This window comes from Ambystoma mexicanum, chromosome 8, assembly GCF_040938575.1.
Source record: "Ambystoma mexicanum isolate Mex_15411 chromosome 8, UKY_AmexF1_1, whole genome shotgun sequence".
In the NCBI taxonomy this organism is placed as follows: Eukaryota; Metazoa; Chordata; class Amphibia; order Caudata; family Ambystomatidae; genus Ambystoma; species Ambystoma mexicanum.
In genome coordinates this window covers 1077912917-1079066349 of record NC_090929.1, presented here as the reverse complement: position 1 = coordinate 1079066349, position 1153433 = coordinate 1077912917, and the positions used below count along the sequence as shown (strand labels likewise).

The following is a 1153433-nucleotide window of genomic DNA, read 5'->3' as shown; positions in this document are numbered from 1 at the left end:
CGCTGTTGCCTGACCCATCATCTGTGTCATCCTCCGCCTGAGGCCTAACACATAGTCCCCCACTTGCTTGGCGGGACCTGGAGGGGTGGCTTCCAAGCCTTCTCGGATCAAGGCGAGGGGCCCCCTCACGGGATGTCCAAAGAGTAACTCAAAGGGGCTGAACCCAACACCCTCTTGAGGTACTTCTCTGTAAGCAAACAGCAGGCATGGCAGGAGGAGATCCCATTTCCTCCTTAGGGGCTCTTCCAAAGCACCTAGCATGCCCTTGAGAGTTTTATTAAATCTCTCAACCAGACCATTGGTCTGGGGGTGGTAAGAGGTGGAGAACTTGTAGGTTACCCCGCACTCTTTCCACATGGTTTTCATGTAACTAGACATGAAGTTGGATCCTCTGTCAGAGACGACCTCCTTGGGGAATCCAACACGGGTGAAAATGCCCAGGAGAGCCCTGGCAACCACCTTGGCAGTAACAGTCCGAAGGGGTATTGCCTCTGGGTACCTGGTGGCATGATCGACCAAGACCAGGATGAACCGATGTCCACCTGAAGTGGGAGGGTCAAGGGGACCGACGATGTCGATGCCCACCCTCTCAAATGGTGTGCCAACCACTGGTAATGGCTGCAGTGGGGCAATGATCCTGCCTCCAGTCTTGCCAGACAACTGACAAGTGGGGCAGGTCCTGCAGTGGGACTCCACCTCTACTCCCATCCTTGGCCAGTAGAAATGGGCAGAGAGCCTCTGCTTAGTCTTCTTAGTCCCAAGATGACCAGCCAAGGGCACCTCATGCGCCAACTGCAGTAGGAAGGGCCTGTAAACCTGGGGTACCACCAACCTCTTGCGGGCACCAGGTTCGGGCTTAGTGGGCTCACTAACAAGGAGCTCACCCTCCCAATAAATCTTGAATGTCCTAGGCACTTCACCTTGTGCCTGGGACAGGGCCTGTTTCCTCAGGCCCTCGAGAGAGTGGCACTCTCTTTGTCCCTTACAGAAGTCTGCCCGGGAGGGTCCCCCTTCAGCTAACAAGCATTGAAGGTCGGGATGATCCTCCGGGTTGAGAACCTCTCCCACAGGAGAGTCTTCTGTCTCTTCTCCCACAGGAGTTGAGTTTGGGTTTTCCGCTGGACCCAGCCCGTCCGGAGCATGGATCCCATTGGGTGCTGTCGGAACAGCAGGAAGAGAAGGTGTTCCCTCCACAGAGGTGGCCTTCTTGGTCTTCCTTCTTCTTGCCTTAGGCCTCGCCTTTGGCTCGGATACCTGACTCACAGCCAGACCCGGTGTCACCTGTGACCTAGTGACTGCAGCAGCAGTCATGGGAAGACCATCCGAGATCAACCCCAACTCTACTAGATCATTTCCTAACAGAATGTTAGCAGGGACATTGTCCTGAACCAGGACAGGAAGCTTTGCTGTCTTGTCTCCAATCATGAGTGTGACTAGGGCTACAGGCGATAATTTGGGAGGCCCACCAGCTAACCTGGTGGTTTTCAGAGGAGCACCTACATAGTCCTCTGGCTTGAGCAGGGTCCTGTCCACCACTGTCATGCTTGCCCCAGTGTCTCTCAAACCAGTAGAAGGCTGGCCATTCAAGAGGACACTTCTCAAAAATCTACGGGTGTTCTGTGGGATAGTCGCCAGTACTTCTGCGTACTGGTCCCAGGCCCCAAGGGACACTAAGGAAATCTCTACTGGAGCACCAAATGTGATTCCTGTAGAGGAGGGGAGGACAGTGGCCTCCACCTCAGACACGGGGTAAGGGTAGGTCAGGCTGACAGCCTGTACTCCAAGTGCCTTACCTTTACACTTGGGGTCACCCCTTTTGTGATCCAGAGCCCCACAATCCCAACAAGTGCCAGGAGTGCGGGGTACGGTACTGGAACCACTGGGAGCCTGCTTTGCAGCAGGTGGACCACTACTCTTATTCCCACCCACAGAGGACTTATCCCCACTAGATTTTTGGGTCTTAGGAGAGGAAGGTTTTGGTTTACCCGACTGTGACTGCTTTTGGGACTCCTCAGCTTTCTGAGAGGCCCCCTTTTCTTTGTCCTTGTCCTTCCCACTGGAGTCCTTAGGGGACACCCGGTGGGAGACCCACTTGTCAGCCAACCTAGCCAGCTTAAAGGGGTCCAAAATGTTCTGGTCAGCCACATACTGACGCAGCTCTGGTGAACAGGCTTCAGAAAAATGCTCAAAAAACAAGAGGTGGGACAACTCAACAAAAGTTTTCACCTTGTATCCATCAATCCACCCCATCATGTTCATGTGCGCAGTACTCACCCAGTCAACCCAAGACACATTCTCTCTTTTCTTAAATTCCCTGAACCTTTTAAGGTATTGGGCAGGTGTCTTGCCAAACTTGGCAATCAAAGCAGACTTCATACACTCATACTGACCCCTTTCTTCCACACTCAGCTTCAGAATACAGTCATATCCAGTTTGAGGCACTCTGCTTAACAAACACTTAGCCCAATCTCTTTTATCTACATCATGAATTGCACAAGCCATTTCAAACGCTTCAATCCATTGGAGGATATCTGAACCCTCCACAAACACACCAACCAAATCTTTCATAAACTTGGTGGCTGGGGACCTGACACTCTCACTGGATCTAGCTGAAGTCTCCACTCTAGCTTTCTCTAGCTGGATTCTCTGACATTCAGTGTCCTGGCTTTTGAGTTCAAGGTCCTTATTTCTGAGTTCAAGATCCCTATTCTTGAGTTCCACTTGCTGTGCCAGCTCCTCTTTCTTAAGCTCAGCTTCTATTTCCAACTTGCGATATTCAAAGGCTAACTTCATCCTCAATAACTCAAGTTCCATGGAATTGCTGGGGTTTGGAACAGAGGCAGCAGGAATGGTGGCATTCCCAGAAACAGATTCAGCGACAACCCCAGGGGCAGAGTCCTCACTGGTTGCATCCCCCCCTTCCTCAAGAGTTTCACCATCAGTCTGGTAATCCACCAGGGCAGCTATCAGCTCAGCCCTAGACTTATCCACAAAGTCTAACTCCCTGGCTTCACAAGCACTCTGGAGAGCCTCTAAGCTCATCCGAGTCAACTTACCATTTGCAATGGCCTCCATTGCTTGTAATGCAGTTATTTGGTACACACCCAAACCTTAATCTAATAAAGTGCGGATATTTTGTAAGTGGCACGGTTATACACTGAGTCTTAAAACCATAAGCATCCCACCGCTGCCACCAGCTTTGTAAAGAAGACCGGTGGGGGGGTCTGTACTTCTGCTCTCTATATGGTAGAGGGGAGGCACAGAGGACCCCAGCCAAGATTCTCTAATACGGTAGCGATGGGCGAGCAATCAAGGCCTAGCTTCTCAGGAGGTGATGCAGGCTGGTTCTTAAGTACAGTGTATCCCCAAGCCCCCACAAAGGAATGTCCACACACTGTATTACTGAAAACACAGTCTTTATATAATTAATATTCAAGGGTTATGTACACTTATCACAATAACGCACTTTGTGCTCAGGAAAATCAGCAATGGTAAATATCTACAATTCTAAAGTGGTACCACTAATATTAGACCTCATTAAAGTGCATTCACAATACTGTAGAATTGGCACACAGATCAATAAGAAGGAAACCAGCAATAGAGAGAGGAGAGATAGCAGAGGGTTGAAACAATAGGCAGAATACTGGCCCTTGCTACTGGACACAGTTCTGTGTGGAGATCCCCCCACCTGGGCAACCTGCAAAATAAAGAGATATAACACCAGCCCAGTCCAGATATTGTTCAATAGTCTTATTCTCTCCTACAATGTTTTTACCCCCCCAATGTACCTGGTGGAGTCGAGTTCTTCGAAGAGGCGTCGACAGATCCTTCTTGAATGACCCCCTTTTAAGCAGGAGTCACGGATCGTCGAGAGGCGTAGAGAAACGTCGAAGACCTCGGGGTTCGGCGACGGGGAATCGACGGCCCTTCTTGAATGCCTTCCCTTTCAAGCGGGAGGCACGGGGCGTCGAACGTCCGTCGACGAACGAGGTAGAACGATGTCGAAGAGGCGGCAGCTTCGTCCGAGCGGTGCTCGTCGGCGTCGGGGCGTCGGCGTCCTGCACGGCGGAGGTGTGCGGGGCACCTCGATGACAATAGTTCTGGACCGCAAAGATTGTAGAGACGGGAGCCCAGCAAGGGCGTCGAGTCGCTCGAGTCTTTGGGGTCGTCGGGTGGCGGGAAACCCACCGGCAGGTTTCTCCTCGGCGCGTTGGTCGTCCTCGACTTTCTCCGGCAGGATAAGCGGTCGACGATGCGGTCGAGAGAGTCCTTCGATTGAATGTTCTTAGGCAATGGAGCGGACGGCTCCGATCGTCGGCGGCACGGCGTCAAGTGGTTCCCACGGCTGGGCAACACAACTTCGACGGGCCTCCAGCGGTTACACAGACCTGCGAACCCTGGTCGACGGCAATGGACTTCGACAGCGTCGAGGTCCGGGTGCTTCACTTCGATCTCCTCGGCGGTCCCGTCTCGGGTCGGCAGCCTTTCGAGGGTCTGACTTCCAGGGCGCTTCGGCGAAGATTCAGCGGTGCTCGATGGTCCCTCGGAGCACGGGAAGAGGGCGCCTTACCAGGTCCTCTCTCGGGTCAGTCCTCGACGATTTCGACAACCTTCAGTTCCGTCGAAGCAAATGCCACAGCAAGTCTTCTTCTTCCAGCTGGACGTCGAGGATCAGCAAATCCAGTTACTCTTGAGTGGAGACTCAGCTTCTGAATGCTTCTGAACAATTTCCAGTGGTGAGAGGTCCCCAGATATACTATTCTGTCTCTCATCCACACTGCTGGCACACACACAGCAGCCAATCACACAGAAGGGCATTCATGCAGTCAGTCAGCCAATCAGGCACACAGTGCATTCAGGCCACACTCCTCCCTTTCAGACACTCACAACAAGGAATGTGGATTGGGACAAGTACCCAGCCATTCAACACTACACACTGCATTCAGGCCAGTTTCGGGCAGGGCTGTCTCAGTCTTTGTCTCTCATGCCAGAAACCAGACAACCACAACAAGGAGTGTATATTGGTCACACACTCCATTCACCCAGGTCCCACCCACAGGAGGTACCCACAACATACAGTCACTGGGAAGGCTCCAGTCAGTCTAGCTGGGCCTTCACAACAACACCATATATGGAACTTCCACCCAACAGCCAGTCAGGGGGAAGGGACAGAGTCAGGGCATCCCAGGACTTTGGGAAAACAAGACAACAGGCAATAGAAAGCAAGAGGCCACAGGGGCCATCTTGTTTCTATCAGGAATCAACTGATCCCAATGGCAGGGCCTGGGTATCCCAAAATGGAGGACACCCAGAGCACCTGTCCAATTCAGCATGGAGCTGCCACCAGCCCATACCCTGCTCTGTGGGCCACCCACAGGTGCCCAAAAACATACACTAGGGGCACAGGGTTGTACCCCCCACCCATGGGTGCCATAAGGGTATCCCAGGGGTCTGTTCACCAAACCAAAAGAGAGAGCTGCACTGCCAGGAGTCCCAAATGGATTCCTGGGCAGAAAACATAACAGAACACACGATAAAAGGCAGAAAAGGACAAGGGTTCAGAGGCCCTGTCCCTCTGATACATTTCCAGCATCACATGCACCTACCTGGTCGCCAAGGGGAAAGCCGAAAACACAAGTCTGTTTTCACACCGGAAATGTCACACTCTCACATCATACAGATATGGGCCTCGGGTGTCCAAGCCACCAAGGAAAACAGGGAACCCCATGCATTTCCGAAAAGAGGACACCCGTGGGAATCCGCAGAGGTATGATATGCCCAAATCGCCCCAGAATGTATTACCCAGACACCCCTGCAAAATACAAAATGTGGGAAAAAATACACATTTTCCGCACATTTTGCTCTGCTCACTCATCGAAACACGCCCCCAACAACACATGGCCTACCATCCCGTGTTCCCACAGGTGTCCCGATGAAAACGGTACCTCACATGTGTGGGTGCACCTACCTGGCCGCCTAGGGGAAAGCCGAAAACACAAGTAACCCCAAGTCTGTTTTCAGAGCGGAATCTCAGACATTCTGGCAACTGGCACAACATACAGATATGGGCCTCAGGTGTCCAAGCCACCAAGGAAAACAGGGAACCCCATGCATTTCCGAAAAGAGGACACCCGTGGGAATCCGCAGAGGTATGATTTGCGCACATCGCCCCAGAATCTTTTACCCAGACAGCCCCGCAAAGTCTGAAATGTCGGGAAAAAACAATTTTTCTGCACATTTCGCTCGACGCACCCATCAAAACACGCCCCCAACAACACATGGCCTACCGTCACGTGTTTCCACAGGTGTCCCGACAAAAACGGTACCTCACATGTGTGGGTGCACCTACCTGGCCGCCAAGTGGAAAGCCTAAAACACAAGTAACCCCAAGTCTGTTTTCACACCGGAAATTTCACACTCTCACATCATACAGATATGGGCCTCGGGTGTCCAAGCCACAAGGGAAACAGGGAACCCCATGCATTTCCGAAAAGAGGACACCCGTGGGAATCCGCAGAGGTATGATATGCCCAAATCGCCCCAGAATTTATTACCCAGACACCCCCGCAAAGTCCGAAATGTGGGAAAAAATACGCATTTTCCACACATTTCGCTCGGCTCACCCATCGAAACACGCCCCCAACAACACATGGCCTACTGTCTCGCATTCCCACAGGTGTCCTGATGAAAACGGTACCTCACATGTGTGGGTGCACCTACCTGGTCGCCAAGGGGAAAGCCGAAAACACAAGTAACCCCAAGTCTGTTTTCACACCGGAAATGTCACACTCTCACATCATACAGATATGGGCCTCGGGTGTCCAAGCCACCAAGGAAAACAGGGAACCCCATGCATTTCCGAAAAGAGGACACCCGTGGGAATCCGCAGAGGTATGATATGCCCAAATCGCCCCAGAATTTATTACCCAGACACCCCCGCAAAGTCCGAAATGTGGGAAAAAATACGCATTTTCTGCACATTTCGCTCGACTCCCATCGAAACACGCCCCCAACAACACATGGCCTACTGTCCCGCGTTCCCACAGGTGTCCCGATGAAAACGGTACCTCACATGTGTGGGTGCACCTACCTGGTCACCAAGGGGAAAGCCGAAAACACAAGTAACCCCAAGTCTGTTTTCACACCGGAAATGTCACACTCTCACATCATACAGATATGGGCCTCGGGTGTCCAAGCCACCAAGCAAAACAGGGAACCCCATGCATTTCCGAAAAGAGGACACCCGTGGGAATCCACAGAGGTATGATATGCCCAAATCGCCGCAGAATTTATTACCCAGACACCCCCGCAAAGTCCGAAATCTGCGAAAAAATACGCATTTTCCGCACATTTCGCTCGGCTCACCCATCGAAACACGCCCCAAACAACACATGGCCTACTGTCCCGCGTTCCCACAGGTGTCCCGATGAAAACGGTACCTCACATGTGTGGGTGCACCTACCTGGCCGCCAAGGGGAAAGCCGAAAACACAAGTAACCCCAAGTCTGTTTTCAGAGCGGAATCTCAGGCATTCTGCCGACCGGCACAACATACAGATATGGGCCTCGGGTGTCCAAGCAACCAAGGAAAACAGGGAACCCCATGCATTTCCGAAAAGAAGACACCCGTGGGAATCCGCAGAGGTATGATATGCCCAAATCGCCCCAGAATTTATTACCCAGACACCCCTGCAAAGTACGAAATGTGGGAAAAAATACACATTTTCTGCACATTTTGCTCCGCTCACCCATCGAAACACGCCCCCAACAACACATGGCCTACCGTCACGCGTTCCCACAGGTGTCCCGATGAAAACGGTACCTCACATGTGTGGGTGCACCTACCTGGCCGCCAAGGGGAAAGCCTAAAACACAAGTAACCCCAAGTCTGTTTTCACACCGGAAATGTCACACTCTCACATCATACAGATATGGGCCTCGGGTGTCCAAGCCACCAAGGAAAACAGGGAACCCCATGCATTTCCGAAAGGAGGACACCCGTGGGAATCCGCAGAGGTATGATATGCCCAAATCGCCCCAGAATTTATTACCCAGACACCCCCGCAAAGTCCGAAATGTGGGAAAAAATACGCATTTTCCGGACATTTCGCTCGACTCCCATCGAAACACGCCCCCAACAACACATGGCCTACTGTTCCGCGTTCCCTCAGGTGTCCCGATGAAAACGGTACCTCACATGTGTGGGTGCACCTACCTGGCCGCCAAGGGGAAAGCCTAAAACACAAGTAACCCCAAGTCTGTTTTCACACCGGAAATGTCACACTCTCACATCATACAGATATGGGCCTCGGGTGTCCAAGCCACCAAGCAAAACAGGGAACCCCATGCATTTCCGAAAAGAGGACACCCGTGGGAATCCGCAGAGGTATGATATGCCCAAATCGCCCCAGAATTTATTACCCAGACACCCCCGCAAAGTCCGAAATGTGGGAAAAAATACGCATTTTCCGCACATTTCGCTCGGTTCACCCATCGAAACACGCCCCCAACAACACATGGCCTACCGTCCCGCATTCCCACAGGTGTCCTGATGAAAACGGTACCTCACATGCGTGGGTGCACCTACCTGGTCGCCAAGGGGAAAGCCGAAAACACAAGTCTGTTTTCACACCGGAAATGTCACACTCTCACATCATACAGATATGGGCCTCGGGTGTCCAAGCCACCAAGGAAAACAGGGAACCCCATGCATTTCCGAAAAGAGGACACCCGTGGGAATCCGCAGAGGTATGATATGCCCAAATCGCCCCAGAATTTATTACCCAGACACCCCTGCAAAATACGAAATGTGGGAAAAAATACACATTTTCCGCACATTTTGCTCTGCTCACCCATCGAAACACGCCCCCAACAACACATGGCCTACCATCCCGTGTTCCCACAGGTGTCCCGATGAAAACGGTACCTCACATGTGTGGGTGCACCTACCTGGCCGCCTAGGGGAAAGCCGAAAACACAAGTAACCCCAAGTCTGTTTTCAGAGCGGAATCTCAGACATTCTGGCAACTGGCACAACATACAGATATGGGCCTCAGGTGTCCAAGCCACCAAGGAAAACAGGGAACCCCATGCATTTCCGAAAAGAGGACACCCGTGGGAATCCGCAGAGGTATGATTTGCGCACATCGCCCCAGAATCTTTTACCCAGACAGCCCCGCAAAGTCTGAAATGTCGGGAAAAAAACAATTTTTCTGCACATTTCGCTCGACGCACCCATCAAAACACGCCCCCAACAACACATGGCCTACCGTCACGCGTTTCCACAGGTGTCCCGACAAAAATGGTACCTCACATGTGTGGGTGCACCTACCTGGCCGCCAAGGGGAAAGCCTAAAACACAAGTAACCCCAAGTCTGTTTTCACACCGGAAATTTCACACTCTCACATCATACAGATATGGGCCTCGGTTGTCCAAGCCACAAGGGAAACAGGGAACCCCATGCATTTCCGAAAAGAGGACACCCGTGGGAATCCGCAGAGGTATGATATGCCCAAATCGCCCCAGAATTTATTACCCAGACACCCCCGCAAAGTCCGAAATGTGGGAAAAAATACGCATTTTCCACACATTTCGCTCGGCTCACCCATCGAAACACGCCCCCAACAACACATGGCCTACCGTCTCGCATTCCCACAGGTGTCCTGATGAAAACGGTACCTCACATGTGTGGGTGCACCTACCTGGTCGCCAAGGGGAAAGCCGAAAACACAAGTAACCCCAAGTCTGTTTTCACACCGGAAATGTCACACTCTCACATCATACAGATATGGGCCTCGGGTGTCCAAGCCACCAAGGAAAACAGGGAACCCCATGCATTTCCGAAAAGAGGACACCCGTGGGAATCCGCAGAGGTATGATATGCCCAAATCGCCCCAGAATTTATTACCCAGACACCCCCGCAAAGTCCGAAATGTGGGAAAAAATACGCATTTTCTGCACATTTCGCTCGACTCCCATCGAAACACGCCCCCAACAACACATGGCCTACTGTCCCGCGTTCCCACAGGTGTCCCGATGAAAACGGTACCTCACATGTGTGGGTGCACCTACCTGGTCGCCAAGGGGAAAGCCGAAAACACAAGTAACCCCAAGCCTGTTTTCACACCGGAAATGTCACACTCTCACATCATACAGATATGGGCCTCGGGTGTCCAAGCCACCAAGCAAAACAGGGAACCCCATGCATTTCCAAAAAGAGGACACCCGTGGGAATCCACAGAGGTATGATATGCCCAAATCGCCGCAGAATTTATTACCCAGACACCCCCGCAAAGTCCGAAATCTGGGAAAAAATACGCATTTTCCGCACATTTCGCTCGGCTCACCCATCGAAACACGCCCCCAACAACACATGGCCTACCGTCTCGCATTCCCACAGGTATCCTGATGAAAACGGTACCTCACATGTGTGGGTGCACCTACCTGGTCGCCAAGGGGAAAGCCGAAAACACAAGTAACCCCAAGTCTGTTTTCACACCGAAAATGTCACACTCACATCATACAGATATGGGCCTCGGGTGTCCAAGCCACCAAGGAAAACAGGGAACCCCATGCATTTCCGAAAGGAGGACACCCGTGGGAATCCGCAGAGGTATGATATGGCCAAATCGCCCCAGAATTTATTACCCAGACACCCCCGCAAAGTCCGAAATGTGGGAAAAAATACGCATTTTCCGCACATTTCGCTCGACTCCCATCGAAACACGCCCCCAACAACACATGGCCTACTGTCCTGCGTTCCCTCAGGTGTCCCGATGAAAACGGTACCTCACATGTGTGGGTGCACCTACCTGGCCGCCAAGGGGAAAGCCTAAAACACAAGTAACCCCAAGTCTGTTTTCACACCAGAAATGTCACACTCTCACATCATACAGATATGGGCCTCGGGTGTCCAAGCCACCAAGCAAAACAGGGAACCCCATGCATTTCCGAAAAGAGGACACCCGTGGGAATCCACAGAGGTATGATATGCCCAAATCGCCCCAGAATTTATTACCCAGACACCCCCGCAAAGTCCGAAATGTGGGAAAAAATAAGCATTTTCCGCACATTTCGCTCGGTTCACCCATCGAAACACGCCCCCAACAACACATGGCCTACCGTCCCGCATTCCCACAGGTGTCCTGATGAAAACGGTACCTCACATGTGTGGGTGCACCTACCTGGTCGCCAAGGGGAAAGCCGAAAACACAAGTCTGTTTTCACACCGGAAATGTCACACTCTCACATCATACAGATATGGGCCTCGGGTGTCCAAGCCACCAAGGAAAACAGGGAACCCCATGCATTTCCGAAAAGAGGACACCCGTGGGAATCCGCAGAGGTATGATTTGCGCACATCGCCCCAGAATCTTTTACCCAGACAGCCCCGCAAAGTCTGAAATGTCGGGAAAAAAACTATTTTTCTGCACATTTCGCTCGACGCACCCATCAAAACACGCCCCCAACAACACATGGCCTACCGTCACGCGTTTCCACAGGTGTCCCGACAAAAACGGTACCTCACATGTGTGGGTGCACCTACCTGGCCGCCAAGGGGAAAGCCTAAAACACAAGTAACCCCAAGTCTGTTTTCACACCGGAAATGTCACACTCTCACATCATACAGATATGGGCCTCGGGTGTCCAAGCCACAAGGGAAACAGGGAACCCCATGCATTTCCGAAAAGAGGACACCCGTGGGAATCCGCAGAGGTATGATATGCCCAAATCGCCCCAGAATTTATTACCCAGACACCCCGCAAAGTCCGAAATGTGGGAAAAAATACGCATTTTCCACACATTTCGCTCGGCTCACCCATCGAAACACGCCCCCAACAACACATGGCCTACCGTCTCGCATTCCCACAGGTGTCCTGATGAAAACGGTACCTCACATGTGTGGGTGCACCTACCTGGTCGCCAAGGGGAAAGCCGAAAACACAAGTAACCCCAAGTCTGTTTTCACACCGGAAATGTCACACTCTCACATCATACAGATATGGGCCTCGGGTGTCCAAGCCACCAAGGAAAACAGGGAACCCCATGCATTTCCGAAAAGAGGACACCCGTGGGAATCCGCAGAGGTATGATATGCCCAAATCGCCCCAGAATGTATTACCCAGACACCCCCGCAAAGTCCGAAATGTGGGAAAAAATAAGCATTTTCCGCACATTTCGCTCGACTCACCCATCGAAACACGCCCCCAACAACACATGGCCTACCGTCTCGCATTCCCACAGGTATCCTGATGAAAACGGTACCTCACATGTGTGGGTGCACCTACCTGGTCGCCAAGGGGAAAGCCGAAAACACAAGTAACTCCAAGTCTGTTTTCAGAGCGGAATCTCAGACATTCTGGCGACTGGCACAACATACAGATATGGGCCTCGGGTGTCCAAGCCACCAAGGAAAACAGGGAACCCCATGCATTTCCGAAAAGAGGACACCCGTGGGAATCCGCAGAGGTATGATTTGCGCACATCGCCCCAGAATTTTTTACCCAGACAGCCCCGCAAAGTCCGAAATGTCGGGAAAAAAACACTTTTTCTGCACATTTCGCTCGACGCACCCATCAAAACACGCCCCCAACAACACATGGCCTACTGTCACGCGTTCCCACAGGTGTCCCGACGAAAACGGTACCTCACATGTGTGGGTGCACCTACCTGGCCGCCAAGGGGAAAGCCTAAAACACAAGTAACCCCAAGTCTGTTTTCACACCGGAAATGTCACACTCTCACATCATACAGATATGGGCCTCGGGTGTCCAAGCCACCAAGGAAAACAGGGAACCCCATGCATTTCCGAAAAGAGGACACCAGTGGGAATCCGCAGAGGTATGATATGCCCAAATCGCCCCAGAATGTATTACCCAGACACCCCCGAAAAGTCCGAAATGTGGGAAAAAATATGCATTTTCCGCACATTTCGCTCGGCTCACCCATCGAAACACGCCCCCAACAACACATGGCCTACCGTCTCGCATTCCCACAGGTATCCTGATGAAAACGGTACCTCACATGTGTGGGTGCACCTACCTGGTCGCCAAGGGGAAAGCCGAAAACACAAGTAACCCCAAGTCTGTTTTCACACCGGAAATGTCACACTCTCACATCATACAGATATGGGCCTCGGGTGTCCAAGCCACCAAGGAAAACAGGGAACCCCATGCATTTCCGAAAGGAGGACACCCGTGGGAATCCGCAGAGGTATGATATGCCCAAATCGCCCCAGAATTTATTACCCAGACACCCCCGCAAAGTCCGAAATGTGGGAAAAAATACGCATTTTCCGCACATTTCGCTCGACTCCCATCGAAACACGCCCCCAACAACACATGGCCTACTGTCCCGCGTTCCCTCAGGTGTCCCGATGAAAACGGTACCTCACATGTGTGGGTGCACCTACCTGGCCGCCAAGGGGAAAGCCTAAAACACAAGTAACCCCAAGTCTGTTTTCACACCGGAAATGTCACACTCTCACATCATACAGATATGGGCCTCGGGTGTCCAAGCCACCAAGGAAAACAGGGAACCCCATGCATTTCCGAATAGAGGACACCCGTGGGAATCCGCAGAGGTATGATATGGCCAAATCGCCCCAGAATTTATTACCCAGACACCCCCGCAAAGTCCGAAATGTGGGAAAAAATACGCATTTTCTGCACATTTCGCTCGGTTCACCCATCGAAACACGCCCCCAACAACACATGGCCTACCGTCCCGCATTCCCACTGGTGTCCTGATGAAAACGGTACCTCACATGTGTGGGTGCACCTACCTGGTCGCCAAGGGGAAAGCCGAAAACACAAGTCTGTTTTCACACCGGAAATGTCACACTCTCACATCATACAGATATGGGCCTCGGGTGTCCAAGCCACCAAGGAAAACAGGGAACCCCATGCATTTCCGAAAAGAGGACACCCGTGGGAATCCGCAGAGGTATGATATGCCCAAATCGCCCCAGAATTTATTACCCAGACACCCCTGCAAAATACGAAATGTGGGAAAAAATACACATTTTCCGCACATTTTGCTCCGCTTACCCATCGAAACACGCCCCCAACAACACATGGCCTACCATCCCGCGTTCCCACAGGTGTCCCGATGATAACGGTACCTCACATGTGTGGGTGCACCTACCTGGCCGCCTAGGGGAAAGCCGAAAACACAAGTAACCCCAAGTCTGTTTTCAGAGCGGAATCTCAGACATTCTGGCAACTGGCACAACATACAGATATGGGCCTCGGGTGTCCAAGCCACCAAGGAAAACAGGGAACCCCATGCATTTCCGAAAAGAGGACACCCGTGGGAATCCGCAGAGGTATGATTTGCGCACATCGCCCCAGAATCTTTTACCCAGACAGCCCCGCAAAGTCTGAAATGTCGGGAAAAAAACTATTTTTCTGCACATTTCGCTCGACGCACCCATCAAAACACGCACCAAACAACACATGGCCTACCGTCACGCGTTTCCACAGGTGTCCCGACAAAAACGGTACCTCACATGTGTGGGTGCACCTACCTGGTCGCCAAGGGGAAAGCCGAAAACACAAGTAACCCCAAGTCTGTTTTCACACCGGAAATGTCACACTCTCACATCATACAGATATGGGCCTCGGGTGTCCAAGCCACCAAGGACAGCAGGGAACCCCATGCATTTCCGAAAAGAGGACACCAGTGGGAATCCGCAGAGGTATGATATGCCCAAATCGCCCCAGAATTTATTACCCAGACACCCCCGCAAAATCCGAAATGTGGGAAAAAATACGCATTTTCCGCGCTTTTCGCTCGGCTCACCCATCGAAACACGCCCCCAACAACACATGGCCTACCGTCTCGCATTCCCACAGGTATCCTGATGAAAACGGTACCTCACATGTGTGGGTGCACCTACCTGGTCGCCAAGGGGAAAGCCGAAAACACAAGTAACCCCAAGTCTGTTTTCACACCGGAAATGTCACACTCTCACATCATACAGATATGGGCCTCGGGTGTCCAAGCCACCAAGGAAAACAGGGAACCCCATGCATTTCCGAAAAGAGGACACCCGTGGGAATCCGCAGAGGTATGATATGGCCAAATCGCCCCAGAATTTATTACCCAGACACCCCCGCAAAGTCCGAAATGTGGGAAAAAATACGCATTTTCTGCACATTTCGCTCAGTTCACCCATCGAAACACGCCCCCAACAACACATGGCCTACCGTCCCGCATTCCCACTGGTGTCTTGATGAAAACGGTACCTCACATGTGTGGGTGCACCTACCTGGTCGCCAAGGGGAAAGCCGAAAACACAAGTCTGTTTTCACACCGGAAATGTCACACTCTCACATCATACAGATATGGGCCTCGGGTGTCCAAGCCACCAAGGAAAACAGGGAACCCCATGCATTTCCGAAAAGAGGACACCCGTGGGAATCCGCAGAGGTATGATATGCCCAAATCGCCCCAGAATTTATTACCCAGACACCCCTGCAAAATACGAAATGTGGGAAAAAATACACATTTTCCGCACATTTTGCTCCGCTTACCCATCGAAACACGCCCCCAACAACACATGGCCTACCATCCCGCGTTCCCACAGGTGTTCCGATGATAACGGTACCTCACATGTGTGGGTGCACCTACCTGGCCGCCTAGGGGAAAGCCGAAAACACAAGTAACCCCAAGTCTGTTTTCAGAGCGGAATCTCAGACATTCTGGCAACTGGCACAACATACAGATATGGGCCTCGGGTGTCCAAGCCACCAAGGAAAACAGGGAACCCCATGCATTTCCGAAAAGAGGACACCCGTGGGAATCCGCAGAGGTATGATTTGCGCACATCGCCCCAGAATCTTTTACCCAGACAGCCCCGCAAAGTCTGAAATGTCGGGAAAAAAACTATTTTTCTGCACATTTCGCTCGACGCACCCATCAAAACACGCCCCCAACAACACATGGCCTACCGTCACGCGTTTCCACAGGTGTCCCGACAAAAACGGTACCTCACATGTGTGGGTGCACCTACCTGGCCGCCAAGGGGAAAGCCTAAAACACAAGTAACCCCAAGTCTGTTTTCACACCGGAAATGTCACAATCTCACATCATACAGATATGGGCCTCGGGTGTCCAAGCCACCAAGGACAGCAGGGAACCCCATGCATTTCCGAAAAGAGGACACCAGTGGGAATCCGCAGAGGTATGATATGCCCAAATCGCCCCAGAATTTATTACCCAGACACCCCCGCAAAATCCGAAATGTGGGAAAAAATACGCATTTTCCGCACATTTCGCTCGGCTCACCCATCGAAACACGCCCCCAACAACACATGGCCTACCGTCTCGCATTCCCACAGGTATCCTGATGAAAACGGTACCTCACATGTGTGGGTGCACCTACCTGGTCGCCAAGGGGAAAGCCGAAAACACAAGTAACCCCAAGTCTGTTTTCACACCGGAAATGTCACACTCTCACATCATACAGATATGGGCCTCGGGTGTCCAAGCCACCAAGGAAAACAGGGAACCCCATGCATTTCCGAAAGGAGGACACCCGTGGGAATCCGCAGAGGTATGATATGGCCAAATCGCCCCAGAATTTATTACCCAGACACCCCCGCAAAGTCCGAAATGTGGGAAAAAATATGCATTTTCAGCACATTTCGCTCGGTTCACCCATCGAAACACGCCCCCAACAACACATGGCCTACCGTCCCGCATTCCCACAGGTGTCCTGATGAAAACGGTACCTCACATGTGTGGGTGCACCTACCTGGCCGCCTAGGGGAAAGCCGAAAACACAAGTAACCCCAAGTCTGTTTTCAGAGCGGAATCTCAGACATTCTGGCAACTGGCACAACATACAGATATGGGCCTCGGGTGTCCAAGCCACCAAGGAAAACAGGGAACCCCATGCATTTCCGAAAAGAGGACACCCGTGGGAATCCGCAGAGGTATGATATGCCCAAATCGCCCCAGAATTTATTACCCAGACACCCCTGCAAAATACAAAATGTGGGAAAAAATACACATTTTCCGCACATTTTGCTCTGCTCACTCATCGAAACACGCCCCCAACAACACATGGCCTACCATCCCGTGTTCCCACAGGTGTCCCGATGAAAACGGTACCTCACATGTGTGGGTGCACCTACCTGGCCGCCTAGGGGAAAGCCGAAAACACAAGTAACCCCAAGTCTGTTTTCAGAGCGGAATCTCAGACATTCTGGCAACTGGCACAACATACAGATATGGGCCTCAGGTGTCCAAGCCACCAAGGAAAACAGGGAACCCCATGCATTTCCGAAAAGAGGACACCCGTGGGAATCCGCAGAGGTATGATTTGCGCACATCGCCCCAGAATCTTTTACCCAGACAGCCCCGCAAAGTCTGAAATGTCGGGAAAAAACAATTTTTCTGCACATTTCGCTCGACGCACCCATCAAAACACGCCCCCAACAACACATGGCCTACCGTCACGTGTTTCCACAGGTGTCCCGACAAAAACGGTACCTCACATGTGTGGGTGCACCTACCTGGCCGCCAAGTGGAAAGCCTAAAACACAAGTAACCCCAAGTCTGTTTTCACACCGGAAATTTCACACTCTCACATCATACAGATATGGGCCTCTGGTGTCCAAGCCACCAAGGAAAACAGGGAACCCCATGCATTTCCGAAAAGAGGACACCCGTGGGAATCCGCAGAGGTATGATATGCCCAAATCGCCCCAGAATTTATTACCCAGACACCCCTGCAAAATACGAAATGTGGGAAAAAATACACATTTTCCGCACATTTTGCTCCGCTCACCCATCGAAACACGCCCCCAACAACACATGGCCTACCATCACGCGTTCCCACAGGTGTCCCGATGAAAACGGTACCTCACATGTGTGGGTGCACCTACCTGGCCGCCTAGGGGAAAGCCGAAAACACAAGTAACCCCAAGTCTGTTTTCAGAGCGGAATCTCAGACATTCTGGCAACTGGCACAACATACAGATATGGGCCTCGGGTGTCCAAGCCACCAAGGAAAACAGGGAACCCCATGCATTTCCGAAAAGAGGACACCCGTGGGAATCCGCAGAGGTATGATTTGCGCACATCGCCCCAGAATCTTTTACCCAGACAGCCCTGCAAAGTCTGAAATGTCGGGGAAAAAACTATTTTTCTGCACATTTCGCTCGACGCACCCATCAAAACACGCCCCCAACAACACATGGCCTACCGTCACGCGTTTCCACAGGTGTCCCGACAAAAACGGTACCTCACATGTGTGGGTGCACCTACCTGGCCGCCAAGGGGAAAGCCTAAAACACAAGTAACCCCAAGTCTGTTTTCACACCGGAAATGTCACACTCTCACATCATACAGATATGGGCCTCGGGTGTCCAAGCCACAAGGGAAACAGGGAACCCCATGCATTTCCGAAAAGAGGACACCCGTGGGAATCCGCAGAGGTATGATATGCCCAAATCGCCCCAGAATTTATTACCCAGACACCCCCGCAAAGTCCGAAATGTGGGAAAAAATACGCATTTTCCACACATTTCGCTCGGCTCACCCATCGAAACACGCCCCCAACAACACATGGCCTGCCGTCTCGCATTCCCACAGGTGTCCTGATGAAAACGGTACCTCACATGTGTGGGTGCACCTACCTGGTCGCCAAGGGGAAAGCCGAAAACACAAGTAACCCCAAGTCTGTTTTCACACCGGAAATGTCACACTCTCACATCATACAGATATGGGCCTCGGGTGTCCAAGCCACCAAGGAAAAGAGGGAACCCCATGCATTTCCGAAAAGAGGACACCCGTGGGAATCCGCAGAGGTATGATTTGCGCACATCGCCCCAGAATTTTTTACCCAGACAGCCCCGCAAAGTCCGAAATGTCGGGAAAAAAACACTTTTTCTGCACATTTCGCTCGACGCACCCATCAAAACACGCCCCCAACAACACATGGCCTACCGTCACGCGTTTCCACAGGTGTCCCGACAAAAACGGTACCTCACATGTGTGGTTGCACCTACCTGGCCGCCAAGGGGAAAGCCTAAAACACAAGTAACCCCAAGTCTGTTTTCACACCGGAAATGTCACACTCTCACATCATACAGATATGGGCCTCGGGTGTCCAAGCCACCAAGGAAAACAGGAAACCCCATGCATTTCCGAAAAGAGGACACCAGTGGGAATCCGCAGAGGTATGATATGCCCAAATCGCCCCAGAATTTATTACCCAGACACCCCCGCAAAGTCCAAAATGTGGGAAAAAATACGCATTTTCCGCACATTTTGCTCGGCTCACCCATCGAAACACGCCCCCAACAACACATGGCCTACCGTCTCGCATTCCCACAGGTATCCTGATGAAAACGGTACCTCACATGTGTGGGTGCACCTACCTGGCCGCCAAGGGGAAAGCCTAAAACACAAGTAACCCCAAGTCTGTTTTCACACCGGAAATGTCACACTCTCACATCATACAGATATGGGCCTTGGGTGTCCAAGCCACCAAGCAAAACAGGGAACCCCATGCATTTCCGAAAAGAAGACACCCGTGGGAATCCGCAGAGGTATGATATGCCCAAATCGCCCCAGAATTTATTACCCAGACACCCCCGCAAAGTCCGAAATGTGGGAAAAAGTACGCATTTTCCGCACATTTCGCTCGGTTCACCCATCGAAGCACGCCCCCAACAACACATGGCCTACCGTCCCGCATTCCCACAGGTGTCCTGATGAAAACGGTACCTCACATGTGTGGGTGCACCTACCTGGTCGCCAAGGGGAAAGCCGAAAACACAAGTCTGTTTTCACACCGGAAATGTCACACTCTCACATCATACAGATATGGGCCTCTGGTGTCCAAGCCACCAAGGAAAACAGGGAACCCCATGCATTTCCGAAAAGAGGACACCCGTGGGAATCCGCAGAGGTATGATATGCCCAAATCGCCCCAGAATTTATTACCCAGACACCCCTGCAAAATACGAAATGTGGGAAAAAATACACATTTTCCGCACATTTTGCTCCGCTCACCCATCGAAACACGCCCCCAACAACACATGGCCTACCATCACGCGTTCCCACAGGTGTCCCGATGAAAACGGTACCTCACATGTGTGGGTGCACCTACCTGGCCGCCTAGGGGAAAGCCGAAAACACAAGTAACCCCAAGTCTGTTTTCAGAGCGGAATCTCAGACATTCTGGCAACTGGCACAACATACAGATATGGGCCTCGGGTGTCCAAGCCACCAAGGAAAACAGGGAACCCCATGCATTTCCGAAAAGAGGACACCCGTGGGAATCCGCAGAGGTATGATTTGCGCACATCGCCCCAGAATCTTTTACCCAGACAGCCCTGCAAAGTCTGAAATGTCGGGAAAAAAACTATTTTTCTGCACATTTCGCTCGACGCACCCATCAAAACACGCCCCCAACAACACATGGCCTACCGTCACGCGTTTCCACAGGTGTCCCGACAAAAACGGTACCTCACATGTGTGGGTGCACCTACCTGGCCGCCAAGGGGAAAGCCTAAAACACAAGTAACCCCAAGTCTGTTTTCACACCGGAAATGTCACACTCTCACATCATACAGATATGGGCCTCGGGTGTCCAAGCCACAAGGGAAACAGGGAACCCCATGCATTTCCGAAAAGAGGACACCCGTGGGAATCCGCAGAGGTATGATATGCCCAAATCGCCCCAGAATTTATTACCCAGACACCCCCGCAAAGTCCGAAATGTGGGAAAAAATACGCATTTTCCACACATTTCGCTCGGCTCACCCATCGAAACACGCCCCCAACAACACATGGCCTGCCGTCTCGCATTCCCACAGGTGTCCTGATGAAAACGGTACCTCACATGTGTGGGTGCACCTACCTGGTCGCCAAGGGGAAAGCCGAAAACACAAGTAACCCCAAGTCTGTTTTCACACCGGAAATGTCACACTCTCACATCATACAGATATGGGCCTCGGGTGTCCAAGCCACCAAGGAAAAGAGGGAACCCCATGCATTTCCGAAAAGAGGACACCCGTGGGAATCCGCAGAGGTATGATTTGCGCACATCGCCCCAGAATTTTTTACCCAGACAGCCCCGCAAAGTCCGAAATGTCGGGAAAAAAACACTTTTTCTGCACATTTCGCTCGACGCACCCATCAAAACACGCCCCCAACAACACATGGCCTACCGTCACGCGTTTCCACAGGTGTCCCGACAAAAACGGTACCTCACATGTGTGGTTGCACCTACCTGGCCGCCAAGGGGAAAGCCTAAAACACAAGTAACCCCAAGTCTGTTTTCACACCGGAAATGTCACACTCTCACATCATACAGTTATGGGACTCGGGTGTCCAAGCCACCAGGCAAAACAGGGAACCCCATGCATTTCCGAAAAGAGGACACCCGTGGGAATCCGCAGAGGTATGATATGCCCAAATCGCCCCAGAATTTATTACCCAGACACCCCTGCAAAATACGAAATGTGGGAAAAAATACACATTTTCCGCACATTTTGCTCCGCTCACCCATCGAAACACGCCCCCAACAACACATGGCCTACCATCACGCGTTCCCACAGGTGTCCCGATGAAAACGGTACCTCACATGTGTGGGTGCACCTACCTGGCCGCCTAGGGGAAAGCCGAAAACACAAGTAACCCCAAGTCTGTTTTCAGAGCGGAATCTCAGACATTCTGGCAACTGGCACAACATACAGATATGGGCCTTGGGTGTCCAAGCCACCAAGGAAAACAGGGAACCCCATGCATTTCCGAAAAGAGGACACCCGTGGGAATCCGCAGAGGTATGATTTGCGCACATCGCCCCAGAATCTTTTACCCAGACAGCCCCGCAAAGTCTGAAATGTCGGGAAAAAAACTATTTTTCTGCACGTTTCGCTCGACGCACCCATCAAAACACGCCCCCAACAACACATGGCCTACCGTCACGCGTTTCCACAGGTGTCCCGACAAAAACGGTACCTCACATGTGTGGGTGCACCTACCTGGCCGCCAAGGGGAAAGCCTAAAACACAAGTAACCCCAAGTCTGTTTTCACACCGGAAATGTCACACTCTCACATCATACAGATATGGGCCTCGGGTGTCCAAGCCACAAGGAAAACAGGGAACCCCATGCATTTCCGAAAAGAGGACACCCGTGGGAATCCGCAGAGGTATGATATGCCCAAATCGCCCCAGAATTTATTACCCAGACACCCCCGCAAAGTCCGAAATGTGGGAAAAAATACGCATTTTCCACACATTTCGCTCGGCTCACCCATCGAAACACGCCCCCAACAACACATGGCCTGCCGTCTCGCATTCCCACAGGTGTCCTGATGAAAACGGTACCTCACATGTGTGGGTGCACCTACCTGGTCGCCAAGGGGAAAGCCGAAAACACAAGTAACCCCAAGTCTGTTTTCACACCGGAAATGTCACACTCTCACATCATACAGATATGGGCCTCGGGTGTCCAAGCCACCAAGGAAAACAGGGAACCCCATGCATTTCCGAAAAGAGGACACCCGTGGGAATCCGCAGAGGTATGATTTGCGCACATCGCCCCAGAATTTTTTACCCAGACAGCCCCGCAAAGTCCGAAATGTCGGGAAAAAAACACTTTTTCTGCACATTTCGCTCGACGCACCCATCAAAACACGCCCCCAACAACACATGGCCTACAGTCACGCGTTCCCACCGGTGTCCCGACGAAAACGGTACCTCACATGTGTGGGTGCACCTACCTGGCCGCCAAGGGGAAAGCCTAAAACACAAGTAACCCCAAGTCTGTTTTCACACCGGAAATGTCACACTCTCACATCATACAGATATGGGCCTCGGGTGTCCAAGCCACCAAGGAAAACAGGGAACCCCATGCATTTCCGAAAAGAGGACACCAGTGGGAATCCACAGAGGTATGATATGCCCAAATCGCCCCAGAATTTATTACCCAGACACCACCGCAAAGTCCGAAATGTGGGAAAAAATACGCATTTTCTGCACATTTCGCTCGGCTCACCCATCGAAACACGCCCCCAACAACACATGGCCTACCGTCTCGCATTCCCACAGGTATCCTGATGAAAACGGTACCTCACATGTGTGGGTGCACCTACCTGGTCGCCAAGGGGAAAGCCGAAAACACAAGTAACCCCAAGTCTGTTTTCACACCGGAAATGTCACACTCTCACATCATACAGATATGGGCCTCGGGTGTCCAAGCCACCAAGGAAAACAGGGAACCCCATGCATTTCCGAAAGGAGGACACCCGTGGGAATCCGCAGAGGTATGATATGCCCAAATCGCCCCAGAATTTATTACCCAGACACCCCCGCAGAGTCCGAAATGTGGGAAAAAATACGCATTTTCCGGACATTTCGCTCGACTCCCATCGAAACACGCCCCCAACAACACATGGCCTACTGTCCCGCGTTCCCTCAGGTGTCCCGATGAAAACGGTACCTCACATGTGTGGGTGCACCTACCTGGCCGCCAAGGGGAAAGCCTAAAACACAAGTAACCCCAAGTCTGTTTTCACACCGGAAATGTCACACTCTCACATCATACAGATATGGGCCTCGGGTGTCCAAGCCACCAAGCAAAACAGGGAAACCCATGCATTTCCGAAAAGAGGACACCCGTGGGAATCCGCAGAGGTATGATATGCCCAAATCGCCCCAGAATTTATTACCCAGACACCCCCGCAAAGTCCGAAATGTGGGAAAAAATACGCATTTTCCGCACATTTCGCTCGGTTCACCCATCGAAACACGCCCCCAACAACACATGGCCTACCGTCCCGCATTCCCACAGGTGTCCTGATGAAAACGGTACCTCACATGCGTGGGTGCACCTACCTGGTCGCCAAGGGGAAAGCCGAAAACACAAGTCTGTTTTCACACCGGAAATGTCACACTCTCACATCATACAGATATGGGCCTCGGGTGTCCAAGCCACCAAGGAAAACAGGGAACCCCATGCATTTCCGAAAAGAGGACACCCGTGGGAATCCGCAGAGGTATGATATGCCCAAATCGCCCCAGAATTTATTACCCAGACACCCCTGCAAAATACGAAATGTGGGAAAAAATACACATTTTCCGCACATTTTGCTCCGCTCACCCATCGAAACACGCCCCCAACAACACATGGCCTACCATCCCGCGTTCCCACAGGTGTCCCGATGAAAACGGTACCTCACATGTGTGGGTGCACCTACCTGGCCGCCTAGGGGAAAGCCGAAAACACAAGTAACCCCAAGTCTGTTTTCAGAGCGGAATCTCAGACATTCTGGCAACTGGCACAACATACAGATATGGGCCTCGGGTGTCCAAGCCACCAAGGAAAACAGGGAACCCCATGCATTTCCAAAAAGAGGACACCCGTGGGAATCCGCAGAGGTATGATTTGCGCACATCGCCCCAGAATCTTTTACCCAGACAGCCCCGCAAAGTCTGAAAAGTCGGGAAAAAAACTATTTTTCTGCACATTTCGCTCGACGCACCCATCAAAACACGCCCCCAACAACACATGGCCTACCGTCTCGCATTCCCACAGGTGTCCTGATGAAAACGGTACCTCACATGTGTGGGTGCACCTACCTGGTCGCCAAGGGGAAAGCCGAAAACACAAGTAACCCCAAGTCTGTTTTCACACCGGAAATGTCACACTCTCACATCATACAGATATGGGCCTCGGGTGTCCAAGCCACCAAGGAAAACAGGGAACCCCATGCATTTCCGAAAAGAGGACACCCGTGGGAATCCGCAGAGGTATGATTTGCGCACATCGCCCCAGAATTTTTTTCCCAGACAGCCCCGCAAAGTCCGAAATGTCGGGAAAAAAACACTTTTTCTGCACATTTCGCTCGACGCACCCATCAAAACACGCCCCCAACAACACATGGCCTACCGTCTCGCATTCCCACAGGTATCCTGATGAAAACGGTACCTCACATGTGTGGGTGCACCTACCTCGTCGCCAAGGGGAAAGCCGAAAACACAAGTAACCCCAAGTCTGTTTTCACACCGGAAATGTCACACTCTCACATCATACAGATATGGGCCTCGGGTGTCCAAGCCACCAAGGAAAACAGGGAACCCCATGCATTTCCGAAAGGAGGACACCCGTGGGAATCCGCAGAGGTATGATATGCCCAAATCGCCCCAGAATTTATTACCCAGACACCCCCGCAAAGTCCGAAATGTGGGAAAAAATACGCATTTTCCGCACATTTCGCTCGGTTCACCCATCGAAACACGCCCCCAACAACACACGGCCTACCGTCCCGCATTCCCACAGGTGTCCTGATGAAAACGGTACCTCACATGCGTGGGTGCACCTACCTGGTCGCCAAGGGGAAAGCCGAAAACACAAGTAACCCCAAGTCTGTTTTCAGAGCGGAATCTCAGGCATTCTGCCGACCGGCACAACATACAGATATGGGCCTCGGGTGTCCAAGCAACCAAGGAAAACAGGGAACCCCATGCATTTCCGAAAAGAAGACACCCGTGGGAATCCGCAGAGGTATGATATGACCAAATCGCCCTAGAATTTACTACCCGGACACCCCAGCAAAGTCCGAAATGTGGGAAAAAATACGCATTTTCCGCACATTTCGCTCCGCTCACCCATCGAAACACGCCCACAACAACACATGGCCTACCGTCCCGCGTTCCCACAGATGTCCCAATGAAAATGGTACCTCACATGTGTGGGTGCACCTACCTGGCCGCCAAGGGGAAAGCCTAAAACACAAGTAACCCCAAGTTTGTTTTCACACCGGAAATGTCACACTCTCACATCATACAGATATGGGCCTCGGGTGTCCAAGCCACCAAGGAAAACAGGGAACCCCATGCATTTCCGAAAAGAGGACACCGGTGGGAATCCGCAGAGGTATGTTATGCCAAAATCGCCCCAGAATGTATTACCCAGACACCCCCGCAAAGTCCGAAATGTGGGAAAAAATACGCATTTTCCGCACATTTCGCTCGACTCCCATCGAAACACGCCCCCAACAACACATGGCCTACTGTCCCGCGTTCCCTCAGGTGTCCCGATGAAAACGGTACCTCACATGGGTGGGTGCACCTACCTGGCCGCCAAGGGGAAAGCCTAAAACACAAGTAACCCCAAGTCTGTTTTCACACCGGAAATGTCACACTCTCACATCATACAGATATGGGCCTCGGGTGTCCAAGCCACCAAGCAAAACAGGGAACCCCATGCATTTCCGAAAAGAGGACACCCGTGGGAATCCGCAGAGGTATGATATGCCCAAATCGCCCCAGAATTTATTACCCAGACACCCCCGCAAAGTCCGAAATGTGGGAAAAAATACGCATTTTCCGCACATTTCGCTCGGTTCACCCATCGAAACACGCCCCCAACAACACACGGCCTACCGTCCCGCATTCCCACAGGTGTCCTGATGAAAACGGTACCTCACATGCGTGGGTGCACCTACCTGGTCGCCAAGGGGAAAGCTGAAAACACAAGTCTGTTTTCACACCGGAAATGTCACACTCTCACATCATACAGATATGGGCCTCGGGTGTCCAAGCCACCAAGGAAAACAGGGAACCCCATGCATTTCCGAAAAGAGGACACCCGTGGGAATCCGCAGAGGTATGATATGCCCAAATCGCCGCAGAATTTATTACCCAGACACCCCTGCAAAATACGAAATGTGGGAAAAAATACACATTTTCCGCACATTTTGCTCCGCTCACCCATCGAAACAGGCCCCCAACAACACATGGCCTACCATCCCGTGTTCCCACAGGTGTCCCGATGAAAACGGTACCTCACATGTGTGGGTGCACCTACCTGGCCGCCTAGGGGAAAGCCGAAAACACAAGTAACCCCAAGTCTGTTTTCAGAACGGAATCTCAGACATTCTGGCAACTGGCACAACATACAGATATGGGCCTCGGGTGTCCAAGCAACCAAGGAAAACAGGGAACCCCATGCATTTCCGAAAAGAAGACACCCGTGGGAATCCGCAGAGGTATGATATGCCCAAATCGCCCCAGAATTTATTACCCAGACACCCCTGCAAAGTACGAAATGTGGGAAAAAATACACATTTTCCGCACATTTCGCTCCGCTCACCCATCGAAACACGCCCCCAACAACACATGGCCTACCGTCACGCGTTCCCACAGGTGTCCCGATGAAAATGGTACCTCACATGTGTGGGTGCACCTACCTGGCCGCCTAGGGGAAAGCCGAAAACACAAGTAACTCCAAGTCTCTTTTCAGAGCGGAATCTCAGACATTCTGGCGACTGGCACAACATACAGATATGGGCCTCGTGTGTCCAAGCCACCAAGGAAAACAGGGAACCCCATGCATTTCCGAAAAGAGGACACCCGTGGGAATCCGCAGAGGTATGATTTGCGCACATCGCCCCAGAATTTTTTACCCAGACAGCCCCGCAAAGTCCGAAATGTCGGGAAAAAAACACTTTTTCTGCACATTTCGCCCGACGCACCCATCAAAACACGCCCCCAACAACACAGGGCCTACCGTCACGCGTTCCCACAGGTGTCCCGACGAAAACGGTACCTCACATGTGTGGGTGCACCTACCTGGCCGCCAAGGGGAAAGCCTAAAACACAAGTAACCCCAAGTCTGTTTTCACACCGGAAATGTCACACTCTCACATCATACAGATATGGGCCTCGGGTGTCCAAGCCACCAAGGAAAACAGGGAACCCCATGCATTTCCGAAAAGAGGACACCAGTGGGAATCCGCAGAGGTATGATATGCCCAAATCGCCCCATAATTTATTACCCAGACACCCCCGCAAAGTCCAAAATGTGGGAAAAAATACGCATTTTCCGCACATTTCGCTCGGCTCACCCATCGAAACACGCCCCCAACAACACATGGCCTACCGTCTCGCATTCCCACAGGTATCCTGATGAAAACGGTACCTCACATGTGTGGGTGCACCTACCTGGTCGCCAAGACGAAAGCCGAAAACACAAGTAACCCCAAGTCTGTTTTCACACCGGAAATGTCACACTCTCACATCATACAGATATGGGCCTCGGGTGTCCAAGCCACCAAGGAAAACAGGGAACCCCATGCATTTCCGAAAGGAGGACACCCGTGGGAATCCGCAGAGGTATGATATGCCCAAATCGCCCCAGAATTTATTACCCAGACACCCCCGCAAAGTCCGAAATGTGGGAAAAAATACGCATTTTCCGCACATTTCACTCGACTCCCATCGAAACACGCCCCCAACAACACATGGCCTACTGTCCCGCGTTCCCTCAGGTGTCCCGATGAAAATGGTACCTCACATGTGTGGGTGCACCTACCTGGCCGCCAAGGGGAAAGCCTAAAACACAAGTAACCCCAAGTCTGTTTTCACACCGGAAATGTCACACTCTCACATCATACAGATATGGGCCTCGGGTGTCCAAGCCACAAGGGAAACAGGGAACCCCATGCATTTCCGAAAAGAGGACACCCGTGGGAATCCGCAGAGGTATGATATGCCCAAATCGCCCCAGAATGTATTACCCAGACACCCCCGCAAAGTCCGAAATGTGGGAAAAAATACGCATTTTCCGCACATTTCGCTCGACTCCCATCGAAACACGCCCCCAACAACACATGGCCTACTGTCCCGCGTTCCCACAGGTGTCCTGATGAAAACGGTACCTCACATGTGTGGGTGCACCTACCTGGTCGCCAAGGGGAAAGCCGAAAACACAAGTAACCCCAAGCCTGTTTTCACACCGGAAATGTCACACTCTCACATCATACAGATATGGGCCTCGGGTGTCCAAGCCACCAAGCAAAACAGGGAACCCCATGCATTTCCGAAAAGAGGACACGCGTGGGAATCCGCAGAGGTATGATATGCCCAAATCGCCCCAGAATTTATTACCCAGACACCCCCGCAAAGTCCGAAATCTGGGAAAAAATTTGCATTTTCCGCACATTTCGCTCGGCTCACCCATCGAAACACGCCCCCAACAACACATGGCCTACTGTCCCGCGTTCCCACAGGTGTCCCGATGAAAACGGTACCTCACATGTGTGGGTGCACCTACCTGGCCGCCAAGGGGAAAGCCGAAAACACAAGTAACCCCAAGTCTGTTTTCAGAGCGGAATCTCAGGCATTCTGCCGACCAGCACAACATACAGATATGGGCCTCGGGTGTCCAAGCAACCAAGGAAAACAGGGAACCCCATGCATTTCCAAAAAGAAGACACCCGTGGGAATCCGCAGAGGTATGATATGCTCAAATCGCCCCAGAATGTATTACCCAGACACCCCTGCAAAGTACGAAATGTGGGAAAAAATACAAATTTTCCGCACATTTCGCTCCGCTCACCCATCGAAACACGCCCCCAACAACACATGGCCTACCGTCACGCGTTCCCACAGGTGTCCCGATGAAAACGGTACCTCACATGTGTGGGTGCACCTACCTGGCCGCCTAGGGGAAAGCCGAAAACACAAGTAACTCCAAGTCTGTTTTCAGAGCGGAATCTCAGACATTCTGGCGACTGGCACAACATACAGATATGGGCCTCGTGTGTCCAAGCCACCAAGGAAAACAGGGAACCCCATGCATTTCCGAAAAGAGGACACCCGTGGGAATACGCAGAGGTATGATTTGCGCACATCGCCCCAGAATTTTTTACCCAGACAGCCCCGCAAAGTCAGAAATGTCGGGAAAAAAACACTTTTTCTGCACATTTCGCTCGACGCACCCATCAAAACAAGCCCCCAACAACACATGGCCTACCGTCACGCGTTCCCACAGGTGTCCCGACGAAAACGGTACCTCACATGTGTGGGTGCACCTACCTGGTCGCCAAGGGGAAAGCCGAAAACACAAGTAACCCCAAGTCTGTTTTCACACCGGAAATGTCACACTCTCACATCATACAGATATGGGCCTCGGGTGTCCAAGCGACCAAGGAAAACAGGGAACCCCATGCATTTCCGAAAGGAGGACACCCGTGGGAATCCGCAGAGGTATGATATGCCCAAATCGCCCCAGAATTTATTACCCAGACACCCCCGCAAAGTCCGAAATGTGGGAAAAAATACGCATTTTCCGCACATTTCGCTCGACTCCCAATCGAAACACGCCCCCAACAACACATGGCCTACTGTCCCGCGTTCCCGCAGGTGTCCCGATGAAAACGGTACCTCACATGTGTGGGTGCACCTACCTGGCCGCCAAGGGGAAAGCCTAAAACACAAGTAACCCCAAGTCTGTTTTCACACCGGAAATGTCACACTCTCACATCATACAGATATGGGACTCGGGTGTCCAAGCCACCAAGCAAAACAGGGAACCCCATGCATTTCCGAAAAGAGGACACCCGTGGGAATCCGCAGAGGTATGATTTGCGCACATCGCCCCAGAATCTTTTACCCAGACAGCCCCGCAAAGTCTGAAATGTCGGGAAAAAAACTATTTTTCTGCACATTTTGCTCGACGCACCCATCAAAACACGCCCCCAACAACACATGGCCTACCCTCACGCGTTTCCACAGGTGTCCCGACAAAAACGGTACCTCACATGTGTGGGTGCACCTACCTGGCCGCCAAGGGGAAAGCCTAAAACACAAGTAACCCCAAGTCTGTTTTCACACCGGAAATGTCACACTCTCACATCATACAGATATGGGCCTCGGGTGTCCAAGCCACAAGGGAAACAGGGAACCCCATGCATTTCCGAAAAGAGGACACCCGTGGGAATCCGCAGAGGTATGATATGCCCAAATCGCCCCAGAATTTATTACCCAGACACCCCCGCAAAGTCCGAAATGTGGGAAAAAATACGCATTTTCCACACATTTCGCTCGGCTCACCCATCGAAACACGCCCCCAACAACACATGGCCTGCCGTCTCGCATTCCCACAGGTGTCCTGATGAAAACGGTACCTCACATGTGTGGGTGCACCTACCTGGTCGCCAAGGGGAAAGCCGAAAACACAAGTAACCCCAAGTGTGTTTTCACACCGGAAATGTCACACTCTCACATCATACAGATATGGGCCTCGGGTGTCCAAGCCACCAAGGAAAACAGGGAACCCCATGCATTTCCGAAAAGAGGACACCCGTGGGAATCCGCAGAGGTATGATTTGCGCACATCGCCCCAGAATTTTTTACCCAGACAGCCCCGCAAAGTCCGAAATGTCGGGAAAAAAACACTTTTTCTGCACATTTCGCTCGACGCACCCATCAAAACATGCCCCCAACAACACATGGCCTACAGTCACGCGTTCCCACCGGTGTCCCGACGAAAACGGTACCTCACATGTGTGGGTGCACCTACCTGGCCGCCAAGGGGAAAGCCTAAAACACAAGTAACCCCAAGTCTGTTTTCACACCGGAAATGTCACACTCTCACATCATACAGATATGGGCCTCGGGTGTCCAAGCCACCAAGGAAAACAGGGAACCCCATGCATTTCCGAAAAGAGGACACCAGTGGGAATCCGCAGAGGTATGATATGCCCAAATCGCCCCAGAATTTATTACCCAGACACCCCCGCAAAGTCCGAAATGTGGGAAAAAATACGCATTTTCTGCACATTTCGCTCGGCTCACCCATCGAAACACGCCCCCAACAACACATGGCCTACCGTCTCGCATTCCCACAGGTATCCTGATGAAAACGGTACCTCACATGTGTGGGTGCACCTACCTGGTCGCCAAGGGGAAAGCCGAAAACACAAGTAACCCCAAGTCTGTTTTCACACCGGAAATGTCACACTCTCACATCATACAGATATGGGCCTCGGGTGTCCAAGCCACCAAGGAAAACAGGGAACCCCATGCATTTCCGAAAGGAGGACACCCGTGGGAATCCGCAGAGGTATGATATGCCCAAATCGCCCCAGAATTTATTACCCAGACACCCCCGCAAAGTCCGAAATGTGGGAAAAAAATACGCATTTTCCGGACATTTCGCTCGACTCCCATCGAAACACGCCCCCAACAACACATGGCCTACTGTCCCGCGTTCCCTCAGGTGTCCCGATGAAAACGGTACCTCACATGTGTGGGTGCACCTACCTGGCCGCCAAGGGGAAAGCCTAAAACACAAGTAACCCCAAGTCTGTTTTCACACCGGAAATGTCACACTCTCACATCATACAGATATGGGCCTCGGGTGTCCAAGCCACCAAGCAAAACAGGGAACCCCATGCATTTCCGAAAAGAGGACACCCGTGGGAATCCGCAGAGGTATGATATGCCCAAATCGCCCCAGAATTTATTACCCAGACACCCCCGCAAAGTCCGAAATGTGGGAAAAAATACGCATTTTCCGCACATTTCGCTCGGTTCACCCATCGAAACACGCCCCCAACAACACATGGCCTACTGTCCCGCATTCCCACAGGTGTCCTGATGAAAACGGTACCTCACATGCGTGGGTGCACCTACCTGGTCGCCAAGGGGAAAGCCGAAAACACAAGTCTGTTTTCACACCGGAAATGTCACACTCTCACATCATACAGATATGGGCCTCGGGTGTCCAAGCCACCAAGGAAAACAGGGAACCCCATGCATTTCCGAAAAGAGGACACCCGTGGGAATCCGCAGAGGTATGATATGCCCAAATCGCCCCAGAATTTATTACCCAGACACCCCTGCAAAATACGAAATGTGGGAAAAAATACACATTTTCCGCACATTTTGCTCCGCTCACCCGTCGAAACACGCCCCCAACAACACATGGCCTACCATCCCGCGTTTCCACAGGTGTCCCAATGAAAACGGTACCTCACATGTGTGGGTGCACCTACCTGGCCGCCTAGGGGAAAGCCGAAAACACAAGTAACCCCAAGTCTGTTTTCAGAGCGGAATCTCAGACATTCTGGCAACTGGCACAACATACAGATATGGGCCTCGGGTGTCCAAGCCACCAAGGAAAACAGGGAACCCCATGCATTTCCGAAAAGAGGACACCCGTGGGAATCCGCAGAGGTATGATTTGCGCACATCGCCCCAGAATCTTTTACCCAGACAGCCCCGCAAAGTCTGAAATGTCGGGAAAAAAACTATTTTTCTGCACATTTTGCTCGACGCACCCATCAAAACACGCCCCCAACAACACATGGCCTACCCTCACGCGTTTCCACAGGTGTCCCGACAAAAACGGTACCTCACATGTGTGGGTGCACCTACCTGGCCGCCAAGGGGAAAGCCTAAAACACAAGTAACCCCAAGTCTGTTTTCACACCGGAAATGTCACACTCTCACATCATACAGATATGGGCCTCGGGTGTCCAAGCCACAAGGGAAACAGGGAACCCCATGCATTTCCGAAAAGAGGACACCCATGGGAATCCGCAGAGGTATGATATGCCCAAATCGCCCCAGAATTTATTACCCAGACACCCCCGCAAAGTCCAAAATGTGGGAAAAAATACGCATTTTCCACACATTTCGCTCGGCTCACCCATCGAAACACGCCCCCAACAACACATGGCCTACCATCCCGCGTTTCCACAGGTGTCCCGATGAAAACGGTACCTCATATGTGTGGGTGCACCTACCTGGCCGCCTAGGGGAAAGCCGAAAACACAAGTAACCCCAAGTCTGTTTTCAGAGCGGAATCTCAGACATTCTGGCAACTGGCACAACATACAGATATGGGCCTCGGGTGTCCAAGCCACCAAGGAAAACAGGGAACCCCATGCATTTCCGAAAAGAGGACACCCGTGGGAATCCGCAGAGGTATGATTTGCGCACATCGCCCCAGAATCTTTTACCCAGACAGCCCCGCAAAGTCTGAAATGTCGGGAAAAAAACTATTTTTCTGCACATTTTGCTCGACGCACCCATCAAAACACGCCCCCAACAACACATGGCCTACCCTCACGCGTTTCCACAGGTGTCCCGACAAAAACGGTACCTCACATGTGTGGGTGCACCTACCTGGCCGCCAAGGGGAAAGCCTAAAACACAAGTAACCCCAAGTCTGTTTTCACACCGGAAATGTCACACTCTCACATCATACAGATATGGGCCTCGGGTGTCCAAGCCACAAGGGAAACAGGGAACCCCATGCATTTCCGAAAAGAGGACACCCATGGGAATCCGCAGAGGTATGATATGCCCAAATCGCCCCAGAATTTATTACCCAGACACCCCCGCAAAGTCCAAAATGTGGGAAAAAATACGCATTTTCCACACATTTCGCTCGGCTCACCCATCGAAACACGCCCCCAACAACACATGGCCTACCGTCTCGCATTCCCACAGGTGTCCTGATGAAAACGGTACCTCACATGTGTGGGTGCACCTACCTGGTCGCCAAGGGGAAAGCCGAAAACACAAGTAACCCCAAGTCTGTTTTCACACCGGAAATGTCACACTCTCACATCATACAGATATGGGCCTCGGGTGTCCAAGCCACCAAGGAAAACAGGGAACCCCATGCATTTCCGAAAAGAGGACACCCGTGGGAATCCGCAGAGGTATGATTTGCGCACATCGCCCCAGAATTTTTTACCCAGACAGCCCCGCAAAGTCCGAAATGTCGGGAAAAAAACACTTTTTCTGCACATTTCGCTCGACGCACCCATCAAAACACGCCCCCAACAACACATGGCCTACCGTCACGCGTTCCCACAGGTGTCCCGACAAAAACGGTACCTCACATGTGTGGGTGCACCTACCTGGCCGCCAAGGGGAAAGCCTAAAACACAACTAACCCCAAGTCTGTTTTCACACCGGAAATGTCACACTCTCACATCATACAGATATGGACCTCGGGTGTCCAAGCCACCAAGGAAAACAGGGAACCCCATGCATTTCCGAAAAGAGGACACCAGTGGGAATCCGCAGAGGTATGATATGCCCAAATCGCCCCAGAATTTATTACCCAGACACCCCCGCAAAGTCCGAAATGTGGGAAAAAATACGCATTTTCCGCACATTTCGCTCGGTTCACCCATCGAAACACGCCCCCAACAACACATGGCCTACTGTCCCGCATTCCCACAGGTGTCCTGATGAAAACGGTACCTCACATGTGTGGGTGCACCTACCTGGTCGCCAAGGGGAAAGCCGAAAACACAAGTAACCCCAAGTCTGTTTTCACACCGGAAATGTCACACTCTCACATCATACAGATATGGGCCTCGGGTGTCCAAGCCACCAAGGAAAACAGGGAGCCCCATGCATTTCCGAAAGGAGGACACCCGTGGGAATCCGCAGAGGTATGATATGCCCAAATCGCCCCAGAATTTATTACCCAGACACCCCCGCAAAGTCCGAAATGTGGGAAAAAATACGCATTTTCCGCACATTTCGCTCGACTCCCATCGAAACACGCCCCAACAACACATGGCCTACTGTCCCGCATTCCCTCAGGTGTCCCGATGAAAACGGTACCTCACATGCGTGGGTGCACCTACCTGGTCGCCAAGGGGAAAGCCGAAAACACAAGTCTGTTTTCACACCGGAAATGTCACACTCTCACATCATACAGATATGGGCCTCGGGTGTCCAAGCCACCAAGGAAAACAGGGAACCCCATGCATTTCCGAAAAGAAGACACCCGTGGGAATCCGCAGAGGTATGATATGCCCAAATCGCCCCAGAATTTATTACCCAGACACCCCTGCAAAGTACGAAATGTGGGAAAAAATACACATTTTCCGCACATTTCGCTCCGCTCACCCATCGAAACACGCCCCCAACAACACATGGCCTACCGTCACGTGTTCCCACAGGTGTCCCGATGAAAACGGTACCTCACATGTGTGGGTGCACCTACCTGGCCGCCTAGGGGAAAGCCGAAAACACAAGTAACTCCAAGTCTGTTTTCAGAGCGGAATCTCAGACATTCTGGCGACTGGCACAACATACAGATATGGGCCTCGTGTGTCCAAGCCACCAAGGAAAACAGAGAACCCCATGCATTTCCGAAGAGAGGACACCCGTGGGAATCCGCAGAGGTATGATTTGCGCACATCGCCCCAGAATTTTTTACCCAGACAGCCCCGCAAAGTCCGAAATGTCGGGAAAAAAACACTTTTTCTGCACATTTCGCTCGACGCACCCATCAAAACACGCCCCCAACAACACATGGCCTACCCTCACGCGTTTCCACAGGTGTCCCGACAAAAACGGTACCTCACATGTGTGGGTGCACCTACCTGGCCGCCAAGGGGAAAGCCTAAAACACAAGTAACCCCAAGTCTGTTTTCACACCGGAAATGTCACACTCTCACATCATACAGATATGGGCCTCGGGTGTCCAAGCCACAAGGGAAACAGGGAACCCCATGCATTTCCGAAAAGAGGACACCCGTGGGAATCCGCAGAGGTATGATATGCCCAAATCGCCCCAGAATTTATTACCCAGACACCCCCGCAAGGTCCGAAATGTGGGAAAAAATACGCAATTTCCGCACATTTCGCTCGACTCCCATCGAAACACGCCCCCAACAACACATGGCCTACTGTCCCGCGTTCCCTCAGGTGTCCCGATGAAAACGGTACCTCACATGTGTGGGTGCACCTACCTGGCCGCCAAGGGGAAAGCCTAAAACACAAGTAACCCCAAGTCTGTTTTCACACCGGAAATGTCACACTCTCACATCATACAGATATGGGCCTCGGGTGTCCAAGCCACCAAGCAAAACAGGGAACCCCATGCATTTCCGAAAAGAGGACACCCGTGGGAATCCGCAGAGGTATGATATGCCCAAATCGCCCCAGAATTTATTACCCAGACACCCCCGCAGAGTCCGAAATGTGGGAAAAAATACGCATTTTCCGCACATTTCGCTCGGTTCACCCATCGAAACACGCCCCCAACAACACATGGCCTACCGTCCCGCATTCCCACAGGTGTCCTGATGAAAACGGTACCTCACATGCGTGGGTGCACCTACCTGGTCGCCAAGGGGAAAGCCGAAAACACAAGTCTGTTTTCACACCGGAAATGTCACACTCTCACATCATACAGATATGGGCCTCGGGTGTCCAAGCCACCAAGGAAAACAGGGAACCCCATGCATTTCCGAAAAGAGGACACCCGTGGGAATCCGCAGAGGTATGATATGCCCAAATCGCCCCAGAATTTATTACCCAGACACCCCTGCAAAATACGAAATGTGGGAAAAAATACACATTTTCCGCACATTTTGCTCCGCTCACCCATCGAAACACGCCCCCAACAACACATGGCCTACCATCCCGCGTTTCCACAGGTGTCCCGATGAAAACGGTACCTCATATGTGTGGGTGCACCTACCTGGCCGCCTAGGGGAAAGCCGAAAACACAAGTAACCCCAAGTCTGTTTTCAGAGCGGAATCTCAGACATTCTGGCAACTGGCACAACATACAGATATGGGCCTCGGGTGTCCAAGCCACCAAGGAAAACAGGGAACCCCATGCATTTCCGAAAAGAGGACACCCGTGGGAATCCGCAGAGGTATGATTTGCGCACATCGCCCCAGAATCTTTTACCCAGACAGCCCCGCAAAGTCTGAAATGTCGGGAAAAAAACTATTTTTCTGCACATTTTGCTCGACGCACCCATCAAAACACGCCCCCAACAACACATGGCCTACCCTCACGCGTTTCCACAGGTGTCCCGACAAAAACGGTACCTCACATGTGTGGGTGCACCTACCTGGCCGCCAAGGGGAAAGCCTAAAACACAAGTAACCCCAAGTCTGTTTTCACACCGGAAATGTCACACTCTCACATCATACAGATATGGGCCTCGGGTGTCCAAGCCACAAGGGAAACAGGGAACCCCATGCATTTCCGAAAAGAGGACACCCGTGGGAATCCGCAGAGGTATGATATGCCCAAATCGCCCCAGAATTTATTACCCAGACACCCCTGCAAAGTCCAAAATGTGGGAAAAAATACACATTTTCCACACATTTCGCTCGGCTCACCCATCGAAACACGCCCCCAACAACACATGGCCTACCGTCTCGCATTCCCACAGGTGTCCTGATGAAAACGGTACCTCACATGTGTGGGTGCACCTACCTGGTCGCCAAGGGGAAAGCCTAAAACACAAGTAACCCCAAGTCTGTTTTCACACCGGAAATGTCACACTCTCACATCATACAGATATGGGCCTCGGGTGTCCAAGCCACCAAGGAAAACAGGGAACCCCATGCATTTCCGAAAAGAGGACACCCGGGGGAATCCGCAGAGGTATGATTTGCGCACATCGCCCCAGAATTTTTTACCCAGACAGCCCCGCAAAGTCCGAAATGTCGGGAAAAAAACACTTTTTCTGCACATTTCGCTCGACGCACCCATCAAAACACGCCCCCAACAACACATGGCCTACCGTCACGCGTTCCCACAGGTGTCCCGACAAAAACGGTACCTCACATGTGTGGGTGCACCTACCTGGCCGCCAAGGGGAAAGCCTAAAACACAAGTAACCCCAAGTCTGTTTTCACACCGGAAATGTCACACTCTCACATCATACAGATATGGACCTCGGGTGTCCAAGCCACCAAGGAAAACAGGGAACCCCATGCATTTCCGAAAAGAGGACACCAGTGGGAATCCGCAGAGGTATGATATGCCCAAATCATCCCAGAATTTATTACCCAGACACCCCCAAAAAGTCCGAAATGTGGGAAAAAATATGCATTTTCCGCACATTTCGCTCGGCTCACCCATCGAAACACACCCCCAACAACACATGGCCTACTGTCCCGCATTCCCTCAGGTGTCCCGATGAAAACGGTACCTCACATGCGTGGGTGCACCTACCTGGTCGCCAAGGGGAAAGCCGAAAACACAAGTCTGTTTTCACACCGGAAATGTCACACTCTCACATCATACAGATATGGGCCTCGGGTGTCCAAGCCACCAAGGAAAACAGGGAACCCCATGCATTTCCGAAAAGAGGACACCCGTGGGAATCCGCAGAGGTATGATATGCCCAAATCGCCGCAGAATTTATTACCCAGACACCCCTGCAAAATACGAAATGTGGGAAAAAATACACATTTTCCGCACATTTTGCTCCGCTCACCCATCGAAACACGCCCCCAACAACACATGGCCTACCGTCACGCGTTCCCACAGGTGTCCCGATGAAAACGGTACCTCACATGTGTGGGTGCACCTACCTGGCCGCCTAGGGGAAAGCCGAAAACACAAGTAACCCCAAGTCTGTTTTCAGAGCGGAATCTCAGACATTCTGGCGACTGGCACAACATACAGATATGGGCCTCGTGTGTCCAAGCCACCAAGGAAAACAGAGAACCCCATGCATTTCCGAAGAGAGGACACCCGTGGGAATCCGCAGAGGTATGATTTGCGCACATCGCCCCAGAATTTTTTACCCAGACAGCCCCGCAAAGTCCGAAATGTCGGGAAAAAAACACTTTTTCTGCACATTTCGCTCGACGCACCCATCAAAACACGCCCCCAACAACACATGGCCTACCCTCACGCGTTTCCACAGGTGTCCCGACAAAAACGGTACCTCACATGTGTGGGTGCACCTACCTGGCCGCCAAGGGGAAAGCCTAAAACACAAGTAACCCCAAGTCTGTTTTCACACCGGAAATGTCACACTCTCACATCATACAGATATGGGCCTCGGGTGTCCAAGCCACAAGGGAAACAGGGAACCCCATGCATTTCCGAAAAGAGGACACCCGTGGGAATCCGCAGAGGTATGATATGCCCAAATCGCCCCAGAATTTATTACCCAGACACCCCCGCAAAGTCCGAAATGTGGGAAAAAATACGCATTTTCCGCACATTTCGCTCGACTCCCATCGAAACACGCCCCCAACAACACATGGCCTACTGTCCCGCGTTCCCTCAGGTGTCCCGATGAAAACGGTACCTCACATGTGTGGGTGCACCTACCTGGCCGCCAAGGGGAAAGCCTAAAACACAAGTAACCCCAAGTCTGTTTTCACACCGGAAATGTCACACTCTCACATCATACAGATATGGGCCTCGGGTGTCCAAGCCACCAAGCAAAACAGGGAACCCCATGCATTTCCGAAAAGAGGACACCCGTGGGAATCCGCAGAGGTATGATATGCCCAAATCGCCCCAGAATTTATTACCCAGACACCCCCGCAGAATCCGAAATGTGGGAAAAAATACGCATTTTCCGCACATTTCGCTCGGTTCACCCATCGAAACACGCCCCCAACAACACATGGCCTACCGTCCCGCATTCCCACAGGTGTCCTGATGAAAACGGTACCTCACATGCGTGGGTGCACCTACCTGGTCGCCAAGGGGAAAGCCGAAAACACAAGTCTGTTTTCACACCGGAAATGTCACACTCTCACATCATACAGATATGGGCCTCGGGTGTCCAAGCCACCAAGGAAAACAGGGAACCCCATGCATTTCCGAAAAGAGGACACCCGTGGGAATCCGCAGAGGTATGATATGCCCAAATCGCCCCAGAATTTATTACCCAGACACCCCTGCAAAATACGAAATGTGGGAAAAAATACACATTTTCCGCACATTTTGCTCCGCTCACCCATCGAAACACGCCCCCAACAACACATGGCCTACCATCCCGCGTTTCCACAGGTGTCCCGATGAAAACGGTACCTCATATGTGTGGGTGCACCTACCTGGCCGCCTAGGGGAAAGCCGAAAACACAAGTAACCCCAAGTCTGTTTTCAGAGCGGAATCTCAGACATTCTGGCAACTGGCACAACATACAGATATGGGCCTCGGGTGTCCAAGCCACCAAGGAAAACAGGGAACCCCATGCATTTCCGAAAAGACGACACCCGTGGGAATCCGCAGAGGTATGATTTGCGCACATCGCCCCAGAATCTTTTACCCAGACAGCCCCGCAAAGTCTGAAATGTCGGGAAAAAAACTATTTTTCTGCACATTTTGCTCGACGCACCCATCAAAACACGCCCCCAACAACACATGGCCTACCCTCACGCGTTTCCACAGGTGTCCCGACAAAAACGGTACCTCACATGTGTGGGTGCACCTACCTGGCCGCCAAGGGGAAAGCCTAAAACACAAGTAACCCCAAGTCTGTTTTCACACCGGAAATGTCACACTCTCACATCATACAGATATGGGCCTCGGGTGTCCAAGCCACAAGGGAAACAGGGAACCCCATGCATTTCCGAAAAGAGGACACCCGTGGGAATCCGCAGAGGTATGATATGCCCAAATCGCCCCAGAATTTATTACGCAGACACCCCCGCAAAGTCCAAAATGTGGGAAAAAATACGCATTTTCCACACATTTCGCTCGGCTCACCCATCGAAACACGCCCCCAACAACACATGGCCTACCGTCTCGCATTCCCACAGGTGTCCTGATGAAAACGGTACCTCACATGTGTGGGTGCACCTACCTGGTCGCCAAGGGGAAAGCCGAAAACACAAGTAACCCCAAGTCTGTTTTCACACCGGAAATGTCACACTCTCACATCATACAGATATGGGCCTCGGGTGTCCAAGCCACCAAGGAAAACAGGGAACCCCATGCATTTCCGAAAAGAGGACACCCGTGGGAATCCGCAGAGGTATGATTTGCGCACATCGCCCCAGAATTTTTTACCCAGACAGCCCCGCAAAGTCCGAAATGTCGGGAAAAAAACACTTTTTCTGCACATTTCGCTCGACGCACCCATCAAAACACGCCCCCAACAACACATGGCCTACCGTCACGCGTTCCCACAGGTGTCCCGACAAAAACGGTACCTCACATGTGTGGGTGCACCTACCTGGCCGCCAAGGGGAAAGCCTAAAACACAAGTAACCCCAAGTCTGTTTTCACACCGGAAATGTCACACTCTCACATCATACAGATATGGACCTCGGGTGTCCAAGCCACCAAGGAAAACAGGGAACCCCATGCATTTCCGAAAAGAGGACACCAGTGGGAATCCGCAGAGGTATGATATGCCCAAATCATCCCAGAATTTATTACCCAGACACCCCCAAAAAGTCCGAAATGTGGGAAAAAATACGCATTTTCCGCACATTTCGCTCGGCTCACCCATCGAAACACGCCCCCAACAACACATGGCCTACTGTCCCGCATTCCCTCAGGTGTCCCGATGAAAACGGTACCTCACATGCGTGGGTGCACCTACCTGGTCGCCAAGGGGAAAGCCGAAAACACAAGTCTGTTTTCACACCGGAAATGTCACACTCTCACATCATACAGATATGGGCCTCGGGTGTCCAAGCCACCAAGGAAAACAGGGAACCCCATGCATTTCCGAAAAGAGGACACCCGTGGGAATCCGCAGAGGTATGATATGCCCAAATCGCCGCAGAATTTATTACCCAGACACCCCTGCAAAATACGAAATGTGGGAAAAAATACACATTTTCCGCACATTTTGCTCCGCTCACCCATCGAAACACGCCCCCAACAACACATGGCCTACCGTCACGCGTTCCCACAGGTGTCCCGATGAAAACGGTACCTCACATGTGTGGGTGCACCTACCTGGCCGCCTAGGGGAAAGCCGAAAACACAAGTAACCCCAAGTCTGTTTTCAGAACGGAATCTCAGACATTCTGGCAACTGGCACAACATACAGATATGGGCCTCGGGTGTCCAAGCAACCAAGGAAAACAGGGAACCCCATGCATTTCCGAAAAGAAGACACCCGTGGGAATCCGCAGAGGTATGATATGCCCAAATCGCCCCAGAATGTATTACCCAGACACCCCTGCAAAGTACGAAATGTGGGAAAAAATACACATTTTCCGCACATTTCGCTCCGCTCACCCATCGAAACACACCCCCAACAACACATGGCCTACCGTCACGCGTTCCCACAGGTGTCCCGATGAAAACGGTACCTCACATGTGTGGGTGCACCTACCTGGCCGCCTAGGGGAAAGCCGAAAACACAAGTAACTCCAAGTCTGTTTTCAGAGGGGAATCTCAGACATTCTGGCGACTGGCACAACATACAGATATGGGCCTCGTGTGTCCAAGCCACCAAGGAAAACAGAGAACCCCATGCATTTCCGAAAAGAGGACACCCGTGGGAATCCGCAGAGGTATGATTTGCGCACATCGCCCCAGAATTTTTTACCCAGACAGCCCCGCAAAGTCCGAAATGTCGGGAAAAAAACACTTTTTCTGCACATTTCGCTCGACGCACCCATCAAAACACGCCCCCAACAACACATGGCCTACCGTCACACGTTCCCACAGGTGTCCCGACAAAAACGGTACCTCACATGTGTGGGTGCACCTACCTGGCCGCCAAGGGGAAAGCCTAAAACACAAGTAACCCCAAGTCTGTTTTCACACCGGAAATGTCACACTCTCACATCATACAGATATGGGCCTCGGGTGTCCAAGCCACCAAGGAAAACAGGGAACCCCATGCATTTCCGAAAAGAGGACACCAGTGGGAATCCGCAGAGGTATGATATGCCCAAATCGCCCCAGAATTTATTACCCAGACACCCCCGCAAAGTCCAAAATGTGGGAAAAAATACGCATTTTCCGCACATTTCGCTCGGCTCACCCATCGAAACACGCCCCCAACAACACATGGCCTACCGTCTCGCATTCCCACAGGTATCCTGATGAAAACGGTACCTCACATGTGTGGGTGCACCTACCTGGTCGCCAAGGGGAAAGCCGAAAACACAAGTAACCCCAAGTCTGTTTTCACACCGGAAATGTCACACTCTCACATCATACAGATATGGGCCTCGGGTGTCCAAGCCACCAAGGAAAACAGGGAACCCCATGCATTTCCGAAAAGAGGACACCCGTGGGAATCCGCAGAGGTATGATTTGCGCACATCGCCCCAGAATCTTTTACCCAGACAGCCCCGCAAAGTCTGAAATGTCGGGAAAAAAACTATTTTTCTGCACATTTCGCTCGACGCACCCATCAAAACACGCCCCCAACAACACATGGCCTACCCTCACGCGTTTCCACAGGTGTCCCGACAAAAACGGTACCTCACATGTGTGGGTGCACCTACCTGGCCGCCAAGGGGAAAGCCTAAAACACAAGTAACCCCAAGTCTGTTTTCACACCGGAAATGTCACACTCTCACATCATACAGATATGGGCCTCGGGTGTCCAAGCCACAAGGGAAACAGGGAACCCCATGCATTTCCGAAAAGAGGACACCCGTGGGAATCCGCAGAGGTATGATATGCCCAAATCGCCCCAGAATTTATTACCCAGACACCACCGCAAAGTCCAAAATGTGGGGAAAAATACGCATTTTCTGCACATTTCGCTCGGCTCACCCATCGAAACACGCCCCCAACAACACATGGCCTACCGTCTCGCATTCCCACAGGTATCCTTATGAAAACTGTACCTCACATGTGTGGGTGCACCTACCTGGTCGCCAAGGGGAAAGCCGAAAGCACAAGTAACCCCAAGTCTGTTTTCACACCGGAAATGTCACACTCTCACATCATACAGATATGGGCCTCGGGTGTCCAAGCCACCAAGGAAAACAGGGAACCCCATGCATTTCCGAAAGGAGGACACCCGTGGGAATCCGCAGAGGTATGATATGCCCAAATCGCCCCAGAATTTATTACCCAGACACCCCCGCAAAGTCCGAAATGTGGGAAAAAATACGCATTTTCCGCACATTTCGCTCGACTCCCATCGAAACACGCCCCCAACAACACATGGCCTACTGTCCCGCGTTCCCTCAGGTGTCCCGATGAAAACGGTACCTCACATGCGTGGGTGCACCTACCTGGTCGCCAAGGGGAAAGCCGAAAACACAAGTCTGTTTTCACACCGGAAATGTCACACTCTCACATCATACAGATATGGGCCTCGGGTGTCCAAGCCACCAAGGAAAACAGGGAACCCCATGCATTTCCGAAAGGAGGACACCCGTGGGAATCCGCAGAGGTATGATATGCCCAAATCGCCCCAGAATGTATTACCCAGACACCCCCGCAAAGTCCGAAATGTGGAAAAAAATACGCATTTTCCGCACATTTCGCTCGACTCCCATCGAAACACGCCCCCAACAACACATGGCCTACTGTCCCGCGTTCCCTCAGGTGTCCCGATGAAAACGGTACCTCACATGTGTGGGTGCACCTACCTGGCCGCCAAGGGGAAAGCCTAAAACACAAGTAACCCCAAGTCTGTTTTCACACCGGAAATGTCACACTCTCACATCATACAGATATGGGCCTCGGGTGTCTTAGCCACCAAGCAAAACAGGGAACCCCATGCATTTCCGAAAAGAGGACACCCGTGGGAATCTGCAGAGGTATGATATGGCCAAATCGCCCCAGAATTTATTACCCAGACACCCCCGCAAAGTCCGAAATGTGGGAAAAAATACGCATTTTCTGCACATTTCGCTCGGTTCACCCATCGAAACACGCCCCCAACAACACATGGCCTACCGTCCCGCATTCCCACTGGTGTCCTGATGAAAACGGTACCTCACATGTGTGGGTGCACCTACCTGGTCGCCAAGGGGAAAGCCGAAAACACAAGTCTGTTTTCACACCGGAAATGTCACACTCTCACATCATACAGATATGGGCCTCGGGTGTCCAAGCCACCAAGGAAAACAGGGAACCCCATGCATTTCCGAAAAGAGGACACCCGTGGGAATCCGCAGAGGTATGATATGCCCAAATCGCCCCAGAATTTATTACCCAGACACCCCTGCAAAATACGAAATGTGGGAAAAAATACACATTTTCCGCACATTTTGCTCCGCTTACCCATCGAAACACGCCCCCAACAACACATGGCCTACCATCCCGCGTTCCCACAGGTGTCCCGATGATAACGGTACCTCACTTGTGTGGGTGCACCTACCTGGCCGCCTAGGGGAAAGCCTAAAACACAAGTAACCCCAAGTCTGTTTTCACACCAGAAATGTCACACTCTCACATCATACAGATATGGGCCTCGGGTGTCCAAGCCACCAAGCAAAACAGGGAACCCCATGCATTTCCGAAAAGAGGACACCCGTGGGAATCCGCAGAGGTATGATATGCCCAAATCGCCCCAGAATTTATTACCCAGACACCCCCGCAAAGTCCGAAATGTGGGAAAAAATAAGCATTTTCTGCACATTTCGCTCGGTTCACCCATCGAAACACGCCCCCAACAACACATGGCCTACCGTCCCGCATTCCCACAGGTGTCCTGATGAAAACGGTACCTCACATGTGTGGGTGCACCTACCTGGTCGCCAAGGGGAAAGCCGAAAACACAAGTCTGTTTTCACACCGGAAATGTCACACTCTCACATCATACAGATATGGGCCTCGGGTGTCCAAGCCACCAAGGAAAACAGGAAACCCCATGCATTTCCGAAAAGAGGACACCCGTGGGAATCCGCAGAGGTATGATATGCCCAAATCGCCCCAGAATTTATTACCCAGAAACCCCTGCAAAATACGAAAAGTGGGAAAAAATACACATTTTCCGCACATTTCGCTCGGCTCACCCATCGAAACACGCCCCCAACAACACATGGCCTACCGTCTCGCATTCCCACAGGTATCCTGATGAAAACGGTACCTCACATGTGTGGGTGCACCTACCTGGTCGCCAAGGGGAAAGCCGAAAACACAAGTAACCCCAAGTCTGTTTTCACACCGGAAATGTCACACTCTCACATCATACAGATATGGGCCTCGGGTGTCCAAGCCACCAAGGAAAACAGGGAACCCCATGCATTTCCGAAAGGAGGACACCCGTGGGAATCCGCAGAGGTATGATATGGCCAAATCGCCCCAGAATTTATTACCCAGACACCCCCGCAAAGTCCGAAATGTGGGAAAAAATACGCATTTTCCGCACATTTCGCTCGGTTCACCCATCGAAACACGCCCCCAACAACACATGGCCTACCGTCCCGCATTCCCACAGGTGTCCTGATGAAAACGGTACCTCACATGTGTGGGTGCACCTACCTGGCCGCCTAGGGGAAAGCCGAAAACACAAGTAACCCCAAGTCTGTTTTCAGAGCGGAATCTCAGACATTCTGGCAACTGGCACAACATACAGATATGGGCCTCGGGTGTCCAAGCCACCAAGGAAAACAGGGAACCCCATGCATTTCCGAAAAGAGGACACCCGTGGGAATCCGCAGAGGTATGATATGCCCAAATCGCCCCAGAATTTATTACCCAGACACCCCTGCAAAATACGAAATGTGGGAAAAAATACACATTTTCCGCACATTTTGCTCCGCTCACCCATCGAAACACGCCCCCAACAACACATGGCCTACCATCCCGCGTTCCCACAGGTGTCCCGATGAAAATGGTACCTCACATGTGTGGGTGCACCTACCTGGCCGCCTAGGGGAAAGCCGAAAACACAAGTAACCCCAAGTCTGTTTTCAGAGCGGAATCTCAGACATTCTGGCAACTGGCACAACATACAGATATGGGCCTCGGGTGTCCAAGCCATCAAGGAAAACAGGGAACCCCATGCATTTCCGAAAAGAGGACACCCGTGGGAATCCGCAGAGGTATGATTTGCGCACATCGCCCCAGAATCTTTTACCCAGACAGCCCCGCAAAGTCTGAAATGTCGGGGAAAAAACTATTTTTCTGCACATTTCACTCGACGCACCCATCAAAACACGCCCCCAACAACACATGGCCTACCGTCACGCGTTTCCACAGGTGTCCCGACAAAAACGGTACCTCACATGTGTGGGTGCACCTACCTGGCCGCCAAGGGGAAAGCCTAAAACACAAGTAACCCCAAGTCTGTTTTCGCACCGGAAATGTCACACTCTCACATCATACAGATATGGGCCTCGGGTGTCCAAGCCACCAAGGAAAACAGGGAACCCCATGCATTTCCGAAAAGAGGACACCAGTGGGAATCCGCAGAGGTATGATATGCCCAAATCGCCCCAGAATTTATTACCCAGACACCCCCGCAAAATCCGAAATGTGGGAAAAAATACGCATTTTCCGCACATTTCGCTCGGCTCACCCATCGAAACACGCCCCCAACAACACATGGCCTACCGTCTCGCATTCCCACAGGTGTCCCGACAAAAACGGTACCTCACATGTGTGGGTGCACCTACCTGGCCGCCAAGGGGAAAGCCTAAAACACAAGTAACCCCAAGTCTGTTTTCGCACCGGAAATGTCACACTCTCACATCATACAGATATGGGCCTCGGGTGTCCAAGCCACCAAGGAAAACAGGGAACCCCATGCATTTCCGAAAAGAGGACACCAGTGGGAATCCGCAGAGGTATGATATGGCCAAATCGCCCCATAATTTATTACCCAGACACCCCCGCAAAGTCCGAAATGTGGGAAAAAATACGCATTTTCCGCACATTTCGCTCGACTCCCATCGAAACACGCCCCCAACAACACATGGCCTACTGTCCCGCGTTCCCTCAGGTGTCCCGATGAAAACGGTACCTCACATGTGTGGGTGCACCTACCTGGCCGCCAAGGGGAAAGCCTAAAACACAAGTAACCCCAAGTCTGTTTTCACACCAGAAATGTCACACTCTCACATCATACAGATATGGGCCTCGGGTGTCCAAGCCACCAAGCAAAACAGGGAACCCCATGCATTTCCGAAAAGAGGACACCCGTGGGAATCCGCAGAGGTATGATATGCCCAAATCGCCCCAGAATTTATTACCCAGACACCCCCGCAAAGTCCGAAATGTGGGAAAAAATAAGCATTTTCCGCACATTTCGCTCGGTTCACCCATCGAAACACGCCCCCAACAACACATGGCCTACCGTCCCGCATTCCCACAGGTGTCCTGATGAAAATGGTACCTCACATGTGTGGGTGCACCTACCTGGTCGCCAAGGGGAAAGCCGAAAACACAAGTCTGTTTTCACACCGGAAATGTCACACTCTCACATCATACAGATATGGGCCTCGGGTGTCCAAGCCACCAAGGAAAACAGGGAACCCCATGCATTTCCGAAAAGAGGACACCCGTGGGAATCCGCAGAGGTATGATATGCCCAAATCGCCCCAGAATTTATTACCCAGAAACCCCTGCAAAATACGAAAAGTGGGAAAAAATACACATTTTCCGCACATTTTGCTCCGCTCACCCATCGAAACACGCCCCCAACAACACATGGCTTACCATCCCGCGTTCCCACAGGTGTCCCGATGAAAACGGTACCTCACATGTGTGGGTGCACCTACCTGGCCACCTAGGGGAAAGCCGAAAACACAAGTAACCCCAAGTCTGTTTTCAGAGCGGAATCTCAGACATTCTGGCAACTGGCACAACATACAGATATGGGCCTCGGGTGTCCAAGCCACCAAGGAAAACAGGGAACCCCATGCATTTCCGAAAAGAGGACACCCGTGGGAATCCGCAGAGGTATGATTTGCGCACATCGCCCCAGAATCTTTTACCCAGACAGCCCCGCAAAGTCTGAAATGTCGGGAAAAAAACTATTTTTCTGCACATTTCGCTCGACGCACCCATCAAAACACGCCCCCAACAACACATGGCCTACCGTCACGCGTTTCCACAGGTGTCCCGACAAAAACGGTACCTCACATGTGTGGGTGCAACTACCTGGCCGCCAAGGGGAAAGCCTAAAACACAAGTAACCCCAAGTCTGTTTTCACACCGGAAATGTCACACTCTCACATCATACAGATATGGGCCTCGGGTGTCCAAGCCACAAGGGAAACAGGGAACCCCATGCATTTCCGAAAAGAGGACACCCGTGGGAATCCGCAGAGGTATGATATGCCCAAATCGCCCCAGAATGTATTACCCAGACACCCCCGCAAAGTCCGAAATGTGGGAAAAAATAAGCATTTTCCGCACATTTCGCTCGACTCACCCATCGAAACACGCCCCCAACAACACATGGCCTACCGTCTCGCATTCCCACAGGTATCCTGATGAAAACGGTACCTCACATGTGTGGGTGCACCTACCTGGTCGCCAAGGGGAAAGCCGAAAACACAAGTAACTCCAAGTCTGTTTTCAGAGCGGAATCTCAGACATTCTGGCGACTGGCACAACATACAGATATGGGCCTCGGGTGTCCAAGCCACCAAGGAAAACAGGGAACCCCATGCATTTCCGAAAAGAGGACACCCGTGGGAATCCGCAGAGGTATGATTTGCGCACATCGCCCCAGAATTTTTTACCCAGACAGCCCCGCAAAGTCCGAAATGTCGGGAAAAAAACACTTTTTCTGCACATTTCGCTCGACGCACCCATCAAAACACGCCCCCAACAACACATGGCCTACCGTCACGCGTTCCCACAGGTGTCCCGACGAAAACGGTACCTCACATGTGTGGGTGCACCTACCTGGCCGCCAAGGGGAAAGCCTAAAACACAAGTAACCCCAAGTCTGTTTTCACACCGGAAATGTCACACTCTCACATCATACAGATATGGGCCTCGGGTGTCCAAGCCACCAAGGAAAACAGGGAACCCCATGCATTTCCGAAAAGAGGACACCAGTGGGAATCCGCAGAGGTATGATATGCCCAAATCGCCCCAGCATTTATTACCCAGACACCCCCGAAAAGTCCGAAATGTGGGAAAAAATACGCATTTTCCGCACATTTCGCTCGGCTCACCCATCGAAACACGCCCCCAACAACACATGGCCTACCGTCTCGAATTCCCACAGGTATCCTGATGAAAACGGTACCTCACATGTGTGGGTGCACCTACCTGGTCGCCAAGGGGAAAGCCGAAAACACAAGTAACCCCAAGTCTGTTTTCACACCGGAAATGTCACACTCTCACATCATACAGATATGGGCCTCGGGTGTCCAAGCCACCAAGGAAAACAGGGAACCCCATGCATTTCCGAAAGGAGGACACCCGTGGGAATCCGCAGAGGTATGATATGCCCAAATCGCCCCAGAATTTATTACCCAGACACCCCCGCAAAGTCCGAAATGTGGGAAAAAATACGCATTTTCCGCACATTTCGCTCGACTCCCATCGAAACACGCCCCCAACAACACATGGCCTACTGTCCCGCGTTCCCTCAGGTGTCCCGATGAAAACGGTACCTCACATGTGTGGGTGCACCTACCTGGCCGCCAAGGGGAAAGCCTAAAACACAAGTAACCCCAAGTCTGTTTTCACACCGGAAATGTCACACTCTCACATCATACAGATAGGGGCCTCGGGTGTCCAAGCCACCAAGCAAAACAGGGAACCCCATGCATTTCCGAAAAGAGGACACCCGTGGGAATCCGCAGAGGTATGATATGCCCAAATCGCCCCAGAATTTATTACCCAGACACCCCCGCAAGGTCCGAAATGTGGGAAAAAATACACATTTTCCGCACATTTCGCTCGGTTCACCCATCGAAACACGCCCCCAACAACACATGGCCTACCGTCCCGCATTCCCACAGATGTCCTGATGAAAACGGTACCTCACATGCGTGGGTGCACCTACCTGGTCGCCAAGGGGAAAGCCGAAAACACAAGTCTGTTTTCACACCGGAAATGTCACACTCTCACATCATACAGATATGGGCCTCGGGTGTCCAAGCCACCAAGGAAAACAGGGAACCCCATGCATTTCCGAAAAGAGGACACCCGTGGGAATCCGCAGAGGTATGATATGCCCAAATCGCCCCAGAATTTATTACCCAGACACCCCTGCAAAATACAAAATGTGGGAAAAAATACACATTTTCCGCACATTTTGCTCTGCTCACTCATCGAAACACGCCCCCAACAACACATGGCCTACCATCCCGTGTTCCCACAGGTGTCCCGATGAAAACGGTACCTCACATGTGTGGGTGCACCTACCTGGCCGCCTAGGGGAAAGCCGAAAACACAAGTAACCCCAAGTCTGTTTTCAGAGCGGAATCTCAGACATTCTGGCAACTGGCACAACATACAGATATGGGCCTCAGGTGTCCAAGCCACCAAGGAAAACAGGGAACCCCATGCATTTCCGAAAAGAGGACACCCGTGGGAATCCGCAGAGGTATGATTTGCGCACATCGCCCCAGAATCTTTTACCCAGACAGCCCCGCAAAGTCTGAAATGTCGGGAAAAAACAATTTTTCTGCACATTTCGCTCGACGCACCCATCAAAACACGCCCCCAACAACACATGGCCTACCGTCACGTGTTTCCACAGGTGTCCCGACAAAAACGGTACCTCACATGTGTGGGTGCACCTACCTGGCCGCCAAGTGGAAAGCCTAAAACACAAGTAACCCCAAGTCTGTTTTCACACCGGAAATTTCACACTCTCACATCATACAGATATGGGCCTCGGGTGTCCAAGCCACAAGGGAAACAGGGAACCCCATGCATTTCCGAAAAGAGGACACCCGTGGGAATCCGCAGAGGTATGATATGCCCAAATCGCCCCAGAATTTATTACCCAGACACCCCCGCAAAGTCCGAAATGTGGGAAAAAATACGCATTTTCCACACATTTCGCTCGGCTCACCCATCGAAACACGCCCCCAACAACACATGGCCTACTGTCTCGCATTCCCACAGGTGTCCTGATGAAAACGGTACCTCACATGTGTGGGTGCACCTACCTGGTCGCCAAGGGGAAAGCCGAAAACACAAGTAACCCCAAGTCTGTTTTCACACCGGAAATGTCACACTCTCACATCATACAGATATGGGCCTCGGGTGTCCAAGCCACCAAGGAAAACAGGGAACCCCATGCATTTCCGAAAAGAGGACACCCGTGGGAATCCGCAGAGGTATGATATGCCCAAATCGCCCCAGAATTTATTACCCAGACACCCCCGCAAAGTCCGAAATGTGGGAAAAAATACGCATTTTCTGCACATTTCGCTCGACTCCCATCGAAACACGCCCCCAACAACACATGGCCTACTGTCCCGCGTTCCCACAGGTGTCCCGATGAAAACGGTACCTCACATGTGTGGGTGCACCTACCTGGTCACCAAGGGGAAAGCCGAAAACACAAGTAACCCCAAGTCTGTTTTCACACCGGAAATGTCACACTCTCACATCATACAGATATGGGCCTCGGGTGTCCAAGCCACCAAGCAAAACAGGGAACCCCATGCATTTCCGAAAAGAGGACACCCGTGGGAATCCACAGAGGTATGATATGCCCAAATCGCCGCAGAATTTATTACCCAGACACCCCCGCAAAGTCCGAAATCTGCGAAAAAATACGCATTTTCCGCACATTTCGCTCGGCTCACCCATCGAAACACGCCCCAAACAACACATGGCCTACTGTCCCGCGTTCCCACAGGTGTCCCGATGAAAACGGTACCTCACATGTGTGGGTGCACCTACCTGGCCGCCAAGGGGAAAGCCGAAAACACAAGTAACCCCAAGTCTGTTTTCAGAGCGGAATCTCAGGCATTCTGCCGACCGGCACAACATACAGATATGGGCCTCGGGTGTCCAAGCAACCAAGGAAAACAGGGAACCCCATGCATTTCCGAAAAGAAGACACCCGTGGGAATCCGCAGAGGTATGATATGCCCAAATCGCCCCAGAATTTATTACCCAGACACCCCTGCAAAGTACGAAATGTGGGAAAAAATACACATTTTCTGCACATTTTGCTCCGCTCACCCATCGAAACACGCCCCCAACAACACATGGCCTACCGTCACGCGTTCCCACAGGTGTCCCGATGAAAACGGTACCTCACATGTGTGGGTGCACCTACCTGGCCGCCAAGGGGAAAGCCTAAAACACAAGTAACCCCAAGTCTGTTTTCACACCGGAAATGTCACACTCTCACATCATACAGATATGGGCCTCGGGTGTCCAAGCCACCAAGGAAAACAGGGAACCCCATGCATTTCCGAAAGGAGGACACCCGTGGGAATCCGCAGAGGTATGATATGCCCAAATCGCCCCAGAATTTATTACCCAGACACCCCCGCAAAGTCCGAAATGTGGGAAAAAATACGCATTTTCCGGACATTTCGCTCGACTCCCATCGAAACACGCCCCCAACAACACATGGCCTACTGTCCCGCGTTCCCTCAGGTGTCCCGATGAAAACGGTACCTCACATGTGTGGGTGCACCTACCTGGCCGCCAAGGGGAAAGCCTAAAACACAAGTAACCCCAAGTCTGTTTTCACACCGGAAATGTCACACTCTCACATCATACAGATATGGGCCTCGGGTGTCCAAGCCACCAAGCAAAACAGGGAACCCCATGCATTTCCGAAAAGAGGACACCCGTGGGAATCCGCAGAGGTATGATATGCCCAAATCGCCCCAGAATTTATTACCCAGACACCCCCGCAAAGTCCGAAATGTGGGAAAAAATACGCATTTTCCGCACATTTCGCTCGGTTCACCCATCGAAACACGCCCCCAACAACACATGGCCTACCGTCCCGCATTCCCACAGGTGTCCTGATGAAAACGGTACCTCACATGCGTGGGTGCACCTACCTGGTCGCCAAGGGGAAAGCCGAAAACACAAGTCTGTTTTCACACCGGAAATGTCACACTCTCACATCATACAGATATGGGCCTCGGGTGTCCAAGCCACCAAGGAAAACAGGGAACCCCATGCATTTCCGAAAAGAGGACACCCGTGGGAATCCGCAGAGGTATGATATGCCCAAATCGCCCCAGAATTTATTACCCAGACACCCCTGCAAAATACGAAATGTGGGAAAAAATACACATTTTCCGCACATTTTGCTCTGCTCACCCATCGAAACACGCCCCCAACAACACATGGCCTACCATCCCGTGTTCCCACAGGTGTCCCGATGAAAACGGTACCTCACATGTGTGGGTGCACCTACCTGGCCGCCTAGGGGAAAGCCGAAAACACAAGTAACCCCAAGTCTGTTTTCAGAGCGGAATCTCAGACATTCTGGCAACTGGCACAACATACAGATATGGGCCTCAGGTGTCCAAGCCACCAAGGAAAACAGGGAACCCCATGCATTTCCGAAAAGAGGACACCCGTGGGAATCCGCAGAGGTATGATTTGCGCACATCGCCCCAGAATCTTTTACCCAGACAGCCCCGCAAAGTCTGAAATGTCGGGAAAAAAACAATTTTTCTGCACATTTCGCTCGACGCACCCATCAAAACACGCCCCCAACAACACATGGCCTACCGTCACGCGTTTCCACAGGTGTCCCGACAAAAATGGTACCTCACATGTGTGGGTGCACCTACCTGGCCGCCAAGGGGAAAGCCTAAAACACAAGTAACCCCAAGTCTGTTTTCACACCGGAAATTTCACACTCTCACATCATACAGATATGGGCCTCGGTTGTCCAAGCCACAAGGGAAACAGGGAACCCCATGCATTTCCGAAAAGAGGACACCCGTGGGAATCCGCAGAGGTATGATATGCCCAAATCGCCCCAGAATTTATTACCCAGACACCCCCGCAAAGTCCGAAATGTGGGAAAAAATACGCATTTTCCACACATTTCGCTCGGCTCACCCATCGAAACACGCCCCCAACAACACATGGCCTACCGTCTCGCATTCCCACAGGTGTCCTGATGAAAACGGTACCTCACATGTGTGGGTGCACCTACCTGGTCGCCAAGGGGAAAGCCGAAAACACAAGTAACCCCAAGTCTGTTTTCACACCGGAAATGTCACACTCTCACATCATACAGATATGGGCCTCGGGTGTCCAAGCCACCAAGGAAAACAGGGAACCCCATGCATTTCCGAAAAGAGGACACCCGTGGGAATCCGCAGAGGTATGATATGCCCAAATCGCCCCAGAATTTATTACCCAGACACCCCCGCAAAGTCCGAAATGTGGGAAAAAATACGCATTTTCTGCACATTTCGCTCGACTCCCATCGAAACACGCCCCCAACAACACATGGCCTACTGTCCCGCGTTCCCACAGGTGTCCCGATGAAAACGGTACCTCACATGTGTGGGTGCACCTACCTGGTCGCCAAGGGGAAAGCCGAAAACACAAGTAACCCCAAGCCTGTTTTCACACCGGAAATGTCACACTCTCACATCATACAGATATGGGCCTCGGGTGTCCAAGCCACCAAGCAAAACAGGGAACCCCATGCATTTCCAAAAAGAGGACACCCGTGGGAATCCACAGAGGTATGATATGCCCAAATCGCCGCAGAATTTATTACCCAGACACCCCCGCAAAGTCCGAAATCTGGGAAAAAATACGCATTTTCCGCACATTTCGCTCGGCTCACCCATCGAAACACGCCCCCAACAACACATGGCCTACCGTCTCGCATTCCCACAGGTATCCTGATGAAAACGGTACCTCACATGTGTGGGTGCACTGTGATGCCGGAAATGCATCTGAGGGACAGGGCCTCTGAATCCTTGTCCTTTCTCTGTTTTTACCGTGTGTTCTGTCATGTTTTCTGCCCAGGAATCCATTTGGGACTCCTGGCAGTGCAGCTCTCTCTTTTGGTTTGGTGAACAGACCCCTGGGATACCCTTATGGCACCCATGGGTGGGGGGTACAACCCTGTGCCCCTAGTGTATGTTTTTGGGCACCTGTGGGTGGCCCACAGAGCAGGGTATGGGCTGGTGGCAGCTCCATGCTGAATTGGACAGGTGCTCTGGGTGTCCTCCATTTTGGGATACCCAGGCCCTGCCATTGGGATCAGTTGATTCCTGATAGAAACAAGATGGCCCCTGTGGCCTCTTGCTTTCTATTGCCTGTTGTCTTGTTTTCCCAAAGTCCTGGGATGCCCTGACTCTGTCCCTTCCCCCTGACTGGCTGTTGGGTGGAAGTTCCATATATGGTGTTGTTGTGAAGGCCCAGCTAGACTGACTGGAGCCTTCCCTTTGACTGTATGTTGTGGGTACCTCCTGTGGGTGGGACCTGGGTGAATGGAGTGTGTGACCAATATACACTCCTTGTTGTGGTTGTCTGGTTTCTGGCATGAGAGACAAAGACTGAGACAGCCCTGCCCGAAACTGGCCTGAATGCAGTGTGTAGTGTTGAATGGCTGGGTACTTGTCCCAATCCACATCCCTTGTTGTGAGTGTCTGAAAGGGAGGAGTGTGGCCTGAATGCACTGTGTGCCTGATTGGCTGACTGACTGCATGAATGCCCTTCTGTGTGATTGGCTGCTGTGTGTGTGCCAGCAGTGTGGATGAGAGACAGAATAGTATATCTGGGGACCTCTCACCACTGGAAATTGTTCAGAAGCATTCAGAAGCTGAGTCTCCACTCAAGAGTAACTGGATTTGCTGATCCTCGACGTCCAGCTGGAAGAAGAAGACTTGCTGTGGCATTTGCTTCGACGGAACTGAAGGTTGTCGAAATCGTCGAGGACTGACCCGAGAGAGGACCTGGCTAGGCGCCCTCTTCCCGTGCTCCGAGGGACCATCGAGCACCGCTGAATCTTCGCCGAAGCGCCCTGGAAGTCAGACCCTCGAAAGGCTGCCGACCCGAGACGGGACCGCCGAGGAGATCGAAGTGAAGCACCCGGACATCGACGCTGTCGAAGTCCATTGCCGTCGACCAGGGTTCGCAGGTCTGTGTAACCGCTGGAGGCCCGTCGAAGTTGTGTTGCCCAGCCGTGGGAACCACTTGACGCCGTGCCGCCGACGACCGGAGCCGTCCGCTCCTTGCCTAAGAACATTCAATCGAAGGACTCTCTCGACCGCATCGTCGACCGCGTATCCGGCCGGAGAAAGTCGAGGACGACCAACGCGCCGAGGAGAAACCTGCCGGTGGGTTTCCCGCCACCCGACGACCCCAAAGACTCGGACGACTCGACGCCCTTGCTGGGCTCCCGTCTCTACAATCTTTGCGGTCCAGAACTATTGTCATCGAGGTGCCCCGCACACCTCCGCCTTGCAGGACGCCGACGCCCCGACGCCGACGAGCACCGCTCGGACGGAGCTGCCGCCTCTTCGACAACGTTCGGCCTCGTTCGTCGACGGACGTTCGACGCCCCGTGCCTCCCGCCTGAAAAGGAAGGCATTCAAGAAGGGCCGTCGATTCCCCGTCGCCGAACAGCGAGTCCCTCGACGCTTGTCGACGCCTTTTCGAGGAACTCGACTCCACCAGGTACATTGGGGGGGTAAAAACATTATAGGAGAGAAATAGACTATTGAACAATATCTGGACTGGGCTGGTGTTATATCTCTTTATTTTGCAGGTTGCCCAGGTGGGGGGATCTCCACACAGAACTGTGTCCAGTAGCAAGGGCCAGTATTCTGCCTATTGTTTCAACCCTCTGTTATCTCTCCTCTCTCTATTGCTGGTTTCCTTCTTATTGATCTGTGTGCCATTTCTACAGTATTGTGAATGCACTTTAATGAGGTCTAATATTAGTGGTACCACTTTAGAATTGTAGATATTTACCATTGCTGATTTTCCTGAGCACAAAGTGCGTTATTGTGATAAGTGTACATAACCCTTGAATATTAATTATATAAAGACTGTGTTTTCAGTAATACAGTGTGTGGACATTCCTTTGTGGGGGCTTGGGGATACACTGTACTTAAGAACCAGCCTGCATCACCTCCTGAGAAGCTAGGCCTTGATTGCTCGCCCATCGCTACCGTATTAGAGAATCTTGGCTGGGGTCCTCTGTGCCTCCCCTCTACCATATAGAGAGCAGAAGTACAGACCCCCCCACCGGTCTTCTTTACAAAGCTGGTGGCAGCGGTGGGATGCTTATGGTTTTAAGACTCAGTGTATAACCGTGCCACTTACAAAATATCCGCACTTTATTAGATTAAGGTTTGGGTGTGTACCAAATAACTGCATTACAAGCAATGGAGTCCATTGCAAATGGTAAATTGACTCGGATGAGCTTAGAGGCTCTCCAGAGTGCTTGTGAAGCCAGGGAGTTGGACTTTGTGGATAAGTCTAGGGCTGAGCTGATAGCTGCCCTGGTGGACTACCAGACTGATGGTGAAACCCTTGATGAAGGGGGGGATGCAACCAGTGAGGACTCTGCCCCTGGGGTTGTCGCTGAATCTGTTTCTGGGAATGCCACCATTCCTGCTGCCTCTGTTCCAAACCCCAGCAATTCCATGGAACTTGAGTTATTAAGGATGAAATTGGCCTTTGAATATCGCAAGTTGGAAATCGAAGCTGAGCTTAAGAAAGAGGAGCTGGCACAGCAAGTGGAACTCAAGAATAGGGATCTTGCGCTCAAAGACAAGGACACTGAATGTCAGAGAATCCAGCTAGAGAGAGCTAGAGTGGAGACTTCAGCTAGACCAATTGAGAGTGGCAGGTCCCCAGCCACCAAGTTTATGAAAGATTTGGTTGGTGTGTTTGTGGAGGGTTCAGATATCCTCCAATGGATTGAAGCGTTTGAAATGGCTTGTGCAATTCATGATGTAGATAAAAGAGATTGGGCTAAGTGTTTGTTAAGCAGAGTGCCTCAAACTGGATATGACTGTATTCTGAAGCTGAGTGTGGAAGAAAGGGGTCAGTATGAGTGTATGAAGTCTGCTTTGATTGCCAAGTTTGGCAAGACACCTGCCCAATACCTTAAAAGGTTCAGGGATTTTAAGAAAAGAGAGAATGTGTCTTGGGTTGACTGGGTGAGTACTGCGCACATGAACATGATGGGGTGGATTGACGGTTACAAGGTGAAAACTTTTGTTGAGTTGTCCCACCTCTTGTTTTTTGAGCATTTTTCTGAAGCCTGTTCACCAGAGCTGCGTCAGTATGTGGCTGACCAGAACATTTTGGACCCCTTTAAGCTGGCTAGGTTGGCTGACAAGTGGGTCTCCCACCGGGTGTCCCCTAAGGACTCCAGTGGGAAGGACAAGGACAAAGAAAAGGGGGCCTCTCAGAAAGCTGAGGAGTCCCAAAAGCAGTCACAGTCGGGTAAACCAAAACCTTCCTCTCCTAAGACCCAAAAATCTAGTGGGGATAAGTCCTCTGTGGGTGGGAATAAGAGTAGTGGTCCACCTGCTGCAAAGCAGGCTCCCAGTGGTTCCAGTACCGTACCCCGCACTCCTGGCACTTGTTGGGATTGTGGGGCTCTGGATCACAAAAGGGGTGACCCCAAGTGTAAAGGTAAGGCACTTGGAGTACAGGCTGTCAGCCTGACCTACCCTTACCCCGTGGCTGAGGTGGAGGCCACTGTCCTCCCCTCCTCTACAGGAATCACATTTGGTGCTCCGGTAGAGATTTCCTTAGTGTCCCTTGGGGCCTGGGACCAGTACGCAGAAGTACTGGCGACTATCCCGCAGAACACCCGTAGGTTTTTGAGAAGTGTCCTCTTGAATGGCCAGCCTTCTACTGGTTTGAGAGACACTGGGGCAAGCATGACAGTGGTGGACAGGACCCTGCTCAAGCCAGAGGACTATGAAGGTGCTCCTCTGCAAACCACCAGGTTAGCTGGTGGGCCTCCCAAATTATCGCCTGTAGCCCTAGTCACGCTCATGATTGGAGACAAGACAGCAAAGCTTCCTGTCCTGGTTCAGGACAATGTCCCTGCTAACATTCTGTTAGGAAATGATCTAGTAGAGTTGGGGTTGATCTCGGATGGTCTTCCCATGACTGCTGCTGCAGTCACTAGGTCACAGGTGACACCGGGTCTGGCTGTGAGTCAGGTATCCGAGCCAAAGGCGAGGCCTAAGGCAAGAAGAAGGAAGACCAAGAAGGCCACCTCTGTGGAGGGAACACCTTCTCTTCCTGCTGTTCCGACAGCACCCAATGGGATCCATGCTCCGGACGGGCTGGGTCCAGCGGAAAACCCAAACTCAACTCCTGTGGGAGAAGAGACAGAAGACTCTCCTGTGGGAGAGGTTCTCAACCCGGAGGATCATCCCGACCTTCAATGCTTGTTAGCTGAAGGGGGACCCTCCCGGGCAGACTTCTGTAAGGGACAGAGAGAGTGCCACTCTCTCGAGGGCCTGAGGAAACAGGCCCTGTCCCAGGCACAAGGTGAAGTGCCTAGGACATTCAAGATTTATTGGGAGGGTGAGCTCCTTGTTAGTGAGCCCACTAAGCCCGAACCTGGTGCCCACAAGAGGTTGGTGGTACCCCAGGTTTACAGGCCCTTCCTACTGCAGTTGGCGCATGAGGTGCCCTTGGCTGGTCATCTTGGGACCAAGAAGACTAAGCAGAGGCTCTCTGCCCATTTCTACTGGCCACGGATGGGAGTAGAGGTGGAGTCCCACTGCAGGACCTGCCCAACTTGTCAGTTGTCTGGCAAGACTGGAGGCAGGGTCATTGCCCCACTGCAGCCATTACCAGTGGTTGGCACACCATTTGAGAGGGTGGGCATCGACATCGTCGGTCCCCTTGACCCTCCCACTTCAGGTGGACATCGGTTCATCCTGGTCTTGGTAGATCATGCCACCAGGTACCCTGAGGCAATACCCCTTCGGACTGTTACTGCCAAGGTGGTTGCCAGGGCTCTCCTGGGCATTTTCACCCGTGTTGGATTCCCCAAGGAGGTTGTCTCTGACCGAGGATCCAACTTCATGTCTAGTTACATGAAAACCATGTGGAAAGAGTGCGGGGTAACCTACAAGTTCTCCACCTCTTACCACCCCCAGACCAATGGTCTGGTTGAGAGATTTAACAAAACTCTCAAGGGCATGCTAGGTGCTTTGGAAGAGCCCCTAAGGAGGAAATGGGATCTCCTCCTGCCATGCCTGCTGTTTGCTTACAGAGAGGTACCTCAAGAGGGTGTTGGTTTCAGCCCCTTTGAGTTACTCTTTGGACATCCCGTGAGGGGGCCCCTCGCCTTGATCCGAGAAGGCTTGGAAGCCACCCCTCCAGGTCCCGCCAAGCAAGTGGGGGACTATGTGTTAGGCCTCAGGCGGAGGATGACACAAATGATGGGTCAGGCAACAGCAAATCTCAAGGCCAGCCAGGAATTGAATAAGTACTGGCATGACCTGAAAGCTTCGCAAGTGGATTGGACTCCGGGACAGGAAATCCTTGTGATGGAGCCTACCAAGCCTAGAGCTTTGGCAGACAAGTGGACTGGACCCTTCAGGATCATCTCCAAGATGGGCGAAGTCAATTATCTGGTGGACATGGGAGCCTCTGGGGTAGCCCCCCAGGTATTCCATGTCAACAGGCTCAAGCCTTTCCACAGGCGAGCAGAGGTCTCATGTCTCTTGCTAGCTTCAGGGCAAGAAGAGGATGAGAGTGAGCCCCTTCCTGATTTGCTGCATAGCAACCCTCAGGATGGCTCAGTGGAGGGAGTACAACTCTCTCCCGATTTGACAACAGAGCAGCAGAGGGCCTGCCGGGCTTTGCTCCAGCCGTATGCCCCTCTGTTTTCACTGACACCGGGCCTTACACCGTGGTGTAAGCACGAAATTGACACTGGTGACAGTGTGCCTGTCAAAAGCAGGAGCTATCGTATGTCAGATACCGTCAAAAACCACATCCAGGCTGAGGTCGCCAAGATGTTGGATCTGGGTGTTATTGAACCCTCCACCAGTCCCTGGTCCAGTCCAGTGGTCCTTGTCCCCAAGGCAAGTTCCCCGGCGGGTACCAAGGATTGGAGGTTCTGTGTGGACTACCGAGGAGTCAATGCCGTCACCAAAACTGACGCGCACCCATTGCCCAGGGCTGATGAGCTCGTGGACACTATAGGTGCTGCCAAATTTGTGAGCACCTTTGACCTTACCTCAGGCTATTGGCAAATAGCTCTGACGGACCATGCCAAGGAAAAGACGGCATTCTCCACACCTGAGGGACTCTACCAGTTTAGGGTCATGCCCTTTGGGTTGAAGAATGCCCCTGCCACCTTCCAGAGATTGGTCAACCATGCGCTCAGTGGGCTGGAAGCCTTTTGTGTGGCTTACTTAGACGACATTGCCGTCTACAGTTCCACCTGGGAAGAGCATTTGACACATCTGGATAAGGTGTTGCAGGCCTTGAAAAGGGCTAACCTCACTATCAAGGCCACCAAGTGCCAGATAGCTCAGGGGAAAGTTACCTATCTTGGTCATGAGGTAGGAGGGGGTCAAATCCAACCTCTCTCCAGTAAAGTACAGGACGTACAGAACTGGGAGACTCCCACTACTCAAACCCAGGTGAGAGCCTTTTTGGGCCTCACTGGGTACTATCGCAATTTCATGGCAGACTATGGAACCATAGCTGCACCCCTGACAGCTCTAACTTCACCCAAACAGCCTAGGAAGGTTAATTGGACTGAAGACTGTCAGAGGGCCTTTGATGGCTTGAAAGAAAGTCTGTGTAGGGCACCTGTGTTGAGTGCGCCTGACTACAGCCGACCCTTTATCGTCCAGACGGATGCCTGCGACACCGGAATTGGAGCTGTCTTGTCCCAGTTAGATGACAAAGGGAGAGAACATCCTATCATATTCATCAGTAGACAACTCAAGGGTAGAGAACTTAGGTGGGCTACTGTTGAAAAGGAATGTTTTAGTATAGTTTGGAGCCTTAGGCGTTTTAGGCCCTACCTTACGGGGTCCACCTTCAAGGTCCAAACAGATCATAAGCCCCTGAAGTGGCTTATGCAGATGAAGGGTGAGAATCCGAAATTGCTCAGGTGGTCGATTAGCCTACAAGGGCTAGACTTCACCATAGAGCACAGACCAGGGAAGAGTCACGATAATGCAGATGGCCTTTCCAGAAGGTATGTTGACCGTCTGGATGAGGGTGTCTATCCCGTGGGAGATTAGGCACCCTCCACCTCAGTCTGGGGGGGGCGACTGTGATGCCGGAAATGCATCTGAGGGACAGGGCCTCTGAATCCTTGTCCTTTCTCTGTTTTTACCGTGTGTTCTGTCATGTTTTCTGCCCAGGAATCCATTTGGGACTCCTGGCAGTGCAGCTCTCTCTTTTGGTTTGGTGAACAGACCCCTGGGATACCCTTATGGCACCCATGGGTGGGGGGTACAACCCTGTGCCCCTAGTGTATGTTTTTGGGCACCTGTGGGTGGCCCACAGAGCAGGGTATGGGCTGGTGGCAGCTCCATGCTGAATTGGACAGGTGCTCTGGGTGTCCTCCATTTTGGGATACCCAGGCCCTGCCATTGGGATCAGTTGATTCCTGATAGAAACAAGATGGCCCCTGTGGCCTCTTGCTTTCTATTGCCTGTTGTCTTGTTTTCCCAAAGTCCTGGGATGCCCTGACTCTGTCCCTTCCCCCTGACTGGCTGTTGGGTGGAAGTTCCATATATGGTGTTGTTGTGAAGGCCCAGCTAGACTGACTGGAGCCTTCCCTTTGACTGTATGTTGTGGGTACCTCCTGTGGGTGGGACCTGGGTGAATGGAGTGTGTGACCAATATACACTCCTTGTTGTGGTTGTCTGGTTTCTGGCATGAGAGACAAAGACTGAGACAGCCCTGCCCGAAACTGGCCTGAATGCAGTGTGTAGTGTTGAATGGCTGGGTACTTGTCCCAATCCACATCCCTTGTTGTGAGTGTCTGAAAGGGAGGAGTGTGGCCTGAATGCACTGTGTGCCTGATTGGCTGACTGACTGCATGAATGCCCTTCTGTGTGATTGGCTGCTGTGTGTGTGCCAGCAGTGTGGATGAGAGACAGAATAGTATATCTGGGGACCTCTCACCACTGGAAATTGTTCAGAAGCATTCAGAAGCTGAGTCTCCACTCAAGAGTAACTGGATTTGCTGATCCTCGACGTCCAGCTGGAAGAAGAAGACTTGCTGTGGCATTTGCTTCGACGGAACTGAAGGTTGTCGAAATCGTCGAGGACTGACCCGAGAGAGGACCTGGCTAGGCGCCCTCTTCCCGTGCTCCGAGGGACCATCGAGCACCGCTGAATCTTCGCCGAAGCGCCCTGGAAGTCAGACCCTCGAAAGGCTGCCGACCCGAGACGGGACCGCCGAGGAGATCGAAGTGAAGCACCCGGACATCGACGCTGTCGAAGTCCATTGCCGTCGACCAGGGTTCGCAGGTCTGTGTAACCGCTGGAGGCCCGTCGAAGTTGTGTTGCCCAGCCGTGGGAACCACTTGACGCCGTGCCGCCGACGACCGGAGCCGTCCGCTCCTTGCCTAAGAACATTCAATCGAAGGACTCTCTCGACCGCATCGTCGACCGCGTATCCGGCCGGAGAAAGTCGAGGACGACCAACGCGCCGAGGAGAAACCTGCCGGTGGGTTTCCCGCCACCCGACGACCCCAAAGACTCGGACGACTCGACGCCCTTGCTGGGCTCCCGTCTCTACAATCTTTGCGGTCCAGAACTATTGTCATCGAGGTGCCCCGCACACCTCCGCCTTGCAGGACGCCGACGCCCCGACGCCGACGAGCACCGCTCGGACGGAGCTGCCGCCTCTTCGACAACGTTCGGCCTCGTTCGTCGACGGACGTTCGACGCCCCGTGCCTCCCGCCTGAAAAGGAAGGCATTCAAGAAGGGCCGTCGATTCCCCGTCGCCGAACAGCGAGTCCCTCGACGCTTGTCGACGCCTTTTCGAGGAACTCGACTCCACCAGGTACATTGGGGGGGTAAAAACATTATAGGAGAGAAATAGACTATTGAACAATATCTGGACTGGGCTGGTGTTATATCTCTTTATTTTGCAGGTTGCCCAGGTGGGGGGATCTCCACACAGAACTGTGTCCAGTAGCAAGGGCCAGTATTCTGCCTATTGTTTCAACCCTCTGTTATCTCTCCTCTCTCTATTGCTGGTTTCCTTCTTATTGATCTGTGTGCCATTTCTACAGTATTGTGAATGCACTTTAATGAGGTCTAATATTAGTGGTACCACTTTAGAATTGTAGATATTTACCATTGCTGATTTTCCTGAGCACAAAGTGCGTTATTGTGATAAGTGTACATAACCCTTGAATATTAATTATATAAAGACTGTGTTTTCAGTAATACAGTGTGTGGACATTCCTTTGTGGGGGCTTGGGGATACACTGTACTTAAGAACCAGCCTGCATCACCTCCTGAGAAGCTAGGCCTTGATTGCTCGCCCATCGCTACCGTATTAGAGAATCTTGGCTGGGGTCCTCTGTGCCTCCCCTCTACCATATAGAGAGCAGAAGTACAGACCCCCCCACCGGTCTTCTTTACATGCACCTACCTGGTCGCCAAGGGGAAAGCCGAAAACACAAGTAACCCCAAGTCTGTTTTCACACCGAAAATGTCACACTCACATCATACAGATATGGGCCTCGGGTGTCCAAGCCACCAAGGAAAACAGGGAACCCCATGCATTTCCGAAAGGAGGACACCCGTGGGAATCCGCAGAGGTATGATATGGCCAAATCGCCCCAGAATTTATTACCCAGACACCCCCGCAAAGTCCGAAATGTGGGAAAAAATACGCATTTTCCGCACATTTCGCTCGACTCCCATCGAAACACGCCCCCAACAACACATGGCCTACTGTCCCGCGTTCCCTCAGGTGTCCCGATGAAAACGGTACCTCACATGTGTGGGTGCACCTACCTGGCCGCCAAGGGGAAAGCCTAAAACACAAGTAACCCCAAGTCTGTTTTCACACCAGAAATGTCACACTCTCACATCATACAGATATGGGCCTCGGGTGTCCAAGCCACCAAGCAAAACAGGGAACCCCATGCATTTCCGAAAAGAGGACACCCGTGGGAATCCACAGAGGTATGATATGCCCAAATCGCCCCAGAATTTATTACCCAGACACCCCTGCAAAGTCCGAAATGTGGGAAAAAATAAGCATTTTCCGCACATTTCGCTCGGTTCACCCATCGAAACACGCCCCCAACAACACATGGCCTACCGTCCCGCATTCCCACAGGTGTCCTGATGAAAACGGTACCTCACATGTGTGGGTGCACCTACCTGGTCGCCAAGGGGAAAGCCGAAAACACAAGTCTGTTTTCACACCGGAAATGTCACACTCTCACATCATACAGATATGGGCCTCGGGTGTCCAAGCCACCAAGGAAAACAGGGAACCCCATGCATTTCCGAAAAGAGGACACCCGTGGGAATCCGCAGAGGTATGATTTGCGCACATCGCCCCAGAATCTTTTACCCAGACAGCCCCGCAAAGTCTGAAATGTCGGGAAAAAAACTATTTTTCTGCACATTTCGCTCGACGCACCCATCAAAACACGCCCCCAACAACACATGGCCTACCGTCACGCGTTTCCACAGGTGTCCCGACAAAAACGGTACCTCACATGTGTGGGTGCACCTACCTGGCCGCCAAGGGGAAAGCCTAAAACACAAGTAACCCCAAGTCTGTTTTCACACCGGAAATGTCACACTCTCACATCATACAGATATGGGCCTCGGGTGTCCAAGCCACAAGGGAAACAGGGAACCCCATGCATTTCCGAAAAGAGGACACCCGTGGGAATCCGCAGAGGTATGATATGCCCAAATCGCCCCAGAATTTATTACCCAGACACCCCCGCAAAGTCCGAAATGTGGGAAAAAATACGCATTTTCCACACATTTCGCTCGGCTCACCCATCGAAACACGCCCCCAACAACACATGGCCTACCGTCTCGCATTCCCACAGGTGTCCTGATGAAAACGGTACCTCACATGTGTGGGTGCACCTACCTGGTCGCCAAGGGGAAAGCCGAAAACACAAGTAACCCCAAGTCTGTTTTCACACCGGAAATGTCACACTCTCACATCATACAGATATGGGCCTCGGGTGTCCAAGCCACCAAGGAAAACAGGGAACCCCATGCATTTCCGAAAAGAGGACACCCGTGGGAATCCGCAGAGGTATGATATGCCCAAATCGCCCCAGAATGTATTACCCAGACACCCCCGCAAAGTCCGAAATGTGGGAAAAAATAAGCATTTTCCGCACATTTCGCTCGACTCACCCATCGAAACACGCCCCCAACAACACATGGCCTACCGTCTCGCATTCCCACAGGTATCCTGATGAAAACGGTACCTCACATGTGTGGGTGCACCTACCTGGTCGCCAAGGGGAAAGCCGAAAACACAAGTAACTCCAAGTCTGTTTTCAGAGCGGAATCTCAGACATTCTGGCGACTGGCACAACATACAGATATGGGCCTCGGGTGTCCAAGCCACCAAGGAAAACAGGGAACCCCATGCATTTCCGAAAAGAGGACACCCGTGGGAATCCGCAGAGGTATGATTTGCGCACATCGCCCCAGAATTTTTTACCCAGACAGCCCCGCAAAGTCCGAAATGTCGGGAAAAAAACACTTTTTCTGCACATTTCGCTCGACGCACCCATCAAAACACGCCCCCAACAACACATGGCCTACCGTCACGCGTTCCCACAGGTGTCCCGACGAAAACGGTACCTCACATGTGTGGGTGCACCTACCTGGCCGCCAAGGGGAAAGCCTAAAACACAAGTAACCCCAAGTCTGTTTTCACACCGGAAATGTCACACTCTCACATCATACAGATATGGGCCTCGGGTGTCCAAGCCACCAAGGAAAACAGGGAACCCCATGCATTTCCGAAAAGAGGACACCAGTGGGAATCCGCAGAGGTATGATATGCCCAAATCGCCCCAGAATGTATTACCCAGACACCCCCGAAAAGTCCGAAATGTGGGAAAAAATATGCATTTTCCGCACATTTCGCTCGGCTCACCCATCGAAACACGCCCCCAACAACACATGGCCTACCGTCTCGCATTCCCACAGGTATCCTGATGAAAACGGTACCTCACATGTGTGGGTGCACCTACCTGGTCGCCAAGGGGAAAGCCGAAAACACAAGTAACCCCAAGTCTGTTTTCACACCGGAAATGTCACACTCTCACATCATACAGATATGGGCCTCGGGTGTCCAAGCCACCAAGGAAAACAGGGAACCCCATGCATTTCCGAAAGGAGGACACCCGTGGGAATCCGCAGAGGTATGATATGCCCAAATCGCCCCAGAATTTATTACCCAGACACCCCCGCAAAGTCCGAAATGTGGGAAAAAATACGCATTTTCCGCACATTTCGCTCGACTCCCATCGAAACACGCCCCCAACAACACATGGCCTACTGTCCCGCGTTCCCTCAGGTGTCCCGATGAAAACGGTACCTCACATGTGTGGGTGCACCTACCTGGCCGCCAAGGGGAAAGCCTAAAACACAAGTAACCCCAAGTCTGTTTTCACACCGGAAATGTCACACTCTCACATCATACAGATATGGGCCTCGGGTGTCCAAGCCACCAAGGAAAACAGGGAACCCCATGCATTTCCGAATAGAGGACACCCGTGGGAATCCGCAGAGGTATGATATGGCCAAATCGCCCCAGAATTTATTACCCAGACACCCCCGCAAAGTCCGAAATGTGGGAAAAAATACGCATTTTCTGCACATTTCGCTCGGTTCACCCATCGAAACACGCCCCCAACAACACATGGCCTACCGTCCCGCATTCCCACTGGTGTCCTGATGAAAACGGTACCTCACATGTGTGGGTGCACCTACCTGGTCGCCAAGGGGAAAGCCGAAAACACAAGTCTGTTTTCACACCGGAAATGTCACACTCTCACATCATACAGATATGGGCCTCGGGTGTCCAAGCCACCAAGGAAAACAGGGAACCCCATGCATTTCCGAAAAGAGGACACCCGTGGGAATCCGCAGAGGTATGATATGCCCAAATCGCCCCAGAATTTATTACCCAGACACCCCTGCAAAATACGAAATGTGGGAAAAAATACACATTTTCCGCACATTTTGCTCCGCTTACCCATCGAAACACGCCCCCAACAACACATGGCCTACCATCCCGCGTTCCCACAGGTGTCCCGATGATAACGGTACCTCACATGTGTGGGTGCACCTACCTGGCCGCCTAGGGGAAAGCCGAAAACACAAGTAACCCCAAGTCTGTTTTCAGAGCGGAATCTCAGACATTCTGGCAACTGGCACAACATACAGATATGGGCCTCGGGTGTCCAAGCCACCAAGGAAAACAGGGAACCCCATGCATTTCCGAAAAGAGGACACCCGTGGGAATCCGCAGAGGTATGATTTGCGCACATCGCCCCAGAATCTTTTACCCAGACAGCCCCGCAAAGTCTGAAATGTCGGGAAAAAAACTATTTTTCTGCACATTTCGCTCGACGCACCCATCAAAACACGCACCCAACAACACATGGCCTACCGTCACGCGTTTCCACAGGTGTCCCGACAAAAACGGTACCTCACATGTGTGGGTGCACCTACCTGGTCGCCAAGGGGAAAGCCGAAAACACAAGTAACCCCAAGTCTGTTTTCACACCGGAAATGTCACACTCTCACATCATACAGATATGGGCCTCGGGTGTCCAAGCCACCAAGGACAGCAGGGAACCCCATGCATTTCCGAAAAGAGGACACCAGTGGGAATCCGCAGAGGTATGATATGCCCAAATCGCCCCAGAATTTATTACCCAGACACCCCCGCAAAATCCGAAATGTGGGAAAAAATACGCATTTTCCGCACATTTCGCTCGGCTCACCCATCGAAACACGCCCCCAACAACACATGGCCTACCGTCTCGCATTCCCACAGGTATCCTGATGAAAACGGTACCTCACATGTGTGGGTGCACCTACCTGGTCGCCAAGGGGAAAGCCGAAAACACAAGTAACCCCAAGTCTGTTTTCACACCGGAAATGTCACACTCTCACATCATACAGATATGGGCCTCGGGTGTCCAAGCCACCAAGGAAAACAGGGAACCCCATGCATTTCCGAAAAGAGGACACCCGTGGGAATCCGCAGAGGTATGATATGGCCAAATCGCCCCAGAATTTATTACCCAGACACCCCCGCAAAGTCCGAAATGTGGGAAAAAATACGCATTTTCTGCACATTTCGCTCGGTTCACCCATCGAAACACGCCCCCAACAACACATGGCCTACCGTCCCGCATTCCCACTGGTGTCTTGATGAAAACGGTACCTCACATGTGTGGGTGCACCTACCTGGTCGCCAAGGGGAAAGCCGAAAACACAAGTCTGTTTTCACACCGGAAATGTCACACTCTCACATCATACAGATATGGGCCTCGGGTGTCCAAGCCACCAAGGAAAACAGGGAACCCCATGCATTTCCGAAAAGAGGACACCCGTGGGAATCCGCAGAGGTATGATATGCCCAAATCGCCCCAGAATTTATTACCCAGACACCCCTGCAAAATACGAAATGTGGGAAAAAATACACATTTTCCGCACATTTTGCTCCGCTTACCCATCGAAACACGCCCCCAACAACACATGGCCTACCATCCCGCGTTCCCACAGGTGTCCCGATGATAACGGTACCTCACATGTGTGGGTGCACCTACCTGGCCGCCTAGGGGAAAGCCGAAAACACAAGTAACCCCAAGTCTGTTTTCAGAGCGGAATCTCAGACATTCTGGCAACTGGCACAACATACAGATATGGGCCTCGGGTGTCCAAGCCACCAAGGAAAACAGGGAACCCCATGCATTTCCGAAAAGAGGACACCCGTGGGAATCCGCAGAGGTATGATTTGCGCACATCGCCCCAGAATCTTTTACCCAGACAGCCCCGCAAAGTCTGAAATGTCGGGAAAAAAACTATTTTTCTGCACATTTCGCTCGACGCACCCATCAAAACACGCCCCCAACAACACATGGCCTACCGTCACGCGTTTCCACAGGTGTCCCGACAAAAACGGTACCTCACATGTGTGGGTGCACCTACCTGGCCGCCAAGGGGAAAGCCTAAAACACAAGTAACCCCAAGTCTGTTTTCACACCGGAAATGTCACAATCTCACATCATACAGATATGGGCCTCGGGTGTCCAAGCCACCAAGGACAGCAGGGAACCCCATGCATTTCCGAAAAGAGGACACCAGTGGGAATCCGCAGAGGTATGATATGCCCAAATCGCCCCAGAATTTATTACCCAGACACCCCCGCAAAATCCGAAATGTGGGAAAAAATACGCATTTTCCGCACATTTCGCTCGGCTCACCCATCGAAACACGCCCCCAACAACACATGGCCTACCGTCTCGCATTCCCACAGGTATCCTGATGAAAACGGTACCTCACATGTGTGGGTGCACCTACCTGGTCGCCAAGGGGAAAGCCGAAAACACAAGTAACCCCAAGTCTGTTTTCACACCGGAAATGTCACACTCTCACATCATACAGATATGGGCCTCGGGTGTCCAAGCCACCAAGGAAAACAGGGAACCCCATGCATTTCCGAAAGGAGGACACCCGTGGGAATCCGCAGAGGTATGATATGGCCAAATCGCCCCAGAATTTATTACCCAGACACCCCCGCAAAGTCCGAAATGTGGGAAAAAATATGCATTTTCAGCACATTTCGCTCGGTTCACCCATCGAAACACGCCCCCAACAACACATGGCCTACCGTCCCGCATTCCCACAGGTGTCCTGATGAAAACGGTACCTCACATGTGTGGGTGCACCTACCTGGCCGCCTAGGGGAAAGCCGAAAACACAAGTAACCCCAAGTCTGTTTTCAGAGCGGAATCTCAGACATTCTGGCAACTGGCACAACATACAGATATGGGCCTCGGGTGTCCAAGCCACCAAGGAAAACAGGGAACCCCATGCATTTCCGAAAAGAGGACACCCGTGGGAATCCGCAGAGGTATGATATGCCCAAATCGCCCCAGAATTTATTACCCAGACACCCCTGAAAAATACGAAATGTGGGAAAAAATACACATTTTCCGCACATTTTGCTCCGCTCACCCATCGAAACACGCCCCCAACAACACATGGCCTACCATCCCGCGTTCCCACAGGTGTCCCGATGAAAATGGTACCTCACATGTGTGGGTGCACCTACCTGGCCGCCTAGGGGAAAGCCGAAAACACAAGTAACCCCAAGTCTGTTTTCAGAGCGGAATCTCAGACATTCTGGCAACTGGCACAACATACAGATATGGGCCTCGGGTGTCCAAGCCACCAAGGAAAACAGGGAACCCCATGCATTTCCGAAAAGAGGACACCCGTGGGAATCCGCAGAGGTATGATTTGCGCACATCGCCCCAGAATCTTTTACCCAGACAGCCCCGCAAAGTCTGAAATGTCGGGGAAAAAACTATTTTTCTGCACATTTCGCTCGACGCACCCATCAAAACACGCCCCCAACAACACATGGCCTACCGTCACGCGTTTCCACAGGTGTCCCGACAAAAACGGTACCTCACATGTGTGGGTGCACCTACCTGGCCGCCAAGGGGAAAGCCTAAAACACAAGTAACCCCAAGTCTGTTTTCACACCGGAAATGTCACACTCTCACATCATACAGATATGGGCCTCGGGTGTCCAAGCCACCAAGGAAAACAGGGAACCCCATGCATTTCCGAAAAGAGGACACCAGTGGGAATCCGCAGAGGTATGATATGCCCAAATCGCCCCAGAATTTATTACCCAGACACCCCCGCAAAATCCGAAATGTGGGAAAAAATACGCATTTTCCGCACATTTCGCTGGGCTCACCCATCGAAACACGCCCCCAACAACACATGGCCTACCGTCTCGCATTCCCACAGGTATCCTGATGAAAACGGTACCTCACATGTGTGGGTGCACCTACCTGGTCGCCAAGGGGAAAGCCGAAAACACAAGTAACCCCAAGTCTGTTTTCACACCGGAAATGTCACACTCTCACATCATACAGATATGGGCCTCGGGTGTCCAAGCCACCAAGGAAAACAGGGAACCCCATGCATTTCCGAAAGGAGGACACCCGTGGGAATCCGCAGAGGTATGATATGGCCAAATCGCCCCAGAATTTATTACCCAGACACCCCCGCAAAGTCGAAATGTGGGAAAAAATACGCATTTTCCGCACATTTCGCTCGACTCCCATCGAAACACGCCCCCAACAACACATGGCCTACTGTCCCGCATTCCCTCAGGTGTCCCGATGAAAACGGTACCTCACATGTGTGGGTGCACCTACCTGGCCGCCAAGGGGAAAGCCTAAAACACAAGTAACCCCAAGTCTGTTTTCACACCAGAAATGTCACACTCTCACATCATACAGATATGGGCCTCGGGTGTCCAAGCCACCAAGCAAAACAGGGAACCCCATGCATTTCCGAAAAGAGGACACCCGTGGGAATCCGCAGAGGTATGATATGCCCAAATCGCCCCAGAATTTATTACCCAGACACCCCTGCAAAGTCCGAAATGTGGGAAAAAATAAGCATTTTCCGCACATTTTGCTCGGTTCACCCATCGAAACACGCCCCCAACAACACATGGCCTACCGTCCCGCATTCCCACAGGTGTCCTGATGAAAATGGTACCTCACATGTGTGGGTGCACCTACCTGGTCGCCAAGGGGAAAGCCGAAAACACAAGTCTGTTTTCACACCGGAAATGTCACACTCTCACATCATACAGATATGGGCCTCGGGTGTCCAAGCCACCAAGGAAAACAGGGAACCCCATGCATTTCCGAAAAGAGGACACCCGTGGGAATCCGCAGAGGTATGATATGCCCAAATCGCCCCAGAATTTATTACCCAGAAACCCCTGCAAAATACGAAAAGTGGGAAAAAATACACATTTTCCGCACATTTTGCTCCGCTCACCCATCGAAACACGCCCCCAACAACACATGGCTTACCATCCCGCGTTCCCACAGGTGTCCCGATGAAAACGGTACCTCACATGTGTGGGTGCACCTACCTGGCCGCCTAGGGGAAAGCCGAAAACACAAGTAACCCCAAGTCTGTTTTCAGATCGGAATCTCAGACATTCTGGCAACTGGCACAACATACAGATATGGGCCTCGGGTGTCCAAGCCACCAAGGAAAACAGGGAACCCCATGCATTTCCGAAAAGAGGACACCCGTGGGAATCCGCAGAGGTATGATTTGCGCACATCGCCCCAGAATCTTTTACCCAGACAGCCCCGCAAAGTCTGAAATGTCGGGAAAAAAACTATTTTTCTGCACATTTCGCTCGACGCACCCATCAAAACACGCCCCCAACAACACATGGCCTACCGTCACGCGTTTCCACAGGTGTCCCGACAAAAACGGTACCTCACATGTGTGGGTGCACCTACCTGGCCGCCAAGGGGAAAGCCTGAAACACAAGTAACCCCAAGTCTGTTTTCACACCGGAAATGTCACACTCTCACATCATACAGATATGGGCCTCGGGTGTCCAAGCCACAAGGGAAACAGGGAACCCCATGCATTTCCGAAAAGAGGACACCCGTGGGAATCCGCAGAGGTATGATATGCCCAAATCGCCCCAGAATTTATTACCCAGACACCCCCGCAAAGTCCGAAATGTGGGAAAAAATACGCATTTTCCACACATTTCGCTCGGCTCACCCATCGAAACACGCCCCCAACAACACATGGCCTACCGTCTCGCATTCCCACAGGTGTCCTGATGAAAACGGTACCTCACATGTGTGGGTGCACCTACCTGGTCGCCAAGGGGAAAGCCGAAAACACAAGTAACCCCAAGTCTGTTTTCACACCGGAAATGTCACACTCTCACATCATACAGATATGGGCCTCGGGTGTCCAAGCCACCAAGGAAAACAGGGAACCCCATGCATTTCCGAAAAGAGGACACCCGTGGGAATCCGCAGAGGTATGATATGCCCAAATCGCCCCAGAATGTATTACCCAGACACCCCCGCAAAGTCCGAAATGTGGGAAAAAATAAGCATTTTCCGCACATTTCGCTCGACTCACCCATCGAAACAAGCCCCCAACAACACATGGCCTACCGTCTCCCATTCCCACAGGTATCCTGATGAAAATGGTACCTCACATGTGTGGGTGCACCTACCTGGTCGCCAAGGGGAAAGCCGAAAACACAAGTAACTCCAAGTCTGTTTTCAGAGCGGAATCTCAGACATTCTGGCGACTGGCACAACATACAGATATGGGCCTCGGGTGTCCAAGCCACCAAGGAAAACAGGGAACCCCATGCATTTCCGAAAAGAGGACACCCGTGGGAATCCGCAGAGGTATGATTTGCGCACATCGCCCCAGAATTTTTTACCCAGACAGCCCCCGCAAAGTCCGAAATGTCGGGAAAAAAACACTTTTTCTGCACATTTCGCTCGACGCACCCATCAAAACACGCCCCCAACAACACATGGCCTACCGTCACGCGTTCCCACAGGTGTCCCGACGAAAACGGTACCTCACATGTGTGGGTGCACCTACCTGGCCGCCAAGGGGAAAGCCTAAAACACAAGTAACCCCAAGTCTGTTTTCACACCGGAAATGTCACACTCTCACATCATACAGATATGGGCCTCGGGTGTCCAAGCCACCAAGGAAAACAGGGAACCCCATGCATTTCCGAAAAGAGGACACCAGTGGGAATCCGCAGAGGTATGATATGCCCAAATCGCCCCAGAATTTATTACCCAGACACCCCCGAAAAGTCCGAAATGTGGGAAAAAATACGCATTTTCCGCACATTTCGCTCGGCTCACCCATCGAAACACGCCCCCAACAACACATGGCCTACCGTCTCGCATTCCCACAGGTATCCTGATGAAAACGGTACCTCACATGTGTGGGTGCACCTACCTGGTCGCCAAGGGGAAAGCCGAAAACACAAGTAACCCCAAGTCTGTTTTCACACCGGAAATGTCACACTCTCACATCATACAGATATGGGCCTCGGGTGTCCAAGCCACCAAGGAAAACAGGGAACCCCATGCATTTCCGAAAGGAGGACACCCGTGGGAATCCACAGAGGTATGATATGCCCAAATCGTCCCAGAATTTATTACCCAGACACCCCCGCAAAGTCCGAAATGTGGGAAAAAATACGCATTTTCCGCACATTTCGCTCGACTCCCATCGAAACACGCCCCCAACAACACATGGCCTACTGTCACGCGTTCCCTCAGGTGTCCCGATGAAAACGGTACCTCACATGTGTGGGTGCACCTACCTGGCCGCCAAGGGGAAAGCCTAAAACACAAGTAACCCCAAGTCTGTTTTCACACCGGAAATGTCACACTCTCACATCATACAGATATGGGCCTCGGGTGTCCAAGCCACCAAGCAAAACAGGGAACCCCATGCATTTCCGAAAAGAGGACACCCGTGGGAATCCGCAGAGGTATGATATGCCCAAATCGCCCCAGAATTTATTACCCAGACACCCCCGCAAAGTCCGAAATGTGGGAAAAAATACGCATTTTCCGCACATTTTGCTCGGTTCACCCATCGAAACACGCCCCCAACAACACATGGCCTACCGTCCCGCATTCCCACAGATGTCCTGATGAAAACGGTACCTCACATGCGTGGGTGCACCTACCTGGTCGCCAAGGGAAAAGCCGAAAACACAAGTCTGTTTTCACACCGGAAATGTCACACTCTCACATCATACAGATATGGGCCTCGGGTGTCCAAGCCACCAAGGAAAACAGGGAACCCCATGCATTTCCGAAAAGAGGACACCCGTGGGAATCCGCAGAGGTATGATATGCCCAAATCGCCCCAGAATCTATTACCCAGACACCCCTGCAAAATACGAAATGTGGGAAAAAATACACATTTTCCGCACATTTTGCTCTGCTCACTCATCGAAACACGCCCCCAACAACACATGGCCTACCATCCCGTGTTCCCACAGGTGTCCCGATGAAAACGGTACCTCACATGTGTGGGTGCACCTACCTGGCCGCCTAGGGGAAAGCCGAAAACACAAGTAACCCCAAGTCTGTTTTCAGAGCGGAATCTCAGACATTCTGGCAACTGGCACAACATACAGATATGGGCCTCAGGTGTCCAAGCCACCAAGGAAAACAGGGAACCCCATGCATTTCCGAAAAGAGGACACCCGTGGGAATCCGCAGAGGTATGATTTGCGCACATCGCCCCAGAATCTTTTACCCAGACAGCCCCGCAAAGTCTGAAATGTCGGGAAAAAACAATTTTTCTGCACATTTCGCTCGACGCACCCATCAAAACACGCCCCCAACAACACATGGCCTACCGTCACGCGTTTCCACAGGTGTCCCGACAAAAACGGTACCTCACATGTGTGGGTGCACCTACCTGGCCGCCAAGGGGAAAGCCTAAAACACAAGTAACCCCAAGTCTGTTTTCACACCGGAAATTTCACACTCTCACATCATACAGATATGGGCCTCGGGTGTCCAAGCCACAAGGGAAACAGGGAACCCCATGCATTTCCGAAAAGAGGACACCCGTGGGAATCCGCAGAGGTATGATATGCCCAAATCGCCCCAGAATTTATTACCCAGACACCCCCGCAAAGTCCGAAATGTGGGAAAAAATACGCATTTTCCACACATTTCGCTCGGCTCACCCATCGAAACACGCCCCCAACAACACATGGCCTACTGTCTCGCATTCCCACAGGTGTCCTGATGAAAACGGTACCTCACATGTGTGGGTGCACCTACCTGGTCGCCAAGGGGAAAGCCGAAAACACAAGTAACCCCAAGTCTGTTTTCACACCGGAAATGTCACACTCTCACATCATACAGATATGGGCCTCGGGTGTCCAAGCCACCAAGGAAAACAGGGAACCCCATGCATTTCCGAAAAGAGGACACCCGTGGGAATCCGCAGAGGTATGATATGCCCAAATCGCCCCAGAATTTATTACCCAGACACCCCCGCAAAGTCCGAAATGTGGGAAAAAATACGCATTTTCTGCACATTTCGCTCGACTCCCATCGAAACACGCCCCCAACAACACATGGCCTACTGTCCCGCGTTCCCACAGGTGTCCCGATGAAAACGGTACCTCACATGTGTGGGTGCACCTACCTGGTCGCCAAGGGGAAAGCCGAAAACACAAGTAACCCCAAGTCTGTTTTCACACCGGAAATGTCACACTCTCACATCATAAAGATATGGGCCTCGGGTGTCCAAGCCACCAAGCAAAACAGGGAACCCCATGCATTTCCGAAAAGAGGACACCCGTGGGAATCCACAGAGGTATGATATGCCCAAATCGCCGCAGAATTTATTACCCAGACACCCCCGCAAAGTCCGAAATCTGGGAAAAAATACGCATTTTCCGCACATTTCGCTCGGCTCACCCATCGAAACACGCCCCAAACAACACATGGCCTACTGTCCCGCGTTCCCACAGGTGTCCCGATGAAAACGGTACCTCACATGTGTGGGTGCACCTACCTGGCCGCCAAGGGGAAAGCCGAAAACACAAGTAACCCCAAGTCTGTTTTCAGAGCGGAATCTCAGGCATTCTGCCGACCGGCACAACATACAGATATGGGCCTCGGGTGTCCAAGCAACCAAGGAAAACAGGGAACCCCATGCATTTCCGAAAAGAAGACACCCGTGGGAATCCGCAGAGGTATGATATGCCCAAATCGCCCCAGAATTTATTACCCAGATACCCCTGCAAAGTACGAAATGTGGGAAAAAATACACATTTTCCGCACATTTGGCTCCGCTCACCCATCGAAACACACCCCCAACAACACATGGCCTACCGTCACGCGTTCCCACAGGTGTCCCGATGAAAACGGTACCTCACATGTGTGGGTGCACCTACCTGGCCGCCAAGGGGAAAGCCTAAAACACAAGTAACCCCAAGTCTGTTTTCACACCGGAAATGTCACACTCTCACATCATACAGATATGGGCCTCGGGTGTCCAAGCCACCAAGGAAAACAGGGAACCCCATGCATTTCCGAAAGGAGGACACCCGTGGGAATCCGCAGAGGTATGATATGCCCAAATCGCCCCAGAATTTATTACCCAGACACCCCCGCAAAGTCCGAAATGTGGGAAAAAATACGCATTTTCCGGACATTTCGCTCGACTCCCATCGAAACACGCCCCCAACAACACATGGCCTACTGTCCCGCGTTCCCTCAGGTGTCCCGATGAAAACGGTACCTCACATGTGTGGGTGCACCTACCTGGCCGCCAAGGGGAAAGCCTAAAACACAAGTAACCCCAAGTCTGTTTTCACACCGGAAATGTCACACTCTCACATCATACAGATATGGGCCTCGGGTGTCCAAGCCACCAAGCAAAACAGGGAACCCCATGCATTTCCGAAAAGAGGACACCCGTGGGAATCCGCAGAGGTATGATATGCCCAAATCGCCCCAGAATTTATTACCCAGACACCCCCGCAAAGTCCGAAATGTGGGAAAAAATACGCATTTTCCGCACATTTTGCTCGGTTCACCCATCGAAACACGCCCCCAACAACACATGGCCTACCGTCCCGCATTCCCACAGGTGTCCTGATGAAAACGGTACCTCACATGCGTGGGTGCACCTACCTGGTCGCCAAGGGGAAAGCCGAAAACACAAGTCTGTTTTCACACCGGAAATGTCACACTCTCACATCATACAGATATGGGCCTCGGGTGTCCAAGCCACCAAGGAAAACAGGGAACCCCATGCATTTCCGAAAAGAGGACACCCATGGGAATCCGCAGAGGTATGATATGCCCAAATCGCCCCAGAATTTATTACCCAGACACCCCTGCAAAATACGAAATGTGGGAAAAAATACACATTTTCCGCACATTTTGCTCTGCTCACCCATCGAAACACGCCCCCAACAACACATGGCCTACCATCCCGTGTTCCCACAGGTGTCCCGATGAAAACGGTACCTCACATGTGTGGGTGCACCTACCTGGCCGCCTAGGGGAAAGCCGAAAACACATGTAACCCCAAGTCTGTTTTCAGAGCGGAATCTCAGACATTCTGGCAACTGGCACAACATACAGATATGGGCCTCAGGTGTCCAAGCCACCAAGGAAAACAGGGAACCCCATGCATTTCCGAAAAGAGGACACCCGTGGGAATCCGCAGAGGTATGATTTGCGCACATCGCCCCAGAATCTTTTACCCAGACAGCCCCGCAAAGTCTGAAATGTCGGGAAAAAAACAATTTTTCTGCACATTTCGCTCGACGCACCCATCAAAACACGCCCCCAACAACACATGGCCTACCGTCACGCGTTTCCACAGGTGTCCCGATAAAAACGGTACCTCACATGTGTGGGTGCACCTACCTGGCCGCCAAGGGGAAAGCCTAAAACACAAGTAACCCCAAGTCTGTTTTCACACCGGACATTTCACACTCTCACATCATACAGATATGGGCCTCGGTTGTCCAAGCCACAAGGGAAACAGGGAACCCCATGCATTTCCGAAAAGAGGACACCCGTGGGAATCCGCAGAGGTATGATATGCCCAAATCGCCCCAGAATTTATTACCCAGACACCCCCGCAAAGTCCGAAATGTGGGAAAAAATACGCATTTTCCACACATTTCGCTCGGCTCACCCATCGAAACACGCCCCCAACAACACATGGCCTACCGTCTCGCATTCCCACAGGTGTCCTGATGAAAACGGTACCTCACATGTGTGGGTGCACCTACCTGGTCGCCAAGGGGAAAGCCGAAAACACAAGTAACCCCAAGTCTGTTTTCACACCGGAAATGTCACACTCTCACATCATACAGATATGGGCCTCGGGTGTCCAAGCCACCAAGGAAAACAGGGAACCCCATGCATTTCCAAAAAGAGGACACCCGTGGGAATCCGCAGAGGTATGATATGCCCAAATCGCCCCAGAATTTATTACCCAGACACCCCCGCAAAGTCCGAAATGTGGGAAAAAATACGCATTTTCTGCACATTTCGCTCGACTCCCATCGAAACACGCCCCCAACAACACATGGCCTACTGTCCCGCGTTCCCACAGGTGTCCCGATGAAAACGGTACCTCACATGTGTGGGTGCACCTACCTGGTCGCCAAGGGGAAAGCCGAAAACACAAGTAACCCCAAGCCTGTTTTCACACCGGAAATGTCACACTCTCACATCATACAGATATGGGCCTCGGGTGTCCAAGCCATCAAGCAAAACAGGGAACCCCATGCATTTCCGAAAAGAGGACACCCGTGGGAATCCACGGAGGTATGATATGCCCAAATCGCCGCAGAATTTATTACCCAGACACCCCCGCAAAGTCCGAAATCTGGGAAAAAATACGCATTTTCCGCACATTTCGCTCGGCTCACCCATCGAAACACGCCCCCAACAACACATGGCCTACCGTCCCGCATTCCCACAGGTGTCCTGATGAAAACGGTACCTCACATGTGTGGGTGCACCTACCTGGTCGCCAAGGGGAAAGCCGAAAACACAAGTCTGTTTTCACACCGGAAATGTCACACTCTCACATCATACAGATATGGGCCTTGGGTGTCCAAGCCACCAAGGAAAACAGGGAACCCCATGCATTTCCGAAAAGAGGACACCCGTGGGAATCCGCAGAGGTATGATATGCCCAAATCGCCCCAGAATTTATTACCCAGAAACCCCTGCAAAATACGAAAAGTGGGAAAAAATACACATTTTCCGCACATTTTGCTCCGCTCACCCATCGAAACACGCCCCCAACAACACATGGCCTACCATCCCGCGTTCCCACAGGTGTCCCGATGAAAACGGTACCTCACATGTGTGGGTGCACCTACCTGGCCGCCTAGGGGAAAGCCGAAAACACAAGTAACCCCAAGTCTGTTTTCAGAGCGGAATCTCAGACATTCTGGCAACTGGCACAACATACAGATATGGGCCTCGGGTGTCCAAGCCACCAAGGAAAACAGGGAACCCCATGCATTTCCGAAAAGAGGACACCAGTGGGAATCCGCAGAGGTATGATATGCCCAAATCGCCCCAGAATTTATTACCCAGACACCCCCGCAAAGTCCGAAATGTGGGAAAAAATACGCATTTTCCACACATTTCGCTCGGCTCACCCATCGAAACACGCCCCCAACAACACATGGCCTACCGTCTCGCATTCCCACAGGTGTCCTGATGAAAACGGTACCTCACATGTGTGGGTGCACCTACCTGGTCGCCAAGGGGAAAGCCGAAAACACAAGTAACCCCAAGTCTGTTTTCACACCGGAAATGTCACACTCTCACATCATACAGATATGGGCCTCGGGTGTCCAAGCCACCAAGTAAAACAGGGAACCCCATGCATTTCCGAAAAGAGGACACCCGTGGGAATCCGCAGAGGTATGATATGCCCAAATCGCCCCAGAATGTATTACCCAGACACCCCCGCAAAGTCTGAAATGTGGGAAAAAATAAGCATTTTCCGCACATTTCGCTCGACTCACCCATCGAAACACGCCCCCAACAACACATGGCCTACCGTCTCGCATTCCCACAGGTATCCTGATGAAAACGGTACCTCACATGTGTGGGTGCACCTACCTGGTCGCCAAGGGGAAAGCCGAAAACACAAGTAACTCCAAGTCTGTTTTCAGAGCGGAATCTCAGACATTCTGGCGACTGGCACAACATACAGATATGGGCCTCGGGTGTCCAAGCCACCAAGGAAAACAGGGAACCCCATGCATTTCCGAAAAGAGGACACCCGTGGGAATCCGCAGAGGTATGATTTGCGCACATCGCCCCAGAATTTTTTACCCAGACAGCCCCGCAAAGTCCGAAATGTCGGGAAAAAAACACTTTTTCTGCACATTTCGCTCGACGCACCCATCAAAACACGCCCCCAACAACACATGGCCTACCGTCACGCGTTCCCACAGGTGTCCCGACGTAAACGGTACCTCACATGTGTGGGTGCACCTACCTGGCCGCCAAGGGGAAAGCCTAAAACACAAGTAACCCCAAGTCTGTTTTCACACCGGAAATGTCACACTCTCACATCATACAGATATGGGCCTCGGGTGTCCAAGCCACAAGGGAAACAGGGAACCCCATGCATTTCCGAAAAGAGGACACCCGTGGGAATCCGCAGAGGTATGATATGCCCAAATCGCCCCAGAATTTATTACCCAGACACCCCCGCAAAGTCCAAAATGTGGGAAAAAATACGCATTTTCCGCACATTTCGCTCGACGCACCCATCAAAACACGCCCCCAACAACACATGGCCTACCGTCACGCGTTCCCACAGGTGTCCCGACAAAAACGGTACCTCATGTGTGGGTGCACCTACCTGGCCGCCAAGGGGAAAGCCTAAAACACAAGTAACCCCAAGTCTGTTTTCACACCGGAAATGTCACACTCTCACATCATACAGATATGGGCCTCGGGTGTCCAAGCCGCCAAGGAAAATAGGGAACCCCATGCATTTCCGAAAAGAGGACACCCGTGGGAATCCGCAGAGGTATGATATGCCCAAATCGCCCCAGAATTTATTACCCAGACACCCCTGCAAAATATGAAATGTGAGAAAAAATACACATTTTCCGCACATTTTGCTCCGCTCACCCATCGAAACACGCCCCCAACAACACATGGCCTACCATCCCGCGTTCCCACAGGTGTCCCGATGAAAACGGTACCTCACATGTGTGGGTGCACCTACCTGGCCGCCTAGGGGAAAGCCGAAAACACAAGTAACCCCAAGTCTGTTTTCAGAGCGGAATCTCAGACATTCTGGCAACTGGCACAACATACAGATATGGGCCTCGGGTGTCCAAGCCACCAAGGAAAACAGGGAACCCCATGCATTTCCGAAAAGAGGACACCCGTGGGAATCCGCAGAGGTATGATTTGCGCACATCGCCCCAGAATCTTTTACCCAGACAGCCCCGCAAAGTCTGAAATGTCGGGAAAAAAACTATTTTTCTGCACATTTCGCTCGACGCACCCATCAAAACACGCCCCCAACAACACATGGCCTACCCTCACGCGTTTCCACAGGTGTCCCGACAAAAACGGTACCTCACATGTGTGGGTGCACCTACCTGGCCGCCAAGGGGAAAGCCTAAAACACAAGTAACCCCAAGTCTGTTTTCACACCGGAAATGTCACACTCTCACATCATACAGATATGGGCCTCGGGTGTCCAAGCCACAAGGGAAACAGGGAACCCCATGCATTTCCGAAAAGAGGACACCCGTGGGAATCCGCAGAGGTATGATATGCCCAAATCGCCCCAGAATTTATTACCCAGACACCCCCGCAAAGTCCAAAATGTGGGAAAAAATACGCATTTTCCACACATTTCGCTCGGCTCACCCATCGAAACACGCCCCCAACAACACATGGCCTACCGTCTCGCATTCCCACAGGTGTCCTGATGAATCGGTACCTCACATGTGTGGGTGCACCCACCTGGTCGCCAAGGGGAAAGCCGAAAACACAAGTAACCCCAAGTCTGTTTTCACACCAGAAATGTCACACTCTCACATCATACAGATATGGGCCTCGGGTGTCCAAGCCACCAAGGAAAACAGGGAACCCCATGCATTTCCGAAAAGAGGACACCAGTGGGAATCCGCAGAGGTATGATTTGCGCACATCGCCCCAGAATTTTTTACCCAGACACCCCTGCAAAGTCCGAAATGTGGGAAAAAATACGCATTTTCCGCACATTTCGCTCGACTCCCATCGAAACACGCCCCCAACAACACATGGCCTACTGTCCCGCGTTCCCTCAGGTGTCCCGATGAAAACGGTACCTCACATGGGTGGGTGCACCTACCTGGCCGCCAAGGGGAAAGCCTAAAATACAAGTAACCCCAAGTCTGTTTTCACACCGGAAATGTCACACTCTCACATCATACAGATATGGGCCTCGGGTGTCCAAGCCACCAAGCAAAACAGGGAACCCCATGCATTTCCGAAAAGAGGACACCCGTGGGAATCCGCAGAGGTATGATATGCCCAAATCGCCCCAGAATTTATTACCCAGACACCCCCGCAAAGTCCGAAATGTGGGAAAAAATACGCATTTTCCGCACATTTCGCTCGGTTCACCCATCGAAACACGCCCCCAACAACACACGGCCTACCGTCCCGCATTCCCACAGGTGTCCTGATGAAAACGGTACCTCACATGCGTGGGTGCACCTACCTGGTCGCCAAGGGGAAAGCCGAAAACACAAGTCTGTTTTCACACCGGAAATGTCACACTCTCACATCATACAGATATGGGCCTCGGGTGTCCAAGCCACCAAGGAAAACAGGGAACCCCATGCATTTCCGAAAAGAGGACACCCGTGGGAATCCGCAGAGGTATGATATGCCCAAATCGCCGCAGAATTTATTACCCAGACACCCCTGCAAAATACGAAATGTGGGAAAAAATACACATTTTCCGCACATTTTGCTCCGCTCACCCATCGAAACACGCCCCCAACAACACATGGCCTACCATCCCGTGTTCCCACAGGTGTCCCGATGAAAACGGTACCTCACATGTGTGGGTGCACCTACCTGGCCGCCTAGGGGAAAGCCGAAAACACAAGTAACCCCAAGTCTGTTTTCAGAACGGAATCTCAGACATTCTGGCAACTGGCACAACATACAGATATGGGCCTCGGGTGTCCAAGCAACCAAGGAAAACAGGGAACCCCATGCATTTCCGAAAAGAAGACACCCGTGGGAATCCGCAGAGGTATGATATGCCCAAATCGCCCCAGAATTTATTACCCAGACACCCCTGCAAAGTACGAAATGTGGGAAAAAATACACATTTTCCGCACATTTCGCTCCGCTCACCCATCGAAACACGCCCCCAACAACACATGGCCTACCGTCACGCGTTCCCACAGGTGTCCCGATGAAAACGGTACCTCACATGTGTGGGTGCACCTACCTGGCCGCCTAGGGGAAAGCCGAAAACACAAGTAACTCCAAGTCTGTTTTCAGAGCGGAATCTCAGACATTCTGGCGACTGGCACAACATACAGATATGGGCCTCGTGTGTCCAAGCCACCAAGGAAAACAGGGAACCCCATGCATTTCCGAAAAGAGGACACCAGTGGGAATCCGCAGAGGTATGATTTGCGCACATCGCCCCAGAATTTTTTACCCAGACAGCCCCGCAAAGTCCGAAATGTCGGGAAAAAAACACTTTTTCTGCACATTTCGCTCGACGCACCCATCAAAACACGCCCCCAACAACACATGGCCTACCGTCACGCGTTCCCACAGTTGTCCCGACGAAAACGGTACCTCACATGTGTGGGTGCACCTACCTGGCCGCCAAGGGGAAAGCCTAAAACACAAGTAACCCCAAGTCTGTTTTCACACCGGAAATGTCACACTCTCACATCATACAGATATGGGCCTCGGGTGTCCAAGCCACCAAGGAAAACAGGGAACCCCATGCATTTCCGAAAGGAGGACACCCGTGGGAATCCGCAGAGGTATGATATGCCCAAATCGCCCCAGAATTTATTACCCAGACACCCCCGCAAAGTCCGAAATGTGGGAAAAAATACGCATTTTCCGCACATTTCACTCGACTCCCATCGAAACACGCCCCCAACAACACATGGCCTACTGTCCCGCGTTCCCTCAGGTGTCCCGATGAAAACGGTACCTCACATGTGTGGGTGCACCTACCTGGCCGCCAAGGGGAAAGCCTAAAACACAAGTAACCCCAAGTCTGTTTTCACACCGGAAATGTCACACTCTCACATCATACAGATATGGGCCTCGGGTGTCCAAGCCACAAGGGAAACAGGGAACCCGATGCATTTCCGAAAAGAGGACACCCGTGGGAATCCGCAGAGGTATGATATGCCCAAATCGCCCCAGAATTTATTACCCAGACACCCCCGCAAAGTCCGAAATGTGGGAAAAAATACGCATTTCCCGCACATTTCGCTCGACTCCCATCGAAACACGCCCCCAACAACACATGGCCTACTGTCCCGCGTTCCCACAGGTGTCCCAATGAAAACGGTACCTCACATGTGTGGGTGCACCTACCTGGTCGCCAAGGGGAAAGCCGAAAACACAAGTAACCCCAAGCCTGTTTTCACACCGGAAATGTCACACTCTCACATCATACAGATATGGGCCTCGGGTGTCCAAGCCACCAAGGAAAACAGGGAACCCCATGCATTTCCGAAAAGAGGACACCCGTGGGAATCCGCAGAGGTATGATATGCCCAAATCGCCCCCGAATTTATTACCCAGACACCCCTGCAAAATACGAAATGTGGGAAAAAATACACATTTTCCGCACATTTTGCTCCGCTCACCCATCGAAACACGCCCCCAACAACACATGGCCTACCATCCCGCGTTCCCACAGGTGTCCCGATGAAAACGGTACCTCACATGTGTGGGTGCACCTACCTGGCCGCCTAGGGGAAAGCCGAAAACACAAGTAACCCCAAGTCTGTTTTCAGAGCGGAATCTCAGACATTCTGGCAACTGGCACAACATACAGATATGGGCCTCGGGTGTCCAAGCCACCAAGGAAAACAGGGAACCCCATGCATTTCCGAAAAGAGGACACCCGTGGGAATCCGCAGAGGTATGATTTGCGCACATCGCCCCAGAATCTTTTACCCAGACAGCCCCGCAAAGTCCGAAATGTCGGGAAAAAAACACTTTTTCTGCACATTTTGCTCGACGCACCCATCAAAACACGCCCCCAACAACACATGGCCTACCGTCTCGCATTCCCACAGGTGTCCTGATGAAAATGGTACCTCACATGTGTGGGTGCACCTACCTGGTCGCCAAGGGGAAAGCCGAAAACACAAGTAACCCCAAGTCTGTTTTCACACCGGAAATGTCACACTCTCACATCATACAGATATGGGCCTCGGGTGTCCAAGCCACCAAGGAAAACAGGGAACCCCATGCATTTCCGAAAAGAGGACACCCGTGGGAATCCGCAGAGGTATGATTTGCGCACATCGCCCCAGAATTTTTTACCCAGACAGCCCCGCAAAGTCCGAAATGTCGGGAAAAAAACACTTTTTCTGCACATTTTGCTCGACGCACCCATCAAAACACGCCCCCAACAACACATGGCCTACCGTCACGCGTTCCCACAGGTGTCCCGACGAAAATGGTACCTCACATGTGTGGGTGCACCTACCTGGCCGCCAAGGGGAAAGCCTAAAACACAAGTAACCCCAAGTCTGTTTTCACACCGGAAATGTCACACTCTCACATCATACAGATATGGGCCTCGGGTGTCCAAGCCACCAAGGAAAACAGGGAACCCCATGCATTTCCGAAAAGAGGACAACAGTGGAAATCCGCAGAGGTATGATATGCCCAAATCGCCCCAGAATTTATTACCCAGACACCCCCGCAAAGTCCGAAATGTGGGGAAAAATACGCATTTTCTGCACATTTCGCTCGGCTCACCCATCGAAACACGCCCCCAACAACACATGGCCTACCGTCTCGCATTCCCACAGGTATCCTGATGAAAACGGTACCTCACATGTGTGGGTGCACCTACCTGGTCGCCAAGGGGAAAGCCGAAAACACAAGTAACCCCAAGTCTGTTTTCACACCGGAAATGTCACACTCTCACATCATACAGATATGGGCCTCGGGTGTCCAAGCCACCAAGGAAAACAGGGAACCCCATGCATTTCCGAAAGGAGGACACCCGTGGGAATCCGCAGAGGTATGATATGCCCAAATCGCCCCAGAATTTATTACCCAGACACCCCCGCAAAGTCCGAAATGTGGGAAAAAATACGCATTTTCCGCACATTTCGCTCGACTCCCATCGAAACACGCCCCCAACAACACATGGCCTACTGTCCCGCGTTCCCTCAGGTGTCCCGATGAAAACGGTACCTCACATGGGTGGGTGCACCTACCTGGCCGCCAAGGGGAAAGCCTAAAACACAAGTAACCCCAAGTCTGTTTTCACACCGGAAATGTCACACTCTCACATCATACAGATATGGGCCTCGGGTGTCCAAGCCACCAAGCAAAACAGGGAACCCCATGCATTTCCGAAAAGAGGACACCCGTGGGAATCCGCAGAGGTATGATATGCCCAAATCGCCCCAGAATTTATTACCCAGACACCCCCGCAAAGTCCGAAATGTGGGAAAAAATACGCATTTTCCGCACATTTCGCTCGGTTCACCCATCGAAACACGCCCCCAACAACACATGGCCTACCGTCCCGCATTCCCACAGGTGTCCTGATGAAAACGGTACCTCACATGCGTGGGTGCACCTACCTGGTCGCCAAGGGGAAAGCCGAAAACACAAGTCTGTTTTCACACCGGAAATGTCACACTCTCACATCATACAGATATGGGCCTCGGGTGTCCAAGCCACCAAGGAAAACAGGGAACCCCATGCATTTCCGAAAAGAGGACACCCGTGGGAATCCGCAGAGGTATGATATGCCCAAATCGCCCCAGAATTTATTACCCAGACACCCCTGCAAAATACGAAATGTGGGAAAAAATACACATTTTCCGCACATTTTGCTCCGCTCACCCATCGAAACACACCCCCAACAACACATGGCCTACCATCCCGTGTTCCCACAGGTGTCCCGATGAAAACGGTACCTCACATGTGTGGGTGCACCTACCTGGCCGCCTAGGGGAAAGCCGAAAACACAAGTAACCCCAAGTCTGTTTTCAGAGCGGAATCTCAGACATTCTGGCAACTGGCACAACATACAGATATGGGCCTTGGGTGTCCAAGCCATCAAGGAAAACAGGGAACCCCATGCATTTCCGAAAAGAGGACACCCGTGGGAATCCGCAGAGGTATGATTTGCGCACATCGCCCCAGAATCTTTTACCCAGACAGCCCCGCAAAGTCTGAAATGTCGGGAAAAAAACAATTTTTCTGCACATTTCGCTCGACGCACCCATCAAAACACGCCCCCAACAACACATGGCCTACCGTCACGCGTTTCCACAGGTGTCCCGACAAAAACGGTACCTCACATGTGTGGGTGCACCTACCTGGCCGCCAAGGGGAAAGCCTAAAACACAAGAAACCCCAAGTCTGTTTTCACACCGGAAATGTCACACTCTCACATCATACAGATATGGGCCTCGGGTGTCCAAGCCACCAAGGAAAACAGGGAACCCCATGCATTTCCGAAAAGAGGACACCCGTGGGAATCCGCAGAGGTATGATATGCCCAAATCGCCCCAGAATGTATTACCCAGACACCCCCGCAAAGTCCGAAATGTGGGAAAAAATAAGCATTTTCCGCACATTTCGCTCGACTCACCCATCGAAACACGCCCCCAACAACACATGGCCTACTGTCCCGCGTTCCCTCAGGTGTCCCAATGAAAACGGTACCTCACATGTGTGGGTGCACCTACCTGGCCGCCAAGGGGAAAGCCTAAAACACAAGTAACCCCAAGTCTGTTTTCACACCGGAAATGTCACACTCTCACATCATACAGATATGGGCCTCGGGTGTCCAAGCCACCAAGGAAAACAGGGAAGCCCATGCATTTCCGAAAAGAGGACACCCGTGGGAATCCGCAGAGGTATGATATGCCCAAATCGCCCCAGAATTTATTACCCAGACACCCCCGCAAAGTCCGAAATGTGGGAAAAAATACGCATTTTCCGCACATTTCGCTCGGCTCACCCATCAAAACACACCCCCAACAACACATGGCCTACCGTCCCGCGTTCCCACAGGTGTCCCGATGAAAACGGTACCTCACATGTGTGGGTGCACCTACCTGGCCGCCAAGGGGAAAGCCGAAAACACAAGTAACCCCAAGTCTGTTTTCAGAGCGGAATCTCAGGCATTCTGCCGACCGGCACAACATACAGATATGGGCCTCGGGTGTCCAAGCCACCAAGGAAAACAGGGAACCCCATGCATTTCCGAAAAGAGGACACGCGTGGGAATCCGCAGAGGTATGATATGCCCAAATCGCCCCAGAATTTATTACCCAGACACCCCCGCAAAGTCCGAAATGTGGGAAAAAATACGCATTTTCCGCACATTTCGCTCGGTTCACCCATCAAAACACACCCCCAACAACACATGGCCTACCGTCCCGCATTCCCACAGGTGTCCTGATGAAAACGGTACCTCACATGTGTGGGTGCACCTACCTGGTCGCCAAGGGGAAAGCCGAAAACACAAGTCTGTTTTCACAGAGGAAATGTCACACTCTCACATCATACCAATATGGGCCTCGGGTGTCCAAGCCACCAAGGAAAACAGGGAACCCCATGCATTTCCGAAAAGAGGACACCCGTGGGAATCCGCAGAGGTATGATATGCCCAAATCGCCCCAGAATTTATTACCAAGACACCCCCGCAAAGTCCGAAATGTGGGAAAAAATACGCATTTTCCGCACATTTCGCTCGACTCACCCATCGAAACACGCCCCCAACAAAACATGGCCTACTGTCCCGCGTTCCCTCAGGTGTCCCGATGAAAACGGTACCTCACATGTGTGGGTGCACCTACCTGGCCGCCAAGGGGAAAGCCTAAAACACAAGTAACCCCAAGTCTGTTTTCACACCGGAAATGTCACACTCTCACATCATACAGATATGGGCCTCGGGTGTCCAAGCCACCAAGGAAAACAGGGAACCCCATGCATTTCCGAAAAGAGGACACCCGTGGGAATCCGCAGAGGTATGATATGCCCAAATCGCCCCAGAATTTATTACCCAGACACCCCCGCAAAGTCCAAAATGTGGGAAAAAATACGCATTTTCCGCACATTTCGCTCGACTCACCCATCGAAACACGCCCCCAACAAAACATGGCCTACTGTCCCGCGTTCCCTCAGGTGTCCCGATGAAAACGGTACCTCACATGTGTGGGTGCACCTACCTGGCCGCCAAGGGGAAAGCCTAAAACACAAGTAACCCCAAGTCTGTTTTCACACCGGAAATGTCACACTCTCACATCAAACAGATATGGGCCTCGGGTGTCCAAGCCACCAAGGAAAACAGGGAACCCCATGCATTTCCGAAAAGAGGACACCCGTGGGAATCTGCAGAGGTATGATATGCCCAAATCGCCCAGAATTTATTACCCAGACACCCCCGCAAAGTCCGAAATGTGGGAAAAAATACGTATTTTCCGCACATTTCGCTCGGCTCACCCATCGAATCACACCCCCAACAACACATGGCCTACCGTCCCGCGTTCCCACAGGTGTCCCGATGAAAACGGTACCTCACATGTGTGGGTGCACCTACCTGGCCGCCAAGGGGAAAGCCGAAAACACAAGTAACCCCAAGTCTGTTTTCAGAGCGGAATCTCAGGCATTCTGCCGACCGGCACAACATAGAGATATGGGCCTTGGGTGTCCAAGCAACCAAGGAAAACAGGGAACCCCATGCATTTCTGAAAAGAAGACACCCGTGGGAATCCGCAGAGGTATGATATGCCCAAATCGCCCTAGAATTTATTATCCAGACAGCCCCGCAAAGTCCGAAATGTGTGAAAAAAATACGCATTTTCCGCACATTTCGCTCCGCTCACCCATCGAAACACGCCCACAATAACACATGGCCTACTGTCCCGCGTTCCCACAGGTGTCCCGATGAAAATGGTACCTCACATGTGTGGGTGCACCTACCTGGCCGCCAAGGGGAAAGCCTAAAACACAAGTAACCCCAAGTCTGTTTTCACACCGGAAATGTCACACTCTCACATCATACAGATATGGGCCTCGGGTGTCCAAGCCACCAAGGAAAACAGGGAACCCCATGCATTTCCGAAAAGAGGACACCAGTGGGAATCCGCAGAGGTATGATATGCCCAAATCGCCCCAGAATTTATTACCCAGACACCCCCGCAAAGTCTGAAATGTGGGAAAAAATATGCATTTTCCGCACATTTCGCTCGGCTCACCCATCGAAACACACCCCCAACAACACATGGCCTACCGTCTCGCATTCCCACAGGTGTCCTGATGAAAACGGTACCTCACATGTGTGGGTGCACCTACCTGGTCGCCAAGGGGAAAGCCGAAAACACAAGTAACCCCAAGTCTGTTTTCACACCGGAAATGTCACACTCTCACATCATACAGAAATGGGCCTCGGGTGTCCAAGCCACCAAGGAAAACAGGGAACCCCATGCATTTCCGAAAAGAGGACACCCGTGGGAATCCGCAGAGGTATGATATGCCCAAATCGCCCCAGAATTTATTACCCAGACACCCCCGCAAAGTCCGAAATGTGGGAAAAAATACGCATTTTCCGCACATTCCGCTCGACTCACCCATCGAAACACGCCCCCAACAACACATGGCCTACTGTCCCGTGTTCCCTCAGGTGTCCCGATGAAAACGGTACCTCACATGTGTGGGTGCACCTACCTGGCCGCCAAGGGGAAAGCCTAAAACACAAGTAACCCCAAGTCTGTTTTCACACCGGAAATGTCACACTCTCACATCATACAGATATGGGCCTCGGGTGTCCAAGCCACCAAGGAAAACAGGGAACCCCATGCATTTCCGAAAAGAGGACACCCGTGGGAATCCGCAGAGGTATGATATGCCCAAATCGCCCCAGAATTTATTACCCAGACACCCCCGCAAAGTCCGAAATGTGGGAAAAAATACGCATTTTCCGCACATTTCGCTCGACTCACCCATCAAAACACGCCCCCAACAAAACATGGCCTACTGTCCCGCGTTCCCTCAGGTGTCCCGATGAAAACGGTACCTCACATGTGTGGGTGCACCTACCTGGCCGCCAAGGGGAAAGCCTAAAACACAAGTAACCCCAAGTCTGTTTTCACACCGGAAATGTCACACTCTCACATCAAACAGATATGGGCCTCGGGTGTCCAAGCCACCAAGGAAAACAGGGAACCCCATGCATTTCCGAAAAGAGGACACCCGTGGGAATCTGCAGAGGTATGATATGCCCAAATCGCCCCAGAATTTATTACCCAGACACCCCCGCAAAGTCCGAAATGTGGGAAAAAATACGCATTTTCTGCACATTTCGCTCGGCTCACCCATCGAAACACACCCCCAACAACACATGGCCTACCGTCCCGCGTTCCCACAGGTGTCCCGATGAAAACGGTACCTCACATGTGTGGGTGCACCTACCTGGCCGCCAAGGGGAAAGCCGAAAACACAAGTAACCCCAAGTCTGTTTTCAGAGCGGAATCTCAGGCATTCTGCCGACCGGCACAACATACAGATATGGGCCTTGGGTGTCCAAGCAACCAAGGAAAACAGGGAACCCCATGCATTTCCGAAAAGAAGACACCCGTGGGAATCCGCAGAGGAATGATATGTCCAAATCGCCCTAGAATTTATTACCCAGACACCCCCGCAAAGTCCGAAATGTGGGAAAAAATACGCATTTTCCGCACATTTCGCTCCGCTCACCCACCGAAAACCCGCCCACAATAACACATGGCCTACTGTCCCCCGTTCCCACAGGTGTCCCGATGAAAACGGTACCTCACATGTGTGGGTGCACCTACCTGGCCGCCAATGGGAAAGCCTAAAACACAAGTAACCCCAAGTCTGTTTTCACACCGGAAATGTCACACTCTCACATCATACAGATATGGGCCTCGGGTGTCCAAGCCACCAAGGAAAACAGGGAACCCCATGCATTTCCGAAAAGAGGACACCAGTGGGAATCCGCAGAGGTATGATATGCCCAAATCGCCCCAGAATTTATTACCCAGACACCCCCGCAAAGTCCGAAATGTGGGAAAAAATATGCATTTTCCGCACATTTCGCTCGGCTCACCCATCGAAACAACCCCCCAACAACACATGGCCTACCGTCTCGCATTCCCACAGGTGTCCTGATGAAAACGGTACCTCACATGTGTGGGTGCACCTACCTGGTCGCCAAGGGGAAAGGCGAAATAACAAGTAACCCCAAGTCTGTTTTCACACCGGAAATGTCACACTCTCACATCATACAGAAATGGGCCTCGGGTGTCCAAGCCACCAAGGAAAACAGGGAACCCCATGCATTTCCGAAAAGAGGACACCCGTGGGAATCCGCAGAGGTATGATATGCCCAAATCGCCCCAGAATTTATTACCCAGACACCCCCGCAAAGTCCGAAATGTGGGAAAAAATACGCATTTTCCGCACATTTCGCTCGACTCACCCATCGAAACACGCCCCCAACAACACATGGCCTACTGTCCCGTGTTCCCTCAGGTGTCCCGATGAAAACGGTACCTCACATGTGTGGGTGCACCTACCTGGCCGCCAAGGGGAAAGCCTAAAACACAAGTAACCCCAAGTCTGTTTTCACACCGGAAATGTCACACTCTCACATCATACAGATATGGGCCTCGGGTGTCCAAGCCACCAAGGAAAACAGGGAACCCCATGCATTTCCGAAAAGAGGACACCCGTGGGAATCCGCAGAGGTATGATATGCCCAAATCGCCCCAAAATGTATTACCCAGACACCCCCGCAAAGTCCGAAATGTGGGGAAAAATACGCATTTTCCGCACATTTCGCTCGGCTCACCCATCGAAACACGCCCCCAACAACACATGGCCTACCGTCCCGCGTTCCCACAGGTGTCCCAATGAAAACGGTACCTCACATGTGTGGGTGCACCTACCTGGCCGCCAAGGGGAAAGCCGAAAACACAAGTAACCCCAAGTCTGTTTTCAGAGCGGAATCTCAGGCATTCTGCCGACCGGCACAACATACAGATATGGGCCTCGGGTGTCCAAGCAACCAAGGAAAACAGGGAACCCCATGCATTTCCGAAAAGAAGACACCCGTGGGAATCCGCAGAGGTATGATATGCCCAAATCGCCCTAGAATTTATTACCCAGACACCCCCGCAAAGTCCGAAATGTGGGAAAAAATACGCATTTTCCGCACATTTCGCTCCGCTCACCCATCGAAACACGCCCACAACAACACATGGCCTACTGTCCCGCGTTCCCACAGGTGTCCCGATGAAAACGGTACCTCACATGTGTGGGTGCACCTACCGGCCGCCAAGGGGAAAGCCTAAAACACAAGTAACCCCAAGTCTGTTTTCACACCGGAAATGTCACACTCTCACATCATACAGATATGGGCCTCGGGTGTCCAAGCCACCAAGGAAAACAGGGAACCCAATGCATTTCCGAAAAGAGGACACCAGTGGGAATCCGCAGAGGTATGATATGCCCAAATCGCCCCAGAATTTATTACCCAGACACCCCCGCAAAGTCCGAAATGTGGGAAAAAATACGCACTTTCCGCACATTTTGCTCGGTTCACCCATCGAAACACGCCCCCAACAACACATGGCCTACCGTCCCGCATTCCCACAGGTGTCCTGATGAAAACGGTACCTCACATGTGTGGGTGCACCTACCTGGTCGCCAAGGGGAAAGCCGAAAACACAAGTAACCCCAAGTCTGTTTTCACACTGGAAATGTCACACTCTCCCATCATACAGATATGGGCCTCGGGTGTCCAAGCCACCAAGGAAAACCGGGAACCCCATGCATTTCCGAAAAGAGGACACCCGTGGGAATCCGCAGAGGTATGATATGTCCAAATCGCCCCAGAATGTATTACCCAGACACCCCTGCAAAGTCCGAAATGTGGGAAAAAATACGCATTTTCCGCACATTTCGCTAGGCTCACCCATCGAAACACGCCCCCAACAACACATGGCCTACCGTCCCGCGTTCCCACAGGTGTCCCGATGAAAACGGTACCTCACATGTGTGGGTGCACCTACCTGGCCGCCAAGGGGAAAGCCGAAAACACAAGTAACCCCAAGTCTATTTTCAGAGCGGAATCTCAGGCATTCTGCCGACCGGCACAACATGCAGATATGGGCATCGGGTGTCCAAGCAACCAAGGAAAACAGGGAACCCCATGCATTTCCGAAAAGAAGACACCCGTGGGAATCCGCAGAGGTATGATATGCCCAAATCGCCCCAGAATTTATTACCCAGACACCCCCGCAAAGTACGAAATGTGGGAAAGAATACGCATTTTCCGCACATTTCTCTCCGCTCACCCATTGAAACACGCCCCCAACAACACATGGCCTACCGTCCTGCGTTCCCACAGGTGTCCCGATGAAAACGGTACCTCATATGTGTGGGTGCACCTACCTGGCCGCCTAGGGGAAAGCCGAAAACACAAGTAACCCCAAGTCTGTTTTCAGAGCGGAATCTCAGACATTCTGGCGACTGGCACAACATACAGATATGGGCCTCGGGTGTCCAAGCCACCAAGGAAAACAGGGAACCCCATGCATTTCCGAAAAGGGGACACCCGTGGGAATCCGCAGAGGTATGATATGCCCAAATCGCCCCAGAATTTATTACCCAGACACCCCCGCAAAGTCCGAAATGTGGGGAAAAATACGCATTTTCCGCACATTTCGCTCAGCTCACCCATTGAAACACGCCCCCAACAACACATGGCCTACCGTCCCGCGTTCCCACAGGTGTCCCGATGAAAACGGTACCTCACATGTGTGGGTGCACCTACCTGGCCACCAAGGGGAAAGCCAAAAACACAAGTAACCCCAAGTCTGTTTTCACACCTGAAATGTCACACTCTCACATCATACAGATATGGGCCTCGGGTGTCCAAGCCACCAAGGAAAACAGGGAACCCCATGCATTTCCGAAAAGAGAACACCCGTGGGAATCCGCAGAGGTATGATATGCCCAAATCGCCCCAGAATTTATTACCCAGACACCCCCGCAAAGTCCAAAATGTGGGAAAAAATATGCATTTTCCGCACATTTCGCTCGGCTCACCCATCGAAACATGCCCCCAACAACACATGGCCTACGGTCCCGCATTTCCACAGGTGTCCTGATGAAAACAGTACCTCACATGTGTGGGTGCACCTACCTGGTCGCCAAGGGGAAAGCCGAAAACACAAGTAACCCCAAGTCTGTTTTCACACCGGAAATGTCACACTCTCACATCATACAGATATGGGCCTCGGGTGTCCAAGCCACCAAGGAAAACAGGGAACCCCATGCATTTCCGAAAAGAGGACACCCGTGGGAATCTGCAGAGGTATGATATGCCCAAATCGCCCCAGAATGTATTACCCAGACACCCCTGCAAAGTACGAAATGTGGGAAAAAATACACATTTTCCGCACATTTCGCTCCGCTCACCCATCGAAACACGCCCCCAACAACACATGGCCTACCGTCCCGCGTTTCCACAGGTGTCCCGATGAAAACGGTACCTCACATGTGTGGGTGCACCTACCTGGCCGCCTAGGGGAAAGCCGAAAACACAAGTAACCCCAAGTCTGTTTTCAGAGCGGAATCTCAGACATTCTGGCGACTGGCACAACATACAGATATGGGCCTCGGGTGTTCAAGCCACCAAGGAAAACAGGGAACCCCATGCATTTCCGATAAGGGGACACCCGTGGGACTCCGCAGAGGTATGATATGCCCAAATCGCCCCAGAATTTATTACCCAGACACCCCCGCAAAGTCCGAAATGTGGGGAAAAATATGCATTTTCCGCACATTTCGCTCGGCTCACCCATCAAAACACGCCCCCAACAACACATGGCCTACCGTCCCGCGTTCCCACAGGTGTCCCGATGAAAACGGTACCTGACATGTTTGGGTGCACCTACCTGGCCGCCAAGGGGAAAGCCAAAAACACAAGTAACCCCAAGTCTGTTTTCACACCTGAAATGTCACACTCTCACATCATACAGATATGGGCCTTGAGTGTCCAAGCCACCAAGGAAAACAGGGAACCCCATGCATTTCCGAAAAGAGGACAGCCGTGGGAATCAGCAGAGGTATGATATGCCCAAATCGCCCCAGAATTTATTACCTAGACACCCCCGCAAAGTCCGAAATGTGGGAAAAAATACGCATTTTCCGCACATTTCGCTCGGCTCACCCATCGAAACATGCCCCCAACAACACATGGCCTACCGTCCCGCGTTCCCACAGGTGTCCCAATGAAAACGGTACCTCACATGTGTGGGTGCACCTACCTGGCTGGCAAGGGGCAAGCTGAAAACGCAAGCAACCCCCAGTCTGTTTGCAGAGGGGAATCTCAGCCATTCTGCCGACCGGCACATCATACAGATATGGGCCTCGGGTGTCCAAGCCACCAAGGAAAACAGGGAACCCCATGCATTTCCGAAAAGAGGACACCCGTGGGAATCCGCAGAGGTAAGATATGCCCAAATCGCCCCAGAATTTATTACCCAGACACCCCCGCAAAGTCCGAAATGTGGGAAAAAATATGCATTTTCCGCACATTTCACTCGGCTCACCCATTGAAACACACCCCCAACAACACATGGCCTACCGTCCCGCGTTCCCACAGGTGTCCCGATGAAAACGGTACCTCACATGTGTGGGTGCACCTACCTGGCTGGCAAGGGGCAAGCCGAAAACGCAAGCAACCCCAAGTCTGTTTGCAGAGGGGAATCTCAGCCATTCTGCCGACCGGCACAACATAAAGATATGGGCCTCTGGTGTCCAAGCCACCGGGGAAAACAGGGAACCCCATGCATTTCCAAAAAGAGGACACCCGTGGGAATCTGCAGAGGTATGATATGCCCAAATCGCCCCAGAATTTATTACCCAGACACCCCCGCAAAGTCCGAAATGTGGGGAAAAAAATGCATTTTCCGCTCATTTCGCTCGGCTCACCCATTGAAACACGCCCCCAACAACACATGGCCTACCGTCCCGCGTTCCCACAGGTGTCCCGATGAAAATGGTACCTCACATGTGTGGGTGCACCTACCTGGCCGCCAAGGGGAATGCCGAAAACACAAGTAACCGCAAGTCTGTTTTCTGACCGGAATTTGAGACTCTCTGCCGCACAACATACAGATATGGGCCTCGGGTGTCCAAGCCACCGGGGAAAACAGGGAACCCTATGCATTTCGAAAAGAGGACACCTGTGGGAATCCGCAGAGGTATGATATGCCCAAATCGCCCCAGAATTTATTACCCAGACACCCCCGCAAAGTCCGAAATGTGGGGAAAAAAATGCATTTTCCGCACATTTCGCTCGGCTCACCCAATCGAAACACGCCCCCAACAACACATGGCCTACCGTCCCGCGTTCCCACAGGTGTCCCGATGAAAACGGTACCTCACATGTGTGGGTGCACCTACCTGGCTGGCAAGGGGCAAGCCGAAAACGCAAGCAACCCCCAGTCTGTTTGCAGAGGGGAATCTCAGCCATTCTGCCGACCGGCACAACATACAGATATGGGCCTCGGGTGTCCAAGCCACCGAGGAAAACAGGGAACCCCATGCATTTCCGAAAAGAGGACACCCGTGGGAATCTGCAGAGGTATGATTTGCGCACATCGCCCCAGAATTTGTTACCCAGACAGCCCTGCAAAGTCCGAAATGTGGGGAAAAAAACGCGTTTTCCGCACATTTCGCTCGGCTCACCCATCGAAACACGCCCCCAACAACTCATGACCTACCGTCCCGCGTTCCCACAGGTGACCCGATGAAAACGGTACCTCACATGTGTGGGTGCACCTACCTGGCTGGCAAGGGGCAAGCAGAAAACGCAAGCATCCCCCAGTCTGTTTGCAGAGGGGAATCTCAGCCATTCTGCCGACCGGCACAACATACAGATATGGGCCTCGGGTGTCCAAGCCACCGGGGAAAACAGGGAACCCGATGCATTTTCCTAAAAGAGGACACCCGTGGGAATCTGCAGAGGTATGATATGCCCAAATCGCCCCAGAATTTATTACCCAGACACCCCCGCAAAGTCCGAAATGTGGTGAAAAAAACGCATTTTCCGCACATTTCGCTCGGCTCACCCATTGAAACACGCCCCCAACAACACATGGCCTACCGTCCCGCGTTCCCACAGGTGTCCCGATGAAAACGGTACCTCACATGTGTGGGTGCACCTACCTGGCCGCCAAGGGGAATGCCGAAAACACAAGTAACCGCAAGTCTGTTTTCTGACCGGAATTTGAGACTCTCTGCCGCACAACATACAGATATGGGCCTCGGGTGTCCAAGCCACCGGGGAAAACAGGGAACCCCATGCATTTCCGAAAAGAGGACACCTGTGGGAATCCGCAGAGGTATGATATGCCCAAATCGCCCCAGAATTTATTACCCAGACACCCCCGCAAAGTCCGAAATGTGGGGAAAAAAATGCATTTTCCGCACATTTCGCTCGGCTCACCCATCGAAACACGCCCCCAACAACACATGGCCTACTGTCCCGCGTTCCCACAGGTGTCCCGATGAAAACGGTACCTCACATGTGTGGGTGCACCTACCTGGCTGGCAAGGGGCAAGCCGAAAACGCAAGCAACCCCCAGTTTGTTTGCAGAGGGGAATCTCAGCCATTCTGCCGACCGGCACAACATACAGATATGGGCCTCGGGTGTCCAAGCCACTGAGGAAAACAGGGAACCCCATGCATTTCCGAAAAGAGGACACCCGTGGGAATCTGCAGAGGTATGATTTGCGCACATCGCCCCAGAATTGTTTACCCAGACAGCCCTGCAAAGTCCGAAATGTGGGGAAAAAAATGCGTTTTCCGCACATTTCGCTCGGCTCACCCATCGAAACACGCCCCCAACAACTCATGACCTACTGTCCCGCGTTCCCACAGGTGACCCGATGAAAACGGTACCTCACATGTGTGGGTGCACCTACCTGGCTGGCAAGGGGCAAGCAGAAAACGCAAGCATCCCCCAGTCTGTTTGCAGAGGGGAATCTCAGCCATTCTGCCGACCGGCACAACATACAGATATGGGCCTCGGGTGTCCAAGCCACCGGGGAAAACAGGGAACCCCATGCATTTCCGAAAAGAGGACACCCGTGGGAATCCGCAGAGGTATGATATGCCCAAATCGCCCCAGAATTTATTACCCAGGCACCCCCGCAAAGTCCGAAATGTGGGGAAAAAAACGCATTTTCCGCACATTTCGCTCAGCTCACCCATCGAAACACGCCCCCAACAACACATGGCCTACCGTCCCGCGTTCCCACAGGTGTCCCGATGAAAACGGTACCTCACATGTGTGGGTGCACCTACCTGGCTGGCAAGGGGCAAGCCGAAAACGCAAGCAACCGCCAGTCTGTTTGCAGAGGGGAATCTCAGCCATTCTGCCGACCGGCACAACATACAGATATGGGCCTCGGGTGTCCAAGACACCGGGGAAAACAGGGAACCCGATGCATTTTCCTAAAAGAGGACACCCGTGGGAATCTGCAGAGGTATGATATGCCCAAATCGCCCCAGAATTTATTACCCAGACACCCCCGCAAAGTCCGAAATGTGGTGAAAAAAACGCATTTTCCGCACATTTCGCTCGGCTCACCCATTGAAACACGCCCCCAACAACACATGGCCTACCGTCCCGCGTTCCCACAGGTGTCCCGATGAAAACGGTACCTCACATGTGTGGGTGCACTTACCTGGCCGCCAAGGGGAATGCCGAAAACACAAGTAACCGCAAGTCTGTTTTCTGACCGGAATTTGAGACTCTCTGCCGCACAACATACAGATATGGGCCTCGGGTGTCCAAGCCACCGGGGAAAACAGGGAACCCCATGCATTTCCGAAAAGAGGACACCTGTGGGAATCCGCAGAGGTATGATATGCCCAAATCGCCCCAGAATTTATTACCCAGACACCCCCGCAAAGTCCGAAATGTGGGGGAAAAAATGCATTTTCCGCACATTTCGCTCGGCTCACCCATCGAAACACGCCCTCAACAACACATGGCCTACCGTCCCGCGTTCCCACAGGTGTCCCGATGAAAACGGTACCTCACATGTGTAGGTGCACCTACCTGGCTGGCAAGGGGCAAGCCGAAAACGCAAGCAACCCCCAGTCTGTTTGCAGAGGGGAATCTTAGCCATTCTGCCGACCGGCACAACATACAGATATGGGCCTCGGGTGTCCAAGCCACCAAGGAAAACAGGGAACCCCATGCATTTCCGAAAAGAGGACACCCGTGGGAATCTGCAGAGGTATGATTTGCGCACATCGCCCCAGAATTTTTTACCCAGACAGCCCTGCAAAGTCCGAAATGTGGGGAAAAAAACGCGTTTTCCGCACATTTCGCTCGGCTCACCCATCGAAACACGCCCCCAACAACTCATGACCTACCGTCCCGCGTTGCCACAGGTGACCCGATGAAAACGGTACCTCACATGTGTGGGTGCACCTACCTGGCTGGCAAGGGGCAAGCCGAAAACGCAAGCATCCCCCAGTCTGTTTGCAGAGGGGAATCTCAGCCATTCTGCCGACCGGCACAACATACAGATATGGGCCTCGGGTGTCCAAGCCACCGGGGAAAACAGGGAACCCGATGCATTTTCCTAAAAGAGGACACCCGTGGGAATCTGCAGAGGTATGATATGCCCAAATCGCCCCAGAATTTATTACCCAGAAACCCCCGCAAAGTCCGAAATGTGGTGAAAAAAGCGCATTTTCCGCACATTTCGCTCGGCTCAACCATCGAAACACGCCCCCAACAACACATGGCCTACCGTCCCGCGTTCCCACAGGTGTCCCGATGAAAACGGTACCTCACTTGTGTGGGTGCACCTACCTGGCCGCCAAGGGGAATGCCGAAAACACAAGTAACCCCAAGTCTGTTTTCTGACCGGAATTTGAGACTCTCTGCCGCACAACATACAGATATGGGCCTCGGGTGTCCAAGCCACCAGGGAAAACAGGGAACCCCATGCATTTCCGAAAAGAGGACACCCGTGGGAATCCGCAGAGGTATGATATGCCCAAATCGCCCCAGAATTTATTACCCAGACACCCCTGCAAATTCCGAAATGTGGGGAAAAAAATGCATTTTCCGCACATTTCGCTCGGCTCACCCATCGAAACACGCCCCCAACAACTCATGACCTACCGTCCCGCGTTCCCACAGGTGTCCCGATGAAAACGGTACCTCACATGTGTGGGTGCACCTACCTGGCTGGCAAGGGGCAAGCCGAAAACGCAAGCAACCCCCAGTCTTTTTGCAGAGGGGAATCTCAGCCATTCTGCCGACCGGCACAACATACAGATATGGGCCTCGGGTGTCCAAGCCACCGGGGAAAACAGGGAACCCCATGCATTTCCGAAAAGAGGACACCCGTGGGAATCTGCAGAGGTATGATATGCCCAAATCGCCCCAGAATTTATTACCCAGACACCCCCGCAAAGTCCGAAATGTGGGGAAAAAAATGCATTTTCCGCACATTTCGCTCGGCTCACCCATTGAAACACGCCCCCAACAACACATGGCCTACCGTCCCGCGTTCCCACAGGTGTCCCGATGAAAATGGTACCTCACATGTGTGGGTGCACCTACCTGGCCGCCAAGGGGAATGCCGAAAACACAAGTAACCGCAAGTCTGTTTTCTGACCGGAATTTGAGACTCTCTGCCGCACAACATACAGATATGGGCCTCGGGTGTCCAAGCCACCGGGGAAAACAGGGAACCCTATGCATTTCCGAAAAGAGGACACCTGTGGGAATCCGCAGAGGTATGATATGCCCAAATCGCCCCAGAATTTATTACCCAGACACCCCCGCAAAGTCCGAAATGTGGGGAAAAAAATGCATTTTCCGCACATTTCGCTCGGCTCACCCATCGAAACACGCCCCCAACAACACATGGCCTACCGTCCCGCGTTCCCACAGGTGTCCCGATGAAAACGGTACCTCACATGTGTGGGTGCACCTACCTGGCTGGCAAGGGGCAAGCCGAAAACGCAAGCAACCCCCAGTCTGTTTGCAGAGGGGAATCTCAGCCATTCTGCCGACCGGCACAACATACAGATATGGGCCTCGGGTGTCCAAGCCACCGAGGAAAACAGGGAACCCCATGCATTTCCGAAAAGAGGACACCCGTGGGAATCTGCAGAGGTATGATTTGCGCACATCGCCCCAGAATTTGTTACCCAGACAGCCCTGCAAAGTCCGAAATGTGGGGAAAAAAACGCGTTTTCCGCACATTTCGCTCGGCTCACCCATCGAAACACGCCCCCAACAACTCATGACCTACCGTCCCGCGTTCCCACAGGTGACCCGATGAAAACGGTACCTCACATGTGTGGGTGCACCTACCTGGCTGGCAAGGGGCAAGCAGAAAACGCAAGCATCCCCCAGTCTGTTTGCAGAGGGGAATCTCAGCCATTCTGCCGACCGGCACAACATACAGATATGGGCCTCGGGTGTCCAAGCCACCGGGGAAAACAGGGAACCCGATGCATTTTCCTAAAAGAGGACACCCGTGGGAATCTGCAGAGGTATGATATGCCCAAATCGCCCCAGAATTTATTACCCAGACACCCCCGCAAAGTCCGAAATGTGGTGAAAAAAACGCATTTTCCGCACATTTCGCTCGGCTCACCCATTGAAACACGCCCCCAACAACACATGGCCTACCGTCCCGCGTTCCCACAGGTGTCCCGATGAAAACGGTACCTCACATGTGTGGGTGCACCTACCTGGCCGCCAAGGGGAATGCCGAAAACACAAGTAACCGCAAGTCTGTTTTCTGACCGGAATTTGAGACTCTCTGCCGCACAACATACAGATATGGGCCTCGGGTGTCCAAGCCACCGGGGAAAACAGGGAACCCCATGCATTTCCGAAAAGAGGACACCTGTGGGAATCCGCAGAGGTATGATATGCCCAAATCGCCCCAGAATTTATTACCCAGACACCCCCGCAAAGTCCGAAATGTGGGGAAAAAAATGCATTTTCCGCACATTTCGCTCGGCTCACCCATCGAAACACGCCCCCAACAACACATGGCCTACTGTCCCGCGTTCCCACAGGTGTCCCGATGAAAACGGTACCTCACATGTGTGGGTGCACCTACCTGGCTGGCAAGGGGCAAGCCGAAAACGCAAGCAACCCCCAGTCTGTTTGCAGAGGGGAATCTCAGCCATTCTGCCGACCGGCACAACATACAGATATGGGCCTCGGGTGTCCAAGCCACTGAGGAAAACAGGGAACCCCATGCATTTCCGAAAAGAGGACACCCGTGGGAATCTGCAGAGGTATGATTTGCGCACATCGCCCCAGAATTGTTTACCCAGACAGCCCTGCAAAGTCCGAAATGTGGGGAAAAAAATGCGTTTTCCGCACATTTCGCTCGGCTCACCCATCGAAACACGCCCCCAACAACTCATGACCTACCGTCCCGCGTTCCCACAGGTGACCCGATGAAAACGGTACCTCACATGTGTGGGTGCACCTACCTGGCTGGCAAGGGGCAAGCAGAAAACGCAAGCATCCCCCAGTCTGTTTGCAGAGGGGAATCTCAGCCATTCTGCCGACCGGCACAACATACAGATATGGGCCTCGGGTGTCCAAGCCACCGGGGAAAACAGGGAACCCCATGCATTTCCGAAAAGAGGACACCCGTGGGAATCCGCAGAGGTATGATATGCCCAAATCGCCCCAGAATTTATTACCCAGGCACCCCCGCAAAGTCCGAAATGTGGGGAAAAAAACGCATTTTCCGCACATTTCGCTCAGCTCACCCATCGAAACACGCCCCCAACAACACATGGCCTACCGTCCCGCGTTCCCACAGGTGTCCCGATGAAAACGGTACCTCACATGTGTGGGTGCACCTACCTGGCTGGCAAGGGGCAAGCCGAAAACGCAAGCAACCGCCAGTCTGTTTGCAGAGGGGAATCTCAGCCATTCTGCCGACCGGCACAACATACAGATATGGGCCTCGGGTGTCCAAGACACCGGGGAAAACAGGGAACCCGATGCATTTTCCTAAAAGAGGACACCCGTGGGAATCTGCAGAGGTATGATATGCCCAAATCGCCCCAGAATTTATTACCCAGACACCCCCGCAAAGTCCGAAATGTGGTGAAAAAAACGCATTTTCCGCACATTTCGCTCGGCTCACCCATTGAAACACGCCCCCAACAACACATGGCCTACCGTCCCGCGTTCCCACAGGTGTCCCGATGAAAACGGTACCTCACATGTGTGGGTGCACTTACCTGGCCGCCAAGGGGAATGCCGAAAACACAAGTAACCGCAAGTCTGTTTTCTGACCGGAATTTGAGACTCTCTGCCGCACAACATACAGATATGGGCCTCGGGTGTCCAAGCCACCGGGGAAAACAGGGAACCCCATGCATTTCCGAAAAGAGGACACCTGTGGGAATCCGCAGAGGTATGATATGCCCAAATCGCCCCAGAATTTATTACCCAGACACCCCCGCAAAGTCCGAAATGTGGGGGAAAAAATGCATTTTCCGCACATTTCGCTCGGCTCACCCATCGAAACACGCCCTCAACAACACATGGCCTACCGTCCCGCGTTCCCACAGGTGTCCCGATGAAAACGGTACCTCACATGTGTAGGTGCACCTACCTGGCTGGCAAGGGGCAAGCCGAAAACGCAAGCAACCCCCAGTCTGTTTGCAGAGGGGAATCTTAGCCATTCTGCCGACCGGCACAACATACAGATATGGGCCTCGGGTGTCCAAGCCACCAAGGAAAACAGGGAACCCCATGCATTTCCGAAAAGAGGACACCCGTGGGAATCTGCAGAGGTATGATTTGCGCACATCGCCCCAGAATTTTTTACCCAGACAGCCCTGCAAAGTCCGAAATGTGGGGAAAAAAACGCGTTTTCCGCACATTTCGCTCGGCTCACCCATCGAAACACGCCCCCAACAACTCATGACCTACCGTCCCGCGTTCCCACAGGTGACCCGATGAAAATGGTACCTCACATGTGTGGGTGCACCTACCTGGCTGGCAAGGGGCAAGCCGAAAACGCAAGCATCCCCCAGTCTGTTTGCAGAGGGGAATCTCAGCCATTCTGCCGACCGGCACAACATACAGATATGGGCCTCGGGTGTCCAAGCCACCGGGGAAAACAGGGAACCCGATGCATTTTCCTAAAAGAGGACACCCGTGGGAATCTGCAGAGGTATGATATGCCCAAATCGCCCCAGAATTTATTACCCAGAAACCCCCGCAAAGTCCGAAATGTGGTGAAAAAAGCGCATTTTCCGCACATTTCGCTCGGCTCAACCATCGAAACACGCCCCCAACAACACATGGCCTACCGTCCCGCGTTCCCACAGGTGTCCCGATGAAAACGGTACCTCACTTGTGTGGGTGCACCTACCTGGCCGCCAAGGGGAATGCCGAAAACACAAGTAACCCCAAGTCTGTTTTCTGACCGGAATTTGAGACTCTCTGCCGCACAACATACAGATATGGGCCTCGGGTGTCCAAGCCACCAGGGAAAACAGGGAACCCCATGCATTTCCGAAAAGAGGACACCCGTGGGAATCCGCAGAGGTATGATATGCCCAAATCGCCCCAGAATTTATTACCCAGACACCCCTGCAAATTCCGAAATGTGGGGAAAAAAATGCATTTTCCGCACATTTCGCTCGGCTCACCCATCGAAACACGCCCCCAACAACTCATGACCTACCGTCCCGCGTTCCCACAGGTGTCCCGATGAAAACGGTACCTCACATGTGTGGGTGCACCTACCTGGCTGGCAAGGGGCAAGCCGAAAACGCAAGCAACCCCCAGTCTTTTTGCAGAGGGGAATCTCAGCCATTCTGCCGACCGGCACAACATACAGATATGGGCCTCGGGTGTCCAAGCCACCGGGGAAAACAGGGAACCCCATGCATTTCCGAAAAGAGGACACCCGTGGGAATCCGCAGAGGTATGATATGCCCAAATCGCCCCAGAATTTATTACCCAGGCACCCCCGCAAAGTCCGAAATGTGGGGAAAAAAACGCATTTTCCGCACATTTCGCTCGGCTCACCCATCGAAACACGCCCCCAACAACACATGGCCTACCGTCCCGCGTTCCCACAGGTGTCCCGATGAAAACGGTACCTCACATGTGTGGGTGCACCTACCTGGCTGGCAAGGGGCAAGCCGAAAACGCAAGCAACCCCCAGTCTGTTTGCAGAGGGGAATCTCAGCCATTCTGCCGACCGGTACAACATACAGATATGGGCCTTCGGGTGTCCAAGCCACAGAGGAAAACAGGGAACCCCATGCATTTCCGAAAAGAGGACACACGTGGGAATCCGCAGAGGTATGATTTGCGCACATCGCCCCAGAATTTTTTACCCAGACAGCCCTGCAAAGTCCGAAATGTGGGGGAAAAAACGCTTTTTACGCACATTTCGCTCGGCTCACCCATCGAAACACGCCCCCAACAACTCATGACCTACTGTCCCACGTTCCCACAGGTGTCCCGATGAAAACGGTACCTCACATGTGTGGGTGCACCTACCTGGCTGGCAAGGGGCAAGCCGAAAACGCAAGCAACCCCCAGTCTGTTTGCAGAGGGGAATCTCAGCCATTCTGCCGACCGGCACAACATACAGATATGGGCCTCGGGTGTCCAAGCCACAGGGGAAAACAGGGAACCCCATGCATTTCCGAAAAGAGGACACCCGTGGGAATCCGCAGAGGTATGATATGCCCAAATCGCCCCAGAATTTATTACCCAGGCACCCCCGCAAAGTCCGAAATGTGGGGAAAAAAACGCATTTTCCGCACATTTCGCTCGGCTCACCCATCGAAACACGCCCCCAACAACACATGGCCTACTGTCCCGCGTTCCCACAGGTGTCCCGATGAAAACGGTACCTCACATGTGTGGGTGCACCTACCTGGCTGGCAAGGGGCAAGCCGAAAACGCAAGCAACCCCCAGTCTGTTTGCAGAGGGGAATCTCAGCCATTCTGCCGACCGGCACAACATACAGATATGGGCCTCGGGTGTCCAAGCCACCAAGGAAAACAGGGAACCCCATGGATTTCCGAAAAGAGGACACCCGTGGGAATCCGCAGAGGTATGATTTGCGCACATCGCCCCAGAATTTATTACCCAGACACCCCCGCAAAGTCCGAAATGTGCCGTTGGGACAAAAGCTCCCTCACAGGTCCAAGTTGGAAGGGCGGCAAGTGGCATGGTAATGACAATAGAGCGGCTCTGGTCTTAGTTCGTTGTCGCTCACGGTGAGCTGTCCGCGAGAAAGTGTTTGTGTCGGGAGAGGGGGGCGGGGGGTTGAGTTCCTAGGTATCCTACCTGGTAGGCTGGGGAAAAGGGGTTACAGGGAATGGGATACCGCGCCTCACCCTTCGGTGTCCCACTTACACTCCCCGAAGACCCCTCATCCAGGTGATCCTGTATCTCGAATTGTTATATTGCATGCGCCGTCGCCCTGGGAATACGGAGGTAGGTCAGAGGGAGCAGCTCTGAATCGGGGTGGGGGGGAGGGGTGTCAGCAGCTCCATCACTTATAGGTCGATATAGCTGATGCATAAAGGGTTTCGATTAAGATGTAGGAGTAAGATGCTGGAATGTATCACAGATTCACATGCACTGACATTCCACAACAAAATTGCACATAGCGGATATAACTACCAAAACCACCCTACTCCATCGCATGCCTTCCTCCCCCACCTTACCCAACCCCACAAGTAACGTCCCACCACACCCACGTATCCCTCGGGCAAGGCTGCAGCAGCCACAACTTCCCACACCAAAGCCCCTCAACTACAATCACCACAATTGCTTAAAACAGGCTCTACGCTGGCAGTGATTACTTATTAAGATTCAAACATATCTGCAAGTTCGTTTTTGCTGACACATTACATTAGTGCTCAGCATAAATGACAACTGTACAATGCAGTGAACTTACATGTTTTATGATCTAATAGCTAATATGTGTCTGCAAACAAGTAGCAACTTGCAAACATGTTTGGAATTACTGGAAATGTAAATCACAAGCATTTATTGCATTATTGACTGATAAGGTAAAATGCAGTAGACAGTAAGCGCCAAAACGATTGGCTTTGCCAATGCTAGTTTACAACGGATTTTGCCCTCAGATATTTGTGGGGGGTGGGTTTAGGCGAATAACGAATGTAGGGGTGTTAAGGGGGGGAGGGGAGGGTGGGTGCAGGGTTTCCCCCACCCGCATATATTTGTGGCTAAATCGACCAGTAAAAAGAAATTCTATGAAATCTTTTCGATCAGATCACATAGAACCATTTCTATGAGTGTAGGGGTTTTATTCTGTTTCTCTATGCATATATTTGCTTTTTAACCAACATTGAGCACATTTGTATATGATTTTGTGACTGATTGCAAATAATACAAATATGTCAAATAGTAGGTTTATTAATGTGTACATTTGGAACAGAGTTCAGAGATGCCCATACATTGTCATGCCCCTTGTTCTCACAGGAGGCCAGGTAAGTTTAGTTAGGGAATCTTCAGATCATGGTACATTTGGTTCAGTGACATGTTCATATTTTTTCACTAGGGTTAGCATTTATCTCTTTTTCCAGGCGTGTGGCAGTCCATTTAGAAACAATGACCGCGTTGTACAGGGATTCTTTATGAATAAAGGGTAAAAAGAGTTATAATAAGAATGCAATAAATAGGATCTTTAGTGAGCCATTAATAAGAATTAGTGTTCTCTGCCGGTTTTTAGCTCTAGCCATCATCAGGTATGTAATAAAGAGAGACTGAAAGGGCATTCTTGGCACTCTGTACCGGACTTCTCCGAAATGATGTCCTTGGTAGCGACATTGGAGCTAGCACTGATCAAAAGCACCAGTCAAGCTGTATGAGTGGGCCGTTTTTGGGATGTATTTGGAAACCTTTCCCCCCTCCAGTGACCTTTATTGGTATTTATCAATTGGGCAACCCACTAACATATGACAGCAGCTCAGCGCTAACCTGTAGGTAGGAGAGGGGCACCAACTTATCTGAGTTCCCAAACGTGTGCGTGTAAAAACCATGGGGACCTGTGTGTAACGTAACTAAAATGCTTTAGAAAAGAGATACCAGCATTTACATTGAATAAAAAACATATATGGATTGAACCTCTACCTGCCAGAGCTTCACAAGGGGACATGTATCAGGATTTGACTCGCAGATACCACACAGGAACTGATGTGAGCCAGCACTAACCACCTTAGCGTCCAATTACTTGCGTAAGAGATAACAAGTTGCATTGAAAGCTATATGGTTCAGACCGTGTGAACGGCACAGGAAAGCAGTGGGTATCTTGGCTTCAGCAAGCATGAGGCCTAGGCACAGGAAGTGCAGGCCTTAGTTTTGTACCTACGGCCAAGTATGACTCTTTCGACACCTGCATCGAAGCAGCACTACTACTAAGGAAGATCAGACTCAAACAGTACGTTGGGGGCACTGACTGGCCCAACATCCCCTCCAATCCCAGTGACACTACAGGTCTCCACCCGAAAATCTACTTTTTATGCGACTAACATCACACCGGAATCAATCACCTTTGAAAGGGCCCTTACAAAGAGATTAGAAGAAATTGAACTGGAGACCCACCCTGCTTTTGAAAATGTATCCAGACTAGAACAAGCTGCCCTGGATAACCTTAGTAAGAACCCCAAAATAGTTATCAAACCAGCAGATAAGGGTGAGGGTGATTGTACTCATGAATACAGTGTCTTACGAACAAATGGTCACAGCCCTTTTGAACAATGAACTACATTATCTGTGCCTTGCGCAAGATACCAATGAGAACTTGAGAATCTGAATCTCCACCATAGTAGAAGAAACACCCTGTGAGGGTCATATCAGCAAAAAGGAGGCAGAATTGATGTGCCCTGCTTTTCCAAGTATTACAGCATTCTATGCATTCCCTAAGATACATAAGAGAGTCTCTCCTCTCCCAAGCCACCCAATCATAGCAGGTATCAACTTGATTCTTGAACCACTATCCCAATTTGTGTATTTCTTTCTGCAGCCAGAAATACCAAAGATGAGGTCTTACATTAAGGACACTACTGGCGTACTAAACCTCATCAAAGATATAACTTTGAATCCAGAAGAACAATTCTTGGCGACCATTGACATAGAGTCGCTTTACAACTCAATTCAACAGATGGAGACACTGTTGGTGATTGATAAAGTTCAAGAAGAACAAACACTGCCTCTGGACATTCCCCGCCTATTATTGCAACTTGTCGAAATCGAACTTACTAAGAATTTCTATATGTACAAATAAGCTTTCTTTGAGCAAATGTCGAGTACCGCAATGGGAGCCACTTTTGCCCATCTTTAGCCAATTTGTATCTGGCAGATTTCGAAGGTGACACATTTACAATAGCAATCAACATGGAGGGCAAATCGCCCTCTGGCGAAGATGTATAGATGACATATTGTTTATACGGGAGAACAAGCCCAGCTGGAAGCATTTATTGATTGGCTCAACATCAGGAAGAGATACCTGAAGTTTACCTACTCAAGCAGCAAAGAGGCAGTCTATTTTTTGGACTTGAAAATTTCAGCAAGAGACAGAGCTCTCAGCAACAGTGTGTTCAGAAAACCCATAGACAGAAACTCTCTGTTACAGTTTGATAGCTTCCATCCCAAAACAGTGACTTCCAATCTGCCCTTTGGCCAATACCTGCAATTTCGCCGGAACTGTACTGACATTATAGAATATGATGGACAAGTACTAGCCCTGACACCAAGATTTCAAGAGAGAGGCTATCCAAGGAAACTCCTTAAGAACGCCAGGAAACGGGAACATAATATTCCACGAGCAAACACCCTTGAGCATAACAGCAGAGCTAAACAGGAGAACCGTATTATGCAGTATTTAGCTATTTCTCCCAGTTCAACAAGGTCAAGAAAGACATTCTTCTCAAACTGTGGCCAAACCTTAACATAGGTAGTACACCACTGGCACCACTGCAATTTACCATTAAACACAGAAGGAATATTAGAGAATCCATGGGGTGATCCTATTATTCAGGACTGGGACCACTACTGCGACCGACTTTATGGAATTCGACACGTCCGGTCGGGCATGCACCATGTGGTTCATGCTCAGTGTACACTTTTACCTATAGGTCTACCACCTTAGACCTTGGCACACGCACTCCATGGAAGCAACTCTTGTTCACAAATTGCAATACAAGTAACATAGTCTACGTTATCACCTGTCCCTGTAACCTTAAATACATTGGGATGACGGCCAGACCAATCAAGAAAAGAATACAAGAACATCAATCTTGTATACGGAGCAGAAGGCCAAATGCTCCATTGGTCGAACACTTTTCCCAAAAAACACATAAAGGGAATGATCTTATCTGGTCTATCGTCAAGAAGGTAACTATACAACTGAGAGGGTGAAACATACATGCCTTGCTACTAAAAAGAGAACATAGGTGGATTTTTAGACTAAAAACCGATTGCCAAGGCCTGAATGAACCAATCAACTGGCAAAGCCTTACAACCCTGAGCTGATACATCATATTTACCTTTCTTGTTCGTTAAAGCAGTGACTATTTGACAGTCAATCAAGGTTCACTTCCTACTTTTAATACCCATCACTACAACACAGGGTCTATCTAACCCGCTAGATATCCTTAATGCGTACGTCAATGCCACCACCGATGCGCTGTTTTCCTAGCCTAGATCATTCTATCTGCCAGATCAATATGTGAACTAGAACAAATTGGACTTAAGCGGGCAAAGCCTATGAACTGTCAAGTCAGGCTCTAACTAATGGATTTCCTAACTTTTCAACTTACCCATGTGGATCTGGAGCACACACGCACTCTGAGTTCGGAGCCCCCTGTCTCAATGGGGCGCAACACATTACAACTGCATTATCATAACTTGGCCCTAATCATGGATAATACCAGTAATATATCCATCATATTAAAAAATACAGCACGTAAGTGCTTAACTATGCATAAGGTGTATTAAGGAGCAGGCACATTTTGAGTAGTGTCAAGCACCGAAATGCTTAAAGCTATAGCGAACGTACTCCATAAACTGTCCATTCTATTTGCAAAATGGCTTAACATTCAGCTGTATTGCACAACCGTCCCGTAGCTGGAGTTTCTGGCCAATCTACTATACAACATAAGCAGATGGGGCCATTCCAAGATGGCGGGTTGCATAACCCGCTATCCGGAAACCACGTGGGTTCTGAATTTGGTTCCCATGACAACGGGAAGCTTTAACACAAACACAGTCCCACTGCAGCATTGCATACACTGATTCAATCGCAAGCATGGTTGCGAGACAGACACCGGTTTTGCCACTTCACGGGTAAGCCCGTCCTTTGTGCTAGAAGAGACCAGCGACTCAACGCTTATCCTTTATTGACATAAAACAAGAAGGGCGATCACAGGCCTTTTCGCTGTGCCAGCGCTTGCTTCTGGCTAGTTGCCATGCTTCCATGTGTGTATGCCTGCTGTTTTGACTTTCTAGGAACCATGCATCCGCACAGACGATGGCGTAACTCCACGTTTTGTATGAATGACCACATTTAGAATGTACATCTAGCCTCTAGCCTAAGGGGTTAGAATAATGAGGGGAGTGCAAGGCATCTCATTTAGTATTCCAATTATGTCCAACTCTGAAATAGGTCATTACTTATAGCAGCTACTAATTTCTAATTGATAGTTGGATACGTATTGATTTGAAGACATGCAAATTACTCAATAAACAGTGGATTTCATAACTTGAAACACCTTTTTTAACTCTTTACAGGGGACATGTATTGGAATACACCCCTGTTGCATTCCAACACGAAAACCTGCATTTGAGTCAATAGATACGACGTGTGACTACCTTAATTCGTGAGAGTGTATGCTCCACAACATTGCATGAACCCTGTAATAAATACCATACATTAGTTGTATTGAGTAAGGGCTCGGAAGGGATGTTTCGGCTGGACTCTCTGCCGCTTGCTGCTACTGCTACTTCCTACGTATTTTCAAAAGGACTTTCTTGGAAAGCACGAAGATCTGCTCCTCCCCCTTACCCAAAATTCCAATATCAACAAGGGGCGGGCACATCAGCGTGTGCGCATCGAGGAAGGGCTCGGAAGTTTCGGCTGGACTCTTTGCCACTTGCTGCTACTGCTACTTGCTACTTATTTTCAAAAGGACTTTCTTGGGTATGCTACTTCCTTGATGGACTTAAACTACTTATATAGTAGTTAATTGAACATTTCCATTTCAACGTATCTAATACTGGCTGTTTATATTTCTTTCTAGAAAGCACGAAGATCTGCTCCTCCCCCTCACCCATGAATCCTATGTCAACAAGGTGCGCGTGCATCAGCGTGCGCGCATCGAGTAAGGGCTCGGAAGGGGCTGTTTCGGCTGTTTGGTCTGTGCAGTCTGTGCTGTCCTTAACCATAGTGCGTGTGGCCATAGCGTTTGTTGAAATTTACGCCAGATCAGAGGTAAAATCATCAAATACCATTGTATTGCACTTTGATTACTCTAGACATTCTCCTTGATATATATATTATTAGACATTAGCATGTCTTTGGCCTTTTAATTTGACAATCCTTTTGTATTATGTTTTTCTTTGTTTGATGTATAACATGTGAGACTGCTATCATTATGTTTCAGTCAGTACGGAACCAATTTGCCCTCCGTAAAATGGGTACATTGGTCGTTGTACTATCACATTGACAATTAAATGCGCTTTGTTCCATTTACAAATCTAAAATGTTTTGGGATTAATTGCTGACTTTACATTATACATTAAAAGGTTACAAGCGCAGTTCAGGGGGCATTTTCTAAATGTTCCCGTTGTAGGTCCAATTTTAAAAGTTCAATCTTCAGGGCTTCCCCCTGAAGAGCAGTGCTGGAGTTCGGAACAGAGGCAGCAAGAATGGTGGCATTCCCAGAATCAGATTCAAAAACAGGTATGAGGTAGAGTCCTCATTGGTTGCATTCCCCCCTTCAAGAGCTTCACAATCAGTCTGGTAGTCCACCAGGGCAGCTATCAGCTGCTTAGCCCTAGACTTATCTACAAAGTCTAAATACCTGGCTTCACAAGCACTCTGGAGAGCCTGTAAGCTCACCGAGTCAATTTACCATTTGCAATAGATTCCATTGCTTGTAATGTAGTTATCTTGTACACAACTAAACCTCAATTTAACAAAGTGTAGATATTTTGTAAGTGGCAAGGTTACACACTGATTCTTAAAACCATAAGCATCCCACCGCTGCCACCAGTGTAAAGACTGGAGGGGGGTGTCTGTACTCCTGCTCTCTATGTGGCAGAGGAGAGGCACAGAGGACCCCAGCCAAGATTCTCTATTGTTGGTAGCAATGGACGAGCAATCCAGGCCTAGCTTCTCAGGATGTGATGCGGGCTGGTTCTTAAGTATGATATGATATGATATGATATGGCATTTGTAACGCGTCTATACACAAGTGTTTCAAGTCGCCAAGCACCCACAAAGGAATGTCAACACAATGTATTAGTTAAAATACAGTTTTTATATAATTAAGATTCAAGGTTATATACACAATCACAATAACTCACTTTGTGCTCAGTAAATCTACAATGGCAAATATATACACAGTTCTACGTGGTACCACAATTACTTTGATTCCTTAAATGTCACACAAATCAATAAATCCAGTGAACCAACGATAGACTTAGGAGGAAAGCAGTTGGTTAGAACAGTACTTTAGCTACTAAGTCACAGTTCTGTACGAAGATCCCCCCACCTGGGCAACTTGTATATAAAGATATATCGTACAAGCCCAGTCCATATATTGTTCGCAAGAGTCTTATTTCCTTCTAAATAGTTCTATAACCCCAATGTACCTGGAATAGCAGAGTTCGACGTTGTGTCGTCGAAGGATCCTTCTTGAGCGGCACCCTTTAAAGCAGGAGCCACGGATCACTGAGATCCCACGAGGAAAAAGGGTGAACACTGTCGTTGAGGCAGCAGCATCGGTTCTTGCGGTGCTCGTTGACGTTTGGTCGAAAACATCCTGCAAGCTGAGGTGTGTGGTACACCTCGACGACGAGTGTTCGTTGCTGCAAAGAGTAACTGAAGAACTTTGACACAGCAAGGGCGTCGAGTCCTCCGGCGTCTCTGCGGTCTTCGGGTGGCGGGAAACCCACCGGCGGATTCTCCTCGGTCGTCGATGGCCTTGACTTTCTCTGGCAGGACGAAAGCGGTCGACGATGATGAACAAAGGAGTCCTTGGATCAAATGTTCTTAGGCAAAGGGAGCACGGCGGCTCTGGTTGGCGACGGCTATCGTCGACGGTGGACGGCAGTCCGGTGCTTCTCTTCATTCTCCTTGGCGCTCCCCTTCTCTGGTTGGCAGCCTTTCGAAGGTCTGTCTACCAGGGAGCTTTGGCAAAGATCAGCTGGTGCACGATGCTCCTACGTAGCTCAGGGAGAGGTCTCCTAAACAGGTCCTCTCTTGTATCAGTTCCTTGAAGGCACAGCAGCTTTCAGATTAGCGAAGGACAGCAGCAGCAGTTCTTCTTCTTCCAGTGGGCTTCAAAGTTAAGTGCCAGTTTCAACTTCAGCTTCTGAACGATTTCTAGTAGTGAGAGGCCCCAGATATACTGTTGATCTTCCATTCACTCTGCTGTGTCACACTCAGGTAACTAATCACTCAGAAGGGCATTCAGGCAGTTAGGCAGCCAATCAGGCGCACAGTGCATTCAGGCCATTCTTCTCCATCCAGACACTCACAACACACAATGTGGATTCGGACAACAACTCTGTCATTCAGCACTACACACTGCATTCATATCAGTTTCAGGCAGGGCTGTTTCCGTCATTGTGTCAAACACCAGATAATAGGCACCCACAACACAGAATGTGTATTCGTCACACACTCCATTCATCCAGGTCCCACCCCACGTGGGTACCCACAACATACAGTCTTTGGGAAGGCTCTAGGCAGTCTAGCCTGGACTTCGCCACAACACCATACATGGAACTTCCACCCAATAGCCAGTCAGGGGGAAGGGACAGAGTCAGGGTTTCCCATGACTTTAGGAAAAATAAGGTAACAGGCGATAGAGGGCAAGAGGCCACAGAGGCCATCTTGTTTCCTATCAGGAATCCACTGATTCCAATGGCAGGGCCTGGGCATCCCAAAATGGAGGACACTCAGGGCACCTGTCAATTCAGCACAGAGCTGCCACCAGCCCGTACCCTGCTCTGTAGGCCACACACAGGTGCCCAAAAACATACACTAGGAGTATACAGGGTTGCACTCCTATCCATGGGTGCCATACGGGTATCCCAAGGGTATGTTCACATCGACCAAAAAGAAGAAGATCCACACCACATGGAGTCGCACATGAATTCCTGCAAGGAAAACAAGACAGAACATACATGATAAAAAGCAATAAAGTACAAGGATTCAGAGGCGCTGTCCCTCTGATGCTTTTCGAGCATCACACAAATACAGCATGAAATAAATTAACTTTGAAGATATCTTATGATGCAGAAACTAGGATATAAACAGTATAGGATTCGTTTTCATATGAGCGAGTTACTCAGATTGACTAATAGAGAGAAAGGGGGACAATAGGGAGGGTAAAAAATAGAAAGACATTGTTTTTTCCAACAACAATCAGATGAGTAACAGGATAAAGGGAAGTAGCAATATAGTCATAAACTAGACTAACAATATATCAGTCAGGTAAACTAAACATTTGTTTTAAGTAATTAACAAAACAATGCCATCTTTTATCAGGTCTGAGAGAGATTGAGGGTGAATTGGCAATACATTTCTCCATTCTATGAACATCGCATATCTTATTCCACCAAATTTGTATAGAGATTTTGGTAAACATCTTTCCAATTTTATGTAATTAAGCATATTGCTAGAAGTTTGAACAGGTCAAATATGACAAAAGATTACCTAATCTTGCCATCATTGAAGGCCAGACTTCCAAGTAGGACGTTGGTCAAATTCAAGGGGATAGAGATCTTAAAGATTTGTTGAAGGGAAGCCCAAACATGGTTCCAAAACGTGTTCACCAAGGGACTTGCATAAATATGAGAGATGACATGACCAGCATAGATCATTATTTGCCAATTTAGATAGGAAACACTTCCTAGGAGTGATAAATACTCTATGGATAAAAAAGTAGAGGGTTTAGGTTAAACTTGCCGGTGTAGATCTAATTTTAGTCTTGGACCAAATGTTTGATCACAACTCATCACCAAAGTGTATGACCATAAGTTATTAGGAGTTCTTTTAGACATTATATGGGTCATTCCGAGGTTGGAGGTAAGGAATTACCGGCACCGGTAAGGGTGCAGATGCCGGTAATCCCTTACCTCCATATTCCGAGGTCCCTTTGCGGGTCCTTCCTTACCTCCTGCTTTTAGCAGGAGTTAAGTACGGGACCCGCAAAGGTACTTCGGAGATAATTACGGTACTGTAATTTACGCTGCCGTAATTACCTCCTTCCCCATTCCCATTGAGCCCTATGGGGCAGAAATGGGAATGGGGAAGGGTAAAAGGTGAATGGGGAATTACCGGTGCCTCCAACCCTGGAATGGACCAGTGATTACTCCATTCACCATGCCGGATTTGGGACGGTTTCGGAGGCAACCATGGAGCTAATTACTCCATGGTTAGCTCCAAACCCGGAATGAGGCCCTATGACTTTATAGCTGTTGGATGCTTTGATTTCCTCGGGGGAATCTATGATATGCATTCTCAGAGTGTCTACAAGTAATTGCTGGGAGTCATCCCTACTGCTGGTATCCAGGCATACATTAATTAAATTAAGTTATTGACTAAGAGGGAATGCTGGCAAGGAGAATCTATTTTTAAATTCTTCTGCAGAGAGGATATGGCCTTCCACAATTATTTGATCGATTAATTTAATTCCTTTGTTAATCCATACTTTGCGGAAGATAGGCTTCTTGTTTATAGTCATATGCTTTTTACACCAGATAAAAGGAGAGAGGGTACCAGCTGGTTTATTAATCTGATGGAATAGAAAGTCCTTCAAATAAGAACTAGTAAGACATCATGTTTTGGAAAAGCCCAACTTGGACCCGTTGAAAAGATATATTGTATCTTTAACGTCAAATGGTGAAACAAGAAATCTTTCAATAGTTAGCCAAGTAGGTGGGTTAATGTCATCATTAACGGAGAACCAGTTTGTGGCTTGTTTGAGAACAAAAGCTCTATGGTAATTTTTTTAATTAACACGACCATTGACATATGAATATCTCAATTTGCTAGCAGCAATTCCTTTCTTTTTCTTAGAACCCCACAGGAAATCTATAAGTATCTTGTCGATAGACTTGAAAAAAGTGGTTGGCAAAGGAAAGTGAAGCTTTTGTAATATTACAGAATCACAGGTGTAAACATCATTTTGATGGCTTCTAACCTTCCATACCAGGACAGGTATAAAGGGGATCAGGTGGTTACTGATCCAGTTAGTTTTGATTGCAATTTTTGTAAGTTAATTTTAGTCATTTGAGGCAGTGAGGAGGCAATTGAGATACCTATGTAGTCAATAGAAACAGGATTCAAACTAAGACTAAATGGGGAGAGATCTTTTTTACTACAGTAGGCATTAAGGGGAAGCATTTCCGATTTATACTTGTTCAACCTATACCCTGAAAACTGAGAAAAAAGATCAATCCTGTCTAGTGAGTGTGGAAGTGTTGTGGTCGGGTTGTCAAGGGAAATCAATATGTCATCTGCATAGGCAGCCAGTTTAAATTCAGCTCTCCCACATGTAATTCCAACAATGTCTCTATTTGTACGTATCAATTCCAAAAGTGGTTCAAGGACAAGTACAAATAAAATAGGTGACAGGGGGCATCCTTGTCCTGGTCCTCTATGGAAGGGGAATTTAAGAGAAAATTGATTATTAATAAAAATGGAAGTTGTTGTCTCTGGTTATAACAGCTTAACTAATTTAATATAACCATCTTCAATGCCATGCCATTTAAGGGCTTGAAATAAAAAAATCCCATTCAATGCGGTCAAAGGCTTTTTCTGCATCTAGTGCAATTGCAATATAAGGTTTTGTGGAATGTTTTTTTTATGTATATAGTGTAAGAGGTTGTCAAGATTCCATCTTCGGGACGGGCAGTACCTCCTAGGCATTCCACCAGTGCCTCTATTCGGCCCTGCCAGGACACGACTATGCGAGGTGCCAGATACCAGATCCCCAGTCTTTGTAGCCCACAGCCAATGAGCTCTATCACACTGTCCCCTGGTTCAAAATGCCATACACGTTCTCGGGCAAACACGCCCCCTCGCTCCCGCTATACTCCTCAAACAACTTGGAGGTTATCATGGCAACTCTGGCACCCAATATGTTCAAATGTATGCGTTAAGGGGCAGGGCCATTGTTTCCCGGCAACAAGTATTTAGCTTCCGGGTTTCCGAGACCCGGTGCTTCTGATTTTGTGGAAAACAGGCACCTTGCATTTCACGTTGGTACTTTCCTGAAACCTTGCTGTCTTGCCTACCCTTGTTCCTTTGCCTTCTCTCTTGATTCTTGATTCTGCGTTGACTGCCTTCCAAAACGAACTCGGACCACTAACGACTTGCCTCTGCCTGCCGATTCAGTCTACCCTGCTGCCTGCACGAGGACGAATAAGGATTGTTAAACAAGTGTAACTCATTGTCTGGTTACCGAACCACCAACTCCTTGGGACGGATCTGGACTTCGGGAAAACCTCCAATTCCACCTGATCTCACTGCGCACCTGTATTGCCCTAAGTCTAGCGCAAGAACGTTTTGGACTTCCACCCCTGGTGCTTAGGTCTCGTTAGGCGTCCGCGTGCCGTTGGTGTAGGTGACTCCTGGGACTTGAGACTGTTGGCCACTCTCGCTCAAACGTCCTTGTTTCGTCGGGTACTACCTCTTGGGGAAATACACTGCCGGTGTGGTGTAAAAAGGAGAACTCCTCACTTGATGACCGGTAAGTGGTTGTCTTTTTTATTACCGCCTTTCCTTTACTCTCACCAGGGTTGTCTTGTTCCTTAAGTCCTGTCCTCTTGTTTCCATAAGGTGCGAGTCACATCGTGCCAACTGTTCCCAGTCCAATATACCAATTACCGGAAGGGCGCCTTTCATCCTATTCTTGCCCAGGTCAGCCCACTGACTGTTCGCTTGTTTAGTCCTGGTTTCCTATATATATCTTGTATCTAAAACGTTCTTGTTTATGTTACAGACTTCCGGTTCCTCTGCTACCAACCTATTGTAACAGATGATTCCCGATCCCAGCTGGTGCCCATCTCTCCCAATCAATTGATCCCTCTGTGTGTTTATTTCACCAGAGGGTTACATTGGCAGGGAGAATTCCTCGCCTACACGATGTGGGCAAGTACTCTCGTCCATCACCTTCCATACCAGGTATTCTGATAGCTTGCCAGACTTGACAGAGGTTCATGAAAAGTCTGGAATTTGCTGATATAATTCTGCCTTTGACAAATCCTACTTGATCTGAATTAATTAATTTGCACATAAAGGATTCTATTCTATTTGCCAAAACCTTTGCAAAGATCTTACAGTCCAAATTAATTATCAAGAGTTGCCTATAATTCTTGGGCAATTCATTATCTTTATTTTGTTTGGGAAATAGGATCAACAGAGCCTCTGTAAAGGAACCCAGTGACTTATCAACTTTAGAGAAGAAGTTGTAGAGTGATTGAAGCTTAGGAGAGAGTGCACAAGAAAAATATGCAAACAAATTCATACAAAACCTGTTTGGACTCGGGCCTTTACCTTTTTTAAGATTTGTAATAGCACTGTTGATTTCATCAATATGAATGGGACCATCAAGGCTCTACCTGGTTCAATGTTAATAGGATGGTTGTGTTTCAAGCGATTGAAAAATGTATTGAAGTTAAGATTAGTATCAGTATGATCGGAAGAATATAGATTCTCGTAGAATTTTGTATAAACACCCAGGATATCCGCATCAGAGGTTACTGTTTGCCTGAGTCATCCTTGATATCAGAAATCCTGGATCTTTCCTTTTTAATTTCGAGATACGAGGCCAGAGCTTTGCCTGCTTTATTGGATGACTGATGTATTTGGGATTTGAATTTCAAAAGTACACCACATGCCTGCCCAGTATATATTTTGTTAATAGAGAAGCGGAGAGTTAGAATTTGTTTGAGCAAGGCATCATTTTCTGCAGCATTATACCCTGTCTCCAGAGCTCGTAATTCGCTGTATAAAACATCTAAGTCTTTCCTGTCCTCTTTATTTTCTTTTGGCTACCTATGAAATAATATGTCCCCTTAGAGCAGCTTTATAGGCATCCCAATTGTTGGCAGTAGAGGTATCTTCATCTTTATTCATCTGAAAAAGAAGTGGGGAAATTCAAGAAAGGATTTCTGGAAGTTGCCATTCTGAAGAACTGAGTTGTTGAATCTCCATCTACTTATGTGATTATTACCACATCCCAGTTCAATATTAGTAATTACAGGAGAGTGATCTGATATTAGTGAGCATTCAATAGTGGAGTAAATTATTGCACATACTAAGGATTTAGTAACACAAATATAATCAAGACGTGATAACGAGTTATTTGGCGGGGAGTGAAAGGTGAAATCTAGTTCAGTTGGATGAGCAAACCTCCATGGGTCAAGAACACCAATTCCTGATAAGCAATTTGTGAATTCAGTATGTGATTCACTGCGTTTGAATTGGCAAGGGGATTTTCTATCTGAAAAGAGGTCAATAATATTGTTGAAGTCTCCACAAATTATCAGATTCTGAAGATCTGCTTTCAGGATCATCTGTTTCATTTCAATCCAAAACTTGGGATCAGGGTTGGGGGGCCCATAAATATTTAGAATTGAAAAAACGTGAGAATTAATTAATAATTTAGCTAAAGCCCATCTACCACTATTATCTGTGTCTTTATGTAGGATGTGATATTTAGTACCCTTCTTGATTAGGATAGCCACAGCATTATGTTTACCATCTGCCTGACTGGCCAATACCTTGCCTACAAAAAACCTCTTCAACTTCATAGATTCCTGTATTGATAAATGCGTCTCCTGAAAGCAAGCAATAGTTGGTTTGAATCTGTTGATATGAGCAAGTACCCTTTGCCTCTTAATTAGGCTGTTAAGACCTTTAACATTCCATGTCATACATCTCAATGCCATAATTTAAGAAAGAGTAATAGTAGTAATATTAATAAACGATGAACATTTAAAACCTGACCATAGTAAAGTGTTTTCAGCTTATCCAGATACTTACAAATGCCAAAGCAAAGGTAGAGTTCCGAGAGTTGTTAAAGAATGATAAAAATGATTATACAAACAAAAAGAGAAGGAAAAAAACATTGCAACATCTGAGAGTAGGGTATTGTCAAGTAGGAACTTATAGCTTGATGGTAATTGAAATATTCCCAACCAATACATATGAGGGAATGAAAAAGAGCAAATATAAAAAGCTCAAAGTTCAGCGCGGCACTGGCAAGTGCCATAAGGGAGTGTAAGTGCATCCTACAAAGGGCGAAACAGTGAGCAGCAACCAGAGAAAAAACCTGCTCCAGTGCTCCAGAGAGTTTTTAAATTGAAAGTTCCAAGGAGATGATTATTCAAAGGGAATACCTATTGAAGCAAATCGTGGAGCAAAAACCTGTAGGAAAGGGAGAAAAGTCATGGGTGGCTAGTGTTGCCTGTATCCATTGCTTCCATCTTTTGCAGTCTTATGTCTTTTTTTTTTACTCGAATGGGTCCTCAAATGAAGAAGTCTTATCATTAACGATGACCTTGAAAGTGCATGGATGGATCATGCCATATCTAGTATTTAATTGTTTGAGCTCTGGACGATGTGAGAGTAGTTCTTTCCTCCTTTGAGCTGTGATTTTAGAAACATCTTGTGAAATAAAGATTCTGTGGCCATTCCATATTAGATGTTCCATCCCTTTTGCTTTCTGCAAAATCAATCCAAAAAGCAAGAAAATGATTGTTCTTGGTGCATTTTTCTTATGTGACTGTGCCCTTTTAGGACCAATCCTACGTGCCCTTTGAATATTAAGAGCTGTGGACGGTTGTAGATTCAAAATATTTGGAAGGGTTTTTTAAGAAAAAGAGCTACATCATGCCCTTTAACTCCTTCTGGAAAGCCAAAAACGCATAGATTATTTCTACCATTTCTATTTTCCAAGTCTTCATTTTGTTTCTGAACGGTCAGTATGGATTGTTCCATGTGAACAACCTTCATGGCAACATCTTCAGCCACACTAACACTTCTCTCTACGTCCTCAATTCTGTTCTCGACACTTATCCATCTTTCATCTAATTGTTAGAGCTTGATGTTAGTAGTCCCAATAAGGGGCTTGAGTGCTCTTATTTCCATTAGAATAGTCTCCATATTTGATTCCAAGATTGTTTGACTTGGAGGAGGGGAATCACGTTTTGGTCTTTTTAGGGTGGCCACTACTGTTTCTTTATTAGCCGTGCCTTTTGTTTGGCTTTTTTGTGAGGACATCTTGAAAGATGAATTAGGACCACAAAAGGGATCCGAAGAGTGTCAAACGTCCCTTCACCTCCAATTATATCAAAGTTTGAAACGTACTACTTGATGTTCAAGACACTTATTAAAAAATAATATTAATGGGATGTTTCAATTAAATGAGCTTTAATAATGAGAGTAGGTGGTGCCGAGATTTACCATATGTACCATTCAACCAAAAGATTAATTAGCTGCCTCTTTTATAAAAGCTAATGGTAAAATTCTTATTTGTATATTTGTAGCAGGAAAGCTGTTAATAAAAACAGCAAGCAAAATGTATGCTTTCCCGCACTAGAAGGGCCCCACAACCTTTTAATATATGTCAATTGTCAAATAAGGGCTTAAAATAATGATTCCAGTCGATTGCATCACGTGTAGATACTGGCTTTTGTATGTGGGTGCCTGTGTTTTGAGGGAAAACTGTACCTCGATAAAGAAAAGAACTGTGTCGAGCCTCCAACGTGATCCGATGTAGTTGACAGGAAGTGCAGCGGACCTGAAACTCAATGCCACTGCGTCGAGGCCTCTTGGTTACTCAGTGAGGGCTGCAAGCTGGAGCGCGAATGAAAGTCGCGACGTCCCCGAAGATAAGGCAGTCAGGTATGTGTGGGTCAGCGGTACTGGAGAGATATAATTTATGGCCCTCTGGTATTAGCTATTTGTAGTGGAGCGGGAGCTCCAGTTTATGCTGCCATCTCACAGCATGCTTGGCCACACCCCTCCATCAGATTAATTCTTACAGTCTATTTATTAGCCTCTGGTTTCTTTAGTTTTCACAATAAATCTCTTATGCACCTTGGGTTTACCATTATTAACTTCAATATGTCTCTGCTAGATCTTGGTTTTCACAGCAATAATGTTAATGGGTATTACTCCACCCCTCATTCAGGGTCCTTTTTAGGCAGTCAGTATTATGACACTCTTCTGCCATGGGTCAGCCAAGGCGCTTCTTTCTTGTGGTTTCCCACTACTTGGCATAGAACCCTCCACTAGGTCCACCATTCTTCAAACAGCTGGTCCTCTGATCTGTAGTTGTCTAGGTTAGCCCTCTGTTGAGTACCTGCTGTGGTTTGACCAAGATAAATGTTGTCTTCTTCTAAAATAGCAAGGTCCTCGTGTGTCCAGGGGATATTGGATAATACATCTATTGTGTCCACAGGCCTTCCCTTATTACTCCTGTCTTTCCCCCTTTGTTAAGGTACTTCCAGGGAATCTGCACTAACATTAATGGGTTTTACTCCACCCCTCATTCGGGGTCTTTGGATATCAGACCACCTGCTCAGCCCTGCGTTGGTTGCGATTTCTCTCATCCCCTTCTGGGTTTTTTGGATCATCAGCCTGTTGTGAGTTACTTTGTGGCCCCATTGCCCTCCACCCACCACTCGAGTAATGCTGCGTACCTTCTTTCCAACGGCACTGCTCGGTAATGGAGGCAGTCTCTCTGGCCAGGGCAAAGCTGTATTTTCCTCCTGGCTCTGGGCTGCGCAGTCAGTTTCCTCGCGTCGGATCTTCCTTCTAGCATCTTAAAAGCAGCATACCATTATGTCTGTTGCCACTTGGTTTTAGTTCCTCTGTCAGCAGTCCCAGGTTCATCAGGATTGCCACGTATGTCGAAGCGGCAGCGTTCTGGGGGCTGCCTTGGGACTCAAACCTTCACGCTGATTGCCTGGTTCACAAATTTGGCTCCTCCTGTGAGGCAGGGACTCCCTCTTCTACACTGTTGTGCAAGTCAGCATTTGTCACTCTCCGGCTCACCCTCCATCATTCAGTAGATGTCCAGGTGTGTTTAGGTCCCTCCATGGAATAGAGGGGAAGATTCCATTCGTTCTGGGTTTTAGAGGTGGCAACAAATACTTGTCAGATGCTAAGCCTTTCACCTTAAATAGGCCCTGTGCATGATTGCTCTGTTCAGATCCCATATAACCAACAAATACTTGGGACTTTGCAGTAAAGGGAGGTGAACTGGAATTCTTACTTGGGCATTCCTTGTCCCCACAGGTGGGGTCAGCTCCAGTTGGATCCAGCTTACCCTGTCCCTGAGGGGGGTATTGTGTAGCAGGTCTGAAGCAGGTGGCTCCCCCTTGGAGAAGGGATGAATTTCCTGAATATGGGAGTGTGCAGCTTGGTTTAGAGCAGAGTTTCATTGTGATGGCAATATCTAGAACCGATGGTACTAGGTGTAGGTAGATGGTAAATGCATTTGCATTGGGTAATTATGAGAGTTCCTTCACCTGTTCTTCCTTAAATCTATAAATGTGTTCTACTATCTTGGAATTCCTCCACTGCCGCTACCTGCATTCTGCATGAATGGAATGAAGATCCAGGGCTTCTGCTGTTCTCGCCCCATCTGCAGCTACTGCAGTCTTCCAAACTCCTCTGATGATGAGTTTGGAAACCTTTTCACTGTTATTGTTGAGCCTTTGCACTCCCATCTGTTGAAGCTATGCTGATTGAATTGAGAAACACTGCTGTGATGATAAAGGTGGGTCTAACGTGAAAGCAGGTCTACTAAGAGGCTCATGTGTGCCTTTTGCCAGGAAAGCTATTCTAGGCAGAGTTATCTGAGAGTTTTGATCTGGATCTTGGGCAGATGTCCCTCTCATTACGTCTCTGGGGTTAGAAGAAGGGGACTGTAAAACCTTAGTGGGTATCATACCATGAGCGACCATCATCGAACTGCACTTGCTCCCAATGCAAGCATGTATCATCTACAAATCCTGCTGCATATCTATGAGGATGTCGCCCTGAAGTCCCTAAGCTGCCTCATTGAGAAACTCAGGAGGTCCACAATCCACCGGAAGTAAGGACCTGTGCAGACTTGAACCAGATGACAGGCCTTCTCTGTCTATGCCCCGAGACTCTGGAACCTCCTCCCCATCAACACCAGATTCGTACCCTCGATTCTACATATCGGGAAGGAGCTCAAGACCCTCCTATTCAAGGAATGGCTCCTCCCTAACACATAGGTCAATACAGCCTCCACCCCCCTCACCCCCACCGGAGACTGGGTGATTTTCTCCCCCCCAGCTTCTTCCCCTGGTTGCTTGTAGATCCCCTGCTGCCTGTGCTGCCAAATTGCCCTCCCCATTCCCCATTGTTAGCTCATTGCTCCCTTGTATCTCTGCTTCCCTCACTGTGTCCTTCCCCCATGATTTATAAAGCGCTCTGTTGCTCCCTGAAGCTAGGACCGCACTCAATAAATATCACAATCATAATACTAATTGGTGGGGGTGACGTGCCAGCAGGATCCTACTCCTTCTAATGAGTGGGAGACACATCTGGCAGAACCCAAAGCGACCCAGCCCCTAAAAACTCACTCCCCTCACAGAGTTAGACAGGGAGTTTTTACAATTCACCACATTCCCCTTTCTGTGAGGCTCTCCCTAGGATGCTGCATGGGTAATATATTCAGAAAGACCACATTGATCTGATGTTACATGTCGGCAGAAGGGACCGCCCGTTCCTTTATTACGTACGTCAGCCTTGTAGGGAAATAAGAGCTCCTGGACTTCCCTATGGCACAGATACAGGTTGCTATGGAGCTTGTTTAGACAACAGAGACGGCCGTGTCAGCTGATACGTTCCGTGCGTAGAGTACGTGCAAGGAAGCCCCGCCCACCTGCAGTTTAAATCCGGCGTCTCCCGGTTGCCTTTTTGCTGCTAATTGTGGCGTTATTCACGCATCACCTTTTGTTCCAATTCCTCTCCTCCTTCGGATTACCCTCCGCAGAGGTCTGCTGATTTCCTGGTTCCCCGATCCCTTCTTACGCTTACTCAGACTGCCTTTGTGTTTTCCATTGACTTTGATTAGATTGCTACGTTGCCGAACTTGGAACTCTCTTGGACTGCAATTGTATTTTCCATCGTCTGCTGTTTTGATCTCTCGGTGCCCGACTCGGAACGTTTTCTGGATTGCCTCACACACGTGGCGGGTGCATCCTTGCTTCTCAAAGTGCACCGCATCACGCAAACTCCTCTCGGATACTACGGAGTTCCTAAACTTACCTGGAAATGTGAGTACTGTTTACTGCTGGGGTTGTGTTCTCCTTCAATGCAACATTACCTTGACTGCTTCAGTTCTCATTTATACCTGTACTGGGATTCTTGGGTAACTTACCAAATTCTGTAATTCCCGGACCTGCTGGGACATTTCTACTAAGTGCATTATTCCGAATGCTTTCCTGTGTATGCACCAACCCGTACCTAGTGAGTCCCTCGTGCCGCCCGGGTATATTCTTCCCATACTAACTTCCCTGTTTATTATTTTTACCTTCCGTTGTACTCCTTTCAACTGGAACCTTTAGGCCTTTTGGAATCCCTTTCCTCAGGTCAGTCTTGCTGTTTATTGACTATAGTGAGGTCTTACTGGTCTGGGTAACTTACTCACGGTATTGGGGTTTGTTTCCTTGTAGGTTCAGGATCCATACCATATTCAGCGCCATTCAAACCTTATCCTAGGTATTCCAATTAGTGTGTTGTTACTTTGTTTTAATTACATTCCTTAGCGTATCGTTTCTAATAATTTCTGTAATTCCTTTACAGCATTGGTTTGGCGGTGCATGTTTTTCCTGCTCTTTTTTGTGATAGACACCTCTGTCTGTTTGTACCTGAACAGCAGAGAGGTACATTGTAAAGAAGAGTCCCTCTTCCAGAGGAAGCCTGAATCTTAGAATTCAGGGGAGCTGGAGTCCTGGAGGCTGAATACTAATCTCCTCAGTATACCACTCCTTTCGTCGAGGTCGTAGTACCAACACCCCGACCAGTATACGGTGTGGTGAGTAACATCTGATCTTTCACTTTTCAATATTGGCCTCCAAAGTGTACAACTGCAATGCTAGGAACTGGCACATTAACCTAGCATTTGAGTCCTTATTTCTGGCACGCCATACTAGCGGGCATGATCGGTTCACAACGTAAATTGAAGTCTCTCTAGGTCATATTTTAAGTACTCTATGGCCCACTTAATGGCAACGGTCTTGGATTCTGTTGTTGCATAGTTCTGAGCCCTAGGAAATAGCTCTCTACTTTTATATTAATTGGGTGCTCTGTTCCCTCTTCATCCTTGGCAAATATGGCTCCTTGGCCTACTTTGGTGGAATCGGTCTGTAATGGAAAAGGTTTGCTGACATGCGTTGTAATGGGGGACTGCACATACAATCTTTCACCTGGTCAAAAGCAAGTTGTTCTGCTATACCACATATAATCTTGTTTAGACAGTTCTTCAGATTTTTAGTCGAGAGTGCTGCAGTGGTGGAAAATTATATGAAGCAGTGGTTGTGCTCTCTAAAGCCTAAGGAGGATTTCTAATACTTTTGCTACTGGGTACTGGGAGTTTTCCACAGTCTCTGCCCTCTTTTATTGTGGTGGGATAAGCCCATTGCCTAGGAAGAAGCCTGGGTACTTCACACCATTTAGTCTAGGGGACACTTGACTCAGTCTGCTTTCAAGCCGGAGGCTTTAAATGTACATGTGACCATATAAAGATAATGCATGTGCTCGGGCAGCTTGAACTGTGAATAATATGATCTTACTAGTCTCATCAAAGCAACTGGTTAGGGTTAAGAGTGACATCCATTATTCTTTGAAATGTGGCAGGTACTCCATGCAGCCCGAAAGGTAGGACTGTGAACTGATAAAATCCATCGAGTGGAGAACACTGTCTTTTCCTTGTCTTCTTGTTCTAGGGGAAAACCTGAATGTTACTTTTGGAAGGTGTAATGTGTACATATACATGGCTTTCCTTGTTACTTCATCTATCTGGGGCATGGGATATGTGTCAAAAAGTGAAAATGGCATTGACTCTTCAAAATTCGATGCAAAACCACCCGGTATTGGCCTTTTCTTCACCAACACTGCCAGGGATGACCACTGACTTATGGTTCAATGACGATTTTAGCATCTTTTCGACTTCCTCTTGAATTATCCTAATCCTGGCTTCTGGGATCCGGAAAGATTTTAATAGAACCAGTTGTCCCGGATGGGAATGAATTTGGTGGAAAAAATAATTCCACAGATCCAGTTTGCTGAAAAAACGCCAGGAAACTGATCAAGTAGATACTGTTTTTGCTCTTGCAGAAGGTTCTCCAGGATAAAGTCCAAAGTAACCACACTATACAGAATGATATGGATGGATTAGACCTGCATGTTAGGGTCCTTCTATTCTTTCAGCAGATTGACACGATATATTTGCTCCTTCTATTGCCTGTCTAGCTGCCTCACCAAACAGTTGAGATAACTTACTGCATTGATGACCTCATAAGGGCCATGTTAAGCCGCAAGAAGCCTATTCTCAAAGGTAAGCAGGAGAGCCAGCACTTTGCCTCTGATGTTGAATTTCCAAGCTTTTCCTTTGAATTTTACAAAGACTGCTGTTTGTCATGGGCTTTGTGTAGATCCTCTTTCAAAGGTTCCCTGATCAATGTGATCTGGGCCCTAGTGTTGTGTGTGAATTGTGCCAGATCCATTACTTGTTGTTCCTGTCCTTCCCACTGTCCCTTGAGCCTGTCCAATATATCAGAGATCTTATGCCCATCTACTGGCACAATGGGAGAGAAGTGAAGGCACTCTCTGGGGTCTTTCGAACAGCAAAGAGTGCCCAACGGATCAAGGGCTCCCAGGTTTTTTTATCTTAGATTCCATTTTCCAAAGATGTATCGGAGGTTCTTGTTAAAGCGTTTAACTAGACCTTGGGCCTCATTACGAGTATGCAGGTAGCCATGGTGCTATTAGCGCCATGGCTGCCTCCAAACCGGGCTCCATTACCGGGTTCCTGCAATGAGGATTTACCGGGTCATTCCGACATAGGAGGACCCGGTAATTCCTCCTTGCAGGAACCATTCCCCATTCCCATTTGAGCCCCCATAGGGCTCCATGGGAATGGGGAGGGAGGTAACAACGGGCACATAACAACTAACTGGCCTTTTATTACCTCCCTCTTCCCCTTGCGGGACCAGGAAAGGACGCCTGGTTTTACCAGGCGTCCTTACAGAGTCCCGCAAAGGGAACCTCGTAATCAGCGCTCCCGTAATGAAGGGGGCTGGTCCCGTACCGGCCCCCTTCATTACGGGAGCGCAAGGGTCATAATGAGGCCACATCTGTTTAAGGGTAGTAAATAGATCTCCTCAGTGGGCCTCATTCCGCGTATGGAGGTAATCATGGCGCTATTAGGGCCATGACTACCTCCAATACCGGTACCGAGTCTGCCCTGGTTCAATGGGGACTTACCGGTCTATTCCGACCTTTGCGGGACCGGTAAGTCCCCATTGAAAAAGCCATTCCCCATTCCCATTTGAGCCCCCATAGGGCTCAATGGGAAGGCGCTAATAACGGTACAGCAAATTGCGGGACCGTTATTAGCTCTAAAGTCCCTTAACGGATCTCGTCCTTAACGCCTGGCAAAACCAGGCTCTAAGGAAGGGTCCTTAACTCCTGGTACAACTAGGCGTTAAGGAAGGGACCTGCTAAGGGAACTCGGAATAGGGCACAAAGGGATTACCGGCACCGGTGTCCTTACCGGTGTCCGGTATCCCTTTGCGCCCAACTCGTAATGAGGCTCAGTGTATTCATGCTCAGTAGATTCTTTACCACACCCTTAGGTTAGGACATACATTTCCTGTCCCGATCTGTTAGGAGTTTTTCAAGAAAGCCCAAACGGGAGAAATAGGGCAACATATGTTTCAATATTTTATGTGTTGTATTGGCTCTTAAGGAGGCCTCATTACGAGTAGGAGGTAGCCATGGTGCTATTAGCACCATGGCTACCCCCTTACCGCATTCCGGGTCCGGGTTCTCGGAATAGGGACCTACCGGGTCATTCCACCCTTGGAGGACCCGGTAAGTCCCCATTCTGAGAACCATTCCCCATTCCCATTTGAGCCCCAATAGGGCTCAATGGGAATGGGGATGGAGCTAATAATGGGCCCGCTATTAGCGGGCCCGTTCTTAGCTCCCTGGTCCCTTAGCAGCTCCCGCTAAGGGACCTTGGAATACGGAGGTAAGGGGTTACCGGCAATGGCATCCTTTCCGGTGCCGGTAACCCCCTACCTCCAACCTCGTAATGAGGCCCCACATCTCAAAAGGATAGATTGAAATCGAATGCAATCTAGGGAGTATAATGAGCAATTTAATTCTTCAAATGAGGACAAAATAGTAGGTATTGCTATAATCTTTCATTGACACTTCCCTTTTATTGTTAAAGACTTATCTGTATGTACTTATAAAGTGCATTTTTCGCACAAAGGCATCATGGCGCTACAACTGTACAACTGTAGACACTATACAGGGCCTCATTACGAGTATGGAGGTAGCCATGCCTATATTAAGATTTCCTTAATAAGGGCATGGCTGCCTCCATACCGGGTTCCAGTACTGGGTTCTGTGAATGAGGAATTACTGGGTCATTTCAACCTTGGAGGACCCGGTAATTCCTCATGCATAAAACCCATCCCCATTCCCATTTGAGCCCCCATAGGGCTCAATGGGAATGGGGATGGAGCTAATAACGGCCCGTTAATAATGGGCCCGTTATTAGCTCCTTGGTCCCCTTGCGGGACCCGCAAAGGACATCTGGTCTGACCAGACGTTCTGTGCGGGTCCCGCTAGGGGACCTCCTAATAAGGCATCCCGTAATGAACGGTGCCGGTCCTGTACCGACACCTTTCATTACCGGAGCGCCAGCCTCGTAAGGAGGCCCTATAAAACCAACATTGAAGGGAGATTGAGATAGATTGAGAGGGGGATTGAGTCATGAAAAGTTATACACATTTGCATCGATTTATGCGTAGTATGCGGGTCAAGAGGCATGTTAATGACTTTGCAGAGGGTGTATGGACATAGCCGTAATAAGGAACTAAATAAATCAACACATTCAACAACAGGGAGTGGCTAGGCTTAAAAAGGGATTGTTAGAAATCGAATAGACTAAAGCCAGGAGATTTGCTTACCCCCATCCAAATGATTCCAACTATACAGACAGATCCGGTTATGGTAGAACATATATTTGGCATTGGGCTTGGGAAGGGTAGACTAAAGGGCTGGGAGATAGATACATTTGGGCCTCATTACGAGTATGGAAGTAGCCATGGAGCTATTATCTCCATGGCTGCCTCCATACCGGGCTCCATTACCGGGTTCCTGCAATGGGGACTTACCGGGTCATTCCGACATAGGAGGACCCGGTAAATCTTCTTTGCAGGAACCATTCCCCATTCCCATTTGAGCCCCCATAGGGCCCCCTTATAAAGTGGGAAAGCACACGTACTCAATAAGCAATGTCCGGACAAGTGAATTCTCATTCCACAACAGGTGTATTGAACAAATAAATGATAGAATGTACAGAAGCCCTCCTCCCCACACACCCTCTCCCCCATCCCCTCCCCCCACAACTTCCCCACAAACCCTCTCCCTCTTCCCCCTCCCCCCACAACTTCCCAACACACCCTCTCCCCCTCCCCCCACAACTTCCCCACACACCCTCTCCCCGCTCCCCCTCCCCCCAAAACTTCCCCACACACCCTCTCCCCCTCCCCCCACAACTTCCCCAGACACCCTCTCACCCCTCCCCCTCCCCCCACAACTTCCCCACACACCCTCTCCCCCCTCCGACTCCCCCCACAACTTCCCCACACATGGTGTGCACTTGCATGCACCATTAGTGTTCAAGAGTTTGGGATGGCAGGCTGCACCTACACCCCTTTTCCACGGCCAGCATCGGGATGACCCCTGTCTGACTTGCGCAAATTCCGGCCAGACCTACGCAGGGGGCTGGTCTGTCTGGAGCTGGCACTGGAGGAGGTGCTTGGTTGTTATACCACCTGTGTGGGAAGCAGGGCCTCCAAGGCTTCCACCATGCGTCTGAGAACCTTCCTCACAGCCGCCAATTTGCTGGATATGTCTCTAGATGTGGTCTTAATGGCAGCCTTGAGGGACACTGCACATTCCCTTAATTCCTCCCTTGCCTGGCCACTTTCTATGATGTGCTGTATCACCAGCGCAGTCAGCTCCTCCTGGTGCTGTTGGACTACCGTTTTCCCCTCTTGCCTGCCCCGGACATTGGCAGATGTCGAAGGGGCATGGCCCATGGTTGGTGCTTCAGGAATGCTCCTGGTGGGGCTGAAGCTCCCTGGCCATTACTCCGCTGCAGACAGCTCATGGCTGCTGCTATTGTGTATGCTGGTTGGGGAGAGGTGGGGTGACTGCAGGGGGCCTGTAGCGGTAGGTGTTGCAGGTGTGGGAGTATGTTCTTCGTCATCCGACACAGCTGCGGTGGCTGCTGACTCTCCAACAGTACTGCTGGCAGTGGATAATGTGCCCTCTGCCACTAGCTCCAGTGTGGTGGTGGATGGTGTGGGTGCAGTGGTTGTGGAACCTTTGCACAAGGTTGCTGTGGGTCCTTGGGGTGTGTGGGCCTCGTGAATTGGTCCTGCCTTCACTCTTTCCCTTGATGTAGAGGGCCTGTTTGGCCCCTCCATGCCCCTGGGCTTCTTGATTGGTGTTGCAGCCTTCTCCCTGGGGTCCTCTTCATCGCTGTCAGAATGTGTGCCTGTGGGGGGCCAAGAGAGGGAGAGCATTAGTGATGGTTGTACGTGCATCCGACATGCATTGAGGTAGCTACATTTCTATGGAATGGCAGGTATTTGCAGTTGGAGTACTGACATACCGGTTGCTTGGCTTTTGGGTGGGTCATGCAGCCATGCGTCTGGGATGCAACATGTATGGGGTGTATCATGCCTGTGGATGAGATGGTGCTGTGCACTGCCTGTAGGCAGGGTTGCGCACATGTGCCTGGTGGACGCTGCTTTTCATCATCTCACTGTGAGTTCGAGGGGACTTCTTCATTGTTTGCCATACTGTGGTGTATTTTTGACTCCTACCTGCATCAGCTGATGACGGGGCTCCTCGCTCCATGTCCCCCACTCCCTCGATGGACTCCATTCCAATGGTGGCTGCACAGATCTCCTCCCAGCGTTGCATCTTTATGGGCGAGCCGCCTCCACCACCTGTAGCCTTACACGTTGGCGCAGGTCATCCCAGCGCTTTCGGCAATCTTTCACCATGCGTGCGGTGGTTCCTACAGCACTCACTTTCTGCGCTACCTCCACCCAAATTTCTTTTTTGCACAACAGTGCTGGTCTGCGCATGTCAGTGGAAAACACTACTTCACCATTCTCAGCCAAGGTGTCGGCGAACATGTTGAGCTCATCTTCCGAGAAGCGCTCCTTGCGCGCAGCTCCTTTTTTGTGTGCCTTGGTCATTCTTATGTGCTGCTGGATGATATTGGGACAGGTGTGGTGTGGATGTGGATCCTGGGTGCAGAGAATGGCAATGGATTGTGTTTTTAAAGATGGCCGCCGTGCTCTTTCCCGTTCCTGTGCAATGACGCTACTTCCGGTTCCGCTTATTTGCAGTCACCACTATTAGCGGTGACCGCTATTTGCGGTCACCATTGATTGCGGGTACCGGTAATGCCTGTGGCATGGATGGCGGTGTAGCTATCTGCGCTTCTCGCGATGCCAGTAAGGGTGATTTTTGGGTCTTTTGCGAAATGGCGGTAAGGTCCTTACCGGCATGGCGCAATGCTTGCGCCCGCAAAGTCGTAATGACCCTCAAAGAGCATGCTCTTTGCAACACAGACCCGTTATTTGCTCCTTGCCGGTAAGGACGCAGACTTAACTCCTAACTTGCAATGAGGCCCATAGTGTATAGTGCAAATGAGAGAAGGTATTGAGGAGTACTTTAGTTAGAACGTTGCAGGTGGGTAGTATTTTCAAAACTAACTGAGACAACTTTAAAGTTACAATCAGGCACAAGGTGATTTCCTTAGCAGCCTCATTCGAAAAAACTTAGGAAACAGACCGAAGAGTCTCCTTTAAAAGAAATTCTAGTGACGGATAAAGAACATAAGTTTACATCCCATACACAAACGTAAAGAAAATTAACTATATCAAACAGTAGATGAAACGTGTTCAAAGTAAATGCTGCTGATAAAATGCTTTTGAAAACTAAGTCAATGGGCCTCATTCCGAGTATGGTGGTAGTCATAGCGCTATTTGCGCCATGACTACCTCCCATACAGGTTCCGACTCCGGTTTGGTGAAAGGGGGACTTGCCGGTGCAGTCCGACCTTGGCGGGACCGGTAAGTCCCCATTCACCAAACCATTCCCCATTCCCATTTGAGCCCCCATAGGGCTCAATGAGAATGGGGCAGTAGCTAATAACGGTACCGCAAATTGCGATACCGTTATTAGCTCCGAAGTCCCTTAACGGGTCCCGTCCACAACGCCTGGTCAGACCAGGCGTTAAAGGAGGGAGCCGTTAAGGGACCTCGGAATAGAGAGCAAACGGATTACCGGCACCGGTGTCCTTAACGGTGCCGGTAATCCCTTTGCGCCCAGCTCGGAATGAGGCCCAATATTTCCCAAAGATGTCAACAAGTTTCAGAAGATTTTAGCAAACAGACCCTGAGCACTAGAAGGTAAATCTTTTATTAACTCAATTGTGGATGAAGATGGGGTTGAGAGCAGGAAACAATTTCATAAATGCAGGGCATTTCAGACCTTCTACGAAAACATATATACTGTGGATGACACAATTCGCATGAGGCAGGTTGCATATTTGGATGTAATTTTCCTACCTAAGTCGCGGGAAGATCCTCTCTAGGCACCAGTAAAGGCAGCGGCAATTCTTGGAGCCATTAAAAGGTTAAAAGGAAATAAAGGCTTAGGTGCTGATGGTTTTATGCCCAGCTTTTATGAAATGTTTGCCCCTGTACTCAGTGAACACTTGGCGGATCTAATTAATACTTTTTGAGAATGCCTAAATCTACCGGATTTAATGCGAGAGGCAAGTGTATTTATAATTCCCAATTCGGGCCAGGATCGTGAAGCCTGCGCCTCATGTTGACTGATGCCCTTGCTTACTTGGGATGTTAGCTTTTCCGCGCTGAAGCCATGATGACATATCTCATTGACCCAGACCAATCTGGATTCATATAACAAAGCAGTACTTTTGATTAAAATGTGAATAGTACTACATTTAGTGGACACGGCACAAAGAACCCCAGCTCCATCTCCGTTGTTATCACTAAATGCAGATAAAGCATTTGACAGGTCAGACTGTTTATTTTTTAGAGGCCACACTAATTAAATGTGAGATAAATACTTTATTTCGGTTTCACACCATTTACAGAGAGAAGAAATGTCAATACAAGTCCGGCGGTAACCTTTAAAAGTGGCGGTAACAGAATTAGCGCTGACAATACCACTCTGCCGGATCATGAGCTGGCACAAATACTACTGACTGTAAAATCAGCCAGTGCTATTACAGCCGGCGCTATTACAGCTGGCTACAGGAGGCGCAAACACAGCAGCATCACAAGTCCATATCTGGCGCTACTCGCTGAAAACCGGTGGCACACCCCTACCCCAAACACTGTTTACAACACCATGCTGCTACTAGCTACTGTGAGCTGGGACAGGCAGCTGTGCTTGGATGTAGAAAAAAGGATGTACAATCAGGAAAGGGTATAAGGAGTACAGGGGTGTGGGGAGGCAGGAGAAGGAGGAGAGCCCAGGGTTAGGCCCTCACCTTGGACCCTCACTGACAGCCAGTTGGCTACCCTGTACCGCCTCAACAGGGAGACCATAACAGAGCTGCTCACCAAATTGCAGGACAACATAGGGTGCAAGATCAACATCCGGACAGCTGTGCCCCCACTGCTGAAACTAGTGTCCGGATGCACAGCAGGGCACAGCCCACATTATTTGCAGTGCTGGCCCAGGTGCTTGAAGTCCTCCTGCGGCAAGTGCAACGCCACATATCACTGCCTACTACCCCAGCACAGGTCAATGCCATGAAGGAACACTTCTATGCCGATGCCCAAATGCCATATGTGATCGCTGTCCTGGATTATACCCTTGTTTCTCTGGTGGCCCCCCAGGCTTACGAAGCAGTGTACCAAAATTGTAAGCACTACCACTCCCTGAATGTGCATATGACCTGTGACCCCAACCTCATCATCACCCACTGCTGTGCGAGCTACCCTGGTTCAAACCACAATACCATGGTACTAAGGAACAGCACACTTCCAGGACACATGGAGAGGCATGCAGGACAACAGACCTGGATAGTGGATGTGTAGGAAAGCTAGCACACATGTGCTGCAGGTCACATGGCCAAAGAGAGGGGGGTGCGAATGACCACACAAAGGATGGCATGACAAGCAAGTGTGAAATCTGCACTTGACCACCTCCCGCACCAACGTCACAGTACAGACTATGGAGCATGCACATGTCGGACTTGCCTGGATGGAGAAGCAGTGGTACACTTACAATATCAATCAAATATACCAACATGACTACAGGTACCACAATGCAACATGCACCCACCAAAGTAATGCAGTCAAAGGGCCAAATTGACACACAGAACTACATCTCTGCCAGTGCCACGGCCATGCACCCATGTGCGGCCAGCCCACAATGCCTACCCATTACCACCAGACGCCGTGGGAGGGTCCATGGTGAACCCAGCATGCCACATGCACAGTATAAAGACACACCCACATGACAGCCACCATGTCCGCTGGACATGTCACTGACAGACACCTTACGTGACATATGCTGCAAGGGAACAGGGTGCATTCAAAGCACAAACAATGTATGGCATGAGTGACACTGCAGGCACCGACATGGAAAATACACATGCTGTGAAATGAAGGCCCATCTGCATGCACAAGTAGTCCATTGACCTGATTTTTTGTAAGTCCACCCCCACACTTTACACCTTGACTAATGCCTGTGCCTCCACCTATGCAGGTGACTCTGGATACTCACAGCTGCCCTGGCTAATGACCCCTGTGCGTGATCCACAAACACTGCAAGAGAATGCCTACAACCATGTTCACAGCAGGACCCGGGTCTGCATCAAGCGGACCTTTGGCCCATTTCCGCTGCCTCGACGGTACCGGTGGAGCCTTGATGTACGCTCCAGAGAAAGTTGTGAAAATTGTGCTTGTGTGTGCCATGTTGACAATATCTGCCTGAGGAGAAATGTTCTGCTACCCCCCGACGTGGACATGCCAGCCCAAGAGGATGAGGAAGCAGTGCCTGTGGCAGAGGCAAATGCACAAATTGTCAGAGATGACATGAGGGATGGGCGAATGGCACGCCTGGATGTGCTGCAGTGTGATCTTCAGTCATCTCCCTGACTCTTTACCCATAGACAGTCAGGGCGGCAGTACTGGCTGCTGCCTCTTCCAGGTTTCTTCCCATGGCTCTCACAATCCTGCGGGGTGGCCCCTTGCAGGCAATCACGGATTGCATGGAGGTGTTTCGAATGGGTGTGGCCAATGGCCTCCATCTCGCTGTGTCACCTCTCCATCTCATCCAGCCTGTGAAGGATGGTGTTGCTGGGTGGTGTGTGCTGAATGGGAGTCGGGCTGTGCAGTGGCTCTGAGCTGAAGGCTGGTGAGCCATAGGATGGTGTGCCCACATCCAGCTCAGGTGTCTGGGCATGCTGGCAGCAGTGAGTGCTCTCAGGGGTTTGTGCCCCTTCTTCGTGCTGTGACACTGGGCTGATGTTCCCCTCTGTCTCAACAGTGGCCTTGTCGCAATGGGTGGCATCTCTGTGGGACACTGCAGCTGTGGGAGTGGGTTCAGTGGGCCTGGAGGTGTTCCTGGTGGCCTGTGGTGTTGCTGTGGGGACTGCGGTGCTACCTGCGGGCTTGGCTTTACTGGGCGAGGTGTTTCATGGCAGTCCATGCGTGTAGGCGTAGCCAGTGTGCACCGTTGTGCGGTGGTGGTGGTGGCTGCCTCTGAGGGCCCGGATGGGCCTGCCCCCTCATCCTCCTCTGATGCCTCTGGTGATGCGTGAATGCCTGTAGGGGATATAGGAAATTCCATCAGGTGTAGTTCTCCATGTGTGTTGGCATGCAAGACACATTTGCTATGGTACTGCGTGGGACCCCACACTTTTGGGCTGATGGGCATGGTTGGTCAGGGGACATTGCATGTCTGCACAGCATTGTGGGGATGGTTGCGGCAATGTGTTTCTGAGACATGGCCAGGTGGCCTTTTGCATATGTGTGGGGAGAGCAGGGTGTCCAAAATGGAGCAGCTGATGTATTGCATGTATGCCTGTGCTCATTCATGCCCTCTCATCACCTCCTCGGGTGGTACACACCTTGTGGGTGTGATGGCTTCGTCTATGGCTCTATGGAGCAATGCTGCGGAGCCAGGAGAGTTGCGCTGTGGTGTACAGTGATTGGTTAGCTGCGCCCATGCCGGTGAAGGGGGTCATGTACTTCCATGTGGCTTGTCTGCTATACCAATATGGGGCAGGCCAACTGGGCCCAACTGGGCCCCTAATATGTTGGTGTGACTGCTGTACGGTGTCGTGGTTACTCACGCATCACATTCCCTCTGTCACAGGGTGCACCAGATGGGGTGGTGTGCATGGCACTTGGATTGGTCACTTGCCACCCCTTCACGCTGCTGTCACACTCTGGGGTGCCCTTCCCCATGGCTGCTGTGGACGGGTGCTGATGTGGCACCCCGTCACTTCACCCTGATTGGCCTGCCCAGCTGCTGGGTATGCTGACATGTTTCCCTGTCCACTGGGGAGTCTTGTGCTAGGCTGACATTTTTGCATGGACTTGTGCTTGGGGATGGGTGTTTGACTCACCTCCTGCCTCCTCGCTGCTGCCAGCCACCTCCGCACCTCCAACTCCCTCAATGGCCTCCATGTCAAGGACCAGTACCACCTACAGTTGCCAGGGACTCCTGGCAGTGTTGGGACACGAGTCCTTGCACCCTGACCCTGAGATCGTTCCAAAGTTTCCTGTAGTCCTCGTTATAATGGGGAACGCTGGAAACCGCAATCATCTTCTGGCTGATGGTATGCCAGATGGCTGTTCTGTGCTTGGCCGGTGTCCTCCTCTGCCTACTGCCGGCAGTTCATCACAGTGAACCACGACCTCATCACTGAGGGCCACCAATTCTCCCTCACTGAACTTGGGTTTACTGAGACGATTTTCTGCATCATTGCCTCTGGTTTTCTCCTATGCCATTTTTGATGACTTACAGGTCTGGATGGCTGCAGGAAGTGGAGATATTTAATTGGTTGTGTTTTTAAAAATGGCAGCCATAATGCTTCCCGTTCCGGTGATGACGCAATTTCCACCGGCACTAATAGTGCCGGGGACGGTGGCGGTAGCACGATTTATGCCGGTTTTCCAGCGCTAGCCCTTATTCTGCGGCAATTTACACTGGGCGCTGTTAGCATTACCGCCGGAATCAGGGGCGCGTTCACACCAGTTTGTGATGCAGCAGCAATACCACCGCATGACACAACGGTAACGCTATTTCCACTTGGTGGAAATTGTGCTGGATTACCGCCCAACTTTGTGATCAGGCCCAAACTATTGTAGTCGAAACTAATAAAATTACGTTAACATTTTCTTTGCATACACATAAAATAGGCGGTAATATACTTGCATAAATCATTAACAAAGCATACATCAACACAAGACAAGACAAGACAAAATTCATTGCATCAAGAACGGACCTAATATTACCAATAAAATGTCTTCTCAACCATTGCCGTGTCAAATCTGAACGTTTTGTGCAGATCAATAAAAAATGAGTTAAATCCTCTACAGCCCCACCACCACAAGTGCAAATCTTAGTATTACATTGCCACATCATCCAGGCCCTTAATGGTAAAACGTTCAATCATGATACGTCTGTGAAGGGGTCAGCGAATAGTGCTCACTGAGAAATTCTCGTAGTGAGTGTGACGTGCCACCATTGGGTATCCCAGAGAACGTAGATTTTTTTATGCTATCTATAATAAGATAAAATTCTCTTTCTTGCTTTCATTTTCAGCTGTTGTTTGGGCATCAAGCCCCCCTCAGCTCATAGAAATATATCCCCCATTTTCTACACAAAAAGGAGCTTTCCTTGTACCAAGGGTATATGACACAGGTGGCAGCTTTTGCTAGCTCTTCCATTACATTCATGATGTTCGGGTTCTCTGAAGGGCTCAAGTATAATTTGCGAAAAAACTTGAGAAACCTAAGTTCAGTCTGAAGACCAATATTTGAAACCCCAGCTTCAAATGCAAGAGAAAGACCCGGAGTGCTAGAAGTCGCACCCAACAGCTTCCTCAAATGGATATGCAAAACGCGATCCAAGACCATACCCTTCGTACTGCCCCAAATTTCGCTGCCATGCAAAACAGTAGAATAAGCCTTTGCTTCCAACACCTCGGTGCATTTATCAAAGCGAAAGCCACCATATTTATGATAACATCTTTTTAAACCACTGGGCTTGTCCGTAGGTGGTTTTCTAATAGCTCTAAATGAGCAGACCACAAGCACTTACTTGAAAGCAAGATGCCTAAATAGCAATATGATACGACCACGTTTATATATACGTTATTTATAGACCAGTTGTACTTTCTTTTATTAGTGCCAAAAACCACTATCTTTGTTTTCTTTAAATTCAACGTTAAGCCATTAGCTTAAAAATAGCCAGCTGCATAGGTCAAGCTATTGGCTAAACCCTGTGGCATTAAATCCAATAGAATGGCATTATCTGCATATAAAAGGGTAGGGCACATGGCCCCATTAGGGCATGAGGGAATGAAGCCTGACTGGGGTGGGCCTGAATAAAATCTGCTAAAAAGATAACAGCAACAGGGCCAATGGGCAGCCCTGACGCACGCCTTTATTGGTCAGAAACTCCCCAGTAGGCCCATCTTTAGAATGGCCAATGATAGAAGCCCCAGTGTTAGAATATAGGCAAACTATCAGTTGCAGAAGGGAAATTGGGGCACCCATTCTTTGGAGTTTTTTCCACAGAAGTGGGTGTTCAATAGAATCAAAGGCCTTTGCTAAATCCAAAAAGCCTGCATACAGTACACTCCCTCTTAGCCTTGCATATTTGTCTATAATGGTTGAGATCACAAAGACATGGTCAAATGGAGTAAAGCCTTTTCTGAACCCTGCCCGATAGATGGGTAATAGATTATTTTCCACCGCCTATGACTAAAGCCTAGCCAGCACACAATCAGCACAAATGTTTGACATACTGTCCAACAATGATATAGGACAGTAAAAGGAGGGGTCCGAACGTGAGCCCTTTTTAAAGATTGGTTTAATTAGGCTTATTGTCCATTGGAATAGTCAAGAATGCAGCAATTGAGTTAAACACCCTTAACAAAAACCGGCGTCCACCATTCAGGAAACCACTTGTATGTTTCTGGTCTAATGCCATTGGGGCCGGGTGCTTTGTCAAGCTTAGTACCTGTAATAACCATCAACACCTCATGAGAAGATGATACTTATACTATCGCTAGACAGGTTCTGAAATGAAGTGGTAGATGGTACAGCATCTTCAAACAAAATAGACTTGAAGTGCGACACGCACTCCGGGTCCGATACTGGACAAACAGTGTCCTGTGCACTGTCGCGGAATCCACTTGCAACCAAATTCCAAAAACCTTTTACATCCCTGCCTCGTATAGTCTCTTCCAACCTCTCCCAATGCAATTCGATAAACAGTCTCTTCTTCAACTTCAAAAAGTTGTTTTATAGTCGCACTTAAGAGTATAGCTAAACCCAGTTGTATTAAGTTTAGTTCTAGCAGCAGGCCGTTGTCCAAATTTGGCTCTGCAACTATCAGCACCAAACCACGGGGCATCGTTTCACACTTCTGTACAACTACCAGGAAAAGTAAAACTAGGGTACAGACACATTTCAGAAATGAAATCAGTTTGTTTCTTGCATGCCATGAAAATTCTGTTTGGATCTTCTGCGAATCTCTGAACCAGAACGTTTTCTCTTGCAATCTCTGCGTTTGCCAAGATTTCTACCAACGTGGCTTTAAGCAACTTTCTCAAGCGGGATACTATAAGCAATATATCGCAATATACGTAAAATGTTGAGCTAGTGTATAAAAAACCTGTGTTCCAAAACATGATTTAAGGATTATGGTCCCTCTCCGGTCAGGGCAATCAGCCAGACAGTAGTCGATCAAAGAATTTCTGCCAGCTAGACTATAGGTGTGTTTTGGGGGGTCATCGCCCAAACACCTCCCATTCAATTCAACAAGAGAAGTAGCATGCAAAAAGGAATCCAATAAAGCCCTACGTGGATCCCCAATAGGCATGCTTTGATTTCTCATGGGAATACCACACACTGCTTCAAGAAGGAGCCTGTCTAAGGGCGCCTTTTGGCCCGGCGCTTTAGCATTAAAGTCGCACACAATGGCAATGCTCGGCTCACTATTGGTTATTAAAAGGTCTGCTAGCCACCCATTTGGAGATAATGTTTTTTAAATCTTATTTTGGGTGCAAGTAAATATTACCTATAAGGAGCCTCATTCGGTCTTGTTGCACTGAGTAATAGAAGTTAATAGAACTTGGTCCGATGGGAAAGGGATATGGCCTAAGCTCCAATCACAGGTCCTACGGACCAAGGTTGCAAGAACCTTGCATGGCCTACCCCCCCACCCTGGATAGCCGGGCAGGACGTTACCCAATATTCAGGTAAGAGTTTCATCAACGTGGGATCGTCACACAGCCACGTCTCTTGAAAACATATTATATCGCGCTTTTTTATCCAGTTAAATCAATCCGGATCATCCAATTGATTATAGACCCCTGTCACATTCCAGCTGAGCATTTGTGCTACAGATGGACAAGAAATAGATGAATCGTTTGCCTTACCAAATACATTACAATTAAATGTAACTTTGGGAACATGACTAGGCATTTTATTATGATTAAGTATAGATGCCCAGACTCTTGGATATCGAAAAATTGATTATTTACCGATACAATTACTCAGGCCAGGCTGAGCAGTGTGGGGGTCCATTTCAACATGATGTTTGGGGGCCCCCTGTTTACAGCGAAAACAGTCTAAGGCAGAGCTCGCAAAATCTACTAGCCCACTCGCATTGGCGAGGAGATTTTATGAAGGGCCAGTGCCATTTGCATGGTACTCTACCTTGCTGGTGATTATGGGGATGTTTGAAACTTTGATTTGACATTTTTGAGAACTTTGCTATGAATGGCAAATACGTTTTACTAGGCATTGCTGCCTTTGGATGGCAGAAATGCACCAAATATGAAGTGTGCTTATGGTGACATGCACCATTGTACAGAAAGCACTTGTAAATAGTTTGCCGGCCCTTACCATGGAGCGTGTGCATTTTATTTTAGGTCAAGTATGTACACTAAGGAACTTGCCCTGCAGGTCGAGTGGGATTTTTAAGAATTTGCAAGGCCTGGTCTAAGGCACCCCTGGGGTGCATACATTACAATGGCAACAAAGATAAGTTAATAGCCGCGATTATCACGAGACAGCCAGGGAGGTTAAACACTAAATGCCCACCGAAGATCTATAAAACCTTCTTTGTCAGCAAGTGGCTGATCTGGAGGAAGCATTGTTAGAAGGCAATGAGGTGACAGGAATTATGTATATCCAGTGGGAAGTGACCGTATGAAGAGCTCGAGGAAAAGCAGCTTGTAATGCCAGCACTGCAAAACACACATTTTAAGTGCCGTAACAAAAGTAGAGAAAGGAGTATATTGCTGTATTACAAGACTGCTGACTGGCAACATGGGGGCCGTTGCTTCCCCCCACCCCCCGAGGCTCGAAGCTGCTTTCATTTGAAAAGGTTGAAAGGACCCGACACCGTCCCTGGAATTACTGCAGGTAGAGGTATGTGCCAGGGTTGTCCTCACTCTCCTCTTATATGTGCACTATCCCTGAAATTATTTGCAGAAAAAAATAAGTCCAAACCAACAGCTCTAAAATATTCTGTAGCAAAACCCAACATAAACTTGGTCTGTTTGCAAATGATGTCTTACTATCTGCCAACAAACCTGAAACTTCACTGATAGAGCTATGGAAAGAATTAGATGAGTTTAGTGGGATTTCTGGATTTAAAGTCAATGCAACGAAATCGGAAATCTTTAATGTATCTGTACCTGAGAAAGATGTAAATCTATGGTAACCCTTTCGATGGGTAAAAAGCATATTACATGTTTGGAAATTAATACAACATGCTTCAGTCACTACTATATGTTGCCATTTATCCTCCAACTGGAGGGGATCATAGCTGTCGTGGATGTGTGAATATCTAGTATTAAAATGAACCTATAACAAAGGTGCCTCGTTTCAGATCGTCCCTTAAATAGCCTGCACTGCCATCTAGTGGCATCTAGGAGACTAACATTTCAGTGTAAAATTGCACATAAATATGAATTGCTGCCAATTTCCATTTCTGGTTTTATTTTTTGTAATATTGTTTTTAGTATTAGTTGGCAACCACCCTGGAAGAGGGCGCTAGCCAATTAAGAAAATCGGAATGTGGGATGTATACCCTGGCACAAGCCCACATTCCAAGCAGACTGAGTACAGTTCAGCCTGCACCCACCACACCTCCCTCTCCCCCCACCCTTCCTGCTCCCACGAGGTCCTATAGAACCCGCGAAGATTGTACACGGGTGCTAAGGTCTTGCTTGCTTAAAAATAAATCTTATATGGGATCGCTGCAGCCGTGTCTTTCTCCTGAAGTCCCATTTTCCTGTTGATGACGTCATGAACAAGGCAAATGGACTTTAGAAATGTAGCGCAGCGTCGGTAGCACTGAGTAACGTTTCTTTTTTTGAGATTCAGGTGTGCCGTTTACACCCACGTGTGAGCTATGGGGTGCTAATGGCGATATTCTCTGCGGCTAGAAAGGTTTGGTAACAGCACCGCTGCTGCATACGTTAAGGTACTCTCACTTCGTTCTGCCAATTAACTTGGGTAGCGGGCGGTGCCACAATCTGACTAAATCAAGGTGTCCCCCATCCTTCCCTCCTCTTACCACAAAGACATTTCTTATCCAATAGTTAACGTTCTAGTGTTGTAATGCACATTTATCTGTATTATTGCCATTCACGTTTCTAATTATTCGCTTCTCTTGCTACTATAATTAAATTGGCGGCACCCTTCCCCCACCGCCCCCTGCACTCTTGCCCCCAGACACACCCCATTTCCACGCCCCCACAAGGATGCAATTTTAAATTACACCTTTTATCTCAATGTTATTTCCTGGCTATGCATCAAGCCAGCAATATAATTTCGGCTCTGTGCCTGACAACAATCTTTTCTTGACTGGTTTAATCACTGGCCGCTCTAGATTACCATATCATTTTCATCCAGTTCCAATTCTGCATCCCAGCAGGGAAATCGAGGAATGGCAGACCCTCCTTATGGATTTGATTTCGTTAGAGCAAAAGGCCTGAATGAAAAAAAAACAGGTGCAGAGAGGAGGGCTTGGGGTAGAGTCCTTTATAACTATTGCATTGTTTCCCAGATTCAAGTTATTGTAGAATTAAAGCAAAGGCGCTCAGGGAAACATTGGCTCCTCATTGAGCAGTCAATAGTCTATGGAGACAGACATGGCTCCCCAAAGAGGACAGACATCTAATCTGTATATATATCTTATACCAAGAGCAACGTTGTGAAGAGAGGGTCCCTGAAATGCCCCTCCTCACCGCCATGAACATGATGGCCTGAAGAGTCAAAATCGCACGAAGCCGCTCATTATTTTGGACAGCCACCAGGAGGGCCAGTGACATCCACGTATGCGAAAGATATTGGGCCTCATTACACGGACAGCGGTTGTTAGGAAAGATTTCTTAATTATGGGTCATTTTCCTTCCATGTGGCACCTCCTAAACTTTTTGCTGTTGTTTTCACCAGGATCTAGACTTTGCCAGAAAAGTGCAGCCTTCTGCCGCACTCCTCTGGGCTTTCGCTCCATTCTTACGGGGAAACTGACATGCCCTTAAGACAGTCAGTACCGGGAAACGTTGTTTTCCGTAGTTTCTTTATCATGTTGCAGCTTTCGCGCAACATGACACAAGAGGGCACTGTAAGCTAAGTTACTGCTCTCTTGGGTCTCTAGTCTTCTACAGGCCCTAGATACTCTCTTTGGATTGATAATGAACGGTGCAAGTGAATCACGGACGGGACTGGTGGCAGCGATCGTTTCTTTGTGTTTTTGAGCTCCTTTTGGCGTCTAAGCGCATTTCTCGCGCTTAGTCCAAAATGGTGGCCTGGCTCCCAAAATGGCCAGACCACGAGGCTCTTTGTCCTGTCCGCTGACCGTCTTGCCCCCTTCACCTTCCCCCAGGTCGAGCCGACCCGGGGCCTTCCTTATTTGGGCATGTACTTTCCCGCGAAACACAGATGCTTTTGCGGGCTTCTACAGGCCTTGTGTGTGCCTCCAGGATGTGGGCTGGGATGTCTGGTCCCAATACACATCCTGGATGCCAGAGAGTCTAGGGTGGTGTGAATGCCTGGGGCCTCCGTGGTCCGTGATAGGTCAACGTATGGTGTGAGTGTTTTGTGAGCAGATCTCCCATTGGGTCCCCTCCGTTTTGGCGCGAAGGGAACCGTGGATAAGAGGGGGCTGAAAACACCACTACCATGTCGATCTCCTGAGTTCTCACGAACAAAGGAATACAGGAGCCAAGTATCCTGCAACTACGAGGCTGAACCGAGGAATCACTGGTGACCCGCTGAAGGACTGCTCCTCTGCACTGCTGTCGCTTTGTGAAACCCTTTCTACCTCTGATCGAACGAGAAGGCCTGTACTGGTACTTCGACCCCTTGGAATAGTGGGAACAACTATTCTCGGCATCTTCACCATCTCCTGCACGTAAGCCTTCGGAAGTGTCTCTGGGCCATCCAGCAGACTGACCAGCCTACCCAGGAGTCTTGCTCTGTAACCGCCGTCAGGTTGTGTTGTATTACGAGTCCTTGTCACTCTCACACGATTCGTACACTTGGCATTCCCAGGTCTGAAGTGAGTAGTGTACATTGGGCTAAAATACACACGGCCGCTCCGTTGCCCTGCTGTGGTAACAAACTGTGCGGGTTCACTGCGTTTGGGACATCCTCAACTCTAACTTCTGCTGCTGCGGAATCTACATGACGCCGAGACGTCCCCAGCTCGTATCTGAACCTGCCAGCACCGAAACTGACGCGGAGAAGCCTGGGTCTGCCTGCATCGGGGACCAGTGAGTAGCATCGCTAGGAACTGGTTGCCCTCCTGCAGGAGCCCATAGCTTTTCCCTGCTGTGTCTAACAGCACGCCTTTCCGTACTCGCGCACTGCTTCTGCCCACAGTGGAGGCTGCGCTTGAGTCGCGGAGCTCAGTTAATCTTCATTTGTTCATCGAACTAAACTGCCTGATTCCCTCAAAGAGACTCCCCTTTTGCCCGTTGGCACCAGGTGTGCAGGTACTTTTGAGCACAAGGCTCCACTCTTCGTAGGGCTTGGACTTTCTTTTAGTTAGGTGCCTCTGAAGGCAGACTGGGTCTAATTATTATTCGCACTGCCTGTTTTACTCCCCATCTAGGTGGTCTACACATTTTGTGCGTCTAACTCGTTAGACTCGTTTGTATTTGTATATATATTGGATTTGATTGGGATGTGTTGGTTTACTTGAGTTTTATTGTGATTTCTCGCTACGGTCAATGTTACAAAGGCCTTGTAATAAATGTGTCTATATTTTTAATATAAAACCTGCTTGGAGTAATTTGTAAGTGTCCTTGCTTTGTGTGCTCACTGCAGGCTTTCAGTCACCCTCACCCCTCTTGAGACCTAGTCTTGACCGCCGCGATCTCTACCCTGATTGGTCTGGCTTGTCCAGAGGTTACCCTTTTCCAAGAAACTAGGCTGGCCTTCTGAACCTCTGCCCCTCCAAGACAGAGTTCGGAAATCCATCTTAACAGCGGTAACCATGGCGCTATTAGCGCCATGGTTGCCGCCGGTATTTTACAGAGTCCGCCATGGTGAATGGCGGAATTACCGCCCTATTCCAAGGTGTGTGGGGGCGGTAATTCCCCAATTACCTTCAAGGTCCCTTTGCGGGTCCCGTCCTTAACGGCTGGTAAAACCAGCCATTAAGGTAGGGTCCCACAAAGGGACCTCTTAGTAAGGCAGTAAGGGTTTACCGGCACTGGTACCCTTACCGGTACCGGTAAACCCTTACTGCCATCCGTGTAATGGGGCCCATTCTCTTAGACAGCCGTTCAAACCTTATCCAATCAATGGGCCTCATTACGAGTTTGGAGGCAGCCATGGTGCTATCAGCACCATGGCTGCCTCTAAAGTCGTGTCCGGGTAGTCGGAATGGGGACTTACTGGGTCATTCCAACCTTGGAGGACCCGGTAAGTCCCCATTTTGAAAACCATTCCCCATTCCCATTCGAGCCCCCACAGGGCTCAATGGGAATGGGGAAGGAGCTAATAACGGGCTCGCAAATAGCGGGCCCGTTATTAGCTCCCTGGTCCCTTAGCGGCTTCCACTAAGGGCGGCTGGTAAAACCAGCCGGCCTTAGTGGGACCCGCTAAGGGACCTCGGAATGCAGCGGTAGGGGGTTAACAGCACCAGCATCCTTACCGGTGCTGTTAACCCCTTACCGCCAGCCTCGCAATGAGGCCCAATGTCTTTATGGATACAGGTGCTTCAACATTGGTTATGGCCCCAAATGTCTCGATAGATGACATTGACTAACGCAGAGAAACCAATGTGCTGACGTCATTAGTGAGAGTCACGAAGTACACTCTCAGCCATGCATGAAGTTACACAAACACACACGTGATCACACAAAGAACATGCTTACACAGTTCTGTAGCTAGAGGACAGGTACATATACATTCAAAACATACTGGGGGTCATTCCGAGATTGGAGGTAGCCATGGTGCTATTAGCACCATGGCTGCCTCCAATACCGGGTCCGGTCTGGTTGAATGGGGATTTACCGGGACATTCCGACCTGTGCGGACCCGATAAGTCCCCATTCAACCAACCATTCCCCATTCCCATTTGAGCCCCCATAGGGTTCACTGGGAATGGGGAAGGCGCTAATTATGGCCCCGCGAATAGCAGGCCCGTTATTAGAGCCCTGGTCCCTTAGCGGGACCCGTAAAGGACGTGTGGTCAGACCACACGTTCTTTGCGGCTCCCGCTAAGGGACCTCTGAATTGGGCGGTAAGGGTTTAACGGCACCGGTCTCCTTACCAGTGACCGTTAACCCTTACCGCCCAACTCGGAATGACCCCCACTGTCAAAAGCTTTTATTATTTTCCTCATTAGCTAAGTGCAGAAATGCTGAACGCAAGGCAACAAAGAGATGGAGAGCAAGCTTGCAGTTGCTTATGGCAACTAACCCTATGGAAATACAGGATCACATAAGGAGCCTGGAAGGACCAAATACGACTAACCTATGGGAAACATAGTATGGTATAGATATGTAGAAATCATAGTATAAGTATAATGAGGATTACACAGAGGGTACAAGCCGCAGGACGAGAGATGAGGGAAAGCAAAACCAGGCTGTGCAGAACAGCAGGCCAGGGTCTGCAGCCAAATTCAGAGACAATCAACACATTGCAAACCTAAAACGATGAGGGGCTATCTGCAGAAAAACCTGAACAAATCCTCCTAAATTGCAGACCAGAAGAGCAGTATTTTCTTGGTCCTCAACCATGTGATGCAGCTGAGCTAGACAATGGTTATTCACCCGCGGTGGGAAGACGAATGGTTCTCAGCAACACAGAAATGGAGTGAAACATGGACTTGTTAACAACGTTGCAACATTGAGGGCACTCTCACAGGCAAAGGTGGTAAGCCTAACAGATACATTGGGAACCCGTGGTTAGTCTCATTACCTTGAAGAGGTGCACAGAGCGCTGAGAACTGAGCTGGGTCCCAGGCCTGGGGAGAGCAGTTCCAGCCAATTAGGGGACAGAAACCCAGGAATGGATGGCAGAGGGCAAGGGCCAATGGTAATAGTGCAACATGGACCAATGTAATAGATAGTTTCTTGGGGAAGGGGCATGCCAGCCACCTGACATGCTAGGGCCAATCAATTAAGATCTATCAGGGTAATCCATAAGGGATACCACCCCGATGTCCCAACCAAAATGTCTGATATGTTTTTTCGGGGAAGGGCCCAGGTTGTGATGGCAGGGGACAACAAAACAGCCCGACACAGGCTTGGGAGGTGTGATTCTTGGAATGCTCGAATGTCCTGTATGATCCCTGTCAGTTTTTGTAATAAACAACAGTTCTAACTTGCCCTTAGTTGAGTCCTCCATGTGTTACTGGGGGAGGGTTGTTGGGCACTGGGAGCTGAAAGGGTATTCTTGTATCGTAGTAACCCCCAGACCTCTGGCATACCTAAGCCAACACTTGGATACTTGGTATGTTGTAGGGAAACCTCAGGGACGTGCATCCTTTGCCTCACCCTTCATATCATTATTCGGTAATGAAAGGTTTAGTCCAAGTCTCGGAGATGTTGGTTTTAAGAGATGTTCGGAGAGAGGATGCAGTAAGGTGGGGGATATGTTTTCTCAGGGAGAGATCAAATCCTGTGAACAGTGTAATGTTGACTGTTTGCTCCAACCATTTATACAAAGATTAGTGGCTAGGGCCTTAACTCCACTTGCGAAAAAATACTCTAGAAACGGGATCAGTCAAAGGGCTTAGTTGAAAAATGTACAAAGCACTTAGGGTGATGGACCCCAATTGAAATGACATATAGGAGAAAGTGGCAAACAGATTTGGGAAGGGGAGATTCCTGATGAAACTTGCGATATAAAGGATACAATACATAAGAATTCACAATGCACTGATAACATTGAAACACAAATTACATTTTTTTGCAGATGTTATCTCACCCCTGATAAACGTCACTATAGCAGTGGTGGCGCTCTACTTTTTAAAATCATGTTTTACTGTTCCTATGTTCCTATGTTCCTATGTTTTTTTAAAAAAAAGAAACCGTTCCGGAATGAAGAAGTTTAAATTTGCACTTCAGTGCATTTCACTGAACGTTCCCTTTAACAGCAGGCGCAGTTGTTTAGGGGTTTGGATTGCGCATGGGAGGGGGAATGGCAATGGGGTTTGTAGCGAGCAGGGACAGGCCAGCAGGGAACATAGTTCCAATATTGTTATTCGTACACTGCACAAACGTTATTGATACTGAAGATGTTGTGGCATAATATGATAGGTTACTTATAACATGCTTAATACCCAGAGGTTTCTAAGTGTGGACCCTGGGATTGAACCTGTGTTGCTCCACATCATCTTGCTTCTAAGGAGAGCACGTTGCCCCTGCGCTATCCTCCCGAGACAGGTGATCTTTATTACACATTTTGTTGGACTGCCATAAACTGAAGGCGTTTTGGTGTAAAGTGAAGGCGAGGATCAAAGATATATCAGCACCTGAGATTCAAGACGACCCACTGTATTTGATTTTGGGTGCTGCAAATGACAAATACTACCAAGCTCCTGGGGGGAGGATACTTAGCTAGGCATGTGATTCTATTCATTAAGGAGGTCTAATGCTGTACCAACAGGACCTACGTGGCCGACCAGGGTTTTGCATATAATGTCAACGGATACCTTGCCTGCTGCCATCAATGACACTGAAAGGAAGTTTTTGGGGAGATGGTCATCTTTTATTGTCTATATGACTGGGGATTTAAGAAGGCTGTCAAGCCAGCACGGATTGTGAGCACTCCATTTGTTTTACATAAACAGTTGCAACTTTGCTTGCTGCAAAACTGTGAAGTAAATGTTGATGGTTGTACTATCATCCTGTCTTCTTAAGGGAGTTGTAGGATTAAAAGGAGGGTGTTTTTGTGGCATTAATGATTGTTCCTGTTTAATACTACTATTCACTTTTAGATGCCATATGAAAACCAATAAAACGTATGGGAACATATTTGCTGAGTTTTAGGGCAATGGAAATATCTTAGCTACTTATTTACTCTTTTTTTATGTACGTCTATAAACACACAATTCAACATTCCAGTGCATTCCTGTATACCACCTTAGTGTGTATTTACCCACCATTGCCATGGCCTCTCCTTTATGCAATGTTGTGCTCTCACTTCTCCTCTAGATCAAGGATGGTACTACCGTTCTATATGACAACATCATTATTTTACTACACCGATCAAAATGGCTCCCGAGTAGTAATAATTGTAAGCTTCGCTGGCTACAATGGAAAATCAGGGCTTGTTTTCCTTATAGTGACAGCTGCGTAAGTAATATTAAGACACCTGTCCATTCCTTAATCTCCAAGCAGTAGCAAAGTCCCTAAATGTGAGCAGTCTGCCATCATCCACCTTCACAACAATCCCCTCCACCACAGGATCATCGGTAGCCCTATAAAACCCATTACCCCATAAATGTAGACATCGGAGTAAAGTGGACATCATGGGCTTTGCTACTTTCAATAGACCACCTCCTGACATACTTGGTTCAACCAATAGTAGATGTGTCAACAAATCAAGTACCATTAGCTTTCTAATCATTCTCCTAGATCTACTGAGTACCCCCTTGCTGCTGTTAGGGAGCATTCCCAGAAATGTGCTAATTCCCTCCACCTTAGTGACCCCCAGCCACTTTGCTGGATTTTGAGGACTTGATTTTTTTAACCTGGAGCGAGTGAGACCCTTTTCCCACTCTCTCGTGTATTTTAATGTGATTTTGTACTCTGTGTTTATTTTGGTTATGGAGTCTAACAGACTCCATAGGCATCATCTTTTACATTGTGTCACACAGCACCTTCAGTGCAGTGGCACAGGGAAGCCTTTCAGATTTCCCAAAGGTTTAAATACCTTCTCTGGGATAAACTACTGTTTCCCAGAGCAGTAAAGTGAAATTGACTTTACTTACCTTTTGTAACTTTCTAGACTCAGCACACACTATCTTACAATAGAGTGCTGGAGGGGTTACCTAGTATCCCCTTTGTCTAGCTTCTCATGTAACATTTTTTATGTTACCCTTTTCTCACTGAATGGCTGGTGGCAGTGGTTTCGTTTTAACTACCATGGTGTGCTTTTACCACGGGCTGCGTTCACAGCTGCAGTAAAGCACCTGAGGGGAGGATAGCTCAGGAGCAACGTGCACGCCTTGGAAGCAAGACGACGCAGAGCACCACAGGTTCAATCCCTGAGTCCGTGCTTAGAAACCTCTGGGTATTAAACGCATTATAAATAACCTATCATATCAAGAGTGTAATTTTTGTCAAAATGGCCCTGTCTTCCTTTTTCACGATTTCTTTGTGGAAAGGTCCTTCTTGAGATTTACTCTGCGCGCCAAACCAGGTTTCGTCCCATTGTTCGCATTGCCTTTGGCGGGATTCACAAGTGAAGCCTGCCTCTGGCTCAAGGGTGTCTGGGGTAGGCAGGAAGTGAGGGAGGTGCCCGAAACTCCCTGTGCTTATTCTCCTAGGAGGCCCAAATGCACTCTGTGGTGATTGGCCGGCTGACTGTCCGGCAAGGACAGCCACCCTGCAGGGTGATTGAGAGCTAGGCTGGAATGAATGGGAGAGAACTGAATAAAAGGCAAGGCTTTTGGCTCGGAAGACAGGGTCGACCACTGATGAAGGAACCGAAGAAGAACTTTAAGAGGGCACCTGCTTCAATTCCTGGACTGTTGGTTTGCCCGGTGAAGCCCTGCTGCAGTGCCGAAATGCCAAGTTCGCATCGACAGAGAAGCCCCTCCAAAGACGACTTCTCCCCTTGAGTTGGTAGGACCAATGAACTCCAAAGTAAGCCACCTGGACATCCATCTCGGAGCTGGTTGAATTTCCACAGAGTTGCTGATGGAAACAGTAGAGCCAGGGAGAGGAACGCCAGTTTGTGTGCATTGCTTTTAAGTTGGCCAAGAGCTCCAGGAAGATTCTCCGGACTCCCAGGAAGCAGGATGAATGAGCCTGAGCCCCCTCAGCAGAGTGTGGGACCCCAGAAGCAAGGAAAGTCCATCTCGACAGCCAGGAACTGCAGTGTTGCTATTTGCGTTAGACCCCAGAAGCTGAAACACTGAACAGCCACTGAAAGTGAAGTTTGCCGGTTGCAAGTTTTGACCGTCCCAGTGCAGTGCAAGAGTCCCCCAATGTCCTCCCTCTTGTCCCCACGACTGAGACCCAGGAACAGTGAGAGCTGCAGAGCTGCACAGGAACAGGCGTCATCTGCTGCATCTTTTCTTCATAGTCCTACTTCCCGCCCCCTTTCCTCCATACTTATGGGACATCTCTATCAGGCTGAGAGAAATCCTGTGTCCGCGGAAGCTGCTGAACCCCCGACAATCCCCCTGAAATGTAATCCTCAGAACCAGATTATACTCGGCTCTGTTAACTACACCCCAAAGGGAAAGGGGGAAGTGGATAACATAAGAAACACCAGGCTGGCGACGTCTAGAATGGCTGATGCAGAACCTGCAGTGAATACATAAAAAACACACAAAATCCTCAAATTACTTAACTAACCTTTTGATTTAGGAAACTCTATATCCTCAACTAAAATGTAAGAATCATACCTGGTTCTTTTCTTTAAGGATCTTAGAGAAGAGTGGAGTAATTGCTGATAAAATCTTTCTACCTTTATTTTGCTTTGAAGGTCTTGAAGATAACAGAAACTCCTTGAGTTATGTAGCCTTAAGAACCTTGACTCTCGCCTTTAAAAAACTGTATATTGTTCCAGTTATGATGGACTTAAATGAATCCTGTTCTTCTTTCTTTAAAAATGAATTTTAAACCAACACACGCGAAAATAAAGTACATAGTCTCTTTAAGAACTTGCAAACTTGTCCAAAGTTCGTAGAAACCTTTTCGTGCACACGCGCAAAAATGTACACGCGCAGAACTCGCGCTGAAGAAAATACACGCAGGAGAAAACACGTGCTAAAATCACACGTGCTATGAAAACACGCGCTGAAGAAATTACGTAGCAGTCTTTTCTCGCGCTCGCGTACACTCGCTATGAACACCCGCGCTATCTACACACGCGCTGTAGAAATCACAAAGCAGTCTTTTCTCACGCTCGCATACACGCGCTATGAACACCCGCGCTATGAACACACGCGCTGTAGAATTCACGTAGCAGTCTTTTCTCGCACTCGCGTACACGCGCTACGAATACACACGCTATGAACAACTGTGCTGTGAACACACGCGCTGTAGAAATCAAGTAGCAGTCTTTTCTCGTGCTCGCGTACACGCGGTATGAATACACACGCTATGAACACCCGCGCTGTGAACACACGCGCTGTAGAAATCACCTAGCAGTCTTTTCTCACACTCGCGTACACGTGCAATGAATACACACGCTATGAACACACGCGCTGTAGGTCACACGTAACAGTCTTCCGTAGCTCACGCGCATTTAAGAATTAAACGTTGAACTATTAACAGTTTAACATCACAGTTCTACTTATGAATTTACGTTAACTTTCTCCAAATGTCACTAATTAATTTGAGCAACAGATTTACATATCCAAATAAAGTCACTTAACTGAAGAATGTTATTTCCAAAAGAACTTCCGAAAACTCTCCTGTGAACCTGGATACTCTCCTGAAACAACCCCGAATAAGTAGCCACTCGACTGCCTGGATTTGAAAGTTCAAATCCACTAGGCCCAAGACTAAAGCAGGAGCAACTACAAACACGGCCTCTCAGCTGGGATTACGACGTTGAAAGGCAGAGAGTGACAGTTTAGAATGCTCATTGTTGTCCTGCAGATCTCTCTTAGCCAATCAAAGCTTCTATTGTAAAGCTCCATCTTGCCTTGGGACAGAGCCAGGAATCTGTATTGAAAAGTCAAGGCCAAACCAACTATAGTATAAAACATCTAACCCACACAGAAATAAAAAGGGAAATATTAGAGGAAACCTGACAGTACCCCCTCCTAATGCCCAGTCCCTGGGCCAATTTTATGTGGATTTTTTGCATGTAACTTAGCAACTAACCTAGGAGCATGTACATCAGAGGAATCTTCCCAGGTACGTTCCTTGGGTCCATATCCCTCCCAGTCAATCAAATACTGCAGTCTTCCCCTCACTTTTCTGGAATCCAAGATTTTATTAACTACAAACTCCTCCGATGAATCCTCCATAATCACAGGAGGGGGATGAGTTCTAAACCTGGTGCCTGGACTAACTGGTTTCAAAAGACTAACATGGAAAGTGGGGTGTACTTTCAACTGCTTGGGTAACTTCAGTCGTACTGTGTAACGCTCACCTGATTCCCACGGAGGCGCTGGTCCCGGCTGAACTGTTATAGTCTCTTCAATTGAGAAGCGTAGAGCTCGGATGACTCTCTGGACTGGGCTTCCTCTTATTGACCGTCTGGCTTGCAGGGTAAGGTTTCTGCAGGCGGAAGAAAAAAGGGTTAATGAACGTTTGGCTGGACTTCCTCCTCACTAATCGCCAACTCTCCGAAAGTCCAATGTCCTGGTGAGCTCTCAGCTTAGGCGTATAAATGCTGGGCTCTCCATCCTGCGACTTATGCAGGGGTGCGTGGGTTCCAGTTACGTCACTGGAGGTCCTCAAAGTCTTTTGTGGCCTTAGAAGTGGCACAGGTGCTGAGATGCCAAAAGGTGATGCCGCCGTTACTGCACGAGCGGATGCCAGTAGGTATAAAGAGTTTAGTGTCTTGAAGAGATGGGCACCTTTAATGAAGTCTTTGCATTGTCTTTTTCAGGTGCCTGGATGCTGAGGGCGTGGTCACTGAGAGCGCGACACGTGCGGTTGTACGTAGGTATGGGAATTTCAATGACACCTCAATAATGTCCCTTGTTTTCTGTTTTCAGGTCTTGAGATGTTGCGGGCGTTGTTCGTCCGTTGCCGTTGCACGTGCGAAGTACATGAGTATAATGATCTGTGACCTTATTATAGCACCTCTAACAATGTTCTTTTCTTATTTGCAGGTGTCGGGACCTTGCGGGCGTTTTCCCAGTCGCGGATGCACGTGGGGAAACACGTAAGTGTTAGGCTTTCTTGCAGTCTTTAATGGCACTTAAATAATGTCTTTTCTTGTTTTCAGGTGCCGGGCTGCTGCGGTTGAAGAGATCGTAATACGCGCACAAAAGCAGGTAAGAAAAGTAAATGCGGCCGCCTTCACCCGATTCCTACTTAACAATGTTCTTTGTCTTTACAGGTGCCGTTAGGCTGCTGAAGAGAAGGCCGCGAAGAATCCGTGAAAGCACAGATGGATCAGGTAAGCGAGCGCAGCTGCGAACGTGTTGCAACTTGCTAACCTTATGTTTCTTTTGCTTGCAGGTTCTGCCGGTGTCTGGATTCCTGGATGGTAAGTATAGTTCTCGTGTCTTTCTTCCACAGGTTGCTGAGCTGAAGCTGGAGATGTCACTGGAATGCTGGAGCTGACTCGGTGAGCGTCCTGCTGCAGATGCAGAATAACGCGAAGCACGTTTTCCCAATCGGGTGTGGTTTAAATAGTGTTGGAGTGATTGGGTGTCTTCTTCCTCAGCCTCGCCCAGGTAAAAGAGTTCCTGTGTCCCAGAGCTAAGGAGTGGCACCAGCCCCACCCAGGTAAGAAAGTAGTCCCAGTTCAGGGAATAGTTCCTCCCAGCAGAAGGCTGGGGACTTCATCCTGTCAGCATTTGCAAAGGTGAGTATGCAGCATGGTCTGCTACAGGTAGGTCCACCCAAGCACCTTTGCAAGAATAATGAGCCCGGCACCCCTGGCGCCGGGTCTGAGGTTCCTTATGAGCCTGGCGCCAGAGGCGCCAGGACATGGTGTAAAGAAGACCGGTGGGGGGGTCTGTACTTCTGCTCTCTATATGGTAGAGGGGAGGCACAGAGGACCCCAGCCAAGATTCTCTAATACGGTAGCGATGGACGAGCAATCAAGGCCTAGCTTCTCAGGAGGTGATGCAGGCTGGTTCTTAAGTACAGTGTATCCCCAAGCCCCCACAAAGGAATGTCCACACACTGTATTACTGAAAACACAGTCTTTATATAATTAATATTCAAGGGTTATGTACACTTATCACAATAACGCACTTTGTGCTCAGGAAAATCAGCAATGGTAAATATCTACAATTCTAAAGTGGTACCACTAATATTAGACCTCATTAAAGTGCATTCACAATACTGTAGAAATGGCACACAGATCAATAAGAAGGAAACCAGCAATAGAGAGAGGAGAGATAACAGAGGGTTGAAACAATAGGCAGAATACTGGCCCTTGCTACTGGACACAGTTCTGTGTGGAGATCCCCCCACCTGGGCAACCTGCAAAATAAAGAGATATAACCCCAGCCCAGTCCAGATATTGTTCAATAGTCTATTTTTCTCCTATAATGTTTTTACCCCCCCAATGTACCTGGTGGAGTCGAGTTCCTCGAAAAGGCGTCGACAAGCGTCGAGGGACTCGCTGTTCGGCGACGGGGAATCGACGGCCCTTCTTGAATGCCTTCCTTTTCAGGCGGGAGGCACGGGGCGTCGAACGTCCGTCGACGAACGAGGCCGAACGTTGTCGAAGAGGCGGCAGCTCCGTCCGAGCGGTGCTCGTCGGCGTCGGGGCGTCGGCGTCCTGCAAGGCGGAGGTGTGCGGGGCACCTCGATGACAATAGTTCTGGACCGCAAAGATTGTAGAGACGGGAGCCCAGCAAGGGCGTCGAGTCGTCCGAGTCTTTGGGGTCGTCGGGTGGCGGGAAACCCACCGGCAGGTTTCTCCTCGGCGCGTTGGTCGTCCTCGACTTTCTCCGGCAGGATAAGCGGTCGACGATGCGGTCGAGAGAGTCCTTCGATTGAATGTTCTTAGGCAATGGAGCGGACGGCTCCGATCGTCGGCGGCACGGCGTCAAGTGGTTCCCACGGCTGGGCAACACAACTTCGACGGGCCTCCAGCGGTTACACAGACCTGCGAACCCTGGTCGACGGCAATGGACTTCGACAGCGTCGATGTCCGGGTGCTTCACTTCGATCTCCTCGGCGGTCCCGTCTCGGGTCGGCAGCCTTTCGAGGGTCTGACTTCCAGGGCGCTTCGGCGAAGATTCAGCGGTGCTCGATGGTCCCTCGGAGCACGGGAAGAGGGCGCCTTACCAGGTCCTCTCTCGGGTCAGTCCTCGACGATTTCGACAACCTTCAGTTCCGTCGAAGCAAATGCCACAGCAAGTCTTCTTCTTCCAGCTGGACGTCGAGGATCAGCAAATCCAGTTACTCTTGAGTGGAGACTCAGCTTCTGAATGCTTCTGAACAATTTCCAGTGGTGAGAGGTCCCCAGATATACTATTCTGTCTCTCATCCACACTGCTGGCACACACACAGCAGCCAATCACACAGAAGGGCATTCATGCAGTCAGTCAGCCAATCAGGCACACAGTGCATTCAGGCCACACTCCTCCCTTTCAGACACTCACAACAAGGAATGTGGATTGGGACAAGTACCCAGCCATTCAACACTACACACTGCATTCAGGCCAGTTTCGGGCAGGGCTGTCTCAGTCTTTGTCTCTCATGCCAGAAACCAGACAACCACAACAAGGAGTGTATATTGGTCACACACTCCATTCACCCAGGTCCCACCCACAGGAGGTACCCACAACATACAGTCACTGGGAAGGCTCCAGTCAGTCTAGCTGGGCCTTCACAACAACACCATATATGGAACTTCCACCCAACAGCCAGTCAGGGGGAAGGGACAGAGTCAGGGCATCCCAGGACTTTGGGAAAACAAGACAACAGGCAATAGAAAGCAAGAGGCCACAGGGGCCATCTTGTTTCTATCAGGAATCAACTGATCCCAATGGCAGGGCCTGGGTATCCCAAAATGGAGGACACCCAGAGCACCTGTCCAATTCAGCATGGAGCTGCCACCAGCCCATACCCTGCTCTGTGGGCCACCCACAGGTGCCCAAAAACATACACTAGGGGCACAGGGTTGTACCCCCCCACCCATGGGTGCCATAAGGGTATCCCAGGGGTCTGTTCACCAAACCAAAAGAGAGAGCCGCACTGCCAGGAGTCCCAAATGGATTCCTGGGCAGAAAACATAACAGAACACACGATAAAAGGCAGAAGAGGACAAGGATTCAGAGGCCCTGTCCCTCTGATACATTTCCAGCATCACAGTCGCCCCCCCCAGACTGAGGTGGAGGGTGCCTAATCTCCCACGGGATAGACACCCTCATCCAGACGGTCAACATACCTTCTGGAAAGGCCATCTGCATTATCGTGACTCTTCCCTGGTCTGTGCTCTATGGTGAAGTCTAGCCCTTGTAGGCTAATCGACCACCTGAGCAATTTCGGATTCTCACCCTTCATCTGCATAAGCCACTTCAGGGGCTTATGATCTGTTTGGACCTTGAAGGTGGACCCCGTAAGGTAGGGCCTAAAACGCCTAAGGCTCCAAACTATACTAAAACATTCCTTTTCAACAGTAGCCCACCTAAGTTCTCTACCCTTGAGTTGTCTACTGATGAATATGATAGGATGTTCTCTCCCTTTGTCATCTAACTGGGACAAGACAGCTCCAATTCCGGTGTCGCAGGCATCCGTCTGGACGATAAAGGGTCGGCTGTAGTCAGGCGCACTCAACACAGGTGCCCTACACAGACTTTCTTTCAAGCCATCAAAGGCCCTCTGACAGTCTTCAGTCCAATTAACCTTCCTAGGCTGTTTGGGTGAAGTTAGAGCTGTCAGGGGTGCAGCTATGGTTCCATAGTCTGCCATGAAATTGCGATAGTACCCAGTGAGGCCCAAAAAGGCTCTCACCTGGGTTTGAGTAGTGGGAGTCTCCCAGTTCTGTACGTCCTGTACTTTACTGGAGAGAGGTTGGATTTGACCCCCTCCTACCTCATGACCAAGATAGGTAACTTTCCCCTGAGCTATCTGGCACTTGGTGGCCTTGATAGTGAGGTTAGCCCTTTTCAAGGCCTGCAACACCTTATCCAGATGTGTCAAATGCTCTTCCCAGGTGGAACTGTAGACGGCAATGTCGTCTAAGTAAGCCACACAAAAGGCTTCCAGCCCACTGAGCGCATGGTTGACCAATCTCTGGAAGGTGGCAGGGGCATTCTTCAACCCAAAGGGCATGACCCTAAACTGGTAGAGTCCCTCAGGTGTGGAGAATGCCGTCTTTTCCTTGGCATGGTCCGTCAGAGCTATTTGCCAATAGCCTGAGGTAAGGTCAAAGGTGCTCACAAATTTGGCAGCACCTATAGTGTCCACGAGCTCATCAGCCCTGGGCAATGGGTGCGCGTCAGTTTTGGTGACGGCATTGACTCCTCGGTAGTCCACACAGAACCTCCAATCCTTGGTACCCGCCGGGGAACTTGCCTTGGGGACAAGGACCACTGGACTGGACCAGGGACTGGTGGAGGGTTCAATAACACCCAGATCCAACATCTTGGCGACCTCAGCCTGGATGTGGTTTTTGACGGTATCTGACATACGATAGCTCCTGCTTTTGACAGGCACACTGTCACCAGTGTCAATTTCGTGCTTACACCACGGTGTAAGGCCCGGTGTCAGTGAAAACAGAGGGGCATACTGCTGGAGCAAAGCCCGGCAGGCCCTCTGCTGCTCTGTTGTCAAATCGGGAGAGAGTTGTACTCCCTCCACTGAGCCATCCTGAGGGTTGCTATGCAGCAAATCAGGAAGGGGCTCACTCTCATCCTCTTCTTGCCCTGAAGCTAGCAAGAGACATGAGACTTCTGCTCGCCTGTGGAAAGGCTTGAGCCTGTTGACATGGAATACCTGGGGGGCTACCCCAGAGGCTCCCATGTCCACCAGATAATTGACTTCGCCCATCTTGGAGATGATCCTGAAGGGTCCAGTCCACTTGTCTGCCAAAGCTCTAGGCTTGGTAGGCTCCATCACAAGGATTTCCTGTCCCGGAGTCCAATCCACTTGCGAAGCTTTCAGGTCATGCCAGTACTTATTCAATTCCTGGCTGGCCTTGAGATTTGCTGTTGCCTGACCCATCATTTGTGTCATCCTCCGCCTGAGGCCTAACACATAGTCCCCCACTTGCTTGGCGGGACCTGGAGGGGTGGCTTCCAAGCCTTCTCGGATCAAGGCGAGGGGCCCCCTCACGGGATGTCCAAAGAGTAACTCAAAGGGGCTGAAACCAACACCCTCTTGAGGTACCTCTCTGTAAGCAAACAGCAGGCATGGCAGGAGGAGATCCCATTTCCTCCTTAGGGGCTCTTCCAAAGCACCTAGCATGCCCTTGAGAGTTTTGTTAAATCTCTCAACCAGACCATTGGTCTGGGGGTGGTAAGAGGTGGAGAACTTGTAGGTTACCCCGCACTCTTTCCACATGGTTTTCATGTAACTAGACATGAAGTTGGATCCTCGGTCAGAGACAACCTCCTTGGGGAATCCAACACGGGTGAAAATGCCCAGGAGAGCCCTGGCAACCACCTTGGCAGTAACAGTCCGAAGGGGTATTGCCTCAGGGTACCTGGTGGCATGATCTACCAAGACCAGGATGAACCGATGTCCACCTGAAGTGGGAGGGTCAAGGGGACCGACGATGTCGATGCCCACCCTCTCAAATGGGGTGCCAACCACTGGTAATGGCTGCAGTGGGGCAATGACCCTGCCTCCAGTCTTGCCAGACAACTGACAAGTTGGGCAGGTCCTGCAGTGGGACTCCACCTCTACTCCCATCCGTGGCCAGTAGAAATGGGCAGAGAGCCTCTGCTTAGTCTTCTTGGTCCCAAGATGACCAGCCAAGGGCACCTCATGCGCCAACTGCAGTAGGAAGGGCCTGTAAACCTGGGGTACCACCAACCTCTTGCGGGCACCAGGTTCGGGCTTAGTGGGCTCACTAACAAGGAGCTCACCCTCCCAATAAATCTTGAATGTCCTAGGCACTTCACCTTGTGCCTGGGACAGGGCCTGTTTCCTCAGGCCCTCGAGAGAGTGGCACTCTCTCTGTCCCTTACAGAAGTCTGCCCGGGAGGGTCCCCCTTCAGCTAACAAGCATTGAAGGTCGGGATGATCCTCCGGGTTGAGAACCTCTCCCACAGGAGAGTCTTCTGTCTCTTCTCCCACAGGAGTTGAGTTTGGGTTTTCCGCTGGACCCAGCCCGTCCGGAGCATGGATCCCATTGGGTGCTGTCGGAACAGCAGGAAGAGAAGGTGTTCCCTCCACAGAGGTGGCCTTCTTGGTCTTCCTTCTTCTTGCCTTAGGCCTCGCCTTTGGCTCGGATACCTGACTCACAGCCAGACCCGGTGTCACCTGTGACCTAGTGACTGCAGCAGCAGTCATGGGAAGACCATCCGAGATCAACCCCAACTCTACTAGATCGTTTCCTAACAGAATGTTAGCAGGGACATTGTCCTGAACCAGGACAGGAAGCTTTGCTGTCTTGTCTCCAATCATGAGTGTGACTAGGGTTACAGGCGATAATTTGGGAGGCCCACCAGCTAACCTGGTGGTTCTCAGAGGAGCACCTACATAGTCCTCTGGCTTGAGCAGGGTCCTGTCCACCACTGTCATGCTTGCCCCAGTGTCTCTCAAACCAGTAGAAGGCTGGCCATTCAAGAGGACACTTCTCAAAAACCTACGGGTGTTCTGCGGGATAGTCGCCAGTACTTCTGCGTACTGGTCCCAGGCCCCAAGGGACACTAAGGAAATCTCTACTGGAGCACCAAATGTGATTCCTGTAGAGGAGGGGAGGACAGTGGCCTCCACCTCAGACACGGGGTAAGGGTAGGTCAGGCTGACAGCCTGTACTCCAAGTGCCTTACCTTTACACTTGGGGTCACCCCTTTTGTGATCCAGAGCCCCACAATCCCAACAAGTGCCAGGAGTGCGGGGTACGGTACTGGAACCACTGGGAGCCTGCTTTGCAGCAGGTGGACCACTACTCTTATTCCCACCCACAGAGGACTTATCCCCACTAGATTTTTGGGTCTTAGGAGAGGAAGGTTTTGGTTTACCCGACTGTGACTGCTTTTGGGACTCCTCAGCTTTCTGAGAGGCCCCCTTTTCTTTGTCCTTGTCCTTCCCACTGGAGTCCTTAGGGGACACCCGGTGGGAGACCCACTTGTCAGCCAACCTAGCCAGCTTAAAGGGGTCCAAAATGTTCTGGTCAGCCACATACTGACGCAGCTCTGGTGAACAGGCTTCAGAAAAATGCTCAAAAAACAAGAGGTGGGACAACTCAACAAAAGTTTTCACCTTGTATCCATCAATCCACCCCATCATGTTCATGTGCGCAGTACTCACCCAGTCAACCCAAGACACATTCTCTCTTTTCTTAAATTCCCTGAACCTTTTAAGGTATTGGGCAGGTGTCTTGCCAAACTTGGCAATCAAAGCAGACTTCATACACTCATACTGACCCCTTTCTTCCACACTCAGCTTCAGAATACAGTCATATCCAGTTTGAGGCACTCTGCTTAACAAACACTTAGCCCAATCTCTTTTATCTACATCATGAATTGCACAAGCCATTTCAAACGCTTCAACCCATTGGAGGATATCTGAACCCTCCACAAACACACCAACCAAATCTTTCATAAACTTGGTGGCTGGGGACCTGACACTCTCACTGGATCTAGCTGAAGTCTCCACTCTGGCTTTCTCTAGCTGGATTCTCTGACATTCAGTGTCCTGGCTTTTGAGTTCAAGGTCCTTATTTCTGAGTTCAAGATCCCTATTCTTGAGTTCCACTTGCTGTGCCAGCTCCTCTTTCTTAAGCTCAGCTTCTATTTCCAACTTGCGATATTCAAAGGCTAACTTCATCCTCAATAACTCAAGTTCCATGGAATTGCTGGGGTTTGGAACAGAGGCAGCAGGAATGGTGGCATTCCCAGAAACAGATTCAGCGACAACCCCAGGGGCAGAGTCCTCACTGGTTGCATCCCCCCCTTCCTCAAGAGTTTCACCATCAGTCTGGTAATCCACCAGGGCAGCTATCAGCTCAGCCCTAGACTTATCCACAAAGTCTAACTCCCTGGCTTCACAAGCACTCTGGAGAGCCTCTAAGCTCATCCGAGTCAATTTACCATTTGCAATGGCCTCCATTGCTTGTAATGCAGTTATTTGGTACACACCCAAACCTTAATCTAATAAAAGTGCGGATATTTTGTAAGTGGCACGGTTATACACTGAGTCTTAAAACCATAAGCATCCCACCGCTGCCACCAGCTTTGTAAAGAAGACCGGTGGGGGGGTCTGTACTTCTGCTCTCTATATGGTAGAGGGGAGGCACAGAGGACCCCAGCCAAGATTCTCTAATACGGTAGCGATGGACGAGCAATCAAGGCCTAGCTTCTCAGGAGGTGATGCAGGCTGGTTCTTAAGTACAGTGTATCCCCAAGCCCCCACAAAGGAATGTCCACACACTGTATTACTGAAAACACAGTCTTTATATAATTAATATTCAAGGGTTATGTACACTTATCACAATAACGCACTTTGTGCTCAGGAAAATCAGCAATGGTAAATATCTACAATTCTAAAGTGGTACCACTAATATTAGACCTCATTAAAGTGCATTCACAATACTGTAGAAATGGCACACAGATCAATAAGAAGGAAACCAGCAATAGAGAGAGGAGAGATAACAGAGGGTTGAAACAATAGGCAGAATACTGGCCCTTGCTACTGGACACAGTTCTGTGTGGAGATCCCCCCACCTGGGCAACCTGCAAAATAAAGAGATATAACCCCAGCCCAGTCCAGATATTGTTCAATAGTCTATTTTTCTCCTATAATGTTTTTACCCCCCCAATGTACCTGGTGGAGTCGAGTTCCTCGAAAAGGCGTCGACAAGCGTCGAGGGACTCGCTGTTCGGCGACGGGGAATCGACGGCCCTTCTTGAATGCCTTCCTTTTCAGGCGGGAGGCACGGGGCGTCGAACGTCCGTCGACGAACGAGGCCGAACGTTGTCGAAGAGGCGGCAGCTCCGTCCGAGCGGTGCTCGTCGGCGTCGGGGCGTCGGCGTCCTGCAAGGCGGAGGTGTGCGGGGCACCTCGATGACAATAGTTCTGGACCGCAAAGATTGTAGAGACGGGAGCCCAGCAAGGGCGTCGAGTCGTCCGAGTCTTTGGGGTCGTCGGGTGGCGGGAAACCCACCGGCAGGTTTCTCCTCGGCGCGTTGGTCGTCCTCGACTTTCTCCGGCAGGATAAGCGGTCGACGATGCGGTCGAGAGAGTCCTTCGATTGAATGTTCTTAGGCAATGGAGCGGACGGCTCCGATCGTCGGCGGCACGGCGTCAAGTGGTTCCCACGGCTGGGCAACACAACTTCGACGGGCCTCCAGCGGTTACACAGACCTGCGAACCCTGGTCGACGGCAATGGACTTCGACAGCGTCGATGTCCGGGTGCTTCACTTCGATCTCCTCGGCGGTCCCGTCTCGGGTCGGCAGCCTTTCGAGGGTCTGACTTCCAGGGCGCTTCGGCGAAGATTCAGCGGTGCTCGATGGTCCCTCGGAGCACGGGAAGAGGGCGCCTTACCAGGTCCTCTCTCGGGTCAGTCCTCGACGATTTCGACAACCTTCAGTTCCGTCGAAGCAAATGCCACAGCAAGTCTTCTTCTTCCAGCTGGACGTCGAGGATCAGCAAATCCAGTTACTCTTGAGTGGAGACTCAGCTTCTGAATGCTTCTGAACAATTTCCAGTGGTGAGAGGTCCCCAGATATACTATTCTGTCTCTCATCCACACTGCTGGCACACACACAGCAGCCAATCACACAGAAGGGCATTCATGCAGTCAGTCAGCCAATCAGGCACACAGTGCATTCAGGCCACACTCCTCCCTTTCAGACACTCACAACAAGGAATGTGGATTGGGACAAGTACCCAGCCATTCAACACTACACACTGCATTCAGGCCAGTTTCGGGCAGGGCTGTCTCAGTCTTTGTCTCTCATGCCAGAAACCAGACAACCACAACAAGGAGTGTATATTGGTCACACACTCCATTCACCCAGGTCCCACCCACAGGAGGTACCCACAACATACAGTCACTGGGAAGGCTCCAGTCAGTCTAGCTGGGCCTTCACAACAACACCATATATGGAACTTCCACCCAACAGCCAGTCAGGGGGAAGGGACAGAGTCAGGGCATCCCAGGACTTTGGGAAAACAAGACAACAGGCAATAGAAAGCAAGAGGCCACAGGGGCCATCTTGTTTCTATCAGGAATCAACTGATCCCAATGGCAGGGCCTGGGTATCCCAAAATGGAGGACACCCAGAGCACCTGTCCAATTCAGCATGGAGCTGCCACCAGCCCATACCCTGCTCTGTGGGCCACCCACAGGTGCCCAAAAACATACACTAGGGGCACAGGGTTGTACCCCCCCACCCATGGGTGCCATAAGGGTATCCCAGGGGTCTGTTCACCAAACCAAAAGAGAGAGCCGCACTGCCAGGAGTCCCAAATGGATTCCTGGGCAGAAAACATAACAGAACACACGATAAAAGGCAGAAGAGGACAAGGATTCAGAGGCCCTGTCCCTCTGATACATTTCCAGCATCACACATGGTCCAAAGGGCCCCAATAGGGGTTTGCTGGAGCCGGGGACGAGGGTCGTGAGCCTGCTTCCGGGGATGCTGGGCTTGACTTGGCTTCTCGGGAGCAGTGCTCATGACAGCACCCCCCCTCAAGGCCCCTCCCAAACTTGTCTTCCCCGGAGGTTTTGGCCTATTGGGAAAAGTTCAGTGAAATTTTCTGACTAGACGAGGAGCATGGACGTGGTCAGAGGGTTCCCATGATCGTTCTTGAGGTCCGTAACCCTTCCAGTCGATCAGATAGTATAATTTTGACTTGATGATCTTGGAGTCCAGGATGTTTTTAACCTCAAATTCAGGTTCTCCATTTACTTGAATAGGCTCTGGAGGTTTATTCAGTCTGGTTCCAGGTTGCATAGGTTTTAGTAGAGATACGTGAAACACCGGATGTATTTTCATGTGGGATGGCAAACCCAATTTGACAGCCACTGGGTTTATTATGGCTGTAATTGGATATGGTCCCAGATATTTTGGGTTGAAGGTGTGAGGTCCTTTAAGTGATAAATGTTTGGTGGATAACCAAACTTGATCTCCAACCTGGTATTGAGGGGCGTCTCTTCGGTGTTGGTCTGCTCCCCTTTTGTACCGTTCTTTAGCCTGTTGTAGGTGGATTGTCGCTTCTTTGAAAGCTTGAGTGATAGCATTGTGAAGTTGATCCACGGCAGGCGTTCCAAGATCTTGGGGCGGGTCGAGATTGGAGGTTCGAGGATGAATCCCATATAAAATGTAAAAGGGACTTTTTCCGGTTCCTGAATGGATCGAGTTGTTGTAAGCATATTCGGCTATCCAAAGGATATCTTTCCAATTACTTTCCGACTGCTGTAGCATACAACGTAAATATTGTTTCAGAGTTTGGTTTGTCCTCTCAGTTTGTCCGTCGGTCTGGGGATGATGGCTGGTTGAAAGTCTCACATCGATTTGAGCTAAACGACAGCAACTTCGCCAAAAGTGAGAGATAAACTGGCTCCCCCTATCTGAGATCAAAACCGAAGGGAAGCCGTGCAATCTTACAATATTTTCAAGGAATTCCCGTGCTAGAACTGAAGCTGAAGGTAAGCCCTTTAGTGGAACGAAGTGGGCCATTTTAGAAAACAAATCTACAATTACTAGAATAGTGTTGTATCCGGAACAGGAGGGTAAATCGGTGATGAAGTCCATGGAGAGGGTATGCCAGGGATGTGGCGGGATATCTAGCGGATGCAGGAGACCCGCTGGTCTTTCCTTCTGACCTTTGTTTTGGGCACACACACCACAGGACATCACAAACTCCTTTATGTCTTTTCTCCATGACGGCCACCAGAAGTGTCTCTTGACTTTTTCCGAGGTTTTGGCAATGCCTGGGTGGCCCTCCATCAAGGAATCATGGTAGCAAGAGATTACCTGTTTTTGTAAATCGGCATGTGGTAGGAATAGTCGTCCCTGAAAATAAGGCAGGTCTTTTTTTATGATGAAGTCCTTTCCCTTCAGTTGCCAGTTTTGTAAGTCCGAAGGGGTCACAAGTTGTTTAACTTTTGCTTCGATATCTTTGATGGATTGTGAAGAAATCAGGCCCAGGATTCTCTGTTCTGGAATTATTGGCACAGGTTCAGGATTGACAATATTATCTCCCATTCCAATCCGGGAAAGGGCATCCGCTTTGCCATTTTTGTTGCCGGGGCGATAAGTAATTACAAAGTCAAATTCGACAAAGAAAAGTGCCCAGCGAAGCTGTCTGGAGGACTGAGCTTTGGCGGTTTTCAGGTATTGTAGGTTTCGATGATCGGTGATTACCGTGACAGTGTGTTTGGCTCCAAGGAGATAGTGCCGCCAGGCCTTGAAAGCGGACTTAATTGCTAAAAGCTCTTTATCTGTGATGGTGTAGTTAATTTCAGGCGCAGAGAACTTGCGAGACCAGAATGCCACGGGGTGCAATTGGTTAGTTTCCGGATCTCTTTGTGATAGAACCGCCCCCATTGCTAAGCTGGAGGCATCGGTCTCAACGATGTAAGGGAGGTCTGGGCGTGGGTGTTTCAGTATGGGTGCTGAGGTGAACTTGGCTTTTAGCTCTTGAAAGGCCTGTTCTGCTTCTGTTGACCACTCGAAACGTTTGTTTTTTCTTAAGTGGGCGGTGATGGGCTGCACCACTCGTGAAAACTCTGGAATAAACCTGCGGTAAAAGTTGGCGAAACCTAACATGCTTTGGACACCTTTCACGGAAGTAGGTGATGGCCACTTGATGATAGCGTCCACCTTTCTCGAGTCCATGTGGACTCCTTTGGGTGTCAGGATAAAGCCTAGAAATTCGACCTCCGTGACGTGAAAAACACATTTTTCGAGCTTAGCAAAAAGCTTATGTTGGCGGAGTTTTTCAAGGACGGCTCTAACATGTTTCCGATGATCTGCTTCTGAAGATGAGTACACAAGGATGTCATCTATGTAGACGACTACACAAACATCTATGAGTTCTCTGAGGACATCATTCATAAAATACTGAAAAGCGGCTGGTGCATTGCATAGTCCGAAGGGCATCACTTGGTATTCAAATAGTCCATACTTGGTGCGAAATGCCGTCTTCCATTCGTCGCCTTCTTTAATCCGTACCAAGTGGTAGGCTCCCCGGAGATCTAGCTTTGTATAAATGCAGGCGTTCTTAACTTGATCAAGGAGTTCCGGAATCAGAGGTAGGGGGTATCTGTTCTTTACCGTTATCTGGTTCAGGGCACGATAATCAATACAGGTTCTAAGGTCACCTTCTTTTTTAGGTACGAAGAACAGAGCCGAGGATGCAGGAGACTTTGATGGGCGGATAAATCCATAGGCCAGGTACTGGTCCAGATGCTGTCGCAAATGAAGATTTTCAGGCTCGGTAAGGGCGTAAATTCTACTACAAGGGGGAGTGGCTCCGGGTATCAGGTCTATTTGACAGTCGTAAGATCTGTGGGGAGGCAGGGTATTAGCCTGTTCCTTCTGAAAGACATCTTGGAATTCTTGATACTCTGGAGGCAATTGCGGTTCTTCGGATGTTGCTACGGCTAGGCCAATACTGGGTCGAGGATAAAAAGTAGGTGCACACTCTGGGAACTGTATCGTCTTTGCTCGCCAATCAATTTGAGGATTGTGTCCGCAGAATTATTTGGAACTGAGGGGCCTTGATCACATTGAACACGATTACCTCCCAATGTCCATCTTGGCCTAATAACGTCACTTCTGTGGTGGTATGGGTTACCGGTCCGGAGGCTATTTCCGTACCATCCACTGTGGTAATGACGTCTTTAATTACCTTAGGACAAAGGGGTAGGTTCATCCTGGAAGCCATCTCGCGGTCTACATAATTTCCAATCGCTCCGCTATCAATGTATGCTTTAATGGCATGCAAACGATCTGGTCGTTCTGGATTTATGAGGACCATTGACATTATGAAGTGCGAGGTCAAAGAACTGGTTTTTATCCTCGGCAAGCGGACCTCTACACTTGTCGGGCGAGGTCGTTTCCCGGGTCGGGCTTTTCGGAATTCTTATCAGAAGCTCCCACTGTCTTCTTCGGAGGTTTCACCGGGCAATCTCGGAGGAAATGTCCTGAATTTCCACAATAGAGACATAGCTGCAATTGTCGTCTCCTGTCGCGTTCTTTCTGGGTTAGGGGACCCTTTACGACCCCTATTTGCATAAGTTCTACGGCTTCAACTCCTTTGGTGTGAGTTAGTGGCTTAGAGAATACTCGAGTTTCGAACCTAGAGCGGTCTGCCTTTCTGTTTTGTAGTCTGTGATCCAATTGGACCACTAAATCAATGTACTCTGAACAATCTTGAGGGGGATTCACGACCTGGGCTAGGACGTCTTTGAGTTCGCCACGCAAACCCCTGTAGAAAAGCGTGATCCTCTTGTCCTCAGGCCATCTGGTTTCTACGATTAGTCTGTTAAATGACGCAATATAAGCCAGAAGATCCTGATTGCCCTGCCGTAGGGAAAGGAGTTCGTTGTCCAGGGCCTGCCCCTGGGAATGTCTTGCGAAAAGTCTTTCCATATTGGCCTGGAAGGCCTGGAAATTGCGAAGAATCGGGTCATCCTGTGTAACCAGAGGGATCGACCAATCACCGGCGCTGCCGCTAAGATACGAAAGCACAAAGGCTACTTTAGTCTGATCAGTCGGAAAAGCAGCTGGTCTACAAAGAAAGTGCAATCGGCACTGATTTATGAACACCGCAAACCTCTTAGGGTCACCAGAGAAGCGTTCAGGCGGTGCCAAAGGCACATTTCCGGGCAGATTGATTTGAACAGGATTGGCTGAAGCCGCCGGGGTATAGGTCCCTCCTGAATTAGGTAGAGGGGTTTGCCCCGCTTGTGTTTGTAATAACTGTCTGGCGAGGTCATCAGTTCGTTCTTTGGACATAATCAATTCCCTCCTCAGGGCATTCGTTTCCTGGCGGGCAGCATGTACTTCTGCTCTTAATTCCACTAGTAACTGGGCCAGTTGATCAGTGTCGGAAGTTTCCATAGCGCCTGGGTAGGAGGTTATTGGAAGGCTTCGCGTTCTGTAACGCTCACCTGATTCCCACAGAGGCGCTGGTCCCGGCTGAACTGTTATAGTCTCTTCAATTGAGAAGCGTAGAGCTCAGATGACTCTCTGGACTGGGCTTCCTCTTATTGACCGTCTGGCTTGCAGGGTAAGGTTTATGCAGGAGGAAGAAAAAAGGGTTAATGACCGTTTGGCTGGACTTCCTCCTCACTAATCGCCAACTCTCCGAAAGTCCAATGTCCTGGTGAGCTCTCACCTTAGACGTATAAATGCTGGGCTCTCCATCCTGCGACTTATGCAGGGGTGCGTGGGTTCCAGTTACGTCACTGGAGGTCCTCAAAGTCTTTTGTGGCCTTAGAAGTGGCACAGGTGCTGAGATGCCAAAAGGTGATGCCGCCGTTACTGCACGAGTGGATGCCAGTAGGTATAAAGAGTTTATAGTCTTGAAGAGATGGGCACCTTTAATGAAGTCTTTGCATTGTCTTTTTCAGGTGCCTGGATGCTGAGGGCGTGGTCACTGAGAGCGCGACACGTGCGGTTGTACGTAGGTATGGGAATTTCAATGACACCTCAATAATGTCCCTTGTTTTCTGTTTTCAGGTCTTGAGATGTTGCGGGCGTTGTTCGTCCGTTGCCGTTGCACGTGCGAAGTACGTGAGTATAATGATCTGTGACCTTATTATAGCACCTCTAACAATGTTCTTTTCTTATTTGCAGGTGTCGGGACCTTGCGGGCGTTTTCCCAGTCGCGGATGCACGTGGGGAAACACGTAAGTGTTAGGCTTTCTTGCAGTTTTTAATGGCACTTAAATAATGTCTTTTCTTGTTTTCAGGTGCCGGGCTGCTGCGGTTGAAGAGATCGTAATACGCGCACAAAAGCAGGTAAGAAAAGTAAATGCGGCCGCCTTCACCCGATTCCTACTTAACAATGTTCTTTGTCTTTACAGGTGCCGTTAGGCTGCTGAAGAGAAGGCCGCGAAGAATCCGTGAAAGCACAGATGGATCAGGTAAGCGAGCGCGGCTGTGAACGTGTTGCAACTTGCTAACCTTATGTTTCTTTTGCTTGCAGGTTCAGCCGGTGTCTGGATTCCTGGATGGTAAGTATAGTTCTCGTGTCTTTCTTCCACAGGTTGCTGAGCTGAAGCTGGAGATGTCACTGGAATGCTGGAGCTGACTCGGTGAGCGTCCTGCTGCAGATGCAGAATAACGCGAAGCACGTTTTCCCAATCGGGTGTGGTTTAAATAGTGTTGGAGTGATTGGGTGTCTTCTTCCTCAGCCTCGCCCAGGTAAAAGAGTTCCTGTGTTCCAGAGCTAAGGAGTGGCACCAGCCCCACCCAGGTAAGAAAGTAGTCCCAGTTCAGGGAATAGTTCCTCCCAGCAGAAGGCTGGGGACTTCATCCTGCCAGCATTTGCAAAGGTGAGTATGCAGCATGGTCTGCTACAGGTAGGTCCACCCAAGCACCTTTGCAAGAATTATGAGCCCGGCGCCCCTGGCGCCGGGTCTGAGGTTCCTTATGAGCCTGGCGCCAGAGACGCCAGGATATGGTCCAAAGGGCCCCAATAGGGGTTTGCTGGAGCCGGGGACGAGGGTCGTGAGCCTGCTTCCGGGGATGCTGGGTTTGACTTGGCTTCTCGGGAGCAGTGCTCATGACATACTGCCACTGGATTTATGATTTTTTCGACCTCAAATGGACCTACAAATCGAGGACTAAATGTATTCTTCCCCTTAATTCTTAAATGTCGGGTAGAAAGCCACACTAAGTTGCCTACCCCGTACCTAGGACCAGCTTTCCTTCTCACATCCGCATACCTTTTATATTTCAATTTGCCTTCTCCCAGTACCTTTTTTCGCTTTATCCAAATTATTCTTCATCAGCAACAAACGTTCCACCACTCCAGGATTACCTGAATCTTCCAAAACCTCAAAACTCAAAAAACAAGGATGAAATCCACGTCCCAAATAGAAAGGTGACATAGAAGTAGCATCCTTATCACAATTGTTGTAGGAAAACTCAGCCAACCACACCAGATCAACCCATTCTTCACCAGCTTGTAGATAACATCTTAGAAACTTCTCTAACTCCTGATTGACTCTCTCAACTTGTCCATTAGCCTCTGGATGGTACCCTGAAGTTAAACTAACCTCTACCCCAAGTTGTTTACAGAAAGCTCTCCAACATTTTGAGATAAATTGAGATCCCCTGTCTGAGATAACTTTACAAGGAAGACCATGCAACCTAACCACTCCTTGCAAGAAAATATGAGCCAGTTTTTCCACAGTAACCTCTCCCTCCATCGGCAAGAAATGCGCTTCCTTAGTAAAAAGATCCACCACAACTAAAATAGTTGCACAACCTTTATCCAGGGGAAGCTCACAGATGAAATCCATTGAAATCGTGTGCCAAGGTCGACGAGGAAAAGGTAATGGCTCCAATAAACCATGCGGCTTCCCAACTTGACTTTTTGCCTGTGCACAAACTGCACACGTCTTGACGAAGTTCAATGTATCTTGACAAACCTTCTCCCACCAAAAATTCCTACAAACCAATTCCAGTGTCTTCCTGAAACCTGGATGTCCAGACAAAATCGATTCATGGCAATTCTTCAAGACCTTTTCTCTTAACTCAACTGTGGGCAAATAAAGCTTGTTATCGAAAAAAGGAAGACCCTCCTTTAAGCTCCTGGCTGGATCCAATTTCACCCACTCTTCCATCTTCTGTAAGGACATAGATTGGCGAACTTCATTCAACACATCCATACCTTTAAACACTCCAGCTAACAGAAAGCGTTCAGGAGCAATAAGAGGTTCTGGCTCTTGAAGCTCTTTTGCCTCACTTCCAGGAAATTGACGGGATAGGGCATCCGCTTTTCTGTTTAAACTCCCAGGTTTAAGGGTCACAACAAAATCATAGTCTGCAAAAATAAGGACCAATGAAGTTGTCGTGGAGACAAAGTTTTAGCAGACTTCAAAAATAATAGATTTCTATGATCCGTAAGTACAGTTACCGTGTGCCTAGCCCCTTTAAGAAAATGTCTCCATTCTTCAAAAGCAGACTTGATAGCTAGCAGTTCACAATCTGAAATTGTATAATTCACTTCTGCCGCTGACAACTTTCTAGAAAAAAAGCTACTGTGTGTAACTGACCAGTTGTTTCATGTCTCTGTGAAAGCACCGCCCCCATTGCTAGATTAGAAGCGTCCGCCTCCACAAAAAATGGTTTAGAAACAACAGGATGTATCAAAATTGGACTGATAGTAAACCTTTTCTTTAATTCTTGAAAAGCTTTTTCTGCTTCAAGGTCCCATTTGAATTTTACTCCCTTTTTTAGCAGTCTGCTTATAGGAGCAACTAGCTGTGAAAATCCTTCTATAAATCTTCTATAGAAATTTGCAAAGCCTAAGAAACTCTGTATATCTTTAACCTTTGTTGGGGTAGGCCACTCCTGAACTGCTTGTATCTTCTTTGGATTCATTTCCAAACCCTTTGGCGAAACTATAAAACCCAAGAACTCCACAGAATCTGCATGAAATTGGCTTTTTTCCAACTTGGCAAACAATTGATTTTCACGTAGTTTTTGCAAGACCAGACGAACATGCCTCTGATGTTGATCCAAATCTAAAGAAAAAATCAAAATGTCATCTATATAAACAACTACAAAAATATCCAAGAATTCTCTAAAAACTTTGTCAATAAAATATTGGAAAGCCGCTGGAGCGTTGCATAATCCGAATGGCATCACCTGATATTCATATAGTCCAAACCTGGTCTTACACGCTGTTTTCCATTCATCTCCTTCTTGCACAGGCACTAGATGATAAGCTCCCCTCAAATCTAATTTAGAAAAAATGGTGGCTCCCTGAATTTGATTAAGCATTTCTGAGATGAGAGGAAGAGGATACCGATTCTTAACTGTGACCCTATTAACTGCTCGATAATCTATGCACGTTCGGAGGGTTCCATCTGGTTTAGGTACAAAAAATAAAGGTGAGACTGCAGGAGACTGAGAATGACGAATAAAACCTTTTGCCAAATTCTCAGTTAAATATTCTTTTAGATAGTCATTTTCTTTCTCTGTAAGAGCATATACTCTGCTACTAGGCAAAATTGCTCCTGGCTCTAATTCAATTTTGCAATCGAAGGGCCTATGAGGTGGTAATTCTCCTGCCTCTTTTTCATCAAAAACATCCCAAAAATCTTGGTAACATTGTGGAAGTTGTCCAACAACTGCTCCTACATCATGACCTCCAACCCCAAACTCAGCCAAGAAACTAGACACTGAATTTATCTGTTTAACTTCTCCCTCAAAAGGCCTTCCCGAGAAACAATTCTCATGGCAGAAATCAGACTGCATATCAATTGTCCTAGCACTCCAATCAATCAAAGGATTATGCAGAGAAAGCCAAGGCATTCTCAAAATTATTTTTTAACAAAGGGGCATCAATCAACTCAAAAGATATCCTCTCACTGTGACCCCTTGTTAACTCCAAAATCAAAAAACTAGTTCTGTGGGTAAGTGGACCTGAAAAAAGAGAAGTCCCATCAACAGCTCTAACTTGCTCAACAACCTCCTTCTGAAAAATAGGGATTCCCAAATATTTAGCAAGAACCCAATCCATAAAGTTCCCAGTGGCTCCTGAATCTACCATAACTGGACCTTTTCCCTTAAACTCCATCTCCAAAAACAAGGATACATCCATTGTGATATGAGGAACAGCAGTCTACACGGTGTTGGCGATCTGCTGCACCTTGCCCATTGAAGTAGAATTTTTTCTCGGTGTGAAAGGACAATTTCCTAAGAAATGTCCACTTCTTCCACAATATAAACACAGATGATTTTCTCTTCTCCTAGCCCTTTCTTCCTTCGTTAAAGGACCCCGGAAGGTGATTCATTCCCTTTCGTCTTCATATCCACTTTAGGGTTATCCACTTTGGCTATAGACTTAAAGGCACTCTGACTATGACGCCGCTCTGTCTCCTTTCACTCAAGCGAAAGTCTAATTGAATAACTAAATCTATCAGAGCATCACAAGTAGAGGGCCGTTCTACAATTCCTGATAAAGCATCCTTTAACTCATCTTTAAGGCCTCAATAAAACAACGAGGTCTGTTTATCCTCGGGCCATCTGCTTTCTAATACCAGGGACTTAAATTGTGTAATGTAAGCTACTAATTCTTTATTACCTTGTTTCAATTCTAAAAGCTCCCCATCCACCTCCAAAGATATCTGCCTTCTGTCAAACATTTTTCTGAACGTTTCCAAGAAACTAGAATAATTTCTCAAAACTTCACTCCTTTGAGTCACCAACAACCCCGCCCAAGCTGAGGCCTCCCCCGTGAGATAAGACAACATGAAAGTTATCTTGGAGACATCTGTAGGATCTGTGGGACGGGACCAGAGCACTTTGTAAAAAGCATCCAAAATGTTTTTCAAAAATGTGTCCTTCCTCTCTTTCATGCGCGGAGCCCGGCACGCGGCTGTAACCCCGCCCACCTTGGCTCCGCCCCGCGCATCGCCCATCAGTCCTTTTCTCTGCATCGTTCGGTACTGGACGCACTTGCATCCGCGGAAGATTTGCTTCCTTTTTTCCTCTCTGGCTCTCGCTAGCGATCGTGTACTAGTCTGTCTGTGTCGTTCAAACTAGACTTTCGTGAGGGCGGATCACCATCCTCTTTGTTTAGAGTGCTTGGGTCCGGATCACCGTTGGGACTCCTGTTTTTACTGTGATTCCCTTTTGGTCCGGGCTCTTCAGCATCGGTTGGAGGAGGTGTTCCAACAAACTTCTCCTTCGCATTTTCAAGCGTTCATCGATGAAAAGAAGAGACGCCCGGTAAGTTCTTTACTTTTCAGAGCACCCCGGTCGGGAGACACCTTTCCGGTTCCTCCCAGGCCGGGAGGGGCGTTGATCGATCTGTCACTGGGGTTTGCCCTGAGGTGCCCGTTGGGCCTAATAATTGTACCAGAATTTTCTCAGAGGGTCTCCGTAAGGGGCCTGTGGATACCGGAGTACATTCCGAGGCCCCTCCTGTGGGGGCTGCTTGTAGACCCAGTTCTACTGAGTCATGTGGTACCGGAACTTGCTCTGAGGCCCCTCTGTTGGCTTCCCTCAAAAATAATACCGGGGTTCGCCCCGAGGCCTCAGCGGGACTTGGTGTTACCGAACAGATGTTCGAGGCCTGCGCCAGTAAGGCCGTTACCGGACCTGGGTCCGAGGTCCCTCGCACAGAAGCTAAAGTTACCAACATTTCTGAGAGGCCTGGCAAGGCCTTATTGGTGAAGGTTGTTTCTCACCGTTCCCGCTCTTGTGGCGACGCCAGATCTGTTGAGGGGGCAAAGAAGGAAAGTTCTTCTTTTACCGGCAGTGCAGAGGTCCTTCCTGGGAAGGCTAATTTGGCGATTAGTATGTCACAGAACCATTCCAGGCCACATAGTACCGGCTCTGCCGAGGTTCCTTATGTTAAGGCTAAAGTTAAGACCCCTGATCCATGGACAGGGACCCCTGCCTCACTTCCTCACGTGCCGCAGTTCCCCTCAGGTGATGACAAAATGGCGCCCGTTCCCGCCACAACCGCGGCGGCCATTTTGGGGGCTACCCCTACAACTACGGCATCGGCCTCAGGTGTAGGGCTTGGTTCCATGGGTGAACATAGGGTTCCTTGTGCGCATCCTTATTGGCCAGTTTATGATTGGAACGCTCGGATGCCCCTTCAGCACAATGTTTCGTTGCTTAAGGGGTCGGCATCTTTGATTTATGTGGATACGTCGGTGGAGAGACCAGTGTGGCACCCTTCCTCGTTTCGTCAAATTTCAGACGCTCATGCGTACCGACCCCATGAGGGAATATTTCAAAGGGCTTTTTAGAGAGATATGTCCACCTGCGCCTCCGGCCCCACCCGTTCCTCCGGTGGTTCCGCCCGTGCCTCCCTTGCCTATGGTGCCTTCCCTGACTCTTCCGCCTTTGCCCCCATTTTCCCCCGTGGACATGGCAGCGGCTGACGCGGTTCAGCAGGATCCTGACCTGTCGGATGACGCGCAAGGCGATCAGGACAACGAGGACCTGCCCCGCTCTATCAGAGCTTTTCATGACCGGGTACTGGACATGATGTGCTTCTTGGATGTTCCGGTGCCCGAGGCATCCGCTCCGTAGGAGGGTGTGCTTTCTGGGGCATTCACCCTGTCTCCTTTGGAGCGTACCGGCCTGTTTTTGCAGAAGGACGTTCTGGCCGAGGTCCGTAGGGTCTGGGAAAAGCCACACTCTAGACTTTTCGTCAATAAGAAAATTGACGCACGATACAGGCTACATTCTTCAGAAGAGGTGGCCCTGTCATCTTGTCCGCCCCCCTCCTCCACAGTGGTGGCTGCGGCCACTTTGCAGTCCAGGCCTGCAGCATCCTCTTCCACGATGGCTACTCAGGTTCTGGGAAAGGAGGACAAGCTCCTTGACTCCCTTGAGAGGACGTTTTTTCGCCAACTCGGCCTTGCAGCTCAGGCAGGCCAATGCCGAACTGGTGTTAGCGGGGGCTAATATGCGGATGTGGAAAGGTCTGTCCGAGTTCGAGGAGTTCATTCCGGTCGAGAAGCTGGAAGACTTCAAAGCAGGATTATCCAACGCCAGGGTCTTGGCCCAGGATCTCCTGGAGGCTGCGGCTCATCACGTAGACACCTCGGCTCGGGGCCTTATGCTTGGGGTTGATACCTCACGGCAGGCGTGGCTGCATGCTACTAAATTCTCAAAAGAAGTGCAGGACAAGGTGTTAGACCTTCCGTTTGATGGTAAGGAGCTCTTTCATTCTACAACAGATGTAGAGCTGACCAAGACGAAGGATAGCACTCAGACAGCTAAGTCCTTGTCGGTCCTTGTTAAAGCCCCTTTCAAAACCCAGAGACCGTTGTCGCAAAGCCGACCCTCCTCTGGCTTTAGGGGCTTCCTAGACCGGAAATCTCACAGAGTGGATACCCCTTCGGGAAATAACCGCCAAAGGCAACAACGGACTCAGTTTTTCTCCTGCTCCGCAGCCTCCTCCTCAGGTTCAGGTGGCAACACCACCGAGAAACCTACAAAATGAGGGTTCTCCGCGCTCGCACGAGACCCCGGTGGGAGGACACATTGCATCTCATTGGGAGGCATGGCAGACCATCACCAAAGACAGATGAGTCTTGTCAGTCGCTCGGGCGGGCTTCCGCTTACCCCTACCCCACCTTTCAACCCTCCTTTTCAGCTGTCGTGCTCGCCCTCCCTCAAAGCCAAGGTTCAGAAACTTCTGGACCTCAGAGCTGTAGAACCCGTTCCCCTTGGGGAGCGAGGGGAGGGTTTCTACTCCCGGCTGTTTACAGTACCCAAACCCAACCAGGCTGGCCTGCGCACCATCCTAGACCTTTCCCAGTTCAATCTTTTCCTACCCCAAGAGAAATTCAAGATGATCACGCCCGGCCAGATACGGTCCTCCTTGCAGATGGGCGATTGGCTCAGCATGGTGGTTCTTCAGGATGCGTACATGCATATTCTGATTTGGAATCCACACAGGAGATACCTCCGTTTTCTCTTTGGGAGAGGAGCACTTCCAGTTTCGAGTGCTTCCTTTCGGCCTCTGCGCCGCGTGTCTTCACGAAGATGATGTCGGTGATTGCGGCCTATCTTCGTCTGCAGGGTATCCATGTGTATCCGTATTTGGATGACTGGCTCTTACGCAGTCCTTGCCCAATGAAAGCAGTGGGCAATCTTCAGTCTCTCCTTCAGCTCCTCTTCCATCTTGGGCTGTCGGTGAACTGGCGGAAATCTTCCATGACGGTCTCGCAGGACTTGATTTTCCTGGGGTTTCGCTGGAACACGATCGACTGCAGAGTGTACCTGACCGGGGACAGAATGGCAGATCTGTTAGCCACGTGTCAGGTGTTTGCGCAGTCGGAGTGCATGTCGGCCTGGTGGTTCCAGAGGCTTCTGGGCCTCATGGCCTTGTGCGTGTTGGCTCTTCCTCTTGCTCGTCTCAAGATGAGGCGGACTCACATGCCTCTTCGGAGTTCTTGGCGTCAGGCTCTGGACCCTGATTCCAAGCTGATAATGATCCGGCTTCCAGGAGAGTGGACCTTGAATGGTGGTCATCTCTCAGCAACCTGTCGGTGGGTGCGGGGTTTCAGGACCCAGCCCCTACGGTTACGATTACGACAGACTCCTCCCTCCTGGGGTGGGGTGCGACGGTGGAACCTCTTCAGGTCTCGGATCTCTGGTCGCCTCAGGACAAGCTCCTCCACATAAATTATTTAGAGCTTCTGGCGATCTTTCTAGCACTCAGGGTGTTCAGACCGATCATAGCCAACAAGGTGGTCCGCATTTGCACGGACAATGCGGTTTCGATGTATTACATCAACAAGCAAGGGGGAACCAAGTCTCCCCCTCTCGTGGATCTGTCCATCCAGATTTGGGAGTGGGCTGTACTTCATGGGGTTTGGCTGCTTGCAGTGCACATCCCGGGCCAGCTGAATGTCACATCAGATGTCCTCAGCCGTCGGACAGTGGTCAGCTACGAGTGGGAGTTGAAGGCGGAGGTCCTCTCAGGGATTTTCGTGCATTGGGGCACACTGGAGGTGGACCTCTTTGCTACGGCCGTAAACAAGAAGCTTCCTCAGTATGCCTCCAGAGGGGGGCTGGGAGCCTCCTCTCTGGGGGATGCTCTTGAGATTCCATGGCACAACATGAGAGCTTACGCCTTCCCGCCTCTGCCTCTAGTTCATCGAGCAATTTGGAAGCTGAAGAACTCAGTGAACTGTTCTCTTCTACTCATAGCCCTGTGGTGGCCGGCCAGGTTTTGGTTCTCGGAACTTCAACACCTGTCGGTGTATCCACTGATCAGGTTACCAGTGACCCCCGATCTTCTTCATCAGGGGAACAGCAGATGTGGCACCCCTCCCCACAATCGCTTAGCTTGGTGGCATGGTGCCTGAATTCAAGTCTTTAGAACATCTTAACTTGTCTGCGGATAACATGCGTATTATCCAGGCAGCCAGAACACCCTCAACTAGGTCCCAGTACAGAAGCAAATGGCTCGGGTTCTGTCATTGGTGTTTAAACAGGCAGTTGGACCCAAGGGGGGCTACAGTTGACACGGTTTTGTCTTTGTATCCCTCTTAGCTGAGTCGGGTGTCCATGTTCTGTCATGCAGAACTTACCTTTCAGCGGTTTCTGCTTACCTTGCTACGGACCAATGCTCTTACTCCCTGTGTAACCCAGTGGTTAAGAGGCATTTTGCAGGCTTGACACGCCTCTATCCTCCAATTCATAGTCCGCACCCGTCGTGCGATCTAAATGTTGTCCTGACGGCGCTGTGTCATAAGCCTTTCGAGCCAATGGCCACGGTGGACCTCAAGTACCTGTCCTGGAAAGTGTCCTTTTTGGTTGCCGTTACATCAGCAAGGCAGGTGAGTTAGCTCCAGGACTTGTCGGTGGAGCTTCCCTTTTTGGTCTTTCAAAAGGATAAGGTAGTCCTACGGACGAATCCTGCTTTCCTGCCGAAGGTGGTAACTGAATTCCATCTGAATCAGTCGATCTCCCTGCCGGTCTTTTTTCCGAACCCTACCTCAGAGGCAGAAAAGGTTCTGCATGCCTCGATGTCAGAAGGGCTCTTAAGTTCTATCTGGACAGAACTTCAGAGCTTAGGAGTTCTTCTCAAATGTTTGTGACTTTTGGTAACCCTCAGGGTAAGCAGGCGTCTAAGGCGACTATTTCTCAGTGGATCGCCGCCTGCTTTACAGAGTCTTTCACCGTCCAAGGGCTGAAACCTCCTAAGGGTATTCATGCACACCTGGTGCGGGGCAAGGCAGCCGTGGTTGCTTTTCAGAAATATGTCCCCTGGGAGCCCATCGCTAGGGCAGCTACTTGGGCCTCCCCATCTGCTTTTTGTAAGCATTATTGTCTTGACATGAGCTCAAGAGATGATGCTCAGTTTGGTCAGGTTGTGCTGAAGAACCTTTTTCAGTAAGGGGTATTTCCATCCACCCGTAGTTCCTGTTAGGAGTGCTGGGAATCTCCCATAAGTATGGAGGAAAGGGGACGGGACGTAGGAGTATAACCAGGTTACTCACCGTAGTAACCACCTTACTCCTAGTCCATAGTCCCCTTTCCTCCATACGCCTGCCCGCCATCCACTCTAATAAGTTTCCCCTGTTATTGCTAATAGGTCTCTGACCTGGTGATAGAAAAGGACTTATGGGCGATGCGTGGGGCAGAGCCAAGGTGGCCGGGGTTACGGCCGTGTGCCAGGCCCCGCGCAAGAAAGAGAGGAAGGACACATTTTTTAAAACATTTTTAGATGCTTTTTACAAAGTGCTCCGGTCCCATCCCACAGGACAGAGAGATGTCCCATAAGTATGGAGGAAAGGGTACTATGGACTAGGAGTAAGGTGGTCACTATGGTGAGTAACCTGGGTATTCTAGGTACTGTATAAAGTCTGAGAGAACTTACCTCTTACTGAAGAGTTGCTTGCATCTTCTACTACGCGCAAGTCTTATCAGCTTGTGGCCCTACATTTGATTCTTCTTTTCTTCAAAAACTTCTAAAACATTGTGCAAAGACTTTCTACTTACCTACAAAGAAGTGCTTCATCTCCATATACTTTTGCCTATTGACTTTGGCTTAGCCTCTTCCACTGAATGAATCTTATTGGGGGATCTGAAAGTATTTGCCTGCTTAAAAATATTTGTGGTCTCTTGTTTGTTATAAATAATCTTTTCCTTTGACTTATTACTATATGATTCTAAATGCAACAGTGATATATTAATGTCCCCAGCACCCTAGCAATTGAAGTCACCTGAGGGTGTAGGTAGTGTCTGTGGGCCATCACAAAAAAGGGTATCTACTGATTTAGAGATATTAAGAGTGTGTATTTCATGAAGTGTATTTGAGTGTTGCTGTTATATTGCTCCCTTCTGAAGAAGGCTTATTCTAACTGACTGTTACATTAATAAGTGTTTATTCAAGAAACCTTGAGTGTAAGAGTTTATTTGAATACTTGTAACTGTAAATCTCTTTGTAACTCCACTACAGCTCACATTGACCCCTCTTGAGATAAGCCTTGCTGCTCAACACGCTAACAAAACTATGTAGTTCAAGCTTATACCAAAGGTTGGGTTTCCTATACCTGTAGTTGTTTGTAGTGTTCCCAGAGGGTACTGCATACAAATGTTGCCTAACAGCTGCCCCAGTCAAACAATAAGGAAGTTGTCAGTCCATAACATATAGCCACAAAACAATGCTCCCAGAAACCCATTCTCGTAACACAATGTAAGTATTGCCAATGATATTTGGGCACCTTGTCAAAGCAAATAAGTCTAGAAAGCAGTCTATCAATCGTCCTAAATAACTTCACCATAAGAATACCCATGAATTGAAATGTGCATATCAGTCTAGGGAGCATAATAACTATCGCAGCACACCCCATTACACATACAGGAAACCTAGGACACTTCTTAATTGAGTTCATAGACGGCTAAATCATCCTGTAGAAGGGAAGTGGGTTTGTAAGTACTGTTGCCACGTGCAGAGGAAATCACATGGTGTGCGTGTCATTGCTGAAATCGTCTGGTGAACTTACCCTGTGCGTTCAAGCAGATTTGCTTTTTCTTCTTTATTTGAAACGCTAGTTTTATTGACTGTATCATCTCTTATTACTTGCTGCATGCGAGTGGCTGGAAACTCACTTTTAAAGCAGCTACTTTAATAACTGTGATCCAGCAGTAGTCATAGAAGGGATTGTACCTTTTTACTGAATATAATGGTTCGCATGAACCAAAAGTTCTAAAAATGCTACCACCAAAGGTTCGAACACCAAAAGTTCGGTCCTTTGGTGGTAGCATTGTAAAAAAGAAAAGAAACGGGGGCTGCAGGGCTGTCCCCCGCATCGTCCCCCTCACTATACTTTATTGTATAGTGAGCAGGGGTTGTGGGGGGAACCCCTGCAGCCTTCCGTAAAAAAAAAAAGAAATGGACCCTGCGGCGCCGGTTACCAATCACGGAAGTGAAAGGGAACTGGCGCCGCAGGGACCCAGTGTGAAGAAGAAGGTAAGTGTGGTTTATTTATGTTGGGGGTGTGGGTGGGGGTGTCAAGCCCAGTCTTTGCCGGTCATCGTCTGGCCTCTACGGAGCACGGATCACAGGTCCTACAGCTGGAGTAAATCTATGCCAGTGGCTTTGCTGTTATTAACACACAAGAAACTCCCCGGTGTACCTGCTTACATCGCTGACCGCTCAATAGGACTACTGAACTGCTTTTTGCCTTACTGGTCTGGGTCAGCAGTGATTCATTCATGCTCCTTGTCCGGGCAGCGCCCTAATCTAAAGCATGTGTTACCCAACGGGCCCGAGCCTGTTCTTGGCAGCAATAAAAGCAACAAGACTGGCCAGGGTCACAAAATACCTTCTGAATAAAAGGGATGCAACAAGACTGGCCAGGGTCACAAAATACCTTCTGAATAAAAGGGATGCAACAAGACTGGCCACGGTCACAAAATACCTTCTGAATAAAAGGGATGCAACAAGACTGGCCAGGGTCACAAAATACCTTATGGCTAAAAGGGATTTGGCCTCATCCGCCAGAACTAACACTCCATCGGAGACATCCCCTACCATGTACTCCCGACCGTGACTTTTCTCTCAGTCTGCCCAATGGCAAATGACTCCACAACTCATTAGCCCTAGCAACCCAGTGGATTTAGAGGTTAACACTTACTATGCCTCAAACACAGGAGGAATCACAAGTACATACCAGAGTGCAGAGTGCAAACTCTACAGCTACATGTAATAACTAACTACCTACGTACATCGCTAACTCGATTGATGGACATGACATAAAAATTGCACTACTGAATACAAGATCGTTAAGCAAATATGCCTTGGATATTCATGACTATCTTACCCTCCACGACCTCAACATTTTCTTTTTAACTGAAACAGTGGCAAGTGGCCCATCCCTAGACATAAGCCAAAGGGGGGGTGGGCAGTCAGAGGCATTGCTAGGGGGGTGCTGAGAGGGCTATAGCCCCAGGACTTTTGGTCCTAGCCCCGGATAGCAGCTCAGGGGCTACAACCAAAAGGTTAGCTAGCTCTGAGTTCCGACAGTCCTGACATTAGTATAGCCCCAGGTCTTTTCCAGGCCTAACAACATCCCTGGCGGCAGTCATTGCAAAAAAACGATTTCCATTTTTCGAAAGACCCTGTATATGAGATAATTGTGAAATTTTGCAAATAAAACTCACACCCACCCCTTGTAGCAGTTTCAATCTTATTGTGGTGTACTGCACACCGGATGGAATGGTGAACTTTAACAAAGACTTGCTGCAGACCTTAAAAAGGCAGTGTCCCTGGAAGAAGCTCTCCTTGAAATTGATTTTAAAATAGAGAATAGCGAACCTACAGCAACGTCAGGAAACATCCTTGATTGGGTGATCTCAAGAAATCTGAACGTTGTTATAAAAAACACCTCCCCATGTATTTGGTCCAAAGACTGCATAATTGATTTTACCATACATCTACAAGGTGTCCGAAGAAAAGTACCCAACGCACCCATAGTTGTATACAACCGCAACCTTAAAAAAGTGAAACTCCACCATCTTCAGAATTGTCCCACTGACATTATGTCCTCCACCAACGCTTCAGACTCCCCTGAACGGTTGGTGGAAACATACTACTACGCTCTGGCCAGCATGCTGGACGAGGTTGCTCCCATGACCGAGAAACCAGTACGAGAGCGCTCCAACCATAAAAAATGGTTTACGCCTGACCTCACAATCTTAAAGAAACTTAAAAGAAGTGCTGAACAAACTTGGCTAAAACACTCTTCAGCCCTTAATAAAGACAATTGGAAGTCTCTCGAAGCAGCATATACATTTAAAATCACGGCTGCCAAGAAGAATTTCTTCATTGAAGAAATTGCTTGGTTAAAAAACAACTCGAAGAAACTCTTTGAGATTTTGAAACTTCTGGAAAAACCTAAAGCTTTTTTCATCCAACAAACCAAAATTGAGATAACATTCAGTAAGCATTTGCCAATAAAATCACCACAGCTTGCGATAAAATTCAGAAAGACTTGGAAAATGGCACAGTTAATCAAGACCCGCCTGCGCCGATGCACAAGCAACATGAAGACCTACCTCACTTCACTTTAAGACATGTAACCAATTTGGAGATTGATTGTATCTTTTCTTCCATGCACCCCACCTCTTGCCGAGAGAACATCAGCCTGGTAAAATTAATACTGGACAATAAAGGGATTTTCACGCCTTTTCTCTCTAGACTAGTAAACGTGTCCTTCGATTACAGTGAATGTCCAGAAGCCATTAAAGCTGTCTCTGTTAGACCACTGCTGAAGAAGGCAGGCCCGGACTCACAAGATGCAAAATGTGTCAGACAAATTAACAACATCAATTTCCTGCTGAAGGTTCTTGACAAAGTGGCCAATAACCAACTTCAAGCTCATTTTGAATCAGCCTTTATCTTCCACAGCAAACAATCTGGTTTCACAGCGGACCATAGTACGGAGACCGCACTCCTTGACCTACAGACTAATATACTTGAAATGGTGGACAAAGGGAAAACTGGGCTCCTGGTCCTTCTTGACTTGTTTGCGGCTTTCGATCTGCTTGATCATGACCGGTTGATCCAGACCCTCTCAGGCATAGGGAACAAAGCCTCTAGTTGGGTTAAATCATTCCTGGTGGGTAGACAATCATCTGTCTGCTGGGAAAGTGCCTCCTCTAAACCAGACCCCAACTCCTGTAGAGTCCCCCAGGGTGCCTGTATTTTACCCAAACTTTTTAATCTATATATCAGACTACTCTGCCACTTGTTAGAGACCTACGGGGTCTCTTTTACGAATTACACAGATGAAACTCAGCTGATTCTGGAAATTACTGGGGACTATGAAAAGGACACCAAGACTCTGAACGCCATTTATGGATTCATCAAACAGTGGATGACGGTGAATTGGCTCCATCTGAACGGAGCAAAAATTGAATTCCTACTGTTTGGCAGCCAGGGGGCTAGAGCTAAACTGGGGAAAGAATACTCGCACTTGAGCATCAAGGAGTGCCCTATAGCAGAAAAAGTTAAAACTCTGCGAGTATTTTTAAATTCGACCCTGGGGTCTGTGACTCAGACCAGTTACATCTCAAAAAACTGCAACTACATCTAAAACTTCTTAGAAATATCAAGCCCTTTATTTCCGAAGATAATTGTACCTCAATCAGTCAAGCTATCATTCTCTCTTTCGCCTCGACTACTGTAACTCACTGCTAATAGGGGCCATTAAAAAAATGTCTGCACCGGTTACAAATTGTCCAAAATGTTGCAGTTCATATCATCAGGGGCATCCCCAAGCGTGATCACATCTCATCTGGGAGGAAATCACTACACTGGCTCCCATTTTGGCCTGTATTCACCTCAAAGTTGCAATGTTAGTGCACAAGTGTTAATATGGAAAGGGACCAGCTTATCTGAAGACCTGCATCACTCAATACCTACACACTTGCGCTCTCCGTTCTGCCATCTTGGGAACGATTAACAAAGATAGATTCAAAAGGCCTCCCCCAACCAAGCTGCACTGATACGGAACTCTCTCCCTAGCACTCTCAGGTTGGACAGTAATGTGAAAACCTTTAGAGCCTTGTTGAAAACTACTCTCTTCAAATAATCTGCTGGCTCAAAGTCAGATATGACGCAGCCTCTTGATCTATACAGATATTAATACGTCCTGTTCTTTTTTGTTTCGTCCACTGTGTTCATGTGGCGCCCAGATGCCTGTGGGTTTACGGAGCGGTACAAATGAATAAATAAAAAATTAAAATAAATACAAATAAGTACGCCAAATTATCAACTGTCTTCATAATCAATGTGAATCAAATTACTCAAGTAGTTAGAGGATTCGGCTGATACTGGGATAGGCATTGTGGCTCGAGCTATTAATCATAATTAATAATAGTGTAGCTGACAGATTTCCAAGAATTAATATGCAACTCTGATAGGAGCCCAAACTCATCAGTGGTATCTAATATATATTTCTGAGCATATGCCGCCTCATATGCCGCCTCACTGGCATACAACAGCATGTTGTTGGCCGACTAGGGCACCATCTGTCGCTCTCCGCCACCTTTGTATCACTATCACCATGCAATGAGCTTAGTGTGCAGCCAAGAGAGTAAACAGCTAGGGCAGAAATTATAGGTGAAAACGAGAAACCCAGTCTCGTCCCACTTCATATATGGCAACCAGTGGATATTGTCCCACCTGTCCTCACTTTGGCTGAGGAGTTACTTTAGAGCAACCTAACCCATTTTAGGGTAGTTTCCCCAAATCCAAATGTTCTTAGGTTCTGCCAGAAAATTCCTTTTAACAAGATCCAATATTAGGAGGAACATTCGCGAATTTATGGTCACATGATGCCTGATTATGTAGCCAACTTGGTCATCATAAACCAACCCTACTATCATATCCGACAATATCTCTGCCTGTATTATGCGTATCATTTTAACATCTACATTTTTGGGAGACAACTATGGGTATGATCCGCATGCACTGTCTGGCTTCCCAGGCTTCAGCAATACAACCATCTGCCCCTCCCTCATTAACAGTGGCAAAGATCCTGCCTTGAGTGCCGCTGTATATACCTGTAATAAACAGTGAGTCAATATATTCACAAAGTCTGCACAAGCGTCTACTGGTAGCTAGTCCACCCTCATGGTGTCTTAATCCTAGCAAGGTCTGCAAAAACGCAAATCACCTCCTGAAGCTCGGAGTCGAGCACCTTGCATTGTACATCCATGAGTAACTGAGCCTCTTGGAGCCAATCTAGAATGTGTTGCTACTGCGAACCTGCCGGGTATTGTCACAAAGTACACATGAGGTCAAGACAAAAAGGCCAGACACAAAGCTCTGTATCATCAGTTCTTAATTTATGTTTTCTCACAGGGGGATAACTTGAACCAAGCTCTGTGGGGACAGGAATGGGTACACAAAACTAAATCCTTATGTTGTAAAGAAGGTTACAAGACACTGAAGGTAGGTTATCCATTATATTTAGTAAGTTACAATAAGTCCAAGTATGTTACAGAACAGGAACCCACTGGCTCCCACCACCCAGGCTACTCTCTCCAACTGCCAGTGGTGGACCACTTGGGTCACAACATTCTCTCACACATACACATTTTAGCATTAACTCAGTCCCTCTGACCTCACTCATTCCAAACCTTCATTCATCCATCCATTCAGTGATACACATGTGCAACACGTCATCAACATGCTGTCTCTCTAAGAGCGATCAAATCTTCACACGCTTCCTAACCCCTTTGTTTAAGTGAGTTTTAGTGTGGTATGCTTTGTCAGTGTCTCAGGTGAAAAAGTCAAAATATAAGTTGCAAGAATTGTTCTCCAGTTACTTAGTGAGTTTGGGTTTTGCTCCTTACTAGTAGATTGCCATATAAGAACAGATGCAGGAACAAATAGGTGGCCCAGTAGGCTGAAAACAAAGTTTAGGAACTCAAACTAGAAAGTCTCCTGTATTGACCAAGTTGGAGATCTTTCAGGGTCTCTCCCTATCACTGACCGTCTGTGGCCGATGAGGGTCTCTTTGGATTTTCATGATTTCATGATGATGTATTTTGGTGGCTTACGTACTGTGAGGAGACCTTCTCCCAGTCCTTAAAGTCCAGCGGGAAGCTCACTTGTTAAATCTGTGCCAAATTGCTGGGTTGGAGATGGTTTCTTAAAATCTTCCAGAGTGGTAGGTGGGAAAAAGCAGCAGTCCTTGCCAATTAACTGGGTTTCTCTAGGCCTCTCACCACATCCCTTTCCCAGAGTCCTGGCTGTCTGCCCCACCAGTCCAACCCGCTCTCCTCAGGGTTTGCCTCCCTCGCCAGTGCCACCTGGATTCGCGTGGAGGTTAACATGCCCTTCTGCCCTCACATGCTCCACTTTTGTTTACTTCGTGATGTTCTCCTCTCCTCTCTCCTTAGTCTCCGCTTTCTTTTCACCCTCCTGCTCTTTCCAATTCTGTATAGTCTAACTCCCTTCCTTCTATCTCCTTTTAACCCTTCTCCTCCTTCTACTTGTTGATCTTCCTCCTTCCCATCTCTGATCTCCTCTCACCCACTCTTACTCTTTTATCAAATACCTGATATTCTTCCTTTGGTCCTTCATTCATCCTTCCTTCACTTTTATCCCCCACCTGATGTTCCTCCATTCTCCCTCTACTTTCTTCTGACTAACCTCTTCTCCACTCACCCTATACCTCTCCTCTTCCCTCACCCTCCTCCCATCCCCTCTTCTCTCTCCAACCACCTCCAAAACTCTGCTTGCGCCTTCTCCAAACACACACACTCATTGGTGGAATACCCTTACAGAGTTATCTGGGCCTGCCTCGCCAGTCTTCCTTCGGCTAGCAGGTCTCAGATGTGCTTGTTTTTTGTTGTGGGGTGTGATTGAGTAACCTCGCACCACCATTTTAGAGTTTCTATGCAGCCATGCGCCGGAAGAGGCCAAAGGATCAGAGCAACCCACTTGGCAGAGCCACATTATCTTTCCTATTCCCAATGCCCAAAAACTGATTTTTCCACTCCAAACCATGTTCCTGCTATTAGGGGGTTTGGAATGGGTATTACACATGTCTTCTTCACATGGGAACTGCACTTGAGTTCCTCTTTCCGATTGCAGTTAGGCAGTGATAGGCAATTTTGGTAAATTGCACTTAAGAGTGGGGTTAGAAGTCTCTGGGCCCTTCAGTTGACATAGTACAGGCTCGACTCTTTCCAGGTCGGTTGAAGGGACAGGAGAACCCTCTGGCAACAAGTGGCAAGCCCCTGGCCTTTTCACTGGAGCATGGTGGGGTTATCCAAGGAATCCTCACCATAACACCATGGCGCCCAGCATCATGCTACTTGTGGAAGCATCTGGCATTCTTGGCAACCAGACCATTCAACTCCAAGGTTGGGGACATTGTCATAGTATATAATGATTTATAATAATTGAGAAAAGACAAGTTGATCTTAGCTTGAGCTTATGCTAGCCCCTCATCTGCCTTCTGAACCGAGAATATAGGCTTACCCTTTTCCCCCCCTTCAGTAGCTCAGCTAGCATTTTACCCGCCTTATTACCTTTCCCATGGTGCCTAGCGGTGTATGTTCTATACTGAAATGTGCCTCCTCTATCCAAACCTTTGGATAATTTGCCTTTACCCTCTAGCATTTCACCAAAATACTGATTCCCATCCACCAGAAGCTTCATTTTATTTTCAAAACAAGTGACTTTAGTTGAGACAAACTTCCTGGCTCCCCACCTAGTGGATATCCTGATGAATATGTCGATGGCTTCCCACAAAATTCCAAATGTACAAAGTGACTACTCGCTCCTCTCAAAGAAACCCACTTTTTCTTCTCTGAACTTTGTGCGGAAGGTTGGGTCCTGCAGTGACATTGTTGCAATATCCAGGCCTTCCAGGTATGTATAGGTGGCCCCGAATCATTTTACCCGATAGAGCGCATTCTGTTCACTCTCCACTCAGAATATCTATCTAAATAATCTGATACCCTGAGTCCCAACTGTCTCCCTTCCTTACTGTCCGTCTCCTTGGGTACTTATTTCTCAATTACACCTGTTCTCCTTCTCCTCAACGTTCCGATATGTTCTAATTTACCCTCCCCCTACTTCCTTCTCCTGTCTTCTCCTCCTCCTCCTCTCAAGCTATCACTTGTCATTTAAACTCCCCCCTTTTCTCTTCGTCCTTTCTGGGGTTCTTTGATTCTTAATGCTCCTATTCTCTGCCTCATGGCTACTTGTTAATTCTTACTCCCCTTGTGGTCTTCTCATTACCTCTGTTCTCACTTCCTCTTTTCTGCTTCTCTTCACCTCCACTTCTTCTATAACTGTGTTTCTTCGCTCCTCTGCCTCCCTCTTCACTTCTTTCACCTCTGCCCCTCCCTCTACCGCTGATATCTCCTTGTTTCAGCTCCTCACCACTGCTCCTGCTTCTATCACTGATCTTCTACCCTCCTCCTCACTGCCCTGGCAATGTCCTTTACCTCACACCTCCAATTCCTGACTCCCACACCTCTCTCACCCTATTGCCATTACACTTTGGCAGGATTACTTGCAAATAATGTGATCAATTGTGGAACGGCAACAGCACAGAGCTTTGATTAGAGCATTTGCAAAGGAGCTGCAGACGTCTCAGCTGTGTTTGTTTGACGGACAGGTCTGTGAGTTGCTCAGCAATCCAAGAGCACTTCTGCGCATGCCTTCAGCTTGGATTTGTATTCATTGTTGTAGTGGCTGCCTCTGCCCTGCAAATTCTCCAGCTCCTTTGTGTGTGAGGTGGGTAACCGAATGATTCGATCTCTTGCGCTGCCTCTGGCAGTCTGGGTTTGCACACAATCAACATCCGCTGAACAATTCCTTTCCTGAAACCATGTTACAACAGTGTCCTGGTCCCCATATAAACCCACAGTTGCGCCTCATTCGTCAGTCAGGCTTGGTGCATAAACTCTCCTCTATTTAAAAATCATGTCCATGTCTTCCACAAACAGCAAGTCCTCTTCAAAAAGAAAAACTGGCATTTCGAGAGAGAAATTAGAAGATTGTTTCTGACTGCTAAAAGATTTCTTACTGGGGCATTAGCTATTTCCCTCTGTATGATAGAAGTGGCATTTATTTTAGAGAAATAAGCCTGTTCTCTCGGAATGGCAGACGTGGTTCTTTCTCGTCAGGAAATTAGCAAATTCTCGGTAAATGGCAGAAAGCGCATTTCTCAGGCAAGTTTGGAGCTGACGACGGAAAACGTCCTCAAAAATGGAGGAGGAAGCAGGGTAACCCCTGCGGGGTCATGCCGCCAGGAGCTGGGACCCTCACCCGGAAGGGCAAAGGACAAAGGGGCGGAACGGCGCCAAAAGCCGAATGGCCCAAAAGCCCGCGAAGGGGAAACAAAAGGAAAGGGGCGGGGCTTGCAGGATATAAGCAGGCGGGACCAGGGACCAGGCATCTCGCTCTTGCACTGGGACCCGGTCGCCGCCACCTGACAAGTGCAAGGAATTTCGTTTTCCACCCACCCACCCACGAAATACAAGGAGGAGGACACCTGGGCATTGCTGTCGCAGGGCACCCAGGTCAGAGGATGACAAGTTGGCGGTGTTTGGGCAACCAAGCACAAATGATAGACTCCGGACGAGCCAGAAGGAAACGGAATGGGTCTTCGCTCTTCTGGACCAGCGCCTCTTGGGGGCCTAAACGGCAGGGGCGTCTGGTAGGAACAAATAAGGCTCAGCTTCCCCCCCAAAACAAACGGCGCTCTCCCCACCCACGGACCCCTGCACGGGCAGGATAGGAACAGGTACAATGGGTCGGGGGAGTTGGGGGCCTACTATACCAAGTATAGGGGGAAGCAAAGAAAATCCGGCAAGCAAGCGCCACACGTACAGAATGAGGTCACTATTGTGTACAAATACTTCTGTTGTCATGGAAATAAAACTGCGGCCAATTTTGCCAATTGAAATCTTGTGTCATGCCAATTCATGGGGGATAAAAACATTGTGTGCATGCGCAAAGATAATTGGGAGTAAAGGCAAATGGACGGCTGCAGGGGTTATTCTCTGTGCATCTCAGAACATCCATATGCTCTGTGTTGTGCCCCCCCGCCCCCACTCACTTGGTCGCACATACGCTTTGGAATGTGCCCCCTACCCCCTTGGTCGCCTGTATGCTTTTGAATGTGCCCCCCACCCCCTTGGTCGCCTGTATGCATGGAATGTGCCCCCCACCCCCTTGGTCGCCTGTATGCTTTGGAATGTGCCCCCCACCCCCTTGGTCGCCTGTATGCTTTGGAATGTGGCCCCTACCACCTTGGTCGCCCGTATGCTTTGGAATGTGCCCCTAGCTCCTTGGTCGCCCATTTGCTCTGTGTTGTGCCCCCCACGACCTTGGTCGCCCATATGCTCTGTGTGAAGCCCCCACCCCCTTGGTCGCCCGTATGCTCTGTGTTGTGCCCCCACACCCTTGGTCGCCCATATGCTTTGGAATGTGCCCCCCACCTCGCTGGTCGCTCGTATGCTTTGGAATGTGCCCCCCACCCCCTTCGTCGCCCGTATGCTCTGTGTTGTGCCCCCACACCCTTGGTCGCCCATATGCTTTGGAATGTGCCCCCTACCCCCTTGGTCGCCTGTATGCTTTTGAATGTGCCCCCCACCCCCTTGGTCGCCTGTATGCATGGAATGTGCCCCCCACCCCCTTGGTCGCCTGTATGCTTTGGAATGTGCCCCCCACCCCCTTGGTCGCCTGTATGCTTTGGAATGTGGCCCCTACCACCTTGGTCGCCCGTATGCTTTGGAATGTGCCCCTAGCTCCTTGGTCGCCCATTTGCTCTGTGTTGTGCCCCCCACGACCTTGGTCGCCCATATGCTCTGTGTGAAGCCCCCACCCCCTTGGTCGCCCGTATGCTCTGTGTTGTGCCCCCACACCCTTGGTCGCCCATATGCTTTGGAATGTGCCCCCCACCTCGCTGGTCGCTCGTATGCTTTGGAATGTGCCCCCCACCCCCTTCGTCGCCCGTATGCTCTGTGTTGTGCCCCCACCCCCTTCGTCGCCCGTATGCTCTGTGTTGTGCCCCCACCCCCTTGGTCGCCCATATGCTTTGGAATGTGCCCCTCCACCCCCTTGGTCGCCCGTATGCTCCGGAATGTGCCCCCTCTCGTTGGCCGCCCATATGCTCTGTGTTACGCCCTTGCACATCCCCATGGTCACCTCTCGGCTGCATCACTTGCCGCTGCCACCCCTCAAGAGGGGGCTGGCCATCATGTCTATGCCACCGGATTTTACCTTTATGCATTGCATGCTGCCACCACCCTCAACACGTGGTCAGGCTGCCTGTTAGTGCCACCTGCACTGACTCTTGGCATTACTTGCTGCCTCCACCCTTCAAGATAGGCCGGCCTTCTTGCCTTGCCACCAGATCTGACGTTATGCATTGTATGTGCGGCTGCCTTCAATATGGGGCTAGGCTACCTGTCTGTGCCACCTACAGTGACTCTTGGCATTACTTGCTGCCGCCACACTTCAAGATAGGGCCGGCCATCAAACCTATGCCACCGGATTTGACTTTATGCATTGTATGTGCCGCCACCTTCAACGTGGGGCTAGGCTGCCTGTATGTGCCACCTATTCTGTCTCCCGTATTACTTGCTGCTGCCACCCTTCAAGATGGGGCTGGCGATCATGTTTATGCCACTAAATTTGGACTCTATATGTTACTTGCTGACCTGTTAGATGGGGTTAGGCAACATGTATGCATGTCAGTTTCACTAGCACTTATGTAACTAAAGTAAGCCTTCTTAACAGCGCCACAATGCCCAAGGGCAGTTGTGCGCTTTACAAATGCAAATGAATAAATAAATAAATAAATCCTGCTTATTGAGAACAGAAAATGCCCCATATTTATTTATTTAATATTTGTATGTGCCTATACATCAAAAAGTGTTTCCAGGTGCCACAAGACAAGGGTGTGGGGGGCAGAGGAGAAAATAACAGCATTGGTCCTACTAGGCCTTGTGACATTCGGATTGTGCAAGCGCAGTAATAGGAAGTGCAGGCAGGAGGGAGAAGTGCAGAGGGGAGGGTGCTAGGGGGCTGGGCAAGTACTGAGGGGGGCCCAGGAGGTTAAGTGCTCAGGGAAAGAGGGATAGGGGTCAACTAATGCGAGGGATGGGAGTGGACCAGACTCAGTAGGCTAGTCGGGGAAGGGTGCTGATAAAGGGAGACTGGTCGAAGGAGGGCCTGGCCCCAGTAAGGCTCATGAGGGATACAGGCAACCAGACATAGAGGCAGGTGGAGCTAGCAGGGGAGTGGCAGGGGTAAGGATGAGGAGAAAAGGAAGTCTTGAGAAGCTTCCGGAATGTTTGGAGATCCGGCTCAAGGTGGAGAGGGGCAGGAAGGCCATGCCATTCCAGAGGGAGGACCCTCCCAAAGAGATCTAGCCCCCACTCTCTGCTTGGAGAATCATCTGACTTGCAGAGAGTTAGAGCTAGAAGACCGAAGAACTCTAGCAGGGAGGTATTTAGGGAGAGAGAGTTGGATGTAATGAGGTCCCAGGCCCCAGAAAGCCTTGTGGATGATGCAGAGGGTCTTGAATTTGACCCTTGCAGCCACGGGAGCCAGTGGAGAGATGTTAGAGCTGTAGAGATGCAGTCCCCATGCTTGAGGCAAAGGATACATCTTGCAGTCCTATTCTGGATTAGTTGAAGAGGATGGGGGGAGGGAAGAGGGAAATTAAGGAGGAGGCTTTTACAGTAGTCCAGCCTGGAGAGAACCAGAGCTCTGGAGACTTTAAGTTTCTGGAGGAAGGTGAGGATAATGGGAGAATTCCTCTGAGGGGGTGAAGCTGAAAGTAAGATTTCTTGACAAGTTCAGCAATGTGAGGTGAGAAGGAGAGAGAGGCATCAAAGATGACAACTAGGTTTTTTGCCTCACCAGAGGGTGTGGGGAGGGGCCCAAGGAAGGCGGCCAGAGAGTAGGACGGAAAGAGGGGGCAGGAGTTCCAATGAGAAGGATCTCAGTCTTACTGGCATTAAGGCAGAGATCATTAGAAGCACACTATGCCTGCATACCAGTCAGACAGTCTGGAATGAGAGAGGAAGAAGAGGAGGCACCGGAGGAAAGCTTAAAGGAGAGCTGTGGGAAAATGTGGAGAGAAGGTAGAGATCAGGTGGGCGAGAGGTCCAAGGTAAATGTTGAAGAGCCATGGTGAGAGGATGGAGCCGTGAGGGACATGACAGTCGGAGAGTGAGATAGAGAAGAGAAATGGGCCGAGTTCCACTTGAACGGGCCTATTCGAAAGCAAGGAGTAGAGCCAATCTAGGGCCCATTCAGTGAGGCCTAGGGTATCACAGAGCCGATTTATGAGGGTGGAATGATTCACTGTGTCAAAGGCGGAGGACAGATCGAGGAGGATGAGAACAGAAGGACAGTCGGAATCAAGGTTTGAGAGCAGGTCATCACGGGTGTTCAGGAGAGCAGTTTCTGTTCCTCTGGCTGCTCTGAAGTCAGACTGGTGGTCGTGAAGGCAGCCAACAGATTCAGTGTGATGGATTAGTTGGGAGATGACCAACTTCTCCAAGAGTTTGCCCAAGAAAGGGGTAGTGGAGATAGGGCAGTAGTTATCCAGGCAGGAAGGGTCCACAGAAGGCCTTTTTAGGAGGGAGTGCACAAGGGAGTGCTTGAGGGGTGATGGAAAGGAGCCAGTGGCAAAATAATGGTTACAGAGCATGCATGCATAGGGACTTTCCTTACCTGTCGGCAAGGGATTCGCCTGCTTTGCTGGGAGTTTCAACAGGGTCCTGGTCTCTACTTACTGAATAGGGGCCACAAATGATAAATTTTCAGGGATACCGGACCAGGTTAGCAAAGGCTTGTGATGCTACCTTTTGATTCAGTATTGTACCTATCTTTTTTTTTTAAAAAACTTCTTTGTATTGGTTTTTATAACACAGAAAGTAAAAGAACATTTCCAAACTAACCCCCACCCACCCAACCCCCCTTCCAAAGGCAACTCCGTTTTGTCCGTTGGCCGAGAATGCCATACTTCAGATACCCCCGAGTGCCTCGTGTAAACAATCCCAACAATACTCCCCCAATCCCCTTCCCCCATCCCCTGCAACAGGTTCCACTTCATCCATGGTTCGATACTTCCATGAGTCCTTCAAAAGCGCTCAGCCCAAGTCTAACAGACGTAAGCGCTGTGGACGCCATCCGATTCGAAAATCGTCTTTTAGAAAGAGCAGGGTTTCTTCCCAGTCCGCTGCAAAGGACTGTAGCCTGTTGTCTTTTGCGTACGAGGCCCATTCCAGAGACACAATGTTCCAGACTTTCTGAAACCAATCTTGAAAAAGAGGAACCTGCCCACTTCTCCATCCTTGTGCTATTACTGTCATAGCAGCCAGAACAAGAATTACTCTTGCCTTCTCCCGAGATTTAGGCTCCACTACCCCAGCGGCACGACCCACTCCCAGTAAGGTCTCTTCTGGAGTCCTGCTACCTCCTGGCCCATATGCTTGCTCCTGAGCCCTCTGAACCTCCAACCAAAAGGGTCTAATGTGTGGGCATTCACACCAGATATGCTGTGCCGTACCCTCCATCTTGTGTGACTTTGCCCTCCCGAGCCAGTCCCTGACCACCCTTAATTGCGTTGCCTCGTAGTACCATTGGAAATTCGGCATTGCTAGACCCCCCTCCAGCCCGGGAGCCAACAATATTTGCTTACTGAATAGGAGGACTGCGGGAGTGTCCGTTCTGTGTGACTTTTCTACCAGGTGAGCAATCCTTCGTATGTTGTCTGCAGTTTGCTGACCCTTAATGAAGCCCACCTGATCAGGGTGAACCAAGCCTGGGAGGAGATCCTCCAGCCTATTCGCAAACACCTTCGTAAAGATTTTAGCGTCAAAGTTAATCAGCGCGATAGGTCGATAGGATGTCCGCTCCTCAGGGTTCTTATTGGGCTTCAAAACGAAGGTCAGCCTAGCCTCCTCCATAGAAGGAGTTATTCTCCCTGATTCCCCAAAAGTATTAAAAAGGTAGGTCAATTGTGGGGCCAGACTATTAACAAAGGTTTTATAGAAATCCGTGGTTAGCCGTCGGGGCCTGGTGCCTTGTTCAGTGGTGAACCCCCAATCACCCTCCGCACCTCCTCCTCTGTACCTATCTTTTTTTTAAACTTTATTTATAATATTGTACCTTTCTTCCCTCAGTCTGGCCCCTCCAGATTCCAACCCATCCTGGTCAGCCCTTGGTCAATTAATACTCTTTCTTTAGAGCACCGCACTGCAGATAGTGCATGACACTCATATTTCCAGAAATATATCCTAATAGACAATTGAGGTAGCCATAGACCAATACACCCTATTAACAAACATAGAGATTATTCGTAGAGTTCAAAAAGACAGAGTGATGTGGTAGAAGTTGCAGAGTCCTTTGATGAGTCATGCTGCAGCATGTCACACACATCTCAGGGTTGCCAGGCTAGTCACCAAGACCTTCCAGAAGGGCATTGAGACCATCCAGGTGGGACAGGACCAAAGATTGGATAGTAGATCTGAAGTTGCTTTCTGGGATGAAGGTGTTGATTCTCCACAGGAGAGAAAGTTAATGCCAAGCCGTTTGCATCTTCTTTGCTCTGTGCTCCTTGAAGGAAAGGTGTCTGTTGATGTCAAACCCAAGGAACTTGGAGCAGTTGGCTAGCTGGAGTGTGAAGACCTTGAGGTCCATACAGAGAGCCAAGTCTTGATATCAGGGTGTTTGGTGGTGTTGGTCAGCAGTGGGAATTAGGTCTTGCAGGGGTTGAACTTCAGGTAAACACTGGACATCCAGGACTGGTCAATGTGAGGCAGGCCTTGTGCCTGTGAATGTATTTGATTGAGGATATCTTGACGTATAGCTGCATGTCATCTGCATATTGTCTGGCATGGATGTTGAAGATCACAGGGAAGGGGATGGATCCTTGTGGGACTCCAAAGGTGATGGGTAAAGGCGGTGACATGGGAGAATCCATTTGTATGAATTGGTGGTGGATAGCAAGGTAGAATTTGAACCAGCTGAGGATGATCTTGCTCATCGTCATGCGGCGATGTAGAATGTCAGTGAAAGTCTGGTGGTCTACTGTGTTGAATTCTGCTGAGAGGTCAAGGAAAACCAGGGGGCAAGGCTGGCCATCAAGAATGTTAAGGGTATCGTTGATCACCTTGATGGTAGCCATTTCCGTGCTGCATCTGGGTCTGAAGCTAGATTGGTTTGGCTGAAGGAGGTTGTTCTCTTCGATTTGTGTTGGAGAATTTGCGTGGCTAGTGCTTTCTTAAGGATCTTACCTAACATAAGATGGGAAGAAGGGTGATGGGGCAGTCATTGCTGAAGTCGTCAGGGTCCAGTGTTCGTTTCTTGAGAGGCAGGCTATTTTGTCCAGTCTTGAGTGTTAAGGGGACGGTGCCATGAATGAGGGAGCTGTTCATGATTGTCAAGAGAGGGGTGCTTCAGTTAGAAGGCTTTTGAGTACGGAGGCATCGAGGATGTTGTCCACATACAATGTATCCTTGAGGGATGCTACAGTGGAGCTGAGGTTTTGCCATACTGAATGTCTTCAATGTTGTCCAAGCACTGGTGGTTTTGCGAGCAGGCATGTGTAGTGTGCTGTCAGTTGTGGCGTTGGTGTTTATGTTCTGGTGGCTGATGCTGATCTTGTTGATGAAGAAACAGTTGATGGCTTTGGATTTTTCCATGCAGTACTGTACGGATGGGAGGGGCAGGGGGTTACTGCAATGCTTGCTGGCTTTCAAGAGGGGGGTCCCTTTTCATTGTTGGCCTTGGCAGTGGTGATCCGTCATCTACATGTAACATGGACTTCCTTGAACAGGGTGAGGTTAGATGCACTGCAGAATTTTTGCCAAATCTGTTCCTGTTTTCTGATGGTTCTTTTGTTGAAGTTGAGTTCTTGTGTGTACCTGGTGCAGAACGTTTAAGCTTAACGGTGCACTGTTTCACTGGGGTATGGCGGTTGTTGCAGGTTGTGAGGGTGGTGTTGAGTTCTTGGAGAAGCAAGTCGCAGTCCTTGTTTGTCTCAGGTAGGTTGGCCCATGTTAGGTGGAGATTGGTGAGTTCCTATGTGAGATTTTCAACTGGGAAGTTTTTGACTGATATGAAGATTTGTTTTCTGGGTTTATGATGGGTGCGTTTGGCTGGGGATGTGTGAATGTAAAGGGGTTTTCCAGGTGGTCCGACTAGTCAAGCGGAATAGGACTTGACAGAGGGTGGGCAGGACAGTAATGATGGGGTCAAGAATATTACCAGTCCTGTGAGTTGGGTCTTTTGTGTGCTGTGTGGGGTTCAGAGTGTCATGTAGGCAGTGGAGTTCATCCTTAGTTTACTTGGTTGCTGGGTTGCTAGGATGTTAAAGTTCCAGAGGATGATGTGCCTGAGAGACATGGTGGTGACCAAGTCTGTGAAGTGTCAGTAGAAGGAGGTTCTGGGCTTGGGTGGTCTGTGGATGAGGTGGAACGTGACTGTTGGGGAGATCAGGAAGTGTCAGGAAAGTGGTTGCACAAGTGGTCTCTTGTGGCTGGGACTCATATCCGTTGAAGTCTTTCTGCTGCTTCATTTGTTTCCAGAGGAGGAGCCATTTCTCAACTCACCTGCAATACATTAAGACTGCTTTAGAGGCACGGCGCGCGGCACGGTGTGTTAGTGGTTGCACAAGTGGTCTGTTGTGGTCTGTTATGGGACCGTTGGCTGGACCGAGTTACTAGGTGAAGAGTGGCTTCAAGTGGGCAGTCGACCGTCTGTTGAACTGCGGGACTGCACATCACTACGGATACCATCACCGGACCCCAGATACTGTGAGTATGGGAGGTTGAGAGTCTGTCTGCCTGTTCAGAAAATTGCGGGGCTGAGCCAAATACGCTGGATTTTGTCAGTTTAAAACATATTGTGCTGACCCCTGTGCCAGGACCTCACTGGAGACTGCAGGGGTGTACTTTTCAGAGAATAGAAGTTGAGTTGTTAGCCAGCGGAGGGTAATAAGATATATTGCGAACTAAGACACCTTCCTTATTATATTACCCACACCCCTCCGCCTCGCCCTGTTGGCTGGGGTCTCTGGCCTACATACTTAACAATGAAGTTGAAGTCTACGGGAAGAGTGGGCTTGCATAGTGACATTGCAAGGAAGGGGAAGTGCCTATGGAGCCCTACGCATACTTGCAAATCACAGAAAGAAGCCCCGAAAACAAAAAAAGGGAAGAAAGACAGCGGCCTTAACGGTCGCATCCAGCTCACCACACAATCTAGGATCTCGGGATTCTTTACAGGTTTGCGAAGTGTCTCTACACAGCTGGAAAGTAATAGGGACTCGGATCCTGTTTTAAACCCTGGATTACAATTTACACAGAGGGGTTCGAGGGAATGTACGATCACGAAAACTAACTTACACACTAGTATGACAGAGGAAAATTCAGCACTCTTGTCTGGCTCCGCCCACTCCTCTGATAATAACGGATCCCTACTGAACCCTTGCAGGACTTTGCAACATAACTCCTTGGGGCTAAGTACACAAGTGAACTGTGATAACTTGACAAGGCAACCTATCAAACAGCCCCAACATTGAGGCTTTGGCAGATGATTTTGAATTTGGTGTTGAAACTAATTTGGAGCCCGAAAGTATGGCTATACGGTGTGACATAGACCATGTACAGATGATTGGGTCACTTACCCACTATTTAAAGAACATGTTGGGAAAACTTGAAGCACTGTTTTCCCTTTGTTCTGTTCTGGCCAAGGATCAGCGTGAATTGAAACTGTCAATGGCTAAGGTCCTGGAAGCGACTGGTGCCTCCTGTTCGGTGCTAACCCCATATCCCTGTAGACCTGCTGGCAGTGATCATGAGGAGCCTGTTATTATATCACAAGAGACCTTGGTAGAACCAGCTATACGGGTCATCCAGAGTAAGGCCGGAGTAAGGATGGGCTGTCGGATGGACTTGCTCTAGGATTCTTATTTCTACTGACGAGTCTCAGATCTCTTGGAGGTCTCAAGACTCAGTAACAATTGCAGCTGAGAACGAGGGGGACGCACTGGATGCTGAGATCTCTATGAGGGACCATAGGGAGAAGGTATCAAATAAGCCAATATACCACCCCTCTGTAACCTCATCTGGTGGACGAGATAGGATTTTAACAATTACAAGGATTGATGGTGCAGGAGTAACTAATAAATCCAAAATAATTAAGGAAGTCCAAGTCGATGGTTCCAGGTGTACAGTGATTCTGCAAGGGCTCCTCGATAGGTGGGCACCTCCTAAGCCCAGACATCCCCACTTCATATTAACAAAGGCACTGTGCCACGAAAGACAACAATGAATGATAATGTTAAGCCTCTGGCATCGAAGCTGCAGTGCCTAAATACGAATTCCAATATATTTGTAAAACCCCAAGGGCAGGATCGGGACGGAGCCAGTATGTCCTGGATGACGAGTGCCGGATCTACTTGACAAGTCTCTACCGATGGGTTACTAACTCAAAGTCCAGCATGGCTGCCACGCCTAATACCGAGGAATTGGTAGGGGGTGGTGCCAATTATAATCTTGGTCCGGGTAGGGGGAGAAATGGATTAATGAAGCCGGGCAGACTAGTGAAAATTGAAGAGATACATACCTCTGAGTCGAGCCCGTTTCTTAACAGTATAACTCTTCTTCAGCTTTAGGCCACTATTCCTTGGTTAACCTCAATTTCTTCTGCCGATATACTTCACCTTGAATTACCGAAGTGGGAGAGCAATACTAACTGGGTTTTATTAAGATTTGCTTCACCTGCTGCGGTATCTTTGTTGTGTGCTAGTGTTGATGCTCTGTACTCTTTAGGCCTGAAACCTTTAGTATGTGGCTCACCACTAGATAGATCTCTGCCTTTTGCTTCAGATAACCCTGTGTTGTATTTTAGGGGGCAGGCCTGCCAGGCAGGGAACCAGGGGGGCAGCAGCCTAAATACCCCTTACCTAACCCAGTCGGTCTATGCTCATACTTACCCCAGTCATGAAGAAGTGTACTGGGTACCGCCGAAACAGAAAAAGAAGCACCCTAGTTCTTTGTTGGGGAGTAATTGACCCCTAAGGATAGCCAGTTGGAATACTCTGGGACACAGCCATCTTGTGCATCCTGAGTGGTCTATACATACATTGACCAACTACAATGTCTTTTTATTACAGGAGACTTGGCTTGATTGCCCCGTACAGGATGAGGGCTTCCACCTCTACAAAATCATGGCCAATAAAGGCCCTAAGGGTAGGCCTTATGGGGCACTTATCATAGGAATTTGTCAGTATATAATCTCCTGCCAAGTGTTGAAGCCCACAGTTGGGGGTAATATTCAAGGTATGGTCAGGCAAAGAGGTGGCTGACTGAAGGATGCTGGTCGTAAACTTATACATCCCTCCCCGTAATAAATGCATGTAAGAAGTACAAACCTTGTTGGAAGAAATCTTGGCAGCGAGTGAAGTGAGTTATGGGGAGGATTGCCTTATTTTGTTGGGATGGGATTTTAATGCTAGATGTGTCTAAACAGTGTGCAATGCGACAGGGGTAGAGCATTTCCAAGGGAAAACAATTCGTTTTTTTTTGTTGAAGCGGTGGGACCTCATTATGTTGAATGGTAGAACCAGAGGGAACACCCCAGGGCAATATACCTGGGTTGGGAATAACAGCCAGGCTGAACTCGATTATTTCTTTGGGAATAATGCTTGTCTGATGGCTACCCAGGATCTCGGTGTGATTGCTAATGATTACAGTGACCATGACATGTTGTCCCTCACCATTAATTTAAAGTTTGACACACAGTTTAACCAGAGGATTTCCCGTGGTTGTTCTGGCTTACAGTCTAGTAATGCCGGGAACCAAATACGTTGGACCGATAGAAATCTTCAAAAGGTGGGGCACACGGTCAACGAGCTCACTGGTGAGAGGACCTTGAGACCCTGGGTGTACTGGGCCGTAACGAGGTTGAAGTATGGCTTAAACGATTATCCCCCCAAGTAGGTTCTTGCCTTAAGAGGCATCTGCTGGTTAGTAACAAAATCAATAACAAAATCGATAAGGACATCAGGGATGCTAAGCAAAGTATGCGTAGGGAAATTAGAGTTGTGCAAGGTGGTAGAGGGTTGGGGCTGGAGAAGCTCAGATGGGTGAGACATATTAAGAACAATTATAAGGGTTGGCTCAAGGGCTAGAAGTGTTCAATAAAAAACACTAACTGGCAAAGTATGATTTCGATACTTAGGAGAGGCAACATTAAGAACACCTGGGCTTTTCTAACTAAGGCTAAAGGGGATAGTAGAGAAAACATACTAAACCCTATCCAGGAGTCCGAGTGGCTCAACCATATTAAGGGAAATCGTGGCACCCTTGTCAGGGCTTCTCCCCCTCAATTTTTGATTGGGGTTTGGCCACTGATAATTCGAGAGGAAGAAATTGAAAGAATGATTGTGAGCCTTAACAACTCCATGGTCGCTGGGCCAAATGGCCTCGCCTAAGCAGTATTGAAGCAGTACCCTTTGAAGTGGGTACCCATTTTGAAAATCCTGTCGACATAGTGTGTGCTACACAGGTAATCCCAACATCATGGCAGCAATCTGTGTTAGTACCGGTTTATAAAAAAGGTGTCCGGGCGCTGCCAGCAAATTACATGCTGCTGTCTCTACTAGACATTCCAGGGAACATTTTTGCCACATTTGTTCTTAGGGTCTTGCAAGATTGGGTAGACAAGGCCAATTACTACATTTTACACAGGCGGATGTGTTACCTCCCATAACCTTAGGCTCATGGATACATTGTTTAGAGAAGCCACATCGCCCAGGGGGGCGGTACTGTACACCATTTATGTGGACCTCCGGGTGGCTTTTGACAGAGTGTGTCATGTCAAGCTATGGCTCAAGACGGAAAGTTGGGGGGGCCCCTGTGGCTTACGAGTGTACTTAAGGGCCTTGACTTAATACACATATATGGGGGTAAAAACAGGGTTGCACATTGGCCCCCTGTTGTATAACATCTACATGTCAGATCTACCCTCGCAATTCACCCAAGTAATTGGTTGTTGTCCAAGAATTGGTGGTCAGACAATACCTTGTATGCTATACACGGACGACTTGATATTGTTCAACCACACTTACATTGGAGGAAGGCATGTTTGACACACTGGTAAACTATTCTGCTGAAAACAACCTATGTATCAACATGAATAAAACAAAGGTTATGGTTATTGCGCCCAAGAAGGTTAAGTGCCCAGATTTTGTTACCAGTTTGGGAGAGCTTGCCATTGTGGGAAATTATCCCTACCTAGGGTTGGAAATGAGTACCTCTAGAACCAACAGCCATATAAAAGAAGCCAAAAGTATAAAGGCAAGACGTTTGACCCACTTGATTGGAAAGTTCACAAACCAAACCGCAGGTTATTCACTCGCAGGGATAATGATCCTTTATAGCCAGTGTCGGTGTCCCATGGTATTACATGGCCTTGATGCATTAGCCATGTGTGATTTACATTGGCTTGATAAAATCGAGGGTTATTTTTGGAAGAGGATACTAAAATTACAGCCCTCGACCCCTATTGAATATCTTAGACATGGGGTTAGTTTTGTTAAAGGGCCAGGCGATGATCAAGCAGGGGTTGTTACACCTTAAAATTAATACTGCGCCTAAATGTCAATTGCTCTCCCTGTTGGGGCCTGTTTTGGGTTTGTGTAAAAAGTCTAAAGGAGAGAATATTGGTTGGTTCCCTGACTTTAAACGAAGTACCAGACTCGTTACTCTACAACAGTTATTCAATAGCAAATTAAACACATGGGATTGGACTAACAACTACACGCACCTTTCTGCATTGAGTACATATGCATATCTTTCAAATGTCACCCATTGGTATTTGAAAGCTCAAAGATATTTGAGACAGTGCCCTAGCCCTGTTGTTCGGCACTTCACATTGAGATTAAGCATAAACTAACTTCCACTTTTAGTAACCCGTGGTGCCTACCTATAAAATCCTGCTTCAGCATAGGACCTGCCGCATTTGTAATAGCCTGGGTTCGCTTGAAACAGCCAAACACTTATTTACAGAGTGTAACACTTTGGGGCCGGTCATTATGACCACAATGTGTGGTTTTGTGCATAACTATGACTCTATAAAGCAGGATGCATTTTGGAATTTGTGTCTCAATTCTGAGAGTGAAATGGTACAGCTGGCGTTGTATAGACTTTGGTGTATTATTGAGAAACTGTTACCTAATAGAGTTTACCCCTCACTCTTTCATATAATGAATGTTATTGTTTTAGTGCACTGTATTAATAGTTCCTTTTACTTTTTAGTTTGTATAGTCAATGATGATTGGTACATTTTACTATTCATAGTTTTAAAGATTTTAATGACATTACGGAACACGTACAGTGAATTATATTTAACATTTGTAACCTGTTCTGTGATGACCAATACAATGGAGCCACTAACAGTTGTTATACACCTTCGGATAGGATAACCTGGCCGGTGTAGTCCTCAATATATTGCATACATTGAAACTCTCTATGGATGAAACAAATTGTGTACTGTGTATAGTGTATTTTGATCTGTTTGATTTTATGTGATGTTAATAGTATGTTTTAAGTTTGTAAAAGTTTTTGAACTAAATACAAAAAAATACATAAGTGACAAGAAACGTTTTCAGGAGAGCCCATGGTTGCAACATTCAGTTAGTGTCACAACTAGCAGCCCTGTAGCAGCCACACAGACACTTGTCCCCTTTTGGGCACATACGTTGTCAAGACACTTCAGAGGAACAACGTAATCAATTCCGAAGGGGTTAAGAGAGAGGTCAGCTGGACCCAGTCCTGGCGCGCCTGGTGCCAAGTTCATTTCCCATTAGAATATCTAGGAAGCCCAACCACTTCCTGTACCTCCAACATGGAGGAGAATTAGTGTCAAGTAGCCACATTAGGTTGCAGACGTGCTTCTGGGTGTGGCTGGCTATATAGGTCACACCCAGGCATGCAGCCTTTGCTTTGCGTTACTCTGCTCGCACAGCGTAACGCTCACCGGCACCAGCTCCTGCAAGGAAGAAAACAGAGTTATTCAAGTTACAACAGACCCAACCTGTGGCTGCCCCGTGACACTCACCTGGTGATGTGAATCGCAAAAAAATGCAACACCGGGGGTGGGGGGGGTGCTAATCTGGCCCCATGTTGTTGTGACAATTTGTGAAACTGCAAGTCTACCTCAGGGGGGTGGTGCACACTGTGTTACTGCCAAATTGCTATACTAGGGACACACAACAAACGAAACACTAAGAAATGGACACGAAATGACACAAAAATGAAGTAACAATAACATGAAACGAAGAAAACACACACAAATCGATTCAACATTAAAACACTTTATTCATGCATAACACTGCATGCTGAGCTGCAAATAGCAAAGCAAACACATCTCTGCAACCCCTTTTGCATGGGTGCAATCTACAATGGATGCAATCTACAATGGCCAGCCCTTCTGGCTTCTATGCAAGCAACCTAATTACCAATCCTAACAACAAGCATGGCTAATAGCAACATGTGGCAGGCGTCCGCATCTCCCTCTCTCTCTCTCTCTCTCTCTCTCTCTCTCTCTCTCTCTCTCTCTCTCTCTCTCTCTCTCTCTCTCTCTCTCTCTCATCATCACACACAATGGCACTCCCTCAAATGAGACAATCCCTGCCTGATGAATCTCCCCTTCAATCCGTGTGCCAAAACCCATGCCTGTGTGTGTGCTAATTCCCCACGTGTCTTAACAAACAGCTTTCTAATCAGGTAGGCCTCAAACGATACTCCCCTCATTGCATGCAAACAGTCTTCCCAGGCTCCCATCTCAAATGTGTCCCATCTCATCTAGACAGCTAGGTCTGCTCCCAGCATGACTCGAGCCTCTCTCTCTCTCTCTCTGCTCACTCGAATAGGGCCTCTTTCTGCTCCCTCAGAGTACCCACCGATCTGGTCTCCTGCCAACTGCTCTTGGACTGCTCCCAATCTGCTGTTCTCTATCTGCATCTCGATCTCCCAACTACTTCTACTGACTGCAAAACCTCACTCATGGATATAGTATTCTGTGATGTACATGCATTTCTATGGTAACATGTCGAAACTCCTAGCTCTACTTAGCTAAGCATTCTGTAAAGGCAAGCAAGTGCCATGAAGTCTGGTATTTATGTGGATTTCTCTAAGTTCACTGTGACATCTAAGGAAACAAGATGGAACTGGCAAGCGTATTGTGTCTTCTCAATGCAGGAACTGTCTCTTACTGCAAAATCATAATATTTTTCCTCTGTCGAAGCTTAAGGCCTTCTACCGCAGGCTGTGCAAAGCACTCCTCTTCAGATGCCTCCCACCCTCCTTCTGTCTGCACACAAACCCAAGGTCTGATAAGCCAGACCGTCTCATTCGCTTCTACTAGGGCAAAGGCGACCTAATCTGTTTACATTCTTCCACCTACTGTGTACCATAAACAACTGTCCACGGAAAGAACAGCTTTCAGTGTCTCAGAAAGCAGTTTCATTTCTCTAGCGCCTGTTAGGGAGAATTCCCCAAATGTGCTAATTTCCCTCACCTTTTGAGACCCTCAGCAACTTTGCTGGATTTCTGGGATTTAATTTATTTTTACCTGGGAAGAGTGTGAGCCTTTTTCTCCCACTCTTCCATATATTTTGTGTGCGTTTTACTTTTGTGTTCTTTGGTTATGGAGTTTTAAAACAACTCCAGTGGCATCATCTTTTTCTGTGTGTCACACAGCACCTTCAGTGCAGTGGCACAGGGGTGTCTTTCAGACTCCCCAAAGGTGTAAATACCTTCCATGAGAATGACTACTGTCTCTCAGGACATGTAAAGTTAAATTGACTTTACTATTCTCCTTAAATGTACTGACCCAGCACACCCTATCTTACTATAGAGTGCTGGAGGGGTTGCTTAGCTTCCCCTGAGTCAAAACACTTATGTAACAGTAAAATGTTACCTTTTCCTATTTTAAATGGCTGGTGGCAGTGGTTTAGATCAACTACCGTGATTTTTTGCGATCGCTAACAACGGTAGCTCAAAATCAGGGGTAGACATGTTTTTCAATATGGTGCCCCAGACCTATCTGTTTAAACAAACCCCGGTCATCTTTCTTCACCATTTCTTTTAGGAAAAGTCCTTCTTGTGTTTGTCTGTGTGCGCCAAACCAGGTTTGGTCTCTTTGTTCGTGCCCTTTGCCTGAAACTCTGACAACAGAGAAGCCCCTCAAGGTTAACTTCTTCCCTTGAGTTTGGTGGGAATAACCAGCTTGCAAGCCACCTGGACACCGTCCTATTCTGGTTGAATTTTTAGCAGAGTGCTGTTAAAAACCGGATAGCCAGAGGGAAGGAAACCAGGAGGACTTTAATGCACTCAAACCTTAAACCGAAGTCTTGCTTCAGCTTTTGGCCTCTTCCCTGGGCAGTGCAGGAACCTCCCGATGTCCTCCTTCTTGTCCCCCGACTGAAGCACAGGAACAGCATGTAAAGACCGGAGGGGGCGTCTGTACTTCTGCTCTCTATTTGGTAGAGGAGAGACACATAGACCCCTGCCAAGATTCTCTAGTATTGGTAGACGTAGTCAAGACATCAAGGCCTAGCTTCTCAGGAGGTGATGCAAGCTGGTTCTTAAGTACAGTGTAGTCCCCAAGCGCCCACAAAGGAATGTCCACACATGTACACGATCACTATAACTCACTTTGTACTCCGAAAATCAACAATGGTAAATATATACAATTCTAAAGTTGTACCACTAACATTATCAGATCTCATTAAAGTGCATACGGTCAGAATGACACACACAGATCAAAATAAAGAGGAAACCAGCAGTAGAGAGAGGAAGGAAAGCAAGGTGGTTGAGCAATAGGCAGAATACTAGTAACTACCGTTAAACACAGTTCTGTGTGGAGATTCCCCCAGCTGGGCAACCTGTAGAGAAAAGATACAAGCCCAGTCCATATATTGTTCACACTAGACTTTCCAATAGTTCTGCAACCCCAAAGTACCTTGGTGTTGTAGCGTTCCGTGTCGGGGAATCGACGGCCCTTCTTGAGTGTCCTCCCTTTCAGGCAGGAGTCACGGGTCGTCGAACGTCCGATGGAGAACAGGGTGAGCCACGACGGTGAAGTGGCCGCGTCGGTCCTAGCGGTGCTCGTTGACGGGGAAGCGTAAACGTCCTGCAAGGAAGTGGCGTGCTGGGCACCTCGTTCTGGACCGCAAAGAGTTGAAGAACTGTGGCCCAGGAAGGGCGTCGAGTCGTCAGCGTCTCTGTGGTCTTTGGGTGGCGGGAAACCCACCGGTGGATGCTCCCCGGTGCGCCGACGGTCAGGCCTTCTCCAGCAGGATACAGCACCGACGATGCGGACGAGAGCGTACTTGGATCAATGAAGTTCTTAGGCAAAACGGGAGCACGGCGGCTCCAGTCGGCGACACGGTCGGCGACAGTGGTGGACAACAGTCTGAGCGCTTCTCATTTGAGTTCCAGAGCAATCCCCCTATTTGGTCTGCAACCTGTCGAAGATCTGTCTACCATGGAGCTTAGGCAAAGATCAGCTGTGCACGATGGTCCCTCGTAGCTCGGGAAGAGGGCGCCTTACCAGGTCCTCTCTGAGTCAGTCCTTGCAGCACAGCAGCTTTCAGATTGCGAAGGAGAGCAACAGCAATCCTTCTCGTCCAGCAGGGCTCAAGGTTAAGCTTCAGTTACTCCAGTTACTCGTCGTAGTGGACTTCAGCTTCTGAACATGATTCCTAGCCGTGAGAGGTCCCCAGATATACTGTTGATCTCCCATTCATTCCGCCGGGTCACACTCAAGCATCCAATCACGACTACGGGCATTCATGCAGGCAGGTAGGCAATCAGGCACACGGGGCATTCAGGCCATTCACTTCTCTCCAGACACTCACAACAAGTTATGTGTATTGGGACAAGTACCGAGCCATTCAACACTCCAAGCTGCATTCATACCGGTTTCGGGCAGGGCTGTCTCAACTATTGTGTCAAACACCAGATACTATACAGCCACAACATAGAATGCTTGTTCGTCACATACTCCATTCACCCAGGTCCCACCCACAGGCGTACCCACAACATACGGTCGTTGAGAAGGCTCCAGCCAGTCTGGTCAGCACTTCCCGACACTACCATATACGGAACTTCCACCCAACAGCCAGTCAAGGGGAAGGGACAGAGGCAGGGCTTCCCGGGACTTCGGGAAGATCAAGGTAACAGGTGATGGAAGGCAAGAGGCCATGGGGGCCATTTTGTCTCCATCAGGAATCTACCGATTCCAATGACAGGGCCAGGGCATCCCAAAATGGAGGACGCTCAAGGGACCAGTCATTTCAGCACAGAGCTACCACCAGCCCGTACCCTGCTCTGTGGGTCACACACAGGTGCCCTAAAAACATACACTAGGGGCACAGGGTTGTACGCCTACCCATGGGTGCCATAAGGGTATCCCACAGGTCTGTTCACCAAACCAAAAGAGAGAGAGCGGCACCACCAGGAGTCCCACATGAACTCCTGCGCGGAAAACAAGACAGAACACACAATAAAAAGCAGTAAAGGACAAGGATACGGAGGCCCTGTCCCTCCAATGCATTTCCAGCAGCACAGTTGCCCGTCCCAGACTGAGGTTAGGGTGCCTAATCTCCCACGACATAGACACCCTCATCCAGACGGTCAACATACCTTCTGGAAAGGCCATCTGCATTATCGTGACTCTTCCCTGATCTGTGCTCAATGGTAAAGTCTAGCCCTTGTAGACCAATGGACCACCTGAGCAGTTTCGGGTTTTCACCCTTCATCTGCATAAGCCACTTAAGGGGCTTATGATCGGTGTGGACCTTGAAGGTAGACCCGGTAAGGTAGGGCCTAAAACGCCTAAGGCTCCAAACCATACTAAAACACTCCTTTTCAACAATAGCCCACCTAAGTTCCCTACCCTTGAGTTGTCTACTGATGAATATGATTGGATTTTCTCTTCCTTGGTCATCTAACTGGGACAAGACAGCTCCAATTCCGGTGTCGTGGGCGTCGGTTTGAACGATAAAGGGCTTGCTGTAGTCAGGCGCACACAACACGGGTGCCCTACACAAACTTTCTTTCAAGCCATCAAAGGCCCTCTGACAGTCTTCCGTCCAATTAACCTTCCTCGGTTGCTTTGGCGAAGTCAGAGCTGTCAGGGGTACAGCTATGGTTCCATAGTCTGCCATGAAATTGCGATAATACCCAGTGAGGCCCAAAAAGGCTCTCACCTGGGTTTGAGTAGTGGGAGTCTCCCAGTCATGTACGTCCTGTACTTTACTGGGGACAGGTTGGATTTGACCCCCTACTACCTCATGACCAAGATACGTGACTTTCCCCTGAGCTATCTGGCACCTTGTGGCCTTGATAGTGAGGTTAGCCCTTTTTAACGCCTGCAACACTTTATCCAGATGCGTCAAATGCTCTTCCCAAGTGGAACTGTAGACGGCAATGTCGTCTAGTTAAGCCACACAAAAGGCTTCCAGCACACTGAGCGCATGGTTGACTAATCTCTGGAAAGTGCCAGGTGCGTTCTTGTAGAAAAGAGGAGCGGACCCAAACGAGCTTTGAATAAGCTTTAATGAAAGGCCCCCGGAGGTTGGGCTGCCAGGATCAAATGCGTTGAACACTCTGCGTGAGAGCGTTCACCTCTAAACATTCCACACTGACGTAGGGTCAGTGTATACATAACATAACATCTCCCTTACGAGGGAACAGGAAGGGAAAGAAGGCAGGGGTAGGGAAGAGGGAAAGAAGAACAGGGAAAATAACTGTAACAATTTTTATCAAAAGAAAGGTTCCTCTTGACAGGAGGCTGCAGTGCTTCGTGCATCAATAATAGACGCTTCGTGCATCAATAATAGACGTAGTCATCACTGAAGTTTCGGATGATTCTCCAGTTCCTCTTGGAAAGACTGACTGTCGGACCAGAGATTACATCACCGTTATCATCACAGCTTTGCTGATGTGTGTCTTCTGACTGGACAATGTCTTTTGGCAGTATGTCCTTACTTGTGCTGGGTTTTTTGTGGTCTCTCTCTATCTTCACTAGGCCATCGCCAGACCATTTTTTTCCATCGTCCAACAACACAGACTTGCAATAGCATTTCACTACCCTTTGTCGGGGTCTGAAGCGGGATTCCCCTTTGAGGGTCTTCTTGGGATCTTTAATGCATACCCAATCTCCCACTTGGATTGCCATCTCTTTTACTCTGTTTCTTGAGTCATAGTATGTTTTGTATTTGCCTTGTTTCTCCCTCACAAGTTTCTGAATGTGATCCATGTCCAATCTCGCCTCCCCATTGTCCATAAAGATCCAGGCTGGTCTGAGCCGATTGTAGGCGTTTCTGCCTCTCATCATTGTGAATGGTTCGAAACCAGTGGTGGAGTGTGGAGTTGTTCTGTACGCACAGAAGGCCTCCTTGAGTGTCTCCCTCCACGGAAGTGTGTTGGCGACGGCTAGCTGAATCACGCTCTTTACTAGCCTGTTCATTCTCTCTACGAGGCCATTAGAGATTGGATGATATAATGAGGTGGTGATGTGATGGAGGGCTCTGCCTTTGAGGAACTCCTGAAATTCTAGTGACAGAAACTGTGACCCATTGTCTGAGATCATCTCTTTGGGATCACCTTCCCTGTTAAATATGTCCGTCAGAAATTCCGTGATTTTCCTTGTGGTTATATTCGTCTCTGATATGCCCCACTCCGTCCATTTAGACGTGTAGTCTACTAGGACTATGATGTAGATCTTGGCCGCTTCCAAATTCTCGAATGGTCCCATGATGTCTATGGCCAGTTTGGACCATACCTTCCTTGGACTTTCAATTGGCTGTAGTGGTGTTTTCCTTGTGGTTTTGGCACAGGCGGAGCAATTTTTGACCAACTCTTCTGCTTCCCTCCACATGTTCGGCTACCAGTAGTTGCACCTTAAACGGTTCTTGGTTAGACTTCTCCCGAGGTGTCCTTCGTGTGCCAGATCAAGCAACTTTTTCCTGAGCTGTATTGGTGGAATTATTCTGTCACCCCTGTAGATGTGTTCCTTGTCCATGCATATTTCTTGCCCGATAGGCATGAAGTCTGTGAGACTTTGGGATGGTGTCATCCAGTCGTCAGTTATTGCTTTTCTGATCTGTTTTTGCTCAGGATTATCATTTGTTATACTTTTCCACTCAGCAATGGGGATGGCTGAATTTATGGTTGCTATTATGTCTCGGTCTGGCTCTTCAGATTCAGTGTCTTGATTGGTCGATAGCCTGGAGAAACAGTCGGCCACTTGATTTTGTGCTCCGGGAGTATAGCATACGTTGATGTTGTATTGCATAACATCAAGGATCCAACGTCTTATTCTTGGGGATATGAGATGAGGTGTCTTTGACTGTAGAACGTGTACAAGCGGTTTGTGGTCTGTTCTGAGTGTAAAGGGTAAACCCTAGATTAATTTTCGAAAATGTTGCAGGATCCATTTTACCCCCAGCGCCTCCCTCTCTATCGTGGAATAATTCAATTCCGCTCCTTTTAGCACCCTGGATGCGAAGGTGATCGTTACTTTGCCCTTGTCATGTATTTGCTCCAAAACTCCGCCCAGTCCGATCTTACTGGCATCCACTGATATAATTGTCCTTGCTTTGCAGTCAAACATGCTTAAAGCAGGTGCTTGGTTGATGTTACGTTTTATTTCTTCAAATTCTGTTTTGCATTCTTCGGACCAGTCGAATTTGTTAGCCTTTTTCATAATATTCCTCATGTTCTGGGTCTTGTCGGCATAATTACCTACGAATTTGGAATAGTACTCGGTCATTCCGAGAAAACTCCTCAACTGGTCTTTGTTTTCTGGTTCAGCAATTCCTAGGATGGTATCTATTAGTTGTTCTTTGGGACTGATGCCATTGGAGTCTATGGAGTGACCTAGGTAGGATACTTTGTTGCACTTGGTGTTACATTTCTCCAATTTTAAGGTGAGGCCACTTTTTTGGATCACTCGTAATACGCTGGCAAGTATTGCATCGTGTTCTTGCTCTGACATGGCCGAGATTAGGATGTCGACTTGGAAACAGTGTACTCCTTCCAAACCTCCAAACAAATGTGACATTAGCCTCTGGAATACAGCGGCGGCTGATGCGAGGCCGAAAGAGTGATGAACGAGGTGAGGCTTCTGGAGCTTTCTTCCAGACTGATTTGGTGATACGCATAAGAAAGATCTAGGGTACTGAAGTATTTCGCTGGCTTCATGGTCGTTAACGGCTTCGATATGTTCGGGAGGGGGTGCCTGTCGATCCAAATGTTTTTGGTCAGGTCTCTTAGATCGACGCACATTCTTATGGAGTTGTCCGGTTTTTTTATGAGCACAATAGGAGCAAGCCATTCTGAGCTCTCGATAGGTTGTATAATGTCCTGCTCACACAAGCGCATGAGTTCCTTTTTTAGTGCCTCCTTGGTTCCAACGGGGACTCCACGAACTTTGTGAGCTATTGGAATGGCCCCCTTTTTGAGAATGATTTTATGCTGAAACCCCTCTAGGAGTCCAATTTTCCCCGAGAACACCTTGGGGAATTGTCGTGCCAGGGTATCCTTGATGTCCTTGATCTCCTTCTCATTACGCAGAACAGACATTATGGGGTTCTCTTCGCCGGGATGAATCATTAGACGGAGAGCAGCTTGCTCCTCCCAGCCTACTATGGATGAACCTTTGTCTGCTATGAAAAGTTTGCAGTAAGTCGTCCTGTCGCGAAATTTGAGTCGCACCCACGTATAGCCAATGATGTCTATGGGACTCTTCCCGTAACCTGTAGCTCGTACTGTGGTGTTCTTTACATCGCTCATCTTGCCTGACAGTTCAGACAGAAACGTTTCCACACCAACCATCGTGTAGGGGGATCCTGTGTCTACCATTACAGGGAGTGACACCCCGTTGATCTGCATGTCGACCCAAGGGGCCTTGGAGTACTGTAGAGAGGTGACGGTAAGTATTTGTATGGGTGGACTCCTTCGATTGACAGTTAACATCTCATCATGTCCTTGACTGGTTTCAACAGTTCGCACTGTGTCCCTCATTGGCCTGACAAATGGCCTCCTAAAGCCAACCGGCCTGGCCCTTGTGTTCCTGCACACCTTGGCGAAGTGATCAACCTGATTGCATTTATAGCACTCAACGGCCGCTGCAGGGCATTCTCTGTCAACATCGCCGTGTTTCTGCCAACCACATTTTTGGCAACGTTGTGGAGGTTGATTGAAGCGTGCCGAGTTCCTCCCTCTAGTTGGATAGGGCCTCGGGGCACGTGACGATTTTCCCCTCACAAGGGCTATTGAAGGTTAACTCATGTTATCTTCAACGGATTTCACTTTGGAAATTCCAGCCTGATCGAACCTCTCCTTCAAGCAACGGTCACCCAATTCGATACTTCTGGCGATCTCGGTGGCTTCTTCCAAGGATGGATTTTTGGACTGCCATAGCCTCTGTTGGATTCGTGGATCAGCCACATTCAGTACCAACTGGTCTCTAAGGTATTCGTTTCCAACGCCTGTGAAGTTGCACGTTGACATGAGCGTCCTGAGGGATGCGAGGAAGGCATCAATAGATTCGCCCTTCAACTGCTTTCTTGAAAAAAATCTGTACCTCTCCAGGACGACATTCGTCTTGTTGCCGAAATGCTTGGAGAGTTTAGCTAGTGCGTTTTCATATTTGCGGTTGTTATCGTTATTTCCTCCTCCATCATCCTGCTCGGGAAGTGCCCTGAATATTCTGAGGGCCTCTGCTCCTGCCCAGTTTAGTAGAGTCGCCTCCTTGAGGTTGTCGCTAAATTTGTGGCCACCAATGGCTCTCAGGTAAACTTGAAAGCCGTCTATCCATTGCTCCCAGGGACATGTGGGATTGCCGGGACACGGAAGAAACTTTGTTGGTGGGGGAATACCCTGCATGGCGGCCTTTGAGATAGAGAACCGATCGCCTTGTGGGGTGAGTTGGTCGAGAAAAGAGTTAGGCGCACGTGGTGGTGCTAGGGTTCAGTCTTTATTACTTCAGCACGGACTGAAAAGCCTGAAGAGATTGTCTTGAACTTGACTCAAAGAGCGCGTGTGCTGGAGGATTCCCTTGTTGTTAGCCTTTTGATGGACCTATACTGTGATTGCAGAGTCTTTAAGCATTAGTACATGAATGGCCTTCAGCAAGGATTGTGACTTGACAATAGGCTGAAAACGTAAGGTGGCTAGTCCTGGAAAGGCTTTGATGGAATGTTCAATTGTGACCTCACAATAGACTGAAATATAAGGTGATTGGTCCTGGAAAAATGAAGTGTTTAAGCGGGTTGTCAGATTGCATCACAATGGCTATTAACAGAGTCAAAGTTGCTCCTTGCCGTGTACGCGTTGCAGGGCAACAGGTGGCAGCTTTTGAAACTGATACAAAGTTCCAATCAGGGCGGCGGTGTTCGTTTTGATAAGCTGAGAAGAAGGGATCTTTCAATTCCCGAATAAAAACATACGTTTTGCTATGAATAAAATGTGCTACTTTGAAGCGTTCCAGTGATGTGTCCTCCGCCCGTGTCCTCCCCCCTTCTCTGACCTGGCAGATGGACAGCTCCTGCTGCCTGGAGTACCGTTAGGGCTGGAAGGTTGTGGATTGTGTGCCGCTCTAAACTCCCGGCAGGGAGGAGCAGCGCCCTTCACAGCCGGAGCGCTGAAAGATGTGGGGAGAGTTGGCGAGGCCTCTCTCGCGTCTCCGCAGCCGGGTGAGGGAGGCAGGGCAGGAAGCACGGCACAGTGAGGCTCTGTGGTGGGCCTCTGAGAGCGTCTGGCTCAAGGTGGATTACAGCAGGCAAGGGCTGGGAATGGGGCTCGCCCCGGGGGCCTTATAGGGTACTCCTCATCGCCATTTGTAGAAAAGGGGAGAAGACCCAAATGAGCTTTGAATAAGCTTTAATGAAAGGCCCCCAGAGGTTGGGCTGCCAGGATCAAAATGCGTTGAACACTCTGCGTGAGAGCGTTCAACTCTGAACATTCCACACTGACGTAGGGTCAGTGTATACATAACATAACAGTTCTTCAACCCGAAAGGCATGACTCTAAACTGGTAGAGTCCCCCTGGTGTTGAGAACGCCGTCTTTTCCTTGGCATGGTCCGTCAGAGCTATCTGCCAATAGCCTGAGATAAGGTCGAAGGTGCTCACAAATTTGGCAGCACCTATCGTGTCCACAAGCTCATCAGCCCGGGGCAATGGGTGCGCGTCAGTTTTGGTGACGCATTGACTCCTCGGTAGTCCACACAGAACCTCCAATACTTGGTACCTGCCTGGGAACTTGCCTTGGGGACAAGGACCACAGGTCTGGACAGGGACTGGTTGAGGGTTCAATAACACCCAGATCCAACATCTTGGCAACCTCAGCCTGGATGTGGTTCTTAACGGTATCTGACATACGGTAGTACCTGCTTTTGACAGGCACACTGTCACCAGTGTCAATCTCGTGCCTACACCACTCTGTAAGGCCTGGTGTCAGTGAAAACAGAGAGGCGTACTGCCGGAGCAAAGCCTTGCAGGCCCTCTGGTGCTCTGCTGTCATATTGGGAGAGAGATGTACTCCCTCCACGGAGCCATCCTGAGGGTTGCTATGAAGAAAATCAGGAAGGGGCTCACTCTCATCCTCTTCTTGCCCTGAAGCTAGCAAGAGACATGAGACCTCGGCTCACCTCTGGAAAGGCTTGAGCTTGTTGACATGGAATACCTGAGGGGCGACCCCCAAGGCTCCCATGTCAACCAGATAATTGACCTCGCCCATCTTGGAGATTATCCTGAAGGGTCCAGTCCATTTATCTACCAAAGCCCGAGGCTTGGTAGGCTCCATCACGAGGACCTCCTGTCCCGGATTCCAATCCACTTGCGATGCTTTAAGGTCAAGCCAGTACTTATTAAATTCCTGGCTGGCCTTAAGATTCGCTGTTGCCTGACCCAACATCTGTATCATCCTCCATCTGAGGTCTGACACCTAGTCCCCCACTTGCTTGGCGGGACCTGGAGGGGTGGCCTCCCAACCTTGTCGGATCAAGGCAAGGGGCCCCCTCACGGGATGTCCAAAGAGTAACTCAAAGTGGCTGAAACCAACACCCTCTTGAGGTACCTCTCTGTAGGCAAACAGCAGGCATGGCAGGAGAAGATCCCACTTCTTCCTGAGGGGCTCTTCCGAAGTGCCTAACATGCCCTTGAGAGTTTTGTTTGATCTCACAACCAAACCCTTGGTCTGGGGGTGGTAAGAGGTGGAGAACTTGTAAATTACTCCGCATTGTTTCCACATGGTTTTCATGTAACTCGACATGAAGTTGGATCCTCTATTGGAGACAACCTCCTTATGGAATCCAACACGGGTGAAAATGCCCAGGAGAGCCCTGGCAACCACCTTGGCCGTAACTGTCCAAAGGGGTATAGCCTCAGGGTACATGGTGGCATGATCTACCAAGACCAGGATGAACCAGTGTCCACCCGACGTGGGAGGGTAAAGGGGACCGATGATGTCGATGCCCACCATCTCAAATGGTGTGCTAACAACTGGCAATGGTTGCAGTGAGGCAATGACTCTGCCTCCAGTCTTACCAGACAACTGACAAATTGGGCAGGTCCTGTAGTGGGTCTCCACTTCTACTCCCATCCGGGGCCAGTAGAAATGGGCAGAGAGCCTCTGCTTAGTCTTCTTGGTACCAAGATGACCAGCCAAGGGCACCTCAGGAGCCAACTGCAGCAGGAAGGGCCTGTAAACCTGGGGTACCACCAACCTCTTGAGGGCACCAGGTTCAGGCTTAGTGGGCTCACTAACAAGGAGCTCACCCTCCCAATAAATCCGAAACGTCCTAGGCACTTCTCCTTGTGCCTGGGACAGAGCCTGTGTCTTCAGACCCTCGAGAGAGAGCGGCAGTCTCTCTGTCCCTTACAGAAGTCAGCCCGGGAGGGTCCCCCCTTCAACTAACAAGCATTGAAGGTCGGGATGATCCTCCGGATTAAGAGCCTCTCCCACAGGAAAGTCTTCTGGCTCTTCTCCCACAGGAGTTGAGACGGGATTCACCACTGGACCCAGCCCATCCGGAGCATTGATCCCAATGGGTGCTGTTGGAACAGCGGGAAGAGCACGGGCTCCCTCCACAGAGGCGGCCTTCTTATTTTCCTGTTTCATTCGTGCCTTGAGTTTCCCTGTCGGCAAGGGTACCCTGCGTGACCTGCGATCGAGTGACCGCCACCGCAGCCATGGGTAGACCATCCGTGATCATCCCCAACTCGACCAAATCGTTTCCCAACAAAATGTTCGCAGGCACGTTGTCCTGAACCAGGACCGGAATGTGGTCTTGTCTCCAATCGTAATGTTGACTAAGGCTACAGGCGATAATTTGGGAGGCCCACCAGCTCACCTGGTGGTTCTCAGAGGAGCACCTACATAGTCCTCTGGCTTGAGCAGGGTCCTGTCGACCACTGTCATGCTTGCCCCAGTGTCTCTCAAACCAGTAGAAGGCTGGCCATTCAAGAGGACACTTCTCAAAAACCTGTTTTGTGGGATAGTCGGCAGTACTTCTGCGTACTGGTCCCAGTCCCCAAGGGACACTAAGGAAATCTCCACAGGAGCACCGAAGGTGATTCCAGTAGAGGAGGGGAGGACAGTGGCCTCCACCTCAGGTGCGGAGTAGGGGTAGGGCAGGCTGGCAGCCTGGACTCCAAGTGCCTTACCCTTACACTTGGGGTCACCCCTTCGGTGGTCCAGAGCCCAAAATCCCAACAAGTGCCAGGAGTGTGGGGTACAGTACTGGAGCCACTGGGACCCTGCTTTGCAGCAGGCGGACCACTACTCTTACTCCCACCCACAACAGACTTATCCCCACTAGGTTTTTGGGTCTTCGGAGAGGAAGGTTTTGGTTTACCCGACTGTGACTGCTTTTGGGACTCCTCAGCTTTCTGAGAGGCCCCCTTTTCTTTGTCCTTGTCCTTCCCACTGGAGTCCTTAGGGGACACCTGGTGGGAGACCCACTTGTCAGCCAACCTAGCCAGCTTAAAGGGGTCCAAAATGTGCTGATCAGCAACATACTGATGCAGCTCTGGTGAACAGGCTTCCAAAAAATGCTCAAAAAACAAAAGGTGACACAATTCAACAAACGTTTTCACTTTGTAACCATCAATCCACCCCATCATGTTCATGTGCGCAGCACTCACCCAGTCAATCCAAGACACATTCTCTCGTTTCTTAAAATCCCTGAACCGTTTAAGATATTGGGTAGGCGTCTTGCCAAACTTGCCAATTAAAGCAGCCTTCATGCACTCATTCTGACCCCTTTCTTCCACACTCAGTTTCTGAATACAGTCATATCCAGTTTGAGGCACCCTGCTTAAAAAACACTTAGCCCAATCGCTCTTATCAACATCATGATTTGCACAAGCCATCTCAAACACTTCAATCCATTGGAGGATATCAGAACCCTCCGCATACACACCAACCAAATCTTTCATAAATTTAGTTGCTGGGGACCTGACACTCTCAACTAGTTTCGCTGAAGTCTCCACTCGAGCTTTCTCTAGCTTGATTCGCTGACATTCAGTGTCCTTAACTTTGAGTTCAAGATCCCTATTTTTGGATTCCACTTGCTGTGCCAACTCCTCTTTCTTAAGCTCAGCATCTATTTCCAACTTGCAATATTCAAAGGCCAACTTCATCCTTAATAACTCAAGCTCTAAAGAACTGCTGGGGTTTGGAACAGAGGCAGCAGGAATGGCGGCATTCCCAGAATCGGACTCGTCGACAACCCTCGGGGTAGAGTCCTCATTGGTTGCATCCCCCCCCTCAAGAGTTTCACAATCGATCTGGTAGTCCACCAGGGCAGCTATCAGCTCAGCCCTAGACTTATCAACAAAGTCTAATTCCCTGGCTTCACAAGCACTCTGGAGAGCCTCTAAGCTCATCCGAGTCAATTTACCATTCACAATAGATTCAATTGCTTGTAATGCAGTTACCTTGTACAAGACTAAACCTTAATTTAACGAAGTGCAGATATCCTTCGTAAGTGGCACGGTTATACACTGAGTCTTAAAACCATAAGCATCCCACCGCTGCCACCAGCTATAAAGACCAGAGGGGGGGTCTGTACTTCCGCTCTCTATTTGGTAGAGGATAGACACAGAGACCCCTGCCAAGATTCTCTAGTATTGGTAGACCAAGTCGAGCAATCAAGGCCTAGCTTCTCAGGAGGTGATGCGAGCTGGTTCTTAAGTACAGTGTAGTCCCCAAGCACCCACGAAGGAATGTCCACACACCGTATCAGTTAAAACTCAGTCTTTATATAATTAATATTCAGAGTCATGTACACGATCACGATAACTCACTTTGTACTCCGAAAATCAACAATGGTAAATATATACAATTCTAAAGTGGTAGCACTAACGTTATCAGATCTCATTAAAGTGCATACGGTCAGAATGACACACAGATCAAAATAAAGAGGAAACCAGCAGTAGAGAGAGGAAGGAAAGCAAGGTGGTTGAGCAATAGGCAGAATACTGGTAACTACCTTTAAACACAGTTCTGTGTGGAGATCCCCCCACCTGGGCAACCTGTAGGGAAAAGATACAAGCCCAGTCCATATATTGTTCACACTAGACTTTCCAATAGTTCTGCAACCCCAAAGTACCTTGGCGTTGTAGCGTTCCGCGTCGGGGAATCAACAGCCTTTTTTGAGTGTCCTCCCTTTCAGGCAGGAGTCACGGGTTGTCGAACGTCCGATGGAGAACAGGGTGAGCTACGAATGTGAAGTGGCCGCGCCGTTCCTATCGGTGCTCGTTGATGGGGAAGCGTAAACATCCTGCAAGGCAGAGGTGTGCGGGGCACCTCAGTGTCGATAGTTCTGGACCGCAAAGAGTTGAAGAACTGTGGCCCAGCAAGGGCATTGAGTCGTTGGCGTCTCTGTGGTCTTTGGGTTGCGGGAAACCCACCGGTGGATGCTCCTCGGTGCGTCAATGGTCACGCCTTCTCCAGCAGGATACAGCGGCGAATATGCAGACGAGAGCGTCCTTGGATCAATGAAGTTCTTAGGCAAAACGGGAGCACGGCAGCTCCAGTCGGCGATGGCGGTTGGCGACAGTGGTGGACAACATTCGGGGCGCTTCTCCTTGGAGTTCCGTAGCAATCCCCGATCGGCTCGGCAGCCTGTCGAAGGTCTGTCTACCAGGGAGCTTAGGCAAAGATCAGCTGTGCACGATGGTCCCTTGTAGCTCGGGAAGAGGGCGCCTTACCAGGTCCTCTCTGGGTCAGTCCTTGCAGCACAGCAGCTTTCAGATTACAAAGGAGAGCAACATCAATTATTTTCGTCCAGCAGGGCTCAAGGTTAAGCTTCAGTTACTCCAGTTACTCGTCGTAGTGGACTTCAGCTTCCGAACACGATTCCTAGCAGTGAGAGGCCCCCTGATATACTGTTGATTTCCCATTCATTCCGCGGGGTCACACTCAAGCATCCAATCACGACTACGGGCATTCATGCAGACAGGCAGCCAATCAGGCACACGGGGCATTCAGGCCATTCACTTCTCTCCAGACACTCACAACAAGTTATGTGGATTGGGACAAGTACCGAACCATTCAACACTCCAAGCTGCATTCATACCGGTTTCGGGCAGGGCTGTCTCAACCATTGTGTTGAACACCAGATACTAGATAGCCACAACATAGAATGCATATTCGTCACACACTCCATTCACCCAGGTCCCACCCACAGGTGTACCCACAACATCCGGTTGTTGAGAAGGCTCCAGCCAGTCTGGTCGGCACTTCCCCACACTACCATATACAGAACTTCCACCCAACAGCCAGTCAGGGGGAAGGGACAGAGGCAGGGCTTCCCGGGACTTCGGGAAGATCAAGGTAACAGGTGATGGAAGGCAAGAGGCCATGGGGGCCATTTTGTCTCCATCAGGAATCTACTGATTCCAATGACAGGGCCTGGGCATCCCAAAATGGAGGACGCTCAGGGCACCAGTCATTTCAGCACCGAGCTGCCACCACTCCATACCCTGCTCTGTGGGTCACACACAGGTGCCCTAAAAACATACACTAGGGGCACAGGGTTGTACGCCTACCCATGGGTGCCATAAGGGTATCCCACGGGTCTGTTCACCAAACCAAAAGAGAGAGAGCTGCACCGCCAGGAGTCCCACATGAACTCCTGCGTGGAAAACACGACAGAACACACGATAAAAAGCAGTAAAGGACAAGGATACGAAGGCCCTGTCCCTCCGATGCATTTCCAGCATCACACAGCGAGATCTGCTCGAACTGCCAGGAACAACTGCCTCAGCTACAGCTTTCTTCATTTAAAAGGTACTGTGCAAACGCGGTCCAGAAATCTTTTTGGCCATCGAGAAAGTGCGTGAAACTTTCCTCAACTACGAAGGCTCGTCCTTCCCTAAACATTCGTCAAACTTTTCACCAAGCCAAATCCTTTAAAAATCTGTGGCAAAGACTTAACCATTACTTACCAGAACTGTGCTATCCTATACAAAAGACTCTGAACCATTGGCTCAGGCCCAGGCCTATTGAGAAGAATTGCTGGTTGTATTTAACTTGAACCCTTTGCCCTACCTACGATTGTATTTGGATTGCCTATTCTTATAACCTTGTCTTTTCCCTCCATTTGTAAGTATCTAGCTCCCACTTCATTTTGGAGCTAAACTTGTTTAATTACTTACTGGTTGGATTTTTGTGGTGTATTAGTGTGTGATATTGAGCTGCCTGTGCTAGTATCATGTTTTATAACTGACTGAGTAAATACATGTATATTCTTTTACCAGAAACCTTGAGTAAGTGCTCACTTGAATCACTGTATTGGTTGGTCCTTTGTGTAACTTGTTCAACTGCTCACTTAAACTTTTCAGATAATTCTGGCTGCTCAGCCATCGCTACCACTTTACTGTGTAGTACAGGCTTGTACCAAAGGTGAAATTGTGCTTACACTTGCAGTCCTAATTACCTGTAGTGTTCCCAAAGGGTACTGCAGGTGATTCTGCCTAACAGCGTCTAGCAGTATTTCTTCAAGCATAAGCACTACAAATAGATCAGTGCACATTCTAAGTGCATGCACATGCGTGTCTCTAATGCAAACATGGCAACATCATATCTAGGCAAGCCCTTAATATGACAGGGCCTATTTCTCTGGCAAATGCATGGTCAACATAATGTGGCAAAACAATGTGGATAAATGTGGCTGAATCTAATGTGCATGAAGTATATGCATTATAACATAACAGAAAACATAGTATCTTGCTCCCATCTGTATCCTGGTCCCGCGGCGGTCACTCTGAGTTCTTTGGCAGTTCCTTTAACTACCCGCCATCACAGCTCCGGCCGACCCTGCAAAGAAAAGAAACAAGAAAGACACTGAGTGAAAGCAACGCATACAGAAAGGGCATTGCACCCCTGCTAGAGAAGAAGCAACACAGAGAGCTTCTCTTCCATTTAATTAAGGTGAGCGCAGCCCACAGGGGATCCTGGGAAGTCAGGGAGGGTGCCAGGTGGAGGGGAGGGATCTGTCAACACTGCTTCATTATATTCAGACCTGTGTCCTCATTCCAGGAACAGCCTTCCAGCCCCAGCCCTTGAGATCCCAACATCAGAAGGTCCCGGCACAGATTCCAGGAAAGAAGAGGTTTCCAGGCACTTCTGCAGAGCTAAGGTGAGCGTAACAGTTAGGTGGAAGGCCATGATGCCTTGTAAATGATGGCAAGGCGTCCGTCCGTCTTGTGTGGATGCTCTCACTGTAGAATGCTGTAGCCTTTGGGCATGAGGACGTCTAGAAGTGGAGGTGGATGTCATCCAGGTCTCAGTAATGGTGGGGATGTGCTGTTGGGAGAGAGAGGTGAAACACATATTCAAGGGAGCTTATCTGATGTTACAGGAGCTGGGGTCCTGGTCCTGGGTGCTTCCAGTCTGAACAGATCCAAACAGGATTTGCCCTGTACGTCATCCTGCTTTGCATCGGATGCCAGGGTAGAGACATCCTTTGATCAAACAGTTAAGAAAGGAAAGGAAGGGGCATGGCTGAGCAGGTGGGTGTGGGTTAGGTCACATGGCCTAGATCCACATGCACCAGCTCAAAACTGCAAAAGAAAAGAGGCTGGAGGGCTGCTAAGGTAGGGTAGAAGGGTGGCTAAACTAGAAAGCAGCAAAAGATTAGCAGTGATTGACGGGTGGGCGAGGTTTAGGTCACATGACCTAGATCCACTTGCACCAGCTCACCAACAGCCCATGGTAATGGAATTAACCACAACTCCTTGAAGAAACCTCTACTCATCTCAAGAGGGCTTCTAAAGAGCTATTTCAGGCCACTAGCCAGTGAAGGCAAGCTTCCCCAAAAGGCATTACCCTCCCCGTAATGAGAGGTAATAAGAGACACACCCAAAAGGGAATGAGGCTAGGACCAATTGCGGGTAAAAGTAAAAAGGTTCTTTATCTAATCAAATAGGGCATGCAAAGGACTCTGCAAGCTCCGAGAGCACTCTGTCTGACAATAGCAAAGACAGTCTTATTTATTACAAAATTTCATCATAGGAACCTACACACTATAGGGGGCACATATTCTTGGGGATTGGGTGGCGTCGACTAACTATAGGTGCAGTTGTGACGAGCCGCTCCGTGGTTGGTGGACATCAGCGTGGTGCCAACGTGGGGCGGATAGGTCAGCTGGGCTCATCGGGGTGGGGCTGCCAGGCCAGGCGCGGTCAGTGTTGTTGATGAACGGGTGCCCTGATTTTTCTGCCCTTGTGGCCACACACACAACATTCATTTATTTAGATAATCTTGGTTGTCCTGTAAATCCTGCAATAGGTTACTCTAAAGGTTAATAAGACACAGGAGGAATACATATAATGTGAGGCTTTACCAATACATCAAGACACTGTTACTTCTGACCTGTTGGCCGGGTGTCATAAACCTGGGGGTCTGGTCTAAGGGCCTGGGGAAGGCTGCACTGTCATTCTGGTCTTGTTAGATGTAGTAAAGAATTACTTTATGATGTGTTAGTACAGGGTTGGATATCTGTTTCCCAAGGCCCATTAACTTAAGGTGAACCGGAGGGCCACTGGACTAGCAAGGGTGTACCTCTGGCCCCTTGGGGCAGTGGGGTTTTAGGACCGGGTTGTAAATAATTAATTTGGCCTACCATGGCGGTCTGGGACATGGGGGGAGGCGAATACTTGAAGCGGGTCCAGCAGAATGGGGGGAGGTGAGGCGGTGCTGCTCGCACACCTGCTTGTCCTGGTGTGCCTTGGTGGGAGGGGAGGGGAGATGGCCTTGGGTGTGTGTGAGCCATTCTCTGTGCTTAAGCTGTTCACTATGTAAAACAAGGAGATGATTAATGAAGTTGGTATTATAAAAAACGATCACACATTTCTACCGTCTATACATTTGTATATTATTTTATATCTGTCTACGTTGATTTGGCATTGTTACATACATCATTAAACATTGAACGATTATATTTTAGTAATGTCACTCGGTAGTAGCTGAATGACACATGAGGTAGCATTAGGTTTGATGGTGTACTCAGAAGCATGGAAGCAATACATTCAGAGAGGAAAATACATTTTCATTCTGGCTTACACATTTAAACGTATCCCTCTATGCACATACACACACACACACACACACATGCTTGCAGTAATTCTCCGTTTGCCTTCCTTTGTACTTAGCAGCATTCGTTAGTTAACCCTACGCGGTCGGTATCACTTTCTTTCCATTACACATGGTACCGTATATGAGCTAGGACCATGCTTGTTTTACCAAAACGTATGAATTAGTTCTTTCTTAAACAACCATCAGGCATTGGGGTGTGTTTAAACATCGACAAGGGTTCATACAAAGTGGGTATTGACATCATATATTTTTACATGTTACGGGTTAGATGCAGGGTGAAGGCCTGTTCTGTTAGGATGGTTTTCTGTTATTTTCCAGACTTGATCCGCGAGTCAGGTCACTTCGGGGACAGTGATGTACTGCGGAAGGTAAATGATACAGTGTTTGTTCTGATACTTGTACGTGTCTGGTTGCTCGTTAGAACAGGCTCTCAGTGGATCTGCCATGGGCGGAGGCCCCATGGGAAGGGCACGGCTCTCTGTAAGTGGGGGCCAAGCTGCAGCATTCGCAGGCAGACTGTCTCGTTGGGATTCAGGTAGTCAGTGTCTAAAATGGAGTCCTGCTTTCCAAAATGGGGTCCATGGTCTGTTACAGTACAGCATGATCAGTCCTGTGTGTCGATCAATGGCCACCCCGTCACCTGGGCCCTGGTAACAGGGGGGCCCCTGACGAGCCACAAACCTCACATAAGTGGGGCTTGTCTGAGGGGGGTCTTTCAGACCTGTCCTCCCATACATTTCCCCCCTTTTGTTACTTGAGTAACGAATGCTGTAACTCATCCAGCCTTTGACGCTCCTTCTCATCTGCAACAGCTTTGTCCCATGTTGGTGTACCCTTTATTAGCATCCAAGCCCTACACACCCCTCTCAGGCTTCCCCCTCTCCTAGCATATTCATCTGGTGTGCAGGTCATATATATACAATTGTCATGATCTCTGCTTCCAAAAGGTCAGGGTTTTCCCAACTCCCTTGGAAGCAGATCCATAACCCAGGTTCCGAGTGCCAACCAGTCCCAATTGGGACCTTTTGGACCCAGTCCTGGCGCCACTGGCACCAGGCTCATAAATATGCCCAGTCCCAGCACTGGAAGCGCCGGGCTCATAATGCTTGGGTGGACTTACCTTCAGCAGACCATGCTGCTTACTTGCCTGCCAGTTGAGCCTCTGATCCTCTTCTGTTTGGAACTACTTTTCCTGTTGGGTGGGGCTGGAGCCACTCCCTAGATTCAGAACACTGGAACTCTTCTGGAAGGCAGGAACTCTTTTTTTATCAGGAACTCTTTTCTTACTTAGGCGTGGCTGTGGAAGGAGACACCTAAGCACTACAGGAGGCTATTTAAACCACACCCGGTGGATGAATCTTGCTTTGCGTTACTCTGCAACCTCTGCAGCAGAACGCTCATCGTGTCTTCTGCATCCGGTCCTGGGCCTAAGGAAAAAGGCTTACCATCCTGAATCCAGTCTTCAGCAACACCTATAAAGACAAGAAAGAACAGGTTAGCATTCCGGCATCTGAAAGGCAAAGGCTTACCATCCTGAATCCAGTCTTCAGCAACACCTATAAAGACAAGAAAGAACAGGTTAGCATTCCGGCATCTGAAAGGCAAAAGCTTACCTACTCTTCGTGCGCTCCGGAGGTCTTCACACTGCATTCCGGCATCTGAAAGACAAAAGCTTACCAACTCTTTGCACGCTCCGGAGGCCTTCGGCGCTGCATCCCGCATCTGAAAGACAAAACAAGGTGCGTTTAAAGACATTGGGGAACTTTAATACTCACGTGCCATTACTCCTTTCCACATCTAATCCAGTGGGTATTCCGGCACCCTGCAGCCGCTCCGAACTCGTACCTGCAAAATAAAAAGACAGTTAGAGCGCATCGTGAAGCAGGCAACAAGCGCTTACTTACGTGCTTCCAGGCGCTTCTATTCATCACACGGGCTCCATCTTCAACTCACTTCAGCCCGTCATCCGCCATCGCCGGAACCCTGCAAAACAAGAGACATCATTACTAAAGACTTTAAAGACATTTGAATGACTCGAAACTTACCGTTCGTGCAGTAAACGACGGACAGCAGTCCTCTGAAGTCAAGAGGCCTGCGCTACCTATCCAGTGAAGAAACTGGTTACAGCACCCTGCCCCGAGGCAGATGGAGAGCTCGGCATTCACTTACCTAAGGTGAGAGCGTTAACCTTTGGGGGTCTACAGGAGAGGAGAAGAGGAAAGAGATAGGGACACCCCAATAACCCCAGTTCATTAACCCCATATTTTCTATCTGCAGACATCTTATTCTACACGTCAGGCATACAGTGCACAGAGGTCCAGCCCAAAGAGCCAACCGGGTGCTACACATCACCTTTGAAGATACGGTAGTCGCCCAGTCAAGACCGGCGCCTCTGCGAGAATCAGGTGAGCGTTACAGAACGCAAAGCCTACCGCAAAACTCTCGCCCAGGCGCTATGGAAACCTCGGATACTGACCCCCTAGCCCGGTTACTTGGGGAACTAAGGGCAGAAGTGCATGCAGCTCGTCAGGAAACGAATGCTCTAAGAAGGGAACTAATTATTTCCAAGGAGAGAACAGACAATCTTGCTAGACAAGTGCTACAGTCACAAGCCGGACAGACCCCGTTACCCGCATCAGGGGCAAATCTTCCTTCAACATCCTCTATGAATCCAGTGCAGATCAACCTACCTGGGAATGTACCTCTGGCTCCGCCCGAACGATTTTCTGGTGACCCAAAGAGGTTTGCAGTATTTATCAATCAGTGCCGGTTGCACTTCTTATGCCGGCCAGCAGCCTTTCCAACTGATCAAGCAAAAGTAGCTTTTGTACTTTCGTACCTTAGTGGCAATGCGGCAGACTGGTCGATCCCTCTAGTTAATCAAGATGATCCGGTTCTCCATGATTTTCAAGCCTTTCAGCTTAGTATGGAAAAACTGTTCGCAAGACATTCACAGGGGCAGGCCTTGGACAATGAGCTTCTTTCGTTGCGACAGGGTAATCAAGACCTTTTGGCTTATATTGCATCTTTCAATAGACTAATAGTGGAAACTCAATGGCCTGAGGACAAAAGGATTACGCTGTTTTATAGAGGTCTACGTGGAGAGCTCAAAGACGTTTTAGCCCAAGTAGTGAATCCCCCACAAGACTGTTCGGATTATATAGACTTGGTCGTTCAAATAGATCACAGGCTGCAGAACAGGAAGGCCGATCGTTCCAAGTTTGATGCTCGAGTATTTTCCAAACCGCCAACTCCTTCCAAAGGAGTAGACTCCGGGGAACCCATGCAAATAGGGGGTCTGAAAGGTCCTCTAACACAAAGGGAGCGGGAAAGGAGGAAACAGTTGCAATTATGCCTTTATTGCGGAAACTCAGGGCACTTTCTGCGAGACTGTCCGGTGAAACCTGCCAAGAAGGCAGTAGGAGCTGCAGTTACCAAAGTTACAAACTCTGAGCAGGGAAACGACCTCGCCCGACAAGAATAGAGGTCCTCTTGCCGAGCGTGAAAACCAGTTCCGTGACCTCGCATTTCGTGATACCTATGGTCCTCATTAGCCCTGATAATCCGGATCGATTACATGCAATTGAAGCTTACGTCGACAGCGGTGCCATCGGCAATTATGTGGATCATGAAATGGTTTTGAGGATGAATCTAACTCTTTGTCCCAAGGCTGTAAAGGACGTCATTACTACGGTGGATGGTACGGAGATAGCCTCCGGGCCAGTAACGCATACCACTCAAGAGGTGACGCTAGTAAGTCAAGATGGACACCATGAGAAGATCGTGTTCGATGTGATCAAGGCCCCTCAGTTTCAGATTATTCTAGGAATACCTTGGTTAGAGAAACACAATCCTCTGATCGATTGGCGAGCAAGAACGGTCCAGTTTCCAGAATGTGTCTCTACTTGTCACCCTCCACCTGGTGTTGCACTGGCCGCAATTTCTTCAGAGACTCCCCAGTTACCTCCCGAATACCTAGAATACCAAGATGTTTTCCGGAAGGATCAGGCTAACTCTCTACCTCCTCATAGGTCTTATGACTGCCAGATAGACCTGATACCTGGATCTACTCCTCCTTGTAGTAGAATTTATGCCCTCACCGAGCCTGAGAACCTTCACCTTCGACAATACCTAGATCAATACCTGGCAAATGGGTTTATTCGTCCTTCCAAGTCCCCTGCTTCTTCAGCTTTGTTCTTCGTTCCAAAAAAGGAAGGAGACCTTAGAACTTGTATCGATTATCGCTCCCTGAACCAGATCACCGTTAAGAATAGATATCCGTTACCTTTGATCCCTGAACTCCTGGACCAAGTCAGAAAAGCATGCATATATACAAAGCTGGATCTTAGAGGAGCTTACCACTTGGTACGAGTAAAAGAGGGCGATGAATGGAAGACGGCCTTCCGCACCAAGTATGGGCTATTTGAATATCAGGTCATGCCCTTCGGACTTTGCAATGCCCCGGCCGCCTTTCAATATTTTATGAACGATGTCCTCAGAGAGCTCAGAGATGTATGTGTTGTTGTTTACATTGACGACATCCTCGTTTATTCTTCATTGGAATCTGAACATCGGAAACACGTTAAAATGGTCCTTGAAAGATTGCGTCAACACAAACTTTTCGCTAAGTTGGAAAAATGTGTTTTCAACGTGACTGAAGTTGAATTCTTGGGATTCATATTATCACCTGGCGGAGTGCGTATGGATTCAAAGAAGGTCGATGCAGTTCTCAAATGGCCATCACCATCCTCCGTAAAAGGTGTGCAAAGCATGTTAGGCTTCGCTAACTTTTACCGCAGGTTTATCCCCGAATTCTCTCGAATAGTCCAGCCCATCACTGCCTTGTTAAAGAAAAACAAACGTTTTGAATGGTCTACCGAGGCGGAACAAGCTTTCCAGGATGTGAAGACTAAATTTATCTCTGCACCAATCTTAAAACACCCTCGCCCCGAACTCCCCTACATCGTGGAAACTGATGCTTCAAGCCTTGCCATGGGGGCAGTTCTATCACAAAAGGACCCGGTAACCAATCAGTTGCATCCCGTGGCATTTTGGTCCCGCAAATTCTCGCCTCCTGAAATCAATTACACGATTACTGACAAGGAACTTCTGGCTATCAAGTCTGCCTTTAAGGCTTGGCGGCATTATCTGCTGGGGGCCCGACACACCGTTACTGTGATTATGGATCACCGAAACCTGCAATATTTGAAGACCGCAAAAGCCCAATCCTCTAGACAACTTCGTTGGGCATTATTCTTTGCCGAGTTTGACTTCATAATTACCTATCGACCTGGTACAAAGAACGGTAAAGCCGATGCCCTTTCTCGGATGGGAGTGGAAGAACACTTGGTCAACCCTAAACCTGTACCAATCATTCCCGAACAAAGAATTCTGGGTGTAATTGCCACAGAATCCATAGAGGAAGTTAAGGATAAAGCCAGGCAACTTGTAACTCCAGCAGACATACAGAATTGGCATCTGCAGGGAAAGGACTTTGCAGTAAAGGACAACTTATTGTATTTCCAAGAACGATTATACCTACCCAGCACAAATTTACAGAAAAAAGTAATCTCTTGTTATCACGACTCTTTAATGGAAGGTCATCCCGGTATAGCCAAGACCTTAGAAAAGATCAAGCGCTACTTCTGGTGGCCGTCTTGGAAAAAAGATATCAGAGACTTTATAATGTCCTGTGGAGTATGCGCCCAAAACAAGAGTCAAAAGGAAAGACCAGCAGGCCTCTTACGCCCTATTGACATCCCACCTCGCCCTTGGCATACGCTTTCTATGGACTTCATCACCGATCTACCTCCATGCTCCGGATACAATACGATTCTAGTAATCGTGGACTTATTCTCCAAGATGGCGCATTTCATTCCGCTCAAAGGCTTGCCAACAGCAGCAACTCTGGCCCGAGAATTTCTCGAAAACATCGTCCAACTGCACGGTTTTCCTTCGGTTCTAATTTCGGATCGAGGTAGTCAATTTATTTCTCATTTTTGGCGAAGTTGCTGTCGGTCGGCTCAAATTGATGTGAGACTATCGACCAGTCACCACCCTCAGACCGACGGACAAACCGAGAGGACCAATCAAACTCTGGAACAGTATTTACGCTGCATGCTGCAACAAACTGAAAAAACTTGGAAAGATATCCTTTGGATAGCCGAGTATGCCTACAATAACTCTGTCCATTCGGGAACTGGGAAAACCCCGTTTTTTCTTTTGTACGGCAGTCACCCTCGAACCTCGGAGTTGGATCCCCTCCAAGATTTTGAAACACCAGCAGTAGACTACCTGCATTCTACAATCACCCAAGCCTTTAAGGAAGCTGTTTCTCACCTTCAAAGGGCTAAAGAACAATACAAGAAAGGAGCAGATCAACATCGGAAGGAAGCCCCTCACTATCAAGTAGGGGATCAAGTCTGGTTATCCACCAAATATCTATCTCTAAAAGGGCCACGCACATTCAACCCAAGATACCTTGGTCCCTATTCCATCACTACCATAGTAAACCCAGTAGCGGTCAAGTTGGACTTGCCCCCGCACATGAAGATACATCCGGTCTTCCACGTCTCTCTATTAAAACCCGTGCAACCTCAAACCCGACTAACCAAATCTCCAAAACCTATCCTAGTGGATGGAGAACTCGAGTTTGAAGTCAAAAGCATTCTGGACTCCAAGATCTCCAAATCTAAACTATTCTACCTAATTGACTGGAAAGGCTACGGCCCCCAAGAGAGATCCTGGGAACCTGCTGAATATGTCCACGCTCCTCGCCTAATCAAAAGATTTCACCGAACATTTCCTGACAAGCCAAGGCCCCCGGAGAAGCCCGGTTTGGGAGGGGGCTTGAGGGGGGGTACTGTCATGATCTCTGCTTCCAAAAGGTCAGGGTTTTCCCAACTCCCTTGGAAGCAGATCCATAACCCAGGTTCCGAGTGCCAACCAGTCCCAATTGGGACCTTTTGGACCCAGTCCTGGCGCCAGTGGCACCAGGCTCATAAATATGCCCAGTCCCAGCGCTGGAAGCGCCGGGCTCATAATGCTTGGGTGGACTTACCTTCAGCAGACCATGCTGCTTACTTGCCTGCCAGTTGAGCCTCTGATCCTCTTCTGTTTGGAACTACTTTTCCTGTTGGGTGGGGCTGGAGCCACTCCCTAGATTCAGAACACTGGAACTCTTCTGGAAGGCAGGAACTCTTTTCTTACCAGGAACTCTTTTCTTACTTAGGCGTGGCTGTGGAAGGAGACACCTAAGCACTACAGGAGGCTATTTAAACCACACCCGGTGGATGAATCTTGCTTTGCGTTATTCTGCAACCTCTGCAGCAGAACGCTCATCGTGTCTTCTGCATCCGGTCCTGGGCCTAAGGAAAAAGGCTTACCATGCTGAATCCAGTCTTCAGCAACACCTATAAAGACAAGAAAGAACAGGTTAGCATTCCGGCATCTGAAAGGCAAAGGCTTACCATCCTGAATCCAGTCTTCAGCAACACCTATAAAGACAAGAAAGAACAGGTTAGCATTCCGGCATCTGAAAGGCAAAAGCTTACCTACTCTTCGTGCGCTCCGGAGGTCTTCACACTGCATTCCGGCATCTGAAAGACAAAAGCTCACCAACTCTTTGCACGCTCCGGAGGCCTTCGGCGCTGCATCCCGCATCTGAAAGACAAAACAAGGTGCGTTTACAGACATTGGGGAACTTTAATACTCACGTGCCATTACTCCTTTCCACATCTAATCCAGTGGGTATTCCGGCACCCTGCAGCCGCTCCGAACTCGTACCTGCAAAATAAAAAGACAGTTAGAGCGCATCGTGAAGCAGGCAACAAGCGCTTACTTACATGCTTCCAGGCGCTTCTATTCATCACACGGGCTCCATCTTCAACTCACTTCAGCCCGTCATCCGCCATCGCCGGAACCCTGCAAAACAAGAGACATCATTACTAAAGACTTTAAAGACATTTGAATGACTCGAAACTTACCGTTCGTGCAGTAAACGACGGACAGCAGTCCTCTGAAGTCAAGAGGCCTGCGCTACCTATCCAGTGAAGAAACTGGTTACAGCACCCTGCCCCGAGGCAGATGGAGAGCTCGGCATTCACTTACCTAAGGTGAGAGCGTTAACCTTTGGGGGTCTACAGGAGAGGAGAAGAGGAAAGAGATAGGGACACCCCAATAACCCCAGTTCATTAACCCCATATTTTCTATCTGCAGACATCTTACTCTACACGTCAGGCATACAGTGCACAGAGGTCCAGCCCAAAGAGCCAACCGGGTGCTACATATCACCTTTGAAGATACGGTAGTCGCCCAGTCAAGACCGGCGCCTCTGCGAGAATCAGGTGAGCGTTACAACAATCCCCATCTCCTTCCAGGTCCACCCACACCTCTGTATATCAATCTCTTTCTTGTGGTGCCTTTATTGTGGTGTGATGCAATCTATCTACTATGTCCCCATCGTAAGGTAGAGGTACCATTCTGTACTTTGGCCTGGGATCCTCACCTGTTTGTACTTGAGCCTCATGCATGACCTGCGCCACTCCTCTAGTGTTGCCCATTGTCACCATCATCATTGCGCCATTAGGCACTGCATTTGCACAACATCGAAGACCCAGCTGGCACACGCAAACAATCAAGAGTAAAAATACCACAATAGGCATCAGCATTTTGATCGTCAATCCAAGCCATGATGGTACCCAAGAGAAGAGATTGTCAAAACAGGTGCTGGCAGCTGCTCCTCCTTCAGTTTTCATTCTTTCCCCCAGGTTGTGCACTGCTGGGATGACATGTGACAACATACCATTATCAGCGTCTTCAGAAGGTACGAATGTGCAACATGCACTGCCGATTTTTCGGCAAACACCGCCGTCCATCACCGTTAAAAGGTCCAGGACATACCTGTTCTGCATCGTCATTAACCACAGGGCTCTTAGCTCCACCTTGATCACGTTAAACCCTTCTTCAGTGCTGTTAGCTAGCTGGATCAGCTCCCAGCGTATGATCTGGAGCCATTTTTTCATTTGCCCGCACCTGGATGCTTGGAACGAGTGAGGCAAAGAATGTTTCTGCAGAGCTGAACAGTCGATACCTGTCTGGAATCTGCGCCAATAATTCTGAGGAGGCTTTGGATATGTAGTTGGATGATCGTCGCCTCCTTGATAGCACCTCTTGCTCATTGCTGGAAGACAGGACATACATTTGTGGCTCTTCTGTTGACGGGATGTTTCGTTCACGGGGGGCACCTGGCACTCCTTTGCCCCCGACAATATGACTCTCCGGAATCACTATCAGTGCTGAGTGTAGTGTTGCCAGCGAACATGTGCCCCTCCAGGACTGTGGGAGATGCAAGTATGCCTGTTTGCCACAGACCCAGAAAGTGTCCATAAGCGCTGCTGTTCCCTTCTTCATGTCTGGGATAGTGAGTGTCCGGTTACAGTTCTTGTTCACACCCATTGGGTTCTTTCCTTCCCCCTGGAAGCATAGATCATACGATATTTCTTTTTGCAGTTTGAATGGCTTTTCTATGGCGGTCACCCCAGTCAGTTTCGTGATGTGCTCTTTCCAGACTGGTGTGCATGTTCTTTTTCGACCCACTGTAATTTGTCTGCTGTCAGCCCTCGTAGTGCCTCAGCCTTGCACGATATTTCTTCATCTTTCCTTTTATTGTCCAAAAACAATGTCCCTTTGATCACGAAAAAAGGCTCTTTCAAGCATATCACTCATTTCACTCTTGAGTAGCAGGTTTTCTCATTCTGCAGCATTTCAAAGGATACTTTGTGTACCTGAAAGGTGTTCTTAATTCTGCACAAGGTGAGTGAAGGAGACACTGAGCATCTGCAAGAGGTAATTCCTTTGGCAACAGGACTTTAGGTGTGCCTGAGGCGTGGGGGATCAGGGAACAGACATAACAACTTTCGTTGGTTGTATGTTTTGCGGTGGAACTCATGTCCGCATACCATTTGTTTGACTGGTGTGGATGTCTCGGGTCTTCTATTGTGTCTAGACCCAGACTTTGGACTCGTCATATTTTCTCCTCCCCACCTCCCTCTTCCTCCTATTGCTTCTAAGGTAGCCCCTTGCTTCTCGGGCTATGTGTGATTTTGGCCCCCCTTTCCCTGCACCCCCTTTTCCCATTCATCATACAGAGAAAGTAACTTCTCTGTCATTTCTTCATTCTCTTCCTTTTCTCCTATAGGTACTGTAATGTCTGTTGTGGGAGTAGCTTCTAGTGAGGGAGGTGTGGCAGTAGTATCATATAGCCATGACATGACAGAAGGGTTGCGGTCATTTAAATTGTACACATTATATTCCGAGACATTTGGGAGTGAGGTTGGGTTTATACTCGAGCTGCTATGGATATTATTTGGGGGCTGCGCTTTGGGTGGGATTGTACCATAGCCCCATACAAGCTGAAATCCATCCCATATTAAGTAATCACCCTCTTTAACCATTTTGGTTGCATTTTTCGTGTTAGTTTCATTCCCCCCTGCCCCCTCATTCATCTCGACAGAGATAAATGAAATGACCCAGTATGTAATGAGACCAAACATCATTGTAAAGAATAAAATAGCACACACAGACAGGCCACATTCATACGAATATGTACACCACTGGAATACATTATTTACATTTCTAACTGTCCTAATACTATTCGTTGCGGGCTGCCCGTTCGTTGCCATGGTCACTCCTATATGTTAAAACATAAAAGCGTATTAAGCATACTTAAAAAGTTGACATTTTCATTTCTTGAGAAAAGAGAGAGAGAGAGAAAGAAAAAGAGAGAGAGCTTTATATTTACAATTCATCATTTTTTGCAGTTTCATTTTTAGCTTTCACTTATCACCAGAACACTTTTTTGCATTTCTCATTTTTCCATATTTTTAACCTTTTACTCAGTATCCATGTTTTATGTGCATTGATGTGCTTTCCTCTTTATTGGTAATTATCTGCTGTTGTCTGTACCTCCTCTTCTCGTTCTTCTTGGACACTATCATATGCTCTATGTACATCTGTTAAATGTATCCAATATTTCAGGCCCTTTACTTTCACTGCAGTGGGTGTGCAAAATATCACTTCATTAGGGCCATGAAATCTTTGAGCATTCTACCTCCATACAAAACTTCTGACATAAATTAGGTCCCCTGGCATTAACTGCCCTTGTGGGCTTTGCTCGACAAATGTCACTGTCTCGTTCCCTTCTTCCCGAGTAAATGGTGGTGCGAGTTGCCTTGATATCATGCTGACTGCTCTTGTGAGTTTTGTCAGATAATCAGTAAACTCTTCGCCTAATATTGTGGCCCTTCTGTGTGCATCTGAGTGTCTGCGGAGTGGAGAGTGTGCTGTATGCATGCGTCTTCCCGTCACAATCTCGTGCGGTGACAAGTGGTGGTCCTTGCTTGGCTGATTTCTCAGCTAGAACAAGGCCAGAGGCAGGCAATGGACCCAGTTCTTTTTTAGTGAAAAACACAATTTTGACAGCCTGCCTTTTAGGAGGCCATTGATCTTCTCAACCACGCCATTGCTTTGTGGATGATAAATCGAGCACAGCTTGTATTTTATTCCTAACAAGGAAATGAGTGCCGTTTATCTGAGCGAATCTCGTCGCAAATTCCCCAGCGCTGGAAGACTTCCCTTACCAAGAACATTGCAGCGCATTTGGCATCAGGTCGTGCACACGGCCCTGCTTCAACCCATCTGGAGAATGGACAGACAACCACTATCATACACCGGGCCCCATTACACCTTTCCCCCATATCTGCATAGTCAATATGTAGCTCTTTGAAGGGCCCTACTGGTTTGGGTATTGTTCCTCTAAGTGTCCTCAGTGTCATTCCTGAATTGTATATTTGACATGTTGTACATTCCATTGCCAGTTTGGATATATGCTCCTGGAGTCCTGGCACAAACCAGTCTTCTTGTATTTCTGCAGCTATGTGTTGTTTAGCATTGTGGGCAGGGAAGTGTAGTTGCTGAAATGCTATTTCTAGGAGTTTGAGGGGCATTACCACCTTTCCTGTGTTATTCTGGCGCCACAAAAGATCAGTTGCTGATTGACTACAACCCCTCTTTTCCCACAGCCCTTTTTCTTCCTCACTTGCCTCTTCCTGTAACTCCAGTATTTGTGACACAAGCATTGTATTGTATCCTTCCAGAAGCTCTTCTACTGCTTGTTGTTGCACTAAGTACTCACCTGTTATTTCTTTTACTAAATAGGAAGCTTCCTTGGCTGCGGCGTCGGCTGCAGCGTTTCCCAAAGAGATAACATCCATGTTGGACGTATGGGCTTGGCACTTCACTATTGCTACCATAGTGGGTTCTTTCAATGCCTCAATAAGTTCTTTTAGGAGCTCTGCATGTTATACAGGTGACCCATCTGCTCTATGAAACCCTCTCCGTCCCCATCTTGCCAACCCACCGTGTACTGTAGTAGTCATGTATGCTGAATCTGTGTAAATAGTCACCGTACATCCTTTTGCTGCACGTAACGCTTCAATGAGGGCTATAAGCTCCGCTGCTTGGGCTGAGTAATGTGAGGGCAGGCGATGCTGTACTATCACTTCGTACTCACCTTCTTCCAATCTCACAACTGCCACCCCTACATGCTTTTCCCCTGTGTCAGTGTCAATTGATGCTGACCAATCTATGAAGTAAACCTCTCCTTCATTTAGGGCATTTTCACTTACCACCGCGCCTTCCCCCTCCCCCTGTGTAGGTGGCACATTCATCTTCCTGCATGTCTTCTAATGTGCATGGCTCTGTAATGAATGTTGCTGGGTTTACTGTTTTGCATCTGACTATGTGTATGTTTGCACTGGACAGTATTATTTCATGAGCAGTTGCTCTTTGTGTCGTCAGTGTGCTTTTTGATCTTTCTAATATGGCAAATAGGGAGTGTTCCACAAATAGTGTCACAGAGCATCCATTCACTATTGTTGCACTTTTTTCAATGACGAACGCTGGGCCGCGAGAGATTGCTCGCAAGCGAAGTGTCCATGCATCACTGCATTTAAAGTGCCACTATAGTAGGCAAGTGGCTTGTGTCCCAGGGATGTTTTTTGTGTCAGTACTGCTGTCATGAGTATCCCCTTGCAGTGGGAGAACAGGTAAAACTCGCGGTCATAATCTGGGTTCGCGAGTACCGGTGCGCTTGAAATCAATTCCTTGAGTGAGGTAAATGAGTCACTCATTACTGTTGACCACTGGATTTCTCTGTTCTCCCGCTGAGCCTCTTTGAGTGCCTGCAGTAGTGGTCTTGTGTACTCTGCATAATCTAAGATCCATGCTCGACAATAGTTAGACATACCTAGAAATGTTTGCATGTCCTTTACTGTGCCTGGCTTTTTAACTGCTGTAATGGCATCTACTCTGTCTGGTATTTTCTTTTTGCCATCCTTTGATATTAACTGTCCCAAGTACAATACTTCTGGTTGGCAGTACTGTAGCTTCCCTCTGTCGACCTTGTATCCTTTGTGGGCCAACAATGTCAAGAGAGTGACAGAATCTTTTCTGCATTCTTCCTCACTTTGTGCACAGACGAGCAAATCATCTACGTATTGAATGATCGTGCTCTCAGCTGTCATGTTTCCTAAATCTTCATGGAGGATGCGGTTGAATATACTGGGGCTCTCACAGTAGCCCTGGGGTAACCTACAATGTTCATACCTCTTTCCCCCCAGTGTAAAGGCTGTTAGATACCTGCACTCTTCTGCCAATGAGATGGAGAAAAAGGCATTTTTCAAATAAACCACTGTGAAGTGGGAGGCGTTCTTGGGGATGTTGCACAATATTGATGCAGGATTAGGGACCAAAGGGAACTCTTTTTGAATGACGTCATTGAGTGGGCGTAGGTCTTGGATCATCCTCCACGCCCCACCTTTTGCTTTTTTAATCGGATAGATACAAGTATTACATGGTGAATTTGAGGGTACTATTATTCCCTGGGCCAATAATGCATTGATTGTTTCTTTTATCCCTTACTCTGCTTCTCGGGACAGTGGGTATTGCTATACCCTGGCCAAAATGGCACCAGGTTTAAGTTTTATTTTGACTGGGGTAACTCCATGTAGTAATCCCACATCATGGGGGCCTGCAGTCCACAGATTGATGGGCACTAATTTCATGTCATCATCAAAGAAAGAAGGCGGTGCCCCCACCACTGCCATCAGCTGTACTGGCACCTGCCTTTCTTGTATCATGATGTCACAGGGTATTGCTATTTCCATTATTATCTCACTTGCACTTTCAGAGTCTGAGAAAAGATCTTCGTCTGACAGATCCCGCAATGCAATGTTGGCATTGATGCACAACACTGTGCGCCATTCGCAGCCGTGTATGTCCATTGCAATTACGGCTATTCTCTTAGCTGAGATTTGAACTGTGTGTAAATCTAGGGAGATTACTGTTCCTGGTACAATCTCTGGGCGTGCTATTGGTCGGAAGATGAATTCTGCTGGTACTCGCCATTCTAGCTTTTTCAACTCAGGTACTACTCGTGCCAATGTTTTCTGTCCTTGGATGAACATATCTGAATCCACCGGTATGCCACACACTTCTGGTGCTGTTGCTCGTGCATGCACCACCAGCATTGCGCGCAAAGGACAGATCCCTAGGGTGGAGCAAACTATCCCTCTCTCAGTGAAAGAGATGGTCATATTAAGCTTGCTGAGAAGGTCCCTTCCGAGCAAGTTAATCGGGGACTGTTCGTAGTATAGTAGGGGTGCTCTTACTGTCTTACCCCCCACTGTGACGTCTAAATCTTCTGTGTAAGGAACTTCGACAACAGCCCCAGAGAACCCCTGCGTCTCCAATTTATGGTTAGATAGCGGAAACCATCCTTCACGTAAACATGATTTTTCAGTTCCAGAGTCCACCATAAATATGAACTGTTTATTCCCTATCTGCGCCCCTATCAATGGTTCCTTTGATGCATTGTAGGTCGTAGATAGAACAAGACACGCAAGTGCTCTCTGTGAGCTGTCCTATGCTGGGTGTCTCATGTTCCCCCCTTGACTGAAGCCATTCCCTGATACCACCGCCACTCCGCCGTATGGGGCCGGTGCACCGTTAGCAGTAGTGGCGCAGGGGTTACCTGTGTGTATTGCATGTGATTGCGGTTTTGTGGATACTGCTGTACATTGTGAGTGTGTTCTCTTCGCTGTTCTACATACCCCCGCTCTGGCTGCCCTTGTGGTCCTCCCGTGGGTAATCCATAGGGGCTCCCTGGGTGAGGATGACCACATTGTTCGATATCTTGATACATGTTGTTTGGCCTACTTCTGCATTCTCGTGAAAAATGTCCCCACCTCCCACAATTCCAACAGTTCCTTTGTCTCCCCCTTGGACCTTGTCCTCCGTACCCTCCATTTCCCCGTACCCTTGGCTACCCCCTCTGTGGCCCCTGTACCCACCTCGACCTCCGCGGGGGGCCTACTCTTGCCACTGCAGACCTCCATATTGCTCCTGTCCATTCCACTGTGGCTGTCCTTTGCCTGCCCAATTTGCTGCCATCCTCCCTTGTAGTGCTACCAGTCCCTCCTCCTCATCCCCCTCCCTGTCGTGGGGGAGCGCCGCCACAGCTGCAGCGACCTTCACGAGTTTCGTTTGTACTAGCTTGGCCTCATCTGCCAACCTTTTTTGAGCAATCTCCTTCTCCCTTTATTCTTTTGCAGTGGTGTACTATTATGCTTTGTATTTCCGGCCACCCTTTTGCTTCGATTCCTGCTATTTTGTCGAGTGCTTTTTGCACCTCCTTTGGAAGCCCTCTCTTTATTATGAAGTAAAATAAAGATGTTGACTGATACCAAGGTGTGCCCGTTTTGGCTCTCCACATCTCCTGCACCCGGAAAATGTAATCCATAGCATCCTCCCCCCTCATTCATTGTGCCCTGCATTACTGATTGTAAATCTGGTGTGTCTGGAAATGTTTCTCTTAATGCATCCCATACCCTCGCGCGCACTGTGTTAAAAGATGCTCCATCATGACGATCACAATCCAGTGTCACTCCAGGGAAGCCAGCCTTAGCCCACACTCTATCTGCTTGGTCACCCACTGCCGATACTAACAGACTTTTGACATCTACTACTGCTAATGGCACTCCTGCAGTGTGCTTTTCGAATGCATATATCCACTTACTTGCCCCTCCTGATAGCGGGGGCAATGATTTTAGCAAATTAGCTTTATCCTTCTGAGCCTAGAGTATATAATTTGGTCACCCACTTCCCCTGTGTATCAATGGGAGTTGTAGTTTGCCCTTTGTCGTCTTGCCAGTACTCACCTTCAATCCTTTCCTTCCTAACGGTGCCATTCTTCTCATTCTATTCCTTAACCTTCCTGTCCATTCTTCTTCCATCGTTCTTCCCAGAGATGTCCCTTCTCCTCTACCGGACCCTCCTCCCATTGCCCCACTCAATCTCCCACTTTCCTCTTCATTGACCTCAATATTGCATCATAATTCTTCCATGCCCCCGGTAGCCATTCCCTCATCACCTGTATTTTCATCCATTTCCTGTGGCCCCAGTTCTATTATTCGAGTTGGCTCTTCCTGAACAGTATTTCCCCTTTCTTCCATCCCTCTTCAGATGTCTTGTCAAGTGCCTGGGCTCTAGGTGTTTGCTCATGTCTAACAACACTAGTTCCATTCTGCTCACATATATTTCTTATTCTGGATAACTCATCTCTTGCCATGGAGAGCCTGGAATCTAAGTCCTCTGTCAATTTTTCTATATCTACTGCAGGGGTGCTTACCTGTCTGCGCTGTCTGGGGCCCTCGTATGGTGGTGGTGTAGTTGGTCGCGTAGTGGCTGTAGGTGCTGCAGGGGGTACATATGTGGGGTCACTATAACCTTCTGCTGGCACTGGCTTGTTTAGGAGGGGGTACAATTGTGTCACCTCAATCGATCCCTCTACTCCTACCTCTTCCTTTCCAACGTCATGTATGAGCAAGGGACTATCAACTGTGGAGGGCAGGTTAGACACTGACTCTTCCTTCTGAGGGGAGGCACCCCCTCAAATGACCTCCACAAGTTTAGCATTTCTCTTCTATTATGAATTTTTTTCATTTGTACTTCATGAATATGCCTGTGGCCACCATATCTAGGACGCTCTTATCAAACGATCCCCCTTCTGGCCACACTTGGGGCAGTCCTTCTCCCTTTAGTGCTTGACCCACTGATCGTGGTATTTCTTTATACGTTCAGCATAACCAGGCAGGTTTTTACAGATGTGGGCCAGGGGTGTTTCTGCCCCCATATTGTGTTTTCAGTTTTTTTTTGTTTCTTTTTTTTTTTATCCTCTTGTACAATTTGTGTTTAACGCTGTGTGGTATAAGTGTGTGTGTGTGGCTTCTATCTTAATCAATTCTTGGGCATATGTAAAAGGAATACTTGCTCGTACTATTACTACCTTTAGATCACAAACACTTGCTTACAATATTATTACCTTTTTCACCTTACCGGGTCACACTTACGATGACCATACCATAGAGCTATACAATGTCATCAATTTAGCATCATTTCTGTGCAATTCATTAAAACATGATTAACTTAACATATGCAACATGGGATAAACACTTAACAGACTTTTGACATACAACACATAACATTTACCCCTCCTTTTTCCTCCCTGCCTTGTGCTTCTCTCCCTGGTAAGGTCCTCTTTCCCTAGATCATCAATTGTCCCTACACCTTTTAGACCTTTTATTTTTTGCTCAACACCAAAGTACCCTAACTATAGAGGAAAGAAAGAGAGAAAGAAAATAGCAGTTTCTAACGTATTCACTGTGTCTCCCTATTACCAGACACTTTTATTTTATTCTCCACTTTTTTACTTATTCCCAGTACTAGTTGAGATAGCACTACGCGGCGCCGCCTTCTACCCCCTTGCAGAGCTAGGTTCCCGTCTCTTATCTTCTCTTATTTCACCTTTTTATCCTAATGGCGATATGCAGAGAAAGTAAAGTAAATACAAGATAGTATTAATGGTTGAAAGTACCCCCTTTTAAATTACCTTGTGTACCCTGACTCCCTTCCCCTTTTCGTTTTACAGTCACTCGCACTTAATACTCACGTGCCCGTCTTGAATCGAGATTCTCCGGACTGGGTCCGTCCAGGCGGCGCTGCCACACAATCAATGGCCGCCCCCCCCCCGCTCCGGCGAGCGGTACTCAAAGGGGTTTTTTGGAGCGGGATCCCGTACCCTTTGTTTTATTCCGTGCGCACGTCTAAGCGTACCAGTTGCCGTAGGCGGGCAGCTCTCCAGAGGCTGTGCTGCTCGCACACCAGCTTGTCCTGGTGTGTCTTGGTGGGAGGGGAGGGGAGATGGCCTTGGGTGTGTGAGCAATTCTCTGTGCTTAAGCTGTACACTATGTAAAACAAGGAGATGATTAATGAAGTTGGTAATATAAAAAACGATCACACATTTCTACCGTCTATAGATTTGTATATTATTTTATATCTGTCTACGTTGATTTGGCATTGTTACATACATCATTAAACATTGAACGATTATATTCTAGTAATGTCACTCGGTAGTAGCTGAATAACACATGAGGTAGCATTAGGTTTGCTGGTGTACTCAGAAGCATGCAAGCAATACATTCAGAGACGAAAATACATTTTCATCCTGGCTTATACATTTAAACGTATCCCTCTATGCACATACACACACACGCACATGCTTCCAGTAATGCTCCATTTGCCTTCCTTTGTACTTAGCAGCATTCGTTAGTTAACCCTAGGCGGTCGGTATCACTTTCTTTCCATTACACATGGTACCGTATATGAGCTAGGACCATGCTTGTTTTACCAAAACTTATGAATTAGTTCTTTCTTAAACATAAGTGTTTATATTTGATATAGCAACCTTTGTAAACCATCAGGCATTAGAGTGTGTTTAAACATCGACAAGGGTTCATACAAAGTGGGTATTGACATCATATATTTTTACATGTTACGGGTTACATGCAGGGTCGAGTTCTGTTCTGTTAGGATGGTTTTCTGTTATTTTCAAGACTTGATTCGCAAGTCAGGTCACTTCGGGGACAGTGATGTACTGCGGAAGGTAAATGATACAGTGTTTGTTCTGATACTTGTTCGTGTCTGGTTGCTCGTGAGAACGGGCTCTCAGCGGATCTGCCATGGAGAGGAGGCGCCAGGGGAAGGACACGGCTCTCTGTAAGTGCGGGCCAAACTGCAGCATTAGCAGGCAGACTGTCTCGTTGGGATTCAGGTTGTCAGTGTCTAAAATGGAGTCCTACTTTCCAAAATGGGGTCCATGATCTGTTACAGTACAGCATGATCAGTCCTGTGTGTCGATCAGTGGCCACCCCGTCACCTGGGCCCTGATGAGCCACAAACCTCACATAGGGGGGGCTTGTCTGGGAGGGGGGTCTTTCAGACCTGTCCTCCCATACACCAGATCGAAATATCCAGACCAGCAATTCAGATCTATCGCTTTAAAGAAACAGTACTGCAGCATGTTGAGTTCAGTGGCTAGTGTGCACATACATTTGTTTTCTCAGCACCACTGCTGGAGGAAAAATTTATGAGAATGAGTCAGACCAGTACCGACCTCAGGAGTCTTGCAGACTAAAATTTGCACTTCAACGAAGGGAAGAAAATTAAACTGATGAATGAGTGACAGAATTAACAAGCAATGCTCTCCCACTAGACTTGTAAGGATTACAACATTACAATTGTCATGCGATGTACGCTTCACATGTGACACAAGCAGCTTTTCCTTCATTCCAAATGGTGGCTGGCTTTTAATGTATACACTGGTGTAAGGAAGGCATGGCATCAACAGTAAGACAGACACAAGTGACCACAGTTCAAGGTTGTTTATTGAACTTCAAAAAGGGTATGATAAACGCCTATATAAACCTAAATCTACAGATGAGGGCCAGCTACGACCATCAAATAATAATAACACAGTCTTAGTGGTGTCTTGTCAAAATAAATGGTCCTATATACTAAAAAACCTATTGCCAATCCTTACCTCTAAATACAAATAGTGTGGGGAATAATGTTATGAAAAATAAAGAAGCGTTCAAAATGATATGTCAGGTTTTCAGGCCATTCGCCTCCATTACCCAAGTTTTCAGCACGGGATAAGGCGGTTCACTCGAGCGTAGTACAGTCTCTGGTTTCTTCAGCACGAGGTTACAGTTCATTCATCAGCATCAGGGCCTTCGTAGCATAAGTCTCCTAGCTTCTCAAAGTCTCTTAACTCAAAGGGCCTGATGCAAACAAATAATAAGTTCTTTTTGCCTCTAGATTTTCACAAATATTCACATCGGATGAGTCACTATTCACCCCAGATCCCACAAAAAGCCAGGCTCAGATCCGTTTTAGCATAAAGTTCTGCACAGGCTTGCCTCTGCCGGGCTTGAGCCTGTCTTTCACCTTTCACTTTATCGCACAATGTTCGTAGGTTCTTCTTTTTCGGGTGACTCCCGGTTCACCCTGGACCCCCTCTGCCGGGCTCAGATCCCTTCAACACAATTAGTCTCCCTCAGCCGGGCTCGGACCAATATCAATTTTACATCAAGCAACAAAGACTTTTGAATGTGCATGGAGTTTCGCTGGACCCATTGCAGGACAACTTCAATTTCACACTTCTCTTTCTTTTAACATTCGCACCCTTTCGGTTGGATACCTAACAGAGACTTTCAAATGAGCACCCACGTGATGCCGGACCGCTCTGTCTATGGTATCGGTTCTTAGCTTCAAAGTTCATTCACTCATCTGCTGTCTTAAAAATCTTCTTCATACAATCTTGCTGCTTGCAACCTTGGTTTCCACACAGACCGTTCTGGTATCAGTCTCCCCAACTCACTGGCTGTGCTGACTTCACTGGTGCTGCTTTGTTGTATGCTTTGTTGTAGGAGCCAAGGACAGTACCAAAGCGGCAAACGCCTCTCCCCGCCTTGAATATCGACGCAGGAGAACCCTGAGTAACTCTGACACACAATGGAGGGTTCTTCAGCATTAATTCCAGGTCTTACGTTTCCTATTCTCGAAGGCTCATGCACGATGGGGTCTTTCAGTGAAAAGGTCAAGGGTACTTCCCTCCTTGCAATCCTCTTCGGTGTTGCCGTCTTGCGCCTTGTATTAAACTGCCATCTTGAAACTGCTGCTTCCTCCTGTGCTTTGCCTTGCTCAGAGTGTACTTTCACGCTCCACTTTTATCCGTGTGGGGAAGTGTGATGGAAGTCAGGTGTGTGCGTGATGGAAGTCAGGTGTGTGTGTAATGATCAGTAATTGCCTGACTCTGCCTGACCATTGTAGTGGGACATGTCAGGTATACGGCTCTGATGTTAATCCGTTTTCCATCACAGTGAGTTGTCCGTGCGAAAGTGTTTGTGTCAGAAAAGGGGGAGGGGTGAGTCCCTACGCATTTTACCTGGTATAATGGGGTAAAGGTGTTACAGGGAAAGGGATACCGCATCTTGCCGTCCGGTGTCCCACTTCCACTCCCCGAAGACCCTTCATCCAGGTGATCCTCCCGCACTGGTGCACCCCCAGGAACTGGATCCAAAAGAGATGGCTGTGTCCTGGCCTCCTGGATGACAGATCCTCAGGGACTAGTGGGTGAGACACCTTCAGGTTTCTCACACTGGTCTTGTCACTAAGGCACCAAGGCGGTAAAGCACCTCACACATGACTAAGGCACTTGTATAATCCAAGATGTCAAAAGGCCTTAATCTAAGTTCACACCAGCCTCCTTTCAGCTCACATCAGAGAACAGACCTGCCAATAATAAATAGGGGCAACCCATGTCCCTGAGCATTACCCAAGTGGAGGAGATACAACTATAAAAGGCAGCTTGCTCAGTCAGGGGTGGGTGTTTGAAAAGGAACTACAAGAAGGAGTTTGTGGGATATTCATGACAGAGAGGTCCTGGAAGAGGAGAGCTGGGAGGAGACGTTTTTGAGGTTGGGGAAAAAGTTACAGCAGAGGAAGAGAGTCACCATGTGGAGAGAGCTTTATTGTGAACGTTGAAAGGAAGAGATCAGGAGAGAGCTACATTGAGGCGGTTGGAGGGCGATAGCTACCGTCTGGATTGAGCAATATTGAGGGAGTTGAGGGAGGTACCATTTACAGTTATTTTGAGGAGGTTGGATGGTGTATGTTACCATGTGGAGAGGAGGACTGGAGAATCACAGAGGAGAGAAACTAAAAAGTAGAGAGATCAGGCACCACTTCTAGACAGAGAGGTCAGGGAGGTTCCGGCGGACAAGGTCGGTTCAGGGCAGACTACAGAGGTAGGAGGGGGAATGACTGTCAGTGAGGTTACAGCAGGGGTAGGGGAACAACCCTGCCTTCTTCAAATCTGCAACTGTCTTATCCCCTTTAAAGAAACCCTCTGCTGACCCAAACATACCAGCAATCTATCGCCCAGTTTCCCTCCTTCCCCATTATGCAAAGGTCCGTGAGTGGTCCTTGGGCTTCAACTGGATCACTAAGTAACTTTAAGAGAATGGCCTTGGAAATCCACTTCAATCTAGCTTCCATAGTAAACACTCATGCATGTCTCCAACTCTCTCTTTGATGCTAACCACTCCAAACTCTCTTCACTACTTAGCCCCTCGGCTGCTTTTGACACTGTCAATCACTCCTCTATCCTCCTCGGTCTCCAGGAGCTTGGGTTTTGTAAATCTGTTCCCACCTGATTGCCTCCTACCTGGAAGGTCGATCCTTTCAAATGTCCTATAAATTGCAAACCGCTGACTCCACCTCTCCCTGCCCGCGTAATCCAAGGATCAGTCCTCCTTAGACCTTTTCTCTTCAACCCCTAACCCTCTGCCTTATGAAGACTTGGCTCATCCTTTGGCTTTCGCTATCAGCTTTTTGCTGATGACACTCCATATTTTTCTTCTTTTTCACCTACCAGCCATCTCTGAATGTATTACCAACTGTCTCAATGCAATTTGTCACTGGATGGCTTTCTGCTGCCTTATGCTGAATTCTTCAAAAACAGAAGTCATCTTTGTCCAGGCTTCCAGTGCCATCCCTCCCCTCTCCTATCTCATTCCCGCTTGACCTTCTTGCTCCCTCGAGCAAGGCTTGCAACCTTGGGGTCCTCTTTGATAGCAACCTCTAACTGGAACAATTCATCACTACTACTGCCTTTGTTGCTCGTATTAACCTTAACATTCAGAAAATGCTTAATTTTCTTACTAACCACTCTAATCTCCATGCTCGTGCTCAGCAAACTTGACTACTGCTCAAGCATACTTCTTGACCTTCCTCTCTACTCTTTCTTCTCTCAAGACAAAGTCCTCAACTGTTCTACCCCCAAAACACCTACACACTCACCCTCTGCCCCTTCACCATCTTCTGCTCTCCTCTCTTATCACTCTCCACCCCCCATGTGTACCTCATACATCCCAGAATAGAGCTGCATGCTGGCACTTTACAATCCAGAACATCAGCCCTATCTGCCACCCTCCTATCCCTCCTCTCACCACCCTTGCCCACTCACCGCAAACAAACCTACATTCACAACCTCTCCCCCTCCACCCTCCTCTCCCTCCTAACCCTCTCCACCCGGTTCCATGCCTAAAACCTCCCAGAATAGAGCTGCACGCTGGCACTCTAAAATCCAGAACATCTGCCCTATCTGACACCCTCCCATCCCTCTTCTCACCACCCCTGCTCCCTCCCCCTTAACACACTGACACGCCCACCCCTGACCCCTTCCACCCTCCTCTCCTCCCTCTTCATCCTTTCAACCTCCACCCAACCTCCCCCAACTCCGACTTCCCTTTCCTAAGCGCAGCGCGGGCCGCCCTGGCCAACACACTACTTTCAACAGACCCACCCACACTCACACACACTCCTTTGGCCCTCAGACACCCCCCAAAATGCACCGATCTCATCCACCACAGGATTCTGACCCCTCATCCCTCTCATCAGCGCCATCCTAAATCTCCCTCTGCGCACCCCCTATTTCAATCGGCCCTCTCCTCCTACTCCCAACCCTGTTCAAGCTCTTTTCACTTCCCCAAGAGCCTGCTTGAACCACACAGCCTGTTTTGTTATGTGGGCGGTGGCACAGAAGCTGGCGTAAATTCTTACCCCTAAGTAGTCGACCCTGGGGATCACACTGCTCTTACACTGCATGGCCCTGAATTTGACCATGTGCCTTCAAAACTAGATCTGTCGCCAGAAACAAATACAGCATTTTTGACTTTACACTGATGAAAACCCAGACATTCTCTTCATCACAGAGACCTGGTTCTCCGACCACTATGAACCCATCATTCACAAGGATCACCCCCGCCCCACCCCCCCAGCTACTCCCTGAATATGCACAATAGATCCGGTAGAGCTGGAGGGGGTCAGAGTTGTAGGGGTTACCATCCTCCACAAACATCACCTTTCAGTCCTACTGAGAAACTACCCTGCAACACTGAATGCGCATCACTGCTAGTAAAGATACAACTCTCCCCCTCCTTCACCCACAGTTTCTTACTCCTATACAGACCTCCCCGCTACAATAGGAACTTTACATTGTCCCTCAGTGACTCCTTATCAGCAACCCTGATTTGATATCCGTCCCTCATTATATTAAGAGACCTCAACATCTGGTTTGACGTTCCCTCCAACCCTGTGACCTGTTCTATCACTGATAACATAGAAGCCCTTAACTTGAACCAACTGATATCTCTCCCCACTCACATAGCAAGACACACCCTTAACGTTTTATTCAACACAACTGACCTGATCTCTGCCCTGCCTCTCCACCCTCTAATCTGGACCAATCACTCTGCAATCTTCTTCTCCCTGCTGACCCCTTTCCCCCTCCCTGTCTCACCAGCCCCTCCTCTTCAACCACCCCCTCCACTCACCCTCTCTGGGATAAAGTAATTATAAACCCCAATATGGCCAATTCCCTTTTATACTCACTCCCGGCACTCGCACTCCATGAAGGACCCCTCTCCATTGACCTTTTCGAACATTGGCTCTCCTGTGTCCTCATCCATCTCAAACCGACGAGAAGCACCTCTCAGATATCAGGCCCCAATCCCAAGTGGTACACACCCTTCCTCAAATCTCTTAAAACCCTCAAGCATCACTTGGTGCAGACTTGAAGGACCAACCCGAGACTTTAAAACAAAACCTCACATGCAAGATACACCAGGGAAATTAGAACAGCCAAAAACAACTTCTATGGAAACCGAATCTCCAATTCCCGTAACCCTAGCATAGAACTCCACATGATCATAGCAGAATTCAAGGTGGCATGCTGTTCAACTACCCCGTCCGTCATTCCCAACCACTCTCCGATGCACTGTCTGACCACGTTCACAACATTGCTATCGATAGACACTGTTTCATTATTTCAAAACTAGCTTCACCATCCCCCCGTCTTCTCCTTGTCTACCTAGCCCCACCCCTCCTCTGCCCACTCTGCTGGTCCTCTCCTCTTCACTCCTATTTTCTACCCGAGTTCCTGAAACCTCTAGCACAAAGCCACCCCTCTCTGTCCCCTGGAGATCGCCGTCTCCCCTCACTCCTTAAGAACATACTAACTGCCATAATTAAACATTCTCTTTCTTCTGGCTTTTTCCTGGATGCCTTCAAAACCTCCCACATCAAGTACCTTCTTAAAAAAAAAACGTTCCTCGCAACTACCACCCTATCTTAAAACACCTGCTTGATTGCCAAACTCTTAGACCGCACAGATTATAAGCAGCTCTGCCTCTTCACAGAATCCAGCTGTCTTCTTCACCCCACCCAATCTGGATTCAGAAGCCTTTGAGGAAAAGAATCCTCTCTTGTGTGACCGTTTGGGATGATTTAAAAATAATAGCAGATTTGAAAGGCTGCGCTGTACTCATCCTCCTTGACCTATCTGCTGCCTATGACACCATTGACCACGCCATACTCACTGACATTCACCCTCTAGGCATCAGAGACTCCGCTCTAAAATGGATCTCCTCCTTCCTTTCCAACCGCTCACAAATCATGCTCCTTCCCCCTTTCTCCTACCCCTATCGCCCTATTCCCAAAGGGGTCCCACAGGGAGCCTCCCTGTCCCCGCTTTTCTTCAATCTCTACCTTAGTCTCCTCCCGGCACTCATTTACTCATAACTTTATCTGCTATAACTGCACAGATAACACAAAGATCATTTTCAAGATCCCCAAACCACTGGACTCCCCACACCCTGACCTTGCCTCTTGCCTCTCTGAAATCACCCACTGGATGATGGCTAACTACCTCCTCTTCAACCCTGGCAAAACTGAAATCTTACTATGTGGTAAAACATCTCTCCTTCCCCAACTGACCGCTTGGCGACACTCCCTAGGAACCCCACCCGCAGCGTCCACCTATGTAAAGAATCTTGGATGCACACTGGACTTGGACATATTACTCTCTCACCACATCAAAACTGTGTCCAGAACTTGCCACTTCCACCTATGCATCCTCATGCAAATCTTCCCTTACCTCTCCTACCCACACCAAGTATCTACAATCTTTGCCATCATCCACTCCCGCTAAGGCTATGCCAGCTCCCTCTACCAAGGCACCCCAGCACATCAGCTCAGGAAACTCCAACAAATCCAAAACTCTCCAGCCAGACTCCTCCTTGCCCTCTCACCCAAAGAACACATCACGCCAGCCCTTAGAGTACTACACTGGCTTCCTATTAGCCGACGGGCGTTCTTTCAAGCCATGTGCATCACACAATGTGCCATCCATAATACTGGCCCAGAACTCCTGCAGAACAAGCTCACATGCTACCAACGCACCAGAAGCCTTAGATCTGGTTCTGCAACCCTCCCTGTGATCCCCCCATTACAACTCCACCAGAATTGGAGGATCCACCTTCTCCGTCCCAGCCCCCTCCACCTGAAACTCCTTTTCATTACACATTTGCTGCAATGAAGATTAGCTCTCCTTCTGAAAGGCCCTCAAAACATGGTTATTCCCTATCGAAACCTGAGGTTTTTCCCTCCCACCTCTCCCGCCTTTCTCTCTATTGAACATTATGCCTCTGTCACAGTTTCGTTTACAGGCAGAATATTTGCCACTGCAAGGTGAAGTACAAATCTCAGAATAGTCAGGATGACTCGAATGCGCTCAGCAACACCAAAAGTAAAGCGCAAAGCGAGGCATCAAGGTACGTAGTCAAACACCACTAGGTGGACACCAGCCGCAGGCACGGCAACCAATCCACACAAACTCACATCCATACCCCCACCCTAATACACAAAGCACAACAGCCATCAGACTGCAGCTAATACCTATGACAAAATGTGGTCTACGTGGACACATAACCAATCTCCAGCACTAGAATGCAGCTTCGACCTACAACAAATTTCGGTCAAGCTGGTCACATAGTGAATCTCTTGCACTCTCTCTATCTCCTGACCCCCCCCCCCAACACCCATCCATATGCCTGACCATCTTGGGTTGCTTAGTGAAGCATGGCCAGCCCACCTAACGCCACACAACAATCTACATACTTGGACTCCAGTGCCAGAAGCCATTCACCCACAAGGACATTGATGCCATACTAATGGGATAAAGGCGCTATATAAATGACAAACTACTGCTACCCACACTCTACAACCTACCCAGATCTTCCCCACTTCAACCTACCGACAACATGCTGGTTGACTCTCCATGCACAACCTCTCCCTTTTAAAATTCCTTTTACTAATCTCCAATGCTATGCATGGTCCTTACTCCTCAGTACCTGCCTTATTGCATCTCTTTACTCACCATTCAATCCCCCTGATCCTCCTTTGCATTCTCACTGTACCATGCCCCCTGTTCCTTCTCTCACTTCTGCTCTTTCTCCCTACTCACCCCATTCCACTGGAACCCGCTGCCCATCACAATCAAAGCCAGTTCAACTCTGGATCTCTTAAAAGCTTGGCTTGAACTTCACTTACTTGCTAAAGAGGGAGATTCCCCTGCAGAGGCATTGCTGGGGGGACTGACAGGGTTGTAGCCCCAGATAGAAGCTCAGGGGCTACAACCAAAAGGCTAGCCAGCGCGAGTCCTGACAGTCCTGACATTAGCATAGCCCTGGATCTTTTCCAGAGCTAGCAACACCCCTGTTCCCCTGCTCTCGCCCCATCATGTTCTCCTGTGGTGCTTGATAAGGCAATTAATAAGGAAATTTCGTATATTTGTATAGTAGTGCTCTTTAGTTTGAAACATGTGTCCCCTTTAGGTTAAAGTTGCCTTTGTTTGGCACCTGTTTTCTTACATATACTTTTTTTTCTGTTTGTTTTGACCCTGGTATATGTCCCACTTTTTAACACCTTCATAAAGTGGCTCACCACTTGTTGTCATCTTTGTACTATTGTACAGGCACGGGGTGTGTGAATTTACTTATTTATTTATATTTTACATTTATAAAGCGCCTAAGCCCCAATCTGGCCAATTCCCTTTTATACTCACTCCCGGCACTCGCACTCCATGAAGGACCCCTCTCCATTGACCTTTTCGAACATTGGCTCTCCTGTGTCCTCATCCATCTAAAACCGACGAGAAGCACCTCTCAGATATCAGGCCCCAATCCCAAGTGGTACACACCCTTCCTCAAATCTCTTAAAACCCTCAAGTATCACTTGGAGCGGACTAGGAGGACCAACCCGAGACTAAAACCTCACATGCAAGATACACCAGGGAAATTAGAAAAGCCAAAAACAACTTCTATGGAAACCGAATCTCCAACTCCCGTAACCCTAGCATGGAACTCCACATGATCATAGCAGAATTCAAGACGCCACGCTGTTCAACTACCCCTTCCGTCATTCCCAACCACTCTGCGATGGAATGTCTGACCACGTTCACAACATTGCTATCGATAGACACTGTTTCATCATTTCAAAACTAGCTTCACCATCACCCGTCTTCTTCTTGTCTACCTAGCCCCATCCCTCCTCTGCCCACTCTGGTCCTCTCCTCTTTCACTCCTATTTTCTACCCTGAGTTCCTGAAACTTCTAACACAAAGCCACCCCTCTGTGTCCCCTGGAGATCCCTGTCTCCCCTCACTCCTTAAGAACATACTAACTGCCATAATTAACCATTCTCTTTCTTCTGGCTTCTTCCTGGATGCCTTTAAAACCTCCCACATCAAGTACCTTCTTAAAAAAAAAACTTTCCTCGCAACTACCACCCTATCTCAAACACCTGCTTCATTGCCAAACTCTTAGACCGCACAGCTTGTAAGCAGCTCTGCCTCTTCACAGAATCCAGCTGTCTTCTTCACCTCACCCAATCTGGATTCAGAAGCCTTTGAGGAACAGAATCCTCTCTTGTGTCCGTTTGGGATGATTTAAAAATAATAGCAGATTTGAAAGGCTGCGCTGCACTCACCCTCCTTGACCTATCTGCTGCCTCTGACACCATTGACCATGCCATACTCACTGACATTCACCCTCTAGGCATCAGAGACTCCGCTCTAAGATGGATCTCCTCTTTCCTTTCCAACCGCTCACAAATCATGCTCCTTCCCCCTTTCTCCTCCCCCTATTGCCCTATTCCCAAAGGGGTCCCACAGGGAGCCTCCCTGTCCCCGCTCTTCTTCAATCTCTACCTTAGTCTCCTCCCGGCACTCATTTGCTCATAACTTTACCTGCTATAACTGCGCAGATGACACAAAGATAATTTTCAAGATCCCCGAGCCACTGGACTCCCCCCACCCTGTCCTTGCCTCTTGCCTCTCTGAAATCGCCCACTGGATGATGGCTAACCACCTCCTCTTCAACCCTGGCAAAACTGAAATCTTACTATGTGGTAAAACATCTCTCCTTCCCCAACTGACGGCTTGGCCACACTCCCTAGGAACCCCACCCGCAGCGTCAAGCTATGTAAAGAATCTTGGATGCACACTGGACTTGGATGTATTACTCTCTCACCAAATCAACACTGTGTCCAGAACTTGCCACTTCCACCTATGCATCCTCATGCAAATCTTCCCTTACCTCTCCTACCCACACCAAGTATCTACAATCTTTGCCATCATCCACTCCCGCTTAGGCTATGCCAGCTCCCTCTATCAAGGCACCCCAGCATATCAGCTCAGGAAACTCCAACGAATCCAAAACGCTCTAGCCAGACTCCTCCTTACCCTCTCACCCAGAGAACACATCACGCCAGCCCTTTGAGTACTACTCTGGCTTACTATTAGCCGACGGGCATCCTTTCAAGCCATGTGCATCACACAATGTGCCATCCATAATACTGGCCCAGAACTCCTGCAGAACAAGCTCACATGCTACCAACGCACCAGAAGCTTTAGATCTGGTTCTGCAGCCCTCCCTGTGATCCCCCCCTTACAACTCCACCAGAATTGGAGGATCCACCTTCTCCGTCCAAGCCCCCTCCATCTGAAACTCCCTTTCATTACACATCCGCCGCAATGAAGACTAGCTCTCCTTCAGAAAGGCCCTCAAAACATGGTTATTCCCTATTGAAACCTGAGGTTTCTTCCCTCCCACCTCTCCCCCTCTCTCTCTCTCTCTATGGAACATTATGCCTCGGTCACATTTTCGTTTACAGGCAGAATATTTTCCACTGCAAGGTGAAGTACAACTCTCAGAACAGTCGGGATGACTCAAATGCGCTCAGCAACATCAAAAGTAAAGCACAAAGCGAGGCACCAAGGTACGTAGTCAAACACCACTAGGTGGACACCAGCCGTAGAAACGGCACCAACCCACACAAACTCACATCCATACCCCCACCCTAATACACAGAGCACAACAGCCATCAGACTGCAGCTTATACCTATGACAAAATTTGGTCTACGTGGACACATAACCAATCTCCAGCACTAGAATGCAGCTTCGACCTACAACAAATTTCGTTCAAGCTGGTCACATAGTGAATCTCTTGCACTCTCTTTATCTCCTGACCTCCCCCAACAACCATCCATATGCCTGACCATCTTGGGTTGCTTAGTGGAGCATGGCCAGCCCGCCTAACACCACGCAACAATCTACATATTTGGACTCCGGTCCCAGAGGCCATTCACCCACAAGGACATTGATGCCATACTAATGGGATAAAGGCGCTATATAAATGACAAACTACTACTACCCACACTCTCTACAACCTACCCAGATCTTCCCCACTTCAACCTACCAACAACATGCTGGTTGACTCTCCATGCGCAACCTCTCCCCTTTCAAGTTCCTTCTACTAATCTACAATGCTATGCATGGTCCTTACTCCTCAGTACCTGACTTATTGCATCTCTTTACTCACCATTCGATCCCTCTGATCCTCCTTTGCATTCAACCTCACTGTACCATGTCCCCTGTGCCTTCTCTCACTTCTGCTCTTCCTCCCTACTCACCCCATTCCACTGGAACCCGCTGCCCATCACAATCAAAGCCAGTTCAACTCTGGATCTCTTAAAAGCTTGGCTTGAACTTCACTTACTTGCTAAAGAGGGAGATTCCCCTGCAGAGGTGTTGCTGGGGGGGACTGACAGGGTTGTAGCCACAGATAGCAGCTCAGGGGCTACAACCAAAAGGCTAGCCAGCGCGAGTCCCGACAGTCCTGACATTAGCATAGCCCTGGATCTTTTCCAGAGCTAGCAACACACCTGTTCCCCTTCTCTCACCCCATCATGTTCTCCTGTGGTGCTTGATAAGGCAATTAATAAGGCAATTTCGTATATTTGTATAGTAGTCCTCTTTAGTTTGAAACATGTGTCCCCTTTACGTTAAAGTTGCCTTTGTTTGGCACCTGTTTTCTTACATATACTTTTTTTCTGTTTGTTTTGTCCCTGGTATATGTCCCACTTTTTAACACCTTCATAAACTGGCTCACCACTTGTTCTCATCTTTGTACTATTGTACAGGCACCGGGTGCGTGAATTTATTTATTTATTTAGATTTTACATTTATAAAGTGCCTAAGCCCAAGGGCATCAGGGCGCTGTTGCAGACCTGTTACATTCAATGCTTGGCAGTACATACCTAAGAGATATAGGTGGTTAAGGGGGCAAAGTTCAAGTGAACAGCCAGGTTTTCAGGGCTTTGCGGAAGGCTCCATAGGAATCTTGTGCTCAGAGGCCTACGGGGAGGGCGTTCCTGTGGTGGGCAGTGACTGCCGGGAAACTCACTCCGCCCCCCTTGGTTCTCTTCACCCATGGTGTGGTGATTTTAAAAGTGTGAATGCCTCTGCCATCTGTAAATGTGTTATTGTAAGTCACTACTGATCGAAAATGACATCCCTGTTCAAATAAATACAAAATACATTAAATAAAGGTTGCATCAATTTTAACATCACATCCTTCCTGGTGTTTATTTGTTTGTTGAATCCAGTAACTTGGCACGGTGTTCCTCTCTCTCGGCTGGAGTGACCACATATGTCACTGCTTTTGTGGGTTACAGTTCGGCGCTAACAAAGGGGCTATGACTGGGCGTGCCAGGGAATGGGATCTTAGGAAGTCTACTGGAATTTACATCCCTGTGTTTGCCCCGAAAAAGTTTCAATGTGCACTAATCGTCTGATCTCCAAATGTTCAAATGATGCATGTGAGTAAGGGTTACGATCACCCACAATCTCGAGTTTAGGGGTAAAAGTGGAGACACTGCACCTTTAACTTGTCAATCGCTAAGACTTGATCCTCAAACACCCGGAAGGAAAACTCGCCAGCAACAACACAAGAACCACTGCCTCTGCAACTACTCACTACTTGGACTTCCAATGCGAAGCCCTGAGCTTTCTGCGACCAGAGAGAATGCCACTCTGGCGATATCATCTGTGGGGCCCACAAACTTCGCCTTGATTCTTTGTTCCATTATTCCATCACTGGGGTCTTGAGTAGCAGACCTTGCATCTCCATTGGGACACCACAACTTCTGCTGATGCTGATTCTGCGTATCATTTTGCACTCTTCGGATAGTTGCTGCTGTGGTGTGCTCTGTCTTCAGGAAATTATTTTTAGGGTCCTTCAACTTCATCTCCGTTCTTGGTCCTATTCTTCTGGCTCTGTCGTCTTCACTGTGGACCCTGCATCTCTGGCTGCATCTTTCTGGTCCTCTCATCCTCTCCGGGGTGCGCCATCTGCAGGGCATGCATCTTTGTCTATAGTAACATTGGGCCATTGGAATCAACTGAAGAATTCACTGCATCTTGCTCAACTTTATTTAAAGCTTATTCGCATGTATCCTGGTTGATGGTATTTTCCCCATGGGGGCCTGTAAATCCCCCAAAAGTACTGGTCGTATTTTAAGGGACTCTTGAGAATAGCTAGTTTTAAACATTTATGTTAGTGTAGTTTCATCCCCATGCACAACTTCTGTATAACAAATATTTTGATAAATGTATTGTGTCCATTCCCTTGTGTGTCGATTGTGTGTGTGTGTTGATGCCTTCAAAATCATAGGCCCTCATCAGAAGGTTGGCGGAATGGGTTTACTGGCACCGGTAAAGGTGCCGGTGCCGGTAAACCCATTCCGCCCGACCACGAGGTCTCCTCGCGGGACCTGCAATGGGCGCCTGGAAAAAAAACCAGGCGTCCATACCGGGTCCTGCAAGGACACCAGGGAGCCGACAACGGGCCCGTCATTACCGGGCCCGTTGTTAGCTCCATCCCCATTCCCATTGAGCCCTATGGGGGGGCTCGAATGGGAATGGGGATGGACCGGGTCCAGGCTCCTCGGACGGGGAATTACCGGGTCCGCCAAGGTAAGCTAAAAGCGGCATGGCTACCTCCAACCTCCTGATGAGGGCCATACTCTTATGAGTGTGCCTTAACTGCTCATCCATGTTATCACTTGTAGAGTGTGGGCACTCTAAGGAAACACACTGTAAACTAAGGAAACACACTGTAAACTAAGTAGGTTGTTATCAGCACCTTACACATATGACATAAGGATGATATCCCTAACACCTCCTCTTCAAGGCGCACCGTCTTCATTCCCCGTAAAATACACTACCCCACCAAATCCACCCAGCTGGGTATCCATAAACCAACCTACAGCTCATCCCCATCTTTCTCCCAAGCCTCCATTAGCACTGTTCTATGTTTCCCATGTATTGTAATTGATAACTATAAGCTGCTGCCCTAAATGGTTTCCCAGTAACAAATGTTATGTTGTAAGCAATGTTACCCTCGTAGCCATCCAATGTATGCTTGTAACCCCAAGTGAAATACAAACTCCATTGCTTCCTGAAGCTAGATTCATGCTCAATAAATAGCCAAAATAAAACACATGAAATAAAATAATAACTAAGGCCCGCCACCCGCAGGTTGCCTGTTTCCTCTCCAACTACTCTCTGGCCTCCCTCCACAACCAGTCACCCCACATTTGTGGCAACTCACTGCATCTCATTGTTCTTTCCTCCACTCTCCAGTCCTCACGTCCCTGTATTTACCCTTCGCCATCTGCCAACTGTTTCTAGAACTTCAATTTAGCCGTTCCTTCCTCAGCCTGCCCCCACCTGATCATAAAGCAGGAATTCCAACCTGACTCCATGTTACCCTACATGTGTCATATCAGTTCCTCCCACCAGGTGCTCTCTTGTTGATTCCACTCGAAACGCCTTCCAAGACTTTGACCCAGAACTTACTGCTCCCTTCAAGCACAGCTAACTTGCATGCTCGTTTACTCACTCTCGCACTCAACACTGGACGTCCTCTAGCCTCCAACAGATAACAACAAATACCTGCCCCTCCAGCTATGCCACTGGCACAACATCTACTCCACCTCTCTCCTTGTTTCCAACAAGGAATCTCTCCAAACATTCTCCCTTGCCTTCAACTTAACTTATGTCACACAAACCTCATCCCTTCTCTCTTCTCCCATGCCAAACAGTATCCAGGACTCTTCATTATTTGCTTGTCTTCAGCCCCCTCCCCTGGCCACTTTCCATCTTTCCTCACTCTGGCCACGAATGCTACATTCTAAAATATCTCAAATCTGTGACACCCTCACTACACTCCTCTCCCTCCACCCTCACTACAATTCCAGTCCCCAAAATCCCATTCTTTTCATTCTCTGCTCCCCAACTAATCTAGCAGAATTGGCACCCATCCTCAAGCTTGTCAATCCCTCTTCTGCTCCTGCAGACCCCTGCGCAACCCACACCATTAAGGAACCTCCACATCTGTCTCTACCCTCTCTTCAACTGATTCTCTCAGCCCTCTAAAAGGTGGACACTATTTCATCCTGTTACCTATTGACCTGCTTCCCCACTCTCGCTCTATTCCAAAATCCTAGAGCACAGAGTATTCCAACGCATCATCACATAACTGGAAACGCAGACACATTGGGCCTCATTACGAGTACGGCGGTAGGGGGTTAATGGCACCGGTAAGGATGCTGGTGCCGTTAACCACCTACTGCCACATTTCGAGGTCCCTTAGCGGGTCCCACTAAGGCCGGCTGGTTTTACCAGAATGGGGGCTCGAATGGGAATGGGGAATGGTTTTCAGAATGGGGACTTACCGGGTCCTCCAAGGTTGGAATGACCCGGTAAGTCCCCATTCCAACTACCCGGACCCGGACACATGTTTGGAGGCAGCCATGGCGCTAATACCACCATGGCTACCTACAAACTCGTAATGAGGCCCCTTGACTCCCTCCAGGCAAGGTTCCACAGCCATCACTCCACAGAAACAGTGCTTATTCTAACTTCCTCACTACTGCTCATCATTCCCATCATTATCATCATCTTTGATCTATCTGCTGCCTTCAATGCTGTTTACCACAAATATCTCCTCATGACTTCATCTCACCTCGGTTTTAAAGGTACCTTGCCTGGATTGCTCCTGTCTACCTGGTCACTTCTTTTCATTCTCCTGAAATGCTATAACATCCTCGGCCACCCCTCTACCAGTTGGGCCCCTGTCGGAGCTGTCCTTTGTCCTCTCCTATTCACTATCTACACTTTGTCCCCTGTAAAGCTCATCTCCTTCTTTGGGTTCTTGTTTCATGTTTTTGCCAGAGACACACATCTTTTCCTTCTTCCCTTCTTTCACTCTAGAGCTATTTTCTCATATCACAGATTTCCTAGCTGCCACATGGCGCTATATAGAGCTATGTGGCCTGATGTGTAATCCCTCCAATGGACCTCAGTAGTGAAGAAGACTAAGCTACTTACCAACTGTAACGTTCTTTCGACTGGATGTTCCTCCCACGTATTCCTTATCTTTAGATTTAGATTCTCCCCAGCATTTAGAGATGCCCGCGGTGGACCATCTCCACGCTTTTATCACACAAGCCTTTAAAGAGGCGACTGCACATTTACAAAAGGATAAGGATAAATACAAGAAGAATGCTGATCAACACAGGAGTGAAGCACCGCAATACCAAGTAGGGGACCAAGTATGGTTAGCCACCAAGTACTTACCACTCAAGGGAACACGGACCTTTAACCCCAGGTATTTGGGACCTTATTCTATTAAGGCTATAATTAACCCAGTGGCCGTCAAGTTGGACCTGCCTGGTCATATGCGTGTTCATCCTGTTTTTCACGTGTCTCTTTTGAAGCCTGTGCAACCAGGAACTAGGCTAACCACCCCACCTGAACCTATCCTCATAGACGGAGAACCCGAATTCGAAGTCAAGAATATCCTGGACTCTAAAAGGGTGAGATCAAAACTCTTCTATCTCATTGATTGGAAAGGTTATGGTCCACAAGAAAGATCTTGGGAGCCTAGTGACCATGTGCATGCACCTCAATTGGTGAAAAGGTTCCACCAAGAATTTCCAGACAAACCTAGGCCGAGAGGGAGGACAGCCTTAGGAGGGGCCTTGAGGGGGAGTGCTGTCATGATAAATCCACTTCCAGCTTGCTGGCCTCGGAACATTTTTTCACAGTAGAGGGTGCTGCACGTCGACGGCCCTGGAGTCAGTGTCCACCGAAGGCCCCCGTATCGGCGCCGACATCACCATAGGTATAAATAGTCTTGCGCAATGTCCATTGCTCAGTTCCGTTTTGAGGTGCTGTTTTTGCCTTCTATGAGATGGTTAATACCCTTGAAGGAGCGTAGGCTGCAGCTAAAAGGGAAGTTTTACTGCGGGGAAGGATGGGAGGGGTGATAAGGAATATGTGGGAGGAGCATCCAGTCGAACGAACGTTGCAGCTGGTAAGTAACTTGTTCTTTGAATGGATTGTGTCCTCCCACGTATTCCTTATCTTTTTTTTAAATATTTATTTTCAAGAATTTCAGATAACTAAACAACATATTACCCAAAGTTTAACAGAATACATAACACATCACTCTGCATTACATAGGCAAATAAACGAAAAGCAATGCAAAGCTTGAAGAAGCACAACCATATTGTAGATAAGTAAAATAGCTCTTACTTCTTCCTATGCATAAATACCTAATCGGAACTCCTTGTACATAAACTCCAACACAGAACAACACTGAACAACACAAAGGGTCTCATTACGACCCTGGCGGTAACCATGGCGCTAGTGGCGCCATGGTTGCCGCCAGTATTTTACCAACGCCGCCATGGTGAATGGCGGAATTACCGCCCCATTCCAAGGTTGGTGGGGCGGTAATTTCCCATTCACCATTGGCCCTTCCCCATTCCCATTTTTGCCAACATAGGGCACAATGGGAATGGGGAAGGCAGTAATTACGGTACTGCAAATTACGGTACCGTAATTACCTCGAAAGTCCCTTTGCGGGTTCCTTCCTTAACGGCTGGTAAAACCAGCCGTTAAGGTCGGGACCCACAAAGGGACCTCGTAATTAGGCGGTAAGGGTTTAAGGCGCTGACACCTTTTACGGCACCGTTAACCCCTTACCGCCTGGGTCGTAATGAGGCCCAAAGACACAAAGACACTTCACAGATTGAACAAAAGAAAACAACAACAGAAATGGGGAATCCTCAATCAACGCTCATGCACATTACCAGTCCACTGGGCCCTATAAAAGTAACCAATCCCCAGATACTCAACCACCATACAAATCATTAAATGGTGCCCAAAGAGCTAGATATCTATCTTCTTTGCCCTGCCTCACAAACATCACCCGCTCAAAGTCTGATAATATTAATATATCATTAATCGAATTCTCCACTCAAGGCTTTTTCCTCGTCTTCCACACCATCAACACGTGCTTCACCGCAACCACAAGCACTTTATTAATCAACTGCCCATATCTACGAGCAACCGCGCATCGTCCCTTTCCTGATAAAAGCAATACCTGCATAGGCATCCTAGGAATACTCATGGACAAAATCGCATCCAATCTATCCAATATTCCCACCCAAAAGTCCAACACCCTAGAACAATACCACAACATATGAATCAGAGTCCCTTTCTCCTTCCCACATCCCCAACACAAATCATCATCAGCTAGCGCTAATGTACACATTCGGAACGGGGTCCAGTACAGACGTCCCAATATTTTCAAGTGATTCAATCGCAAATTGAGATCTAATTTACTCCTATATCCCACACTCCACATATTTTCCCACTCTTTCTCCGTAATTTCACATCCCAATTCCTGTTTCCACTTCTCCAGCACTTTCTTCCCAGAATCAGCAACCGCAGAACATACTGGCATCAAGTTAGTATAAGAGCTTACCATCCGTGGCAACGACATAAGTAACTTACTACCCGACGACAACTCTTCCAATGGCCTCGCCAACATTGTCAACCTCTCACTCAATAGCGCTTTCAATGTCACAAACCTACTCATTTCCCTCCTGGCTAAATTAAACATCCTTTGCAGCTCCTCTAATGATAATATATGACCATCCCGTATCACATCCCTGATAGACAAAATCCCTTTAAAGATCCAACTTCTCCAGTATAAAGGCTTATTGGCAATTTGCAAGCTTGGATTAATCCAAATAGAGGCTCCATAATGGAGATAGATATTCCCCTGAAAAAAAAATCAACCACCAAATCAAAATTTCCCTAGTTGCAGTAACAGTCGGTAGCTTACTATCTCTCCCATGTATCTTGCCCATGGAAGTAATAGCATTCAAGTGAAAACCATTCATTTGACACCTTTTAATTAGCATCCAAAAGGGTTCCGACCCACTCCCCAATGAAAAATAGTGTGCTGCCTTTTTCAAAAGAAACCCTTTATAGTAATGCTCCAGGTCAGGGTATCCAAAACCTCTGAATTTAGTAATACGCATCAAAATAAACTTCAGAATCCTTGATCTCTTCTTTTCCCCCCACAGAAAGTTTTGAAAAACTCGATCAATACTAGCTAGTATCTTCTTTGAAAATTTCAAAGGCAAAGACTGTATGACATAAAGTACCTTCAGTAAAAGAGTCATCTTAATTGCATTGATTTTTGCCCAGATCCCCATCGGTAAGTGCTCCCATCCCCTGATATCCTTCCTCAAAGTAGCTACTACCTTCTCCACATTAAATTCCACCTTTTTTTAACATCTCTAGTCTGGTAAACACCCAGATACTTTGCATGAGATTCAGTCCATCTACAATTCCAACCAAAAAATAACCCCTTACACAAGTCCTAGCAATCGGAAACACCTCTGTTTTATCCCAATTAATCTTGTTCCCCAACAATTTACCCACTTTATCAAATATATTTTTTAGAACTAACTAACCCGTTCAGGATTCGCAAGAACCACCTCCATATCATCTGCATATGAAAGGACTTTAACCTCAATGCGACCAAACATTAGACCTTTAATACCCCGTTCTCCACAAATATATGCCGATAATGGCTCCAAAGCGAGATTGAAGAAGTAGGGAGATAAAGGGCATCCCTGTCTCGTCCCCCGAGTCAGCACAACGGCCTCAGACAATACATTACTCACCCAAATCCTTGCCTTAGCACCACCCTGAAGACAACTAATTATCCCCGGAAACCTATTCCCAAACCCCATCCTTTCCATTGCAAACTTTAAATACCTCCAATTTACCCTATCAAACACCTTCTCCGCATCCATAAAAACCAATGCTGTATCCAATAATTCCCTCGGCTGCAAACTCATTATGTCAACCAAAGTTCTTATCATACCCAAACCTGTTTTTCATAAACCCCACTTGAGACTCATGAATCAATTTCCCTATACACGTTTCCAACCTATTCGCCATGACCTTCGCAAATATCTTCACATCCACATTCAGCAATGAAATGGGCCTATAATTACTACAATTCTTACGATCCTTCCCCTCTTTCGGTATCAAGGTAATCATCACCTCACACATCGATTGACACAAATCACCTTCACGGACGAACATATTAAACAACCTACACAAAACTGGAGCTAAATAAGTTTTAAATTTCCTATAAAACTCCACAGGAATACCATCCATTCCCGGAGACTTACCTACCCCAAGCTGCTCAATAGCCTGCAAAACCTCATCCACCTCAATTTCCAATTCCTCGCTGTCTTCCAATGTCAACCTAGGAATATCTAAATTCACAAAGAAATCCTCCAACTCCACCTGAGAAGGAAACACATCCTCCAAATACAACTTCTCATAAAATCTCTTAAAACATTCACAAATATCATTATTTTTCACCACCACATCCCTATGTTCATTCACAATACTGTGAACACATGGTTTCTCTATCATTCCATTCAATCTACTAGCAAGTAGTTTTCCACTCCTATCCCCATACTCCTAAAATGTTTGTTTCGTATAGAAAAGGCCTTTCTCAGCTAATAAATCAGTCTTACTCCCCAACAACTTGTAAGCTTGTAACATCTGTAATCTATCCTTAACCCTACCTGACTGTGCACATTTCTGTTGCAAATACGATAGCCTATCCTCCACTGATTTCAATTCACATAAATGTTTCTTTCTCAAGTATGTGGTTTTACTTATACATTCCCCTCTCACTACAGCCTTAAAGCCATCCCACACCACCCTAAAGTCAACAGACCCCTCATTCTCCCCAAAATACCTTTCCATTAATGTCTGAATGCTTTCCTGAACCCCCTCATCATCTAGAACCCCCACTTTAAGACGCCACCTCATAAATGTGGGAACCTCCTTATCCATGACTACATGCAAGTCCACGTGAGCATGATCCGAGATCTCTCTTTCCCTAATATTCACATTAACTGTTTTATCCAACAAACTATCAGTGATTAAAACATAATCTATTCTAGAAAAAGTATCATGCACTGGAGAATAAAATGTATATTCTCTTGAAGACGGATGAAGTAACCCTCCAAATATCCACCAAGCTAAACTTCTGTAAGAAAAAATCAAACTATTTACATACACCAAAATTCGTGTACCTACACTGACTGGTCCAATCAATTTTGTAGTCACGAACACAGTTAAAATCCCCCCCTAAAATAACCGTCTCCCCATGCATTTCACTGAGCAATCGAGATATGCCATCAAAGAATAACCTGCCCGGCGAGCACAGGCCATAAATGCACCCCAAAGTGACTTTCTTGCCACCATATTGGATGTCGACAAAAATCATCCAGCCCTCCCCATCCATTACCACTTTATCAACACTAAATTGTAAACTTTTTCTAAACAAAATGCTGACTCCTCTCGACTTAGACAAATAACAATTAGAAAGTTCTTTACGATATCTTGAATTAAGCAAAAAGTGACTTTCCTCACTAATCAAATGTGTCTCCTACAAAAACACAACATCTGCTTTCGCTCTCCACAATCTTGCCATAACTTTCCTACGCTTACGCAGGCAATTCAGTCCTTTGACATTCCAAGTCAAAGCCGTTAGTGTACCCATCACATTGTAGCAACATATTCAAATGTCCAATTCCCAACAATAACCCAAAACAGTATCCTATAGTGCTGTGCCATCTTCTAAACAAGAAAGCAGTAAAGCCAGGCAATGTTATAAATTGTCAAGAACTGACCATTCCAACCCACCACCATACCATATTGAGGATTCCCAACAGTAAACGAAACACAAGACAAAACAGCAGACCAACAAAAACACAAAAACACAAACAAAACCCCACAAAAATATTAAACCATTGTACAATCTGAAACCAAATTCCAGATTCATCATGAGCATATGACCCCCTGTACATAGTGCATTCCAACCCATCCCCTCCAGAATCCAAGTCCATAAATATGTATTACAAATACATTTCTTCTCCCCATTTCAGTCCAACAACTTCTACTTAAATAATCACTTTTTACCTCCTATGCAATCTCACAACACATTCCCAGCAGTGTGCATTTATATAGAGGTATATGGAGTTCTCTTGATATGCAGTGCTAAACAGTCATAACAGCTACATTTCCCTCAAACATTACAACCTTATTACCCCCTCACACTGAGGCGAATTATGTCAAGTTTAACAACAGTTCAAATAAACATCCCAAAGGTACCGCCAAACAAACCAAACATATCTCTATTCTAAAACACACAGGCCCCCATCACACCTATCTCATCCACAAAAGTCTACAATCCGAGCACTACACAAAGCAATAGATCAATTGTTCACTCAGTCGCAACAAAATACCAGAGATCATGCCCAACTGCACGGTACAGCGTAAGGCGTGCACATGCAACAACTAAACTCGGGCACAATCAGCAAGTACCAACAAATGTATAACTACACATTAGACATAACCTCCGAAACATATTGAGTACTACTCGTTAGAACCACTGATCCATGTCGAACACCAATTACACACCCGAGACCCACAATCCAAGACCACTTCATTGAACCCCTCCTTAGCCCCCTCTTCCCTTTGACCTAGTCCAGTAATTGTAATCAATGACCCTCACAACATTAACCTCTTCACCCAATTGTCATTCCCCATTCACACAATACAGCCCAACAACCAGGCAGTTAATTCACTGCACACAAACATCACTGCAATCAAAGAATCCACAACATTATGCAGTATAAGAGAAATAATGTCACCAATCGCAAGAGCCACACCCCAAATAGTCTATTCACACTACAGTAGTTCCCAAACAGAGACAAGATAGTGTCGTCACTCAATAAGAAAGAGCACATGGTTGCCAGTAAAATAATTTAAAAAACAACAATCAAAATGGGACTCAACAACTTATAAAGGTCCCACGGAAGAATCACTACCATTGCAACACGTAGGTGCACACGGGTCAAATCGGTCTGTTAAGATATAAGTAGTACAAGAGTCAGGGTGTTAAAGATGCGCCAGCATCATATCACCCCAACAAGCTTTAAACAGTGTCAATCTTCATATCACTTGCACAGAAGGTCAGCAATGCTTTTATACTTAAATGCAAATAAACAAAGCACCAAATGTGATCAGACAGACAATCCCCACCGACTTTGATGCGAAACTTTGTGATCTAAGAATACAGTGCCATGAACAAAAGCAGGTATAAATCCACAAGACGACTCCATCGTATGCCACCCACAGTATATTGCCATCAAGCCGCGAAGCAACCAGCACATCAAACGTAATAAAGTCAAACTGCAGCATTGTCTGTGAATACAATCCTGTCTGCGGAGTGGTGCACAGTTGTTTGACAGGCAGGGAGGTGACAAAAGGATGTGAGACAATGCAGCAGTTGTGGAATCCCCGATGCAGCGCTGCTGGGTGGTGAGAGGCCCTGTAGACAAATCAGCGTCACAAATATCCAAGCCTCAGTACAGACACTGACAATGACCACGCAAATCCAGATGTGAGAGGGGAGCATGTGGACTCCCAAAGCAGTGATGTGTTGAGAAGGCGGGAGTTAAACGAAATGTTTCCCTTTAAAGATGCACAGAGTGCAACACAGCTTTTCCAAATCTCGTCTCCTGGCTAGAGGAGGAATCAAGACTGTAGAATTTGATGAAAGTATGTGCGAACGACCATGTGGCAGCCGCACATATGTCTTTAAATGGAACTCCTCTTTGGAGAGCTGAAGAGGCTGCAATACCCCTGGTTGAATGAGCCCTGAGGTGTTGAGGGGGCACTTTTCCTGACAATTTATAGCACTCTATAATAGTTAATATAATACATCTTGAGATGGTCTGTTTGGTAATAGGTAAACCTAACTTATGTCCTGCATACCCCACAAACAATTGGTCTGCTTGCCTAATTGTCATGATCTCTGCTTCCAAAAGGTCAGGGTTTTCCCAACTCCCTTGGAAGCAGATCCATAACCCAGGTTCCGAGTGCCAACCAGTCCCAATTGGGACCTTTTGGACCCAGTCCTGGCGCCAGTGGCACCAGGCTCATAAATATGCCCAGTCCCAGCGCTGGAAGCGCCGGGCTCATAATGCTTGGGTGGACTTACCTGCAGCAGACCATGCTGCTTACTTGCCTGCCAGTTGAGCCTCTGATCCTCTTCTGTTTGGAACTACTTTTCCTGTTGGGTGGGGCTGGAGCCACTCCCTAGATTCAGAACACTGGAACTCTTCTGGAAGGCAGGAACTTTTTTCTTACCAGGAACTCTTTTCTTACTTAGGTGTGGCTGTGGAAGGAGACACCTAAGCACTACAGGAGGCTATTTAAACCACACCCGGTGGATGAATCTTGCTTTGCGTTATTCTGCACCCTCTGCAGCAGTACGCTCATTGTGTCTTCTGCATCCGGTCCTGGGCCTAAGGAAAAAGGCTTACCATCCTGAATCCAGTCTTCAGCAACACCTATAAAGACAAGAAAGAACAGGTTAGCATTCCGGCATCTGAAAGGAAAAGGCTTACCATCCTGAATCCAGTCTTCAGCAACACCTATAAAGACAAGAAAGAACAGGTTAGCATTCCGGCATCTGAAAGGCAAAGGCTTACCTACTCTTCGTGCGCTCCGGAGGTCTTCACACTGCATTCCGGCATCTGAAAGACAAAAGCTTACCAACTCTTCGCACGCTCCGGAGGCCGTCGGCGCTGCATCCCGCATCTGAAAGACAAAACAAGGTGCGTTTAAAGACATTGGGGAACTTTAATACTCACGTGCCATTACTCCTTTCCACATCTAACCCAGTGGGTATCCCGGCACCCTGCAGCCGCTCCGAACTTGTACCTGCAAAATAAAAAGACAGTTAGAGCGCATCGTGAAGCTGGCAACAAGCGCTTACTTACGTGCTTCCAGGCGCTTCTATTCATCACACGGGCTCCATCTTCAACTCACTTCAGCCCGTCATCCGCCATCGCCGGAACCCTGCAAAACAAGAGACATCATTATTCAAGACTTTAAAGACATTTGAGTTACTCGAAACTTACCGTTCGTGCAGTAAACGACGGACAGCAGTCCTCTGAAGTCAAGAGGCCTGCGCTACCTATCCAGTGAAGGAACTGGTTACAGCACCCTGCCCCGAGGCAGATGGAGAGCTCGGCATTCACTTACCTAAGGTGAGAGCGTTAACCTGTGGGGGTCTACAGGAGAGGAGAAGAGGAAAGAGATAGGGACACCCCAATAACCCCAGTTCATTAACCCCGTATTTTCTATCTGCAGACATCTTACTCTGCACGTCAGGCATACAGGGCACAGAGGTCCAGCCCAAAGAGCCAACCGGGTGCTGCACATCACCTTTGAAGATACGGTAGTCGCCCAGTCAAGACCGGCGCCTCTGCGAGAATCAGGTGAGCGTTACAGAACGCAAAGCCTACCGCAAAACTCTCGCCCAGGCGCTATGGAAACCTCGGATACTGACCACCTAGCCCGGTTACTTGGGGAACTAAGGGCAGAAGTGCATGCAGCTCGTCAGGAAACGAACGCTCTAAGAAGGGAACTAATTATTTCCAAGGAGAGAACAGATGATCTTGCTAGACAATTGCTACAGTCACAAGCCGGACAGACCCCGCTACCCGCATCAGGGGCAAATCTTCCTTCAACATCCTCTATGAATCCAGTGCCGATCAACCTACCTGGGAATGTACCTCTGGCTCCGCCCGAGCGATTTTCTGGTGACCCAAAGAGGTTTGCGGTATTTATCAATCAGTGCCGGTTGCACTTCTTATGCCGGCCAGCAGCCTTTCCAACTGATCAAGCTAAAGTAGCTTTTGTACTTTCGTACCTTAGTGGCAATGCGGCAGACTGGTCGATCCCTCTAGTTAATCAAGATGATCCGGTTCTCCATGATTTTCAAGCCTTTCAGCTTAGTATGGAAAAACTGTTCGCAAGACATGCACAGGGGCAGGCCTTGGACAATGAGCGTCTTTCGTTGCAACAGGGTAATCAAGACCTTTTGGCTTATATTGCATCTTTCAATAGACTAATAGTGGAAACTCAATGGCCTGAGGACAAAAGGATTACGCTGTTTTATAGAGATCTACGTGGAGAGCTCAAAGACGTTTTAACCCAAGTAGTGAATCCCCCACAAGACTGTTCGGATTATAAAGACTTGGTCGTTCAAATAGATCACAGACTGCAGAACAGGAAGGCCGATCGTTCCAAGTTTGATGCTCGAGTGTTTTCCAAGCCGCCAACTCCTTCCAAGGGAGTGGACTCCGGGGAACCCATGCAAATAGGGGGTCTGAAAGGTCCTCTAACACAAAGGGAGCGGGAAAGGAGAAAACAGTTGCAATTATGCCTATATTGTGGAAACTCAGGGCACTTTCTTCGAGACTGTCCGGTGAAACCTGCCAAGAAGGCAGTAGGAGCTGCAGTTACCACAGTTACAAACTCTGAGCAGGGAAACGACCTCGCCCGACAAGAATAGAGGTCCTCTTGCCGAGCGTGAAAACCAGTTCCGTGACCTCGCATTTCGTGATACCTATGGTCCTCATTAGCCCTGATAATCCGGATCGATTACATGCAATTGAAGCTTACGTCGACAGCGGTGCCATCGGCATTTATGTGGATCATGAAATGGTTTTGAGGATGAATCTAACTCTTTGTCCCAAGGCTATAAAGGACGTCATTACTACGGTGGATGGTACGGAGATAGCCTCCGGGCCAGTAACGCATACCACTCAAGAGGTGACGCTAGTAAGTCAAGATGGACACCATGAGAAGATCGTGTTCAATGTGATCAAGGCCCCTCAGTTCCAGATTATTCTAGGGATACCTTGGTTAGAGAAACACAATCCTCTGATCGATTGGCGAGCAAGAACGGTCCAGTTTCCAGAATGTGTCTCTACTTGTCACCCTCCACCTGGTGTTGCACTGGCAGCAATTTCTTCAGAGACTCCCCAGTTACCTCCCGAATACCTAGAATACCAAGATGTTTTCCGGAAGGAGCAGGCTAACTCTCTACCTCCTCATAGGTCTTATGACTGCCAGATAGACCTGATACCTGGATCTACTCCTCCTTGTAGTAGAATTTATGCCCTCACCGAGCCTGAGAACCTTCACCTTCGACAATACCTGGATCAATACCTGGCAAATGGGTTTATTCGTCCTTCCAAGTCCCCTGCTTCTTCAGCTTTGTTCTTCGTTCCAAAAAAGGAAGGAGACCTTAGAACTTGTATCGATTATCGCTCCCTGAACCAGATCACCGTTAAGAATAGATATCCGTTACCTTTGACCCCTGAACTCCTGGACCAAGTCAGAAAAGCATGCATATATACAAAGCTGGATCTTAGAGGAGCTTACCACTTGGTACGAGTAAAAGAGGGCGATGAATGGAAGACGGCCTTCCGCACCAAGTATGGGCTATTTGAATATCAGGTCATGCCCTTCGGACTTTGCAATGCCCCGGCCGCCTTTCAATATTTTATGAACGATGTCCTCAGAGAGCTCATAGATGTGTGTGTAGTTGTTTACATCGACGACATTCTCGTTTATTCTTCATCGGAATCTGAACATCGGAAACACGTGAAAATGGTCCTCGAAAGATTGCGTCAACACAAACTTTTCGCTAAGTTGGAAAAATGTGTTTTCAACGTGACTGAAGTTGAATTCTTGGGATTCATATTATCACCTGGCGGAGTGCGTATGGATTCAAAGAAGGTCGATGCAGTTCTCAAATGGCCATCACCATCCTCCGTAAAAGGTGTGCAAAGCATGTTAGGCTTCGCTAACTTTTACCGCAGGTTTATCCCCGAGTTCTCTCGAATAGTCCAGCCCATCACTGCCTTGTTAAAGAAAAACAAACGTTTTGAATGGTCTACCGAGGCGGAACAAGCTTTCCAGGATTTGAAGACTAAATTTATCTCTGCACCAATCTTAAAACACCCTCGCCCCGAACTCCCCTACATCGTGGAAACTGATGCTTCAAGCCTTGCCATGGGGGCAGTTCTATCACAAAAGGACCCGGTAACCAACCAGTTGCATCCCGTGGCATTTTGGTCCCGCAAGTTCTCGCCTCCTGAAGTCAATTACACGATTACTGACAAGGAACTTCTGGCTATCAAGTCTGCCTTTAAGGCTTGGCGGCATTATCTGCTGGGGGCCCGACACACCGTTACTGTGATTACGGATCACCGAAACCTGCAATATTTGAAAACCGCAAAAGCCCAATCCTCTAGATAACTCCGTTGGGCATTATTCTTTGCCGAGTTTGACTTCATAATTACCTATCGACCTGGTACAAAGAACGGTAAAGCCGATGCCCTTTCTCGGATGGGAGTGGAAGAACACTTGATCAACCCTAAACCTGTACCAATCATTCCCGAACAAAGAATTCTGGGTGTAATCGCCACAGAATCCATAGAGGAAGTTAAGGATAAAGCCAGGCAACTTGTAACTCCAGCAGACATACAGAATTGGCATCTGCAGGGAAAGGACTTTGCAGTGAAGGACAACTTATTGTATTTCCAAGAACGATTATACCTACCCAGCACAGATTTACAGAAAAAAGTAATCTCTTGTTATCACGACTCTTTAATAGAAGGTCATCCCGGTATAGCCAAGACCTCAGAAAAGATCAAGCGCTACTTCTGGTGGCCGTCTTGGAAAAAAGATATCAGAGACTTTATAATGTCCTGTGGAGTATGCGCCCAAAACAAGAGTCAAAAGGAAAGACCAGTAGGCCTCTTACGCCCTATTGACATCCCACCTCGCCCTTGGCATACGCTTTCTATGGACTTCATCACCGATCTACCTCCATGCTCCGGATACAATACGATTCTAGTAATCGTGGACTTATTCTCCAAGATGGCGCATTTCATTCCACTCAAAGGCTTGCCAACAGCAGCAACTCTGGCCCAAGAATTTCTCGAAAACATCGTCCGACTGCACGGTTTTCCTTCGGTTCTAATTTCGGATCGAGGTAGTCAATTTATTTCTCATTTTTGGCGAAGTTGCTGTCGGTCGGCTCAAATTGATGTGAGACTATCGACCAGTCACCACCCTCAGACCGACGGACAAACCGAGAGGACCAATCAAACTCTGGAACAGTATTTACGCTGCATGCTGCAACAAACTGAAAAAACTTGGAAAGATATCCTTTGGATAGCCGAGTATGCCTACAATAACTCTGTCCATTCGGGAACTGGGAAAACCCCGTTTTTTCTTTTGTACGGCAGTCACCCTCGAACCTCGGAGTTGGATCCCCTCCAAGATCTTGAAACACCAGCAGTAGACTACCTGCATTCTACAATCACCCAAGCCTTTAAGGAAGCTGTTTCTCACCTTCAAAGGGCTAAAGAACAATACAAGAAAGGAGCAGATCAACATCGGAAGGAAGCCCCTCATTATCAAGTAGGGGATCAAGTCTGGTTATCCACCAAATATCTATCTCTAAAAGGGCCACGCACATTCAACCCAAGATACCTTGGTCCCTATTCCATCACTACCATAGTAAACCCAGTAGCGGTCAAGTTGGACTTGCCCCCGCACATGAAGATACATCCGGTCTTCCACGTCTCCCTATTAAAACCCGTGCAACCTCAAACCCGACTAACCAAATCTCCAAAACCTATCCTAGTTGATGGAGAACTCGAGTTTGAAGTCAAAAGCATTCTGGACTCCAAGATCTCCAAATCTAAACTATTCTACCTAATTGACTGGAAAGGCTACGGCCCCCAAGAGAGATCCTGGGAACCTGCTAAATATGTCCACGCTCCTCGCCTAATCAAAAAATTTCACCGAACATTTCCTGACAAGCCAAAACCCCCGGAGAAGCCCGGTTTGGGAGGGGCCTTGAGGGGGGGTACTGTCATGATCTCTGCTTCCAAAAGGTCAGGGTTTTCCCAACTCCCTTGGAAGCAGATCCATAACCCAGGTTCCGAGTGCCAACCAGTCCCAATTGGGACCTTTTGGACCCAGTCCTGGCGCCAGTGGCACCAGGCTCATAAATATGCCCAGTCCCAGCGCTGGAAGCGCCGGGCTCATAATGCTTGGGTGGACTTACCTGCAGCAGACCATGCTGCTTACTTGCCTGCCAGTTGAGCCTCTGATCCTCTTCTGTTTGGAACTACTTTTCCTGTTGGGTGGGGCTGGAGCCACTCCCTAGATTCAGAACACTGGAACTCTTCTGGAAGGCAGGAACTCTTTTCTTACCAGGAACTCTTTTCTTACTTAGGCGTGGCTGTGGAAGGAGACACCTAAGCACTACAGGAGGCTATTTAAACCACACCCGGTGGATGAATCTTGCTTTGCGTTATTCTGCACCCTCTGCAGCAGTACGCTCATCGTGTCTTCTGCATCCGGTCCTGGGCCTAAGGAAAAAGGCTTACCATCCTGAATCCAGTCTTCAGCAACACCTATAAAGACAAGAAAGAACAGGTTAGCATTCCGGCATCTGAAAGGAAAAGGCTTACCATCCTGAATCCAGTCTTCAGCAACACCTATAAAGACAAGAAAGAACAGGTTAGCATTCCGGCATCTGAAAGGCAAAGGCTTACCTACTCTTCGTGCGCTCCGGAGGTCTTCACACTGCATTCCGGCATCTGAAAGACAAAAGCTTACCAACTCTTCGCACGCTCCGGAGGCCGTCGGCGCTGCATCCCGCATCTGAAAGACAAAACAAGGTGCGTTTAAAGACATTGGGGAACTTTAATACTCACGTGCCATTACTCCTTTCCACATCTAACCCAGTGGGTATCCCGGCACCCTGCAGCCGCTCCGAACTTGTACCTGCAAAATAAAAAGACAGTTAGAGCGCATCGTGAAGCTGGCAACAAGCGCTTACTTACGTGCTTCCAGGCGCTTCTATTCATCACACGGGCTCCATCTTCAACTCACTTCAGCCCATCATCCGCCATCGCCGGAACCCTGCAAAACAAGAGACATCATTATTCAAGACTTTAAAGACATTTGAGTTACTCGAAACTTACCGTTCGTGCAGTAAACGACGGACAGCAGTCCTCTGAAGTCAAGAGGCCTGCGCTACCTATCCAGTGAAGGAACTGGTTACAGCACCCTGCCCCGAGGCAGATGGAGAGCTCGGCATTCACTTACCTAAGGTGAGAGCGTTAACCTGTGGGGGTCTACAGGAGAGGAGAAGAGGAAAGAGATAGGGACACCCCAATAACCCCAGTTCATTAACCCCGTATTTTCTATCTGCAGACATCTTACTCTGCACGTCAGGCATACAGGGCACAGAGGTCCAGCCCAAAGAGCCAACCGGGTGCTGCACATCACCTTTGAAGATACGGTAGTCGCCCAGTCAAGACCGGCGCCTCTGCGAGAATCAGGTGAGCGTTACACTAATCCCTGCAAGTCTGTTAATGTAAAAACTCAGCCTGTGCAATCTCTCTTCCTCTTCCCTGGATTGGGAGGAGGGTAAAATGAGGGTAAGGTTATTTTTTTTTTGTGTGATGTGGAATTCTGAGACCATCTTTGGGAGAAAATTCAGCTTCACTTGAAGAACTACCTTATCTTTGTGAAAGATTGTATGTGGATGTTTGCAAGACAAAGCTTGTAATTCACTCACTCTTCAGGCAGAAGTTAAAGCCACTAGAAGGACTGTTTTAAGAGTGAGAAACCTTAATGAACAGGAATGAAGGGGTTCGAATGGAGTACCCATTAGAAATTTCAAGACTAGGTTTAGGTCCCACAGTGGAATTTGAATCTCCTCAACCTCCAGATCATTTGAGGAATGACGGGGACTGGAGGAAACACATACAGAAGTGGAAACTCCCAGTCCACCACAAACGCGTCCCTTAGAGCTCCTCTCGGGGAAATTCCCTTGAGCAATACTGATCGCACTTCCGGTTGATAGTGGTGGCAAACAGATCCACTTGAGGGGTTCCCCAAAGGGCAAAGATCTCTTGAAGGACTTCCTGAGCTAGTTCCAACTCGTGGGAGACTGTGTTCTGCCTGCTCAGAGCGTCGGCAGTCGAGTTCTTCTCTCCGGCTAGGTGAACTGCCGATAGAGAGATTCCTTCTTGAATTGCCCAGAACCAGAGCTGCATCGCCTCTCTACACAGTGGCAGTAACCCTACGCCTCCTCTTTTTTTGAGGTAATGCATGGCCACTGTGTTGTCATTATCAGGACATTCTTTCCCTGTACTGATGGCAGCAAAGCCTCAGCGCTAGTCTGAGCGCTCTCAGCTCTAACAGGTTGATGTGTAGTCTGAACTCTGATGGAGACCAACGACCGCTGATGGTCAAGTTGTTGGCATGGACTCCCCACCCCGTGAGTGAAGCGTCTGTGACTACTGTTATCTCCGGCCATGGTTGCCAAAACTGTTCTCCTTTCAAGATGTTCTCCCGGCAGGCCCACCACTGAAGGTCTCAAGCCACTCTGTCTGGGATTAATTGTAGATCTGACATCTTTCCTGAGAATTGTGACCACTGGGTCCTTAGCGCCCGCTGGAGAGATCTTATTCTCAGGCAAGCCTCTGGCACTAGAAAAATGCAGGATGCCATGAGGCCGAGCAACCTCAAAAAGTCGAAGGCTGGTAGACGCTGGGCATTTTGAAACTTGGTGACCATCTGTAGAATATCTTGAGCCCTCACTTCAAGGCTTTTCCCAGGGATGTGTCCAGGACTGCTCCAATGAACTGGAGTCTCTGTGATGGTATCATCTATGACTTCTTCAAGTTGAGGGAGAAGCCCAGCTTGTGGAGGAAGTGGCAAACATAATCTAGATGGATCTGAGCTTGTTCCGGGGACGCTGCTCTGATCAACCAGTCGTCCAGGTAGGGGTAGATATGAATCCCTTCCCTCCTTAGACTTGCAGCCACAACCGTCATTAGCTTAGTGAAGACCCTCGGGCGGAGGTCAGCGCAAATGGCAGAACTCAAAATTGATAATGAGAGTTGCCAATGGCAAACCTCTGGTACTTCCTGTGCTTATGATGGATTGGCACATCAAAGTAAGCATCCTGAAGGTCTAGAGATACCAACCAGTCCTGAAAGCTGGAGGGGCTGAAGGATCTGAGAAAGGGTTACAATCTTGAACTTGTCTTTCCTGAGGAATTTGTTTAATTCTCGCAAGTCCAAGATGGGTCTCAATCCTCCGTCCTTCTTCGGTATTAGAAAATAGGGGGAATACCAACCCTTGTTCCTCTCCGCGACAGGTACCGGTTCTATGGCACCTTTCTCTAGCAGATCTGAAATCTCCTGCATAAGGAGCGGGTCTGGAAGCTTCAAAGAGTTGTTCCCTGGTGGATGACTCTGAGGAGTATGTAGGAAATGCAGGCAGTAACCTTGGGCAACTGTTTCCAATGCCCAAGCATCTGACGTAATAGCCTGCCATTCTATCAGATGTTGAGTTAACCTGCCTCCTACTGGTGTTTTGTGTGGGGAGATCTCAGAGGGGTTTAGAAGTGGCTGACGCAGATGCTGAGGGTAAAGCAGCACCTGCTGATACGGGTTTGGTACCTTTGACCCATCCACCATGGGTGAATCGTCTCTGGCCCCTTTGAGCTGGCTGCCCTCTGCCTTTTCCGAATGCGGAGTAAAAACGAAACCACTTCCCCCTCCAGGACAAACCTGTGGGGTGATTTGGAGTTTGACGGATTGCAGCTCCAAGTGATTTTTCTGCCGCCTTTGAGGTTTGCAATTTCTCCAGGCTGTCATCAACTTTTTCATCCAAATAGAGAGGTGCCGTCAAAGGGCATATTCAGAAGCCTGGCTTGTACATCAGGAGCAAAACCAGACTTCCGCTACCACGCAAATCTGCGGATTGTGGTAGTCGCCGCCATGGCTCTGCTGATGCTGTCAGCAGAGTCGATACCGAGACTCACACATCGCAACCTTCCCATCCTTGATGATGTTCAAGAATGCGCCTCGGTTAGGCAGAATCCAGGGCAGTTCCCTTAGGGAGCACTACCCCAGATTAGGACTACAGGTGAGAGCAATAAATCCCCTTTGGTATCAGTCTGTACCACAAAGATTTAGTTGGTAGCTTTGGCTGAGCAGTCAGACTTATCTCAAGAGGAAGATGAGCAGTATTCAGGGTTGACACAATAGGTAGTACGGTAATATGGAGCAAGGAAACACTGACCAAAGTTTTGTATTAAAAAGAGAATATATATTTATTTTATACACTTCTAAGTCAACACATAGATCACAGTTAATAAAGTAAGTTAAGTTTAGTCAAAAGAAAAGCATATACAACTCCCTATTCAATTGTAGACATGTTTGCGGTAGAGTGAAAACTGAGTAAAACGGCACAGTGAAAACCAACTACAAATGGCACTCTAAGAATACCTCTCGGTACCCTCTCGAAAATTAACATAGGGGAAAAACTATTAACCCCTTCCAGTACTTACATATTAAGATGGGGTGTACTGGTGAAGTTCATAAAAAGCGACTAGTAAAGTCAATGGGGACTTTACATTCCCTGGGAGACAGTAGTCAGCCCCAGGGTATGGAGTCTATGTTTGGGGGTCGCTACGACACCCCTGTGCCACTGCACGGAGGGTGCTGTAACACATGTGCATGAAGATGGTTCTTATGGGTGAGAGAAAAGATCCCATAGACATTAAACACAAAAATAGCCTAGAACACACATAGCAAAAATTCCTAAGTGTGGGAAAAAGAGTCTCACTCTTAGCAGGTAAAAAGAAACAAACCCTTCAAATCCAGCAAAGCTGCTGGGGGACTCTATAGGTAAGGGAAAAAATGAGAATTCTCCCGAACAGCCTCATTCCTCCCCTTCTGCTTAAATGCCATACTAGATGCTGAAAAGACCCTTTTAGACATGGCATCAAATCTTTTGTCGTCTCTTTCTTGTGGTATAGTGGGGTATGCTGACTTACTATTTGACGTTGTCGCTGCCTGTACTACTAAATTCTCTGAAGATTGGGTGCTTACTTAAATATTCAGGGTCTGAAGCGGACACCCTGTACTTTGCAGAGAGCTTTTTATTTACTGCAGGGATAACTTCAGGTGTTTCCCAATTTGCAGCTATTTTTCTCTGCAATGCAGCATGAAAAGGGACTATAGGGTCTTCGTGAGACCCTTATTTAAGATGTCTATAAAATCATCTTGCTGGAAAAAGGGTGCAGGTGTTGTGCACCCCATAAATTGCATAAATCGTGCCATAAGGGCTCTGTAAGGCATTTCTGCATGTTCTCCAGGTTCTGGTCTGGCAAATTCTGCCTGTGGAGAGGTAGCTATGCCACTGGCATCTTGTAAAGATTCTTGCAGATGTCTCAATCTATTCTCCTCAGAAATTAGCTCCTCTGTAATGGGACCCCCCAAAGGGTCTCTCATTGTCAGAGTCCTCCCCTTCCTCATATATAGAGGATACAGCTCTGAAATAGTCAGATCTTGGATAAGAGGTAAACCCCATTTCCAGAGAAGAAGGAGCCAAATTGGTGGATACTGCTTGGGAAAAAGTTGTGGTTGTCTATGCAGACGTTATAGGTCTCAACTAACCCTCAAATGGCGTCGAAAAACTCAAAAAGGGCCTTGATGTATTTGAGAGAACCGGAATCCTACTCAGTGTCGTCGATATTGTCGACGCCACTTTCAACGCCTTGGGCGTAACCTTCGACACCTCTGGTGCCGGTGGCGCAGTTGAGGTTTGAGGCTTCGAGGACCTATCCTTCATCGGGGTCGACGACGGCGTAGATGATGGCGTCGATGACACAGACTTGTACATCGAAGGTACCTTCAATGATGGCATCGATGACACAGTTTTATGCGATTAATTTTTGTGTTTACTCAAGGGTTCATGATGCTATCAAGGGTTTTTGTTCACCAGGTTCGACGGCTCGCAGCGTTTTTGTTTTTCTGGTCTTTCATCCGGGGTATAACCTCTAGGCATCTCCGAGGAGGTCAAGGCCACGTTCTCGAAGACCTTAAGCATTTTCTTGTGAAATTCCTCCTACTTAGCTGAGAGCTGTGTTTAGTGGGGCAGTTGACCCTTTCTGGGAAATTTGAGGATGAAGAGGGAGATGTATGACGCCTCTTCTTAGAGTGTCTCGATCTCGAAGAGTGGTGGGAACCGCTTTGAGATCTCGATCGGGAATGTTTCTTTCGATGGTGAGGAGACGAATGTCTCGACTCAGCCGAGGACAATTTTGAAGGGGTAGACGATTTAAGTGCCTCACCTCTTTCTAGCTTCCCCCTACCCTCCTTCAAGGCCTTCGCCGTCATAGACATGCAGTCCTCACATTCCGAACACTGGTGCTCTGATCCCAGGCACCACAAAGAGATCCCGTGAGGATCCGTTAATGACATCTTTTTACCACAATCTCGACATTTTTTGAAGCCGGATCGTGGCGTCGATGTTTTGGACGAAGATGCCATCGTAGGATATGATTTTCGAAGATTTTGTAGATTTTCGATGAGTAGAAGAACCGAGCGTTACGTCTCTGAGGCTTACAAAGTGCAGAAAAACAGAACTGAGCAACAGACGGCGCACATAAATTTGGGCCTAATTACGAGTTTGCCGACCCAGACTTAATGCCACCGGTAAAACCATACCGCCGTTGTTTCCGTGACCGTACAATCACGACCCACGGACCCGGAAAAACCACCACCATAAACCGCTGCCGCGGAGTTAAGGGATCCGTAAAATGCGACGGCGGCAAAACCACCCAGTTACCAGCAACACGAAACACCATGGGCATCACAAGTACCATGGACATGGAAACACTGCCACAAAAATGGCGGAAAAACTGTGGCCACGGAGGCGGTATCGGCGTCACCGCGAACATGACGTTAAACAGTACCAGGTGAGCTGAATCAGGCCACAGGTGCCCCAAATTAGCCCAGCCGGACCCAGCAGGTCACTGCTAGGTTACAAAAGGGCCACACCCACACCCAGGCCAACTCCAAACACAACAATGCAGGCAGCAACTGCAGCAGCATTGGGACTGGGACTATTGAACCTACAGGCAGCAGTGCACATGGCGGCAGTAATGGTGCAGAGGAGGATGAGGCGGAGGCGGAGGAGGCGCAGGCGTCAGTTAGCAAACCCTGCACCCATGCCAAACCCAATTGTGCAGCCGGCACGACCCCACAGGCAGCCTGCAATCCCCCGCATTAGGGCCTCACTCTGGAACATGACCCCAGGACAGATCTACACATTATACCGGCTGGACCGCCCAACAATCATGTACATCACCGCCATGATTGAGGACGACATCAGCAGCCACATTGCCATCTCGACCGCAATCCCCCCCCCCTCCTGAAGGTGGTGTCAGTACTGCATTTCCTAGGCACCGGAACTTATCAGCACACAGTTGGTGAGCTGCACGGGCTCTCACAACCCTGTTTCTCAAAAATATTGGGACAGGTACTGGATGCTCTGCTGCGCCATGTGTCGGAACACATCGCCCTACCCCGTACACTTGCAGAGGTCATTGCAACCAAGTTGGCCTTCCATGCCATTGCAGCCATGCCAAATTGTATAGGTGCAATTAGACTGCACCCACATAGAGCTGACAGTACCACGTGCAATGGAGATGGTGTACCGCAATAGGAAACAGTACCACTCACTGAATGTACAGATGGTATGTGTTGCCGGACTGGTGATTACACATTGCTGTGCACGTTTTCCGGGGTCAACACATGACTCAATGGTCCTGCGGAATTCCACATTGCCACGCTACATGGAACGCTACGCTGGACAAAGCACATGGCTATTGGGTGAGTACAACTGCCAATGCATAGGCCCTGTGGAAGTGTGTTGAGTACCCAGGCCAAAGACCTGTGTAAGTGGGCTGCTACAACTGCACATGCATCACCCCCTTGCCCATGTAATGGACGGTCAGCATAACCCACACATCACATATCTACACATGACAGGTTGCAGTACACATCCTGCCTAAGGAGACATACAACCAATGCTACCAACAGGCCATACAAGTTGATCCACTCAATCCAGCCACCCACACTTAGGACCACTGCCCCCCCAATGCACATGGCGGCTGTAAATGAGACATCCTGCAACAGCCAAATCATCACAGGCCATGGATTGACTCCCCCATGTGTGCTCGTCATTGCAGAGTGCCATACTTACCAACCACTATTGTGTACAAGGTCAACTTCATATGCACAGCAAGTAATAGGGCAATGTCCAAATGCCACCATCTACAACAATTACCCATGGATGGCAATCACCCGCCTTTCCGACCACTGCTAGGCCCATATGGATGAATGAATGATGACACAATATTGCACTGCATCAGATCAAGAGATGATACCACAAACACTGACATGTCCCACACATTTCCATCCCATGTAGGTGATGCTGGATATGCACTCAAGCCATGGCTGATGACACCTGTACGGAGGCCAAGGAACAGGCATGAGGAGGCGTACAACAGGGCACACGTCCGCACACGTGGCATGATTGAGAGGACATTTGGCCTACTGAAGGCCAGGTTCCGCTGCTTGAGCATATCTGGAGGATCACTGCTCTACAACCCAGTGAAGACGGGTAAAATTGTGCTTGTGTGTGCCATGCTGCACAATCTGTGCTTGCGCAGGAACATTCCGCTGCCCCCAGACGCAGAAGATGAAGATGGGAATGGAGATATGGATGGAGATGGGGATGGGGATGGAGATGAAGATGGGGATGGGGATGGGGTGGTTCCACAACCTCCCAGGGCTGCGCAAGATGGCCAACAAGCACGGGATACACTCTTTCGCATTTACTTTTGAGAGACTGCACATTGACAGCAAAGCATGGATATGATGATGCCGGTGAATACATGTATTTTGTCTGCTAATGAAATGACAGATGTCCACTCATTATGGTAGTTTTCAAAGGTGTTGTATTATCAATTAACCAGGAAAGACAGTGCATTGGATAGGGAAGCTGTACACCCGTGCCCACCCACCACCCAAACGTTCCCACCCCCAACCAGGCCCCTAACAACTAACCCCCTAATGAACCTCCCCCACCACCCAAACATTCCCATCCCCCTACACCCATGGTGTCCCCAAATGTCATGTTGACTGGCATCCCCACATGCCACTATTTGCGGGGCACTTATGCGCAGGTGTGTCCTTGCTGGCGGGTCCAGTCAGCCGACTTGAACGCCTCCGTGGGCTGCCAGTGGCAGAGCTGGATGGGGTGGTGCTGGCTGAGGTGACTGTCGGTGTTACTATGGGCAAGCGTCCTTGAAACGTCTGCTGGGCTACCAACATTGACTCGGCAATGCTGGATTGCACACTGTTGCCTTCCCTGAAATGGCGTGCCAGGGTGAGAATTGTGGCCGTAAATCGTCCAATCGACCTGAAGAGCCGACGCACCGACGTAGCATTGATCTCACGCTGCAGCCTGGCCTCCTCCCGCTGATGCATGGCCTCCTCACGCTGCAGCCTGGCCTCCTCCAGCTGTCTTCCACCAGCTGCGTCAGGGAGGCCTGTTGTTGCTCGATGTGCTTCAAGCGTGTACAGAGCTCAGCCATGGAGGGAATTGGGGAGCGCATGGGGCTGTGCAGTTCTTGGGGGCTGAACTGTAGGCCTGGATGTGTGACAGCCCATTCATGTTGTCCCCCTCACCCTGTTGTACTGCTTCGGCCTGTATGGCCGGGGCACACCCATCACTCGATGCAGCCTCCTCAGCTGTACAGAGGGGCTGTGAATCGTCATCTGGGGCCAGGGTGGGTGCCTACATGGGGATGGTGGCGTCTACTGGTGTGCCTGATGCAGCCGGTGTGCCTGATGCAGCCGGTGTGCCTGATGCAGCTGGTGTGCCTGCTGCAGCCGGTGTGCCTGATGATGGAGCAGCTCGCATCATCCTCCTGGACAGGAGTGCTACGTTGTGCGCCTGCAGGTGGCCGCTTCGTTGCCTCTTGGGCGTCGTCGCTGTCACTTGTCACGACTGTGGGGATACAGAGGGCATGCAGTTAGTTGTGGGATGTTAAGAAATGTGTCCATCACATGCATCAAACATCACAATCCATGTCCACTTGCAATTACACACTTTTGACTATTGATGCACTCAGGTGTGTGTCTCTGCTTCCAGTCAGGCATGCACTGTGTGCATTTCGAGGGGTCATGCTTTGGGGATGTGGTACTCGTCATCTGGTTAGTCAGTGGGTCCATTGGGTCACTCCTGCCCTGTTTGCGGGGGCATTGTGAGTGGGTCCATTGGGTCACTCCTGCCCTATTTGGGGGGGGGGCATTTTGAGTGGGTCCATTGGGTCACTCCTGCACTGTTTGGGGGGGCATTTTGAGTGGGTCCATTGCATCACTCCTGCCCTATTTGGGGGGCATTGTGAGTAGGTCCATTGGGTCACTCCTGCTCTGTTTGGGGGGGGCATTGTGAGTGGGTCCATTGGGTCACTTCTAACCTGTTTGGGGGGGGGCATTGTGAGTGGGTCCATTGGGTCACTCCCATTCACACTTATGGCTTTGTACTCTGTGCACTTACCAGCATCTGCAGGTGGGCTCACTCCTGCCTCTGCCTCTCCTATGCCGTGGATGCCTTCGGGGTGCATGACACTGCTGCAGTGCTCCTCCCACGATTGCAACTTGAGAGGGGATGTAGGGCCTCCACCAGTGCCAGTGCTGTGTTGGCGGTGTGCAGCAATGAGGTTGCGCACCCAGAGCTTGAGGTCATCCCACCTCTTATTGCACTCCTTCACAGAGCGTGTGGTCACACCAACTGCTGTGCACTTGCGTGCTGCCTCCGCCCACACCTCCTTGCGGCGCTGCTGAGTAGCCCGCCGCTGATCTGCGCTAAAGAGCATTTCCGCATGCTCAACAATGTGCTCCACCAGAACTGTGAGCTCAGCCTCACTGAAGCGCTGCTTTCTCTTTCTGCGTGCTGGGATCCTGGATGCCATGATGCTGTTAGATGAGTTGTCGGTCTCAGGGAGGTGATCTGACCTGTGGTGTCTGAGGATGGCGGTGGATTGTGCTTTATATAATGGCCGCCTCTCTGTTTCCGGTCTTTTTCCCGCGATCATAGTATTTCCGCTTCCGGTGTTTCCGTGTCGGCAGGGGCGGACACGGGTTTAGCGCCTGTTGGATCCCCACTTCGCAGTGAAGTGGGTTCACGCGGCTGATCCGGCGCACACCGGAATAATACACGAGCCTAGTATGCGGTCAACCTTCTTTAATCAAACAGACGGCGGAACTGCCGTAATTCCCCTTGTCCCTCCCCCTTACCCTTGACGTCACGTCCGGGACGTCAATGTCCTGAGGACCCAAACGGGGCCCTCCCACACAATGATGTGGGCGACCTGACATCTCCCCCTTTTAACACATTAGTTAACTGGTCCCTCTCTTACCCCATCTCCTAGATGAGTCGCATTGGTTTCATGCGACTCCTCTGTGGGCGAAGTGTCTTGGCCGGGGTCAGTTCCTCCCTGGCAGGTGAGGAGCGGGGCACCTCACCTTCGGACTCTTCCCCGTCTCCCTGGTATGCTTCTTCGCGTGATCTGTCTTCTTCGCTGTCTCGGTCCCATGTCCAGGGGTCTGCTGGCATCGGTGTGACTCGTTTGAAGTGCGAGCTGTTCCGGGTTATCTTTGAGTGATCCCTCCTTTGTGCCGTGACCATGGAGCCTTTCTTGTGTGTCACGACTAACGGTGTGGGTGCGAAGGTGGCTTCCTCCTTCCTGTTCTTGGGTTGTCTTATCCACACTTCGTCTCCTGGTTGCATTGTGTTTTCACGAGCCCTCCTTTTCCTGTCCGTGATCTCCTTGGTTTTCGCTTTGTTGGCGGTGTCGTTCATTTGCGCTTCTTGTTCGAGCGGTGTTGGTCTTTGTGGTCTCGGGTCCTCTGGTAATCGCGTGGCGATCGGTCTTCGGAACATTAGGTCTGCCGGGCATACACCCGTTGTACTATGGGGAGTGTGCCTGTATTCTCGTAGGAGTTGATTGAGGGCCTGTTCGAACGGCTTGTTCTGTACATGGGCTATTTGTAGAGTCCTCTTTATGTTGGCCATGAATCTCTCGACCATGCCGTTGGCTTGTGGCCACCGGGGGGTTATGCGTCGATGTTGAAACCCCATGTATTTTGCGAATTTTTGAAACTCATGGCTGATGAATGTGGGGCCGTTATCGGACTTTATGATCTTGGGGATGCCATAAGCAGAGAGCATCCTGTCTATTGCTGGAATGACGCACGTCGTGGCGCTGCTCTCTACTATCTGAGCATCTGGGTATCTTGAGTGCTCGTCCATGAGTACGACCACGTGTGTCCCGTTGTTCAGTGGTCCGAATAGGTCTATTGCCAGTTTTTCCCACACTTTGTTGGGTAGCGGTGAGGGTTGTAGAGGGTTCGGGTGAGGCGGGGGTGCGACTTGAGCACAGACGTGGCAGTTTCCCATTATATTTTCCACCAGGCGATCAAGTTGGGGGAACCAGACTTTCTGGCGCAGGAGGCGCTTTGTGGCGACTATGCCCCTGTGTCCTTCGTGGGCTAGGTGTATGATCCTCTCCCTGAGAGTTCTCGGGACGATGACCTTGCAGCCTTTTAGTATGATGTTATCCTCCACCACGGTCAGTTCGTCGCGGACTTGATCTAGCCACTTGACGTCCTCTTTTGTGGTTTCCGCTTCATTCCTGGCCTGCTGTCTCATGAGGGCCGCCTTGTCCACTTGCAGGCAGTGCCGGGCGATTCGCAATGCCGGGTCTGCTTCAGACTGCGCAGCCAGCTCCACCCAACCTACCGGCAGCGGTTGTAGGTGGTGGATGATGTAGTTAATGTATGCGTCAGCTATGGACGGTTGGGACGTCGTTGTGGGCATGGGATGGCGGGAGAGATAGTCCGCGGGGTTTTCTTCCTTTCCTGGCCGGTGTAGTATGGTGAATTTGTAGTCTTGCAGCCGGAGTCCCCATCTGGCAATCCTTGGTGGCATATTTGCCTTCGGGCTGCCATAGATGGTGAGTAGCACCTGGTGGTCCGTGATGATAGTGAACTCCTTGCCGAACAGGAATAGGTGAAAGTATTCGCAGGCCCATACGACCGCGAGACTCTCTTTTTCCGCCTGAGAGTATGCCTGTTCCGTGTTCGTCAGGCTTCTGCTGGCGTATGCTACCACGTGAGTGGACTGTGGTTCCTTGTGGTCTTTTTGCGTCAGTATGGCGCCCAGGCCCACGGGGCTGGCGTCCACTATTAGCTCGGTGGCACGGTTGGCGTCAAAATATGCCATGTCCTCCGCCTGGGCGATGGCATTCCGTATCGCTTCGAATGCTGCTTGGCATTCCTTTGACCAGGTAAACGGCGTGTCCTTTCTGGTGAGAAGTCGTAGGGGATTGCTGACGGTGGCATAGTCCTTTAGGTATCTGGAGCAGTAGCTGGCCAACCCCAGGAACGATCTGAGGTCTGTGGTGTTGACGGGGGGTGTGGCTGAGTTGAGGGCCTCCACTTTTTCCGGGTCGGGCCTCATGCCTTTATCTGAGAAGATGTGCCCAAAGAACCGCAGCGACCCTTTGGAGAATTCGCACTTGGCTTTATTCAGAGTGAGCCCTGCATCATCTAGCGCCTGGCATACTCTGTGCAGGGCCAGGTCGTGTTCCTCCTGTGATTTGCCGTATACCAAGACATCGTCCGAGTAGTTTAAGCAGTTGGGGATGTGCCTGATTACCTTGTGGATCTCCTCCTGAAAGATTTCGGCGGCCGATGATATGCCAAAACTGAGCCGTTTGTATTGAAACAGGCCGAGATGCGTGACAAACGTGGTGATGTAGCGGGATTCTGGTGCTATTTCTATCTGGTGGTAGCCTTTTGTGAGGTCTAATTTGGAGAATATCCTCGCCCCATGGAGTAAGTGAATCATGTCTGTGATTCTCGGTGCTTGATGACGCTCCGTTTCGATGGCTGTGTTGGCTCTGCGCATGTTGACGCATAGCCGTATGGATCCTTCCGGCGATTTTTTCGGGACGGGGACGATGGGTGACACCCATGGTGTCGGACCTGAAACGGGTTCTATGACGTTCATTTTGATGAGCTTGTCCAGTTCCTCTTCTACTTGTCTTTGGATGTTGAACGGGATGCCTCGGTAGTGTTGGGCTACCGGTTTGACTTGAGGGTTGATGTGGAGGTGCACTTTACGGTTTCGGAGTTTGCCCAAGCCTGTGAAGAGTCTGGGGAATGATTGTTCAATTGAGTCCGGCTTGGCGAAGTACTTGTGGGCCATCAGCTGGTATAGGATGTGTATCAGTCCCATGTCAACTGCTGTCCGGAAACTCAGTATGCATCCACTGTTGGCTTTGGTGTCTAGCACATATAGCTGGAGCTTTGCCACGTGTCCTTTGTGTGTGCATGTGGCCATGATCACGCCTTTGCATGGCAGGGGTGTCGTGGACCCATAGGGGTATATGTCTACTGTGGCTTTTCGGATCTTTGGTGGGGCGGTCAAGGATTGATATGCGCTTTCGCTGATAATGTTAACCGTCGCTCCGGTATCCACGAGGAATTTTAGAGGCGTATGATTCACTTGGAGTGTCAGGATGGGGCTGTGTTGAATGGCCGTCGTGTTATCCTTTAGGGCCCACACGTATCCTTTTCTTCTTTGGTCTTCCTCTGACGAGAGGGTGTCGGTGCTGGTGGGGGATCGAGTCTCCACGTATCTTACGAAGCGCCGCCTGTGTTATCTTCTTGTGTCCTCGGATGATCTTTTGTCTTCGCGTGTATGGTGACTTCTGCGGTCACTGTCGTCTTTTCTGTTTCGCCGCCGTTCCCTGTCCGCTAGTGGCCTGGGCGGACTCTGTGGTGCGGGCCTGCGCCTTTCCTGGTATCGGTGTTTGGGCGTTGAGTGGGTAGGGGCGTTCTTGCACATGGCCCTGTAGTGGTCCATACCCCCGCACGCGGCACACTTCTGCCCTATGGCCGGGCACGTGCCAGAGTGTGGATTTCGTAGCCGCACTTGAAGCACGTGGCATCAAGGTGTTTGGTGGTCTGACTCGGGTGGGTGTATAACTTGTTGATAGTCTCCGCGGTATCGCTGGGTTGATGAATGGACACCTTGCCGAGGTTGTCTAGTTGCGAGTCTACCGCTGCTTCCATGCGGGCCAGTGCCAAGATTTCCTCTAGTGAGCGTTGTTTTTGTAAAAGTTGCTTGCGGAAAGGCTGAGAGAGGCATCCAGCTATCACTTGGGACCTGAGCGCCTCTTCGTTGGAATATCTGTGGAATTCACAATGCTTTAGTTTGATGCGTAGGCGCATCACAAAACTGTCTATGGACTCCCCTTTTTCCTGTCTTGTTGTGTGGAACATGTGGCGCTCGTAATCCACATTCGTGTGCGGTGTGAAGTATTCAGACAGCTTGGTGTGTAGTTGGCTATACGGGACGGTGTCCACATCAAGCAGCTCACCTGCAATGTCTCTAACCGCCGGTCCCACCGCCATGAACAGGGTGTTCTTCAGCCTCGTGTCGTCAGTCAAACCAATGGCCCCAGTGTAGAATTTGAAATCCCGTAACCATATGCTCCATCTGGGACCTAGGTTAGACGTATCTCTGATCTCAAATGGGTTGGGAATATGCATGACTTGAGCGGCACCTTCTTGATGTACCTGCGGGTTGTTGTCCTGTGCCGTGTCAGCGCTTCCAGACGCTTGTCCCGCTCCTCCTGACGAGGACGCCGGGGTAGTAGCGGTGTCCGACATGACTCTGCTGCCTCAGGGTGTAGAGGTGCTGACTTGTGTGCCCTGTGGTCTGTGCGCACCGGCGTCAGCGTTTCTACCTGGTGCGGTATCCGGCCTGTGCTGTTGTGGGGTGCCTCCCCAGGTGCAGGGCACGCGTGTGCTGGGCTGCTGCTGTGGGGTGCCTCCCCTGGTGCAGGGCACTTGTGTGCTGTGGGCTTCACAACGCGGCGTCCGCAGTGTCACGCGGGGCCGGGGGGGGGGTCCGCTCGCCCCTTGCACTCGTGTTATGTGCGCTCGGCTGTTGGGGCGGGGCCACCCGTGACGAGCGTTGTACGGCGCTCGAGCGCCCGTAAGTCGTCTTAATTATTCAAGGTCACGCGGGAGCCGGGGCCCGCGATGTGTGCTCGGCGGCTTATCCGTGCCGATGTCACACGGGAGCCGGGGCCGCGCTCCAAAGGTGCCCCCGTAGCAGCGGGGGAAGACAGACTGGAAGGGGCCTCAGTCACGCGGGAGGCGGGGCCTTGCCTGATGGGCACCCGTGCCCGAGGCGCGCCGACGCGCTAAACTGCTCGGCTGCAGACCTCGGCACGGTGCCTGCGGGGTCCGCGCCCGCTCGTCGCCAGTGTTGGATCCCCACTTCGCAGTGAAGTGGGTTCACGCGGCTGATCCGGCGCACACCGGAATAATACACGGAGCCTAGTATGCGGTCAACCTTCTTTAATCAAACAGACGGCGGAACTGCCGTAATTCCCCTTGTCCCTCCCCCTTACCCTTGACGTCACATCCGGGACGTCAATGTCCTGAGGACCCAAACGGGGCCCTCCCACACAACGATGTGGGCGACCTGACAGCGCCGTTTTCTGTGGCGTTAAGTCCGTGTGCGTGGGTGTTTACATGACGGCAGTGACTGCGCGACCCACGTGCCATAATCAGCCTTTCTTTCCACAACCTTGCGGTCGCGGAAGCGGAGTCACCGTCGTCAAGGAATCACTGCATTCCAGCACGGCGGACTCATAGTGAGGCCCTATTTATACCTTTGGTGACGTCGGTGCCGATACAGAGGCCTTTGAGGGACACTGACTCGAGGGGCGTTGACGCGCAGAGCCCTCTACTGTGAAAAATGTTTCCAAGGCCAGCAAGCAGGAAGTGGATTTATCAAAGATAAGAAATACGTAGGAGGACACAATCCATTTGAATGATACCTTTAATCTTTAATCATCAAACTAGGCTTGACAGGTCTCCACGCCCCTTTTGGACTGGATATCCGGCCCCTATGATGTCACATCTGGCCCGTGACCTCATACAGTGTGCCCCGGAAGTTCCGCCTGGGCAAAAATCCCAACCCGGAAGTGCTGCAGGTGTGTTTAACAGGCACTTGGTCGTTAGCGGGGGTGTCCCACCGGATGTGACATCATAGGGGATAGCAGGAAGGTCCCCCCAAAGCCTGGAGTCCCTAGTAGCCCCAAGGGTTCTTCCCCCAGATGTCAGTCACAAAGACCCGGAAGTGTGGCGCTGAGTTTTGAATGGTGGGGCACATGGAGCTGATGTCTGAGCGGCAGCCATCTTTAGGGGGTGTGGCGTGTAGGGTGTATATATACAGCTGGGGTTTGGGCTGTAGGTACAAGCTGATCCTGAGGGCCAGGGAAAACTCTGATTAAACAGCATCAGCGCGACCGGCAGGGGCGGCAAGGTATACACAAGGCTGAAACTTTGAGCATTGGACATGGGCGATTGTGTTAAAGAGGGTATTTAGTATAGGGTGACTGTGTGTCTACACTTATCATAACACAGGTAAGAATAAAAAATAAAAAATAAAAAATGGGTATATGCAAATATATTAAAAAAGGAAATATGAATATGGATTTTGAATATTCCCAAAACAAATTATTTTGAAATTTTTTTGGGGAAAAAAACATCTAAAAATTAATACTCATAAATTCTGATGTGGTGATAGGTCTGAGCCCCCTCCAGGCTTGTGAAGCAAGGCCCATGGTCTCTGCAAGGGCCAGGCTGTGGGCCTGGGGCAGCAGTGCAGGTCTCCTTCCTTTTTTCAAAGAACTCAGGCTGCAGATTTGGCAGACCCACTAGCCATCCTTGTATATATAGAGCATATATAGAGCTTAATAATCAACAGATGTACCATGCCATGTAGTGCGACAGCTGGAATTCAACAGGAACACGCCCAGAGAGGAAGTAAGTAAACCTGAACTCAGCTGTTGAATTACGTCTCTGAAATTCCAGGGAGGTCGGAAATGGCCTCGTGGTCTGCCTGGAATGTCCCAGCAACCCTCTGCAGGCTGGAGAGGAGAAATGCTGGGGGTTTCAACATCCTAGGGGCAGCTGTGATGCATCAGCTTGAATTTCCAGTCGACAATGCAGGCAGATCCGGTCTCAAAGCCCTAGGGCCTTGTCTTGAGCGGCAAAGGTTGCTGATCTTCCGGGTTAATTTCACAGATGTCTGCAAAGCCGCCAGTTTTGAAACCCTATAAATTCTAGTGGATGTTTAGACAAGCTCTCTTCCGTTTGCAGTGAATTCGCAGTCTCTTTGTGTGAAGCCATCCTGATGGTTACAGTGACCATGCAGAGCCAGTCAGATTCACAAGTAAGGGGGTGTATAATCTATGCCATGCTCCACCAGCTGATTGCCTTAAGTAAAAAGCTAAGCTAATTGTTTTATTAATTCATTAGTTTTTCTGCAGGATCCCTACCCAGCGCTTTCACTCAGGGGCGTACTAAGTTGTATCCCTGTTCCAGGTAATGTTTATACATTTAATTATTGCCATGTGTCTGTGCTTAAAAATATATACATGTTTATAGGTACAAATATGTTTGTTTGTTAGGCTCTGGGGTAAAAGTTATGGGGCTCTATGTCTAAAACAAGGGGTGGTGTGTGGTGCTATAAAGGCCGAGTTACAGATGCCCAGGATTAGCGTTTTAAAAACAATTACAGCCTGACGTGTCTTTTTAAAAGTGAAAAAAAAATAATGTGGCCTCTGTGTTATGTGTTCATGGCCATGGGTCTCCATGGAGGGGTGTCATTAGGAGCCCCGGTTTTGCGGGTGCCTCTACCTCTATTTGGGGCTCTGGTCCCCTTTCTCAAGATTATGCGCCCATTGGAAACCGCAGTGTTCCCTGCTTTATTTTGTTGTTGTAGTAGGGCGTCATTGGCAGGAATGCACAATCTCATGTGAGATGTTTCTTTTTTACAATTCAAGATGCTGGTAGTTTATGATCCATTAATTATAATATGTGTTTCTTTTAGCAGTGAAACTCAAACCCCTTCTCCTCCATACGCTACTAATATCTAGCGCCTGGACATCCCCTTTGATGAGCTATGGCTGCATTTCATAAAAAGCAGGCCTAGCTATTGAGATGGGATGTCCAGACGCTACACATAAGTTGCGTATGGAAGAGAAGGGGTCTAAGTGTTACTGCTCAAACCCCCATTCTCCTCCAAACAGTCCTTATGTGTAGCGCCTGGACACCCCCTTTTAAGAGCTATGTTTGCTTTTATAACCGTTGCCCTGTCCAAGTTTTTCACTTAAAAAAATCCAAACCCTAAACATGCAACCGTAAGCATGCTTTTAAAATACAGGCGGCATGCCCCCTGTATTTTAAAAGCCTACTTATGCCACAGTTGACAGCCCTCATATTCCAGAGTAGGAGGGTTGCATCGGAGGCGGCTGTGGACACAGATTCCTTAAAGCTCGGTGTCCCTGGCACCTCAGATGCAACCCAATCCTTCAGGACTGTGCGGGCTGACATCTGTGCGTGGGGGATCTCATGTTACAGATCCCCTGCCGTTTATCTGCATTAGACGCAGGGTAAACCGGGGCCAACCTAATTGTTAGGCAGAATTATATGCAGTACCCTTTGGGAACACCACACACAATTAAGACTACACGTGACAGTACAATTTCACCTTTGGTACAAGCCTGTACTACACAGTTAAAGTGGTAGGAGTAGCAGAGCAGCCAGACTTATCTCAAGAGTAAGTGAGCAGTATCAAATAGTTACACAAAGGACAGCAATTACTATGATTCAGGCAAACACTGACTCAAGGTTTTCAAGTAAAAGAATATACATTTATTTCACTCTTCAGTTGTATAACATTACACTATTATAAGCAGTTTAAAAATCATTCTCTTAATACACTACACCACTTCCCTTAAATTCCAGACAAGTTAAGCTCACAAAATGAAGTGGGAGCAAAATGGCACTCCAGTAATTTAAAAGGGAGGGAAAAACAAAAGTTAACAGAAATGAACCCACACCAACAGGTAAGCACTCAGGGCAAGTGAACAAGAGAGACTACAATGATAAAATCAGATAGAAAAGGCTTAGGGCCAAAGTCAATGGTTCAAAAGTCTTTTGCTCAAGATAATACAGTTCAGGGTAGTTTGCGGTAAAGATTGTGGCACGGTTTCCGGACGAGGTTGGTTGGTAGAAAAGTTAGTTCAAAGAGAAGAGAAGGACAAGCCCTCGGATTGGAGAAGGATTTCAAACACTTTCACCGCGGCTGAACAAATCGTACAACCGGATTTGCACAGTACCTTAAAACGGAGAGGGAGCTGTAGCTGAGGCAGACGTTCCTGGTTGTTCCTGCAGGCTCACGGTTCCTGAAGCAACTGTCGACTGATCAGAAGTAGGACGACTGGAGGGTCCTGCACTACCCAGGGAAGAAACCAGCTGCAGAGCAAAGCAACAAATAAAGGGTGCGCTCCTTAAAACCCAACCAGGGTCCGACCTTCCTGGCTATCCGGCCCACTGTAGCTCTGTACAGCGAATTCGACCAGAGGAGGGGTCCTGGCTTGCAGTTTGGGTGAACTGGTTGGTCCCACCAGCTCAAGGGAAGAAGTTTCCTGGAGGATCTTCTCTGTTGTAGGATTCTGGAGATTCGGACCTGCAGCAGGGCTTCACCGGGTAGTTCAGTCGTTGTAGGGGTCCTCTTCTTCCAGTCCCTCGTTGGTTCTTTCGGTCCAGTGGCGACTCTGCTCTTCCAGTCCCAGAGACTTGCTTTTTATTCAGTTTTCCCCCATTCATACAGCCTGGCTGTCAATCACACAGCAGGGTGGCTGGCCTGGCAAGGCCAGTCCCCTTGGCCAATCAGACAGGAGAGCGACTTGGTTTACCAAGGGAACCCATGGCAGGGGTCCTAAAACCCCTCCCTCACATCCTGCCTACCCAGACTTTCAGGCGCCTAAAAGAGGGCTTCTGTGTGGAAGCCCGCGAAAAGGCGATGAACAAAGGGACCAAACCTGGTTTGGCACACAGAGTAAAACACGAGAAAGACTTTAACAAAAGGAAATGGCGAATAAACCCAGCCGGAACCGTAATAAAATATATATGGTCAAGCAGGTTTATGTTTGAGGCTAATATAATAGTCTAAAACATTACCACGTTTATATAAGATAATCGCAGTAGAAAAGTGAGGGTAGATACCACTGCCACCAGCCAAGTCTTAATGTAAAGGGAGCGAAATAATGCTCCAAGAGGTAGAGACAAAAAGGGATAAGCATTAACCTTTCCAATACTCCATGGAAGATGGGGTGTACTGGGTCTGTGGTTTAAAGTGACTAAGGTAAAGTTAATGGCAACTTTACCCTTTTCTGGGGGACTGTAGTCAGCCCCAGAAAATGGAGTCGGTGTGAAGGCTAAAAGACAACCCTGTGTCACTGCACTGAAGGTGCTGTGTAACACACATGGAAAATATGGTGCCCTGGAGTAGGTGAGGCTCCAGTGCCCAAGATCACACAAAAAAGTAGAAACACACATAGCAAAACACATGTAAGAGTGGGGAAAAAAGGATTACACTCTTACCAGGTGAAAAAGTAAATCCTAGAAATCCAGCAAAGCTGCTGAGGGACTCAGTAGGTAAGGTAAATCAACCATTTATGAGAATTCTCCCTAACACTCGCCCCCGTCCCCCAGACTAAGGGACAGGAGGATTTAATCCACTCCTGGTTGAATCTCTACCTCAGTTAAAAACATCCTAGAGATACCATCAGCATTTTGGTGGTGACATCCTGCTCTGTGCTCAATGGTAAAATCAAACCCTTGCAGGCAGATTGACCATCTTAGAAGTTTTGGGTTTTCCCCTTTCATTTGCATTAACCATCTCAAGGGCTGGGGGTCAGTTTGAATCACAAAAGTAGATCCATACAAGTATGATCTAAACTTCTTCAAATTCCACACAATGGCAAAGCATTCACGCTCTATGGTTGCCCACCTTGTCTCTGGTTCCTTCAGTTTCCTACTGATGAAGCAAATGGGGTGTTCCCTACCTTTCTCATCCATTTGACTAAGGACTGCACCTATACCTATATTGGAGGCATATGTCCGCACAATGAAGGGTTGGTGGTAATCAGGAGCTCTTGGGACTGGAGCTTGACAAAGGGCTTTCTTCAGGCTTTCAAAGGCTTGAGTGCACTCCTCATTCCATCTAACCTTTTTTGGGAATTTTGGAGAGGAGACTACATTCAAGGTAGAAGCTATGGTCCCATTGTTCTCTATGCAATTCCTGTAGTACCCAGTGAGACCTAGGAAAGCACTCACTTGGTTTTGAGTACTAGGGGTGGCCCAGTTTTGCACAGCTTGTACTTTGCTGGGCAATGGCCTTATCTCACCTCCTTCTACCTCCTAACCAAGGTAGACCACTTTACTCTGACCAATTTGACATTTGCTTGCCTTAATAGTCAGATGGGCCTGCTCAAGAGCCTGCAAAACATATCCTAGGTGGTCAATATGTTCTTTCCATGTAGAGCTGAACACTGCAATGTCATCCAAGTATGCCATGCAGAAGTCCTCCATCCCATTCAGAACTTGATTAACCACCCTTTGAAATGTAGCAGGTGCATTCTTTAGTCGAAAAGGCATAACCTTAAACTGGTAGAGGCCTGCTGGGGTAGAAAATACAGTTTTCTCCTTGGCATGGTCTGTCAGGGCTATTTGCCTATAGCCTGACGTTAGATCAAATGTACTGAGGTACTTGGCTGAACCAAGTCTATCCACCAGTTCATCTGTCCTTAGCAAAGGATGGGCATCAGTCTTAGTGACTGCATTTAGCGCTCTATAGTCCACACAGAATCTCAACTTCTTGGATCCTGCCTTTGGTACTAGAACAACTAGACTAGACCAGGGACTTGTATATGGCTCTATAGCCCCGAGATCAAGCATCTTGTTGACCTCTCCTTTGATGTGGGATCTCACATGCTCTGACATTCTGTAACTGTCATGATGCCTACCTCCAAGGAGCCAGGTCCGACCCAGCAACCCCAGAGGCAGGCATCATTTCCCCCAGGAGAGTGCCAGCGGGCCCAAGCTGGGGCCCTTTGGACGCAGTCCTGGCGCCTTAGGCGCCAGGCTCATGTAGGACCCCTGTCCTGGCGCCTTAGGCGCCAGGCTCATAAAGCTAGGCATGTGTTCAAGTGTTTTAATGTGCACTTACCTGATGCAGACCATGCTGCTACATCCAGGCCCTCTTGAGGCCTGAATGGAACTACTTTACCTGTGGGACTACTTTCCACCTGGGTGTGGTCGGGGAAGGATACATACCTGATTGGTGGAAGGATACACACTGGGAACTTCTTCCAAAGCTATTTAAACCACACCCGATCAGAAACTCATGCTTCGCGTTGTTCTGCTCCTCGCAGCTGGACGCTCACCGTGTCAGCTCCTGCATCTGGACTTCAGCCACGCCAGTCAGCATCCTGGGTCACCTGCAAAGGGAGACAAGAGACCTTACCAGCTAAATCTGCACCACAGAGACATCACAGACGATCCTGAAAGGAAAGACATTATTTTTTAAAAGCATTTCATTACGATCGCTGCAGCGCTGCATTTCACTCACCTTTCCTGGGTTCCTCCATCTTCAGCAGCGATCATCCGGATACACAGCCACTTGCCAGAGCCTAGAGAAAAAGACAAGAATAAGAGGTGAGAGAAGGAAGGGAATAGGAAAAGCTCAGTTTCCTTCTAAGACTTACCTGTTGGGTCATTCCCATTTCATTTCGGGTCTTGCTGCTTCCAAGCAGGACCCCGGCCCCTATGGGGAAAAAAGACAAAGACATTAGATGAGCGAATGCAAAAACATTACCTGAGCGCTCATCTAGGACTTACCAGATCTTTACTGGAACTGCACATTTCACTTCGGGTCGGCGCCATATCTCCGGCATTCCGAACCCCGGCCCTTATGGGGAAAAGACATCAACATCAGCGCTTAATTGCAAGGAGTTTCCAAAGGAATCTTCATTCATCACCTGAAAAAAGGAAATGAACATTATTATTTAAAGCTTGAACTTTCGAACTTGCAACAGAACTTTTACAGTGCCTTACCAGTATAATCAAGCTTACCTGAACTCCCATTCAACCTCAATCCAGTGAAGTAACTGGGTTCAACGCGCCCCTGCGTCAGAAGCAGGATGGAGAGCTCGTCCTTTCAGACCCTAAGGTGAGACTTCACGGGGAATCGTGGAAGGGTATCGTGGAGGGTTGGAAGAGAGTGGGAGGCTTGAGCATAACTCAGTCAGTAGGTAATACTCCCTTTTCACGCACAGGGGAATATTCCTGCGAGCCGGAGAAGCCAGAGTTGAGGGCCCTTCCTGTCCATCTTCAGAGTCCCGAAGCCAGACCTGCGCCTCCGTGGGAATCAGGTGAGCGTTACAGTAACCTCTGCTTTTTACAGGTAAACAGTCACCAGTGAGAATATCATGCTGGCCCCAAGGGGTCAAGCCTGGTGATAGTGAACATAGGGAGGCAAACTGATTCAACAGAACTTTGCACTCCTCCTGTTGTTCAGAAGTCATCTGAGAAGAGAGATTAACTCCTTCTATCTGGCCATCTAAAGATTGGCCTCTTGTGAGGTCAGGTAGAGGTTCACTCTCCTCTTCCTCTTGAGCTGAAGCTAGAAGCAAAGCTCCTACTTCTGGTCTCGAGACATAAGCCTTTAAACGGTTGGTGTGAAAGACTCTGGGAGCCACCTTAGGTCTGCCTAAGTCCATCGGATAGTTCACCTCTCCAAGTTAGCCCACAACCTTGAAGGGTCCTATCCATTTGTCCTGCAAGGCCCTCTGCCTTGTTTGCACCATAACTAATAAAATCTGGTCTTGAGAGAACTCAACCATGCTGGCCTTCTGGTCATACCAATGTTTGACCAGAGCCTGACCTGCTTTTAAGCTATCACTTGCTTCTGCCATCATGTGTGACATTCTCCACCGGAGACCTATCACATAGTCAGTCACTCTGACTGACTTTGGGGATGGAACACTCTCCAAGCCCTCCTTGATCAGGGCCACGGACCTCTGACTGGATGGCCATAGAGAAGTTCAAAGGGATTGTAACCAACTCCCTCCTGAGGGACTTCTCTATATGCAAAGAGAAGGCATGGCAGTAGAAGGTCCCACTTTTTCTTAAGGGGTTCCTCTAAAGAACCTATCATGCTCTTCATAGTACGATTAAAATTCTCTACCAGTCCATTTGTCTGTGGATGGTAGGCTGTAGAGAACATGTAAGTGACACCACAGTTTTTCCACATGGCTTGCATGTAGTGGAACATAAAATTGGATCCCCTGTCGGATATCACTTCCTTAGGAAACCCTACTCTGGTAAAATAATACCAAGTAGAGCCTGCGCCGTAACAGTTCTCATAGGTATGGCTTCTGGGTATCTTGTAGCATGGTCTACTACAACCAGGATAAACCTGTTCCCTGAAGATGTGGGAGGGTCAAGGGGACCAACAATGTCAATGCCCGTCCTCTCAACTCCCACTACTGGGAGAGGCACCAGGGGTGCCACATTCTTGGCTCCACTCTTGCCAGAGGTTTGGAAAGTGTGACAGCTCCTACTGTCATGAACCGTCACCTGCGTCCATTCTGGACTTCGTGCTTCCTGACCCATAGAGGACTGAATGCAGTGATCCTCCCAACATGGCCGCCTGATACGGAACGCAGCTTTCCAGTCTTTGCGCTCCATGCTCGGCGTACTACTAAAGACATGCCCCCACGGCTCTGCGCGTCTCAACGCTACCACTCGCTGTAGTTGGAGGTGTGTTGCCGGAGTTCGTTCAGGGCTTTCTTCTGAATCCTGTTTCCCGGTTCCCTGAATCCTCCTCCTTTCCTTTCCTCAAAACTTACCTTCAAACTTTCCTGGATTTTCGCCTGCGCTCGGATCGCGGCGTTCCGTGCCTCCGAGCTCGGACGTTGTTCCTTCCTGGACATCTGAACGTATCCTGGAGTTGTAATATCATCCTCACGCTGGAATCCGAAGACCAGCACACGGGTTTATACAAATCCCGGACCGTGCGAAAGAAATCACCAAAGAAGGTTGCAATCAAACAGGAAAATCAGGTGAGAAGGGGAGAGACTTGTGACAGATTGAGACGCCAAAAGAATGATATGGATACAGAGATGGAAGCCGCGGTTCAAGACCTCATGCGAGGCATGCAGGAACTTACCACAGAAGTCCAAACTCTTAAGCAGAGAATGCTGCTCTAAAGCAGCTAGTCTTGTCTCGTGATTCTGCTACTAAGGAAAGTGTGTTATTGGGAGGAGCAGTGGACAAATATGATGGTTCTCCAAAGACCCTTTGTGCCTTCCTTGATTCATGTTTGGTACATTACACCTTCAAGCCCTACTACTTTTCCACCCCTAGAGCAAAGGTGGGGTTTATGATCTCACACCTCACTGGTAACGCCTTGACCTGGGCCACCCCACTAGTCAATTTGGGCGACGCCCTCCTGGATGATTATGATGGGTTTGTGGAGGCCCTAAAAGCCATGTTTGATCATCCAGAGCAGGTTTACAGCGCTCGAGAAGCTCTACTTGAATTTCAACAAGGATCCCAGGATATGCTTACCTATGTGACCCGCTTCAAACAACTTGTGAAGGTAGCTGATTGGTCCCAAGAGGGCAGCTTCACCCTCTTTCAAAGAGGCCTGAATGAAGAAATAAAGGACGAGTTAGCCAGGGTAGCTCGCCCAAATTCCTTCCAGGCCCTCTTGGACCTTTCCCTGCACATCGACTTTTGAATCCAAGAAAGAAAGGCGGTGAAAAAGAAGTCTAAGTCATCATTCCAAAAGGCTGCCACAGACCATCCATCCAGACCAGAGCCTGCAGCTTCTCCGACCTCGGATCCAGAACCCATGCAACTGGGGGCCTTCTGTGGACCCATTACCCCACAAGAAAGGATGCGCCGTATTCACACTGGTCTGTGCATGTATTGCGCCTCAGATAAACATCTCGTGAGAGAGTGCCCTATCGCTCCTCCACGGCGTTCGGGAAACACCAGCTCCCAATCCTAGATGGGGCACAGTTCCAGGAGACTGGTGTCTGCACCACATCAATTCCTTCCTTGAACTCACCTGGACAAAATAACCTTGTGATTCTACAGGCATTCCTATCACCTTCCAAGAAAGAATCTTACCCCATCCTGGCATTAGTGGATTGCCGAGCCATGGGCATATTCATAGATCATGATTGGGTCACTACTCACAACATTCCATATGAAACACGAGAGGAAATGCAACCTGTTGAAGCTATCGATGGGAGACCCCTGTCTTCAGGACCCATAACCCTTCAAAGCAAAGAGATTCTTCTTTCCATAAACCACCACCAAGAGAGGATTACATTTGATATTATAAGATCTGCCCACTATCCAATGGTTGTAGGCATGCCCTGGTTACAGAAGCACAACCCCTACATCAATTGGGCAGCAGGCTCTTTGTTTCTTGGTTCGGAACATTGTAAGTTCCACTGTTTGTCCCTAGACACCTTACCAAAGTCCTCTGAAGACTTCCAAGAAACTCAGCAAATACCAGTCACCGTCTCTATCATCATCCAGATTCCCAGGGCCTACCAGGCTTACACAGATGCATTCCCGACAGCCATTGTTCAAGCTCTACCACCCCACAGACCTGAGGATTGTGCCATCAATACTGAACCGTCAGCAGTAATTCCTTTTGGAAGAATGTTTATTTTGTCAGAACCTGAAAAAAGGGCCCTCCGGGAATACCTGGATACCAATTTGGAAAATTGAACTATTTGACCAGCCAAGTCCCCAGCAGGCGCTTCTCTATTTGTTGTTCCCAAGAAGGATTCCAAGGAGCTTGGGCCATGTCTAGATTACCGTGGCCTTCACCAATGCACTCTCAAGGGCCGTTACCCATTGCCTCTCATCTCGGACATCCTGGAAGCAGTCAGAGGTGCAGTCATGTTGACAAAACTAGATCTCAGGGGCCCCTACCATCTTATTCGTATAAAGGAAGCTGACGAATGCAAAATAGCCTTTAGAACACCCTTTGGCCATTTTGAATACCTGGTTATGCAATTTGGACTTGCTAATGCCCCAGCAGTCTTCCAACGTTTTATGAATCGGGTGTTTTCTGACATGCTGTTCCTCTTCGTCATTGTATATCTAGACGACATACTGATCTACTCCAAGGACCATTTGAAACATGAAGAGCACGTAAGGGCAGTCTTACAACGTCTATGTGAACATAAGCTCCTGGCCAAACCCGAGAAGTGTCTTTTCCATGTATCTACTCTTCACTATCTCGGATTCGTTCTTAGCCCAAAGGGGATTGGTATTGGCTCTTCGAAGGTTGATTCCATTCTATCTTGGCCTGTTCCAACCACTGTAAAGCTAATTCAATCCTTCCTGGGGCTTGCTAACTTCTACAGGAAATTCATACCAGCATTTTCTGAGATTGTGCATCCTATTGTTACATTATTAAGGAAAGACACCCCCTTTCAGTGGACCTCAGCCCAAGATTCGGCGTTTCAACGGTTGAAGTTGGAGTTCACACAAGCTCCCATCCTAGCTCAACCCGACATTGATCGACCTTTTCTTGTTGAAACTGATGCCTCCAACTACGCCATTGGGGCAGTCCTGAAACAGGAACTTGGCGACAAGTTAGAACACCCCATCGCCTATCTCTCCCGCACCTTGACTCCCAGTGAAACTCATTATTCCGTCCTGGAGAAGGAGTTGTTAGCCATCCGTCAAGCCTTCACTGATTGCCGTCATCTCCTTCTGGGTGTCAAGAAGTTCCCCCCTTCTCACCTGAGTCCGATCTTTGCTGGATTTCTTGGTCGATGCCTTCTTGCGGACAGATCGGGTCTTGAATAAGGCTGCACCAGTCTCTTCCGACTCCAGCATGCGTTCAAAGTTCCGGCATGCAACGATCCAGGAATCCGGGAAATTAAGAGAGTGCGCTACTCAGCACACGAGTCCAGGATAACAATACCGCGAGCTACGGAGCACACGTCTGGTCGCTACTTCGCAATAGCATTGAGACGCGCGGAGCCGCGGGGGGCGTGGTCTATTAATAGAACACGCTACGTCCAACGTGTAGAGCGAGGAAGGTGTTTCACGCTGGACGGCCATGTTGGGAGTACCAGGGAGTTCAAGCCCCGTTGAGACAAGGCCAAAGGGGCGTGTTCTGTAGGTCATGACACTGGGAGCCAAACACCCGGTACAAGTCCGCACGGACCATCGGAATCTTCAAGTCCTACAATCCCTAGAGAATGTAGAAACAGTCGCCAAGCCTGTTGGGCCTTCTTTTTTGCCCAATACCAATTTCAAATCCATCATTTCCCTGGAACACATAACATTATAGCTGATGCCTTATCCAGACGCTCTGATTATGAACCCCTTGAGGATCGGACCTTTCCTAAAATGTTTCCCAACACAATATTTGTTGTTCAAGCAATTACTCTCCTGGAGGATATTCGAATCCAAACTCAGTCCTCGGAACCTTGGAAGGAGTTTAAGAGAAATAACCGATGGAATCTCAAAACAAAAGGCAGATATCTATTCAAGGATAATTGGTTGGTTATCCCTACTCCTGGACTGAGACAAAAGATCACAAGCCTATGTCATGATACCTTCCTTTCAGGACACCGTGGCATCACCAACACCCTCCATCTAATACAGAGACAGTTTTGGTGGCCAAGGATGAAGGATCATATCAAGATCCATGTCCAGACTTGTGCAGTCTGCAATCAGAACAAACATGACAATAAAAGACCAGCAGGTCTCCTGCTCCAACCAGCAATACCAACAAGACCCTGGGAAATCATTGCCACGGATTTTATCGTGGAACTACCGTCTTCCAGGGGCTACACAACCATAATGGTTACCACTGATCTGTTCACACATATGGCTCATTTTACGCCTTTAAACAAGCTACCATCCTCATCCGAACTTGCTGGTATTTTCCTAGAACACATATTCCGGCATCATGGGCTACCTTCCAAAATCATTTCTGACCGAGGACCCCAGTACATTTCCCAGTTCTGGAAACAGTTATGTCGTATCTATTCTTCTACACCCTACCCCAGTTCCTGCGGTTGATTCCTGGATTGAAACACTAATTAATGTGCACAAAGAAGCAAAGCAACACCTAAAAAAGGCCCGAAGAGATGTTAAACATTATGCTGACTCCAAAAGAAGACCTGGGCCTTCCTATTCAATAGGCAATAAGGTCTGGTTATCCTCGAAACTCCTCCCTCGTCACCTACGACCAAATAAATTGGCTCCCAGGTATTACGGGCCCTTTTCTATAAAAGAAATCATCAATCCAGTGGCCTTTCGACTCTGACCACCAGAATCATGGAAAAGGATCCATCCAGTCTTCCACAATTCTCTGTTAAAACCAAATGTTCAGCCCTCTCAAACTGCTCCAAGATCTACCCCAGTGACTGTCAATGACCAACTCAAATACAAGGTCTCCAGAATTTGTGACTCTAGGTACCGACGTGGTCAACTACAATATTTGGTCGAGTGGAAAATGTATCCTCCCAGTGAGCACACCTGGGAACCCGTGTCAAACATGAATGCCGCCAGGCTGATTCGAAGATACCATCTTATCCATCCAGGCAAACCTGGAGGAGCTGGGATTCAGAGGAGGCATACTGTCATGAACCATTGCCTGCGTCCATTCTGGACTTCGTGGTCCCTGACCCATAGAGGACTGAATGCAGTAATCCTCCCAACATGGCCGCCTGATACGGAACGCAGCATGCAGTCTTTGCGCTCCACGCTCTGCGTACTACTAAACAGACACGCCCTGCACCTCTGCGCGTCATAATGCTACCGCTCGTTGTAGTTGGACGTGTGTTGCCGGAGTTCGCTCAGGGCTTTCTTCTGAATCCTGTTTCCCGGTTCACTGAATCCTCCTCCTTTCCTTTCCTTGCCTCTTCTAAAAATGTACCTTTGAACTTTCCTGGATTTTCACCTGCGCTCGGGTCACAGCGTTCCGTGCCTCCGAGCTCGGACATTGTTCCTTCCTGGTTCCCGTCCTGGACATCTGAACGTATCCTGGAGTTGGAATATCATCATCACGCTGGAATCCGAAGACCAGCACACAGGTTTATACAAATCCCGGACTGTGCGAAAGAAATCACCAAAGAAGTTTGCAAGCAAACAGGAAAAACAGGTGAGAAGGGGAGAGACTTGTGACACCTACAGAATTTGTCAATTTCTGAACCCATCTTAGGCCAGTAGAAGTAAAGAGAGAGCCTTTCCTTGGTGTTCTTGAAACTTTAGTGACCAGCCAAAGGTATCTCGTGGGCTAACTGTAAGAACTGGCGTCTGTTGGAAAGGGGCACTACAAGTCTTTTGCAGTCCCCAGGGGTGACTCAGTTGGTTCACTGTAGAAGAGGCCATCTTCCCAGCTTAACCTGTGCTTCCCAACTTCTTGCCCATCAAGTTGGTTAGCAGCCTGTTGTCGAAGACTTTCAAGAGGAGGACACTCTCTCTGTCCTTTGCTAAAGTTTACCCTGTTGGGTCCACCTTCTGCCAGTAAAGACTGCAGCTCAGGATGGTCAACAGGGTCAACATCCCCAACTAAGACAGTGCGCCTCATTACACGGATGGCGGTGGACCAAGGTGCTACTAGCACCTTGGTCCATGCCGGTAAAATAGCGGCACCGCCTTGGTGGAAAGGGGAATTACCGCCCTATTCCAAGGTTGGCGGGGTGGTAATTCTCCTTTGCCCCATTGCCCTTCCCCATTCCCATTTTTGCCCCATAGGGCTCTATGGGAATGGGGAAGGCGCTAATTACGGTGCCGCAAATTGCGGTACCGTAATTAGCTCCCTGGTCCCTTTGCGGGTTGGTTTTTAACGCCTGCAAAAAGCAGGTGTTAAATTCTCCAACCCGCAAAGGGACCTTGTAGTAAGGCGGTAAGGGTTTACCGGTACCGGTAAAATACCGGTACCGGTAAACCCTTACCGCCTACCGTGTAATGAGGCCCAGTGTCTTCTTCCAGATCTGACTCTTCAGATAGTGGCTCAACCACACAAGGTTGCACCTCACACTCTGCCTTAGCAGGTGGAGGGATCACAGGGGTGATCTTGGACAATCTCGGTGATGTCCTTCTTGGTAGCACAGGGGTGCTGTCTGTGTTTTTCCTGGCGGTCTTGGGTTTCCCCTTTGCCTCATTCTTTATAGAAATAGCAGTAAGCAACTCCTGTGGAGTGGGAGTGACAGTTTCCTCTATCATCTCCTCTGGGGAGGCTCTCAAGGTTCTCTCCCCTGCAGACCTAGTGAGCTCCTGTCTCCTCTTACTGGGAGGCCTGAGGGTGCTTGACACAACTCCAAGAGTTTTCAGATCATTACCCAACAGGACTCTCCCGGGTACTTCACTCTGCACACTAACAGGTATTTTGACAATCATAACATTACACTGGATGAAAGCTGGTAACTGGGGAAGCATTTGCACAGGGCCTCCAGCTAACTTGGTGAGGTGTTTTGGTGTTTTAGCAACATCCTCCACCTTCAAAAATGATTCATCCACCACAGTTATGCTGGCTCCAGTGTCTCTGATGGCAGGAGTCTCCTGACCATTTACACGAACACTATCTTTATAATACTCTTTTGTATTATCTGGGATGGAATTATAGACATCTAAATTCTGTTATTCCCACAAGCGCAGGGACACTAAAGAAACACTAGCTGAGACTCTCATGGGTTCTTCAGCCAGTAGGTGAAAGTTACCACTTGCCATAGGGACTTCTTCCTCTGGGGAGAAGGCTAAGGAGACAGTTTGGACCCCTGAAGGTTTTCCCTTGCATCTGGGATCCCCTTTCACATGGTCAGTTGACCCACAAACATAACATTTCCCAAATGTCTTAATGAATGGGGGTTTGTTCTGACCTCCATCTGGTTTGGGTCCAGATGGTGCACTAGGCTGATTTGGTTTCCCTTGGGGTTTACCCTTATGTTGTTGTTTGTGGCCCTCTTTTGGATTGGAGGTATTAGAATTCTCTTTGTTCTCTTTCTTTGGTTGTTTCCCCTCATCCTTTTTCTGAGTATCTCCAGAATCCTTGTGAGTGGCCCTGCTGGCAACCCACAAGTCAGCAGCCTTAGGTAGCTTCTTTGGATCTATCTCCTTAGAATCAGCCAAGTGTTGTCTGAGCTCAGGAGAGCAGACATCAAAAATAGACTCCCAACAGAACACGATTTCTCATTCCTTCATAAGAGTTTACTCTGTAACCCTTAATCCAACCATCTAAGTTTTTCAAACATTCACATACCCATGTATCCCAAGGGGTATCATCATGCTTTTGAGGGTCCTAAACCTCTTAAGGTACTGGGAAGGGGTCTTCCCAAATCTAGCAATTAAAGCTAGCTTCACACACTCATAATCCATCCTATCCACCTCCCCCAACTCCATCACAACATCAGATGCAACAGTGGGTAGCCTAGAAAAGAGCCAGGGAAGCAATTGATTCCCTGTGAGACCTTGAATACCATGGTTATACTCAAACATTGCCAGCCAATCCAAAATATCAAGCTTAACCTGATACATACCCACAATTTCTTTAGGCATACAGGGTCTCTTAGGACTGGAAGACCTAGAGGGCTCTGGGAGAGAAGCATTTTAGAGAGACAATCTTTTAATTTCTAGTTCATGATTCAACTCCATTTCTCTGAGTTTCAGTTCTTGATGTTTTTGTTCAGTTTGAGCATTTAAATGTTTGAATTCCAGTTCAGCCTCATTTTCTCTAGAGCAATGAATTCAGAACTGAGTGTAGGACCTGTGGGGGTCCCAGTGGACAAGGGTTGAGGTTGCTGAGCACGCAAGGGAGCAGATAGACCTACATTAAGAGACACATCTACTTCTTCCAATTCATCAGTAACAGATACATTATCATCCTCAATACTTTCCACATTTGCTAAGCAGTCAAGCATTTCAGACCCACTCCCTAGACTTGGACTCTTTAACAATTTTTCAATCAATTCAGACTTTTTGCCCTTTGCAGAGAATTTCCTTTCTTTACACATGTTTCTTAAATAATCAGCAGTGTAACTCATGAGGGTCTCCTGAGTGTGGCTTTCCATATCAGACATGATTAATATTACTTTTTAGTGATGTTAGCCTTGTGGGTAGTTGATCAAAGGTAATAGCAGCACTCTAAGTGTAATTACTATACTTTGACCCTCACCGCTGTACACAGTGGTAGGCAGAATTATATGCAGTACCATTTGGGAACACCACACACAATTAAGACTACAAGTGACAGTACAATTTCACCTTTGGTACAAGCCTGTACTACACAGTTAAAGTGGTAGCAGTAGCAGAGCAGCCAGACTTATCTCATCTCAAGAGTAAGTGAGCAGTATTAAATAGTTACACAAAGGACAGCAATTACTATGATTCAGGCAAACACTGACACAAGGTTTTAAGTAAAAGAATATACATTTATTTCACTCTTCAGTTGTATAACATTACACTATTATAAACAGTCTAAAAATCACTCTCTTAATACACCACACCACTTCCTTTAAATTCCAGACAAGATTAGCTCACAAAATGAAGTGGGAGCAAAATGGCACTCCAGTAACTTAAAAGGGAGGGAAAAACAAAAGTTAACAGAAATGAACCCACACCAACAGGTAAGTACTCAGGGCAAGCGAACAAGAGAGACTACAATGATAACATCAGATGGAAAAGGCTTAGGGCCAAAGTCAATGGTTCAAAAGTCTTTTGCTCAAGATAATATAGTTCAGTGCAGTTCGCTGTAATGCTCGTGGCACGGTTTCCGGACGAGGTTCGTTGATAGAAAAGTTAGTTCACAGAGAAGAGAAGGACAAGCCCTCAGATTGGACAAAGATTTCAAACACTTTCACCGCGGCTGAACGAAATGTACAACCGGATTTGCACAGTACCTTAAGACTGAGAGGGAGCTGTAGCTGAGGTAGACGTTCCTGGTAGTTCCTGCAGGCTCACAGTTCCTGAAGCGACTGTCGGACTGATCAGAAGTAGGAAGACTGGAGGGTCCTGCACTACCCAGGGAAGAAACCAGCAGCAGAGCAAAGCAACGAATAAAAGGTGCGCTCCTTATACCCAAGTAGGGTCCGACCTTCCTGGCTATCTGGCCCACTGTAGCTCTGTGCAGGTCCTGGCTTGCAGTTTGGGTGAACTGGTTGTAGGGTTCCTCTTCTTCCAGTTCCTCATTGGTTCTTTCGTTCCAGTGGCGACTCTCCTCTTCCAATCCCAGAGACCTGTTTTTTATGCAGTTTTCCCCCATTCATATAGCCTGGCTGTCAATCATACAGCAGGATCAGACAGGAGTTTGACTTGGATTACCAATGGAACACATGGCAGGGGTCCTAAAACCCCTCACTCACATCCTGCCTACACAGACTCTCAGGCGCCTAAAGGAGGGCTTCTGTCTAGAAGCCTGCAAAAAGGCGATGAAGAAAGGGACCAAACCTGGTTTGGCGCGCAGAGTAAAACACAAGAAAGACTTTAACAAAAAGAAAGGGCGAATAAACCCAGCCAGAACCGTAATAAAATATATATGGTCAAGCGGGTTTATGTTTGAGGCTAATATAATAGCCTAAACCATTACCACGTTTATATAAGATAATTGCGGTAGAAAAGTTAGGGTAGATACCACTGCCACCAGCCAAGTCTTAATTTAAAGGGAGCAAACCAATGCTCCAAGAGGCACAGACAAAAAGGGATAAGAATGAACCCTTTCCAATACTCCATGGATGATGGGGTGTACTGGGTCTGTGGTTTAAAGTGACTAAGGTAAAGTTAATGGCAACTTTACCCTTTTCTGGGGGACTGTAGTCAGCCCCAGAAAATGGAGTCAGTGGAAAGTCTAAAAGACAACCCTATGGGCCTCATTACGACCCAGGCGGTAACCATGGCGCTAGTAGCGCCATGGTTGCCGCCGGTATTTTACCAACTCCGCCATGGTGAATGGCGGAATTACCGCCCAATTCCAAGGTTGGTGGGGTGGTAATTCCCCAATCACCATTGGCCCTTCCCCATTCCCATTTTTGCCCCCATAGGGCTCAATGAGAATGGAGAAGGCGGTAATTACGGGACCGCAAATTGCAGTACCGTAATTACCTTGAAAGTCCCTTTGCGGGTTCCTTCCTTAACGGCTGGTAAAACCAGCCGTTAAGGTCGGGACCCACAAAGGGACCTCGTAATTAGGCGGTAAGGGTTTAACGGCCCGACACCTTTTACGGCACCGATAGCCACTTACCGCCTGGGTCGTATGTCACTGCACTGAAGGTGCTGTGTAACACACATGAAAAATATGGTGCCCTGGCGTAGGTGATGCTCCAGTGCCCAAGATCACACAAAAAAGTAGAAACACACATAGCAAAACACATGTAAGAGTGGGGAAAAAGGCTCACACTCTTACCAGGTGAAAAAAGTAAATCCTAGAAATCTAGCAAAGCTGGTGAGGGACTCAGAAGGTAAGGGAAATCAACCATTTATGAGAATTCTCTCTAACACTAATGCTGACACATGTCTTTTATTTCAAGAAAAATACAGACTTGTATCTGCATTAGACGCGCGGCAAACAGGGGCATCCCGATGCAGATACAAGTCTGTATTTTTCTTTAAATAAAAGACATGTGTCTGTATAAAATACGAACCCGAACTCAGCATCGAAAGGCGTGCGGCTTGCTGCAAGCCTCTTGATGCTGAGTTCGGGTGAACAAAGGCTCAGGTGCCGACGCCAGATACCTAGTCAGTAGCATTTAATTAGCCTTGACTCAATTGTACTGCCTGGGGGTCTGGCATCGGCATGTGCAGCCTTTTGTGCGCTGTAATGGGTGCTGCCAGGTTGAGCAGGTCAAACTGAGCCATCAGTCCGGCAGAACCCATTTAAAAAAAAAAAAAACGTGGGGAAGGCATGGCCATGTGACAAATGAGGTGTCAGCAGCCCCGCAAATAAGGGGCCCCGCAAATAAGGGCCCCCGCAGCACCCTCCTATATTGTTAGATAAACATGTTTTAAACTACAGTAACCCACAGCAGTAATTATTGGATAGTCCCTTCTCTAGTTTAAAACATGTTTATCTAATACCGAAGTGTAACCCTACAAGCCCCAGCATCAGGGTCTGCCTGGGGCCTAGAAATGTCTCAGGCGCCAACGAAAAAAAGAAAGTGACCCTCGTTTGCAAAATGGTCATTCATTTTCTTTGTGCCACTGTTTGATTAGCACCCAAGGAGTTTTTTTTTTTTTTTTTAAATGAAATGCTATTGGTCATAACTATAAGAATCATAGCTAAGTAGCTCAGCAAACTGACCCCCAAGGGACCCCATATGTAAATGTCCATTCATTTTATTTTTGTGACACTGTTTGAATAGTACCCAAAGAAGTTGGTTCTGATAAAAAGGGATGCAAATGGTACATTTTAAATAATATTTAATCAGCAGCCCTGGTCAAAACGAATAGTCTCATAGTGGAGTAACTTATCAAACTGGCCCCCAAGGGTCCCCATTTGTAAATTGGTATTTCATGCCTTTTGTGATACTGTTTGAATAGCACCCATAGGAGAAGGGTTATGATAAAATGTGATAGTTTACATGTTTAAATAATATTTTATTCAGCACCACTGGTCAAAACCACTAGCCCCAGGGCCTTGACAAGCCTGGGGCATGCCTGCGGCATAAAACTGTTTCGGGCACCAATGGAAAATGTGGCCGCCAATGTATCCCAGGAGTTATTTTTGATCAAATGTGATACACCTTGTACATTTTAAAAGAATAGTTATTCAGCAACAATGGTCAAAACTATTAGCCTCATAGACCAGTACCCCAGCGAGGTGACCCCCAAGGGGTCCCAAGATAATAAGGACTCCAAGCATGGTGTGTTGTGTTTCTTGTGCGCATATGTGTCTGGGGGCCCCAGTGTTTGGGTAGTATGGGAGGCCCGAGGTCTATTTATTTATTTTCTTTTTTCTAGCAGATGAATATGCTGCATGGGAGGCAGTCTTGGAGGACGCGTGCATCAATTCCGTAGCACTTATCAACCTCTTGGCATAATATGGAATTGCTACTATAGATACTTTTGGTGTGTTAATAATTCTCTAATAATTAAGAGCTGATACTAATAACTGATATCAATCTCTATAATAATGTAATATTCTGGCATTATCAGGCACTGTGTATCTTTTAATAATGTAATATTGGGTTTTAATATCTTTTTATTATTGAGCATTAACATCAGGTATTGATAATGGCTATTAATATATATATATTTTTATTTTTGCGGTTATACATGACCACCCCTATGATAAGACCGAAAATGCTGACGCTCTACAACAACATGAGACAAGCTCTTCTGAGGCTGGTACTTCGGAGGCTGGGCGAGAGGCAACGGGTATTGTAGCAGGTAATTGTTGCTATTACTTTAGATATGTTCATTAAAGGACGAACCCTGTAAAGCATGTATGTTTTTTATAGGGTCCCGGGTGTTTTCCAAGAATTGTTTTTTTTGTGTAAAATGTGATTATGTATTTGAAGCCTATGTCTGTTATGTGACTCATTGATGTAGAGCCTGGTGGTAAATGTTTTCTTTGAATTTTATTTCAGATACACACATTGAAGGTCCAACACCGTCACTGCCCCCACCAGTTCCCCATGCCTGTGGACCATCAACATCGGAAGTCGCGCCCAGGCCCCACGCCAGAGGCCCAACACCCGCGGCTGAACCTTCATTAAAGAGGAAGCATTCTGCCGGAGATACACATTGTAAGTATGCATAACTCCTAAATGACAACCCCCTTTTTTTTTTCTCCACAGCAGTGACCGTTAATATTTCAGTATGTCTTTGTAAAACCCCATACCGGACCGCTCATGTTACTCTAGAGTATTGCTTGGGCTATTTTTACCAACTAGGTCCTTTAATATTTTAATGGGGGTTCGTAACCCTTTAGGTTTACCTTAGCATTGCATTGTAAAGTATTGATTGTTCTTTAATACAACACTAAAACAGTTTTTTTCTTTTATTTGTAGGGTCGTGTGTTGCTGCTGAGGAAGAAGTTATAGCGCAACCACCCTCTGTGATCCCACCACCGCGCACCCCCCCAACTGCAGGTCAGCCGCCTACACCACCATTGTACAATGCCAATATTCATCACTCTGTGTTAGATGGGGCAGTAAAGTTTCATTTAAATATAAAGAGGCGCTTATCGCTTAACAGGGGGCGGGTGTCTCAAGGGTTTGCAAATGTTCTAGGGCCCTCTAACCCGCAATGTATTATTATGCCCAACAACAATATAGCCCAGACTATTGAACCACACATACCTGTAGCACCTTTGAATGTTAGACCTCCCCTTGCGACACAGATCAGGGGTGTCATTACTCCGGGCCCGGGCCTCACAGCAGTGGGCTACGAAAACCTTTTAGTCAGAGTTGTGGTTAGCTCGCATCCGTGCACCCCCAGCTGTGGTGAGATCACACCTCCCCACGCATACTCACCTACAAGCCCCAACAGCATAGTCTCTGGTAATCCTCTACTGAGATCCCCCGGTTGGGGGGCGATCACACCACCACCCCCCGCATACTCACCTACAAGCCCCAATAGCGTAGTATCCGGTAATCCTCTATTGTTGTCCCCCGGTTGGGGAGCAATTACAGCACCCCAAGCATACTCACCTACAAGTCCCAATAGCATAGGCTCTGGTAATCCTCTACTGTGGTCCCCCAATGGGGGGCCATCACACCACCACCCCCGCATACTCACCTACAGCCCCCAACGCTTAGGTACTATTAGTAATTCTGAAGAAATGGAATGTGTGGGGGGTTCAACCTAGCACCAGTGTCATCCTAGAGGCGGATCCTATTATAATAATTTCAGATTCCCCCTTAAAAATAGAGTCTCAAGACTTTGTATACGCCTCGGTTATTCGTGGATCAGGCTATACCCCAAAGCCCCTTGATCTGTCCTGCAGGGGTCCCAACGGTGTAAACAAACAACGATGTACAAAAGTCATTTATTGTACCGAGTCTAATACACAGCCCTTAAATACCCCAAAGCCTGTGAATCTTAATACAGCCAACAGTTTTGTAAATATTTGTGATTCTAAAAGGGATAGCGTTGTTGAGCAGTTATTTCGGCTCCCAGGTTTAAAAAAATGGAGAAAGGAAAAGCACTTATTAGGATTGCATAACAACTATAGATTATGACACCAGGCCTGTACTTGAGACATTGGTTTGGTAAAAAAGCTCTAGCAGATATGCGTAAGTGCGTTTCCACTAGAGAGTCTAAAAACAGGGTGAACACCCCAGCTAAAAAAATTATGAAAAGTAACAGGCCCCCAACTCTTAAAAACAAACTAGAAAAAAAGAAACATCGGCTACAAACGCATATACCACCCAGGCCTGATTTTGCAGAACCCCTGAGCCTTTAAGATCCAGGGTGGACCCTGGGATGGGTACATCTGAGACCTACTTAAAAGCAGTGCCTAAGACACTGCGGCTAGTGTTTGGAAGATACAAACACCCCCTCAAACCCAGTTAAAAAGCACTGCATACATTTAAAAGATTTACCGGCACGCCATTTAAAATGACTTCAAACCCGCAGGCAGCGGAAAATGTTTCTGAAACTCCTGAGGAAGGCTAAAATAATCATCATGCAGCGTGTACTTAAAGATTTAGAGGCGGCGCCCCAAAACACACCACCACAGCACAAAACTGACACAGTTTTCTTGCAGAGTATGGGCACAACCAGAGAGATCTACCAAAGTTTAGAAACGTTCAACACTATGAAGTGTTCCGCTTTGTAAATTTGGATCAGTTAAGATCAACCAGTCAGGGTCTATTAATGATCACAGAGGCGGTTGAAAGGCTCATCTCCCAGATTCTTGAAACGGTTGGGCCTAACGATTTTGTCCAGATACGCCTAGACAGCATTGTTTTAAACTAGCCTCTTTTCACCAGGTGGTCGTTTCGGCAGACCTTTGATGTTTTGCAGTTTCTCGAAAACATTGGAAAACTGCTCCAAAGTAAGGTGGAACTGGTTGTAACCGAGCCATTGAGACTAGTGTCGGTGGATGTCCGGTGTAGAGAGGGTGGGTATACAGACCCCTGAAGAAAACCCTTTACAGCATGGTGATGTCCAAGAAGAAACGCTGGCTCTTGGATTTTAATTAGGGGGACCTGAACATATGTATGGCTGCAAGCATTATAGGCCTGCTAGAGCCTAGAATGGTTATGGACGGGTACATTCAGACAAAAGCTATGGAGGTTAACAGAGTAATGGGTATACTCCCTGATATCATGGTTGGCTTTAATGAATTGCGTTTATTTGAAGATCACTCTGGCGTACCTATCGAAATCCTGTATAATGAGGACAGGCTTTGGAAATACTTCCCGGCAGGTGACAACATGAATAAGAACACTATATGTATTTTACACCACGATCAGCACTATTCTGGAATCTTAAACCTTCAGAGTTTCCTAGGGGCTCGAAATGTATGCCTACATTGCTGTCACATATACAGCAATAAGGTGGCTTACAGCTGTCACTTACAATGTAACATGTGTCAGAGAGACGGTTGTGTGGTGACCAGTGAATCAGGTTTTAAATGTCCCCGGTGTAAAACATTTGCCCGGTCCAAAGAATGTCTTCAACAACACATTGAAAAAGCATCTCAAGGTACAGCCGTATGTCATCTTAAAACAGACTGCAGTGTGGAAATCGAAATAATATTGTACCTCTAATCGCATTGTTTAAATGTATGTTGGCCTACGCCAAGCTGTCTAAAAGAATATCGTGTTCATAGGTTCCGCGGCAAGGTCTTGACCTTAATGTATTGTGCAAACCGCCATCTTGGATTAAGCCGCCATTTTAGGTACTCTTGCAGTGTAGAAGTCACCCTGAACAACAAAATGGAGGCCGAATGACATTTCGAGCGAGATTCTGGCCGCGGTGACCTCCGCACACGTGAATAAATAATATGTCCGCAGGCCACTTGTTAGGGTCGCGAACTAAGACCTTGTCCTTTCTCTGACCCATGTGTAAATGTATAACTGTATCAGCGGAACTGATCAAATTGCATAAATTATGTGTTTGACCTGGCTACGAACCCTAGCTTCTGTTTCGAGAATGGTTAACTTGTAAGAGGGCTGGCCAATGCTGGACAAAAGTATAAAAACCCAAGTATCCCGATGATCGGTCTCTCCCACTCCCAAAGCGAACTACGTTGATGGTTCGCTTTGCTAGTCTGAGGGCCGAATAGCTATCCGTATGTCAATTGACTTTTGGTAACTTTGTAACTTTGAAATAAAGCGCTTTGTATGTCCTTTGTAACCTGTGTTGGTGTGTTAAGGTCATTCATGATTGTAAGGGACGGATATGCCCCAATGCGATGTAGAAGTGGTCTCCTTGGATGAACACCAGTGTTATATGACACACCCAAAAGAATTAGCCAAGACCGATAAATACATAATCTTTGCCATGGAGTGCATGCAAGAGACAGGCATACACATCCCCAACTATATCTATGCTAAGCATCTCACTCGTGAGGACAGCTGGGAATTTGAGGGAATTTACTTTGTCAACCGATTCCTCACCACATTTCTAGCTAAGAGATTCTGGGGGTATAGCTTTCTGGCTCACAACAGTCAGGGTTATGATGGCTTCTTCATAATACAAGAACTGATTAAAAAGAGAGTTGACTTAAAACTGATAACTCAGGGTGCTAAGCTCCTCTCTGTACCATACCTTAAAATTCGCTTTATAAACAGTTTGAAGTTTCTGCCCATGAAATTAAGTAAACTGCCTAAGGCTTTTGGTTTCCCGAGGTCCAAAGGGTATTTCCCAGATTTCTTAAATATGGTTCAGAATCAGAATTATGTGGTGCCATCCCCCCTATGGAGTGTTATGGGTCAGAATACATGATGCCGGCTGACAAGGAGGCATTTCTTAAATAGTATACAGAGGCCCAAACACAGGTTTTTGATTTTAAGAGAGAGCTAAAAACCTATTGTTGTGAAGATGTCCATATTTTGAGAACAGCCTGCAACAGTTTTCATGACGACATCATAGACCTGACCCAAAAGGTACACACTATGGATGATTTTGAAAACCCTGAGATGAAGATAACATGTGTTACCTATGTAGATCCCTTTACATTTATCACCCTGGCTAGCATGTGTATGCAACACACCTATGCAACATGCCCTGTGGGGAGGGGAGAAAAAGATTGGTCCCTATTTTCTAGACGGCTATGCTTCTTTAAATGGGGTGCAACAGGGTGTTTTTATCACGGGTGCCCACAATGCTATCAGAAAGATGACTATAACACCCTGACGGCGTGTGCTTATGATCATCTTTACAGGAGAACTCTTTTAAAAAAGAATTTTCTCGAGACCCGGGGTCTGCACGTTATTATGCTTTGGGAGCACGAGTGGGCCACAATGTTGAAAAAAGATTCCGATTTAAAGATTTTTCTTAAGCATAAGAATTTACCAGAAGCCCTAGAACCGCGTGATGCTCTTTTTGGAGGTAGGACTAATGCCATCAAGCTCTATCACAAAACAGCCCCTGGTGAAAAGATACACTACTATGACTTTATCAGTCCCTGCCCCTTTGTCAACCATTCAAACCCCTACCCTTTAGGGCATCCGCGTATCATCTATGAACATTAAGGGGTTATTAAGCAGTGTTTTGGTCTGATCAAATGCCAAGTGTACCCCCTAAGAAGCTTTATTTCCCGGTTCTCCCTCAGAGGATTTCTGGTAAGCTCATGTTCCCATTAAATATGGCTTGTGCACAGTCAAAACAGACTACAAAATGCACACACAGCGATGAGGAACGCTTGATCATGGGTATCTGGTGTACCGTCGAGTTAGAAGTGGTCTTGCAGAAAGGGTACCGTCTGGGGAAGATTAATAAAGTATGGCACTTTGAAAACATCACTGTAGAACTCTTACGTGAGTACATTCATATAACCCCTCCAAACGGTAACTAGCTAAACTGTGTTTAAATTCCTTATGGGGTAAGTTTGCTCAGAGAACAAATTTATCAAACACATCTATTATAACAGATCCTGACAAGTTGACAGCCTATCATTTTGACGCTGGTTATGACATTTCAAGCCTGCAGTTTATAGATGAGGAAACGACATGCCTCTGTTGGAAATACGCTGAGTGGCGGAGAGTGGCAGTCTTGGTCTGCCTTCCACACTTCATTTCCAGTCTTTCTACAGTGCCTATCCAGTCTGTCTACAGTGCCTTTAAAAACCTACTACCCCCGCGGAGCGGACGCGGAGTGGCGGAGAGTGGCAGTCTTGGTCTGCCTTCCACACTTCATTTCCAGTCTTTCTACAGTGCCTATCCAGTCTGTCTACAGTGCCTTTAAAAACCTACTACCCCCGCGGAGCGGACGCGGAGTGGCGGAGAGTGGCAGTCTTGGTCTGCCTTCCACACTTCATTTCCAGTCTTTCTACAGTGCCTATCCAGTCTGTCTACAGTGCCTTTAAAAACCTACTACCCCCGCGGAGCGGACGCGGAGTGGCGGAGAGTGGCAGTCTTGGTCTGCCTTCCACACTTCATTTCCAGTCTTTCTACAGTGCCTATCCAGTCTGTCTACAGTGCCTTTAAAAACCTACTACCCCCGCGGAGCGGACGCGGAGTGGCGGAGAGTGGCAGTCTTGCAGTCATGCCAGGCAAGCCGGCAAAGACGCCCACTCTACCGCAGGCATATCCAGATCTGGAAGAAGCCATGAGCAGACGCTTGAGAAGTGCTAGCGTGAGTTCTACTTCCAAAAAAAATACAGCTATAGCCACGCTAAACTCCCCCCTCGACATAAGCTTGTCTCAGGACGATTCCAGTCTAGATTCAATACAGACAAACTCACCAAAGAAGATTTACGCCACAGCCCCGGCATCAACGACCCTAAATTCTCTCCTGGGCCAGGCCATGAGTGCACAGGACTTACCTAGCAGTGCACGGATACCGCCGCCCAGGGGGTTTCCTCCGGAGGTTAGAGAGATGTCGGAGGGGCCTGTGGACGATCCAGCGAATGCTCGACAGCGTACGGAGGCTCCGGCTCCCTCCCCCCATCCGCGTCTCTCCCCGGCCACGACCGGCGCTCCGCCACCTCCCGGAGGGGAGGCGGCGTTGAGATCCCGGAACGGGCTGTCGGAGGATGGCGTGGACGTCGAGGTGGTGGCGAGGCCGTGGACGGGGCCCCCCCTCGGGGCCGAGGAGGAGATGGTGGCTCCAGACGGGGCTCGACGGTCCTCTCCGGCGCTGCTGATGGGGCGCGATCCCGCCCGACTCTTGGCCGAACAGGTGGCTGCCTCGCTGCAAATTCCGCCCTCGTCAGTGTTGACGATTCAGGCCCAGATCCACCAGGGGGCGGGGAATGCAGTCATCGAAGAGGAAGACACGCAGATTTGGCCCAAGGCGGACCTCACATCGGCTCTAGCAACGGAGGTGCAAGAACCGGTGGGGGAAGAAGCTTTTACTCAAGCTAACCAGAAAAAAAGACCACGATTTACGGGTGTCCCCCGGAAAATAAACTATAAAAATACACAGGAAAAAAAAAAGAAATCGAAAAAAAAGATTGCTACTCCTCCAACAAAGCAAGATACAAACGACCAGTTCGAATACATTAACAAGATCTGTAACGTAAACCCTATAAAAAATTCGAAAAAGGGAAGTAAACAACATCAACAACCGCTGAAGCTCCTGACGGACTTCTTTCGCAAACATTCAACGGCCCTCCAAGGTTTAAGACAAGACTTGACCGATGAGGAAATACTGGAGGCGACCTCTGAAAGCTCGCCCCCAAACAAACAACGTAGATTGAATTCCTTACTCACTGTTCCACCATTGAGGCAACCAAAAGCAGTAGACGACCTCAAACCAACTAAAGAAAACGACCACTCCGTAGACCTCTCTCCAACTATGTTGGTCTCTCCAAAACTGACACCTCAATCCACAAACTGTAATACAACGATGGAAGCTGCCACAACAACGTCATTAGCACAGGGGAGGCCAAACGGCTTGGACACTACCGTGGTCGAGCTGGTGCCAACCGAGGTGCCAACCGAGGTCAACAGCGATCCATCGTGCCCCAAAGAGAGAAATTCAACACACCCGGTCACTCCGCAGCAGGAAGGAGCTACCCAGGCGATGCTCCTAAACGACCCCATGGCTAACCAAAATCTATCTATCCTAACCAAATCTCCAACGACCTTCCCTATTCCCACAAAAGAAATTTTAGAAAAACAAGTCCAGACCGGTCGAGTAGAGGAGTTGATACCAGAGAAAGCTTCAGCGAGTATGCCCCTTCCCTTGAGGAGAGACGAATGCCCTAGATCGAACAACTCATCCCCGGAGCTCTCGCCGATGAAAAAGCCTCCTCCAGTGCACAAACCCAACTTAATATCTGAAAGGCCCTTAGACACCTTTTTCTCCAACCTCGATACGTACAACCTCCATAGAAGATACTCACTAGACCACCCCCCCAGAAGGCCAAACTCAGGAATTACACCAATAAATCCATCGATCACACGGTGCAATAGCCCCCCCGCTCAAAGTTCAACAATCTCAAACGATCCTCCTCCAAAAAAACTCGACATGTGTACGTTGATGTCGGCACTGACAATTGCTCTCGCCCCATTTACTAAACTTTATGAGACTATGGGCGATACCCTGAAGGATCAAACATCACTACAGGCGGCCATGTCAACTAAATTGACTTTCCTAGAAGGATATATAATGGCTCGCGAGCCGAAACGGAAACAGGGATATTTTCCGGAATCACAACATCTCTCATCACCAATTTCCAAAGGAAATGACTCTGAAAAAGAAGCGCACGCGCTACCTATCCATATATCACGCGAAACAAAATCCACTCAAACGGTAGCATTTATAGATTTAACAACGTCCTCAAATTCACAATTAATGGCCGAAAAAACTATAAAAGACCCCCTTGAAAGTGCAATAAAACTCACGAGTACTGCAAACCCTGAAGCATTAACCCAAAACCAAGCCTCTCCTAAGGGTAAATTACCACCACTGATAAAATGGTTAGTAACTCAACCAATCCCACAGCCAATATCGAAAGGTAACCAAAGACCACCTCTGGAAGAAAACGACCAACCTAATCCCTCACCGAGAGGGGTCCAAGAGTTCTTAAATCACGAAGAGCTGATGAATATCACACAACATTTAACAGAGAATTTGATATCTCCTCCAACAAAAGAAAAACTCAGATTCGACACAGCCACGCCACTGGCACAACATCAAACTAGATCGAATGCAGAGGACCCAGGACTCGACCCCACACCCTTTGCCCGAAAGAGTAGTAGAAGGACCATCACCAGGAAACAAGACGATGACAGGAAACATCATGCCTTCCATGGTCATCGCGACATAATGAGAATGTCGTCACCCCAAAAGCGTGAAGACCGATCGCGCTCTTATCGTCAGCTGAAACGAAACCACCATCACGACGAAACAAACCGTGCTCTTTTCGAAGCTGGTCAACTACCAGCACATCCGGATAGAACCTACAACAGACACATGACAACGAAGAAGACACCCAGAGCACTATCGCAAAAAGACTCTCATATTAAATGGATTCTGAAGCTCGAGCAAACTCAAGATAACCAAGATAAAGTAATCCTTAATAGAAGATCAATCTTTGACCTTTTCAGCTACATTCCCAAATTACGCGCGCTGAAACCTGCCGACATCCAGATAGTTGATCCGAGTCATAGGCACCATAAGGCAATTTCCCATCTCTATATCTCATCCTCTGCTACGAATAAAACACTAAGAGCAGCAGTCGAAGATCTTCAAACTATGGGGTACGACTTAAGAGATTCTACAAGGGAAATAAAATCCCGTAAAAACGCAATACCTGAACCTACCACGATACGTTCAAAGGGGAAAACCGACACAAAGCATGCTCACAAACAGCTGCATGATAGCATAAAAAATACTAAAAACATCGGAAGATGGAAAGATTCCTCAAACCCAGCTATTTTGAAATCCCCGGTATCGCAAAGAACCATCCAAGAAGAACGGCAACCAACAGATTCAAGGAGAATACAAAGAAAGGTCCAAAACGAGACCTACGCAAATGTGGTAAAACCAACACCAGTCTCTACCCTTGGGACTATGTGGTCATGGTTGCCTAAGGTCTTGAAGTCCCAGCGTCAAAAATAGCCACCAGCGAACCACATCAACGGCGATACGCCCAACGACCACCATATTCGGAAGCACGACCGAACAAAATTATGCTCATGGAATACCAGAGGCTTTCACCATCTCACCACCTCAAGCGCAATCAATTGGCAGGAATATGACATCATCTGCCTCCAAGAGACTTGGTTGCTCCACCCTCCGATCATCGATGGATTCGTGACCCACATAGCCGCAGCGAAAAAAGGATTAACAGGCAGACCAACCGCCGGCCTACTGATCGCAATTCGTAATGGTCGTGGTCTAACGAATATTGAAAAACTGAAAGAGACCCAAGATACGCTGATGATAAAGCTAAACTGGTCATCCGCAACAGAGCAATCGGAGGGCTACTCAAAGTCGATGGTCATCATCACCACATACTGGAACCCGGCCACGACTAACACCTCGAAATTTATTAAAGAAATGGAAAGAAACATCGATGGGATTCATCTAAACCAAAAAATCGACCACATTCTGATATGCGGGGATCTCAACATTAAATGCCACAACCTCGACAATCCACCTCTTGCCAAATCGAAAGATCCACTTACCGACCAAAGGGCATCTAAATGGCTAGAATTAATGGAATCAAGATCTTTCCTAAACCTTGACCACGCTTTTCCTGATTTAAAGAGACCCCCAACGTGGGAAAGAGCCAACTCTAAATCTACAATAGATCACATCTTCGTCTCGCGGCCTCTACTAAACCTGATAACTGCATTCAACGTGAAAAGAACAGAGGAGAGTGATCATAACCTCCTAGAAACTACCTGGACCTCAGTGGCGACAAACAAGATCATGATGCCAAATAACATCGAATTAACATCACAAGGCACCAGATTGAAAATGACGGAAAAAGCAATAAACTCGTTAACAACAACGTACAAAGCTCTCACAGCACAAAATCAGCAGCCACCGACTGACTACACGCCCCTGTTGGTAGCCTTTAGAATCCCACGTGGAAGGAAAAGAGAAAACCACCCGCAGTGGAGGCACACTTTCGACAAACTTATACAGGAGAAAAAGAGAGAATTAAGGAGATCTAAAAGACTCGCCTTGACATCAAACCAACCTGCAGCGGCTTTAATAGCTGAAAAAACCTACAAAAATTGGTTAAGAAGTTATCGACACAACCTGTACCAGCAAGACGCGGAAAATATCCTTAGGGCAATTAATGGCAACCATGCCAGAGACTTCTGGATCCTCATCCACTCGGCGACTCTGGGTGCCCTTCCTGATCAATTAAATGGAATCACGGCTGCAGTATGGGAGGCCCACTTCGCAAATCTATTCAAAGAGTTAACACCTATTGAGAACAAAACATCCGACACCACCTCTCCATGGATCAACATCACCGACAAAGACGAGATCCTGTCACAGATTAGGAAATTAAAACCATCCCGCGCCCCTGGCCCGGACGGGATAACAAATGTCGATCTTAAAACTCACCCTGAAGCGTGGTCACACCTCTTGAGTATAATCTTTTCGCGTTGTGTAACTTCCAGATCAATACCGCCATCGTGGACCCGTGCGAACATAGTCCCGATCTATAAAAAGGGTAATAGAGCCGACCCATCCAACTTCCGTCCAATAGCCCTTTTGGACTCAATAGGGAAATTATTTGGATCCCTCCTCTTGCAACACTTCCTCAGATGGGCAACCAACGCCCCCTGTCAAGACAACTTCCAAACAGGATTCAAGAAGAACCTGGGTACGAACGCGAACATTATGATACTGAACATACTGAAAAACAAGATATTTGAAGGCAAACCAGACTTATACATCACGTTCATTGATCTAACACAGGCCTTCGATAAAGTGAACCGTACCAGACTATGGCAGAAACTAACCAACTGGAAATGCCCACCAGAGATCCTGAATCCAATCAAAGCCTTATACTCAGATACATCAATGAGAGTAAGGCTAAACCAACAAGGGTTCCTGTCGGAGGAGATAAAAACATCGAGAGGCGTAAAACAAGGCTGTCCCCTTGCCCCCGCGCTCTTCTGGACTTACTTGGGGGACTTTCAAACCTCCGAAAAACTAATCCGTTCCTTTCCACCTAAAATGGGAGGTACTTTGATTACCCGCCTACTTTACGCTGACGACTTGATCCTATTGGACCAGACTCCGATAGGCCTCCAACGGCAGTTAAACAACCTGCAAAGGTATATGGAAGAAAACAACTTGGAAATCAACGTGTCCAAAACTAAAACAATGAGACTCCAAAAAATTCCAAAGAAAGCAGAAAAGACCAACTTCTGCCTCGGCTCGACCCGAATTGAAACGGTGTATAGTTTTAAGTATCTGGGAGTCACACTAGACAGCTCTGCGAATGACAAATCAATGCAAGAAACCCTCATCGACAAATTCAAGAACCTATCGATCCAGGGAAAGGCAATCGATCTTAAATTTGGTCGATACTCCATAATCCCAGTAAGGGACTTCTACAAAAAGAAGGTCATCCCCACAGTAACCTACGGTACAGATGCTATGCCTAATCTACCGGCAGAACTGTGGCCTAAATTGGAGGCGCTATTCTGGAGAAAAATCCTGGGTCTCCCGAAATCGACACCGATAGCACCGATCAGGAGAGAACTCGGTTTGCTATCCTTGAGTACCTCGGTGGCGTTGAATAGCGTCCTACTATACAGGAAATGCATCATGCCAGGGACCCCATACGCCTATTGCCTGATAAATCAGGAACTGGAAATGAAATCATGCAACTCACTGTTGAGATGGGAATCAACCATGTTGGCCCTCCTTTACTCAGCCGAAAGTTGTAAGGAAGAGCTGATAACCAACCCAGTTAAAACTTCTAAAAAAATTAAAGAGTGGGACTGGATCCAAACCATAGAATCAGCAAACAAATGCAAACTTACCAGCCATCTTCCGCCGTTCTTCAAAAAACAGGACACACTGCAAACATACCTTAAACTTTTTCCAAGTAGAGCAGCACGGCTCTATTTTCTGAGAATCCGTTTAAACCTCTTGGAGACAAACGAGATCTTGGCAATAAGAGGCAGATCAAACACAAGCCAATGCCGTCACTGCAAATCCCCAACAGAAAAAGAATCGATTCGCCACCTCCTGTTGAATTGCCCTAAGACTCGAGAGATTCGTTGTATCTATTTGAAGAACGGCATCTCCGACTTCACAGCAACCGACGAGGAGAACTGTTGGAATAAGGTGATTGCAGGCGACAAACCGGGCTGGGCTTTGGCTACTGTAAACATTATGCAACACATCATCAACTTAACGTGTTCTGTAGAAGTATAGCCGTTAGTTGCCCGCCTGTAGACCGTGCAAATATAAACCAGTTACAAGCCAGATCTCACTTTATGCAATGTTTTTGCCAGCTTGTCAAAACACCAGACGAGTTATTAACAGCCGTTTGTCTCCTTCCTCTTGGAGACTCGACACCTTCTTGGAACTAGATAACTAAACATTGAAAACATTTGAGGGGAACTTCAGCTACTTATTGTTTTTTTTTGTTTTGTAAAAAATCCGAAGTGATTAAACACAAAAAAAAAAAAAAAAAAAAAAAAAAATACGCGGAGGAGTACCCAACATGTTCCAACAATATAAACATATTTATTGTGTGTTTCACAACTGCTCATGCATGTTTGGAACTTTATAACATCATGGATGCTCTCCAGGAGCGGTGTCTGTACCACGACACCGATTTGGTAATTTTTGTTAGCACCTCCGGTCAGGATAATCCCCAAATGGGTGATTATCTGGGTAATCTAACAAGTAAATTAGCTCCTGGTGAGCACATTATAGAGTTTGCAGGGCCCAAAACATATTCCTATCGGACATCCTCACGGTCGGTCTGTATGAAAGTAAAAGGCATCAGTTTGAACGTCAGCAACAGCATGAAGATCAATTTTGACAGTTTCAAAGAGTTAGTGTGTGAGTACACTTTAAAAAAAACACTACCAAGGCTGTTGTGGTGCAGCAGCCATCCATAGTGTGGGAGAAAAAGCGCTGGGAAATTAGCACCCAGACGCTGCAGAAGACTTTGAGAGTGGTGTTTGATAAACGGGTGCTCACAAATGACTACGACACATTACCCTACGGCTACTGAAAAGAAAGCATCGCGCAAGATGGACACTTGATTTCAACACCCTTTTTAAGCGTACTACCGGGTCCTTCCAGCTGTGGTAAAAGCTATTTTATTAAACAGCTCCTAAAAATGCCCACACCACGATGTCTGCCATCACGGATAATGTCGTCTGGTTTTATTCTTGCTGGCAGCCCTTGTATAAAGAACTGTCCTCTAAAATACCACACCTGAAGTTAGTGGAGGGGTTACCAGATTCTCTGAATGACGACCGGTTGCTACCACCAAACCTTGTTAATAGGATTATCGTAGATGATCTCATGCTGGAGGGTGGTCATAGCTCTGAACTGGAAAAGGCATTCATACAGTATTCATATCACCGTAATCTTAGTATCTGCTACTGTTACGCTCACCTGGTCTCTGTGGAGGCATTGGGGCACGGTTGCAGCCCTCTCTGAACTTGAATCACCCCCTTCATGCCTCTCCCTCAGTAGAAAAGCTGTGAGTGGTGGTACGTGGTGATACTGCTCCTGAGTGGAGATAAGAGTGTGTGAGTGCGCCAATCTGTGATTGTTGTACCTCTCGAACCCTTCACCTCAAAGTATGGTTTCTGTGAGCATACACCTGCCCATAAAGCTCAGATGTGAATTATGGAAGATAAGCTCTTCGTCCTGCTACTTCTGGCAGGGGGCGCGTCAAATGGGATCTAGTTCCTTCACTGATCTCTGATAAGGACTAATCCAGTCCAGCTGCAACTATGCTGCTCCTTATGATTGGTAAGTCTTTCTTGAGCTCTTGTGATGCTGTTTGTTCTGTTTAATGTCTTTATATGTTGCTCCTATTTATGCCTGCAATAATCTCTCTCCTCTGTTTTCTTCCCTTAGATGGAAATGCAGCCTCAATGCAGCTGTGAGACGCGAGACGCAGCCGGATGGTAGATGGATGCTACTGCAAAGTTCGACAGCAGGTAAGTGATGGTTTAAGGAAAGCGCGAAGTATGGTGAAGCGCAACCTTAAACTGACTGTTTTTTCAATGTCTAACCTTGTCTTCTGTTTTTCCTTGCAGGCGCTGCTGTCGACGATGGAGCGTGTTGTGCTGCAGTGCCAAGATGAAGATTTCGGTATTACGGAAAGTGTAAAGATGAATACTTGGTTCGCCGAAGAGATGTACAGGTAAGAACAGCTTCCCCCAGTTGGTAAGTATGCTGGCAGGAAGCAGGATGGTCAGGAGGCAGGATCTTCAAAGGTAAGTCTGACCTCAGGCGATGGTGAGCGTTACACTGCTTGCAAGTGCAGAATAACGCGAAGCATCTGTCTTGAGGACGGGGCAGCTCATATAGCTGAGATCGTGGGCACGCCCAGTAGAGCCGGCTTACCAGCCACACCCTGCCACTCCTAGAGAGTGAGCACGTAGAAAGGCAATTCATTAGCAGCCACACCCAAGAATGCACTTGGGGCTGCTTAATGGGTGGAATGTTCAAGGTTAATACATCCTGCTTTATGGATGGAATGTTCAAGGTTAATGCATCTGAAGTGCTATGTCCATAATAAAAGCTTGTTGGTGTTAAATGGATGTTCTTGTTTACTTTTGTTCATGAGCCTGGTGCCAAACGCGCCAGGACAGTGTCCACCCAGGTCTCCTGTGCATGCGACCCCGGCATGCCTGTGCCCCTGACTTCATGACCATGACAGCTACATTGTACAGAATTTATTCTACAAGAGCAAGGGCAAACGTTCGATAACGCTAAACGCCAGTTATATCATAATGTTTAAGAACCCCAGAGATAAACAACAACTCGCGGTTCTAGCACGACAGATGTATCCGGGTAACAGCCGGTTTTTAATGGAGCCCTTTGAAGACGCTACCCGTAAACCTTATGGCTACTTATTGGTGGATTTAAAGACAAAGGGCCTCATTACACATTAGGCGGTAGGGGTTTACCGGTACCGGTAAGGGCACCGGTACCGGTAAACCCCTACCACCTTACTACGAGTTCCCTTTGTGGGACCTGACTTTAACGGCTGGTTTTACCAGCCGTTAAAGTAGGGTGCCGCAAAGGGACCTCGGAGCTAATTACGGTACCGCAATTTGCGGTACCGTAATTAGCACCTTCCCCATTCCCATTATGCCCTATGGGGGCCAAAATGGGAATGGGGAAGAGCCTTGGTGAATGGGGAATTACCACCCCCGCTCACCTTGGAGTAGGGCAGTAATTCCGCCATCCACCAAGGCGGACACTGTAACATACCGGCAGCAACCATGGCACTATGCATGGTTACCGCCTACCGTGTAATGAGGCCAAAACACCTTAGAGGACTATCGATTGCGCACAGGACTTTTCTATCCTGATTTACTGGCCTTTTACATACAAAAGGCCTCTAGAAAAACCCAATGAGGAGAAAAACATCCTTCATTAGTACCCACAACTTACCATCATGACGGCACATATACGTCAGAAATACGCTCTTCTTAAAATGCTAGTAACGGCACCACCCCAGCAATGCAAGGCCATTCTGTGCTCGGCGTCTGATGATTTATTATCGGCTATAGCCGAGATTGCCTTCAACACCGTCGGGGGAACGTTCCGCTATCCAGCCGCCAGTTAGGTGTCTTAAAAAAGAAGACGCTCATCCTCAAGAAACTGGGTAACAAACGGGCCTCCCTAAAAGTTAAAGGAAAACTTTTCAAACAATCAGGAGGTTTCATAGGAGCGCTCCTAGGCCTTGCATTGCCTCTGATCACCAGGCTTCTTAGGGGGCGGTTAATGGCGCACAGTCAGAAGATGTATCTGGTTGACAAGGGCCAGCTGGATGGCCTGAGCACCCAAAACCGTGAAGAGCCTGATATTCGAAAATCAGCAACCCTGCGGTTCAATTCTGAAATGCAAGGGGTCCTACACCGTCATGATTTATCGGACTACGACAAGGTTACCCTCTATTCATATATTCTCCAAAAATATTTAACATATTTTAGACATGCCAACAATGAGAAGAACAAACTAACATTGTACATGCCCCCTGAAGAGCCCAAAAGTCTCGGCACCACAAGTCCCGGACACCCCGTTTCTGATCCCCTGGTGGCAGAAATCCTGAACACCATTAACCCCCGCTATCGTAAAATTGCTGAACTAATGTTGAACAAGATGACCGGTGACCAGGTGTTGGTACCCTGGAATGCAAAGGGGGAGTTTGTATATAAAGGGACGGCTGTCAAAGGTTCAAACGTCCATGATTTAGTTTGCAGCATTACCAATCCTCAGGCCTTTGGAAGACACAAAAAACCTAGAGGCTGAGATCTGTTCATGCAATCTGCTGCAGACTTAAACATTCCTGCTACTTTAGTGGGAAATATGGGGCATCGCGAGCTGCTCGAGATATTGAAAGACACTGGTATTAAAATACCTTCAGACGACGTGGGCTCCCTAGATATTTCCTTAAAGAAAAGAAAAAAGAAAAAGAAACCCAAATGCGAACCCTGGTTTAGTGTGTAATTGTGTGTTTTTTAATGTTAAGAACCATGTTTAACCATTGTAATGTGTATATGTATATGGGTTTATGTAAATGTTTTTATAAGTATACCCCTCAAGATTGATTAAACAATGGAGTTATTTGTAAGAAATGATGTGTTTATGTAGATGCTTCTATATGTATACCCTTCAAAATGTATAAACAAAGGTTCTGTATGTGATTAAATACACTGATTATGTATACCAACCACACATTTTGCATCTAATTATTTCCAGCATGTAAAACATGGCATTTTTGTTTTTCAAATAGTAATTAAACAGTACACAAATAAGAAGGAGACTAAGTACAAGATGTTTTTTATTTAGACCTGTACACATACCTACTGTTTAGTAACAAGCGTACACTTCTGACAAAAACTATATACATTTACAGGGGGCCGGCAATATTTGCGTTTGTTCACAAAATCCGTAACCCTCCGATCATTCTGTCTGAGATCAAGAGAGTAGGTTTGCATAATGGCCCGCAGCGATTGTTTCTCAGACATTTTAGATACAAAGTAACAAGCGTGTTGTCTGCATGTCACGTCTTCAGAATGCTGCACCTGGGCTCTATTATAATGTAATACGGGGCTATATGTTTAACTTAGTCCAATAGATCACCGTCATATATAGGGTGGCTTGGGAAACACCCCAGATTATCAAAAACAGTTATTGCGTCAGCGTCTATAAACATAGCTATCCAATGTTTGCCTTCTTGATGCTGGGGATCTGTGTTCACCACAAAGCTGATGGGCAGTTCACCATGTATATCTGTCAAGTCTAAGAAGGGATGAAAGGGTTTCAACCCCCTCTCCCGAACCACAGAAGCCGAATAGATCGACCCTCCCACCGTGGTTGGCACGGGCGTCTGAATGTAAAAACACAGATAACCATGTGGCAGCCAATGGGGGGAAGACGGAGTTAGGGAAAGGGGGTTGAATGACAAAGGGAAGGTAGGGAACAGAGAACATGCATATATATAACACAGAATACTAAATACTGAAACCCCTGTATACCTGTCTTCTGCCTGAATGTACTAAAGTAGGAACTTGGGTTCCTAATTACCCTACACCATACCCATGACTCTGACCATGGAGATATCACATATAGCAGACATAAAGCAACACCAACTGTATGGTACACACCAGGGAATACTCCCTACATGAATTCAACATGACACATGGCCCCGTGGGCTGACATTTAACATAAGCAAACAGAAACAAAGCAAATAAATCGTGACATTCCTGTCATAATAGGACTGGCCCACCTTGCCCCTTCCCATTGATAGAGAATCTTCTCTGCACTGAGAGTATTGCCTCATACTCCCAGTGTAACCCGTGTAACTTGCACTGGTTTACATTAACTCATAAGTCTCTCAAACATAGCACACCATATAGTGTTCTCAAGATTCACATGAATACTAGGAGGTACTTATCTTAGCATCCGGGTGCCTCGCAAGAACACCCGGGCATCAGGAACTGTCGCCGTGAAGCGCTGTAGCCTCAGCGTGCTACTGCCGCGCATAGTCTGCAGGCAGCGATAGGAATGAAGTCACTGCCGCGGCCCGCATAGAAAACGAACTTGCAGGAGACTGCTGCGGGACTCACGTGAACACTAGAGTCAGACCGCAAGGGTCCGCGAGTGCGAACCGGCAATGCTCGCTCTCCCTGTCGTGTTGCCTTCCGTTCCGTTCGCCTCCGTGAACGCTTCTTCCCCACTCGCCATCAGCTCGTCCAATGCTCCTCAAACGCTGTCATGACCGCCCACATGCTGTATAACCTTAATTATCGGCACCTGTGGCTGGGCGGGCAATGGCTAAATACTCTCTTAATGGCTCAGCTGTTCAATGTCGCGAAGTGCATAGACTACAACTCGCCCCTTAAGCATGCTGGGAATCGTAGTTTCTTCCTCATTTTCTCATATACTGTCTCCTGGGCTTGCCCCAGACCCTACTCCTGACAGTACCTCCTCTCCCAGGGCTCCTCCCCGGTCCTGCCTTTTCCGGGTGACGTAAGTGAAATTGTCTTACCAATCTTGGAGCATGCACCGAACTGGCCGGTTCCCAGGAACAATCCTCCAGCCCAAAACCAGCCCATTGTATTAAATACCACAAGTTCCTCTGTCTGAGTCTTGAATCCAATATCTTCTTTACTTCATACTTTGTTTGACCTTCTTTGGTGATGGCTGGTGGTCTCTGTAGACGTGTTCCCGGAACTGCAGGTTTAAGGAGAGACACATGAAACACAGGATGTATCTTTAAGGTATCAGAAAACTTTAGTTTCACAGCCATTGGCGAAATGCATGTTACAACTTTGTAAGGCCCAATGAATCTGGGGGCAAATTTACAATATCCTGCCAATGGTAAATTACGTGTAGATAACCATACTTTGTCACCCACTCAATAATGAGGAGCTGCCCGTCTCCCCTTGTCTGCCTGTTTCTTATAATCCTTCTTGGCTTGCTCTAAATTTACTCTAGCCTTTTGTCTCATAGTCAGAAGTAATTATTTTCTCTCCTGCAACACTGGAAAGGTTTCCACTGGGGGTAACTGTTCTGGTAACATATTCTGTCCTTGTCCATACAAACATTCATTAGGTGCCGTTCCTAGTGAAGCATGCTCAGTATTATTGTACGTAAACTCTGCTAACCACAAAGCCTGTACCCAAGAATCCATCCCGTCATGCAAATAACATTGTAAATACTGCTCCAAAGTCTGATTGACACGCTCATTTTGTCCATCAGTCTGTGGATGATAACTTGTAGATAAAGCACACTCAATATCCAGCATTTGACAAAAGGCACGCCAGAATTTAGATGTAAACTGTGGACCCCTATCTGACACAATACTTTGTGGCAACCCATGCAACCTAACGATGTTCTGTAAGAATAATTCTGCCAATTTCCCTGCCCCTGGAATACCTTTACAAGGCACAAAATGAGCTTGTTTGGACAAATAATCCACTACCACCCAAAGGGTGTCATAATGATTATCAGGAGGCAAGTCAGTTATGAAGTCCATAGAAATATGAGTCCAAACATTTTCAGGAGTAGGCAAAGGTTGCAATAGTCCTGCCTTCCGTACATGGTCGGCTTTACACCGTGTGCATGTTTCACATTTTGTAATATAATCAATGCTATCCTGTCTAAAGGTTGGCCACCAGAAATACCTCGTCAACATTTCCTGTGTCTTTTTCTTTCCTCCCCGCATGCCCTGCCAAGGGGGAGTTATGGCACCACTGCAGAGCCTTTGTTTGTAAGTCTTGATTGGGTAAATATAACTTCCCTGCATAGTACGGAAGCCCGTCTTTGACAGCCTCCAAAGGTTTCCTGCCCCATGCCTCATTCTTTTGTTTCTTCATTTCTTTTTTCACCTGTTTCAACAGACTGCTGGTCACTGCTCCTACCATTCTTTCCACAGGAAGAATAGTCTTCACTTCTATCATTACATTTTCTAAGTTTTGCTGTCTAGATAATGCATCAGCCTTCCCGTTTTTCTTCCCTGGCCGAAAAGGCACCAGGAAGTCAAACTCGTTGAAATATTGTGACCACCGCAACTGTCTGGGACTTAACATATGTGCAGTTTTAAAGTACTGTAGATTCTTATGGTCAGTTACTACTAGTACTTGATGTCTCACTCCCAAAAGATACTGCCGCCACTCCAGAAATGCTGCTCGTATGGTCAATAGTTCTTTATCTGTAATAGAGTAATTCTGCTCACAACCAGTGAGTTTCCGCGAGTAGAAAGCCACTGGATGCCACCTCCCTTCTCCATCTTTTTGAGACAGCACAGCACCAACCGCTATATTGGAAGCATCAGTTTCTACTTGAAAAGGTCTTTCTGGATCTGGATGTCTCAATACAGGAGCGGAGGTAAATGCCTCTTTTAGTGTAGTGAATGCTTGATTTGCTTCTGGACTCCAATTAAACTCGGAAGATTTTCGTAACAATTTAGTTATGGGTGCCACAATTTGTGAAAAATTTGAAATGAATCTCCTGTAGAAGTTGGCAAATCCCAAGAAGGATTGAATGTCTTTGATACATTGAGGCACTGGCCAGTCAATGACTGCCTGTACCTTCTTTTTGTCCATGACTATACCTGTAGGAGTGAGTATGAATCCAAGAAATTCCACCTGAGTAGTGTGGAATTCACATTTTTCCAATTTAACACATAATTCATGCTCTTGTAGTCTTTGTAATACTGCTCGTACATGATCTACGTGTTGCTCTTGCGACTCAGAGTAGATCAAGATATCATCAATATATACAATGACGAATATGTCCAAAAATTCCCTCAACACTTCCTGCATGAAATACTGAAATATGGCATGGGCATTGCACAGCCCAAAGGGCATCACCAAGTACTCAAATAATCAAAATTTAGTTCTGAAGGCTGTTTTCCACTCATCCCCGTTCTTTACACGAATCAAGTGATATGCCCCTCTCAAATCCAGCTTAGTTTAGACCACTGCGGATTTCACTTGATCCAAGAGAACTGATATTAAAGGCAGGGGATACCTATTTTTTATGGTCACCTTGTTCAAAGCTCTGTAGTCTAGGCAGGTTCTGAGTGTTCCTTCTTTTTTCGGCACAAAAAACAAAGGGGATGACACTGGTGAAGTGGAATTTCTAATGAACCCTTTTTGCAACATATCATCCAAATACTCCTTTAAATGTTGATTTTCTTTTTCTGTTAAAGCATAAATACAACTGCATGGTAACTTGGCTCCAGGTTCGAGTTTGATTACACAGTTGTAACAGCGATGTGGAGGTAACCTCTTTGCTCCCTTCTTGTCAAACACTCCTGCGAAATCCACATACTGCTTAGGAATGCCAAGGCCCACAGCCCCCACCACCTGTGAATCCCTTACTTAATCTGCCAGAAAAAGGGCCGGTACACCCACTTCCTCCAGATGTTCTTCAAACCCTGCCCCTTTAAATGAAACTTCTCGTTTGACCCAATGAATACTATGGTTATGTAAGGTCAACCAAGGCATTCCCAAAATGAGACCAAATTGAGGAGCTGCTATCAGATCCAACACAATCTCCTCCGTATGCCCTGATCCACATTTCATCTGAATTGGTTGGGTTTGCTGAGAAATGGGACCAGAAATTAAAGGAGAACCATCCACTGATTGTACTCCTTCCACCTGTGCCTTCTCTCTTACTGGTAATCCCAACTTTCGTGCCAAACCGATATCAATGAAATTTCCAGTAGCACCTGAATCTACCATAGCTGACACCATTTGTTTTGTGCATGCAAAAATCAACGTTACCAACAGATACACATGTGAATTTTTGTGATCCATCGTATTAGCTGCCCAGCTTGGGAACCTATTTATACTGGGGCCTGACACCTGAGTTCCTCCTAAGGCCGGCCCACTCCTTTTCCCGCCTCCACCTTGCTTCCCACCTTCCTTGGCGTATTAGGGCATGTTTGTATGTAATGGCCTGGTTGCCCACAATACAAACACAAGTTATTAGCCTTGCACTGCTCCTTCTCCATTGCCAACAAAGGACTTCTTACGCCCCCTATTTGCATGGGATCCCTATCACTGCTTTTTCCTCCCCGCCCCTTGTCCAGTCTTACAAACGGTGCCCACCTCCGGTCTTTTCCTATACCTTTTCTTTCATTCATGCGATGATCTAACCTCAAGGCTAGGTCAATCATAGCAGTACATGAACTGGGTTGTGGTTCCACCTGGGCCATCGCATCCTTCAATTCCTCCCTAAGTCCCTGATAAAACAAGACCGTCTGTTTATTCTCTGGCCAATCTGTCTCTATGACCAACTGATTGAATTGCGTAACATAGGATACTAAATCACGTGTTCCTTGCTTTAAGGCTAACAATTCCTTGTCCTGGGCTAATGAAACTTCCCTTCAATCAAATAGCCGTCCAAATTCTGTCAAAAACATATCCCAATTGTACAACAGCGGATCATCCTTTTGCACCAATGGCATGGCCCAGGCCGCTGCATCCCCTGTCAAATAAGAAATCACAAATGCTGTCCTAGCTTGGATGGTTTCAAATGCAGCGGGTTTACACAAAAAATGCAATCTACATTGCGTTAAAAATGTCATATACTTCTTAGGATCTCCTGCAAATCTTTCTGGTGCTGCTAATGGCACACTGCTGGGTGCTTGTACAATGACTGTAGATGTTCTTCCTGAGGTAGCCCCAGTAGACGGCCCTGCCCCCTCCAAGGGAGTACCCTGAGCCACCAACCCTTGTACCTGAGCCTTAATAGTTTTTGATTCCTCTCTGGCATGCGCTAATTCTGCTTGGATCTCTTGTAATGTCGTTAGCACCTCTGCTAACGAAGGAGGATTCGAAATCCATTTGACTTGGGTGGTTCAAATACCCCTAAATCGGGGGCCGATAATTCTGTCAAGTCTAAGAAGGGATGAAAGGATTTCAACCCCCTCTCCCGAACCACAGAAGCTGAATAGATTGACCCTCCCACCGTGGTTGGCACGGGCGTCTGAATGTAAAAACACAGATAACCATGTGGCAGCCAATGGGGGGAAGACGGAGTTAGGGAAAGGGGGTGGAATGACAAAGGGAAGGTAGGGAATAGAGAACATGCATATATATAACACAGAATACTAAATACTGAAACCCCTGTATACCTGTCTACTGCCTGAATGTACTAAAGTAGGAACTTGGGTTCTTAATTACCCTACACCATACCGCTGATCATACCCATGACTCTGACCATGGAGATATCACATATAGCAGACATAAAGCAACACCAACTGTATGGTACACACCAGGGAATACTCCCTACATGAATTCAACATGCCACATGGCCCTGTGGGCTGACATTTAACATAAGCAAACAGAAGCAAAGCACATAAATTGTGACATTCCTATCATAATAGAACTGGACCACCTTGCCCCTTCCCATTGATAGAGAATCTTCTCTGCACTGAGAGTATTGCCTCATACTCCCAGTGTAACCCGTGTAACTTGCCCTGGTTTACATTAACTCATAAGTCTCTCAAACGTAGCACACCATATAGTGTTCTCAAGATTAACATGAATACTAGGAGGTACTTATCTTAGCATCCGGGTGCCTCGCAAGAACACCCGGACATCAGGAACTGTCGCCGTGAAGCACCGTAGCCTCAGCGTGCTAGTGCGCGCATAGTCTGCAGACAGCGATAGGGATGAAGTCACCGCCGCGGCCCACGTAGAAAATGAACTTGCAGGAGGCTGCTGCGGACTCACGTGAACACTAGAGTCAGACCGCAAGGGTCCGCGAGTGCGAACCGGCAACGCTCGCTCTCCCTGTCGTGTTGCCTTCTGTTCCATTCGCCTCCGTGAACGCTTCTTCCCCGGTCGCCATCAGCTCGTCCAATGCTCCTCAAACGCCGTCATGACCGCCCTTGCTGCATAACCTTCATTATCAGCACCTGTGGCCAGGCGGTCAACAGCTAAATACTCTCTTAATGGCTCAGCTGTTCAATGGCACGAAGTGCATAGACTACAACTCGCCCCTTAAGCATGCAGGGAATCATAGTTTCTTCCTCATTTTCTCATATACTGTCTCCTGGGCTTGCCCAAGACCCTACTCCTGACAATATCCCTTGGAATATTATCACACAAATACACTCCTCAAAATGTTTTCACAGCATGTTTGTCTTTGCGCAGGAAACACATGATCTGGTAGGTATCCATTACATATCGTACAGCACCTGCTGCTGATTGTTGAGTTCTATTACTGAGTAAAATATGGCAATAATAATAAGATTCACAGTGCCTGGTAAATTTGCAGCAAACCGGACCTCGATGTGCAAATTACCATTCCTAATCAGATTATAATGGCCTGATGATGCATTATCGGGTCTCAAATCAAAAGCTAGCAAGGTGTACCCACCGTCGTAGTCATCACGTCGTATCACAAATCCTTTATCACGCATGTGCTTGCCGCTGATGGAGACTAGTCCCAGATAAACCCTAATCGTATTTTTGTGTTGAAAACTAGGGCTGTAGGCTTTGGCAGGTATGACGACCCCATCGTTAAAAAGAGCAGCGTAGTTAATGGTGTAATGTTTAAAATTAAAAGGATTGCTCGCGTAATCCCCCGAAAAAGCGTTGTTATCCACAAAACCAATAACTATTATTTTAGGTAGTTGTCCCAAGAATAAGTTACCTTGACTGGCAACACGACTACCCGTTGGTACACTGAAGATTTTCAAGGAAGTCCTCTCCACAGGGTATTTCAAATTAGATACTTGTAGAATGTCGGCATGAGCAAGTCTGACCATCGGTGACACGTTGACCCGTTTAATGAATAAACTCGCTGATACTATTACCAGTTTGCAGGCTTCTGCATCATCACTGTTAAGACAGAAAGCGTCTTTATTTCGAGAAAGTTTAATGTTCAGATCAATGCCATTCACCATAAGGTTCTCATTGAAAAACAGATCCGTGTGTAGATGCCCTAGTAAATCAAAATTTCGGCTACTTGTCGCATACGATGATCTCTTAATAAAGCCCTTGTTGTTGCAATCTAGAGCATAATCTTCCATATGGTCAACATATGATATGATATGATAGGTTATTTATAGCGTGCTTAATACCCAGAGGTTTCTAAAAAAAAAGCCCAGCCGTGAGCTGTGTGTCCAACGTATCATTGCTGTAGTTCAGAATGCTTTCCAGGTAGGCTCTATAAGTGCACATGTTGTCACTCTGTGTAATCAGCCGGTCACCTAGAGTAATGTCCACCTGATTGAAAAGGGTTGCCACGGGGGTAGGCAATCGTGGCGACCTTAGCTGCAGCTGGAATAGCGGTCCCATCCTCTTTTGTTACTCTAATGGTTAAGTAGAGTAAGGTGTCATTCAGGTCCAAGTACATCTCAGTTGAACCCGATATGTAAAACTTGATGGGCGCTAATGGTGATAGTGCCGCTACGGGTGCAACTTCCATGAGAAAACATTTTGATACTGGTCTGTGTCGGGGGGATGACAAACAGGTCTAGTTTTGATTTCACACATTCCCCGAAGCACAGTGGATAAAGGCCATATTTTAGAAAATATTGAGGCTGGATCGGTTTTAATTTTTTCGCTTGCCCCGTCTGTTCTTTGGCGTGTTTTCTCTTCCGAGCGGTTTTAGTTGTTGATCTTCATCTTTTATGCTGCTTCGGAGGCCCCCGCCTGAACAAAGCGTGACTTTTTCTTTTTGCCAGGCTTTTACCCACGTAAACCAAGCAAGAACCCTCTTGTGCTGGTTGGTTGAAATGATGTGCGATGGATGTTGTTGCAGTAGACACCACATCCTTAGCAATGTTTGTAGCAGCTGTTTTCGTATGCAGTTTGGCTAATTCAAACCCTTTGCGCAAGAAGGGCATGGCTTTCCAGAAAAGACTTCTGAAAATACTTCCTAGACCCTCACCATACATCACCGGCGCTCCTTGGAAGTAGGGCTCATTTCCATAACTGGCCTGTCTACGATAATAATCCCTATAAGTGTGCGGCTCCCCGTGATTCTTCATGATTACCATGTTCTAGTTGTCTTTCTCACGACTAGGGTGCACGTGTAGTTTCATTAGGACCTTCCCGTATTTAAATGAGACCAGCGACCCCTGATCGTCCCTTATCTGTATGGTGATGGTGTCAAAATGACACTTAGAAACAGGCATATAATCAGGTTTCATGTATTGTATATTAATAATCCCGTTATTTTCACCTCTGACCTGGACGGTTCTCATCAGGGGTGCGTATGAGTCGCCAACCCTTTGATTATATCGGTGTAGATCATGAGGCTGTAAAATCCACCATTGATATCAACGCATGTTCTGTCCAAAGTTTTCTTACTTTTCTCATGTTGTACGGTGGTCAACAGCCTAGAGAGTTTCCTGTTACATATAAACTCTGTGGTAAGATCGGATGATCTTAGAAATACTTTCCTCTGCGTATTATCCACAAACAGCTGTATATCAGAATAGGTCTCGATCTTTGCGAGAGACCTGTTGATAGCATCTACCAATGCTTGTATTTTGGGGAAACCCAAGTAACAGTTCAATAGGTCCTTCACGCTTGATGGTAAACTTCACCTCAGTTCTATCCACGGTGTCCCAGGTATAGGGATATTGAACTTCCATCAGACGCGCTTCCAACAGTCCTTCTAAATCAACTGGTTGAGCCAGCTTCACAGAATAATTTGATATTGCATTGGGGACTGTCAACCACCTTTTGTAACTCCTCGGTATAGAAATTAACGCTTACAATTTCACCAGCATAATCAGTCAACCGGTATATGTATACACCCTCTTTCACTGATGCTTTTGCCACTATGAAAATTTCATTGGTAAAGGATTGATGGTTACCTTTTGTAAAGACGCCTTTTAACTTGGATTTTCGGACGTGATCCCCTATGCGGAAAGCTGTTTTCTTGATCTTCTCCGATAACCTTCCAGCATACAAGTTTCGCCACGCTGATAATGAGTTTTCAGAGGTTACAGACCTGGGAGGCATTTTAATAGACCGATGATAGCTGTCATTATACACATCAAAAAATATATCCATGCGTATTATAGCTGTGAAATATCTCCATAGTTTAGATTTCAGGGTTCTATTAAAACATTCAACAAACGCTGCTTTAACCTCGGTGTGGGTTATAAAATTATGCATGCCGTGTTGTTTTAGAAGCTTTTGGAGGGGCCTATTCAGAAATTCCTTACCGGCATCAGTTGAAGATATGCTCGAAGGCCGCGGCCACTCTTGCACCCGTCTTATCCCTTAAGACCTCTGCAAAAGCATATTTTGATAAAACATCTATCACCATCAGGATGTACCGTGCACCGTCGTTCTGCTTTTCAAGGGTACAAACTTCCACAAGGTCAGCTTGCTACTGTGTGTCTTTCACGGCTACAATGCTCATTCTTCTTTTAAAACGTTTTCTTGCATTTTTATGGAGGGTATACATCTCCTGACCAAATAGCCAAGTCTTAACAGCTCCACGTGTGATGGGTTGTTTATCACGCTGTAATTTTCGATAAAGAGCATCAACACCCCCATAACTCTCAACACCGCTTTTATCATAGTAGCATTTATGCAATCTTGACCCCGTGTTATCCATTGAAGCACTACAAAAAATAACCAGACACAGGGTTGGTGTTTGCCATTTTATTTTTGATTTTTATACTGATTAGTATACATGTATGGGTTGACGAACCGTTAACCACCGCTGATATTTTATTGGACGCATTATATAACAAGCTATGCACATCGATGTGGTTGCCCTGCCTGTAATTCTGTAGGCACCAGATACTCGTAGCATTTAACAGTTCACATAGCTCAGAGGCTTGTAAAATACGACCTTTAAGACTAAGTTATCTTGCATATATTTCAGCCACGTGGTGTTGCAACACGGTTCTAGGACCCAGGTATAAAGATCACACATTTTATCGGAATACAGAACCGTATTCATCACACGCCGGCATCTTGATGATGTTACAGATGTCCCTTATACAGATTGCACTTTCACAAGTCCACGCATATCTCGTCTGTCTCAGTGTAAAAAAAAAAACACAACAGGTGTGGGCTGTTTACAGCTATTCTCGCTTGCAGCATAGCGTATAAAAGTTTTTCCATACACATATGTCCAGGCGTCAGGTAGCGCTCCACACGCCCGGCTTGTCCTCCAGAAACGCTACCCTAAAAACAACAGTACACGTATAAGGATCAGGTTTATTGTATTTTTTTTATCTTTTTAAAAAAAAGCTTTCGCGTACCAGACACCCCTGATGGTTGTTCCTAAGACTGTACAAGTTAGAAAAGTCTCTCTGCATTAAACTGGCTATATGGTTTCTAAAAATCACGGGTCCTGCCAGGAGTAAAGATTTCATTTTTTTCTCAGGCTTAGGCTTGCGACACGTGTGTATTTCCAGGATTGTTTTTGTTAGTAGCCCCGCCATACTAGCATGTACATGCATACCCATGGTTTCATAAACACATTTAAGCATCTGATAAACGTTATATGACTTCAACATCTGACATATCCCCTGTATTGCTCCAGATTGATAAGTCGGGAGTAAACAATCATGCGCATCATGCTGAGGATCTCTGCATTTATGCCCTTCTCACCGTCAGTAATAATCACGCTTCAAACAGGTTTTCACAACAGACGCAGCAAAATCTTGAACCGTTACAGTCTCCAAAAAGGTCATATTTTCATCTTCTTCCTCATCAGAACTTTCAAAATGTTTCAAAATGTCACATTTCTTGCACATATCACTGTCTGAGAATGCTGAACTTTCGATCCTTTTTGAACAGCACACGCTATAATAATTGATGGCGTTAAATGCGTTGGTCAGGCCCACCGTGCTGTCACGCTTATCTGGCATTTTTTGCAATTCAAAAAAGAAAGAAGTTTTAACTCTTGAGCATATGTTTTCACAGGTTTTGTACACACACACCCGCACACCCCAGCCTTGCTTTATTACTTACGATAGTACACGTTTCAGACCCAGCATCTTCCAGCACAGAAGGGCTAGTGACGTCCATAAACTTGTCCTCATCGGATGCTGTGTCTAACGCCAGGGTAATTGCGGCCTCTGGAAACAGCTGCTCTAAAACATTCAGATCCTCATACAGCAACTCCTTAAGAGCCTTAAGAGACTAATCCATATCTGCGCAGTCTGCATCGGTGTAGGGGTCATCTACATCAGAGTCAATGATCCCAGGCTGGCTTTCCCACATTTTATCCATAGCCGCTGCATCATCAGGGTCCCCGTCAACGGCTAGCACCGGTGCCAGCGGCCTTTCAGGGCTGTAGTATTTTTAAACGGTTTTCAAATTCTCAGCCTCTGTATTGTCCTTAGAGTAGTAGCTGTAGCGCTTCATAATTCCCGGTCTTGCAGTCTTTGAGCTATCAGGTTTTTCCAGGGGTTCAGGAGCGACCTGTGCATCACCCAAAACCCCTCTGTATATATGCACCCTACACGCTCCACCCCCTAAAGATGGCTGCCGCTCAGACATCAGCTCCATGTGCCCCGCCATTCAAAACCCAACGCCACACTTCTGGGTCTTTGTAGAGGACCCCACCGGTGCATCCCCCGGATGTCACCCACAAAGACCCGGAAGTGTGGCGCTGAGTTTTGAAGGGTGGGGGACATCCAGGGGAAGACCCCCTGGGGCCCCTAGGGACTCCAGGCTCTGGGGGGGGGCCTTCCTGCCATCCCCTATGATGTCACATCCGGTGGGACACCCCCGCTAAGGACCAAGTTCCTGTTAAACACACCTGCAGCACTTCTGGGTTGGGATTTTTGCCCAGGCAGAACTTCCGTGGCACACCCTATGAGGTCACGGGCCAGATGTGATATCATAGGGGATGGATATCTGGTCCAAAAGGAGTGTGGAAACCTGTCAAGCCTAGTTTGATGATTAAAGGTATCATTCTTCACTACTGACCTGCAGGCTTGGAAGGCCTCCTTCTAAATCCCCTCTCTGCTATCATTTCCCCCGGGAGCCCTCTGCCCATCCTCCATGGCTCAGAGCCTGAGATTTCAGTTTGACAAAGATCTGACACTGCAACAGTTCATTACCTCTACTGTTAACGGCTGTGAGGCTCAACCTATTAAACATCGGTAGAATACGCTTTGCATTTTTATTATGTACTGTTTACTTGTTTGCACGTATATCACCTTTCACTCTGCTAATACTCTTTGGAGGTCATTTGACCTTGGAGATAGGGGGTTAACGGGGCTGGTAGAGCTGCCGGCCCCGTTAACCCCCTATCGCCTCATTACGAGTGACCGCTCCCGGGACCCGCTAAGGACACCAGGTTTTACCAGGTGTCCTTAGCGGGTCCCGCGAGCAGTCCAGAATGCTAACAACGGGCCTGTTATTAACGGGCCCGTTGTTAGCATGCTCCCCATTCCCATTGAGCCCTATGGGGGCTCGAATGGGGATGGGTTCCTGGAATGGGGAAATACCAGGCCCTCCAATGTCGGAATGGCCTGGTATTTCCCCATTCCAGGAACCCGGACCCGGTACCCGGAATGGGGGTAGCCATGCCGCCATGCCGCAAATAGCGGCATGGCTACCTCCAAGGTCGTAATGACCCCCTTTATCTTCTTGCTTATCTTCAGCAGGATGCTCATGCCCCCTCATAAAAAACATCCATATAAATATAAAATAAGTACTTAGGAGCAATTGAGTTACTCCACCCTGAACAGGACACACGAGAACGAAGAGGAATACATTATAGCCTCCTCACAATTGGCATTCATGTTGCCAGTTTTCAAGATTTATTCCCCATAATGTCTAGTGTCAAAAACAGGGTGAAAATCTAATGCTTCCAAAATTGCCTGCAGTGGATTTGACATGCCAAGCGTTACCGGGGAAGCATGGCAGTTCCCTTAAGCGTTCTTTGATTTAAAATACTTTTCACAAACCTTCTTGCAAAGCTTGCAACATCTTTTCAGGGTGGTGATGGTTCACACCAAAATAAACAATGGATTTACCTCAACAAGGATTTTGTCCCGTTATTATGTGATGTGATTAAAATGAAATCTTTCACATACATATACAGACAATAAAAACATACAAATATACAAAATTACAGCAAGATTTAGATCAGACTTTAGAAAGGTTCCTAAAAATGTAACCACAGCAATAATTAATTAAATTGTATTCCCTTCTAGAATTATATACCAGAAATGAATAGTGCATAAAACATCTGTGTCATATACACATTTTGAAAAATAGATTCATGTGTTATTTTAATGTATCAACATTGGAGATTCTTTAACTCCAGATCACCAGAAAAATTCTAATAGTTGTCATAAATCGACCAAGATGGGACTGGATTTTCCTTAGTTTCTGAAGATTTCTAGGTAAACACAGAAAGCCATTATCAATCATTTAATGATCCGGTCACTTATTAGTTAATGGAAATAGTGCAGACTAAAACAAGTGGCAGAGCTTTTTTTTTAACCATTTTAGTAATTTGTTACTTGTTAACTATTCAAGGAATTATTGCTTGTTGTTAATTAAGCTGAATGGAATTTAGATAATGATTTGAGATGTCGATGTGATAACCAATCACTGGAAGCAAACAAGAACGTATTTATTTTTTGGGAAATTTTATGAGAAGCTCCTGTATGAGATAGTTGGTACCTCTGTTAAGAACTTCTTTATTTATTTATGTTAATTGGTTGCATCAATAACCTTACATATATTAATACAAAATTTGATTATTTAAAAAGTGAATAAAATAGTATAATTACTTAATACATTACACATACAGAAAGTTAACTTAGTCAAAAGAAAAATTAAAAATGTTCAAATCATAACTATAACATTTGAATCCAACTAAGCTCCCTCAAGAATTTCAAGACAGCCATTATTATAAAAGTTTAATTTCCATTATCATCTTTAGGCTGAAATCTTGAGTTACTAGCCAGTTTTCGTTAAGTGAAAATCTTCCAAAAACATGCACTTGTAAATCATCTAAAGCAGTACATTCCAGTAAAATGTGGTTTAAAGTTTTAATGCAGTTTTCTTTGTTGCATACTGTACAAAATGTTGGCACAAAATCAGTCTGATCCCGAAGATACTGTATTTGGCCTTTAGGAATTACAATTAATCTAACACAGAGAAATTGGCCCCTGTAATATGAATTGGAAAATTGTTCAGATATCATGGTCGATAACCCAAGAGCTTGTCTAAAATTGACAGGCTTGTGTGGATTTTTAACTTTCACATTTGTGTGATTGTTTTTATCCAGTCCTTTTGAAATATGGCTTTTTAAAACTTTTATTGGGTTCTCTCACAACACTTCCTTCAATTGTTTAGTGTTTTCTAAAAATTGTTCAATGTTTTCTAAAATAGTCTTGGCTCGGCCTTGGAAACATTTAAAAGGGCTACTAACAGTTGAGCTCTATATGCCCTTCATTATGTCCACCTACACAGAATTAGGAGTTGGGCACAGAATGTTCTTGTAAAACGACAGCACCTTCCACTCCAGCCACCCCTTCATGGAGGTTCAAACCAGTTCATATCTTAGGGCGATGATGGGGAGTGAAGTAGGATGGTTTAACACTTTTCTTTCCATATTACAGATTCTATTATGTCCCAATCAACTTTTAAGAACTTTTAATTGTGTACATTATAGACCTGCATATTTTTTTCTGATGTTAGCAAATGGCTCTTGGGTATGCTGAAGTTGCCAATGTTTTAAAATAAATGTTTTATTTGTGAATGTTGTTTGATGAATTTGATTTGAAATGAACTTTATATTGTTTGAATAGCACCTCATACACAGCACACACAGTCACGACCGGGGAGTACAGCATACAAATGTATACCCTGCATTCAAAAATGAGACATGTCAATAGGACAGCACATCTTAACACTGCAACTAGCAGTAGGAACCTGCCCAAGATAGAAATCACAATATCACTGCTGCCAGGCTTCATGGTACCAGCAAGTAACATTTTGCCTGGTAAATTTAGTGTTGAAGCCAGGTCCCACTGTGCCCGTTGTTAGGTCCAGGGTATTCCATATGAGTGGTGCACAGGGGTGGGTGTTTTTCTGGATCTGCATGCTTCAGCAGCTCCTTTGGATCATGCCATTGGAGCGGACAGATGTCTAGTAACAGACTGTTGCCCTTATCACTTACTAGTTCTGCTGTGGGAGCTAGCCCCCTAGTGGATCCTTACCACTTGGTCTTTTCACGCAGTAAAGGAATTGGGAAGTGCTAACACCACCAGCCCCTTGTCAATAAAGCTAGTAATTTGTGTCCTGGGGCAGCAGTATTCCCTACATCAGGGATCTGCACCCTTTAGCTCCCCCAGTGTTTTATTTTACAAATCCCATCTGCTCAAGCTAGCAGAGTCAATTGTGGGGAATGATGGGAGTTGTAGTTCAAACCATCTGGAGAGCCACACGTTGCAGACCCCTGCTCTACATTATGCACTTACAAGGAAAGGGCAAGGGAAAAACTGCTGTTTAATTTATACAGTACATCTTGGAACATATTTTCTCATCCGCACTTTCTTATGTCTTCACCACCATCCCACTTGCATATCACAAACTGTCCGAGGCTTTGTTTCAATTGCTTTTTAATTTACTACTAGTAACAGGTGTGCGCGCCAATGCTGAGTCAAGAATTGTGTAGTTTTCTTCTATGAGGACAATTCAGTTCGCTCCCTCCTCCTGTTAATCTGAAAATGCAGCGATTTACTATCGGCCCATGGGATCTTACTACAATGCCATTAGGTGTGTTCTGCAAAAAAAGAAATCCGAAATATATAGTCAACACAAGGAACATGCAATTGCTACACATTAGATTACAGGGCATGACCTTTTTAAATAATATGTAGAAGGAGAAATTACCTACTGTATTGTTCTTTCCATGGATTCTTCTCCCGCAGATTCCTCATCTGATAGATATTCCCTCCAGAAAAATTCCCTCGCAAAAATTTAAACAGGGGGAGTAGTGAGCCTCGACCCGGCCGCCGACCGCCAATCTGTCTTGCTCGGCGTCCGGTCGTGGGCTCCAGGCGTGATGTCAGGAGTCGTATAAATACGTCACTACACCCCAGCCTCAGTTCCCTCCTTTTTTCCCCGAGCACAACACGGTGCATAGGAAAACAGAGAGAACAAACAGGCTAATGTGCCCTTAAAAAGGAGTAACTATAGACCTCCGAAGGAGGAACAATTGAACAAACACTAAAAGTAGCGTTAGAAAAATCTTTGTTTTAAAAACGGTGGCAGGAAGACAGAAAACTGACACAGAGGACAATCACCAAGTCAAACGGAAAGAGAAGATGCGCGCCAACCACTGACTTTCTGAGCAGAGATGGATGGGAAGTGAGATGAGGAATCTGTGGGAGAAGAATCCATAGAAAGAACATTACAGTAAGTATTTTCTCCTTCAATGGATTGCCTTTCTCCCGCAGATTCCTCATCTGTTAGACTCCCAAAGCAGTAAATGAAGGAGGCAGGCAGAAAGTTATACTAAGAAATTTAGCAGAACTGCCCTGTCAAAACGTGCATCAGTAGTACGAGCCACATCTAGACTGTAGTGCTTTGCGAAGGTATGCAGGGGAGGCCATGTCGCAGCGCGACAAATCTCCCAGACACGTACTCCCCTCTGCAATGCTGTTGATGCTGCGACTCCACTTGTTGAATGGGCCATGATGCCTGCTGGTAATTCCTTCCCAGTGGATTGCTAGCATTCATCTATGCAGAAAATTATCCATTGGGATACAGTCTACTTGGTTATGGGCAGGCCCTTACGGGCTAAGGAAAAGGCCACAAAGAGCTGTTCAGCGCTCCTGAAATCAGCTGTCCTGGCAATATAATAACTCATCGCCCTTTTTGGGTCTCAGCGATGTAACCGTTCCTCCTGCTTAGAAGGGTGCGGAGGAGGGTAGAAGACAGGAAGGTCGATGGATTGCGACAGGTCAAATTCCAAGACAACCTTGGGGAAGAAGCCAGGCCTTACCCTAAGTGAAACTCTTCCGTAAAAAAATGCAGGAAGGGTGACTTGCAGCATAAGGCCTGTAGTTCACCTAGCGGATGTAATAGCCACCAACAAGAATGTTTTCAGAGAGAGAAGCCATAAAGGACAATGCATAGGCTCAAAGGGAGTCGCCATCAGAAATGTCAGAACTAGATTAAGGTCCCAATCCTGGAGAACAAAGGGAGTTGTCAGAAACCTATTTACAAGGCCTTTCAGGAATTGTGCCATTACCGGGAACGTAAAAAAAAAGGAACCTTGATCCGGGAATCTTTAAAACACAGACAAGGCTGCCAAATATCCTTTGACTGTAGTGAGCTGAAGGCCTGCAGAGACCTGCAGAGGCCAGTGACAGAAGGAACTCCTTCACTCTAGTGTTGGAGCAAGAGATGGAGTCAATCTCGCGTTAACTGCACCACGCCTCACATCTTGTCCCGCTGTATGTGTACAAAGATCTTGGAGATGGTCTGCGTGCAGCCAGCAACACCTCAAGTACTTCCTCAGAGAGGTCCAGTCAAATCTCATCCTTTCAAGACCCACGTATGTAAGTTGAGGAATTCTGGGGTCGGATGGAGTATCCAACCTTCCGACTGAGTTAGGAGATCCGGACATCGAGGCAACCAGTGAGGTGGACAGATGGACAGATCCAAGAGGTCGGAGTACCATGTTCTCCTCGCCCAGTCCCAGGCGATCCAGATCATGGTCGCTCTAAACCTTTTTAACCTCCGGAGAGCCCATGGAAGGACGGGAATCAGAGGGAATGCGTAAAGGAGAGGGAAGGTCCAATCCACCAGGAACGCGTCCCCAGTGCACTGTTCGTTGGGAATTCCCTCGAGCTAAACTGTTTGCATTTCTTGTTTGACTCTGTTGCAAACGGATCTACTGCTGGGGTACCCCAGAGAGCAAGGACCTCCTCCAGGACTTCCTGTCACACATTCTACTCATGCGAGACCATGCTCTGCTTGCTCAGAGCATCCGCCAAGTTGTTCTCTGTCTCACCAGATGAACTGCTGAGACCGAGATCCTGTTCTCCAGCAACTAGAACCAAAGCATCATCGTCTCCGTGCAGAGGGAGCGGGAGTGCACAGTGACTTGCTTGTTGAGATTGCCACTGTGTTGTCTGTCAGAACGAGGACATGTTTCCCCTGCAGAGAAGGGTGAATCCTTTTAGGACTAGCCTGATAGCTCGCAACTCCAGGCTGTTGATGAGCCACCTGGCTTATGTCGTTGACCAGAGGCAGCTCACCTGCAAATCCTCGCAGTGAGCACCCCTACCCTTCAGACACGCACCCGTGACCCCTCGGGTCTGAGGCCAAGGGGTCCAGAAAGGTTCCCTCCCCAAGAGATTGTTGCAGTCCGCACACCAGGACAGGTCGTTGACCACTGACGCAGAGATCCGTGTGAGAGCCAAAGTACTGAGACCACTGATCCCTCAGTAGCCATTGCAGGGATCTCATGCGCAACCTGGCCTCTGGCACTAGTAAAATGCAGGAGGACATGAGACCTAGGAGGCGGAGGAAGGAAGCCGCTAGTAGAATTGCATGGTTCTGGAACAAGTCGACCATTTGTGTCAAGCTGACTACCCTCTCCTCAGGAGGGAAGGCTTTCCCCACACGGGTGTCTAGGACTGCTCCGAAGAACTGGAGCCGCTGGACTGGTGTGATATGGGACTTCTTTAAGTTTAGGGAGAAGCCGAGCTTGTGCAGAAGCAAGAAGGTGTCCTCTAAATGGGACAAGACCTGCACTGCAGACTTCCTTCTGATCAACCAGTCGTCCAGCTATGGAAATACGTGGATCCCGTATCTCCTGAGGTGAGCTGCAACTACCGCCATGAGCTTGGTGAAGACCCTTGGGTCAGAGGTTAGACCAAAGAGAAGCACCTTGAACTCATAGTGCATATTTCCTATGATGAACCTCAGGAACATCCTGTGCTTTCGATGGATTGGCACATTAAAATAAGTAGGTTTATTGACACCAGCCAGTCCTGTAGTTCGAAAGCGTGGAGAATCTCTCTCAACATCACTATCCTGAATATGTATTTCATCAAGAACTTGTTCAAGGGCTTGAGGTCCAGAATGGGATGGACACCACCAACTCGATCCTCTCTGCTCAGGAGGTACCTCTTCCACAGCACCCTTCAACAACAGGGCTCTCAGTTCTTCCTGAAGCTCCTGTCCCGGTTGGATTGGAGGTGGGGGCGGTCTGTCCGGTGGTTTTCTTAGAAATGGCAGACAATAACCCCATTGAATAAACTGTAGAGCCCAGGCATCAGAAGTAATTCCCTGCCACTGGAGCAAATACTCTGTCAACAGTCCTCCAACCGGTCCACTGTGAGAGAGGAAAATCAAAGTGGCTTTGGAGGCTGGGTTGCCCCCTCTGCTGACTGCTGACCTCTAGAAGCCCCTCTGCCCTTACCGGAGCGTGGAAAACACTTCTTCCTTTGCATGGCCAGTGGGAGCTGCGCTCTCCTGCCGTAAGGAGCATATCTCCTGTAGCCCTGTGCCCTAGAGGCGAAGCTAAATTTAGGTTTGGCCAGCTGCGCAGCTAGACCTAAGGACTTAGCAGCGATTTTGGATTCCTTAAATTTCTCTAAGGAATGGTCGGCTTTCTGGCCGAAAAGAAGATTGCCCTCGAAGGGCATGGCCAGAGGACATTAGACAAAAAACCACAGGTTTTTAAATAGGCCTGCCTTCTTAGTGTTATGGGTGACACCATAGATCAGTCCACACAGTTGGCGATGTCAAGGCTCGTTCACAGCGACTGTCTGGCCACCTCTTTCCCATCCTCCACTAGCGGTAGGAAGCCTTTGCATGTTTCTCCTTCTGGGACATACTGAGCAGCATTTTCAACTGATGTCCATAGACCGAAGGAATACTTGCCAAAACTGCTTCCCACATTTGTAACTTTTCAGGAGGCAGAGTGGACGTAGCAAATGCGGTTCTAGAAGAGACCGTATCAGCCTGCATAACAAGCCCATGTGGGGAAGGACGAGAGGAGAGGTATGAAGGGTCTCCTCTAGCCGGCCTGTATTTCCTGGAAATGGTGGAGCAGATGGGAGGAATTGAACAAGGGTTTGGCCACATAACTGCTAAAGGATCGGCAATGGTAGGGTTTAAAGGCATATTACGTTCTGTGGTGAGGCCTTCATCTAAAATGTCAGTAAGGTCATAACCTTGTACAGACGCCACTGATGAGTGCAATCCCAGGGTGTCAATAACCCTTTCTACCAAAGGCCTGAATTTAGAAGTATTATAAAGATAGGGCTGGGATTGCTGAAATTCGAGGATTGGAGAGGTGTCCAGACCGCTGGCGTCCTGGAGGCCTTGAGCCAGTTGCAAAAGCTGATTCTGGTTGTCAAAATAATCAACCCCTCCTGAACCAAGTAAATCGGGTCGACATCCCCCTTGTCATCAGCGTCATGACCGCTCAAGATAGATGCCATAGTATTGAAAAATTCAGACCAGAGTTGTGGGGTGGATGTTTTCTCACCAACATGGTGGATGTCGGTGTCGATCGCTATCTAGATGCCACAACGTCTACATCCATTTAGATGCACGTTGTTGATCCGGCTTCCATTGGATCTCTTTCGGTGTTGAATGATTTATCGACGCAGACAGTGTTGGTACTGGGCACTAGAGGGGTCCGGTAAACGAGCGCCGCTCTTGGCTCCGAAGCCTTCTGCGTGGGGGTGGGAGGTCAGCCGCGCCAATTGCTGCATGCTTTCTGAACATGTTAAGCTTCGAGGATTTGAAATCCTTCCACTTTTGGCGGGTGGTAGGCCCAACCAACGGCTTCCCTTTATCCATGGACGAATCGGAGTCCCAAAGGTGGAGGCGGTGCCTTTTCTTCTTTCGAGACGAGGAAGAGTGGCTCCTCGAGTGGGACCGTTTCTTCTTCAGCCTATGTTCTTTCTCGGTTGTGTGCCCCTCATTTTTGGCCTTCGAAGACCGAACCGTCGAACGTGCGAGCGATTTTGTAGACGGTCAACCCAGAGCGAAATTTGTAGCTCGATCGTGTAGGTATTGGGTTACATTTTGGCACACGACAGACACCTGTCAGTCCTGTGACTCATGCGGAGGCACCAGAGACACAACTTGTGTGGGTCAGTGATGGACATCTTGGTGCCACAATCGGAACACCGTTTGAAACCCGATACCAGAGGGACCAACATCTTGCGTTGAGAAATTGAATAAAAGTACACGTTTTCTGACGAAAATGTCGAGTGAGTCGAAGTTCTGTGTTCCCAAGCAGCGTGTTAGCATGCGAAAAAAAGGAACTGAGGTTGGTGTGTTGTGACGTGGTATTTATACGATGCCTGACGTCACGTCCGATGCCAATGACCAGACGCAGTGCGAGACGGATCGACGCCCGCATTGAGGTCCACTATGCCCTATGTCAAAACATTTCTGAAGTAGCAAAGCTTGAGGGAATATCGATCAGATGAGGAATGTGTAGTACGTACAACTTCGCAATCTAAAAGTTGAGAGTTAGTTTCTGCAGGTCGTTAGACTTAGTAAGTCCCTGAACAGTAGGAGAAAGGCTAGGCTAGGCTATCACAAGTCTTAGTGAGGAAAGAAATTCAGAGTGGCCACTGCTCCACCAGATCCCTGCCACTCTTCATCATCACAAATCCCTCTGTTTTCTTTCACTCCCTCACCAGCTTGTTGCTCAAAGCTTTCTTTAACAGCGTCCCTGATTTCTAAGATATTTTCAGTAAGAACCCTATGTTTTATTAAGTAGTCGATACAACAGGTTTACCATTTAATAAGCATAGAAGTAACAGTTGTCACGACTACTCTACTCAGTGAAATTAATTGTACTGATGGTGGAATGGATAAAAGTTTGAGTTGGCACTTCTGATATTCAAACATGTACATGCAGGTTGCAAACAGATATCTGCATAGTTCCACGGATCGTAGGAGATTTACACCTATGCCCAGGGACTGATTCATGTAACTTTCCTGTTACAGGAAGAGTTGCACTAAGTGTTAAAAGGGTCCTGCTACAGAGACTCCCAATATGCAGATCCTCTTTTTTTTTTTTTTACAAAGAAGGTCTGGGTGTTTTGAAACGGCCAGACGGTCAGCAGAAGTGCCGTGCTGCGCACTTCTCTCTCCAGATGAAGGTTTCTGAAGCACACTCGAAAACCTACATGCGCAACACCTCGATAAAGGGCTGAGTCCTATTGACATCAACAGGCCCTACAGCCTTCCAATCACTGATTCCCGGCAGTGCAATTCACGTTGGCAGGTCTTAACACTTTATTAGGACATCAATATACATCCGAAATAAATGATCCCGTTTGCCTTGGACGTATATACAGTTCCTAATTTGCATTAGAAAGCATTATCTTCCGGATATTCTGGGCCCCAGGGGGACCGGGGCTCTAAGTAATAAAGGGCGCATCACATGAAATGTTAGGTAATAAATGGAATTGAAATCCGTAGATTAGGGAGTGGGGTGCAAAACTGCACAGAAACGCTCATGCCTTGCATGACATTTCCGTACGGGATACTGTAAGGCATGCAGCGGTCTGAAAATATTCCTGTCTGAATTGTGAATTGCCTTGTTCCATCTGTGATTAGGCACAGGAGTGTTGAGAGTGTGAGAGCCTATATAAATTGCGGATGCTTAAGAAAGCTGCAGGACACACCTCCCTGTCATGTCTGTTCAAATGGATTTTGTATCTGAGAGCAGGCCATGGCTTGGTTGCAAATCTCATGCATTTTCTAACCAATTCGAGTTTGGGGCTGGAAATCACAGGCCCGTACTGAAATGGAATAAGCAAAACGATATGCCACATCAGGCAAGATGCGGTTCAGTAAAAACCTAGGACTTGATACAAGGGAAACAGAGGACATTGTATGGATTAGAACCCACGTATTTGCAGAACCTGGTGCAGAGAACAATTGAAAATGATGGAATGGTCAGCAATTGGATACATCCAAATGTTGCCATAGGCCCCACATCAGATGGAGTCGTTAATCCTCAATGAAGCAGTCTGATACTGGTGGCCTTTCCCATAAACTAAATGCAAGCTCACAAATACCAGCAAGTATACAACAATCATGATTAGATACGCTATTTACACTTTACACAGGGCAACTTGAGATCTCTGTCAACTCTCTTTTTTCGGTTGTACTTTCAGAAATTACAAGCACTCCCAAAAATAGCCTTTGTGATAAAGTGACCTGATTTTACCCATTGTTTGATGCAGGCATGCAGCATATTGTTATGCATGATGTGAATAATGCAGCCCCAACAAAAATAAAAGGTATTGCTTGTCAAAACAAGTTATACAATTCTAAAGATAAGAGATGTAGGTCCTAATTGCCAAAGATGCTCACTAGAGCAAATCGGTAGAAACCATGAGCATCTCATAAGTGCGCTTGCTCTCTCTCAACTGATTGACAAAGTCTGAAGTCGGTGCAAACCTGGAGCTGGCCGTAGCATATGTGAGTGAGTAAATCTTTGTGATTTACGTTTGTGCAAGAGTATCTCAAAGATGCTCCATATGTGCTCGAATCTCAGACATTGTAAATAAGATATAAAGTAGCAGAAGCAAATCTGAAGTGCTCAAGGCATTACCGGTTTCACTCCAGTGCAAATATTAGTGAATCAGGCCAGGAGAGTTTGGTTACTCACTGAAGTAACTCTTGTACTCCTAATGCTCTTCCCCTCAGACACAAACATACCCAGGAGCACATCTGGAGAAAATGCCCCACCACAGAGTTCACAAGTCAACCTTAGCAAAAACCTACACGAACGCAGTCATCACAACCAAATACGATTCATACAACACTTGGATCTCTGAAGCAAGGTCCTAATGCCAGAGAACTCGTCACAATATGCAAAGAACTCGAAACCCCTACCCAGCCCACATCCCACTTCCCCACAGACAAAGCATGGTGCACATCAATTCAATCAGCACTCGACAAAACAAACGTGGGCTCAAAACTATCACCAAAAAAAACACACTGACGCCAAACGCCCCTCTAACGCACTGATACTTTCCAACCAACCATCCCCTTCAGATTCTCATCAGTCACTGCTGATGAGGTCCACACCATAATTAGAATCCTCAAGCCCTCATGCTGAAAAAGCGATATCGGCCCAGCACCCATCATCATATTGTGTGCTGAAACACGTGCTCCAACCATTGCCAACTTCATTAATTTCTCCTCCACCTGCACAATTGCAGCCAATATCAAGGAAGCCTGGGTCACACTGCTACTAAAAAAAAAACTTGCTGGATCCCACCATCCCCACCAACTACCGCCCTGTCACCACTATACCCTTCTTCCTCAAAGTGCTGGACCACACCACATTGCTACAAATTCAATCGCACCTCGAACAGAATAGCCTTCTTGGCTTTCGACAATCAGGATTTAGACCCCACTACAGCAGAGAATCAGCACCACTAGACGTAAAAATCCAAATTGGCCAGATACAAGACAAACACTGACATATTCATCCTAAATCTATCAGTCACATTCGATCTGGTGGACCACATCCTCTGTGAACACCTTACAGCTACCTTTCACTTCTCACCAGAAACCATAACATTGGTTAAAGCCTTCTTAAACAGCTGCATGTCTAGAGTCGCCATTGGCAACAAAGCCGCTGACCCCATTCCTGTTCCATCTGTTGTTCCCCAAGGCTCCTACATCTCCCCCACACTCTATAACCTCCTCACCAAACCCCTTTTTGACCATTTAGACAGCATTGCCATCCCCTATACAAACTTTGCTAATGACACACAAATCTTACTAAACTCACGGGTAACTATGCCCAAGATGGGTAATTATGCCCAAGACACCACCAACATCAACAAAGTCTACCGTATAATATAGAACTGGATGGCTAATTATCACCTCTGCCTAAACAATGAAAAGATTGCGCTACATCATTGGCTCTCCGCATGGTCTCAAAAACCTGGACCCAGACTATGCCACTATCAGACACATAGTGTCCACTGATGGCAACTTTATCCCAGTAGCAACACAAGTAAAAACCCTAGGGGTGTACTTCGATGCTGAGGTTAACATGCAAAAGCACATCAAGACCCACGCCTCCTCTTCTGCCTAAACCACCAAATTGATTAACCACATTAGAAAATTCCTATCGCCAAGCAGCTGCCTTACAATCGCTAGAGCCCTAATTTTTATGTTTTTTTGTTTATTGGTTAAATAAAACATTTTACACATCCACACATTTCGAATATAAGAAAACATATTTTAAAAAGAAATTCACACAAATGTATGCTGATAAAATTTTTCATAAAAAGCAGTTCTAAAAAGCAATCCAACTAAAAAGTCTTAGTTACCTGTAACTGTATTTCTCCAGCATTAGTATCTTTCATAGATTCACATGCTTGAATATTCCCCGTCGTCAGACCGGGAATCCTCGGTGTAAAATAATTCTTAAGATTGTTTTTAATATGAAATGCATGTACATAGTCCTTTATGACCCCAACCAATGAGGTGGCAGGGCTTAAGCTCCGCCCCAGGCAGCCATCTTCAGATTTTGAACCGTAGGAATTACAGTATGATGGAAGCTGAGCGTAGGAGCAGCCTCTCCGGGAAGGCCGGTGGGCGCATGTGAATCTATGAAAGATACCAATGCTGGAGAAATACAGTTAGAGGTAAGTAACTAAGACTTCTCCAGCATTGGATCTTTCATAGATTCAGATGCTTGAATAGAATACCAAGCAGTTAAAAACATGCCACCATCATATACATATATGCATAAATACAGAAAACATATTTCTGATCTAACCTTTACCATGCAGCAACACAACGGTTACATACTCAGGGAAGGTGGGAAAGGGAGGCTGGTCCTACCTTATTCAAAGAGGTGGCGGAGCACTGCCTGTCCAACTGCAGTTTCCTTGTTAGTATCTACAGCCAGGCAGTAGTGTTTAGTGAAAGTGTACAGAGTGCTCCATGTGGCGGCTCTGCATATGTCCTTCAGGGCCACCCTTGCGTGGAACACTGTTCACGCCGCTCTTCCTCTGGTGGAGTGCACTGAGGGTGGTTTGGGAAGGGGGTCGCCTTTTGTTTGATAGCTGTGGGTGATGCAAGAAGAAATCCAGCGCGCCAGACCTTGTTTAGAAATATGCTGGCCCTTTGTGTGGCCAGAGAAAGTGATGAACAGTCTATTTGAAGAACGGAACTCCCTAGTTCTTTGCAAATAAAACTTTAACACTCTTGCTATGTCCATAGAATGCAACGTTCATTCTGCTTCCGAAGAATGATTCTGAAAGAAAGTTGGCAGGACAATGCATTCTGTGAGCGTCATTTCGGATGCTACCTTCGGAAGGAACTTAGGGTGTTGTCTTAAAATGACACAGTCCTTATGGAACAACATGAAGGGAGGTTCAGAATATCAGGCTTTTAACTCACTGATCCTCCTGGCCGAAGTAATGGCTATCAAGAAAGCCGTTTTCCATGACAAGAATGTTTTGTCGCATCTGTGGATGGGCTCGTAAGGAGGCTCCAAGAGGGCCGTTAGCACAGTGTTCAAGCACCAGGTTGGAACAGGGGTGGGCGTAGGTGGGTATGTACGCAAAAGTCCTTTAAGGAAGACCTTGACAGCCGGAAGGAAGAGCAAGGACTGCGTCTCTGGGGCCGTCGTGTATGCCATAATGGCTGATAGGTGAACCTTGATCGAAGACAGTGAAAAACCTGCTTTGGCTAATTCTATGACAAGACTGGAGGCAAGCACTATGCTTCAACTTCTTTAATTCACTACTCTTCAGCAGTTTCAACAAAACTCAAAAAACCATAACAAAACACTGAAAACAGTCTGAACAGACTTTTCTTCCTTTTGAACTACAATCCCTATAGTCTCTGTAGTCCATCACACTCCATGCCCAGTAATAACCACTTCCTGTTCCTGGGCTCCTCCTCTTCTTTTACTGCTCTTCAAGCAGATAAGTACTATTTCTGGTTATCTCCCTAATGTATGTGGAAATGTTATAGTTCCAGCAGGTGTAGGGTTAGATACAGTGTTTGATATACCCTGTTAGATAAGACAGGCACAGAGAGGTTAGTTCAGAGAAGAACATGATACTTTGATCTTCAGATCATTAATTTCCAAGTGCATACGTATTCAGCGCAGCGGCACGCCGTGCAGAGTAATCGAGTGACTTACAGCTCGAGTACTGCGAGCCCGTTCGTTCGGGCGGCCTTCCCTCGATGCACACACCCCGTGCCATATGCCCGGCACATTAGGGGGTCAGCCGCGATCGTGGTGGGCATAAGCGGTCCGCGAGACCGCACAAAGTTGGGCCCCGGTTCCCTCCCTCACAGGCAGCGAGGGATCCGCGTGCTGTGTAGCGGCCCCCTCCCTCGGGCAGGCGGAGTCGGCAGTGCATGAGGAAACAAATCCTCTCGGCCCCCACCTTTGCTAGGGCGGGGCCAGCGAGTGCCTTGCTCCCGTGTTCGCATTAGTTCATGCGACACGGAGCAGAGCATGCGAAAGGAGCCGGGCTCGGCGGTGATACCATATTGTTATTATTATTAAGTTACGAGGCAGCAGCCTCTTTACAAGAAGCATTCCGGTCATAGAACCGCGAGCTAACACGTGCACGACCGAAAGAGGAAAGGATCATGAGGCAGCAATCAGCTGTGAGAAAGCCTCACAAGGCACACAGTGACAAAGCAAAGAGTCACTTTTAACGTTCCTCTTCAGAGAGGACTTGAGGAAGACAGCCCATCCCAGGCTCATAAATAAACTTTCTTCCATCCGGAGCAGCCACCATAAAGATAAAAAGAAAAAATATATATATAAATAAATAAAAATAATATTAAGGATAAAGAAGGGGTGCTTATATAAGACCCCGAAGCACCTATAGCGAAAGGGCGTGCAGTGACACCCTCTTGGGTACAGCAGGCACACAGCACCCACGCAAGATGTCGGAGTTTGAGTGGAGCGAAGAGGAGCAGACATCTGATCTGGCTCCCAGCTTCAAACAGGTGCTGGGAAGTTCGCTTATAGATGCGATGGCTCAAGGGGTGAGGCCCCTGCAAGATAGGCTGGAGTCCCTAGAGGCGATATTACACCAGCCCTTGGATAATACCAGACGGAAAGAAAGCACGCCCGCCGAACCCTCGGAACCAGGGTCAATGGGGAGTACTAAGGCCCGAAAGAGGAAAGCCCCTCTTGACCCCCAGGGCCCTTCGGATGGAGCAAAAGAAAAGGCCCCGGAGGTCGTCGGCGCCTTCGCAAAGCTCTGTGAAGCATTTTTGCAGCGTCAGACTGTGCCAGACCTCACGACCCCCTCTACAGGGGATAAAGAATATGGAGAAGAGGACCCAGGCTCGGAAGAAGAGCTGGAGGAAGGCGAAACTCCCTCTCAAGAGGAAGAGGAGGAGGTAGAGACCAAACCTAGCGGAGGGAAGAGAATCCGCAAAGAAAAGCACCTCAAAGAGGTAGAGGAGGACATGTTCGACCCGGACAGCATCCGGAACCCGAGATCCTCGGACTGGCAGCCCTCGCCAAGAGTGGCTCAGTATATGACCAAGAGGTTGCGAAAAGCGCTGGACAAGGAAGTCCGCCAGGGACTCCGAGAGGAATGCCCGAGACCAGGTCTCCCAGGGAAGGTGGCCGAGACGCCTGAGTTAGATCCTAAAATGCTGACTTTTGTTTCGAAAACTAGCAAAGACCCTCGGAAGGGTATCGATAGGTCTTGGAGGAGTTGCCAGGCGAAAGTGTTAGACCTGGCCGGACCTCTTGCGAAAATAATGGACCTGGCTGAAAGATCCAGGGATACCGGGGAAGAAGTGGACCCCGACACCCTAGCAGGCTGGGCGCAGAGAGCAGTATGCCTCCTAGGGAACGCAAACTGCGCCATCGCATCAGAGCGCCGGAGAGGGCTCTTATTGAAGATAGATTCAGAGCTAAGTGATTTAGCTTCATACGAAGCCGGGGAAGCAGCTCAAGGACTCCTCTTCGGAGAGACCTTCAGCAAAGAAATGGGGCGCTTTGTGGGCTCTGTGCTTTGGAAGGCACAGGCTTCCATTCGGAAGATTTTCCCCAATTGAGTTTTGGAGGGACCAGTCGCCACAGGGGTCGCTCGACTGGTCGGAACCAACATGGAAGAAGACCTCAGAATCCCAGAGGCCAATACTGGGAGAACAGACAACAGGACTCCTTCTTCCCGTCCAGAGGATGCTTCCCAAAAGGTCACAGAGGAAGAGGATCTGGTCGTGGACAAGGGTTCACTCAAGGTGAGAGTAGCATATTACCCTCCGGTGGGGGGGGAGAACAAGCATATTCTTGAGAAACTGGCGCAAGCTTTCCAGCAATGCCTGGGTGTTACAAGCACTTGTGGGCATGCCCCTAGAGTTTGTTCAGCCACCCTTGCAAGAGCGCAGGCCCCACCAGCAGCATTTAGAGCGCGCAGAGCAGAGTCTTCTGGACCAGGAGCTACGTCTGCTAGCAGCGAAGAACGTCATAGAAAGGTGCCCGGGAGTCCCCGCGTTCGTAAGCAACATGTTCCTGGTGCACAGGAAAGAGAAAGTGCGATCAGTTATAAACTTAAAGGAACTGAACGGGTGGATAGTGTACCGCCACTTCAAGATGGAGGGCATCCACCAGCTCCGAGACTCGCTCAGAGAGAATGATTGGTTGACGAGGCTAGACCTGAAGGATGCATACCTGACTATCCCGATAGCAGAAGAGTTCAGAGCGTTCCTAGCTTTTCGCTTTAAAGGGCAACTTTGGCGATTCAAGACATTGCCCTTCGGGCTTGCCTCAGTGCCATGAGCCTTCACCAATGTGATGAAGCCGGTGGCTGCGGCTATAAGGGAGAACGGAATAAGGATGATCATTTATCTGGACGATCTCCTGCTACTAGCCGTAGAGCGAGAAACCCTCAGGTACCAGACAAGCTGGTTCCTGGACCTATTGTCATCCCTAGGATTTCTAGTGAACAAGGAGAAATCAGACACTGTACTGGCGCAGAGGCTGGACTTTCTGGGTTTTATCCTGGATACTAGGAAAGCAACGCTCGAGCTACCAGCTCGAAAAATCTGCGACATCAAGAGAGAACTCAGAGGATGTCTGCGGAGGCAGATAGTATAACTCCGGACACTAGCAAGGATTGTAGGGCTGTTAGCAGCTTCTACTCAAGCCATTTTCCCAGCACCGTTACATTATCGAGCACTGCAGAGGTTAAAGATAAGGCATCTGCAGCAAGGCCTGAAATACCACCAATCGGTGCCGCTAGATCAGGAATCCAAGACAGAGCTAGAATGGTGGTTACAGAATAAGGACGCCTGGAATGGACGTGCCATTTTCGGAGACAGACCGGATCTGGTCATAGAGTCCGACGCCAGCCGGCTGGGCTGGGGCGCAAGGTGCAGAGACATGCAGACAGGAGGGAAATGGAGCGAGGAGGATATCTGGTTACATATAAATTACCTAGAGTTACTAGCAGGATCCTTTTCAATCAAAGCCTTCACAAAGGGGAGGATAAAATCTTGTGTCCTTCTGAAGATGGACAACATATTGGCAGTGCGGTACATAAATCACCTGGGCGGCACCAAATCCAGGATGCTAGCCGAACTAGTGAAGGACTTCTGGCACTTCTGCTTGCAGTCAGAGATGTCCGTCACAGCGGAACACCTTCCAGGGACGCTGAACGTCATAGCAGACTGGAACTCTCGATACCTCACGGATTCCAGCGATTGGAAACTGAATCCAGCAGCGTTTCGGAGGATGACCGAGAGATGGGGACCAGTACACATAGACCTCTTCACATCGCGATTGAATGCACAAACAGCGGAATACTTCAGCTGGAGGCTGGACCGGGGAGCTCTAGGGACAGATGCGTTCCTGCAAGAGTGGATCGGAGGTCCACACTACGTGTTTCCCCCATTTATGATGCTGAGCAGAGTTCTAGCAAAGTGTCGGAGGGAGGTGGCGGAGTTGCTGTTAGTAGCACCGTGCTGGAAGTCGCAAGTGTGGTTTTCGACTCTCATGGAGCTAATGGTGGATTACCCGAGGATGCTCCCAGAAGGGGAGCACTTACTCACGGACCAAGCTGGGTCGTATCACCCTCTGAGAGTGAGGGGGGCTCTCCCACTTGTTGCGTGCAGGATATCAGGAGACGCTGGGCGTTGCCAGGCATTTCGTCTCAAGCTGCACAGCTCATCGCAGAATCCTGGGCTCCGTCCACTAGGAGGAGCTACGACGCGGCTTGGGCCAAGTGGACAAGCTGGTGCAGAGGGCGAAGTGTTCATCCCGTTTCTGCGCCTGTAGTGATGATTTTGAACTTTTTAGCTCATTTGTTGCAAGACGGGAAAGCGTTCCGCACCATAGGAGTATACAGGTCTGCCATATCCGCAGGACACCTCCCTATCGAGGGAGTACCAGCAGGCGAGCACCCAGCAGTGGTTCGGCTTATTCGTTATAAGACCGTCTGGAATGTTCTATCGGTGCGTAAGTTGTTGGCGAGTTAGCCCAGCAACAGATATTTATCTCTGAAACAGTTATCAGGAAAGCTAGCAATGTTGTTGTGCTTAGTGTCTTGTAAACGCGTGTCAGACGTAAGAGCACTGGAGATAGACAGAAGGTCGTTTGGGCCAGAGGGTGTGACGTTCTTTATAGTGGGAAGAACTAAGACAGGGACTTCGTCAGTTCACTATCCATATTTCCCAAGCAGAGCTAAATGGTGCGTAGCAAGCTGCGTAAAAGAATACGAGAGCAGAACGGCAGAATTCAGAGCAGCTAATACTAAGCAATTGCTGATAGCGCGCAGAAAGCCCTTCAAGCGTGTATCGACAGCTACGATAGCCCGATGGGTTAAAGAGGTCATGCTTGCAGCAGGGATAGATGGGGAGAAGTATGGAGCACATTCAGTCTGCGGAGCTATGGCGTCTAAAGCCTTTAAGAGAGGAGTATCCCTTAGAGATATTATGTTAACAGCAGACTGGGCGAATGATCAAACTTTTAAAGAATTTTATTTTAAGCTGACCGAGAAATTAGCGGTTATAGTGTTGGGAAGCTTTGAACAAGCATAATGCTTGCCTCCAGTCTTGTCATAGAATGAAGATTACCTCTGCTATCTGCGCAGGGAGTATTAATTCTATTAAAGACTAGGAGGCGAGCATTAAATTCCCACCCAAATTATGTATTGTACAGGATATTATGAGATTGCATAAAGTAATGATATGATGATATTGTCAATACATGGACGCCACCCTGATTTTTCTGCTTTCTATTATTCCTAGGAGAGGAGCAGAAGAACAATTGATGTTGGAGACTAGCAGAGGTAGTTGCCTGGGATCGAGAAAGTTCGATATTTGGTTGGAGTGTTTCGAGTCGTTGCCAGTTGCAAGGCTTAGTGTGGAATTCGCAATGTGACTTTCAGAGCGAGTAAAAGAGAGGAGGAGCTCAGGAACAGGACGTGGTTATTACTGGGCATGGAGTGTGATGGACTACAGAGACTATGGCGATTGTAGTTCAAAAGGAACAAAAGTCTGTTCAGACTGTTTTCAGTGTTTTGTTATGGTTTTTTGAGTTTTGTTGAAACTGCTGAAGAGTAGTGAATTAAAGAAGTTGAAGCATAATGCTCGCCTCCTAATCTTTAATAGAATTAATACTCCCTGCGCATATAGCAGGGGTAATCTTCATTGTAATAAGTAAGGAAGTACATGCTCCACCGAAGCAATGAGAGGATCAATAGCATACGTCTCGCACCACTTGGAAAAAGAAGTCAATTTCCTAGTGTAGGTGATGCGTGTGGAAGGAGCGCTTGAGGCCCTGATTATATCACAGCATTCCTCAGGCAGATTGAGATTCATCAGCTTACACTGCTCAGGAACCAGGCCTTGAGAGACAGGCTCGCTGGGTTGTGTTGGAGGACCTTGCGTTTCTGTTGCGTCAATAGATACTTACGCACTTTGAGGCGAATCGGGGGCCATCGGGATAGGTGCTGTAGGGTCAAGTACCAGACCTGCCGTGCCCAGTCTGGTGCAATTAGGATCATGGAACACTTCTGCTCTTTCAGTCTGCGTAGTATCCTGAGAATGAGGGGAAAGGGGGGAAAGGCATATAGAAATTTTCCCGACCAATCCACTGAGAAAGCGTCTCCTACTGACCGAGTCTCTGGGTACCTGGAGGCGAACATTCTGCATTATGTGGATGGCCCCATAAAGCGAAGATCCATTGGGCTACCTCTTCGTCCAGCTCCCACTTGTGAGAAGACGTGTAGTCCCTGCTCAGTTTGTCCGCTAGGACATTGTCCGCTCCCGGAAGGTGATCCGCCTTGATTTGGAGTCCGTGATGCAAGGCCCATGCCCATAGTAGTTGAGGTTCTTGAGATAAGATCTCTGACCTCGTGCCTCCTTGCTTTTTTGTGTAGTGCATGGAGGTTGTGTTGTCTGTCTGGACAGTGAGTACCTGCCCCGCTACTACAGTAAGGAAAGCTTTCAGTGCCCACCGTATGGCCCTGAGTTCCAACACGTTGATGTGGAGTTGGGACTCCTGGGCTGACCAAGAGCCCTTGGTTTGTAGGTCCGCAAGATGAGCGGCCCAGCCCAAAAGGGATGCGTCCGTCCTGAAGAGAAGGGTTGACGTTGGTGCCTGAAACGGCATCCCTTGTAACAGGTTCTGCGGAGCGTTCCACCATCGAAGAGCCTTGTGCAGCGTTGTTGGAATCTGGACGATGTCCTCCCAAGAGCCGAGAGCTTGTTTCCATTGGTGGTCCAGAGCCTCCTGGACAGGCCTCGTACGAAGCCTACAATTTGGTATGAGGAATATACATGAGCACTTCATGCCCAGGATGGATTTGTAAGGGCGCACCGATGTAGTCTCCCTCACTAAGAACCACGAGGTCAAGCAGAGAATTGCTGCTGCTCTTTCTGCCCACGGTATCACCCTGGGAATGTTGGTATTGAGTTTCGCTCCCAGGAAAGAAACTGTCATTTTGGGAACTGGGCAGGACTTCGCGTTGTTTATGGCAAAACCTAACCTTCCTAGGAGATTTGTCGTCTTTACAACTGCCAAGCATGCGCTTGAGGCGGAACTTGCTCTTATCAACCAGTCGTCCAGATATGGAAAGACTTCTGTTCCTGTCCTCCTGAGTTTTGCAGCTACTGGTGCCACGCTTTTTGTGAACACTCTCGGTGCTGATCTCAGACCGAACGGGAGCACTCGAAATTGAAAATGAAGATCGTCTACAGTGAACCTGAGGAATTTTCTGTGTGCTGGGTGGATTGGTACATGGAAGCATGCGTCCTCCAAGTCTAGAGAGGCTAATAAATTGTGCATGTTTAGCCAAGGCAGCACTCCTTGCAAAGTTATCATCTTGAATTTATGGCTTATAGAGTCCAGGGGAGGAAGGAAAGGTATCATTTCCAGCTTCCTCTTACTCTTGGGAGTGGGAGAGGAACTCCTTTCCACTGAAGAGGCCCTTCTTTTAGAAGTTTGCCTCTCAGATGATTTGTTGGAGTGAAAAGGGGCTGTCTTCACAGATTCCTCATCAGAAGAAAGTCCTTTGGCTTCCAGATGTAGAAGAAGTCTTCTATGTCTGTCTTGTAGGGTCTTAGTCGAAAATGACTTGCAAATGTGACATTTCTGGATGTCATGAGAATATAGACAGTATATGCAGTGATCATGGGGGTCTTTCATATAAACCACCTTCCTCCTGCACCTCGTGCAATCCCTGAATAGGAAGGCTTCTTGGTAGCCTGAAGTTCAGCCATCTGAAGAGAAAGTTCAGTCGACGAATTCTGGGTCAAACTAAGTTTTTTGAAAACCCTACAAACCAGTTGAGATAGCCCCTAGCCAGGGGAATGTGGTAGAGTGTAACAAAGATATAAACTACTGTGGAAATATAAGAAAAATCGAAAAAGCTCAAAGAGCTTGAGGATTCCCTGTGTCAATTAGACTGCAGTGAAAAATCTGAAGATGGCTACCTGGGGCAGGGCTTAAGCCCTGCAACCTCATTGGTTGGGGTCATAAAGGACCAAAGTGAGGTGGAGGGACTACACAAAGGAATGTCTCATAGGCCATAATGGACTATGTACATGCATTTCTATGTAATAATGCCAATGTATGTATATTTAAAAAAATAATTTAATAATTATTTTATCACTGAGGATTCCCGGTCTGACGATGGGGAATATTCAGGCATCTGAATCAATGAAAGATCCAATGCTGGAGAATCTAAAATTCCTAGTTTCTTAATCTCTTTCCACAAATAATACAGAGTAAAATTCATGATCAGATTTTCTCCCATACATATATAAGACCAGAATTGATCAGTATGGATAGAGTCCAGGGCATGCACCCGAGAGCCGTACGCCTTTTCATATAAGATATTCAGCTTAATACAATTGGTTAAAAAATGTCTACGGGATTCAACTTCCATTCTGCACAATCTACATAAACGATCCTCATATGGTATATTATTCCAAGCACCGATGTTCATTAATGTGGGGAGTTGATTAAACCTTAAGAGCATAATAAAAAGTCTAGCATCCAGATTTTGTAGATTTCTTTTTACATATATGCAAAGAGTGTCTACAGGCAAGGATTGTCTAGAGTATTCTGCATAATTAGATTTTTTAGATAAGTGTAAACATCTTTCGTTTCTATCCCAGATGGCTGCTTTACATTTTATTTCTTTAAATGTACTAGCTAACTTTATCTCATTTCTCCATTCTTTGAGAGCTGCAAACTTTTCAAAAGCACCTTGCTGATTTAAAAAGTGTGCATATAGGGATTTTATGTTATCCTCACTAATCAAAATTTTGATATAAAGGTTACATGTGAGTATCATTTTCCGTGTTGATAATGAAATGATACCCAAAGTTGCTACAGATAGCTTCCACTGAGACAGACCTAGCTCTGTTCACCATATTTTTCCTTACAAAATACTTTCTTTCGAGGTGTATATCTCTAGGCCATAAAAAATAGACAGTACAGCACAAATGTTATACAATTGTATCAACCCTTCAGTTGAGTTCCGACTGGATTTTTGTACAAATGATCTTATAGCTTTAAACTTTGTCATCACTCTATCTGTAATAGATTTAGAAAAAAATCTCTTTACTCATGTTATACGTTACAAGTGATCCGAGATAAACAAAACTTCCTCCATTTTTCCCCCTGTAGAGATCAATTATATATTTTTATATTTTGTCTATTAGACTTATTTATCATAATCTTGGTCTTTGCTAGATTTATGATCCGACCATTTTTTAAGGAGAACTTTTCTATGGCCTTTAGGCTATTTTGTAATCCCAGTGCTGTTTGATCAAAAATAACTATATCATCCACGTACGAAAGCCATGCACAAGGCATTCTAAAATTCGTGGCAGATTGTTGTTACAATTCTGCAATGAGATTGTTAGGTCAGCCAAATAGATACAAAAAAAATCTAGGGGCTAAAGTGCAACCTTGTTTTAACCCCTGGCTGATCTGAAAATCCCCACTTAAGTCACCTTCCTGATTTATTCTTTTCTGTACTTTATTATTCAGATAAAACGCTTTTGCAAAATATAACATTTATTTATGTAAATTTCCTGCTATCATTTTCTCCCATATAATTTGGTGATTAAATGTGTCAAATCAATAAAAAAATATATAAAAAATGTTATTACTATCCAACAAAGTGCTACAAATAAAATACATTAACATGCATACATTTGTGATTGTGCTAAAACCCTTTCTAACCCCCTATTGTTGAATGCTAAAAATCACACGACCCATTCATGAAGGCGCGATAGCATTTCCTTCTGATCTTAGTGATCGATCAAGGGGTTGTTAGGCAGAATTATATGCAGTACCTTTTGGGAACACCACACACAATTAAGACTATAAGTGACAGTACAATTTCACCTTTTGGTACAAGCCTGTACTACACAGTTAAAGTGGTAGCAGTAGCAGAGCAGCCAGACTTATGTCAAGAGTAAGTGAGCAGTATCAAATAGTTACAAAAAGGACAGCAATTACTATGATTCAGGCAAACACTGACTCAAGGTTTTCAAGTAAAATACATTTATTTCACTCTTCAGTTGTATAACATTACACTATTATAAGCAGTCTAAAAATCACTCTCTTAATACACCACACTTCTTCCCTTAAATTCCAGACAAGTTAGGCTCACAGAATGAAGTGGGAGCAAAATGGCACTCCAGCAATTTAAAAGGGAGGGAAAGACAGAAGTTAACAGAAATTAATTCACACCAACAGGTAAGTACTTAGGGCAAGCGAACAAGAGATACTACAATGATAAAATCAGATTGAAAAGGCTCAGGGCCAAAGTCAATGGTTCAAAAGTCTTTTGCTCAAGATAATACAGTTCAGTGTAGTTTGTGGTAAAGTTCATGGCACGGTTTCCGGACGAGGTTGGTTGATAGAAAATTTAGTTCAAAGAGAAGAGAAGGACAAGCCCTCGGATTGGAGAAAGATTTCAAACACTTACTCCACGGCTGAACGAAATGAACAACCGGATTTGCACAGTACCTTAAAACGGAGAGGGAGCTGTACCTGAGGCAGATGTTCCTGGTAGTTCCTGCAGGCTCACTGTTCCTGAAGCGACTGTCGGACTGATCAGAAGTAGGAAGACTGGAGGGTCCTACACTACCGAGGGAAGAAACCAGCAGCAGAGCAAAGCAACAAATAAAAGGTGCACTCCTTAAAACCCAAGCAGGGTCCAACCTTCCTGGCTATCCGGGCCGCTGTAGCTCGGAACAGCAAATTCGACCAGAGGAGGGGTCCTGGCTTGCAGTTTGGGTGAACTGGTTGGTCCCATCAGCTCAAGGGAAGAAGTTTCCTGGAGGATCTTCTCTGTCATCAGATTCTGGAGATTCGGACCTGCAGCAGGGCTTCACTGGGCGGTACAGTCGTTGTAGGGGTCCTCTTCGGCCAGTTCCTCATTGGTTCTTTCGTTCCAGTGGCGACTCTGCTCTTCCAGTCCCAGAGACCTGCTTTTTATGCAGTTTTCCTTCATTCATACAGCCTGGCTGTCAATCACACAGCAGGGTGGCTGTCCTGGCAAGGACAGGCACCCAGCCAATCAAACAGGAGTGCGACTTGGGTTACCAAGGGAACCCATGGCAGGGGTCCTAAAACCCCTCCCTCACATCCTGCCTACCCAGACTCTCAGGTGCCTAAAGGAGGGCTTCTGTGTGGAAGCCCGCGAATAGGCGATGAACAAAGGGACCAAAACTGGTTTGGCGCGCAGAGTAAAACACGAGAAAGACTTTAACAAAAACAAATGGCGAATAAACCCGACCGGAGCCAAAATAAAATGTATTTGGTCAAGCGGGTTTATGTTCGAGGCTAATATAATAGCCTAAAACATTACCAAGTTTATATAAGATAATCGCTGTAGAAAAGATACCACTGCCACCGGCCAAGTCTTAAGTGACTAAATAAAGTTAATGGCAACTTTCTCTTTTCTGGGGGACAGTAGTCAGCCCAAGAAAATGGAGTCGGGGGGAAGTCTAAAAGACAACCCTGTGTCATTGCACTGAAGGTGCTATGTAACACACATGGACGAATATGGTGCCATGGAGTAGGTGAGGCTCCAGTGCCCAAGATCACACAAAAAGTAGAAATGCACATAGCAAAACACATGTAAGAGTGGGAAAAAGGCTCACCACACTCTTACCAGGTGAAAAAAATGAATCATAGAAATCCAGCAAAGCTGCTGAGGGACTCAGTAGGTAAGGGAAATCAATCATTTATAAGAATTCTCGCTAACACTTGCCCCCCCCCCCCAGACTAAGGTACAGGAGCATTTAATCCACTCCTGGATGAATCTCTACCTCTAGTCGGTTAAAAACATCCTAGAAAGACCATCAGCATTTTGGTGGTGATATCCTACTGTGTGCTCAATGGTAAAATCAAACCCTTGCAGGCAGATTGACCATCTTAGAAGTTTTGGGTTTTCCCCTTTCATTTGCATTAACCATCTCAAGGGTTAGTGGTCAGTTTGAATCACAAAAGTCGATCCATACAGGTATGGTCTAAACTTCTTCAAACTCCACACAATGGCAAAGCATTCACGCTCTATGGTTGCCCACCTTGTCTCTGGTTCCTTCCGTTTCCTACTGATGAAGGAAATGGGGTGTTCCCTACCTTTCTCATCCATTTCACTAAGGACTGCTCCTATACTAATATTGGAGGCATCTGTCTGCACAATGAAGTGTTGGTGGTAATCAGGAGCTCTTAGGACTGGAGCTTGACAAAAGGCTTTCTTCAGGGTTTCAAAGGCTTGAGTGCACTCCTCATTCCATCTAACCTTTTTAGGGAATTTTGGAGAGGAGACTACATTCAAGGGAGAAGCTATGGTCCCATAGTTCTCTATGAAATTCCTGTAGTACCCAGTGAGACCTAGAAGCTCTCACCTGGGTTTGAGTAGTAGGGGTGGCCCAGTTTTGCACCGCTTGTACTTTGCTGGGCAATGGCCTTATCTCACCTCCTCTTACCTCATGATCAAGGTAGACCACTTTACTCTGACCAATTTGACATTTGCTTGCCTTTATGGTCAGATGGGCCTGCTCAAGGGCCTACAAAACATATCCTAGGTGGTCAATATGTTCTTTCCATGTAGGGCTGAACACTGCAATGTCATCCAAGTATGCCATGCAGAAGTCATCCATCCCATTCAGAACTTGATTAACCATCCTTTGAAATGTAGCAGGTGCATTCTTTAGTCCAAAAGGCATAACCTTAAACTGGTAGAGGCCTCCTGGGGTAAAAATGCAGTTTTCTCCTTGGCATGGTCTGTCAGTACTATTTGCCAATAGCCTGAGGTTAGGTCAAATGTACCGAGGTACTTGGCTGAACCAAGTCTATCCACCCGTTCATCTGTCCTTGGCAAAGGATGGGCATCAGTCTTAGTGACTGCATTTAGAACTTTATAGTCCACACAGAATCTCAACTCATTGGATCCTGCCTTTGGTACTAGAACACGTGGACTAGACCATGGACTTGTAGATGGCTCTATAGCCCTGAGATCAGGCATCTTGTAGACCTCTCCTTTCATGTGGGATCTCACATGTTCTGACATTCTGTAACCCCTGCTTTTCACAGGTAAACAGTCACCAGTGAGAATACCATGCTGGCCCCAAGGAGTCAAGCCTGGTAATAGTGAAAACAGGGAGGCAAACTGATTCAACAGAACTTTGCACTCCTCCTGTTGTTCAGAAGTCAGCTGAGAAGAGAGATTAACTACTTCTATCTGTGCATCTAAAGGTTGGCCTCTGAGGAGGTCAGGCAGAGGTTCACTCTCCTCTTCTTCTTGAGCCAAAGCTAGAAGCAAAGTTCCTACTTCTGGTCTCGAGACATAAGCCTTTAAACGGTTGGTGTGAAAGCCTCTGGGAGCCTCCTTAGGTCTGCCTAAGTCCACCAGATAGTTAACTTCTCCAGGTTTGCCCACAACCATGAAGGGTCCTATCCATTTGTCCTGCAAGGCCCTCTGCCTTGTTGGCACCATAACTAATACAAGCTGGTCTTGAGAGAACTCAACCATGCTGGCCTTCTGGTCATGCCAATGTTTGACCAGGGCCTGACCTGCTTTTAAGTTATTACTTGCTTCTGCCATCATGTGTGACATTCTCCTCCAGAGACCTATCACATAGTCAGTCACTCTGACTGGCTTGGGGGAAGGAGCACTCTCCAATCCCTCGTTGATCAGGGCCTGGACCTCTGACTGGATGGCCATAGAGAAGTTCAAAGGGACTGTAACCCACTCCCTCCTGAGGTACTTCTCTATATGCAAAGAGAAGGCATGGCAGTAGAAGGTCCCACTTTTTCTTAAGGGCTTCCTCTAAAGCACCTAACATGCTCTTCATAGTACGATTAAACCTCTCTACCAGTCCATTTGTCTGTGGATGGTAGGCTGTAGAGAACTTGTAAGTAACACCACAGTTTTTCCACAAGGCTTGCATGTAGTGGGACATAACATTGGATCCCCTGTCGGATATCACTTCCTTAGGAAACCCTACTCTGGTAAAAATACCAAGTAGAGCCTTAACCACAACCTGAGCCGTAACAGTTCTCATAGGTATGGCTTCTGGGTATCTTGTAGCATGGTCTACTACAACCAGGTTAAACCTGTTCCCTGAAGATGTGGGAGGGTCAAGGGGACCGGCAATGTCAATGCCCACCCTCTCAAAAGGAACTCCCACCACGGGGATAGGCACCAGGGGTGCCACATTCTTGGCTCCACACTTGCCAGAGGTTTGGCAAGTGTGACAACCCCTACAGAATTTGTCAACTTTTGAACCCATCTTAAGCCAGTAGAAGTAGAGAGAGAGCCTTTCCTTGGACTTCTTGAAACTCAAGTGACCAGCCAAAGGAATCTCGTGGGCTAACTGTAGATACTGGAGCCTGTTGGCACGGGGCACTACAAGTCTTTTGTAGTCCCCAGGGGTAGACTCAGTTGGTTCACTGTAGAAGAGGCCATCTTCCCAGTTTAACCTGTGCTTCCCAACTTCTTGCCCATCAAGTTGGTTAGCAGCCTGTTGTTGAAGACCTTCAAGAGTAGGACACTCTCTCTGTCATTTGCAAAAGTCTGCCCTGTTGGGTCCACCTTCTGTCAGTAAAGACTGCAGCTCAGAATAGTCAACAAGGTCAAGATCCCCAACTAAGACAGTGGGCCTCATTACGAGTATGGCGGTAACCGAGGCGGTAAAACCGCCTGGTTACCGCCAGACTCGTGTTACCATTCCGCCTCTGTGACTCCCGGAATTACCAGGGCATTACGACCCTGGTGTCCCGGGAATTCCGGAAGCAGAATTCGGTAAGCCCCCATTCCCATTGAGTCCCATAGGACTCAATGGGAATGGGGAAGTGGAAAAACCGGCACCATCTCGTGATGGTGATGGTTTTTCCACGTCCGCCTGCAGGCGGGAGGTGTTCAACCCGCCAGGTCAGACCTGGCGGGAAGATCACCTCCTGCCTGCAGGACTCGGGATCGGGCGGTCCGGAATTAACAGTGGCGGCGGGTTTACTGCCACTGTTAATTCCGGACCGCCCGACCTGTAATGAGGCCGAGTGTCTTCTTCCAGATCTGATTCTTCAGATACTGGCTCAACCACACAAGGTTGCACCTCATACTCTGCCTCAGCAGGTGGAGGGATCACAGGTGTGATCTTGGACAATCTCGGTGACATCCTTGTTGGTAGCACAGTGGTGCAGTCTGTCTTTTTCCTGGAGGTCTTGGGTTTCCCCTTTGCCTCATTCTTCCTAGAAATAGCAGTGAGCAACTCTTGTGGAGTGGGAGTGATAGTTTCCTCTATTATCTCCGCTGGAGAGCCGCTCAAGGTTCTCTCCCTTGCAGACCTAGTGAGCTCCTGTCTACTCTTACTGGGAGGCCTGGGGGTGCTTTATACAACTCCAAGAGTTTTCAGGTCATTACCCAACAGGACTCTCCCAGGTAATTCACTCTGCACACTAACAGGTATTTTGACAATCATATCATTACACTGGATGAGAGCTGGTAACTGGGGAAGCATTTGCACAGGGCCTCCAGCTACCTTGGTGAGGTGTTTGGGTGCCTTATCAACATCCTCCACCTTGAAAAACGATTAATCCACCACAGTTATGCTGGCTCCAGTGTCTCTGATGGCAGGAGTCTCCTGACCATTTACAAGAACACTATCTTTATAATACTCTTTTTTTTATTTAAACTTAGTTTATTATTAAACTTTTTTGTTTTAGCACATCATCTCACACAAAACAAATCCTTTACAACCTCAAGAAGCCTGCCCCTCCACCCACATAGTCCTTATAATTGAATGGCATCAATAAAGTTTATCACTGAGCATGTTAGGTGAATAGAACTCCCACTCAGTATTCGGTACCACCAGTCCTCCATGTTCTCATTTTTCGGAGCATATTTACTCAGATGTACAGATCTTAAAGATCGGAGATTGGGGCAGGCAACTAACAGGTGTCTCACTGTTTCAATGTCCCCTTGGCAAAATCTACACAGATTGTCTCTGGTCTCTGCGTCCTTTCTTATTAGTAAGATTTCCTTTGTTCTTATCACATTCATTCTCACTTTCAGAAAGCGATCACGGTGATACCTCGAGGGAAACTGTAGAAGGTACCCTGGCATCTTGTTCATTTTATTGGCAGTGGGCCCAAGTTTGGGTGCAGATGTCTGACCTTCCAATCTTGCTATATTACCCACTCATGTCCATTCTTTTAGTTTTCTTTTTGCGACTTGTGGCCACTTTATCAGCATTTCTTCAGATATGTTAGCAGCTGTCATGATGTCATTCGCCTTCTTAGACCATTTTGTATATGCATCTCCGGCAAGTTTCATATCTTTTACCGCTAAGATTTCATACGCAGGTTCTTTATTCGCTATTAGCATCTTTCGCAATAGTGCAAGTGATTTCCATAGCACAGTTGTATATAGGTCATCCAAAGCTAGTTCTTGCTGTTATTGAAAGGCATTTTGGTAACCTTAATACTCGCTTCCAGAAATGGCCCTCCAATTTTGCCCAGATTTTATAATCGAGATTCCATCCAGATTCGGCTCCATAAGTAATTGAAGGAATGACTTTTTGCAAGTAAAACAGACGAATCGGAATCAATGAGAATTTTCCAAAGAGATTATGAATTCGTGAGCCTTGCGCTGCCAGAATCTTTATCCGGAACTCCACATCACGGACCCAACTCCTCTCACATATCGAGGTGTGTCAGATATCCTTAAGCACGGCTCCTTGTTGACCCGTTGTGAAGAAAATATTTCTTCCTATCAATGTGTCTCTCAGGGGTACAAAAGGACAGACTGAGAGACTAATTGATCGGAAGATGATGATGTAGAGTCGTTGGTATCGGGAGAGTTGTGCGGACCTCAGGCTTCACGACAGAAGAGACATCCAGCAACCTTCCACCAACTGCAGAAGACGACAACTGATTAACAACCACATATACCCTCTCTCTGACAAGGACAAAAAATGCTCAACCCCAACAGGTAAATTACCTTCCAACAACTTGCATGAGACGGGCTTGACCCAGAAGTGTTTCACACAAGACTATCCTCTAGACTGTTGGATTCTGGAGACCATAAGAAAGAAAATATGCAATCAGTACCAGATAGCGAGAAACAGAGAATGGTAAGGAAGGTAAGGTATCTTACCCTGGTTCTCTAGAGGTTGTCGTTTCCGATGTATCCCCTTCCAGTCTTCCGCTGCATACGTGTGAAGTTTATCCTCCGCTGGTCCAGACGGCACGAAGGTTTAGAGGCAGTCTTTAATCCATCACCCAGCCTATTCCCGCCGGCACGAGGACGCCTATGGGGTGCTCAGGAAGTCTCTAGTCCAGCACCAAGCCTATTCCCGCCGGCACGAGGACGCCTATGACGCCTAAGACTACCCAGGAAGGGAGGACAGGAAAACAGAGGAAAGGGGAAAGGAAGGAACAATAGGGAAAAAGGCAGGAGGTCTCCCAACCTCCCAGGTCCAAACTCTACTTAATCAAAATCACTAGGCAAGAATATCCATAGAACAATCCGAGGTCAATAATCCGAGACAAGTAAGGGCAATCCGAGAGCGTATCCAAAAGACGTAATCCAAGGTCAAAAAACAAACACCAAAATCCAAGCAAGAGAAAAGCCACTGTCAAGAAACGATCAGAAGCAGCGAGTAACTGGCGCCGGATAGTTAAGTACCCAAACTACCGGCAACAAGACGATCACATGACCCAGTACGTGCGCTATCAGGTGGAAGACTACGCACCCACTGACGTAACCTCCAAGGCATCTTCCACGCAAAGCGTCGGAAACGCAGTTTCCGACGAACACGACTGCACCGAGCAACACGTGGAGAACCCGACTCCGCCCCCTGTCCGTCCTTCGATCGTAAAAGACGCTTCTGTCTACGGGAGGACAGAGTAACTGGGGGGGTACCACAAGACCTGAAGCGTTTTCTGACAGTATCCTCCCCCAAAGGACCCCCATGCCCCCAAGCGGCCAGAAACCGGGAGACCAACAACGGAGCATGCACATTTCTCTCTGGTTCCCATGTCCGATCTTCCGGACCGTATCCTTTCCAGTCCACCAGAAAATATCTGGTACCACGAGAAACTTTAGAATCAAGAATAGCATTGACTTCATATTCTTCCACCCCTTGAACCAAGACTGGGGACGGAGGAGCAACTATCCTGGTACTATCGACACAAGGTTTAATCATGGATACATGAAAAACAGGATGTATCTTCCAAGAAGATGGTAAATCTAACCTGACAACCAATGGACTCAAAACATCCTTGACAATATAAGGACCGACAAAACGTGGTATTAGACACCGACGCCCTGGAATACGTAAATTCTTGGTGGAAAGCCATACCCGCGAACCTGGAACGTAAATGGGTGAAGGACGGCGATTCCGATCAGCATATTTTTTGGCCTGCTCTTGGGCTTGTACTAGATGTTCTGAAACCCTGGCATGGACTAAAGACAGATATTTAATGCAAGATTGCACTGCCGGGCAATCTTCAGGAAGTTTCCAATCAAGAGGGAGAGTGCGTGGATGTTGCCCATATAGGGCAAAAAACGGAGATGTTCCCGTAGACGAATGGCTGGAATTATTATATGCAAATTCCGCTAACGGAAGAACGGCTAACCAGGATTCTTGATATTGAAGGATGAGACACCTGAGGTACTGCTCCATCGTCGCGTTAACCCGCTCAGTTTGACCATCCGTCTGCGGATGGAACGCTGTGGAGCAACGTTCATCAACACCCAATGCGAACATGAGATGCCTCCAAAAACGTGACGTAAACTGGGACCCCCTGTCAGAAACCACGATTTCCGGCAACCCAAAGACCCGAAAGACGTGTCGTAAGAACAATTCAGCCAGCTTGGAAGCGGAAGGCAGACCTTGGCAAGGGATAAATAAAGACATTTTCGAAAAACTGTCCACCACCACCCATACGGTATCAAAACCATCGACCAAAGGTAACTCCACTACAAAATCCATCGTAATCATAGCCCATGGTCTCGCCGGTACTGGCAATGGCTGAAGCAACCCCATGGGTTTCCCAGAATGGGATTTACATTGGGCACAAATGGCGCAAGTCGATATATATTGCGAGACATCCCTTCGCATAGAAGGCCACCAGCACCAACGTTGGAGTAGTTCGAGAGTTTTCTGTGAACCCGGATGAGCGGCAATAGCAGCATCATGACACAAGGCAATAGCTGCACACCGGGTCTCCTGATCAGGCATAAAAACACGACCTTGGACATACGGTAAACCATGCACAACATCCATGTTGTATTCTGCCAATTCCGCAGGACCTTTATCAACCCAGGTTTTGAGCGTCGACTTCAAAGGAGGCTGTAAAACACAACTACAAACCACTTGTGTTGGTAACAACAACGACCCCTCCTGTGGACGTGAAACACAATCCCCAAAACTTCTGGACAGAGCGTCAGCTTTGGAATGTAGAACACCTGGCCGATAAGTCAACGTAAAGTTGTACATAGAAAAGAACTCATGCCAGCGGGCATGTCTCGCAGTAGTGCAAGTCAAGGACTGTAAGGCCAACAAGTTTCTGTGATCAGTATATACCTGGACTGGTACTTTAGTACCAAGTAGATGATGTCGCCAGACCGTAAATGCGTCCCTAACAGCCAACAATTCTCGTTCAGTAACAGTATAATTCCGCTCATAGGGCGTTAACTTACGTGAATGATAAGCGACTGGATGTAATTCCCCAGTATCAGCACAAGACTGAGACAAAATAGCTCCTACCGCAACATCAGAGGCATCTGCTTCGACAAAGAAAGGATATTCGGCATTAGGATGCAACAAGACAGGGGCAGTAGTGAACGCAGCCTTTAAGAAATCAAACGCAGTTTGAGCGCTATCATTCCACAAATATGGTTTCTTGCTGCTGGTCAATTCGGTGAGAGGTGCAGAAATAGTGGAGAACTGTCTAATGAACCGCCGATAGAAGTTGGAAAACCCCAAAAACGACTGCAACTCCTTCCTGGTAGTAGGTATCGGCCAGTTCAAAACGGCTTTCACCTTACTGCTACTCATCTGCACTCCCTTATTAGTGATGTCGTATCCCAAGAACTCGACATGAGTTGTATGGAACACACACTTTTCCAACTTGACAAAGAGATGATGATCACGCAAGCGTTGTAAAACTTCCGAAACATGGCGCACATGGTATTCCATAGATGGGGAGTAGACGAGTATGTCATCCAGGTAAACGATAACGAACCTGTCGATCATGTCTCGGAGAACATCATTGATGAAATTCTGAAAAGTAGCCGGAGCATTACATAGCCCGAACGGCATTACCAAATACTCGAACAAACCATATCTGGTCTTGAAGGCGGTTTTCCATTCATCCCCACGACGAATCCTGACTAAGTTGTAGGCTCCCCTAAGGTCCAATTTAGTAAAGAATTCTGAAGACCCTAACTGATCTAGTAAGACCGAGATTAAGGGAATCGGGTACTGATTTCTGATAGTACCTGCATTTAGCTCTCGGTAGTCAATACAGGGTCTTAATTCACCCTCCTTCTTGGGTACAAAGAATAATGGAGAAGCAAATGGAGAATGGGACGGTCGAATAAAACCCAACTCTAAGGCTTTATCCAGATATTCTTTAAGAACGACGTCTTCTTTTTGGGTAAGGGAATAAATGCGTCCTGATGGTACCTTGGCATTTGGTATGAGATCGATTGGACAATCGTATGGCCGATGTGGTGGCAGATTTTCAGCTTTCCCTTTATCAAAAACATCCGTATAACTTGTGTACTCGACAGGCAATACGACGCTAGCAACCGCTCCAATAGTGACCACAGAATCCAACAAAGCCCGACTAGGAGCTGCAGACATAGACCCCGCTGGATTGCATGACTGAAGACATTGCTGAGAGTTGAAGGTAATAGCCCCGGTCCCCCAGTTAATGACCGGATTGTGGAGCTTAAGCCACGGTAAACCCAGAATCAGTTTGTATTGGGGTGCCATAATGACGTCAAACGTGATGGTTTCTGTATGCTCAATCCCAATAGTTAACTGCAAAGGTATAGTATGCTCTGTAACAAGCCCAGACAGAAGGGTAGAACCATCAACGGCATTCACCACCTCTGGAACATCCTTTGGCAAGAGGGGAATACCCCACTTCTGAACATATTGGGCATCAATGTAGTTACCAGTAGCCCCTGAGTCTAGGACCGCTTCAGCACTCCAGGGCGCGACCTGATCATAACTGAGAGAAATGTCTACATAAAAGGGCATAGACAACAAGGAACCCTGCATGGGAGAGCTCGGAGTAGGGGTTCCTTCTACTGCCGGGCTTTGGCGTTTCCCGACTTGCGGGGTCTTTTTGGACAAGAACTAAGTAGATGATTCGCGGAACCGCAATAAAAGCACAAATTGTTCCGTCTGCGATTTTCTCTTTCCTCAGCAGATAACGGGCCCCTAACTGCCCCGATCTGCATAGGCTCATCTACACCAGAAACAGGAACTGAGGAAACGGCAGGATTAACAGGGTTTACTCTCCTCTCCCCTTTTCTTTCAGCCCGTCGGGCATCAATCTGGAGTACTAAGTCCAAGAAATCGGGAAAGGACGTAGGAACCACCGGAACCGTGGCTACGGTATCCTTCAATGAGTCAGACAAACCTTTATAGAATAAGGCTGCCTTCTTATCTTCCGGCCAACCGGTTTCAGCAACCAACTGGTTAAATTTAGCCAAGTAAGACAATAAAGAAGCATCCCCCTGACGGAGATTTAACAATTCCAGATCAGTGGCCTGAGTTTTATAACGAGTATCAAATACCCTTGTCATAGCACTAATCAATGCATCACAATCAAACAATAATGGACTGCCCTGCTCCAACAAAGGGTTCGCCCAAACAGCGGCCATACCGCCCAGATTCGATAACACAAAGGCCGCTTTTGTAGTTGCATCGGGAAACGAGGTAGGCCGACACAAAAAATGTAACCTACATTGGTTAATAAAGGTCCGAAAAGATTTAGGATCTCCAGTAAACCTTTCCGGGGGAGCAAGCGGGAACTGAGCGGCCATATAAACATGCGTAGAATCTGGTCTGGCTGAAGACCCTGCCTGACCTGGAGCAGAAGCGGAGGCCAACGACGGTGATCCTGTAACCACTTCCCTGATACCAGCCTGCATTTCATCAATGCGCCGATGGGTATCAGCCTGAGCTGCCGACATATCGGCACGTAGGTCGGCCACTAATTGCACCATAACGGCCAACGGGTCATTAGCGACATCCATGATAAGGGCTTCTGATTCTGTCAGATATCCTTAAGCACGGCTCCTTGTTGACCCGTTGTGAAGAAAATATTTCTTCCTATCAATGTGTCTCTCAGGGGTACAAAAGGACAGACTGAGAGACTAATTGATCGGAAGATGATGATGTAGAGTCGTTGGTATCGGGAGAGTTGTGCGGACCTCAGGCTTCACGACAGAAGAGACATCCAGCAACCTTCCACCAACTGCAGAAGACGACAACTGATTAACAACCACATATACCCTCTCTCTGACAAGGACAAAAAATGCTCAACCCCAACAGGTAAATTACCTTCCAACAACTTGCATGAGACGGGCTTGACCCAGAAGTGTTTCACACAAGACTATCCTCTAGACTGTTGGATTCTGGAGACCATAAGAAAGAAAATATGCAATCAGTACCAGATAGCGAGAAACAGAGAATGGTAAGGAAGGTAAGGTATCTTACCCTGGTTCTCTAGAGGTTGTCGTTTCCGATGTATCCCCTTCCAGTCTTCCGCTGCATACGTGTGAAGTTTATCCTCCGCTGGTCCAGACGGCACGAAGGTTTAGAGGCAGTCTTTAATCCATCACCCAGCCTATTCCCGCCGGCACGAGGACGCCTATGGGGTGCTCAGGAAGTCTCTAGTCCAGCACCAAGCCTATTCCCGCCGGCACGAGGACGCCTATGACGCCTAAGACTACCCAGGAAGGGAGGACAGGAAAACAGAGGAAAGGGGAAAGGAAGGAACAATAGGGAAAAAGGCAGGAGGTCTCCCAACCTCCCAGGTCCAAACTCTACTTAATCAAAATCACTAGGCAAGAATATCCATAGAACAATCCGAGGTCAATAATCCGAGACAAGTAAGGGCAATCCGAGAGCGTATCCAAAAGACGTAATCCAAGGTCAAAAAACAAACACCAAAATCCAAGCAAGAGAAAAGCCACTGTCAAGAAACGATCAGAAGCAGCGAGTAACTGGCGCCGGATAGTTAAGTACCCAAACTACCGGCAACAAGACGATCACATGACCCAGTACGTGCGCTATCAGGTGGAAGACTACGCACCCACTGACGTAACCTCCAAGGCATCTTCCACGCAAAGCGTCGGAAACGCAGTTTCCGACGAACACGACTGCACCGAGCAACACGTGGAGAACCCGACTCCGCCCCCTGTCCGTCCTTCGATCGTAAAAGACGCTTCTGTCTACGGGAGGACAGAGTAACTGGGGGGGTACCACAAGACCTGAAGCGTTTTCTGACAAGGTGTTAACCATGATGCCCAGATATCTGATTTCTGTTACTTCTTCAATATAGTTTGTTCCCACTCTCCAGCTAAATGGATGTTTCTTCGCTCCTTTGTAAGATCCGACTTTCATAATCTTTGTTTTTGACGTGTTTATTTTCAAATTATTGGTCGACATATACTGTTGTAGCTTTTGAAGGAGTCGTTGCAATCCGATCTGCGTAGTGTCAGCCAAAACAAGATCGTCTGCATATGTCATGCAATTTATATGGGTCCCGTTTATCTTTGGTGGAAAGCAGCGAACATCGCCTAGGGCGGCGGGAATATCAGCAATAAAAAGCTTGAATAAGCAAGCAGCAATCGGGCAACCCTCCTTGACTCCTCTTTGTGTTTTCATTCTTTCTGATAAGTGACCTGCTTCATTCAGCCTTATTTGGATTGTTGTTGCAGTGTGTAATTTTATAATTGGTAGCAAGATGTCGTGGGGACAATTCCAGTTGTATAATTTCTCCCACAATAATTCTCGGTCAATACAATCGAAGGCCTGATGATGGTCTATGAATGCTAAGAACAACTTTGTGTTTCTTGCCAGTGCATTCAGTTTTAGAATGTTAAGCAGTGTCAAGTTGGTTTCGGTTCCGACACCTTTTGTGAACCCTGTTTGTCTGCAGTCTGTGATTCCAGTTGCATTTGACCACTTTGTTAATTTTTTTGGGAGAACATTTGCAAACACCTTGCCAATTGTGTCCAGAAGGGCGATGGGGCGATAATTAGCTGGATTTGCCCGATCGCCCTTCTTAAAGATTGGGACAATTATTGCTGTTGTCCAATTTGCAGGAATTATTCTCATCAATGCAATCTTGGCAAATAATGTCTCGATGAATTTAGACCATACCAGTTTATTTTGTTTAAGCATCACATTTGTGATGCCATCGGGTACTGCAGCTCGCAAATTTTTCAGCTTCTCAATTGCGGTGACTATGTCGTCGGCGGATTCACAGCAGTCCCACTTTACAGCTGATAGAGCAAGGTGTTTTGGTTCAATTTCAACGTCTCCTAGGAAGACTTTGTTGAAATGTTGGTTCCAATCGGCTTCCGTCATCACATTTGCCATCCTGGTCGCTTGGTTGATTGTACAGTTATTAAGTATTTGCCAGGTGTCTCTGCATTTATGCGATTTCAGCAGGCTCAACATTACTTCTCCACGTTCTTGGTCACGCTGGTACTTAAAGGCTTTTACCCAGTTGCGGTATGCTTGCCGTCGTTTTTGTATCGAATTACTCATGTCCGGTCCGCCATGTAATTTCAACTGGCGTATTTCACTATTTGCCTTCTTTTTTTCGTTGTTTAGCTTTTTGCTCCATTCATGGGTATGCATTTTTACAGAATTTGTCTTCCATAACGCACTATCTTGATGGCAGGGTAAGAGTGACACATAGTCTATGTTACTGCCCGACCAGTTCTTTACTTCATCTAATTCAGTCGTGATGGTAGATATCTGACGGGAAGATATTCGTAGCCTGTTTTTCCCATTATTTACTTCAAGGATAGGTGTTGATTGCTGCCTCGTACACCCAGAGATTATGTTCATATTCATCACCATTATCTTGTGGTCGCTATTTTTGGTTGGTGTTACGTGCATGTCTCTAATTAAGTCCCATGAATGTTTGGACACCCAGATATAATGTAGTGTTTTTGCAAGACACATGTTGTGCCACGTGTTATTTTGTGGTATGTCGCCAATCACTTGTCCATTTACCATGTCACAATCATAGGTCTCCATGATGTTGTCCCATTGAGTTCGTCTAGCTTGATTTTGATGACATTGCGTACTCTTGCGGTTCAACCGGCCACCATTCGAATCAAACCATGACAAATTCATGTCTCTGCATATGATGACCATAAGGTTGCTCGTTTCGTGCAGGTTTTTATCCAAGATTGCCGTTATGGCAGATACAAAGTTCTTAGTTGTAATCATCACCGGGTTCCAGTACACATTTAATATTAGGATGTGCTGCTGTAGCCCTGGGCTGCGATCTTTGTATTGGAGTAGCGTACATTGGATAAATATATTAGGATTTTCACTTTTTAGCACCTCCCAATTGCGACCAATTTTGATCATGGTTATTAGACCTGAAAACGGTCGTCCATATGCATTTTTACCTGCCGGATTTAGCAGGCTCACATAGCCATCTTTCACCGGGGGGGTCCTCAGCCACGTTTCTTGTAGACAAATTATCAAGTTATTTTCCAATTCAATTGGAAATTCTTCAAACAGGTGTCGAAATCCTCTCGTGTTCCATGAGATCAAGGAGGACGCTATTTGATCCTTGACGGCCGGTAGCTAATGATTTGACGCGTCATGCCTATTTTGAGTTCCATGATGATTTGAATGAGATGCTGTTTTCAAGTGTTGTCTTAGCTCAGATTTTCTCTTTTCAAGGGTGAGCACTCTGTTTTCATACCTACTGGAGGACTTTCTCTCGTTTGGGCTGGCAACCCGTTCAGGTTTAAGCTTTGGTTCGCTAACATCAAAACCAAGCTGCAATAAATCGTCTTGTGCTGCCAGGATGACTTTTCGGACCGCATTGGACTTTATGTGCAAGTATACTCGGTCCTCATGGTCTTCCGACATGTATTCGATGATCGCTATGTCGTCAGTGGACACTGTTCTTAGTGCGGGCACCGAATGTAAGAGGCGCATAACATTTCTTCTATTCAGATTTACCTCAGAGTCGTCTTTGAGGATGTTGATAATAGCAATTCTTGCATTTTTCTCCAATCGATACTCTTTGGCCTCTGTACTAACATTTGTGTTTTCCTTTGCTCGCTGTCCAGCTGTTAGTTTTGGATTCAGGCTCCTCATTTTATTTATGCGGCCCTGATGTACCAAACCGGGCCTTTCATCCTTTAAGGATTTGTGGAGGAGCCTGGCATTCCTGTTTCCTGTTTGGTGATCAAGGATGGTGGATTGGTTTTTCTTGTTTGACAGGACCACCTCTTTTAGACCAGATTTTTTCTTTAAAACCCAGGGATTTGTCAGCGGCGAGTCCTCATCAGTTATGGTCACATTTGAATCGGAGCTACCCATAGTGCTATTCAGGACACTTATCTGGGCTGTTTCTGTGTCGTCATCGTTTGAATACGTGGATAGGTCACATAGATCAATTGATGAAGATCCTGCTGCACTTTCCAGGTCCTCGGAGTCGAGTCTTTGTCGTTTTTTAGGATTCGCCTTTACTTCTGCAGCTTCAGGCACTTCCTTATCTATCCTTTTTGTACCTTTAGAGGACTGCAGTAAGGCTCCATTTGTGTTTCTCGAAAAAAAAAGTTCAGTTTAGGTGGAGTCGTCAGGTTGCGTATAAATTTCTTTGAGTTGCTGGTTTGTGGACGAGCCGCACAGTGCTTTCGCTTTTCAGTCTGTTTTTTCGGTTGGTTCGTTGTCAAACGAGTATTTTGTCCATTTGACGGGATTCCTTTGTCCTTGTGTAGATTTAGGGCAGGCCCGTCAAAAATGCCAAAAGTTACTCTTTTGTTGCCACATGCAGGTGGGTCAAGACTTTTTGGTTCATTCTCCAAAGGAGGACGCTCAACCACGACAGAAGACGTTGACGGCTTTTCAGCTGCATTCGCAGATAACCCTCCAATGGGGTCAGCAGCTGTCTCAGCTATAGGCAAGATTGGAGCGGTAGGCAAGGATCGACCTACCCCGTCCTCATTTGCATGAATATCATGTAAGGGGACTGAGGGCCCGATCTTAACCATCTCACTCGCAATCACCACCACTGGTTCCTTCACCACCAGGGGACGGCCGCAGAGGCTGTCGCCATGCTGACACAGCTGTTGCAATGAGGTTGTGGTTTGCTCTAAACATGCCGTGACTGCTACTGTCATCGCTTTTACATCTGACGTGTCCTTGGACGTAATTTCATGTAATTGCCTTTGCATTGACTGCAGGGCATCTTTATCGGTGTCGAGTTTATTTTGTAACTGAGCAATTGTTTGTTCTTGCTTGGCTAGTTTTTCCATAATGTGCAGGAGCATACCTCCATTCGATTGGATGGATTTGTGTATATTTTCGTATAATTTGGTGAAGGGAATAAGGGCAACCGATGTTGCGGCTAGCACATTGTTGTGTATTTGTAGGGCCGCTGCTGCCGATAGGTTTGACTTGAAGGCTGCCGCCGCGTCTTTCATTACCTCCATATCATTTTTTTGGTTTTGATTTTCCATGACCTTAATCAGATTTGCGCCCATCCTCGTAGAATCATCCTTCTTACTTGTCGTGTCAGACGGTGTTACCTGGTGCATGGGAGTTGAGTGTGTTGACAAAGTCCTCAAGTTGTCTTTGAAAAGCTTCGCTGGCAAGGGGGACCTGCCATCAGCCCCTGTCAGTGGGAAGCCACTGAGAGGGAGATTTGCTTTGACGAAGGGCCTTGGCACCACTTTGCTCGTCCCAAGGCCTGGTCTTTGATGTTCCTGTTCCGTACTCATCGTACTCAGATTTATCGAGTCTGAGTTAAAGGAGGACTTGTCGGCCAGGTCAGTATCGGGTCTTGCAAAACTGGCCGACAGACGTTGCTTCATTTGCTCAAAATCAACCCTCAAGCGTTCAGCTAATCTTGCTTCACGCCCAGCTAGGTCCAGCAACTGACCCGATTCGCTAGGCCTCAATTGTTGGCAATTTGGGCTGCTGGGGTCAGGAGCACTGCATCCGGTATTAGTTAGACACGTCTTTAGTACACTCTGGTTCACACGTCGTGATGGAGACTTGTTGCTCCAGATCAGCTTGCTAGCTTCGGCTTTCCACACAGGGAGCGGCCGATGTAGCACTGCATCATTCGGCTGAGAACATGACACCACGTTATCGCCATCATTTGCCGCACTGGGCGGCTCTGCCAAGGTGTGTGAGTCATCTGGTTTGTTGACTGGATACAGAAATCTAAGCCTTCTAGACTCATTTCGTTCCGACGGCACTTCAAGTTCCAGCAATTCAGAGTCAGTAACGTCAAAAGGAGATTGAAACACCGCAGTATTTATTTCAATCACCAGCTGTGAGGCATCGTTTGACGCAGCTGTTTCTAAGCAGGCGGGCTTGACTGTCGAGCTACCTGTCTTATGGCTGCTCGGTACCTCAAGGGAACCTTCCGTGGCGCCCACCTCCTGTACATGGCTGGGATGCAGGCTCGATATTCCTGTGTCCGATGTAGTCAGTGGTCGGCGATTTCCATGGTCCATTGTAGGACCTCGAAGGGGGGAGTTGATCACTTTAGGGCAAGCGAAAGCAGGTAAGTCAAGCGAGCTGCTACTGGGGGCATGTGTCGAATATTGAATGGGAGAATGAGTCACCGGTAGCACATTTTCCACGCATAAAGCATCTGCGGGCATCGTTAGACTCTTTCCGCGCTGCCCACTCTGATTTCCCCAGTCATATCCGGCTAGTGAACCCACATGCGGCGGTGAAATGCTCTAGATGGTGTTTACAGCAGTTACCACAGGGTCCACTGGTTCTACAAGGCCGAGCTCATCTTTGCCACTATGAATATTACTCTCAGCGGCAGCCTCGGAAGCAGAAGCAGAGGCAGCTAAGTGGTCGGACCTCGCTCTAGGGAGGAGCGTTTGCCTGACCATTGCACGCGTCAGGGGGCCGGTTTCGGCCATCCAAGAAGTAGTGAGGAATTAGTGAATTAGTTTCACTTACCTTCTCACGACCGTCAGCCGAGCAGCCGAGCAGCCCGCCTCAACCAGCGTCCGTTCAGCTGCGGACTGCCGCAGACTGAACTCTGCCCGAACTCCGCGCACGCTCCGCGCTCCAGGCAGGTTTTTATAGGAAGTTGGGCTTTTCTTTTTCTTAAAGGGGTAAGTATAGTGGAACACAATCCTACAATCCAGCAAAGTCGCAGTCGCTGCAGCTCCTCTCACCACACTCCACCAGGTACTGCCACAGACTGAACTCTGCCCGAACTACGCGCGCGCTCCGCGGATACTCTTTAGTATTATCTGGGATGGAATTATAGACATCTAAATGTGGTTGTTCCCACAAGTCCAGGGACAGTAAAGAAACACTAGCTGAGACTCTCATGGGTTCTTTAGATAGTAGGTGAAAGTTTCCACTTGCCATAGGGACTTCTTCCTCTGGTGAGAAGGCTAAGGAGACAGTGTGGGCCCCTGAAGGTTTACCCTTGCATCTGTGATCCCCTTTCACATGGTCAGTTGACCCACAAACATAACATTTCCCAAATGTCTTAATGAATGGGGGTTTGTTCTGACCTCCATCTGGTTTGGGTCCTGATGGTGCACTAGCCTGATTTGGTTTCCCTTGTGGTTTACCCTTATGTTGTTGTTTGTGGCCCTCTTTTGGATTGGAGGTATTACAATTCTCTTTTTTGTCTTTCTTTGGTTGTTTCCCCTCATCCTTTTTCTGAGTAGCCCCAGAATCCTTATGAGTAGCCCTGTTGGCAACCCATAAGTCAGCAGCCTTAGCTAGTTTCTTTGGATCTATCTCTTTAGAACCAGCCAAGTGCTGGCTGAGCTAAGGAGAACAGACATCAAAAATAGATTCCAACATTACAAGATTTCTCATTCCTTCATAAGTGTTTACTCTGTAACCATTAATCCAACCATCTAAGTTTTTCAAACACTCACATACCCAGGCAGCCCAAGGGGTACCATTATGCTTTATGAGGGTCCTAAACCTCTTAAGGTACTGGGAAGGGGTCTTCCCAAACCTATCAATTAAAGCTACACACACTCATAATCCATCCTATACACCTCCCCCAACTCCATAACAACATCAGATGCAACAGTGGGTAGCCTAGAGAAGAGCCAGGGAAGCAATTGATTCCCTGTGAAACCTTGAATACCTTGATTATACTCAAACATTGCCAACCAATCCAAAATATCAAGCTTAACCTCATACATACCCACAATTTCTTTAGACATGCAGGGGGGTCTCTTAGGACCCGAAGACCTAGAGGACTCTGGGAGAGAAGCATTTTCAAGAGAAAATCTTTTCATTTGTAGTTCATGATTCAACTCCATTTCTCTGGGTTTCAGTTCTTGATGTTTTCGTTCAGTTTGAGCATTTAAACGTTTGAATTCCAGTTCAAGCCTCATTTTCTCTAGAGCAATGAATTCAGCACTGAGTGCAGGACCTGTGGGGGTCCCAGTGGACAAGGGTTGAGGTTGCTGAGCAGGTAAGGGAGCAGAGAGACCTACATTAGGAGATACATCTACTTCTTCCAATTCATTAGTAACAGATATATTATCATCCTAAATACTTTCCACATTTGCTAAGGAGTCAGGCATTCCAGATCCACTCCCTAGACTTGGACTCTTTAACAATTTTTCAATCAATTCAGACTTTTTGCCTTTGGCAGAGAGTTTCCTTTCTTTACACGTGTTTCTTAAATAATCAGCAGTGTAACTCAGTGTAACTGTGGCTTTCCATATCAGACATGATTAATATTGCGTTTTAGTGATGTTAGCCTTGTGGTTAGTTGATCCAAGGTAATAGCAGCACTCTAAGTGTAATTACTATACTTTGATCCTCACCGCTGTACACCAGTGTTAGGCAGAATTAAATGCAGTACCCTTTGGGAACACCACACACAATTAAGGCTACAAGTGACAGTACAATTTCACCTTTGGTACAAGCCTGTACTACACAGTTAAAGTGGTAGCAGTAGCAGAGCAGCCAGACTTATCTCAAGAGTAGTGAGCAGCATCAAATAGTTACACAAAGGACAGCAATTACTATGATTCAGGCAAATACTGACTCAAGGTTTTCAAGTAAAATACATTTATTTCACTCTTCAATCGTATAACATTACACTATTATAAGCAGTCTAAAAATCACTCTCTTAATACACCCCACCACTTCCTTTAAATTCCAGACAAGTTACGCTCACAGAATGAAGTGGGAGCAAAATGGCACTCCAGCAATTTAAAAGGGATGGAAAGACAGAAGTTAACAGAAATGAATTCACACCAACAGGTAAGTACTCAGGGCAAGCGAACAAGAGAGACTATAATGATAAAATCAGATAGAAAAGGTTTAGGGCCAAAGTCAATGGTTCAGAAGTCTTTTGCTCAAGATAATACATTTCAGTGTAGTCCGCTGTAATGCTCGTGGCACGGTTTCCAGACGAGGTTTGTTGATAGAAAAGTTAGTTCAAAGAGAAGAGAAGGACAAGCCCTCGGATTGGAGAAAGATTTCAAACACTTTCACGCAGCTGAACGAAATGAACAACCGGATTTGCACAGTACCTTAAAATGGAGCGGGAGCTGTAGTTGAGGCATACGTTCCTGGTAGTTCCTGCAGGCTCACGGTTCCTGAAGTGACTGTCGGACTGATCAGAAGTAGGAAGACTGGAGGGTCCTGCACTACCCAGGGAACAAACCAGCATCAGAGTAAAGCAACGAATAAAAGGTGCGCTCCTTAAAACCCAAGCAGGGTCCGACCTTCCTGGCTATCCGGCCCACTGTAGCTCTGTACAGCGAATTCGACCAGAGGAGGGGTCCTGGCTTGCAGTTTGGGTGAACTGGTTGGTCCCACCAGCTCAAGGGAAGAAGCTTCCTGGAGGATCTTCTCTGTCATCGGATTCTGGAGATTCGGACCTGCAGCAGGGCTTCACCGGGCGGTTCAGTCATTGTGGGTGTCCTCTTCTGCCAATTCCGCGTTGGTTCTTTCGTTCCAGTGGCGACTCTGCTCTTCCAGTTCCAGAGACCTACCTTTTATGCAATTTTCCCCCATTCATACAGCCTGGCTGTGAATCACACAGCAGGGTGGTTGTCCTGGCAAGGACAGTCACCCAGCCAATCCAACAGGAGTGCGACTCGGGTTACCAAGGGAACCCATGGCAGGGGTCCTAAAACCCCTCCCTCACATGCTGCCTAACCAGACTCTCAGGCGCCTAAAGGAGGGGTTCTGTGTGGAAGCCTGCAAAAAGGCGATGAACAAAGGGACCAAACCTGGTTTGGCGTGCAGAGTAAAACACGAGAAAGACTTTAACAAAAAGAAATGGCGAATAAACCCGGCCGGAGCCAAAATAAAATGTATTTGGTCAAGCGGGTTTATGTTTGAGGCTAATATAATAGCCTAAAACATTACCATGTTTATATAAGATAATCACGGTAGAAAAGTTAGGGTAGATACCACTGCCACCAGCCAAGTCTTAATGTAAAGGGAGCGAAACAATGCTCCAAGAGGCACAGACAAAAAGGGATATGAATTAACCCTTTCCAATACTCTATGGAAGATGGGGTGTACTGGGTCTGTGGTAAAAGTGACTAAATAAAGTTAATGGCAACTTTATCTTTTCTGGGGGACAGTATTCAGCCCCAGAAAATGGAGTCTCTATCACAAATGGAAGAATATGGTGCCATGGAGTAGGTGAGGCTCCAGTGCCCAAGATCACACAACAAGTAGAAATACACATAGCAAAACACATGTAAGAGTGGGAAAAAGGCTCACACTCTTACCAGGTGAAAAGAAAATCCTAGAAATCCAGCAAAGCTGCTGAGGGACTCAGTAGGTAAGGGAAATCAACCATTTATGAGAATTCTCCCTAACAGGGGTGTAAAGGTTTTATGGTCAGTGGTCTTGGTTTGGATGATACTGTGGCATCCAGGGGCCATGGGATGAAAGCATGGCACGGCTGTATTTCTCATATGGGGATCATTGGGGGCAGGAGGGCCTTGCTATCAGCTTCGTGGGATGGTACCGCCAAGAGGTGCTCTGCTGTCTTCTGTTGACCCTGCAGGTGAATTCTTCCCAGGGCGCGATGGCATGCAACTCCAAACAATGTAGGATTTGTGAATTTCTGAGACATGTCCAGGATGGGGGTGGTGTTCGCGCTTATGCAAGGGGCCTAATACTAATACACAATCGGCCTCATTACGAGCATGGCGGTAGCCGTGCCTGTATGGCAGGCACGGCTACCGCCATGCTCGCTACCGACCCCGCCATGAATGGGGCGGTAATTGTCCATTTGCGGGTGGCGGTATTGCAGGGCAGAATGGGGGTGGGGAGCATGGTTGCACCGGCACCATTTATAACGGTGCCGGTGCAATCGCGAGTTCTGCTTGCAGGTGCCGCACAGCCCGCCAGGTAAAACCTGGCGGGCTGCCAGGAACCCGTGAGGAGATCTCGTAATGCGGCGGGACAATATGAACGGTGCTGGTGCCTTACCGGCACCGTTCATAACGTCACTGCCACAATTATAATGAGGCCCAATGTGCTGCTCGCCGCGCTTGGGCCTAAATTCTAAAATGGCTGCCGCTTGCCAAGTTGGAGTTCACACTCGCACCTACCATATAGCTTATAATTAATGCAGTAAGGTGATTGTGCAGCCCCCTGTGTGTAGACTCTTTGCTCCCTGGCTGTGCTCTATTAGTGTCTAGTTCTTGTTCAGTATCATCAAGGGGGTGGAAAGACCCTCTCTCCCTCCCAACACCTGCCAATCTGCGTGATGCCCCATGCAAGTAACTGCTGCACCCCTGGAAACTGCGCAAGCTTCCCCGTAAGTAACGTCAGCACCCCAGCCCATCTGCACGATGCCCCACGCAAGTAACGTCTGCACCCCTGAGAACCTGCGCGTGCTCCCCCGTACATAATGGCTGCACCCCTGAGAACCTGCAGAAGCTCCCCCGTAAGTACTGGCTGCACCCTTGCTAATCTGCACAACACACCACGTAACGGTTGCACCCCAGCGATCCTGTAAACTCTCTACCCCCACACCTTACGCACCAAAACAGCTACCAAATACCCACACTGTACAGCAGCACCCTCAAGCCTAGACACCACCCACCATCCCCCCTCAACTCCGATACCACCCCCAGGGAGCCCCACAAGTCCTCACACCACCCACCAGACCCCCTCACCTCTGGCACCACCCCCAGACAGCCCCAGAGGTCCACATACCACCCACCAGCCCCCATACCTCCGACACCACCCCCAGGTAGCCCCACTGGTCCCACACCACCCAACAGCCCCCCTCACCTCTGACACCACAACCAGGCAGGCCCACAGGTCCACACACCACCCACCATTTCTCCCCACCTCAGGCATCACCCACAAGCCCTCCTCACCTCTGACACCCCCCCCCAAGCAGCCCCACAGGTCTTTATACCACCCATCAGCCTCTCTCACCTCAGACACCACCATCAGGCAGCCCCACAGGTCCTCACACCACCCACTAGCCCCCTCACCTCTGATGACACCCCAGCCTGGCCATGCCACATAACTCCCCTACTAGTCCAATGTTGAACAACAACGTACCTCAACTCCACTGGCCTGCCACCAAAATGAAGCACACTGGCCACATACCCACCCATAGACATAACAACTGGGGGCACTGATGCAGAATCCATGTGCGTAGCTCATCACAGGACTCCCTGGTACATCACAACCAGTGGCACAGAAAAAGGACGGCAGAATGTGGCACCAGCGACACAGTGAAAGCATCATGTACATGTGACAGAATAAATATATGGAATTCAATGTGATGTATCATTGTGCCCATCTGCCATTGCAATGGCCCAAAGTGCCATAGGTGAATGACTGAGGAGGACACAAGTCCAAGACATCACTGATAAGACAGTCACAGGTAATGTGAGTGGAGAGTAGCAAGCAACAATCAATGAATGAAGGGACTCAAGTATGAAAGCATAGCATTCCAAGGCCCTGCAACTAACACAAGTTGAACGGTAATGCAAAGGAAGTCTGACAGTGTGTGAGCCAAGCACATGGGTTATGTGTACAGCTAGATATAAACAAACTAATTCCAGTGGCAGATGTACAGCATTAAATGAGAGTACCCACTGGCTGGTACCTTATGTGTGTTGGTGGGTGGCCATGCATTGGGAGGCAACCCACCCCAACTCCACAATTGATGAGTGAATGACACACATCCACAGTTAGGCTCCCAACCCATTTGCCAGTCACAGAAAAAATGCATAAGGAAATTAAACCAAACAAAATGCAGCACATGAACAAACAGACAACTGTGTGATGAACAAAGAGAAAACTGTATTAGAAATATGTACACTGAAGGCAAACTACGTGGAAGGGGTAAATGTCCAAGGATAAACATGGAAAAAAAGTCCAAAAATCAAAACAACAAAATGAACTATATACATAGGCAGCGTGGCCAATAGTCTCTCATGACATCCTCCAGGGCAGAGTCACATTCATCATACTCCACTTGGAGGCGGGACTCTGCCTGGCCCTGGACGGCTTGCAGGCTCTCCCTCAACCTCCACATCTCCTCTGTATCCCTGCAAGCCTCCTGCAGTATGGCAACCCACCTCAGTGTCCTTCCCTCCATCACCTCTGCCCTTGCCCTGGCAACATGTGCCATCCTCGCCGGCTGACTCTCCACCATCAGCTGCATCCTGAAGTCCATCCGGACACACACCAGTTCACGAAAGCGCCTGCGCTCCTCCTGCCAGGTGACTGTATGTTGCTGCCCCGCTTGCCTCCTCTATGTTGATGGGCCCTGCGAGGATTGCCCCAGGCCACACTCCTATACTGATGCGGCCTGGCCAAGCATACACTGCGCAAGTACTTCTGCCGTCTGGATGTTGTACCACGGGGTGCACAGTACCAGCGCTGTCCTGATATGCCAGCTGTCCCACTGATGCCTGATCCTGTGCAGGTATCTGGTCAGGCACAGAGACCACCACCTCTGTACTTGCCGGGACTTCCACCTGAGGCAGGGACGTGCTGACCACCAGACTGGGCAGTGTGGGTGGGATTGGAGTAGAGGGGCCGGATTTGAAACTGGCAAGGAAGGCCCCCCGGAGGACGACTGGGACACAGAGGAGGCAGTGGAGGGGGCAACCGAATGTGCCAATGCACAGAGACCACCCAAGAGCAGCCCACATGCCAGCTGGCCCAGGTAGAGGACCATTGATTTGTGATGCTGTGAGTGCTCGGAACGCAAAGCTCTCATATCATCATGAATCAAGGCCATACACCGTACAATACCAGCCATCAGGGACTGCGTCATCTCAGGGGTGATCCCCATGTCCTCAAGGGGGGCACAGTCTGGGTGGAGGCATCCCCGATGGTGGTCATTGCTGCATAAGATGGAGCAGGGACAGCAGGTTGGGCAGCTCCCTCTACAGAGCAGTGCACATCCTCTTGTCCCTGGCCAAGGGGTGCAGCCTGAACACTCTCCTAGATGCCCCCACCCGAACCTGTGCGCTGGCCTTCACCTGCCTCCTCCTCCACCACCCACTCCATCTCCCTGGTTGACTCCAGACAGCCTTCCTCCGTGGATGGCCCCTCCGTTTCCACGCCCTGGCCCACAACCACTGAGGAGTCCCCCACCACAACAACCTCCTGGGACGTACCCCCAGAAGCGCTGCCTGATGGAACCTGCGCTCCTCCAGCCAACTCACCCTCAGATCATGTGGAGTCAAGTCGGTCTGGCCGGGTGTGCGATTAGGTCTGGTGGTTTTGTTCCTGCCCTTATGCTGCACAGCAATGCCTCCAACGTCTTCACGAGCTGCAGCAATTGTTGAAAATTGGGACAAAAAAGCAATGACATCAGTAACCACTGTCAATGGATATGTGCCATACACAAAATAAACATGCTAATCATGCAGCATGTACCAACCATGAACTGACACACACACACACACACACACACACACACGTACATGCCCAGGCATACTGCAATGTAAATGCTGCAAGAGTGTAGTGTGAAGGCCCAATCACAGTCATGACATGTCAACAAACCACATTCTACAGTAGCCAACAACACATCACCAATAACAGGATGACGCCACCATACCAATGAACAACAAACACAAGAATGACATCCAGCCATGTGCATGGGAACATTACCAGGGAACAGGCCCACACAAACACAGTCACCAATGTGCACATGCAACAGCATGACCTGCAAGCAAGCAACATGTACCGGCACACATATCGGTGAATAAATTGTACATGTCAGGTAGCCAAGCCTACAATTATAATATGTACACACATACACTTCTGTTAAAAATGCAGTGGGATGAGAGGTCCCATCCCAGTCCTGGAGACGTCAATGCATCAACTCCACATATGCAGGCATCAATGCACATGTGTCACTATCAGCAGATGTGCCTACATGAATGCACTGTCAGGTTTGCCACACATGGACTCGTACATCATGCACATCACTCATATGCCCACAACATAGCATGTACACATCTGTCATGTCCAAGCACTTGCTCCATGCTCACACACTGCATGTGCCCAAGTACAACAAGCCATTAATGCGTAATCTACCAATACTTACGCAAATGCCAGCATACACTGCCTTACGCCACAAATGGCTTGCATCGGGCATGAGGCAGCAATCAGCTGCATCTCACAACACACACAAGTCACAAACAGGATGTGTCATCTGCAAACATGCATGCCACACATACGCTGTAGAGCGGCATCCAGACTTCTCCAGGCCAAGAACCGGGAGTGGAGATCTGGATAGAACCTCTCAAGTACCCGCAGCTCTATCTGGGTGAGCAGTGGCAGCCAGCATGGTCCAGCATGGCCAGCGTGGCCTCCACGGTGGGGTCTGTGTTGAGGGCTGCCACCACCTTGGAATGGCTATGGGTCTTGAGGTTGTCCCAACGTTTTCCAACCATGTTCCTGGGGTGGAGTGCCACCCCCTCCGCATTGATGGCAGCTGTGATCTCGTCCCAGATTCTCCGTTTTGCGTTGTTGCCGAGCTGCATAGCGGGTTTGAAGAGGGCATCATAGGCACCCAAGACCGGATCCACCAGGATGCCAACTTAGGTGGAGGTGAAGTTGGCAGCCCTCTGCCTAGGCGTGGGGGTGCTGCACTTCTAAACTGACATAGATGGCGCAGACATGGCACACCAGAGGCAGGTATGGACTTCCTGGGTCCTGGGTAGGTGCTGTGGAGCTTTGGTGGTATTGGCAAAAGTGGAAGTCCTGGCAAGTACAGAAGAGCTGGTCGCAGGCCCAACACACGAATCCAAGCAAAGTGGGACAGCTGTCACACCAAAACAGTGCTGCTTGCAGGCAGGCACTCACTCTTGAGCAGGCAACATCAGCTTAGGAGTGAGGGAGACAAATGAGGGCCGGAGGAGGCAAATACAGCATTACATAGGCAGGAGGAACAGTGGTGCGTGTCTTGCATCCACAGCAGTCGAAGAGTAAAAGCCCTTAACTCGTAAATTACGTCCCGTGCGTGGTGACGCAGCACGCCTACATCGATCACAGCAATAATTGTGCATGTGAAGTTTACGATCCTGACGAGTTTCGGAGACATACTTTGGGGTGCTACGCAATCATTCCCTTCTGGTACCACATTTATTTTGGGGATGGGGGGGTTGCCTCAGTGCATATGTGCATGTTTCTGTGAACTTTCTGAGGCCTATGGTGTGTTGCGTATGCAACGTTTGAATCTCTGGGTGCCACTGCGTATCGCAGGCCACCTTTTCAGAAGCTCTACGGGTATCGCGTACGCAATTTTTGGGTCCTTGGGTACCTATGTGTATCGTGTACCGTATTTTCTTCCCTTTTGGGGTAAATTGTAGCCTTGCTGGACCACACATCTACGTCGCACATCACATAGACTGTTCCCTTCCTCATATTGCCCAGTACAATAACTTGGTGTGCCTTCCATTCATCCCTTACACCTGTGACATGCGTGGAAAGGCCCCAAGAGGGAATAACCAGGTTACTCACCGTAGTAACCACCTTACTCCTAGTCCAAAGTCCCCTTTCCTCCATACTTATGGGACATCTCACCGTCCTGTGGGACGGGACCGGAGCACTTTATAAAAAGCATCCACATTTTTTTTCAAAAATGTGTCCTTCCTCTTTTTCTCGCGCAGGGCCCGGCACGTAGCTGCAACCCCGCTCACCTTGGCTCCGCCCCACGCATCGCCCATCAGTCCTTTTCTATCGCCAGGTCAGAGACCTATTAGCAATAACAGAGGAACCTTATTAGAAGGGACGGCGGGCGTATGGAGGAAAGGGGACTATGGACTAGGAGTAACGTGGTCACTACGGTGAGTAACCTGGTTATACTCCTACGTCCCGTCCCCTTTCCTCCATACTTATGGGAGATTCCCAAGCACTCCTAACAGGAACTACGGGTGGATGGAAATACCCCTTACTGAAAAAGGTTCTTCAGCACAGCCTGACCAAACTGAGCATCAGCTCTTGAGCTCATGTCAAGACAATAATGCTTACAAAAAGCAGATGGGGAGGCCCAAGTAGCTGCCCTAGCGATGGACTCCCAGGGGACATATTTCTGAAAAGCAACCGCGGCTGCCTTGCCCAGCACCACGTGTGCATGAATACCCCTAGGAGGCTTCAGCCCTTGAACGGTGAAAGACACCGTAATGCAGGAGGCGATCCACCGGGAAATAGTCGCCTTAGATGCCTGCTTACCCGGAGGGTTACCAAAAGTCACAAATAGTTGAGAAGAACTCCTAAGCTCGGATATTCTGTCCAGATAGAACTTAAGAGCCCTCCTGACATCGAGACAATGCAGAACCCTTTCTGCCTCTGAGGCAGGGTTCAGAAAACAGAATTGGAGGGTAGAGGCGTGTCAAGCCTGCAAAATGCCTCTTAACCACTGGATTACACAGAGAGTAAGAGCATTGGTCCGTAGAAAGGTAAGCGGATACCGCTGAAAGGTAAGTTTCTGCATGACAGAAAATGAACACCCGACTCTGCTAAAAAGGATACGAAGGACAGCTCCGTGTCAATCGTAGCCCCCGTTGGGTCCAACTGTTTTTCCAAATACCAATGACAGAACCTGAGCCATTTACTTCTCTATTGGGACCTAGTCGGGGGTTTCCTGGCTGCCTGGATAATATGCATGTTATCCGCAGACAAGTTAAGATGTTCTAAAGACTTGAACTCAGGCACCATGCCGCCAAACTGAGCGCTTGTGGGGAGGGGTGCCACAGCTACTGTTCCCCCTGGTGAAGAAGATCGGGAGTCACTGGCAACCTGATCGGCGGAAACACTGACAGGTGTTGAAGTTCTGAAAACCAAAACCTGGCCGGCCACCACGGGGCTATGAGTAGAAGGGAACAGTTCACCGAGTTCTTCAGCTTGCAAATTGCTCGGTGAACTAGAGGCAGAGGCGGGAAGGTGTAAGCTCTCATGTTGTGCCATGGGATCCCGAGAGCATCCCCCAGAGAGGAGGCTCCCAGCCCCCCTCTGGAGGCATACTGAGGAAGCTTCTTGTTTACCGCCGTAGCGAAGAGGTCCACCTTCAGTGTGCTTCAACGCAAGAAAATCCATGAGAGGACCTCCGCCTTCAACTCCCACTCGTAGCTGACCACTGTCGCCTGCTGAGGGCATCGCTGTGACATTCAGCTGGCCTGGGATGTGCACTGCAAGCAGCCAAACACCATGAAGCACAGCTCACTCCCAAATCTGGATGGACAGATCCACGAGAGGGGGAGACTTGATTCCCCCTTGTTTGTTGATGTAATACATCAAAACCAAATTGTGCGTATGCGGACCACCTTGTTGGCTATGATAGGTCTGAACGCCCTGAGCGCTAGGAAGATTGCCAGAAGCTCTAAATTATTTATGTAGAGGAGCCTGTCCTGAGACGGCCAGAGATCCGAGACCTGAAGAGGATCTAACGTTGCACCCCACCCCAGGAGGGAGGATTCCATTGTGATCGTCACCGTAAGGGTTGGGTCCTGAAACCCTGCACCCACCGACAGGTTGCTGAGAGATGACCACCATTCCAGGTCTACTCTCATGGAATCCGGAATCATTATCATCTTGGAGTCCGGGTCCACAGCCTGACACCAAGAACTCTGAAGAGCCATCCGAGTCCACCTCATCTCGAGGAGAACAAAAGAAAGAGCCAACACGCACGAGGCCATGAGGCCCAAAAGCCTCTGGAACCACCAGGCCGACATGCTCTCCAACTGCACAAACATCTGACACGTGGCTAACAGATCCGCCATTCTGTCCCCGGTCAGGTACACTCTGCAGTCGATAGTGTTCCAGCGAACACGCAGGAAAATCAAGTCCCGCAAGACCGTCATGGAAGATTTCCGCCAGTTCACCGACAGCCGAAGATGGAACAGGAGCTGAAGGAGAGACTGAAGATTGCTCGCTGCTTTTAACGGACAAAGACTGCGTAAGAGCCAGTCGTCCAAATACAGATATACATGGATACCCTGCAGACGAAGATAGGCCGCAATCACCGACATAATCTTTGTGAAGACACGCGGCGCAGAGCTGAGGCCGAAAGGAAGCACTCGAAACTGGAAGTGCTCCTCTCCCAAAGAAAAACAGAGATATCTCCTGTGTGGATTCCAAATCAGAATATGCATGTACGCATACTGAAGATCCACCACACTGAGCCAATCGCCCCTCTGCAAGGAGGACCGTATCTGGCTGGGCGTGATCATCTTGAATTTCTCTTGGGGTGGGAAAAGATTGAACTGGGATAGGTCTAGGATGGTGCACAGGCCATTCTGGTTGGGTTTGGGCACTTTAAACAGCTGGGAGTAGAAGCCCTCCGCTCGTTCCCCGAGGGGAACGGGTTCCACAGCTCTGAGGTCCAGAAGTTTCTGAACCTCGGCTTTGAAGGAGGGCGAGCCCGACAGCTGAAAATGAGGGTTGAAGGGTGGGTTAGGGGTAAGCGGAAGCCCGTCCGAGCGACTGACAAGACCCATCTGTCTTCGGTGATGGTCTGCCACGCCTCCCAATGAGAGGCAATGCGCCCTCCCACCGGGGTCTCGTGCGAGCGCGGAGAACCCTCATTTTGTAGGTTTTTCATTGGTGTTGTCATCTGAACCTGAGGAGGAGGCTGAGGAGCGGGAGAAAAACCGAGTCTGTTGTTGCCTATGGCGGTTATTCCCCGGAGGGGTATCCACTCTGCGAGATTTCCGGTCTAGGAAGCCCCTAAAGCCAGAGGAGGGTCGGCTTTGCGACAACGGTCTCTGGGTTTTGAAAGGGGTCTTAACAAGGACCGACAAGGACTTAGCTGTCTGTGTGCTATCCTTCGTCTTGGTGAGCTCTACATCTGTTGAAGAATGAAAGAGCTCCTTACCATCGAACGGAAGGTCCAACACCTTGTCCTGCACTTCTTTTGAGAATTTGGTGGCATGCAGCCACACCTGTCGTGAGGGATCAACCCCCAGCATAAGGCCCCGAGCCGAGGTGTCTACGTGATGAGCCGCAGCCTCCAGGAGATCCTGGCCCAAGACCCTGGCGTCGGATAATCCTGCTTTGAAGTCTTCCAGCTTCTCGACTGGGATGAACTCCTCAAACTCCGACAGACCTTTCCACATCCGCATATTAGCCCCCGCTAACACCAGTTCGGCATTGGCCTGCCTGAGCTGCAAGGCAGAGTTGGGGAAAATCTTTCTCCCAAGGGAGTCAAGGAGCTTATCCTCCTTTCCCAGAACCTGAGTAGCCGTCGTGGAAGAGGATGCTGCGGGCCTGGACTACAAAGTGGTCGCAGCCACCACTGTGGAGGAGGGGGGCGGACAAGACGGCAGGGCCACCTCTTCCGAAGAATACAGCCTGTGTCGCGCGTCAATTTTCTTACTGATGAAAAGTCCAGAGTGTGACTTTTCCCAGACAGTGCGGACCTCGGCCAGAACGTCCTTCTGCAAGAACAGGGCGGTACGCTCCAAAGGAGAGAGGGTGAATGTCCCAGAAAGCACGCCTTCCTGCAGAGCGGGTGCCTTGGGCACCGGAACATCCAAGAAGCACATCATGTCCAGTACCCGGTCATCAAAAGCTCTAATAGAGCGGGGCAGGTCCTTGTTGTCCTGATCGCCTTGCGCGTCATCCGACAGATCAGGATCCTGCTGAGCTGTGTCGGGCGCTGCTTTGTCCACAGAGGACAATGGGGGCAAAGGCGGAAGAGTCGGGGAAGGCACCGTAGGCAAGGGAGGCGCTGGCGGAACCACTGGAGCAACGGGTGGAACCGGAGGCACGGGCGGACATATTTCCCTAAAAAGCCCTTTGAAATATTCCCTCATGGGGTCGGTACGCATGAGCGTTTGAAATTTGCCAAAATAGGCATCCTCCGGGGACTGTTTTGGAACCAGAGGAGGCCTCTCATGAGGAGGATAATTCCAGGGACGTATCGGGAAGAGTGCGTGCCACACCGGCCCCTCCACCGACATGTCCACATAAATCAAAGGTGCCGACCCCGCAGGCAACGAAACTGTAATGCTCACCTGGTATCCACAGGGACGTCACTCAGCCTGTTCTCACCTCTTACGACCTCGAACTCTTCCCTGGAGTCTACTCGACTGGAGACTGGGCCTGAAACACAGGATTGGTAGAGTTTAACTCCCTATTGTCTCTGTGTGCTTGAACCCCTTCTTCCCCGGGGTCCAACCCTTCCCTTTGATCCACAGCTCACCTTGTTTTCTTGGAAAGTGTGCTCTCCGTCCTGCTTTCAGCGCAGGGGCGCGTTGATTGATGCAGGCTCGTTGCTGCCTAGTTACTTCCGACAGGTAAGTATAATGAGTCTTTGAACAGTGCTCTAACTTCGTTCCTTTCCTTCCTTAGATGATGGTCGGCGTCCGGGGATGGCGACGTGCTGCTGAGATGAGTAGCGCTGAAGGTGAGTGAGAGCGCGATGCGACCCTTTCGTATTTGTATTGAACTGAGTTCTTTTTCTGTGTCTTTTAGGTGCTGCAACGTTTTCAGCGTGGAATTTTCAAAAATAAGCAAAGATTTGCTGAATGCTTACTAATGCCTGTTTTCTGTTCTTTTCCCTTTTCCTTAGGAAGCAGCGTGCCGGGATGGGAATGACATCGCCGAAGATGCCCGCAGAACAGAAGAAGCGATGAATGATGGGCAGAAGCGCCGCAAGGTAAGGCTGTTCCTAACTGTGTCCTTGTTCTTGCAGGAGCTGAGCGCAGAAGAAAGATGCAGGCTTACTGGAGACCGATCCGAACACAGTGAGTGTCACGCTGCAGGTGCAGAAAACACAAAGCATGCTTCTCAGCCTGGGCGTGGCTTAAATAGTCTCTGGGTATCCCAGGTGTCTCTGGGCTGAACCACACCTAAAAGACTAGACTGCACATGCAGTTCTGGGGACCGAAATATGTGGGGGCATCCATCTTGTCCCCATCAAAGCACTACAAGTCCAATCCCCAATGTTATCCTATGGAAGTGAGTTAGTCTGGTGCCACAAGCGCCAAGCCTGACTCCAAGTGGGTCTTTGGAGGGATGGAGAGGACCTTGAGGGCCATGTAGGTGATCGTGGCCTGGCTCCAGCCTGACATCTTGGAGGGTTGGGGACATAAGGGGCAGGAATCATGACAGAAACATTGTGCCAAAGGGGCATCCGGGCGTTCCAATCATAAACTGGCCGATAAGGATGCGCGCAAGGAACTTTATGTTCACCCACGGAAACAAGCCCTGCACCTGAGGCCGATGGCGTAGTTGTAGGGGTAGCACCCAAAATAGCCACCGCGGTCATGGCGGGAACGGGCGCCATTTTGTCATCGCCTGAGGGGAACTGCGGCACGTGAGGAAGTGAGGCAGGGGTCCCCGTTGATGGATCAGGGGTCTTAACTTTAGTCTTAACATAAGGAACTCAACAGAGCTGGTACTGTGAGGCCTGGAATGTTTCTACGACATACCAACCGCCAAATTAGCCTTCCCAGGAAGGACCTCGGCACTGCCAGTAAAAGAAGAACTTTGCTTCTTTGCCACCTCAACAGATCTGGTGTCGCTGCAAGAGCGGGAACGGTGAGAAACAACATTCACCGATAAGGCCTTGTCAGGCCTCTCAGAAATGTTGGTAGCTTTAGCCTCTATATGAGGGACCTCGGACCCAGGTCTGGTAACAGCCTTATTCGCGCGGGCCTCGAACATCCGTTCGGTGACACCAAGCCCAACCAAGGCTTCGGGGCGCACCCCGGTCTTATTCTTGAGGAAAGCCGATAGAGAGGCCTCAGAGCGAACTCCGGTACCCCACGACTCAGTAGAACTGGGTCTACAAACAGCACCCCCAAGAGGGGCCTCGGAGCATGCTCCGGTATCCACAGGCTCCTTACGGAGACCCTCAGAGAAAACTCTGCCACAATTATTAGGCCCAACGGGCACCTCAGGGAACTCCCCGGTGACAGAGCGATCAACGCCATTCCCGGCGCGGGAGGAACCCGGAAAGGTATCCCCCAGCCGGGGTGCTCTGAAAAGTAAAGAACTTAGCAGGCATTTCTTCTTTTCATCGATGAACACCTGAAAATACGAAGGGGTAGTTCGTCAGAACACCTCCTCCCACCGCTCCAACCGACGTTGAAGTGCCTGCACCGAAAGGGAGTCGCAGTAAAAACAGGAGTCCCAACGGTGATCCGGATCCAAACACTCTAAACAAAGAGGATGGGGATCCGCCCTCGCTAAGCGCCTGTGACACGATGAACAATCTGGAAAGTCTAGTTTGAACGATATAGACAGACTAGTACACGATCGCTAGCGAGAGCCAGAGTGGAAAAAAGGGAAGAAAATCTTCCGCGGATGCAAGTGCGTCCAGTACCGAACGAGCGGAGAAAAGGACTGATGGGCGATGCGCGGGGCGGAGCCAAGGTGGGCGGGGTTATGGCCGCGTGCCGGGCCCCGCGCAAGAAAGAGAGGAAGGACACATTTTTGAAAAAAAGTTTTGGATGCTTTTTACAAAGTGCTTCAGTCCCGTCCCACAGGACGGAGAGATGTCCCATAAGTATGGAGGAAAGGGGACGGGACATAGGAGTAAGGGAGCAGACAGGGTCAGGCATGGTGAGGACACATCTACCCTAGCCCCAGGGAGCCAGGGACATGGTGTGGAGACATATGCCCCAACCCTAGGGGGTCAGGGACGTGGTATGGAGACATCTGTGTCTCTCTCTCTCTCTCTCCCTCTCCACCTGCACACTTCTCCATTCTCTCTTCTAACACCTACTCGAATGCCACGGCGATCCAGTACCTCACCTGGGGGCCAGTCCAGGCGGCCCAGAGGTAGGCAAGGTCCCAGGCCACGTTTGCGGTACGGCCCGGGTGAAGAGTAAGACCGTGCTGGGGAAACCCAGACCACTCAGTGAGGAGGCAGGGCAGGCAGTGAAGAAAAGAAGACCCCTGTGGCACTGGTAAGAGCACCAGCAATGCTGCAGGGGCCTGCCACCAATCCGCTCTCCACGGGGCTAGACGGGGAGAGTAGGAGTATGCAGAACTTACCTGGAGCCCTGGCTGCAAAATCCAGAGCAGCCGGGGCTCATTGCAGAGTGCATCGGCTGAGCGCTATGAGCAGAGTCCAGCAACGACCAATCCGCCTGGATGTTAACTATGCAATCACTGCCCAGAGGAAATATAGACTGGAAATCAATTAAAGGGCTGGCAAAACCCGGGGATTTGTGAGCTCTAACTAAATGACACCAATGCCGTGTAATGGGCCTTTAAAGCCCTGCAACCACAGCATCATCACAGAGGGATGAAGGGCTCCCAAAACCTGCTTTAAGCACAAAGCTCTGAAAGCACTGTGGGGACACTGCTCATACCATCTCATTACTCTGTTGAATGCATTATTAAACGCTGAAGGGGAAAACTGAATAGTCATATAGGGCTGGTATGAAGAAAAAGGATGCTTTTTTGGCTTAAAAATAGTTAACAATGTTTTATATAAAAACCCACAAGGGTAAATAAGCTTCCCCTCTGGTGTACTGTGCCTTATTAACATTAAGGAACTCAGCATTATGGGCCATCTCCTGAACTAACATAAGTTTTATTTGCAGGTTGGTTGGTGCCCCACCCGAGCAGCTGGTCTGGGACACTGGGGTGGTGTCAGTAGGTCTATTCCTGGCTTGGAGTAAGTGCTCACCGAGGCCAGGGAGAAAAGAAAATCAGAGGCTACACATACATATGTCTCTTACACCTGGGAAACACGTGATCTATAGCAATGGGCCTATTTAAATATAAAAATGGATGGTTGGACTGGGGATCTCCAGTATACCAACTTCGGGACCTACCTAATTTAGCAGGTAGGGGTCCCATGACTCCATCGATGTTTCATGTGTTTTAGCTCAAAATGCGCTTGCCAGAGCTCTGACTCCACCCAACAGGTGGTCATAATGATCTCCTGGGCATGTGGGAAATTTGCAGTAGATAATGAAACTATACCTGACACAAGGCTCCAGAGTTGGATCTCTGCTCTGATAACCTGACAGGTTCACTATCGACAACAATATTTTGATATTAGTCTCTCCTAACGAGAATACTTCAACTTTATGGCAGGCCTGCCTTTACTTCCATATGTTGGAAGCCATAAAAAGATGCCTATTTTATCTCAGTACAACCATGCATTTATGGATGTAATAAAACAACACCTGTAATCAATTAATATTTACTCAGCACATATATGAAATCAAGAGATACTCTGTATGCCATTTTTGGTTTCAAGAAAATATAAATAACAATTTAAATTTCTTAGATCTCCAATACGCTGTTAATTTCTTATACCAATGATTCGTGACATCTATGGCCTAGTACACAAATGCGTTTTATTCAAATAGATGATGCATTTCATGCATAATGTAATGTAGTCTTCTGAAATACTTCTAGGTGCTAGTTTATTTATTCAAACTAATGTCTGTTTGCAAAGCTATGGAGGTGAGCCAGAGCAGAAAAAGGAGTGATGGTACATTCACATGTGTTATCACTAATGAAAACGACAAGAAAACAGTTTTTCCTTGCTTTCACAGAGAGAGCAGTGAGAGCAAGCGCGTGTGAGACAGAGCGGGATTGAGACACAGGGAGAGCAAGACAGGCTCATCCTCCCATTCATGGTTGTCTGAAGTTGTAAAGTCAGATTAGTTGATTCATCCCAAATCTTAATGCAGTCTCTGGAGGATAGCACAGGGCAGGCAACGTGCTCGCCTTGAAAGCAAGACAACACGTAGCAACACAGGTTCGATCCGCTCTGGGTATTAAGCGTGTTATAAATAACCTATCATATCATGCATTCAATTATTAATCTGTTTGCTTGCCCCTCTGCTTTGCCCCCTCTGCACAGTTCCTTCCTGCATGCATCCCTCCTGCTTTGTGTACTCGGTTGTGTTTTTATCAGCCTTTTTTTGTCAGTTTGATGGTTATTCTTTTTTTTTTCTTTTAGCTGGTCCAATTGGATCCCTCGCTCATAAGGGCAGAGGATACTTTATTGGCACCTTGACCCAGCTGTATTATGCTACGATCTTATCCATTATTATTTTTTTAAAACATAAAAATAGATTGAAGGCAGACATATAACATGTATAACTGTTTCAATTAACCAGACATGGCACACAAAGTCCAATTTACCTCTCAAATGGCCAGTTCAGTGGTTTCTCCCTTGCCTGCGAGTGTTTTCAAAAATCACCCATCCTACCCCCGTCGCCCCTCTCACCCCGTCCAACCTCTTTACCCCAACTTTTGAATTCCAGAGTTCTGTCATTATTGTGTTCATTCTTGGATGGCTGTGCCGGGTTTGGCCCAGGTTTGGTCCTCAGAAGACATGTGTATTTTTGAGTAGACGTGGCTTAAGGTATTGGGCCTCCCTGTCCCTCACCAGCTCATGCAAGGGGTTCCAGATTGCCAGGAATTTTAAGTGTTTCCCTGTGCGGAGGGCGCATATCTTTTCCATCACCATCAGTCCCCAAATCTTGACCCACCACCACGCTGTTGATGGCCCCGATTTGCATTTCCATCTCTGTGCTAGGGTCATTCTCGCCGCCAACAAAAGGTGAGTGATTAAGACGGCTCTGGGTCCTGACATTGCGTATACTCCCTCCACAGCCGTTCCCAACAGGACTGTCTTCGGAGACATTGTGAGCTCCAAACCCACAATTTCCTTTATGTGACGAAGTACTTCCTTCCAATAAGCCACTGCATTGGGGCATGTCTACCACATTTGGTACAAGTGTCCCCTCTCCCCACAGTTCCTCCAGCATGTGGGAGGGTAACCCTTATTGATGTTGTGTAGGCGGTGGGGGGACATGTACCACCTGAAGCATAACATGTATGCTAATTCTTTGATCGTGGTGCACCTGGATGTGCTGTGCTCCCTCGCCCATATTTCACTCCACTCCTCTTCGGGTATTGGTTCCCCCATGCCTCTTTCCCAGTTTGCTTTGTACAGGAGATTGTCCATTGTTTGCGCATCAGAGAGTATTCTGTAGAGCCTAGCCAGCCCTTTCGCTGTCAGGCTCTCCTGCATAGTTAGCTCGAGACCTGACCGCGTCCTCGTGCCTGCTTTCTTCACCGTTGGGTGGGTAATCCAGTGTCTGATTTGTGTGTATTTATATCGCTCCCTTTCCCCAATTCTGAATTTCTGTTGGCAGTCTGTGAAGAGCAAGGGGGATCCTTCTTTATACATATTCTTTTTGGGTCAGTGCTTCAACGCCCTTCCATCCTTCCCAGAATTTCCACTGGAGTCCCGGTAAGAAATCTGTGTTGTGCGTTAGTGGAGTGTAGGGGCCCATTCCACGGCGTATGCGTTTCCAGCCCAGGGCTTTGTCCAAGCTTTGTAGGGACATCTTGGTCGCTTCCAGAAGGGTCCCCCCCCCTCTCCTGGCCCTCTGTGTTTAACCCCAGTAGTGTTCTTAGGGGGATTGATGTGGCCGCCTGCTCGATCCGACACCACCCTTTGAAGTCCTCTTGTCTCGCCCACCTCAGCATCAGTGCCAGGTGCGCTGCCATTATATATCTGCCCACTTCGGAACCCCTAGACCTCCGATGAGTGGATGGCGCATCAGGATTCGTTTTTTTGTACCGTTGGCCTCTTGCCTTGCCAAATAAAGTTGAATATTGCTTTTTGGAGTTCTTTGGTCTTGGCGGGTGGAATGATCACCGGCAGCAAACTCACCTTTGATGATTATTCTTAAGCGTAACGCTTACCTCTGGTGCCCTGCAGGAGTGTCTGGTCCGGACTACCGAAAGTGTGATTCTTGACTGTGTGATGTTGAACCCAAGCCACTCTCGTCCCACTGTTGCGCTGAAGGCTATCTGCCCAGCGTACAGTACGCTGAGAGGGATTTGGCAGGATTTTGCGAAGGTAAAGTTAATGCTGGACCCTCTTGGTGACCCTTTGGGTGAACCTATGAACAGACAGTAAGGAAAGTTAAGGAAACATGGTCCTACTATTCCCACCCAACCCCCTTATTGCCGCAGGGTATGCTGACTGGCTGTACAAGGATCCTGCTCACCTTGGTACCAAATCTGTGTCCTGGACGTAAGGCATGCTCTGCTTCCAGTTACTTCACTGGGGTGTTGTGGCCCAGTCCAGCTGCGGCACACGTGTTGCCCGTAGGTAAGTGTCTTTGCTTTAAGTTCTGTAACGGTTCTGTGACACGTCTCCTTCTGCGCTGTTAATGTCCTCTTAATAAGTGTATGTCTCTTATACACAGTGCGCTGTTAATAGTGTCCCTTTCACTGTGTCTGTTTATTCTACAGCTGCCAACTGTTAACGTGTCTCGTTCACCTTGTAAGGCGCGTTTAACTTGTGTCTTTCTTTCAGGTGCTGCTGCATTATACGTCCTGCGCTCCGCTTCAATGAGAGCCCACCGATGCGTGAAACGCTAGATCGAGGTCAGCACCCGCCGGATTGCAGGCAGAATTAAGCTGTCTTGATGGGGCTGGGGAGGAGTTGAAGCGTTGTATTCCGTATTAACTTACAGTGGTCTCTTTCTTCCCCCAGGTGCCGTGGAATGCTGTAATGAAGCCAGAGAGCCTGGGAAGACTCTGATCCAGCTGCAGTAAGTATTTGAAGCGTAGGATGGCTGTTGGAACCAGATCAGCTAAGCACTGGGTGTTGCCCAGGGCAGGGTTTATATAGTCCTGGGCTTCACCCAGCACCACTAGACCACCATGGATACTTAATGGATGGATTGCCTGGGGCTGTGTGGCATCCTGCCCCGGGGGCCATCTTGGTAGAGGCTGCAGCTCCTGTTTGCAGTAAACTGCTGTCCCCTCCAGCCAGCAACCCTCAGTGTCCATGCTCTGCCCACAGTATATGGTGGCATCTGCTAGGGATCATGACACTAAGCTATTTAGAAATAAAGCCACATTGGTACAATCACAAATAAGATTGTTTACATTTCAAATGTTCCCAATGCAATGAAGGGATTCTCACTGCAACTCTTTGTCTACTGCCCACTTTTGGTTACTGCCCAGGGCATCTCTTGTACATGGATCTATAAACTATTCATAGGTTGCATAAGGTGGTGTGCTTGTATCATAATTTCTGGGTCCAAGCCAGACCTTTCTACCTGCCATGTCAAATATGTCATTGTCTAGCAATAGTGACATATTAAACATGCATACTTATTCTCATTTCCTTGGGGTCAGTCTAGTTTTGCTTTTGCAAGAGAATGTATCAGCATGTATCATATGGGGGTTAAGTCTTAATCAAGTTCCTTCAGACACAGAGCAGCCAAGCCATCATGGTGGAAGTGATGCTGAAGCATGATTGGCTGATCAGATCATCTGGTGGACTGGCAACATTCTAGACTGCCTTTCATCGTCCGTATTATCAAGAAAGCGCCAGTTTGCTTTGGCTCCAGCAGAAGGGCCAGATTTTCAGGAAAGTAAGGAGATCCAGGAAGACAGGAGTGTTTTGAAAAGAAAAGGCAGCGTGGGACATTGTAGCTGAACTAACGGTGGGAGCATAACAATTCAAATGTCCAAAAAGACATATCATTAAGGTACATGTTGATTTTTCAAATGATTACCGGCATCGTTTTCCGCTAGGTCCGATCATGACCCGTGACCGTTAACTACACCAAGGTCGCGTGCATGCGACCTGCCACGCCGTAAATAGCGGCATGGCGCAAAGCTAAGCGGATCACGACCCAAGCGGACATGCACCTAACGCCATCAAAAAACCCTTTAAGTACCTTACCGCCATGGTGCTAATTACGCCATCGCGAACCAACCGTAAATGGCCATGTAAAGTGAACCCAGCTGCCACAGGTGCACAGAATCAGCACAGGTGGAGGCAATACAGACTCAGGAAGTACAAAAAGAGCACAGCCCACCCCTTCCCACACCCAGGCACACTCCACAATGATACCAATAGGACTAGCAATGTTGGGGCTGGAGGACCTGATAGCAATGCAAGTGCTACAACAACAACAACAACAGGCAGCACAGAGGAGACACAGGAGGAGAAGGAGGGCAAGGCAGGGCCAGCAAGCCCCACCAGCACAGCCAGTGCCACCACGCAGGCAGCCCCCAATCCCACGCATCAGAACCAGTCCATTCTACCTCACTGCTGAGCAGATCCACACCCTGTACCGTTTGGACCGGGACACCATCACCGCCATCGTAGACATGACACACAACGACATCGTCAGCATGATAGAAACACCAACCGCCATCCCGCCCCTACTGAAGGTAGTGTCTGTACTCCACTTCCTGGCCACAGGCACCTACCAGCACACAGTGGGGCACTTGCATGGCATTTCACAACCATTATTTTCACGTACACTGATCCAAGTGCTCGATGCCCTCCTCAAGCACACAGACGACCACATCTCATTACCACGGACTGCCCAGGAGATTGCAAACACCAAAATGGGTTTCCATGCACTAGCCGGCATACCTGGTTGCATTGGTGCCATCGACTGCACCAATGTGGAATTGGTGATTCCACATGCCATGGAGGTACCGTACCGCAACCGTAAACTATTTCACTCAATCAACGTGCAAATGGTCTGTGACTCCAACAGGATCATCACACATTGTTGTGCCCGATTCCCCGGAGCAACCCATGATTCAATGGTCCTGAGGAACTCCACAATACCACGCTACATGGAGCGACATGCAGGCCCAAGATCCTGGCTACTCGGTGAGTCTAATGTCATGACCATGGAAATGTGAAGTGGGTAGGTGAACGATGTACCAATGCATACTCCACCTGGCTGAAAGTGGCGGGGGATGATGCATACTCCACCTGGCTGAAAGAAAGGGGGGGAGGGGATGATGCACACTCCTCTTGGCTGAAAGGGGGGTGGGAATGATGCATACTCCACCTGGCTGAAAGGAGGGGGGAATGATGCACACTCCACCTGGCTATGAGTAGCAGAGACAACAGAGCCAGATCATACCCTAAAGCAAAACAAACTTCACCCAACACCAGTAAACCCAATGCCTGATGTATGCACCCCTACCATGTGAATGGGGTTGTGTCCCAACCATGACACAACCATCTGCAAGTGCATTGTACCAATTCTGACCACATTGACTACAACGAAATGCACCTACATGCACGTCACCAAACATCATCAACCGAAAGGCCTGTCCCCCATAACTGCGCACGAAGGAGGCACATGACGGACAGAAACATCAACACACCATCACACAGACAGCAGGGCCCCCAAAATGTCCCTATAAACATCAGTATTGCTCACTGGGGTCATGATGAGGCCGACAGCAATGTTGCAATGATGTGAGCATTGACATCACAGGACACGTGCCAGGCCACCGAAACAAATGGCATGAACGAACACAGTGGATGGGCACTCACAAGGCACTTGACCCCCCTGCATACATTGGGTGATGGCATGCAAAACAGGCCATGAGAGCCATGAGCATATACCGGTCGCATAGTGTGAATCAATTAGTGCATTTAGAAGTGGTCCAAAGTAACAGTTGGATGCAAGCCACGGTGGCACATCAAGTTTCGAATTAGACGTCATGACTGACACATACATTCTCGCCCACATACAGGTGATGCAGGCTATCCCCTGAAGAGGTGGCTCCTTACACCAGTCCGGAACCCACAGAACCAGCACGAGGAGGTCTTCAACCGTGCACATACACGTACCCGTGTGGTCATTGAGCAGGCATTCGGCCTACTGAAGGCACGGTTTCGCTGCCTCAGCAGGTCTGGTGGGGCACTCCTGTACCGCCATGAGAAGGTGGCAAAGATCGTCATGGCATGTGTCATGCTACACAATATGTGCGTCAGACGAAATGTGCCCCTGCCCCCTGACGCAGAACTGCAACCACCTGACGATGAGGATGAGGAGGGTGCAGATGGGGCCGCACCTCATGGAGGAGGTGATGCACAGGAGGGGCGTGAAATGCGTCAAGATATCATCAACCAATGCTTCTAGCACACACGGCTGGTGTGTATGACATGGAGACGGCACTTGGGGCACTGTGTGTGTCGGGGACATGCACACTGTGGACTGTACACCAATAAAGCACACATACGCAATGAACAATGTCCACACATTTGATTTGTGCAAAAGGAAAATGTGTATTTTAAATGTGAATTGTTGTGACACACCCACCCCCTGAACACCCCAACACACCCACTCCCCCCTCCCCCTCCCCCTAAACACCCCAACACACCCTCTCCCCCCTCCCCCCTGAACACCCCAACACACCCACTCCCCCCTCCCACTCCCCCCTGAACACCCCAACACACCCTGTGACTAAGTGGCTAATGTTGCATGATAACGGTGGGCAGCCGCTATTGCAAGCCCCCTCTCCCGGCCCCCGGGGCACCCCTGCCTGTGCTGCACAGGTTCCTCCCTGATCGGCGGATGGGGCTGCTTTGGGTGGAACTGGCAGCGGAGGAGGTCCCTGCCTGCTCATGTGCACACATGTCCCGAATGGAGTTGGCTAGCTCTGAGAGCACGCGCCGCACAGCGGCAAGTTCCGCACACATGTCCTTTGAGGAGGACTGCATTTGAGCCCTCAGGGTCTCAGTGCTCCGCTCCATTTGAGCCCTCAGGGTCTCAGTGCTCCGCTCCATTTCAGCCCTCAGGGTCTCTGTACATTGTTCCATAGCTGCCCTTGCCTCCCCACATTCTGCAGCATGCTCATTCATAAGCGAGGAGAGTTGTTGCTGGCGCGTGATTATCTCCTCCATGGAATGTTGGCTCTGCTGGCCCATGCCTATTGCAGATGGTGTTACGAAGGGGCTGCTCCCCTCCTGCTGATTTTCGACAGGGCATGGGGTGGATGGCCAGTCCTCATCTTCTGAATGCCCCTGTGTGGGATCCTCATGGGGGCTGCTCTGGGACAGGGGGAATGATGGTGGTCAGTGGGGGGTCCGACATCGGGCTCCTCTGTGTCACTTTCAGAGCATGCTGCAATGGCAGCAGTTTCGCCTATGGTACTGCTTCCTGCAGAACCTGTGTCTTCTCTGGCGAACATTGTGGGGATGTGTGGTGCTGCTGCTGCTGCTGCCATGCTGCCTGCTGGGGTGCCTGTCAGTGGCCCGGCCTGTGTACTGGCAACGGATTTCGGCTGCTGCGGTGTCTTGATCACTACAGCTGAGGTGGAGGGTGTTGGCACAGTGGTCTTGGCCCTCTTGGCTGGTGTTGTGGCAGGGGTGTCCTCATCCTCGGGGTTGGAATTTGAGCCTGTGGTGGAGCAAAGGAGGGAGAATGTTATTGATGGGTCTGCGGACATTGGAATCGCGATGACTGACATCATTTTGGTTACTAGATGCAGCACATTTGAGGCAGGGGCATGCAGGTTGTCTCTTTTTTGTGTGGCTTTAGCATGGAGGTATGTGGGTGCCTGCAGTTAGGGTGTGCATACTACATGTATACAGGGTGGAGGTCGGATGTGGCTGTGGGCAGTCTCCTGCTGATGTGTTGCATTTACACTCTACGGCAACATTGTGCTACACATGAATGGACTTCAGTGACTATTGCATGGCTTGATTTGAGGCACCTACCTGCATCGCCTGATGTCGGTGCTCCTCTCTCCATCCCTCCTACCCCTTCTATGCTCTCCATGCCGATTGTGGAGGCACAGATTTCCTCCCATGGCTGGAGTTTGATTGGGGAATCCGATCCTCCCCCGGTTGCCAGGCCCAGGTTGCGGTTTGCGGAGAGGATGCTCCTGACGCGGAGCCTCAGGTCGTCCCACCGCTTTCGACACTGCTGTGCGTTGCGGGGTACGGTTCCCACCGCACTGACCCGCTGTGCTACCAGGGCCCATATGGCCTTCTTCTTGGCAATTGCCGGCCTGGTCATTTGTGTGGAGAAGACCACCGCCGCATTCTCCTGGAGGGTCTCCGCCAGCATAGTGAGTTCCTCCCGAGTGAAGCGGTCCTGCCGCTGCCGATCGCAGGCTTTTTTGACAGCTTTTGGCATTTTGTAGTGGGAAAATGGGTTGGTAATGGGTTTTGACAGGTCTCAGGGTCAGATGTAGAGTGGTTGGGGAGGATGGCAATGGATTGTGTTTTTAAAGATGGCCGCCGTGCTCTTTCCGGTTCCGCTTATTTACGGTGACCGCTAATTACGGTCGCCGCTGTGATGGATGGCGGTAGTGCACCTTGCGCGGCGTACGATGCTGGTAGGGGCCGTTCTGGGGTCTTTTACGGCATGGCGTAGTTTACATTACCGCCATGGCGTAATGATCGTGCACGATGGGTCGGAATGTGCCAGACTTTACAGCATCGCACCAGGGCGTAAACGTTGATTACGCCATGGTGGTAATGTTGAAAACTTACCGCCTGGGTCGTAATGAGGGCCTTTGTGCAGCGTTAGCGCTCTCTAGGGGCTTAGATTGCATAGGGCGCGCACGCTAGTATCCCTCAATTAAGAGCGCATCATCATCAGGAATACTCAAGGTTTAGTAGCGCTAGGAGGACAGAGAATTCCTTACCTGCATCTGAATAATGCAACCTCTTAAGTACAGCAAGGTATTTATTTCTCCCAAACTCTTGGGAGAGCGTAGGCGCTTCCTACGCAGGAACGGAACTGTTATTCTCCCATCCCGAGAGAATGAAAACCGGCAGCTGCGAGAGACTTGTGGACTGCTCAATTGACTGCCTGCCCGAGAGTAGCGTTCCAAAGAATGCTGTGTCTCAAAGCGCATGTGTGAAGCTGATTCACTCAAAAATGAGTGATGTTCTTTTAAACACTGTAAATAGGAAAACACAAGTTATCGATCTCTGCGAGATTGTGCAGAATAATGCAGAATTTCACAAGCAAGATTCTGCTACAAGAAGCAATCTTTAGTTCAAAAGTTTGAGTTCAGAAAAATAAACTTTTAAAGGCAGTGTATTCCGGAAAGTAGAAGTTAAGTTAGGTAAAATATAATAGTTTTAAGGCTAAGAAGTAAAACTCAGCTGAGAATATAAATAGTTTGTTAGAGATAGACTTTGGTAGACATCCTTAAGCATTTTCAGTCGAAAAAGGTTTCTTGGAGTGGGGCTACGGTTAGGAATTCCTCTGAAGTCAGGAACAATTCACAGAAATGAAAATCCTCTGGACACATTAAGTGCAACTCGGATTTCAGGAGTACAAACAGAAGGGAGTTCTCAAGAACCATTCATTCAGAAAGTAAAGAGATACAATCAATGAGCAATTCCTCCCAGCTATTAAAGGAGTAAATGCAGGTAACAGTTACTTAGTACACATTAGTATTTAGACAGAGCCACATTTTAGAACAAAGAAGTGACTAGTAATCCTGTGTTTTCTCACCCATGCAGATTGCCAGGACTTCAGAAGACTGAGAGCTGCCGTTTGTTATTTTATCCTCTTCCCCTTTCCCTGAGGGGTGTTCGGAGGTCAGTTGTGGAAAATTCAGTTGTTAGCCAAACGCTTGTGTGGGTCTGTGCAGTTTAGCAGCTTCTGCAGATCAAGCAGAAGTCAGGACCGGACAATGACCTAGACCTCTCTGGGCCTGGGAATGGAAAAGCTAAGGTCAACTGGTGCTGTTGCCAGACTTTGTCACAGTCTCCACTAGCAGCGGAGTGGTAAGCACTCTACCAGTCAGTTCCTCCTCATCCAGATTGCCCATGATCCTTTTCCTCTTCTCCCCTGTTTTACTCTCATCTCTTTCCTCCTCGACACCTTGCAAGGATGGAGTCCTCTTCACCTCCCCTATTAGTTTTCTTCTTCCACCACCTGTTTAAAGTGGATAAGTCCTCCTTAAGGCTATCCGCCATTTATGTTTTCCAATGCATGTCTGTGTCACTGCAGGGGCAGTTCAACTGCTCCTGGTGCTCCACCAGTAAAGTTGGGTTATTGATTTTGGTTGCTGACCTCTGTGAGCACCAAGGTTCCAGGCTTGCAGGCATGGGTGTGAGCGTCCTCTGCCACTTGAAAGTTTCACCTGTGGAACCATTGGTGAATGCTGGCTTTTCTGGTTCCATAGGAACCCATGATTGTTGCTCTACAATCGGGTCCTGGATATACAACTGGGTTGTGTCTCCCTTGATACAGTGATCGCTGGATCATGTTAGTTTTAAGGGTTGCTTCTTCATATTCTCTTGCACTGTGGAGACTTCAGCTTTCTAGTTCTGGAAACCAACCAAATGTATCTCAGACCTGGGCAACAGGTTGTCAAGAAGCAGTCGAGATCTAGCGATGCACACACCTATTATTGAATGTTTAGTAGAGACGCTGGAGGCATGTTGTTAATTCTATTGGAAAAGGTTGTGGGTGCGGGGGAGGAACCATAGCTCTGGCACTTAATGCTGCTACTATGAAACAAGAAACAAATAGTGTCCCAATTAGTGGACACTCCCATCCCCTGCCCACCAAAAGGTCTGAGATAACTCAGTCAAGGTTAAAACCTGTTCATATACAATTAGACAATCTATGCCTTTACGATTTACTCTGACAAAAGTCAGACTTTAATGAGCTCTACGTGTTTCAGGATCTTAGTCCCTTCATCAGGAGCAGTACTTCTTAAATAAAGTGACAATTTATCTTCAAACTTCAGGCTTCATAAGTCTACAAAAAAGGTAAATAAGAAATGAATACTTTAAGTTCAAGATCTCTAACAGAGTCAATGATTACAGGTATATATGTTAACTTCATCTATGTTGTTGGATAGGTGCAATATAACGTCACCTTGGTAATTCTTGAGACTCAATCAACTTGTCATTTCCTTCAAGGAAAGGTAAACTTTATGAATTTCAACATAAGGGGACGATTGTAGCTCCACCTATTGTCAAATACATTGAAAGTACAATGTATAAGGTGCTCTTAAACTAGTAGGCTAGAGTTACCTAACTGATTTGAATAGCGCCTACCTTATAATAGAGGTAACCACTGTGATGCTGGAAATGCATCGGAGGGACAGGGCCTCCGTATCCTTGTCCTTTACTGCTTTTTATCGTGTGTTCTGTCGTGTTTTCCGCGCAGGAGTTAATGTGGGACTCCTGGCAGTGAAGCTTTCTCTTTTGGTTTGGTGAACAGACCGATGAGATACCCTTATGGCACCCATGGGTAGGTGTGCAACCCTGTGCCCTTAGTGTATGCTTTTGGGCACCTGTGTGTGACCCACAGAGCAGGGTACGGGCTGGTGGCAGCTCTGTGCTGAAATGACTGGTGCCCTGAGCATCCTCCATTTTGGGATACCCAGGCCCTGTCATTGGAATCGGTAGATTCCTGATGGAGACAAAATGGCCCCCATGGCCTCTTGCCTTCGATCACCTGTTACCTTGATCTTCCGGAAGTCCCAGGAAGCCCTGCCTCTGTCCCTTCCCCCTGACTGGCTGTTGGGTGGAAGTTTGATATATGGTAGTGTGGGGAAGTGCCGACCAGACTGGCTGGAGCCTTCTCAACGACCGTATGTTGTGGGTACGCCTCTGGGTGGGACCTGGGTAAATGGAGTGTGTGACGAATACGCATTCTATGTTATGGGTGTCTAGTATCTGGTGTTTGACACAATGACTGAGAAAGCCCTGCCCGAAACCGGTATGAATGCAGTATGGAGTGTTGAATGGCTCGTACTTGTCCCAATACACATAACTTGTTGTGAGTGTCTGGAGAGAAGTGAATGGCCTGAATGCACTGTATGCCTGATTGGCTCCCTGCCTGCATGAATGCCCTTAGTCGTGATTGGATGCTTGAGTGTGACCCAGCTGAATGAATGGGAGATCAACAGTATATCTAGGGACCTCTCACTGCTAGGAATCGTGTTCAGAAGCTGAAATCCACTACGACGAGTAACTGAAGCTTGACCTTGAAGCCCTGCTGTACTAGAAGAAATGCTGTCGCTCTCCTTCACAATCTGAAAGCTGCTGTGCCTCCAAGGACTGACCCAGAGAGGACCTGGTAAGGCGGCCTCTTCCCGAGCTACGAGGGACCATCGTGCACCAGCTGATCTTTGCCAAAGCTCCCTGGTAAACAGACCTTTGACAGGCTGCTGACCCGAGACGGGGACTGCTATGGAATCTCAAGGAGAAGCGCCCGGACTGTTGTCCGCCACTGTCGCCGACCGCCGTCACCAACCAGAGCCGCTGTGCTCCCATTTGCCTAAGAACTTTCGAATCCATGGATGCTCTCGTCCGCATCGTCGCCGCTGTATCCTGCTGGAGAAGGCCTGACCTTTGGTGCGCCGTGGAGCATCCACCGGTGGGTTTCCTGCCACCCAAAGATCACAGAGACACCGACAACTCAACGCCCTTGCTGGGCCACAGTTCTTCAAACTCTTTGTAGTCCGGAACTAACGATACCGAGGTGCCCCGCACACCTCTTCCTTGCAGGATGTTTACGCTTCCCTGTCAACGAGCACCGCTAGGAACGACGCAGCCACTTCACTGTCGTAGCTCGACCTGTTCTCCGTCGGACGTTCGACGACCCGTGACTCCTGCCTGAAAGGGAGGACACTCAAGAAGGGCCGTCGATTCCCCGATGAGGAACGCTAGAACGCCAGGTACTTTGGGGTTGCAGAACTATTGGAAAGTCTAGTGAGAGCTATACATGGACTGGGCTTGTATCTTTCTTCTACAGGTTGCCCAGGTGGGGGGATCTCCACACAGAACTGTGTTTAACAGTAGTGACCCGTATTCTGCCAATTGTTCAACCATCTTGCTTTCCTTCCTCTCTCTACTGCTAGTTTCCTCTTTATTTGATCTGTGTGTCATTCTGACCGTATGCACTTTAATGAGATCTGATAACGTCAGTGGTACCACTTTAGAACTGTATATATTTACCATTGTTGATTTTCGGAGTACAAAGTGAGTTATCGTGATAGTGTACGTGACCTTGAATATTAATTATATAAAGACTGTGTTTTAACCTCTACAGTGTGTGGACATTCCTTTGTGAGTGCTTGGGGACTACACTGTACATAAGAACCAGCCTGCATCACCTCCCGAGAAGCTAGGCCTTGATTGCTCGACCATAGCTACCGCATAGAGAATCTTGGCAGGGGTCCTCTGTGCCTCCCCTCTACCATATAGAGAGTGGAAGTACAGACCACCCCCCTCCAGTGCGTTTCTTTACAGCCACTTGACAAGTAAGTGGAGGGCAGTGGAGTCCCTCATGGTCATTTTTAAACTGTGGTGATTCTCCATTAGTGTTCCGAAAATATATATGCATATATATGCATACTATAATAAAAATGTTTGACAATATTTAATCATGTTCATAAAAATGTATTATTTCTGTTAGAGCAGTGAGACATGCTCACATGTTGAAGGAATCCAACTCATCAGAGACAATGGGCCTCATTATGAGATTTGCGGTAATGGAAAAATGATGCCGGTAAGGGAATACCAGCACCACATACCGCTCCGGCCTATTACGAGTCGACAACCCAGTATCAGCGCCACCGCTGAGACCGTGCTCCCCTGTACCGGCATGCGCGCGGGCACGCGGCCCTTCGGGCCGGCAATACTGGGATGCCGCTAACAGGAGGACATCACAAGTCACGCAGACATGCATCTACCGGCATCACAAAGGTGGTAATAAGGGATGCCGGAATCACCGGCATCGCGTATCACCCACTAATAGCAATGTGCTGTGTTCCCAACTGCCACAGGTGCACACAATCAGCACAGGTGGAGGCAAGGGACTCTGGCCCAGCACAAAAGGAGCACACCCTCACACCACACCCCTTCCCACACCAAAATGATCCCACTTGCAGTTGCGATATTGGGGCTGGAGGACATGCTTGCATTGCTACACCATGAGCAACAACTACAACAGGCACTACAGAGGAGACGCAGGATGAGAATGAGGGTGAGACAGGCCCAGCAAGTCCCAACAGTGCAGCCAGTGGTACCATGCAGGTAGCCTCCAATCCCTCGCATCAGAGCCAGTCCTTTCAACCTAACCCCTGAGCAGATCCACACCCTGTACCGCCTGGACCGGGACACCATCACCACCATTGTGGACATGATACACAACGACATTGTCAGCCTGATTGAAATCTGCACCGCCATCCCTCCCCCTACTGAAGGTAGTGTCTGTGCTCCACTTCCCGGCCACAGGCACCTACCACCACACAGTGGGGCAGATATATGGCATATCACAACCTTTTTTTTCATGCATGCTGAACCAAGTGTTGGATGCCTTCCTGAAGCACTCAAGTGACTACATATCCCTACCACAGACTGCCTAGGAGATCTTTGACACACAAATTGGCCTCCATGCACTGGCAGGCATGCCAAATTGTATTGGTTCCCTCGATTGTACCCATGTGGAATTGGTGGTCCCACATGCCATGGAGGTGGCGTACCGCAATTGTAAACTATACCACTCTGTCAATGTGCAGATCGTATGTGACTCCAGCAAGTTCATCACACATTGTTGTGCCCGATATCCCGGATCAACTCATGATTCGATGGTCCTGTGGAACTCCACTCTACCACGCTACATGGAGCGACATGCTGGATGGCGTGCCTGGCTGCTTGTTAAGTTGCATGACAGGCACATGGCAGTGTAATGGGGGGGGAGAGATGCACACACCACCCAGGTGAGATTGGGGTGGTGACTGGACAATGCCCATACTGCAAAGCACTGTGCTCCAAAGCATCCCAAACCGAACATGACACCTAAACCTCATAGAAATGATGGAAGCTGCACACCAATGACAATATGCCTGACTTGCAACCAGCCCACATCCCACAACACGTCCACTGCACATCATCAGGCCTTACCCTCTGTAACACAATGCAGCAACGTACTGTGAGTATGCACAATGTAAATGATCGCAGCAAAACACAACACAGGACATGCATCCATGAGTGCGTACAAATCAATCCCACCAGGGGAACACACTGATTGTCTCTGGCCCACCACCACAGTAGCGCTGCATGTCACCATGGGAATATTAAGAGCTGAATGACAAGGCATGATGAGACTTGTGCCAATGCTGCTAGTAAAAAAACATACAAATCACTCCACATCACATAGATGATCGCAAATATAGCAGTAGGCATCCACAGTGCATGAACACCAGCAAGGAAATGGACACCCTGCATGATCTGGACGACGCAACCCACACCTGTAGACCATGGAACAGCACACATTGTGGCAAGGTAAAATGTGTGCATACATCCAGGGACATGTGCATGTGAACAACAAATATCTGCAGGCATGAGAGTGATAAGTACAGGTGTCATGTTAGGAATTGACTCACACATACCTTATTTTGCTACCATGCAGGTGATGCTGGCTATCCTTTGAAGCCGTGGCTCCTCACCCCTGTCTGGAACCCGCAGAACAGGCACGAAGAGGACTACAATCGGGCCCATACCCGTACCCATGTGGTGATCGAGCAGACCTTTGGCCTGTTGAAGGCACTGTTTCGCTGCCTCAGCAGGTCGGGTGGGGCGGTCCTGTACGGGCATGAGAAGGTGGCCAAGATCATCATGGCATGTGCCATGCTGCACAACATGTGCATCCGACGGAACGTGTCTCTGCGCCCTGACATTGAACAGCAACCACCAGGTGAGGATGAAGATGATGAGGAAGAAGGGGTTGCACATCAGCCAGGTGGCGATGCACAGGAGGGACGTGCTGTGCGCCAGTCTGTGATAGGCCAATAGTTCTAAGACACATAGATGTAGAGGGTGCCATGGATGAGGGACTCTGGGCACTGGGTGTGGGGGTACATGGACAATGTGCACTGTAAACCAATAAAGCACACATACACAATGAGCCATGTCCAGTCATATGAATTTTTTGTACACAATGGGTGTATTAAACATGCGATATATACAAAGTGGATTTTCCCTCCAGCTCCCCCACACGCCCCCTCCCCCAACAACTCCCCCACACACCTCCTCCCCCCCAACAACTCCCCCACACATGGTGTGCAATGGTATGCAACATGAGTCTAAATTAGTCTGCACATGCAGGCTGCCCCTGCTACTTGTGTCCTCTGTCAGCCTGCATGGTGCGCGAAGACCTGCGCAGGGGGCTTGTCTGGGTGGAGCTGGCCGATGACCCCATGCCCTCATGCTCCACTGTCGGGGCAGGACGCTGAGCCTCCAAGACATCGACAATCCTGGCCAGGACCTGCCTCACTGCTGACAGCTCCTCACAAATGCGCAAGGTGCTTGACTCAATGGCCCCTTTCATGGCCGCAGTGTTCTCACAGGCCGCCTGCCTTGTCAGGGCACCATCAGTGACATACTGTTTCACGAGCCCTGTGAGCTCTTGCTGGTGCCCCTCCATTTGTGCCATGCCCCACTCTCCTTCCCGGAAGCCTGTTGACGTGGATGAGACATCTGCTGAGGGGCCCAATGCAGGTGTGTCGTCTGTGGGGCTACAGGCCTCCTGTATTGCCTCTCCTCCTGACTGGTCGAGTGGGGTGCTATTGGGGGGTGCTCTGTGGGTTGTGCTGGGGTGTTTGCCCGGGGCTGGGTGTGCCTACCCCATCCATGGACAGGTTGTCCTCCTCAGGGAGACATACATCAGCCTGGCACTGTTCTTCATCACCACTCTGGTGCGCCGTGGCAGCTGCCTCACCTACGGAGCTGTTTGCAGCAGACAGGGTCCCATCTGCCACTGCCTCAGTATCATTGGTTTCCACCAGTTTGGCCTCTGTTGGTTTTGCGGCAGTTTGTTGCCGATCCTGTGACTTTACATCCTGTGTAGACATTGCCTTGGGTGGCTGTTGTCGCTTGCCTGTGCCCTTGGATGTGGATGGTGTGGTGCCATCATCCCTACCCCTGGCCTTCTTGGATGGTGCCCCGGCCTATGCAGCTGTGTCCTCAGCATCGCTGATGGTGTCTGTGCCTGTGGGGGCCCAATAGAGGCACGGCATCAGTGATGGATGTACATGCATCATGCATACACTGATATTAGTGCAGTTGTACGCATGTGATGATTTGCTGTCTTGTAGTTCTGACATACAGGTCGCTTGATATATGGGGGTTAGTCAGGCACACGTCAGGATCACACATGTGTGAGGTGGTGTATGCTGTGTGACATGCCTTTGTGTTGTGGACTGCGTGCAGTGTGACACATGCCGTTTGGCTGTTTGTGGGGTGTGTCTCGGGTATGGCATTGGCATGCTGCATGCATGTTGATGTCACGGTGCTGGGGACAGCATCTAGGAAGGAATGTGTCCATGTGTGTGTGATGGCCCATGCACTGGCTTATGTCACTGTCAGATTTGTGCCCCATCATCATGCTTTGGATTACAGTGGTTAGTGTCGACACTCACCTCCATCTGCCGATGACGGCACTCCACGCTCCATGTCTCCCACTCCCTCTATGGCCCCCATGCCAATCGTGCTGGCACATGTTTCCTCCCATCGGGTGAGTTTTATGGGGGAGTTGGACCCGCTGCCTATAGCCAGACCCTGGCTCTGATTTGCCAATAGGATATTGGGCACACGGAGGCGCAGGTCATCCCACCTTTTTTTTAACATCCTTGACGGTGCGAGGGTTGGTGCCGACCACACTTTTTTTTGGGCCACCTCCTCCCATATTTCCTTTTTTATTTGCTGGGCAGCTCGCCTGAGGTCTGATGCGAACACCACATCTCCATTCTGGGCCAGAGTGTCTGCTAACATATTTAGCTCATCCTCCGAGAAGCGCACCTTTCGCTGGCGGGATGCCCCTTTTTTGATCGCCTTAGGCATTGTGCTGGTGATGTAGCTGGTGGTGTGTGGATCCAGGTCCTGTGTCTCGAGGATTGCAATGGATTGTGTTTTTCAAGATGGTCGCAGTTGCATTTCCTGTTCTGGCGTGATGATTTTACTTCCGGTTCCGGTATTGCCAGGCCCGGTATTGCTGGACCTGTTATTGCCGGTACCCGTTATTGCCGATGCCCGTTATTTAGGGGTGGATGAAGGCGGAGGAGGTGTCAGCGCTTTGCATGATGCGGCTAACAGGGGTTTTAGGGTCATTAACGGCATACCGGTACAGACGTTACCGGCATGCCGTTACGTGCGTGCATGCATTCTCGTAATCGGCTGCTGTTAGCGGTGTCAGTGCTACCCGGACGCAGTATTGCCTCCATGCCGGTATGGTTTGGTTTTTACTGCAAATCTTGTAATGAGGCCCAATATAGCCAAACTGATAACAAAAATGAGATTGAAAGTGTTCTTTGACTCCAATCCCCCATAGAAGACAGATCACAAACATTTGACTATCTTGATCTGAGACCCAAAAGCATATTTAACCCTATAGGATGGAACTCAGCTCTCAATCTATTTGAGACTAAAATGATTGAAGACCTCAAAATCATGAAATACTTTGATATAAGAGAATATAACTTGTGTAAACACCAACTCAAGCTTCTCAAACAGTTATCTGAAGATCGCACAATTGAGATCAAACCAGCAGACAAAGGGGATGAACATTTTTACAGCACTAGTTACATCAATCTACTTAAGACACAGCCATTTACATGACATTGGAACATGATCCCACTGACTCTATTACACCCATGAGTGACAGTGTACTCACTAATGCATTCACAGTCGAATGGATCACAGAAAAGACCAAAGACTACCTGTTAAGACTGATTTCCTATACTCTGGCCTGGTGGACAGATGTATAGAAGGCCAACCTATATTGTGACAGGGGCAACTCTGGGAAGCTGTAGCCAAACCAGTTTAAGGTAGCAGTGACAGGCGGTCTAGGCTAAGACCTTCAGAGGGGTGAGATTGTAAAGGGTCCACAATGAGGTCACACATGGGAGTCACAAATTACCCTTAGACAAGATGTATGAAAGTACAGTTATTTAATTATGGCCAAATACACTATAAGAAACATGAACACAAGCATGTAGACTTATCAACCAATACCATCAAACTAAAACACACATATATACAATCACACGTTCAAGTGCATAATACAAATCAGAATACTCCTGCAAGGGAATGAATAGATGAATATTAAACACAAAAATGTCCACAGAGAATTAACCCCTAACTAATATTGTCCAACCCTAAATTGCCTGGGGCCTTGTGCCCTATTGTTCAGGATTAAAAGATACAGCACTCAGGAGGCAGGAGAAAATGTAGATAGGGTCTCTGGGGTCCAGTGATGGATTCTTAGAGCCAGGGTTCAAGACAGACAGAGTCCAAAATTCCCCCCAACAGTTAGAAGTCTTGCCAAGACAAGCATTGGCAAAGCCAATAGGTTTAAAATAAAGAGTATTGTAAGTCCTTTGACTTACAATGGGAGTGTAGGGGTATGTTAAAATCTCAATAACTTACCCCCCTCACTCCGAATCTTCCCAAGACTTTCCAGAACAAAGGAAGGGTGTCCTGGCTTGCTTTTCCAGCCGAATTCCGTGGTCCACGATTTTCACGGGTTGCAGGTTCGAGTGATTCTCCGGTTAGGATCTTTTGCTGGTGCAAGGAATCTTGATGAAGAAATGCAGAAACAAACAATGCAGCGCCCCTCTGGGGACTGGAGGCGGGTCAGAAAAACAGGTTTCGGACCGTGCACGTCGCGCACAGCGATGCAGCAGGACTCAGTAGCCGCGCTCGGACTTTCCGGTCTTTCTCGGGTCCCCTTGGTGCTACGACGCCAATTTCGCAGAGGGTTTCTTTGCAGTTGCAGCTGAGGGTGTGCCAAGTTTCAGGCGGATACTCAGAACGGAAACGAAGATAACCTGGTAGCCCAAAACCGAAGCTGGTCAGCCACAGGATGATTCCCGGGCACTTCCAAAGGCGGTTTTTTGCACTGGGCACCGAGTAGGCTTCGGGAATGGATGGTCCGTCTGATCCAGGGGTCGTAGCACCTTCGCAGGCCTACTGGAGATCAAGAGACAGACAGGGCTCCACCAGGACTGCAGCAGAAGTTGGTTGCCAGGCCTCCTTCAGACAGGTTACAGGTTTCTTTGCAGGTCTTCTCAGCTGGACGGATCCTTGGCTCCTTCAGGTTCTTCCAGGATCTCTGAGAATTGCATGCAGGTGCCCTCTTCTTATCCTAAAGCCAGGTAGGAGTCGAAACTCCCACTAGCCAATGGCAGAACTAGCCCACACACACACCCCACAGTGGTCCAATCAGCTCCACTGGCGGGAACACTCATGCATACCACTCAGACACACAGAAGCCAGGCTGTGTATTGGGATCAGATTGACCCAGCCCACATCCTGCCTGCAAACACACAAAGCACTCCAGTAGCCCGCCAAAAGCTCCTGCTTTCCCGGGCACTGGAAGTCCTTATAAGGATATTTCTGCCCTCTGAGGCCAGAAAGAAGGCTAAACAACAAGATGCAAAAAGAATGGGCGAAAAACCTCGTTGCACGGCCATGTTTGACCAGTAGCCACAGTAAGTAGCCAAAAGCGGTAAACGCGGTTAAGCTAAAACGAAATTCCCCAAAAAGTGGAGAAAAGTTACTGCTGCCACCAGCCCATCTTTTAAGCACCTCAGACTAACCAAAAAATACTTTGAGTGTTAGTCTAGGGCAAAACAAAAATGAACCCCATTGCACTGCAGTGTAAGTTGCTGTGTGCAATGATAAAAAGTTACCACATGTGATACAAAAGTACCACAAGTAGCAACATAGTCACAAGACTAAGGGAAACACTGTTTCCCAGTACTGATAGCCTTAAGGACATATCAGTTTCCCCATAACATGTGAGCAAAGGCCAGCACAGTGAAGCTTAAGGCTTCACTGCTCTGCAAAAAGTACAGGTCAGATTGATAAATCAAAGCAACAAGTTTGGGGGTTCCATAAAGATGGAAGGAAAGGTGCAGTAAAGAGAATCTTTCCTAACACTACCTGACAAACAAATTCCCTATAATGTGTCAGGGTTGAGCTTTGAAACCAGCTGGTTTCATCTTTGTTGTGGTCTTTGGGAATGATTTTAGGGAGAATAAAGTATTCTTAAATGTCTGGGGGAAAAGATGGGCACAGGATGTTTTGGTCCTTAACTATTCATGTTTCAGAATGGGAGCCTACCAATCCATCAAGGAGGAGATGAGTCAGAGCACTGATTGGTTCTTGTGGGCACTTGATGACACTGTGAGCATTCTAAAATGCCTTTCATTGTCCAACCTAGATAAGGAATGTCCTGCTCTTGTGAGTTTGCAAGATTTTAGGCCTGATTTCCTGTAATCTCCCCCAAAGATTCAAGAGAAGGATTGAAAGAGTTTCCTGTGTGAAACAGGCTAGCTGGTCAGATAGCAGTACAGCACTCGTTTTGACATCATGTTGCAGAGCCTGCTGAAGAAGATTCAAATCCCAGCAGGGCCAAACTCAGCCTTTCATTCTTCCGAGGTCGATAAATGAGCAACATGTTAATGAGCCTGCGGGTTTGTAGCGCTATATAAATGCAAAAATAAATAAATAAAATATCCAGAATCAAGCTGGTGGGAGCGCAGCGATTCTGTTAGAGAAAGCAAGAGATAGACTGTTTTTGAAAATATAATTAGTTTAGGTATTTAGATTTAGGAACGTTTGTGTGCAGTGCTCAGGAGTTACATTCGGCATGTGAAGAAAAAAAGAGCATTTTGTAGCGGAGTCTGCATCAACAAGTTTAAAACCGCATTCTCTGTTTTGTTTTGTGTGTGCTCAGCGTTCGCTTTATTAAGCTGTTGATTTATGGATAAATCGTCTGACTTGTGACAAGTATAAGAAGAGGTGTGGAATTAACTTTTCGTTCGGCTGAGCGGAAAGAGAGTAATCCAAAGTGCATAGTTTCGATAGCATGCATGTGGCTGACAGAGTCGCTTGACTCAAGCCTGCACCTGCAGTGAGGACAAGAATCCGTTTGCGCATGTGCAGTGTCAGAGTCTCGGTTTGGGCTCTTATTTGACGGATTTTGTTGCCGGATCACGCGTGAAGGCCACAGAGTAGAGTTTTCAATCTCGGAACTCACGCGGTAGTTTTGCAGCTAGTGTGCATGCGCATCGAACTGTAAGCTGTTTAAAGTCTGTTTTTATTCCTCAAATAGAGGATTCTTTCCAATCTGAGGAACCTGGCTATTGAAATGAAACAACACTTTCTAAATTTGATCTCTGGATACATTTTTAAAAGAGAAGCGAAATTAAAGACAGTGGAAAGAAAAGGTTGTACAAAAAAGTGAAGTTTCTTCCATTCAGTACCAAACGTTGTTTTAAAGACCTTTTTCTGATTACAACTATTGAAAAACACTACTAAAGATTATTTCAGGAAGTGACTGCTACTTACAGATCTTTACACTAATTTTCTGATGGGATAATTTCAGGGAATAAATAACTCACCAACAAGAGCACTAATCTTATCTGGGAAGTGTTCTTTGAAATAAGGTCTAAGGCAATTCTCAAGTCCTCTCGGCATCTAGCAGAGGATAACAGGTAAAAGTATAATTTCAAGGGAGAAATTGGGTGGTTGTCAAGAGTTAGTAAATAATGTATATCTGTTGTTCTTTATTTCTTACTTCCTGCAGATTGGTGATTCGCTGAAGACCAGTCTCTGTGTTCTTTTGTATTTTCTCCACTTCCCCTTTTCCCTGGAGAAGTAGGGATTACTGTTGTTTTCTAACTCAGCTGTGGGCCACCCTTTTCTGAGGGACTGTGGGGTTCAGCAGCTTCTGCGGACAGGAGACAGCAGGACCGGATAGAATGCCAGTATTTTATGGGTTGTATACTAATTGACCTTTTCACAATTGACCTCAGGAGAATTGACCTCGGGAGAATTGACCTAATTTAGAAGGTCAACTAGGACATACTTGCGGTGGGAAACCCGCCGCACCCTCCCACCCTATCCAAAACCCCCTGCAACCCCCACCCAATACCCTTATATTATCTATAAACCAAAACCAACCCAATACATATATAAAATAACAAAAATAATATAAAGGTCAATTTTAAAAGGTCAATTTGGGTAATACCATTTTATGGCCTCCCCAAAATTCACAAAAAATCATCCAAACCACCCTTTAAACCAATAGTGGCTGCAACTGACAGTATCTTTGACCGTATAGCAAAGTTTCTGGGCAAATTATTACAACCGATATTCCAAAAAACCTTGACATATCTCAGAGACACTACGCGCTTCTTTACGACATTGGAAGACTTACCACTTCTTGAACCGGACTGGATTCTGTTTACGTTAGACATACAGAGTCTGTACACTTCTAGCCCACACAGGGACTTGATGATGCCCTTGAATGGATTCTTCTCCAAGACGAATATTTCCAATCTGATAAGGTCTTTATGTTGGAATTGGCTAAAATTATTCTGTATAACAATTACTTTAGATTCAACAAAAAATACTATCTTCAAATCTCTGGAACATCAAAGGGCTCGGCTGAGGCCCCAGCCTATGCAAACATGTTTATGTTTGCCTTCGAATCACACCATATCCTTGAAATCATACATGGGCCAATAAACTAGCCTTATGGATGGAAGAGAAACATTGACGATATTTTGGGATGTGGAAGGGCCCCAAGGAAGTATTAGAAACGTTTCTGTTGTACCTCAATTAATCTTCTCAACCCCATAGGAACCATCTTTAATCACATGTGTTACACAGCACCCTCCATGCAGTGACACAGGGGTGTCGTAGCGACCCCCAAACATACACTCTATACGCTGGGACTGACTACTGTCTTCCAGGGCATATAAAGTCCCCATTGACTTTACTAGGCAAATCCTACGAACTAAACCAGTACAACCGATCTTACTATGGAGGTACTGGAAGGGGTTAATAGTTTTTCCCCTATGTTCATTTTCGAGAGTGTACCCTACAGTACCTCTCCCAAAAGTTTCTGGCTGGTGGCAGTGGTTACTACCATAAATATTTGACCGCAAATATTTCTATATGGGATTTTCCCATTGTTCGAGGCTACCACATTTTCTGACAGCCTCTAACATACCGCTGGTATATTTGAATATTAACCTTACTCTATTAACCTTACTCAGTAGGTTTTATTTGCCAGAACTTTAATATAACTTCTTTTTCGTGTCTTTCTCTACAATCCTAACCCAGGTCGGGGATCCTTTGTTCGTCCGTATGGCGGGTTTCTGCCGAGAAGCCCTCCTTTCGGGGCCACTGAGTCTGGGGTGGGTCCATTGTGTGAGAGGGGGAGTAGGACCCCTGGACAGGGTTGCCTCAGCAACCCATGTTGCACTCTATCCTGATAGGCTGGAGGGTCTCCCGCCAAGATGCCGACTCCACTGTGTAAGTGACAGCTAGGCTGTATGAATGGGAACCTTTTTGCATAAAAGCAGGGTCCTGAGGACCTGAAGAGCAAGACGTTGCCACTGGAACTAAGAAGCCGAAGAGGAGAGAAGCCAAAGACATCTGCAAAGGCTGAACCACCGGTGAAGCCCTGCTGCAGCATCTCACCACTTTTCTCCACACGACGAGAGAAGATCTTCACCTGGAAGAACCTTCTTCCCTTGGGCTGGTGGGGCCAACCAGTTTGCCAATTGCCTTCCTGGACGTGCCTTGGTCGAATCTCCCGTACCCTGTACTTGGAGGCTGGATAGCCAGGCACCAGTCCACCCGGACCGCGATTTAAAGGAGTGTACCTTTTATTCGTCGGGCAGCACCGCGGCTGGTTTCATCCCTGGGTAGTGCAGTAACTCGAACCTTCCTCCACGACGAGAGCCTCTCTTCCTCTGCTGGATCAGCCGAACTGCAGGAACTAGCAGAAGCAACCGCCACCGCAGGAGCCACTTCTTCATACTAAGGTACATTGTTTCCGCCAGGCCGCCCTTTCTTCGCGGTAGTGCTTAAGGTGTTTTAAATCCTTTACCCACCTGTTGGGTTAGCCGCCCCTCTCTGTTAACATTGTCTTTTCAACCTTTGCAACCAACTTTTCAAATATCGTTAACCAAAGACTTGACTGCAGCTACAAGAACATTTTGCTCCTGGGCCCTTGGCCTGTACCACTAACTCTGGCTCAGGCCTACTGACTCTGGTCACATTTGTTAGATCTGTCTTCTCGAAACTGATTCTCCATTCGAACTGTGTGGTGCACCCCTTTCTTATAACCACTCTTTCTTCCCACTGCATAATCATTGTGAAATGCCATTTTGCTCCGTTTTCATTCTAAGTATTGCTTACACTGATGCACTGTCTTGCTGAACTGGTTCACAACTGATGGGAAGTGTTGTTGGAGTGTATAAGAACCTATTTCTGAATAACTTGTACTTTCTCTCCCTTGTGAGGAATTGTTAGAGTATCCCCTGTGTGTAGTTTTCACTGTGCCGTTTTGCTCAGTTTTCACTCTGGTTCACTTGGTCTACAATTCATATAGGGAGCGTGTATATTTTTCCTTGATTTAATTCAACTTGCTTGATACTTGTGATACATGTGTTTTATTAGAAGTGTATAAAATAAATATATATATACTTTTTAACTACAAAGCTTTGGTCAGTGCTACCTTGTTCCGTAGCCTAATGGGCCTAATGTGTAAACCCTGAATACTGCTCATCTCCCTCTTGAGATAAGTCTGACTGCTTAGCCACAGCTACCAACTAAATCTTTGTGGTACAGACTGATACCAAAGGGGATTTATTGTTCTCACCTGTTGTCCTAATCTGGTGTAGTGCTCCCTAAGGGAACTGCACTGGATTCTGCCTAACACTGGTGTACAGCAGTGAGGATAAAAGTATTGGATTTACATTTTAGAGTTCTGCTAGTGCTTTGGTTCAAATAACCACAAGGCTAACTATCACAACAAGTTTATTTTAAACAAAGTCAAAATTATGGAAAGTTCAGCCAGGAGACCCTCTATACAAATACTGCTGATTATTGAAGGGATCTGTGTAGACAGAAAGGTCTCCCTGTCAAAGGCAAGAAACAAGAAATGATTGATAGACTGTTAGAGAAACAAAGTCTGGATAGTGGTGCTATAGTGCCCACTACTCCAGCAAATGTAGCAAACAGTAATGAGGATAATGTTGAAGATGTTATTGTTGAGACGGATGAGGAAGAGGAGGATAACAATGTCACCGCCTCTGGTCCTCTACCTGCTCAAAGGCCTCAACCTGTGGCTACTGGACCCTTACCAGGTCCCACGTTAAGTCCTGAATTTATCTCACTAGAAAAAATGAGACTTGAACTTGAATTCAAAAGAATTAGTGCCCAAACTGAACAGAAACATCAAGAACTAAGGCTCAAAGAAACGGAGCTCAACCATGAGCTTGAGATGAAGAAATAGTCTTTGGAAAATGCTTCTCTCCCCGAATCCTCTAGATTTTCCAGTCCAAAAAGACCCTGGATGCCTAAAGAGATTGTGGGTATGTATGAACCTAAGTTGGATGTATTAGATTGGCTTGCTATGTTTGAATATAATCATGGGCTCCAGTATATCACAGAGAATCAGATGATCCCCTGGTTATTCTCTAGGCTCCCCCCTGTTGCCTCTGATGTGGTAATGGAGTTGGGGGAGGTGGATAGGATGGATTATGAATGTGTAAAGCTAGCTTTGATAGCTAGATTTGGGAAGACTCCTTCGCAGTACCTTAAGAGGTTTAGGACCCTCAAAAAGCATGATAGTACCCCTTGGGCTACTTGGGTGAATGAGTGTTTGAAGAATTTAGAGGGATGGATTAAGGGTTATAGAGTTAACACTTATGAAGGAATGAGAAATCTTGTTATGATGGAGTCTATCTATGATGCCTGCTCTCCTGAGCTCAGACAGCACTTGGCTGATTCTAAGGAAATGGATCCTAGAAAGTTAGGCAAGGCTGCTGACTTGTGGGTTGCCAACAGGGCTACTCACAAGGGGTCACTCAGAAAAAGGATGAGGAAAAGCAGCCACCAAAAGGGAACCAAGAGAATTCTAATACCTCCCATACCGAAGAAGGCCAAAAACAACAAAATAACCAGGATAAGCCCCAAGGGAAACCAAATAGGGCTAGTGAGTCCTCTGGTACTCAACCAGAGAGAGGTCAGCAGAAGCCCCCATTCCAGAGAGCATTTGGAACATGCTATGTTTGTGGGGAAACTGACCATATGAAAGGATATCCCAGGTGCAAGGGTACACCTGCAGGGATCAGCACAGTCTCCTTAGCCTTCCCTCCTGAGGAGGCGGAAGTATAAATGTCTAGTGCTAACTTTGAATATTTTGCTGAAGAACCCTTGAGTCTTCAAGCAACTGTTTCCTTAGAGTCCATGGGTCTGGTTAGCAAACAGAATAGGGGTGTGTATGACTCCCTTCCAGAAAATTTGAAAGTATATTACTTGGACCGTGTTCTTGTCAATGGCCAGGATACTCCTGCCAGAAGAGACACTGGGGCCAGCAGAACAGTAGTGGACGAAGGCTTTTTCAAGCCTGAGGATTTTGCTAAGGCAACCAAAGGTCCCACTAAATTTTCTGGAGGTCCTGTCCAGATGGTTCCTATTCTACCAGCCCTCATTCAGTGTAATAACATGACAGTGAGGATTCCTGTCAGTGTTCAGACTGAGGTGCCTGGGAAAGTCCTGTTGGGGAATGATCTAAAAACTCTAGTAGTAGTATCTAGTACCCCCAGGCCTCCCAGTATGGAGAAGCAGAACCAAACCAAATTGGCTAGAGAGGACACCTTAAGGGACTACTCTAAGCCTGTGGGAACCTCTATAGAGAACCCCACTACAAGCCCTGGTGTTAGTAAGTTGACCTCTAACCCAGGCAAATTTCAGGCAGTACGTTAGTTAGGGAAATGGGAGCCCCAACCAAGCTCCATCATTGTCCCCCCAGTTTTAAAGTCTCTGACTCCCCCTGCTTCTGAGGAAGAGGTGGATTGTAACGCTCACCTGGTATCCACAGGGACGTCATAAAGCCTGTTCTGACCTCCTGCAACCTCGAACCCTTCCCTTGAGTCTACTCGACTGGAGAGTGGGCCTGAAACGCAGGATTGGTAGAGCTTAACTCTCTATTGTCTCTGTGTGCTTGAAACCCTTCTTCCCGGGGTCCAACCCTTCCCCTTGGTCCACAGGTCACCTTGCTTTCTTGTGTAGTGTGCTCTCCGTCCTGCTTTCAGTGCAGGGGCACGTTGATTGATGCGGGCTTGTTGCTGCCTAGTTACTTCACTGGCGAGAGTCCAACCGGTAAGTATAATGAATCGTATGAACAGTTCTCTACCCTTCGTTCCTTTCCCTCCTTAGATGATGGCCGACGTCCGGGGATGGCGGCGTGCTGCTGAGATGAGTAACACCGAAGGTGAGTAAGAGCGCGATGCGCGATGCGACCTCTTCGTATTTGTATTGAACAGAGTTCGTTTTTCTGTGTCTTTTTAGGAGTAAGCACGATATGCAGCGCCTCTAGATGTTTTCCACGCTGACCTGGTGTGTATTTTCCCACTTGCAGATGGAGGAGAAGTGCCGGAGATGAAGTTCCCCCAGAGCGGCTTGGATTCAGGTAAGCGTTTGAATCTCGTATTGTCTTTTAAGTAAGCAAGATTTGAAGAATGCTTACTAATGTCTTCTTTTCTGTTCTTTTCCCTTTTCCTTAGGAAGCGGCGTGCCGAGATGAGAATGACACCGCCGTAGGTGCCCGCAGAACAGAAGTAGCGATGGGTGATGGGCGGATGCTCCGCAAGGTAAGGCTGTTCTTAATGGTGTTCTTGTTCTTGCAGGAACTGAGCACTGATGAAATATGCATGCCTACTAGAGACTGATCCGAACACGGTGAGTGTCACGCTGCAGGCGCAGAGAAACGCAAAGCGTGTTTCTCGGCCTGGGCGTGGCTTAAATAGTCTCTGGGTATCCCAGATGTCTCTGAGCTGAACCACGCCCAAAAGGCTAGACTGCATATGCAGTTCTAGGAACCGGGATATGTGGGGGCATCCATCTTGTCCCCACCTATACACTACAAGTCCAATGCTCACTGCCATCCTATGGGAGTGAGTGAGTCTGGTGCCACACGCACCAAGTCTGGCTCCAAGTGAGTCTTTGGAGGGATGGGGTGGCCCTTAAGGGCCATGTAGGTGATCGTGGCCTGGCTCCAGCCTGACACCTCGGAGGGCTGGGAACATGAGGGGCAGGAATCATGACAGGATAGACCAACTGGGCCCCTCTCTAGGCCTGAGAGAACTGGTAATTCTCAGTGCTGGTGGAAAACCAGAAAAGAAAAGTCTAAGGCCAAAAGCCTTTAGACTGTTGGACCTTCTACCGAAGACCCCAACTCAAATCCTAGTATTAGGAGGGAAGCTCCTAAAGTAGGTAAGGTTAGGTCTTAGAGGAAGGGGAAGCAGGTACATTGCCTAACCCCAACCCCTCCACCCAAGAGGCCTGAGACCCAACCTGCTCCCAACAGAGAGGTGGCGAGGACCCCTGGAGGCCCCTCTAGATCTAAGGGAATCCTTTATAAGGACCCCTTGAAAAAGCCTAATACAGGTTCAGGAGTTGTACCAACTTCTGAGGGACTGGTCAACCAGATCCCCTATAGATTTTAAAAGAAAGATGTTCCTGAAAGGGTTTGTAGGTCATATAGCTTACAAAGGAAAACCTTTGATTTTACCATTGAGCACAGGTCAGGATGTCACCACCAACATGCTGATGGTCTCTCTAGGATGTTTATAACCGACTAGAGGTAAGAGACTCATCCAGGAGTGGATTAGATCCTCCTGTCCCTTAGTCTGGGAGGGAGGAGCAAGTGTTAGGGAGAATTCTCATTTCATGGCTAATTTCCCTTACCTATAGAGTCCCACAGCAGCTTTGCTGGATTTGAAGGGTTTGTTTCTTTTTACCTGCTAAGAGTGAGACTCTTTTTCCCACTCTTAGGCATTTCTGCTATGTGTGTTCTAGGCTATTTTTGTGTTTAATGCTTATGGGATCTTCTCAACCCCATAGAAACCATCTTTATTCACATGTGTTCCACAGCACCTTCCGTGCAGTGACTTTACTAGACAAATCCTATGAACTAAACCAGTACAACCCATCTTACTATGGAGGTACTGGAAGGGGTTAATAGTTTTTCCCCTATGTTCATTTTCGAGAGTGTACCCTACAGTACCTCTCCCAAAAGTTTCTGGCTGGTGGCAGTGGTTACTACCATAAACATTCGATCGCAAATATTTCTCTGTGGGATTTTGCCATTGTTGGAGGCTACCACATTTTCTGACAGCCTCTAACATACCGCCGGTGTATTTTAATATTAACTTTACTCCGGTAGGTTTTATTTGCCAGAACTTTAATATAACTTCTTTTTCGTGTCTTTCTCTACAATCCTAACCCAGGTCGGGGATCCTTTGTTCGTCCGTTTGGCGGGCTTCTGCCGAGAAGTTCCATGACCTGGTGAAGTCTCCTAAGGTAATCGGATATGCTTCTATGCGGGACATATCCAGTCTGATTGGGATGGATAAGTTTGCTTATAACCTGTCTGAATCTCCCCGCTAACACAGCTGTAAGAATCTTGCTATCCTGGTTCAGCATGGACAGTGGCCTATACGATCTGCGGTCCAACCGCGGCTTATTTGGTTTGAGGATGGGGACAATTATTGCCTCCCGTAGGGATTCTGGCAACCTTCCTATTTCAAGGGCTTTGTTTAGCATAGCCAACAGCGGGGGCAGCACTTCCGTCTTATATGTTTTATAGAACTCACTAGGGAGTCCGTCTGCTCCCGGAGCTTTGCAGGTGGGTAACACCTCAATCACTTATTTTGGTTCTTCCAGTGTGATTGGGGCATCTAAGTTCTCTCTCTCCTCAGCGCTTAGTTTGGGCAGGCCAACATCCCCTAGTGTTTCCACTATCTCAACCCAATTGCTCGCCTCCGTATCTCCATACAATTGTTTATAAAACTCAAGGAACCCTTCATTCATTCCCTCTTGGGTATCGAGGATCTGTCCTTTCTCTCCATGTACTGCTCTAATCGTCGGTCTTGGTGTCTCGCTTTTATATAGCCATGCTAGCAACCTACCTGGTTTGTCCCCGCCAGCATGTCGTCTTTCCACAAATTTTCTGTAGTTTAAATTACATAGCCTATCCCAGTGCTCCTTACATACCTGCCGTAGTTTATTAATGGTGTCACCCCCTTCCAGTGTGTTATCCCCTCTGCGCATAACCGCCTCGAGATCCACCTCTGCCTCCTGCAGCCTTTGCAGCATGCCTCCTTGCAGCCCTTTGGATTTTGCTATCCTGATCCCCTTACCACCACTTTAAACGCCTCCCATAAGGTGCTGGCCGAGTTTATAAACCCAGTGTTAATTTCAAAATATTCTACTATATCTTCTCTCAGGTCCTCTCTAAACACTGTATCTTTTAATGCTTCAGCCGCCACGTTGGAATTTTAGATCTGGGGGCTTGGTGCTGCCATGTTAAGATTAGCAGTCAGTTGTCTGAAAGGACTCTCGCTTTATATTCTGTCTGCACTATTTCCCCTATTACCTCTGGGGAGGAAAACAGATAGTCCAACCGTGTGTACAAATTATGTGGGGCTGAATAATGCGAGTAGTGTCTATCATATGGGTGTTGTAGTCTCCACATGTACTCTAGTTTAAGGTCTCTCAGCAAGGTCTTCAAGATTTTGGCTGCTGGGGTGGGTTTATCTATTTTCCAATGTGACCTATCTATCTTGGATTCCAACGTGCAACTAAAATCGCCTCCCCATATGACCACACCTCCCAGGAATGGGTTTATTTTGCAATATAAGGTCTTAAAGTAGGACACAGTGTCTTGGTTCGGGGCATATGTATTAATGATGCATACTTCTCTGTTTTCTATCAGGCCCCTTATCGTAACTAGTCTCCCATCCAGCTCTGCCGTGGATTGTAATAGCTGAAAGGGGACATGCGGTGCTACCCAGGTAATTACCCCTCTGGCATAAGCCGAGTATGTTGCCCCCACGGTGGTTCCCTTCAATTTCTTCTTTATCACTTCTAGTTTTTCTTTGGTGAGATGGGTTTCCTGTAATAGTGCAATATCCACTTACTGCCTTCTCAGGTACATCATGGTCTTGTTTCTCTTCAGGTAACTATTTAGCCTCCTGACATTCCAGATAGCTATCTTGAGGTCTCCCATCATTCATCCATACCCAGGCCCACCACTGTCCTCCTTTGTCTTCTGTATCTTGCGCCACGGCGCGTGGACATAGGCTCCTTCCCTAACTAAAATCACTGCCCACCCTCTAACGCCCTTCCCACCCCCCATCCCTTCCAGTTCCCAACATGTTGCCCAACTCCATCCTGGATCTCTGGCTATCCTGCATTTAGTCCTTCCTCGGCCGTGCCGATGCTAGGAACACAACAGGAGGTTGCGGCACTACCAGCAACCTAACTAAACTATCTATAGGGCTATAAGAGCGAGTCCATCGCACCTCCCGCCCCTTCACATTATTGCACCATGCTAGTTTATATCTATTTATTCGACACATGGCTTATCTATTCTAGACAGCATTGCCCCATCTTATATTCAAGTCCCAGTGTCACCATTTATACAGCACCTCAGATGCAGCGATCACTGTCTCACTTATCCGTTCCATCCTCCTTCTGGTTGTCCATTCCCAGCGGGCAATTCTGGGCATCCAACCACCCTGTCGCATCTTCAGGGGTGTCGAAGAGCATGGCTCTGTTCTTGTGAAACACTTTCAGTTTCGCTGGGTACATCAGCATTTATTTGTAGCCCACCTCCCGCAATCTTTTCTTCACCGTTACATAATTCAATCGCCTTCTCTGCACCAGCAGTGTGTAGTCTGGATATGCCGTGAGGGTCGCGGATGCCCTTTGTATCGTGCCAACTTTCCGGAAGTGTTCCAGTATTTTCTCCCTGTCTCGGTAGTTCAGGATTTTGGCAATTATTGGTCTTGGAGCGGCTCCCGGCGTTGGCTTCCTTGTCAGGGCTCTGTGTGCCCTCTCCACTGCGAACCTCTGGGTGAGCACCCCTCCCCCTATTTCTTGCAGCAACATCGTCTCAACGTAATCCGTTGGGTTAGGTCCCTGTTCACCTTTCGGAAGCCCAAAGATGCGTATGTTGTTTCTCTGAGCACGTCCTTAAACTTCCTCCGCTCTATTTTCCAGGTTGCTCACGTGTTGCTTCAGTATGTGAATCTACGATGCCTGAGATGCACATGCAGCTGTGTTCGGGGTCACTTCTTTCTCCAGTTCGCCCGTGCCTTCTGCTATTGCTCTTACATCTTGCCTAAGCAGATTCACTTCCTCCTGGACTGCGCCAACTTTGAGTTCCAGTGCTGCCTTGAGTTTAACCATGGCTAACTCCAGTTTGGTTTCCCACGTTAATTTCAGGTCTGCAATCGCCTCCAGGATCTGTTGATCATTGCGTGCTGGGGTAGTGTCCATTTGTGGGTCTTTTTCTTACTTCTGGCTCCCTCCGTCGGCTGCGGTGTCCTAGCGAATTCTTCCAGTGTGGGTTGCTTCCCTTTTGTCTTGACCTGCTTAGACGTCATCTTGGTGTTGTCGTGTGCTTCAGTTCCAGGTGGCGCTAGTCTAGCCTGCAATACTGAAAATCTGTTATATAGTTCGTAATGTTTCATGAGGATTTGTGCTTAGACGATTAACTTGACATTGGAGCCGCACTGGGAGTTTTTAGTTGTGGTTTGTGTTTTCCTGCTCGTGTAGTGCGGGGTGTACGGGCCAATCTAGCAATGCCTGGCACCTTCACCATGCCAATAGTTTATGCCAGCTTGTGTTCTGCTAGGTCGTCCGTTCCACCAGTTTTATGGATTCTATCTCACATCCTCCTGAGGTACCACCTTACAAGATTGCAGGCAATGCGAGGCCAATTTTGGAAGAAGGCATCCCACCCGTAGGCGCGGTATCTTAGTCTTCAGCCCTGGAAGGCCATGCTGCACAAATCCGTTGCCGTGTGCACCTCAGTGCGACAGTGTGCCGTGACCTGGCCCCTCAGTTCGCAGGGTCACTTTGGTTATGCACGTCACCGTGCCTTATGGGTCTTGAGCGCCACGTGAGCACCACTTTTTCCCAGCTATCAGTGACTACACGGTCTTGCTGCTATGTTTAGCCAAGTTATGGGCGTGCTCCCAGTCCAACCTTCAATCGGAGCGGGTGCCGGCACCCAGCCGGTGTACCTCTTCCCAGTGCGGGCACCTGCAGTCAATATCCCATGACTCCCGCACCCACAAATAGTATGCAGGGTCTGGGGGCTCAGCTCCTTTATGCCGCTCCCTTTTGTGAACTTAACAGTTTCCGTTAAGCCTCCGTTCGCGCTCAGCGCCAGCCCATAATATGCTTTTGTGGACCGGTCTGTTTGTTCTGTTGGCTTTATTAGTGTACCTTGGTATACATGTGTATCGCACCCCGTGTCTCGGTGCTCCGATCTTGCCACTGTCTGACATCAATGTTCCTAAGGGAATGAAACTTCGTCTGGGGCGGGTCATCGAAGCAGATTCCGCATCAGTTTGACAATGTAACTGTGGCTTGCTACATTGTATATATGCAGCTGCTGGTGCCGGAGGAGAGTCAGCGCCCTCTCGCTGCGCAGCACTGACCCACAGGGCCAGCTTTTCAAGTGTCATGCAATCCGATGCGAGCGCAGTTCCTGCTGGTGGGCTGCGTCGCAGTTATATATGCCGTAGCCCTTGTCCCACGGCATACACACCAGCGTGTATGGGGTGCAGTATCCCAGCATAAAGTCACTCCATCCGAGGGTGCAGCACTGCAATCAGCTGGGCACAGTCCACGACCCACCGTTTTTCGCAGCGGCTGATCTCTTTGTCCTGGTCGCCGCCATTTTGGGATCACCCAATCCTTTCTTGTGTAATCTTCTTCTGCGGATAACTCCCTGGATCACAGCTCAGAGCCGGTTTCAGTAGCTTCTGCCTGCTGGCTTCACGAGCACATGTGTGCACATTTTGGTGTTCTGTGGCTGCATTTAGTCGCATTATTATCCGCATGAATGTTGGATTTGCAGGAGACACGGCAGACCCGTCTTCCTACATGGCCACCAAGCCACGCCCCCCCTTTCCGCTATGTGTGTAAAGACTGGAGGGGGGGTCTGTACTTCGGCTCTCTATTTGGTAGAGGAGAGACACAGAGACCCCTGCCAAGATTATCTAGTAATCAAGGCCTAGCTTCTCAGGAGGTGATGCAAGCTGGTTCTTAAGTACAGTGTAGTCCCCAAGCACCCACAAAGGAATGTCCATACACTGTATCAGTTAAAACACAGTCTTTATATAATTAATATTCAAGGTCATATACACGATCACGATAACTCACTTTGTACTCCGAAAATCAACAATGGTAAATATGTACAATTCTAAAGTGGTAAAACTAACGTTATTAGATCTCATTAAAGTGCATACGGTCAGAATGACACACAGATCAAAATAAAGAGGAAACCAGCAGTAGAGAGAAGAAGGAAAGCAAGATGGTTGAGCAATTGGCAGAATACTGGTAACTACCGTTAAACACAGTTCTGTGTGGAGCTCCCCCTACCTGGGCAACCTATAGAGAAAAGATACAAGCCCAGTCCATATATTGTTCACACTAGACTTTCCAATAGTTCTGCAACCCCAAAGTACCTTGGCGTTGTAGCGGTCCACGTCAGGGAATCGACGGCCCTTCTTGAGTGTCCTCCCTTTCAAGAAGGAGTCACGGGTCGTCGAACGTCCGACAGAGAACAGGTCGAGCTACGATGGTGAAGTGGCCGCGTCGTTCCTAGCGGTGCTCGTTGACGGGGAAGCGTAAACGTCCTGCCAGGAAGAGGCGTGCGGGGCACCTCTGTGTCGATAGTTCTGGACTGCAAAGAGTTGAAGAACTGTGGCCCAGCAAGGGCGTCGAGTCATCGGCGTCTCTGTGGTCTTTGGGTGGCGGGAAACCCACCGGTGGAGGCTCCTCGGCGCATCGACGGTAAGGCCTTCTCCGGCAGGATACAGCGGCGATGATGCGGACGAGAGCGTACTTGGATCAATTAAGTTCTTAGGCAACGGGAGCACGGCGGCACCAGTCGGCGACGGCGGTCGGCGACAGTGGTGGACAACAGTCTGGGCGCTTCTCCTTGGAGTTCCGCAGCAATCCCCGTATCGAGTCGGCAGCCTGTCGAAGGTCTGTCTACCAGGGAGCTTAGGCAAAGATCAGCTGTGCATGATGGTCCCTCGTAGCTCGGGAAGAGGGCACCTTACCAGGTCCTCTCTGGGTCAGTCCTTGCAGCACAGCAGCTTTCAGAATGCAACAGCAATTCTTCTCGTCCAGCAGGGCTCAAGGTTAAGCTTCAGTTACTCCAATTACTCGTCGTAGTGGACTTCAGCTTCCGAACACGATTCCTAGCAGTGAGAGGTCCCCAGATATACTGTTGATCTCCCATTCATTCCGCTGGGTCACACTCAAGCATCCAATCACGACTACGGGCATTCATGCAGGCAGGCAGCCAATCAGTCACACGGGGCATTCAGGCCATTCACTTCTCTCCAGACACTCACAAGTTATGTCTATTGGGACAAGTACCGAGCCATTCAACACTCCAAGCTGCATTCATACCGGTTTCGGGCAGGGCTGTCTCAACCATTGTGTCAAACACCAGATACTAGACAGCCACAACACAGAATGCATATTCGTCATACACTCCATTCACCCAGGTCCCACCCACAGGTGTACCCACAACATACAGTCGTTGAGAAGGCTCCAGCCAGTCTGGTCGGCACTTCCCCACACTACCACATACAGAACTTCTACCCAACAGCCAGTCAGGGTGAAGGGACAGAGGCAGGGCTTCCCGGGACTTTGGGAAGATCAAGGTAACAGGTGATGGAAGGCAAGAGGCCATGGGGGCCATTTTGTCTCCATCAGGAATCTACCGATTCCAATGACAGGGCCTGGGCATCCCAAAATGGAGGACGCTCAGGGCACCAGTCATTTCAGCACGGAGCTGCCACCAGCCCGTACCTTGCTCTGTGGGTCACTAACAGGTGCCATAAAAACATACACTAAGGGCACAGGGTTGTACCCCCACCCATGGGTGCCATAAGGGTATCCCACAGGTCTGTTCACCAGACCAAAAGAGAGAGTGAGCTGCACCGCCAGGTGTCCCACATGAACTCCTGCGCGGAAAACACGACAGAACACACAATAAAAAGCAGTAAAGGACAAGGATATGGAGACCCTGTCCCTCCGATGCATTTCAAGCATCAAAGCCCCCCCCCCCCAGACTGAGGTTAGGGTGCCTAAACTCCCACGAGATAGACGCCCTCATCCAGGCAGTCAACATACCTTCTGGAAAGGCCATCTGCGTTATCGTGACTCTTTCCTGGTCTGTGCTCAATGGTAAAGTCTAGCCCTTGCAGACTAATGGACCACCTGAGCAGTTTCGGGTTTTCATCCTTCATCTGCAAAAGCCACTTAAGGGGCTTATGATCGGTTTGGACCTTGAAGGTAGACCCGGTAAGGTAGGGCCTAAAACGCCTAAGGCTCCAAACTATACTAAACATTCCTTTTCAACAGTAGCCCACCTAAGTTCCCTACCCTTAAATTGTCTACTGATGAATATGATCAGATGTTCTCTTCCTTTGTCATCTAACTGGGACAAGACAGCTCCAATTCCGGTGTCGCAGGCATCAGTTTGAACGATAAAGGGCTTGCTGTAATCAGGCGCACACAACAGGGGTGCCCTACACAGACTTTTTTTCAAGCCATCAAAGGCCCTCTGACAGTCTCCTGTCCAATTAACCTTCCTCGGTTGTTTGGGCGAAGTCAGAGCTACAGCTATGGTTCCATAGTCTGCCATGAAATTGCGATAATACCCAGTGAGGCCCAAAAAGGCTCTCACCTGGGTTTGAGTAGTGGGAGTCTCCCAGTCATGTACGTCCTGTACTTTACTGGAGAGAGGTTGGATTTGACCCCCTCCTACCTCATGACCAAGACATGTGACTTTCCCCTGAGCTATCTGGCACTTGGTGCCTTGATAGTGAGGTTATCCCTTTTTAACGCCTGCAACACTTTATCCAGATGCATCAAATGCTCTTCCCAAGTGGAACTGGAGACGGCAATGTCGTCTAAGTAAGCCACACAAAAGGCTTCCAGCCCACTGAGCGCATGGTTGACTAATCTCTGGAAAGTGGCAGGGGCATTCTTCAACTCGAAAGGCATGACTCTAAACTGGTAGAGTCCCTCTGGTGTTGAGAACGCCGTCTTTTCCTTGGCATGGTCCGTCAGAGCTATTTGCCAATAGCCTGAGGTAAGGTTGAAGGTGCTCACAAATTTGGCAGCACCTATGGGGTCCACGAGCTCATCAGCCCGGGGCAATGGGTGCGCGTCAGTTTTGGTGACGGCATTGACCCCTCGGTAGTCCACACAGAACCTCCAATCCTTGGTACCTGCCTAGGAACTTGCCTTGGGGACAAGGACCACGGGACTGGACCAGGGACTGGTTGAGGGTTCAATAACACCCAGATCCAACATCTTGGAGGCCTCAGCCGGGATGTGGTTCTTAACATTATCTGACATACGGTAACACATGCTTTGACAGGCACACTGTCACCAGTGTCAATCTCGTGCCTACACCACGGTGTAAGGCCTGGTGTCAGTGAAAACAGAGAGGCGTACTGCTGGAGCAAAGCCCTGCAGGCCCTCTGCTGCTCTGCTGTCAGATCGGGAGAGAGATGTACTCTCTCCACTGAGCCATCCTGAGGGTTGCTATGCAGCAAATCAGGAAGGGGCTCACTCTCATCCTCTTCTTACCCTGAAGCTAGCAAGACACATGAGACCTCGGCTCGCTGGTGGAAAGGCTTGAGCCTATTGACATGGAATACCTGAGGGGGGACCCCCAAGGCTCCCATGTCAACCAGATAATTGACCTCGCCCATCTTGGAGATTATCCTGAAGGGTCCAGTCCATTTATCTGCCAAAGCCCGAGGCTTGGTAGGCTCCACCACGAGGACCTCCTGTCCTGGAGTCCAATCCACTTGCGATGCTTTAAGGTCATGCCAGTACTTAATCAATTCCTGGCTGGCCTTAAGATTCACTGTTGCCTGACCCATCATCTGTGTCATCCTCCATCTGAGGCCTAACACATAGTCCCCCACTTGCTTGGCGGGACCTGGACGGGTGGCATCCCAACCTTCTCGGATCAAGGCCAGGGGCCCCCTCACGGGATGTCCAAAGAGTAACTCAAAGGGCTGAAACCAACACCCACTTGAGGTACCTCTCTGTAGGCAAACAGCAGACATGGCAGGAGAAGGGCCCACTTCTTCCTGAGGCGCTCTTCCAAAGCGCCTAACATGCCCTTGAGAGTTTTGTTAAATCTCTCAACCAAACCATTGGTCTGGGCGTGGTAAGAGGTGGAGAACTTGTAAGTTACTCCGCACTCTTTCCACATGGTTTTCATGTAACTCGACATGAAGTTGGTTCCTCTATCAGAGACAGCCTCCTTAGGGAATCCAACATGAGTGAAAATGCCCAGGAGAGCCCTGGCAACCACCTTGGCCGTAACCGTCCGAAGGGGTATAGCCTCAGGGTACCTGGTGGCATGATCTACCAAGACCAGGATGAACTGATGTCCACCCGACGTGGGAGGATCAAGGGGACCAATGATGTCGATTCCCACCCTCTCAAATGGTGTGTCAACCATTGCAATGGTTGCAGTAGTTCAATGACTCTGTCTCCAGTCTTACCAGACAACGGACAAGTTGGGCAGGTCCTGCAGTGGAACTCCATTTCTACTCCCATCCGGGGCCAGTAGAAATGGGCAGGGAGCCTCTGCTTAGTCTTCTTGGTACCAAGATGACCAGCCAAGATGCGCCAACTGCAGCAGGAAGGGCCTGTAAACCTGGGGTACCACCAACCTCTTGAGGGCACCAGGTTCAGGCTTGGTGGGCTCACTAACAAGAAGCTCACCCTCCCAATAAATCCTGAATGTCCTAGGCACTTCTCCTTGTGCCTGGGACAGGGCCTGTGTCCTCAGACCCTCGAGAGAGTGGCACTCTCTCTGTCCCTTACAGAAGTCTGCAAGAGAGGGACCCCCTTCAGCTAACAAGCATTGAAGGTCGGGATGATCCTCTGGGTTAAGAGCCTCTCCCACAGGAAAGTCTTCTGGCTCTTCTCCCACAGGAGTTGAGACGGGATTCACCACTGGACCCAGCCTGTCCGGAGCATGGATCCCAATGGATGCTGTCAGAACAGCAGGAAGAGCAGTGGCTCCCTCCACAGAGGTGGCCTTCTTACTTTTCCGTTTCCTTCGTGCCTTGGGTTTCCCCATCGGCAAGGGTACCGGGCTCGCAGCAGGACCCTGTGTGACCTACGATTGGGTGACCGCCACAGCAGCCATGGGTAGACCATCAGTGATCATCCCCAACTCGACCAAATCATTTCCCAACAAAATGTTAGCAGGCACGTTGTCCTGAACCAGGACCGGAAGCTTTGCTGTCTTGTCTCCAATCGTAATGTTGACTAAGGCTACAGGCGATAATTTGGGAGGCCCACCAGCTAACCTGGTGGTTCTCAGAGAAGCACCTACATAGTCCTCTAGCTTGAGCAGGGTCCTGTCCACCACTGTCATGCTTGTCCCCGTGTCTCTCAAAGCAGTACAAGGCTGGCCATTCAAGAGTACACTTTTCAAAAACCTACGAGTGTTTTGTGGGATAGTCACCAGTACTTCTGCATACTGGTCCCAGGCCCCAAGGGACACTAAGGAAATCTCTACGGGAGCACCGAAGGTGATTCCAGTAGAGGAGGGGAGGACAGTGGCCTCCACCTCAGGTATGGAGTAGGGGTAGGTCAGGCTGGCAGCCTGGACTCCAAGTGCCTTACACTTGGGGTCACCCCTTCGGTGGTCCAGAGCCCCACAAACCCAACAAGTTCCAGGAGTGTGGGGTACGGTACTGGAGCCACTGGGACCCTACTTTGCAGCAGGCGGACCACTACTCTTACTCCCACCCACAACAGACTTATCCCCACTAGGTTTTTGGGTCTTCGGAGAGGAAGGTTTTGGTTTACCCGACTGTGACTGCTTTTGGGACTCCTCAGCTTTCTGAGAGGCCCCCTTTTCTTTGTCCTTGTCCTTCCCACTGGGAGACCCACTTGTCAGCCAACCTAGCCAGCTTAAAGGGGTCCAAAATGTTCTGGTCAGCAACATACTGACGCAGCTCTGGTGAACAGGCTTCTGAAAAAATGCTCAAAAAACAAGAGGTGGATTCAAGAGGGCCGTCTGCAGGGAATAGACGCACCGGCGGAGCTCCCGTACCCCAGACCTGGGAATATGCCCACCACCCGGTCTATGAGCTGAGATTTGTGGAGGCAAGTGGCTTGAAGGGGTTCTGGTACACGGGCGCACCGGGCGAGACAGCGAGGAGAGCTGTGCCTTACCGTTTGCGGAGGCTGCCGAGTCAGCTCAGAATCTGAGGGCAGGAGGGGCGGTCGCGGCCCGGCGAGTGCGGTCGAGCTCGCCTGCGGCAGAGAAGGAGGCCCCGCAACGGGGGGCGGTTCGGCACCCGACAGCGGGTGAGATACAGCAGTTGCGCGGTCCTGCGTTGGCCTGGGGGCTGCCTGCTCCCAGCTGACCTGGGGACTGCCTTGGCGGAGCGACTCTGCAGTGGCTGCCCTGACGTCTGAGAAAGTGAGGACCTGTAGGCGGGGGAGGCTGCAGCGGCGCGGGCGGGCGGATTTGTGACTCGTCCTTTCCCGGGAAGGAGAAGCAGCGGCGGCGGTCGGCACAGCATCTGGCCGGCTGGAAGTGCCGGGTGGCCGGCTGAGGCGAGGAAAGGCTGTGGTGGGAATGCCCACGCTTGGAAGTGGAGGAGGCAGTGTGGGGCCGCTTGTCTTGGCGGCGGACGGCCGCAGAGGGGGGGCCTGCCTGCTGCCTGGGAGGCACCCGCTGCCGGCGTAGGAGGAGGAGCATTAGGAGCCATTAGGAGCAGCACGGCAGTTTACAGTGCCCGGAACGCGGCTCGGAAGGGGGGAGCCAGCCCCGGTGAAGATTGGAAGTTGGCCCCCCGGGGTCTGCAGGAGGTGGATAGTAGAAGGGCTGAATGGGCAGCGGCTAGCAAAGTGGTAGACACCCCGCGGCTGGAAACCACGGACTGAGAATCTGTGTTGCACTCTGCGTGGAGCACGCTCCACGTGGGGAAAGAGATCGGCGAGCGGCCCGACCGAGGATCGACGGTGAGAGGTCCCCTCGGCCATTGGGGCCCCAGGCGGCACACAGAGGAGAGAGGGGCATTCCTTTCATTACCCGGGAGGTGCAACAGGAGGCGTCCTCGCCCAGGAGGAGCATGGACAAAGTACATGTGATGCCCGGTGGGGCAGTTCGGGGGACCAGGGGACCTTGAGGAGGACGCAACAGTCAGTGGAGTAAGAGCCCAGGGAAAGGCAGTGAAGGAAGTGGTTCGGGGGACCAGGGGACCTTGAGGAGGACGCAGCAGTCAGTGGGGTAAGTGCCCAGGGAAAGGCAGTGAAGGAAGTGGGCCAACAGGAGATAAGGCACTAAATCCTCTGGGGCGACTGCTCTGGGCTTCAAAGAGGGGACCGGCAGCGAGCAGGGGTGAGAACCTTGTGCATAAGACTCACACCGGGATGCCTGCTAAACACAAAGGAAAGAGCGGGAGAGTGCTGCAGACCTCGGGGGATGTCTCAGGCACTCTCCCTACTATTTGGCCATTGCAGGAGAGGAGAGAGATGGCCAAAAGCACGCAGACCTCCACGGAGGATGCAGACACGCCACCTGAAGGGGAGACAGCGGCCGCGTTATCAAGGCAAGACATAAGGGGAGAGATGCTCGCCCTGCAAACCAGCTTGACGAAAACGTTCCAGGAACAATTTCAACTCCTACGATCAGATCTTAATTCGGCCTTGGGGGAGATCAAGCAGGAACTGCGGCAGCAGGGCGACCGAACAGACCTCCTGGAGAGAGGGTTACAGGAGATGGATAAAGAAGTGACGGCTCATAGTGAGGCAATTGAAAGGCTTGATGTGGCCACGCAGAATTTGGAGATTCAGACGGAGGACATGGAAAATAGGTCCCGCAGGGTTAATATACGGATCAAAATGCTACCGGAATCGGTTCAGGACAAGGAACTAAAGGGAGTGGTCCAAGCTATCTTTGCTAGGATTCTGGGATTGGCACCCCCGGATGCAGTCGAGCTAGACCGGGTGCACAGGGTGGGCAGAGGGGGCAGAGGAGCTGAGCAAAGGCCTAGAGATGTTCTAGCGGCTTTCGCCAGATACGCCCAAGAGGAAGCAGTCCTTCAAGAGGCAAGAAAGCAGGAGCCAATAAAGTACAATGAGCACCATATCGCCTTGTTCCAGGATCTGGCGAGCAGCACACTGCTAAAGAGACGTCAAATGGGCCCGGTTCTCAAGGAGCTCAACAGCAAGGGGGTCAAATACAAATGGACCTTCCCTTTCGGACTGGTGTTTGAGTGGGAGGGGACCCAAAAATGAATAACCACGCTGCAGGAAGGAGCTGATGTCCTCCGCCTGGATCTCGATGAGGCTTCTACTAGTGCGGAAAGCCGGCCCACGCGTGTTGGGACAGGGCTAAAGCCCTGGCTGTGGTCAACGGTGGGGGAAAAGAGAATGAGGGCGCAGTTGAGCGGAAAACCACCCAAGGAGAGGAATAAAAACAGCCCGGATGAAGAGGGGAGGAGCGTCCAAGAAGAAACATAAGCCAAAGAGCGTTACTAGTGTGGTGGGCCTCTAAAGGAGTAAGTGCAAAGGGGGAGGAGTGATCATCTATGAATCAGAAAGGGTGGGTCTACCCGAGAAGATGGGGGGAGGGGGCGGGGAGGGCAAGCCCTTCTTGAGGGGAGGGATAGGTGGATGGGTGAGGGGGGTGTGTTAGGGGGAGGGGGGAGGGGAGGGAAGGGCAAGAGGGTGGGGTGGGCTGCAGCGGCTTGGTTTAGGCCCCAGGCCTTGGGAGACGGAGAGTTACATCAATGCAGAAGGGGGCAGGAGGGCTTGTACGGGAACACAAGAAGTTCTATGTCTGGTGGGCATGGCGGTAGGCGGAGAGGGGGGATGGAAGTGGATCTGTGAGCTGGGACAGTATGAGCAGCATTCAAGTGGCTAACGCATAATGTGAGGGGATTAAATACCCCTCTCAAGAGGAAGAAACTGGAGCAGTTTACGAGAATGGAGGGTCCAGATGTTTTGGGCCTTCAGGAAACACATCTCAGACAAAGGGACCAGGGGCGAATAAAACTGAGGGGGTTTGGCCAGATCCTCCATGCATCGGGGAGAAGCAAGTCGGGGAGGGTTGCCTTAGCCATCAAAGACTCAGTGGACTTTAGGGTCACAGAAACTATAAGGGACAAGGAGGGAAGGTACATCATAGTTAAGGGGACTCATCAGGACGACCCATATACGTTAGCAGTGATATATGCTCCAAACTCAGGTCAGGAGCAGTTTTTGAAGCGTTTGTTGGGGGTACTGGAAGACAAGGCCTGGGGGCAAATAATTCTGCTGGGAGACCTCAACATAGCCTGGGAGAGGGGGTGGGACAGATCGGGGGACCCCACGAGAGGAGGGGGGCGGTGATGTCGACAGGCCTCAAAGAGAGAATAAGCGGAGTAGGCCTGAGGGATGTGTGGCGGGAACTGAAGGGGGACGAGGAAGGCTACACTTTTCTTTCTGGGGTTCATGGGTCTCAATCTAGGATTGACTATGTATGGGTCACGTCCAGTTTGGTGGGTAGGATTAGAGAGGTAGTGACGGGTCCTATTGGCATAGCAGACCACAAGGTGGTCTCAATGAGGATGCCTCTAGGACATAGGGAGAAAGGGGTGTGGTCCTGGAAGTACCCAAGATATCTCCTTAGAGACCCTATTATTCGTCAGGAAATGGAAGAAAAGATCAAGACCTTTTTCGAGCTTAATAAAAGGGAGGACACTAGGGAAGAGATGAGATGGAATGCCTTTAAGGCTACGCTGAGGGGGGAGTTCATAGCGGCTGTGGCGCAGAGGAAGAGGCAACTGGCGGCGCTGGAAGCGAAGCTAGAGGGGGAAGTTGAGAAAGCCAGGCAACAGGCGGGAGCTACCCCGACCAGGGTGGCCATGAGGGAATATCGCAGAGCATTGGGGCAGCTGGAACTCCTCCGCACCAAAAAGGCAGAAGGGGCGCTGCTTCGTGTCCGCCAGAAATGTTACGCTAAAGCGAATAAGGCGGATGCACTCCTTGCACGTCTGTTGAGAGGAGCTCACTCCAGAAATGCAATCACAGCCCTCAAAACAGGCTCAGGGGAGCAGGTGACGCAAGTAGGGGAGATGCAGGAAACGTTGGTACAATTCTATGAGTCGCTCTACGCGTCGCAGGAGCCCCAGGCCTGTTCACAGGTAGAGTTTTTGGAGAGAGTGGAGATGGGAAAGATCGGGAAGGAGGTGCTTGACCCACTTAACAGGGAGATTTCAGAGGAGGAAGTGAGAAAGGTGATTTGCAACCTTCCACCGAACAAGGCCCCGGGCCCGGATGGTTATACTGTGGCTTTTATAAAACTTTTGCATCCACACTTGTTCCGCACCTGGCTAGCCTTTTTAACACGTTTAGACAGACGGGGAGAATAACTCCGACTATGGAGGAGGCAAGGCTGACCCTCATTTTGAAACCACATAAAGACCCCGAAGAGAGGACATCCTACAGGTCCATTGCGTTAATTAATATCGACCCCAAGATATTCACAAAAATCTTCGCCAACAGGCTGGAGGGCTTTCTCCCAAGCCTGATCCATCCGGATCAAGCAGGGTTTATAAAGGGCCAACAAACCGCAGAAAACCTCAGGAGGGTGGCCCATCTAGTGGAAAAAGCCAAAAGGACAGACACTCCCGCGGTTCTCCTATCGTTGGACGCAGAAAAAGCGTTTGACCGCGTGGAGTGGTCCTTCTTGTTCAGGACTATGCAAAAAATGGGCATTGATGGCGAGTTCCTACGTATGGTTCGAGCTAATTATCAGGCACCAACCATGAGAATAGCTGTGAATGGGGCCATGTTGAGGTCCTTTAGGCAGAGCAGGGGCACCAATCAGGGCTGCCCCTTCTCCCCGATGCTTTATGCAATTTATCTGGAGCCTCTTCTGCAGACAATTAGGGAGACCCGGGAGATACAGAGCATTCCATTTGAGGGGAGGGAACAGAAAGTCGCAGCATTCGCTGATGATATGTTACTAAAGCTGACGGCCACCCGGGAATCTATCCAAGCAAGCAGGGCTTTGCTGGAGGAGTTTGGGGAAGCATCCGGCTTGAAGATTAATGCTAGTAAATCAGAACTTTTGAAGCTGACTCTAAACCCAGGGGATCGGGAGTCGCTTTGGGCAGCTACCCCATTCCTATGGAGCCCGGGCGGCATTAAATACTTAGGAGTTAAAATTACACCAACCTTAGCTGGCTGGTACCAAGCTAACTACCCGCCTCTGCTGAGGGACATCAAGCGGGATTATCGCAGGTGGAGGGACCTCCACGTGTCGTGGCTGGGTAGGGTGGCAGCGGTTAAAATGGTAACTTTGCTGTGCCTTCTGTACCTCTTCCAGGCAATACCACAATCAGTGCCTATAGGCTTTTTTAAGGAGTTGGGAACTTTGACCAGCGATTTTTTGTGGGCAGGGAGGAAGGCACGGGTTGGCAGGCAGTTGAGGATGGCACCTAGACGGGAGGGGGGACTTGCACTATCGAATTCTCAACAGTATTATGAAGCTGCGCAGCTGCGGTTAATTAGAGATTGGCTTCGGGAAGGGGAGGCCACATAAGTTAAACAGTGGGTGAAAATGGATAGAGCAGTGGCACACCGTAATCTTGCCGAGGTATTGTGGCTCCCAAAGCAGCTTAGGCCTAAGCACCTGTATGAGAGTTCCATAACAAAATTAATGGCAGAGAATTGGGACAAACTGGTAAGAACAAAGGGGATTACAACCTTTGCGTCTCCTTTCACACCCTTGTTTGGTAATGGGGACTTCACGCCAGGGCTGCAAGTGGGCGCGTTTACTCAATGGCAGGAGGGGGGTGTAAGTGGCTGAGCAGTTTGTTCTGTCGGGGGAGAATTCTCTCATTCAAGGAGTGCAAGAGGGAGTACGGGATAAAAGAGGGGGAAAGGCTCAGATACGTGCAACTGCGGCACCGGGCTCTGAACCCGGCAAACAAGCAGGCAGCAACAAGAGAAAAGACAAGCTTTGAGAGATTCCTCTTGTATAATGCCAGGTCCAGGGGGCTGATATCCAATCTATATAAAATCTTGGACGATGCCACAACCAGGGGCCAATGGCGATATATGCGGAAGTGGGAGCAGATCATAGGAAGGGAAATTGAGCGAGAAGAGTGGGGGAGGCTATGGAGGAAAATCCCCAAATTGGTGAAGACATCACAACTTCAGGAGACTTGGTACAAGATTCTGTTTGGGTGGCATTATACTCCAGCACGCCTTCGGGAGATCTATCCTAACACCTCGGGATGTGCTGGAGGGGTTGTGGGTTGGAGGGCACGGCACAACATATTTGGTGGGACTGCCGGGTAATTAGGCCCTTTTGGCAGGAAGTAGGAGAGGCTCAGGAGCAGGCGTTTGGGATAGGGAGCAACAGACCACCAGAGGAATCTCTCCTGGGGCTTGGAGGGGGCATCGTCCCGGGAGAGCCAAGGTCCGGGGAGAAGGCGAGGGTGATCCTTGTAATCGCAGCTATGGCAGTAATAGCGCAACGATGGAGGAACGCGGAAGTTCCCCTCTTGAGGGACTTGCTGCGGAAGCTCTGGGAAATTGTAGCTCTTGAGCGGGCAACATACGCAATGAACGATAACGTTCTTCCCTTCGCAAAGGACTGGGAAGAAATTATGGTGTTTCTTAAGGATGACTTTCGAATTGGGTGGCGCCCTCAGTGCTTGCGGCTCCTGGACCTGCAGTACATTTTTTGCATGCAGCCTTGGTGTAATAGATTAAGGTCAAAACTAGGGAGGAGGAAGGGGGGTGTTGTGGGGTCATGCCCAATGTTGTTTCAACATCACGAACGTCATCGACTGACTCAGGGCGTAATGGCTCAGGGACTAAGTAACGCTGCTTGTGGGTGGGGGGAGTTGGGACTTGTTTACTTTCTTGTTGTTGTTGAAAATAAATAAAAAGAGTTCTAAAAAAAAAAAACAAGAGGTGAGACAATTCAACAAACGTTTTCACTTTATAACCATCAATCCACCCCATCATGTTCATGTGCGCAGCACTCACCCAATCAATCCAAGACACATTCTCTCGTGTCTTAAAATCCCTGAACCGTTCAAAATATTGGGTAGGAGCCTTGCCAAACATAGCAATTAAAGCAGACTTCATGCACTCATACTGACCCCTTTCTTCCACACTCAGTTTCAGAATACAGTCATAACCAGTTTGAGGCACTCTGCTTAACAAACACTTAGCCCAATCTCTCTTATCAACATCATGAATTGCACAAGCCATCTCAAACGCTTCAATCCATTGGAGGATATCAGAACCCTCCGCATACACACCAACCAAATCTTTCATAAATTTAGTTGCTGGGGACCTGACACTCTCAACTGGTTTCGCTGAAGTCTCCACTCAAGCTTTCTCTAGCTGGATTCGCTGACATTCAGTGTCCTTATCTTTGAGTTCAAGATCCCTATTTTTGAGTTCCACTTGCTGTGCCAACTCCTCTTTCTTAAGCTCAGCATCTATTTCCAACTTGCGATATTCAAAGGCCAACTTCATCCTTAATAACTCAAGCTCTAAATAACTTCTGGGGTTTGGAACAGAGGCAGCAGGAATGGTGGCATTCCCAGAATCGGACTCTGTGACAACCCCCGGAGTGGAGTCCTCATTGGTTGCATCCCCCCCTTCAAGAGCTTCACAATCGATCTGGTAGTCCACCAGGGCAGCTTAATAGCCCTGGTGGCTTGTGAAGCCCTAGACTTATACACAAAGTCTAGTTCTCTGGCTTCACAAGCACTCTGGAGAGCCTCTAAGCTCATCCGAGTCAATTTACCATTCGTAATAGATTCCATTGCTTGTAATGCAGTTATCTGGTACACGACTAAACCTTAATTTAACAAAGGCAGATATCCTTCGTAAGTGGCACGGTTATACACTGAGTCTTAAAACCATAAGCTTCCCACTGCTGCCACCAGCTGTAAAGACCGGAGGGGGGGGTCTGTACATCCACTCTCTATTTGGTAGAGGAGAGACACAGAGACCCCTGCCAAGATTCTCTAGTATTGGTAGACGTAGTCGAGCAATCAAGGCCTAGCTTCTCAGGAGGTGATGCAAGCTGGTTCTTAAGTACAGTGTAGTCCCCAAGCACCCACAAAGGAATGTCCACACACTATATCGGTTAAAACACAATCTTTATATAATTAATATTCAAGGTCATATACACGATCACGATAACTCACTTTGTACTTTGAAAATCAACAATGGTAAATATGTACAATTCTAAAGTGGTACCACTAATGTTATTAGATCTCATTAAAGTGCATACGGTCAGAATCACACGCAGATCAAAATAAAGAGGAAACCAGCAGTAGAGAGAGCAAGAAAAGCAAGATGGTTGAGCAATTTGCAGAATACTGGTCACTATCGTGAAAACACAGTTATGTGTGGAGATTCCCCCACCTGGGCAACCTGTAGAGAAAAGATACAAGCCCAGTCCATATATTGTTCACACTAGACGCGTCGTTCCTAGCGGTGCTCGTTGACGGGGAAGCGTAAACGTCCTGCCAGGAAGAGGCATGCGGGGCACCTCGGTGTCGATAGTTCTGGACCGCAAAGAGTTGAAGAACTGTGGCCCAGCAAGGGCGTCGAGTCGTCGCTTTCTCTGTGGTCTTTGGGTGGCGGGAAACTCACCGGTGGAGGATCCTCGGCGCCTAAACGGTCAAGCCTTCTCCGGCAGGATACAGAGGTGACGATGCAGACGCCAGCGTCCTTGGATCAATGAAGTTCTTAGGCAATGGGAGCACGGCGGCTCCAGTCGGCGACGGCGGTCAGCAACAGTGGTGGACAACAGGCGCTTCTCCTTGGAGTTCCGCAGCAATCCCTGTATCGGGTCGGCAGCCTGTCGAAGGTCTGTCTACCAGGGAGCTTAGGCAAATATCAGCTGCGCACGATGGTCTCTCATAGCTCGGGAAGAGGGCACCTTACCAGGTCCTCTCTGGGTCAGTCCTTGCAGCACAGCAGCTTTCAGATTGCGAAGGAGAGCAACAGCAATTCTTCTCGTCCAGCAGGGCTCAAGGTTAAGCTTAAGTTACTCGTCGTAGTGGACTTCAGCTTCGGAACATGATTCCTAGCAGTGAGAGGTCACCAGATATACTGTTAATCTCCCATTCAATCCGCTGGGTCACACTCAAGCATCCAATCATGACTACGGGCATTCATGCAGGCAGGCAGCCAATCAGGCACACGGGGCATTCAGGCCATTCACTTCTCTCCAGACACTCACAACAAGTTATGTGTATTGGGAAAAGTACCGAGCCATTCAACACTCCAAGCTGCATTCATACCAGTTTCGGGCAGTGCTGTCTCTACCATTGTGTCAAACACCAGATTCTAGACAGCCACAACATAGAATGCATATCTGTCATACACTCCATTCATCCAGGTCCCACCCACAGGCGTACCCACAACATACGGTCGTTGAGAAGGCTCCAGCCAGTCTGGTCGGCACTTCCCCACACTACCATATACGGAACTTCCACCCAACAGCCAGTAGGGGGGAAGGGACAGAGGCAGGGCTTCCTGGGACTTCGGGAAGATCAAGGTAACAGGTGATGGAAGGCAAGAGGCCATAGGGGCCATTTTGTCTCCATCAGGAATCTACCAATTCCAATGACAGGGCCTGGGCATCCAAAAATGGAGGACGCTCAGGGCACCAGTGATTTCAGCACAGAACTGCCACCAGCCCGTACCCTGCTCTGTGGGTCACACAAAGGTGCCCTAAAAACATAATTAGGGGCACATGGTTGTATCACTACCCATGGGTGCCATAAGAGTATCCCACGGGTCTGTTCACCAAACCTAAAGAGAGAGAGCTGCACCGCCAGGAGTCCCACATGAAGTCCTGCGTGGAAAACACAACAGAACACACGATAAAAGCAGTAAAGGACAATGATATGGAGGCCCTTTCCCTCCGATGCATTTCCAGCATCACAATGTGTTCCTCCACAGTTGAGCTTTTGATGAGAACATCATCTACATAGGCCAGGTTATCCCTTTCACCCAAGTCCGGCATGGCCTTGTGTAAGAATATGTTAAATTAATTGCCGGAGTTGATGTATCCGAAAGGAGTCCGGGTCAAAGTGTTTTGCTGCCCCCGAAGGTAAAGGCCAGCTTGTATTGGTCCTCCCTACTGACAGGTACGGTCCAGTACCCATTGGTCAGGTCAATGGCAGTGTATGCCTTTGACCCCTGGATCTGGGCCAGCCCCTGGTCAATGTAAGGGAGGGGCCATCGGGACATATGGACCCGTTTGTTTAGCACCCTTAGGTCAGCACAGAGTCTCCACTGGCCATTCGTTTTTTTTAATCCGGATTATTGAAGGTGCTGTGGATTGGACGAATTATCCCACGGGACTCAAGGTTTTTGTTTATTTCTGTGAGGGACTCCATGGATACGAGAAGCAAGCGGTTATGCTTCACAAACACTGTAGTCATACCAGGGTCCATGGGAATTGTTGTATGGATTTCGGTGCGACCACAGTCATATGAGTCCACCGCAAAGAGATCCTGACAATCTAAGAAAACTTGTTTCAACTTTTGCTTTTGCTCCAGAGTCTCACAGGCATCAGCTAGATTGACTCTATCTTCAACCATTTTCAACCATTTGCCTGAAGCCCGGAAAGACTTCTGGTTTGGCTATTTCAGCGGCCTCCTCCAGCTGGGTGGAGAGGTCCCTGATTAAAATGATGACCTGGACAGCGGGTTCCAGGCAGGGAAGGCAGTCATTGTGGACCTGGAAGGTCACCTCATCCCTCCTGAAGTCACAGGTCACCTCTTCCTTACCGTAAGGGCAGGAAGAGTACACCAGGAAATTCCCCCCATGCCGGGTGAAAATCCTGTCCTGTGTTATGTCATTGTCGCTATCACTGTCAAAACAGTCCTTTGGGGATTGGTCCTATCAGCTAATTACCTAAATTTATGGAAAAATGTCAGTCATCAACCGCCATTCCAATAATGGTGCCTGCGCCCAGAGTGATACTGCTAAGGTCGCTGTTATCCATCAATATTGGAATGGTGTTGTGTTCTACATTGACTAATGGTGTTGGCTTCGCAGGATGTAATTCCCCAGTAGACAGGGTGTGGCGTCATGACTATGAACGGGTGTTTCACCTTGTGTGGCCCAATTTTAATTTCCAGATTCGCAGTCCCCTCGACAGGAATTTCATTCCCATCGAAGTTCTGAAGTTGTCCAGAAAGAGGAGTGAGAGGGATTTGATATCTCTCCCCCTTCCTGAATTCAGCTGATTAAAGACTCTCTTTGACAGAAGAGTTGTTTGGGATCCAGCGTCCACCAGTGCTGACACTGTACACTGCCCTTGACCGGGGCATAAAATCTTCCATCCTTCTCCTCAAGGGGGCAGAAATAATGTGCATTTTGGGCGAGTTGGTTGGTCAATTTCCTGATTCTTGACTCCGACACAGGGGTAGTCTGGGCATGATTCTGTGTGGGAGCTTGGGGATCTGCAAGAAAAATGTGGCAGTTGGATATTCTGGGAGTTTTGGGCTCCCCCTTTTTCTGATTATGGGCCATCCCCCACCCCCTTTTGGAGGCAATCACCAGAATAGGTTTGGGCAGTGTGGTTTCCTAGATTATCATTCTGGGGTTCAATGATGGGCGATTCTAGCTCAGTCCTCACATTCACCCAGTCTTCATTAGGATCTCATGGGACCCATTTGTCTTTGGGAGGAGTTCCCCCGTCCCTGAAGGAGAAGATCCTTTTTCCAGAATCCTCCAAGGTCCCCTCTCCTTCAAATTGGAGGACACTAACCTCCTCCACAAAATGGGCCTTTCTGGGTTCTTTATTTCTCCTACTCGTCCTCTGTTCCTTGGGTTGCAGACTTTCAGGGGCAGAAGATTTTGGTTCCGATTCCTGGGTTTCCAGGGGCTTTTCCCAAGTGGGGAAGGAAGCTTCTTCTAAGTCCTTACACCTCCCTTCCACCCGTGCCTCCTCCTCTGGAACCGATGAGGTGTCGGGGTTCTCTCCCCGTCATTGTTCCGGAGTACCAGACCCTTGGTTTGTAGGGGTCTTAGCCGCCATGTTCATCTGAGGGTTCTGCTGAGCCCTCAATATGCGACACAGATCCTGGGACAGGTTCTGGACCTGGCGCTCCAGTTGAGACACCCGTTCCGGCCGGTACGGGGGTCTCTGGTCCATCCAAGGTGAATCTCAGGAAGGGTAACTGTCCCTTCTCCCATAGTACCCTGGGTTTGGATAATTTGGGTAACCCTCCAACATTGGCCTCCCCTCTCCCGGATTGGGCTGTTTGGGCTCTGGAAAGTGGGGAAAGAGAGGAGGGTTGTTCTGTAGGTTGAAGGTACCGGGGAAAGAAACTCAACCCGGCATTTGGGGGATTACTGCCCTCCTGGGGAAAGTTCGGAGGGAAGTTTCCTGAGGTGATACCTACCTGGTTGGATCTCCCCCCCTTGGGCTGGGGGAGTCCACACACACCCCAGGATGGGTTTATTACCCTTGTATCCGGGGCTAATGTAATCAGGGGAGTTGGGGGTCCCATTTGTGGGATTACCTCCCTGACTACCACCTGTCTGGGATTGGCCCGAGGGCCTTCTGTTTCTTTGGCTGGATGCATTTTGTACAGGTATATTTTTAGACCCGCCCTTCTCCATATCTAAAATGGGGGCAACCTTCACCTCCGCCACCTTAGCAGCAGCAGGGTTGTTGGCTGGTTTGGGGTTTTTATTTTGTGTTCTTGTTATCTACAGGTTTTTGTACCTCATAAATATGGGTCGCCTGTTCTATGGCCCAGTGCAGTGATCTCTTCTTGTGAAAGTCCCTCACCAGTTGGGTCATTATATATTTGGGGAGTGCATGGAAGAAGGTGGTGATGAACTCCCGACTATCAGTGCGCACCCTCCTGGTGGTCTGCGCAAAGGCACATTTGAGCTCCTGTACAAATTCTTGTGGGGGCTGATATTCCCCACACTGCAGATTGTAGGCCGCCTTGCGGGCCTCTTGGGGTTTCTATGTGCAGAGAAATGTTTTAAGATGGCCGCCCTGTAGGTGAACCATCTTGAGTGATTCTGATCCTCCAGTCCCGCAAAGAAACTGGAGTATTCAGGAGACAATGTCCATTTCAAATACTGGATGCAATTCTGGCTGTCTTTCAGATGAAAAGTGTCCATCATCTGCTCATATAACTCAAGGTGTTCCCAGATCGCATACTTTGCATTTTTATGATAGGGAGTTATAACACTCCTAATGGCCTTGATCTGCTTCAGGGGATCTTTTTGCACAGCTCTCTTAATTTTGTTTGCCTTTTTGGTTTTAGTCACCCGAGTCCACTCGTCCTCAGACTCAGGCTGGAGGTGGCTTCTTGATCCTCTAAGCACTCTCTGATTCTGCGAGCTTTAGGAGGGCTTGCAGAATGGGGGGGCCTAGTTTCCCTATTCCTGTGGTGCTCAGAAGAGTCTTCTGACTCTCCCCTGCTCTTAGGATTGGCAGAGTACCCCCCGGCCCCCACTGCCCTAACTGGGTAGAGGTCTTCAGGATACTCTTTTTGGGCTTTATTTCCTGGAGTTCCCCACCAAATTTCACAAACTGATTTTTGGTAGGTGGTATTTTTGTGGATCCAGTTCCTTGACTCTCCCCTCATATGAGTCTTCCTGGTCAGAGGTATTAGCCCTAATCTTTGGGGATCTGTACAGGGACGCCCGTCCATCAATTTCTGGGGGCGCTGATCTGTCAGTCCCATCTTCCCAACTCTATTGAATTCTACCATCCCCATGGCCCCTGGTTCATATGAGCCAGTGGACATGAAGCTGGGAGAGTTCATGGTATTGAAGGGGTTAGAATCCCTGAGTACAGGGGTCCTGATGTTAGGATCAGAGGTTGTTCTGTCCCTCTCTACCTTTTCTCTATCAACCCCTATTCCCTAGTGATAAGCAAAAATCAGAGCCTTTTGTTCCTCTATCAAAGCCTTACTGATCTCAATGATTCGCTCTTGCATTGCTACTTGTTGGTGGAGGCCATCAGTCTTTTCACAGAGAGCCTCATTGTCTCTCTGCGCTTCCTGCATGGTCTGGGAATACTGGGCCAATTTCTGCTGCAGGAGACTCACCTCCTGAGTTTTAGCGTCTTTGGTCTGGGTGTTCTCTTCAGGAGCACCTTCTACCTGTCTGGTGTGCTCTAGTAGCTTCCCATACTCTGTCTTTAATTCATTTAGCTCCTGGAGGGCCAGTTTTCTTCCCTCTAACTCGGTTTTTAATTGGCTTACTTCCTGGCCTAAGGCGTCTCTCTCCTGACTTAGGGTGCCTCTCTGTTCAGCCAGGTCGTCCCTTTCTTTTTTGAATGCATTGGATTTCTGGAGCTCCTCATCAAATTCTGTTAGAGAGTTCAAGTCTCTCATAATTAATTTATTATTTTCCTCTTCCAAGGTTTCTATCTGGTTTTGTAGGGTAACCACCTGCTCTGCGCAGGCTCTATTAAACTGTACTTGTTGCGACAGCTTGTGTTGACTCTGTTGCAGAGAGTCAACCCTTTCCTGACACTCGTCTTTCAGTGCCTGTAATTGGGTGTCATGCTCTGCATTCTCTTTCTGTAGGAGAGCCAGATCTTCTTTTAATTTTGTGACATACTGTCTAGATTCTGCCTCTAATTCTTGGCTCTTCAGTAGCCTTTGTTATGCAGAGTCCAAATCATTCTGGATTCTCTCTAGTGATTCAATTTGATTCTGGGCCAGAGCTATGTTTTCAGTGTGCTTTTCCCGTATCACTCTTATGTGGAGGTATAGGTAGGCCACAATTCTGGCAATTTTACTCTGCTCTTCTTTAACCTTTGGGGCCATGTACAATTCACTAAGAGCTTGGTGTAATGGGCCCTTGTCCTGCCATTTATCCAGGTTCATGGCAGTGATCTGTTCTGTGATTTCCTGCAGCCAGACATGTTAATTCTGTCCTGGCCACTCACCCCTGACAAAAATCTTATGCAGGGAGTGCTCCCTAGCAATGCTGATTTGTACAGGAACAGCCATTTTAGAAGTATCAATTTCTTTATTAATTATTTCGGGGTTGATTTATTTTTATTTTTACAGACCGGCCTGGTCTTTGGAGTATTTGTTTTGAGAGGTGCTTGTACAGTGTAGCACAGTACACCAACCAAGCAAGGTGTCTCTACCCTGCAGGTTAGTCTGCTGTGTTAGACTGTCACGGGTGGTAACTCGAACTCAAAATCACGGCACAAGCCCCCAAATCTGTTAAGTATTTCAATCAGGCGATACACCGTAGTCTCAGCCTAGTATGCAGCGGGCAGCTGAAATGCTTATTTTATTATGTCTATAGGTTCAATATTCTGAGTGATATACCACTCATATAACACCCCTTCTCAAAATACCACAGGTCACAATGGACCAGGAATCAGGCTGGTTGGTAAAGGTAATATTTATTTATTTAATTAAAATTCAAATCAAACATATACTTTTGAATAGGGAGCAGCAATCACCAATGTGGTGACAATAACAGATAAAAAGGTATGTAATGCACTTAAAGTCACTCTTAAGCAACACAAAATATATATTAAACACCAGAGAAAAGAACATTTATGGCTTGTTGGGAAAGATAGCACTTAAGTTAGGATTTCCCCCTGCAATATTCCTTGTTAGGCAGAATTATATGCAGTACCCTTTGGGAACACCACACACAATTAAGACTACAAGTGGCAGTACAAATTCACCTTTGGTACAAGCCTGTACTACACAGTTAAAGTGCTAGCGATGGCTGAGCAGCCAGACTTATCTCAAGAGTAAGTGAGCAGTATCAGATAGTTACACAAAGGACAGCAATTACTATGATTCAGACAAACACTGACTCAAGGTTTTCAAGTAAAAGAATATACATTTATTTCACTCTTCAGTTGTATAACATTACACTGTTATAAGGAGTCTAAAAATCAGACTCTTAATACACCACACCACGTCCCTTAAATTCCAGACAAGTTAAGCTCACAAATGAAGTGGGCGCAAAATGGCACTCCAGCAATTTAAAAAGGGAGGGAAAGACAAAGTTATTAGAAATTAAATAAAACCAACAGGTAAGTACTCAGGGCAACTGAACAAGATGAACTACAGTGATAGAATCAGGTAGAAAAGGCTTACAGCCAAAGTCAATGGGTCAAAAGTCTTTTGCTGAAGATCACAAAGTTCAGGTTAGTTTGCGGTAAAGTTCGTGGCACAGTTTCTGGATGAGGTTGGTTGATAGGAAAGTTAGTTCAAAGAGAAGAGAAGGATAAGCCCTCGGATTGGAGAAAGATTTCAGACACTTTCACTGCGGTCGAACGAAACGATCAACCGGATTTGCACAGTACCTTAAAACGGAGAGGAAGCTGTAGCTGAGGCGGACGTTCCTGGTAGTTCCTGCAGGCTCACGGTTCCTGAAGCGACTGTCGGACTGAAAAGAAGTAGGAAGACTGGAGGGTCCTGCACTACCCAGGGAAGAAACCAGCAGCCGAGCCAAGCAACAAATAAAAGGAGCGCTTCTTAAAACCCAAGCAGGGTCCGACCTTCCTGGTTATCCGGCCCACTGTAGCTCTGTACAGCAAATTTGACCAAAGGAGGAGTCCTGGCTTGCAGTTTGGGTGAACTGGTTGGTCCCACCAGCTCAAGGGAAGAAGGTTCCTGGAGGATCTTCTCTGTCGTCGGATTCTGAAGATTCAGACCTGCAGCAGAGCTTCAACGGGCGGTCCAGTCGTTGTAGGGGTCCTCTTCCATCAGCTCCTCGTTGGTTCTTTCGTTCCAGTAATGACTCTGCCTTTCCAGTCCCAGAAACCTGCTTTTTATGCAGTTTTCCCCCATTCATACAGCCTGGCTGTCAATCACACAGCAGGGTGGCTGTCTTGGCAAGGACAGTCCCCTCAGCCAATCAAACAGGCGTGCGACTTGGGTTACCAAGGGAACCCATGGCAGGGGTCCGAAGATCCCTCCCTCACATCCTGCCTACCTAGACTTTCAGGCGCCTTAAGGAGGGCTTCTGTCCAAAGGAATCATCCCCGGTTTGGCACATAGAGAAAAACACGAGAAAGACTTTAACAAAAAGAAATGGCGAATAAACTCAGCGGGAGGCAAAATAAAATGTATTTGGTGAAGCGGGTTTATGTTCGAGGCTAATATAATAGCCTGAAACAATACCATGGTTATATAAGATAACCGCAGTATAGCGGGGGGCGTGGCTTGGGTCCATGGACTAAGGACGTGTCCTTCCCAAGCTCCTGCCTAGATCCTGACATTGATCCTCATAAATACGGCTAACCTCATTCTAGAATAGATATAACTATATGTCTGTCCGGAGCAACGGATCCTACACCTCCGACTGCACCTTGGGGAGAAAAACAAAGCCGGCTTCCCCCGAACGCAGCTTCTGAAACTCAGCCCCTCCGTGTCCAAAGATGGTGGCCGTGCCTGAGCCCTGGAGAGAGGAGGAGCCGTAGGAAGAGCGCTGTACCACCCCGCGACCCAGGGCGGGAGGCCATGGCCGGGTCCGTGTCTTGGCCCCGGAATCCCAGTACCGGCACCTCCTTGCCCGTTTGAGCCACTGCGGGCACTACCTATCCAGAGTTTGCTGCCGGCACCCGGCGAGAGGAAGGAGGGGGGGCCGGAGGCCAGGTCCGGTGTCGGCTCTCGTCACAGCCGAGTGCGCCGAGCGGGGTAACCCATCAGCACCCTTAGGAGTTCTGTATACACTGTCGGGGTCGGGCTCCTCATCCACCCGGAGCGCCCCGGCAGCGTCACCGGCCACCTCCCCTCCCCACACACACTGGACCCACTCGTCGGACGGGCCAACGAGGAGGCCCCCCGCTGCTGAGACCGGGGGCAGTTCACACCAACCCGGTCCCACAAACACACCTTGGGTTGCTGCCTCACTCACCTGCCATTTGGCCCAAGTGCTGTTGTAGCGGCTGCTCGCCCGCCGCTCCGGAGCCATCAGGACTCTCACTGGCTCTACGCTGCTGCCTGCCCATCTACACATCACATACCAACAGAGGAAACCACTGCCTCAAAGCACTCTGCGCACACGCTGCACACTCAACATGCCTCAAGATGGACACCTGGTGAACCCCATCACCACCTGTAAGTCTTAATGGACTCCTCCACCCATGAGCTGCCTCAGCATACCAACAGACTCTACATCACCAAGCGGCGCCAACTGAGATCTGGCGGCTTGCTGCCGTCACTGCCGGCCTCAGCTTGGTGCCCCCGATAGCAGCACATCCGATCCATGGTGCCTTGTCCTTAAGTTGCGCGCACCTGGGACACAGCGGTCCTCTGGCCGCTTCGCCCCCCGCTGCCAAGCCGCTACACCGACTGGCAGGCCCCTACCATCACATAGGGATCACAGCCCAGACCCACAGCGCAGCGCAGTTCGGAGCACTATACTGGCAAGTGGGCTCGGCCCCTGCTAGCGTTCCTCCGCTACACCGGGCGGGAACACACTAAACCCCCTGGGGTCCACTTTTCCCCTTCTTGGGGCACACTCTGCAAAAGGAAGCGCTGAAACGCTGCAACGAGCTCCCCGCACAAGAACCAAAGGCACTACGCCACATGGCGGAAACTAACCTGTGGTCACACCCCCATCCATCAACTGCCTTCCGCCTCAGCCTCCAGAAGAACCTAGTGTCGATACACTACAGCACATGGGAGCACTCTACACAGCAGTCACCTGTGACTCACGATTGGCGACTGGACCCTCGACTGCACCCCTGGGGTCAAAGAGATCACCCCACCCAGCAGACGAGCCGGTGCACCACAAGTAGCTATACCGAACATCAAAGGCAAAACTAAGAATACCATTATGGAGTCCTTCACGGCAGGCAAACCCAAAGACCTGGACCAACAGGCCAAAGACCCCGACTCCGGTCCCACAGCATCCATGGAGAAAGATAAGGACAATCAAATCTTGGAGGCCATCAGTGGGCTACGCTCCTTCATAGACACCAAGATCGGTGAGGTGCAGGCGGAAGTGATGCTGTCGCGACAAGACCTACGCAACCTCCTGGATCGCATGTCCACCACGGAAGCAGCGCAAAAGCAGTTGGCTGAGTCCCTCAAAGACATACTAGGGAGAGTCCAGGAGCTCGAGAAACGCAACAAGTTCTTGGAAGAAAGAGCCGAAGATGCAGAAGGGTGCTCCAGATGCAACAACGTGCACCTTCAGTTACGCTCACCTGGCTCCCACAGAGGCGTTGACCGGAACTGGGCAGCTGCGATCTCCACCAATGTGACGCATAGGGCCAAGATGACGGACTGGACTGGCCCACCTAGCTTCGTTTGCTTGGCCCGTAGGAATATTCTTCTGATGGTTCGAAAAGATGAGCTCTCCATCCTGCATTGAGCGCAGGGGCGCGTTGATAACCAGTTGCTTCACTGGCTCGAAAGAATTGGTGAGTTCCAGAACAATATTGACTCCGAGATTCCCGGCAAGACGCTGTAAGTATAAGTTCGTAAGAGTTCAAATGCCTGTTTTTCACTCTTGTCCGATTCCTTGCAGGTTGCAGCTTGACCCTAATGAAGAGTTCCTCGTGGCAACCGGTAGTATTCTGGTAAGGATTTGTATTTTCCAACACAGTCCGATAAAATAATGTCAATATGTAACCTGTTGCTTTCTCCATTATTCAGGCGCTGAGAGAAAGTATGAAGTCTCAGGGAATAATACCTCCGGCGGTAAAATCAGGTAAGTCTATTGTGGTGAGGAGGGTTCCCCTTGTTAGTCCCTTTGTTTCACCTTGCTGTCCTTTTGTTTCCCCTTAAGGGCCGGGGTTCGGCGAAGATGCAGTGGAAGCTGCGCCGACCCGTGAAGAGGAATAGTACCCCCAGTGGTAAAATCAGGTAAGTATATGGGGGGGTAACTAATATTCCTCTGTGTATTCCCTTGGCTCACCTTGCTGTTCTTGTCTTCTCCTTAGGTGCCGGAGTGTGGCGGGAACATGCAGGAGGATGCGGTGGAATGTGAAGATGCTGCGAAGGCCGGTGAGTTCAGCGCGGCGCTGCAGCAGGCGAGGCAACGCGCATAAAATAACTTCTTTCTTCCAGCTCGAAGGCGCAATGGATCAGGAATTCAGGTATGGATCAAAGGTATTGCTCTTGTTCTAACCTTTTCTCCTTCTTTCTCACTTTTTCTAGGAGCTCCAAACTCGAGGCGGGCGTGGCAGAAGGCTGGATGCAGATTTGCAGGCACGGTGAGCGTTACGCTGCTGGATGCAGAATAACGCGAAGCATGTACTGCTCTTCGGGCGTGGTTTAAATAGCCTCCAAAGTAATCCCAGGTAAGTATTCGTCCCCAGCCCCACCCAAGTAAAAAAATAGTCCCTAAGTAAAGTAGTCCGTTCCAAGACTCTTTTGGCTTGGAGCTCTTGCAACATGGTCTGCATTAGGTAAGTTTGCAGCATGGTCTGAATCAGGTAAGTTTTAATCTATGAGCCTGGCGCCTATGGCGCCAGGACTGACTCTCCATATGAGCCTGGCACCATAGGCGCCAGGACTGGACCCAAATAGCCCCTAGCAGGGGTTGTTTGGCTTGCTTAGTATAACTTGATGCCTGCTTCCGGGGTTGCTGGACTTGGTCTGGGTCCCCGGGGGTAGGCATCATGACAGCACTCCCCCGCAAGACCCCTCCTAAAGTCGTTCTTCCCTGTGGTTTCAGTTTGTCTGGGAAATTTCAGTGGAATTTTTTCACCAATCGGGGTGCATGAACATGGTCACTAGGTTCCCATGACCTTTCCTGTGGTCCGTAACCTTTCCAGTCGATTAAATAAAAGAGTTTTGACTTTATCAGCTTGGAGTCCAGGATGTTCTTAACTTCAAATTCGGGTTGTCCGTCTACAAGGATAGGGTCTGGTGGCTTGGTTAGTCTTGTCCCTGGTTGCACTGGCTTCAAAAGTGACACATGAAAGACGGGGTGAATTTGCATATTAGCAGGTAAGTCCAACTTGACAGCCACCGGGTTGATAATGGCCTTAATAGAGTGAGGTCCTAAATATCTGGGGTTAAAGGTCCGTGTTCCCTTTAGAGGTATATGTTTTGTGGCTAACCATACTAGGTCCCCTATCTGGTATTGTGGAGTATCACTTCTATGCCGATCAGCATCTTTCTTGTATTTTTTTTTCACCTGTTTTAAATGTGTAGTTGCTTCCTTAAAGGCTTGTGTAAGCGTAGCATGCAGATGGTCCAATGCGGGCATTTCTAGGTGTTGTGGTGAGTCAAAGTCTGAGGTTCGAGGATGGTGCCCATATAAGGTATAAAAGGGGCTTTGTCCAGTTCCAGAGTGTACTGAATTATTGTATGCATATTCGGCGATCCAAAGAATGTCTTTCCAATTACTCTCAGTCTGATGTAACATACAACACAGGTATTGTTCGAGAGTCTGGTTGGTCCTCTCCGTTTGACCATCGGTCTGGGGGTGGTGACTGGTCGATAACCTCACATCGATTTGCGCCAATTGACAGCATTTTTTCCAAAAATTTGAAATGAATTGACTGCCCCGGTCAGAGACCAATATGGCTGGAAATCCGTGTATGCGAACAATGTTTTCGAGGAACTCCTTGGCCAGGATTGAAGCTGAAGGTAATCCCTTTAAAGGAATAAAGTGGGCCATCTTGGAAAAAAGATCCACAATAACTAGAATGGTGTTAAATCCATTGCATGGGGGTAGATCAGTAATAAAGTCTAACAATAAGGTGTGCCAAGGTGTAGGCGGTGTAACGCTCACCTGATTCCCACGGAGGCGCGGGTCTTGGCAGGAAGCTGTCTGTGACTCGAAAAGTGATGTGCAGGACTCGCTTGGCTTCTGGGGTCGAACCTCTTCTCACTGTGTGTCGGACTCGAAGAGTGAGGTTTCTGCAGGTGAAAGAATATGGGGGTTAATGGTATGGGTTATTGAATGTCCCTCTTTCTCTCTCTCTCTTTCCAGCCTTTTTCGTAGAGCCCCCAGGTCAACGTGCTCACCTTATATAGGTGAATGCTGGGCTCTCCATCTGCGTCTGGTGCAGGGCGCCGTTGCCAGTTTCATCACTGGTGAAACTTAGGCCTCTTGACTTCAGAGGAAGGTTCCCGTCGTTATCTGCACGAGCGGTGAGTTTCTGGACACCTTTGTCTTTTCTGTCTTTAAATGCGTGACACGTTACTATTGAAGATTCTGTATAATGCTTTTCCCTTATATTTTGCAGGGTTCTTGAGAAGGAAGGTGAAGGAAGCGCCTGGAAGTTTGTAAGTATGGCAAGCGCTCTAACTGGCTCTTTCCTTGCAGCTTAATTCAAGTAAAAGAGACGCCGGAATGTTCGCAGGAGTTTTATAGCTACGAGCGTTATGGCCGTAAGTAAATACCTGCTTAATGTCTTTTCTTGTGTTTTGCAGATGTTGGTTTGCAGCGCCGGAGTCCGCGGAATGCCAGTAAGTTCTTAATTATTCTTTGTCTTCACAGGCGGCGATGCGGAATGAGGAAATCCGGATTTCACAGCGTGCCGGTAAGTATGGCAATGCTTTTGTCTTTGCAGGTGAAGATGCGGCGTGAAGAAACGGCCGCAGCCGATGGATCAGGTAATTAAGCACTGAGTGTAAAGTTTGTCTTGCTAACCTGTTGTTTTCTGTTCTTTGCAGGTGCTGATGTTGTCTGGATACAGAAATGGTAAGTAGAATTCTTGCAGGTTCAGGATCAGAAGAAGAAAGACCGGAGCAGACTCGGTGAGCGTTCTGCTGCAGATGCAGAATAACGCGAAGCACGCTTCATCTATCGGGTGTGGTTTAAATAGCCTTGGAGTGATGAGGCGTCTTCTTCCACGGCCCCGCCTAGGTAAGAAAAGAGTTCCAGTTTCCAGAAGAGTTCCAGTGCTGTATCCAGGGAGTGGAGCAGCCCCACCCAGGTAAGAAAGTAGTTCCTGTTCCCGGAAGGCTTCTAAGTTGCTGGTAAGTAAGCAGCATGGTCTGCTGCAGGTAAATCCACCCAAGCACCCTCACACCTATTATGAGCCCGGCGCTTCCAGTGCCGGGACCGATGGTTTTGATGAGCCTGGTGCCACCGGCGCCAGGACAAGGTCCAAAAGGTCCCAGTGGGGACCGGCTGGTGCCTGGGATTAGGGTTAGGGGCCTGCTTCCAGGGACGTTGGGCTGGTCCTGGCTCCTTGGAAGCAGTGATCATGACAGGCGGAATGTCTAAAGGTTGTAAGAGTCCAGCTGTTTTTTTCTTTTGACTTTTGTTTTGGGCGCAAATGCCCCAAGACATCACAAATGATTTAATATCCTTTCGCCAGGTGGGCCGCCAGAATTGTCTTTTAATTTTAGCTTCAGTTTTTGCAATACCTTGGTGCCCCTCCATTAGGGCATCATGATAACGGGAAATGACTAGCTCTTGTAGTTCCTTGTGTGGCAGAAATAGCTGCCCTTGGTAATAAGGCAGATCATTGGTGACAGAGTAGTCCGGGCCTATTTTTACCCAGTCCTGCAGGGCTGTAGGATCAAAGAGTTGCTGGATCTTTACCTGAATGTCCTCTAGTGTCTGTAGAGTAGTCATGCCAAGAATTCTTTGTTCGGAAATTATAGGTACTGGTTCTGGGTTCACTTCTGCCTCTCCCATCCCTATTCGGGATAAGGCGTCTGCTTTACCATTCTTACAACCTGGTCGATAGGTTATTACGAAATCGAACTCGGCAAAGAACAATGCCCATCGGAGTTGACGTGACGATTGGGCCTTGGCTGTCTTTAAATACTGTAAGTTCCGGTGATCGGTGATCACAGTAATGGTATGCCTGGCACCGAGAAGATAGTACCGCCAAGCCTTGAAGGCAGATTTAATGGCTAATAACTCCTTGTCGGTAACCGCATAGTTTAACTCGGGTGCCGAGAACTTTCTGGACCAAAATGCTACTGGGTGAAGCTGGCCAGTTTCAGGGTCCTTTTGAGACAGGACAGCTCCCATGGCTAGACTGGATGCATCAGTTTCCACTATGTATGGAAGTTCAGGGCGCGGGTGCTTTAACACAGGTGCAGACGTGAATTTTGCTTTCAGCTCTTGGAAGGCATTTTCAGCTTCTTCAGTCCACATAGCGTTTATTTTTTCGCAAGAGTGCTCTGATGGGATGTACAACATGTGAAAAATCCGGGATGAATCTGCGGTAGAAATTGGCAAAGCCGAGCATGCTTTGTACTCCTTTAACTGAACTTGGTGATGGCCACTTAAGGATTGCGTCCACCTTTCGTGAGTCCATTCGGACTCCCTTTGGGGTCAGGATAAACCCAAGGAATTCAACTTCTGTGGCATGAAAAACGCATTTTTCCAGTTTTGCATATAGTTTGTGCTGGCGCAATTTCTCAAGGACTGCTCGAACGTGCTTCACATGGTCAGATTCTGAAGAGGAGTATACTAGAATATCATCGATATATACGACAACACAAATGTCAATGAGTTCACGAAGGACATCGTTCATGAAGAAATGGAAGGCTGCTGGTGCATTGCACAACCAGAAAGGCATCACCTGGTATTCGAATAACCCATACTTAGTGCGGAAAGCAGTCTTCCATTCATCGCCTTCTTTTACACGTACCAGATGGTATGCCCCCTGGAGAACTAATTTAGTGTATATACAAGAGTCCTTCACTTGGTCTAGTAGTTCGGGGATCAGAGGCAATGGGTATCGGTTCTTAACAGTTATCTAGTTCAATCCGCGGTAGTCTATGCACGTTCTGAGGTCACCTTCCTTTTTGGGCACGAAGAACAAAGCTGAAGATGCAGGGGACTTGGATGGGCGAATAAAGCCATTGGCAAGGTACTGGTCTAAGTATTGTTGAAGGTGAAGGTTCTCAGTTTCCGTAAGGGCATAGATCCTGCTACAAGGGGATTGTGCACCGGGTATGAGATCGATTTGACAATCGTACGATCTGTGAGGAGGTAAGGTATTTGCCTGTTCTTTTTGGAAGACATCCTGGAATTCTTGGTATTCTGGAAGTAGTTGCATGACTGCTGTGGTTACTGTGGCCAGGCCTGCGTTCTGACTTTCCTTTGGGTAAAAGGTTTGTGCACAATCCGGGAAGGTTATTCTCTTCTCTCGCCAATCAATACAAGGATTATGTGTTTCCAACCAAGGTATCCCCAGTATTATTTGGAACTGTGGGGCTTTGATTAGATCAAACACAATAGTCTCTTGATGCCCATCCTGACCCAATAGTGTCATCTCTGCGGTGGAATGAATTACAGGCCCAGAGGCAATTTCAGTTCCATCGACTGTGGTGATGACATCTGAGGTGGTTTTTCGGCAGAGAGGTAGATTCTTCCTGGAGGCCAATTCATAGTCCACATAGTTTCTGCGTGCATACGCGATGGCTGCCCTGGATCTACGAGGACCATTGGTATGATGAAATGCGAGGTCTGAGTATCCTTCTTCAAGCTCGGCAAGCGGACCTCTACGCTTGTCGGGCGTGGTCGTTTCCCGAGTCTGACTCCATATGGCTTTTATCAGCAGCTCCTACCACCTTCTTGGGTGGTTTTACAGGGCAATCCCGTAGAAAATGCCCAGAAGTTCCACAATATAGACACAATTGCATTTGCCGTCTCCTTTCTCTTTCCTTCTGGGTTAAGGATCCTTTAACCCCTCCGATTTGCATGGGTTCTGAAGCATCTGCTCCTTTGGGGTTAGCGTGGGTTTTGACCAACAACCGATTCTCAAACTTGGCTCGATCAGCCTTTCTGTTCTGAAGTCTGTGATCTAACTGGACCACTAAGTCTATATATTCAGCGCAGTCTTGAGGTGGTTTCACGACTTGAGCCAAGACATCCTTAAGTTCTCCTCGAAGCCCTCGATGAAATAACGTGATTCGTTTTACCTCAGGCCATCAAGTTTCCACTATCAACCTATTAAAGGTTGCGATGTAGGATAGAAGGTCCTGGTTACCCTGTCGTAGGGACAAAAGTTTGTTATCCACGGCCTGTCCTTGAGAGTGCCGGACAAATAGTCTTTCCATGCTCGTTTGAAAGCCCTGAAAATCCTGAAGAATTGGGTCATCCTGAGTAACTAGTGGAATTGACCAATCAGCTGCACTGCCGCTGAGATATGACAATACAAAGGCTACCTTGGCTTGATCGTATGGGAAGGCTCCGGGTCTGCATAAAAAGTGCAAGCGGCATTGGTTCATAAACACGGCAAACCTTTTGGGATCTCCGGCAAAGCGTTCGGGTGGAGCTAATGGAATATTTCCTGGTAGGTTTATTTGCACAGGGTTACTCGATAACACAGGAGCTGGATTTCTCCCGGAACCAGGTAGGGGTGCTTGTCCAGCTTGGCTTTGCAATAGTTGCCTAGCAAGGTCATCAGTTCGCTCCTTTAACAAAATCAGTTCTCTCCTAAGAGCATTGGTTTCTTGACAGGCGGAATGCACTTCAGCCCCTAATTCCCCTAGTAATTGGGTCAATTGGTCAGTCTCTGAGGTATCCATAACGCCCGGATGGGAATTTGTGGGTAGGCTTCGCGTTCTGTTACGCTCACCTGGCTCCCACAGAGGTGTCGATCTGAACTGGGCAGCTTTGGTGTCCACCAATGTGATACGTAGGGCCGAGATGACGGACTGGACTGGCCCACCTAGCTTCATTTGTTTGGCCCGGAGGAATAGTCTTCTGATGGTTTGAAAAGATGAGCTCTCCATCCTGCATTGAGCGCAGGGGCGCGTTGATAACCAGTTGCTTCACTGGCTCGATGGAATTGGTGAGTTCCAGAACAATATTGACTCCGAGATTCCCGGCAAGATGCCGTAAGTATAAAGTTCGTAAGAGTTCAAATGCCTGACTTCCACTCTTGTCCAATTCCTTGCAGGTTGCAGCTTGACCCTAATGAAGAGTTCCTCGTGGCATCTCGTAGTATTCTGGTAAGGATTTGTATTTTCCAACAGAGTCCGATAAAATAATGTCAATATGTAACCTGTTGCTTTCTCCCTTATTCAGGTGCTGAGAGAAAGTATGAAGTCTCAAGGAATAATACCTCCAGCGGTAAAATCAGGTAAGTCTATTTTGGTGAGGAGGGTTTTCCTTGTTAGTCCCTTTGTTTCACCTTGATGTCCTTTTGTTTCCCCTTAGGGGCCGGGTTTGACGAAGATGCAGTGGAAGCTGCGGCGACCCGTGAAGAGGAATAGTACCCCCGGTGGTAAAATCAGGTAAGTCTATGGGGGGGGTAACTAACATTCCTCTGTGTATTCCCTTGGCTCACCTTGCTTTTCTTGTCTTCTCCTTAGCTGCCGGAGTGGAGTGCGGCGGGAACATGCAGGAGGATGCGGTGGAATGTAAAGATGCTGCGAAGGCCAGTGACTTCAGCGCTGCAGCAGGCGAGGCAACGCGCATAAAATAACTTCTTTCTTCCAGCTCGAAGGCGCGATGGATCGGGAATTCAGGTAAGGATCAAAGGTATTGCTCTTGTTCTAACCTTTTCTCCTTCTTTCTCCCTTTTTCTAGGAGCTCCAAATTCGAGGCGGGCGTGGCAGAAGGCTGGATGCAGACTTGCAGGCACAGTGAGCGTTACGTTGCTGGATGCAGAATAACGCGAAGCGTGTGCTGCTCTTCGGCCGTGGTTTAAATAGCCCCCAAAGTAGTCCCATGTAAGTATTCCTCCCCAGTCCGCCCGAGTAAAAAAATAGGCCCTAAGTAAAGTAGTCCCTTCCAAGCCTCTTTTGGCTTGGAGCTCTTGCAGCATGGTCTGCATCAGGTAAGTTTGCAGCATGGTCTGCATCAGGTAAGTTTTAATATATGAGCCTGGTGCCTATGGCACCAGGACTGACTCTCCATATGAGCCTGGCGCCGTAGGCGCCAGGACTGGACCCAAATAGCCCCTAGCAGGGGTTGTTGGGCTTGCTTAGGATAACTTGATGCCTGCTTCCGGGGTTGCTGGACTTGGTCTGGGTCCCCGGGGGTAGGCATCATGACACCTTCTTGGAATTCACGAGGTAATGGAGGGTCCCAACCCCACCAACTTTATAGAAACCCTCTTGCAGCAGGAAATTGGCACTGCCCACCTCTCACAAGGCTTTGCGGTTGAACGAGCACATCGGACCCTGCAGAAGAAGCCTCCACCGGGTCCTATCCACGCCCCATGATAGCTAAAATTCGGAACTTCCAAGACAGGGAAATCATCCTGCGCTTCTCCCGGGAATGCAGTGAAATCAAAAGAGGCAATGCCAAGATCGCCATATACCCTGACTATACGCCTTTAGTACAACGGGCAAGGAACTCCTTCATCCCAATTAAGACCAGACGGTGCCAGTTAAATATCAAATACATGCTAATGTATCCTTCGAGGCTCAAGATAATACACAAAGGCAGAGCAATCTTCCTGGAAACTCCGGCGGCGGCCACTATGTGGCTAGAGCACAATAACCTGGCAGACGGCGAGGAGAAGACACTGACTCGCTCACCGAGTCTACAGGACAGGTTCACTCAACAACAAATAGACTGTGCAACGTAGCCATGGTTTACATAACATAAGGCAGGAGGGAGTCGGCCCACCAATCCGACCTAAAACACCCCCAATGAATGGACTCGCGACAGCACGTTGCTGGCGCGCTATACCTGCTCAAGATGGCCTGGAAAGGCCCTGGCAGAGCGGGGACACCCGAGCAAAGCAGTAAACTGCAAGACTGCTGGGTGCAATTGGTCCACTTGGACAAGTTTGGTTTGGTTTTTTTATCTCCAAAGGTCAAAGGGTCCGGTAGTCCTCAACACAATTACCTTGCGGAGCCGAGGGGCACCTCACAACGGGCCAGGGGGCCAACTCTACAAATATGGCAGCCGACATCAAGATTTGACATGGATCTTCAGGGGAATGGGATCCTACATGTGCAGAAACAGAATAAAATCCTTTTTGAGACGGAAGCATGTTTCCATCGCAATGCTCCAGGAAACACACCTCACTGCCGAGGTTGATTCTCGTATCTCCGACTGGTGGGGAGGTCAGAGCTTTGGAGCAATGTACTTCAAATACGCCAGGGAGTCCACACATGGATAAGCGGTAAGGTGTCTTTCAAACTCTGGTCAACAGAGGCAGACCCTGAGGGCAGGTACCTCATACTCCGAGGATGTATCGAACAGAAAGAAGTGTGCTTGGTCAACACGTACCTCCCCAATTGTGGAACGGCAGCGTACTTCACCAAACTTCAATCGAAACTAGCCCTCTACAGAGACTGCTTCTTTATATGGGGAGGCGACTTCAACTGCGTCAGTGACCCTGCTCTAGACAGATCTGCTCCTCCGACGCAACCAACCAACCAACTTTTGGGCGTGGAGCTCCAGGCTGAGGACCGGATCCATGTCGGGTTTTCAGGATACCCCCTATTAATATTCATGAGATGAATTTGCATAAAATTATTCTAAATGTATGCACATTTTTCATCATGAATATTAAGGAGGGATATCCTGAAAACCCATCAGGATCCTGGCCCTCGAGGCCTGGAGTTGGGCAACCACTTGGAAAGATTCCCCTTATTAAAATAATCTGCAGAAAACTTTAGTATTAATATTGCAAGTATAATGTAAAGTACTCCAGTTCTGACCATATGCAAACCAGGCTTGGCCCGACCCCAAAAAGGGGCAGTCCAGCCCAAACTGCTAGGTCACATCCCTTCTGCACGAGACGACAAGCATCCCCAAACATGTTTTGTCCTTGTTGGGGCTCATCAGTGAGGAGTAGCTTGGGTCTCTAGGCCCAGCAGGCACGGGACCCACGTCTGGGTATACCCGTCCCACTTGGGGTGACAAAGCAGAAACAAAGAGGTGATGGCTGGAAGGTTTAGAATGAATCTTAACCACTGGCGTTGCTCTGGGCAACCCTCCAGACCACTGTTTTTCGTCTGCCAAGCCATTACAGAAGGGGAAAGACCATATGCAAATCACGCATGGCCCCACCCCAAAAGGGGCAGTCCAGCCCAAACTGCTAGGTCACATCCCTTCTGCACGAGTGTCAGGTTTCCTTCTCTTATTCAAGTTTCCTTTTTATTATTATCCTTTTCAGATTAGCTTTGTGTGGGTGGGAAGTTTTCCATTATAGTTGGTTAGGCCTTAACTTGTTGATTCAGAATCCTGGTTCTGACCCAAGGCAAGATGGAGCCTCACAGTGACAGCTCTGATTGGCTGGAAGACAATGCTGAACAACAATGAACATTCTAAACTGTCACTCTGTGCCTTTCATCATCAAAACCCCATCTGAGAGGACGTGTTCAGTGGCTGCTCCTGCTTTAGTATTAGGCCTGGTGGATTTTATCCTTCAGATCTCAGCAGTTGAGCGGCTACTTTCTTTGGGGTTCAGGAGAAGTCTTCAGCTGGCAGGAATTCGTTTTGAAGATAGGAAAAGCAGGAAATCTTTGTGAATTCGCTCAGGAGATAAGTGACTTTATTTCTACTGTAAATCTGTTCATCTCAATAACAGTCTCCTTGAAAATTCGTTAAAAGTAGTGTTTCTACTAAAACTATTGAACTATCTGAGTGCGCTTGTGTTTCCAGTGCGGTGTTCCTTAGCGCGAGATTTCGACTGTCGCGTGCGTATTCTAGTGAGCGCGTGCTTTCTAGCGTGTGTATTCCGAGCGCGAGTAGAGGTTGGTCTCGTGCCATTTTAAACGCGCGTGTGTTTTATTGCGCGGGTGATCCTTGCGCGAAAAGCTATACGCTGCGTGAGAACTACAAAGCGCGTGTGAAATTCTAAGCGCGTGTGAAATACAAAGCGCGTGTGATTTTTAGCGCGGGTGTACAAACCGCGTGTGAAATACAAAGCGCGTGTGATTTTTAGCACGGGGGTACAAAGCGCGAGAATCTGTTCGTCGCGTGCCATGAGAGTGCGCGTGTGTTTTTTCCATCGCGAGTGATTGTGCGCGTGAGAATCACTTCGTTGCGTTTGAACTCAATAGCGCGGGTGTTCTTATTTCGCGTGTCTCGCAGGAGAACATTATTGCGCGTGTGGACTATTGCGCGTGTGGATTTTTTGCGCGTGTGGATTATTTTGATCGCGCGTCTTCATCCGTTTGCGCGTGTTCTTCAACCAGGAAGATTTCTACGTGAAGTTCATCGATAATTTTAATGGAAATAACCTGCGTGTGCAGTTAGCATGTGTTTCCTCTTTCTTCAAGGATTCAAAGACTCAAGATAATTATAAATAGTTTGAAAAGTTTTGAAATGACAAGAAAGAACATTTTAAAGACAATCTAATTGAACTACCAGTGCATGTTGGAAAAAAGACAAACAAAGAACTAAGACTTCCAGTTTTGCCTAATGTAAGAAGTTGCTGGGAATTTCAAGTATCGCAAGTAAGAGAGATTTTCAGCTTCTTATCTGCTTCTCTAAGAAATTCCAAGAGAAGAACCAGGTAGGATTCTAAATTATTAGTTAAGGATTAATGACTTCCCATTCATAAGGTTAAGTAAGTGAATTAAGGAAGTGTATATGTTATTCTCTATCCTCTGCAGGTTCAGCACTGATTAGCCTCGACGCAGTCTGCCTGGTGTTGTTTTGTTGTCCCATTCCCCCTTTCCCTTTGGGGTGTAGTTTACAGAGCTGTATTGAAAACTAGTTCTGGGAAATACATCTCAGGGGGATTGTCGGGGGTTCAGCAGCTTCCGCGGATACAGGACCTCTCAGCCTGACAGAATGAAAGGCCAATAATTTAATCCGCCCGAGCTGTCATGAACCCCGACGAATCCATGGAGATGTTAGGATCTTTGATTAGGGAGTTACGGGAGGAGTTGAAAATTTCTCGGGAAGAAAATGCCTTACTTAGTCAAAAGGTAGATGACTTAAGTGTTAAAGTTACACAAATTCAACAGAGGGGAGAAAGGAGAGAGGATGAGGTTTCAGGGGGCACAGGTTCTCCACCTGAGTTAGAAAGAGAAGATCAGTTACCACACATACAACGGGAGCCTTCAGTGGCAGAAGGGGTAAGGAGTATAATTATGCCAGTTCCTTTGGCGCCCCCAGAACGTTATCATGGGGATTCCAAGAGATTTAGGGTGTTCTTAACACAATGTGAATTACATTTTATGAGTAGACCAGAGTTATTTCCATTGGATGCTTCTAAGATAACATTTATGTTGTCATATCTTTCTGGGGAGGCATCTGCTTGGGCTGGGTTGTTGGTGAGTCAAAAGAGTGCGGTTTTAGAAAATTATACCAGTTTTTTAGAGATATTCCGAAAAATGTTTGATAGAAGACAGTTATCTCTGGAAGTAGATGGTGAACTTTTAGAATTAAAACAAGGTAATAGAGACTTGATTGCTTATATAACACAATTTAAGTCCCTTGTGTTAGAAAGCAAGTGGCCCGAGGTTAAACAGGCCTCGTTGTTTTATCGGGGCCTTAGAGATGAGTTAAAGGATGCTTTGTCTGGAGTAGTAGAACGCCCTCCTACTTGTGAAGGTCTGATTGATTTGGTTATTCAATTGGACTTCCGTTTGAGTGAAAGGAAGGCAGAGAGACGTCATGGTCAGAGTGATGTAAAGTCTATACTTAGAGTAGATAGACCTAAAATAGAGAGTAAACCCAAAGGGAATAATTCATCTCCAAGAATCAGAGGCCCGTTAACAGTGGAGGAAAAGACTAGGAGGAGAGATAATAATCTGTGTTTATACTGTGGAAGAGGTGGGCACTTTTTAGGAAATTGTCCTTACACTCCCAAGAAGACTTCTTCCTCAGCAGTCAAGGTACAACAGATCGCTAATACGGTGCAGACAGCGGTTCCTCATATAACCATAAATGTATCCTTATTTTTTGATTTGGAGTGTAAGGGAAATGGTCCTGTAATGATTGACTCGGGTGCGACTGGGAATTTCATGGATTGGGGTCTGGCCAAATCGTTGGGAATTCCAATTATTCTGAAGGAGGTTGTAGAGCAGGCTAGGGCTGTTGATGGTACATGTTTATCTTCTGGTCCAATTACTCATAGAACTGGTTCTTTAACTTTGGAGTTATCAGGAGGTCACAAAGAGATAATTTCGTTTGAGTTAATTGATGCCCCTTTGTTGAAGATTATCTTGGGCATGCCTTGGCTTACTCTCCATAATCCCCTAATTGATTGGAGTGCTAGGACAATTGACATGCAATCCGATTTTTGTAAAGAGAATTGCTTTTCAGGAAGTCTCTTAGAGGAAGAGGTAAAACAAAGTAATTCCGTGTCTAGTTTTCTGGCTGAGACTGGAATTGGAGGTCATGATGTGGGAGCTGTAGTGGGTCAACTTCCCCAGTGTTACAAAGATTTCTGGGACGTATTTGATGAGAAAGTGGCAGGAGAATTACCACCCCATAGATCCTTTGATTGTAAAATTGAACTGGAGCCAGGAACAATTTTGCCTAGTAGTAGGGTATATGCTCTTACTGAGAAAGAGAATGATTATTTAAAAGAATATTTGTCAGAAAATTTGGCCAAAGGATTTATTCGTCATTCTAAGTCACCTGCGGCCTCTCCTTTATTTTTTGTACCAAAACCGGATGGCTCGCTTAGAACTTGCATAGATTATCGAGCAGTTAACAAAGTCACTATTAAGAACCGGTATCCTCTTCCTCTCATCTCAGAAATGCTTAATCAAATACAAGGAGCAAATATTTTCTCAAAATTAGATCTGAGAGGAGCTTACCATCTTGTACGTGTGCAGGAAGGGGACGAATGGAAGACAGCGTTTAAGACCAGATTTGGGCTGTTTGAATATCAAGTTATGCCATTCGGTCTATGTAATGCTCCAGCGGCTTTCCAATTTTTCATTGATGAGGTTTTTAGAGAATACTTGGATATTTTTGTTGTCGTTTATATCGATGATATTTTGATTTTCTCTTCTGACCTAGATCAACATCAGAAACATGTGCGCTTGGTGTTACAAAAGTTGCGAGAAAATCATTTGTTTGCCAAATTGGAAAAAAGTCAATTCCATACTGATTCTGTGGAGTTTTTAGGTTTTATAATTTCACCTAAGGGTTTAGAAATGAATCCTAAAAAAGTGCAAGCCGTTCTTGAATGGCCCCCTCCTACTAAGGTTAAGGAAATACAAAGTTTCTTAGGATTTGCCAATTTTTATAGGAGATTTATAGAAGGTTTTTCTCGGCTGGTTGCTCCTATAACGAGGCTTTTGAAAAAAGGAGTGAAATTTGACTGGGACCTTGAAGCAGAAAAGGCTTTTCAAGAGTTAAAACAAAGATTTACTTCTAGTCCAATTCTAATTCATCCAGATCTTTCTAAACCTTTTTTTTTGGAGGCGGACGCTTCAAATTTAGCGTTGGGGGCGGTGCTTTCTCAAAGGAATGAAACTACTGGTCAAATACATCCAGTTGCATTCTTTTCTAGAAAGTTTTCTGCTGCTGAAGTGAACTACACAATTGCTGATCGGGAACTGTTAGCAATAAAGTCCGCTTTTGAAGAATGGAGACATTTTCTTAAAGGAGCAAGACATACAGTAACGGTCCTTACTGATCATCGAAATTTATTGTTTTTAAAATCTGCCAGAACTTTGTCTCCACGCCAACTTCGTTGGTCTTTGTTCTTTGCAGATTATGATTTCATTGTGACTTTTAAACCCGGAAGTCAAAACAAAAAAGCTGATGCGTTATCTCGCCAATTTCCTGGAAGTGAAGACAAAGAGATTATAGAACCAGAACCTATAATTGCTCCAGAACGTTTTTTGTTAGCTGGAGCCATTAAAGAAATTGATTTTTTGAATGAAGTTTGTCAAAATATGTCCTTGCAGAAGATGGAGGAGTGGGTGAGACTGGATCCAGCTAGAAAGTTGAAAGACAATCTTCCTTTTTTTGATAACAAGCTTTATGTACCTACTGATGAGTTGAGAGAAAAGGTTTTGAGAAATTGTCATGAATCCATTTTAGCAGGACATCCTGGGTTCAGAAAAACTCTGGAACTGGTTCGAAGGAATTTTTGGTGGGAAAAAATTCGTCAAGACACCTTGAATTTTGTTAAAACTTGTGTAGTCTGTGCACAAGAGAAAAGTCAAGTTGGGAAGCCGCATGGTTTATTGGAGCCATTACCTGTTCCTCCTCGTCCTTGGCACACAATTTCTATGGATTTCATAGTTGATCTCCCTCAAGATAAGGGTTGTACTACCATTCTTGTTGTGGTCGATCTTCTTACTAAAGAAGCACATTTTTTACCAATAGAGGGAGAGGTTACCGCGGAAAAACTGGCTCATAGTTTTTTGCAAGGTGTAGTTAGACTACATGGACTCCCAAGTCAAGTTATCTCTGACAGGGGATCTCAATTTATTTCAAAATTCTGGAGGGCCTTCTGTAAGAAACTTGGAGTGGAAGTTAGTTTGACTTCTGGGTATCATCCGGAAAGTAATGGACAAGTGGAGAGAGTAAATCAAGAATTGGAGAAGTTTTTAAGGTGTTATTTACAAGCTAGAGAGGAATGGGTGGATTTGGTGTGGTTGGCAGAATTCTCTTACAACAATTGTGGAAAAGATGCTACTTCTATGTCCCCTTTCTTGTTGGGTCGTGGGTTTCATCCTCGTTTTCTGAGTTTTGAGGTGTTGGAGGAAGATTCAGGGAATCCTAGAGTGGAAGATCGTTTGTTGATAATGAAAAATAACTTGGATAGAGCAAAAAAGGTTCTGGGAGAAAATAAGTTGAAATATAAGAGGTATGCCGATTTGAGAAGAAAAACTGGACCTGAATATAAGGTGGGAGACTTAGTTTGGCTTTCTACCCGATACCTGAAAATTAAGGGGAAGAATAAGTTCAGTCCAAGATTTGTGGGCCCTTTTGAGGTAGAGAAAATCATCAACCCTGTGGCAGTACGATTGAAATTACCCAAGCAGTTGAAGGTACATCCTACTTTTCATGTTAGTCTTTTAAAACCAGTTTGTTCAGGAACTAGATTCAGAACACCACCTTCCCCTGTGATTTTGGAGGATTCATCTGAGGAATTTGTGGTTAAACAAATTTTGGATTCTAGGAAAGTGAGGGGAAGGTTGCAGTATTTGATTGATTGGGAGGGATATGGACCGGAGGAACGATCTTGGGAAGATTCAGTTGATGTACATGCCCCCCGTTTAGTGGCTAAGTTTCATGCTAAAAACCCACACAAGATAGGCCCAGAGACTGGGCATTAGGAGGGGGGTACTGTCAGGTTTCCTTCTCTTATTCAAGTTTCCTTTTTATTATTATCCTTTTCAGATTAGCTTTGTGTGGGTGGGAAGTTTTCCATTATAGTTGGTTAGGCCTTAACTTGTTGATTCAGAATCCTGGTTCTGACCCAAGGCAAGATGGAGCCTCACAGTGACAGCTCTGATTGGCTGGAAGACAATGCTGAACAACAATGAACATTCTAAACTGTCACTCTGTGCCTTTCATCATCAAAACCCCATCTGAGAGGACGTGTTCAGTGGCTGCTCCTGCTTTAGTATTAGGCCTGGTGGATTTTATCCTTCAGATCTCAGCAGTTGAGCGGCTACTTTCTTTGGGGTTCAGGAGAAGTCTTCAGCTGGCAGGAATTCGTTTTGAAGATAGGAAAAGCAGGAAATCTTTGTGAATTCGCTCAGGAGATAAGTGACTTTATTTCTACTGTAAATCTGTTCATCTCAATAACAGTCTCCTTGAAAATTCGTTAAAAGTAGTGTTTCTACTAAAACTATTGAACTATCGGAGTGCACTTGTGTTTCCAGTGCGGTGTTCCTTAGCGCGAGATTTTGACTGTCGCGTGCGTATTCTAGTGAGCACGTGCTTTCTAGCGTGTGTATTCCGAGCGCGAGTAGAGGTTGGTCTCGTGCCATTTTAAACGCGCGTGTGTTTTATTGCGCGGGTGATCCTTGCGCGAAAAGCTATACGCTGCGTGAGAACTACAAAGCGCGTGTGAAATTCTAAGCGCGTGTGAAATACAAAGCGCGTGTGATTTTTAGCGCGGGTGTACAAAGCGCGTGTGAAATACAAAGCGCGTGTGATTTTTAGCGCGGGGGTACAAAGCGCGAGAATCTGTTCGTCGCGTGCCATGAGAGTGCGCGTGTGTTTTTTCCATCGCGAGTGATTGTGCGCGTGAGAATCACTTCGTTGCGTTTGAACTCAATAGCGCGGGTGTTCTTATTTCGCGTGTCTCGCAGGAGAACATTATTGCGCGTGTGGACTATTGCGCGTGTGGATTTTTTGCGCGTGTGGATTATTTTGATCGCGTGTCTTCATCCGTTTGCGCGTGTTCTTCAACCAGGAAGATTTCTACGTGAAGTTCATCGATAATTTTAATGGAAATAACCTGCGTGTGCAGTTAGCATGTGTTTCCTCTTTCTTCAAGGATTCAAAGACTCAAGATAATTATAAATAGTTTGAAAAGTTTTGAAATGACAAGAAAGAACATTTTAAAGACAATCTAATTGAACTACCAGTGCATGTTGGAAAAAAGACAAACAAAGAACTAAGACTTCCAGTTTTGCCTAATGTAAGAAGTTGCTGGGAATTTCAAGTATCGCAAGTAAGAGAGATTTTCAGCTTCTTATCCGCTTCTCTAAGAAATTCCAAGAGAAGAACCAGGTAGGATTCTCAATTATTAGTTAAGGATTAATGACTTCCCATTCATAAGGTTAAGTAAGTGAATTAAGGAAGTGTATATGTTATTCTCTATCCTCTGCAGGTTCAGCACTGATTAGCCTCGACGCAGTCTGCCTGGTGTTGTTTTGTTGTCCCATTCCCCCTTTCCCTTTGGGGTGTAGTTTACAGAGCTGTATTGAAAACTAGTTCTGGGAAATACATCTCAGGGGGATTGTCGGGGGTTCAGCAGCTTCCGCGGATACAGGACCTCTCAGCCTGACAACGAGACCACAAGCATCCCCAAACATGTTTCGCCCTTGTTGGGGCTCATCAGTGAGGAGTAGCTTGGGTCTCTAGGCCCAGCAGGCATGGGACCCACGTCTGGGCATACCCGTCCCACTCTTTCCCCTTTTGTAATGGCTTGGCAGGTGAAGAACGATGGTCTGGTGGGTTGCCCAGAGCGATGCCAGAGGTTAAGATTCATTCTAAACCTTCCAGCCATCACCTCTTTTGTTTTGCTGTTATCACCCCGAGTGGGACGGGTATGCCCAGACGTGGGTCCCGTGCCTGCTGGACCTAGAGACCCAAGCTACTCCTCACTGATGACGCCCAACAAGGCTGAAACATGTCTGGGGATGCTTGTGGTCTTGTGCAGATGGGATGCGACCTAGCTGTTCGGGCTGGACCACCCCTTTGGGGTTGGACCAAGCCTGATTTGCATATGGTCTTTCCCCTTTTGTAATGGCTTGGCAGGCGAAGAACGATGGTCTGGAGGGTTGCCCAGAGCGATGCCATAGGTTAAGATTCATTCTAAACCTTCCAGCCATCACCTCTTTTGTTTTGCTCCTACCTAGGCAGAACCATATCCGACCACTCCCCGCTCCTTATGGCTTGGAAACCGAAAGGCCCCAGTCCCCCCATACCGATGTGGTGCATGCCAACGGACGCCCTAACGGACGGAGCGTTCAAGGAGGAGCTTCTCGACACAATAATAGAATACTTGGATAAAAACGTAGGAAGTGTGAACAGATGGAGCACTATCTGGGAAGCCCTGAAAGCTGTAGTAAGGGGAGAAGTCATAGCTAGAGCCGGTGGAATCAGAAGGACGCTCAAAGAAGAACTGGAGGTCGGGGAGGAGAAGATCAAACGGCTGGAAGCCTCACCAGATAAATCCACAGAATTTGAAAGAGAATTGGCACAATAAGGAAAAACTGCCAAGAAGCCTGGGCCAGACTAGCCAAATTTGACTATGCCACAAAGGTCACCAGGACCCACTCGGAAGGAGACAAACCAGGCAGGCTACTCTCGTGGCTGTGCAAAAAAGAGAATCCAAAAACCCCAATCCTTGAAATCTAAGACCAGACAGGCACTACACATACTACACAAACGGGGATTAACCAGGCATTCAAAGGCTTCTACTCACACTTATACAGCCATGACACCATTATTCCCCAAAACGACATCTACGATACACTGGAGGAAATAGGCCTCCCTACCCTGGAGGGTACCCAAAGGGAAACACTGAATCAGGAGCTCACAACTAAAGACATACAGGAGGCAATCAAAGCGTTGTCCGCCGGTAAAACCCCCAGGAGCGACGGATTACCCCTGGAGTTCTACAGAACGTTCGCCGCTGAGCTAACCCCAATTCTATGCAAACTTTACAAGGAAGCCTTCGAACTTGGGGTGTTACCAGATGGTATGAATGAGATCCTAGTGATCCCCATACCCAAACCCGGGAAACCAACCACCGAGTGTGGCTCATATAGACCTATAGCCATCTTTAATTATGACGTAAAAATCCTCACCACCATACTCTCCAACAGATTAGTCAAGGTTATTGGGTTTGGTCCGGGCCATAGCACAGCAGCAAACCAGCGCAGGCTACAACATATCATAGGACACACAGCAGGCTTGCAAGAACCCTACGCAGTGATCTCCCTAGAAGACATTAAAGCGTTTGATTCCATATACTGGGCGTGGCTTTTAGCCACCCTGAAACAATTTGGCTTGGGCGGCTACTTCATCCACTGGGTCGAGATTTTATACAATATGCCAAGGGCGAGGGTAAAAACCAGAGGTACGGTATCTGCACCTTGGGACATACAAAGGGGCACCAGGCAGGGATGTCCCCTCTCCCCAATGTTATACATACTTGGACTGGAGGCACTGGCAATATTTTCTAGGAAGCAATTTTTCGACGCAGGCATAAACATCAAGGCCGATATCACGTGATCTCGGTGTATGCCGATGACGTCCTACTTTACCTGAGGGACCCACAACTCAATATACCCACAATTCTGGAGGTACTGAAACATTTCACCAGGGTATCAGGGATAGCATTCAACCCAGAGAAGTCTTGCATATTCCCAATGGCTGGTTTGGCAGGGATCCACACTTCGGCACTCCCAGAAGTTGGGATATGTTGGGAACGGCATACATTTAGGTACTTGGGCATCAATATTTGGCATACCCCCGAACAGACACATGGGGGCAACACGCTGGTGGCAATACAGAGGCTCAAAAAATCAACAAGGTTCTGGATCAGGCTTCCACTATCAATGAAGGGCCGAATGGCCATCGCAAAAATGATAGTACTACCACGTTTCCTGTACTTTTTCCAAAACATCCACTATTACATACCAGCCATCTTCTTTCGCCAACTGAACACAATACTGAAAAATCTGGTGTGGGGGAGCTCCAGACATATCCAGACATAAGCCCGCCCTTGACACATTAACGCTTCCATACAGGTTGGGTGGAGTTCAACTCCCAGATCTAGAAAGATACTTCCTGGCCTCCCAACTCACCTTTGTGGCTAGGTGGCTTGCAGATGACTCCACTTCAGAGACCAACCTCATGGGCCACCTGATTGCACCAGTGCGACCAAAGGAAATTCTCTGGGTCCGCTGGAAATATATGGTGAAAATGACCCTGCTCATCCAGTTGGGCCACAAAGTATGGGACAGAGTGCTGAAACTGCAGAAGTTAAAGAACCCATACTCCCCGGAGACTCCACTCATTGCCGACATTTGCTCCAATAGAGATGAAATGGCGCTGATAAGACTATGGGAAAGGCATGGCGTCTACACCTGGGGAGACATGCACGAAGGAAACTCCTTTCGAGAATTCGACTCCCTAGTAACTTAAGTGAGACTCCCCAAAGGTCAGCACCTTCGCTACCGGAGAATTAGGGAGATGGCTAAACATAAATGGAGCGAATGGCCACAGGAATCAGAACCGGACCCGACCCTCACCCTAATACACAACCTGGGTGACGGCTGGAAACCAACCTCCAGGATATATGCACAGCTCACCAACAGGCCTAACCCTAAGAGCAAAACACTAAAGATCTTATGGGAAGCAGACCTGGGAACAAGCATTATCAAACAGGAATGGGAAAGAACCCTGCAGTTTCCCAGAGAAGTGTCAAGGAATGCGAGATTTAGACTAAGACTAATTCAGCTGAATGTGCTTCACAGAACCTACATGACCCCTAGCAGAATCGCAAAATTTAGCAAACCCCCAGCTCCACTATGCCCCCGATGCAACCTGGAAGATGTGGGAATGGCACATATGTTCTGGAACTGCACAAAGATAGAACATTTCTGGACCAAAGTTGAACAAGCATGCAGGAAAGCGGGTCTGACCCGATACGAATGGACACCTAGGAATGTCTGCTAGGATCATACCCCTGGTCAAGCAAGGTTAGACACATCATCAAACTTATGGACATGGCCTGCATACTAGCTAAAAGGGCAATTGCCATGACATGGAAATCCCCAACTGGCCCTTGCTACACTAAATGGCTTAACGAACTAGAACACGGGTCCGAAGCAGAAACCAGGGTCTGGGCAGAGGGAATAATCAAAACCGGAGAAGGTCCAGTCATGACATATGAAGCCTGGAAATCGTCGCTATGGGACATGTTCCACCCGTCGTATGACAAACCCCCATGAACAATACCGGACTGGCCAGAAAACTGGACATATAATCGGAACTAAAACCCAGGATGATCAGATCTACCCCACCTAGTAAATGCAGCTCCCCCGAGAGACAGACTATGCACCAACTCCGCTCCGCTCCGCGAGAAGCTTCAGAGGCAACCCCAGACACTTACGACCTCAGTTGTTTGTTTAAAACTTTGTTGTTCATTGGCATCCTTCCCTTTCCTCCTCCCCGGCCCCTCCCCCTTCATCCCTTCCCATTCCGCAATCTCAATGAGCATTTATAATCTGACTCTGTTTGCTGTAAATTTGAAATGCCAATAAAAACATTTTAAAATAAAATAACCGCAGTATAAAAGTTAGGGTAGTTACCACTGCCACCAGCCAAGTCTTAGTGTAAAGGGAGCAAAACAATGCTCCAGGAGACACATAAAAAAAGGGATAAGAGTTAACCATTTCCAATACTCCATGTAAGATGGGTTGTACTGCGTTCTGTGGTTTAAAGTGACTAAAATAAAGTTAATTACAACTTTACCTTTTCTGGGGGACAGTAGTCAGCCCCAGAAAATGGAGTCAGGGGAATTCTCAAAGACAACCCTGTGTCACTGCACTGAAGGTGCTGTGTAACACACATGAAAACCATGAGGCCATGGAGCAGGTGAGGCTCCAGTGCCCAAGATCACACAAAAAGTGAAAACACACACAGCAAAACACATGTAAGGGTGGGAAAAAGGCTCACACTCTTACCAGGTGAAAAAAATAAACCCTAGAAATCCAGCAAAGCTGCTGAGGGGCTCATTAGGTAAGGGAAATCAGCCATTTATGAGAATTCTCCCTAACACTCGCCCCCCGCCAGACTAAGGGACAGGAGGATTTAATCCACTCCTGGATGAATTTCTACCTATAGTCGGTTAAAAACATCCTAGAGAGTCCATCAGCATTTTCGTGTGGATATTCTTTATTTGCAGACTATATGACCTACAAACCTGTTGAGGTACATCACTCTTTTTTAATGTATAGGGGATCTGATCTAACAGTCCCTCAGAAATTGTAACAACCTCTGAACCTACAGTAGGCTTTTTCAAGGGGCCCTTAGAAAGTAATCCCTTAGATCTAGAGGGGCCTCCATGGTTCCTCACCACCTCTCTTACCAGAGCAAGTTGGATCTCAGGTATCTTGGTTGGAGGGGCTGTGGTCAAGCAAGGTACATGCTGCCACTTCCTATGAGATCTGACCTTACCTATTTTAGAAGTTTCTCTCCTACTACTAGGATTTAGATTGGAGCCTTCAGTAGAAGCTCCAATAGTCTTAAGGGGTTTAGCCTTAGACCTATTTTTCCTCGTTTTCCACCAGCTTTGAGAATTACCAGTTCTCATAGGCATAGAGAGGGGTCCAACCTGTCTATCCACCTCTTCCTTAGAAGCAGGGGGAGTCAAAGACTTTACAATTGGATGGGCAATGATGGAGCCTGGTTGGGGCTCCCATTTCCCTACTATACTAGCCTCAGATTTGCCTGGGTTAGCGGTCAACTTACTAATACCAGGGCTTGTAGTGGGGTTCTCATTAGAGGTTCCCACAGGCTCAGAGTGGTCTCTTGGGGTTGCCTCTCTAGCCAATTTGGTTTGGTTATGTGTTCTCTCACTGGGAGGGCTGGGGGTACTGGATTCCACTCCCAGAGTTTTTAGATCATTCCCCAACAGGACTCTCCCAGGCACCTCATTCTGGACACTGACAGTGATCCTCACTGTCATATTATTACACTGAATGAAAGCTGGCAGAATTGGAACCAACTGGACAGGGCCTCCAGAAAATTTAGTGGGACCTTTGAGTGCCTTAGCAACATCCTCAGGCTTATTCTGTTTCTTACCCAGACCCATGGACTCTAAGGATACAGTTGCCTGAAGACCCAAGGGTGCTTCAGCAAATAGTTCAAAGTGGGCACTAGCCATTTGTACTTCTTCCTCTGGGGAGAAGGCTAAGGAGACAGTGCTGATCCCTGCAGGTTTACCCTTGCACCTGGGATCTCCTTTGACATGGTCAGTCGACCCACAAACATAGCATTTACCAAATGCTCTCTGGAATGGGGGCTTCTGCTGACCTCCCTCTGGTTGAGCACCAGAGGATTCACTAGCCCTATTTGGTTTCCCACGTGGCTTACCCTGGTTATGTTTGGGGACCTCTTCTGGATGGGAGGTATTAGAATTCTTCTTGTTATCTTTCTTTGCCTGTTTTACCTCATCCTTTTTCTAAGTAGCCACAGAATCCTTCTGAGTAGCCCTGTTGGCAACCCACAAGTCAGCAGCCTTAGCTAGCTTCTTTGGTTCTATCTCCTTAGAATCAGCCAAGTGCTGTCTGAGCTCAGGAGAGCAGACATCAAAAATAGACTCCATCATAACAAGACTTCTCATTCCTTCATAAGTGTTTACTCTGTAACCCTTAATCCAACCATCTAAGTTTTTCAAACACTCACATACCCAGGTAGCCCAAGGGGTACCATCATGCTTTGTTAGGGTCCTAAACCTCTTAGGGTACTGGGAAGGGGTTGTCTCAAATCTAGCAATTAAAGCCAGCTTCACACACTCATAATCCATTTTATCCACCTCCCCCAACTCCATTACAACATCAGATGCAACAGGGGGTAGCCTAGAGAAGAGCCAGGGAAGCAATTGATTCCCTGTAAGACCTTGAATACCATGGTTATATTCAAACATTGCCAACCAATCCAAAATATCAAACTTAACCTCATACATACCCACAATTTCTTTAGGCATATAGGGTCTCTTAGGACTGGAAGACCTAGAAGACTCTAGGAGAGAAGCATTTTCAAGAGACAATCTTTTCATTTCTAGTTCATGATTCAACTCCATTTCTCTGAGCTTACGTTCTTGGTGTTTGTGTTCAGTTTGAACATTTAAACGTTTGAAATCCAGTTCAAGTCTCATTTTCTCTAGAGCAATGAATTCTGCTCTGAGTGTAGGACCTGTGATGGTCCCAGTGGACAAGGGTTGAGGTTGCTGAGCAGGCAAAGGGGTAGAGAGGCTTACATTTAGAGACACATCTACCTCCTCCAACTCATCATTGACAGACATATTATCTGTTACGCTCACCTGGTATCCACAGGGACGCCACCCAGCCGTGTTACTCGCTGGGATGCTTCTCAGTTTTGCTCTGATGTGGTCTCCTGGGAAGGTTCTGCCTGAAAATACAGGAGGACTGTGTTCAAGACTGACCGACTGGGGTAAGTATCCTCCCTCCACCCCCATATGATTTCAGTCCCTCTGGCGCCCTCTCCTCGCCTTGTGGTAGAATTAGGCGTGCTCTCCGACCTGCCTTCTTTGCAGGGGTGCGTTGTTTTTCTTGGGCGATTGCGGTCCAGTTACTTCACTGACGCCGGCCCGTCTGATATTGTTCAGGTAGGTCTTATTGCTGTTCTTTAGTTTTGTTGCTATCCTGCATGCCTTTCTTTGTTTAAAAATGTCTCTTTTTTCTCCCTTAGGTATGCAGAGCTTCAGCGCGACGAACTGGCTTGGTTGAGCCCTGCTGGTAAATGATGGCGCTTTAAGAGCGCTATGATGCGGTAAGTAAGCGCTATGCGCAGCTCTGCAAAGTCTTGCCTTTGCTAACATGTATTTTCCTTCCATGTAGGTCGCAGTGTTCTTCAGCGTGAGTGGAATGTCCGGAGTGGTGCCAGCCGAGAGGCGACCAGCCAGGTAAGCCTTTTGAGCAGTTCGTAATTTGTAAATGTCTCTACTGCTTTCTTTAATGTTGCCTCTATCTTCCTCTTTCAGGTCGTTCTGTCCGGGATGCGTGCAGATTCGAGGAAGCTCTTCTCAGTAGCTGTGAGTGTTTAAAGATGAAGACTGCTGCTAAGATGCTGCTGCTAATGATGTTCCCTTTGTCTCCTTGCAGGTTCTGCTTCTCTGAGGTTTGAGGGAATAGCTGGACACTGTGAGCGTCACGTTGCGAGCTGCAAAGTAACGCAAAGCATGTTGTCTTGCTCGGGTGTGGTTTAAATAGCCCCAGCAAAATAGTCCAGGTAAACTAGTCCCTAGGATACCACATCCAAAACACTAGACCGCATAGCTTGGTTCTTGTGAACCAAGCTATGGGGATGCCTCCATGTTGGCTGACAATACAATAAAGTAGTTCCCAAGCACATTGTCTTTCATGGTGTATGAGCCTGGCGCCGTAGGCGCCAGGACTGGCCCCATGAGGGCTTTTGAAGAGGATGCAGGCTCTAGAGGCCCGAGTCCTGACTCCACCTGGCCAATGGGTTTGCCAGAGGGGGTTTTGGGGGAGGGTCGTGACAGCACTCCCCCCTAAGGCCCCTCCCATGGTGTTCCTTCTGTCTGGCCCAGGTTTGGTTGGGAAGTTACGATGGAATTTCCTGATTAGACGTGGTGCATGGATATTCTCACTGGGCTCCCAGGATCTATCTTGTGGTCCAAATCCTTTCTAATCGACGAGATAATATAGCTTGGTCCTAGAGTATTTAGAGTCCAAGATATCTTTGACTTCGAATTCTGGTTCTCCGTCAACAAGTATGGGTTTAGGTGGTGTCCCAATCCATGTGCCGGGTTGCATTGGTTTAAGGAGGGACACATGGAATACCGGGTGGATGTGTAGATTAAGTGGTAAATCCAGTTTCACGGCTGCTGGGTTGATAATTGACTTAATGGTATAGGGTCCTAAGAATCTGGGATGAAAGGCCCGGGTTCCCTTGATGGGTACGAATTTAGCGGCTAACCAAACTTTGTCTCCTACTTGATAATCAGGGGCTTGTTTCCGGTGTTGGTCGGCGAATCTCTTTTGTTTTTCTTTGGCATGAATAAGGTGTTCCTTTGCCCTTTTGAAAGCCTGAGTAATGGTTGTATGTAGAGTCTTTACCGCTGGCATTTCCAAGCTGGCTGGAAGGTCTAGTTCTGAGGTATGTGGATGTCTGCCATAAAGCGTATAGAAGGGCGTTTGTCCCGTTCTTCAATGCAAAGAATTGTTAGATGCATATTCGGCTATCCATAGTAGGTCTTTCCAATTCGTTTGTTCGTGGTACAGCATGCACCGTAAATATTGCTCGAGTGTCTGATTGGTTCTCTCGGTTTGGCCCTCCGTTTGGGGATGGTGACTGGTAGATAGCCGAACGTCGATCTGCGCCATTGCACAACAGTTTTTCCAGAAGTTTGAAACAAACTAGCTGCCTCGATCAGAGACCAGAACCGAAGGGAAGCCATGTAGCTTAACCACGCCCTCCAGGAACACTTTTGCTAAAGTGGCTGCGTCTGGGAGGACTTTGAGTGGAATAAAACGGGCCATCTTCGAGAATAAGTCCACAATTACAAGGATGGTGTTGAACCCTTGGCTTGGAGGTAGATCAGTGATGAAGTCAAGGGAAAGAGTGCGCCATGGAACTGGAGGAATGTCCAATGGTTGTAGGAGACCAGATGGTTTTTGTTTCTGTGATTTATTTTGTGCGCAGACACCGCAGGACTGAATATACTGAATGATGTCCTTACGTCAGGTAGGCCACCAAAAGTTCTCTTTCACCTTAGCTAGGTTTTTGGTGATCCCAGGATGCCCTACGATCAATGAATCGTGATAGTTTGAAATAATATGCTGTTGTAATTCCTTCTTGGGTACATATAGGCGATCCCTAAAAAAGGGTAGATGGTCCTTGATGGTATAATGTTCTGCTTGAGTTGGCCATGCGAGGTAGGCATCAGCATTCATTGTCCATTGGATTTCTTAGGTCTGGAGTTGCATATACTATTTCATCTATGCCCATGCGAGATAAGGCATCCGCCTTCCGTTTCTGACTCCTGGTCGAAATGTGATTACATAATCATATTCGGCGAAGAAAAGGGCCCATCGTAATTGGCGTGAGGACTGGCCCTTGGCTGTTTTGAGATATTGCAGGTTTCGGTGGACTGTGATGACTGTAATGGTGTGTCTGGCCCCCAGAAGGTAGTGCCTCCAGGCTTTAAAGGCGGATTTGATAGCCAGGAGTTTGTTGTCCGTGATGGCATAATTAATCTCTGGAGGTGAGAACTTTTTCGACCAGAAGGCCACAGGATGTAGCTGGCCGGTTTCCAGGTCTCTCTGTGAAAGGACAGCCCCCATTGCGAGACTGGACGCATCAGTTTCAACGACATAAGGGAGGTCTGGACGAGGATGTCGCAGGATTGGAGTGGAGGTAAACCTTTGTTTAAGTTCCTGAAAGGCTTCTTCTGCTTCTTCGGTCCAAGCAAACTTTTTATTGTTTTTTCGTAATAGTACTGTGATTGGGTGCACAACCTGAGAGAAGTCTGGGATGAACCGGCGGTAGAGGTTCGCAAAGCCCAGCATGCTTTGTACCCCTTTCAGAGATGTCGGTGAAGGCCATTTCAGAATGGCATTACCTTGTGCACGTCCATTCTGATGCCTCCTGGAGTAAGGATAAAACCAAGAAATTCTACTTCGGTGACGTGAAAAAAGCATTTTTTAAGCTTTGCAACAAGCGATGTTGACGGAGCTTGGTGAGGACTGAACGAATGTGCCTGACATGATCTTGTTCCGAGGCTGAGTATACTAAGATGTCGTCTATGTACACTAAGGCGCACACATCAATTAACTCCCTTAAGACGTCATTCATGAAATACTGGAATGCCGCAGGAGCATTGCATAACCCGAAGAGCATGACTTGATATTCAAACAAGCCGTACTTAGTACGGAAGGCGGTTTTCCATTCATCTCCTTTTCTGACTCGGACCAGGTGGTGTGCTCCTTGAAGGTCCAATTTGGTATAAATCTGGGCATCTTTGGCTTGGTCTAGCATCTCAGGGTTAAGTGGCAAGGGGTAGCGGTTCTTCACGGTGATCTGTTTCAATGCGCGGTAGTCAATACAGGTTCTCAAGTCTCCTTCCTTTTTCGGTACGAAGAACAAAGGACTGGCTGCGGGGGACTTCGAAGGACGGATAAATCCCTTTGCAAGGTACTGGTCTAAATAGGATTTCAAATGAAGGTTTTCTGGTTCTGTGAGAGCATAGATCCTGCCACAAGGGATTTGTGCATCAGGAACAAGGTCGATCTGACAGTCATAGGGCCTGTGCGGCGGCAATGTATTAGCTTGGTCCTTTCGGAAAACATCCTGCAAATCATGGTATTCACTTGGCAAGGTATTAGTTGCCCCCAGGGTTGATACTGTCGCTCCGCGAGTCATGGGGATACAGACGTTGGGTTTCTCCTCTTGGTAATAGCAGGCAGGGGAGCAGTCACCAGGGAAGGTTAATTTTCGTGCCTGCCAGTCTATCAAAGGGTTGTGAGCAACCAATCATGGCATCCCTAGTATTAGCCTGAACTGAGGTGCCTTGATGAGATCGAATGAAATAGACTCCCGATGCCCGTCCTGGCACAGCAAGGTTACCCTGTCTGTGCACTGGGTTACTGGTCCGGAAGCGATTTCTGTCCCATCCACGGTGGTTACCTTGTCCATAGTTGGCTTAGAACACAAAGGAAGCCCCATCTCTGCTGCCAGTTCTTGATCAATATAATTTCCAACTGCTCCGCTATCGATGTATGCTTCAACGGCATGCATTCTTGACGACTGTTGGTGGTTAATTAAGATCATTGGTATTGCAAAAGGTCAGCAACTCTTTCTTCTCACTCGACAAACTGACTTCTACGTTTGTCGAGCTTGGTAGTTTTCTGATTCCTTAGCTTCATCCTTCACTGTTCTTCTTGGGGGTTTTACTGGACAGTCCTTCAGGAAATGTCCTGGTTTCCCACAATACAAACAAAGCTGTTGTTGTCTTCTTTTGTCCCGCTCTTGTTTTGTTAATAGAGGCCGTATCCCTCCAATCTGCATGGGTTCTACAGCATTTTCAGGTACATGGGGTGTGTTTTCTCTTGGTCGAACATACACGGTCCGAGGGTCCATCTTAGACCGGTCTGCCTTTCGGTCCTGCAACAGGTGGTCTAGCTGCACGACCAGATTTATGAATTCTGCACAGTCTCTGGGTGGATCAACCACCTGGGCTAAGACGTCCTTTAATTCGCCTTGTAAGCCTCAATGGAATAACGTGGTTCTTTTGTTTTCTGGCCACCTAGCTTAGGCAACCAGTCTGTTGAAGGTGGCAATGTACATTAACAAGTCCTGATTCCCCTGTCGGAGGAACAAGAGTTCATTGTCTACTGCTTGTTCCTGGGTATGGCGAGCAAAAAGTTTTTCCATTTCTCTCTGGAACCACCCAAAGTCATGTAATAGAGGATCGTCATGGGTTACCAACGGCACCGACCAATCTGCTGCACTACCACTCAGGTATGATTAGACAAAAGCTACCCGAGGTTGGTCATTTGGAAATGCTCCAGGCCTACAAAGAAAATGAAGGCGGCACTGATTGATGAATGCTGCATACTTCCGTGGGTTGCCTGAGAACCTTTCTGGTGGTGCCAGGGGCACTGTTCCAGATAACGTGATCTGTACCGGAGTGGGTGGTATGGCAGGGTTTTGCATCGTTGGATTGCTTCCAGGTAGAGGCGTCTGTCCTGCCTGTGATTGCAAGTATTGCCTGCTAATCTCTTCAGTGCGTTCTTTGGTCACTATTAGGTCTCTTCGGAGGGCATTAGTCTCTTGTCGGGCAGAATGAACCTCAGCACGAAGCTCTCCTAGTAATTGGGCCAATTGGTCCATTTCTGATGTCTCCATGGCGCCCAGGTGGATTTGTTGTGGTAGGCTTGGCATTCTGTTACGCTCACCTGATATCCACAGGGACGCCACCCAGCCGGGTTACTCGCTGGGATGTTTCCCAGTTTTGCCCTGATGTGGTCTGCGGGGAAGGTTCTGCCTGAAAATACAGGAGGACTGTGTTCAAGACTGACCGACTGGGGTAAGTATCCTCCCTCCACCCCTGTATGATTTCAGTCCCTCTGGCGCCCTCTCCTCAACTTGTGGTAGAATTAGGCGTGCTCTCCGTCCTGCCTTCCTTGCAGGGGCGGGTTGTCTTTCTTGGGCGAGTGCGGACCAGTTACTTCACTGACGCCGGCCCGTGTGATATTGTTCAGTAGGTCTTATTGCTGTTCTTTAGTTTTGTTGCTATCCTGCATGCCTTTCTTTGTTTAAAAATGTCTCTTTTTTCTCCCTTAGGTATGCAGAGCTTCAGCGCAGCGAACTGGCTTGGTTGAGCCCCGCTGGTAAATGATGACGCCTTAAGAGCGCTATGATGCGGTAAGTAAGCGCTATGCGCAGCGCTGCAAAGTCTTGCCTTTGCTAACCTGTGTTTTCCTTCCTTGTAGGTCGCGGTGTTCTTCAGCGCGAGTGGAATGTCCGGAGTGGTGCCAGCCGATAGGCGACCAGCCAGGTAAGCCTTTTGAGCAGTTCGTAATTTGTAAATGTCTCTACTGCTTTCTTTAATGCTGACTCTATCTTCCTCTTTCAGGTCGTTCTGTCCGGGAGGCGTGCAGATTCGAGGAAGCTCTTCTCAGTAGCTGCGAATGTTTAAAGATGACGACTGCTGGTAAGATGCTGCTGCTAATGATGTTCCCTTTGTCTCCTTGCAGGTTCTGCTTCTCCAAGGTTCGAGGGAATAGCTGGACACGGTGAGCGTCACATTGCAAGCTGCAAAGTAACGCGAAGCATGTTGTCTTGCTTGAGTGTGGTTTAAATAGCCCCAGCAAAATAGTCCAGGTAAAGTAGTCCCTAGGATACCACATCCAAAACACTAGACCGCATAGCTTGGTTCTTATGAACCAAGCTATGGGGATGCCTCCATGTTGGCTGACAATACAATAAAGTAGTTCCCAAGCACATTGTCTTTCATGGTGTATGAACCTGGCGCCATAGGCGCCAGGACTGGCCCCATGAGGGCTTTTGAAAGGATGCCAGGCTCCAGAGGCCCGAGTCCTGGCTCCACCTGGCCAATGGGTTTGCCAGAGGGGGTTTTGGGCGAGGGTCGTGACATTATCATCCTCAATACTTTCCACATTTGCTAGAGAGTCAGGCATTTCAGACCCACTCCCCAGACTTTGGTTCTTTAACAACTTTTCAACTAATTCTATCTTTGCCTTTGGCGGAGAGTTTCCTTTCTTTACACATGTTTCTTAAATAATCAGCAGTGTAACTCAGGAGGGTCTCCTGACTGTGGCTTTCCATATCAGACATGATTAATATTGCTTTTTAGTGATGTTAGCCTTGCGGTTAGTTGATCCAAGGTAATAGCAGCACTTTACTATACTTTTAGCCTCACCGCTATACACCAGTGTTAGGCAGAATTATATGCAGTACCCTCTGGGAACACCACACACAATTAAGGCTACAAGTGACAGTACAAATTCACCTTTGGTACAAGCCTGTACAACACAGTTAAAGTGGTAGCAATGGCTGAGCAGCCAGACTTATCTCAAGAGTAAGTGAGCAGTATCAGATAGTTGCACAAAGGACAGCAATTACTATGATTCAGGTAAACGCGGACTCAAGGTTTTCAAGTAAAAGAATATACATTTATTTCACTCTTCAGTTCTATAACATTACACTATTATTAGCAGTCTAAAATCACACTCTCAATACACCACACCACGTCCCTTAAATTCCAGACAAGTTAAGCTCACAAATGAAGTGGGAGCAAAATGGCACTCCAGCAATTTAAAAAGGGAGGGAAAGAAAAAGTTATTAGAAATTAAATCAAACCAACAGGTAAGTACTCAGGGCAATCGAACAATAGGAACTACAGTGATAGGATCAGGTAGAAAAGGCTTAAGGCCAAAGTCAATGGGTCAAAAGTCTTGTGCTCAAGATCGCAAAGTTCAGGGTACTTCGCGGCAAAGTTCGTGGCACGGTTTCCGGACGAGGTTGGTTGATAGAAAAGTTAATTCAAAGAGAAGAGAAGGACAAGCCCTCGGATTGGAGAAAGATTTCAAACACTTTCACTGCGGTTGAACTAAACCATAAACCGATTTGCACAGTACCTTAAAACGGAGAGGAAGCTGTAGATGAGGCGGACGTTCCTGGTAGTTCCTGCAGGCTCACGGTTCCTGAAGCGACTGTCGGACTGACAAGAAGTAGGAAGACTGGACGGTCCTGCACAACCCAGGAAAGAAACCAGCAGCAGAGTAAAGCAACAAATAAAAGGTGCACTCCTTAAAACCCAAGCAGGGTCCGACCTTCCTGGCTATCCGGCCCACTGTAGCTCAGTACAGCGAATTCGACCAGAGGAGGGGTACTGGCTTGCAGTTTGGGCAAACTGGTTGGTCCCACCAGCTCAAGGGAAGAAGGTTCCTGGAGGATCTTCTCTGTCATTGGATTCTGAAGATTTGGACCTGCAGCAGGGCTTCACCGGGCGGTTCAGTCATTGTAGGGGTCCTCGTCCATCAGCTCCTTGTTGGTTCTTTCGTTCCAGTGGCAACTCTGCCTTTCCAGTCCCAGAGAACTGCTTTTTATGCAGTTTTCCCCATTCATACAGCTTGGCTGTCAATCACACAGCAGGGTGGCTGTCCTGGCAAGGACAGTCCCCTCAGCCAATCAAACAGGAGTGCGACTTGGGTTACCAAGGGAACCCATGACAGGGATCCGAAGATCCCTCCCTCACATCCTGCCTACCTAGACTTTCAGGCGCCTTAAGGAGGGCTTCTGTGCAGAAGGCCGTGAAAAGACGGCAAACAAAGGAATCATCCCCGGTTTGGTGTGTAGAGAAAAACACAAGAAAGACTTTAACAAAAAGAAATGTCGAATAAACCCAGCGTGAGCCAAAATAAAATGTATTTGGTCAAGCAGGTTTATGTTCGAGGCTAATATAATAGCCTGAAACAATACCATGGTTATATAAGATAACCGCGGTATAAAAGTTAGGGTAGTTACCACTGCCACCAACCAAGTCTTAGTGTAAAGGGAGCAAAACAATGCTCCAAGAGACACAGAAAAAAAGGGATAAGAGTTAATCCTTTCCAATATTCCATGTAAGATGGGGTGTACTGGGTCTGTGGTTTAAAGTGACTAATATAAAGTTAATGGCAACTTTACCTTTTCTGGGGTACAGTAGTCAGCCTCAGAAAATGGAGTCAGGGGGAAGTCTCAAAGACAACCATGTGTCACTGCACTGAAGGTGCTGTGTAACACACATGAATAACTTGAGGCCATAGAGTAGGTGAGGCTCCAGTGTCCAAGATCACACAAAAAGTGAAAACACAACCAGCAAAACACATGGGGTACAGTAGTCAGCCTCAGAAAATGGAGTCAGGGGGAAGTCTCAAAGACAACCCTGTGTCACTGCACTGAAGGTGCTGTGTAACACACATGAATAACTTGAGGCCATAGAGTAGGTGAGGCTCCAGTGTCCAAGATCACACAAAAAGTGAAAACACAACCAGCAAAACACATGTAAGGGTGGGAAAAAGGCTCACATTCTTACCAGGTGAACAAAATATACCCTAGAAATCCAGCAAAGCTGCTGAGGGACTCATTAGGCAAGGGAAATCAGCCATTTATGAAAATTCTCCCTAACGTTCCTCAACCCACAAATAAGCAATTCTAAACCGAGGGAAGGAAGCAGCAGGTATTCAGGGATAAAGAACAGTAGACAGAATTTGAATATAACCTTCCCTCCTCAAACAAGAGAGAAAAACAGATTTAAAATGTTACACTTTAACATGACATTCGAAAATGGCGATGTCAAACAATGAATGTGTGCAAAAGTCCTTAAATCAATACAAATTTCTATGGGAGCAACATTGAAAAGATGCTAACAATCGTAAGCTATAGTTTGAGCAAAAGTAAACACTTTGAATCCAAATGGAAGGGTGAAAATAATTTAGAATGAAATTCACACGTGTAAAACTTTGCAGAAATGCAGATTCCCGCCTAAATTTAACCAAACGGTTTCTAAGAAAAACGGGTGAAATACACTAATTTGGAGTGCGGTTTTTAGGTTGAGGTGTAGCTACAGGTGTTAGGTATAATCCAGAGTTGCAATGAAGTCTCTAGCTATTAAATTGAGTGAGTTATGCAATGTTGAATGAGTGGCGTTTTTGGAAAATACTGGCGCAAAAAAGAAAACAGAAATCAATTTTTACAAGGATAGTTATGCTCTACACTAGGGCATTCAGGCTAGGTTACCAGATTGAAACACAGTAAGCTCTAGAGTTGATCCGCAGAACCAACCCTAGCACCTTCACACCCGCCCTGGTGGACCCAGTCCGATTACCCAAAGGAGGATGAAGGGTTTAGGATTTCACAAGATAAAATTATTTAAAGAAGTTCGCACTAGCGCAAAGAATCAAAGGTAAGGTTTCAAGAATGGTTGTGACAATATTACAAGTTCTTAAGGTAAGGATAGGATGGTTTAGAGATTGGGATAGAACCAAAACAAGGCAAGGTATGCTATGATTTTCTATGCTTCCTATTAATACTTACAGTCCACTTTAATTTAGGATTTTGGACTGTCAAGGGTTCTGGTCATCACACGGATTGAGTCTAACCAAGGACAGCAGGGCACATCTGGCGGGATAGGGTCAGCTGGGCGGTTCTGGTCAACTGGATGGCACTGGACTGGCCCTATGGTTTACTGGAGACTGGAGATCAGTGGGATGGCGAGTTTTCAGCAGGCCCACGTTTAGCAGTAGCAAGCCAGCTGGATCAGAATGCTTCCCTTGGGTTTTTGGGATTGGTTTACAATTTGAGGCCTAGCTGAAAAAGGTTCAGCAATGCATAGGCCTTGGCTTGGTAATGAAATCAAGAATCAGGGTCAAGGATGAAGAAATCAGGAACAAGACGCCACACAGAAAATCAGGAAGAAGTCAGGAATCAGTCCCTGGTTTGCTTTTCCAAAGATACTTTTGATAGAGGTTGTCATTCACGATCTCAGGCGGCTGTGGACCGTACCCAAAACAACAAACATTGAGACCGAACTGTCAGCAATCAGCACCTTGGCTAAACCCCTTTTTCCTATCCCTTCCCTTCCTGCACCTCCTCTCACAAAGAGATACCAGCGACCCTCACCTTGACCCTGCACGCCAGTATTGCTGCCAACGGAGGAGACCGCAGCGTGTGAGCCGCCTCACTGCCACTAGATGTACTGCTGCAGAGCGGCGCAGCCCGCACCACAATCTCGGACAGTTTTTACCCAGCGGCTCTGTACCCCACAGAGGCCGCCCACTGCCTGTACCCCAGGTACCAGCACTCTCTATCATCATGACAGCATTGCTGCCAACGGAGGAGACCACAGCGCGTGAGCCGCCTCACTGCCATTAGACATGTTGCTGCAGCACGGCACAACACGCACCACGGTCTTTACCCAACTTTTACCCAGCAGCTCTGTACCTCACAGAGGCCGCCCACTGGCACTATCCTAGGCACCAGCACTTGCCACCATCACTAACTAGCGGACGTGGGTGGACTGGCGATAGTGCCACCTTCGGAACAGCACACGCCAGCGACTCTGCCCGTCGACACCTTTGCCATGTCAGTGGCGGATCTGAGTCGGACCAAAAACAGCAACGTTCCCCCACCCCTGACTCCTCACAGTACGCGGCAGAAAACGTACCTCCTGCGCTTCTGTCCCCGACGCGAGCCTGAGCCATCAGGAGCCACCCACACCTACAGCAGAGATCTGAAAGCAAAAGCGCCACGCTGAGCCCCAGTGCTCCTCCGTCTGCCTGCAACGTTTGGAACGCACTCGGAGACGGAGCCTCCTCATCCCATTGCAATGACGCAAGCTCCAACACGCCGCACAGAGTCCTAACACACCCCTACCTACCGTGGCATCTTCCACCATTACAAGCCCCATCTCTCACCTACGAGACCAAGAGGGCTTAACTCCTGCACTGCCACTTTAACAGAAGGTCAAATGCTCGTGCTCTACTCCTTGGCGTGAGTCGGCAACAGCTGGATCATTCCATACAGTCTGCAACGAACCGAACGCTAATGCGCCACGTAGTGCACCAGGGCTCCCCTCACATACTGTGGCACCACCTACTACCTTAAGATACATCCTTGCCCAGGAGTCGAACCGGACCCGCGCCCTGACCAACCCACACTTCAGTCCAGCCTTTTTTTGTTTTTTTTGAACTGCTACACTGCAAGTTTTACATCATCTTCAGCAACATCATACCAACGCTGGGAAACTGAAAAGATTCCACCCCTGGACCCCACCCATATTACTTCAAAACTTTGTAATACCCTAGAACGAACTAAAACCTGCAACTCCACAAGCCATTGAGGGATCCAATTAGACAATTGACCAGGAGATCGAAACAGCAAGCACCTTGTAGCCAGTACCTTCTATCTGACCACCCAGATTCTCCACTATCATTAGCGGACTGAAAGGGCCTGGCTCTTGGACCCAACCCAAAATACCAAGAAAATCCAATCACTCAAGAAGACCACTACCCTGGCCCCCCTCGTCAAACCCCAAACAGAGCTACTGTTACATTTCTGCCCAGGAGCCCAAAAGGCTATGTTCTTTGGACCCTGTATCTCATAGAAATAGTAACGCATTGACTCCCGTTGTTAGGAGACCAAAAGGGTTCGTCCCTTGGATCCTAACAGAGCTATCGTCACACTCTCTGCCTAGGAGACCTAAAGGGCGCGTCCCTTGGATCCTGCACTCTATACAACTAACAACGTAGCTCCTATCCTGCTAGGAGACCGAAAGGGTTCGGCCCTTGGATCCTAACACAGACGCAACAACAACTTCACCAGAGTCATCGTCACTTTCTGCTCAGGAGACTGAAAGTGTTCGTCCCTTGGATCCTGCACTCTATAGAACTAACAACACACATTCTATCCTGTTAGAAGACCGAAAGGGCTCGGCCCTTGGATTCTAACACTAACGCAACAACAACTTCATCAGAGTCATCGCCACACTTCTTCTCAGGAGACCGAAAGGGCACGATCCTTGGATCCTGCACCTCATAAAAGCAACAACTCTAACACTGTAAAGAGACTGACAGAAGCCGCCCTTCGGATCCCAACGTAGACACTCCAACGATCAAAGAAGAAATGTCTACAACTCGACCCAAACAACAACCAGCCGCGTGCCCCAAAACAGGATTAAGAGCAAAACTTAACACTGCTGCTATGTCTGCTTTAGACTCTTCACAACTAACCTTGGAACAATTGGCGGCCCCTGACTACCTGCTGTATTATCATGCGGCACACTTTGCGCGCTACTGGGCCTCCACAGCTAAATCGCATGCCCATGTGCGAGCCGAGAAGTTTGCTGTGGCCCCTTCCAATATTCAGGCGCTGCCGTTCACCACGGCCAAAGGGAAGGTTACAGATATAGATCCGGTGGCCTCTACGGTCCGGGTTTGGTCTGCCCTATTCACCAGAGTAAGATGCGAGACCCCTTTTTGGCCATTTCTTTCTTTGTGGCACTATCCCAGGTTAGAACCCACGTTTGATACTGCGATTCAAAAAAGATGGAACCCTGATAAAGAGATGAGGCTGGGAGACCTTTACCCTGATGGAAAGTTTTCTACTTTACAGTTGGTACATGATAGACTGGGCGCTGGTCTTACCATTACTCTACAGTATTACCGGCTAAAAGCAGCATGTAAGAAATTGAGGCCTACATTTCCAGATGCCCCAGAATCACACCAATTCATTATGGCAACCATGTCACAGGATGGGTTTATTGGCACCATATCTAGCCTCTACAGGGCAGCTCAGTTATATACCCCCTCTAAGAATGGTATGAAACTAAAATGGGAGCGAGACCCGGGAATCACCATAGAGAATGCTCAGTGGTCCAAATACTGTCGGCACACTGAAGCTATCTCGATCAATGCCAACTTCCGATTAATACAATTTAAGATCCTTAATCACTTACATATTACACCGCACAGAGCTTCTAAATTTAATCCAGCTTTGCAAGCATATTGCCCCAACTGCAATTCCACCATGGCAAACTCTATTCATATGTATTGGAACTGTCCCCCGGTAAGAGCATTTTGGGAGGAAGTTGCTGAAACAGTTAGTGATATTGTTGGTCTGTCTATACCTGCAACACCGCTTAAGTACTTGTTGGGAGATATAGGCAAGGCAATAGTAAGGGTACGTCGCTTTGTAGCTGTTGCTGGTGCGGTGGCTAAGAAGAACATTTTGCAGGCCTGGAAAGCTAAATCGGTCCCCAGTCATAAGACCTGGCTAAGAGATTTAATATATGTCCAAGAGTCTGAGGAACATTATGTTCGTTCCGTATCAGCGGTGTGCAGACCTAAGGATATTTGGGCCCCACTACGGAACTACCTATCATCCGCTAGAAACAGTGAAGATGAGACAATCTCCTGAGTTCTCCTATGTTCTCCCCGATGAGTCTGCTTGTTAGGCTTTTAGGGAAAGTGTACAGTTCCATGTACTGGGTCTCTGTGATACTTGGTGTTGATGCCTTCGCTGCACGAATATTGTGAACCGGAGTTGCTGTGCTGGTTTTGTCACTTGGTTTGGGGGGGAGGGGGATACGTTTTTGGGGGATTAATACTATATATCGGGAAGTGCACTGGTTTACATTCGTTCATATTTTGGAGGTGTACTTTAAGATCGTTGGGGTGGGGGCAATCTTCACTGAATACTGGTCACTATTAAGCCTGTCCCATACACATATATTATGGTTTATGGTGCTTATTCTTTGTCTTCACCTGTTCCTGTTCCATGCACTTACTGCTTTTTTTGCTTGTTTTTTTTTTTTGGCTTAAAATCTCAATAAAAAGATGTTTAAAAAAAAAAATTTGGAACAATCACTTTTAAGAACCCATGCTGCCAAAACCAATCTGAATCGTCCACAACAGTATCTTGAACCGGACAACAATCATGCCATCACAACAGACGACCCCCTCACAAACCTCAGCACATTCCAGCTATCACCTCAACCAAAGACCATCCGATTGACACCAGATGTCACCCGACACCCCAATGATGAAGAAATCCTATCCAACCAACCTAACATACAAGCACAAATACATAGTGCCGGCAATATGACTGAACATCATGATACACAAACTACTATTATCTACAACCATGCCGAACCAGTAACCTTGCAACTAACAAAGCTCAATAGTCAGACCTCCGAAGATGTTCAATCATCAAAAGTCAACCTGCAAAACTGCATGAAACTGGATGACAACACCGACACCTTGCAACCAACAATTTCCCCGGCAACAAAATAACTCTGGGGCTCTGGAAACCAGAAACAAGGAATTCAACAACAAAGATACCTCGCGCAACATCATTATGCAAACGAACCTTAATAGCAACGCACCAATCTCGCACGAACGAACGCCAACAGCAAGAGGAGACACAACAGCCCCCATTACCGCTCCTGTAATATAAGATGAATCAACTATAGCAACTGTCAAGCCTCCTGCCGCCACACAAGAAGAATACCTGCTCCAACAAATGACTCCTACAAACACAAGACTGTCAAAGATACTATCAACATATCAACAAAGGAGCTAGACACTCACATACCCAAATTCCAGTATGACAATCAAGAAGATCCATGCGCGAGTATGAAAGATCTCAACAATCACGAAGCTGCTAAAGACACTTCCAAACTTCAATCTAACGAACCTAGACCTAACATCACCCTCCAAAAGCCACCAAGTAGTTTAACTCAACAAACAAACAAAGAAAAAGCAAAATTAGCCAAACTTGCGTGGCTACAAACACACAACTCAATTAAACTTGCTCAACCGTTAGAAACTGTCATTAACAAAACCATAACCAAGGCGAGAAGACTTTCAATGGACATTACCGAAATTGAATCAATCATGTTAAGTTTAGACAAACGAAAAGAAATATTTGGCAATATAACAGAAAACCACCAACCGCATTTAACTTCGACCCCATGTATGACACAGGGATCTGGAAAAAGACCCATTAAAAGAGAAACTGAAACAAACTCATCAGGAAACCAAAATATCCCAAGCCGTTTCAACTATGATACAGACTAATTCTATTACAGGCCAGACCTCACAACCAAGAACCAACAGCCCACCCCTCAACCGAGCGCACCAGAAACCAAAAACATTAATACCACTTCAAAAGACCAAGACCACGGGGAACCCACCAACCCTAGGATCCCAACTACCATGCTGGACTTACAAGACATGCTCATCGCAGTGCTGTCTCAGTCGATGATTCCCTTTTTGAAACAACATGAATCTATGAACGATAACATCAGAGATCAGGCAACTCTCCTAGCACTTATACACTCCAAACAGATTTACATAGAGAACTTTATAACCACAATCGAATCCCGCTTGAATTTGGAAGCAGAACAATCTAATCGCTGGCAACAACGCCTATCAGAAATAGCAAGAGGCGATCGCCAAGAAAAACTCATACTAAACACAGAAGTTCTAGCCATGCTGAAAGCACATCATCAACATCAACCAGTGCTTCAAATGAATACATTGATTGATCAAGTGAGACTAGCTCCCTCTGCCATCAATATACCCCAACAACCAAATTGTGAAGTTCCGATCATCGACAAGTGTCCTCCACAACGAAGAACTGACTCTAACACAATTTCACAACCAGCGATCCAAGAATCCATCTAGCCAATTAAGAATACTACAGAGCAATATCTGATTTTCTCTAAGGAAAAACCATCACATGTCAAAAAACCAGCTCAACCAAAAAACATCAAAAAACGACAAACAGGTTCAAGGGCGTCCTTAGAGAACAGTGAAAACGACGGACCAAACTCACCTGTCACCAATCGTCATACCGGAGAACAACAATTCCAAAACCGAGCTACAGCCTGTAGCATCACAGACTCCAGCAGAGCAACAATTTAATCAATTCACTCATGAAGAAGACCTCCTTAATCTTTTAACCCACGGAGATCTGATAACAGATGATACACCACCTCCCAGACAACCTACAGTGCACTCAAGCTTCATAATAATAGACGAGTACACCACTGATCACAAACCTCAATTACCGGACATGTACGAACACATTTCTGAAGACTGTCTACAAGAAATGTCAGATACATCCTTCAAAATTGATACAATGGACACAACGACAGCAGAAACATACGAACAAATCTAAGATGATTCAATCAGATCACGATTATCAGAGCACACCAACTGCACCCTCCCATTATTTGTCAATCCATTACAACAAAAACAAATCTACGAAATCCACATTAAAAATGACATCAACAGAGTCGAATCATTAATTTTGAACAGAACCAACATCCAGCGCCTCTTTGGAGCGATACCACAACTACAAAAAATAACAACAAGAAACATTGACCTAATAACATTTAAAGATGACATGCACTTAGACAAGATCATTGCTGAACTTTCCAATCCCAATGATCAAGAATTTATTCTATCAAAGCGTGCCCAGTTTCTAAAACTTGGCTTTAGATGCTGGGCCTGTACATCAACAAGAAAATACCAACCAAGTACTCAGACGAGTAACGATACTCACGATTGCATAGTAAATGCTGTAAATCGGAGTCACGTACAACATTCAGAAGAACGGACAAGAACAGAACGACCAATCAAAAGAATTTATGACTTTGAAACTTCAGTTACAGAAACCGTATCTTCGAGAATTTCACCTAACTCCCAATCATAACAATCACTCAAACCATGGTCACTCTGCTCATGGAACACCAGAGGCAACTTACATCTGTTTACCCACCCCTCACATGATCTAGAAAAATACCAAATCATATGCCTGCAAGAGACATGGATCAGTGAACGCCAGCGTGCGATGGCTTCCTTACCTTTCTCAACCCCGCAATAGTCAAAAAACAAGGAAGACCAGCATCAGGCCTTCTTACCCTAATCAAAATAAACCCTCAATGGACAGTACTCACCAGCGAAAACATCAATCCTTGGACCCAACTAACAATAATAAGGACGATGGAGAACTACCAGACTCAAAAAACTCACGAAACAACAATTGCAATATTAAACCTCTACTGGAATCCTGCAGCAATAACAACTGAGGCATTTATCGATGGAGTATTCATATCAATCGACAAACTTGCTGGAATTCACTACCAACTAGAAATAATAATCTACGGAGACCTCAAAATTAACTTAGTCACATAAAATGGCACTCCTCAAACACAAGCTCAATTATCACCAAAAGCAACCAGATGGATGAACGAAATTCTCACTCGCGATCTCATCCTTCTAAACCATGCAAGGAACAACCAGGCCTGGACTGGCCCACCGGGACACCGGGACTTTCCCCGGTAGGCCTCGCAGACATAGGGCCTATTTTCTTGGGGGGAAGGATACATAATCAATTCATGACATGATCCATCCATGCAGGCACTGCACTCACCAGCCAGGGTGATGGGGTTGGGGGGGGGTTCGCTCAGCCCTGCAATGGCTGGCAGTCCTCCCCCAGCCCCTGTCCCGGGTACAGGGAGGAGGAAGGAGGGATTCTGGAGCCCTTGAGAGGTGAGGGGGAGAGGCAGTGAGGTTGCGTGAGTGGGTGCAGAAAGGGGCGAGAGGGAATGCAGAGTGGGGTGTGGGTGGGCACAGAGTGAAGGGTCAGTGGGGTGGTGAGAGAGAGGCAAAAAAGTGAGAGAGCACAGGCTGGAGTGAGTGCTCGGGCCCACGGGAAAGGGGCTGAAGGGGGGGAAGTGCAGGGTTCCTCTCTGACATCACAGCGACCCCCAGCACAGCTGCCTGAAGCCCTGTAGCGCTGATGCGGGTCCCCGGAATCCAGTGAGTATGCCGCATTTTACAGGTGTTTCGCGCAATGCCTTACTTTTGAGGGAAGGTGCTTTTAGAACGTTCCCACAGCCCTGTCAGCCGAGATTGTGTGGCTGGGGGACCCGCACAGGGGGCCATCCTTCCTGCTGCACCCCTGGCCAGAATGAGGAGGCCCTGGAAGTGCAGGGCTCTGCTACCTGCACAGCCCTACTCATCTGCGAGAAGGCGCACAGAGGCGGGCATCTGGGAGCTATAACCGAGTGACCTGCGCCTACTTCGCATGTTCGGACCTAGAAAGCCTGCACATTTGATCCCTCCGTGGGCTCGCCATTAATGACCAGGGAGTTTGTGCGTTCTATGAGGAGGCGCTTTTGTGTCGCTTGAATTAAAAATACCACCACAAAACCAGCGCATGTGATACAATATATGTTTGAAGTATTGCACGGTCGGCAAAGCAACTGCAACACAGGTGTGTATTTGTGCACATAGAACTAACATGATCTGGGTTTGTTCCCCATAAATGAACAACAAACATGTTAATAAGGACCTCGAGACGACGCGGCTGTGGGTTGGTGGTGTGGGGGGGACATAGTCCTAAGTGGAGGTGAGTTGGAGAGGGGCACCTGCTAACCACCACCAGAGCCATTAGCAGGGACTTTTCTCGCTTTAGAAATGTGCATGGGAGGGAGGGATTAGAAGTGTGAGGGGGAATAATGCTGCAGGCGTCATGAACTAATGACTGTGACTTTAAAACTCAAGGGGTGAGGGGCGGGGGGGTATTAATCTACATGATGCTATTGTGACTTTGCATGCAGGATGGGGAGGATACAATTAAAGTCATACTCTTATTGCTCAACATATTTCTATGACAATGTAAATAGTGCATAGTTAGTTTACTATGAAAGTCTAGTTTCTTATGTAATGTGCTTCGCTTCCAAGGCTATGCTATAAATAAAGTAGTATTTAAGCACATGTAATGCAAAGCAAAACCTTAATAAGTATCTATATCATCTAAAGCTGGGAAGATGTGCTCAGCTGCTTAAACTGTCCACATCCCGGTTTCACCTTTTAACCAAAGTGTGTGATCCTGGGCAGATCATTTAATCGCACTGCGTCTTATCTGCAGCTCCATAAGTGATTCACTTCATAGTTTATGTTAATATATTATAGTATTACTAAAAAAGCTGAATGACACTAGAGTTGCTGCACATATAATAGTGCAATTTAGGTATTTTGCACCACAACGTTATTTGCCACTTGAATTAGTTTCGGCAGCTTATTCTAAAGTCACTCCCATGGTGACTCCAAATATCAAAGACGGATAATGTAAATTAGGAGGTTTGCATGTATTTTGCCCCCGCGTGCCTGGACAGACCTCTAATAGATGAGTTTCCTGCATCTGCAATGATTTGCAGTTTTATTTTATTTGTTATGTGTTAAAATGCCACCTCCCACTAATGTTACCAAAAAGTTGAATGATACCGTATGGAAACGTGTGCGCTGCATTTTGGGGTTGGGGGCATAACAGGACTTTTTTCGTGGTTTGCCCCCTCCCCCAACTCTTGCAATGCTGGATACTCCCTTGCTGCTGACTGTGCCAAGGGACCTAGAAGAGTGGGTAAGTAGGAGGGAGGGTTGTTTGTGTTCAGCTCAGAAGGGCAGGTACGTAGGAGTGAGGGTTGTTTGTGTTCAGCTCAGAAGGGCAGGTAAGTAGGAGTGAGGGTAGTTTGTGTTCTGCTCAGAAGGGTAGGTAAGTAGGAGTGAGGGTTGTTTATGTTCAGCTCAGAAGGGCAGGTAAGTAGGAGTGAGGGTAGTTTGTGTTCTGCTCAGAAGGGTAGGTAAGTAGGAGTGATGGTTGTTTGTGTTCTGCTCAGAAGGGTAGGTCATTAGGAGTGAGGGTTGTTTGTGTTCTGCTCAGAGGGGCAGGTAAGTAGGAGTGAGGAATGTTTGCATTCTGCTCAGAGGGGCAGGTAAGTAGGAGTGAGGGTTGTTTGCATTCTGCTCAGAGGGGCAGGTAAGTAGGAGTGAGGGTTGTTTGTGTTCAGCTCAGGTTATTTACTGACCTATTGACTGCCCATGCTAATCCCTATGGCCATTTCCATCCACTTTCTGCCCATCTCCATCCAAAACCCGTCCTCCTGAGATCTCTTTGAGCTAGCTTTTTCAAGCCTTCCCATCAAACTTTGTGTTCAAAGTGCCTGCCAGTGTTTTCTCAGATCAATCTTCTGAGAGTTAATTACTTAATTGGAACTATAAAAGTGCTACTGGTGTAATAGAAATGTCAACAAGGTCTGCTTTCAGCCACTCGATTTATAAGCCCTACGCCTGTCCTTCAATGAAGTCATGTTAAAATCAAGTATTGGCAAAGCCAACTGTTTAAACTTGTGTAGCATTTAAAGGCATTGCTATTATATGCCCAGCTACTCTCACCACTTTGCAGCTGCTAGAATCCAGTTAATACCACTATGGCAGTGCCTGGCAAATGCCTTTCCCATACCTACACAAAAGCCAAAACTATTAGCATTGCCAATGCTTGTTTAAGAATGCCTTTTATCTGTGTGTCCTTCCCAGCACAGGAATAGGATGAAATGGATTAGGGATGCATGTTGTCTGGCACCTTTAAACTGGATGAATTCACTTTTGTAATCTGCAAAATGTGTAACATCCCAGGCCCCTCTATCATTGAAGATCTACTTTGAGAGATCATGAACTTATTTAAAACATCACTTTTTAATCCTTGCATGTTTAAAACATGATTTAAAACCACTCATTTAGACTAATTGTATTCAACATTTTCTTCGGGAATACTCCCAATTCCCTCATAGAAGGGTTGGGCTCATGCGCTGTGCTCGCTCGTTCAACGAAATATGGGCCACTTTGGAAACATTTTCCAGGGCCACTTTTGGTGCCCAGTCCGGCCCTGGGAACAACTCTACACCGTACATGCCAACTTGGTCCAGAGGCTCCTCAACTGCAATCATCGACTATTCTTATCACAAACTCTGAACAAATCGGTCAAATCAGACCAAACGATAATCTCTGACAAAAGCGATCACAATCAATTCACAGTACATTCACATTTCACCACTAAACAAGAAGAAAGCCCAACAGCATGCGCACTAGAACTCGATGGAACATCATGAAGACTCTGCATTCCACAAGCGGCGATCACTTGTCTACCAATGAAACTCCACGCTTCTAAACTGACAGACGTTGAAAAACTGAATTACGAATGGATTCTGCTACCATTCCAACAAACAGTGAAAAACCGACCACAAAAAGCCCATCTCCACACATAGAACCAGGAAATAGCTGACAAGAAAAAATGTCTGGCGAAATCAATAGGGAAACTGAAGAAAACAAAAACAGCAGAAAATATTAAACAGATTAAGAAACTGAAAAAAACATACAACAACTGGAAAAAATCCCAAACAAAACATCCTCCTGCAAGCAGATAAAATCACACAACACAAGAGAGCTTTGGAATCTCCTTAATGACAACTCGCAAAAACAGCACAAGCTGATGGCTAACGTACCGCAACAAACGTGGATCACGCACTTTTCAAACATTTATGCAGCTCGATCATCCCAAACCAAAGAAGAACCAAACAACAAGAAACCGAAGTGGCTAGTAAAGGTCGACTATGATAACCTCATTTGCATGATCAAAAACCTAAATAAATCAAGAGCACCTGGCCCTTACGGACTCTCCAATGCCATACTTAAGCAAGATCCACCAGCATGGGCGAACTTCATGTGCCAGATCATAACCATCATAAATACACTCAACCAAATCCCAACTTCTTGGAGATCAGCCACAATTGTCCCCATCCACAAACAAGGACCCTGAGACCAACCACAACATTTCCGTCCAATCGCCCTACTGGACCCGCTGGGAAAACTTTTTGCAACAACACTACTGAGGCAACTAACTGCCTTGGCAACACAAAACGGCCGGATTTCAACAAGGCAAACGGGCTTTACCACCAATGTCGGAACTAATATCAATTTGATACTACTTCACCTGATCAAACATGAAGCCATTAATAACCACACCACCATACATGCAGCATTTATCGATCTGAAGATGGCCTTTGATGCCATATCATGGCAAAAGCTGTGGACAAAACTCAAAACATGGAATTGCCCATCGAACATTCTGGAACCAATTATTCTGCTATACTCAGAAACCTCAATAAAAGTGAGAGTGTCAGTCCAGAAAAACCAAACACCCCTTGATGGTCCGGAAATGAATGATAATTGGTTGGCCGAAGACCAACCGCCTCATTTACAGTGAAAGAATATATATTCACTAGTCATTAGTTATTACGTAGCTATTCGTTTAACTAGAGTGAAGCCATTTTAAGATGACCAGAATCTCCATTTTGTTTTCTCTTTCTGCTCTCTCCAACGTTGCCACTTTGCCTCAGGTAAAACTGCTTTGCTGTAGATATTATTTTGCTTCAATGGTCCAAGGCTAAGAAACATGTTGAAACATTACACTGGAGAGCCAGACAGAAATGCCCGATACCCTCCCTCACATATCCTTGAAGACAGAGAGCAAGGCATTTAATCAGTACACGAATGCCAGCGAGTCTCCTGAAAGAATAGCAATGTACGAAACTAGCATTTAAAGAGTTGAATTATGATCTTCTTTACGGCCTCCCTTTCTGAGCCCAGTGAGGCCCCGGAGAGCGGGCTGACTTCTAGAGCGAGAATCAAAACTTAGAGATAGTGAGGCCTGGTATGTGCCAGTCTCCTACGCGCAGCTGCCCATGAAAAACAGAAACGCTGTGTTCTCGCAAACAAAGAATGGTGTCTGTAAAACTGGAGATTGCAAACTGTTACTAAATATGGTGGTCTAAGGTGTCATATTTGTCACACTGGTCAATCATCGCCTCTAATTCAAAGGGAAATGAATTGGGGGGCAGCATCAAATGTGTCATTACTGATTGTAAAATGCTCCGTTTGTATATATGTAACTGATGTACATCTCGCAATCTCTTGCGTCCCCTGAGGTCTGTTAGACACGCGTCGCGGGGCGTGGGACCACTTGGCCAACTGGGACTATTTTGTATTGCAATAAACCCTAGATTTTGGGAACAGAACCTTGTGTTTGGCGTATCTATTCGTGTGTGGTGACTGTGCCTTGTTTCCACATCCGAGGGTCCCTCAGGGGCCCCTTTAAGATGGCGCCCGAATATGCACCCTCCCCCACTTGTTCCATTGTGTACGTTGCAAAATAAGGAAGGTGGTAAGAACGGTGAGGACGGGAGCGATCGAGCCGGGATCAAGAGGTGTTTGGGGCGCCCCCGCGAAAGCGATGAGAGACTCCTTTGCAGATCTGCACACCGCTGATCCGTGATTGACGTCCCTGGCCAGTGAACAAGGAGACGAGGGTCCCGAAACGAGGCAGAGCCGAGATACGCAGACACAACGTCATTGGTTGCGTCAGTATACGGACGAATTGTGTCTTGAAAAGACAAATTGATTGATCAGGTGAGTCGTGCCCCGATTCGTAAGTATTCCTGATATTGGTTGAGAGTTGATTTTACAAAATCAAACACCCAGATTAAGTTTGATTAGCCAAGGGTAAGGTTAAAACATGCCTGGGGTATTGTCCACTGGGATGTTTCCGCAGCGGTGAACAATCTTTGGAAACTGGCCAGGAAGCACCTCCAGGAGGAACGCCGGTTTATGATATGTTCATAAAGTATGGTATGGGAGCGATAATGTTTTGTGAAACTTGGCATAAGCAAACCAGAAAACAGGAAAATCTTCAGTGGCCGAGGGATGGGAGTTTTGAGATGGAACGTATAGATAACCTGGAAAAGGTGTTGATAAGTAAAAGAGCACGCCCTGGAGCACTTGATATCCTTAGGGACTGGAGGAGGGAAGCAATGCTCCGATTTAGAAGTAGAGAGAAGCATGCGCGCAGGCATAAGTCAAAGATGGAGAAAACTGAGGAGAAGGAGGAGGAGGAGTGAAGTAATAGCTTGAGAAAGACAAGACGGCGCGATGAATTAAACATAGAAAATATATATCCACAAAGAGAGTTACACTCATCAGACAAATTAATAAACAGAATCTTAACTGAAACAAAACCGGGCCCCGAGGAGTGAAACTAAAAAGACTGCGGCAGTAGCTGCCGCTCAACCCCCTCCCGTTGCTCAGCCCCTCCCAACACCAGCACAACCACAGATTGCATCAGACACTGCACTGCCCACTAGCAGGCCAGCCCCGAGTGTTTCACAATTACCACAGCCCCAGCAGACAGATCCCACTCTCACTGCCCCCTCTGCACCTCCTGATCAAGAGGGTGCCACTGTCCCGACTGCCCCTCCCATGAGTGGAATTGAGCAGAATGAATGTACGAGAGTAACTCGCAGCGCGATCAGTAAGGAGAGAAAGCGTGAGCTGCAAGAACAGGCGGAAATGTATATAGACGATAATGATGAGGTTTCCACGCTAGCGTCCCTATATGACTTCAGAAGAAACAACGAAAGACAGGCATTGTTGGAATGCATGGGGGAATATTTGTCAGGACAATGGAAAAAGTTAATTGGGAAGTTACAACCACAACGATTGTTGGATTTAAATGCATTAGCCCGTTGTAGAGGGAGAGATGAAGAAATAGAAGATCATGTGAAGCGACTGTTTGAAATGAAGAATGAATTGGATGAAGAGTATTCTGAAGTACTCGCCACACCGGGGAATAGGAGAAGGAATATTGAGAGGGGCAGGAAGAGAGCGTCAAGACTGTATATGCAGAAATCCTTGCCGCCACCCGGACAGATAAGTGATAGACAAAGATTGCAGGTGTGTGTGCGGGAAACGATGAGATGGATGTCAAGCCCAGGACTTCGGTAGGGGAGATAAATGAGATATGTAATGAGTATCCTTTGCAAATAAGAATAGAAGCTCTGCGGATGATAGTAGGGGTGTTACTCCAGCAGATAGCAGGACACCACAGGGGAAGGGGAAATGCACAGAGTAGGGGAAATTCGAATATGCATGGAGGGCCTTTGGGATTAAATAAATGTGCATACTGCAGAGAGGAAGGACACTGGCGGGCACAATGTCCGCATTTGCAAAATAGAGGCGGATATAGTCAGAGAAGGCCTCACAGAGGGCACATGGGAACAAATGGTCACAACAGAAATCATACGCAGCAGCATCAGAATGATCAAGGGAATGGTGCACAGAATCAAGGCCAGGCTCCGAATCAAACTATTCAGAGTCAAAATCAGCAGGGTGCACAAATCGGAAAAAGAGGGAGAGGGGGGAACATTTTTGATAACCACACAGGTGCATACTATAATAACAGTGGTGACTACACATCGGATGACGTGTTGTTACCCCAATAGGACAGCCCAGGACAGGGGTCGGAACCACTGTCAATTCCCGTGAACCAGAAAGGATCCTACGTAGAGATGAAAATCGGGAATGATGAGCATAGATTCCTTGTAGATACGGGGGCACAAAAGTGCTCGATAGATCATCACTTGGTTCCAGCCATACCTCTGTCAGGGCGACAGAATATCTCAGTAGGGTTCGCACATACCCCAGTAATAAACCCTGAGTCCAAATCAGTGGCAGTGACAATAGGGCCTTTTACTGAACATTGTCCATTTCTTTTAACAGAGCATTGTGGGGAGAATCTTTTAGGATTGAATCTATTGAAAAAACTAAGCGCAGTTATTCATTGTACACCAGAAGGGGTATTTTTGACTAGTATAAAATTTCAACAGTAGGAGAAAAAGGATTGAAAAGTATTGTTTCTGATTTGGTGAAATTGGGAGTGATTGAAGAGATTACAGGTAGTGTATGTAACAGCCCCATTCTTCCTGTGTACAAGAAAGGGGGTAACGAGGTATCGTACCATTTCATAATTGATCTTCGTGCACTGAACAAGGTAGTAGATCCCCAATTCCAATGATCCCTGCTTTGGCAGAATACTTTAGTGTTATTGATTTGAAAAACGCTTTCTTTAGCATTCCATACACAAAGAAAGCAGGTATTTATTTGCCTTTACTTTAGGAGGACGATCATTTACATTCACACGCATTCCACAAGGCTATACTGAAAGTCAGAGCATATATCCAGTAGAGCGTTGAAAGAGCAGTTGGACATGTTAGAATTACCAGCAGACTGTGTATTGTTACAATACATTGACGATTTACTAATCGCTGCTGACACAGAGGAGATATGTAAAAAAGGTACTGTTCTATTATTGACTCATCTAGCCATGCATGGCCATAAAGCAAGCCTAAAGAAATTCCAGTACTGTCAGAAAGAAGTAGCTTATTTGGGTTACCTACTCTCAAAGGAAGGAAGATTAACACCAGAGAGAATAAAGAGTATTTCTGGTATGTCTATTCCAACAACACAGAAAGGTGTGAGAGCGATAATAGGGATGGCTTCTTATTGTCGTCAATGGGTTATGAACTTTGCTTTGATTGTGAAACCAATGGTGGAATTAACAAAAAAGAATGCTGTGATGCCTTTGCAGTGGAATGAAGAATGTCAGAAAGCATTTGATTTGCTAAAAACCATTTTGAGTTCTGCTCCAGCTTTGGGCACACCGAATTATGAAAAGGTTTTTAGGCTATTTGTGCATGAGAACGAAGGATGCGCGTTGTCTGTCTTTACACAGGAACAAGGTGGAAGAAATAGGCTGTGCAGCTATTTTTCTTCTGCGCTGGACCCTGTAGCGCGCGCACTACCACAATGTTTGCGAGCTGTTGCAGCAGCTGCTGCGTCAGTGAAACAAACAGAAGGGATGGTTTTGGGCCACACCTTAATTTTGATGGTGCCACATGCCATAGATGTTCTACTCAATAGAACACAGACGCAACACCTCACCTCTGCTAGATTGACTAGATATGAAATTGTATTGTTCGCGCCCAACATTCAAATTATGAGGTGCAGCGCTTTGAATCCAGCAGAATTAATGCAAATGCCCGGGGAAAACAGTGGTGGGACTGAATTGCCTCCCCATGATTGCCTAATGGTTACTGAGGAAGAAACAAAAGGGAGAATTAATTTGAGTGACACGCCACTAAAAGAACCAGATGGGGAACTGTTTTGTGACGGCTCCTGTTTTAAACTACCTGACGGCACATCAACTGCCGCATATGCTGTTAAGAAATTAAAAAGTGTTGTGGAGAGTAAATGAATTCCTTATAACTCCGCCCAAGCAGCAGAGATAATTGCTTTAACAAGAGCTTGTGAAATTTCAGAGAACTTGAGCGTAAATATCTATACTGATAGCCAGTACGCCTTTGCATAGTTCATAATTTTGGCCGATTATGGGCCGAGAGAGGTTTCTGAACATCCCATGGGTCTAGAATTCAACATGGCCCTCTGATTGTGCGATTACTGTCTGCACTTACGTGTCCAAAGCACCTGGCAATAGTGAAATGCGAGGCGCAAAAAAAAGTAACATGTAAAGTGGGAGAAGGAAACGCATTTGCAGACAAGATTCCGAAACAGACCGCTACTGATTTGAGTACAAAAATGTTGACAGTACAATCGGAGGAAGTGCCCTGCATGATAAAAAAATGGAATTGTGACTGTTAAAGAAATGCAGGCGGAAGCTACCGCTAACGAAATACAGGGATGGGCCAAGGGCTCGGCAGAACTGGATTTGGAGGGTTGCTGGGTGGACAAAAAAATGGGAATTGGATGTTGCCAAATGCGTATGTAAACAGAATGGTTACAATGGCTCACAGTCCCACACACATCTGTGCGAAGAAAATAGTCCAACATTTAGCCAAAGTCTGGGAAAATCCACTCATAAAAAAGAATGCCGAGAGGCTGGTGCAAAACTGCATAACGTGCCTACAGCATAATGTGGGAAAAGGAACAGTGACTCCAACAGGAAGTTTTGGACCTCCCTCTACGCCATTCAAAGTGATTCACTTTGACTTCATAGAGATGGAGAGATGCCAAAATCTGAAATACGTTCTGGTAATCATATGTGCATTTAGCAAATGGGTAGAAGCAAATCCCTTGAAAGATTGCACAGCCATGAGCACGGCAAAGGTAATGCTAAAAGAGTATTTCTCTCGCTTTGGTCTGCCCCGTGTCATATGGTCGGACAATGGTCTGCACTTTGTAGGTGCAGTGATAATGCAGATTTGTGCAGGACTGCAGATCGATAAGCGATTCCATTGTTTAAGACATCTGAGTTCGGCCGGACTTATAGAACGCCATAATGGAATTTTGAAATCCAAAATCAGTAAGATCTGTGCAGGTAGCAAATTAAGCTGGGTAGATGCATTACCAATAGCGTTACTGTGCATGCGAACGTCAGTGCAGGCCAGAACTGGGCTCTCCCCCCATGAGATCATAATGGGGAGACCGGCGAATGTGTGGTGCGCACCTCAGCTTAGAAAAATGTGCGAGGTAGAATACCCTGTACTTAGCATTTATTGTAATTTGATTCATCAGCAGGTGCAAGAGGCATTACCGGTGCGGTATAATGGCCCAAGACATACATTAGAGCCCGGAGCCTGGGTGCTCATCAAAAATTAGGAACGGAAAACATCACTAGCACCCAGGTGGCGTGGGCCCTACCAGGTACTTTTAACCACGCAGACAGCATTACGCGTGGATGGATACAAGGCGTGGATTCATGCCACGCATGCCAAAAAAGTCCCATCGCCATTCGACACGTCAACTGATCAGGACAAAGACCAGAAAGAGATAGCAGCGGTTCCAGAAACGAAAAATGCCATTGCCATTCCCTTGCCACAGAAACTGCCTGATCCTGAAACAAAGCCTAATGAGATTGCCATAAAAGCGGAAGAGCAAAGAGTGCCTCAACGTTGTCCAGCAGATTCTGCATCTCTGCTAGCCGACATCAAGCGCATACCTCTGTGGCGCCCACCATCTTCTGTTGCGCCACAGCCTGTATTGTCGCTTGGGCACCCATCATCATCTGCCATTGTGCCCCAGGCTGACTCCAAGCTCGAGACTGGAAGTGCACCCGCACTATTTGTTGATCACACGGTACCAGGAGCAAACCGGTACAAACTACGGAGCAGAAAGAAGGAGTGATCACATTTTTCATCTCTTGGTGAATTTCTTTCCCCCGTTTCCTATTTTTGGATGAAGTGGGAACCGGAACAGCTCACGAAGCCCAAACGCAACTCCTCGGTGCTAAATCCATGTGTCAGGAACCCGAGTGAACAAGCAGGGCGCACGTGGTACAAAGGAAGCTGCTCTGAAATTCTAGAGCAATGTGCAAAATGCACGGAGGCCTTGCCAGATGAATAGGCAATCCAGGCATACAGAAAACTGGCACAAAAGATTGTAGACATTGATTGAACTTTTTCAACATCCTGGGAAGCACATGAACAAGAGATATTCACAACGAACACAGCAGAAGAAGAAGGACGAGAGAAAAAATGGCGGAACCAGCAAATGCCCCCTCTTGCACCAATGCTGATAGCGAGTTAAAGGCAGTACATAATAAGGTGAAAAAAGGACATTGTCGAAAGAATTGTATGTTGGGTCTAACCATAGTAATGTGCATAATGAGTATATTAGCCCCAGTGTTGATCATAACAATGTTATGGTACCTAGAGGAAATGCACCCTCTTTAAGTACTTTTGCCTGTGATGAACATTTCCACAACGGAAAGCCCAGTCCATGTGATTTCATATACCTTGTCACCAATGGAAGAGAAACATAGGGAAGGATATGGGAACAGCACATTGCTGTTAATAATGAATATGACACACTCAATCCTAAGAAAAAATAATTGTTGGGTTTGTGCCCACCTGCCGCAGCATGGTGGTCAGGGAATAGGATGGTATGTACAGCCCCTGCCCTTAACTTCTGCATGTTATGCTTCTCTGAGTGCCCTATATTATGGGAAATGGAACGAAAGTGAAACTGGTCAACTAGATAAAACAAATATGAATGAATTCGAGCAAGTGATTATGAAACCGGTGGGTTGCTCCGTGTTCCAAAAAAAAGACGATTAATTACACCAGCAATAATGCCTACAAACATTGTCTGTACCTTATAAAACTTCTGTGATCACGTTCCACATGAACCCACATGGGAATAAGGATGCGGAACCCCCTTCATATACAGTGAATTATAACCCTCGTTCTGTCCCATTCTGTTTAAAGAAAAAGGGTTCTTTCCAGGTAGGAACATTTACCAGATGCAGGAATATAGCATTCCTTGATAAAGAAGTGGAACCAATATATGTGAGAGATCCTGTGTATTTCATATGTGGAGAAAAAGCACATCCTTGGTTACCTAGGAACTGGGGAGGTACGTGTTATTTGGGATTTCTGTTTCCTTGGGTGTTTCTTTTAAAAAGATCAGACATAACCAAATTGACCAGGTCACGACCTCGCCGTAATATTGAAGACGGGTTGATTGTAGAAGACATAGCAAAATCATTCATACCATTTTGGGGCCAGGCGATAAACTCTTATAACATAAGACGACTGTCTAGGATATTAGAAGAAACAATAAATGGAACCACTGATATATTATATAATATGACTCTTGAAGAAAAAGGAATTAGATTAATGTCACTACAAAATAGAATGGCCCTTGATATAATCTTAGTTGATCGCGGCAGTGTTCGCAAAATCGTGGGATCAGCAGGCTGCGTATTTGTAAGTGACTCCTCCCCCACGATCTTTGAGGCGATAAGAAAATTGCATGTGTTAAGTTCTGCTCTTCATCCCCCTGAAGGCGGTTGGCAATTGAACATAAGCTCCTGGTTCTGGGAAGTGTTGCGATCTTGGGGATGGAAACTATTTGCAATCCTAGTAGCAATCCTAGGAATATTCGTGACATGTTGTTGTTGCATACATTATCTCCCCATAATATGCACTGAAATTAGCGAAGAGTGTGTACAAATGATGAAATGAAAAAACATTACTAAACCAAGCACTCGCCATAGTAACGAATCTGAAACCATTAAAGAATTCATGACAATTGATATTGATAATAATAACAAGGAGACAACAAGTGTACATAAATCCGAATTTGAATCAGATTCCGAATCTAATCCAAATACTTGGTCGGAGGAGGATGCAATGTATGGATGAGACATTTGGCTTACGGCCAAGAGGAGGGTTTGTCAGTCCAGAAAAACCAAACACCCCTTGAGGGTCCGGAAATGAATGATAATTGGTTGGCCGAAGACCAACCGCCTCATTTACAGTGAAAGAATATATATTCATTAGTCATTAGTTATTACGTAGCTATTAGTTTAACTAGAGTGAAGCCATTTTAAGATGACCAGAATCGCCATTTTGTTTTCTCTCTCTGCTCTCTCTAACGTTGCCACTTTGCCTCATGTAAAACTGCTTTGCTGTAGATATTATTTTGCTTCAATGGTCCAAGGCTAAGAAACATGTTGAAGCATTACACTGGAGAGCCAGACAGAAATGCCCGATTCCCTCCCTCACATATCCTTGAAGACAGGGAGCAAGGCATTTAATCAGTACACAAATGCCAGCGAGTATCCTGTAAGAATAGCAATGTATGAAACTAGCATTTAAAGAGTTGAATTATGATCTTCTTTACGGCCCCCCTTTCTGAGCCCAGTGAGGCCCCGGAGAGGGGGCTGACTTCTAGAGCGAGAATCGAAACTTAGAGATAGTGAGGCCTGGTATGTACCAGTCTCCTATGCGCAGCTGCCCATGAAAAACAGAAACGCTGTGTTCTCGCAAAGAATGCTGTCTGTAAAACTGGAGATTGGAAACTGTTACTAAATATGGTGGTCTAAGGTGTCATATTTGTCACACTGGTCAATCATTGCCTCTAATTCAAAGGGAAATGAATTGGGGGCGGCATCAAATGTGTCATTACTGATTGTAAGATGCTCTGTTTGTATATATGTAACTGATGTACGTCTCGCACTCTCTTGCATCCCCCGAGGTCTGTTAGACACACGTCACTGGGCGTGGGACCACTTGGCCAACTGGGACTATTTTGTATTGCAATAAACCCTAGATTTTGGGAACAGAACCTCGTGTTTGGCGTATCTATTCGTGTGTGGTGACTGTGCCTTGTTTCTACATCCGAGGGTCCCTCAAGGGCCCCTTCAAGAGTAACCAAACAAGGCACAACCACCAAACCGATCTCCACATCAAATGGTTTAAAGCAAGGGTGCCGCTTAGCAGCAACCCTATACAACCTATTCACATCAGACATTGAACAACATCTGATCAGCAATCAAACTAACCCGCCAAAAATAAATTCAGCACCTGTTCCTGTTATGGCATATGCTGACGACATCATCTTGCTTGATAAAACCTCTTCTGGACTACAAGTAGCCTTGACATCGCTGAGCAGCTACATGAACAACAACGAGCTAGCAATCAATATTTCAAAAACCAAGACAATGACTCTAACTAAACCACAAGTAAAAACACCACACCAACCAGTATTCAACATCAGTGGAACTCGACTAGAAAATGTGACAACATTCAAATATCTCTGCATACTTAATAACCAAACTAAGTCAGAAGAGCAATGGCTGGACAAAGTTGAACAAAAGTCACAAACACTGGCACGTCAAGGATGCATACTTCATAGGAAATATGGAAAGTTTTCATTCAGACCAATCATCGGTTATTACAGACTAAAATAGATCACAATAATAACTTATGGAACAGAAGCAATGATGAATGCCGAAAAAATAAACTGGATGAAATTTGAGGCAACCTTTAGGCACAAGATTCTCCACCTCCCGCAGTCGTACCCAATACCGAGAATACGACACAAAATGGCAACTCAGTCAATTGCATCCATCGTACGCTGGAAAAGACTAGACATCTACCAAAAAATTCTCTCCGACGGGAAAACTCCAGCAATCCAAATTTTGAAAACGCAAACAGATACCTTTAACAACACAGTACTACAAAAATGGAAACAATCTATCACGAAATAAATGGAAAATTAAGATATATAGGAAGAACTTCTAACTACGCGCCCACAACACGCCAAAACCAAACTTCTACAGAACGATTGGATAAAAACCATCCAAATGAACAATGTCTACAAACGGACCCTCCGATGTAATACAGACAACAGAAAAATTCACGAACCACCACCTTTTCTTTTACTGTTCCCAGACCAACTCATCAGGACAACATTTCTAAGAATCCGTCTGAATATTTTACCAACAAATTCTCATCTCGCGATAACAAGGCAGACTGTTAGCACAGAAAACTACTGCCGATTTTGTAAAATTGAAACAACACCAGAAACCATATTCCACCTGGTCATGGAATGTCAGGCACTTGCATCCCAACGCAAGCGATTCGGCACCTTTTCCGATCTCTCATCTCAACAAATGAATACAGAAGAAAGATGGGCTGCCATACTCAGTGGAAAAAATAACAAATACATATACACAATCACTCTGTTCCTCACCACGATACTGGAACTCAATAGAAGAAGTGCCTGAATCACACCTCCAAGATCTTTTTTTTTTCTTTCTCTTTTCGCATCGCATCCCAAGGAAACAGATGGAAACGTTTGCAACCAAACTAAAACATAAAAAAAAAAAAAATAGCTAGATTTGGGAAGACTCTGTCCCAGTACCTTAAGAGGTTTAGGACCCTCAAAAAGCATGATGGTACCCCTTGGGCAACCTGGGTGAATGAGTGTTTGAAAAACTTAGAGGGATGGATTAAGGGTTATAGAGTTAACACTTATGAAGGAATGAGGAATCTTGTTATGTTGGAGTCTATTTATAATGCCTGCTCTCCTGAGCTCAGACAGCACTTGGCTGATTCGCAGGAAATGGATCCTAGAAAATTAGGCAAGGATGCTGACTCGTGGGTTGCCAACAGGGCTACTCACAAGGATTCAGGGGTCACTCAGAAAAAGGATGAGGGGAAGCAGCCACCAAATGAGAACCAAGAGAATTCTAATACCTCCCATCCCAAAGAGGGCAGAAAAAAAACAAAATAGTCAGGGTAAGCCACCTGGGAAACCAAATAGGGCTAGTGAACCCTCTGGGGTCCCAGAGGTAGGTCAGCAGAAACCCCCATTCCATCTGTTTGGAGTCTATTTATAATGCCTGCTCTCCTGAGCTCAGACAGCACTTGGCTGATTCGCAGGAAATGGATCCTAGAAAATTAGGCAAGGATGCTGACTCGTGGGTTGCCAACAGGGCTACTCACAAGGATTCAGGGGTCACTCAGAAAAAGGATGAGGGGAAGCAGCCACCAAATGAGAACCAAGAGAATTCTAATACCTCCCATCCCAAAGAGGGCTAGAAACAACAAAATAGTCAGGGTAAGCCACCTGGGAAACCAAATAGGGCTAGTGAACCCTCTGGGGCCCCAGAGGTAGGTCAGCAGAAACCCCCATTCCAGAGAGCATTTGGAAAATGCTATGTTTGTGGATCTACTGACCATATACAGAGTGATCCCTGATGCAAGGGTAAACCTGCAGGGATCAGCACAGTCTCCTTAGCCTTCTTCCCAGAGGAAGACGTACCAATGGCTAGTGCCCATTATGAATTGTTTGCTGAAGAACCCGTGGGTCTTCAAGCAACTGTATCCTTAGAGTCCATGGGTCTGGTTAGCAAACAGAATAGGGGTGTGTGTATGACTCCCTACCAAAAAAACTCTAAAGTATATTACATGCACAGTGTTCTTGTCAATGGTCAGGATACTCCTGCCAGGAGAGACACTGGGGCCAGAATAACAGTAGTGGATGAAAGCTTTTTCAAGACTGAGGATGTTGCTAAGGCACCCAAAGGTCCCACTAAATTTTCTGGAGGTCCTGTCCAGTTGGTTCCTATTCTACCAGCCCTCTTTCAGTGTAATAACATGACAGTGAGGATTCCTGTCAGTGTTCAGACGGAGGTGTCTGGGAGAGTCCTGTTGGGGAATGATCTAAAATTTCTAGGAGTAGTATCCAGTACCCCCAGGCCTCCAAGTATGGAGAAGCAGAACCAAACCAAATTGGCTAGAGAGGCCACCTTAAGGGACCACTCTAAGCCTGTGGGAACCTCTACAGAGAACCCCACTACAAACACTGGTGTTAGTAAGTTGACCCCTAACCCAGGCACATTTCAGGATAGTATGTTAGGGAAATGGGAGCCCCAACCAAGCTGCAGCATTGTTCCCCCAGTTTTAAAGTCTGACTCCCCCTGCTTCTGAGGAAGAGGTGGATAGACCAACTGGGCCCCTCTCTAAGCCTAAGAGAACTGGTAATTCTCAGTGCTGGTGGAAAACCAGAAAAGAAAAGTCTAAGGCGAAAAACCTTCAGACTGCTGGATCTTCTACAGAAGACTCCAACCCAAATCCTACTAGGTAAGGTGAGATCTAAGAGGAAGGGGAAGCATGTACCTTGCGTATCCCCAGCCCCTGCAATCAAGAGGCCTAAGACCCAACCTGCTCCCAACAGAGAGGTGGTGAGGAACCCTGGAGGCACCTCTAGATCTAAGGGAATCCTTTATAAGGTCCCCTTCAAAAAGCCTATCACAGGTTCAGGAGTTGTACCAACTTCTGAGGGACTGGTAAACCAGATCCCTTATAGATTTTAAAAGAAAGATTTTTCTCAAGGAGTTTGGAGGTCATATAGCTTACAAAGGAAAACCTTTGATTTTACCATTGAGCACAGGTCAGGATGTCACCACCAAAATGCTGATGGTCTCTCTAGGATGTTTATAACTGACTAGAGGTAAGAGACTCATCCAGGAGTGAATTAGATCCTCCTGTCCCTTAGCCTGAGGGGGGGGGGGGGGGGGGTGAGTGTTAGGGAGAATTCTCATTCTATGGCTAATTTCCCTTACCTATAGAGTCCCCCAGCAGTGTTGCTGGATTTGAAGGATTTGGTTTTTTTTCTCCTGCTAAGAGTGTGACTCTTTTCCCACTCTTAGGCATATTTTATATGTGTGTTCCAGGCTATTTTGTGCGTTTAATGTCTATGGGGTTTATCTCACCCTCATAGAAACCATCTTTATCCACATGTGTTATACAGCACCCTCCGTGCAGTGACATAGGGGTGTTGTAGCGACCCCCAAACATAGACTCCATACCCTGGGACTGACTACTGTCTCCCAGGGCATGTAAAGTCCCCATTGACTTTACTAGTCAATCTTTATGAACAAAACCAATACAACCCATCTTACTATGGAGGTACTTGCAAGGGTTAATAGTTTTTCCCTTATGTTCATTTTCGAGAGGGTACCGGACAGTCCCTCTCTCAACATTTTCTGGCTGGTGGCAGTGGTTACTACCAAAAATATTGGACCGTAAATATTTCCCTATGGGATTTTCCCATTGTTCGAGGATACCACATTTACTGACAGCCTCTAACATACCGCCGGTTTATTCTTATATTAACTTTACTCCGGTAGGTTTTATTTGCCAGAACTTTTATATAAATTCTTTCTCGTGTCTTTCTCTAAGAACCTAACCCAGGTCGGGGATCTTTTGTTTGTCCTTTTGGCGGGCTTCGACCAAGAAGTTCTCCTTTCGGCGCCACTGAGTCTGGGGTGGAACCACTGTGTGGGAGGGGGAGTAGGACCCCTGGACAGGGTTGCCTCAGCAACCCATGTCGCACTCTGCCCTGATAGGCTGGAGGGTCTCCCGCCAGGATGACCACCCCACTATGTGTGAGTGACAGCTAGGCTGTATGAATGGGGCTCTTTTTGCATAAAAGCAGGGTCCTGAGGGCTGGAAGAGCAAGATGTCGCCACTGGAACTAAGAAGCCAAAGAGGAGAGAAGCCAAAGAAATCTGCACCAACTGAACCACCGGTGAAGCCCTGCTGCAGCGTCTCACCACTTTTCTCCACACGACGAGAGAAGATCTTCATCTGCAAGAGCCTTCTTCCCTTGAGCTGGTGGGGCCAACCAGTTTGCCAATTACCTTCCTGGACCTGCCTTGGTCGAATCGCCAGTGCCAAGCACTAGGAGATCGGATAGCCAGGCACCTGTCCACCCGGGCCGCGATTTAAAGGAGCGTACCTTTTATTCGTTTGGCAGCACCGCAGCTGGTTTCATCCCTGGCCAGTGCAGTAACTCGAACCTTCCTCCACGACGAGAGTCTCTCTTCCTCTGCTGGATCTCCCGAACTGCAGGAACTGCCAGGAACAACCGCCACCGCAGGAGCCTCTTCTACATTTTAAGGTACTTTGTTCCGCCAGGCCTCCCTTTTCGTCTGGGAGCGTTAAAGGTGTTTTAAATCCTTTACCTACCTGCTGGGTTGGCCCCCCTATCATCTAACATTGTTTTTCATCTTCTGCATCCACCTTTTGAATCATTTAACAAAGACTTGACTGCAGCTACAATAACATTTTGCTTCTGGGCTCTTTGCCCTGTGCCACTGACTCTGGCACAGGTCTATTGACTCTGGCTGAATCTGTTATAACTGCCTTCTCTAGATTGCTTCTCAACTAGAACTGTGTGGGTGCACCTAACTCTTATAACCACCTTTTCCTTCCCACTTTAAAAACTTGTGAAGTGCCATTTTTCTTGGTTTTTACCTAAGTATCTTACCTGCTAAAGTACTGCCTTGCCTAACTTGTTCACAAACTTATTGGGAAGTGTTGCTAGGGTGCCTAAGAGTATATTCCTGTATAACTTGTTCTTTCCCTCCCTTGTGAGAGAGTGCCATTTGTGTTTGGTTTTCTCTGTGCCGTTTTGCTCAGTTTTCACTCGTGCTCAAACTTGTGTACAATTTAACCAGAGAGTTGTGTGCACTTTTTTTGACCGATTTTAACTTGCTTTAATAACTGTGATTGATGTGTTGAACTAGAAGTGTGTAAAATTAATACATATATTCTTTTTAATACAAAGCTTTGGTCAGTGTTTCCTTGTACCATAGTGCTATAGTCCTATTGTGTAAACCCTGAATACTGCTCATCTCCCTCTTGAGATAAGTCTGACTGCTTAGCCACAGCTACCAACTAAATCTTTGTGGTACAGAATGATACCAAAGGGCATTTATTAATCATACCTATAGTCTTAATCTTCTGTAGTGCTCCCTAAGGGAACTGCACAGGATTCTGCCTAACAATCGGCAGGGGAAGCGACTCAGGGTCCGGCAAACAGTGGAGATAGACGGTAGAGTGGGGGGCAGTCCACCACCCCACTTGGGAGGTGGGACTCCCCTCGCTGCGATGTGTAGCAAAGCCCCTGCGGGCTGAGGGAGGAGCTGCAAGGGTTACCACGGACCGGGGCTTAGAAGGTTGTGTGCCGGGAGTTGCTGCTTCCCCAAGTCGTGTGCCTCAGCTGTAGTGGGTTATCCTCCGGCGGGGGCCCCCGGCTCGGTGGGTGGGAAGACAGGGTCACCTCAGGCGCTAGATCACGGCCTGTCATGCGTAGGCCTCTCGGCCCTGCCTGTGCCTGCAGCTCTTCCTGGAGGTGGTGCGCGGATGGGAGATGAGATGCAGGTTCTCCGCCCCCACTGTAAATGTACAGATCTTTGCTTGTAGGGCACTCCGGGAGACCGGGATTTCTCCCCTCTGGTACTCAGTCGCCTTAGGGTGCTACTGGGGGGGTCGGGATCTCACTCCTGGGAGATTAGGCAGGGCTCAATCCCTTAATTCAGCCCTCGTGGAGGAGACTGGCTGAGACGCGTCAGCGAACCCTTACCTTTAATTGCTGCAGAATGCTTTATTCTTGCAGGAACACAGGCTGGATGGCGTTCTGGAGGAGGTTCGCAAATGTATATCCTTATTGCAGATGGAAGATTGGGCTCGGCAGGATCCAGCACGTAGTATTAAGGAAGGTTTACCCTGCTTAGATAACAAACTTTATTTACCAACAGTGGATTTGCGAGAGAGAGTCCTGAAGGATTGTCATGACTCTGTTTTGTCCAGGAATCCAGGTTTTCGGAAAACCTTGGAGTTGGTGAGAAGAATTTCTGGTGGGACAAGATTCGGCGGGACACCTTGAATTTTGTGAAGACTTGTGTGGTCTGTGCAAAATCAAAAGACCTGGTGGGGAAGCTGTCAGGGTTGTTGGAACCTCTGCCTGTTCCGCCACATCCCTGGCACACAAACTCCTTGGACTTTTTTCACAGATCTTCCTGAGGATCAAGGCTGTTCATCAATCATGGTGGTGGTCGATCTTCTTTCTAAGGAGGAGCATTTCCTTCCTATAGAGGGCGAGGCTACCGCGGAAAGTCTGGCTCATCATTTCTTGCAAGGAGTAGTCAGGTTGCATGGCTTGCCTAGTCAGGTTATTTCAGATAGAGGCTGTCAGTTTGTTTCTATGTTTTGGAGAGCTTTCTGTGGAAGACTGGGAATGGAGGTTAGTTTGACCCCAGGTTATCATCCAGAGACTAATGGACGAGTGGAAAGAGTTAATCAAGAGCTAGAGAAATATCTCAGATGTTATCTTCAATCAGGGGAAGGCTTGGTGGATTTAATCTGGTTGGCGGAATTTGCTTATAACAATTGCAGTAAGGATGGTTTCCATCCTCGGTTTTTGAGTTTTGAGGTGTCCAGGGAATCTGAGAGTCCTGTGGGGGAGGAACGTTTGCAAAGATGAAAGATAATCTGGAGAGAGCAAAAAGGGCTTTGTTGGGGAGCAAGCAAAAGTATAAGAGGTTTTCTGACCGAAAGAGAAAATCTGGTCCAGAGTAGAAGGTGGGATATTTAGTTTGGCTATGACCTAAACATTTAAGGATCATGGGGAGAAATAAGTTCAGTCCTCGTTTTGTGGGTCCTTTTGAGGTGGAAATATTATTAGTCCTGTTGCAGTTCGTTTGAAATTGCCCAGCAATTTGAAGGTTCATTGAACCTTTCATATTAGTCTTTTGAAGCCTGTTATTTAGGGCACTAGGGTGTTGGCGTCACCTCCTCCTATTGTGATGGAAGATTTGTCTGAGGAATTTGAGGTTGGGAGAATTTTGGATTCTAGAAGGGTTAGAGGAAGGCTTCAGTATCTAGTGGATTGGGAAGGTTTTGGAGCAGAAGAGCGTACATGGGAGGATGCGTCAAATGTTCATGCACCTCGGCTTGTAGCTAAATTTCACAGAACGTATCCTTGTAAATCTGGCCCTGGGTCTGGGTGTTAGAAGGGGGTTACTGTCAGGTTCAGCTTTTCTAGCATTTTGGGGCATTACTTTATGGGTGTTAGTATAGTATTGCTGAAAGTGATCCTTGCAGATCCTAACAGTACGCCCACTCTCAGTCGAGCTCCCCCCTCCCACCCCGTGGTTCCAGAACCTGGCTTATCAGGGATCCTTACATGGAACAGCTTAGTCACCGGGAGCATGCACATCGGCCTCAGAGACCCAGGAGCGGTCTTCCTTCCCATAGCCTTTCCAATGGACCAAATATTGCAATCCCATCCTATACATGCGGGAATTCAAAAGAGATTCTATCTCGTATTCCTCTTGCGGACCACAGCTGGAGCATGGGGGATGGAGTCCTTGGGATAGATCGTAGATCTAAAGACAGACTTCAGCAGTGCTAGGTGAAATACCGGGTGTATCTTGTACGTGTCAGGCAGGCACAACTACATTGCTAAGCAATGAATCACTTGCTTGATCCTAACAGGCCCTATGTATTTAGGTTTGAGTTTTTTACCACACGCAGGTATGCAAATGTGAGTGGTAGAGAGGCACACTTCATCCCCCATTTTATATGCTGGAGAAGGACGTCTCTACATATTAGTGTATTTCTGTGCATATGTCAGGTTCTGTTTATTGGGTGTAGGAGTGTGTGATTGGTGAGCGTTGACACGGTGGTTGGTTTGGCCTATCTATATGTATTCAGGCTGGTGAGATCTTCCCAGGCCAAGATGGAGGATCTCAGCAGGCCTTCTGATTGGTTGCAGAAGAATGAAAAGGCAGACAATGAACATTCTAAACTGCCTTTCATTGTCAGCAGCCCAGCTGCAAGGACCTATGTCAAGAGTTTTTAAACCTTTCTGATCTGAAACTGAGCCTTCAGGTCAACTTTGGAATCTAGGAGGTGGTGGAAGAAGTCTGAAGAAAACACTTTGGGCCTCATTACGAGAATGGAGGTAATGAAAAAAGGAAGGCGGAATGGCAGTGCATTGGGGTAGGGATCTGTTGCGATGCACACCCCACCTGGGTGGGAATGGGGGGATGCATACTCCACTTGGGTGGGAATGGGGGGATGCATACCCCACCTGGGTGGAAATGGGGGGGATGCATACCCCACCTTGGTGGGAATGGATGGTGAGTGGAGAATGCACGCTGAACTAATGACACCTGACCTGAACCCCCCCAACCACAACAGGACACATCATTTGCACACATCTGACCATTAACGCATATCAATGGCCACATGTAAGACACAGAACCTGACCACCATGTGAATGTCAAGCAATGCATTACTAAACAGGATTGCAACTGTGCCAATGTGTCTACTGTGTCCATGCACAGTGTAGTATACACAGCATAAATGGGAGGCTAAACATTTGTCGTACAACCACAGTACATCCCCCTCGGCATGCATCATTTCACCCTGCATAATCTATTGAACACCATCCAGACTACCACACCTCATAGACGTATAGTATGCATCTAGATGACATTCGTGCATACGTACAGAGACATGTGCATGTCCACACCAAATAGCTGCGGCCATGACTGTGATTCCTGAAGGTGGCAGCTCAGAGTGACACACACCTATTTGTATTTGTTTTCAGGTGATAGAGGATATCCCTTGAGGCCGTGGCTACTTACCCCTGTGCGGAACCCACGGAACAGCCATAAATAGGAGTACAATCGGGTACACACCCGTACCCATGTAGTGATTGAGCAGACCTTTGGCCTGTTGAAGGCGCGGTTCTGCTCCCTAAGCAGGTCTGGTGGAGCACTCCTTTATAGGCCTGAGAAGGTGGCAAAGATCACCATGGCCTGTGTCATGCACAACATGTGCGTCGGGAGAAATGTACCACTGCCACCTGACATTGACATGCATGCACCGGGTGAGGATGATGAGGATGGAGACGGAGGGGAAGCAGCACCCCTGCCAGTACGTAATGCACAGGATGGCCATGCAGTACGCCAAACACTGATTCACGAATACTTCTAACCCACAGGGACTTTGACAGACATGTGTCAGTGACACACTGGGTTCATGTGGACATGCACACAGTGAATGTTGGGATTTGGGCACTGAACACCGTCATACAATAAATGGATACACACGAAATGAGCAATGTCCAGGCATTATGTTTTTTCTCACAACGGGTGTATAGGTTCAAATTGCAAAAATGTGACAACCCCCCCAGTGAACTCCCAAACCCCCCCAGTGAACTCTCAAACACCCCCAGTGAACTCCCAAACCCCCCCAATTAACTCCAAACCCCCCCAATAAACTCCCCCAAATGCTCCCATCCACCCCCAACAACATGTGTCCCACTCCCATTGTCCGCCCACACTACTTGCAGGACTTTTTGCTCTCCGGGGGCTGCATTACTCCTTCTGGTAGGATGCACAGGGCTGGTGGGGACTGAGGAAGCAGGTGTGGTGGCTGATGAGGAGTCTATGGGGATTTCAACGGCTGCTGCAAGTCGTGGCCACTGCATGTTCAGCAGGATGGACGTTAGTAGCTGGGTTATGGCCCCCAGACAGTCCCTCATCAGCACTGCTGAGGCATTCACTGCGGCTGTGTTGTCTGTAATGGCCGCTGTGGTCCCCGCTATGGCAGTGGCTATTCCCCGCCTGGTGTCCTCGCCATCCGATATGTACTGCCGCAGGAGCTCCAACATCGAATCCTGTCGGGCCTCCACCCTCGCCAGCCGTGACTTGAGGGTGTTGGTGGGAGCAGGAGTGCTGGGGGTGCTCTCACGGGGCCTGCATTTTCAGTGCTGTCCTCCGGGAAGGGGCTCAGGTCCGAATCATGCAGGCAGGCATCAGCACTGCTGTAGGTGGGTCAGGGCTGAGTATGGGGTGGGGGGTGGACACGGGGCTTGGGGTGGGTGGACATGTCACTTCTGTGACTCCCACCTGGTCCACATTCTCCTCCAAGTCATCTTCAGTGGTGGCCAATGCTACTAGGGACTCCAGGCAAAATGGCTGTAGGTGTGGCCTGCTTGGCTGCCCCGGAGGTGGTGGTGGCGGTAGCCGTTTTCTGTGTGTGGGACGTGGATGCCCTCGCTGTGGTGTCTTGGCTGGCATCTTCTCCATCTGTGCCTGGGGGAGTAGAAGAGATGCAGGGCATCAGTGATGGTGTTACATGCCAGAAGCATACTATGGTTCTGTTCATTATTCATTTAATCATGCTTTCATGTCTTACAGGTGTATCACACAGGTCTGAGGGGGCATTTTGGCATTTGCTGCATGGCAGGTGGCATGCCGTTGATTTGGGGTTTGTGTGATGTATTACATGGGCATGGTCCATGTGTGTTGGCTGTGTGTTGGTTATGGGATTGGCACTCAGCATGCATTTCTGTCTGGCAGGGTTTGGCCCGCCATCTGGACTTGGATGTGTTCATGTGGGTGTTGGGACATGCATTGCCTTGCCTAGACTCGCTTCCACATCACTTGTGCTACGTCATGGTTTCCCCTACAGGGATCCGTAGGGTCACTCACCTCCTTCTGGTGATGATGCTGCACCCGTCTCAATCTCCCCAAATCCCTCGATGGACTCTGGATTAATGAAAGTGCTTGCGGTCTCCTCCCAGGTGGTCATTTTGGCAGGAGAGTGGGGACCCCCGCCTGTGGCCATGGCCTCCCTCCTGTTGCTTGCCATGAGGTTACGGACCCTCAGGCGGAGGTCATCCCACCTCTTCCTGCAGTCCTTGACACTACGTGGGGTGGTTCCTACAGCCGATACCTTGCGGGCTGTCTCCTGCCAGATGTCCTTCTGCTGCTGCACCTCACGCTTCAGGTTCTGGGATTTGATGACATCTTCATGTGCAGCAAGGGTGTCCGCTAGCATATTTAGTTCAGCGTCGGAAAAGCGCTGTTTCCGCAGCCGGGGGGTGGTCTTCCGGGTTGCCTTGGACATTATGGAAGTATTGCCACAGAGCTCTCCAGGAAACAACTGGTGGTTTGGGAGGATTGCAATGGAATGTGTTTTTAAAGATGGCCGCCGGCCCATTTCCCGTTCCGACGCAATGACGTTATTTCCGGGTCCGATATTATGATCCCGGTATTAACATGTTGATATTACCGGGTCGGTATTTAGGGGTTCCTCCTAGGCGGTGGCGGTGGCGGTAGCGGCGGGTCCCGTGATGGCGCTATCGGGGGGTTGGAGGGCCTTTTGCATCATGCCGGTATGGCCATTACCGGCATGGGGGTTCGCGCGTGCTTGCGCACTCGTAATCACCCGCCATTAGCGGCGTCGTACGAGCAAGGACCCGCTCGTTCCGCCATGCCGGTAGTGACCCAGTTTTTATTGCGCTACTCGTAATGAGGCCCTTTGTCCTAAGAATTCATCTCACAAGTTAAGCTAAGTCATTTTACAAATGAATAGTTTTGGGTTAGAAAGGAAGTTTGAAAATACCACAACTTAAGTTTCCTGGGAGATTCTGGTTAAGAAGAAACCAAAGGTTTTATATTTAAGAAGATCTTTTATCCGTATGTTTTTTACTTAAATATCTGCAGATTTAGGAATGAAAAAACAGTAATTGGAATCAGTTTAACAGTTAAACACTCTCCGTTAAAAAGTGACTGCTCTTGGAACTCTCTAGGGGTTGTTGCGCGTGTTTTAACCTTTATTGTGGAAGGCGACCGCCTGTGTAATATATTGAGGAGATCTTTGTAGTTTTAAAAGAAGGTCTCATTCGAAATTCGTGCTCGTGTAGAAGTATCACATCACTGCGCAAATGTTGATGTAATTAGTTTGAGTGCACGCGCAGTACGGGAAGGATTGGAAGGGCTATCAGACTTGCCTGTGTTACGATTGGAGTGCGCGCTGTAGAAATGTAAATGCAATTATGCAGTCTGATTTATATATTGGCCTAAGCACACTCGTATCAGTTTCACATCATGAAACAATGTTGCAACATGTGAACCTGAAACCATTGCTTGAGAAGCCATTTTGTGTAAGGAGGCTATTTTGAGGTTTTGTTCTGCTCTCTGCTCATTACATATATATATATATATATATGTATATATATATATATATATATCAGACGAAGCCCGAGCAGGGTGAAACGCGTTGTTCTCTTTTTTGTTTTAAACTGCTGCTGCCTTCTTTTGTCCATGTACTTTTATTAATAAAGGACGCTTTTGGCTGCACTGAAAAAACATTGATTGGTGTCGGATTTATGAAGAAGAGTGATGTTTTTCCTCATGAGCATAGCCTGAGTGCCATTTCTCCCAGGATTGGATTCCAGTCCCTTTCTTTTTTCAAATATATATATATATATATATATATATATTGCCTGCCACATGATTTGTTTTGTCTTATAATGAAAGAACTTTGAAGCTGAACATAAGCACGAGTAATCTGCAAACCCAGGTGCCGTCTGTCTAGTTAGGCCATTTTAACAGGCAGCTAGAAAGAATTATACTTGGCTGTATGTGCTCCCCCGCAGGAGTTGTTATTAATTTCTGCTTCAGAACTGTCTGACCTTATCACAGAGAGATACCATTGGCTGGTAAGACAAAGAATGCCACCTCATTATAGGGAACATGATATGTTTTCCTCCTTGCAGATGCACCTGGTTCTCAGATAGCAAATTGTCTTGGAACTGGCAGCAAGAGTGTAGAATGTTTTAGTATAAGGAATTATGCAGTAAACCCTTGAACCCTAGCCTGATGATGTCTGGACAAAGGGGGCCGGGCAATGTCTTCTAATGCTGTGAAGTTTGCCATATATGTGCCTGTTATACTTGTGCTATACTTGTGCTCACTCTCTCTCTCCTCACAGTGTCTGTCTTACACATCATGGGGCGCTGAGATCCATTTGATCAAATGCTATTATTGAATAAATATATTTGACTTTGGATCCTCATGACTGGCGTGTCATTAATATATGGTTGGATGCCTTAATTACGGTCTTTGATCCGTCAAGATGGCGCCCGAATAGGGACCCTCCCACTGATGCCCCATCACGGAGACAAGCGAGGACGAGGTGACCGGACCGAGATCGGCGTGTGCCTTAGGGGCGCCCCTATGCAAAGTGAGAAGGGATTTCTCTGCAAATCTGCGCACAGCGCTTCTCTGGCCGGCAGACCGCGTCTTGCAAGCACGGCGGCGAGGGTCCCAGAATCGAGGCAGTTTGGCCAGGACCCGCCAGACACGATGACTGCGTCTTTCAGGACGATTGTTGAAATCAGGTGAGTCATGCCCTGATACCAGATATCCATGATATTTGTTGTTGAGAGTTGCCTTGCAAGAAGCAAACACCCAGGTAAAGTGAGTACGGGTCATAACTATGCCTGGGAAATTGGCATCCAGCTTTGCTAGATTTTTGCATTGTGGAAGTCGATATTTGGAATATGGCCAACCGGCGCCACCTGAAGGGTCGCCAGCATACGAAATGTATGTAAAACATGGATTAGGAGCAATAGTTTTTAATACGATTTGGCATAGACAACCTAGGCATGAACCCGAACTTCAATGGCCGTATTACGGCAGTTTTGAGCTAGCCTGCATAGCACACTTACAAACTGTATTGTTATGCAAAAAGGGTAGGCCCGCTGCATTTGACACTATCAGGGACTAGAGGAAGGAAGCGAAACACCGCTTGTGAAGTAGAGAAAAGCATGCACGCAAACATAAGACTAATGCTGAGAAAGCATTAGAGCATGACCAACAGAGACAAGAAGATAAAATCAGGGGTTTAGACAGGGCATTCCAGTTAGAGATACAGAAGATCTATCCCTCTCAGGATATGCATGCGTAAGACGAATTGATAAATAAGATATTAAATGAGCGAAGGTCTGACCCAATTGATGATTCCACTGCACCGCCTCCCTATGTACCGCCTTCGGCTGCTCCTCTGCTTGCGCCCCCTCCCGTGTTGGCACCTGTTCCAATTGTTGCGATCGCTACTCTCTCTACCATCTATGCCGCCGGCGTCATTTCTTACGCTGCCTAGCGAGGCAGATTTGCATGTTGACTCTCGCCCAAGTGGTTCTGCTTCACTGTTGGATGTTTATAATGATTATAGGGAAACCCGTAGTACAGTTAGCAAAGAAAGGAAGATGGAATTGCACAGGTGGGCTGAAACATATGTTGAAGGGGGCGATGAAGGGGCCACTTCCTCTGCTTTGTCTGATCATGGGGATTTCCCTGACCAAAAGGTATTCATTGAAAGAATGGCTTCATATTTGGTTGAGATATGGGGTGATTTAACGGATGAAGTTGCGCCGCAAGACTTGCGTGACAAGGTGCGCCTTGCCCGGACTTGTAGTAACAGCGCGAAGATGAAAAATTATTTCAGTAGAATATTTGTGTTCAAGAGAGAACTTGATCGTTTACACAAATCACTTGTAGACAAGCATAAGACGCAGACATCGTATCTTCAGAAGCGGTATTTCCCTCCTTCAAAACCGGTTAGTGAAGAGATGCATATTTGTGTGAGAGATGCCCTTAGGTGGATTTCAGTTGCCACTATTCCCCCGATTGAAATTCATGATACATTTTGTCAATACACAGCTGCGATGCAAAGGAAAGTGTTGCAGGTGATGGTCGAGTATTTGCAGGACGATTATATGAAGCGTAATGCATGTTGTCCGGCTCATTTAATGCTGATTTATAAAAGAGCTTTTTTACCAGAAACCCCATTGACTGCATTGTCTCTTGATCTGGCCCTATTGTTGAATAGACGTTTAGACCTTACCATGACTGAACCGTCCACTATGCAGTTACCTATGAGAGAGGTTCTGCCAACATTTGTTCCCAAGGTAGAAATTCCAGCTGTAGATCGAGGTAATGCACGCACGATTGAAGCACATTGTATTTCCCAGTTTGTCCATGTCCCATTCTCTCGCCAAGAAGTGAATACACTTAAACAGTCGATTCCAGATATTAGAAAGAATCCTTCTGCATTCTATAAGGAAATTTAATCTGTTTTAAGTGTCATCTGTGTTGACATTGGGCGATATTGATTTGTTATTTCCTGTTATTTTGCCTGCTGACATATGGAAACACATTAGGTCCATGGATGACGGGCCGGGATTAGGCGACCCATGGGCTAACATGACACAAGCAGACAGGGATAGGAAGGCTGGTGAGCGACCGCCGCAGATTATCTTAATATTGCCTATGAACATTTTCACTAAATTGAAAACGATTGTCCCAGAAAAAAGGATTGTTTGGGACAAACTCATTGCTTGAATGCAAAATAGGTCGGAAGGTGCTACAGAATATTTTAATAGGTTTGAGGAAGTGTTTTCGAATTTTAGTGGACAAGACCTGAGTACGGAACCAGGAAAAAGATTGTTTGTCGACAAGTTTGTGCAAGGTTTGTTGCCTGAAATACAGACACTGATTATGACGTCTGAAAGCGCATGGCAAGCAAAGTCGCAATCTGAGGTTCTACACATGGCTCAGTATTATGAAAATAGAGTGAATGTAGAGAAGGATAAGGTGGAGAAAAAGAAAGGTGAATTGAAAACAAGGATTTTGCTTCAGCAAGTGGCAAGGGGAGCTAGAGGTGGTAACACACAGTTTAGAGGACAGTACGCACTACAGGGCCAGGCCCAATTAGGTCCCCCATCCATTAATGAATGTGTATACTGTAGACAAGAAGGCCATTGGCACGCACAATGCCCAATTCTCCAGCAGAGAACAAATGGTACCGTATCTAGGCGATCGAGGGGACGTCCAGGCCTAGGGGGCCATGGAAGGAATAATTATGCAAATAATCCACAATCACAGCCACAGACACGACCCCAAGAAGGCCAAGAGAACCAACAACAGAATACAGGTGGCAGGAACATATACCATAATCCCTCCAATGCATATTACACTGAAGACTTTACATCTGATGACATACTTTTCCCATAGGACAGCCCAAAACAGGGTCTGGAACCAGTACCTATTCCCATTGACCAAAAAGGCGGGTTCCAGATATACCACTGTCAAGGCAAAGCAATGTTTCCGTAGGCTTCTCAGGTACACCAGTAATCTGCCCGATTTCAAAGCCGGTGCCCATTACATTGGGTCCTTTCACTGAGCAGGGTCCATTCCTACTGACCAAGAATTGTGGCAAGAATTTGTTGGGGTTAAATTTGTTGAAGAAATTGAATGCTGTGATTTACTGTTCTCCGGATGGAGTGTATTTGACGATCTCACTGCAACAAGATCCTGTTTTGCAGTTTGTATCCATACCATTGGCAACTGAATTAAATACAGTCCCAGCATGTCTATGGGCCGTGAATGATAATGATGTCGGTGTCTTGTAAGTAGAGCCAGTCCACATTACCTTGAAACCAGGTGTTTCCTTGCCACGTATCCCGTAGTATAGAATCTCGGTTGAAGGTGAGCAGGCCTTGAAAAGCATTGTCTCTGATTTGGTGCATAGAGGAGTAATTGAAGAAATTTCAGGGAGTGTGTGTAATAGTCCGATCCTTCCGGTGTACAAGAAAGGGGATAATGCAATCCCGTTCCGTTTTATTATTGATTTGCGTGCGATTAACAAGATTGTTGCTCCACAGTTTCCGATTGTCCCAGATGTTACTACAATTCTAACGATGATCCCGGCTACCGCCACTCATTTTAGTGTGATTGATTTGACGAATGCTTTCTTTAGCATTCCAGTGCATGCTGATAGCAGATATTTGTTCGCTTTCATATTAGGTGGGCTCCCCTTCACCTTTACACAAGTACCACAAGGCTATACAGAAAGTCTGAGCATCTACAGCAGGGCCCTGAAAGAACAGTTGGACACATTAGAACTACCCCCCACATGCACATTATTACAATATATTGATGACTTGCTGGTAGCCGCAGATTCAGAGGACTCTTGGAAGGAGGGCACTGTATTGTTATTGACACACTTAGCAGAACACGGCCATAAAGCATCACTTAAGAAATTCCAATATTGTCGCCAGGATGTGACCTGCTGTCGAAAGAGGGCAGACGATTCACGCCAGAATGAATTCGGAGCATATCTGATATGTCTTTCCCAAATACGCAGAAAGAGGTCCGAGCTTTAATTGACATGGCCTCATATTGTATACAGTGGATCCCAAACTTTTCTTTGACTAAGCCTATGTTGGCATTGATAAAGAAGGATATTCCTTCGCCCTTGCCATGGAACTTGGACTGTCAGACAGCATTCGATTCGCTCAAAGCTGCATTGTGTTCAGCTCCAGTTTTGGGCACACCGAATTATGAAAAATGTTTTGGGCCTCATTAGGACCCAGGCGGTAAGGGGTTTACGGCGGCGTAAACAGCGCCGACCCTTACCGCCTGATTCCGAGGTCCCTTAGCGCCATGGAGGTTTTAACACCTGCTTTTAGCAGGTGTTAAAATCCATGACGCTAAGGGACCTTGTTGTTAATTACGCCACCGTAATTTACAGTGGCGTAATTAACGCCTTCCCCACTCCCATTATGCCCTATGGGGCAAAAATGGGAATGGGGAAGGGTAAATGGGTAAATGGGGACTTACCGCCCCACTCACCTCGGAATGGGGCGGTAAGTCCGCCAACCACCATGGCGTAAACATAGTTTACGCCATGGTGGTAAAGGTACGACCCAGGCGGTAACTTACCGCCTGGGTCGTAATGAGGCCCTTTGTCTTGTATGTGCATGAAAGAGATGGATGCGCTTTGGCTGTATTGACACAGGACCATGGGGGGAAGAATAGACCATGCAGTTATTTTTCCTCCACACTGGAACCTGTTGCATGCACTTTGCCGCATTGTCTGAGAGCTGCTGCTGCTGCGTCAATAAAGCAAAGTGAGGGGATGGTTCTGGGTCACTCTTTAACCACCATGGTACCTCACCAGTAGACGTTCTGCAGAATAGAACGCAGACACATCTCACGTCGGCTCGGCTAACAAGGTACAAACTGATTCTCTTTGCTCCGCATATCCAAATTAAGAGATGTTGTGCTTTGAATCTGGCTGAATTGCTACCTTCTCCGCAGGAGACAGAAAAATGTGACATTGTATCATATGACTGCCTTTTTGTAACTGAACAAGATACTGAGGGAAGGGTTGAGCTCACTGACACACCCTTCACTGAACCAGATGGGGAGCTATTTTGTGATGGCTTATGTTTCAAATTACCAGACGGCACATACACTGCTGCCTATGCTATCACCACTTTGACTACTGTTGTAGAAAGTAAACGAATAACACATAACTCGGCCCAAGCCGCAGAAATAATCGCCTTGACTAGAGCCTGTGAAATATCTGAAGGTCTTAGTGTAGACATATTTACCGATAGCCAATACGCATTCGGGGCAGTTCATAACTTTGGACGTCTGTGGGCTGAGAGGGGTTTAATTACATTGCATGGTACAAAGATCCAGCATGGCACTTTTATAGTACAGTTGTTGTCGGCACTGGCACTCCCAACCAAACTAGCAATAATGAAATGCGCCGCACATCAAAAAGTGACGGACGATGTGGGAAAAGGAAATACTTTTGCTGACAGAATTGCTAAGCAAACTGCATATGACGTGTACTCCAAAATTTACATTTTAGATTCAGCAAAATGGGTCACTGAAACTTGCGCAATGGAGGAAGGGATTGGTAGCGTAAAGGAAATTCAGACAGAAGCTACTCCCGAAGAAGTCAAACAATGGTCAGAGGGTCCTGCGGGACTAGACAATGAGGGTTGTTGGGTTGATCATGCCAAACAAAGATGGATGTTACCCAACGCATATGTTACTGCCATAGTCACCATGGCACATGGTCCGACACATATATGCGCGAAAAAGATCTGTCAGCTTTTAGACCCTGTCTGGTATAATGAGAACATCCCAAAGGTTGCTGAACGACTTGTCCAAACGGTATAGTCTGTTTGCAACATAACACTGGAAAGGGAACACTGACACCAAAGGGTAGTTTTGGTCCCCCATCCATGCCATTTGAAGTGATACACTTTTACTTCATTGAGATGGACCGTTGCCAGAACTACAAATATGTCGTGGTGGTAATCTGTGCTTTTAGTAAATGGGTTGAGGCCTACCCACTGAAAGATTGAACAGCTATGTCTACAGCCAAATCCATGTTGAAGGAGTACTTCCCCAGGTTTGGGTTGCCAAGAGTAATTTGGTCCGACAATAGCCCGCATTTTGTTGCAGCAGAAATACTGCAAATATGCGCAGGCCTGCAAATTGACAAATGTTTTCACTCAGCGAGGCACGCTCAAAGTGCCGGACTTGTGGAACGTCACAACGGTATTTTGAAAAATAAACATGCAAAAATATGCGCCCAAAGCAAATTGAAATGGCCAGATGCCTTGCCCTTAGCTTTACTCTCAATGCAGACAACCGCACAATCAAGAACAGGTCTCTCCCCGAATGAGATCATCATGGGGAGGCCAGCGAACGTATGGAATGTACCCAGGCCCAAGAAGATGAGTGACATAGAATACCCACCGTTGGCCGATTACTGTTATCAGTTGACTCAAAACTTGCGTTTCATTCATCAGGAGGTGCGAGAGGTTCTTCCTGCCAAATACAAAGGGCCGGGTCATTGTCTGCAGCCAGGGGACTGGGTCCTAACGAAAACTTTGATCAAAGAAACTACCTTCAACCACGGTGGAAGGGCCCCTTCCAGGTCCTCCTGACCATGCAGACTGCAGTACCTGTCGAAGGCCGAAAGCAGTGGATCCATGCCACACATGTTAAGCGGATCCCGCTTCCTCTCCCAGAATGCATCAGCACCGATCGACATTCAGAATGCCAAGCCTGAGTTGAATCTACTTCCTAAGCCTGATGGGCCTGGGGAGCTTGCAGTGCCTTTGTTGCTGTCTTCCTTATTGTCTGCATCATCCTCCACCAACGCTGTCTCTGGATCTGCACCTGTTCCTGGAGACAACTGCATTTTATTTTCTGATCACTCCCTGCCTGGTGCAATCAGGTACAATCTGTGACCACGTGTCAAGAAGAACACTACAAATTTGCAGTAGACTTTACCTTCGGCCCTGCCACTTGAAGGGCCGGGGAGAGGGGCTAGGGAAAGGGAGCGTATGAGCCAGAAGGAGGCGCTGACACCTGCCTTCCCACTGCTTATTGAAGGTGTACGGTCTTTGGTCCTTGTGGGGACAAGCAAGGTAATTGTTCTGACAACTCTGTGATCTACTTGCGTTCTCTTTGAACCAACGAATTGAAGGATACCTGTTAAGAAGGATTTCTGAACTCTGACCAGGAGGGGCTGAGGTTCAGAAGGCCAACCTAGTTTCTTGGAACAGGGTAACCTCTGGACAAGCCAGACCAATCAGGGTAGCTATGGCAGGCGGTCAAGACTAAGGGCCTCATTACGACCCTGGCGTTGGACCATGGTGCTATTAGCACCATGGTCCATGCCAGATTCCGCCATGGTGGATGGCGGAATTACCACCCCATTACAAGGTTGGTGGGGCGGTAATTCCCCATTCACCATGGCTCTTTCCCCATTCCCATTTTTGGCCCATAGGGCACAATGGGAATGGGGAAGGCACTAATTACGGCACCGTAAATTACGGTGCCGTAATTAGCACCAAGGTCCCTTAGCGGGTTGGGCTTTAACGCCTGCAAAAAGCAGGCGTTAAAGTGTGAATCGGGCGTTAAGGGTTTAACGGCACCGCAGCCTTTTACGGCGCCGTTAACCCCTTAACGCCAGGGTATAATGAGGCCCTAAGTCTCAAGAGGGGTGAGGGTGACTGAAAGACCTCAATAAGCACACAAAGCAAGGACACTTACAAATTACTCCAGACAGGTGTTATATTAAAAATATAGACACATTTATTACAAGGCCTTTGTAAGATAGACCATAGCAAAGAATCACAGTAATACTAAAGTAAACCAATGCATCACAACCCACACAATATATATATACAAAACCATAGGGGTCTAAGGGATTATAAGCACGAAATATGTAGACCACCTAAACGGGGAGGAAAACAGGCAGTGCACGTAATCTTTAGACCCAGTTCGACATCAGGAATACACCTAACTAAGAGGCAGTCCAAGCCCTACGAAGAGAGGAGCCTTATGCTCAATAGTACATGCATGCGCTTGTGCCAATGGACAAAATAGGGGGGGGTCATTCCGAGGTTGGAGGTAAGTATTAGTTCTTACCGGCATGGCGGAAAGAACGAGTCCGATCTGGTACCATGCCACTATTTACAGGCTATTCCGACCTCGCGGGCACGAGCTTTCTGCCATGCCGGTAAATCGCCTAGCGGCATACTGCTAAAGGGCTCGTTAAACCCCTTACCGGCATGAAGCGAGACGTACTTAACAACACTGCAGTCGAAGCTTTGCCGACCGTAATTAGCGGTGACCGTAATTTACGGTATCTGTAAATTACAGTCACCGCTAAATAACGGATACGGAAATTACGTCATCGCACAGGAACGGGAAGGAGCGCGGCGGCCATCTTTAAAAACACAATCCATTGCCATCCTCTCCAGGTAGCACCCTTGGGACGAACCTGAACCTCGGAAAAGGCCCACACAACCGCCAGCTATGCCCAAAGCACCCAAGAAGTCGGCTGACCGCCTCCGCAAGCAGCGCTTCAGCCCAGAGGAGCTGCAGGCCCTGGTGGGCCACCTGGAGGAGCACGCAGATGTCGTGTTCAGCAGCGACATGCGCAGAGAGGCAGAGGCCCGCAAAAAAAACATATGGGCAGAACTTGCCCAAAGGGTGAGCGCGGTAGGCACCACCCCTCGCACCCCCGGGGACTGCCGCAAGAGGTGGGACGACTTGCGGTTGAGGGTGCAGAGCATCCTCTCAGCCAATCGCAGCTAGGCACTGCAAACTGGAGGTGGACCAAGTTCACCAGCGAAACTAGAGCCATGGGAGGAAACATGCACTGCATTGATTGGCACAGAAGCAATCGAGGGCGTTGGCGAAATGGAGTGTGGGGCTCCGTCGTCTGCTGATGGAGGTGAGTGTCCAAAGTCAACACCGCCAATGGCAAATACATGCAGAATACACCTCCATGCCACGTCCAATGCACCTTGTCATACTGCCCTCCACCCATCCTGATAATGGCAAGACAACTGCCACCAAGGGACAAGTGCCACCACAGAATGCCCACCAACCACAGTGCAGTAAGTAGCACATCCCAATAAGCACACTGTGCAGCAGGCTTGGCAGTGTGCGAGTCAGACTGCACATGACCTGGCCAGGATTAGTGACTTCAACACCTGTGTACATATCCAACACATGCGTAGAATCCAGTGATGTAGTAACGGCCAAAATGCCACCAATCCAAAATGACTGAAATGTGAATGCTGCCATTAATTACATTAGCGTCTCACACAACCACTCATGTTGTACCTTTGTTCTACACCCACAGGCAGTGAGCATGAGGGCGATGAGCCTGAGAAAAGCCGTCCCACCACATCGAGTGCCAAAGGCAGGGACCACCGCGTACCGGCCAGGAAGGACCGAACCACCACAGCTCCTCCAAGGCCCATTGAGGTTGCACAACCCCCATCCCTCACTGTATCTGCGCCTGCTAACATCACCACACCAAGGTCAGAGGATTCCAGCATCTCTGGGGAGGTGGCAGCCACGGCCCCTCTGCAAATTGTGGACAGCCCCTTGTCAATTTGTGGTGCGTCTGAGGAGGAGTACTACCCCACTGTACACACACCCGAGCCCTCCAATGTCCCCCAGGTGTCATGCAGTGACTCAGGGGAGGGTGACACACCAGTCCGAAGTGCACGTGGCGATGCACCGGGAGACGCAGATCCCGTGCCCAGTACCCCATTTGAGGCCCTGTCAGGGCATGTTGCCCCAATCCCCTGCAGGGATCATACGCCATCCCAGGATGCACTACGTGCAGGACAGCTCACTGCCCTCATTACTGACTTCAATGAGGAGAACCGCCAGGGCAGGTTGGAGTTACTGGAGGAGCTCAGGCAAATGCGTCAGGTGTTCACGGAAGGCACCAACCGTGTGTGTGAGGCACTTGCACGCATTGCAGACGCCCTTGTGGCAGCACATCCCACCCATGAGACTCAGCAGGAGGACACCCCCTCTACCAGTAGCCCCACCCCGGCAAGCCCGGTGCGCCGCTCGCTGCGTTCTCAGCAGCGCAGGAACATGCCCCCCCCGGGAGCATGGATGAATAGGCAATGCTGGCACATGTGGACTCAATGTGCTACACGGGACTAGTGTTGCGGAGTTGGGGGGAGGGGGAGAGGGTGTGTATGGGAGTTGGGGGGAGGGGGGGTGAGGGTGTATATGGGAGTTGGTTGTGTATGGGAGTTGGGGGGAGGGGGGTGAGTGTGGAAGTTTTGTTGTTCACGTTGGAACCTACAAATACAATACACCGGTTGTGCATAAAAATATCATCGTGGACATTCTTCAATGTGCATGCGTCTTCTAATGACTCACAGTGCATGGTGTACATGTATCCCCACAACCACTGCCCGATGCCCTGTCATCCTGACACCCTCAGCTGACTTGAGTGTCAGAAATATTGTCCAATCAATGATTGCCACACGGCACATCCCTCCTGTGCACCTGCACCGTGATGCTGTCCTGCCATTTCTTCCTCCACCCCCTCATCATCATCTGGTGGTAGCAGTTCCAGGTCAGGGTGCAGTGGCACGTTCCGACGGATGCACGCATTGTGCAGCTTTACACATGCCATGGTGATCCTGGCCACCTTCTTGTGGCTGTTGATGAGTGCTCCACCCGAACGGCTGTGGCAACAAAATAGTGCCTTCAACAGGCCAAATGTCTGCTCTATGGCCACCCGTGTACGGATATGGGCTCGATTGTAGTCCTCCTCATGCCTGTTCTGTGGGTTGCGGATAGGGGTCATGAGCCACGGCTTCCAAGGGTAGCCATCATCACCTGCATGGAAGGGGAATGAAGGTAAGTGTTTGTACATTGATGGTGGGGAACTGTAGCAGTCTTGCATGGCAGCTGGTGATTCCTGGCCATACACACATGTCCCTGGTAGCATCAACCCCATTACTGGCCCGGCTATGTGTCCTGTGCCATGGAATGATGGAGGGGGTAGCTTCTTCAAGGTGGCTTATGGTGTGCACTCACATCTTGTTGCACGTGCACCGTATATGCGTGCAGCAGTGTTGGCCTGAATTCATTGATGTGTTGGGTTCTGTGTGATTTGGTGGCAGGGGGTGTTGACTGTAGTCAGTAGCATACTCGTCTTGCTGCACTGATCAGTACCATGGTGACTTGCACCACTACTATGGGTGTGCGGAACCAGGGACACGCTGCAGTATCCCTGTTGTACTCACTTCTATGCACTCCCAGGGACGTCTGTCTTGTGTGGTGGGATGCAGGAGGCTGCGAGGTAGTGCATATGCAGTGCATGGTGCAGGATGCCCTTACGGTGTGTGTGGTCCGCCGATGAGTGGTGCTTGTGTTGTGTTATTGGGCCAGGTTACCTGTCGGACGAGTAGTGTTGTGTTTTGTACATTCTGGCATTGCTGTGAGGTGAGGCAGTCATGTGCCATGTCGCTTGCCTTGGGGCACTGTGTTCTGAGGGGTGCACATCGTGCACTGGCGTCAACATTCCCACACAGGTGTGGTATGCACCCCCACCCTTTCCCACCAAGTTGGGGTATTCATCCACCCCAATCATGGCACCAATGCGCTGCCATGGCCCAATCAGGTGACTCACCAAGCAGTCAGGCACGTTGTCTAGCATGTAGCTCCATCTAGCATGGTAGCGTGGGTTTTCGCAGGACCAGGGGATCATGTCTTGTTCAGGGGTATTGGGCACCGCAATGTGTGATGTCTTTACTGGCATTTCATACCATCTGGGCGTCAATGGAGCGGTATTGCTTGCAGTTTCAATACGCCACCTCCATTGCATGTGGACAGTTCAATTCCACGTGGGTGCAGTCGAGGGCACCCATGCAATTTGGCATGCCTGCCAGTGCATGGTAGGCAACTCATGTATCCAATATCTCCTGGGGTGTCCGGGGTAGGGATATGTAGTCCCTTGTGTGTTTCAGGAGGGCATCCAGCACTTGTTTCAGTATCTGTGAAGATATGGCCTGTGGTATGCCATGCATGTGCCCCACTGTATGCCGCTACGTGCCTGTGGCAAGGAAATTGAGTACAGACACTACCTTGAGTCGAGGGGGGGTTGCGGGGTGGATTTCTATGTGGCTCACTATGTCGTAATGTGTCAGGTCCACTATGGTGGTAATGGTGTCCCGGTCAAGCCGGTACAGGGTGTGGATCAGCTCTGGTGTGAGGTTGAAGGGGGAGGCTCTGATGCGAGTGATTGGGGGCTGCCGGCGTGGTAATGGTGGCTGCACCGGTAGGGCATGCCGGGCCTGTCGCACCCTCCTTCTCCTCCTGTGTATCCTCTGTGGTGGTGGCTGTGGTGGTTGATGTTGTTGCTGTTGTTGTGGTAGCTGCCTTGCATGCAGGGCCTCCGGCTCCGGTAATGCTGCTACTATTGGTGTCATCTTGGTGTGGGAGGGGGTGTGGTGGGTGGGTGGGCTCCTTTTATGCTGTGTCAGACTGCATTGAGTCCACCTGTGCTGATTGTGTGCACCTGTGGCTCTAGGAACCACTGCTCAGAGTTCTTTACTCCTTCTCTGAGATGCCTGTATGTACTCCATGCCGGTAAGGTACTTTACGGCCTTGGGGATGCCGTAATTTACGTGTGCTACTTACTTGGAATCAGCTCCGGTTTACGCCATGCCGTTAATTACGGCATGGTGGGTCGCGCGCGACCCAAGACCGTAAATTACGGCATAGTAGTTTATGGTGCCGTAATTTACAGTCTGAGGGGTCGGAATAGCGTGAAGCGGAAAACCATGCCGGTAAAGCATTACCGGCATGGTTTGGACCTTACCTCCAACCTCGGAATGACCCTCTGCAAGGGTCTCTAGCAGCTCAGGAAGGTGGATGAAACGATGAAGAAGAAGTTCCCACTATTCAAACAGGACCTCCACTTGAGGGCAGAGACAGTTTGAGAGTGCGGGATGGAGTCGCTATTGCACAATAGCTGGGGAAAGGAAAGGGACCCTCAGGGGCCACTTTGTGCAAAAAATGAGCTCCTGCGATAGGGGCCACGGGTTGGGGTAAGGATTACTCACCGGTCCGATACACAGGCAGACCCAAACTTCGCCAGTACAGTCCACTTCGCTGGCAGGTTCGAATGCGACAATCAGGACGTCTTGACACCATGTAGACTCAGAGATACAGCGAGGATTCCCAAATGCGACAGTGGCGATTTCTCCGCTCCGGGAGGCGGAATCGGCCCAATTCCACTGCAGCAGGCTTCAGAGGCAAGGGGGTCACAAATGCAGCGAACTTGCACAGGTTGTTGCCCCAGCAGGGCAACACAGTAAAAGCATTTACTCTGGTCCGGGCGCACTCGTCTCACTTAAGACCTGGGAATGGCCAGTGTACGAAATTCGGGGTGAGGGTGCTGTGGACACGGGGCAAGTAGTATACCAAGTTTCGAGAGCCTCCTCAAAACGGCAACGGTATCAGAGCAAACGTCCCATGTAAGCTGGTCAGCCCACTGGTTGGCCCAGGGACACTTCCGAAGAGGCTTACTTGCAGGGTTTGTTGAAGGTGCCGAGAATAGTTGATCCCACTATTCCAATGGGTCAAAGCATCTTCGCAGACCTTCTAGGACGATCAGATGCAGAGGGACCCCACGGGATGAAAGCGGGCTAAGGGTGCCAAAGCTTCCAGCGGCTCACCAGCGGTTCCTCGACTCGGCTTCTTGTTGCAGGATACTTGGCTCCTTATCCTTTGTTCGTGTGAACTCAGGAGATCGACATGGTAGTGGTGTTTCCAGCCTCCTCTTATCCAAAGTTCCCTTTGCGCCAAAACGGAGAGGACCCAATGGGAGATCTGATCAAAAACACTCACTCCATACGTGGACCAATCACGGACCATGGTGGTCCCAGGCATTCAGGTCACTCCAGACTCTCTGGCCCTCAGGATGTGTATTGGGAACAGACATCCCAGCCCAAATCCTGGAGGCACACCCATAAAGCATGCAGAAGCTCACAAAAGCATTGGGTTTTGTGGGAAAGTGCATGACCAAATAAGGACTTACCGGGGTCGGCTCGACCTGGGGAAGGTGAAGGGGCAAGATGGCCAAAGGACAGGACAAAGAACCTTGTGGCATGGCCATTTTGGAGCCAGGCCACCTATTCGTGCCAAGCACGGTAAGCGCGGTTAACATGGCAAGAAAGGGTTAAAAATACATGAAAGCGATAGCTGCCACAGTCCTGCCTAGGACACATCTGCACAGTTCATAAACAGTCCAGCGAGAGTTTCTAGGTCCTTTGGAAAGACTAGAGACCCAAGGGTGCTGTAAAGTAAGTTACATTGCACTCTTGTTACATGTTGCACAAAAGCTGCAACATGAGGAAAGGACTAAGGGAAACAAAGTCTCCCAGTAATGACTGTCTTAAGGGCATGTCAGTTCCCCCATAAAAAGTGAGCGAAAGCCCAGAGGAGTGCATCTGAAGGCTGTGCTTCTCTGGCAAAGTCTAGATCAGGGTGTAAAACAGCAGCAAAAAGTTTGGGGGTTGACACATGGAGGCAAAATGACATACAATCATGAAATCTTTCCTAACACTCGCCCTCCCCAGACTAAGGATAGGGTGAACTAATCCACCTCTGGATGAGTTTCTTGTTCAGGTCGGTTAAACATTTTACCAAGTGTAGCCGTGACCTCATGGTATTAACCATCAATACCACCACACAAATCGCTTCAAATATTCAGAAAGACCTTGACCTTGAGGAAACTACCCTCTCTACTAACGCAGCAATCACCAATGCCAAGAACCTACTAACAGACATCAACAAGCAATTTGAGGATTTCAAGACCGCTAGCCTGAAACGAACAATCAAAAAACTTCAGAAAGACACTAAAGAGTTTAACTTGGAAGTAATTTACCCTTACATCTCCGACAATTACCTAAACAACCTAAATTAGGGCACACCACAAGGTAACCGAAGGAATCGCAGAAGAGGGGTAGCTTTCTCGGGCTCCAGCAGTGGATCGTCCTCGGATGACCAATCTCGACAACAACCTCGGTCACAAGGCCCACCACCAACGAACTTTGGATATCCTGCTCCATCCCCATTTTTTCCTTTTTTAGGGGGTGAGGGGTATGGCAACCCCCAATGGGGCCCGCCACAATGGGGGTTCCAACCACGCGGAGGAAGAACAAACCAACGTCCCAGATGCCGCAGACAGAGATACTAGATCCACCCGAAGACCTTGAAAAAATTCCAATTTTCAATCTGGCTAACATTTTGCTGTCAGATGCAGAAACTTCACTGCTCACCATGGACCTATCCTTTGTGCCAACATCACAGACTGACTGGTATGACTCCGAAATGGAGATACAGACTTTCTTAAGAAAAGTCAGACTAAGAACGTTCTTCCATGACCACAATTTGGAACCAGAGGAAACAGATGAAGACACTGGACTACATAATCCATCATCATTCACCCCATCTGATGGCCAAATACCTATCGAACTCTTAACATTTGAAAGATGCGTGCTGGAAGATTTTGATCCCCTATGAAAGAAACCCTACAAAACTAAACATAATATGTCTCTAGCTGAGAAACAGGCACTAACATCGCTACAAATCAACAAAAACATCATTATCAAACCATCGGACAAAGGGGGAGGTCTAGTGATCATGACCATAGACCAATACAAAAACATGGCTCTAGCACTACTTAACGACCGAGAAAGCTACTCATTACTTCGCAAAGACCCTACTCGGGAAATATCACAAGAAATATCGGAATCTGTAAATTTTGCATTACAATGCGAGTGGATCTCGCAAAAAGAAGCGGAATACCTAGTAAAAGCAGCTGGCAGGACCCCGTGCTTCTAATCTTTGCCCAAAAAACACAAAGACTCCACAAACCCACCAGGACGACCGATAGTTTCAGGATGCGGCTCAATCATTGAACCACTATGCAAATTTGTAGACACTTTTCTGCAACCGATCAGCATTCAAACTCCAACCTACCTCCTGGACACCACTCATACAATAACCATCTTTGAAGACCTATAATTTAATCCATTGGAACAACTGCTGGTTACTATGGACATTAAATCACTATATACCAGTATTCCTCAAAAAGACGCAATTGAATGCACCAGGGAATGGCTCACCTTGACACCTCCCGAGACCAGGACCCCAGTGAACTTCATTGTCGAAATCATGACGATTGCACTTCGTCGAAATTTCTTCACTTTTGACAACACCATATACCTGCAAACAAAGGGAACTGCCATGGGTGCAGCCTTCGCGCCCAGCCTAGCTATCCTGTTCATGGCCAAATTTGAGAAAGACTTTGTATTCTCCAACCATAACAACTGGCAAACCAACATCAGCCACTGGCACCGCTACATCGATGACATCATTTTCATCTGGACCGGTAGCCCATTGGAACTTACCAACTTTTGGAACTGGCTAAGTACCTGCAATTCACATATCCAGTTCACGATTGAACAAAGTAACTATGAAATAAAATTTCTGGACCTATCAATCCGCTCCAAAAATGGAAAACTAATGTGTGATTTGTATCGAAAAACAACTGCCCGCAACACTCTACTTCATTACACCAGCAACCACCCGGAACATACCAAAAACAATTTACCATATGGACAATACTTAAGATTACGCCAGAATTGTTCTTCCCCAGATGACTACAAGCACCATGCTCAGAGCTTGACCACACGCCTCAAAGCAAGAGGTTACCCTAGGAAACATCTAGATCAAGCCAACAAGAAAGCTCGTAATTGCAACCGTGAAACTCTTCTCCAACTACAACGAGAAAATGCAGACCTATCGGATAAACAGCTTACATGTGTAGTCACCTTTGGAGCCCACACTTCGAAAATTAAACAGATCATCAACAAGTACTGACATATCGCTCGCCTTAATATGCCTGAGGACCCTGCTCCCAGATTGGCATATAAACGAGGAAAAAACCTGAAAGAACATCTCGTCTATTCACTGTTCCAACCGGTCTCAAACACCACCCGTACCCTTAGACCCCTGCAAGGACACCATCCATTTGGAAACTGTGTTGCCTGCCAATTCACCAAAAAAATGAGCTCCTTCCAATTTGGTACACGTAACTGGACACTCAGAGACCTGACGAACTGCAAAAGCCATAATGTAGAGTGCCCATGTGGCCTTAGATATATTGGCCAAACAACACAAGCCTTCAACACCAGAATATCGGAACACAGGTCAAAAATCCGATGTCAAAACATAACTGCACCCCTGGTTGAACATTTTCTGGCATTTAACCATACTCCTAACAACATCCTGTGGTGGGTGATAGAAATAGTCAAAGGAGGACCTCACATCCACCACAGCCTCATGAAAAAGGAAGCTCGATGGATTCACAGGCTGGACACATACCATCATGGCCTAAATGAGATTTTTCAACCCATTACATAACGACTCTTAATGCTGGCCAAATACTCTCTCAACCCTATATATATGCATCATCGCAACATGTCTTGAGTAACGTGACCGTGCCCCCCCTCCCCCCGGGTCGCACGGCAGTGATAAAATCAGCTCCCTACCTAGACATAATAAACAATTTGCGAGATGCCACATATACGCACTAGTCATCTAAGCATGGAATCAAACAAGCACCGATGCATTGAGCTGTGCTGTGCCTGTTAACTTCCCTGATCTTGACTCAGCCTCTATTCCTATCATCAATCACAATTGCTAATATGCACTGATGCAGTACATTGTCTCGACTTACCGCCACAGTGTTTTAGTAATTGCAAGTGATGACCAGTATTCCCAACGGACTGGAATTCCTGAGTACTACTTCAGTAAATGAGGGGGCATACACACCCATGTAACATTTGTTTTGTCAATAATGACAAAATCTCCAGTGCGCATGCGTTGGCATACCTAGCAACGAACAGCTCGCTCGCCCTGCGCTATGGATGGACCTCTCCTTCTGCATTCTTGGGAACACATGTCTCGCCGACTCACCCGCGGCAGAGACCTCGCTGACTCCAGAAGCGGCGCAGCATGACTCAGCGTCTGAACCACAAGGTGAGCCCGGGGCCGCTGGCTTGCACGCGTTCACGTGTCTGTCTGGCCCCCTGTCTAACGATACGTGTGCGCGCCGAACCAAGGGCAATTTTCCCGCACACCGCACTAATTCCTTAGCCCTGTATTTAACCTCGAATAAACCTGCACTAAACCAGCATGCGGGCACTACTCTTTAGACACTAACATGTCTATCTCTCTAACTAGCACTGGAACACAGGACGCTTTGTTCTTCTCCTTTGCTGCCGCATGATTTTATTTTAACGATTGCGGCTAGTGCTAACAGCACCAATCTTCAAACACCATGTTTAGGCTTCTTCCGAGGGCCACACAGTCTCCATTTGCTCACAATTTGCAAGCTGCACCTAAACACACTGGCATGCTTTGTGGCACCCAGCTTGCAAATAAATAATATCATTTTTAATTTAATTAATTTAAACTTTAGTTTACCGCCTACAGCTAACTTTGATAGCGGTCTCTGTGCTCTATTTACCTAGTGACCTCTGGAGCAGTAACAAAACTACTGGCTCCCTAAATTCAAAACGGTCTAACCGTATGATTTGTCCATTCCACACAGCCTCGAGACTATTCGTGAACCTTCTGCATTTATTAGGAAGCCCGCCAATCCTGACCTGGTACCTGCATTAGTGTTCCCGGCACAAGACGGTCTCCTCTTTTCCAAAAAGCGTGGCCACACCAAGGCGCTAGAGCTAATGCGCACCGGCAAGTAAGTTCACAAACTGGTCGCTATGAGAACAAACTCAGCCCTAACCCTAGTCCCATTGATTGGGATTCCCATGGTATTATACCCACCCACAACATACCTATCTCACCCCTTACAGGGTCCCTGATTCTCAGCCCTGATGAAGGCAGACTGTACATCCACTTACCACCGCCGAAACGTGACAACTACAGGGAACAGAGATATACCTGTATACTGGCCAGTTGGAACCTCTGCCACCAACCAGCTCTTGATCACGTTGGCTAACGATCGGATATCTTGCGTCAAAAGACCCTGCATCATTCATTGACTTTCTAATGAAATTAACTTTCAGCTAAATAACTCTTTTAGCACTAAATACGGGAACGCATGATGCAAAGAATTTACTAGCAAAATTACACATGCATCTATAATTTGTTTCCCAACTTCGTATCAAATCTGAAGCATCATTTCTTTAGAGATATCAGACTTGATCATTTCACAAGATGTTGACTGCACATGTTAATTGTTTTCAACTTGTTTCACAATGTGTAGACTGTCCCTTTTTTTTAATGTAAATAACCATTCACCACACCTTTATATTTTGAATTTTTTGTACTTACATGTTCTAGCTGTTCACTTTATACAGCAGTAAACATATTTTATGTATTGCTTGCATTTTTTCATTTCTCTACAAATTGTCTAAATGCTTTGTTTGAGTTTGCGGTAATATATACCTAGTGGTTGATTCATTTAGTGATTGCTAAAATTAGGCAACACATGTTTCGGTTTTTCTAAACAACTCAAGAGGATAGGCCAAGTAGTTGTATTGACCTATTTCTCTTGAAATTTTGTGGTTACTATAAAACAGTAAAGGTACACACTTCGTTTCATAGTCTTAGTATTTGGCCACGTAGCTTTTCCTTAATGGCCATCCCCTAACTTTCTGTTACCATTTACGGGCAACCGCGTTGCTTAGGGTTTCCTTCTTGTTTCGCCTTTTTTTGATAGGACTCGGATTAAATCCACTTTTACCCATGGTCCATCATTTTTAAATCCACTGTTTAAGTTCTCTCCCAAGTTTACCAATTGCTTGGCGTCCCCACTGCCTTGGAAAACAAACTTGTTTCTTGATATAATCTCTCATTTCTCTCCACTCATTTCACTCCAGAGCCAATCCTCTGGGATGGCGGAAACTGCAACATTAAGCTTTACCGAGCAACACATTTTGGACACTAATAGTGGCCCCTCTTTTTTCACCCCTTCGGGTGATAATTCTTTACCACCTCCAGGAGGAATCAACTCAGGAGATAACATCCTAAGACTAAAGAAAAAGTGTTTCCGCACGGAACTTCATGCTCACTTTTTGAGAGAGTATTTGCGAGCCAGCATTATCCCTAGTGGCCTGGTCGTTCGAAACACTCCATGTCTCTTCTTAGATGACAAGGAATACGTGACAAATTTTAGCTACGTGGCTACCAAGTGTAACCGTGACCTCATGGTATTATCCATCAATACCGCAACACAAATCGCTTCAAATATTCAGAAAGACCCTGACCTTGAAGAAACTACCTTCTCTACTAACGCAGCAATCACCAATGCCAAGAACCTACTAACAGACATCAACAAGCAATTTGAGGATTTCAAGACCGCTACCCTGAACCGAAAAATCAAAAAACTTCAGAAAGACACTAAAGAGTTTAACTTGGAAGTAATTTACCCTTACATCTCCGACAATTACCTAAACAACCTAAATCAGGGCACACCACAAGGTAACCGAAGGAATCGCAGAAGAGGGGTAGCTTTCTCGGGCTCCAGCAGAGGATCGTCCTCGGATGACCAATCTCGACAACAACCTCGGTCACAAGGCCCACCACCAACGAACTTTGGATATCCTGCTCCATCCCCATTTTTTCCTTTTTTAGGGGGTGGGGGTTTTGGCAACCTCCAATGGGGCCCGCCACAATGGGGGTTCCAACCACGCGGAGGAAGAACAAACCAACATCCCAGACGCCGCAGACAGAGATACTAGATCCACCCAAAGACCTTGAAAAAATTCCAATTTTCTATCTGGCTAACATTTTGCTGTCAGATGCAGAAACTTCACTGCTCACCAAGGGCTTATCCTTTGTGCCAACAGCACAGACTGACTGGAATGACTCCGAAATGGAGATACAGACTTTCTTAAGAAAAGTCAGACTAAGAACTTTCTTCCATGACCACAATTTGGAACCAGAGGAAACAGATGAAGACACTGGACTACATAATCCATCGTCATTCACCCCATCTGATGGCCAAATACCTATCGAGCTCTTAACATTTGAAAGATGCGTGCTGGAAGATTTTGATCGCCTACGAAAGAAACCCTACAAAACTAAACATAATATGTCTCTAGCTGAGAAACAGGCACTAACATCGCTACAAACCAACAAAAACATCATTATCAAACCATCGGACAAAGGGGGAGGTTAAGTGATCATGACCTTAGACCAATACAAAAACATGGCTCTAGCACTACTTAACGACCGAGAAAGCTACTCATTACTTCGCAAAGACCCTACTCGGGAAATATCACAAGAAATATCGGAATCTGTAAATTTTGCATTACAACGCGAGTGGATCTCGCAAAAAGAAGTGGAATACCTAGTAAAACCAGCTGGCAGGACCCTGTGCTTCTATTCTTTGCCCAAAATACACAAAGACTCCACAAACCCACCAGGACGACCGATAGTTTCAGGATGCGGCTCAATCATTGAACCACTATGCAAATTTGTAGACACTTTTCTGCAACCGATCAGCATTCAAACTCCAACCTACCTCCGGGACACCACTCATACAATAACCATCTTTGAAGACCTAGAATTTAATCCATTGGAATAACTGCTGGTTACTATGAACATTAAATCACTGTATACCAGTATTCCTCAAGAAGACGCAATTGAATGCATCAGGGAATGGCTCACCTTGAATCCTCCCGAGACCAGGACCCCAGTGAACTTCATTGTCGAAATCATGACGATTGCACTTCGTCGAAATTTCTTCACTTTTGACAACACCATATACCTGCAAACAAAGGGAACTGCCATGGGTGCAGCCTTTGCGCCCAGCCTAGCTATCCTGTTCATGGCCAAATTTGAGAAAGACTTTGTATTCTCCAACCATAACAACTGGAAAACCAACATCAGCCACTGGCACCGCTACATCGATGACGTCATTTTCATCTGGACCGGTAGCCCATTGGAACTTACCAACTTTTGGAACTCGCTAAACACCTGCAATTCACATATCCAGTTCACGATTGAACAAAGTAACTGAAATAAAATTTCTGGACCTGTCAATCCGCTCCAAAAATGGAAAACTAATGTGTGATTTGTATCGAAAAACAACTGCCCGCATCACTCTACTTCATTACACCAGCAACCACCCGGAACATACCAAAAACAATTTACCATATGGACAATACTTAAGAATACGCCGGAATTGTTCTTCCCCAGATGACTACAAGCACCATTGTAACGCTCACCTGATTCTCGCAGAGGCGCCGGTCTTGACTGGGCGACTACCGTAACTTCAAAGGTGATGTGCAGCACCCGGTTGGCTCTTTGGGCTGGACCTCTGTGCCCTGTATGCCTGACGTGCAGAGTAAGATGTCTGCAGATAGAAAATACGGGGTTAATGAACTGGGGTTATTGGGGTGTCCCTATCTGTTTCCCCTTCTCCTCTCCTGTAGACCCCCACAGGTTAACGCTCTCACCTTAGGTAAGTGAATGCCGAGCTCTCCATCTGCCTCGGGGCAGGGTGCTGTAACCAGTTTCTTCACTGGATAGGTAGCGCAGGCCTCTTGACTTCAGAGGACTGCTGTCCGTCGTTTACTGCACGAACGGTAAGTTTCGAGTAACTCAAATGTCTTTAAAGTCTTTAATAATGATGTCTCTTGTTTTGCAGGGTTCCGGCGATGGCGGATGACGGGCTGAAGTGAGTTGAAGATGGAGCCCGTGTGATGGATAGAAGCGCCTGGAAGCACGTAAGTAAGCGCTTGTTGCCAGCTTCACGATGCGCTCTAACTGTCTTTTTATTTTTCAGTTACAAGTTCGGAGCGGCTGCAGGGTGGCGGGATACCCACTGGGTTAGATTTGGAAAGGAGTAATGGCACGTGAGTATTAAAGTTCCCCAATGTCTTTAAACGCACCTTGTTTTGTCTTTCAGATGCGGGATGCAGCGCCGACGGCCTCCGGAGCGTGCGAAGAGTTGGTAAGCTTTTGTCTTTCAGATGCCGGAATGCAGTGTGAAGACCTCCGGAGCGCACGAAGAGTAGGTAAGCCTTTGCCTTTCAGATGCCGGAATGCTAACCTGTTCTTTCTTGTCTTTATAGGTGTTGCTGAAGACTGGATTCAGGATGGCAAGCCTTTTTCCTTAGGCCCAGGACCGGATGCAGAAGACACGATGAGCGTTCTGCTGCAGAGGGTGCAGAATAACGCAAAGCAAGATTCATCCACCGGGTGTGGTTTAAATAGCCTCCTGTAGTGCTTAGTGTGTCTCCTTCCACAGCCACGCCTAAGTAAGAAAAGAGTTCCTGGTAAGAAAAGAGTTCCTGCCTTCCAGAAGAGTTCCAGTGTTCTGAATCTAGGGAGTGGCTCCAGCCCCACCCAACAGGAAAAGTAGTTCCAAACAGAAGAGGATCAGAGGCTCAACTGGCAGGCAAGTAAGCAGCATGGTCTGCTGCAGGTAAGTCCACCCAAGCATTATGAGCCCGGCGCTTCCAGCGCTGGGACTGGGCATATTTATGAGCCTGGTGCCACTGGCGCCAGGACTGGGTCCAAAAGGTCCCAATTGGGACTGGTTGGCACTCGGAACCTGGGTTATGGATCTGCTTCCAAGGGAGTTGGGAAAACCCTGACCTTTTGGAAGCAGAGATCATGACAACCATGCTCATAGCTTGACCACACGCCTGAAAGCAAGAGGTTACCCTAAGAAACATCTAGATCAAGCCAACAAGAGAGCTCATAATTGCAACAGTGAAACTCTTCTCCAACTACAACGAGAAAATGCAGACCTATCGGATAAACAGCTTACATGTGTAGTCACCTTTGGAGCCCACACTTCGAAAATTAAACAGATCATCAACAAGTACTGACATATCGCTCGCCTTAATATGCCTGAGGACCCTGTTCCCAGATTTGCATATAAAAGAGGAAAAAACCTAAAAGAACATCTCGTCCATTCGCTGTTCTAACCGGTCTCAAACACCACCCGTACCCTTCGACCCCTGCAAGGACACCATCCATGTGGAAACTGTGTTGCCTGCAAATTCACCCAAAAAATGAGCTCCTTCCAATTTGGTACACGTAACTGGACACTCAGAGACCTGACAAACTGCAAAAGCCATAATGTAGTCTACTGCATAGAGTGCCCATGTGGCCTTAGATATATTGGCCAAACAACACGAGCCGTCAACACCAGAGTATCGTAACACAGGTCAAAAATCCAATGTAAAAACATAACTGCACCCCTGGTTGAACATTTTCTGGCATTTAACCATACTCCTAACAACATCCTGTGGTGGGTGATTGAAAAAGTCAAAGGAGGACCTCACATCCATCACAGCCTCATGAAAAAGGAAGCTCGATGGATTCACAGGCTGGACACATAACATCATGGCCTAAATGAGATTTTTCAACCCATTACATAACGATTACATAACGACTCTTAATGCTGGCCAAATACTCTCTCAACCCTATATATATGCATCATCACAACATGTCTTGAGTAACGTGACCGTGGCCCCCCCACCCCCCGGGTCGCACGGCAGTGATAAAATCAGCTGCCTAACTAGACATAATAAACAAGTTGCGAGATGCCAAATATACGCACTAGTCATCTAAGCATGGAATCAAACAAGCACCGATGCATTGAGCTGTGCCTGGTAACTTCCCTGATCTTGACTCAGCCTCTATTCCTATCATCAATCACAATTGCTAATATGCACTGATGCAGTACATTGTCTCGACTTACCGTCACAGTGTTTTAGTAATTGCAAGTGATGACCAGTATTCCCAACGGACTGGAATTCCTGAGTACTACTTCAGTAAATGAGGGGGCATGCACACCCGTGTAACATTTGTTTTGTCAATAATGACAAAATCTCCAGTGCGCATGCGTTGGCGTACCTAGCAACAAACAGCTCGTTCGCCCTGCGCTACGGATTGACCTCTCCTTCCGCATTCTTGGGAAGACACGTCTCGCCAACTCACCCGCGGCAGAGACCTCGCTGACTCCAGAAGCGGCGCAGCATGACTCTGCGCCTGAACCACAAGGTGAGCATGGGGCCGCTGGCTTGCACGCGTTCACGTGTCTGTCTGGCCCCCTGGCTAACGATATGTGTGCGCGCCGAACCAAGGGCAATTTTCCCGCACACCGCACTAATTCCTTAGCCCTGTATTTAACCTCGAATAAACCTGCACTAAACCAGCATGCAGGCACTACTCTTTAGACACTAACATGTCTATCTCTCTAACTAGCACTGGAACACAGGACGCTTTGTTCTTCTCCTTTGCTGCCGCATGATTTTAAGTTTAACCATTGCGGCTAGTGCTCACAGCACCAATCTTCAAACACCATGTTTAGGCTTCTTCCGAGGGCCACACAGTCTCCATTTGCTCACAATTTGCAAGCTGCCCCTAAACACACTGGCATGCTTTGTGGCACCCAGCTTGCAAATAAATAATATAATTTTTAATTTAATTAATTTAAACTTTAGTTTACCGCCTACAGCTAACTTTGATAGCGGTCTCTGTGCTCTATTTACCTAGTGACCTCTTGAGCAGTAACAAAACTACTGGCTCCCAAAATTCAAAACGGTCTAACCGTATGATTTGTCCATTCCACACAGCCTCGAGACTATTCGTGAACCTTCTGCATTTATTGGGAAGCCCGCCAATCCTGACCTGGTACCTGCATTAGTGGTCCCGGCACAAGACGGTCTCCTCTTTTCCAAAAAGCGTGGCCACACCAACGCGCTTGAGCTAATGCGCACCGGCAAGTAAGTTCACAAACCGGTCGCTATGAGAACAAACTCAGCCCTAACCCTAGTCCCATTGATTGGGATTCCCATGGTATTGTACCCACACACAACATACCTATGTTACCCCCTACAGGGTCCCTGATTCTCAGCCCTGATGAAGGCGGACTTTACATCCACTAACCACCGCCGAAACGTGACAACTACAGGGAACAGTGATATACCTGTATACTAGCCAGTTGGAACCTCTGCCACCAACCAGCTCTTGATCACGTTGGCTAACGATTGGATATCTTGCGTCAAAAGACCCTGCATCATTCATTGACTTTCGAAGGAAACACCTTTCAGCTAAATAACTCCTTTAGCACTAAATACGGGAACGCATGATGCAAAGAATTTACTAGCAAAACTACACGTGCATCTATAATTTGTTTCCCAACTTCGTATCAAATCTGAAGCATCATTTCTTTAGAGATATCGGACTTGATCATTTCACAAGATTGTTTTCAACTTGTTTCACAATGTGTAGACTGTCCCTTTTTTTAAATGTAAATAACCATTCACAACAGCTTTATATTTTGCATTTTATGTACTTACATGTTCTAGCTGTTCACTTTATACAGCAGTAAACATATTTTATGTATTGCTTGCATTTTTACATTTCTCTACAGATTGTCTAAATGCTTTGTTTGAGTTTGTGGTAATATATACCCAGTGGTTGATTCATTTAGTGATTGCTAAAATTAGGCAACACATGTTTCGCTTTTTCTAAACAACTTAAGAGTATAGGCCAAGTAGTTGTATTGACCTATTTCTCTTGACATTTTATGGTTACTATAAAACAGTAAAGGTACACACTTCGTTTCAGGGTTAAACATTCTGGACAGCCCATCAGCATTTCTATGTTGGACACCTGGCCTGTGCTCAATAGTGAAGCCAAAGCCTTGCAGACTTATGGACCACCTGAGAAACTTTGGATTCTCTCCCTTCATGTTCATTAGCCACTTTAAGGGCTTATGGCCAGTCTGCACAGTGAAGTGGGTCCCTCAGAGGTAGGGCCTCAGCTTCCTTAGGGCCCACACCACAGAGAAACATTCTTTCTCTACTGTGGACCACCTGAGCTCTCTGCCCTTAAGCTGGCGACTAATGAAGCCAATAGGGTGTTCCTTACCCTTCTCATCTACTTGTGATAGTACAGCTCCTATCCCAGTGTCAGAGGCATCTGTCTGCACAATAAACGGTCTTTGGTAATCAGGGGACCTGAGAACAGGGGCCTGGCACAAGGAGTATTTTAAGCCATTGAAGGCCTTCTCACACTCGTCAATCCAAGTTACCTTCTTGGGTTTCTTTGGAGTAGTGAGAGCAGTCAGAGGGGCAGCTATGGTACCATAGTCTGCCATGAAATTTCTGTGGTACCCAGTGAGTCCTAAGAAGGCTCTCACTTGGGTCTGTGTAGTGGGGGTAGGCCAGTATTGTACTGCTTGTACTTTACTGGGTAGAGGCTGTATCCTCCCTCCACCTACCTCATGTCCAAGGTAAACCACTGGCCTTGTCCAATCTGGCACTTACTGGCCTTTATGGTCAAGTGGGCCTTCTGAAGAGCCTGTAACACAATCCCAAGGTGTTTCACATGATCTTCCCAGGTGGCACTGAAAACTGCTATATCATCCAGATATGCAAGACAGAATTCGTCCAACCCATTCATCACATGTTTCACAAGGCTCTGGAAAGTGGCAGGTGCATTTTTCAACCCAAAAGGCATTACCCTGAACTGGTAAAGGCCCTCTGGAGCTGAGAAAGCGGTGTTCTCCTTGGCATGTTCTGCAAGGGCTAGTTGCCAATAGCCTGCAGTGAGGTCAAACGTGCTGAGGTACCTGGAGGCGCCCAAGGTATCCACCAGCTCATCTGTTCTTGGCAAGGGGGTGCATCTATCTTGGTGACAGCATTCAGAGCCCTGTAGCCCACACAGAACCTCAATTCAGAAGTACCTGATTTTGGAACCAAAACCACAGGGCTGGACCAAGGACTACTAGAGGGTTCAATCACCCCAAGATCCAACATGTTGTTGACCTCTGTCTTAATGTAAAACTTTACTTTGTCAGACATCCTGTATCCCCTACCTTTGGTAGGTACACTGTCTCCTGTGTCTATGTTATGTTTGCACCAAGGTGTCAAACCACGGGACTGTGATAACGGGGGGGGGGGGGAATATTGCCTAAGCAAACTTTTCACCTCAGCCTATTGATCAGAAGTCAGGTGAGGGGCCACTCGGACACCCTCAATGGAGCTATCTGAAGGACTGCCTTGGAATAGGTCAGGCAGAGGTTCAGAATCCTCTTCCTTAACATCTGAAGCCAATAGCAGTGCTGCGATTTCAACTCTTTGGATGAAAGCCTTCAGTCTATTTACATGGAACACTTTTGGAGCCTGTCCAGGCCTTCCAATGTCCACTAAATAGTTGACCTCACCCAGTGACTCCACCACTGTGTAAGGGCCGGACCATTTATCCTGTAAAGCTCTAGGCCTTATGGGATTCATGATCAGGACTTTCTGACCAGGTGTAAAGTTGATGAGTGAAGCCTTTTGGTCATACCAATGTTTCACCAGAGCTTGTCCTGCCTTCAACTTGTCACTAGCCAGACCCATCAGGAGTACCATCCTTTTTCTGAGCCCTAGCACATAGTCTACTACGTTAGTAGTGATGTAGGGCGTGGGCATCTCCTTTTCCCTCCTTGACTATGGCTAAGGGTCCCCTTACAGGGTGACCAAACAGAAGTTCAAAGGGTCTGAAGCCAACACCTTCTTGTGGTGCCTCTCTGTAGGCAAACAGTAAGCATGGTAATAAAAGATCCCATTTTCTTCTTTGAGGTTCTTCCAGAGCCCCTATTATACTTGTCAAGGTCCTGTTAAACCTTTCCACCAGACCATTGGTCTGGGGTGGTACGCGGAAGAAAACTTGTAGGTGACCCCACATTCTTTCCACATAGCCTGCATATACTTGGACATAAAGTTGCTGCCTCTATCAGACACAACTTCTTTAGGGAAGCCAATGCTAGTAAAGATGCCAAGTAAAGCTTTTGCAACTGACTTGGCATTTACAGTTTTCAATGGGATGGCCTCAGGATACCTGGTGGCATGGTGGACCAGCATCAGGATAAACCTATTGCCTGAGGATGTCTGGGGGTCAGGGGACCAACAATGTCGATCCCTACCCTCTCAAATGGTACCCCCCCCACAGGGAGTGGTACCAATGGAGCTTGGATTGTTGAGCCACTCTTACCAGATAACTGGCAGGAGGCACAACTCCTGCAGTGACTTTCTACTTGCACCCCCATCTTGGGCCAGTAGAAGTGTATGGATAACCTTTGCTTGGTCCTCTTAATTTCAAGGTGACCAGCAAGGGGCACTTCATGTGCCAGCTGCAGGAGGAAGGGTCTTACAATAAGGGGAACCACCAACCTCCTATGGTCTCCTTCTGTAGACTCTGTGGGTTCACTGTACAGGAGCCTACCTTCCCAATAAATCTGATGCTTCCCATGAGGTTCATCCTCAAGCTGGGAGCAGGCCTGTCTCCTTAGGCATTCCAGAGATGGACACTCATGTTGGCCTTTACTGAATTCTTCCCTGTCAGGACCACCTTCTACTAATAAATCATTTAGTTCAGGATGGTCATGGGGGTCCAATACTTCAGGCATCACCACCTCCTCGTCAGGTCCTGGTGATTGACCAACTACCACCACCTCAGTGGTAGGTGAGTTAGGGGGAATATGTTCTTTCCCTATTTTTGATTTTCTGACTCCTTTAGCCTTGGGTTTCCCCTTTGGCTGGGCATTGATCTTGACCAGTGCTGCCCTTGTTTGAGACCTTGTGCAGGGTCTGTCAGCAGTGTCTCCCACAAGCCCTAAAGCTCTGAGATCATTGCCCAACAAGACCTTTCCTGGGACACTCCTCTGAATGCTCACTGGAATCCTGACTGCTGTACCATTGTTAGTAAGATTTACAGGTATTACTGGGAACATGAGAGGTGGGCCATCAGCCAACTTAGTGGGCATCAGAGTAGCTCTGGCAACTTCCTCTGGGTCTACCAAGGTAGAATCCACTACAGTTCGACTGCACCCACTATCCCTAAGAGCTGGCTGGAGTATCTACTCCATTGATCAGAACACTGTCCTTAAAGTAGTGATTGGTGTTATCTGAAATCCTAGCATAAGCCTCTGAGACTTTAGGCTCCCAGGAACCCAGGGAAACTAAAACTACCTCAGCTTCTATCCCAGTGGGGAAGGAGTCTGAGGAGAAGGATGCCCCTGTAATCTCTTCTTCCTCATAGGAGGAGAAGGCCAGATTAGCAGAGTGGACCCCCCAAGGGTTTAACCTTACATCGGGGATCCCCCTTCACGTGGTCAGTTGATCCACAAGCAAAACAACATCCATTGGGTCTGTTTACATAGGGAGGCTTATTATAACCAGAGTTCAGTTTTGGAGGCTGACCTCCACTACCCTGTGAGTTCGCTTGTGTCTTACCCTTATTTTTCTTCTTGTGGACCTTATGGGAGGAAGTTTTATCAGTTTCCCCATCCTCTTTATCTTTGGACTTTATCCCCTCCTCCTGCTTACCAGGATGAGTCTTATCCTTATGGGACACTCTATGTGACACTCACAAATCTGCTGCAATGGCTAGTTTCTTAGGTTCTATCTGCTTTGAATCTGCCAAGTGCTGCTTAAACTCAGGGGAAGAAGATGCAAAAATATGTTCCAGCATGACAAGACTTATCATACCTTCAAAGGTAGAAACTTTAAAACCTTCAACCCAGCCAGTCAAGTTTTTTAAGGATTCAGTTACATAAGATAGCCAAGTACCACCTTCTTTCTTTTTATACTCTCTGAACCTCTTTAAGTATTGGGCAGGAGTCTTTCCAAACTTTAAGATGAGAGTCTGCTTCAACATTGCAAAATCTGCTCTCTCAGCATTTGACATTTCCATAATGGCACTGCAGCCAGAATGGGGCAGTCTGCTAAGTAACCCGGCAATCTTATCAGCATTGTCAACTTGTTGGACCTCACATGCATACTCAAATGTATTCAGCCAGTTCATAATGTCATTCTTTTCCTCATACACACTGAGCAGATCTTTTGGAAACCTTGGATGAGAGGAGGCCCCAGACCCATGTCCAGGACCCTTGGATCCATTGGCAACTTGAAGCTTGACCAGTTCCAACTGATGATCCCTGTCTTTTTGTTTTTCTGCTTGCTCTACTTTTAGTTTGGCCATATTGAACTCAAGCTCCTTCTGCCTAAACAGCAGCTCTTGCTTCTTGAATTCAAGCATGATCTCCCCATTAGCACTGGCAGAGGAAACATTAGACATTTCATCCTCCATGTCCTCATGGTTGCTGTGGATCAGTGCAGCAGTAGAACCATCAGCTCTACCAGTGAGAGCAGCCCCACCTCCTTCTGTACTGTCCTCAGAAGCTACAGCTCTAAGCTGAGCTTCTTGCCAATCTATGATTCTCTGGATAATTTCTCCTTTGGTGCCTTGAGAGGGGACACCTCTCTCAGCACACATCTTTCTCATTGTTTCGGATTTAGAAGCATTTGAAGTTAACAAGGTACCTGATTCCATACTGTTAGATAGGACTATGGCCTTTTAAAAGTTATACCACAACAATTCACTATGTGTCCTGGTCGAAATAACTTGAAGAGCCTTCACTTGTGTGCAACACTAGACATCTTCAGTCCTATCCCACCACTGTACACCAATTTGTTAAGAAGGATTTATGAACTCTGATCAGGAGGGGCAGAGGTTCAGAAGGCCAACCTAGTTTCTTGGAACAGGGACACCTCTGGACAAGCCAGACCAATCAGGGTAGCTATGGCAGGCGGTCAAGACTAAGTCTCAAGAGGGGTGAGGGTGACTGAAAGACCTCAATGAGCACACAAAGCAAGGACACATACAAATTACTTCAGACAGGTGTTATATTAAAAATATAGACAAATTTATTACAGGGCCTTTGCAACATAGACCATAGCAAAGAATCACAGTAACACTAAAGTAAGCCAATACATCACAACCCACACAATATATATACAAGACCATAGGGGTCTAAGGGATTATAAGCACAAAATATGTAGACCACCGAGATGGGGAGGAAACCAGGCAGTGCAGGTAATCTTTAGACCCAGTTCGACATCAGGAATACACCTAAGAGGCAGTCCAAGCCCTACGAAGAGAGGAGCCTTATGCTCAATAGTACATGCACGCGCTTGTACCAATGGACAAAATAGGGTCTCTTCAAGGGTCTCTAGCATCTCAGGATGGTGGATGAGGCGATGAAGAACAAGTTCCCACTATTCAAGCAGGACCGCCACTTGAGGGCAGAGGCAGTTTGAGAGTGCGGGATGGAGTCGCTATTTCGCAATAGCTGTGGATAGGAAAGGGGCCCTCAGGGGCCACTTTGTGCGTAAAAATGGGCTCCTGCGCTATGAGCCACCAGTTGTGGTAAGGATTACTCACCGGTCCCCGACGCAGGCAGACCCAAACTTCGCCAGTACAGTCCACTTCGCTGGCAGGTTCGAATGTGACAATCAGGACTTCTTGACACTGTGTAGTCTCAGAGATACAGCGAGGATTCCCAAAAGGGTCAGTGGTGATTTCTCCACTCCAGGAGGAGGAATCGGCCCAATTCCACTGCAGCAGGCTTCAGGGGCATGGGGGTCACAAATAAAGCGAACTTGCACAGGTCGTTGCCCCAGCATGGCAACACAGTAACCGCGGTTAATCAGGTCCGGGCGCATTCGTCTCACTTCAGACCTGGGACTGCCAAGTGTACGAAATTCGAGAGCCTCCTCGAAACGGCGGCGGTATCATAGCAAACGTCCCGTGTAAGTTGGTCAGCCCACTGGTTGGCCCAGGGACACTTCCGAAGAGGCCTACTTGTAGGGTTTGTTGAAGGTGCCGAGAATAGTTGATCCCACTATTCCAATGGGTCAAAGCGTCTTCGCAGACCTTTTAGGACGATCAGATGCAGAGGGGTCCCACAGGATGACAGCGGGCTCTGGGTGCCAAACCTTCCAGCGGGTCACCAGCGGTTCCTCGACTCGGCTTCTTGTTGTAGGATACTTGGCTCCTTATCCTTCGTTCGTGTGAACTTATGAGATCGACATGGTAGTGGTGTTTCCAGCCTCCTCTTATCCAAAGTTCCCTTCGTGCCAAAACGGAGAGGACCCAATGGGAGATCTGCTCACAAACACTCACTCCATATGTGGGCCAATCACGGACCACGGTGGTCCCAGGCATTCAGGACACTCCAGACTCTCTGGCACCCAGGATGCGTATAGGGAACAGACATCCCAGCTCACATCCTGGAGGCACACACATAAGGCATGCAGAAGCATGCAAAAGCACTGGGTTTCGCGGGAAAGTGCATGACAAATAAGGGCTTACCCGGTCGGCTCGACCTGGGGAAGGTGAAGGGGCAAGATGGCCAAAGGACAGGACAAATAACCTTGCGGCATGGCCATTTTGGTAACCTTGCGGCATGGCCATTTTGGAGCCAGGCCACCTATTTGTGCCAAGAGCGGTAAGCATGGTTAACATGGCAAGAAAGTGTTAAAAATGCATGAAAATGATAGCTGCTACCAGTCCTGCCTAGGACACATCTGCACAGTTCATAAAAAGTCCAGCGAGAGTTTCTAGTGCCTTTGGAAAGACTAGAGACCCAAGGGTGCTGTAAAGTAAGTTACATTGCACTCTTGTTACATGTTGCACAAAAGCTGCAACATGAGGAAAGGACTAAGGGAAACAAAGTCTCTCAGTACTGATTGTCTTAAGGGCATGTCAGTTTCCCCATAAAAAGTGAGCGAAAGCCCAGAGGAGTGCAGCTGAGGGCTGTGCTTCTCTGGCAAAGTCTAGATCAGGGTGTAAAACAGCAGCAAAATGTTTGGGGGTTGACACATGGAGGGAAAATTACATACAATTATGAAATCTTTCCTAACAATACCTGAATCACACCAGCCCCCTCATCGACCCTCTGCTGGAAGTTCGAAAGAGGGCAGACAAGCTGCCTACAGACAAGACTAACAGTGCTATCAGGTGCGGCCTATGAAGAAACTGTAAGAGCTTGACAGCGAAGCTCTAAAACGGACGCTGAGAACTATGCCTCTGTTTGGGGCCGCCCGTACAGACAATGCTGATGACCAGTTTGATGAAGTTAGACATGTGCAAATGAAACAATGGTCCTTGAAGGCCAAATGTATATTGATCACAGATTTCACATGTGTTGCAATAGCTCTGATATTCCTGTTATGTTATTTGGAGCACTTACATCTGCTTGATACTATGGGCCTCATTACGACCCAGGCGCTAAGTGTTTAACAGCGCCGTAAAAGGCTGCGGCGCCGTTAAACACTTAGCGCCTAATTACGAGGTCCCTTTGCGGGACCCGACCTTAACGGCTGGTTTTACCAGTCGTTAAAGTAGGGTGCCGCAAAGGGACCTTGGTGCTAAGTACGGTGCCGCAATTTGCGGCACCGTACTTAGCGCCTTCCCCATTCCCATTGAGCCCTATGGGGCAAAAATGGGAATGGGGAAGGGCCCATGGTGAATGGGGAATTACCGCCCCGCCGACCTTGGAATGGGGCGGTAATTCCGCCATTCACCATGGCGGACCCCGGCATGGACCATGGTGCTAATAGCACCATGGTTTAGCGCCGGGGTCGTAATGAGGCTCTATATTACCAACTATGAGCACAACCACAATGGTTACCCCCACATGTCCTTTCTCATACTCTCCTTCCTCGGGACGTTAAACATAGAGGGTGTTATGACAACAACAACCTCTTGCTGATAATGAACACCACACCAGCACCGTACTTAGCGCCTTCCCCATTCCCATTGAGCCCTATGGGGCAAAAATGGGAATGGGGAAGGGCCCATGGTGAATGGGGAATTACCGCCCCGCCGACCTTGGAATGGGGCGGTAATTCCGCCATTCACCATGGCGGACCCCGGCATGGACCATGGTGCTAATAGCACCATGGTTTAGCGCCGGGGTCGTAATGAGGCTCTATATTACCAACTATGAGCACAACCACAATGGTTACCCCCACATGTCCTTTCTCATACTCTCCGTCCTCGGGACGTTAAACATAGAGGGTGTTATGACAACAACAACCTCTTGCTGATAATGAACACCACACATGCCATCCTGAACAAAACACACTTCTGGGTTTGCTCATATCTACCACAGCATGGGGAAAGAGGGCTGGGTTGGTACATGCATCCACTCCCTCAGGCTACTGCCTGTTATGCCTCTCTTAGGGCGTTATTTTTTGGAAGATGGAATGATAGTGCTACAGGGAACTTTGATGGTGCTAACATTAATGACTTTGAAAGACTTGTATTGACACTATTGGGTTGTGTGATATTTTCAGACAAAAGCAAACCAAACATTGCATCCACCAGATCTGTTGATAGGCTTTCCAGACCCTATCAATCTATGATCACTTTCAAGATGGCTCCCATGGGCAATAGGGATGCCATACCACCCTCCTACACAATAAACCATAGCCCACACTCTGTTCTGTTTTGTATGTGAAAAAATGGCACTCGCCAAATGGGCATCTTTGATCGGTGCGCAAATACTGCTGTCTTAGGGCATGAAGACAGATCATTGTACATAGAGGGGTTCCATTTATTTCGTATGCAGGGATGAGGCATACCCATGGTTACCCAGAGATTAGGGAGGTACCTGCTACTTGGGGATACTCTTGCCAGGAGTATATCTTGCAACAGACTCTGAAATTTCCAAACTACGCCCCAGGTGACAGACAGATGGTGATACAGCCTAGGAAATTTTTGGGGATGTGGCAAAATCTTTTGTACCCTTCTGGGGACAGGCTATCAACTCATACAACATTAGGAGATTGGCCAGAGTCCTGGAGAAGACAATCAATGAGACAACAGACATAGTCCCTCATTACAAGTCAGGCGGTGGACCATGGTGCTATTAGCACCATGGTCCATGCCGGATTCCGCCATGGTGGATGGCAGAATTACAGCCCCATTCCAAGGTGAGTGGGGCGGTAATTCCCCATTCACCATTTGCCCTTCCCCATTCCCATTTTTGCCCCATAGGGCATAAAGGGGATGGGGAAGGCGCTAATTACGGCACCGTAAATTACGGTGCCGTAATTAGCACCAAGCTCGCTTAGCGCCTTGGACTTTAACGCCTGCAAAAAGCAGGCGTTAAAGTGTGAATCCGGTGTTAAGGGTTAACGGCGCCGACGGCGCCGTTAAACCCTTAACGCCTGACTTGTAATGAGGGCCATAATGTATAATATGACATTAGAGCAAAAGGCAATCAGGCTGGTAGCCCTTCAAAATAGGCTGGTGCTTGACGTAATCCTGGTGGAGCGTGGTGGTGTATGCAAATTAGTGTGGTCCGCGTGCTGTGGTTTCGTACCTGACTCCTCCCCCACAATATTTAAAGTGATAAAAAAGGTTGCATCTACTAAGTAAAGAAATTCATGTCCCCAAGGGTGATTGAAACATTGGTGGCTGGTTCTGGGACATGCTAAGATCGTGGGGTTGGAAGATATTGGGCCTCATTACAACTCAGGCGTTAAGGGTTAACGCCGTCGTTAACCCTTAACCCCTGATTCCAATTTTAACGCCTGCTTTTAGCAGGCGTTAAAATCCATGGCGCTAAACCGCCTTGGTGCTAATTACGGCACCGTAATTTACGGTGCCGTAATTAGCGCCTTCCCCACTCCCATTATGCCCTATGGGGCAAAAATGGGAATGGGGAAGGGTAAATGGGAAATGCGGATTTACCGCCCCACTCGCCTTGGAATGGGGCGGTAAATCCACCATCCACCATGGTGTAAACATAAGTTTACACCATGGTGGTAAAGTCGGTGTACTTATCGCATGGGTCGTAAGGACCGCAATTGTCATTTTTGGCCATAATACTCAGTATGGTACCATTCTGTTGTTGCTGGGTGCAGTGTCTACCCACCATTTCACCATGATATGGGGTAGCTGTGCGCAGTCTGTCACAAAGATCAAGCGGAAACCGAACTGTCCCAAATCACCAACAATGCAATGGTAGCACAAGATGACACAATTAAAGAATTCATGTCCATTGACATTTTCGATGAGAATGATTCAGGTTGTTCCGATGACAACAGCTCAGACACTTCTGATGAAGATGCAGTTTTTGGGTCATTCTTTTGGCTTAGGCCAAAAGGAGGCTTTGTAGAAATGTAAATGCAACTATGTCGTCTGATTATATATATATTGGCCTAAGCGCACTCGGATCACTTTTGCATCATGAAACAATGTCGCAACATGTGAATCTGAAACCATTGCTTGAGAAGCCATTTTGTTTAAGGACGCCATTTTGAGGTTTTGTTCTGCTCTATGCTCATTGCATATATATATATATATATATATATATATATATATATATATATATATATATATATATATATATATATATATTTTATGGTTTTCAGCTCGAGCACAGTAACCGACCGCTGCTTGAACTTGGAGTTGCTTACATAGTTAGGAATGCCAGGCTGCCACATGATTTGTTTTGTCTTATAATGAGAGAACGGAAGTTCTGCCCAGTGGCTTATGGTCCACAGAGTACTCCAATTTCATTGCAGACCCCGAAGCCAGTCACCACCTAGAGACTACGCAATCCGCCCAACATCAATGCATAAACTTGCTTTAGTACCAGATATCTGTCAATGCATTTGTCTACTGTCCAACTCTTTCTAGAAACTACGTGTCACATTTTGAAATTAGCTGCTTATTCCTGCCTTCAGCCAAAGTGATATATTTTGAATTCAGCTGTTCTTGTCTAAATGCCATATCTTGAACCTAGATATTCCTTCTTTTTAGCTCCTGTTTTAGTCAAAGAGCCATACCTTGATTTCAGCTGCTCTGGTTTTTAGTCAAAACGCCATATTTTGGCCTTTAGCCAAAGTGCTATATTTTGAACCTAGCTGTTCCTGCTTTTAGTCAAATTGCTATATTTTGAACCTAGCTGTTCCTGCTTTTAGTCAAAGTGCTATATTTTGAACCCAGTTGTTCCTGCTTTTAGTCAAAATGCTCCTGTTTTAGTCAAAGAGCCGTACCTTGTTCTCAGCTGCTCTGGCTTCTAGACAAAACGCCATATTTTGAACTTAGCTGTTCTTGCTTCTAGTTAAAGTGCCATATTCTGACCTCAGCTGCTCACTCTTGCTTTTAGTCAAAATTTTACACTCTGAATCCACGTATTTTAGCACCACTGCAACATCTCCAATCTAGCTGCCTACACCTGTCTCCAGTACTCCTACTACATCACAGACCTTACCACTCAGTATGTGTCTACTCATTATTAACTTGCTTGCCTACCTCCTGCTCAACTTCTATAGTGCATTACCGTCTAAGATGGCTCTAAACCTGCCCAATACGCAAGCCGCTACCAGACTCAACAACCAAGCACTACTTCTTCATCCAAACGCTCTGCAGCTAGTGCTACCTACCAGTCTCCCTCGCCCCACCTTAGAGAGGAACTTAGGACTCAGAGCCAGACTAGCTAAAATCTAAGAGCCCCTTGCCACTCTGAATTCCAGAACATGGCTGCCCCGACCCAACTCTTCCACACAAACCACCAACTCCCCACAAAACCCTCACCCCACAACACTGCATAACCCCCCCAACCAGGGTACTCCTAAACACACTCAGGACAAGCGACACGCTACCACCCTTAAAAACAAACTACTACATCCATAAATATAGACAGCCCCAAAATCAAGGGAGCCTTGATCAACGCCAGATCGTTAGTGGCACATGCCACAGAAATTGCAGACCTAATCCTTTTAGAAGACCTCGATCCCCTTGCCATTACTGAGACATGGCTACACCCAGCAGCAGGCCTTATGCTCATGCTGGCAGTCCCAGATAACTACACTATCGTAAGACAAGACCGCCTCCTCTCCAGAGGAGGGGGGATCGCCATCATCCACAAGTGCAGTCTTACTATGAGACTTGCCACCACCACTGACGCACCATCATGTGAAACATTAGCAGTTAAAATTCCGCTCACTAATACCCAAACCCTCAATATCTTCCTAATCTACCGCCCACCAGGCCCCATCGGCACCTTCGATGAAGACCTCAACTCCATTCTATCCAGCAACTTCAAAAGCTCCACCCAAGCTCTCACCCTGGGAGACTTTAATCTGGTATACAACGACCCAGAAGATAAACATGCTAGCACTATAGTGAACACCCTTACCGAATTAGGCTTCGCGCAGAGATGCACAATGCCCACACATGTCAAAGGGAGAACACTTGACTGGGTAGCCGACTCCAATTGCCTAGTGAATATCACTAATATCTCACCCCTAGCCTGGACTGACCACCACCTGGTATCATTCACGCTCTCCACTGACAGACCTCCACCCCCACCGACCCTCAAGGCCCCACCCACCCTTACTAGGAATAAAAAAAACATGACAGCAGAAAGACGCATCCCCAACCTTCTCCCCACTCTCAACTCACTCTCTGACAACCTGGATCCTGAGTCCTTGGTCGAAGAATACAACAAGATTCTGGCCTCCTCGCTGGACCGTATCGCCCCTCTTAAACTTAGATCCAGTAAACCTAAAGCGCACCTCAAAAAATGGTATACACCTTTCCTCAAAAATCTAAGACAGCAAAAAAGAAACTGCGAGGCCACATGGAAAAAAAACCTTCAGTCCCAAACAAACTCAAACTTTCCAAACTTGCTGCACTTTACAAAAAAGAAATGTATCTAGCCAAACGAGCCTCCTTCGTCTCCCGCATATCCGAAGCTAAATCTAACACAAAAGAACTCTTCACTATCCTTAAAGAAATAGAAACCCCTATAGTACCCATTGACACCTGCACAAAAGATAAAAACTGGTGTTCTGGAATCCAAAACGCCTTAGCGCATAAGATCGCGACCCTTCAAAGCAAAATCTCCAGCAAACGGGCATCACTGATTGACACCCTCCAAACTAAAATTCCAGACAAGCCCATGCCCACAGATCCGACCCGTTTCCAGTTCTCCAAAGTCAACACACTCGAAGTAGAAAAAATTATCTTGTCCTTGAAACCTTCTAACTGCCAAGGCGATCTGTGCCCCGCACAACTCATTAAAGACGCAGCCCGCGACCTCTCCCCTTTCATCACAAAATTGATTAATGCCTCCTTCACCACTGGTTCCATCCCCATCAACTTAAAACAATCTTGGGTACTTCCACTACTGAAAAAACCCACACTCAACCCAGCCATACCCACCAACTACCGACCCATAACGACTGTTCCCTTCTTACTAAAAATTCTGGATACAGTTGCCTATTTACAAATACAGAAGCACCTAGAAGAACACAATCTCCTAGGATCCAGACAATCTGGGTTCCGTCCCCAACACGGGACCGAAACCGCACTCATTGACCTGAAAGCGCAAATCAACACGATCAGAGATGAGGTTCAGGCTGCCCTACTACTTCTCCTCGACCTATCTGCAGCGTTTGATTTGGTTGATCATTCTGTCCTATGTTCGCACCTCGACACCTCAGCTCACTTCTCCCCTGAGGCCATCACGTGGATCAGATCCTTCCTTAACGGCAGAACCATGAGGGCCTTCTCTCCTGTGGCGGCAGCGGACCCCATACCCATCACCTGCGGTGTACCTCACGGTTCCTGTGTCTCCCCCACACTCTGCAACATATTTACCAAGCCCCTTTTCGATGATCTGGATCATCTCGGTATCACCTACACTAACTACGCAGATGATACCCAGATCCTCCTTCCACTTTCTGGAGATTATGGAAAGGATTTGGCCTTGCTAAATAGGGTGTATATCATCATCCAGGCATGGATGGCCAAGCATGGACTATGCCTGAATGATGATAAAACAGAACTTATCATCCTAGGTACCACTTTCTGCCTAAAGAAACTTGGCCCGCTCTACAATTCCTTCATGATTGACGGGAACAACATCAAAGTCAGTCAGGAGGTCAAAACACTGGGATTCTACCTGGATACTAGCTTCTCCCTTAAAAAACAAGTAAGCTCCCTTGCATCTTCCACGGCATATACGTATAAACTAATCCGCGCCGCCAAACATTTCTTGTCAGACCTTAGCTGCCTGATACTTGCCAGAGCCCTGATATTGTCTCGCCTTGATTATTGTAATGCTCTTTACCCGGGTTCCTCCAAGGCCACCACCACAAAACTGCAAACCCTCCAGAATAACGCTCTCAGAGCGGCTTTGGGTATATCCAGAAGAGAACATATCACTAAACTTAGCCAACAGAACAACTGGCTTTCCACCAGAGATAAAATTCTCTTAAAAACAGCATCACTCATCCACAAGTCTCTCAATAATGCTGCATCAACTTACCTGATCAACAGATTCCACAGACATGCTTCCTTAAGACCTGCCAGAACAGCTTATAAAGACGGTTTAGTTGTTCCCCACTACAAACGAGCCTCAATAGAGGGCAACAGCTTCCAGGTAAAAGCAGCCACATTTTGGAACTCTCTGCCTCCTAACCTCAGAGCTGACCTCCCCTATCAGAAATTCCGCTCCAAGGTAATCACTTGGCTGAAATTGGCGACCCACTAAGACAACGAAGTGCCCAACACCACCCGCACACCTGCCTATAAGTACATTACAGCCTGCTTACTTCACCGTTGCCATGTATATATATTGTACCTACTCTTGTATTGCTTATTCTCCCTATGCACTGTAACTAAGCTTCGAAAATTCTTGTACAAATTGCGCCCGATGCATGTATATAATATGGATGTACCTACTCTTGTATTGTTATTTTCCCTATGTACTGTAACTAAGCTTAGAAAATTCTTGTAAAAGCTGCGCCCCGATGCCCACGGGCACATTCGCGCATTATAAATAAATAAACAAACAAACAAAAAAACCTTGAAGCTAAACATAAGCATGAGTAATCTGCAAACCCAGGTGCCGTTCTGTCTAGTTAGGCCATAATAGCAGGCAGCTAGAAAGAATGATACATGGCTATATGTGCTCCCCCACGGGAGTCGTTATTAATTTCTGCTTCAGAACGGTCTGACCTTAGTACAGGGAGATAACATTGGCTGGTAAGAAAAGGAATGCCACCTCATTATAGGGAACATGATATGTTTTCCTCCATCCAGATGCACCTGGTTCTCAGATAGTAAATTGTCTTGGCACTGGCAGCAAGAGTGTAGAATGTTTTAGTATAATGAATTACGCAGTAACCCCTTGAACCCTAGACTGATGATGTCTGGACAAAGGGGGCCGGACAATGCCTTCTAATGCTGTGAAGTTTGCTATATATGCTCACTCTCTCTCTCCTCACGGTGTCCGCCTTACACATCGTGGGGCGCTAAGATCCATTTGATCAAATGCTATTATTGAATAAATATATTTGACTTTGGATCCTGGTGACTGGCGTGTCATTAGTATATGGTTGGATGCCTTAATTCTGGTCTTTGATACGTCAGCGCGTCATTAACTATAATAGACTTCCGTAGCGTGGAGAGGGCGTGGCCAGCGTGCATGGAGTAAAGACGTGAACCCACAGGGCTCCCGTCCATGATCCAGCAATTGATCCTGTAGCGGCCGATAAAGACTTATCCGAAATCAACCAAAAGCAAATAAGGACAGTTGAACCTCTTTATTACCTCCCGGAGCCCTTCCGAACGGAAAACGGACCAGGGAGGCCGCGGTGATGGCCGTTTTGCGAGGCCCCCCTGCGTCCTCCAAAATGGCACTGAAGGCTCCTCCGAGCACTTGAAACAAGAAAAGACTGGCGGGCCGTTGCCTTCTTCCCTGGCACTCAAGGAACCGACAGTGCCTTTGGACTCAAGCAACTCAGCAAGAGGCGGGCTCCGAAATCTCTGAGCTCGCACCGTATGGAACACGGCTCTACTGCTGCTCCCCCACCCCCACGGACACCACAGACCCATCGGCTGGCCGGCCCGGGGCTGGCTCGCAGAGGGGAAGGTGCCGAGCAGCGTGCCAAGAATTGGAAGGAGACGGAGCCCAGGCGTCTGGGGACAGTGAGCGGGGCCATCCGGGCCATAGATCGAAGGAGCCCTCTGAGCTGCAGACGCGCTCCGAGGCACTGGGCTCCAAGTAAGGAGATTGCGGACCGGCGGGAGGCAAAGGGAGTCAGCGGCGTCCCTGAGGAGACCAGCTGTGCGAACCAAACCCAGACTGCAGGTACCCAGGGACCCTGGCCAGCAGAAGCGGAGAAGGGCACTGAGCCCCAGATTGGCGCCCCCACATGCTGCTATCCCTCCCCCTGGACACATACTGGACCCTGTATACCGCGGCCCTGGGGGACTCGACCTTGCGTCTCACCACACCGCCTCACTGATGCAGGCAAGCAGCTGCCGTCCCTCACCCCCAGCATGGCTACAATCACCCTCAAGATGGCAGGCACGAGACGACACCCCTGGAGAAACTGGGCAGCTCCACCAAGTGCACGCATAGAGGCACCCTGCGAGCCAGTTCCCAGATCCCCAACACACGCTCGGTAGTCCTGGCTAACGGCAAGAGCACAGCGCCCATTGCAGGATAGATGTGAGCCCTCATAAAACAGCAACAGCAACCAAGTGGTGGTGAACTTATTACGCCACCAATCACCTTCCAGAGAGGAAAACCTGCATCTGTAGCTGCAGCCTCCACTACAATAAATGTACAGAAAGCGTGCACGATCAAGGCCACCCCGCCTACCAAACCAGCTGCCACAGTTGACTGGAACCCTGTGGGGGCCCGGACCCCTTGAGGGAGCTTGAACTCAGATAAGATAGAAGCAGCCCTGCATAAAAGCGATACAGACTTGCTCAACCAAACGCAGGTAACCAAGTATTCCCCCACGTGGAGCACTCTCGCTCACACTCCAGAATCCAGAGACCCAGGACCGCCCTCCAGAGTCATTCATCCAAACCAACTGCCCCCCGAGACACCTACTACCGTAACAACAGACCCGGTCACTCTGCTCCCGAACCACCAGGGCGCTGCCCGCCCCTTAGGCACAACGAAGTCAGGAAATAGGGGACCACATCTGTGTACAGAAGAGGCAGCAGGCCTTGCAACCAAGCTCTCACGACAGCACGACAACACTGTATCAAGTGGGAGCCAGTGAAGCGACCTAAGCATGACACTGCAAGATGTCCTCCACAAGGAATAAACCTAAGTCAACGACAATAATGGACTCCTTCAAGGTGGCAAAACCCAAGCAACAACCCCACCATGAGACTAACACACAGACGGAGTCGCCCCCACCTGAAGATGATCCCAAGGACACACAGGTACTGCAGGCCATCGCAGCACTCAAAACATTTATTGATACTAAAATAGATGAAGTAAAGCTGACATGCAGCTCATGCGCCAAGATGCCCGCAACCTCACTGAAAGAGTGACCAAGGTGGAAGCAAACCTACAGGATACCACAGAAACCACCACAGGCTTGAAGACTAAGGTTCACAAACTTGAAAGGTAGGTTGCAAGACTAGAAGCAAGATCAGAGGAGGCGGAGGGGAGGGCCCGACGTAATAATATACGTATACTGGGAATTCTGGAGGACATGGAGGCAACCAACCCGACTGAATACGTGGAATCCATGATACTACAGGAAATCGGGCTCGGCAAACTCTCTCAGGGATTCTCAATCGAGAGAGCCCACAGATCCCTACAAAAAAGCCCCCCACCAGGATCGTACCCATGCCCAATGTTCGCGAAGATCCTAAATTTTTGAGACAGAGAAACAATACTCAAGTTCTCAAGAGAGGGAGGCAAGATCAAACGGAATGACTCCAAGATCGTCATGTATCCTGATTATACCCTCAACGTACAACATGCTAGAAATTAATTCATACCAATCAAAGCTAGATTACGAAAACTCAATCTCAAATACATGCTGCTATACCCATCACGCCTCAAGATACTCTAAAAGGGAAAAACGGTCTTCCTGGAAACCCCGGCTGCAGCCAAAATGTGGCTGGAGCACAATAACTTGGCCGAAGGCGATGAACGCACCTTAAGGACTGAAGGGCTAAACATGAAGCACTGACTGCGCAAATCAGACAACTCCAAGATCCGACACCATGGCATTGAACTTAAAAGACGACCCTCCGCTACGACGATAGATTGCACCACCACAGATGGGAGCTCATGTGACCACACATGAGCACTGCTGCAACCCACTCCATCTAAACCAGTGCCGGCCTGTTGCCAGCACTACATCTGCATCAAACGACCTGGATAGGCACACAAGATGCGGAAGCCCCCGAGCGTTGCCCCCCCCAATGCAACTGCTGGGGGCAGTTCACAGTTGTTTGACTTTGTTAAACCACTCACCAGAGTGGAAGTTGAAACAGTTAAAATGTCTCTGAGATCTAAAGCAGTACCTTCAGCGAGGACACGGGGGAGAGAGGACGGTGAATCGGCACTAGGCAACCTGGAGGGGAGGCATCCGAGCTCCCGGACCACTAAGCAAGGGAAGAGGGGCAACAAGGAACAAACACTTGAATTCTTCCCCAAACTATCATGGCCACACACATCAAGGTTTTAACCTGGAATGTGAGGGGACTGGGTACCTACCTTCGCCGAAATAGGATTAAATCCTACCTGCATAGGAAGAAGATCGGACTGGCCCTATTGCAGGAAACCCATCTAACGGAGGAATCCACCGCAACGCTACAAACTCACTGGGGCGTGCAGGGATTCGGTGCCACATACTCCAAATACGCCAGAGGGCTGTTCACATGGATCGGCCCTCAAATCCCCTTTCAACTGACCAGGACTGAATCAGATCCAGAGGCAAAGCATGTGATATTGTGGGGCCATATTGAGCAAACTGAAACTCATACCTCCCCAACAACAACATACCAGCACACTTAAACCTGATGTACGCCAAGGTCACACAATATAGGCACGGATTCTTCATCTGGGGGGGTGATTTCAATTGTGTTAGCAACCCAGAACTCGACAGTTCCACACCTCTCCCCGGTGGTCCGCCAGCATCCACCATGGCGCTGAATACTATGCTGAATCGCCTAGACCTAGTGGACATCTGGCGAGAGCTACACCCTGACGACCGGGGCTACTCCTTTTACTCATCTCCACACAACCTCCACACTAGGATTGACTACGTTTTCACTGGTAGAGAAAACCTGCCCCAGATCGACACGGCACAATACCTGGGTCGGACCATCTATGACCACTCACTATTAACAGTAGAATGGAAGATCACAGGACCCAGACCCCCAATACCCACATGGAGAATGCCCACGGAAGCGTTAAAAGACCCAGCATTCGGGGACGACCTCAGAGATTCGCTAGAGAACTATATAGCAGAGAACATGGGCAGTGTGGATCACCTAAGCACGTTATGGGATGCCCTGAAAGTAGTTATACAAGGAGAAATCATAACAATGGCTGGAGATATCAGGAAGCATCTGCGAACTGAGCTAGAGCAGTGGGAAAACGAAATTGAACAGCTGGAATCCGACACCCAGGGCACCCAGCAGGAGGAAAACAAACTCAAGCAAATCAGAACCGAATGCAAAAAGGCTTGGAACAGACTAGCCAAGTTTGACTACACTGCCAGAACCAATAGGGTGCACACCGAAGCAGACAAGCCCAGCAGACTACTAGCCTGGCTGTGCAAAAAAGAACACCCCAAGTGTTAGGCAGAAACCTGTGCAATTCCCTTAGCGACCACTGCAAAAAGTTTAAGTCTACAGGAGTAAGCAGTAAACCCAATTGGTAGCAGTCTGCACCACCCAGATTTACCTGGTAGCTGTGGCTGAGCAGTCAGACTTCTCTCAAGAAGAGTTAGGCAGTATATAGAGTATACACAATAGGGCTAAATATACAGTAGCACAAGCAAACACTGACCAGAGCTTTGGTATAAAAGTATATAATTATTTATTTAAAAACACACTTAAACTGGCACTAATATGTCAAGCAAGTTCAAACACAGTCACTATAAGTATATACACCTCCCTAGTTAATTATTCTACAAGTCTAGGTTAAGACACCACTTATTTAGCAAAACAGAGGTGAGCGCGTAACCGTAGATGGCACTCCAATAATTTGTTAAAAAGGGAGAGAAATGGCAGAATAGGAAAAACACACAGTACCAACACTTTTAAGAAACCAGAGCAAGTCATGAAAGGCAGGGTCTACTGTAGAGCAAAAAGTTCATAGGCCAGGCCCACTCTTGGACAGAGCAAGGTGGAATGTGCCCAAGATCACACAGTGGAAATGCACTCAAAGTCTTTGCAGACAAGTCAAAAGAGGTTGGATCAGTTCAGAAAGGTAAAGTTAGCAGGTCCGAGGTCACCCCAGGATAGAGAGTCAAGGATTTACAGGACACCTTGGACAGTCTGTTGCAAGGGAGACCAGGCGGGACACAGTACCTGGAATGGTGAGAAAGCTCCAGCGGGTGCAGTTGTTCCTAGCAGCGGGTGCAAGTCGGGGCTTCGTCCAGAGGAAGAGAGGATCTCGAATTGGAGGAAAACTGGAGGTCGTTGCACTGCCAGGGAAGAAACCAGCCGCGGAGTTTCCCAGTTAAAAGGTACGACCCTTTTATTTGCGGTAGTGGTGAAGCATGGCTGTCCGGCTGCCGGGGTGCTTGGCACAGGCGATTCAACCACGAGACGATCCAGGAAGGCGAAAAAGGCGAACTGGTTGCTCCCACCAGCTCAAAGGGAAGAAGACTCTCCTGGAAGAAGATCTTCTCTGTCGTCGGGAAAGTGGTGAGTTTCGTACAGCAGGGCTCCATCGGTGGTGTCATCGTTGTAGATGACACCACCGATGACATCAGCTTCTCCCCTCTTCGGATTCTTTAGGTCCTGTGGCGCCTTCTGAAGTTCCAGTCCCCAATGCCCTGCTTTTATGCAGAAAAACCCCCATGCATCAGCCTAGCTGTCATTCAAACATGCTAAGTGGCACTGGGCCAATCACACAAGAGTGCGACTTGAGTTGCCAAGGCAACTCAGTCCAGGGTGCCTAATCCCCCTCCCACACATCCTATTGACCCCAGACAGAGTGGCACCATTTGGAGGGCTGCTGTGGAGAAGCCAGCCAAAAAGTGGAACAAAGGGCTCGACTTGGGTTAGAGTTTCAGAGGCGAACACAAACGCCATTTTAAAACCGAGTCCTGGCAAAAAGACCCAACCGGGGAATAAATATTAAATACATAACCCGGCGGTATCTTTAACATTGCACCAAAAAGTGGTGCGTTTAAAATTAATGGGAAAATCCCATAGGAAATATTCTGGTGGAATATTTTGCGTGGTATCCACTGCCACCAGCCAGAAACTCGACAAGGGGGGACTGGACAGTGCCCCCTTGGAAAACAGACCCAGGGGCAAACTAATTACCCCTACCAGTACTTCCACAATATGATGGTTTGTACTGGTTCTGGTCACAATTTGAGACTAGTAAAGCCAACAGTGACTTTACATGCCCTGGGAGACAGTAGTCAGTCCCAGGGTATGGAGTCTATGTTTGGGGGTCACTATGACACCCCTGTGTTACTGCACTGAGGTTGCTGTATAAGACACATACCAAAAACACATGAAGCCCTATGGAATAAAAGACCCCATAGCCCATAAAACACATTACATAGTCAAAGGACATTCTCAAATCATGCCTAAGAGTGAGAGAAAAAGAGTCTCACTCTTAGCAGGAGAAAAAATTAAACCCCAGAAATCCAGCAAAGCTGCTGGGGGACTAACTAGGTTTGGGAAATTAGCCTTAACAGAGAATTCTCCCTAACACTCGCCCCTCCCCCCCCAGACTAAGGGACAGGAGGATTTAATCCACTCCTGGATGAATCTCATACCTCTAGTCAATGACATACATCCTAGAGAGACCATCAGCATTTTGGTGGTGACACCCTGACCTGTGCTCAATGGTGAAATCAAACCCTTGAAGGCAGATTGACCATCTCAATAGTTTTGGGCTTTCCCCCTTCATTTGCATCAACCATCTCAAGGGTTAGTGGTCAGTCTGAATGACAAAAGTAGAACCATACAAGTATGGCCTAAACTTCTTCAGTGCCCACACAATGGCAAAACATTATATTTCAATTGATGCCCACCTTGTCTCAGGATCTTTCAGCTTTCTACTGATGAAGCAAATGGGGGGCTCCCTACCTTTCCCATCCAGTTGGCTAAGGACTGCACCTATACCTACATTAGAAGCATCTGTCTGTACAATGAAAGTTTGGTGGTAGTCAGGAGCTCTCAGTACTGGTGCTTGGCAAAGAGCTTTCTTCAGGTTTTCAAAGGCCTGATTGCACTCCTCATTCCATCTGACCTTCTTAGGGAATTTTGGAGAGGAGATCACATTCAGTGGAGAAGCTATGGTCCCATAGTTCTCAATGAAATTCCTGTAATACCCAGTGAGGCCTAGGAAGGCTCTCACCTGGGTTTGAGTAGAAGGTATTGTCCAATTTTGCACAGCTTCAATCCTACTGAGCAAAGGCTTTATTTCTCCACCTCCTACCTCATGCCCAAGGTAGACCACATACTCTGTCCAATCTGGCATTTGCTTGCCTTTATGGTCAGGTTGGCCTTCCCAAGAGCCTGCAAAACATGTCCTAGGTGGTTAACATGCTCTTCCTAGGAGTTGCTGAACACTACAATGTCATCCCAGTATGCCATGCAGAAGTCCTCCATCCCAGCTAGAACCTGATTTACCATACTTTGGAATGTAGCAGGTGCATTTGTCAGTCCAAAAGGCATAACCTTAAATTGGTATAAGCCAACTGGGGTAGAAAATGCAGTCTTCTCCTTGGCATGGTCTGTCAGGGCTATTTGCCAATAGCCTGATGTTAGATCAAATGTGCTGAGGAACTTGGCTGCATCAAGTCTATCCACCAACTCATCTGTTCTAGGCAAAGGGTGGGCATCAGTCTTGGTGACTGCATTAAGAGCTCTATAATCCACACAGAATCTCAATTCTTTGGATCCTGCCTTTGGTACTAACACAACTGGGCTAGGCCATGGACTAGTAGAGAGCTCTATTACACCGAGGTCAAGCATCTTGCTGAGCTCCCCTTTGATGAGGGATCTTACATTTTCTGACATTCTGTACCCTCTGCTTTTCACTGGCAGACAGTCACCAGTGAGTATATCATGCTGGCCCCAAGGGGTCAAGCCTGGTGAAAGTAAGAACGGGGAGGCAAACTGATTTAACATAGATTTGCACTCCTCTTGTTGCTCAGGTGTCAGATTTGAAGAGAGATTTACTCCTTCAATCTTTTCATCCAAGGGTAAGCCTCTGAGGAGATCAGGGAGAGCTTCACTCTCTTCTTCCTCTTCTGTTGAAGCTAGAAGCAAGGCTCCTACTTCAGGCCTGGAGACATACGCCTTTAGTCTGTTGGTGTGGAAGACTCTGGGAGCCTCCTTGGGATTGCCCAAGTCCACCAGATAGTTCACCTCTCCAAGTTTACCCACAACCTTGAAGGGTCCCATCCATTTATTGTGCAAGGCCCTCTGCCTTGTTGGGATCATAACTAGAACTAGCTGGTCTTGAGTGAACTCAACCATGTTAGCCTTTTGATCATGCCAATGCTTGACCAAAGCTTGTCCAGCTTTCAGGTTATCACTAGCTCCTGCCATCATGTGCGACATTCTCCTCCGGAGACCTATCACATAGTCAGTCACTCTGACTGGATTGGTGGAAGTAGCACTCTCCAACCCCTCCTTAATCAGGGCCAATGGACCTCTGACTGGATGGCCATAAAGAAGTTCAAAGGGAGAATAACTTACTCCCTCCTGAGGGACTTCCATATAAGCAAAGAGAAGGTATGGCAGTAGAAGGTCCCACTTTCTTTTAAGGGGTTCTTCTAAAGCACCTATCATGCTCTTCATGGTTCTGTTGAACCTCTCTACCAACCCATTTGTCTGAGGGTGGTATACGGTTGAGAACTTGTAAGTAACTCCACAGGTTTTCCATATGGCTTTCATGTAGTGGGACATAAAATGTGACCTCCTGTCAGAGATTACTTCCTTAGGAAACCCAAGCCTGGTAAAAATACCAAAGAGGGCCTTAGCCACAGCATGAGCTGTAACAGTCCTCATAGGAATTGCCTCAGGGTATCTTGTAGCATGGTCTACTACAAGGATAAACCTATTGCCTGAGGAGTTTGGAGGATCAAGGGGACCAACAATGTCAATCCCACCGCTGCCACCAGTGTTAGGCAGAAACCTGTGCAGTTCCCTTAGGGACCACTGCAAAAAGTTTAAGTCTAGAGGAGTAAGCAGCACTGTTGCAAGGTAGCAGTCTGCACCACCCAGATTTACCTGGTAGCTGTGGCTGAGCAGTCAGACTTCTCTCAAGAAGAGTTAGGCAGTATATAGAGTATACACAATAGGCCCAAAAATACAGTAGCACAAGCAAACACTGACCAGAGCTTTGGTATAAAAGTATATCATTATTTATTTAAAAACACACTTGTAAAAATACACTGGCACTAATATGTCAAGCAAGTTCAAACACAGTAACTATAAGTATATACACCTCCCTAGTTAATTATTCGACAGGTCTAGGTTAAGACACCACTTATTTAGCAAAACAGAGGTGAGCGCGTAACTGTAGTTGGCACTCCAATAATTTGTTAAAAAGGGAGAGAAAAGGCAGAATAGGAAAAACACACAGTACCAACACTTTTAAGAAACCACAGCAAGCCAAGAAAGGCAGGGTCTACTGTAGAGCAAAAAGTTCATGGGCCAGGCCCACTCTTGGAGAGAGCAAGGCGGAATGTGCCCAAGATCACACAGTGGAAATGCGCTCAAAGTCTTTGCAGAAAAGTCAAAAGAGGTTGGATCAGTTCAGAAAAGTAAAGTTAGCAGGTCCGAGGTCACCCCAGGATAGAGAGTCAAGGATTTATGGGACACCTTGAACAGTCTGTTGCAAGGGAGACCAGGTGGGACACAGTACCTGAAATGGTGAGAAAGCTCCAGCGGGGGCAGTTCTTCCTGGCAGCGGGTGCAAGTCGGGGCTTCGTCCAGAGGAAGAGAGGATCTCGACGTGGAGGAAAGCTGGAGGTCGTTGCACTGCCAGGGAAGAAACTAGCCGTGGAGTTTCCCGGTTAAAAGGTACAACCCTTTTATTCGCGGTAGTGGTGAAGCGTGGCTATCTGGCCGCCGGGGTGCTTGGCACGGGCGATTTGACCACGAGACGATCCACGAAGGCGAAAAAGGCGAACTGGTTGGTCCCACCAGCTCAAAGGGAAGAAGACTCTCCTGGAAGAAGATCTTCTCTGTCGTCGGGAAAGTGGTGAGTTTCGTACAGCAGGGCTCCACCGGTGGTGTCATCATTGTAGATGGCTCAGCTTCTCCCCTCTTCGGATTCTTTAGGTCCTGTGGAGACTTCTGAAGGTCCAGTCCCCAAAGCCCTGCTTTTATGCAGAAAAACCCCCATTCATCAGCCTAGCTGTCATTCAAACATGCTAAGTAGTGAGCCGGGCGGCTCACCACTGGGCCAATCACACAAGAGTGCGACTTGAGTTGCCAAGGCAACTCAGTCCAGGGTGCCTAATCCCCCTCCCACACATCCTATTGACCCCAGAAAGAGTGGTACCATTTGGAGGGCTTCTGGTGTGAAGCCAGCCAAAAAGTGGAACAAAGGGCTCGACTTGGGTTAGAGTTTCAGAGGCGAACACAAACGCCATTTTAAAACCGGGTCCTGGCAAAAAGACCCAACCGTGGAATAAATATTAAATACATAACCCAGCGGTATCTTTAACATTGCACCAAAAAGTGGTGCATTTAAAATTAATGGGAAAATCCCATAGGAAATATTCTGGTGGAATATTTTGCGTGGTATCCACTGCCACCAGCCAGAAACTCGACAAGGGGGGACAGGACAGTGCCCCCTTGGAAAAAAGACCCAGGGGCAAACGAATTACCCCTACCAGTACTTCCACAATATGATGGTTTGTACTGGTTCTGTTCACAATTTGAGACTAGTAAAGCCAATGGTGACTTTACATGCCCTGGGAGACAGTAGTCAGTCCCAGGGTATGGAGTCTCTGTTTGGGGGTCACTATGACACCCCTGTGTTACTGCACTGAGGGTGCGGTGTAACACACATACCAAAAACACATGAAGCCCTATGGAGTAAAAGACCTCATAGCCCATAAAACACATTACATAGTCAAAGGACATTCTCAAATCATGCCTAAGAGTGGGAGAAAAAGAGTCTCACTCTTAGCAGGAGAAAAAATGAAACCCCAAAAATCCAGCAAAGCTGCTGGGGGACTCACTAGGTTTGGGAAATTAGCCTTAACAGAAAATTCTCCCTAACACCAAGCACCTAACCACAGTCCTGAAAAGTACAGATGGCACGCTGCATCATACCCAACAGGGCATCAATAACACTTTTGAACAATTCTACGCCCAGCTGTATTCCCATGACAGCCAGGTACCCCCGGACGAGATCTCGTACACACTAGAGGAGATAGGGCTGCCTAGGCTATGACCCATACACAGTGAAGCCCTGGATGCAGACATTACCACGGAAGACATATCTGAAGCAATTAAGTCCCTGGCCACGTGCAAGGCCCCGGGTAGTGATGGGCTACCCTCCGAATTTTACAAGACTTACGAACCAAATCTAACCCTGCTACTGCACAAGGTCTTTCAGGAGGCATACGAACTGGGGATTTGCCCTGGGAGTATGCGCGAAACGCTGGTGATCCCGATGCTTGTTAGGAAAGATTTCATAATTGTATGTAATCTTTCCCTCCATGTGTCAATCCTCAAACTTTTTGCTGCTGTTTTACACCCTCATCTAGACTTTGCCAGAGAAGCACAGCCCTCAGCTGCACTCCTCTGGGCTTTCGCTCACTTTTTATGGGGAAACTGACATGCCCTTAAGACAGTCAGTGCTGGGAGACTTTGTTTCCCTTAGGCCTTTACTCATGTTGCAGCTTTTGTGCAACATGTAACAAGAGTGCAATGTAACTTACTTTACAGCACCCTTGGGTCTCTAGGCTTCCCTAAGGCCCTAGAAACTCTCGCTGGACTTTTTATGAACTGTGCAGATGTGTCATAAACAGGACTGGTGGCAGCTATCGTTTTCATGTATTTTTAACCCTTTTCTTGCCATGTTAACCACGCTTACCGCGCTTGGCACAAATAGGTGGCCTGGCCCCAAAATGGCCATGCCACGAAGTTCTTTGTCCTGTCCTTTGGCCATCTTGCCCCTTCACCTCCCCCAGGTCGAGCCGACCCGGGGCAGTCCGTATTTGGTCATGCACTTTCCCGCAAAACCCAAAGCTTTCGCGGGCTTCTGCATGCCTTGTGTGCGCCTCCAGGATGTGGGCTGGGATGTCTTGTCAAGGAGACCGGCTGTTCATTCTCTCCCTCTTGAAATTGGTACTTAACAACAATTTTTTTAAGTTTCAGGATAGATACTTTATCCAAATCTCAGGCACAAGCATGGGTGCAGCTATGGCACCGTGCTATGCCAATGCATTCATGTACTATCTGGAATACGAACATGTTCTTACATCACCAAGATGGAAGAGACACCTATCACTGTACGTGAGATACATTGATGACATCTTTGGGATATGGACTGGTCCTCAAGACGAATTGGTTAATTTCTTTGATATGATGAATCGGATGAATCCACGCATTAGGTTTACTACAGAGACAAGTACAACAACCATACATTTCCTGGATGTGGAAATTTACGTGGCTGGAGCTAAACTGCAGACCAGGATTTACACCAAACCAACCGACAGGAATAGTCTATTACTCGCCACAAGTTTCCATCCTAAACGAACCTTGACAGTGTGCCACTGAGTCAATTTCTACGTTATAGGAGGAACATTTCAGAACCCACTGAATATGAACGTCAGGTGATTACACTGGAAAATAAATTCACAGCAAGAGGATACGACTCTGCATTGATCTCAGATGTATCAGGAAAGGTCCGTGAGATAAACAGGGACTCTCTACTAGTACCGAAACCAACAAAATCTCGAGAAACATTGGTATATGTTACCACCTACTCGGTCCAGAGCACAAGAATTAAGAAAGCCATAAAAAAAACTGGCCCATGCTACAATTGGATCCACAATTGCAATATCTTTTCCCTGACCCTCCAACGTTTGCCTATAGAAATAGCAAATCTATACGAAAGACCTTAGTGAAAGCTGAGATCCCAGTTGGGGGTCCGTCTATCCAACACAAAGGTACTATTCCATGCTACAATTGTCAACACTGTGGCAACATCATAAAGGGCAATTACATTACACACACCCATTCTGGCAAACATTTACAATTAAAACACTCCTGCACCTGTGATGCTCAAAATGTGATATATGCACTGAAATGTCCATGTGGACTCTATTATGTAGGAATGACTACTCGGAAAGCGAAAACAAGATGGACTGAGCATAAGTCTAATATTCGCAACAAGAGTCCCAAATCACCTGTTTCATTGCATTTCACAGAGGCACGCCACACTGTGGCGCAGTTAAAATGTGTTATTTAAGAACAAGTGACATCAGGTAGCGGGGGGGAGATGTACAACGGAAATTAGCGCAACGTGAAATCCTATGGATTGATCTTTTAGACTCATTGCACCCCCGGGGGATGAATGTTGAATTTGATTTAATGTGCTTTGTATAAATTAGCCTGAATTGCCATAATGTTCGCCCAGTTACAAGGGTAACTGGCATATGATTGTTTCATGGACTACTATGCTTCACCCCAAGCTGTAAATAGGGTTGTCCCCATGCCATTGTGACTCCGAGCTCATTTTTCCATTTTCTTTATTCTTTATTAGGTTTTCGTTCTCAAATATCTAGAGCCTGTGTCCTTAACATCTAGATTGTGTGATAATACATATTCCCCTCTATGTCCACTCGATTTGTTACCATGGGCTTGTCGATACATTTACTCTATGACTTTGTCAATTGTTGATTAGTAGATCAGGAATGGTGTTTTTCTTTTGAGGGTGTTAAACACATAGCTATATTGACTTGACTCGCCAGTTCAATACCTCCTTTTAGTACAGAGATACGGCCACCTGAGATACCCCCCCATAGAATTGTCATTTATATTGATGCGAGATGGGGGCACCCCGCGAATCCTATTGGTTTCGCGGTGGTGCCCCCACTCGCATCCCGGAGTAAGCAATGTCTGCTTGAGTGCTTTCCTTTATATATGTAATATAGAGACCCCGCTATATGGGTTACATTGATTCTAAGGAGCTCTTACCTATTACTCTATGGAGCTCTTCTCTCCGCGATGAGTGCGGTTTTTCCTAAATGTTTGGTTACTCATACACATAGGCCGTTCCTATAACAACGGGGACATCTCCTGATGCCCACACCAATATGGCGGATTCCCCGGCTGGCCCAGCGCGCATGCGCAGGGTTACCGGGACAACAACAAATGCCTACCGCAGTTGAGCCGCTGCGCTTACAGCGGTCGGCTCACTTGGTGTTCTTCTGCAGCCTTGGTAAGTCTTTAGACTCCTTTGGACGGCGCACCTGCGTCTGTACTTTGTTTGCACCCGCCTCTCTACATTTGGCGTGATGCATTGAACTTCATGTATCCCGTAGCGAGATACCAGGCTTGCGCCCCTATATACATTGAATATCTGCTTCTATCCCCTCGGCGGATAGCTTAGACATAGCTCGTAGAGAAAACTTTTTTATGACCTTCTAGATGACTCATGACTGCTTGGTCTGATCATTACCCTGTTACTATTCCTTATAGGGTGTCCCGGCCGTATTCTGTCACTTCCCGGCCTCCGGCGCATTACAGCTGTTGACTGGGTAAGTGGGTTGTCCTGGCATATTATTGAATTTCTGAGTGGGAGCGACTTGCTCTTGTATGCTAGATATTGACTCAAGTCATATTTATGTTTCCCACATGATAGGTCCGAATTGGAACTTTATCAGCCTCAGATTGAGGTTAGTACCCATTACCTCTCTACTTATTTTGGTTCAAAATTACATTAGTTAACCTCACTGATTAGCTTTAATGGTAATGTTTATTCTTTTGAATTCCCCGCAGGAAAGGCTTTTAGAACGCATTTAGCAATCACCACCCTACTATATACAGGAACAGTGAAGTCCCCACCCTGAAGATGGATCATTTGATCCGAAACGCGTTGGTTACCTATGTCACCCACTAAAAGGGGCTTCCCTGAATGGAGCTACTCCACAATACAAAATCCCAAGAGGGAACTTATTGCTGTTTGTCAAGTTTATATCGTTGGTTTGCAATTGGTTAATGAAATGTATACATGTCCCTTTGAACATTTACAGGATGTAAATAGTCATGCTAGGCTTTGGGCTACTTGCTTACTGCTTTTGTTGCATTTATGTACCTTCACGAACCAGGATATACCCTGTCTGTAAATTGGAATAAGAATTCCTGGATGCTTCACCATTGTCTGTGAATAATTCTTTTGTACATTGTTTTTTTGTTTAGAAAAAACAGACCTGGAGAGGTCTATTAAAAAGCATTAAAAAGTATTAAAAAGTACCAGATCTGTATATTTGGTTACAAAAGTGATCTTACATGCTCGGTTTACCCTTTATTGATGTTATTTATTTTCTATTTTGCAATTTGTTAAAGTCAAGACTCAATTAACCCTCTTTCCACATGAGAGTATTAATTGATCAACTAAGAGTCAACATTTAACTCCCGAACGAAGATTCGGTAGGAGTGCATTTGGGCTTACTGCCTAGCAATAGGTAGTTCAGGTTGTTCTGGGATGTCTTGTCCCAATAAACATCCTGGGTGCTAGAGAGTCTGGAGTGTCCTGAATGCCTGGGACCACCGTGGTCCGTGATTGGTCGACGTATGGTGTGCGTGTTTGTGAGCAGATCTTCCATTGGGTCCTCTCCGTTTTGGCACGAAGGGAACTTTGGATAAGAGGAGGCCGAAAACACCACTACCATGTTGATCTCCTGAGTTCACACGAATAAAGGAGCTAAGTATCCTGCAACAAGAAGCCGAGTCGATGAACCGCTGGTGACCCGCTGAAAGGTTTGGCACCCTGAGCCCGCTGTCGTCCCGTCGGACCCCTCTGCATCTGATCAACCTAGAGGGTCTGCGAAGACGCTTCGATCCATTGGAATAGTGGAATCAACTATTCTCGGCTCCTTCAAACCCTGCAAGTAAGCCTCTTCGGAAGTGTCCCTGGGCCAACCAGTGGGTTGTCCATCTTACAAGGGACGTTTGCTCTGATACCGCCGCCATTTCGAGGAGGCCCTCGAAACTTGCTACTGCTTGCTCTGTGTCCACGGCACCCTCACACCGAATTTCGTACACTTGGCATTACCAGGTCTGAAGTGAGATGAGTGAGCCCAGACCGGAGTACACGCGGTTACCGTGTTGCCCTGCTGCGGCAACAACCTGTGCAAGTTCGCTGCATTTGTGACCCCTTGCCCCTGAAGCCTGCTGCAGTGAAACTGGGCCGATTCCTCCTCCCGGAGCGGAGAAATCGCCACTGTCCCATTTTGGAATCATCGCTGTACCTCTGAGTCTACACGGTGTCGAGACGTCCTGATTGTCGCATTCGAACCTGCCAGCGAAGTGGACTGTACTGGTGAAGTTTGGGTCTGCCTGCGTCGGGGACCAGTGAGTAATCCTTACCCCAACCAGTGGCCCCTAGCGCAGGAGCCCATTTTTACGCACGAAGTGGCCCCCGAGAGCCTCTTTCCTTTCCACAGCTATTGCGAAATAGCGACTTCATCCCGCACTCTTAAACTGCCTCTGCCCTCAAGTGGAGAGCATATTTGAATAGTGGGAACTTGTTCTTCATCGCCTCATCCACCTTCCTGAGCTGCTAGCGACCCTTGAAGAGACCCTATTTTGTCCATTGGCACAAGCGCGTGCATGTACTATTGAGCATAAGGCTCCCCTCTTCGTAGGGCTTGGACTGCCTCTTAGTTAGGTGTATTTCTGATGTCGAACTGGGTCTAAAGATTACCTGCACTGCCTGTTTTCCTCCCCATCTAGGTGGTCTACATATTTCGTGCTTATAATCCCTTAGACCCCTATGGTCTTGTATATATATTGTGTTGGTTGTGATGTATTGGTTTACTTTGATATTACTGTGATTCTTTGCTATGGTCTATGTTACAAAGACCTTGTAATAAATGTGTCTATATTTTTATATAACACCTGTCTGGAGTAATTTGTAAATGTCCTTGCTTGGTGTGCTCATTGAGGTCTTTCAGTCACCCTCACGCCTCCTGAGACTTAGGGCCTCATTACACGTTGTGCGGTAAGGGATTAACGTTACCGGTAAGGGAATACCGGTAACGTTAAATCCCCATGCCAATTACGATCCGGATTACCACTATTAGCGGCACCGCTGACTACGATACCACTAATAGCGGTCAGATCGCGTGCGCGCGACCCTTCATCCCGTAAATAGCGCCATGCCGCTAATAGCACACCATCACAAGCCATGCGGACATGCTAATAGCGTCATGGTAAAGCCCCAAAAACCCCTTACCGGCATGGCGCTAATACCGGCATTGCGACCACCCTTTAAAAGAACAGAGCAGTGTTCCCACCTGCCACAGGTGGACACAATCAGCACAGGTGGAGGCAATGGAAACTGTGGCAGCACAAAAGGAGCACACCACACCCCTTTCCACACCAAGATGGTTCCAATACTAGCAGCATTACATGGGCTGGAGGACATGATTGCAGTGCAGCAGCAACAACAACAGGCAGCACAAAGGAGACGCAGGAGGAGGAGGAGGAGGGCGAGACAGGCGCAGCAAGCACCACCAGGGCACCTAGTCATACCACAGAGGCAGCCACCAATCCCCAGGATCAGAGCCAGTCCATTTAACCTAACCCCTTAGCAGATACACACCCTGTATCGTCTGGACCGGCATACCATCAACAGCATCGTGGACATGATACATGACGACATTGTGAGCCTCAGACATCAGAACTGCCATCTCCCCTCTACTGAAGGTGGTGACTGTGCTCCACTTCCTGGCCACAGGCACCTACCAGCATACAGTGGGGCAGATACATGGCATCTCACAACCAGTATTCTCATGCACTCTGAACCAGGTACTGGATGCCCTCCTGAAGCATGCACGTGAACACATATTCCTGGCCCGGACTGCCCAGGAGATTGCAAACACTAAAGTTGGCTTCTATTCACTGGCAGGCATCCCAAGTTGCATCGAGGCCATCGACTGCACCCATGTGGAATTGGTGGTCCCACATCACAATGAAGTAGTCTACCGAAATAGGAAGCAATTCCACTCCATCAATGTCCAAATGGTATGTGACGCTAACAAGATAATCACACATTGTTGTGCCCGATTTCCCGGATCAACACATGATTCCATGGTCCTGCGGAACTCAACCATACCACGCTACATGGAGCGACAAGCTGGACAACGTTCATGGCTACTCGGTGAGTAGCCGGCCAAGCACATGGCAGTGTGATTGGGGGGAGGGGAGGTGAGAGAGTTACATACTCCAACTGGGTTTGTTTATGGGGGGAGAGATACATACTCCAAATGGGTGTTGACTGTCGATCGTAGGAGAAATGGACATACAGATTTACCCCAATGTCCATCAGTGAAGGCCGGAATGTACCTGACAATAACCCACATGCAATGATAAGCTGCACAACATAGAGAACAATCCAGGTCAACGAATGCTACACATCCATCCACATCCACATTGCACACCATGCCACACCACATAATACACAAATCAGCAACATGGCGGCAAGATGGTAATACAGAATTAGCGCAGCACAACATCAATACAGAAATGTGCCCTTGAATGCATGCAAAGGGATCACCCCTAGCCATAGCATTCAACCACACACCTATAACACCGGTGAAGTGATTCTACACAGCATTGCAACATCGATGTCAGAATGCCACCACACTAGCGGTGTGGTATCAAATTTGCCTGGGCCCAGGGACACCTAAGACCTGGCCTCACACAGGACATGTCAATTGGTGTCGGAGCCATGATTGGGGCATGTCCCCTTGCAGGGTCAAGGTCACCTTTGCACATTGCAGTCACACAGATCGTCTGCATGCATGCTGCTAGTCGTGGATATTAATCACAATGCAAAGTCGATTTGTGTGATATGTACAGGCCACTCCAGAGGTGACCAGTAACAGGTCCCCATTCTTCCCCCCATACAGGCGATGCCGGCTATCCCCTGAAGAGATGGCTCCTTACCCCTGTACGGAACCCACAGAACCGGCACGAAGAGGACTTCAATCGTTCACATAACCGTACCCGCGTCGTGATAGAGCAGACATTTGGCCTTTTGAAGACACGGTTTAGGTGCATTAGCAGGTCTGGTGGCGCTCTCCTGTACGGCCATGAGAAGGTGGCCAAGATCACCATGGCATGTGTAATGCTGCACAACATGTGTATCAGACGGAATGTGCCACTGCCCCCTGACGTTGAAATACAAGTACCTGATGAGGATGATGATGGTGATGAGGTCGGAGATGACGGGGATGCAGGTCATGCAAGAGGCGATGGCCAGGAGGGACGTGATGTGAGACAGCATCTGATCAACCAAATATTCTGAGTAACATGGTTTCACTCTGTAGGATGGATATGGGTAGTAATGCACTGGGTCTGTGTTGAAGCGCACAATGGACCCTGTCACCAATAAAGTATACATACGCAATGAAGAAGTCCAAGCCTGTGTTTTGAGTAATCACCAGTGTATTAAGGAATATTAAGATGAAAAAGTTAATGTCCCCAACTATCCCACCACCCTTCTCCCCTCCCCTCACAACAGTCCCGAAACACCCTTCACCCCTCCTCCCACAACAGTCCCGAAACACCCTTTACCCCCTCCCCCGACAACAACCCCTTATGTGTCTTGCACAATGTTGTTGTCCTGCTGCACACGTGGAAGGTAGACCCTGCAGTCCCTATTCCCCATTGCCACCACCAGCATTAGGAGGTTGGGTTGACGTGCGCCTCGTGGTGCGCGTGGAGCGGCGGAGGGGCCGTGTCTGCCTTGAACTAGCAGATGATGAGGTGGCTGTCTGACCCTGTGGTGGTGGTGGGAACTGGTGGTCCATCGCGTTTGCTATACGCGTGAGGACCTGCCTGAGTTGGCCAATCTCCACACAAAGCCTGTTGGTACAGGCTTCAATCGCCTCCCTCGAGTGCCTGGCAATCTCCTATCTCCCCCCTGAGACGGGCAGCCTCTTCCACATGCTGCCCAACCAGCACAGTAATGTCCTCTTGGCACTGCCTGATGCTGGCCAGGTCAAGGGCACTGTGGCGTACTCGTGGTGTGGCTGCTGCGCCTTCCTCTGCGTCCAGGACATCTGGTGAAGCCACCGGTGGGCTACCTCCCTTCCGTGTTGTCCTCGCCAGACTGGCCATGGACACTGGACCCTGGTGTTTGCTGTGGAGTTGCCTCTGGTGTTCCTGGGGGGGTTGGTGTGTGCATTTCCATGGAGAACTCTATCGAGTCTTCCACATCTGAGAGCGGTGCTGTGGCTGCCGCCTCACCTGTGGAACTTGTGGCAGCGGAGGGTGGGCCCTCCGTGGCTGGAACCTGTGGTGGGGGGTTCACATCTGAAGGTGTGGCAGTTTTTGCTGGTGTGGACTGCGGTACGGTAGCAGTGGCGCTCCGACGATGTTTGGCATTCTGCATGGGAACACTTCTCCCTTTGCCCCTTGATGTAGTGGGGGTGTCCCCTGTCTCGTGTGGCCTGGGTTTTTTCTTGGCAGGGGGTGTCTGAGTCGCAGTGCCAGGTTCTTCACTGTCTGTATGTGAGCCTGTGGGGGACAGAAGGGGGATGGCATTGGTGATGGTTCAATGTACTTCATGCAGAATATGTTAATCATGCTGTTGTGTGCATTGGGACTTCATTGGTAGGGATGCAGGTGAAGGGTCCGTTGAGTGGGTCATCCATGCATCCTTCTGTGTGGCACTTGTCTGTGGTGATGCGTGCATGTGTGTGTGTTTGGGTTTGACACTGACATGGCCAGGTTTGTATGCATGTATGACTGTTGGCGCATCCATGAGGTGAATCTGGGCTCACATTTGAGGGGGACCTCAACATTCACAGTGCATGGTTTCATGTGTACACTCATCTCCATCTGATGTAGTGGAAACACCATGCTCCATGCTCCCGACTCCCTCGATTGATTCAACACCAATCGTGTTGGCGCAGGTCTCCTCCCACTCCTTCAATTTTATTGGCGAGTCGGCACCACCTCCTGTGGCCATGGCCATGTTGCGGTTCGCAGACAGTATGCTGCGGACCCGGATGCAGAGATCGTCCCACTGCTTTCTGCACTCCCGGACAGTGCGGGTGGTGGTGCCCACCGCACTCACTTTCAGGGCAACCTCTGCCCAGATAGCCTTCTTCCAGATTAGGGTCTCCCACCGCATGTCGTTGGCAAATACCACGTCGGCATTTGCTGCAAGGGTCTCAGTGAGCATTGTTAGCTTCTTTTTGGTGAACTTCTCCTTGCACTGGCAGTCGGTTGTTTTTTTTATGGCCTTAGGCATGGCGAGGGAATCCTTGTGGCTTTGGAAGGGCACAGTTCTCGAAACAGGTCCAGGGGGCAGAGGATGGCAATGGATTGTGTTTTTAAAGATGGCCGCCGTGCTCTTTCTCGTTCCTGTGTGATGACGCTATTTCCGGTACCGCTATTTAACGTTGACCGCTAATTGCGGTGACCGCTAATTGCGATGGCCGCTATTAGCGGTGACCGCTGTTTGCATGTTGCGGGAGGTCGGAAGTGCTATCAGCACTTTCATCGGTGCCGCTAAGGGTCTTTTTGGGGTCTTTAGCGGCATGGTGGTAGGGTCATTACCGGCATGGCGCTATGCTCGTGTCCGCGTACTCTTAATGGTACGCTATTAGCGGCCTCTTGCCAAGGCGGACACGTTAATAGCGCCATGCCGGTAAATGTCAATTTTTACCGCACAACGTGTAATGAGGCCCTTAGTCTTGACCGCCTGCCATAGCTACCCTGATTGGTCTGGCTTGTCCAGAGGTTACCCTGTTCCAAGAAACTAGGTTGGCCTTCTGAACCTCGGCCCCTCCTGGTCAGAGTTCAGAAATCCTTCTTAACAAATTGGTGTACAGCGGTGGGATAGGACTGAATGTATCCGGTGTTGCACACGAGTGAAGGCATTTCAAGTTATTTCAACCAGGACATGTAGTGAATTGTTGTGGTATAACTTCTTAAAGGCCAAAGTCCTATCTACCAGTATGGAAACAAGTACCTTGTTAACTTTAAATGCTTCTAAATCCGAAACATTGAGAAAGATGTGTGCTGAGAGAGGTGTTCCCTCTCAAGGCACCAAAGGAGAAATGATCCAGAGAATCATAGATTGGCAAGAAGCTCAGCTTAGAGCTGGAGCTCCTGAGGACAGTGCAGAAGTGTAACGCTCACCTGGTATCCAAGGGGACGTCACTCAGCCTGTTCTGACCTATCACGACCTCGACCCCTTCCCTGGAGGCTATTCAGCTGGGGACTAGGCCTGAAACACAGGATTGGTAGAGTTTAACTCCTTATTGTCTCTGTGTGCTTGAACACCTTCTTCCCCGGGGGTCCAACCCTTCCCTTTGATTCACATCTCACCTTGTTTTCTTGGATGGTGTGCTCTCCGTCCTGCTTTCAGCGTAGGGGCGCGTTGCTTGATGCGGACTCGTTGCTGCCTAGTTACTTCACTGGCAGGAGTCCGACAAGTAATTAAATGAGTCTTTTGAACAGTTCTCTGACTTCGTTCCTTTCCTTCCTCAGATGATGGCCGGCGTCCGGGGATGGCGGCATACTGTTGAGATGAGTAGCGCAGGTGAGTGAGAACGCGATGCGCGATGCACCCCTTTCGTATTTGTATTGAACTGAGTTATTTTTCTGTGTCTTTTAGGTGGCGTGACGTTTTCAGCATGGATGCCGATTATGAAGATCAAATGCGGTGAGTAAGCGCAGTATGCGGCGCCTCTAGATGTTTCCACGCTAACCTGGAGTGTCTTTTCCGTCTTGCAGATGGATGAGAAGTTCCAGAGACAGAGTTTCCCCAAAGTGGCTGGGATTCAGGTAAGTTTTTGAAGTTCGTATAGTACTGAAAATAAGCGAAGATTTGCAGAATGCTTACTAATGCCTTTCTTCTGTTCCTTTCCCTGGAAACGTGCCGGGATGGGAATGACACCGCCGAAGATGCCTGCAGTAAAGAAGGAGCGATGAATGATGGGCAGAAGCGCTGCTAGGTAAGGCTGTTCCAAATGGTTTTCTTGTTCCTGCAGGAGCTGAGCGGAGAAGAAAGATGCAGGCCTGCTAGAGACAGATCCGAACACGGTGAGTGTCACGCTGCAGGTGCAGAAAACGCAAAGCATGTTTCTCAGCCTGGGCGTGGCTTACATAGTCTGTGGGTATCCCAAGTGTCTCTGGGCTGAACCACACCCAAAAGACTAGACTGCACATGCAGTTATGGGAACCGAAATATGTGGGGGCATCCATCTTGTCCCCATCAATGCACTACAAGTCCAATCCCCAATGTTATCCTATGGGAGTGAGTGAGTCTGGTGCCACAAGCGCCAAGTCTGACTCCAAGTGAGTCTTTGGAGGGATGGAGAGGCCCTTGGGGGCCATGTAGGTGATTGTGGCCTGGCTCCAGCCTGACATCTTGGAGGGCTGGGGACATGAAGGGCAGGAATCATGACAGCACTCCCCCCCAAGGCCCCTCTCAAAGTGGTTCTTCTGTCTGGACCTGGTTTGGTTGGATTGTTTTGATGAAATCGTCTAAGCAAGCGAAGGTGCAAGGATGTACTCACAAGGCTCCCATGTCCTGTCTTGTGGGCCATATCCTTTCCAGTCTACTGAGTAGTACAATCTGGATTTGACATACTTTGAATCTAGGATGTCCTTGACTTCGAATTCTGGCTCCCCGGCGACTACTACTGGCTGGAGTGGCGTTGCTACCTGAGCCCCAGGTTGAACAGGTTTGAGGAGAGACACGTGGAACACAGGATGAATCTGCATGTTTGACGGCAAAGCTAGTCTGACCGCCACAGGATTTATCACAGAGGTGACGGTGTTTGGACCCAGGTATCTAGGACGGAAAGTTCGGGTTCCTTTAATGGGCACGTGTTTAGACGCCAGCCAGACTTTGTCTCCCACTTGGTAGTTGGGGAACTTTGCTCAGTGTTGATCAGCAAACTTCTTTTGGCAATTCTTAGCCTGAATTAGGTGTTCAGCTGCCCTTTTAAAGGTTTGAGAAATGGTTGTGTGCAAGGTTTTGACTGCTGGCATTTCCAGGGTTGCAGGAACGTCCAATTCAGAAGTACGTGGGTGCCTGCCATACATGGTGTAAAAGGGTGTCTACCCAGTACTGGTGTGTAGGGAATTATTATAAGCATATTCAGCTATCCATAATAGGTTGAACCAGCTTCCTTCAGCTTGGTTAACATGTAACGCAGATACTGCTCGAGCGTCTGGTTTGTCCTCTCGGTTTGACCATCTTTTTGGGGATGGTGACTGGTGGATAGCCAGATGTCGATCTGGGCCATAGAGCAGCATTTTCTCCAGACGTTAGATACGAACTGAGTACCTCGGTCTGAGACCAAAACTGAAGGAAACAGATGGAGTCGTACGATGCCTTCAAGAAATACCCTTGCCAGAGTGGAAGCATTTGGGAGCCCTTTAAGAGGAATGAAATGTGCCATTTTTGAAAATAGGTCCACGACCACAAGAATGGTGTTAAACTGTTGACTGGGTGGTAAGTCCTTAATAAAATCGAGGGACAACGTGTGCCAGGGTGCTGTGGGATTTCTAATGGTTGTAATAACCCAGCCGGTTTCTGCTTGGATCACTTGTTTTGAGCACACACTCCACAAGATAGGATGAATTGGATAATGTCCTTACGCCACGTGGCACACCAATAATTTCATTTTAACCTTGGCTAGGGTTTTAGCGATCCCGTGGGTGGTCCTCGATCAAGGAATCATGATAACCGGACATGACTTGCTCTCGTAGTTCTTAACTGATCTTTTATCATGTACTGTTCTCCTTGCGCATTCCACGCTTGTAATTGCTCCGGACTCATCAGATTTTGGATTGCTTCATGTAATTCTTTCTGAGTTATGGTTGCTGTAGATCCTGGGAGCTTGTCACTCGGGATGATTGCTATTGGGTCAGAGGTCTGATACCCTTGCTCTTCCACCTCCATACGGGAAAGGGCATCGGCCTTCCCGTTTTTCACCCATGGTCGAAACGTAATCACATAGTCATATTCAGCAAAAAACAGAGCCCAACGTAGTTGTCGTGAGGATTGGGCCTTTGCCCTTTTTAGGTACTGGAGATTCCGGTGGTCAGTTATTACGGTGATTGTGTGCCTGGTGCCCAAGAGGTAGTGCCGCCATGCCTTAAAGGCTGACTTAATGGCTAGGAGCTCTTTGTCTGTAATAGCGTAATTGAGTTCAGGTGGTGTGAATTTACGCGACCAGAAGGCAACAGGGTGTAACTGGCCCGTTTTGAGGTCCTTTTGTGAGAGGACGGCTCCCATAGCCATGCTTGAAGCATCCGTTTCCACCAGGTATGGGAGATCAGGGCGAGGGTGGCGTAAGATTGGGACAGATGTAAATCTTGCTTTGAGTTCCTGGAAAGCCTCCTCGGCTTCTGTTGTCCACTGGAACTTTTTGTTGCTTTTCCTTAATAATGACGTGATGGGATGCACGATTTGCGAAAATCCTGGGATGAACCGGCGGTAGAAGTTTGCAAAACCCAGCATACTTTGAACCCCCTTGACTGAATTTGGGGATGGCCAGTTCAGAATAGCATCTACCTTGTGGATATCCATTCGGGCTGAGAATAAAGCCCCGGAATTCCACCTCGGAGACGTGGAATGAGCACTTTTCGAGCTTGGCGTAGAGCTGGTGTTGACGGAGTTTCTCCAATACGGACCGGACGTGTTTAACTTGGTCCTGCTTTGATGCGGAATATACTAGGATATCGTCGATGTACACTAGAGCACAGATATCAATCAATTCCCGTAGGACATCGTTCATGAAGTATTGAAATGCAGCAGGCGCGTTGCAAAGGCCAAAGGGCATTACTTGATATTCGTACAAGCCGTATTTGGTGCGAAAAGCGGTTTTCCATTCATCCCCCTGTTTTACGCGAACAAGGTGACATGCCCCCCCCAGATCTAGTTTTGTGTAGATTTGGGCATCTTTGACTTGATCAAGCAATTCAGGGATCAGTGACAGGGGGTAGCGGTTTTTTATGGTAATCTGGTTCAGTGCACGATAGTCGATGCACGTTCTCAAGTCCCCCTCCTTTTTCGGTACGAAGAATAGAGGACTAGCTGCTGGAGACTTCGAGGGACAGATGAACCCGTTGGCCAGGTATTGATAAAGATAAGCCTTCAGGTGCTGGTTTTATGGTTCTGTGAGTGCGTAAACTCACCCACAAGGGATTTGTGCGTCGGGTATCAGGTCGATTTGGCAATCGTATGGTCTTTGCGGTGGCAGGGTATTAGCCTGTTCTTTCTGAAAAACATCTTGAAAGTCCTGGTATTCACTTGGTAGGGTGCCGATTGCCACAGTCGCAAGCGTGGAGGTTCTGGTATCTATTGTTTTTTTCTCTTGGCCATAACATGTGTGGGTGCAAGTCTCGGGAAAGGCCAATTCTTTTGCTCGCCAATCGATTCGAGGATTGTGAGCTAGCAACCATGGCATTCCCAAAATCAACTGGAACTGTGGTGCCTTAATGAGGTCGAAAACGATAGTCTTGGTGTCCATCCTGGCACAGAAGGGTTAAAGCTGCAGTGCATTGGGATATGGGACCAGAAGCTATTTCCGTTCCTTCGACAGTGGTAACAGTGTCAGTGGTTGATTTAGGGCGTAACGGGAGCCCCATCTTTGCTGCAAGATCCTGGTCGACGTAATTCCCAACGGCTCCACTGTCTATGTACTCTCTTACTGGGTGCATCCGAGATGGTTGGTGGTGATTGATCAAGACCACAGATATTGCAAAATGGGAGGTCTGTAGTTCACTTTCTTCGCTCGACAAGTGGACCCCTACACTTGCCAGGCTGGGGAGTTTTCCCATTCCTTGATTGTATCTTCCTTTTCCGTGGCCCCTACAGTCCTCCTCGGTGGCTTCACAGGGCACTCTTTAAAGTAATGACCTGACCTTCCACAGTACAGACATAACTGCTAGTGTCTCCTTTTATCCCTTTCCGCTTTAGTCAAGGGGGATCTGATCCCCCCGATTTGTATTGGTTCTCCTGAACCTTCCGTTGTTCGGGCAGCATTGTCCTTTGAACGCACATACATAGGGCGAGGGTCCGTTTGGTTCGATCTGCCCTTCGGTCCTGTAATCTATGATCCAGTTGAACAACAAGGTCGATGAATTCTGAGCAGTCTTTCGGGGGGTTCACTACTTGTGCGAGAACATCCTTGAGCCCCCCCGCAGCCCCCAATGAAATAACGTGGTTCTCTTCTCCACTGGCCATTCTGCTTCAACTACAAGTCTATTGAACGTGGCTATGTATGTTAATAGGTCTTGATTCCCCTGGTGTAGGGACAGAAGTTTGTTGTCTAATGCCTGCCCATGAGTACGACTGGCGAACAGCTTTTCCATCTCCTGCTGAAAGCCCTTAAAGTCATGCAGCAAAGGATCGTCTTGGGCCACAAAGGGTACAGACCAGTCCGCGGCGCTACCACTCAGGTAGGATAGCACAAAAGCGACCCGTGATTGGTCATTCGGAAATGCCCCTGGCCTACAAAGGAAGTGCAGGCGGCACTGGTTCATGCAAGTTGCAAACCTCTTGGGATCCCCGTAAATCGTTCAGGCGGGGCTAAGGGAACTGCCCCAGGAAGAGTTATCTGAAAGGGATTGGCTGATGGCGCTGGCATCGAGGGCACGCTTCCCGGCAGTGGTACATGCCCTGCTTGTGACTGGAGAAGTTGACGCCTTAAATCATCAGTGCATTCTTTGGCTACTGTCAGCTCTCTCCTCAGGGTGTTGGTCTCCTGCCTGGCTGCATGGACCTCGGAACGTAGCTGCCCCAACATGTGGGCTAACTGGTCGGTTTCTGATGTTTCCATGACGCCCAGGTGGATTTTTATGTGAGGCTTTGCGTTCTGTAACGCTCACCTGGTATCCACGGGGACGTCACTCAGCCTGTTCTGACCTCTCACGACCTCGACCCCTTCCCTGGAGGCTATTCGGCTGGGGACTGGGCCTGAAACACAGGATTGGTAGAGTTTAACTCCCTATTGTCTCTGTGTGCTTGAACCCCTTCTTCCCCGGGGGTCCAACCCTTCCCTTTGATTCACAGCTCACCTTGTTTTCTTGGATGGTGTGCTCTCCGTCCTGCTTTCAGCGCAGGGGCGCGTTGATTGATGCGGACTCGTTACTGCCTAGTTACTTCACTGGCAGGAGTCCGACAGGTAAGTAAAATGAGTCTTTTGAACAGTTCTCTGACTTCGTTCCTTTCCTTCCTCAGATTATGGCCGGCGTCCGGGGATGGCGGCTTGCTGCTGAGATGAGTAGCGCAGACAGTGAGTGAGAACGCGATGCACGATGCACCCCTTTCGTATTTGTATTGAACTGAGTTATTTTTCTATGTCTTTGAGGTCCTGCGACGTTTTCAGAGTGGATGCCGATTATGAAGAACAAATGTAGTGAGTAAGCGTGGTATGCGGCGCCTCTAGATGTTTCCACGCTAACCTGGAGTGTCTTTTCCCTCTTGCAGATGGATGAGATGTTCCGAAGACAGAGTTTCCCCAAAGTGGCTGGGATTCAGGTAAGCTTTTGAAGTTCGTATAGTATTGAAAGTAAGCAAAGATTTGCAGAATACTTACTATTGCCTTTCTTCTGTTCCTTTCCCAGGAAACGGCGTGCTGGGATGGGAATGACACCGCCGAAGATGCCTGCAGAAAAGAAGGAGCGATGAATGATGGGCAGATGCGCTGCTAGGTAAGGCTGTAACAAACGGTGTTCTTGTTCTTGCAGGAGCTGAGCGCAGAAGAAAGATGCAGGCCTGCTGGAGACCGATCCGAACACGGTGAGTGTCACGCTGCAGGTGCAGAAAACGCAAAGCATGTTTCTCAGCCTGGGCATGGCTTAAATAGTCTCTGGGTACCCCAGGTGTCTCTGGTCTGAACCACACCCAAAAGACTAGACCGCACATGCAGTTCTTGGAACCGAAATATGTGGGGGCATCCATCTTGTTCCCATCAATGCACTACAAGTCCAATCCCCAATGTTATCCTATGGGAGTGAGTGAGTCTGGTGCCACAAGCGCCAAGTCTGACTCCAAGTGGGTCTTTGGAGGGATGGAGAGGCCCTTGGGGGCCATGTAGGTGATCGTGGCCTGGCTCCAGCCTGACATCTTGGAGGGCTGGGGACATGAGTGGCAGGAATCATGACAAGAAGGAGGTGGGGCTGCTATAACTTGTGGAACTGATGGTTCTACCGCTGCACTGATCCACAGCTACCATGAGGACATGGAGGATGAAATGTCAAGTGTTTCCTCGGCCAGTGTTGATGGGAAGGCCATGCTTGAATTCAAGAAGCAAGAACTGCTGTTTAGGCAGAAAGAGCTTGAGTTCAATATGGTCAAACTGAAAGTAAAGCAGGCAGAAAAACAAAAAGACAGGGATCAACAGTTGGAACTGGCCAAGCTTCAAGTTGCCATTGTATCCAAGGGTCCTGGACATGGATCTGGGGCCTCCTCTCATCCAAGGTTTCCAAAAGATCTGCTCAGTGTGTATGAGGAAAGGAATGACATTATGGACTGGCTGAATACATTTGAGTAGGCATGTGAAGTTCAACACGTTGACAATGCTGATAAGATTGCCTGGCTACTTAGCAGACTGCCCCATTCTGGCTGCAGTGCCATTATGGAAATGTCAAAAGCTGAGAGAGCAGACTTTGCAATGTTGAAGCAGACTCTCATCTTAAAGTTTGGAAAGACTCCTGCCCAATACTTAAAGAAGTTCAGAGAGTATAAAAAGAAAGAAGGTGGTACTTGGCTATCTTATGTAACTGAATCCTTAAAAAACTTGACTGGCTGGGTTGAAGGTTATAAAGTTTCTATCTTTGAAGGCATGGTAAGTCTTGTCATGCTGGAACATATTTTTGCATCTTCTTCCCATGAGCTTAAGCAGCACTTGGCAGATTCAAAGGAGATAGCTCCTAAGAAACTAGCCATTGCAGCAGATTTGTGGGTGTCACATAGAGTGTCCCATAAGGACAAGACTCATCCTGGTAAGCAGGAGGAGGGGAAAAAGTCCAAAGATAAAGAGGGTGGGGAAACTGATAAAACTTCCTCCCATAAGGGCCACAAAAAGAAAAATAAGGGTAAGACACAAACAAACTCACAAAACAGAACTCTGGTTATAATAAGCCTCCCTATGTAAACAGACCCATTGGATCTTGTTTTGATTGTGGAGCAACTGACCACGTGAAGGGGGATCCCAGATGTAAGGTTAAACCCTTGGGGGTCCACTCTGCTAATCTGGCCTTCTCCTCCTATGAGGAAGAAGAGATTACAGGGGCATCCTTCTCTTCAGACTCCTTCCCCAATGGGATAGAAGCTGAGGTAGTTTTAGTTTCCCTGGGTTCCTGGGAGCCTAAAGTCTCAGAGGCTTATGCTAGAATTCCAGATAACACCAAGCACTACTTTAAGGACAGTGTGCTGTTCAATGGAGTAGATATTCCAGCTCTTAGGGATAGTGGGTTCAGTCGAACTGTAGTGGATTCTACCTTGGTAGACCCAGAGGAAGTTGCCAGAGCTACTCTGATGCCCACTAAGTTGGCTGATGGCCCACCTCTCATGTTCCCAGTAATGCCTGTAAATCTTACTATCAATGGTACAGCAGTCAGGATTCCAGTGAGCATTCAGAGAAGTATCCCAGGAAAGGTCTTGTTGGGCAATGATCCCAGAGCTTTAGGGCTTGTGGGAGACACTGCTGTCAGGCCCTGCACAAGGTCTCAAACAAGGGCAGCACTGGCCAAGACCACTGCCCAGCCAAATGGGAAACCCAAGGCTAAGGGGGTCAGAAAATCAAAAAGATGGAAAGAAAATATTCCCCCTAACTCACCTACCACTGAGGTGGAGGTAGTTGGTCAATCACCAGGACCTGACGAGGAGGTGGTGATGCCTAAAGTATTGGACCCCCATGACCATCATGAACAAATGATTTATTAGTAGAAGGTGGAACTGACAGGGAAGAATTCAGTAAAGGTCAACGTGAGTGCCCATCTCTGGAAGGCCTAAGGAGACAGGCCTGCTCCCAGCTTGAGGGTGAACCTCCTGAGAAGCATCGGATTCATTGGGAAGGTGGGCTCCTGTATAGTGAACCCACAGAGTCTACAGAAGGAGACCATAGGAGGTTGGTGGTTCCCCTTGCACTAAGACCCTCCTTCCTCCTGCAGCTGACGCATGAAGTGCCCCTTGCTGGTCACCTTGGAATTAAGAGGACCAAGCAAAGGTTATCCATGCACTACTACTGGCCCAAGATGGGAATGCAAGTAGAAAGTCACTGCAGGAGTTGTGCCTCCTGCCAGTTATCTGGTAAGAATGGCTCAACAATCCAAGCTCCTTTGGTACCACTCCCAGTTGTGGGGGTACCATTTGAGAGGGTAGGGATCGACATTGTTGGTCCCCTTGACCCCCAGACATCCCCAGGCAATAGGTTTATCCTGGTGCTGGTCGACCATGCCACCAGGTATCCTGAGGCCATCGTATTGAAAATTGTAACTGCCAAGTCAGTTGCAAAAGCTTTACTTGGCATCTTTACTAGGGTTGGCTTCCCTAAAGAGGTTATGTTTGACAGAGGCAGCCACTTTATGTCCAAGTATATGCAGGCTATGTGGAAAGAATGTGGGGTCACCTACAAGTTTTCTTCCGCCTACCACCCCAAGACCAATGGTCTGGTGGAAAGGTTTAACAGAACCTTAAAAAGTATGATTGGGGCTCTGGAAGAACCTCAGAGAAGAAAATGGGATCTTTTCTTACCATGCTTACTGTTTGCCTTCAGGGAGGTACCCCAAGAGGCTGTTGGCTTCAGCCCCTTTGAACTTCTGTTTGGTCACCCTGTAAGGGGACCCTTAGCCATAGTCAAGGAGGGAAAAGGAGATGCCCACGCCCTACATCACTACTAACGTAGTAGACTATGTGCTAGGGCTCAGAAAAAGGATGGTACTCCTGATGGGTCTGGCTAGTGACAAGCTGAAGGCAGGACAAGCCCTGGTGAAACATTGGTATGACCAGAAGGCTTCCCTCATCAACTTTACACCAGGTCAGAAAGTCCTGATCATGAATCCCATAAGGCCTAGAGCTTCACAGGATAAATGGTCCGGCCCTTACACAGTGGTGGAGTCACTGAGTGAGGTCAACTATTTAGTGGACCTTGGAAGGCCTGGACAGGCTCCAAAAGTGTTACATGTAAATAGACTGAAGGCTTTCATCCCAAGAGTTGAAATCGCAGCACTGCTATTGGCTTCAGATGTTGAGGAAGAGGAGTCTGAACCTCTTCCTGACCTATTCCAAGACAGCCTTTCAGATAGCTCCATCGAGGGTGTGCAAGTGGCCCCTCACCTGACTTCTGATCAACAGGCTGAGGTGAAAAGTGTGCTTAGGCAATTTCCCCCCCTGTTTTCACAGTCTCCTTGTTTGACACCTTGGTGCAAACATAACATAGACACAGGAGACAGTCTACCTACTAAATGTAGGGGATACAGAATGTCAGACAAAGTAAGGTCTTACATTAAGACAGAGGTCAACAAAATGTTGGATCTTGGGGTAATGGAACCCTCTAGTAGTCCTTGGTCCAGCCCTGTGGTTTTGGTATTGAGGTCCTGTAAGGATTACAGGGCTCTGAATGCTGCCACTAAGGCAGATGCCCACCCCTTGCCAAGAACAGATGAGCTGGTGGATACCCTGGGTGCCTCCAAGTACCTCAGCAAGTTTGACCTCACTGCAGGCTATTGGCAAATAGCCCTTGCAGAACATGCCAAGGAGAAGACAGCTTTCTCAACTCCAGAGGGCCTTTACCAGTTCAGGGTAATGTCTTTTGGGTTGAAGAATGCACCTGCCACTTTGCAGAGGCTTGTGAATCATGTGTTGAATGGGTTGGATGAATTCTGTCTCGCATATCTGGATGATATAGCAGTGTTCAGTGCCACCTGGGAAGACCATGTGAAACACCTTGGGATTGTGTTACAGGCTCTTCAGAAGGGGCACTTGACCATAAAGGCCAGCAAGTGCCAAATTGGACAAGGCTCAGTGGTTTACCTTGGACATGAAGTAGGTGGAGGGAGGATACAGCCTCTACCCAGTAAAGTACAAGCAGTACAAGACTGGCCTACCCCCACTACACAGATCCAAGTGAGAGCCTTCTTAGGACTCAGTGGGTACTACATACATTTCATGGCAGACTATGGTACCATAGCTGCCCCTCTGACTGCTCTCACTACTCCAAAGAAACCCAAGAAGGTAACTTGGACTGAAGAGTGTGAGAAGGCCTTCAATGGGCTAAGACTCCTTGTGCCAGGCCCCTGTTCTCAGTGCCCCTGATTACCAAAGAGCTTTTATTGTGCAGACAGATGCCTCTGACACTGGGATAGGAACTGCACTATCACATGTAGATGAGAAGGGTAAGGAACACCCTATTGGCTTCATTAGTCGCCAGCTTAAGGACAGAGAGTTCAGATGGTCCACAGTAGAGAAGGAATGTGTCTCTGTTGTGTGGGCCCTTAGGAAGCTGAGGCCCTACCTCTATGGGACCCACTCCACTGTGCAAACTGACCATAAGCCCTTAAAGTGGTTAATGAACATGAAGGGAGAGAATCCAAAGTTGCTTAGGTGGTCCACAAGTCTGCAAGGATTTGACTTCACTATTGAGCATAGGCCAGGTGTCCAACATAGCAATGCTGAAGGGTTGTCCAGAATGTTTAACCGACCTGAACAAGAAACTCATCCAGGGGTGGATTAGTTCCCCCTGTCCTTAGTCTAGGAAGGGCGAGTGTTAGGAAAGATTTCATAATTGTATGTAATCTTTCCCTCCTATGTCAACCCCCAAACTTTTTGCTGCTGTTTTACACCCTGACATAGACTTTGCCAGTGAAGCACAGCCCTCAGCTGCACTCCTCTGGGCTTTCGCTCACTTTTTATGGGGAAACTGGCATGCCCTTAAGACAGTCAGTGCTGGGAGACTTTGTTTCCATTAGTCCTTTACTCATGTTGCAGCTTTTGTGCAACATGTAACAAGAGTGCAATGTAACTTACTTTACAGCAACCTTGGGTCTCTAGTCTTTCCTAAGGCCCTAGAAACTCTCGCTGGAATTTGTATGAACTGTGCAGATGTGTCATAGGCAGGACTGGTGGCAGCTATCGTTTTCATGTATTTTTAACCCTTTTCTTGCCATGTTAACCGCGCTTACCGCGCTTGGCACAAATAGGTGGCCTGGCCCCAAAATGCCCATGCCACGATGTTGTTTGTCCTGTCCTTTGGCCATCTTGCCCCTTCACCTCCCCCAGGTCGAGCCGACCCGGGGCAGTCCTTATTTGGTCATGCACTTTCCCGTGAAACCCAAATCTTTCGTGGGCTTCTGCATGCCTTGTGTGCGCCTCCAGGATGTGGGCTGGGATGTCTGGTCCCAATACATATCCTGGGTGCCAGAGAGTCTGGAGTGTCCTGAATGCCTGGGACCACCGTGTTCTGTGATTGGTCCACGTATGGTGTGCGTGTTTGTGAGCAGATCTTCCATTGGGTCCTCTCCGTTTTGGCGTGAAGGGAACTTTGGATAAGAGGAGGCCGAAAACACCACTACCATGTCCATCTCCTGAGTTCACACGAACAAAGGATAAGGAGCCAAGTATACGGCAACAAGAAGCCGAGTCGAGGAACCGCTGGTGACCCGCTGGAAGGTTTGGCACCCTGAGCCCGCTGTCATCCCTTGGGACCCCTCTGCATCTGATCGTCCTAGAGGGTCTGCAAAGACGCTTCGACCCATTGGAATAGTGGGATCAACTATTCTCGGCACCTTCAACAAACCCTCCAAGTAAGCCTCTTCGGAAGTATCCCTGGGCCAACCAGTGGACTGACCAGCTTACACGGGATGTTTGCTCTGATACCGCCGCCGTTTCGAGGAGGCCCTCGAAACTTGGTATACTGCTTGCTCTGTGTCCACGGCACCTTCACACTGAATTTGGTACACTTGGCATTCCCAGGTCTGAAGTGAGACTAGTGCGCCCGACCCGGAGTACACGTGGTTACTGTGTTGCCCTGCTGCGGCAACGACCTGTGCAAGTTCGCTGCATTTGTGATCCCCTTGCCCCTGAAGCCTGCTGCAGTGAAACTGGGCCAATTCCTCCTCCCAGAGCGGAGAAATTGCCACTGTCCCGTTTGGGAATCATCGCTGTATCTCTGAGTCTACATTGTGTCGAGAAGTCTTGAATGTCTCATTTTTTTTGGTCTGCCTGCGTCGGGGACCGGTGAGTAATCCTTACCCCAACCGGTGGCACCTAGCGCAGGAGCCCATTTTTACGCACAAAGTGGCCCCAGAGGGCCCCTTTCCTTTCCACAGCTATTGCGAAATAGCGACTCCAACCCGCACTCTCAAACTGCCTCTGCCCTCAAGTGGAGGTCCTGCTTGAATAGTGGGAACTTGTTCTTCATCACCTCATCCACCTTCCTGAGCTGCTAGAGACCCTTGAAGAGGCCCTATTTTGTCCATTGGCACAAGCGGGAGCATGTACTATTGAGCATAAGGCTCCTCTCTTCGTAGGGCTTGGACTGCCTCTTAGTTAGGTGTATTTCTGATGTCAAACTGGGTCTACAGATTACCTGCACTGCCTGTTTTCCTCCCCATCTAGGTGGTCTACATATCTCGTGCCTATAATCCCTTAGACCCATGTCTTGTATATATATTGTGTTGGTTGTGATGTATTGGTTTACTTTGGTATTACTGTGATTCTTTGCTATGGTCTATGTTACAAAGGCCTTGTAATAAATGTGTCTATATTTTTAATATAACACCTGTCTGGAGTAATCTGTAAGTGTCCTTGCATGGTGTGCTCATTGAGGTCTTTCAGTCACCCTCACCCCTCCTGAGACTTAGTCTTGACCGCCTGCCATAGCTACCCTGATTGGTCTGGCTTGTCCAGAGGTTACCCTGTTCCAAGAAACTAGGTTGGCCTTCTGAACCTCTGCCCCTCCTGGTCAGAGTTCAGAAATCCTTCTTAACAATGCTTAAACCAAACAAACCTGTAGAAGATTGCGACTCCTACCGCCTACCGCCCACTTGCAATGCTCAACTACGACGTCAAAATATTGACCACGATCCTAGCCAAGCGGCTGTCTAGGGTAATAGGAGAAATAGTGCACCCAGATCAAAATGGCTTTGTGCCAGGCCGTAACACCACCGCCAATCTTCGCAGACTCCAGCACGTCATGTTCCAGGCTAATCGATACGGAGGATCCTACACCCTGCTATCCTTGGATGCCATCAAGGCATTCGATTCCATCTACTGGGAATGGCTATTAGCGGTCCTCCGGGAATTCGGCTTTGGGGAGAAATTCATCAGATGGGTCAAAGTACTCTACACCAAACCAAAGGCACGAGTAAAATCTGGACGGCTTGTCTCCGCGGCGTGGGACATACAGAGGGGCACTAGGCAAGGTTGCCCCCTTTCCCCCATGCTTTACATACTTGGGCTTGAACCTATTGCCATCTACTTCAAAAAACAATTCTCTGAAGCAGGTATACGACTGGAGGGGGTAGATCACATAATCTCCCTGTACGCAGATGATGTCCTCCTCTATGTAAGAGACCCGCACCAGAACGTTCCGACTATGCTGGAGGTCCTCAGCAATTTTGCCAGTTTCGGGAATATGATTCAGCAGACACAAATCCTGCCTCTTTCCATTGGCTGGCCTCAAAGACAAACACATTGATGACCTACCTTCATTGGAAGTGCAATGGCAACTGACCTTATTTCGCTACCTCGGAGTCAACATACTACACACACCTGAGCTCATGCACAAAAATAACACTGTGGCAGCGCTGCCTCCTCTACGCAAATCGATAGGGTTCTGGTCACGACTCCCCCTGTCCATGATGGGAAGAGTGTCCATTATCATACGGATTCCAAAATGTGTATTAGTATATCAAAGCCCCCTTCAATCGCTTACCCGAGACGATACTCAAGGACTTCCTATGGGGTAAAGGCAGACACAAGATGGTGCTAACCACATTAACTCTCCCGCACAGACAGGGCGGCATTCAACTTCCTGACCTGGAAAAATATTATCTGGCAGCCCAGCTCAGCATTATAGCCAAATGGTTGGATGATGATGTCACTTCGGAAACAGCACCACTGCAGCACCCAATCGCTCCAATCCGGCTGAAGGAACTAATTTGGGCACACCAACACCTCCCAAGCGAAACACCCTTACTGGCTACCCTGGGAAGGCAGGTGTGGCACAGAACAAAGTCACTTCTCCACCTGAGCATGCATATACTCTGGACATTCCGCTCCTCTCGGACCTGTGCCAGAACAGCATCGATCTAGCAACCATCAGGTACTGGGAGAGGAAGGGAGTGTACATGTGGGGAGACTTATACAACAAGGGCTCCTTCCGTGACTTCTCCTCACTGCAATCCGAGGAAGACATACCCAGCGGCCAGTTCCTGTGGTATCAAAAGATTTGAAAGCTAGCGCGAGCCAATTGGGACACATGGCCTGACGAGCCCGAGCCCAACCCCTTCGTAACACTACTGTATAATTTGGGAGAGGGCTGGAGAACGGTGTCTCAAATATACAGCCACCTAATAGAGAGGGCTAATCCCCGTAGCCCTGATCTAAAACTCAAATGGGACAGGGACCTGGGGCGAGAAATGACTGACGGGGAATGGGAAAGCGCTCTGGCGTTCCCCAAGGAGGTATCCAGGAACTCCAGATTCAGATTGATGTAGCTGAACGTACTATACCGCTCCTATCTAACACCACATAGAATAGCGAACTTCAGCAAGCAACCCCATCACAACTGCCCATGGTGCAACAGGGACAAAGCGGATCTACTACACATGTTCTGGGAATGCACCAACACCCAGCAGCCCTGGGCCGAGGTGGAGCAAACGTGCAGGAGGCCAGGCATGACCAGGTACAAATGGACTCCTAGCGAGTGCCTCCTGGGGACTTACCCCAGATTACCCAGAATCAAACACACTGTAAAGCTCATGGACATGGCATGTATCCTAACCAAGAGGAGCATCGCAATGGCATGAAAGCAGCCGGGCGACCCACGATTCCAAGCATGGCGTAGTGAACTGGAACGCTGGGTCGGGCGGAAACCTCAGCCTGGGATGACAGCGTCGCTAAATCCCCAGAAGATCCAAGTCAGGCATTGGATGCTTGGAAGGCCCTGACATGGGTACTGTTCCACCCTTCCAACGACGAAAGGCCCCCATGAACGATTTTCGCCCACGTTAACTGAACCGACCACCACAAAGTCACCTAAAGAGAAAATCACCAGAAACAGAACTGATCCCTCATCTTCATGCTCCTTCCTCCCCCCCCCGGCCCTCGCCTTCCCCACTCCACCCACTGCTAACTCTCCCAAGCTAAACTATCCATTAACCACAAGGAGACAATCATCGTTACTGTTACACGTTTTATGTTAAAGTTGTTTATTGTTTAATTTAACGGCTGGCTTCATATTGATGTGCCCATACTATGCTGCAGTTGGCAACTACTGTCACACTGCTGTTGTACCTGTAACAAATGCCAATAAAGAAATTGAAAAATAAAAATAAATAGACTTCCGTAGCGTAAATCGTTTTCACAGAGACTCCTGTTCTCTTAGTTTAGACGCATGCAAGTTACCCATCCATTTTGCGTTCCAAGTTCACCTTCACGCATGCTGCGGGCGTCTCATCTGCTTTGTATCATTGTGTACTTGTTTACGCATGCGCACAGCTTCTTTTTTCGGAAAAAGCTGTTTCTTGCAGGCGCGGTGCAATTTTCAGTTGCGCATGCACAAGACAAAGGAGAGTTGAACATTTTAATTCAGAAACTTTATTTTGTCACTTGCATCCTTTGAACTGTTGAAGATATCATAGAAGGAGTGATGCAGAGAGTGTTGAGAGAAGGGAACTAAACAAAAGTTTACAGAAGAAAGAGACTTTTAGTTTCCATTTACTTTTAAAACTGAAGTTTCCTTAATTGACTCAAAACTCATTAGAGAGAACAAAGGAAATAAGTCATTTAGTTGCTTGCAAGAAAAACATTCCTTGTCCTTAAACTCTGCTGGGAGAAAAAGGAAGCAAGTTAATCAGCTACAAGCTGCAAGTAAATACACTCCTCTAGGTTTTAAACAGTGGAGAGCCAGGTATGTTTTTCTAAACATTTCAGTTATGGATATTTAAAGTGTCAATGTTGAAAAAGGTAATTACAAGGAAATGCTATATCTTATTTATCCACTGCAGGATCTGAGGCTCAGAGAGTCCAAGGTGTGAGGCTACCTGGATTTGTTATTTTGTCCCAATTCCCCTTTTCCTTTGAAGGTGTATTCTACTCAGCTGTTAGTTCAGAGACACGGTTGAGGGGATTACATTTTTGAGTGATTGTGGGGGTTCAGCAGCTTCCGCGGACAACCAACACATTGTTCAGAGTCTGACAGCATACTCCTGAGCCTTCGGTAAGCAAGTTTTGGCAGTAGCAAACCCTGAGTGCAGGGCTTTCACGTATTCGCTGGTTGCTGGTATGGGACTTGTGTCAATGTTCCGTAAGGGAATGGACAGAGGATGCTGACCTGATGACAGATGAAATGGCGTGGTCTTAGTGGATGTGTGGAACGAATCGTAATAAGCAAATACTGCTAGCAGTAATTTATCTACCCATCCTTGTTTGCGTTCGGTGAGGTAACAACAGAGATATTGTCCAATTGTCTGGTTAGCCCTCTCGTTTTGTCCATCACTCTGTGGATGGTATGCTGGAGTAAAGTCTTAAAGTATGTCCAACAATCTGCTTTCTTCTTTCCAGAATGAAGATCTGAATTGTGAACCATGATCAGTAATGATGTTGCGAGGTAGTCCATGAAGTCTGTAGATGTTATGTAGAAAGCACAGAGCCAGGATTGGTGAAGTTGGAACTCCTTTCATAGCTATAAAAATGTCCCATCTTAGTGAATGAATCTATGACAGTGAGGATCATGGTATTACCTTTACCCTTGGTGAGGTGTGTGATCATATCCATCGAGCAAGTTTGCCAAGGCTGATTGCGTATTGGGTAAAGGCTGCAAGAGACCCATAGGTCGTTGTTTACCGGTCTTAGCCCGAGCACAAGCAACACAGCTACGTACATGTCTTGGTTCATTATATCCCACCAGGCATAACGATTTACCTTTTGCAAAGTTTTAAGTATATGAAAGTGTCCAGCCCCTGAGGTACCATGACACCATTTCAACATGGTCAACTGGGTTTCCCTTTTGGGTAGCCATAATGCATTCTCGTGCAGGAGTAATGCCTGGATTTCTTGTTGAATTAACGGATCATTAAGGATCATTAAGGAAGGATCTCTTTTGGGAGTCTGTGTATGTTTTCAGTAAGACATCTTCATAAGGCAGGAGAGGGAGGTACAAGGCCGTGATGATCTTCTCAGGGTTGAGGAATGGCACACCTTCAATGTCATCGACATCACCCTCATAGGCTTGGGATAAAGAATCCTCCCTTGTATGAAGGGATTCTGCTCTAAACATAACCACAAAGTCAAAACTGGAGAAAAAGTGTATCCATCGATTCTGTCGACGGTTAACTGATTTCACTGTTTTGAGAAAACCCAGGTTTTTATGAAGATTCATAACCATTATGGGATGTCTGGCTCCTTCCAGTAGGTGCCTCCAGATCACAGAAGCCTCCTTGATAGCCAATAGCTCTTTTTTAAAAATACCATAGTTTCTCTCAGCAGCCTTAAAGGTGCGAGAGTGAAAGGATAGTGGATGGAGCTGATGGGTTATTGGATCTTTCTGTTCCAGAAGTGGTCCCATAGCACAGTTGGAAGCATCAGGTTCCACGATAAACGGAAGAAAAGGGTCTGGTAATTGTAACACCAAATCTGTCGGAAACCTGACCTTCAATTCTGCGAATGCATCTGAAGTATCTTTATTCCATAGATATTTATTTCCATTCTTAAGAAGATGTGCCAACGGAAGTAAGATTCTGGAATAGTTGTAGATAAAAAACCTTTAATAATCACGTGCATTTGCGGAAGTGCTGTTTTTAAAGTGCTATTGCGCTGTACCAGCTGTACCTGCTCCCTCTGCTGTCCGTGCTGACTACTGGATCAATACCTGCAAGGAAACTTGCGTGGCTCCTCCTCTTTACCCAGGAGACCTACATTACCACCTGCATGCGCGCATTTGAACGCGCTCGTTTGCAGAAGTGCTGTTTTGAAATTGCTGTTACACTGCACCAGTTGCACCTGCTCCCTCTGCTGTAGGTGCTGACTACTGGATCAATACTGGGTATGACTATCCAACAGACTCTTAATGAACATTTGACTCTATTAGACAAGAAATCCACTCAGTGATATCATCTTCCCGCTAATCTTTTGTCATTTATTTTCATTTTCAGCAAGGAAACTTGCCTGGCCCCTCCCCTTTACCCAGGAGACCTACATTATCACCTGCAGGTGCGCATTTGCGCAAGTGCTGTTTTGAATGTCCTGTTACGCTGTACCAGCTGTACCTGCTCCCTCTGCTGCTCTTAATGGACATTTTACTCTATTAGACAAGAAACCCACTCAGTGATATCATCTTCCCACTAATATATATATTTTTTTCAACACTTCCTTTTATTGGTTTTTGAAAACATACAGCTTCCAACATGGCGTCTGATATTAGAGTTACTTTTGAAGCTTCATTTCAGTAAACAAACAAAACAACAGAACCAGAACCAAACAGACTCGCAGTGAGCGAGAAGAAAAGGAAAAAGTGGGAGGGGGGAGAGGGGAGACACAGGGGAACATCAGTTTTCACAATAAGCCATTTCGGGAGTCCACTTCCTTCTGCTGCGTATTGGGGCGGGGGCCTTTCATTTGACCTAAGTTCGCCCGGTGGCCCGGGGTTGAAGGTTTGTCCGTCGTTTGGCCCAAACTTGGCTTCGGGAGATCCTGTATCTATTTTGCCTCCATCGAGTGCTATTAGTCAAATTTCTCCATTCATCGTAGGGTTGGGGGTTGTCTTGCCACCCCTGGGAATTGCTGCATGTAGTCCAAAAAGGGGGGCCAGATGTGGTGGAATTTGCTTCTGCTGCCACTATCTCCCAGCATTTGGCCCACCACATTGGGATTGACGGGCCCTCTGGGTTTTTCCATAGCCTGGCAATTGATATTTTTGCTGCGGTTAGGAGGTGTGAACAGAGGTCGGCCAGACGTCCAGTTAGTGGAAATTGGCCTTTGCCTGTCGCCCCCAGCAGGACGATTCCTGGGTCCCATGGGATTGTAAGGCCTGTGATTAGTTTAATTTGATCGAGGACGCTCCTCCAGAACTATGCCGCCTTGGGGCAGGCCCATAGCAGATGGACTAACGTGCCTTTATCTGGATATCCTCTCCAGCAATGCTCCCGGAACATGGGGTTGCATTTGTTGAGAATCTCCAGGGTTTGATACCACCTGTAGCACACCTTGAAGGCTCCTTCCTTGTTGGTTATGCATTTGGAGATTTTGTACACCCGGGACCAGATACAGCTCCATTCCACAGAGTCAATCTCTCTGCCTATGTCCTTTTCCCATTTTGTTATATAGGGCTCTTTCTTGCTTGGGTCCGTTCTGTCGGGCTGCTTGTACAGGGTGGATACTTTCCCTTTAGGGGGAGTGGCGGTGAGTGTTCTCTCGAGGGCTGATAGTGCTCTGCTTCCGTTTTTCCTTACTACATCGCTTGATAGCCAATGCCTGAGCTGTGCGTACCTGAACCTTTCCATTTCTGGGACCTGGAATTTGGCCTTGCAAGCTTCAAAGTTCAATGGCTCACCGTTTTCAAAAAAGTCTGCAATGAATTTCAGACCTCCCCCCTTCCATTTGTCGAAGCTGGTCGGGGTGATGACTGGGGAGAAGTCCGGGTTATCCCAAATAGTGGTGAGCGGGCCAGTCGTGGTTCTGCAGTTCGATTGGTGGGCTGCTTTCTTCCAGCACGCCACCGTGTTTCTTGTCGCCGTCAGGAGTCCCTCAGTGGCGGGGTGGCCAGTGCTTCTCCTGTGTGGTAGGGATTCTATTGGCGACTGGCACCATTTGTCCTCCAGTGTCAACCAGCGGGGTCGGGCGTCGCTTAGTTTCCATGCGAAGGCCTGGAAGAGTTGAGACGCAAGGCACTATCTGCTAACTTCTGGGACCCCTAGGCCGCCCATCGCGGTGCCCCGCATCATAATGCGCCTCAGTATTTACGATCGCTTACCTTCCCAGATGTATTTTAGAATGTCTACCTGCAACTTTTGGATGGCTTTCTTTTGGATTGTTAATGGGAGGGCCAGGCAGTGATAAAGCAGTCTTGGGACTAGGTTCATTTTTACAGCGGGGATCCTTCCGAACCATGAGATTTCTTTCTTTTGCCATCTGGCCAGGTCCTTTCGGAGCTCCCTGAATAAGGGGTGGATATTTTCTTTATAGATTCTTTCCATTTTGTTTGGCATTTGGACCCCTAGGTAGGTGAGGTGCCGCTTTCCCCATGGGATTGGATACTTGGCTTCCAGGGAAGCCTTGTGTTTCCTCTGCACGTTGATGCTCATTGCTGCTGATTTCATGAAGTTTACCTGGAATCCTGCTGCTTCTCTAAAAGCTTCGAATTCCTGCCAGATTGCTGCATGGATTCTTCTGGTTGGGTGGTTGTTAGTAGTACGTTGTCACCGTATAGGGCTACTTTGTAGGACTCTCATTTAACCATGAGGCCGTGAATTGCGGAATTCAGACGTATTCTGCATGCAAATGGTTCCATGGAGAGTGCAACGATGAGGGGGGACAGGGGGCAACCCTGCCTAGTGCCTCTCGTGATGTTGATTCTCTCTGATTTGACCCCATTCACCCTGAGTTGCGTTGAGGGGTGTTGGTAGTTAGATAAAATCCATTTGGCAAAGTTCGGGCCGAATTCGTAATGATTTAGTATTTCCTTGATGTAGCCCCAGTCAAGCATGTCGAACGCTTTATGCGCATCGAGTGACATGACTACTAATTCCGACCCCATTCTGTTAGCTGACTCAATTATGTTGATGGTTCGTCTGATGTTATCTTGTGTGCTGCGGCCCGGGATTGAGCCTGTTTGATCCGGGTGAATCATGCCTGGGAGGATCGGCGCTAATCTCTTTGCCAGGATTTTTTCAAACAGCTTGGCGTCGTTATTTAGCAGAGTGATGGGTCTATATGAGGAGCGTTGGGCTCAGTCTTTTCCTGGCTTTGGGATGAGGACTGTCACTGATTCTTCCATCGATGGGGTTGTGGAGCCCGTCTCGAGGAATGAATTGAATAGGATTGCTAGCTGGGGCGACAGGATGTGGGCGTATTTCTTGTAAAATTGGGCTGTGAAGCCGTCTGGCCCCGGTGCCGTGTTTTTCAGTGTGCTGATTGTTTCTCCTACTTCCTGCGTTGTGATTGGGCGTTCCAGCGTTCTCAGGTGGGAGTGCCGAGGAGCTCTTTGGGCGGATGCCAGGTAACTCAGTTGCGCCGGCTTGGGTGTTGGGGGTTCGGACATGGTTTCTCTGTGGTGTTGCGCCATAAGTTCAAGTATGTCCGTCTTTGTATACTGTAGGCTGCCATTCCGATCCGCCAGGCATGGATGTTATTCCATGAGTGTAACTTCTTCAGCTTGTGCACCAGCAGGCGATTTGCCTTGTTGCTATTCAAGTAGTAAAATTGTTTCGTGTAGGCCAGGGCCTTGGCTGAACGATCCACCAGGTGCATTTCCAGTTCGGATTTTGCTTTCTTGAGTTCCCAACCTGTCGCTTTAGTTTGGTGTTTTTTAAAGGTGTTCTCCAGTTCTGTGATCCTTTTCTCTAGCTTGTCTTGTTGCAGCTGGTTGAGTCTTTGAGCCTTGCCGTGCAGTTAATCGCTACCCCGCGAATCACTGGCTTCATGGCATCCCAGATGATTGCCTTTGAGTTGTCAATGATTGTGTTCTCCGCAAAATAATTTGTAAGAGCTTTGGCTATTTCCGTTCTACAGGCCACGTCCGCCAGGGTTTGGTCTTGCAATTTCCAGGGCCATGTCGGCGCTTCTGGCATACCCAAGGTCCGCAGGCGCATGACGACCGGAGCATGGTCTGATATGGCTCTCTGCCTGATTTGGATGTCCTCCACACAGGGGAAGAGCTTGCTGGAGGTCAGTAGCAGGTCGATTCTCGAGTGTCCTCTGCGGACATGCGAGAAGAATGAGTAATCCCTCTCCTTCTTGTTGAACAGTCTCCAGGTGTTGATGGTCTCGGTCTCCCGCAAGAACTCTGCCATGGCCAAGGCTTTGGTGTAGTCCTCCCTCGTTGGAGAGAGTGTTTTGTCCAGGTCAGGGTCTGGCGTAAGGTTAAAGTCTCCGCCGATTAGTAGGTGCCCCTTGGAGAATGCCGTCACCACCGGCAGAAGATTACGGAGAAATTGTTCTTGGGCGTTGTTCTGGCAGTGAATAGCTGCTAGTGTGATGGGGAGGTCGACTAGGAGGCCTTTCAGTAGTAGGTAACAACCTTCCTGGTCCCTTTTAATTGTGATCTGGGTCAGTGGCAGGTCGCAGCTGAGGAGTATGGCCACCCCTCTCTTTTTTTGGCCTGAGGAGGCGAAGAAGCGTTTGGGTAGCAGAGAAAAGATATTTGTTTTTCATCAGCCGCTAGCAGGTGCATTTCTTGTAGGTAGACGATGCCTGCTGATGATTGAGAGAGCCTTCGCTCCACTGATTTCCTTTTGCCTGGGGCATTTAGGCCTTGCACGTTCCAGGTCAACATGATGAGTTCCCTATCCTGCGTGGCCATTTAGGTTTTTAGTGGTTGCTTTTTAGGGAGTCCTCCCTGATGCTGATTGTGTCTTGTCGCTTGACTTGGTTCCCTGTGGTTCCCGATCCCCATTAAGTAGTTTCCCGACTCCTCGTCTCCGCCCCCCCCACTCAAACAAAAACTTGGTCTTTCGAACCAGCCTTCGACCAACGGGGCCTACGGCTGGGCCAACGCAACCGACTAGGTTGGAGGCGCTCACGCCTCTTGTGTTTCCAGTGTAGCAAGTGGTTCTCCACAGGGTGGTGCTTGTGTTTCTTTCAAGTACCTGCGGTGTATTGAGGGTCTTGTTTCTGCAGTTTACTAGGGTTGACCTTGTGGGAGGAGGCCCATTTGTTGGGTAGCCCGGGGGAGCCATGGTGCCAGGAGTCCCGACCCCGTCAGGGGCCTCTGTCGCAGTGCCTCTTGTCAAGCTCTGGAGAGCGGGTGTTAGGTCACCGCCGGGCTTTGAACTGTTCAGTGGCTCCCCTCATCGGTTGTTAGCCTTCTTGTTTGTGGGGGCCGGTCCACACACTCTGCGGTGGCTCTCAACTCGGGACCATGTGTTCGAGGGATCCCGCCCAGCGCCCTCGGAGTTAGGCTCTGCTCCGCTGGGCTCTTCACCGACGGCCTCTGGGTTCATAAAGTTTTCCGCATCTCTTGGGGAGAAGATCTGCTGGGGTCTTCCCTCCCAGGTGAAGGTCAGGGCTCTGGGGAAGCTCCACCGGTATGTTATCTTCTTTTCGCAGAGCCATTCCGCCATTGGCTTTAGGGCTTTCCGTTTTGCTAATGTCATTGTGGCCAGGTCCTGGTACAGAGATATTGCCGCGTCTCTGAAGTGAATTTGGGCTGAGCTCATGGCTTCCCGCATTATCTGCTCTTTGACTCTGTAGAAGTGCACGCGGGCCAGGAAGGCTGGGGGAGAAGAGGCGTTTTGCTTTGCCTGGGTTCTGTGCACCCGGACGAGTTCCAGGGGGACCTCGTCCGGGAGGGTTATAATGAAGCAGAACATGTCTTTCACGTAGGGTCCCAGATCGTCGTCAGAGATTGATGTAGGGATTCCCCTTGGGCGGATATTATTGCGTCTCAATCTGTTTTCTGCATCCTCCTGTTTGGCTTTGAGGGTGTCACAATTGGCCTCTAGTGCTGCGATCCTGTCCGTCCCTGTCCCAATTTCAAAGTTTTGTTAGTAAAAAGTGGTTTCTATTTCTTCGGTTCTAGCCTCAATTTCCCCCACTCTTTTGTCCAAGGATGAGATTTTACTTTTCACTTCATCCGTCCCCCTTTGGTATTCCTTAGTGATTGCTTTGAGGAGGTCTTGTAGGTCGGCTTTTGTGACTGTTTGCGTCATCGTTTTTGGGGCCGCTTCTGGGCGCTCCCCCTTTTTTTACTTCTCAGCCATCAGTGTTGTTAGTAAGGCTGTAATAGCTGTCTGTTTCGTTGGCTTGAGGTTCCTAGACATTTTGCTGTGCCCCCTCTGGTCCGTCAGATCCCTGAGGCTCATTTCTGCGTTTCAGCTGTGTTTACCCTGTGGGTGCAGGTTACAGGATGGTTTAGCGGCGAAAGTTCAGGGGCCCTCTGTGCACCTCGGAGGGTGCTTGTTGTCTAGTGTGCACCTGAGCCTCTGGCTCCAATAACTCGCTCTTGGAGTGGGTTGTTGGGGCTTATCAGTTGTGGTCTTCGCGGAGCGCTCCGCTTTTGTATGGGAGGGAGCACTTTGCTCAGGTTCCCACTAGGCCTTTTCTCGGGTGGGAGGGCCACTATCCCCTGAGCTGTGTCTTTATGTTCTTGGGATTTTCGGAATACGGCTGCCCCGCTCTCCACCATGTTGCTCACCACTCTTTATAATGAGTAGTGTGAAGGACCTAAGCTAGGTCAAAGTTATGGAGCCTCAGTGGGCTCTTAACTGGGTCCCCCCCCAGGACTTGTGTTGCCTGCTTTTGTTCCCCTGAAGTGGGGATTTCAGCTCAGGTTTCCACAGCAATAGGCTGGTTGCTTCCTCCCCCTCGCGCAGCAGGTGGTGCCTTACCTTCAGCCAAGTTACCGGCTCCGTACTTCAGCTGTTGTGAGGGCGGCTTATTGGTGAATTAATCTCTCCCTCTGTCTCTATGACTGCTGTCCACCGCTTGGTCTATTGGGGTCTCACCGGATCTCCTTCTATGCTGGTTTCAGGCCCGTTAGGTTTTGGGAGGAGTGAGGGTCCCTCCCCCAGAGTTGAGTCGGGCCTCCAACGCTGCAGCTGGCTTCGCTCCAGCAGCCTTGGCCGCTCTAGTGGATGCAGTCAGTGAAGGGCTCGGAGCCGCCGATCTTGGTGTCTCCATTGCTGAGTGCAGTGAGGCGGGAGGGCTCAGGGTCGGGTGGGAAGCTCTCTGTGTGGAGGGAAGTCGCACTGCTCCTGAGCTGTTGCAGTGCACCAGTGCGTGCTCTCACTCCCTGACCGCCCGCACAGCTGGTTCGGAAGGCCTACTCCCGGGGCCGCTTCTGGTGCGGCGTTGGTGGTGCAGCCGCGCTTCCCACCGCACAGTGAGGGGGAGCGGACAGTAGTTCCGATGTAGTCGCTGGCCTCGTTCCAGTGATTCAGGTCCCCAGAGCGGGTGCCAATAGTACGGGGCGGGGGGCCGCCAAGATTCGTACACCTCTGTTACTGATAGTGGGACGGGGAGGCTCTGAGCAGGGCCAACGGGTCGTCGGGTTGAGGGATGTCGCGCAACCCCTTGGTTGGGTACTCTGGAGTGCGTGTTAGGCTGGAGCTGGATCAAGAGAGCCGAACACCATGCCTCTCGCTAAGCTCTGGCCAGGAGGCGCTGTGAAGGTGAGCGGTTCGAAGCTGCTGATGGCCTGCCTCGTCTCACTGAGTGAATCGGGCAAGTACCAGAAGCGCGGCGAGAGGGAGCCCGCACGGGAGGTGCGCTGGGTCCTGCTGCTGATGCTGACTTTCCGGCAGCTTGAGAGCGGGAGTTCACGCCTTTGCGAATTGGGTTGCTGATTGGCGCTCTGGTCTGGTGGATACCTGCATATTGAGCCCCGGAGGTCCCCTAGGCATGCGAGTTCGCTTCTTTACAGGCCAGATCAGGCTCTAGCGTTGGGCCGTCTGCCATTTTGGAAATGAGACCAACTCCGTCACCCGCTTCACGGTGAGCTTCTACAATCCTCAGGTTCCGCGCCACGTCGGACCTTAAAAATTGGTCAAAATGGTGGAATTGCTCTGGAGCCGTGATTGGTTGAGAAGTAAACAAAGGTTTAACTCAAACATTCTAAACTGCCTTTCATTAAGTTTTATCTTATGAGCAAGTCATGTTTTTGTGTTCATCTGAACTTTAGGCCAAAGATTCCAGTAAGAAGTCTATTTAGGCCAAAGATTCCAGTAAGAAGTCTATATTTTGAATATAACCTTTTAAAATCGTCACAACTCTTTTCGAGCAAAGAATTTGTGTTTGTGAGCAGAAGAATAAAACTCAGCAAACTGCAGTTCAATAACCAGAGCTAAGTACCAACCTTCTAACTAAATACATTGGATTTCAAGTTGAAAGTTATTATCCTTATAAAAGTATTCTTTTATGGACTGGTAGAACCCATTAGTTTTAAGGGTTTAATAATCTGTATGCACATATTTTTATACGTGCACGTTTTAAAATAATATATATATCTCTTTATGCGCGTGTTTATTTACGAATTGTCCTCTGTTAAAATCACGTGATTTGTTAATGTTTATATTTTCTCTTCAAAGGTCTATCGTACCTTTGAATCCTTCCGTCTAGTTGATGTGAAGCTGCGTGTTACCGCATCTATGTTACAAAGCAGACATTTGGTGAATCGGATCGCAGGAGTTTGTCGCTGAAGGCTTGTAAGTTATTTCCGAGTTGTTTTTCTAGAAGATAAGGTAAGCAACAACTCGTTTGTTGAATTTTTACATCAAATTGATTTTTATTGCTACGCGTATCGCGCGTGTTATATGCGAACTGTTTTGTTTACTTTCACTTCCTGAAGTAAACGCTTGTGCGCGTGTGTGGTGCAGCAAGAAGGTTTTTGAAAGGATTTTCTTACAAATCTATTGAAGCCAGTAATTACTCATTAGCATCAGATTTATATGACTTTACAATTCTGGAAGCTTAATCTGATTATAAATGAAAGATGGAAAATGTTTAAAGCAGAAAGTTCAGTTCTGACAAAGTACAAACTTTGGAAATAACTACAATACAATTTATTTGAACACAAAGAAATAATATTTTCTTTTGAGAGCAAATATGGAATGACTTTTAAGCTCAGTTCTCAAAAAAGAAAGTGAATACAATTCTTATTTACAAAAGAGACTCATATGTATTTGTGAAATGATCTATGATATGAATGACATTTTAGCTCTCAGCAAAAGAAGAGAAAGAAACCAGTTCAATGTTAAATTTTATTAAGGCATCTCAAGAGTTGTGAAAATAAGACTATCTCATGAACTCTCGTATGCATTATTTGAGTCTCATGAAAAGCCAGTAAATTGAGAGTGCACATTTTAATTCAATATGAATTAAGAACTTTTCTGAACTATTTAAATTCTGAAAGTCATTTCTTGTCAAGTGTTATTTATTCATCAAAACAAGTTATTTTGACAAGGAATAGATCCTCTAGGCAAATAGCAGAGGATATTCAGGTAAACCTTTGGCAAAGTGAGTGAGATAAATTAGCTTAAGAAATATATATATATATTTACATGTATACTTATGTTTGTTCTACTTGTTAATCTCTCATCCATGCAGATACTTACCTCCTGAAAGGATGTCAAGTTCCAGTGTCTGATTTCTTATTTTATCCAAATTCCCCTTTCCCCCTAGAGTGTCACAAACTCAACTGGTCATTTATATTTAGTTGAGGACGCTACGCTTTGGTGGGTCTGTAGAGCTCAGCAGCTCCTGCCTTGAAATTGAAGATAAGTCATGACAGCTTGTCCTTGCGCCATGGCTCCAAGCAAGGCCCCCGCTAATATTTTGTCATTTATTTTCATTTTCAACAAGGAAACTTGCCTATCTCCTGCCCTTTACCCAGGATACCTACATTAGCACCTGCACGCACGCATATGCACGCGCGTTTGCGGAAGTGCTCTTTTGAAAGTGTTGTTACGTGGTTAAGCGGCCAGCGTTAACAGCCTTTCTTTTTGTTTTATTTTATTTTTTTATTTGTATTTGGTTTATTTAAACCTTTACAAAAACAGAGAGAAACATAATAAGATCAGAAAACTTAGATAAAATACAATCCAACATTGACATTAATAATAATAAGAAAAAATACTAAATAGTCAAATAAAGACACACTTTTCTTCAATTGCCAACATAGAAAACAAGTTAAAACATTAAAATATAACCAAAAACATAAATTGCACAGATATATACACAGAACAAGTCTCTCCTAAAATAAAACAAGGAATGAAAATGTATCTAAATCATATATCATAGGCCATATGCAATAGGAACATTAGATAGAAAAAAATAAAAATGACAAATTGCAGTAAATGCAGTAAAAGTAAATGCAGATTACAAGTTAAAACTTTTAATAAAACCTGATAATGCTAGTGCCTGATGGATAGTATGGATATTAAGGCACCGTTTCCATGCCCACTCCTCATGGTACAAAATGGAATTCACCTTCAGGGGCTCAAGACATTTTACTCTCAGTGACTGTAATGGCTGAGCCCACCGGGATTAACGATCTTGCTAAGATTTCCCTGGTGGGTAAGACATTACATTGGGCCCTAAGGATAGTGCCTCTATGAGATCAACTTGGGAATTGAAGAATAACCTTTGTAGGCAAACCTCGGGTTCTATGTTCATGATTCAAGTGGAGTAAAGAGGGATAGGAATGAAAGTCATCGATGGTCTGACACAAATCCAGATCAAATAAGGCATGTTTGACCTTCATAGGATTTGCAATCAAGATCTCAACAGATAATCCAATCTCATCAATCATGCCTTCTGAGCTATCCTTCAAAGAGGTCAACGTCCCGGAAAAATGTATATTTCTACCCATAAAATGGTAAGGGTATTTGGAGGTGAAGTATTAATTTTTGAGTAAAGAGAGAGGCATGCCCATTTTACCCGTGCCCACATAGAGACTGTCCCTAGTTCAAACCGAATTGCAGAAATAGGATCCGCATTTGGGATGCCCAAAATTCTTCTCCAAATGCGGCCCTCTATTCGATTAAGAATAGCACTTACTTTCTCGGATTGTAGTTCCAGGCCATAGATTAGTTTGGGGATTATTTTTCTTTCAAAAAATATCAATGCGGGTTTCAGGGAAACTTTCCCAAACCTTCTGTCGATCTTTACCATCTGAGCCTCCAAATAATAATTTTGCCTTGTGTGTAATGGCCTCAATTATTACCTTGGAGCCCTGATAGGCCGAAAAGTGGAAGCCCAGGTATCGCAGTGACCCAGAAAGCTTCAGGGGAGTCCCACCCAAATTTACAATAAACCCTGAGGTCTTTGCCCTCGCTTTCCTGAAGGATAACATTTTAGTTTTATTAGGTTTAACTAATAGCCCATTGGCTTGAGCATATACTTTAAAGTTTGTCAGAGACCATTGTAACCCCACCTTAGTGAGGTAGAAAATGAATAGGTCATCTGCATATGCAAGCCATACGATTTTATCCTTGCCAATCTTAGGAGCAAAAAGTCCTTCTTTTGTTAGCGAGAGCGCAACATCAGAGAAGTATTGGTTGAAAAGCCAGGGGGCCAGGGTGCAGCCCTGTCTAACCCCCTGGTGAAAGAAAATTCTCTCCGAGAGATCCCCCTTTTGGCTTAAACGTACCTGGATACCACAGTTTTCATAGACTCTGCTAATTAGTCTCAGGAGCCCCATAGGCATGCCCCAATTAGCCAGATTTGTCCACAGTCTACCCTGATGTACACAATCGAAAGCAGCAGTTAAATCAATCGAGGCCATGTACGTACAACCCCCCGATATCATCCACGCTGCCTCTTGCACGCACTTAAGGCCAAGCCCATTGATATTGGTCGAGTGGCCCTTCATGAAGCCAGTCTGCAATTGGTCCAGCGGATGGTAAGTACGTGCCCAATCCTCAAGATGTGAAGGCAGAAATGATGAAAAGATCTTACAATCAGCGTCGATGAGTGAAATTGGACGGTATTAAGATGGATCAGTCCTGCTACCACACTTGAAGATTGGGACAACGTGGGCCATATTCCAAGAAATCAGAGTTACACCTGTGCTAAGAATTTCACTAAACTCCAGGCACAGGAGATGAGCCCAGATAGATTGATTGTCCTTAAAGGTATTATTTGTGAGGCCGTTAGGCCCCGGGTCCAATGATCGCTTACACTTGGAGATCAATTTTTGGATGGTGTCAAGGTCCAGAGGAGGGTTCCACCTTGCATCACTGGTTAGATCTAAAACCAGTGCAGGGTCCACCTTAGGCAACCCAAACATTTCCTCATAGAACTTGACCCATTCCTGTTCAGATATTGAGTTCAACTGGCAGGTTGCATAATTGGGATGCTGCCCGTTAACCAAATACCAAAAGACACTCAAATCTGCAGTAATTAGGATCCCAAGCATCTTTTCTGCATCACATTGGAGCATTTGAGATTTAATTGATTTTGAATAATTTGTATATGATTGCTTAAGTTTCCTAATTGACTCCCTAAGAGTAGCCTCCTCAAGGTTAGTTCGCTGGATCTGTTTGACTGCTGTCCTCAAATTTATTTTTGTTTTTTTCATCAGCAAGTTCGGGATTCTAGCAGTGGATATGTCTGACCTGTCAATTCCTTTCAGCTCTCCTCCCCAGAGCCAACCCACCTATCATTTATCCGACAAATGACTGAAGCTCATTCCCATTAAAATTAAAGATTTTCCACTCACAAGTCGAACGATTAAGTGCCAGTAGAATATTAGTATTCAAATGGCGAATATTCAAGTCAGTCCAACTGACTGCATTACCCGCCACATTAGCCGTCAGCTAAAGCTGTTGCCGACATTTTCTAATACAAAGAGCACAATCGAACAGTGCAGTAAGAATGGAATGATCACTCCAGTCAGTCCTCTGAGTATCAACTGTGCGACAACGATTCATTAAGAAGGGGTCAGCAAAGATATAATCAATCGGGGAAGAACTGTCCCCTCTGTGCGAAGTGTGCCATTCTCCAATGTTACAGGGGTCAACAGTTCTTCCCAGAAGAGGGAATAGTCCCCTACCCCCCAATCCCACACACCACTTCTGTCCTGCAGATTTCTTCCCTGAATTAACATTAGGAATCTCGTCAGGCTCCCACAATTGCTGGAGTTGGTCGCAGTCTGCATTCAGGTCTCCCATGAGTATTACTTTCCAATCAGAATGGGACCCCAGCCACTCATCAACTGCCCGACAAACCCCACCCACAAAAATATCCACAAGTTTGGGATGCTGACCACAGCCAAAGACAAATTTCCGGGTCAAAGGGTGAGACCAGTGGTCACGCCCCGCAGTCCCCAGGAATAAGGTTTACAACGTAATGGGCATTGTGTGCTCCAGCGAGCAGAAATAAGACCACACGGGTCTTTCACAGGTCTTTCAAAGAGAACGTTCTGTGGTACAAGTCAGTAAGAGAGCCAGGCACCTCGGCAGCCCTCAGCCCCAGAAATCAATGCCCAGCCTGGTTCAATTAGGATGCGGTAGTAAGTCAATGCAGGGCAGTAGTAAACAATAGGAGCTAAGAGCTAAGAGTCGGGAGCAGGGTAAATTTCCCACTTACCGCATGCAGCTAATGCAACTAACTGCAAACAACTGCTCCTGACTCTGCTTTGCTCCGCGATTGCCTTGAGATGAAATAGGCTCCTCCTGCACAGGGTAGTAGAGAGTGAAAAAAGCTTCCTCTCAAACTACTGCTCCTGACTCTTCTCCGACTCTGCCTTTCACTTCCGTTGTGTTTACGCTCATATGATCCCTTTTCTGTGTACGAACTCTTGCACCCCCTTTCCTGACCCCTCTGATCCTCATCTCTGTATCAACATCCATCTGGCTCATGGGATGGCATGAGGTGCGTACTCCCTCAAGACTGCAATGCCTTCCATCAATGGTGTGTCTAAATTACTAGTTCCACCCAGACGGACTCTTGTGAAAATGCTGAACACTCTCAACACCGTTAATTCTTTGGCCCTTTCAATTTCCTTTGCTAATCCTACTCTGAGCAGGCCAACAACTTCACTACAAAAGCAATGTCATACATTTCCTTGCTCCTCAGTCCCGTCACATATAGAATTAACATTAACTGCAATGAACAATGCCCTCTTCACTTTGAAGAAGTTCTTCGAGAATCTGGATAATAAATTAAACTCGCAATCAATAATGATTTCATAGTTGTTACAACATGATTCCACGAATCCAAGTACCAGAGAACTCAAACCTTTACCCTTTTCTGCAGCCAGACTCAAGGATGACATTTCTCATGCCGGACCAGATTAGTCTGCTTCCATTGATTGACAAAGTAAACCTTAAACGGCCCATACAAGCCCAATCAGACGTTACAATGATTGTAGCACAATCGATAATGCTGGGTCAAATACAACAAAAAAGAGAAACCAAGTTTGACCATTTTCAAAAAAGCCCAAACAAACCCTTGCACAGGTCATTCCTTATGCCAAAAAATACCAAAACATGCAGAATTCTAAGTCACAAACACACTCTACCTAAAGGCATTTTTTAAAGACTTTATCACTCTCCAAGAACTCAAACCAAATTGCTAAATCTGCAATCACCAAGAAATATGCGACCATGGCCTTAAACAAGAAGCCCATGGCCAAAGAAACCTTACTCCAAGACATGCACTATGAACCTCTGGACTAACTGATACAGGAAGTAGACAAACAAAATGAAGGTCCTTCCGTAGCCAAATTCCAACTTGAAACTACACCCCCTCTTCCATTGTCTGCCTCTGTCTCTCAGATTGCTCCACCTCAGGGAAAAGCGTCATTAAGATTAGAGCAGCGGAGGGGGCGTGGCTTAAGGGCCATGTAATAGGACGTGTGCTCTGTAGCTGCTCCGATCGATCCTGAATGATCCTGTAAATTCAATATGCCTGCAGAGGGTGTCTATAGCTTGCAAGACACTGTCATGAACAAGAAACCCTGGTGCCTGCTGTGACGAGATACGGAAGACTAACGAGGCGTGTACAGGCGGCACCAGCGTTTGTAAGTTTGTATCTGTTATGAGTTACAAGATACAAAATGGCCGGCGCAGCAAACAAAGGCTGCTGCAGCGGCTGACACGGAGAACAGCTGACCGGCGGTGAGTGGGGTGTTAAAGGCAGGTGCCTGGGCACCGAAGACGTAGCAGCCTGTGAGAGCTTGCCTTGCAGATCCAGAGGGGCAAGGAAGCGGATGACAGCCGGGGGCCACAAAGGAAATGCAAGTGCCCGCACGCGGCGTTCGTTAGGTGGGGATATGTTCACACTAGCAGACCCAGACACCTAGAGACGCTCCTGAAGGGGAGCGCAGGACACACAGATGTTGTGGCCCGGGTAACGGAGAGCCGCGGGCGCTCTCCTTGAACAGTACACACTGCAACAGTGTAGCCGGGCACTGAAGGAGGCCCGGCTTCTGAACGAAGTGCGCAGGGAGACTGCAGGACTGCGCTGACTGGGGAGAACAGGCAATATACACAAGCCTATGCAGTTTACAAGCCCAGCACAGGCTTAAATGAAGCTACGTTTGACGGATTATTTCGCCAGTGACACACCCCACTGCTACATTCAGTAGATACAGACGCTCCTGGCTTATGGAGCCTAACCACTGGGGAATGCCACAGGGTTCAGTGCAAGGGCCCAAGAGTACCCTACAGTGCAAGCAATGACCCAGGGTGTATGCAGAGGAGTACAACGGACACGACAAATAATGCACCCATGATGCACGACGCCGATCAGCAGATGTGTCTGTGGGACTGCACACACTAACTCCTGAAGTCAAGTACCTTGAACAGCAGCAGACACCCAGCGTGCACGACTCGGGGGAGTGTGTATAAGGAGAGGGACACATGAAAGACACATGTGATGAGCTGCTGGACCTGCTTGAGCCCGCAGCCAGTGTGACACACGGCGCCTAGTCCGGCTGGCCCACGGTATCGGTGCGTACTGGCAAGATCGGAGTGCAGCTACATTGGTACGTGGGAGGGCACAATCCACTCCGGCAGCTAATAATTGTCTCCCAGACACCCCTTGCACTGCCCGCCCGGGCCCAGGCGCCAACAGCAGTTTCATCCCATTGGGGCTGGAGAGAGGGGAGGCTTACCCACAATTCTTTGGCACGACGCCATGTCCAGCAAGCCACTAAGAACGAAGAGCAAGCAGCCCACGCTGAAAGAGTACACCAGAACACCGCCGGGCCCGGAAGGAGCCAGGAGCAAAGATAAAACCCCCACTGGGCACCATGGGCACAAATCAGGAGATCCTTGCAGTGATCGCAGATCTGAAAGTAGCCTAGGAGACCAAACTGGGTCTGGCTATAACTGAATTGAAAGCAGCACTGGAGCTGAAAGTCAGGGCAGTGCAGGAGGAAGTGAACCTTCTCCGACAAGATGTCAGGTCACTGGCAGAACGCACAGAGAATTTGGAAAAAGAGATGGGCCCGAACACAGCGGACTGTGCAACACATAAAGCAGACCTGCATGCCCTAGTGCAACGCGTGGGTAACCTAGAATGTAGGGCGGAGGGACGTGCCCGAAGGAATAACATCAGCATTGTGGGCTTGCCGGTGTGGGCCGAGGGACCCAACCCTACAGAGTTCATTGAATCTATGCTGCTACAGAGAGATAACCGGAGGAGTTTTGTCCCAGGGGTTCGTGGTGGAAAGGGTGCACAGGGCTCTAATGAGGAGACCGCCACCAGGCACCCCCCCTAGGCCGGTGATCGCCAAGATCCTAAACTATCGGGATCGAGAAAGAATCCTTGAACACTTCCGTAAGGGTGGAACTGTACAAAGAGGAACAGCAAATATAACCGCATACCCAGATTATACCCTGTTGGTACAACGTAGCCGCATGAACTTTGGGACTGTGAAAAGAAGATTGCGTGAAGCAGGCTACAAGTATATGCTGCTCTACCCGGCGAAGCTGAAGGTGTTCCATAAAAACAGAACCTTGTTTTTCGAAACCCAGGAAGAAGCTATGGGGTGGCTCGACATGCAGAGCTGCCCCCAGGAGACGGGCATCCAGATGGGGGAAGGAGAAGGAAGAGATAAGTAATCTATGAAGGGGGCACTAAAGGGTGTCGCAGCCTAAGACTATGGGACTTGACTTTTGCAATAGATGTAGTTTATGGGCTGGCATGATCAGGTTGGAATGGGACATGATACGTGAGCACTGAGACTTTACCTAGCTAGGGACCCTCGCAGAGCTAGTCCTCATACCCCCCATTTAGAGTAGCTTAGTTAGGTTACCGGTAGTCCGGTGACACCCTGCCGGGTTTCTGTCCTCGGCACACTGAGGCAGAACCAGAAGCGGGTCGCCTGAGATCCAGGGATGGAGCTGGGCCTTTGTTGGGGTTGGGTGAGTGGGGGGAGGGAAAGGGCGGTGTGTGGGGGTTTGTTGTTGGGAAAAGGAAGGAGCGGAGTTTGTTGGGGGCGGGTGGGTAACAAGCTAATATGGGAATCTTATCAGGCGGGAGGGAGGGCGGAGAGGGAGGGCATGATATTGTATCTATGGCGTCGGGGTGCCTTAGAGTGGTCACCTGGAACGTTAGGGGCCTCAATAGTTACTTGAAGCGCAATAAAGTTATGATGTACCTGAAAAGGATGAGGGTTGACATAGCCCTATTGCAGGAGACCCACCTCACCAGGGAGAAGCTGGAAGTGGTCAAGAGAAAGTGGAGGGGGAGCACTGCGGGTGCCACATACTCGGCCTACACAAGAGGAGTTATCACTTGGGTAACACCTCACGTTCCATTCCAATTGCTTCAGTCCACAGGGGACCCAGAAGGCAGACTGATTATCGTGAGAGGGGTTCTGGAAAACCGGGAAGTGAGCATCGTAAACTTATATGCCCCCAACCAAGATACAGCGGCCTACTTTCGGACCCTGTATGGCAAAATTAGCCCCCTATGGGGAGGAGACTTTAATTGTGTACTGAATCCGAAGGTGGACAGATCAGACAGTAAACTAGACAAACCCACCCCGGCTGCAAAGGTGTTAAAGGCCCCCCTGAGAGACTTTGATCTAGTGGATGTCTGGAGGCAGTTGCACCCAGCAGATAGGCAATACTCACACTATGCGGCACCACATGTTCTGCACATGAGACTGGACTACGTGTTTGTCGCTGCCGATCTGGTAAGTGGGATGAGAGGCGCGGAATATAAGGCCAGGGTGCTCTCGGACCACTCCCCTTTGGTCCTAGACTGGCAACACCAAACCCTTAGAGAGCGGATTCCGACGTGGAAGCTCAGAGCCAAGGCTCTGCAGGATTCGGGATTCCGGGAGGATTTTAAGGAGGAGATCACAGAGTACTTTGAGATTAATACTGGCAGTGTTTGATCTATGGGAACTGTGTGGGAGGCATTCAAAGTGGTAGTGCGAGGGGCGGCTATGTCGAAATCCAGAGGGCTCCAGGGGGGCATAGAACGAGAGCTGCGGGGAACGGAGGAAGAGCTGGAAGACATTATGCGTAGGGGAGGCACCTCTAGGGAGGATGGGGTCAGGATGAGACAGCTTCAACAAGCTAGTTGTGAACATTGGGACAGGTTATGTAAATTAAGCTATAACAAATATGTGGAGAGACAGCATGCGGGGGGAGAAAAACCCTGGCCTGGCTATATAAGAGCGAGGCACCAAGGCCAGCGATCAGGGAAATTAGAGGGGAGGGAGGTTGGATCCTGGACACCCAGTAAATGATGAGTTCCTGGGATACTACAAAGGGCTCTATGAAGACCCAGGCGGAGCTAGAGACCAAGAAATTCGGGACACGCTAGGAGACATAGGCCTGCCTACCTTAAACGACTGAGAATGGGCAGACCTGGATGCCCCAATCCCAATAGAAGAGCTTGAGTTAGTAATTCCTCACCTGCCCACTTGTAAGGCTCCGGGGTCAGACGGGCTCCCGAACGAATTCTACAAAACCTACAAACAAGAGCTGCTTCCCCGTTGTTGGCTATGTTTAATGAGGCGTATGAGCAAGGCAGGTTGCCAGAGTCCTTAAGAGAGGCGGTGATCATTCCTCTTTTAAAGCCAGGCAAGCCGAGCACAGACTGTGGGTCATACAGACCCCTATCAATGCTCAACCAGGATAGTAAAATCCTTACGGCAGTGCTGGCAAACAGGCTTAAGAGTGTTGTTGGCAAACTGATACATCCTGACCAGACAGGCTACATCCCTGGTAGGAATATAGCTGATAACCACAGGAGACTGCATCACATTATTGATCAGACAGAGGAGGACCCAGGTGAGCTGGCGATTGTCTCGCTTGACGCAGTCAAGTCTTTTGACTCAGTAAGGTGGCCCTGGCTGTTGGCGACTTTAGAAGCCTACGGAATGGGTCCCGGGTATCTTAGGTAGGTTAAAATGGTATACAGCTCCCCAATTGCTAGGGTTAAAACGGGTGCCACGATCTCAGGCAAATGGCAACTTAGCAGGGGCACCAGACAGGGCTGCCCCTGGTCGTCCATGTTGTACATATTAGAGTTGGAGCCATTGTCTGTCTTAGACAACAATACGGGGAAATTGGGATACGCACGGCGGGCAGTCCGCATCTCATTTCACTATATGCTGAGGACATGCTTTTGTATCTGCGCTTCCCAGAAGAGAATACACAATACATCCTGGAGGTGATGGAACGTTATGCTGCCCTCTCCGGCATAGCGGTAAACCCCAAAAAATCTAGCATGTCCCACCAGGGGGTTTGCCGGTATTGCCAATACCCTGGCGAACCAAGTCGTTCCGATATCTCGGAATTGACATATACCATACGACAGTAGAAGAACATACCGGTGAAGGCAGTGGAAGGCATCAAAAATAGCATGGGATTCTGGTCCAGACTGCCCCTGGCCATGATGGAAAGAGCTCTAATCAAGATAGTAGTCCTGCCCAGACTGTTAAATTTTTTCGTAAATATCCTGCATGTGATCGCTAGGCGCTTCTTCGCTGGTCTCCACAGCTTGTGCAGGGGCTTTATATGGCATAACTCCAGGAACAGGGTGGCTCTTTGGAAATTACAGAATTCATGTGATAGGGGGGCAATAAACCTGTCGAATTGTGAGTTATAATATCTAGCGGGACAATTGCAATACGTGACCAGGTGGCTGTCTGAGGAAGAAACAGCTAAAACCAGGCTGTTGTGCATGGAACCGGCTCCCTATTTCCTTAGAGAGGAGGTGTAGCTGTCTAAGCCTAAGGTACTAGAGATGGCGCGGCTATTGGTGCTTGGCTGGGAGTTTTGGCATAGAGCATGGCAGATGGTGGGATACCCGGCTCCGTTTTCTATGCAGGTGCCGTTGGCGGCGCTATGCAGAGAGGACCCCCAATTGATACAAGGGGTCCGTAGATACTGGGAACCGATTGGCCTGGTCACTCTGGGAGACATATGGCAAGAAGGAGAGGCGTTAGAATTCCAGAAATTGATGGAGGACACCGGGGTGCATAAGGGGCAACATATAACCCACTCCAGGATTGTTAAGCGGGTGTGGGAAAAATGGCTGGCGGTGGTGCTCACGGAACAACCGGATGCCACCATGGAGATGATATATGACATCTCGGAGTGTGGGCACGAGATATCCTGCATATACAAGCTACTGGGGTCCAAGGTGGGGAAGGAATTGTCCCTATTGAGACAGCTCTGGGAGGAAGAGGTGGGAGAGCCTATGTCGGATGGGTTATGGGATAGAGCCCAGAGATATCATAAGAAAGTGTCCCGAAACGCGAGGCTCCAATAGATCCAATTATACGTCACACATAGGGCATATTTGTCATGATGCCTGCCCCGGAGCACCAGGACAGGCCCAGCACCCCTGGGAGCAGGCATCATGCCCTCGGGTAAAAGCCCAGCGGCCCCTAATAGGGGCTCTTTGGACTTTGTCCTGGCGCCTTTGGCGCCAGGCTCATGTTGGACATCAGTCCTAGCGCCATAGGCGCCAGGCTCATAAAAGAGGGTGTTTGGTGCACTTACCTGACGCAGACCATGCTGCATGAAGCCTCAAGCCAAATGAGGCTTAGGAGGGACTATTTTATCAAGGGAACTATTTTACTTGGGTGGGGACCATGGAAGAATACTTACCTGGAACTTCTTCCAAGGCTATTTAAACCACGCCCGGACTGCCACACGTGCTTCGCGTTGCTCTGCATCTAGCAGCTGAACGCTCACCGTGCCTGCTCCTGCATCTTGCCTCCAGCCACGCCCGCCTCGATCTTGGGATACCTGAAAGGAAGGAAGGGAAGAGAAAAGGTGAAAACCAAGAACTTAATCTAACTTCCTACCTGTGTCCGGAACCATCACGCCAGCGATCCTGAAGATAGACATTCTTTAAAAGCATTGCGCTACTTGTTGCAGCGCCGCGCATCACTCACCTGCCTCGTGGGCTCTTCACTATCCACCGCGACCTTCTGGGCATTCCACCACATCTCTGCACCTGCAGGGGAGAAGAAGAGACAAAAGGTGAGCAGGAGGAACAAATGAGGAAAGCCTGATTTTCCGTCACAAGACTTACCTGGCCATATTTGACGGAACCACTCCTCATTTCGGGTCGGCGCCACTTCTTGGCCTGGTACCGCACCCCGGCCCCTAAGGGGAAAAAAGAAAGACATTACTAGAGGGATTCAAAGACATTTAAAGGGATAATTTTATCACAAACTCACCTGAGTTTATCTCCGGCAATATCCCTCGAAGCATCACTTCCACTCTGCACCTGAAAATAAGGACAGATCGCAGGTTAAGAAAAGCAAACAAAGAGAAGACTCTACTCTGGAACTTTTTAAACTGCATACTTACGGCATTTCGCCTTCCGAAACCAGTGAAGTAACTGGTCAAATACGCGCCCCTGCACCAGAAGCAGGATGGAGAGCTCATCCATTCAAACATTAAGGTGAGCCTTGATTGGGGATTTCGGAGGTGGTCAGAGAAGAGTAAAGGGGAGGTGGGAAGCAATCACAATACTCTGCAGACAGTTAATCCCCTTTCTCCACCTACAGAAAGATTTTTCTATGGGCCAGACAAGCCAGATTTGGGGGTCCAGTTCAGTCGGTGTTTCGAATCCTGCGCATCACGCTTGAAGAGGTCACAGCAATCCAGACCAGGTCAGCGCCTCCGTGGGAGCCAGGTGAGCGTTACAATATTTGACCCCCAGTAAGATTGCTAAGTTCGGGGGCCAGACGATTCAGAGATGCCCCAGGTGCGGGGAGGAGGAAGCCGGGATGTTACATATTTTCTGGGCTTGTCCGGAGGTGGGCAGATTTTGGTCTGAACTAAAGATACGCCTGGGGGAAAAAGGCATTATGCTGGAGGTGGAGTCGGCCTGGACATGCATGCTAGGAGGTTTCCCTATGCCACGTCATCTGAGACACATTAGCAAGATGAAGGACCTGGCATACATCCTGGCCAAAAGGAGGATTGCAATGTGCTGGAAGACAGCTCACAGGGCCAGGATAGAGTTGTGGTGGGCTGACCTCTTGAAGTGGGCTGAGGCTGAAACGGCTGTTTGGTTCAAAGCGATCAACAGGGGAGGTGAGGAGGAGGTAGGACCCCTAATCGAATTGAGGCAATTGGTGGCCACCATGGTTGGCCCTCCCAAGCCCGATCACAGTGATGATGATACGGATGAGATGAGGACAATAGACCCGCCTGAGGATGTACAGGCTGATGATGTGGACATTATGGCTGAAGTTGAGGGGGGGGGGGGGGGCAGGAGGGAGTGGGACTGAAGAACATAGTTTGTAATGTTACCTTGTTATACCTGAACATGGAAGTCCTAATTATTGTATTGTTTGGTGTGTTGTTATAAAAATCATTTTAAAAAGATTAGAGCAGCGGAGAAATGAGATCACCAAGTCAGTGGCCTTGTATATCCAAACCAGCCAGAAGAACAAGTTACTTCTTACCTGGTAACGTTCTTTCGATGGGATGTTCCTCCGACGTATTCCTTATCTTAGATAATTCGTCTCCAGCATGCTGGCCTCGGAAATGTTTTCTCTGTAGAGGGTGCTGCGCGTCGATGTCCGCCGAGTTGGTGTCCCTCGACAGCCACCGTATCGGCGCCGACGTCACCATTCCCATAAATAGCCACGCGCGGCGTCCGTTGCTCAGTTCCGTTTTGTAGCATAAGATAAGTCTTGCATGAATTGGCTATTGACCTTGAAGGAGCGTGAGCTGCAACCACAAGGGAAGTATTACTGTGGGGATGGATGGGAGGGGCGATAAGGAATACGTCGGAGGAACATCCCATCGAAAGAACGTTACCAGGTAAGAAGTAACTTGTTCTTCGAAGGGATTGTGTCCTCCGACGTATTCCTTATCTTAGATAGACTCCCATAGCAGTGGCATGTAATTGGAGGTGGGAGTAAGAATGTCATGTATCCCTTTTAGGAATGGGCCGAATGTAATACGGCTTTGCCAAATCTGGTCTCTTGACTAGCGGAGGAATCCAGGTTGTAAAATCTTGTGAATGTATGTGCGGACGACCATGTGGCAGCCGCACATATGTCTCGGACCGGTACCCCTCTTTGGAGGGCCGAGGAGGCTGCGATACCCCTGGTTGAATGAGCCCTAGGATTCTGAGGGGGTTCTTTCCCTGCCAGTTTGTAACATTCCAGAATGGCCAAAATAATCCACCTGGAAATGGTCTGTTTTGTTATGGGTAGTTCCAACTTGTGACCTGAGTAGCCTACAAACAGTTGGTCTGCTTGCCTAATCCTAGCCAGTCTGCTGATGTAAAAGCTTAGAGCTCGCCTTGTGTCCAGCCTATGTAGCCTTTCTTCCTCTTTCCCCGGATGGGAAGGAGGGTAGAACGAAGGTAAGGTAATTTTCTGAGTGATGTGAAATTCAGAAACCACCTTTGGGAGGAAATTAGGCTTCACCTGTAGGACAACTTTGTCCTTATGGAAAATAGTATGGGGGGGTTTACAAGATAGAGCTTGTAATTCGCTCACCCTCCTAGCAGATGATAGTGCTACTAATAGGACAGTTTTAAGAGTGAGAAATCTCAGCGAACAAGAGTGGAGTGGTTCGAAGGGAGTACCCATTTGGAAATTTTAGTCTAAATTTAAGTCCCATAAGGGAACTTGGAATGGTCTTGGAGGATAGACATTAGTGAATCCCTTGAGAAATTGTATTACTAAGGGTAGTTTGAAATACAATGGTTCCTCCGCAGTGCGCTTGAAGATTGATAGCGCCGCGAGATAGCCTTTTACAGTGCCAACTTGAAGGACTGAGTTTGCCAAGTATAGTAGAAACGATAACACCGTTGGTGTACCGCATGATATTGGGTTGATATTGTTCTCTCTACACCAGCTGCAAAATTTGTTCCACCGGCAGCGGTATAAAGACTTTGTTGCTGGCCTTCTGGCCGAAAGCAACACCTCCATGACATCATCATTGAGGTCCCAATCCTTGTACCTCAACCTTTCAGAAGCCAAGCGTGAAGGTTGAGGGTTCTTATGTCTGGATGGAGAACCTGACCTCCCTTCTGCGAGAGAAGATTCTCTTTGAGTGGAAGACGGATTGGAGGGCAGATGGACATATCCAGAAGGTCTGGGTACCACGTCTCCTGGCCCAGTCCGGGGCAATTAGGATCATGGTTTTCCAGAATCTTCTCAACCTCCTGATCATTTGAGGAATAACAGGCACTGGTGGAAACGCGTAAAAAGGAGTGGAAACTCCCAGTCCACTACAAACGCGTCCCCTAGAGTTCCTCTCGGGGGAAATTCCCTTGAACAGAACAGATCGCACTTCCTGTTGGTACTGGTGGCGAGCAGATCCACCTGAGGGGTTCTCCAAAGGGCGAAGATCTCTTGAAGGACTTCCTGAGCTATCTCCCACTCGTGAGAGACTGTTCTGCCTGCTCAGAGCGTCCGCTGTCAAGTTCTTCTCTCCGGCTAGGTGAACTGCCGATAGAGATATTCCTTCCTGAATTGCCCAAAACCAGAGCTGCATTGCCGCTCTGCACAGTGGCAGTGACCCTACGCCTCCTCTTTTGTTGAGGTAGTGCATGGCCACCGTGTTGTCCGTCATTATCAGGACATTTCTCCCTTGTACTGATGGCAGGAAAGCTTTCAGCGCTAGTCTGATCGCTCTCAGCTCTAACAGGTTGATGTGTAGTCTGGACTCCGATGGAGACCAACGACCGCTGATGGTCAAGTCGTTGGCATGGGCTGCCCACCCCGTGAGTGAGGCGTCTGTGACTACTGTTATCTCCGGCCATGGTTGCCAAAACAGTTCTCCTTTCAAGATGTTCTCTGGATAGGCCCACCATTGAAGGTAGTGGGCTACCTTGTCCGGAATCCGGAGGAGATCTGTCATTCTTCCTGAGTATTGTGACCACTGGGTTCTTAGTGCCCACTGGAGAGATCTCATTCTCAGGCGAGCCTCTGGCACAAGGAAGATGCAGGATGCCATGAGGCCTAGCAATCTCAAAAAGTCGAAGGCTGGGAGATGTTGGGCATTTTGAAACTTGTTGACCATCTGCAAAATATCTTGAGCCCTCACCTCTGGTGGCGAGGTTTTTCCCAGGGAAGTGTCCGGGACCGCTCCGATGAACTGGAGACTTGTGATGGTATCATCTGCGACTTCTTTAAATTGAGGGAGAAGCCTAGTTTGTGAAGGAAGTGGCAGACATAATCTAGCTGGATCTGAGCTTGTTCCGAAGATACAGCTCTGATCAGCTAATCGTCCAGGTAGGGGTAGACGTGGATCCCTTCCCTCCTTAGACTTGCAGCCACTACCGACATTAGCTTGGTGATGACCCTCAGGGCGGAGGTCAGCCCAAATGCAGAACTCGAAATTGATAATGCGATCTGCCAATTGCGAACCTCAGGCATTTCCTGTGTTTGAGATGGATTGGCACATGGAAATAAGCATCCTGGAGGTCCAGAGATACCAGCCAGTCCTGGATCTGGAGGGCCTGAAGGATCTGAGAGAGAGTTACCATCTTGAACTTGTCCTTCCCGAGGAATTTGTTCAATTCTAGTAAGTCCAAGATAGGTCTCAGTCCTCCGTCCTTCGGTATGAGAACGTAGGGGGAGTACCAGCCCTTGTTCCTCTCCGCTACAGGTACCGGTTCTATGGCACCTTTCTCTAGCAGGTCTACAATTTCCTGCAAGAGGAGCGGATCTGGAACTTTTAGAGAGCTATGCCCCGGTGGATGACTCTGAAGGATGCGTAGAAAGGGTAGGCAATAACCTTGGGCAACTGTCTCCAATGCCCAAGCATCTGACGTAATAGCCTGCCATTCCGTCAGATGGTTAGTTAATCTGCCCCCTACAGGTGTTTTGTGTGGAAAGACCTCAGAGTGGTTTGGGGGCGGCTGATGCAGATGCTGAGGGTAAAGAGGCACCTGCTGCTGCTGCGGCCTTAGTACTTTTAACCCGTCCACCTCAGGTGGATCTCCTTTGGCCTTTTTGAGCCGGCTGTCCTCTGCCTTTCCCGAATGCGGAATAATAGCGAAAGGACTTTCGTCTCCCAGAGGTTCTTGAAGGGCGAAAAGGAGTTTGGCGGATTGCAGCTCCTAAAGATTTTGCTGCTTTTTTAGATGTTTGCAACTTTTCCAGACTGTCATCAGCCTTTTTACCGAATAAAGAAGAGCCTTCAAAGGGCATATTCAAAAGTCTGGCCCGTACATCTGGAGCAAAGCCAGACTTTCGTAACCACGCATGCCTGCGGATTGTTGTACTTGCCGCCATGGCCCTGCTGATACTGTCAGCGGAATCGATGCCAGTTTGAAGAGATTCGCACATGGCATCTTTGCCATCTTTAATGACATTAAGGAAAGCTTCCCTTTCATCTCCTTCCGGTATGCAGTCAGCCGCTGATGAAGCACACTCCCACAGCGTACAAGTGGCGTTGATGGATTTCAACGCCATACTACAAGCAGAAAATATTTTTTTTGCCATACAATCGTACCTTTTGTCATCCCTGTCCTGTGGAACAGTAGGATAAGCGGATCTGCTGCTTGATGAAGTTGCCGCTTGAACCACCAGGCTCTCTGGAGTCGGGTGTTTTGATAAATATTCAGGGTCAGCCGCATATACCCTATACTTGGCTGCCAATTTTTTATTGACTGCAGGGATAAATTCAGGAGTTTCCCAATTTGATGACATTTTCCTTTGTAAAGCTGTATGGAAAGGGCCCACAGGATCCTCCTATGGACCTTTATCTAGTATGTCTGTAAGGTCATCCTGTTGAAAAACAGGTGAAGGCGCAGACCAACCCATGAATTCAATAATTCTTGCCATCAGGGTTCTATAAGGGGTTTCGGCATGTTCCCCTGGGTCTGGTTTGACAAATTCCACTTCTGGGGAATTGTCCAATCCACTTGCCTCATGTAAGGATTCCTGTAGGTCTTTCAACCTTCTTTCCTCAGAGGTAAAATCCTCTGAAACAGGTGGTGTGGTCCTCTGCAGCCCGAAGGGTCTTTCTTGGTCGGAATCCTCCCCTTCTTCATATATTGAAGATAATCTGTGGTACTCTGACCTCGGAAATGGTGTAAAACCCATTTCTAAAGCAGAAGGAGCCAGACTTGTCATTATTGGCCGAGAAAACGTCGATGTCGTCGACGCCGATGTGAAAGGCTTCGAAGGTGCCGAGAAAGGCGTTGAGAAAACTGGAAGAGGCCTCGAGGAACTCGAGAGGATCAGGATCCTACACGAGGATGTCAACGACGTTCTCAGCGTCGTGCTGGAGGCTCTGGGTATAACCGTTGGCTTTGAAGTAGCCGGGTTTTTTTCTTTTATCGGCATCGATGTCGGCGTCGACGATGGCGTCGATTCGATCGACCGATGCGTCGAAGAACCCTTCGATAACAGCGTCAATGGCACCGATCCATGAGTCGAAGGGATCTTCGACGACGGTGTTGAAGATGGTGCCTTCCTACCCGATGGCCTGTGGCGCTCTCGGGTGGACTCTTTCGCCGGGTGCAACGACTTGCAGCGTTTCGATTTTTTGGGTTCTTCATCCAGGGTATCACCCTCAGCTGTCTTCGAGGGGGTCGAGGCCGCTTTCTCGAAGACGCTTAGCATCTTTTTCCTGAACTCCTCCCACTCAGCCTGAGAGCTGTGTTTTGTGGGGCAGGAGACCCTTTCTGGGGAAACAGAAGATGACGAGGAAGGGGATCTTCAACGTCTCTTTTTTGAGTGTCTAGATCTCGAAGAGTGGTGGGAGCTACTTCGAGACCTAGAATGGAAATGCTTTTGACGGCAAGGAGACGAATGCCTCGACTCGGCCGAAGAAACTTTCGAGGAGGTTTTGACTGACTTACCTCTCTCGAGCTTCCCCTTGCGCTCCTTCAAGGCTTTCGCCGTCATGGACATGCAGTCCCCACACTCCGAACAATGGTGCTCGACTCCCAAGCACCACAAACAGATCCTGTGAGGATCCGTTATCGACATTTTCTTTCCGCAGTCTCGACATTTTTTGAAGCTGGACCGTGGAGTCGTCGGTTCGGATGAGGAAGCCATCGAGTACGAGTTGGTTTTATCAAGGAACTATAAGAGGTTTATCTGACTGAACTGAGCAACGATATTCCGAGGCCCCACGAAGCGCGGAAAAACAGAACTGAGCAACGGACGCTGCGCGTGGATATTTATGGGCATGGTGACGTCGGCGCCGATACAGTGGCTGTCGAGGGACACCAACTCGGCGGACGTCGACGCGCAGCACCCTCTACAGAGAAAAAATGCCTGAGGCCAGCAAGCTGGAGACTAATTATCCAAGATAAGGCATACGGCGGAGGACACAATCCCTTCGAATAATAACGACGCCTGGAACAACCTCTCCAGCATCCAGGGTCCTCTGGTTTTAAACCGGTGGCCAACACGATCGTCTGACGATCAGGCAATTAGAAACCCATTGCATCACAAAAAGCTCTTACACGTGTCAAACCAAGTGCAGGTGACTGAGACGGCAACACATCTACATTGTTTGATAATACAATGTAGACCGAACCCTTACCCAACCTACGATCTAAATAGAACCTCCGTTCTCAGTATCTTTAGCAATGTACCAAGTCTCGAGGACCTTACATCCTCTGACAATCAGTGCGTTGAGTTCCTGAATGACTCAGATTTATCTATAGTCAGAATTTGGATTCGATCTGGCATTGTCCTCAATTCAATCTAGCAGGCCAGGTCCTCCTTGTTTGATGTAGGGTTCTTCTTAAGTCAAGATTCTGCTTCCAACACTGCTTTAGAAGCAAAAGTAACTGGGAATCTCTTTTCCTCCCCATCTTTAAAAGTCACTTGTTCTGGGAGGCCGTTGTATGAGGAGCGCAAATTACAGCGCGTTGCAAGCAAACGATCCTCCTTCAACCTGTGACATAAGAATCAAGTATAGCTACTCCAGACCAAACCTGCTCAACTCATCACCTTAGCAAGCTAGAACACTCAGGGGTTTAGACAGCTTACCAACATATCCGCGAGTGACTTGTCCAAACATGACATTGTCGTCCGTCAAGAGACATGGTTGTCTAAACCACCTGTCTGGGTGGTTATAACATACTATTGCTCCCAGCTAAGACCCAACTCAGAGGCCGACCAATGGCAGGCCTATTTATCGGGACACAAATAGCTGCTGGACTTCAAATAGAACGATGAACTGAACCCAACATATTTATTTAACTAGTAAGAATACGATTTTGTCAGGTTTGGTTGGTTTGGGTATTTAATAAGTGTGCTCTGTGAGTTTTCCTAATGTGGTTGGTTTGGCCTTAACCTGCCTGTACAGAGTGGTGAAAGCTTCCCAACTCAAGATGGAGGTTTGCAGCAAGTCCCTTGATTGGTTGAAGGGTTTGAAAAACAGACAATGCATATTCTAAACTGCCTTTCATTGTCCAGGAGTGTTATGCTCACCTGGACCCCATAGGGGTGTTGATCGGACCCGGACAGCTGCAGTCTCCTTCAACGTGATACGTAGTGCAGAGATGACTGTCTGGACTGGCCCGCCTCGTCTTGTCTGCTGGACTCGAAGAAGTATTTTCCTGCAAGTGGAGACAGGGATTAACCACCTGTGGGTTTTAGTGATGGCCTCCCAACTGTTCTCGCTCTCCCCCACTAATCACCTCCGATATTCCCTTAGTAACCTCACCTTATGTTCGTAAAAGATGAGCTCTCCATCCTGCGTGTCTTGCAGGGGCGCGTAGATACCAGTTACTTCACTGGTTTGAAGGCGTTGGAAGAGTTCCGGTAAGTATTGACTCTGAAGTCCCTGTCGGGATTGGTAAGTATCAAGTTCAAAGAGTTCAATGTGCCCGATGTTCACTCTTGTCCCCTTCCTTCCTTAAGTTGCAACTGAGTTTGTGAGAAGAAGGTCTCGGTGCTGCTGCTGGCGTTCAGGTAAGAGTCTGTGTTACCCAACGCTGTCCGGTAACTATTGCATGCGTTAACGTGTTGTTTTTCTCCCTCTTGACAGATGCGGCATATGAAAATGCGGAGAGTTATGTAATATACCGCTGGTGGTAAGTCTATGGTGTTAAGAGGTTGTATTTGTTGATTCCCTTGGCTCACCTCTTTTTTTCTTGTGTCCCCTAGGTGCCGGATTACGGCGAAGAAATGATGGAGACAGTGCCGGATCGAAAGATGCTGTGAGAACTGGTGAGTATGGCGCTTTGCTGGAGCTGCCGAAATGACGCGTGCAGGACTGATGTACTTTCCAGGTCCGGAGATGAAATGGTTCTGGAATTAGGTGAGGAATTTGAAATAAGTTTGTTTTCTAACCTTGTCCTTTTCTTTTTCTTTATTCTAGGAGCTCCGGATTCGAGGCGGGCATGGCAAAAGACTGGATGCTGGCTGCTGGCACGCAGGCGTGGCAGAAGACTGGATGCTGGCTGCAGGCACGGTGAGTGTCACGCTGCTGGATGCAGAATAACGCGAAGCATGTGCTGCTGTTTGGGTGTGGTTTAAATAGCCTCCAAATTAGTTCCAGGTAAGAAGTTCCCTAGAGCCACGACCGAGTAAAAAAGTTACCAGGTTACTCACCGTAGTGACCACCTTACTCCTAGTCCATAGTCCCCTTTCCTCCATACTTATGGGACATCTCTACGTCCTGTGGGACGGGACCTGAGCACTTTGTAAAAAGCATCCAAAAATGTAACCGCGCCCACCTTGGCTCCACCCCGCGCATCGCCCATTAGTCCTTTTCTATCGCAGGGTCCAAGACCCATTAGCAATAACAGAGGAACCGTATTAGAGGGGAAGGCGGGCGGGCGTATGGAGGAAAGGGGACTATGGACTAGGAGTAAGGTGGTCATTACGGTGAGTAACCTGGTAATACTCCTACGTCCCGTCCCCTTTCCTCCATACTTATGGGAGATTCCCAAGCACTCCTTACAGGAACTATGGGTGGATGGAAATACCTCTTACTGAAACAGGTTCTTCAGCACAGCCTGGCTGAACTGAGCGTCGGCCCTAGAGCTCATATCGAGGCAGTAATGCTTACAGAAAGCAGATCTAGCGATGGACTCCCAGGGAACATACTTCTGAAAAGCAACCGCAGCTGCCTTGCCTCGCACCTGATGCGCATGAATACCCTTAGGTGGTTTCAGCTTTTGGACGGTGAAAGATTCCGTGATACAGGCAGCAATCCATCTGGAAATGGATGCCTTAGACGCCGGCCTGCCCTGGGGTTTACCGAAGGTCACAAACAGTTGGGAAAAGCTCTGAAGCTCGGCAGTCCTGTCCAGGTAGAACTTAAGAGCTCTTCGGACATCCAGGCAGTGTAGAACCCTTTCTGCCTCCGAGGCAGGGTTCGGAAAAAAAAACGGAAGGGAAATCGACTGATTCAGATGGAATTCGGTCACTACTTTTGGTAGGAAAGCTGGATTAGTCCGAAGGACTACCTTGTCCTTGTGAAAAACCAAGAAAGGATACTCCACCAACAATGCCTGGAGCTCACTCACTCTCCTCGCTGACGTAACGGCGACCAGAAAGGACACTTTCCAGGACACGTACTTGAGGTCAACCCTAGCCATTGTCTCGAAAGCTTTATGGCACAGCGCTGTCAGGACTACGTTATGTCCCAGGGCGGGTGCAGAGTACGAACCGGAGGATAGATGCGTGTCAAACCAGCAAAATGTCTCTTCACCACAGGGTTAGTTAACAAATAAGAACACCGGTCTGTAGAGAGGTAGGCGGAAATCGCCGAGAGATAAGTCCTGCAGGACAAGACATGAACCCCTGACTCTGCTAAGGAGGAGACAAAGGACAGCACTGTGTCAATTGTCGCCACCCTCGGGTCCAATTCTTTCTTCAAACACCAATGACAGAACCTGAGCCATTTACTCTTGTATTGGGATCTGGTTGAGGGTTTCCTGGCTGCCTGGATAATGCGCATGTTATCCGCAGACAAACCCAAAGGCTCTAGCGCCGTGACTCAGGCACCATGCCGCCAAGTTGAGCAATTGTGGGGAGGGGTGCCACATTTGCTGTTCCCCTTGGTGAAGAAGATCGGGAGTTTCTGGGTACCTGATCGGCGGACATGCCGACAGGTGTTGAAGTTCTGAGAACCAAAACCTGGCCGGCCACCACGGAGCTATCAGTAGAAGAGAACAGTTGACAGAACTTTTCAACTTCCAAATTGCTTGATGAACCAGAGGAAGATGCGGGAAGGCGTAAGCTCTCATGTTGTGCCATGGGATCTCGAGTGCGTCCCCCAGAGAGGAGGCTGCCAGCCCCCCTCTGGAGGCGTACTGAGGAAGCTTCTTGTTCATCGCCGTGGTGAAGAGGTCCACCTCCGGTGTGCCCCAATGTGGGAAAATCCATGATAGGATCTCCACCTTCAACTCCCACTCGTAGCTGACCACTGTCCGCCAGCTGAGGGCATCCGCGGTGACAGTTAGCCGGCCCGGGATGTGCACTGCAAGCAGCCAGACCCCATGAAGCACGGCCCACTCCCAAATCTGAATGGCCAGATCCACGAGAGGGGGAGACTTTGTTCCCCCCTGCTTGTTTATGTAGTACATTGACACCACATTGTCCGTTCTTATGCGGACCACCTTGTTGACAATGAGAGGTCTGAACGCCTTGAGCGCCAGAACAATTGACAGATGCTTCAATTGATTTATGTGCAGCAGCATGTCCTGAGGTGACCAGAGGTCCGAGACCTGAAGAAGATCTAACGTCGCACCCCACCCGAAAAGGGAGGAGTCTGTCGTGATCGTCACAATGGGGCTTGGGTCCTGGAACCCGACGCCCACTGACAGGTTGCTGAGAGGACCACCAGTCCAGGTCCACTCTCATGGAATCCAGAATCATTATCTGTTTGGAATCCGGGTCCACAGCCTGACGCCAGGAACTCCGAACAGCCATCTGGGTCCGCCTCATTTTGAGACGAGCAAGAGGAAGAGCCAGCACACACGAGGCCATGAGGCCCAGAAGCCTCTGGAACCACCAGGCCGACATGCTCTCCGACTGCGTAAACATCTGACACGTGGCCAACAGATCCGCCATTCTGTCCCCGGTCAGATACACACGGGAGTCTATCGTGTTCCAACGAAAACCCGGGAAAGTCAGGTCCTGTGAGACAGTCATGGAGGATTTCCGCCAGTTCACCGACAGCCCAAGATGGAACAGGAGCTGAAGGAGAGACTGGAGGTTGCCCGCTGCTGCCCACGGGCAAGGGCTGCGTAGGAGCCAGTCGTCCAAATAGGGATACACATAGATACCCTGGAGATGAAGATGGGCTGCGATCACCGACATCATCTTAGTGAAGATACACGGCGCCGAACTGAGGCCAAAAGGAAGCACCCGAAACTGGAAGTGCTCCTCTCCCAGAGAGAAACAGAGATATCTCCTGTGTGGGTTCCAAATCAGGATATGCATGTACGCATCCTGAAGATCCACCACGCTGAGCCAATCGCCCGCCTGCAAAATGGAGTGAATTTGGCCGGGCGTGATCATCTTGAATTTCTCTTGGGGTAGGGAAAGATTGAACTGGGAAAGGTCTAGGATGGTGCGCAGGCCAGCCTGGTTGGGTTTGGGCACCGTAAACAGCCGGGAGTAGAAGGCCTCCCCTCGCTCCCCAAGGGGAATGGGTTCCACAGCTCTGAGGAGCAGAAGTTTCTGAACCTCGGCCTTGAGGGAGGGTGAGCCCGACAGCTGAAAAGGAGGGTTGAGGGGTGTGGTAGGGGGTAAAGGTAAGCGGAAGCCCGCTCGAGCGACTGACAAGACCCATCTGTCTTCTGTGATGGTCTGCCACGCCTCCCAATGAGACGCAATGCGTCCTCCCACCGGGGTCTCGTGCGAGCGTTGAAAACCCTCATTTGGCAGGTTTATCGGTGGCGGTGCCACCTGAACCTGATGAGGAGGCTGAGGAGTGGGAGAAATACAGCGTACGCTGTTGTCTACGGCGGTTATTCCCCACAGGAGTATCCACTCTGCGATTTTTGCGGTCGAGGAAGCCCCTAAAACCAGAGGAAGGTTGACCTTGCGACAACGGCCTTTGAGTCTTGAAGGGAGGTTTAACCAGAACAGACAAAGATTTAGCCGCCTGAGTGCTGTCTTTGGTTTTGGTGAGCTCTACATCAGTAGAAGAGTGAAAAAGCTCCTTACCATCAAATGGAAGGTCCAGGACCTTGTCTTGCACCTCCTTCGAGAACTTAGTGGCATGCAGCCATGCTTGCCGCGACGTATCAACCCCTAACATCAGACCCGAGCCGAGGTGTCTACGTGATGAGCCGCAGACTCCAGGAGATCCTGGGCCAAGACCGTGGCATCGGAAAGGCCTCCTCTGAAGTCCTCCAGCTTCTCGACTGGGATATGCTCCTCAAACTCCGACAGACCTCTCCACATCCACATGTTAGCTCCCGCCAAAATCAATTCTGCATTGGCCTGCCCGAATTGGCAAAGATTTTCCGCCCTAAGGAGTCCAGGAGCTTGTCCTCCTTCCCCAAGACCTGAGTCGCCGTCGCGGAGGAGGAAGCTGCAGGTCTGGATTGCAACGTGGCCGCAGCCACCACTGTGGAGGAGGGAGGCGGACAAGACGACAAGGCCACTTCTTCCGAGGAATGTAGCCTGTACCTCGCGTTAATCTTTTTATTGACAAAATGTCCTGAGTGTGGCTTTTCCCAAACTCTTCGGACCTCGGCCAGAACGTCCTTCTGCAAGAACAGGCCGGTACGCTCCAAAGGAGACATGGTGAATGCCCCAGAAAGCACGCACCGGAACATCCAAGAAGCTCATCATGTCCAGCACCCGGTCATGGAAAGCTCTGGTAGAGCGGGGCAGGTCCTCGTTGTCCTGATCGCCTTGAGGGTCATCTGACAGGTCCGGCTCCTGCTGAGCCGAGTCAGGCACTGCCTTGTCCACTGGGGACAATGGCGGCACAGGCGGAAGTGCAGGGGGAGGCACCACGGGCAAGGGAGGTGCCGGCGGAACCACCGATGGACCGGTTGGAGCCGGAGGCGCGGGTAAACATATCTCCTTGAAAAGCCCCTTGAAATATTCCCTCATGTGGTTGGTGCGCATAAACGCTTGAAACTTACCGAAAAAGGCATCCTCAGAAGATTGTTTCGGAACCTGAGGAGGCCTCTCAAGAGGTGGACAAATCCAGGGACGCAACGGGGAAGGGTGCCACACAGGCCCCTCCGCCGACGTATCCACATAAATCAAGGGCGCCGCCCCCGCAAGCAACGAAACATTGTGCGGAAGAGGCATCCGGGCGTTCCAATCATAAACCGGCCGGTAAGGATGTGCACAAGGGACCTTAGGTTCACCCGAAGGACCGAACCCTACACCAGGAGCCGATGGCGTAGTTGTAGTTGTAGGGGTAGTACCTAAAATGGCCACCGGGGTCGTGGCGGGAATGGGCGCCATTTTGTCCTCCTCTGAGGGGAACTGCGGCACGTGAGGAAGTGAGGCAGGGGTCCCCGTAGATGGATCAGGGGTCTTAATTTTAGCCTTAACGTAAGGAACCTCGGCAGAGCCGGTACTATGAGGCCTGGAATGTTTCTGCGACATACCAACCGCCAACTGAGCCTTCGAAGGAAGAGCCTCGGCACTGCTAGTAAAGGAAGAAACTTTCTTCTTTGCCCCCTCAACAGATCTAGTGTCACCACAAGAGTGTCGCTGTCACCGACAGGGCCTTGTCCAGCCCCTCAGAACTGTTGGTAGCCTTAGCCTCTGTATGAGGGACCTCAGACCTAGGCCCGGTAGAAGCCTTATCGGCACGGGCCTCGAACATGCGCTTGGTAACCTCAAGCCCAGCCAAGACCTCGGGGCGGACCCCGGTTTTGTTTTTGAGGGAAGCCGAAAGAACGGCCTCAGAGCTAGCTCCGGTACCCCACGACTCAGTAGAACTGGGTTTACACACAGCCCCCACAGGAGGGGCCTCAGAGTGTACTCCGGTGAACACAGGCCCCTTACGGAGACCCTCGGAGAAAACTCTGGTAGAATTATTAGGCCCGACAGGTACCTCAGGGCGAACCCCAGTAACAGAGCGATCGACGCCCCTCCCGGCTCGAGAGGAACCCGGGAAGGTATCCCCCAGCCGGGGTGCTCTGAAAATCAAAGAACTTACCGGGCGTTTTTTCTTCTCGTCGATGAACGCCTGAAAATGCGAAGGAGGAGTCCGACCGAACACCTCCTCCCATCGCTCCAACCGACGTTGAACAGCCCGAACCGAAAGGGAGTCACAGTAAAAACAGGAGTCCCAACGGATTTCCGGACCCAAACACTCTAAACAAAGAGAATGGGGATCCGCCCACGCAAAGCGACGGTGACACGATGAGCAGTCTGGAAAATCTAGTTTAAAAGACATAGACAGACTAGTAAACGAACGCTAGCGAGAGCCAGAGAGGGAAAAAAAAAACGGAAGAAAATCTTCCGAGGATGCAAGTGCGTCCGGCCCCGATCGTGCAGAGAAAAGGACTGATGGGCGATGCGCGGGGCGGAGCCAAGGTGGTAGGGGTTACGGCCGCGTGCCGGGGCCTGCATAGAAAAGAGAGGAGGGACAAATTTATGACAAAAAATGTGGATGCTTTTTACAAAGTGCTCCGGTCCCGTCCCACAGGACGGAGAGATGTCCCATAAGTATGGAGGAAAGGGGACAGACGTAGGAGTAAGTCCCTGTAACAAAATAGTCCCATCCAGGCCTCATGTAGGCTTGGACTCTTTTGCAGCATGGTCTGCATCAGGTAAGTAAAGTCTATGAGCCTGGCGCCTATGGCGACAGGACTGATTTCTATGATGAGCCTGGCACCTAAGGCGCCAGGACTGAACCCAGACAGCCCCTAGCCGGGGCTGCTGAGGTTTAAACAAATGTCTGGATGCCTGCTCCTGGAGCTGAGGGCCTTGGTCCTGATGCCGGGGGTAGGCATCATGACAAGGAGAGAGGTCCATTTTCCATTGAACTCCTGTATTTTGGACCAAGGGACATTCTACTGGGCCTGTTGATGCAGTAATTGGGGTTTCCAGGAGGTCATCTCCAGGTTTGCGCAGGAGCATCAGAAGTGGAGCTGATTTGGAGTTCATCTAGAAGATCTAATTTAAGTGACATTTATCTTTGCTGCTTCCTCTTTAGACACGTTATAATTAGTTTCCTCAGGAATCTAATGGCTAACTTTTCTAATAAGAGAAAACCAGTTTATTAGTTTGATTAGTTTCTGAAGCGCTGGTATAACTACATTATAAACATTGCTAGAGCATGCGCACGAGTTTGAGGGAAGCGTTACTCTTCCGTTCGTAGTTTCAGGACTGTTCAGGTATATCAGTAAGCCTCAGTAAATCCTAGAGGCTTCACCGTTTCAGGGCGCGGGACGCAGGTGCCTTTTGCATTAACTGTGCAAGTGTTAATGCAAAGACAACCCCCCCCCCCTGCGGTGGCTCCTGGGAAGTCGTTGTGAGTGAGAATCGGGATCGGAAAGGAGAGCGCAGTGTAGCCAAAGCATGGACCATATGTGTACGAACAATTGGTGTGCACATTTTATTTTCTCTTTTCGAGAGCAGCACGTAGCATTTGTTAACTTCGATTCACCAAAGACCGAGTGAACTTCGGGCTGTCTGTTCGTCTCCCGACGGAGTGTAAGTGAACGTGCCCAAGTTCCCTGTGAAAACTAATTTACACACTTTGGGTACATTCAGCGAACTCTACTTCAGAGTGCAAGAAGAATTAGTTACTTACCTGTAACTATATTTCTCTAGCATTGGTATCTTTCATAGATTAACATGCTTGAATATTCCCCGTCGTCAGACTGGGAATCCTCAGTTATAAAAATAATTATTAAAATGTTTTAATATACATCCCTTCTCCCCTAGAGAATGCATGTAAATACTCCATTGTGGCCTATGAGCCATTCTATTGTGTAGTCCCTCCACCTCACTTTGGTCTTTCATGGCCCCAACCAATGAGGTGACAGGTTTTAAGCTTTGCCCCAGTCAGCCATCTTCAGATTTTGAACGGTAGAAACTACAGTATGATGGGTGCTGAGCGTAGGAGCAGTTAAAGCATGCCACCATCATATACATATATACATATATAAGCATAGATGCAGAAAAGTTATTTCTGACAAACCTTTACCATGCAGCAACACAACGGTTAACTACTCGGGGAAAGGAGGCTGGTGCTACCTTATGCAAAGGGGTGGCGGAGCACTGCCTGTCTAACTGCAGATTCCTTGTTGGCATCTTCTGCGAGGCAGTAGTGTTTGGTGAAGGTGTGCAGAGTGCTCCAGGTAGCAGCTCTGCAGATGTCCTTCAAGGGTACCCCTGCGTGAAACGCTACTGATGCCACTCTCCCTCTGGTGGAGTGTGCTGAAAGCGGTCTGTAGAGGGGGTCGCCCTTCAATTGATGACAATGGGTGATGCATAACGAGACCCATCTTGCCAGACTTTGTTTGGAGATATATTGCCCTTTTGTGCGGCCAGCGAAGGCAATGAACAGTCTGTTAGATAAGTGAAACTCCTTAGTTCTCTGCAAGTAGAATTTCAAAACCCTAGTGACATCTGTTAGGCAGAAACCTGTGCAGTTCCCTTTGGGAACACTGCAAAAGATTTAGGACTACAGGTGTTAGCAGTAAACCCACTTGGTAGCAGTCTGTACCACCCAGATTTACCTGGTAGCTGTGGCTGAGCAGTCAGACTTCCCTCAAGAAGAGTTGGGCAGTATGCAAAGTATACACAATAGGCACTCAGATACAATAATACAAGCAAACACTGACCAGAGCTTTGGTATCAAAGTATATAATTATTTATTTAAAAACACATGGTTTGAAACACTCCAGCACTCTTATTGTAAAACACTCTAAACACAGTTACTATTATAATATATACAACCCTTATTCCTTATCAGATAAATCTTAGTTAACTGCACTTATTTCCAGACAGAGGTGAGCGCTTAACTATAGATGGCACTCCAATAAGTTCATGAAGAAGGGAGGGAAAAAGACACAATATGGAAAGATCCACCACTCTAAGATTTAGGAACACTTTTAGCAAGGCAGAAGAGCAAAAGTCACTTGTGAGCCAAAGTCCATAGGCTGGGCCCACTCTTAGAGAGAGCAGAGCACAAATGCGCCCAAGATCACACAGTTACACTAGGCTTTAAAAGTCTTGCAGAGAGTTCAAAAAGAGTTTAGAGAGGCTCAGAAAAGTTTAGCCAGGGTGTGCCAGGCTAACCCAGGTTCGAAAGCCGGGGGCTAAATCTACCCCGTACAGTCGGTGGCAAGGGAAGCCAAGCGGAACACGGTACCTTAAGTGGGAAGGATCCTCCAGCGGTGGCAGTTGTTCCTGGCAGTGGGTGCAAGTCTCGGCGTTGCCCATGGGAAGAGAAGATCTTGACTTGGAGGAAAGCTGAAGGTCGTTGCACTGCCAGGGAAGAAACGAGTCGCAGAGTTTTCCGGTTAAAGGTATTACCCTCTATTTCACGGTCGTGGTAAAACGTGGTATTCCGGTTGCCGGGGTGCTTGGCACAGGCAAGGCGGCCACGAGATGTGTCGGGAAGGTGAAAAGACGGTGAAACTGGTTATCCCCACCAGTCAAAGGAAGAAGACTCTCCGGCGGGAGATCTCCTCTGTCATTGGGAAAAGTGGTGAGACGGTCCAGCAGGGCTCCACCGGTGGTGTCATCGTTGCAGGGCGGCTCAGCTTCTCCCTCGTCAGATTCTTAGGTCCTGTGGCGACTTCTGAATTTCCAGTCCCCAAAGCCCTGCTTTTATGCAGAAAACCCCCATTCACTCAGCCTAGCTGTCACTCAAACATGCTAAGTGGTGAGCCGGCCGGCTCACCACTTGGGCCAATCAGGACGGAGTGCGACTTGAGTTGCCTAGGCAACCGGGTCCAGGGTGCCTAAATTTCCCTCCACCCCTCCTAAGTACCCCAGACAGAGGGGCACCACTTTGGAGGGCTTCTGTGGAGAAGCCCGCCAAAAAGTGGAACAAAGGGCTCGACTTGGGTTGGAGTCACAGAAGAGAACACAAACGCCATTTTAGAACCGAGTTTTGGCAAAAAATACCAACCAGAGAATTAATAATAATTAAATAAACCGGCGGTATGTTCGAGGCTATCGTAATTAAATAAATAAAGATAGTAGCCTCGAACAATGGGAAAATCCCATAGAGAAATATTTGCGGTTGAATATAAAAAGTAGTATCCACTGCCACCAGCCAAAACTCGATCAGGGGGGACGGAGACGCGCCCCCTCGACTAACAGACCCCGGGGCAATCGAATTGCCCCAGCCAGTACGTCCACAATATGATGGTTTGTACTGGTTCTGTTCAGAATTCAAGACTAGTAAAGTCAATGGTGACTTTGCATTCCCTTGGAGACAGTACTCAGTCCCAGGGTATGGAGTCTATACTGGGGGGTTACTATGACACCCCTGTGTTACTGTACTGAGGGTGCTGTGTAACACACATCACAAAAACTCATGAACCCCTATGGAGTAAAAGACCCCATAGCCCATTAAACACATCTAGAATCAAAGGAACACACTCAAATCATGTCCAAGAGTGAGGGTCTCACTCTTGGCAGGAGACAAAAATAAACCCCAAAAATCCAGCAAAGCTGCTGGGGCACTCACTAGGTTAGGAAATTCAGCCTAAACAGAGAATTCTCCCTAACAACATCTAGGGAATGTAAAGCTCTTTCCGCCTCCGAGGTATGGTTCCGGAAGAAAGATGGTAGAACAAAGCGCTCTGTGAGTGTCATTTCCGAGAAGACCTTGGGCAGAAACTTTGGGTGTGTCCTCCAAATGACGTGGTCTTGCTGAAACAAATTAAATGGAGGTTCTGAAGACAAGGCTTGTAATTCACTGATCCTCCTGCCCGAAGTCATGGCTATCAAAAAAGCTGTTTTCCAAGATAAGAATTTTATTTCACATCTCTGAATGGGTTTGAAAGGGGGTTCCATGAGGGCCGTGGGTACAGTGTTTAGACTCCAGGAAGGAACTGATGAGGGCGTAGGAGGGTAAGTACGCATCAACCCCTTCAGGAAGATCTTGATGGCCGGAAGAGAGAGTAATGACTGCGCTTCTGGAGTCGTCGTGTATGCAGATATGGCCAACAGGTGAACTTTAATGGAATATAGGTAGAGACCTGTCTTAGCCAAATGTATGAAATGATAATATGATATATATGATTGGTTATTTATAATGAGCTTAATACCCAGAGGTTTCTAAGCGCCGACCCAGGGATCGAACCTATGTTGCTCTGTGTTGCCTTGCTTCCAAGGCGAGCACATTGCACCTTAGCTATCCTCCCGAGATTGGTATCTGTTCTACCGAAGCTTTAAGTGGGTTATTCGTAGATGTTGCCTTAGAGAAGCGGGTCCATTTCCGCACTTAGGTGATCCTTGTCGAGGGGGCTCTAGAGGCCCGGATTATGTCCCAGCAGTCCGTCGCAAGGTTCAAGTTCATGAGTTTGCGCTGCTCGGGAACCAGGCCTGAGGGAGTGGCTCGATGGGTCGTGGTGGAGGACTTTGCGGTTCTGCTGAGTCAAGAGGTTTTGATGTGCCTGGAGGCGAATTGGAGGCCACCGGGATAGTGCTGCAGAGTCGGGTTTCAGATCTGTCGCGCCCAGTTCGGCGCTATTAGGATCATGGAGCAAACCTGTTCCTTCACTCTGCGCAGAACTATGGCTATGAGTAGAATGGGGGGAAAGGCATAAACGAACTTCCCTGTCCAGTCCACCAAGTATGCATCTCCTGCTGACTGATGTTCTGTGTACCTTGAGGCGAATGCTTGACATTTTCTGTAGACTTTGGTGGCAAAGAGGTCTATCTGTGGATGGCCACATACGGAGAAAATCTGTTGAACTTCCTTTTCGTCTAGCTCCCATTCGTGGGATGACGCATACTCCCTGCTCAGTTTGTCCGCTAAGACATTGTCCACTCCCGGGAGATGTTCCGCCCTGATCTGGACTTTGTGGTGCAAGGCCCATGACCATAGTAGTTGAGCTTCCTGAGATAAGATCTCTGACTTCGTGCCCCCTTGCTTGTTTGTGTAGTGCATGGGGGTTGTATTGTCTGTCTGGATGGTCAAGACTTGACCCGCCACTACTGTAAGGAAAGCTTTTAGAGCCCATCGTATCGCCCTGAGCTCTAGGACATTGATGTGGAGCTGTGATTCCTGGTCTGACCAAGCCCCTTTTGTCTGGAGGTCCGCCAAGTGTGCTCCCCATCCCAAATGGACGCATCTGTCCTTAAGAGAAAAGTAGATGTTGGTGCCTGGAATGGCATCCCTTGGAGCAGGTTCTGTGGAGTATTCCACCATCGAAGTTCCTTGTGCACTGCCATCGGTATCTGGACTACATCTTCCCATGAACCCATGGCTTGTTTCCATTGGTGGTCTAGGGCTTCCTGGATTGGACTCATGCGAAGTCTGCAATTTGGTATGAGAAATATACATGAGGACATCATGCCCAGGAGGGATTTGAAAGAGCGTACCATGGTCGTCTCTTTGTCTAGGAACAATGATGTCGAGCGGAGGATGCCTGTTACTCTGTCCGCCGATGGTCTTGCCCTGGGAATGGTGGTGTCGAACTCGGCCCCCAGAAAGAGAACGGTCTTGCTGGGTACTGGGCAGGATTTTATGTTGTCTATCGAAAAACCTAACCCTTTTTAGGAGTTTTATCGTTTTCGATTCTGCCAATTGAGCTTGACTGTAGGCGCTTGCCCTTATCAACCAGTCATCCAAATATGGAAAGACCTCCGTTCCCAACCTTCTGAGGTTCACTGCTACGGGCGCCAGACATTTGGTAAATACCCTTGGTGCTGATTTTAGCCCGAACGGGAGTACACTGAATTGGAAATGTAGGTCTCCTATAGCGAACCTGAGGAACTGTCTGTAGGCAGGATGAATTGGAATGTGGAAATATGCGTCTTCTAAGACCATAGTGGTTAGGAAGTCGTTTCTGTTCAGCCACGGTAAAACGCCTTGCAGGGATATCATTTTGAATTTGATGCGTTTGATGTATTTGTTGAGTGCCCTTAAGTCCAATATGGGCCTCCACTGACCGTTTTTCTTTTTGATTAGAAAGAAGCGGGAATAGAAACCTTTTCCTTTCTGGGAATAAGAAACTGGCTCTGTAACTGCTTTGTGCAGTAATTTTTTTACTTCTGCCATGACGTCCCGCAGCATGTGAACTTTGCGAGGGGTGCGGGCAAGGGATGGAGGATGGTCTAGGAATTCTATGGTATGACCCCTGCGGACCACCTGTAATACCCACTTGTACGATGTTATCGAATTCCAGCATTGGAAAAAATTGGCTTACCCTTCCCCCCACAGGTGTTCGACATAGAGGGGGAAGAATTGAATGGTCAATTTTGTTTGTTCTGGGCTTTACCTTGGGAAGAGCCGCGCCTTCCTCTCTGGGAATACCTGTTGGCAGATTGATATCTGTTGCCTTGGAATGTGTTACCTTGCGACTTTTGACCATATGAGGAATGCGAATATCCTCTGTCTTTTGACGCTGAACCTCAAAAGGGCCGTAACAAACTGCAGTCTTTATATTTATCTTTCAAGGAACTGATTGCTCGAGCTGTGTCCGTGTCTGTTTTAATTCCTTTTAGGTGGTCATCTACTTTTTTGCCAAATAACTCTTGCCCGTCTAAGGGCATGTCCAAAATTTGTGCCTGCACCTCAGGCCTGAAATTCGTGGTCTTCATCCATGCCTGTCTCCTTAGCACCGTGCCGTGGGCCATTTGTCTGAAACCTGACACAGACACATCGACTCCAGCGTCGATGTTGTGGTCTGAAGTAGCTTCTCCGTCCGCAATGATGGACCTGGCTTCTTCCTGCAAATCTGCTGTTAGATGTTTGGTCAGCTTGGACATGCGTAGCCAAAGTTCGCGGTCAAACCTGGCCTTCATGGTTAATGCATTGCCTGCTCTTATCGTGAGAGATGCTGAGGTAGACACCTTTCTACCCATGGCTTCCATCTTAGGACCTTCCTTGTCTGGTGGTGCTGACAGTGGCTAACTTCTTTCTGGCCGCTACTGTGATGACTGAGTCTGGCTTAGTATGACCACTTAAACAAAGTGGTGCCGAGTCAGGTGACTTGTACTTCTTTTCAGGCCTTGAAACTAACGCAGGTGTGGCCAGAATCTTCAACCCAGACTCCCATATGGTGTCGAGAAGAGGAATAGTGGTAACCGTTCTTCTGCTTTTGTCTCTGTGCTCATAAAGCACCGACTTCTTCTCTTCCGATGAAACTTTTATTTTGAACAAGTCCAGAGCTTTAACAATTATAGTATGAAACGATACCAAATCGTCCAGGGGTGACAAATCACCTGGGGAGTCCTTCTTCCTGGGATTCTCAACTATATAATCATTCCATTCACTGGGATCATCAGACTCCTGCGTAATCTCCCCTTCCTCAGGATCCGAAAAATCCCTGAACAGGTCCTCTTGCCAATTAGATACTGACACAGATGAAGGTACCGTGGTTGGATCTCGAACTGGCGATCGAGGTCGATGCAGTGATGCTGGAGAGGGGACTCGTGTCGGTGAAGCACTGAGTGTTCTGCTCCTGGATCTAACGTGGAGGCTCAGGTGATCGTGCCCTTTTCTGTGGTCTACTCCTAGAAGGGGAGTGTCTGGGCGTGCTATGCCGAGGTGAAGCATCCCTCGGAGGGTGGGGGTTCTTGGCTCCTTCGGCATAGAAGACCTATTCTTTTGGTCTTGGCACCTGTTAAATTCCTTGATGATTCTGTGCATCGATGCCATGAGCACCGGGTCATAAGGATCAGCCATGTCCTCTGAATCCGGTTGCCAAGGAGGGCTGTTTTCCTTAGGAATGAGGAAAGGTTGCTCGCCAAGAATTTCTGTGTCTGAGAACTCCTCCTGAAGAATAACATCCGGGAGTTCTGTCATCTCTTTTAAAGGGGACAGTTGTGCTCCAACTGACTCAGGCGTATCTGAAATTGGAGACGTTGCTCCCAAAGACTTGTAGAGACTGCTCACATTGTATGGTTTATCCGTGACAACAGCAAATGGTGTTGTGGGTTCTACTTCTTCAGAAGACACCACATTTTTCGGAGTCGCCGTGGGTACTTTCGTCGACAGTGGTTTTGCGGACGATGGCTTCGTCGACAGTGGTTTCACTGACGGTGGTTTCGTGGACGAAGACTTTGAAGACTTTGAAGATGGTTGATCCGTGGACGAAAGCTTCGTGGACGAGAGTTTCGTCAACAAGTGATGAGCTTCCTTCGTCGATGACTGCTTCGTGGACGTTGACTTTGACGACGAGGATTTGGTCGTATAGTCCAGAAAGGGGGACCAGATTTGTTCGAATTTGGATGTGCTGCCGAATCTTATGGCTGTGATTTTTTTCTGCCACCACAGTCTCCCAACATTTGGACCACCACATTTGTATGGCTGGGCCTTCAGGATTCTTCCAAAGCCTGGCCAGGGAGATCTTTGCTGCCGTCAAGAGTTGAGTGCATAAGTCTGCTATGTGGCCTGTTAGCGGGAATTGACCCTCGCCCGTGGCTCCCAAGAGGACGATGCCTGGGTGCCAGGGGATTGTAAGCCCCGTTATCCCCTTGATTTGATCCAGGACCTCCCTCCAGAACAGCGCAGCTTTCGGGCAGGTCCAGAGCAGGTGGAGCAGCGTACCCCGGTCGGAGCAGCCCCTCCAGCAGTATGGGGGTATGGCCAGGTTGAATTTGTTCAAGGCCTCTGGGGTCCGGTACCATCTGTAGCAGCATATCTTCTAGGTGCCCTCTGTATTTGTGGTACATTTAGGGCTTGTGTGGGCCCGGGACCAGATCTGATTCCATTCCTCCGGATCGATGGTTCTGCCAATGTCTGTTCGACATGAGAGTTCGCTCCAGGGCCATTAGCTCTCTGCCGCCTAGTTTCTTGGGCGCTCCACTGGATAGCCAGTGCCTGAGCTGGGCGTAACGGAATCTTTCTGACTCGGGAATTGAGAATTTGGCCTTGCATTCCTCGAAGTTTAGCAGGTTCCCGTTCTCGTAGAAGTCTGCCATGGTTCTCAGGCTGCTCTCCTGCCATTTGTTGAAGGAGTTCGGGGAGAAGTCAGGGTTACCCCACATTGGGGTGAGCAGACCAGTCGAGCTTTTGCATTTCCAAAGGTGTGCCCACCTTCATGCGGGGGAGTGCCTCGACCAGGGCGGTGCTCCAGTCCTCCTCCAGCATCAGCCATCTGGCCCAGTTGGTGGTTGTTTTCCAAGCGAAGGCATGGGAGAGCTGGGCCGCTAGGCAGTATCTAGCTATTTCTGGAATGCCTAGGCCACCAATGGCCTGCCCGCAGAGCATGATGTGTCTCGGGATTCGAGGTTTCTTGCCCTCCCACACATACTTCAGAGTGACTCTTTGCAGTTTTTGCAGGTCTTTCGTGGGAACGGTCGCGGGGAGCACCAAGAAGAAGTAGAGCAGTCTAGAGAGCAGGTTCATTTTCAGCGTTGTGATGTGGCCGAACCAGGAGATTTCCTGCTTGCGCCAGCGCCCCAGGTCCTCTTTGAGATCTCTGATTAGTTGCGGAAAATTTGCTCTGTATATGTTTTCCGTTTTAGACGGGATCTGCGCCCCCAGGGAGTTTATCTGTGTTTTAGCCCACTGGATTGGGTAGGAAGCCTGCATTCGCTTCATTAGGTAGTCCGGCACATTGATTCCCATGGCTGTGGATTTAGCGATGTTTATTGTGAACCCTGAGGCTTCTCTGAACTCCTCCAATTCTCTCCATAGGGCCTGCATGGACCCCTTGTTAGGGAGAATTCTCTGTTTAGGCTGAATTTCCTAACCTAGTGAGTCCCCCAGCAGCTTTGCTGGATTTTTGGGGTTTATCTTTTTCTCCTGCCAAGAGTGAGACTCTTTTACCCTCACTCTTGGGCATGATTTGAGTGTGTTTCTTTGAATCTAGATGTGTTTAATGGGCTATGGGGTCTTTTACTCCATAGGGCTTCATGTGTTTTTGTGATGTGTGTTACACAGCACCCTCCGTGCAGTAACACAGGGGTGTCATAGTGACCCCCCAGTATAGACTCCATACCCTGGGACTGACTACTGTCTCCCAGGGCATGTAAAGTCACCATTGACTTTACTAGTCTTAAATTCTGAACAGAACCAGTACAAACCATCATATTGTGGACGTACTGGCTGGGGCAATTCAATTGCCCCAGGGTCTGTTAGTCGAGGGGGCACGTCTCCGTCCCCCCTGATCGAGTTTTGGCTGGTGGCAGTGGATACTACTTTTTATATTCAACCGCGTATATTTTCCTCTGGGATTTCACATTGTTTTAGGCTACTATCTTTATTTAATTATTTACGGTAGCCTCGAACATACCGCTGGTTTATTTAATTAATATTAATTCTCCGGTTGGTATTTTTTGCCAAAACTTGATTCTAAAATGGCGTTTGTGTTCTCTTCTGTGACTCCAACCCAAGTCGAGCCCTTTGTTCCACTTTTTGGCGGGCTTCTCCACAGAAGCCCTCCAAAGTGGTGCCACTCTGTCTGGGGTACTTAGGAGGGGTGGAGGGAAATTTAGGCACCCTGGACTGAGTTGCCTAGGCAACTCAAGTCGCACTTCATCCTGATTGGCCCAAGTGGTGAGCCGGCCGGCTCACCACTTAGCATGTTTGAGTGACAGCTAGGCTAAGTGAATGGGGGTTTGCTGCATAAAAGCAGGGCTTTGGGGACTGGAACTTCAGAAGTCGCCACAGGACCTAAGAATCCGACGAGGGAGAAGCTGAGCCGACCTGCCTCGACACCACCACCGGTGGAGCCCTGCTGGACTGCCTCACCACTTTTCCCAACGACAGAGGAGATCTCCCGCCGGAGAGTCTTCTTCCTTTGACTGGTGGGGATAACCAGTTTCACCGTCTTTTCACTTTCCCGACGTACCTCATGGCCGCCTTGCCCGTGCCAAGCACCCCGGCAACCGGGATACCACGTTTTACCACGACCGCGAAACAAAGGTACCACCTTTAACCGGAAAACTCTGCGGGTGGTTTCTGCCCTGGTAGTGCAAAGACCTTCATCTTTCCTCCAAGTCGAGATCTTCTCTTCCCCTGGACGACGACACAACTTGCACCCACTACCAGGAACAACTGCCACCGCTGGAAGATCCTTCCCACTTAAGGTACCGTGTCCCGCCTGGCTTCCCTACCGACTGTACGGGGTAGATTTAGCCCCCGGCTTTCGAACCTGGGTTAGCCTGGGACACCCTGGCTAAACTTTCCTAAGCCTCTCTAAACTCTTTTTGAACCCTCTGCAAGACTTTCTAAGCCTAGTGTAACTGTGTGATCTTGGGCGCATTTGTGCTCTGCTCTCTCTAAGAGGGGGCCTAGCCTTTGGACTTTGGCTCACCAGTGACTTTTGTTCTTCTGCCTTGCTAATAGTGTTCCTGAATCTTAAAGTGGTGTACCTTTCCATATTCTGCCGTTTTCCCTCCCTTTCTCACAAACTTATTGGAGTGCAATCTAGTTAAGCGCTCACCTCTGTATGAAAATAAGTGGTGTTTTACTGTGACTTATCTGATAAGGAAAAAAGGGGTGTACATATTACAATAGTAACTGTGTTTAGAATATTTTACAACAAGAGTGCTGGAGTGTTTCAAACCGCGTGTTTTTAAATAAATAATTATATACTTTGATACCAAAGCTCTGGTCAGTGTTTGCTTGTATTGTTGTATCTGAGTGCCTATTGTGTATACTTTGCATACTGCCTAACTCTTCTTGAGGGAAGTCTGACTGCTCAGCCACAGCTACCAGGTAAATCTGGGTGGTACAGACTGCTACCAAGTGGGTTTACTGCCAACACCTGTAGTCTTAAATCTTTTGCAGTGGTCCCTAAGGGAACTGCACAGGTTTCTGCCTAACACCCCTCTGCTCGAGTGAGGGTGAGCAAGATGTCGTCCGCATACAAGGCAGTTTTATAAGATTCTTCCTGAAGTTCCAAGCCCTGGATTGACGAGTTGCTCCGGATCCTGCTGGCAAGTGGCTCCACGGTGAGTGCGAAGATGAGCGGGGAGAAGGGGCACCCCTGTCTGGTCCCCCTTGCAATACTGATTTTCCTGGAGCAAGCTCCATTCAGTCTCAGATGGGTGGTCGGATGCTGGTAATTGGCGAGGGCCCATTTTCTGAAGTTCGGGCCGAACCCGTAGTGGCGAAGGGTTTCTTCTATGTAGCCCCAATCCAGCATATCGAATGCTTTGTGTGCGTCCAACGAGAGAACCACCAGCGGGTGCCCATTCTGTTCGCTGACTCTATGACATCCATCGTTCTTCTGATGTTGTCTTGCATGTTGCGGCCCGGGATAAATCCTGTTTGATCCGGGTGGATGATGTCTGGGAAGATGGGGGCTAGCCTGTTGGCCAAGATTTTGGCAAACAGCTTGGCACCGTTGTTCAGCAGTGTGATGGGTCTGTATGATGCGCATGTCTTTGCCTGCTTTCAGGATGAGGAACGTGGAGGACTCTTCCATGGATGGTGTGGTGGTCCCTGATGTTAGGAAGGAATTAAACAGGGCAGCCAGCTGTGGCGCCAGAATGTGGGAGAACTTCTTGTAAAATCTTGCTGTGACCGTCTGGGCCGGGGGACATGTTCTTCAGGTAGCGGATCGTGTCGGAAACTTCCTCCGTCGTGATTGGCTGCTCCAACGCTTCTAGTGCCGGGTGTAGTGGAGGCTTCTGGGTGGCAGCCAGGAAACTGTCTCGGGCTGGGGCGGCGTGGGGGGCCCTGCCATGATTCCTTCATGATGTTGCATCATAAGGTCGAGCTTCTCTGCCTCTAGGTAGCGCAGAGTGCCGGAATGGTCAGTCAGGCACTGGATAAAGTTCCTCGATTGTATTTTCTTCAGCTTGTGCGCTAGGAGGCGGTATGCCTTGTTGCTATTAAGATAGTAAAATTGTTTGATGTACAGCAGGGCTTTGGCCACCCGATCTGCCTGGTGCATCTCCAGTTCTGCCTTTGCTCGCTTGAGGTCTCGGCTGGTGGCTTTCGCCGGTCGTTTTTTAAAGCTGCTTTCCAGCTCTATTACTGTCCTTTCCAGGTTGGTTTGGTGTAGCTGGTTGAGTCGGCGGAGCCTGGCTGTGGCGTTCATGGCTACCCGCCGGATCACTGGCTTCATTGCGTCCCAGGTGGTTGCCCGGGCAACATCTGGAGTGGCGTTCTCCTTGAAGTAGTTCACGAGTGTTTCCGCTAATTCGGCCTTAATGGCTATGTCCGAGAGGATACGATCTTGGAGTTTCCAGGGCCTTTGGGGGGCTTTGGGAGACCCTGGGTTCGGAGGATCAACGACACAGGCGCGTGGTCTGAGATGGTGATGTGTCCTATGTTGATTTCTTCCACGCAGGGAGCCAATGTGCTAGAGGCCAGTATCAGGTCAATCCTTGAGTATCCCTTATATGCATGCGACAGGTGTGTATAGTCTCTTGCACCTGGTTTAAGGAACCTCCATATGTCCAGGGTTTCTGTTTCTCTTAGGAGTTCGACCAAGGCTAGGGCGTTAATGAAGTTCTCTCTCGATGGCGGGAGGGTTTTGTCCACGTTGGGGTCTGGATGTAGGTGTTAGGGAGAATTCTCATTTATGGCTAATTTCCCTCACCTAGTGAGTCCCCCAGCAGCTTTGCTGGACTTCTGGAGTTTGTTTTCTTTCCACTTGCTAAGAGTGTGAGCTTTTCCCCCACTCTTACCTGTGTTTTGCCATGTGTATTTCTCTGTTTTTGCGATTGTGGACTCTGAAGTACACCACTTCAGTAGCCCCCTTCTTTTTGTGTGTCACACAGCACCTTCAGTGCCGTGGCACAGGGTTGTCTTTGAGACTTCCCCCGACTCCATTTCTGAGGCTGACTATAGTCCCCCAGAAAAGGGTAAAGTTGCCATTAACTTTACGTAGTCAATCTACCACAGATCCAGTACACCCCATCTTCCATGGAGTACTGGGAAGGGTTAATTCGTATGCCTTTTTATCTGAACCTCCTAGAGCATTGTTTCGCTCTTTTAACATTTAGACTTGGCTGGTGGCAGTGGTATCTACCCTAACTTTTCTACCTCGATTATATTAGATAAACGTGGTATTGTTCTTGGCTATTATATTAGCCTCGAACATAAACCCGCTTGACCAAATCGCCTTTCTTTTGGATCCGGTTGGGTTTATTCGCCATTTCTTTTTGTTAAAGTCCTTCTTGTGTTTTACTTTGCGTGGCAAACTAGGTTTGCCTTCTTTGTTCACCATCTTTTGGCGGGCTTTCTGCTCAGAAGCCCTCCACCAGGCGCCTGGGTGTCTAGGTGGACTGAATGTGAGGGAGGGGTGTAGTCAACCCCTGCACAGGGTATCCTAGCAAACCCAAGTCGCACTTTCCCATGATTGGCTGAGGTGGTTGTCCAGGCTGGACAACCCCCCTGCTGGGTTATTGACAGCCAGGCTGTGTGAATGAGGGTTTTGTGCATAAAAGGCAGGTCTCTTGGGCTAGAAGTCAGAGAGTCGCCACTGGAACTACAAGGAACCGAAGAGAAGCGGAGAGAACAACGACTGCTGCAACTACCCTGTCCCGGTGAAGCCCTGCTGCAGTCCTAAGCAATCTCCCCTTCAACGACTAAGAGAAGATCCAGTCCGGAGTCTTCTTCCCTTGAGTCTGGTAGGGATAACCAGCTCATCTTCTACAGCCAAAGGATCCTCTTCCTTGGTCGAAATCGCTGCACACTGCTGTCGTGGTCCGGATAACCACCTAAAGAGCCTCTCCTATTTTTAAGGAGCGCACATTTTATTCGTCATCGCTGCTGCCGGCTTCATCCCTGTGTGGTGCATACCCCCTTCAGACGTCCTCCTTCACACGAAGCTCCAGGAACCATGGGTCTGCGGGAAACCAACAGGAACAACTGCCAGGGCACCAGCTGCACCATTGGAATATGGTACTGTGTTCGGCTTGAGGAAACTGGGTGAACCCCTTTTCTTCATCTCCAAGGCTTGCCCTTGTCTTCCCTCCTTATAACTTTTGCTTCTGAACATTGACAATATCGAAGTACTTTTGGCTACGTTGAATATCTGACTATGTGATCTTCGGCAACAGGCCCCCGGTGTCACTTGACCCTGGCTCCGGCCCTTTGACTTTTGAACTCGTGTCTCTGAGTGTTTCTCGATTCTGTCTGCCTAACCAAAATATTGCCTGTGATTTTTGCCTCCAACTCCCTCTGGGTATCTCAGGTGCTAAGTGTGTTTTTGCCCCGGTAGCATTTCATGTCACGGATACGCGTTTATTTAGTAGACCGAACTGTCAAAAAGTGATCTCAATCGTATTCACAGTAACGTGTTTTGTTCGTAACACTGGTTCATTCAAACACAGGGTACTTACCTTGAGACATACTGTACAAAGTGAATTGGTTAGTTGTAGTATATTTAATGTGTGTTTTTTGTTTATGTTTAATAGAAGTGTTGTGGTTATAACGAATGGTTTAAAAATAAATGTACCTATATTTTTCTACCTGAAACCTTGAGTCAGTGTTTGCTTGAGTCACAGTAATTGTGGTCCCTTTGTGTAATCTCTGCTACTGCTCATATACTCTTGAGATAAGCCTGGCTGCTCCGCCACTGCTACCACTCCGACATAATGGTACAGGCTTGTACCAAAGGTAAAACTTGTATTGCCACCTGTAGTCTTAATTGTGTGTAGTGGTCCCTAAGGGCACTGCACAGGATTCTGCCTAACAGTAAGTTGAAGTCCCCCCCGATTAGCAGCTGGCCTCTGGCGAAGGCGGCTATGATCAGCAGGAGTTTACGGAAGAAGGGGACCTGGTCTTTGTTGGGGCTGTAGATGGCGATTAGAGTGATCAGTAGCTCAACCAATAGGCCTCTAAGCAACAGATATCTGCCCTCTGGATCCTTTTTAGTGGTGATCTGGGTCAAGGGAAGATTGCTGCTGATGAGGATCACTACCCCCCTTTTCTTTTGCTTTGCCGAGGCAAAGAAGCGTCTTGGTAGTATCGGAAGTTGAGGCGCTTCTCGTCTGGCTCCAAGAGATGCGTTTCCTGGAGGAAGGCGATGTCCGAGCCAAGCCGTGCTAGCTTTTGCTCCACTAGCTTTCGTTTCCTGGGTGTGTTCAGGCCCCAGACGTTCCAGGTCGTCACGTTAAGAGTCTGCTCCGAGGTCCCCATCTGCAGCTTCTGTGGAAAAGTGATCTGTCTCCCTCCTTGTGATGCTGGAAATGCATTGGAGGGACAGGGCGTCCCTGTCCTTGTCCTGTAGTCCTTTTTCATTGTGTTCTGTATTGTTTTCTGCCCAGGAGTCCATGTGGGACTCCTGGCAGTGCAGCTCTTCCTGGTTTTGGTTTGGTGTACAGACCCATGGGATACCCTTATGGCACCCATGGGTGGGGGTACAACCCTGTGCCCCTAGTGTATGTTTTTGGGCACCTGTGGGTGGCCCACAGAGCAGGGTATGGGCTGGTGGCAGCTCCATGCTGAATTTGACAGGTGCTCTGATTATCCTCCACTTTGGGATACCCAGGCCCTGCCATTGGAATCAGTTGATTCCTGATAGAAAACAAGATGGCTCATGTGGCCTCTTGCTTTCTATTGCCTGTTACCTTGTTTTCCCAAAGTCCTGGGAAGCCCTGACTCTGTCCCTTCCCCCTGACTGGCTGTTGGGTGGAAGTTCCATATATGGTGGTGTTGTGAAGTCCAGGCGAGACTGGCTGGAGCCTTCCCAGTGACTGTATGTTGTGGGTACACCATGTGGGTGGGACCTGGGTGAATGGAGTGTGTGACCAATATGCACTTCTTGTTGTGGCTGTTTGGTTTCTGGTATAAGAGACAAAGACTGAGACAGCCCTGCCCGAAACTGTCCTGAATGCAGTGTGTAGTGTTGAATGGCAGGGTACTTGTCCCAATCCACATTCCTTGTTGTGAGTGTCTGAGAGGGAGGAGGATGGCCTGAATGCACTGTATGCCTGATTGGCTGACTGACTGCATGAATGACATTCTGTATGATTGGCTGCTGAGTGTGACCCAGCAGTGTGGATGAGAGGCAGAATAGTATATCTGGGGACCTCTCACCCCTGGAAATTGTTCAGAAGCTGTGTCTACACTTGAAGAGTAACTGGAACTGCTGATCCTCGACACCCAGCTGGATGAAGAAGACTTGCTGTTGCATTTGCTTCGACCTGATCTGAAAGCTGCCGAATTCGTCGAAGACTGATTCGAGAGAAGACCTGGTAAGGCGCCCTCTTCCCGTGCTCTGAGGGACCATCGAGCACTGCAAACCTTCGTCGAAGCTCCCTGGAAGTCAGACCCTTGAAAGGCTGCCGACTGGAGACGGGGACAGCCGAGGAGAACGAAGTGAAGCACCCGGACATCGCCGCCGTCGAAGTCCATTGCCGTCGCCCAGGGTTCGGAGTATTGCCGTAACCGCTGGAGGCCCGTCGAAGCTGTATTGCCCCAGAAGAGGGGAACGCTTGACGCTGTGCCGCCGACGACCGGAGCTGCCCGCTCCTTTGCCTAAGACTGTTGAATCGAAAGACTCCCTTGTCCGCACCGTCGACCGCTTTTTCCCATCAGAGAAAGTCCAGGACGCTGACGCGCTGAGGAGAATCCGCTGGTGGGTTTCCTGCCACCTGAAGGCCACAAAGACTTCGACGACTCGATGCCCTTGTTGGGCCACCGTTCTTCTGAAACTCTTTGCGGTCCAGAACTATCAAATGCCGAGGTGCCCCGCACACCTCATGCTCGCAGGACGTCGCCGATGAGCACTGCCTGGATCAACGTCGTGGTCTCGGCACCCTCAAACCTCTCATTGACGCCAAGTTCACCTTCTTCGATGCCTCTTGACGATCCGTGACTCCTACTTTTAAGGGATTCACTTAAGAAGGATCCATTGATGCTTCTTCGAAGAACTCTGCTCCACCAGGTACTTTGGACATTATATAACATTATAGGAGAAAATAAGACTATTGATAAATATATGGACTGGGCTTGTGCTATATCTTTATTTTACAGGTTGCCCAGGTGGGGGATCTCCACACAGAACTGTGTCTATTGATAGGGGCCAGTAATCTGCCAATTGCTCAACCATCTTTCTTTCCTTCCTCTCTCTATTGCTGGCTTCCTTGTTATTGATCTGTGTGACATTCTGACAGTTCAGTTGATGCACTTTAATGAGATCTGATAATATTGGTGGTACCACTTTAGAATTGTATATATTTACCATTGTTGATTTCTGAGTACAAAGTGAGTTATTGTGATAGTGTACATACCTTTGAATATTGATTATATAAAGACTGTGTTTTCAGTAATACAGTGTGTGGACATTCCTTTGTGGGGACTTGGGGACTACACTGTACTTAAGAACCAGCCTGCATCACCTCCTGAGAAGCTAGGCCTTGATTGCTCGACCACGTTTACCAATAATAGAGAATCCTGGCTGGGGCCCTCTGAGCCACTCCTCTACCATATAGAGAGCAGAGGTACAGACACCCCCCTCCAAACTTTACACTCCTATGCGAGAAATACCCATTGACCCTTTTGGTTTGCCCTCCTTCTGCAAAGTTCACCCCTTTCCCCCGCACCCATTGAACCAACTTTTGGGTCAGCCTTGAGCCAATGGGGCAGGCGACCGGTCCAACGTGCCAAAACAATTGGAGGCAACAGTGTCTGTAATGCAACCGGTGAAACTGATAAAGGATGCCGCCTGGGTGCCCCAAGTAGTGCCGCTCCGATAGGCGGCTGTACGTCAGCAGGTGGGACAGGGGCCTCTGTGGCGTAAGGAGATATCGTGGAGCCAAGATGTTCATGTCGGAGAAGCCCCCAGGAGGGGACGGGATCGTCCGGATAGTGAGCCGATGAGTTCATGTGCTTGATCTCTGCACAGTGCAGGGGCCAGGGTTGCCGGAGGTCCCAGGCTAGTGGGTTGATAGGTCGCGAAAGGCAGTCCGCTGATTCAGCTTCTGACATTCTACTTTCTTTTGGCGGGAGGGCCGCACGGTTTGTGTCGTCTCTCGACTCTGGTCCAGGATTTCAGGGGCTCCCGAGGGCCCCCTCTGGGATCTGGGCGGGCCCGTCAACCTCACCCGGAGCCTCCTCTGGGTTCATGAAGCTTGCCGCTTCTCTAGGAGTGTGGATTTGGCGAGCTTTGCCTTCCCAAGCAAACGATAGGGAGGTGGGGAATCCCCAGCGGTATGCGATCTTCCTCTCACTGAGCCATTCGGTCAGTGGTTTCAGAGCTTTCCTCTTTACCAGGGTGACTGCGGCTAGATCTTGGTATAGGGAGATTACCGCATCCCGAAAGAGTACTCAGGGAGAACCTCTGGCCTCTCGCATGATCTCTTCTTTGATCTTAAAGAAGTGCACCCTCACTAGGATGTCTGGAGGGGAGAGGTGCTGCCTTGCCTAGCCCTGGTTCTGTGGACTCTGTCGAGCTCCAGGGGGGCCCCGTCTGGGAGGGTTAGAATGAAGCGCAGGAGGTCGTTAACATAGGGCCCGAGCTCTGCATCAGAGATTGTAGGGGGGATTCCCCTCAGGCAGATGTTGTTGCGCCTGGCCTTGTTCTCAGCATCCTCCTGTTTCAGCTCTAGGGCCCTGCATCTAGCCTCCAGCGCCGCAATACGGTCCGTGCTCTCGCCGATTTCAAAGTTCTGCTCAAATAGGGTGGTTTCTATTTCTTCTGTTCTGGACTTGATTCCTTCCACCCACTTATCTGAGGTGGAGATCTTGCCTTTCAGTTCCTCTGAGCCTTTTTGGTATTCTTTAGTGATCTCTGCAATAGGTCCTGGAGATCCCCCCGTGCTGATTGGTCGAGGTCGGCTTCCACTGGGTCCCCGGCTTGGGTTCTTCAGGGCGATCCCCCCTTGGTTTTCTCCGACATGGTTGCCGCAAACAGGGAGGGGATGTCCGCTTGTTTTGGGGGTTTGTCTCCTGGACATTCTATTCTAGGATGCGGGCTGCCCGACCGCCAGGAGAGGCCCCCTGAGCCGAACACCGGCTGAGTGCGCTCTGATCTGACCTCTGCCCGCGTAAGTTGGAGAATCCCCCGGCCCCCGGCATCTGCCTAAGTCCACAAGATAGTTCACCTCTGCACGTTTGCGGTAGGGCTCCTGGTGCCTCAGGCGCACCGAAATCCAACGCCGGAGCGTGGGTGTAGGGTTGGTCCGGGAGGACCAGAGTCTGTGAGCTTGGGAGGGTCCTCTTGGTGCTGATCGGGTCTTGGTGTGACCAAACCCACGTGTTAAGCTGCTGGTGTAGGTTCCCCGAGTCCAGCGGGGCTGTCTGGTATGCGCCTTACCAAGGCCCGAGACCCGGGCCCCGGGGACGTGGCACCGGAGGTTCACGGTTTGTTACATACACTGGGGGAGCCAGCGTGCGGTGAGGGGTAGCCCAAGGGACTGCAAATTGTTGGCGGCGGACGGGGTGCGAGAGGCACACCGCCAGTGGGAGACCTTCAAATATGTAGCCGGGAGCTGAGCGGAGGCAAGCTGTGAGACGATGGCCTCCTCTTTTGTGTGTCCACCAATGGAACTCATTGGTCCTACCTTCACTTAGGCTCGAGGGCTGGGGGAGATCCAAGGCGCCTCCCCTATCGGTCGCTTCTGGGAGCTCTGGGTGCCTCTGTCGCACCACCCCACTGCTCAGAGGGGTTCCCAGGGGGGCGAGGAGCGGAGCGGCGGGCCCCTTGGCTGGTGTTCGCAGCCCGCACTATCCCACCGCCACCCAACGGTCCTGCTGGCTGGATCAGGGGCTGAGCCCAGACGGGCAGATCTGTCACCAAGCAGGGACTGTTGCTGTAGAGATGAGGAGAGTGCAGGTGTCTTCTCAGCTGGATTCACGGCGCCTCAACACTCCAGCCCACTGGCACAGCAAGTACAAGGTCCGGGGGAAGGAGGCCGTGGTGTGGAGCGATGATCCTCCTGGTTGTTGTTCCAGTGCTGCACCGGCCCGCCGCCAATCCCCCGCGCAGCCCGTGTGGGCGGGCTCCTCGGTACGCAGGGCTGCCATCCCCAGAGGGCTGACTGCATACACTGACCAAACCACCGAAGTGGAGGGGAGTGCAGATAGCACGCTGGCAGGTTGTGGCTGGCTGGTAGTGATGATTCCGGGCGCAGTCACAGCTGCCGAATTTCTCTCCTCATTCTCCACGTCGGCATGACTGGCAGGAAGGCAGAGGTCAGAAGTCCAGAGTCTCATGGCAGTCAGGATAGCGGTATGCTGTCGGCAGCTACGGGGCGACGGCTACGATCAGCAGGATGGAGTGACTGCCGAAAGCCGCGGGCACAGTGGGTTCGCCGATCGTGCTGCGCCCGCCATTTTGGAGCAGAGGAGGCTTCCCCGACTCCTCTTAACTCGGCTGGATTCTCGGGGCCCTGGTGGATTTGTGGGCCGAAAGTTGGCCGCTGCATGCAGGAGTTTTCCCGAAGCTGAAGGCACCGAGTATTATTGCTGAAAGGCTGGTTTCACCAGTACATATCCGTGGTAGTGTCTGCACCCGGTCCAGAGCACTTAGAGGGTTAGACCAGCCATCATGGCGCCAAGCCATGCCCCCATCTGCACTTTGTTAAATTAAGGTTTAGTCATGTACAAGATAACTGCATTCCAAGCAATGGAATCTATTGCGAATGGTAAATTGACTCGGATGAGCTTTGAGGCTCTCCAGAGTGCTTGTGAAGCCAGGGAATTAGACTTTGTGGATAAGTCTAGGGCTGAGCTGATAGCTGCCCTGGTGGACTACCAGATCGAATGCGAAACTCTTGAAGGGGGGATGCAACCAGTGAGGACTCTACCCCGGGGGTTGTCGCTGAGTCCGATTCTGGGAATGCCACCATTCCTGCTGCCTCTGTTCCAAACCCCAGCAGTTCCTTGGAACTTGAGTTATTAAGGATGAAGTTGGCCTTTGAATATCGCAGGTTGGAAATAGATGCTGAGCTTAAGAAAGAGGAGTTGGCACAGCAAGTTGAACTCAAAATTAGGGACATTGAACTCAAAGATAAGGACACTGAATGTCAGCGAATCAGCTAGAGAAAGCTCGAATGGAGACTTCAGCTAAACCAGTTGAGAGTGTCAGGTCCCCAGCAACCAAGTTTATGAAGGATTTGGTTGGTATGTATGCGGAGGGTTCTGATTTCCTACAATGGATTGAAGCGCTTGAAATGGCTTGTGCAATTCACGATGTTGACAAGAGAGATTGGGCTAAGTATTTGTTTAGCAGAGTGCCTCAAACTGGATATAACTGTATTCTGAAACTGAGTGTGGAAGAAAGAAGTCAGTATGAGTGCATGAAGTATGCTTTAATTGCCAAGTTTAGCAAAACGCCTACCAAATATCTTAATCGATTCAGGGATTTTATGAAATGAGAGAATGTCTTGGATTGACTGGGTGAGTGCTGCGCACATGAACATGATGGGGTGGATTGATGGATACAAAGTGAAAATGTTTGTTGAATTGTCTCACCTCTTGTTTTTTGAGCATTTTTCGGAAGCCTGTTTGCCACAGCTGCATCAGTATGTTACTGACCAGAACATTTTGGACCCCTTTAAGCTGGCTAGGTTGGCTGACAAGTGGGTCTCCCACCGGGTGTCCCCTAAGGACTCCAGTGGGAAGGACAAGGACAAAGAAAAGGGGGCCTCTCAGAAAGCTGAGGAGTCCCAAAAGCAGTCACAGTCGGGTAAACCAAAACCTTCCTCTCCGAAGACCCAAAAACCTAGTGGGGATAAGTCTGTTGTGAGTGGGAGTAAGAGTAGTGGTCCGCCTGCTGCAAAGCAGGGTCCCAGTGGCTGCAGTACCGTACCCCGCACTCCTGGCACTTGTTGGGATTGTGGGGCTCTGGACCACCGAAGGGGTGACCCCAAGTGTAAGGTAAGGCACTTGGAGTCCAGGCTGCCAGCCTGACCTACCCCTACTCCGTACCTGAGGTGGAGGCCACCGTCCTCCCCTCCTCTCCTGGGATCACCTTCGGTGCTCCCGTAGAGATTTCCTTAGTGTCCCTTGGGGCCTGGGGCCAGTAAGAAGAAGTACTGGCGACTATGCCACAGAACACTCGTAGGTTTTTGAGAAGTGTCCTCTTGAATGGCCAGCCTTCTACTGGTTTGAGAGACACTGGGGCAAGCATGAAAGTGGTGGACAGGACCCTGCTCAAGCCAGAGGACTAAATAGGTGCTCCTCTGAGAACCACCAGGTTAGCTGGTGGGCCTCCCAAATTATCGCCTGTAGCCTTAGTCAACATTACGATTGGAGACAAGACAGCAAAGCTTCCGGTCCTGGTTCAGGAAAACGTGCCTGCGAACATTTTGTTAGGAAACTATTTGGTCGAGTTGGGGATGATCATGGATGGTCTACCCATGGCTGCTTTGGCGGTCACACGATCGCAGGTCACACAGGGTCCGGCTGCGAGCCGGTACCCATGCCGACAGGGAAACTCAAGGCACGAAGGAAACAGAAAAATAAGAAGGCCACCTCTGTGGAGGGTGCCTCTGCTCTTCCCGCTGTTACGACAGCACCCTTTGGGATCCATGCTCCGGACGGGCTGGGTCCAGTGGTAAATCCCGTCTCAACTCCTGTGGGAGACGAGACAGAAGACTTTCCTGTGGGAGAGGCTCTTAACCCGCAGGATCAGCCCGACCTTCAATGCTTGTTAGCTGAAGGGGGACCCTCCCGGGCAGACTTCTGTAAGGGACAGAGAGAGTGCCACTCTCTCGAGGGTCTGAGGACACAGGCCCTGTCCCAGACACAAGGAGAAGTTCCTAGGACATTTTGGATTCATTGGGCGGGTGAGCTCCTTGTTAGTGAGCCCACTAAGCCTGAACCTGGTGCCCTCAAGAGGTTGGTGGTACCCCAGGTTTACAGGCCCTTCCTGTTGCAGTTGCAGCATGAGCTGCCCTTGGCTGGTCATCTTGGTACCAAGAAGACTAAGCAGAGGCTCTCTGCCCATTTCTACTGGCCCCGGATGGGAGTAGAAGTGGAGTCCCACTGCAGGACCTGCCCAACTTGTCAGTTGTCAAGTAAGACAGGAGACAGCGTCATCGCCCCACTGCAACCATTCCCAGGGGTTGGCACACCGTTTGAGAGGGTGGGCATCGACAACGTTGGTCCCCTCGACCCTCCCATGTCGGGTGGACATCGGTTCATCCTTGTCTTGGTAGATCATGCCACCAGGTACCCTAAGGCTAAACCCCTTCGGACGGTTACAGCCAAGGTGGTTGCCAGGGCGATCCTGGGCATTTTCACCCGTGTTGGATTCCCTAAGGAGGCTGTCTAAGATAGAGGATCCAACTTCATGTCGAGTTACATGAAAACCATGTGGAAAGAGTGCGGGGTAACCTACAAGTTCTCCACCTCTTACCATCCACAGACCAACGGTTTGGTTGAGTGATTTAACAAAACTCTCAAGGACATGTTAGGCGCTTTGGAAGAGCCCCTCCGGAAGAAGTTGGATCTTCTCCAGCCATGCCTGCTGTTTGCCTACAGAGAGGTAACTCAAGAGGGTGTTGGTTTTAGGCCCTTTGAGTTACTCTTTGGATATCCCGTGAGGAGGCCCAGGGCCTTGATCCGAGAAGGTTGTGAGGCCACCCCTCTAAGTCGCGCCAAGCAAGTGGGGGACTATGTGTTAGGCCGTAGACGGAGCATGACACAGATGATGGGTCAAGCAACAGCGAATCTTAAGGCCAGCCAGGAATTGAATAAGTACTGGCATGACCTTAAAGCATCGCAAGTGGATTGGACTCCGGGACAGGAGGTCCTCGTGATGAAGCCTACCAAGCCTTGGGCTTTGGCAGATAAATGGGCTGGACCCTTCAGGATAATCTCCAAGATGGGCGAGGTCAATTATCTGGTTGACATGGGAGCCTCGGGGGTTGCCCCTCAGGTATTCCACATCAACATGCTCAAACCTTTCCACAGGCGAGCCAAATTCTCATGTCTCTTGCTAGCTTCAGGGCAAGAAGAGGATGAGAGTGAGCCCCTTCCTGATTTGCTACATCGCAACCCTCAGGATGGCTCCGTGGAGGGAGTACATGTCTCTCCCGATCTGACAGCAGAGCATTAGAGGGCCTGCAGGGCTTTGCTCCGGCAGTACGCCTCTCTGTTTTCACTGACACCAGGCCTTACACCGTGGTGTAGGCACGAGATTGACACTGGTGAAAGTGTGCCTGTCAAAAGCAGGTGCTACCGTATGTCGGATACCGTTAAGAACCACATCCAGGCTGAGGTCGCCAAGATGTTGGATCTGGGTGTTATTGAACCCTCAACCAGTCCCTGATCCAGTCCCGTGGTCTTTGTCCCCAAGGCAAGTTCCCAGGCAGGTACCAAGGATTGGAGGTTCTGTGTGGACTACCGAGGAGTCAATGCCGTCACCAAAACTGACGCGCACCCTTTGCCCCGAGGCTGATGAGCTCATGGACACGATAGGTGCTGCCAAATTTGTGAGCACCTTCGACCTTACCTCAGGCTATTGGCAAATAGCTCTGACGGACCATGCCAAGGAAAAGACGGCGTTTTCAACACCAGAGGGACTCTACCAGTTTAGAGTCGTGCCTTTTGGGTTGAAGAACGCCCCTGCCACTTTCCAGAGATTAGTCAACCATGCGCTTAGTGGGCTGGAAGCCTTTTGTGTGGCGTACTTGGACGACATTGCCGTCTACAGTTCCACTTGGGAAGAGCATTTGACGCATCTGGATAAAGTGTTGCAGGCGTTAAAAAGGGCTAACCTCACTATCAAGGCCACCAAGTGCCAGATAGCTCAGGGGAAAGTCACGTATCTTGGTCATGAGGTAGGAGGGGGTCAAATCCAACCTCTCCCCAGTAAAATACAGGACGTACATGACTGGGAGACTCCCACTACTCAAACCCAAGTGAGAGCCTTTTTGGGCATCACGGGGTATTATCGCAATTTCATGGCAGACTATGGAACCATAGCTGCACCCCTGACAGAGCTGACAGAGCCCACACAACGAGGAAGGTTAATTGGATGGAAGACTGTCAGAGGGCCTTTGATGGCTTGAAAGAAAGTCTGTGTAGGGCACCTGTGTTGTGTGCGTCTGATTACAGCAAGCCCTTTATCGTTCAAACTGACGCCTGCGACACCGGAATTGGAGCTTTCTTGTCCCAGTTAGATGACAAAGAAAGAGAACATCCGATCATACTCATCAGCAGACAACTCAAGGGTAGGGAACTTAGGTGGGCTACTGTTGAAAAGGAATGTTTTAGTATAGTTTGGAGCCTTAGCCGTTTTAGGCCCTACCTTACCGGGTCTACCTCCAAGGTCCAAACCGATCATAAGCCCCTTAAGTGGCTTATGCAGATGAAAGGTGAAAACCCGAAACTGCTCAGGTGGTCCATTAGTCTGCCAGGGCTAGACTTTACCATTGAGCACAGACCAGGGAAGAGTCACGATAATGCAGATGGCCTTTCCAGAAGGGAATAGTTTCTTACCTGTAACTCCATTTCTCCAGCATTGGTATCTTTCATGGATTCACATGCTTTGAATATTCCCCGTCGTCAGGCTGGGAATCCCCGGTACATTATATAGACCCTTTCCCGTAGGAAAACTTTTTCGACGCTTATGCGTCCTATCCACCTCGTTTTGTATCATGCGTGCCCGTGCCGTCAGGACGTCATGATATAAATACAGGCCCCGCCCCCGCGCTCCCTCAGATTTCGGCCCCCAAAGTAGTGGGGGAACCGGTTTGCATGATCAGGGGAGGCAGGTGGGCGCATGTGAATCCATGAAAGATACCAATGCTGGAGAAATGGAGTTACAGGTAAGAAACTATTCCCTTCTCCAGCATTGGATCTTTCATGGATTCACATGCTTTGAATAGATTACATAGCAGTACTACCCCCAAGAGGAGGTGTGCATGCAAACCCCTATACATTCTTCGCAAAAGGCCGTTCCCTAAGATTATGTATACATCAGTAATAGTTTACATAGGGAAAAAACGGACCACATACAGTCATAAATTCCACAGGATGCCACCCCGCAGCCGGGGCTTACCTTACTGGAATAGGTGTCGAAGCACCGCCTGTCCCATCCGGGTGTCTTCGGCATGTTGCTGCGACAGGCAGTAATGGCGGGTAAAGGTGTGTGTAGTCGCCCAGGTAGCCGCCATGCAGATGTCCCCTAGAGGGACTCCGGCCCACAGTGCCGTCGACGATGCCGCTGCTCTAGTTGAATGAGCTCTTGGCCGTCGTAGAAGAGGCTTCCCTGCCTTGGAATGGCAGTACGAGATGGTAGATGACACCCATCTTGAAAGTCCTTGCTTTGAAATGGCTTTTCCTCTAGCACCCAACCCATAGGCCACAAACAGCTGTCTCGTTTCTCTGAACGGTTGCGTACGATGAAGATAAAACTTGAGAGCCCTTTTTACATCCAATGTGTGTAGCATGCGCTCCGCTCCCGAGCATGGCTCCGGAAAAAACGTAGGCAACACGATAGAAGAGTGTTTATGAAACACCGAAGGAGCTTTTGGTATGAACTGTGGGTTAGTGGCTAGGACTACCTTGGTCTTGAAAAATCGTAAGTATGGTGGGTCCACCATTAGAGCCTGAACTTCTGAGATACGTCGGGCTGAAGTGATGGCCACCAGGAAGGCCAATTTCCACGACAGAAACTTCAGAGACGATGATGACATTGGCTCAAACGGAGGTTTCATAAGAGACGTTAAGATCAGATTGAGGCTCCACTCCGGTGGAAATTTCTTCTCTGGAGGGAAACTCCGAAAGAGGCCTTTAAGGAAGTGCTTAATCAGGCGGTCGCTGAACAATGGTGCCGAGTGCCGTCGACGAGTAAACCTGGAAATGGCTGCTAGGTGTACTTTTATTGACGACACCGACAGGCCCATTTGAGCTAATAACAGCAAGTATGGAAGGAGCTGTTCCGGCCTAATCGATTGCGGGGCCAAACCTGGTTGATCCTCACACCATTGACAGAACCTTTTCCATTTGTACGCGTATGAGGCGTTTGTGGAAGGTGCTCTTGCCGCTTGCAGGATACGTCGACAGTCCTCCGGAATCGTTAGCCGACCAAATTCGGCGAAGTCAGGAGCCAGGCCGTCAACTTGAGGCTGTCCGGGTCGTGATGCCAAACGACACCCTCCTGTCGAGACAGAAGGTCGGGGGTCTTCTGGAATCTCATCGGTTCCGCCGCCGCTAAGTGTAGTAGGTCTGAAAACCACACTTGTCTGGCCCAGTATGGGGCCACCAGAATTACCCGACATGGGTACCTGAGGATCCATTGCAACGTCCTCCTGACAAGGGGAAAAGGAGGAAATGCGTACAGGAATTTGTTCGTCCATGGGAATGAGAACGCATCCCCCAGTGAGCCCTGCTGAGGCCATCTGCTTGCGTACTGATGGCATTTCTTGTTGTTCTTCGTTGCAAACAGGTCTATGGAAGGGTGTCCCCATTCCTTGAATACTTGTTGAAGTTGTTGGTCGTTCAGCACCCATTCGTGAACTTCGTTCATTTCTCTGCTGAGGGCATCGGCTTCCACGTTTTTCACTCCTGGTAGGTGAAATGCTAAGATTTGTATGTTGTGTTGAAGGGCCCAATGCCAGATTTTCTGTGCCTCTGTCGATAGGGACCTGGAACGTGTCCCTCCTTGTTTCCTCAAGTAGAACATCGTAGTGGTGTTGTCCGTCATGACACGCACCACCGAGTCCCTCAGTTGCGGAAGAAAAGACTTCAGAGCCCATCGCACTGCTCTCAGTTCTAGCAGGTTGATATGCAGGGAGGACTCCTGCAAAGACCACTGGCCTTGTACCTGTAACATATCCAGATGAGCTCCCCATCCGCTCAGCGATGCATCCGTCACCACCGTCTTTTGGAACTCTGGTTCCAGTAGAGGCATCCCTCTCGTTAGGTGAGTAGACACTTTCCACCAGCCGAGTGCTTGAACTAGTTGTTCGTCGACGACCAGTCTGTCGGACCAGCGACCTCTGCTCTGTGCCCAACGGTCCGCTAGAAATTCCTGGCAAGGCCTCATAAACAGACGGCAGTTGTTTATTAACGGAATGCAGGACGACATGGTCCCTAGCAGGGACATGTACTTGCGCACAGAGACTCTGGTACCGCCGCTCCATTCCGACGCCTTGTTTTGAAGTTTCTGAATTCTTTCGCTGGATGGTTTCACCAGGCTTGTGTGCGTATGAAACTCCGCTCCTAGAAAGACCAAGGTCCTCGAAGGCTCTACTGAGGACTTGTTGAAGTTTATTGCGAAGCCCAGTTCCTGTAAGATGGACATTGTGGCTCGTAGACTGTCTCGTGTTTGTTCCTTGGATGACCCTCTGATTAGCCAGTCGTCTAGATATGGATAGACATGATGACCATCCTTCCTTAAATGGGCCGCTATAGGGGCCAAGCACTTGGTGAACGTCCTGGGGGAGGACTTGAGCCCGAACGGGAGGACCTTGAACTGAAAATGCTTTCTCCCGACGACGAATCTTAAATATCTCCTGTGTCGTGGGCGTATTGGGATGTGAAAATAAGCATCCTGAAGGTCTAGTGAAGAGAGATAGTCCATGGGTTGCACCGATCTGATAACCTCTTGGAGTTTTAGCATTTTGAATTTTTGGCTCTTTAGCCACTTGTTGAGTACCCTCAGGTCGAGAATGGGCCTCCATTTGCCGTTTGGCTTTTTGACAACAAAGAACCTGGAATAAACTCCTTGGCCTTCCTGTGCCACAGGAACTCTCTCTACCGCCCCTTTTCGCAACATAAGCTCCGCCTCTTGTCGTAGGATTTGGAGGTGGGGCTGTGTCGAGAATAAAGGAGGAAGACGCGGAGGCTTGTCTTTGAATTGCAGCGCATGACCCATGCGAATCGTGTCTAGGACCCATCGATCTTTGGTGATGCATTTCCATCGGTCGAAGTGATGAGAGACTCGACCCCCCAGGACGTTCCGAAGGCCGTCATTGGTTGCTGGTTTGCTTGTTCTTCGTTGACGACGGACCTGAGCCTCGCCGCCTGGAGGCTTGATAGTCCCTGCTTCCACGTGCCGACTGGGACGCTCGTCTGAACCCTTGTGAAGAGTACGAGGGCCTGTTAAATCCACGGTCCCTCGAGGCTCCAAAGCGGGAGTTTCCAGAAGCACCTCTGAAAGGGCGAAAAGAGCGAAAATTTCTACCCGTTTGAAGGGCGCCGAGGGACCTAGCAGTATCCGTGTCTTCTTTCATCCCTTTCAGCGCTTCATCAACCTTTTCGCCAAACAGGTGCTCCCCTTCGCATGGCATGTCCAGGACTTTGTACTGTACTTCAGGACGGAAAGTAGTACATTTGAGCCACGCTTGTCGACGAAGCACTACTCCATGGTTGATTTGTTTGAAACCAGACTCTGCTAGGTCCACTGCGATATTAATAGCGTGGTTCGAGGCCTCCTCGCCGTCCCGCACCAGTAACATAGCTGCTTTTCGGTGTTCGTCTGGCAGGTGTTCTAGGATAGGGGCTAATTTGTGCCACATTTCCCTATCATATCGTGACACGATGGCTAAGGAATTGGCTGCTCTTACTGTCGTCGCTCCGACCGAGAGCACCTTCTTTCCAAATGCGTCCTGCCTCCTAGCCTCGCTTTCCGGTGGCGTTGAACATTTTTGCTGGACCCTGGCCTTCCTAGCTGCTGCCGCCGACACCACCGAGTCAGACAAAGGCTGTGATGTTAGACATTTTGGAGTGGACTCCGGAGCTTTAAACTTTTTCTCGATCCGTCCCTTTATGGCTGGTTCCGAGAACGGATGGCGCATCGTTTTGAGACCTTCTTGCCACACGTGGTCAAGGATTGGGATGGCAAATACCGATTTTCTCCTTTGACCCATATGGTCAAAAAGGAAACAGTCTTTCCTCTGCTCCTCAGGAATCAAGCCGAATTCGGAACACGCTTTCCCCATCATTGCATGGAAGGCTCCCACATCATCAGGGGGAGATGGCTGTGTCTGGCTCCTCGTAGACTCCAATTCTACATCCGAATTCCATGTCGGGTCCCTCGACGGTGACAGGGAGATGTCTGACCCAGAGTCATCATGTATAGAGTCGGACTCCGACAACTCACCCTCCTCCTGAGCTCGAGGACGATCTTTTACCGCCTGGGGAGCCGATGGGTGATTCGTCGACGAGCGAGCCGTACAAGTTTGCTCGTCGACGGAAGGTACAGACAGAAGTGACGATGACGTCCCAGGTTGAGGGAACTGGGTATCCAGCCGCTGTAGTAGCTTCTGAAGAGTATTAAGCACATCCAGAGACAAAACTGTCTGGGGGTTCAGCAACGTGGATGATATAGGTACCATACCCCCGCTCGCACTCGTCGCCGTCGTCGTCGACGTGGAAGGCCGTAAGCCTAAATCCAATGGCTGCAGAACCATGTCACCTTCCCCTTCCGCCGAGCAGGCCGTGTCTGGCTGCAGTAAGACCTCAGGGGGGATCGGGTCATAGACCTCAGGCAGCCAAGCCATAGACTGAGTTTCCGTCGACGAAGGAATCCCAACCGCTGCTGCTTGAACGGTAATAGGCATCGTCAATGACACCGAGGTCGACGAGGAAGTCGTCGTCGTCGAGCCTTTAGACTTCGTTGTCGATTTTGATGCCGACTTCCCGGCTGAAGCTTCTCGACTCACGGAAGACCTGGGACGGTCCCCTGAGGAGGATTTAGACAGCGCCAGCCTCTCCGTCTTAGATGATGAGGAGGAGGAGGGCTTTTTATGAGATGAGGAGGATCCAGCATGTTTCCCCTTATGCTTGTCCTCAGGGCGAATTTCTGCTGGCCGCACCTTCTTCGATGGAGGCTCCGACTTGCTCCTGGAGGCCGTGGAGCCAACTTCCGAAGCCGGGTAGGCACCCGCTCCGTCATTAAGCCAGTCGACCAGCCTTCTTTTACGGTCCTTAAGGGTTTTTTGGGAGAAACCCTGGCATATCTCACATGTATCCGCCGTGTGGTGCGGGTGGAGACAGTAGATACAGTCCATGTGGCCGTCTCCTTCATAAACCTTTTTGAGGCCACAGGTTGCACATGGGCGAAATAACGCCTTTCCAGACATAATTCTCCAGATTTGAACTTCGCTTACGCGAAACAGACAAAAAAAAAAACAATCTAGTTATCACTAGTAGTAACACGAAGATCCCACTGCTTTGAAAGACGGTTGAAATCTGAGGGAGCGCGGGGGCGGGGCCTGTATTTATATCATGACGTCCTGACGGCACGGGCACGCATGATACAAAACGAGGTGGATAGGACGCATAAGCGTCGAAAAAGTTTTCCTACGGGAAAGGGTCTATATAATGTACCGGGGATTCCCAGCCTGACGACGGGGAATATTCAAAGCATGTGAATCCATGAAAGATCCAATGCTGGAGAAGGTATGTTGACCGTCTGGATGAGGGTGTCTATCTCGTGGGAGATTAGGCACCCTAACCTCAGTCTGGGGGGGGGGCGACTGTGATGCTGGAAATGCATCGGAGGGACATGGCCTCCATATCCTTGTCCTTTACTGCTTTTTATCGTGTGTTCTGTCGTGTTTTCCGCACAAGAGTTCATGTGGGACTCCTGGCGGTGCAGCTCTCTCTTTTGGTTTGGTGAACAGACCCATGGGATACCGTTCCGGCACCCATTGGTGGGGGTACAACCCTGTGCCCCTAGTGTATGTATTTGGGCACCTGTGTGTGACCCACAGAGCAGGGTATGGGCTGGTGGCAGCTCAGTGCTGAAATGACTGGTGCCCTGCGCGTCCTCCATTTTGGGATGCCCAGACCCTTGTCATTGGAATCAGTAGATTCCCGATGGAGCCAAAATGGCCCCCATGGCCTCTTGCCTTCCATCACCTGTTACCTTGATCTTCCCGAAGTCCCGGGAAGCCCTTCCTCTGTCCCTTCCCCGACTGGCTGTTGGGTGGAAGTTCCGTATATGGTAATGTGGGGAAGTGCCGACCAGACTGGCTGGAGCTTTCTCAACGACCGTATGTTGTGGGTACGCCTGTGGGTGGGACCTGGGAGAATGGAGTGTGCGACGAATACGCATTCCGTGTTGGGACTGTCTGGTATCTGGTGTTTGACACAATGGTTGAGACAGCCCTGCCCGAAACCGGCATGAATGCAGCTTGGAGTGTTGAATGGCTCGGTACTTGTCCCAATACGCATAACTTGTTGTGAGTGTCTGGAGAGAAGTGAATGGCCTGAATGCCCCGTGTGCCTGATTGGCTGCCTGCCTGCATGAATGACCTTAGTCGACATTGGATACTTGAGTGTGACCCAGCGGAATGAATGGGAGATCAACAGTATATCTGGGGACCTCTCACTGCTAAGAATATTGTGTTCAGAAGCTGAAGTCCACTACGACGAGTAACTGGAGTAACTGAAGCTTGATCTTGAAGCCCTGCTGGACGAGAAGAATTGCTGTTGCTCTCCTTCGCAATCTGAAAGCTGCTGTGCCTCAAGGACTGACCCACAGAGGACATGGTAAGGCACCCTCTTCCCGAACTACGAGGGACCATTGTGCACAGCTGATCTTTGCCTAAGCTCCCTGGTAGACAGACCTTCGACAGGCTGCTGACCCAATACGGGGATTGCCGGGGAACTCCAAACAGAAGCGCCCGGACTGTTGTCCGCCACTGTCGCCGACCGCCGTCGCCGACTGGAGCCGCCGTGCTCCCGTTGCCTAAGAACTTCATTGATTCAAGGACGCTCTCGTCTGCATCGTCGCCGACTGGAGCCGCCGTGCTCCCGTTGCCTAAGAACCCGCTGGCGAAGGCCTGACCGTCGACGCACCGAGGAGCATTCGCCGGCGGGTTTCCCGCCACCCAAAGACCACAGAGACGCCGATGACTCGACGCCCTTGCTGGGCCACAGTTTTTCATCTCTTTGCGGTCCAGAACTATTGACATCGAGGTGCCCCGCAAGCCTCTTCCTTGCAGGACGTTTACGCTTCCCCATCAATGAGCACCGCTAGGAACAACGCAGCCACTTCAACGTCATAGCTCGATCTGTTCTCCGTCGGACGTTCGACGACTCGTGACTCCTGCCTGAAAGGGAGGACACTCAAGAAGGGCCGTCGATTCCCCGACGAAGAACGCTACAACGCCAGGTACTTTGGGGTTGTAGAACTATTAGAAAGTCTAGTCCGAACAATATATGGACTGGGCTTGTATCTTTCTTCTACAGATTGCCCAGGTGGGGGGATCTCCACACAGAACTGTGTTTAAAGGTAGTGACCCGTATTCTGCCAATTGTTCAACCATCTTATTTTCCTTCCTCTCTTCCTTCCCGCTTCTGGTTTCCTCTTTATTTGATCTGTGTGTCATTCTGAAAGTATGCACTTTAATGAGATCTGATAACGTTAGTGGTACAACTTTAGAACTGTATATATTTACCATTGTTGATTTTCAGAGTACAAAGTGAGTTATTGTGATAGTGTATGTGACCTTGAATATTAATTATATAAAGACTGTGTTTTAAGCGATACAGTGTGTGGACATTCCTTTGTGAGTGCTTGGGCACTACACTGTACTTAAGTACCAGCCTGCATCCCATCCCGAGAAGCTAGGCCTTGATTCCTCGACCATAGCTACTGCATAGAGAATCTTGGCAGGGGTCCCCTGTGCCTCCCCTCTACCATATAGAGACCGGAAGTACAGACCACTCTCCTCCAGTGCGATTCTTTACACTGGTGTTAGCGGTGGGATGCTTATGGTTTTAAGAATCAGTGTATAACCGTGCCACTTCGTCTACAACACGCTAGCACAACATACTTCGAGCTAAATGAAGGAACGGTGGACTCCCCCATTACTCTGTGGGAAGCCTACAAACCTGTGATTCGTGGAGAGATCATCTCCTGGACCGCGGCACAAAGAAAAGCACACCTGGAATCAATAAGAGAAGCAGAGGCAAATATCAAACTAGCGGAGGAAGCACACCTAATCCACAATACTCCTGACACGAACAGAGCTCTGATCCTAGCTCAAAAAAAGCTACAAAACATTGCACTGGACAATGCTAAACAGGCACACGGGGCGATGAGAGCCAGAGTCTATGAAAAAGGCGACAAAGCTGGAAAGATGCTAGCATGGCTGGAGCGGAGAGATGAGGGACACAACCAAGTAAGAGCGATAACAACACAAAACGCTGAAACAAGATCAACAGATTCAGATATTGCAGAGGAATTTGCAAAATATTATGAACAACCATACAGAGCACCTGAAACCTCTGTATTAGAAAAGATCACCCTTCCCTCTCTTAATGCTGAACAAGCGGCTGGGCTAGAAATGGAAATCACAGAAGACGAGATAGTGGCAGCTATGATGCAACTCCAGTCCGGAAAGACACCTGGTCCGAACGGTTTCCCCATTGAAACCTGGAAGAAGATAGGCGGAACTGAACTGGCCCCACACTTACTCAAATTGTATCAGCAGCCCCGAGACAAGGGCAGCCTACCGGCAGATTTAAGGAAGGCGACGATAGTTGTGATACCTAAAGCAGACAAACCCCCAGACGAATGTGACTCTGATCGACCAATATCTCTAATTAACAGCGAGACGAACATACTGGCGAAACTGTTGGCGATGCGCCTACAACAGGTCATAACATCCCTAATACACCCAGATCAATGTGGTTTTATGCCTGGTAGATCTACGAGAATGAACATACGTAGACTACACCTGGCCATTGAGCGCGCCCAGACCCTGGACATCCCCACGGCAGTACTCGCGGTAGACTTTGAGAAGGCCTTCGACTTGGTCCACTGGGAAGCACTCTGGGCGATTATGCGTAAAATGGGGATTGGCGAGCGATTCCTAACCTGGATCCAACTGCTGTACGAGGCGCCGACGGCCGAAGTGAGGGTGAACTGCTGGACGTCACGATCCTTTGCCCTGGAGAAAGGGACATGACAAGGCTGTCCACTATCAGCCCTTCTCTTCGCGCTGGCCATGGACCACTGGCCCAATGGTTGAGAGACACGCGCACATGGAAAGGCATCCCCGGAGGACCGAAGTGGGAAGACATAGTCTCACTATACGCGGATGACCTACTGATATACTGATATACCTTCAAGAACCTAAAACAACTTGCCCAGTGGTAACACAGCTATTACAAGAATATGGCACCTTTAGTGGTCTGAAAGTGAACCGATCCACACCACACTATTTGCACTGACCCAACTGGGAAACGAGCCCCCTGAGGCCTGCCCATATAAAGTCGCGCATGAACAGTTTCGATATCTGGGCGTCCAGATTACAAGAAATCTCAATGACTATATACCTGACAACCTGCAACCCATTACGGAGAGATTTACAAGAGATGTGCAACATTGGAAATCTCTACCCCTGACCCTCTTAGGGCGAGCTGCATTGTTCAAAATGTTAACACTTCCCCGCTACTTGTATGTGCTACAGAATGCTCCGCTGCACATACCAACCAAGACGTTCCAGGTGATAGAGCGTGTACTTAGGCAACTCCTTTGGGGTGGTGGACACCCGAGAATAGCGTTTCGAACTCTACAAAGGTCAATATGGGAAGGAGGTATCGGTCTACCGAGGCTACAGACATACTACTGGGCCAGTCAGATGGCAGTGATAAACGACACTCTACATGCCGATCCAACACTACCACATATGAGAGCGTCAACCCCCATGGAATTATACGCTGCGACACCTAGGACATCTCCACGTGACATCAACTCGCACACGCCACGTATCCGGGCAGAGTCACACACCTTCAAAGGCTGGGAAGACAAAATCACTCCCCTGCAACCGCTGTGGAACAACAGGAACCTCCCCGAGGTAATCAAACTGCCGAAATGGCCGATCTGGATGAGACACGGTATAGAAAAGGTGAAAGACATTATAGCAGAAGGATCTATTAGACCTTTTGATGAACTAATTTTGACCTTTGACCTCCCGGAAGCAGAGAGATATCATTACACACAGCTCCGACATGCCCTGCAACAGCACCTCCCTGCTCTCTCCGACATGGCAGACTCTACTCCACTGTAACGGAACATAGTGGAAGACCATATTCCAGCCAAAGTCACCACTGTTATGTACAGTGTTATCACCTCCTTTGCCACACCAGAACTGGAACGATTGAAGTCGAGATGGGAGGCTAAAATGGGAGAAATGATGTCGGAAGACTGGGTCCAAATCCTGATGTACCCCCGAGAGGTCACCATATCGGCCAGACTACGCCTAGTACAGCTGAAGATATTGCACACGATCTATTACCCGAGGGTAGCCCTGTACCAATAGGGCAAAATAGCTGAACCCAACGGCCTGCGCTGCCGGGAAGAGGAAGGAACCTTCTTCCATATACTGTGGGATAGCCCGGTAATCAGTCATTACTGGCAGCAATGCTGCGACGTGTTATCAAGAGTCCTGAACCAGACGATCCCCAGAGATCCCAAACTGTTGCTACTGGGAGTGGACAGTGAGATAGATCGCTCAAAATACGAAAAGCTCTGCCTCATGACCACAACAGCAATCATCAAAAGAAACATAGCACGCCTATGGGGGGCAGCGGAACCGCTGCAGGTGAATCAGTGGATCACGGATGTAGAAATCTGCATCGCAATAGAAAGGAGGGTGTACAGAGTCAGAGGTTGCCCTGAAAAAGCAGATAGAGTATGGCAACGCTGGGAAGAGACGATATGAACTACTGAACTTCTAATATCATAACGTCATAGACTAAGGGTTATGGACAATGCTGCCGAATACCTACTTTCGTACCAAACATTATTACGCTATGTACCGAATGTTACATAATAGCATTTAACATGTGTTCCATATGACTGTTTTTCCCATCCAATGTTATTCTTATTTCTATTATTATCATTAATGTTGTTGTTTAAATGTTGGCCCTGGAAGGCCCAATGGTTGTATGTTATAAATCTAATAAAATATATTATAAAAAAAAAAAAAGAAGGGCCGTCGATTCCCCGACAAGGAACGTACAACACCAAGGTACTTTGGGGTTGCAGAACTATTGGAAAGTCTAGTGTGAACAATATATGGACTGTGCTTGTATCTTTCGTCTACAGATTTCCCAGGCGGGGGGGATCTTCCCACAGAACTGTGTGCAGTGGTACAGGGCCAGTATTTTGCCTATTGCTCAACCATCTTTCCTTCCTCTCTATACTGCTGGTTTCCTCTTTATGTTGATCTGTGGGTCATTCTGACCGTATGCACTTTAATGAGATCTGATAACGGTAGTGGTACCACTTTAGAACTGTATATATTTACCATTGTTGATTTGCGGAGCACAAAGTGAGTTATCGTGATAGTGTACGTGACCTTGAATATTAATTATATAAAGACTGTGTTTTAACTTATAGTGTGTAGACATTCCTTTGTTGGTGCTTGGGGACTACACTGTACTTAAGAACCAGCTCGCATCACCTCCTGAGAAGCTAGGCCTTGATTGCTCGACCACGATACCAATCATAGAGAATCTTGGCAGGGGTCCTCTGTGCCTCTCCTCTACCATTTAGAGAGCGGAAGTACAGACCGCCCCTACGGTCTTTACAGACATCATGCCCAGAAGGGATTTGTAAGAGCGTATAGATGTCGTCTCTCTCTCCAGGAAGCACGAGGTTGAGCGTAGAATCGCTGCTACCCTTTCTGCCGATGGTCTCACCCTGGGGATGCTGGTATTGAACTCGGCACCCAGAAAGAGAGCTGTCTTGCTAGGAACGGGGCAGGACTTTGTGTTGTTTATGGAGAAATCTAACTCTTTTAGGAGGTTGATAGTCTTGAAAACTGCTGAGCGAGCCCCTGCGGCGGAACATGCTTTTATCAACCAGTCGTCCAAGTATGGGAAGACTTCCGTTCCTGTCCTCCTGAGTTTTGCAGCTACTGGTACCAAGCATTTTGTGAAAACTCTCGGTGCCGATTTCAGCTTGAACGGGAGCACCTGAAACTGAAAATGAAACTCTACCACCGTGAACCTGAGGAACTGCCTGTGAGCGGGATGGATCGGTACATGGAAGTATGCATCCTCCAAGTCTAAAGTGGTCAAGAAGTCAGCTTGTTTAACCAAGGAAGCACTCCTTGCAATGCTACCATCTTGAATGTTATGCGTTTGATATATTTGTTGAGTGCCCTCAGGTCCAAGATGGGTCTCCATGGACCGTTTTTCTTTTTGATGAGGAAGAAGCGGGAGTAGAAACCCTTTCCCCTCTAGGGGTACGGCACGGGCTCTACCGCTGCTTTCTGGAGCAGTTTTTGAACTTCGGACATGACCTGCCTTAACATATGCACCATGCGTGAAGTTGGAAGCAGGGAAGGAGGTTGGTCTAGAAATTCTAAGGCATGACCCTCTCGGATCACCTGCAACACCCATTTGCTGATATAATTGACTGCCAGCGTTGGAAGAACTGGCTTACCCTTCCCCCCACCGGGGTGTGACTTTGAGGGGAAAGAATCGGATAGTCAGTTTTGTTTGCTTTCCGACTTCCGCTGGGCGCAGTCACGCCTGCCCTATGGGAGTATCTGCTGGAGGATTGATACTTGTTCTCTTGGTACGTGCTACCTTGCGCCTTCTGACCATAAGAGCAGCGGCCATACCCTCTGTACTTAGAAGATGAGCCTCTAAAGGAATGAAAAGACGACGGTCCTTATCCTTTAAAGAACTGATGGCTCGGTCTGTGTCCGTGTCTGATTTAATTCCCTTCAGGTAGTCGTATATTTTCTTTCCGAAAAGCTCTTGTCCATCAAAGGGCATGTCCAATATCTGCGCTTGGACTTCAAGCCTGAAGTTAGTAGCCTTCATCCAGGCCTGTCTTCTGAGTACTGTGCCATGGGCCATCTGTCTGAAGCCTGATTCGGCCACATCAACCGCTGCGTCGATCATATGATCCGAGGTTGCTTCACCATCTGCGATTATGGATCTAGACTCTTCCTGGAGCTCTGGTAATAAGTGCTTAGCCAATTTGGACTTGCAGAGCCAAAGCTCGCGATCAAATCTCGCTGTCATGGCCAACGCATTACCCGCTCTGATGGTAAGCGGCACTGAAGCTGATACCTTCCTACCCATGGCCACTAGATTACATCCGTCCTTGTCCGGTGGTGCTGACAGTGGCGAAGCGGGATTGGCAAGCTTCTTCCTAGCTGCAACTGTGATAACTGAGTCCGGTTTTGTATGCCCTCTCAGACAAAGTGGTGCAGAGTTGGGTGCTTTATATTTCTTCTCTGGTCTGGACACCAGAGCAGGAGTAGACAAGGGCGTAGACAAGATCTTGGATCCAGACTCCCAGATGGTGTCGAGGAGGGGAATGGTGGTCGCTGTCCTCCTGCGTTTGTCCCTGTGCTCATAAAGCACTGATTTCTTTTCCTCTGATGTAACCTGAATTTTGAACAATTCTGCAGCCTTGCCTATTATGGTGTGGAAAGAAACCAGATCATCCGGAGGTGAAGCATCGCCTGGGGAATCTCCCTTCCTGGGCTTCTCGACGATGTACTCATCCCACTCACTGGCTGCGTCAGGCTCCTGTGTAATCTCGCCTTCTTCTGGATCAGAGAATTCTCTAAAAGGATCCTCCTGCCAATCTGAGACTGAAACGGAGGACTGCACCATTGTTGGATTCCTATCCAGGGATCGAGGTCTCTGGATGATGGTGGTGATGGGACCTTTGTCGGTGAAGCACTGTGAGTCCTGCTCCTAGACCTTCGAGCAGGCTCAGATGATCGTGCTCTCTTTTGAGGTCTACTCCCATGAGGTGAACTTCTTGATGTGCCTGGAATTGGAGACGTGTCTCTCCGACGGGTTTCCGGTTCTATGGGATCAGCCGGCCTGCTCTACTCCCTTTGACGCCTGTAGAACTCATCCATGATCCTCTGTATGGACATCATCAGTATCGGAACCTGAGGATAGTCGGCCTCTTCCGTAGAAGCCTACCAAGGGGGACTGTGTTGCTTAGGAGAAGGACAAGGTCGTTCTTCCACCACTTCTGCATCTGAAAATTCCTCCTGGAGAATTACATCAGGAAGCTCTGCCATGACCCCCAAAGCAGAAACATGTGCTACCATTGGTTCAGCAGCTTCAACCGTCTCAAGGAAACTGTCCTCAATGAGAGGTGTCACCCTGGCCTGAACGGAAGGCGCCTCAGGCTCCAATTCCTCCGTAGATGCAGGAACTTGCGGTGTCGCCGACGGTGTTGTGGTCGATGATACCTTCGTCGACGAGCGTCCCGCCGACGGTAGTTCCGTCGACAAATGTGTTTTGGATGGTCGCTCTCCCGTCGACAAGTGTTTCGTCGACAAATGTGGTTTGGATGGTCACTCCCCCGTCGACAAGTGCTCCGTGGACGAGCGTTTCCTCGAGTGCCTTGTGGAGGAATGGTGTGTTTCCTTTGTTGACGACTGTTTCGTGGACGATAAATCTGATGACGAGGATCTTGCCGTAGACGATGTCTTATGAGTAATCGTCGTCGATGAGGGTTTAGTCAATGGTCTGGCCGACAACTGGCCTTTGTACTTCCCATCGCTCATGGACGGTTTCCCTGTCGACGAATGCTACCCCCCCCCCACCCCTAGTTTATTGCAACCTCCTCCTTGCCTTTGGAGGTAGATTTTGCTGACGAATGTGACTTCTTCTGTGGAGGTAGAAAGGGTATTAACTCCAGCTTCCTCTTACTTTTGGCAATGGGAGAGGAACTTCTTTCCACTGAAGAGGACCTTCTCTTCGAAGTTTGCCTCTCAGATGGAATGCTGGAGTGGACAGGAGCTGTTCTGACAGACTCTTCATCCGAAGATGGATCCCTGGCTTCCAGATGTAAAAGAAGTCTTCTGTGCCTATCCTGAAGGGTCTTGTTGGAAAAGGTCTTGCAACAATCATATTTCTGAATGTCATGCGGATACAAGCAGTAATTACAAGGTTAATGTGGGTCCTTCATGTAAACTAACTTCTTCTTGCACCTCGTGCAGTCCCTGAACAGGGAAGACTTCTTGAAAGCCTGAGATGCAGCCATTCTGACGAGAAGGTTTACACGACAATTTTGGGTCAAAAATAAAAGCTATTTGTCCCAAAAATTATCTGAGATGAAAGCCCCTTAGCAGGGAAACAAAGTGGAATATCTTAGAAAAATATATTCCACACAAAAAGTCGAAAAAGAATTGAAGAGCTCAGAGAGCTTGAGGATTCCCTATGTCTGTTAGACTGCGGTGAAAAATCTGAAGATGGCTGCCGGGGACGGAGCTTAAGCCCTGCCACCTCATTAGTTGGAGCCATAATTATTTTTATCACCAAGGATTCCCAGTCTGACGACAGGGAATATTCAAGCATCTGAATCTATGAGAGATCCAATGCTGGAGAAACTTGAGTTTGAAGGTAATTCGGTGGATTTATCGCCAAATAAGGACAAACCTTTAATGATCCCCAATGTGTTTTTATGCAGCTTGCTGCCATGTGCAAGGGTTGATTGTGTGAGTATGAAAGGTAGACTGAGATTAGAATGTGAATCGATTAGTGGTGAGAAGATCAATGGTTAAGAGACACTGAAACATTTGGTTAAAGATTGGTTGGTACCAAGCTGTGGGATTATCGAGTTGTTGTGAAGGAAAACATTGCCTTACAACAGTTTACAGACTTCCTACCCATGTTCCTGGCAAGATCGCAGTTGGCCAGGAAATGATAGGGACCAATAAGCCCCCCTGGCATGAAAACTCCCTCGACCTCCAGCTGTAAACATTTGGAAGATAAGGGCATATTGCCTACCAGTTTGCAGAAGGTTAGCACGAGGACTCAGTGGCGCTAGGAGTTATAAGGCCGTGTAACGACAACTAGACTATCAATCCAAAAGATCCAGAGGAGGTGGAAGACTTACTTGGGATTGCTGGAGAAGAGTTGCCACTACAGCAGGAGTGAAGATATATGTGCAAGGGAATCACTTGTTTAATTATATAATCTAGGTATTCCTCACAAGTCAAGATACGAGGCCCTTCTTGAATCCGTAAGTCAACAGATAGTGGCATGAACTAACTTAATCTTTTCAGACCACTTAATGCCAGAACAAATAGTAAAAACCATATGTGTGCATGAGGTACAGGAGATCTACCCAAAGGCACAGGTCACTTTCCAACTAGGCAACACTACATCTCCAGTGACAGCAGATATTATGCCCCGATTACTGGAACACCTACCACTGGGCTGGTCCAACCTGAGGCTGTTGAAAACAATTCGCCTGACAGCCTGGATCTTTCAACAAAATAATATTGCCTTTGTCAGTGGATTTATTAGTGCTATGGAACAGAGAATAAAAACATTGGGCCAGGCCTCTACACTTTTGCACTGACAAGGAAGGGGCATAGCCCCCGCCTTCCCTCCCAACCTAAGTAAGCTGTCCTCTCTGGGTAGCTCACCAAAGTACACTTCCCTTGGCCCATCCAACAAAAACCTGAAGTACAGAAATAATATGAAGGACATGACACATGAAAAGTCATGCAATATAGAGACTGGTATCCTTGAGGGACCAGAAGAGGCAGACAGACCAATCTCCACTACAGGGAGGAATACACCTACTAGGGTGAACTTCACAGAAAGGAGAAGTGCAAGCTGAAATATCAGGTGCCTGACCCTGTGATAGGGCATGGAGGGGACTGTTTGAACTAGAAGAAACTAGGTCCCAGAGCCATATCCTACAGGCAGGCAGAATAGGGTGGGAATCGCAGAGCTACCCCCTCTTAAAGCATGCCCACTCTCCAACTGCAATAACGTAAGAGTCTCAGGATCTAGACTCTAAAGTATGGTGAGGTCCCCTTTTCCACATTAGCCAAGATGTGTGGTTATCCCTGATGGCATTAGGAAACTCACATATCTTGGCAAAAGGGCTCCTGGTAGTTTTATAACCATTCCCTCAGAGAAGATTTCCTAGCTGCGTCTCACAGGAAAAGGGCTGTAGAGTGGCAAGGAATAAACTGCCAGCTTGGGGTCTGCACCATGATTGGTATTTCAGTTAGGCCTCTGAGTGAATAAAGAAGGAGGTACAAGAGATTGTAGACAACACCCTGCTAGAACCCTTAGGGTTCAACAACCATGGAATCTACAAAAACTTTCTAGGAAGATTTGAGGCCATATTGAATCCACAACTGACAGAATTAGGGCAAGTTGAAATCCTTGGTTGAGGAGAAGTTAAAGGCAGAGATGGAACTTCAAAAGGTGATACATGAGTTAAAAGAAGCAATAGCAACACAAACTGGACACCCCATGTACCCTCAACAGGCTTACAAAAATGCACCAGTGGTGAAGATTTAGGGGCCTTGTTGGTTAACTTTAAAAGGGTGCAAAAACGGCCCAGTGGCAATGTGACTTTTGGGGAAAGTATGTAGCGCCTGTTCTTACTTTAGAGCTACAACAAGAATACATCTGGAATTTACCATGTTAGGAAAGATTTCATAATTGTATGTAATTTTCCCTCCATGTGTAAACCCCCAAACATTTTGCTGCTGTTTTACACCCTTATCTAGACTTTGCCAGAGAAGTACAGCCCTCAGCTGCACTCCTCTGGGCTTTCGCCCACTTTTTATGAGGAAACTGACATGCCCTTAAGACAGTCAGTACTGGGAGACTTTGTTTCCCTTAGTCCTTTCCTCATGTTGCAGCTTTTGTGCAACATGTAACAAGAGTGGAATGTAACTTACTTTATAGCACCCTTGGGTCTCTAGTTTTTCCAAAGGCCCTAGAAACTCTCGCTGGACTTGTTATGAACTGTGCAGATGTGTCATAGGCAGGACTGGTGGCAGCTATCGTTTTCATGTATTTTTAACCCTTTCTTGCCATATTAACTGCGCTTACCGCGCTTGGCACGAATAGGTGGCTTGGCTCCAAAATGGCCATGCCACAAGGTTCTTGGTCCTGTCCTTTGGCCATCTTGCCCCTTCACCTTCCCCAGGTCAAGCCGACCCGGGTCAGTCCTTATTAGGTCATGCACTTTCCCGCGAAAAACCAATGTTTTCCCGGGCTTCTGCATGCCCTGTGTGTGTGCCTCCAGAATGTGGGCTGGGATGTCTGTTCCCAATACACAACCTGGGTGCCAGAGAGTCTGGAGTGTCCTGAATGCCTGGGACCACTGTGGTCCGAGATTGGTCCACGTATGGAGTGAGTGTTTGTGAGCAGATCTCCAATTAGGTCCTCTCCGTTTTGGCGCGAAGGGAACTTTGGATAAGAGGAGACTGGAAACACCACTACCATGTCGATCTCCTGAGTTCACACGAACAAAGGATGAGGAGCCAAGTATCCTGCAACAAGAAGCCGATTTGAGAAACCGCTGGTGACCCGCTGGAAGATTTGGCATCCTCAGCCCGCTGTCGTCCCGTGGGTCCCCTCTGCATCTGATCGTCCTAGAAGGTCTGCGAAGACGCTTCGACCCCTTGGAATAGTGGGACCAACTATTCTCAGCACCTTCAACAAACCCTGCAAGTAACCCTCTTTGGAAGTGTCCCTGGGCCAACCAGTGGGCTGACCAGCTTACACGGGACGTTTGCTCTGATACCGCCGCCGTTTCGAGGAGGCCCTCGAAACTTGGTATACTGTTTGCTCTGTGTCCACGGCACCCTCACACCATTTTGTACACTTGGCATTCCCAAGTCTGAAGTGAAACGAGTGCGCCCGGACCAGAGTAAACGCGGTTACCGTGTTGCCCTGCTGTGGCAACAACCTGTGCAAGTTCACTGCATTTGTGACCTCCTTCCCCCTAAAGCCTGCTGCAGTGGAGTTGGGCCAATTCCTCCTCAAGGAGCGGAGAAATCGCCACTGTCCCGTTTGGGAATCCTCGCTGTATCTCTGAGTCTACACAGTGTCGAGACATCCTGATTGTCGCATTCGAACCTGCCAGCGAAGTGGACTGTACTGGCGAAGTCTGGGTCTGCCTGTGTCGGGGACCGGTGAGTAATCCTTACCCCAACCCATGGCCCCTAGCACAGGAGCCCATTTTATGCATGAAGTGGCCGCTGAGGGCCCCTTTCTTTTCCACCGCTATTGCGAAATAGCGACTCCATCCCGCACTCTCAAACTGCCTCTACCCTCAAGTGGAGGTCCTGCTTGAATAGTGGGAACTTGTTCTTCATCGCCTCATCCACCTTCCTGAGCTGCTAGAGACCCTTGCAGAGACCCTATTTTGTCCATTGGCACAAGCGTGTGCATGTACTATTGAGCATAAGGCTCCTCTCTTCGTACGGCTTGGACTGCCTCTTAGTTAGGTGTACTCCTGATGTCGAACTGGGTCTAAAGATTACCTGCAGTGCCTGTTTTCCTCCCCATCTAGGTGGTATACATATTTCGGCTTATAATCCCTTAGACCCCTATGGTCTTGTATATATATTGTGTTGGTTGCGATGTATTGGTCTACTTTAGTATTACTGTGATTCTTTGCTGTGGTCTAAGTTACAAAGGCCTTGTAATAAATGTGTCTATATTTTTGATATAACACCTGTCTGGAGTAATTTGTAAGTGTCCTTGCTTTGTGTGCTCATTGAGGTCTTTCAGTCACGCTCACCCCTCTTGAGACTTAGTCTTGACCGCCTGTCATAGCTACCCTGATTGGTCTGGCTTGTCCAGAGGTTACCCTGTTCCAAGGAATTAGGTTGGCCTTCTGAACCTCTGACCCTCCTGGTCAGAGTTCAGAAATCCTTCTTAACAAATTGGTGTACAGCGGTGGTATAGGACTGGAGGTATCCAGTGTTGCACACAAGTGAAGGCATTTCATGTTATTTCAACCAGGACACATAGTGAATTGTTGAGGTATAACTTTTAAAAGGCCATAGTCCAATGCTTCTAAATCCGAAACATTGAGAAAGATGTGTGCTGAGAGAGGTGTCCCCGCTCAAGGCACCAAAGGAGAAATTATCCAGAGAATCATAGATTGGCAAGAAACTCAGCTTAGAGCTGTAGCTTCTGAGGACAGTGGAGAAGGAGGTGGGGCTACTCTCAATGGTAGAACTGATGGTTCTACCGCTGCACTGATCCACAGCAACAATGAGGACATGGAGGATGAAATGTCTGTTTCCTCTGCCAGTGCCGATGGGGAGGCCATGCTTGAATTCAAGAAGCAAGAACTGCTGTTTAGACAGAAGGAGCTTGAGTTCAATAAGGCCAAACTTAAAATAGGGCAAGCAGAAAAAAAAAAAGACAGGGATCATCAGTTGGAACTGGCCAAGCTTCAAGTTGCCACTGGATCCAAAGGTCCTGGACATGGGTAGGGGGCCTCCTCTCATCCAAGGTTTCCCAAAGATCTGCTCAGTGTGTATGAGGAAAAGAATGACATTATGGACTGGCTGAATACATTTGAGTATGCATGTGAGGTCCAACAAGTTGACAATGCTGCTAAGATTGCCTGGTTACTTAGCAGACTGCCCCATTCTGGCTGAAGTGCCATTATGGAAATGTCAAAAGATGAGAGAGCAGATTTTGCAATGTTGAAGCAGGCTCTCATCTTAAAGTTTGGAAAGACTCCTGCCCAATACTTCAAGAGGTTCAGAGAGTATACAAAGAAAGAAGGTGGTACTGTCAGGTTTCAGGGGCTGTGGTTGATTTTGGGAGAAATATATTTGTGTTTAACATGCTAAATGGTTTGGGCCTTAACCTTGAAGTACAGAGTGTGGAGAAATTCCCAACTCAAGATGGTGATTTCAAGCAACATTCCTGATAGGTCAGAAGTTCAGAAAAGGCATTGTCAGAACATTCTAAACTGCCTTTCATTGTCAGCAGTCCAGCAGGATGGTCCTTTGTGTGTAGAGCTGGTACATTTTGAAACTAACTTTAGGGCCTTATTAAAATTGAATCATTCTGGAGTTTGGGAGTCCGGTTGGAGAGTCTTGGAGTCTACCCTGAGATCATCTTATGAATAAAAAAATACGATAAAGGACTTTATTTTATTTAATCAGCAAATTCCATAGAAACGCTTATAAACTCTTGTGTTTTATTGAAATTCTGGTTTAAGTTAAAATATTCAAAGTCAATTCTAAAGGAGTTAAAGTATTCTGAAGAGCGTTCTTCATTTGAAATTACATTTCTTAAATTGACTGCATTGCGTTAAGTACGTTAAGTACTGGTGACGCTTATGCGTGCGAGTGTTTCGTTTATTCTTTATTTTCTTTATCGTTGCGCAATTACGCAAAGTTCAACGTACTTGTATATGTAGAGCGCTGTGTTTATTTATTGCTCATTCGGGTTTCGGATTAGACGTATTACGCTGTCTGCGCAAGTGACAGCGTGTTAGGTTAACGTATTGGAACAGCATCATTCAACTATTCGTTTGGTTTTCATAACGTTACTAACAAAATTAACTTACGCGCGGGTTCTACTCCAAGGGAAATCTGCAGTCAGAGTTCAGAGTTTTCATTCACGCATGCAAGATTTTACTAAGACACTTTCCACAAGGTGAAAAATCTATGCAGGCGTAAGACAAAAGGAAGCATCTGTACACAGAAAGCAGTATTCACTCGCGCATGCACAGTTACCCAACAACGTTTTCCCGACAAGACAATTTAGTACGCATGCGTTTTACTGAAGGAAGAAAAACATAGTAATACTGAAAAGCATTCTTCCGCGCATGCGTATTAAACTCAAGACGCTTCTCAACGGGGTCCATTGTTATTTCACGAACAAACTTCTTGCTGGAAAGAAACTTGTGATTGTACACGCACAGAAAGGATTTTCATCCGATTTTTTAGAAGAAAAAAGAAATTGTATTTATTTTATCTTCGCATTTTTCAAACAAGTTGGAAGATGATTTTACAAGTACTTTGAGAGTTAACAATCTAAAAGTGGAGTTCAACCTTTTTTCTTTTGGAATAGAACTGCAAATAATTAGAGACTCAATAGGAGTTGAGATTTGTCTATTCAAGTATAAGCTTTAGCAGTCTTCCAGCAAAGAGTTTAAAAAAAGGTAGAAGAGACACTTTAGTGACATTCTGAAAAATTCCACAGTAAGAAAATATGAATCCTCTAAGTACTGAGAAGAGGATTTTCAGGTATGGTTAAGTGTTTCTTCTTTAAATCTGGGATATAACTTTGGAGGGGACAAAAGGTTTTTGGAACGACTAAAGGTTAGTAAACAATGTTATTTTATGTTTTTCTCCTAAATAGGTTGAGTGGCTACCAGAAAACAGAACGAGACCTGAAGTTTGTTATTTTGTCCCATGTTCCCCCTTTCCCTCGGGAATGCTAACAGCTACACTGTAAATAATCAGTAGAGAAGTCAGCATTCATAGGGGACTGTGGGGGTTCAGCAGCTTCCATGGACAAACTGAAGTTTTTGGAAGAAAAAAGCCCGACAGAATGAAAGGCCAGAAAAAATAGTTCACCCAAGCTGTCATGAACCCCGGGTCATCTATGGAAGCATTAAGTGCTCTGGTTAGGGAATTACAAGAGGAGTTGAAGGTGGCCTATCATGAAAATAAGAATTTAGGAAGACGGGTGGATGAGTTATGTGAAAATATGGCACAGACTCAAGGATTGAGAGAGGAATCAGAATTTCCCCCTGAATTGGTTAGAGAAGGAGCGAGAGAGGAGGGTAGTGCTAACAGAGTTGTGGGGGCAGAAGGAGGTGTTAGGGTTTTAATGATGCCAGTGCCTTTGGCTGCTCCTGAGCGCTATTATGGAGATCCCAATAAGTTTCAGGTATTCTTCCCTCAATGTGAGCTACACTACCTTAGTAGGCCTGAATTATTTCCTTCTGATACTTCCACAGTAACTTTTATGATGTCTTACTTATCTGGAGAGGCTTCTACCTGGGCGGGGATACTAGCCAGACAGAAGAGTGTGACCTTGAATAATTTTCTTCTTTTTATGGAGGAGTTTAGGAAAATGTTTGATAAAAGACAAGTATCTTTAGAAGCGGATGGTGAACTGTTATATTTACGCCAAGGTAACAGGGACTTGGTAACTTATATTACACAGTTCAGGTCCTTAGTTTTAGAAACCAAATGGCCAGAAGAAAAGAGATCCTCGCTTTTTTATCGAGATCTTAAGGACGAATTAAAATATGATTTGTATAATATACTACAGCGTCCTTCAACTTGTGATGGTCTGATTGACTTGGTAGTGCAGTTGGATTTTCGTATTAGTGAAAGGAGAGCAGAAAGGTGTTGTAGCTTGCAAGGAGATACGTCAGCAACTTTTAGAGGAGATTGGCTTGAGTTGGAGGTTGGAAACAAGGAAGTTAAACAAAAAGGGAATGATCAACAGATTAGACCAAGAGGTCCTCTATCTAAGGAGGAGAAGACTAGAAGGCGAGAAAATAATTTGTGTTTATATTGTGGAAGAGGTGGTCATTTTTTAGGAACCTGTCCTTTTACACCTAACAGGTTTACATCAGCCGGAGGAAGAGGACAACAGGTGGCTAACACGATACAGTCAGCGGTTCCACATATAACCGTAAATGTATCCTTGTTTTGGAAAGTGGAAAAGAAGGGGTTAGGTCCGGTAGTGATTGAATCTGGGGCCACATGGAATTTTATGGATTGGGGGTGGCTAAGGCTTTGGGAATTCCTCTGGTGAGAAAAGAAGAGGTGGAACAAGTTAGGGCTGTGGATGGAACTTCTCTCTCTTCTGGTCCTATAACACATGAAACTTGTGCTCTAATTATGGAAATAGCTGGTGGTCACAGGGAGGAAGTTTCTTTTGATTTAATTGATTCACCGCTTTTGAAAATAATTTTAGGAATGCCATGGCTCACCCTACATAATCTCAAAATTAATTAGAGTGCTCGTGTGGTGGAATTACAGTCTAGCTTCTGCTTGGAAAATAGTTTTTTAGATGGCCATCAAGAGGGTGATCAAACTCAGAGTATGGTGTATTCTTTTTTGGTTAATGCTGGAACTACTGGTCATAATATTGGGGCAACTTTAGGACATCTTAGGCAGTGTTATGATGAATTTAGGGAAGTGTTTGATGAAAAGATAGCTGGAGAATTACCTCCACATAGAAGTTTTGACTGCAAAATTGATTTGGAGCCAGGGGCTGTTTTACCCTTTAGTCGAGTGTAAGCACTAACAGAGAAAGAGAATGATTACCTTAAAGAGTACCTTATGGAGAATCTGGCTAAAGGATTCATTCGTCATTCACAATCCCCTGCAGCTTCTCCATTATTTTTAGTGCCAAAACCTGATGGGTCCCTTAGAACCTGCATTGATTATAGGGCTGTAAATAGAGTTACCATTAAGAACCGGTATCCTCTCCCTCTTATTTCGGAGATCTTGAATTAAGTCCAGGGTGCTACCATTTCTTCCAAACTTGACTTACGGGGTGCCTATCATCTGGTACGTGGCCCGGAGGGTGACAAGTGGAAAACGGCCTTCAAAACCCGTGTTGGTCTGTACGAGTATCAAGTAATGCCTTTCGGCCTATGCAACGCTCCAGCGGCTTTTCAATTTTTCATGGATGAAGTTTTGAGAGACTTCTTGGACATATGTGTAGTAGTGTACATCGATGATATTTTAATTTATTCTCAGGATATGGAGTCCCTTCAAATGCATGTCAGTCAGGTGTTGAAAAGACTCAGAGACAATCACTTGTTTGCTAAACTGGAAAAATCTCGGTTTCATACTAATTCAGTGGAATTTGTGGGTTACATAGTTTCACCAAAGGGGTTGGAGATGAATCCAAATAAAGTGCAAGCAGTTTGAGACTGGCCAACTCCGACTAAGGTAAAAGAAGTCCAAAGCTATTTAGGTTTTGCGAATTTCTACAGAAGATTTGTTGAAGGATTTTCCCGAGTGGTAACTCCCATAACCAGGCTCTTGAAAAAAGAAGCTAAGTTTATTTGGTCAACAGAAACAGAGGAGGCCTTCCAAGAGTTAAAGAAAAGGTTTAGTTCAAATCCTATTTTAATCCATCCAGATCCTTCTCAGCCCTTTTATGTTGAGGCTGATGCATCAAATCTAGCCATGGAGCCATTCTTTCCCAAAGGGACAAGGATACAGGACAACTTCATCCTGTGGCTCATTATTCTAAGAAATGTTCCTTGGCTGAACAAAACTATACGATTTCAGATCGTGAACTTTTAGCCATTAAATTTGCTTTTCAAGAATGGAGGCATTTTTTGAAGGGGACAAGGCATACTGTAACAGTTTTGACCGATCATAGAAATTTGCTATTTTTAAAATCGGCTAAGACTCTTACACCAAGACAGCTTAGATGGTCATTGTTCTTTGCTGATTATGATTTCGTTGTGACATTCAAGCCAAGCAAACAAAATCAAAAGGAAGATGCTTTGTCACGACAATTCCCTGGAAGTGAGTTGGAAGCAACCAAGGAAATTGTCATGAGCACTACTCCCGAGGAGCCAGGACTGGCCCAGCGCCCCCGGAAGGAGACCCTTCTTCCACAAGAGTGAGAAACGGGAGATTGGTGGGAACACATATCCACACCAGCTGGTAATCAATCCCTTTTCTTCCACCTGCAGAAAACTTACTCTACAAGCCAGGCAATCCAAATTCGGAGGCCCCGTCCAGAGCATCTTCCGGGCCCTGCGCCTCACGATAGAAGAAACGGTAGCAGTCCAGTTCGGGTCAGCATCTCTGTGGGAATCAGGTGAGCGTTACAGAACGCGAAGCCTACCAATAATCTCCTACCCAGGCGCTATGGAAACTTCTGATACAGATCAACTGGCTGAAGTTCATGCTGCTCGCCAGGAGACGAACGCCCTCAGGAGAGAGTTAATAGTGTCAAAGGAACGAACTGACGATCTTGCCAGACAGTTATTACAGAGCCAAGCGGAGCAAACCCCTCTGCCCAATCCAGGGGGGAATTTCTCCCCAGTTACTTCAACCAATCCCATTCAAATCAACCTACCTGGAAATGTGCCACTGGCACCACCTGAACGTTTTGCTGGAGACCCTAAAAGATTTGCAGTGTTCATAAATCAATGCCGATTGCACTTTCTCTGCAGGCCCGCGGCCTTCCCGAATGACCAGACCAAGGTAGCATTTGTACTTTCGTATCTTAGCGGCAGTGCCGCTGATTGGTCAATTCCACTGGTTACACAAGATGATCCAATCCTTCGGAATTTCCAAGCCTTCCAGACGAGTATGGAAAGACTTTTTGCAAGGCAGTCCCAGGGGCAGGTCCTGGACAATGAAGTCCTTTCCCTACGACAGGGCAACCAGGATCTCTTAGCCTACATTGCATCCTTCAATAGGTTAGTTGTGGAAACTGGATGGCCCGAGGAGAAAAGAATCACGCTATTTCACCGAGGTCTACGCGGCGAACTCAAAGACATCCTGGCCCAGGTCGTAAATCCACCTCAGGACTGTTCGGATTATATTGATTTGGTGGTCCAATTAGATCACAGGCTTCAAAACAGGAAGGCGGATCGATCCAGGTTTGAAACCCGAATCTTCACTCAGACTCAGAGCAACTCCAAAAGTGTTGATGGCACCGAATCTATGCAGATTGGGGTTGTAAAGGGCCCCTTAACCCAGAAAGAGCATGACAGAAGAAGGCAAATGCAATTGTGTCTCTATTGTGGGAACTCGGGACATTTCCTTCGAGACTGCCCTGTAAAACCACCTAAGAAGACCGTAGGAGCTTCCGACAAGAATTCCGAAAAGTCTGAGCCGGGAAACGACCTTGCCCGACAAGCGTAGAGGTCCGCTTGCCGAGCTTAAAAAACAGTTCTTTGACCTCGCACTTCATTATGCCAATGGTCCTCGTAAATCCAAAGCAGCCAGAAAGATTGCATGCAATTAAGGCATACGTGGACAGTGGAGCTATAGGAAATTACGTGGACCGCGAGTTGGCTTCCAGGATGAACCTACCTCTTTGCCCAAAAGCTGTTAAAGATGTCATCACCACTGTGGATGGGACTGAGATCGCCTCCGGGCCGGTAACCCATACCACTACTGAAGTGACATTACTAGGCCAAGACGGGCATCGGGAGGTAATAGTGTTCGACGTGATCAAGGCTCCGCAATTTCAAATAATTCTGGGAATCCCATGGTTGGAAAAACACAATCCTCAGATTGATTGGCGAGCAAAGACGATAACGTTCCCAGAGTGTGCACAAACCTGCTATCTACGATCAGACATTGGCCTAGCGTCAGTAATGGCCGACAGTTTGCAATTACCGCTAGAGTATCGAGAGTTTCAAGATCTTTTCCAAAAGGAACAGGCTAACACCTTACCGCCCCACAGGTCATACGATTGCCAGATAGATCTACTACCCGGTGCAACTCCTCCTTGCAGCAGGATCTACGCCCTTACCGAGCCCAAGAACCTTCACCTGCGACAGTACCTGGACCAGTACTTGGCTAATGGTTTTATTCGTCCATCGAAGTCCCCTGCATCCTCGGCTCTGTTCTTCGTGCCAAAAAAAGAAGGTGACCTCAGAACCTGTATAGACTACTGCGCTCTGAATCAGATAACGGTAAAAAACAGATACCCTTTACCTCTGATCCCGGAACTCCTTGACCAGGTGAAGGATGCTTGCATATATACAAAACTAGACCTACGGGGGGCTTATCACTTGGTACGGATCAACGAAGGCGATGAATGGAAGACGGCATTTCGCACTAAATATGGGTTATTTGAGTACCAAGTGATGCCTTTCGGACTATGTAATGCACCGGCCGCCTTCCAATATTTTATGAATGATGTCCTCAGGGAGCTCATTGACGTCTGTGTTGTCGTCTACATAGATGACATTCTTGTTTACTCCTCTTCGGAAGCAGATCACCGAAATCATGTTAGAACAGTACTTGAAAAACTTCGCCAACACAAACTATTTGCCAAACTTGAAAAATGTGTTTTCCATGCCACTGAAGTCGAATTTCTGGGTTTTATCCTGACACCCAAAGGAGTCCACATGGACTCGCGAAAGGTGGACGCTATTCTCAAATGGCCATCACCTACTTCTGTAAAAGGCGTTCAGAGCATGTTAGGCTTTGCCAATTTTTATCGCAGATTCATTCCGGAGCTTTCACGAGTGGTACAACCCATCACGGCTCTCTTAAGAAAGAATAAACATTTTGAGTGGTCTGAAGAAGCTGAACAAGCCTTCCAAGAGCTAAAAGCCAAGTTTACTTCTGCGCCAATACTGAAGCACCCACGCCCAGATCTCCCTTATATCGTCGAAACCGACGCATCCAGCTTAGCAATGGGAGCGGTCCTCTCACAAAGAGACCCAGAGACTAACCAATGACATCCCGTGGCGTTCTGGTCTCGAAAATTCTCGGCGCCTGAGGTTAACTACGCCATCACAGACAAGGAACTGTTAGCTATTAAATCTGCCTTTAAGGCCTGGCGTCATTATCTCCTTGGGGCCAGACACACCATCACGGTGATCACCGATCATCGGAATTTACAGTATCTGAAAACCGCCAAGGCTCAATCCTCTCGACAGCTCCGCTGGGCCCTGTTCTTTGCCGAATTTGACTTTGTGATCACTTACCGCCCCGGCAGCAAAAATGGCAAAGCAGATGCTCTTTCCCGGATTGGAATGGGAGACACCATTGTCAACCCAGAGCCTGTACCAATAATTCCTGAACAAAGGATCTTGGGCCTGATTTCTTCACAATCCATCGAGGACATTGAGGCAAAAGTTAAACAATTTCTGAACCCAACAGACTTGCAGAACTGGCTACAAAAAGGAATGGATTTCACTTTAAACAATGACTTGCCTTATTTCTGAGGACGACTATTCCTACCACACGTCGATTTGCAAAGGCAAGTAATCTCCTGCTATCACGATTCATTGATAGAGGGCCACCCTGGCATTGCCAAAACAGAAGAGAAAGTGAGAAGACAATTCTGGTGGCCTTCGTGGAGAAAAGACATAAAAGAATTTGTGATGTCCTGTGGTGTGTGCGCTCAAAACAAGGGTCAAAAGAAAAGACCGGCTGGTCTTCTCCAACCATTAGACATTCCACCGTCTCCCTGGCACACCCTTTCTATGTATTTTATCACAGACTTACCCTCCTGCTCCGGGTACAACACTATTCTCATTATTGTGGATTTGTTTTCCAAGTTGACCCACTTCATTCCGTTAAAAGGCTTACCCTCAGCTTCGGTACTAGCCAGAGAATTCCTTGAAAACATTGTCCGGTTACACAGATTCCCATCGGTACTAATCTCAGATAGAGGAAGCCAGTTTATTTCCCATTTTTGGCATAGTTGCTGTCAATTGGCTCAAATCGATGTAAGACTCTCAACCAGCCATCACCCCCAGACCGATGGTCAAACTGAAAGAACTAACCAGACTCTCGAACAATATTTACGATGCATGCTACAACAGTCAGAGAGCAACTGGAAGGACATCCTTTGGATAGCTGAGTATGCATACAATAATTCCGTTCAGTCTGGAACCGGGCAAAGCCCCTTCTACACTTTGTATGGAATTCATCCACAAACTTCCAACCTCGAGCCACCTCAAGATCTTGGAACACCCGCCGTGGATCAGTTACACACTGCTATTACCAAAGCCTTCAAAGAAGCTGCTGCACATTTACAACAAGCTAAAGAAAGGTACAAGAGAGGAGCAGATCAACACCGAAGCAAGGCCCCTCAATACCAGATTGGGGACCAGGTCTGGTTGTCCACCAAACACTTATCACTCAAAGGACCTCACACTTTTAATCCCAAATATCTGGGGCCATATCCAGTTACGGCCATAATAAACCCAGTGGCTGTTAAACTAGGATTGCCAGCTCATATGCGAATACATCCTGTTTTTCACGTATCGCTTTTGAAACCCATGCAATCTGGAACCAGACTAACCAAACCTCCAGAACCAATTCAAGTGAATGGAGAACCTGAATTCGAGATTAAAAACATTTTGGACTCTAAGATCATCAGATCAAAGCTGTTCTACCTGATTGACTGGAAGGGTTACGGGCCTCAAGAGAGGTCATGGGAACCCTATGACCACGTCCATGCTCCTCGTCTAATCTAGAAATGTCACCGAACCTTTCCGGATAAACCAAAACCCCCGGGGAAGACAATTTTGGGAGGGGCCTCGAGGGGGGTTGCTGTCATGAGCACTACTCCCGAGGAGCCAGGACTGGCCCAGCGCCCCCGGAAGCAGACCCTTCTTCCACATCTCCGGACCCAGCAGACCCCTAGAGGGGCCCTTTGTACCGTGTCCTGGCGCCTTTGGCGCCAGGCTCATAAAGGACTTCAGTCCCGGCGCCATAGGCGCCGGGCTCATATTGATAAACTGTGTAATATTGCTTGGGTGGACTTACCTGAGGCAGACCATGCTGCATACTTACCCAGAACAATCCAGTCTGGCTGAAGTCCCCAGCCATCAGGGCTGGGGGGAACTATTTCCTCTATTCAGGAACTCTTTTCTTACCTGAGTTGGGCCGGCGGAAGAACACACACCTGAAGCACTTCTCTGCTATTTAAACCACGCCCGATGGAATACATGTGCTTCGCGTTATTCTGCATCAGCAGCAGGACGCTCACCGAGTCGGCTCCTGCATCCTGGCTCCTGACACGCCTGCCAGCACCCGGAACACCTGCAAACAGACAAGAAAAGAGAAGGCGAGCATTAGAAATTATACTTACCGGAATCCGGCCTCAGCAATCCTACCTCCGACGATCCTGCAAAGGAAAGGTACAAGATTAGCAGCGCTCTCAAACGCTCGCAGCCGCGCCGCCTTGCCTTACCCATCCGTGGCCTCGCCGAACTCCACCGCGGCCACGACGCCGGCAGCATCTCGGCACCTGAAAGACAGAAAAAGACAGTCATTAGAGGTGCCTGCTCTAAAGCGGCCACATTTCTTCCACTTACTTACGTGCTTCATCACGCGTGACAGCGGCTGTGTCGCCGGCAGCATCTCGGCACCTGTAAGCAGAAAAAGACAATCATTAGAAGTAAGCAGTCGCTTTTCTTTCACTTACCTTCCTCCACCGCGGCCACAACGCCAGTTACATCCCAGCACCTGCATAAGAGGAATACATGGTGAGCACTAACTAAGCACAGAGAACAAATACTCACCAAGAGACTTACCTGCTTTAGGTTTCTGGGCCCCGGCTCCTGTGGAGAAAAGACACTCATACTTACGGCTACCGCAGGAGAGACGAAAGGACACAGTGTCCGCAACTATTTCTCATCCAGTGACGTAACTGGATCCTACGCAACCCTGCACCTGAAGCAGGATGGAGAGCTCATCTTTACAATACCTAAGGTGAGAGCTCGCAGAAACCAAGTTGGGGGTCAAGAAGAGTGAGAAACGGGAGATTGGTGGGAACACATATCCACCCCAGCTGGTAATCAATCCCTTTTCTTCCACCTGCAGAAAACTTACTCTACAAGCCAAGCAATCCAAATTCGGAGGCCCCGTCCAGAGCATCTTCTGGGCCCTGCGCATCACGATAGAAGAAACGGTAGCAGTCCAGTTCAGGTCAGCGTCTCTGTGGGAATCAGGTGAGCGTTACAGAAATGTTACCAATAATTGATCCATGTCGCTTTGTTTCTGCAGGGATACAAAAAACAGAAGATGTGGAAGAAGGAGTTCAAAAATATATGACTATGGCTCAGATGGAGGAGTGGATTAGGAAAGATCCAGTTCGAGTAATCAAAAAGGGGTTACCATATTTTGAAGATAAACTATATTTACCTAATGTGGAGTTGAGCGAGAAGGTGATAAGAGACTGTCGTAAATCCAAATTGTCTGGGCATCCGGGTTTCCGAAAGACACTAGAATTGATGAGAAGAAGTTTCTGGTGGGAGAAGATGCCCAAGGACATCTTACATTTTGTAAAGACTTGTGTTGTCTGTGCACAGATGAAGAGTCAAACAGGAAAACCATTTGGGTTATTGGAGCCGTTGTCTATTCCTCCTCGTCCTTGGCACACAATTTCTCTGGACTTCATTACAGATCTTCCTCGGGACAGAGTATTTACATCTATTTTGGTGGTAGTGGATCTTTTGTCTAAAGAGGCTCATTTTATTCCGATGGAGGGAGAGGTTACCGCGGATAGTCTGGCCAAAACTTTTCTACGGGAGATTGTTAGATTACATGGGCTTCCCAATCGAATCATCTCGGCTAGAGGTTCCCAATTTGTTTCCAATTTTTGGAAAGCATTCTGTAAGAGATTGGGAGTGGAAGTAAGTATAACATCAGGTTATCATATCAGGACTAATGGGCAGGTAGAAAGAGTTAACCAGGAACTGGAAAAATATTTGAGATGTTATTTACAGGCAGGTGATGAATGGGTGGATTTAATTTGGCTTGCGGAATTTGCTTATAATAATTGTGTTAAAAATTCAACTGCAATGTCCCCGTTTTTTCTAGGAAGGGGTTTCCATCCACGGTTTCTAAGTTTTGAAGTTTCAGAGGAGTCAGAGAATCCTGGAGTTGAGGCTCGCTTGCAAACTATGAGAAACAATCTGGAATGGGCAAAAAAGGTGCTTTCAGATAGTAAGCTAAAATACAAGAAGTTTGCAGATCAAAAAAGAAGATTAGGTCCAGAGTACAAAGTAGGGTATTTGGTTTGGCTTTCAACTAGGCATTTGAGAACTAAAGGTAAAAATAAATTCAGTCCTCGCTTTGTGGGTCCTTTTGAGGTGGAAAAGGTGATTAATCCTGTAGCGGTATGGTTGAGGCTTCCTAATTCCCTGAAAGTACATCCTACATTCCACATCAGTCTTTTGAAACCTGTGATTCATGGGACCAGAGTACTAACGTCACCTTCACCAGTGTTGTTAGAGAATTCATTTGAAGAGTATGTGGTGAAAGGAATTCTTGATTCTAGAAGACTTAAAGGAAGAATTCAATATTTGATTGACTGGGAGGGTTACGGACCAGAAGATGAATCTAATGTGCATGCTCCACAGTTAGTTGCAAAATTCCATAGGAAGTACCCTTTGAAGGCTAGCCCTGGGACAGGGTGTTAAAAGGGGGGGTACTGCCAGGTTTCATGGGCTGTGGTTGATTTTGGGAGAAATATATATGTGTTTAACATGCTAAATGGTTTGGGCCTTAACCTTGAAGTACAGAGTGTGGAGAAATTCCCAAGCCAAGATGGTGATTTCAAGCAACATTCCTGATTGGTCAGAAGTTCAGAAAAGGCATTGTCAGAATATTCTAAACTGCCTTTCATTGTCAGCAGTCCAGCAGGAAGGTCCTATATGTGTAGAGCTGGTACATTTTGAAACTAACTTTTGGGCCTTATTAAAATTGAATCATTCTGGAGTTTGGGAGTCCGGTTGGAGAGTCTTGGAGTCTATCCTGAGATCATCTTATGAAGAGAAAAATAAGATAAGCGACTTTATTTTATTTCATCAGCAAATTCCATAGAAAAGCTTATAAACTCTTGTGTTTTATTGAAATTCTGGTTTAAGTTAAAATATTCAAAGTGAATTCTAAAGGAGTTAAAGTATTCTGAAGAGCGTTCTTCATTTGAAATTACATTTCTTAAATTGACTGCATTGCGTGAAGTATGTTAAGTACTGGTGACGTTTAAGCGTGCGCATGTTTAGTTTTTTCTTTATTTTCTTTATTGTTGCACAATTACATGAAGTTCAACGTACTTGTATATGTAGAGCGCTGTGTTTAGTGCTCGTTCGGGTTTCAGGTTAGACGTATTACGCTGTCTGCGCAAGTGACAGCGTGTTAGGTTAACGTATTGGAACAGCATCATTCAACTATTCGTTTGGTTTTCGTAACGTTACTAACAAAATTAACCTATGCGCGGGTTCTACTCCAAGGGAAATCTGCAGTCAGAGTTCCGAGTTTTCATTCACGCATGCAAGATTTTACTAAGACACTTTCCACAAGGTGGAAAATCTACGCAGGCGTAAGACAAAAGGAAGCATCTGTACACAGAAAGCAGTATTCACTCGCGCATGCGCAGTTACCCAACAATGTTTTCCCGACAAGACAAATTAGTACGCATGCGTTTTACTGAAGGAAGAAAAACATAGTAATACTGAAAAGCATTCTTCCGCGCATTCGTATTAAACTCAAGACGCTTCTCAACGGGGTCCATAGTTATTTCACAAGCTAACTTCTTGCTGGAAAGAAACTTGTGATTGTACACGCACAGAAAGGATTTTCATCCGATTTTTGAGAAGAAAAAAGAAATTGTATTTATTTTATCTTCTTCGCATTTTTCAAACAAGTTGGAAGATGATTTTACATGTACTTTGAGAGTTAACAATCTAAAAGTGGAGTTCAACCTTTTTTCTTTTGGAATAGAACTGCAAATAATTAGACACTCAGTAGGAGTTGAGATTTGTCTATTCAAGTATAAGCTTTAGCAGTCTTCGAGCAAAGAGTTTTTAAAAAAAGGCAGAAGAGACACTTTAGTGACATTCTGAAAAATTCCACAGTAAGAAAATATTAATCCTCTAAGTACTGAGAAGAACAAGTTACTTCTTACCTGGTAACGTTCTTTCGATGGGATGTTCCTCCGACGTATTCCTTATCTATGATATTTGTATCCCTAGCTTGCTGGCCTCGGAAAAAAATGTTCCCAGTAGAGGGCGCTGTGTGTCGACGTCCGTCGAGTAGGTGTTCCTCGACATCCACCGTATCGACGCTGACGTCATCATGCCTATAAATGGCCACGCGCAGTGTCCGTTGCTCAGTTCCGTTTTGTAGAGTAAGGTAGTTATTGCATGAATGGTTACTACCCTTGAAGGAGCGTAAACTGCAACCACAAGGGAAATGTTACTGCGGGGATGGATGGGAGGGGCGATAAGGAATACGTCGGAACCCTTCTAGCAGATGTTAATGCTACCAATAAAACAGTTTTGAGGGTGAGAAACTTCAATTAACAAGATTGGAGTGGTTCAAAAGGAGCACCCTTTAGGAAGTTTAAAACTAGATTTAAGTCCCATAAGGGAACTTGGAATGGTCTTGGAGGGTAAACATTAGTTAGACCTTTCAGGTATTGTAGTACCAATGGAATTTTGAAATACAATGGCTCCTCTGCAGTGCGCTTAAAGATCGATAGCGCTGCGAGATAGCCCTTAATAGTGCCAACTTGAAGGCCTGAATTTGCCAGATAAAGTAAGAAGATTAACACCGCAGGTGTACTACATGAAAAGGGTTCGATATTCTTTTCTCTGCACCAGTGTCAGGTACTGTCAGGATACAGTGACATATTCTAAAATACATTAGGTCTGGGGAAAATTAGTATAGAAAGGTTTTTGGAAGTTATTATGAGTTTAATTTTAAAACAGCCAATTTTGCCCTTAACATTCATTGCAGTCTATGGAGAATGCCCCAAGCCAAGATGGAGGTCCTCAGTCTAAGTTCTGATTGGCTGGTGATTGTTTATAGGGAAGACAGTGAACATTCTAAACTGCCTTTCATCGTCTTTGCCCAGCTGAGAGGTCGTGTATTAAGCTGCTCCTGCTTAACTTGTTCAGGGGTTTCAAGTTTCAAGCGGTCGAGCGGCTTATTTGGAAAAAGTTAACAGGAATCTTGCGGAGATTCATTTTGGCACTGAACAGGAGTAAGAAGATTTCAAGTTATCCAAGAAAACAAGTTTCAAAGACTCTTCACAAGATAAGTCCTTTTAAAACTCAAGACTCTTTCTATAATGACATTGTAGAAGATTTAATCTGCTTTTCAAGTTCATATGAAAAAGTTTTCCTAAGAACTATATTGCTGTCGTATGTTTTGGCTTTGCTACGCTACGTTTTCTATCAAGCGCGTGGTTTTTCCGTTATTAGAAGTCAGCGCGTGAGAGTCTTCGCTTGAGTATCTAGCGCGAGCTCTTTGGTGTCGCGCGATACTATTGTGCGTGTGTTTTTCTACTCGCGGTTGATTTTCCGCGCGTGTGCATCTTTTAGCGCGTGTGCGTGTGATCGCATCTTGGACAAAGCGCGTGTGGATTTTTACCCGCGGTTTGTCTTCAGCGCGTGTGCGTGTGTTCGCCTCTTGGACTAAGCGCGTGTGGATTTTTACCCGCGGTCTTTCTTCAGCGCGTGTGCGTGTGTTCGCCTCTTGCACTAAGCGCGTGTGGATATTTCCCGCGGTTGGACTTCAGCGCTCGTGCGTGTTTTCGTTTATCGCGTGTGGATTTTTTCCCGCGGTTTCGACTTAGCGCGTGTGAGTGTTTTCGCATTTTGGACAAAGCGCGTGTGGAATTTTTTCTCTCGCGGTTCGATTTTAGCGCGTGTGAGCTTACTCGCTCCTTGGATAAGCGCGTGTGGTTTTTCCTGCGGTTTAATCTTCAGCGCTTCATCAATCTTCACTCAGTTTGGATCCCTATGCGAGTTCAAGAAATTTCCACGTGATATTTTTGACGCAAGTTTCAAGAACTGTTTATTTAAGTACAGAGACTCTAAAAACAAATTAAAAAGAAGAAATATGAATATTTTCCAGAAACACTAGAACTTCCATTTACTTTTAATGAACTTAAGACTTTGTTCAAGCTTCTTGAGTTTAAAGAAGATTACCTGCAAAGTTAATTTCACATTCATGGACCTACTAAAGAAGGCTGAATGATCGTTGAGATTCAAGTCAACTAGTAAGGAAGTCTAGTCAGCTTATCACTTCTCTGGGCATTTAGTAGAGAAGTTCCAGGTATGGTTTTTACTTTATTTGGTAAAGGATATTAATACTTAAGGTTAGTATAGTACCCCATGAATAACAAGGTGTATTATATGTTTTTGTTTTACTACAGGTGAAGACCAGCTAGTCTTAGCTTCCAGCCTGGTGTTTGTCAATTTGTCCCTTCCCCCTTTCCCCTGGAAGTGAGGTAAACTGAGCAGTTAATTGTATCAGCTCAGAGTGCCACATTTTGGGTGGATTGTCGGGGGCTCAGCAGCTTCTGCAGACACCAGGATCTCAGCCTGACAACCAGCTGCAAAATGTATTCCAACGGCAGCGGTATAGAGTTTTAGTTGCTGGCCTTCTGGCCGAAAAGCAACACCTCCATGACGTCATCTGGAAGGTCCCAATCCTTGTACCTCAACCTTTCAGATACCAAGCGTGAAGGTTGAGGGTCTTGATGGCTGGATGGAGAACCTGACCTCCTTCTGTGAGAGAAGATCCTCTCTGTACGGTAGACGAATTGGAGGGCAGATGGACATGTCCAGAAGGTCCGGGTACCACGTTCTCCTGGCCCAATCTGGGGCAATTAGGATCATGGTCTTCTGAAACCTTCTCAACCTCCTCATCATTTGAGGAATGACAGGGACCGGAGGAAACGCGTACAGAAGTGGGAACTCCCAGTCCACTACGAACGCGTCTCCTAGAGCTCCTCTTGGGGGAAATTCCCTTGAGCAAAATCTGTCGCACTTCCTGTTGATACTGGTGGCGAACAGATCCACTTGAGGGGTTCCCCAAAGGGCGAATATCTCTTGAAGGACTTCCTGAGCTATCTCCCACTCGTGAGAGACTGTGTTCTGCCTGCTCAGAGCGTCCGCTGTCAAGTTCTTCTCTCCGGCTAGATGAATTGCCGATAGAGAGATTCCTTCCTGAATTGCCCAAAACCAGAGCTGCATCGCCTCTCTGCACAGTGGCAGTGACCCTACGCCTCCTCTTTTGTTGAGGTAGTGCATGGCCACTGTATTGTCCGTCATTATCAGGACGGTTCTCCCCCGTACAGCCGGCAGAAAAGCCTTCAGTGCCAGTCTGATGGCTCTTAGCTCCAACAGGTTGATGTGTAGTCTGGACTCCGATGGAGACCAACGACCGCTGATGGTCAGGTCGTTGGCATGGGCTCCCCACCCCGTGAGTGAGGCGTCGGTGACTACTGTTATCTCCGGCCATGGTTGCCAAAACAGTTCTCCTTTCAAGATGTTCTCTGGAGAGGCCCACCATTGAAGGTCGTGGGCTACCTTGTCCGGAATCTGGAGGAGATCTGTTATCCTCCCTGAGAATTGTGACCACTGAGTCCTCAGTGTCCACTGAAGGGATCTCATTCTCAGGCGAGCCTCTGGCACAAGGGATATGCAGGATGCCATGAGGCCTAGCAACCTCAAAAAGTCGTAGGCTGGGAGACGTTGGGCATTTTGAAACCTGGTGACCATCTGCAGAATATCTTGAGCCATCACCTCTGGTGGCAAGGCTTTTTCCAGGGACGTGTCCAGGAATGCTCCAATGAACTGGAGTCTCTGTGATGGTATCATCTGTGGCTTCTTTAAATTGAGGGAGAAGCCCAGCTTGTGAAGGAAATGGCAGACATAATCTAGTTGGATCCGAGCTTGTTCCGAAGAAGCTGCTCTGATCAGCCAGTCGTCCAGGTAGGGGTAGACGTGAATCCCTTCCCTCCTTAGACTTGCAGCCACAACCAACATTATCTTGGTGAAGACCCTCGGGGCGGAGGTCAGCCCAAATGGCAGAACTCGAAATTGATAATGAGAGTTGCCAATTGCGAACCTAAGGTACTTCCTGTGCTTGGGATGGATTGGCACATGGAAATAAGCATCCTGAAGGTCCAGAGATACCAACCAGTCCTGAAGCTGGAGGGCCTAAAGGATCTGAGAGAGAGTTACCATCTTGAACTTGTCCTTCCTGAGGAACTTGTTCAATTCTCGTAAGTCCAGGATGGTTCTCAGTCCTCCGTGTTTCTTTGGTATGAGAAAGTAGGGGGAGTACCAGCCCTTGTTCCTGTCCACTAAAGGTACCGGTTTTATGGCACCTTTCACTAACAGGTCTACAATTTCCTGCAAGAGGAGCGGATCCGGCACTTTCAGCGAGCTGTTCCCCGATGGATGGCTCTGAGGGATGCGTAGAAAAGGCAGGCAGTAACCTTGGGCAACTGTCTCCAATGCCCAAGCATCTGAAGTAATAGCCTGTCATTCCGTCAGATGGTGAGTTAACCTGCCCCCTACAGGTATCTTGTGATGGGAGACCTCAGAGTGGTTTGGGAGCGGCTGATGCAGTTGCCGAATGGAAAGCGGCTCCTGCTGATGCAGCTTTCTTTCCTTTACCCCGTCCACCACGGGTACATTTTCCTTGGCCTCTTTGAGCCGGCTGTCCTCTGCCTCTTCCATATGAGGAATAATAGCAAAAGGACCTTCCGCTCCAAGAGGATGCTGAGGGACGAAAATTAGTTTGGCGGATTGCAGCTCCTAGTGACTTGGCTGCTGCTTTAGATGTTTGCAGTTTTTCCAAACTGTCATCCGCCTTTTTACCAAACAGGGAAGAGCCGTCAAAGGGCATATTTAAAAGTCTGGCCTGTACGTCAGAAGCAAAGCCGGACTTTCTCAACCACGCATGCCTGCGGATTGTGGTACTTGCCGCCATGGCCCTGCTGATACTGTCAGCAGAATCAATGCCAGTTTGAAGGGACTCACACATTGCATCTTTACCATCTCTGATGATATTTAAAAATGCGTCCCTTTCTTCTCCTTCCTGGAGGCAGTCAGCCACTGATGAAGCACACTCCCAAAGAGTGTGGCTGAACCTAGCGAGCGTACAAGTCGCATTCATAAATTTTAAAGCCATGCTACAGGCCGAGAAGACTTTCTTAGCAATGGCATCATATTTTTTATCATCCCTATCCTGTGGAACAGTGGGGTATGCAGATGTACTGCCTGATGAAGTTGCAGCCTGGACCACCAGACTCTCTGGAGTAGGGTGTTTAGATAGGTATTCAGGGTCAGCAGCAGATACCCTATATTTCGCTGACAACTTCTTGTTAACGGCAGTGACAACTTCAGGAGTTTCCCAGTTAGTTAAAATCTTTCTTTGTAAAGCAGAATGAAAGGGAACCACAGGATCCTCCTGTGGACCTTTATCCAGAATATCTGTGAGGTCATCCTGTTGAAAAACAGGTGAAGGCGCAGACCAACCCATGAACTCCATAATTCTTGACATTAGGGTTCTATAAGGGGTTTCAGCATGTTCCCCTGGTTTGACAAATTCCACTTCTGGGGAAGTGTCTAGGCCACTTGCTTCCTGTAATGCATCCTGAAGGTCTTTCAACCTTCTTTCCTCAGAGGCAAAAGTCTCTGGTTCAGGTGATGTGGTCCTCTCCAGCCCAAAAGGCCTTTCTTGATCAGAATCTTCCCTTTCTTCATAAAATGAAGTTAAGGGGGGATGCTCTGGCCTGTGAAATGGTATAAAACCCATCTCTAAAGCAGAGGGAGCCATCATCAGTGGCCTTGAAAAGGTCGATGTTGTTGACGCCAATGTAAAAATCCTCGAAGGCACCGACAAAGGCGCCGAGAAAACTGGAAGAGGCCTCGAAGAACTCAAGAGGATTGGAATCCTACTCGAGGATGTCGACGACGTTCTCGACATCGTGTCGGAGGCTCTCGGTGTAACCGTTGGCTGTGGAGTAGCCGTGGGTTTTTCTTTTATCGGCGTCGATGTCAGCGTCGATGCCGGCGTCGACTCGATCGACGGATGCGTCGAAGAACCCTTCGATAACAGCGTCGATGGCGCCGATCTTTGCTTCGAAGGGGCTTTCGACGATGGCGTCGAAGATGCTTTACTTCCCGATGGCTCATGGCGCTTTCGGGTCGACTCTATCGCCGGGTGCTTCGACTCGCGGCGTTTAGATTTTTTGGGCTTTTCACCCGGGGTATCACCCTCAGCTGACTTCGAGGGGGTTGAGGCCGCTTTCTCGAAGACGCTTAGCATCTTTTTTCTAAATTCCTCCCACTCAGCCTGAGAGCTGTATTTTGTGGGACAATTTACTCTTTCAGGGGAACTAGAAGAAGACGACAAAGGAGAACTTGTACGTCTCTTTTTCGAGTGTCTAGACCTCGACGAGTGGTGGGAGCCACTTCGAGACCTAGACCGAGAATGCTTTCGACGGTGAGGAGACGAATGTCTCGACTCTACCGCGGAAACTTTAGAGGAAGTTAAAACTGACTTATCTCTCTCGAGCTTCCCCTTACGCTCCTTCAAGGCTTTCGCCGTCATGGATAGGCATTCCTCACACTCCGAACACTGGTGTTCGATTCCCAGACACCACAAACAGATCCTGTGAGGATCCGTCAACGACATTTTCTTCCCAAAGTCTCTGCATTTTTTGAAACCGGACCGAGGAGTCGTCAGGTTGGAGGAGGAAGCCATCGAGTACGAGTCCGTTTTCTCAAGGAAATATGAATATATTTCGACTGACGACCTGAGCAATGGTATTCCGAGTCACACGAAGCACGGAAAAACGGAACTGAGCAACGGATGCTGCGCGTGGCCATTTATAGGCATGCAGACGTTGGCGTCGATACAGTGGCTGTTGAGGAACACCTACTCGACGGACGTCGACGCACAGCACCCTCTACTGGGAAAAATGTTTTCCGAGGCCAGCAAGCTGGAGATACAAATATCATAGATGAGGAATACGTCGGAGGACACAATCCCTTCGAAGTGGATTTTCAGGTATGGTTAAGTGTTTCTTCTTTAAATCTGGGAAATAACTTTGGAGGGGACAAAAGGTTTTTGGAACGACTAAAGGTTAGTAAACATAATGTTATTTTATGTTTTTCTCCTAAATAGGTTGAGTGGCTACCAGAAAACAGAACAAGACCTGAAGTTTGTTATTTTGTCCCATGTTCCCCCTTTCCCTCGGGAATGCTAACAGCTACACTGTAAATGATAAGTAGAGAGGTCAGCATTCATAGGGCACTGTGGGGGTTCAGCAGCTTCCATGGACAAACTGAAGTTTTTGGAAGAAAAAAGCCTGACAGAATGAAAGGCCAGAAAAAATAGTACACCCAAGCTGTCATGAACCCCGAGTCATCTATGGAAGCATTAAGTGCTCTGGTTAGGGAATTACAAGAGGAGTTGAAGGTGGCCTATCATGAAAATAAGAATTGAGGAAGACGGGTGGATGAGTTGTGTGAAAAGATGACACAGACTCAAGGATTGAGAGACGAATCAGAATTTCCCCCTGAATTGGTTAGAGAAGGAGCGAGACAGGAGGGTAGTGCTAACAGAGTTGTGGGGGCAGAAGGAGGTTTTAGAGTTTTAATGATGCCAGTGCCTTTGGCTGCTCCTGAGCGCTATTATGCAGATCCCAATAAGTTTCAGGTATTTTTAACTCAATATGAGCTACACTACCTTAGTAGGCCTGAATTATTTCCTTCTGATACTTCCAAGGTAACTTTTATGATGTCTTACTTATCTGGAGAGGCTTCTACCTGGGCGGGGACACTAGCCAGACAGAAGAGTGTGACCTTGAATAATTTTCTTCTTTTTATGGAGGAATTTAGGAAAATGTTTGATAAAAGACAAGTATCTTTAGAAGCGGATGGTGAACTGTTATATTTACGCCAAGGTAACAGGGACTTGGTAACTTATATTACACAGTTCAGGTCCTTAGTTTTAGAAACCAAATGGCCAGAAGAAAAGAGATTCTCGTTTTTTTATCGAGGTCTTAAGGACGAATTAAAAGATGCTTTGTCTAATATAGTTCAGCGTCCTTCAACTTGTGATGGTCTGATTGACTTGGTAGAGCAGTTGGATTTTCGTATTAGTGAAAGGAGAGCAGAAAGGCGTCATAGCTTGCAAGGAGATGCAACGTCTGCAACTTTTAGAGGGGATCGGCTTAAGTTGGAGGTTGGAAACAAGGAAGTCAAACAAAAAGGGAATGATCAACAGATTAGACCAAGAGGTCCTCTATCTAAGGAGGAGAAGACTAGAAGGGTGAGACAATAATTTGTGTTTATATTGTGGAAGAGGTGGTCATTTTTTAGGAACCTGTCCTTTTACATCTAAAAGGTTTACATCAGCTGGAGGAAGAGGACAACAGGTGGCTAACACGATACAGTCAGCGGTTCCACATATAACCATAAATGTATCCTTGTTTTGGAAAGCGGAAAAGAAGGGGTTTGGTCTGGTAGTGATCGATTATGGGGCCACAGGGAATTTTATGGATTGGGGGTGGCTAAGGCTTTGGGAATTCCTCAGGTGAGAAAAGAAGAGGTGGAACAAGTTAGGGCTGTGGATGGAACTTATCTCTCTTCTGGTCCTATAACACATGAAACCTGCGCCCTAATTATGGAAATAGCTGGTGGCCACAGGGAGGAAGTTTCTTTTGATTTAATTGATTCACCGCTTTTGAAAATAATTTTAGGAATGCCATGGCTCACCCTACATAATCCCAAAATTAATTGGAGTGCTCGTGTGGTGGAATTACAGTCTAGCTTCTGCTTGGAAAATTGTTTTTTAGATGGCCATCAAGAGGGTGATCAAACTCAGAGTATGGTGTATTCTTTTTTGGTTAATGCTGGAACTACTGGTCATAATATTGGGGCAACTTTAGGACATCTTCCGCAGTGTTATGATGAATTTAGGGAAGTGTTTGATGAAAAGATAGCTGGAGAATTACCTCCACATAGAAGTTTTGACTGCAAAATTGATTTGGAGCCAGGGGCTGTTTCAACCAGTAGTCAAATGTATGCACTAACAGAGAAAGAGAATGAGTACCTAAAAGAGTACCTTATGGAGAATCTGGCTAAAGGATTAATTCGTCATTCACAATCCCCTGCAGCTTCTCCATTATTTTTCGTACCAAAACCTGATGGGTCCCTTAGATCCTGCATTGATTATAGGGCTGTAAATAGAGTTACCATTAAGAAACGGTATCCTCTCCCTCTTATTTCTGAGATCTTGAATCAAGTCCAGGTTGCTACAATTTTTTCCAAACTTGACTTACGGGGTGCCTATCATCTGGTATGTGTCCGGGAGGGTGACGAGTGGAAAATGGCCTTCATAACCCGTTTTGGTCTGTACGAGTATCAAGTAATGCCTTTCGGCCTATGCAACGCTCCAGCAGCTTTTCAATTATTCATGGATGAAGTTTTGAGAGACTTCTTGGACATATGTGTAGTAGTGTACATCGATTATATTTAAATTTATTCTCAGGATATGGAGTCCCATCAAATGCATGTCAGTCAGGTGTTAAAAAGACTCAGAGACAATCACTTGTTTGCTAAACTGGAAAAATCTCAGTTTCATACTAATTCAGTGGAATTTTTGGGTTACATAGTTTCACCAAAGGGGTTGGAGATTAATCCAAATAAAGTGCAAGCAGTTCGAGACTGGCCAACTCCGACTAAGGTAAAAGAAGTCCAAAGCTTTTTAGGTTTTGCGAATTTCTACAGAAGATTTGTTGAAGAATTTTCCCGAGTGGTAACTCCTATAACCAGGCTCTTGAAAAAAGGAGCTAAGTTTATTTGGTCAACAGAAGCAGAGGAGGCCTTCCAAAAGTTAAAGAAAATGTTTAGTTCAAGTCCTATTTTAATCCATCCAGATCCTTCTGAGCCCTTTTATGTTGAAGCTGATGCATCAAATCTAGCCATGGGAGCCGTTCTTTCCAAAAGGCACAAGGATACAGGACAACTTCATCCTGTGGCTTATTATTCTAAGAAATTTTCCTTGGCTGAACAAAGCTATACGATTTCAGATCGTGAACATTTAGCCATTAAATTCGCTTTTCAGGAAAGGAGGCATTTCTTGAAGGGGGCAAGGCATACTGTAACAGTTTTGGCTGATCATAGAAATTTGCTATTTTTCAAATCGGCTAAGACTCTTACACCAAGACAGCTCAGATGGTCATTGTTCTTTGCCGATTATGATTTTGTTGTGACATTCAAGCCAGGGAAGCAAAATCGAAAGGCAGATGCTTTATCACGACAATTCCCTGGAAGTGAGTTGGAAGCAACTAAGGAAATGTTACCAATAATTGATCCATTTCGCTTTGTTTCTGCGGGGATACAAAAAACAGAAGATGTGGAAGAAGGAGTTTGAAAATCTATGACTATGGCTCAGATGGAGGAGTGGATTAGGAAAGATCCAGTTCGAGTAATCAAAAAGGGGTTACCATATCTTGAAGATAAACTATATTTACCTAATGTGGAGTTGAGAGAGAAGGTGATAAGAGACTGTCGTGAATCCGAATTGTCTGGACATCCGGGTTTCCGAAAGACACTAGAATTGGTGAGAAGAGGTTTCTGGTGGGAGAAGATGCGCAAGGACATCTTCAATTTTGTAAAGACTTGTGTTGTCTGTGCACAGATGAAGAGTCAAACAGGAAAACCATTTGGGTTATTGAAGCCGTTGTCTATTCCACCTCGTCCTTGGCACACAATTTCTCTGGACTTCATTACAGATCTTCCTCGGGACAGGGGATTTACATCTATTTTGGTGGTAGTGGATCTTTTGTCTAAAGAGGCTCATTTTATTCCGATGGAGGGAGAGGTTACCGCGGATAGTCTGGCTAAAACTTTTCTACGGGAGATTGTTAGATTACATGGGCTTCATGTAATCTAACAATCTCCCGTAGAAAGGTTTTAGCCAGACTATCCGCGGTAACCTCTCCCTCCATCGGAATAAAATGAGCCTCTTTAGACAAAAGATCCACTACCACCAAAATAGATGTAAATCCCCTGTCCCAATCAAATCATCTCAGATAGAGGTTCCCAATTTGTTTCCAATTTTTGGAAAGCATTCTGTAAGAGATTGGGAGTGGAAGTAAGTATAACATCAGGTTATCATCCCGAGACTAATGGGCAGGTATAAAGAGTTAACCAGGAACTGGAAAAATATTTGAGATGTTATTTACAGGCAGGTGATGAATGGGTGCATTTAATTTGGCTTGCGGATTTTGCTTATAATAATTGTGTTAAAGATTCAACTACAATGTCCCCGTTTTTTCTAGGAAGGGGTTTCCATCCACGGTTTCTAAGTTTTGAAGTTTCAGAGGAGTCAGAGAATCCTGGAGTTGAGGCTCGCTTGCAAACTATGAGAAACAATCTGGAAAGGGCAAAAAAGGTGCTTTCAGATAGTAAGCTAAAATACAAGCAGTTTGCAGATCAAAAAAGAAGACTAGGTCCCGAGTACAAAGTAGGGGATTTGGTTTGGCTTTCAACTAGGCATTTGAGAATTAAAGGTAAAAATAAATTCAGTCCTCGCTTTGTGGGTCCTTTTGAGGTGGAAAATGTGATTAATCCTGTAGCGGTACGGTTGAGGCTTCCTAATTCCCTGAAAGTACATCCTACATTCTACATCAATCTTTTGAAACCTGTGATTCATGGGACCAGAGTACTAACGTCACCTTCACCAGTGTTGTTAGAGAATTCATCTGAAGAGTATGTGGGGAAAGGAATTCTTGATTCTAGAAGACTTAGAGGAAGAATTCAATATTTGATTGACTGGGAGGGTTACGGACCAGAAGATGAATCTAATGTGCATGCTCAACAGTTAGTTGCAAAATTCCATAGGAAGTACCCTTCGAAGGCTAGCCCTGGGACAGGGTGTTAAAAGGGGGGGTACTGTCAGGTTTCATGGGCTGTGGTTGATTTTGGGAGAAATATATATGTGTTTAACATGCTAAATGGTTTGGGCCTTAACCTTGAAGTACAGAGTGTGGAGAAATTCCCAAGCCAAGATGGTGATTTCAAGCAACATTCCTGATTGGTCAGAAGTTCAGAAAAGGCATTGGGCCTCATTACGACCCAGGCGGTAAGTTACCGCCTGGGTTGTGACTTTACCGCCATGGCGTAAACTACGTTTACGCCATGGCGGAATGGGGATTTACCGCCCCATTCCGAGGTGAGTGGGGCGGTAAATCCCCATGTCCCATTTACCCTTCCCCATTCCCATTTTTGCCCCATAGGGCATAATGGGACTGGGGAAGGCGTTAATTACGCCACCGTAAATTACGGTGGCGTAATTAACTCCATGGTCCCTTAGCGCCATGGATTTTAACACCCGCTAAAAGCAGGTGTTAAGTCCTCCATGGCGCTAAGGGACCTCGTACTCAGGCGGTAAGGGTCGGCGCTGTTTACGGCGCAGTAAACCCCTTACCGCCTGAGTTGTAATGAGGGCCACTGTCAAAACATTCTAAACTGCCTTTCATTGTCAGCAGTCGAGCAGCAAGGTCCTATATGTGTAGAGCTGGTACATTTTGAAACTAACTTTTGGGCCTTATTAAAATTGAATCATTCTGGAGTTTGGGAGTCCGGTTGGAGAGTCTTGGAGTCTATCCTGAGATCGTCTTATGAAGAGAAAAATAAGATAAGCGACTTTATTTTATTTCATCAGCAAATTCCATAGAAAAGCTTATAAACTCTTGTGTTTTATTGAAATTCTGGTTTAAGTTAAAATATTCAAAGTGAATTCTAAAGGAGTTAAAGTATTCTGAAGAGCGTTCTTCATTTGAAATTACATTTCTTAAATTGACTGCATTGCGTGAAGTACGTTAAGTACTGGTGACGTTTAAGCGTGCGCATGTTTAGTTTTTTCTTTATTTTCTTTATTGTTGCGCAATTACATGAAGTTCAACGTACTTGTATATGTAGAGCGCTGTGTTTAGTGCTCGTTCGGGTTTCGGGTTAGACGTATTACGCTGTCTGCGCAAGTGACAGCGTGTTAGGTTAACGTATTGGAACAGCATCATTCAACTATTCGTTTGGTTTTCGTAACGTTACTAACAAAATTAACCTATGCGCGGGTTCTACTCCAAGGTAAATCTGCAGTCAGAGTTCCGAGTTTTCATTCACGCATGCAAGATTTTACTAAGACACTTTCCACAAGGTGGAAAATCTACGCAGGCGTAAGACAAAAGGAAGCATCTGTACACAGAAAGCAGTATTCACTCGCGCATGCGCAGTTACCCAACAATGTTTTCCCGACAAGACAATTTAGTACGCATGCGTTTTACTGAAGGAAGAAAAACATAGTAATACTGAAAAGCATTCTTCCGCGCATGCGTATTAAACCCAAGACGCTTCTCAACGGGGTCCATAGTTATTTCACAAGCTAACTTCTTGCTGGAAAGAAACTTGTGATTGTACACGCACAGAAAGGATTTTCATCCGATTTTTGAGAAGAAAAAAGAAATTGTATTTATTTTATCTTCTTCGCATTTTTCAAACAAGTTGGAAGATGATTTTACAAGTACTTTGAGAGTTAACAATCTAAAAGTGGAGTTCAACCTTTTTTCTTTTGGACTAGAACTGCAAATAATTAAAGACTCAGTAGGAGTTGAGATTTGTCTATTCAAGTATAAGCTTTAGCAGTCTTCCAGCAAAGAGTTTTTTTTAAAAAAAGGCAGAAGAGACACTTTAGTGACATTCTGAAAAATTCCACAGTAAGAAAATATTAATCCTCTAAGTACTGAGAAGAGGATTTTCAGGTATGGTTAAGTGTTTCTTCTTTAAATCTGGGATATAACTTTGGAGGGGACAAAAGGTTTTTGGAACGACTAAAGGTTAGTAAACATAATGTAATTTTATGTTTTTCTCCTAAATAGGTTGAGTGGCTACCAAAAAACAGAACGGGACCTGAAGTTTGTTATTTTGTCCCATGTTCCCCCTTTCCCTCGGGAATGCTAACAGCTACACTGTAAATAATCAGTAGAGAGGTTAGCATTCATAGGGGACTGTGGGGGTTCAGCAGCTTCCATGGACAAACTGAGGTTTTTGGAAGAAAAAAGCCTGACAGAATGGAAGGCCAGAAAAAATAGTTCACCCAAGCTGTCATGAACTCGAGTCATCTATGGAAGCATTAAGTGCTCTGGTTAGGGAATTACAAGAGGAGTTGAAGGTAGCCTATAATGAAAATAAGAATTTAGGAAGACGGGTGGATGACTTATGTGAAAAGATGGCACATACTCAATGATTGAGAGAGAAATCAGAATTTCCCCCTGAATTGGTTAGAGAAGGAGCGAGAGAGGAGGGTAGTGCTAACAGAGTTGTGGGGGCAGAGGAGGTTTTAGGGTTTTAATAATGCCAGTGCCTTTGGCTGCTCCTGAGCGCTATTATGGAGATCCCAATAAGTTTCAGGTATTTTTAACTCAATGTGAGCTACACTACCTTAATAGGCCTGAATTATTTCCTTCTGATACTTCCAAGGTAACTTTTATGATGTCTTACTTATCTGGAGAGGCTTCTACCTGGGAGGGGATACTAGCCAGACAGAAGAGTGTGACCTTGAATAATTTTATTCTTTTTATGGAGGAGTTTAGGAAAATGTTTGATAAAAGACAAGTATCTTTAGAAGCGGATGGTGAACTGTTAGATTTACGCCAAGGTAACAGGGACTTGGTAACTTATATTACACAGTTCAGGTCCTTAGTTTTAGAAACCAAATGGCCAAAAGAAAAGAGATCCTCGCTTTTTTATCGAGGTCTGAAGGACGAATTAAAAGATGCTTTGTCTAATATAGCTCAGCGCCCTTCAACTTGTGATGATCTGATTGACTTTGTAGTGCAGTTGGATTTTTGTATTAGTGAAAGGAGATCAGAAAGGCGTCGTAGCTTGCAAGGAGATACAACGTCAGCAACTTTTAGAGGGAATTGGCTTAAGTTGGAGGTTGGAAACAAGGAAGTTAAACAAAAAGGGAATGATCAACAGATTAGACCAAGAGGTCCTCTATCTAAGGAGGAGAAGACTAGAAGGCGAGAAAATAATTTGTGTTTATATTGTGGAAGAGGTGGTCATTTTTTAGGAACCTGTCCTTTTACACCTAAAAGGTTTACATCAGCTGGAGGAAGAGGACAACAGGTGGCTATCACGATAAAGTCAGCGGTTCCACATATAACCGTAAATGTATCCTTGTTTTGGAAAGCGGAAAAGAAGGGGTTCTGTCCGGTAGTGATTGATTCTGGGGCCACAGGGAATTTTATGGATTGGGGGGTGGCTAAGGCTTTGGGAAGTCCTCTGGTAAGAAAAGAAGAGGTGGAACAAGTTAGGGCTGTGGCTGGAACTTCTCTCTCTTCTGGTCCTATAACACATGAAACCTGAGCCCTAATTATGGAAATAGCTGGTGGTCACAGGGAGGAAGTTTCTTTTGATTTAATTGATTCACCGCTTTTGAAAATAATTTTAGGAATGCCATGGCTCACCCTACATAATTCCAAAATTAATTGGAGTGCTCGTGTGGTGGAATTACAGTCTAGCTTCTGCTTGGAAAATTGTTTTTTAGATGGCCATCAAGAGGGTGATCAAACTCAGAGTATGGTGTCTTCTTTTTTGGTTAATGCTGGAACTACTGGTCATAATATTGGGGCAACTTTAGGACATCTTCCACAGTGTTATGATGAATTTAGGGAAGTGTTTGATGAAAAGATAGCTGGAGAATTACCTCCACATAGAAGTTTTGACTGCAAAATTGATTTGGAGCCAGGGGCTGTTTTACCCAGTAGTCGAATGTATGCACTAACAGAGAAAGAGAATGATTACCTAAAAGAGTACCTTATGGAGAATCTGGCTAAAGGATTCATTCGTCATTCACAATCCCCTGCAGCTTCTCCATTATTTTTCGTACCAAAACCTGATGGGTCCCTTAGAACCTGCATTGATTACAGGGCTGTAAATAGAGTTACCATTAAGAACTGGTATCCTCTCCCTCTTATTTCGGAGATCTTGAATCAAGTCCAGGGTGCTACCATTTTTTCCAAACTTGATTTACGGGGTGCCCATCATCTGGTACGTGTCCGGGAGGGTGACGAGTGGAAAACGGCCTTCAAAACCCGTTTTGGTCTGTACGAGTATTAAGTAATGCCTTTCGCCCCATGCAACGCTCCAGCGGCTTTTCAATTTTTCATGGATGAAGTTTTGAGAGACTTCTTGGACATATGTGTAGTAGTGTACATCGATGATATTTTAATTTATTCTCAGGATATGGAGTCCCATCAAATGCATGCCAGTCAGGTGTTAAAAAGACTCAGAGACAATCACTTGTTTGCTAAACTGGAAAAATCTGTTTCATACTAGTTCAGTGGAATTTTTGGGTTACATAGTTTCACCAAAGGGGTTGGAGATGAATCCAAATAAAGTGCAAGCAGTTAGAGACTGGCCAACTCGGACTAAGGTAAAAGAAGTCCAAAGCATTTTAGGTTTCGCGAATTTCTACAGAATATTTGTTGAAGGATTTTCCCGAGTGGTAACTCCTATAACCAGGCTCTTGAAAAAAGGAGCTAAGTTTATTTGGTCAACAGAAGCAGAGGAGGCCTTCCAAAAGTTAAAGAAAAGGTTTAGTTCAAGTCCTATTTTAATCCATCCAGATCCTTCTGAGCCCTTTTATGTTGAAGCTGAAGCATCAAATCTAGCCATGGGAGCCGTTTATTCCCAAAGGCACAAGGATATAGGACAACTTCATCCTGTGGCTTATTATTCTAAGAAATTTTCCTTGGCTGAAAAAAAATATGCGATTTCAGATCGTGAACCTTTAGCCATTAAATTCGCTTTTCAGAAAAGGAGGCATTTTTTGAAGGGGGCAAGGCATACTGTAACAGTTTTGACTGATGATAGAAATTTGCTATCTTTAAAATTCGGCTAAGACTCTTACACCAAGACAGCTTAGATGGTCATTGTTCTTTGTTGATTATGATTTCGTTGTGACATTCAAGCCAGGCAAGCAAAATCGAAAGGCAGATGCGTTGTCACGACAATTCCCTGGAAGTGAGTTGGAATCAACCAAGGAAATGTTACCAATAATTGATCCATGTCGCTTTGTTTCTGAGGGGATACAAAAAACAGAAGATGTGGAAGAAGGAGTTCGAAAATCTATGACTATGGCTCAGATGGAGGAGTGGATTAGGAAAGATCCAGTTCGAGTAATCAAAAAGGGGTTACCATATTTTGAAGATAAACTATATTTACCTAATGTGGAGCTGAGCGAGAAGGTGATAAGAGACTGTCATGAATCCAAATTGTCTGGGCATCCGGGTTTCGGAAAGACACTAGAATTAGTGAGAAGAGGTTTCTGGTGGGAGAAGATGCGTAAGGACATCTTACATTTTGTAAAGACTTGGGTTGTCTGTGCACAGATGAAGAGTCAAACAGGAAAACCATTTGGGTTATTGGAGCCGTTGTCTATTCCACCTCGTCCTTGGCACACAATTTCTCTGGACTTCATTACAGATCTTCCTCGAGACAGGGGATTTACATCTATTTTGGTGGTAGTGGATCTTTTGTCTAAAGAAGCTCAATTTATTCCGATGGAGGGAGAGGTTAGCGTGGATAGTCTGGCTAAAACTTTTCTACGGGAGATTGTTAGATTACATGGGCTTCCCAATTCGAATCATCTCGGATAGAGGTTCCCAATTTGTTTCCAATTTTTGGAAAGCATTCTGTAAGAGATTGGGAGTGGAAGTAAGTTTAACATCAGGTTATCATCCCGAGACTAATGGGCAGGTAGAAAGAGTTAACCAGGAACTGGAAACATATTTGAGATGTTATTTACAGGCAGGTGATGAATGGGTGGATTTAATTTGGCTTGTGGAATTTGCTTATAATAATTGTGTTAAAGATTCAACTACAATGTCCCTGTTTTTTCTAGGAAGGGGTTTCCATCCACGATTTCTAAGTTTTGAAGTTTCAGAGGAGTCAGAGAATCCTGGAGTTGAGGCTCGCTTGCAAACTATGAGAAACAATCTGCAAAGGGCAAAAAAGGTGCTTTCAGATAGTAAGCTAAAATACAAGAAGTTTGCAGATCAAAAAAGAAGATTAGGTCCCGAGTACAAAGTAGGGGATTTGGTTTGGCTTTCAACTAGGCATTTGAGAATTAAAGTTAAAAATAAATTCAGTCCTCGCTTTGTGGGTCCTTTTGAGGTGGAAAAGGTGATTAGTGGTACGGTTGAGGCTTCCTAATTCCCTGAAAGTACATCCTACATTCTACATCAATCTTTTGAAACCTGTGATTCATGGGACCAGAGTACTAATGTCACCTTCACCAGTGTTGATAGAGAATTCATCTGAAGAGTATGTGGTGAAAGGAATTCTTGATTCTAGAAGACTTAGAGGAAGAATTCAATATTTGATTGACTGGGAGGGTTACGGACCAGAAGAGCGTACATGGGAAGATGAACCTAATGTGCATGCTCCACAGTTAGTTGCAAAATTCCATAGGAAGAACCATTCAAAGGCTAGCCCTGGGACAGCGCGTTAAAAGGGGGGGGTACTGTCAGGTTTCAGGGCTGTGGTTGATTTTGGGAGAAATATATATGTGTTTAACATGCTAAATGGTTTGGGCCTTAACCTTGAAATACAGAGTGTGGAGAAATTCCCAAGCCAAGATGGTGATTTCAAGCAACATTCCTGATTGGTCAAAAGTTCAGAAAAGGCATTGTCAGAACATTCTAAACTGCCTTTCACTGTCAGCAGTCCAGCAGGAAGGTCCTATGTGTGTAGAGCTGGTACATTTTGAAACTAACTTTTGGGGTTTATTAAAATTGAATCATTCTGGTGTTTGGGAGTCCGGTTGGAGAGTCTTGCAGTCTATCCTGAGATCACCTTATGAAGAGAAAAATAAGATAAGTGACTTTATTTTATTTAATCAGCAAATTCCATAGAAAAGCTTATAAACTCTTGTGTTTTATTGAAATTCTGGTTTAAGTTAAAATACTCAAAGTCAATTCTAAAGGAGTTAAAGTATTCTGAAGAGCGTTCTTCATTTGAAATTACATTTCTTAAATTGACTGCATTGCGTTAAGTACGTTAAGTACTGGTGACGCTTAAGCGTGCGAGTGTTTCGTTTATTCTTTATTTTCTTTATCGTTGCGCAATTACGCGAAGTTCAACGTACTTGTATATGTAGAGCGCTGTGTTTATTTATTGCTCATTCGGGTTTCGGATTAGACGTATTACGCTGTCTGCGCAAGTGACAGCGTGTTAGGGTAACGTATTGGAACAGCATCATTCAACTATTCGTTTGGTTTTCATAACGTTACTAACAAAATAACTTACGCGCGGGTTCTACTCCAAGGGAAATCTGCAGTCAGAGTTCAGAGTTTTCATTCACGCATGCAAGATTTTACTAAGACACTTTCGACAAGGTGAAAAATCTATGCAGCCGTAAGACAAAAGGAAGCATCTGTAGACAGAAAGCAATATTCACTCGCGCATGCGCAGTTATCCAACAACGTTTTCCCGACAAGGCAATTTAGTACGCATGCGTTTTACTGAAGGAAGAAAAACATAGTAATACTGAAAAGCATTCTTCCGCGCATGCGTATTAAACTCAAGACGCTTCTCAATGGGGTCCATTGTTATTTCACGAACAAACTTCTTGCTGGAAAGAAACTTGTGATTGTACACGCACAAAAAGGATTTTCATCCGATTTTTTAGAAGAAAAAAGAAATTGTATTTATTTTATCTTCTTCGCATTTTTCAAACAAGATGGAAGATGATTTTACAGGTACTTTGAGAGTTAACAATCTAAAAGTGGAGTTCAACCTTTTTTCTTTTGGAATAGAACTGCAAATAATTAGAGACTCAGTAGGAGTTGAGATTTGTCTATTCAAGTATAAGCTTTAGCAGTCTTCCAGCAAAGAGTTTAAAAAAAAGGTAGAAGAGACACTTTACTGACATTCTGAAAAATTCCACAGTAAGAAAATATTAATCCTCTAAGTACTGAGAAGAGGATTTTCAGGTATGGTTAAGTGTTTCTTCTTTAAATCTGGGATATAACTTCTCCTAAATAAGTTGAGTGGCTACCAGAAAACAGAACGAGACCTGAAGTTTGTTATTTTGTCCCATGTTCCCCCTTTGCCTCGGGAATGCTAACAGCTACACTGTAAATAATCAGTAGAGAGGTCAGCATTCATAGGGGACTGTGGGTGTTCAGCAGCTTCCGTGGACAAACTGAAGTTTTTGGAAGAAAAAAGCCTGACAGAATGAAAGGCCAGAAAAAATAGTTCACCCAAGCTGTCATGAACCCCGAGTAATCTATGGAAGCATTAAGTGCTCTGGTTAGGGAATTACAAGAGGAGTTGAAGGTGGCCTATCATGAAAATAAGAATTTAGGAAGACGGGTGGATGAGTTATGTGTAAAGATGGCACAGACTCAAGGATTGAGAGAGGAATCAGAATTTCCCCCTGAATTGGTGAGAGAAGGAGCGAGAGAGGAGGGTAGTGCTAAGAGAGTTTTGTGGGCAGAAGGATGTGTTAGGGTTTTAATGATGCCAGTGCCTTTGGCTGCTCCTGAGTACTATTATGGAGATCCCAATACGTTTCAGGTATTTTTACCTCAATGTGAGCTACACTACCTTAGTAGGCCTGAATTATTTCCCTCTGATACTTCCACAGTAACTTTTATGATGTCTTACTTATCTGGAGAGGCTTCTACCTGGGCGGGGATACTAGCCAGACAGAAGAGTGTGACCTTGAATAGTTTTCTTCTTTTTATGGAGGAGTTTAGGAAAATGTTTGATAAAAGACAAGTATCTTTAGAAGCGGATGGTGAACTGTTATATTTACGCCAAGGTAACAGGAACTTGGTATTACACAGTTCAGGTCCTTAGTTTTAGAAACCAAATGGCCAGAAGAAAAGAGATCCTCGCTTTTTTATCGAGGTCTTAAGGTCGAATTAAAAGATGCTTTGTCTAATATAGTTCAGCGTCCTTCAACTTGTGATGGTCTGATTGACTTTGTAGTGCAGTTGGATTTTCGTATTAGTGAAAGGAGAGCAGAAAGGCGTCGTAGCTTGCAAGGAGATACAACGTCAGCAACTTTTAGAGGGGATTGGCTTAAGTTGGAGGTTGGAAACAAGGAAGTTAAACAAAAAGGATATGATCAACAGATTAGACCAAGAGGTCCTCTATCTAAGGAGGAGAAGACTAGAAGGCGACAAAATAATTTGTGTTTGTATTGTGGAAGAGGTGGTAATTTTTTAGGAACCTGTCCTTTTACACCTAAAAGGTTTACATCAGCTGGAGGAAGAGGACAACAGGTGGCTAACACGATACAGTCAGCGGTTCCACATATAACCGTAAATGTATCCTTGTTTTGGAAAGCGGAAAAGAAGGGGTTTGGTCCAGTAGTGATTGATTCTAGGGCCACGTGGAATTTTATAGATTGGTGGGTGGCTAAGGCTTTGGGAATTCCTCTGGTGAGAAAAGAAGAGGTGGCACAAGTTAGGGCTGTGGATGCAACCTCTCTCTCTTCTGGTCCTATAACACATGAAACTTGTGCCCTAATTATGGAAATAGCTGGTGGTCACAGGGAGGAAGTTTCTTTTGATTTAATTTATTCACCGCTTTTGAAAATCATTTTAGGAATGCCATGGCTCACCCTACATAATCTCAAAATTAATTAGAGTGCTCATGTGGTGGAATTACAGTCTAGCTTCTGCTTGGAAAATTGTTTTTTAGATGGCCATCAAGAGGGTGATCAAACTCAGAGTATGGTGTATTCTTTTTTGGTTAATGCTGGAACTAATGGTCATAATATTGGGGCAACTTTAGGACATCTTCTGCAGTGTTATGATGAATTTAGGGAAGTGTTTGATGAAAAGATAGCTGGAGAATTACCTCCACATAGAAGTTTTGACTGCAAAATTGATTTGGAGCCAGGGGCTGTTTTACCCAGTAGTCGAGTGTAAGCACTAACAGAGAAAGAGAATGATTACCTTAAAGAGTACCTTGTGGAGAATCTGGCTAAAGGATTCATTCGTCATTCACAATCCCCTGCAGCTTCTCCATTATTTTTTGTGCCAAAACCTGATGGGTCCCTTAGAACCTGTATTGATTACAGCGCTGAAAATAGGGTAACCATTAAGAACCGGTATCCTCTCCCTCTTATTTCGGAGATCTTGAATCAAGTCCAGGGTGCTGTCACACTTCGCAGCGCTCACAGGCGCTTGCAGGACTCCTCCATGCCGCGCATGGGGTATGTGCAAAAATACCTGGTTGTACGGCGTAAGACCGTCGCCTTGCCTTGTGGTGTACGGCGCTTTGTAGCACCGTTTTTAGCCCGACGGAAACTACAGGGGAGACTCAGGCAGCATAAGTTGTAAAAGGACTACTATTCCCATGCTGCCTGACTGGTTGTCACGTGACCTTCTCCAAGCGTGGCCGTACGCTCCTCAATTACGTTTCCCATATAAGCAGCTATGAGTCTTTCTTCGCTGCTTCTAATTGAAGTTGCTACCTGAAGTTTCGTCTTCGTTTGGGTACCTATTTTCCTATCCTCCGGACTGCCTCTCTGCTCTCCCGTGTATCAGGACTCTTGGCTTGTCATTCGGACTGCTCCTGCCTTCGTTTTGCTTGAAACTCTGCCCGCCCGTGTATCAGGACTCCTGTCTCCTCATTCGGACTGCTACTGCCGTCGTTTTGCTTGTAACTCTGCCCGCCCATGTATCAGGAATCCTGGCACCTCATTCGGACTGCTCTTGCCTTCGTTTTGATCAGAACCCATCCGCCCATGTACCAGGACCCTTACCTGTGTGAAGACCAATACAGTGCTGCCTTCGTCCCCTGCGCAGGGCACTTACTTGCTGCTGACTCGGTGAGTCTTGTCTTTTTTCTTCACTTCAATAAGACTGCATCTCCTGTGTTGACCTATCCTCTCTTCCCCATGTTGCATGGGTTTCTTACTACTGGAATCACCGCTACCTCCATCTAATCCAAGTACTGGAGCTCCTTCGTTTCTCCTGTGTGCATATTGAATGCTACGCTGCATTGCACCATCCCGGAACTAGAGCGCTCCTCGTGCCGTCCGGGAGTAGAAACCTTACTAACCTTCCTTTTTTTTATTTTATACTTGCCGTTCTTTCCTTTACAAAGAACCCAGTACTCCTTGTGGTAAGATACAACGAATTATTAATATTGCAATCTGGTTCCCTAGTAGTAGTGACAACTTACTGTTCTTGTTCTGTTTAATTACTGACAGGAGGACGGTCGGTGTCTCCTTTAGCCATTCTGGCGGGAAAAACAACAGGTATACTTTGTGATTCTTTGGGGACATATGTACACGCTCATTATCTGTGGCTCATGATTTCTATCTTTCTTTGCAGCCGGTTAATTGGCGGTGTGTTCTCCCCGCTCTTTTAAGTGTTCAGGACCCTCTGTACTTTACTCAGTGGAGGGCCATATCATTGAAAAGAGTTTCTTCCGTCACAGAGAGGAGGCTCGGATAGGAGGCTCCAACCCGAGCTCTACAATCAAGGTCCCACTTCAGTATACGGAACTCGGTTTTGGGCATTCACCTATCGGTGAGTAACAGAATTAGAAGCCATGGAAGGGGAGGTCCCCCTGACCGCTATGGTACGGTTGGTAGCCGAACTAAGGGCTGATATGGCGCTTGCTCATGATGCCTTACACCACTGGATTGATGACTTACAGCACTTTCCGAATCCCCACACACTGGGAATCGACACTTCGGGTGCATCTGCATCCACTTCTGGGGCTGCTTCTGCCTCTGGTTCTAGGTTTTCAGCAGCTCCGGTTTTAATGGCATCCCAGTTCCCATTGGCCCCTCCAGAGAGGTTCCTGGGTGATCCCAAGAACTTCAGAACTTTCATCAATCAATGAAAGTTGCATTTTCTTTGCCGTCCAACGGCATTTCCCAATAGTACGACCAAGGGTGCATTTGTGCTTTCCCACCTTGGGGGTACTGCGGCGGCGTGGGCCAATCCGTTGCTCGAATCTAATAGCTATTTGCCATATGATTCTGATGCCCTTATAACTGCCATGCACTGGTTCTTTGATACCCGTTATAAATCACAGGCCACTGATCTAGAATTCCTGAACTTGCGCCAAGGGACTTCTTCTTTATTTACTTACCTCACTCGGTTCAACCAGCTGGCAGCCGAGACAGACTGGCCTGAAGAGAAGAAATCAGCAGTATTTTATAAAGGTCTGTCAGAGGAACTAAAGGATATACTAGCTACTGTGCCAGTAGTTCCGACCTCGTTTGCAGAATTGCTTGATCTGGTGTTTCAAATAGACGCCTGCAGGGCAGAACGGAAAGGGGAACGCAAACCAGTGACTCCGGTTTCTTCCCTTCCGGAGACCACTGGCCCTCCTTCTTCTGCTCCGTAACCCATGCAATTGGGGATAGTACGGGGACGTCTAACCCCTGCTCAACGGGAGCACCACCGGGCAAACAACTTATGCATGTACTGCGGTTGAGCGGACCATCAGCTAAAAGATTGCCCAAAGATATCCGTGAAGAAGACGGGAAATGCCAAAACCCGGCGTTAGTCAGAGTCCCTACGCCGGGGATACATTCATTGGACTCGCAATCAAAGGCTGCTGCCCCTGTCAGTATACCTGTGGTTTTCACCACTGCACCGGACATGTCTTTTCCCTCATTGGCCATTATTGATTCAGGAGCCACGGGTAACTATATGGACTACGACTACGCTGTCTCTCACAACGTTCCATTGTTGTCCAAGGCACAACCAGAAGCCGCCCATGCTGTCGATGGTACCTCCTTGGTGTCTGGTCTAGTTACACACAACACCTCAATGGTACAAATGCAAACGGAGGAGGGTCACTTGGAGACTATTTCTTTTGACTTGATAAAGGCTCCTCAGTCCCAGGTCATTTTAGGAGTACCCTGGTTGCAGCAACACAACCCTGCCATCGATTGGGCGAACCGGGTGGTCCAATTCCCGTCTGCTCTCTGCAATGAACAGTGTTTTCAAAGTGCCAGTGTCTTACCAGTCTCTTCCTCTCAGGCCTTGGTGACCTCTTCTGCTATTGTCGGGTCTATAACTAAGGCCAAAGAGGTTATACCCACAGAATACCTATCATACCTTGATGTCTTTGACAAGGGCCGGACGGAACACTTACCTCCCCACCGACCTTATGATTGCCCGATCAATTTGGTACCCGGAATTAAGATTCCGGTTGGTCAGGTTTACTCTCTCACCATTCCGGAGGATAAAGTGCTCAAAAAGTACATAGACAAGGCTTTGGCCATAGGCTTCGAGGTCAGCGGCAGCCTCACCACTTTTTTTGTTCCTAAAAAAGAGGGCGACCTACGCCCCTGCATCGATTATAGAGCTTTAAACGCCATTACAGTAAAGAACCAATATCCCCTTCCACTGATATCAGTTCTCTTGGATCAACTTAGAGATTCTGTCATATTTACCAAACTGGATCTCCGTGGCGCTTACAATCTTGTAAGAATTCGAGAGGGGGATGAATGGAAAACCGCATTCAAAACGAGATATGGATTATACGAATATCTCGTGATGCCATTCGGCCTTTGTAATGCCCCGGCCACATTCCAGGCATTCATGAATGACATATTTCATGATTACCTGGATCACTTTATGGTGGTTTACCTGGATGATATCCTAATATATTCACCAACCCCTGATCAACACACAGAACATGTGCGTTTAGTTCTTCAGAGGCTCAGGGACAACCATCTTTTCGTGAAGGCTGAGAAATGTGTATTCAACACCACTGAGGTGGAGTTCCTCGGCTACGATATCACAAATCATGGTATCCACATGAGCCGCTCCAAGGTCAAGGCTGTATTGGAGTGGCCTGTACCAAGGCACTTCAATCGTTTTTGGGGTTCTCAAATTTTTATCAGCGGTTTATACACTCCTTTTCAGCCATCTCTGCTCCCCTGACCACGTTGACCAGTTCAAAGCAACCTTATCATTGGAATCCGGAAGCCCAGCATGCCTTTGATGCCTTGAAGGCTGCGTTTTCTTCCGCTCCGGTTTTGCAACATCCTAACCCTCTTTTGCCTTATATGGTTGAGGCCGATGCCTCGGGTTCTGCAGTCGGTGCGGTTATGTCTCAACGTTGTCCTGATTCGGGTGAGATCCAATCTGTTGCCTTCTTTTCCCGAAAATTAACCCCATATGAAAAGAACTACCCTATCACCGAAAGGGAACTGCTTGCCATAAAGGATGCGTTTTCCGAATGGAGGCATCATCTTCTGGGAGCCAAACATCAAGTCACCGTCTTCTCAGACCATCGTAGTTTATTAGCATTTAAATCCATGAAGTGCCTAACTGCTCGTCAAGCTCGGTGGCATCTGTTTTTCTCACAGTTTAATTTCGTAATCACTTACCACCCTGCACGTCTTAACACCTGTGCAGATGCCTTGTCTCGCTTGTCACCGAGTCCCCGGGTTACTGCGGTGGACCGTCCCTTGGTATTACCTTGCTGGGTGGTATGCGGATGTACTCCGCAGCCTTCTCTATGTTCCATGGTTGCGGATTGGGTGGCTTTACACACCACTGAATGCGCTGACCTCAATCTTGACATTGTGCAGGGTCTACCGTATATTCAAGGTCGAATCTACCTACCTCCGGGTGAGGGGCACTTACGTACTCTTACCTGGTCCCATGACTCCTTAATGGCGGCCCATCCGGGTCAACAGAAAACACTGGACTCCCTCCGGCGTTGGGAGTGGTGGACCTCGATGTCCCGGGATGTCACCGATTACCTGGTTTCTTGTTCAATTTGTTCCCAATGCAAGACTTCCCGTTCTAAGCCTATGGGCCTTTTGCAGCCTCTCCCTGTTCCACACAAACCGTGGTACATGGTTTCCATGGATTTTATTGTGGAGCTACCGCCTGTTGATAACTTTAACACCATTTGGGTGGTCGTGGACTATTTCACTAAGATGGCGATTTTTGTCCCTTGCATTGGTCTACCATCAGCTCCTGTATTGGCTGGCTTGTTCCTCAAGAACGTTTTCAGGTTTTTTGGTCTTCCCTCGATTATTGTTTTGGACCGGGGTACGCAATTTAGCTCCCGTTTCTGGAGGGCTCTCACACGCTCTCTTCGAATCGACGATCGTTTCAGCTCCGCCCAACATCCACAGACGGATGGGCAGACTGAGAGGGCCTTGAACAATATCTTCGCTGTCTTTGCCTTCAATATCAGTCCTCCTGGTTGGCGATGCTTCCTCCTGCGGAATATGCCTACAACAATTCCGTGCACTCGGCATCGGGGGTATCTCCCTTTTTTGCTCTCCGCATCCGCGGTCTTTGCCTCTGGATCCGACCATTCCGCTGGACGACCCGGCAGCTCAGGCTTGTATTTGGAACATCAGTTCAGTATACGGATCTGTCCGTGCTCACTTGGTTCAGGCCCAAGACAGGGCAAAACGCTATGCCGATCGAAAGCGGCTTCCTGCATCCGTGTACCGGGTTGGCATGAAGGTCTGGCTTTCTACATGAAACTTGAAGATTCCTGGCAAACAAATCCTTCTTCCAAAGTTTACGGACCCGTTTTCGGTCACGGCTGTGATCAGTCCTGCGGCGGTGCGTCTTTCTCTGCCATCCTCCTGGAAAATGCACCCAGTGTTTCATGTTAGCCTTTTAAAACCATGTCCTTCCTCGACTAGACTACCTTCTCGCCCGCCCCCTATTCACATGGGTAGTGATTTGGAATATGAAGTGGCTGACATCCTGGACTTTAAGTTCCGCAGGGGTCGCCCTATCTATCTGGTCGACTGGAAAGGTTACGGTCCCGAAGACAGGTCCTGGGAGCCGCTGTGTAACATTTGCTCGCCTGCCCTTGTGCGTCGTTTCCATGCCCGCACTGGGGTGGCGCCTCCTTTGGGGATGGATGCAGTCACACTTCGCAGTGCTCGCAGGCGCTTGCAGGACTCCTCCTTGCCACGCACGGGGTATGTGCAAAAATGCCTGGTTGCACCGCGTAAGACCGTCGCCTTGCCTTGTGGTGTACGGCGCTTTGTAGCACCGTTTTTAGCCCGATGGAAACTACAGGGGAGACTCAGGCAGCATAAGTTGTAAAAGGACTACTATTCCCATGCTGCCTGACTGGTTGTCACGTGACCTTCTCAAAGCGTGGCCGTACGCTCCTCAATTACGTTTCCCATATAAGCAGCTATGAGTCTTTCTTCGCTGCTTCTAATGGAAGTTGCTACCTGAAGTTTCGTCTTCGTTTGGGTACCTATTTTCCCATCCTCCGGACTGCCTCTCTGCTCTCCCGTGTATCAGGACTCTTGGCTTGTCATTCCGACTGCTCCTGCCTTCGTTTTGCTTGAAACTCTACCCGCCCGTGTATCAGGACTCCTGTCTCCTCATTCGGACTGCTCCTGCCTTCGTTTTGCTTGTAACTCTGCCCGCCCGTGTATCAGGACTCCTGGCACCTCATTCGGACTGCTCTTGCCTTCGTTTTGATCAGAACCCGTCCGCCCGTGTAAAAGGACTCTTACCTGTGTGAAGACCAATATAGCGCTGCCTTCGTCCCCTGCGCAGCGCACTTACTTGCTGCTGACTCAGTGAGTCTTGTCTTTTTTCATCACTTCAATAAGACTGCATCTCCTGTGTTGACCTATCCTCTCTTCCCCGTTTTGCACGGGTTTCTTACTACTGGAATCACTGCTACCTCCACCTAATCCAAGTACTGGAACTCCTTCGTTTCTCCTGTGTGCATATTGAACGCTACGCTGCATTGCACCATCCCGGAACTAGAGCGCTCCTCGTGCCGTCTGGGAGTAGAAACCTTACTAACCTTCCTTTTTTTAATTTTATACTTGCCGTTGTTTCCTTTACAAAGAACCCAGTACTCCTCGTGGTAAGATGCAACAAATTATTTATATTGCTATCTGGTTCCGTAGTAGTAGTGACAACTTACTGTTCTTGTCCTGTTTAATTACTGGAAGGAGGACAGTCGGTGTCTCCTTTAGCCATTCTGGGGGGAAAAACAACAGTTATACTTTGTGATTCTTTGGGGACACATGTACACGCTCATTATCTGTGGCTCATGATTTCTATCTTTCTTTGCAGCCGGTTACTTGGCGGTGTGTTCTCCCCGCTCTTTTAAGTGATCAGGACCCTCTTTACTGTTTAACCAGTGGAGGGCCATATCATTGAAAAGAGTTTCTTCCCACACAGAGAGGAAGCTCGGGTAGGAGGCTCCAACCCGAGCTCTACAATCAAGTTCCCACTTCAGTATACAGAACTCGGTTTTGGGCATTCACCTATCGGTGAGTAACAGATGCTACATTTTTTCCAAACTTGACTTACGGGGTGCCTATTATCTGATACGTGTCCGGGAGGGTGACGAGTGGAAAACGGCCTTCAAAACCTGTTTTGGTCTGTACGAGTATCAAGTAATGCCTTTCGCCCTATGCAACGCTTCAGCGGCTTTTCAATTTTTCATGGATGAAGTTTTGAGAGACTTCTTGGACATATGTATAGTAGTGTACATTGATGATATTTTAATTTATTCTCAGGATATGGAGTCCCATCAAATGCATGTCAGTCAGGTATTAAAAAGACTCAGAGACAATCACTAGTTTGCTAAACTGGAAAAATCTCAGTTTCATACTAATTCAGTGGAATTTTTGGCTTACATAGTTTCACCAAAGGGGTTGGAGATGAATCCAAATAAAGTGCAAGCAGTTCGAGACTGGCCAACTCCGACTAAGGTAAAAGAAGTCCAAAGCTATTTAGGTTTTGCGAATTTCTACAGAAGATTTGTTGAAGCATTTTCCCGAGTGGTAACTCCTATAAGCAGGCTCTTGAAAAAAGGAGCTAAGTTTATTTGGTCAACAGAAGCAGAGGAGGCCTTCCAAGAGTTAAAGAAAAGGTTTAGTTCAAGTCCTATTTTAATCCATCCAGATCCTTCTCAGCCCTTTTATGTTGAAGCTGATGCATCAAATCTAGCCATGGGAGCCATTCTTCATCCTGTGGCTTATTATTCTAAGACATTTTCCTTGGCTGAACAAAACTATACGATTTCAGATCGTGACATTTTAGCCATTAAATTTGCTTTTCAGGAATGGAGGCATTTTTTGAAGGGGGCAAGGCATACTGTAACAGTTTTGACCGATCATAAAAATTAGCTATTTTTAAAATCGGCTAAGACTCTTACACCAAGACAGCTTAGATGGTCTTTGTTCTTTGCTGATTATGATTTCGTTGTGACATTCAAGCCAGGCAAGCAAAATCAAAAGGCAGATGCTTTCTCACGACAATTCCCTGGAAGTGAGTTGGAAGCAACCAAGGAAATGTTACCAATAATTAATCCATGTCGCTTTGTTTCTGCGGGGATACAAAAAACAGAAGATGTGGAAGAAGGAGTTCGAAAATCTATGACTATGGCTCAGATGGAGGAGTGGATTAGGAAAGATACAGTTCGAGTAATCAAAAAGGGGTTACCATATTTTGAAGAAACTATATTTACCTAATGTGGAGTTCAGTGAGAAGGTGATAAGAGACTGTCGTAAATCCAAATTGTCTGGGCATCCGGGGTTCCGAAAGACACTAGAATTGGTGAGAAGAAGTTTCTGGTGGGAGAAGATGCGCAAGGACATCTTACATTTTGTAAAGACTTGTGTTGTCTGTGCACAGATGAAGAGTCAAACAGGAAAACCATTTGGGTTATTGGAGCCGTTGTCTATTCCACCTTGTCCTTGGCACACAATTTCTCTGGACTTCATTACATATCTTCCTCGGGACAGGGTATTTACATCTATTTTGGTGGTAGCGGATCTTTTGTCTAAAGTGGCTCATTTTATTCCGATGGAGGGAGAAGTAAGCGTGGATAGTCTGGCTAAAACTTTTCTACGGGAGATTGTTAGATTACATGGGCTTCCCAATCGAATCATCTCAGATAGAGGTTCCCAATTTGTTTCCAGTTTTTGGAAAGCATTCTGTAAGAGATTGGGAGTGGAAGTAAGTTTAACATCAGGTTATCATCCCGAGACTAATGGGCAGGTAGAAAGAGTTAACCAGGAACTGGAAACATATTTGAGATGTTATTTACAGGCAGGTGATGAATGGGTGGATTTAATTTGGCTTGTGGAATTTGCTTATAATAATTGTGTTAAAGATTCAACTACAATGTCCCTGTTTTTTCTAGGGAGGGGTTTCCATCCACGGTTTCTAAGTTTTGAAGTTTCAGAGGAGTCAGAGAATCCTGGAGTTGAGGCTCGCTTGCAAACTATGAGAAACAATCTGCAAAGGGCAAAAAAGGTGCTTTCAGATAGTAAGCTGAAATACAAGAAGTTTGCAGATCAAAAAAGAAGATAAGGTCCCGAGTACAAAGTAGGGGATTTGGTTTGGCTTTCAACTAGGCATTTGAGAATTAAAGTTAAAAATAAATTCAGTCCTCGCTTTGTGGGTCCTTTTGAGGTGGAAAAGGTGATTAATCCTGTAGTGGTACGGTTGAGGCTTCCTAATTCCCTGAAAGTACATCCTACATTCTACATCAATCTTTTGAAACCTGTGATTCATGGGACCAAAGTACTAACGTCACCTTCACCAGTGTTGATAGAGAATTCATCTGAAGAGTATGTGGTGAAAGGAATTATTGATTCTAGAAGACTTAGAGGAAGAATTCAATATTTGATTGACTGGGAGGGTTACGGACCAGAAGAGCGTACATGGGAAGATGAACCTAAGGTGCATGCTCCACAGTTAGTTGCAAAATTCCATAGGAAGTACCCTTCAAAGGCTAGCCCTGTGACAGCGCATTAAAAGGGGGGGTACTGTCAGGTTTCAGGGCTGTGGTTGATTTTGGGAGAAATATATATGTGTTTAACATGCTAAATGGTTTGGGCCTTAACCTTGAAGTACAGAGTGTGGAGAAATTCCCAAGCCAAGATGGTGATTTCAAGCAACATTCCTGATTGGTTAGAAGTTCAGAAAAGGCATTGTCAGAACATTCTAAACTGCCTTTCACTGTCAGTAATCCAGCGGGAAGATCCTATGTGTGTAGAGCTGGTAAATTTTGAAACTAACTTTTGGGCTTTATTAAAATTGAATCATTCTGGAGTTTGGGAGTCCGGTTGGAGAGTCTTGCAGTCTATCCTGAGATCATTTTATGAAGAGAAAAATAAGATAAGTGACTTTATTTTATTTCATCAGCAAATTCCATAGAAAAGTTTATAAACTCTTGTGTTTTATTGAAATTCTGGTTTAAGTTAAAATATTCAAAGTCAATTCTAAAGGAGTTAAAGTATTCTGAAGAGCGTTCTTCATTTGAAATTGCATTTCTTAAATTGACTGCATTGCGTTATGTACCTTAAGTACTGGTAACGTTTAAGCGTGCGCGTGTTTCGTTTTTTCTTTATTTTCTTTATCGTTGCGCAATTACGTGAAGTTCAAAGTACTTGTATATGTAGAGCACTATGTTTATTTAGTGCTTGTTCGGGTTTCGGGTTAAACGTATTACGCTGTCTGCCCAAGTGACAGCGTGTTGGGTTAACATATTGGAACAGCATCATTCAACTATTCATTTGGTTTTCGTAACGTTACTAACAAAATTAACTTATGCGCAGGTTCTACTCCAAGGGAAATCTGCAGTCAGAGTTCTGAGTTTTCATTCACGCATGCAAGATTTTACTAAGACACTTTCCACAAGGTGAAAAATCTACGCAGGCGTAAGACAAAAGGAAGCATCTGTACACAGAAAGCAGTATTCATTCGTGCATGCACAGTTACCCAACAACGTTTACTCGACAAGACAATTTAGTACGCATGCGTTTTACTGAAGGAAGAAAAACATAGTAATACTGAAAAGCATTCTTCCGCGCATGCGTATTAAACTAAAGACGCTTCTCAACGGGGTCCATTGTTATTTCACGAGCAAACTTCTTGCTGGAAAGAAACTTGTGATTGTACACGCACAGAAAGGATTTTCATCCGATTTTTGAGAAGAAAAAATAAATTGTATTTATTTTATCTTCTTCGCATTTTTCAAACAAGTTGGAAGATGATTTTACAAGTACTTTGAGAGTTAACAATCTAAAAGTGGAGTTCAACCTTTTTTCTTTTGGAATAGAACTGCAAATAATTAGAGACTCAGTAGGAGTTGAGATTTGTCTATTCAAGTATAAGCTTTAGCAGTCTTCCAGCAAAGAGTTTTAAAAAAAGGCAGAAGAGGCACTTTAGTGACATTCTGAAAAATTCCACAGTAAGAAAATATTAATCCTCTAAGTACTGAGAAGAGGATTTTCAGGTATGGTTAAGTGTTTCTTCTTTAAATCTGGGATATAACTTTGGAGGGGACAAAAGGTTTCTGGAACGACTAAAGGTTAGTAAACATAATGTTATTTTATGTTTTTCTCCTAAATAAGTTGAGGGGCTACCAGAAAACAGAACGAGACCTGAAGTTTGTTATTTTGTCCCATGTTCCCCCTTTCCCTCGGGAATGCTAACAGCTACACTGTAAATAATCAGTAGAGAGGTCAGCATTCATAGTGGACTGTGGGGGTTCAGCAGCTTCTGTAGACAAACTGAGGTTTTTGGAACAAAAAAGCCTGACAGGTACTTGGGTATCTTATGTAACTGAATCCTTAAAAAACCTGACTGGCTCGGTTGAAGGTTATAAAGTTTCTACCTTTGAAGGTATGATAAGTCTTGTCATGCTAGAACATATTTTTGCATCTTCTTCCCCTGAGCTTAAGCAGCACTTGGCAGATTCAAAGGAGATAGATCCTAAGAAACTAGCCATTGCAACAGATCTGTGGGTGTCACATAGAGTGTCCCATAAGGACAAGACTCATCCTGGCAAGCAGGAGGAGGGGAAAAAGTCCAAAGATAAAGAGGGTGGAGAAACTGATAAAACTTCCTCCCATAAGGGCCACAAAAAGAAAAATAAGGGTAAGCCACAAGAGAACTCACAGGGTAGTGGAGGTCAGCCTCCAAAACAGAACTCTCGTTATAATAAGCCTCCCTATGTAAACAGACCCCATGGATCTTGTTTTGCTTGTGGAGCAACTGCCCATGTGAAGGGGGATCCCAGATGTAAGGTTAAACACTTGGGGGTCCATTCTGCTAATCTGGCCTATGAGGAAGAAGAGATTACAGGGACATACTTCTCCTCAGACTCCTTCCCCAGTGGGATACAAGCTGAGGTAGTTTTAGTTTCCCTGGGTTCCTGGGAGCCTAAAGTCTCAGAGGCTTATGCTAGGATTCCAGATAACACCAAACACTACTTTAAAGACAGTGTGCTGATCAATGGAGTAGATACTCCAGCTCTTAGGAATAGTGGGTAGAGTCGAACTGTAGTGGATTTTACCTTGGTAGACCCAGAGGAAGTTGCCAGAGCTACTCTGATGCCCACTAAGCTGGCTGATGGCCCACCTCTCATGTTCCCAGTAATACCTGTGAATCTAACTATCAATGGTACAGCAGTCAGGATTCCAGTGAGCATTCAGAGGAGTGTCCCAGCAAAGGTCTTGTTAGGTGATGATCTCAGAGCTTTAGGGCTTGTGGGAGACACTGCTGACAGACCCTGCACAAGGTCTCAAACAAGGGCAGCACTGGCCAAGACCAATGCCCAGCCAAAGGGGAAACCCAAGGCTAAAGGAATCATAAAATCGAAAAGAGGGAAAGAAAATATTCCCCCTAACTCACCTACCACTGAGGTGGAGGTAGTTGGTCAATCACCAGGACCTGACGAGGAGGTGGTGATGCCTGAAGTATTGGACCCCAATGACCATCCTGAACTAAATGATTTATTAGTAGAAGGTGGTCTTGACAGGGAAGAATTCAGTAAAGGCCAACATGAGTGCCCATCTCTGGAAGGCCTAAGGAGACAGGCCTGCTCCCAGCTTGAGGGTGAACCTCCTGGGAAGCATTGGATTTATTGGGAAGGTGGGCTCCTGTATAGTGAGCCCACAGAGTCTACGGAAGGAGACTATAGGAGGTTGGTGGTTCCCCTTGCTGTAAGACCCTTCATCCTGCAGCTGGCGCATGAAGTGCCCCTTGCTGGTCACCTTGGAATTAAGAGGACCAAGCAAAGGTTACCCATGCACTTCTACTGGCCCAGGATGGGGGTGCAAGTGGAAAGTCACTGCAGGAGTTGTGCCTCTTGCCAGTTATCTGGTAAGAGTGGCTCAACAATCCAAGCTCCATTGGTACCACTCCCAGTTGTGGAGGTACCATCTGAGAGGGTAGGGATCGACATTGTTGCTCCCCTTGCCCCTCAGACATCCTCAGGCAATAGGTTTATCCTGGTGCTGGTCGACCATGCCACCAGGTAATCCTGAGGCCATCCCATTGAAAACTGTAACTGCCAAGTCAGTTGCAAAAGGTTTACTTGGCATCTTCACTAGGGTTGGCTTCCCTAAAGAATTTGTGTCTGATAGAGGCAGCAACTTTATGTCCAATTATATGCAGGGTATGTGGAAAAATGCGGGGTCACCTACAAGTTTTCTTCCGCCTACCACCCCCAGACCAATGGTCTGGTGGAAAGGTTTAACAGGACCTTGAAAAGTATGATTGGCGCTCTGGAAGAACCTCAAAGAATAAAATGGGATCCTCTATTACCATGCTTACTGTTTGCCTAAAGAGAGGTACCACAAGAGGGTGTTGGCTTCAGCCCCTTTGAACTTCTGTTTGGTCACCCTATACGGGGACCCTTAGCCATAGTCAAGGAGGGATGGGAGATGCCCACTCCCTCCATCACTACTAACGTAGTAGACTATGTGCTAGGGCTCAGAAAAAGGATGGTACTCCTGATGAGTCTGGCTAGTGACAAGTTGAAGGCAGGACAAGCTCTGGTGAACCATTGGTATGGCCGGAAAGCTTCCCTCATCAACCTTACACCTGGTCAGAAAGTTCTGATCATGAATCCCATAAGGGCTAGAGCTTTACAGTATAAATGGTCAGGCCCTTACACAGTGGTGGAGTCACTGGCAGAGGTCAACTATTTAGTGGACCTTGGAAGGCCTGGACAGGCTCCAAAAGTGTTCCATGGAAATAGGCTGAAGGCTTTCATCCCAAGAGTTGAAATCGCAGAACTGCTATTGGCTTCAGATGTTGAGGAAGAGGAGTCTGAACCCCTTCCTGATCTATTCCAAGGCAGTCCTTCAGATAGCTCCATTGAGGGTGTCCGAGTGGCCCCTCACCTGACTTCTGATCAACAGGCTGAGGTGAGAAGTTTGCTTAGGCAATTTATCACCCTGTTTTCACAGTCCCCTGGTTTGACACCTTGGTGCAAACATAACAGACACAGGAGACAGTGTACCTACAAAAAGTAGGGGATACAGAATGTCAGACAAATTGAGGTCTTACATTAAGACAGAGGTCAACAAAATGTTGGATCTTGGGGTGATTGAACCCTCTAGCAGTCCTTGGTCCAGCCCTGCGGTTTTGGTTCCAAAAGCAGGAACTTCTGAATTAAGGTTCTGTGTGGATTACAGGGCTCTGAATGCTGTCACCAAGACAGATGCCCACCCCTTGCCGAGAACAGATGAGCTGGTGGATACCTTGGGTGCCTCCAAGTACCTCAGCACGTTTGACCTCACTGCAAGCTATTGGAAAATAGCTCTTGCAGAACATGCCAAGGAGAAGACAGCTTTCTCCACTACAGAGGGCCTTTACCAGTTAAAGGTAATGCCTTTTGGATTGAAGAATGCACCTGCCACTTTCCAGAGGCTTGTGAATCGTGTGTTGAATGGGTCGGAGGAATTCTGTCTTGCATATCTGGATGATATAGCAGTTTTCAGTGCCACCTGGGAAGACCATGTGAAACACCTTGGGATTGTGTTACAGGCTCTTCAGAAGGCCCACTTGACCATAAAGACCAGTAAGTGCCAGATTGGACAAGGCTCAGTGGTTTATATTGGACATGAAGTAGGTGGAGGGAGAATACAGCCTCTACCCAGTAAAGTACAAGCAGTACAAGACTGGCCTACCCCCACTACCCAAACCCAAGTGAGAGCCTTCTAAGGCCTCACTGGGTACTACAGAAATGTCATGGCAGACTATGGTACCATAGCTGCCCCTCTGACTGCCCTCACTACTCCAAAGAAACCCAAGAAGGTGACTTGGACTGAAGAGTGTGAGAAGGCTTTCAATGGCTTAAAAGACTCCTTGTGCCAGGCCCCTGTTCCCAGAGCCCCTGATTACCAAAGACCTTTTATTGTGCAGACAGACACTGGGATAGGAGCTGTACTATCACAAGTAGATGAGAAGGGTAAGGAACACCCGATTGGCTTCATAAGTCGTCAGATTAAGGACAGAGAGCTCAGATGGTCCACAGTAGAGAAAGAATGCTTCTCTGTTGTGTGGGCCCTAAAGAAGTTCAGGCCCTACCTCTATGAGACCCACTTCACTGTGCAGACTGACCATAAGCCCTTAAAGTGGCTAATGAACATGAAGGGAGAGAATCCAAAGTTGCTTAGGTGGTCCATAAGTCTACAAGACTTTGGCTTCACTATGGAGCATAGGCCAGGTGTCCAACATAGCAATGCTGATGGGTTGTCCAGAATGTTTAACCGACCTGAACAAGAAACTCATCCAGGGGTGGATTAGTTCCCCCTGTCCTTTGTCTGGGGAGGGCGAGTGTTGGGAAAGATTTCATAATTGCATGTAATTTTCCCTCCATGTGTCAACCCCCAAACTTTTTTCTGCTGTTTTACACCCTGATCTAGACTTTGCCAGAGAAGCACAGCCCAAAGCTGCACTCCTCTGGGCTTTCGCTCACATTTTATGAGGAAACTGACATGCCCTTAAGGCAGTCAGTACTGGGAGACTTTGTTTCCCTTAGTCCTTTCCTCATGTTGCAGCTTTTGTGCAACATGTAACAAGAGTGCAATGTAACTTACTTTATAGCACCCATGGGTCTCTACTCTTTCCAAAGGCCCTAGAAACTCTCGCTGGACTTGTTATCAACTGTGCAGATGTGTCATAGGCAGGACTGGTGGCAGCTATCATTTTCATGTATTTTTAACCCTTTCTTGCCATATTAACTGCGCTTACCGCGCTTGGCACGAATAGGTGGCCTGGCTCCAAAATGGCCATGCCACAAGGTTCTTGGTCCTGTCCTTTGGCCATCTTGCCCATTCACCTTCCCCAGGTTGAGCTGACCCAGGTCAGTCCTTATTAGGTCATGCATTTTCCCGCGAAACCCAATGTTTTCCTGGGCTTCTGCATGTCCTGTGTGTGTGCCTCCAGATTGTGGGCTGGGATGTCTGTTCCCAATACACATCCTGGGTGCCAGAGAGTCTGGAGTGTCCTGAATGCCCGGGACCACCGTGGTCCGAGATTGGTCCACGTATGGAGTGAGTGTTTGTGAGCAGATCTCCCATTGGGTTCTCTCCGTTTTGGCGCGAAGGGAACTTTGGATAAGAGGAGGCTGGAAACATCACTACCATGTCGATCTCCTGAGTTCACACGAACAAAGGATGAGGAGCCAAGTATCCTGCAACAAGAAGCCGAGTTGAGAAACCGCTGGTGACCCGCTGGAAGGTTTGGCACCCTTAGCCCGCTGTCATCCTGTGGGTCCCCTCTGCATCTGATCGTCCTAGAAGGTCTGCGAAGACGCTTCGACCCCTTGGAATAGTGGGACCAACTATTCTCAGCACCTTCAACAAACCCTGCAAGTAAGCCTCTTTGGAAGTGTCCCTGGGCCAACCAGTGGGCTGACCAGCTTACACGGGACGTTTGCTCTGATACTGCCGCCGTTTCGAGGAGGCCCTCGAAACTTGGTATACTGTTTGCTCTGTGTCCACGGCACCCTCACACAGTTTCGTACACTTGGTATTCCCAAGTCTGAAGTGAAACGAGTGCGCCCGGACCAGAGTAAACACGGTTACCGTGTTGCCATGCTGTGGCAACGACCTGTGCAAGATCACTGCATTTGTGACCCCCTTACCCCTAAAGCCTGCTGCAGTGGAGTTGGGCCAATTCCTCCTCCCGGAGCGGAGAAATCGCCACTGTCCCGTTTGGGAATCCTCGCTGTATCTCAGAGTCTACACAGTGTCGAGACGTCCTGATTGTCGCATTCGAACCTGCCAGCGAAGTGGACTGTACTGGCGAAGTTTGCGTCTGCCTGTGTCGGGGACCGGTGAGTAATCCTTACCCCAACCCATGGCCCCTAGCACAAGAGCCCATTTTATGCATGAAGTGGCCCCTGAGGGCCCCTTTATTTTCCACCGCTATTGCAAAATAGCGACTCCATCCCACACTTTCAAACTGCCTCTGCCCTCAAGTGGAGGTCCTGCTTGAATAGTGGGAACTTTTTCTTCATCGCCTCATCCACCTTCCTGAGCTGCTAGAGACCCTTGAAGAGACCCTATTTTGTCCATTGGCACAAGCCCGTGCATGTACTATTGAGCATAAGGCTCCTCTCTTCGTACGGCTTGGACTGCCTCTTAGTTAGGTGTACTCCTGATGTCGAACTGGGTCTAAAGATTACCTGCACTGCCTGTTTTCCTCCCCATCTAGGTGGTCTACATATTTCGTGCTTATAATTCCTTAGACCCCTATGGTCTTGTATATATATTGTGTTGGTTGCGATGTATTGGTCTACTTTAGTATTACTGTGATTCTTTGCTGTGGTCTAAGTTACAAAGACCTTGTAATAAATGTGTCTATATTTTTTATATAACATCTGTCTGGAGTAATTTGTAAGTGTCCTTGCTTTGTGTGCTCATTGAGGTCTTTCAGTCACCCTCACCCCTCTTGAGACTTAGGGCCTCATCACGACTTTGGCGGTAACCCTTAAATCCGGCGGTAGTGCTATTACCGCCGGATTTAAGGGTCCGCCAAAGCAGGACTTTGGCGGATTTCTCCCCAGCTCTGAGCTGGGGGGAAATCCGACGAAAATTCACGCTATTACCGCCGGCGGGAAATCCGCCGGCGGTATTAGCCTGAAATTTCCCCATTGAGCCCAATGGGGAATGGGGCATTCCCGAATGGGCTCAATGGGGATTGACATTACCGCCGAACTCGTGATCCGGCGCTATTAGCGCCGGGGAGTTCGGCGGTAGGGCTAATACCGCCCGCGCTAATAGCGTTACCGTTACCGCCCAAGTCGTGATGAGGCCCTTAGTCTTGACCGCCTGCCATAGCTACCCTGATTGGTCTGGCTTGTCCAGAGGTTACCCTGTTCCAAGAAACTAGGTTGGCCATCTGAACCTCTGACCCTCCTGGTCAGAGTTCAGAAATCCTTCTTAACAAATTGGTGTACAGCGGTGGGATAGGACTGGAGGTATCCAGTGTTGCACACAAGTGAAGGCATTTCATGTTATTTCAACCAGGACACATAGTGAATTGTTGAGGTATAACTTTTAAAAGGCCATAGTCCAATGCTTCTAAATCAGAAACATTGAGAAAGATGTGTGCTGAGAGAGGTGTCCCCGCTCAAGGCACCAAAGGAGAAATGATCCAGAGAATCATAGATTGGCAAGAAGCTCAGCTTAGAGCTGTAGCTTCTGAGGACAGTGATATGATATATGATATGATATGGCATTTGTAACGCGCCTATACACAAGTGTTTCAAGGCGCGACGAGGCAGGGAGGGGGGAACAGGGGGGAAAGACAGACAACGATCCTACTAGGCCAGGTGTCATTCAGATCGCGCAAGTGCAGGGGTAGGGGGAAGGGAAAAAGTGCAAGGGGAAGGGGAGAGGGGGAAGTGCTGAACAGGGTAAGTAGAATAAAAATAAATAATAAATAGGGCCAGCTGGTGGCAAGTGCAAGGTAAGTGCAGACAAGTGCTGGGAGGGGGGGGCTGTAAGGGATGCAGAGACAATCCCGCAGTGCTGGGGTTGCCAGGGAGGCAGTGCAAGTGGAGAGTGGCTGGGCCAAGGACCGAGGTCTGTGGAAGTGGCCCAGGTGCAGGTTCAGTGCAGTTTCAGTGAAGAATTAGCAGGGGAGAGGGAGAGAGAAAGCAGAAGCAAAGAGGAAGGTTTTGAGGTGCTTCCGGAACCGAAGATGGTTCTCCTCAAGTTTCAGGGAGGCAGAAGGCTGTTCCAGAGGGAGGCCCCTGCCGCAGAGAGAGATCTACCCCCAGCTCGTTGCTTCGAGAAGCGGCTGACCCTGAGGGAGTTGGAGACAGATGAGCGAAGGGCTCGGGAAGGAAGATATTTAGGAAGAGAGAGTTGAAGGTATTTAGGCCCCAGGCCCCAGAAGGCCTTGTGGACAATGCAGAGGGTTTTGAACTTAATCCTCGCAGCCACAGGGAGCCAGTGTAGAGATTTCAGTCCTGGAGAGATACGGTCCCTGGGCTTGAGGCCAAGGACAAGTCTCGCAGTCCTGTTCTGGATGAGTTGCAGAGGGCGGAGAGTAGAGGCAGGCAGATTAAGATAGAGGCTGTTACAGTAGTCCAGCTTCGAGAGAACCAGGGCTCTGGAGACCGTGAGCTTCTGGGGGAAGGAGAGGAAGGGAAGAATACCTCTGAGGAGGTGTAGCTGGTAGTGAGACTTCTTAGAGACGTCAGTAATATGAGGAGAGAAGGAGAGTGTGGAGTCGAAGATGACCCCGAGGTTTTTTGCCTTGCAAGTAGGAGCAGGAAGCGGGCCAAGAGAGGCTGGCCAGAGCGCTGCAGGGAAGGAGGAAGTGGGTGTGCCGATGAGTAGAATCTCAGTCTTACTGGCATTAAGGCAGAGGTCATTGGCGGCACACCATTCCTGGATAGCAGACAGACAGTCGGAGATGAGGGAAGGAGAGGAGGAGGCCGAGGGTAGCCTGAAAATGAGCTGGGTATCATCCGCATAGCACTGAAAGTTGGGGCAGAGAGTGGCGATGCGGTGGGCAAGGAGTGCCAGATACTGGTTGAACAGCCAGGGAGAGAGATTAGATCCCTGGGGGACACCACAGGTAGAGAAGAAGATGTCAGAGAGGAAGGACCCCAGTTGGACCTGGGAGGGTCGGTTGGAAAGGAAAGAGGTCGGCCACGCCAGAGCCTGACCAGTGATACCCAGGTTATCACGGAGACGGTTGAGCAGGATGGCATGGTTGACAGTGTCAAAGGCAGAAGAGAGATCGAGCAGAATGAGAACACACGGAGTGTTGGAGTCGAGGTTTGAGAGCAGGTCCTCACGGATGTTCAGGAGAGCAGTTTCCGTGCTTCTGGCAGCTCTGAAGCCAGATTGATGGTCATGAAGACTACCAACAGATTCAGCATGGAGGTTGAGCTGGGAGATGGCCAGTTTCTCCAGGAGCTTGCCCAGGAAGGGAGTGATGGAGATTGGGCGAAAGTTAGCTGGGCAGGCGGGGTCGGAAGAGGGTTTCTTAAGAAGAGGATGCACAAGGGAGTGCTTAAGGGGGGATGGGAAGAGTCCAGAGGCGAAGGAGTGGTTGCAAAAGTCAGCCAGGGCAGGAGCCAGGGAGTCGATGTGGTCCTTGATAGTTTTGGAGGAACAGGGGTGAACCTGTTTAGATGAGACTTTCATAGATCGGACTTGTCTGGAAACCTCGTCAGCAGAAAAAAGGGGAAAGGCAGAGAAGGAGGGAGGAGGGGTGGCTGCAGAAGGGCCAGAGGGAGAGCCAGGAAGAGATGGAGGGAGGTGATAGGAGGAGAGTGTGGACAGGATGTCCTGAGTTTTAGAGATGAAGTGAGAGGCCAGTGCAGTGCAGAGGGCCTGGGAGGGGACAGGAGAGGTAGAGACTGCAGCAGGGTTGGCAAGCTCCTTGCAGATTTTGAAGAGTTCGGCCGAGTTGTTAGATGCAGCAGAGATGCGGGCTTGGATAAGGGCTCTCTTCTTGGTGAGAACGGAGAGACGGTATTGCCTTTGGAGCAGGCGGCAGGCCAGTTTGTCAGAGGATGTACATGAAGCACGCCATTTCCTCTCTGCCACCCTGCACTTGCGTTTTAGGGTGACGAAATCCGAGTCATACCAGGAGTTGCATTTGGCTTTGGGCTTCAGGCGGATTCTCATGACAGGGGCAAGGATATCAAGACTATCAGATATAGCAGAGTGGAGTGTGGAGAGGGCTGTGTCAGGGTGGGAGTCAGTGGACAGTGGAGAAGGAGGTGGGGCTGCTCTCACTGTTATAACTGATGGTTCTACCGCTGCACTGATCCACAGCAACAATGAGGACATGGAGGATGAAATGTCTAATGTTTCCTCTGCCAAGAACTGCTGTTTAGACAGAAGGAGCTTGAGTTCAATAAGGCCAAACTAAAAATAGAGCAAGCAGAAAAACAAAAAGACAGGGATCATCAGTTGGAACTGGCCAATCTTCAAGTTGCCACTGGATCCATAGGTCCTGGACATGGGTATGGGGCCTCCTCTCATCCGAGGTTTCCAAAAGATCTGCTCAGTGTGTATGAGGAAAACAATGACATTATGGACTGGCTGAATACATTTGAGTATGCATGTGAGGTCCAACAAGTTGACAATGCTGATAAGATTGCCTGGTTACTTAGCAGACTGCCCCATTCTGGCTGAAGTGCCATTATGGAAATGTCAAAAGCTGAGAGAGCAGATTTTGCAATGTTGAAGCAGACTCTCATCTTAAAGTTTGGAAACACTCCTGCCCAATACTTAAAGAGGTTCAGAGAGTATAAAAAGAAAGAAGGTGGTACTGTCAGGTTTCAGGGGCTGTGGTTGATTTTGGGAGAAAAATATATGTGTTTAACATGCTAAATGGTTTGGGCCTTAACCTTGAAGTACAGAGTTGGAGAAATTCCCAAGTCAAGATGGTGATTTCAAGCAACATTCCTGATTGGTCAGAAGTTCAGAAAAGGCATTGTCAGAACATTCTAAACTGCCTTTCATTGTCAGCAGTCCAGCAGGATGGTCCTATGTGTGTAGAGCTGGTACATTTTGAAACTAACTTTAGGGCCTTATTAAAATTGAATCATTCTGGAGTTTGGGAGTCCGGTTGGAGAGTCTTGGAGTCTACCCTGAGATCATCTTATGAATAGAAAAAAACGATAAAGGACTTTACTTTATTTAATCAGCAAATTCCATAGAAAAGCTTATAAACTCTTGTGTTTTATTGAAATTCTGGTTTAAGTTAAAATATTCAAAGTCAATTCTAAAGGAGTTAAAGTATTCTGAAGAGCGTTCTTCATTTGAAATTACATTTCTTAAATTGACTGCATTGCTTTAAGTACATTAAGTACTGGTTACGCTTAAGCGTGCAAGTGTTTCGTTTATTCTTTATTTTCTTTATAATTGCGCAATTACGCGAAGTTCAACGTACTTGTATATGTAGAGAGCTGTGTTTATTTTAGTGCTCATTCGGGTTTCGGCTTAGACGTATTACGCTGTCTGCGCAAGTGACAGTGTGTTAGGTTAACGTATTGGAACAGCATCATTCAACTATTCGTTTGGTTTTAATAACGTTACTAACAAAATTAACTTACGCGCGGGTTCTACTCCAAGGGAAATCTGCAGTCAGAGTTCAGAGTTTTCATTCACGCATGCAAGATTTTATTAAGACACTTTCCACAAGGTGAAAAATATAAGCATCTGTACACAGAAAGCAGAATTCACTCGCGCATGCGCAGTTACCCAAAAACGTTTTCCCGACAAGACAATTTAGTACGTATGCGTTTTACTGAAGGAAGAAAAACATAGTTATACTGAAAAGCATTCTTCCGCGCATGCGTATTAAACTCAAGACGCTTCTCAACGGGTGCATTGTTATTTCACGAGCAAACTTGTTGCTGGAAAGAAACTTGTGATTGTACACACACAGAAAGGATTTTCATCCGATTTTTGAGAAGAAAAAAGAAATTGTATTTATTTTATCTTCTTCGCATTTTTCAAACAAGTTGGAAGATGATTTTACAAGTACTTTAAGAGTTAACAATCTAAAAGTGGAGTACAACCTTTTTTCTTTTGGAATAGAACTGCAAATAATTAGAGACTCAGTAGGAGTTGAGATTTGTCTATTCAAGTATAAGCTTTAGCAGTCTTCCAGTAAAGAGTTTTAAAAAAAGGTAGAAGAGACACTTTAGTGACATTCTGAAAAATTCCACAGTAAGAAAATATTAATCCTCTAAGTACTGAGAAGAGGATTTTCAGGTATGGTTAAGTGTTTCTTCTTTAAATCTGGGATATAACTTTGGAGGGACAAAAGGTTTTTGGAATGACTAAAGGTTAGTAAACAATGTTATTTTATGTTTTTCTCCTAAATAGGCTGAGTGGCTACCAGAAAACAGAACGAGACCTGAAGTTTGTTATTTTGTCCCATGTTCCCCCTTTCCCTCAGGAATGCTAACAGCTACACTGTAAATAATCAGTAGAGAGGTCAGCATTCATAGGGGACTGTAGGTGTTCAGCAGCTTCCGTGGACAAACTGAAGTTTTTGGAAGAAAAAAGCCTGACAGAATGAAAGGCCAGAAAAAATAGTTCACCCAAGCTGTCATGAACCCCGAGTAATCTATGGAAGCATTAAGTGCTCTGGTTAGGGAATTACAAAAGGAGTTGAAGGTGGCCTATCATGAAAATAAGAATTTAGGAAGACGGGTGGATGAGTTATGTGAAAAGATGGCACAGACTCAAGGATTGAGAGAGGAATCAGAATTTCCCCCTGAATTGGTTAGAGAAGGAGCGAGAGAGGAGGGTAGTGCTAACAGAGTTGTGGGGGCAGAAGGAGGTTTTAGGGTTTTAATGATGCCAGTGCCTTTGGCTGCTCCTGAGTGCTATTATGGAGATCCCAATAAGTTTCAGGTATTTTTACCTCAATGTGAGCTACACTACCTTAGTAGGCCTGAATTATTTCCTTCTGATACTTCCACGGTAACTTTTATGATGGCTTACTTATCTGGAGAGGCTTCTACCTGGGCGGGGATACTAGCCAGACAGAAGAGTGTGACCTTGAATAATTTTCTTCTTTTTATGGAGGAGTTTAGGAAAATGTTTGATAAAAGACAAGTATCTTTAGAAGCGGATGGCGAACTGTTATATTTACGCCAAGGTAACAGGGACTTGGTAACTTATATTACACAGTTCAGGTCCTTAGTTTTAGAAACCAAATGGCCAGAAGAAAAAGAGATCCTCGCTTTTTTATCGAGGTCTTAAGGACGAATTAAAAGATGCTTTGTCTAATATAGTTCAGCGTCCTTCAACTTGTGATGGTCTGATTGACTTGGTAGTGCAGTTGTATTTTCGTATTAGTGAAAGGAGAGCAGAAAGGCGTCATAGCTTGCAAGGAGATACAACGTCAGCAACTTTTAGAGGGGATTGGCTTAAGTTGGAGGTTGGAAACAAGGAAGTTAAACAAAAAGGATATGATCAACAGATTAGACCAATAGGTCCTCTATCTAAGGAGGAGAAGACTAGAAGGCGAGAAAATAATTTGTGTTTATATTGTGGAAGAGGTGGTCATTTTTTAGGAACCTGTCCTTTTACACCTAAAAGATTTACGTCAGCTGGAGGAAGAGGACAACAGGTGGCTAACACGATACAGTCAGCGGTTCCACATATAACCGTAAATGTATCCTTGTTTTGGAAAGCGGAAAAGAAGGGGTTTGGTCCAGTAGTGATTGATTCTAGGGCCACATGGAATTTTATGGATTGGTGGGTGGCTAAGGCTTTGGGAATTCCTCTGGTGAGAAAAGAAGAGGTGGCACAAGTTATGGCTGTGGATGGAACCTCTCTCTCTTCTGGTCCTATAACACATGAAACTTGTGCCCTAATTATGGAAATAGCTGGTGGTCACAGGGAGGAAGTTTCTTTTGATTTAATTTATTCACCGCTTTTGAAAATAATTTTAGGAATGCCATGGCTCACCCTACATAATCTCAAAATTAATTAGAGTGCTCATGTGGTGGAATTACAGTCTAGCTTCTGCTTGGAAAATTGTTTTTTAGATGGCCATCAAGAGGGTGATCAAACTCAGAGTATGGTGTATTCTTTTTTGGTTAATGCTGGAACTACTGGTCATAATATTGGGGCAACTTCCGCAGTGTTATGATGAATTTAGGGAAGTGTTTGATGAAAAGATAGCTGGAGAATTACCTCCACATAGAAGTTTTGACTGCAAAATTGATTTGGAGCCAGGGGCTGTTTTACCCAGTAGTCGAGTGTAAGCACTAACAGAGAAAGAGAATGATTACCTTAAAGAGTACCTTATGGAGAATCTGGCTAAAGGATTCATTCATCATTCACAATCCCCTGCAGCTTCTCTATTATTTTTTGTGCCAAAACCTGATGGGTCCCTTAGAACCTGCATTGATTATAGGGCTGTAAATAGGGTAACCATTAAGAACCGGTATCCTCTCCCTCTTATTTCGGAGATCTTGAATCAAGTCCAGGGTGCTGTCACACTTCTCAGCGCTCGCAGACGCTTGCAGGACTCCTCCATGCCGCGCACGGGGTATGTGCAAAAATACCTGGTTGTACGGCGTAAGACCGTCGCCTTGCCTTGTGGTGTACGGCGCTTTGTAGCACCGTTTTTAGCCCGACGGAAACTACAGGGGAGACTCAGGCAGCATAAGTTGTAAAAGGACTACTATTCCTATGCTGCCTGAATGGTTGTCACGTGACCTTATCCAAGCGTGGCCGTACGCTCCTCAATTAATCTCCCATATAAGCAGCTATGAGTCTTTCTTCGCTGCTTCTAATTGAAGTTGCTACCTGAAGTTTCGTCTTCGTTTGGGTACCTATTTTCCCGTCCTCCGGACTGCCTCTCTGCTCTCCCGTGTATCAGGACTCTTGGCTTGTCATTCGGACTGCTCCTGCCTTCGTTTTGCTTGAAACTCTGCCCGCCCGTGTATAAGGACTCCTGTCTCCTCATTCGGACTGCTACTGTCTTCGTTTTGCTTGAAACTCTGCCCGCCCGTGTATCAGGACTCCTGTCTCCTCATTCGGACTGCTCCTGCCTTCGTTTTGCTTCTAACTCTGCCCGCCCGTGTATCAGGACTCCTGGCACCTCATTCGGACTGCTCTTGCCTTCGTTTTGATCAGAACCCATCCGCCCGTGTACCAGGACCCTTACCTGTGTGAAGACCAATACAGTGCTGCGTTTGTCCCCTGCGCAGCGCACTTACTTGCTGCTGACTCGGTGAGTCTTGTCTTTTATCATCACTTCAATAAGACTGCATCTCCTGTGTTGACCTATCCTCTCTTCCCCATGTTGCATGGGTTTCTTACTACTGGAATCACCGCTACCTCCACCTAATCCAAGTACTGGAGCTCCTTCGTTTCTCCTGTGTGCATATTGAACGCTACGCTGCATTGCACCATCCCGGAACTAGAGTGCTCCTCGTGCCGCCCGGGAGTAGAAACCTTACTAACCTTCCTTTTTTTTATTTTATACTTGCCGTTGTTTCCTTTACAAAGAACCCAGTACTCCTTGTGGTAAGATACAACAAATTATTAATATTGCAATCTGGTTCTCTAGTAGTAGTGACAACTTACTGTTCTTGTTCTGTTTAATTACTGACAGGAGGACGGTCGGTGTCTCCTTTAGCCATTCTGGGGGGAAAAAACAACAGGTATACTTTGTGATTCTTTGGGGACATAGGTACACGCTCATTATCTTTGGCTCATGATTTCTATCTTTCTTTGCAGCCGGTTACTTGGCGGTGTGTTCTCCCCGCTCTTTTAAGTGATCAGGAGCCTCTTTACTGTTTAACCAGTGGAGGGCCATATCATTGAGAAGAGTTTCTTCCCTCACAGAGAGGAGGCTCGGGTAGGAGGCTCCAACCCAAGCTCTACAATCAAGTTCCCACTTCAGTATACGGAACTCGGTTTTGGGCATTCACCTATCGGTGAGTAACAGAATTAGAAGCCATGGAAGGGGAGGACCCCCCTGACCGCTATGGTACGGTTGGTAGCCGAACTAAGGGCTGATATGGCGGCTGCTCATGATGCCTTACACCACCGGATTGATGACTTACAGCACTTTCCGAAACCCCACACACTGGGGATCGACACTTCGGGTGCATCTGCATCCACTTCTGGGGCTGCTTCTGCCTCTGGTTCTGGGTTTTCAGCAGCTCCGGTTTTAATGGCATCCCAGTTCCATTTGGCCCCTCCAGAGAGGTTCGTGGGTGATCCTAAGAACTTCAGAACTTTCATCAATCAATGCAAGTTGCATTTTCTTTGCCGTCCAACGGCATTTCCCAATAGTACGACCAAGGCTGCATTTGTGCTTTCCCACCTTGGGGGTACTGCGGCGGCGTGGGCCAATCCGTTGCTAGAATCTAATAGCTATTTGCTATATGATTCTGATGCCCTTATAACTGCCATGCACCGGTTCTTTGATACCCGTTATAAATCACAGGCCACTGATCTAGAATTCCTGAACTTGCGCCAAGGGACTGCTTCTTTATTTACTTACCTGACTCGGTTCAATCAGCTGGCAGCCGAGACAGACTGGCCCGAAGAGAAGAAATCACCAGTATTTTATAAAGGTCTGTCAGAGGAACTAAAGGATATACTAGCCACTGTGCCAGTAGTTCCGACCTCGTTTGCAGAATTGCTTGATCTGGTGTTACAAATAGAAGCCCGCAGGGCAGAACGGAAAGGGGAACGCAAACCAGTGACTCCGGTTTCTTCCCTTCCGGAGACCACTGGCCCTCCTTCTTCTGCTCCGGAACCCATGCAATTGGGGATAGTAGGGGGACGTCTAACCCCTGCTCAACGGGAGCACCGCCGGGCAAACAACTTATGCATGTACTGCGGTTCAGCGGACCATCAGCTAAAAGATTGCCCAAAGATACCCGTGAAGAAGACGGGAAACGCCAAAACCCGGCGTTAGTCAGAGTCCCTACGCCGGGGATACGTTCATTGGACTCGCAATCAAAGGCTGCTGCCCCTGTCAGTATACCTGTGGTTTTCACCACTGCACCGGACATGTCTTTTCCCTCATTGGCCATTATTGATTCAGGAGCCACGGGTAACTATATGGACTACGACTAAGCTGTCTCTCACAACGTTCCATTGTTGTCCAAGGCACAACCAGAAGCCGCCCATGCTGTCGATGGTACCTCCTTGGTGTCTGGTCTAGTTACACACAACACCTCAATGGTACAAATGCAAACGGAGGAGGGTCACTTGGAGACTATTTCTTTTGACTTGATAAAGGCTCCTCAGTCCCAGGTCATTTTAGGAGTAGCCTGGTTGCAGCAACACAACCCTGCCATAGATTGGGCGAACCGGGTGGTCCAATTCCTGTCTGCTCTCTGCAATGAACAGTGTTTTCAAAGTGCCAGTGTCTTACCAGTCTCTTCCTCTCAGGCCTTGGTGACCTCTTCTACTATTGTCGGGTCTATAACTAAGGCCAAAGAGGTTATACCCACAGAATACCTATCATACCTTGATGTCTTTGACAAGGGCCGGACGGACCACTTACCTCCCCACCGACTTTATGATTGCCCGATCAATTTAGTACCCGGAATTAAGATTCCGGTTGGTCGGGTTTACTCTCTCACCATTCCGGAGGATAAAGTGCTCAAAGAGTACATAGATAAGGCTTTGGCCATAGGCTTCATAAGACCTTCTAGGTCAGCGGCAGCCTCACCACTTTTTTTTGTTCCTAAAAAAGAGGGCGACCTCCGCCCCTGCATCGATTATAGAGCTTTAAACGCCATTACAGTAAAGAACCAATATCCCCTTCCACTGATATCAGTTCTCTTGGATCAACTTAGAGATTCTGTCATATTTACCAAACTGGATCTCCGTGGCGCTTACAATCTTGTAAGAATTCGAGAGGGGGATGAATGGAAAACCGCATTCAAAACGAGATATGGATTATACGAATATCTCGTGATGCCATTCGGCCTTTGTAATGCCCCGGCCACATTCCAGGCATTCATGAATGACATATTTCATGATTACCTGGATCACTTTATGGTGGTTTACCTGGATGATATCCTAATATATTCACCGACCCCTGATCAACACACAGAACATGTGCGTTTAGTTCTTCAGAGGCTCAGGGACAACCATCTTTTCGTGAAGGCTGAGAAATGTGTATTCAACACCACTGAGGTGGAGTTCCTCGGCTACGGTATCCACATGAGCCGCTCCAAGGTCAAGGATGTATTGAAGTGGCCTGTACCATCTTCCATTAAGGCACTTCAATCGTTTTTGGGGTTCTCAAATTTTTATCGGCAGTTTATACACTCCTTTTCAGCCATCTCTGCTCCCCTGACCACGTTGACCAGTTCAAAGCAACCTTATCATTGGAATCCGGAAGCCCAGCATGCCTTTGATGCCTTGAAGGCTGCGTTTTCTTCCGCTCCGGTTTTGCAACATCCTAACCCTCTTTTGCCTTATATGGTTGAGGCCGATGCCTCGGGTTCTGCAGTCGGTGCGGTTATGTCTCAACGTTGTCCTGATTCGGGTGAGATCCAATCTGTTGCCTTCTTTTCCCGAAAATTAACCCCATATGAAAAGAACTACCCTATCACCGAAAGGGAACTGCTTGCCATAAAGGATGCTTTTTCCGAATGGAGGCATCATCTGCTGGGAGCCAAACATCAAGTCACCGTCTTCTCAGACCATCGTAGTTTATTAGCATTTAAATCCATGAAGTGCCTAACTGCTCGTCAAGCTCGGTGGCATCTGTTTTTCTCACAGTTTAATTTCGTAATCACTTACCGCCCTGCACGTCTTAACACCTGTGCAGATGCCTTGTCTCGCTTGTCACTGAGTCCCCGGTTTACTGCGGTGGATCGTCCCTTGGTATTACCTTGCCGGGTGGTATGCGGATGTACTCCGCAGCCTTCTCTACGTTCCCTGGTTGTGGATTGGGTGGCTTCACAAACCACTGAATGCGCTGACCTCAATCTTGACATTGTGCAGGGTCTACCGTATATTCAAGGTCGAATCTACCTACCTCCGGGTGAGGGGCGCTTACGTACTCTTACCTGGTCCCATGACTCCATAATGGCGGCCCATCCGGGTCAACAGAAAACACTGGACTCCCTCCGGCGTTGGGAGTGGTGGACCTCGATGTCCCGGGATGTCACCGATTACCTGGTTTCTTGTTCAATTTGTTCCCAATGCAAGACTTCCCGTTCTAAGCCTATGGGCCTTTTGCAGCCTCTCCCTGTTCCACACAAACCGTGGTACATGGTTTCCATGGATTTTATTGTGGAGCTACCGCCTGTTGATAACTTTAACACCATTTGGGTGGTCGTGGACTATTTCACTAAGATGGCGATTTTTGTCCCTTGCATTGGTCTACCATCAGCTCCTGTATTGGCTGGCTTGTTCCTCAAGAACGTTTTCAGGTTTTTTGGTCTTCCCTCGATTATTGTTTTGGACCGGGGTACGCAATTTACCTCCCGTTTCTGGAGGGCTCTCACACGCTCTCTTCGAATCGACGATCGTTTCAGCTCCGCCCAACATCCACAGACGGATGGGCAGACTGAGAGGGCCTTGAACAATATCTTCGCTGTCTTTGCCTTCAATATCAGTCCTCCTGGTTGGCGATGCTTCCTCCTGCGGAATATGCCTACAACAATTCCGTGCACTCGGCATCGGGGGTATCTCCCTTTTTTGCTCTCCGCATCCGCGGTCTTTGCCTCTGGATCCGACCATTCCGCTGGACGACCCGGCAGCTCAGGCTTGTATTCGGAACATCAGTTCAGTACACGGATCTGTCCGTGCTCACTTGATTCAGGCCCAAGACAGGGCAAAACGCTATGCCGATCGAAAGCGGCTTCCTGCACCAGTGTACCGGGTTGGCATGAAGGTCTGGCTTTCTACACGAAACTTGAAGATTCCTGGCAAACAAATCCTTCTTCCAAAGTTTACGGGCCCGTTTTCGGTCACGGCTGTGATCAGTCCTGCGGTGGTGCGTCTTTCTCTGCCATCCTCCTGGAAGGTGCACCCAGTGTTTCATGTTAGCCTTTTAAAACCATGTCCTTCCTCGACTAGACTACCTTCTCGCCCGCCCCCTATTCACACGGGTAGTGATTTGGAATATGAAGTGGCTGACATCCTGGACTTTAAGTTCCGCAGGGTTCGCCCTGTCTATCTGGTCGACTGGAAAAGTTAAGGTCCCGAAGACAGGTCCTGGGAGCCGCTGTGTAACATTCGCTCGCCTGCCCTTGTGCGTCGTTTCCATGCCCGCACGGGGGTGGCGCCTCCTTTGGGGATGGATGCTGTCACACTTCGCAGCGCTCGCAGGCTCTTGCAGGACTCCTCCATGCCACGCACGGGGTATGTGCAAAAATACCTGGTTGTACCGCATAAGACCATCGCCTTGCCTTGTGGTGTACGGCGCTTTGTAGCACCGTTTTTAGCCCGATGGAAACTACAGGGGAGACTCAGGCAGCATAAGTTGTAAAAGGACTACTATTCCCATTCTGCCTGACTGGTTGTCACATGACCTTCTCCAAGCGTGGCCGTACGCTCCTCAATTACGTTTCCCATATAAGCAGCTATGAGTCTTTCTTCGCTGCTTCTAATTGAAGTTGCTACCTGAAGTTTCGTCTTCGTTTGGGTACCTATTTTCCCATCCTCCGGACTGCCTCTCTGCTCTCCCGTGTATCAGGACTCTTGGCTTGTCATTCCGACTGCTCCTGCCTTCGTTTTGCTTGAAACTCTACCCGCCCGTGTATCAGGACTCCTGTCTCCTCATTCGGACTGCTCCTGCCTTCATTTTGCTTCTAACTCTGCCCGCCCGTGTATCAGGACTCCTGGCACCTCATTCGGACTGCTCTTGCCTTCGTTTTGATCAGAACCCGTCCGCACGTGTACCATGACCCTTACCTGTGTGAAGACCAATATAGCGCTGCCTTCGTCGCCTGCGCAGCGCACTTACTTGCTGCTGACTCGGTGAGTCTTGTCTTTTTTCATCACTTCAATAAGACTGCATCTCCTGTGTTGACCTATCCTCTCTTCCCCGTGTTGCACGGGTTTCTTACTACTGGAATCACCGCTACCTCCACCTAATCCAAGTACTGGAACTCCTTTGTTTCTCCTGTGTGCATATTGAACGCTACGCTGCATTGCACCATCCCGGAACTAGAGCGCTCCTCGTGCCGTCTGGGAGTAGAAACCTTACTAACCTTCCTTTTTTAATTTTATACTTGCCGTTGTTTCCTTTACAAAGAACCCAGTACTCCTCGTGGTAAGATACAACACATTATTTATATTGCAATCTGGTTCCGTAGTAGTAGTGACAACTTACTGTTCTTGTCCTGTTTAATTACTGACAGGAGGACGGTCGGTGTCTCCTTTAGCCATTCTGGGGGGAAAAACAACAGGTATACTTTGTGATTCTTTGGGGACATATGTACACGCTCATTATCTGTGGCTCATGATTTCTATCTTTCTTTGCAGCCGGTTACTTGGAGGTGTGTTTTCCCCGCTCTTTTAAGTGATCAGGACCCTCTTTACTGTTTAACCAGTGGAGGGCCATATCATTGAAAAGAGTTTCTTCCCTCACAGAGAGGAGGCTCGGGTAGGAGGCTCCAACCCGAGCTCTACAATCAAGTTCCCACATCAGTATACAGAACTCGGTTTTGGGCATTCACCTATCAGTGAGTAACAGATGCTACATTTTTTCCAAACTTGACTTACGGGGTGCCTATTATCTGGTACGTGTCCGGGAGGGTGACGAGTGGAAAACGGCCTTCAAAACCCATTTTGGTCTGTACGAGTATCAAGTAATGCCTTTCGGCCTATGCAACGCTCCAGCGGCTTTTCAATTTTTCATGGATGAAGTTTTGAGAGACTTCTTGGACATATGTGTAGTAGTGTACATCGATGATATTTTAATTTATTCTCAGGATATGGAGTCCCATCAAATGCATGTCAGTCAGGTGTTAAAAAGACTCAGAGACAATTACTTGTTTGCTAAACTGGAAAAATCTCAGTTTCATACTAATTCAGTGGAATTTTTGGGTTACATAGTTTCACCAAAGGGATTGGAGATGAATCCAAATAAAGTGCAAGCAGTTTGAGACTGGCCAACTCCGACTAAAGTAAAAGAAGTCCAAAGCTTTTTAGGTTTTGCGAATTTCTACAGAAGATTTGTTGAAGGATTTTCCCGAGTGGTAACTCCTATAAGCAGGCTCTTGAAAAAAGGAGCTAGGTTTATTTGGTCAACAGAAGCAGAGGAGGCCTTCAAGAGTTAAAGAAAAGGTTTAGTTCAAGTCCTATTTTAATCCATCCAGATCCTTCTCAGCCCTTTTATGTTGAAGCTAATGCATCACATCTAGTCATGGGAGCCATTCTTTCCCAAAGGCACAAGGATACAGGACAACTTCATCCTGTGGCTTATTATTCTAAGAAATTGTCCTTGGCTGAACAAAACTGTACGATTTCAGATCGTGACATTTTAGCCATTAAATTTGCTTTTCAGGAATGGAGGAATGTTTTGAAGGGGGCAAGGCATACTGTAACAGTTTTGACTGATGATAGAAATTTGCTATTTTTAAAATCGGCTAAGACTCTTACACCAAGACAGCTTAGATGGTCACTGTTTGTTTGCTGATTAGGATTTTGTTGTGACATTCAAGCCAGGCAAGCAAAATCGAAAGGCAGAGGCTTTGTCACGACAATTCCCTGGAAGTGAGTTGGAAGCAACCAAGGAAATGTTACCAATAATTGATCCATGTTGCTTTGTTTCTGCGGGGATACAAAAAACAGAAGATGTAGAAGAAGGAGTTTGAAAATCTACGACTATGGCTCAGATGGAAAAGTGGATTAGGAAAGATCCAGTTCGAGTAATCAAAATGGGGTTACCATATTTTGAAGATAAACTACATTTACCTAATGTGGAGTTGAGAGAGAAGGTGATAAGAGACTGTCATGAATCCAAATTTTCTGGGCATCCGGGTTTCCAAAAGACACTAGAATTGGAGAGAAGAAGTTTCTGATGGGAGAAGATGCGCAAGGACATCTTACATTTTGTAAAGACTTGTGTTGTCTGTGCACAGATGAAGAGTCAAACAGGAAAACCATTTGGGTTATTGGAGCCATTGTCTATTCCACCTCGTCCTTGGCACACAATTTCTCTGGACTTCATTACATATCTTCCTCGGGACAGGGGATTTACATTTATTTTGGTGGTAGTGGATCTTTTGTCTAAAGAGGCTCATTTTATTCCGATGGATGGAGAGGTTAGCGCGGATAGTCTGGCTAAAACTTTTCTATGGGAGATTGTTAGATTACATGGGCTTCCAATCGAATCATCTCGGACAGAGGTTCCCAATTTGTTTCCAATTTTTGGAAAGCATTCTGTAAGAGATTGGGAGTGGAAGTAAGTTTAACATCAGGTTATCATCCTGAGACTAATGGGCAGGTAGAAAGAGTTAACCAGGACCTGGAAAAATATTTGAGATGTTATTTACAGGCAGGTGATGAATGGGTGGATTTAATTTGGCTTGCGGAATTTGCTTATAATAATTGTGTTAAAGATTCAACTACGATGTCCCCGTTTTTTCTAGGAAGGGGTTTCCATCCACGGTTTCTAAGTTTTTAAGTTTCAGAGGAGTCAGAGAATCCTGCAGTTGAGGCTCGCTTGCAAATTATGAGAAACAATCTGGAAAGGGCAAAAAAGGTGCTTTCTGATAGTAAGCTAAAATACAAGAAGTTTGCAGATCAAAAAAGAAGATTAGGTCCCGAGTACAAAGTAGGGGATTTGGTTTGGCTTTCAACTAGACATTTGAGAATTAAAGGTAAAAATAAATTCAGTCCTCGCTTTGTGGGTCCTTTTGAGGTAGAAAAGGTGATTAATCCTGTAGCGGTACGGTTGAGGCTTCCTAATTCCCTGAAAGTACATCCTACATTCTACATCAATCTTTTGAAACCTGTGATTCATGGGACCAGAGTACTAACGTCACCTTCACCAGTGTTGATAGAGAATTCATCTGAAGAGTATGTGGTGAAAGCAATTCTTGATTCTAGAAGACTTAGAGGAAGAATTCAATATTTGATTGACTGGGAGGGTTACTGACCAGAAGAGCGTACATGGGAAGATGAACCTAATGTGCATACTCCACAGTTAGTTGCAAAATTCCATAGGAAGTACCCTTCGAAGGCTAGCCCTGGGACAGGGCGTTAAAAGGGGGGGTACTGTCAGGTTTCAGGGGCTGTGGTTGATTTTGGGAGAAATATATATGTGCTTAACATGCTAAATGATTTGTGCCTTAACCTTGAAGTACAGAGTGTGAAGAAATTCCAAAGCCAAGATGGTGATTTCAAGCAACATTCCTGATTCGTCAGAAGTTCAGAAAAGGCATTGTCAGAACATTCTAAACTGCCTTTCATTGCCAGCATTCCAGCAGGAAGGTCCTATGTGTGTAGAGCTGGTACATTTTGAAACTAACTTTTGGGCCTTATTAAAATTGAATCATTCTGGAGTTTGGGAGTCCGGTTGGAGTGTCTTGCAGTAGTCTATCCTGAGATCATCTTATGAAGAGAAAAATAAGATAAGTGACTTTATTTTATTTCATCAGCAAATTCCATAGAAAAGTTTATAAACTCTTGTGTTTTATTGAAATTCTGGTTTAAGTTAAAATATTCAAAGTCAATTCTAAAGGAGTTAAAGTAGTCTGAAGAGAGTTCTTCATTTGAAATTATATTTCTTAAATTGACTGCATTGCGTTATGTACGTTAAGTACTGGAGACGTTTAAGCGTGCGCGTGTTTCATTTTTTCTTTATTTTCTTTATCGTTGCGCAATTATGTGAAGTTAAACATACTTGTATATGTATAGCACTGTGTTTATTTAGTGCTCGTTCGGGTTTCGGGTTAAACGTATTACGCTGTCTGCGCAAGTGACAGCGTGTTAGGTTAACGTATTGGAACAGCATCATTCAACTATTCGTTTGGTTTTCGTAACGTTACTAACAAAATTAACTTATGCGCGGGTTCTACTCCAAGGGAAATCTGCAGTCAGAGTTCAGAGTTTTCATTCACGCATGCAAGAATTTACTAAGACACTTTCCGCAAGGTGAAAAATATACGCAGGCGTAAGACAAAAGGAAGCATCTGTACACAGAAGCAGTATTCACTCGTGCATGCGCAGTTACCCAACAACGTTTTCTCGACAAGACAATTTAGTACGCATGCGTTTTACTGAAGGAAGAAAAACATAGTTATACTGAAAAGCATTCTTCCGCGCATGCGTATTAAACTCAAGATGCTTCTCAACGGGGTTCATTGTTATTTCACGAGCAAACTTCTTGCTGGAAAGAAACTTTTGGTTGTACACGCACAGAAAGGATTTTCATCCGATTTTTGAGAAGAAAAAAGAAATTGTATTTATTTTATCTTCTTCGCATTTTTCAAACAAGTTGGAAGATGATTTTACAAGTACTTTGAGAGTTAACAATCTAAAAGTGGAGTTCAACCTTTTTTCTTTTGGAATAGAACGGCAAATAATTAGAGACTCAGTAGGAGTTGAGATTTGTCTATTCAAGTATAAGCTTTAGCAGTCTTCCAGCAAAGTGTTTTAAAAAAAGGCAGAAGAGGCACTTTAGTGACATTCTGAAAAATTCCACAGTAAGAAAATATTAATCCTCTAAGTACTGAGAAGAGGATTTTCAGGTATGGTTAAGTGTTTCTTCTTTAAATCTGGGATATAACTTTGGAGGGGACAAAAGGTTTTTGGAACGACTAAAGGGTAGTAAACATAATGTTATTTTATGTTTTTCTCCTAAATAGGTTGAGTGGCTACCAGAAAACAGAACGAGACCTGAAGTTTGTTATTTTGTCCCATGTTCCCCCTTTCCCTCGGTAATGCTAACAGCTACACTGTAAATAATCAGTAGAGAGGTCAGCATTCATAGTGGACTGTAGGGGTTCAGCAGTTTCCGTGGACAAATTGAGGTTTTTGGAAGAAAAAAGCCTGACAGGTACTTGGGTATCTTATGTAACTGAATCCTTAAAAAACTTGACTGGCTCGGTTGAAGGGTATAAAGTTTCTACCTTTGAAGGTATGATAAGTCTTGTCATGCTAGAACATATTTTTGCATCTTCTTGCCCTGAGCTTAAGCAACACTTGGCAGATTCAAAGGAGATAGATCCTAAGAAACTAGCCATTGCAACAGATCTGTGGGTGTCACATAGAGTGTCCCATAAGGACAAGACTCATCTTGGCAAGCAGGAGGAGGGGAAAAAGTCCAAAGATAAAGAGGGTGGAGAAACTGATAAAACCTCTTCCCATAAGGGCCACAAAAAGAAAAATAAGGGTAAGACACAAGAGAACTCACAGGGTAGTGGAGGTCAGCCTCCAAAACAGAACTCTGGTTATAATAAGCCTCCCTATGTAAACAGACCCCATGGATCTTGTTTTGCTTGTGGAGCAACTGACCATGTGAAGGGGGATCCCAGATGTAAGGTTAAACCCTTGGGGGTCCACTCTGCTAACCTGGCCTTCTCCTACTATGAGGAAGAAGAGATTACAGGGACATCCTTCTCCTCAGACTCCTTCCCCAGTGCGATAGAAGCTGAGGTAGTTTTAGTTTCCCTGGGTTGCTGGGAGCCTATAGTCTCAGAGGCGTATGCTAGGATTCCAGATAACACCAAGCACTACTTTAAAGACGGTGTGCTGATCAATGGAGTAGATACTCCAGCTCTTAGGAATAGTGGGTAGAGTCGAACTGTAGTGGATTTTACCTTGGTAGACCCAGAGGAAGTTGCCAGAGCTACACTGATGCCCACTAAGCTGGCTGATGGCCCACCTGTCATGTTCCCAGTAATACCTGTGAATCTAACTATCAATGGTACAGCAGTCAGGATTCCAGTGAGCATTCAGAGGAGTGTCCCAGCAAAGGTCTTGTTGCGCGATGATCTCAGAGCTTTAGGGCTTGTGGGAGACACTGCTGACAGACCCTGCACAAGGTCTCAAACAAGGGCAGCACTGGCCAAGACCAATGCCCAGCCAAAGGGGAAACCCAAGGCTAAAGGAGTCAGAAAATCGAGAAGAGGGAAAGAAAATATTCCCCCTAACTCACCTACCACTGAGGTGGAGGTAGTTGGTCAATCACCAGGACCTGACGAGGAGGTGGTGATGCCTGAAGTATTGGACCCCAATGACCATCCTGAACTAAATGATTTATTAGTAGAAGGTGGTCCTGACAGGGAAGAATTCAGTAAAGGCCAACATGAGTGCCCATCTCTGGAAGGCCTAAGGAGACAGGCCTGCTCCCAGCTTCAGGGCGAACCTCCTGGGAAGCATTGGATTTATTGGGAAGGTGGGCTCCTGTATAGTGAGCCCACAGAGTCTACGGAAGCAGACTATAGGAGGTTGGTGGTTCCCCTTGCTGTAAGACCCTTCCTCCTGCAGCTGGCGCATGAAGTGCCCCTTGCTGGTCACCTTGGAATTAAGAGGACCAAGCAAAGCTTATCCATGCACTTCTACTGGCCCAAGATGGGGGTGCAAGTGGAAAGTCACTACAGGAGTTGTGCCTCTTGCCAGTTATCTGGTAAGAGTGGCTCAACAATCCAAGCTCCATTGGTACCACTCCCAGTTGTCGAGGTACCATTTGAGAGGTTAGGGATCGACATTGTTGGTCCCCTTGACCCTCAGACATCCTCGGGCAATAGGTTTATCCTGGTGCTGGTCGACCATGCCACCAGGTATCCTGAGGCCATCCCATTGAAAACTGTAACTGCCAAGTCAGTTGCAAAAGGTTTACTTGGCATCTTCACTCGGGTTGGCTTCCCTAAAGAATTTGTGTCTGATAGAGGCAGCAACTTTATGTCCAATTATATGCAGGCTATGTGGAAAGAATGTGGGGTCACCTACAAATTTTCTTCCGCCTACCACACCCAGACCAATGGTCTGGTGGAAAGGTTTAACAGGACCTTGAAAAGTATGATTGGCGCTCTGGAAGAACCTCAAAGAAGAAAATGGGATCCTCTATTACCATGCTTACTGTTTGCCTAAAGAGAGGTACCACAAGAGGGTGTTGGCTTCAGCCCCTTTGAACTTCTGTTTGGTCACCCTATACGGGGACCCTTAGCCATATTCAAGGAGGGATGGGAGATGCCTACTCCCTCCATCACTACTAACGTAGTAGACTATGTGCTAGGGCTCAGAAAAAGGATGGTACTCCTGATGGGTCTGGCTAGTGACAGGTTGAAGGCAGGACAAGCTCTGGTGAACCATTGGTATGGCCGGAAAGCTTCCCTCATCAACTTTACACCTGGTCAGAAAGTTCTGATCATGAATCCCATAAGGGCTAGAGCTTTACAGTATAAATGGTCAGGCCCTTACACAGTGGTGGAGTCACTGGGAGAGGTCAACTATTTAGTGGACCTTGGAAGGGCTGGACAGGCTTCAAAAGTGTTCCATGGAAATAGGCTGAAGGCTTTCATCCCAAGTGTTGAAATCGCAGCACTGCTATTGGCTTCAGATGTTGAGGAAGAGGAGTCTGAACCCCTTCCTGATCTATTCCAAGGCAGTCCTTCAGATAGCTCCATTGAGGGTGTCCGAGTGGCCCCTCACCTGACTTCTGATCAACAGGCTGAGGTAAGAAGTTTGCTTAGGCAATTTATCCCCCTGTTTTCATAGTCCCCTGGTTTGACACCTTGGTGCAAACATAACATAGACACAGGAGACAGTGTACCTACCAAAAGTAGGGGAACAGAATGTCAGACAAATTAATGTCTTACATTAAGACAGAGGTCAACAAAATGTTGGATCTTGGGATGATTGAACCCTGTAGTAGTCCTTGGTCCAGCCCTGCGGTTTTGGTTCCAAAAGCAGGAACTTCTGAATTAAGGTTCTGTGTGGATTACAGGGCTCTGAATGCTGTCACCAAGACAGATGCCCACCCCTTGCCGAGAACAGATGAGCTGGTGGATACCTTGGGTGCCTCCAAGTACCTCAGCACGTTTGACCTCTCTGCAAGCTATTGGAAAATAGCTCTTGCAGAACATGCCAAGGAGAAGACAGCTTTCTCCACTCCAGAGGGCCTTTATCAGTTCAAGGTAATGCCTTTTGGGTTGAAGAATGCACCTGCCACTTTCCAGAGGCTTGTGAATCATGTGTTGAATGGGTCGGAGGAATTCTGTCTTGCATATCTGGATGATATAGCAGTTTTCAGTGCCACCTGGGAAGACCATGTGAAACACCTTGGGATTGTGTTACAGGCTCTTCAGAAGGCCCACTTGACCATAAAGGCCAGTAAGTGCCAGATTGGACAAGGCTCAGTAGTTTACCATGGACATGATGTAGGTGGAGGGAGAATACAGCCTCTACCCAGTAAAGTACAAGCAGTACAAAACGGGCCTACCCCCACTACCCAAACCCAAGTGAGAGCCTTCTAAGGCCTCACTGGGTACTACAGAAAGTTCATGGCAGACTATGGTACCATAGCTGCCCCTCTGACTGCCCTCACTACTCCAAAGAAACCCAAGAAGGTGACTTGGACTGAAGAGTGTGAGAAGGCCTTCAATGGCTTAAAAGACTCCTTGTGCCAGGCCCCTGTTCTCAGAGCCCCTGATTACCAAAGACCTTTTATTGTGCAGACAGACACTGGGATAGGAGCTGTACTATCAGAAGTAGATGAGAAGGGTAAGGAACACCCGATTGGCTTCATTAGTCGCCAGCTTAAGGACAGAGAGCTCAGATGGTCCACAGTAGAGAAGAACAAGTTACTTCTTACCTTGTAACGTTCTTTCGACGGGATGTTCCTCCGACGTATTCCTCATCTTAGATATCTCCTTCCAGCTCTGCTGGCCTCGGAAATTTTTTCTCTAGAGGGCGCTGCGCTTCGACGTCCTCCGAGTCGATGTCCCTCGACAGCCGCCGTATCGACGTCGACGTCATCCTGCCTATAAAGGCCGCGCGCAGCGTCCGTTGCTCAGTTCCGTTTTGTAGCCCACAATAATACTTTCTGGACTAGACTAATCACCCTGAAGGAGCGTAAGCTGCAACAACAAGGGAAGTAGAACTGCGGGGATGGATGGGAGGGTCGATGAGGAATACGTCGGAGGAACATCCCGTCGAAAGAACGTTACAAGGTAAGAAGTAACTTGTTCCTCGAAGGGATTGTGTCCTCCGACGTATTCCTCATCTTAGATAGGCTCCCATAGCAGTATTCTATTATTGGAGGAGGGAGTACTGACTTCACGCTGTCTACTATTGATGAATAGAATGCAGTACAGCCCTTCCAAACCTAGTCTCTTGACTGGAGGAGGAATCCAAATTGTAAAATCGTGTAAAGGTATGGACAGACGACCATGTAGCGGCCGCACAGATGTCTTTAACCGGCACGCCTCTTTTGAGGGCCGATGAAGCTGCAATACCTCTGGTCGAATGAGCCCTAAGGTTTTGAGGGGGCTCTTTCCCTGCCAGTTTATAACATTCCAGAATGGCTAGAATGATCCATCTGGAAATGGTCTGCTTAGTTATTGGTAACCCCAGCTTGTGACCTGTGTAACCTACAAACAGCTGGTCTGCCTGTCTTATCCTGGCTAGTCTACTGAAGTAAAAACTTAAAGCCCTTCTAGGGTCTAGCCTGTGTAACCTCTCTTCCTCTTTCCCCGGATGAGGAGGAGGATAGAAAGATGGTAGGGTAATCTTCTGAGTGATATGGAATTCAGAAACCACCTTTGGGAGGAAATTAGGCTTCACTTGCAGCACAACTTTGTCTTTGTGAAATATAGTGTGAGGGGGTTTACAAGAAAGAGCTTGTAATTCGCACACCCTTCTAGCAGATGTAAGTGCTATTAATAAAACAGTTTTAAGGGTAAGGAACCTTAGCGAACAAGAATGGAGTGGTTCGAAAGGTGTGTCCATCAGGAAAGTTAGTACTAAGTTTAAATCCCATAGGGGAACTTGGAATGGTCTTGGGGGATAAACATTGGTTAACCCCTTTAGAAACTGTATTACCAGGGGTAACTTGAAATAGGATGGTTCTTCCGCAGTGCACTTAAAGATGGATAGCGCTGCGAGATAGCCCTTAATGGTGCCAACTTGAAAGCCTGAATTCGCCAAATATAGAAGGAAGGACAAAACCATTGGTGTACCACATGAAAAAGGGTCGATATTCTGTTCTCTACACCAGCTGCAAAATCTGTTCCAACGGCAGCGGTATAAAGACTTTGTTGCTGGCCTCCTTGCCGAAAGCAACACCTCCATAACATCATCAGGGAGGTCCCAATCCTTGTACCTCAACCTTTCAGAAGCCAAGCGTGAAGGTTGAGGGTTTTGATGTCTGGATGGAGAACCTGACCTTCCTTCTGTGAGAGTAGGTTCTCTCTGAGTGGAAGTCGAATTGGAGGGCAGATGGACAAGTCTAGAAGGTCCGGGTACCACGTTCTCCTGGCCCAATCCGGGGCAATTAGGATCATGGTTCTCCGGAATCTTCTCAACCTCCTGATCATTTGAGGAATGACAGGGACCGGTGGGAACGCGTACAGAAGCGGAAACTCCCAGTCCACTATGAACGCGTCTCCCAGAGCTCCTCTCGGGGGAAATTCCCTTGAGCAGAACAGCTGTTGACGCTGGTGGCGAACAGATCCACCTGAGGGGTTCCCCAAAGGGCGAAGATCTCTTGAAGGACTTCCTGAGCTAGTTCCCACTCGTGGGAGACTGTGCTCTGCCTGCTCAGAGCGTCCGCTGTCAAGTTCTTCTCTCCGGCTAGGTGAACTGCCGATAGAGAGATTCCTTCTTGGATTGCCCAAAACCAGAGCTGCATCGCCTCTCTGCACAGGGGTAGTGATCCTACGCCTCCTCTTTTGTTGAGGTAATGCATGGCCACTGTGTTGTCCATCATTATCAGGACGTTTTTCCCTTGTACAGCTGGCAGGAACACCTTCAGCGCAAGTCTGATGGCTCTCAGCTCTAACAGGTTGATATGTAGTCTGGACTCCGATGGAGACCAACGGCCGCTGATGGTCAAGTCGTTGGCGTGGGCTCCCCACCCCGTGAGTGAGGCATCCGTGACTACTGTTATCTCCGGCCAGGGTTGCCAAAACTGTTCTCCTTTCAGAATGTTCTCCTGACAGGCCCACCACTGAAGGTCTCGAGCCACCCTGTCGGGAACCTGAAGAAGATCTGTCATTCTCCCTGAGAATTGTGACCACTGAGTCCTCAGTGCCCACTGGAGGGATCTCATTCTCAGGCGAGCCTCTGGCACTAGGAAAATGCAGGATGCCATGAGGCCTAGCAACCTCAAAAAGTCGAAGGCTGGGAGACGTTGGGCATCTTGGAACTTGGTAACCATCTGTAGAATATCTTGAGCCCTCACCTCTGGTGGCGAGGCTTTTCCCAGGGAAGTGTCCAGGATCGCTCCTATGAACTGAAATCTCTGTGATGGTATCATTTGTGCCTTCTTTAAATTGAGGGAGAAGCCCAGTCTGTGAAGGGAGTGGCACACGTGATTTAGCTGGATCTGAGCTTGTTCGGAAGAGACAGCCCTGATCAACCAATCGTCCAGGTAGGGGTAGACGTGAATCCCTTCCCTCCTTAGACTTGCCGCCACTACCGACATTAACTTGGTGAAGACCCTCGGGCGGAGGTCAGCCCAAATGGCAGCACTCGAAATTGATAGTGAGAGTTGCCAATTGCGAATCTCAGGTATTTCCTGTGTTTGAGATTGATAGGCACATGGAAATAAGCATCCTGAAGGTCCAGAGATACCAACCAGTCCTGGAACTGAAGGGCCTGGAGGATCTGAGAAAGAGTGACCATCTTGAATTTGTCTTTCCTGAGGAATTTGTTCAATTCTCGCAAGTCCAAGATGGGTCTCAGTCCTCCGTCTTTCTTTGGAATGAGAAAATAAGGGGAGTACCAGCCCTTGTTCCTCTCCGCTACAGGTACCGGTTCTATGGCACCTTTCTCTAGCAGGTCGAAAATTTCCTGCAAGAGGAGCGGATCTGGAGCTTTCTGAGAGCTGATCCCCGGTGGATGACTCTGAGGTATGCGTAGGAGAGGTAGGCAGTAACCTTGGGCAACTGTTTCCAATGCCCAAGCATCTAACGTGATAGCCTTCCATTCCGCCAGATGTTGAGTCAACCTGCCTCCTACAGGTGTCCTGTGAGGGAAGTCCTCAGAGTGGTTTTGGAGCGGCTGATGCGGATGCCGATGGTAAAGAGGCACCTGCTGTTGCTGCGGCTTTTGAATATCTACCCCGTCCACCTCGGGTAGTTCTTCTTTGTCCCCTTTGAGCTGGACATCCTCTACCTCTTCCGAATGCGAAGTAGAAGCGAAAGGACTTGCCCCTCGCAGAGGTTCCTGTGGGACGAAAAGGTGTCTGACGGATTGCAGCGCCTAGGGATTTTGCTGCTGCTTTTGAAGTTTGTGGTTTCTCTAAACTGTCATCCGCCTTTTTCCCGAACAAAGAAGAGCCATCGAATGGCATGTTCAAGAGCCTGGCTTGCACATCAGGGGCAAAACCAGACTTTCTCAACCAAGCGAATCTCCTGGTTGTTGTACTTGCCGACATTGCTCTGCTGATACTGTCAGCCGAATCAATGCCCGTCTGGAGGGATTCGCACATAGCGTCTTTACCGTCCTGTATGATATTCAGGAATGCCTCCCTTTCTTCTCCCTCCGGGATGCAGTCAGCCGCTGTAGAAGCACACTCCCAAAGTGTATGGCTGAATCTAGCAAGGGTGCAAGTAGCATTAACAGATTTTAACGCCATGCTACATGCCGAAAAAACTTTCTTTGCCATAGCATCATATTTTTTATCGTCCCTGTCCTGTGGGACGGTAGGATAAGCCGTCTTGACATCGGTAGAAGATGCTGCCTGTACCACCAGACTTTCTGGGGATGGGTGTTTTGACAAAAACTCCGGGTCTGTAGAGGATACCCTATATTTTGTAGACAGTTTTTTATTTACTACCGGAACGACATCTGGGGTTTCCCAGTTCGTCATAATCTTCCTCTGAAGAGCTTTATGAAAAGGCACCACAGGATCCTCCTGTGGGCCCTTGTCAAGAATATCCGTAAGGTCATCTTGTTGGAAAGATTGTGAAGGTGCAGACCACCCCATAAACTCTGTGATCCTGGCCATTAAGGCTCTATAGGGGGTTTCAGCATGTTCCCCCGGGTCTGGCCTAGCAAACTCCACCTCAGGGGAAGTGTCTAACCCACTTGCCTCATGTAAGGAATCATGAAGATCCTTTAACCTGCGTTCTTCGGAGGAAAATTCCTCTCTAATTGGGGTTACAGGTCCCTGCAACTCAAATGTGTCATCCTGTTCAGACAATTCACCCTCTTCCATAATTGAGGACATAGTTCTCAATTGTTCTGAACTCATAAAGGGTGTAAATCCCATTTCCAAGGCAGAGGGTGCCGAACTTGTCATAATCGGCCTCGAAAATGTTGATGTCGTCGACGCCGACATCGAAGGCTTCGAGCGTGGCGTCGAAAACAAAGGCGGAGGCCTCGATGACCTCGACAGAATTGGGATTCTTCTCGACAATCTCGAAGCCATCGACATCGAGGACCTGGGGATAATCAATGGGTGTGTCGTGACCGTGACTTTTCTTGGCGTCGACGCCGGTGTCGAAGCTGGCGTCGAGTCGACAGACCCGTGTGTCGAAGGTCCCTTCGACAACGGCGTCGAAGACACCGACCTCGGCGTCGACGGAACCTTCGTCGACGGCGTCGACGGAACCTTCGAGGAAGGTTTGGAGGTCATAGACCTACTCGAGTGTTTGAGACGGGCTCGAGAGGTTTCCTTCGCCGGGTACTGCGACTCGCAGCGTTTTTGACCTTCGGGTCTTTCGACCAGACCATCGCTCTCGGCAGTCTTCGAGGGGGTCGAGGCCGCTTTCTCGAAGACGCTCATCATATTTTTGCGGGATTCCTCCCATTCAGCCCGGGAACTATGTTTCGTGGGGCAAGGGATTCTTTTTGGTGAAACAGAGGAAGAGGAAGACGGAGAAGGGGATCTTCGACGTCTCCTCTTCGAGTGCTTCGATCTCAAGGAGTGATGGGACCCACTCCGAGACCTGGAACGCGAATGGTGACGAGGAGACAAATGTCTCGACTTCGTCGACGAAGAAGAAGCTTTAAAAGTCTTACCTTTCTCCAGCTTCCCCCTACGCTCCTTCAGGGCCTTAGCTGTCATGGACATAAAGTCCTCGCACTCCGAACAATGGTGTTCAGCTCCCAAACACCACAGACAAACTCTGTGAGGGTCAGTCAGCGACATCTTTTCCCACAATCTCGGCATTTTTTGAAGCCGGATCGAGGAGTTGTCGGTTCCGACGAAGAAGCCATCGAGTACGGATCGAATAACTCGAGGTAAATAGATTTAATCCTGACAAAAACTGAGCAATGGTATTCCGAGGCACTGAGTAAGCGCGGAAAAACAGAACTGAGCAACGGACGCTGCGCGCGGCCTTTATAGGCAGGATGACGTCGATGTCGATACGGCGGCTGTCGAGGGACATCGACTTGGAGGACGTCGACGCGCAGCGCCCTCTAGAGAAAAACTTTCCGAGGCCAGCAGAGCTGGAAGGAGATATCTAAGATGAGGAATACGTCGGAGGACACAATCCCTTCGAAAGAATGCTTCTCTGTTGTGTGGGCCCTAAGGAAGTTCAGGCCCTACCTCTATGAGACCCACTTCACTGTGCAGACGGACCATAAGCCCTTAAAGTGGCTAATGAACATGAAGGGAGAGAATCCAAAGTTGCTTAGGTGGTCCATAAGTCTACAAGACTTTGGCTTCACTATGGAGCATAGGCCAGGTGTCCAACATAGCAATGCTGATGGGTTGTCCAGAATGTTTAACCGACCTGAACAAGAAACTCATCCAGGGGTGGATTAGTTCCCCCTGTCCTTAGTATGGGGAGGGCGAGTGTTAGGAAAGATTTCATAATTGTATATAATTTTCCCTCCATGTGTCAACCCCCAAACTTTTTGCTGCTGTTTTACACCCTGATCTAGACTTTGCCAGAGAAGCACAGCCCTCAGCTGCACTCCTCTGGGCTTTCGCTCACATTTTATGAGGAAACTGACATGCCCTTAAGACAGTCAGTACTGGGAGACTGTGTTTCCCTTAGTCCTTTCCTCATGTTGTAGCTTTTGTGCAACATGTAACAAGAGTGCAATGTAACTTACTTTATAGCACCCTTGGGTCTCTAGTCTTTCCAAAGGCCCTAGAAACTCTCGCTGGACTTGTTATGAACTGTGCAGATGTGTCATAGGCAGGACTGGTGGCAGCTATCGTTTTCATGTATTTTTAACCCTTTCGTGTCATATTAACTGCGCTTACCGCGCTTGGCACGAATAGGTGGCCTGGCGCCAAAATAGCCATGCCACAAGGTTCTTGGTCCTGTCCTTTGGCCATCTTGCCCCTTCACCTTCCCCAGGTCGAGCCGACCCGGGTCAGTCCTTATTAGGTCATGCACTTTCCCACGAAACCCAATGTTTTCCCGGGCTTCTGCATGCCCTGTGTGTGTGCCTCCAGAATGGGGGCTGGGATGTCTGTTCCCAATACACATCCTGGGTGCCAGAGAGTCTGGAGTGTCCTGAATGCCTGGGACCACCGTGGTCCGAGATTGGTCCACGTATGGAGTGAGTGTTTGTGAGCAGATCTCCCATTGGGTCCTCTCCGTTTTGGCGCGAAGGGATCTTTGGATAAGAGGAGGCTGGAAACACCACTACCATGTCGATCTCCTGAGTTCACACGAACAAAGGATGAGGAGCCAAGTATCCTGCAACAAGAAGCCGAGTTGAGAAACCGCTGGTGACCCGCTGGAATGTTTGGCACCCTGAGCCCGCTGTCGTCCCGTGGGTCCCCTCTGCATCTGATCGTCCTAGAAGGACTGCAAAGACGCTTCGACCCCTTGGAATAGTGGGACCAACTATTCTCAGCACCTTCAACAAACCCTGCAAGTAAGCCTCTTTGGAAGTGTCCCTGGGCCAACCAGTGGGCTGACCATCTTACACGGGACATTTGCTCTGATACCGCTGCCGTTTCGAGGAGGCCCTCAAAACTTGGTATACTGTTTGCTCTGTGTCCACGGCACCCTCACACCGTTTCGTACACTTGGCATTCCCAAGTCGGAAGTGAAACGAGTGTGCCCGGACCAGAGTAAACGCGGTTACCGTGTTGCCCTGCTGTGGCAACGACCTGTGCAAGTTCACTGCATTTGTGACCCTCTTGCCCCTAAAGCCTGCTGCAGTGGAGTTGGGCCAATTCCTCCTCCCGCAGCAGAGAAATCGCCACTGTCCCGTTTGGGAATCCTCGCTGTATCTCTGAGTCTACACAGTGTCAAGACGTCCTGATTGTCGCATTCGAACCTGCCAGCGAAATGGACTGTACTGGCGAAGTTTGGGTCTGCCTGTGTCGGGGACCGGTGAGTAATCCTTACCCCAACCCATGGCCCCTAGCAGAGGAGCCCATTTTATGCATTAAGTGGCCCCTGAGGGTCCCTTTCTTTTCCACCGCTATTGCGAAATAGCGACTCCATCCCGCACTCTCAAACTGCCTCTGCCCTCAAGTGGAGGTCCTGCTTGAATAGTGGGAACTTGTTCTTCATCACCTCATCCACCTTCCTGAGCTGCTAGAGACCCTTGAAGAGACCCTATTTTGTCCATTGGCACAAGCGCGTGCATGTACTATTGAGCATAAGGCTCCTCTCTTCGTAGGGCTTGGACTGACTCTTAGTTAGGTGTACTCCTGATGTCGAACTGTATCTAAAGATTACCTGCACTGCCTGTTTTCCTCCCCATCTAGGTGGTCTACATATTTTGTGCTTATAATCTCTTAGACCCCTATGGTCTTGTATATATATTGTGTTGGTTGCGATGTATTGGTCTACTTTAGTATTACTGTGATTCTTTGCTGTGGTCTAAGTTACAAAGGCCTTGTAATAAATGTGTCTATATTATTGATATAACACCTGTCTGGAGTAATTTGTAAGTGTCCTTGCTTTGTGTGCTCATTGAGGTCTTTCAGTCACCCTCACCCCTCTTGAGACTTAGGGCCTCATTACACGTTGTCCGGTAAAAATCGGAATTTAACGGCATGGCGCTATCAGAGTGTCCGCCCTCGCAAGAGGCCGCTAATAGCGTCCCATCACGAGTACGCGGACACGAGCATAGCACCATGCCGTAAATGACCGTACCGCCCTGCCGCTAAATTCCCCAAAACGCTCCTTACTGGCGTCGTCCAAACCGTCGATGGTGCCTCCGCCCTCCCGCCACGTGTAAATAGCGGTCACCGCTATTACCGGTCACCGTTAAAAAGCAGAACTGGAAATTACGCCATCGCACAGGAACGGGAAAGAGCACGGCGGCCATCTTTAAAAACACAATCCATTGCCATCCTCTGCATCCAGGACATATATCCAGGGAACTCCGACCAGGAACCATACCGGATAGCCCGAAGATGTCGAAGGCCCTAAAAAAAACAGCTGATCGCCAGCGCAAAGAAAATGTTTCCAATGAGGAGCTTGTGATGCTGACCACCACACTTGCTACCAATGAAGAAGTAGTGTTTGTGAATGACATGCGGAGGGAGGCCCTCCTTAAGAAAAAGGCCATCTGGGCCGAAGTCGCACAAAAAGTCAGTGCGGTGGGCACTACCACCCGGAGTGTCAAGGACTGCCGCAAGAGGTGGGACGACCTCCGGGTCCGTGTGCGGGATATATTATCAGTGAACCGCAACATGGCAATGGGCACAGGAGGTGGCGCAGAGTCCCCATTGAAGTTGAAGGAGTGGGAGGAGATATGTGCCTCCACGATTGCAGTCGAATCGATCGAAGGGGTCGGAGATATGGAGCTTGGCGTGGCCATTTCATCCGATGGAGGTGAGTGTATACACCAAACAATGCACAGTGAAGGGTGAGGGGTCCCCCAATCATGTGTCCATATGAATGCCGTGGATCCAGCCACAGACAGACATGCATGCATCACCACATACCTGTCCAAAACAGGGCCAATCATGCATGAGCCAGCCACCATCCCCATTACCTGCCTCCACACTGAAGAGCCCCAAATGCATTGGACGGCATGACGTATGCATCCTGCATAAGGCAGGTCGACCCATGGATGATGATTTACCCCTTTTCTCACACGGAAACTGAGGAGCCACACACTTCAACACCTGCTCCCGCACCCAGGAAAAAGCCAGGAGGGATGCCACGGGAGACACCGCCACATCCTCTAGGGGACCCAGGAGGAGTGACCATGATCACAGGGACAAAGGCAGCAGGAGCAGCAGTTCCACGCAGCCAGAGGCCATGCCTGCTGCCGTCGTGGCACCCACGGGAGTGTGTCTCCCAGCAAGTGAAGGCAGCATTGAGGGAGTGCACTCTGCTGCCACCAGCTCAACGGGTGAGGCAGCAGCCACTGCCCCACTTTCGGATGCGGAGGTAGCACCTGGCATTGAGGATCTGAGTCAGAGCCCCATACCGACATGCCCCTTACTGTCAAGCCCGATGTTCTCACCAGGTCTGTTTAGCCAAGGCGGATCACCCACCCACAACCAAGATGTGTCGTGGAGCCCCCAGGTATCCTCACCTGATGCCAGTGCAATGGATCCAGGCGCATCAGCCATCCCACCGGCAGCCACCATGCAACATGACCTCCCAGCCATCTTTCAGAGGCAGACCGAAATCACTGGTCTAGTAGGGCAGCATGTGGCTGAGACAGGGCGCCTGAGGGAGGACATTGGTGCATTTGCACAGCAGACAAGGGAGTGCATGGAGGCATGCACCAACCGGATCTGCGATGAAATGGCCCAACTAAGGCAGGCCATGAACCGCATTGCAGACGCAATTGAGCGCAGATGCCCACTCCCAACCCAGGATGAACAGGGCCCCGCCTCCTCAGGGTGTTCACGGCAAACTAGCCCCCTACGCCGGTCTATGCGCAACCTGAGGCGCACCACATCGCAACCACCCGAAGACGGAGCAGGCACTGACAAATAGGGCCATCAAGGACTTGAGGCTCACGTGGGAGTGTTGGGGGGTGAGGGGGGTAAGGGTGTATTCGGGGGTGTTGTGGGGGGAGGGAGGTAAGGGTGTATTCGGGGGTGTTGTGGGGGCAGGGGGGTAAGGGTGTATTCAGGGGTGTTGTGGGGGGAGGGGGGTAAGGGCGTTTGCACAGTTGGGGTCATGCACTTTCTGTTCACATTATGTTCGAAATACACTGTTCTGAGGTTGAAACACAGGCATGGTCTCCATCATTGTGTATGTGTGATTTTCTTTGGGACAGGGGCCTTTGTGGGCCTCAAAATGGGCACAAGGGCAACAATGCACATCTCTCCATCCATGATATCCCACCTTTGTACATGATGCTATTCCTGGTTCAGATGCTGACGCAGATCCTGTCCCGCCGTGCCATCGCCTCTTGCATGTCCTGGCGGAGCATTTCACCCATACTCATCCACATCCACATCATGCTCATCTGGTGGTTGCATAGTGGCATGGGCACATTCTATCAGATGCACATTTAGCTGTGCCTTACACATGCCATGGTCATCTTCGCCTTGAATCCGGGGGTTTGTTGGCTGCGCTTGTGGTATTTCTGGGTGCCCTGGTGGTGCTTGCTGCGCCAGTCTTGCCCTCCTCCTCCTCCTCCTCCTCCTTCGTCTCATCTGTGCTGCCTGTTGTTGTTGGTGCTGCACTGCAATCATGTACACAGGCCCATGTCATGCTGCTGGTATTGGGACCATCTTGCTGTGGGAAGGGGTGTGAGAAGGGGTGTGGGAAGGGGTGTGGTGTGCTCTTTAGTGCTGCCTGTCTCCATTGCCTTCACCTGTGCTGATTGTGTCCACCTGTGGCAGATGGGAACACTGCTCAGGTCTGTTAACGTGTGGCTTTCGTTAAGGTCTGTTAACGTTGCTGTTATTAGCGCCATGCCAGTAACTGCTTTTTGGGTCTTTGGGATGCCAGTATTGCCATGTACGCATGGGTTGTGATTGCGTGCTATTAGCTCCATGGCGCTATTTACGGTGTGGGGGTCGCGCGCACGCGGCCCTGCCGCTATTAGTGGCACCGTACTTTACGAGTCCACTAATAGCGGTGGGTCCGGGTCGTGATCGGCTTGGGAGAATAATGTTGCCGGTATTTCGTTACCGGTATTCCCTTACTGGACAACGTGTAATGAGGCTCTTGACCGCCTGCGATAGCTACCCTGATTGGTCTGGCTTGTCCAGAGGTTACCCTGTTCCAAGAAACTAGGTTGGCCTTCTGAACCTCTGACCCTCCTGGTCAGAGTTCAGAAATCCTTCTTAACAAATTGGTGTACAGCGGTGGGATAGGACTGGAGGTATCCAGTGTTGCACACAAGTGAAGGCATTTCATGTTATTTCAACCAGGACACATAGTGAATTGTTGAGGTATAACTTTTAAAAGGCCATAGTCCAATGCTTCTAAATCCGAAACATTGAGAAAGATGTGTGCTGAGAGAGGTGTCCCCGCTCAAGGCACCAAAGGAGAAATGATCCAGAGAATCATAGATTGGCAAGAAGCTCAGCATAGAGCTGTAGCTTCTGAGGACAGTGGAGAAGGAGTTGGGGCTGCTCTCACTGGTAGAACTGATGGTTCTACCGCTGCACTGATCCACAGCAACAATGAGGACATGGAGGATGAAATGTCTAATGTTTCCTCTGCCAGTGCCGATGGGGAGGCCATGCTTGAATTCAAGAAGCAAGAACTGCTGTTTAGACAGAAGGAGCTTGAGTTCAATAAGGCCAAACTAAAAATAGAGCAAGCAGAAAAACAAAAAGACAGGGATCATCAGTTGGAACTGGCCAAGCTTCAAGTTGCCACTGGATCCAAAGGTCCTGGACATGGGTATGGGGCCTCCTCTCATCCAAGGTTTCCAAAAGATCTGCTCAGTGTGTATGAGGAAAAGAATGACATTATGGACTGGCTGAATACATTTGAGTATGCATGTGAGGTCCAACAAGTTGACAATGCTGATAAGATTGCCTGGTTACTTAGCAGACTGTCCCATTCTGGCTGAAGTGCCATTATGGAAATGTCAAAAGCTGAGAGAGTGTCAGGTTTCCTTCCCCTATTCAGGTTATTTTTTCCCTCATTCAAGTTTCCTTCTCATTATTTCTCTTTAATTATCCTTTTCAGATTAGCCTTGTGTGGGTGGGAAGTTTTCTATTATAGTTGGTTTGGCCTTAACTTGCTGATTCAGAATCCTGGTTCTGACCCAAGGCAAAATGGAGTCTCACAGTGACAGCTCTGATTGGTTAGAAGACAATGCAGAACAACAATGAACATTCTAAACTGTCACTCTGTGCCTTTCATCATCAAAACCCCATCTGAGAGGACGTGTTTAGTGGCTGCTCCTGCTTAAGACTTGGGCCTGGTGGATTTTATCCTTCAGGCGTTAACAGTTGAGCGGCTACTTTCTTGGGGGTTTCTGGAGAAGCTATCAGTTGACAGGAATTCGTTTTTGAAGACAGGAGAATCAGAAGATCTTTATGAATTCGCTCAGGAGATAAGTGACTTTATTTGTACAGTAACTCTGTTCATCCCAATGACATTTTCCTTGAAAACATTTGTGAAAAGTTATCTTTGTACTAGTACTATTGAACTTTTCAAGTGCGCGTGTGTTTTCCAGCGCGATTAGCGCGAGAATCTGTTTGTCGTGTGCGACTTCACGTGCGCAAGTGTTTCCTAGCGCGGGTGCTTCTTAGCGCGAGAATCTGTTTGTCGCGTGCGACTTCAAGTGCGCGTGTGTTTCCCAGCGCGGGTGCTCCATAGCGCGAGAAGCTGTTTGTCGCGTGCGACTTCAAGTGCGCGTGTGTTTCCCAGCGCGGGTGTTCGTGTTCCTTAGCGCAAGGATCCGTTTATCGCGTGCGTAGTCAAGTGCGCATGTGTTTTCCAGTGCGGATGCTCTTTAACGTAAGAATCTATACGTCGCGTGTGAACTCAAGAGCGCGGATGTTTTATAGCGCGTGTGCTCCTAGGCGCGAGAAACTTTTTATCGCGTGTGAACTAAAGAGCGCGCGTGTTTTCTAGCGCGGGTACTCCTATCAGGAGATTCATTCGTCGCGCAAGAACTTTAAAGCGTGTGAGTTTATAGCGCGTGTGTTTTCTGACGCGATAATCTAATAACCGCGTGAGATTATTGTTGCGCGTGTGGTTTCTTGCGCGTGTCCTTTTGATCACGTGTATTCGTTCGCGAGTGAACTCTTTGCGCGCGTTCTTCAACCCAGAAAAATTTCAATGAGAAGTTCATCTGTATGGACATAACCCGCGTGTGAGTGTAACACGCGTTTTCTTCAAGGATTAAAAAACTCAACAGTATTGTAAATAGTTTGAACAGTTTGAAAGAAAAAGAAAGAATCTATATAAGACAATCTAACTGGATATCAGTGCATTTTTGGAAAAGAGACAATGAACTAAGCTTTCCAGAATGGCCTCAAGTAAGAAGTTGCTATGAACTTCAAGAGTCTCAAGTAAGAGAGATTTTCAGCTTCTTACAAGCTTCTCTAAGAAATTTCAAGAGAAGAGCCAGGTATGATTCTTAATTATTAGTTAAGGATTTAATGTCTTTCCATTCCTAAGGTTTAGTAAGTAAATAAAGGAATTGTATCTGCTTTTCTTATATCCTCTGCAGGTTCAGCTCTGGTTAGCCTTGACGCAGTCTGCCTGGTGTTGTTTTGTTATCCACTTCCCCCTTTCCCTTCGGGGTGTAGTTAACAGAGCTGAATTGAAATCTAGTTCTGGGAATTACATTTCAGGGGGATTGTCGGGGGTTCAGCAGCTTCCGCGGACACAGGACCTCTCAGCCTGACAGAATGAAAGGCCAATAATTTAGTCCGCCCGAGCTGTCATGAACCCCGACGAATCCATGGAGATGTTAGGATCTTTGATCAGGGAGTTACGGGAGGAGTTGAAAATATCTCGGGATGAAAATGCATTACTTAGTCAAAAGGTGGATGACTTGAGTGTTAAAGTTACACAAATTCAACAGAGGGGAGAAAGGAGTTTAATTATGCCAGTTCCTTTGGCACCTCCAGAACGTTATCATGGGGATCCTAAGAGGTTTAGGGTGTTTTTGACACAATGTGAATTACATTTTATGAGCAGACCAGAATTATTTCCATCGGATGCTTCTAAGATAACTTTTATGTTGTCCTATCTTTCTGGGGAGGCATCTGCTTGGGCTGGGTTGTTGGTGAGTCCAAAGAGTGCGGTTTTAGGAAATTACACTCGTTTTTTAGAGACATTCCGAAAAATGTTTGATAGAAGACAGTTATCTCTGGAAGTGGATGCTGAACTTTTAGAACTAAAGCAAGGAAATAGAGACTTGGTTGCTTATATAACACAATTTAAGTCCCTTGTGTTAGAAAGCAAGTGGCCCGAGGTTAAACAGGCTTCGTTGTTTTATCGGGGCCTTAGAGATGAGTTAAAAGATGCATTGTCTGGAGTAGTTGAACGCCCTTCTACTTGTGAAGGTCTGATTGATTTGGTTATTCAATTGGATTTTCGTTTGAGTGAAAGGAAGGCAGAGAGGCGTCATTGTGTGAGTGATGTCAAGTCTCTAGTTAGAGTAGATAAACCTAAAGTAGAGAGTAGATCCAAAGGAAATAATCCATCTCCTAGAATCAGAGGCCCTTTAACAGTGGAAGAAAAGACTAGGAGGAGAGAAAACAATCTGTGTTTATATTGTGGAAGAGGTGGGCACTTTTTAGGAAACTGTCCTTACACTCCCAAGAAGACTTCTTCCTCAGCAGTCAAGGTACAACAGATCGCCAATACGGTGCAGACAGCGGTTCCCCATATAACCGTAAATGTATCCTTATTTTTTGAGTTGGAATGTAAGGGAAATGGTCCCGTAATGCTTGACTCTGGTTCCACTGGAAATTTTATGGATTGGGGGTTGGCAAAATCTTTGGGAATTCCAATTATTCAGAAGGAGGTTGTAGAGCAGGCTACAGCTGTTGATGGTACGTATCTATCTTCTGGTCCTATTACTCATAGGACTGGTTCTTTAACTTTGGAGTTATCAGGAGGTCAAAAAGAGATAATTTCGTTTGAGTTAATTGATGCTCCTTTGTTGAAGATTATCTTGGGTATGCCTTGGCTTACTCTCTATAATCCCCTGATTGATTGGAGTACTAGGACAATTGATATGCAGTCAGATTTTTGTAAGGAGAATTGCTTTGCAGGAAGTCTCTTAGGGGAAGATGTAAAACAAAGTAATTCTGTGTCAAATTTTCTGGCTGAGACTGGAATTGGATGTCATGATGTGGGAGCTGTAGTGGGTCAACTTCCCCAGTGTTACAAAGATTTTTGGGACGTATTTGATGAGAAAGTGGCAGGAGAATTACCACCCCATAGGCCCTTTGATTGTAAAATTGAGCTGGAGCCAGGAACAATTTTGCCTAGTAGTAGGGTATATGCTCTTACTGAGAAAGAGAATGATTATTTAAAAGAATATTTGTCGGAAAATTTGGCCAAAGGGTTTATTCGTCATCATAAGTCACCGGCGGCCACTCCTTTATTTTCTGTACCAAAACCGGATGGCACGCTTCGGACTTGCATAGATTATCGAGCAGTTAACAAAGTCACTGTTAAGAACCGGTATCCTCTTCCTCTCATCTCGGAAATGCTTAATCAAATACAAGGAGCAAATATTTTCTCTAAATTAGATTTGAGAGGAGCTTATCATCTTGCACGTGTGCAGGAGGGGGACGAATGGAAGACAGCGTTTAAGACCAGGTTTGGGCTGTTTGAATATCAAGTTATGCCATTCGGTCTATGTAATGCTCCAGCGGCTTTCCAATTTTTCATTGATGAGGTTTTTAGAGAATACCTGGATATTTTTGTTGTTGTGTATATCGATGATATTTTGATTTTCTCTTCTGACCTGGATCAACATCAGAAACATGTACGCTTAGTCTTACAAAAGCTGCGAGAAAACCATTTGTTTGCCAAATTGGAAAAAAGTCAATTCCATACAGATTCTGTGGAGTTTTTAGGTTTTATAATTTCACCTAAGGGTTTAGAAATGAATCCTAAAAAGGTGCAAGCAGTTCTTGAATGGCCCTCTCCTACTAAGGTTAAGGAAATACAAAGTTTCTTAGGGTTTGCCAATTTTTATAGGAGATTTATCGAAGGTTTTTCTCGGCTGGTTGCTCCTATAACGAGACTTTTGAAAAAAGGAGTGAAATTTGACTGGGACCTTGAAGCAGAAAAAGCTTTCCAAGAGTTAAAACAAAGATTTACTTCTAGTCCAGTTCTAATTCATCCTGATCTCTCTAAACCTTTTTTTGTGGAGGCGGACGCTTCAAATTTGGCGTTGGGGGCGGTGCTTTCTCAAAGGAATGAAACTACTGGTCAAATACATCCAGTTGCTTTTTTTTCTAGGAAGTTTTCTGCTGCTGAAGTGAACTACACAATTGCTGATCGTGAACTATTAGCAATAAAGTCCGCTTTTGAAGAATGGAGACATTTTCTAAAAGGAGCAAGACATACAGTAACAGTCCTTACTGATCATCGAAATGTATTGTTTTTAAAATCTGCAAGAACTTTATCTCCACGACAACTTCGTTGGTCCTTATTCTTTGCCGATTATGATTTCATTGTGACTTTTAAACCCGGAAGTCAGAACAAAAAGGCTGATGCGTTATCCCGCCAATTTCCTGGAAGTGAGGAGAGAGAGATTCTAGAACCAGAACCTATAATTGCTCCAGAACGTTTTTTGTTAGCCGGATCCATTAAAGAAATTGATTTCTTGAATGAAGTTCGGCAGAATATGTCTTTGCAAAAGATGGAGGAGTGGGTGAGACTGGATCCAGCCAGAAGTTTGAAAGACGATCTTCCTTTTTTTGATAACAAGCTTTATGTACCTACTGAAAAGTTAAGAGAAAAGGTTTTGAGAAATTGTCATGAATCCATTTTATCTGGACATCCTGGTTTCAGAAAAACTCTGGAATTGGTTCGAAGAAATTTTTGGTGGGAAAAAATTCGCCAAGACACATTGAACTTTGTTAAAACTTGTGTAGTCTGTGCACAAGCAAAAAGTCAAGTTGGGAAGCCGCATGGTTTATTGGAGCCGTTACCTGTTCCTCCTCGTCCTTGGCACACTATTTCTATGGATTTCATAGTTGATCTCCCTCAAGATAAGGGTTGTACTACCATTCTTGTTGTGGTCGATCTTCTTACTAAAGAAGCACATTTTTTACCAATGGAGGGAGAGGTTACCGCGGAAAAACTGGCTCATAGTTTTTTGCAAGGTATAGTTAGACTACATGGACTCCCAAGTCAAGTTATCTCTGACAGGGGATCTCAATTTATTTCAAAATTCTGGAGGGCATTCTGTAAGAATCCTAGAGTGGAAGATCGTTTGTTGTTAATGAAAAATAACTTGGATAGAGCAAAAAAGGTACTGGGAGAAAACAAGTTGAAATATAAAAGGTGTGCAGATTTGAGAAGGAAGGCTGGTCCTGAATATAAGGTGGGAGACTTAGTTTGGCTTTCTACACGGTACCTGAAAATTAAGGGGAAGAATAAGTTCAGTCCACGATTTGTAGGCCCTTTTGAGGTAGAGAAAATCATCAACCCTGTGGCAGTACGATTGAAATTACCCAAGCAATTGAAGGTACATCCTACTTTCCATGTTAGTCTTTTAAAACCAGTTTGTTCAGGAACTAGATTTAGAACACCACCTTCCCCTGTGATTTTGGAGGATTCATCTGAGGAATTTGTGGTTAAACAAATTTTGGATTCCAGGAAAGTGAGGGGAAGGTTGCAGTATTTAATTGATTGGGAGGGATATGGACCTGAGGAACAATCATGGGAAGATTCAGTTGATGTACATGCCCCCCGTTTAGTTGCTAAGTTTCACGCTAAAAATCCACATAAGGTAGGCCCAGAGACTGGGCATTAGGAGGGGGGTACTGTCAGGTTTCCTTCCCCTATTCAGGTTATTTTTTCCCTCATTCAAGTTTCCTTCTCATTATTTCTCTTTAATTATCCTTTTCAGATTAGCCTTGTGTGGGTGGGAAGTTTTCTATTATAGTTGGTTTGGCCTTAACTTGCTGATTCAGAATCCTGGTTCTGACCCAAGGCAAAATGGAGTCTCACAGTGACAGCTCTGATTGGTTAGAAGACAATGCAGAACAACAATGAACATTCTAAACTGTCACTCTGTGCCTTTCATCATCAAAACCCCATCTGAGAGGACGTGTTTAGTGGCTGCTCCTGCTTAAGACTTGGGCCTGGTGGATTTTATCCTTCAGGCGTTAGCAGTTGAGCGGCTACTTTCTTGGGGGTTTCTGGAGAAGCTATCAGTTGAAAGGAATTCGTTTTTGAAGACAGGAGAATCAGAAGATCTTTATGAATTCGCTCAGGAGATAAGTGACTTTATTTGTACAGTAACTCTGTTCATCCCAATGACATTTTCCTTGAAAACATTTGTGAAAAGTTATCTTTGTACTAGTACTATTGAACTTTTCAAGTGCGCGTGTGTTTTCCAGCGCGGTTAGCGCGAGAATCTGTTTGTCGCGTGCGACTTCACGTGCGCGTGTGTTTCCTAGCGCGGGTGCTTCTTAGCGCGAAAATCTGTTTGTCGCATGCGACTTCAAGTGCGCGTGTGTTTCCCAGCGCGGGTGCTCCATAGCGCGAGAATCTGTTTGTCGCGTGCGACTTCAAGTGCGCGTGTGTTTCCCAGTGCGGGTGTTCATGTTCCTTAGCGCGAGGATCCGTTTATCGCGTGCGTAGTCAAGTGCGCGTGTGTTTTTCAGTGCGGGTGCTCTTTAACGTAAGAATCTATACGTCGCGTGTGAACTCAAGAGCGCGGATGTTTTATAGCGCGTGTGCTCCTAGGCGCGAGAAACTTTTTATCGCGTGTGAACTAAAGAGCGCGTGTGTTTTCTAGCGCGGGTACTCCTATCAGGAGATTCATTCGTCGCGCAAGAACTTTAAAGCGTGTGAGTTTATAGCGCGTGTTTTTCTGACGCGATAATCTAATAACCGCGTGAGATTATTGTTGCACGTGTGGTTTCTTGCGCGTGTCCTTTTGATCGCGTGTATTTGTTCGCGAGTGAACTCTTTGCGCGCGTTCTTCAACCCAGGAAGATGTCAACGAGAAGTTCATCTGTATGGACATAACCCGCGTGTGAGTGTAACACGTGTTTTCTTCAAGGATTAAAAAACTCAACAGTATTGTAAATAGTTTGAACAGTTTGAAAGAAAAAGAAAGAATCTATATAAGACAATCTAACTGGATATCAGTGCATTTTTGGAAAAGAGACAATGAACTAAGCTTTCCAGAATGGCCTCAAGCAAGAAGTTGCTATGAACTTCAAGAGTCTCAAGTAAGAGAGATTTTCAGCTTCTTACAAGCTTCTCTAAGAAATTTCAAGAGAAGAGCCAGGTATGATTCTTAATTATTAGTTAAGGATTTAATGTCTTCCCATTCCTAAGGTTTAGTAAGTAAATAAAGGAATTGTATCTGCTTTTCTTATATCCTCTGCAGGTTCAGCTCTGGTTAGCCTTGACGCAGTCTGCCTGGTGTTGTTTTGTTATCCACTTCCCCCTTTCCCTTCGGGGTGTAGTTAACAGAGCTGAATTGAAATCTAGTTCTGGGAATTACATTTCAGGGGGATTGTCGGGGGTTCAGCAGCTTCCGCGGACACAGGACCTCTCAGCCTGACAGAGAGCAGATTTTGCAATGTTGAAGCAGACTCTCATCTTAAAGTTTGGAAAGACTCCTGCCCAATACTTAAAGAGGTTCAGAGAGTATAAAAAGAAAGAAGGTGGTACTGTCAGTTTTCAGGGGCTGTGGTTGATTTTGGGAGAACTATATATGTGTTTAACATGCTAAATGGTTTGGGCCTTAACCTTGAAGCACAGAGTGTGGAGAAATTCCCAAGTCAAGATGGTGATTCCAAGCAACATTCCTGATTGGTCAGAAGTTCAGAAAAGGCATTGTCAGAACATTCTAAACTGCCTTTCATTGTCAGCAGTCCAGCAGGATGGTCCTATGTGTGTAGAGCTGGTACATTTTGATACTAACTTTAGGACCTTATTAAAATTGAATCATTCTGGAGTTTGGGAGTCCGGTTGGAGAGTCTTGGAGTCTACCCTGAGATCATCTTATGAATAGAAAAATACGATAAAGGACTTTTTTTTATTTAATCAGCAAATTCCATAGAAAAGCTTATAAACTCTTGTGTTTTATTGAAATTCTGGTTTAAGTTAAAATATTCAAAGTCAATTCTAAAGGACTTAAAGTATTCTGAAGAGCGTTCTTCATTTGAAATTACATTTCTTAAATTGACTGCATTGCGTTAAGTACGTTAAGTACTGGTGAAGCTTAAGCGTGCAAGTGTTTTGTTTATTCTTTATTTTCTTTATCGTTGCGCAATTACGCGAAGTTCAACGTACTTGTATATGTAGAGCGCTGTGTTTATTTAGTGCTCGTTCGGGTTCCGTGTTAGACGTATTACGCTGTCTGCGCAAGTGACTGCGCAAGTGACTGCGCAAGTGACAGCGTGTTAGGTTAACGTATTGGAACAGCATCATTCAACTATTCGTTTGGTTTTCATAACGTTACTAACAAAATTAACTTTCGCGCGGGTTCTACTCCAAGGTAAATCTGCAGTCAGAGTTCAGAGTTTTAATTCACGCATGCAAGATTTTACTAAGACACTTTAAAACAAGGTGAAAAATCTACGCAGGCGTAAGACAAAAGGAAGCATCTGTACACAGAAAGCAGTATTCACTCGCGGATACGCAGTTACCCAACAACGTTTTCCCGACAAGACAATTTAGTACGCATACGTTTTACTGAAGGAAGAAAAACATAGTAATACTGAAAAGCATTCTTCCGCGCATGCGTATTAAACTCAAGGCGCTTCTCAATGGGGTCCATTGTTATTTCACAAGCAAACTTCTTGCTGGAAAGAAACTTGTGATTGTACACGCACAGAAAGGATTTTCATCCGATTTTTTAGAAGAAAAAAGAAATTGTATTTATTTTATCTTCTTCGCATTTTTCAAACGAGTTGGAAGATGATTTTACAAGTACTTTGAGAGTTAACAATCTAAAAGTGGAGTTCAACCTTTTTTCTTTTGGAATAGAACTGCAAATAATTAGAGACTCAGTAGGAGTTGAGATTTGTCTATTCAAATATAAGCTTTAGCAGTCTTCCAGCAAAGAGTTTAAAAAAAGGCAGAAGAGACACTTTAGTGACATTCTGAAAAATTCCATAGTAAGAAAATATTAATCCTCTAAGTACTGAGAAGAGGATTTTCAGGTATGGTTAAGTGTTTCTTCTTTAAATCTGGGATATAACTTTGGAGGGGACAAAAGGTTTTTGGAACGACTAAAGGTTAGTAAACAATGTTATTTTATGTTTTTCTCCTAAATAGGTTGAGTGGCTACTAGAAAACAGAACGAGACCTGAAGTTTGTTATTTTGTCCCATGTTCCCCCTTTCCCTCGGGAATGCTAACAGCTACACTGTAAATAATCAGTAGAGAGGTCAGCATTCATAGGGGACTGTGGGGGTTCAGCAGCTTCCGTGGACAAACTGATGTTTTTGGAAGAAAAAAGCCTGACAGAATGAAAGGCCAGAAAAAATAGTTCACCCAAACTGTCATGAACCCCGAGTCATCTATGGAAGCATTAAGTGCTCTGGTTAGGGAATTACAAGAGGAGTTGAAGGTGGCCTATCATGAAAATAGGAATATAGGAAGACGGGTGGATGAGTTATGTGAAAAGATGGCACAGACTCAAGGATTGAGAGAGGAATCAGAATTTCCCCCTGAATTGGTTAGAGAAGGAGCGAGAGAGGAGGGTAGTGCTAACAGAGTTGTGGGGGCAGAAGGAGGTTTTAGGGTTTTAATGATGCCAGTGCCTTTGGCTGCTCCTGAGCGCTATTATGGAGATCCCAATAAGTTTGAGGTATTTTTACCTCAATGTGAGCTACACTACCTTAGTAATTATTTCCTTCTGATACTTCCACGGTAACTGTAATGATGTCTTACTTATCTGGAGAGGCGTCTACCTGGGCGGGGATACTAGCCACAGTGTTGCCAGGTCCGCTTATTATAAGCGACTTTGGGCTTGTTTTTGCCCAAAGTCGCTTATAATATTTGGAGGTCGCTTGTCGCGGTTTTTTTCCGCTTGTTGGACCGTCTGTGCGCGTGTAATTGGGCTTATTTATATTGCAATTAAGCCCATTACACGTCGCACAGAGCGTCCTGCACTAGGCTGCTGGCAGCACTTGACAGCAATTGCTGCTTTGTCTTGCTCTCGGGTGCGGCCTGTATTTTGCATATCCATAGGTGTTTGGCACTGATGGGATCGTTACTTGCCCACCAGGTGGCCCATCAATGCCAAATGCCTAAACATAAGCAAAAAGAAAGCGCACTTTAAACGTTTTTTCATGCAGACAGACCCACTGACATTTAAAGAAAGGGATTGTTTTAGTTTAGCAAGCGTCACTCTATAGCAATATTATCTTGGTGATATCCCTAGTGCTGACGCATTATCCACTAAAATCCTTTATTTATTTATTTTTTGAAAACTTTTTTTGCAAGACTGGGTTAGAGGATTATTGGAATCTATGTACAACATTTTCTCAGAGAGATGTATTCGGGAAGGCCATGTTTCTTTTCAGCCTCCAATAGGCCATGTTACAATATTATATAGCGCCTTGGATTAAGGCGCTATTTAAAACAATACAAATACAATGTATTTCAGGGCTGTATTATTTTGGAATCTGGGATTTCTAGTCACCATGCAATAGAATATTGTTGTTCTAACACACTTTGTAGGGTTCTGTCTATGTATGTTTTTCTTGTTGTGTTATGTTTCTTACTTTTGAGTCCTTTCCACAATTTTTTAGGTGCATGCTTGTTTTTTCAGCTTATTTGTATGGGAGTCAGCTTGTTTTGGGCTTGTTTTGGAAGGGCAGTTATCTTATTTTTTCCTTCGACCTGGCAACACTGACTAGCCAGACAGAAGAGTGTGACCTTGAATAATTTTCTTCTTTTTATGGAGGAGTTTAGGAAAATGTTTGATAAAAGACAAGTATCTTTAGAAGCGGATGGTGAACTGTTATATTTACACCAAGGTAACAGGAACTTGGTAACTTATATTACACAGTTCAGGTCCTTAGTTTTAGAAACCAAATGGCCAGAAGAAAAGAGATCCTCGCTTTTTTATCGAGGTCTTAAGGACGAATTAAAAGATGCTTTGTCTGATATAGTTCAGCGTCCTTCAACTTGTGATGGTCTGATTGACTTGGTAGTGCAGTTGGATTTTCGTATTAGTGAAAGGAGAGCAGAAAGGCGTCGTAGCTTGCAAGGAGATACAACGTCAGCAACTTTTAGAGGGGATTGGCTTAAGTTGGAGGTTGGAAACAAGGAAGTTAAACAAAAAGGATATGATCAACAGATTAGACCAAGAGGTCCTCTATCTAAGGAGGAGAAGACTAGAAGGCGAGAAAATAATTTGAGTTTATATTCTGGAAAAGGTGGTCATTTTTTAGGAACCTGTCCTTTTACAATTAAAATGTTTACATCAGCTGGAGGAAGAGGACAACAGGTGGCTAACACGATACAGCCAGCGGTTCCACATATAACCGTAAATGTATCCTTGTTTTGGAAAGCGGAAAAGAAGGGGTTTGGTCCGGTAGTGATTGATTCTGGGGCCACATGGAATTTTATGGATTGGGGGTGGGTAAGGCTTTGGGAATTCCTCTGGTGAGAAAAGAAGAGGTGGAACAAGTTAGGGCTGTGGATGGAACTTCTCTCTCTTCTGGTCCTATAACACATGACACCTGTGCCCTAATTATGGAAATAGCTGGTGGTCACAGGGAGGAAGTTTCTTTTGATTTAATTCATTCACCACTTTTGAAAATAATTTTAGGAATGCCATGGGTCACCCTACATAATCTCAAAATTAATTAGAGTGCTCGTGTGGTGGAATTACAGTCTAGCTTCTGCTTGGAAAATTGTTTTTTAGATGGCCATCAAGAGGGTGATCAAACTCAGAGTATGGTGTATTCTTTTTTGGTTAATGCTGGAACTACTGGTCATAATATTGGGGCAACTTTAGGACATCTTCCGCAGTGTTATGATGAATTTAGGGAAGTGTTTGATGAAAAGATAGCTGGAGAATTACCTCCACATAGAAGTTTTGACTGCAAAATTGATTTGGAGCCAGGGGCTGTTTTACCCAGTAGTCGAGTGTAAGCAGTAACAGAGAAAGAGAATGATTACCTTAAAGAGTAACTTATGGAGAATCTGGCTAAAGGATTTATTCGTCATTCACAATCCCCTGCAGCTTCTCCATTATTTTTTGTGCCAAAACCTGATGGGCCCCTTCGAACCTGCATTGATTATAAGAGTTATCATTAAGAACCGGTATCCTCTCCCTCTTATTTCGGAGATCTTGAATCAAGTCCAGGGTGCTACCATTTTTTCCAAACTTGACTTACGGGGTAACTTGACTTACGGGGTGCCTATCATCTGGTACATGTCCGGGAGGGTGACGAGTGGAAAAGGGCCTTCAAAACCCATTTTGGTCTGCACGAGTATCACGTAATGCCTTTCGGCCTATGCAACGCTCCAGCAGCTTTTCAATTTTTCATGGATGAAGTTTTGAGAGACTTCTTGGACATATGTGTAGTAGTATACATCGATGATATTTTAATTTATTCTCAGGAGATGGAGTCCCATCAAATGCATGTCAGTCAGGTGTTAAAAAGACTCAGAGACAATCACTTGTTTGCTAAACTGGAAAAATCTCAGTTTCATACTAATCCAGTGGAATTTTTGGGTTACATAGTTTCACCAAAGGGGTTGGAGATGAATCCAAATAAAGTGCAAGCAGTTCAAGACTGGCCAACTCCGACTAAGGTAAAAGAAGTCCAAAGCTATTTAGGTTTTTGCGAATTTCTAGAGAAGATTTGTTGAAAGATTTTCCCGAGTGGCACCTCCTATAACCAGGCTCTTGAAAAAAGGAGCTAAGTTTATTTGGTCAACAGAAGCAGAGGAGGCCATCCAAGAGTTAAAGAAAAGGTTTAGTTCAAGTCCTATTTTAATCCATCCTGATCCTTCTCAGCCCTTTTATGTTGAAGCTGATGCATCAAATCTAGCCATGGGAGCCATTCTTTCCCAAAGGGACAAGGATACAGGACAACTTCATCCTGTGGCTTATTATTCTAAGAAATTTTCCTTGGCTGAACAAAACTATACTATTTCAGATCGTGAACTTTTAGCCATTAAATTTGCTTTGCAGGAATGGAGGCATTTTTTGAAGGGGGCAAGGCATACTGTAACAGTTTTGACCGATCATAGAAATTTGCTATTTTTAAAATCGGCTAAGACTCTTACACCAAGACAGCTGAGATGGTCATTGTTCTTTGCTGATTATGGTTTTGTTGTGACATTCAAGCCAGGCAAGCAAAATCAAAAGGAGTGGAGTTGAGCGAGAAGGTGATAAGAGACTGTCGTAAATCCAAATTGTCTGGGCATCCGGGTTTCCGAAAGACACTAGAATTGGTGAGAAGAAGTTTCTGGTGGGAGAAGATGCGCAAGGACATCTTAAATTTTGTAAAGACTTGTGTTGTCTGTACACAGATGAAGAGTCAAACAGGAAAACCATTTGGGTTATTGGAGCCGTTGTCTATTCCACCTCGTCCTTGGCACACAATTTCTCTGGACTTCATTACAGATCTTCCTCGGGACAGGGTATTTACATCTATTTTGGTGGTAGTGGATCTTTTGTCTAAAGAGGCTCATTTTATTCCGATGGAGGGAGAGGTTACCGCGGATAGTCTGGCTAAAACTTTTCTACGGGAGATTGTTAGATTACATGGGCTTCCCAATCGAATCATCTCGGCTAGAGGTTCCCAATTTGTTTCCAATTTTTGGAAAGCATACTGTAAGAGATTGGGATTGGAAGTAAGTATAACATCAGGTTATCATCCCGAGACTAATGGGCAGGTAGAAAGAGATAACCAGGAACTGGGAAAAAATGTGAGATGTTATTTACAGGCAGGTGATGAATGGGTGGATTTAATTTGGCTTGCAGAATTTGCTTATAATAATTGTGTTAAAGATTCAACTGCAATGTCCCCGTTTTTTCTAGGAAGGGGTTTCCATCCACGGTTTCTAAGTTTTGAAGTTTCAGAGGAGTCAGAGAATCCTGGAGTTGAGGCTCACTTGCAAACTATGAGAAACAATCTGGAAAGGGCAAAAAAGGTGCTTTCAGATAGTAAGCTAAAATACAAGCAGTTTGCAGATCAAAAAAGAAGACTAGGTCCCGAGTACAAAGTAGGGGATTTGGTTTGGCTTTCAACTAGGCATTTGAGAATTAAAGGTAAAAATAAATTCAGTCCTCGCTTTGTGGGTCCTTTTGAGGTGGTAAAGGTGATTAATGCTGTATAGCAGTATGGTTGAGGCTTCCTAATTCCCTGAAAGTACATCCTACATTCCATATCAGTCTTTTGAAACCTGTGATTCATGGGACCAGAGTACTAAAGTCACCTTTGTTAGGCAGAAACCTGTGCAGTTCCCTTGGGGACCACTGCAAAAGATTTAGGACTACAGGTGTTGGCAGTAAACCCACTTGGTAGCAGTCTGTACCACCCAGATTTACCTGGTAGCTGTGTCTGAGCAGTCAGACTTCCCTCAAGAAGAGTTAGGCAGTATGCAAAGTATACACAATGGGCACTCGGATACAATAGCACAAGCAAACACTGACCAGAGCGTTGGTATCAAGGTATATAATTATTTATTTAAAAACACACTTATTGAAACACTCCAGCACTATTATTGTAAATCACTCTAACCACAATTATTATTATTATATATACACTCCTTATTCCTTATCAGACAAGTCTTAGTTAACACCACTTATTTCCAGACAGAGGTGAGCGCTTAACTATAGATGGCACTCCAATAAGTTAACAAAAAAGGGAGGGGAAAAGGCAGAATGTAAGAAAATACACCACACTAATACTTAGGAACTCTTAAGCAAGGCAGGAACGTCAAAAGTTACATGTGAGCCAAAGTCCATAGGCCGGGCCCACTCTTGGAGAGAGCAGTGCACAAATGCACCCAAGATCACACAATGACAACAGCCATACAAAGTCTTGTAGGGAGTTCAGAAAGGTTTTAGTTAGGCTCAGAAAAGTTTAGCCAGGGTGTCCCAGGCTAACCCAGGGTCGAAAGCCGGGGGCAAAATCTACCCTGTACAGTCGGTTGCAAGGGAAGCCAGGTGGAACACGGGACCTTATGTGGAAAGGATCCTTCAGCAGGGGCAGTTGTTCCTGGCAGCGGGTGCAAGTCACGGCGTCGTCCAGAGGAAGAGAAGATCTCAACGTGGAGGAAAGATGAAGGTCGTTGCACTGCCAGGGAAGAAACCAGCCGCAGAGTTTTCCGGTTAAAGGTCCTACCCTTTGATTCGTGGTAGTGGTAAAACGTGGTATCCCGGTTGCCGGGGTGCTTGGCACAGGCAAGGCGGACACGAGATGCTCCAGGAAGCGAAAAAAGGAAGCAGACTGGTTATCCCCACCAGTCGAAGGAAGAAGACTCTCAGGGTTGGAGATCTCCTCTGTCGTTGGGAAAAGTGGTGAGACGGTTCAGCCGGGCTCCACCGGTGGTGTCGTCGTAGCAGGTCGGCTCAGCTTCTTCCTCGTCAGATTCTTAGGTCCTGTGGCGACTTCTGAAGTTCCAGTCCCCAAAGTCCTGCTTTTATGCAGAAAACCCCCATTCACTCAGCCTAGCTGTCACTCAAACATGCTAAGTGGTGAGCTGGCCGGCTCACCACTTGGGCCAATCAGGACGGAGTGCGACTTGAGTTGCCTAGGCAACTCAGTCCAGGGTGCCTAAATCCCCCGCCACCCCTCCTAAGTACCCCAGACAGAGTGGCACCACTTTGGAGGGCTTCTGTGGAGAAGCCCGCCAAAAAGTGGAACAAAGTGCTCAACTTGGGTCGAATTGCCCCGGCCAGTACGTCCACAATATGATGGTTTGTACTGGTTCTGTTCAGAATTTGAGACTAGTAAAGTCAATGGTGACTTTACATGCCCTGGGAGACAGTAGTCAGTCCCAGGGTATGGAGTCTATACTGGGGGGTCACTATGACACCCCTGTGTTACTGCACTGAGGGTGCTGTGTAAGACACATCACAAAAACACATGAAGCCCTATGGAGTAAAAGACCACATAGCCCATTAAACACATATAGAATCAAAGAGACAGACTCAAATCATGTCCAAGAGTGAGGGTAAAAGAGTCTCACTCTTGGCAGGAGAAAAAAATAAACTCCAAAAATCCAGCAAAGCTGCTGGGGGACTCACTAGGTTAGGAAATTCAGCCTAAACAGAGAATTCTCCCTAACAACCTCCACCAGTGTTGTTAGAGAATTAATCTGAAGAGTATGTGGTGAAAGGAATTCTAGAAGACTTAGAGGAAGAATTCAATATTTGATTGACTGGGAGGGTTATGGACCAGAACAGCATACATGGGAAGATGAATCTAATGTGCATGCTCCACAGTTAGTTGCAAAATTCCATAGGAAGTACCCTTCGAAGGCTAGCCCTGGGAAAGGGAATTAAAAGGGGTGGGGGGTGCTGTCAGGTTTCTGGGGCTGTGGTTGATTTTGGGAGAAATATATATGTGTTTAACATGCTAAATGGTTTGGGCCATAACCTTGAAGTACAGAGTGTGGAGAAATTCCCAAGCCAAGATGGTGATTTCAAGCAACATTCCTGATTGGTCAGAAGTTCAGAAAAGGCATTCTCCGAACATTCTAAACTGCCTTTCATTGTCAGCAGTCCAGCAGGAAGGTCCTATTTGTGTAGAGCTGGTACATTTTGAAACTAACTTTTGGGCCTTATTAAAATTGAATCATTCTGGAGTTTGGGAGTCCGGTTGGCGAGTCTTGGAGTCTATCCTGAGATCATCTTATGAAGAGAAAAATAAGATAAGTGACTTTATTTTATTTCATCAGCAAATTCCATAGAAAAGCTTATAAACTCTTGTGTTTTATTGAAATTCTGGTTTAAGTTAAAATATTCAAAGTCAATTCTAAAGGAGTTAAAGTATTCTGAAGAGCGTTCTTCATTTGAAATTATATTTCTTAAATTGACTGCATTGCGTTAAGTATGTTAAGTACTGGTGACGTTTAAGCGTGCACGTGTTTAGTTTTTTCTTTATTTTCTTTATTGTTGCACAATTACGTGAAGTTCAACGTACTTGTATATGTAGAGCGCTGTGTTTATTTAGTGCTCGTTCGGGTTTCGGGTTTGACGTATTACGCTGTCTGCGCAAGTGACAGCGTGTTAGGTTAACATATTGGAACAGCATCATTCAACTATTTGTTTGGTTTTCGTAACGTTACTAACAAAATTAACTTATGCACGGGTTCTACTCCAAGGGAAATCTGCAGTCAGAATTCAGAGTTTTCATTCACGCATGCAAGATTTTACTAAGACACTTTCCACAAGGTGAAAAATCTACGGAGACGTAAGACAAAAGGAAGGATCTGTACACAGAAAGCAGTATTCACTCGCGCATGCGCAGTTACCCAACAATGTTTTCCTGACACGACAATTTAGTACACATGCGTTTTACTGAAGGAAGAAAAACATAGTAATACTGAAAAGCATTCTTCCGCGCATGCGTATTAAACTCAAGACGCTTCTCAACGGGGTCCATTGTTATTTCACAAGCAAACTTCTTGCTGGAAAGAAACTTGTGATTGTACACGCACAGAAAGGATTTTCATCCGATTTTTGAGAAGAAAAAAGAAATTGTATTTATTTTATCTTCTTCGCATTTTTCAAACAAGTCGGAAGATGATTTTACAAGTACTTTGAGAGTTAACAATCTAAAAGTGGAGTTCAACCTTTTTTCTTTTGGAATAGAACTGCAAATAATTAGAGACTCAGTAGGAGTTGAGATTTGTCTATTCAAATATAAGCTTTAGCACTCTTCCAGTAAAGAGTTTTAAAAAAAGGTAGAAGAGACACTTTAGTGACATTCTGAAAAATTCCATAGTAAGAAAATATTAATCCTCTAAGTACTGAGAAGAGGATTTTCAGGTATGGTTAAGCGTTTCTTCTTTAAATCTGGGATATAACTTTGGAGGGGACAAAAGGTTTTTAGAACGACTAAAGATTAGTAAACATAATGTTATTTTATGTTTTTCTCCTAAATAGGTTGAGTGGCTACCAGAAAACAGAACGAGACCTGAAGTTTGTTATTTTGTGCCATGTTCCCCCTTTCCCTCGGGAATGCTAACAGCTACACTGTAAATAATCAGTAGAGAGGTCAGCATTCATAGTGGACTGTGGGGGTTCAGCAGTTTCCGTGGACAAATTGAGGTTTTTGGAAGAAAAAAGCCTGACAGGTACTTGGGTATCTTATGTAACTGAATCCTTAAAAAACTTGACTGGCTCGGTTGAAGGTTATAAAGTTTCTACCTTTGAAGGTATGATAAGTCTTGTCATGCTAGAACATATTTTTGCATCTTCTTCCCCTGAGCTTAAGCAGCACTTGGCAGATTCAAAGGAGATAGATCCGAAGAAACTAGCCATTGCAACAGATCTGTGGATGTCACATAGAGTGTCCAATAAGGACAAGACTCATCCTGGCAAGCAGGAGGAGGGGAAAAAGTCCAAAGATAAAGAGGGTGGAGAAACTGATAAAACTTCCTCCCATAAGGGCCACAAAAAGAAAAATAAGGGTAAGACACAAGAGAACTCACAGGGTAGTGGAGGTCAGCCTCCAAAACAGAACTCTGGTTATAATAAGCCTCCCTATGTAAACAGACCCCAGGGATCTTGTTTTGCTTGTGGAGCAACTGACCATGTGAAGGGGGATCCCAGATGTAAGGTTAAACCCTTGGGGGTCCACTCTGCTAATCTGGCCTTCTCCTACTATGAGGTAGAAGAGATTACAGGGACATCCTTCTCCTCAGACTCCTTCCCCAGTGGGATAGAAGCTGAGGTAGTTTTAGTTTCCCTGGGTTGCTGGGAGCCTAAAGTCTCAGAGGCTTATGCTAGGATTCCAGATAACACCAAGCACTACTTTAAAGACAGTGGCCCTCATTACGAGTCAGACGGTGGACTATGGTGCTATTAGCAGCATGGTCCATGCCGGACTCCGGCATGGTGGATTACGGAATTACCGCCCCATTCCAAGGTGAGTGGGGCGGTAATTCCCCATTCACCATTTGCCCTTCCCCATTCCCATTTTTGCCCCATAGGGCATAATGGGAATGGGGAAAGGCGCTAAGTACGGTGCCGCAAATTGCGGCACCGTACTTAGCACCAAGGTCACTTTGCGGCATGGGTTTTAACGCCTGCAAAAAGCAGGCTTTAAAACCCGGGACCTCTTAATCAGGCGTTAAGGGTTTAACGGCACCGACGGCGCCGTTAAACCATTAACGCCTGACTTGTAATGAGGGCCAGTGTGCTGATCAATGGAGTAGATACTCCAGCTCTTAGGAATAGTGGGTAGAGTCGAACTGTAGTGGATTTTACCTTGGTAGACCCAGAGGAAGTTGCCAGAGCTGCTCTGATGCCCACTAAGCTGGCTGATGGCCCACCTCCCATGTTCCCAGTAATACCTGTGAATCTAACTATCAATGGTACAGCAGTCAGGATTCCAGTGAGCATTCAGAGGAGTGTCCCAGCAAAGGTCTTGTTGGGCGATGATCTCAGAGCTTTAGGGCTTGTGGGTGACACTGCTGACAGACCCTGCACAAGGTCTCAAACAAGGGCAGCACTGGCCAAGACCAATGCCCAGCCAAAGGGGAAACCCAAGGCTAAAGGAGTCAGAAAATCGAAAAGAGGGAAAGAAAATATTGCCCCTAACTCACCTACCACTGAGGTGGAGGTAGTTGGTCAATCACCAGGACCTGACGAGGAGGTGGTGATGCCTGAAGTATTGGACCCCAATGACCATCCTGAACTAAATGATTTATTAGTAGAAGGTGGTCCTGACAGGGAAGAATTCAGTAAAGGCCAACATGAGTTCCCATCTCTGGAAGGCCTAAGGAGACAGGCCTGCTCCCAGCTTGAGGGTGAACCTCCTGGGAAGCATTGGATTTATTGGGAAGGTGGGCTCCTGTATAGAGAGCCCACAGAGTCTACAGAAGGAGACTATAGGAAGTTGGTGGTTCCCCTTGCTGTAAGACCCTTCCTCCTGCAGCTGGCGAATGAAGTGCCCCTTGCTGGTCACCTTGGGATTAAGAGGACCAAGCAAAGGTTATCCATGCACTTCTACTGGCCCAAGATGGGGGTGCAAGTGGAAAGTCACTGCAGGAGTTGTGCCTCTTGCCAGTTATCTGGTAAGAGTGGCTCAACAATCCAAGCTCGATTGGTACCACTCCCAGTTGTGGAGGTACCATTGGAGAGGGTAGGGATCGACATTGTTGCTCCCCTTCCCCCTCAGACATCCTCAGGCAATAGGTTTATCCTGGTGCTCGTCGACCATGCCACCAGGTATCCTGAGGCCATCCCATTGAAAACTGTAACTGCCAAGTAAGTTGCAAATGTTTTACTTGGCATCTTCACTAGGGTTGGCTTCCCTAAATAATTTGTTTCTGATAGAGGCAGCAATTTTATTTCCAAGTATATGCAGGCTATGTGGAAAGAATGTGGGGTCACCTACACATTTTGTTCCGCCTACCACCCCCAGACCAATGGTCTGTTGGAAAGGTTTAACAGGACCTTGAAACATATGATTGGTGCTCTGGAAGAACCTCAAAGAAGAAAATGGGATCCTCTATTACCATGCTTACTGTTTGCCTAAAGAGAGGTACCACAAGGGGGTGTTGGCTTCAGCCCCTTTGAACTTCTGTTTGGTCACCCTATACGGGGACCCTTAGCCATAGTCAAGGAGGGATGGGAGATGCCCACTCCCTCCATCACTACTAACGTAGTAGACTATGTGCTAGGGCTCAGAAAAAGGATGGTACTCCTGATGGGTCTGGCTAGTGACAAGTTGAAGGCAGGACAAGCTCTGGTGAACCATTAGCATGGCCGGAAAGCTTCCCTCATCAACTTTACACCTGGTCAGAAAGTTCTGGTCATGAATCCCATAAGGGCTAGAGCTTTACAGTATAAATGGTCAGGCCCTTACACAGTGGTGGAGTCACTGGGAGAAGTCAACTATTTAGTGGACCTTGGAAGGCCTGGACAGGTTCCAAAAGTGTTCCATGGAAATAGGCTGAAGGCTTTCATCCCACGAGTTGAAATCGCAGCACTGCTATTGGCTTCCGATGTTGAGGAAGAGGAGTCTGAACCCCTTCCTGATCTATTCCAAGGCAGTCCTTCGGATAGCTCCATTGAGGGTGTCCGAGTGGCCCCTCACCTGACTTTTGATCAACAGGCTGATGTGAGAAGTTTGCTTAGGCAATTTATCCCCCTGTTTTCACAGTCCCCTGGTTTGACACCTTGGTGCAAACATAACATAGACACAGGAGACAGTGTACCTACCAAAAGTAGAGGATACAGAATGTCAGACAAATTAAGGTCTTACATTAAGACAGAGGTCAACAAAATGTTGGATCTTGGGGTGATTGAACCCTCTAGTAGTCCTTGGTCCAGCCCTGTGGTTTTGGTTCCAAAAGCAGGAACTTCTGAATTAAGGTTCTGTGTGGAGTACAGGGCTCTGAATGCTGTCACCAAGACAGATGCCCACCCCTTGCCAAGAACAGATGAGCTGGTGGATACCTTGGGTGCCTCCAAGTACCTCAGCATGTTTGACCTCACTGCAGGCTATTTGCAAATAGCTCTTGCAGAACATGCCAAGGAGAAGACAGCTTTCACCACTCCGGAGGGCCTTTACCAGTTCAGGGTAATGCCTTTTGGGTTGAAGAATGCACCTGCCACTTTCCAGAGGCTTGTGAATCATGTGTTGAATGGGTCGGAGGAATTCTGTCTTGCATATCTGGATGATATAGCAGTTTTCAGTGCCACCTGGGAAGAGAAACACCTTGGGATTGTGTTACAGGCTCTTCAGAAGGCCCACTTGACCATAAAGGACAGTAAGTGCCAGATTGGACAAGGCTCAGTGGTTTACCTTGGACATGAAGTAGGTGGAGGGAGAATACAGCCTCTACCCATTAAAGTACAAACAGTACAAGACTGGCCTACCCCCACTACCCAAACCCAAGTGAGAGCCTTCTAAGGCCTCACTGGGTACTACAGAAATTTCATGGCAGACTATGGTACCATAGCTGCCCCTCTGACTGCCCTCACTACTCCAAAGAAACCTAAGAAGGTGACTTGGACTGAAGAGTGTGAGAAGGCCTTCAATGGCTTAAAAGACTCCTTGTGCCAGGCCCCTGGTCTCAGAGCCCGTGATTACCAAAGACCTTTTATTGTGCAGACACTGGGATAGGAGCTATACTATCACAAGTATATGAGAAGGGTAAGGAACACCCGATTGGCTTCATTAGTCGCCAGCTTAAGGACAGAGAGCTCAGATGGTCCACAGTAGAGAAAGAATGCTTCTCTGTTGTGTGGGCCATAAGGAAGTTCAGGCCCTACCTCTATGAGATCCACTTCACTGTGCAGACTGAGCATAAGCCCTAAAAGTGGCTAATGAACATGAAGGGAGAGAATCCAAAGTTGCTTAGGTGGTCCATAAGTCTACAAGACTTTGGCTTCACTATGGAGCATAGGCCAGGTGTCCAACATAGCAATGCTGATGGGTTGTCCAGAAAATTTAACCAACCTGAACAAGAAACTCATCCAGGGGTGGATTAGTTCCCCCTGTACTTAGTCTGGGGAAGGCGAGTGTTGGGAAAGATTTCATAATTGTATGTAATTTTCCCTCCATGTGTCAACCCCCAAACTTTTTGCTGCTGTTTTACACCCTGATCTAGACTTTGCCAGAGAAGCACAGCCCTCAGCTGCATTCCTCTGGGCTTTCGCTCACATTCTATGAGGAAACTGACATGCCCTTAAGACAGTTAGTACTGGGAGACTTTGTTTCTCTTAGTCCTTTCCTCATGTTGCAGCTTTTGTGCAACATGTAACAAGAATGCAATGTAACTTACTTTACAGCACCCTTGGGTCTCTAGTCTTTCCAAAGGCCCTAGAAACTCTCGCTGGACTTGTTATGAACTGTGCAGATGTGTCATAGGCAGGACTGGTGGCAGCTATCGTTTTCATGTATTTTTAACCCTTACTTGCCATGTTAACCGCGCTTACAGCACTTGGCACGAATAGGTGGCCTGGCTCCAAAATGGCCATGCCACAAGGTTCTTGGTCCTGTCCTTTGGTCATCTTGCCCCTTCACCTTCCCCAGGTCGAGCCAACCCGGGTCAGTCCGTATTTGATCATGCACTTTCTCGTGAAACCCAATGATTTCGCGGGCTTCTGCATGCCCTGTGTGTGTGCCTCCAGGATGTGGGCTGGGATGTCTGTTCCCAATACACATCCTGGTTGCCAGAGAGTCTGGAGTGTCCTGAATTCCTGGGACCACCGTCACACCTTTTAACAGACGAAACAAGGAAATATTGGAACAGTTGGTACACAATGCTGGAAACCATTGGCAAAGGTTACCGAGTATTAAATTACCTTCTTCCAAAATACACGCCCAAATGACATACCTGGTCAAAGACTTCCTCCAAACATGGCTTCCAGATGTTTCTTTAGAGGAAGTAGAGTTGTGCAATGTAAGTGGTCTTCAACTGATTTCAGTCACCAGCCTCATTTGTGGTCTTCTCCATAGATGTAACATATAAAGATTCGCCAGGTTTTTCTGGGTGCCACCATGCCCTCAAGTGAGGTGGCAGCTGGGAGAGGAGTGACAAGTAGAAGGAGCGTCAACCCTCGAGGAAAACTCAATGTGGGAAAAACCTTTATACAGTAAAATGTCTGAAGGTTTCACAGTAGAAGCAAAATAGAGGCAGAAATGCAGAATCTGCGGTGGCAAAACAATCGTGATCTGTTGTCAACACTGGGCAGGAAACAATAGATGGCCTGCATTTCAAATTTGGCGGTGCAGGAAAAAAGTGGTGGTAATTCCATCGCTGATGCTTTTTTTGGTGGGTACGGAATTGCTGCTGTTTTTCCTGCACCGCCAAATTAAACATTTGCGGGTAAAGTGGAGGATTTACCTTCAGCAACAGGCTGGAGATAATTCTACCACTTTAGTTTAAAAAATCGGCACATTTGCTGTGCAGCACGTACACTGACAGTACATCTGGCGAAGATCCCCATGGAGTCATGTGGGCGTCAAAAATGGTGAATTACACTGCCCTACCGCCACTTTTAATCCTATGGTTTACCCATGGATCAAGTGCCAGTAGTGAAACTTGAGTTTGGAGGTAATTTGGTGGATTTATCGCCAAATAAGGACAAACCTTTGATGAGCTCCAATGTGTTTTTATGCAGCTTGCTGCCATGTGCAAGGGTTGATTGTGTGAGTATGAACGGTCGACTGAATGTGAATCGATTCGTGGTGAGAAGGCGAATGGTTAAGAGACACTGAAACATTTGAATAAAGATTGGTTGGTACCGAGCTGTTGGATTTTGGAGTTGTTGTGAAGGAAACCATTGCCTTGTTTATAGACTTCCTATCCATGTTCCTGGCAAGATCGCAGTTGGCCTGGAAAAGATAGGGACCAATAAGTCCCCCTGGCATGAAAACTCCCTCCCCTCCAGCTGTAAACATTGGAAGATAAGGGCATATTGCCTACCAGAATGCAGAAGGTTAGCGCCAGTACCCTGTGGCACTAGGAGTTACAAGGCCCTGTAACGACAAATAGACTATCAATCCAAAAGATCCAGAGGACGTGGAAGACTTACTTGGGATTGCTGGATAAGAGTTGCCAATACAGCAGGAGTGAAGATATATGTGCAAGGGAATCACTTTTTTAATGATATAATCTAGGTATTCCTCACGAGACAAAATAGGAGGCCCTTCTTGAATCCGTAAGTCAACAGATAGTGGCATGAACCAACTTCATCTTTTCAGACCACTTAATGCTACAACAAATAGTAAAAATCATATGTGTGCATGAGGTACAGGAGATCTACCCAAAGGCACAGGTCGCTTTCCAACTAGGCAACACTACATCTCCAGTAACAGCAGATATTATGCCCCGATTACTGGAACACCTACCACTGGAAATGGACTATCTACATTTTGACAAGGGCTGGTCCAAACTGAGGCTGTTGAAAACAATTCGCCTGACATCCTGGATCTTTCAACAAAATAATATTGCCTTTGTCAGTGGATTTAGTACTGGTATGGAACAGAGAATAAAAAATATTGGATCTGGCCTCCACACTTTTGCACTGACAAGGAAGGGGCATATCCCTCCTCTGCCCTCCCAACCCAAGTAAACTGCCACTTCCCTTGGCCCGTCCACCATAAACCTGAAGTACAGAAATAATATGAAGGACATGACACATGAAGGCAAAGTTATGCAATATAGAGATTGGTATCCTTGAGGGACCAGAAGAGGCAGGCAGACCTATCTCCACGACAGGAAGACAGGGGGGAATAAACCTACTAGGGTGAACTTCACAGAAAGGAGAAGTGCAAGCTGAAAAATTAGGTGCCTTACCCTGTGATAGGGCATGGAGAGGACTTTTTGAACCCGAAGAACCTAGGTCCCAAAGCCATATGCTACAGGCAGGCAGAATAGGGTGGGAATCGCAGAGCAACCCCCTCTTAAAGCATGTCGACTCTCCAACTGCAATAACGTAAGAGTCTCAGGATCTAGACTCTAGAATATGGTAAGTTCCTCTTTTCCACATTAGCCAAGCTTTGTGGTTATCCCTGATGTCATTAGGAAACTCACAGATCTTGGCTGAAGGGCTTCTGGTAGTTTTATAATCATTCCCTCAGAGAAGATTTTCCTAGCTGCGTCTCACGGGAAAAGAGCTGTAGAGCTGAGTGGCAAGGAATAAACTGCCAGCTTGGGGTCTGCACCATGATTGGGATTTCAGTTAGGCCTCTGAGTGAATAATGAAGGAGGTACAAGAGTGGAACTTCAAAAGGTGATACACGAGTTAAAAGAAGCAATAGGAACACAAACTGGACACCCCATGTACCCTCAACAGGCTTAAAAAATTGCACCAGTGGTGAAAAGGGTGCAAAAATGGCACAGTGGCAATGTGGCGTTTGGGGAAAATATGTAGCGCCTGTTCTTACTCTAGAGCTACAACAAGATGCATCACACCTTTTAAAAGACGAAACAAGGAAATAATGGAACAGTTGTTACACAATGCTGGAAACCATTGGCAAAGGTTACCGAGTATTAAATTACCTTTTTCCAAAATACACGCCCAAATGACATACCTGGTCAAAGACTTCCTTCAAACATGGCTTCCAGATGTTTCTTTAGAGGAAGTACAGTTGTGCAATGTAAGTGGTCTTCAACTGATTTCAGTCACCAGCCTCATTTGTGGTCTTCTCCATAGATGTAAAATATAAAGATTGGCCAGGTTGTTCTGGGTGCCATCATGCCCTCAAGTGAGGTGGCAGCTGGGAGAGGAGTGACAAGTAGAAGGAGCGTCAACCCTCGAGGAAAACTCAAAGTGGGAAAAACCTTTATACAGTAAAATGTCTGAAGGTTTCACAGTAGAAGCAAAATAGAGGCAGAAATGCAGAATCTGCGGTGGCAAAACAATTGTGGTCTGTTGTCAACACTGGGCAGGAAACAGTAGAGGCAGTATTAGGACCAAAGGCAAGTATCACAACTACAGGAGGCAGAATAGAAGAAAGCTGCGGGAGCTGCAGCAGGATAGGGGAGAACAGGCCAAATGAAGGCTAGCACCCAACAAGTACGAAGACTAACAGAAACATGTATAAAAGGTCAAAAAACCTTTAGCCACTCTCAGGGAAATAAACAGTTACCTAAATCATTGCGACGTGAAGAAAGTACGTCCTCATCTCCCATAAGTGCAAAGTTCGGTTTTTATTCCTTACTTTCATCAGAAGAGGAACTCCGCCGTCTTGCTTTGAGGGACTCATAAGGAATGTGTATATGACCGCCATCTGCAACAAAAGATATTTTTGTCAATTAAGCACCCTCAATGCCCATGTGCCCTGTAAGAAAAGAGGGAGAAGGTTGTTAGTGGGATAGATAGGAAAGAAGATGCACATTTTGTGGTGTTGGACCTTGCAGCTCAAAAGTACTCAAATCTTGAGTGTTCTTGTGATTTTAGGTCAGTAGTACCAGAGACAGTAGACCATGTTTCATCCAGAAAGGAGATGCCAAGATTGATCTGTTGAATTCAGCATCTTGAGAACCTAGCTTCGAGGTGATATTGAGAGGGGGCGATAGTGCTAGAGAAATGAGCAGCGGGTTTGCCCCATTATGACAATGGCCCGCATCTACAAAAACTTTCTAGGAAGATTTGAGGCCATATTGAACCCACAACAGGCAAGTTGAAATCCTTGCTTGAGGAGAAGTTAAAGGCAGAGTGGAACGTCAAAAGGTGATACACGAGTTAAAAGAAGCAATAGCAACACGAACTGGACACCCCATCTACCCTCAACAGGCTTACAAAAATGCACCAGTGGTGAAAAGGGTGCAAAAACGGCACAGTGGCAATGTGGCTTTTGGCGAAAATATGTAGCGCCTGTTCTTACTGTAGAACTACAACAAGAATACATCTGGAATGCACCAAACCTTTTAAAAGATGAAACAAGGAAATATTGAAACAGTTGTTACACAATGCTGGAAACAATTGGCAAAGATTACCGAGTATTAAATTACCATTTTCCAAAATACACGCCCAAACGACATACCTGGTCAAAGACTTCCTTCAAACATGGCTTCCAGATGTTTCTTTAGAGGAAGTACAGTTGTGCAATGTAAGTGGCTTTCAACTGATTTCAGTCACCAGCCTCATTTGTGGTCTTCTGCATAGATGTAACATATAAAGATTGGCCAGGTTGTTCTGGGTGCCATCATGCCCTCAAGTGAGGTGGCAGCTGGGAGAGGAGTGACAAGTAGAAGGAGCGTCAACCCTCGAGGAAAACTCAAAGTGGGAAAAAACTTTATACAGTAAAACGTCTGAAGGTTTCACAGTAGAAGCAAAATAGAGGCAGAAATGCAGAATCTGCGGAGGCAAAACAATTGTGGTCTGTTGTCCACACTGGGCAGGAAACAGTAAAGGAACTATTAGGACCAAAGGCAAGTATCACAACTACAGGAGGCAGAATAGAATAAAGCTGCGGGAGATGCAGCAGGATAGGGGAGAACAGGCCAAATGAAGGCTAGCACCCAACAAGTACGAAGACTAACAGAAACATATAGAAAAGGTCAGAAAACGTTTAGCCACTCTCAGGGAAATAAACAGTTACCTAAATCATTGCGACGTGAAGAAAGTACGTCCTCATCCCCCATAAGTGCAAAGTTCGGTTTTATTCCTTACTTTCATCAGAAGAGGAACTACGCCGTCTTGCTTTGAGGGACTCATAAGGAATGTGTATATGACCGCCATCTGCAACAAAAGATATTTTTGTCAATTAAGCACCCTCAATGCCCATGTGCCCTTTAAGAAAAGAGGGAGCAGGTCGTTAGTGGGATAGATAGGAAAGAAGATGCACATTTTGTGGTGTTGGACCTTGCAGCTCAAAAGTACTCAAATCTTGAGTGTTCTTGTGATTTTAGGTCAGTAGTACCAGAGACAGTAGACCATGTTTCATCCAGAAAGGAGATGCCAAGATTGATCTGTTGAATTCAGCATTTTGAGAACCTAGCTTCAAGGTGATATTGAGAGGGGGAGATAGGGCTAGAGAAATGAGCAGCAGGTTTGCCCCATTATGACAATGGCCCTCATCTACAAAAACTTTCTAGGAAGATTTGAGGCCATATTGAACCCACAACAGGCAAGTTGAAATCCTTGGTTGAGGAGAAGTTAAAGGCAGAGTGGAACTTCAAAAGGTGATACACGAGTTAAAAGAAGCAATAGAAACACAAACTGGACACCCCATGTACCCTCAACAGGCTTACAAAAATGCACCAGTGGTGAAAAGGGTGCAAAAACGGCACAGTGGCAATGTGGCTTTTGGCGAAAATATGTAGCGCCTGTTCTTACTGTAGAACTACAACAAGAATACATCTGGAATGCACCAAACCTTTTAAAAGATGAAACAAGGAAATATTGAAACAGTTGTTACACAATGCTGGAAACAATTGGCAAAGATTACCGAGTATTAAATTACCTTTTTCCAAAATACACGCCCAAATGACATACCTGGTCAAAGACTTCCTTCAAACATGGCTTCCAGATGTTTCTTTAGAGGAAGTACAGTTGTGCAATGTAAGTGGCTTTCAACTGATTTCAGTCACCAGCCTCATTTGTGGACTTCTCCATAGATGTAACATATAAAGATTGGCCAGGTTGTTCTGGGTGCCATCATGCCCTCAAGTGAGGTGGCAGCTGGGAGAGGAGTGACAAGTAGAAGGAGCGTCAACCCTCGAGGAAAACTCAAAGTGGGAAAAAACTTTATACAGTAAAATGTCTGAAGGTTTCACAGTAGAAGCAAAATAGAGGCAGAAATGCAGAATCTGCGGAGGCAAAACAATTGTGGTCTGTTGTCCACACTGGGCAGGAAACAGTAAAGGAACTATTAGGACCAAAGGCAAGTATCACAACTACAGGAGGCAGAATAGAATAAAGCTGCGGGAGATGCAGCAGGATAGGGGAGAACAGGCCAAATGAAGGCTAGCACCCAACAAGTACGAAGACTAACAGAAACATATAGAAAAGGTCAGAAAACGTTTAGCCACTCTCAGGGAAATAAACAGTTACCTAAATCATTGCGACGTGAAGAAAGTACGTCCTCATCCCCCATAAGTGCAAAGTTCGGTTTTATTCCTTACTTTCATCAGAAGAGGAACTACGCCGTCTTGCTTTGAGGGACTCATAAGGAATGTGTATATGACCGCCATCTGCAACAAAAGATATTTTTGTCAATTAAGCACCCTCAATGCCCATGTGCCCTTTAAGAAAAGAGGGAGCAGGTCGTTAGTGGGATAGATAGGAAAGAAGATGCACATTTTGTGGTGTTGGACCTTGTAGCTCAAAAGTACTCAAATCTTGAGTGTTCTTGTGATTTTAGGTCAGTAGTACCAGAGACAGTAGACCATGTTTCATCCAGAAAGGAGATGCCAAGATTGATCTGTTGAATTCAGCATTTTGAGAACCTAGCTTCGAGGTGATATTGAGAGGGGGAGATAGGGCTAGAGAAATGAGCAGCAGGTTTGCCCCATTATGACAATGGCCCTCATCTACAAAAACTTTCTAGGAAGATTTGAGGCCATATTGAACCCACAACAGGCAAGTTGAAATCCTTGGTTGAGGAGAAGTTAAAGGCAGAGTGGAACTTCAAAAGGTGATACACGAGTTAAAAGAAGCAATAGAAACACAAACTGGACACCCCATGTACCCTCAACAGGCTTACAAAAATGCACCAGTGGTGAAAAGGGTGCAAAAACGGCACAATGGCAATGTGGCTTTTGGCGAAAATATGTAGCGCCTGTTCTTAATGTAGAACTACAACAAGAATACATCTGGAATGCACCAAACCTTTTAAAAGATGAAACAAGGAAATATTGAAACAGTTGTTACACAATGCTGGAAACAATTGGCAAAGATTACCGAGTATTAAATTACCTTTTTCCAAAATACACGCCCAAATGACATACCTGGTCAAAGACTTCCTTCAAACATGGCTTCCAGATGTTTCTTTAGAGGAAGTACAGTTGTGCAATGTAAGTGGCTTTCAACTGATTTCAGTCACCAGCCTCATTTGTGGTCTTCTCCATAGATGTAACATATAAAGATTGGCAGGTTGTTCAGGGTGCCATCATGCCCTCAAGTGAGGTGGCAGCTGGGAGAGGAGTGACAAGTAGAAGGAGCGTCAACCCTCGAGGAAAACTCAAAGTGGGAAAAAACTTTATACAGTAAAATGTCTGAAGGTTTCACAGTAGAAGCAAAATAGAGGCAGAAATGCAGAATCTGCGGAGGCAAAACAATTGTGGTCTGTTGTCCACACTGGGCAGGAAACAGTAAAGGAACTATTAGGACCAAAGGCAAGTATCACAACTACAGGAGGCAGAATAGAATAAAGCTGCGGGAGATGCAGCAGGATAGGGGAGAACAGGCCAAATGAAGGCTAGCACCCAACAAGTACGAAGACTAACAGAAACATATAGAAAAGGTCAGAAAACGTTTAGCCACTCTCAGGGAAATAAACAGTTACCTAAATCATTGCGACGTGAAGAAAGTACGTCCTCATCCCCCATAAGTGCAAAGTTCGGTTTTATTCCTTACTTTCATCAGAAGAGGAACTACGCCGTCTTGCTTTGAGGGACTCATAAGGAATGTGTATATGACCGCCATCTGCAACAAAAGATATTTTTGTCAATTAAGCACCCTCAATGCCCATGTGCCCTTTAAGAAAAGAGGGAGCAGGTCGTTAGTGGGATAGATAGGAAAGAAGATGCACATTTTGTGGTGTTGGACCTTGCAGCTCAAAAGTACTCAAATCTTGAGTGTTCTTGTGATTTTAGGTCAGTAGTACCAGAGACAGTAGACCATGTTTCATCCAGAAAGGAGATGCCAAGATTGATCTGTTGAATTCAGCATTTTGAGAACCTAGCTTCGAGGTGATATTGAGAGGGGGAGATAGGGCTAGAGAAATGAGCAGCAGGTTTGCCCCATTATGACAATGGCCCTCATCTACAAAAACTTTCTAGGAAGATTTGAGGCCATATTGAACCCACAACAGGCAAGTTGAAATCCTTGGTTGAGGAGAAGTTAAAGGCAGAGTGGAACTTCAAAAGGTGATACACGAGTTAAAAGAAGCAATAGAAACACAAACTGGACACCCCATGTACCCTCAACAGGCTTACAAAAATGCACCAGTGGTGAAAAGGGTGCAAAAACGGCACAGTGGCAATGTGGCTTTTGGCGAAAATATGTAGCGCCTGTTCTTACTGTAGAACTACAACAAGAATACATCTGGAATGCACCAAACCTTTTAAAAGATGAAACAAGGAAATATTGAAACAGTTGTTACACAATGCTGGAAACAATTGGCAAAGATTACCGAGTATTAAATTACCTTTTTCCAAAATACACGCCCAAATGACATACCTGGTCAAAGACTTCCTTCAAACATGGCTTCCAGATGTTTCTTTAGAGGAAGTACAGTTGTGCAATGTAAGTGGCTTTCAACTGATTTCAGTCACCAGCCTCATTTGTGGACTTCTCCATAGATGTAACATATAAAGATTGGCCAGGTTGTTCTGGGTGCCATCATGCCCTCAAGTGAGGTGGCAGCTGGGAGAGGAGTGACAAGTAGAAGGAGCGTCAACCCTCGAGGAAAACTCAAAGTGGGAAAAAACTTTATACAGTAAAACGTCTGAAGGTTTCACAGTAGAAGCAAAATAGAGGCAGAAATGCAGAATCTGCGGAGGCAAAACAATTGTGGTCTGTTGTCCACACTGGGCAGGAAACAGTAAAGGAACTATTAGGACCAAAGGCAAGTATCACAACTACAGGAGGCAGAATAGAATAAAGCTGCGGGAGATGCAACAGGATAGGGGAGAACAGGCCAAATGAAGGCTAGCACCCAACAAGTACGAAGACTAACAGAAACATATAGAAAAGGTCAGAAAACGTTTAGCCACTCTCAGGGAAATAAACAGTTACCTAAATCATTGCGACGTGAAGAAAGTACGTCCTCATCCCCCATAAGTGCAAAGTTCGGTTTTATTCCTTACTTTCATCAGAAGAGGAACTACGCCGTCTTGCTTTGAGGGATTCATAAGGAATGTGTATATGACCGCCATCTGCAACAAAAGATATTTTTGTCAATTAAGCACCCTCATTGCCCATGTGCCCTTTAAGAAAAGAGGGAGCAGGTCGTTAGTGGGATAGATAGGAAAGAAGATGCACATTTTGTGGTGTTGGACCTTGCAGCTCAAAAGTACTCAAATCTTGAGTGTTCTTGTGATTTTAGGTCAGTAGTACCAGAGACAGTAGACCATGTTTCATCCAGAAAGGAGATGCCAAGATTGATCTGTTGAATTCAGCATTTTGAGAACCTAGCTTCGAGGTGATATTGAGAGGGGGAGATAGGGCTAGAGAAATGAGCAGCAGGTTTGCCCCATTATGACAATGGCCCTCATCTACAAAAACTTTCTAGGAAGATTTGAGGCCATATTGAACCCACAACAGGCAAGTTGAAATCCTTGGTTGAGGAGAAGTTAAAGGCAGAGTGGAACTTCAAAAGGTGATAGACGAGTTAAAAGAAGCAATAGAAACACAAACTGGACACCCCATGTACCCTCAACAGGCTTACAAAAATGCACCAGTGGTGAAAAGGGTGCAAAAACGGCACAGTGGCAATGTGGCTTTTGGCGAAAATATGTAGCGCCTGTTCTTACTGTAGAACTACAACAAGAATACATCTGGAATGCACCAAACCTTTTAAAAGATGAAACAAGGAAATATTGAAACAGTTGTTACACAATGCTGGAAACAATTGGCAAAGATTACCGAGTATTAAATTACCTTTTTCCAAAATACACGCCCAAATGACATACCTGGTCAAAGACTTCCTTCAAACATGGCTTCCAGATGTTTCTTTAGAGGAAGTACAGTTGTGCAATGTAAGTGGCTTTCAACTGATTTCAGTCACCAGCCTCATTTGTGGTCTTCTCCATAGATGTAACATATAAAGATTGGCCAGGTTGTTCTGGGTGCCATCATGCCCTCAAGTGAGGTGGCAGCTGGGAGAGGAGTGACAAGTAGAAGGAGCGTCAATCCTCGAGGAAAACTCAAAGTGGGAAAAAACTTTATACAGTAAAACGTCTGAAGGTTTCACAGTAGAAGCAAAATAGAGGCAGAAATGCAGAATCTGCGGAGGCAAAACAATTGTGGTCTGTTGTCCACACTGGGCAGGAAACAGTAAAGGAACTATTAGGACCAAAGGCAAGTATCACAACTACAGGAGGCAGAATAGAATAAAGCTGCGGGAGATGCAACAGGATAGGGGAGAACAGGCCAAATGAAGGCTAGCACCCAACAAGTACGAAGACTAACAGAAACATATAGAAAAGGTCAGAAAACGTTTAGCCACTCTCAGGGAAATAAACAGTTACCTAAATCATTGCGACGTGAAGAAAGTACGTCCTCATCCCCCATAAGTGCAAAGTTCGGTTTTATTCCTTACTTTCATCAGAAGAGGAACTACGCCGTCTTGCTTTGAGGGATTCATAAGGAATGTGTACATGACCGCCATCTGCAACAAAAGATATTTTTGTCAATTAAGCACCCTCATTGCCCATGTGCCCTTTAAGAAAAGAGGGAGCAGGTCGTTAGTGGGATAGATAGGAAAGAAGATGCACATTTTGTGGTGTTGGACCTTGCAGCTCAAAAGTACTCAAATCTTGAGTGTTCTTGTGATTTTAGGTCAGTAGTACCAGAGACAGTAGACCATGTTTCATCCAGAAAGGAGATGCCAAGATTGATCTGTTGAATTCAGCATTTTGAGAACCTAGCTTCGAGGTGATATTGAGAGGGGGAGATAGGGCTAGAGAAATGAGCAGCAGGTTTGCCCCATTATGACAATGGCCCTCATCTACAAAAACTTTCTAGGAAGATTTGAGGCCATATTGAACCCACAACAGGCAAGTTGAAATCCTTGGTTGAGGAGAAGTTAAAGGCAGAGTGGAACTTCAAAAGGTGATAGACGAGTTAAAAGAAGCAATAGAAACACAAACTGGACACCCCATGTACCCTCAACAGGCTTACAAAAATGCACCAGTGGTGAAAAGGGTGCAAAAACGGCACAGTGGCAATGTGGCTTTTGGCGAAAATATGTAGCGCCTGTTCTTACTGTAGAACTACAACAAGAATACATCTGGAATGCACCAATCCTTTTAAAAGATGAAACAAGGAAATATTGAAACAGTTGTTACACAATGCTGGAAACAATTGGCAAAGATTACCGAGTATTAAATTACCTTTTTCCAAAATACACGCCCAAATGACATACCTGGTCAAAGACTTCCTTCAAACATGGCTTCCAGATGTTTCTTTAGAGGAAGTACAGTTGTGCAATGTAAGTGGCTTTCAACTGATTTCAGTCACCAGCCTCATTTGTGGACTTCTCCATAGATGTAACATATAAAGATTGGCCAGGTTGTTCTGGGTGCCATCATGCCCTCAAGTGAGGTGGCAGCTGGGAGAGGAGTGACAAGTAGAAGGAGCGTCAACCCTCGAGGAAAACGCAAAGTGGGAAAAAATTTTATACAGTAAAACGTCTGAAGGTTTCACAGTAGAAGCAAAATAGAGGCAGAAATGCAGAATCTGCGGAGGCAAAACAATTGTGGTCTGTTGTCCACACTGGGCAGGAAACAGTAAAGGAACTATTAGGACCAAAGGCAAGTATCACAACTACAGGAGGCAGAATAGAATAAAGCTGCGGGAGATGCAGCAGGATAGGGGAGAACAGGCCAAATGAAGGCTAGCACCCAACAAGTACGAAGACTAACAGAAACATATAGAAAAGGTCAGAAAACGTTTAGCCACTCTCAGGGAAATAAACAGTTACCTAAATCATTGCGACGTGAAGAAAGTACGTCCTCATCCCCCATAAGTGCAAAGTTCGGTTTTATTCCTTACTTTCATCAGAAGAGGAACTACGCCGTCTTGCTTTGAGGGACTCATAAGGAATGTGTATATGACCGCCATCTGCAACAAAAGATATTTTTGTCAATTAAGCACCCTCAATGCCCATGTGCCCTTTAAGAAAAGAGGGAGCAGGTCGTTAGTGGGATAGATAGGAAAGAAGATGCACATTTTGTGGTGTTGGACCTTGCAGCTCAAAAGTACTCAAATCTTGAGTGTTCTTGTGATTTTAGGTCAGTAGTACCAGAGACAGTAGACCATGTTTCATCCAGAAAGGAGATGCCAAGATTGATCTGTTGAATTCAGCATTTTGAGAACCTAGCTTCGAGGTGATATTGAGAGGGGGAGATAGGGCAAGAGAAATGAGCAGCAGGTTTGCCCCATTATGACAATGGCCCTCATCTACAAAAACTTTCTAGGAAGATTTGAGGCCATATTGAACCCACAACAGGCAAGTTGAAATCCTTGGTTGAGGAGAAGTTAAAGGCAGAGTGGAACTTCAAAAGGTGATAGACGAGTAAAAAGAAGCAATAGAAACACAAACTGGACACCCCATGTACCCTCAACAGGCTTACAAAAATGCACCAGTGGTGAAAAGGGTGCAAAAACGGCACAGTGGCAATGTGGCTTTTGGCGAAAATATGTAGCGCCTGTTCTTACTGTAGAACTACAACAAGAATACATCTGGAATGCACCAAACCTTTTAAAAGATGAAACAAGGAAATATTGAAACAGTTGTTACACAATGCTGGAAACAATTGGCAAAGATTACCGAGTATTAAATTACCTTTTTCCAAAATACACGCCCAAATGACATACCTGGTCAAAGACTTCCTTCAAACATGGCTTCCAGATGTTTCTTTAGAGGAAGTACAGTTGTGCAATGTAAGTGGCTTTCAACTGATTTCAGTCACCAGCCTCATTTGTGGTCTTCTCCATAGATGTAACATATAAAGATTGGCCAGGTTGTTCTGGGTGCCATCATGCCCTCAAGTGAGGTGGCAGCTGGGAGAGGAGTGACAAGTAGAAGGAGCGTCAATCCTCGAGGAAAACTCAAAGTGGGAAAAAACTTTATACAGTAAAATGTCTGACGGTTTCACAGTAGAAGCAAAATAGAGGCAGAAACGCAGAATCTGCGGAGGCAAAACAATTGTGGTCTGTTGTCCACACTGGGCAGGAAACAGTAAAGGAACTATTAGGACCAAAGGCAAGTATCACAACTACAGGAGGCAGAATAGAATAAAGCTGCGGGAGATGCAGCAGGATAGGGGAGAACAGGCCAAATGAAGGCTAGCACCCAACAAGTACGAAGACTAACAGAAACATATAGAAAAGGTCAGAAAACGTTTAGCCACTCTCAGGGAAATAAACAGTTACCTAAATCATTGCGACGTGAAGAAAGTACGTCCTCATCCCCCATAAGTGCAAAGTTCGGTTTTATTCCTTACTTTCATCAGAAGAGGAACTACGCCGTCTTGCTTTGAGGGACTCATAAGGAATGTGTATATGACCGCCATCTGCAACAAAAGATATTTTTGTCAATTAAGCACCCTCAATGCCCATGTGCCCTTTAAGAAAAGAGGGAGCAGGTCGTTAGTGGGATAGATAGGAAAGAAGATGCACATTTTGTGGTGTTGGACCTTGCAGCTCAAAAGTACTCAAATCTTGAGTGTTCTTGTGATTTTAGGTCAGTAGTACCAGAGACAGTAGACCATGTTTCATCCAGAAAGCAGATGCCAAGATTGATCTGTTGAATTCAGCATTTTGAGAACCTAGCTTCGAGGTGATATTGAGAGGGGGAGATAGGGCTAGAGAAATGAGCAGCAGGTTTGCCCCATTATGACAATGGCCCTCATCTACAAAAACTTTCTAGGAAGATTTGAGGCCATATTGAACCCACAACAGGCAAGTTGAAATCCTTGGTTGAGGAGAAGTTAAAGGCAGAGTGGAACTTCAAAAGGTGATAGACGAGTTAAAAGAAGCAATAGAAACACAAACTGGACACCCCATGTACCCTCAACAGGCTTACAAAAATGCACCAGTGGTGAAAAGGGTGCAAAAACGGCACAGTGGCAATGTGGCTTTTGGCGAAAATATGTAGCGCCTGTTCTTACTGTAGAACTACAACAAGAATACATCTGGAATGCACCAAACCTTTTAAAAGATGAAACAAGGAAATATTGAAACAGTTGTTACACAATGCTGGAAACAATTGGCAAAGATTACCGAGTATTAAATTACCTTTTTCCAAAATACACGCCCAAATGACATACCTGGTCAAAGACTTCCTTCAAACATGGCTTCCAGATGTTTCTTTAGAGGAAGTACAGTTGTGCAATGTAAGTGTCTTTCAACTGATTTCAGTCACCAGCCTCATTTGTGGTCTTCTCCATAGATGTAACATATAAAGATTGGCCAGGTTGTTCTGGGTGCCATCATGCCCTCAAGTGAGGTGGCAGCTGGGAGAGGAGTGACAAGTAGAAGGAGCGTCAACCCTTGAGGAAAACTCAAAGTGGGAAAAACCTTTATACAGTAAAATGTCTGAAGGTTTCACAGTAGAAGCAAAAGAGGCAGAATTGCAGAATCTGTGGTGGCAAAACAAATGTTGTCTGTTGGCAACACGGGGCAGAAACAGCTCCAGCCTGCTGCTGAAGGTAAATCCTCCACTTTACCCGCAAATGTATAATTTGGTGGTGCGGGAAAAACAGCAGTAATTCCGTACCTGCCCCAAAAAGCATCAGAGATGGAATTACCACCACTTTTTTCCTGCACCGCCAAATTTGTAATGCGGGCCATTCTAATAATGGGGCAAACCTGCTGCTCATTTCTCTAGCCCTATCTCCCCCTCTCAATATCACCTCGAAGCTAGGTTCTCAAAGTGCTGAATTCAACAGATCAATCTTGGCATCTCCTTTCTGGATGAAACATGGTCTACTGTCTCTGTTACTACTGATCTAAAATCACAAGAACGCTCAAGATTTGAGTATTTTTGACCTGCAAGGTCCAGTACCATAAAATGTGCATCTTCTTTCCTATCTATCCCACTAACGACCTGCTCCCTCTTTTCTTGAAGGGCACATGGGCATTGAGGGTGCCCAATTGACAGAAATATCTTTTGTTGCAGATGGCGGTCACATTCCTTATGAGTCCCTCAAAGCAAGATGGCTGAGTTCTCTTCTAGTGAAAGTAAGGAATAAAAAGCTCGAATTACATTTAAGGGAGATGAGGATGTACTTTCTTCATGTCGCAATGATTCTGGTAACTGTTTATTTCCCGGGGAGTGGCTAAACGTTTACTGACCTTTTCCATATGTTTCTGTTTGTCTTCGTACTTGTTGGGTGCTAGCAGGACCAGAGGCAAGTATCACAACTACAGGAGGCAGAATAGAAGAAAGCTGCGGGAGCTGCAGCAGGATAGGGGAGAACAGGCCAAATGAAGGCTAGCACCCAACAAGTACGAAGACAAACAGAAACATATAGAAAAGTTCAGAAAACGTTTAGCCACTCCCAGGGAAATAAACAGTTACCTAAATCATTGCGACGTGAAGAAAGTACGTCCTCATCTCCCTTAAATGCATTGTTGGGTTTTTATTCCTTACTTTCATCAGAAGAGGAACTCTGCCGTCTTGTTTTGAGGGACTCATAAGGAATGTGTATATGCCCGCCATCTGCAACAAAAGATATTTTTGTCAATTAGGCACCCTCAATGCCCATGTGCCATGTAAGAAAAGAGGGAGCAGGTCGTTAGTGGGATAGATAGGAAAGAAGATGCACATTTTGTGGTGTTGGACCTTGCAGCTCAAAAGTACTCAAATCTTGAGTGTTCTTGTGATTTTAGGTCAGTAGTACCAGAGACAGTAGACCATGTTTCATCCAAAAAGGAGATGCCAAGATTGATCTGTTGAATTCAGCACTTTGAGAACCTAGCTTCGAGGTGATATTGAGAGGGGGAGATAGGGCTAGAGAAATGAGTAGCAGGTTTGCCCCATTATTACAATGGTCCGCATTACAAATTTGGCGGTGCAGGAAATAATGGTGGTAATTCCTGCTCTGATGCTTTTTTGGGCGGGTACGGAATTACTGCTGTTTTTCCCACACCACCAAATTATACATTTACGGGTAAAGTGAAGGATTTACCTTCCGCAGCAGGCTGGAGATAAATCTACCAATTTAGCAAAAACAAAAATTGGCAGATTTGCTGTGCAGCAAGTACACCGACAGTTAATCTGCTGAAGATCCCCATGGAGTCATGTGGGCTTAAAAAATGGGGAATTACACTTCTCTACCACCACTTTTAATCCCATGGTTAACCCATAGATCAAGTGGCAGTAGTGAAACTTGAGTTTGGAGTAATTCAGTGGATTTATCGCCAAATAAGGACAACCCTTTGATGAGCCCCAATGTATTTTTATGCAGCTTGCTGCCATATGCAAGGGTTGTTTGTTTGAGTATGAAAGGTAGACTGATATGAAAATGTGAATCGATTAGTGGTGAGAAGGTGAATGGTTAAAAGACAGTGAAAGATTTGGTTAAAGATTGGTTGGTACAGAGCTGTTGGATTATCGAGTTGTTGTGAAGGAAACCATTGCCTTACAGCAGTTTATAGACTTCCTACCCATGTTCCTGGCAAGATCACAGTTGGCCAGGAAAAGATAGGGACCAATAAGCCCCCTGGCATGAAAACTCCCTCCCCTCCAGCTGTAAACATTTGGAAGATACGGACATATTGCCCACCAGTTTTCAGAAGGTTAGCGCGAGGACCTTGTGATGCTAAGATCCAGAGGAGGTTTGTTTGTTTGTTTGTTTGTTTAATTTATTTGTAGAGCGCGCCGGACCCGTGGGTAGAATGGCGCTTAAGGAATCGGTTACAGGCATAAGATATGCATTTACATTAACAAAGTACATCAATTTACAATTTTTCTTTTTACATAGTACAACAATTTACATATAATGCAGGTATGGTGGCGGCTATTAGATATTAGAGATGAGGGTAAATGCTACTCTTTGTTCAGTAACCAGCCAATAACAAGTTTCCTAAACATCAGGAAGGACTCAGTAGTTTTAAATTTGAGTGGTAGGGTGTTCCAAAGTTGGGAGGCTAGCACAGTGAAACTAGTGCCTCCTGCTCTTTTTAAGGCAAATCTGGGCACTAACAGGCATGAGGAGTTGGATGATCTGGTGGTTCTTAATGTGGGTTTTAAAGTGAATTTGTTGGACAGGTAAGGTGGGGCTAGGTTGTTTAAGGCCTTGTAAGTGAGGAAGATAGTTTTGAGGTCAATTTTATGCTGTATGGAGAGCCATTTACACGCTTTCCTGGTTGTGGAGACGTGCTCATGCCTTGAGATGTTGAGTGCTGCTCGCAGAGCATTGTTCTGGAGAACCTGGAGTTTGTTAGTTATGGATTGGTTGGCTTCTAGGTACAGGCTGTTGCAATAGTCTAGTTTGGATTGAATGAGTGCTCTGGCCAGAGTGGGACAGCTGTCGGGGGATAGGAAGGGTCTGCTAGCCCTGATTAGCTTACCAGTATAGGCAGTGGCCGAGGCGGTAGAGTTGATTTGTTTGGAGAGGTTGGTGTTGGCATCAAGGTGGAAGCCTAAGGTGTTCACACTTTTAGCGATAGGGATGGTGTTACCATCTATGATAATGTTCTTGTAGCTGGGACTGAGTTTAGACAGGTTATTAGGAGAGCCGACCAGCAGAAGCTCCGTCTTCTCATCATTCAGGCAGAGGCCGTGGGTGGCCATCCAAGCCTGAATGATGGAGAAGATTTCGTTGATCCGGGTGACGTCCGCATTGTAGTTTCCTGAGATGGTGAGGAGAATCTGTGCATAGTTGGTGTAGGTGATACCCAAGCGGTCCAGTTTGTCGAATAGAGGCTTCGTAAATATATTGTACAAGGTGGGGGAGACACAGGAGCCTTGTGGGACTCCGCAGGTGATGGGGATCGGGTCAGCAGCAGCTGTTGTGGAGAAGACTCGCATGGTTCTATTCGCCAGGAAGGATTGTATCCATGCGGAGGCAGAGGAGGAGAAGTGGGCTGCAATAGATAGGTGGTTGCATAGGATTTCGTGGTCGACTAAGTCGAAGGCCGCTGAAAGGTCTAAGAGAAGTAGGATTGCTGCATTGCCTTTGTCTTTGATTTCATCAATCTGGCTTTTTAGGTCAACCAGAGCGGTTTCAGTTCCATGTTGAGGTCTGAAGCCAGATTGACGTATACCTAGCAGTTGATTAGATTCCAGGTATTCCTGAATCTGGATGTAGGCGACTCTGTCCAGGATTTTTTACAGAAGAGGAACAGTGGTGATGGGTCTATAATTAGGTAGTATGGCTGGGTCTAGGGATTGTTTTTTTAGGAGAAGGAGCACCCAAGATTGTTTTAGGTTGTTGGGGACAGCATTGTTAGCAAATGAAAGGTTGATTAGCTTAGTGATAAAAGGGGAGAGGTCTCTGGCAGCGTCTTTTATTATTTGGGCAGGGCAGCTGTCCCCTTTGCAATTAGAAGGTTTTAGGGAAGAGATGATTTTTTGGACTTCTAAGATAGTTACTTTCTTAAAGGTGAAGCCTATATTGGCTTTGTTAGGTGTTGGTGGGTTAAAGCTAGGGTTAGTGGTTTTGTTGCTGAAGAGTTGTTGATGTTTGCCCTCAATTTTGGTCTGGAGCCCTGTGATTTTATTGTTGAGGACATTCTGGATGCTGGTGCACCAGGGTTTATCTTTTGAGCAGTTGCCTGGCGGGGGATTGGGGTTTTCTAGCTCCTTTAGAATTTTAAATCATTCTTTGGTGGAATCCTGACATCGTAGGCATCTTTTTTGGTGCAAATTATCTCACTTTTGTATAGCGCGGAGATGTTCTTCAGATTGGATTTGTTTTCAGGTGATGGATTGGTTTTCCATAGTAGTTCTAGTTTGGCTTTCTTTTTCCTGATTAGTTTGAGTTCGGGAGTGTACCACGAAGTCAAGTGGTTTATTGGTTTACTTTAACGTAGTTTCAGAGGGGCAATGGTATCGATGGCGGTAGCCATGGAGTTGTTGAAGGTGTCAACTAGTAGGTTAAGGTCAGCATTGTCCGGCAGAGCGTTAAGGGTGGGTAGGACCAGAGGTAACAGGGCTTCGGCAGTGATGTTGCGCTTGTTTCTGGTTGGGCAGGCAGGTGCCAGGGGGCATTTCTTAGGCATGGCCTGGTTGATTTGAATTTCGAGAGGGATAAGGTAGTGATCCATCCATGTGAGAGGTTGGGGGTCCTTACAGGTGGTGTTTCAGTTAAAAGTTGCTACCCAGTCGAGAATTCTGGCTTTCTGGTGAGTCGGTGAGATACTGAGTTGAACGAATCCGTGCTCAGTTAGGGCATTTGCTAAGGATGCGGCTGGTGCGTCCTTGGGTTCGCTGTAACCCAGATTGAAGTCGCCAAAGATAATAGTTTGTGCTAGAGGCTTGGAATTTTCAGTGATGAGCGCTGTAATGTCTTCCTCGAAGGTTCCAGGGGGGGCTGGGGGTCTATATATAAGGTGTAGTGTAATTGTACTTGTGGGGGAGGTTTGTAACTTGATTGTGAGTAGCTCACAGGATTTAAGTGATAGGATGGAGACTAGTCTGCAGCCTAGTGGTGGTTTGGAAATGATCGCTACGCCTCCTCCCTTACCATTAGGTCTGTCGGCTCTGAGGATGGAGTAGTTGGCAGGAATGGCTAACGATAGATGTGGTCCTGAGGCCTCGTGTAGCCATGTTTCCGTTAGGGCAAGGAAGTCAAGGTCATAGGTTAGAATGGTGTCAGCAATTTCTGTGGGGTGTGCGGCCAGGGATCTGGCATTGAGTAAGGCTCCTTTTAGGGGGAGTGGGTCGGGCTCATTGGGGGTCTTTAATTTCTTCTTAGTTTTGGTGTTGAGTTTGGCAAGGTGGATTCTATTTGTAAGGGACAGCCTAGTGCCTAGTCTGTTGTTGCGGGCAGTGATGTCTGGGTTGGTAGAACGTAGGGGTTCTGGAGATTTAAGTGTGGGGGGCACAGTGAGACATAGAGCACTAAATGTACTGTGATTGGTAGTTTTGTTAGGGGTCGTATTGGCTAGGGAGCTGTTGTCTACGGAGGAAGTAAGGTGAGAGTTGTGGTTAAGTGGAAAAGGTGGCTGGGAGGGTAGGAAGGGCGTGGGGCAGGGGATCGGGTGGTGCCTAGGGCAACCAAGATTGGCTAAGCCGTTGTTGACGGTTATGAAGATGTTGTCGCTACAGTGTACATTGTCCAGCATGATGCAGAAAGGGAACATGGTGAGAGTGAGCCAGGTGATCATGGTCTGGGCGCACGGCTACACAATGCAAGTCAGGTACACACTAGGGCTGGGTTGCAATTGGACAGTGCCTAAATTTGAAAATACACTCTGTGGATAAATGCCGTGCTAGGCTAGATGCAGATCATAGCAGTGAGGCAGTGCTAGGCTAGGTGCATAACAATACAGTGAGGCAGTGCTAGGCTAGTCTAGATGCAGTACCAAACATTAAAGCAGTGCTAGGCTAGGTGCAGAGCAATACAGTGAGGCAGTGCTAGGCTAGTCTAGATGCAGAACCAAACATTGAAGCAGTGCTAGGCTAGGTGCAGAACAATACAGTGAGGCAGTGCTAGGCTAGTCTAGATGCAGAACCAAATATTGAAGCAGTGCTAGGTGCAGAACAATACAGTGAGGCAGTGCTAGGCTAGTCTGGATTGCAGAACCAAACACCGAAGCAGTGCTAGGCTAGGTGCAGAACAATACAGTGAGGCAGTGCTAGGCTAGTCTAGATGCAGAACCAAACATTGAAGCAGTGCTAGACTAGGTGCAGAACAATACAGTGAGGCAGTGCTAGGCTAGTCTAGATGCAGAACCAAACATTGAAGCAGTGCTAGGTTAGGTGCAGAACAATACAGTGAGGCAGTGCTAGGCTAGGTGCAGAACAATACAGTGAGGCAGTGCTAGGCTATGTGTCGATCATGGCAATGAGGCAATAGGCGCATTACTAGAGATACATGCATGATGGGTAATGCTATGGCACATAGACGATGGCTGTTAATTTTGAAATCAGCAAAGGGTAATACAGGGAGGCTGCAAAGTGTGCTGACTTTTACTTTCAGTGATGATGCTAAAATGAGGACGGGAGTGTCAATGAGAGACAGTATACAGGAGAGCTCCAGGTGTCTAGGAGCCAATCAATGCCGGTAGCCAGGGTGGAAGAAGGACAAACGCAAAATCAGGCTAACAATGCGAGGGCGGCATCTTGGAACGGGGTCGATCCTCGTGTGAGCCCCTGGATTCCAGGGTTTGGCTGCAGGCAATGTTTCAGATAAGCAGCCTATATTACAAGTATAATGGTGTCACAGGTACAATGCCAACACATTAGCTGCATTAGCACATTAGGTGCATGCGTATAGATGGCATCACAATGGGCAAAATAGGGTCATGGATGCAAGTGGCGCAAGAATACAAGGCATGCATCTGAATATCAGGCGTATGAATGGTCATCAGCAATGACAGAGCATCGAGGGGCTGGGTAGTCCCATTACCGGGATCGCGGCAGTTAAAGGATGACTGCCTGAAAGAGCGGGGTGCGGTTTCAGGGAGCGGATGCATTTACAAAAGGCAGATTGATAAAAACAGGAGTTCGATTGAGATACTTATGGAGGAACACACATACAGTAGTACGGGGTTAAGCACGAATATTCACAGTTTTGCAGAGTCTTACTGTTGCATCAATTAGGTTGAACGTCCATGGCAGCAGCGAATTACGTCATGGTCTGCAAGTATGGACCATATGTTCATGGGGGCGAATTTGGGCATGGTGCCTGGGCGAACAGCAAGGAAGGCTGCATAGGCTGAAGACAGGAGTCAGCTTTCGTGTTCTGGCCTTGGTGCTTCTGGGCCGGCTAATCGCCTGCCGGCTGTGGATTGGCCCACAAGAAGAGGGCAGCAGCCAATAGGGATCGTGATGGGATGGTGGTTAGGCAAGACCAGCACTAACATAAACTAAGTCGGCCTTCTTAGAAGGTGCAAATGCCTCGTGGCAAGCAATGGAGAATGCACAGGCTGATGAGGGTAACCAGCCAAACGATAGTTGCAGGATACAAAGAAGGGCTTCTCTGTGGAATCCGAGTGACTGCCAACAATAATATATCAAAGTGGCACAATATCGCCTCCGGATGGCTAAAACGGCAGGTTTTGAGCAGAAGGTTGCAATTAGCCAACAGGCTTACCTTTGTGGCTGCAAATGTTTTGGACATACAGATGATTAAGGGCACTGCTCCATCAGTGCTGTAGGGAGCTCCAGCTCCTCCAAGACGGCTGTAGGGAGCTCCAGCTCCTGCAAGACGGCTGCGCAGGCTGAAGACAGGAGTCAACCTTCGTGTTCTGGCCTTGGTGCTTCTGGGCTGAGGTGGAAGACTTACTTGGGATTATTGGAGCAGAGGTGCCAAAACAGCAGGAGTGAAGATATATGTGCAAGGAAATCATGTGTTTAATTATATAATCTAAGTATTCCTCACAAGTCAAGATATGGAGGCCCTTCTTGAATCCAGACCTCAATAGATAGTGGTGTGAACCAACTTAGGGCACAATTAATTGAATCCATCGCAGAAGCAGCGCAAGCGCCTCACGCACAGAGGTAGCGTGCGCCAGGCGCAGCGCAAAACATAATTTTCACGCAACGCATATTCATGTATTACCCGAGCCATTACCAGCCGAGGCGCAGTGAACATCCAGCAGCGCCAGTTACGCCCCCAACACCGCACCTTGTGCAGGAAAAAGCCAGTGAAATGTCCAATACGGCGCAAAGGTCCAGCGCCATCCTTGGCCCAGCACACAGACCCTCTCCATTGTAATTGCGTGAAAAATCAGAGCGTACCCCACTTGCGCCAGTCAAATTGCGTGAAAATGGCCTTGCGTACACCCACGAAATCCTGTACCTCGCTCGTGCCAATCAAATCACGTGAAAAGGGCCTCGCGTACCCCCGCAAATTCCCGCTTGCACCAGTAAAATTGCATGAAAAGTGCCTCGCGCGTACCCCCGCAAAATCGTGTACCCCGCCAGCGCAAGTCAAATCATGTGAAAAAGGCCTTGCATACCCCCACTAAATCACATACCCCGCTCGCGCCAGTCAAATCGCGTGAAAAGGGTCTCGCGTACCCCCGCTAAATCGCGTACCCCGCTCGCACCAGTCAAATCGCGTGAAAAGGGCCTTGCGTACCCCCACTAAATCGCGTAAACCGCTCGCGCCAGTCAAATCGTGTTAAAAGAAGCTTGCGTACTGTCAGGGCTGGCTGGGGTAGGCCTGTGGAGAATAATAGAATAGGAGAGTGCTTCAAAGCAAAACATTACAGGCTTCCCAAACAATGATGGTGGAGTTAAGAGAGAATTTGATTGTTTGGGAAGACAATGAGCAGGGTATTAGGCTGGAGTGCTGGATTCTATAACTTTCTTTCATCTAGAGTAGTTCAGAGTCTAGTTGTGTATTTTTTAAGCTCCTTAGTTTAGGCCATTCCTAGAGTCAAGTATCCCCAAGTCAGAAGTAAGAAGGTGTAGAAGCGGAAGGAGATGCTCTCAAGAAGACTTCAGGAGGGAGCGTTCATTTTCTGATGCCAGAGTCCAGAGAAAGAAGAGAAAATATCAAAGCTAAGTACAGATCTCGTTTTATGTACATTTTCATGCTGGAAAGACTAGTTGTGAATTGATTGAATACGCGTCGTGGAAAGGTGAGCGCGTGTTATGAAAGACTACGGTGCAGCACGGGTTTACAGCAACTCTGTGCGTGGCATGACAAAGAAGAACAAGTTACTTCTTACCTTGTAATGTTCTTTCGATGGGATGTTCCTCCGACGTATTCCTTATCTTAGATATCTCTTTCCAGCTTTGCTGGGCTCGGAAATGTTTTCTCTCTAGAAGGCGCTGCGCGTCGACGTCCGCCGAGTCGATGTCCCTCGACAGCCGCCGTATCGACGTCGACGTCATCCTGCCTATAAAGGCCGCGTGCAGCGTCCGTTGCTCAGTTCCGTTTTGTAGCGACAATAATTCTTTCTGGACTAGACTAATCACCCTGAAGGAGCGTAAGCTGCAACAACAAGGGAAATAGTACTGCGGGGATGGATGGGAGGGTCGATAAGGAATACGTTGGAGGAACATCCCATCGAAAGAACGTTACAAGGTAAGAAGTAACTTGTTCTTCGAAGGGATTGTGTCCTCCGACGTATTCCTTATCTTAGAAAGGCTCTCATAGCAGTATTCTGTTATTGGAGGTGGGAGTACTGACTTCATGCTTCCTCTTATTGATGAATAGAGTGCAATACTGCCCTTCCAAACCTAGTTTCCTGACTGGAGGAGGAATCCAAGTTGTAAAACCGTGTAAAGGTATGGATGGACGACCATGTGGCAGCCGCACATATGTCTCGAACCGGCACTCCTCTTTTGAGGACCGATGAAACTGCAATACCTCTGGTCGAATGAGCCCTAAGATTTTGAGGGGGCTCTTTTCCTGACAGTTTATAACATTCCAAAATGGCTAAAATAATCCATCTGGAAATGGTCTGCTTAGTTATCGGTAGCCCCAGCTTGTGACCTGCGTAGCCTACAAACAGCTGGTCTGCTTGTCTTATCCTAGCCAGTCTACTAATGTAAAAACTTAAAGCCCTTCTTGGGTCCAGCCTGTGTAACCTCTCTTCCTCTTTCCCCGGATGGGGAGGAGGATAGAAAGATGGAAGGGTAATCTTCTGTGTGATATGAAATTCAGAAACCACCTTTGGGAGGAAATTAGGCTTCACTTGCAGAACAACTTTGTCTTTGTGAAAGATTGTATGAGGGGGTTTACAAGAAAGAGCTTGTAACTCGCTCACCCTTCTAGCAGATGTAAGTGCTACTAATAAAACAGTCTTAAGGGTAAGAAACCTTAACAAACAAGAGTGGAGTGGTTCGAAAGGTGTGCCCATCAGGAAAGTTAGGACTAAATTTAAATCCCATAGGGGAACCTGGAATGGTCTTGGGGGATAAACGTTAGTTATCCCCTTTAGAAACTGTATTACCAAGGGTAACTTGAAATAGGATGGTTCTTTTGCAGTGTGCTTAAAGATGGACAGCGCTGCGAGATAGCCCTTGATAGTGCCAACTTGAAGGCCTGAATTTGCCAAGTAGAGTAGAAATGATAACACCGCTGGTGTACCACATGAAAAGGGGTTGATATTCTCTTCTCTACACCGGCTGCAAAATCTGTTCCAACGGCAGCGGTATAAAGATTTTGTTGCTGGCCTTCTTGCCGAAAGCAACACCTCCATAACGTCATCAGGGAGGTCCCAATCCTTGTACCTCAGCCTTTCAGAAGCCAAGCGTGAAGGTTGAGGGTTTTGATGTCTGGATGGAGAACCTGACCTCCCTTCAGTGAGAGCAGATTCTCTCTGAGTGGAAGTAGAATTGGAGGGCAGATGGACAAGTCTAGAAGGTCCGGGTACCACGTTCTCCTGGTCCAATCCAGGGCAATTAGGATCATGGTTTTCCGGAATCTTCTCAACCTCCTGATCATTTGAGGAATGACAGGGACTGGTGGAAACGCGTACAGGAGTGGAAACTCCTAGTCCACTATGAACGCGTCTCCCAGAGCTCCTCTCGGGGGAAAAGCCCTTGAACAGAACAGATCGCACTCCCTGTTGACACTGGTGGCGAACAGATCCACCTGAGGGGTTCCCCAAAGGGCAAAGATCTCTTGAAGAACTTCCTGAGCTAGTTCCCACTCGTGGGAGACTGTGCTCTGCCTGCTCAGAGCGTCCACTGTCAAGTTCTTCTCTCCGGCTAGGTGAACTGCCGATAGAGAGATTCCTTCTTGGATTGCCCAAAACCAGAGCTGCATCGCCTCTCTGCACAGTGGTAGTGATCCTACGCCTCCTCTTTTGTTGAGGTAATGCATGGCCACTGTGTTGTCCGTCATTATCAGTACATTCTTTCCTTGTACAGATGGCAGAAAAGCCTTCAGCGCAAGTCTGATGGCCCTCAACTCTAACAGGTTGATATGTAGTCTGGACTCCGATGGAGACGAATGACCGCTGATCGTCAAGTCGTTGGCGTGGGCTCCCCACCCCGTAAGTGAGGCATCCGTGACTACTGTTATCTCCGGCCAAGGTTGCAAAAAACTGCTCTCCTTTCAGAATGTTCTCCTGACAGGCCCACCACTGAAGGTCTCGAGCCACCCTGTCGGGAACCTGAAGAAGATCTGTCATTCTCCCTGAGAATTGTGACCACTGAGTTCTCAGTGCCCACTGGAGAGATCTCATTCTCAGGCGAGCCTCTGGCACAAGGAAAATGCAGGATGCCATGAGGCCTAGCAACCTCAAAAAGTCGAAGGCTGGGAGACGTTGGGCATTTTGAAACTTGGTGACCATCTGTAGAATATCTTGAGCCCTCACCTCTGGTGGCGAGGCTTTTCCCAGGGAAGTGTCCAGGATCGCTCCGATGAACTGGAGTCTCTGCGATGGTATCATTTGTGACTTCTTTAAATTGAGGGAGAAGCCCAGTCTGTGAAGGGAGTGGCAAACATCATCTAGCTGGATCTGAGCTTGTTCCGAAGATACAGCTCTGATCAACCAATCGTCCAGGTAGGGGTAGACGTGAATCCCTTCCCTCCTTAGACTTGCAGACACTGCCGACATTAACTTGGTGAAGACCCTCGGGGCGGAGGTCAGCCCAAATGGCAGAACTCGAAATTGATAATGAGAGTTGCCAATTGCGAACCTCAGGTATTTCCTGTGTTTGAGATGGATTGGCACATGGAAATAAGCGTCCTGAAGGTCCAGAGATACCAACCAGTCCTTGAACTGAAGGGCCTGAAGGATCTGAGAGAGAGTTACCATCTTGAATTTGTCTTTCCTGAGGAATTTGTTCAATTCCCGCAAGTCCAAGATGGGTCTCAGTCCTCCGTCTTTCTTTGGTATGAGAAAGTAAGGGGAGTACCAGCCCTTGTTCCTCTCCGCTACAGGTACCGGTTCTATGGCACCTTTCTCTAGCAGGTCTAAAATTTCCTGCAAGAGGAGTGGATCTGGAGCTTTTTGAGAGTTGATCCCCGGTGGATGACTCTGAGGTATGCGTAGGAGAGGCAGGCAGTAACCTTGTGCAACTGTCTCCAATGCCCAAGCATCTGACGTGATAGCCTGCCATTCCGCCAGATGTTGAGTTAACCTGCCTCCTACAGGTGTCTTGTGAGGGAAGTCCTCAGAGTGGTTTAGGGGCGGCTGATGCAGATGCCGATGGTAAAGAGGTACCTGCTGTTGCTGCGGCTTTTGAATATCTACCCCGTCCACCTCGGGTAGTTCTTCTTTGTCCCCTTTGAGCCGGTCGTCCTCTACCTCTTCCGAATGCGGAGTAGAAGCGAAAAGACTTGCCTCTCGCAGAGGTTCCTGTGGGACGAAAAGGTGTCTGACGGATTGCAGCGCCTAGGGATTTTGCTGCTGCCTTTGATGTTTGCAGTTTTTCTAAACTGTCATCCGCCTTTTTCCCAAACAAAGAAGAGCCATCAAATGGCATATTCAAGAGCCTGGCTTGCACATCTGGGGCAAAACCAGACTTTCTCAACCAAGTAAATCTCCTGGTTGTTGTACTTGCCGCCATTGCTCTGCTCATACTGTCAGCCGAGTCAATGCCCATCTGGAGGGCTTCGCACATAGCGTCTTTACCGTCCCTTATGATATTTAGGAACGCCTCCCTTTATTCTCCCTCCGGGATGCAGTCAGCCGCTGTAGAAGCACACTCCCAAAGTGTATGGCTAAATCTAGCAAGGGTGCAAGTAGCATTAATAGATTTTAATGACATGCTACATGCCGAAAAGACTTTCTTAGCCATAGCATCGTATTTCTTATCGTCCCTGTCCTGTGGGATGGTAGGGTAAGCAGTCTTGATGTCAGTAGAAGATGCTGCCTGTACCACCAGACTTTCTGGGGATGGGTGTTTGGACAAAAACTCCGGGTCTGCAGAAGATACCCTGTATTTAGCAGACAGTTTTTTATTTACTGCCGGGACGACATCTGGGGTTTCCCAGTTCGTCAGTATTTTTCTTTGAAGAGCTTTATGAAAAGGTACTACAGGATCCTCCTGTGGACCTTTATCAAGAATATCCGTGAGGTCATCCTGTTGGAAAGCCGGTGAAGGTGTTGACCACCCCATACATTCTGTAATCCTGGCCATTAAGGCTCTATAAGGGGTTTCAGCATGCTCCCCCGGGTCTGGCCTAGCGAACTCCACCTCTGGGGAAGTGTCTAAACCACTTGCCTCATGTAAGGAATCATGGAGTTCCTTTAATCTGCGTTCCTCTGAGGATAACTCCTCTTGAACTGGGGTTGCAGATCCCTGCAACTCAAATGGCTCTTCTTGATCAGACAGTTCTCCCTCTTCCATAATTGAAGACATTGTTCTCAATTGGTCTGAGCTCACAAAGGGTGTGAAACCCATCTCCAAGGCAGAGGGTGCCAAACTTGTCGTAATCGGCCTCGAAAACGTCGATGTCGTCGACGTCGAAGGCTTCGAAAGTGGCATCGAAAACAAAGGTGGAGGCCTCGAGGTCTTCGATAGAATCGGAATTCTGCTCGAGGATATCGACAATCTCGACAACATCGACATCGAAGACCTGGGAATAGCCACTGGGTGCGCCGCAACCGTGACTTTCCTTGGCGTCGACGCCGGTGTCGAGGATGGCGTCGAGTCGACAGACCCGTGTGTCGAAGGTCCCTTCGACAACGGCGTCGAAGACACCGACCTCGGCGTCGACGGAACCTTCGTCGACGGCGTCGACGGAACCTTCGAAGAAGAATTCGAGGTCTTTGCTTTACTCGAGGGTTCGTGACGCATTCTAGAAGCTTCCTTCGCCGGGTGCTGTGATTCGCGGCGTTTTGGACCTTCGGGTCTTTCGAGCAGAGCATCGCTCTCGGCAGTCTTCGAGGGGGTCGAGGCCGCTTTCTCGAAGACGCTCATCATATTTTTTCGGAATTCCTCCCATTCAGCCCGGGAACTATGCTTCGTGGGGCAAGGGATTCTCTTAGGTGAAACAGAGGAAGAGGAGGACGAAGAACGGGATCTTCGGCGTCTCCTTTTCGAGTGCTTCGATCTCGAAGAGCGAGGGGACCCGCTTCGAGACCTGGAGCGCGAATGGTGATGAGGAGACGAATGTCTCGACTTCGTCGAAGAAGAAGAAGCTTTAGAAGTCTTACCTTTTTCCAGCTTCCCCCTACGCTCCTTCAGGGCTTTAGCTGTCATGGACATACAGTCCTCACACTCCGAACAATGGTGTTCAGCTCCCAAACACCACAGACAGACCATGTGAGGGTCCACTATCGACATCTTTTTTCCACAGTCTCTGCATTTTTTAAAGCCGGACCGAGGGGTCGTCGGTTCAGACGAGGAAGCCATCGAGTATGGATCGAATATCTCGAGGAAAATGGAATAATATATCTATGAAACTGAGCAACGATATTCCGAGGCACTGAGTAAGCGCGGAAAAACGGAACTGAGCAACGGACGCTGCGCGCTGCCTTTATAGGCAGGATGACGTCGACGTCGATACGGCGGCTGTCGAGGGACTTCGACTCGGTGGACGTTGACGTGCAGCGCCTTCTAGAGAGAAAACATTTCCGAGGCCAGCAAAGCTGGAAAGAGATATGTAAGATAAGGAATACGTCGAAGGACACAATCCCTTCGAAATTATTGATTCCCTCTGTGTTAACGCGCACGTGTCAGCGTTTGGGCAGCGCGGTACAGCAGCGCGGGTAGGAGTAGTCAACTTAAAGTAGCGCGTGTGCGATGTCCTAACATCACGGTTCCGTTTCGGAAATAGCGCGGGGTGTAAAGGAGAGCATGTGTCTTCAAGTGGCAGCACAGTTCAAGAAGGAGATTTCAATAAATACCCAAGCATCCATCCCATAGTAGCAACAGAAATAGGACTACAGTTCTTGGGATAGTTTGAGGCAAGAGGTGCAAGCAAGGTAGAAAAAGGACTACTGACTTTAGGAGGCACCAGAAAAGGAGCAATAAATACTTGTTGTACTCAAGATATACGTTAAAGGTTATTTCAAGCATAATACAAATAAAGAAAGTAGTACCAAGAAGAGGAGACCAGAATTAGTGAGCAAATGACAACATTTTCATCACTGGTTGAACTAAAGAAATCCAAACAAAACTCTTACCAGTTACTAGTGATTGAAGATGGCAATGGCAAAGCTCACATTCAGACATATTCCTGAAAGGAGTGTTAGAGGAGTCTAATTTCATAACTCTTTCTTTCTGGAACACTTATTCACTTTATTTCATTTGAATCAGTCAACCTAGAGGTACCTTAAGGACTATACTAGCTTCATCTGATTAAGCAGAAGCTGAGCAGGTAATAGAGTTGCATACATATTGAGTTCCCTAAGGTAGGATTAGTTCATTGAATATTTAACTGCATCCATTTGTCTCACTACAGATTTCGAAGACAGACCAGTGGGCTACGAGTCTGCAGATTTCTCGTTTGTTATTTTATCCACTACCCCTTTCCCTTCCTTGGGGTTTTTAGTTCAGCGGTCAACAAAGGAGTTGAGACAGAAACTTCAGGGGAGGATCTATGGGATCAGCATCAGCTCCTGCTGAAATCTGCAAGTCAGAACTGTTATGTATCCCCACTAAATCGCGTACCCCGCTTGCGCCAGCCAAATCGTGTGAAAAGGGCTGCACGTATTGTGACGGGTGTTGGGGGGTCTCATGTGGCGTGGGCTGCCTGCAACGTATGGTCAGGTGTTATGGTCTGCCTGCAGGGTATGGTCACGGGAGATGGACTTCCTGCAGGGTATGGGCACGGGTGTTTGGGGGTCCCTTGTGGTGTGGGCTGCCTGCAGGGTATGGTCACGGGTGATGGGCTGCCTGCAGGGAATGGTCATGGGAGATGGGCTGCCTGCGGGGCATGGTCACGGGTGTTGGGTGGTCCCCTGTGGTGTGGGCTGCCTGCGGGGCATGGTCATGGGTGTTGACGGGGTCCACTGTGTTGTGGGCTGCCTGAAGGGCATGGTCACAGGTGTTGGGGGGTCCCCTGTGGTGTGGACTGCCTGCGAGGGATGGTCAGGGATGTTGGGGGGTCCCCTGTAGTGTGGGCTGTCTGCGGGGTATGGTCACGGGTGATGGGCTGTCTGTGGGGCATGGTCACGGGTGTTGGGGGGATCCCCTGTGGTATGGGCTGCCTGCGGAGCATGGTCACGGGTGTTGGGAGGTCCCCTGTGGTGTGGGCTGCCCGCGGGGCATGGTCAGGGGTGTTGGGGGATCCCCTGTGGTGTGGGCTGCCTCCGGGTCATGGTCATGGGTGTTGGGGGGGTCCCCTGTGGTGTGGGCTGCCATGTGCGGTTCCTGGCATGTGAAGGTGGCTGGAGGGTGAGCTTCTGAGAGCCCTGGTGGAGGCATAAAAGGGGGTTGCAGTTTGGAATGTTTTCTGCAGCATGTGATTTGGGGGTGCCCCTTAAGGAAAATACTTGGAGGTGTTGATAGTGGTGAAAAACTAAAGAACCACCGGTGGACAGGGAGTACACAGGGAGTGGCGCACATGTGATATAATGGAACATATATTAAGAAGTCGGAAAGTGGAGGAGAGGCCCATACACAGGGTGGGTGGCAGAAGCCCGCCTGAGAATGAGATCCCTTCAATGGGCTTTGAGAACTCAATGGTCCCAATTCTCAGGAAGGATGACGGACCTGCTCCAGATTCCAAACAGGGTCGCACAGTATCTCCTGTGGTGGGCCTGCAAGGACAATATTCTGAAAGGAGAACATTTTTGGCAACCGTGACCGGAGATTACAGTAGTGACGGACGCCTCACTCACGGGGCAGGGAGCCCATACCAACGGTCTGACAATCAGTGGTCGTTGGTCTCCATCGGAGTCCAAACTACACATCAACCTTTTGGAGCTGAAGGCAATCAGACTAGCAAATGAAAGCCTTCCTGCCCTCTGTACAGGGAAAGAAAGTCCTGATAATGATGGACAACACAGTGGCCATGCATTACCTCAACAAAAGAGGAGGTGTAGGGTCACTACCACTGTGCAGAGAGGCAATGCAACTCTGGTACTGGGCAGTTCAGGAAGGACTCTCCTTATCGGCAGTTCACCTAGCCAGGGAGGAGAACGTGACGGCGGACGCTCTGAGCAGGCAGGGTGCAGTGTCCCACGAGTGCGAACTCAGGAATTCCTTCAAGAGATCTTCGCCCTTTGGGGAACCTCTCAAGTAGACCTGTTTGCGACCAGGGTCAACCGGAAGTTCGAAAGCTATTGCTCAAGGGAATTTCCTCTGAGAGGATCTCTAGGAGACGTGTTTGTGGTGGATTGGGAATTCCCACTATTATACGCGTTTCCTCTGATCCCCGTCATTCCTCAAGTAATCAGAAGGTTGAGACGGTTCAGAAGCCGCATGATCCTAATTGCCCTGGATTGGGTCAGGAGAACGTGGTACCCAGACCTTCTAGACATGTCCATCTGTCTTCTGATTCATCTTGCCTCACAAAGGGAGGGACACTCTCAACCTTCACGCTTGGTTTCTGAAAGGCTGAGATTCAAGGATTGGGACCTCCTGGATGATGTCATGGAGGTGTTGCTTTCGGCAAGAAGGCCAGCAACAAAATCTGTATCATTGCCGTTGGAACAAGTTTTGCGACTGGTGAAGGGAAAAGAATGTTGATCCTTTTCTATGTTCAATTCCAGAGGTGTTATCTTTCCTCTTATCATTGTTACACAAAGTCCTCATTGTTGGGACCATCAAAGGTTATCTGGCAGCGCTGTGCATCTTCAAGCGCTCTTCAGAACAGTGTTCCTACTTTAAAATTCCTTTGGTGATTCAATTCCTAAAGGGGCTCACAAATGTGTTCCCACCTTCTTCTTTTCAAGTCCCAGTTTGGGACCTTAATCTGATTCTAAAGTTTTGAATGTGTGCTCCATTTGAGTCATTGCACACATGTCCATTGGGATTGTTAACCTTCACGTTGGAGATTAAATCGACTAAAGAGGCACTGGTCAAATCCATTGCCGGCACGGACTCGCACATGCTGGGATAGGAAGCCAGAATCAGCTATATGGAGAATACGTTGTGTGAACAGGCACATGACCATGCTGAGTTAACAAACATGGTAGTGGGAATCAAGGAGCAGCTGGAGATAATTTGGGCTGGCTAGGAGGACTTGGAAAATAGATTGCGGAGAAACAACATCTGTATTCGAGGAATCCCGACACATACAGGATCTGGAGCAAGTATAATATGTCTGAGACCTATTTCGATCTTTTTTAGACCTACCAAGTACCACAGACTTTGAATTGGCCAGAACACACAGGGCATACTCCTCGCACCAACAACGCTGCATCCTGATGCCAGATGCTCTCTCGAGAGTACACTTCTTCCAGCTAAAAGAACGAATCATGATGGCAGCAAGGAAGAAAGAACCCATAGAATTCTGTGAGGGCAAAACTGTCTATATTTCAAGCTCTCTTGACACGGACACTGGCGAATCGAAAGAAGCTGCATACTGTCACAGCCTGGTTGCAATCCCAGAACCTTAAATACTGTTGGTGCATCACCTGCAAGCTACTATTTGAGCACAAGAATCATCGCTATGCCATCGGCTCTAAGGCGGAAGCCGCCAAATTGATGGACACAACCCAGGGTTTTCAGGAGGGCGGAGCCCAGGGGATGTGATGCTGGAAATGCATCGCAGGGACAGGGCCTCCGTATCCTTGTCCTTTACTGCTTTTTATTGTGTGTTCCGTTGTGTTTTCCGCGCAGGAGTTCAGGTGGGACTCCTGGCAGTGCAGCTCTCTCTCTTTTGGTTTGGTGAACAGACCCGTGGGATACCATTATGGCACCCATGGGTAGGGGTACAACCCTGTGCCCCTAGTGTATGTTTATGGGCACCTGTGTGTGACGCACAGAGCAGGGTACGGGCTGGTGGCAGCGCCGTGCTGAAATGACTGGGTCCCTGAGCGTCCTCCATTTTGGGATGCTCAGGCCCTGTCATTGGAATCGGTAGATTCCTGATGGAGACAAAATGGCCCCCATGGCCTCTTGCCTTCCATCACCTGTTACCTTGATCTTCCCGAAGTCCTGGGAAGCCCTGCCTCTGTCCCTTCCCCCTGACTGACTGTTGGGTGGAAGTTCCATATATGGTAGTGTGGGGAAGTGCCGACCAGACTGGCTGGAGCCTTCTCAACGACCGTATGTTGTGGGTACGCCTGTGGGTGGGCCCTGGGTGAATGGAGTGTATGACGAATATGCATTCTATGTTGTGACTGTCTGGTATCTGGTGTTTGACACAATGGTTGAGACAGCCCTGCCCGAAACCGGTATGAATGCAGCTTGGCTTTACAGGGGACTCTGGGCCTAGAGACAATTCCAGAATGCCAAAGGGGAGGTGAAACTCAGTGAAAACACCCTTAACCACACTTAATAGCGCATCGGCCTGACAATCACAGCATGTTATCGCCTAGCAAGTTGCCTTTAATTCAAAGTTAATTCCACTAATTGCGAGATAAAGTTACCTACTTTCTACAGGGCTGGGAAACTATCTTGAGAGGGATACCACAATTTGAGGGGATTAATAGAGGGGATTGGGTGCCTTGAGGGGATTGCGGGAAGTACTATCCATTACGTGTCTATGTTATACTGCATATAATGTTTAATCTTTGTGTTGCTTACATCTTTGGGGTTATTTTTTTGTCACAAGAGTACACGTTGCACCTAAGCTCGGGAGATATTTTTTGTATGGGATACCTGTAGCTCCCACAGTGTTTCGCATGAATAATTTCTGGCCTGAAAGGAGACATGATGGCATCCTCTGACCTGCCCTGCCTGACCCTGAATGTACGGGGCCTTAATTCCACAGTAAAACGTAGGGCTTTGCTGCATAGCTTGTCCTTCCTAGAAGCAGCCCTAGTTTTCCTACAGGAGACCCATTTACTGACAGCGAATGAAGCGCGCCTCTATAATAAGTTATATCCCAGGGTGTATTTTGCTAAACCATGCTGAGTTAAAAAATGAGGGGCCACCTTCATGATTCGTAAAAGCTTACCTTTAAAGGTGACAAAATCGTTGAGGGATGGGGAAGGGAAGTAATTAATTCGTAATTCGTATAGCTTGTCAGGGTGAACGCAAAATTACCTTACCTACAATTTATGGCCCCAACGAAAACCAAGCTATGCTCATTGCTACGTTTTCTGAGATTTCAGCAGAATCTGCTGAAGGGGAAATAATCCTAGGGGGAGACTTTAATTGTGTCGCTGACCCGACTATGGACAAGTCATTAGCCCCTACTAGCAATGATAGACAGAACTTCTACGCCATAACAACACTATTGAGCGAGCACTCGCTGATAGAGGCATGGCAGTTCTTTCACAGAGGGGAAAGGAATTACACCTTCTTTTCAGTTGTACATAAGGGGTTCTCTAGGCTCGATATGTTTCTGGTCTCTAATGCTCTCATTCCTTCAGTAAAGGGAGTAACCATTTTACCGGAAGCGATCTCAGACCATGCCCCCTTAAGCTTATGCTCTCTTTGGCCACCCCACCCAAAAAGCTCTCTTAGAGACTTAATGACTCCATATTAACAGATGTGTTCTTGAAATCCCATATATCCGAAGCTATCACAAATTACTTTTGAATGATCATACTGGGTATCTTGATTTTGGGACTGTATGGGACGCTGGGAAAGCTGGTCATCACTGAACAGTCGGTAGCCTGGAGGAGGACACACAGGCTTCATCAGGCCATGTTAGAGGGGGTAGTTCAAGAGAGAGAAAGGGAACATGTAGAAAAAGGGAATCAGCGCTCTCTCAGGGACCGACGGATAGCTCAGCCGGCTCTGGAAGCGCATCTGTTGAGGAAGGCCGGCAAGTCAATATTACTAATGAAGCAATATTTTTATTCCAAGGGGAACAAGGCCAACAGGCTACTAGCGTCTAAGCTGAAGAAGGTGGCCACTCAGAAATATATCTGGGTCCTGAGGTGGGAGGATGGGAAACAAAATACTATGGAGGCAGGGAAACTACAGGTGATTAAGAATTCTTCCGGATAGCATCTGCCCCACACCAGGGGGATCCAAATCATCATTCACAGTTTCTTCGGCCAGGCATGTATTCTTGAGAGATCTGAGAGATGTCCTTGAAGCAGATATTTCTCCTCAGGAGGTGGTCCAGGCAATTCAGCCTCTCCCATCATGCAAGGCCCACGGCCCAGATGGTTTCACCAATACATTTTATAAGACCTTTGCTGACTCCCTTGTCCCACACTTCACTAAGCTATTTTAACTCATTCCTAGAATCAGGGAACATATCTGAATCTATGGCCGAATCAGCCACCACCCTACTGCTGAAACCCGGGAAAAACCCAGAGGAATGTGCCTCCTAATGTCCCATTGCTCTCCTAAACATGGACGCAAAACTGTACAGTAAGATCATGGCAACCAAACTGGGTGAGGTCCTCCCATATATAATTAATAGTGATCAGACCGGCTTCATACAAAAATTGGGGGGCTCATGATAATATCCGTTGGGTGGTGGATCTGGCTGCCCGGGTCTCGGGTGGATTATCTCTTCTCTCTCTGGACGCAAACTGGGCCTTTGACAGTATGTCATGTGACTAACTTGCTGCCCTCCTACCAGCCTATAGATTCGGCCCCTCCTTTACTACGCTGATTCTGGCAAATGTTCAAATCCCGACCACCAGAATTAAAGTTATTGCCCTACAGTCCTCGCTGCTTCCTCTCGGCAAGGGCACTAGACAAGGTTGCCCCCTCTAACCCTTAGTGTTCGCACTAGCAATGGAACCACTAGTGCAAAGGATACACTTTCACCCTTTTATCTCAGATCTTACATATGGGGGATCGCACATTAAGCGGCATTAGATGCTATCAATGTCATCTGCTTTCTCCAGAACCCTTTATCCTCTCTGCCAGCGCTCCTAGATCTTTTGGAAAGGTTTGCCCTGGTATCAGGATTCTGTATTAATCATAACAAGTTCATAGGGCTGATGATAACAGAACCTCCTGAAGTCCTCCACACCCTGAAGACCGCCTTCCCTTTTAGATGGGCCGATCAAGAGATCATATACCTAGGGGTCTGTTTTACTAACACATGCACATATCTCCTACGAGCCAATATTCCCCAGCTGTGGAAGGAAGCTAGAGACATGTTACAGAGATGGGAGATGCAAGAAATCTCATGGCTGGATCGAATTAGTGCAATCAAGATGACCTTGCTCCCGAGGCTTCTCTATACTTTTCAGGCCTTACCAATCATTATCCCAGAGGGTGATTTACTTGAATTGCAGAAGGCAGTGGGACGATTCATTTGCTGAGGTCGGCCCCCCAGAATTCCCAGCAAGCTTTCCCTTCGATCGTGGGGAATGGGAGGGCTGGGAGTCCCATCTATTCAGCGCTACTTTCAGGCGGTTCAGATCACCCGATGCTAGACTGAGCATCAGAGGAAAGGATGCCGAAATGGAAGGTGGTGGCAAAAACTGGCTCACTGTGCCCCTTTGCTTCATCTCCCATTTTCTCCCAAATCTATGAGAGGCTCTCATTAGGGTTTCTTGGACACCAATACGCCACTTTGCCTCACTGGGAAAAAGCTTGTGACGAGGGTTTAAATCAGGGCTAGGCCCCCTCTCTCCGATGTTGCACAGCTCAGAGTTTTCCCCGTGTATGGGAGATAAGAGGTTCGCACAATGGGGATCGTTAGGGGTCCTGCGTCTGAGGGACCTTTATAGGGACCGAGTGCCACTCACCTTTGACCTCTTTCCTCTCGGACCAACCTCAGATTCAACTGCACCCTTTTCTCTCATCTATCACACTGTCCACCTGTGGCATCCCTCAAGGCTCTATGCTCTAGCCATGGCTCATCAACATCTATCTTGCCCCTCTGGCCAACCTGATCACCACCTTCTCTCCTCACTTTCAGTGTGATGCAGACAACACGCAGCTCTCCTTCAAGCTTCCCTCCGCTGCCTCCTCTTCATCCTCTCACATCCCTGACTGTGTTGTGCTGCCAATGATCTCTGCCTTAATGCCAGTAAGACTGAGATCCTTCTCATTGGGACCCCAGCTCCCTCCTTCCCTCCTACCATCTGGCCACCCTCCATGGGTCCCCTCCCCTCACCCTCTTGTGAGGCAAAAAACATTGTTGTCATCTTTGACTTCTCTCCTTCTCTCCTCACATCGCGGACCTTGCCAAGAAGGCCCACTATCAGCAGCACCTCCTCAGAGGCATTCTCCCTTTCCTCACCTTCCCCCAGAAACATAATGTTTCCAGAGCTCTGGTCCTCTCTAGGCTAGATCAAGTTCAAGACCATCTGCATCATCCACAAGGCTTTCTGGGGCCTGGGACCCCGCTACATCCAATTCCCTCTCCGTAAATACCTCCCTGCTAGAGCCCTTTAGTCTTCTAGCTCCAACTCTCCGCAGATCAGACGCATCTCTAAGCAGAGAGTTTGGGTATATCTCTCTCTTCCGCAGGAGCCTCCCTTTGGAATGGTCTCCCTGCCCTTCTCAGGCTTGAGCCGGATCTCCTAAAGTTCTGGAAGCTCCTCAAGACCATCCATTTCTCTTCTTCCTTCCCTCTCCCCGTTCCCTGCTAATGGCCGTGTCTGCCGCATTGACTGACTACCTAGTTCCTTATGAGTCCTACAGGGCACCAGCCCCCCACACCCAGTCTACTCCCATCCTCGCACTTAGCATGGGGACCTCACTCTCTGCACCCCATGCATTCCCAGGCACTTGCCCACTTGGCCTCCGCTTAGCACTTGCCTAGCCCCTCTGGCCCTCCCCCCTCCTGCATCGCCCCTTTAACTTTCACTCTCTCCTCCTTGCACTTCCCTTCCCACCCTAGCACTTTCATATTCCACGCTGACCAGCACTTACGCCTCCCCACTCCACTCTCTCTTGCACTTCTTATTACTGCACTTGGACGATCCAAATGACATAAAGCCTAGCCTAACAGGACTGTTATTGTTATCTTTCTACCCTGTCCCCCTTTATCCCCCCATTGTTGTCTTGTGGCGCCTTGAAGCACCATTTGTTGTATAGGCACTTTATAAATACCCAATAAATACATTAATTAAATAAATAAAGAGAAGTTTAATATTTCTGAGACAGAGCATTTCCGTTATTACCAACGTCGAGCCATAGGAATAGAACTTAAAGTGCTGGAGGGCCAGGAATCAAGAAAGGTGTCCACTTGTTATCTCCTATTAGAATGTGCTTCCCTCGAACTGGGAGAGGGAACTAACTGGGGGTAGAAATCACAGAGAACTCATCACAAACAATCTGCTCCCAAGCTCACATGAGCTCTTGTTGCACCTTAATCAGGTAAGGCGCCATTATATTACGATTTCTTTGGTGCATGACCCCTCAAAGATTACATGACATTCGCTCAGACTACTCGGATCGCTGCTAGCACGGCTGCGGTCAATTAGGGGATCTCGTACACATGTGGTGGCACTGTCCAATTATACAAACATACTGGCAGGAAATCCGGTCAAGGATAAAAGATTTACAGTCTGCTTGCTGCCCATGTGTCTGCTGATCCTAGTCCTGGGGGATGCTCCTGATGATGGCACATATCCGATGTCAGGCCCTAGAGCAGACCTCATATCACCCTTGTTGACAGCGAGGAGAATAAATCGTTCAATATTCTGAAAGACCCCGGGGGGCCCCTGCATCACGCAAGTCCTATCCATGGAAATATTTTCTGCACAGTTGTCTGATCAAATGGTAAAATTCTACCGTATTTGGGCCCCCTTCCTGGAGTTTACCCAAGGGAAGGAGCACATGTTCTTTAGGTCACAGGTTATGAAACATTTATTTCTAACTTAGCTGTCATGTGAAGGTCGGGACTGTGTGGGATTGCAATGTTGGATGATATGAACATGGCTAATATTTGTATGACCTGTTTTCTTTTCTTTCTTGGGGACTTTCTATGTGGGTAGAGTGTTGAAAAAATTGTAAAAATTAAGTTTCGATGATTCCTCATTAATGCTACTAATGTATGGCAATGTTATCATAATATGTTTGTGGAGATTTCAACAGAAAGAGAATTTGAAAAACACATACAACGATTCTTTGGCCAATGCCTCCCAGGGAATACTCACGATTCTGACTTTTCCACAGTCCCTTGGTTCTTCCAGTTTTCCATACTTTCCCAAGGTCTTTGATTACCTTCTGCAGACCAATCTATGGTAGCCAAACGTCAACATGGTTTTCCTCTACTTGCTCTTGGATGAGGGTGAGGGTGTTCACCTCTTCACCTGTTTTGTTTGATGGGCTAGATACGTTCTATAAACCAACTAAAGACCCACTTCTGTCCTCTAGACAAGAGGAACATCTCAGATAATATATTTTCTGACATAGATTAGCCTCCTCCAATCTATGTCAGAAAAGGTCTTTCTCGGTGTGTGGCCAACATGGCGGGCAAGTAGCAGCGCCGAGCCTCTATGGAAAAAAATCATACATCATCCTGTGTGTTAAGGAGAATTCTCATAAATGGCTGATTTCCCTTACCTAATGAGTCCCTCAGCAGCTTTGCTGGATTTCTAGGATTTATTTTTTTCACCTGGTAAGAGTGTGAGCCTTTTTCCCACTCTTACATGTGTTTTGATGTGTGTGTTTTCACTTTTTGTGTGATCTTGAGCACTGGAGCCTCACCTACTCCATGGCCCCATATTTTCATGTGTGTTACACAGCACCTTCAGTGCAGTGACATAGGGTTGTCTTTGACAAGACTTCCCACTGACTCCATTTTTCTGGGGCTTACTACTGTCCCCAAGAAAAGGTAAAGTTGCCATTAACTTTATTTTAGTCACTTTAAACCACACTTTAAACCGTCTTACATGGAGTATTGGAAAGGGTTAACTCTTACCCTTTTTTGTCTGTGTGTTTCACTCCCTTTACATCAAGACTTGTCTGGTGGCAGTGGTAACTACCCTGACTTTTCTACCGCAGTTATCTTATATAACCATGGTATTGTTTCAGGCTATTATATTAGCCTCGAACATAAACCCGACTGACCAAATACATTTTATTTTGGCTTCGGCTGGGTTTATTCGCCATTTCTTTTTGTTAGAGTCTTTCTCATGTTTTCTATACACGCCAAACCAGGGATGATTCCTTTGTTCGCCAGTTTTTCGCGGGCTTCTGCACAGAAGCCCTCCTTAAGGCGCCTGAAAGTCTAGGTAGGCGGATGTGAGGGAGGGATCTTCGGACCCCTGCCATGGGTTCCCTTGGTAACCCAAGTTGCACTCCTGTTTGATTGGCTGAGGGGACTGTCCTTGCCAGGACAGCCACCCTGCTGTGTGATTGACAGGCAGGCTGTATGAATGGGGGAAAACTGCATAAAAAGCAGGAATCTGGGACTGGAAAGGCAGAGTCACCACTGGAACGAAAGATCCAATGAGGAGCTGATGGAAGAGGACCCCTACAACGACTGAACTGCCCGGTGAAGCCCTGCTGCAGGTCCGAATCTTCAGAATCCGACGACAGAGAAGATCCTCCAGGAAACTTCTACCCTTGAGCTGGTGGGACCAACCAGTTTGCCCAAACTGCAAGCTAGGACCCCTCCTCTGGTCGAATTCGCTGTGCAGAGCTACAGTGGGCCGGATAGCCAGGAAGGTCGGACCCTGCTTGGGTTTTAAGGAGTGCATCTTTTATTTGTTGCTTTTCTCTGCTGCTGGTTTCGTCCCTGGGTAGTGCAGGAACCTCCAATCTTCCTACTTCTTGTCAGTACGACAGTCGCTTCAGGAACCATCAGCCTGCAGGAACTACCAGGATCGTCCGCCTCAGCTACAGATTCCTCTCCATTTTAAGGTACTGTGCAAATCCGCTTGATCGTTTCGTTCAACTGTAGTGAAAGTGTTTGAAATCTTTCTCCAATCCGATGGCTTGTCCTTCTCTACTCTTTGAACTAACTTTTCTATCAACCAACCTCGTCCGGAAACCGTGCCACAAACTTTACCGCAAACTACCCTGAACTTTGTGACCTTGAGCAAAAGACTTTTGACCCACTGACTTTGGCCTTAAGCCTTTTCTACCTGAAACTATCACTGTAGTTCCTCTTGTTCAATTGCCCTGAGTCCTTACCTGTTGGTTTGATTAAATTCCTAATAACTTTGTCTTCCCCTCCCTTTCTAAATTGCTGGAGTGCCATTTTGCTCCCACTTAATTTGTGAGCTTGACTTGTCTGGAATTTAAGGGACGTGGTGTGGTGTATTAAGAGTGAGATTTTTAGACTGCTTATAATAGTGTAATGTTATACAGATGAAGAGTGAAATAAATGTATATTCTTTTACTTGAAAACCTTGAGTCAGTGTTTGCCTGAATCATAGTAATTAATGTCCTTTGTGTAACTATCTGATACGGCTCACTTACTCTTGAGATAAGTCTGGCTGCTCAGCCATCGCTACCACTTTAACTGGGATCTATGTGATCACTGCGACAGCCGAAAATGCAGACTTTTTCTTTTTTTAACCCTTTACACCACATATATATGCGGGGGAGACCCCCGCAGCCCCCCATATTAATATCTCTAAACCCCCCCACATATATATGTGTTGTCGGGGGGGGGGTTAAAAAAATAAATAAAAAGTCAGCATTTTCGGCCGTTGCAATTCCCAGGTCGACATTCTTGTACGATTCCCTTTAACTGTGTAGTACAGGCTTGTACCAAAGGTAAATTTGTACTGTCACTTGTAGTCTTAATTGTGTGTGGTGTTCCCAAAGGGTACTGCATATAATTCTGCCTAACACTGTGTAATCGCCCAATCTACAGTGTTCAGACGCTGACAGCAAAGAAATAGCTGTGGGTGCTGTGCCGGGGACGGTAGTTTAGCAACTCTGTGGCTGCTGGCTCGCAAGGTGATGTATGCCACCTAAGCCTGGCCGACAGCGCTTTCTCGCTGAGAGACCCTGAGAGTAGAAAGGCGGTGGTGCAACCGTTGCTCCGGTGTGGCCCTGGGATGGGCTGCTGGATAGCTGAACTCCTGTGGGCTCTAGCCCCTCCTGGGAGGGTGCCAATGGATGCTGCAAGGAACAGAGGAGCAACCCAATACTGATGGGGCTGTGGTCAGTGAAGTTTGGCGGTGCGACCAGTGTTACTGGGGAGGACCGGCGCCGCTGGGGGAGGATCGCTGGTGGCGCCTCTCGTTCAGTGGCTGAGGGCGCACAGGTGAGGAGGCGGGAGCGGATAGTGCTGTAGAATCACCACTGGCTCCATACTGATTGAGAACCATGGGGCCGTGTATAGCCCACAAATAACTGTCTCATTTGCTGCCCACATAATGCGGATTCAGGTGGCACGCAGCAGTCCTGGGTGGGACCAGCCCTACATATTTACTGAAACCGCGGTGGGCCAGGTGGGCGCCAGGCTGCCAGGGGCCCCTTCCAAATGCTAGGAAAGAAACCAGGAAAGAAGCCAGCATCTAAAACACACAAGTACTCACTGTTTTGCGGCAGGGAGTTCAATGCAACTCTCAGGCATGGAGTTTGCTGCTGGAGAGACTAATGGGAAACAACACGGGGCTTCAGTTGTTGATTGCCCATCTAACAGTGACCTCAAACAACTGATACTAGAGGGCAATGAACGCATCTCGCAGCAAATCGGCCCGCTATCACAGGGTGTTGCATTGATCCGGCAGCATATGGAAAACTTGAAAGAGATAGCTGCTCAAGTAGAGCAGCAGGTCTCAGTGGTTCAGGATTCGCTTGCAAGTGAGATGAAGGACGCTGCCGTCAAGAAATGTGAATATGCTGAACTCCAGCACAAGGTCACTGGCCTAGAAGACGGTTGACGCTGCAACAACATTCAACTTTTGGGTTTGCTAGAGGGCACTGAAAAGGGAGATCTTGAGAAATTCCTTGAGGACTTCTTGAACAATATATGATGCATGAGGATGAGCTACGTGGGTTGATCATGGATAGGGCACATCAAATTCCAGCGCAGAGACCCATACCTGGGGCACGACCAAGAACTATTATTATGAAATGCTAGCGGCAGCCAGAGCTCATGGAGAGATCACATATAAATGCAGCAGGACTGTGACTATATCCTGGCTATAGTATAGCATGGACTTTCATTTAAAAAGGTAAAAGGTTATTGCATGATAGAGAGCTAAAATATGCATTGTTACCACCTGCACAGCTGCGAGTTGATGTGAATGTCAAGAGGCATTTTTTCACAGATCCGAAAGAAGCTGCACGATTTGTTGAGACACTATCTGTTAGGCATACAGCTGATTCCTTTGGTTTGGCCACTGACCTACATACTACATTTGTAGACAATATGCAAATAACTGAATGGTTTAAATCGATCTGGTGATGAAGGAGTGTCCACCTAGCAGCAAGTGCGTATTCGCAGCATGAGTTAAGGGAGTTTGAGGAAGCAGCTGTGGCGCGTGAGAATACACAGGCTGTACTATCAACGTGATTATATGCTGTGCACATGCCCTCCTGTGGGCCCGGGGAGGTCATACGGCTCGTCGCCCGACTTGAGCGGATGGGTTCCACATCAAGTTGTTCGCTTTTTAATATTTTTTGCGGGAATGGCCTGGATCACAACTCTTGAGGTTGATGATGGCCTATTTTTGCTTCACAGGTTGGGGTACAGAAGCATGAGTGGGAATGGGACGTTTTGGGTCATGTTTTGTTCGGGTGAAAATTTCATTCGCAAGTTGGTTTCACAGGCGACAACTCAAACTATTGACAAAGTGAGGATAGGGCACAATACTGTGGAAGTGATGTTGGCCACTGTAGTTAGGAGTGAAAGATGGGTGACGTGGAACACCAGATGCATTAACAATGTAATTAAGACATCGCATACTCAAGGCATCACAGAAAAGAGATTGCTATGTTACAAGAAACGCTCCTCACGGGCACTGAGTATATTAAACTGAATAATAAGATGACTTTACTACTCTTCCTTTTCGTCAGCAGCCAGAGGGGTGGTAATCTGGATGGCGTCAACGGTTCATTTTGAACTGCAAAAACTATTTTCTGATGACTCTGGCAGATATGTCGGGGCTAGAGGTCTGTTGAATGACAAAAAGGTGTTTTCACTCCTATGCGCCCAATATAGATGACCCTGGTTTCTTCTACATGATGTCCCAGATACTGTTGGATCAGCTGGGAAATGTGATTATATTATAATTATTATTATCATATGGGGGGCGATTTGAATTGTATACTCGACACAAGGCTCCAGGAGATCGGGTTGCCCCCTGGAACTAGCATCTAGGTTGCTAATAGATGCCCCTGACAAATTTCAACTCAGAGATGTATGGAGGGACCACCACCATGACATGGCTGGATATTCATACTGGTCACAAACGCATATATTGATATGGTGTTTATGAGTACAGCTCATGTGCATAAGGTGAAGCAAGTTGAATTCCTGGATCTTTATCTGACCACTCCCCACGGCTGCTGATGTTGAATTTGGGTGGAGCCACTATGTCCCTACACAAATGGAGGCTGCAACCCCTCAACCCCCTTTGCAGTATGTGGTGTATAAACACATGAACACATGTTTGGAGAGGAGATAAGGGAGTCCTTCACCAATACACTAAGTACCAACATGAGTTTGGGGACAAGGCAGGGAAATCCCTAGCTTGGATGACAATGAAGGTATCTACACACAAATTGAAACAACTGGGGGTAATATCACATTTGACCTGCAATTGATTAACACCTACGCCACTGTCAGAATCCGCCGCTACTTGCCCTCGTAGTGTGCCAACGGATTCTTCCCAACAATACAACCTACTGTCTGAATGCAAAACCAGACAGCAGGATCTATTCTTTGAAAGAATGGATCCCACGAACACAGGAAGACAGCAGCCGGAACACGCAGATAGACCTACAGACAAAATTACACTCATTAATCCTGCGTAATTCCAAATTGATGTCATGAACTGTAAAGTTTCAGCACTAACCTTAATAATAAGATAGCACTGGCAAAACCAACTGTGATGTGGCTGTTACTAGTCTTTCTTCCTGATGGGCTGTGATGACACGTGGAATCCGGAGCAATATAGAAATGAAAATACCCCAATGAGAATGTAGTGCAGCAGGTAGCAGAACCGGAGCAACCCCTTTCGACTGTACCCAATGAAACGAGGACGCCTAACGGAATGTCTGTTAGGCAGAAACCTATGCAGTTCCCTTAGCGACCACTGCAAAAAGTTTAAGACTACAGGGTGTGGGCAGTAAACCCAATTGGTAGCAGTCTGTACCACCCAGATTTACCTGGTAGCTGTGGCTGAGCAGTCAGACTTCTCTCAAGAAGAGTTAGGCAGTATATAGAGTATACACATTAGGTACAAAAATACAGTAGCACAAGCAAACACTGACCAGAGCTTTGGTATAAAAGTATATAATTATTTATTTAAAAACACACTTGTAAAAATACACTGGCACTAATATGTCAAGCAAGTTCAAACACAGTCACTAGAAATATATACACCTCCCTGATTAATTATTTGACAAGTCTTAGGAAAAGAACACCACTTATTATCAACAGAGGTGAGCGCTTAACCAAGATGGCACTCCAATAATTATTTAAAAAGGAAGAGAAAAGGCAGAAATAGTAAAGCACACAATACCAACATTTTTAAAAGAACCACAGCAAGTCAAGAAAGGCAGAGTCTACTGTAGAGCAAAAAGTTCATAGGCCAGGCCCACTTTTGGAGCGAGCAAGGCGGAATGTGCCCAAGATCACATAGTTGAAGTACACTTTAAAAGTCTTTGCAGATAGTTCAAAAGGAGTTGGATCAGTTCAGAACAGTTAGTTAACAGGTCCCAGGTCACCCCAGGATAGAGAGTCAAGGATTTACGGGACACCTTGAACAGTCTGTTGCAAGGGAGACCAGGCGGGACACAGTACCTGAAATGGTGAGAAAGCTCCAGCGGGGGCAGTTGTTCCTGGCAGCGGGTGAAAGTCGGTGCTCCGTCCAGAGGAAGAGAAGATCTCGACGTGGAGGAAAGCTGGAGGTCGTTGCATTGCCAGGGAAGAAACCAGCCGCAGAGTTTCCCAGTTAAAAGGTACTACCCTTTTATTCACGGTAGTAGTGAAGCGTGGCTATCTGGCCGCCGGGGTGCTTGGCACGGGCGATTCGACCACGAGACGATCCAGGAAGGCGAAAACAGGGCGAACTGGTTAACCCTACCAGTTCAAAGGAAGAAGACTCTACAGGATGAAGATCTTCTCTGTCGTCGGGAAGTGGTGAGTCGGTTCAGCAGGGCTCCACCGGTGGTGTCGTCGGTGCAGGTTGGCTCAGCTTCTCCCTCTTCAGATTCTTTAGGTCCTGTGGCGACTTCTGAAGTTCCAGTCCCCAGAGCCCTGCTTTTATGCAGAAAACCCCCATTCATCAGTCCTAGCTGTCACTCAAACATGCTAAGTGGTGAGCCGGGCGGCTCACCACTGGGCCAATCACACAAGAGTGCGACTTGAGTGGCCGAGGCAACTCAGTCCAGGGTGCCTATTCCCCCCACCCACACATCCTGTAGACCCAGACAGAGTGGCACCACTTTTGGAGGCTTCTGTGTAGAAGCCCGCCAAAAGTGGAACAAAGGGCTCGACTTGGTTGGAGTTACAGAGGCAAACACAAACGCCATTTTAAAACCGAGTCCTGCCAAAAAGACCCAACCGGGGAATAAATATTAAATAAATAACCCGGCGGTATCTTTAACATTGCACCAAAAAAGTGGTGCGTTTAAAATGAATGGGAAAATCCCATAGGAAATATTCTGGTGGAATATTTCCCGTTCTAACCACTGCCACCAGCCAGAAACTCGACGAGGGGGGACTGCACAGTGCCCCCTCGAAAAACAGACCCAGGGGCAATCTAATTACATTCTGTAGCAGCAAGGAAGTGAAACGCTCACTTCCCAACAGCCTACCCCATCGATATCGTGAGACTCTTCGCATCCCGTGCTCGCTTCCTGGAGGAGGCGGAGCCTTGCTGGAGTCACGTGAGCTGTCACGTGACGGAACCAGCGCTGAAGACCAGCCTCATCCACCCTTGCGGCGTTAAGCCCGTCAGGGGTAAAGGCCAGTGACAGTTGTGCGACTGTTAAGCCCGTCAGGGGTAAAGGCCAGTGACTGTTGTGCGACTGTTAAGCCCGTCAGGGGTAAAGGCCAGTGACTGTTGTGCGACTGTTTGGCGCACTGGGGGCGTATCAAGAGGCAATTCGACAGTCAACTCACTACTAAACCACCGCACTGTGCGGTGTGAGTCTGGTGCTCGGGGCCAGGGGGCCGGTCACTGATTCCACTGTGAGACCCACAGCGCGTTGAAAACCTTCAACATCACTCCGGCTCATTCACTTCCCCAGTGTGCAAATATGGCACCTACGTCGCCCACGGAAGACGACATCAGTCGCCGGCTCAGGAGCAGCAAAGTATCACAAGAGCTGGGAGAAAAACAAGACCACCATGACCCTAAGGAGGTGATAAAACAAAAAGCAGGGAAAGTCCCTGCGCCCCTTCCTCCTGAATCAGCGACTGGTGGTAACAACTTGGACCTGCCATCTTCCCAGCCTCACCGAAGTCCAACTTCTCTAATTTCAACGAGAGCTTCAGCCGAAGAGCCGCCTCACAGCGAAAGACTCCTCCCGGCATCCGACGCCGACGGCTTCTTGGTCGTTTCCGGTCGCGACCTCACAGTGGCCTGGGACAAGGAAGCAGAATTAATAGACCGGAAGAGTGAGCCCACAACAGTAGCTCTGAGCCCGCTTCACCACCAATCGGGCGCTGTGCCTAGCCGTTCCACCGCAAGTGCGAGTGACACCCAGCTCGAATCTGCCGTAGGGCGGACTCGGCAGGCGTCTCAAGGGAGGGGCACAGCCAGACCGTCGGAAATTTCCGACGCAGGCTCATCAAAACATCTTTTCTCCCTAGGAGTACGTTTCCACGCAACAATCCGTGACCCCCGTGTTGGAGAAAAAATGTCGCCGCAAATGACTCTGGCCCCTAAAGAATCAGAACATCTAGTCCAGATTCACTGTGGCAGGACTATAAGTCAGAATACATCTAAGCGCACAAAGTTCACAAAACAGAGGGCTCCACCCAGTTCAAACATTAGGAACGAGTCCGGGTCCACGGACTCCGGCGGTGAACTGTCTCCTCAAAACAGACGCTCCCCAGATGACTCAGTCTTTGAAACATCAGCAAAGGAAAAGCAGTCACCGGTGCTATTGACTCAAGCTGAGCCCCTGATCAGTTCACCAACAAGCGCTGCAGAAGCTCTGTGCCAACCCCTTGCCATAGCACCATTGGTCCCGCATCAGGCGGAAACACTATTACCGAAAGAAAATGCTAAAAGTAAACTCAAGCAAAAGAAAACGGGGGCAGGGAAACCTCGTAAATTGCAGCAGAAATTTCAGAGACCCACAAAAGGCCTGTCGGCGCCGCTGCTCTCTTCGTCTCTAAAGGAGTATTTCATTAGACAACATAAAAGAAAACTGGACCAGGACCCCGAACTATCAGACGCCGAAATTCTGGACGCGATTAATGAATCTTTGCCCAGAACGAATCTACCAAAGCAAAGTGCTTCTGCCCTAGATTCACTTCTACCTCAACAGCCGTCGACCAAACAGATGTCACTGCAGGGGTCAAAAGAAGATTCAAATCAAGATCTGTCCAGTTCCGCCACTCCTGGACCATTGGACAAGCTGGGGAGAACTCCCCCTCTGCCTCTGATAGGGCTCCGAAATGAGTCCATTAACAACATCTCCTCATCAGAGGACACAAGCATTATGGCACCTAAAGGAAATAGCACCGTGGCAGGTCATAGAAAACCTCAGCCTCCAGAATACTATGCGTGGACTCGCCCTTACATCCAAGGCCAGTCTATTAGACTTCTAGGCGACACCGACCAGTCTCAGCAAGATTCAACCCATCCACCTGAGAGAAGGACCTCTGATATATGGATTCCTAATCCTTCCGAGAGAACCCAAAACACCTCCCCTAAAAACAGGAGGCTGAGCGAAATTCCAAGCTCGTCAGACAAAGGATCTCCGGCACGGAAAAAAACATATTTACTTTCCATTATGTCAGCACTTACGATTGCATTGAACCCATTTGCAAAACTTTATGAATCCATGCATGAAGCACTTAAAGACAATACCACTATGATAAGCAGCATGAAGGACAAACTCACCTTTATGGAGGGGTTCATATCTGCCGTGGAGCTAAACTGGAACAGGTCAGAAGCGCTCTTGGAAGAAAAACTGAAAAAAATGGAGAAAAAAAATGGAGAGCATCTTATGCACGCACCTAAGAGCAGCAAGTGACCCCCCCAAAGGAACAGATTCTAGATACACGCAGACTTTGCCTAATGGAAAGCACCATGACATGGCTCCAATTTTTGAGAAACGGCCGTCAAAGCCGATTACATCGTCATCAAATTCCAGCCCTTTAGCGCAAACAAATGGGTGGGTGGAACACTCCAAAGAATCAGACACTGTAAGCATATGGACAGTCCCAAAAGATCCGAAATATACTAGGCCGGTACAGGGTTGTACCAAGGCAGTAGAAACCCCCGTGAGCCATCCACCGAAGCTGAGTGCCACAATTCCACCATGCGACGAGAAAGCCATTAAACCCACCAATCCGGATGCAACTGCGGCGGCTTATCTGTCTCAAGATCTCCTAGAAATTTCCCAGCACGTAGAGGCTGAAACCCTGCGCCCTGGATCCACATCTAGTCAAGAAGATTTGACCGGCGTTACACCTTGCCCAAATCACTCTCAGAAAAAATCGCAAAGTGGTAGTGTGGAAGGCCAAAGTAAAAGCGGCAACCGGTGGCGTAGTCCACGATCGAACTCGCCAACTATAGCCCTTGGAGCTCTTAAGGATCTTGAGACAAAAGAAAAGGCTTCGGCCCGGAAATCAGCTAGAGACTCCCAGTTCAAGACGCAGAGAAGGACAAAGACAGGGCAGGCCCCGAATCCCTTCGCACAAGGAAAGGAACAGATGGCATAAGCCTGACCATAAGGACCGAATTAATCTGGAAAATTCAACCATCTACAAGTTAGAGCAAATAACAGCCAAAGACAGCTACCTAGTTCTCAACCGCAAGACAGTTCTAAAAATCTTGACCAAAATTGAAAAACTGCGACAACTAACTTCCGACGATATAATTCTTGTTGAACCCTACCATAGAGAACACAAAGCAAAAGCATTTCTCCATGTTAAAAACAAGGCAGCAAAAGAACTCACGGCTGAAACGGAAAGGGACTTGCGCCGCGTAGGCCTGAAATGTCAACAGATACCGAAGCATCCAACACTCAAATCATCTAGGGACAGACCGCAGGGGTACATGGTGAATACTCCATCTAAAAAAAACATTCATGCGGCTCGGCCAGGCGAGGATACCGGAAGGAAAAACATGAGGAAACAGCGCACTGAGGAGCAGACGGAAAGCCGACGACCGCTCAAAAAGAAAGGGGTGCAATACACGACACAGAAATCGGCGTGACAAACACAAAAGAGACAGACGGCGAAAAACGCTACCAAAGGAAGCCCGACGTGTCCCCTCGGAAGAGAGAGAACGACGTCCACTCAGCAACTAACCCATGGAAGTGGTTTTCAGAGACTTTCTCTCGCCAACACAAGAGATAGCAACGATCGCTGTGTGCCATGAGAAACATGTTTTGTCAAGAGATTGATGTACAGCAACCTAAATTCAGCACTCTTCAAATGGCATCATGGAACAAGCGGGGCTTCCGCCATTTAACCACCCCGAATGACGCCAACCTGAGTTCCTTTGATTTTGTATGTCTCCAGGAAACCTGGCTTCTAAACAAACCCATATTCGATGGATATGAGATTGAAGTATCTCCGGCAACAAAGTCTATTGCAGGCCGACCCTCAGCGGGCATATTGACTGCCATCCACCTGGGTTCGGGTCTTACCCCGTTGGGAAAGATTGCTGAAGGCTACGGCATCCTTGCAACACTGGCATCTTGGCACCACTACGACCAATATCACAACTGCTGGGCGAAGGCCGAAATAGCCATAATAAATCTTTACTGGAATCCTGAGCGTACCAGCTGCAAAGACTTCTGTAACTCCATAACTTCAATCATTGACGAGTCCAGAGTCAACCGAGGGGTCGTAAATCTGATCATATGCGGAGATCTAAATACCAAATGTGGGCTTGGCATTGTGACCACCAAAAACACCCTCCCACGCCCGTTGCAGGAAGACCGAGGCCGCGCGTGGTCTAAACTAATGAAGTCTCGAAATCTGCATAACACGGCAGCTCTTCAAAAAAACAAAAGCCAAATTCCTACATGGGAAAGACCATGGGCATCAGCAACCATCGACCACTTCTACATCAGTGAAGGTCTAATCCCATTCTTTATTGACTTTAACGTGGTAAAAACCACAAACAGTGATCATAATCTTCTTAAGTTGTCATGGGGTGGAGCTACACAAAAAAAATCTCACTACCACCACAACATTGAAGCAAATAACCAACAAAACCGTTTGAGATTGTCCTCGGACAACATAAGAAGTTTCGCGAAAAATCTAAGATCGAAATACGATGTCGCAAGCAAAGTCTCAGCGTGCGAAAGGCCTGAATACACTTCGCTTCTAGCCCCGCACATAGTAAAATTCTCCAGTTAATCTCAAGTCTCAGTGAATCACATCCACTCTTTCAATCAAATGATCACGGAAAGGCGACAAGTAGTACGGAAACTTAAAAGACTGGCCATTAAGGAGGGGTCTACTGAATCCTAGACATCGTTCAAAATGGGACAGAAGCTCTACAAAGGGTGGATAAAACAATATCGTGCCACCTTATACCAGAAGGACGCAGAAGTAGTGCAAACTACGCTGTTATCAAGAAGCTCTAAAGACTTCTGGGCCCTGCTGAAGAGCGCAAATGGCCTGAAACCGCCTCCAATTTCCAACTCGGTGTCAGAGCAAAAATGGATTGCGCATTTCTCAGAGTTATACCGACCACTGTCAGCTACAGTCCCTGAGTCGACAGGGCATCCTCCTGAGGCATGGATGGATCTTTCAAATCCACAAGAAATCTCCAGAGTTATCAACAACCTGAAAGTCTCCAGGGCCCCAGGCCCAAATGGGCTGACGAACTTGGATATCAAAGAACACCCAGACATTTGGTCCAAGACAATCAGCAACCTCTTTTCCATCTGCCAGCGCCGGAAACAGATCCCTACAACCTGGACCGAAGGCGTCTTGGTCCCAATTTTAAAAAAGGGAGACTCAAGTCTACCAGCAAACTACAGACCGATAGTCCTCCTGGACATAATTGGCAAAATCTTCGCATCGCTCCTGCTGTCCCACTTCAATGAATGGGCTAGGATCTCTCCAGCAGCGGACACCTTCCAGACGGGCTTCTTAAAGGGTGCAGGCACGTCAATCAATCTCCTAATGTTGAACATCATTAAGGCAAAGGTTAAGAACGGAGCTCTGAAAGTCTTCATGGCTATGATAGACCTCTCCCAAGCATTTGACATGGTTGACAGAGCCAAGCTATGGGCCAAACTAACAGCATGGAATTGCCCAAACCGTCTCTTGGAACCTATAAAGGCCCTACATACAGCTACATCATTCCGGGTACGGCTCAGTCGTCAAGGCACCTTATCAGACCAAATCTTTACTGGACGGGGAGTGAAACAGGGATGCCCCCTTGCTCCTGCTTTATTCATAGCTTTCATCAGAGATTTCCAGGTGTCAGAGAAAACAGTGAGAAGCTTCCCCCCAAAAGTAGGAGCGAATCAAGTATCAAGGTTGTGGTATGCGGACGACTTAGTCCTTATGGACCAGACTGCAATAGGTCTTCAAAGACAGCTTTCCAATCTGGCTGAATATATGGAAAAAAATAACCTGCAAATCAACATCGCCAAAACCAAAATCCTAACAATATCCAAAACAGTGGGAAGGAAAAAAAACTCACACAACTCCTGGTTTCTGGAGAAAGCAAAGATTGAAGAAGTGACGGAATTTAAGTACTTGGGCTTAATGCTAGACAACACCCTGAGAGACAGATCACTACAAAATGCCCTTTGGAGCAAGGCAAGAAATTTAGCAGCTCAGCTACGTGTGATCGATAAAAAGTTTGGCAAATTTTCCTGGAATGCAGCTCTGCAATTCTATAAAGCAAAAGTTGTGCCGGCACTAACTTATGGGAAGGCGGCAAAATTAAACCTACCCACTGAGCTTTGGACCCAGTTAGAAGGTTTCATCTGGAAATCAGTTCTAGGTCTGCCTAAGTCGGCTCCAACACCAGCAATCCGGCGTGACCTAGGGCTACAGTCCCTTGCCTCCGTGGTGACTCAAAGCGCGTCCCAATTATATGGAAAAATCCAGGCACCAAACACCATGCCCATCTACGGAATTATCCTCTCTGAAATTCGAAAAGGGTCCTGCAAACCGCTGACTACCTGGGTCGATAAGATTAAAACTAGTCTTGAAGAAATATTATGCACTGAAGACCTTCTTATCTCAAATCCAGGCCATGTCAAAAAAAAACTACAGCAACAAGACTGGATCAACACGCTGGAGCTAGTACAGCAATATATGTCTCTAAAGCATCTTCCACCGACCCATAACAAACTAAAAGAACCCCTGAAATACTGCGAGAAATTCCCTGAGAAAAATTTAAGAATGATCTATCTCCGCGCGCGCCTAAACTTACTACACACTAGGGAAATTCTAGCAGCAAGATCTTCAACTCTGAATTCGGACTGCCGCTTATGCGGCGTCCCAAATCAAGTGGAAACGGTCCGCCACCTTCTCATGAACTGTCCTGCGCTATCAAATGAGAGACAAGCATTTATGACACCACTTATCAGTGACCCACTAGCCATCGACGAAGAAACCTGTTGGTCCCGTCTGATGGCAGGTGATTCAGCCAGATGGTCAAGAACTGCAGCTAAATTTCTGTCGCTGGCCCTGTCCAAAGCCAACATAGTTGCTAGTGGTCCCTAGTCAGCTACGTCTAGGAGGCTTGAGACTTTCAGGTGGGACTGTTCGGCAGACCCCATTTATGCCCGCCAGACCTGATTACTCGTCTCTTGACCCCCTAAGTGGTGTGATAATGCGTCTCTTTTCTAATTGAAATTTAAGCAACGCATTAAAGAGAGAAACAGAAGCAGACTTTTTTACACTTTTGTAAAAACCAATAGGTTAAAACAAAAAAAACAAAAAAATTACCCCTACCAGTACTTCCACAATATGATGGTTTGTACTGGTTCTGTTCACAATTTAAGACTAGTAAAGTCAATGGTGACTTTATATGCCCTGGGAGACGGTAGTCAGTCCCAGGGTATGGAGTCTATGTTTGGGGGTCACTATGACACCCCTGTGTTACTGCACTGAGGGTGCTGTGTAACACATTTACCAAAAACACATGAAGCCCTATGGAGTAAAAGACCCCATAGCCCATAAAACACATTACAAAGTCAAATGACATTCTCAAATCATGCCTAAGAGTGGGAGAAAAAGAGTCTCACTCTTAGCAGGAGAAAAAAATAAACCCCAAAAATCCAGCAAAACTGCTGGGGGACTCACTAGGTTCGGGAAATTAGCCTCAACAGAGAATTCTCCCTAACAATGTCTCAGTCCAGAAGCTCACCCGCCGAAACGTGGACACCTAACGGGATTGAAAACACACAACAGAAGTCACCAGTCTGTGTGTAACAATCCGCTGGGTGCTCCGACTCCAGTTGATGGCTGGTCCAGGTAAGTGGAAGTAAACCAATTCCAGGAAACAATCCAGGGGACGATTCAGAGTGAGTGGATATCAATGAGTAGCAAGAGCATGGTCAATAAAGCAGGTAGGGCAAATTCAAAGCAATTTCAGGTAACGTTCCGGGTCGAGATCAAAGTCGATAGGCACACTGCAAACGAAGCCGACTTGGATGAGGCAAAGCAGTCCAGTAAACTTTTCCGGGTCGGCAGGATGAAGACAGAACAAGATCGAGCGAACAAATCGGACAAGGGATAGAACAAGGAATCCAGACAAAGGCAAGTTCAAAGACCAGGTAAGCAAAAGACAAAAAAACCAGCAAGAAACAGGATTCAAATACTTCAGCAAATTCAGAAGCACAGCGGAACCGGTAGGAGGTGCTTAAATGTCACGATACTGCAACACGTGACCACGGAGCGGCGTAGGCCATCATAGACGCTGCAACCGCGTTGTCAAGCGCCAACGCAACCTCCTATCCGGGCCGTAGCATCCTTTCCTGTGGAAAAGCACAGAACTCTGGTCCTTTTGGTGTGGAAACCGTACGGAAAGGTAATGATGCCTCAACTTGGGCATGGGCAGAAAATGAAGGTGGGAGTGGGACACGAGAAGGACTTTACTCCTTGAGTGCGGGAGTCTGTGGGTTGATCTGATCACATGAGAGGAGCATGATGTATGGGCCGTAGAAGGATGTGGATTCCTGACAGTACCCTCTCCCAAAGAATGCCTCCCTCTGCGTAAGGACCAGAAGTCAGACAGAAGAGAAGAGGCGTGAACCTTCTTAGCAGGCTCCCAAGTATGATCTTTGGGATCGTAGCCTTTCCAGTCAATCAAGTACATGCATACCCCGTTCTTAACTTTAGTGTCCAATATACTATTGACTTCATATTCATCTGACCCCAACACAGCTCGAGGGTGTGCATGTTTCAGCAACTGAACACCCACCTGCACTGGTTTCAGAAGAGAAACATGGAACACGGCTTGAATTTTCCAGGCCGCCGGTAAAGCCAATTTCATTACAACTGGATTTATAACCTCCATTATAACATAAGGACCAATGGAATGTGGCCGAAGGGTCTTTTTACCCAGTAAATTAGGGTGTTTAGTAGACAACCAAACCTTCATGCTTGCTGCATAACTGGGAGCAGCGGAACGGTGTGTGTCGGCATAGTCCTTATATCGAGCTTGCACTGCGATGAGATGCTGTTTGATATCCCTATGATAAGTCCTGAGCACAAGCTTGGGTGGCAGGATTACGAGGGAAACCAACAGCAGAGACTGGAAGGGCACAAGGATGTTGACCATACATGGCAAAAAACTGAGAAGAACCCGTGGGTGTGTGTACTGAATTGTTATACGCAAACTCAGCCATAATCAAAGCTGGCAACCATGTACCTTGATATTGTATAGTCAGGCAATGCAAATATTGCTCAAGGGTAGCGTTCAACCGCTCAGTCTTCCCATCAATCTGAGGATGGTAAGCACTGGAATAACGGCCCTGTACGCCGAAAGAATCCGTTGGGGCCCTCCAAAAACGGGAAGTGAACTTAGAGCCATATAATCTTTAATTATGATACTCGGTAACCCAAATGACCGAAATACATGTCTGAGGAATAAATTGGCCAAGACTGGAGCACTGGGGAGACCTTTGCAAGAGAAGAACAGAGCCAACTTAGTGAAGTAATTGTTAGGCTGAGAGAATTCCTGTGTCCGCGGAAGCTGCTGAACCCCTGACAATCGCCCTGAAATGTAATTCTCAGACCCAGATTAAAATCAGCTCTGTTAACTACACCCCAAAGGGAAAGGGGAAGTGGAACATAAAAAAACACCAGGTTGGCGACGTCAAGACTAGCTGATACTGAACCTGGTTCTTCTCCTAAAGTATCTCAGAGAAGATTGAAGAAATTGCTGAAAAAATCTTTCTACCTCTTTTCTTGAGTCTCTTGAAATAGACAGCAACTCCTTTATATTAAGCAAACGATATGAGCCTTGACCTTTGCCTTTTAAACTGTATATAGTTCCAGTAATGATAGGCTTTAATGAATGCTGTTCTTCATTCTTTTCACTTGAGTTTTAAAACAAGCACATGCGATAATAGAGTACATTGTTTCTTGAAGAACACGCACAACCGCGAAAGAAAACAGGCAAATAACAGTTCTGCACATGCGTGCCTTAGAAAGTACATGGTTTTATAGAACACGCGCACACTTGACCAAAAACACGTAGGAACGTTTACCACGCACACACGCTAAAGAACACATGTGCTGAAGAACACACTCGCTAAAAAAACACACGCGCTGAAGAACACACGCGCTGAAGAACAGACGTAGAAAATATTCGATGTACACACGTGCTGAAGAATACACACGTTGAAAAGCACACACGCTGAAGAGCACTCTTGGCAATATTTGACGCGCACGTGCACTGAAGAATTCACACGCTGAAGAGCACACACGCTGAAGAGCATACATAGCAGTTTTATTGTCGCGCACATGCGCTGAAGAATTCACATGCTGAAGAGCACACGTAGCAATTTTTTGTCGCACACACACGCTGAAGAATTCACGCGCTGAAGAGCACACGAGATTTACATTTCCAAATGAAGGTCACTTATCTTTAGAATGCTGTTCAAAGAACTTCAGAAACTCTCCTGACAATCTGGATACATCTCCTGAAAACCCCCAAAAGAGTAGCCGCTCGACTGCAAAGGACCTGGATGTTCAAATCCTCTATTGAGAAACTCCATCTTGCCTTGGGCCAGAACCAAGATTCTGTTTTGATAAGTTAAGGCCAAACCAACCAAAGTAGAAAACTTCCAAACCACACAAAACGAATTTACAGTCCTCAAATAAAGGGGAATAAATAAAGGAAACCTGACAGTACCCCCTCCTAATGCCCAGTCCCTGGGGCTAATTTATGTGGATTTTTAGCATGAAACCTAGCAACTATCCTAGGAGCATTCACATCAGATGAATCTTCCCAAATACGTTCCTCAGGTCCATATTCCTCCCAGTCAATCAAATATTGCAACTTTCCCCTCACTTTCCTGGAATCCAAGATCTTTTTAACCACAAACTCCTCAGATGGGTCCTCCATAATCACATGAGGAGGAGGTGTTCTAAATGTGGTGCCTGGACTAACTGGTTTCAAGAGACTAACATGGAAAGTGGGATGTACTCTCAACTGCTTGGGTAACTTCAGCCGCACTGCCACGGGATTAATTATTTTCTCAACCTCAAAAGGGCCTACAAATCGAGGACTACATTTATTCTTCCCCTTAATTCTTAAATGCTGGGTAGAAAGCCACACTAAGTCTCCTACCTCGTACTTAGGACCGGCTTCCCTCCTCAAATCTGCAAACCTTTTATATTTCAACTTGCCTTCCCCCAGTACCTTTTTTGCTCTATCCAAATTATTCTTCATCACCAACAAATGTTCTTCCACTCCAGGATTCCCTGAATCTTCCAAAACCTCAAAACTAACAAAACGAGGATGAAACCCACGACCCAAATAGAAAGGAGACATAGAAGTAGCATCCTTATCACAATTGTTGTAAGAAAACTCAGCCAACCGCACCAAATCAACCCATTCCTCACCAGCTTGTAGATAACACCTTAAAAAATTTCTACAATTCCTGGTTGACTCTCACTACTTGTCCATTAGCCTCTGGATGATACCCTGAAGTTAAACTAACCTCTACCCCAAGTTTTTTACAGAAGGCCCTCCAAAATCTTTAGATAAATTGAGACCCCCTGTCAGAGATAACTTGACTAGGAAGCCCATGCAGCCTAACCACTCCTTGCAAGAAATTATGAGCCAGTTTTTCTGCAGTAACCTCTCCCTCCTTCGGTAAGAAAGGCGCTTCCTTAGTAAGAAGATCCACCACAACTAAAATAGTTGTACAACCCTTATCCAGAGGAAGATCATAGATGAAATCCATGGAAATAGTGTGCCAAGAACCAGGAGGAACAGGTAACGGCTCCAATGAACCATGCGGCTTCCCAACTTGACTTTTTGCCTGTGCACAAACTGCACACGTCTTGACGAAGTTCAACGTATCTTGACAAACCTTCTCCCACCAAACATTTCTTTGAACTAACTCCAGCGTTTTCCTGAAACCTGGATGTCCAGACAAGATCGATTCATGGCAATTCTTCAAAACCTTTTCTCTTAACTCTTCTTTGGGCAAATAAAGCTTGTTATAAAAAATGGTAGACCCTCTTTTAAGCTCCTTACTGGATCCAATTTCACCCACTCCTCCATCTTCTGTAAGGACATAGACTGCCGAACTTCGTTCAACACATCCATGCTTTTAAATGTTCCAGCTAACAGAAAACGTTCTGGAGCAATAAGAGGTTCTGGCTCCTGAACCTCTCTCGTCTCACTTCCAGGAAATTGACAGGATAGAGCATCCGCTTTTCTGTTAAAGCTCCCGGGTTTGAAGGTCACAACAAAATCATAATCTGCAAAGAATAAGAACCAGCAAAGTTGTTGTGGAGACAAAGTTTTAGCAGATTTCAAAAACAACAACATTTAGATGATCAGTAAGAACAATTACTGTGTGTCTTGCCCCTTTAAGAAAATGTCTCCATTCTTCAAAAGCGGACTTGATAGCAAGCAGCTCACAATCTGAAATTGTATAATTCACTTCCGCTAAAGAACATTTTCTAGAAAAAAAAGCTACTGGATGTAACTGCCCCGTAGTTTCATGGCTCTGTGAAAGCACTGCCCCCATTGCTAGATTTGAAGCGTCCGCCTCCACAAAGAAAGGTTTAGAAAGATCAGGATGTATCAAAATCGGACTGGTTGTAAACCTTTTCTTTAATTCTTGAAAAGCTTTTTCTGCTTCAAGGTCCCATTCAAATTTTACTCATTTTTTCAGCAATCTTGTTATAGGAGCAACTAGCCGTGAAAATCCTTCAATAAATCTCCTATAGAAATTTGCAAACCCTAAAAAACTCTGTATATCTTTAACACTTTTTGGGGTAGGCCACTCCTGAACTGCTTGTATCTTCTTTGGATTCATTTCCAAACACTTAGGCGAAACTATAAAACCCAAGAATTCCACGGAATCTGTATGAAATTGGCATTTTTCCAACTTGGCGAACAAATGGTTTTCGCGCAATTTTTGCAAAATCAGACGAACATGTCTCTGATGATGATCCAAGTCTGAAGAGAAAATCAAAATGTCATCTATAAACACGACAACAAAAATATCCAAAAATGTTCTAAATACTTCATCAATAAAAAATTGGAAAGCCGCTGGAGCATTGCATAAACCGAATGGCATCACTTTATATTCGTATACTCCAAACCTGGTTTTAAACGCTGTCTTCCATTCATCTCCTTCTTGCACATGCACTAGATGGTAAGCTCCCTGCAAATCTAATTTAGATACAAAAGTGGCTCTTTGAATTTGATTTAGCACTTCTGAGATGAGAAGAAGAGGATACCGGTTCTTAACTGTGACTCTGTTGACTGTTCGATAATCTATGCACTTTCGGAGGGTTCCATCTGGTTTTGGTATGAAAAATAGAGGAGAGGCTGCAGGAGACTTAGAATGACAGATACAACCTTTTGCCAAGTTCTCAGTTAAATAGTCTTTTAAATTGTCATTTTCTTTCTCAGTAAGAGCATATACTCTGCTACTTGGCAAAATTGCTCCTGGCTCTAACTCAATTTTACAATCGAAGGGCCTATGGGGTGGTAATTCTCCCGCCACTTTCTCATCAAACACATACCAAAAGTCTTGGTAACACTGTCGAAGTTGTCCAATAACTGCCCCCACATCATGACCTCCAACCCCAAACTCAGCCAAAAAACTAGACACTGAATTAATCTGTTTAACATCTTCCTCAAAAAACCTTCCAGAGTAACAATTCTCTTGGCAGAAATCAGACTGCATGTCAATTGTCCTGGCACTCCAATCAATCAAAGGATTATGAAGAGTAAGCCAAGGCATTCACAAAATTATCCTTAACAAAGGAGCATCAATTAACTCAAAAGATATCCTCCCACTGCGACCCCCCGTTAACTCCAAAATCAATGAACTACTCCTGTGGGTAATAGGACCAGAAGAAAGAGAAGTCCCATCAACAGCTCTAACTTGCTCAACAGCCTTCTTCTGAATAATTGAGATTCCCAAAGATTTTGCAAGACCCCAATCCATAAAATTCCCAGTGGCTCCTGAGTCTACCATAACTGGACCATTTACCTTAAACTCCATCTCCAAAAACAAGGATAAATTCACTGTGATATGAGGAACAGCAGTCTGCACTGTATTGGCGATCTGCTGCACCTTGCCCGTTGGAGTGGAACTTTTTCTTGGAGTGTAAGGACAATTCCCTAAGAAATTGCCACTTCTTACACAATATAAGAACAGATGGTTATCTCTCCTCCTAGCCCTTTCTTCCTTGGTTAAAGGACCCCGGACCCTGGAAGGTGGGTCATTCCCTTTTGTCTTAATTTCTACTTTAGGTTTATCCACTTTAACTGAAGACTTAAAATCACTCTGACTTTTCTGCCGCTCCGGTTTCCTTTCACTCAAGCGAAAGTCTAATTGTATAAATCTATCAGAGCATCGCAAGTAGAAGGGCGTTCTGGCGTTCTACAATTCCTGACAATGGATCCTTTAACTCATCTGTAAGGCCCAATAAAACAACAAGGCCTGTTTATCCTCGGGCCACCTGCTTTCTAACACGAGGGACTTAAATTGTCTAATGTAAGCAACTAATTCCCTATTACCTTGTTTCAGCTCTAAAAGTTCCCCATCAACCTCCAAAGATATCTGCCTTCTGTCGAACATTTTTCTGAAAGTCTCCAAAAAACTGGAATAATTTCCCAAAACTGCACTCCTTTGACTCACCAACAACCCCGCCCAAGCAGAGGCCTCCCCAGTAAGATAAGACAACATGAAAGTTACCTTGGAGGCATCCGTAGGGAAGATCTCAGGTCTACTCATAAAATGTAACTCACATTGAGTTAAAATTACCCTAAACCTCTTAGAGTCCCCTTGATAACGTTTAGGTGACACCAAGGGAACCGGCATAACTAAACTTCTAACTCCTTCACTAGCATGTTGTCAGGGCTGGCTAGAGTAGTGACCTGAAATAGTATGTACATAGAATTAACATTGTGGTAGCCCAAGTTAAGATGGAGAGAAAGAAACTTAATCTGATTGGTTAAAGGAACAATGCTATGTTTGGTTTGTCTGATTGGCTGAAAGGATAATGGGTTGGATTCTGGGGAGGTGAGCAAGATTCTAAACTGCTTTTCATCCAAAGAAATTCAGTGGCTGGTTGTACATTTGTTAAGCTCCTTAAGTAAGGCCTTTCAGAGTTCAGAAGATTTACCAGAGAAGTAAGAGAATCGTTTGCTGAGCCAGAGTGAACAAGAAGACCTCAGGTGGGATCGTTCTTTTAAAAGCTTAAAGATTTTCACAGAGAATTTCCATTTTTCTAATAAGAAGTTAAAGTGTTAAGAAGTTTAAAATTAACTGAGAGAAAGAACGTTTACAGTTTAAATACAGTAAGCAGACAAGTGTAAAGACTGTGCGCGCAAGTTTTAAAGTTATAAATTACAAGGAAAGTGTTTCACGACTGTTTAGCGCGTGCGCGAGGCCTTGTGTCTTCAGCAACGTCGTTATGGGAGTGCGCGGGTATGCAGAGCGATAGAGCGCGAGCCCATTTTTACAGAGCGCGAGTTGTTTTTAGCACGTGTACAATTTTCGCGTGAGTGACGTTGCGTACGACAGCTTGTGTTTGGTTGCGATAGAGCGCAAGTCCATTTTTATGTCGCGTGTGATTTTTCATCGCGTGCATGTTTTACACGCGTACGTGAATTAGTTAAGGTGCGCGTGTGCTTTTAGCGCGTGTACGTGTTTTCTCTTTATTACGGTGCGCGTGTGATTTTTAATCGTGGGCACGTTTTACACGCGTACGTGAATTAGTTAAGGTGCGCGTTTGCTTTTTATCGCGTGTACGTGTTTTCTCTTTAATACAGTGCGCGTGTGATTTTTTCAGCACGAGGACAATTTTCATGTCTTGTGAATTCGCGTGTTCATCGCAAAACTTTCGCACTTGTAAAAAGGAAAGATTCACATGCAGAAGCAGGAACAGCAGCATTCAAGAAAGTTAATGAGTTTAATTTAAAGTAACCTTCACGCAAAAAGAATTCAATGCTTCTTAGAAAAGACTGCATTGTTTTTAAAAGCATTTAAAACTCAAATCTCATAGGCCCTCATTACGACCCTGGCGGAGTGGGTTTACGCCAGCGGTATTCGCGGCGGACCCGTCCGCCCTACTACGAGATTTTTATTACCGCCATGGAGGGTTTTACGCCTGCTTTTTGCAGGTGGAAAAATCCATGGCGGTAATGAACCTCGTCGTTAATTACGCCACCGTACTCTACGGTGGCGTAATTAACTCCTTCCCCACTCCCATTATACCCTATGGGGCAAGAATGGGAATGGGGAAGGGTAGAATGGGGATTGGGGATTTACCGCTCCGCCAAGGTCGGCATGGGGTGGTAAATCCGCCAACCCCCATGGCGCTATCGACGGCTTTCCGCCGTGCTCCGCGGTGCATTTAGCACCGCGAAATCCGCCAGGGTCGTAATGAGGGCCCTAGAGTTTAATGTTCTTAAGGAGCAAACAAGAATATCTAAGTCAGTGAACTGCTCGCAAGAGTCATTACTTAGGATTCTAAAGAGACTTGAATGACTAGTGACAATATGCTCTAAAGTACTACAATTGTTCTATACTCCATGCAGATAATTAACCTCTAAGTCTTAAACAGAGGTTTAAGAGGTAAAGAAGTTAGAGTTGTTTCGAAAATAATTTAAGATAAGAAGTCTACACTAATGTAACTAAGTGTATTTGTTTACTACAGATACCAGAGCCTACCAGACGGTTGCAGGGCTGCAGTGTCTCCGCTGTTATTTTATCCAAATTCCCCTATCCCTTTCTTTGGGTTCTCAGCTCAGCTTTACTTTAGGGTTGAGAGGTGAACTCCTAGTGAGGGTCTGTGGGGCCAGCATCAGCTCCCGTGGAATTCGTTCAAGCCAGACCCTGACAGGATGAAAGGCCCACGATCATTTTTTCCACCTGAGCTGATATGGATCCCACAGAAGCATTAGCAAGTTCCATTAGGGACATGTTTTCAGAGTTAAAGGAGGAGATGAGGGCAGTACGAAAAGAGAACCAGGAACTACAAGTCAGGTTTGAGGAATTAAATTCTAAGGTTACCCGTACGGGTGAGGACATTTCTTTGGAGTCTAGAGTTTCAGAGAGCCCTAGTAGAGAATTCCCAGTGTTAATAAGAGAAGATGTGGGTGAAGGAACTAGTTTTCAGGAGAGAAGTAGGGAGAGCTTAAAGGTACCTATAAGTCCAGTTCCTTTAGCACCTCCAGAGCGTTTTGGGGGAGATGCCAAGAAATGCCACATTTTTCTTACGCAGTGTGAACTTCATTTCCTTTGTAGACCTGAAGCTTTTAATACAGATGCTGCTAAAATAGCTTTTATGCTGTCTTACCTTACTGGTGAGGCAGCGACGTGGTCTGTGTTATTAGTTGGTCAAGAGAATCCCACACTAAAGAACTTGTTTGCTTTTAAGTTAGAATTTAGAAAAATGTTTGACAGACGACAGTTATCTCAGGAAGTTGATGGAGAACTATTAATTAAAACAGGGAACTAAAGATTTTGTGTCTTACATCACACAGTTTAGATCTTTAATACTAGAGAGCAATTGGCCACAACAGAAGCAATCATCTTTGTTTTATAGAGGTTTGGGGAGTTAAAAGATGCTTTAGCTACAATAGTGAATAGACCCGCTACATCTGAAGAGTTAATTGATCTAGTCATACAAATTGATTATAGATTAGGAGAACGCAAGGCTGAGCATAAAAGAGGAGGAGTTGAGCAACCCAGAATTTTCCCTAGAGTAGATAAAGGAAGATTTGAGTTTGTAAATAAAGAATTGAGAACTGGGAATGCAGATAGAGTAAATAAGGTGAGAGGCCCTTTAACTAAGGAGGAGAAGGATAGGCGAAGACAGAACAAATTATGTTTATATTGTGGTAGATCAGGACATTTTGTTGGAAATTGCCCTTGGTGTCCAAAGACCTCTTCATCTACTAGCAGTTCCAGAAACCAACAAGTGGCAAATACTATCCAAGCTGCGGTACCACATATTACATTGAATGTATCCTTGTATATTAAAGAGGAATTTAAGGGAAGTGGTCCTGTAGTGATAGATTCTGGAGCCACTGGTAATTTCATGGATTGAAATGTGGTTAAAGAAATGAATGTGCCTTACATTGTAAAAAATATACCAGAGAAAGTGAGAGCAGTGGATGGGTCTCAACCTACATCTGGTTTAATTACACATGAAACAATTCCATTGGGGATGGAGATTGGAGGACACTGGGAGGAAATTGTGTTTGAGTTAATAGATACTCCACAGTTGAAGATCATTTTGGGAATGCCTTGGTTGACGTACCATAACCATCAAATTGATTGGGGTAGGAGGGTTGTGAAATTGGATTCTTCTTTTTGTGTTACAAACTGTTGTAAGGAAAAAGTTGAAGAAGATGTTTCTCATAGTTGTTCGGAAGTTGTGGAAGGCTTGTTGAAATTGGGAGCCATAGAACATTCTATAGGGGCAGTAATTGGAGAATTACCAGAGTGTTATCAAGAATTTAATGATGTGTTTAGTGAAAAGGAAGCTAATGAATTGCCTCCTCATCGAGAATACGATTGTAAGATTGATTTAGAACCAGGAGCCCACATTCCTTGCAGTCGCATCTATGCCTTGACTGAGAAAGAGAATCAGCATTTGAAAGATTACATCCAAGAAAATGTGGCTAAGGGGTTCATCAGACACTCGCAGTTGCCAGCAGCTTCTCCACTATTTTTTGTTCCAAAGAAAGAAGGTACTTTACGAACATGTATAGATTATAGGGCCTTGAATAAGATAAACATCAAAAATAGATATCCACTGCCTTTAATCTCTGTAATGTTGGACCAGATTCAAGGAGCTTCAGTGTTTACCAAATTAGATCTTCGTGGTGCATACCATTTGGTGCGGGTACGTCAAGATGATGAATGAAAAACGGCATTCCGAACAAAATCTGCTCTTTTCGAATATCAAGTAATGCCTTTCGGATTGTGCAACGCCCCCACAGCCTTTCAATTTTTTATAAATGAAGTTTTGAGAGATTTTATTGACATTTTTGTGGTAGTATACATTGATGACATTCTCATTTATTCTAAGGATCTACTGCAACATGAAGAACATGTCAAGAAAGTTTTACAATGACTAAGGGAGAATAAATTATTTGCCAAGTTAGAAAAGAGCCAATACCATACCTTGGAAGTGGAATTTTTGGGCTTTATTATTTCTCCTAAGGGTTTGGAGATGGACATGAAGAAAACTAAAGCAGTAGAACAATGGCCAATTCCAACTTGTGTCAAGGATATTCAAAGTTTCCTGGGTTTTGCAAACTTTTACAGGAGATTCATTAAAGATTTCTCTCAAACTGTTTCTCCTATCACCAAATTATTGAAGAAAGGAATGAAATTTGAGTGGAAGGATGAAGCTGATCAGGCTTTTAAAAAACTGAAGAATTGTTTTACATCAGGTCCAATCTTATTGCACCCAGATCTTTCCCAACCATTTTTTGTAGAAGCAGATGCTTCTAATATTGCAATTGGAGCAGTACTTTCTCAAAGGCATCCTGAAACTGGGCAATTGCATCCTGTGGCATATCTATCCAAGAAGTTGCTTCCAGCCGAGATGAACTACACGATTACTGATAGAGAACTCCTGGCGATTAAGAAAGCATTTCAAGAATGGAGGCATTATCTGTTAGGAGCAAGATTTACGGTAACTGTTTTAACCGACCATAGACATTTTCTGTTTTTGAAATCTGCTCGAACATTATCACCGCGACAAGTTAGGTGGTCGCTTTTCTTCTCGGAATACGATTTTGTGATAACATTCAAACCAGGGCGGTTTAACGGTAAAGCAGACGCTTTATCTCGACAAGGTTCTTCAGAAGAAGTTGAAAATCAGTTATTACCAGAGCCCGTGATTGCAGGAGATAGATTTATTTTAAGTACTAATTTGTTTCTTGAGAAACTTCGAAGGGAATTACCGGAGGAGGCGATGCAATCTTGGCTTGCGGAAGATTCCGAAAGACATTTAATTAATGGATTTCCATGTGTCCATTCTAAAATCTACCTTCCAAGTAAAGAACTACAAAAAGAAATTATGCAAGAATGTCATGAATCTGAGTTGGTGGGTCATCCTGGAATTCGCAAAACCATTGAATTGGTGGAAAGGAAGTTCTGGCGGAAAGAGATGAAACAAGATATAGAAGACTATGTGAAAACATGTGAAGTCTGTGCTCGGGTGAAGTCAGGAGGAAGAAACCATGTGGATTACTTAATCCATTACCAGTACCCCCTAGTCCTTTGTTTACCATCTCTATGGATTATATTGTAGATCTACCTAAAGATCAAGGTTACACTACAGTATTAGTAGTTGTGGGTGTATTGACCAAAGCTGGGCATTTCATTCCCATGAAAGGTGAGGCCTCTGCAAGGAATCTGGCAAAGAGTTTTTTGCAAGAAGTGGTGCTACTGCATGGATTGCCAACACAAATTGTATCAGATCGAGGGTCTCAATTCATTTGAATTCAATTCAATTCAAGTTTTGGCGAGCTTTCTGTAAAGAGTTGGGGATTGAGATACAACTTTCTTCAGGTTATCATCCACAAACCAATGGCCAGACAGAACGAGTAAATCAGGAATTAGAGAAATATATTAGATCTTTTTGGCAGGAAAAAAGAGCTGGGTAGATCTTCTTTGGTTGGCAGAGTTTAGTTATAATAACTCTGTCAAGGATTCTACTAGTTATTCTCCTTTTTACAGTAATTTTGGATTTCATCCAAGTTTTTTGAAAGAAGTGTTACCATCTGAGTATTCCAATCCTGAGGTTGAGCATCGTTTGACTTGTATTAGAGATGGTTTAGTGAAAGCTAAGGAGATTTTGAAGAAAAGTAAATTAAGGTTCAAGACTTTTGCTGATAGAAAACGTCAAAATGCACCACATTATCAGGTGGGTCAAAAAGTTTGGTTGTCCACAAAAAATCTACGTCTAAAGGGAAGAACTAAATTTAGTCTGAGATTTATTGGTCCATTTGAAATTGAAAAAATAATCAATCCAGTGGCAATCAAGTTGAAATTACCCCCCCAGTATTAAAAGTCATCCTACATTTCATGTCAGTTTAGTGAAACCTTGTGTGTTAGGAACTAGATTAGGAAAACCACCACCAGCGGTTTTTACAGAGGAAAATGAAGAAGAGTTTGAAGTTAAGGAAATTTTAGATTCCAGGTTTGTTAGAGGTACCTTGCAGTATCTAATTGATTGGAAGGGATACGGGCCTGAAGAAAGATCTTGGGAAGATCAGGCAGATGTGCATGCCCCTCAATTGATAAGACAATTTCACAGAAAATGCCCTACTAAGCCAGGCCCTGGGACAGGGCTTTGAAGAGGGGGTACTGTCAGGGCTGGCTAGAGTAGTGACCTGAAAGAGTATGTACATAGAATTAACATTGTGGTAGCCCAAGTTAAGATGGAGAGAAAGAAACTTAATCTGATTGGTTTAAGGAACAATGCTATGTTTGGTTTGTCTGATTGGCTGAAAGGATAATGGGTTGGATTCTGGGGAGGTGAGCAAGATTCTAAACTGCCTTTCATCCAAAGAAATTCAGTGGCTGGTTGTACATTTGTTAAGCTCCTTAAGTAAGGCCTTTCAGAGTTCAGAAGATTTACCAGAGAAGTAAGAGAATCGTTTGCTGAGCCAGAGTGAACAAGAAGACCTCAGGTGGGATCGTTCTTTTAAAAGCTTAAAGATTTTCACAGAGAATTTCCATTTTTCTAATAAGAAGTTAAAGTGTTAAGAAGTTTAAAATTAACTGAGAGAAAGAACGTTTACAGTTTAAATACAGTAAGCAGACAAGTGTAAAGACGGTGCGCGCAAGTTTTAAAGTTATAAATTACAAGGAAAGTGTTTCAAGACTGTTTAGCGCGCGAGGCCTCGTGTCTTCAGCAACGTCGTTATGGGAGCGCGCAGGTATGCAGAGCAATAGAGCGCGAGCCCATTTTTACAGAGCGCAAGTTGTTTTTAGCGCGTGTACAATTTTCGCGTGAGTGACGTTGCGTATGACAACTTGTATTTGGTTGCGATAGAGCCCGAGTCCATTTTTACGTCGCGTGTGATTTTTCATTGCGTGCACATTTTACACGCGTACGTGAATTAGTTAAGGTGCGCGTGTGCTTTTAGCGCGTGTACGTGTTTTCTCTTTGTTACAGTGCGCGTGTGATTTTTAATCGCGTGCACATTTTACACGCGTACGTGAATTAGTTAAGGTGCGCGTGTGCTTTTAGCGCGTGTACGTGTTTTCTCTTTGTTACAGTGCGCGTGTGATTTTTAATCGCGTGCACGTTTTATACGCGTACGTGAATTAGTTAAGGTGCGCATGTGCTTTTAGCACGTGTACGTGTTTTCTCTTTAATACAGTGCGCGTGTGATTTGTTCAGTGCGAGGACAATTTTCACGTCTTGTGAATTCACGTGTTCATCGCAAAACGTTTGCACTTATAAAAAGGAAAGATTCACACGCAGAAGCAGGAGCAGCAGCATTCAAGAAAGTTAATGAGTTTAATTTAAAGTAACCTTCACGCAAAAGGTATTCAATACTTCTTAGAAAAGACTGCATTGTTTTTAAAAGCATTTAAAACTCAAATCTCATAGAGTTTAATGTTCTTAAGGAGCAAACAAGAATATCTAAATCAGTGAACTGCTTGCAAGAGTCATTACTTAGGATTCTAAGGAGACTTGAATGACTAGTGACAATATGCTCTAAAGTACTACAATTGTTCTATACTCCATGCAGATAATTAACATCTAAGTCTTAAACAGAGGTTAAAGAGGTAAAGAAGTTAGAGTTGTTTCCAAAATAATTTAAGATAAGAAGTCTACACTAATGTATAAGTAACTAAGTGTATTTGTTTACTACAGATACCAGAGCCTACCAGACGGTTGCAGGGCTGCAGTGTCTCCGTTGTTATTTTATCCAAATTCCCCTTTCCCTTTCTTGGGGTTCTCAGCTCAGCTTTACTTTAGGGTTGAGAGGTGAACTCCTAGTGAGGGTCTGTGGGGCCAGCATCAGCTCCTGTGGAATTCGTTCAAGCCGGACCCTGACACATGTGAGGGCCATAATAAATGGGGTAACCGGTTACCTCACTCCCTTTCTAAATCTGGCGGAGAACCAGCACCCTCAGACACCTCAACCTCTCTCCTTCCCCCCTTCTGTTGAATTTGTGTCACTTTTACACTCAAGTCATCCACCTTTTGACTAAGTGAAGCATTCTCATTATGGGATATTTTCAACTCCTCCGTAACTCCCTGATCAAAGATCCTAAAGCCTCCATGGAGGTCTCGTCTGGGTTCATGACAGCTCAGGCGGACTAAGGTTATTGACCTTTCATTCTGTCAGGCTGAGAGAATTCCTGTGTCCGCGGAAGCTGCTGAACCCCCGACAATCCCCCTGAAATTTAATTCTCAGAACCAGATTAAAATCAGCTCTGTTAACTACACCCCAAAGGCAAAGGGGGAAGTGGATAACATAAAAAACACCAGGTTGACGACGTCAAGACTAGCTGATGCTGAACCTGGTTCTTCTCCTAAAGTATCTCAGAGAAGATTGCTGAAAAAATCTTTTTACCTCTTTTCTTGAGTCTCTTGAAATAGACAGCAACTTCTTTATATTAAGCAAACCATATGAGCCTTGAACTTTGCCTTTTAAACTGTATATAGTTCCAGTAATGATAGGCTTTAATGAATGCTGTTCTTCATTCTTTTCACTTGAGTTTTAAAACAAGCACACGCGATAATAGAGTACATTGTTTCTTGAAGAACACGCACAACGTGAAGGAAAACACGCAAATAACAGTTCTGCACACGCGTGCCTTAGAAAGTACGTGGTTTTATAGAACACGCGCACACTTGACCAAAAACATGTAGGAACGTTTACCGCGCACATGCTCTAAAGAACACACGCGCTGAAGAACACACGTGCTAAAAAAACACACGTGTTGAAGAACACACGCGCTGTAGAACACACGCGCTGAAGAACACATGTAGAAAATATTCGACATGCACACGCGCTGAAGAATACACACGCTGAAAAGCACATGCGCTGAAGAGCACTCGTAGAAATATTTGACGCGCACACGCGCTGAAGAATTCATGCGCTGAAGAGCACACATAGCAATTTTTTGTCGCACACACGCGCTGAAGAATTCACGCACAAAGAGCACACGCACTAAAAAGCACACGTAGCAATTTTTGTCGCGCAGGCGCTGAAGAATTCACGTAGCAGTTAGTGACGCGCACACGCAACAGTAAATCCACACGCACCACTAGAAGAGTTCTTGCACTCGCAGGAATCCAATCGAACGCGAAGAGGTAAACACGTCACAGGTGCTAAATACGTAGCGCTCACAAGTCAAGCCTCGCGCGTACTATCGAATGAAAGCCAAAATTCATGCACTCTTTAAAAACAGTGCGAGATAACAGTTCAAAGCTTGAAATTACTTTTTCTTTCTTAAAATGACTCAAAGAAAATCTAAGCAACAGATTTACATATGCAAATGAAAGTCACTTATCTTTAGAATGGTTTTTAAAGAACTTCAGAAACTCTCCTGACAATCTGGATACATCTCCTGAAAACCCCCAAAAGAGTAGCCGCTCGACTGCAAAGGACCTGGAGGTTCAAATCCACAAGGCCCAAGACTTCAGCAGGAGCAGCTACAAACACGTCCTCTCAGCTGGGGCTACTACGATGAAAGGCAGAGAGTGACAGTTTAGAATGTTCATTGTTGTCCTGCTGTCCTCTCTAGCCAATCAGAGCTTCTATTGAGAAACTCCATCTTGCCTTGGGCCAGAACCACGATTCTGTATTGAGAAGTTAAGGCCAAACCAACCAAAGTAGAAAACCTTCAACCCACACACAACTAATCTACAGTCCTCAAATAAAGGGGAATAAATAAAGGAAACCTGACAGTAATCCACTATTACCCATATAGTGTCAAAGCCTTGTGTTGATGGTAATTCGACAATAAAATCCATCAAAATCATGGACCAAGGCTGGTCTGAGACAGGTAGTGGTTGCAACAGGCCAACAGGCTTGTTGTGTGCTTCCTTGCCCTGAGCACAAACAGCACATGATGCCACATACATGGCTATTTCCTTGTTCCTATTAGGCCACCAACACCTGTGGTGCAACTGGTCCATAGTCTTCCTGTTACCGGGATGTGTTGCAATCTTTGAATCATGGCACCACTGCATGGCCCTCTGGTGGGATGGTGTATCAGGCAGAAAAAGTTTCCCTTGAGCGTAGGGCAAGGATTGTACAATGTCGAGATTCTTGTTTTCAATGATTTGGGGGTTCTTCCTAACCCATGACTGTATGTGTTCCTTCAAAGAGGACCGGAGGGTACAACCAAACACAACTTGGCTGGGGAGTAGCAGTTTGTCAGTTATATCCCTCTTAGTGGTAGAACCCTCAAGACGGGACAAGGCATCAGCTTTTGAATGCTTAGCACCTGGATGATATGCAATGGTGAAGTTGTACTGGGAAAAGAACTCGTGCCAATGAGCATGGCGTGCCGTGGAACACTTCACCAACTGTAATGCCAACAAATTGCGATGGTCTGTATAAACAATGACAGGAGTTGTGGTACCAAGCAGATGATGTCACCAGACAAGGAAAGCATCACGAATGGCCAACAACACCTTTTCTGTGACTGTGTAATTCAGCTCATAACTGGTTAATTTCCTAGAATGGAAAGCCACGGGGTGTAGGGCATGAGTGTTTTTGCAAACTTGGGATAATATGGCCCCTAATGCCAGATCCGAGGCATCAGCCTCCAGAATAAACGGTGATGTGGCATCCGGATGTTGTAGTACCGGGGTGGTGGTGAAGGCAGTCTTTAGTGCCCTGAAGGCATTATCGGCCTTAGCATTCCATCGGAATGGTTTTTTGCTGCTCGTGAGCCCAGTCAACGGAGCAGTCACTTCTGAAAATGACCTCACGATTCGCCTTTAGAAGTTTGCGAAGCCAAGAAAGGATTGTAATGACTTCAAGCAAGTAGGTACAGGACAGTGCAAGACTGCTTGGACCTTTTCAGTACTCATATGATTGACCTTATTCGTGATGCGATAGCCCAAGAATTCGACACTCCGAACATGGAAGATACACTTCTCGAGTTTAGCATATAATGAATGCTCCCGAAGGCGTTGAAGAACTTGAGTGACATGTTTAACATGTGCTTCCACCAACTCTGAATACACAAGGATATAATCAAGATAAATTATAACAAATCTATCCATCATATCCTGGAATATATCATTGATAAAGTGTTGGAAGGTGGCTGGAGCATTACATAACCCAAACGGCGTAACACAATACTCATAAAGCCTGTATTTAGTCTTGATTGCTGTTTTCCATTCATCGCCCTTTCTGATCCTTACCAAATTATATGCCCTTCTCAAATCTAGCTTTGAAAACATCACAGAAGACCCCAGCTGGTCCAAGAGAACATATATTAACGGTATCGGGTTCTTATTACGTATAGTGATGGAATTCAGAGCCTGGTAATCAATGAAGGGGTGTAGATCCCCCTCTTTCTAGGTACAAAGAATAATGGAGCAGCCGTGGTTGAACAGGAAGGACGAATGAACCCTGTTTCCAATGACTTGTCTATGTATTCCTTAAGTACCTGATCCTCCTTTTGAGTTAAGGAATAAATCCTTCCAGATGGTAATGGTACCAGGTCTATGGGGCAATCATACGGCCTATATGGTGGCAATCTTTCAGCAGCCTTGGCATTGACTACATCACAAAAGCAGTCGTATTCCTTTGGTAAGATAGAGGACGTGATAGCCACAATCGTTTGAGAATGCAACAAAAGAGGGCGACATGGATTGTGAGAAGATCTTGATTCAACCAAACAAACGCTTTCACAGTGGTTTCAAACAAAGTCCACTTCCCTAGCCTGCCAGTCCACAATTGGATTGTGTAAAACCAGCCACGGAAGACCCAGGATGACACAATATTGTGGTGCAGCGATTTGATCAAACCATGTTCTCAGTATGACCATCACCAATGACCATAGCAAGATCCACAGTACGTTCCGTGAATAATCCTGAAAGCAAGGTGGTACCATCCACCGCACTGACCACTTCAGGTTGAGCCTTTGGTATGATCGGAATACCCAGACCTTTAGCATAGTCGTTATCAATGTAGTTACCAGTTGCTCCAGAATCAAGTACAGCATCGATAACCCATTCCGAAACTGGAATGCTACACCGAGCTGGAATCAGGAACAGAGGTGACCTTATGGAGTCCATAACATGGCCACTCTGTAGTATGACTCCCTCTACTGCTGAGCTCCGTTTTCCCTGCCTTTTAGGCTTCTTATTACATGAGTGCAACAAGTGTTCTGCAGAACCACAGTAAAAGCACAGGTTGGTCTTTTTCCTCGACTCTCTTTCTTCAGGAGTCAAGGGGCCCCTGATTGAGCCGATTTGCATTGGTTCTCCGTTGCATGGGGTGGAGAGAGAGTTGGTCAAAGATAAGGGCGTCATGGGTCTCTTCCCTTTACGTTCGGCCTTTCGGGCATCAATCTGTAGAACTAAATCAAGAAGTTCTGAAAAGGCTGTAGGGACAACCGGGACAGTCGCAAGGGTATCCTTCAATGGATCCGATAAACCCTTGTAAAACAGAGCTGCCTTTTTGTTATCAGGCCACCCTGTCTCAGCGACTAATTGGTTAAAGCGAGCAAGGTAGGACAATAGGGAGGTATCTCCTTGTTGTAACCCCAAAAGTTCCAAATCAGTAGCCTGGGTCTTGTACCTGGTATCGAAGACATGCCCCATAGCATCGATTAATGCATCACAATCGAATAACAATGGACTCCCTGACTCCAATAAAGGATTGCCCCAAGAGGCAGCAGTCCCACCTAAGTGCGACAACAAAAAGGCTGCCTTGGTGGCTGAGTCGGGGAACGATCAGGGGCGGCATAGGAAATGCAACTGCCATTGATTCAGGAATGTGCGATAGAACCTAGGTTCCCCGTTAAACCATTCAGGAGGGGCTAACGGAAATTGGGCAGTCAGGTACATTGGACCGCCTTCCTGGCGGGGAGAGGAAGCATCAGAGCCTGAAGCTGTTACCGGGGCTTGATCAGGGACTGCAGCAGGCTGTAACCCGGCCTGTAAGGCATCAATACGGGCTTGAGTTGATGCATGAGCAGTTGCCATGTCATTATGCAATTCGGCAACTACCTGAATGATCTGTGCCAAAGTTTTGTTGGGATCCATTGGGAAGGCTTCTGAATATGTCAGAATCCGCCGCTACTTGCCCTCGTAGTGTAGCTGACGGATTCTTCCCAACAATATAGACTACTGTCTGAATGCCAAAACCAGACACCAGGATCTATTCTTTGAAAGAATGGATACCACGAACACAGGAAGACAGCAGCCTGAACACGCAGATAGACCTACAAACAGAATGACACTAATTAATCCTGCGTAATTCCAAATTGATGTCATGAACTGTAAAGTTTCAGCACTAACCTTAATAATAAGATAGCACTGCCAAAACCAACTGCGATATGGCTGTTTCTAGTCTTTCTTCCTGATGGGCTGTGATGACACGTGGAATCCCGAGCAATATAGAAATGAAAATACCCCGATGAGAACGTAGAGCAGCAGGTAGCAGAACCAGAGCAACCCCTTTTGACTGTAGCCGATGAAACGAGGACGCCTAACGGAATGTCTCTAGTCCAGAAGTTCACCTGCCGAAACGAGGACGCCTAACGAGATTGTAAACACACAACAAAAGTCACCAGTCTGTGTGTAACAATCCGCGGGGTGCTCCAACTCCAGTTGATGGCTGGTCCGTGTTAGTGGAAGTAAACCAAGTCCAAAAAACAATCCAGGGGACGATTCTGAGTCAGTGGATATCAATGAGGAGTAGCAAGAGCACAGTCAACAAAGCAGGTAGGGCAAATTCAAAGCAATTCCAGGTAACGCTTCGGGTCGAGACCAAGGTCGATAGGCACACTGCAAACAAAGCTGACTTGGATGAGGCAAAGCAGTCCAGTAAACTTTTCCGGGTCACAGGATGAAGACAGAACCAAATCGAGCGAACAAATCAGACAAGGGATAGAACAAGGAATCCAGACGAAGGCAAGTTCAAAGACCGGGTAAGCAAAAGACAAAAAAAACAGCAAGAAACAGGATTCAGATACTTCAGCAAATTCACGATACTGCAACACGTGACCACGGAGCGGCGTAGACCATCATAGACACTGCAACCGCGTTGTCAAGCGCAACGGCAACCTCAAATCCGGGCAGTAGTGTCCTTTTCTGTGGAAAAGCACAGAACTCTGGTCCTTGTGGTGTGAAAACCGTACGGAAAGGTAATGATGCCTGAACTTGGGCATGGACAGAAAATGAAGGTGGGAGTGGAACATGAGAGGGACTTTACTTCTTGAGTGCCTGAGTCTATGGGTTGATCTGATCACATCAGAGGAGCATGATGTATGGGCAGTAGAAGGATGTGGATTCCTAACAGCCACTGACACTGTGTCCTCAGCCTGAGGAATGCTAGACTTGGCTCGCGCTTTCTGTGCAACAAGACATTTAGACTTCGTACTTTGCTGTCAACTAATAGTCTGATCAATACAGTGCCTACAATTCCTCCTATCATGTCTCCTGACTCCAATAAAGAACCCTGCTCACCTGCAACCATAGTTCCAATACGTGGAGCACCAAAGGCACCTGCCATCAAAGGAGCTTTCATCAATGCAAGATCTCTGTCCCATGACATAACTGACTTCATTTCCATTAACCAACTTGACTTTCTCACCATACCTGAAACCTGGTTACACCCTGCAGCAGGACCCACCTTGTCCGTAGCTCTCCCAAATAAGTACACGATCATCAGAGCAGATAGAGGTACTGGCAAAGGTGGGGGAGTGGCTTTCCTAGCCAAATCACACTTGGGCCTTAGAGTATTTTCCAAAGCTAGCTTCCCCTTGGCTGAACTTCTGTCGGTCAAACTCCCTCTCTCTCAGCCACCCACACCCTTCTTCTCCATCTTATTTATCGCCCCCCTGGCTCAATCTCCTCCTTCGAGGAAGACATTACCCTCCTCCTGAACCAAAACACCAAACCTGAGTCTAAAATCATTCTGTTGGGAGATCTTAACTTATGTCTTCATGACTGAAATGACCCCAACGCCACGGCCATGGAAAATTCTATCTCAAAACTTGTCTTTAAGCATTTTATCAATGAGCTTACACACAACAAGGGCAGAACTTTGGATTGGCTGGCTGACCTAAACTGTACCACTACAATTCTCAACAACGCACCTTGTGCCTGGTCAGACCATCATTGCATTACCTTTAATATACAAGAGAGCGCACGTCCCGATTACAGTACCGCCATCGCCCCACAAACTTGGTCTAGAAATAATCGTAACATAACTCTAGATAACCTATTACCCCTACTACAGCCCATTACTGACCTATCAAAAAACCTAGACAAGGACCCGTCATCCCTGGTAGACCTGTACAACTGTACCTTAAAACAAGCCCTAAACAAAATGTCCCCACTTAAATAAAGAAAGGCTAAATCCCTAGCCCATTTAAATAAATGGTTCACTGCGGACCTAAAAACCCTCCGCAACAGTAAAAGATCATCCGAAGCCGCCTGAAGAAAAAACACCTTCAATCCCCAACAAGGAAAAGTTCACCACGGCCACTACGACTTATAAAGCAGCTATTCTTAATACCAAAAGAGAGCTCTATAATGTCAGAATTCAGAATGCCAAATCTGGTGCGAAAGGGCGCTTTATCATACTAAAAGACCTAGAATCCCCTGTACCACCTACAGAAGCTTGCATCAAAGATGCCAGTATTCAGAAAGCATTATCCGACAAAATAGCTTTACTTCAAGCCATTGAGACCAAAAAGAACAGGCTGGCTTTGAGCCCCAATTCACACAAATCGCCTGACCCTCAATCTCCACAGTGTCACCCTTTCTACTTCTTTCCAGTCACTATAAAAGAAGTTAAAAACATCATCACTGGTCTAAAACTATCGAAATGCCAGGGAGATACCTGCCCAGGGTCTGTTATTAAGGAAGGAGCAAAATATCTAGCCGTGTTCATCACTACCCTGATTAACACATCCTTTGAAAGCTGCTCAGTCCCTAACAACCTCAAAGAGGCTTGGATTATGCCCCTACTCAAAAAACCTAATTTTGATCCAAACGCACCCACTAATTATAGGCCCATAACAACAGTTCCATTACTCCTAAAAATACTTGATAGAGCGGCCTATCTACAAATAAAAAAACACCTGGAGGACAACAACCTCTTGGGCCTGGGTCAATCCGGTTTCAGACCGAGGCACGGCACTGTAACTGCCCTCCTGGATCTGAAAATCCAAATGGATGAAGCCAAAGACAATGGCAACCTGGCCATTCTCCTACTGCTGGACCTGTCTGCAGCATTTGATCTCGTTGAACATCAGATCCTTACCAAGCACTTGACCTCAGCTGCATCTTTCTCTCCAAACGCTGCTACTGCTAGTTGGATCCAATCCTTTCTCTCGAATAGATCAACAAGGGTCTTTGCACCTACAGTGTATGCTGATCCAGTACCGATCTACTGTGGAGTCCCTCAGGGCTCATGTGTTTCACCCACACTGTATAACATTTTCACTAAAGACCTCTTTGATCGTCTTGATAGCCTGGGTGTCACTTACACAAATTATGCTGATGATACCCAGGTCCTCATTACACTCACTGGATGCTATGATAAAGACTAAAAAATGCTAGACAACTTCGACCTCGAAATCCAGGCCTGGATGGCTACACACAGCCTTTGCCTAAACAACAACAAAAAACTGAGCTTCTGATCATTGGATCTCCAGAATGCCTAAACAGACTTGATGCACGGGACAAGACTTTCAACATTGATGGAAACATCATTAAAGTCGCCAATGAATTCAAAACTCTTGGCATCTACTTAGACTCCACGCTCTCCCTCAAAAAACAAGTTAACATTACAGCCTAAAATACAGCTTATACCAATAAGCTGATCAACTCCTGCAAACCTTACTTGTCCGCTGATAGCTGCCTTGCGCTCGCCAGGGCATTGATTTTATCTAAGTTGGATTATTGCAATACCTTATTCCTAGTGTCTACGGAACACAATTTGAATAAATTACAAGTTCTTCAGAACTTAAATCTGCTTTAAGTTTCCCACTGTCTAATCACATCTCCGCCACGAGACGAGCGGACCTGGCTCCCAGTGCGTGACAGAATCTCGCTGTGCACGCTAGACATCACACATAAATGCCTGTCTTACACAGCCCCTAAATACTTGGCTGACAAATTCACCAGGAACCAATTGTCTATACCCACAAGATCCTTCTATTCACACTGCCTTAACATCCCCAAGTACAAACTGAAAACCGCAGGCGGGTCCAGCTTCCCTGTGCTAGCGGCAAAGTGCCCGAACTCCATCCATACAGCCATCAGGGCTGAACCCTCTTTTTGGACCTTTAGATCTGAAGTAAAAACCTGGCTCTTTGCCCAGCAGTTTTAACTGATCTCCTGCTCTCCCGCATCCACAATGTATCTGTGCAATTTGATCCATTGCAGTTATAGCCTCGCTGTATTTATTCCTGATGTTGGTATGTTGACTAATCTGTAACCCATGACAACAAACCTTGTTTCAACTGTCTCTCTATGTATATGTATGTACGTGTAACAATTTACCTAAGTTCAAGCGCCCAGATACCTCAGGGTTACATGCGCTCTACAAAATAATAAACTAAATATACATTGATGCAACAGGGGTACTATGATCCAAACCTGGAAACGGAACTAACCATTGATGCTAGTCCAGTTGGCTTAGGGGCAATCCTTGCTTAAGTCAAGCCTGGCTCTCCCCCTTCAGAATCATGCCGCATTGCAGCATACGCCAGCCGCAGTCTATAGACAGCAGAGTGTGCATACTCACAGCCAAAAAAAGAGAGTCTGGCGGAAGTGTGGGCCTGTGAGCACTACCACCTATTTCTATATGGACAAAACTTCACTATCATCACGGACCATCAGGCCCTCACGACCATATACGGAAAGCCGACAGCAACAATGCCCTCTTGAATTGCCAGGTTGGGACTTCACCTCGAAGAACATTAATTCAAAATACTGCACAGACCCGGGAAAGAAAACAACCAAGCCGATTTCCTGTAACAATACCATCTGCCCTCAAAAGATCAATATGTGAACTATCTCATCGACAATGCACTGCCTAAGTCACTCACCATCCTTGAACCGCTCCACAATCTACACAAAGACTGAGTCCTCTCCATAGTGACAGAAAGAGTACTTTCTGGCAGATGGCTCGATGCAAGGCAAATGGAACTGGCCCTGTCAGAACAAGAACTGAAATATTCACCCTTCTGAAGCATTGCCTGTCACTGTCCCCGGAAGGCCCGCTATTGAAGGAAGACTGGATAGTGATTCCACAGACACTACAGGACCAAGTCATTGATATTGCTCACACTGGACACAGAGAATAGTCTCCACAAAACTACTACTGCGAACAAAAGTGTGGTTTCCCCAAATGGACATGAAAGTGGAAGTAACCCTGGAAAAGTGCACATTTTGCAAGGCAATTGCTCCCCACACATTCCCAGAACCCCTACAAATGACAGCCATGCTGGCTCAAGTATGGAGGGAAGTGGCAGCCGACATATTTGGACCCCTTCCCAATGGTAAGCATGTATTAGTAATCATGGATGAGATGTCACGGTTCCCAGAGGTGCATTTGATACGCTCCATAGCAGCGCATACCATCATTCCTGCTCTAGACAAAACTTTCACTGACTATGCCATACCAACAATAGTCAAGTCCGACAATGGTCCACCGTTTAGCAGACACGATTTCAGAATGTTCGCAGAACACCTGGGATTTCAACACAGAAAGATCACCCCGCTATGGCCACAGACGAACGGCACCGTAGAAAGTTTCATAGCAAATCTAAAACGCGTCCTACAAATATGTCACATCAACAGGGGGTTGCTCATGCAAGCGATTTGCAATTTACAGCGGGACTATCGGAACACCCCTCACAGGTCTACGGAAGTGTGCCCGTCAGAAACTCATATTTGGCATAATCGTCAGAACCAACATCCAGTACTCCAGCACGAACGAAACAACCGCTGACACTCTGACTTTATGGATGCTGATTTGGACACAGACTGTAGAGACAGTGAGTGGGACGACCAACTCCCAGAGACTCGCAGTCCATCTAAAAGAACAATGCAAAGACCCACAAGATGTATAGAATAAATAGGTTAAGGTTAGAAGTTTATTGTTAAAGTAAAGGGGAGATGTAGCATCCTCTTTCTTTATCTCCTACATTCAGAGAGGACACAGTCCTCTGTCCATGACGAGCGCCTAGGCTTGGCAGGGGAAGGTGGGGCTACCGCCAAAGTTTTGGCAGTTGCCGTTTGGGTAATAAAGAGGTTATAGGTACATCCAACTGCTCTGTGCTTTATTTCATGGGGCCTGCTTTATTATATTGTATCCTGATTGATATTTAACACTACCAAGACATGTGCAATGCCTACAAGTAATGCCAGCGGCTGTGTCACTTGCATTTTCAGGAAGTTAGATGAAATACTGCTCAAACTATTATGGGGCAGCAAAAGTCTGCGTATTGCACTGTCTACACTGAAACTGCCCTTTTAAAAGGCGGCCTTAGTGCTCTAGACTTTAAGGTGTATTACTATGCGGCGCAATTACATTATGTGGGTTACAGGAGCACAGGATCTCCTGAGCAGAATGATACAAACCAACAGGGTGAACAGAACTTGTTCAACCTGCTAGGGGCTGGTCAAATGCTACCGGCGCCTGTGTGAGTAAAACCTGATTCTAGTCCAGGCTAGACCTGGATAGGAAGAATAGGTACGTAATAGCCAATGAGATACCTTTAGGGGGCAATGCAATATTGAATGACCCAATAACCCAAGTGCACAAGAAAGTATTGAGTTGAAAAGTGGTGCAGGACGATAGGCAACCTATGTGAGGATGGAAACACAATGGCGTTTCAGGATTTCTGCCGGAGGTGGAACATTCCAAATACCCAATTCCTTACATATGCCACAACAATGACAGTTATCTGTGGACTGTGGCTGAACTTCCCACAAATTCCCCCTGAGCACCAGATAGTAACAGCAATAAAGGCATTAGAAGATGGGGGGAATTGGGTGTCAAATCTACACAGGGCACTTATACCAGATCAGTCCCCTGGGATCAGGAAGATTAGGGAAAGGTGGGAAGAGGATTTGGGTACAAGTATAGGTGACGCAAGGTGGAAAGAGATCTGTCAGCATGTCAGAGAGGTCTCTGCACATGCAAGGTTAAAACCAATTCAATACAAATACATACACAGAATAGATTTAACACCTGAGAGTATATATACATTTACCCCTGAAAGCCCACTAGATGCCCTAGATAAAATGCGCAATCAGCCGATTTCTTACATATGGTCTAGGACTGCCTGCCGCTTCGAGCCCTGTGGCAGCTATTAGCTAGGCAGTTTAAGGAAATTACAAAATGGATGTTGGCCGTACTGGGCAAAATCCTTAAAAAGAATAACGGGAAACTAAGCGGGAAATGTATAGCACTGGGATTTATTTTGATAAAGCGCAGGATTGTAATGTAATGGAAGAGCACTACTGCACTGGCCCTAAAACTCTCCACTCCCAATGGGGGAGAAATCCTGACTCTGCTACAGTACCCATATGATCTGGGGCCACCTTGAATATCAAATGTATTAAGCTCAATCATTGAGGGGATAGCACTGATTATGCCTCGACAAATGCCACACAGCTGAATGAGGGTGAAAGGACAAAAGTGCCAAATGAAACAGGAGAAAAAAATTCTACTACTAGGCCCTAATAATTGTGTTGCACAGTGCTCACTGAATAAATTAGATACCATGATTGACTTATGGAATGTGTTAATGAAATCTACATCGCTAACTGGTTATATACCTTGGATGTTGTCGATGTACTGCTGTTTAAACATGAAATAAACATCTACATTAAAAAAAGAAAATGTCTCTTTCAAACACAGGCCAAAAGATCACTCTCTGTCAATCCACTCCAAGGTGTATTCATGAGTTGGACCTCTCCACAGCCATCTCTAGACCTCTCTACAGTCTCTGGGTTTCGTCATGCTACCTGGATACTCCCCTCTAGTGAGTACTCATGATTTTGTCCTCCCCACAGTCTTTCTCTAGCCCTTTCAATTATCCCTTAGTTTCTTAAGGTTCCTTGGGTAATTCTTCCCTAGAGGAGTATTTACGGTTTCAGTTTCTCTTGGGTCTTTATCTAGACCTCTGAATGGTCTATTATTTCCTGGGCTCGCGATTTTGTCACAGGCCAGGTTGCTTGCTCCTTCCATTGCCTTTTGGTTTAGGCTGGTAGTTACTTTTCCTCCTCTATGAAACAGTTTTCTTCCCTAGATGCAAAGAGTATTTCCTCCCCTCCTTTTGAGGACCTGACTATATCAGAACCATGGAGCCACCAGAACCATGGCTATCATCACCCTACTACTCACCAGCAACAACGTCTTCCTAGGCTTCCCAGATTGCCTCAAGAGCTCAAAACACAGCAGCCAAATTTCCCTTATGTTTGGAAAGGTGGAAACACCTCCTATCGGGTCTGTGAACATTTCACTTGCTCCTTATCAAGCGCAAAACTCAATTGAAAACATTATGTATCGCCCACAGGACCTTTCATGGCAGAGGCTCAAACTCCACCAAGAACAAATGCAGCCACTGCTCAACTGCAAAACACTTTGAGCCAGCAATGCAGCGTTGGTAGAGATCCCACACGATTTACAAAACTGCAAAAACCTAATTACTACAGATGCACACCTTCAAGGACCAGAACAACACGGCTGTTATAGCAACAGGACCCTTGAAGAGGGCAGACTAAAACCATACTAGCTGATTGAGCCCATACACTCTAACTTTGTCAAGACAGCTGACTGCAACCATATTGTTGTTTAAGCAATAAAAACCCAAACTGCCAAACTCCAAAAGATAGCAAGATTATATGAAATGGATCTACTCAGGTAGGCAAAATGAACCCACACCGGTTAGTCAAGACCATAAACCCCAAACACAATACCACCAACACCACAAACAAGAAATAAATGGTGTCAGGAAACATTCAGGTCAGTTTCAGAAACAGGTGTAAATATGTCTGTACACAGTTTTCAAATTAAGAACACCTTAAATATCGTAAATGAACCTGCTTGGGCACTAGACTTTGACTCAACTTTGTGCAGTACTGGGATATTTCTGGTAAGCTTGTGGTTATAATTGCAGCAAGGTCACAGGAAGGGGAGGTGTTGCCCACACCTCGTGCTTGGACTTGAACGTAGTTGGGCCCGGATACCTTGCGCTTAAAAGAATTATTCTTCACATTCTTGTTTGCAATGGATTGCGTGCATTTTATTTGCGTGATATAAATGGTCAGCCGACACGTGTTTTCACCTCTCAGGGTCTTTATCAAGGGTAGTATGTGGATTCTCGTTGCCACGATCAGCATTAGGACACATTCTTTTTAGGTAACAGACAACCGATCCGAAGCATCAGCAGGCCAACAGGCCAGATAATTGCCCAACCGGGTCGACATACAAAGCCAGACCACAGGGCTAGCAATGAAAGCTGACCATCAACACAGACCCGCCAATTGGCAACGAGAATCCATGTACTAGCCTTGATAAAGGCCAGCTTTATGCCTGTCACCACCACCACTTTAAACCTATGGACTCACTCAGGGCTCACTACAAAGCCATCGAAATCTTAAGCTCTATATCATTCTCCCTGCCATCCATTCTCCAGACCAGCAGCTGTCCTGGTGTCCTAATGCTGATTGTGGCTTCTCAAACACTGGCAAAACATACACCCAAGTGTCACTGCCACAAAACAGACAGAATCATACTAGTACACAGGAATTGGGCACTTCTTGCCTGCACTCACAGGTGTCAGTGTATCAAGCTCACCTCATCTCAGACTTCAGATCAAGAGGTGGGTCAGTGCAGTGACAGCAAGTCAGTACTACAAGACCGCAAGGAAGGCACACCTAGGGCTCAGGAGAGTTCCACTGGGTTTGCAGACAACACTATTGAGAAAATTCAGATGTTAGTAGATGTAGTGGGGGGCACTGGACATCCGGACTAAATAAAAGCAGTGCTTTAAATGGAAAAAAAGGAATTGTGGGTAGTCACCAAGCTACGAAGCCGGACATTCCAGCAAGGCACTTTCGGCACCCACCGTTCTGGCGAGGCACGTTGGGTACAGGTCCTTTTTAGGCACACCCTGTTGTTTGCAGACAATGCCCAGTGAGATTAAATTATGTGCCAAGGAGCCCACACTTTAGTAAAGCAATGTATCTGAGATCCATTCACACAAACTTCCAGTTTGTTTCTATGCATTGTGTTAAGAAAGTTTGACTTTCCTGCCCGGCCAATTATCGCCCAATCTCCATTACTCCCTTCCTGGGTAAGCTCCTGGAGAAACTGGCCATCTCCCAGCTTAACCTCCATGCTGAATCTGTTGGTAATCTTCATGACCATCAATCCGGCTTCAGAGCGGCCAGAAGCACGGAAACTGCTCTCCTGAACATCCGTGAGGACCTGCTCCTGAACCTCGATTCCAACACTCCCTGTGTTCTCATTCTGCTCGATCTCTCCTCTGCCTTTGACACTGTCAACCATGCCATCCTGCTCAACTGTCTCCGTGATAACCTGGGTATCACTGGTCAGGCTCTGGCATGGCTGACCTCTTTCCTTTCCGGTCGACCCTCCCAGGTCCAAATGGGCTCCTTCCTCTCTGACATCTTTTTCTCCACCTGTGGTGTCCCCCAGGGATCCAACCTCTCTCCCTGGCTCTTCAACCAGTATCTGGCACTCCTTGCCCACCGCATCGCCGCTCTCTGCCCCTACTTCCAGTGCTATGCAGACGATACCCAGCTCATTTTCAGGCTACCCTCGGCCTCCTCCTCTCCTTCCCTCATCTCCGACTGTCTGCTATCCAGGAATGGTGTGCCGCCAATGACCTCTGCCTCAACGCCAGTAAGACTGAGATTCTACTCATCGGCACACCCACTCCCTCCTTCCCTGCAGCTCTCTGGCCGGCCTCCCTTGGCCCCCTTCCTGCCCCTACCTGCAAGGCTAAAAACCTCGGGGTCATCTTCGACTCCACACTCTCCTTCTCTCCTCATATATCTGAGGTCTCTAAGAAGTCACACTACCAGCTGCACCTCCTCAGAGGTATTCTTCCCTTCCTCTCCTTCCCCCAGAAGCTCACTGTCTCCCGAGCCCTGGTTCTCTCAAGGCTGGACTACTGTAACAGCCTCTATCTTAATCTGCCTGCCTCCACTCTCCGCCCTCTGCAACTTATCCAGAACAGAACTGCGAGACTTGTCCTTGGCCTCAAGCCCAGGGACCGTATCTCTCCAGGACTGAAATCTCTGCACTGGCTCCCAGTGGCTGCGAGGATTAAGTTCAAAACCCTCTGCATTGTCCACAAGGCCTTCTGGGGCCTGGGACCTAATTACCTTCAACTCTCTCTTCCTAAATATCTTCCTTCACGAGCCCTTCGCTCATCCGTCTCCAACTCCCTCATGGTCAGCCGCTTCTCGAAGCAACGAGCTGGGGGTAGATCTCTCTCCGCAGCAGGGGCCTCCCTCTGGAACAGCCTTCCTGCCTCCCTGAAACTTGAGGAGAACCATCTCCGGTTCCGGAAGCACCTCAAAACCTTCCTCTTCGCTTCTGCCTTCTCTCTCCCTCTCCCCTGCTAAACCTGCTTAACTCCCCACTGAATTCAGCACTAAACCTGCATCTGGGCCACTCTCAGCAACCTCGGTCCAGGGCCCAGCCACTCTCCACTTGCACTGCCTCCCTGGCTCCCCCTGCACTGTGGGACTGTCACTGTATCCCTACAGCCCCCTTCCCAGCACTTGCTCTGCACTTACCTCGCACTTGCCACCAGCTGGCCCTTTTTATTTATTATTTATTATTTATCATTTTTTACGCTACTTACCTTGTACTGCACTTTCCCCCCCTCCTCCCCCTGCACTTTCCCCTTTTTCCCCTTACCTCTGCACTTGCGCGATCTAAATGACACCTGGCCTAGTAGGATCGTTTGTCTGTCTTCCCCTTGTTTCCCTCCCTCCCTGCCTCGTCGCGCCTTGAAACACTTGTGTATAGGCGCGTTACAAATACCATATCATATCATATCATATATCATATCATATCATATCATAAATGAGACTTTCTTTTTTGCTTATCAAACTAGCAGATATCGTTGCTGTAAACTAAGCTTTAGAAGGGGAGTTTAGTTATTACTCTGTTTCATTGCCTAATAAGAAATTCGGTAGGTAACTGGAGATGTGTGCAAGTTTTCAGTCGACCACGTTCCATCCCAACTCCAATTACTTAAATATTTATATATTAGAATAGGCACTGCTGAAAGGGCCTTACTTTACCTCAGACTGCCTCCTGGTGCGGCAGGTAAGGAAGAAAGAGGAGTCGAGGACGATACTCAAAATTAAGAGGCGCACGGAGGAAGTTAGCACTGCCCTACTAGATATTATGAAGGAGTTACTGAATACTACACTGCGTTATACTCATCTGAGTCACCTGACGCAGTGTCAGGGGCAAAAGGAATCTGGTGGGTAAGGTTAGGCCCAGAACAAGGATTCATAGCGCGGGTGGTAGTACACATAGGTATGGGGGAGGTGACTTGGAGGCAAAGGTAAAAGGGGGGGTATATGCACACTAAAGGATCTCAGCAGTGCCTCCAAAAAATGGATTACACACCTTATTGGGAGACGGGTATAGGCAGTCACACAATATATATCTTATGCCTTACTTATAACTTGACCCGCCTCTGTTACCTATCTTCAAACTCCACTCTCCTGGGTTCAAGAGCCCGCTGGGAAGGGTGTGATGGTTAGGAAAATAAGAAGGTTAAGGCAGGATCCCCAAAAACCCCATAAGGAAAGAGAAGCAAGGTTATAGTAACTGGCTCACAAAAGGAAAGGCGGACAAAAGAATGCTGGTGTACAGTTCCTTTAGTTGTTATACATTCACTTATATACTTTTCTCTTACAGTACACCAAAGGGGTTTTGTAAGGTTTAAAAGGCTATCAGTTTTCCTTAATGTTGCCTCTCAGAGATCTCCCGAGTTCAGTGTTCAAAATGGAGAATTGGGCTTGAACACAGGCCAAGATGGTGGATCTTCGCAGCAGGATTCCAATCTAGAATGTTGAGGGAAGATAGCTTTGACTGGCCATTCTAAACTGCCTTTTATCGCTTTCCCTAGCAATGAGTAGCCAAGTTATCAGTTAGCTGCCTAAGAAACCACCTTTCTGAACCTTCCAAGCTAAAGAAAGTGGTGTGATCTTCAAGCAACTACAAACTGGTGGGAGCACAGCATTTAGACAAGCGTTGTTAAGTTTCTGGCTTTGTTTAATCTATAACTGAATCTTGAGGAGAGTAATTTGCAGCAGGCTTTGTGGAACTTTCTATGGAATTGAATAACTAACCATTTGTTCTTGGAACTGAAAAAACTTCTCTGAATATAAATGAACTGACTAACTAAAGGGGTGTACATTACGTTTTGAAAAGAAACAGAATTTGCGAATGTGCAGCGCTGGTGAGGCTCCTGCTGGGATATTTTCGTATTTACAATTACTCCGCAGCTGTGAGGAAGTGACTTTGAACGTTGGGAAGGCTGCAGGACTTTGAGAAGGAACCCGTGTGTTCCTCATTCTCCGTTTACACTTGTGCTAGTAATCCGTGAGTGTGAACGGGAGAATAAGGGTACAGCCGATCAACTCGTCATTTAATACGGCAGCAAGTGTAGCACGAAGGAAAGCTCTGGGTGCGGACAATCGTTTCGGGTACAAGGAAAGTAAAAACGTACCCGAAACATAGTGCTTGTTATGTCCGATAAAAGCCCGCCCCGCTCCATGGAGGCAGTTCCGGGCATTGAGACCAGCCAAGCGTGTCCGTGTATTCTTAGCTCCCGACGGAGCGGCGCAGGCAAGGCCTACCCGCGTGGTCCTCATCCCTGTCTCTTGCCGACGCATCGGCTGAGACAGGACTCAACACTGGTGAAGCACAACAGTTGATCGCCACACCTAGCGACAGCGAAATGTTTGGAAACCCGGTAGGGGGGTGGGGGGGGCACACAAACCCCCACCCACCCAAAAAAGAAAATGTTTTTTTCTGATTTTTTTTTTTTTCTTGACCGCTTCGCCACATAAACTCTTCCATGATCCCCTGACAATGTTGGATCAGCACGGACACGCAGCACAACGCTGGATCTGCCCCAACACGCAGCCACTCGACACCAGGAGCCATCAACACTGCGCAACAGGACCCTGGAAGGGGAGAAGGCACTCCATCCACGCCCCACATGTGAACACACACAAGGAAGACCACAGATCCCCGCAGAGGCACACCAAGGTGAGACATCGGCCCCGCACGTGGCAAAGTGAGGCCTAGTCATGGCGACCGGCACATCCACTCCCAGGCCCGGCACGCCATCTAAACTGGCGGTAAAGCTATCAGTGTCTACGCCGCAAGCCTGTCCACGGGATGGCTCTTCGGTAATGATCCACCCCTTTGACCCTTTTTACACAAAGACTCCCGGTATATAACGACATTCTCGACACACATTGGCCTATGAAGGTACAAGCGCCTGAGTTTTGGAATCTCCTCGGCCGCCAAGGTTTTCCAACAAACAATACAGGAAGTAATCCGCGGCATATCAGGGGTCCTAAATGTCAGCGACGATATCCTGATTCATGCCAGCAACAGAGAAGAGCACATGAAAAGGCTTCACATGCTCCTTAACAGGTTGGAAGGTGCAGGACTAACAATTCATAAAGAAAAATGTGAATTCCTAAAGAATGAGATATCTTTTTTTGGATACACCTTCAGTAGCACAGGCATTTCAGCGGACCCCCAGAAAGTCGCAGACATCCAAGCACCTAACCCACCCACCATGCCAACTGAGGTGCGCAGTTTCTTGGGAATGGCTACCTACTGCGGGAGGTTCATCCCAAATCTGGCCACACTTTCGGAGCCCCTTCGAGAACTCACCAAAGCCAGCACAAAGTAGGAGTGGGGACCTGCCTGCCAAGAGGCGTTTGAGCACATAAACGCGTCATTGTCAGCGGACACCACGATGGCCTATTACGCCACAACACTACCAACTGAACTGTATATGGACGCTAGCCCAGTGGGCCTAGGGGCCATCCTCACGCAAGTGACGAAGACGGGGGAACAAAGGCTGATTGCATATGCTTCCAGAGCACTAACACAGACGGAGCAACGATACTCCCACATTGAAAAGGAGGCGATAGGGTGCTATGGTGTTGTCATCACTTCCACCTCTACCTGAATGGCAGAAAATGTACAACCTAAACGGACCACAAACCGTTGCTACCCATATTCATGGGCACGTCCTCTCACCCTCCGGCCAGGATCGCCAAATGGCTGTTGTACCTCCAACAATACAACTTTGAACTGGCGCTATCAGCCTGGCAGTGGCAACCCGGCGGACTTCCTGTCAAGGCACCCGAGAGCGGCAAAACCCCAGGAAATCCATGTGGCAGAGGAGACGGAGGAGCATATCTGCCAGGTAGTACACACCATGAGGCCTTGTGCCATCAGCCTGGACGACATTGTGGAGGCAACACAAATAGACATGTGTTGCAACCTGATAAAGGACACCATTATCTCAGGGGAATGGAGGTCGTTCCTGCGGAACACCCACAACAGGACGGCAGAGGCGAAGAATTTCCTCACTGAGGTCTTCACGATCCGGCAGGACCTCTCCATCACGGAAGAAGGGCTAATACTCAGAGGAACTCGAATAATCATCCCCCCCAAGCCTCCAAGACAAGATAGTGGCGTTAGCACATGAGGGCCACCAAGGAATGGTACAGACCAAAGCCCGGATCAGGCATCGGGTATGGTTGCCCCAAATAGACGACAAAGTTGAAAGGCTGATCAGCACCTGCCTCCCATGCCAAATAACAGGGCCTCCACCGGACCCGGAACCCATCCAATCGGCAGCGCGAGGGTCTGGCAGATGGGACGCGATAAGCATAGACTTCTGCAAACTACAAGAGGGTATCTACCTATTGGTGGCCATAGACGACCACTCTCGATACCCAGAGGTCGAGATTGTCAACTCCACGGCAGCGGAGGTGGTCATTCCCGTGATTGAAAATGTTTTCTCAACGCACAGACTGCCGACGAGAATCAGGAGTGACAATGGCCCACCCTTCCAAGGGGAAGAGTTCAAACAATACCTCACTGAGCTCAACATCCGCTACCACCACATCATGCCAGGGTGGCCACAGGCGAACGGGGATGTGGAACGTTTTATGTGGACGATCAACAAGGTGCTACGCCTGTCGATGGTCAACGCTAGCCCCTGGCAGGTCGACCTATATCGGTTCCTGCGTAACTATAGGGTCACACCTCACAGCACGACAGGTATCCCGCCGGCAGACCTGATGTTCGGCACCATCATAAACTCCTCCATGCCATATCACCTAAGCAGAAGCCCAGACACGATCGACAATGAACGAACAGAATCAAGAAGGACTGGAGCCAACGCACACATAAACACCAAGAGGCGTGCCGAACAGTCCGATCACCGAGTGGGCGATCAGGTGGTCATGATAAGGAATCCTTCCAAATCTAAATTGGACACCCGTTATGAGGCACCCCCGTGGACAATAAGCAAATGACAAGGCATGATCATCACTGTACAAAGAGGACATAAGCAAGTGACGAGAAATGCGTCATGGTTTAAGGCAGTGCCAAGAAAACTGTGGACAGACGGCGAGTACCCCCAAGATGAAGAAGATCATGCGCCGAGGGATACGTAACTCGAGAGCCCGCATGGTGGAGACAGCGCGGACGGAGGAGCACAGGACCTGCTGAGTGAACCAGAAACGGGTGAGCTGGACATGGAAGGTGAGACACCCGAGGGAACAATGGGGCCCATGTCCAGGGGTGGAGGATATGGCTTAAGAACCGCCATCCGGCCAGGCTCAGAGACTATGAGTGGTAGACAACCCCACAAGTGACTCTAGGAGAGGGTGTACCCTGTTGGTTTAAAAATAAAATGTATGTTGTGTGTGTGTGTGGTTCAAGTTAAAATAAAGGAGGAATGTTATGTCCGCCTTGCGTCCCGCTACGCGGTGACGCAAGGCGTCCAATAAAAGCCCCGCCACCGCTCCGCGGAGGCAGTTCCGGGCATTGAGACCAGCCAAGCGTGTCCAGGTATTCTTAGCTCCTGCCGGAGCTGCGCAGGCAAGGCCTACCCGCGTGGGCCTCCTTATCCCTGTCTCTTGCCGACGCATCAGCTGAGAAAGGACTCAACAGCGCTGAGGTGGATCTATGTTAATTTAAAGCGTTCCTAGTTTTTGGGAATTACGCAGTTTAGCACGTCGGAAGGTACTCCTACGGGCAACAGGCTTCGGCAGTGAAGCTTGGGAAATGTAGTCAGGGGAGGAGCATTTAGGTATTTAGGCGGCTAGGGTTACGCAGGTCAAGGTTGTGGTGATTTAAACAAACAATTGTGTGCAGGTAATTTTACCCAAGGAAGGGATTTGAGCCAAGTAGGTTTTCTGATGAATTCAGGAGCAGTTGGATGACATTAAAAAACAAACCTGTCTCCGTTTCTTTAATGTTAGAAGCAATTTGGTAAGAAACAAACTTTCTGAAGATACAAGTGAAAAGTGTTTTTTGCCTGAAGTTCAAAATATTGCAAATCTACAAACTGCAAAGCAGCAAAGGCATTTTAATTATAATTCCTCCAGGCAAATAGTGGAGGAGAAACAGGTACACAGTGGTTTTAATAAAATAATAACGTTTGGTGGTATTTCAAATGCAATGGTATATAATGAGCCCCATTCACTCCTATGCAGGGAGCAGGTGAGAAGCAAGAAGAGCTCCTGTGGGTTTATAGACATAATTTCGAAATCAAAAATTTCGAAAGTCAAAAAGTCGAAAAAAAAATGTCGAAAAAAATAATGTCGAATTTATTTTTTATGACGGTTTTTTTTCGAAATGGGGGGGTTCCCCCCCCAACCCCCGTTTTTTTTTTTTTTTTTTTGTTTTTACCTTTTTTTTAACTATAAACTAGAGCCCAAACAAAAATATCGAAAAAAAAAATAATTCGACATTTTTTTTTTCGACATTTTTGATTCGACTTTTTTGACATTCGAAATTTTTTTTTCGATATTATGACTGGACACCGCTCCTGTGTTGTTTGTTGTTTTATCCCATTTCCCCTTTCCCCCTCTAACTGAACTGATATCCACTATAAATCCAGTGGTGGGGCACAGTGCAGCTGGAGAGGGACTGTGGGGTCCAGCAGCTCCTACGGCAGCTTGGTCAGTGCTACTGGTGAATCAGCAGAGTCCTTTCCTGGAGGATTTTAAGGGTTTCATGGGAGAATTCAGTAGGATGTTTTTTTTTAACTCTCTTTATTGACATTTTGGCAAAACAGTTCTCACAAACTTTCCCCCTCCCACTCACAGCAATCTCCCCATATCCATTAACAAACGTTAATCAAACTGTTCAACTAATTCCCCTTCCCTCCCATCTCTCTTTACCTCCCCTCCCCCTACCCCAATACCCCCCTGAGTCCTTCACTCCCCAATAATGACCGCACACAGTCTTCTGTAATTGTTGTTCGCTGAGATTTGAGTAGGCCCATCTCCAGATCATATCCACCTATTCTCCCCTTCTCACAACTCCCTCAGACTCTCTCTCTAATACCGGCAAGTTCATGGCAGGCGTAGGTCTTTGTCCCTTGACAGATCATTTAGCAGTTGAGACCAGTGAACTGTTACCACCTCCCCATCAACCTCTGCCTCTACATTCTGCAGCACCGTTAATTCCGCTAAGCCCCATCTCTGTACGTCCTTCCACCATAAATTGATGACCGGGCCCTGCAGCAATTTCCATGCTATCGCCATACGGCGCTTTGCCAATATAAGTACGAACCGCCCCAGCCTATTTTGCAACTTATTTTGTTTTCCCCCTAGTAACTTCCCCCACAAACAAATCTATGGGCTTCTTTCCCAACTGGTCCCCAGCACCTCATTCACCTCATTTAGAATGTCATTCCAATATTCCACTATTACCTCACATTCCCATACCATATGCCAGAACCCCGCCCGTTCCGAACCACATCTAGGACATTCGTCTGACCTTTCGGCATTCAGTGACCGGAGTGCTATCGGGGTAATATATGTCCTATGCAAAATATTAAACTGAACTAATTGGAAGCGGGCATTCCTCAAAGTTTTCCGGACCAGGTCCCAGACCTGCTCCTATTCTGTATCTGATATAGAGCGTCCCATATCTGCCTTCCATTTTTCCTTGGCCTTCAATTCCCCCTCTGCCGCCCCTTCCCCAAGCGCCCTATAAATTTGTGAAATGCGTGCCCTACCCCCCATCCGACTAAGTAACACTCGAAGAACCGGACACGGCTCCGGCTCCTCAGGAATCCCCTCCACAATTCCGCCATCCTATGGACCACCGCCCCATACGCCAGAAAAAAAACCCTCGGCAAATCAAAGTTCTCACACCACTCCTCACAGGTGAGAAGCTTCCCGCCTTCAAAAAGATCCACCACCTTCTCACATCCTTTCTCCCTCAACCTTCGAATCCCCACTCTCCCTATCGCCTGACGCAATTTCTGATCGGCCCCCCATGGGAGACCCCCCTCATAGCGTCCCCTCACCCCTCTACCCCCCCATACTTCCTCCATGTCTCCCTCACCGCCTCAAAGACTACCGACCCCCCTCCATCCCCTAACGGGCGCCACAAAAGTTCCACCGGCCTACAATCCGGCTGCCAGGTCCCTACCAATACCTTAAGGGATTCCCCCTCTGACTGATCCCACACCAAGACCGACTGTAGTTGCGCCGCCACAAATTACTTTTCATAATTCAGAAGACACAGTCCTCCCTTCTCCCTAGCTCTCTGTAGCATTTGTAGAGAAACCTTCCTCCTCCCTAAACCCCACAGTAACTCCCTAACCTTAACATCTAACATTCTAAAGAACACTCTCTTTGTCACATACGGTATATTAGTGAAGAAGTAGAGCAACCGTGGAAGGATCACCATTTTACATAATGCCACTCTACCCATCAGTGAAAGGGGCAGCGCCTTCCAGAATTGAATAGAATCTCCTATTTTGGATAATGTCCTCCCTGTGTTGTGTACGAACGTATCCACCATGTCATGGAACACCTGTACGCCCAGGTACCGAAACAATTCCTTTTCCCATCTTATCCCCACCTCTGGCAAGTCCTCCAACCGACCTTCCCGTAATCCTCCCAACTGAAACAGGACCGACTTCTCCGGGTTTATACGGAACCCCGACATATATCTAAAGTTCTGCAACACTTCCAAAAGGTCCGGGAGATACATCTTGGGGTCCGCCACATATAATAACAGGTCATCAGCATAAAGCAACACTATATGTCGTTGCCCTCCCACCTCAATTCCTGTCTCCGCCATTTCCTGCCGCAGGAACGCCGCCAACGGCTCTAGGGTTAGCGCAAACAAAATCGGAGAAGCCGCACATCCCTGCCTTGTCCCCCTTCCCAACTCCCACGTCCCCGACACCCAATTATTAGTCCTCACCATTGCTAGCGGTTTAGTATATAGTAAGATCAACCACCTACAGATGTTTTCCCCAAATCCGAATTCCCAAAGCACCCTGGACAACCACTTCCATTCCAGGGAATTGAACGGCTTCATGGCATCAAATGATGCTATCGCCATGTCATGGCTTTGCGACCTCACCATATCCATCACATGATGAAGTCGGGAAATGTTACCCGACGTATTCCTGCCCTCTACAAACCCACATTGATCTGGGTGTATCAGACTTGACGCAACCGTCGCCATCCTAGCAGCTAGGATCTTTCCCAGGATTTTCCCATCTATATTCAATAGGGAAATGGGCCAATAGGCTGCACAGTCTTTTGGATCCTTTCCCTCTTTTAGTATCACTGTAATCACCACCTCCCTCATCGAATCTGGGAGGCAGCCTCTCTGAAATGCCTCTTCATAAACCTTCTGGAGCTGCGGAACCAATTCATCAGCAAACATCGCGTAAAACTCTACTGGAAGCCCGTCACTACCCGGCGTTGCCACTCTCCTCATGGTGCCGATCGCCCACCTGATATCCCCCTCCTCTATAGGGGGCTTCTAATTCTTCCCGGCAGTCATCCCCCAGCTTCGGCAACCGCAGCACTTCCATGGGGTCTTCCACCTCCACATCTACATATCCTCCCTCGCTCTCATATAATTCCTTATAATACGCTACAAAAGCCTCATTAATCTCCTTCTGGGTCCTGACCATATCCCCCGTACTCGATCTTAGCTGAGTTATTACCCGACTCGGAGCTTCCCTACCAATTAACCAAGCTAGCAGTTTACCCGCCTTGTCCCCCTCCCCATGAAAGGTGACATCCCTCCTATTGCCGTCAAAATGCGATAATTCCGTTAGGGTCCTCTGATAAGATTCCAACGCTTGCGGCAGGGCTCCTCCTACCTCCGCGCCCCCGGCCGCCTCTTTGTCCAATTCCGCCACCTGGGCCTCCAAGCGTTGTAGCGTGTCTGAAAGACGTTTACGCATCCCCACTGCCATAGCCAAGCACTTCCCTCGTATAGTCGCCTTAAAGGCCTCCCATAGCACCCCCTAGAGTCCACCGAACCATCATTCAACTCAAAATAAGCCCTAATCCCCTCTCGCAACTCTGCCACAAACGCCCTGTCCCGTAACGCCTCTCTCTGCATCCTCCATAACCGCCGTGGGGAGTACTCAGTAGGACCACCTAACGTTGCCACCAGGGGCGAATGATCTGACAGGGTACGACCTAAATACTCTGTTTCCCCAAAATATTGACAGTGTTCCCTTCCCGTCACAATGTAATCCAAGCGCAAATACGAGCCATGCACACCAGAATAATATGAGTACCCCATTTCTTCCCCAGATCTCCACCAAGTCCAGTTCCCGCATTATCTCCCGCAATGACCCCGCCATGTATTTCTTAGGTGCCCCTCTACATCCCACCCCATCCAGTCTCTCATCCAGCTGGCAATTAAAGTCTCCCCCCCATATTATCATTTCCCCTCTATAAGCCCCCACCATACGAAACACAGAGGGGAAGTACTCCTTGTCATCCACGTTTGGCGCATATGAGTTCACCAAACAAAGAGACCTATTTTCCCAGAAGCAGTGAATGAGAATCGTCCTCCCCTCCCCATCCTTAACCACCGCCTCCACCTTTAATGGCGTCCCCTTCGCCGACCAGACAAGGACCCCCCTAGCCTGCGTAGAATACGTGGTGCCCCATACCTGACCTCCCCACATCTTCCCCAACTTCCCCAGCAGTTCTGCATTCGCTGTGTCTCCTGTAGGAAGGCCACTTGTATCTTCTGCCTCTTCAGAAACTCCCCCACCCTCCTCCTTTTCTGGTAATTCCCCAACCCTCGGACATTCCACGTCCCAATTTTCAAACTCCCTAACTTACCCATCTAATATACAAAAGCCTTATCTCATTTCAACCCTTCTCCTTCTCAATCCCCACTTCCTTTGCACCCACCTCCATCTCCACAACCCCTACTACCCTTGTGACTGCTGTGCCGGACCGCACTCCCCCTCTCAGCATCTATGCTCCCCCCCAGCACCTAACCCCAACTTGGCGATCTCCCCCTCAACCCTCCCCATCCCCCTTCCCTCCCCCCTTCCCTCTGTCTCCCTTCCCCCCACAACCCCCCACCATAAAGAGAACACCTCCCCTCCTCTGTCTTCCTCCACAACTGTGGACCCACTGATCTACACCTCCTCTCCTCCTCACTTCCCATAGGGTCGGTAGTCAATGGCGTCACTTAAAACAGGGGGAACTTGCAATCTAACCCGTGCAGCCCCATCAAGATCTTCCCCCCTCCTTTCTATACCCCCCTCTCACCCTCAAGACACCAAGCCCTAATCAGTCCCTCCTCAATCCTTATCTACTGGGCATCACCCAGATTCACCCATTGCCCGGCCCGTCCTCTCCAGAGAACCCTCCGAAGAAGGATCCGCCTTACGAGACCTCGTATCCAACCAGTCCCATGCTTCCCTCGGGGATGTGAAGAACCATGACTCCCCCCACCCGACAACACCTTTAACTTCGCCGGAAAAAACATCATGTATTTCAGGTTGAGCTCCCCTAGGCGGCGTCTCACCGCGTCATAAGGCCTCCTCTGACGTTGCACCTCCAGAGTGAAGTCCGGGAAAATCCTTAACTTTGCGCTACCAATCTCATAATGGCACGCCTTACGAGCATCCTGTAGAATGGCGTCCCTGTCTCGAAAAATCATCATTTTTGCCAACAGTACCCTTGGCGGGGCACCTGGTGGAGGAGGCCTCCCCAGGACCATATGAGCCCTTTCCACCGTGAAGAACTTGGACAGGCTCTCCAGAGCCCTACTATCTTTCTCCCAACACTGCTTCACCGGTCCGCTGGGTCCTGCCACCTCAGTGGGGGCCAGCTGCTCTGGCGCTATGGAGCTCCCGCTCTCTTCTCTCCTCTGATCTCCGTGGCCGCGATCACTCTCGGCCAAACCGGCCCTCCTCCTCTCGGCACTGCTTCTCTTGTCCGCTGGGTCTGCCGGCTCCTCGCTGCACATGCCCGCTCTCAGCAGCTCCTCCTCCTGTTGTCCTCCTTACAGGGCACTCTACACCGCCCCCCGCGTGACAGAGCCCGGCCCTCAACACTCCTCCGCTCGCTGCCGTCTGCATTTCGGTCCAGACTCCACGCCTCTAACTGTGCAGCGTAATCTACCTCTTTTCCCTCATCGGGTCCACCTCCTCCTGTACCGCAGCTGCTCCGCCTGGACGCGCTCTCCTTCTCCCCCAGCCGCCGGCCCGTCGCCCTCCTCCTACTACCTCTTCACTGCGCCATCGGGGCCATCTGGACTGCCTCCCCTCACCAGGCCACCATGAATCTTCCGGGGAGCTCCAGGCAGATAGCCTCGTTCCAGCCTCTCTACGGAGCCTATTATCCTCCGCTCTGAATTTTCAACTTCACCCTCTTACAATTCAATCACCATCTATGGGGTCTTTTCAGCAGGATTTTGCCTTGGTTCTTACTGATGCTCGGGAGCTCTAGGACTTCATCTGCTCATCGTTCGGCAGTTGGCCACGCACCCGAGAATTCAGTAGGATGTTTGACAGACGTTCAGTATCTCAGGAAGAGTTGTTGGAGCTGCAACAAGGGAGTAAACATTTGATCAGTTACATTACCCAGTTTAAATCTCTAGTATTAGAGTAAGAGAGCAACACTGTTTTATAGAGGGTTGCGGGATGATCTCAAGGATGCTCTGTCAACCATTGTAGGTAGACCATCGTCTTGTGATGATTTAATCACATTGGTTATGCAGTTGGATTTTAGGTTGAGTGAACACAAAGGGGAACGAAAGAAGGTATCAGCTGAAGTTAAGCCAAGTTTCAAATTGGAGAGACCTAAAGGAGGTTTTGTGTGTAGAGAGTTTAGACCTTCGGTAGGTAACAAGGAGGGTTATTCTAAACCCAGGGGCCCATTGACTAAGGAGAAGAGAGAAAAGAGAGTCAAGGAAGGTTTATGGATGTATTGTGGAAGGGCAGGTCATTTACTTAACCCTTTAACTGCCATGGGTTTTTCCCCCCAGTGCCAAGGCCTTTTTTGCTGATTTCGGTATGTCGCCATTCAATGCCTTGTACCTTTTTTGTTACATGAGATATCCCATGAGGAATTCTAGGTAGCTGTAGGGGGGTGAGAGAAAATAAGCAAAATGGGCAAAAATGTTGTGTTTTTTCAAAAAATGCCAATAAAATGATGTACAAAGAAGCCTGTGGTTTATTCCTTGTAAGAGCTAGGAACAAATGGTTTGCTGTGCTGAATTCCCCAATGTCCTGGCTTTCAAGAACATATTGAGTGGAAATGAAAAAAAATATTTTGATGTGGTTATCAACCGTTTTGTGAGAGGTAGGCGATTTTGCCAATTATTGCCAATTGGACATGCATGGACGGAATGGAAGAAAAGGGTAGGAAAGCCGAACTGAAGGACAGAAAGGCATACATTTCTGAAAAGTAGACAAAATTCCAAGTTTAGGAAGGGGTGATTTGCGTAGGTCGGGCAACAACTAGGTAGGGGAAAATGCCATAGATTGGGGGAAAAGTGGGAAAATGACTGAAAAAAAGGTATGTGGTGGACATGGTTAACTTGTTACGGCAATGGATTCTATGAATTTTGAGAAAAGCAATGCTCCACTACATTACCCCATCAGTTGCAGTTAGGAAAGCACACATTTTTTGTGTGTTTTTGTCAGGTTTCCTTCCCCTATTCAGGCTATTTTCCCTTATTCAAGTTTCCTTCTCATTATTTCTCTTTATTAATCCTTTTTAGATTAGCCTTACAAAGTTATCTTTGTACTTGTACTATTGAACTCCCTGAGTGCGCTTGAACGCTATTTCAAAATACGCGTACTACTTGTAATCTGAAAATATCGTTGAACCTTTGCGCGTGTGAGTGTATTCAACTGCGCGTGTGTTTGCCAGCGCGTGTGCTCCTTAGCGCGAGAATCTGTTCGTCGCGCGAGAATTCAAGAGCGCGTGTGTTTTCCAGCGCGGGTGCTCCTTAGCGCGAGAATCTGTTCGTCGCGTGAGAACTCAAGACCGCGTGTGTTTTCCAGCGCGGGTGCTCCTAGCGTGAGATTCATTCGTCGTGCGAGAACTTTAAAGCGTGTGTGTTTCCAGCGCGTGTGCTTCCTGACGCGATAATCTGATTGCCGCGTGAGAACTTTATAGCGCGTGTGATTTCAAGCACGTGTGCTTCAGCACTAGAACTCAATTGCGCGTGTGGTTTCTTGCGCGTGTCTTTTTAAACGCGTGTATTCGATCGCGAGTGAACTCATTGCGCGTGGATTATAAGGTGCGTGTATTTTCTGCGCGTGGATTTTGCTTTCCGTGCGCGTGTTCTTCAACGCAGGAAGTTTTCAACGTGAACTTCATCTGTATGGAAATAACCCGCGTGTGAGTTTAACACGTGTTTCTTCAAGAATTCATAAACTCAATGGAATTGTAAATAGTTTGAAAAAACAAAAGAAAAGTTTGAAAGAAAAGGAAAGAATAAATAAAGACAATTTAACTGGACATCTAGTGCATTTTGGAAAAGAGACAATGAACTAAACTTTGCAGATTTGCCCAAAGTAAGAAGTTGCTGTGAATTTCAAGAGTCTCAAGTAAGAGAGATTTTCAGCTTCTTTACAAGCTTCTCTAAGAAATTTCAAGAGAAGAGCCAGGTATGAGTCTTAATTTTTAGTTAAGGATTTAAAGTCTTTCCCATTCCTAAGGGTAAGTAAATAAAGGAATTGTATCTGCTTTTCTTATATCCTCTGCAGGTTCAGCTCTGGTTAGCCTTGACGCAGTCTGCCTGGTGTTGTTTTGTTATCCATTTCCCCCTTTCCCTTTGGGGTGTAGTTTACAGAGCTGAATTGAAATCTAGTTCTGGGAATTACATTTCAGGGGGATCGTTGAGGGTTCAGCAGCTTCCGCGGACACAGGACCTCTCAGCCTGACAGAATGAGCACCACACACCGTGGGTAATAATAAGCAGCGCTCAGATACCTGAGGGTTCGTAGCGCTATATAAATGCCTGATTATTATTATTATTATTATTAATGAAAGGCCAATAATTTAGTCCGCCCGAGCTGTCATGTACCCCGACGAATCCATGGAGATGTTAGGATCTTTGATCAGGGAGTTACGGGAGGAGTTGAAAATATCTCGGGATGAAAATGCCTTACTTAGTCAAAAGGTGGATGACTTGAGTGTTAAAGTAACACAAATTCAACAGAGGGGAGAAAGGAGAGAGGATGAGGTTTCAGGGGGCGCTGGTTCTCCACCTGAGTTAGAAAGGGAAGGTGAAGATCATTTACCACAAATACAACGGGCGCCTCCAGTGGCAGAAGGGGTAAGGAGTTTAATTATGCCAGTTCCTTTAGCGCCTCCAGAACGTTATCATGGGGATCCCAAGAGGTTTAGGGTGTTTTTGACACAATGTGAATTACATTTTATGAGTAGACCAGAATTATTTCCCTCGGATGCATCTAAGATAACTTTTATGTTGTCCTATCTTTCTGGGGAGGCATCTGCTTGGGCTGGGTTGTTGGTGAGTCAAAAGAGTACGGTTTTAGGAAATTACACCAGTTTTTTAGAGATATTCCAAAAGATGTTTGATAGAAGACAGTTATCTCTGGAAGTGGATGGTGAACTTTTAGAACTAAAACAAGGTAATAGAGACTTGATTGCTTATATAACACAATTTAAGTCCTTTGTGTTAGAAAGCAAGTGGCCCGAGGTTAAACAGGCCTCGTTGTTTTATAGGGGCCTTAGATATGAGTTAAAGGATGCATTGTCTGGAGTAGTTGAACGCCCTTCTACTTGTGAAGGTCTGATTGATTTGGTTATTCAATTGGACTTTCGTTTGAGTGAAAGGAAGGCAGAGAGGTGTCATTGTCAGAGTGACGTAAAGTCTCTAGTTAGAGTGGATAGACCTAAGGTAGAGAGTAGATCCAAAGGGAATAATCCATCTCCCAGGGTCCGAGGCCCTTTAACAGTGGAAGAAAAGGCTAGGAGGAGAGATAACAATCTGTGTTTATATTGTGGAAGAGGTAGGCACCTTTTAGGGAACTGTCCTTACACTCCCAAGAAGACTTCTACCTCAGCGGTCAAGGTGCAACAGATCGCCAATACGGTGCAGACAGCGGTTCCCCATATAACCGTAAATGTATCCTTGTTCTTTGAGTTGGAGTGTAAGGGAAATGGTCCTGTAATGCTTGACTCTGGTGCCACCGGGAATTTCATGGATTGGGGTCTGGCAAAATCTTTGGGAATTCCAATTATTCAGAAGGAGGTTGTAGAACAGGCTAGGGCTGTCGATGGTACATATCTATCTTCTGGTCCTATTACTCATAGGACTGGTTCTTTAACTTTGGAGTTATCAGGAGGTCATATAGAGATAATTTCGTTTGAGTTAATTGATGCTCCTTTGTTGAAGATTATTTTGGGTATGTCTTGGCTTACTCTCCATAATCCTCTGATTGATTGGAGTGCTAGGACAATTGACATGCAGTCAGATTTTTGTAAAGAGAATTGCTTTTCAGGAAGTCTCTTAGAGGAAGATGTCAAACAAAGTAATTCAGTGTCTAGTTTTCTGGCTCAGACTGGAATTGGATGTCATGATGTGGGACCTGTAGTGGGTCAACTTCCCCAGTGTTACAAAGATTTTTGGGACGTATTTGATGAGAAAGTGGCAGGAGAATTACCACCCCATAGGCCCTTTGATTGTAAAATTGAGCTGGAGCCAGGAACAATTTTGCCTAGTAGTAGGGTATATGCTCTTACAGAGAAAGAGAATGATTATTTAAAAGAATATTTGTCGGAAAACTTGGCCAAAGGGTTTATTCGTCATTCTAAGTCACCAGCGGCCTCTCCTTTATTTTTTGTACCAAAACCGGATGGAACGCTTCGAACTTGCATAGATTATCGAGCAGTTAACAAAGTCAGGGTTAAGAACCGGTATCCTCTTCCTCTCATCTCGGAAATGCTTAATCAAATACAAGGAGCAAATATTTTCTCTAAATTAGATTTGAGAGGAGCTTACCATCTTGTGCGTGTGCAGGAAGGGGACGAATGGAAGACAGCGTTTAATACCAGGTTTGGGCTGTTTGAATATCAAGTTATGCCATTCGGTTTATGTAATGCTCCAGCGGCTTTCCAATTTTTCATTGATGAGGTTTTTAGAGAATACCTAGATATTTTTGTTGTCGTGTATATCGATGATATTTTGATTTTCTCTTCTGACCTGGATCAACATCAGAAACATGTGCGCTTAGTCTTACAAAAGCTGCGAGAAAACCATTTGTTTGCCAAATTGGAAAAAAGTCAATTCCATACAGATTCTGTGGAGTTTTTAGGTTTTATAATTTCACCTAAGGGTTTAGAAATGAATCCTAAAAAAGTGCAAGCAGTTCTTGAATGGCCCTCTCCTACTAAGGTTAAGGAAATACAAAGTTTCTTAGGGTTTGCCAATTTTTATAGGAGATTTATCGAAGGTTTTTCTCGGCTGGTTGCTCCTATAACGAGACTTTTGAAAAAAGGAGTGAAATTTGACTGGGACCTTGAAGCAGAAAAAGCTTTTCTAGAGTTAAAACAAAGATTTATTTCTAGTCCAATTCTAATTCATCCTGATCTCTCTAAACCTTTTTTGTGGAGGCAGACGCTTCAAATTTAGCGTTGGGGGCGGTGCTTTCTCAAAGGAATGAAAATACTGGTCAACTACATCCAGTTGCATTCTTTTCTAGGAAGTTTTCTGCCGCTGAAGTGAACTACACAATTGCAGATTGTGAACTATTAGCAATAAAGTCCGCTTTTGAAGAATGGAGAGATTTTCTGAAAGGGGCAAGACATACGGTAACGGTCCTTACTGATCACCGAAATGTATTGTTTTTAAAATCTGCAAGAACTTTGTCTCCACGACAACTCCGTTGGTCCTTATTCTTTGCCGATTATGATTTCATTGTGACTTTTAAACCCAGAAGTCAGAACAAAAAAGCTGATGCCTTATCCCGCCAATTTCCTGGTAGTGAGGAGAGAGAGATTCTGCAACCAGAACCTATAATTGCTCCAGAACGTTTTTTGTTAGCTGGAACCATTAAAGAAATGGATTTTTTGAATGAAGTTCGCCAGAATATGTCCTTGCAGAAGATGGAGGAGTGGGTGAAACTGGATCCAGCCAGAAGTTTGAAAGATGATCTTCCTTTTTTTGATAACAAGCTTTATGTACCTACTGAAGAGTTAAGAGAAAAGGTTTTGAGAAATTGTCATGAATCCATTTTATCAGGACATCCTGGTTTCAGAAAAACTCTGGAATTGGTTCGAAGGAATTTTTGGTGGGAAAAAATTCCCCAAGACACATTGAACTTTGTTAAAACTTGTGTAGTCTGTGCACAAGCAAAAAGTCAAGTTGGGAAGCCGCATGGTTTATTGGAGCCGTTACCTGTTCCTCCTCGTCCTTGGCACACTATTTCTATGGATTTCATTGTTGATCTCCCTCAAGATAAGGGTTGTACTACCATTCTTGTTGTGGTGGATCTTCTTACTAAAGAAGCATATTTTTTACCAATGGAGGGAGAGGTTACCGCAGAAAAAATGGCTCATAGTTTTTTGCAAGGTGTAGTTCGACTACATGGACTCCCAAGTCAAGTTATCTCTGATAGGGGATCTCAATTTATTTCAAAATTCTGGAGGGCCTTCTGTAAGAAACTTGGAGTGGAAGTTAGTTTGACTTCTGGGTATCATCCAGAGAGTAATGGACAAGTGGAGAGAGTAAATCAGGAATTGGAGAAGTTCTTAAGGTGTTATTTACAAGCTAGAGAGGAATGGGTGGATTTGGTATGGTTGGCAGAATTCTCTTACAACAATTGTGGTAAAGATGCTACTTCTATGTCCCCTTTCTTTTTGGGTCGTGGGTTTCATCCTCGCTTTCTGAGTTTTGAGGTGTTGGAGGATTCTGGGAATCCTAGAGTGGAAGATCGTTTGTTGGTAATGAAGAATAACTTGGATAGAGCAAAAAAGTTGCTGGGAGAAAACAAATTGAAATATAAAAGGTGTGCTGATTTGAGAAGGAAGGCTGGTCCTGAATATAAGGTGGGAGATTTAGTTTGGCTTTCTACCCGGTACCTAAAAATTAAGGGGAAGAATAAATTCAGTCCACGATTTGTCGGCCCATTCGAGGTAGAGAGAATCATCAACCCTGTGGCAGTACGATTGAAATTACCCAAGCAATTGAAGGTACATCCTACTTTCCATGTTAGCCTTTTAAAACCAGTTTGTTCAGGAACTAGATTTAGAACACCACCTTCCCCTGTGATTTTGGAGGATTCATCTGAGGAATTTGTGGTTAAACAAATTCTGGATTCCAGGAAAGTGAGGGGAAGGTTGCAGTATTTAATTGATTGGGAGGGATATGGACCTGAGGAACGATCATGGGAAGATTCAGTTGATGTACATGCCCCCCGTTTAGTTGCTAAGTTTCATGCTAAAAATCCACATAAGGTAGGCCCAGAGACTGGGCATTAGGAGGGGGGATACTGTCAGGTTTCCTTCCCCTATTCAGGCTATTTTCCCTTATTCAAGTTTCCTTCTCATTATTTCTCTTTATTAATCCTTTTTAGATTAGCCTTATTTGGGTGGGAAGTTTTCTATTGTAATTGGTTTGGCCTTAACTTGCTGATTCAGAATCCTGGTTCTGACCCAAGGCAAAATGGAGTCTCACAGTGACAGCTCTGATTGGTTAGAAGACACTGCAGAACAACAATGAACATTCTAAACTGTCACTCTGTGCCTTTCATCATCTAAACCCCAGCTGAGAGGACGTGTTTAGTGGCTGCTCCTGCTTTAGACTTGGGCCTGGTGGATTTTATCCTTCAGGCGTTAGCAGTTGAGCGGCTACTTTCTTGGGGGTTTCTGGAGAAGCTATCAGTTGTCAGGAATTCGTTTTTGAAGACAGGAAACTCTGAAGATCCTTATGAATTCGCTCTGGAGATAAGTGACTTTGTTTGTACTGCAGCTCTGTTCATCTTAATGACATTTCCTTGAAAATTCGTAAAAATGTATCTTTGTACTTGTACTATTGAACTCCCTGAGTGCGCTTGAACGCTATTTGAAAATACGCGTACTACTTGTAATCTGAAAATATCGTTGAACCTTTGCGCGTGCGAGTGTATTCAACTGCGCGTGTGTTTGCCAGCGCGTGTGCTCCTTAGCGCGAGAATCTGTTTGTCGCGTGACAATTCAAGAGCGCGTGTGCTCCTTAGCGTGAGAATCTGTTTGTCGCGTGTGAACTCAAGAGCACGTGTGTTTTCCAGCGTGGGTGCTCCTAGCGTGAGATTCATTCGTCGCGCGAGAACTTTAAAGCGTGTGTGTTTCCAGCGCGTGTGCTTCCTGACTCGATAATCTGATTGCCGCGTGAGAACTTTATAGCGCGTGTGATTTCAAGAGCGCGTGTGCTTCAGCACTAGAACTCAAATGCGCGTGTGGTTTCTTGCATGTGTCTTTTTAAACGCGTGTATTCGATCGCGAGTGAACTCATTGCGCGTGGATTATAAGGCGTGTGTGAATAGGCGCGGAAGTTCATCAACACGGAAATTTTTTAGCGCGTGTGTTTTTTCTGCGCGTGTTCTCGTTTGCGCGTGAATTCTACTTTACGTGGTTAGGCAAGCGCGTGTGTTTTCTGCGCGTGGATTTTGCTTTCCTTGCGCATGTTCTTCAACGCAGGAAGTTTTCAACGTGAACTTCATCTGGATGGAAATAATCCGCGTGTGAGTTTAACACGTGTTTCTTCAAGAATTCATAAACTCAATGGAATTGTAAATAGTTTGAAAAAACAAAAGAAAAGTTTGAAAGAAAAGGAAAGAATAAATAAAGACAATTTAACTGGACATCTAGTGCATTTTGGAAAAGAGACAATGAACTAAACTTTACAGATTTGCCCAAAGTAAGAAGTTGCTGTGAATTTCAAGAGTCTCAAGTAAGAGAGATTTTCAGCTTCTTTACAAGCTTCTCTAAGAAATTTCAAGAGAAGAGCCAGGTATGATTCTTAATTATTAGTTAAGGATTTAAAGTCTTTCCCATTCCTAAGGTTAAGTAAGTAAATAAAGGAATTGTATCTGCTTTTCTTATATCCTCTGCAGGTTCAGCTCTGGTTAGCCTTGACGCAGTCTGCCTGGTGTTGTTTTGTTACCCACTTCCCCCTTTCCCTTTGGGGTGTAGTTTACAGAGCTGAATTGAAATCTAGTTCTGGGAATTACATTTCAGGGGGATCGTTGGGGGTTCAGCAGCTTCCGCGGACACAGGACCTCTCAGCCTGACAATTTTACAAAACAAGCAATATCACAAGCCAAACACTGAGCCATGGTACACAGGTGTTTTATGCTTACAGCCTGAACAGACGCACCTAGCATGTATAGATCAGGAAAGCCAATGTGGTGAGGAACGGCAAGCACATTTTTTGAAAGAGAACAGGCAGACCTTTTCAAGGGTAGGTGACTTGTGCAGGTTACAAAAGTGTGTGGTGCCTAAATCAGCGATTAAATGCAGGGCACGTTTGGAAAATGAAAGGATTGTGTGACAAAGGGCACCAGAAAATGGGTCAAAATGTTATGAAAACCACACAAACACAACAAATGTTATACCTTCCCGCGTTCCCACATGTGTACCGATGTAAACCGGACCTCACATGTGTGGGTGCACCTACCTGGGCACCAAGGGGAAATCCTAAAACACAGGTAACCCCAAGTCTGTTCTGACAGCTGAATTTCACACTTCGCCCATACGGGCACACCATACAGATATGGGCCTCGGGTGTCCAAGCCACCAAGGAAAACAGGGAACCCCATGCATTTCCAAAAAGAGGACACCCGTGGGAATCCGCAGTGATATGATTTGCGCAAATCGCCCCAAAATGTATTACCGAGGCACCCCCGCAAAGTCCAAAATGTGGGGAAAAAAACGCATTTTCCACACATTTCACTCGGCTAACCCATCAAAACACGCTGCCAACAACATATGGCCTACTGTCCCGCGTTCCCACAGGTGTTCCCATGAAAACGGTACCTCACATGTGTGGGTGCACCTACCTGGGCGCGAAGGGGAAAGCCTAAAACACATGTAACCACAAATCTGTTCTGACACTTGAATTTCACACTTTGTCCAGACGGGCACACCATACAGATATGGGACTCGGGTGTCCAGGCCACCCAGGAAAACAGGGAACCCCATGCATTTCCGAAAAGAAGATAGCCATGGGAATCCGCAGAGGTATGATTTGCGCAAATCAACCCAGAATTTATTACCCAGACACCCCCGCAAAGTCTGAAATGTGGGGAAAAAAACACATTTTCCGCACATTTCACTCAGCTCACCCATCGAAACACGCCACCAACAACATATGGCCTACCGTCCCGCGTTCCCACAGATATCCCAATGGAAATGGTGCCTCACATGTGTGGGTGCACCTACATGGGCGCCAAGGGGAAAGCCTAAAACACAATAAACCCCAAGTCTGATATGACACCTGAATTTAACACTTTTCCCAGACGGGCACACCATACAGATATGGGCCTCGGGTGTCCAAGCCACCAAGGAAAACAGGGAACCCCATGCATTTCTGAAAAGAGGACCCCCGTGGGAATCCTCAGAGGTATGATTTGCACAAATCGACCCAGAATTTATTACCCAGACACACCCGCAAAGTCCGAAATGTTTGGGAAAAAAATGCATTTTCTGCACATTTCACTCGGGTCACCCATTGAAACACGCCGCCAACAACACATGGCCTACCATCCCGCGTTCCCACAGGTGGCCCGATGAAAACAGTACCTCACATGTGTGGGTGCACCTACCTGGGCACCAAGGGGAAAGCCTAAAACACAGGTAACCCCAAGTCTATTATGATACCTGAATTTCACACGTTGTCCCCACACGTGTCCCGATGAAAACAGTACCGCACATGTGTGGGTGCACCTATGGGGGCGCAAAAGGAAAAGGGTAACCCACTGGTAACCCCAAGCCTTTCAGCACAGCCCATTCTGTTCCTGTGGGCAACCTAAAGATTTGGGCCTAGGGTGTCAAAGCCAGCAAGGAGAACAGGGAACCCCATGCATTTCCCAAAAGAGGACACCCGTGGGAATCCACAGAGGTCTGACTTACGCAAATCGGCCCAGAATTTATTACCCAGAACCCCTGGCAAAGACCCACATGGGAGAAGGGTGCCCAAGGCCAGGAATATTACCGCCAACTTTGCTGGAGCCCTGGCTGCCCTGCGTTACAGCTTCTCCCCACCAGGGAGTCTCGACAGTGTGCCAATACCTCCCCAAAGGGAAAAGCTGTGATGCAGCCCAGCCGCAACTCCAGGACGGTTGGAGGTGATGTCCTTGGCCTTGGACATCCATGTAACATGTGGGTGTACCGTCCCCTAAGCACCGCAGCAGCTCCAGGGAGCCCCAGCAGGATCCCCATTCCTCCCTAGAGGTGACATCTGTAACGTAGCACAGCCAGAGGTGGAGCCTGGGCTTGCAGACGGACAACCCACATGGGAGGGATCCGCTCCGAGGGAAACACCAATGTTCTTCTGGCATGGGGGGCAATTTGTGGCCTGCCCCTGCAATTGTGTCCCAGCCCACCAACATATCTGCCCAGACAGCCCATTCCCACCCACACCACCAACAATCCAGCCCCAGTTTCACCCACACCACTGACAGTGGGCCCTAACCATAGAATAATAAAAAACAGTACTCACATAAAGTTGCAGCTGCTCCCGTAGAAAAAGCTGTAAACAAAACAAAAAACATGTGTTACCTACGGTCACACCAGCAAAATGTAGCCCTCACTAGTCAGATAAGATAAGGGGGGGTGCTGTCCTGCACTCCTCCCTGGACTCAGGCATCCCTTCCTCAGAGAAGATATCGGATCCCAGGGAGGGCTGCATGACATGGCACCTACTCCATTGTGGGTGGGCGGGGGGGGGGGGTCAATGCCTCATCCCATTAGAAAATACCCTGTCCCTTTGGGGTGCCCCACAGCCCCCCCCCCTAAAATGCGTTCCACCATTTTTTTCCATTGGTAACCCAACTCTCTTTGGCGCAGAGGGGCACATTGGTGTTCCAATCTGGCCCCGGGGTGCACAAACCTTACTGCCCCACCCACTGGGGGGCCTGTCCAACTATTTTGGGGGCCCTCTCCCCCCTCACCCCAAATGGATGGCGGGGGCACCTCATGCAGGCCTCCCTGGGCCTCCTACAAACAGCTGTGTGAGGTACACCCCCCTCCATTTGGGATGGGGGGAGAGGGCCCCCAAAAATTGTGGGACAGGCCCCCCCCAGTGGGTGGGGCAGTAAAGTTTGGGCACCCAGGGGCCAGATTGGTACACCAATGTCCCCCTCTGCGCCAAGGCAAGTTTAGTAAACAAAGAAAATAATTCAAAATGGCAGGCTGCCCTTTAGCGGGGGCTGAGGGGCACCCTACACCGCTGGGGAATTTTCTAATGTGAAGGGGGCTGCACCTCTCCACCCCCACCCCAATTGGAGGGGCGGTGCATCTCATGTAGCCCTCCCTGGGGGCAGATAAGGGGGGGCTGTCCTGAACTCCTCCCTGGGCTCAGGGGTCCCTTCCTAGGAGCAGATATCTGGTCCCAGGGAGGGCTGCATGACATGGCACTCACTCCATTGCGGGTGGGGGGTCAACGCCCCATCCCATTAGAAAATTCCCTGTCCCTTTGGGGTACCCCACAGCCCCCCCTAAAATGCATTCCACCATTTTCCCTTTCTTCCTTTGGTAACCCAACTCCCCTTGGTGCAGAGGGGCACATTGGTGTGCCAATCTGGCCCTGGGGTGCCCAATCCTTACTGCCCCACCCTCTGGGGGGCCTGTCCAACCATTTGTGGAGGCCCTCTCCCCCCTCACCCCAAATGGGTGGGGCGGCACCTCATGCAGGCATCCCTGGGCCTCCTACAAACGGCTGCGTGAGGTACACCCCACCCCTCCATTTGGGGTGGGGGAGAGAGTGTGATGCTGGAAATGCATCGGAGGGACAAGGCCTCCGTATCCTTGTCTTTTACTGCTTTTTATCATGTGTTCTGTTGTGTTTTCCGCACAGGAGTTCGTGTGGGACTCCTGGCGGTGCACCTCTCTCTTTTGGTTTGGTGAACAGACCCATGGGATACCCTTATGGCACCCATGGGTGGGGGTACAACCTTGTGCCCCTAGTGTATGTTTTTGTGCACCTGTGTGTGACCCACAGAGCAGGGTATGGGCTGGTGGCAGCTCCATGCTGAATTTGACGGGTGCTCTGAGTATCCTCCATTTTGGGATACCGAGGCCCTGCCATTGGAATCAGTTGATTCCTGATAGGAAACAAGAGGCCCCCTGTGGCCTCTTGCTTTCTATTGCCTGTTACCTTGTTTTCCCAAAGTCCTGGGAAGCCCTGACTCTGTTCCTTTCCCCTGATCGGCTGATGGGTGGAAGTCCCATATATGGTGTTGTTGTGAAGTCCAGGCCAGACTGGCTGGAGCCTTCCCAGTGACTGTATGTTGCGGGTACACCCTCTGGGTGGGACCTGGGTGAATGGAGTTTGTGACGAATACGCATTCTGTGTTGTGGATGTCTAGTATCTGGTGTTTGACACAATGACTGAGACAGCCCTGTCCGAAACTGGTATGAATGCCGTGTGGAGTGTTGAATGGCTGGGTACTTGTCCCAATACACATAATTTGTTGTGAGTGTCTGGAGAGCAGTGAATGGCCTGAAAGCACTATGCACCTGATTGGCTGCCTGCCTGCATGAATGCCCTTCTGACCGATTGGTTGCCTGAGTGTGACCCAGCAGATGAATGTGAGATCAACTAGTAAATCTGGGGGCCTCTCACTGCTAGAATTTGTGTTCAGAAGCTGAAGTCCACTACAAAGAGTAACTGGAGTAAAACTGAAGCTTAACCTTGACCCCTGCTGGAAGAGAAGTCTTGCTGCTGCTCTACTTCGTCAATCTGAAAGCTGCGGTGTCTCCAAGGACTGACCGAGAGAGGACCTGGTAAGGCGCCTTCTTCCCGAGCTATGAGGGACCATTGTGCACCAGCTGATCTTTGCCAAAGCTCCCTGGTAGACAGACCTATGACAGGCTGCCGACCGGGGACGGGGACTGCCACGGAATCCCAAGGAGAAGCGCCCGGACTGTTGTCCGCCACTGTCGACGACCGCCGTCGCCGACTGGATCCGCTGTGCTCCCGTTTGCCGAAGAACTTCATTTGATTGAAGGACGCTCTCGTCTGCATCGCCGCCTGCTTTTCCCGCTGGAGAAGGCCCGACTGTCAACGCCCCGAGGAGCATCTGCCGGTGGGTTTCCTGCCACCTAAAGACCACAGAGACACCGACGACTCGATGCCCTTGCTGGGCCACAGTTCTTCATCATCTCTTTGCGGTCACAAACTATCGTCACCGAGGTGCCCCGCGCGGCTCTTCCTTGCAGGACGCCAACGCTCTGTCGTCGACGAGCACCGCTAGGAAAGAAGCTGTCACTTCACTGCCGTAGTTCACCCTGTCTCTGTCGGACGTTCCACGACACATGACTCCTGCCTTAAAGGGAGGGCACTCAAGAAGGGCCGTTGATTCCCTGACGACGAACGCTACATATCAGGTACATTGGGCTTGTAGAACTATCTTAGAAGGAAATAAGACTTATAGAACAATATATGGCCTGGGCTTGTGATATATCTTTGCTTTACAGGTTGCCCAGGTGGGGGGATCTCCACACAGAACTGTGTCTGGGGGTAGGGGCCAGTATTCTGCCAACTGTTCTAACCAACTGCTTTCCTCCTATGTCTATTGTTGGTTGCCTTTATTACGTGATCTGTGTGACATTTGACCAGAGTATAGTTGATGCACTTTAATGAGATCTGATAATAATTGTGGTACCACTTAGAACTGTATATATTTACCATTGTTGATTTTTTTAGCACAAAGTGAGTTATTGTGATAGGGTACATAACCTTGAATATTAATTATATAAAGACTGTGTTTTAACTAATACAGTGTGTGGACATTCCTTTGTGGGGGCTTGTGGACTACACTGTACTTAAGAACCAGTCTGCATCACCTCCTGAGAAGCTAGGCCTTTATTGCTCGACTACGTTACCAATAATAGAGAATCTTGGCTGGGGTCCTCTGTGCTTCTCCTCTACCAGATAGAGAGCAGAAGTACAGACCCCCCCTCCAGTCTTTACAAAGAGAGCCCCCAAAAATGGTGGAACAGACCCCCCAGTCGGTGGGGCAGTAAGGTTTGGGCACCCTGGGGCCAGATTGGCACACCAAGCCCTGTAAGTGTCCTTTGTCTGTTTGGCTGTTCGCAGAGCTGCGGGTGGAGGGTGCTTCAGTATGTTAGTTGTAGATTACTTATTCTGACCTTAACTACATTTGGGATGAATATTCATACTATTTCCTATTATAGTTAAGACAGTTAGCGTTTGGTGCTTAATTTTAATACACTGCCAATCTCTCATGCTTCTGTTTGTAGAACTTGTGAATTCTCAACAAACGTCGTAACAACCTTGTTATGATTGTAGAAGCAAAATGGTGGGCGGTGCTATTCTCCGAAGTGGCAGATGCATTGAAACACCTGTGGACAATAACAGCGGGGGTCAAAGTACCCCGTATGATGGCATCGTAATAACTGAGCTCCCTGATCTATCTAAGGCCATAGAAAGGGAGGTCCCTATAAGTGAAAGGTCACTGCATACCCAATATGGTAGTAAATCTATGTCCCTTCAACTCCCCTGTAGTGATGGTAATGTATGTGAGTTAGGGAATGCTCAGAATGACATACCACACGCTCATACATCTACTAACTCACCACTGAACCCACAGGCTTACACTTATTAACTCAAAGAAGTGAACTTACAAGAACAATCTATAACGAACATGATGGGAGACAATGTTATTCCATCTTTGGTTTCTCCTTGATCTCAAAGATCAATGGACTTTCACTTTAATCCTATTAATGATTTCTCTATCCTTGGCCCAGCAATGGTATAGGAATTAAATAAACGTGTTAGGCTTTCTGTGGGTTTGTGTACCCCGTATCAGGTACCCTCCAATGGGGTTGATGAAGTGGCCCTCTACTCGCGGGGAAATCCTCATGTAAAAAAGCCAAGATTAACAACTGCTTCAAGGATCCTGGGATAAAATGATGGTAACAAACTATGCCTATTCCAAGGTATATTCCGGATGAGTTGTCTCCCATCCACATTGGCAATAATACTCTGCCTAATAATGATGGTCCTCGGAATTCCACTTTGACTCCTGCACCAATTAACTTTAATCTTGGGGACAGTGATCATTATGGAAAAGATATTCCCCGGAGTAGCCATAAGATTCCGATTCCCTCGTTAAGTTCTGGACAGTCCCCATGAATTGGAAGAACCTAATACTTCTCCAGTAATTATAAGAATATTAGACCTTCTTGACAAGGGCCATGAGGTAACCCACCTAGAAATTAGAGAAATCAAAGCCTCTATTTCATCTATTCTATCGAAATTAAACATTTAGAGGGTTTCTTGACGGCAAGGGAAACCTGCCGTCAAATGGACAACGAATTCCGTGAGGATCTTAAAGAAAAAATCCTTGCTTGCTGTGCTTTTTCAGCTAGGCCGTCTTATACGAATCAAAAATCACAGACTGACTTATCTGGTATTCTCGTTGATGGTGCAGCATCTTATTCTAATCAAGATGGTAATGATGTCCCTGCTGAAACCAACAATAAGGGCAAACTATTGGAGATAACATCTTTCATGGCCACGGTGGCAGATCTCTCACAGGAAATGAGAGTCGCGATCCAGGTTATGAAAGATATTAAAGCACAAATACATTCTCACTTCATGGAGAGGAAAATTAGTAAAGATTTTGACTTCAATCTTCACAAGGAAATGTCATTTCTTCCTCTGGTAATGAAGTGTCTCATCCCAACAGTCCCACAGCACTTACTAATATAATCGAAAGTGAAGAATTAGATGCGAATAAATCGAGTATCGCAGCGATGCCGTTGTCACGTCGTCATAACCGCCTTCTGAAGAAGCAGTCAAACGCAGGGCGACTAGAAAGAAGTGCAAAGATATGGCTATTAAGAATATACAATGAATACCTTCTGTACCAAAACAAAAAAGGGACTGAAGGATTCACATGCTATTTCTATCGATGAGGAATTAATAAACTTGACCCAACTAACAGAAGAGAGTTGTCTGCACCTATTGCCTATGGGACCAAATGCTCCACCATTTGAAAAAGTTGCCAGTGCTCTGAGACCTGTTCATATTAAGACCAAAGCGGATATCCATGAATTTTTCCCTAACGCTAGTACAGATTTAGGGCAGGATAAAATACTACAAGGGCCCATTTCTCAATCCCTATTGTCTAATTTTTATCCTAGTGAAGGCATTAAACATGTTGTTACTAGACCATTTATCCCTTGTACCTCACCTAGGCAAGGGGTATCCCTTCATCCACAAATGCCATTTTTAAACATTCAATTTGCTGAGAGATCATATGCTGAATCTGTGGATTCCAATCATTCACGACATATGGCAAAACCTTCATTAGGATCGGGGAATTTAACCTCCCGTCCAGAGTTTAGTGCAATGCTGGAAGTGATGAAAAACTGCTCCGCCTCTGCTTTTGTAAATGTTCCAAGTTCTTCAATGTAGAAATGCCTTCCACAATCTAACTCAATATCTTTAAAGGTTTGGGCTAATGTTTCAAACGCAGTGCACAGTGTGTGTCTCGTGTTCCAGGTGACAGGACCATTTGGATTGTGGATTTTGCAGCAGTTTGCCTTTTGTATCAATTGTTCCCTCAGGAGAGGGCGGAACTCAAATAGGCATCACATCGCAGAGCGCGCAGTGTGCGCAGTGTGTTTCTCGTGTTCCTCGGGGAGGCAAGGGAGGAGAAAGCGCTCGTTTACAGGTACACTTTCTATGCACTGAAATGTTTGGTCACAGTACACTCTAGAAAGTATCTAGCATTGGAGTGGGAACCTGGGATAGTGCCTGACTTCCTGTTTACATCATTGACCCCTCCTGCTAACTTTGACGGTACCACTCCCCCCGGCGACTTCTGCCTACCCCCTGCTATAGCGGCAAGGGAACCCTGGGAGTGTGACGGTTTAGTACTGCCATAGCCCTCGGTCCTGGCCTGGTCCCGGCTGCATATTAACAGGGGATGGGCGTTAACGTGAACATTGGAAAGCAGTTGGTGAAGTTATTTTTAAGATCAATTAACAAAGCCACTAAAAAGAATGCTGGGTAAAGCAACTAGCCGTAACAAAACGGCAACAACGCGGGGAAGAAAACCATATGGCTTACGCTCCAGCAAAACAACTGCCACTGACATGGGGAATAAGGTGGCTTTGGATAACTGGGACAAAGGAAACTGGAGACAAGCCTCCGGTTCCCCAAAAGGAACCATTAGATGCCTACTTTCCTGCAAAAACCTTGCAAGGGGGCGCATAGCCGGGACGAGTGAACGCAATACCTCCCAATTAGGGGGAGAAGGCAGTTACCTCCCTCTATACTTGGATAATGACTCCCTAATTCAGTTGTGCTACGCACTCTAAGAACATGTGGGAACACAAGAGGGAAAACAAGCCGGGGGAGCGGTGCCGGCTTCATCTGTAATAAGTGACACTGCAATAGACAAAGGGGTGGTGGAGGGGGTACACCTGTCTAGGGCTGAGAAATACTTGGAAGACCAAACATCAGGGGACAAGCCACATAAGGACCCTCCTATTTATGTGTCGTTAGCATCTCAAACTGAGGTCCCCTCTCTTTTAACGCCCTCTAGAGTACCCCGCCTCTCAGCCAGTCAAACCTGACCCAGAAACCTATACAATCGGAGTACAGTACCCATGATACTTCGCAAACAAGTAATGCCACAATTAACTTTGCTGTTAAAATCTTATTAAAACTATGTGGAACGATTCACGAAGATTTAAAAGCGCAAGGGGATGGTGATCCTTGCCTTCCATAAACTGCTGGGAACATCAAATAAAACCTCAACTATTCCTTATATTGATTTGAGGGGAATCCCGCCATTAACTATCCCATCTAACAGTCGGGGTAGGGGAAATCCAACGCCGACCATGAATAGGGAAACATCCGCCCAGGAGGAGAACAGTCCACCCTTGGGGAGGGGGGGTGAGCTATCTACTGTGGCCCATCCCTCCAGGAAACAGAGGAGACTGGCAAATAAACGACTGGAAAAGGCTATCGCCCTGCCTAAGCGTCCACTATAGCCCTTGAATGGTAAACCGCGGGTGGTGTCTCCCCTTCCTCAGAATTCCACTCCATTTAAAAAAACAATGTAAACGGGCAGCACGGAGGAAAAGAAGACCGGCTCAAACAGTGGGTACCTTAACGAGCTGGCTGTTAGAGGAACAGTCGACCCAAATGAGTCAGCCGTCCGTGGAACAGTCGGCTTCTTGCTCCGGGCCAGGACCCACCTTACCCCACTCAGACTCAGTGCCTCTGCAGGAGCCCTAGGATCAACCAAGGTTACCTTCTTCAAGGTCTCCTTCGGGGGGTGGTGTGCCTTTGGCACTTGAGATTAAGGTTGATATAAAAAAGTTTGACTATATCACTGGTGGACGGTGGTAAACCTGGAATCCAACTCAATCGACCTTCACTCTTTACCCTTTTTGCAAAAATACCATCTTTACGAATCTTAAATTCCAATGATGTTGACTTTGTGGAACCTTCACGATTACCTGGAGTGAAATATACAACAATCCACTGCTGTTTGCCCGAAACTGCATCCATGATAAGGGCCAATCAGGCATCACTGGGATATTTGGGATATGTATTGGAAGCCCCTTTACCGTCAGGGCTAACGCCGGATAACTGCTGGAAATGCACATGTGTATGCTCTACCGGCACTGTTCCAGCAACCTTGGCAAAACCCGCACAAAGGCTCAGTGATGAGCAAGGGTGGGAGTGGATACAAGGAATGTTTGCCCAAAGAAAAAAGGGGATGAAATTCTACCATCATTAGTTGGAACACAAGGGGCTTTAGCCATTGACTGAACATGGGGGGACTCTCGTGATCTACTATTATAAGCTGAACTATTCCATTGCAAGAAACATGGGTTACATTTGCTTTGGAATTTGATGGCATGCTATATATCAATCTATGGCAACAAAGGGGGAAAGGGGAAGACCAATGTGCAGCCTCTTGACATGTGGTAAATCTTCCTATAACCCTAAATTAATTTACCAGGACAGCCAGGGGGGAAATAGTTTGGTGATTCAGATATGTCCACCTGGTGGTTGGGCAGGGTTTAGTGACATTCTGATTATTAATATCTATGATCCCCCTAGGGAGTTGATCACGGAGACATTGGGGACAAATTGGACTCACTGTTGACTACTTGGCGTATGGGGAAAGATCTGGCATCTATAATACTCAATGGGGACCTGAATGCCAAATGTATTGACCCTGAAGGATGTGGGAATTATGCCTATGTCCTGGATACTTGTAAATTACCTTCTATTAGGAGTAACAACAAAGGGAGAATATGGTTGGATATCCTTAGGGAATGGAACTTGTCAATATTAAATGGGTGCACTATGGAGGATATTCTGGGCAATGTAACCTGGGCAGTGGGAAAAAAAGCAATCAGTGCTTGATTATATGGCTGTTTCTGAGTGCCTTTTGGGCCATGTTACACAATTAAGTATTACACTGAACAACCATAGTGATCATGCTACCCTAACGCTAAGTGTGGATGGAGGCGAGGAAGTGGCTGAGGGGGGTATTTGTAGAGAGATAGTACCCAACCACGCTGGAAATAAGATACAGTGGACCCAGCGTAACATCGAAAAGATGAATGACATCTCCTTCCCCAGCCACACCAAAATTAAGCAGTTACTGTGGGGGAAAAGCCCAGAGGAAATTGAATCCTGGATACTGCAGTTAACCCACTCACTCTTTAAAGGTAGCTTAGCCCCAGGGGTAAGGTGGGGGGGGGGGTTTAGTCTTTGACATGAACATAAGAGATCAGAAACGCAAGATGCGCCGAGCATTACGAGCTCCAAGAGTGCAAGCAGTGGCTGAAGTAGACTATGGGCTGCTAAAAAATAAGACCAAAGAGATAAAGCGAAAATTCCGTAGTTAGTTAAGATCATATCGCTTGACCCTACAAAGAACTCAGTGGCAGAAGTTTGCAGAAGCTCTTTGTAGCAGAAACAGCCACAGAATCTGGCACATATTAGCTCAGGCCGGGGGAGATCAGAAGCTGAGGGTCTTAAACCCCATGACTGGGGAAACATGGGTTGAGTATATCTCCAATACATGTTTTAAGGAGAATGCTGTCAATACTAGCAGTCTTATGGGGGTAAAGACTTTGCCACTCCCACTTAGCCATAAAATCATAAAACAGACGATTATTAATTTAAAATCTTCCAATGCTCCAGGCCCCAATGGATTAGCCAATACTGTGCTAAAAAGGGACCCGAACAATTGGGCACAGGTACTGCTTACCCTATACCCAGTATATAAAAAGGGGGAGAGGGAGTGTGCCGCCAATTATCGGCAACTTTCAATGTTGGACGTAACAAGTAAAATCTTTAATACGTTAGTTATTAAGGAAGTAGAAACCTGGGTCACTGAGAAACAGATCCTTAACTATGCACAAACGGGCTTTAGACCAGGGGCAAGCACCACTCATAATATCAGGGTCCTTGATCAATTAATTAATAACACCACAAGTAGTAAGGAAGCTACTTTGTACATAGCCTTTGTAGACTTTAGTAGTGCTTTTGACCTAGTGGTGCGGGATACCCTGTGGTACAAACTTAAGGCTATGGGTTGTCCTAAGTGGATTCTGAACATACTAATAGCCCTACATAGTAACACTACCACTAGGGTACGGCTCAATGACCAAGGACAAGTGTCCACTATAATTAACATCAATATATATAGGGGTAAAGCAGGGATGCGTAACTGCGCCTATCCTTTATAACCTATATATAGTGGACTTGTTAGTACGCATGTCCTTAAAGTCAAATTGTCCCCCCAAATTGGGTGAGACACCTATCTCTGGCATGCTGTATGCCGACGATTTGATTCTATTCGATCGTCCGCTATCTGGTATAAAGAGCATTCTGAATGAACTGTTAGTCTACTCTACTATGCTAGGTCTCACCATCAACTTGGAAAAGACAAAAATAATGACAATTGCACGAAAGGGCCCAAGTTGTACTGCTATAGATACAAACAGGGGTAAAATTGCGGTGGTGGAAACCTATCCCTATTTGGGACTGGACTTTAAAGTATCGGCTGACTATGAAGCCATAATAAGACACAAAAAACGATGTGCAAAATTGCTCACCCTCCAGGCCTGCAAATTCTCGAAGGGCTCAGCTGCTTTTAGTATGGTAGGTATGTTAAGACTGTATCAACAATGCTCTGTACCTGCCATTCTCTATGGCCTAGAGGCATTGATCATGCAAGATCTAACATGGCTTAACATCTTACTGTGCTCAGTCTGGGCCCATCCTGTTCGGTCCAATACCTGCGCCTGGAACTGGGACTTATCTCCCTGAGAGGCATGGCACTGGTTGCACAAGGTTCCTTCTATCTGAAAGCACGAGCGGATCCTAGCTGTAAATTGCTTAGATTGGCAGAGGATAATTATGAGATAGAGAGACATCCTCAGGGTCTCAACTTTAAAGAGTTGAATGAATCATGATTTGAGGAGATCGACTGGGCCTATGGAAATTGGAGCCAATTGCCCTATATCCATAAAAAAAAGCATTTGAGGAAAAATTGAACAGATGTACTGGAGTGCGAACTCAATCCACTTGTCTAAATTGAGTGGATATGAGGCAGTCTTCCATGTTACGCACAGATATCTAAAACCTCAGGCCTACTTACTCCTGTGCCCAGCACCTGAAGTGAGACAGTTTCTATTAAGACTACGGACAAATCAGCTGCCGGTCCTTTCTATCACTGGGCCTCGGCTGAAGGTTCCAGATGAGTCTAGGCACTGTCAAATCTGCCAGGGCTTAGGTGTACCCGAATCCACTCGACATGTACTAACTCTCTGTCCTAAATTGGGCTCTGTATACATGAGTGCTTTTGGGAAATGGGTCCATAATTATGAGGCAATAATGGAGGAAGCCTTATGGTATGCTTGTCTAAACTCTGATTCTTTGGGCCTTCAGCTTGCTCTTTTTAGGTTATGGTCACAAATAAAGCCCCTACTCCAGGTATAATTCTATCTGGAAGCTGGCACTGACTACCTGGTGGATCCTTATATAGACTTTCAAACTATAAGAAGGGATTTGACACATACTTACATAGGGTATGTGCACTGTTTGGTGGACACAACTCTACACTATTATGCTGTTGCTGTGATAAAATGAGATTGAGATTGTGATAACTGTGATGTTAGTAATATTGTGTGATAAGACTAATATTTTAGATTTTGTATTCTTTTATTTTATTTATATTTGTGGATGTTTTTTGAGCATACTATGTATATTCGAAACTTATGAGCTGTGTAAAATCCTATTTTTGGATTATATCACAATAAAGTATTTATTATTAATGTTTCAAGTACTAACACGCAGGAATGTCCTTCACAACTTGACTCGCATTCTATAATATTATCCTCATTAAGGCATGCTCTTCAAAACTATTCTATTTCTATTGATAATTTGAACTCAATTATTCTGAGCCAGGTCTCAGAATGGTAACCCAGTATTAGAGTTCTCTTCCAAGGATGTTGAACCTAGTTTAAAAACTCCCCCTATGTGAATCAATATTATTGGATGGATAGGCTGTCGTGACACCTTCGGAAAAAATCGAATGAATCGTTTACAAATTCTGGAGGTTATTAGTCAGGTCCCTGCATTACGCAATTTGCTATCAAAACACTTCGATCGGATTTCATTGCCAAGGGAGAACAATAATAGAATGTTAAGATATTTGGCTTCACCAATTATTCAGAAATTGCTATGGTTTCACAGGTCTGATCTATTTGACACAGGATATAAATTGCATCAGTTTGTAACCGAACCTGATGCCTTGGAATTTTTGAATTTCTGGGACTTGGAACTAGAGAGAGAGAACGATCATAATAACCCAGGTATCGCTGTTGACCGAGGACCAAATTCTAATATCGCAAATGTATTGTCTATGGCAGGATCTATTAAAGGCAGGTCCTAGGTGGAGCCTCTTATGAAATGAAATGAAATAATATTTTATTTATATCGCGCTCATACACAAGTGTTTCAGAGCGCAACCAGGCAGAAAGGGAGGGGAACAAAGAAAAAACAGAAAACAGCGATCTTACTAGGCCCAGTGACATTTAAGAAAGCGCAAGTGCAAGGGAAAGGAAAATGGGGAAGAAGTGCAGGGGGTGGGAGGAGTGGAAAGTGCGAAGCAGAGGAGAGGAAACATAAATATTAAATAGAATAAATAAAAACGATTACATCCATGTCATCTGATTCCAAATCAACCTAGCGTGATTTGCGCTCCAAGCTTTCTTTTTTTCTTGGAATTCATGTGGTCACAAGAACCTGGTTGGTTATTTTGGTCGTCTTCCCTTCTCTGCTAGACCAGATGTGGTTTTTATTCAGGAGACCATGACATTAACTGATTTTACACTGGTTGGATATGAAATGTTTTGTGTAAATGCTTCCCAGGGGTCATCTGGTCACCCTTCAGCTGGCTTAGCAATTGGAGTCAACAATTTTCTATCATGTACTGCTAAAAAGATTTTATGTACAGATTATCTGATGGTAATTTCATTGAAGTTTCATAATAATCCCCCGTGGTCTACTCTTCTGATAAACATCTATTGGAACACCTCTAAAATCTCACAAGATATGATATTTAATTACTTGGACTTAATATTGGAAAATGCTATTGTTTCCTACTCTTCTAGTGATATTATAATTGGAGGGGATTTCAATTCCTGTTGCAACTTCAATATCAGTTTTAGACCAGGGGACGTGCAAACTGTACATAATCAGAAATCATGCTATAGAGGATCTCGATGGGTCTCCTTTTTCAATTAGGACTTGGTTTTGGTGCCTTTTGACAATGATGGTCCCTCATATACATGGAAATGGGGTAATTTGAGCTCAATGATAGACTTCTTTTGGGTCTCAAAAACTAGTCAGCATTTGATCTCTAATATAATCATCCATCCTATGGATGGTAGCGACCATGCAATTATACAACTTAATTTGACTCACTCTGTTCCATTGTTTCAAACTTCTAGGTACTCTCCCGATCCTTCTCCTCACCTGATTCTTCTGACAAGCACTTAGCTTCTTCGGATACCTTCTTCTTGTGATCCCTCCTGGTCTCCTTTGGTTTCCTCTCCTTTTTAGTGTGTAAGTAAGGGTAAGCTCCATCGGAGGCCACCTTGACCTGCTAGGGATCAGGACCAAGATGAACCCCAAGGAGCAAGCTCCCATACACTTCCAGAGAAAAAGCCTGACTAGGCAGAAAAAAATCCTGGGCAAGATGTAGATCAGGTATAGTCGGATACAAAAGACTTCTGTAGATATATTCCTTCTCTTTAGATGAGTAGTAGTAGTAGACCACACACGGCTCACGAAGATGCAGTTCAAAGGAAGTATTGAGTCTTTGCCAAAGACTGACGAGTTTAGTTAATGTTCTTCTCCTTGAAGATCGTCAACTGATCCACAAGTAAACAGCCAATGGAGTGAATACTTGGAGGAAACTCTGTACATTTGGAGGTCGTACAGTAAACAGTAAGGAAATAAAGACTCCGGAGAAATGGAGGTAATAAATAAGGATACGGCTAGCAAGAGGTACCAGGAAAAAGATATGGAGGCACCGAGAGATGAACAATAAAGAAGAATATGAATAGCCTGCTACACAGACCGAAAAGTAGAAAGGTAAGAAAAGTAAATAAGAAGGAGGATTCAGAGCGAGCTTCTAGAACGGAACGTACCGAGGTGCGGACCGCAAAGAGAAATAGGATAAGAAAGTAACAGGGAAAAAATAATAACAGTGATAGAAACCGCAAGTTAACAGAACCGAAAACCCCCGAAGCAACAAGATACCGCCCGAGCCGGGATGCAATGGTCGGTAGAAAGACAGAGAGATGCAAGAGGTAAAAAAGAAAACAGCAGGGATATGAAGTCTCAAAAATGCTGAAAAAATAGCAACAGAGCACTGGAGAAATGTACTCATACGGAGCATGGTCCGAAACGGATACAATGCAAAATCATATCCGGAAGTGACCTCCTTTAAGTGTCCGATGGCCATCTTTGGGGAACACTAGACCGCTACATGCGGTTCGAGTGTATCAGACAGCCCAGTCTCCATCTGTGCCAGCGTTTCCATGAACAGAACGTGACACATTGTTACCATGAAATCCTCAACTAGGACTTTTGAGGATGGACAGAACAAACCTGTCTTTGTGCTGGAATCAAACCCTGTGTAGCAAAATTTCAAAAATGGTTTCCCAACGACTTAACCCTGAGCATTTTATTAATATAGATATAACTTCTATGATCCATTATGAAGCTGTGATTACTAGACTTATTGCTAATATAATCAAAGGGACACATTTGATGCAAAGAAAAAATGTAGCATCACACCAACATTCGTTCGATTTAAAGATCAAAAGTTTGAAATGCTCAAAAAATAGGCAAATAAGAACATTTATAAAACAGTCTAATCTGCCCTCTGTATATTTGGACAAAAAAAAGTCTATACTCCAAATGTATAGGAATAACCTCAAATGGCTCCGAATTGATGCCCATAATCAAGGAAACATTAAAATGCTTAGATTTATATGTGCCCAAAATTCCAAAGATATCTGGAAGCTTTTAAAGCAATCACACCCGCAAAAGAATATGGGAGAATCCTGTATATCTGCGCAAGTGTGGGTTGACTATATAAAAAACAAGTTTACCTTACCATTAAAATTTAAGGATGTGATGCGTAGTTTTCACTTCCAGATATATTATGGGCCATAGGAAGACTCAATCCATCTAGAGCTGCCAGCCCGGATGGCATTCCCCCTTGTGTTTTTAAATCTGACCCTGCTCTTTGGGCCGGCATACGAAAAATAAAATATGACCTAATCTTGGCAACTTTTACCATGCCAGAGTCTTGGGCAAACGCAATCATCGTACCTATCTATAAAAAGGGCGATCCGATGCAACCTGAGAATTATGGCCCCATAGCATTAACTGATGCTGCTGCTAAGGTATTTTCGGTCTTATTACTGTTACAACTGGAAAAACATATCGTTGAGCATGACATCTTTTCCAAATCTCAGGTCGGATTTCGAAAAGGAATGTGCACATCTCTCAATGCAACTGTCATTACTCAGCTTTTAGCAAACACCAAAAATGCAGGCTCTTCACCGGTCTATATGGCCTTTATAGATTTGACAGCGGCATTCGACACAGTTATCAGCAATTTTCTGTGGCGGAAAATGGACGGTTTTGGGTTTCCTAGAGACCTTACCCTTTGGATCCTAAAACTTAATAGGGGCATGTCCTACCAGATAAGGATTACCAAAGAAGGTGCAACTACTGTTAACATTCCCACGTTTGTTGGTTTGAAACAGGGCTGCACATTAGCAGCAACCCTTTTCAACCTCTATATTAGTGATCTGGATATGTTATGGGTTTCTCTGGATACTTATGCGGTACGTTTGGGGACTATGCGCTTACATTGGCTCTCATTCGCCGATGACCTCATCCTTTTTGATTCTACACCATATGGTCTCCAAAATAAATTGCATACATTTGCTAATTTCATGGATTTGTGGACACACATAATCTCAGCCCAAATGTAGAAAAAACGATGATGTTTATTTTTACGGCTGGAAAGAAATTGAAACCTTTTAGATGGAAGTTAAATGGTATACCAATCAAACAGACTCCAACATTGAACTATCTTGGGTATACCTTGAGCAATTGCTCATCTTTCAAACATTGGTCAGACATTCTCAATGAAAAGGCTGGCCCGCTACTTTTGCAAATGAAGGTGATATTTAAAAAAAAATTGTAAATATTCTTAATTGCCTTTAACAGAATTTCTCACCATAAAAGTGGAACCAGTTATTTTGTATTGCACAGACATGTGCTTATGTGATATTGATGCATCCCTGAACACACTACAAGGACGGCTTTTAAAAATGGCATTATGGCTGGCATTGTCTATCCCCAACATGGTCATTCGACATGAATTTGGGATGAATTTCTTTAGCCAGTCGTCACAAATGGAGATCGCTATGCAACTATGCGAACATTTTAGAACCTATAAAAAATTCTCTATATACTGAATTGAAAGCTATGGTATTCAATAATTCCTGTAAATCTCTTAGTTCTTATTCAAACCAGATGAATGCTATACTGATAGACTTAGATGTCTCACAAGCAGATTTATTACTTCGCCCTGCTAATGTTAAAAAGAGATTATACGAAAAAGATTGGATCTAAGCGATAGAACTACTCTCCCAACATAAAACCTATATGGAGTATGCCAAATACTTAAGTAACCGGTCTATATACCCTTCATATATTATTTCATTTCCGAGTAATGTTGAGCAGGGCACTTACTTAAGATTCAAATTGAATCAAATGCATACCTGTGAACGGACTTCGAATTGTTCTAAGGTGACAGATGTCAGATTGCACACTCAATGTAGAGTTCCAAATTGCTACGAGAAAAAGAAATTGCTCAAACATTTAGCCCTAGAATGTACTCATTTTAAGGGACAACACGCTGAACTATTTTAGGAGTTTGTTAATCCATTATTTGAAGATTGTTTGCAACATCTATGGATTAGAATGATGACAGGCATCCATAAACCTTTAATTTTTGCCTTAGCTAATTTCTTAAGCTATATGGAATTGCAACTCGATCTCTATAAACAATGATTTTCCCATTTGTAGTCATGAGGATATAGTCATGCCAACTGGTAGTTTTGAAAAAGATTTAAATTATGAGGGTATAGACATGCCAACTGGTAGTGTGGAAAAAGATATAATGCATGAGGACATACATATGTGTCTGACAATTGTTTATGAAAAATGCTTTTTTGTATGTTGTTCTATTTTAAGTATATCTTGCCTTATCGTCTCAATTTTGTGTAATTTTCTTGATTTATGTAAGTCAAACAACTCCGAATAGAGGGGTATTATCCTTAAAAAACTCCAATTGTGCAAACATTATTATGCAAAATAACTCAATGCCCTTTTGTAAAAAACAGAAAAACTAAACTTGAGATGTATTATCTTTGAAGATTCCTGTTGCCAGTTATCGATTGAGATCTTTGATGATTGTCCAGCTTTTTAGAACTTGTCTTTTTATCTTGTTATCCTTATATCCTGCACATCTTGAGTTTTGAATTGTTTTTTTTCAAAAGTTTATTGTCCTCTTGTAAATATTATTTGATATAAGTTGATTATTGGTGAAATATGTATGTTATATTATGATTAAGACTTAGTTGAACACATGTTTGTTTTTTTACGAACGATTAGCTACCTCCCTTTAAAAACCACAAATAAAAATAAAAAATAAAAAAAATAATCTGGATGCAAAAATCTACACCCATGTGCTGGCATCACATTTGGATGACCTCCTCTCCAAGCTGGTCAATCCCGATCAGTCCGGCTTTATTAAACAGAGACAGACCTTCGATAACATCAGGCGGGTGTATCACTTATTGGAGAAAGTTGACAAGTCCAGGACCTCCGTGTTGATGCTGGCGTTGGACACAGAGAAAGCTTTCGACCGTGTTGAATGGTCATTCCTCTTCTGCACGATGGAGTCCATGTGGTTCGGGTCCAAGTTCCTCTCATTAGTCAGAGCTAACTACCAAGTGCCTCTTCTTCGTCTGGCGATTAATGGGCCCCTCTCTCGGGGATCAATGTTTTCATGGGCCCCAAACAAGAATGCTGTTGTATGCGATCCATTTAGAGCCGCTACTAGCAAGACGACGGGGGACATTAGGAGGATCACTTTCAGGGGCAAAGAGCACAAAGTTATGGCCTTTACTGATGATATGCTCCTCCTAATCGCTGAATCAGTCGGGACGCTCCCAGCGATCTTGTGGGAACTGGGGCTCTTTGGGGCAGTGGCAGGGCTAAAAATTAATACTCACAAGTCAGAACTACTGAGCCTGATTGACTCCCCCTCTAAGCTAAGAGACTTTTTGGCCCCATGCCTTACAAGTGGGCCGAAAAACATGTGAAATATTTGCGGGTACAAATTACGAACTCGCTGGACTCCCTCTACCGGGCAAACTACGTACAATTGTTAGAAAAGGTGCGAACGCTGTTAGACGACTGGGGTCCTCTATCCATTTCGTGACTAGGGAGGATAAATGTTCTTAAAATGCTGATCTTGCCCAAGATATTATACTACGTCATGGCCCTCTTGGTGGCGGTTCCCTGGGGGGTCCTCAGGAACCTTCAAAGGTATATAGGGGCATTCATTTGGAACCATAAAAAACCCAGGGTATCCATGAAATTACTTATGGCTCTGAAAAACAAGGGGGGGCTGAAGGCATCATATTTTTGGCTTTATTATTTAGTGGCTCAGATCAGGATGGTTCGGGAATGGGTCACAGACAACACAAAATAATCTGGTGCCAGATGGATAGGGTGTGGTGGGTAGGCCATTAGAGGAAGTGCTTTGGCATCCTAATGAAGATAGACCCAAAGATATGTATTTAAACCGGATGACGGCATTGGTGGGGGACTCTTGAGACGCTCTTGCTAACGTCTTTGTTCAGGAATCCTCCGTTTACACCAGGGCAGGAAAGGGAGCGTTCACTAGATGGGAAAAGGCGGGTTGTCATAAGCTACGGGATATGTTTTCATGGGAGCGAAATTAAGTCCTTTGATCGATATAAGCAGGACTTCGAGTTAGGAGAGGGAGAGAGGCTCAGATATTCACAACTGAGACACCGGCTCATGAACCCAGGGATTAAATTGGCGGCCACCAGGGAATTTATCCCCTTCGAGAAATATGTTACAACAGACATGGGTAACAAATGCCTGGTGGGAACATTATATAAATTAGTAGCTGAGGGACCAGGGACTCCAGAATGGGCATATTTGACGCAGTGGGAGGTCGCAGTGGGTCACAAATACACCCAAAGTTACACGGGCCATTCAGATTCAGGAGATGTGGGTTAAGGTAATGAGTCAATGGCACCTCGCACCCAAAAAACTGCACAGGTACTAGCCATTACATCTGTAATGTGCTGGAGGGGATGTGGGGAGAGGAGATCCTGGAAACACATCTATGGGAATGCTTGGTAACACATGCTTTCTGGGGCATGTTATGGGGGGCAATAAAAAAGATCTTTGGTCCCCAGAACAAGGGCAATGTGGGGGAGGATATGCTGGGAATGAGCGAATTACTGGGGAACTTACCCTCAAAGCGCAAAAAAAGGGGTACGTAATTCTGATGGTGGCAGCGATGCCACTGGTGGAGCAAAAATGGAAACAGAAATGTGCCCCATCTGAGCACGAATGGGTGTGCAAGGTATGGAATTGTGTTGCGCCCGAATGGGTGACATATTCGATTCAGGGGGGCCACCAGACATTTTTGATGGAATGGGACATAATTCTACAATTTCTGCAAGGGGATTCAAGAACCGCCTGGTGCCCTCAGGGTCTGCGTTCGCTGTGCTTCGTTTGAATATACATTTACGAACAACAAAGGGAAACTTTAATTTGATGCACATAAGGTCAGAGGTGACAAGGTTCAGGGGAGAGACAAGGGGAGGTGCGGGGACGAAGGGGAATTTCAGATCTGGGAAAAGGGGCTCTGCCTCTGCTGTGTCCACTTTGGGATTGGGGGTGGGAGGAAGAGGGGTGGGGGAGGGGAATGTTTGTTGTATTTAACAAAAGGCCAATAAAATGAGAGATTAAAAAAAAGAATAGGCACCACTATTATATATTTTTTTTAAACTCGTAAAAAAAAAGTAATTTGCCAGGCTTTCCAAATCAATCCCTGCTTCATCACAGGAAACCAATGGAACAGGTGAAGCCCACTTAGCAAAACAGTGTTCCGCACCTAGTGTGCTTGGAGCACAGTAGATGCATGGTTGTCTCTCCCTTTGTTCTGCAGGGCGTGCCCCTGATTATTGTGGCCAACCGTCTCGTAATTTGCGTGATTTAGCCGCATTGATGGGTTTTGCCCCGCACTGCGCAGACACCCTCTGCCAGACACCAAAATTCTTGAGCATGCGTCAGGCCTTTCCAGCTCTCCTCACACTTTCGTGTAATAGTGGGAGCTCAGCAGGGCAGCAGAGTGGCTCTCCCGGGGTCTGCAAAGCATCCGAACACGTTACTCTGTGTGAACAGACCATTACAATGTGAACAATAAGGCCCTGATGGGAGGGAGGGGGGACTATTAGCAGGGATGTTGGTTAGGAAATTTGAAAGTGGGTGATGAGAAATAGAAAGGGTGCACAATGCAGCATGCTGTGTGACATATGATTTGTTTAAAACCCAAGAGAGATTGTGTTGGCTCACATTACTGTTCCTGACGCTACAGTCTCTGAACTTTCATGCAGGAAAAGGAAAATAAAGCTAAAGTTATACTCTTTTTCTTCAACATGTTTCTATGACAATTTATATAGTGTAAGGTTAGCTTATTATGACATGCTAGTTTAGTATGTTGTGTGCATTATTTTCAAGGCATTTCTGTAAACAAAGCCTTAATAAATATGTGAACTAAACCTAAAAAGATATGTGATGAACTGCGTAAATGGTCCACATCCTATTTTTTACCCCCTAACCAAGTGTGTGATCCTGGGCAAATCGTGTAATCTCACTGTGTTTTATCTGGAGTCCCAGTAATTCAGTTTATTTTCCTATTATAAGCTATTATTAAAAAAATCCTCACTCATGGTTTAATGACGATAGAGTTGCTTATATATAATAATATTGTCATTCATGTATTTCAAACCACAAAGTTATTTGCCACTCGGCTTACTTATGCCAACTCATTCTGAAGTCTCTTACTATGGTGCCTTATAAGTATCAAAGACTGATGATGCCTTTGTAGTGCCCTTTCTATGACGTCACTTATGTTGGTGTCAATGGGTATGCACATTAGGATGTTTACAGGTATGCACATTAGGATGTTTGCGTATATTATACACAGAGGGCCTGGAGAAAGCTCTAACAGATGAATGTCCTGCATCTATAATGGTCCTACAGTTTTTTGTGTGCTGTATGTGTTAAAAATGCCATCTGCCACACAATTACAAAAAAAGTAGATGGGACAGTGGCGCAAGTTACACACTATGAAACTGCAGGTTCTGCAGACCACTTCTTATGCGCTACCACATTTAAAGTGTCCTGTGAAACCATTTTGTGAAGTTGGCCACCCCAGTCCTGAAGGGGACATTATGGGCACTGCGAGTGATGGAGAGAGCACTGAAAGGGCGCTCGCTGCTTTTCCCACCAAAGGCCAGGCCTTTAATTTGTGATGAAGTGAAATGAAAAGCTTTCCTTTTCACCATGCAACATAGTTGAGCACCGGTATTCTCTTTCAAGTGTTGAGAAGTCCAGGTACTCAAATGCTAAAAAATAAGAATTGGAGGTACTGAGGAGTAGGACAGGCGATTTAAAGCACTGCATGAAAGGCTAGGGAAACTGAAACTAGATTCTAATTGATAGTGGGCATTGTTGTAATCCTGTGAGTATTCTCTAGTGCTGGTGGCAGTTTTGAAAAAGACACACAACAGACATACAAGCTTGGCATTCTGAGCCTCTTACAAGAACGTCTTACCGTGGGTTTTTTAGCATCGCCATCTGGCGATCCGGATTTCAGTGGAGCAAGACTCGACGGGAAGCAGATTCATCCCAGCGAGCAGCAGAATCAAGACCTAGACAAAAATCAAAAGAAAGAAAAACCAAGTAAGAGACAAAGGTTGTGCATGTGCACCAGGAGCAATTACGGACTGTATTGCTTATAGATTTGAAGACAAGGTCACTGAGAAATGTCTTAAACTTAATATTCTGGGCTTTTCAAATGAGCTACCCAGCATGTATTCAAAATATCTGGCTTGTCATTAAGAATCATGACATTTAGACCAACACATAACATAGTAATAGTAACAATTGCGTGGGGATTAAAGGAAAACCTGTCATGAAGTGAACATTGATCAGTGATATGTCAGACAGAAAACGCTCGCCCAACAGCCCATTTATTTATTTATTTGATCGACTTATATTGGATCAAAACTTGGGAAAATATGCGCATATACTGAAATAAATTCAATCTTTCCCACAGCACCTTTCTCTAATGTCCTTTTAACTGTCTCTTTGCCTCTCCCTCGAATAGTGCGAGCGGAGGTCCTCAAACAGCAGGTTTTTCCCCTATGTTATCATAAATTACAGAAGAGAAGTAAACCAATCAGAGGTAACTGTGGCTGTATGATGCTCTCCTACAAACCACAGTGTTAATAGGTCTAGAAGTCACTAACATGGCAGTTGGCAGTCAAAGCAGGGCTATTTACTATTCAAACCTGGTTTTTGGGCACCCTGTTACATGGTCTGGCTCAAAAGTAAAAACACTGAGTCGTTGCAGGAAGAGGTATTGATAGAACGACATGGCCAGAACTGGGTCACTCATCAAAGACAGGTCATAGTCAGGGTAGATCCTTCAGGGAACTTCTGGAGGCAGAGTATTCAAGGCAGACACCCCACGGGTAAGATCAGGAGGGAGATGGGGGTGGAGGGAGAAGTGGTCTCATGCAAGTTCAGCAGCAACAAACGGAATAGCCCTTTCTGTGCAATCTTAGAATAGGACAAAGTGTGCTGTTCTTTACGCAGATTTTCTCTAAAAGGTTTTCCTTAAAATGAACAACCTGATAGATATATCTTTCGAAGCAAGGTTGGAATGGCTGCCTCCGAGTACTGACCCAATGACTGATGTTTTGCAGCATTTACTCTCAAGTTGAAGTATATTTATTCTTGCAACTGTAAAACTGCTGCATGAAAAGAGAGGCTACTTGAAAGCTGCCATACTTTCTATTTAGGTCAATTCATATCTGCAAACATTGTCTAGCAGTTCTTGGAAAGTTAGCAAACAAAAACTGTTACATTTCTGCTACCACACAAAAAGTAGGACCAACAGAGAGACATATTCAACAGAGAGCGGAGAAAGCAGACATATTTGCTCAGTGCGTCTTCTGTACCTGCACTGCAAAGCCGAAGTTCTGTAAGCAAGGAAGCTGGCAGGCTGCGTGGAGCCATTGCCCATACTGCAATTGTTCTTTACAAATGAAATGGCCAGTTTTGTGTGCGAACGGAGCTTACCTACATCTGTCTATGCTTTACAGCCGCTCTGCCAATGTTGTTTTTGGGCATGTTTGTCAATGCCGTAGAATTCACTGAATACAATTTCATCTAAGGAGAAGTGACCACATTTATTTGCCCGAAAATGGTAGGTAATGTGGTATATGTATAGTGCATAATAGGTGGGGTAAGGGTATAAGTTAGGGTAGGGAGGGTTAAGGGTGGGCAGAGACATGCCGCATTATTTTTAAAAAGTAGAAAAAGTAAAAAATGACTTTCGTTTTTAGGTTAAATAAATTCAGTCACTTCTCCATTAGGTAAAATATTTTCGGAGAAATCACGTATATCCTGTGTTTGTTGGGGAAATATGCAGTGGCCCAAGAATGCATTACCAGCACATATTGTGAGGAGCCAGAAATGAGACTTGGACACAAGGAAGTCATGGTTTTGGTCAAAGACTTTTATTAAAATAAAAGGGGGTGGGGAAATGCCTCGCTGTCGCTGCACTAGAGGTGTTTCCTTACCTCAAACCAAAACTAAGGTTCTGTCGATGTCAGAATGTCCAAAACAAAACCGTCCCGTGTCCAAAGTGCTATTTTGGCCCTCACACTCTAATAAAATAAACTCTAAGGTGAAATGGGTAATGTCTTTGGCCTTGAGCAATTGATAAATGTTCAAAAGGAAAAATGTATAACTCCAATACAAAAGTTCCAGAAGAATAGAGTTCCTTGTTATAGAGGGTGAATCCCTTCACCTGAACATCTCCTTCTTCTGTTGTATATTCAAAGATATCAGTTCCTTGAGCGTCTCTTCCTTCACAAGATAACTGATACACAAAACAACTTGGTTCTTTATCTTGTTAGGACACCTGCAGGCCAATTCATGTATTTCCTCTCAAAAGTGTCGCACGCGGCTGGCACACAGCGTGCCCGTGCGAATGTCTGCGCCAGCCGCGTGCGATAAAATCAATTCCCGCGCACAGCGTATTCATGGATTCTCGCCTCCAAAAGCAGACGTGGCGCAGAGTGGCGCAGCGACCCTGCAGCAGCGCCAGTTACGCCCCCAAGAACGCCCTCGCGCAAGCAAAAGCCATCAAGATCGGGGCAACTGGCAAAAGCGGGGAACGCATATTGCGGGCGTCGGGAACACGCGTGCGCGAGAAGATTCACACGCGATCGGGCCAGGGGGAGCGTGTGCGTGTATATCAGGGGTGCGCGAGAAGTACTATACGCGAATGGCCTGGGTGCGTGTATTCCAAGGGTGCGCAGGAAGTTCCACACGCGATTGCCCTGGGCGCGTGTATTTCAGGGGTGCGCGGGAACTCCCACACGCGATTGCCCTGGGCGCGTGTATTTCAGGGGTGCGCGGGAAGTTTCACACGGATTGGGCTGCGTGCGTGTATTTCAGGGGTGCGCGGGAAGTTTCACACGCGATTGGGCTGCGTGTGTGTATTTCAGGGGTGCGCGGGAAGTTTCACACGCGATTGGGCTGCGTGCGTGTATTTCAGGGGTGCGCCGGAAGTTTCACACGCGATTGGGCTGCGTGCGTGTATTTCAGGGGTGCGCGGGAAGTTTCACACGCGATTGAGCTGCATGCGGGTATTTCAGGGGTGCGCGGGAAGTTTCACACGCGATTGGGCTGCGTGCGTGTATTTCAGGGGTGCGCGGGAAGTTTCACACGCGATTGGGCTGCGTGCGTGTATTTCAGGGGTGCGCGGGAAGTTTCACACGCGATTGGGCTGCGTGCAGGTATTTCAGGGGTGCGCGGGAAGTTTCACACGCGATTGGGCTGCGTGTGTGTATTTCAGGGGTGCGCGGGAAGTTTCACACGCGATTGGGCTGCGTGCGTGTATTTCAGGGGTGCGCCGGAAGTTTCACACGCGATTGGGCTGCGTGCGTGTATTTCAGGGGTGCGCGGGAAGTTTCACACGCGATTGAGCTGCATGCGGGTATTTCAGGGGTGCGCGGGAAGTTTCACACGCGATTGGGCTGCGTGCGTGTATTTCAGGGGTGCGCGGGAAGTTTCACACGCGATTGGGCTGCGTGCGTGTATTTCAGGGGTGCGCGGGAAGTTTCACACGCGATTGGGCTGCGTGCAGGTATTTCAGGGGTGCGCGGGAAGTTTCACACGCGATTGGGCTGCGTGCGTGTATTTCAGGGGTGCGCAGGAAGTTTCACACCCGATTGGGCTGCGTGCGTGTATTTCAGGGGTGCGTGGGAAGTTTCACACGCGATTGGGCTGCGTGCGGGTATTTCAGGGGTGCGCGGGAAGTTTCACACGCGATTGGGCTGCGCGCGGGTATTTCAGGGGTGCGCGGGAAGTACCACACGCGATTGGGCTGGGTGCGGGTATTCCAGGGCTGCGCGTGAAGTTTTACACGCTCGCCTACAACACGTATTCATGGAAACGAACGTGGCCAATCCGGAAACACGTATGCCAGCAGGAAGTAGGCGTACGTCCACCCGCACAGCATAAAAGTGCACGCAAACAACAAACAAGCTCAGACGCCAGGATGAACATACCGTTCCTAGCAGCAGTGGCCGTGGGATACCGCAGGAGGAGGAGGAGGATAGTCCGGGCCAGAATTTTTACACCCAGAACCAGCCTTTTTGGGATGCCTGATGACCATGTGTATGGGAGGTACAGGTTTCCACCTCACATAATACTCGACCTGGTCAGTGAGTGGGAGGATGACCTCACATCAACCACCCTGTGCTCCCAAGCACTCAACCCCCTGGAGAAGGTCCTAAGTGTACTGCACTTCCTGGCCACTGGATCATTTCAGCGGACAAGTGCCATAGTGGGGGGGGGTGTCACAGGCCACGCAGTCACGCTGCCTACACCAGGTCTTGGCCATCATCACTGCACGCCCATCAGTCCGCAGGCACATATACCTGCCCAGAACACCTGCAGAAAGGCAGGCTGTTGCTCAGGACTTCTACAGGGTGGCACAATTCCCCAAAGTGCTAGGTGTCATTGATTGCACCCATGTGGCTCTACGTCCCCCCAGGGCAACTGAGCACATCTATAGAAACCGCAAGCACTGGCATTCCATCAACGCCCAGGTAGTATGTGATGCCAAGGGAATCATCACCTCAGTATACGCCAACTATCCAGGCTCCACCCACGACAGTTTCATCTACAGAATGTCTACCCTAAACCAGGACATAGAAGCTGGGTGGCATGGCGATACATGGCTGCTCGGTGAGTATAAATGCCACTGCGCATGCATGCATGTCAGATACTGAGTAATGTCACAACCCCACTGATGATACCCATCACCACCTCCCCAGGGGACAGTGCCTACCCTCTCAGCACCCACATGATGACGCCAATTCGGAACCCCACCACGCCACCCCAGGTAAGATACAACACAGCCCACATTGCAACCCGGGGCATCGTTAAGCGCACATTCGGAGTGCTCAAGTCACACTTCCGCTCCCTTGACCGTTCTGGCGGGCAGCGGTTATACGCTCCCCCAGTAGTGTGCAGGATCATAGTGGCAGCATGTGTCCTGCACAACTTTGCAACACGCCGGGGCCTGGCCGTGGACATGGTGGTGCCCCCACATCCCCAACCACATGCATGCCCACTGCGCATGGGAGGGGAAAGGGCACGGGGTGAGGCAGCCCGTACGCAGCTCGTGGCTAATTACTTCACATAAAATCACACCCCTGTGGAGTGCACACAGCCCTGGCACATACCAGCTGACAATCAATGATGATTGTTACTGACAATTATGATGTGTCAATGGACAGTCAACTGTCACAACCATACCAGCCTGAGATTGTACATCTGGAAGTGTTCCATTGTGTGCTTCCCTACCTACACAAACAGCACCAATGCTGTGTTCAAAAGACACACTTCTATGCTGCTAAAATCATTACCCCCTTGCAAGACACAACATGACAACAGTGCCATGTCACCCAACCCCTCCCCAGCACCGCCACCCAACACACCATGGCATGACATGCCATGTGAGAGCAAACAAAGTCATCCCCCAAACATGACACGTGTCACAAAGTACAGTGTCCCTAATGGAAACTGGCCACACACAATATGCCCACATAAATGTAGAAACAACAACAGACATGACCAAATACTTACCACAATACAATCGACATAGCATAAACATGATAGTACTAAGGCAAAGGATACGTAGTCTTACAACATGAGAATGCCAGCACATCCACCACCTCCAACTGTACAGTGTTGTTGCCACGCACATCTGGAAGTCCACTGCTCACAACATGAGCTCCATCTCCAAAGTGGACGGCCTTGTGAAGACATGAGGAATGAACCTGCAAATTCGGAGGGAGACATGGATGCACAAGCACACATCAATACACCATGCAGTGCACAATACAACAACAATATGCACTAGGAATGTATACACAGTATTGACTACAGACTGCCCACACAGCTCATGGGAGTCCAACGTCACTGTGTAATTCACTGTCACTTGGGCACACCCTTTGCAAGCCCATGGAAACGGGAAGCAGGAGGGGTGTGTGTCTCACTATCACACAGGGCTGGCGGGCTTACCAATCTATCCGATTGTTCGGGTAAGTCTTCCTCATCAGTAGGACATGGATCGTACTCCCGTTCCCTTTCCTCCTCACCTGTGTTTGTATGTAACTTCTTCCTTCTGGCATGGAGAGCGGGAAGACTCTTTTTCTGTAGAAGGTAAGGTCGGCCTCGAAAGGAAGCCACCGCGGCTCCGTACACAGGAGGCACGGTGACCCCCCTCCGCGACGGACTAACAACGGAGTTAGGGGAAAAGCCGGAACGGCATAAAAACCCCTCCGAAATGCTTGAGCAGGCAGGAACCAGAAAACGGGGATACTCGGGAAGCAATCCGATGAAATGCCAGGTGAGAGAGTGTTCAAGGGGGGAAACGTGCTGAAATATGAGAAACGGCCCGAGAAAGAGACAGCCAGGGAAAGGAACGAACCCGGTAAGGAAACAACCGGGAAGGGGATAACACAGGGAAGGCTGGAGGGGGGAAGAGCGCAAGGGAAAGAGAGAGAGAGAGAGAGAGCAAGGGCCAGGGAGCCTCAGAACAGTACGGGCGGAGCACCGCCAAGGAGAACACAATGAGGGAGCGAGAGCAACAGAGGGAATCTGAAGTTGCAACGCGCGAACTGCCTAGCGTGTGGAAGTAAATACGCGTAGGCAGCGGCCATGTTGAAAAAGGACTAGACCGATAATGCTGTCAGGAAGAAAACGTGGCGGCACAATTCAATGGCGGCCGCGCTTCCACCTCTCCCACAGCCGCCAGCGCCCAGCGGTCGTGACAGTATGCCCCGCTCTAGGGCGACACCCCCCGGGCTTGCCGGGATGTAGGTTGTGGAACCGGTGTAGCAATCGGGGTGCGTTAACATAAGATTGGGGTTCCCAGGAATCCTCAGACGAAGGGAAGCCCTTCCAATGTATGAGATATTCCAGGCGTCCCTTATGGTAACGGGAATCTCTGATGTGGGAGACTTCGTATACTTCAGAGCCAGGGTCGGGCGGAACGTGAAGTCTGGGAACTCTCTGCCTTCTCTCATCAGCCACATAGGAGCGGAGCTGTGAGGAATGAAACGTAGGATGAACACGGCTGAGTGACTTAGGTAACTTGAGGCGGTAAGCCACTGGGTTGATCCTGGTCAGGATGTCGAAAGGTCCAATATACCGGGGGGACAACTTGGAAGGTCTGACCCATCGGGGTAGAAACTTGGTAGACAGCATAACCTTAGTACCCTTCTCCCACATCGGTACCTGTCTCCGGTGGCGATCTGCTTGGTTTTTGTATTGAATGCTGGCCTCTTTGAGACTCTGTTTGGCAGATAAGTGAGCTTCCCTCAGCTGTGCCAGACCGGATTCAATCGACGGGATAGGAGTTTCCTTCCAGAAAGCGGGTATAATAGATCTGGGATGGTATCCATATGTACAGTAAAAGGGACTCATACCTAAAGAAGCATGAATCGCATTGTTGTACGAGAACTCTGCGGTTGGGAGGAGAGAAACCCAATTGTCTTGAGACTGGTTTACGAAGCACCTCAGATACTGTTCAAGGGTTCCGTTTAGCCTCTCAGTTTGGCCATTTGTCTGAGGATGGAATCCGGAAGAAAGAGCCCTCTCAATACCCAACAATTTGCATAAAGCCGACCAAAACTTAGAGGTGTACTGGCTGCCACGATCGGATACAATCTTTTGAGGGAGTCCATGCAATCTGAATATGTCTTTTAGAAAGACTTCAGCAGTAAGGGAAGCAGAAGGTATGGCAGACAGTGGGGAGAAATGCGCCAATTTGGAATAGGTATCGACAGTTACCATGATGCACGTACAACCTTGGGATTTGGGTAAGTCGACGATGAAGTCCGTAGAAATGTTTATCCAAGGACCCGGAGGGACCGGGCTAGGTTGAAGTAACCCCAACGATTTCTGGGTAGAATACTTATTACGTAAGCAAGTCAAACATGCTTGTATATAAGCCTGAGTGTCTGTCCGCATCTTGGGCCAAAAGAAGGTTCTTTGGAGCAGTTCAAGAGTACCGCGCAGGCCACGATGACCCGCAACCTTTGAATCGTGACACCACTTAAGAGCTCGTACTTGAAGGTCATGTGTGGGTAGGATTAGTCTTCCTTGATTGAAATACAGTCCATCCTTTTTGTCGACAGGGATATTTCTTAGAGTGGGAGCAGGACCTTCTAAAGGAGTATAAGCTCCCCTTACTTCTTCCAGAAAAGACGATATAACCAGGACGATCTTTGTGCGGGGAAACATGAGTTCCTTCTGATATGACTTGTGTACTTCGTCTCTACGAGACAATGCGTCAGCGACTTGATTTTGAGAGCCTGGAATATACGTGATGGTGAAATGAAACTGAGCAAAGAAGTGTACCCATCTGGCTTGTCGGGTATTGTAGCATTCCTGTTGTCTCAAAACCTGCAAATTCTTGTGATCAGTACGTATCTGAAATGGGTGCATACTTCCTTGAAGTAAGTGCCTCCATTCCAGACAAGCCAATTTCATAGCCAGTAGCTCTTTCTCGATGACCGAGTAATTTTGTTGACTGGTTGTCAAGGTCTTGGAAAAATAGGCTATGGGATGTTCCAAGCCGTGAGTGGTTTGGAGAAGGACGACACCTACTGCAGCAGCAGAAGCGTCGGTCTCCATAATGAAAGGTTCCAATTGGTCTGGTTGCCGAAGAATAGGGGCTGTACAGAATCTACCTTTGAGACTGGTAAAGCTGTCTTCAGCTGCTTTATTCCAAAGAAAAGGTTTAGAGGATTTCTTAAGTAGAGAAGTGATGGGCAAGGTGAGTCTTGAAAACCCCGGGATAAACTTCCGATAAAAGTTTGCCAGACCTAAAAACCTCTGGATGTCCTTTACAGAGGAAGGAGATGGCCATGAGAGAATGGCCTCAACTTTCTCGGGATCCATGGTTATCCCTTCTTCCGAGAGAATAAACCCCAAATAGGGTACGGATGATTTAGCGAAAGCACATTTCTCTGGTTTGACCAATAGATGATGTATTCGGAGTCGATGTAACACCTCCAATACCTGGGAAGAATGCTCCTCCTTCTTCCGGGAAAATATCAAGATATCATCAAGGTATACTACAGTGTTGATCCCCAATAAATCGGAAAATATGCGATCCATAAACCTCTGGAAAATAGAAGGAGCATTTACCAGTCCGAATGGCATCACTCGGTACTCGAAAAGCCCGTAGGGAGTGCGGAAAGCAGTCTTCCATTCATCACCGGATTTGACCCGAAGCAAGTGGTATGCGTTCCGAAGATCGAGTTTAGTAAACAATACCGATCCCTGAACGGCTTTGAGTATCTCCGAGATTATAGGCATCGGATATCTATCCTTGATCGTGACTTGATTTAGACCCCTGTAATCAATACAAGGTCTCAACTCCCTTGTGTCTCTCTTTGGTATGAAAAATAAAGAAGCACCTGCTGGGGATCTTGATGGTCGGATAAGTCCGTTAGCAAGATTGTCATCCAGGTATTGCCGAAGTACTGCCTTTTCAGCCGATGATAGGGGGTACATTCTTCCAAAAGGAACCAAGGCCTGAGGTATGAGGTCTATATTACAATCTTCCGGGCGATGAGGGGGAAGTACCGAAGGTTGTTGTTCTTCGAAAATGTCAGCAAATTCCTCGAATACCCTGGGTATATTGTGGATGGAGCTACTCTCTGTAACACATATAGTCTTTACCTTCTCAAACAATGGTTCCGGCAGACATCTTTCTTTACAAAACGAAGAGTGAAAGCTCAGCAGGTTGTCTGTCCAATTTATAGTTGGGTTGTGTTTGCGGAGCCAACCTATTCCCAATATCACAGGGAAATGGGCGGCCCTTATGATATCGAACTTCAGGGACTCAGAATGCTGTTGGATAGATACCTGAATTTCTTCGGTGGTGTGGGTTATGGGTCCGGAGCATAACGGGGTGCCATCTACCCCTTCTACCTTCTGGTCTTCCTTCTTTGGTACCCGGAGAAGGCCCACCTTGTCAGCCCACAAGGTGTCTAGGAAATTTCCGGCAGCTCCACAGTCAAGCAAGGCTTGTGTCTAAATCTGTTGTCCTCTGAACTGGAGCTGGACGGCAACTACCATCAATCGATGGTCTTCGGAAGTCTTGGCAGAGGTCACGGAAAGTGTAGCATAGGAACCAACTGACGCCCCTCGATAGTCTGTTCCACCGACTACCGAGGACGCTCGTTTCCCGGTCTCCTCGGGGGTACATCAGGACAGTCCCTCAAAAGGTGTCTTGTCGAACCACAATAGAGACATAGATTGCCTTCTCGCCTTCTCTTCTTTTCTTCCGCTGTCAAAGGAGCACGGGTGGTACCGATCTGCATTGGTTCGTCTCTGGAAGGTGGACGAGTAACAGGTGAGGAGGTCGACGCGTGGGCTTCAAGGGAGGATCCGGGAGGACGAGTCTTCTTCTTCTCGTTCTTTCTTTCGGTCATGCGATAATCGATCCTAATTATCGCCTTGATGAGATCGGAGAAAGATTCTGGGCGGGGAATTCTGGCTAGTTCGTCCTTTAAGTCCTCCCGCAAACCCCTCCGGAATATGGTATACTGTGCTTCTTCCTGCCAACCAGCCTCTGCTGCTATTCTTTTGAAAGCGGACAGATAGGAAAGCAGGTCTGAATTACCTTGACGCACGTCAAGGAGGTCTTTGCTGGCTACAAAGGCTGTTTCAGTATGGAGGAAGGTCTGTTTGAGAAGGTCCTTAAAAGCCGAATAATCTTGTAACACGGGGTCAGATCGGGATACCAAAGGAGTGGCCCATGCTAAGGCATTACCCATCATATGGGTTATCATGAACCCTACCTTGGTATGGTCTGTGGAAAAGGTGCCTCTTCGGAAGGCAAAGTGAATGTCACAAGCATCGAGGAATTCCTTTACTTTTCTCTCGGTGCCATCAAATTTGCCTGATACCAAGGGTAGGGGGGGGAGATCGGCAGTTAGCTGTTCTCGAGCTGCAACCCTTTGTTGAAGGGCGGCATTGTCTGCCTTTAAAGACTGAACCTCCTGACTCAACCCTTGTACTGCTGCGATGAGTTCCTGGAGTTGTTGTGGGGTTGCCATTTCGATACTTGGGCGTTGCAAGCTATCACACAGGGCTGGCGGGCTTACCAATCTATCCGATTGTTCGGGTAAGTCTTCCTCATCAGTAGGACATGGATCGTACTCCCGTTCCCTTTCCTCCTCACCTGTGTTTGTATGTAACTTCTTCCTTCTGGCATGGAGAGCGGGAAGACTCTTTTTCTGTAGAAGGTAAGGTCGGCCTCGAAAGGAAGCCACCGCGGCTCCGTACACAGGAGGCACGGTGACCCCCCTCCGCGACGGACTAACAACGGAGTTAGGGGAAAAGCCGGAACGGCATAAAAACCCCTCCGAAATGCTTGAGCAGGCAGGAACCAGAAAACGGGGATACTCGGGAAGCAATCCGATGAAATGCCAGGTGAGAGAGTGTTCAAGGGGGGAAACGTGCTGAAATATGAGAAACGGCTCGAGAAAGAGACAGCCAGGGAAAGGAACGAACCCGGTAAGGAAACAACCGGGAAGGGGATAACACAGGGAAGGCTGGAGGGGGGAAGAGCGCAAGGGAAAGAGAGAGAGAGAGAGAGAGCAAGGGCCAGGGAGCCTCAGAACAGTACGGGCGGAGCACCGCCAAGGAGAACACAATGAGGGAGCGAGAGCAACAGAGGGAATCTGAAGTTGCAACGCGCCGAACTGGCTAGCGTGTGGAAGTAAATACGCGTAGGCAGCGGCCATGTTGAAAAAGGACTAGACCGATAATGCTGTCAGGAAGAAAACGTGGCGGCACAATTCAATGGCGGCCGCGCTTCCACCTCTCCCACAGCCGCCAGCGCCCAGCGGTCGTGACACTCACTGACCCAAGCATCTAACCCAAACTCAGGACAAGCCTGCATGTGCCCAGCCGGAATACAGTGGATGCCCACGGGAGCCACACAAGGCAACACACTGCAACAAAAAATCAAAAATCAATAATGGCCATGTGTGGGCCAGGGGGTGTGGGGGAGGCCACCCAGGAGGTCCGAGGACAGGGTGTCCACCAACAGCCACCTGCGTGAATGTTGCGGAAAAAAACCCTCCATGGGCTCATGGCCTGCACGGCTACTAAATAGTGGGAGATTCACTGCTGGATTCGCTCTCCTCAACCTCTGCTGCTGCTGCCACAGGAGGTGGTGGTGCCATGGGAGGCAGCCCACACAATGCCCTAGTTTGGTCCTCCATGGCAGCAAGCATGCGGGTCTGGAAGGCCTCGTTCTGGAGGGATATGGTGCGGAGATCCCCATGCAACACCCGACGTGTTGCCCGGACCTCCGCCCGAGTTGCCTGCATCTCTGCTGAGAGCGTACGGGTGACGCGCTCCAGCAGCTGTTCCGTCCTGGTGACAGTGGAAGCCTCAAGGTCCACAAGAGTCTGCCTGAGGTGCCGGACCTCTCCCCTCAGGGCTTCCCTCTGTCCCTGGGGGTAGATCTCTCTCCGCGGCAGGGGCCTCCCTCTGGAACAGCCTTCCTGCCTCCCTGAAACTTGAGGAGAACCATCTCCGGTTCCGGAAGCACCTCAAAGCCTTCCTCTTCACTTCTGCTTTCTCTCTCCCTCTCCCCTGCTAAATTCTTCACCTAAACTGCACTGATTCTGGAACTGGGCCACTCTCACCGACCTCGGTCCTGGGCCCAGTCACTCTTCACTTGCACTGCCTCCCTGGCAACCCCTGCACTGCGGGACTGTCTCTGTATCCCTACAGCCCCCCCCCCCCAGCACTTGTCTGCACTTACCTTGCACTTGCCACCAGCTGGCCCTATTTATTTATTATTTTATTTCTATTCTACTTATTTGTACTGCGCCCCCCCTCCCCCTTCCCCTTGCACTTTTTCCCTTCCCCCTATCCCTGCACTTGCGCGGTCTGAATGACACCTGGCCTAGTAGGATCGTTGTCTGTCTTCCCCTTGTTCCCCCCTCCCTGCCTCGTCGCGCCTTCAAACACTTGTGTATAGGCGCGTTAGAAATGCCATATCATATCATATCATATCATATCCCTGGGCATCTATAGAAATTGATTCCCTCAGATTGTCCAGGGCCGCCTGTCTGTCCCTGTTGGACGCCAACATGTCCTCCCTGACTGATTGGCAAATGGAGTCTGTTGCCTGCTGTAGTAGCTCCATCTGCCTTTCTGGTGGGACAATGGAAGTGGCCACCCTCTCCATGGCTTGAGCAATCATTTCTGATGATGCTGCCTGTTGGTTGGCCATACCGTAAATGGATTGCTCCCATGCGGTATTGCCTGGTGGTGGACGGCCACTGCGTTGGCGGGCACCACACCTGTCTGGGGCAAGGCAAACTGCGCCTTGCTGTGTCGGCACTGCCTGGGGCTGCAGGACTGCATTTCCCCTCTGAATTGCTGGCCCAGGAACAGGATCAGATGTTGCGGAGTGTGGCCCTGCATCCGTAACCACCACAGGCGCACCTACCAACACTGACATCCCCATAGTGGGCTCTACCCCTGGTGCAGGTGGGTCGGACAGAACCGTATCCCTTCCATGAACACATACCTGCGAATCCACATAGGCCTCATCCGAATCAACACCTGAAAAGAGTTCTGGGGAGGTGCAGCCAGGGACACCCCGGGACAGTATGGCCTGCAGCGAGAGAGGGTTCTCCCCCACCACCAAACCACGTCCCCCACTGGTGCCTGGTCGTGCTTCAGATCCCTCCTGGGCCTGCACCATCTCCTCTCCCTCAACAGCATCAGGTGCGTCATCCTCTGCAAAAACAAGAAAGACAAAAAATGGAAACAGGCATTAGCACCATGGCACGCTATTAGGCCAGACAAGCTACAGTACCAGTACTTGATTTACACATGTCCCACATGACTATAACCCTCCCATGCATGCACTGTCCATGAGTTGGAAGGGGAGGAAAATGTCAGACACTGATGACACCAAGATGGGAGAGCAACACATCAGCTGCATGCTGGCTAGCAGTGCCATCACACATTGGCCTGTGAGTGGCATCTCCAATACACATACATGACACATGCCATCACACAGATGGCACGTACCATGGGCATGTCATATATGTGACAATAGGGCAGAGTGATGCGCAGTAGAACCAGGTGAATTCCTACAATCAGCCTGAATGAACACAGCTAAATACGGAACAATGTGGTAGCAAGATGCCACTTCAAGGGCAACTGGCGCAATGTAGTGCAAAACGCCTACTGTGGCCAGAAGGGATACTGTAATACCCAAATCCCGGGGCGCAGAATGCATTGGATGAAGCACATGGGTGGGACAAAACACTCAGGCACACACACCCTGACCTGGCACTCCCCTCAAACTACATACACATGGATCACACACACATGCATGTGCACTCACCGGACAATGCCTCGTAATCTGGCAGTTCTCCCACACCTTGGATCTGCTCCTCTGTGACGTAGGCCCCAGCAACATGCTCATGTAGAGTGAGTTCTATGTCCTCTTGTGGAGACCCACCTCCAGTCACCAGAGTTGCGGCATGACTTGAGGCCAGCTTTTTCTTTGCCCTACGCTTAAGGTCGTTCCAGCGCTTGTAGCACTCAACAGCTGTGCGCCTCATAAACCCGAGGGCACTTATGCTGTCCGCGATGGACTGCCAGTGTGGCTGACGTCGAGCAGGTGTAATCCTACACCCTGAAGTGACCAACATTTCGGCATCATGTTCGGACACATACTGCACAAGTGCATCCAGTTCCGCATCATTGAAGCTAGGCTTCCTTGGCGTGCCGGACCGTGTAGCCGCGTCGGGGTCATCAGCCTGTACTGGACGAGCACTCTTCCTCTTTCTTTTTGTGGGTGGTGGGGATCCGGAGTGCCCTACGCCGCTCTGGACACTAGAGGCAGGAGCACCGGTGGACTGTGTAGTAGTAGTGTGCGATGGCACACTGACCACATGACTTTCTGCAGGCATTAGCTGAAGTGTGATGATGGCAGGGGGAACCTCAGTCTAATGTACCGGGACCAACACTGTCCTTGCTGGGGGAGTCAGAGCTGGGGTGGACGGAGCTGCAGCTGCCCCTGCAGCCTCCCCACCCCGCCTACTCGGGGCAGCAGAGGACATGGCTGCCCCTGTACCACGTGGCCTGGTGACACTGGCTTGCGCCGCCACCCGTGGCCTAGACTTGGCGACCTGGAAGTCAGCCTGGGAGTCACCCTGTGCTAGGTTAGGTGCCACAACGGGCCAGTCCAACAAGGGCTGAGCAGGGATGGTGTCAGCCACGTTTCCCTCAACCATGGGGGGGGGGGGATGTGTGTCCCTGACTGGTCCTCCACACGTGGGGGGCTTGGGGGAGTCTGCAAATCCTGGCCACGTCCCCTACCGCGCCCACCACGCCCACCTCTTGAGGCTCGGCCACCTTTGCCACCCTTACCACTTGCTCGCCTCCCAGCCATGGCACTGATGGAGTTGTGCGTATGGGAGTTGCAGTGGACAATTGTCCTGGGCAATTGGGGGTCAAAGGGGTAGGGTACTAGATGGAATTCGTACCCAAGTGCTCTAGCAAGGCTGTATGTAACCCCTGGGGAAAGATGACGGGTCACGCAACGCACAGGCACCCCTAAAACAGAAAATGACGTGCACGCGACCCCTCGTAGACCACGTGCGTGGGAAAAGGAACCTGCACTACGCTGTGGCACCCAGAAACACAAAAATGAACGTATGCGTGTCACACGCAGCCTACAATGACCTCTGAAGGGGTACGCTACACACGGGGCTAGCACAGTTGGTAAATACGTGCGCGACTCACCATCTGCCTGGGGAAAGAGCATGAAAAATATGCTCGTGTGCGCGTTGGCAACACCCCCGCCAAAAGAAGAATTGTACACTGTCTGAGGAGACAGGACAAAAGGAGAAGTCAACGCTGTTTGAGGAAACAGGTCGAAGAGAAAATCAGAAAAATACTGACAGAGGTAACAGGGAGTACGAACTAGAAACGCTGTGAAGTAAATCGCGTGTGAACCGACAAGAAGTACAGATTTCACCCACTCGCTCTCCACTGGAAGCACGTACAAGGAAATGATGTACTACACGCACCTTTTAAACCGCACCACACGTCCAACGTCACTTCCGCGTATACGCACTGAGGCACTATCCTCCAATCACGCGGGCTGACACTCGGACGTGCAGTTTTTGGTCTTGTAACATTCCCCTGGGTACAGGGACACGCCAGCGCGTGTCACGTCACAGACGCGCCTGCTCTGTCAGGGCCTTTGGTCCAATGGAATCGCGTACACAGGCCAATCGCGTGTGAAAACACCCGCGAGCCCCTGAAATACACGCACCCAGGCCAATCGCGTGTGAAACTTCTCGCGCACCCCTGAAATACACGCACACGCTCCCCCAGGCCCGATCGCGTGTGGAACTTCTCGCGCACCTCTGAAATACACGCGCACAGGACAATCGCGTGTGGAACTTCTCGCGCACCCCTGAAATAAAGGCACACGCACCTCCAGGCCCGATCGCGTGTGGAACTTCTCGCGCACCCCTGGAATACACGCACACGCTCCCCCAGGCCCGATCGCGTGTGGTACTTCTCGTGCGTGTAGAACTTTGGCGCACATTTTTCAACTGCGCAGGGACGCTACCGCCTGCTTTCGTGTGGCGGACATGTATGGGCCTGTGCGCGTCTTTGGCCGTGCGCTGTTTTTCCCTATTCGATTCCATGAATACGTGTTGTACTTCCCCCGTGACGCCCACATTTTCACGAGTTGTTCCCCATTCTGCGTGTAACGCCCCGTGTTACGCCTACTTTTGTTATGTGCGAATTCGCTGTGGCATTATCGCACGGCGTTCGATGACCTGTGCGCCAGCGTGCGCAGTGCACTTTTTCAGCGCACATCCCACATTTTGCGCGTGCACGAACTTCCATGAATAGATATGCGATGTTTTCTGTGCGATAATCGCACTTCCAGTGCGATAATCGCACTTGCACTGCGATTTTTGCTATTTCACTGCGAATCGCACGTTTTCGCACGCGTGCGCCGTTTTTTCGTCGCACGTTGATTCCATGAATCGGCCTGCTGGTGTACTACACTGTGCGGTTTTCACTCCTTTTCTCTCTAGTTTTACACTCGGCCTCATTACGACCCTGGCGGGCTGCCACATTACGAGTTTGCTCGCGGGTGGCGGTATTCACGTCTGGTCTGGCCAGACATGCATACCGACACCCGCGAGCAGACCAGGATGCTAACAAGGGACCCGTCATTAACGGGTCCGTTGTTAGCATCCTCCCCATTCCCATTGAGCTCAAAAGGGAATGGGGACATACCGGGTCCGGGTCCCGAAAATGGGAATTACCGGGCCTGAAAAAGTCGGAATGGCCCGGTAATTCCCTTTATTTGGGACCCAGACCTGGACACAAGTTTGGAGGTAGCCATGCCGGTAATGACGGCATGGCTACCTCCAAACTCGTAATGAGGCCCACTGCCTTTGGATAGTCCTGATACATCCTCCCCTGGACCCCTTTGTGGCGATGTATGTTCAATCTGTCCTTGCCTAATGTATTTCCCTACCTGGACCGTCTTACACACACTTGTAATTGCCTGGTATACTTCTCCTGCCAGGGCTTTCTTTTCCACATTTGCAACTTGCTGTATACTCTCCTGTAAGGGCTTTCTTAAACACACTTGCAACTGCCTGCTATATTTCTCTTGCCATGACTTTTCTTCATGGGGGTTCTGTACCCGCTTTTCTATGTAATATCTTCATGGGTCTGCTTTATATAACTTTGTATCTGCCGGGTATACTATCCTGCCAGGGCTTTTCTTAAATGTTTATTGTACACATTGACATTCGTGAAATTGTCTTACTTTTCGTTTAGTTTCTCTTTCAGTAAAATGTTCCCACTTTCCTTCTCTTTCAATTGACTTATTTACTTTCTTTACAATTAATCTCCCTTGGCACATCGTCCAATGTGCCCCGTTGTCCCTGCTTCCCTTCCGGGGACTCGCCGGTTCTTCCTGGGGTCCTTTGTTCCCATCGCGGTGAGCCTGTGATGGTTGTTCGGCCTCTTTCTTTGCCACGCCCTATTCGTTCCTCTGCTTATCTATGCCCTGTGATTCCTGCTGGGTGTTAGGCAGAAACCTGTACAGTTCCCTCTGGGACCACTGCAAAAGATTTAAGACTACAGGTGTTTGGCAGTAAACCCACTTGGTAGCAGTCCGTACCACACAGATTCACTTGGTAGCTGTGGCTGAGCAGTCAGACTTCCCTCAAGAAGAGTTAGGCAGTATACAGAGTATTCACAATAGGTCAAAAGAACACAGTAGAACAAGTAAACACTGACCAGAGCTTGGTGTAAAAGAGACATAATTATTTATTTAAAAACCACATCTAGAAAAACACACAGAAACTAATAGTATGCAGTTCAAAAACACAGTCACTAAAAGATACACACTCCCTTAGAAGAATTTTAGACAAGTCTTAAGTAAAGCCCCACTTATTTTCAGACAGCGGTGAGCGCTTAACACAGATGGCACTCTAATAATTCGTTTTAAAAGGGAGAGAAAAGCAGAGTATAATATGAAACAGATCCCAACACTTTCCTAAGAACAACACAAGAGAGGAAGGCAAGTAAAACCGTGAAGTTAGAGCTCAGAAGGCCGGATCCACTTTAAGAGGATCAGAACGAAATGTGTCCAAGGTCACACGGTTGAAGTGCACAAGAATCTTGCAAAGGTTCAAAAAGAGTTGGACCAAAAGAAAGGGACAAGTTAGAAGGTCAAGGCGGCCAGCCCAGTCCAGAAGGTTAAGGGATTATTATTACCTTGTAGCAATCTTTAGAAAGGGAGGCCTGGCGGACACAGTACCTTAAAGTGGTGAGAATACTCCAGCGGGGGCAGTTGTTCCTGGCAGCAGATGCAAGTCGGTGCTTCGTCCGGGGGAAGAGAGGATCTCGTCGGGGAGGAAGACAGGAGTCCGTTGCACTGCCAGGGAAGAAACCAGCCGCGGAGTTCTCCGGTAAAAGGAGCGGTCCTTGTATTCGCGGTCCAGTGGTAAGTGGCTGTCCGGTTGCCGGGGTGCTTGGCACAGGCAATTCGACCACAAGACTGCCTGGGATACGAATAGAAGAATGTAAACTGGTTGTGCCCACCAGTCAGGAGAAGAAGCCTCTCCAGCCGGGAGATCTTCTCTGTCGTCGGGAAGTGGTGAGTCGGTTCCGCAGGGCTCCACCGGTGGTGTCGTCGTGGTAGGTCGGCTCAGCTTCTCCCTCGTCGGATTCTCCTGTGGCGACTTCTGAAGTTCCAGTCCCCAAAGCCCTGCTTTTATGCAGCCCACCCCCATTCACTCAGCCAGGCTGTCAATCAAACATGCTAAGTGGTGAGCCGGCAGGCTCACCACTTGGGCCAATCACACAAGAGTGCGACTTGAGTTACCAAGGTAACTCAGTCCAGGGTGCCTAAAACCCCTCCCACACCCCCTGTGGTAACCAGACAGAGTGGCACCACTTTTGGAGGCTTCTGTGTAGAAGCCCACCAAAAAGTGGAACAAAGGGCTCGACTTGGGTTGGAGTCACAGAAGAGAACACAAACGCCATTTTAGAATCGAGTCCTGGCAAAAAATACCAACCGGCGAATTAATATTAAATAAATAAACCTGCGGTATGTTCGAGGCTATGAGAATTAAATAATTAAAGTTGGTAGCCTCGAACAATGGGAAAATCCCATAGGGATATATTCGCGGTCTAATATAAAAAGTAGTATCCACTGCCACCAGCCAAAACTCGATCAGGGGGGAAGGAGACGTGCCTCCTCGACTAACAGACCCCGGGGCAATCGAATTGCCCCGACCAGTACATCCACAATATGATGGTTTGTACTGGTTTCTGTTCATAATTTGGGACTAGTAAAGCCAATGGTGACTTTACATGCCCTGGGAGACAGTAGTCAGTCCCAGGGTATGGAGTCTATGGTGGGGTGTCACTATGACACCCCTGTGTTACTGCACGGAGGGTGCTGTGTAACACACATAGTAAAAACACATGAGACCCAATGGGGTAAAGGACCCCATAGCCCATAAAACACATTAACAGTCAAAGGAACACCATAAATCATGTCCAAGAGTGGGAGAAAAAGAGTCTCACTCTTGGCAGGAGAAAAAAACAAACTCCAGAAATCCAGCAAGGCTGCTGGGGGACTCACTAGGATAGGAAATTCAACCTAAAGAGAGAATTCTCCCTAACACTGGGCCCATCTGCCTTGTGTCAGGCTCAGGGCAGGCAATCGCTGCTGCTGCACACCTCCAGGTGCCGGGGAGCCCTGTGCTGGCTTCTGGCATTCTTGCAGCGTGCCTTTCTTTCGTGGACAGCTTTTCTCTTCTCCCGTTCTGAGCCGGACGGCTCCAGGGCACTCCTCATAGGCCCACGATCTTGCGGTCCTCACCTGGAGAAGCAGCTTTCTTTCTCCAGAAGCTCTCTGCAGTCAGCTGCTGCTTCGGTTTAAATCTCCCTGCTTTTGGTATGCGCTCCCAACAACTAGAACGCCATTTATGTGCTTGAGATTTTCTCCATATCTCATCTTCCTCATCTGAGTATTCTTGCAGTTATGGCAATAGAAGTCCATTCTTGATATTTTACATGGAAATTCTGGATGATTGTTTTCAAAAGCCTTTAAGTGCAAGTTAGTTTTGAATAACTTGTATGCAGAGTCAGAGGAGATATTGTCATGAGTTGTGGAGGGTAAGTCAAATCTTGTTAGAAGGTCTTCAGTATCTTTCCTAGGGGAAGGAGGGGAGGTGTAACAACATGCCATTAAGGCACTGGGTATCGATGGGGTGTCCTCAAGAGAGGAAGGGGAATACCATATCTTCTCCAATGGTGCCTTGTGACTCCCCCAGAGGTTGTCTCACTCCATGTGATCCTCCCTCATATAGCCACCCCCAGTGTAAGGATCAGGTAGTGACTGCCGTCCTCTGGCCACCTGGACAGAGGTCACCGCTGGGAAAGGAGTGATAACACCTTCAGATTAATCAAATGCCCTTCCCCTAATGCTGCTGGTTCTCTCAGCACCTATTGGGAAACGGGAAAGGAAGTTTACATGTTCCTGTTCTCTTCCTTTTTGGTGTTCTACCGTGAAATAATAGGGCTGCATATCTAAGAACCAGCACATAACTTGTGCACTGGTGTTCTTGCGGAGGCTCATCCCTGTTAATGGAGTGTGATCTGTGACCAATCGAAACCTCCTGCTGGTGTGGTAGTATTTAAGATATGACACTGCCCACTTTATGGTTATGGCCTCCAATTCAATAGTGGCGTAGTTATTTTCTCGTGGGTATAGTTTCCTACTGATAAAGTGGATGGTATGCTCTATGCCCTTATGATCTTGAGAAAGGACAGCCCCCAACCCGACATGTGAAGCATCCGTCTGTAAAATTAACTCTTTGTTGAAGTCTGCCACCTTCAACACTGGTTCACTGCATATAATGTTTTTGGTTTGTCAAAGCATAGCTGGTCTTCGTCTCTCCACTTTATATTTTGCTGTTCTACATTCTTAAGTTTATCAGTAAGACAAGAAGTGATGGAGGAATAGCTGGTTATAAAGCGTCTAAAGTACCCCACTAAACCTAAAAAAGGCTCTTAGATATTTCTTGGTTCTGGGCACTGGAGTTTCCTGAATAGCTTTCACCTTCTCACTTTGAGGTTGAACCAGCCCATTACCAACAAAAAATCAGAGATGTTTGGCCAATATGGTGGAGAGGTGAGACATGAGTCTCCTACCTCCTCCGCCCACCGGGCTGAAGCACGCTGATTCAGAGGGCTGAAATTCCCCCTGGGGTACCGTGGTGGTGCATCTAGAGCAGGGGGCGTCTATACTGCATGCCTGCCCCCCCTGCGGCCCGCATATGAGGAAGAGGGGTGGCGGGCTACGAGGCCCGCATCGCTAAACATGGCGGCTTGTCGCAGGCTCTTGGTGCGGCTGGTTACCCTGCGCTCACGGAGGGCCGGATGAGAGCGCGGACGAGAGGCAGTCATTGCAGGATTGGGAGTGGCTCGGCAGGAAGAGTTTGCAGAAGCTCCAGCCATTGGTGTCCCTCCAGTCCTGAAGCCGGATTGGGTTCACCACACGGCGGTGGGAGGGGTCAGTGGTGACCTCCGGTAATGAGGAGGGCCCCCGGCAGTGTGGCAGGGTGATAGTCCTACAGCCCACAAGGGGGCCCGGCAGGAAAAACACAGTTGCACAGTCTGCCATTGGAGTGTTCCACCAGTGGCACACAGCCTCCTCCCGCCTCTGTATAAGTGGCCATGGGCCATGCTAACATCCTAAAATACCTCACACCGCAATTCTCTCCACCAAGGCAATCAACTCATCACGCAGTTCTGGGCAGGTTGGCAAAGCAGGAGAGAAGCTGTAACCTGGCTTTGTGAAAAAGTACATCTGCTGTGTGTTAAGCTTGCCCGTCTTTGATGATCTGGCTGGTTGGCTGAGGGGCACATATGGCGCTCCCGGGGCAGTGAATCCTGACTCTGCTAACAGTAAGTAGAGGGAGGGAGTTATCCCTTGTCACTTGGGACCCCGGTGTACGGTGGACCTGAAGAAGGGTCATCTCTCCAGACGCCAATGACTCTGGGCTGTGGGGGGTGACTGAGACGTACTTGCTGTACATAGCCCTACTGCAAGCATTGTCCAGGTACTTGTCGTGGAGCACTGTAAGTGGGGTGCACCCCCCCGTCCCTGTTCACACAGTTCCACCGGGGAGATGTCGATATTCAGACATATATGACTCTCCCTAACAAAATGTCCACGCAAGCCGACATCATGGAGGGGGATAGCGAGGGGGCTCAGCAGCCTTGCCGACCATGCCACAACTTACATTAAAGAGTCCATGCATTCCGAGATCCAGGATCTCTGTAAGGAAATGGCTGACTCAGCACTCAGGGACAGGGTTGACCATACCGAACGTTTAACGGCAGAGGTGGAAGCGGAACTACGAGAGGTTTGTGGGGCTGTTGCTTCCCTTAAAGTAGATACAGAGGTACTGAGGGACTTGGAGAACAGGGCACGGAGGGAGAACCTATGCATTAAATACCTTAAGGAAGGGGCAAAAGGTAATGACAGAGGGTTGTCTTCAGCAGTTATTTCAGACAGCGACTGCCCAGGCTCCCGTCAAAATCGACAGGGCCCACAGAGTTGGCCCCAAAAGGATCTCACCAGACCGCCCCCCTAGGGATGTAGTCGTTGAGTTCCACGATTATCAAAACAAAGAGTCAATACTGGGGGGAGCGAGGAAGGTTGACCGGATCCAGTACCGTGACTTCACGATACAGATCTTCCAGGATGTGTCCGAACCTATGCTGTGGAAGAGGAGGAATATGAAGCCGGTTACAGAGGAATTGAGGTGCCAGGAAATGAGGTACCGCTGGACGTACTTCTTCGGTCTCCTTTTCAAACTCAGAGACAGGTTTCAAACAATTTTCTCGGTTGAAGAAGGGGCACAGCTACTTGACTTCCAGATCCTGGACGATGCCCACTCTACGGCAGCATTTTAGAGAGGGATGGAGACCAACAAGGGGTCGTGGAAAACGGTACACCGAGGCAAAAAGCAGCCTGACAAGTGATGCCCGCGCCTCTATGTGTCTTTTCCCATCGAAAGCCAATTGGGTGTGAGGTGGTGAGGGCGAGAGGTGCGGTTCTACACCGGTCCTTGGTGCGGGACCCCTTGGTGTGGGCGCCTAGTTGATGTCATGGAGAGCCTTGCTGTAGTTTGCTGCCAAGGTCTTTTGTCATTTGAAAATGTTGTGTGCATGCTTTGGTCTGGAAGGGCCAGGAGGGGGGATTATCTCCACTGCAATCACTAGGATGGGTGGAGTGCAGAGATTTTATGGGATTGGGAATGTTATTTGTTTCTATCGTTTGCAGGGGATGAGTGTGCTTGTTGAAGGAGCAGGGTGAAACAGGAAGGGGCACAAAAAGTTTACCCAGGTAGAAATTCTAGTAAACACTCTGCTGATACGAGGCACCCAAAATGGCCAAGATGGTGATTAATGTAGCCATATTGAATACCAGGGGGCTTAATACCCCTAATAAATGCACCCAGCTTTTTAGAGAACTGAGGCGGCTAGACTTACATTTAGTCGTCCTTCATGATACGGATTTGCTGGCCGTGGACCAAGGCAGACTGCAGAATAGATTCGACTCACACCAATTTCATGCATCAACAGATGAAAAATGTGCTTGGGTGGCCCTCTTTATTCATAGAGACCTATGAAGGGGAGTGATTGGAGGTGTGTTATAGTGGTTGGGTCTCTGCAAGGGAAGCTCATGACTATAGTTGTGCTCTACGTCCGACCGCCTCACAGTGACAGTTTATGTTGTAAGTACTAGACGTGGTAGGGGAATATGGCCAAGGGGACCTACTTCTTCTAGGAGACATGAACTTGGTCATGGATGGGGCCCAAGACAGGTCTGTTCAGTCCACTTACTCAGCGATAGGGACAGCTTCCCAGAAACTAAGATCCCAATTTCAGGACCTCAACTTGGTCGACATATGGTGCACACACCGCCCCACAGATAGGACCTATACCTATACTTTTCATGTGCATATGTCAGCCTCGAGAATAGATTACATTTTCATGTCTGCTGCATTGTCCGGACTAGTCCTGTCCATAGAGAGGAAGCCAATGACCCTGGCATACCATAGTGCGGTCATAGTACTTCTTGGGGACTGGACAGGGCACCACAAACAATGACAATGGAAAATGCCCCCGGGGCTTCTACGGGATTGACCTGCCTCAACAAATTAAAAGAGCGGATAAGGGATTATGTAAAAAACAAAGACCCGGCTGACACTTCCTATGGTAATCAATGGGACACCCTTAAGGGGGTAGCCCGGGGCATCTGATCTCAAATGCAATCGCAATGAAGGGTCTGCGGGGACTGGAACAACAGCGACTCCTACAAGAATTAAAAGATGCAGACAAGACATTTAGTGAGACTACAACTAGACAGAACTTCAAAATACTGGACACTACAAAGAGCCAATTGAAGCTCCTTAGGACACAACGGGTGGAACGCATTCTGCGCCACCTGAGGCATAGATACTATGAGCAAGGTGATGTACCAGGGAGGATGGTCGCTCACTCATACATACAAGTTTTGGCAGATGCTCAGGGAAAAGAATGGGGCGATGAAGCCAAGAAGAGGGAGTTGTTTCATGATTTCTATAGTTTGTTGTACACCTAGAGCGGGCCTAATCATCACAACCAAATCGCCTACCTCAGCGGGATCAAATTGAAACAAATAATGCATCAGGATAGGGATCTTTTAAACTCCCCAATCGACCCCCTAGAGGTGATCCAAGCCATAAAATCTTTGAAACCGAATAAATCTCCTAGCCCACCTCACTGCAGACTTTTATAAAACGCTCGCCCAGGTGGTTCTCATACCCAAGCCGGCGAAGGACCCTAAACAGTGCTCCTCTTACAGAGCTATAACCCATTTAAATTTAGATTCAAACAGTTTCACTAACATTTTAACAGGTAGGCTCGAAAAGCTGATGCCGGCAATTATAGACCCAGACCAATCATGGTTCATATGGGCAAGGAGCACAGCGGACAACATCAGGAGGGTTCTACATCTAGTAGACAAGTAGGGCAGAAATCAGGTGGACTCACTCTTGCTGGTGCTGGATGCCAAAAAATCTTTTGAGAAGGGTTGAGTGTGGATTTTTGAGGGAGGTCCTGGTGAAATTTAACGTTGGCCCTAAAATGCAACACATGAGTCTGGCCAACTATGTGGACCCGACAGCTCGCCTGATGGTGAATGGAACATGCACAGCGCCAATTGGGCTGGGTAGGGGCGCAAGACAAGACAAGGGTGCCCCTTGTCGCCTTTACTTTTTGCGATGGTAATGGAGCCCTTGGCATCGAGTATAAGGGCTAAAACTTATACATCGGGAGTAAACTTGAGTGGGGCCCAGCATAAAATAAACGTGTTTGCTGACAACGTCATCCTGTCCCTTACTGATCCACTCCAATCTTTGGCCCATGTTGAGAAGGAATTACATAGGTACGCAGTGGTCTCAGGATTCAAAGTAACTGGCTCCAAGTCAGAAATATTAGGTCTTAACATGCCCCCCTTGCTGAAGTCTGAGCTGCAGCAGAAATTCCCCTACTCCTGGGCGACTAAAACAATGCATTACCTGGGAATAAACATACCAGAAAACCTGTCTGTCATGTATAAAGCTAACTACCCCACCTTAGTTCACACTATTAAGAAGGATTTGGAACAAGGGGACTCCCTACACATATCCTGTTTTGGCAAAATGGCCGTAATGATGAACATACTCCCAAGATTCTTGCACCTCTTTCAATCAGTCCCTATCCCGGACTCCAGAAATACGGTGGGCGGACTGAGAAGCCATGCTATTGAGGTTTCTGTGTGGGTGAGGCTCACCCAGAGTAAATAAACGTATGCTGTATGCTGCCAAGACCCAGGGGTGGGGGGCCTATCCTTCCCCAAGCTCTGGAAATACTACCAGGCTGCACAAATCAGAACATTGGTTAACTGGGTGCAGAGGGACTCAGGTAACATTTGGGTGGCTATGGAACAGGCGGTGGTAGGATACTGCCTTTGGACCCAACCGTGGCTGCCCAAACATAGGAGAGCACAGGGACTATATGTAAATCCTATTACGAGGGCTGCGATGGAGGTATGGGATACCTTGAGTAGGACAGCTGGGGTGTGCTCCTTCCCGTCACCATTCACTCCTCTGATTCACAATGACGATTTCACCCCTGGCAGAAACAACAAGAGATACACATGCTGGGCAGCCATGGGCTTGGGAAAATGTGGGAGACTTCTTTGCTAGAGGGAAGATTAGGCCATTTGAGGACTGCAAAGCAGAGAATGGATTCTCAGAGGTAGACGGCTTCCGCTATCTTCAAGCTAGGCATTGGGTCCTTCATCCTACCCTTCAGGGACCAGCAGTTAGGCAGCTCACCCCTTTGGAACTGGTCTTCCAGGAACCAGCCAAATCCAAAGGGCTGATATGATATGATATGGCATTTATAGCGTGCCTATACACAAGTGTTTCAAGGCGCGATGAAGCAAGGGAGGTGGAACAAAGGGAGGACAGACAACGATCCTACTAGGCCAGGTGTCATTCAGATCGCGCAAGTGCATGGGACGGGGGAAGGGGGAAAGTGTGGGGGCAGGGGGGAAGGGACAGTGCCGTACATGGGAATAGAATAATAACAATAAGTAAAAGTATGGCCAGCGGGTGGCAAGTACAAAGTGCAGACATCAGGTGTCAAGTGCTGGTATTGGGACTGTAGGGATACAGAAACAGTCCCCAAGTGCTGGAGTTGACAGACAGGTAGTGCAGGTGTGTGTGACTGGCAGGGGAGGGACCTGGGCCCGGGATCAGGGGGTGGCCAGGTAACCAGTGCAGTTTCGGTTTCAGCCTGGAGGTCAGAAGGGGAGAAGAGGAGAAAAGGCAGAAGCAAAGAGAAAGGTTTTGAGGTGCTTCCGGAACCGGAGATGGTTCTCCTCAAGTTTCAGGGAGGCAGGGAGATTGTTCCAGAGGGAGGCACCAGCCGAAGAAAGAGATCTACCACTAACTCGTTGCTTGGAGAAGAGACTGACCCTGAGGGAGTTGGAGGCGGATGAGCAAAGAGCTTGAGAAGGAAGATATTTGGGAAGAGAGAGTTGAAGGTATTGAGGACCCTAGCCCTAGAAGGCCTTGTGGACAATGCAGAGGGTTTTGAACTTGATCCTCGCAGCCACTGGAAGCCAGTGCAGAGATTTCAGTCCACGATCCCTGGGCTTGAGTCGAAGACAAGTCTCGCAGTCCTGTTATGGATGAGTTGCAGAGAGCGGAGAGTAGAGGGAGGCAGATTTAGAAAGAGGCTGTTGCAGTAGTCCAGCCTAGAGAGAACCAGAGCTCTGGAGACAGTAAGCTTCTGGGAGAAGGAGAGGAAAGGAAGAATACCTCTGAGGAGGTGCATCTGGTAGTGTGACTTCTTAGAGACGTCGGAGATGTGAGGAGAGAAGGAGAGTATGGAGTCGAAGATGACCCCAAGGATTTTAGCCTCACAGGAGGAGGGCCAAGAGAGGCCGACCAGAGAGCGACAGGAAAGGAGGAAGCGGGTGTGCCGATGAGGAGAATCTCAGTCTTACTGGCATTAAGGCAGAGGTCATTGGCAGCACACCGCTCGTGGATAGCAGACAGACAGTCAGAGATGAGAGGCGGAGAAGAGGTAGCCGAAGGTAGCCTGAAAATTAGCTGAGTGTCATCCGGATAGCACTGAAAGTTGGGGCAGAGAGCAGCAATGCGGTGGACAAGAAGTGCCAGGTATAGGTTGAACAGCCAGGGAGAGAGGTTAGACCCCCGAGGGACACCAACATATATAAAGCCATCCACATGCTGGCAGTCCCCTCCTGAAGGTCTTACTCTGATGGGTTGGAGAGGGAGCTGGGGAGGAGATTCCACCAGAGGAATGGTAAAGGGTATATAGGCAGTTGGAAGGAGGGTCTCTTATGCGTTATCTGCTCGACTGACGGAAACAATCAAAAAGATTGAAGAGGTGGTTTAGAAAAATGTCCCGGTTGCACCGCTCTCACCCAACCACTTCTAAGATGTGCTGGAGGAAGTGTGGGATGGAGGGAACCCTGCTTCATACTATATGGGATTGCCCAGGAATACAGGATGTTTGGCTCGAGGTCAGGTCAACGCTGAAGGGAATTGCAGGGGTGGAAATAGCAAGGGACCCCAAGGTTTGTATTTTGGGTCTCGACGCATCACTGGAACAGCAATCTACGAGTGCAGAGCGCAAGCTGCTGCAGACCTACTGGCTCCAATTGGCTCCTCGAATCGTTGGTCAAATGTAGAAAGAGACGTGACGAAAATACCCCTGGAGAGCGTAGGCTTACTAACACCAAAACACAGGGGAAGAGGGGACACGCTATTAGAAACAACAAAAGCCACCCTCTGGTATTGGGACAAAGCATTAAGGGGGAGGAAAATAAAACTGGGTGGAGGCCCACTCACACCAATGGCTTATAATCCAGACTTTACACCTGGAATGCAGCCCAAATTCTGTACGCACTGGGGGGCTGGGCAACCATTGCTCCTGGGGGAATACTTTGACGTTCGAAGAATGTATAAACACATTTCAGATACCTGAATGCGAACGCTTTCGATACACCCAGGTAAGACACTGGATCTCAAATACAAAAGTAAAAGAGAGGGCTAATAGAAACCCAATTGGGCTGGACCTCACAGTAAAAGAGGGGGTGATCGAAAAAGGGGTGTCAATGTGTTAGGCAGAAACCTGTGCAGTTCCCTTAGGGACCACTGCAAAAGATTTAAGACTACAGGTGTTGGCAGTAAACCCACTTGGTAGCAGTCTGTACCACCCAGATTTACCTGGTAGCTGTGGCTGAGCAGTCAGACGTCCCTCAAGAAGAGTTAGGCAGCATGCAAAGTATACACAATAGGCACTCAGATACAACAATACAAGCAAACACTGACCAGAGATTTGGTATCAAAGTATATAATTATTTATTTAAAAACACACTGTTGAAAACACTCCAGCACTCTTATTGTAAAATATTCTAAACACAGTTACTATTATAATATATACACCCCTTTTTCCTTTTCAGATAAGTCACTGTAAAACACCACTTATTTTCATACAGAGGTGAGCGCTTAACTAGATGGCACTCCAATGAAGTTTGGCAGGTATGGCAGCTCTTGCAAAACTTATCTACTTCTGCCCCCATTTTCGGCCAATAGAAGTAGAGTGAGAGCCTTTCCTTGGTCTTCTTGAAGCTCAAGTGACCAGCCAAAGGAATCTCGTGGGCTAAGTGCAAGAACTGTTGTCTGTTTTCTTGAGGTACTACAAGGCGTTTGTAGTCTCCAGATTCAGACTCAGTTGGTTCACTGTAGAAGAGGCCATCTTCCCAGTGCAACCTATACTTCCCAGGCTCTTGCCCATCAGCCTGAGCAGCTGCCTGTTGGCGGAGACCCTCCAGAGTTGGACATTCTCTTTGTCCCTTACGGAAAGCTGCCCTGCTGGGCCCACCTTCTGCCAGTAAAGACTGCAGCTCAGGATGGTCCTCAGGGTCTAGATCTCCAATAAGTTCTTGGCCTCCCACTAGCTCTTCTTCAGAGTCTAGTTCAACCATAAAGGGTTGTACCTCCCTCTCAGCCTCAGCTGGAGGTGGAGTTACAGGTGTAACTGTTGGAAGCACTGGAGTGCTTGCTGCTGACATTTTCCTAGGAGTCTTGGGTTGCCTCTTTGCTCCTGATCTGGTAGTTACTGCAGTGAGTTGCTCCAGTGGTAAAGGAGTGATCTCTGTCATCATCTCCTGAGATAACCCTCTCAGGGTTTTCTCTCTTGCAGGTTTTGTGAGCTCCTGTAACCTTTTACTAGGTGGTCTGGGGGTATGTGACACAACTCAAAGAGCGTTTAGGTCATTACCCAACAGAACCCTACCTGGCACTTCACATTGTACACTGACAGGTATTTTTACAGCCATGTCATTACACTGGATGGGAACTGGTAACTGAGGACACATCTGCACAGGCCCTCCAGCTAACTTGGTGAGGCATTTGGGTGCCTTAGCAACATCCTCTGCCTTGAAAAATGATTCATCCACCACACTTATGCTGGCCCTAGTGTCTCTAATGGCAGGAGTCTCCTGACCATTCACCTGGACACTGTCTTTATAATACTCTTTACTATTGTCTGGGATAGAATTATACACATCTAAATTCTGTTGTTCCCACAACCCCAGAGAGACTAAAGGAACACTGGCTGAGACTCCAATGGGTTCATCAGCCAGCAGTAGAAAGTTTCCACTTGCCATGGGGACTTCCTCTTCTGGAGCGAAGGCTAAGGAGGCAACTTGGATCCCTGAAGGTTTACCCTTGCATCTAGGATCTCCTTTCACATGGTCAGTAGAGACACAAACAAAGCATTTACCAAATGCCTTCTGGAATGGAGGCTTGTTCTGACCTCCCTCTGGTTTGGCACCAGAGGAGACACTATTCTGCTGTGGTTTCCCTGGTGGCTTACCCTTCTGGTTTTGTTTGGGCCCCTCTTTGGAATTTGCAGTATTAGAATTCTCTCTGGAGTCCTTTTTAGGCTGTTTCCCCTCATCCTTTTTCTGAGTAACCCCACAATCCTTGTGAGTGGCCCTGTTGGTAACCCACAAGTCAGCAGCCTTAGCTAGTTTTCGGGAATCTAATTCCTTTGAATCAGCCAAGTGCTGTCTGAGCTCAGGAGAGCAGGCATCATAAATTGACTCCAACATGAAAAGATTCTTCATACCTTCATAAGTGTTCACTTTGTAACCCTTAATCCATCCCTCTAAGTTTTTCAACCCTTCACTCACCCAGGTAGCCAAAGGGGTACCATCATGCTTTTTGAGGGTTCTAAACCTCTTAAGATACTGGGAAGGGGTCTTCCCAAATCTAGCTATCAGAGCTAGTTTCACACATTCATACTCTTTCCTATCCTCCTCCCCCAACTCCATTACCACATCAGTTGCAACAGGGGGAAGCCTAGAGAACAACCAGGTGAGTAAGTCATTTCCTGTGATGTTCTGGAGCCCATGATTATATTCAAACAGAGACAACCAATCCAACACATCCAACTTAGGCTCATACATACCAACCAATTCTTTAGGCATCCAGGGTCTTTTAGGACTGGAACTTCTAGAGGAGCCAGAGAGAGAAGCATTTTCGATAGATAATTTCTTCATTTCTAGCTCATGCTTGAGCTCCATTTCCCTTAGCCTTAGTTCTTGATTAATTTCCTGATGTCTCTGTTCAGCCAGAGTATTCAGTCTCTTGAACTCTAGTTCAAGTTTCATTTTCTCTAATTCGAGATATTGAGGACTAAGTGTGGGACTTGGCAAAGGCCCAGTAGGTGCAGCAGGTAGAGCAGACAGGAGCGTAGGGGGGACAGTCACAGCAGCCTCACCCTCCTCTTCTGACTCTTCCTCAAGATTATCAACATTGTGATCAATATCAATTTCTATACTGTTATCTACATTTTCTGTCATGGTAGGTTCCTCAGAACCATCATCCAGACTTTGGTTAGCTAACAACCTTTCTATTAATTCCATTTTCTTGCCTTTAGTCAGGAGGTTCTTATGCTTACATAATACTCTTAAACAATCAGCAGGGACTCTTGACTATAAGTTTCCATAGTTGACATGTTAGAAAGATTACTTTTTCAGTGCTAAGCTTTGTGGTTAGTTGTACTAAGGTATCCTAAAGCACTCTAAAGTGTATATTCAATACAAATCCCACCGCTGTACACCACTGTTAGGCAGAAACCTGTGCAGTTCCCTTAGGGACCACTGCAAAAGATTTAAGACTACAGGTGTTGGCAGTAAACCCACTTGGTAGCAGTCTGTACCACCCAGATTTACCTGGTAGCTGTGGCTGAGCAGTCAGACGTCCCTCAAGAAGAGTTAGGCAGTATGCAAAGTATACACAATAGGCACTCAGATACAACAATACAAGCAAACACTGACCAGAGCTTTGGTATCAAAGTATAAAATTATTTATTTAAAAACACACTGTTGAAAACACTCCAGCACTCTTATTGTAAAATATTCTAAACACAGTTACTATTATAATATATACACCCCCTTTTCCTTATCAGATAAGTCACTGTAAAACACCACTTATTTTCATACAGAGGTGAGCGCTTAACTAGATGGCACTCCAATAAGTTTGTGAGAAAGGGAGGGAAAAAGACAGAATATGGAAAGGTACACCACTCTAAGATTCAGGAACACTGTTAGCAAGGCAGAAGAGCAAAAGTCACTGGTGAGCCAAAGTCCAAAGGCTGGGCCCACTCTTAGAGAGAGCAGAGCACAAATGCGGCCAAGATCACACAGTTACACTAGGCTTAGAAAGTCTTGCAGAGGGTTCAAAAAAGAGTTTAGAGAGGCTTAGGAAAGTTTAGCCAGGGTGTCCCAGGCTAACCCAGGTTCAAAAGCCGGGGGCTAAATCTACCCCATACAGTCGGTAGCAAGGGAAGCCAGGCGGGACACGGTACCTTAAGTGGGAAGGATCCTCCAGCGGTGGCAGTTGTTCCTGGTAGTGGGTGCAAGTTGTGTCGTCGTCCAGGGGAAGAGAAGATCTCGACTTGGAGGAAAGATGAAGGTCGTTGCACTACCAGGGCAGAAACCAGCCGCAGAGTTTTCCGGTTAAAGGTGGTACCTTTGTTTCGCGGTCGTGGTAAAACGTGATATCCCGGTTGCCGGGGTGCTTGGCACAGGCAAGGCGGCCACGAGGTACGTCGGGAAGGCGAAAAGACGGTGAAACTGGTTATCCCCACCAGTCAAAGGAAGAAGACTCTCCGGCGGGAGATCTCCTCTGTCGTTGGGAAAAAGTGGTGAGACGGTCCAGCAGGGCTCACCGGTGGTGGTGTCGTGGCAGGTTGGCTCAGCTTCTCCCTCGTCGGATTCTTAGGTCCTGTGGCGACTTCTGAAGTTCAAGTCCCCAAAGCCCTGCTTTTATGCAGCAAACTCCCATTCACTCAGCCTAGCTGTCACTCAAACATGCTAAGTGGTGAGCCGGCCGGCTCACCACTTGGGCCAATCAGGATGGAGTGCGACTTGAGTTGCCTAGGCAACTCAGTCCAGGGTGCCTAAATTCCCCTCCACCCCTCCTAAGTACCCCAGACAGAGTGGCACCACTTTGGAGGGCATCTGTGGAGAAGACCGCCAAAAAGTGGAACAAAGGGCTCGACTTGGGTTGGAGTCACAGAAGAGAACACAAACGCCATTTTACAATCAAGTTTTGGCAAAAAATACCAACCGGAGAATTAATATTAATTAAATAAACCGGCGGTATGTTCGAGGCTACCGTAAATAATTAAATAAAGATAGTAGCCTAAAACAATGGGAAATCCCATAGGAAAATATTCGCGGATGAATATAAAAAGTAGTATCCACTGCGACCAGCCAAAACTCGATCACGGAGACATGCCCCCTCGACTAACAGACCCTGGGACAATCGAATTGCCCCAGCCAGTACTTCCACAATATGATGGTTTGTACTGGTTCTGTTCAGAATTTAAGACTAGTAAAGGCAATGGTGACTTTACATGCCCTGGGAGACAGTAGTCAGTCCCAGGGTATGGAGTCTATACTGGGGGGGTCACTATGACACCCCTGTGTCACTGCACTGAGGGTGCTGTGTAACACACATCACAAAAACACATGAAGCCCTATGGAGTAAAAGACCCCATAGCCCATTAAACACTTCTAGATTCAAAGAAACACACTCAAATCATGTCCAAGAGTGAGGGTAAAAGAGTCTCACTCTTTGCAGGAGAAAAAAATAAACCCCAAAAATCCAGCAACGCTGCTGGGGGACTCACTAGGTTAGGAAATTCAGCCTAAACAGAGAATTCTCCCTAACACAAGGCTTTACTGATTGATAGATGGGTCGAACCCGGAAGAGGCCCTACCATATATGTTAAAATGGGACCAAGACTTTGGAGAACCTTTTACAGAGGATATGTGGGGCCAGATCTGGCGCCGGGCAATGAAAGGTTCAAAGTATATTACAATTAAAGAAGCAGCATATAAACTGTGCCTGAGGTGCTACCTGACGCCACAACGCATGCACTCTTTAACCCGGACTACCCGTCTACATGCTGGCAGGGCTGTGGGCAGACTGGGGACTTGATATATATGTGGTGGGCTTGCCCTTTAGCAGAGGCATACTGGAAAGAAATGTTATGCCACATCAAGGAATTGACTAAGGTACAGCTGCCCCTTAATCCAGCGGTGGTGATGTTTAGGGTCACAGCAGAGGGAGTCTATGCCACCACCGTAGGCGGCGCCTCCCTCATCACCCATATGCTGAGTGCGGGCAGGATAACTCTGGCACAGGCATGGAAGAATGAGCCGGGGCTGGTGGTAGCCATCTGGTGGGTGAGGTTATGGGGAGTGATGGCTATCAAGAAAGTGACAGCTCTGGCATATGGAGGTTACCAAAAGTTTCTGGCTACCCTTTCATGAGTTTATGAAAGACAGGGAGCATCTGTACTTCAAGCCAACTGTGTTTCGTAATGTTTCTATTCTCTGACAGCAAACCTGGCCCAGGAGTGGGGTCCTGCTTGATAAGAACAATGAAAGTGCACTAACAGAGAAAGGTGTTTTACCTCAACCTTGAATTAAAGTGTTAAAAGGAGAGGGGGGTGTTATATAAAATGTTATGAGCAAAGCCGGTCAGTGCAAGAAATGATAGTGGAGATAAGGAAATGTATGTTTGACAATGTATGTTCTGGATCTGTTTCTATGGCTCATTTCTAATAAATAAAGTTTGTAAAAAAAAAAGAATGCAACGCTGTCGGTGGTCTGTTGCACCCTGTTCTGCTGGGTCCACCATGATGTTCAGTGTGCTGGTCTCTTGTCTTTAGTGGACCTCGTGGTGGGCGCTGCTCACCCGGTGTGGGCGTTGTCTGTTAGTCCCCTACTGTGCTGCTGGTTGCTGGTTAAAGACTTCTCGTGGTGGTGTTAGGCCTCTGAAGTAGGCGGTCTGCCATATGGGGCCATGTCCTCTCTCTCGTGCTGGTGTTTTTACTGGCTACTATGAACCATGGGTCTTTCACCCTCTGAACGCGGTATGGGTGAAATAATTCCTTATTATTTTATAATTTCTTCCCCCGGTGTAGGCATGTGCCTCGGTCGGGTCACCCGTGTGGTGTGGGTTGGGCGGATGGGGGCACGCACGCGGGCAGTGCAGTCCCTGGACTTGTAGCAGCAACGGCACTGCTGCTGGCTGGTAAAGGATGCGCAAACTGCATGGGAGGGGCCTCAGCTTTGCTGCAGGCAGGCCCTGCGGTACGAACCTCTCCTGATGCAAGGACCGGCAGCTCTACTTCCCAGTGAAGGACGCACAGACCCCGCAGGGTGGGGCCTCAGTTTCACAACCGGTGGGTCCTGCGGTACGCATCTCTCGCGGTGCAAGGACCGCCAGCTCTACTTCCCAGTGAAGGACACGCAGACCCCGCAGGGTGGGTCCTCAGTTTCACCGCCGGTGGGTCCTGCGGTACACACCTCTCCTGGTGTAAGGATGCTGGCACTCCCGCTCAACAAGGACAGGCAGGGAGCCCGGAAGGACGTCTGGATGACATTGAGTGGGTCTACGTGTGGTCCACGGAAGGGCGGCTGCTCTGCACAAGTTTATTTTTCTTTTTTTTCCTCGTTGTCAGTTGTTATACCCTTAAACACGTGAATGTAAGGGCAAGGATGACAGGACGCGTCTTGTTCCAACTCGTACTTCACTCTTACGAACGCCCCTTCCTCCCTGAGGCTACTCCCTTTCCTCCTGTTACAGCTCTGCTTCCTTAACCCTTTGAGTTCCGGACACTTTCCCTCACAACAGACATGTTGTCCATCTTGAGAAGTACGCACCATTGTACCCTCTCCTGCGTCCAAAATCTAACTGCAAAGGATTCTGGCAGCAACTCTAGGCAATTGATGTGTAATGTTGTCTCCTGATCCGTCCACCTGCCCCCTGTCGACAGGTCTCCGTATCCGGCTCCCCTGCCCCATCTGCTGGCGTCGGATTCTATAATCAGATCTGGGGTTGAGGCAAATATAGCTCTCCCGTTCCAAGCATCCATATGTTGGAGCCACCATTCTAATTCTTCCCTCGCTTCCTGTGAAATCAGGACAATTGATTCATAAAATGCGCCCCTCTTGAGGTGCTGGTTCTTTAGCCTCTGAAGGGCCCTGTAATGTAAAAGCCCCAGGAATATGGCTTGAATTGATGATGCTAGCTGGCCAACCAGCCTGGCGATCTCTCCTAAGGACATCTCTCTCTTTAACAGAGTGTGTCTGATCTGTTTCTTGATGTTGTTCACTTTTGTAATTGGTAGACTGAGATACCCCCAGGGAGAGTCTATCACAAAACCCAGGAATTCCATGGACTAATTTGGTTTAACACTGGATTTCTCCCAGTTTATTAGAAAACCCAGTCATTGTAGTAGTTCTAGAGTGATATACACTTGACCTTTGAGCATTTCTCTGACCTGGCACATTATGCAAATGTCATCCAGGTATATTATGAGCCGGATGCCCTGTTCCCTCAGATGCGTCACGACAGGTTTCATCAGTTCGATAAAACAGCAACATGCTGACACCAGGCCGAAGGTTAGGCAATAAAATTCCCATGTCGACTCCCCCCAGACAAATCTCAGGAATCTGTGGTGCTCTGCTGTACCTTCAGGTCTATCCTGGCTAGCCAATCTCCATTGTAATAGTATATCTCTTAAGAGGTGAATACCCTCCATTTTGAAATGTTGGTAAATCTCAACATTGTTCAACCCTTTCAGGTTGATAACCGGCCTCAGCTTGTGTTTTCCATTGAGCAGGAATACATTGCTCATGAATCCTATCGAGTAGTGTGATGCTCGAAATGCATTGTAGGGACAGGGCTTGCATGTCCTTGTCCCGTAGTCCTTTTATCATGTGTGTTATATGTTATTTTCTGCACAGGAGTCCATATGGGACTCCTGGCAGTGCAGCTCTTCCTCTTTTTGGTTGTGGTGAACAGACCCTTGGGATACCATTATGGCACCCGTGGGTGGGGGCACAAGTCTATACCCATAGTGTATGTTTTTGGGCACCCGTGTGTGAAATTGGATAATAAAATTGGCCTTTGAATACCGGAAGTTGGAAATAGAAGCTGAGCTTAAGAAAGAGGAGCTGGCACAGCAAGTGGAACTCAAGAATAGGGATCTTGAACTCAAAGACAAGGACACTGAATGTCAGAGAATCCAACTAGAGAAAGCTAGAGTGGAGACTTCAGCTAAACCCGTTGAGAGTGTCAGGTCTCCAGCCACCAAGTTTATGAAAGATTTGGTTGGTGTGTTTGTGGAGGGTTCAGATATCCTCCAATGGATTGAAGTGTTTGAAATGGCTTGTGCGATTCATGATGTTGATAAGAGAGATTGGGCTAAGTGTTTGTTAAGCAGAGTGCCTCAGACTGGATATGACTGTATTCTGAAACTTAGTGTGGAAGAAAGGGGTCAGAATGAGTGCATGAAGTCTGCTTTGATTGCCAAGTTTGGCAAGACACCTACCCAATACCTTATAAGGTTCAGGGATTTTAAGAAAAGAGCGAATGTGACCTGGGTTGACTGGGTGAGTGCTGCACACATGAACATGATGGGTGGATTGATGTTTACAAGGTGAAAACGTTTGTTGAATTGTCCCACCTTTTGTTTTTTGAGCATTTTTTGGAAGCCTGTTCACCAGAGCTGCGTCAGTATGTTGCTGACCAGAACATTTTGGATCCCTTTAAGCTGGCCATGCTGCTGGCAAGTGGGTCTCCCACCGGGTGTCCCCTAAGGACTCCAGTGGGAAGCACAAGGACAAAGAAAAGGGGACCTATCAGAAAACTGAGGAGTCCCAAAAGCAATCACAGTCGGGTAAATCTAAACCTCCCTCTCCTAAGACCCAAAAATCTAGTGGGTATAAATCCTATGTGGGTGGGAGTGGGAGTAAGAGTAGTGGTCCTCCTGCTGCAAAGCAGGCTCTCGGTGGCTCCAGTACCGTACCTCGCATTCCTGGCACTTGTTGGGACTGTGGGGCTCTGGACCACAAAAAGGGTGACCCCAAGTGTAAAGGTAAGGCACTTGGAGTCCAGGCTGTCATGCTGACCTAACCTTACCCCATATCTGAGGTGGAGGCCAGTGTCCTCCCCTCCTCTACAGGGATCACCTTTGGTGCTGCTGTAGAGATTTCCCTAGTGCCCCTTGGGGCCTGGGACCAGTACGCAGAAGTACTGGCTACAATCCCACAGAACACTCAGAGATTTTTGACAAGTGTCCTACTGAATGGTCAGCCTTCTACTGGTTTGAGAGACACTGGGGCAAGCATGACAGTGGTGGGCAGGACCCTGCTCAAGCCAGAGGACTATGTAGGTGCTCCTCTGAGAACCACCAGGTTAGCTGGTGGGCCTCCCAAATTATCGCCTGTAGCCTTAGTCAACATTACGATTGGAGACAAGACAGCAAAGCTTCCGGTCCTGGTTCAGGACAACATACCTGCTAACATTTTGTTAGGCAATGACCTAGTAGAATTGGGGGTCATCACGGATGGTCTCCCCATGACTGCTGCGGCAGTCACCCGATCACAGATAACACCGGGTCTGGCTGAGAGTCAGGTACCCAAGCTGAAGGGGAGACCCAAGGCGAGACAGAAGAGTAAGAAGGCCACCTTTGTGAAGCGGGCTCCTTCTCTTCCCGCTGCTTAAGCAGAACCCACTGGGATTCATGCTCCGGACGGGCCGAGTCCAGTGGTAAACCCAGACTGCTGAGGGAGAAGATCCAGAAGAAACCTCCTACGGGAGAGGTGCTCAACCCAGAGTATCACCCCAACCTTCAATGCCTGCTGGCTGAAGGGGGACCCTCTAGGGGTGACTTCTGTGAGGGTCAGAGAGAGTGCCACTTGTCGAGGGTCTGAGGAAGCAGGCCCTGGCACAGGCACAAGGTGAAGTGCCTAGGTCATTCCGGATTTATTGGGAGGGTGAGCTCCTTTGCAGTGAGCCCACTAAGCCTGAACCTGGTGCCCTTAAGAGGTTGATGGTACCCCAGGTTTACAGGCCCTTCCTACTGCAGTTGGCGCATGAGGTGCCCTTGGCTGGTCATCTTGGGACCAAGAAGACAAAGCAAAGGCTCTCTGCCCATTTCTACTGGCCCCAGATGAGAGTAAAAGTGGAGTCCCACTGCAGGACCTGCCCCACTTGTCAGTTGTCTGGCAAGACTGGAGGTAGTCTTGTTGCCCCACTGCAGCCGTTGCCAGTGGTTGGCACACCATGTGAGAGGGTGGGCATCGACATTGTCGGTCCCCTTGACCCTCCCACTTCAGGTGGACATCAGTTCATCCTGGTCTTGGTAGATCATGCCACCAGGTAGCCTGAGGCTATACCCCTTCGGACTGTTACTGCCAAGGTGGCTCTCCTGGGCAGTTTTTACCAGGGTTGGATTCCCTAAGGAGGTTGTCTCTGACAGAGGATCCAACTTCATGTCGAGTTACAAGTTCTCCACCTCCTACCATCCCCAGACCAATGGTCTGGTTGAGAAATTTAGTAAAACTCTCAAGGGCATGCTGGGTGCTTTGGAAAAGCCCCTAAGAAGGAAATGGGATCTCCTCCTGCCATGTCTGCTGTTCGCTTACAGAGAGGTACCTTAAGAAGGTGTTGATTTCAGCCCCTTTGAGTTACTCTTTGGACATCCCGTGAGGGGGACCCTTGCCTTGATAAGAGAAGGTTTGGAAGCCACCCCTCCAGGTGCTGCCAAGCAAGTGGTGGACTATGTGCTAGGCCTCATCCAGAGGATGACACAGATGATGGGCCAGGGGACAGCGAACCTTAAGGCAAGCCAGGAATTGAACAAATACTGGCATGACCTAAAAGCATAACAAGTGGATTGGACTCTGGGCCAGGAGATCCTTGTGATGGAGCCTACCAAGCCTAGACCTTTGGCAGATAAGTGGACTGGACCCTTTAGGACAATCTTCAAGATGGGCAAAGTCAATTATCTGGTTGATATGGGAGCCCCTGGGGTAACCCCTCAGGTATTCCACGTCAATAGGCTCAAGACTTTCCATAGGGGAGCAGAAGTCTCATGCCTCTTGCTAGCTTCAGAGCAAGAAGAGGATGAGAGTGAGCCCCTTCCTGATTTGCTGCATAGAAACCCCCAGGATGGCTCAGTGGAGGGAGTGCATATCTCTCTAGATCTGACACCAGAGCAGCAGAGGGCCTGCAGGGCTTTGCTCCAGCAGTTTCCCCCTCTGTTCTCGCTGACACCAGGCCTCACCCCGTGGTGCAGGCATGAAATGGACACTGGTAACAGCGTACCTGTCAAAAGCAGATGCTACAGGATGTCAGACACTGAGAAGAACCACATCCAGGCTGAGGTCGCCAAGATGTTGGATCTGGGTGTTATTGAACCCTCAACCAGTCCCTCGTACAGTCCAATGGTCCTTTTCCCTAAGGCAAGTTCCCAGGCAGGTACCAAGGATTGGCGGTTCTGTGTGGACTACAGAGGGGTCAATGCCATCACCAAAACTGACGCGCATCCATTGGCCAGGGCGGATGAGCTTGTGGATACCATAGGTGCTGCCAAATTTGTGACCACCTTTGACCTTACCTCAGGCTTTGGCAAATAGCTCTGATGGACCATGCCAAGGAAAAGGCTGCGTTCTCAACACCTGAGGGACTCTACCAGTTTAGAGTCATGCCTTTTGGCTTGAAGAATGCACCTACCACCTTCCAAAGATTAGTCAACCATGCGCTCAGTGGGCTGGAGGCCTTTTGTGTGGTCTACTTAGACGACATTGCTGTCTACAGTTCCACCTGGGAAGAGCATTTGACTCATTTGGGTAAGGTGTTGCAGGCCTTGAAAAGGGCTACCCTCACTATCAAGGCCACCAAGTGCCAGATAGCTCACGGGAAAGTCACATATATTGGTTATGATGTAGGAGAGGGTTGATTCCAACCTCCCCCCAGTACGGTACAGGATGTACATGACTCGGAGACTCCCAATATTCAAACCCAGTTGACAGCCTTTTTGGGCCTCACTGGGTATTACTGTAACTTCATGGTGGACTATGGAACCATAGCTGCCCCTTTACTGGTATGAAGGAAAGTCTGTGTAGGGCACTTGTGTTGTGTGCGCCTGATTACATTAAACCCTTTATCGTTCAGACTGATGCCTGCGACACCGGAATTGGAGCTGTCTTGTCCCAGTTAGATAACAAAGGGAAGGAACATCCTATCATATTGTTAGGTCTCACCGCTGTGGTACCAATGCTGCCGGAGCACTGATTGCAGAACCCTGAGAGTCGCTGAAAAATTCTTCCTACAATTGTAACCCTCTGCTGTGTAGTAAATACAAACAGAAGGATCCAATAGTCGGAAGAGGAGACACACACACCCGTGGACGCCAACTAGGACAAACAGAGAGAAACCCAATATCAGTACTACTGCTTTGGGTTTTCGGCTAGAAGAACCAAAAGGCTAAGCTCCACCAACCTTAATGGCAGCAATCAGCTCTTTCTTCACAGGATGTTGGTGTAAGGTATCCTCAATTCGGACAGGAGAATACCTGAACAATCAAATACAAGAACAAAACAAAAACCCCTTTGAACATACCGTAGGAAACTGATTTCAAGGAAAAACTACATTTGGAAGTGTCAGTGTTCTTACCATTAGGTGTTTTTTCTTGATCGTAGCTTGCCTTTACTCCTAGGTCCAACAATTCCAAGGTCCTGCCCCGACGGCACAAGGAGGCCTAAGAGTCCTTCAAGCAAGTCCCACAATCCACAGGCCTAACCCGACGTCACGAGGAGCGCTAGGAAGTGCAGAAAGTCTCTAGTCTTTGTTTTCAAGTGGTGTTACTTTGGAGAAATATCCCTGAGTGATGCAGTTCCAGAGACCCAGAAGAGATGGTAAGAAGGGACTGAAGTTCTGTAGACAGGACTAGTACGGGCTCCTAAGAATGTGATCAGGCTGAACAGAATTGTAAGCAGGCAGAAGAAGTCCATTCAGAAAAATGGGTCTGATAACGTGCGGGCAAAAATCCATATCATATCAAAAACCAGAAGCAGTCCGGTGTACAAGCAATAGGTTGTTTGACGTGCGGGCAATGAGGTATATAAATCAGCAGGCAGGCCAGTCCGTATAGCAGAATGAAAGTCAGCAACTTCAGGGTGCTGAGTGCAGAATCGCTAGGCAAAAGAGTTCCGGTATAACAATATAAAGGTCCTGGCAACGGAAGAGATGGCAGCAAGTACGAGGAGCGGGAGAAGAAGGGGCACTGTCGAGGAATTCCATTTGGCAAAAAAAACGGTCCAATAAACGTAGATCCAGGAAGCAAGAACGAAGGTCCAAAACACTTCAATCAGAAGCAATGTACGCTCGTCTGGGGGCCGGCTTTATTCCACTCACGTTACACGATTGTAGCCACGTGATGGGTTCACGCTGGCATGTCTGCGTGTGGAGAGTCTACCTCATTGCCACGGCAACCGGTAGCGAGCAAGGAACGGGGCTCTATATTGGAGTGTAATGTTTTTACTGAGTGGCGTAGAGCGAGGAAGCAATGATTTTGTCTTGGAGGATAGCCGGGTTGATACGGTGTTCTTAACAGGTATTTTAACCCTGTATTGTTTATGATAGCAATTCCTAACAGCATCCTCCCCCAATGCAATATTCAAACCCCTGGAGGCATGCAAGCGAGCGAGAAGGTGAGGGGCATGGATGTTCTCCAAGGGTTCCCAGGTACGGTCGTCCGGGCCGTATCCCAACCAGTCGATGAGATACATACGGACCCCCTTCTGCACACGGGTGTCCAGTATGGCCTTGACCTCAAATTCCTCTGATCCTTGTACCACAACAGAAGGAGGACGGATACTCAGACGTGTACCTGAACAAAATGGCTTGACCAAAGAAACATGAAAAACAGGATGTATCCTCCAAGAGATAAGCAGAGCCAATCTGACAACCAAAGGATTGATTACATGAGTAATCTCATAGGGACCTATATAACGAGGTAACGTCAACCTGTAATCCGCAGATGCCTGGTCGATAGCCATACCTTCATACCAGTCTGATAAACGGGAGCTGGTGAACGGTGCGCATCTGCAAAGAATTTAGAGCTGATTTGCGATTCCCGGAGGCGACATACTATGTCTTATGTTCCTTCGCCAATTCTCTCACACAGTCGCAGGCGGCCGGGTTGTTCGAGACAAAACCGGATCAGGGGGCAAGGCTCGCGGATGTTGACCATATAGAGCAAAGAATGGAGAGGTGCCCGTTGAGGTATGTAGCAAGTTGTTATAGGCAAAATCAGCTGCTGCTAACACAGACAGCCAGGAATCCTGGTGTTGAAGTATCAAACAACGTAGCTACTGTTCTAGGGTGGCACTGAGTCTATCAGTTTGGCCATCTGTTTGAGGATGGTAGGCACTAGAAAAACAATCCTCAATAGCAAAAGACCCCGTTAATGATCGCCAGAAATGCGATGTAAGCTGGGTTCCACAATCAGACACGATGATAGAAGGAAGGCCAAAGTAACGAAAACGTTCTTCATAAACAGATCCGCTAGAACCGGGGCTGAGGGTAACCCAAAACAAGGTACAAAAATAGCCATTTCTGTGAAATAATCCACAACTACCCAGATCATGTTAAAGTCGTGTACCAAAGGTAATTTGACTATGAAATCCATCGATAACATGGTCCATGGACGTTGTGGTACAGGTAAAGGCTGAAGCAAACCCATAGGTTTACTCGGAGCAGTTTTGCACTGCACGCAGATAGATGGCACATGCCTCAATGTAGTCTTGTACGTCTTGCCGCATGGTAGGCCACCAACACCATCTTTGTAATAGATCTAAAATCTTCCTCCTGCCAGGATGTGCACAAAACATAGAGTCGTGGCACCGTTGTAAGGCAATCTGCTGAGTTTTGTCATTGGGGAGAAACAGACGTCCTTGGATGTAAGGCATAGAATTTATCACATCCAAGTTGTATCCTGGTATCTCATTAGGTTGGGTACATACCCACTCAGCAAGTGAAGCTTTCAATGACGGTTGAGGTGTGCAACCACACACAACTTGCGTGGGTAATAAGAGAGAATCGACTTTCTCCTCCCCTGATCTGGATCATTCATATGTGACACAGCATCAGCCTTTGAGTGGAGATGGCCTGGACGATAGGTAATCAGAAAGTCAAACATTGAAAAGAATTCATGCCATATAGCATGTCATGAAGTGGAACTTTTTAATGACTTCATAGCAAGCAGATTTCTATGATCTGTAAAGACCAGAATAGAATGAGAAGCCCCCAGTAAGTGATGTCTCCACTCTTTGAAGACATCACGGATAGCCAGGAGTTCTTGTTCAGTAGTGGTATAGTTCCGCTCATAGGGTGTAAGCTTCCGAGAAAAGAAAGCAACCCGGTGCAGGAATCCGGTGTCAGTGCATTGTTGAGATAAAATTGCACCAATAGCTATGCCAGACACATCTGCTTCCACATGCAATGGTAACGCAGGGTTGGGGTGTTGCAAGACTGGGGCAGAAGTGAAGGCCGCTTTAAGGGCATCGAAGGCTTGTTTCTGTTCTGAAGACCAAAGGTACGGCCGTTTGTTGCTAGTGAGTGCCGTCAAGGGAGCCACTAACTCGGAGAAAGAGCGAACAAAACGCTGATAAAAGTTTGCAAATCCTAAGAAGGACTGCAAGGCTTTCATTTTGGTAGGTACAGGCCATTGCAAAACAGCCCTGACCTTGGCTTGGTTCATCTGCACCCCTTTGTTGGTCAAGTCATATCCCAGGAATTCCACTTCGGTGGCATGAAATACACATTTTTCGGCTGTGGCGTATAGACTGTTTTCTCTGAGACATTGGAGAACTGCGGTCACATGATCGATGTGTTGTTGACGGGAGGAGGCATATATTAAGATGTCGTCGAAATAAACCAGTACAAAATGGTCAATCATATCTCTAAACACATCGTTTATAAAATTCTGGAAAGTGGCTGGTGTGTTGCACAAGCCAAAAGGCATGACACAGTACTCGTATAAACCATACCGTGTCTTGAATGCCGTCTTCCACTCGTCCCCCTTTCGAATTCTAACCAGATTGTAGGCACCCCCGTAAATCAAGTTTCGTGAACAATACTGAGGTTCCTAACTGGTCCAGGAGCGTGTTTATCAATGGCAGTGGGTACTGGTTCCTAATGGTGGTAGCATTGAGTGCTCTGGAATCGATACAGGGACTCAAGTCCCCTTCTTTTTTGGGGACAAAAAACAAGGGAGAAGCCGCAGGTGAGCGAGAGGGTCTGATGAACCCTGTGTGTAACGCATTGTCAATGTATTCTTTAAGGATAAGGTTCTCGTTATGGGTGAGGGAGTAGATTCTTCCATTGGGTATACTAGCCCCTGGGACCAGGTCTATCGGACAATCATATGGTCTATGAGGGGGTAGTTTCTCAGCTCCGGCTTTATCAAACACATCCATAAAAGCAGTGTATTCTGCGGGTATGGTGTGGTTGGTGACAAAAGCCACCACTACAGTGGCATCTGAAAGTGGGCGACACGGGTCACAGGTTTTACTGCCATAACCATCGAAACAATGAAGCTCGCAATAATCAGGCGGAAAACACACATTCCGTATTTGCCAGTCCACACAAGGGTTGTGCACAGATAACCAGGGAAGCCCCAATATAACTTTGTATTGAGGAGCAGCTATCAAGTCAAAGACGATGGCCTCCATATGCCCATCTTTAGTGACCAACTGTAGTTCCACTGTACTTTCTGTCACCAGTCCAGACACAAGAGAGGTGCCGTCTACGGCATTAACAAGCTTGGGTTTTTCTTTGGTGGTGACTGGTATCCCGGTGTCCCGAACATATTGTATATCTATGTAGTTGCCCGTTGCACCTGAATCAATGATAGCTAAAGCAGACTATGGTTTCCCTTCAGGAAATGAAAGGGTAACCCTGAGTTCTGGACATGAAAGACTCGGCAGATGGACCCCATCTACTGTCGAGTCCTGACGTTTCCCGTCTTCTTTGCTGGTTTCTTGGGACATGACTGTATGAAATGGTCGGGAGACACACAGCAGAAACATATGTTGTTTTGCCGCCTGTTCTCTCTCTCCATCGGAGTTAAAGGGCCTCTGACCGCCCCGATCTGCATGGGTTCAGACTCATTGTTAATGGGTAACTCAGGACGGGTAGGTGCAGGAGGCAATGGTCTCTTTTCTCCTCTCTGGTCTGCCTCTCTGGCATCATTCTGTAGTACTACATCTAATAGCTCAGGGAAAGCAGTGGGAACTACTGGAACAGTAGCAAGAGTATCTTTTAAAGATTCTGACAGTCCTTTGTAGAATACCGCTGCCTTCTTGTCGTCTGGCCAACTGGTCTCTGCCACCAGTTGGTTGAACCTAGCCAGATAGGAGAGGAGTGGGGAGTCACATTGCTGGAGATTCAGTAGCTCGAAGTCAGTGGCTTGGGTTTTATAACGTGTATCAAAGACACGGGCCATGGCATTAATCAAAGCGTCACAGTCATATAACGTAACTGTTTTCTTCCAGAAGCTGATTGGCCAATGCTGCCGCTGTTCCTCCCAGATACGACAACACAAACGCGACCTTGGTGGTGGAATCGGGAAACGAAGTAGGCCGGCACAATAAGTGCAAACGGTATTGATCTATGAAGGTCCGATATTGCTTGGGATCCACATGAAATCTTTCAGGTGCAGCCAGAGGGAATTGAGTGAACATAAGCACAGGGACAGGTTCTTGGTGGGGTAAAGGAAGACCTGAACCTGAAACCACCTGAAGAGCGGATACACCAGTTCCACCAGATTGTGCTGCAGACTGTAAAGCAACAATCCACCGATGCGTGGCTGTCATGTCTGCTCGTAATTCTGAGACAAGGCGGACAAGGTTCTCGAGGGCGTCAGTGGTCTCCATATTTATAGGCTTCTGATTATGTTAGGTCTCACCGCTGTGGTACCAATGCAGCAGGAGTACTGATTGCAGAACCCTGAGAGTCGCTGAAGAATTCTTCCTACAATTGTAACCCTCTGCTGTGTAATAAATACAGACAGAAGGATCCAATAGTCGGAAGAGGAGACACACACACCCGTGGACGCCAACTAGGACAAACAGAGAGAAAACCAAAATCAGTATTACTGCTGTGGGTTTTCGGCTAGAAGAACCAAACACTACACTCCACCAACCTTAATGGCAGCAATCAGCACTGTCTACACAGGATGTTGGTGTAAGGTATCCTCAATTGGGACAGGAGAAAACCTGAACAATCAAATACAAGAACTAAACAAAAACCCCTTTGAACAGACCGTAGAAAACTAATTTCAAGGAAAAACTACATTTGGAAGTGTCAATGTTCTTACCATTAGGTGTTTTTTCTTGATCGTAGCTTGTCTTTACTCCTAGGCCCAACAATTTCAAGGTCCTGCCCCGACGGCACGAGGATGCCCAAGAGTCCTTTAAGCAAGTCCCACAATCCACAGGCCTACCCCGATGGCACAAGGACGCCTAGGAAGTGCAGAAAGTCTCTAGTCTTTGTTTCCGAGTGGTGTTACTTTGGTGAAATATCCTTGAGTGATGCAGTTCCAGAGGCCCAGAAGAGATGGTAAGAAGGGAATAAAGTTCTGTAGACAGGACTACTACAGGCTCCTAAGAATGTGATCAGGCTGAACAGAATTGTAAGTGGGCAGAAGAAGTCCATTCAGAAAAATGGGTCTGGTAATGTGCAGGCAAAAATCCATATCATATCAAAAACCAGAAGCAGTCCGGTGTACAAGCAACAGGTTGTTTAACGTGCGGGCAATGAGGTATATAAATCAGCAGGCAGGCCAGTCTGTATAGCAGAAGGAAAGTCGGCAACCGCAGCATACTGAGCACAGAATCGCTAGGCAAAAGAGTTCCGGTATAACAATATAAAGGTCCTGGCAACAGGAGAGCTGGCAGCAAGTACGAGGAGCGGGAGAGGAAGGGGAAGGGGCACTGACAAGGAGGGCTGAGACAAAGAATTCCAGAAGGCAAAACACTTCAATCAGAAGCAACGTACGCCTGTCTGGGGGCCTGCTTTATTCCTCTCACGTTACACGATTGTAGCCACGTGATGGCTTCATGCTGGTGTGTCTGCGTGTGGAGAGTCTACCTCGTTGCCATGGCAACCGGTAACGAGCAAGGAACAGGGCTCTATATTGCAGTGTAATGTTTTTACTGAGTGGCGTAGAGCGAGGAAGCAATAATTCTGTCTTGGAGGATAGCCGGGTCGATACAGTGTTCTTAACAGGTATTTTAACCCTGTATTGTTTATGATAGCGATTCCTAACACATATTCATCTCACGCGCACCATTTAGTTAGCCCTTTGTGCTATGGGATTCCCCATAGTCCGCTTTTTATGTTTACCATACACATACTCATACCAAGATGGTCTGCCGTCTGTTTGGAGGGTTGTCAGGGAGATGAGCAAACCCACAACAGCACGTACGAGGACCGCATCCTTCTGATCGGAAGGCGCTTGAACTCGGGAAGCGTCTAATTTGAAGAAGCAGCCCTTTTTTCTACACGCTAACGTGGATTCTTTGAATTCACATCTCGGAGGTAAACATAATCCTATTTTAACATCGGCACATTTAATGCAGACACAGCCCTTTTGAATAGCTTTTCTTACATAGCTCACTTTGCTATCTCTCTTTGTGTAATTATATTTTTATACAGAATACTACAGATTGGTCTGCAATTGCACTGTTGGGCACGCCAGGACAATCCTGCTAGTCGAGCTACCATTTCTTTCACTCTCTCCCACCTTTTCATCTTAAGAGGTAAGCCATTTCATTGTACATGGCTTTTTACCCTTACCCATTATTTAACGCATGGTGTACACATCCATATGTGTATACACATTTAGGGACACCCATTCTTTCAGTTTCTAACTATTGCGCAGTTTTGAGAATGCTTGCTATTTCATTACGAACGTAGGGATTTAGCACTCGGATATCAGAGCCACATTTCCAATTTTCTTCCCTAGGTGATTTTTTTCCCTAGGAGATGAGCATTCTCTTTCACCGGTTGGTGTGAAGGATTGGAACATACAAGCTCACCATTTTTTAATGAAGACACATACTTCACCCTCTTTACATTTAAGTTACGCCGACTTGAAATTGTTTGTAATCATTAAATGGAGTGTGGCATTGTTTAAAGGCAGCCTATATCTGCAATTGGTTTTTCTTGGTACATGTAGTGAGCTTTCTCCTGCACACTGGCCACAGCATAGACCTCCATACTCAGGGTGACTCGGAATTAGCATTTGAAGATATTTTCGAACTGTACTCAGCATGGTATATCATTTCATGGAAGATTTATTATGATTGTTATGTCTAAATTTAACACACCTATGCAGAGGCATTGATTCTATTGAAACAGTCTCTATTTTTACTTATGTTTTTCAGTTTAACCTACTTGGCTCAATAAGAAGGGATGTGTATCCCGAAGCGCATCAGGATCCATGTATTACTGAATTGTATACATGGATCATCATTGCTTATTTACTTTACTTCATTTTGTTGACAGTTAATTTGGCTTTTTCACTTTAAGTTTTAATGGTGAACTAATTGTGACTACAATTAAAACCTCTTTTGGTTCTTTTACTAAACAATTGAATGATTAGCTTTATTACTTATTTAGCCTGTGTATTATTGTATAACCACAGCCCGCATACCAAACTTTGGTGAACCATCTGTTGATGGATTTATGACAGAGTGCAGGGGATGGGAGGGCTCCTATCTTTGGCTCCTCGTCTTTGTTTCTACATATATGTTGCAGTGATCCTGTGCCAGGGTCACTTTTCCTCCCCCGCACCTTAAAATAATATCTAGATTATCATACACTATTAAGGAAATTAACTTTTTATTGTAAAAAATTAGGCAGTGCTTCTAGTTATCCCCCCTTTTTTCATATATTCATCAGTAGACAACTCAAGGGTAGAGAACTTAGGTGGACTACTGTTGAAAAGGAATGTTTTAGCATAGTTTGCAGCCTTAGGCATTTTAGACCCTACCTTACAGGGTCTACCTTCAAGGTCCAAACAGATCATAAGCCCTTAAAATGGCTTATGCAGATGAAGGGTGAAAACCCGAAACTGCTCAGGTGGTCCATTAGCCTGCAAGGGCTAGACTTCACCATTGAGCATAGACCAGGGAAGAGTCATGATAATGTGGATGGCCTTTCCAGAAGGTATGTTGACCATCTGGATGAGGGTGTCAATCTCATGGGTGATTAGGCCACCCTAACCTCAGCCTGGGGGGGGGGCAACTGTGATGCTGGAAATGCATTGGAGGGACAGGGCCTCCATGTCCTTGTCCCGTAGTCCTTTTATCATGTGTGTTCTGTGTTATTTCCTGCACAGGATGGCCCCTGTGGCCTCTTGCTTTCTATTGCCTGTTACTTAGTTTTCCCAAAGTCCTGGGGAGCCCTGACTCTGTCCCTTCACCTGACTGGCTGTTGAGTGGAAGTTCCATATATGGTATTGTGGAGAAGTCCAGGCCAGACTGGCTGGAGCCTTCCCAATGACTGTATGTTGTGGGTACGCCCGTGGGGTGGGACCTGGGTGAATGCAGTGCGTGATGAATACGCATTTCCTGTTATGTGTGTTTAGTTTCTGGTGTTTGATGCATTGCCTCAGACAGCCCTGCCCGAAACTGGTATGAATGCAGTGTGGAGTGCTGAATGGCTGGGTAGTTGTCCGAATCCACATTCTGTGTTGTGAGTGTCTGGATGGAGAAGAATGGCCTGAGAGCACTGTAGGCCTGGTTGGCTGCCTGCCTGCATTAATGCCCTTATGAATGATTGGTTGCCAGAGTTTGACCCTGCAGAGTGAATGAGAGACCACACAGTATATCTGGGGGCCTCTCACTGATGGAAATCATTCAGAAGATGAAGTCGAAACTTGATGCTTACCTTGAAACCCAGCTAGAAGAAGAAGGCTTTGCTGCTGCTTTCCTTCGCCGCAATCAGAAAGCTGTTGTGTCTTCAAGAACTGATCCAAGATAGGACCTGGCTAGGAGACCTCTTCCTGAGCTACGAAGGATCATTTTGCAACAGCTGATATTTGTCAAAGCTCCCTCGTAGTCAGACCCTCGAAAGGCTGCTGACCGGAGAAGGGGACCGCCGAGGAATCCAAAGTGAAGCACCCGGACATCCAAGTCCATCTTCGTCGACCAGGGTTTGCAGGTTTGCTATAACTGCTGGAAGCCCGTCGAAGTGTGTTTTCCCAGAAGCGGGGACAGCTTGACGCTGTGCTGCTCAACGACCGGAGCCGCAACGCTCCACCTTTGCCCAAGACACTTGAATCAAGGATTCCCTGGCTCATCCCCGTCGACCGCTTTGTCCGGGCCGAGAAAGTCAAGGTCGTTGACGACCGAGGAGAATCCACCGGTGGGTTTCCCGCCACCCAAAGTCCTCAAAGACGCAGACAAAGATCCGAAAGCCAGCTGGGGTCGAGTCCCGATCGCTGACACCAGATGCCAATGACCCGATACCCTTGCTGGGCTCAAGTTCTTCATTGACTCTTTGCAGCAATGAACTCTTGCCATTGAGGTACACCACACGCCTCATCCTCACAGGACGTTCACAAGCATTCGTCAACGAGCGCCGCGGGTATCGAAGCTGCTCCCTCGACAACAGCGTTCACCTTTTTTTCATCAAGGAATCTCGACGACCCGTGGCTCTTCCCTTAAAGGGAGTTCACTCAAGAAGGGCCCTTCCACGACTCATCGAAGAACTCTACGAAACCAGGTACATCGGGGTCGTAGAACCTTTAGAAGGAATCAAGATTATATTGAGCATATATGAACTGGGCTTGCCAATACACTTTATTTACAGGTCGCCCAGGTGGGGGGATCCTCACACAGAACTGTCTTGAGGTAACGGGAGTCAGTATTCTGCCATTGCTTAATTTACCTTGCCTCCTTTCTGTGTTGTATCGTTAATTCATCTTGCAATCTGATTCGTATGACATTTGAACTGTTAGCAGTTGATGCATTTCAAAGGAATCGATAGTTTAGAGTGGTACCACGTAGACTTGTATATATTTGCCATTATAGTATTTCCTGAGCACAAAGTGTGTTATTGTGATTGTGTATATAACTTGAACCGTATTTATATAAAGACTGTGTTTTCACTAACATAGTGTGTGGACATTCCTTTGTGGGTGCTTGGGGACTACACTGTACTTAAGAACCAGCCTGCATCACCTGCTGAGAGCTTAAGCCTTGGTTGCTCGTCCAACCTACCAAATAGAGAACCTTGGCTGGGGTGCTCTGTGCTTCTACTCTGCCATATAGAGAGTAGGAGTACAGATACCCCCCTCCAGTCTTTACAAGGAGTCGGTCACTTGAACTATGGGCGCCTTGCGCTCTACGTTTCTCAGTTATACCTCTAGCAACCGTTGATCTTCACTCAGATATATACGATTTGGGGGTGTATTCTGTCTTGGGGTTGTGTAAAAATGTATGTGAAACCCTCGAACTGTGTTCAAGACTCAAGTATTTTTGGATATGGAGTGCCAACAGTCTATATTCTTTGCTAATCTCCCGCCTAATGCTGGGAGGTCTATGTTTACTGCGCGCTTCAGCTCGCTCACTCTCACCTGTGTTACTTTGTTGGCGGTCTCCTTGTCGCCAGTACTTGCCCCTTCCTCTACCCCGGGAGGGAAAGAGGGGTTTTGTCTTCGGTCCTCTTGCTCTCTCCATTGTGTTCTATCACTGTAGAGCTTGTTGTGCAGCCATCGGCTGGTAGAGCGTCTCCTGCCCCTGCCAGCCCTTCCAAAAATGTGCCTGCCTAACTCCCTCTTCAGTTGAGCCTGTGCTTTATCTAGTGCTGCGTACGAGTTGGTACATTTTGTTAGTTCCTTTATAAAAGAATCCCAAATGATTTCCCCTTTGCCACGGCTGCTGACTCCAATGTTGCCAGCTCGCTAAACTTGGAGTATATCTTCACCAACAGTAACCTTCTCATTTCAGTTGTCATCGCTCAGTTGGCGTTCCCCAAAATACAAATTAGTTACGCAGGCATTCTCAGCCATCTGCAATATCTTTGTGAGCGGACCCACTATATCTAACATCTTGTCTTGACAAGATTGCAATGACCTATCCAGGCCATTTCTCACGTCCTTCACATACTTCCCCATGAATGTGACCATTTTATCGTCGATCTCCGCAGTGTCAGCAATCCCCTCTAGGAGGTGTGATCTTGGGCATTCCACCCTTAATGTGTTTCTGACATCCTTTGCATTAGTGCCCTATGGCACTTCTTGAGATAAGCTGCTATCTTTTGAGGCAGAAGATATAGGGTGGATCGAAGTCATCACCCTCTGCCTCGTCTTCATTATCAATTATTTTTTTTTGGCACTTTCTGACGTTCTTCATCTGAGGATGATATTGATACCACCTCCTCCTCAGAGAATGTGTCCTCCCAGTCGTCATCCTCTTTGTAAGAACTACTGGATGACCTGTCTTGCCACCTGCTAGGTCTTACTCTGGACCTCACTCTCTTCCTCTTGCCACCCTTCTTCTTTTGTGGTGTGCCCAGGGGTGTCTGGGCTACTCTTGCCCGGTCGGCTGCTTTACGTCCCCCTTTTACTCTCCCGTGTTCTCTTAACTCTTTGAGCTCTTCTAAGCCTTGGGAAAATTTACGCCAATCCCCACCAGAGCTTTCTGCAACACTTGTTGCATGCCAGGGTGAATTGTCTTCAGGCTAACAGTAGCCTTTCCTTCCTCACTGGAGGAGCTCATGGCCAAAAATTACAGGGAGGTTATAATAATAAATGTATACCAAATACGGGAGTCTTGGGCCTAAGACCCATCAATTTACCACTTGTGTATCACCAGTGAGGCCAGAAGCTGATCATTCAGCAACATGTTTTACCAGTGACTGTGCCTGTCTATCAAGTGAGCTGCAATGGATCTCGCGACATGCAGGGGTGCTGTGTGAACTCCGTGTAATGTATTGAATAAAGGCTGAGAGCTCGCGACTCTCGCTGATGAGTGCTGCTGGCCTGATCAGAGTGGTATTTATCCCACTGCGATTTGCTCTGTTTACTCTCACATCAACGGTCAAGGAAGAAGCTTTTGAATTGCCGGAACTATCAAGTCCCGTTGCGCTCCTTCCGTGACCGCAATGCTGCCTATGGTTTCCTTGTGTTGTTGCGGTCACCAGAGCTTCAGCCCCGTCGCGGCCGCAACTGTAAATGAATGAGACTTTCCTCACACGGATATGATCTGCACTACTTATTGATAACGCTGCGCTCAAGCTGCCTATTTATATTATCTATGCCTCAAAGCAATACTTGTATCACATAAACAATCTAAGAACAAACACTGTGGCATGAAATAATGAACAAAGAGAAATGTCCTTATCTCGCTGCCCGAGCAGCAAAGAAAGAGGACGTTTCAGGGGAGTTGCAGTGTTTATGGGACTATACAGTTGTGCATTGGCCAAGTTGATCACATGGTTTTCTTCATGGACCAATAATAACTTGGATTTACAAAGACCTTTTCTACATGGGACTTGTAGTTTTTTGTCTTTGTTGCTGTTTATTATTGGTTTGGTTAAAACTGCTTGAGAAGTAAAGTTTAAGAGAAAGCATAATCTAATCCTCCGGTCTTGACAAAACTTTACATGAAAGAAATATTTGACTGCATTTGCATGTTATGCATGTTTTGCTTTTTTGTGCAATACTAAATTTAAAGAACAGTTTCATACAAAAATCTGTTACTGTGTAATGCTTAAAATGTTTGTTTGTTTGTTTGTTTATTTATTTGATATAGCGCAAACCACAACCCTCAGGTAACTGGGCGCAAGCAATTACAAGGATATTTACGAACTTGGTTACAGAAAATTTCAAAGGATACTTGAGAGAACTTAGTTACATAGGAAAGTAAATGCATACGAACATAGGAAAGTAGGTACAAGCAGAGGATTGTAAACAAATTTTGGCAGTGATAACAATGATATGATCACAGATACTTGAGAGAACTTAGTTACATAGGAAAGTAAATGCATAAGTACATAGGAAAGTAGGTACAAGCAGAGGATGGTAAACACATTTTGGCAGTGATATTAATGATATGATCACAGATTAGCAGAGACTAAATAGTCCCAACATGTGTACCTGGATACAAGTAAAAGATGTCAGGACGATATACAGTTGGCAATGGTCACAAAAAAGTCAGGCATAGCGCTCCTGAGGAATGTATTCGGGCAAGGGAAGGGCATGGATCAGTTGGGAGTAAAAGAGTCAGGTTAGGCGTTGTTAGTTCGTAGCCAGGTGAGGATTTTCCATCTAAAATTGGAGTAAGGATGGTCAGTTCTAAGATCTAGTGGGAGTCCATTCCAGGATTGAGCAGCTATGACCGGAAAACTAGAGCCGCCGGCTGTAGTCCGTTTGTATCTGGGAACCTCTAAGATGTAGGCATTGGACATTCTCATAGGTTTGTCAGAAGTTTTCTTGTTTATTCTTTCTACAAGGTAGGATGGTGCTATATTATTAAGACATTTGGATGTAAGTGAGAGTGTTTTTAGGGATATCCTGTCCTTAATCTTGAGCCAGTGGGCAATGCAATTGTATTTACATGTTTTACAAAACAGTATGGTAACAATATTGAAGTAAGTGCGCGTTTGTGTGCGTGTTTGTAGATTAATTCATACTTTTCACACTTGACTGTACGAAACGTGATAAATACAGCACAACTACATTTTACTGATAACATTTAAAACTTATATTGCAAAGTATATGCACATTCATGAAAACGTTTTCATTTACAAATGTTGCAAAATCTTTAGATTTAGGTTAAACAGCACTTGCATATAATACATTCAGTCTTGCCCTATGAAGGTTTTCAGAAGCTCTGCAAGGTCATGTCATGTAATGTAATTTTTCCTTTGATATGATTGTTTGATATGATTGTTTATTTGTATAGCGCCTATAAACAAAGTGTTTTAAAGCGCTTCAGGGAGGGAACATGGGAGTAAAACGAAAACATTCTTAACAAGTCCTTGAAACAGATCAGAATGTGACCAATAACTATCAATCATAACAGATAGTACAAGTGCATGGAACAATAAGGGAGTGGTAGGGGGGAAAAAGAAGAACAAAACTACCAGTAACATTACTATGCCTGACGACAATTGTTGCAGTGCAAGAGTGACAAAAGGAGGGGGAGGAGGGGAGGTGCGGGGTAAAGGAATGGAATTGGTAGGGAGAGGAACAAACAAGTGAATATCCAAATTAGGTCGACCACTGTTTGAGAAAGTGCAGGGGGGAGTGGGAGGATAAGACAAGAAGGGAAAAAATGGGGGACAGGCAAGCAATTATCAGAGGTTACAGGGAACCAATGATAGTAGTAAGTGCTAAAAAGGAGGTAAGGAGGGGTTGTGGGCAGGGAAGGGGCAAGAAGGCTGCAAAGACAAGCGGCTACGGATTACTATGCCTAACAGCAATTGGATTAGTGCCAGAATTTGACAGAGGAGGGAGAAGGGGAGGGAGGGAAGAAGGGATGAGAGAGATGGGGGAAAAAGGAGGGGCGGGGAGTAAGGCAAGGAATGAGTCGGGGAAAAAGACAAACTAGCAGTGGTCAGGGGTGACAAGAGGACAGTGGCAGGGGTCAGGATGGCACACAAACGCACTGGCGAGGAGGGGTGACATGAGGACACTTGTGGGGTTCAGGGGGGGTACAAGAACACACTGGCAGGGGAGGGGTGACATGAGGACACTTGTGGGGGTCAGGGAGGCACAAGAACACATTGGCGGGGGAGAGGAGACATGAGGACACTTGTGGGGGTCAGGGGGCACAAGAACACATTGGCGGGGGGAGGAGTGACATGAGGACACTTGCGGGGGTCAGGGGGTACAAGAACACACTGGCGGGGGAGGTGTGACATGAGAACACTTGCAGGGGATAGGGGGGCACAAGAACACACTGGCAGGGTAGGGGTGACATGAGGACACCTACGGGGGTCAGGGAGCACCAGAATACACTGGCGGGGGAGAGGTGACATGAGGACACTTGCAGGGGTCAGGGGGGCAGAGGAACACACTGGCAGGAGGAGGGGTGAACATGTGGACACTTGCGGGGGTCATGTGGGCACAAGAACACACTGGCGGGGGAGGGATGACATGTGGACACTTGCGGTGGTCAGAGGGGCACAAGAACACACTGGCAGAGGAGGGGAGGAGGGAAGACTTACTCACGGTACAGGTGAGGAGAGGCTAATGGCGTCCCGTGGTAGACAGAGCCTTAGGAGAGGGCCTTGTGAGGCGGGCCGGCCAAGCCTGCCAGCCTTCCCATTAGCTCAAATGAGGTAGGCCAGGCCCAATCACAGGCCCCTCGCAGCAAGGGAGAAGTCACACCAGTGCAAGAACAAAGAAACAGCCTTCATGGAATGGCCGTGCCTCATGGAGCAAGTGAGCCCGGCACTATGAGCATGCACACAGTAGACCCACGAGTCTGCCAAATAGTTACACAAGTTACATGTGCCAGATGGCGAACGGACAAATGTCATATTTAGCAAATTTAGCAGTCAACTGTAGCGCAAGCATGCGCCGGGGGTCTTCCCTGCAGGTAAAATGCACAGAGTGCGCTGCAGGGCTCAGGATGGTACTGGTGAGACATCCGTCCCGCGCTCCGGTCGCCGCAAATGAAGAAATGAACAAAGTCAGCAAGCGAGCAAAAGTTATCAGGGCCAGGAGTGGCCTTGTGAGGCTGGCCGGCCAAGCCTGCCAGCCTTCCCATTAGCCCAAATGAGGTAGGCCAGGCCCCATCACAGGCCCCTCGCAGCAACGGAGAAGGCCCACCAGTGCAACAACAAAGAAACAGCCATCATGGAATGGCCGTGCCTCATGGAGCAAGTGAGGGCGGCACTATGAGCACGCACACAGCAGACCCACAAGTCTGTCAAATAGTTACACAAGTTACATGTGCCAGATGGCGAACGCGCAAATTTAGCAGTCAACTGTAGCTCAATCGTGCACCGGGAACATCAAGCCCAGGGGGGGCTTACCTGCAGGTAAAATGCACAGAGTGCGCTGCAGCGACCAGGATGGTACTGGGGAGACATCCGTCCCGTGCTCCTGTCGCTGTAGATGAAGAAATGTATAGCGCCTTTTCCCATTGCTATGGTCTCAAAGTGCTGTAGATGAGCGCCCTTGGGGGATCGAAGTCCAAGGTATGAGAAATTCATCAGATGAGTTTAGAATTTGTGTATGTATTACAGTCAATATAAAGGAGGGTTGGAGTGGTCAAGTCCCTACTAGCTACCAATATTGAGCTGGCGTGTGGATGGGTGCTGTAAGATCATCTGGATATTATGCACGTGCAGGAGACTCATTATGTGTCCAGCTAGGCCACATTTTTGTCATTGGGGATAGCTGCATTCTTATGGCAGAGGTGTTGTGCGATGTGTCTTAAGAGTGGTGTGTGATTGTAGATGTGTGTGTGTCGGTGGCCTTGCCATGGTTTATTTTCCATGAGCATGGAGTGTGGTACCTACCCATGTGTTCTTGGTTTCGTAGATGTGGCATGCATTCTCTCTTGTTGTCTGCTGGAGTTTATTTTCTCTGTCGCTCGGTACATTTTATTTCCAGGTTAATTGCTGCCCCGGCCTACCTGAGAGGTGGTTTAATAACCCAGTGTGAGGCATGGGTTTGGTGCCAGGTTTAGGTATGGTTGATAATGGAGTAGCTTCTGTGGGAGGTATTCTGGGCCTGTCTTGTGAAGGGAACGATGGTTGATGTACATAGCTTTGAAAGCGGCCTGTCACCCGACAGGGTTCCAGTGGAGGACACAGTGGACGGTTGTTATGTGCACTCTGGGGTCAAGGTCCAGAAGGAGCTTAGCTGCAGTGTTTTGGACCTGTGGAGTCTCCAGAGTTGGGATGCAGGGGCACCCAGGTAGAGGGAGTTGACATAGTCTAGGTGGGAGAGGACGATGGCCATGATCGCGGTGGCTCTTTGAGGGTAGGAGAGGTAATGGAAGATACTTCAAAAAAGGTAGCAGGCGCTCCTCTCCAGAAAGAACATGGCATGATAACATGTTCTGAGATGAAAGTTTGCAGCACACACATTTTGCTCACTGTACCTTTCACAGATGGGAAATACCCATTTGCATATCAGTCTTTGTCCCGCCCACATGGGCAGTCCAGCACTGAAATGCTATGGCAATTCCTCTCTGAACAAGAGTACCAAAAGCAACCCCATAGATGTGTTTCAGCATTGTTAGGCCTCAACAGTGAGGTGAAGCTTTGTCTCTCTGAGCACAGTGAGTCCACGTCTGGTTGCCCACAGGTCACTCAGGGTGACCCACCCCAAGTTTCTTTCAAATATTTCAAATAAGATAGCAGGCACTCCTCTCCAGAAAGAACAAGGCATAATTACCTGTTCTGAGATGAGAGTTTGCAGCATACGCATTTTGCTCACTGTACCTTTCACAGATGGGAAATACCATTTGCATATCAGTCTTTGTCCCGCCCACATGGGCAGTCCAGCACCGAAATGCTATGGCAATTCCTCTCTGAACAAGAGTACCAAAGGCCACCCCATACACGTGTTTAAGCCTTGTTGGGCCTCATCAGTGAGGTGAAGCTTTGTCTCTCTTAGCACAGTGAGCAGGGAGTCCACGTTTGGTTGCCCCCAGGTAACTCAGGGTGACCAACCCCAAGTTCCTTTCAAATATTTCAAAAAAGGTAGCAGGCACTCCTCTCCAGAAAGAACATGGCATGATAACCTGTTCTGAGATGAGAGTTTGCAGCACACACTTTTTGATCACTGTACCTTTCACGGATGGGAAATACCATTTGCATATCAGTCTTTGTCCCGCCCACATGGGCAGTCCAGCACCGAAATGCTATGGCAATTCCTCTCTGAACAAGAGTACCAAAAGAACAGCACACGCTTTTTGCCCACTGTACCTGTATGGGGTTGCTTTTGGTACTCTTGTTCAGAGAGGAATTGCCATAGCATTTCGGTGCTGGACTGCCCATGTGGGCGGGACAAAGACTGATATGCAAATGGTATTTCCCATCTGTGAAAGATACAGTGAGCAAAAAGCGTGTGCTGCAAACTCTCATCTCAGAACAGGTTATCATGCCATGTTCTTACTGGAGAGGAGCGCCTGCTACCTTTTTTGAAATATTTTCAAGGAACTTGGGGTTGGTCACCCTAAATTACCTGGGTGCAACCAGACGTGGACTCCCTGCTCACTGTGCTCAGAGAGGCACAGCTTTGCCTCATTGATGAGGCCCAACAAGGCTGAAACATGTGTATGGGGTTGTTGGTGGTACTCTTGTTCAAAGAGGAATTGCCATAGCATTTCGGTGCTGGACTGGCCATGTGGGCGGGACACAGACTGATATGCAAATGGATATTTCCCATCTGTGAAAGGTACAGAGAGCAAAAAGCGTGTGCTGCAAACTCTCATCTCAGAGCAGGTTATCATGCCATGTTCTTTCTGGAGAGGAGCGCCTGCTACCTTTTTTGAAATATTTTCAAGGAACTTGGGGTTGGTCACCCTAAATTACCTGGAGGCAACCAGACGTGGACTCCCTGCTCACTGTGCTCAGAGAGGCACAGCTTCGCCTCACTGATGAGGCCCAACAAGGCTGAAACACGTGTATGAGGTTGCTGGTGGTACTCTTGTTCAGAGAGGAATTGCCATAGCATTTCGGTGCTGCACTGCCCATGTGGGCGGGACAAAGACTGATATGCAAACGGATATTTCCCATCTGTGAATGGTACAGTGAGCAAAAAGCGTGTGCTGCAAACTCTCATCTCAGAGCAGGTTATCATGCCATGTTCTTTCTGGAGAGGAGCGCCTGCTACCTTTTTTGTAATGGAAGATACGTCTGAGAATGTGGAAGTGTAGATAGAAAGATTTGGACAAAGAGTTAATGTGGTGAGAGAGTGTCTGATCAGTGTTCATGGTGCATCCCAGGTTCTTTACTGCATTGCATTAGATGTGGCAGGTGGAGGACCTGGGGAGGATGGCCATGGGGTGCCATCTTCGCACAGATCATGATTTCTGTTTTTACAGGATTGAGGAGAAGGTAGTTGCTGGGGAGGTCTGTAGATGAGTAGGAAGCTGTGGGTACGAGAGGGGTTGATGAGAAATTTCACTAGCAGGGATTTGCAGTCTGCATTGCAGGCTTATTCTTCGGAGTGTGAGATGGAGAGGTGTGAGTTGTGGAGGATGACGATCCCGCCTGCTCTGCAAGTTCTGTTATGGGCGATGAGTGTGTAGCCTGAGGGAATGCCTCATGTGCGATGGGTCAGAAGTCATCACATAACCAGGTTTCTGTGATGAAAGGGATGTCTGGGTTTTCCGTGGAAATGAGGTTGTATATGTTTTTTTGCTTTTTGGCAGCAGATCTGGCATTAATGAGGATGCAGGGGGTGGGATTTGTTTGCCCTGGAGATGTGGGCAACAGAGGGTCTGTGAGGATGGGTGTGGAGGGCAGAAAAGCGGATTCCCTGGTGGTGCCTCCATCGGGGGTGCAGTGTGAATAAGGGGAAGGTTATGGTGTGCGTGGAAGGGGAATCCATCCTTCTGGAACCAGTGTATCACTTATTTTATAGTCGAAGCATATCACACTCTTGTGTGTGAGTCTTTTCATGCCGTTCCTGAGTATTGCACTTTCCCTAGCAGTCTGCAGGCCGCAGTCAGGTTATTTGTATATTCAAAATGTTATGCAATTGATTATCAGTTAAAGTAATAGTGACCTAAATGTGTCATTCTGTTTACTTTTTTCAGATGACAATCAAAATTCTTCAAATATATGAAGCATTGAACCGATATGAAGCTGAACTAATGTGTATTATCAGAGCAGTACAGAATGTTAATATTTATTATTAGTAGCACTGTTTAATTACACCTTTGCAGGTCGAGTGGTGGTAAGTAGACCATTCACTAAGCTTTGATGGACATGCTCTCCTGAGAAGACATTATTAAATGTGATGTTAGAATATATATATATAAATTCTTCAAATATATGAAGCATTGAACCGATATGAAGCTGAACATGTGTATTATCAGAGCAGTACAGAAAGTTAATATTTATTATTAGTAGCACTGTTTAATTACACCTTTGCAGGTCGAGTGGTGGTAAGTTGTCAGGTTTCCTTCCCCTATTCAGGCTATTTTCCCTTATTCAAGTTTCCTTCTCATTATTTCTCTTTATTAATCCTTTTTAGATTAGCCTTGTGTGGGTGGGAAGTTTTCTATTGTAGTTGGTTTGACCTTAACTTGCTGATTCAGAATCCTGGTTCTAGCCCAAGGCAAAATGGAGTCTCACAGTGACAGCTCTGATTGGTTAGAAGACACTGCAGAACAACAATGAACATTCGAAACTGTCACTCTGTGCCTTTCATCATCTAAACCCCAGCTGAGAGGACGTGTTTAGTGGCTGCTCCTGCTTTAGACTTGGGCCTGGTGGATTTTATCCTTCAGGCGTTAGCAGTTGAGCGGCTACTTTCTTGGGGGTTTCTGGAGAAGCTATCAGTTGTCAGGAATTCGTTTTTGAAGACAGGAAACTCTGAAGATCCTTATGAATTCACTCTGGAGATAAGTGACTTTGTTTGTACTGCAACTCTGTTCATCTTAATGACATTTCCTTGAAAATTCGTAAAAATGTATCTTTGTACTTGTACTATTGAACTCCCTGAGTGCGCTTGAACGCTATTAGTAAATATGCGTACTACTTGTGATCTGAAAACATCGTTGAACCTTTGCGCGTGCGAGTGTATTCAACTGCGCGTGTGTTTGCCAGCGCGTGTGCTCCTTAGCGCGAGAATCTGTTCGTCGCGTGAGAATTCAAGAGCGCGTGTGTTTTCCAGCGCGGGTGCTCCTTAGCGCGAGAATCTGTTCGTCGCGTGAGAACTCAAGAGCGCGTGTGTTTTCCAGCACGGGTGCTCCTAGCGTGAGATTCATTCGTCGCGCGAGAACTTTAAAGCGTGTGTGTTTCAAGCGCGTGTGCTTCAGCACTAGAACTCAATTGCGCGTGTGGTTTCTTGCCCGTGTCTTTTTAAACGCGTGTATTCGATCGCAAGTGAACTCATTGCGCGTGGATTATAAGGCGCGTGTGAATAGGCGCGGAAGTTCATCAACACAGAGATTTTTTAGCGCATGTGTTTTTCTGCGCGTGTTCTCGTTTGTGCGTGAATTCTACTGGACGTGGTTAGGCAAGCGCGTGTGTTTTCTGCGCGTGGATTTTGCTTACCGTGCGCGTGTTCTTCAACGCAGGAAGTTTTCTACGTGAACTTCATCTGAATGGAAATAACCCGCGTGTGAGTTTAACACGTGTTTCTTCAAGAATTCACAAACTCAATTGAATTGTAAATAGTTTGAAAAAACAAAAGAAAAGTTTGAAAGAAAAGGAAAGAATAAATAAAGACAATTTAACTGGACATCTAATGCATTTTGGAAAAGAGACAAAGAACTAAACTTTCCAGATTTGCCCAAAGTAAGAAGTTGCTGTGAATTTCAAGCGTCTCAAGTAAGAGAGATGTTCAGCTTCTTTACAAGCTTCTCTAAGAAATTTCAAGAGAAGAGCCAGGTATGATTCTTAATTATTAGTTAAGGATTTAAAGTTTTTCCCATTCCTAAGGTTAAGTAAGTAAATAAAGGAATTGTATCTGCTTTTCTTATATCCTCTGCAGGTTCAGCTCTGGTTAGCCTTGACGCAGTCTGCCTGGTGTTGTTTTGTTATCCACTTCCCCCTTTCCCTTTGGGGTGTAGTTTACAGAGCTGAATTGAAATCTAGTTCTGGGAACTACATTTCAGGGGGATCGTCGGGGGTTCAGCAGCTTCCGCGGACACAGGACCTCTCAGCCTGACAGAATGAAAGGCCAATAATTTAGTCCGCCCGAGCTGTCATGAACCCCGACGAATCCATGGAGATGTTAGGATCTTTGATCAGGGAGTTACGGGAGGAGTTGAAAATATCTCGGGATGAAAATGCCTTACTTAGTCAAAAGGTGGATGACTTGAGTGTTAAAGTAACACAAATTCAACAGAGGGGAGAAAGGAGAGGGGATGAGGTTTCAGGGGGCGCTGGTTCTCCACCTGAGTTAGAAAGGGAAGGTGAAGATCATTTACCACAAATACAACGGGCGCCTCCAGTGGTTGAAGGGGTAAGGAGTTTAATTATGCCAGTTCCTTTGGCGCCTCCAGAACGTTATCATGGGGATCCCAAGAGGTTTAGGGTTTTTTTGACACAATGTGAATTACATTTTATGAGTAGACCAGAATTATTTCCCTCGGATGCATCTAAGATAACTTTTATGTTGTCCTTTCTTTCTGGGGAGGCATCTGCTTGGGCTGGGTTGTTGGTGAGTCAAAAGAGTACGGTTTTAGGAAATTACACCAGTTTTTTAGAGATATTCAGAAAGATGTTTGATAGAAGACAGTTATCTCTGGAAGTGGATGGTGAACTTTTAGAACTAAAACAAGGTAATAGAGATTTGATTGCTTATATAACACAATTTAAGTCCCTTGTGTTAGAAAGCAAGTGGCCCGAGGTCAAACAGGCCTCGTTGTTTTATAGGGGCCTTAGAGATGAGTTAAAGGATGCATTGTCTGGAGTAGTTGAACGCCCTTCTACTTGTGAAGGTCGGATTGATTTGGTTATTCAATTGGACTTTCGTTTGAGTGAAAGGAAGGCAGAGAGGCATCATTGTCAGAGTGACGTAAAGTCTCTAGTTAGAGTGGATACACCTAAGGTAGAGAGTAGATCCAAAGGGAATAATCCATCTCCCAGGGTCCGAGGCCCTTTAACAGTAGAAGAAAAGGCTAGGAGGAGAGATAACAATCTGTGTTTATATTGTGGAAGAGGTGGGCACTTTTTAGGGAACTGTCCTTACACTCCCAAGAAGACTTATACCTCAGCGGTCAAGGTACAACAGATCGCCAATACGGTGCAGACAGCGGTTCCCCATATAACCGTAAATGTATCCTTGTTCTTTGAGTTGGAGTGTAAGGGAAATGGTCCCGTAATGCTTGACTCTGGTGCCACCGGGAATTTCATGGATTGGGGTCTGGCAAAATCTTTGGGAATTCCAATTATTCAGAAGGAAGTTGTAGAGCAGGCTAGGGCTGTTGATGGTACGTATCTATCTTCTGGTCCTATTACTTATAGGACTGGTTCTTTAACTTTGGAGTTATCAGGAGGTCACAGAGAGATAATTTCGTTTGAGTTAATTGATGCTCCTTTGTTGAAGATTATTTTGGGTATGCCTTGGCTTACTCTCCATAATCCTCTGATTGATTGGAGTGCTAGGACAATTGACATGCAGTCGGATTTTTGTAAAGAGAATTGCTTTTCAGGAAGTCTCTTAGAGGAAGATGTCAAACAAAGTAATTCAGTGTCTAGTTTTCTGGCTGAGACTGGAATTGGATGTCATGATGTGGGAGCTGTAGTGGGTCAACTTCCCCAGTGTTACAAAGATTTTTGGGACGTATTTGATGAGAAAGTGGCAGGAGAATTACCACCCCATAGGCCCTTTGATTGTAAAATTGAGCTGGAGCCAGGAACAATTTTGCCTAGTAGTAGGGTATATGCTCTTACAGAAAAAGAGAATGATTATTTAAAAGAGTATTTGTCGGAAAACTTGGCCAAAGGGTTTATTCGTCATTCTAAGTCACCAGCGGCCTCTCCTTTATTTTTTGTACCAAAACCGGATGGAACGCTTCGAACTTGCATAGATTATCGAGCAGTTAACAAAGTCACGGTTAAGAACCGGTATCCTCTTCCTCTCATCTCGGAAATGCTTAATCAAATACAAGGAGCAAATATTTTCTCTAAATTAGATTTGAGAGGAGCTTACCATCTTGTGCGTGTGCAGGAAGGGGACGAATGGAAGACAGCGTTTAAGACCAGGTTTGGGCTGTTTGAATATCAAGTTATGCCATTCGGTTTATGTAATGCTCCAGCGGCTTTCCAATTTTTCATTGATGAGGTTTTTAGAGAATACCTAGATATTTTTGTTGTCGTGTATATCGATGATATTCTGATTTTCTTTTCTGACCTGGATCAACATCAGAAACATGTGCGCTTAGTCTTACAAAAGCTGCGAGAAAACCATTTGTTTGCCAAATTGGAAAAAAGTCAATTCCATACAGATTCTGTGGAGTTTTTAGGTTTTATAATTTCACCTAAGGGTTTAGAAATGAATCCTAAAAAAGTGCAAGCAGTTCTTGAATGGCCCTCTCCTACTAAGGTTAAGGAAATACAAAGTTTCTTAGGGTTTGCCAATTTCTATAGGAGATTTATCGAAGGTTTTTCTCGGCTGGTTGCTCCTATAACGAGACTTTTGAAAAAAGGAGTGAAATTTGACTGGGACCTTGAAGCAGAAAAAGCTTTTCAAGAGTTAAAACAAAGGTTTACTTCTAGTCCAATTCTAATTCATCCTGATCTCTCTAAACCTTTTTTTGTGGAGGCGGACGCTTCAAATTTAGCGTTGGGGGCGGTGCTTTCTCAAAGGAATGAAAATACTGGTCAAAAGGGACTAAGTTGGACCTGGGAGGGGTGGTCCAAAAGGAAGGAGGTCAGCCACTCCAGGGACTGATCCAGGATGCCCAGGTTCTCACAGAGTCGATTGTTCAGGATGGCGTGGTTGACCGTGTCGAAAGCAGAGGAAAGTTCAAGGAGGATGAGGACAGAAGGAATGCTGGAATCAAGGTTAGAGATCAGATCTTCAGAGTTGTTCAGGAGAGCAGTTTCCATGCCTCTGGTAGCTCTTAAGCCAGACTGATGGTCAAGGAGACAACCAACAGATTCAGTGTGGAGAGTAAACTGGGAGATGGTCAGCTTTTCCAAGAGTTTGGGAGAGGGGACAGTTCCAGTGGCAAAAGAATGATTACCAAAATCGGCCAAGGCTGGAGCAAGGGCATCAATATGGTCCTTGATGGTTCTGGAGGAACGGGTAAGCAGCTGTTTCGATGACACTTCCATAGATGGGACTTGTCTAGAAACCTCATCAGGTGTTAGAGAGAAAGAGGAGAAAGGAAGAGGAGAGGAAGATATGCCAAAGGGGGGACGAGAGAGGAAGAGTGAGAGGAAGAGGAGATAGTGGACAGGATTTCCAGAGTTTTAGTGTAGAAGCAAGAGGCCAAAGCCGTACAGAAGGCTTTTTGAGGGAACAGGAGAGGTAGAGACAGCAAAAGGATTGGCCAGCTCCTTGCAGATTTTAAAGAGTTTGGCTGTGTTGTTAGAGGCCGCAGAGACGCACGCTTGAATGTGTGCTCTCTTCTTGATGAGTCTTATTACTTCGACTGGCATTTTGGTGCAACCAGTGTAGCTATGTCTAAATGTGGCCTGGCATGCTGTACTGTAATGCTATTACGTGTCTACACTGGTCTACATTGTGCAACCAGTTGGACATGTTTTCATTGTGGCATGGCATTTTTAATAGCAAAGTATCCATGTTTATGTGCACTGTTGGTCGACTTGCATGTATTGGATTGGTGTTACCCTACAAAACAATAGCAAGCACTGTGGCATTTTAGCCAATTTTTCTCAGAAAGTGTGCTGTATATTGCATTAAAACACATATTTATATCTTTCTCGTAGTGCAGTGTGCGGCATACCACTTCAACAGCACGTTCATGCGTATTGCGCAAGCATGGTAATCTAGGCCGACCCAATATGTGGGGCGACCCGTGATTTGTTGCCAAGTTGGGGGGCCCCCCTCAGCATGGCTCACAGGGGGGCCCCCAAGATCTTGTGTTACGCCACTGGCTCTGAAAGAACCCCAAAGAAGAAAATGGGATCTTCTATTACCATGCTTACTGTTTGCCTACAGAGAGGTACCACAAGAGGGTGTTGGCTTCAGCCCCCTTGAATTTCTGTTTGGTCACCCTCTAAGGGGACCCTTGGCAATAGTCAAGGAGGGATGGGAGATGCCCACTCCCCCTATTACTACCAACGTAGTGGACTATGTGCTAGGGCTCAGAAAAAGGATGGTATTCCCTAACATGTTATATTAATGCTAGGTCTTGCTCAGGAATAAGGAAATGGGATTTCCCAAATTAATACCTTGTGTTAATAGCGCTGGACATAAGTGCATGAGCCAGGCAGCAGTTATGTTGATATTTAGGGTTATATGTGTACCTGGGCAGGAGCATCCCACACATTATTATTCATGTCATCGTATGTGAGGAAAGGCTGTATTTGTGTTACAACTACATAGTTCTTATCTGCAATGATGGCAGCGGGCAAATAGTTGTCATCTAAGATGGCTTTGCATTTAACCTAACTTATTTATGCTGTTTTCTAATTGATCCAGGGTTGCTTTAGAATGTAGCATCCCGTAATAGAATAAAAGATTTTCTTTAGACACAACATAGAAATAGACTACGGTTGGATGGTCACCAGGCAGCGTGTTGCATATCAGAGAGAGGACCTGCTCATATGAACACTATACAGTAAACAACTTTCTTCTGCACTGTTAGACATTCAAAGCTCCAAAATTCTCTGAGCATACATAGATGACCAGCAGAATTGGTCATTTATAGATTGCAACAGTCATTGATTAACATCAATAGCCATGTGCTGTTAAGTTTGAATGACATTGTACAAATCCAGACACAACAAAAATAATTTCGGAGCCCTCATGCGTTAAGTGCCCCGTGATGCCATGTTGAACATTGGCCACCCTGCATATGGGACATAGCTACTCTAGGCCGCCCAGTCCGGATAATTTCATTAGGGGTTAAGGGAGGAAGGTATCGCTCATATCCCCGTAAATTGACTATGCCATCCCTTAGGAAGAGGGAGATAAAAAAATAAAGATAGAGAGGATACAGATGTGCATCAACTGGGTTGTGGTGGAGTTTAGAAAATGTCCCAAAGTTAATTATATATTGTTAATTATTGTAGCAATCCATTTTGTAAAGGGATACATCAGTTAAAAAATTAAAGAGGGAATAATGATCATAAGGGGGGATTTTAAGTAGTGACATCAGAATAATCTGTTTGGAAATCATTTTGAAATTATGATAATTGGTTTAGGGATATGGGGAGGAGAATGCTTGTACGGTTAAAGGTGTATACAATTGCAGTAACTGTTCTCAAATTCCGTACAGCCGCAAGTTAGACTATGTTTTTTAAGTTAAGTCAAAGTAATTCTATACTTAGTATTATTTTATTATTATTGTGTTTTTTTTGCCTCAGAATTTTGCTTAAGTTTTATTCCTAAGGCCATGTCGCAGGCCTTGGGAAACATGATTCTGACTCCTTGCATATTATGTCTTGGAACGTAAACAGCTTAAATACCACGATAAAAAGGAAAAATATATTATCACATTTAAAGGCAGACATTGTTTTGTTACAAGAGATGCATTTAACAGATTCGGAGGCTGCGAAGTTGGCGAGATGTTGGGTAGGACAGGTGTTTCATTCCTCTTAGTCTTCAAATTCAAGAGGGGTAACAACATTATTTAAAAATAACTTTCTGAGCACTATTATTGTCTCAAAAGCAGATAAAGAGGGATGATGGCTATCAGTTTCAATACAGATCCAAGATTTGGATATGACATTATGTAACATTTATGCTCCTAATTTGAACACTGGTCCATTTTTAAATGGGCTAGGTCGCCAGCTACTAGACACAGGGGGGAAGAACTTGCTGGTAGGAGGCGATTTCAATTTGGTGGTAGATCTGGTTTTGGATAGAAGTAGCCCGAATTCCAGGGACGCCGGAAAAAAGATAGAGAAGCATTGGGGTTACCGATGCAGGACTTTGGATTGACAGATGTTTGGAGATTGGAACATTCAACAGGGAGGGATTACACATTCCATTTGGGGGCACATAATATCTATTCAAGAATAGACAATCTGTTTGTGAGATAGAAAGTATTATTATCTCAGACCATGCACCCATTTGGTTGGAACTCCCACTCAATTACTCAGTAGACAAAACAAACGCTTGGAGGATTAACACAACAGTTTTGCTAGATGAAGAACTGAGGGGGAATTTGGTGAAAGAAGCAGAAGAATATATTGAAGTCAATACGAATGGTGAGGTGGCAATTGACATGGTGTGGGAGAGTTTCAAATGTGTTCTGCGAAGGGTGGCCATTAGAGTGTCTGGAATTAAAACGAGAAAAAGAGACAATTAATTAAGGGCACTGAGTATTTCAATTGCAGATTTGGAAAAGGAGGTAATGGGATTGGCAGATAAAAGGAAACATAAAAGGTTAATGAGGTTGAAATATGAATTGAACAAAATTATAAGTGAAAGAGCAGAGTATGCAATTTTCAGGACTAAATGTAGATATTATGAAGGAGGAGAGAAATGTGGACAAATGTTGGCTCATTGTCTGAGGGTGAGAGAAGAATACAGAGCGATTTGTGCAATTAAAGTGGATCAAGGGGTGACGCGTGATCCTAAAGGAATTAATGACACATTTAAATGTATCAATACAAAGTCATACAGTGAATTCCCGACAGTTGACCTCGATTGGATATACAAATTCCTATCAAACTTGCAGATAGAAGGTCTTACAGAAGAGGAAAGAGTACATTTGGATACTGAAATATCTTTAGAAGAAATTAAGAAGTCAATCTGGAGTTTGAATTTTGGAAAGTGCCCAGGGCCAGATGGTCTACTGGCTAAATTTTATAGAGCAATGCCGGAAGATGTCCTAAGTTTACTCAGAGACACGTTTGCACACTGTAAAGTCATGGGAAGTTTACCATATACACTCAGACATGCTACAATATCTCTGATCCTAAAACCAGGTCGACCAGCGTTGGAACCAGGTAGTTACAAACCTATCAGTCTGATTAATTCAGATAGCTAAATATTATCCAAAGTCCTGGCAAACAGATTGGAAAAGATTCTCCCGAGGTTAATACATCCAAACCAAGCAGGTTTTTATAAACGGGAGAATATCAGCTTCAAACATGCGAAAGCTGCTACTTACCTTGGCAGTGTCAAATAAATTGCAAGTGGATTCAGTGGCTCTGTCCCTAGACGCAGAAATTACTATTGATCGGGTGCGCTGGGAGTTTTTACTGAGGAAAATGGAGAGGATGAATTTCAGTACTGAATACTTGAGTTGGATTAGAGTGCTTTATACAAATCCCACGGCAGAGATTAACACAAATGGAAGAATATCAAGCATATTTGACCTGCAGCGTGGGACGCACCAAGGTTCCCCATTATCCTCTTTACTTTTTGTGATTTCAATGGAACCATTAGCAGTGGCAATAAGAAGTGACAATAAAATCACCGGAATTAACATTAATGGAATTTGCCAGAAATTTTGGTTGCACACCGATGATCTTCTTGTAGTCGTTCCCTGCCCTGATGAGCTTGATTGAGGAGTTTGGTTCGATCTCAAATTATGATAAACTGGTCAAAATCTGAGGCGTTGGCTTGCACTCACTTGACTAGCGGAGTGCTGTTAAAGAGCTACGGCTTCAGATGGTGCCCTAGTAGGATGAAGTATTTAGGAATATGGCTCACAAGGGACATCAATGAAATGATGAACCTGAATATGGAAATGATAATACAAAAAATAACAGTGGAATTAGAGTGGTGGGAATCGCTTATGCTGTCATTGGGAGGCAAGGTGAATGCTATTAAGATGATGATAACACCGAAAATAACTTATGTTATGAGCATGATCCCTCTACCTGTGAAGAAATGAACGTTGAGGAAATTGGAAAGTTTAATCCAATCGTTTTTGTGTGAAAAAAAGATACCAAGATTGAAGTTATGGAAACTACAACTGCAGAATGATAGGGGAGGATTAAATATTCCACATTTTGAACGTTATCATCAAGCATTCACATTGCAACATATTATGCCATTCATTGAAGAGGAGGAAGATGAGTGGGCGGTCGCTGAAGCAGGCATGGTAGGACCGTTAAACACATGGGAAGTCCTGTCAACCACAAATGCAGACTATGGAAATCGATCTGATCTGACTGAGTTTTTGAGATCTACGTGGAGAGTGTTTGAAGTGACAGGCCAATGTAGGCCAGGCCTAATAAATTCATTTTCAATATTGCATAATCCTTCAATTAAAATCAAGAACAAACCAATATTCTGGATAAATTGGTATCTGGCAGGAATTAAAAAGGTCGAAGATCTGTTTGAAGGAGAAAGGTGGCAAACATTTCAAGAATTAAAAGACAAGTACAGAAAATTCTGATCTAATGAGTACCATTAAGAAAATAGGCAGCTAAGAGCATATGGCATCAAAAATGTATAATCTATTAAGCAGGAATTCAAAGGGAAATAATAAGATCTTGACAACATGGTCTGCATGCCTACGTGAAGAAATTACACAAAGTAGATGGGACGTTCTGTGTGGAAACATCAAGAGGATGTCATTAAATATAGGAGAACGAGCACGACAAATGAAAATATTGAACAGAGTATTTTGGACACTGGTTAGAATGCAAAAGCAAGGCTTGAGTTTAACAGATACATGTTGGAGTTGTGGTCACGCCCAAGGTACTATGGAGCACATGTTTTGGGAATGCTACAAGGTGAGAGAATTTTGGAAAGGCGTAACTGAAGTGATGAACAGAGTAGTGAAAGAAGAAAAGGACTTTCATTTTGAGACACTGATCCTGGGAGAAGATACGAGCCTGGAAGAGATGGGACATCAGCAAGTGACCTGGATTTTGAAGGGAGCTTTAGCAGCAAAAAAGATAATCTTGCAAAATTGGAAGTCGGATGGGTATCCGAAATTGGATTCATGGATGGAAGAAATGCACTCAATTTGTAACATTGAAAGAGTGGTGCTGTCAATGCAGAAAAGGGAGGCTCTTTTTAAGAAAATGAAATGTCTGTATTTATATACATATGTATGTATGATTATATTTTCTGAAATTGATTATAGATGAACATGGTACTTAAATAGGTATTTATAAGGTATATTGTTTTTTTTTTTTCCTCTTATCTTGTCCACTTTGCTCCCCTTTCCTCCTAGATATTAGGTTTGAATTTCATATGGTTGGTTGGGCGAAAGGAGGGATGGAGGTGGATTTGTTACGGTTGCATTTAGGATGGTTAAGTTTAATATGTTGAAGTTATTGCGTGTCAATTTGTCTGTTGGAAAAATTGAATAAAGTAGTTTTTAAAAAAAGGAACATTTGGAGCTGCATGTTTAAGGGAAAAGAGACACAATTATCATAAGCAGAATGATCCCATAAAACTGGTCCCAAAAATGGACCAATGTTTCTAACATCTAGTTCTGTATAAATCTCAATAAAATTTGCTGAAACTTCTTTGCTAGTTTTAAAGTGAACGAAGGTTTCACAGAGATACATATCTGTTCATACATTAAACACCAATCCTTCTTAATCAGTTTTTACTTGATTACTTATAGTACTAAAAATGATGATTATAACAAGGCCAGTAACCAGGCTTTGTCAAGAAGGGGCGGTGACCATTCTCAGTCAGGGGTGCAATACCTACCAGCTAGAAATCCAGAGCCAGTCCTACCCCCACAGGACAGCTGCAATTAAGAGGGCTCCAATTCCTGCCTTCCCCCCTTTGCTAGTTTGTATCTAAATAGTACATTCTGTCGCCGGTAGAAAAGAACAAGTGGAGAGAGAGGGACTTGGTAGCACCAACACTAAGCAATGGTCAGAGACGCTGCAGTATGTTGCCCAGCAATAGCAGTGAACACTCAGAGCTGCAGGTCAGCACCCTAGACCACCAGGACTAAAACAAAAGACACACACCCCCACACTCATTGGACTGACCTTAAGGGCACCATGACCAAGGTCCCCTAAAACAAACAGGGACATTCAACTCCTGAGCCACCATTGTCACTGTGTGGCAGGCCCGCATGGAGAAAGTGGGTGGGGCTTAACCCATTATTTGTACCATTTACTACTTCCAACAATTCTCAGGCTGGGAAGACAAGGCCAGATTGCCCAGGGCTAGTGATTCAATGGAAGTAGGAGGGGGAGCAGGAAGCAGGAAGGTATGAGTTGTTAGAGTGAGGTCAGAAGAGAAGTATCTAGCAGACCAAAACACTGGCAGGAGGGAGGAAAGAGCAGCGGAGTGTGGAGGCAATTTCTGGAGACTGTAAAATAAGCCTGCTGAGTTTAAGTGGTACTGCGTTGTGAGTTTGCATGAAAGTGTGGCAATTGTGATTAGGGGGAGAGTAGGGAGTAACTGGGAAGTGATTGTTACAATGAAAGGTGAGTGTCTGAGAAAGAGGTAGGTGGAGTGGTAGATGTAGTGTGGAGGAGAGAGTAGTTGTGTGGAGGAGGGTGTTGCGGTGTGGAGGAGGGAGTAGCAGTGAGGAGGAGGAGGGAGTAGTGGTGTCGAGGAAGGAATAGAAGTGGTGAGGTGTGAGTAGTATACTGAGGGTGAAGCAATCATTATCTACTAACCTGGGGAGGGGGGGCTAACAATGCCTGGGTTAGGGAGGAGGTGCTTTCAGACAAGGGAGGTACAGCCATGGGGCCCATTGAAAGTTCAATAAAAACCCTGGAATTGTCCTTGATCTTTGAGGTGTTTCCGGAAGCATCTGTGATGACACACACCATTATTTTTGTATACTGATCTCGCAGCCTGGGTGTAAGTCATGGCTGTCTTAATGACGCTGCCTCTTCCATGTATACTTGATGAGTTTTTTTAAATATTTTCTTATTCATTTATCCATGAAATTCCTGGATTTAAGATCAAAATTCTGTAATCTTGTGCAAGTTCTATGTAAACAGGAATTGTCCAAATGGTAGCCCTTTCTTAAGATTCTGGAACAAAAACTGTTGAATTGCAATATTGAGTTGTGGTCAGTACTCTTGATTAATGGAATTGTATAAAGATTAGCACCATCTTCTTTAATAAGGTCCAAGAAGGGAATCACCTCAATACTGAGGTTCACTGTGAATTTAATATGTGGACATTGTAAGTATAACCATATTTTGGACACCTCTAATTTGTCTATTGTCTCTGCTCATATCATAAAGACATGATTGCTGAATCTACGCCAAAGAGATATATATTTACATAACTGATTGTCCTCTGGATAGTATGATCGGTACGTCTTACTTCGCCACATAAAGATTGGTGATAGTAGAAGCCCACATATAGCCCATACTTTTTCTTTTTGAACATAAATCTCTGCTTTGAATTTAAAATATATTTTCATCAACAGTAGTTCTGTCAACTCTCTCAAAAAATCAATGTGAATCATCATATCTTCCTGTCTTTGAAGGGATTGATACGTGCCACTGCTTCATCCTATGGAATACCCAGATAGAGACCAGCGTTTGTGTTTGCAGATCAACATCATGCCCTTTCAAAAGGGTAACCATTAACCATACGCATGATATCTTTAATGCAGGATTCAGACTTTTCAACAAAAGACTGAATAAAAGATTAATCTGCCAGGGGTTCTAAAGCCGAGCCAATCTATGATATTATAGTGGTGCCTGGGAGGCTGCTGCATATCTTTGTGGATTTTTGGCAGCATGTGTGTGGCTAGAATGACAGACTCAGTTCTCAACAAAAAAGCATATACTTTTCTACTAAACTAACCATTATATTTTCCTATGTGTAATGTTAGGATGGATTTCTAAAATCAGGCCCTTCCTTTAGGATGCCACCCTAGTAGTTATGGTGAACATGGAGATCTGAGAGCTTAGCCAAAACCCAATCATGGTAGTGTGGAGATTAGTCAAGGCTTAATCTCAGGAGAGGGTGAGTGTGGTCAGATGCCCCGACTGAGTCCCCATAGAATAACACACAAGAGGCACATATTGGCTATAGATCGGGAACAGTATGAGATCGATCTTGCAACTAAATCACACAGTGGTGAATATTTATTGCACAGCTGTAAGCGTTGTACCGATCCTGCATATGTAATTGCATAACCAAATAATTGGATAGTGCATGAATATTTTTACTTGAAGTTTAATTTGATCAACACCTTTCAAGTATTGGGCTCTAGGATGCATCTTGACAGTAATGCTAGAGGTTTCCGTCTATGTGGAGAAGGGGTCCTGGAAACTGCTAAACATCTTATGTTGTATTGCGAAAGCCTAAACATGATGTGCAGGCGTACGCTGAGGGCGACTGGACACAGTGCCACTACCCTTAATCTTTTTTTTTGTCATCAATCGTTTTTATGACATTTTCTGAAACATGAACAAACACTTGTCATACAGCCGGATATCCTAATCCTGATCCCTCTCCCCCACACCCTCCAACAGTTACTACAGGGCCCTCACATAAATCACTCTGGAGTGAAATGAGTCTCCCATCTGCTCTGCACCCCTCCCACGCCCCACACCTCCCCCATCTTACTCCCCCTTTCCTCCCTTTTGAGTCAATACATTGGTGTCCATACACCCCTTCAAGGCAGTCAAAAGTCTGGGTTCAAGTTCAGTTTATCCCACATCTCATGCCACATCGTGTAGCGTGGCTCCAAACCCTCCCCGTTCCTCAACCTCTCGCTCACATGCATTTCGGGCTCGCACCCATTTGTGCCAGCTCCTGCGCCAGTCTCCCACTCTGGGGCGCTCCTGCATCTTCCAGGCCATTGCTACCATCCTTCTGGCCAGTATTAAGCCCATGACGTTAACCAGGCCCTTCCTACGCCTGCCCTTTCCCACAGGTATCAGCCCGAGCAAGCAATGTTTTACTGACGCCTGCACACGCATCCAAACTAAGGTAGTCAGCTCCACGCAGATGTCCCTACAGAAACCCGCCACCTGCTCACACCACCACCAAATATGCATGAAGGTACCCACCTCCTTCTGGCACCGCCAACATGTTGGGTCTGAACCCGCCACCATCTTAGCTACTCTTGTCCCGGGAGGATAGCTCAACGGCAACGTGCTCGCCTTGGAAACAAGACGACACGAAGCAACATAGGTTCGATCCCCGGGTCTGCACTTAGACACCTCTGGGTATTAAGCGTGTTATAAATATGCAACTAAGAGACATATTCCTGTTACAGCGCCTCAATGCCGCCGGGATGTGTGAGCACTTTAAAAATGCAAATAAATAAAATAAACAAATGCCCTCCGGACTATTTTATAATGAATCCATTGGAATCTGGCATTCCGAGACACACGCTTCACATGCTCAAAGACCCTCTCATTGCCCGACAGTTGTTCACCCATGTCTGTTTCCCATTTGAAGCAGAGTGCTGCTGCTGTTGTATCACATTCCTCTCAGTTAGCTGCATAGAGTTCCAAGACTCCCTTCCCCCCTCTATTAATTGCAGCAGCCCCATATTCATCATGTGAGTATGTGGCTTCCCTGGAAACCCTTCCTAGACTACCCTCACCCCTACCATTAGCACTGCAAATTCCAGAAAGGTTAGACAGGTCGGGGGTGTGCCCCTAGGTATGTCATTTAGGGGTCGCTAGAGGTCGCAACTGCGACCTCTGAGGTTCCCCCTTGCGATCTCTGTGGTTTCCCTTGCGACCTCTAGAAAAAAAAAAAGGTTTTTTTTTTTTTTGTAATGCATGCTCATGGGCTGTGGCCAGCACCATGTGGCTCTATATACTTCTGGAGTGGCTTGCTTTCTTGTTAAGGCCCCTTAAACAAATAAGAAAAATAAGAAAAGGAGTGCCACAAGTCTAACACTTTCAGCACTGACCCTAAATAAGAAAGATTAGGAATACTAAATAATGTGGAATTCTAAATGATAATTGCTAGACTCCTTAAAGGTTTATTTCAGGCACACTTCAGAGGGCGAATCACTGATTTAGTCTGTTCTTAATAGGGGTGTACCGAAATTCGGCTTCGAGTAATTATTCGGCCGAATTCCGGTTGAAATTAACTATTCGGCATTCGGCCGAATAATTAATTAATTATTACTCGAAGCCGAATGTTATATCATAAGGTAGGTTATGGGTACAGTGGATTCTTAGTTGTGTTCTTTTTTTTATGCTGCGCGAAATGCCATCTGCCACTAATGTTACCAAAATGTTGAGGGGGGATGAGGGCAGGGGAGTTAGATGCAAATGATACTATACAGATCGCACTGCTGGTCGCACTATAATGTTTAAACTAAGTGCCCTGTAAAACCATTTTGTAAAGTTGGCTCCCCCCAATCTTTAACATGTGATGTGTTAAAACTCAAAAAGTGTTTCAGTGCCTGTTGAACCAGAAGCCTGGCCCTCATGCATGCATTTATACACAGATTGCCATGTATCTTGTCACAGTTCAAGTAAACGTAGTGCATGTCCTGCCCTGAAGGATATGCAGACTGGGGCTGTGCCTCAACGGCCAGGAGGCCTAAACGTTTCTAGAACGCGGACATTATCGGAACTGGAATGAATACGTGTCTTTTATTGTACGACATGAAAGGTAATGTTTCTATGATGCACACAGCACCTGCACTTCACAGTGCTACACAGGGGGGCACGAGGCAGGCAGAGTGTTACTCTGGTGCCATAAGGTAGCACAAGGCTTTGCCTCCTGAAAGACAGAAGTTTCACATCTTCCTCCACAGAATCGCCTTAATCTGTGGCAGAAGTGGTCAGACGTTTCAAGGGTGGCCACTCTACCGTGCCCCTTCAGGTCGAGAGGAGCAGATCAGCATATTACCCAGCCCATCCTTTAGGGATAAGCTCGCACAGCTCCACAGATTTGCCATCACATATGCACTAACCCCTGGGACAGACGCAGGTCGCACTGGATTCCAGGAAGAGGCCACTGCGCACAGGCGGGATTTTCAAAAGAAGATACGACGAGTGCTGTTCGTTTGCTGCTCTGCATTAGCCACCTCCGCAATCCACATGCGCCACAATGGTAAATTACGGAGTGGGCACTACATGGTATGAAACTTTTTTTTTATATTGCGCCAATCACCACAGTTTTTCGGTAAGATCAGATGGAAAAAATGGCATGCGTACAGTGGAGAATTGCTTGTATCTGTTACTGGGATTTACTTTCGCTAACTGTATTTTAAAAAGAAATTGCAAGTAGTTGCAAGTGCAACAGGCAGCACCGATTATTCAAAGTCCTCACGTGTTGTCCTCTTGCCATGGGAACTGCTATCCTGCTTCATAGAGTCACGCTAAATGACAAAAGCGTCATTTTCTTCCCTCTCACTGCTTGGGCAGCACTTCATTTTCAGTTACACCCCTACAATTAACAGTCTTGCTGAAATAGGTTGTGGGCCTATTTCTGCTGCTTTTGCATCCCTTAAAGGGCCCATTAAAGCACAACAGGGTCTGTTCTACTTGGGCTGTTCACTTCAGTGGCTTTTATGCAGCTAGTGCCTCCCACCCCTTTCTTTCTTTTTACGGTCGCCCATTGACACTAATTGCTTTGCTCTGTGATGTGCCAGTGAGTTTGGCTTGTGCATTCATCCCATAGAAGGTCTTTGAATGACCTGGAGCTATGGAGATAAGTGGCCAGTGATAAATTGCAGATTGGGAAAGATGCCTTTCTCAGATAAACAAAAGCCGCAAGACATCCGTTTTTGCATTAAGGCCAAGCACTGACCAGGGGGAATGGGCGGGGGGCTGGTGGGAGGGGTGGAGGGGCTGGTCTTTGTGCGTGTAGCAGCCTAGTTGCATACAGACATGTGTGCCTTTTTACATTGGTCTTAGTGACAGCTGCTCAATGCAGATCACAGCGGCAGGTCTTTTGGGAGCTTCTTTCCTTATATTATAGGAACAGGCTTCAAACCTGCAACTCCACGTTGCTGTAACTTTATGGAAAAACATATCCTCGCTGCAGTGTGCAGTAAAATAAAACCCTCTCCAACACAGGGCACAGCAATGTGTTTTTCCAGCGAAATCGAAAGTAAGGTCAAAAGAGACTCGAAAGGCATGAGATGTTTTGCATGAGTTTCTCACAATGGGACCCGAGGTAACTGACAGATTCAAAAACACGGCCCCTTCCCAGATGCCAGGACCATTCACTCCACAGCTCCCCATTTGATCTTGTCAGCTGGTGGTTCAGACTGAAAAACGAAGCTCTGACATTGCGGGAGAATTCGCAGGTTAGAGGGGTGTTTGAGGGTGGGCAGCGAGGGGTGCAATCTAGTCGACACAGCCTCATGGGCTGCCTGTGAAATATACTTGTTTTGGGTTAAATGAAAATACAGCCATGCACACAACACCCAATCTATTTATATGCACTATGCATGTACTTCACTGAGGTCCTGTTAAAAAAGCATTGGCAAAGCCAACAGATTTAAATGAGTACCAACACAGGTTGGGTGATATTGGGTGTATATTTTTTCTATATAAAGCGCTTAAGCGTAAGTGCTATATAATAACACATTATTATCATTTGGTCATGGACGTCTGCTTGCATTCCCAGTCATTTGGTAATATGGGCCTATACACACTGATCTTAACGATACATATGGTGATCCATTTATGTATGAAATGTACATCACATTATAGTGATATCTAACCATATTTTGTGTAGTGTACAATGCTATGTGATAGCACTTCCTGTTTTGTCAACGGGTGAAAGGTTGCGTTCCATCGCTTCACGATATCACTTGGGGTGGGGTGAAATGACATCACTTCCTGTGTTGTCACCAGGGGTCAAGAGCCGTGTGATGTCACTTCCGCTACCCCTGGCACTTTGGTGAAATTACATCCCTGTGCGCCCCCCTAAATTCGGCATAAGTCACTGCCCTGTCCTCCACATAAAGGGCATCTAGCGTTCTCCCTCCCCTCATTTGCCCCAGTGCACCCACAGCCACCACTATTGCAACTTAGGGGGAGAAGGACAAAAAAGGAAAGCTTTGACCCACACCTGGAGTTTCCCTCCACCATATCTTGATAATCAGCACACAGGAGAGAGGACATTGCGAAGCTCCTGGTCCCGGCATTCCAGTCCCCCTAGCAGCGTACACGGCGCAATCTCCCTTTCTATTCAGTCTGTGATACGATCCCTGTGGGGCTGGGCAAACCAGTCCACCATATGCTGGAGTGTGGATGCCTAGTAGTACGCCCTGAAGTCTGGCGCTCCAATCCCCCCTTTGCCAGCCAGTAGCTGGAGTGTGGCTAGGGCAATCTTCGGAGTCTCATCCTTCCAAAGGAGCCCATTAAGTATAACATGCAGCGACCGAAAGCAGGCAGCTCCCAACATCATAGGCATAGCCTGGAACACGTATAACAAACTCAGCAGCATTATCATTTTTGCCAGAGCCAAGCATCCCTGCAGAGAAATGGGAAAACTTCTGCAGAACTTAGCGAGTCCCTCGAATGCTGCTATCAGCCTTCCGACGTTGTGCAAGTGCATCCAGCCCCAATCCAAGTATATGGATGCCCAGATACTTGAACCCTGCAGTCGCAGCCTCATCCCACATTGATCCAAGTCTCCACCTGTATCCGCCGGGAGTGCATACAGAACCGATTTAGCCTTATTGATCACCAGCCCTAACAAACGTCCAAAGTCTTCCACCGTCTCCAACACCTGCCACAGGTGCTCTTGCTGGTTCCGGACGTACAACATCATCTGCATACAGTGAGATACAGTGCCTATCCCCTTCCCAGATCACCTGGCCCTCGTGTTTGAACCTATACATTCTTGCAAGGGGTTCAGTAATCAGTGCAAATATCAGTGGTGAGAGTGTGCGTCCTTGCCTCGTACCGCTACCAACTTCCATGCAGAGGAGACAATCTCATTCACTCTGACTCTTAAGGATGAGCCGAAATGCAGCAGCTTCACCCACTCCAGGAAGCCAGTGCCCAGTCCCATCCTCTCCAGTACCAACCACTGGAAGTCCCACGAAACCGAGTCAAAGGCCTTGTAGGAGTCCAGGCTAACCACTGCCAGCCTCTCTGTCGTCTGCCTATATTTGTCCAGAACAAAAAGCAGTCGCCTTAAATTGTGGATTGTGGATCTCCCTGGAATGTATCCCATCTGGTCGGGATGAACCAGCACATGCATAAACAGGGACAGCCGGGTCGCCAGAATGTTGCGGAGAACTTTGACGATAATAAAGAGAAAGGGTAGTACCCTCTTTTTTTGTTTACGGGGAGCCTGACTCTTGAGGGTTAACTGGTATCAAGGAAAAGAGAAAAGATGAGTCGAGGCTACCTCTCCCCTTCAATGCACAGGTAGTGCAAAAACAACCTACAGTGAACTAAGAGATATTTCCATTAGTCATTCATGATCACACTAACACATTTGTAATACTGTTAAAACAAAGTTTATTCTAAATCGAGTTTCATAGTAAAAACAGAGATAAACATGTGACGATCATTGTCATTCACTATACAAGTCAAGTATCTTGAGTCACGGTGCAATTTTAGCTTGTGGTATCCGGCGTTGAGGTCAAGTATGGAGAAGAACTGGGAGCCTGTGAGATCTGTTAAAATCTCGTCTAATGTCGGGGTGATATGTTGTTTCCTGATTATGGCTGCGTTCGGCAGGCGCATGTCAGTAGAGATCCTCACCTTTCCCGGTTGTTTTGGTTTCTTTGTAACCACCATGAGCGACACCCACGGTGTTGGGCCTGATACGGGTTCTATGATGTCCGATTCTTCAGGTTCTCGTAGCTCCTAAGCAACTAACTCCTGCATGTGAAACAGTGTCCTCCTGTGTGGGGTCAATGTGTAGTTTGACCAACTTTCTTTTCAGGCATCCAATTCCCCCGAAGGAGACCTGGGCGTTTTGTCAGTTGATCACTGATTTCGTTTGTATCTGTAATGTCACAGATGAACATGATCAGTCCTAGATCTTCTGCAGACTCCCAACTGAGAAGGCATTCTATGCCCGCATTTATGATGTATACTTTGGACTTGATCTCCTTGTCTCCCCTGCTGACCGTTGTTCTGAAGAGCCCGACGACCGGCAGTGGCGTTTTGCAACCATAGGCGAACAGTAGGGTGTCTGTGTGTTTCAGTGCTGGATGGTGTTGCATCTGCTTGAACCCGTCTGCAGGCATAATGTTTACGGATGCTCCTGTGTCAACTGTCATGACAGTTCCTTGCCCCTGTATATGTATGCAGCACCTAGGTCTCCTCTTCTTCTTCGGTGTACCATCGCCTTGTTCCAGGACCGAGATGAGGTGAACCTTGCCCTTTCACCTTCTCTGTCCGGATTCAACTGCAGCCGCCACTCTGTCGGGGTCATCCCCGGATTCTTCTGTAGAGGAGTTGTCCCCAGTCGCAACGAGGTCGGTGTCCGCCTGCCTCTTCTTCCTGGTATAGACTTTTGGCGGTTGGGTTTGGTTGTATTGAGGTGGGCCTGACGATCGACATACGCATATGTAGTGATCTTTGTGGCCGCATTGCTCTGCATGTGGTGCCTTGGGCTGGGCAGTTTCTTCTCCCATGGTGTGCACCTCCACACCATCCACATTTTTTCGGCCCTGGGGTTCTTGGTTGCCATCTCTGGGCTGTGTGAGGTTTGCTGTTTTCTTCCCTGGCCGATGGACAGTTTGAGATTTGTGCCACTGTAGCTGACGGAGTAAGTTGCAGTTTTTGTAGAGTGGTGCCTATGTGAGCTGCTCTGGTGTGTGATAGTTCCCTCTGGCGTCCATATTCCAATATTCTTGCAAAGGGGATGCCCTTCTCGCTGAGAACTATGCATCACAGCTTTTCAGAGTTCATGCCATTGATGATCTGACATGTGATCTCTTTTTCCATGTCCTCGAACTCACAGGACAGGATGGTATGCAACAAGGGGCTCTTCCTCTGTCTGGATTGTGGCGCAAAAGTTGAATGTCTCCTAGTCGGGGTTCAGTTGTGGCATGAATGGCGAAGATAGTGCCTCATTTGCCGATTGGTATGTGTCTGCGCCATCTCACACAGCGAGGGAGTTGAAAATATGTAGCACGTCATCGCACACATTCAGCAAAAGGTGTGCCCTCATTTTCCTCAGCGTAGTTACGTCATTGCAGTCCATTTAGGCCCAAACCGATGAAGGGTCTGTGTAAGGATCAAACGGGCCCAGTGCTGCTGTGGTGCCACCTTGGTTGCGTGCTTGCCGGGAGAGGGGAGCAACGCCGCTATTCTTGCAGGGGTGCCTGGTCTGGGCTTGGTTGTGACTTCTGCCAAGTTTCCCCTGTAAATCCCCTGTTTCTGTGTGACTGGGTGGTAGTCGGGGCAGCCCTCTCACCTTCTGAGCAGTTGTTCTTGTCAATTCAGCCTTCTGTTGCCTCAATCACGTGTGTTGCACGTCTGGAACTCTACCAGAGTCTGGATGGCGTGCCTGTGTAAGTTGCCACTGCTTCGTGTGGTGTGGTTCCAAAAATGTACTTGTGCGTGTGTAATTCGTATCGCACCCTTGTCGCCAGTGTGAGATTTCAGCTGGAGCTCCCTGCTGGGCAAGGGAGCTCTGGTGTGCGCCGTGTAGGCCTGCAGGGCACAGCGTGCGTAAAAGAAACGCTGATGTATTCTATGACCCAATTCTGAATGACATGCCGTTAAGAGACTCTGTAGCAAAAGCGATCAAGAACTTTTTCAAGGAGAACCTGAACGAGGATACCTCCCCAGCTAACAAGTAGGATGCCATGAAAGCTGTGGTACGGGGTGAGCTGATCGCACATGTGGCGGCGTTCCACAAATGTAAACGACAAATTAGGCTGGACCTCGAAGAAGAAGTCTGAAAAACTGAAGCCGACCACAAACGCAAAGGCTGGTCCCCCAAAGTCTCATCGAGCCTTGCAAACAGCCCGGAAAAAGCTGGAGGCCCACTATGCTGAGGACACAGCGCATCTCTTGGCTAAATCCAAGCAGGGATATTATGCTAGAAACAACAAGGCGAATAAAATGCTGGTAGAAAAGTTAGCCACGGCCAAAAGAAGGAACACCATATTGGGAATCTGCGACCCCAAGGGCAGGAGCCAGTATGCAGAACGAGACAAACTGCGGCTGGCAGCAGCTCACCTCTCGGAGGTGATGTCCGAATCTCTGCGGGACCAGGAGGAGCAGTGGGGATATCTACGAGGTGCCGCACTTCCTCGCCTCAAGGATTCTGTTAGAGAGAGCCTCAACGCCCCAATTTCAGTTGAGGAGGTTGAGGCAGCCATTAAGTCCCTCAAACCTAGAGCCGCAGGCCCAGATGGGTACACAACAAGATTCTATAAAACATTCTGCCCCCAACTCATAGCTCCATTACCAGTCCTCTTCAACTCCTTTGGGGAGTCAGGATCTATCACTGCCTCAAAGCAGGAGTTCATCACGGTCCTTCTGCTCAAACCAGGTAAAGACCCCAGGTACACTAACTCGTATAGACCTATCTCCTTAGTGAATATCGATAGTAACATCTACTAGAAAATATTGGCAACCCGCTTGGCAAGCACACTACCTGGTATAATAAACCCTGATCAGACAGGCTTTATACTGCATAGATCGACTGGGAACAATATTCGCAGAGCTTTGAACCTGATAGAGGTCGCTACACAAGATTTGCTGAAATTAGCACTACTGGCCTTAGACGCAACTAAAGCGTTCGACAAAGTGGATTGGGCCTTCATACGACTCACCTTAGAAGCCTTCCACTCTCTCAAAAATTAATTCTGGCAAACTATCAGTCCCCAAAGACCCTTGTCAGGGTAAATTTCTCCCTATCAGACCAATCCTCTTGAACTCTGGAACTAGACAGGGATGCCCCCTAGCTCCCCTCCTATTTGCTCTGGTCATGGAGCCCTTTGCTCAGCGAATCCGGCTAAACCCAACCATTAAAGGCCTTCATATTGACGCTTCGCAGCATAAAATAGCGCTCTATGCTGGTTACGTGATGCTATCTGTCACTGACATCAACTCATCACTAAGGCCCGCCCTCTCTGAGATCTTCAGATTTGGCAGGGTTGAAGGCTTCAATATTAATTTTGGGAAATCAGTGGCCCTGGGAATCGGCTTGGAACCAGGGGAGTGGGTGGTCTTAGAGACCCTGTGTCCGGTTCAGTGGAGTGAGAAAGCTATTTCCTACTTAGGGGTCCAGATCCCAGCCCGTACTGGGGAGGAATATCGAACGAATTTCCCTCCGCTCTTCAGAGAACTGGAAAGCGATCTCGACCGATGGCTTCCACAGGAAATCTCACTTATCGGGCGCATAACAGCCTATAAAATGAATCTCCTCCCGAGATTCCTTTATGCCTGCTCCTCTCTGCCCACCACGATCCCGCTGCCCCCCCTTAGATGCTTACAGAGGAAAATGCTGCAATTTATCTGGAGGTGTAGGAAGGCGAGGATTCCCCAGAGGGTGATGATGGGCGGTGCCAAACCTGCAGGACTCGGGGTCCGCGACCTACGGAAATATCAAGTAGCTGCACAACTAGCACATATACGGGCATGGGCCATTTCCTCCGGGCAACCGAAATGGGTAGAGATTGAGCAATCCCGCCTCCCTCTCCCCCTGCGCTTTCTCCCACATGTCCCACCCCCATTGCGCCGGACCTGGAGTAGGACTCTGGCCTCTACTAAACCTACTCTTAAAACCTGGGACTGAGCCTTAAAGCACAAGGGCATCCCAAGAGGGTTGGGACCTTCCTCTCCCATTTTCCACAACACGGCCTTCTCACCTGGCTCCCGCCCAGTGAATTTCAAAAACTGGGTCAAGGGGGGGATCTAATCCCTGTGCCAACTCTTCAAGGGGGACCAGCCTCGCTCTTTTGAACAATGCAAAACAGCTTTTCAGTTGTCTGAGAAGGATAGGTTCTCCTACTTGCAACTAAGACATTGGTGCTCCCACCCATTAATCCGCCAGGCAGCACTACGCATGCCCAGCCCTCTTGAACTCACCTCGAAGGAGCTGCCGCCGCAGAAGAAAATCTCTACACTTTATAAGCTATTGCAGGAGGACATACTCACCAAAAGGGCCCCCTACATGGCGCAGTGGGAGGGGGATGTGGGACACTCGGTGGAGTACCAGACGTGGGTGGACATTTGGTCAAGGACGCATTCCTCTTCCTTTTGCATTACTAATTGGGAGTGTGCCCATAAACTGCTCCTACAATGGCATTATCCCAAGCTGCGGCTGCACCATTTTAATCGGGCCCTTGACCCCCAATGCTGGCGCCTATGTGGTCAACCAGGATCATATGTTCACATGTGGTGGTCATGCCCAATTGTAAAAGACTTCTGGACGCAATGTGTCGCCACAATAGACATCACCCAGGTGGCGAATCCTATGGCATAGGAGACTGTCCTGTTAGGAGCCCCGATCTCTGGGGTCTACTCTAGATCCGGTAAAATGGCCAAATTGCTCACACAATTTCTCCTGGCTGGGAAAATAACAGTTGTTCGCACCTGGAAGACGGCTGAAAGCCCCTCAATGATCTTTTGGTGGCTCAAAGTTTGGGATATAATGATCGCAGAAAAAGTCAAGCCAGCCAAAGCCGGCCGCCTACATCGTTTGATGAGCATATGGGCACAGGTCCTGGACTTTGACCAAACCTTTCCAGCGCTAACTTATAAACCTCAGCTGGCCAAGCGGGCGCTCGGTCAATTGGGCGGTGAGCCGCCTGTGGATACTCCAGCCCAACCGGGCCTGGGAGGGGATCTTACTTGGGGGGTAGGGGCGAGAACAGGGATCAGGACAGGGCTGTGACAGCCTAAAATTTGCGTATTTATGTCACATCTTTTCACAATGGGGGTTAACACTGTGGCCCTCATTACGACCTCAGCGGTAGCCATGCCGCTATTGGCGCCACGGCTGCCGTCGAAATCGCGTCCAGCTCCGGGTCCATAGAATGAGGAATTACCGGGCCATTCCGAGTTCGGAAGGTCTGGTAATTCCTCCCTCCAAGGACCCGGACAGGGTCCTTCCCCATTCCCATTTCAACCCCCATAGGGCTGAATGGGAATGTGAGTGGGAGCAAACAAAGGGCCATTACGAGTTGGCCCGTTGTTTGCTCCCTCTTCCCCTCGTGGGACCCGGTAAGCATGCCTGGTTTGACCAGGCGTTACTTCCTGGGTCCCGCGAGGGGACCTCGCAATGAGGCGGTACGGGGTAAACGGCGCCTGCACCTTTTACGGGGCCGTTAACCCCGTACCGCCAGGGTCGTAATATATGTCTTTGATTTGATTGTGCTGTCGTCATATGTGCACTGGTTAAAAAAAAACTTGTTTAAAAAAAAAAAGAAATGCGTCCACACAGTTAGGGGCTTAGCGGGTAAAGCCCAAGCCTTCCGGCTCTTTTAATTAAATGCGTGTCACGTCCCACGTACGCTGTGACGTGATGCGTACATAACACCTGGGTCGATTTTGCAGGGAGTGCTTTGAATACAGGAGAAACAGTGGACCGGACACCCAACGGCTGCTAGCAGGTACAGTGGGGAAATTATGAATTGTGCTTTGTCCTGTGATGAGATTTTGGTTGTCCGTGAGGCGCAATGGATATTGGCTGACACAGTGACGATTGTTATTTCAGGCTATTTGGTGAACGAGTTTTTCTCCGACTGTCCGTGAGACCGTCCATGGGGCAAGGTACTTGGGTGATTAAACACAGAAGTGAAAGGAGCGGGTGTTCACAACATAAAAGTGCTAACTGGAATGAAGTTTTCTCCTGTGTATCACATGGTTGTGTGATCCTGGGCAACTTTAAATTTGTGTAAACATTGTTCAGCAGTCTTTTCAGGTATATACAGTATGCAGCACTGCATGGGTGACACAGGTGAGGTTTATGTGTAGAGATGTGTGTTCTAATGGGTTTCCCCATTTTCTTTTTCCTTTTCTATTTCCTATTGGCATTCTCTTCCGGGCTGTGGCGCTGCAGGTTATTGTCGTACGGTGACATTATTGGATACCTCAGCATGAGGTCTGCTCTTAGTGGATTCTGATGTAAGGTTCTAGGGGCATCTGTTTTCAACCTTTAATGAGTCTTTTAATTGGTCTGTGAATTCTGTTATGTGTATGAGGGATTAACACAGCTTTTTATTATTGTTTTTCAAGGCAAATGAGGGTTTATCCCTGATGATGGGACACATGTCCCAAAACGTGTAAGACTTCACAACAAAACCTCAGTGATGTCAAAATTGAATGCAGGAATATTATTTTCACTAGGTGTAGGCAAATTTAGAGCTTTTCAAGCGGCATAAGGCTGCACTAATACATCTTGTATGGTGTATAAGACATGGTGAACTGGCAGCAATATTTGTTTGATTTTTTGAGAATTTTGTTCAATCATTTATGTATTCATCCCTGACAAAAGATTAATTGTGTTCAGTATTGCTGTATTAAAATTATATTTTGTATGTGGATGCATTATTTCTGTAATGTTATTAAAGGCTGGTAGAACCACAGGTTCATACAGCATGAGTGTGCAGGTTGGGTTTTGGGCAGTTCTAGCTCAGACATTTAGCACAACCTGGTGACCACCAAGGTTCTGCACCTGAACACGGAATGGCGACAGTTCTGGCAAGGTAGCCCATGAGGGAGCTGGTCAGTTCATCACACAGTCTAGGGGCACCCGATCAGATCTGATCAGAGAAGATTGGGGGTTCTCGTAGAACCGATTTAAGCAGGAGTTAACAAAAGAAACGTTAAAATAGGACAGGATATGGGGCAAGGCTTCCCAAAAACCTAATGGATTATTAAGGGTATTGCGATTATGAAGATAAAGAAAGGTCCATCTCTGCTTTATTGAGGGTTATTAGTTGGAATAGAAGTCCACGTTTCATCCGACACTTACCCGGACAGAGATTGTTGTGCTAGGGAAGAATGAACTGGTGTGTGGAGGTAAAGAGATCATGGGGGCACTACTTCTGCTCTGTTAACAACATGGATGTGGTTGGAGGCCGTGAACATGTTATGTCGTTACAGTTTGCTCTGCAGTTGACACAGTAGATATTGTTCTTCACATACAATGAGCTGCCCATGAACTTGAGTCTGCTGATGTGAGTCTCCAGTCTTCTGTTAAAAAGAAATGAGGTTGTGACAGTACTGAGCAAAGAGAGGCAATGCCTTGAATAGAGGGATTATGGTAACTTCTGAAACCATTACCTAACACAAGGTTTTCCTAGCTGTGGCTCACAGGAAGCGGACTGTAGAGCTGATTGGCAAGGGCCATGATGTCGAAGTCTGGATCTACACCATGGGTGAGCATTGGGCTGGGCCAAGACTAAAGGGGTGACACACTGCCCTTGAAGGAATAAAAGTTTGGGTATCACAAAGGTGAAACGTAATTTGAAATAGTCCGTTCCTTTACAGATCCAGAAGGTGATTGGGGTGTAAAAGATGGTACAGTATGGAAAAGAAACAGATATCCGAGTGTGCAATAGTTCATAAGAACAGGATTTTTACAATTCATGACAAATTATTTACAGACAGTAGACGTTATGAAAGAACAACATGTGTTAATTCTGAAGCTAATTCAAAAGTGGGTTAAAAGAAGGAATTGTTCTTGGGTCTTACACTTTGAATCACTGTGTTCTCAGGCTAACTGCAACACAATTTGGGGGGTGGTCTTCAGCAAGAAGAGACCGCATATCGAAGACCGCATCTCTGCGGCATCAAACAACTCGGCTGAACTCTTTAAAATATGCAAGGAACTGGCCAATCCTGCCGCAGTCTCTACCTCGCCTGTCCCTTCCCAGGCCCTCTGCACGGCACTGGCTTCTCACTTTATCTCTAAAACTCAGGACATCCTGTCCTCACTCTCCTCCTCTCTCCACCCTCCCCCTACTCCCTGCTCTTCCTCGGGCCCTTCTGCAGCCAGCTCTCCTCCCTCCTTCTCTGCCTTTCCTGTGTTCTCCGCAGATGAAGTTTCTAGACACGTACGATCTATGAAAGTTTTGTCAAAACAGGTTCACCCCTGTACCTCCAAAACCATCAAGGACCACATTGACTCCCTGGCTCCTGCCCTGGCTGACTTCTGCAACCACTCCTTTGCCACTGGAGTCTTCCCATCCCCCATGAAGCACTCCCTTATGCACCCTCTTCTTAAGAAACCCTCTGCCAATCCCTCCTGCCCGACTATCGCCCAATCTCCATCACTCCCTTCCTGGGCAAGCTCCTGGAGAAACTGGCCATCTCCCAGCTTATTCTCCACACTGAGGGCCTCATCACGAGTTGGGCTGTATCCCGGCTGTAATACAGCTCGACTGTAATAGCCCTAGCACCGACTGGTCCGGCGGTATTACCGCCGGATCACGGGTTGGGTGTTAACGGTAAATCCCCATTCCCCATTGGGTCCATTGGATTCAGTGGGGCATTTCCAGCGCTAATTATGCGGGCTAATACAGCCGGCGGTAATACAGCCAAAAACAAGGGATTTTCACCTCCAATGAAAGACTGGAGGTAAAACAGCCCATTTAGCGCCCAACTCGTGATAGGGCCAGCCCTTAAATGCAGCAGTAATACCGTTACCACCGCATTTAAGGGCTACAGCCCAACTCGTGATGAGGTCTTGAATCTGTTGGTTGCCTTCATGACCATCAGTTTGGCTACAGAGCGGCCAGAAGCACATCCGTGAAGACCTGCTTTCCAACCTTGATTCTAACACCCCCTGTGTCCTCATCTTGCTTGATCTCTCTTCTGCCTTTGACACTGTCAACCACGCCATCCTGCTCAATTCCCTCCGTGACAACCTGGGTATCACTGGTCAGGCCCTGGCATGGCTTACTTCTTTCCTCTCTGACCGACCCTCCCAGGTACAACTTGGGTCCTTCCTCTCTGCTATCTTTTTCTCTACCTGTGATGTCTTCCAGGGGTCTAACCTCTCTCCGTGGCTGTTCAACCATTACCTGGCACTCCTTGCCCACTGCATTGCTGCTCTTTGCCCCACCTTTCAGTGCTATGCGGATGACACTCATTATCAGGCAACCTCTTCTCCGTCCCTCATCTCTGTCTGTCTGCTATCCAGGAGTGGTGTGCCACCAATGACCTCTGCCTTAATGCCAGTAAGACTGAGATTCTACTTATCTGCACACCTACTCCCTCCTTCCCTGTAGCTCTCTGGCCGACCTCTCTTGGCCCTCTTCCTACTCCCACCTGCGAGGCTAAAAACCTTGGGGTCATCTTTGACTCCACACTCTCCTTCTCTCCTCACATCTCTGAGGTCTCTAATAAGTCACACTACCAGCTGCACCTCCTCAGAGGTATTCTTCCTTTCCTCTCCTTACCCCAGAAGCTCACTGTCTCCAGGGCCCTGGTTTTCTCTAGTCTGGATTACTGTATAAAATATGCCTGCCTCTACTCTCTGCCCTTTGCAACTCATCCAGAACAGGACTGCGAGACTTGTCCTTGGCCTCAAGCTCAGGGATCGTATCTACCCAGGACTGAAATCTCTGCACTGGCTCCCAGTGGCTGCGAGGATTAAGTTCAAAACCATATGCATTATCCACAAGGCCTTCTGGGGCACAGGGCCTCCCTCAATACCTTCAACTCTCTCTTCCTAAATATCTTCTTTCTCAAGCTCTTCGCTCATCCGCCTCCAACTCCCTCAGGGTCAGTTGCTTCTCCAAGCAACAAGCTGGTGGTAGATCTCTCTCTTCAGCTGGGGCCTCCCTCTGGAACAGCCTCCCTGCCTCCCTTAAACTTGAGGAGAACCATCTCCGGTTCCGGAAGCACCTCGAAACCTTTCTCTTTGCTTCTGCTTTTTCTCCTCCTCTCCTCTGCTGACCAACTGGCTGTAACCGGAACTGCACTGGTTACCTGGACACCCTCTGATCTTGGGCCCAGGTCCCCCCCTACCAGTCACACACACCTGCACTGCCTGCCTGGCAACCCCCGCACTTGGAGACTGTCTCTGTATCCCCTACCAGCCATTGACACCTGATTTCTGCACTTACCCTTGCACTTAGCACCTGCTGGATGTTACTGTTCCTTATTGTTATTATCTATTCCCATGTACTGCACTGTCCTTTCCCTCTTCCCATGCACTTGCACGATCTGAATGGTACCTGGCCTAGTAGGATCGTTGTCTGTCCTTCCTTGTTCCCCCTCCCTTGCCTCGTCGCACCTTGAAACACTTGTGTATAGGCGTGTTATAAATGCCATATCATATCATGCACCATATCTGGAAAATTAGAAAAGTGAAGATTGTACATGCGTAAGATTAGGCCCTTCTATAAAGGCAAAGTCTCATGCTTAGTCTATGTAGGTAGCTTTTACAAAGCATTTATGCATGCATCAAACTGTTGTTTTAACATTACATGTTTTTTCTACAATATCTATTGTTGGCGTGTGGTCCCTTATGTAGGATTTGTAGTTACGTTTCTGCATGTTCTTCCTTATGTCTTGTGCAGTGTTCATGTGCTTATAGATGTTATTCCAAACTAGCAGTATAAGTGTATATAGTATTATTTTATTATCATTGATGTTGAAGGGAGGCTATATAGGATTTATGTCTCCTGCCTCACTGCGGTCATGTTCTCCTCTCCTACTTCCTGCTCCACTTGTGGTGTCCCCCAGGGTTCTATCCTCTCCCCCTGGCTCTTTTACATCTACAATTCTCTGCTTGCACGCCTCTCTGCTTCTTCTCCTCCTTCTCCAACTTCCAGTGTTAAGCAGACAACACACAGCTCTATTTCAAACTCCCTGCCGACCCTCTTGCACCCTCCATCATCCCTGAGTGCCTATCTGCCAATCCAGTCCTGGTGCACCGCCAACGATTGTAATGGTTGTGCGAAATGTGAGCTAGAACAACATGCTGTTGGTGCACAGCCATTTTGGGCACTCATCTCCCATCACAGTAATAAAAGCCTGTGTCTTCGCGGCCTCGCAGAATAAACAAGCATTTCAGTAGCGAAAGCAGAGCAAGGTCATGGAACGACATACATATTATTGCTGAGTAGACTTGCTATGGAGAATAGTTATGGTATTGTCCACTGAAGGATGAATACGGGAAGGGAGTCGGAGCATCCTGCAGGTGCATGATAAGGGGTTCTGGGAATGAATGCGAGGAGAGGGGTGCTGGGTTTTTCCACACCTGACTGGTTTTTTCCACTCTTTGCCCCTTCCACTTGTGATCTGTTCTTCGGCCGAGGGCAGACCCAACTGAGAAGAGCCGGGAAAGGCCCCCAGAAAGAAGAGGGCATTCTGTGGAAAGGTTAGTTAGAATTTGGATCCCGGGGTGATGCAGTCTTGCTGAGGGAGGATGCTCCGCCTCAGATTCCGTTAGCATGAGTGATCTATTCGCCTACCTGCTCAGGGACTAAGCAGTGTTGTAGTGGCCAAGATGAAGGTTTCTTCGATGTCTTTAATAACAGTGATTTCTATTTTTATCTACCTTTCTATGTATCTAACAGTATGTTTGTTTATGTATGCTAAGTTCATATATACATATATTGTGTGAATAAAGGGCCTATAACGAGTCATTTTTTTTTTTAGTATAACGATTAGTCTATGCATGATTTCTTGCATGTCTGAGTCCAATAACTTGTTTTGCCTGGGGCCAGGGAAACGTAAGTGTAAGTGTTCTCCTCATGTGGCCAAACAAAAGCAAAACATTTTGGCGCTCTGGAGCAGGGTGTTTGTGCTGATATTGATGCCAAAGCATCCTACTAAATAATGATTTGCTGAAGGTAAAGTTTTGGACTCGGAACTGTGAGAAAGAAAGAAAAAAAAAGTTTTTTTTTTTTCCTTCTTGTCTTTCTTCTTTTAGGGTGGTGAAAAGGGAAAAAAATATTTGTGTTTCTGTGTTTGGTGTTGTGGTTTGTTTTCTATATTAACATGAGGGAGGTGTAACATCCATTTGATACAAAGAGTTCCCTGTTTAGGAAGAAAGGTAGCCCCGCGGGCAGGGACTGTCCTGAGGTAACTATCCCGGGTTGGACTAAGTGCCCATATGATAAACTGGCACAAACTTGGGCATGTGGGGCAGGATTAAGTGAGACCTGGGATAGTAGCATAGGAGAAGCGAGCCCAGCCGAAGTGGCGAAATGCTTATATCAAGTATCTATGGAGAAAGGGAAAGTATGTTCGGCTCTAGGAAGGAGGGGTTGGATTCTGTTACATGCCTTTCGTAAATTGCATCAACAAAATATGGAATTGCAGGCAAATGTTAAGAAATTGGAAAATGAATTAGCTGCAGAAAAACAGATTGCATTAATGCAGCAGCTTCAAATGAAATTGTATCATGATAATGCAGATAAATATCAGGCTGTAGCAGAGCGAGCAGCGGTGAGGGTTGCTCGCTATAAATATCGGAAGAGACGAGGAAGGGATAATTCCTGCAAGGTAGCAATGGTGATTTCTTCCGCACGTGTGGATTGGGACCCTGATCAGTGGGTTGGAGGTGTGTTTGATAGCACTACTGAAGATAGTGGTTCAGAACCGGAGGTTGTATCCAAGCCACAACCAGTTCGTAAAGAGGTGACGGTTAAACCTGTGCTACGTAGGAGGATGGGTCGTCATCCAATAAATCCGGGTGGAGGGGTGGTAGATATGACTGCACTAGAGGATTTTTCACAGCTGGAGGTTGGGGAGATTATTAACCGTCTAAAACAGAATCCAGGTAAATCTTTGTTGGCATGGATGGTTCGATTATTGGATGGAGGGGCGGCAGGTCTGTTAGTGGACGAACAGATTCTGCTAGGTTTTTACCTTTAATGCAGGAAGCCTAGATTCAGGAGGCCCTATGGGCAGGACCTCTTTGGGATGCTAATGGTGAGGAGGGACAAATGTCTCTTTTGCAGTTAGTGTCCGTCCCAAGGATGTAACCACAAGTACCCGATTATGATTAAAAAAATGGTACACGTTGAAGGAAGATGTTCAAAGAGTTAGGGAACATGCTATGAAGGAGGCCATTCATATGGAAACCCCGGAGCATACGGGGCTGGTGAACCTCTCAGTTTCTGCTAGAAATGCCCTTATTCGAACTGCCCCTCCGGCATATAAAAACATCATGATGACGTTATTGGTAGGAATGACAGGCAAAATAACTGATGAAGTGGTAGAGGCCATTAGACAATTGGCAGATCTAGGGGACTGGGAAAAGCCGGATGAACGATCCAGAGAAAGAGAGAGGGAGAGGCGTAATGAGAAATGCACTCCCGGGAAGAGGTTCGACAGGCACGTGTCGAGAAAAGATATGTTTCTGGCCCTATTGAAGGATGGCGTGCCCCGGGAAGATGCTGATGGGTGAAACACAGGAAATGTATTTGTTATATAAAATACGAGCCCTCAATGGGAAAGAGCAACACAAGCAAGTGAAACGACGTTAAGTGCATAAGTTGAAAAAGGAGAAGGATCCTTTTGGTCCATCTCCGGAGCAGGGAGATGAGGAGTCTCCTGACAAATCTGTACCGTCTCAGCAGATTTATGCAGAGTTGCAGAAAATGGTGAGTGCGTTGGTAGAAAGGGAATCTAAACACATGCACTCTAAATATGAATAGGATGAGGGTCGAGCTCCGGTAGCGCCAGCCCATGTTAAGGTGAACAGCGACCTCATGTGAAAGTGAAACTATTTTGGCAGTCAGGGAATACACAGGAGGTTCGAGTCTTAATTGATACCAGGGCGGAGGCCTCATTGATACATGGGAATCCTTCCAGATTCAGTGGAAGACATTTTATGATTATGAATTTGGGGTAAGGAACCCTCGGCAGTCCAAACGGAAATTGACATGAAAATTGGTCAATTGAAACGAGACGCATATCAGGTGTTAATTGTCCCCCTTGTGGAATACATTATTGGATTTGACATTTTGGAGGGATTCACCCTTGCATCAGGGGGTAAGATTTATCAGTTTGGGGTGAGTGCGTTTACCTGTACACACGTAGTGGTTGGACATTGAAAAATGCCCCCAGTGCAGGTTCCGATAGCCATGAAACAATATCGGATTCTGGGGTGCGGGGGGGCTGAAAGAAATTATGGAAACCATTAAAGGGTATGTGGAAGCTGGTGTGTTGCGTTCTGTGACCACGGCTTGGAACAATCCTATCTGGCCTATTAAAAAAACGGATGGTTCATACAGAATGACTGATGATTATCATAAATTGAATAAATACACTCCTCCGTTAGTACCGGCAGTACCGGATGCAGTATGAGAGGCGAGACATCTATCTTTTGCCTCACGTCCTGAGGAAGGTCTAGAGAAGAAAGGGACGTTATTGGGTGTCCCATGACCGAAACACGTGTCAACTACATGAATTGTTTGTAAATTACAACAAACTGTATATAACACCATTACTAAGGACAGGCTCAGAAATATTTGTTAGAAAAGTACTTGTTGAACAGAAGTGTAACATTTAATAGCTGCTACACTATAAGACAGTAAGCCGTTGTGGTTTAATGAGTGCATGTATGCATGAGGGACGGAGAGTATTTGAATATGAGTTGGGTAGAATTGTGATTATGAGAAGTGATTTGTATTTTTTAGATTTGGTGTAACATACAATGTATTATTTTTATATTGGATTTATTGAATAAAATGTGTAGAATGTATTGAATTCATCGAGATAGTGAGTCGTGTCATCCCTCATCTACTGGTCCACCTTATGTTTTTTTGTTGCCTATTCTACCTGAAGGACCAGGGATTCTAGTTCAGGTAACCCCCTTTTTTTGTATAGAGAGGAACAAGTAGAGCATGCAAGGTTTACCAATGGGGCAGCCAAATATGTTGGGGTTCATAGACACTGGAAAGCAGTGGCATACAATCCCAAACTAATAAAGATGCTAACCACCTCAGGAAAAGGGAAGAGTAGTCAGTTCGGGGAATTATATGCCGTATATCAAGCTTTGAAACAAGAAACGCCCGGAAGCTGTCATATTTATACTGATTCATGGTCAGTGGCAAACGGGTTGGTAGTATGGTTGCCGACTTGGAAAAAGAATGGATGGAAAATGCATGCGAAGGAGGTGTGGAGAAAGGTATTGTGGCAAGACATTGCCGAGATGCTAATGCATGCTACGGTAACTTTTTATCATGTAGAGGCACATTGCGCAACAGATTCATTGGAGCGTTGGTTAAATTCTGTTGCAGATGAACATGCAAAAGTTGCAATCATGGACACGAGGTATGAGGAGGATGATTTGGAGGGAATTGCAAAATGGGCACAGCGGAAGAGTGGACATCTCAGAGAGAAGGCTACTATCAGGTGGGCACAAGACAGGGGAAATAGTATTCCATTGGAAGTTGTAAAAACAATTATCTTGCAGTATCCAACATGTCAGCATCAGAAGCATCGATCAGTTCCTGTAACGCTCACCTGATTCCCACGGAGGCGCGGGTCTTGGCAGGAAGGTGTCTGTGACTCGAAAAGTGATGTGCAGGACTCGATTGGCTTCTGGGGTCGAACCTCTTCGCACTGTGTGTCGAACTCGAAGAGTGAGGTTTCTGCAGGTGAAAGAATATGGGGGTTAATGGTCTGGGTTGTTGAATGTCCCTCTCTCTCTCTCTCTCTTCCCAGCTTTTCCGTAGAGCCCCCAGGTCAACTTGCTCACCTTAGATAGGTGAATGCTGGACTCTCCATCTGCGTCTGGTGCAGGGTGCCGTTGCCAGTTCCTTCACTGGTGAAACATAGGCCTCTTGAATTCAGAGGATGGTTACCGTCGTTATCTGCACGAGCGGTGAGTTTCTGGACACCTTTTAGTCTTTATAGTCTTTAGGTGAGTGGCACGTTTATATCGAATAAGACTCTGTATAATGCTTTTCCCTTTTTGTCTTGCAGGACTCTTGAGATGGAAAATGGAGTGAAGCGCCTGGAAATTCGTAAGTAAGGCAAGCGCTCTAATTGTCTTTTTCCTTGCAGCTTAGTTCGTGCTGAAGAGATGCCGGAGTATCCGCAGGCGTTCTATTGCGACGAGCGCGATGGGCGTAAGTAAATACCTGTCTAATGTCTCTTCTTTTGTCTTTCAGATGTTGGACTGCAGCGCCGGAGTCCGCGGAATGCCAGTAAGTAATTACAATGCTTTTGTCTTCACAGGCGGCGATGCAGAATGAAGAAATCCGGAATTCACGGCGTGCCGGTAAGTATGGCAATGCTTTTGTCTTTGCAGGTGGAGATGCGGCGTGAAGAAACGGCCGCAGCCGATGGATCAGGTGAGTAAGCACTGCGTGTAAAGATTGCCTTGCTAACCTGTTGTTTCTTGTCTTTGCAGGTGCTGCTGTTGACTGGATACAGAAATGGTAGGTATAATTCTTGCAGGTTCAGGATCGAAAGAAGAAAGGCCGGAGCAGACTCGGTGAGCGTTCTGCTGCAGATGCAGAATAACGCGAAGCACGCTTCATCTATCGGGTGTGGTTTAAATAGCCATGGAGTGATGAGGCGTCTTCTTCCACGGCCCCGCCTAGGTAAGAAAAGAGTTCCAGTTTCCAGAAGAGTTCCAATGCTGTATCCAGGGAGTGGAGCTGCCCCACCCAGGTAAGAAAGTAGTTCCTGTTCACAGAGGGCTTCTAAGTGGCTGGTAAGTAAGCAGCATGGTCTGCTGCAGGTAAGTCCACCCAAGCATCTTCACACCTATTATGAGCCCGGCGCTTCCAGTGCCGGGACCGATGGTTTTGATGAGCCTGGTGCCACCGGCACCAGGACAAGGTCCAAAAGGTCCCAGTGGGGACCGGCTGGTGCCTAGGATTAGGGTTAGGGGCCTGCTTCCAAGGACGTTGGGCTGGTCCTGGCTCCTTGGAAGCAGTGATCATGACAGTTCCTCACATTATTCATGGTGCATTGAAGCGAGGTAAATTGCCTGGACAGATTTGGCAGATCGATTATATCGATCCTATGACCACTAGTAAGGGATGTCAACACGCATGCACGATTGTGTACACATATTCGGGTTACCTCGTGGTAGTGCCATGCAAGAGTGCTACCCAATTGAATACGATGAAATGACTGGACCAGGAGGCCGTATACTACGCCATCCCTTTGCAAATTCAAAGTGATAATGGGTCTCATTTTAAAGGTAAAATGGTCCTAGATTACTGTCCAGAAAAAGGTATTGAATGGATTTTTCATGTCCCTTACCACCCGGAAGCCTCTGGCTTAATTGAGAGAATTAATGGGGTATTGAAAGAACAGTTGTGCAAAACAGGTGATGGTACTTTGAAAGGTTGGCGGGAACGTCTGTTGGAAGCTGTTCAGATTTTGAATAACCATCCCATAGCAAACGGTGAAACTCCATTAATGCGCATGTTGACGCCAACCTTACAAATCAAACCAAACAGAGCTGTAGAAACACTGTTAAACTGGGAAATATCCCCTGGTGCTTTGGACTCTTATCATGCACCTCCTGAGTCTGCTGGGGTGGATTTACATGCGAGGGAAGAAATCTGTTTTGAACCCAGGGGTAATGCTGTGATTGATACAGGCATTGCAGTACACATTCCATCTGCACATATGGGATTAATTGCTCCAAGATCTGGCTTAGCATTGAATGGCATTCAAGTGTTAGGTGGGATTGTGGATGCAGACTACCAAGGTGTGATTAAGGTGATCCTCATTAACAGTGGGGACAATATGCTACCGATATATAAAGGAGATTGAGTTGCCCAATTAATATTGGTACCTGTAAACCTGTCCATGGTGAAGAAAGGAGAGCCACCCACGATCTTAACTGTTCGCGGGGACAAGGGTTTTGGCTCATCAGATGCAATGATCTCAGGTGTCAAGGTATGGGTCGAGAAACCTACTGGTCCACCCGTTCCGGCGGATGTAATAGCAGCTGGGGAAGATCAGATAGTTCTGGTTATTGAACCGGGGAAGAGAAAATGGTCCCATATCCCGGCTGACAAATGTTATTTGCGCGAGTGATGTACACCAATGATATCTTGTTTTTGAATTCTGATGTTTTAGATCCTGAGTGTGCTGAGTGCCTGTGTGCGGCACGGTGGAGTCCATTCGGGAGTATCCGGGAACATGTCGGGGGATGTGGCAGACGTCTCTATTCTCCAAGTGGAATGGGGGATATGGATGAAGACTGATGTTCCTCCTACCAGTGTTATGCCAGAGGATGCGTCTATTGCAGCTTATCGTGGCGCAGTGCGCAAACGGCGGGGTCAAAGACATAATGTCCTGCTTTTGCCCCTTGTGGGATTTTGACGTCCTTTGCACATCATGGTTATTCAGCCCTGGTCAGACAGCCCGAAAACATCTATTTGGCCCAGCGAATTTTTAATATTTCACATTTCTGTTTAACTAATGTGCATAGCTCCGCAGATTTGATTTTGACATGCCTGGCGGCCATTCCAACACCTGCCCCTGTTTTGAAGGAGTTATTCAGAGTCTTATATAATGATTCCTTGGTTGAGCATTCAGATGTCCAGAATTCCTCTTCTGTGTATGAGTACTGTAAGTTCTGTGCTGACACTATCCACAAATGGAGAAACATGACCTGTATCAAGACACACGACATTGCTCCTGCTGATGTCTGCTATCAAATTACTTGTGAACCGTCCTATATCGAGAAGTGTCAGCAGCAAAAAAATTGATGTGAATGGAAAACAAACTGCTTTTGAGCAACGGTTATGCATAAGATCTATTAATGTTTGTGTTGATGTTTCGAATGACATGTTATGCAATTTTATCGTTCTTACTGCCAGCCACCTGAACCATGTGAAAGTTCCGCCTGGTTGATTATTTTGCTGTGGGAATTACACTTATTCGTATATTCCTGCTAATATTTCAGGTGGCCCATGTGCTTTAACGCGTCTGGGTTTAATGATGTACCCTTTAAGTAATGCAATTGAACGCCCTAAACATGCTGCTTCATATACTGCTTTATCTTCTGATTGCAATTCTGAGGTACTGTCAGGTTCTGCTCCCCTTGTCTTGGAAAGTGTGCTGTGAGTGTGAGTGTTTTCCTTATGTGGGTGGGTTTGGGCCTTAACCCTTCTATGCAGAGCATTGAGGTCATCCCTAGCCAAGATGGAGGTTCCCAGCCAGCTTTCTAATTGTCCAAAGAAGATAGAAGGCCAGTTCATGAACATTCAAAACTGCCTTTCATTGTCAGCAGCCCAGGCAGATAGGTACATTTTCAAGAGCTCCAGTAAAATAGGCCTCAGAGGACCTAGGTTGGGCCTTACTGTCTGAGTAGGACATCAGGAGATTCAGGAGTGAGACTGGAGTGTCTGAAGATACTATCCTGGACTGATATCAGGAAAGAAAGCTAAGTGAAGATTAATAAAGTTACTCACCGTAGTGACTACCTTACTCCTAGTCCATAGTCCCCTTTCCTCCATACTTTTGGGACATTGCGTCCTTTTTTTGTAAAAAAGCATCAAATTGAAAAATGTGTCCTTCTTCTCTTTTTACACGGGGTACCGCACGGGGATGTAACCCTGCCCTCCTTAGCTCCACCCCACGCATCGCCCTTCAGTCCTTTTCTATTGCCAGGTCTGAGACCATTTAAGCAATAATATAGGATACTTATTAGAGGGGACGGGCGGGCATGGGTATGGAGAAAAGGAGACTATGGACTAGGAGTAAGGTAGTCACCACGGTGAGTAACTTTATTATACTCCTACTTCCCGTCCCCTTTCCTCCATACTTTTGGGAGTTTACCAAGCACTCCTTACAGGATAACAGGTGGATGGAACTCCTTTACTGAAAGAGGTTTTTAAGAACAGCTTGCCCGAACTGAGCACCAGCCCTGGAGCTCAGGTCTAAGCAGTAATGTTTCACAAAAGCTGATGGGGAAGCCCACGTGGCTGCCTTGGCAATGGTTTCCCAGGGAACACGTTTTTGGAAGGCAATGGCAGCTGCCTTAACCCGCACAAGATGGGCATGAATGCCGTTTGGAGGTTGAAGGCCCTGAGCGGAATACGCTTCAGAGATACAGGAATAAATCCATCGGGAGATCGTTGCTTTCGAAGCCGGCTTTCCTTTTGGGTCTCCGAAAGTCACCAAGAGCTGGGAAGAGCTCTGAAGATTAGATGTTCTTTCCAAATAAAATTTAAGAGCTCGACTTACATCCAAATTATGTAGAACCCTCTCAGCATCTAAAGCCGGTTCTGGGAAGAAAACTGGTAAGGAAATAGACTGGTTTAGATGAAAATCAGATACCGCCTTTGGAAGGAAAGAGGGATTGGTCCGGAGGACAACCTTATCCTTGTGAAAGGCAAGGAATGGATGTTCTACCGACAAAGCCTGAAGCTCGCTTACATGCCTTGCTGAAGTTACCCCAATCAGAAAGGCCATTTTCCATGAAAGGAATTTCAAGTCTGCCGTAGCCATGGGCTTGAAGAGTTTATGACATAAAGCAGTAAGGACCACATTCAGATCCCACTTAGGATGCGGGCTGCGCACAGGTGGATACAGATGCAGCAGACCTGCAAAGTGCCTTTGTCAGGCTGAGTCTTGACCGTTGATCTGCGGAAGCTGCTGAGCCCCACCAGACCCTCAAAGGCGTGGAACACTCAACTACTCCTTTCAACATCTAAGTATTCCTCACCCCCGGGGGAAAGGAGGAATTGGAGAAAATAAAAAAGAACAGACACCTTCCAGACCTCCGGACCATCAGGATAATCTGCAGCAAGGGAGGGAAGCATAGGTTAACACAACATTTAACATATCATTTCCATCTGCATATCCCCTGCTTAATATACAGCCACTTTCCCTAAGTGCCTGTTTGTCCTCTGCCTCTTGCTTGGAGGATGAGAAGACCCTTGATGGGGAAAACTACTTTTTTGAACCTTCAATGTCTATTCCTTCACCACAAAGGACTCCTGGATCCTTTATAACAGCACATTAATAGTCACACATAGGCTGCTAACAGGGCTTGTTGTGTACTCCTTCACCAAAAGGTTTCATGCGGTGCTCCTTAAACCTTTAAGAACAATGCCGCTCCTCAGAAGACAAACTTTCAGTGAATATACTTTGAGTTCCCAAAGGTTAGTGAACCTAATATGAGTTAAAAAAGTCACATGCAGGTGGGTGTGGCCTGGAGCGCCAGCGATGCGGCAGCTCCATTAATGGCCTCCTCATGGGTCCACAGCTAAATGTAATTTTCTCCTGGTTCCTGCTATGCCCGCCGTGTTTCTTTCTACCATGACACAGCAGAGCTTCTCCCGCACCATCAGCCGCAATCGGGGTGCTTAACGGCCCCGAGATCACTATAAACGCGGCGAAGACACATTTCTCCGGCGGCCGCGCCGCAACCAAGATGGCGGCCGCCTTCCCGAACTCACATCGCTGCACCTCGCTGACCCCTCCTCACCGGTGCGCTGTGGATTCCGGGGTCCGGATCCCCCCGGTACGCACTAGAGCTGCCAGCTCTGCCTCACTGCGGATGGGGGTGGCATGTGCTCCTGGCTGGCCCGGCTCCCACAAGCCCAGGAAGCACTGAGGACTCCTCGCACCATCAACGGCCCCCTCGCCAGCCACGGTGAGCAGACGCTCTGCCTCTTTGCTGCACTGAGGCCCCCCCTGCTCGCAACCCGCAGCACGCAGGATCCTAGTCTGCAGCCCGTCACTGGACTGTGACTGAAAGCCCTGTTGTGCCTGCCAGCACCAAAGCCCTCACGCCCGACCCTCGGGAGCCTGAGGCAGGGATCCATAATATCTGAGTGCCTGCCTGGAAGCGAGCCCCCTGCCTGCCAGTGACAGCATGGCCCCCGGCTCTCGTAAGGAGACCACGCACCACCCAGGTGAGCCCGGCTGCCCCCCAACACAAGTGGTGGGCCAGGCTTTCTCCTGCCTGGAGCGCTTGGGGATCCTCCCTTTTTTTCCCCTGTTGACTCTGGAGCCCCGGTCCTTCGCTTTGGCCCCACCCACCACCAATCGTTCTCTGGAGGTCTCTTCTGCTGGGGGGTGCGGCCCCTCCCTGCGAGGGTCTCTGATTATGCCATTGACTGCTCCCCAGCCCGGAGCGCAACGCCTTATTTCGCTTCCTGGGGCGCCCCTGCCCACCTCCACTCATCGCCAGCCGGGGAGAGCCTGTTTCTGCCATCTGCACCCTGGGCCCTTGCTGCAGAGGGCGACTCAGAGGCCCATAGCCACCCTTCACTGAGCGGCTTCTCCATTACAGCGATCTACACCACCTCCTGAAGGCTTGGAAACACTCCCCACCTACTCAATCTCCTGGGGCGCTCCGGCCCACCTAATCTCCAGACCGACCCGGCCTCTGCCATCTTCAGTTCTGCACCATGCGGACCCTGGGCTAAGCCCCGGAGGGCGCCCCCTCACCCTGAAGCCATGTCCAAAGCATTAAAGTCCTCCAAATCGGCTGACATCTCTACCATGCTGCAGGCCGCGGAGAAGGAAAAGAAAGCAGACCCCCTTAAACTCACACCTCAGAAGGCGACTGACGACAAAGGAACGCTCGCAACCAAAGAGGACCTCTGGGCCTTCATGATGGATATCAAGTCAGAATTCAGAACTTGTATGACAGAACTCACCGCAAAACTAGAGCAGACGGAGCAAAGGGTCAGCAGCATCGAGCAGAGGGTTGGGGAGGCTGAGGACCTGGCCATGGATCACTCCAGTTCGCTAACTGAGATACAACGCGCCGTCCAGACGTTAATGGAGAGAACCGAAATTCTTGAATTCAAACACGAAAACCGCTCCCGCCGCAACAATCTGTGCATCCGAGGGGTGCCTTCTTCAATCTCTGACAAGGAGCTCCCCGAATACGTAAACACCTTCTTCCAGACCTTGCTACCGGATTTAGACGAGGCTCAGCTCCTACTTGATCGAACCCACAGACTGCGCCCTCGCCGGGGAATGGACACAGACCCCCCTCCGGATGTAATCACAAGAGTCCACTTTTACACCACCAAGGAGGCCATTGCAGCGATAGGCTGCTCAAAGGAAGAGCTTTCTTTCCAGGGCACCCCACTACAGACCTTCCAGGACCTCTCCCCTCTAACTCTCCAGAAGCGCAGATTGCTCCGACCTCTATCGCTCTTCCTCCGAGATCAGCAAATCTGCTATCGGTGGCTCTTTCCCACGGCACTTCAATTTTTATACAAAGGCACCCCCCACATCATCAGCCACCTTGAAGATGCAGCTTCGATCCTTCATCCAGATTCTCCCGGGACCTCAGACCCATCCTCCCCGGGCCGAGCGGGCCCTACTCCGAACACAGCTTCTTCCAAGCCAAGACGAGCCTCCTGGTCAAAAGCGCAGAGAAGCCGCAAACCCAAATGATGTGCGAGGACTCCCGCGCAAGATACATAGCACTGGAACCATTTAAATGTTTGAGTCCACTGCAGACCCTGTGCGGTCCATACCCTCCTCCAAGGTGGATGCCACCATTTGACCCTTGGAGAGACTTTCAACCATGTTGGTCCTACTGTCGGACGACAGTTTGGGTGACCAGGGGTTGGGCCGATAGTTCAAAACATGTCTCCATGTCGCCCTTTGGACTCCCCGTTGGAGGCCCTCCCATTGGAGGCCGATGTTGGGAGTTCGGATCTCCCTTTGGAGACCAGTTAGGAAAAACCTTCAGCCACAGGAGACCCCAACGCTGCTGTTCCCTCGCAGTTATGGCTGTCTCACCTCAACCCCAATCCCCCCCCACAGAATACTGACCCGAAGCGCCAGCCCACACATTTAAAATTAACCACTCTGAACGTGAGGGGTTTGAAAAGCCCCTGAAAAGGAAATCCGTTCTGCAAAGGCTACAGGACGACGGGACCTCAATCGCTTTCCTACAAGAAATGCATCTAATCCCAGCTAACATTTATCACCTGCGAAGCAGACTCTTCCCCCTAGTATTTCTGGCATCCAGTGGAACCAACAAGGGTGGCACTGCCATCCTTTTCGCAAAGGACTTAAAGCCCCAGATCCTGGATTCACTTAGATGCCAAGAGGGTCGCTTTGTGGCGGTCAAATGCATCATCCTCAGCCAACTTTACATCCTTGTCTCCACTTACGCCCCGAATGAGCACCAGGAAGGATTCTATCAGGACCTGGAAGACTCCCTCCTTCCATTCATCGAAGGACAAGAAGTCATCGGCAGAGATTTCAACGGGGTCCCGGACCCCCTTAAGGACAGGTCTCACCCCCCAACACCCAGGGACCTGAAGTTGGCAACAGCCCTGTCCACTTGTTTCGCATGCTGAACATCGTTGACACCTGGAGGGTGCTGTCCCCGGAAAAGAGAAGGATTACCCCTTCTACTCGTACGTGCATCGCACCTTCTCCAGAATCGACCTATTGCTGGCTTCTCCCGAGATCTTGATCTTCACGGACGATGTTATAATTGGCCCCCGGATCCTCTCGGACCATGCCCCGGTCTCGCTCACCCTGTCGTCCCATGACCCGGACCCTCCTCCCCGCCGTCAGTGGAGTCTGTATGACCCCATCTTGGGAGACATGGCGGTGAGGGACTCAATCGCCAGAACAATTAAAAACGTTTTCGCTGAAAACCGCGACGAGGCTAACACCTGGGACGCCATGAAAGCTGTACTTAGAGGGGAATTGATTGCCCAAGGCGTGGCGTTCCACAAACAGAAGCAAGCGGCCCGTGCTACCCTGGAAGCCGAGGTCCGTGACACTGAGGCCACTCATAAACGTAAGGGCTGGTCCCCGAAATCCTACAAATGGCAAGGAAGAGGCTTGAAGCGCATTACACGACTCCACAGCAAATCTGCTAACCAGAACCAAGCAGTGGTACTACGTCCACAACAACAAGACTAACAAGCTGCTGGTCAGTAAACTGGCTAAAGAAAAGAGCCGGAACACAATCCTGGGTCTCCGCGACTCACAAGGGAAGATCCACCATGCGGACCACAAGAAAGTACGTCTAGCAGTCGCCTACCAGTCGGAAATAATGACGGCATCCCCGCGGAACCTGGCCGAGCAGCGCTCCAACATCTAAGAGGCGGCGCTCCCGCTCCTGACTCCAGAGGCACGGGAAGAACTCGAAACGCCTATCACAAATGAAGAAGTGGAGGAAGCCATTAAAAGCCTGAAGCCTAGGGCCCCAGGCCCAGACGGATCCTCCACACGATTTTATAAACTCTTCCGGCCCCAATTATTGGCTCCCCTGGCCCGCCTCTTCAACTCGTTTGTGGCCGCTGGATCGGTTACCCCATCAATGCAAGAGTCCATCACGGTCTTCATTCTCGAACCTGGAAAGGACCCCCAGGAGAATAGTTCGTACAGACCCATCTCCCTGTTGAACTTGGACGCCAATATATATTCCAAGGTCCTGGCCAACCGCCTCGCGCCTCCTCTTCCGAGTATTATCGACTTCGGATCAGAGAGGGTTTATTTTCCATAGGTCGACAAAGGACAACATTCGCCGGGCACTGGATCTAATAGAGGTCACCAAGCAGGACTCCCAACAACTGGCTAATGGGATAATGAAGGGTGCCGGTGCCGTACCGGCACCCTTCATTACGGGAGCGCCACCCTTGTAATGAGGCCCTTAGACATGGAATCTTTTTCGCCGTTATTATACGCAAATTCTGCCAGCCAAATTAAATCTACCCACCCAGAATCTTCATTCAGATAACACCTCAGGTATTTCTCCAGCTCCTGATTAACCCTTTCCACTTGCCCGTTCGTTTCAGGATGATAACCCGATGTTAAACTAACCTCCATACCTAATCCCTTACAAAATGCCTTCCAAAATTCAGAAACGAACGGGGAACCTCTATCTGAAATGACCCTGCTGGGTAAATCATGCAACCTGACCACCCCTTGAAGAAAGTTCCGAGCCAGACTTTCCGCAGTAACCTCTCCCTTTATGGGAATAAAATGTCCTTCTTTAGACAATAGATCGACTACCACCAAAATAGATGAGCAACCTTGGTTCCTTGGCAAATCTGAGATGAAATCCAGAGCCACTGTATGCCGGGGATGAGGAGGAATCGGAAGAGGTTCTAATAAACCCATGGGCTTTCCAGTAGGATGCTTTGCCTCAGCGCAAACTGAACAGGTCTTCACAAAATTCAATGTATCCTGTCGAATTCTCTCCCACCAAAACTCCCTTCTGACTAGTTCCAAGGTTTTTCTGTAACCAGGGTGCCCGGATAACTTTGACTCATGACAATCTCTTAACACATGCTCTCTAAATTCCAAAGAAGCTAAGTACAATCGATCATCAAAATACGGCAGGCCATTCTGAATATTACGAGCAGGATCCTGTCGCTCCCATTCTTCCATTTGTTCTTCTGTCATCACCTTCTTGATTTCCTCAGCCAGATTCCAAGCTGCTTGAGTTCCTGCCAAAACAACGCCTCCGACGCTATCAAGGGTTGAGGAACACACTCACTCTTCATTGATTCACTTCCTGGGAATTGGCGAGATAAAGCGTCTGTTTTTCCGTTAAGTTTCCCTGGCCTAAAGGTGACTACAAAATCGTAATCTGCAAAAAATAATTACCATTTTAGTTGTCTAGGGGTGAGTGTCTTTGCAGATTTCAAGAAAAGCAGATTACGATGGTCCGTTAAAACAGTTACAGTGGGCCACATTACAAGTCCGGTGGTAGCCGTGCCGGAAAAACCAGCAGGCTGCCGCCAGACCCGTAATACCATTCTGCCTCTGTGATTACCAGAATCACCGGGGCATTACAACCCTGGTGACCCGGTAATTCCGGAGGCAGAATTCTGTAAATCCCCATTCCCATGGACCCCCATAGGACTCCCGTAGGACTCCATGGGGATGGGGACCATGGAAACACCGGTTCTGTCTATGACAGAGCCGGTGTTTCCATGTCTGCCTGCAGGCGGGTGGTGTTACTCCCGCCAGGTCAGACCTGGCGGGAGTGACACCTCCCGCCTGCAGGACTCGGAATCAGCCGGTCCAGAAACAACAGTGGTGGCGGATTTACCGCCACCATTGTTTCCAGACCGGCTGACTTGTAATGAGGCCCAGTGTGTCTTGCCCCCAACATATGGTGACATCATTCCTCAATGCCAACTTGATTGCCAAAAGTTCTCTGTCAGAAATTGAGTAATTTATCTCAGCAGATTAAACTTTTTTAGGGAAGAAAGCCACAGGATGAAGTTGCCCTGTCACAGAATGTCTTTGAGACAAAACTGCCCCCAGGCTAAGTTTGAGGCGTCTGCATCTACAAAAAAAGGCTTCACCGGATCTGGATGAACCAAAATTGGACTAGAAACAAAACAAGCTTTTCGCATTTGAAAGGATTGCTCTGCCTCAGCAGTCCATAAAAACATCACCCCCTTCTTACGTAACTTAGTAATGGGCGAGATTATTTGCGAAAAACCTTCAATGAAATGATGATAGAAGTTGGCAAAACAAATGAAACGTTGTACTTCTTTCACCTTTGTTGGGGAAGGCCAGTCTAAGATCGCTTTAACTTTACGAGTATTCATCTCCAGACCTTTAGGGGAAATGATGAATCCCAGACTCAGTGTGGAATTGACTTTTTTCGAGCTTTGCGAACAGATGATTATCTCTCAGTTTCTGAAGGACCTTGCGTACATGTTCCTGATGTTAACTTATATCTGAAGAAAAAATCAAAATATCATCAATATAAACCACCAGATATTCTTGGAGAACCTCATTGATAAAGAATTGAAAGGCTGCAGGAGCGTTGCATAGACCGAAAGGCTTCACAAGATATTCAAAGAGCCCAAACCTGGTCTTGAAAGCGGTCTTCCACTCGTCCACCTCCTGGACCCTGACTAAGTGGTAGGCTCCCCGTAAATCCAGTTTAGAAAAAACTGTGGCTCCCTGAATCTGATTTAACATCTCCGAAATTAAAGGAAGAGGATACCTGTTCTTGATTGTCTCCCTATTTACTGCACAATAACCAATACAAGTTCTTAAGGAACACATCTGGCTTCAGACCAAAAAAGTGGGAGGCTACTGGAGACTGTGAGTGATGAATTAACCCCTTATTCAAATTCACAGTTAAGTATTCTTTCAAGTATTCATTCTCCTTTTCAATGAGAGAATATACCCTACTACTAGGTAGCACTGCCCCAGGTTCCAAATCTATCTTACAGTCGAAAGGTCTGTGTGGAGGAAGCTCCCCACAACTTTCTCATCAAACACATCCCAAAATTCTTGGTAACAATCGAGCAACTCCCCAACCACAGCTCCAATTGCATGATAAGACCCCTCGACCTGCAGGAACTACCAGGAACAACTGCCACCGCAGGAGCCACTTCTCCATGTTTAAGGTACATTGTTCCGCCAGGCCGCCCTTTCTCCGTGGTAGCCCTAAAGGTGTTTTAAATCCTTTAACTACTTGTGGGGTCGGCCGCCCTCTCTCGTAAAATTGTCTTTCACCTTGCATCTACCTCTTCAATATCTTTCTACTAAAGACTTGACTGAAGCTACAAGAACATTTTTGCTCCTAAACTCTTGGTCCTGTACCACTGACTCTGGCTCAGGCCTATTGACTCTGGCTGATTTGTTAGACCTGCTCTCACTAGATTAGTTTTCAATGAGAAATGTGTTGATGCACCTAAATCTTCTAAACCCCTCTTCCTTCCTACTGTTGTAACTTGTGGAGTGCCATTTTGCTCAGTTTTCATTCACTTATCTTTTGGTTAAAGTGTTACTGTGCATTACTTGTTCACAAAACTTCAGGGAATTGTTGCTAGGGGGTGTCTGAAGATATTTCGATTTAACTTGTACTTTCCCTCCCTTTCGTTGAATTGTTAGAGTGCCATTTGTAGTTGATTTTCACTGTGCCGTTTTGCTCAGTTTTCACTCTACCGCAAACGTGTCTACAATTGAATAGGGAGTTGTATATGCTTTTCTTTTGACTAAACTTAACTTACTTTATCAACTGTGATCTATGTGTTGGCTTAGAAGTGTATAAAATAAATATATATTCTCTTTTTAATGCAAAACTTTGGTCAGTGTTTCCTTGCTCCATAGTACTGTACTACCTATTGTGTCAACCCTGAATACTGCTCATCTCCCTCTTGAGATAAGTCTGACTGCTCAGCCACCGCTACCAACTAAATCTTTGTGGTACAGACTGATACCAAAGGGGATTTATTGCTCTCAACTGTAGTCCTAATCTGGGGTAGTGCTCCCTAAGTGAACTGCCCTGGATTCTGCCTAACACAGTCTCCATATGAGATATCTTCAACTCCTCCCTCAACTGTCCCCCAACACGTCCATTGAAATCTCGTAAGGGGTACTCAGAAGCTCAGGCTGATTTTAAGTTGTGGCCTTTCATTCTGTCAGGCTGAGTCTTGACCGTCGAACTGCCGAAGCTGCTGAGCCCCACCAGACCCTCAAAGGCATGGAACACTCAACTACTCCTTTCAACATCTAAGTATTCCTTACCCCCGGGGGAAAGGGGGAATTGGAGAAAATAAAAAAGAACAGACACCTTCCGGACCTCCGGACCCTCAGGATAATCTGCAGCAAGGGAGGGAAGCATAGGTTGACACAACATTTAACATATCATTTGCATCTGCATGTTCCCTGTATAAATATACAGCCACTTTCCCTAAGTACCTGTTTGTCCTCCGCCTCTTGCTTAGAGGATGAGAAGACCCTTGATGGGGAAAACTACTTTTTTGAACCTTGAATGTCTATTCCTTCACCACAAAGGATTCCTGGATCCTTTATAACAGCACATTAATAGTCACACATAGGTTGCTAACAAGGCTTGCTGAGTACCCCTTCACCAAAAGGGTTCACGCTGTGCTCCTTAAACCTTTAAGAACAATGCCGCTCCTCAGAAGACAAACTTTCAGTGAATATACTTTGAGATTCCAAAAGTTAGTGAACCTAATATGAGTTCAAAGAATCACATGCAGGATTTGTCTCTTTGTCCCTAAGTTCCTGTGCTCCTGTCTCCACGGAATGGCAAAAAAAGTCACTGTGCTAACCTAAAAGTACTTTTTACAAAAAACTGCTAAGCTAATTAGGGTTTCTGTGTTAGCGAACTGAATTTCCCTTTAATAGAATTATATTTATTGCGTAAAACTGGAAACATAAATGTTGCTCCTTCCCACTCTGTCCTAACTTGGAACAGAAGGGAAAGAAAAGCATCTGCTGAAACTCGCTTGTTGTTAGGCAGAATCCTGTGCAGTTCCCTTAAGGAGCACTCCAGAAGATTAAGACTACAGGTGAGAGCAATAAATCCCCTTTGGGATCAGTCTGTACAACAAAGATTTAGGTGGTAGCTGTGGCTGAGCAGTCATACTTAGCTCAAGAGGGAGATGAGCAGTATTCAGGGTTTACACATTAGGACTACAGCACTATGGGACAAGGAAACACTGACCAAAGCTTTGTATTAAAAAGTAGATATATTTTTATTTCATACACTTCTAAGAAAACACATTTATCACAGTCATCAAGCAAGTTAAAATTAAGTCAAGGAAAAATATACACATTCCCTATTTAAATTGTAGACCAAGTGAACCAGAGTGAAAACTGAGCAAAACGGCACAGTGGAAACTACACACAAGGGTTTCACTAACAATTTCTTGCAAGGGAGGGAAAGCACAAGTTATATAGAGATAGCTTCTTCTACACCCTATCAACACTTCCCATAAGTTTGTGCACCAGTTTAGGTCATCAGTATAGCATATACTTAAAGGAAAACTGAGCAAAATGGCATTTCACAAGGTTTAGCAATGGGAATAAATGGGTAGTTATAAGAAGCATAAGCACCAACACAGTTCAAATTGAGAATCAATCTAAAGAGGGCAGATCTAACAAATGTAGCCAGAGTCAATAGGCCTTTGCCAGAGTCAGTGGTACAGGGCAAGGGCCCAGGAGCGAAAGGTTCTTGTAGCTGCAGTCAGTTCTTTGGTTAACGATTTTGAAAAGGTGGATGCAGAAAGCGAAAGACAATGTTAAGAGAGAGGGCCGGCCGACCCAACAGGTAGGTGAAGGATTTAAAACACCTTTAGTGCTACCGCGAAGAAAGGGCGGCCTGGCGGAACAATGTACCTTTAAAATGAAGAAGTGGCTCCTGCAGTGGCGGTTGTTCGTGGTAGTTCCTGCAGTTCGGGGGATCCAGCAGAGGAAGAGAGGCTCTCGTCGTGGAGGAAGGTTCGAGTTACTGCACTACCCAGGGATGAAAGCAGCCGCGGTGCTGCCCGACGATAAAAAAGGTACACTCCTTTAAATCGCAGTCCGGGTGGACTGGTGCCTTGCTATCAGGTCCAGGAAGGCGATTGGCAAACTAGTTGGCCCCACCAGCTCAAGGGAAGAAGGCTCTTACAGATGAAGATCTCCTCTCGTCGTGTGGAGAAAAGTGGTGAGACGCTGCAGCAGGGCTTCACCGGTGGTTCAGTCGTTGCAGATGTCTTTGGCTTCTCTCCTCTTTGGCTTCTTAGTTCCAGTGGCGACGTCTTGCTCTTCCAGTCCTCAGGACCCTGCTTTTATGCAAAAAGAGCCCCATTCATACAGCCTAGCTGTCACGCACACAGTGGAGTGGTCATCTTGGCAGGAGACCCTCCAGCCTATCAGGATAGAGTGCGACATGGGTTGGGGAGGCAACCCTGTCCAGGGGTCCTACTCCCCCTCCCACACAACGGACCCACCCCAGACTCAGTGGCGCCGAAAGGAGGGCTTCTTGGCAGAAGCCCGCCAAAAGGACGAACAAAGGATCCCCGACCTGGGTTAGGAGTTTAGAGAAAGACACGAGAAAGAATGTATATTAAAGTTCTGGCAAATAAAACTTACCGGAGTAAAGTTAATAATAAAATAAACCGGCGGTATGTTAGAGGCTGTCAGAAAAAGTGGTAGCCTCGAACAATGGGAAAATCCCATAGGAAAATATTTGCGGTCGAATATTTATGGTAGTAACCACTGCCACCAGCCAGAAACTTTAGAGAGAGGGACTGTACGGTACCCTCTCGAAAATGAACATAAGAGAAAAACTATTAACCCTTCTCAGTACCTCCATAGTAAGATGGGTTGTACTGGTTAAGTTCATAACAATTGACTAGTAAAGTCAATTGGGGACTTTACATGCCCTGGAAGACAGTAGTCAGTCCCAGGGTATGGAGTCTAGGTTTGGGGGTCGCTACGACACCCCTGTGTCACTGCACAGAGGCTGCTGTGTAACACATGTGAATAAAGATGGTTCCTATGGGGGTGAGAAAATCCCATAGACATTAAACATAAAAATAGCCTAGAGCACACATAGCAAAAATGCCTAAGAGTGGGAAAAAGAGACTCACTCTTAGCAGGTAAAAAGAAACAAACCCTTCAAATCCAGCAAAGCTGCTGGGGGACACTATAGGTAAGGGAAATTAGCCATAGAATGAGAATTCTCCCTAACACTCGTTAATAAACCTGGTGCGTAGTTTAGCAATCATCAATTTTACAACAGCTGTTGCCTCCCTCCCTCTCCTAACATGAGAGACGGGAGAAAAAGAAACGAGGCGGCCGGCGACGGCAACCTTACAATTTATTTTATAACAAAAGCACCATTGCTTCTGATGCTGCACGCACAGCTGATCGAGATACCGATCAGAACTGCTTCCCGAAGCGAGATCACAGAGGTCAGGTGCCAGCAATGCAGTTACTCAATTTTATTACCACTAATAACACTGTGGGGAATCCAACAGTGCCTACGAGCTGCGCAAGCCGACTAGATTTCCTCAGCTCACAAGTCTGTGCTGGCGCACGCTCAGGCAAACTAAACGTTTACCCAAAATACATAAGTTTATACCTTAGGACTGGAATTCACACTCAAGGCAAATTAATTGTCCTTCAATAACTGAACGTAGTCTGGACAAAATAAAGTCTAAGGTTCCAAGACTTTTCTAGTAGTAAATAAGCATTTAAATGAATTTAAATGAACTTGGCACTTAGCTCAAGAAGACTGGTGGTAGAATGTTTACAGCTCTCAGTCTTTTCAGCGTACTGTTCCTTCCTGACTTCCTACTCCAAACTTTCCTGGTTCACGCAGATTGGCCCAAAGATTAGGCCCAATAATGGAAGCTCCCAAGTTTCTGTCCTGCTCAGCTCGTGTCTAACGATGAAAGGCAGTTGAGAATTCTTCCCTCCAAGACAAAAGGAATCCTCAACCAATCAGATCTCTAACCAGACCCTCCATCTTGGCTTGGGCACTTTTCACAGCTCTAGATACTAAGTTAAGGCATAACACTCAAAAACATAATGACACTCCCAGAAAAGGTTGTCAAACCTCCAATCCTCATATTTATTAGCATAGCCAGGCCATAGCAACCCTGACAGCCTTTCACTGACAGGGTTTGTCAAAGAAAAAGAGCAAGAGTCCGTGGACAGTTAGGCGGCAATAGCTGACAAATAAGTCCCGCAAGACAAAACATGCATGCCTGAAGCTGCCAGATGAAAAATGAAAGACAGCAATGTGTTGATAGCAGCTTCTCTGGGGTCCAGCTGTTTTGCTAAACACCAGTGACAGAAATGGAGCCATTTGCTCCTATACTGAGACCTGGTCGAAGGTTTTCTAGCCGCTTGGATAATACGCATATTATCCAGGGACAAATTGAAGCTTTCTAAAGATTTGAACTCAGGCACCAGGCCGCAAAGCTGAATGATTGTGGGGAGGGGTGACACATCTGCTGATCGCTCTGGTGAAGCAGGTCGGGAATCAGAGGAAGCCTGATTGGTGAGCAGACTGACAGATGCTGAAGCTCCGAAAACCAGAATCTGGCTGGCCAACAGGAGAGTGCAATTCGACGTGTTCCTGAGCTTGCATAGTGCCCGGTGAATCAGAGGAAGAGGCGGGAAGGCGTAGGCCCTTATGTTGTGCCACGGAATCTCGAGAGCATCCCCAAGGGAAGAAGCACCAAGCCCGTTCCTGGAAGCATAAAGGGGAAGTTTCCTGTTCAATGACGTCGCAAAGAGGTCCACTTCTGGAGTGCCCCAATGGTGAAAAGGTTCGGAGAGGATCTCCGTGTTCAGCTTCCACTCGTAGCTGACCACTGCTCGCCAGCTGAGAGAGTCTACTGTTACATTCAGCTGGCCTGAAATGTGTACAGCCAACAGCCAAACACTGTGCTGAATGGCCCATTCCCAAATCTGAATGGCTAGATCTACAAGGGGAGGTGACCTGGTACCCCCCTGCTTGTTGATGTAAAACATGGATACTGCATTGTCCGTGTGGATGCGGACCACCTTGTTCACAATCCCTGGCTTGAAAGCTGTAAGTGCCAGGGAAATTGCCAAAAGCTCCAGATAATTTGTGTGAAATTATCTGTCCTGCGGCGACCACAGGTTGAAAACCTGAAGATGATCAATCGTCGCGCCCCACCCGATAAGGGAGGAGTCCGTAGTAATGGTCACCTGAGGGGAGGGCTCCTCAAAGGGCGCTCCCACTGACAGATTGCTGGAAGAAGACCACCATAGGAGATCTGTCATCATGCAGGGTGGAACCAGAACCATATTGGTGTCCGGGTCCACTGCCTGAAGCCAGGAGCTCCGAAGAGCCAACTGTGTAAGTCGCATCTTGAGACGCGCAAGGGGAAGAGCAAGCACGCACATGGCTATGAGGCCCAGAAGCCTCTGGAACCACCAGGCGGACATGCTTTCCAACTGAATGAAGACTTGACACTTGGTTAACATATCTGCCATCCTGTCCACCGTCAAGTACACTCTGCAGTCGATCATGTTCCAACGGAAACCCAGGAATATCAGGTCCTGAGAGATCGTCATGGAGGATTTCCGCCAGTTTACCGACAGCCCAAGACTGAACAGGAGCTGAAGGAGAGACTGAAGATTGCTCGAGGTTTCACCGGACAAGGACTGTGCAGAAGCCAGTCGTCCAAATATGGATACACATGAATACCCTGTAGCTTTAAAAAGGCTGCAATGACTGACATCATCTTTGTGAAGACACGCAGCGCCGAGGTTAGACCAAAAGGGACAACTCGAAAAAGGTAGTGTTCCTCTCCCAGGGAAAACCGCAGATATTTCCGATGTGGGCTCCAAATCAGGATATGCATATAAGCATCCTGAAGGTTCACAACGCTGAGCCAGTCACCCTTCTGAAGAGAAGACTTTATTTGGCAGGGCGTAATCATTCTGAATTTCTCTTGGGGAAGAGAAAGGTTGAACTGGGAAAGGTCTAGAATGGTGTGCAGGCCAGCTTGGTTGGGTTTTGGCACCGTAAACAGATGAGAGTAGAAGCCCTCCCCTCGTTCCACGAGGGGAACGGGTTCTATAGCCTTACGATCTATAAGCTTTTGGACCTCAGCTGTGAGGGAGGGTGTCCCCGACTGCTGAAAGGAGGATTGAAGGGTGGGGAAGGGGGAGGGGCAAGCGGAAGCCCGCCCGAGCGTTGGGAAAAATCCACCAGTCGTCGGTGATGGTTTGTCACGCCTCCAGTTGAGATGAGATTCGTCCTCCCACGGGAGTCTCGTGCAAGTGCCCAAAAATATCATTTTGCAGACTTTTCGGCGGAGAGACTACCTGTCCGTGAAGAAGAGGCTGACGACCGAGAGAAAAACTGGCCACCTTGCTGCCTCTGGCGGAAGTTACCTGGCAGAGGATCAGTCCTGCGCGACCTGTGATCTTGGAACCCTTTAAAGCCTGAAGAGGATCGAGATAGGGACCCAGATCGCTGACCTTTGACTGGGGCCTTCACGAGCAGCGACAGAGACTTGGCAGTCTGCGTGCTTGCCTTAGTCTTGGTGAACTCGTCATCGTTGAAGAATGAAACAACTCTTTGCCATCAAAAGGCAGGTCCAGAACTTTATCTTGGACCTCCTTCGAAAACTTTGTTGCATGAAGCCAAGCCTGACGAGAGGTGTTTGCCCCCAGCATGAGGCCACAAGCCGAGGTGTCAACATGATGCGCAGCAGCCTCCAGCATATCCTGCGCCAACACTCTAGCGTCTGACAAGCCGCCTTTAAAGTCTTCTAACCTGTCGACAGGAATGAACTCCTGGAAGTCAGCCAAATCTCTCCACAGTTTCATATTCGCCGCCACCAGGATGAGCTCTGCGTTGGCCTGATGCAATTGCAGCACCGAATTGGCAAAAATCTTCTTGCCCAAGGAATCAAACAATTTGTCCTCCTTGGACAGAACTTGAGCTGCAGAGGCTGGCTTAGATTGCAGAGTGGCGGCCGCTACCACCGTCGAGGACGGGAGCGGGCATGACGCCAAGGCTACTTCCTCAGAGGTGTGAAGCCTGTAACGAGCGTCAATTATTTTATTTATTTGTATTTCTTTTATTTATGTGCAGCCCGGTGTGGGGTTTATCCCAGACCTTGCAGGCTTCGGCCAGGACATCCCTCTCTAGGAACCGGCCAGTGCGCTCCTGTGGAGACAAGGTTAGTGCCCCCAAAGGCACCCCTTCCTGCAGAGCGGGTGCCTCAGGCACTGGTATGTCAAGGAGTGACATCATGTCCAGTACCCTGTCGTGAAATGCTCAGACAGAGCGGGGCTGGTCCTCACTGTCCTGATCTGCCAAAGGGTCGTTTAGAGCATCCAGATCCCCCGACTGTGACGCGACAGGCGACAGATTGACATCACGCTCTGCTGAAGACTTGTCCACCGGTGACAAGGGAGGCAGAGACGGAAGAGCCGGAAGAGGGCTGGGAGGCAGAGGAGGTGCTACCGCCAGGGCAACAGGCGCAGTGACAGGAACTGTCGGGGCAAGCAACAGAGTCTGAGGGCAGATTTCCCTAGAGAGGCCCTTAAAGTACTCCCTCATGGGATCAGAGTTCATTAGACTATGACATTTCCCAAAAAAGGCATCCTCTGCCGAGACCTTAGGCGCCGGAGTGGGCAGAGGCCTCTCATGAGGAACATAACCCCACGAACGTAGAGAGGTGGGCTGCCAAGAGGGCCCACCACCAACCGGGTCTACATAGACCAATGGGGCAGATGTAGGAGGAAGCGAGACCGAATGTGGTAGTGGCATCTGAGCACGCCAGTCATAGGAAGGGCGGAACAGATTCACACTGTCGCATGGATAAGGTTGTCCACCTAAAAGAAGATTCCCAGCACCCGCCGACGATGGCGTGGGTCTGAGGGAAGAATCCAAAATGGCCACCGTAGACCACGCAGGAACGGCCACCATTTTGTGAACATCTGAGAACTGCGTCACATGTGTAGATGAGGCAGTTGACTCCACAGATTGGTCGGGGGACTTGACTGAAATGTTAGCCTTGACACAAGGATCCTCGGCAGAGCCCGTACTATGGGGCATCGGATGTTTACTGGACATCCTGTCCCTGAAATTAGCCTCCAAAGGAGTAACCTCTGCAATGCCGGTAACAGAGGAGTTACAGTCGATGACCTCTCCCTGTGCCCCCTCAACAGAACCGGTAACACTGCGAGCGCAGGAAAGTTGAGGAATCCACCTCACAGAAAAGACCTTAACAGGCCTCTCAGTTCTGTTGGTACACACCTTAGCCTCGTTAAGAGGAACCTCGGAACAGAGTCTGGTCTTAATAGCTCCCTGGAGAGGGGCCTCGAACCGTGGTTCGGTACAGAAAGCCTCAACAGAGGCCTCAGGGCGCACCCCGGTGTCTGCGTGGGAAGCTCCTGACGACCTCAGAGCGAACTCCGGTACCCATCTCCTCAGCACGACTATGCTGGCTATTAGCACCTGATCGGTGAACCTCGGATCGTGATCCGGTATAGGCAGTCCCCTAATGGAAACCCTTGGAGAAAACCCTAGTACGCCTATTAGGCCTGCAAGACACCTCAGGGAAACCCCCGGTAGCTGAGCTTTTTCAGCCCCTCCTGGCTCCCGGACCTGGAGGACCCCGGAAAGGAGTCCCCGGCTGGGGTGCCTTGAAAAGTAAGGAACTTACCGGGCGTCTCTTCTTTCCGTCGATGAAGAGTTGGAAATGCGGTGGAGGAACCTTCTGGAAGATCTCCTCCCACTGACGAAGACGACGTTGAAATGACCGGAGCGAAAAGGAGTCGCAGAAGAAACATGAGTCCCACCAGTTATCCGGTCCCAGACACTCCAAGTGGAGAGAATGGGGATCCGCCCTAGCGAAGCGGCACTCGCAAGAGGTACAAGTGGCAAATCCTAGACGCTCCGGCATAGACGGAGGACTATGTGACCGCAGAAACGGAGCGGGAGAGAAGGACAACAGGAAGGAAAAAGGCTTCCCAGTAATGCAAGTGCGTCCAGCCCCGACCGTACGGAGAAAAGGACTGAAGGGCAATGCGTGGGGCGGGGCTAAGAAGGGCGGGGTTATGACCGCATGCGGTACCCTGCGTAAAAAGAGAAGAAGGACACATTTTTCAATTTGATGCTTTTTTACAAAAAGTGCTCTGGTCCCGTTCCACAGGACAGAATGTCCCAAAAGTATGGAGGAAAGGGAACGGGATGTAAGAGTATCAAGTTTATTATTATTTCTGAATATTTACATTTTAAAAGTTACTTTGTGCTTCCTCCATAGCGTGTGAAAAAGGTGTTAGTGTAGCCCCGTTGTTTTGATATAAGGAAGCTTGCGGTAGTTAATCCAAAGTAATACTTTGTCGAGCTTGGAGCGTCTCGCTTCGCTCGCGCTGGTGGCCGCCGTTACCTTTTGTTTATGAGACCTCATCTTTATTGGTGTGGCTCGGTTTCCGTATAAACGCGGTGCACAGGAAAGTAGTTTCTCTCATTAACTGTAAGTGTTAAAGAAATGGATTTTTTCGGCAGCTCTCATATGAACTGGAAAGTGACTGGACTTATTCCGCCAGCTGCGGAAAAGACTTTCTCGGCGGATCTGTTGATGGACAGACGCTGTTACGCATGTACACAGCTTTCTTTACTCCGATTTGCTTTATCTGGGCATTCATGCGTACAAGATAGTTTTACACTGGACATATGGCGCATGAACAGAGGCTGTTTTCTCGTGTACTAACACTGCAGCGTTGTGCTCTCGCGTGGAACACTTTAAGGTGTCTGTCACAGAGGCATTTAGTGTATGTATGAACTCCAGATTCAAGGGCAACTGTTTTTAGGAAAAAATTAAGGTTTTAGAAAAGCAGGGAAGTTACAATATCCATATTTCCCCGCTTCTTTCAAAAACAGATACTTTGAGCATTCAGGAGAGCAAAGTAAGAAAGACTCTACGAATTGTTTATATTCTGTTACCCTTGGAGCAGTTTTAAACCAACTAAAGGAAATTGATGCTGAAGTCTTCTAGTAATGCTGAGATTCTGCAAACACTAGCACGTAAATACCTCCTATATAGGCAGTCGGTAGAGGAGAACCAGGTACGGTTTTCTGATTAGAATTGTTGTGGATGCAGAGTATCTATGAAGGTAATTTATGAGTTGTGATTTCAAAGGAATGTTATTTCTTCTCTTTCAATCTGCAGGTTCGAGGAGCCAAATATCGTATTCTGTTTTTTATTATTTTCTCCCATTTCCCTTTCCCTTTGAAGTGATCCATGCTTAGCTGTGTCACATCAGTTCAGTGTGTTTCACTTTTATGGGACTGTTGGGGTACAGCAGCTTCCGCGGACATTCTACTGAATTCAGAGCCTGACAGGTACATTTGCTCTCTGAAGCGGAAGTGTTGGCTTTAGCCATTTCCATTATTGGGATTTGGGGTTTAGCAGCTAGGGGATATAAAACCATGATCAAATTATCCTGGCTGGTGGTTAAAGGGCTTAATGAAACCTCACAAGCTTTAAAAAACCTCACTAGCTTTAAATGAACTGTTATTAGACAATGGACATTTTAGAAAAGCTATTTTATAAAATAGAGCGGCTATAGATTTTTTTCTTTAAAGCACAATTTGGGTTATGAAATGATGGAAGGTATGTGTTGTTTTGACCTGGGAGACAATTTCCCATCTATTGAAAAGCATATTAAAGATATTAAGGAGCTAGTTGCTCGAGTGACACAAGATCAAAATGAGGATTGGTGGGAAAACCTGTTTGCATGGATTCCTCAGGCACTACGTTCTGCTTTCATTTGGACGTTTGGAATTGCTATGGTAGTAATTTGTTTTTGTTGTTGTGCTTCATGTATTCCTAATTTGTGGAGATTGTTGCAACGCTTTTGGGTGTCCTCTGAACGCCCGTCAGGTTATGGTAGTTGAGTGTCCAAGGGATGGAGTGTAATGCTTGTGCGAAATGCGAGCTAGAACAACATGGCGTCGGCACGCAGCCATTTTGAAACACTCATTTCCCATCACAGTAATAAAAGCCTGCGTGTTTGCGGGCCTCGCAGAATAGACGAGCATTTCAGTAGCGAAAGCAGAGCAAGGTCACAGAGCGACATAAATATTATTGCTGAGTAGACTTGCTATGGAGAATAGTTATGGTATTGTCCACTGAAGGACGAATAAGGGAAGGGAGTTGGAGCATCCTGCAGGTGCATGATAAGGGGTTCTGGGAATGAATGCGAGGAGAGGGGCGCTGGGTTTTCCCACTCCTGACTGTTTTTTTTCACTCTCACCCTCTTCCATTTGTGATCTGCTCTTCGGCCAAGGGCAGACCCAACTGAGAAGGGCGGGGAAATGCCCCCATAAAGAAGAGGGCATTATGCGGAAAAGTGTTCGAATTTGGACCCCCGGGTGATGCAGTCTTGCTGAGAGGGAGGATGCTCCGCCTCAGACACCGTTAGCACGAGTGATCTCTTTGCTTCCTGCTCGGGGACTAAGCAGTGTTGTAGTGGCCAAGATGAAGGTGTCTTTGATGTCTTTACTAACAGTGATGCCATTTTTATCCATCTTTCTATGTATCTAGGTGTATGTTTATGTATGCTAAGTTCATATATACATATATTGTGTGAATAAAGGCCTATAACGAGCCATTTGTTTTAGTATAACGATTAGTGTATGTGTGATTTCTTGCTTGTCTGAGTGCAATAACTTGTTTTGCCTGTGGGCGGGGAAACGTAAGTGTAAGTGTTCTCCTCACGTGGGCAAACAAAAGCAAAACAACAATCTCTGCCTCAACACCTGTAAAACTGAGATCCTTCCCATCAGGACCCCTGCTCCCTCCTTCTTCACTCCACACTGGCCTTCCTCCTTGGGCTCTCCCCTGCGCCCTCTTCGGAAGCCGGAAATCTTGGAGTCATCTTCGACTCCTCACTCTCTGTCCTCCCTCACACTCAGGACATCGCCAAGAAGTCCCACTTTCAGCTCTTCCTTCTGAAAGGAATTCTCCCTTTTCTCACTTTCCCACAGAGGCTCAATGTGACCCAAGCCCCGGTTCTCTCTAGGCTTGACTATTGCAATAGCCTCCTCCTGAATCTACAATCTTCCACTCTGTGACCCTCCAGCTAATCCAGAATAGGGCAGCAAGACTTATCCTTGGCCTTAAGCCCAGGAACCGCATCTCTCTTGCACTAAAAAGTCTTCACTGGCTCCCAGCTGATGCACAGATTAAATTCAGATCCCTCTGCATCATCCACAAGGCGGTCTGGGCCTGGGGATAACACTATCTTCAACTTTATCATACTAAATACTCTCCCTCTAGATCACTATGCTCCTCTGGCTCCAACTCTCTGTGTATAAAGCATTTTACAAAACAGAAGGCAGGTGGTTGTTCACTTTCCTCAGCTGGCTCCCTGCTATGGAACAGCCCCCCCCCTCCCTCTGCACCTTGAGCAGGATCTTAAATTCCAGAAGCTCCTTAAGACTCTCCTCTTTACCTTCTCCTTCCCTTCTTCTCTCCCCTGCTAACCCCACAGTTGCTGTGATTGGTGTTCTGGCCCCTTATGCATCCTTGGGGCCCTGACCGCCCCACCCAATTGGCCTAGTTTCTGTGTATCCTCTGCACTTACACCCTCTGCCCTGGAGACTCGTACTTACACCCCCCACGGCTCCTGGCCAGGTTGCACACATCACCCTGAGCACTTCATCTGTGGCTCACCCATGAGCTCAAACTCCCCAGCACTTACCCCCCTGCCCTTTTCCTTGCTGCACTTGCACGTTCTGAATACTCACATGGCATAGTAGGTTCGACCTTTTTCCTTCCTCCCACCCCCTCTGCTCTTAAATTGTGTTTTTATGTATTGTGTTTTTATGCATTTCAATGTACCTCCCACCCCTGCTCCCTCCGTTGCCCTGTGGGTGCTTTGAAACAGTAGTGTTTTATTGTATAAGCGCTTAACAAGCAAACAATAAATCAAATCAAATCATATGATTCCAGAGCACCAGCATTCTAGGAACATTCCTAGGTTTCATGTAATTATGTCCCTGCAAACATGTTGCCTGGCAAAAAAGTTGCCAAAAAATGGCTGTTTTTTGCAGTGACATTACAACATTGAACATGCGGGGGGGGGGCTGCAGCCCTCAAAACCTGCACAACCCCTGCTACCCTTGACCCCATATATATGGTCACCATATATAATGTCCCCACAACCTTTTCCCGGCAACGTTATGTATGGCGACCATATATATGGGGATAATATTACCGGATACCCATTCCTAGCAGAGTGGTGAAGAGATTCCTGCAGTGTATGGACTTTTTGCAGGGTCATTGAAGAAAGCCTTTGCCAAGCATATGGGTTTCAGTCATCTTTTCAATTTCTTCTTGCACAGGTTCACAGAGGCACTTCAGTGATCTACCCTGCAAGTACATAGACCACTGCCTACTATGATTATCACTGATTCAAAATAGACACTAAACATCTCCCTAAGAACCTTCTGAAACAACACTTTGTGAAAGGTAAGGCAGATTTCAGGAACAATCACAAACTTGTGGGACAATATTGCAGTACAATTATGCATTTATAAACTAGTGCACTGAAAACTGTACATACAAAACAGCCCAGGTGTGTGTGACCCACCTACCTCCTTCTTGTATTAATATTTGCCGTGATTGTCCAACAAATAAATGTAGCCAACCCTCACTACATAAGGATTCCAGAACCACCACCCCAGTGATTCCCATGCACTTCCTCTGCCCTTTTGATTAGAACGCTTACCATAACTTCTATCCAGTTTCTTTCTAGGATATCGCAAGTAGCCGTTTCAGCTGGGTGTCTTGAAACAGAAGAGGGTCCCGCCCACATCTCTGGCCGAGAGAAGGTAGGGAGATATTTTCACAGGAACGCATGGCATGTTGAGCAGTAGTTTCTTAAAATATTGGCATTAGAGCATGCCTGCACAAAGGAAAATTGCTGTTCTCTTTTTTTCAAAGGTATGCAAAAAAGTCTTGAAGGAGAAAAGTCCCCCGGATGACGAGGGGTTGACTTGGCATCTTGAATGGGATCAATTTGGTTGCACTGCAGTGGAACCATCTTTAACTTGTTTCATTTCAAACAAAACGTGTTATTTTTCTGAGATAGGTAAGGCTTTTGGGCAATTACCCTCTGTGGCTAATTTCTCATGATAGACAAGGTGCATGTATCATTGGCCAATGAACTTCAGAGAGTGCTTTTTCAGTGATAAATAGAACAGGAGCAAGTCTTTTTGGGGCTACGGTCACATTTTCTACTTGAGACAGAAGGAAGGTATGTACTAGTGGGGCATATGTCAGAGACGAAACTATTTCTTTTGGAGGGAATGTGAACGTGAGAACTCTTGGGGGAGGCAGGACATGATTCCCCTGGAGAGGAAAGAGGGCTGTTTGATCTGGAGCGAATTGTGTGGGGACAACTGTACACAATGGCAGGCTCTGGGAGATCAATATCCTCCAGGGGGTAAGCACAGGAGTCATTCTCTAGGAGAGAAGCAAAGGCAGCAGCATGCTTGGAGCACAAACTACGGGTATAACCTGAGAAAGGAGAAGAGTCTGTATTCCCTAGGGAGTAAGCATTGCAGTCAGTAGTCTCCATGTCAGAATAAGCATTCGTCGGAAAGTTAGTTTTCGGTGAGGTATACCCTGAGGAGTCAATATTTTCAGGCCAGAAATCATGCCAGCTGTTAGACCTTGAGGAGGAAGATGAGTCTGAACACTCTAGTGGAGAATAGGTACTATCATTTTCATCTAACATACTTCTAGACCAAGCATAACTTGCAGAGAGAGAGGGGTAAGCATTCATTGGGGAGTCATTATCGAGGTCAGTGCTCTCTGATGAGGAATCAGAAAGGATATCATTCTTGAGACAGATAGAACAGGTACAGGTATGATTTGAAGAGTAAGCACATGGATCAGTACTCCTGGACGCAGAAGCAAAAACAGATCCTTTCCCAGTGGGGATAGTTTTTGGTGAGTAAGCACAGGGTTCATCAGTACTATCTATGGTAGACCCGTGTGAATCACTTGTCTCAGTACTCTTAGTATGTGATGGGTAACCACAAGGGTCAGTATTAATTAAGTTAGAAGCAAAGGAGACACATTTTTTAGTGCTGTTAGTACCTGATGAGTAAGAACGGTGGTCCGTACTTTTTAAAGCAGAGGCAAAGGGGGGCCGTTTTCCAGTGCTAGCAGCCTTTGATAAGTAAGCACAGGATTCAGTACTCTCTAAGGAAGAAGCAAAGGGGGAGATTTGCTTAGTGCTGATAGTATTTGATGAGTAAGCACAGGCGCCAGTACTCTCTACAACAAAAGCAAAGTTGGATGTTTTGCTGGTGCAGGTAGTCTTTGATGAGTAAGCACCTGGGCTAGTGTCTACTAGGGTAGAAAGAAATTGGCCATGTTTGCTTGTGCTGGAGGTACTTGATGAACAAGCACAGGGGTCTTCAGTATTCTCTAAGGCAGGGACAAATGATGCAATTGTTCCAGTGCTCCTGGATTTTGATAAGCAAGCACAGGGATCAGTATGCTCTAATGCAGGTGCAAAGGGGGCAATTTTCCTACTACTGCCAGTATCGGCTGAGTAAGTGTAAGGTTCAGTGTCCCGTAAGGTAGATGCAAAAGGGACAATTTTGCTAGTGCTGACACTCTTTGTTGGGTAAGCATAGGAGTTTGTACTCCCTAAAGCAGAAGCAAGAGGGACCATTTTCCCTGTGCTGAACATACTTGATGAGTAAGCAAAAGGGTCGTCAGTACTCTCTAGAGCAGACGCAAATGAGGCGTTTGTCCGAGTCTTCATAGAATTTGAGTTGTAAGCACAAGGGTCAGTACATGCTAAGGTAGAAGCAATAGGGTCACTTTTGCCAATGCAGATAGTATTTGATGAGTGAGAACAGGTGTCAATGCTCCTTAAGGCCGAAGCAAAGGAAGCAATTTTGGTGGTGTTGATATTCTTTGATGAGTAAGTGCAGGGTTCCGTTCTATCTATGGTAGGAGCAAATTGGTCCATTTTCCCAGTCTTGGTTGTGTTTGATGAGCAAGGACATGTATCAATAGTCTCTAAGGCAGAAGTGAATGGGGAATTGTTCCTGTGGATTGGAGTATTTGATGGGATATATCCTGTGGAATTACCATCTAAGTCATCATTTTCTGACCAGTCATTATGGCCGCAGGTATAACTCGAGTATGTGGAATTTGAATGCGATTGCGAGGAAGTACAAGGGTCTGTAATCTGTATGGTAGAAGCGCAAGGGGAAGGGTCCCTGGAAGAGACAACAGAGGATACACCAGAGGCGTACCCAGAGGAAGAACATGTATCCACATCCTCTAAAGAGTAAACATAGGGGTCAATTGCACCGACGTCGGATGAAGAGGAGGCATCATTACAGGAGTCAGTAGTACTAGATTGGATATTTGTGAAGGAATGGGAGTCAGGAATCGTTATAGGGGATGTAGGGCCATATTTCCTTGAGTGCATGGTACAAGAGCAGATATAACTCGAGGAAGAACTTGAGGTGTCAGAATTTTCTATGAAGTAAGCAGAGCTAGTGACATTCCTGGAGCAGATGTCACTGGAGGTGCTATAACCTGAGGGCAAAGGGGAGTCAGTATTTAGTGAGGGAGCCCAAGGCTCAGTTCTGTTTAGGCCAAAGGATGGGACAATGTTCCTGGCAGAGATAGCACAAGACTGTGTCAAACTTGAAGACGAGGCATCTGTATTTTCTCCAGAAGAATTATAGGGACTGGTTTTTGTTGCACAGATGGGAGGGGAGGGAACATTGTCTGATGGAGAAGACGTTAAGGAAACAGAGAGGTTTGTCTGACTAGGGCAGATAATACCGAGATGTACATAATCTGCAGAGGAATCTGATGGTATATGTTGCCATGAAAAGGAAGCAGGGGGGTCAGTACTCAATGTGGGGGAAGCTGAGAGGTTGATATTCCATGGGGATGCACCCGATAGGTTGAGCTTTAAGTGAACAAAGGGTTCTATATAACTTGGGGAAGGCAATGAGAAAGTGTTCTCTCGATGCAAAGAAGAATCTGTTTCCTCTGTGGATGCAACAGAGGGGTCTGTTTTTTTCGTTGAGGAGGCAGATGGGCCTGTTTTCTCTTTTGGAGAAACAGGGGTGGCAGTTTCCTCTGTGGGAGGAGCAGAGAGGTTAGTTTCCTCTGGGAAGGAGACACAGCAGGGAATTTTCTCTCTAGCGACAAATGTTTCTGCAAAAGGAGCGACAGAGTGGACCGGTTTCGCTGCAGGAGGGACAAGGTTGTCAGTTTTCAATGGGACAGGGCCAGGAAGCGCTGTTTCTACTTTGGAGGAGAAAACAAACTCAGTTTTCTCAGTAGCAGAAACAGGGAGATTAGCATTCTCTGTGGAAGAGACGCCGATCTTGGGTTCCTCTGTGGTTGAATCAGGAAGCTCTGCTTTCTCAGGGGCAGGGAATGCAGAGTCAATTTCCTGTGAGGAAGGAGCACGAAAGTCAGTTTTCTCTGGGTAAGAGGCAGAGGGTTGGGCTTCTAATTGGAGTGGGACAGGAAGATCAAAGACAGAGATTTCCTCTTTGGTGGACTCAGAGAGTTGTGCTTTCTCGAGAGAAGGCATAGCAAAATCAGTTTCCTCAGTGGCAGAGACAAGGGTGTCTATTTTCTCTGGGGAGGAGACAGACATGTATGTATTCTCTGTGGTTGGAACAGAGAGGGCGGTTTTCGCTGTGGTTGAGGCAGGGAGATCTGCTTTCTCGTGACTGGGGACTGCAGAGTCAGTTTCTTGCGAGGAAGGGACGGGAAAGTCAGTTTTCTCTGGGGAGGCGGCAGAGGTTAGGGTGTCTAATTGGAGGGGGACAGGAAGATCATTTTCATTTGGAGAGGAGACAGAGGGGTAGATTTCCTCTTTGATGGGCTCGGTGAGTTGTGCTTTCTCAAGAGAAGGCACAGCAAGGTCAGTTTCCTCAGTGGTAGAGATCAGGGAGTCTGTTTTCTCGGTGGGTGAGACAGAGAGCTCAGGTTCAATTGTGGTTGAGTCAGGGAGATCTGTTTTCTCTGGGAAGGTGACAGCAAGGTCAGTTTTATCTGTGGGTGAAACAAAGGGGTAGGTCTCTTGAGTGATGGAGTCAGAGAACTCTGTTTTCTCATCGGAGGGGATGGCCAAGTCAACTGTCTCTTTGCCAGAGACAAGGAAGTCGGTTTTTACCTGGGAGGAGAGAGACAATTGGGAATCCAATTGACAGGGGACAGGGTGATCAGGTTCCTGTGGAGATGACACAGAGACACCTGTTTTCTCTATGGCAGAGAAGGTTAGATTAGTTTCCTCCGGGGACGAGACAGAGAGGTCAAAGTCAGTTACCTCTGTGCTGGGCAGAGAGAGTTGTGATTCTAGAGGGCAGGGAACAGGGAGAACATTTTTCTGTGCAGAGGATATAGAGAGGCTTGTTTTCTCTATGGCAGAGGCCGCAAGATCAGTTTCCTTTGGGGAGACAAGGTAGAGTTGTGATGGCAATGCACAGGGAGGGGGAAGATCAGTTTCCTTTGGGGAGGCAACAGAGAAGTCTGTCTGCTTTGTGGCCGGGTCAGGCATATCAGTCTGCTCTAGGGAGGAGACAGAGAGTTGGGATTCAAATGGGCATAGCACAGGATGAACTGTCTGATCTGGGATCCAGAAAGAGATGTCTATTTCCTGTGTGGCAGGGCCATGTAGATCAGTTATCTTTGGGGATGAGTCAGCAAAGTCGGTTTTCTCTGTGGAAGGGACAACAAAGTCTGATTCCTCTGGGGAAGATACCGAGAGTTGGGATTCCAATGGGCAAGGCACAGGGGGAATATTTTCTTCTGGAGAGGAGACTGAGATGTCTGTTTCCTCTGTGGCAGAGGCTGCAAGAGCAGTTTCGTCTGGGGAGAAAAGATAGGGTTGTGATTCCAATCGACAGGGTGGAGGAACATCGGTTTCTTTTTGGGAGGAAATAGAGATTTCTGTTTTCTCGGTGGCAGGGAAAGGCAGATCGGTTTGTTCTGGTGAGGAGACAGAGAGTTGGGATATAAATGGACATAGCACAGGATGAACTGTTTGATCTGGGATCCAGAAAGAGATGTCTATTTCCTGTGTGGCAGGACCAGCCAGACCAGTTTCCTTTGGGACAGAGTCAACGAAGCCTGTTTGCTCAGTGTATGGGGTAGTAAACTCTGTTTCCTCTGTGGCAGACACAGAGTGCTGGGATTCCAATGGGCAAGGGACAGGGAGAACATTTTCCTCTGGGGAGGAGACGGAGATGTCTGTTTTCTCTGTGGCAGATGCTGCAAGGTCAGTTTCCTCTGGGGAAGACGGGAAGAGTTTTGATTCCAATGGGCATGGTACATGAAGATCAGTTTCCTTTTGGGGGTAATCAGAGAAGTCTGTTTTGTCTGTGGAAGGGACTGGCAAGTCTGTTTTCTCTGGGGAAGAGACAATGAGCTGGGATTCCAATGGACAGGGAACAAGAAGATCTGTTTTTTGTGAGGTGGCAACAGAGAAGTCTGTTTTCTCTGTAAAAGGGACAGGCGAGTCTGTTTTCAGTTGGAATTCCAATGGACAGGGAAGAGGCAAAATACTTTCCTCTGGAGAGGAGACAGAGATTTCTGTTTTCTCTGTGACAGGCGCAGGAAGATCAGTTTGCTCTTGGGAAGAGATAGAGAGCTGGGATTCCAATGGGCAAGGCACAGCAATAACTGTTTCATCTAGGATAGGGAGTGAGATATCTGTTTTCTCTGAGGCAAGGCCAGTCAAACCAATGTCCTCCTGGGAAGAGACAGAGATTTGGGATTCCAATGGGCAGGGTACAGGAAGATCAGTTTCCTTTTGCGAGGAATCAGTGAAGTCTGTTTTCTCTGTGGAAGGGACAGGCAAGTCTGTTGTCTCTGGGGAATAGACAGTGAGTTGAGATTCCAATGGGCATGGAACAGGGAGAACATTTTCCTCTGGTGAGGAGACAGAGATGTCTGTTTTCTCTGTGGCAGATGCCGCAAGGCCAGTTTCCTCTGGGGAGGAGACAGAGAGTTGTAATTCCAATGGACAGGGAACAGGAAGATCTGTTTCTTGTGAGGCGACAACAAGGAAGTCTGTTTTTTCTGTGAAAGAGACAGGCAGGTAAGTTTTCTCTGGGGAAGAGACAGTGAGTTGGGATTCCAATGGACAGGGAAGAGGCAGAATACTTTCCTCTGGGGAGGAGACAGCGATTACTGTTTTCTCTGTGACAGGCACAGGAAGGTCCGTATCCTCTGGGGAAGAGACAGAGAGCTGAGATTCTAATGGGCAAGGCACAGTAAGAACTGTTTCATCTGGGATTGGGATGACTGTTTGCTCTGTGGCAAGGCCAGTCAATCCAGTTTCCTCTGGGGAAGAGACAGAGATTTGGGATTCCAACGGGCAGGGTAAAGGAAGATCGGTTTCTTTTTGGGAGGGATCAGAGAAGTCTGTTTTCTCTGTGGAAGGGACAGGCAAGTCTGTTTTCTCTGCGGAAGATACTGTGAGTTGAGATTCCAACGGGCAAGGAACAGGGAGAACATTTTCCTCTGGCGAGGAGACAGAGATGTCTGTTTTCTCTGTGGCAGATGCCGCACCGCCAGTTCCCCCTGGGGAGGAGTCAGAGAGTTGTAATTTCAATGGACAGGGAATAGGAAGATCTGTTTCTTGTGAGGTGGCAACAGAAAAGTCTGTTTTTTCTGTGAAAGGGACAGGCAAGTCAGTTTTCTCTGGGGAAGAGGTGGTGAGTTGGAATTCCAATGGGCAGGGAAAAGGCAGATCACTTTCCTCTGGGGAGGAGACAGAGATTACTGTTTTCTCTGTGACAGGCACCGGAAGATCAGTTTCCTCTGGGGAAGCGATAGAGAGCTGGGATTCCAATGGGCGAGGCACAGTAAGAACTGTTTCATCTGGGATTGGGATGACTGTTTGCTCTGTGGCAATGCCAGTCAAACCAGTTTCCTTTGGGGAAGAGACAGAGATTTGGGATTCCAATGGGCAGGTTAAAGGAAGATCGGTTTCTTTTTGGGAGGAATCAGAGAAGTCTGTTTTCTCTGGGGAAGAGACAGTGAGTTGAGATTCCAATGGACAAGGAACAGGGAGAACATTTTCCTCTGGCAAGGAGACAGAGAGGTCTGTTTTCTCTGTGGCAGATGCCGCAAGGCCAGTTCCCCCTGGGGAGGAGACAGAGAGTTGGAATTCCAATGGAGAGGGAACAGGAAGATCTGTTTCTTGTGAGGCAGCAACAGAGAAGTCTGTTTTTTCTGTGAAAGGGACAGGTAAGTCAATTTTCTCTGGGGAAGAGACAGTGAGTTGGTATTCCAATGGGCAGGGAACAGGCAGATCACTTTCCTCTGGAGAGGAGACAGAGATTACTGTTTTCTCTGTGACAGGCACAGGAAGATCAGTTCCCCCTGGGGAAGAGACAGAGAGCTGGGATTCCAGTGGGAAAGGCACAGCGAGAATGTTTTGATCTGAGATTGGGAATGAGATGTCTGTTTGCTCTGTGGCAAGGCCAGTCAAACCAGTTTTCTCTGGGGAAGGGACAGTGGGTTGAGATTCCAATGGGCAAGGAACAGGAAGAACACTTTCCTCTGGTGAGGTGACAGAGAGGTCTGTTTTCTCGGTGAAAGGCATAGGAAGATCGGTTTCCCTTGGGGAAGAGACAGACAGCTGGGATGTCAATGGGCAAGACAGAGCAAGATCTGTTTCATCTGGGATCGGGAATGGGATGTCGGTTTTCTCTGGAGAAGAGAGATAGAGTTGTGATTCCAATGGGCAGGGTACAAGAAGACCAGCTTCCTTTTGGGAGGAATCAGAGAAGTCTGTTTTCTCTGTGGAAGTGACAGGAAAGTCTGTTTTCTCTGGGGAAGAGACGGTGAGTTGAGATTCCAATGGGCAAGGAATGGGGAGAACTCTTTCCTCTGGTGAGTCGACAGAGGGGTCCGTTTTCTTTGTGGCATATGCTGCAAGACCATTTTCCTCTGGGGAGGGGACAGAGAGTTGTAATTCCAATGGACAGGGAACAGGAAGATCTGTTTCTTGTGAGGCCACAACTGAGAAATCTGTTTTCTCTGTTAAAGGGATAGGCAAGTCCGTTATCTCTGGGGAAGAGACAGCGAGTTGGTATTCCAATGGGCAGGGAACAGACAGATCACTGTCTTCTGGGGAGGAGACAGAGATTACTGTTTCCTCTGTGACAGGCACAGGAAGATCAGCTTCCCTTGGGGAAGAGACAGGCAGCTGGGATTTCAATGGGCAAGGCACAGCAAGATCGGTTTCATCTGGGATCGGGAATAGGATGTCAGTTTCCTCTGGAGAAGAGAGAAAGAGTTGTGCTTCCAATGGGCAAGGTGCAAGAAGATCAGTTTCCTTTTGGGAGGAATCAGAGTAGTCTGTTTTCTCTGTGGAAGGGACAGGCAAATCAGTTTTCTCTGGGGAAGACACAGTGAGTTGGGATTCCAATGGGCAGGGTACAAGAAGATCAGTTTCCTTTTGGGAGGACTCAGAGAGGTCTGTTTTACCTGTGGCAGAGATGTTAATCTTAGTTTCTTCTGGGGAGGACACAGAGATGTGTGATTCTAAAGGGCATGGTACAATTAGATCCCGTTCCTCTGGAGAGGAGAAAGAGAGGTCTGTTTTCATTGTGGCAGAGGCTGCAAGGTCAGTTTTGTTTGGGGAAGGGACATAGAATTGTGATTCCAATGGGCATGGAATAGGAAAATCGGTTTCCTTTGTGGAGGCAACAGAGAATTTCTCTGTGGCAGACACAGGCAGATATGTTTCCTCTGGGGAAGAGACAGAGACTTGGGATTCCAAAAGACATGGGATAATGGGAACACTTTTCTTTGGGGAGATAGAAAAGTCGGCTTCCTCTGTGACAGGTCCAGGCAGATTGGTTTCCTTTAGGGAAGATACAGAGAGTTGTGATTCCAATGGGCATGGTATGGGAAGACTGGTTTCCTCTTGGGAAGAGACAGAGAATTGGGATTCCAATGGGCAGGGTACTGGGAGAACATTTTCCTCTAGGGAGGAAAGAGGGTGGTCAGTTTCTGCCGGGGTGAAGACAGAGAGTTGTGATTTTAAAGGGCAGGTGTCAGGAAGATCAGTATCAGTTTCCGCAAGGGCAGAAATAGCAAGGTCTGTTTTCTTAGTAGCAGAGAGAGGGAGGTCAGTTTCTTCTGTGATGGAGACAGAGAGTTGTGATTTTAATGTGCAGGGGGCAAGATGGGAGACAAGGAGATTGGTCTTGTCTGGAGAAGGGCTGCAATCCTCATCTTGGTGAGCAGAGGGTTTGATAACTTCTGATGATGGGGGAGCAGGCTCGGTACCCACTGAGGAGGGAAGAGAGATATTGCCACTCCATTGTTGAAGAAGCAGAGATGCTGGTATTCCAACACGCGGGTGCCAAAGGTTTTGGTATTTCCTAAGGTTGAAGCAAATATTCTGATACTCCACAGAAGGGGCGACACATGAGTCACTATTTGCCTCTGGGGATGGGACAGAGACTGCAGTTTCCTCTGTGGCAGACACAGAGAGTTCCATTTTCTGTGGGGTGGAGATAGACAGTTGGGATTTCAATGGGCATAGGACAGGAATATCAGTTTCTTCTGGGGATGAGACAGAAAAGTCTGTTTTCTCTAGGGTAGAGACAGGGAGGTCTGTTTCCTCTGGGGGAGAAATAGACAGCTGAGATGTCAATGGACAGGGAACAAGAAGATCGGTTTCCTCTGAGGATGTGACAGAGAAGTCTGTTTTCTCTGTTGCGGAGGGAGGGAGGTCGTTTTTGTCTGAGGTGGAGACAGACAGTTGAGATTTCAATAGGCAGGGGCTAGGAAGATCTGTTTCCTCTGGGGATGAGACAGAGATGCCTGTTTTCTCTGTGGTAGAGACAGGGAGGTCATATTTTTCTGGAATGGAGAGAGACAGTTGGGATTTCAATGGGCAGAGGGCAGGAAGATACGTTTCTTCCGGCAATGTGGTAGAGACAGGGAGGCCAGCTTCCTCAGGGGTGGAGAAAGAGAGTTGGGATTTCAACGGGCATGGCACAGGGAGATCAGTTTCCTCTGGTGCAGAAAGTGAGATGTCTGTTTTCGCTGTGGTAGTGACAGAGAGTTGCAATTTTAAAGGGCAGGGGACAGGAAGATCTGTTCCCTCTGGAGAGTAGACAGAGAGGTCTGGAGAAGGGCTGACATCTTCAACTTGGTGAGCAGAGGGTTCAATCATTCCTGATGAAGGGGGAGCGGGCTCAGTATCTACTGATGAGGGAACACAGATGTCACTTGAATGTTGAAGGAGCAGAGGTGTTGGTATTCCAACAAGGGGGTTCCAAAGATCTTGGTATTTGAGTTTGTAGCAAATGTTCTGATATTCCACTGAAGGGGCAACACATGATCTGCTATTTTCTTCTGGGGATGGGACAGACAAGTTGGTTTTCTCTGTGGCAGACACAGAGAGTTCCATTTTCTCTGAAGTGGGGAGAGAGATTTGGGATTTCAATGGGCATGGGAGAGGAAGATCAGTTTCCTCTGGGATGGAGACAGGGAGGTCAGTTTCCTCAGGGGTGGAGACAGAGAGTTGGGATCTCAATGGGCAGGGAACAGAAATGTCTGTTTCCTCTGTGGCAGGGATGATTTCATTTGGGGAGGAGTCCAGTAGGTCACTTTTCTCTGTGATGGGGACAGAGAGCTGGGATTCTAATGGGCACGGGACATGAAGTTCAGTTTCCTCTGGGGGGGAGACAGGGAGGTTGGTTTCATCGATTTGGTGAACAGAAGTTTCAATAATTCCTGATGAGGCAGGAGCAGAACCAGTACCCAAATATTGGAGGAGCAGAGGGGTTAGTATTCCAACAAGGGGATACCAAAGATGTTGGTATTTCATAAGGTTGAAGCAAAGATTCCGAAATTCCACCGAAGGAGAAACACAAGTGTCGCTAGTTGCCTCTGGAGGTGTGGCAGAGGAGTCTGTTTTCTCTGAGGAAGATACAGAGTGATCAGTTTTCTCAGAGATGGAGACAGAGGTTTGGGATTTCAATGGGCAGGGCAAAGGAAGATCTGTTTCCTCTGGGGAATAGACAGAGGTGTCTGTTTTCTCTGTGGTAGTGACAGGGGGGTCCGTTTCCTCTGCTGTGTAGACAGAGAGTTGGGATTTCAATGGGCACGGGACAGGAACATCAGTTTCCTCTGTGGCGGAAGCAGAGAGGTTTTTCTCTATGGGAAAGACAGGGCAGACGGTTTCCTCTGGAGGGGAGTCAAATAGGTCAGTTGTCTCTCCAATGGAGACAGAGAGTTGGGATTTCAATGGGCAGGGGGCGAGCTGATCAGTTTCCTCTGGGGAGGCGGCAAAGACGTTGGCTTTCCCTGTGTCCGAGACAGTGAGGCCAGATTTGTCAGAAGAAAGGTTGATATCCTTGAATTCATGAGCAGAGGGTTCAGTAATTACTTTCCTGATAGGCTCAGTATCCACTGAGGTGGGAACAGAGTTGTTACCACTCAAATGTTGAAGGAGCAGGGGTGCCGGAATTCCAACAAGGGGTTGCCAAAGATGTTGGTATTTCATAAGGTTAAAGCACATATTTTGATATTCCACTGAAGGAGGAACACATGAGATGCTACTGGACTTTGGGGTTGAGGCAGGCAGGTCCGTTTTCTCTGTGGCTGTGACAGGGAGTTCTATTTTCTCTAGGGTAGAGACAGAGAGTTGGGATTTCAATGGGCAGGGGACAGTGAGATTGATATCCTCTGGTGAGGAGTCAGAGAGATATGATTGCTTTGCGGCAGTGATGGGGAGCTCAGTTTTCTCTGGGGATGAGACAGAAAGTTGGGATTTCAATGGGCAAGGGGCCGAAAGGTCAGTCTCCTCTGGGGAGGAGACAGAGATCCCTGTTTTAACTGCAACAGAGAGGGGTAAATTGGTTTCCTCATGAGTGGAGACAGACAGTTGAGATTTCAATGGGCATGTGACAGGTAGATCGATTTCCTCTCCGAAGGAGCCAGAGAGGTCTGTTTCGCCTGTTGCAGGGACAGGATGATCAGCGCCCTCTGGGGAAGAGACAGACAGTTGGGATTTCAATTGGCATGGGACAGAAAGATCGGTTTCAACCGGGGTGGAGACAGAAACGTCTGTTTTCCCTTCAGCTGAAATAGGGAGGTTAGATTTCTCTAGGTCAGAGACAGGGAGATCTGTTTCCTCTGGGGCAGAGACCGAGAGTTGGGATTTTAAAGGGCATGGGGCAGAAAGATCAGTTGTCCCTGGCAATGAAAGAAAGATAGCAGATGTCCCTGTGGTAGAGACAGAGAGTTCGGATTTTAATGAGCAGGGGAGGGGGAGTTCGATTTCCTCTGGGGAGGAGACAGAAAGATTTGCTTTCTCTGAAGTAGATACAGCGAGTTCAGTTTTCTCAGTGATGGAGACAGAGAGTTGGGATTTCAATGGGCAGACGAAAGGAAGATCAGTGTCCTCAGGGGTGGAGACAGACAGTTGAGATTTCAATGGGCATGGCACAGGAAGATCAGTTTCCTCTGGTGCAGAAATGAAGATGTCTGGTTTTGCTGTTGTAGTAACAGAGAGTTGTGATTTTAAAGGGCAGGGGACAGGAAGATATGTTTCCTCTGGGGAGTAGACAGAGAGGTCTGGAGAAGGGATGACATCCGCAACTTGGTGAGCAGAGGGTTCAATAATTCCTGACGGAGGGGGAGCGTGCTCAGTATCTACTGAGGAGGGAACACAGATGTTGTCACTTGAATGTTGAAGGAGCAGAGGTACTGGTATTCCAACAAGGGGGTTCCAAAGATGTTGGTATTTCTTAGGTTTGAAGCAAATATTCTGATATTCCACTGAAGGGGCGACACATGAGTTGCTATTTTCTTCTGTGGCTGTGACAGGGGGCTCAGTTTTCTCTGGGATGGAAACAGAGAGTTGGGATTTCAATGGACAGGGTACAGGAAGATCATCTTCCTCTGCGGAGGAGACAGAGAGATCACTTTTATCTCTGGGAGAGACAGGGAGGTTGGTTTCCTCTGGAGTAGAGACATAGAGTTGTGATTTTAATGGACAGGGGACAATAACATCAGATTCCTCTGGGGACGAGATAGAGAAGTCTATTTTTGCTGTGGCATGAATGGGCAAGTCAGTTTCCTCTGGGCTGGAGAGCGACAGCTGTGATTTCAGTTGACAAGGGACTGGAAGATCAGTTTCCTCTGAGGAGGAGGCAGAGAGGTCTGTTTTCCCTGTGCTAGAGAGAGGGAGGTTGGTTTCCTCTAGACTGGCGATGGACAGTTGGGATTTCAATGGGCAAGGAACGGGAAGATCAGTTTCTTCTGGAGATAAGACAGAAAATTCAGTTTTCTCTGTTGCTGAGACAGGGAGGTCAGTTTCTTCTGGAGTGGAGAAAGACAGTTGGGATTTCAATGGGCAGGGGACAAGATCGTTTTCTTCTTGGGACAAGATGGAGAAGTCTGTTTTCTCTGTGGCCGAGACAAGGAGGTCGGTTTCTTCTGGAGGTAAGAGAGACAGTTGGGATTTCAGTGGGCAGGGGACAAGAAGATCGGTTTCTCCTGGAGATAAGATGGAGAAGTCTTTTTTATCTGTGGCAGAGACAGGGGGGTCGTTTTTTTCTTGGGGTAGGAGAGACAGTTGAGATTTCAATGGGCAGGAGACAGGAAGATCAGTTTCTTCTGGGGAGAAGTCTGTTTTCTCTGTGGCAGAGACAGAGAGGTTGGTTTCTTCTGGAGGTAAGAGAGACAGTTGGGATTTCAATGGGCATGGGACAAGAAGATTGGTTTCTTCTGGAGATAAAACAGAGAAGTCTATTTTCTCTGTGGCAGAGACAGGGAGATCGGTTTCTTCTGGGGGCAAGAGAGACAGTTGGGATTTCAATGGGCAGGGGACAGGAAGATCAGTTTCGTCTGGGGATAAGACAGAAAAGTCTGTTTTCTCTGCTGTTGAGACAGGGAGGTCGGTTTCTTCTGGAGTGGATAAAGACAGTTGGGATTTCAATGGGCAGGGGACAAGAAGATCTGTTTCTTCTGGGGATAAGGCGGAGAAGTCTGTTTTCTCTGTGGCAGAGACAGGGAGGTTGGTTTCTTCTGGAGGTATGACAGACAGTTGGGATTTCAATGGGCAGGGAACAGGAAGATCAGTTTCTTCTTGGGATGAGACAGAAAAGTCTGTTTTCTCTGTGGCAGAGACATGGAAGCTGGTTTGTTCTTGATTTGAGAGAGACAGTTGGTATTTCAATGGGCAGGGGACACTAAGATCAGTTTCCTCTGGAGATGAGACCGAGAAGTCTGTTTTCTCTGTTACTGAGGCGGGGAGGTTGGCTTCTTCTCGGGTAGAGACAGACAGTTGGAATTTTAATGGGCAAGGCGCAGGAAGATCAGTTTCTTCTGGGGATGAGACAGAAATGTCTGTTTTCTCTATGGTAGAGCCATGGAGGTCAGTTTCCTCTGGGTTGGACACAGACAGTTGAGATTTCAATGGGCAGGGGACAGGAAGATCACTTTCTTCTGGGGATGAGACAGAAAAGTCTGATTTCTTTGTGGTATAGACACGGAGGCTGGGTTCCTCTGTAGTGGAGATAGACAGCTGGGATTTCAATGGGCAAAGGGCAAGAAGATCGGTTTCTTCTGGGGATGAGACAGAAACGTCTGTTTTCTCTATGGAAGAGACAAGGAGGTCAGTTTCCTCTGGGGGAGAAATAGACAGCTGAGATTTCAATGGACAGGGTACAGGAAGATCAGTTTCTTCTGGGGATGAGACAGAAAAGTCTGTTTTCCCTATGGTAGAGACAGAGATGTCAGTTTCCTCTGGGGTGGAGATAGATTGTTGGGATTCCAATGGGCATGGGACAGGAATGTCATTTTCTTCTGGGGATGAGACAGAAAAGTCTGTTTTGTCTGTGGTAGAGACAGGGATATTGGTTTCCTCTCTGGTGGGGATAGACAGTTGGGATTTCAATTGGCAGGCGGCAGGAAGATCAGTTTCCTCTGAGGACACGTCTGAAAGGTCTGTTTTCTTTGTAGCAGAGATCGGGATGTCGGTTTCCTTTGGCGTGAAGACAGAGAGTTGAGATTTTAATGGGCATGGGACAGGAAGATCAGTTTCCTCTGGAGAGGGAAAAGAGAGGTTAACATTTTCGGTGGGGGTAGAGAGACTGGTGTCCACTGAGGAGGCAGCAGAAGTGTCTGCATCTGCTTGGTGAGGGACAGAGTCATATGCATTGCCCTCATGGGGGAGGGTAGGGGTTGGTATTCCAACAAGCGGGGACCAGAGCTGTTGGTATTTCAGAAGATGAAAGCACATACGTTGGTATTTCACTGAGGGGGAGGCACAGGGGTCAATATCTAACGAGGGGTGCACAAAGGAATCAGTATCAACTGAGTGGGGAACAGAAAGATTGATGTCCCAAATGGGGAGCGGCGACAGGGGAGTATTCACTAAGCGAGAGTCAACATGGTCGATACCTTCTGGTGAGTGGGAAGAGGAGGCAATAGCCCCTGATGGAGATGAGTTGTCTACAAGTGAAGCAATGGCACAGGGGTCAACATCTACTGAAGAGGGTGTAGATCCCTTGACATTCAAGGGATCTTGATATGGGCCATTATCCACTGGAAGAGGAACAGAGGCTTCTGTGTTGGGTGAAAGCATACAAGCATCTGAAGGATGACCAGCAATATTGACAAACTCCAAGGGCAATGTTGAGGGGCTGATACCTTCGACATGTTGAGCAGGGAGTTCGGTAATTCCTGGTGTGGGAAGAGCAAGATCAGTATCCATTGAGGTAGGAACAGAGATGCCACGAGGGACTGGTAATCCAACAATAGGGTGCCAAAGATGTTGGTATTTGATCTGGTCGAGGCAAATATTTCCATATTGCACTGAAGAAGCAATGCATGGTTCATTATTTACTGATGGGGAAAGAAGAGGCTCAGTATTCACTGGCTGCGCAACTAAGGGGTCAGTACCCACTAAGGGGAGAGGAGAAGGGGGACTGTTTATTGTGCTTGTTGCAGAGTGGTCAGTAGCCACTGTGGGGATAGGAGAGATTTTTGTATCTTCTGGAGGAGCAGGAGTATCGATAGCCATGGCATCAGAGAGGTTAGCATTTTTTAAAGCAGAGGGTGTAGGATCGGTGACAGTATTGCTTGGGGGTGGAGCAGAGAGAGCAGTGTCAGAGGGTGGGACTAAACGTTTGCGATCTACTGAGGGGGCAGTACTCACTGAAGGTTCAGTGTCTAATGGGGGCGCGCTACTACCCAAGTCAGGAGCAGATATGTTGGCATTCTTTGTAGGTAGATTAGAAGTGTCAGTACGTCCTAAAGGTAGAACATGTAGGGGAGCCAGGAGAGGGGGTGGTAGTCCAACAATAGGTGCCCACAGCCGTCGGTATTTCATGTGTTCTAAGCAGAGCCTTTTGAATTCCATGAAGGTCGGAGGACAGCCGTCGGCATTACTCGCGGGGGAAACAGAGTCTTTGATATCACCTGACGAAGTAGCAGAGCTATCAGGGTCCACCGAGTGGGGAACTGAGAGGTTGGTAATCCCTGGAGGTAAAATTGAAGGTCTGGTAGTCCCTGGCGGTGCCATAGAAGGATCCATAACTCCAGATGGCTGCGCAGAGGCGCTAATGTTCCCTGACGGCAAAGCAGGGGGTTTCGTATTCTCCAAGAGGGGTCTGGAAGGGGAATTCGAGGAGTCTGGTTTCCGTAGCGTTGAGGGGGTTCCCTTGGTGGAGGCGGGAGAACTCATGTTTGCTGGAGTATGAGACAACTTTCCCGAGGCTGTACTGAAAGGCCATGTATATCAGCTGGGCTGTGGAGCTACAGAAGTTGCTAAAACGGGGAGTGCCGGCGCAGGGCCGAAAAAAAAGGGATGGGAGGGAGGGGACTCAGCAAAAGGGCGGGAAGGCGCGCGCACACCTTGCTTGAGATGGAATCTGGGAGGGCAAGGGCAGGAAACCTACAAGTTTGTTGCGGAGACTCTGACCTCATAAACACAATGGAATGACGTTGCTCAATGTATTTATCACGCAAAGGAGTGCACGGAGACAACGGACTGATCTCTCTCCCACCCAACGTCATAAACCCGCTACGTTTTTGTAAGTAAAAACTGCACGCAGGATTACAAAACAATATGAAATGTCGGATAACGTCACAGAAAGCGCTTCAGTAATGAATATATTTGAGTTGATCCTTTACGATTACTGATGTCAACCACACGCACGCACAACTTTTTTGCACTGGCAGCTCATATTAACAATGTCAATCGGAGGGTTATGAAATTTGGGGCACAATTTACAGTCCTTTCGGGACAGAGTTGGGGACGGTATAAAGTTTGCCATGCAACTATTTTGAAAAGATTGCAGCAAATAAAACTGTTTTATGTTTCTGAGGGCAATTACTTCATGCAAAAATACTCCACGTTTTGATGTTACTGTGGCATAGACTAGCCAGCCCTCAGTACCTGCACTTATTTTTGAGCATTTGGGTACCTGCACTTCTCAACGCCTGAAAGAGTGTACTGGGACACAACTATGCTGCGAAGTGAAAATGAAAGCTTTTTATTTCACTTTATCACAACTTCAAGGACTAGCCAATGCTGGGTAAATCAGCGCCCTCTCTGTCCTCACTCCCCCACCTGCGGTGCCCATAATTTCTTTTTCAGGGGCCCTAGTGTGGCCAACTTTACAAAATTGTTACAGAGGACACTTTAGACAGGGTAGTGCATCAGAAGCTGTCTGTAGTACATGCAGTTTCATACCGTGTAATTCACACCACCGCCCCATCCGCTTTTTTGGTAAGTTTGTGGCCGATGGCATTTTTAACACATACACAGCACAAAAAACTGTAGGACCATTATATATGCAGGACACTCATCTGTTAGAGCTTTACCCAGGCCCTGAGACGTATAATATATGCAAATATCCTAATTTGCATAAGCTTTGACACTGACATAAGCAACGTCATAGAAAGGGCACTGCAAAGGCATCATCAGTCTTTGATACTTAGAAAGCACCATAGGAAGTGACCTTGGAATAAGTTGCTATAAGTAAGCCGATTGGCGAATAACTTTGTGATGTGAAATACATGAATGACAATAATATTATATATGAAGCAAATCTATTGTCATTAAACCATGACTGAGGATTTTTAATAACAGCTTATAATAGCATAATAATATAATAACATAAGCTATGAGCTGAATCACTTACAGGGACTACGGATAATACACAGTGAGATTAAAGGATTTACCCACGATCACACACTTGGGTTAGGGTGTAAAAATAGGATGTGGGCCATTTAAGCAGTTGACCACTTATCTTTCCAAGTTTAGTTGATATATTTATTAAGGCTTTGTTTAAAGAAATGCCTTGAAAATAATGCACACAACATATTAAACGAGAATGTCATACATAGTAAACTAACCATAAACTATATAAATTGTCATAGAAAGATGTTGAAGAAAAAGAGTATGACTTTAGCTTATTTTCCCCATCCTGCATGAAAAATCAGAGACCGTAGTGCCAGGAAAAGTAATGTAAGCCAAAACAATCTCACTTGGGTTTTAAAGTGAGTCTTATTTCACACAGCATACTTGATTATGTACACTTTCCATTTATCATCACCCCCTTTCACATTTCTTAAGGGCCAAAACCCCTGCTAATAGTCCCCTCTCTCTCTCTCATCAGGGCCTAATTGTTCACATTGTAATGCTCTGTTGAAATAGAGCAACGAGTTAGGATGCTTTGCAGACCCTGGGAGAGCCGCTCTGCTGCCCTACTGAGCTACCACTTCCACACGAAATTGTGAGGAGAGCTGGAAAGGCTTTCATCAGGTCCAGGCCTGAAGCAAACCCTGGGACTTTTGACATCCCGCGGAGGGAGTCTGCGCAGTGCGGGACAAAACCCATCAATGCAGGTAAATCCCGCAAAATATGGGACGGTTGACCACACTAAGGGCCCACCCTGCAGAACAAAAGGAGTGATAGACATGCATCTACTGTGCTCTCAGCACAGTAGGTGCGGAAAACTGTTTTGCTAAGTGGGCTTCACCTGTTACCATTGGTGCCCTTTGATAGAGCAGGGATTGATTTGGAAAGCCTGGGAAATTACTTTTTTTAAGAGGTGTTTTGTTATTACCAGTGCTTATTCTAATATGTACATGTTTAAGTAATTGCAGTTGTGTTTGGAATGTATTCGACTGAAAACTCGCACACAGCTCCAGTTACCTACCGAATTTCTTATTAGGCAATGAAAGCAAGTAATAATTAAACTCACCTTCCAAAGCTTGGTTTAAATTAATTCCCAAGGATGGGTATGCTCGTCCTTTTTGCATAGACTTGCATAATAGCCTGGCATTTAAGGGGTTAAAGCTATGATATCTGCTAGTTTGATACGCAAAAAAGAATGTCTCATTTAATATAGATATTCAAACGTTCTTAACACAATGCATAACAAACTGGAAGTTTGTGTGAAAGGATCTCAGATGCACTGCTTTACCAAATTTACCAAAATGTGGGCTCTTGGGCACATCATTTAATCTCACTGGGAATTGCCTAGAAACACCAAGGTGTGTTTTAAAGGGACCTCTGCCCAATGTGCCGCACTGAAACAACCGGTGCCTAAAGCGCTGCCCTGGAATGTCCAGCTTCGTAGCTTGGTGAGTATCTGCACTTCTTATTTTCCATTGAAAGCACTGGGCATATATGTTCCTGTATCAATTTAAAATAGTTGGTATTATAGCATATTTTCATTTATAGCCCTTCATGTCTGAGTCCTGATACCTCCTGCTTCTAAGCACTGTAAAAACAGGTTATCACTATGACATGTACTAGTACTTCATTTATCAACCTCAGAAGGATGAAGGGTTGATTCATCCCTGCTGAAATTGGTAAGTGCAGGCAGGCACAGGTCAGAGTTGAGATTTTAACTCGCTGATCTATGCAATTGCGACACAGTATGCTGTTTAATCTATTGTGCAGTTAAAAAGAAACATTTATGAATCTTCGATCTGACGAAACCCTATGGCAACTAGAAACAAAAAAAACACTAAAGTGGGATACCTGGATAGATAAGAAAATATTTGATATTCGCCAACTAACAGACCAGAATACTTCCCTCACATTTGCAGAACTAAAACTCAAATACGGTCTACATAGCAAGGATTATGGAAAATACATTAAAATTAGTCAACATACTAAAAAGGCTTAGCCAAAACTATCATACCACAAACACACAGGTCACACGGGATTTTATGTTAATAGAGAAAATGTATAGGGCCAGTGCTCTATACCAAACAAAAATTCAAGCAAATGATACCTCAGAAAAAATACACTAACAGCTAACATGAAATGCGTGCGCGTACCAAGGGAGTGCATCACTGAGTGCAGTTGGCTGCCTGTTACCTGCACTTGCGACTTTTGCTCATGCACGAGAGATAAGAATTTGACTTCATTTTGGGCATTATTTTCTTTAAAACTTTTATCAACGTGATTTGGCCACTCCCCCTCCCGCCAAAATCCTTTAAATCTGCCGGCCATGCGCACCGGCACATGCGCACCAACAGAGTGCTGTTGGCTGTCTGTTACCTGCAAATTAGACTTTTGCTCATGCACAAGAGGTACGGTAGAGGGGTGCAATGAGAACTATTCTCTGAAACTCTTTCAACTTGGAATACTTGGGACCAAATATTTAACATTCCTTTGTTATTTCTTCTTTAGATAAGAATTTGGCTTCATTTTGGGCATTCATTTCTTAAAAACCTTCATCAACTTGATTGATTCTTTTACCCTGCCCCCTCCCCCCTCAGCCTATTTCTGCAGGAGTCTGTCCCGATACATTCTGGTTTTTCACCATCACCGTCTTGTGGCCAATGCGGGATTTGACTTTTATGGACTTCATTGATTCACAGTGCATCACCCTTTCTCATGGTGGCCCCGAATCATGCTGTTCCCATCTTCATCTTGTATCCAGGGTTGCAGCATTATGTGTTACTACTGACTTCTACAATTGTGTTCACTCTTCTCTCTTGCTTATCCACTCTTTATGACTGCTTAATCTCTGTTCTCTCCTTCTCTACCCTTTTCCCTTTTCCTATCTCCTCCCCTCTTCCCCTTACTTTCTTCTATGCACTTACTCTATCAGAATTGTCCCTGGACCTAGTATGATAGCAACCTCGTCTGTCTCCTCTCCCCTCCCCTTACTTGTATCCGCCCCCGCTCCAGCCCTATCTGAAATGTCGTCAGGCCTAGTACGATAGTCGCTTGTTTTGTTCCTCCCCTCCCTTTCTGCACCCCTCTCCCTCAACCTTTTGTTTTCTCTGGCTCTACCAGAAATGTCGTCAGGCCTAGTACGGTAGTCACCTGTCTGTTTCTATTTCCTTACCACTCTCCCCCTCCCTTCCTTATCTATGTCTAAGCTCTTGCACTATCTGAAATGCCGTCAGGCCGATTACGATAGTTAATTTCACATACTTACTGTTCATGTCCTGTAAGAATGTCACTGTATTTTCCCTTGATCCCTCCCTTGCCTTGAAGCACTTTGAAACACATTTGGGCCTCATTACGAGATTTGCAGTAAGCCATAAATGAAGGCGGAATGGTAATACCGGCATCGACTACCAGTGCAGGCCATTACAAGTCGACCACCCGGCATTACCGCCACCGCCTAAACCGTGCCCCTCCATACTGGCATGCGCGCGTACACGCGTCCTTCGTGGCGGCAATACTGGGACGCCGCTAACAGGAGGACATCGCAAGTAACGCGGGCATGCACCTACCGATATCCTGAAGGCGGTAAATTGAGACTCCACGATGCTGGTATTACAGGCATCGCGGATCACCCGTAAATCAATCTGCTGTGTTCCCAACTGCCACAGGTGCACACAATCACCACAGGTGGAGGCAATGGAGTCTGTCTCAGAACAAAAGCAGCACACCCACACACCACACCCCTTCCCACACCAAAATGATCCCACTTTCAGTTGCAATCTTGGGGCTGGAGGACAAGCCTGCATTGCTACACCAGCAACAACAGCAACAGGCACCACAAAGGAGATGCAGGAGGAGAAGGAGGGTGAGACAGGCCCAGCCAGTTCCACCAGTGCAGCCAGTGGTACCACGTAGGCAGCCACCAATCCCTCGCATCAGAGCCAGTCCATACAACCTAACCCCTGTGCAGAACCACACCCTGTACAGCCTGGACCGGGACACCATCACCACCATTGTGGACATGATACACGACGACATTGTCAGCCTGATTGAAATCCGCACTGCCATCCCCCCTCTACTGAAGGTAGTGTCTGTGCTCCACCTCCTGGCCACAGGCACCTACCAGCACACAGTGGGGCAGCTGCATGACATATCACAACCTTTCTTTTGACGCAGGCTGAACCAAGTGCTGGTTGCCCTCCTGAAGCACGCAAGCAACTACATATCCCTACCACGGACTACCCAGGAGCTCTTTGACACTAAAGTTGGCTTCCATGCACTGGCAGGCATGCCCAATTTCATTGGTGCCCTCGACTGCAGCCATGTTGAATTGCTGGTCCCTCATGCCATGGAGGTGGTGTACCGCAATCGTAAGCTATACCACTCCATCAATGTGCAGATGGTATGTGACTCCAGCAAGATGATCACACATTGTTGTGCCCAATTTCCCAGATCTACGAATGATGCAATGGTGCTACGGAACTCCTTGCTACCCCGCTACATGGAGCGACATGCTGGACGACGTGCCTAGCTGCTTGGTAAGTCGCCTGACAAGCCCATGGCAGTGTAATGGGGGGGATGCATACTCCACCTGGGTGAGATTGGGGTGGTGACAGGACAATGGCCATACAGCAAAACACTGTGGCCCAAAATATCCCAACCTGAACATGACACATCAATGTCATACAAAAGATCAATGCTGCACACCAATGCCAATATGCCAGACTTTCAAGATGGCCACACCCCTCATCGACTGCACATCATCTGAGCATACCCTCTGCAACACTATCCAGCAACATGCAGTGAGTATGCGTAACTGCACAAAGCACAACATAGGACATGCACCCACGATTTCTTCAGAAACACTGGGACATGCACCCATGAGTGCCCACAAATTAATCCCACCAAGGGAATACACTGATTGTTACTGGCCCTCCACCACAGTCGTGCTGCATGCCAGCATGGAAATACAAACCGATGAATGACAAATCATGATGAAACTTGTGCCAATGCTGCTAGTAGGAATACATACAGAGTACTATACATCACCTATATGAGGTCAAAGACAGTGGTAGGCATCCACAGTACATCTGCAACGGCATGCAAGTGAACACCCTGCATCATCTGGATAACGCAATCCACACCTGCAGACCATAGTACAGTACACATTGTGACAAATGAACATGTGTGCAGACATCCAGGCACATGTGCATGACAACACCAAATAGCTGCAGGCATGAGAGTGATAAGTACAGGTGTCATGTCGGAAATTGACTCAAACATACCTCATTGTGCTCCCATGCAGGTGATGCTGGCTATCCTTTGAAGCTGTGGCTCCTTACTCCTGTTCAGAATCCGTAGAACAGGCACGAAGAGGACTACAATCGGGCTCCTACCTGTACCCGTGTTGTGATCAAGCAGACCTTTGGCCTGTTGAAGGCACGGTTCCGCTGCCTCAGCAGGTCTGGTGGAGCACTCCTTTACGGGCCTGAGAAGGTGGGAAAGATCACCATGGTCTGTGCCATGCTGCACAACATGTGCATCTAGAGAAACGTACCACTGCCACCTGACATTGACCTGCATGCACCGGGTGAGGATGAAGATGATGATGGAGGAGAAGCAGCACCCCTGCCACCAGTTCGCGATGCACAAGATGGCCGTGCTGTGCGCCAATCAGTGATTGACGATTTCTTCGGAAACACTGGGATGCTGATGGTTCTCTTTTAGTACTCCACTGGGCCCTGGGATCGTGTGCATATGGACACAGGGTGTGTGGGGAGTTGGGCACTGTGCACTGTCATGTATTGAATAAACACAAAATGTCCAGTCATGATATGATTTTGCACACAACGGGTGTATTGAAAATTTAACATCATTGTGGTTGAACCCTCCACCTCACACACAACCTCCCCCCTGCCCCAATACCCCATATCCCCTACCCCCAAGACCCACATACTCCCTCCCCCAACACCCCATACCCCTCCCCTCAACACCCCATACCCCTCCCCCAACACCCCCACCACACCATACCCCCTCCCCCCAACACCCCATACCCCCTCCCCCATTTACATCCCACACATGATGCGCTATGAATGTTTTCATCAAAATGCAGTCAGCACATGCAGGGTGGCCCTGCTAGTGGCGGCCTCTCTTATGTTCTGGGGGCTGCGTATATGTTTGGCGTGAGCTGCACCCGGTGAACCAGACAGGGCTGGTTTGAGCAGAGCTTGCAGGTGTGCTGGATGAAGTGGAGGTGCCTGCTTGTGCATCTGACGGTGCAGGACACTGCTGCTGCAGGTGATAGGCATCCTGCCCAGGACCTGCGTCACTGCTGCCAGACTCTCTTGGATCGCCATCGTGTTTTTGTTCATGGCCACGATCTTTGCAGCATTTGTCTCACGGATTTCCCGGCGGGTCAATTCACCCTCCGCAGCGTACTGCCTGACCAGCTTTATCATCTGATCCTGGCGGGCCTCCATCCTGGTCATGCGGGCCTCCATGTCACAGGTGGCTGTGGAGGTGGACAGGCGACTTGCGGGGCGGGCCAATGGAGGGGTGTCCTCTGATGGGGACCAAAGATGTGGACTCCCCAGTACTCTGGACTGGTGTTCATGGGTGCTGACTGGGGTGCCCTGTGTGGTGTGCTGGGGGGTGGGCTGGGGGCTCGGCGTATGTGCGCCATCCCCATGGAGGTTGCCGTCCATGTCTGGTTGGTCTTCAACGTGGCCCTCTGCATCGCTATGGGAGGCTGAGGCAGCTTCCTCCCTGATTGAGCTGGTGGCAGCAGACTGTGTGCCATCCGCCTCTGCCTCCACCACAGTGGACAAGTCCAGTGTAGTTGTGTCTTCAGGTGGTGTCTCAGATGGTGTTTGCCTCTCCTGTGGCCTGCCCTGTATTGGTGGTGCTGCTCTGTGTGGCAGTCTGGGCGTTGATATTGCCCGAGAGGTTGATGGTCTTTGGCCTTCTTGGCTGGGCCTGGATCCTTTGGCAGGTGTCGTGGCCTGTGCGGCAGCCTCCTGGCCGTTACTGTCAGCATCTGTGCCTGTGGGGGACCAAGAGAGGCAGGGCATCATTGATGGTGGTACGTGCATGATGCATACATTGGTGTTGTTCAGTTGTTCCCATTTGATGCATTGCATACTTGTAGGTGTGGCGGACAGGGTGCTTGCAATGGGGGGGCATATTGGCATACGTCGGGTACTCACATTTTAACAATGGTGTGTGCTGTGTGGCCTACCGTTGTATTGCGGTTTGCGTGATGTGTGACATGTGATGTTTTGCTGTGTGTTGGGTGTCTATTGGTTATGGGATTGGCATGCAGCATGCATATCAATGTGCCAGTGTTTGGGCCACCATCTGGACGTGGATATGCTAATGTGTGTATGATGGGCCATGCATTGCCTTACTTCAGTATCACATTAGTTGTGCTACGTCATGCTTTAGTTATCTGTGGTTTGTGGGGACACTCACCTCCATTTACCGCTGACGGCACTCCCAACTCCATGTCTCCAAAACCCTCGATTGACTCCATACTAATGGTGCTGCTACAAGTCTCCTCCCACCTTGTCAGTTTTGTGGGAGAGTGGTCCCCGCCGCCTGTTGCAAGGCCCTCCCTGCAGTTGGTAGACATGATGTTTCAGACGCGGAGACGTAGGTCGTCTGTTGCAAACACCTCATCAGCATGGCCAACCAACGTGTCAGCTAGCATATTTAACTCATCATCAGAGAACCTCTTTTTTCCTGGTAGCTTTGGACATTTTCAGGTGATTAGAGCTGCTCTCGACTCAGTTCCAGTGCTGTGTTTGGAGGTTTGCGATGGATTGTGTTTTTTAAGATGGCCGCCGGCGCATTTCCCGTTCCGGCACGATGATGTTACTTCCGGGTCCGGTATTACGGACCCGGTATTAACATGATAGTATTGCCGGGTCCGTTATTTAGGGTTGCTCATGGGCGGAGGCGGTCTCAGTGGGTTTCGTGATGCCGCTATCAGCGGTTTGGGGGGTCTTTAACGGCATGGCGGTGCTGCCATTACCAGCATGGAGTTACCCGCGTGCACGTGCTCTCATAATCAGCCGCTATTTGTGGCGTCGAGGGTACACGGACGCACTAATAGCACCATGCCGGTAATGACAGTGTTTTTACCGCAAATGTCCTAATGAGGCCCAATTAACTATCATATCAACGTGACAAGGCCATACCCCCTCCCACCAAAATCCTTTAAATCAGCTGACCGCGCACACCAGCACGTGTGCCCCAACGGAGTGCATCACTGAGTGCTGTTGGCTGCCTGTTACCTGCACTTCAGACTTTTGCTCACGCACGAGAGGTACGGAAGAGGGGCACAATGAGAACTATTCCCTAAAACTCTTTCAACTTGGGACCAAATGTTTAACGTGCCTTTGTTATTTCTTCTTTAGATAATAATTTGGCTTCATTTTGGGCATTATTTTCTTGAAAACTTTTATCAACGTGACTTGGCCATGCCCTCTCCTGCCAAAATCCTTTAAATCAGCTGGCCACAACGGAGTGCATCACTGAGTGCTGCTGGATATTGGGGGGCTGGTTGGGGATGTGGCAGTCGTGAGACTGGGTTAATATGGTTTACTAACAAGTTCTCCTGGTTAAACCTAAGGCTCTGAGATCACCTTGTAATCTATTTTATTTACTTGGTTATTTTGTGCATTTTATTTTTTGTTTACTTTCTGATTTGTTGTTTCTAAATGTCATATGCATATATTTTTTAATCTGTATATGCCTAGAAAAGCTTACCCTCAATTAGTGGTTGAGGCTATAGCCGAACCACCTGTTCCCGCTAAATCAGACGGGGGCAATCAGGGATGCCCCTCAGGATTTCGGCAAACCAGAAAATCTCGTGCCAGGTCCTTAACTACCGACATTAGAGGATACTGGGCGAAATTAAAGGTCCCGTGCATGGAGGATCTGGCAATACCCTTAGTTGTCCTTAAGAGTGGACAAGATCAGCAGGAAGTTACCCCCTTTCCCCAAAAGCTATTAATTGATTTGACGGAAATCTCAGATTCTGTTATGGTGGCAGAGCACCCTCAAATAGATAGAGGAACTCTCCTGCGGTCAGTGGATGAGCTCACGCCTCCCGTCTGTTACAGATGGTTAAGGGGGCGGGGATTGCACTGCAAAATGCAGTCCCGACACCCCAGACTACGAGAGCTCAGATACACAGGGGAAGGGACTTGTGTTTGGGTCTGGATAAGCCAGCCTGGGATATTAACACACTACATACCAAGTGAATGGTGTAATTGGGGGTTTAAATCAACGGTTTATGCCAGTTAATCCTAGTGAGGAAAACACGAACATCATGACACTAGCGAGGAAACCCAAACCTGTAGCCCTGCCAACTAGGTTGCAGGGAGATATTGTAGTGGAAGAAACCTAACCCCCCATCCTGCTGAACCTGTCTTAGTCACCCATATTATGTCCAAATTCCCTGTGTTCATGATCAGTCTCGTCTGTTTCATTTATTAATCCGACACCATTTATTAATCAGTCCTCGGGCCTGAATCAGGGTTGTACCCCCATGATAAAACGGACACTGACAGCCATGAATATGGCACTTCTGACTTCAGCCACATTTTATGAAGGGCTGAATAAGAAGGCCAATCAACATTCAGGATTACTCACCAATTTGTCGACCAAAGTAACCTCCGAAGAACAGTATATTTATCAAAGGGAGCTGGGAATTTCGACGCACATAGACATGGCTGGACTGAAAGCTCCTTTGCAAGAAGGGGCCTCCAGGGTAATACATCTGGATATACACCCTCTGGACCTTCAAGTGAACAAACCTTCAAAATATTCAATAGGAAAAAAGGGACAGTAAAATCTGAACAGATGGGTAAAAAGTCTAAAAATCAAAAACCACCCACGAAATCAGTAGTTTTCGGTTCTACCCCTCTAAATGAGAATCACAGAGTATACCCTCGGGGGAGAAAAAGAAACTCCCTTTAAGTCGAAGATTATCACATTGGTAATTGATTCCCCCCCTGTGGTAGCAAATTCTCCTGTCATAGATGAAAAGGAGGGAATAGATGAATTACTCCAGCAGGCTGAATTATTGAATTTGTCTGTATACACAACACAAGAGGAATCATGTATAGACATTGAATCCTCTGTACTTAATCAGACTTTCGATTATGAAGGATCAGAAGCCAAGAAACTGATTAATATGAGGACATTAGTACCCATAGAAATACTTCTAGAGGGGAATTCCAAACATTAGAACAGAGAAGGAAGCAACTATTAAGTAACATTATTCTGACAAAAAAGGAATCAACAATTAATTGATATACCAAGGCAAGATTACATCCAAAACATTGATAACCATTCACGTGCCAGGGAAAACCCAGAGTAAAATGAAAAAGGAAATGACAGGGACCGTAGGAAAATAAGACAGGAATCGGGAAATGTCAGAGGGTGGGGGTTGCCCATCATTCTTACCCCCAGCCCGAGTTTGGTATTGAGAACCAACACATTGTTATATTAGAATGTAGGAAAGGATCTCACCCCCAGTATTTTTTGAACATGACAAGTGTGCTGCACCTTTTACTGGACATCCCGGGCCTACAGGATATTCATTCGACTGATATTGTGCAGGTTGACTTCCTAAGTGAACAGAATTTGGCTAAGGTAATCTGTACTTCTTCTCCCAATTGGTTGCTAAAATATTATGGCAAGCTAGACACTGGGCCTCTTTACAAGGTTGCTGGCATGAAATCCCATTTACCGGCATGCCAGTACCGCTGTGTCAGTCAACCCCTGATGCCGTAAATTCCAGCTGATTCCGTGTTGGTGTGCATGTGCATTCTGGCATGCTGGAAACGGTGGCACTGGCATACTGAAAATACCAACAATAAACCCCCCCTCCCCCCAAAATGCCAACAGCGGCATCCTCGGAGCCGGTGAGTGCGGTTCCGGCAAGCTTCTCCCAGAGTCACCGGCACTGGTAACAACGGTGCCGCAATTACCGTGCCCGGAAGTACAGTGTTTGCTGAAAAAGGAAATCGTCCGGCGGCCATTAGTAAAACACAATCCATTGCAATTCTGACAGCATAGGCTACACACAAGAATCCTCAGCACAGAAACACAAACATCAACATGGTATCAAGAGTCTGTGTGACCCAGAGGCGCAAGCCACGCTTTAGCGAGGCAGAGCTCAACATGTTGGCGGACACCATAGTCCAACATGCTGATTAACTTTTCTCGACTGACCAGCGCAGGCAGGCCCAGCTGCGTAAGAAGACCATCTGGGAGGAGATTGCCAAGAACATCACAGCAGTTGGCACAACCCCATGCACTGTGACTTACTTCCACAAGAGGAGGGACGACCTGCGCTTGAGGGTGCGCAACCTCCTGTCGGCCCAGCGCAGACAGGGCCTGGCCACAGATGGCGGCAGCGCATCCCTCATCCACTTGCTGCTCTGGGAGGAGACTTGCAGCAGTGTGCTGCACCTCGAGGCAATGGAAGGTGTCGGTGCTGCGGAGGCTAGAGCCATGACATCTGAGGAGGCTAGTGAGTAGACCTAACCCCAATGTCACATCAACCTCCCCGTCCACCCTGCACCCACTAGAGCAGCAAAATATGTCAAGTGCATTGTGTACAACACCAATACAACCCTGCCGGGCATCCCCACCCACCCCCCCTGAGACCTGCAACCTGGGTGCACCCACCTTCCCCCAAAACCTCACTCATACCACAAATACACATAGAACATAGCACAGGCACCCTGTATCGCCAACAGAACATGCTCCTGCTGCCACTCGGACACATATCCACCTGCCACAGCAAAATTGGTGTGTGTCCCCTGTGCTAGCCCTGGCACAAAGTAACGTCAGTGCGAAACACCTTCACCAAACACAAATGACCAGTGTTACACACCAAGGAAACATGTGACTCCCTCGTCCCCACCAGTCCGACCCATGAGCACAAAGTGCCATCTATCCCTGTAAGTGCTACAGGCAGCAGGCACATGACAACCGCATCCATGGCAGAACCCTCCCCAACATGACATCACACAGCGTGTGTGCCACACCCTCAACACCCTACCCAGCAATTGCCAGTACACCACAATACTATCTCCGGGCCACCACCCACCATGTACGTACATCACACATCCACCAACACAGTACGCATGACACAAGCATGTGTGCACCATGCCATGTCCCCCGCCATGTCCCTGACACAGCACTCTCATAAAAAAGCCAAAGCATGAATATCTGTCTCATCAATCCACACTTATCACTGATGACCTGCCTTTCTGACTCCCTCAGGTACATCATCTGGCAATGAGGATGCCCATCCAAGCACCTCAAGGGGCACCAGCCGTCGACGCTGAGGAACCACCACCACCTCAACCCAGGACCCCACAGCCTCAAAAGGCACAACTGCAACTGTGACCCCAGCTGCATCCGTCGAGCAACTTCAGGCCCCAGTGGTGCAACAAGTCCAGCCACCTCAGGCCCCAGTGGTGCAACAAGTCCAGCCACCTCAGGCCCCAGTGGTGCAACAAGTCCAGCCACCGCAGGTCCAAGTGGTGCAACAAGCCCAGCCACCTCAAGTCCCACAAGCTGCACCCACCCCGGCAGCCCCAGATGCAGCAGTGCCGCCACCACCAATGCAGCCACAGGGCCATGCACATGCGTGCATTGTAGAGGACACAGCTCATGACGGTGCAGTGGAAACGGGGGATGCCACCGACCACATCATTGATGAGCCCCTGCTATTCAGCCCCATGGGCCCACTTAGCCCACAACGGCTACCCTTATTCCTTATCTTTGATAATTTGTCTCCAGCTTGCTGGCCTCGGAAATCTTTTCTCTGTAGAGGGTGCTGCGCGTCGACGTCCGCCAAGTCGATGTCCCTCGACAGCCACCGTATCGGCGCTGACGTCACCATGCCCATAAATAGCCACGCGCGGCGTCCGTTGCTCAGTTCCGTTTTGTAGCATAAGATAAGTCATGCCTGAATTGGTTATTGACCTTGAAGGAGCGTAAGCTGCAACCACAAGGGAAGTATTACTGCGGGGATGGATGGGAGGGGCGATAAGGAATACGTCAGAGGAACATCCCATCGAAAGAACGTTACAAGGAAAGAAGTAACTTGTTCTTCGAAGGGATTGTGTCCTCCGACGTATTCCTTATCTTTGATAGACTCCCATAGCAGTGGCATGAAATGGAGGTGGGAGTAATAATGTCATGTATCCCTTTTAGGAATGAACCGAATGTAATACGGCTTTGCCAAATCTGGTCTCTTGACTAGTGGAAGAGTCCAGGTTGTAAAATTTTGTGAATGTATGTGCGGACGACCATGTGGAAGCCACACATATATCTCGGACCGGTACCCCTCTTTGGAGGGCTGAAGAGGCTGCGATACCCCTGGTTGAATGAGCCCTAAGATTTTGGGGTGGCTCTTTCCCTGCCAGTTTGTAACATTCCAGAATGGCCAAAATAATCCACCTGGAAATGGTCTGTTTTGTTATGGGTAGTCCCAACTTGTGACCTGAGTATCCTACAAACAGTTGGTCTGCTTGCCTAATCCTAGCCAGTCTGCTGATGTAAAAGCTCAGAGCTCGCCTTGTGTCCAGCCTATGTAGCCTTTCTTCCTCTTTCCCCGGATGGGGAGGAGGGTAGAACGAAGGTAAGGTAATTTTCAGAAACCACCTTTGGGAGGAAATTAGGCTTCACCTGTAGGACAAATTTGTCCTTATGGAAAATTGTATGGGGGGTTTACAAGAAAGAGCTTGTAATTCGCTCACCCTCCTAGCAGATGTTAGTGCTACCAATAGGACAGTTTTAAGAGTGAGAAATCACAGCGAACAAGAGTGGAGTGGTTCGAATGGAGTACCCATTAGGAAATTTAAGACCAAATTTAAGTCCCATAAGGGAACTTGGAATGGTCTTGGAGGATAAACATTAGTTAATCCCTTGAGAAATTGTATTACTAGAGGTAGTTTGAAATACGATGGTTCCTCCGCAGTGCGCTTGAAGATTGAAAGCGCTGCGAGATAGCCTTTTACAGTGCCAACTTGAAGGCCTGAGTTTGCCAAGTAGAGTAGAAACGATGACAAGGTTGGTGTACCACATGAAAAAGGGTCGATATTCTCTTCTCTACACGAGCTGCAAAATTTGTTCCAACGGCAGCAGTATAAAGACTTTGTTGCTGGCCTTCTGGCCGAATGCAACACCTCCATGACGTCATCAGGGAGGTCCCAATCCTTGCACCTCACCCTTTCAGAAGCCAAGCGTGAAAGTTGAGGGTTCTGATGTCTGGATGGAGAACCTGACCTCCCTTCTGTGAGAGAAAATTCTCTTTGAGTGGAAGACGGATTGGAGCACAGATGGACATATCTAAAAGGTCCAGGTACCACGTTCTCCTGGCCCAGTCCGGGGCAATTAGGATCATGGTTTTCCGGAATCTTTTCAGCCTCCTGGTCATTTGAGGAATAACAGGGACTGGTGGAAATGCGTAAAGGAGTGGGAACTCCCAGTCCACTACGCATGCGTCCCCTAGAGCTCCTCTCGGGGGAAATTCCCTTGAACAGAACAGATCGCACTTCCTGTTGGTGCTGGTGGCGAACAGATCCACCTGAGGGGTTCCTCAAAGGGCGAATATCTCTTGAAGGACTTCCTGAGCTAGCTCCCACTCGTGGGAGACTGTGCTCTGCCTGCTCAGAGCGTCCGCTGTCAACTTCTTCTCTCCGGCTAGGTGGACTGCCGATAGAGAGATTCCTTCCTGAATTGCCCAAAACCAGAGCTGCATTGCCTCTGCACAGTGACAGTGACCCTTCGCCTCCTCTTTTGTTGAGGTAGTGCATAGCCACCGTGTTGTCCGTCATTATCAGGACATCTCTCCCCTGTACTGATGGCAGGAAAGCTTTCAGCGCTAGTCTGATCGCTCTCAGCTCTAATAGGTTGATGTGTAGTCTGGACTCCGATGGAGACCAACGACCGCTGATGGTCAAGTCGTTGGCATGGGCTCCCCACCCCGTGAGTGAGGTGTCTGTGACTATTGTTATCTCCGGCCATGGTTGCCAAAACAGTTCTCCTTTCAAGATGTTCTCTGAATAGGCCCACCATTGAAGGTCGTGGGCTACCTTGTCCGGAATCCGGAGATCTGTCATTCTCCCTGAGAATTGCGACCACTGAGTTCTCAGTGCCCACTGAAGAGATCTCATTCTCAGGCGAGCCTCTGGCACAAGGAAGATGCAGGATGCCATGAGGCCTAGCAACCTCAAAAAGTCGAAGGCTGGGAGACGTTGGGCATTTTGAAACTTGTTGACCATCTGCAGAATATATTGAGCCCTCACCTCTGGTGGCGAGGCTTTTCCCAGGGAAGTGTCCAGGACCGCTCCAATGAACTGGAGTCTCTGTGATGGTATCATCTGTGACTTCTTTAAATTGAGGGAGACGCCCAGTTTGTGAAGGAAGTGGCAGACATAATCTAGCTGGATCTGAGCTTGTTCCGAAGATACAGCTCTGATCAGCCAATCGTCCAGGTAGGGGTAGACGTGGATCCCTTCCCTCCTTAGACTCGCAGCCACTACCGACATTAGCTTGGTGAAGACCCTCGGGGCGGAGATCAGCCCAAATGGCAGAACTCGAAATTGATAATGAGAGCCGCCAATTGCGAACCTCAGGTATTTCCTGTGTTTGAGATGGATTTGCACATGGAAATAAGCATCCTGAAGGTCCAGAGATATCAGCCAGTCCTGGAGCTGGAGGGCCTGAAGGATCTGAGAGAGAGTTACCATCTTGAACTTGTCCTTCCTGAGGAACTTGTTCAATTCTCGTAAGTCCAGGATGGGTCTCAGTCCTCCGTCCTTCTTTGGTTTGAGAACGTAGGGGGAGTACCAGCCCTTGTTCCTGTCAGCTACAGATATAGGTTCTATGGCACCTTTCTCTAGCAGGTCTATAATTTCCTGCAAGAGGAGTGGATCTGGAACTTTTAGAGAGCTGTGCCCCGGTGGATGACTCTGAGGGATGTGTAGAAAGGGTAGGCAGTAACCCTGGGCAACTGTCTCCAATGCCCAAGCATCTGACGTAATTCCATTCCGTCAGATAGTGAGTTAACCTGCCCCCTACAGGTGTTTTGTGTGGAAAGACCTCAGAGTGGTTTGGGGGTGGCTGATGCATATGCCGAGGGTAAAGAGGCACCTGCTGCTGCTGCGGCTTTAGTACTTTTGACCCGTCCACCTCGGGTGGATCTCCTTTGGACTCTTTGAGCCGGCTGTCCTCTGCCTTTCCCGAATGCGGAATAATAGCGAAAGGACTTTCCTCTCCGAGGGGTTCCTGAGGGACAAAAAGGAGTTTGGCGAATTGCAGCTCCTAAAGATTTTGCCGCTGCTTTAGATGTTTGCAACTTTTCCAGACTGTCATGAGCCTTTTTACCGAATAAAGAAGAGCCGTCAAAAGGGCATATTCAAAAGTCTGGCCTGTACATCTGGAGCAAAGCCAGACTTTCGCAACCACGCATGCCTGAGGATTGTCGTACTTGCCGCCATGGCCCTGCTGATACTGTCAGTGGAATCAATGCCAGTTTGAAGTGATTTGCACATGGCATCTTTGCCATCTTTAATGATGTTAAGGAAGGCTTCCCTTTCCTCTCCTTCCAGTAGGCAGTCAGCCGCTGATGAAGCACACTCCCACAGTATGTGACTGAACCTGGCGAGCGTACAGGTGGCGTTGATGGACTTCAACGCCATACTACAAGCAGAAAAATACTTTTTTTGCCATAGAATCGTACCTTTTGTCATCTCTATCCTGTGGGACAGTAGGGTAAGCGGATCTGCTGCTTGATGTAGTTGCCGCTTGAACCTCCAGGCTCTCTGGAGTCGGGTGTTTTGATAAGTATTCAGGGTCAGCCGCAGCTACCCTATACTTGGCTGACAATCTTTTATTGACTGCAGGGATAACCTCAGGAGTTTCCCAATTTGATAAAATCTTCCTTTGCAAGGCTGCATGGAAGGGGACCACAGGATCCTCCTGTGGACCTTTGTCTAGTATGTCTGTAAGGTCATCCTGTTGAAAAACAGGTGAAGGCGCAGACCAACCCATAAATTCAATAATCCTTGCCATCAGGGTTCTATAGGGTGTTTCGGCATGTTCCCCTGGGTCTGTTTTGACAAATTCCACTTCTGTGGAAGTGTCCAGCCCACTTGCCTCATGTAATGATTCCTGTAGGTCTTTCAACCTTCTTTCCTCAGAGGTAAAATCCTCTGAAACAGGTAGTGTGGTCCTCTGCAACTCAAAGGTTTCCTGGTCAGAATCCTCCCCTTCTTCATAGCTTGAAGATAATCCGGGGTACTCTGACCTCGGAAATGGTGTAAAACCCATTTCTAAGGCAGAAGGAGCCAAACTCGTCATTATTGGGTGAGAAAACGTCGATGTCGTCGACGCCGATGTGACAGGCTTCGAAGGCGCCGAGAAAGGCGTTGAGAAAACTGGAAGAGGCCTCGAAGAACTCAAGAGGATCGGGATCCTACTCGAGGATGTCGACGACGGTCTCAGCGTCGTGCCGGAGGCTCTTGGTATAACCGTTGGCTGTGAAGTAGCCGTGGTTTTCTCTTTTATCGGCGTCGATGTCGGTGTCGAAGATGGCGTCGATTCGATTGCCCGATGCGTCGAAGAACCCTTCGACAACGGTGTTGATGGCGCCGATCCATGCGTCGAAGGAATCTTCGACGACGGCGTCGACGATGGTGCCTTCTTACCCGATGGCCCATGGCGCTCTCCGGTGGACTCTTTTGCTGGGTGCAGCGACTCGCAGTGTTTCGATTTTTTGGGTTTTTCACCCGGGGTATCACCCTCAGCTGTCTTCGAGGGGGTCGAGGCCGCTTTCGCGAAGACGCCTAGCATTTTCTTCCTGAATTCCTCCCACTCAGCCTGAGAGCTGTGTTTTGTGGGGCAGGAGACCCTTTCTGGGGAAACAGAAGATGACGAGGAAGGGGATCTTCGACGTCTCTTCTTTGAGTGTCTAGATCTCGATGAATGGTGGGAGCTACTTCGAGACCTAGAATGGGAATGCTTTCGACGGCGAGGAGACGAATGCCTCGACTCGGCCGAAGAAACGTTTGAGGAGGTTTTGACTGACTTATGTGCGAGAGGGTCCAAGCCAGTGGAAACTGTAATGCATGTGCACTTGGTCGCTGTACACGTGCCATCATACAGAGGTCAAGGAGGGTACGGGAGGGGTACAGTGTTATGTAGTCTATAGCAGAGACAATGGCCATGTTACTCCAGGCTTTCCTGGACCGACGGCCCATGGCATTCCGCAACGCACCATCGACAAGCACAACATCTGCTAGTTCGGTGCAGAGCAACCCAAGGCGACGTTCAATGCGGCTCTCCCGCTTGGCACAGAGCTTCACGCCTGACCCAAAAAGGGGAAGAAAATAGGCCATGGACACATATGTGCCCTGTCTGTGACTTGTGTAAATGATCATTGCCGAACATGACAGGAGTTGCCTAGAGACAGTTGGGGAGGGGGAGTGGAGAGAGATAGTTGTGGAGGGGGAGTGGGGCGGGATCATTGTGGGGAGGGATAGTTGGGGAGGGGCAGAGGGGAGGGATAGTTGGGGTGGGTTAGTGGGGAGGGATAGTATTGCCAATTAATTTGTTACACATTTGTAAATATTTTCATAGCACAAATCACAGTTGGTGTTGCATTGAAATCATGACTGGCCATTGATTTGTCAGTGTAAGTGAGTGATTTTATTAATGTGCAGTGCCCAGTGCGCTAGCTAGCCTGTGCCACGTGTGTGTTTCAGGTGATCAGAAGTAGTGGTGAAAAAGTTCCTCTCATGCTACACGTCCATCCATGCCATCACAGCGCTGTGCAATTGGCAGCTCCTCATCATATCCTCCTCTGCCTCTGGTGGGTGCATGTCCATGTCGCGGGGAGTGGGACGTTGCGCCTGATACTCATGTTGTGCAACATGGCACAAGCAAGGACTATCTTTCCTACCATTACAGGCCTGTACATAAGTGCTCCCCCCAATCTACTCAGGCAGCAGAACCTTGCCTTTAACAGGCCAAATGTTCAAGTGTGCACAGAGTACAGATATGGGCACAGTTGTCTGCCTGCTTGTGATGGTTGTGTGGTTGCCTCACTGAGTCATCAGCCATGGCTTGGGGGGATAACCAGCATCACCTGCATGGGGGCAACCGAAAGTGTAGAATTTCATACATCTGCCCGTATCATGTTTGTACAGGCAGTATAGTGTTCACTAAAGAATACAATCATGCACATGCAAAATGCAGGTTGCCTAGCATATGTCCTATTTTGGGTACTAGAAATGCACATTGTGATAATGTGTGGTGGGTGTGTGGTGTGCAGTGTACTTGACATGGCCCATTCACAGCCACCCTGACGGCTGACCCTTTCAGTACAACTCACACAAACGGCACTGATGTATGTGTTATTATTGTATTATAATGCTATAATACTATAAAGTCCATGACACTAAATCATAGATATGTACTGTGAATCATTTCAAAGTCCAATCGGAAGCATATGTGATTTTGCATTTCTAACAGGCAGGGGACCTGGCTAATTGGTGTGCAGGCCAATGGTGGTATGTGGGTGGGGTCTTCGGAGGCATACGTATTCTCAGTCTGTGCATCAGGTGGTGTGGGTTTTGTTGACTGTGTTTGTGCTTCTTTTTGTCACTTTGGTATGATGCATTCTGGTACATGTAGTGCTTTTCGTATTTGTCTACGGAATTGATGTTGTTTTGCATGCACAGGATCATTTTCTTCAACTGAGACACGCCTGTCAAGGCCTTGCACTTAGGCATGCTTTTAGTGTGTTGCACCTTGATGTCCCCCTCTACACTTGCACTTTCATTGCACTCACAAGCAATAGTAGGTTTGTCTCCCCTTACCTTTGTTATCATTACTTGATGTACTATTGTAGCAATTATTGATCCTTGCTTTAATTCATGGTCTACCTTGGGACTGTTGGGGTACAGCAGCTTCCGCGGACATTCTACTGAATTCAGAGCCTGACAGGTACATTTGCTCTCTGAAGCGGAAGTGTTGGCTTTAGCCATTTCCATTATTGGGATTTGGGGTTTAGCAGCTAGGGGATATAAAACCATGATCAAATTATCCTGGCTGGTGGTTAAAGGGCTTAATGAAACCTCACAAGCTTTAAAAAACCTCACTAGCTTTAAATGAACTGTTATTAGACAATGGACATTTTAGAAAAGCTATTTTATAAAATAGAGCGGCTATAGATTTTTTTCTTTAAAGCACAATTTGGGTTATGAAATGATGGAAGGTATGTGTTGTTTTGACCTGGGAGACAATTTCCCATCTATTGAAAAGCATATTAAAGATATTAAGGAGCTAGTTGCTCGAGTGACACAAGATCAAAATGAGGATTGGTGGGAAAACCTGTTTGCATGGATTCCTCAGGCACTACGTTCTGCTTTCATTTGGATGTTTGGAATTGCTATGGTAGTAATTTGTTTTTGTTGTTGTGCTTCATGTATTCCTAATTTGTGGAGATTGTTGCAACGCTTTTGGGTGTCCTCTGAACGCCCGTCGGGTTATGGTAGTTGAGTGTCCAAGGGATGGAGTGTAATGCTTGTGCGAAATGCGAGCTAGAACAACATGGCGTCGGCACGCAGCCATTTTGAAACACTCATTTCCCATCACAGTAATAAAAGCCTGCGTGTTTGCGGGCCTCGCAGAATAGACGAGCATTTCAGTAGCGAAAGCAGAGCAAGGTCACGGAGCGACATAAATATTATTGCTGAGTAGACTTGCTATGGAGAATAGTTATGGTATTGTCCACTGAAGGACGAATAAGGGAAGGGAGTTGGAGCATCCTGCAGGTGCATGATAAGGGGTTCTGGGAATGAATGCGAGGAGAGGGGCGCTGGGTTTTCCCACTCCTGACTGTTTTTTTCCACTCTCACCCTCTTCCATTTGTGATCTGCTCTTCGGCCAAGGGCAGACCCAACTGAGAAGGGCGGGGAAATGCCCCCATAAAGAAGAGTGCATTATGCGGAAAAGTGTTCGAATTTGGACCCCCGGGTGATGCAGTCTTGCTGAGAGGGAGGATGCTCCGCCTCAGACACCGTTAGCACGAGTGATCTCTTTGCTTCCTGCTCGGGGACTAAGCAGTCACCCTTGTAGTGGCCAAGATGAAGGTGTCTTTGATGTCTTTACTAACAGTGATGCCATTTTTATCTATCTTTCTATGTATCTAGGTGTATGTTTATGTATGCTAAGTTCATATATACATATATTGTGTGAATAAAGGCCTATAACGAGCCATTTGTTTTAGTATAACGATTAGTGTATGTGTGATTTCTTGCTTGTCTGAGTGCAATAACTTGTTTTGCCTGGGGGCGGGGAAACGTAAGTGTAAGTGTTCTCCTCACGTGGGCAAACAAAAGCAAAACAACAATCTCTGCCTCAACACCTGTAAAACTGAGATCCTTCCCATCAGGACCCCTGCTCCCTCCTTCTTCACTCCACACTGGCCTTCCTCCTTGGGCTCTCCCCTGCGCCCTCTTCGGAAGCCGGAAATCTTGGAGTCATCTTCGACTCCTCACTCTCTGTCCTCCCTCACACTCAGGACATCGCCAAGAAGTCCCACTTTCAGCTCTTCCTTCTGAAAGGAATTCTCCCTTTTCTCACTTTCCCACAGAGGCTCAATGTGACCCAAGCCCCGGTTCTCTCTAGGCTTGACTATTGCAATAGCCTCCTCCTGAATCTACAATCTTCCACTCTGTGACCCTCCAGCTAATCCAGAATAGGGCAGCAAGACTTATCCTTGGCCTTAAGCCCAGGAACCGCATCTCTCTTGCACTAAAAAGTCTTCACTGGCTCCCAGCTGATGCACAGATTAAATTCAGATCCCTCTGCATCATCCACAAGGCGGTCTGGGCCTGGGGATAACACTATCTTCAACTTTATCATACTAAATACTCTCCCTCTAGATCACTATGCTCCTCTGGCTCCAACTCTCTGTGTATAAAGCATTTTACAAAACAGAAGGCAGGTGGTTGTTCACTTTCCTCAGCTGGCTCCCTGCTATGGAACAGCCCCCCCCTCCCTCTGCACCTTGAGCAGGATCTTAAATTCCAGAAGCTCCTTAAGACTCTCCTCTTTACCTTCTCCTTCCCTTCTTCTCTCCCCTGCTAACCCCACAGTTGCTGTGATTGGTGTTCTGGCCCCTTATGCATCCTTGGGGCCCTGACCGCCCCACCCAATTGGCCTAGTTTCTGTGTATCCTCTGCACTTACACCCTCTGCCCTGGAGACTCGTACTTACACCCCCCACGGCTCCTGGCCAGGTTGCACACATCACCCTGAGCACTTCATCTGTGGCTCACCCATGAGCTCAAACTCCCCAGCACTTACCCCCCTGCCCTTTTCCTTGCTGCACTTGCACGTTCTGAATACTCACATGGCATAGTAGGTTCGACCTTTTTCCTTCCTCCCACCCCCTCTGCTCTTAAATTGTGTTTTTATGTATTGTGTTTTTATGCATTTCAATGTACCTCCCACCCCTGCTCCCTCCGTTGCCCTGTGGGTGCTTTGAAACAGTAGTGTTTTATTGTATAAGCGCTTAACAAGCAAACAATAAATCAAATCAAATCAAATCATATGATTCCAGAGCACCAGCATTCTAGGAACATTCCTAGGTTTCATGTAATTATGTCCCTGCAAACATGTTGCCTGGCAAAAAAGTTGCCAAAAAATGGCTGTTTTTTGCAGTGACATTACAACATTGAACATGCGGGGGGGGGCCTGCAGCCCTCAAAACCTGCACAACCCCTGCTACCCTTGACCCCATATATATGGTCACCATATATAATGTCTCCACAACCTTTTCCCGGCAACGTTATGTATGGCGACCATATATATGGGGATAATATTACCGGATACCCATTCCTAGCAGAGTGGTGAAGAGATTCCTGCAGTGTATGGACTTTTTGCAGGGTCATTGAAGAAAGCCTTTGCCAAGCATATGGGTTTCAGTCATCTTTTCAATTTCTTCTTGCACAGGTTCACAGAGGCACTTCAGTGATCTACCCTGCAAGTACATAGACCACTGCCTACTATGATTATCACTGATTCAAAATAGACACTAAACATCTCCCTAAGAACCTTCTGAAACAACACTTTGTGAAAGGGAAGGCAGATTTCAGGAACAATCACAAACTTGTGGGACAATATTGCAGTACAATTATGCATTTATAAACTAGTGCACTGAAAACTGTACATACAAAACAGCCCAGGTGTGTGTGACCCACCTACCTCCTTCTTGTATTAATATTTGCCGTGATTGTCCAACAAATAAATGTAGCCAACCCTCACTACATAAGGATGCCAGAACCACCACCCCAGTGATTCCCATGCACTTCCTCTGCCCTTTTGATTAGAACGCTTACCATAACTTCTATCCAGTTTCTTTCTAGGATATCGCAAGTAGCCGTTTCAGCTGGGTGTCTTGAAACAGAAGAGGGTCCCGCCCACATCTCTGGCCGAGAGAAGGTAGGGAGATATTTTCACAGGAACACATGGCATGTTGAGCAGTAGTTTCTTAAAATATTGGCATTAGAGCATGCCTGCACAAAGGAAAATTGCTGTTCTCTTTTTTTCAAAGGTATGCAAAAAAGTCTTGAAGGAGAAAAGTCCCCCGGATGACGAGGGGTTGACTTGGCATCTTGAATGGGATCAATTTGGTTGCACTGCAGTGGAACCATCTTTAACTTGTTTCATTTCAAACAAAACGTGTTATTTTTCTGAGATAGGTAATGACTGTAAGGCTTTTGGGCAATTACCCTCTGTGGCTAATTTCTCATGATAGACAAGGTGCATGTATCATTGGCCAATGAACTTCAGAGAGTGCTTTTTCAGTGATAAATAGAACAGGAGCAAGTCTTTTTGGGGCTACGGTCACATTTTCTACTTGAGACAGAAGGAAGGTATGTACTAGTGGGGCATATGTCAGAGACGAAACTATTTCTTTTGGAGGGAATGTGAACGTGAGAACTCTTGGGGGAGGCAGGACATGATTCCCCTGGAGAGGAAAGAGGGCTGTTTGATCTGGAGCGAATTGTGTGGGGACAACTGTACACAATGGCAGGCTCTGGGAGATCAATATCCTCCAGGGGGTAAGCACAGGAGTCATTCTCTAGGAGAGAAGCAAAGGCAGCAGCATGCTTGGAGCACAAACTACGGGTATAACCTGAGAAAGGAGAAGAGTCTGTATTCCCTAGGGAGTAAGCATTGCAGTCAGTAGTCTCCATGTCAGAATAAGCATTCGTCGGAAAGTTAGTTTTCGGTGAGGTATACCCTGAGGAGTCAATATTTTCAGGCCAGAAATCATGCCAGCTGTTAGACCTTGAGGAGGAAGATGAGTCCGAACACTCTAGTGGAGAATAGGTACTATCATTTTCATCTAACATACTTCTAGACCAAGCATAACTTGCAGAGAGAGAGGGGTAAGCATTCATTGGGGAGTCATTATCGAGGTCAGTGCTCTCTGATGAGGAATCAGAAAGGATATCATTCTTGAGACAGATAGAACAGGTACAGGTATGATTTGAAGAGTAAGCACATGGATCAGTACTCCTGGACGCAGAAGCAAAAACAGATCCTTTCCCAGTGGGGATAGTTTTTGGTGAGTAAGCACAGGGTTCATCAGTACTATCTATGGTAGACCCGTGTGAATCACTTGTCTCAGTACTCTTAGTATGTGATGGGTAACCACAAGGGTCAGTATTAATTAAGTTAGAAGCAAAGGAGACACATTTTTTAGTGCTGTTAGTACCTGATGAGTAAGAACGGTGGTCCGTACTTTTTAAAGCAGAGGCAAAGGGGGGCCGTTTTCCAGTGCTAGCAGCCTTTGATAAGTAAGCACAGGATTCAGTACTCTCTAAGGAAGAAGCAAAGGGGGAGATTTGCTTAGTGCTGATAGTATTTGATGAGTAAGCACAGGCGCCAGTACTCTCTACAACAAAAGCAAAGTTGGATGTTTTGCTGGTGCAGGTAGTCTTTGATGAGTAAGCACCTGGGCTAGTGTCTACTAGGGTAGAAAGAAATTGGCCATGTTTGCTTGTGCTGGAGGTACTTGATGAACAAGCACAGGGGTCTTCAGTATTCTCTAAGGCAGGGACAAATGATGCAATTGTTCCAGTGCTCCTGGATTTTGATAAGCAAGCACAGGGATCAGTATGCTCTAATGCAGGTGCAAAGGGGGCAATTTTCCTACTACTGCCAGTATCGGCTGAGTAAGTGTAAGGTTCAGTGTCCCGTAAGGTAGATGCAAAAGGGACAATTTTGCTAGTGCTGACACTCTTTGTTGGGTAAGCATAGGAGTTTGTACTCCCTAAAGCAGAAGCAAGAGGGACCATTTTCCCTGTGCTGAACATACTTGATGAGTAAGCAAAAGGGTCGTCAGTACTCTCTAGAGCAGACGCAAATGAGGCGTTTGTCCGAGTCTTCATAGAATTTGAGTTGTAAGCACAAGGGTCAGTACATGCTAAGGTAGAAGCAATAGGGTCACTTTTGCCAATGCAGATAGTATTTGATGAGTGAGAACAGGTGTCAATGCTCCTTAAGGCCGAAGCAAAGGAAGCAATTTTGGTGGTGTTGATATTCTTTGATGAGTAAGTGCAGGGTTCCGTTCTATCTATGGTAGGAGCAAATTGGTCCATTTTCCCAGTCTTGGTTGTGTTTGATGAGCAAGGACATGTATCAATAGTCTCTAAGGCAGAAGTGAATGGGGAATTGTTCCTGTGGATTGGAGTATTTGATGGGATATATCCTGTGGAATTACCATCTAAGTCATCATTTTCTGACCAGTCATTATGGCCGCAGGTATAACTCGAGTATGTGGAATTTGAATGCGATTGCGAGGAAGTACAAGGGTCTGTAATCTGTATGGTAGAAGCGCAAGGGGAAGGGTCCCTGGAAGAGACAACAGAGGATACACCAGAGGCGTACCCAGAGGAAGAACATGTATCCACATCCTCTAAAGAGTAAACATAGGGGTCAATTGCACCGACGTCGGATGAAGAGGAGGCATCATTACAGGAGTCAGTAGTACTAGATTGGATATTTGTGAAGGAATGGGAGTCAGGAATCGTTATAGGGGATGTAGGGCCATATTTCCTTGAGTGCATGGTACAAGAGCAGATATAACTCGAGGAAGAACTTGAGGTGTCAGAATTTTCTATGAAGTAAGCAGAGCTAGTGACATTCCTGGAGCAGATGTCACTGGAGGTGCTATAACCTGAGGGCAAAGGGGAGTCAGTATTTAGTGAGGGAGCCCAAGGCTCAGTTCTGTTTAGGCCAAAGGATGGGACAATGTTCCTGGCAGAGATAGCACAAGACTGTGTCAAACCTGAAGACGAGGCATCTGTATTTTCTCCAGAAGAATTATAGGGACTGGTTTTTGTTGCACAGATGGGAGGGGAGGGAACATTGTCTGATGGAGAAGACGTTAAGGAAACAGAGAGGTTTGTCTGACTAGGGCAGATAATACTGAGATGTACATAATCTGCAGAGGAATCTGATGGTATATGTTGCCATGAAAAGGAAGCAGGGGGGTCAGTACTCAATGTGGGGGAAGCTGAGAGGTTGATATTCCATGGGGATGCACCCGATAGGTTGAGCTTTAAGTGAACAAAGGGTTCTATATAACTTGGGGAAGGCAATGAGAAAGTGTTCTCTCGATGCAAAGAAGAATCTGTTTCCTCTGTGGATGCAACAGAGGGGTCTGTTTTTTTCGTTGAGGAGGCAGATGGGCCTGTTTTCTCTTTTGGAGAAACAGGGGTGGCAGTTTCCTCTGTGGGAGGAGCAGAGAGGTTAGTTTCCTCTGGGAAGGAGACACAGCAGGGAATTTTCTCTCTAGCGACAAATGTTTCTGCAAAAGGAGCGACAGAGTGGACCGGTTTCGCTGCAGGAGGGACAAGGTTGTCAGTTTTCAATGGGACAGGGCCAGGAAGCGCTGTTTCTACTTTGGAGGAGAAAACAAACTCAATTTTCTCAGTAGCAGAAACAGGGAGATTAGCATTCTCTGTGGAAGAGACGCCGATCTTGGGTTCCTCTGTGGTTGAATCAGGAAGCTCTGCTTTCTCAGGGGCAGGGAATGCAGAGTCAATTTCCTGTGAGGAAGGAGCACGAAAGTCAGTTTTCTCTGGGTAAGAGGCAGAGGGTTGGGCTTCTAATTGGAGTGGGACAGGAAGATCAAAGACAGAGATTTCCTCTTTGGTGGACTCAGAGAGTTGTGCTTTCTCGAGAGAAGGCATAGCAAAATCAGTTTCCTCAGTGGCAGAGACAAGGGTGTCTATTTTCTCTGGGGAGGAGACAGACATGTATGTATTCTCTGTGGTTGGAACAGAGAGGGCGGTTTTCGCTGTGGTTGAGGCAGGGAGATCTGCTTTCTCGTGACTGGGTACTGCAGAGTCAGTTTCTTGCGAGGAAGGGACGGGAAAGTCAGTTTTCTCTGGGGAGGCGGCAGAGGTTAGGGTGTCTAATTGGAGGGGGACAGGAAGATCATTTTCATTTGGAGAGGAGACAGAGGGGTAGATTTCCTCTTTGATGGGCTCGGTGAGTTGTGCTTTCTCAAGAGAAGGCACAGCAAGGTCAGTTTCCTCAGTGGTAGAGATCAGGGAGTCTGTTTTCTCGGTGGGTGAGACAGAGAGCTCAGGTTCGATTGTGGTTGAGTCAGGGAGATCTGTTTTCTCTGGGAAGGTGACAGCAAGGTCAGTTTTATCTGTGGGTGAAACAAAGGGGTAGGTCTCTTGAGTGATGGAGTCAGAGAACTCTGTTTTCTCATCGGAGGGGATGGCCAAGTCAACTGTCTCTTTGCCAGAGACAAGGAAGTCGGTTTTTACCTGGGAGGAGAGAGACAATTGGGAATCCAATTGACAGGGGACAGGGTGATCAGGTTCCTGTGGAGATGACACAGAGACACCTGTTTTCTCTATGGCAGAGAAGGTTAGATTAGTTTCCTCCGGGGACGAGACAGAGAGGTCAAAGTCAGTTACCTCTGTGCTGGGCAGAGAGAGTTGTGATTCTAGAGGGCAGGGAACAGGGAGAACATTTTTCTGTGCAGAGGATATAGAGAGGCTTGTTTTCTCTATGGCAGAGGCCGCAAGATCAGTTTCCTTTGGGGAGACAAGGTAGAGTTGTGATGGCAATGCACAGGGAGGGGGAAGATCAGTTTCCTTTGGGGAGGCAACAGAGAAGTCTGTCTGCTTTGTGGCCGGGTCAGGCATATCAGTCTGCTCTAGGGAGGAGACAGAGAGTTGGGATTCAAATGGGCATAGCACAGGATGAACTGTCTGATCTGGGATCCAGAAAGAGATGTCTATTTCCTGTGTGGCAGGGCCATGTAGATCAGTTATCTTTGGGGATGAGTCAGCAAAGTCGGTTTTCTCTGTGGAAGGGACAACAAAGTCTGATTCCTCTGGGGAAGATACCGAGAGTTGGGATTCCAATGGGCAAGGCACAGGGGGAATATTTTCTTCTGGAGAGGAGATTGAGATGTCTGTTTCCTCTGTGGCAGAGGCTGCAAGAGCAGTTTCGTATGGGGAGAAAAGATAGGGTTGTGATTCCAATCGACAGGGTGGAGGAACATCGGTTTCTTTTTGGGAGGAAACAGAGATTTCTGTTTTCTCGGTGGCAGGGAAAGGCAGATCGGTTTGTTCTGGTGAGGAGACAGAGAGTTGGGATATAAATGGACATAGCACAGGATGAACTGTTTGATCTGGGATCCAGAAAGAGATGTCTATTTCCTGTGTGGCAGGACCAGCCAGACCAGTTTCCTTTGGGACAGAGTCAACGAAGCCTGTTTGCTCAGTGTATGGGGTAGTAAACTCTGTTTCCTCTGTGGCAGACACAGAGTGCTGGGATTCCAATGGGCAAGGGACAGGGAGAACATTTTCCTCTGGGGAGGAGACGGAGATGTCTGTTTTCTCTGTGGCAGATGCTGCAAGGTCAGTTTCCTCTGGGGAAGACGGGAAGAGTTTTGATTCCAATGGGCATGGTACATGAAGATCAGTTTCCTTTTGGGGGTAATCAGAGAAGTCTGTTTTGTCTGTGGAAGGGACTGGCAAGTCTGTTTTCTCTGGGGAAGAGACAATGCGCTGGGATTCCAAATGGCAGGGAACAAGAAGATCTGTTTTTTGTGAGGTGGCAACAGAGAAGTCTGTTTTCTCTGTAAAAGGGACAGGCGAGTCTGTTTTCAGTTGGAATTCCAATGGACAGGGAAGAGGCAAAATACTTTCCTCTGGAGAGGAGACAGAGATTTCTGTTTTCTCTGTGACAGGCGCAGGAAGATCAGTTTGCTCTTGGGAAGAGATAGAGAGCTGGGATTCCAATGGGCAAGGCACAGCAATAACTGTTTCATCTAGGATAGGGAGTGAGATATCTGTTTTCTCTGAGGCAAGGCCAGTCAAACCAATGTCCTCCTGGGAAGAGACAGAGATTTGGGATTCCAATGGGCAGGGTACAGGAAGATCAGTTTCCTTTTGCGAGGAATCAGTGAAGTCTGTTTTCTCTGTGGAAGGGACAGGCAAGTCTGTTGTCTCTGGGGAATAGACAGTGAGTTGAGATTCCAATGGGCATGGAACAGGGAGAACATTTTCCTCTGGTGAGGAGACAGAGATGTCTGTTTTCTCTGTGGCAGATGCCGCAAGGCCAGTTTCCTCTGGGGAGGAGACAGAGAGTTGTAATTCCAATGGACAGGGAACAGGAAGATCTGTTTCTTGTGAGGCGACAACAAGGAAGTCTGTTTTTTCTGTGAAAGAGACAGGCAGGTCAGTTTTCTCTGGGGAAGAGACAGTGAGTTGGGATTCCAATGGACAGGGAAGAGGCAGAATACTTTCCTCTGGGGAGGAGACAGCGATTACTGTTTTCTCTGTGACAGGCACAGGAAGGTCCGTATCCTCTGGGGAAGAGACAGAGAGCTGAGATTCTAATGGGCAAGGCACAGTAAGAACTGTTTCATCTGGGATTGGGATGACTGTTTGCTCTGTGGCAAGGCCAGTCAATCCAGTTTCCTCTGGGGAAGAGACAGAGATTTGGGATTCCAACGGGCAGGGTAAAGGAAGATCGGTTTCTTTTTGGGAGGGATCAGAGAAGTCTGTTTTCTCTGTGGAAGGGACAGGCAAGTCTGTTTTCTCTGCGGAAGATACTGTGAGTTGAGATTCCAACGGGCAAGGAACAGGGAGAACATTTTCCTCTGGCGAGGAGACAGAGATGTCTGTTTTCTCTGTGGCAGATGCCGCACCGCCAGTTCCCCCTGGGGAGGAGTCAGAGAGTTGTAATTTCAATGGACAGGGAATAGGAAGATCTGTTTCTTGTGAGGTGGCAACAGAAAAGTCTGTTTTTTCTGTGAAAGGGACAGGCAAGTCAGTTTTCTCTGGGGAAGAGGTGGTGAGTTGGAATTCCAATGGGCAGGGAAAAGGCAGATCACTTTCCTCTGGGGAGGAGACAGAGATTACTGTTTTCTCTGTGACAGGCACCGGAAGATCAGTTTCCTCTGGGGAAGCGATAGAGAGCTGGGATTCCAATGGGCGAGGCACAGTAAGAACTGTTTCATCTGGGATTGGGATGACTGTTTGCTCTGTGGCAATGCCAGTCAAACCAGTTTCCTTTGGGGAAGAGACAGAGATTTGGGATTCCAATGGGCAGGTTAAAGGAAGATCGGTTTCTTTTTGGGAGGAATCAGAGAAGTCTGTTTTCTCTGGGGAAGAGACAGTGAGTTGAGATTCCAATGGACAAGGAACAGGGAGAACATTTTCCTCTGGCAAGGAGACAGAGAGGTCTGTTTTCTCTGTGGCAGATGCCGCAAGGCCAGTTCCCCCTGGGGAGGAGACAGAGAGTTGGAATTCCAATGGAGAGGGAACAGGAAGATCTGTTTCTTGTGAGGCAGCAACAGAGAAGTCTGTTTTTTCTGTGAAAGGGACAGGTAAGTCAATTTTCTCTGGGGAAGAGACAGTGAGTTGGTATTCCAATGGGCAGGGAACAGGCAGATCACTTTCCTCTGGAGAGGAGACAGAGATTACTGTTTTCTCTGTGACAGGCACAGGAAGATCAGTTCCCCCTGGGGAAGAGACAGAGAGCTGGGATTCCAGTGGGAAAGGCACAGCGAGAATGTTTTGATTTGAGATTGGGAATGAGATGTCTGTTTGCTCTGTGGCAAGGCCAGTCAAACCAGTTTTCTCTGGGGAAGGGACAGTGGGTTGAGATTCCAATGGGCAAGGAACAGGAAGAACACTTTCCTCTGGTGAGGTGACAGAGAGGTCTGTTTTCTCGGTGAAAGGCATAGGAAGATCGGTTTCCCTTGGGGAAGAGACAGACAGCTGGGATGTCAATGGGCAAGACAGAGCAAGATCTGTTTCATCTGGGATCGGGAATGGGATGTCGGTTTTCTCTGGAGAAGAGAGATAGAGTTGTGATTCCAATGGGCAGGGTACAAGAAGACCAGCTTCCTTTTGGGAGGAATCAGAGAAGTCTGTTTTCGCTGTGGAAGTGACAGGAAAGTCTGTTTTCTCTGGGGAAGAGACGGTGAGTTGAGATTCCAATGGGCAAGGAATGGGGAGAACTCTTTCCTCTGGTGAGTCGACAGAGGGGTCCGTTTTCTTTGTGGCATATGCTGCAAGACCAGTTTCCTCTGGGGAGGGGACAGAGAGTTGTAATTCCAATGGACAGGGAACAGGAAGATCTGTTTCTTGTGAGGCCACAACTGAGAAATCTGTTTTCTCTGTTAAAGGGATAGGCAAGTCCGTTATCTCTGGGGAAGAGACAGCGAGTTGGTATTCCAATGGGCAGGGAACAGACAGATCCCTGTCTTCTGGGGAGGAGACAGAGATTACTGTTTCCTCTGTGACAGGCACAGGAAGATCAGCTTCCCTTGGGGAAGAGACAGGCAGCTGGGATTTCAATGGGCAAGGCACAGCAAGATCGGTTTCATCTGGGATCGGGAATAGGATGTCAGTTTCCTCTGGAGAAGAGAGAAAGAGTTGTGCTTCCAATGGGCAAGGTGCAAGAAGATCAGTTTCCTTTTGGGAGGAATCAGAGTAGTCTGTTTTCTCTGTGGAAGGGACAGGCAAATCAGTTTTCTCTGGGGAAGACACAGTGAGTTGGGATTCCAATGGGCAGGGTACAAGAAGATCAGTTTCCTTTTGGGAGGACTCAGAGAGGTCTGTTTTACCTGTGGCAGAGATGTTAATCTTAGTTTCTTCTGGGGAGGACACAGAGATGTGTGATTCTAAAGGGCATGGTACAATTAGATCCCGTTCCTCTGGAGAGGAGAAAGAGAGGTCTGTTTTCATTGTGGCAGAGGCTGCAAGGTCAGTTTTGTTTGGGGAAGGGACATAGAATTGTGATTCCAATGGGCATGGAATAGGAAAATCGGTTTCCTTTGTGGAGGCAACAGAGAATTTCTCTGTGGCAGACACAGGCAGATATGTTTCCTCTGGGGAAGAGACAGAGACTTGGGATTCCAAAAGACATGGGATAATGGGAACACTTTTCTTTGGGGAGATAGAAAAGTCGGCTTCCTCTGTGACAGGTCCAGGCAGATTGGTTTCCTTTAGGGAAGATACAGAGAGTTGTGATTCCAATGGGCATGGTATGGGAAGACTGGTTTCCTCTTGGGAAGAGACAGAGAATTGGGATTCCAATGGGCAGGGTACTGGGAGAACATTTTCCTCTAGGGAGGAAAGAGGGTGGTCAGTTTCTGCCGGGGTGAAGACAGAGAGTTGTGATTTTAAAGGGCAGGTGTCAGGAAGATCAGTATCAGTTTCCGCAAGGGCAGAAATAGCAAGGTCTGTTTTCTTAGTAGCAGAGAGAGGGAGGTCAGTTTCTTCTGTGATGGAGACAGAGAGTTGTGATTTTAATGTGCAGGGGGCAAGATGGGAGACAAGGAGATTGGTCTTGTCTGGAGAAGGGCTGCAATCCTCATCTTGGTGAGCAGAGGGTTTGATAACTTCTGATGATGGGGGAGCAGGCTCGGTACCCACTGAGGAGGGAAGAGAGATATTGCCACTCCATTGTTGAAGAAGCAGAGATGCTGGTATTCCAACACGCGGGTGCCAAAGGTTTTGGTATTTCCTAAGGTTGAAGCAAATATTCTGATACTCCACAGAAGGGGCGACACATGAGTCACTATTTGCCTCTGGGGATGGGACAGAGACTGCAGTTTCCTCTGTGGCAGACACAGAGAGTTCCATTTTCTGTGGGGTGGAGATAGACAGTTGGGATTTCAATGGGCATAGGACAGGAATATCAGTTTCTTCTGGGGATGAGACAGAAAAGTCTGTTTTCTCTAGGGTAGAGACAGGGAGGTCTGTTTCCTCTGGGGGAGAAATAGACAGCTGAGATGTCAATGGACAGGGAACAAGAAGATCGGTTTCCTCTGAGGATGTGACAGAGAAGTCTGTTTTCTCTGTTGCGGAGGGAGGGAGGTCGTTTTTGTCTGAGGTGGAGACAGACAGTTGAGATTTCAATAGGCAGGGGCTAGGAAGATCTGTTTCCTCTGGGGATGAGACAGAGATGCCTGTTTTCTCTGTGGTAGAGACAGGGAGGTCATATTTTTCTGGAATGGAGAGAGACAGTTGGGATTTCAATGGGCAGAGGGCAGGAAGATACGTTTCTTCCGGCAATGTGGTAGAGACAGGGAGGCCAGCTTCCTCAGGGGTGGAGAAAGAGAGTTGGGATTTCAACGGGCATGGCACAGGGAGATCAGTTTCCTCTGGTGCAGAAAGTGAGATGTCTGTTTTCGCTGTGGTAGTGACAGAGAGTTGCAATTTTAAAGGGCAGGGGACAGGAAGATCTGTTCCCTCTGGAGAGTAGACAGAGAGGTCTGGAGAAGGGCTGACATCTTCAACTTGGTGAGCAGAGGGTTCAATCATTCCTGATGAAGGGGGAGCGGGCTCAGTATCTACTGATGAGGGAACACAGATGTCACTTGAATGTTGAAGGAGCAGAGGTGTTGGTATTCCAACAAGGGGGTTCCAAAGATCTTGGTATTTGAGTTTGTAGCAAATGTTCTGATATTCCACTGAAGGGGCAACACATGATCTGCTATTTTCTTCTGGGGATGGGACAGACAAGTTGGTTTTCTCTGTGGCAGACACAGAGAGTTCCATTTTCTCTGAAGTGGGGAGAGAGATTTGGGATTTCAATGGGCATGGGAGAGGAAGATCAGTTTCCTCTGGGATGGAGACAGGGAGGTCAGTTTCCTCAGGGGTGGAGACAGAGAGTTGGGATCTCAATGGGCAGGGAACAGAAATGTCTGTTTCCTCTGTGGCAGGGATGATTTCATTTGGGGAGGAGTCCAGTAGGTCACTTTTCTCTGTGATGGGGACAGAGAGCTGGGATTCTAATGGGCACGGGACATGAAGTTCAGTTTCCTCTGGGGGGGAGACAGGGAGGTTGGTTTCATCGATTTGGTGAACAGAAGTTTCAATAATTCCTGATGAGGCAGGAGCAGAACCAGTACCCAAATATTGGAGGAGCAGAGGGGTTAGTATTCCAACAAGGGGATACCAAAGATGTTGGTATTTCATAAGGTTGAAGCAAAGATTCCGAAATTCCACCGAAGGAGAAACACAAGTGTCGCTAGTTGCCTCTGGAGGTGTGGCAGAGGAGTCTGTTTTCTCTGAGGAAGATACAGAGTGATCAGTTTTCTCAGAGATGGAGACAGAGGTTTGGGATTTCAATGGGCAGGGCAAAGGAAGATCCGTTTCCTCTGGGGAATAGACAGAGGTGTCTGTTTTCTCTGTGGTAGTGACAGGGGGGTCCGTTTCCTCTGCTGTGTAGACAGAGAGTTGGGATTTCAATGGGCACGGGACAGGAACATCAGTTTCCTCTGTGGCGGAAGCAGAGAGGTTTTTCTCTATGGGAAAGACAGGGCAGACGGTTTCCTCTGGAGGGGAGTCAAATAGGTCAGTTGTCTCTCCAATGGAGACAGAGAGTTGGGATTTCAATGGGCAGGGGGCGAGCTGATCAGTTTCCTCTGGGGAGGCGGCAAAGACGTTGGCTTTCCCTGTGTCCGAGACAGTGAGGCCAGATTTGTCAGAAGAAAGGTTGATATCCTTGAATTCATGAGCAGAGGGTTCAGTAATTACTTTCCTGATAGGCTCAGTATCCACTGAGGTGGGAACAGAGTTGTTACCACTCAAATGTTGAAGGAGCAGGGGTGCCGGAATTCCAACAAGGGGTTGCCAAAGATGTTGGTATTTCATAAGGTTAAAGCACATATTTTGATATTCCACTGAAGGAGGAACACATGAGATGCTACTGGACTTTGGGGTTGAGGCAGGCAGGTCCGTTTTCTCTGTGGCTGTGACAGGGAGTTCTATTTTCTCTAGGGTAGAGACAGAGAGTTGGGATTTCAATGGGCAGGGGACAGTGAGATTGATATCCTCTGGTGAGGAGTCAGAGAGATATGATTGCTTTGCGGCAGTGATGGGGAGCTCAGTTTTCTCTGGGGATGAGACAGAAAGTTGGGATTTCAATGGGCAAGGGGCCGAAAGGTCAGTCTCCTCTGGGGAGGAGACAGAGATCCCTGTTTTAACTGCAACAGAGAGGGGTAAATTGGTTTCCTCATGAGTGGAGACAGACAGTTGAGATTTCAATGGGCATGTGACAGGTAGATCGATTTCCTCTCCGAAGGAGCCAGAGAGGTCTGTTTCGCCTGTTGCAGGGACAGGATGATCAGCGCCCTCTGGGGAAGAGACAGACAGTTGGGATTTCAATTGGCATGGGACAGAAAGATCGGTTTCAACCGGGGTGGAGACAGAAACGTCTGTTTTCCCTTCAGCTGAAATAGGGAGGTTAGATTTCTCTAGGTCAGAGACAGGGAGATCTGTTTCCTCTGGGGCAGAGACCGAGAGTTGGGATTTTAAAGGGCATGGGGCAGAAAGATCAGTTGTCCCTGGCAATGAAAGAAAGATAGCAGATGTCCCTGTGGTAGAGACAGAGAGTTCGGATTTTAATGAGCAGGGGAGGGGGAGTTCGATTTCCTCTGGGGAGGAGACAGAAAGATTTGCTTTCTCTGAAGTAGATACAGCGAGTTCAGTTTTCTCAGTGATGGAGACAGAGAGTTGGGATTTCAATGGGCAGACGAAAGGAAGATCAGTGTCCTCAGGGGTGGAGACAGACAGTTGAGATTTCAATGGGCATGGCACAGGAAGATCAGTTTCCTCTGGTGCAGAAATGAAGATGTCTGGTTTTGCTGTTGTAGTAACAGAGAGTTGTGATTTTAAAGGGCAGGGGACAGGAAGATATGTTTCCTCTGGGGAGTAGACAGAGAGGTCTGGAGAAGGGATGACATCCGCAACTTGGTGAGCAGAGGGTTCAATAATTCCTGACGGAGGGGGAGCGTGCTCAGTATCTACTGAGGAGGGAACACAGATGTTGTCACTTGAATGTTGAAGGAGCAGAGGTACTGGTATTCCAACAAGGGGGTTCCAAAGATGTTGGTATTTCTTAGGTTTGAAGCAAATATTCTGATATTCCACTGAAGGGGCGACACATGAGTTGCTATTTTCTTCTGTGGCTGTGACAGGGGGCTCAGTTTTCTCTGGGATGGAAACAGAGAGTTGGGATTTCAATGGACAGGGTACAGGAAGATCATCTTCCTCTGCGGAGGAGACAGAGAGATCACTTTTATCTCTGGGAGAGACAGGGAGGTTGGTTTCCTCTGGAGTAGAGACATAGAGTTGTGATTTTAATGGACAGGGGACAATAACATCAGATTCCTCTGGGGACGAGATAGAGAAGTCTATTTTTGCTGTGGCATGAATGGGCAAGTCAGTTTCCTCTGGGCTGGAGAGCGACAGCTGTGATTTCAGTTGACAAGGGACTGGAAGATCAGTTTCCTCTGAGGAGGAGGCAGAGAGGTCTGTTTTCCCTGTGCTAGAGAGAGGGAGGTTGGTTTCCTCTAGACTGGCGATGGACAGTTGGGATTTCAATGGGCAAGGAACGGGAAGATCAGTTTCTTCTGGAGATAAGACAGAAAATTCAGTTTTCTCTGTTGCTGAGACAGGGAGGTCAGTTTCTTCTGGAGTGGAGAAAGACAGTTGGGATTTCAATGGGCAGGGGACAAGATCGTTTTCTTCTTGGGACAAGATGGAGAAGTCTGTTTTCTCTGTGGCCGAGACAAGGAGGTCGGTTTCTTCTGGAGGTAAGAGAGACAGTTGGGATTTCAGTGGGCAGGGGACAAGAAGATCGGTTTCTCCTGGAGATAAGATGGAGAAGTCTTTTTTATCTGTGGCAGAGACAGGGGGGTCGTTTTTTTCTTGGGGTAGGAGAGACAGTTGAGATTTCAATGGGCAGGAGACAGGAAGATCAGTTTCTTCTGGGGAGAAGTCTGTTTTCTCTGTGGCAGAGACAGAGAGGTTGGTTTCTTCTGGAGGTAAGAGAGACAGTTGGGATTTCAATGGGCATGGGACAAGAAGATTGGTTTCTTCTGGAGATAAAACAGAGAAGTCTATTTTCTCTGTGGCAGAGACAGGGAGATCGGTTTCTTCTGGGGGCAAGAGAGACAGTTGGGATTTCAATGGGCAGGGGACAGGAAGATCAGTTTCGTCGGGGGATAAGACAGAAAAGTCTGTTTTCTCTGCTGTTGAGACAGGGAGGTCGGTTTCTTCTGGAGTGGATAAAGACAGTTGGGATTTCAATGGGCAGGGGACAAGAAGATCTGTTTCTTCTGGGGATAAGGCGGAGAAGTCTGTTTTCTCTGTGGCAGAGACAGGGAGGTTGGTTTCTTCTGGAGGTATGACAGACAGTTGGGATTTCAATGGGCAGGGAACAGGAAGATCAGTTTCTTCTTGGGATGAGACAGAAAAGTCTGTTTTCTCTGTGGCAGAGACATGGAAGCTGGTTTGTTCTTGATTTGAGAGAGACAGTTGGTATTTCAATGGGCAGGGGACACTAAGATCAGTTTCCTCTGGAGATGAGACCGAGAAGTCTGTTTTCTCTGTTACTGAGGCGGGGAGGTTGGCTTCTTCTCGGGTAGAGACAGACAGTTGGAATTTTAATGGGCAAGGCGCAGGAAGATCAGTTTCTTCTGGGGATGAGACAGAAATGTCTGTTTTCTCTATGGTAGAGCCATGGAGGTCAGTTTCCTCTGGGTTGGACACAGACAGTTGAGATTTCAATGGGCAGGGGACAGGAAGATCACTTTCTTCTGGGGATGAGACAGAAAAGTCTGATTTCTTTGTGGTATAGACACGGAGGCTGGGTTCCTCTGTAGTGGAGATAGACAGCTGGGATTTCAATGGGCAAAGGGCAAGAAGATCGGTTTCTTCTGGGGATGAGACAGAAACGTCTGTTTTCTCTATGGAAGAGACAAGGAGGTCAGTTTCCTCTGGGGGAGAAATAGACAGCTGAGATTTCAATGGACAGGGTACAGGAAGATCAGTTTCTTCTGGGGATGAGACAGAAAAGTCTGTTTTCCCTATGGTAGAGACAGAGATGTCAGTTTCCTCTGGGGTGGAGATAGATTGTTGGGATTCCAATGGGCATGGGACAGGAATGTCATTTTCTTCTGGGGATGAGACAGAAAAGTCTGTTTTGTCTGTGGTAGAGACAGGGATATTGGTTTCCTCTCTGGTGGGGATAGACAGTTGGGATTTCAATTGGCAGGCGGCAGGAAGATCAGTTTCCTCTGAGGACACGTCTGAAAGGTCTGTTTTCTTTGTAGCAGAGATCGGGATGTCGGTTTCCTTTGGCGTGAAGACAGAGAGTTGAGATTTTAATGGGCATGGGACAGGAAGATCAGTTTCCTCTGGAGAGGGAAAAGAGAGGTTAACATTTTCGGTGGGGGTAGAGAGACTGGTGTCCACTGAGGAGGCAGCAGAAGTGTCTGCATCTGCTTGGTGAGGGACAGAGTCATATGCATTGCCCTCATGGGGGAGGGTAGGGGTTGGTATTCCAACAAGCGGGGACCAGAGCTGTTGGTATTTCAGAAGATGAAAGCACATACGTTGGTATTTCACTGAGGGGGAGGCACAGGGGTCAATATCTAACGAGGGGTGCACAAAGGAATCAGTATCAACTGAGTGGGGAACAGAAAGATTGATGTCCCAAATGGGGAGCGGCGACAGGGGAGTATTCACTAAGCGAGAGTCAACATGGTCGATACCTTCTGGTGAGTGGGAAGAGGAGGCAATAGCCCCTGATGGAGATGAGTTGTCTACAAGTGAAGCAATGGCACAGGGGTCAACATCTACTGAAGAGGGTGTAGATCCCTTGACATTCAAGGGATCTTGATATGGGCCATTATCCACTGGAAGAGGAACAGAGGCTTCTGTGTTGGGTGAAAGCATACAAGCATCTGAAGGATGACCAGCAATATTGACAAACTCCAAGGGCAATGTTGAGGGGCTGATACCTTCGACATGTTGAGCAGGGAGTTCGGTAATTCCTGGTGTGGGAAGAGCAAGATCAGTATCCATTGAGGTAGGAACAGAGATGCCACGAGGGACTGGTAATCCAACAATAGGGTGCCAAAGATGTTGGTATTTGATCTGGTCGAGGCAAATATTTCCATATTGCACTGAAGAAGCAATGCATGGTTCATTATTTACTGATGGGGAAAGAAGAGGCTCAGTATTCACTGGCTGCGCAACTAAGGGGTCAGTACCCACTAAGGGGAGAGGAGAAGGGGGACTGTTTATTGTGCTTGTTGCAGAGTGGTCAGTAGCCACTGTGGGGATAGGAGAGATTTTTGTATCTTCTGGAGGAGCAGGAGTATCGATAGCCATGGCATCAGAGAGGTTAGCATTTTTTAAAGCAGAGGGTGTAGGATCGGTGACAGTATTGCTTGGGGGTGGAGCAGAGAGAGCAGTGTCAGAGGGTGGGACTAAACGTTTGCGATCTACTGAGGGGGCAGTACTCACTGAAGGTTCAGTGTCTAATGGGGGCGCGCTACTACCCAAGTCAGGAGCAGATATGTTGGCATTCTTTGTAGGTAGATTAGAAGTGTCAGTACGTCCTAAAGGTAGAACATGTAGGGGAGCCAGGAGAGGGGGTGGTAGTCCAACAATAGGTGCCCACAGCCGTCGGTATTTCATGTGTTCTAAGCAGAGCCTTTTGAATTCCATGAAGGTCGGAGGACAGCCGTCGGCATTACTCGCGGGGGAAACAGAGTCTTTGATATCACCTGACGAAGTAGCAGAGCTATCAGGGTCCACCGAGTGGGGAACTGAGAGGTTGGTAATCCCTGGAGGTAAAATTGAAGGTCTGGTAGTCCCTGGCGGTGCCATAGAAGGATCCATAACTCCAGATGGCTGCGCAGAGGCGCTAATGTTCCCTGACGGCAAAGCAGGGGGTTTCGTATTCTCCAAGAGGGGTCTGGAAGGGGAATTCGAGGAGTCTGGTTTCCGTAGCGTTGAGGGGGTTCCCTTGGTGGAGGCGGGAGAACTCATGTTTGCTGGAGTATGAGACAACTTTCCCGAGGCTGTACTGAAAGGCCATGTATATCAGCTGGGCTGTGGAGCTACAGAAGTTGCTAAAACGGGGAGTGCCGGCGCAGGGCCGAAAAAAAAGGGATGGGAGGGAGGGGACTCAGCAAAAGGGCGGGAAGGCGCGCGCACACCTTGCTTGAGATGGAATCTGGGAGGGCAAGGGCAGGAAACCTACAAGTTTGTTGCGGAGACTCTGACCTCATAAACACAATGGAATGACGTTGCTCAATGTATTTATCACGCAAAGGAGTGCACGGAGACAACGGACTGATCTCTCTCCCACCCAACGTCATAAACCCGCTACGTTTTTGTAAGTAAAAACTGCACGCAGGATTACAAAACAATATGAAATGTCGGATAACGTCACAGAAAGCGCTTCAGTAATGAATATATTTGAGTTGATCCTTTACGATTACTGATGTCAACCACACGCACGCACAACTTTTTTGCACTGGCAGCTCATATTAACAATGTCAATCGGAGGGTTATGAAATTTGGGGCACAATTTACAGTCCTTTCGGGACAGAGTTGGGGACGGTATAAAGTTTGCCATGCAACTATTTTGAAAAGATTGCAGCAAATAAAACTGTTTTATGTTTCTGAGGGCAATTACTTCATGCAAAAATACTCCACGTTTTGATGTTACTGTGGCATAGACTAGCCAGCCCTCAGTACCTGCACTTATTTTTGAGCATTTGGGTACCTGCACTTCTCAACGCCTGAAAGAGTGTACTGGGACACAACTATGCTGCGAAGTGAAAATGAAAGCTTTTTATTTCACTTTATCACAACTTCAAGGACTAGCCAATGCTGGGTAAATCAGCGCCCTCTCTGTCCTCACTCCCCCACCTGCGGTGCCCATAATTTCTTTTTCAGGGGCCCTAGTGTGTGGCCAACTTTACAAAATTGTTACAGAGGACACTTTAGACAGGGTAGTGCATCAGAAGCTGTCTGTAGTACATGCAGTTTCATACCGTGTAATTCACGCCACCGCCCCATCCGCTTTTTTGGTAAGTTTGTGGCCGATGGCATTTTTAACACATACACAGCACAAAAAACTGTAGGACCATTATATATGCAGGACACTCATCTGTTAGAGCTTTACCCAGGCCCTGAGACGTATAATATATGCAAATATCCTAATTTGCATAAGCTTTGACACTGACATAAGCAACGTCATAGAAAGGGCACTGCAAAGGCATCATCAGTCTTTGATACTTAGAAAGCACCATAGGAAGTGACCTTGGAATAAGTTGCTATAAGTAAGCCGATTGGCGAATAACTTTGTGATGTGAAATACATGAATGACAATAATATTATATATGAAGCAAATCTATTGTCATTAAACCATGACTGAGGATTTTTAATAACAGCTTATAATAGCATAATAATATAATAACATAAGCTATGAGCTGAATCACTTACAGGGACTACGGATAATACACAGTGAGATTAAAGGATTTACCCACGATCACACACTTGGGTTAGGGTGTAAAAATAGGATGTGGGCCATTTAAGCAGTTGACCACTTATCTTTCCAAGTTTAGTTGATATATTTATTAAGGCTTTGTTTAAAGAAATGCCTTGAAAATAATGCACACAACATATTAAACGAGAATGTCATACATAGTAAACTAACCATAAACTATATAAATTGTCATAGAAAGATGTTGAAGAAAAAGAGTATGACTTTAGCTTATTTTCCCCATCCTGCATGAAAGATCAGAGACCGTAGTGCCAGGAAAAGTAATGTAAGCCAAAACAATCTCACTTGGGTTTTAAAGTGAGTCTTATTTCACACAGCATACTTGATTATGTACACTTTCCATTTATCATCACCCCCTTTCACATTTCTTAAGGGCCAAAACCCCTGCTAATAGTCCCCTCTCTCTCTCTCATCAGGGCCTAATTGTTCACATTGTAATGCTCTGTTGAAATAGAGCAACGAGTTAGGATGCTTTGCAGACCCTGGGAGAGCCGCTCTGCTGCCCTACTGAGCTACCACTTCCACACGAAATTGTGAGGAGAGCTGGAAAGGCTTTCATCAGGTCCAGGCCTGAAGCAAACCCTGGGACTTTTGACATCCCGCGGAGGGAGTCTGCGCAGTGCGGGACAAAACCCATCAATGCAGGTAAATCCCGCAAAATATGGGACGGTTGACCACACTAAGGGCCCACCCTGCAGAACAAAAGGAGTGATAGACATGCATCTACTGTGCTCTCAGCACAGTAGGTGCGGAAAACTGTTTTGCTAAGTGGGCTTCACCTGTTACCATTGGTGCCCTTTGATAGAGCAGGGATTGATTTGGAAAGCCTGGGAAATTACTTTTTTTAAGAGGTGTTTTGTTATTACCAGTGCTTATTCTAATATGTACATGTTTAAGTAATTGCAGTTGTGTTTGGAATGTATTCGACTGAAAACTCGCACACAGCTCCAGTTACCTACCGAATTTCTTATTAGGCAATGAAAGCAAGTAATAATTAAACTCACCTTCCAAAGCTTGGTTTAAATTAATTCCCAAGGATGGGTATGCTCGTCCTTTTTGCATAGACTTGCATAATAGCCTGGCATTTAAGGGGTTAAAGCTATGATATCTGCTAGTTTGATACGCAAAAAAGAATGTCTCATTTAATATAGATATTCAAACGTTCTTAACACAATGCATAACAAACTGGAAGTTTGTGTGAAAGGATCTCAGATGCACTGCTTTACCAAATTTACCAAAATGTGGGCTCTTGGGCACATCATTTAATCTCACTGGGAATTGCCTAGAAACACCAAGGTGTGTTTTAAAGGGACCTCTGCCCAAGGTGCCGCACTGAAACAACCGGTGCCTAAAGCGCTGCCCTGGAATGTCCAGCTTCGTAGCTTGGTGAGTATCTGCACTTCTTATTTTCCATTGAAAGCACTGGGCATATATGTTCCTGTATCAATTTAAAATAGTTGGTATTATAGCATATTTTCATTTATAGCCCTTCATGTCTGAGTCCTGATACCTCCTGCTTCTAAGCACTGTAAAAACAGGTTATCACTATGACATGTACTAGTACTTCATTTATCAACCTCAGAAGGATGAAGGGTTGATTCATCCCTGCTGAAATTGGTAAGTGCAGGCAGGCACAGGTCAGAGTTGAGATTTTAACTCGCTGATCTATGCAATTGCGACACAGTATGCTGTTTAATCTATTGTGCAGTTAAAAAGAAACATTTATGAATCTTCGATCTGACGAAACCCTATGGCAACTAGAAACAAAAAAAACACTAAAGTGGGATACCTGGATAGATAAGAAAATATTTGATATTCGCCAACTAACAGACCAGAATACTTCCCTCACATTTGCAGAACTAAAACTCAAATACGGTCTACATAGCAAGGATTATGGAAAATACATTAAAATTAGTCAACATACTAAAAAGGCTTAGCCAAAACTATCATACCACAAACACACAGGTCACACGGGATTTTATGTTAATAGAGAAAATGTATAGGGCCAGTGCTCTATACCAAACAAAAATTCAAGCAAATGATACCTCAGAAAAAATACACTAACAGCTAACATGAAATGCGTGCGCGTACCAAGGGAGTGCATCACTGAGTGCAGTTGGCTGCCTGTTACCTGCACTTGCGACTTTTGCTCATGCACGAGAGATAAGAATTTGACTTCATTTTGGGCATTATTTTCTTTAAAACTTTTATCAACGTGATTTGGCCACTCCCCCTCCCGCCAAAATCCTTTAAATCTGCCGGCCATGCGCACCGGCACATGCGCACCAACAGAGTGCTGTTGGCTGTCTGTTACCTGCAAATTAGACTTTTGCTCATGCACAAGAGGTACGGTAGAGGGGTGCAATGAGAACTATTCTCTGAAACTCTTTCAACTTGGAATACTTGGGACCAAATATTTAACATTCCTTTGTTATTTCTTCTTTAGATAAGAATTTGGCTTAATTTTGGGCATTCATTTCTTAAAAACCTTCATCAACTTGATTGATTCTTTTACCCTGCCCCCTCCCCCCTCAGCCTATTTCTGCAGGAGTCTGTCCCGATACATTCTGGTTTTTCACCATCACCGTCTTGTGGCCAATGCGGGATTTGACTTTTATGGACTTCATTGATTCACAGTGCATCACCCTTTCTCATGGTGGCCCCGAATCATGCTGTTCCCATCTTCATCTTGTATCCAGGGTTGCAGCATTATGTGTTACTACTGACTTCTACAATTGTGTTCACTCTTCTCTCTTGCTTATCCACTCTTTATGACTGCTTACTCTCTGTTCTCTCCTTCTCTACCCTTTTCCCTTTTACTATCTCCTCCCCTCTTCCCCTTACTTTCTTCTATGCACTTACTCTATCAGAATTGTCCCTGGACCTAGTATGATAGCAACCTCGTCTGTCTCCTCTCCCCTCCCCTTACTTGTATCCGCCCCCGCTCCAGCCCTATCTGAAATGTCGTCAGGCCTAGTACGATAGTCGCTTGTTTTGTTCCTCCCCTCCCTTTCTGCACCCCTCTCCCTCAACCTTTTGTTTTCTCTGGCTCTACCAGAAATGTCGTCAGGCCTAGTACGGTAGTCACCTGTCTGTTTCTATTTCCTTACCACTCTCCCCCTCCCTTCCTTATCTATGTCTAAGCTCTTGCACTATCTGAAATGCCGTCAGGCCGATTACGATAGTTAATTTCACATACTTACTGTTCATGTCCTGTAAGAATGTCACTGTATTTTCCCTTGATCCCTCCCTTGCCTTGAAGCACTTTGAAACACATTTGGGCCTCATTACGAGATTTGCAGTAAGCCATAAATGAAGGCGGAATGGTAATACCGGCATCGACTACCGGTTCAGGCCATTACAAGTCGACCACCCGGCATTACCGCCACCGCCTAAACCGTGCCCCTCCATACTGGCATGCGCGCGTACACGCGTCCTTCGTGGCGGCAATACTGGGACGCCGCTAACAGGAGGACATCGCAAGTAACGCGGGCATGCACCTACCGATATCCTGAAGGCGGTAAATTGAGACTCCACGATTCTGGTATTACAGGCATCGCGGATCACCCGTAAATCAATCTGCTGTGTTCCCAACTGCCACAGGTGCACACAATCACCACAGGTGGAGGCAATGGAGTCTGTCTCAGAACAAAAGCAGCACACCCACACACCACACCCCTTCCCACACCAAAATGATCCCACTTTCAGTTGCAATCTTGGGGCTGGAGGACAAGCCTGCATTGCTACACCAGCAACAACAGCAACAGGCACCACAAAGGAGATGCAGGAGGAGAAGGAGGGTGAGACAGGCCCAGCCAGTTCCACCAGTGCAGCCAGTGGTACCACGTAGGCAGCCACCAATCCCTCGCATCAGAGCCAGTCCATACAACCTAACCCCTGTGCAGAACCACACCCTGTACAGCCTGGACCGGGACACCATCACCACCATTGTGGACATGATACACGACGACATTGTCAGCCTGATTGAAATCCGCACTGCCATCCCCCCTCTACTGAAGGTAGTGTCTGTGCTCCACCTCCTGGCCACAGGCACCTACCAGCACACAGTGGGGCAGCTGCATGACATATCACAACCTTTCTTTTGACGCAGGCTGAACCAAGTGCTGGTTGCCCTCCTGAAGCACGCAAGCAACTACATATCCCTACCACGGACTACCCAGGAGCTCTTTGACACTAAAGTTGGCTTCCATGCACTGGCAGGCATGCCCAATTTCATTGGTGCCCTCGACTGCAGCCATGTTGAATTGCTGGTCCCTCATGCCATGGAGGTGGTGTACCGCAATCGTAAGCTATACCACTCCATCAATGTGCAGATGGTATGTGACTCCAGCAAGATGATCACACATTGTTGTGCCCAATTTCCCAGATCTACGAATGATGCAATGGTGCTACGGAACTCCTTGCTACCCCGCTACATGGAGCGACATGCTGGACGACGTGCCTAGCTGCTTGGTAAGTCGCCTGACAAGCCCATGGCAGTGTAATGGGGGGGATGCATACTCCACCTGGGTGAGATTGGGGTGGTGACAGGACAATGGCCATACAGCAAAACACTGTGGCCCAAAATATCCCAACCTGAACATGACACATCAATGTCATACAAAACATCAATG

General features: G+C 47.7%; 3 protein-coding genes and 2 long non-coding RNA genes across 7 annotated transcripts; 1 reads left to right on the top strand and 4 right to left on the bottom strand.

Annotated features, from left to right (window-relative positions):
* Positions 1-302084: 302084 nt before the first annotated feature.
* Positions 302085-326152, top strand: LOC138473735 (uncharacterized). Its single transcript, XR_011268885.1, has 5 exons — positions 302085-302207; positions 302294-302359; positions 322162-322255; positions 322456-322614; positions 322879-326152. It is a non-coding gene; the product is annotated as an uncharacterized lncRNA (long non-coding RNA).
* A 21169-nt stretch (positions 326153-347321) lies between these two features.
* Positions 347322-348176, bottom strand: LOC138473149 (uncharacterized protein F54H12.2-like). The gene has a single exon (XM_069611685.1). It carries the CDS (start codon positions 348174-348176, stop codon positions 347322-347324), a length of 855 nt encoding a protein of 284 aa, XP_069467786.1.
* An 8540-nt stretch (positions 348177-356716) lies between these two features.
* On the bottom strand, positions 356717-1089329 carry LOC138472747 (uncharacterized). Of its 3 annotated transcripts, none has more exons than XR_011268674.1 (20): positions 1088372-1089329; positions 962251-962347; positions 843056-843241; positions 842160-842299; positions 841602-841787; positions 840706-840845; positions 840148-840333; positions 839252-839391; positions 838694-838879; positions 837798-837937; positions 837240-837425; positions 836344-836483; positions 835787-835971; positions 834891-835030; positions 834333-834518; positions 833437-833576; positions 832879-833111; positions 831982-832122; positions 828722-828907; positions 356717-356878 (listed from the first exon to the last, which is right to left on the bottom strand). It is a non-coding gene; the product is annotated as an uncharacterized lncRNA (long non-coding RNA). The 3 variants fall into 3 exon arrangements; XR_011268672.1 differs by having other exon boundaries at positions 832879-833064; XR_011268673.1 differs by lacking the exons at positions 356717-356878; positions 828722-828907 and adding an exon at positions 831434-831609 and having other exon boundaries at positions 832879-833064.
* Positions 1089330-1089842: 513 nt separating this feature from the next.
* LOC138473148 (mucin-17-like) lies at positions 1089843-1105369 on the bottom strand. Its single transcript, XM_069611684.1, has 2 exons — positions 1090923-1105369; positions 1089843-1089852 (listed from the first exon to the last, which is right to left on the bottom strand). Exons 1-2 carry the CDS (start codon positions 1105367-1105369, stop codon positions 1089843-1089845), a joined length of 14457 nt encoding a protein of 4818 aa, XP_069467785.1.
* Positions 1105370-1112928: 7559 nt separating this feature from the next.
* Positions 1112929-1147274, bottom strand: LOC138473147 (mucin-17-like). Its single transcript, XM_069611683.1, has 4 exons — positions 1132661-1147274; positions 1126461-1126937; positions 1125138-1125227; positions 1112929-1113869 (listed from the first exon to the last, which is right to left on the bottom strand). Exons 1-4 carry the CDS (start codon positions 1147272-1147274, stop codon positions 1112929-1112931), a joined length of 16122 nt encoding a protein of 5373 aa, XP_069467784.1.
* Between the last annotated feature and the right edge of the window lie 6159 nt (positions 1147275-1153433).

What these genes read in the sequence shown, in the direction of transcription:
- LOC138473149 (XM_069611685.1), bottom strand. Translation starts at nt 348,176, where the DNA reads ATGGAAGATTATGCTCTAGATTGCAACAACAAGGGCTTTATTAAGAGA.
- LOC138473148 (XM_069611684.1), bottom strand. Translation starts at nt 1,105,369, where the DNA reads ATGAGTTCTCCCGCCTCCACCAAGGGAACCCCCTCAACGCTACGGAAA.
- LOC138473147 (XM_069611683.1), bottom strand. Translation starts at nt 1,147,274, where the DNA reads ATGAGTTCTCCCGCCTCCACCAAGGGAACCCCCTCAACGCTACGGAAA. An exon ending in AGAAAATGATGACTTAGATG is followed by an intron (nt 1,126,938 to 1,132,660) that starts GTAATTCCACAG and finishes TATATCCCCTAG; the next exon opens with CTGCTAAACCCCAAATCCCA. An exon ending in GATGCACAGACTGAGAATAC is followed by an intron (nt 1,125,228 to 1,126,460) that starts GTATGCCTCCGA and finishes TTTTTGGGTCAG; the next exon opens with GCGTGAAGCTCTGTGCCAAG.